Here is a 1,153,433-nt window from a genome sequence, read left to right as displayed (position 1 = left end):
CCTGGTACTGCTGTTGGACATCTGGACGGCCGACATGTTTTCGTTTTCGCCTAGGTAGGTGCACCCACACATGTGAGGTACTGTTATCATTGGTACACCTGTGGGAAGGTAGGCCATGTGTTTCCAGTGTTTTGGTGGTTTCCTGGTGGCAAAAGTCTGAGAAAAAGAAATGTTTTCCCCTAAATTCTGGAATTTGCTGGGCCTTGTGGGTAATAAACTCTAGGGCGATTCGCTCAAGTCAGACCTCCGTGGATTACCATGGTGGATTACCCTGGGTGTCTTCTCAGAAATTAATGAGGTTCCGCGTTTTCCTTGGTGGCTGAGACACACAAGGGCCAAATATGTAGGATGTTCACAAGTCCAAAATCCTAAAAATTACCTTTCCCGAAAACCCTTTGTGATACCAGTGGTTTACCCTTTTCCCTTTGTACCCAGGTAGGTGCACCTATGCATGTGAGGTATCGTTTTCGTCGGGACACCTGTGGTAAGATAGGACATTTTTTTCTTCTCTTGGTTTTCATACATTTGCTACTGCACTTTGTTACACACCCCTTTCATTTACCAAATGTAACCTACATTTATAGTTGCTTCTTTAGGCATTGTATGCTTTTGTACCTGCACAAATTACTTATCCTTCAAAAGGTCTACCTGTGCTCTTTCACAAAATGTTTGCTTGCCATTCCTCACCACATTTGTTTTCCTTATTTTCACATGCTACCTACATCTGTTTAGGCAGTCAGCATAAAAAAAAGTCGGGGGAATGTGGCAGTGCATTGCTTTTCTCAATATTCACAGATGCCATTACCTTGCAGGTCCAAACATGTCCAGCACATACCTTTTTTTCAGTCATTTTTCAAATTTTTCCCCAAACTATGGAATTTTACCTACATGTCGCCTGACCTACGAAAATGACCCCTTCCTAAACTTTGAATTTTGTCTACTTTTCAAAGATGTATGCCTTTCTATCTTCCCATTTAGCTTTCCTTCCCTCCTCTTCCATTCCGTCCACGCATTTCCAATTGGAAAAAAAGGGAAACATCGCCTAGCTCTCACAAAACTGATGTCAACCTTACAAAAATATATTTTTTTTGTTTCCACTCAACCTGTTCTTGAAAACCTGGAAGTCGGCAAATTCAGAACAGCAAACCATTTGTTCCTAGCTCTTACAAGGAAAAAACACAGGCTTCTTTGTACATTGTTTTATTGGCAGCCTACGTGTGGGAAGAAAAGGGGCCAAATTTGGCTGAGCTATCACATGTAACAATAAAGTTAAAGCATTGAATGACGACATACTGAAATCACCAAAAATGGGCTCAGCACTGGGGGAAACCCTCAGCAGCTAAGGGGTCACAATGCCCATTCTAGGCTGAAGATGTCTTTCTATCTCAGCCAAGTGATCTTCTGCAGTTCCAGATCTCTCAATCCTTCATGATATTTTTCCTCAGGCCCAGATGTATCTTCGCTTCCCCTCCTGCTTCTCCCCCCTCCCCAACCCCGGCCCCTGACATGTGAATGGGGGCCCTCCTTCTTGCTGGTAAAAGCAAGAGGTCATCTTGTCAGTGCTCCCCTTCCTGATCAGAAATATTTTGGAGAGGGGAGGGTTGACACCTATTAGCCTGCCTATAGGAAGTAGTAGGTAGGTGGAATGAGGTTATTTCATTACTGAGTAAAAGCGTACCTTTCTCACTTTCAATGGGTAACTTAAAAATCATGTCTGGAACAACTAAGCATTAACAATTCTTCTTGATGGTGACTTCAATTACTTTCTCAATGTATTATACACAGTGAGATGGCTCATGCTCATCTGTGCTTGTACAATTCACAGAATAGGAGTCAAGGGTTCTTCCCATATACACACCATAGGATCTTTTTAATCAAACATATAATTCCAGAAGCACATATGCTCATGAAATATTTACTTATGTCCCAGGCTGTACGGTCAATGTATATATCTCTGCCCCTCAGTACTTACAAATAACAGGGCCAGGATTTTATCTTAGTCCATTAAAAATATCACTCCACTCATGATTGTTTTCTACTTGATTCATACTTGCATATTATCACAGGTGGGCACCCTTTTAGGGACTGGTTCAATTCCTCCCCTCCAGGAAGAGATTGGCATCAGTCAACAAGGTGTGAGCAGTTCTCCTTCACAGTCTGTCTGCTATTTATTCCACTAAAGAAAACCTGTGGTGTTAAATCCTGGTAGGCCTCACTTACTGTCTGTGCTAATAATCCATCAATGGGTCTAAAAGGAGAGCAATCTGTGCCATCTTCTTGTTATCAATTCTTCCTCCTCTTTTCTATCAGTCAGTGAGTGAGCAGGTCTGTCAGTGTGTTCCCATAGTGAGTGTCTGTTCAATCTTTTATAGACCACAAACCCCACCTTTCTGAGGTGTGTATACAGTTCCCAATCTGATTGGACAAAATATTTGATTGGAAAATGTTCCGAAGTGACATGCCCCTGCACTGTCATTGGGCATAACAATGAATAGGGCAGTCTGATGGGAGTAGATTCTACACCGCTGTTTCCCTCCCATTTAATGTGATGTCATTTCAGAGAGTTCATAAATTAAAAATGTTAACAGTCTGAAATAGTACATTCTACACATATGGCAACTTTACTAATTACCTCACCTTATTTCTCTCCCTTGCACTAATCAAACAATTCAATTTTCATCATGACATCACAAATGGTTAATCAGATGCAGGTGTTTCCATTTAACTCACTCCGACATTTATATACAAATTATTTTCCCATCTCAAAGTAATGGGCTTGTCACTGCGGATGCTAGGACATATGGCAATTTCTGCACATTGAAATACAAATTTGGCTAATTTGCATAATTGGAAATCACAAGAATTAATTTTTTTAGTACATCCAATACTGAAACAGAATGTTTTACAAAATGAATGAGCTTGCTGCGACGTTTCGTTTGGGAGATATCAACTGATATAATATGATAGGTTATTTAGATTGCGCTTAATACGCAGAGGTTTCTAAGCGTGGACCCGGTGATCGAACCTTTGTTGCCCCTTGCCGTCTTGCTTCCAAGGCGAGCATGTTGCCACTGAACTCTCCTCCCGAGACTACAGGGAGTCAACAGAAATATACAAATCCAGTGCGGTTTCCCCAATGCATTCTTCCTTTTCTTTTTTTACCAAATCTGCATTTTCATCTGCATTTGGGTCGGTCAATAACAGAGCATGGGTTTTCAGGGTCTTGCGATCTAAGACAGCCTTCCCTTTGTATTCAAAAGGTCTGTTCCTTCCTCCAGGAAAGGCCTGGGAGATTAAAATAGCAGATTAGGCAAAACAGATCTGCTGGTCAAGCTGAACTCCCATTTCTTTTTCCATTATATATATTTTTTTCATTATTTTAAGCCCAAAATACAGAGATGGAGGCCATAAAAACACTGGCTTAGGATTGATAGCAATTTTAACCTCCCCGTGACAAAGTCCCAAAGACCGTCATTATCATTATGGGCCAAACTACAGGAATTCCAACTGCTTGAGAAAACATGGGATCTGTCTTAACATCTCATTGCTGGTGGAGGTGAATTGAACAGAATACCAGATGTTAGAGTTCAAACCAACAGCCAACGCTGGATTCAGGTTGGTTTTTCTTTTGGTCGTCACTTTAAAATAAAATATTTCTATGCCCCTATATTTTTTATTTTCACCAAATACACAGCAGTCTATCCAATGCTCTAGCCTATCAAGCGCCCAACAAAGGTCCACATTTCATCATCTGTAGATTTCATAACCACAAACCCTGATTTCTGCAAGGGAAAATAAACAGTGGTAGAAAATGCAAGGCCAAATGTATTTTTGCTGTCACTTTAAATCTCTATTTATTTCTTATATTAAGCAGTTCTCCATTTTAATAAGAATTGCAGGATATTTTCTTGTACCTGAGATGTTCATTTCGGGCCTTGTTACTGTATTTTTGATGTGAGGGGACTTGAAAATAGTGCACACTTTGATTGCTCATGTTTTTCAAATGCTGTGTGCAGACCGCAGCTTACATTTAGTTTTTAAAATAACAATTTGCATCTTTTCTTTGAAGGACATTGCTTGTCTAGAATAGTGGGGGTGAATTTAGCGCATTCATCAGCGCTGCTTTAGTTCCCTTACAATCTTCATTAAACCAGCTGGCCACCCTCATTCCCTGATGCTCCTTTATGAGCGCCTGGAGACCAACTCCCTTGGCGATGGTGCGCTATATAAATACCTTTAACATCTCTCTGACAAAGCTGGAGGAGATACTCAGGATTAAATGCTGATGTTGCAAGACCCTTTCAGCAGTGCAGCCTTGAGCTAAAATATAAGCCAGCAAACTACTGTTTCACCTATAATTCAACAACAAAAAATTCCCCAATGCCAGCATCCCATCTAATTCTATTCCGTTTGAAGTTACAACATTATTGGTCTTAGGAAATATGGTTTCATCCGGACTTCCTATACCTTTGCCCAAAATCAGGGACAGTGCACAATGGTATGCTACTAGAGCCAAACCTACTTTGAATTTCTTAATGGACTTCCAAATACTTAGGGGGGTGCGCAGATAATCTAGTGTTGATTTACCTTGATTTCTAAACATGTATTTGTCAGGGATATCACTCTTGTGGTGAACATTAATTGATTGTAATCTCACATCATGTAGCCAGTGGTAGAGTTTAAGTTCATTCGCCCAGGTACGAGGATCTAACATGCACAGCAATGGGATATCAAACATTGAGTCCTCAATGTCATCCAGGAGTCTTTCAGGCAGCCTGTTACTTATTTTAAGATTGAAATCCCCCCCCCAGTATAAAAGTAGTGCGTTTTCCTGACGATTGAGTCAATCGATGGTCCATAGTTCATTTTAAATTGGCAAGTGTGGATTCTGCAGCATCATTGCAGACCCTGTTGTAAAAGTTGCCTATACATAGCCGGGGGCTCATTTTGGTTACTCTTACTGAGTTGAATTGGACATTTTGTGAGGTATATTTTAATGGGATTAATGCAGCTTCCCAAGAAACTTTCACTAATGTTGTTAGATCTCATCTTTTTTTACAGCACAATTTTGAATGTGGCATAGCCATCACGCCCTATAGGGTACAAGGCCCATGTTTCCCCCAGCAGAATCACATCATACAATTTTAGTTTATGGAGATCGTCCCGATTTATCAATCTTTCAAATTGGCCTGCAAGTTTCCATGTTGTCAAAATGGAAAACCTGTCCAATTCCCCTTGTAGCCTTTTTGTTACCTTCATGCCATTAAAAGAGATTGAGCTGCTTTTAAGATTATCCTGAGGTAGTCAATCAATTTCTTCTAAGGCTATTAGCACTTGGAATCAGTTGTCTGTGAAAATACCAACACTATAGGCTCTCCCCTCGTTGGGGTCTTTATGGGACTTAGGCAGTTACGTGCCTAATTTGCGGTGGGTGCTATTGTCTTACACTTACAATCACGGTAGTGGGGTTACCCTCCGATAGGGTGCTGTTGGGTTTCCTGTAAACTGGGGGATTTGCTATACAAGAAGGGTCTGTACTATAAAAAATGACAATGGGCAAATCCCAGCTTTCCTTTTATAAAACTGGACTGATACATTTGAGTGAGAACCATATTTAAAAAGCTGATGGTGACCCAGACCCCTGTTGAATGATTTGTTGCATTACCTACCCATGTAGTTCATCTGGCCATTAGAATGGATCTATCTTGGGCAAAATAATTTGAGTCAATTGGTAGCCTTATTGATTAAAGAAACCGTCGATTCCCTCTCATTAGGTTTAAGCAGATCTATCCCCACCAAATGACCCCGGATTAGAGGGTCAGCTGCAATATCAGATGCTCCAATAGTTGTATGGACAAGGGTACTAAGTGAAAAAATCGATTTGGTAAAATTGATTTCTTCAAAGATCGACTTAGAAAGACCGCTCAGAGACTGCTCTGAGCGGTCTTTCTAAATCAAACTGTCAGCCCCTGCGAAGCACACGAGTGTGCGGTGTGTGGTGTGTGCGAGTAATGTTTGGGGAGGGAGCAGGTAACTAAGGGAGTGCATGTTTGAATGCCTGTTAGCATGCTGTGGTCAGGAAGGGTTTTTGCGGGGAATGGGCCGGAGGAGAGGCAGGGAAGGAGGGCTATCAGCGTGAAATCCCACCGATTGACAAAAAAAACACTTGCTAGTGTGTCAGGGTTGGAGGAGGGAAGTGGGGTGTGGAAAGGAAAGGGTGGTGGTTTGGGGATCATTTCATGTGATATTTCAGCATATTGAGTGCCGCTCAAAATAGACCAAAAAATAAAAAGAATCGTAATTTTTGTTGTGTTCGGTTTGCAATATGCAGAAATATCACAGAAGCATGGAGACGGCATGTCTGACCTTGCTTCTTTCCAGATTTCAGCCTTACCAGGTGGGGTATGGTCAAAGCCACGACCCGAGTTAGAACCCTTTTTTGGTTGTTTTCAATGGCCACAGATCTCGTATGAGAGTAGGTTGGGTAAGGGTCGAAATTCGATTGAGGGATTGCAGGCAACTTGTTGTTGTCTCCCCATGGGCTATTCCAGTCATCAGGGATCTTTTTAATAATGGTACTAATTAAATCTTCCATTATGGTTAAAGAACCCAAGACTGATTGCCTAAACATTTTGAAAGAGTCAATGATATTAACCTTTGTCTAGAGAAGTCCAATAATGTGCCTTCTAGTTATCCCAGCAAGTAAGGAGGCAATATGGTATGTAGATTTACCGGCTCTTCTACAGAGGTATTCACATGCCCCAGACTGGGGCAGGTTTTTACAAAGCCTGTTGGTACACTCTCCCCTGTGTGTAGGGATGGAGGGGTTTGTAGGTGTGTAATGCCCTGTTGGGGCCCTCCACATGCGTCCGGATAGTCTTGGGAGTTTCTCGTGGTTGGTCTTGAGGATTGTCTCCCCCGGTCATTGCGATAACCCCAAATCTGCATTCCCCGTCTGTGGATTGTTGGAATTACCTTTAGGGTTGGCATTGTTGAGTGCCTTTTCGGCTGACTACATGATGTCGTATATTTTGCCTGTTATACCTTTTACATAATCATGTACCCTCTATATTGGTTTTGTGGAGTCCCATTTAATTTCTTTAGTTTTTTTCTTTCTGTTGGCCATACTTGGCGAGTTGCTTTTCTTTTCCACTATCTCCTCTTATCTCCCCCCCCCACCCTAATCCACAACAATGATCCTGTATTTTCTACAACAAAGGAAATATTGGGCGGGGATGGGAGTCTAAAGAATATCAAAAGGTCCAGTGCATACAATAGATAAAGAAAGAAAACCTACTTTAATAACGAGTATTATAAAAATGAAATAATCAATTATCAGCAGTTAAAAAGTGGCCACTACATCTCAGTGTTAAATCATGTGGTGTCTGTTAAAAAGAGAAAGAAGAAAATATGTCTATTCAAACATTGGAAACTCTGATTCTGAATAAATTTGTGTAATATCCCAGATCAGAACAGCATATCAGTGAGGAAATTGCACGAGAAGCATGAGCAAAGCAATGACATTTTAGGACAAAAACGTTGAAACTTAGGCAACCTGCTTTTAAAGCATGATTTGATTAGCCGTAGGGAAAAGCTGCAATGCAGGACAGCCAGAGGTCCAGGATGGTGAAGGGTGAAGTCCCTGGCCTTTGGCGGCTGTTCCCTGGCCTTGGGTGGCTGTCTCCCATGTGGGTTCACCGTCCCCAAGACCAGCAGTGGTTTCAGGGAGCCCCGGCAGGGTTGCCGTCCTTTCCCAGATGGAAAAGCTGTAACGCAGGACAGCCAGAATTCCAGGATGGAAGGAGGCGATGTCTCCAGCTATGGGCACTTGTCTGCCTTGTGGGTTGAAGGTCCCCAACTCCAGTGGCAGTTCCGGGGAGCCTCAGAAGGGTCCCCATTCTTCACCAGAGGGGAAAAGCTGTAACGCAGCCCAGCCAGAGCTCCAGGCTGTACTTGGGGATGGTCGACCCGCATGGGAGACGCGTGCTCAAGGTCTGGAACATCACCCCCAATAATCCTGGAGCTCTGGATGGGCTGTGTTACAGAATTTACCTCCGGAAAAAGACGGGGACCATGCCGAGCCTCCTTGCGACAGCCACTACACTTGGGGATGGTCACCCCATAGGGGAGACAACCACCCAATGTCAGGGACATTACCCCCCGACTATCCTGGAGCTCTGCCTGGCCTGCGTTATGGATTCTCCCTCTGGGGAAGTATTGGCACACTGCTGGGGCAGTCTGCTGGGGGAAAAGCTGTAACATAGTCCAGCCAGAGTTCCAGGATGGTGGGGGGTGATATACCTGGACTTGGGTGGCTGTCTCCCATGTGGTGTGACCATTCCCAAGCAAAACAGTGGTTCCAGGGAGCCCCCGCAGGGTCCCCGTCCTTTCCCGGAGGCAAATGCTGTAACACAGCCCAGCCAGAGCTCCAGGCTAGGCTTGGGGATGGTCGACCCACATGGGAGACGGGTGCCCAAGGCCTGGGACATCACCCCCGACCATCGTTGAGCTCTGGCTGGGCTTGCATTCGGACATACCAAATTCGCCAAAAAAGTGCTCAGTTAAGGGGTTAATGACAGGAAAAAAGCAATGTTTGGTGGTATACATTGTTTGTTGCTGTCCTTTAGGTTTTATGAAAGGGGTGAGGATTTACAAAAAAAGGAAGGTTTTAGGGGTATGGATTTGCACTTAAGGGAATTGCTTGTTTGATTGAGGTGTGCGTTTTATTTACCATAAAAATAAATGTATGTGCCAAGGTTTATACCTGCCGCAATGATTAAAGACAATGACAAAGGCAACAGTTTTGAGGTGTGTCTAGAGTAAAGGCTTTCTTTCCCGCTGCTGTAGCTATTGAAATCACATGCCCATGTGCTTTCAGGATTTGCTTTGTGCCATATTGCATGTCCAAGTTAGCATCATTTCATAGGTTTTAACAGGATATTTGAACAGACAATCTTTCACTGGTATTATCTTCATAAAGTAAGGGACTCGCATCATTGCCAGGTATTCACACAATTGCCAGCGTTTGGCATCGCACAACAGCAACTGGCACAATTTACTAGACATTTCAATATGATGGCATTGTACTTGCATCACAATTATAATTGAGTGATTTTTATAGTGCTTCATGTAGATGGATCAGTTCGAAGCTCTGTATTTCTTGGTCTTATTACCCACTGATTGTACTCCACCCATTAGGGCCTACTCTGTGCCTCCAGGGTTTCAAACTTGTTGCATGGCATTGTGTCATTCCCCAAACCAGCACGTTGCACATGAGCTTTACATCCGACATGCTACTATTTGCCAGAAGTTAACATTACTTGCCAAGGAACTCTCACCAGGCAGCAGTTGTCAGCACATGCATAAGTACTCATGCTATCCTATACTCTGGTACTCTCACCATGTACCAGGTTTTCCCATTTAATCCTCATACACTCAACATTCGGAAAGCATGGTTATGTTGTGTCTGGGTACAAAGATCATATGGCAACATGACCGCTTCCCATCATAGCGTTTCTCTTACTCTGTACCACATTGAAGTAGATTCAAGCCATTCTTTGTAACCTAACCTTACTTAATATAACCGGGGACCGCTTTTTACCACTGCCTAACTTTTCCTTTGAAAGCTTGGCTCTAAAAATTAGAGGGAAAATGAATTCCTGTGTAAAATATTGTTGTATACGTTGTCTAATTGATTTTGGAGAGGCGGTGCACTGTGGGGTAGAAGTAGAGGAGCAATCCGGGGGTGAGGGGTAGTAGCATATTCTGGTCATGGACATCATTTGGGGGTCTCCAGGGGCAGAATACTGCCGCCCCTGATGACTCTCTGGTGACCTCTGGCACTGCGCCTCTGCAACCCCTGGTCAAGGAACGCAGAGGCAGTGTGTAAAACGAATGTAAAGTGAGTATCAGAATCCTCTTTAATTGAAAAAACAGCCTGTCAAGTTTTGTCTTTCCAATGTACTTCCTTCGCAAAGGTGCAGATGGAGAAGTGTTTTTTTTTTATAGGTCAAGCAGACTGGATGACTACCTTCTTGTTTCAGCTTTCTAAGGAATGTCATTTGTGCAAAGTAAATCACATTTTGATTTTGCTGTGGCCTAGACCTCTCTTTATGCAGGTAAAATAATTGGCATATCATAATTATGCAAAGTGCTTCATGTCCCACTCCAGCTTCTAAGTGCTAGAAAAATAGGTTTCTTTACTACGAAATGCAATGGTACTTAATTTCTCAACCTGTGAAGGTTAAAGGGCTGATTCATCATGGAAAGTGCAGACAGGCACTTGTCAGTTGAGCTTTTCATTTGTTGAGCTACACAATGGCACAGTATGGTTTTTAATAACTTTTGAAGTTAATTAGGATATCTACCCACACAGCTAAAACCAAAATATTTCGGCAGGATTGGAATAGTACAAGAGAGAAATGTTTGACATACTGTGACGTCCCAAAAAATCCTCTTACAGAAATAAATAGCTGCATTGAGCTGTATTGATCTAAATCACCTTCACTTAGATATAGAATGCAATTTTTGCGTTTTAATTTGTGGGAAACCAGAGAGTTAGGAGCTAAACACAAAATTATATCACCACAAAGCAATGTCGATTTTGTGAGATTCCGGATCAATCAGAAACGGTGTGACTAACTGAGTGCTGTATGCTTAAACAGAAACGTGAACAATATCTGAAACCGTTCCTGTCAAAATGTAGACTTCTTACAGCCAATGCTGTGTGGAGGATGATTTGTTGTGGGCAAATACCTCCCCTAAGAATTGCCACAATTGCTTTCCTGAATGATTTAAAATTTCAAGGAGATCTTGCATAGACTGAAATGTAAATAAAATTAGATAAAGTGCTGAACCATGAGAACTTTGGATGAGTTGCTAACCTGAGGTATTTCTGTTAGAAGTAATTATGTAAAGAAAACACGGCAATGGTGCACGCAACATTTGGCTATGTATCTTGTAGTTCCAGATCATAAATGAATTGGGTAATGCTGTAATATAATTTTAGATTTGATGTTGTATTTGTTTTATTTGCTAAAGTGGACTTTATGATTAGAGAAGATAATTAGATAATTTTGGTTTTAAAAGGTGTAGTTAGGATTTGTGGTGAATTGTGATGAATTGGTTATTTAAATGTATATATGATGAATGTTAGATAATTCTCTTCTTTTCTTATTAAGTTATTTCATATTTTATGATAGCATATTATATGAAATGCTTTGTATGTTGTTGATGTAAAAATATTGTAAAAAATGATTCAGTTCAGTTATATCAATTAAAAATATATATCTACCCACCACGCTCTCCTGTCCACTCCAGTCCTTTTCAAAACAAAAAGTAACTATGGTTGACTAGTGGACTGTGGCAAATTCCTGATGCTTCTTAGCACTATAATCGACAGTGTGATGTTAATAAGAAATATAACTGCCAGAGCCAGTGCATTACAAAATACTGTGCTTTGCATATTTAAGAAGAACAAACTGATAATATAGCTCATGAGGTTAAGTGTTTAGTGTTGTGATCTGTGTGATGTGCACGTCACAGGTTTCAATGCGAGAAAGGCCAATTCCACCTTTCAACCCTCAGAGGTCAGCAAATTCGTACTTATTTAGTTGCCGCGCTAACAGTGATTCATGTAAAGTGCTTTGGTGAAAGCGCAATATAAGCAATAGAGCATTTGAAATGCTTATCGTTGGCATCAATAAATGCAAGCATAGGCTCAAAATAATGTCAGCCTTAAAATAGTGTCTCTTTGCCCTTGAGATATGAAATCTCATTTTATAGTGGCATGTCTAAAGGTGAATGAGACTAGGTTGGAAGAAATTTGTATATAGCAAACTTTGTTATTGTTATCAGCAACTTTAAGTGCCCCCCCTCCCCTGGACCCACCGCTTCTGCCCCACTGCCCATCTTGTATTTTCACACGTTGTCTACATCAAACACATACAGAGGGTCCTAGAGCGCCTTACAAAGTTTAAAAGTTCAAGTGGTGGGAGGCGAGACAGAAGCTACTAAAAGTTTTCAGGACAGTTAGCAAGATTAAGATAGACAGGCAAAGCGGTGAGGCTGGATTGGGTGGGGGGGAATAGGTATGTTTTTAGGCATTTGTGGCATATGGTGGCAGCAAATGGACATATGAGGCTGCCCATCTCCTATTGCCGTGGCCTGCTATCTTTGCCTCTCCCAATGTTTCTGACTACATCAGCTATCAGGCTTTTATTTCATAGTCAATTGATCATGGGAGCTATAGGCTACAACATCCGATTAACAACAGGCTGCAGAGCCATGATTGCAAAGATGCATTGAATATGTGAAATTAAGTTGCATTTTATTGCCATTTGAGGATGCATTTGACAAATGACAGCAACTGGGCATGAGGCTGCACATTACTTGTAGTGACGTACCATTTGCATGAGACATTCAATGTCATTTTCTCTGATATTTGAGGGTGCACTTCACCCTTGTTAAAGATACCATGCCTGTAAGGAACTATGTGGCATTTATTGATCATTTGGGGCTGAGCTGGGCACATGATTGAATCATTTACACCTGAGGCTTCACATGTGGAACCTGGTACAATCCATTAAAGGCATTGAATGGCATTACTGGGCATTTGAGGCTGTACTTCACAAATGATGGCAGCAGTTCAGGGGTGCACCTAGGTAAAAATATGTTAGGGTGGGGGCTACACATGCAAATGTTGGGAGAAGCACTAACTTCAGAAACTGTGGGGCCGGGACAAACGACAAACTTATTTGTGAGTGGGCATCTAACTTTGTTAGACATTCTAATGCCAGCGCTCCAGATAAGATTTTGAGGTGGAAGTATTTTACTCCCTCATTTTAAACTTTGAGTGTAAACGTGATTTTAAGTGGATAAAAATGACGTTTCTCCTTTGCAAGAGAGTAAAATGCATGTGCCAACGTGTGCAAAACCTGTATGCAAATCATTATTATGCGGCAGCTTTCTGCATTATGACAAAATGCACCTTTCATTATTTCTCTACGGTCTGGCCATTGATCTCGCCAGTATATATTGTTGAAAACACAAAAACCTAGCCAAGTACATAGAAAAGCAAGCATGAATTGTATTGTGTGTTTTGAGGTTCGATAGCAGAATTGTCTTTAGATGTTTAATGAAAGCCCTCATTTCCGGTAGCTAATAATACCTAATGGTATGCCATTGTTATGATACAACAGTGCAGAGAGGCAAGGGCTCCATGCTAAATTCAATATCTAGTCTCAAGGTGGTTATTTATATAGCACTTTTGGCAAAGCGCTGTACATAGTACATATTTATCACAATTATCACCAAACCGAAGTCGGTACTCCTTTATCGACCATGAGAAAGGCTGAGTTGGCCTTGCTGGGATTCGAACCTGCAACCTACACATCACGCATAAATCGCAGCTGTAATCAACCGGCTGAGCTATCTTATTGGCTAACATCCTTCAGAGGTTGGTTAACTGAATATCGACTGAGGTATAATAATCACAGTACCTAGAAGTTGGACGAACCATGTATGAAGTGCTACATAAAATTAAATACCTATCTGGATTATCACGCACAGGTTTTGCTGAGTTTCTATTTCAAGTACAAATGTAACTTTCATTTGTTTGTTTTTGAACAGCACTTGCACTTCCTGAGAGTCATGTTTTGGGTGTTTTAATTGTAGTCTTGAAGATTTGAGAGGCTAGAACACCTGTGAATGGTGTAAAGACAATCACTCACCCTTGAACAAAGACACTGCTGCCGCTGACCATTTATAGTAATGTACCCTATTGACTGGCAGGTTGAATGGATGTAAACCAGACTTCATAGTCATTATTTTATACACTGTTTCTATAATTACAATGTAAATTAAATTATAATTGTACAAATTATCTGCTTCTGCATGATTATGCACACAGCACAAAAACTATGAAAAATATAATTATGCAATACTGGTTTGCTTTCATAGGAAAAAAAGCATAATTTGTTACGAAATAGGAATTCTCAATTGCAACTTAGTTTTTCATCTTATTAATTTTACAATCCTAAAATGCTAGGAAAATAAATATGCAAGGTGCTTCTGTTTGCTCCATGAGCAGCAACACAGCAGAAGCTGAATGGAAATAAACCATTCCTTTTATCAAAGCAGTGTGCAGTTTCTTTTTTTTAAAAGGCTCCAGAGAAATGCATTCTGTTTCAGAGGCTTTTATTCATGGCTTTCAATTACATCTATATAGATAAAAATTAAATGAAGCGTTCTGGCAAGTTACCTCACCTTTGCACTGCCCTCTGCTCTAAACTTGTGTGTAAATGTACACAGGAAAATAATAAAGCTGTCGTATTTACAAGATTTCCATGCTTAAAAAGGCCTAGTACGCACCTTATCTGGTGACCTGAATGAAACTATTCTAGTACAGCATCAATATTACAACAGTTCACTCTCCCCTTCTCATTTGAAACCATCCACTTAAGAACTGCTATGAGAAAGAGCAGTTTCCTGTCCCCCACCCTTCCAATCACTCCCCTGACATTGCAAGTATTAACTCCTACCCCCATCATGATTTCAACTGCCTACAAATGTATGCTGCAGTCACTGTTTATAGTCTGTGTCCTGCCACTGCTCTATAGGTCAGCCATGTCAGGTTAACAGTCAAAAATTCCAGGGTGGTAGGGGGCTAGAGCCCAAGCTGTCCAATGGTTGTTGCACCACTTCAGCAGTTAGACAGGGGAGGCTCCCGCTTACATATGGTGCCCATGCCAGACAATGAGATATTGGACATTCTTTGAGAATCCACTTGGCATGTGAAAGAAGCAACTGGATTTATACAACTGTAACTTACATATTTTGAATGTACCTAGGCAGACATACAATGGCAATATCCACAGAGGCTAGACATTTAGCAACACTTGGGAACGTGGCACTTTATTTGGCATACGACTACTAGACCCGACATGTGCAGCTAGATCAGTATTAGCATTAAGTGTGACGTGGCTCATCTCCACTACCTTCAGAGCCTTCTTCCCTCCACCCCCAGGGGAGTGTCCAAGAACACCCCCCCCCCCCCCCAAGCAGGAGCTGTAGTAGGAGTAAAGGTAGGGAAAAGCACATACCTGTCCCTGTGCATCAGTAAAGAGAGAAGACAACTTCCACCTGCAGTGGGTAGCTAATCTCTCATCAGCACAGGAGAAGCTTACTAATGTCACATTATATATTGCTAGACCACTGCTTATACCTTCCCATAACCCTTAGTGTGTATTAAAGACATGGTCCATATTTATCATATCAATACAAAGTACATTTAAATAGATGCCCTAAACATCATGCTCATATTCAAAAGGCTTCTGCCAAATTTAGCAGTAATGAAAACTCAATAAACGCTCTTGGACTCTACTGTATAGTACACACCTATTAATTATGAGAAATATACAAACATTGCTAATATTGTCACTAAACATGACAATTAATATGCAAAATGTTATTGAGTAGGCAGCTATAGTCATCACTGCCACCCAAGACTAATCAACCTTCTCATATCATAGCCATCTTAAAGCTAACTGCCTGCCTCACCAGGCCTCGCTAGGCCACCTCATGAAATCTTGCTAGGCCATTTTCATAGAAGCACCTGCCCTTTCAATACCTGAATACCTTTTTCAATGTGAAATTAAGGATAATGATGGGTAAAACCTCTCATACTCAATAGCTGTAGAAGGTATGGAGATGAGGGCTGGAGAAGACTGGATACCTGGAGCAGTCTGCACAATCCAATTAAAATGCCAAAAATATCCCAGCCAACTGGAAAGACCCTTACATACTACCCCCCACATCAGAATCACCAGGGTCTCTTTTGGGGGGAAACAAGCAAAAAGGGGCAATTGGAAAGGCCCATGGTGTCAGCTAATAGTCAATTATGAATTGGTGGTGAGCTTATTGCTATGGGTAGGGTTTAATCCCCATGCGGATCAATTGAAAATATTAGTTCTTCTCAAAAGCAAATAGCCATAGTCCTTTGGGGACTTCGACCTCCCCCTTATCCGGAAGATAAAAGCCCCAGTGCTTCTTATGTAATGTCCTCCCAGCCTTCCCTCTGCCTTCTGTCTGTCTGCCAGCCCTGTCAGAACAACTAATCTCCTGCTCAGTCTTCCAAAGTCAGCCCGTTGATACTAGTGGAGCATAAGCGGTCAACTCCCCCTATTAGCATACTACCAACAAAAGCAAAAAGCTGGTTACATCGGCCCATTATCAGTGCTCAGCATCTTTCAGAGAAGCTGAAAGCTTGTGTATGATAAAAGCAAGGCCAATGCAGATTTTGTAAAACCTTTCACCCAATTTTATGAGCCTCAGTCTTATCATACTGTGGCTACAAGCCTTGCAGAAGTGCTATAGAAATAACTGCTATTTTAGTTCAATTTAATATAACAAAGGCACTTGGAACGCTTCCCACAAAGTCTGAAATGCATCCTAGAAACAGTGTCTACGGGGTTCACTAGCAGTGTTTCCCTAACAGGATGAGGTCTTTTGTGAAGTCCGGAAGTCCAAACCCAAGGTTATTTTCTACATTTGATGTGATATGATATGGCATTTGTAACGTGCCTATACATAAGTGTTTCAAGGCATGACGAGGCAGGGAGGGGAACAAATGGAAGACGGACAACAATCCTACTAGGCCAGGTGGCATTCAGATGGCGCAAGTGCGTGGGAAGGGGGTAAGGACAGTGCAGTACATGGGAATAGATAATAACAATAAGTAAAGTAACGGCCAGCATGTGGCAAGTGCAAGGGTAAGTGCAGACATCAGGTGTCAAAGGCTTATAGGGGCACTGTAGGGATACAGAAACAGTACCAAGTGCGGGGGATGCTGTGAATCCTACTTATTGCCTGAATATATCAAATGCATTTCACTAGGTGCCCATGTTGAAGACTACATGGCTGGGAATTACACTAAGACAGTATACCCCAAGCAAGATTAAAACTAAAAACGCATAAGTGGCCATAGGAGGCTATAGTGGCATATGAATGGCCGTACCCCTGTCCAATGTTGTTTTTCTACTGGTCGAGCCCCATCATAAATTGACATCCAAGGCATATCAAGACGGCATACAACTTAAAGTGTGGTTGGCATCTAAAAAGGTCTCATGTCTTATTTAGTATCGGATTGGTATTTTATGAAATGTAAACGTAGTAGGATTTTAACACCCATCACTTTAGGTGATGTTGCTAGGATTAAATGTCATACGATATTTACGTGATGTCATTGGAGTCAAATGTCATATGAAATCACTTCCTGTGATGTCACTTCCCCTACCCCAAGCATTTTGGTGATTTGCCCTCCATGTTTTTGGTGTTTCGCCCGTGGCGCAATATTTTTGTAAACTTCCATAGTAGGACTACATTCACCAGAATGCAAAGGGACTTAAACACCAGAATTAGCTGAACATAATTACACACAGGGGGCAGCTTTAGACATCAGTAACTATTAGTTTAAAGACACGCTCCAAGTTAACACATTCAATCGCTTCGGTTTGTGATCATCCTACGATTCATGGAGTGGTTATGCATGATTAATTTAAATCTACATCTCAACAGAATACTGTTTCACGTGTTAAACAAGCCATCAACTGTGCCTTCTATGGGGATGACTGAAATGCAAGTTTGTACTTCACAGATGTGATTCTAAAACCATTGCACGAACACCATTAATTGCTGCACGGCGAGCAAGGAGTACATTTACTGTGACGTTGCTGTGGCTGTGAGGTTCCATAAACGTGCGCATAGATGGCGCAATTTCCCTGCCGTACACGGGTGACCCAAGGGTGATTAAATCCTTTGAAAATATTCAGATGCCATCTCCTCAAGCACACTAAGTCCTGTGTAGTGCACCAACTCTCCATTACAACCCTCCACAGCAGCACATGCGCAAAACAGTGGATTAACATGTTTAGAAGCTAACTGATGTAAATTGTGTCCAATAGTTCAGCCCCCCTGCCTATTCAACAAAGATGTGACCCAAATGAAGTGTATTTAAAAGCATACTGTGTTCTGTGAGTTTTCGTGCCCTGATGCCTATGGGCATGGCGCGCGCTATAAATAAATAAAATACAAATACAAATAAAATACAAATAAAAGTCAATTTTCCAGTCCCTTTAATAAAGGCCACAAAACTAAATCGAAGGTTTAGCTTTGTGATGTCGGTTTGCCTGACCAGTCCTCCTCGTTCTGCAAAGGAGGAGCTGGATGTTGGTCAAGAAGGGGTAGTGACGTAAGGAAAGAAGAAAGTTTAGTTTAATAAAGGAAGTGTGTCACCTGTGGATTTCTTTGGAGTAAGACCGTCCAACCATCGGGCAGAGCAAGCTTGACCATGAAGTTGGCTGCCAGCCTGCCACACCCTCCACAGTGAGAACATAACCTACAAGTTTTCCATGCTCTTGAATAGGTTGAAGACCGCTGAACCAGTTCACAAAAGCAAACTAATGCAAAAGGTGTATATAATGTTTTCCATGAAAACAAATAATTCGGGAAACCATGGTCATAATCTACCCTGATATCAAACGCCCTTGCATACAAAACGTTCATTACAACATGAAAAGAACACAAACATATCGATGGTCTAGCCCAGTGGTCTTCAAACTTTTTGGGCCTCGGTGCCCCCCCTGAGCAAAATGTGGGCAGGCCGGGCCCCCCTAAATGCCAAATGGAGAGCAAGTCCAAATGGCTATGAACTACTGTGCGCCGGTCCCGCACCTTGCTCCCAGTATAGTCCCTGGGCTCCCCCACCTGCTCCCACCACAGTCTTTGGACTCCCTCATCCCACTCCTAGCCCAGTACCTGGATTCGCCCTACCCACTCTGCTTCCACTACTATAATTATAATGCGCTTAATACCAGAGATTGGATTCTAAGCGAGGGACCTGGATTCAAACCTGTGCTGCGCTGTCTTACTTCCAAGCAGAGGCGTTGCTGGCAGGGGGGCTATAGCCCCGGGTCTTTTAGTTGTAGCCCCGGATAGAAGCTTAGGGACTACAACCAAAAGGCTATAGCTAGCCCCGCCGTTCCCAACATTAGCTTAGCCCCTAATCTTTCCAGACCTAGCAACACCCCTGCTTCAAAGACAAAAGCCTTGCCCCTGAGCTATCCCCCCTCACCAGCTCCGACCGCAGTTACAGTTCTCCCCTACCCTGCTCCCAGGACAGCCCCAAGGCCAGTGGTGGCTGGGGAATTTTTTAAGTGGAAGGGCATAAACATTTCTCCAGATATGGCATAGCAACCAAGTGTAGCGAGGGAGCCTGAACCAATTATGGGGTGTTTTGAAGGGTTTTCCCCATCGACATTTTTAAAATAATGGGTTAAAATGCTGCATTTTAGAGCACACTTAAAAGAAAATTAGGTAAAAAGCCAAACTGTTTGCAATTGGCGCTGGGCGGCCCAGGGAGGAGGTATGGCATTACTGCAGGAGTCTGTCCGAGTCTCAGCTGCATCTTATTGAGAGTCTATCTATTTTGTTTGTTATGAAAAAGGAGGAGTGTGGTGTTATCCCTTTAAGGATGCGTGCATTGATTCTGTCATGACTTGACTCCCAATAACCGGAGGGTGTTGGCACGTGCGTTTAGAACAGCAGCAGACTCCATGAATGGCACTTCTGTCTCGTATCTCTTTTGTTGCGCCTGCAGAATGATGTGTGATGACAGCCCAGCTACCCTAGCCTGCAGGTTGACACCGTGTGGCCACGGTACTGCAGCGCTCCTTATCTGGGTGCCTCCAGATCAGCATGTCTAACCTGGGTGCCCCAGGTCACTGTGAAGCTGTGTGATCACAGCTAAATTGCGAGCCCAGGAGCCCCTGTCAACTAATGTCAGTCGTGTCATCACGGCAACCGGAGAAACTGCTGGGTACCCCTAGCACTGATTGGTTGTGACCAGAGGTCCAGCCCAAAACAGATGTGTAAAAAGCACACCAATGTCATTTCTAAAAATACTGACAAGTGGGAATATGTCTTCAGTTGAGTTTTTTACCTTATTGAATCAATGTTTTTGCTACATCTTCATGAAAATTAAAATAAAAAACAAATGCTTTCTAATTTGCTAATGCATACAGATATAGTAGTTGGTGATCTGGAAGAAACCATTTGTATGGACTGTTGGCCATTAGCAATTTAGGCTTGCAAATTAGCTTTTTCAAACTCAATCCTATCCCTGGCATTGCATACTGTGAGTGGAAGGTTATCTGTGTTTTGTGGGCTCTGTTTTCAAGAACAATTCCACATATTAACTGAAGAGCAGGCTCTTTCAAATTCTGTCGCTAGCCTTCCAAACATTTACTCGAGGACAATTTACCCTAGCCAATCCGTACATCAGGCTGAAAACGAGCATGACAGTCGCCCCTTGCTGTAATTATCCATTGCTTCGTTTCCAAGCTGCTATAACGTCCACCCCTCTTCTGAAAGCGCCTCAAAGTAGGCACTTAACTGCAAGCACACTATGTAAAAACAATAAAACAAATGTATTCCTATAAGCCCTAAATATGTGTGTTATATCCGCCCTACGTCCCGCAACGCGGTGACGTAGGGCAGCCTAATAAAAGCCCCGCCCCCTGGAGAGGGAGGCAGTTCAGGGCGAATCCATGCCAGCGTGTGTGTGTGATTATTTCCGCGCTCCTGCCTTGGCCGCGTTCCAGGCCACGCGGCCTCCAGGACCGGAGCCAGCTCCTCGTGCTGGGCCTCCGGAAAGCCACCATCTAACAATGGCGACGAGGAAGTGTGCGAGCATCCACGCGCTCCACCACCATCTTCGCACGCGGATGCCACACGGACACTCCGTGTTAATTTTTGGACACCCGGTGGGGGCCCCCACGATCACGTGACCCCCAAAAAAAATAAATAAATACATTTTTTTCTTTTTTCTCACTTCCCCTCCCACACATCATCTTCAAGGGGGTGAAAAAAAAAATGTTTTTCTCTCGTCTCGTGTCATCACGGTCATCACCTGCACAACGCCCCTCGCATGGCACACGGGTCACGAAGCGCCAATCCATCGGAGCACAAGTGCCGGTAGGACACTGCCTCACCACAAGGCGCGCACGAACCCAGAGGGCGGAGTATCATTGACCAAGCGCACGCTACACCATGGCGACTGGGTCATCTACCCCTGGACCCTCAACACCGTCCAGGATGGCGGCAAACCTGTCTATGGCGTCACCGCCGCCTCGCACGCAGGGGAGTTCGTCGACGTTGATCCAACCATTCGACCCATTCACAGACCCATCGTCCAGTGGGCCCAGATGGCAGCTATGGCTACAGAAGTTTGAGATGGCCATGGAATGTAAGGACGTCACGTCTTCCAGAAAGATGAAAGCTCATCTACTCCTCAGTGTGGGCGACGAGGTGCTGCGCATCTTCAACTCCCTGGATGTCGATGACGGCCAAGACGCATACCGGAGTGCGAAGGACGCGCTAACAGCACATTTTCTCCCGCAACTAAATCCAGACTATGAAACCTTTATCTTTTGCACGACCATCCAGGCCACCGATGAGACTCTCGACGCCTACCACACGAGGCTGAGGAAGCTGGCCATGTCGTGTGAGTTTACGAACACTGAAAGGGAGATAAGGAGGCAAATCATAAATGGAATTCACTCGGAGAAGCTGAGGCGTCTCGTGCTCAGTGAAAAGGGCATCCCCCTACAACGCATCCTGGAACTGGGTCGACAGAGGGAGCTCGCCCACTCCAGGGCCGCCAACATGGAAGTGACCCTACAAAAACTTCAGCCGTCACTTTCTGCAGCGATGGTTGCTCAAATCTCAGACAGACAATCCACGAGAAGTGAAAGTGGCAGCGGTTATACCCAGAACAGGTGGCAGCCTCGAGCACCAGGGCCAGCTGAATGTGGATGGTGTGGTGGTCAAAGGCACGGAAGGCGAAACTGCCCGGCGCAAGGCACCACGTGCGGAGCATGTGGCAGGAAGGATCACTACGCGAAAGTGTGCAGATCAGTGAACACGCCACTACAGCCTCCACAAGGATCCCAGGAAAAAGGGTCATCGAAAAAAAAGAAACAAGCCAGCGCGAGGAGGGTTGCTGTAGTCAACTCCTCGACGGAAGAAGAGGGAGATGACCTCTCAGCCCTACGACAAACAGCAGGCACGGAAAACGAAGGAAAGGGCCGAAAGGTGTACTTAGTATCTACACTAAACCAAGGGCCAGCACCGTCGAAAAGAACCGCCAGGCGACGAAAATGCATGGTCAACATACAAGGCCAGGACATACAGATGACCATTGACACGGGGGCCTCGGTAAACGTCATGCCAACCACCGTTTTCCAAACCCTGCACCACGACCTGAGCTAAAATCCACAGACACTCGGCTATTTGCCTACGGCAGTCGGAAACCTCTACCAGTCATCGGGAGGTTCCGCACCACTCTTGAGCATGGCGAACAGAAGTTGTGGTCGAAGATCTATGTTGTCAAGGCGGGAATTGAAAGCCTGCTGAGCGGAGATGCGGTTGAAGACCTGGGCGTGGTCAAATTCATATGCCACGTTGACGACACATCCGAGGTCGAGAACTTCCTCAGGCAACACCCCAAGCTACAGAGGGGCATAGGCTGTCTCAAAGGAAAGACCATCAAACTGCATATTGATCAATCAGTGCAACCACGCGCGGTAAGACACCGAAGGACACCCTTCCACATGAGGGAACAAGTTGAGAAGGAGTTAAGGTCACTCGAAGCCGCTGGTATTATTGAAGAAGTCACGGGACCAACACTGTGGGTTTCCCTGATGGTAGTCACCCGGAAGCCCAAACAACCAGGCAAAGTTCGGATCTGCATTGACATGCGCCTGCCCAATGCAGCCATAAAAAGAGAGCGACACATAACACCCACAATTGATGAAATCATCACTGACCTCACTGGATCGTGTGTGTTCTCAAAGGTAGACCTAAAGGCGGGGTACCACCAGCTGAAGCTACACAGAGTCGCGCTATATCACCACGTTTTCAACCCACCTAGGTCTGAGGAGGTACAAGCGCCTGAGTTTCAGCATATCATCGGCCGCGGAGGTTTTTCAACAGACCATCCAGGAGGTCATCAGAGGCATACCAGGGGTATTGAACGTGAGCGATGACATCCTAATACATGCACCGGACACCAAGGAACACATCGTGAGACTCAAGGCACTACTGGGCAGGCTGGAAAGCGCCGGACTCACAATCCATCGAGAGAAGTGCGAATTCCTAAAACCAGAAATAACTTTTTTTGGATACAGGTTCGACCGCACCGGCATATCACCTGATCCCCAGAATGTGGCGGACATACAAGCTGCCAGCCCCCCCAAGACTCCCACCGAGGTGCGCAGTTTCCTGGGAATGGCCACCTACTGTGGCAGATTCATTCGGAACTTAGCAACCCTATCCGAACTGCTGCGGGAGCTAACAAAGGCCAGCACCAAGTGGGACTGGGGGCCCGAATGCCAGGAAGCATTTGAGAGCATAAAAGACTCCCTGTCAACTGATACCAAGATGGCCTACTATGACACGGACCTCCCGACAGAACTATTTGTGGATGCCAGCCCAGTCGGACTTGGAGCAATCCTGATGCAGGTCACGAAAGAGGGCACAAAAAGGTCGATTGCATATGCATCCAGGGCGCTCACAGCAACGGAACAAAGGTACTCCCATATAGAAAAGGAGGCAATCGCCGTTTTATGGGGGTGTCGACACTTCCACATGTACCTATATGGGCGCAAGTTCACGGCGATCACCGACCACAAGCCCCTACTACCAATCTTCATTGGGTCATCAGCACACCCACCAGCCAGAATCACCAAGTGGCTGCTACACCTCCAGCAATATGATTTCGAACTTGTCTACCAACCGGGCAGCGGCAACCCCGCGGACTTCCTGTCGAGACACCCACGACCAGCCACCCAGCAGGAAGTGTTAGTCGCCGAAGAAACGGAGGAGCACATTTGTCAAGTGGTCCACACCATGAGGCCCAAAGCGATAAACATTGAGGACATTGCAACAGAAACCCAGAATGACCCCTGTTGCGATCTGGTAAAAGACGCCATTATGTCAGGCAACTGGAAAGACTTCATGTCGCACACACGCAACAGAACCGAGGGGGCCAAGGAGTTCCTAGCGGGCATGTTCACGGTTCGACGAGACCTCTCAATCACTGAGGGAGGGCTCCTGCTAAGGGGTGAGCGCATCATCATACCCCCAAGGCTGCAAGACAGGATAGTTGCCTTAGCACATGAAGGACACCAAGGGCTGGCAAGAACGAAGGCACGGGTCAGACACCGGGTATGGTTCCCTCACATCGACGATCGTGTTGAGGACCTAGTGAACACATGTCTACCCTGCCAAATAACGAGTGGACCACCAGACCCAGAACCGATCCTATCGGCCGAGCGTGGCCGGGCACGATGGGAAGCAATCAGCATTGACTTTTGCAAAATCAGAGAGGGTCTACATCTACTGGTGGCAATCGATGATCACTCACGCTATCCAGAGGTAGAGATACTGGAGTCCACCGCCGCGGAAGTGGTCATCCCGGTGATAGAAAAGATGTTTGCCACCCATGGTCTGCCCACGACCATTAAGAGCGACAATGGACCCCCATTCACAGGGGAGGAATTTAGGTCATACATACAAGAACTGGGCATCAAATACCACCACATCATGCCAAGGTGGCCACAGGCTAATGGGGACGTCGAGCGATTCATGAGGACCATCAACAAGGTACTCCGAGTATCAAAAGCAAACGCCAGCCCGTGGAGGATCGACCTATTCCGGTTCCTAAGGAACTATCGGGTCACCCCCCACAGCACCACGGGCATACCACCGGCGGACCTTATGTTCGGTACTATCATCAACTCGTCGATTCCCCATCATCCAAGCAGAACCCCTGACGACGTCGACCATGCACGCGTGGAAGCGAGGAGAACACGGGCCAATGCTCACATGAGCGCCAAGAGAAGAGCAAGGCCCTCAAACCACAGAGTGGGCGACCAAGTCATCATGTTGCGAAATCCCACGAAATCCAAGTTAGACACCAGGTATGAGGAACTGCCATGGACCATCAGCAACCGGCGTGGGACCATGATAACCGCTACACGGGGAGGTCGGGAAGTAACAAGGAACGCCTCCTGGTTCAAGCCCGTGCCCCAGCACCTCTGGACGGATTGCGAGGGGCCTCATGACGACAACGAGCAACAAAGCAGCGACGTGCCGGCGCAAGACCCCGAGGAGGAACCTGCGGGGGATCGCAGCTGGCAATCACCGAGACTGCCCAGCGGTGAGGACACATGCAGCGAAGGTGAGCAGACTTACGAACCGAGCGGGGACAGCCCCCAAGCGAAGCGGTACAGTCTGAGAGAGACCACGAGACCGCCTGCGAGGCTGAATGACTATGTATGCTAAGCCAACAGCAGTGGCAGGAGTTTATAGTTGAGCATGTTGTTTATGTTTGTTTTGTTAGGCTATTTTGAAATAAAGGAGGGATGTTATATCCGCCCTACGTCCCGCACCGCGGTGACGTAGGGCAGCCTAATAAAAGCCCCGCCCCCTGGAGAGGGAGGCAGTTCCGGGCGAATCCATGCCAGCGTGTGTGTGTGTGTGATTATTTCTGCGCTCCTGCCTTGGCCGCGTTCCAGGCCACGCGGCCTCTGCTTCAAAGACAAAAGCCTTGCCCCTGAGCTATCCCCCCTCACCAGCTCCGACCGCAGTTATAGTTCTCCCCTACCCTGCTCCCAGGACAGCCCCAAGGCCAGTGGTGGCTGGGGAATTTTTTAAGTGGAAGGGCATAAACATTTCTCCAGATATGGCATAGCAACCAAGTGTAGCGAGGGAGCCTGAACCAATTATGGGGTGTTTTGAAGGGTTTTCCCCATCGACATTTTTAAAATAATGGGTTAAAATGCTGCATTTTAGAGCACACTTAAAAGAAAATTAGGTAAAAAGCCAAACTGTTTGCAATTGGCGCTGGGCGGCCCAGGGAGGAGGTATGGCATTACTGCAGGAGTCTGTCCGAGTCTCAGCTGCATCTTATTGAGAGTCTATTTTGTTTGTTATGAAAAAGGAGGAGTGTGGTGTTATCCCCTTTAAGGATGCGTGCATTGATTCTGTCATGACTTGACTCCCAATAACCGGAGGGTGTTGGCACGTGCGTTTAGAACAGCAGCAGACTCCATGAATGGCACTTCTGTCTCGTATCTCTTTTGTTGCGCCTGCAGAATGATGTGTGATGACAGCCCAGCTACCCTAGCCTGCAGGTTGACACCGTGTGGCCACGGTACTGCAGCGCTCCTTATCTGGGTGCCTCCAGATCAGCATGTCTAACCTGGGTGCCCCAGGTCACTGTGAAGCTGTGTGATCACAGCTAAATTGCGAGCCCAGGAGCCCCTGTCAACTAATGCCAGTCGTGTCATCACGGCAACCGGAGAAACTGCTGGGTACCCCTAGCACTGATTGGTTGTGACCAGAGGTCCAGCCCAAAACAGATGTGTAAAAAAGCACACCAATGTCATTTCTAAAAATACTGACAAGTGGGAATATGTCTTCAGTTGAGTTTTTTACCTTATTGAATCAATGTTTTGCTACATGTTTAACATCTTCATGAAAATTAAAATAAAAAACAAATGCTTTCTAATTTGCTAATGCATACAGATATAGTAGTTGGTGATCTGGAAGAAACCATTTGTATGGACTGTTGGCCATTAGCAATTTAGGCTTGCAAATTAGCTTTTTCAAACTCAATCCTATCCCTGGCATTGCATACTGTGAGTGGAAGTTTATCTGTGTTTTGTGGGCTGTTTTCAAGAACAATTCCACATATTAACTGAAGAGCAGGCTCTTTCAAATTCTGTCGCTAGCCTTCCAAACATTTACTCGAGGACAATTTACCCTAGCCAATCCGTACATCAGGCTGAAAACGAGCATGACAGTCGCCCCTTGCTGTAATTATCCATTGCTTCGTTTCCAAGCTGCTATAACGTCCACCCCTCTTCTGAAAGCGCCTCAAAGTAGGCACTTAACTGCAAGCACACTATGTAAAAACAATAAAACAAATGTATTCCTATAAGCCCTAAATATGTGTTCACATAAAAATATGCTTCATAAATGAATATCACAAAAAAAGGGTGCAACACAGGGAGCTGCACCTGTGATGTGGCTCATGTAATCTTCCCAGACAAATTGGGAAAACATGCATAGAATGGACTGGAAGTAACTTTGATTTACTACTGGAAAGAAAAGAGTAAGGCAGCAGCAATGCAGGTTTATAATCTGTAACAACGTTGTGATTAGACTGGTCCCTCTGCAGGAGCAAGTGAGACACCTTTCTGAATGCACCCCACCCCCTCTGCCATGCTGCCACTCACAAAGAACAATGCACAAGCAGACCGAACATGTGGCCAGAGCAACGTTCTGCACGTTTTTGAGGATGTGCTGTTTTTAGCATAACTACACCCGCATTTTTCGTCACTGTTTTTCTAATTTCAGATTGCTAGATTATGTTTGCACAGAGAGTGTAGCTGGTGCTTGAGGTGGTTGGTTGCACAGAATAAAGTCTTTGTAGTAGGAGCAGCCCTAATGAGATTGCATCATCAGGCAGAGGAGCTACCCCATCTGTGAACCAGGACAAGCATCAAATCAATTGTGAAATCACATAAATTCAGCCCATTGAAATAAATAAGCAACAGCTAAACATAGAAAACGGAATGCAGCGTCCCTCGTAAAATCCCCTTTTATCCCGTTGGTAATCAGGATGGTTATGCTCCGAGCACGGCGTGCGCCTGCCCTGGCACGAAGATGCCAATAAAAAGCGTTTCTGTTGACAGTTGTGAGCGAGTCACGGACCTGCACATGATCAAAACTTAATCACGTTGTAAGCGAGGAAGAGGGGACACAGTGGATAAAGTAAGTGGGCTGCAGGCGTTTGCCATATCATTTCTCACGAAAAGTAGGAGAGGTGACACTAAGGCGGCTAGACAAAAAAAATACAAGCGTGTTTTCTTTTTTTTTGGTCAGACTGTGGGTGCGCGCCCTCCTGGACACGAGGCCATGGCCCCCAGAGAGTCGCGCCCCACAGTTTGAATACCGCTGACTCAAGCGTAGAGCGGTCCAACTACAAACTTGAACTTTAACTAAATGAAAACATAACACAGGCTGCTTCAATTTTTCTTCACATTTTTTTAACAAAAAACAAACTATCCCGCCCTCCTGCATTGCAAACCAAAGCAACCCCACCCCCACCGAAAAAACAAACCCGGCATCCGTTGACCTCTTTTAAAAGCGTGTCAGCCAATCAAATGAAGTTTGATTTTTAAAGACACATTTCACCTTTTTTTACTCCCTGGGGCACTATTATAAAAATGAGTGGGCATTTTGTTCCTGCCTTAGTTTGTTCATCTGTTGTGCTGCTGTTTCAAACCATACAGTTGTTATGTCATATTTTTTTTCCCATAACGATCTGATATCCCCTGGTCTCCGGCTGTGTTTGGCTCATTGCTGATTGGCTGCATGAAGCTTTAGCACCGCCTCCGTGAGCCCGAGCACGGGCCCATCTTCCGAACTGTCATGGAGAGCAGCAGAGCATCGATTTGACTCTGTTGTTGTAAAAGATAAGCCGTTGATGTAAAGCTTTCTCTCAGAATAATCTATGCGCAGCATTTCATAAACTTTAACTTGTCACTAAAATACGAGGCTTCGACTGATGAAGCCATTAATGACTCGTTACAGTTCATGAAATGTCGAGCTGCGCTGCATTGTGCTAATAACAAGACAGTTACAACGTATTAAATGTTTCTTAAGCCTCACTATATTGTCAAGTCAGGGGAGTATCCAGCATTGCAAGAGTGGGGGAATGAGTTGGGGGCAGCCAGGATGAAAGTCCTGCTACTTTCCCCTCAAATGCACATAGCTCCCAACCTTTTTTGTCACCTAGGCGGGTGAAAACCCCCGATTTTCTTTTTGGTAGGTGAGAGGCCCATTGAAGTGAATGGGCGTATGAGGGACTTGGCGGGTGTTTCGTCTGCTTTGAAGGCGGGTGACACCCGCCAAAAGCGGGTGAGTTGAGAGCTATGAATGCAGTGCGCGCAATTCCATTTGGTCATTCGTGCCCACAAACTGCCCAACCCTGCCCCAATCTACTTTTTTGGTAACATTACTAGTGGCATATGGCATTTTTTTTAACAGAACTGTTACCGGTCACCAATGGGTTAACTTGTTTAGCCCCCGCCGTTGGAGAGGCGGAGTTATAACGGGTAGTTGGGGAACTAAGGGAGTTCTGGGTAAGGCGCGAGAAGCGCCAGTTACTAGTTGTGAAGGTGAAATAAAGACGTGTTGAGATATCCCTCCGTGTGCGAGTCCTCCTTTCAGGCCTCGTAAGAGGCAACACTGGCGACGAAGGTTGTCCGTGCGCACAACGGAGTCCTCCTTTGGCAATCCGCCTTACCCTCTCTCGGATGTCCGCCGAGTCTCCTCCTACTCCTCCTCCAGTACGAGCAACGGCGATCCGCCGCGTGCACGTGGGCGTTTGCTTACACGCCGAACTCCTTTCCTCCTCCATCGTCACGCCTGGGACGGCGTGCCAGACAGCTGCGTGAGCACTGGGAAGTGCGCCTTTCGGTCCTGGCAGTGCGCCAGGTCCGCTCCTGCGACGCGTGCCGGTGATCCCACCCACGCCCTCCTCCAACCCCCTCTCGCCTAAGGGCCCATCCTTGTCACCGGACCCTCAAGTGAGTGCAAGTCCAAGCTCACCTACGTGTTAGGCCTACACCAGCGTACGCCATAGTTTGTGGCGCGGTCGCCACTCTGGCCCAGAGAATTTGAGGCAGCATCTGGACTGACTGCACGCCCGCGGGCCCACACCGCCCAGCGACATGAGCAACCCTGTGTCCAATCCTGGATCCCCCCAACTGGCACGCGAGACAAAACCAATACAGCTGCGGTTGCCCCCGCCATTCACCATTGCGCCCCAAGCCACCAAGGGGCCGAGATGGACTGACTGGATGGAAGATTTTCAGCACTACATGCGGGGGTCGGGTGATGGCGACTCCCCCAATATCAGGGACATCTTCCTCAATCTGGTAGGGAGGGAGATAAAGACAGTTGTGAAAACGATCCCCGCAGCTGAACAAACCACATTCACAAACCTGATTGGGGCCCTAGACAAACTCCTCATCATCGAAGTCAACCGCGACTACGAGCAATATCTATTTAACAAATGCACTCAATTGCCACAAGAGACAGTCGATGAATTCATAACCTGCTTGAGAGTGAAGGGTGCAAACTGCCAGTTCGACGCATTTTCCCTAGAAGAAGCGATAAGGCTGACAGTCATAGAAGGGTGCCTGTCTCCCGCACTCAAGAAACAGCTACTAAAAAAAACCCTCACCATCCCAGAAGTCAGCGAGCTTGCTCGCATACATGAGAGGGTTGATGCCCAAGCCTCATCCATGAGCAACACAGGCAACCCCAAACAAGACACCAATGAAGTCGTCGCAGCCATACAGCCCCCTCGCCAAGGCGACAGAGGGTCGCAACCATACAGAGCACAAGCTACGCAGGTTCCACGCCAACAGAGACAATGCTACCGCTGTGGGATGTCCTTCCCACACTCCGGGTCATGCCCAGCTCTATCCCAACGATGCACAAACTGCGGAACAGAGGGGCATCTTCACTCTGTATGTAGAGAAGGCATATCATTTCCTCCAATGCGCCCCCAAGCGCCCGCCAGGACGCCTCTCCGCTCGCCGTCTCCACAATACAACCAACCCAGATACTACCAACAAGGGCAAGGACAGAGGCGATACGTCAGAGCCATTGACGAGTACCAAGCACAGGGGTACCCACCACAGTTGGACCAGGCCGACCAAACCAGATACTTCACGGATGAGTATAACTACCCACCAGCAGAATATAGGCCTGAAACATTCTACCACGACGAACCGGAAGCAACATACAATGCGCCATAAGATCAATTCGACCAGGATGAATACGTCAATCTTATACTTGACAATGAAGAGGCCAGGGAAGCCCCCAAAATCCCAATCAAAATGGGGAACTGCCAATTTCAATTCATGGTCGACGCGGGCGCTACTGTTAATATCATGGGTGAACAGGACTACGCTAAAATACCAAACCCACCGACGCTCGAACCATCACACTCGAGAATTTTTCAATGGGGAGCTGCCACCCCCCTGCAGACAGTGGGGTGTTTCACACAACAGCTCCTTTTGAATGGTCGGCAAGTGGACACAACCATTCACATCATCCGCTCACTTGCCAGAAGCAGATGCCTACGCAGCTATCACACGGCATCCTGCCTGGGTCTGATTGAGATACACGTGAAGGCGGGAGACACCATTACCGCAACCTCGAACAGACTGAATCCGAGAGACTCTGTTGGCACTATAGCATGCTACCAGTCCGAGAACCTCATCACACAAGGCGACATCACGAGAACATTCCCCAACCTATGCACAGGGCTGGGTAAACTCAAGGCCCCTCCCATCAGACTCCACATCGACCCCTCGGTGAAACCGGTGCCACAACACCCCAGAAGAGTGGGGTTCCACATGCAAGCGGCAGTGTCAGAAGCCCTCCAACAACTGCTCTCCAAGGGTATCATCGAACCGACAACGGGGCCAACGCCATGGGTATCCCCTCTCGTGGTCGTGCCCAAGGAAGGAGGCAAGATCCTGTTGTGTGTGGACATGAGGGTAGCAAACACCGCCATTCAACGGGAGAGGCATCCGGGCCCGTGCATTGAGGACATGATTGTACAACTAAACAATGCCCGGATGTTCTCTAAGCTCGACCTCATCCAAGGCTACCACCAGCTGGAGCTGCATCCTGACTCCAGGCCCATCACAACGTTTGTGACGCACGACGGACTTTTCAGATACTGGAGACTGAATTTTGGCATCTCGTCCGCCGCAGAGATCTTCCAGGAAGCCATACGCCAAGTCATCAGGCCCATAAGAGGCACGCTGAATTACAGTGACGACATTCTCGTTTTTGGTTCGTCAAAAGAGACCCACGACTAAGCTCTACACGCCACTTGTGCGGCGCTCCAGGAGGCGGGCCTCACTCAACATCACCAAATGTCGATTCAGCAAGACGAAACTAAAATTTTTTGGACGCATCTTTTCCAGTGAAGGGATGATGCCGGATCCCGACAAGGTCGACACAATCACCAACCTCGGCGAACCGCAGCAAGTTGCGGATGTTCGCTCCTTCCTCGGCATGGCGGGGTACTGTGCGAGCTACATACCTCATTACGCCTCTCTCACTGACCCGTTGAGGAAGCTACTGCAGAAAGACTCAACCTTTGAGTGGACCCCCGCATGCCACCAGGCCTTTACCAGCATCAAGCACGCCCTAACAGAAGCCACCGCCTTGCCTACTTCAATCCCTCACGGCACACGGAAGTGGTGGTTGACGCGAGCCCAGTTGGCCTTGGTGCCATTTTAGCCCAAACCAGCGGTGAGGACATCAACCCCAGACATGTGGTTGCTTATGCGAGCAGGGCATTGTCAACCCCAGAACTGGCCTATTCCCAGGCAGAGAAGGAGAGTTTGGCAGCGGTCTGGGCATGTGAACATTTTCACAACTTCCTCATTGGGAAACGGTTCACGTTGATCACTGACCACCAGGCGTTGCTGTCGTTGTTCGGGAACCCGCACACCAAGATGCCCCCGAGGATCGAGCGATGGGGCATCCGTCTACAGGAATACAACTATGACATTATACATCGTCCCGGGGTTGACCTCAACCCCGCTGACTATCTGTCGCGACATCCTGTCGGATCTCCATTGACCCGGAAAGGCGATGTCGCCTATGTGCAGTGCGTTGCATCCAACTCGCTACCTCCGGCTCTATCCCTTGAAATGGTCGCCACCGCATCAGCTGCTGAGCCTACGACAGCCCTCGCTATCAGCCTCACGCTGACCAACAAGTGGAAAGACCATCACAGAGCAATGCTGGCACACCCGGGAGTGAGCAGGCAGGAGATCGAAAGACTGGCTAGGGTGCACAAGGAACTGGCTGTCAAAGACAACAACATTCTTCTCAGAGGGCGCAGGCTCGTCATCCCTGCCACACTAAGGAGCGAGGTTGTCCGAACGGCCCACGAGGGGCACAGAGGGGCCGAAAACACCAAAAAACAGCTGAGGTGCCACGTCTGGTTCCCTTTCTTAGACGCAGCAGTAGAGATGGGTGAAGAACTGCCATGCCTGCCAGTGCACAGCCCCGGCTGAAAGCCCACCACCACTACAGCACACGCAGATACCTGATCGCCCGTGAGAACGAGTAGCCATGGACTTTTATGGGCCCACGGAAGCGGGTGATTATCTCCTGCTGCTAATAGACGAACATTCCAGATTCCCGATTGTCAAACTGGTTACCACCACAGCGTTTCCCCAAGTAGCAGCGGCACTCGAGGAAGTATTCAGCGAGTGGGGAATCCCCAAAACAGTCAAGTCTGACAATGGACCACCGTTCTGCGGCCACGACTTCGGGGCATTGGCGAAGCATCTGGGTTTCACACACATGAAGATAACCCCCCGCCACCCGCAAGCGAACGGAATGGCAGAACGCTTCATGGCGTCAATTAAAAAGACGATACAGAGGGCCAGAGTCGAAGCAGTCAACCCCCACCAGGCACTGTGTCGACTCCTACGAGACTATAGAAACACACTCCATGAAGCCACGAACAAGACACCTGCCGAGCTAATGCTCCGCTATGAAGTGCGAACCTGCATACTGCGCAACCCGTCAAACGATGAACCGCGGGACATGGACATACTCAAAAGGGATGCAGAAGCCAAAGATAGAGCAAGACACCGACACTCGCCGCCACGCAGCGACAAAAGACTTCCACATAGGAGATGAAGTTCTCGTCCAACAGCCAACGCCCAGAAAGACAGATCCGCGGTTTTCCCCAAGTCCCATGAGGGTAACCGCAGTGAAAGGTACAATGGTGACAGCCGAAGATCAAAACAGAGCTGTCACCAGGAACTGTCAGCAATTCAGACACTATGTCAGACGAGAGGGAACGGAGCTAGCTCTGAGACCGCGTTCCCCAGAGCCGCGAGAGCCGCTAGACGACCTGTGGACCCCTCCGGTAGGAGATCCTGGAGGGACAAGCCACGAAGCAGGAATTCAGGAAACGTCAGGGCCAGTTACCCAAGACGAGAGACCACGGCGAACCATCAAGAGACCTATGAGACTTGTTGAAGAATGTTGAGTTGATGTTTGGACATATTGTTCGGGGGTGGTGTTACCGGTCACCAATGGGTTAACTTGTTTAGTCCCCGCCGTTGGAGAGGCGGAGTTATAACGGGGAGTTGGGGAAGGAAGGGAGTTCTGCGTAAGGCGCGGGAAGCGCCAGTTACTAGTTGTGAAGGTGAAATAAAGACGTGTTGAGATATCCCTCCGTGTGCACGTCCTCCTTTCAGGCCTCGTAAGAGGCAACAAGAACAAAAAAATAAAAATCACAAACTCCTCTATTAGAGCTCTGTCCAGGCGCTCTGGGGCAAAATACATACAAACCCAATGTGCATATGGATTGCACCAACAGAAATTACTTCACAGAAAAGCACATTGCAAGGAGCACACTGCAAGGAGCATCATCAGTCTTTGATACTTGGAACCACCATGGAAGTGACTTTAGAACAAGTTGTCGTACGTAAGCCAAGTGGCAAATAATATTGTGGTGCAAAATACCTAAATTGCACTGTTATATATGTTGCAACTCTATAGTCAGGCCTTCTTTTAAAAAAATAACAGCATGATATACTAACACATATGCTTTGAAGTGAATCACTTACAGAGTTACAGATAAGACACAGTCTGATTACATGATCTGCCCTGGATCACACACTTTGGTTAAATCATGAAACCAGGATGTGGACAATTTAAGCAACTGAGCACCTCTTCACAGATTTAGTTTATATAGATATGCATTAAGGTTTCCCTTTGTATTTCAAGTGCTTAAATAATACTTTATTTATAGCAATGCCTTGGAAGCAAAGCACATTACATAAGAAACTACCCTTTCATTATTAGCTTTACACCATACATCATTATAAAAATATGTTGAGAAATAAGAGGATGGCTTTAGTTTTATTCTCCCCATCTTGCATTCAAAGTCACAAGAGAAGTACCTCGGAAGTGCCTCTTTGCCGTACCCGCTGTCTGTGGATCGATTTGGCACCCTGTTGAAATTACGTCCACAAAGATTGTGCTACGGTATATTAACTATTTCTTCAGGTTAAGAGACCAAGGAACTATTAATGGACTCATGATTAGTATTTACTAATCCATTCTGTGCTCTGTGCTACTTACTGCAAGTTGAGCCCCACCCACAAGGGCGTGACGACATAAAACTGAGACGGCGCGCGCACACCTGCGAGAAGTACCTCGGAAGTGCCTCTTTGCCTCTTCGCCAAGTCGTTGCGGCGGTGAGGCGCTCGGAGCATCCGGACACTTCTGGACACTTCTCCAGCGAAATCAGCTGTGTGAGACTTCCTTTTGTTGACGGGCATAATGATTTTCCAGACTTTGAAGACAGGGATGCCGAACAAAAGCATGTTACAAAGGGTAAGAGAACCCGCAGCTGCTCGGCAGCTACTCACTACTCATTCATGCTCCACGCCCAGATGTTGCATCAACACCAACGGCCTGTTAGCGAATGCCGACATCCAGAAGTTTTGTAACGGCACGCTCTCTGCATATAGAGCACAAAAGGTAAGTGAAGCAGAAGAAAGGCCATCCGTTACAAATGTTGAGATTGAGAACCTTGCCCCTGTAAATATGAGTAAGAATGTCCATCACATTGCACCTGCAGCCACTCAAGTGGCAGGAGTTTGTATCACACTGCCTCTAAAAGATGTGTCTATATCAGACACAGCGATGTTGAAGAACCTACCCTCTACGGGCCTAACATCAAATGCAATGATGCCTATGTGTAACAGCCCCTTAGATGAGGCAGTTATTGATTTTGAAGACAATGACTCAGTCTTTTCAAACAACCTACTTCCAGAAAATCTTTCAGGTTCGCCTGTGATATTTTCAGAAGTCAGCCACAGCACTGTAGAATCATAGTACGAACACATCTATGATTATTTATCACTCTGACAAATTACTAGGAGTGACATTGCAGTCAATGAGTCTTGCAATTCAGTCATTGAGCAATGTCTCCCAAGCATGCGAACACAAATTGCACTCTCAAAGGGAAAGTCTGCAGGAAATCCTCCGTTGGCAAACTGCCAATTCCCCTTATGTGGAATTAAATTCTACGATAAAAAATGTAAATCCAATCTTTAAGGGGCCTACATCATCTGTTGCATGTCAAACAGATATCAAGACCCCTAGTGCGCAGGTCTCTAAAGGTGCCTCACAAGTTGAGGCTCTTAAAGAGACCTCATATGCATTACCATGCATTGAAAACATTATTTATGATGCTGCACCAAACATTGAGATTATACCAAACATACAAACTATAACGCCTGACCTAGTAGGAGTTGAAAATAGTGCCAGTGAGAACCATAAACATTTTTTCACGATATTCACGTTACGGGTGCGGGAGAAAAAGGTTAAGAAAGTGAACCGTACAAAACTATCTAAAAACCAACAAGCCCCTAAAAGCACAGGGAAGGTATCTTCTAAACAATTCTTTAAAGCCATTTTGTTACCAAAGAGAAATGTTACGATGGCCTCTCAAGCAATTAAGCAAAAATATCTGCTTCAATCACAGGCCAGAACAAATGGAAGTGTTAACTTCATTCCAGCCCAGGCTATGAGTTATCCACCCTTGGATGACTTAATGGATGAAATAAGTAACCAAAACTCCAGAGATTCCAATCCCCTAAGCAAGGAGCTTACGGTACCTGGAAAGGTATCCACTCAATCTAAACAGGCAATTGTGCAAAATGATTCCACACTGATTGCACATAGAGCTGAAAATCGCAAAGCAGTAGACACTAATATGGCAAGATTTATGCCGCCATTTCTCACTCTTCCTGTAAATAACACTCCAAAGTCAGACTTAATTAAGCCTCAGCTTCAATCTGACCCAACACATAAATAGGACAATCAGGAGATAGCAACTGGTCAAAGTAACTTGCGAACACAAATGGCTGTGCATGACCCATCACACTGTTTAGAAAACATACTCATGAGACCCCCAGTGATCTCGCCACCTGTGTCTACTGGTACTCAGCAATCGCAGAAAAATCAGGTGTATACTGATCCCGGTGGTCCGACTGACAGCCATTATGTGTCTAATTGAGACTGCGTTGGGCAATTCACAAGGCCAAAAATTCACAAAAACCTCAAGTGGAACTGAGCACCAAAATACAAGATCCTAGATTAAAAGAAGTAATTATACCCCATAAGAAACACCCAGCTGCTCACATTTTGGCGTGTAGCATGCTCCCGCTAACTCAATATGACCTAAACCGAAGAGCGGTTATGGCCATCTTCTCTGAGGCTCATCAGTTGGAGGATATTGTTTCCTCTGATTTAACATTAGTTGAATTCACCACTAAGGGGCATTGGAACTCTGTAAGACTCTGGATGAACTCACGGGTAATCCAGAATTTAAATTGGCAGGCAAAAGAAGATCTTGATAAGTCGGGATTTGTACTCACTGTTGAACCAAGAACGGTGCATCTCATACCCCTGAACAGTGATAAAGGAGGCCGTCAAAACCAGAATCACAGGGGAACCAAGATAGCAACAAAAGCCCAACTGAGTAAGATGGCGTGCAATTGCCAGTGTAACCCCAACCAGAATTAACTAGATGTGGAGGTGAGTCTGGGCCATTTATCTCTCCTAAGTTGGAACACAAGAGGATTCAAACACCTCCTCAATAATGATCAAAGTAAGATAAGTGAATGGGATATAATCCTCTTGCATGAGACTTGGCTCACCATTTCCCCCTATATGGGAAAACCACGAAATCCACCTAAATCCTGCCTTTAGACCTGTATTAGGTAGACCGACTTCAGGACTGTTGACAGCAGTGAAATTGGGGAAGGGTTTGTCATCCAAATTTTGGGAGGCGTCAAAGTGCTGTCCTTGAAAGAAGAGTACGCAATCCTAAATGTATACTGGAACCCGATTGCAACATCTGATAATGTGTTTTTTGGAGATTTGAATGCCATTTTGGGTTTGGTAGCTGAAGATCAAAATGTCAGATCCCTTGTGTTAGAGGGAGACTTAAACCTAAAATGTATGGCGAAAATAGATCATCGCCACAAAGAGAGACATTTGAGATGGGATTCTTTGGTACATGCAAGAGGTCTGCATGTGCTAAATGGTAACTTTGCCGCAGACATTCCACCAGTAGAGACTTGGCAAAAGGGGGAGAGCACATCGATAATTGATTACATTTATGTGAATTCTGAATTATGGTCCTCTATGAAGAGCTTTTGTGTGATCAAATCTGAATTGAGTGATCATAACATGCTCACTGCCGAATGGGGGGTTTGGGTGATTAATGAGGTTGACCATTTCAAACTTGAACAAGGCTGTTTTGTGGTGAATGCTGGTGGTAATCGTCTCTGATGGACGGAGAACGATCTGGTGCATTTCCATCGATTGCTAAGCCATGGTGAATCAAGCAAGTACACTCAGCTTGGAAATGTGGGAATGGCATATTGTGATCTAATACAGGCATTTCAGCAGCGGGAGGCAAAAATAAAGCCACCATTGCGCCATTTACACACACATGACATGGCAGTCAGAAAAAGGAAAGCTCAGTACCATTTGGAATTGAGGCATCTGATACATGGTCCTGCTTCCATTAGAAATGAGTCAGCAAAAGCAATTAGAACTCGCTACAGAAATTGGATTAAGGGGCATCGAGCTTTGTTGTATCAACAAGATGGTGCTAATATGCTCAAAATGTTTGCGAGCAAAAACATCTCGAAAATGTGGGCTGTAATAAACCACTCAGTAGTAGCGCCCCAAATTGTTATGCAGTCGACTGCAGTGAACATGCATGCATGGGTAACTCACTTTACGCAGCAATATGTACCGGTTAAGGACAGTAAGACTCTTGAGCAACTAAAGATACTGATTGCCTTCCTTTTAGCGTTTGAACAATCTGATATTTTACATCTTATTAGAACATCCAGCAACTCCAAATCTGTTGGGCCGGATGGCCTATCTAATCACGTCCTGAAAATGCATCATGAAGTCTGGTGTGCCATATTGTATGAGATCTTTTCAGTGGTAAATTTGACGCAGACTTTACACAGGACATGGACGCAGGCCATCACAGTATTACAAAAAAGGTGGTAGACAATCTTCGGGGAGCTATAGGCACATATCACTTCTAGATGTACCTGGCATGATTTTCTGCCGGTTAATTCTTAGAGAGTTGCAAACATGGGTCAGAAGTAAAAAAACGAATTTATCCTTTACAATCAGGTTTTGTAAAAGGCTTGGGCACTATTCCGAACATCCTTTCCCTGATGATGATCCAATCACAGTATGCTGATAGAAGACAGCCATTATATCTGGGCTTTATAGACTTCAGAGCCGCATTCGATGCAGTTGATAGGGTCTTGCTATATAGTAAGTTAAAACAACATGATTGCCCTTGTTCGCTAACGTCATTGACGTTAAATGATCTCCCATAATTCTTACACAAAGAGGCTTGAAACAAGATTGTGCATTAGCCTAATTTTTGTTTATTTTTTTTATATTAGATATTGGTGCTGAATTTACAAGCTGCAATGGTGATCCCCCCCCCAGATTAGGAGACCAGAAAATTCCTTATCTTTTATATGCGGTTGATCTGGTCTAACTTTCACAAACCCTGCACGGGCTTCAACGAATGCTGCTACGACTGGGCTCTTATGTGCATGTGAATATCTTAGATATTAAGGAAAACTCAAATTGTAATCTGTAGGAATGCACGCATTTTAAGAATTGCAACTATACATGGCATCTGCAAGACTGCAAACTACTCACTGTTCTCCAATATAAATATCTAGGGGTATCAATTCACAATGAAATAACTATGCAGCAAGACGCTGTGGTATTTAAAAACAAACTACAGAATTTAGCGTCACAAACAAAAGTATTAATTAACAAATTTGGGAAATTTTCATTGAAAGGAATCGTTCTGTTCTACAAAATGATGGTCTTGCCCATCATGTTGTAGGGTGTAGAATGTAATTTACCAAAATAATGAGCATTTTGGGACTTGTTGGAGTCAAAATATTCGAAACAAGTATTAAACCTACCCAGCTGTGTCCCGATAGCCGTGATATGCCACAAATTTGGTCTTCTCGCTATGTACTCCGTGGTGACATGGAAACAGTGTGCATTGCTTCGCAAATGTTTGTTGGGATTGGAAAGTGATAGCATTTTAAAGGTAATAGCTTACCATCTACTCAGGTCTAGAAACAGATTTCCTCTCACCTGGCGTAACCATGTGTTGAACAGCTCAGCCGATGCGGATGTCACAATTGAGTTGTTGATGACTAATCCTGATCGGGCAAAAACTAAGATCTACCAAATAGATTGGGCTAACAATGCAACCAAGTGTACGCAATATAAACATTTTAATATTTCTTTGTTTGGCACCAAGAGATTTGGAGTCATGGCTGACTATTTGGCAAAATGTCCATCTCCCAGTATCCGTGTAAAATATTGAAGGTTTAGATTAAACCTATGGAATACGCGAGATGTTCTGTGCAAAAGAAAAATTCTTTTAGCTGTGCTAAATTATTGTCGATACTGCCTTAATGTAAAAGAAAGTGAAACTTTACAGCACCTAATAGTGGAGTGCAAGGCTTTAACAATGCCTCGAGTGAAATGTTTTGACAGGGTAATTACCATACACGATTATATGGGGAGTGACCAGATATGGCAATTGTTATTCGCAAATCCACGCTCAGCGGTTCAAATAGCCATAGTGCAATATTTACAAATGATTCTACCTCAGTGTGATGATTTTTAAAACTGTGATTACGTTTATGGTGGCTAGTGGTTTGTGTAATATTTCTTTCATATTTTACCTTTTATGGAATTTAGTTTTCATGTGTTTTGGGGGTAGGTACCCATAATGTGATTTTGTACTAATGTGATTTGTAATATGTGATTGAGAATATCAAGATAAATATTTGAAAAGTTGTTAATTCAACTAAACAAATAAAACAAATTTTAAAACGTCACAATAGCATCATCCAGATTAATGTGAGCCTAACACATTCCCCTTATGTAAAGCCATATTCATTCTTTCAGAAAGCCTGCAGCATTAAGCAACCTTCTTACTGCTGATCACTCCCTCCCATGCACATTTCTAAAGGGACAAAAGTCCCTGCTAATAGTCCCCCCTCCCTCCCATCAGTGCCTAATGGCTCACATTGAAATGCTCTGTTGACACAGAGCAACGTGAGAGCCCCTTTGCTGCTGCCCAGAGCTCCTTGGGACATTGTCCTGGCAGAGGTTTCAGAAAGGGTAAGGTGTCCTGCTTTTAGGACAATGATCGCGCTGAGCAGGAATTGTTCAGCACACATTGTCCTGCCAACGGGACACCTTTTCCGTTGGGCGCCCTCATGAGGTGCCAAATGGGAGAGGTGGCCCACTGACGAAAGTCGCGGTCAGGCTCTCAAAAGAGCCTGTAGGGTGGGTGGGCAGCGTGTCCTCCCGGCCCCCTTCTCGGTTTGCCACTCCAGCAGGTCAAGATATGAAGCTTTACAGTCCCTGGTGCCACATCTATGAGTTTTTGAACTACCCTTGTGCATTTCACCCATCCTCCTGATTGAGGGGCTTTAACACACCTCATAAGACTTCCTCCATTAGGTTGTACACTTTTTTGTCAAAATGAAAGAGCGTGAACAGTAATTTCAATAAAGTGATACATCCTCGTCATATACCGCCACTGATTCCTTACATAAACCAAGAAATGCAATTTTTCAAATACAATTTTCCATAAAAGAGGCACAAATAGAAACAACCACAAAGAGGAATACATAAGGAAAGTCGGCGGGTACAAGGTGGGTCTGTGACAGACAGCAACAGGAACATCAACAAGACGGAGCACACTGATACAACAAGCATTAGCAATGCAAACAGTTTGGGCTTTTGTTTAGGCATGGCAAAGGCACTTGCCAGGCACAGTCGTATTGGTATTAACTGCCCATTGATAGTTGCAGGTGCAAATAGGTGCGAGTAACTGGGCATCTAAGCAGTGCCCGGCAAGTTCCTAATATTATACACAAGCCAAAACGGTTGGCTTTGCCAATGCTTCTGCTTAACATGACGTCAATGAAATAAACACTGAGTGCTTATAAATCAAGTGGCTGAATACAGACCTGGCTTTGGCATTTTTATTGCACCAGTAGGGTGTTTACAGCACCAATTAAGTCTGCAAGCTGTGTGCCAAACAACATCTACTAGCTGTGTGGCCCTCTTCATATGCCGACACCTAAAAGGTTTCTGTCAAAAAGGCTGATATCTTAAAAGTAGGTACTGGGACAAGGAAGAGGAACATGGAGGTAAAGTGCCTGAGAGATATGTGTAGAAATTAGAATTTCTACACATAAAGTTGACTTCCTTAAATAAAGCACATTGGGCCTCATTACACGGATGGCGGTAGGGATTTAACGTTACTGGTAATGTATTACAGGTAACGTTAAATACCAATGTGGATCACGACCCGGCACACCGCTATTAGCGGCACCACTAATTACGGTGCCACTAATAGCGGGCAGGCCGCGTGCGCGCGACCCTCCATCCCGTTAATTACGCCATGCCGCTATTAGGACAGCATCACAAGGCCAGTGCACATGCTAATAGCGGCATGGTAAATCCCCCCAAACCCCTTACCGCCATGGTGCAAATACCGGCATCGCGGACCACCCGTTAAGGGAAATGAGCAGTGTTCCCACCTGCCACAGGTGCACCAAATCAGCACAGGTGAAGGCAATGGAGACTGTGGCAGCTCAAAAGGAGCACACCACACCCCTTCCCACACCCCTCCCCACACCAAGATGGTTCCAATACTGGCAGCATTACATGGCCTGGAGGACCTCATTGCAGCGCAGCTGCTACAACAACAGGCAGCACAAAGGAGACGCAGGAGGAGGAGGAGGAGGAGGGCAAGACAGGCACAGCAGGCACCACAACGCCACCTAATCATACCACAGAGGCACCCACCAATACCCAGGATCAGAGCCAGTCCATTCAACCTGACCCCTGAGCAGATACACACCCTGTACCGTCTGGACAGGGCTACCATCACCAGCATCGTGGACATGATCCACGACGACATTGTGAGCCTCATAGACATCAGAACTGCCATCCCCCCGCTACTGAAGGTGGTGAGTGTGCTCCACTTCCTGGCCACAGGCACCTATCAGCATACAGTGGGACAGATGCATGGCATCTCACAACCAGTATTCTCACGCACGCTGAACCAGGTACTCGATGCACTCCTGAAGCATGCACCTGAACACATATCCATGCCACAGACTGCCCAGGAGATTGCAAACACAAAAGTTGGCTTCTATTCACTGGCAGGCATTCCAAGTTGCATCGGGGCCATCGACTGTACCCATGTGGAATTGGTGGTCCCACATCACAATGAAGTAGTGTACCGAAACAGGAAGCAATTCCACTCTATCAAAGTCCAAATGGTATGTGACGCCAACAAGATAATCACACATTGCTGTGCCAGATTCCCAGGATCAACACATGATTCCATGGTTCTGCGGAACTCAACTATCCCACGCTACATGGAGCGACACACCGGACAACGTTCGTGGCTACTTGGTGAGTAGCAGGGCAAGCACATGGCTGCGTGATTTGGGGGGGGAGAGATACATACTCCAACTGGGTGTGAATGGGGGGGGAGAGATACATACTCCAACTGGGTGTGAATGGGGGAGGGAGAGATACATACTCCAACTGGGTGTGAATGGGGGGGGAGAGATACATACTCCAACTGGGTGTGAATGGGGGGGGAGAGATACATACTCCAACTGGGTGTGAATGGGGGGGGAGAGATACATACTCCAACTGGGTGTGAATGGGGGGGGGAGAGATACATACTCCAACTGGGTGTGAATGGGGGGGGAGATACATACTCCAACTGGGTGTGAATGGGGGGGAGAGATACATACTCCAACTGGGTGTGAATGGGGGGGGGAGAGATACATACTTCAACTGGGTGTTGACTGGCGTCCGTAGGGAAAATGGACATACAGATGTACGCCAATGTCCTTCAGGGAAGGCCACGATGTACTTGAGAAGAACCGACATGCAATTCGAAGGTGCAGAACATTGAGAACAATGCAGGTTGCAAAATATCACACATCCATCCACATTGCACATCATGCCACGCCACATATTACACAAACATGCAACATGGCGTCAAGACCGTAATACAGAATCAGTGCAGCACAACATCAATCCAGCAACGCGCCCTTGAATGCATGCAAAGGGATCACCGCTAGACATAGCACTGAACCACACACCTATGGCACCACTGAAGTGATGCTTCACAGCATGGCACATCGGTGTCAGGATGTCAGTACACTAGCAGTGTGTTACCTAATTTGGATGGGCCAGGGACACCTAAGACCTGGGCTCACCCAGGACATGTCAATTACTGTTGGAGGCATGAATGTGGCATTTCTACTTGCAGGGTTGACCTCCCCCTTGCACGTTGCTGTCACACAGACCATCTGCATGTATGCTGTCAATTTAGCACTTGAATCACAGTGCAATGTCAATTTGTGTGATGTGAACATGCCGATCTTGAGGTGAACAGTAACAGGACCCAGTTCATTCCCCCATACAGGTGATGCGGGCTATCCCCTGAAGCCCTGGCTCCTCACACCTGTACGGAACCCACAGAACAGGCACGAGGAGGAATGCAATCGTGCACATACCTGTACCCGCATCGTGATCGAGCAGACTTTTGGACTATTGAAGTCACGTTTCAGGTGCATTAGCAGGTCTGGTGGTGCTCTCCTGTATGGACATGAGAAGGTGGCCAAGATCACCATGGCATGTGTCATGCTGCACAATATGTGTATCAGACGGAATGTGCCACTGCCCCCTGACGTTGAAATAGAAGCACCTGATGAGGATGATGATGGTGATGAGGACGGAGGTGAAGGGGATTCAGGTGTTGCAAGAGGGGATGGCCAGGAGGGACGTGCTGTGAGACAGCATCTGATCAACCAAATATTCTGAGGAACATGTTTCCATACTGTCACATGGATATGGGGGGTAATGCACTGGTGTATGTTTTGAAGCACGCAATGGACCCTGTCGCCAATAAAGTACACACACACAATGAAGATGTCCAAGCCTGTGTTTTGTTCAGAAACCAGTGTATTGAGTGACATGAAGGTGTAGCCCAAAAACATCCCACCACCCTTCCCCCCCCAACAGACCCATAACACCCTTCCCACCCCCCCCCACAACATCCCACCACCCTTCCCCCCCCAACAGACCCATAACACCCTTCCTCCTCCCCCAACAGACCCATAACACCCTTCCCACCACCCCCCACAACAGTCCCTCATGTCTCTGCCATTTCTGCCATGGCCAATGCACACCGGGGTATCCCCATTAACCCCCTAATTGCAATTGTCCTTGGAAGGGTCTTGAGGGTTGCCAGACGTGCGCCTGGTGGTTCTCATCGAGCGCCTGAGGCGGCTTGTTTGAGTCGACCCGGAAGTCGATGGGGCAGACTGGCCTTGTGGGTGAAAGTGGCGGTCCATTGTGTCTGCCATGCGGACAAGCACCTCCCTAAGACTTGCAATTTCATTGCATATCCTGTCCGTGTTGGCGTCCATGCGCTCAGTGGAGTGCCTCGCCGTCTGGACTATCTTCTCGGTGAGATTTGCTGCCTCAGCGACATGCTGCCCAACCAGCACGGTCAGCTCCTGTTGGCGCTGCAGGATGGCGGTGAATTGCTGATCAGTGCCGGGTGACCGTGCATTGGATGCCGTGCCCACAGATGGCTCGAATGCAACAGGTGATGGTAGCATGAGTGACATTATTGCAGGGTTGGTGTCCTTGTAAGTCCCATCAGAACCAGGGGTCTGGGATGCCATGGGCTCTGGGCTTCCTGGGGGGCTTGGGGTGTGCATCTCCATGTGCTGGAGTAGGGTGTCCTCTGGATCGGACTGGGGGCCAGTGGCGGCTGCCTCACCAGCAGAGCTTGCCGCAGCTGATGGTGGGCCCTGGGTGTCTGGCATCGTTGACAGTGGGTTTGCCTCCGGTGGTGGGGCCACAGTTGGTGGTGCAGCTACTGCTGCCCTGGCAGTGGCACTGTGACGTAGGCTGCCACTCTTCAGGTGTGGCCTTCCACCCTTGCCCCTGGATGTTGCAGGGGTTTCCTCCGGCTCCTGTGCCCTTGGCCTCTTTGATGTAGGTGGTGCCTTTGATGCATCAGCAGCATCCTCCCCATCTGTATGTGAGCCTGTCAGGGACGAGAAGGGGGATGGCATTGGTTGTGTTTCAATATACTCAATGTAAATTACAGGGATTATGCAGTTGTGGACATTGGTACTTAGCAGTTGTGGATGCAGGTGATGTTCCAGTTCAGTGCCTCATCCATGCATGGTTGACTTTGGGACTTGTCTCTGGTGATGTGTGCATGTGTGTGTGTTTGGGTCTGACACTGACATGGTGATGGATGGGTGCATGTGTGGATGTGTGTCCATGCATGAGTGGGGTCTGGGCTCACATATGGGGGTGACTGTGAAAAGTGAAAGTGAAAACGTGCCCGTGAGCGAGGAGGAAAGCTACACCCAAGACCGGGAGACAGAAGATTGCGAAATTACTTGGAGCTGTGTATGGAGGTCTCAAGTTGAAATAAGCACCACAGAAGACGTGATGGTCCCCAGACGGCGCCTGCACCCCCGCTGGCGAACAGGCGGCGGGCATGCCTGGTCTGAACACAGCGCTGCAGGGGAACACCAAAGGTGGGCCAGCGATTTTCACCAGCTCGCGCCGACCTCCGCTACGACCTGTCTTTGTTCCTTTCTCCACTCCAGGTACTGAAGCGCGACCGACGTCTCGCTGCGGGACGGACACCTGCTGGTGCTACGCGTGGGCCCCACTCCACATTAGAGTGCATGACCTGAGATCAGAACCCATTGCGCTGGTCCAACCTGCTGCGAGCCGCCCTACCGGTCTACTGCCCGCTGTGACCGCCGTGATCTAATACGCTGCCCGGCACAAAGTGCGAATGTGGTGTTACCCCGTATGCACTCTGGAGCCCACCTATAACGCATGAGAGTTGCTGTGCGGTGATCCCTCTTCCTTAGAACAACTCTAACATCATCACCACGTCCTGCACTGGTTGCCCTCCATAGACTGCGGGCCCAATTTCATAGCGTCGTTAGGAGTCGCGCTGAAGGAAAGCAGCGATTGGACTGTGAGATTCACATGGTCTCAAAAACTGGAGCAAAACCTATTAATGACCCACGAGTCAGCGTGCTGACCTAGAACCTCCACGGATTATACACGCTACTGTTGGGGAGCAGCGCAATAAAACACTTTAAGCCTCCTGCACCAGGAACTGGACCCCATGCATGGTCTGCACAGCTCCTTTCCCGATACCCCATGCATACCGGCCACAAACAAAAGGATCCTTCTAGGAGCCTCACTAAACCCCGCTGAATGTAAGTGAGGCGCAGGCTGGACTCATAGGGAAACACACCTCCGGAAAGAGCCTGGGAGCTTCAAAGAATCTGCTTCCCAAGGACACTAATAAGAACCCTGTGGTTCATTGATAGGTGCTGGGAAGGTCCAAGTACAAAGACACCAGACACGGATGACCAGTTCAACTCGGAGTACACTCCTGGAATCAATCTGAGACCCCCGGACCCAGAAACTCACTGGAAAACACTACTGGTAGCCACCAACAGTAGACAACTGAAGGCCCACCGAAGAACCTGAACGCCCGAATGAATTCCTGACACCTACGGTTATTCGTTGCATGCCAAAAAGTATTCCTGCAATCACTCTGAAGCCCTCTGAATCCCAGTTCACGCCGACCTTAAGACTACGCCAAAGTACTTAACACATTGCAAAGGGATTACAGTACCGCGGTCTCTCCTACAGTGCATACCCAAGATACAGTTGGCAGAAAATACACGGCGAAGACCATTCCAACACCCTGAAGGGTGGCGATCGAACCCAGTCCCAAGTGGAGCTCAAACGCACATGGGTTAAGGGGCTGGCATCACATGACAACGGAAGAACTGGTCCAGAAAGAATAGAACTCAGAGGAGCTGCTTGTGAGCCCCACAGAATCAACAAATAAGGCAATCTCGGCAGGTCCAATACAAGGTCAGTGGGCAGAACCCAGAGATCTGTGCAGAGGGTTGGGCCCCCGTAACTGGGGCGTGTGCCCTCCTCTGTTACAATAGTCATCCTTTGATACCAGTGACCGGCTCATACTGAACTACAGGGGCTCTCAACAAGGTCCACATTCAAAAAGTAACCACCCACCCGCTTAGTTGACCTTATTTACGACCCACAGAGACTCAGCATACCAGGCGCTTACACCAGCCACAAAACCCCCTCTCAACTAGAGTGCAACTGAACGGTTTGAATCAGCATTACGTTCACTGTTTGAAGGGTTGGGCCCTCACAGCCGAGGTGTGTGCCCTCCTCCAAACTACACTTCTGAGGAAGGAAGAGAACGGGGCTCATCGTTTGACGAACACCTCAACTGAGCTTGGAGATGACGACGGCCTACACGAGCGGAGAGTGACCCAGAAGAAACAGGCTGATGCGTACATGTCCTAAGGGAATTGAGGACCGCACCACCCATCAAGCTGTACACGAGCAACACATGAACACTCACCAAAAGCTGGCAAAATACCGTTATACACCGCATCATCCCGAAATAGTTCCCTGCCCTACATCAACAATTGTGCGTCACAGGCAGAAGCAGCTGCAACTAAAGCTGACGTGACAGCATTACTCAGTGAAAGGAAAAGCATGAGAGCGGATATCTGCGGAAAAGTTGACAAGATAACACATAGAATCGACAAACTTGAAGAGAGGCTAGACGGAGTGGAACGCAATCAAACCTCCCTCGATACCATGGAATCCCAAATGGACCAAAGGCTCGCGGAAATAGAGAGCAGGAGTTCCGCCTGAAGATACAGGATTTAGAGAATCGTGAATGGCGGAATAACCTGAGAGTCTTTGGCATACCGAGTCGTGAAGGAGAAACCGAACAGGATTTGAAAAAGACTCTACACACGATTCTGAAAACCCTATTCGATGATGACGCAGTAGATGAACCAAAGATTGACCAGATACACAGGGCCAGGGGAGCAGCGAGCGGACCAAAAACAGTCCTTGCACAGTTCCATAACTATGCCGACAGAGCTAGAATTCTTGAAAAGGCCAGGCGGGCCACACCAATCCTACTGGATGTGACAAGAGTGACGATTTTCCAAGATCTAGCCTCACTCACCGTCGCCATGCGGAGACTGTACATTCCCCTATCCATATGGCTGAAAGAAAAGGGAATCCGATACCGTTGGGGTTACCCTTTCTCTCGCACGTTCGAATGGGAAGGGAACACGATACGACTGAAAACAGAAAAGGACATAAAGACTTGCACATCAGACCTGTTAGGCAACCAGACCGACAAACAGAACCAAGGAGAAGGACGTATGGATGACAGACAATGGTGTATCCAAGGACCGAGACGACAGAAAATCCCAGGATCAAGGAAATATAGATGGATGGATGCCTGTCATGATGCCTACCCCCGGGCATCAGGACCAAGGCCCTCAGCTCCGGGAGCAGGCATCCAGACATTTGTTTAAACCTCAGCAGCCCCGGCCAGGGGCTGTCTGGTTTCAGTCCTGGTGCCTTAGGCGCCAGGCTCATCATAGAAATCAGTCCTGGCGCCATAGGCACCAGGCTCATAGACTTTACTTACCTGATGCAGACCATGCTGCAAAAGAGTCCAAGCCTACATGAGGCCTGGATGGGACTATTTTGTTACAGGGACTATTTTTTTCTCGGGTGTGGCTCTAGGGAACTTCTTACCTGGAACTACTTTGGAGGCTATTTAAACCACACCCGAACAGCAGCACATGCTTCGCGTTATTCTGCATCCAGCAGCGTGACGCTCACCGTGCCTGCAGCCAGCATCCAGTCTTCTGCCACGCCCGCGTGCCTGCAGCCAGCATCCAGTCTTCTGCCACGCCCGCCTCAAATTCCGGAGCTCCTAGAATAAAGAAGAAGAAAAGGACAAGGTTAGAAAACGAACTTATTTCAAATTCCTCACCTAATTCCGGAACCATTTCATCTCCGGGCCTGGAAAGTACATCAGTCCTGCACGCGTCGCTTCGCCAGCTCCAGCACGGCGCCATACTCACCAGTTCTCACAGCATCTTTCGATCCGGCACTGTCTCCATCATTTCTTCGCCGTAATCCGGCACCTAGGGGACACAAGAAAAAACAAGGTGAGCCAAGGGAATCAACAAATACAACCTCTTACCACCATAGACTTACTTGATTTACCACCGGCGGTATTATTCCATAACTCTCCACATTTTCATATGCCGCATCTGTAAAGAGGGAGAAAAACAACACGTTTACGCATGCAATAGTTACCGGACAGCGTTGGGTAACACAGACTGTTACCTGAACGCCAGCAGCAGCTACGAGACCTTCTTCTCACAAACTCAGTTGCAACTTAAGGAAGGAAGGTAACAAGAGTGAACATCGGGCACATTGAACTCTTTGAACTTGATACTTACCAATCCCGCCAGGGACTTCAGAGTCAATACTTACCGGAACTCTCCCAACGCCTTCAGACCAGTGAAGTAACTGGTATCTACGTGCCCTGCAAGACACGCAGGATGTAGAGCTCATCTTTTACGAACATAAGGTGAGGTTACTAAGGGGATATTGGAGGTGATTAGTGGGGGAGAGCGAGAACAGTTGGGAGGCCATCACTAAAACCCACAGGGGGTTAATCCCTGTCTCCACTTGCAGGAAAATACTTCTTCGGGTCCAGCAGACAAGACTAGGCGGGCCAGTCCAGACAGTCATCTCTGCACTACGTATTACATTGAAGGAGACCGCAGCTGTCCGGGTCCGATCGACACCCCCGTGGGGTCCAGGTGAGCGTAACAATGCCTCACCAGGCGTGGAACTCTGAAAAACATAGAGATTGGACAGCACCGAACAATGGATGTATAGGTTCCAAAGGTGACTGGTGGCATAAGAATCGTCGCCCGAGCAGATGCGATAGACCTAAATTGTGCCGACATTTCACCAGGCACCAGCGACTGATCCTCGCACACCGATGCAGTGCCCTGGGGGGCACACTAAAGGTAAAACAGAAGAGCTGATAACATATCTGACCCAGACACACATAGCTGTAAGTCTGAGTTCGAGACTGGATCACCTGTGGAAAAATGTACAGGTTTAACTAGCCTTGAATTTGAGGGGGAGGTGGGGATAGTGGGGCTCAATGTTCAATGTGGTGTTCTGAGATGAGACCGTGGAAAGCACGGTCCTCACTGGTGGTCCGGGACTGGCTAGGTGAAAATAACCCAGCTAGAGCGGACGCCGCAAAGGATGGGTGTGAGGGGGAGGGGATTATGGAGGAGGATTGGACAGAGACAGGTTTCCACGTAAATGTGTTTAATGAAGGGGTGAATGTACTAGACCGAGGTTGTGTATGGCCATCATATAAGTGCAAAAGTCAGAGAAGAGGTTATGGCTGTAGAGTCTCAATCAACTAGACCTGGGTTTCTCAGAGATGGCACGCTCAATGTAAAAGGACTGAATTCACCTACTAAGCGTTCGCTAGTGTGTAAAGAATTTAAAAGGGTGAACTAAGATGTCCTTTTTATTCAAGAGACCAAGTATATACGGGGGGAAGAACGTAGGGTCTTGTACTCCAGAATAGGAACTGAATACTGGAGCTCTGGGCACCTACAGAAGGCAGGAGTGGGCATATTAGTAAGGAAGGGACCCAATCTTAAGGTGACTAAGGTTTGGGCAGACGTGGAAGGAAGGGCCATTGTAGTAGTAGGCAAAATACATAGTACCACTCTCGCTCTAGCTACACTTTACTCCCCCAACGTAGGACAATCCCATTTCTTACAATGCACGGTCCTGAAGATAATGCTGGAGGCTGCAGGGCATATCATCCTGGGCAGAGATTTTAACTTGTGGGCAGATCCTATGATGGATAAACAGGCGGGCAACCCAGCGGCTAGGGAACCAGCAGACGGTGGCTGCTCAGATGTGATGGAAATGATGGAGCTGTACGGACTGCAGTACACGTGGCGAAACTCTAAACCCAACGAGACAGGATTCACATTTTATTCGGCACCCCACTCCACATGTACTAGAATAGACTACTTGTATCTTTCAAAGGACCTGAGTGACGTTGTTAATGCCTCGAAGATTGTTCCAATTTAGTGGTCAGATCATAATATGGTCACCGTCGACATGACCCTGATCGCCTTACCACACAAGAATGCGAAGTGGCGTTGTAATGAGTCATTGGGGAATGACCCAATTTTCCGCACTGAGCTGACGCATGAGATCAAAGAGTACTTTAAAACGAACGACACCGGAGAGGTATCCAAGAGGATGGTGTGGGAGGCTGAGAGGGGGACATGGCGAGGTATCTTGATCAAAGAAGGGGCAGAGAAAAAGAGGGAGAGGGCTCTAATAGAGAATAGACTAAGGAGGGAAATTACCCAACTAGATATTGTGGCACAGAACTCCAATGAGGGGAGCGCAGAAAAAATTGCTGACGCAATACAGAAAAGGGAGGAACTCCGACGCTTAGAGGAAGGACTAGTTATACGCAAACTCCAGTTTCTCAGACAAAAGCATTACGAAAAAGACGATAAAGTGGATGCATTGTTGGCGGCCAGGTTACGAGCAGAGAGGTGGGTTACTGCCATTGAGGGAAGAGGTAATGTCCACACAACAGACCCGAAAGAGATGCCCAAGGCCTTTGCAAAATGTTGTGAACATCTATACAGATCCAAAATGGTACAGGAAGAAAGAGACATAGAGCAATATATGAATGAAGTAAACATGCTGAGACTCCCGCAAGATAAAATGGAGGCGATGGAGTCCCCGATCACAGCAGAAGAGATAGAAAGAGTGATTAAGATACTCCCGTTAGGAAAAGCACCAGGCAGTGATGGGTACACTGCAGGATTTTATAAGACCTTAATCTCGTCCCTCCTTCCCTTTATGGTCGATCTATTTAATGACATCTTGCAAACAGGGGTGGCTCCTGAATCCTTCTCCCAGGTGTTAATATCATTGATTCCCAAGGAAGATAAAGACCCCAAGCGATGCGGATCCTACCGTCCCATCTCACTACTCAATATTGATGCAAAAATGTATACCTATGTTTTAGCAGCTAGACTTGAGATTCACATACCCCTACTGATTCACCCCGACCAGGTCGGATTCATTTTGAAAAGACAGGGCGCAGACATGATGCACAAGACATTACACTTAATTTAGGAGTCAAAAAGGATGTCAGACAAACCCACGCTCCTGTCCATTGACGCCGAAAAAGCATTTGACAGAGTGGAGTGGGGTTTTCTAGAAGCGGTACTAGCCAAGGTCGGACTGGGCCCTGTCTTCAGTAAAGGGGTTAGGGTGGTCTATACATCTCCCAAGGCGTCCGTCATGGTCAGTTCAGAGTATTCCAGATGGTTCGATCTAGGAAGGGGCACGAGACAGGGTTGTGTCATGATGCCTACCCCCAGGCATCCAGACCAAGCCCATCAGCCCCGGGAGCAGGCATCTAGACATTTAGTGAAACCTCAGCAGCCCCGGCTAGGGGCTATCTGGGTTCAGTCCTGGCGCCTTAGGCACCAGGCTCATAGTAGGAATCAGTCCTGGCGCCTAAGGCGCCAGGCTCATAGTCATTACTTACCTCAGGCAGACCATGCTGCAAATGACTCCAATCCAACATGAAGCCTGAAAGGAACTATTTTTATACAGGGACTATTTTCTACTCGGGTGTGGTTCTAGGGACTTCTTACCTGGGACTACTTTTGAGGCTATTTAAACCACACCCGACCAGCAACACACGCTTCGCGTTATTCTGCATCCAGCAGCGTAACACTCACCGTGCCTGCAGCCTGCATCCAGTCTTCTGCCACGCCCGCCTCGATTCCGGAGCTCCTAAAACAAAGAGGAAAGAAAGGGACAAGGTTAGAAAACAAACTTATTTCTATTCCACACCTGATTCTGGATCCATCTTGTCTCCAGACCTGTAAAGAACATCATTTCTGCATGCGCCGCACCTCCAGCTGCAGCGCCGCGCCATACTCACCAGTCTTCACAGCATCCTTCGGGTCGGCGCTGCCTACATCATTTCTTCGCCGAACTTCGGCACCTAGGAGACAAAAGAAAACCACAAGGTGAGCCGAGAGAACCAACACATATAATTCTTACCACCATAGACTTACCACCTGATTTACCACCGGAGGCATCCTTTTGTGACTCTCCATATTTTCACGTGCCGCATCTGTAAAGAGAGACAAAACAACACGTTTTCCTCGTGCAACATTTACCGGACAGCGCCGGGTAATACAGATTCTTACCTGAGCGCCACTAGCTGCCACAAGAGCATCTTTTTGCGAGCCAGCTGCAAGACAAGAAAGGAAGGGGGGAACAAGAGTGCACATGGGACATATTGAACTCTATGAACTTAATACTTACTGGTCCCCACCAGGAACCTCAGAGTCAATACTCTCCGGAACTCTCCCGAGCCTTGAAACCAGTGAAGTAACTGGAATCGACGCGCCCCTGCAAATCCATGCAGGATGGAGAGCTCATCTTTCAAGAATATAAGGTGAGATTGCTGTGAGGGCATTTCGGAGGTGATTAGTTGGGTAGGACTGTGGGGGTGCCATCACTTGAATCCACAAGTGGCTAAATCCATCTCTCCACTTGCAGGAGAATATTTCTACGGGTTAAGCAGACAAGATTAGGAGGGCAGATCCAGTCAGTCATCGCTGTACTACGCATCACGTGGGTGGAGACCGCAGCTGTCCGGGTCCGACCGACGCCCCTGTGGGAGCCAGGTGAGCGTAACAGGTTGTCCCCTCTCTGCGATTCTGTTTGCTCTCTCCCTGGAACCTCTAGCCCAAACACTCAGAGCAGATCTCCAAGTGGAAGGCCTTCAAGTAGATGGAAGGGAGCATAAGGTGGCCCTCTATGTAGACAACATTTTACTCCGTGTTAAAAACCCCATGACATCAATACCAAGAGCTATACATTTAATAGAAAGATATGCAATGCTCTCAGGCTTCAAAATTAATAAGTATATCTATACTGTTCCCATTACATGATCTCACCCCCAAATATTCTGCTAGACTCTCCACCCTCGGCCTTGTCATGGAAGACAAAACCCTACGCTACTTGGGGATCAATTTGACACGAGAATTAGAAAATATGTGCGAAGCAAACTCCCCCCACCTCCTAACTTGCTTTCATACAGATCTGGCAAAACGGCAGTAGCTCACGATTTCCTGGATGGGGAGACTCAATGCAGTCAAAATGGTCTGTCTACCGAGATTCCTATATCCATTTCAAATGCTCCCACTAACACTCCCGGAGACTTTCTTTAAAGAAGTAAAAATAGCCATTCTGAAATTCTTATGGCAAGGGAAAAAGGCGAGGATCCCATATGAGGTTCTCATTTTACCTAAAGAAAAAGGAGACGTAGGTCTCCCTGATCTTAAATTATATTATCGTGCAGTACAATTAAGGGTATTGATTCCCCACTTGAGACGAAGGAAAGACCTACAGTGGATACACCTTGATAATTATAATCTAGCCCCTGCCACTGTATCGGAATGGCTATGGGTCCCTAGAAATAAAGTACTCAGGGGACTGCGAAATCACCCCATACTAGATACAATATAGGAAACCTGGAGGGAGAGGGCAGATATGAAAGGTGTGACCACATGGCCCTCCCCACTAAGCCACATATGGTCCCCAGGGGTACGTGAGGAGATCCCTGACCATGCGCGATTCCAATCATGGTACGATGCGGGCCACAAGAGGGTGGGACAATTATGGAAAAGAGGGGTCTTCTTCACGATTGCGGATTTAGAGGAAGCACTGGGAATACACCCACTACCGGTCTTTTTTTACAACTCAAGGGAACCCTTATGAGAAAGGAATGGCGAGAGAAAATACAGAGAGAACTCACCCCATTTGAGAAGTTGCTTGAAACAGTGTCAGAGACCAAGGGTTCCATTTCGAGCATGTACCGGGCGCTCGTAGATGCTGGGAAAGGAACAACTACTAACCTAAAACACCGGTGGGAGCGGGATTTCGGTAGAGATTTTGATGCAGAACTATGGGCAAGATATGCAAAGGAGCCTCACAAGTGTCTATTGCGGCACAATACAAATTACATGCCATCAAACTGCTTCATAGATGGCAATGCAACCCTCACAAATTGTCAATAATGTTTCAAGTCGCGAGCCCTCTGTACTGGCGCCAATGTGGAGAGAGGGCCGACTATTGGCACATGTGGTGGAGTTGCCACTGCGTTCAGGTGTATTGGGATGAGGTCCTTGGTTGGATCAAACAGATAGACGGGATCTCTCGGGAGGCTACACCCCTCTTAATAATCTTTGACCTAGAAGAATGTGAGGGTGAAGTGAGTAGAGTGAATGGGATTGTGGCCCCCCTGCTCCTTGCTGCCCGAGCCTGCTTGGTAATTAAATGGAAAGCAAATCTGGTCCTGAGTAAGAGAGAATGGATTGGTGTTGCGACGAACATTTATACAATGGAGAGAATAACTGCAGCCCTCCATGGGAGAGCAGCCCAAAATGAGTTCATGTGGAACGATTTTGTAAATGAGTACATGCCCAACCTCGTACGGGGCCCTGCACAGAGAGGATGATGGTTAACTTAAAGAAAATGTAGAACTAAATGCTTCACTAAATGTGAGTGCTGGAGAACCCATGGAATATGTCGTTCTCTATGTCCTGACCCCTTAATCTGGACAATGGAATAAGACAATATAGAAGGTGGACCTTACACAAAGTGTATATGCACCCAAAAACATATGTGGACTAGAGAGAAGAAACTCTGTTCTGGGGTTTGGGGGGCGGGGTAAAAAAGAAATGTAAGTTAATGTTTACAGTTAGGGTTCATTTGGGGGAAGGAGGGACAGGCACGATACACTGTGTTGTAATGTGTTCCAATTGACAACTGTATGTTATTAATTGTTTGATTAAAACTTAATAAAACCACATTTGAAAAAAAAAGAAAGAGACTTGGCCATCGAGGCTCCTGATAAGCTAAAACAGAACTGTCGTCTCATGCTGGGAGAGCTTGAGACTATGCTGTGCTCCAAGATCCCACCTTACCCTGTGCTCAAAATGTGGGAAGGAACACCCAGGCTACCATATCCTGACATATTACTTGTGAACACTTCTTTCTTTTCTTGAACACTATCCCACACCCTTTTTGTATTAGTTGTAAGGTTTGGCAATAGATATCTTAGTATAGGGCCTTTTTCATTTGACACAACGTCACTAGGAATGCCTTATTTTCATTTGATAGTCAACGCTTGCTCCTATCTTAGATTTAGGTTTAGATTAGGCCTTTTTCCAACCTGCATACAGTTTAATAAACACCCTTGAACTGTGATCACTTGTGTCTGTCTTTACTGTTGCCACCATGAGTTCCGTACACCACCTTCTTCCTTTTCCTATCTGTCCCCTCATCCACAGAACTTCCTGACAAGAGTTAATATCTGCCAACTAGATATGTCCCACCACACGTAGGTAATAGCGCTATGGGTCTATAGCAGGCACAATTAGTGGGGTCTTTCCTGGGCTTCAGGATTAGCGTAATCATGGATTCACCAGAGAAGGAGGGAGGGAGCCTTGCTGTAAAACGTCTTGCCAGTCTTTCAGCAAGTGCAGTGACACTTTAGGACCAAATTCGTTAAAAAATACAGCCGTTAGACCATCCGATACCAGGGCTTATGAGGTGGGAAGAGCTGCAGTGGCATTCATTATATATTTTGCCGTGAATGGGGCATTTAGGAGTATAGGGTGCTCTGATTTAACTTGCACATTGGTATATTGCATAAGTTTGCTTTGAGTTCCATAGGGAATTGTGTATTCCTCCTAGAATACAGTGTCTTGCAATAAGTATGAAACATATTCACTATGTCACTTAGATCTGACATCAGTGCCCCTTCATTTTTCAATATGGTCGCTATGTTTGTAGGCCCCCATTTAGAATGCAAAACAAAAGAGGTGATGGATGGAAGGTTTAGAATTAATCTTAACCTCTGGCATTGCTATGGGCAACCCTCTAGGCCATTGTTGTTCGCCTGCCAAGTCATTACAAAAGGGAAAAGACCATATGCAAATCAGGCTTGGTTCCATGCTAAAAGTGGCAATCCAGCCCGAACTATTAGGTCACACCCCTTCTGCACAAGAACACAAGCATCCCCAAACATGTGTTGGCCTTGTTGGGCCTCATCAGTGAGGAGTAGCTTGGGTCACTTGGCCCAGCAGTCACGGGACCCACGTCTGGGCATACCCGTCCTACTCGGGGTGACTACTTCAAAACAAAAGAGGTGAAGTACACCAAGTACTGTTTACTGTTTACTGTCTGGGAAGCTGGGAAGCTGCTTTATGAGCCACGCGCCTGTCAACTGCCTCAGCGCTGCCCACCGATCGTGGAATCTTTCATTGCCGTGCTGCTGATCGTCCACAAGGAGGACGTCTTTAACAGCAACACCGTTTTGCCTGGAGGACTGAAACAGAAAAAGGCGCCAATTACGCCGACTCCTCCTCCTGGTGTGCCTGCCTCGATTTGGTGATTATAAAAACATAGGCTCCAGCGCACCCGCGCTGCGCACCAAGTACACCAAGTACTGTTTACTGTCTGGGAAGCTGGGAAGCTGCTTTATGAGCCACGCGCCTGTCAACTGCCTCAGCGCTGCCCACCGATCGTGGAATCTTTCATTGCCGTGCTGCTGATCGTCCACAAGGAGGACGTCTTTAACAGCAACACCGTTTTGCCTGGAGGACTGAAACAGAAAAAGGTGACTGAATTGAGCTCATAGAACGAGCTGAGCACACTGTGCACTCCTCAGAACTTATACAGTCACTTTAGACTAGATCCTTATTTAAACACAATCCAATTTTGATTCTATTTGTCTTCTTTCTTTTTTGCTTTCTCCTTCGTTGATTTTTCTTCACCGATTGCGCATGCTAAAGGCGCCAATTACGCCGACTCCTCCTCCTGGTGTGCCTGCCTCGATTTGGTGATTATAAAAACATAGGCTCCAGCGCACCCGCGCTGCGCACCAAGTACACCAAGTACTGTTTACTGTTCACGGTGCGCGGCGTGGGGCGTGGAGAGCACCAAGGAACTATCTCAATCAGAAGCAGTACGATAAACGGTATTCTGGTGTATTGATCTTATTTTTTCACTGCTGTGCACACACTCGTGAGCACTGCTCTATTATAGCTACATTATAAATTACTTGAAAGGTGGATGGGTGAAAGTTGTCCGCAGTAAATTGCGAATCTTAGATTCTGCCTGGGAAAGTGTCGGCGGTTCTATATTAGTGTACATTTTCATTGCTGTCTTAGAGTTACAACATGGGCAAAAAGTTGAGAAATGGGAAAAGGTGCCTAAATGGGTCTCCCTCTACATTAATCGCGGGGAATGTTTCAGAGGAAGAAGAGGCACATGAAATGTTAAATCAGACAAAAAAAAAGGGTAAATGTGCCCATAAAAGTGCTAGCGAACTTGCCGATCCCACAGCAGCCCCAATGAACATAGAATCTGTAACCATCATGAGCAATACGAACACTGTATCAGAAAACAACAAATTAGATACCCTAGCCCAAATCCACAGGGAGGCAAATGTGGATGTTATGTATCCTTTGAACCATATAATCAATGTACCAATTACCGATAGCTCACTGTTGGGGGCTGTGGTTGAGGGTTGTAGTACTTCTATAATAGACACTTCATTGGTTGCACCTGTAGTTCTCGCAGAACTACATAGTAGAACTCGATTATCAAATGGGCCATCGACACCAGCAGCGTACTCTCGTGGGTTTAGAGAACAAGTCCATTTTCATACCGCAATCGCAGACAATTTGAATCAGCTAGCAGAAACAAGGCTGAATGGTAATGGTTGGGTAGCAAAAGGGAAAATACAAAATGCGAGCTCACCTACGAACGAGATGAATGGAAACCTAACTGATATAACTTACTCACATTCGCCGGTCATCGGCCCTGACATCTCTATCCCTAAAGCGACCTCTGAAGTATCTCGTCAACCAAATTCCTCACTTCCTCTATTTCCTTTGGAAGATACATTAGTTGATCTCAATCAACAAGAACTACAGAATTTCCCAGTTTTGGCAAGAATTCTGAACTTGTTGGACAAAGGGCATGAATTTACACATGGAGCAATCAGTGCCCTGAGTCTAGCCACCTCAGAAATCAATGCCAAACTGAGTAGACTAGAGGGTTTTATGATGGCACAAGATAAATGCCACTCCTTCTGGGCTAATCAAGTACTTAAGGAAAAAACAAAACAAGAGAATATGCTGGTGGAACTAAAGCCCGAGGTAAAAGCGGGAAGGGAAACTTTGCTAAAGTCCCAAGCCACGCAAACTATCTCTTGGGACGAAATCGACACTACTGACTCCGACATAAGGGCTAATGCTATGGAACGGTGCACGAGACAGCTGCCCCCATATGCTGAAATAGCCAAATTACAACATGAAAGGATATTAGTGGTAGAAAAGATATTGCTGGCTGCAAATTTGGTTCCAACCGAACTTATGGGGGAGAAAATCGCTTCTCAAGATGAAATCAATCCTCCTACATCAAAAATCACGCCAGATAGTCCTACACCTCTTACAGACCTGATCGACCTCAATGAATGTTGTAATATAGAGCAAAATGCTTCCCCTGAAGCCCTGGCAGACAATGGTAATGAAAAAACCACTACCTTTTTCATGTCCCGCAAGGCCAAAAAGCTTCATGCGAGAGCCATGAAAAGGAAGATTCATGCTGGCATACAAAATGCTAATACATTGACAGGTCCCATTATAACAAATACCAAAAACAAAAAAAATAAAAAAAAAAATAATAATACTTTGCCCTTGACTGGCAACATATACAAAAAAAATCCCGATATAACAACAAATACTGAAACTGTTATTGACTTAACTCAATTAAACACAGAAAGTCAGGTGCTATTGGGCATAAAAAAAAATAAAGAAAAGGAGGATATCACCTCAGCGCTACAGAAATCCCCAGTCAAGAATTTTGCTCAGGGTAGTGGCGTATTAGATGCACAACTTAAAGAGGTTGAGACATCATCAACTCCGCTCCTTATTCAAACGCAGCTACAACGGTTCTTTGAAAAAATCGATAAGAAGATAACATCATTATCCCATTTTTCTCAAGGCGCGGGACACAACATTGATGGTAGCGATTCTATCACTAATACCTTGTGTGTCAGTGAACAATGCGAAGCAGGTCATATCGATAAAGATAACGTCCCCCTTCAGGTTCATGTGGTCACTAACTTACAGGCTACGCCCAGGGTGTCGGAGGCAGATGTAAAAGAACATCAGCTTAGTGATAGTAAAATCACTGAAAAACGTGAAGTGGGGAGAATTACAAATAATAAAGAAATATCTCAAGAAATGAAACTGGTAATGGGGTGGACGGTAGATCCGACAAAGGTCGATAAACCCAATTTGAACCGCGCGTCCCTGATGAAAGTTTTTCATCAAATTCCTGCCCTACGAAATCTAGTATCGAATGACATTGACTGGATTAGACTCCCGTATGTACCCAATTGCAGGATGCTTTGTAAATTTCATTCTGCAATTATTGCCTCCTTGATATGGAAACATGAAAAAGACTTCTTAACACTGGGTTATGGTTTGTCTTTGTATTTCTCGATGGAAGATGCTACTTGCTTTGTTGAATACCAACCATCGCTACCTCAAAGCGAATTTAGTCCCGAGGTATGTGATCTATATGAAAAGATCAGAGTCCAATCTGAATCAGTGGCACAAATTGTGTCCAGCCTTGCACGGCTAGAGCCGTTAATGAAAACCCTAACAGAGGGGTCGCAAGAAAAAACGAACCTATAAGATAATGCACTAGTAATAAACTCCTGGAATTGCTGTGGATTTGGAAACTTAGTCGCATGGGTCCAAAATTGTCATCAGAGAGATTTACCTGCGATAATGATAGTACAAGAAACCATGGCTCTACATGATATCTATTTAGAAGGCTATATGGCTTATAGCTCACATGCAGTGAGAGGCGAATTTGGTCGTCCATCTGGCGGTTTGGCGATATTCATAAAACACGCATACTGCGTCGAATCCTGTCAAGTTTTTACATCCACAGATATTCTAGCTGTTAAATTGGCATCAAGCACACAAGCATGCTTTGATATTCTTCTTATCGCACTTTATTGGAATCCCTCTGTAATGTCTATTGATACCATGATGGAAAAATTGAATCATGTGATGTCTGATGCTATAGCAGTCACTACGAACATGCAAATCATTATAGGTGGTGACTTCAATTCTAATCTTTATGCAACGAGTATGCCCTCTGGGAGCACAATTAATCAGTATGCGATATCCTCATACGCAAGGGGGCAATTGTGGATAACTTACTTCGAATTATGGGACATGCAAGTCATGCCATTTATGGAGAAGGATCCACTATATACCTGGGCCCGTGGCTCAAAGACTTCGACTATCGATTATATTGTCATTTCAGGGGCCTTAGCAAACACATCATCACTATGTAACATCATATCTACCCGTCTTAGTGATCACTGCATTCTGAAGTGTAGGCTGGATTGCAACCTTACAGTATACAATTCTGTACCTGCATTGGCACTATTGGAATTAGATCGTAAAGCCATCTCTATTAGATGGAATTCAGGCTTATATAGGCGATTAAACTATCTGGTAAATAGGGACATAGTTAAAACAAACACTCGAATGATGTCCATAAAAGAAGCGAACTTATGTGAAAAGAGGAATGTACTTATGATACACAGTCACATAGAATCATTAGCAGCCCAAAGAAAAATTGAAATACATATAAATTCTGCGAGCATTTATAATGCAGCAATTGCTGCAAGGAAAAAACAGAAAAACTTTGATTTACGTCAACTATCCAAAAACTATAAATCCACAAAGGCCTATGCCAATGAAAAAAATGCAATTTTGATCAGTTATAAAAACGATCTCAAACAACTGAAGTTCAATAAATATATCAAATCAAATCAGAAATTGATCCAAGAATTGATTAAGAAAAACCCAAGGGAAGTATGGAGGGCATTAAAAGATCCAGTGTTGAAGGGTACATCGTCATTATGCTCAGCGGTGAGTGGAAAGGTCTGGAGTGAATTATATCGGAAGAAATTCGCCATGCCCCTAAAATTTCGTAATATTCAATGTCCTGACTTCACGATGGATCTTCCAGCCTGCTGCCCGTGGAGCATAGGCGATATCGAACAGGTAATAGGGAAGTTGAAATCCTCCAAAGCTGCCGGTCCGGATGGGATCCCTCCCTGCGTTATAAAAGATGATCCGAAGCTTTGGTCAGAAATCATATTAAGGCGATTGGAATGGGTATTCCAAACTAAAACAGTTCCGGAATCATGGTTATCAGCAATTGTGATACCGTTACATAAAAAAGGTGCGCTGAACGATCCAAATAATTTTAGGCCGATAGCACTCATAGATGTTACAGCGAAGATCTTTGCTGCCCTAATTTTGAAGGACTTAAATGCATTTATTGAAAAACATATGATCCTATCCCGATGCCAAATAGGATTCCGGAAGGGAATGGGCACTCACCTCAACGCCACCATGATGATGCACCTATTGAAGCTCTCTAGGCAGAAAAATCAAGGCCCGATCTATATGGCCTTGCTGGATATATCTGGAGCATTTGACTCTGTAATAAGAGAAATATTGTGGCAAAAAATGGGAGAGATACACATACCAGCAGAAATTATAGCGATGATAGCACTCCTATATACTAATACCTCCTATAGGATTAAAATCGACAATACCGGTCTACTAACGCCTCCAATTGCTACACACATAGGAGTGAAACAGGGATGCAACCTTGCTGCCACGCTCTTTAATTTATATCTCATGGAGATTGATAACATATGGGCCACTTGTAATTCATTTGCGGTTAAATTGGGCGATTTTCGTCTCGATTGGCTGGCCTTTGCGGATGATCTGATTTTGTTCGATATAACCCCGTTTGGTCTCCAAAACAAATTGGAATCTCTAGCCAAATTTTGTGATACCCATAATTTGAATTTAAATTCAAAGAAATCTAACATTCTGATCTTTACGAACAAGAGAAAGATCATTAGGTATCAATGGAGTATCAAAGGGTTACTCATACCCCGTGCCCTGGGTATGTTATATTTAGGCTATAATTTAAACAATTCAGATTCAATTGCAAAATGGCAGGTCGAAATTGCCGTCAAATCAGCCCCATTAATCGCACAGATGAAATTAATACATTTAAAGATCTGTCAATTTTCTTTACTTCCACTGATCGAGTTCTATATACTCAAAGTAGAAGCAATAATCATCTATGGTTTAGACCTATGTTCATTGGAAATCGGGAACATCCTGAACAAAACTCAGGGTAAAATTTGGAAAGAAGTTTTGCATCTACCCCAATCTCTTCCAAATGTAATAATTATACATGAACTTGGTCTTAAGTCTCTAGCATATAGGTATTTATGGCGAAAACTTGACAGTTATGCTAAAATGTTAAATCCTGTGTCAAACTCCCTATATGAAGATCTAGGAAAAATGCTTAAGCATGGTACGCCCAAATCTGTATATGCTGCTGGTCAATACTGTCAGGAAAATCTGATAGCGATAGCAATGGACACAGAAGACTTAATTAAACGGCCTCAAACTGTGAAGAGCAAATTATTTCAGCATGATTGGGTAATGACCGCCGATAAAATCGGCAATTATCCTGCATACAAGGAATATGCGAAATTTCGCCACAAGCAGAAACCGTTAATTCCATATATCAGGCAGACTCCATGCCAAAAGATTCGAACAACATATATGCGCTTCAGATTCAATCTGTTTCTAACAAAAGATCGAACAAAATGCTGGCAGAACATCGAAATATCTCATGTTGATGCTTGTAGATTCTGTAAGGTCCAGTCGACTGAAACTTTGAAGCATCTAGTGATTTATTGCTCCTACTTTGCAAAGGAGCGTCTAAGATACTTAGGGAACTATATGGATGCATCATTAAATCATAAATCCGAACTATTGTGGTTACAATGCATGTGGGGGCACAGGCAGTCATTGATTATCGACCTATATTTCTTCTTATCTGTGATTGAGCAGAAGTTGGCAAATATTAAAGCTACGCTAGTATGAAGTTCTAACTTCCGTTAACAAATTGCTGACATAAATTGTTAATTGTAATGCCACGCAGGAAGGTTCTGGGCTGATCTCATGTTTCGCTTGTGTGATTTAACTGCTAAAGGGTAATTATTTCAACTAAGTGCCTAGTATATTGCTATTTTTATTGTCATGTATCTTGCATTACATTCTTTTATTTTTTGCTTGTTATGTTTGAACTTGACTTTTAGACGATAGAATAAGATTTTAAATCGATGTTGTAAAGATTTTGATATCGAAAAACAACAATAAAATAAAAAAAAAAAAAAAAGAGGTGATGGCTCTTTCAGAACACAAGAGTAAGGCCAGGAAGCAGCAGGTCTTCCGTCCTCTCCATATTTCAGGTCTGTATCTGGTCAGAAACTAATTTCACCTCCTGATCTGCCAGTGATCGGAATTGGTCCAGTTGAACTTTTATGGATGGAAGCAGGATGTTATTGCTGGACCTGATTCATTTCAATCCCAAGTTGTCTAATCTCTACCTCGAGTTCTGGCAAACTCCTCCTTATGGCCTTATGGACTACATTCTCTATGCCTATGCAGCACGAAGATAAACCTTGAATGCTTCCCAGATAATAGACATTCAGGGAGACCAAGCCGATATTAGTTTAAAAAAAGGTGTTAATGACCATGTTGATGTCACTTTTAAATGCTACATCCGACAGTGCATGCAATTTAAAACGCCAGAGAAGTTGCTCAATTACATTCTCCTCAAGAAGAAATGTCAAAAATAAGGGGGGGGGGTGTTCTGATAGATTACTAAAGAGCAGAGTACACTCCCGAGACCTATGAAACCGTCCCTTCCTGATTAAGATACATTCAAGTCGTGACTGCATATCATGGACTGAAGAGTAATATAAACATTCCCCATGACTTGGATGGAGTGTCGTCCACTGGTCTAAAAGCTCAAAATTATCCATGCCCTTGCAAATTTCCTGTGCAGACAATGAAAGAGCTCTAAGGATCCTGCTGGATCTACCCAGGGAGGTGCTTAAAATGGTGTTGAAATCTCCAGCCTATATAAACTGGGTATGAAGATGTTTTTGCTGCCTGTGCTCATGTGAGGTGGAGGAGGAGGAGCATTTAACACTAACACAAGCGCGGAGCATGGCGCAGAGGTGAAGTGGAGGCACAAGTGATTATTGGTGGGGGACTGGCAGCCTTTTCAGTCTGTTTTTGCTACCTATGCTCATGTGAGGTGGAGGAGGAGGAGGAGATTTAACACTAACACAAGTGCGGATCGCGGCGCAGAGGTAAAGTGGAGGCACAAGTGGTTATTGGTGGGTCGTGGTGGAGTGGCATGGAGGGGGTTACTCCAGTCACCAAGGTCTGCAAGTAAGTTATCGGCCGACCTTCGTTGGTAACCCGGGTTTCCTCACCCCTCTGCACTTTAGTACTTCCACATGATAGTGGACTCAGAGTGTTGAAAACCTGTAACCCGAAAGCGGGAAAGTGAAAGCTGGACTGTTGTAAAACTGTACGTGAATATATTTGCACTCCCCTGCACTTTTGCCTGCTACTCTACATCCAGCCAACTGAGTGGCTATTTACTTATTCCAGCAATTGGATAAGGAAGAGTGTGCCAAGCTAGAATCACTCCCGAGAGCCGTGCTACTGGTTGACTATTGATTTGACACTGAAATCTATCGCTCTCCAATGCCTCTGAACGTTTCAAGTTTTGTGTTTATGAGAGGGGGTTCAGGGGGAGAGAGACAGACTAAGGCTGCTCCGTGAGCCATCAAGCGTTCCCTGTCCCCCCTCTCTTGGGTCTCTGTAGGTTTTTCCTGAGGACTGGCCGCCGGAAGCCATCTGTGACCGTGGGTGTTGTGGCTGCCTCTGGACCCGAACAGTCCTTACTAAACCATCAATCCAGGGCAGCAGGGTGGCTGTATTTGTCCTGCGGATCGTTGTGGTCCTCTGTGGCCAGCGGCCCATTACCGTTTGTTTCTTATGCAATGACGCATGCCAGAACGTCCTGCTGTATAGTCACCATTTAGACATTGACATTTAAGCGGTCTGTCGTTTACTCTTTTTAACCAATTTTATAACTGCTCAATTTTACTGTTCTTAGGTGCATTTCCACCATGGTGAAAAGAAAAGCAAAGGATGATGGGAGACAGGGGGCGCTGGCAAAAAGTGCAAAAAACTAAACAAATGAAAAGGGCCCAAGAGCTTGCCAAAGTTAAGCCCCATATTTTGCAATGTTCCCTTGATTCGTATTTGGAAGACATGGCCAGCAAAATAGTGAATCGCATTACTTTTACTGGAAAAGCCACATGGGATGCTATTTCAGGTTCAGGAGGGAATCCCAAAGTTAGCACCACTGAAAAAAATTGTCGTATTGAGGGGAGGGGGGCATTAGGGGGCATGGTGGTTCAGGCAAGGCCTCTACAGGAGCAGGTGATTGAGGTGTCTATGCCTCATGATCCTCTGCACCCTGGCACGGAGGCAGATAAGGAAGTAGAAGTGGAAGGGGAGGGCGTGGGACTAGGGATGGGAGAGCGGATGGTGAGGGGGGCTAGTAACGGATCAATTGGTGAGTAGCCATATGGGTGGGAGCCCGGAGGGGGAACCGAGTCAGGATCTAAATTCCTCCTCTGGGGGGAAGGAGGATAAGATCTGGCTGGAATCACTTCTAGATGTAAAGCTCAAGCCCCTTCAGACCATCCTGGAGTCATTGCAGACATTTAAGTCTGGGCTAATCAACACACCGGCTATCCTGGATGACTCAATCAGAGTTCTAACAAAAAGAATGGCAGAAATAGGCACAGTTGGGATTGGGGCAAAGCCAAATGGTAAGATAGTATCGGGGGGGGGGGCTGAGTGTTGAGCGTCCTGGCCCAGTCGCTGAGGGGACTGGGAGGTACGACTTAAGCTTTAGGACTTTGATAGGGGACACTGGGGCTGACTTGCATAAAGGAGTGCCGGAGAAGAGCATTTTGAATTTACCGCCTGTAGCAGCCCCTCTTGTGGGGATTATCATGGGTGTACCGGGCTCCCTAATTGTGGATTTGAATCAACTATTTCACTAATGAATAAAGCAACCCATTGGATCAACACCAACCTGATTGGACCGAGCATTGATCCAAGCCGTATATTAATGGCAAGAAGAGTAGGATGGGTAGGCCAAAACCCAAATGTATGGAGGGGGACTGCATAGTGGTTTCCTTCTCGAATGCAACGATGGTTAATTATTTGGTCAACTCTAATTTATCCAGAGGCCTAAAACCAAACAGCTTCAGTCTCCATAGTAGGCTGGTCTCTGGAATTTATCTATGGTTGTACAGGGAGGGTGGCTGATTTGGGGAACAGCTTGAGTGAATTTGTTAGGAGGAGGGAAGCACGGAGTGACCCCACGCACATGGGCCTTTGTATCCACCTCTTGGCCACAGATTCCCCTTGGGTTGGAGGCCCAAACCTAATTTAAAAAGATTGACCCCACAGAAGGGAGGGGTGCATACTATTGGGGTTGAGTTAGCTAATCAGTATGAGGCCCTAACCTCCTATGAAGATCTGGACTGATGTACGGCCGACAGGCCCAGCCCAGTCGACCGGGAGGTTGGTGAGGGGATGGGGGGGCCGGGTCCTGAGATTGGGAGGAACAAATGCCTCTTTGGTGGCTAGCTTGTTATCCTGGAATATAGCCGGGGCCAGGGGGAAATTCGAAGGGGAAGCCACTGTGGAGTTTAAAAAACCCACTATGTCATTCTCCTGCATGAGACCTGGGCCTTGAAGACCCCACTGTCAGATGGCTACACATTGTAGTGGATCTCAGCGAAAAAAAATGCTAGAGGAAGGAGTTATGGGGGTCTGGCCATTTTGATTAAGGCCTCCCTAACCTGTAGGGTTAGGGTAGTGGAGACTAACATGGACTACCAACAGGTGCTCTGTATTTTACCCTCTAGGGGGACCTGTTAATAATTTCTAACCTCTATAACAGCCCCCATAAGGCTGAGGCAGACAGGTTAGCCAAGGTCAGGGTGTTTATTGATGAATTAGTTCTAAACAGGAGGAATCGTAATGAGCAATGCATATGTGGAGGAGATTTTAACCTCAAAATGGGTGTAGGTCTGCCAAAGGATCTATTACATCTTCTGGAGGACTGGTCACTGAACATTTCCTTGTCCATGATGAAAGATGGGTGTGCACAAAGGGTCTCCAAATGTGTTTATGGCTCATAGAATGGGGGCTGCGGATGGTAAATGGACGCATAGCACCCGATATACCGGGTACCCTTAATTTCAATAATCGCCAAGGTTCGTCGACGATTGACTATTTTTGTTTCTCCCTAGAATTGTTTGATAGAATTGTGGGTTTTGAAGTGCTTATGGATGTCAGTAGTGATCATCACCCAATCTGTCTGAAACTGAATGGCGTGGTAGGCCTCCAAGACACTGTTTTGTGCTTGGTAAAAACCAAAACTCGCCTCGATTAGGAGGATTAAATGGGAAAAAATATGGGACTACAAACTACACTTACACACTTTGTCAGAGAATCTATTCCTTATCTATGACATTTTGCAGAGCAGTGCAACCCCTAGGCAGGTAGTTGAACAGTTCACAAAGCTACAGGGGGCTTTGGTCAAGGGCTTTACGATAGATTGTAAAAAGAAAGTGAAGCCACATAAAAGAGAGTGGTTTGATGAGGCCTGTAACAATGCCAAGAAAGCACTCCTAAGGGCCTTGAAAGCACCGATCGGGACGTGGGGGAGATTGCTCAGGCCAGAGTGCACTATCGTGGGGAGTTAAAGAGAAGATAACTGAAAATGAAGAGGAAGCTTGAGAGGGCTTCTTGGATGCCTCAAAGCGCTTTGACCAGAAAGCTGTTCAGGAATTCGTGAAAGGGGTTCCATCCACTGTTAAAATGGAGAGGTCTAGCGGTACGCATGTGGAAGAAGCAGCATGGGTGGGGCATTTTGGCAATCTGTTTGGTGGTGGGGTTCAAGGAGAAAGCCTTGGGAGAAGGTACCCTCCACTACAGTTTAGGCGAGTGGATGTGTCTCAGGCCATCACTCAACAGGCTCGTAATAGAGCACCGGGCCCTGATACGATCCCCTCAGACCTCTTCCAGGATCATTTGGATCTTTGGGCCCCTTTGTTGACCAAGGTCTTCAATGCTTGCATGGATACGGGCTCATATCCACCCTTGTGGAAATCAGCCATTATTTTTCCTATCTTTAAGAAAGGGGACCCAGCGAGTCCTATGTCCTACAGACCCATCTCGTTACACCTATTTTAAAATCTTCAGAAGGGTTCTGCTGGGACATATTGAGTCCATGGGTTGTCAGGAGGCCATTTTTATGGTGTTACAAGAACTGCATAGGGAGAACAAGGCTTGTGTGCGCAGTGGTTTGGGGGTACACTGCACTGTGTGCTTTAGGGTCGGGTGTGGAGTCCAGCAGGGGTGTGTCTTGGCCCTGATCCATTTCACCCTTTATACTTATGGGCTCCTAAAGGCTCTGGTGAACATAAGGTGGATTATCTGGATCTGGGGGGCAGGGCTTTTCCAGTCCTGGCATACGCAGATGGCACTCTGCTAATTGCCAGGACGCGAAGGGCCCTCCAGGTGCTTATCTCCACCCCCACAGCCTTCATGAAAAATCTGGGGCTCAAAATTAACACCAAGAAATCTGCAGTAATAGGATGCATGGGACGAAAAAGGTCAGTGAAGATGCATCCAATGCTCTGCAATGGGGAGATAATCCCTGTTGTGACCCGGGGGGCACTGTGATGGAGTGTGGGCCCTCCCCAGATCTGGGCCCCTGCGGGCAGGTGTGCCGCGCAAGAACGAACACTGGAGACGTCCGCCTGTTCCGGCGCTCCGGCACGAACTGCCCCGGGCGCCGCCTTTATTAACTGGCGCGCATGAGCCGGCCCGCGGGCCGCGCATGCGCGCTTCGTGTACCACGTACACAACATCCCTCCTTTTCCCCCTCAAACAACAAATACATTAAACATGGGGAGCCAACATGGCTCGAAACATTTTATACTTAACAGACTTGGTTACTCAGGCTGCCGAGTCCATAATGAAGTCTTGGAACCTTTGTGGGGGGCGGCGCCCCTCCCTGCGGGGGTATCTGGGCGGGCTCCTCTCGAGGTTCTCTGGCCTCCCAGGATCTTCGGGCGGTTCAACGTTTTCCGGCGGCGCCTCTGTCGCCAGCCCTTGGCCGGGATCGGGTTCTTCTTCTGTGGCCATTGGTCCTATGCGTTTGAAGAAGGACACATTTCTGGTCACCGTCCCACGCACGTTCGCAGCCGTGACCATGGAGCCTTTGACATGAGTTACACCCATTGGTTGGGTTTCATAAGTCATTGAGAGTTTCCCTTCCGGTTTCCTGTTCCGGACAAGGACGGTGTCTCCTACTGCTATCTCTTTCTCTGGCAGCTTCCGCCTTGTTGTCTTACTCTCGTTTCTCGCGGCTCTGTCTGCTGCCACCTGTGCGTTATCGATCATTCCTGGGCGTCATTCTCCCGCTTCCGGTATCAACCCTCTGGGTATTCGCCTGAACAGCGCTTCGGCGGGCGCGATTCCGGTGGACCGATGTGGGGTGGACCGGTACTCACAGAGAAAGTCGATTAAGTTGTGGCGTAGGTCTTCCCCACCATTGACAGAGATGCAAAAAATTTTGTTAAGCGTCCGCATGAAACGCTCAACCTCTCCATTGGCCCTCGGCCACAGCGGGGTCACCTTTCGGTGCTTGATGCCTCGTTCCGCGCAGTATCTGGCAAAGCGCTGCCCTTGGAACGACGCTCCATTGTCCGAGCAGATCTCAAGTGGGAAACCATGGGTGGCGAAGATCTTGTCCATGGCCAGGATGGTGTGATCGCTGGCAGTGGATTCTACGAGTTCTACCTCCGGGTACCTCGACCACTGGTCTGTGACTACCAAGAAGTATAGACCTCTACCGGTCGAGCCGAAGTCTGCGTGTACTGTACCCCACGGCACGTCGCTCCGTTCCATGGCTTGAATGGGCGGGCCCTTTTCCGCCGGACCCGTGGCCTGGCAGGGAATGCAGGTCCTCACGAATTTGGCCACCCTGTGTTCCAGGTCGGGGAACCAGACCTTCAGCCTAAGGCGCGCCTTCATCTTCGCCATGCCTTGATGCCCTGTGTGGGCTAACTGGAGGACTCTCATGACCAGGGACCTGGGGATCACGATCTGGTCTCCACGCAGCAGCAGGCCGTCCGTGGTCACCGAGAGTTCGTGTCGAGCCTTCCACAGCAGCTGTAGGTCTCTCTGCACCTCTGGGTTTCTTCTGGCATTGTTTAGGAGGACGTCCCGCCACTCCCCCGTGGCTACCGCTCTTTTCACTCGTAGGAATGCCTCGTCAGAGTTCGAGTCATCCGCAATGTCCTCTCTTGACAGGGCCAATGGCAGGGCTGATTCAACGACGAGATGCACCGCGTCTCCAGCGTCTGACACCTCTACTGGATTCTGGGTGTTCCTCGTGCCTGGGTGGCGGGACAGGTAGTCCGCGGGGTTATGAGTGCCCGGGCGGTACACCAACTTGACGCCGTATTCGATGAGGGACAGCATCCATCTCTCGATACGGGGAGGCGGCTTGGAAGATGTGCCAGACAGGATGGGAATCAGGGGTTTATGATCTGTGACCACGACAACAGGTTTGCCGAGGATGTAGATTCTGAAGTGTTTGCACCCCCACAGGATGGCAAGGGCCTCTCTTTCAATTTGCGAATATCGCCTTTCTGTGTCGGTGAGGGCCTTGCTGGCGTACGCTATGGGTCTCATGGCCCCTAGTTCGTCGGCCTGCATGAGGACTGCCCCTAGTCCTACAGGGCTGGCGTCGACCACAATCTCTGATTCCCGGCTGTGGTGGAAGTAGGCCATTGTCTCCTGCTCTGACAGGGCTTCATTGATGGCATTGAAGTATCTTTGTTCAGTCACTGTCCATTGCCAAGCCACGTCGTTCCTGATAAGTGCCCTCAGTGGTTCTGATAGGGAGGCCAGGTCTTTGATGAATCGGCCGCAGTAGTTGACCATCCCTAAGAAGCTCCGAACCTCTGCTGGTGATGTGGGTGGAGGCGCATCTCTTATGTCTTTTACTTTTCCAGGGTCTGGGGATATGCCACCCGCATGAAAAGTGAACCCGAAGAATTCCAGCCGGTCCTTGAGGAATTCGCACTTTTCTTGGTGCAGGGTCAGGCCTACCGCCTGGAGCCTCTCAAACGTGCGCTCTAGCCGTTGAAGGTGTTCGCTTTCCGACTTGGCGAAGACTAAGATGTCGTTGGACATGTTAATGACACCCTTCAGACCGGACAAGGCTCCTCTTATGGCGTTCTGGAAGACCTCAGCCGCGGACGAGATCCCAAAGTTAAGTCTTTTGTACTGGTACAACCCCTCGTGTGTCGTGAACGTCGTAATGTACCTCGACTCGGGGTGCAGTTCCAACTGATGGTTGCCGGATCTGAGGTCCAGTTTGGAGAATACTTTGGCGCCTTGAAGTTCACCGACGATGTCATCTAGGGTGGGTGTGAGGTGGCGTTCCCTTTTGATGGCGGCATTTGGGAGCCTCATGTCCACTACAGCCCCTGGCTGTTTCGGCTTTGGGGCTACTACGATGGGCGAAACCCAAGGGGTGGGGCCTTCCACCCGTTCGATGATGTCTCGGTCGACCAACTGTTGCAGCTCCTCTTCCACTTGGGCCCTCAGGTGAAAGGGAATTCGACGGTGTTTGAGGGCTGTCGGCCTTACAGACTTGTCGATGTGCAGGCGGATGGGGTCTGCGTTCAGTTTGCCGATGCCCTTGAAGAGACTCTCGAACTTGTGTAGCATGCTTTTCAGATCGGCGTGGTATACCCCAAATGTGAAATGGACAATGTCGAGTGCTTCTGACGCTGCACAGCTCAACAAGGAATGTGGGCTGACGTCGGTGACGAAGAATCTTGCTTTGATGGAGTTTTGTCCATGAGAGACTGGGGCGACAAACGCACCCTGGATGGGTAAGGGAGTTTCTCCACCGAATGCATATATTCTTGCTGTGGATGTTGACAGTTCCGGTGGGCCTGGTAGGGCTACATAATGTTTGGTGGCTAGCACGCAGACTGAAGCTCCAGTGTCGATAAGAATGGGGGTGGGAACGTCATTGATGTTGATGGTGCATGTGGGTTGGCGCCTCGTGCCGGGACCTTTCGCGATGCTGGAGATGAAGAAAACTTCTTCCTCCTCCTCTTCTTCTTCTGCGAGATCCAGGTCCTGCAGGCCCTGATCAATCGAGGAGATGCCTCTCACTCTGCGAGCGCCTCCTCGTCCCACTCTCTCCGGTCCTCTCACTGCTGCAACGGGGGAAGCTGCACGGCACATCCTGGCAAAGTGTCCCGGTGTGCCACACCGGGTGCATGTTCTCGACTTCGCCGGGCAGTCACCGCTGTGGCGTAGGTCTTCCCCACCATTGACAGAGATGCGCAAAATTGATGCTCAGAGACAATCACGGGTAATGCGCATATCAAGAAACAATCAGCTCAGTTAAGTCAACAAGTGGGAGGGATCTCTTGTTTTTTGTCCCGCCGCCAGGGACAACAGCTGGATGTTGTCTTAAAAATCTACTCTGCCCAGACGAAAGCAGTGACCTTATATGGAGCACCACTATGGGGTTTTCAGAAAGCCCCTGATAGTTAAGTGAAAGAGAATACATTTTTCCGAAGGCTATTGGGTCTCCCGGGATCCACCCCCTCTATCTCTATTTATAGAGAACTGGGAATGGAATTCTGTGCTTATCAATGGACCCTGGCACCAATAACCTTCTGGATTTGGCTTTGGGCGAATGAATACGCTACCCTATGCCACTTCATCGTTAGATCTTTAATGGTAAGGGATAATTGGAGGAAAATCCTGTGGCTCTACTATATTGATGAAGCTTTGTTCCGCGGAAACATCCAGGTACTTTCACCCCAGATAACTTGTTGACCAAAGGCCAAATGAGAGCCTATAAAAGCAGCCTGGGAGAAGCATTCAAGATGAAAAGTGATTTCGTGGAGTCTCAACCAATTCAGACAAAGCACATGCAGCGATCAGCCGGGTGAAGAAGATCCAGCCCTATTTAATTTGGGGTTCTAGAGATCGCTGGCTGATCACCTGCGCTAGATTTGATTGCCTGCAGCTGAGGGAAACCACAGCTAAATGGAGTGGGTACCCTGATGTGGCGGGCAGCCCAGCATGTGGTGCTGCTAGAGGGGACATAGTTGATCTTTTATTGTTCTGCCAAGTCAATAAAAGTATCAGACGGGCAACCCTACTGCCGGTTCTAAGGTCAGTTACCATCCGCACCTATAGGCCGGCAGTTCTGTTTCTTTTGACAGCAGATTCTGTCCTGATAGCTTGGGCACTACTATCATTTTTGAAAAGAGCCATGTTTCAAAGAAAGGGGGCTGTTAACCCAAATGTTCTGAAAAGAATAGCCACCTACTGGAAAACTTGAAGGAGCATTGGCCCTAACGAATTGGGGGTATTTTGTGGTTCTCTTTCCGTCCTGAGCAATTCTCATGAATGTTTATAACCTATGAATTTTAAAGTATGCACCATATTGGATTGGATTGGATTCTATGAATTGTTTGCACTCTGTGTTATCATTATTCACTTTTACAGAGAGTTGTGATTTGATTGGTATTTCTAATCTGGAATATTGTATTTTATAAGCAAGCGTGGTTGGTAATTTTATTTTATTATGTATTGTGTTTTTGTACTTTGTATGTGTTTGATTGATTATTTGATCTGAATAAACACACTGACTGACTGACTGACATTTACCAAGCAGGAGATTATGAAATGTAGGGTAATCAGCATTCGTGGCGTATTTAGTTAGTGGGGGCCGGTTTGCCTGTAACTATCACTTAATGGCCCTCCAGATCTTGCTCATGACTATGTACTTTGAATCTAAGGGACTTATGAATTAAGGTCAGGACTCCACGTTAATTAGAAGAAAAGGATGTAATAATCTAGAGGAGCCCTAGAGCTTTGCAGAGGACTCAGTGTCTTGGCCTGAGAGCGGCGTTTATTGCAGGATTGTTTTTGCCCTGTGCCGTTCACAGTAGGATTGTACCCTGTGGGCCTTTATAGGCTTATTGAGACTTTTAACATTCCAGCTTAATAACATACATACATCCAGGAGGGGGGAATTGAGGTATCTCGTTAGAGGTGGTTTAGCGACGGTCATGATGTGAAGTCAGTTGCACTAAAGAGGCTGCATGTTGTGTATAACCCTGTGCTGTGATAGGAAGTAATTTTAAGTTTTGCCTTGCTCTCCGGGAGCCGAGCCAATCCCTCCCCCAACCCCATTTCCAGACCACAACATGCAGTGATAATACCAACCCATGCCATCAAACAAACCCAAACATCAAACAATGAGCAACTGCCCAAGGGCAACGTCGAGTCGCTTATCCATTCCCCCCTACTTTGAGGGGGGCGTGCTCCAGACTCGTACATTTTTGACAAAAATTGACTTGGGTGTTATATCCTTAAGCATATGCAGGGGGAAAATACCCCATTAGGCATCCTTGTGATAGAGTCAAAGGTGAAATCAAAGAGAAGAGTTCAACCGTTATATTGTGTGGACATCGGGGACACTGTTTATTCAACTTACATCATTCAATGATACCCTTCTGTCGAGGTGGCGAGGGCGCATTCCCATATTCTACTCTGTGAAAAACCTAAGGGTGTTTCACTGCCCAGTCCCCGGGGGTCCCTTACTCAGCTGGCCAGGGAAGGGCCATCGCTATTGGATCCCAACAATGGGTGCGGACAAGTCAGGGAGGATCATCTGGGTAGGGAGCCCTTGGGAAGTGGGGAAGAGACACCCGAAAGTTAGACATGGTATACCCCATTGCCTGACAGATATCTACCCGATATTCCCTCTGCATTTATGGGGTATTACAACTCCTACAAATCTTATTCTCTCTCTGACAACCCGACTACAGCAACGCGGAAGAAGAAGACTGGGATTAGGAAGATCACCTCTAGTAAGATGCAATGGCCCTGTCCCACTAATGAAGCCAGGCAGGGTCAGGCACTCAGTCAGAGTCAGGCACTCAGTCACAATTACACACACCTGAAACAAATTGATGGCCAAACAGAGTATAAGAGGTGGAGCAAAGAAGCACACAGAGAACGAGGATGGGTATGAGAAGGAACAGCTGAGCAAGGGCTGTTGGGAACCAGGCTGAGGAGAACGGAAGGCGGAGGGGCTAGCAGACTGCAGGGATGAACAAACGGAAGCCAGGCAAGGGAGCTGTGTCTCCAAGAAGCCGAAAGGGTTCTGAGAGGAAAGCCAAAAAGCTGGAGGAATCCTTTCTTTGATGTGCCTAAAGGTGACTAGTTTCCCCCGAAGCAATGAGAGTGTCTGGGATGGTCTGAGTAGCAGGACGGAGAGACCCTGACCTTGGACGTGAGTGGAGTGAAGGATGCATTGAAAGCAATTACAGCTGGTGAGTTCTTGGATGAAGGGAGAGCCCAGTTTGTGAAGACGTGAATGATAACAAAGTTGCAAGCAAAGTTATGCATATGACGGCAGACGCATGGAGAGAAAGACTCGATTGTTAAGAAGTACAATGTAAAAGAGTGGTCCTGCAGAACAAAATGCATTTTCAAAAAGCTCTGTGAACTGTGAAAGAATCGCAAACTACGATAATCAAGCTGCATTGTGTCGAAGTGGTCATGCATGGGTAAATCTATGCAGTTTCGAAAGTTTTCGACATGAAAGTGAACCGACAACCAAGAACGTTGGGGAAGGGAATCCTTTGGAGTTAAATATGAATTGAAAGAAGGTAAAGCCCAGCGAGGTCCGAACTCGGTTGAGGGAAGCCTGAGGGGCCTGTTGTAAAACTGTTGCGAATCGTTGTCTAAAGTAAAGAAAGGTCCAGACTCGGGTAGGGAAAACCTGGGGGGCTTATGGTGAAAGAGTCACCCTGAAATATCGTTATACCAGAACCGTGTTACATTGAGCTGATGGTGAATCAGACGAGGGAAGCCTGAGAGAACTGTGTTTTATTTTTTTTTAAAACCTTTATTTAATTCTGACATGGCATTTAGGCAATAAACAGACATAATATAGCCGAACATTTGGGTGAACAATGTTAACTTGAACGGCTTAGTTAATTGGAAATTGCACAGTTTATCACTAATTAAGTCTTTCTAGTTGTCCTCTTCATCTGAGCTTGATGACTGGGTTTGTAGATATGTTCTCAATGGGGCCCATATGCCTTTGGGTCTGGAGTGGGGTTGTATCCCTTGCACATACATCTCCTCGCTTTCCTGCGTGAGAGACAGCTGTCTGAGCCATGTTTGGACCGTGGGTGATGAGTTAGACTTCCATTTCAGGAGTATTTGCCTCTTGGCTACCGCTCCCGCCACTGCAAACAGTCTGCGTGTCTTAGTTGAAGCCTTTCCAATGTCTCCGAATAGGTATTTCTGCGGGGGTGCAGGTATATGGATATTCAGAATGTCACTTATTTTTTCTGCTACATCTATCCAGAACTGGTGAATCGGCGGGCAGTTCCAATACACCTGTATTGCGTCTGCTTCAATTGCCCCGCATTTAGGGCACCCTGGTTTTTTGGTGGGGTAGAATTTAGCAACTTATTTTGGGGTGATGTGCAGCTGGTTTAGGATTTTGTATTGAATTAGGCGGAAATTGGTGTTGATAGAGATGGTTTTAGTATATCTGCAGTAATGAGTCCATTGTTGTTTGCTGATTTGAATGTTAAGGTCTTCTTCTCACTTGGCTCGCATTACGTTGGCTGAGGGGGTGTGTGTTTGTACTTTCTTGTATATTTCGGAGACGCCGCTTTTGCACCCCTCTGGTGTGAGAATATCTGCGAGGAACTTGTGTACCGGGATTCTGTAGGGAATGATGGCCAGATGGCTTTGCATGCCGCCTTTAGACGATGATACTGTAATGTCGGGATCAGGCCTTTGCCTGTTCCCTCCTGTAGTTCTACCATAGTGATGAAGCGTCCTTCGGGGAAAAGGTCCCCCAGTCTGGCTCCACGTTCTGGATCCCATTGGGTCTGCAAGGTGCGGTTTAAGGTCAGTTCGAGCTCTGGGTATGCCCATAGCGGGGTGTGCGCCAGTAGGGTGTGTCGCATTGGACTCTTTTTAGAATCTGCATCCATGCTCGCACTGTGGTTGACACTGGGTCCGCTCCTGCCCTCTCTTCCTTGACTCTGGTGAATAGCATACCTCGTAGATCATAAGGGGCCGCCGCGAACTCCTCAGCATGTATATAAGCATATTGTTCAGTGTCTTGGAACCAGTATCTGGCAAACTGGGCTTGTGCCGCATAATAGTAAAGCAGGTAATCCGGCGCTGCCAGGCCCCCTGTGTCGTAGTGTTCGCACATCTTCGTCCAACTGGCCCTGGGTGTGTTTCCTCCCCATATAAAGTGTGTGCTACTCCTCTGTAAATTATCGAAGAATTTTCGGCCCGGCCATATGGGTATTCCACTGAAGAGATATCACAATTTGGGGACGATCATCATCTTTAGTAGTGATATCCGGCTGTACATGGATATCGGAAGTTTCGCCCAGAGGTTGAGCTTGATTTCTTTTTGTGCCAGTAGCGGTCCTTAGTTGTTGGAGTATAGTGTGTTTTTATCCGTTGCCATAATAATTCCCAGGTATCTGGCTGTAGTAGGTGACCAGTGGAACTGGGCAGTAGCTTCTGTTTGTGAGGCGGCTTTGGTTAAAGCTAATATTTCAGACTTGAGTTGGTTAATCTTATATCCGGAGTACTTCGTAAATTCCGCAATCTCTTGCATGATCCGGGGAAGATGTGTTTCTGGGTCTCTGATGTATAGCATGGTGTCATCTGCGTATAGTGAGATGAATTGAGGTCTTCCCATGATGCGTATCCCTCTCCAGGCGTGCTTGGTCCGTAAGAATGCTGCCATTCCCTCTATTGTGAGCGCAAATATTAACAGGGACAGGGGGCATTCTTGTCTCGTTCCTCTCTGCAATATGAAGCTGTCGGAGATAGTCGCGTTAGTTCTGACTCTGGTAGTGGGATTACAATATAGCGTCTGTATGCATCTGATGAATCCCGGGCCGAATCCCATTTTTTGGAGGATGGCATACATGAATCTCCAGGAGATGGAATCAAATGCTTTTTCGGCATCTAAGGTTCTGCAATAGTTTTCTTTTTCGGATCCATTTGTGATGAAATTGCAAAGAATCTGCAGAGGTTCAGGGCAGTGGAGCGGGATGGAATAAAGCCGGACTGGTCGGGGTGGATCAATTTGTTCATGTACGGATTTAGTTTATTGGCAATGGCTTTGGCTATGATATTTGCATCCACGTTGATGAGAGATAGGGGCCTGTAGGAGGAGGGATCGTGGGGTGGTTTGTGTGGTTTCAGCAGAACAGAGATAATGGCCTCGCGTAGCATCAGTGGCAGTGTTCCCTTCTCCAGCGACTCTTCCCATACTTTCAGGAGTCGCAGTGCTAGTTCTGTGACAAATGCTTTGTATAGGTCTGTCGTGATGTCGTCTGTTCCTGACTATTTCAACTGTGTGAACTGGCCTCCAGAAATTAAAGAACCCCAGTGTCTCTAAGAAGTCGAACTACCAACTGCACCTCCATTCCTCTCCTTCCCCCAAAGCTCACTGTCTCTAGGGCTCTGGTTCGCTCTAGGCTGGACTACTGCAACAGCCTCTTTCTAAATCTGCCTGCTTCTACCCTCCGCCCTCTGCAACTCATCCAAAACAGGATTGTGAGACTTGTCCTTGGCCTCAAGCCCACGGATCGTATCTCTCCACCACTAAAGTCTCTGCATGGGCTCCCACTGGCTGCAAGTATTAAGTTTGAGACACTCACCATTGTTCACAAGGCCTTCTTGGGGCTGGGTCCTCCACCCTACTGATGAGGTTCAACCAGGCCGAAACACGTGTCAGGGGTTGCTGTTGGTACTCTTGTTCAGAGGAGAATTGCCTAGCATTTCGGTGCTGGACTGCCCCAGGGGAGGACAAAGACTGATATGTTTTGGATATTTCTCCTCTGTGAAAGATAGTGAGCTAAAGACTCTGGGTAAGGCCATTGTAACCAGGACTAATGTCTGGCAGAGGGACTCCCAGGACCCCCTTGTTATTTGCATATTTTAAGTAACTTTGGGTCTCACCCTAAGTTACTAGGGGAATCCAGACGTGGACCCCTTGCTCACTATTCTTAGAGAGGCACAGCTCCAACCTACTGATGAGGTTCAACCAGACCGAAACACATGTCTGGGGTTGCTGTTGGTACTCTTGTTCAGAGGAGAATTGCCTAGCATTTCTGTGCTGGACTGCCCCTGGGCTGGACAAAGACTGATATGTTTTGGATATTTCTCCTCTGTGAAACATAGTGAGCTAAAGACTCTGGCTAAGGCCCTCGTAACCAGGACTAATGTCTGGCAGAGGGACTGCCCGGACCCCCCTTGTTATCCTCAATACCTCCAACTCTCTCTTTGTAAATACCTTCCTACTTGAGCTCCTCACTCCTCCACCTCCAACTCCCTCAGGGTCAGACGCTCGTCCAAGCCACGAGTTGGTGGTAGATTTCTTTCTTCGGCTAGGGCCTCCCTTTGGAACAGCCTCCCTGCCTCTCTGAAACTCAAGGAGAACCATCTCTGGTTCCAGAAGCACCTCAAGACCTTCCTCTTTGCTTCTGCCTTCTCTCTTCCTCTCCCCTGCTGATTCCCTGTCTGATACTGCACTGGTCATCTGACTACCCTCTGATTTCGGGCCCAGGTTCCTACCCGCCCAGATGCACACCCGCACTGTCTCCCGGCATCCATTGCACTTGGATCTGTATCTGTAACCCTAAAGTCCCCCTACCTGCACTTTTGGACACCTGCTGTCTGCACTTACCCTTGCACCTGCCACCTGCTGGCCGCACCTCTTGTTATTGTTTTGATCCCATGTACAGCACTGCCCCCTCCCCTTTCCCCTGGCACTTTTCCTCTTCCCCGTTCCCCTGCACTTGCGCGAGCTCAGTGTCACTTGGCCTAGTAAGATCGTTGTCTCTGTCGTCCCTCTGTTCCCCCTTCCTTGCCTCGTCGAACCTTGAAACACTTGTGTTTAGGAGCATTACAAATGCCATATAATATATCAGTGGCTTGAACCTGGGGAAGGGAGTTGTGAACCAACTCCATTGCCATTGTGACTTTCTTTTGATACACTTTTGTTTTGGTACATTTCCCTGCACTTAGTTATTGTAAAAGCGTGAGGGCAAGCATAGGTTTCTGACATAGACTTTTCTTATTTTGACTGACTGACATTGACTATGTTATTTTTCCTTTGATGGTCGAGACTACTCCCATTATAGATGTAGGGCCAGTTAGGAAGTCTCCAACCCCATTCAGAACTTATAAAGGTGTTAAAACCTGTATCTTTGGGTCTGTGTCTAACTCTTGGTACCATGCCTGCCTCACAACTCCCAGATCCTGCTCAACTCAGGGGCTCTGGTATTTTAAAAGGCTGGGACGGAGTCCAGATAAGAGTGTGCTTCCTTTTGGGCCAGTAAACAAATGTGTGTTATTGTTATTGTTTTGAATGATAAGAAGATTGGACGAGTACAATATTGCATATTTCAAGCGTTTGTCCCACAATTTGAGCCTTACAGAGGTGAATGATAGTCAGGCCTTTTGGATAGATTATGTAAATGTATTTGACCAGGTGGAGGATTTGACTCAATGTGCCCTCACCACCAAAAACTGCGTAAATAGTCGGGGGTCACAGAGCGCTTCCCTAATGAACATCGCCATAAAGATTTCCATGTTGCTGGCGGGAATAGATTTGGGTATGCTGACTACCCGTACATTATTAATTCTTGGCTTGGATCCCGTTCACCTCCTGTTGCAGTGCTCTTATGACGTGACTCACCTCTGAACTGCTGTCTTTCAGGATTCCTACTCGATGCTCTACCTCAGATATACATCTGCTTTACTTCTCAATCCTTTGTTGAATTTGCTGTTAACTGGGACAAGCCCAATTTCATTTGGGTAAGGATAATGGACAATTCAGACTGCCTCAGGCATCGAGGATTCCAAGGCCACCACTGACCCATTATATTCTCCTGCTGAAGTCATCTTGGAGGTGTGAGCCTTCTGTCTGGGTGCAGCATGGAGGTCTTTATTTGAAAAGGACAATTTAGATTGTCTCTTGTTGCCCTTGGCCATGTGAAAGACTAGGCCCGGTGGCTCCAATGATCTACATAGTGTTAAGCTCTGTTAAGCTCTTCTGGTGTGTTACCCTTAGGGCAGGAGCATTTTAAATGGGACCACTCATGCACAACAATCCCAGCCACTTTGCATATAGGGGTGAGATGTTGGGGCTAACTTGTTGAGAGCAGGGGCTGTTAGCAGTTCTGGCAGTGGTGTGGCACCCCAACTGAAGGTTGATTGCTCAGAAGGGATTGTGACGAATCACAAGATTTAGTCACTTTCCCAAGGGGGGAGCCTTTCCACGGGCGGATAGGGAGGTGAGCCCGCAACGCGATACCCTGCCTAGGGATACAGGCCAGCAGGACTTCACTGGGAGAAACTACCCCCTTGGGGACAAGGACTCCCGTTTCGCCAACAATCTCCCTGAGTTACTCAATCTGGGACCATCAACAGCCTCAAGGCCCAAGAAGGGCCAAGAAGATCAAACAAAATTTTGGTTTTGTGACCTAAGGTTTATGAATCAAGCTTAAGAAATAAGTGGTATTGGTACTGTGAAGACAAAGAATGAGCGAGTGATGCCGATCACTCAGTGGAAAGAGAAAGAGGACTATAATCCTCCGCTGGCGAGGGCCCAACCAAGTGACATAAAAAGAAATGAAGGACTCCTATGGGAGAGTCATCGCTGGGAAGGAGAAACACGGGAGCTTCAACCCTGCCTTGCAGTCACAGCTGATCGAATCCAGGGGGGGTCCTGTTTCCCGTGAAGGCAACCAGCTGGCGTGCGAGGGATGCGCTGGGAGAGCTGGGAGCAGGAGAAGCAAGGGGAAGGAAACTCCAACCAAGAGAGTCAATCGTGAGAGGTGGTCTGATCCTAGACGGGTGGATTGTACAATCTGCTAACTGCGCCGAGGCCGCTGGTACTTGGGCACTGCGGAGCGGATGCCAAGAAACCGAGAGAGTCAAAGAGAACAGGGAAGCCGTCCTGACCAGAAAAAGAGGGGTTTCCTCCCTGCGAGCAGGTCTGATGACGTCAAACCCCTGGAGAGCAAGTAACAGGGACAGAGGGAGACCCAGAAGGGATTTCGAAGATGACGAGCATCAGAATCATACTCGTCCCAATAATATTGATGTAAGAAGACCAAGTGTGGATCATTACTGGCGCAACCATACTTGTCCCAGTAATATTGAGGTGAGAAAGCCAAGTGTGCAATATTACTGGTACACTCCCACCCGCCCGAGTAATGAAGAGAACTGGAATTTAAGGGTGAATAATAACTGGTCCAAGCATACTTGTCTCAGTTAACTTAAAGGAGAAGAATTGAGTAAGAATCATCATTGGCATAATCATACTCATCCCAGTAACAGCGGGAAGTATAAACCAAGTGATTACATGTGTTGGAAGAAACAGACTTTGTGATAAGAGTGTGTGGTAAAATACAGAGAAGGTGGACAAGAGTGTTATTGGCTGGCTCAGTCAGGAAAGGAATTTGGCATTATATCCCAGGGCTTGAAGAATATATTGAATGAAGAGGAAGAGGAAAGGCATTTCAGGAAAGAAAAGCCCAGTGCAAAGGTCAGTGTTAAAGTCAAACTTTATGAACTGATCAAAGTAGTCACTAGAAACTACTTAAAGATGAACTATTGAAGTGACTTTTGCTAAGAGCATAGTACAGGAGAAGGGAGTCATTCTCCTGTACCCTCGTCGGTTTGGAATAGTGATAGGGACAGAGCAGATTAGAATTCAACTGAGGACAGTGATTATTTTTGGAGACTCCACAACAACAGACGAACACCTGAGTTAGTTTGTTAGGTAGGCATAACACCCAGTTTAGGGCTAGCGAGTATAAAAATAAGTCATTAAAATGCCTGAATTAAGTCTCACTCCTTCTTGTGACTCACCACAGGATCCTCAAAGTAAACCAAACATAAATTCACCTGCGAGTTTTAAACCATATGGAGAGTAACTGTTAGATACCGTCCAACTTCCTGCTCTCCTGAATCTCACCTGCACGACCGTGTTTCCCCAGAGCAACCTCTTGACGGATCTCGACTCCACTCGAAATGAGCAGAGTTGGGTATTACTAGTGAGGTTAACCACTATTTCGATCGTAGTCACCCTCAGCTCACCTGCCGCTTGTAGGGGTGAGGCGGGCCACCGGCATGGCCCTGTGGTTCCCACGCCAATGCGCGATTGCTCCAGTACAAACCCAAATCCCTAATCAGGTAATAGAGTCCCAGTCTACCTGTGAGGCTCCAACTCAGCAGGGCATCCATGGAGCTGGTCGAGGGAATAAAAAGTGATTTGGAGCAGTTCATTTGCAGGCTGAAATAGTCCCCAAATCTTGCCATCACCTGTGTAATTGGGGCTAGATTAGGAGAGGAGTTCTTCACTTACGGTAAGATATCATCTGTATAAAATAAAATAATTTCTTTGTGGCCTACTAGCGTCAATCCCCTGTGTAAGGTAAAGAGGAGGACACAGAGGTGGGATCCCTGCTTGGTACTGATCGCAATGGGAAACGTGCTCAAGAATGCCCAGCACCAAATACCCTTTGTGTAGGACAGGAGTAGAAAAAGAACATGAAGTCTGAGAAGTAACCCTCAGCCCCACATTTTACCCATGACAGTGAGCATGTAGCCTCAGGCCACAGAATCAAATGCTTTCTCTGAGCCAATACATGCAGAAACCACTGCATGATGGGTTTGAGTGAGGATGTAGAACAGACAGGGTAAATTCATGGTGCTGGACCTGCCTGGTATAAACCCTTACTTGGTCTCAGTGTGAAAGAATGGCAGCATATTTCAGCAGCCTGCCCACAAGAATATTGGGAGAAACGTTAGCATCTACATTGATCATCGATCTGGGTCTCTGAGGACCACATGCCTTGGGGGGTGGGTCACAGTTCGACTTTACTAGCAGTGCGATTATCATCTCACTCAAATCATCAAGAAGTACACAAAACTGAGCCACCTCACCCACAGGAGGTACGGAGATAGCAGGGGGTGCACCTCTTAGAGTCCTCCATCGCACCTGTTAATTTTGGTTCTTGGAAGGATGTCAATGCACAGTGATAGGAGTATTCAGCTCTTTTTGACATGGCAAACTGAGATACTTCCAGGAGATAATAATATCACCAGATACCAAATCACTGTTAGCATATAGCTTTCTATGAAAGGACTTGAACACTCTGTTGATCTCTTCATCAGCTATATACGCAGCAAACTCTGCATACTCTGCATGTTGTGGATATCCATGATAGGAGAACCCTATCATGAAGAAGCCCTGCCAGAGTCCTAACCTGATTTGACCCTCACAAAATCTCCTTGCCAAACCAGGTTAACAAAGGAATTTGACCCTTTCGATCTGCCACAGAACAGATATAGTCCCGGTTTGGTCGCAGAGAATGTACGAGAGCAGCGTCTCTGTTCTGGCATGCTCATTATCAAGGGTCCATAAGGAGGACGATTCATGCTTGACCATTTTGATAATCCTTCCTTCAACACCAAGGTATAGTACCTATTGTGCATTCCTTAAATGTTTCCTAGAGTGTAACTAGTGTGACAAGGCCAATAATTGGGCCTTATCAAAAGGTGGCCAGGAACCACTCTACCAGCCGTTTCCTTTCCTCTCTTGTTCCTTCAGTTGATCCCCTTCTCATTCTGTTTCATACAGCTATTTTCAACTCTTCACTCTCAAATGCTGTATTTCCTTCTTCCTTTAATCATCTATCTTAGCTATCCTCAAACATCCTTCCTTGCACCCTTCCTCTCCAGCTAACTTCTGTCCTATCCCTTGTCTGCCTTTTCTCTCTAAACACCCGGAGCACATAGTTTACTCCCAGATCTCTCTCCATATCATTTCTGATGCACTTCTCTCCCCTCATCAATCAGGTTTACGACCTCTGCATTCCATGGAAACAGCTCTTCTTGCTGTCTCCAACTCTCTGCTTACTGTGTGTTACTCTAATCTGTCTTTTTGTCTTATCCTCATTGATTTCTCTGCTGCTTTCAACACTGTGGAACACTCCTATTCTTCTTTACACTCACCACAATCTTGATTTCCGTGGTTCTGTTTTACAATGGTTTGCTTATTATCTTTCAGCAGGTACCTTCTTGGTTTCCTGCCTCACCAATTCTCCCCTTCCTTTCCACTTATTTATGGTGTTCCGTTCGTAGGCCCTTTTCTTTTCTCATTATATGGGAGTCCTCTAGATTTCATTATTTCCTCCTTTGGAGTCTACCACCATCTGTATGCAGATGACTCTCAAATCTTCATTTCCATTTCTTCAGACGTACAGTTCAATCCCTCTGCCTGTCTTCTTGCCATCCAATCATGGATGGCACCCCATCATCTTCATCTGAATCCTTCTAAACTCGAGGTTATTGTCTTCCCTGTTTCAACCACCCCCTCGGCTCTTTCCCTCTTCCCCCCCTTCTATGACTCTCATCTATCTTTTTCCCCCACACATTTCTCCCATATCTCGCTCCTGCCATTATCAACTGTACAACATCCGCGGGTCTCGCCCTTTTCTCACAACTCATGCTACTACGTGTGATGCTGGAAATGCATTGGAGGGACAGGGCCTCCCTGTCCTTGTTCTGTAGTCCTTTTTCATGTGTGTTCTGTATTGTTTTCTGCCCAGGAGTCCATGTGGGACTCCTGTCAGTGCAGCTCTTCCTCTTTTTGGTTTGGTCTACACAACCTTGGGATACCCTTATGGCACCCATGGGTCGGGGTACAACCCTGTACCCCTAGTGTATGTTTTTGGGCACCTGTGTGTGGCCCACAGAGCAGGGTATGGGCTGGTGGCAGCTCAATGCTGAATTTGACAAGTGCTCTGAGTATCCTCCATTTTGGGATACCTGGTCCCTGCCATTGGAATCAGTTGATTACTGATAGAAGACAAGATGGCCCCTGTGGCCTCTTGTTTTCTATTGCCTGTTACCTTGTTTTTCCCAAAGTCCTGGGAAGCCCTGACTCTGTTCCTTCCCCCTGACTGGCTGTTGGATGGAAGTTCCATATATGGTATTGCGGGGAAGTCCAGGCCAGACTGGCTGGAGCCTTCCCATTGACTGTATGTTGTGGGTACACCCTTGGGGTTGGACCTGGGAGAATAGAGTGTATGACCAATATGCACTTCTGATTATGGGTGTCTAGTTTCTGGTATGTGACATAAAGACCGAGACAGCCCTGGCCAAAACTAGTATGAATACAATGTGGAGTGCTGAATGGCTGGGTACTTGTCCCAATACACATTCCTTGTAACTTGTGAGTGTCTGAGAGGGAGGAGAACGGCCTGAATGCCATGTGAGCCTGATTGGCTGCCTGCCTGCTGAATGCCCTTCTGAGTGATTGGTTACCTGAGTGTGACCCAGCAGAATGAATGAGAGTGAGTTCAAACAGTATATTTGGGGGCCTCTCACTGCTAGAAATCATTCAGAAGCTGAAGTTGAAACTGATGCTTGATCTCAATCGCCGAGCCCGAAGAAGAAGTTTGACTGCTGTTACCTTCACTGCAATCTGAAAGCCGCTGTGACATCGAGACTGATCCGAGCGAGTACCTGGCTAGGAGACCTCTCCCCAAGCTACGAAGGACCATCGTGCACCACTAACCTTCGCCGAAGCGCCCTGGAAGCCAGCCTTCGAGAGACTGTCGACCGGAGACGGGGACCGCAGAGGAGAACGAAGATGAGCTCCGGACATTCCGTCCACTGTCGTCAACCAGGGTTTACAGGTTTGCTATAACTGCTGGAGGCCCATTGAAGCTGTGTTGCCCATAAGCAGAAACCGCTTGACGCCGAGCCGCCGACGACCGGAGCCGCAACGCTCCATCAATTAAGACACTTTGAATTCAAGGACACTCTCACCAGCACCGCCGACAGCTTTGTCCCGCCAGAGAAAGTCGAGGCCGCCGACATGCTGAGGAGCATCCGCCGGTGGGTTTCCCGCCACCCAAAGACTGCAGAGACGCCGGATGACCCGATGCCCTTGCTGGGCCATAGTTCTTCAGTGACTCTTTGCGGCAATGAACTACCGTTGTTGAGGTGCACCGCACGCCTCCTCTTCGCAGGACGTCCACAACCGATAGTCAACGAGCACCGCCAGGACCAAAGCTGCTGCCATGACGCTGTTGTTCACCATTTCTTCGAGGGATCTCGACGATCTGTGGCTCCTGTCTTCAAGGGAGCCACTCAAGAAAGATCCGTCGACGACCAACGTCGAACTCTGCTTTTCCAGGTACATTGGGGTGGTAGAACTATTTTAGAAGGAAATAAGACTCATATAAACAATATATGGACTGTGCTTGTGTTATATCTTTATTTTACAGGTTGTCCAGTTGGGGGGGGGTCCTCATACAGAACTGTGCCTGGTGGTAGGGGCCCAGTATTCTGGCTATTGTTTTAACCAACCTGCTTTCCTCCTATGTCTATTGTTGGTTCACTTTATTAACTGATTTGTATGACATTTGAACTGAGTACAGTTAATGCATTTTAATGGAATCAAAGAGTCATTGTGGTACCACATAGAAACTGTATATATATATATATACCATTTTAGATTATCCTGAGCACAAAGTGTGTTATTGTGATTGTGTACATTACTTGAGCCTATTTATATAAAGAACTGTGTTTTCGAGACCCCTCCTCACCTTTGTCTTCCGAAGTGCTGTCTCGAGAGTTCTCTGAGATTCTTGATCTGGGCTTTCGGTCTTCCTTGGGTTTTCCTTTTGTTGTCCTTTTCGTCTTGTCGTGTAAATAAGGACAAGCTCCCCCAGAGGCCACCCTGGCTAGATCTGTGAAACCAGGCGAAAGGGAACTCTAGGGAGTCTGCCCAAAAACCAGGGAAAAAGCTTCCAAGCACCAAAAACCCTGGTAGGTTGTATGATTGATTCTATTGGATATATCAAGTTCATAAGCAGTAAGCATCAAAGAACAGTCCACTTCCAACTGGATCAGGTACAGATTGATAAATCCGTACAGGTAAGAATGCAGCTGGATGTAGGAGGAGTAGTTCAATAAAGGCTGGTAAGGTATACAAAGTCCAGAAGAGAAACACTTAAAGAAGATGCGGTATGAGGAAGAGAAAGGAAAATTATAGAGAGATGTACAAGATTCCAAAAAAGACAGGGAGGAGAGAGAGAGAAAAGAGAGTAGTAAGTGAATGTACTTATAGGGAGGAAGAATCGCAGGGTAAACACTGAGAAGGTGGTAACGGAGACATGATAGTCAGAATATAGACGAGAAAAGAGTATCTCGCTGTAGAGTCAAGAATAGTGGCGCGGAGCACATGTGAACAAACAGCCCGCTGGAAAACAGAACGGCAAGAGTGGACCACACGTTAAGCCCTAAGGCTGAAATACATGGCAGTGACCAGAAAAGCAGACGACAACAAGAGAGAGGGTATACTGTTACTGCCGACAAAGTGGCAGGATGCCGGAACAATAGGGATAAGGACCCCACAAGGAAAACTCTGGTGGGCGAACAGTCGAAGGCGGACATTCGGGGGAAAAAACTATGAAAACACAGAAACGTAAGAGAGCGACAAAGCAATGCCGCAGGCAGAGCTCAGAGGGAAAACAAGCGAAAGAAAATACACTTGTAGGAGTACAAGTGGACTAGGGAGACAGGAACTGGAGAGGAGTAAAACAAACACAGCTTGCATGAGCGAACAAACACAGCGAGTTTCCAAAGACGGTTACAACGTGCTGTGTAGACGTCACACACTATAGTTATAGACAGCGTGGCCATCTTGGGTGAGGACTAGACTGGAACTGTTCTCAAAGCAGATCAATGCGGGAATCTCCATCTTCTTCCAGGATCGCGTCATGACAGTATGCCCCCTTCTCATGCCCGTTCCCCCTGGTTTGCGCGGGTTAAGGTGGTGAAAACGTCGAAGCAATCGGGGAGCTTGAACTTGACCTCTGGGTTCCCAGGTACATTCAGAATCTGGATAGCCTTTCCAATTGATTAGGTATTGAAAGACTGTCACGGGATGGCACCCTGAAAAGAGAGGCACAGGACACCCAGGAAGTGTTTCGGGTGGTTGTGCCGAAGTAAGGTGGACAGAATAGTACACACACAGCTGAAAGTAATGAGAACGAAGAGTAGTCAAGTGTAGCAAGGAATAAGGTACAACAGAATTGATTCCCTCTAGGGGTGTATGCAGATATAGGGAAAAGTGTATTCCATGGACCTTAGGAAAAACTCTAGCCTTCTGCACAGTTTGCTATAACAGAGGCCCACGCTGTTTGCTCATGACTTGGAACAACAGCTATGGGTGTCTGTAACGTAGAAACGAGACAAGGGAAGGGGCAGCGGTTGCCTGAAGGAAACCTACAGACAAGCTCTGTACAAAAGGGTCTACGAACAGTACAAGAGAAGATACTTACAGACAAATCCAGGAAAAGGAAGTTGATAGCAAACTAGCAGAAGGAAATGAAGGGAAAGTCGTGTAACAGGATTGGATAGCAGAGAACAGTAAGGAATAAGGTTGAGAGCTCAGAGGAGCAGGAAAGCAATGAGCAAGCCCACAGGAGCAGGGCTGTAAGGTAGAGAGCCCAGAGGGAAAGGGCTTAGGGCAGCGGAGTGAAGCAGGCTGCTCGGCAAGGAGCCCAGAAGGGCCGGGCAGCAAGGAGTGAGCCCTGGGGGGCAGGGCTGCTGACCGTGGAAGGCTGCAGAGGACTGTAGAGGACTGCTAGGCTGAGAACCCAGCGGACAAAGGCTGTAGGTAGCAAGCAGCGGAGCGTGATCGGCCCCGAGGGACAAGGGCTGTTGGCAGCGGAGAGAAGCAGGCTGCGCGGCAAGGAGCCAGAATGACCGGCAGCTAGGAGTAAGCCCAGAGGAGCAGGGCCGCTGACTGTAGAAGGCTGCAGAGGACTGTAGAGGGCTGCTAGGCTGGAAGCCCAGCAGACAAAGGCTGTAGGTAGAAAGCAGCGGAGCGTGATCGGCTGCAAGGCAGGAAGCCCCGAGGACAAGGGCTGTTGACAGCGGAGTGAGGCAGGCTGCACTGCAAGGAGCCAGAGGGGCCAGGCAGCAAGGAGTAAGCCCACAGGAGCAGGGCCGTTGACTGTAGAAGGCTGCAGAGGACTGTAGAGGGCTGCGAGGCTGCAAGCCCAGCGGACAAGGGCTGAAGGCAGCCGGAGTGAAGCAGGCTGCAGAGCAGGGAGCCCAGAGGACAAGGGCTGAGGCTGGAAAGCAGCAGAGCGTGATCAGCTGCAATGTAGAGAGCCCGGCAAGGCAAGGGCGGAGGCTGGAAGGCAGCAGAGCGTGATCAACTGCAATGTAGAGAGCCCGACAGGGCAAGGGCTGAGGCTGGAAGGCAGCAGAGCGTGATCAGCTGCAATGTAGAGAGCCCGGCAAGGCAAGGGCGGAGGCTGGAAGGCAGCAGAACGTGATCGGCTGCAATGTAGAGAGCCCGGCAGGGCAAGGGCGGAGGCTGAAAAGCAGCAGAGCGAGATCCGCTGCAAAGCAAAAGAGCCCGGCAGGGCAAGGGCGGAGGCTGGAAAGCAGCAGAGCGTGATCAGCTGCAATGTAGAGAGCCCAGCAGGGCACTGGATCCAAAGCCGGAGTAAGGAGGAACCACATACAAGATCCGTAGCTCAAAGCAACAAGGTGCCGGAAAGACTCCTAATGCAAGAGACTGAGCTCCTGCATGCAGCAGCTTTTATACTGACCAGCCCAGCACAGAGGCAGGCTAATTGGTCGCACCTGGCTAAGCACACCTGCAGACAATCGGCCACCTCCCTGTCTGTTCCTCAGCTGGTGGAAGCAGAGGAGATCCCTAGGGCTTCTGGGGATTGTAGTTCCGAAGATGGCGTATAGGAATGGCCAGGAAAAGATGGTTATAGCCAAGTGCATTCCGGTAAGTGCAGTTTGTTGGGAAAAATAGAAAAGCACCAAAGTCTCGCAAATGGGAAATAAGGTCCATATTGATCGTAAATGTATGCGCCCATGGCGCAGGCATGACAGTATGCCCCTCTCCAGGCTTCCTGAAAGTTGACCACCAAGAAGAATGTCTGTCACACCGTGAAAGAGTCTTATTCCAAAAAGGCACATCATGAGGCACCAAATACTGTTTAAGGTTGTTAGGTGGGAGTCTTGAAGGACGGAGACAGTATTAATGTTCTGAACCTTTGAGGTAGAATTAAAAAAAGACAAAGTCTTTGGAGCACAAATCCCAACAGTGTGTTCAGAGGAACTGTGAAAGACTGCTGCAGACTCCATGGCAAATCTTGCTTTGAAAGGCAACAATAAGGTGTTGGAAGGTGGAGCCAGAGGTACAGCAGAGTTGGTTGTTCTAGGAAGGTTTTCCAAGGCATCAGAAGCAGCAATGGCTAAGTCGAGATTAGCCGCAGAAATTTCAGGAGTCACAGTGGAGGGTTCTTCATGATTTGTTGGAAGTTCAGAAACCACAGCAGCAAGGAGAACATGAATGGCTGTAGATAGTTACGATGCTGTAGCAACTGAGAGTGTATGTGCCGTAGAAGAACCAGTGGGCAGTGACGCACCTGAGACTGATAGAGTTGAGTCTGGTAGTTTTAGTGCTGCAAAGGCACCAGCAGGAACAACCGGAGCTGTAGTCCTAAAAGAAAAGTTGTTATCGGACTCAGCAACAGGTTCTGTCCTTGCAGGCAGAGAGGAAGAGGGTGCTTCTGCTGCAGAAAGAATGATGTGAGATGCTGCAACAGTAGCAGAATTTGAAGTGTTAACAGGAGGAGCATCAGAGATTGGGTTATCAGATACAGTAACATGCAGTATGACAGATGTGGGATAAGGATAGGGTAGGCGTTCTGAAGGCTGAACTTCAAAGTCTGGTGTGCTCAGATTGCTAAGTGAGTCAGGGGTATAAGAACCCTTAGAAGCAGTGTACATTTCTGATTTGATCACTTCAGAAGAGGCTGCAAGTGTGAGTAAAGGACAGTAGTCAGAGGTAAGAGTGGAACAATCCTTTGACTCACGAGGATTACACTTGTCTTGTGGTGTAATGGCAGTGTGAGTGATTTGGCCCACCGAAGGAGTTAATTTTTTACTGTCAGTACAACAAGCTGAGTTACTGTGGTTGGAAGGTGAAAGAGCTGTGACAGACTTTAGAAGGGATGCATATGCTAAATTTAGGTCTTCCATCTGCTTGGTATAAGTCTGTATTCTTTTCTGTGTGGCAATTTCAGGCCTTATCATGTCGATCTCTAAAGACAGAATATCAGGTGTAGGACATAGTGTCAGAAGGTCTGGAATCTTGTGTCCCTTCATTAAATTTTTACTATGTATATAAACAAAGTCATCATAGAGATCTTCGGTCTGTCTTCTAAGGCGTAGGAGTTGTTCTTGAAGCAGGTATGTACCGTTAGCCTGATCTAAAGCTTCAGAATCTATTGTAGCAGAAAATTTGGTTGTAGCAATAGGAAGACTGACCTTAAGGTTATTATGGTTAGTAGATACTGGGGAAGTATTAAGACAACTGATGGTCAGTATTGGTCTTTTGTACCCAGTACCAGGTGCACTAACCTCAGGATACTTAATGCCGTGTCCTGTTAAATGAGTGTTTCCAGCAGTCTGGGGAGGTTGTGTAGCTTGCCAAGCTGATCTTGAGCATATCACCTTGGCAACAGCATACTCTGGTTGAGAGTCTCCCACAATGAGTGCAATATCCTTGGCTGTAGCAGTGTTACGACATTGGTCCTGAGACAGGGTAGCCTGGGATAAAGGAATACCGGGTCCGTGTACCGGCTGAATGTCGAATGCAGTGTCTGAAGAAATGTCAGAAAACGTATGAGTGTTTTCCACTGGTTGGACTAACAAAATCTGCAGGAATTCATTTTCTTGCTGTAGTTCTTCTACAGATAGAGACTGTGGATCATAATTGCAAATGTCATAGTAGTTACACATAGAAGGGTCAGCGAGCCAGTGAGTGTAGTGCTGCGCTTGTAAACCTTTGTTTACTAGGGCGAGACTGTCTTTTAGAGTATTGTTTTCGTTTGATGTCTTAAGGGAAACAATAGATTTTTGTAAAGGTTTCTTAACCCGATAAGAAAGCATCCTTGGACTGTGTGTGCCTTTCCTGCCTAATGAATAAGAAATGTTTCGCTCTTGCATTCTGTCACGGGATGGCACCCTGAAAAGAGAGGCACAGGACACCCAGGAAGGGTTTCGGTTGGTTGTGCCGAAGTAAGGTGGACAGAATAGTACACACACAGCTGAAAGTAATGAGAACGAAGAGTAGTCAAGTGTAGCAAGGAATAAGGTACAACAGAATGGATTCCCTCTAGGGGTGTATGCAGATATAGGGAAAGAGTATTCCACGGACCTTAGGAAAAACTCTAGCCTTCTGCACAGTTTGCTATAACAGAGGCCCACGCTGTTTGCTCATGACTTGGAACAACAGCTATGGGTGTCTGTAACATAGAAACGAGACAAGGGAAGGGGCAGAGGTTGCCTGAAGGAAACCTACAGACAAGCTCTGTACAAAAGGGTCTACGAACAGTACAAGAGAAGATACTTACAGACAAATCCAGGAAAAGGAAGTTGATAGCAAACTAGCAGAAGGAGATGAAGGGAAAGTCGTGTAACAGGATTGGATAGCAGAGAACAGTACGGAATAAGGTTGAGAGCTCAGAGGAGCAGGAAAGCAATGAGCAAGCCCACAGGAGCAGGGCTGTAAGGTAGAGAGCCCAGAGGGAAAGGGCTTAGGGCAGCGGAGTAAAGCAGGCTGCTCGGCAAGGAGCCCAGAAGGGCCGGGCAGCAAGGAGTGAGCCCTGGGGGGCAGGGCTGCTGACCGTGGAAGGCGGCAGAGGACTGTAGAGGACTGCTAGGCTGAGAACCCAGCAGACAAAGGCTGTAGGTAGCAAGCAGCGGAGCGTGATCGGCTGCAAGGTAGGAAGCCCCGAGGACAAGGGCTGTTGGCAGCGGAGAGAAGCGGGCTGCGCGGCAAGGAGCCAGAAGGACCGGCAGCTAGGAGTAAGCCCAGAGGAGCAGGGCCGCTGACTGTAGAAGGCTGCAGAGGACTGTAGAGGGCTGCTAGGCTGGAAGCCCAGCGGACAAAGGATGTAGGTAGAAAGCAGCGGAGCGTGATCAGCTGCAAGGCAGGAAGCCCCGAGGACAAGGGCTGTTGACAGCGGAGTGAAGCAGGCTGCGCGGCAAGGAGCCAGAGGGGCCGGGCAGCAAGGAGTAAGCCCAGAGGAGCAGTGCCGCTGACTGTAGAAGGCTGCAGAGGACTGTAGAGGGCTGCTAGGCTGGAAGCCCAGCGGACAAAGGCTGAAGGCAGCCAGAGTGAGGCAGGCTGCAGAGCAGGGAGCCCAGAGGACAAGGGCCGAGGCTGGAAAGCAGCAGAGCGTGATCAGCTGCAATGTAGAGAGCCCGTAAAGGCAAGGGCGGAGGCTGGAAGGCAGCAGAGCGTGATCAGCTGCAATGTAGAAAGCCCGGCAGGGCAAGGGCTGAGGCTGGAAGGCAGCAGAGCGTGATCAGCTGCAATGTAAAGAGCCCGGCAGGGCAAGGGCTGAAGCTGGAAGGCAGCAGAGCGTGATCAGCTGCAATGTAGAGAGACCGGCAAGGCAAGGGCTGAGGCTGGAAGGCAGCAGAACGTGATCGGCTGCAATGTAGAGAGCCCGGCAGGGCAAGGGCGGAAGCTGGAAAGCAGCAGAGCGAGATCCGCTGCAAAGCAAAAGAGCCCGGCAGGGCAAGGGCGGAGGCTGGAAAGTAGCAGAGTGTGATCAGCTGCAATGTAGAGAGCCCGGCAAGGCATGGGCGGAGTCTGGAAGGGCACTGGATCCAAAGCAGGAGTAAGGAGGAACGGCATACAAGATCCGGAGCTCAAAGCAACAAGGTGCTGGAAAGACTCCTAATGCAAGAGACTGAGCTCCTGCAGGCAGGAGCTTTTATACCGACCAGCCCAGCACAGAGGCAGGCTAATTGGTTGCACACTGGCTAAGCACACCTGCAGACAATCGGCCACCTCCCTCTCTGTTCCTGAGCTGGTGGAAGCAGAGGAGATCCCTAGGGCTTCTGGGGATTGTAGTTCCGAAGATGGCGAATAGGAATGGCCAGGAAAAGATGGTTATAGCCAAGTGCATTGTGGTAAGTGCAGTTTGTTGGGAAAAATAAAAAGCACCAAAGTCTCGCAAATGGGAAATAAGGTCCATATTGATCGTAAATGTATGCGCCCATGGCGCAGGCATGACAAAGATACCCCGCCTACACCTGGAATCCACAATGCAGGATACTTCGTATTCTTCAGGCTCTACTGTCTTCGAAGCCAAAGGTCTACGCCTGAGCTGATTAAAAGGGTCTGAGCAATACTCCTTGAGGAGGGAGGTATGGAATACCGGGTGTACTCGATGAAGCTGTTTGGGAAGGCGTAGTTGGAATGCAACAGGGTTGATTCTTTCTATGATGTGATAAGGACCAATGTATCAGGGTGAACATTTCCCAGTATGAACCCATCAGGGTTAAGTAGCGGAATGACAACCAGACTTTGCTTCCCACCTGCCAATCTGGGTTGGTCTTTCTCTTGACATCTGCCCATTTCTTGTATCCTCTTTGGCTGTCTTCCAGGGGGTTGTTTGGCCTCTAGATGGACTTCTTTGAGGGTAGAGAGAAAACTATCTACTGATGGTGACTTGGTAGAAGAGAACTTGGTCCATGGCAGGTGATTAGGATGGTAGCCATAAGTGCAAAAGAACGGGCTCATGCCAACAGCGGAATTGAATGTATTATTATAAGCAAATTCTGCTAACGGGAGTAGGGACTCCCAGTCATCTTGTTCACGGTTGCAAAAACACCTGAAATATTGCTCCATATTGGAATTGAGACGTTCTGCCTGCCCATTACTCTGTGGATGGTATCCTGATGATAATGCCCTTTGTTTACCTAGTTGAGCACACAAGGTACTCCAAAATTTTAAAGTAAACTGTGTGCCCCGGTCAGAAACAATGGGGACAGGCAGACCGTGTAACCGGACAATCTCTCTGAGAAATATAGCAGCTGTTTCAGATGCTGTGGGTAATCCTGTAAGAGCAGTAAAGTGGGCTATCTTACTGAAAGTGTCTATGATTACCATAACGGCCCGTTTTTGCCATTGGAAACAGGTAAGTCCACCATGAAATCTGTTGAGATATGTTCCCAAGGTCTGGATGGCAACGCAGCCTGTTGGAGGAGTCCTAGTGGATGTCCAGTGGCATCCTTATGAGCCACTCACACAGAACAAGTCGCAACATCCTTGTGTAAAGAGGGCCACCAAAATATTTGTAGGAGTAACTCTTGGGTCCCCTTCTGTCCTTTGTGTCCTGCTAGGGGTGACTCGTGACACCAGGCAAGTGTTTGTAATTGTTGTTCCCTGGTTGGAAGGTAAAGTGCCGAACCACGATACCAAAGTCTGTCCTGTAATACGAGGGGAAGGCTAGACAGATTGTGGCCCTGTAGACCTTCCTGTACCATCTGAAGGAAGACTGGGAGAAGGTCTATGAACCTTTTATTGGGCAAAGGGTGTTCCCCTCTTACAGGACCCACCTTATCTTGGCTCGAGACTCTCGATAAGGCATCCGCCATTCTGTTTTCAGTTCCTGGGATGTAGGTAATCTCAAAGTCCTACTGTGAAAAGTAATAGCCCCATTCTGGCATGACTTGATTTGGTGCATTCCATCTGTTGGAGTACTTTTAAATTGTGGTGGTCTATGCGGACCAAAAAAGGGTGAACAGCACCTTGTAAGAGGTGTCTCCACTCTTCACATGCTAGTTTAATAGCTAGCAATTCCCTTTCTAACACTGAGTAATTTTGTTCGCTACTCGTAAGTGTTCTTGAGAAATATGCCAGAGGATGTTCCTGGCTGTCCTGGGATTTCTGTAACAGGGCTGCACCTACAGCAGCTTCAGAGGCTTCAGTCACCAGAATGAAAGGACTAGACTGATCTGGTTGTACAAGGATTGGTGCCGAAGTGAAGAGTTGCTTGAGATGTAGGAAGGCTTGTTTGGCAGTCTGGTTGAATTCAAACTTTACTCCTTTCTTAAGTAGACCTGTAAAAGGGAGAACCATCTCTGAGAAATTGGGAATGAAGCAGCGATAAAAGTTTGCCAGGCCCAAAAATCGTTGTATGTCCTTAACAGACTGGGGTTCTGGCCAATTCAGAATGGTTTCTACCTTTGTTGGGTCCATTTGTAAACCTTCACCCGAAAGGATGTAACCCAAGTATGACATAGAAGCTGCATCAAATTGACACTTCTCTGGCTTGACATACAGATGGTTTTCTTGAAGATGTCGTAATACCTCTTTAACATGTGTACGGTGCTGGGATAATGTAGGGGGAAACACCAGGATGTCATCCAGTACACAACAACGGTGATGTACAGTAGGTCCGAGAAGATCTTATCAATGAATCGTTGAAATATGGCAGGTGCATTCAGCAAGCCGAAAGGCATCACCCTATACTCGTAAAGACCCAGGGGAGTATGAAAGGCAGTCTTCCATTTATCACCTTGCCTTATTCGAAGGAGGTGGTAAGCTCCCCTTAAGTGGAGTTTAGTGAACACTCTCAATCCCTGTACAGCCTGCAGTATGTCCCGGATTAATGGCATGGGATACCGGTCCCGTATGGTGATGCGGTTGAGACTGTGATAGTCAATGCAGGGACTTAGCTCTGTACTATCCCTTTTGGGAATGAAAAAGAGTGATGCGGCACACGAAGATCGGGATTCCTGGATAAGTCTTTTCAACACCTGTCTCTCAGTAAGGGAGAGTGGATACATACGGCCAAATGGTGCTGAAGAGTCCAGTCAATCCTGGGGTTGTGTCATCGCAACCATGGAATACCTAATATAATAGGGAAATGGGCTGCTCTGATGAGATCAAAAATAACCAGCTCAGAATGCTCTCCCATTAGAACAGAGAGACATTGGGTTTCCAGTACATTGGGACCTGAAGAGAGGGGTGTACCATCCACACCTTCCACAGGTATGGCTTTATGCTTGGCTGACAGTGGTAATTGATTCTCCTGGGCCCATGTGACGTCGATGAAGTTTCCAGCTGCACCACAGTCCAACATGTCCAGTGCCTCTATGTAGCGGTCAGATGGCATCTGCAAGCATACCTGGAAGACCATCAACCGGACATCGTCATCTTTCTTTATTGCTTGGGTATGGTTGCAGGGATTGCCTCGGACACACCCGATATCTCCCCTGCATAAGCGTGGGGGGTGAAGTTTCCCTTCCGTCGCGTTGGAACCTCAGGACAATTTCTGAGAATATGTTTGGATGGGTTCCATGTCTTAAAATCGCTGCAAAAATGGCAGTGAATACAAAATATCGTGGCAAAAATGCGGTGGTTTTGCCTCCAAAATCCTGTAACGGATGCGGGGGACACCCCCGCAAACCCTGGATCTCAAGAGTTCTCTGAGATTCTTGATCTGGGCTTTCCGTCTTCCTTGGGTTTTCCTTTTGTTGTCCTTTTCTTCTTGCTGTGTAAATAAGGACAAGCTCCCCCAGATCTGTGAAACCAGGCCAAAGGGAACTCGAGGGAGTCCGCCACAAAACCAGGGAAAAAGCTTCCAAGCACCAAAAAACCCAGGTAGGTTGTATGATTGATTCTCGTGGATATATCAAGTTCATAAGCAGTTAGTATCAAAGAACAGTCCACTTCCAACTGGATCAGGTACAGATTGATAAATCCGTACAGGTAAGAATGCAGCTGGATGTAGGAGGAATAGTCCAATAAAGGCTAGTAAGGTATACAAAGTCCAGGAGAGAAACACTTAAAGAAGATGCAGTATGAGGAAGAGAAGGGTAAATTATAGAGAGATGTACAAGATTCCAAAAAAGACAGGGAGGAGAGAGAGAGAGAAAAGAGAGTAGTAAGTGAATGTACTTATAGCGAGGAAGAATCGCAGGGTGAATACTTAGAAGGCGGTGAGGGAGACAGGATAGTCAGAATGCAGACGAGAAAAGAGTATCTCGCTGTAGAGTCAAGAATAGTGGAGCGGAGCTTACATGAACAAACAGCCCGCTGGAAAACAGAACGGAAAGAGCGGACCGCACATTATGCCCAGAGGCTGAAATACACGGCAGTGACCAGAAAAGCAGACGGCAACAAGAGAGAGGGTATACCGTTACTGCAGACAAAGTGGCAGGATGCCGGAACAATAGGGATAAGGAACCCACCAGAAAAACTCTGGTGGGTGAACAGCCGAAGGCAGAGCTTATGGGGAAAAACAGCAAAAACACAGAAACATAAGAGAGCGAGAAAGCAATGCCTGCAGGCGGAGCTCAGAAGGAAAACAAGCGAAAGAAAATTCACTCGTAGGCGTACGAGTGGACTAGGGAGACAGGAACTGGAGAGGAGTAAAACGAACACAGCTTGCAAGAGCGAACGAACACAGCGAGTTTCCAAGGATGGTTACAACACGCTGCGTAGACATCACAGACTATATTTATAGACAGCGTGGCCATCTTGGGTAAGGACTAGACCGGAACTGTTCTCAAAGCATATCAACGCGGTAATCACCATCTATGCCAATTCTTCCAGGACTGCGTCATGACAAGAATCTTGGCTGGGATACTCTGTGCTTCCATTCTGCCATATAGAGAGCAGGAGTACAGACACCCCCCTCCAGTCTTTACACTAAGCTCATGCATTCTTCTCTGATATTCTCTCGACTTTTGTTTTGCTTATATATTCTCTTCGGTCTTCCTGCATCAAACTTGCCCCTCTTTGCTCAGTCTTTAATTCTTCTATACATCTTCTCTTCTCTCTTTCTACCCGGGACTACATCCATCCCACTTTTCTGTCCCTACACTGGGTCAACTTCAACTCTAGTCTACTATATTATTTCCTCTGTATACTTTTTAAATGGCTCAATGATCTTGCGCCTCCATATCTTTGTTAATCTGACTCTATGGTCCCACTTGCACACTTATATCTTCATCTCAATTTCTCCTGTTGAATCTTTGCCCCCATGTGCGCCCTCCAGATTCCGTTCCTTTTCCTTACTTGCTCCAATGTTTTGGAATGCTCTCTGTCTCTCTCTCTCTCTGTTCTCCTCAGATTAAAGTTCGACTCAAGCAGTATCTTCTTTGATCCTGATTACCTTTCCCAAACTGCATGCATTATCATGTATTGTCCTGTTCTGGCTGCTTGTGCAGCGCTTTGGTGTAAGGCACTTTATAAATCTAATAAAATACAAATACCAGGGTTGTCGCCAGAGCCAGTCCTAACCCAGAGGTGGATTGAGGCAGAAGAGAGGGACCCAATTCCTTCCCCTCCTTCTTGTGCCCACTAGTTTCTCTGCAGAGCCATGTTTCAAGCTGTGCCTCTGCATGCATATACTCGCCATTCTTCTCCTTCCATTTGAGATGCAGAGGCCACAATAAGAGAAGAACAGCTAGTGAACACAGAGGCATGTGGAGAAAAGGCAGGAAGATCAGAAGTGACTACCTACAATTCAAATGCTCCAGCGCCACTGAGACCTGATCACTGCAGTTGAGCGGCAAGAAACAAACTCTGGGTTCCCACCCTGCAGGGACGCAGAACAGAAGCACAGCTCAGCCTTGCAGTGGCTTGAGCTTGCTGGTAGTCCCAATACACTAGTCCACCATGGACTTGTAAGAGCAAATGTCCCCAGACTTAATGGTTGGGTCCCTGAAAATGAACTTTGCACTCCATCTTCCAGCACTGCTAGATCTCCCGGTGGCAAGTCCATGAAGAGAATGTCAGTGGCCTAAGACCCGTTTTAAAGCCTTTTCTCTCAGACACGCCCGGGAGGGGAAGGAAGCAATAGGATTTGGATAGGGACAGATGACCAGCATTAGCAAGGTAGGGGACAGGAAATGGGAAGTGTTGTTGAATCGGGTGAGGTCAGAGGAGGAGGTGGATGGCGACCAAAAGGCCAGCAGAAGAAAGGAGGGAGTGGCGGATTGTAAAGGAGGGTTTTGGAGTAGGTGAGGCATTAACTTTAGAGTGTTAGTGGCTCTCTATTGTTAGTATACATTTGTGTGAGATACGTGGGTAGAAAAGACAGTATAAGGTGTGACTATGAGAAGACTGATGTAGCCCGGGCCTCAAGAGACCTGCATACTAGGAGCTACATGCTTTTCCCCAAGGGGCCCTAGAAATTAAGACAAAGACACTAGGGTTAATAAATGTACTTTATTAAGTGTTGTGTGTGTGAGTTTCCTTTTTTCTGTGCCTGTATGTGTTTTGAGTTAAACCAGAACTCCCCTGCCCAAAAATGGACTCGGCAAGGGAGATAAGAATCCAGTGAAGAAAATAAAAAAGATAATTGAAAAAGAAGGAAGGAGCACAAAAAGAAAATACCCCCCTAAGGGGGTGCTGCCTCCAGCAGTCCCCCAAGGCACAGAGACGTGAAGCACCAGATGTCACATGAGGGAGCTGCCAAGGAGTGAGCTAGCTGCTTGGCAGGGGTAGCTCAGCAGCCCCTGAACATGGTGGGTGTCGTCCCACCCGGGGGCCAGACCGGATGGGCCTAGAAATGACAATGGGCCCAGCAGCGTGTGCGGGGCTGCTCGGGCCGAAGAGGAGCAGGCCAGTCTGGGCTGAGTGAGCGGCAGCCCAAACCAGGCTGCCCAGCCATGCCCCAGTCAGCTCACCTAGTAGCCGGCGAGTTGTGCCCCTACTAAAAGTCCTCCTGGGCTGCATATGCAGGACCCGGGAAGGGAAGAGTGGTGAGTCCGCTCCACCCAGAGAGCGGAGCAGTGAAGAAAGTTCCAAGCTGGCTCAATGGCCAGCCCAGATGAAGAGCGAGGCAGAAAAGTCCCAGAATGCTCTGTCGTGTAGCCTGTGGGAAGAAAAGTCCTGGTCTGCCACGACGCAGCAGCCCAGGTGAAGACCAGTGATGAGAGACTCTAGGAGGAATATTAGAGAGGAGAGTAGGAGGTAGGGAAATGAGACAGAGAGAAGCTTAGTGGTTCCTACGTCTGTTGGGTTTGATGGTGAAAAACGCACCTAGCTACATCTCCGACTCCCTAATCAAGGTGCTTTCCATTCCGACTTGACTCCAGCAGGATCGTCTGTGGTGGGCTGATCACAGGAGCCTCTGAATAGGCACTGCATTCCAGGAACTTCCTCACTAGTTTACCATCACAACAGACTCTTCCCTATCATGGTGGAGAGCAACCTTGGGAGATCTCCAAGTACACAACAAGTCGAACGAGAATGACTCTCAGGAACAAATACATTTCCTGAAATTGAAGGTGCCCTTCCTATCCTTGCAGGAATTCTTTCCAGTGATTGAGATCTTCAATATCCTTATACTGATGTACAACGTAACAACAATGTTCTGCATCAACAAACAGGGAGGCTCCAAGTCGGGGAAACAATGTGCTCTGGCTGTGCACTTATGGGAGTGGGCACGGATTAACAACATACTGCCACAAGCAGCTCATCTAGCAGGAACAGACAATGTTCCAGCAGACGATCTAAGCAAGCAGAAGATCCTTCACCAATTTCAAATGGGAGTTGAGCAAGCAGGTCCTCTGGGAGATCTTTACCTCCAGAGGTCTTCCCCCGGTGGATCTATTCACAATGGAACTTTGTTAAACTGTAATGTAATCGCCCGGCCCGAATGCCAAGTTATGTATGTTGGCGGTAAGCAAATTGCATCATGCAACAAACACTGCAAACCATGAAGCCTAAATGTGGCCAGTGGGAATCCATTTTGTAATTGTCCGCCATTTTCTTTTCCCATGTAACGCTTTGCAAACGATATTCTGTGCTTCAGACTCACACACAGTGCAAGACCATAGCTTGAACTCTGAATCCTGTTTAGACAGGAATGTGAAACCCTGCAGAAATACATGGTTTTATTATTCGGTAAAGCCTTGAGCTGTACAAGAGCTGCAGCTAATCAGAGGCCCAGGTGCCAGCCTGTCTTGCAAGTGCTGTCGTAGAAGGCACTAAACTGAGAATTATATGGAACTAATGGTGCTGCTTCACAAAGGATGGTATTTCTTTGCTTCAGAACTGTCTGACCCTTAGCTCATGAGCGCAGCAACCAGATAACATTGTTGGAATGTCTCCCTGCTAGAACATGATCTCCTTCCTTGTGCCAGTGCCCCGTGTTCCCTAAAACAGTAAGCTGTCTCTGTAACCTCAGCTAGAAATACTGAATGTTTAGACTGAATGAAGTAATGTGCCTAACTGGCAATTGCTGAACCCTAGCTTGCACGTCATGTATAATGCTGTTCAATGATCGATGAGCAGCGCCCAGAGATCATCAAGGCGAGGGTCCTGGAATCGAGGCAGATTGAGCCAGACATGCTAGTCGAGACGATTCTTGGTTGCACCTGTATGCGGACGAATTGCATCTTGAGAAACAAATTGATTGATCAGGTGAGTCGTACCCCGATCCGATTCTTAAACGTCCTGATATTGGTTGAGTGTTGCACTTGCAAGTACAAACACCCAGGTTAGAGAGGTAATAGTTAAACATGCCTGGGACATTGTCGTTCTGTCTAGTGAGATTTTTCCACTGTGGTAGACAGTCTTTGGAAACTGCCACGCCACCCGAAGGGTCGCCGGCATATGAAATGTACATTAAGTATGGTATTGGGGCCATTGTATTTAATGCGGTTTGGCATAGGCAGACCAGACGTGTATCAGACCTTCAGTGGCCGAATAATGGGAACTTCGAGTTAGCACGAATAGAGCATTTAAAATCAGTACTGCTGCGAAAGAAGGCTGAACCCTCAGCGTTTGACGCTGTTAGGGACTGGAAGAAGGACACGAATCAACGCTTGAAAAGTAGAGAGAAACACACACGTAGGCACATGTCAAATGTAGAGAAAGCGCTAGTGCATGATCAACAGAAGCAAAAAGGTTTGATTATTGATGCACACCTCAAAATCAATGGCAATTATAAACTCATTCAAAAAATTTTGAAGTTGATTTTAGGTGCGGGGGAGGAACTTGGGCCATGGCACAAGACCCCAACAAATAAGAGACAAATAAGATGAGGATTCAACAAGGGAACCCTCCCGTCCCCTGCACACTTTCAGGTGTTTGGACAAAGTCCACTACTTTATTTTGATGTTAATACAAATAAAATGTAAACCAGGAAACCCAGTTGTCTGCTTTTAAAGTAAAATGTATATCTTGAATATCAAATGCATATTATTTCAAAAGGAGAAAACATTACAAATTCAAGAAGCAAACAGAAGCAGACAGAAGCCTTTCGAAGCATGGATAGGGCCTTCCAATTAGATATACAGAAAATATACCCTTCACAGGATTTGCATACATCAGACGAATTGATAAATAAGATATTGAATGAGCGAAGAAATGAACATCCGAGTACTGACCCAGTTGCACCACCTCCCTATGTATCCCCTCTTGCCGCCATTCCCACGCTTGCATCTGTACCCGCAGTAACCGTCCCATCTGCACCAATGACATAATTTCCTCTGCCTCCTTCAGAGCATGAGTTATACGCTTTAGCTAGCAGTTCTGCATCAATAGGGCCTGAAAGAGGAAGTATTCGACTGACTTGTAGTATGATTAGTAAAGAACGAAAAGAAGAACTGAGACAGTGGGCTGAGACAGTGGGCTGATGATGGCAATGAAGTGGCTGTACAAAGCTCCATATGTGATCATAGAGGTAATGGTGAACAGTAGGTACTGTTAGAATATATGGGTGAATATCTCGTTAAAGTATGGAGTGATTTAACTGATCGAGTTGTACCGCAAGAGCTGCGTGATTTGATTGTCCTTGCCCATTCACGAGATAGTGCAGCGAAAATACGTGAGCATGTAGAACGTATATCTGTGTTTAAACAAGAACTTGATTGATTGCATAAAGATATAATGAATAAGCATGAAACGCATATGTCATATGTTCAGAAACAATTTCTCCTGCCATTGAAACCTGTTAGTGAGGAGATGCGTATTTGTACATGAGATGCGCTTAGATGGATCACGGATGCTACCATTTCTCCGATTGAGGTGCACGATACATTTAGTCAATATTCGCCGGAAATGCAGAGGAAAGTGTTACAGATTTTGGTGGAATATTTACAGGAGGAGTTCATGAAAACATTTTTTTGTTGCCCTGATGATTTGATGGCCATTTATAAAAGAGCGTTTGTGCCTGACACAGGAACTGCTGCTTTGTCCCTTGATTTTGCTTTGTTGCTTAATAGATGCTCAGATTCAGAGCCCCCTACTTTTCAGTTACCTATGAGAGAGGTGCCTCCCACGTTTGTTCCGAAGGTTTAGATTCCTGCCGTAAGACAGACTCCAGCGCATACGATAGAAGCCCATTATATTGCACAGTTTGTACATGTCCCCTTTTCCAGACAAGAAGTGAATACTATAAAACAGACAGTCCCTGAAATGAGGAAAAATCCTGCTTTTTTGCATAAGGAAATTGAATCTGTTTTGAATTCATCTGTTTTTACATTGAGTGATATTGATTTATTGTTTCTTGGGATTCTTCCTGCTGATATATGGAAACAAATTAGAAGTATAAATGATGCACCGATGTTAGGTGATACAGGGGAGAACTTGATTAGAATTGACAGTGAAAGAAAGGCTGGAGAGAAGCCTCTGCAAGTCATTTTAACTCTGCCCTCGCGGATAGTATCAAAATTGAAAAACTTTAGTGCCTGAAAAGAGAATTGTTTCGGATAAATTAACTGCTTTTTTACAAGGTAAATCGGTTGGTGCAACGGAATTCTTTAACCGTTTTGAGGAAGTATTTGCAGACTTTAGTGGTCAGGATCTAAGTACTGAACACGGGAAGAGATTGTTTGTTGATAAATTTGTGCAAGGATTGCTACCGGAAATTCAGACATTAGTAATGACATCTGAAAGTGTATGGCAAGCTAAGTCACAATCTCAAGTATTACACATGGCTCAATATTACGAAAATCGAGTGAATTCAGAAAAAGATAAGGAAGTAAGGAAGAAGAAGGGAGACTTAAAAACTAGAGTGTTGCTACAACAGGTAGCCAGTGGAAATAGAGGGGGTGGATATGCTCCATCAAGAGTCCCAATTTACATTAGCATCCAATTTACATGAGGGTCCGATAGGTGTAAATCAATGTGCCTATTGCAGACAAGAAGTCCATTGGCGCGCACAATGCCCACATTTACGGCAATCGAATGGAACCATTTCAAGAAGACTGTTTAGAGGTCGCCCAGGAATAGGGGGTCCTAACCGAAGCCAATTTAACACACAATTTCAAGATAATCAGGTTAATCAGAACCAGCAACAGAATTCGGTAAATAGTGCGAATGTTTTTGATAATCCCTCCAATGCATACTGGAGACTTTACATCTGACGATGTACTTTTCCCCTTGGACAGCCCGAAGCAGGGTTTGGAACCAGTGCCTATTCCCGTTAATCAGAAAGGGCCCTACGTAGAAATGAAAGTTGGGAATAGGGAGCATACTTTTCTAGTGGACACAGGTGCCCAGAAATGTTCAATTGATCACCACCGGGTTCCAGAAATACCACTGTCAGGGCATAGCAATGTTTCAGTAGGGTTCTCAGATACACCAGTAATTAATCCAGTTTCACAGCCAATGCCCATCACATTAGGTCCATTCACTGAATCTTGTCCATTTCTTTTGATGACGAATTGCGGCGAGAATTTGTTAGGATTGAATCTGTTGAAGAAACTGAATGCAGTAATGTATTGCTCCCCTGATGGAGTGTTCTTGACGATTTCGCCACAACAAACTCCTGTATTGCAATTCATGTCTTTACCATTGCCAACTGAATTTGGTAAAGTACAGACTAGCATATGGGCAGTAAATGATAATGATGTAGGCATTCTGAAAATTGAGCCAGTGAAAGTTGTTTTGAAAGAAGGAATTACATTACCACGCATTCCGCAATACAACATCTCGACCGAAGGTGAGCAAGCCCTGAAGAGCATTGTATCAGATTTGATTAATAGAAGAGTAATTGAAGAAATATCAGGATGTGTTTGCAAAAGCCCGATTCTTCCTGTTTACAAGAAAGGAGGTAATGAAATCCTGTACCGTTTTATAATTGATTTACGCACGATAAACAAAATTGTTGCTCCACAATCCCCGCTAGTTCCCGATGTCACCACAATTTTGACTATGATTCCAGCTTCGGCATCACATTTTAGTGTGATTGATTTGAAAAAAGCATTTTTTTAGTATTCCCGTACATGTAGACAGTAGATACTTATTTGCCTTCACGTTAGGAGGACGCCCATTCACGTTCACACAAATTCCACAGGGTTACACTGAGAGCCCAAGCATTTACAGTAGAGCATTAGAAGAATAGCTAAATATGCTTGCTTTACCATCAGGTTGCGTTTTATTGCAGTACATTGATGATCTGCTCATAGTAGCAAACTCAGAATATATTTGCAAGGAGGCAACTGTCTTGCTATTGACACATTTAGCAGCGCATGGTCATAAAGCGTCGCTGAAGAAATTTCAGTATTGTCAAGAGGAGGTGGTCTATTTGGGCTACCTCCTATTGAAGGAGGGAAGGAGATTGACACCAGAACGAATAGAAAGCATCTCTGGTATGCCTAGTCCAAATACGCAAAAGGAAGTCCGAGCTTTAATTGGCATGGCTTCATATTGTAGACAGTGGATTCCGAATTTCACAATGATTGTAAAACTCATAGTGGCATTGACAAGTAAGGATGTTACTTTACCTTTGCCATGGAACATGGAATGTCAAGAAACTTTTGACCTGCTCAGAGCTGCACTATGCACTATGCTCAGCTCCAGTTTTGGGCACGTCAATTATGAAAAGTGTTTTATGTTGTTCGTACATGAAAGGAGAGGATGTGCCTTGGCTGTTTTGACTCAGGAACACGGGGGAAGAATCAACTGTGCGGTTATTTTTCTTCCACGTTGGATCCTGTTGCATGTGCTTTGTCACGCTGCTTGCGAGCCGTTGCCGCTGCTGCTGCATTAGTAAAACAAACCGAGGGGATGGCTTTAGGTCACTCTTTAACATTCAGTAGACGTTCTAATAAACAGGACACAGACGCAACATCTCACTTCTGCCCGATTAACAAGATATGAACTGATTCTATTTGCACCGCATAACCAAATTAAGAGATGTTGCTCTTTGAATCCAGCTGAATTATTGCCTCTCCCAAGTGAAGGGACAAGCGAGAAGAGATTGCTACATGATTGCTTAATTGTAACTGAGCAAGAAACAAAAGGAAGAATTGATCTAACAGATACACCTCTGAAAGAGCCAGATGGAGAATTGTTTTGTGATGGCTCCTGTTTTAAATGACGAAATGGCACATCAACTGCTGCCTACGTCATTACCACATTGAGAACCATTGTAGAAAGTAAACGAATCCCACATAACTCAGCACAAGCTGCAGAAATAATAGCCTTAACGAGAGCATGCAAAATATCTGAACACCTAAGCGTAAACATATAAACTGATAGTCAGTACGCCTTTGGGGTGGTCCACAACTTTGGCCGATTATGGGCTGAAAGAGGGTTTCTGACATCTCATGGAACCAAAATTCAACATGGCATTTTAATAGTAAGACTGGTGTCAGCACTTGCGCTTCCTAAGCAATTAGCTATAATAAAATGTAATGCCCAAAAGAAAATAATATGTGACGCAGGAAAAGGAAACGCATTTGCGGATAGAATTGGGAAACAAACTGCCACTGATTTACACACACAAATGTATGTCGAATCAACAAAGTGAGTGTCCTGTATGATAGAGGATGGAATTGGAACTGTAAAAGAAATACAAGCAGAGGCTACTCCTGAGGAAATAAAACAATGGTCTGAGGGTCCAGCAGAATTAGATCCCCAGAGTTGTTGGGTGGACAAAGAAAACTGTAGATGGATGTTGCCGAATGCATCTGTTATGGCAATGGTTACTATGGTAACAAAGAGAGATGGGGGGTAGAGGGGCACAATGTGATAAGTAGGTTTGTTACGTTTTGTACCAAAAGTACAGGTGCTGTCCTTAAATGTTCTTGTGTCACAATGGGTAGATATAATTAGACGATGATTTCAGGTGAAAATGGGTCAACCAGTCTCAAGGCCACCCAAGACATGCCCAATCTCTACTACAACTATCATATATTGTAAAAATTATGATATGTTTTTCTATGCAATTGTGAACTATGGTGATGCTGCAGTGTCTCCTCAACAAGGAGGGTCAAGAAGGTGGCCCTAGGATGTTTGGAAATTTAACTAGCCTTAAATTGCACAGGGAAGAGGCATATGACCGACCTGGTGCTATATGCGTCTTTCTCCCTGAGACTATCGCTATTACATATGAATCCTCATTCACAAACTGTACAGGGAAGGGACACTGTTCGGATACAAGCCCTTCTTCCTGGCACCATAAACAACACACCTGCTTCTGAGTAATTGACATAGGGGCATTCTGAGATTTAGAATCTTGTTTTACATTCCTGTATGAAAGAACTGGAACTAACATAGCCCACACATGGGACGTTGCTATAACAACATTCCCACACCAATATGGATGCTGTGGACCCATACGTGCATGTGTGGGTTGTCCATGGCAACCATCTTATACACATTCACCGGCAAGTGAATGCTGGTCCGGCGACTGCAAACGGGGGGTGAAAACTTTCACAAGGTAAGCCCGAACTTGGTATTTTAATCATGTTACCTAGGAAATCATGTTCTTGAATACAACCGCTTGCACAGCAAAGTGGACTCATATCAGTACGATGAATAAATAGGGGTAGGTTGACACTCATAGAATACCAGCTGTAATGCCATATTTGGCTCACACGGCTAAAGTAACAAAATCCATTTGTTTTAGGTTTACATCGGACCGATTACAATCGCTCTACCACTCACTCAGCAGCAATGTGCTGCTTGCTGCAACTTCATTAAGATCCTGAAGCCAGCCTACGTGACTGGCAGTATGATGATTGGCCACGTATGCATGCACTGGCCACCGAGACTTTGAGGTCAGTAACATTTAAAATGCAAATATTCTCAGTTTAACACAACGAGGAATATGTTTGACACTAAGATGCTCTATATTATCGTTATGTCCCGTAGATTGAACACACTAAGGACACAGGAACAGAACTTAATTCTGCAAGGTACAATAGGCACTAAGCCCTGAAGACGGATTTAAAATCCAAAACGCATCGGCAACTACATTACACCACGAGGAGCCTATTAGATTTATATTTTAAATTAAGATTTTGGTGATGATGCAATTGTGTGCAATAGAAACCCAATTATGCACCTCATTATCTTGTTTTGAGTTTGTTTTGTATAAATACCAATAGAAAAATTGTTTGTCAATGGCTATTTGAAATTGACGTTCCTCTTTTATGTTTATATTTAATAAAGAATTATGCACAAGTACACTATTGTGGCGTCAATTTTATTGTGAGACACTCGGACACCCATGTAGTTACGCAGAAAATCAACTGTAAATAATTTATTGATGTTTCCCTGCTAAATTTGAAGTCATGATGAATGTTAACAACAATATTATCTAACTCCAACACTTGTTTTGGGCCATCCACCCCAATATTGGGTATGCCCCAGAACACCTGTGTGACAACCAACCTGGGATTGGTTACATCCCCATAGGAGTGCATATGTGGATCTCCTGTTAGTGACTAACAGGTACTGTTCACAATGGTTACTATGGCCCACGGTCCAACACACATTTGTGCAAAGAAGATTTGTCAGCAACTTGGGTTTATATGGTACAATGATAATATTACAAAAACTGCCGAGAGATTGGTTCAAAATTGCATGACTTGTTTACAACATAACATTGGGAAGGGAACCGCAACACCAATAGGAAGTTTTGGTCCTCCGTCAATGCTGTTCGAAGTAATTCACTTCGACTTCATTGAAATGGAACGATGCCAGAAGTATAACTATGTACTTGTAGTGGTCTGTGCATTCGGTAAATGGATAGAGGCCTATCCCCTCAAAGACTGTTCAGCCATGTGTTACACCATTCCGGCGCTGGTCTCTTTGGCAGCGCCGACGGTTATGCGGCACGATACGAGCTACTACATCCAATATGGCCGCTGATGTAATTGACGGTGCTGCAGACAGCGGTACAGACTCTGCACGTCCTCAAGAGACGTGACTTGCCGGCCACGTGATTCCATATACTGACGGAAGAACTGCTACTGTTGAAGCCGGACTCCACATTCTCAGCGGCTCTCTTCCTTTCTCGAGATCTCAAATCAGCTCCCGTATTGGACCCCATTCTTTCCTGGCAATCGTATACTTCCATTTTTCTCTCAGCAGATCACATCGTTCCTGCTTTCCACTGCAAAAGCGGTTATTCTTCTAACATTCCGGGACCTAGGTGTTGTATCTCCAGTATTCTGGGTCCGCATCTATATTGTCTACTCCAGACCAGTCCCGACAATTTATTGTTGATACAGACGCCTCTCACAATGCTTTAGGGGCAGTTCTCCTACAAAGATCTGATCAAGGGGAAGAAAGACCGGTGGCGTATCTGTCAAAGACCTTTAATCCATTTGAAGAAAACTATTCTGTCCTCGAGAAGGAACTTCTAGCCATAAAGAGGGCATTTGGGGAATGGAGACACCTTTTGTTAGGATCTTCTTTTCCGGTGGAGGTACGTACAGACCATCATAACCTCACAGTACTCCAGCAAGCTCATACAACCAATAGCAGGCAGGCACGATGGGCCCATTTCTTCTTACCCTTTTGGATTGAATTCACTTTTCTACCGGGGGAATCAAAATCTACAGGCAGACGCCCTTTCTCGTAAGGATTCACCAACTCACAAATTCTACCCAGAAAGACTGTTCCCGAAAGCTACATTTATTGCGGTGATCACCAAATTTCTTCTAAGGCTACAACAAGACACTTCTCAACATTGGCAGTTATGCGAAAATCTGGGGTCTACTCACCAACTCACTAAAGACCGAGGATATTACTTTTTTGGTGAACAAGTCCTTGTCCTTACACCATCTCTTCAAAAGGAAGTACTGCAAATGTGCCATGACTCTCAAGCCTCTGGTCATCGTGGCTATCAGACAAACCTCGATCTGATCAAGCGCCATTTCTGGTGGCCTACTCTACATTCTGATGTACGAGACTATATAGCAGCGTGCATGGTTTGTATACAATCCAAGACATCACGATCTCCACCGTTTGGGCTGTTGGCTCGTATGCTTATTCCGGATAGGCCTTGGCAAGTAATATCCACCGACTTTATAGTGGATCCTCCTCCTTCTTCTCGCTATACCACCATCATGGTCACAATTGACTATTTCACTAAACTGGCACATTTTACCCCATTACTCAAAATCCCAGGGGCCGCTCAGATGTTCAAGATATTTATTTCTGAGGTATTTTCCCGACACAGCCTTCCAGAGACTATAGTGTCAGACAGAGGCCCCCAATACACCTCCCTCTATTTGAAAAACATTTGTCACATACTGGGAATCAAGAGAGCACTTAGTTCGGGCTATCACCCCCAGACCAACGGGCAGACAGAACGCCTTAATCAGACCTTAGAGTGCTATTTGCATTGTTTTGTCTCAGCAGTTCAGGATAATTGGGTGGACCTACTTCCTTTAGCGGAATTCGCATACAACAACGCTACTCATTCAGCTTTGAAGACTAGTCCCCTCTACTGTTCATATGGGTATCATCCTTCATTTGTACCTACAGTTCCATCACCCTCCACCTGTTGTCCTTGGGTGGACGATCTCATAACAAATATACAGAATGGGCATCGGATTGCTCGTTTGTCTCTCCAAGCTGCACAAGATCGAGCTAAACAATATGCAGATCGCCATCGCCGTGAGATGCCAGTACTGAATGTGGGAGACTCAGTCTGGTTGGCCTCGCGGTTCCTCCCTAGACATTTAGCCCCTTCTAAACTATCTCCTAAATTCTTTGGTCCTTTCAAAGTGGAAGCGTTGGTGGGAACTGCCGCTGTTCGGTTGGCATTACCCACTTCATGGTCTCGCATACATCCAGTCTTTCATCTTTCATTTTAAATTGACAGTGAAAGACCTTTTTCTACGGGCAAACAAGACGAATCCTCCCCCGGTGGTGACCGAAACCGGTTCTGAATACGAGGTGGCCTGCATCCGTGACTCCCGTTATTATGGGGGCCGCCTTCAATTTCTCATAGACTGGAAGGGGTATTGCCCAGCTGAAAGAACCTGGGAACCGGCTTCTGGGGTTCACGCTCCGAGACTGATACGTCAATTTTTTCGGTTACATCCAGGGAAGCCGGGTTCACCTCCCTTGAGCAGGGGGCATACTGTTACACCAGTCCGGCGCTGGTCTTTTTGGCAGCGCCGACGGTTATGCAGCACGATAAGGGCTAGTACATCCAATATGGCCGCTGATGTAATTGACGGTGCTGCAGACAGCGGTACAGACTCTGCACGTCCTTAAGAGACGTTACTTGCCGGCCACGTGATTCCATATACTGATGGAAGAACTGCAGTCCGATGCGTCGCTACTGTTGAATCCGGCGCTCCACATTCTCAGCGGCTCTCTTCCTTTCTCGAGATCTCAAATCAGCTCCCATTCTTTCCTGGCAATTCGTATACTTCTATTATTCTCTCAGCAGATCACATTGTTCCTGCTTTCCACTGCAAAAGCAGTTATTCTTCTAACATTTCGGGACCTAGGTGTTGTATCTCCAGTATTCTGGGTCCGCATAAGCCCTTTAGTTACTTCCAGTAGGATCTGCAAAGAATCCAACACAGCCACAAGCCTTCCACACTCCAGAAGATCGTTACCTACCTCAAGACCTCTTCCAGACGTCCTGTAAGCTGCATCTACACAGGGTTTTCTTCCCCCCGAGGGTTTCCCTGGGGGTCATGCTCCTTCCCTCATTGGTTTTGTTGTTATTTCCGGTGAGGGAGGGGCAGGGCTGTCCGGGAGATCTTCATTTCAGCATTTGTCTCCTCTACGGGAAGTAGCTGTCTGATCAGGTTAGTGAATACTGTTGAACAAATACTTATTGTTACCAATTATCAGAGATAACAGATAACACCATGTCCACAGCAAAATCCATGTTAAAGGAATACTTTCCAAGGTTCGGTTTGCCACGTGTTATATGGTCCGATAATGAACCGCATTTTATAGCTGCTGTAATACTACAAATTTGCGCAATTCCATTCAGCCAGGCATCGTATGAGTGCCGGTCTTGTAGAACGCCAAAACAGAATTTTGAAAAGTAAGCTGGCAAAAATATGTGCCCAGAGTAACTTGAAATGGCCCGACGCTTTACCTATAGCCCTATTGTCAATGCGCACAATTGTGCAATCAAGGACAGGTCTCTCCCCGTACGAAATCGTAATGGGGAGACCCGCCAATGTATGGAATGTGCCCTGTCCAAAAAATCTTAGAAGTATTGAATACCCATTACTGATTGATCATTGTAAACAGCTGACTCAAAACTTGCGTTTGATTCATCAGCAAGTGCAAGAGGCTCTTCCCACCAGATACACGGGTCCAGGTCACCAGCTGCATCCGGGTGACTGGTGTGTAGTCAAGAATTTTGAGAGAAAATCTTCGCTTGCACCACGTTGGAAGGGGCCTTACCAGATTCTTCTGGCCACGCAGACTGGCATCCGAGGGAGCGATCGTAAACATTGGATACATGCAACGCACACAAAACGAATCCCGCATCCTCTGCCACATGAAAAAGAAACTGATGATTCCGACTTCCAGAGTGAGCCAGCTTAAAGTGATCGCAAAGACATTGTCGAAACTCAGCTGAAACTACTTCCTGAGCCCAACGAGGGCCTGGGGATACTGCAAGAAAATCTGAGACATCAGTGTCACATCAACCCTGTTTGTCTGCTGCTTCATCACCATTTTCTGCTTCTCCAGTTGGCACTGTTTCTGCATCTGCTGTAAACAATGACAGTGCACTCTTCATCGATCACGCTGTACCTGGTGCTACGAGGTACAATATACGTCCACGAGTTCGAAAGTGATTGTAACAGCCTTTGTTTCTGACCCACAGATTGGGGCCAGAAACGGAGGCCTAGGGAAAAGGAGCGTATGAGCTGTACAACGGTACTGGATGAAGCTCTGACACGGGGTTTCCTGGTGCTATATTTGAAAAGTGAAGGGCTTTGCAACCTAGCGTGAACAAGTGGGGGCAAAGGTACAGACACTATGCAAATCTGATGTTGATACTTGCTCCTGCATTTTGGAGCCTCTGAGGTAAACACCAACTTTCTACAATCTTAAGGAGGCATAATTGAACCTGTTTGCATCTGTTTGCATCCTGAACTTCTACTGACTAATACGTGTGTTGCCACTTCGCTGAGATACTGAACAACCAGCTTAACAGCAAGGCTTTTCACTACAGATGCTGACATTTTTTTAAAAAAATCACTTTCCCTAAGTAATGTCTGCCCTTACTCCTATTGCCTCTTGTACTGATAAGGCGGATGAAACCATGCCTGAATGTATTGACATCGAGGCGGCTCCGAGAAAGACTTGGTCTGTGAAAATCCTACTATTCATCGTACTGATCTGTATCTTACACACTCTGATTCAAATGACCTGGTACCTAGAACAAATGTATCCAATGAATACTCTTTTGCCTACTGTTAATGTTCCCACTACGACCCCTGCAAATGTGCTTTCTTACACTCTTCCTGCACGACAGGTTTAGCATTGAAAAGGTTATGATAACGATACTCTTTTATTGATTATGAATATGACCCATTCAATACTGAATAAATCTAACTGCTGGGTATGCTCGCATTTACCCCAGCATGGAGAAAGAGGGATGGGTTGGTATGTACATCCCTTAACCCTGAGTACTGCTTGCTATGCTGCACTAAGAGCACTCTTCTTTGGAAGATGGAATGACAGTGCCACCGGAAACTTTGATGGAACCAATATAAATGAATTTGACAGATTAGTACTGACACCATTAGGATGTTCTGTGTTTACAAATAAGAATAAAATGAACATTGTCTCGTCTACCCCTAATGATAGACTCTCTAGACCATACCCATCGCTGATCACTTTTAAAATGGCTCCTGTAGGTAATAAGGATGCCATGCCTCCTTCATACACTATTAATCATAGTCCACAATCTGTCCCATTCTGTCTGAGGAAGAAAGGTTCTCATCCAATGGGTACATTTATCAAATGCATGAATACTGCTGTACTTGAACATGAAGATAAACCACTATATGTAGGTGGTCCTGTTTATTTTGTATGTGGGGATCAAGCCTATCCATGATTACCTAGAGACTGGGAAGGTACCTGTTTCCTAGGGATACTTTTACCTTGTGTATTCCTTGCCACTACTTTTGAAATATCTAAAATATCCAGATCTCGACCTCGGCAAGATGATGCTTCCTTACAGATGTTTGGCGACATAGCCAAATCCTTTATACCTTTCTGGGGGCAGGCCATAAATTCATGAAACATTAGAAGGTTGTCCAAAGTGTTAGAGAAAACGATTAATGAAACCACTGATATACTTTATAATATGACACTAGAACAGAAAGCAATCAGACTAGTTGCACTTCAGAATAGAATGGTCCTTGACGTTATTTTGGCTGATTGTGGAGCTGTATGCAAATTGGTGGAATCAGCATACTGTGTTTTCGTAAATGACTCCTCCCCCACGATATTTGAAGCAATTAAAAGGTTACATGTTCTTAGTTCTGAAATCCATGTTCCCACGGGAGGTTGGCATTTGAATTTGAGTACATGGTTCTGGGAACTGTTACAATCCTGGGGATGGAAGGTGGTCTCTATCCTAATTGTGATACTTAGTATCCTCATACTTTGTTGTTGTTGTATACAATGTCTGCCAGCCATCTGCTCCATAATCACACATGAATGCATACAGATATTGAGTGCCAAGGTACGAAAACCTAAACAGCCTATGAGAAATATTGATCATAAGCAAGAGAATGAAGTAATCAAAGAATTCATAGCAATTCATGTTTATGATACTGATTATGTTAGTGACCTGGGTAGTTCGGAAAGTGACACTTGGTCCGACGAAGATGCGATGTACGGATGATGCAATTGGCTTTCGACCAAAAACAGGGTTTGTTAAACGGTAATGTAATCGCACAGCCTGAAAGCCACGTTATATATGTTGGCCGTAAGCAAATTGCATCATGCAACGAACACCGCGAACCACGCAGACTAAATGTGGCCAGTGGGAATCCATTTTGTAATTGTCCGCCATTTTCTTTTCTCATGTAACGCTTTGCAAACTATATTCTGTGCTTTAGACTCACACACAGTGCGAGGCCATAGCTTCAACTCTGAATCCTGTTTAGACAGGAATTTGAAACACTGCAGAAATACATTGCTTTATTATTTGGTAAAGCCTTGAAGCTGTACAAGAGCTGCAGCTAATCAGAGGCCCAGGTGCCAGCCTGTCTGGCAAGTTCTGTCGTAGAAGGCAGTTAACTGAGAATTATATGCAACTAACGGTGCCCCTTCACGAAGGATGGTATTTCTTTGCTTCAGAACTGTCTGACCCTTAGCCCATGAGCGCAGCACCCAGATAACATTGTTGGAATGTCTTAATGCTAGAACATGATATCCTTCCTTGTGCCAGTGCCCCATGTTCCCCAAAACAGTAAGCTGTCTCTGTAAACCTCGGCTAGAAATACCGAATGTTTAGACTGAATGAAGTTACGTGCCTACCTGTCAATTACTGGACCCTAGCTTGCACGCCATGTATATAGGTGGTCCGAATAATGCAGTTCAATGATGATGTACTATGTATATATATTATTGCTTTATCGACGGCTAGCTCTCTCTCCTCTCACAGTGTTTGTGAGCACACGTCGTGAGGTGTTGAGACCCGATCAGCCGATCGAGATACTCTGAATGAAAGCAGACTTGGTTGGGAAACAAACCTCACGACTGGCGTGTCATTTAGTATATGGTTATGGTGCCTTTATTCCATATGTAGTCTTACAACTGAAGAAGTGTCTTCATTATGCCTCATGTCAGGAGAAAGGGAAACATTCCCTGGGAAATGCATTGCCAGTCTTATGGAACAACCAGTTTGCAAATGCATTTCCCCCTCTCCCTCCGATTCCAAAGGTTGTGGAGAAGTCTTAACATATAATGGTATCCATGTAGTCTCATAAAGTCACCATTTGTTGGATAAGCAAGTGAGGTTTTTATTAGTTACGTGATTGAACACATTATTTGAGCTTTCGCCTCTGTAACAGTTTGCCCATTTGCCAACAAGTGTTTTGACCTTTGTGGCCTTTGTCAAAGCAAAATTGAAAAATTATAACAAACTGTGGCTCAATGTTGACTGTCAATCATTTAGTGCATGAGAACCAATAATGAGTACATCGTGTTAACATCACACAAAATCATTCATTAACAGTATATCACAATTAGAGAGAAGGTGGAAAACATAGGGGGGAAACAAAAAATGGAGGGAAGAGAAACCATAATACGTTAGTTCACCACTTGTAGTAAGATTCATGGATTCCTGATTTAATAAAAATCGATTCTAAATCGTTGAGGACTGTTAGGCTTCAGTATATAGATGATATATTATGCTACAGCGTTAACTGGTCAATAAAATATTGGATTATTTTATCATAATTCATCAATACATTTCATGAGTCATTTATCAAAACATTGTTTGAGTGATAACCCCTATATTGCACAAAGATCTTAGCCTGTTCTCTCGTCCTAAACAATGATGCCTAGTATACTACATCCCTTGCATATACTAGGATCCGAATTTGCAATCTGAATCAATCACCTAAACATTGTTCAGTCAATAGACCCTATATTAGACAAGGATGTTAGCCTGTTCTCTCATCCTGGATATTTATATTCAGTTGATAGGCCCTATATTGACCAAGGATATTAGCCTGCTCTCTCATCCTGGATAGTTATGCCTAGTATTCTGCATCCTTTATATATACAGGATCCAAATTTGCAATGTGAAGGCCTCATGATCTGAGTGCAGGACACTGGGGTGCAGCTGCATGCATATTGACTGTGTAGACACTTATAACATTTAACTATACCCAACTACAAGAATATGTGGTGCAACTATTAATAATTGGTTATATTAAAATTTAGAATTAAATTCTATTTGATGGCTGTTCCAATTAAGCTATTTGTAAATCACCAATAAGGTATTTTATTTCAATGTTGCTACTTACCCAAATAAGGTATCAAGTTCACACTATGTAATTGGATGGTTAGGTGCCACTGTGAAATTAGCTGTCTGTTTGGTCTCCAAAAAGGAGGATGTTCTGCAAATATGACGTGACCAAAAATGTAAATAAGGCTGTCTCACCATTTAGTACCATTTTATTTATTGTTCATCAAAATAAGTTCCAATGGTACCAATTTCCTTATTTTATCAAAAGTTTTACTAGCAACAAATCACTGACTTTTGATTGAAGTTTTCTACTTTTCACTTCAAGCAAAACAATCTCAATGGTAATCGTCATGTTTTTATTTTTAAGTCTCATGACATCCATGTTGATTATGTTAGTCTTCCCATCCCCTTCATGTGTCCCTCCTCATGTGTCCTGGTCAAGTGCGCTCATGATGTTTATCAGATTTTTCAAAGTAACTTTCAACTTTTGGTTGATGTAACTTCCACAATATTCCAGGGATTACTCATCACTATCACATTTCTAAGTTTTTTATTTCATGTTTTATTACACAGTCGTAACTACGTAAATTCAATGTAACAACGTGGAATGTGAAACGGTTACATAACCCTATTAAAAGGCAGAAAATGCTCTCCCACCTTAATAGAACTAAATCATCCACCACCTGCATTCAGGTGAAGTAGGAGAATGGGATAACACCCTTCACCCAATCTCATCCAGACCATGGCCTAGGGGATCACGACCCAGACACCCCCCACGAGAGGAGTTCATTTATCTACCAGATGACAAAATACCCTGGTTCAGAAACCTAATCATAAGAGGAGTGTGCCCACCAGCGCGACAGGCTCAAGCCAACGCCTGTAACATGGACCAGCTCGACTAGAGCAACAGCCATAAGTATTCACATCATTAGAGATGCCATGACGACATAGCCAACAGACAAGAACACACGTGCCACCATGCACACTGGTCACTCACACACCAACCTACACGAAGAACATACTCAGTGCTATGACGTAGGGGACTGACACACCCACTGACGTGCATCGTTGTTATTTTTACATAGGCCTTCTACAGCTCCGCAGAAACGGAAGACGCATGAAGAGCTCGTGTACATGCTTGCTGACGCTTTTCCCTGCCACCCACCCCCAGGATGACACCACCATGTATATCTGGTGCAGCCTGTGACACTCTGTCGCCCCGCGACCTCCATACTATGGATTATGTGCCGCCACCCTTGAACTAGGCCCGAGTGGGCCGCAAGCAAGAGTCCCAGACAGGAGCCTTCGCCATGAAAATCCTCTCAGCGACAAGAGTACAAGTGCTGACCATGCAGAACGAGCCTCCAAAAAGAGCTCACAGCCAAGGCCACAATGTTGCAACTCGCATGCCGTGAGCCCAAGGCCAAGGTTACACCTGTAAGTGCCAAGCCTCAGAGGCGAACTACAAAAACTAATGCTCATAATTCTGCTCCAGCTGCGGTCTCCCCACACGTGATCAGGCCGAACTGTCAAGGTGCCAAGCTCACAAGACAGACAGTCGCCAGGGTCCCACGTTTTGGGACGCAGGTTGCAACAACGAAGCGGCAAGATGGACACATACAGCAATGGGCAGACCTGTCCGTTGTCCGCACAAACACATAGTTGCACATTGTTGCTAATGACAGGTACACCGCGAGCTGGGAACGACGATGGTCCCAGGCTTGGGGGCTTGCGGGAGAACCAATCAGAATACAGGGGGGCTTACCACTGATGCCAGTACTCTTAGCCAATCACCAAGGGTCCCCCTGTAACAATTCTAAAGTAACAACTGTTAGGGACAGCCCAAGTGTACCACATGATCCGTCCTTACCCACTAACATTTCTTCCCATAGGGGACATATACTAACCCTACCACTCGGGGACCCAATCCAGAGCGGCGATAGGTTTTGTGATGATTTTTCCCAGGTGACGCGAGTAGCGCGTCATACTGCTGTAAAAAGGGCCTGCGAGCCCCACTAACTACGAGAGTCTCATCGGATGCATACGAGCCAAGACCCATCCCTGCCGTTATTACAATAAACTGCAGTACTCGCCTTGCTTCTTGTGTGTGTCTCATACTCCTTTTGCGGACACAGGAGGAGTTGGGGCCTCCCCAGCCCGGAGGTCCGCGGACGGCTCTGCCGGCCCCGGGAGAATCACCCCGACAAGTTGGCGGCACTGTTGAGATCGTTTAATGTCCGTTGGCCTGGTAGCACAAGTCCAAGGCCCCATGCAGCAAGGCGACCCGGCAGCGCGGCCCCCTCTGCCGTTGCCCCCTTTTTGAGGACTACATGACCATCGCGGAACTGCAAGAAGACCAGACAGCGCAATCTGGATATTGGCCCTCGGGAGCCGATTGAGAAATATCCCGCCCACGGTTGGCGAGTGTCCAGACGTGGTCCAGACGAGGGGAGGTGGTGAGCCGCTTGGAGGGGTGCACGCAGTCGAGCGGCCCCGCCTCAAGAGGACTTGGTGAGTATGGCACACCCAACAAGCAATGTAATATTGTGCGGTTGGGGGGAAGAATTGTAGTAAGGGTGGCGGGAGGTGTTTTACAGTGTGTTGTAAAAGATTTGATTAATAAGTGTTGACAGACGAGTGAGCGGTAGCGAGACAGGCATGAGTGCCGTCTTCTACCATGTCACAGAGCAAGGTGGATGGAGCCAAAAGGTACCACGTGTGGTTGTTCGAAGGCACTGATTTGTCCAGTTCGCGGGCACCTGTAAAGGGGGTGTGTGGCTTTCCTATGAATTGACGTTTTTGATCAATGAATAGACGAGGATCCCTACCGATTGAGTGTTGAAGCTCGTTAGGTAGATGACGTTTTCCCGCAGGAGGTAGCTAGTTTTGGTCCCAAGTGCAGAAGACAATTGGCTGGTTAAGTTCCTCTGGAGAAGGGGCATATCACATGCGAGGCGACGCAGCGTGCACAGTCCGATTGTAATGAGTTAATTGATTGTTGCATTCTCCACTATTGGTATTGTGGGAAGGCAGCTGTGGGGTTAAAGAAGATGAGAAGGGGTTAAGCATATTGCCCGCGTTCTGATCTCATGAAAATTCTGTTACCGGTATTAGTCTGCAGAAGTTGGTGATGTGACCCGGAGGGCTTGTATAGGACACCGCGACCATCTCGGGTTGATCTAGGAGTGACCGGGGAATAGGACAAGGGAAGGGCGGGATAGAAGAGGTGAGAGGGCCGCGCACGGAGAACGCTGGTCCCGCTCAGCAAGGGGGTTGGAAAAGGGGAGGGAGAGGTTTGAAGAAGAAGGAAGGGTGGGGCGGCTGTAAAAGCACGCCACACAGGGCACGCAGCCGCAGGGGGCTCCGTGCGCCACGGCCGTAGGGAGCCATACTGGTAACATCAAGGGGAGCAAACAATAAAGGAAGAAAACTGTATATTTTGCGATTTTATTACCTTTCAGCGGACGGTCGGAAGCCCCCAGTTTTACGGGGCCAGGTAAAGAAGGTTGATATTGTGGAAACAAATCTGTAACATGGCCACATATTACGGGTCGGGGTCTGGGGTGAGGGGAAACGCTGTAACTACACCCCTCCACCACATTTGTACATCACTATCACCATAAAAGGAGAAAATTATAAAGTACAGTATCGACTGGACACAAGGAACAGACAACAAAATACTGACACCATGGCTGCCTAATGGAAGTTTTGACTCATACACACAAAACTCGCTATTTACATATATACACAATACAGACAAGGGAAAGAAATTAGCTCACCATATAGAAGTGTTCAACTTATGGAAGATGTTCCAAGGAGCTAGGCCAGGGGCCATGGGAATGTTTACTATGGAAGGGGCAACAGAGGAGAAAAGGAGCGACGAAATGAAGGGAGTGAAGGAAGAGAAAGACAGCGGAGAGAGCATGGGCACGGCGAGCAGCAACGCACTATGCACAGACGAGAGGAAGAAGGAGAAGGAAGGATCGGGTAAGGTATCGGAAGAGAAGGTGAACAACGAAGGGACAGACGATATACCTCTGGCAAAGGTAGTGAAGAAGGAAGAAGGGGGGTTGTATCCAGTAACGGAGTTAAGAGAAGCCGATAGACCACAACTAACGGCCGCCGAGGGGTACTCCAACCCCGCATACAGCCCTCCACCATATGCCCCTACGGATAGCTACCAGAGGGGGGAGGAGGTGACCAGCACAACAAACTTAAATTACAAACAGGCAGGAATGAAGAGGGGGAAAGAAAGTGGGGAACACATTGCAAACATAGGACCAGACGAATGGGTAGCAGCACAGGTGCTCCTGAAACTCTGAGGGACACTTACATGGGAAGAAGAGGACATAGTGAGAAGAACGGCAAAGGATGAAATGGGTGACACACAGACAGGGACAGAGGTGAGTAAGACAAGAGAAGGTCAACTGTCACAGGCAGAGGAAAAAATGTTGGAGGAGAGGTTGACTGAATTAAGAGACGCACAAAGTGCACTGATTAGACAGTTCGAGCAAGAAACGCGAGGAAGGAAGAAGGAGAGAAAGGAGAACAGGGACGAGCAGGAGAGGATGAAGGAATGAATGGAAGAAAGGAAGAAGGAAGCAGAGCAGATGAAGGCAATAGCAGAAAAGGTGTCACGAGCAGAGCAACGTGACATGACAAGGAGGGAAGAAGAGAAAGAAAGGGAAATGGAACTGTGGAAAAAGAAAATACTATCTGAAAGCGCCAGGAAATATGAAGAAGGTAAAGTAATAGACAGCATATTAAAAGGGGAACGAGCAAAATGGGAAAGGAGATAAGAGGAAGAGAGGATATTAGCGAAGGTAAGTGCGGAGGTGTTGGAAGAACTAAAAAGGAAAAGAGAGGAAAAGGGTGGTGAAATAATAGGGAAAAAGGATGAGGAGAATGGAGATAGAAGGGCGGAGCACGGTGTAAGAACATACACATGCCAGGATTTGGAGGTGGCCACAACGTCAACACAAGGGGCAGCTGTTAAAAGAGAAGAGCACAAGGAAACAGACTTAATAGATCTAAAAACGGTGACAGTGGGTGGAAAACGCACAAACTGGGGATTATCTTTTCCTGATGGATTTTGTAGCGAGGAGGAAGAATGTTTAGGGAAAAGAGGAGGAGATGGCAATGGGGAAAGTTTAGAGAAACTGTACATCACGCGCACCAACCACAAGTCACCATGGTCATGCGAAAGAAGGGAGGAAGATACGAAAGGTAAGGAGAAGGTAAAAGAGGTAGCAAGTAGAGCGTCACAACTAGTACCACCGACACCAGTACAAACGCCACGCACACTAACAACACAACCTCTAGCACCACGCCCACTGACACCCACCCCTGCGCACACCCTATATGTCGACAGACTTAGACACCTCCCAGGACGCAGGCAGAAGGAACGGGCGAGCACGCCCATGATAAGAGAAGAGGTTAACAGGAGAGGGTGGAAGGATGGAGGAGATGGAAAAACAGGCCACTGTACTATTGATATGATTGAAGAATTACCTGACACAGAGGAGGAGGATGAGTACACCAACATTACCCCACGTGCACAGAGGGGAAATGAGGGGATACAATCTAATGCCACTCCTAGAAAGGGGAGGGGACAGACCACAATATGTCCCCTGGAAGCATGCCAATAAAGAGAACATTAAATGCAGACTCCCATTGCTAAGTGGAGGAGCAGGGAAGTGGATATATGAGATGGAAAAACACACGGCGGGACAAAAACTAGCGGTGGGGGACATGAAGGGGCTCTTAATATCAATACTGGGGGATGCTGCAGATGACATCTGGAAAAGGGCGGGCTTCCCAGGGGTCACAGTAACAGACACGTCACATGATGGAGTGCCATTTGCAAATTGCAGACATGCGCTGTGGCAGGCTTTAAGGGTTCAGTATGCAGACACGTCAGACATAGGAGCAATCACGTCACACAAGATGCGTGAGAATGAGGATCCTGTTGATTACATCCAGGAGATTCAGAAGAAGTGGCGCTTGGTAACACGGGAACCGTGGGATAAAACACTAGCAATTTTCTACCATATACTAATACAAGGGCTCCCGGAGCAAGTACAAAGACAGCTGAAGAAAATAGTGGGTATGGAAGTTAAAGCCTGGCCAGAAATACAACTGACTATAGTACACCACTGCATGCTGTGGCAGGAAAAGATGAAACAAAATGAGGAAGATAGGAAGGCCAAAGAGGCAAAACGGGTACAAAAGAAGTTATCCAAATATGCCATGGAAGGAGCACTAATAACAACACCCGCCCCCACACAGGTCACGGATGCACAAGACACAACACAACAACAGGTAGCACAACTACAACAGCCAGCACAAGTAATAACACAGCAGATGCCCCCGCCCCACCATACACGGCATACACAGGAGGAGGATACATGCAAATGGGAAATGGATACTCTTACAACTACAGGGGGAGGGGTGGTATGATGAGAGGGAGGGGCTATGGCCAACAGGCACAGCAACATGGAGGGTTCAGGGGCTACTACCAAAATGGACAGCAAGGATACCAAGACAACGCGGGGGGGTTTCCCATGGCAGGCAAGAGAACCACCAATATGTTGGATCTGTGGGATGGTAGGACACATGTCACGCACGTGCAGGATGAGGCCTACCCAACCAGTCTGGGGGGAACAAGACCACACTGGAGAACAACAGGTTCGACAACAGCACGGTACACAACAGTACCTACCACAACAACAAGCGCCACTACAACACCCACCACCACAGCCACAGGTACAAACATACACACCACCACAGCAACAAGTACAAACAAACACACCACAACAGCAACAGTTGATAGCAACGCTACACCATCAAGTGCAACCAGTACAACAGCTCACACAAGTACAAGACAACGCAGTATCAATGACTAATGAACAACTACAACATACACGGTTGGGGAAGGTGACGATATTGGGCCACAACCCTTACACAGGGAGCAGTCAGTCCTTATACCCACAATAGGACAGCCCACAGATGTCTTAGATGTGTGCCATCCTATCGGTAACACCTAACACTGCGGAGGAACCACGCATACAGGTGGCGATAGGTGACAAACATTTTTCCTTTTTAGTTGACACCGGGGCCACTAGGATCTGCATAAGGGAAGGGAAGTTTAAATTGTCAGGCAAAGCCATGCACACTCAAGGATTCTCTGGGACTCGAGGGTTGGTTCCCTTTACTGATAACATCTCCTTATCTATAGGAGATCATGACATGTCTCTTCCACTTCTGTACTCGAAGCAGTCACCAGTAAACATACTTGGGAGAGACATAATGAGCAGATTAAATATGACAATGTCCTTCACGGAGAACGGCATAATTTGTTCCACACCACGAATAAACATGCTCACAACACAACAAATACTGCAAGCTTACTGTGGCCAAACTGTAGCTCGGGCTGAGTCTGTAGATGGAGAGATGTTCCAATATGGAACAGACATGGCATTTGCATGGATGCCTGGAATTGAGGGCAAGATTTGGAGAAGGCCAGCAGCATACTTGTCTAGACCAGAGACCCCAGCAAGTGAACCAGAGGGGAAGATAATTTCAGTGAGCATCGAGAGCATCATGGCAACTGCAGATTACTGCATAAAGAGCATTGGAGGAGTAAAAATAAAACTGAAAAAGGGAGCAATGTTACCCAGGGTGAAACAGTACCCACTATCAATAGAGGCAGATGAGGGCATGTATGAAACAATAACAGCCCTGATAAACAATGGCATATTAGTGCCATCAGAATCACCATGCAACATGGCTGTGTACCCAGTGCGCAAAGCGAAAGGAGGGTTTTGGCGTTTCATCCAGGACCTTAGGCCCTTGAACTACATTGTAGAGGCAGAGTACCTCATAGTAGCAAACCCAGCCACCATACTATGTGGAATACCAGCAGAGGCATCACGGTTTACCGTGATTGACCTCAAAAACGCATTTTTCTTGATACCTCTGCACCCAGATTCACAAGACTTGACAAGCTTCACATAAAGGAACACAAAATGGAAACATACAAGGTTGCCTCAAGGGTACTGTGAGTCACCATCCATTTTCAACAGAATAATACAGATGGATTTGGGAAACATTGAGACGGAGAGCACGGTGCTGCAATACGTTGATGACATCATCATTTGCAGCACCACTGAAGAAAGATGTAGAAAGGACTCAGTAAAGATGCCCACAGTGTTAGCTGAGAAGGGGTACAAGGTGGACAAAGAAAAGTTACAGTACTGTCAGGAGCAGGTACTCTACATTGGCCAACTTATCTCTCAGCATGGAAGGAACATTGCACCACAAAGAGCACAAGCCATAACCAACACCCCGCAACCACAGACAGTGAGAGAACTACAACAATTTCTGGGCCTATGCAACTACTGCAGGGCATGGGTTTTTGACTACAGTTTATACATAGGACCCCTGCTCGAAGCCCTCAAACAAGCACAAAAAGAGAACAAAAAGCTGGGGTGGACAAGAGAAATGAAAGAGGCGTTTGATGAATTGAAACACGCCATATCTACAGCACCTGTGCTAACCACTCCAAACTATGAACACCAATTTTTCATTTTTTCACATTGCGACGCAGCAGTAATGAAGGCAGTGCTGATGCAGAAAACAAGCATGGGACACAAGCCCGTGGCTTTCTATAGTGGACACTTGGACCCTGTAATGTTAGGTCACTTCCCTTGGGAAACAAAGCCTGGCCGCCGCAGCTTTTGCGGTGGAAAAATCATCATCGATAACAATGGGATGCCCTACCACACTATTCGTGGAACATGCCATCTTGAACAAGCCTAAATCAACACTGACCACCCAGAGAGCATCAGGTTATGAAATTATTCTCTCTAGGCCAGAGTTGACAATTGTAAGGTGCAGCAATGTAAACCCAGCAAGATTTATAGCTGAGGCAATTGAGGATGGCGATTATGCTCATGACTGCACACAAGCCATTGAACTTTACTGCAGCACAAGAAAAGTTGAGGAAAATGCGCTAGCAGGGGGAAAAATAATGTACATTGATGGGTCATCAACGATCGACCAAAGCGATGGTGTTAGAAGGACAGGAGCAGCAGTGGTTAAGTTGACAGAAGACTGGATGTATGTGCCAGTATAGTGTGTTCAGCTACCACAACATTACTCGGCCCAAGCCGAGGAGCTAGTGGCCCCAATTTTGGCATTAAAAGAGAGCTTTGATAAAAGAGTGACGATTTATTCCGACAGTGCGTACGTCATGTCAACAGTCCACTCAGGATTAATAAAATGGCAAAGGAGAGGGTTCAGAAGAGCAGATGGTACGCCATCTCAAAAGGTAACGAAACAGCAGATGCACATGCTAAGCATGCTGCGTATTTTGGAGGAATTTGGACCCCCCCAGAAAAAGGAAAAGATTGGGGGAGGGTGGGAGCGAGACAAATGTTGATGAAGGATGGGTACACACACATCCCTGAAACACAGATACTGGAATTACAGGAAGCAGCACCTATGGCAGAAAAGGAGCTAAGGGTAAAAAGGGGATGCACAATGTCTCCCACTGATGCATTGTGGCGTCAGAGTAATACAGGAAAGGTAGTGATGGCCCTGGCACTATTGAAAACAGCCCTAGCTCAGCAACACCATCCAGCACACACAGGGAAGGAAGTGAATGCAGCACAAATAAAGGAGGCCTGGTTCTGTCCCGAGCTAAATTCACATGTTGCAACATTTATCAGCAATTGCCTAACGTGCCAACAGTTTACAGCCGGTCACACGCTGCAAGTAATAAAAGGTACTATACCCCGGCCAGAAGGACCCTTCCTGCACTTACACATTGACTACGTTGACATGATCAACGTATGTCAAGGACAAAGATACATGATCGTAGTGGTGTGCCCATTTTCAAGGTGCATTGAGGCTGGGTCCTGCTCTCATGCGGACCCATTCAAAGCAGCTAGATTTTTGGTGAGAGAGGTATTCCCACGGTGGGGAGTTTGCGAAGTGTTGCGGTCAGACAATGGCCCACAGTTTGCTAATGAAATGTTCGAGCACATAACTGCAATGCTTGGCATTAAACATAAGTTTGCATGCGCATACCACCCGCAGGCCAACGGTATCTGTGAACACCTGAACGGCCTGCTAAAAGAAGAGATTGCCAAAATACAGCAGACAACTAAGAAAAGCTGGTTGTACTGCCTCCCCTTGGCTCTGTTTACGCTAAGAAATAGGCCAGGATCAGATCACCACCTCACTCCCCAGGAGGTGGTGACTGGACGTCAGATGCGCCTTCCATTAACGCCAGCATCAAGGGCCTTCACCGATCATGAAAGTTCTGCAAATATTTTTGGTAATGAAATGTACGACTACGTATCTTCCTTGATTACTAGTGTTGCCTTTATCTCTCAACAGCTCGAGCGCACGCGGGGCGGGTCGAAGATCACCCAACCAGAAGAAAAAACTGAGGAACAAGAGCAGGAAAAACAGTGGACTATTTCGGAAGGAGACAACGTTCTCCTCCGCAATTTCAACAGGAAGTGGAACAGCCCCAGGTTCACGGGGCCCCACTTGGTGGAAGCGGTGGCTCCCAGAGCCATCAAACTAGCCGACAAGAGAGCCTGGAACCACCTCCATGACGTCAAGCCCTACAAAGGCCAGACCCGCCCTCGCGTTGATGACAGGGCCACCACAACAACAACTGCATCAGCAATACCAACGGCAGACAAAGACACAGCAACAGCTACAAAGGGCAATTGTGACACTGCCCCTGACCCCTCCCCAGCCACAGACACAGCCATAGACTTTGGACAATCACCCATTGTCCACCCCATTGTCACGAGATCTCAAAGCAAACAAACCTCTGCCCCGCCCAGCCCCATCCATGCCATTACCAAATAAAGGACATTGTCTAACTTGAATGATGCACACACATATAAACACATGTATGCTCTCTTTTTGTCTCGCACATGCAGGTACCGCATATTACTGTGTTGTATGAAAGTGAAGTAACTAAAGTCGTGTTGTGCCCAGGAGTAAATGCTACCCACAGATGATAACACCCCTGAGGCCCTGTCACACCAATTTGTATACCATATAAAGAGACAAGTATCTAAAAAAGAGAAGGGTACGTGCGTACTACAACACGTTCATTTTGGCCATAGAACAATCATTCCCACATCTCCACGAGCACTTACCAGCTCTGAGAGATAGGTCACTTAGATTAGCGTGGGAGCAGCTTTTCACCTGGCACTGAATGACTATCTGATAGGCAGAGCTTGCCTAACAGACAACTAACCAAATAACGCATATTTTTAGAATTTTCAGGCAGGCATCTTTAACGTCACAAGAATAAGGATAGCAGCAAAGTTAAGAATGCAGAAGCGGCTAAACTGAAGTGTCATTGGGTTCAAGTCTTTTCAAGTGCGGCTAATGGAGATAAAAATGGCATTATAACCCTAATTAATAAGAGATTTAATTGTAAGATACTAGGGAATGAATCTGACGATACTGGCAGATGGGTTATGATAAAACTCTTAGTTGATTCCGCCGAATTCACAATCCTCAACATTTATGGTCCCACTTCTCCAGACGCCTCCTTTTGGGACCAACTTAAAAATTATGTCTTCCTTTCTAATCCTAACAGTTTGATTGTATGTGGGGACTGTAATGAGATTATGGACCCATATATGTACAGGAAATCCAAGGTACGCTTTAAGTATGCTAATTCTCATAAGCAATTTACTAAATTCATTTCAGAACTAGGCCTTATTGATACTTGGCGGATTACTCATCCTTCCAATTCTGAATTCTCGTTTTTCTCCAACCCTCACCAAACCCTTTCGAGATTGGACTATATTTTTATCTCTAAATTCCTAGCTAGTTGCCTCTTAGATGCAAAAAATTAATTGTATTGCGCTTTCTGATTATGCAACTGTCCACATACAACTTTCCCCCACCACAGAAGCCTAGAAACTCGAATAAATGGAAATTTAATCCAACCCTCCTCAAAGATGAAGCATTTGCCCCCTTCATAATACAACAACATAATCACTATTTCTTAGAAAATGTAAGCCAACAAACCACAATCCCCAACATTTGGGACTGGTACAAAGCAGACCTCCGAGGACACATTATCTCTTTTGTAGCCAGAAAAAGGAAAGCGCTTAAACTAGTCTGAAAATATCTTAAAAGAACTTAAAGCCCTTGAATCTCAATATTCTTGGTCCAATTCTGAAGTAATCTTACAATCTATTATCAAACTTAGAATTCAATACAATAAAAAAGTAACGCAATACTCCTTTAAAATATAAAGCTAAAATATGTCAACTTTCTAATAGAATGAGTAAATCTCTGCCATCGTACCTAGAAATTAAGAAAGGGAAATCCACTATAACAGTTATAAGATTGCTTAGGTAATTAATTTGTTTAGGAGTCTTTTCTGATTTCTATAAGAATTTATATTCTTCTGAAGCACCTCCTAATGAAGTTCCTTCAAGATACACCGCACACCACATATCTGTTAACAAACCGTCAACTACTTAGTGCCCCCATATCCATAGATGAAATTTATAAAGCTATCAAAGACCTCAAGAAAGGTAAAGCCCCTGGTTCTGATGGATTTCCAAGTGATTTCTTTACACACTTCAAAGATATTTTGGTACCCAAACCTAATGATCTTTTTTCTCAATTCATAAAAGATGGTGAGGCCAAGGGCTCATTTTTAGAAGCTATGCTCATAGTATTTCCCAAATCTGACAAAGACCCCGAATACCCCCAAAGTTATATGCCCATCTCCCTTATTAACACTGATTGTAAAATCTTTACAAAAATTCTGGCCAATAGACTCCTCTCGGTAATGCCCAAACTTGTTAAACATGATTAAGTAGGTTATATTAAATGTAGGTTATCCTCTTCAAACATAAGGTTAGTTATAAACTGTTTAGATGCTATCCATGGCTCCAAAGACCCATATGCAGGGGTTGTCACACTCTGCCCTTTTTCTCACCTGTTTGTCTTTGGTCAGTGTCTTCTTTGGAGCTCCTTCCTTCTTCCTGACTGTTCGGGATTTATACAGGTATGGGTGTGTATCCTCTGGGTCCAGTGTGAGGATCGCTGTCTGCCTCAGGAAGCAGGGTAGAGTTCAGTATCCAAGAAGGAGGACTGTGGCAGCGGAATCCAGGAAGGAATAGGAGCAGGAAGTCCAATGCTCACAGCGTGTAAGGGAAACCCAGCGAACACTGAAGCACAGAACAGGAGTCCGGGATGGAAGGAAGAACAGACCTAGCGGGTACAAATGGCAGTTCAAAGAGTTACCAGGAAGGACAGGACGGTAAGAAACAGGAATGGGGCACTGACGGAAGGGAGAAGAAACGATAGCACTTGCCGACAACTCAGAACAGTAGCATTGAGACGCGCAGAGCCGCGGGGGCGTGCCTATTTTCTAGGGGGCAGCACGTCATACGTAAACGCTAGAGAGCAGTGCTTCTGTGCAGTCGGCCATGTCGCGAGGACCACCTACCCGATGTTGCTGTGCATTATGGACTATGAAGTCCAAAAGGACCGGAATCAGCGATTCATGACAGGGGTAGCCCTAGACACTGAGAAAGCTTTTGATCAGGTCAAATGGAACTATGTGTTTGAGGCCCTCAAGTGGCATGGTCTCGATTCCCCATTCTTAAATATGGTTAAAGTTCTTTATTCCAACCCCAAAACCTCTATTCTTACTAATGGACATATATCCCCTTCTTTTTCTTTATTTAGAGATACTCGCCAAGGTTGCCCTTTGTCTTCCCTCTTATTTATTCTAGCCCTCGAACACTCCGTGGAAAAAATAGGACAAAATGTAAATATTAAAGGTATAAACTCTGGCGACTTACAAAACAATTTGGCTGCATGTGCTGATGATGTTCTATTGCTGCTCAAGGATACTAATACTGCCTTACCGCATGTTTTAGATATCATATCACAGTTCTCAGCGGTTTCTGGATATAAACTAAACTCAGATAAGTCCGAAAATCTACCTCTAAATGTACATTGTACCAAACACAAAATACAAATTTCAGGTATGAAATGGTGTCCAAATGGCTTCAAATACTTTGGTATACATATCTCCTCCTCCGTTAAAGATATTAAACTTAACACTGCCTCCCTTTTCTCTAGGATTGATGAACTCACAAAGTTCCTGGTCTCCTTTTTAGAATCTGTTAAGATGATGATTTCGCCAATCATTTATACCTTCTATTTATGTTGCCCATCTCTCTACCCTCTTCTTTCTTTATATCCATTGATAAATGTTTGGCTACATTTCTGTGGGAGAAAAAGAAGAGTAGACTATCCCTAAGTAAACTCCAATTGCCACAGACTCAACTATTAACGCGCCTGCATGCTTGGGGATGCATCCTTCCTCAAAACAAGATTTTGGAGATTGTGAGCTTTCTACTCATGAGCTCATCACAAGTTCAGTTTCTGGTGTGCAGGGCATGCTGCATATTATTTTGTCCATTTTATTAATTGCTTTTTAACCTTTTGTTTATATCTATGGATACACCATCCTGGCACTTTCCTAACACTTTGCCCATATATGTCCCACATCCAGGGAGACCTATTAATACTTGGTCCTAGAAGAAGGCTCTTATCTGGTTTAGCCGAAACGTCAGTGGTCGCCGCACCTCCTCCAGGGGTTGCCCTGACTGACGACCACATGAACTTCTAACTGGAAACCTAGACGTCGACCAGTCCTTTGGTCACCCCTTGCCAGGCATTGGCAGACCTTGCCCCCAGGTCTCCATCTTATCCCCAGTGGGATTTCACACTAGACTCTTGGGACTCTGCACTAATTTTCCAGTCAATAGGCACGTCTCAAGGCGTTATGGACATTTGTGAAGTCTAGTGATGAGCACACTGTGCTATCTATGTGCACAATAAGATTTTATGGATGACACTCCTCCCTAACTCATGTCTCTAGTAAATCATTTTAGAACAGTGTACACAATATAACTGCCTGTGTTGTGATATTACAATTGATTCATGAGTTTATGGCTGCCTATGCACTGCAGTGGATACATCGAAGCATGACTTCTTCATGATCTTGTAACTCACTTGGTGTATTGTCTGTATGTTTTCTGCTGAATGGGCCAGCAGCTGTAAAATAACCATACATGGTTAAGGGCATTTATTAAATTGTATAAGCTCAATCAGATGTAGGTGTCAACTATGCTTGACGCTAGGGGCGTATCAACAGGGTTATCCGTTATATCGTCCACCCCACTCGAACCCTGAGAGTCTTCAAGCTCCCCTTCCTCCTCACCTGATGATGATGAGAAGTCCAACTTCTTCCCGCGGGATCGATGAATAGGGATCCTCCTCTTCTTGTGTAGATAAGGTCGGCCTCGGGAGGAAGCCACCGTGACCCTTTGGGAACGACTCAACGGTGACTCCCCCCCGTGACAGACAAGCGGGCAAGGGAAAAAGCCTTGCAGCACAAAAACCCCTTCGGAGCGTAGGAAGCCGATGAAACAGAAACCAGATGAGGATCCGAATCAGCTGAATATGGAGACTGGCGAACCCGGCAGGTATGGGCTCCACAAGGTATGTTGAGAGAACGGAACAGATGGAAAGCAATGGGGGGAGGAGGAGAGCCAGGGGGAATGAGAGATACTCAAGAGAGGCAAAGGTAAGAGAGAAGAGAAAAGAGGAACGAGCCAACCCAGCGCCCCAAGGAAGAAAAGGGGCGCAAAGAGAGGAGAGAGAACGAACGGGACGAGAGTGGAAACAGGGGAAAAAAGGACAGAGGCGGAGCACCGCCAAGTGAGTAAACTACGGAGCGCTAGCAACAATGAGGAATCAGAAGTTGCAACGCGCCGAACCGCCGAACGTAAACAGGTAAATACACTCGGCGGCGGCCATGATGGAAAAGACTAGACCGCTAACGACGTTTGGGGGCACAACGTGGCGGCACAGTCTGACGACCGCCATGTTTCCACCTCTTCCACAACCGCCAGGAACTCGCGGTCGTGACAGTATGCCCCCCTCGAAGGCGGGTTCCCCCCGGCTTGCTGGGATGCAATCTGTGAAACTGTCGTAGTAAACGGGAAGCATGCACATGGGTCTGAGGTTCCCAGGTATCCTCAGATGAAGGATATCCTTTCCAATGAATAAGGTATTGAAGGCGGCCTCTGTGGTATCGAGAATCCCGGATGTGGGAGACCTCGTATTCCTCAGAGGTAGGAGCCGGCAAAGTGTGTAGTTTGGGGGCATTCTGTTTTCTGTTTCCCGATACAAAGGGACGCAATTGAGAGGTATGAAAGGTCGGATGAATGCGGCTAAGATTCTTTGGCAGCCTGAGGCGATATGCCACTGGATTGATCTTGGATAGGATTTCGAAGGGACCAATGAATCGGGGAGACAGTATGAAAGGACGTACCCAGCGGGGCAAAAACTTGGTGGACAACATGACCTTGGAACCTCTGTCCCAGTTGGGTACAGGTCTCCGGTGTTTATCAGCTTGTAGTTTGTTTCGGGTGTTAGCCCTTAGAAGACTTTGGTTTGCGGTGTTATGGGCTTCCTTTAATTTCGCCAGAGAGGTTTCTAAGGAAGGTATGAGAGTTTCAGTCCAGAAGGTGGGTACTATAGATTGAGGATGGTACCCATAGGTACAAAAGAAAGGGCTGATACCAAGTGCGCTGTGTACAGAATTGTTATAGGTGAACTCAGCTGTGGGTAAAAGGGAAACCCAGTTATCCTGTTGTTGGTTGATGAAGCACCTCAAATACTGCTCGAGGGTCCCGTTTAATCTTTCTGTCTGACTGTTAGTCTGTGGGTGAAACCCGGAAGAGAGTGCCCTTTCGATACCCAGCAGTTTGCACAAGGCAGTCCAGAATTTTGAGGTGTATTGGCTCCCACGGTCAGACACAATCTTTTTGGGAAGACCATGCAACCTGAAGATATCTTTCATGAAGACTTCCGCCATAAGGGAGGCCAAAGGTAACCTGGGTAAGGGGGAAAAATTAGCCAATTTCGAGAAAGAGTCCACTGTTACCATGATACAGGTACAGCCCTGGGAAAGCGGTCGATCTACGGTGAAATCAGTAGATATATGCTTCCAAGGGCCTGAAGGAATAGAGTCTTGTTGGAGCAGGCCAAGAAGACTTTGAGTGGAATGTTTATTTTGCATACAGGACAGGCAGGTCTGGATATAAGCCTCGGTATCGGTTCGCATACTGGGCCAATAAAAATACCTCTGCAGCAATTCCAAAGTTCCTCGTAAGCCTCTATGCCCAGCCACCTTAGAGTCGTGACACCACTGGAGAGCTTGTAATCTGAGATCTTGTGAAGGAAGGATAAGCCTTCCTCGAGTGAAGTACAGACCGTCCCTCTGATCCACCGGAGTTCTCCCCACATGCAAGAGTGATTCTTCTGGGGAAAGGGATCTTTCCCTCACTTCTTCCAAGAAAGATGATACAGCGGATATGATCTTGATATGAGGAAACATGAGCTCTTTCTTATTTCCCGGAGAGGTCTCATCTCTGCGAGACAAAGCGTCAGCAACCTGTTTTTGGGTACCAGGTATGTATGTAATAAGAAAATGGAACTGTGCAAAGAAATGTGTCCATCAGGCTTGCCTGGTGTTATAACACTCTTGTTGACGTAGGATCTGTAGGTTTTTGTGATCAGTCCGTATCAGGAATGGGTGTAAGCTTCCTTGAAGCAGATGCCTCCATTCTAGACAAGCCAATTTCATAGCTAAGAGGTCTTCTTCTATGACAGAGTAGTTAAGCTGACTAGGGTTCAGAGTCTTGGAAAAATAGGCAATGGGATGTTCTTGGCCCTGAATGGATTGTAGGAGAACGGCGCCTACCGCACCAGAGGAGGCGTCGGTCTCCAGTACAAAGGGTAGCAGTTGGTCAGGCTGTCTTAGAATGGGAGCAGAACAGAACCTTCTTTTCAGACAGACGAAACTCTCCTCGGCTTCCTTGGACCAGCGAAAAGGCATGGAGGATTTCTTTAGTAAGGAGGTGATCGGCAGAGTGAGTCTGGAAAATTCGGGAATAAACTTCCGGTAGAAGTTTGCCAGGCCCAAAAATCTTTGAATCTCCTTGACAGATGAAGGGGAGGGCCAGGCTAGAATGGCTTCGACCTTCTTAGGATCCATGGTGATCCCCTCACTCGACAAAATAAACCCCAGATAGGAGACGGAGGATTTGGCGAAAGCACATTTTTCCGGCTTGACCAACAAATGATGTTGCTGTAGCCTGTGTAATACTTCTTTCACATGTCGGGTATGCTCTTCGGTCTGACGGGAGTATACCAGAATATTGTCTAAGTAGACCACAGTGTTTTGGCCCAACAGATCAGAAAATATGCGGTCCATAAACCTTTGAAAGATCGAGGGAGCAATGACCAGTCCGAACGGCATAACCTGATATTCAAATAGCCCATAGGGAGTGCGGAAAGCCGTCTTCCATTCGTCTCCGGTCCTAATGCGGAGCAAATGATAAGCATTACGTAGGTCGAGTTTGGAAAAAACAACCGAGCCTTGGACAGCCTCCAGAATCTCTGAGATGATAGGCATAGGATACCGGTCCTTGATGGTGAGCTGGTTAAGGCCTCTGTAATCGATGCAGGGTCTTAGGTCCTTGGAGTCCCTCTTGGGAATGAAGAAGAGAGATGCTCCTGCTGGTGATCTGGATGTTCGGATAAGTCCGTTGGCTAAGTTGTTGTCAGACTCCGGTTCCACCTCCCCTATCTCCTCACCTGATTCTTCAGAGGATAAATCCTTGAGAGGATTCTTCTTCTTTGGAAGCTTCTTCTTCTTGTTACTAGATGACTTGTCCTTATAAATCCGGATCTTCTTTTCGCGGAGATAAGGTCTATCCCCTCCAGAGGCCACCGTGACAGTAGTGGGAACCTGTCTTGGGTGCCTCCAGTGGGGCCAGCCTCACTTTCAGTGAAAAAGCCAAAGCAGAAAAAACCCTGTAGATCTTGATGGTAGGAGATGAGGTGGACAGTCCTTGATAACCCAGGTCGTTGGAAGAAATAATCTCTCCTAGCAGAATCCGCTGTGGGCCGACGCTGAAGATGGATAGCGAAGGCTGACTGGAAGTAAACAGATGTCCGCGACCAGTTTCCCAGACAGAGCTTGGAATAAGACTTGCAGGTAGAACCTTTCAATAGCAACAAAAAATCGTACGTAAGTAGCAGGATAATAGACGAAAAAGAGGAAAGGAAAGGAGAATAAATGGCTAAGAAGGAAACCCGAAATGCATACCCAGTGAAAGGAATAGATGGCAAGATACCGCTGAGTAGAAAATAAACCAGATACAGGAAGAGAGTGCCGCCTTCCGAGCGGAGCCGAACAAAAGTTGGAAGTACCGGAAGGCAAATGTAAGTAGCAAACAGTGCAAACAGTGCCGGGCACAGAGAAGGCTGCAGGCAGCAGGGAAGGAACGGCGAGAAGCCGAGCAGGAAAGTAGGAGGAGCCACTTACCCAGGTAAGCAAGACAGCAAGGCACCGAAGTGGTAAAACCGCGGAGTACACGCCGTGAACCCAAAGACTAGATGGTAGGGTTGTAGCGCGGCAGAATACGAAAGAAGGAAATGCAGCGAGAAACGAAGGTAGTACAAGATTAGGATATAGTTGGAAACTAAGGCGGCTAAGAAAGCCCAATGGAAGGTAAAAACTAGAGAGTAACGGAGCGTTAGCGTGCGAGAAGCAAACACAGATACAACGCACCGCACAAAGGGGCGGAGTCAGTACTTATAGAGTCCTCCGCCATATTGGATGAGGACTAGAGCGAGGTAATTGCTAGCTAGTGCCGCCAGCGGTTCCATAACTTCCACCCCTGATTCCTGACAGTATACCCCCTCTTTCTCAGGGATCCCCCTGGTTTGCTCGGGTGTAACTGATGGAATCTTCTTACCAGACTGGGAGCATGGAGGTGGCTCTTAGGTTCCCAAGACCTCTCAGCTACCGGATAGCCTTTCCAATGTACCAGGTATTGTAACCTGCCCTGGTGATACCTGGAATCGATTAGCCGAGCCACCTCGTATTCCTCTGGAATCTCCTCCACCTGAGCAAGTCTCCGACGAGCTGGTCTTTGAAAGTGGTCTTCCTTATGCTCTTTGAGTAAGGAGACATGGAAAACAGGATGCACCCTCTTGAGAAATGAAGGGAGCTTTATCTTGTAAGCCACCGGGTTAATCTGTTGAATGATGGCGAAGGGCCCAATAAAACGTGGGGAAAATTTTCCGGTATGGACCCATTTTGGGAGAAATCTGGTGGACAACCAGACTAATTGTCCCGTCTTCCAGCCTGGGTTAGACCATCTGCTTCTATCTGCCCACCTCTTTTGTGCAAGACGGCTCGCCAGGAGAGCCTTCTTGGCTAGATCATGTACCTCATGCAGGTCTTTAAATGTAGCATCCAAAGCAGGGATCTTGGTAGTTGGTGGAATTACAGGGGGTAGATGGTGTGGGTGGAATCCATAAGTACAAAGAAAAGGACTCATCTGAATCGAAGTGTGCAAAGTGTTGTTATAAGCAAACTCTGCTTGCGAGAGGAATTGAAACCATTCCTTCTGTTGATGACTACAGAAACATCTTAAATATTGCTCTCGGCTGGCATTGATTCTTTCCGTCTGGCCATTGCTTTCTGGATGGTAACCAGAGGAAAGAGCTCTTTGTATGCTCAAAGTACGGCAGAGGGTAGCCCAGAGTCGGGAGGTGAATTGAGATCCTCGATCCGACACTATAGTCCTGGGCAATCCATGTAAACGGACAATGTCTCTAAGGAAGGCAACTGCCGTATCAGGGGCTGATGGAACTTGTTTGAACACAGTGAAGTTTGCCAATTTACTGTAGGAATCCACTGTCACCATGATTACAGTCATATCATAGGACTGGGGGAGATCCACAATAAAGTCCAGGGATATGTGTTCCCAAGGGCGTTCCGGAAGAGAAGGTTGTTGCAACAATCCGAATGGTTTGCCCGTCTGGTATTTACTGGAGGCACAAACCGCACAAGTCGACACATATTGGTATACATCTTCTCTAAGCCTTGGCCACCAAAAGTTCCTCTTCAGTAGTTCACAAGTCTTTCTAATTCCTGGATGGCCAGTCAAAAGGGTGTCATGGCACCAGGAAAGAACCTTGCTTTGAAGCTTCTTGGTAGGGATGACTAATGCCTTCTCATGATAGAACAACCCATCATCTCCTTGAACCACAGTTGAAGGAAGCTCAGTGCAGGTTTGATAATTAGGTCTCAATTCTTCTAGAAAGGAGGTGGTGGAAGCCAGAATCTTAATTCCAGGTAACATCAAGTCTTGTCCTTGACAGTACTCTGATCCTTCTCCGAGACTTCGTGATAATGCATCTGCTCTCTTGTTTTCTGTCCCAGGAATGTAAGTAATTACAAAATCATATTGCAAAAAGAAGAAGGCCCATCGGGCATGTCTTGCATTGGAGCATTCCATCTGCTGTAGGACCCTAAGATTACGATGATCCGTGCGGATAATAAAGCAGTGAGTGGCACCTTGTAAGAGATGACGCCATTCTTGGCAAGCCAATTTGATGGCCAATAACTCTCTTTCTAAGACAGAGCAGTTCCTTTCACTATTGGTCAGAGTCTTGGAAAAATAGGCTACGGGATGTTCATAGCCTTCGTCCGAACATTGTAGTAAAATTGCTCCTACCGCTCCTACAGAAGCGTCAGTTTCTAGGATGAACTGTCTTGACTGATCTGGTTGAGCTAAAATGGGTGCGGTGGAGAACTTCTTTTTGAGAAAAAGGAAAGCCTCACGGGGTTCCTTGTCGAAGGCGAACTTAACTCCCTTCTTAAGCAATGAAGTTAGTGGGAGTACCATCCTAGAAAAGTTGGGAATAAACCTCCTGTAGAAGTTGGCTAATCCGAGGAAGCTCTGTAGTTCTTTAATGTTAGTTGGTTCTCTCCATTCCATGATTGCCTTGACCTTATTGGGATCCATCTTGATGCCTTCTTGTGATAGGATGAATCCTAGATAGGACACTGAGGTTACTTCGAATTGGCATTTTTCAGGTTTGACCAACAGTTGATGGGACTGTAGTCGGTGCAAAACCTCCTTGACTTGCTGCCGGTGATCGGCTAATTCTTCAGAATAAATCAGGATGTCGTCTAGATAGACTACGACTGACAAGAATAACTTGTCTGCAAACACCTTGTCCATATATCTTTGAAAAACTGCTGGAGCGTTCACAAGGCCAAACGGCATTACCTTATATTCATACAACCCAAAAGGGGTCCGGAATGCCGTCTTCCATTCATCTCCGTGTCTTATTCTCAGGAGGTGATAGGCACCCCTTAAATCGAGTTTGGTGAAATACCTTGCACCCTGCACCGCCTCCAGGATATCCCTTATAAGGGGCATAGGGTATCTGTCTCGGATGGTTATCTTGTTGAGACCTCTGTAGTCTATGCATGGACGTAGCTCAGTGGTGTCCTTCTTTGGTATAAAGAATAAAGAGGCCCCACAAGATGATCCTGATTCTTGGATTAAACCGTTTTGGAGATGGGCATCCTCGTTCGGGAAGAGACAAGGGGTACATTCGACCAAAGGGCACCGTAGAGTCGGGTAACAGGTCAATACAACAGTCTTCGGCCCTATGTGGAGGTAGGCTCTTAGGAATGGTATCCAGGAACACCTCAGAATATTCCTGATATTGAGTTGGGACCGTTGACACGATTAAAGGCTCGATGACCCTAGTCTCTTCTTTGGCTACTTCCTTGATGGCAAAAGGGTCCATACAATTTGTCTTACAGAACTGGGAGTCAAAGCTGACCCTATTTGCGGTCCAATCTATATGAGGATTATGCTTCCTTAACCAGGGAATGCCTAATACCAACGGAAAATGAGCCGCTCGGATCTGGTCAAAAACCAGAACCTCTTGGTGGTGGTCCAGTGCCATTCGCAGGGGAATTGTCTCACTTACAATAGGTCCTGAGGACAAAGGTGTCCCATCTACACCTTCTACGGGAATGGCCCTTGACTTCGGTTTCGTGGGAACAAGGTTTTCCTTAGCCCAGTGTAGGTCCATAAAGTTTCCTGCGGCACCGCAGTCCAACATCGCCAACACTTCGACTTGTTTAGAATCCGATATCCATAGTGAGACCTTGAACACCATCAGACTATTTGCTTCTGTGTCCCCTATTGTTCCTGCATGGTAGCAAGGGTATTTGGCAAATCCCCCGACACTTCCCTTGCCAGAGTTCGGGGGTTGTAGTTTTCCTTCCGCCTGGGAGGAACTTCTGGACAATTCCGTAAAAAATGTTTTGAAGATCCGCAATACATACATAAACCTGCCTCCTTACGGCGTCTTCTCTCTTCCGGAGTAAGAGGACCACGAGTAGCCCCAATCTGCATGGGTTCCTCTGTTAAGGGAGGCGTTCTCTGAACCGGAGTTTGGGTGGGTAAACCAGTCACCTGCTGGTTTCCGCGAAACCGTCTTCTTTCCTGACGACGTTCATGTAATCGGAATTGTTACACCTTTGCACCAATGGTCGCTCTGGCGACAACATCGTGTGTATAATACGATGCCGCCTTACTCACCCAAGATGGCCGACGCCTCTGAATCCGTTTGTGCGGGCCACGGTGCAGAGGTTGCACGTTCTGTACTTTCACGCCGCGACGATCATGTGACTCCATATATTCCAACCAGGAAGTTCAGCAGATGCTTCGCTACTCTCCAGATCGGCGCTTCGTAAATTCGTTCCTAGGGAAAGTGGTTTATATCCCGTCCTCCTATCTTCAGCTTTCTGAAACTAAAATATCCTGTTCTATCTGCCCTTTTTATCCCTTAGACTCTTTCCTCTCGTCAGTCCACTTGTCACCTCTCCGATAGGTTTCGAAGTCAGCCTGAACAGTGAGTCCCCGGGGGTCTATAATTCCCTTTTTTGTCACCCCTACTCTTAGCAATTACACTAACCTCTGCTTCTGGTTTCCGGAAACACACTTACTATCTTTATAGGACTCATCCCCTTCTTGAAGACTTCACACAGCATTCCCGAGCCCCTCGACTCCGTACCCGGAGTAAGTTAGTCATAACTTTTCTACCAGGACTCCAGACTACTGAAGGTGGACAAGACTCACTTCTCCTTTCTCTCGCCCAGGATCAGCCTCAACCACACCTGACTCCTTGAAGGAAGCCTGCCAGATTCGTCCCGAGAGTCCACAGTTTACCGTCACAGCAACACAGGGTTTTTCTTCCCCGGAGGGTTTTCCCTGGGGACCGTGGTTCCTCTGCAGCTGAAATAACTAACGGCTGGGAGGAAGCAGGGCTTCCCGGGAAGCTTTCACTTTCTGCATTGTTGCTGATGCGAAGTCTGCCCGCTACCCAGGTTAGTGAAACTGCTCAACGGGTTTTGTCTCAGATTGGGCACAGTGTAAGAGTTAGCGACGCCCAAATAAGGGGAATATTCTATTCAAGGCTCCTGGGCAGACGGTAGACTTTTGATGGAGCAACAGATGCAGCAATTAATGGCAGCCATGCAGTCTATGTCTTTGGAGATGCAATCTCTGAAACAAGACAATGCTCAGTTAAGACAACAAGTCGCTCGAGCTTTTTCGGAGACTCCCCCTTATGCCTTGCATACCGATAAATATGACAGGGATCCTCACAAACTCAAGGAGTTCCTTCATAGTTGTATGATTCAGTTTACCTTTAAAGCCCGTTTTTTCCCGTCCGATAAGGACAAAGTAGGATATCTGATATCCCACTTGACAGGCCCTGCATTGGCCTGGGCGACTCCCCTAGTCACCTCGGGAAATGCCATTCTAGACTCATACACAGCCTTTACTAATAGTCTACGATCTATGTTTAGTAGGCAGGAAATTTCAGTTTCTACTCAGGAAAAATTACTAGATTTGAAGCAGGGCAATAAGGATCTCATGAGTTACGTGACTCAATTCAAACAGCTATCGGCCGAAACAGAGTGGCCGGATGATGGTCTCCTCACGCTGTTTCGCAGAGGTCTTTCCGAGGAGCTGAAGGACGAGGTCTCAAAGGTTCCTCGTCCCGCCAATCTAGCCGAGATGATTGCGCTCACGATGCAGATAGACTACCGTCTCCATGAGCGCTTCCAGGAGAAGAAGAAAGGGAAACCCTCTAGACCCTTCTCCGGTTCTCCTTCCCCTTTGTCTCGATCACAGATTCCCGACGAACCTATGCAAATAGGATTGGCCAGAGGCCCCTTGTCAGATGGAGAAAAAGAAAGACGAAAGAGTCAGGGCCTCTGCATGTACTGTGGGGCTTCATCTCACGTGTTAAGGGATTGTCCCATCGTTCCTCCTCGTCGGACCAGGAATCCGATGCAGGGAAACGCCAAGACCCTGTCGTAAGGGGAACCACGGCAGGAGGTCCTGAACGGAGTTCCCCAAAAAGACTTGGTACTTCTCTTAAAGAGGAGATGACGGAACACACTATGTTAGTACTTCCCCTGCTCTTGAGATTACCAGACTTGGAGCTGCAAGGAGTCCCAGCATTAATCGATAGTGGAGCAGCTGGCAACTTTATAGACGACCAGTGGGCTGCAAAGTACGGAATCATTAGATCCGCCAAGACCTGTATAACCCCCATTCAGGGGGTGGATGGGTGCCCCCTCAGTTCCGGACCAATTAGAGAACAGACAACCCCTCTTACATGCCAGATTGCCGCCCACAAGGAGACGTTAGTCTTCGACTTGATCAAGACTGCTCATTTTCCCATTATATTGGGATTACCATGGTTGCGAACCCATAATCCCTTCATAAATTGGGCAGCGGGAACTTTGTTTTTGGGTTCCGAATATTGTGTCTCCCATTGTCTTGCTCATTCCTCTGTTGGGATTCAAGCTCCTTCCATGATGGTTGAACCGAGTGAAGGCCCATCGATTGGGATGGTCAGTGAGATCCCGAGGTGTCATCAACTGTTCCAGTCCGTATTTTCTCAGCCAGAATTCCCTACATTACCTCCTCATCGTCGGGATGACTGTCATTTGGATTTGTTCCCGGATCGACCGATACCTTTCGGCCGAATGTACATTTTATCACAGCCGGAGAAAAAGGCTCTCAAAGACTATCTCCAGACTAATCTTCAAAACGGTCTTATAACTGAGTCCAAATCACCAGCCGGAGCCTCTTTGTTCTTTATACCCAAGAGAGATACAGAAGAACTACGGCCATGCATAGACTATCGAGGGCTTAACAAGGTTACCATCCCGGATAAGTATCCCATGCCGCTTATCCCTGACATTCTTGAAGCCGTCCAAGGGGCTTCTCTCTATACCAAGTTAGATTTACGAGGGGCATATCATTTGATTCGCATCGCTCCTGGCGACGAGTGGAAGACTGCCTTTCGGACCCCATTCGGTCATTATGAGTATAGGGTGATGCCGTTTGGATTAGCTAATGCTCCCGCTGTTTTTCAGCGTTTTATGGACCATCTATTCGCCGATGTACTCCTTCACTATGTAATCGTCTACTTAGATGATATTCTGGTTTTTTCACAGAGTATAGAGGAACACATCGATCATGTCAATTTAGTGTTAGACCGACTTAAGGCCAACCAGCTATATTGCAAACTAGCAAAATGTGAATTCCACAAGAACCAGGTGACATATCTAGGGTTCGTGTTGTCTGCCCAGGGGATTTCCATGGACCCTCGGAAGATCTTGGCTGTTTTAGATTGGCCGTCACCATCAAACGTCAAAGAGATCCAACGATTTTTGGGATTCGCAAACTTTTACAGAAAGTTCATCCCAGGATTCTCCAAAACCGTGCTTCCCATCACCAGTCTTCTGAAGAAGGGGAAGACTTTCGTTTGGGATGACTCTGCGCAGAAAGCTTTTTCGGACCTGAAGAGCCTTTTCACGTCCGCTTCCATCTTGCTCACCCCGGACCAGTCTCGACCATTCATTGTTGAGACTGATGCGTCTCACCATGCTCTAGAGGCAGTTCTTTTGCAAGAAGACGAGTCAGGAGAAGAAAGACCAGTTGCATATCTCTCCAAAACCTTCTCCTCCTCGGAAATAAATTATTCGGTCCTCGAGAAAGAATTGCTGGCAGTTAAGCGAGCATTTGAAGAGTGGAGACATCTTTTGCTGGGCTCGGCCCACCAGGTCGAAGTTCGAACCGACCATCACAACCTCAAAGTGTTGCAACAAGCCCACACCACGAACAGTAGACAGGCTCGCTGGGCTCACTTTTTTCTACCATTTCGGATAGAATTTACTTTCCTTCCGGGAGATCAAAATCTTCGAGCCGACGCACTTTCACGAAAGGACCCTCCAATTAAAAAGTTCCACCCAGAGCCTTTCTTTCCTAAAGCTAAATTTCTGGCAACAGTGACTGACTTTCTACATACAGTCAAACTGGAAACTGCACGTCTGGATCCGATCTGCAGGAACTTACAAAAGACTCATTCGCTTACCCAGGAGAAAGGATACTACTTTTTCAAGAATCAAGTGTTCATTCCGACCCCAACCCTTCGGAGAGAAGTCCTGTTTATGTGCCATGACTCCAAAGCAGCAGGGCATCGTGGATATCAAAACACCCTTGAGCTAATTACTCGTCATTTCTGGTGGCCTGGTCTAACTAAGGATATTCAAGATTATATATCAGCTTGTACTATTTGTCTGCAGTCTAAGACTCCAAGGTGTCCACCTTTTGGTTTACTCACCTGCATGCCTATTCCGGACAAACCCTGGCAAGTCATTTCTACTGACTTCATTGTCGATCTTCCTTTGTCCTCTGGCTACACCACCATTATGGTGACTATCGACTATTTCACAAAGATGGCCCACTTCACCCCTCTGCAGAAACTCCCAGGGGCTCCTCTAATGTCAAAGATCTTTATATCAGAAATCTTCTCCAGACATGGTCTTCCTAACACAATTGTGTCTGACCGGGGTCCCCAATATATCTCGCAATTTTGGAAGGGTATATGTCAAGCATTAGGGATCGATAGAGCCCTCAGCTCAGGATATCATCCTCAAACCAACCGGCAGACTGAGCGCCTTAACCAAACATTAGAAACTTATTTACGTTGTTTTGTTTCTGCAGCACAAGATAATTGGGGAGAACTCCTACCCTTGGCAGAATATGCTTACAATAATGCCAGCCATTCGGCGCTAAAAACCAGTCCTTTTTACTGTTCATATGGTTACCATCCCTCCTTTGAACCTTCTATCTCAAAGTCCTCCTCCAGATGTCCTGGAATTGACAGTCTAATCGATGGCATTCAGAAGGGACAACAGCTCGCTCGGATAGCGCTGCTAGCTGCCCAAGATCGAGCCAAGAGGGTAGCAGACCGCCATCGACAAGATCTGCCCTCCATTCAAGTCGGGGACGCTGTCTGGTTATCGGCCCGGTTTCTCCCGAGACATTTGGTGCCGTCCAAACTGTCGCCCAAATATTTTGGACCATTTTAAGTTATAGCATTGGTCGGTCCGGTAGCAGTCCGATTGGAGTTGCCTCCTTCTTGGGCCCGTCTTCATCCGGTCTTTCATGTCTCCCAGATCAAATTATCCATTAAGGATCGATTTCAACGCACCTCTGCAGTTCGTCCCCCTCCAATAATGACCGATACTGGTCCGGAATATGAAGTGGCAGGGATTTGCGACTCCAGATATCACCAGGGTCGCTTGCAATTCCTAGTGGACTGGAAGGGTTATTCTCCTGCCGAACGGACATGGGAATTGGCATCAGGAGTTCATGCTCCCTCATTGGTTCGACGCTTTTTCAGGCGGCACCCGGGAAAACCGGATTCTCCCCCCCGTAGGAGGGGGCATACTGTTACACCTTTGCACCGATGGTCGCTCTGGCGACAACATCGTGTGTATAATACGATGCCGCCTTACTCACCCAAGATGGCCGACGCCTCTGAATCCGTTTGTGCGGGCCACGGTGCAGAGGTTGCACGTTCTGTACTTTCACGCCGCGACGATCATGTGACTCCATATATTCCAATCAGGAAGTTCAGCAGATGCGTCGCTACTCTCCAGATCGGCGCTTCGTAAGTTCGTTCCTAGGGAAAGTGGTTTATATCCCGTCCTCCTATCTTCAGCTTTCTGAAACTAAAATATCCTGTTCTATCTGCCCTTTTTATCCCTTAGACTCTTTCCTCTCGTCAGTCCACTTGTCACCTCTCCGATAGGTTTCGAAGTCAGCCTGAACAGTGAGTCCCCGGGGGTCTATAATTCCCTTTTTTGTCACCCCTACTCTTAGCAATTACACTAACCTCTGCTTCTGGTTTCCGGAAACACACTTACTATCTTTATAGGACTCATCCCCTTCTTGAAGACTTCACACAGCATTCCCGAGCCCCTCGACTCCGTACCCGGAGTAAGTTAGTCATAACTTTTCTACCAGGACTCCAGACTACTGAAGGTGGACAAGACTCACTTCTCCTTTCTCTCGCCCAGGATCAGCCTCGACCACACCTGACTCCTTGAAGGAAGCCTGGCAGATTCGTCCCGAGAGTCCACAGTTTACCGTCACAGCAACACAGGGTTTTTCTTCCCCGGAGGGTTTTCCCTGGGGACCGTGGTTCCTCTGCAGCTGAAATAACTAACGGCTGGGAGGAAGCAGGGCTTCCCGGGAAGCTTTCACTTTCTGCATTGTTGCTGATGCGAAGTCTGCCCGCTACCCAGGTTAGTGAAACTGCACAACGGGTTTTGTCTCAGATTGGGCACAGTGTAACAGGAATTCTATCTGGAGGACTAAGGTCATCAAGTCTCGAAAAGAAGAAGGACGAGCTACTCGAGCTAGCTCGTCTTTAATTTCGTCTTGAAGACCTCGTCGAAAGATCGTTTGCTGTGCTGAGTCCGGCCAATCCGCCTTGGCCGCAAGCCTCAGGAATCTGGAAATGTATGTTTGGACGTCTGTGTTTCCCTGGCGGACGTCCAGGATAGCTTCCAAGGAAGAGTACAAAGCTTCAGGTCTGTCAAACCTGTCCTTAAATGCAGCTACAAATTGGTCAAAGTTATTCAATACAGGATCTTCGTTTGAGACTAACGGTGTAGCCCAAGACAAGGCGTTTCCGTGAAGATTGGCTATGATGAATCCGACTCTGGATCGATCAGTTCCGTAGGCATGAGGTCTGAAGGTGAAGTATACCTTACAGGCGTCCAAAAATTCCTTAAATCCTCCCGGATGGCCATCATATTTGCCAAAAGAGAGTGGCATAGTAGGTAAATCCCCATGATCATCTCGGTGTAGTACGACCTGCTGTCGAAGGGCGATATTCTCTGTTCTCAAAGACTGGACTTCCGCAGTGAGATTCTGCATGGCTGCGAACAGCTCTTGGTACTGCTCCAAGGACGCCATGGGTAATGTTTGGCGTTGTATTCTGTCAGACTCCGGTTCCACCTCCCCTATCTCCTCACCTGATTCTTCAGAGGATAAATCCTTAAGATGATTCTTCTTCTTTGGAAGCTTCTTCTTCTTGTTACTAGATGACTTGTCCTTATAAATCCGGACCTTCTTTTCGCGGAGATAAGGTCTATCCCCTCCAGAGGCCACCGTGACAGTAGTGGGAACCTGTCTTGGGTGCCTCCAGTGGGGCCAGCCTCACTTTTAGGGAAAAAGCCAAAGCAGAAAAAACCCCGTAGATCTTGATGGTAGGAGATGAGGTGGACAGTCCTTGATAACCCAGGTCGTTGGAAGAAATAATCTCTCCTAGCAGAATCCGCTGTGGGCCGACGCTGAAGATGGATAGCGAAGGCTGACTGGAAGTAAACAGATGTCCGCGACCAGTTTCCCAGACAGAGCTTGGAATAAGACTTGCAGGTAGAACCTTTCAATAGCAACAAGGAAATTGTACGTAAGTAGCAGGATAATATACGAAAAAGAGGAAAGGAAAGGAGAATAAATGGCCTTAGAAGGAAACCCGAAATGCATACCCAGTGAAAGGAATAGATGGCAAGATACCGCCGAGTAGAAAATAAACCAGATACAGGAAGAGAGTGCCGCCTTCCGAGCGGAGCCGAACAAAAGTTGGAAGTACCGGAAGGCAAATGTAAGTAGCAAACAGTGCCGCGCACAGAGAAGGCTGCAGGCAGCAGGGAAGGAACGGCGAGAAGCCGAGCAGGAAAGTAGGAGGAGCCACGTACCCAGGTAAGCAAGACAGCAAGGCACCGAAGCGGTAAAACCGCGGAGTACACGCCGTGAACCCAAAGACTAGATGGTAGGGTTGTAGCGTGGCAGAATACGAAAGAAGGAAATGCAGCGAGAAACGAAGGTAGTACAAGATTAGGATATAGTTGGAAACTAAGGCGGCTAAGAAAGCCCAATGGAAGGTAAAAACTAGAGAGTAACGGAGCGTTAGCGTGCGAGAAGCAAACACAGATACAACGCACCGCACAAGGGGGCGGAGTCAGTACTTATAGAGTCCTCCGCCATATTGGATGAGGACTAGAGCGAGGTAATTGCTAGCTAGTGCCGCCAGCGGTTCCATAACTTCCACCCCTGATTCCTGACAGTTGTCATCTAAGTAGCGTCTAAGGACTTCCTTTTCAGACAGGGAAAGAGGATACATCCTGCAGAACGGAACCAGAGCCGGAGGGACTAGGTCTATCCTACAGTCCTCAGGCCGATGAGGAAGAAGTTCCATGGGTTGTTGGTTTTGAAACACGCTTGCGTATTCCTGAAGACAGGCTGGGATACAATGGATCGTGCTCCTCTCCGGGGCACACACCGTCTTGACACTTTCGAATGAGTGTCCTGGATGGCACTTCTCCTGGCAGTAAGCAGAACGAAAGGTTAGAAGATTCGCAGACCAATCTATGGTAGGGTTATGTCGTCGGAGCCAACCAATCCCCAATATGACTGGGAAATGAGCTGCGCGGATGATATCGAAGTTCAGTACTTCAGTATGTTGTTGAATGGATACCCGTACCTCCTCTGTGGTGTGGGTGATAAGGCCGGAACATAGAGGGGTACCATCTACACCCTCTACCTTCTGATCTTCCTTCTTGGCTATCCTGCGAAGGCCTACCTTGTCGGCCCACAAGGTGTCCAGGAAGTTCCCTGCTGCTCCACAATCAAGCAGGGCCAGGGTCTCGATTTCCTTTCCTCTGAATTGAAGCTGGATAGATACCACCATTAAACGTTGGTCTTCCAAGGGTTGGGCTGAAGTAACAGAAAGAGGAACTGGGGAAAGCCCCTCGGTAGTCCGTCCTGCCAACTACCGAGGGCGTTCGTTTCCCTGACGTCTGAGGGGTACATCTGGGCAGTCTCTCAAGAGGTGAGTGGGGGAGCCACAGTAAAGGCAAAGGTTGCCCTCCCTTCTCCTCTTCTTTTCTTCCGCTGTCAAGGGAGCTCTGGTAGTTCCTATTTGCATAGGTTCTTCCCGGGAGGATGGACGAGTGGCAGGTGAGGAGGTCGAAGGGTGAGTCTCTAGATAAGAACTAGAGTTACGGGTCTTTCTCTTTTCATTCTTCCGTTCAGTCAACCTGAAATCTATCTGTACAACCGCCTTGATGAGATCTGAGAAAGAATCGGGGCGAGGGATCCTCGCAAGCTCGTCCTTCAGCTCTTCGCGCAAGCCCCTCCTGAAGATGGTGTATTGAGCCTGTTCTTGCCAGCCTGCTTCTGCAGCTAGTCTCTTGAAGGAGGATATGTAAGTGAGTAGGTCAGAACTACCCTGACGAACATCCAACAGGTCTTCACTAGCCAGATGAGCGCTTTCAGTGCGAAGAAACGTCTGCTTGAGAAGATCCTTGAATGCTACAAAGTTCTGTAGCACTGGGTCGGACTGAGACAGCAATGGGGTAGCCCACGCTAGGGCATTACCAGTCATGTGTGTGATCATAAACCCTACTTTAGCGTGATCGGAGGAAAAGGTGTTCTGTCTGAAAGCGAAATGGATATTACAGGCTTCCAGGAATTCTTTGACTTTCTTATCCGATCCATCGAATTTGCCTGACACTAAAGGCAAAGGGGGTAGATCTGTGACTTGCTGTTCTCTGGCGGTATCTCTCTGTTGGAGAGCGGTATTTGCAGTCTGAAGAGCTTGAACTTCCAGGTTTAAGTTTTGTACTGCCGCAACCAATTCTTGAAGTTGCTGGGGAGTTGCCATGTCGGTATCTTGGCGTTGCAAGCTGTCAACTATGCTTGACGCTAGGGGCGTATCAACAGGGTTATCCGTTATATCGTCCACCCCACTCGAACCCTGAGAGTCTTCAAGCTCCCCTTCCTCCTCACCTGATGATGATGAGAAGTCCAACTTCTTCCCGCGGGATCGATGAATAGGGATCCTCCTCTTCTTGTGTAGATAAGGTCGGCCTTGGGAGGAAACCACCGTGACCCTTTGGGAACGACTCAACGGTGACTCCCCCCGCGACAGACAAGCGGGCAAGGGGAAAAGCCTTGCAGCACAAAAACCCCTTCGGAGCGTAGGAAGCCGATGAAACAGAAACCAGATGAGGATCCGAATCAGCTGAATATGGAGACTGGCGAACCCGGCAGGTATGGGCTCCACAAGGTATGTTGAGAGAACGGAACAGATGGAAAGCAATGGGGGGAGGAGGAGAGCCAGGGGGAATGAGAGATACTCATGAGAGGCAAAGGTAAGAGAGAAGAGAAAAGAGGAACGAGCCAACCCAGCGCCCCAAGGAAGAAAAGGGGCACAAAGAGAGGAGAGAGAACGAACGGGACGAGAGTGGAAACAGGGGAAAAAAGGACAGAGGCGGATCACCGCCAAGCGAGTAAACTACGGAGCGCTAGCAACAATGAGGAATCAGAAGTTGCAACACGCCGAACCGCCGAACGTAAACAGGTAAATACACTCGGCGGCGGCCATGATGGAAAAGACTAGACCGCTAATGACGTTTGGGAGCACAACGTGGCGGCACAGTCTGACGACCGCCATGTTTCCACCTCTTCCACAACCGCCAGGAACTCGCGGTCGTGACAGTAGGTTCTGTACTGTCTACATTGTTTATATTGTTTTCATGTACTTTATTTACCTTAAACTTAAACTTACATCCACAGCTAAATAAAATAGGCGGATGTGTTGAGACTTGAGTGTCGTGTAGGCAGAAGAGGCCTCCGTCCCCAAATGCCGCACAGAGAGAACTTAAAGCCACTCTCTGTGCAGCCGTTGAGGCCACAGGCGAAGATATTCAAGTCCGGGACCGCGAACCTCTGGGACCCCACACTGCTGCAAGAAAATGCGGATTAAGTACCAAGCAAGAAACAGTAACCACAGTGTTTAGGAAAAACGGAAAGGTCTTACCAATCAGGGTCAAGGAAGAGGTAGTGAACCTAGTGGAGAGGTCCAGGACCCACGTGGACGGAAGTACCCCAAGAGGAGTAGTCCTCAGTTGTTCGCCTGTTAGCAGGAGCTGTGGAGCTACGAGGCAAGAAGCCCAAAGAACCAAGGTGCAAGAGGGTGATCCAGGAGGCAGTCCAATAACAGTCCGTGGTCGAGAGCCGTGTATCACTGTGCAAACGAATCCAAAGGGGCAAATCCAAGAAGAGTCCAGTAGAGCAAGCCAGGTCGATTCCGTGAGTGATCCAAAGGTGATCCAAGGTTCGTAACGCCAAACAGAATGCACAGCACAGCTGTGAAGCAACGAGTACCCGGGTTTCCGAGTTTCCGAGTGAGAAACCCGGGTTTCTCACGCTTCTGGTCACGTGATGCGCGGCTGGGTCACGTGATCGGGCAAGAGCATCACGTGACCTTACAGTCCCGCGACGCGGAAGCTCAGGGCTAGCCCTTCGCGATCCTAGGCGCCAAGGTAATTGCCAATGAAGGAACGGCCGTAACCTGACAGCCGTCCTGTTACGGACCAGGCGCGGGTGCGCTCGCAAGGCGTGTGAGAGTCCACGTGAGTCCCGGAGAAGGGGGGATGAGAGGGAAGGGCGAGACAGGGGATGGGGGAGTGCCTTGGGGACCACATGATGAGGGATTGTGACAGAACCCCCCCCAAGGGCCCACGACCCCGTGGGCAGGAAGGGTGATCCCGGTGGAAGCGAGCCACCAACCGGGGAGCGTGGACATCAACAGCAGGAACCCAAGAGCGCTCCTCCGGGCCATAACCGACCCAATCAACCAGGTATTGCAAGCGCCCCCTGCAGACCTGGGAGCCCAGGATGGAGGACACCTCATACTCGTCTGGGGATGCCAAGGACACCGGGGCAGCAGAGGCGCGTAAGCGAGAAGGGGTCGGACACGGCTTGAGAAGGGAGACATGAAACACAGGGTGGACCCTCCAAGATCCCGGGAGAACCAGGCGGTACGTGACAGGGTTGATAACCCGGGAGACCACATAGGGACCCACAAAACGGGGCAAAAGTTTCCTGCAACCCACTACCCTCAAGTGACGGGTAGAAAGCCACACCCGGGAACCCACCGAGAAAGCCGGGGCCAACAGCCGCTTCTTATCGGCCTGGGCCTTCATGGAAGACTGGGCCTCACGGAGATGTAATGCAGTCTGGGCGTGGATAGAGGACAGATCCCTAAGACAGGCACTAGCGGCCGGATTGGTGGAGGCCGCGAGGTCAGGGATCGGTAGCGTGCGGGGATGTTGGCCATAGAGAACATAGAAGGGGGAGAACCCAGTGGATGCATGAACCACATTGTTGTAGGCGAATTCAGCGTGTCGGAGGGCACGCAACCAAGAGCACTGCTGTTGCAGGATCAAACAGCGGAGATATTGCTCCATCGTCTGATTCGTCCTTTCGGTCTGACCATCCGTCTCTGGGTGGTAGGCTGAAGAGAACCGGACATCAATACCCATCAATCTGGTTAGAGCGCGCCAGAAGCGAGAAGTGAATTGAGAACCCCGATCAGAGATAAGGACAGAGGGCAACCCAAAGAGACAAAAGACAGTATCAAAGAACAGGGTGGCCAGGACGGAAGCAGAGGGGATACCTTTACAGGGGATGAAGCGTGCCATCTTTGAGAAGGAATCTACCACCCCCCAAATAGTGTCGTAACCCTGTACCCGAGGAAGTTCTGTAACAAAATCCATGGTTACTGTATGCCATGGTTTCGGGGGTACTGGTAAAGGGAGAAGCAGGCCTAATGGGCGTCCCCTACGGGTTTTGCATTGTGTACATATGGTGCATGTATTGACGTAGCAATCCACGTCCCTCTTCATGCCCGGCCACCAACACCAGCGCTTCAGGAGGGATAACGTACGGCGTTGGCCAGGATGACCATTCACAGGGGCATCGTGCGACCATTCCATGGCCATATTGCGTGTATCGGCAGTGGGCAAGAAGAGGCGATTCAGCACAAACGGGAGACCATCCTGGAATACCGGATCCCACTCTGATAGCTAGTCGGGATGCAAGGACACCCACTTGCGTACCGCGTCCACTAAGGGCACTGAGGGGGTACATAGACAAATAACCTTAGTGTCGTCTAACATTGTGTCAGGGAATACCAGCAGAGAAACCCCCCCCGGGAGAGCGGGACAACGCATCGGCTTTGCCGTGAGCAGAACCAGCCCGATGTCGGACTTGGAAGTCGAATGCCGCGAAGAAAAGATGCCACCTCACCTGTCGGCTGTTAAGACATTTCAGGGACGCCAAATCCTGCAGATTCTGGTGATCAGTGAACACCGTGACTCGATGCTTGGCGCCCAAGAGGTGGTGTCGCCACACGCGGAATGCGTCCATAACCGCTAATAACTCCTTCTCGGTCACGGTGTAGTGTGACTCGGGGGTGGTGAACTTGCGGGAATGAAATGCAACCGGGTGCAGACGACCCGTGGCCTGACAAGCTTGGGACAAGACGGCACCAAGAGCGAAGGAGGAGGCGTCGGCTTCCACGATAAAAGGGAGTTCTGAGTCGGGATGCTGAAGGACAGGGGCTGTGGTGAAAGCAGTCTTCAGCGAATCAAAGGCCTTCTGTTGTGTATCAGACCAAAGAAAGGGAACTTTAGGACTGGTTAATGCGGTGAGGGGAGACACAATAGAAGAGAAACCAGAGATGAATCTCCTGTAGAAATTCGCAAAACCCAAAAAGGACTGAAGAGCTTTCAGGTTCGCAGGAATAGGCCAATCCAAAACCGCTTTCACTTTGGAGTGGTTCATGGACAACCCCCCGGGAGTGATACAGAACCCGAGGAAATCAACGTTATCAACGTGGAACAGGCACTTTTCCGGTTTGGCATATAGCGAGTGTTTTTGTAAGCGTGATAATACCTCACGAACGTGTCGCACATGCTCTTCCAGAGACTGAGAAAAGATTAGGATGTCGTCGAGGTAAACCACGACGTAGACATCTAAGATATCACTCAGGATGTCATTCATAAACCTCTGGAAGGTCGCCGGGGCATTACACAACCCAAAAGGCATGACTATATATTCATATAAGCCGTACCGGGTACAGAAAGCGGTTTTCCATTCGTCCCCAGAACGGACGCGGACCAGGTTGTAGGCTCCGCGGAGGTCCAGTTTGGTGAAAATGGTAGCGTGTGTGAGTCGGTCCAGCAAGGGCGTGATGAGGGGAATAGGGTACCGATCCTTCCTCGTGATGGCATTCAGGCGTCTATAATCAACACATGGGCGTAGATCGCCTTCCTTTTTCGGCACAAAAAAGATAGGACTTGCTGCATGCGAAGTGGATGGTCGTATGTGCCCTAGGCTCAAGGCCTTCCTAATGTACTCCTTGAGAGTCGTTTCCTCGGATGGTGAGAGGGAATAGATCCGCCCTGTGGGAATCACTGTGTCAGGGAGTAGATCGATGGGGCAATCGTACGGGCGATGTGGAGGCAGTGTTTCAGAGGAACCACGATCAAACACAGTTGCAAAATCTTGGTATACCTGGGGAACGTCTGTCACCACTAACCCAACTACGTGTTCTGATGGTATTTCTTGCGGGTCCTGCACTGTAAGATGAGCTATAGCCTGGGCAGGATTGTCGCTGAGTGCGTCTGTGGGAAGACAGAAATGTTGACAGACGTCCGACTCAAAGTGAACCAAACCCAATTTCCAATCAATGAGGGGGTTATGTTCCTGAAGCCAAGGGATTCCCAGAATGAGCCCAAACTGTGGCACGGTGATAAGATCAAAATTTATGGTCTCCCTGTGTCTGGATTGTATGGTCAATAGCAAAGGGGCTGTTTGTTGTTTTACTGGGCCCGAAATCAAAGAAGAGCCATCTACAGCCTGTACCGGTTCAGGCCTGGTCTTGGTCAAGAGGGGCAGATTTAACAAACAGGCCAAGGAAATGTCGATAAAGTTACCCGTTGCCCCTGAGTCGATTATCAGAGTAACAGGATGCGAAACGGACGCTGTGGGATGTAGAGTGGCTTGTACATGAATGGGCCGGATACGCCTGAAAGAGGGTGTTGGGTTCGGGGTGTATGTGGTATAGCTCGATCCCGTCCCCGGTACTATGATCGAGCTATCTGAAAACCCTGTGGCTTGTGTTTGGGACGGCGTGGGCATTCCTTAACAAAGTGACCTAAGGTGCCACAGTAGTAGCAAGCGTTATCTACCCTCCTACGTTCCCTTTCTAGGGGAGATATCGGGCTCCTGACGCCCCCGATCTGCATGGGTTCTTGGGAGGAGTCAGAGGAAGGAACTGCCGTGTGAGGTGTGGAGGACTGAGCGAAACCTGCTTCCGCTCTTCTTTCGGACCTACGTGCGTCCACCTGGAGTGACAAGTCAACCAGATCCTGGAATGCAGTGGGTAATGAGGGTACTACTGATAAGGCGTCCTTCATGGGATTACTGAGACCCCTATAGAAGACTACTGCCTTCTTGACCTCGGGCCAGGAAGTTTCAGCGGAGAGCTGGTTAAAACGGGTTATGTATTCAATGAGGGAACCCCTACCCTGGCACAAATCCAGGAGTTCCAGATCTCGAGACTGGACCTTGTGTCTAGTATCAAAAACCCTGGACATCTCGGTGACGAGGAGATCGAAGTCATATAAGGCTGGGTTGTCGTTCTCCAACAAGGGGTTGGCCCATGCAGCGGCTATCCCAGCCAAATGGGAAAGGGTGAATGCTGCTTTCGTGGTGGAATCTGGGAAAGCCTGAGGTCGGCACAGGAAATGCAACTTGCATTGGTTTAGGAAGGACCTGAATTTCTTGGGATCCCCATGGTATCTCTCAGGGGCCGCCAATGGGAACGGAGTAGGTAGTACCACGGGAACGGGGTTCTGAGGTGGGAGAATCGGAGGTGGAACGGGTTGGGAAACAGAGGGTGTGTCTCCGAATTCTGCATCTGGGGGTAAAGGGGGTCTGACACTTTGTATGTTGTCGAGACGTTGATGGATAGCCGTGTTGGCTGCTGCCATATCGGCTCGTAGCACTGTAATGGCTTGGACTATAGCAGTCATGGGGTCTTCAGCGTTCCCCTCCATTGCCTACACGACAATAGGCTTCACAGTCTGTTGAGACTTGAGTGTCGTGTAGGCAGAAGAGGCCTCCGTCCCCAAATGCCGCACAGAGAGAACTTAAAGCCACTCTCTGTGCAGCCGTTGAGGCCACAGGCGAAGATGTTCAAGTCCGGGACCGCGAACCTCTGGGACCCCACACTGCTGCAAGAAAATGCGGATTAAGTACCAAGCAAGAAACAGTAACCACAGTGTTTAGGAAAAACGGAAAGGTCTTACCAATCAGGGTCAAGGAAGAGGTAGTGAACCTAGTGGAGAGGTCCGGGACCCACGTGGACGGAAGTACCCCAAGAGGAGTAGTCCTCAGTTGTTCGCCTGTTAGCAGGAGCTGTGGAGCTATGAGGCAAGAAGTCCAAAGAACCAAGGTGCAAGAGGGTGATCCAGGAGGCAGTCCAATAACAGTCCGTGGTCGAGAGCCGTGTATCACTGTGCAAACAAATCTAAAGGGGCAAATCCAAGAAGAGTCCAGTAGAGCAAGCCAGGTCGATTCCGTGAGTGATCCAAAGGTGATCCAAGGTTCGTAACGCCAAACAGAATGCAGAGCACAGCTGTGAAGCAACGAGTACCCGGGTTTCCGAGTTTAAGTACTCGCGCTGGGTCACGTGATCGGGCAAGAGCATCATGTGACCTTACAGTCCCGCGACGCGGAAGCTCAGGGCTAGCCCTTCGCGATCCTAGGCGCCAAGGTAATTGCCAATGAAGGGACGGCCGTAACCTGACAGCCGTCCTGTTACGGACCAAGCGCGGGTGCGCTCGCAAGGCGTGTGAGAGTCCACGTGAGTCCCGGAGAAGGGGGGAAGAGAGGGAAGGGCGAGACAGGGGATGGGGGAGTGCCTTGGGGACCACATGATGAGGGATCGTGACAGGATGTAAATAAAAATGTGTATTCACAGATCTTTCTCAGCGATACAAACAGGTTTTTGATCAACTGTAAACTTCATAAAGGTTTGACTAGTCTTGCATGAAATTATTGCATACACACGTTGGAGGGTAGGACGACACCCCTGTTTGTATAGTGCTTCACTCACCAGCTTCTGAAGCATTTTTTCTGTGGGTCTCTCTGCTTTCCAGACTTGTACTACAACTTCTACTACTTCTGGCTCGCTGGGGACCCACACCCTTCTCCTAACAGGTGTCTCCAGTCGGCCACAGATCTTGGGATTTTCCTCCACTCCTCAGACCCTCAACTTGACAATTACTTCTTGCCTCTGTGTTCGACATGCCAGCAGCTCAGCAACCATGGCAATCAGGCTCACATTGGAAAAACTGTTTCTCCAGCATGTCTTCTGCTGCACAGCCTATGCACTTCAGATCTTGGGAGAACAGGACTCTCTCAGAAGACACAGGTAAAATCTGCTGTCTCTTCGTTCCGGCGTCCCTCTTGTTTTCCGACTTCTGCTTGGTTTTCCAGCCTTGTGTCTTCATTCTGCTTCCACTACCACAGCCTAAACTCCAGCCAGCGTTCCAGCTCCTTCCTTCTTTCTCTCCCTGAGGGGGCCTTTTATGCCTCCCAGGCCTAGTGATCATTTTCAGGTGTGGGTTATTAGCCACAATTGCCTGACTACTACAATGGGTACTAGGTTTAATTGCCTGACTTTGACAACTGCATGCCTCCTCAGCCCTCTTCCTCGTCTCAGTCCCTCCAGGAGTCAGGGACTTGTAGTTTCTTTCAACAAATGTAGGTTTTGGCATATTTATATTATTTTTAAGGGTGGCTTGATTCCCTTAAAGTTATTAAGAGAGGTGCTATGAAGACCAGCCTTTATAGAGGAAGACAGTTAATTGAAGACAACATTTCCTCACTCCTTTATACTGTACCCTTGGGTTTGAGGAGGGTGTTTAGTTTTGGATACCGAAAAGGATCTTTCTTTTGCTTTTGCCATTATAAGGATACGAGGAGAACTGAACTCCAGGGATGTGGCACAGGAATCGTACCCATTACTGATTAAATCTGAAGACATTCTCTATTTACCAATTGGTGTTTGTCCGGCTTTGAAGAAGGCTATTAGCTGAAACACATGTCGCGTAATGGGCACCACTAGTGAATAAAAAACTTTCAACTGGCACAATTTGTGTGGGAATTGAATACTGTTGTACAATAAGAGGGCAGTGGGAGCATTCTTTGCCCGCACTCAATGCAGCAGATGTCAACATTAGTATTAGCAGCGTAGAACCAATACACTGATCCTCATCGCGCTGGGAGTCCCTCACTCTAACCCACAACTACGGTCAGTTCTTTCTTTTGGTTAAGTTTGCTCAGATCTTATAACGTTAAGGCCCACAACTTGAGATCTAACATGAGAGTTAGGGACATTAAAAAAAACAATATGCCATTACCTCTTTAGGTACTTTGGTAAGATTCTTCCTTCCAGAGGAAACATACTGTGTCTCATCCTATGAAATCTCCTCACCACCCTGGGCCCTGTCTCCTCCCAGGTGATCCTCCTGCACTACACAACTCGAAGGGTTAGAATCATGGAGCGTCTGCCTTCCCCTGGCCACCTGGGAGAAGACTTTAGGCACGGTTTCAGTGATGGATCTGTAGGATTCTTCACAGCTGTCTCAGCCAGCCTCTTACTGCCATTACCCTCTCTCATATGACCCAAGTGGTCCCCATGCAGCATCACCTTGCTACCACATGCTGGCACTGGAACATTAATGAAAGAGACTACTTTGATCCACACATGCCCTCAGCATTCTCGCACAAGATGGCCCTAGATCAGGAGCCTCAACCTGCTTCCATGCATCATCACTGTTGACCACTACAGCACGCCTTCTACACTGCTACATCAGCTCCATGCCACAATGCTCCTCATAATGCTTTACATGGATCTCCATCATGTTACAATGCGTCCCACAAGGTTTGCGCAGTTGCCGGGGGATGCCTTAAGCTTCGCAAAGCCAGCAATATTTGACATTGGCATCTCCTCATGCTGAGAGAGCAAAGACTAGTCAACAGCAAGAGGTACAGCCGAGTATCAACAACAGAACATGTCACTGCGTGTACATGAACATTAATAAAACTCATCATAAAATTATACTGCTTTCAAGTGCTCAGATAGTCAAGCCACTCCCCTCTCTGTGCTTGTCTTGAAGAACATACTCTGTGCTTTGCCATCACACCCAATGCATGACCTTTCCACACAGTGATTCATAGCCCACTATGGAAGAGCAACTGTACAAAGATCACAATACAATGCATTCTCAAGGTTTTCCTCATACACTTCATGCCAGATCTACCCTCCACACAAAAGATGGTCTAAGTGACCGCATGGGGATGTGGCAGATTTTCGTCAGAGAATACTGTTGTACCCAAAGCAATGCTCTGGAGAAAGATGGGTCTCAGCGCCTTAGTGCAAAAAAAAAAAAAATACTACTGCATGGCACCTCACAGGCTTACTATTAGACAGCAAGATTGTCATGTGTCCCTTTGGTCTATGATAAATCTTAGATTTTATCAGTAGCTTCCCTACACAGTTTTATCACTAAACCAACAAGTGTTCGTTCTTGCAATATGGTGTCTTTTATTTCATAAAAGAAGGTCTTTAATAATGCTCCCAATCTCTTGTTTAGAATGTCTGTATATTAATTCTCTTATAGAGATAATATATGAGCGTTAAAAATAGAATTGTCAAGCAATATACAAAACCTAATATTAGCAATAACGTAGTGGAGTAGAGACCCAGCATCCTTCTCTTCTAAAACATTTAGAAAAACCTACTACAAACTACTGAGGTGTATGTAGCCATTGTGGCGCAGTAACACTTTAAATTATACTCACAATTGAGATGCTGTTGATAGGCAAGCCAGGAAACAGTTAAGGTTATACAGACCAACCTGCGGATAGCCCATTAAGTGGAAAGGGTTAAAAATACCGTCAAAAAGTCCATGGCTTGTAGGGGTAGTTAACTAAGAACAGCCTACAAGCAATCTCGAGCCATGGATCAGAAAATTACGGGTAAAACATTTAAAATCCCCCTGCAAAGGATTCCTCTTGCCCTTCCTCTGTGCTTTGAGGGATCCACTTATCCTGGCCAAATAAGTATGAAAGGCAACACCAGTTATATGTGGACACTGTTTAGAAACTCAGTACCATTGTTGAGAAAACAGAGGGTATTTTCACTCCTACTCCCCTTGGATCTTCTGCGCAGCAAGGTGGCCAGGGAAAGGCCATCACTTTTGGATCCTAACCGTGGGGGCGGAGAAGCGAGGGAGGATCACCTGGGTGAAGGGCCCTTGAGGATTGGGAGCGAGGTGCCCTCGGCCGAGACATGGTATCCTCCTTTTCTCATTGACAACCAACATATCCCTCCCCCGACCTTTATGGGATATTTTAAGTCAGCTACCCTCATTTCCCCACATGTGATATTTACTGACAGTACTGAAATGAGGAAGAGACGACTGAGAGTAATGTACACTAGACCATGTCACCATATTAGTACTTGGACGAGGAAGAGGCCTGCAAAGAGTAGTGAAGGTCAGGCATGTTCTCTTCATCATGGTCAGGCAAATCCAATTGGAAGTACACACCTACAACCTGTCAGAGGGTTTCAGGTGTATACAGAGAGACACAAGGTGCAGCAAGGGATAGAGGGAGGCCTGTGGGAAGGAGACCAGCAGGGGATCTGTTTTTCGAGGAGGCAGCCTATGCTGGGACCTGTGGAGAAGACAGGACACCAGCACGAGGCACAGAAAGCCTGCCCAGTCCAAAGCAAGTCAGGCAGTTAGGCTTGTGCAGGGGCCGGAGCCTCTGTGGTTAAGAAATCAGCAGCAGAGGTTGCAGGACTGCAGAAGGGAGAAGCAGCGGAAGGCACCACGGGACCACGCCGAAGACTGGTGAGTGTCGGGAGAGGCACTCGGCTGCTTGGGGCATTCCTAGTGGGTGGCAGAGAAGTAATGCTTTATTGTAGTGAAGGAAAACTTGAAAATAAACATGCTACTTACATATTGAATACCAAACCAAATAGAACTTGAAATTGAGCACATTGAGCATTTGTTATTCAAAGTGCTCAGTTTCAAGTTTCATTCAGTTTCATTCGGTTTGGTTCATATCTGGGAAATACCAAAGTACAATTAAACCTGTTGAATATAAAATCAAATGAAGCTTTATGGACAAAGCCAATAATTAAAGACAATCAAAGAGAAAGTGCCCATATGGAAATTGATTGTAAAACAAAGCACAAGTGTGAAAGAATGTCATAGAAAGGTGGGACAGGAGTAAAACCAGAACAAAGTGAACTTTGCAAACAAATGCAGTGCAGCAAGGCCAAAGACTGGCAGGAGGTGTCAGACATACTGTGGTAGAGCCGGGAGGCTACAGAGGAGAAGCCAGAGCACTGTGAATATTGTCCACAAATCCAGGAGACCAACAAAGAGGGGGATCCGGGTTGCGCGACCTGCGATGGGTGGACCGAGTGGTCCGGCAACTGCCCCTAGACCAGTGAGCCCTGAACTGTGAGAACCAAAAAAGATTGTGGAATGACCTTGAATTGTGTTAAATCTTTTGTTTGAAAGACTGAAATAAGTGAAATTCAAAAAGCTGAAGTCTTGGGGAAAGGAACCCTGAGACATGAGAAGTTATACTTAGTGTCTCGAGAAGAAGCCTCAAGACCATTTGCCTTTGAACTGTGTTGTTTAGGACTTGGGCAAGGGAACGCCAGCGATTGTGTGGAACTGTATTACATTGAGTGGGAAAGAGGTAATTTTGAGACTTTTGTGGAACTTTCTTGAACTTGGGGAAGGGGAGCTGCAGAAGAAGCTAAGAGCTGAAAGAAGCTCGGAACTTTATGCTGATCACTATTTCTTTGAGTATTGACATCCCTACACATTGTTTATCTTTAGTTGTGAGGGCAAGGATAGGTTTTGAACACAGAAAGACTTTTTAGTTGAACTCTTTGACTCAGACTTTCCTTAGTTCTGTTCAGGTGGGGAAATCCCACCTTAGCACAGGGCAAGGTAGGCCTCCTACCATACTGACATTTACTTTAATAAATCAGTTTATTGTGAACTTGAGTCTGTTATTTGTGTCTTGCTTCATGATTCCTTCACACATCATAAACTCAGTGTGTCATCAGTACAGGGAAGATTACAATTCTCGCCTAACAAAGATAAATCATGGTGTCTCTTAATAGTTCTCCTATGGAAATAAATGTTTGTTGAAAAAATGGAATTAAAAAAACATACTTCAGACTTTCCCAGGATTGTCCAAAGTCACTACCTCCAAGTGTTCATAAAGAAAAGCAAAGTCTTGAATCAGTTCTTCAAAGTTCCAAAAGAAACAAAAGTTCATCCAAACAAAACTCCACTGGTAACAGTTCTTTACCTTCCATTTTGAAAAGTTCCCTTGCAATTCCAGCAAAGAAAACAGCTCCAATGGTAATACTGGATATCCTCCTTCCAGGATGGTATTGTTAGAGTTCAAAGACAAAAGTACCACTTCTGCTTCAACAACTGTCCATCTGATTATCACCTCTGCAGCGTCTTTAGCATGATTTGTCAGGATGCTTCTTCTCAGGGTGTTGCTACTTCTTGACAACCCCCTTCTACTGCTGTTACTGTGGAGGCAGGCTCCCTTGCTTCACAGTAGCCCCCTGCTTCAACCACCTTTAATGCAACCTTCACTAACAGTCTCATAGACAACCACCGTTCTGATGGATATGCTTCAACTTAGGTTATAAGAAAAGGGCAGCCTCTTTGCCTCTTCTGCCTGTCTTACTGCCACCAGTATAATCTGTATTTGCTTCCAGACTGCTTCTCTCTCAGCAGCAAGTCTCAGCATTACAGCACCCAGCTCCCTACCCAGTTTTATTCACCCCTTCTAGGTTCCAGTAGCTAACCCAAAGCTGTATTGCCACTCTTCCTGCTTTGGATAACCTTGTCACACGTGTATCAGAGGACACTGGACCATTAACAACTTCAACAACTTCAAAGGACAGGTGGTTAGATTTAATTAGGGATTGTGCTATTATGGGACTTGTAGTTCATGTTAGTGAACTTAGATTGCTCCACTTCTAGGTGTTATGGGGAAAGTTAAAAAGAGGTTCTTCCAAGTCCTCCCGGTCTGATTCCCCCCACGTGAACTTTTCCTGCAGTACACAACCCCCATGTTCTGGATCACAGAGCACCTGCCTTTCTCTGCCCAGATGAGGAGGGTCCCGGAACAGGTTCCTGGCGGGGTACGGCAGGAAGGGGGGGGGTCCTTTTAGATTCTCCACAGCCAGCAGTGTCCTCCAGGCCCTGCTCCTTTGTGCCACACCCGAAATGTCTGCAGAAGCCAGACATACTTCCTATACCCTGGAAAAGGTGGAATGCAGAAATGCTGATGTACCTAGAAGCCGCAGACAGCACCAATGGCTCACCCAACAAGAAAACTATTATGCCTGTACATTGTCTGGATTCAGCAGCCCAAGGGTGATGCATGCATCTTTCCCCAAGGGCCACTCCAGCAAGGAGAGCAACAAGACTCCCTGCAGAGTACTTTGGCGTGCCTGTACAAGGACTACCTTGCCAAGGTGATTGTGCTCATGAAAAGGCACTTCTAAGCTTGATGTCAAAAGCACACAGTGACAATAGAAGAATATGTAGCTGCTCACCAAGCCATCACAGCCACATGCAACTTTGTCACATTAATCTGAAAAATCATGGGGGACCGACACGAACAATAAGCAGACAAAGGGCAGGCATATTACACTAGGCAAGATCATAACACTAGCAATGACAGTGGTGCAGACAATGATCTTGAGCTCTGCACACTGCTCAGGGGCTACTCCAGAAATGTGATGCTCATCTATGGACGGTTCCAAGCAGTCATGCCTTACAGGGGAAGTGGTTCCAAGCAGTCATGCTCTACAGGGGAAGTGGTTCCAAGCAGTCATGCACTACAGAGGAAGTGGTTCCAGGCATTCATGCACTACAGAGGAAGTGGTTCCAGGCAGTCATGCACTACAGGGTAAGTGGTCCCAGGCAGTCATGCACTACAGGGGAAATGGTTCCAAGCAGTCATGCACTACAGGGGAAGTGATTCCAGGCAGGCATGCACTACAGGGTAAGTGGTTCCAAGCAGTCATGCACTACAGGGGAAGTGGTTCAAAGCATTCATGCACTACAGGGGAAGTGGTTCCAAGCAGTCATGCACTACAGGGGAAGTGGTTCCAGGCAGGCATGCACTACAGGGGAAGTGGTTCCAAGCAGTCATGCACTACAGGGGAAGTGGTTCCAAGCAGTCATGCACTACAGGGGAAGTGGTTCCAAGCATTCATGCACTACAGGGGAAGTGGTTCCAAGCAGTCATGCACTACAGGGGAAGTGATTCCAAGCATTCATGCACTACAGGGGAAGTGGTTCCAAGCAGTCATGCACTACAGGGGAAGTGATTCCAAGCAGTCATACGCAGCCATGCACCATAGGTGATGTGGTTCCAAGCAGTCATGCACTACAGGGGAAGTGGTTCCAAGCAGTCATGCACTACAGGGGAAGTGGTTCCAAGCATTCATGCACTACAGGGGAAGTGGTTCCAAGCAGTCATGCACTACAGGGGAAGTGATTCCAAGCAGTCATACGCAGCCATGCACCATAGGTGACGTGGTTCCAAGCAGTCATGCACTACAGGGGGAGTGGTTCCAAGCAGTCATGCACTACAGAGGAAGTAGTTCCAGGCAGTCATGCACTACAGGGGAAGTGGTTCCAAGCAGTCATGCACTACAGGGGAAGTGGTTCCAGGCAGGCATGCACTACAGGGTAAGTGGTTCCAAGCAGTCAAGCACTACATGGGAAGTGGTTCCAAGCATTCATGCACTACAGGGGACGTGGTTCCAAGCAGTCATGCACTACAAGGGAACTGGTTCCAGGCAGGCATGCACTACAGGGGGAAGTGGTTCCAAGCAGTCATAAGCAGCCATGCACCATAGGTGATGTGGTTCAAAGCAGTCATGCACTACAGGAGAAGTGGTTCCAAGCAGTCATGCACTACAGGGGAAGTGGTTCCAGGCAGTCATGCACTACAGGGGAAGTGGTTCCAAGCAGTCATGCACTACAGGGGAAGTGGTTCCAAGCAGTCATGCACTACAGGGGAAGTGGATCCAGGCAGTCATGCACTACAGGGAAAGTGGTTCCAATCAGTCATGCACTACAAGGGAAGTGGTTCCAAGCAGTAATGCACTACAGGGGGAGTGGTTCCAGGCAGTCATGCACTACAGGGGAAGTGGTTCCAGTCATGCACTACAGGGGAAGTGGTTCCAGGCAGGCATGCACTACAGGGGAAGTGGTTCCAAGCATTCATGCACTACAGGGGACGTGGTTCCAAGCAGTCATGCACTACAGGGGAACTGGTTCCAGGCAGGCATGCACTACAGGGGGAAGGGGTTCCAGTTATGAACTACAGGGGAAGTGGTTCCAAGCAGTCATGCACTACAGGGGAACTGGTTCCAGGCAGGCATGCACTACAGGGGGAAGTGGTTCCAAGCAGTCATAAGCAGCCATGCACCATAGGTGATGTGGTTCCAAGCAGTCATGCACTACAGGAGAAGTGGTTCCAAGCAGTCATGCACTACAGGGGAAGTGGTTCCAGGCAGTCATGCACTACAGGGGAAGTGGTTCCAAGCAGTCATGCACTACAGGGGAAGTGGTTCCAAGCAGTCATGCACTACAGGGGAAGTGGATCCAGGCAGTCATGCACTACAGGGGAAGTGGTTCCAATCAGTCATGCACTACAAGGGAAGTGGTTCCAAGCAGTCATGCACTACAGGGGGAGTGGTTCCAAGCAGTCATGCACTACAGGGGAAGTGGTTCCAAGCAGTCATGCACTACAGGGGACGTGGTTCCAAGTAGTCATGCACTACAGGGGAAGTGGTTCCAAGAAGTCATGCACTACAGGGGAAGTGGTTCCAGGCAGGCATGCACTAAAGGGGAAGTGGTTCCAAGCAGTCATAAGCAGCCATGCATTATAGGGAATGTGGTTCCAAGCAGTCATGCACTACAGGGGAAGTGGTTCCAAGCAGGCATGCACTACAGGCAAAGTGGTTCCAAGCAGTCATGCTCCAAGCAGTCATGCACTACAGGGGAAGTGGTTCCAGGCAGGCATGCACTACAGGGGAAGTGGTTCCAGGCAGTCATGCACTACAGGGGAAGTGGTTTCAAGCAGGCATGCACTACAGGGGAAGTGGTTCCAAGCAGGCATGCTCTAAGCAGTCATGCACTATAGGGAAAGTGGCTCCAATCAGTCATGCACTACAAGGGAAGTGGTTCCAAGCAGTAATGCACTACAGGGGGAGTGGTTCCAGGCAGTCATGCACTACAGGGGAAGTGGTTCCAGTCATGCACTACAGGGGAAGTGGTTCCAGGCAGGCATGCACTACAGGGGAAGTGGTTCCAAGCATTCATGCACTACAGGGGACGTGGTTCCAAGCAGTCATGCACTACAGGGGAACTGGTTCCAGGCAGGCATGCACTACAGGGGGAAGGGGTTCCAGTCATGAACTACAGGGGAAGTGGTTCCAAGCAGTCATGCACTACAGGGGAACTGGTTCCAGGCAGGCATGCACTACAGGGGGAAGTGGTTCCAAGCAGTCATAAGCAGCCATGCACCATAGGTGATGTGGTTCCAAGCAGTCATGCACTACAGGAGAAGTGGTTCCAAGCAGTCATGCACTACAGGGGAAGTGGTTCCAGGCAGTCATGCACTACAGGGGAAGTGGTTCCAAGCAGTCATGCACTACAGGGGAAGTGGTTCCAAGCAGTCATGCACTACAGGGGAAGTGGATCCAGGCAGTCATGCACTACAGGGGAAGTGGTTCCAATCAGTCATGCACTACAAGGGAAGTGGTTCCAAGCAGTCATGCACTACAGGGGGAGTGGTTCCAAGCAGTCATGCACTACAGGGGAAGTGGTTCCAAGCAGTCATGCACTACAGGGGACGTGGTTCCAAGTAGTCATGCACTACAGGGGAAGTGGTTCCAAGAAGTCATGCACTACAGGGGAAGTGGTTCCAGGCAGGCATGCACTAAAGGGGAAGTGGTTCCAAGCAGTCATAAGCAGCCATGCATTATAGGGAATGTGGTTCCAAGCAGTCATGCACTACAGGGGAAGTGGTTCCAAGCAGGCATGCACTACAGGCAAAGTGGTTCCAAGCAGTCATGCTCCAAGCAGTCATGCACTACAGGGGAAGTGGTTCCAGGCAGGCATGCACTACAGGGGAAGTGGTTCCAGGCAGTCATGCACTACAGGGGAAGTGGTTTCAAGCAGGCATGCACTACAGGGGAAGTGGTTCCAAGCAGGCATGCTCTAAGCAGTCATGCACTATAGGGCAGGTGGTTCCAGGCAGGCATGCACTACAGGGGAAGTGGTTCCAAGTAGTCATGCACTACAGGGGAAGTGGTTCCAAGCAGCCATGCACTACAGGGGAAGTGGTTTCAGGTAGTCATGCACTACAGGGAAGTGGTGCCAAGCAGTCATAAACAGCCATACACTATAGGGGATGTGGTTCCAACCAGTCGTGCTCTACAGGGGACGTGGTTCCAAGCAGTCATGCACTACAGGGGAAGTGGATCCAGGCAGTCATGCACTACAGGGGAAGTGGTTCCAATCAGTCATGCACTACAAGGGAAGTGGTTCCAAGCAGTCATGCACTACAGGGGGAGTGGTTCCAGGCAGTCATGCACTACAGGGGAAGTGGTTCCAAGCAGTCATGCACTACAGGGGACGTGGTTCCAAGTAGTCATGCACTACAGGGGAAGTGGTTCCAAGCAGTCATGCACTACAGGGGAAGTGATTCCAGGCAGGCATGCACTAAAGGGGAAGTGGTTCCAAGCAGTCATAAGCAGCCATGCATTATAGGGAATGTGGTTCCAAGCAGTCATGCACTACAGGGGAAGTGGTTCCAAGCAGGCATGCACTACAGGCGAAGTGGTTCCAAGCAGTCATGCTCCAAGCAGTCATGCACTACAGGGGAAGTGGTTCCAGGCAGGCATGCCCTACAGGGGAAGTGGTTCCAGGCAGTCATGCACTACAGGGGAAGTGGTTTCAAGCAGGCATGCACTACAGGGGAAGTGGTTCCAAGCAGGCATGCTCTAAGCAGTCATGCACTATAGGGCAAGTGGTTCCAGGCAGGCATGCACTACAGGGGAAGTGGTTCCAAGTAGTCATGCACTACAGGGGAAGTGGTTCCAAGCAGCCATGCACTACAGGGGAAGTGGTTCCAAGCAGCCATGCACTACAGGGGAAGTGGTTTCAGGTAGTCATGCACTACAGGGGAAGTGGTGCCAAGCAGTCATAAGCAGCCATGCACTATAGGGGATGTGGTTCCAACCAGTCGTGCTCTACAGGGGACGTGGTTCCAAGCAGTCATGCACTACAAGGGAATTGGTTCCAGGCAGTCATGCACTACAGGGGAAGTGGTTCCAAGCAGTCATACACTACAGGGGAAATGGTTCCAAGCAGTCATGCACTACAGGGGACGTGGTTCCAAGCAGTCATGCACAACGCGGGAAGTGGTTCCAGGCAGTCATGCACTACAGGAGAAGTGGTTCCAAGCAGTCATGCACTACAAGGGAAGTGGTTCCAGGCAGTTATGCACTACAGGGGAAGTTGTTCCAGGCAGTCATGCACTACAGGGGAAGTGGTTCCAAGCAGTCATGCACTACAGGGGAAGCGATAACAAGGGTAGTTTCTATGCGGCCTCCAAAGGAGTTCTAATGCTTTGGTGGAAGCACCTGCCAGATTTCGAAATGTCCTTTAGGTATGGCCAGGCAGAATAATTCCTAATTGCACACAAGCAGACTCCCAAAGATGCCAAAAGAGGAATCATCCAACAGCATCAAATGGTCTTCAGTAAGAAATTAGGAAAACAAACAGTTTTTAACTGCAGAATAGTCCTCAAGCCTGACGCAGTGTGAATTAAACATAGTAATTTGACAAATAAACCTACAGTTTACAAAAAAAAGTGTATAGACGAGGCGTATTACACTTGTTGCAATGCAGCAGGACCTTTTAAAAGTGTTTTGCACGTGTAGTGGGAGTCGGGAAGAGAAATCTGTTTTTCTCCTTGCGCTTCCCACTCTACCTGTACAACTTCTTTGTTGTACGCCTGCCTGCGATTTTCATGCAGACGCCCAACAAATGGATTTCTATGGGTCTAAATGCATTTAGCAGCTGCTAGAAGCAGGTGGATTCCATAGGATCCATTGCAAATGCCATCTGCAAATCATTAATTGCAAACACCATTTATATCTTTTGCAACATGGATAAAAGTGATTTTCCATAGTTGTATTCTTTATTCTTTACTTTTGCACTCTGTAGTAAAGTGCTTCCAGGGGAACCAATAAGGGCGGGTGAATAAGGGCGGGTGAAACAGCTGAAATTCTGTGCATCATACATTGCTAATGGTAGCACATATGCTATCAAATAACAGGTATGCATAACAGGTATCTATGTATTGAAAGAATGTGTATCATGGTATGTTTAACATTGGCAGACTTAGCAAGACATGCAATACAGACATAGGGCCTCATTACAAGTATGGAGGTAATGAAAAAAGGAAGGCGGAATGGCATTATCGGCATCGTTAACGGGTCCGGGCCATTAGGAGCCGACAACCCGCCAATACCGCCACCGCCCATACCATGCCCCTTCTTACCAGCATGCACGCGTACACCCGCCCCTTCGCAGCACCAATACCGGGATGCTGCTAACAGGAGGACATCACAAGTTACGCAGGTATGCACTCACCGGCATCCCGAAGGCGGTAATTAGGGCCTGCACGACGGCGGCAATACAGGCATCGCGGACCACCCGCAAATAGCAACCTGCAGTGCAGGCAACTGCCACAGGTTCACACAATCACCAAAGGTGGAGTCAATGGAGCCTGTCACAGTACAAAAGGAGTACACCCACACACCACACCCCTTCCCACACCAAAATGATCCCACTAGCTGTTGCAATCATGGGGCTGAAGGACATGCCTGTACTGCTTCAACAACAGCAACAACAGCAACAACAAAAACTACAGCTACAGCAGCAGGCAGCACAGAGGAGACGCAGGAGGAGAAGGAGGGTGAGACAGGCCCAGCAAGTTCCACTAGTGCAGCAAGTGGTACCACGTAGGCAGCCACCAATCACTCGCATCAGACCCAGTCCATTCAATCTAACCCCTGAGCAGATCCACACCCTGTACCAGGACACCATCACCACCATAGTGGACATGATACACGACAACATCGTCAGCCTCATAGAAATACGCACTGCCATCCCCCCGCTACTAAAGGTGGTGTCTGTGCTCCACTTCCTGGCCACAGGCACCTACCAGCACACAGTGGGGCAGCTGCATGGCATATCACAACCACTATTGTCCTGCATGCTGACCCAAGTGCTTGATGCCCTCCTGAAACATGCAAGCGTCCACATTTCACTACCACGGACTGGCCAGGAGCTTGCTGACACCAAAGTAGACTTCCATGCACTGGCAGGCATGCCCAATTACGTTGGTGCCCTCGACTGCACCCATATAGAATTGGTGGCCCCTCATGCCAATGAGGCGGTGTACCGCAATCGCAAGCAATACCACTCCATCAATGTGCAGATGGTATGTGACTCCAGCAAAATCATCACTCATTGCTGCGCCCAATATACCGGATCTACACATGATGCCATGGTGCTGCGTAACTCCATGCTACCCCGCTACATGGAGCGACATGCTGGATGACGTGCCTGGCTGCTCGGTAAATTGCTTGACTGGGCCATGGCAGTGCATTGGGGTTGTGAGGTGGGGGGATGCATACTCCACCTGGGTGGGATTGGTGAGGGGGATGCATACTGCACCTTGGTGGGATTGGGCGGTGAGTGGACAATGCACTCAGAGCTAAACACTGTTGTCCTGAATATCCCAACCTGAACATGACACATCAATGCCATACATAAGACCAATGCTGCACATGAATGACAACATGCCAGACGCACAAGCAGGCAACCATGGGTATGTCAAGAGATGCATGACTAATCATAACTACAACTGTGGCAATGCCGCTAGTGTTGTTAAGTACAGAGTAGCATACACTGCAATAATGGGTGGCAAGACATTGATCCGCATCCACAGTACATCCGCATCAGCATGCAAGTGAACACTCTGTATCATCTGTACAATGCAATCCACACTAGTAGACCATTGTGCAGTACACAATGCATCAAATGAACCTGTGTGCATACACACGGGGACATGTGCATGTCAACACCAAATAGCTGCAGCCATGGCCGTTAATCCTGAAGGTGTCAGCTCAGTTTGACTCACACATACCTCTTTGTGCTCCCATGCAGGTGATGGAGGCTATCCCTTGAAGCCGCGGCTACTTACCCCTGTGCGGAACCCACGTAACAGGCACGAAGAGGAGTACAATCGGTGTGATTGAGCAGACCTTTGGCCTGTTGAAGGCATGGTTCCGCTGCCTAAGCAGGTCTGGTGGAGCACTCCGTTATGGCCCTGAGAAGGTGGCAAAGATCGCCATGGTCTGTGTCATGCTGCACAACATGTGCATCCGGAGAAATGTACCACTGCCACCTGACATTGACATGCATGCACCGGGTGAGGATGATGAGGATGATGATGATGGAGGATAAGCAGCACCCCTGGCAGCACGTGATGCACAAGATGGCTGTGCTGTGCGCCAATCACTGATTGACAATTAATTCTGAACCACAGGGACGTTGATGGTTATGTGTCAGTACTACACTGAGCACTGGGACCGTGTGGACATGGACACAGGGCTTGTGGGGAGTTGGGCACTGTGCGCTGTCATGAATAGAATGAACACACACGAAAAGAACAATGTCCAGGCATTAAATGATTTTGAACACAACGGGTGTATTAAGAAAAATTACAACATAGTGATTCCTCCCTCCACCACTCACACGCCCTCTTACCTCCCCCCAAAACACCCAAACACCCCATACCCCCCAAACACCCCATACTCCCCAAACAACCCATACCCCCCAATAAACACCCCCTTAATCCCCTCAACACCACCAACACCACCTCCACCCTCACCGATTGTCATCTCACACAGAATGTGTTTTGACCAGCTATTTCCAGACTTTTTTTGTGGCGGGGGCAGCATTTCTGTCTGCCTTGCACTGCACCTCGTCATCTGCACAGGGCTCGAGGAAGTGGAGCTTGCAGGTGTGGACGATGGGGTGGATACGGATGGGTTTTGCAATACCGGTGCCGGTTGTTGGTGCTGCATGTGTTCGAGCATTGTCATGATTTCTGCCCCTCATTTCCCCAGCCCTCCAAGATATCAGGCTGGAGCCAGGCAACGATCACCTACATGGCCCTCAAGGGCCTCTCCATCCCTCCAAAGACCCACTTGGAGTCAGACTTGGCGCTTGTGGCACCAGACTCACTCACTCCCATGGGATAACATTGGGGATTGGACTTGTAGTGCATTGATGGGGACAAGATGGATACCCCACATATTTCGGTTCCCAGAACTGCATGTGCGGTCTAGTCTTTTGGGTGTGGTTCAGCCCAGAGACACCTGGGATACCCAGAGACTATTTAAGCCACACCCAGGCTGAGAAACATGCTTTGCGTTTTCTGCACCTGCAGCGTGACACTCACCGTGTTTGGATCGGTCTCCACTAGGCTTGCATCTTTCTTCTGTGCTCAGCTCCTGCAAGAATAATAACACTGTTAGGAACAGCCTTACCTTCCGGCACTTCTGCCCATCATTCATTGTTCCTTCTGTTCTGCGGGCATCTTCGGTGGTGTCATTCCCATCCCGGCACGCCGCTTCCTAAGGAAAAGGGAAAAGAACCTAAAAAGGCATTAGTAAGCATTCTTCAAATCTTCGCTTATTTTTAAATGCTGTACGAGCTTCAAACGCTTACCTGAATCCCAGCCGCTCTGGGGGAACTCTCTCTCCGGAACTTACCGCGCTTACCCACCGCATTTGTTCTTCATAACCGGCATCCACGCTAAAAACATTGCAGCACCTGAAAGACACAGAAAAATAACTCAGTTCAATGCAAATACGAAAGGGGTGCATCGCGCATAGCGCTCTCACTCACCTTCAGTGCTACTCATCTCAGCAGCACGCCACCATCCCCGGACGCCGGCCATCATCTAAGGAAGGAAAGGAACGAAGTTAGAGAACTGTTCAAAAGACTCATTATACTTACCTGTCGGACTCTTGCCAGTGAAGTAACCAGGCAGCAACGAGCCCGCATCAATCAACGTGCCCCTGCGCTGAAAGCAGGACGGAGAGCACACTATCCAAGAAAACAAGGTGAGCTGTGGATCAAAGGGAAGGGTTGGACCCTGGGGAAGAAGGGGTTCAAGCACACAGAGACAATAGGGAGTTAAACTCTACCAATCCTGTGTTTCAGGCCCAGTCTCCAGTCGAATAGCCTCCAGGGAAGGGTTCGAGGTCGTAAGCGGTCAGAACAGGCTGAGTGACGTCCCCGTGGATACCAGGTGAGCGTTACAGAACGCAAAGCCTCACATCAAAATCCACCTGGGTGTCATGGAAACGTCAGAAACCGACTAGTTAGCCCACATGTTGGGGCAGCTACGTTCCGAAGTACATGCAGCCAGGCAGGAGACCAATACCCTGAGGAGAGAGCTGATAGTAGCCAAAGAACGCACTGAGGATTTAAGCCGGCAACTTCTCCAGTCGCAAGCAGGGCATGCACCATTGCCGGGAAGCGTGTCCTCGATGCCAGTGCCACCAGCCAATCCCGTTCAGATAACCCTTCCTGGGGCTGTTCCCTTGGCCCCCGCCCGAACGATTTACGGGGGATCCCAAGAGGTTTGCAACGTTCATGAACCAGTGCCGCCTGCACTTCCTTTGTAGGCCAGGGGCCTTTCCGAATGACCAATCACGGGTCGCTTTTGTGCTATCCTACCTGAGTGGTAGCGCCGCGGACTGGTCAGTACCCTTTGTGGCCCAAGACGATCCTTTGCTGCATGACTTCAGGGGCTTTCAGCAGGAGATGGAAAAGCTGTTCGCCCGTCATACTCATGGGCAGGCATTAGACAACGAACTTCTGTCCCTACGCCAAGACAATCATGAACTATTAACATGCATAGCCACGTTCAATAGACTTGTAGTTGAAGCAGAATTGGCAGTGGAGAAGAGAACCATGTTATTTCATCAGGGGTTGTGGGAGGAGCTCAGGATGTTCTTGCACAAGTAGTGAACCCCCCGAAAGACTGCTCAGAATTCATTGACCTTGTTGTTCAACTGGATCATAGGTTGCAGGACCGAAGAGCAGATCGAACCAGACCGGACCCTCGCCCTATGTATGTGCGTTCAAAGGACAATACTGCCTGAACAACGGAAGGTTCAGGAGAACCAATGCAAATCAGGGGGTCAGATCCCCCTTGACTAAAGTGGAAAGGGATAAAAGGAGACAGCAGCAGTTATGTCTGTACTGTGGAAGGTCAGGTCATTTCCTTAAAGAGTGCCCTGTGAAGCCACCGAGGAGGACGGTAGGGGCCACGGACAAGGAAGAGACCATCAAGGAATCCGAAAACTCCCCAGCCCGGCAAGTATAGGGGTCCACTTGTCGAGCGAAGAAAGTGAACTACAGACCTCCCATTTTGCACTACCTGTGGTCTTGATCAATCACCAACAACCATCTTGGATGCACGCAGTAAGAGCATACATAGACAGTGGAGCCGTTGGGAATTACATCGACCAGGATCTTGCGGCAAAGATGGGGCTTCCGTTACGTCCTAAATCAACCACTGTCACTGTTACCACTGTCGACGGCACAGAAATAGCTTCTGGTCCAGTATCCCAATGCACTGCAGCTTTAACCATTCTGTGCCAGGATGGACACCAAGAATCTATCGTTTTCGACCTCATTAAGACACCAAAGTTCTGGTTGATTTTGGGAATGCCATGGTTGGTAGCTCACAATCCTCGAATCAATTGGCGAGCAAAAGAATTGGCCTTTCCCGAGACTTGTGCCCACACATGTTATCGCCAAGAGAAACAACCAATAGACACCAGAACCTCCACGCTTGCGACTGTGGCAATCAGCACCCTACCAAGTGAATACTAGAACTTTCAAGATGTCTTTCAGAAAGAACAGGCTAATACCCTGCCACCGCATAGACCATACGATTGCTAAATTGACCTGATACCTGGTGCACAAATCCCAGACCATACGATTGCTAAATTGACCTGATACCTGGTGCACAAATCCCTTGTGGGTGAATTTACACACTCACGGAACTAGAAAACCAGCACCTGAAGGCCTATCTTGACTAATACCTGGCCAACGGGTTCATCCGTCCTCGAAGTCTCCAGCAGCCAGTCCTCTATTTTTCGTACCGTAAAAGGATGGGGACTTGAGAACGTGCATCGACTATCGCGCACTGAACCAGATTACTGTAAAAAATCGCTACCCCCCTGCCACTGATCCCTGAATTGCTTGATCAAGTCAAAGATGCCCAAATCTACACAAAACTAGACCTGAGGGGGGCATATCACCTTGTTCGCGTAAAACAGGGGGGCGAATGGAAAACCGCTTTTCGCACCAAATACGGCTTGTACAAATAGCAAGTAATGCCCTTTCGCCTTTGCAACGCGCCTGCTGCATTTCAATACTTCATGAACGATGTCCTACAGGAATTGATTGATGTCTGTGCTCTAGTGTACATCGACGATATCCCAGTATATTCCGCATCAAAGCAGGACCACATTAAACACGTCCGATCCGTATTGGAGAAACTCTGTCAATACCAGCTCTTCGCCAAGCTCGAAAAGTGCTCATTCCACGTCTCCGAGGTGGAATTCCTGGGCTTTATTCTCAGCCCGAATGGAATCCGAATGGATGTACACAAGCTAGATGCTATCCTGAACTGGCCATCCCCAAATTCATTCAAGGGGGTTCAAAGTATGCTGGGTTTTGCAAACTTCTACCGCCAGGTCATCCCAGGATTTTCGCAAATCGTGCATCCCATCACGTCATTACTAAGGAAAAGCAACAAAAAGTTCCAGTGGACAACAGAAGCCGAGGAGGCTTTCCAGGAACTCAAAGCAAGATTCACATCTGCCCCAATCTTACGCCACCATCGCCCTGATCTCCCATACCTGGTGGAAACTGACGCCTCAAGCATGGCTATGGGAGCCGTCCTCTCACAAAAGGACCCCGAAACGGGCCAGTTACACCCTGTTGCCTTCTGGTCACGTATATTCACCCCCCTGAACTCAATTACGCTATCACAGACAAAGAACTCCTGGCCATTAATTCAGCCTTTAAGGCATGGCGGCACTACCTCTTGGACGCCAGACACACAATCACCGTAATAACTGACCACCGGAATCTCCAGTACCTAAAAACAGCAAAGGCCCAATCCTCACGACAACTACATTGGGCTCTTTTTTTTTGCTGAAAATGACTACGTGATTACATTTCGACCAGGGGTGAAAAACGGGAAGGCCAATGCCCTTTCCCGTATGGGGGTGGAAGAGCAAGGGTATCAGACCCCTGACCCAATAGCAATCATCCCGAGTGACAAGCTCCTAGGAATCACAGCAAACATAACTCAGAAAGAATTACATGAAGAAATCCAAAAACTGATGAGTCCGGAGCAATTACAAGCGTGGAGTGCACAAGGAGAACATTACATGATAAAAGATCAGTTGCCCTACATCAGGAATCGTTTATTCTTACCAAACCAAGAACTACGAGAACAAGTCATGTCCGGTTATCATGATTCCTTGATCGAGGGCCACCCCGGAATCGCTAAAACCCTAGCCAAGGTAAAACAAAATTATTGGTGGCCCACGTGGCATAAAAACATTATCCAATTCATCCTATTGTCATGACCCATAGAACTTGTCCTTTCTGGACTTCCTGGTCTTTATCGCGACGGGGCTTATATTCCTTGTTACTTCCAACATGGCCGTGCCAAGTGACTTGCCTCGCACCAGCCTTTACGTTGGACACGGCACATTCTATAAATTGGCCACGCCCCCACGGCCCCACGCGTCTCAAAGCTATCATTAGGTAGTGACTAGACGTGTGTGTGCTGTTCGGCGAATCCACTATTCCTAGTTTCCTGGTCCCTTCTTCCTTCCTTCCACCTTTTCCCTCTAAATCTGCTCCCGGAATCCTCAACCCTAGCAACCGCTACTTTCTTCCTGGACATCCTGGAACTGCGACCTTCCTGGAACTCTGAACGCGCTCTGGAGCCGGACGAGACTCGAGCGAGCCTACACAAAACCCGATCCGTCCACAAGAGGAATCCTCCCGCAGAACAGAGCAAGAAGCGATCCCAGGTGAGACGGGGGGAGATTTATAACAGTTTGAGACGCCTAACAACCGACACTGATACTGCTATGGAGAGAGCAGTCCAGGACCTCATGCGTAGCATGCAAGAACTAACAACTGAAGTGCAGAACTTAAAAGCGGAGAATGCTGCGTTAAAGCAACTTGTTTTGTCTCGCGACTCCGCTAACAAGGAGAATGTGTTACTGGGTGGAGCGGTAGACAAAAATGATGGCTCGGCAAAGTCCTTCCGTGGATTCCTGGATTCCTGCTTGGTGCATTTTACTTTTAAGCCCTACTATTTTTCAACTTCCAGGGCGAAGGTGGGCTTCATAATCTCGCACCTCACAGGGAACGCGTTGACCTGGGCCACTCCCCTAGTCAACTCTGGAGATGCCCTCCTGGATGATTATGATGGATTTATTCAGGCACTCAAAACTATGTTCGACTGCCCAGAACAGGTTTATAGTGCTCAGGAACAGTTACTTGATTTCCGACAGGGATCCCAGGATATGCTGACGTATGTTACTAGATTCAAACAACTGGCCAAGGAAGCAGATTGGTCCTCAGAAGCAAGTTTCACTCTATTTCACAGGGGTCTAACTGAGGATATAAAGGATGAATTAGCCAGAGTGGCTCGTCCTAGCTCATTCCAGGCTCTTATGGATCTAGCCATGCAAATACACTTCCGAATCCAGGAAAGAAAGGCTGAAAGAAGAAAGACCAAGATACCCTTTCAAAAGAACTCCCTTGAGACTTCTGTAAAAACCGATCCTGCCCCAACCCCTGACATAGATCCGGAACCCATGCAAATAGGAGCCTTCCGTGGACCTATTTCCCCACAAGAAAGGATGAGAAGGATCCACACAGGCCTGTGCATGTATTGTGCCTTGGATAAAACACCTTGTTAGAGAATGTCCTCTAGCCCCTCCACGGCGTTCGGGAAATGCCAGCTCCCGATCCTAGATGGAGCGAGGTGTCGGGAGAGAGATGTTTGCTCCACATCAATTCCATCCTTGAACTCTCCTGGACAAAACAATTTGGTGATACTACAGGCCTTCCTGTCGCCCTCCAAGAATAAGACCTATCCCATTCTGGCCTTGGTGGACTGCGGAGCTATGGGAATTTTCATTGATCAAGATTGGGTTGTTAGTCATCATATTCCGTACGAGACGCGAAGCACCATGCAGCCGGTGGAAGCAATCGACGGAAGACCCCTCTCTTCAGGACCCATAAGCCTGCAGACAAAAGAGATCCAACTTTCCATAAACCATCACCAAGAGCAGATTACATTCGACATCATTAAGTCAGCCCATTATCCCATGGTATTGGGTATGCCCTGGTTACAAAAGCACAATCCGTATATCAATTGGACAGCAGGATCACTATTCCTGGGCTCAGAGTTTTGTATGTCCCACTGTCTATCCCTGGATCCCTCCTCGACACCTCCTAAAGAACCACTAAGAGACCAGAAAACACCACTCATGGTTTCCAATATCATACAAGTCCCAGAGGCCTATCAGGGATATGCTCATGTATTTTCAATTGCCATAGTCCAGGCCTCACCCCCTCACAGACCTGAAGACTGTGCCATAGATACAGATCCCTCAGCAGTGATTCCCTTCGGCAGAATGTTCATTCTTTCTGAACGTGAGAAAAAGGCCCTCCGAAAATACCTGGACACCAATCTTGAAAACGGCACCATAAGACCCTCAAAATCTCCAGCGGGTGCTTCGTTGTTCTTCGTTCCCAAGAAGGACACCAAGGAACTCAGACCTTGCCTCGACTATCGTGGCTTAAATCAATGCACCCTCAAAGATCGGTACCCACTGCCCCTGATCTCGGATACCCTGGAAGTGGTGAGAGGCGCCGTAATATTCACAAAGTTGGATCTCCGGGTTGCCTACCATTTAATCCGTGTCCGGGAAGGAGACGAATGGAAAACAGCCTTTAGAACACCCTTTGGTCACTATGAATATCTAGTCATGCCCTTTGGACTAGCTAATGCTCCCGCAGTCTTTCAACGTTTTATGGACAGGGTGTTTTCTGACATGTTATTCCTCTTCGTCATTGTCTATCTGGATGACATATTGATCTTTTCCAAGGATCCTTTAAAGCATGAAGAACATGTAAAGGCAGTATTACAACGACTCCGTGAACACAAACTTTTAGCCAAACCCGAAAAATGCTTGTTTCACGTTACTTCTGTTCACTACCTAGGATTCATCCTTAGCCCAGAAGGAATTGGTATGGACCCTTCAAAGGTAAAAGCCATACTGGCTTGGCCCGCTCCCACATCTGTGAAACAAGTTCAATCCTTCCTGGGGCTTGCCAACTTCTACCGGAAGTTCATTTCTACCTTTTCCGAGATCGTTCAGCCGATCGTTGCTCTCTTGAAGAAAGACACCCCCTTTATCTGGTCTACACCACAAGATAAAGCATTCCAACGATTGAAGACAGAGTTCACACAAGCCCCCATCCTGGCCCAACCCGACATAAATCGCCCATTCCTAGTGGAAACGGATGCCTCTAACTACGCCATAGGAGCGGTCTTGAAACAGGTACTTGAGGATAAACTGGAACACCCCATTGCTTACCTCTCACGAACCCTGACTCCCAGTGAGACACACTATTCCGTCCTGGAAAAGGAACTGTTAGCCATCCGCCAAGCCTTCACTGAATGGCGACATCTACTTCTGGGTGCTAGATATCCAGTTCAGGTCCCCACGGACCATCGGAATCTTCAAATTCTACAGTCGTTGGAGTGCAGGAACAGTCGTCAGGCGCGTTGGGCCTACGTCTTTGCCCCGTGCCAAAATTCCAAATCACTCATGTTCCCGGATCACAAAACATGATTGCTGATGCCTTATCTCGACGTCCTGACTATGTAACCGCTGAAGACAAGGCCTATCCTTAAATGTTTCCCCACACAATCTTTGTAGCTCAAGCAGTCAACCTCCTGGAAGAAATCCGAGTGCAAACCCAGTCCTCTGACCTCTGGAAGGATATTTCAAGGAAGAATCCATGGAACCTAAGAGTTAAGGAAGGATATTTATTCAAGGACAATGCACTGGTCATTCCTACACAGAAATTACAACAAAGAATGATAAACCTCTGCCATGATACCCTTCACTCCGGAAATTGTGGCATAACTAACACCCTCTGTCTTATACAAAGACAGTTTTGGTGGCCTGGAATGAAGACCGACGTACAACAGTACATCAAAGCTTGTGCTGTCTGCAGTCAAAACAAACATGATAACAAGAGACCGGCGGGTCTTCTACTGCAACCATCGCTGCCAACAAGACCATGGGAATTCATTGCTACAGACTTCATTGTGGAATTACCACCTTCCCGAGGATACACGAACATCATGGTTACCATAGACTTGTTCACTCATATGGCTCATTTTACGCCTCTGTATAAACTACCATCCTCCTCAGAACTTGCTGGAATCTTCCTGGAACACATTTTCCGTCTTCATGGACTTCCTTCCAAGATCATATTGGACCGAGGACCTCAATACGTCTCACAATTCTGGAAACATCTGTGTCGTATTCTAGGGATCCAACGGGCTTTCTCATCAGGTTATCACCCACAAACCAACGGAGCCACAGAATGAGTAAATCAGACTCTAGAGCAATATCTTCGTTGTTTTGCCACCAAGGTTCAGGGTGACTGGTCTCTCCTTATTGCCCTTGGCCGAGTTTGCCTACAACAATTCCGATCACTCAGCAGTCAAGGTCAGCCCTTTCGATTGCAGTCAAGGTTTTCACCCGTCTGTTTTACCTTCTGTTCTTCCACATCCCACACCAGTACCTACTCTCGACTCATGGATTGAGACTTCCCATACGGCCCCTAAAAAGAGGACAATACAGCTCTGGTTAGCTGACTCTCATCAACATACACAAGGAAGCCAAGGAAAAATTGGAAGAGGCCCAGACACGCACTAAGCGTTATGCAGACTCCAAAAGAAGACCAGCTCCTTCTTATTCTGTTGGTGATCAAGTATGGTTGTCCTCAAAACTATTACCACGACATCTACGGCCAAACAAACTAGCCACCCGGTACTATGGACCATTTTCCATAAAGGAAATCATCAATATTGTCTCATTCCGGCTCAAGCTAAAAGACTCCTGGAGGAGAATACACCCAGTCTTTCACACTTCTCTATTGAAACCCTACATCCGATCCACCCGGAAAACCTGCAGACCCAGTCCTGTGATTGTGGACAATCAACTGGAATATGAAGTGTCCAGAATATGCGATTCCAGGTATGAACGGGGTCGACTTCAATACTTGGTTGAATGGAAAGGATATCCTCCTAGCGAGAGAACCTGGGAACCAGTTTCTAACCTAAATACCCCTCGATTGCTTAGAAGATTCCATCTCATACACCCGGGCAAACCTGGTGGAACAGGTTTTCGGAGGAGGCATGCTGTCATGACCCATAGAACTTGCCCTTTCTGGACTTGCTGGTCCTTATCGCGACGGGGCTTATATTTCTTGTTACTCCCAACATGGCCGTGCCAAGTGACTTGCCTCGCTCCAACCTTTATGTTGGACACGGCACGTTCTATAAATTGCCCACGCCCCCGCGGCCCTGTGCGTCTCAACGCTATCATTAGGTAGTGACTAGAGGTGTGTGTGCTGTTCGCCGAATCCACTATTCCTAGTTTCCTGGTCTCTTCTTCCTTCCTTCCACTTTTTCCCTCTAAATCTGCTCCCGGAATCCTCAACCCTAGCAACCGCTACTTTCTTCCTCGACATCCTGGAACTGCGACCTTCCTGGAACTCTCAACGCGCTCTGGAGCCGGACGAGACTCGAGCGATCCTATACAAGACCCGATCCGTCCACAAGAGGAATCCTCCCGCGGAACAGAGCAAGAAGCAATCCCAGGTGTGACGGGGGAGATTTACGACACCTATCTTGTGGAGTGTGTGTTCAAAACAAGTCATCCAAGCAGAAACCGGCTGGGCTATTACAACCATTGGAAATCCCACCAGCACCCTGGCACACGTTGTCCCTCGATTTTATTACTGACTTACCACCCAGTCAAGGGTTTAACACTATTTTTGTGGTCGTGGACCTATTTTCAAAAATGGCACATTTCATTCCGCTTAAGGGGCTCCCAAATGCTTCCACTCTGGCAAAGGTATTTCTTGAAGGCATCATACGGCTCCATGGGTTTCCCTCAGTTTTGGTCTCAGACTGAGGTACTCAATTTATATCGAACCTCTGGAGAAAATGCTGCTCTATGGCCCAAATTGACATCCACTATCCACCAGTCACCATCCCCAAATGGATGGTCAAACTGAGAGGACAAATCAGACGCTCGAGCAGTATCTGCGTTACATGTTACACCAAGCTGAAGGAAGCTGGTTCAACCTATTATGGATAGCTGAATATGCTTATAATAATTCCCTACACACCAGCACTGGGCAGACACCCTTTTATACCATGTATGGCAGGCACGTACGTACCTCTGAGTTGGACGTTCCTACAACCCTGGAAATGCCAGCAGTCAAAACCTTGCACACAACCATTTCTCAAACCATTAAAAGGGCAGCTGAACACCTACTTCAAGCTAAGAATCGCCCAAAGAAGTTTGCTTATCAGCACCGAGCAAAGGCCCCCAACTACCAAGTGGGAGACAAAGTCTGGCTGGCGTCTAAACACGTGTCCATTAAAGGAGCCCGAACTTTCCGTCCAAGATACCTGGGTCTATTCACCGTCACCTCCGTGATAAATCCTGTGGCGGTCAGACTAGCTTTGCCGTCAAACATGCAGATTCATCCTGTGTTCTCCTTAAACCTGTTCAACCTGGGACCTGGGTAGCAACGCTACTGCAGCCAGTAGTAGTCGCTGGGGAGCCAGAATTTGAAGTCAAGGACATCCTAGATTCAAAGTACGTCAGATCCAAATTATACTACTTAGTAGATTGGAAGGGGTATGGTCCACAAGACAGGACACAGGAGCCTTGTGAGTACATCCATGCACCTCACTTGCTTAGACGATTTCATCAAAACCATCCAACCAAACCAGGACCAGACAGAAGAGCCACCTTGAGAGGTGCATTGGGGGGAGTGCTGCCATGATTCCTGCCCCTCATGTCCCCAGCCCTCCAAGATTTCAGGCTGGAGCCAGGCCACGATCACCTACATGGCCCTCAAGGGCCTCTCCATCCCTCCAAAGACCCACTTGGAGTCAGACTTGGAGCTTGTGGCACCAGACTCACTCACTCCCTTAGGATAACATTGGGGATTGGGGATTGGACTTGTAGTGCATTGATGGGGACAAGATGGATGCCCCCACATATTTTGGTTCCCAGAACTGCATGTGCGGTCTAGTCTTTTGGGTGTGGTTCAGCCGAGAGACAGCTGGGATACCCAGAGACTATTTAAGCCACACCCGGGCTGAGAAACATGTTTTGCGTTTTCTGCACCTGCAACGTGTTCGGATCGGTCTCCAGTAGGCCTGCATCTTTCTTCTGCGCTCAGCTTCTGCAAGAACAAGAACACCGTTAGGAACAGCCTTACCTTGCGGCGCTTCTGCCCATCATTCATTGCTCCTTCTGTTTTGCGGGCATCTTCGGCGGTGTCATTCCCATCCCGGCACGCCGCTTCCTGAGGAAAAGGGAAAAGAACAGAAAAAAGGCATTAGTAAGCATTCTGCAAATCTTCGCTTATTTTTAAATACTGTACGAGCTTCAAACGCTTACCTGAATCCCAGCTGCTCTGGTGGAACTCTGTCTCCGGAACTTCTCATCCATCTGCAAGAGGGAAAAGACCCTCCAGGTTAGCGTGGAAACATCTAGAGGCGCCGCAGAGTGCGCTTACCCACCTCATTTGTTCTTCATAACCGGCATCCACGCTGAAAACATTGCGGCACCTAAAAGACACAGAAAAAGAACTCAGTTCAATGCAAATACGAAAGGGGTGCATTGCGCATCGCGCTCTCACTCACCTTCAGCGCTACTCATCTCAGCAGCACGCCGCCATCCCCGGATGCCGGCCATCATCTAAGGAAGGAAAGGAACGAAGTTAGAGAACTGTTCAAAAGACTCATTATACTTACCTGTCGGACTCTTACCAGTGAAGTAACTAGGCAGCAATGAGCCTGCATCAATCAACGCGCCGCTGCACTGAAAGCAGGACGGAGAGCATACTATCCAAGAAAACAAGGTGACCTGTGGATCAAAGGGAAGGGTTGGACCCCGGGGAAGAAGGGGTTCAAGCACACAGAGACAATAGGGAGTTTCAGGCCCAGTCTCCAGTCGAATAGCCTCCAGGGAAGGGTTTGAGGTCGTAAGAGGTCAACAGGCTTAGTGATGTCCCCGTGGATACCAGGTGAGCGTTACAAGCATCCTGTTAAGGACCTGTGTGACGGCACCAAAACTGTCACGTATCATAATGGCACTTCAATTGATGGCCGCAATGGTTCCAGCATTCGCCTCCCGGATTTGATGGCGTGTTTCCTCACCCTCGGCCACATACTGGTGCACCAGCTCGATCACCGAGTCCTGGCGGGCCTCTACCCTTGACAGACATGCCTCCATGTCAGTGGGGGCCGTGGAGGTAGAGGGTGCTGCGGCTGGGTGGGCCATTGCAGGGCTGGACTCTGGGGTGCTTGTAAGTTGCGGACTGTGCAGTTGGACCGCTGGTTCCTGCATGGGGCTTTACAGTGTGCCCTGAGTGGTGTATTGGGGTGTGGACGGGGGGCTTGGGGTGTGGGGACATTCGACATGGATTGTGCCATCTATGTCCTCGTACTACTCTGCTTGAACATCCACATCACTGAGTGGGGTTGTGGCTGCTGCCTCACCCACTGATCTGGTGGCAGTGGACTGCGTGGCATCAGCCTTGTCTTCAGCTGTTGTTGCCAGATCAGTATTCGCAGTCTCGTCTGCTGCTGTTGTCTCCTCATCAGCCTGCCTGGCCTGTACAGGTGCCCTGGGTTGCACTCTTGGCCGTGGTGCTGCCCCGGAGGTGGAATGCCCAGTGCTCTGTGGTCTGGCCCTGGATGTTGATACCCTTGGGGCAGGGTCCAGCCCTTCACCTTCTACATCAGTGACTGTGGGGGAACAAGCGATGCAGGGCATCAGTGATGGTGTTATATGCAAGATGCATGAGTTGGTGCTGTACAGTATTTCATTTCTCATGCATTGCATTCTCATAGGTGTGTCACACAGGGTACTTTCAAGGGGGGGGCATATTGGCATAAGCAGTGGCGTCTCCATTCGGCACTGATGCGTACCAGGTGGCATGCCATTGTATTGAGGTTTGTGTGATGTATGACATGCAAATGGTCCCTGTGTGTTGGGTGTCAGTTGGCAATGTGATTGGCACGCAGCATGCATTTCATTGTGCCAGGGTTTGGGCCTCCATCTGGACATGGATCTGTATATGTGTGTATGATGGGTCGTGCATTGGCTTGGCTCACTTTCACATCAGTTGTACTATGTCATGGTTTGGCCTACTGGGGTTTGCAGGGTCACTCACCTCCATCTCCCGATGTCGCGGCACCCGTCTCCATTTTGCCAAAGCCCTCTATGGAACCCATTTGGATGGTCGTGCTGCAGGTCTCCTCCCAGCGCATCAGTTTAACTGGTGAGTGGGCACCCCCGCCTGTGGCCATGGCCTCCCTGCGATTAGAGGCCAGGATGTTCCGGACCCGGAGATGTAGGTCGTCCCATCGTTTTTTAGATTCTTTGACTGTGCGGGGGGCGGTGCGAACCGCTGACACCTTGCGCGCAACCTCCTCCCAGATTTCTTTCTTTCTTAGCTGAACTTCCCTTTTGAGGTTGTTTGCAAAAACCTCATCTGCATGGGCTGCAAGGGTATCAGCCAGCATGTTTAGCTCCTCCTCAGAGAAGCGCTTCTTGCGCAGGCGGGGGGTTGTTTGTGGGTAGCCTTGGACATGCTCGGTGGTATGGCCCTGCTCTCTCCTCTGTATCACTGCTGGATTGAGAGGATTGCGATGGATTGTGTTTTTAAAGATGGCCGCCGTCTTATTTCCCGTTCCGACGTGATGACGTTACTTCCGGATCCGTTATTACGAGCCCGGTATTAGCATGATGTTATTACCGGTTCGTTATTAAGGGGTTGCTCCTTGGCAGAGGTGGTATCGGTGGGTCCCATGATGGCGCTATCGGGGGGTTGGAAGGCCTTTTGTGGCATGGCGGTGCAGCCATTACCGACATGGGGGTTCACACGTGCTTGCGCACTCGTTATCAGCTGCTATTAGTGGCATCAAGGGAGCACGGATGCGCTACTACCTCCATGCCGGTAATGACTCCGTTTTTAGCGGGATTCTCGTAATGAGGCCCATAGTTTACTTTGTGACACTGATGTTTTCATCTTCTTTCCCCCTCCCTTTTTCATTCCCTCCCAGACTCTCCCATGTAGTGCTCCCACCCTCCACACCTCTCTCTTGCCAGTGATTGGCCCGGCAGTGTTGCTGGCCCAGCTACCTGGTGTGCAGGGCCCAGGACTGTCTTTCCACCTGTAGCAGGCCTGTGAGAGCGGGTCCTGCTACTACCGTCCCTGGGCCTGCTTTCAGGCGAGTGCTCTATGACCGTCCATGGTAGTCCCTCTCTCTCTCTCTCTCTTTCACTTTTTCTCTTTTTTCTTCGGCCTTTTTCATGTTCTTTTCCTCTTTTTCCACTTGCTTTTCACCTTTTTATCTTCTTTTCACCCCTTTTCCACCTGCTTCCCCAACCCGCTGCTGCTCCCTCCCAGCCCCACCCCTGCAACGCTCCCACCTTCCACCCACCTCCCCTGCCCGTGATTGGCCTGGCAGTGGTGCTAGCCCAGCTACCTGCTCTGCATGGCCCAGGACGGTCTTTCCACCTGTAACAGGCTTTCCACCTGTAACAGGCCAGTAAAGGTGGGTCCTGCTACTACCAGCCATGGGCCTGCTTTCAGGTGAATGCTCTCGTCCACCATCCATGGTAGTCGCTTTCTCTTCTGCCTTTTCACTTTTTCTTCCACCTTTTTCATCTTCTTATCCCCCATTTTGCACTTGCTTTTCACCTTTTTCAGCTTCTTCTCCCCCCTTTTTCCACTCACTTCCCCGACCCGCTGCTGCTCCCTCCCAGACCCTTCCCTGTTGTGCTCCTATACTCCAACCGCCTCTCATGCCTGTGATTGGCCGGCAATGTTGTTGGGCCATCTACCTGATCTGCAGGGCCCAGGAAGGTCTTTCCACCTGTAGCAGGCCATGAGAGCGGGTCTTGCTACTACCGCCCCAGGGCCAGATTTCAGATGAGTGCTCTCCCCGACCCTCCTTTGTAGTCTCTCTCTCTTCTGCCTTTCCTCTTTTTCTTCCACCTTTTTCATCTTCTTTTCCCCCCTTTTCCACTTGTTTTTCACCTTTTTGCTTCCATCGACCCACTGCTGCTCCCTCCAAGATCTTCCCCTGTAGTGCCGGCCTCCCCAACCCGCCTCCCCAACCCTTAATTGGCCCGGAAGTGTTGTAGGCTGATCCTTTTAAAGTTGGACCCAGGGCAGCGTTGCCTGGGCAGCCATTGGCTTAGGGCCAGAGGCAAAGGGCAGCTCCACACCTGATGCAGACTGCCTACAGCGACTGATAAGTTAAGTGCGGTGTGGAGGGAGTACAGACATTACTGTCCTCCAGTAAAACCCACCCACCATTCTTACTAATACCATATACCTATATGCATTTAGCCTAATTGTGTAATTAGCCATACCTTGCTTTTATCCCAACTGTGTTATTGAGCCATATTTTGCATTTAGCCCAATTGTGTAAGATCGCCATATTTTACATTTAGCCTAATTGTGTAAGGTAGCCATAACTTGCTTTTATCCCAACTGTGTTATTGAGCCATATTTTGCATTTAGCCCAATTGTGTAAGGTAGCCATATTTTGCATTTAGCCCAATTGTGTAAGGTAGACATATTCTTCCGCAGCTAACCCATTTTCTCCCCTTGCACACCACAACTTCATAACTTAGCAGAAGGCACAGGCTCATTCTGCACACCCTGCACTCACTTATAACAAAAACACTATTGCACAACACCTCTGCCATTAGAATTAAGCTACCTTTAACGACAAAAATTTAAACTGTAGCTTCTCACATAATTCTCTATCTCCTTAAACACAACTCACCCCTGTTTACTTCATAGTTTACCTCTGCTGCGCCCATCTACACGCCATTCAGACATAGGTGAATAGCAGGCTCTTGGCCACATTCACGTGATGGCTGAAATGCACACCCGCATAATAGCACCTCTCAACTTCTCCTAAATGTTGTACTCTGGTCCTTCTGAGGGCATTCAACAACAGCACATTGGGAGCATGATTAGGGTAAAAGGCGCTGTACAAATGACAAAATAAATGAATGAATATCATTTATACTAGCAGTTTGCACATGTGTCACCGGCAATCAGATGGCTTGGAAAGTTGTCATTAAACTCTAGGTAAAATGTAAATTGTAATGTAATCAGAGATGGCATGTATATGTATATGGGCAGTGCACGGTGGGGCACTAAGGTTACATCTCTACCTTACCTGACGAATATTGTTACTTTGTATATTTTTTATCAAAACCACAACTTTACCTCAACTGACTGGGTTTTTAAGAAATTCAGAGATGCATGTACATAACTCTGACTTTAACCATGTAACTCAAACCTTAACTTCAGCTTAACTAAAGGTTTTAGTTTCCATTGTATATTGAAAAAAATCATGTTTAAATAAAGGTTACCATTACTCTAACAAGAAGTAAAGTTTACAAACTGTAGAAATAACATATAGGGACCCTGACTCTATAACACTACAAATTCAAACAAGTAACTCAAAGTATTACAATTTCACTTGATACCACTACAAAACCAACCTCAATACTAACTTTAAATAGCAGGTTACATCAATACTACATTTAAAGTGAGTGTTAAGGTTGGATTTGTTAGGGATTGAGTTTTTATACTTGCAGTTTTATGATTGAATTTAAACTATGGTATTGATATAAACTGTCCTATATTTAGTTTTAAGGGTGGATTTGCATTGGTATGGAGTGTTTTATACTTTGAGTTGGATTGTTAGATTTTTAGAGGTACAGATTGAGTGTTTGTACCTTAACATTGTTACATCTACTGTTTGCAATCTTTACTTTTTGCTAGAGTAACCTTAACACTTTCTTTAAAAATTGTTCACATTTTTTTATCTTAGTATTTTATGTGTGGAGTATGGCGTATGAAGGTCCTGCATTGGAGGCTATGATATATGAGGGTGTGACCTACTTGTATGTCTTATAAATGTATCAAGTATGGTTGCATCACATATTACTGTATAGTGTATCACTAAAATGCATAAGGCATACAAGTATGGCATATGTGTTTATGCTGTGTGTGTGTGAGTATGTATGAGTGTATGGTTTATAAGTGTATGGCCTATGAGTATGGTTTCTGAGTGGTGCATACATTTGGTATGTAACCATATGAGTGTGTGGCATATAAGTGTCAGTTTTATGGTGTAGGAGTGCATGGCATAGCAGTGTGTGGCATATAACCATGGTGTATGAGTTTATGACATATCAGTGGCATAGGAGTATTTGGTATGTGAGTGTGTGGCATATGAGTGTCTGGCAGATGAGGTATGTCAATATGACATATCAGTGTAGGTTATGTGAGTGCATGTGCGATATAAGAGTATGTGACACACGAGCAAGTGGGTGCAAGTGTGTGGCATAAGCATGTGGAGTGAGAGCCTGTATTATAACCATGTGTGGCATAAGAGTGCATTGCAAGAGTGTGTGTCAAAAAAACATGTGTCACATAAGAGAATATGATTTAAGAGCCTGCGTTGTAAGGGCGTGCAGCAAAAAAGCATGAGATGAAAGAGCATGTGTGGTGGAGGTGCATGTGTGGCATGAGGGCATTGGTGGCATATATGTTTTGGCGAAAAAGCATGTGTACTGACTTTGATGTGAGTTTTCATACATTTCTTAGTGTAGATGTGCATCTAAACGTACGTGTACCGTTCTTATTGAAGACTAGCTGCACCCGGCCAGGCGTTGCTGCGGCTCAGTCCGGTTAAATGGAAAAGAAAGAAAAGAGAAAGAGCACATTTACAATATGTTTAATTTCACAATGCTTGTGGCTACACAATATTTTTTGTTGTTCCATTGTCTGTGCAGATATAGAGATTGTCTGGTTTGCCGACTCTAGAACACGCAACATATAATTGCCCATGTGAGAAGCAATCTGTGTCTAGATCTAAACCGCACAATTCTAAAGATTGGACTTGAGCTTTGTTGATGGCGATTGCAAATGCAAGTTGGCATGAATTGAACCGTTACGATTTCTGCACCGAACAATGTCATTTGGAAGCATGAGTTGTATTTCCCGATGTTAGATAGGAAATGCTTTGATTTGGCGGTATATCTGGCAAGCAAAGTTTTTACTGGCTCTGGCGGTTCTCCAAGTTGAGGCAGTTTAATTTTCCCATCGGCGCAACACATTCCTTTTGTTTCTCGTTTCTTCAGTCATAGTGCCGATAAGAACATGCCGGCTCAAACTAATCATCAGCTGGGTTGTACCAGCATGCAAGACAATTGTCGTTTTTTGCGCTGATCTGCTGTTTCCCGTTGACGTCTTTCAGCAACTCTCAGCCTGTTGCGTTCATTCTGTTGAGAATTAAGCAGATCTGAAGCTGCAGAACGCGATCGCCGTGCTCGCAACCGTGCATCCTGAAGTCTGGCTGCACGTCGCTCTGCTGCTTCCTCGGCACGTATTTGAGCCATTCTAAATCGGAAACATTGAAATGGAATCGTAAAATATTTAGTATAGCGTGTGTTGCTTTTACGTCCACCAGATGGCGGTGTTTTTCTGAAAAAGCATGAACATATTTAGTATAGCGTGTGTTGCTTTTATGTCCAACAGATGGCACTGTTTTTCAGATAAAGCATGTTTTTACCTGTCACAAGTGTGACATCTGTGTATGGTAGGTATATAAAAACACGCGCGTATTCGAATGCAATGTTGTATCAAAATTTCAAAGCATTCGATGAAGAACGTTCGGAAATTTAATATTTGAACAAACAAACATTTACATTTTTATTTATATAGATGTATATTTATTTGGTGCATGTCTTATATGCCTCCTACATGTATGAAAGCTCATATCAAAGTAAGTTCTAACTTTGATGAGATTTTTGATATGTGTAATAATAATATCTAGTTTTATATAGCGCTACAAGCCCGCAGGCATCTGAGCGCTGAGATAACAGTTGATATTATTATCCCACAGCGTAGGATTGCATGGTACTCACATGTAGGAGGCATATATGAGTTTTACATTTTGCACAAGTATGCAATCCACATCTCCTAGAAGTCTCATATACGTATAAAAACTCACATCAAAGTCAGCCCTGACTTTTATACATATAGTAGTGGACATGCATGAGATGTACATCATCTGTACATGTGTTTACAGTTTGTATAAAAGTCATTCATTCAATGCATACATGACATATAAATATATCTTAAAACTTGAATTTCTCAACATTGGCCATCTAATTTGAAAATATTTATGTTGAAAATGTTCTTCAGTTCCCTAAAGGTAACTCCAAAGTTAAAAACTGTTGAAAACGCTATTGAAACAACATGTATTTTAAATATGAAGCCATCCACTTTTTCATGGAAGGGTTCAAAAGTTATTAAGAAATGTTATATTCTGAAACTCAATAGACAATTCGCTTTACCTTTAACTATGCTAGCACACTGGCATATGTGACAGGGCCTGCGTACAGGCCTTGTCAGGGGAGGGAGCACACCCCAAGCAACCCATGTGTGCATTCCAGCCAAAGAGGAACGCAGAGAGACACTGCAGCAAGCAGCAAGCCACAAGTGATGCTGCGTGAGGCCACGAATGTGACAAAACCGGTCACGTTCGACGGAGGGGCTGTAATGCAGAAAGCGTCTGCTGGAACCAGCAAAAGGACGAAACCACCAAGGAACCTACCTTTTAAATAAAGGCACTATTAATGAAGACCCCACTAGCCCACCAGGGAAATTAACATCAGATGGCCTTATCAAACAGGGTTCCTCAAAAAGTCTTTTACTTTATACGCAAGAGATGCTGCAGAATTGCCTGGGAAAGGGGCCAGGGGTTACACGCCTTTTTTTAAACCTACCTAAGCACTTCCCCTGCCACAACCCTGGAGCCAGGTAAGTGATTGGACAGGGTGAGTATACAATCCTGGGAGGGGGTGGGGTATTTAAGGAGGTGTGTGAGACTAGTTGAGGGTGGGTTTGTTGGGTGAGGACAGGTGATGGAGGACATCAGAGAGACCAGAGGTGGTGAGAGCAAAAGGAATGCAGAGGCTATTGGGAGATGAGGTTTGTGGAGTGTTTGTGTGGCGAGTAAGGAATAGCGATACATTTAAGCAATAAGCCCAAAACTGGGGGGGCCAATACTGCATTTGGTAATACCCTGCAGCCATAGTTACAGGCCCAAAAGAAGCAAGGACCTTAAAGGCATGGTCTAGTAAAAAATTTTATTTAAAAAATAGATAGGCAACATAAAAAAAAATACTAGCATTCTCTTTTTTAAAACTTCCTATGTAAAATTTTGAGCTATTCAAGCTCAAAATTTGCAAAAGCAAGCACATGGGCGCATCCATTTTGTGAAATGGATGCCCTCCTGTGCTGGCTTTTGCTTTTGCGGCACTAATGAAGGAAAAGCCAGCCAGCTGTAATAAACAAAAGCTACCGCTGGGTGGCTTTCCCTTCATTAGTGCTGTACGCGGAGGACGGGGACCGGAGACCAGAGCAGGAAAGCTGCAGCTGAATCTCGGTAAGTGCTTTTTATTTTTTTTTTAAAATAAGCACTAGCTGCGTTTTTTTTTCTACGTTTTCCGGGCTGGAGGAGCCCAGAAAACTTAGAAATAAAACTGCAGCTTTAAAAACGTATTTATGTTTGCGGTTGCTTTTGAAGCGACCGCAAACATAAATACAACGCGGTTGTGTTGGAAAAACGCTGCGGTTTTTCTTTCCAAGTTTCTCAGGCTCCTCCGGCTCGGAGGAGCCTGAGAAACTCGGAAAGAAAAACCGCAGCGTTTTCCAACACAATCGCGTTGTGTTTCTGCCTGAATCTGCTTTCCCATTTGGGGCTCTCGGGCTCCCCGTGGGAAACAACGCGGCATTGCGGAAAACAACTGCGTTGTTTCTGCCTGAATCTGCTTTCCCATTTGGGGCTCTCGAGAGCCCCAAATGGGAAAGCAGATTGAGGCAGAAACAACGCAGCATTTAGCATTTCCCATTTGGGGCTCTCGGTCTCCCCACGGGGAGCCCGAGAGCCCCAAATGGGAAATCAGCTGTAGGCAGAAACACTACGCGGCATGTAAACACAACCGCGTTGTGTTTCTGCCTGCGGTGGCTTTCACTTTGGGTCTCCGGTGCTCCCCTGGGAGCACCGGAGACCCAAAGTGATAGCCACCGCAGGCAGAAACACAACGCGGTTGTGTTGGAAAACGCTGCGGTTTTTCTTTCCGAGTTTCTCAGGCTCCGGCCGGGGGAGCCTGAGAAACTTGGAAAGAAAAACCGCAGCGTTTTCCAACACAATAACGTTGTATTTATGTTTGCGGTCGCTTCAAAAGCGACCGCAAACATAAATACAACGTTTTTAAAGCTGCAGTTTTATTTCTAAGTTTTCCGGGCTCTGCCAGCCCGGAAAACTTAGAAAAAAAACCGCAGCTAGTGCTTATTTTTTTAAAAAATAAATAGCACTTACCGAGATTCAGCTGCAGCTTTCCTGCTCTGGTCTCCGGTCCCCATCCTCTGCGTACAGCACTAATGAAGGGAAAGCCACCCAGCGGTAGCTTTTCTTTACTACAGCTGGCTGGCTTTTCCTTCATTAGTGCCGCAAAAGCCAGCACAGGCGGGCATCCATTTCACAAAATGGATGTGCCCATGTGCTTGCTTTTGCGAATTTTGAGCTTGAATAGCTCAAAATTTTACATAGGAAGTTTTAAAAAAGAGAATGCTAGTATTTTTTTTTTATGTTGCCTATCTATTTTTTAAATAAAATATTTGACTAGACCATGCCTTTAATGAAGCTTTTACTATTGCTATTAGTGCCTTCTCCCTTTCCATGAGGGCCTTGCAGACGACAGAGCTGTGCAGGGAACACTACGGTTCCCTGCCCAGCACACGCACAAGGAAGGAGAGGGTAAATGGGAGGGGGTGAAGGTGCCTTTTTGTGTGGAAAAGGGTGTGGGGGCGGGGGATGGGACGCAGGGGCGTAGGAAAGAAAGCGATCACACTTACCTGCAAAACCGGGTGAGGGAAGATAGTGGCCTCCTGCTCTAAGGAGGCTCGGAGCGGGTCTGTACCGTGTGGTAAAGCCCCCGCTCTGAGCATCCTCATTTGCTGGGAGGCCATCAAACCCACCTTTCGAGGTACTAATAGGAGGTAACGGTAGTAAGTTTTAGTAATAGTTGGGAATGGAGAAGTGGTAGTGGAAGTAGCGGGGTGGCTGCTAGAGCGAGAGAGATAGGTAGTAAGTACGTGTAGCAGCCGTGAAGAATAAGACTAAAGGGAGGCAAGGTAGTAGAGTGACTGAGTTAACAATTGAGTAGGAATATTAATAGAGGGAGTCTAGTAAGAGCGACAGGGAGTGGGAGAATAGGAGTAATGTTAGGAGCAGAGAGAGAGATTATAACAAGAAGAATAGCAAGAGGCAAGGAAGTAGAGTGGGAGGAAAGAGGGAAGAGTAGATAACAGCGAAGGTAGACACCAAAGGATAGTTGGAGGTCAGATCAATAGTAAGAACAGGGGTAAGAAGAGAAGAAAGATCAAAGGATGGAGGTGGAAAGGCAGACTGAGAGAGATTGGAGGGACCTATCATGGTGAGAGGAGAACATCTTAGAGACTAGTGTGGTAAAGTGTAAGGTGAGAACGTGTGCGGAAGAAGAGAGACTGACACTGGGTGGCAGAAGGCACCATCATAGCTCCACAAAACACTAATCGGTTTAGGCCAGGGAATGATTAGAAGACCCCTAGGGAGTTAGACAGCCACTGAATTAGAAAAACCACTGTCAGCTTTAGTAAGAACATCTGACAGACAAGTGTGATCTTTGGCAAGCTACAAACATCCTGTGAAGGGCGCCTGGGGTAGGGAGGGGGTAAACTGCTGAGAACTAGATAGAGAGTGATGGCCCTAGTGCCAATTTTTCTTAAGGCCCCGGCAGGGCCGAAGACCCTTAAGACCTGAAGCCATTCTATCTGTCTGTATTTCAATAAACACCCTTGGACTGTCAGACAGCTGCGGAGTGGCTATTTGTAGCGGACACTCCATTACACTTTCTGCAGCGGACACTCCATTACACTCTCTGCAGCGGACACTCCATTACACTCTCTGCAGCAATGCTCAGGATTTGTTTATGAAGTGCCAGGAATTCTGTCTGCGCTACTCTACTGCATTCCTGCACAGCTGTTGCTTTTCTCAGTAGCAACTGGCATAACTCCATGCAGAGACAGTGCTTCTTACTACAGCATCTGCGGGCACTTTTTCTTTTCAGTGACCCTCCAGCTCCCGCACCTTCCAGTGGTACTGCTTCTCCTTCAGGTAACTCATGCCTTGCTCCCATATCAGTTCTATGTCATGATCTCTGCTTCCAAAAGGTCAGGGTTTTCCCAACTCCCTTGGAAGCAGATCCATAACCCAGGTTCCGAGTGCCAACCAGTCCCAATTGGGACCTTTTGGACCCAGTCCTGGCGCCAGTGGCACCAGGCTCATAAATATGCCCAGTCCCAGCGCTGGAAGCGCCGGGCTCATAATGCTTGGGTGGACTTACCTGCAGCAGACCATGCTGCTTACTTGCCTGCCAGTTGAGTCTCTGATCCTCTTCTGTTTGGAACTACTTTTCCTGTTGGGTGGGGCAGGAGCCACTCCCTAGATTCAGAACACTGGAACTCTTCTGGAAAGCAGGAACTCTTTTCTTAGGCGTGGCTGTGGAAGGAGACACCTAAGCACTACAGGAGGCTATTTAAACCACACCCGATGGATGAATCTTGCTTTGCATTATTCTGCATCCTCAGCAGCAGAACGCTCATCGTGTCTTCTGCATCTGATCCTGGGCCTAAGGAAAAAGGCTTACCATTCTGAATCCAGTCTTCAGCAACGCCTATAAAGACAAGAAAGAACAGGTTAGCATTACGGTCTTCAGTGACAGCTCTTCACTTACCTGGTCCATCGGCTGTCACCAACTCCTTGCGCTGCATTCCGGCATCTGAAAGACAAAGGCTTACCTACTCTTCGTGCGCTCCGGAGGTCTTCACACTGCATTCCGGCATCTGAAAGACAAAAGCTTACCAACTCTTCGCACGCTCCAGAGGCCTTCGGCGCTGCATCCCGCATCTGAAAGACAAAACAAGGTGCGTTTAAAGACATTGGGGAACTTTAATACTCATGTGCCATTACTCCTTTCCACATCTAACCCAGTGGGTATTCCGGCACCCTGCAGCCGCCCCGAACTTGTACCTGCAAAATAAAAAGACAGTTAGAGCGCATCGTGAAGCAGGCAACAAGCGCTTACTTACGTGCTTCCAGGCACTTCTATTCATCACACGGGCTCCATCTTCAACTCACTTCAGCCCACCATCCGCCATCGCCGGAACCCTGCAAAACAAGAGACATCATTACTAAAGACTTTAAAGACATTAGAATTACTCAAAACTTACCGTTCGTGCAGTAAACGACGGACAGCAGTCCTCTGAAGTCAAGAGGCCTGCTCCCCTTATCCAGTGAAGAAACTGGTTACAGCACCCTGCCTCGAGGCAGATGGAGAGCACGGCGTTCACTTACCTAAGACATTTTACCCTTCGAACCAGACATACAGTGCACAGAGGTCCAGCCCAAAGAGCCAGCCGTGTGTTACACATCACCTTTGAAGATACGGTATACGCCCAGTCAAGACCGGCGCCTCTACGGGAATCAGGTCAGCGTTACATTCTAGCTGATAAATTCCCATTGCTCTCAACTCACACGCTTTTGGCGGGTGTCACCCGCCTTGTAAACAGCTGACTCACCTGCCAAGCCTCCTGCACGCCCATTCGTTTCAATGGGCCTCTCACCCGCCAAAAATAAAATCGGGTGTTTTCACCCGCCTTTGCGACATAAATAGTTGAGAGCTATGCATTCCTGCAGCTGGCCTGGCAGCACCAGTGGCGCTCTCTCCACAGGAACTAGCTTGCTGTACTCTAAATGATGTTCCCGCCTCTCGGAAAGACCAGTGCTTCTTTCTACAATGAAACCCCTGTTTTCCTGTGGTAAGGATTCTCTCTGCCGGGCCTCTTTATTCCTGTAGTGCTTAAGGCTGTAAAGGCAATCCTGCATCCCCACCTTGCCTCTGCTTCTTTGCAGTGACCCTTCAGCTTCTTTTCTCTATGCATTTCTCTGCAGTGGCTCATGCCCTCTCTTAGTACTTCTCTCTAAAGTGACTCTCCTGCCTATCTGTTATAGAACTGTATGCAGTGAAATACCAGCTTCTCCGGACTCTCTTCAGTTCTCTTTGCATTGCCAATATTTATTAATGCGGTGATGTTCCTGTCTTCCCACAGTACCCTTGTTGCTCTCTGCAGCGACTCTGCCGTCTATGTATAGATCCGATGTTTTTCTGTGTTAATGTTAATGTTAAAGGATATTTGTACCGCGCACTATCACCACCGGAGTGGTCCCCTGGCGCTCTGGCGGCTCTGAAAGAAAGGAAAAGGGAGGGTGAGTTAGTGGGAGGAAACTGGAAAATTGCAAGAGAGCAATGATGTGCTGTTAGCAGTCTCAGCCCGGTGGGTCCGTTAGCTGGGCCTGGGGTGTTTGCGGCCGCTAGTCGTTGTGTACTGTTGTGTGAGTCTATGTGTGTTTTGTTTTGTTGTTGCAGTGTAGTGATATTTGTGCGGTTTGTTGTGCTGTAGGCTTGTGGTTGTGTTTGGTTTAGAGTTTGAGAGGTGTACGCAGAGGGGGGAAATTGTTAGTGAATTGGTTAGTTGGTGTTTCTGTCTCGATATGAGGCGCTGGCTTCTGTAATCTCCCCAGATGGGGTGTGGGAGCATTTCTGCGCCTCTGTCCTGATCTGGGTTTGTCCGGTGCTCACAGCCCCTTTCAAACCTGGCCTCCACTTCCATCAATTTACTTCATAACCTTACCTGTCTTCCTTCGCTACTCATGTGGCCAGTGTATATACTAATGTCCACAACTTAGTTCGAGTGTGGTGAGTGCTAACATTCAAACAACTCTATCTGCCTGATTCATGGAATTATTTGCGCTGAAAACAGAGATTTGTGCGCCATTCTGCCTGCAAATCCCCATTTGTCAAACAGGGATTTGCAGGCAGAATGGCGCACAAATCCCTGTTTTCGGCACAAATAATTCCATGAATCATGCTGAAGATCAGTGTGGTACCTATCTTTTTGTTAGGGTGTCATGGCTAACTGTGTCGAAGGCTGCGCAGAGGTAGTGCAGAATAAGGGCTGAGGTTGTGTTTGAGTCTGCGTTAGTTTTTAGGTCGTCCCAGATGGATAGTGGTGCTGATTCTGTTCCTCTTGCGGGTCTGAAACCAACTTGAGCTTGGTCTAGCAGGTAGTGTTTTTCTACGTGTACTTGGGTTAGTTTGTATACGTAGGTTTCCAGGAGTTTTGCTGGGTAGGGAATGTTTGAGATAGGCCTGTAGTTGGAGAGATCATCTACATCGCCACTTGTGTTTCTTAAAAGTGGTTTGATATGTGCTGATTTGAAGGTCCTTGGTACAGTTCCTGTTGCTAGTGATAGATTTAGACGGTTTCTGTAATATTCTGCTGGCGTTCCTTGTGCCAGGATTGATTTGTAGATGTCCGGGGGACAGGGATCCATGGGTGATCCTGCTTTCTTGCTGTGTTTGACCATCATGGTGAATGCCTCTGCTGTTATTTCAGGAAGGTTTTGGAGTTTGTGCCATGGTTCTGTGTTAGGTTTGTTAGGTTGTATGTTGTGGTTGGTTGGTCTGTTTTGTATGATTTGTTGGATGTCATTGATTTTGTTCTCTAAATGGTCTGCCAGGTCGTTGGATAGTTTCTCTGAGGGGGTTGGGGTGTTGTCGCAGCCTGGTGGGTTTCTCATCTCTTTGATGATGTTGAACATTTCTTTTTGTGTGTTGGTGGCATTGGTGATTCTGTCATCATAATGCCTTCTCTTTGCCTTTTGAATTTCCTTCTTGCATGCGCGGATTTGTTTCTGGAACAGTGTTTTTTTTGTCTGCGTTGTATTCTTTCCTCCATTCCAGTTCCATCGTTTTGTTTTCCTTTTTTATGGAGCTTAGTAGTGGGGTGAACCATTTTGCCATTGATCTTTTTTTGATGGGGTGAATGGTTTTTCCGGGGCAATCTTGTCAATTGTATCAGCAATCCATTTGTGTAATAGCTCCGCTTTCCCGTCTAGGTCAGTCAGCTCTAGTTCTGTAGTTGAGGGTTTGGTCATCTCCAGTTGTTCGAATAGGTTGCTTTCTTTGACGTGTTTCTAGTTTCTTTTTGTGGTTGTTGTGAGTTTAGGGGGTTGGATGTAGACTTGAGTTGGCAGAGTGATCACGAATGGTATGATGAGATGGTCGCTCCACAGTATTTGTATCAGCTGTGCCCTGGTGATGAGTTTTTCCTTGGCGAAGATTGCGTCAAGGGTGCGTCCTGCCGAGTGTGTTGCCCCTTTGACTAGCTGTCGTAGTTTCATGGTAGTGAGTTGTCCAATCAGTGAGTTTTGGGAGTTGGCGTGACTTTCTTCAAACCAGATGTTGAAGTCCCCCAGGATGATTAGATGTTCATGCTTGATGGCTATGTTAGTGATGGCTTCTATGAAGTTATTGACGAAGGTTGCATCGTATGTCAGTGGTCTGTACACCAGGATGAATGTGATGTTGGTTTTTGGGCTTGCTGTTAGGTGTATTACCATGGTTTCGCAGTTGGTGAGGTTGAGAGGTTTGTCTGTTTTTATTTTCAGGTGTCCTTTGAATGCTATTTCGATGCCTCCACCTGTTTTGTTTTTGCTGTTTATTTGAAGGCATTTGAAGTTGGTTGGAAGGCAGCTTTGGAGTGTGATTTTGTAGTTGTCGTCTAACCAGGTTTCTGTGATGAATAGGATGTCAATGACGTTGTCATTGAGTAGGTTGAAGATCTCTGTTGAGTGTTTTGACATGGATCTTGCGTTTATTAGATTGCAGTGAAGTTTGGAGGTGTAGTTTGGTTTGGATTTTCTTGTTGGGGTCGTCTTCTGATCGGTGTTGAGGTTTCCTTTCTGGTCGTTCTACTGTTGAGGTGTTGGTGCTGGGGCGTCAGGGTTGTCGAAGAGTTCTTCTACGTTCTGTCTTGTATTTTTGTTTTTGTCGGGTTTGTCTTTCAGGAGTTGTGGGTGTTGAGTGGCAGTTCCTCTTGTTTTGGTGATGTAAGGTGTTATTGCATCAATCGTGTTTTTGTTGTTTCTAGTGTTTTTTCATCCTTCTTCTGCGTGGTTGTGTTTGGTTGTTTGATGTTGCTGCTTCTAGCGTTGGTTTGGTTTGTTCTGGTGACCAGTTGTTAGCCAGGTATGGAGTTAAGTAGAGGGATTTATCCTTTCTCTCAGCGTGGGTTTGATTTTTGCTCCGGTCTGTGGGGGTGCATTCTGCAGTTGTGGGTCTTTGTTGCTGTTCCGGAGTGTTTGTTCTTTCTTCTCTTTTTCTTTCCCCCGGTATAGGTTGTTTGCGCAGCATTTTTCTAAGATTGAGAGTTGTTTTAGTCTTTATTTGTTTGCTGATGTCGAGTTGGTTTTGCTTTGGTCTGATTGTATTGTGGTGTAGCACTGGGTGTGCAGGGTTGTCCGCTACCAGTTTGGGCTCTGTCTGTAGGTGATCTTGTCGGCTGGTGTTGTTGGCTTGTTCAGCCGCTGTCTTGAGAGGGACTGGGGAGGTGGTTAGGGGTTATATAGTTGGGCGTTATCGGTGGTTGTCCTTCATGTCTGTTTCCCTGGACGAGGTTCACTACAGTGAGCTAGCTATGTGGGTTTAAGAGGATAGCTACTAACTAAAGGAGTGGCGTTTTTGGGGCGCAGCTTGGACTCACTGTGTCATTTTATGAGGCGTGAGTCCCTGATCACAGTGTCACTCCACAGTAGTCCGCGGGTGGATTCTGTCTCACTTTAGAGGAAGTTGGTCAGCGAGGTTTGAGAGTCCTGTATAGTGGGAGAGAGGCCTACGCTTAACAGGTACCTACAAACACATCTAGCTTTGAGACACAGGTGACCAAAAAGCTTATAATGAATGGGCACAGCAAGATTTGAGAGTCCTGTATAGTGGGAGAGAGGCCTATCAATGCAGTTTAGATACCATTCAATGCAATTTGGAAACAGAACCCCTGCTAAATTTGAGAGACCTGTATAGTGGGAGAGAGGCCTATCAATGCAGTTTAGATACCATACAATGCAATTTGGAAACAGAACCCCTGCCGAATTTGAGAGACCTGTATAGTGGGAGAGAGGCCTATCTATGCAGTTTATATACCATTCAATGCAATTTGGAAACAGAACCCCTGCCAAATTTGAGAGACCTGTATAGTGGGAGAGAGGCCTATCAATGCAGTTTAGATACCATACAATGCAATTTGGAACAGAACCCCTGCCAAATTTGAGAGACCTGTATAGTGGGAGAGAGGCCTATCAATGCAGTTTAGATACCACTCAATGCAATTTGGAAACAGAACCCCTGGTAAATTTGAGAGACCTGTATAGTGGGAGAGAGGCCTGTCAGTGCAGTTTAGAAACCACACAATGCAATTTGGAAACAGACCCCTGCCAAATTTGAGAGACCTGTATGGTGGGAGAGAGGCCTGTCAGTGCAGTTTAGATGCCATACAATGCAATTTGGAAACAGAACCCCTGCTAAATTTGAGAGACTTGTATAGTGGGAGAGAGGCCTGTCAATGTGATTTAGATACCATACAATGCAATTTGGAAACAGGACCTCTGCTAAGTTTGAGAGACCTTTATAGTGGGAGAGAGGCTTATCAATGCAGTGTAGATACCATACAATGCAATTTGGAAACATAACCCCTGCTAAATTTGAGAGACCTGCATAGTGGGAGAGAGGCCTATCAATGCAGTTAAGATACCATACAATGCAATTTGGAAACAGAACCCCTGCTAAATTTGAGAGACCTGCATAGTGGGAGAGAGGCCTGTCAATGCAATTTAGATACCTTACAATGCAATTTGGAAACAGGACCTCTGCTAAGTTTGAGAGACCTGTACAGTGGGAGAGAGGTCTATGGCCAGCAATTCAGATAAGAACCGTATTAAATACAGCTTGATTTTGTCTTATTTGAGGGTGTGGGAGAGAGAGAGGTGATGGGGATTGATCATGCTGTTTGATGCCGGTTTGCTAGGTGGCTACGATTCAAGGGTAGAGTTGTTGCTCTACTCCTAGTCCAGGCCGCTCCTACCTTACTGGTCCTTGTAGTTGATGGTTGACGGCTGGCCACTGTCTTCCCCTGCGGACACCTGCAGACACCCTCTGGAGCCGCCTCTTTTGGAGCCGCCCTTGCCCTTGGGCCCTTAGCCGCAGGGGCTGCGCAGGCAGAGGGCTGCCCTGGGAGGGTCAGTTATGGATTGGACCATCAGGGCAAGCTGGGCGGGTCGGGAGGCGGGAGGGACGCTAATCAGGAAGAGGGTATGGGGTGGGAGAGATGGACTGCCTTGGGGGATACACAGGCCTGGAGGCCAACTAGATTACCAAAAATATATACTAAAGTGGGCGCAGAGGGGCTCACTCACTGTGCTTCCACTGGACCAAAGTTGGGCCGGTGCAACACACGGGTCTATAGACCCAGCAGCAACGGAATTATAGGCCAATCAGGGCAGGCTGGGTGGGTCGGGAGGCAGGAAGGAAGCTAATCAGGAAGAGGGTGCGGGGTGGAAGAGAGGGACTGCCTCAGGGGATACACAGGCCTGGGGGCTGACTAGATGACCAAAAAAAGATATATATTAAAGTGGGCGCAGAGGGGCTCACTCACCGTGCTTCCACTGGACCAAAGTGGGGCTGGTGCAACACACAGGTCGATAGACCCAGCAGCAACGGAATTACAGGGCAATCAGGGCAGGCTGGGTGGGTCTGTAAAACCATGTATGGAATAAAGGCACAATAACTATATACTAATGACACACCAGTCGTGAGATTAGTTTTTCCCAAACAAGTCTGGTTTATTTCAAAGTATCTCGATCGGCCGACCGGGTCTCAGCACCTCACGACGTTTATTCACAGACACTGCGAGAGGAGAGACAGCGAGCATCAGAAAGGTAGCAATATATATACATAACACATCATCATTGTACAGCATTACCCAGCCCTCCCCTATACATGACATACAAGCTAAGGTTCAGTAATTGACAGGTCATGTACGTACTGCATTCAGTCTAAACATTCGGTATTTCTAGGCAAGACTGCAGAGACAGCTTACTGTTTTGGGGAACATGGGGCACTGGCACGGGGAAGGATATCATGTTCCAGCGGGGAGACATTCCTTGCTTTCCAACTAACGTTATCTATTCGCTACATTCATGGGCTAAGGGTCAGACAGTTCTAAAGCAGAGAAAATACTGTCTTTTTTTTTTTTAAGTTTTTATTATTTTGAAAACAAATAAACAATACAAACCAAACTTGCAGTATTATTTACAACAGACTCATGAACATCAATTAATGCACATTACTGCTCCCCAAATCCTTCCCCCCTCAAGAGTTTGTTTGCGTTTCTCATTCTGTATCTGCTGCGTGTGGCCGGGTATCGCTTCCTTCCGAAGCTGCAGAATCCATTATTGTGCCAAACAGTCCTGTTATTAACACTCTCCATGCCATCAGGTTACCCACTTCTTCTTCCCCGCACTTGCTACATGCCTCCTGCCATACTACCGTTTCAGCCTCCGCCCATTTTTGCAAATCCCGCCACCATACCTCAACCCGTGGCTTGTGGCACTGCTTCCAGCCCATGGCAATCCTTCTTTTTGCAAGCACATATGCCAGGTCCCTCAATTTCCCAACATGTTTAGTATTCTGCGGTCTGGGAAACCCTCCCAACAGGCAGGCCCAGGCCGTATCTATGTTGAGCGTGACCCCTTTATCTGCTAGTTTTTGTGCCACCTCCCCCCAAAAACCTTCAATCACTGGGCAAGACCAGAACATGTGTGTCATATCAGCGTCTTATTCATCGCATTTTGGGCATGCTTGTCTTCCTGCGTTTACAAACTTAGATATTCTCTTTGGGGTCATATATGCTCTAAGCGTTATGTATAACTGTATCTGCTGCAATCTGGCGTTTCTGGACACCTTCTTGTGGTATCCCATAGCACGCTCCCACATCCCATCGGTCATCTGTGCCCCCACCTCTGCTTCCCAGTCCAACCTCAAATGAGTCAAATCCTTCCCCACCCGGGTCATCACCATCTCATACAATCTAGAGATCTCGTGCCCTCCTTCTGATATGCCATATATTGTTCCCATTATGACGTCTGGCTCCTCCGCCAGTACAGTCTCTGACCAGGTTTTACGAATAATCTGCACTAGCCTAAGATACGTGACATATTGGCCTCTGTGCAAGCCTGCCTCTTCTCCCAGTTCTTTGAAATCCTTAATGATCCCCTCTTGCCATACATCTCCCAATGTGAGCAGCCCGACCGATTCCCAATAGGTCCTGATTATCATTCTGAGTTGGTTGTGGTTGTCTCCCCCAGCCAAGGCGACTAGCGGCACCTGTGGGGAACACAGGTACGGGTTCTCTATCAGTCGGCATACTCTGCGCCACATCTTCCACTCAAGCAACATCATACCTGGGCGTTCTTTCATTTCAAGTCTAGGCACCCAGATAATCTCCTTTAGGTAAAACGGAGTGCAGTCCTGTCCAAACAGCCTAAATTCAGGAGTTACCTCATCAGAAAACCATTTGGTTACATATTGCAACTGACCAGCTACATAATAGGCCTCAAAATTTGTCAGCTTAATGCCCCCTCTATCATGGAAGTTCTGCAGCTTCCATAGCGCCACTCTATTGCGATTGCCATGCCATAGGAAGTCTCTGCACATGCTATTCAGTTTGACAAAAAACTTTTTGGGTATCAAGTATGGTATATTACTGAAAAAATGTAACAGCCTGGGCAGGACCACCATTTTGAGCATCGCCCCCCGTCCCATCATCGCCAGCGGCAACTTCTCCCAAAACTTCATACTTGCTCGGATTTTTCCCACAGCTACCTCGGTATTATGCAAGTGTTCCTCCTCCACCGTATGGTACACATCTATTCCGAGGTAGCGGAAGGAATCAACCGCCCATGGTACGGACAACACTGGCAACCGCTCCAGAGGGGCTCCTCTGTAGCTCCCCAATGGGAACATGCTCGATTTTTGGGGGTTCACCGCTATGCCGGACAGTTCTGCATACCTTTCCATAACCTCTAGAATATATTGAAGATTTTCCTCCGGATATTTCAAGTATAGTAGTAAATCGTCAGCATACAAGGATATTAGATGTTTCTTTCCCCTTACCTCAATACCAACCATGTCATATTGTTGTCTGAGGTACACTGCCAGGGGCTCCAGGGCTAGAATGTATAACATCGGGGACCAGGGGCACCCTTCTCTGGTGCCCCTACTGAGTTGCCATCTCTCAGATATCACCGATCCTGTGCGCACTCTGGCCAGTGGTTCACTGTATAGTAATTTTGCCCACCTAACATAACCCGGCCCCATCCCGTATTCTTTCAGGGCCTCCAGCAACCATGGCCACCTCACTGAGTCAAAAGCTTTGACTGCATCTAGGGACACAACCGCCATTTCCCCCTCGCTCCTGTTTCCCTCTTCAATCACCCGGTGGAGTTGCCTATGGTTGTGGGTTGTATTTCTGCTGGGGACATAACCTGTCTGGTCCCGGTGTATCAGTTTGCTAATAACTCTACGCAGCCTATTGGCCAGGACCGCCGTCAGTATCTTGCTATCCTGGTTCAACATTGACAAAGGCCTATAGGAGCCGCAGCTATGCCCTGGCTTGTTGGGCTTAGGAAGCGGCACAATTAACGTTTCTCTAAGCGATTCCGGCAGCCGGCCCATCTCAAAGGACTCATTGAGCATCTCTAGCATAGGGGGGAGTACTTCCTCTCTATATGTTTTATAAAACTCGCCAGGGAATCCGTCCGCGCCCGGGGTCTTACAGGTGGGTAGCTGCTTCACCACCTCCTCTAATTCCTCTAAGGTAATCGGTGCGTCCAGCTCCTCCCTTTCTTCAGCACTAATCTTAGGTAATTCCATGTCTTTTAGAGTTTCTATAATCTCCTCTCGATTGTCCCCTCTTCTGTCCTCATATAATGTCCTATAATAGTCTAAGAATGCCTCGTTGACTCCCTCTTGGGTGTCAACCACCTCCCCGTCTTCTCTAGTTATTGTCCTAATCGTGGGCCTGGGGGTTTCGCTCTTATATAACCACGCCAACAAGCGGCCAGTTTTATCCCCCCCTGCATGTTGCCTCTCAACATACTTCTTATAGTTAAGGTTGCAGAGCCTTTCCCAAAGCTCTGCACACCTCTGCTGTAGTTCGAGTACAAGTTCTGCATCCCCTCCCGCCCTGTTGCTTTCCCATTCCAGTTTCTCTTCCTCTTCCTCTAGCTCCGTTAGGACCCCACCCTGTAGGCCTTTTGATTTAGCAATAGCAGCACCCCGCAATACCACCTTAAAGGCTTCCCAGAGCGTGCACGCTGACTACACGCTGCCTGTGTTTACCTCAAAGTACTGTCTGATCGCATCCCTGATATCTTCCCTGAAGACCGGGTCCCGGAGCGCCTCCGCCCGGAGTCGCCATGTCGGTATCCGCGCCCTGGGGCGGCAGTGCTGCCAACTCAGAACCAGAGGCGAGTGGTCCGACAGGACCCTCGCTCTATAGTCTATTTGGGTGGTCTCTATCACCACATCTGGCGTGGCAAAAAAGTAATCAAGTCTCGTATGCAGTTGCTGCGGAGCTGAGCAATGCGAGTACTGTGTTTCATTAGGGTGTTTCAGCCTCCAAACATCTGCCAACCCGAAGTCGTCTAGTAATGTCTGCAATACCCTGGCTGCTGGGGTGGGCCTATCAATCTTATCATCAGATCTGTCTGCCTTTGGGTTGAGCACGCAGTTGAAATCCCCTCCCCAGACAACCGCTCCTCCCATACACGCGCCCAGATGAGTACACAGGGTTCTAAAATATGCTGCAGTACTTTGGTTGGGGGCATACGTATTTATAATGCACACCTCTCTATTCTCCACCAAAGCCTTTAATATGACCAACCTCCCCTCCGTGTCCACCACATCTTGTGTAAGTTGGAGCGGAACGTGCGGTGCCACCCAGACCAGCACTCCCCTAGCGTAGGCAGAATACGCAGAGCCTACTACAGTACCTCTCCACTTTTTCCCCACCAGTTCCAGTTTTTGCCAGGTCAAATGTGTTTCCTGCAACAACGCAATATCAATCTTCTGTCTTTTCAAGTACATCATGACTTTGTTTCTCTTTAAGTAACTGTTGAGTCCCCTGACATTCCATGTTACGATCTTAAGGTCCCCCATGGCTCAAGAGTGTCTTCTTGCCTTCCGTGTAGCAAATCCCCCTTGCCCACGTGATACAGATACAGCTCTCCATCTTTACTTGTAGCTCCTTGTAACAGCGCAAACTATACATAACTATGTACACAACAAATTCCCAACTTCCCTCCCCTGCCTCCACCCGTCCCTTCCCCAACACCACACACCCCAACTGCTGCCCAGCTCCGTTCTCGGAACTCAGCCACCCCCACATCTAGCCCTGCAAGCACCAAACAATGCACAGAGCTCAGTAGGGTGAAGTCGCCCTAATGGCCACTTAACTAAGATTATTGTGGGGTAAAGAGATCCGCTCTGTGAGGCTCCCATTACTTCAATAATAATTACAGTGCTCATAACATCTAGTGCAATAGTCTGACCTTCTCTACTGAAGGCTGTGCAAATGACTATATTCAAGTCCCACGGGTCCGTGCTGCGCCATCTTGTGGCACCTTCCTCGTGCATTACTTATCTCTTCCGTGCTCTCTCTCCGTCCGAACTTCTGACTCCTGGGGACATCCCTGCGCATCGAGCCATCCCATGGCATCCTCCGGGGTCTCAAAAAACAAAGTTTTGTGTTTATGTATAACTTTCAATTTTGCCGGATACAGTAACATGTATTTGTGGCCCGCCTCTCTCAGTCTCCGCTTTACCATCCCAAAGTTCATGCGGCTACGCTGCACAGACAGGGTATAGTCCGGGTAGGCCGTGATGTTTGCCGCTCCTCGTATAATCGTTCCTCCCTTGCGGAAGTGTTCCAATATCCTCTCCCGGTCCCGGTAATTAAGAATTTTGGCTATCACCGGCCTAGGCGGGTTTCCTGGCGGCGGCCTCCTTGTTAGAGCTCTATGTGCCCTTTCCACCGCAAATCCTTGAGATAGGGCTCCTCCGGGTATCTGTTGCAGTAGCATGGACTCAACAAACTCTGTGGGATCGTGGCCCTCCAATCCCTCCGACAGGCCCACGATGCGGATGTTGTTTCGTCGGGCGCGTCCTTCCGCCTCCCCCGCTCTGCTCTCCAAGTTGCCCCCCCTCTGTATCAGGGCATGCAATTCGGCCTTATGGGAGGCACAATCCGCGGTATTCCGGCTAACTTCCTTCTCAAGGGACTCTGTGCGCTCCCCCAAGGCCCTGACATCCTGTCGGAGTAGATTAACATCCTCCTGCACCTCTCCGACCTTACGGTCCAGTGCCGTTTTCAGTTCAGTGACGGCTAATTCGAGTTTAGATTCCCAGGCCGCCTTTAGGTCTGCAATTGCAGCTAGGACTTCTTGGTTAGCGCCCGTTGTCGTCATGCTGCCTGCAGGCGGCTTATCCTTGCTCTTGGTATTGTCTTGACCAGGGGACGTTTTAGCAAAGTCGTCCAGGGTGGGCTGTTTCACCTTCGGCCTCACCGTTCTATTCGACATGACCCAGAGGACCTGTGTTCTGCACAAATGACAACTGCGCACCCAGTACGCCTCTTTAGCTCGATCACCGTGCGGTCTGCTCCTTCCTTTGTTCCGGACATTGGTCGGCCATTTTGTGTCGTCTTTTGTCTCCCGCGCTCCTTATCCTTTCCGCACAGATCTCTGCCGCCGTTCTTCCTACACCTTCCAAAAGTTCACCAAGCGTGGCCCAATCATTCATACACCGACATGTGTATTTTCAGCAGTCGTCGGCCCATCGTTGCGCACTTTTACGCCCGGATCATTTCAGGATCTCGGGAGCTCCTCCAGATCACGTCCTCCTACATGGCCCTCGTAGCCACGCCCCCAGAGAAAATACCATCTTTCATGGAGGAGCACATTAAGCGGCATATAATTCTTATTTAACTGCCTTCTGCAACAGCATTTGCAAGACAGGCTGGCAGCTGGTTTGCTGATTAGTTGATGTTTCTGTACAGCTTCAAGGCTTTACAGAATAAGGATAATAATTTCTGCAGGGTTTCACATTCTTGCCTATGTAAACATTCAAAGTTCAAGCTGCGGCCTCGCGCCAAGTGTATACATGAAGCACAGAATATATTTGTAAAGAGTTCAGAAAAGAAAATGGCAGATAATTACAAAATGGATTCCCAATGGTTACATTCAGGTTTCATGGTTCGCAATGCAATATTTATCACATGATGCGATTGTGCTTTTGGCCAACATACTATTCAGACAGCACGATTGCATTACAGTTTTTACAAACCCTCCTTTTGGCCTTAAGCCAATAACATCATGCGAATATTGCATCATCATCGGACCAAGTGTCACTGTCCGAACTACCCAAGTGACTATCATAATCATTATTATCATAAATAGCAATAGCCATAAACTCTTTGATTGTTTCATTCTCATCTTCGAGGCCACTATCTATCATATACTGTTTGGGCTTTAGTATATTTGTACTGATTATTTGTATACATTTATTCATAATTATGGAGCAGATGGCTGGCAGACATTGTAAACAACAACTACAGAGTATGAGAATACTGAATATCATAATTCAGATTGAGATCAATTTCCATCCCCAGGATCGTAACAGTTCCCAGAACCATGCATTCAAATTTAAATTCCAACCACCGGTGGCAACATGGATTTTAGAACTTAGAACATGTAACTTTTTAATTGCTTCAAATATTGTAGGGGTGGAGTCGGCTACGAAAAAACAGCATGCTGATCCCACTAATTTGCATACTCCTCCACAGTCAGCCAAAATAATGTCAAGAACCATTCTATTCAGAAGTGCAACTAGTCTGATTCCTTTTTGTTCTAGTGTCATGTTGTATAGTATATCAGTGGTTTCATTTTTTTCTAACACCCTGGACAACCTTCTAATATGCCAGGAATGTATTGCCTGTTCCCAGAAGGTTATAAAAGATTTGGCTATGTCATCAAAGATTTGCCAAGTTGCATCATCTCGCCGAGGGCGAGATTTGGATATTTTGGATATTTCAGAGGTAGTGGCAAGAAACATACCAGGTAAAAGTATCCCCAGATAACAGGTCCCTTACCATTTCTTAGGCAGCCATGGATATGCTTGATCCTCACATACGAAATAGACAGGACCCCCTATATATTGTGGTCTTTCTTCATGCTCAAGTATGGCAATATTCATACATCTAGTAAATGTACCCATGGGATGAGAACCCTTTTTCCGCAAACAAAGTGGGACAGAATGTGGCCTATGGTTAATAGTGTAAGAAGGAGGCATGACATCCTTATTACCTGCAGGAGCCATTTGAGGAGTGATCAGTAATTGGTAAGGTCTAGAAAGTATATCAATGGGACTGGTTGGGGCAGTGTTCATTTTGCTTCTATTTGAAAACACGAACAACTCAAGGGTGTCAATACCAATCTCTCAAATTCATTTATGTTAGTTCCATCAAAGTTCCCAGTGGCACTGTCATTCCATCTCCCAAAAGATAGTGCTCTTAGTGATGCATAACAGGCGGTACTTAGGGGCAAAGGATGTATATACCAACCCATTCCTCTTTCTCCATGCTGAGGTAAATGTGAGCACACCCAGCAATTGGTTTGGTTCAAGACTGCATGTGTCATATTCATAATCAATAAGAGAGTATTGTTATCCTAACCTTTTCTGTGTTTAGCATCTCATGGATGAAGAGTGTAAGAAAGCACATGAGACGGGGTCACAGTGAGAACATTGACAGTGGCCAATAGTGTATTCATTGGATGCATAACTTCTAGATACCAGGACACTGGAATCAGTGTAAATAAAATGTAGATGAGTATGATGATCAGTATTAGTTTAGTCTTAATAGACCAAGTCTTTCTCGGAGTAGGCTCAATGTTAATAGTCTCCTTAATGTTTTCATCAGCGCAAGAGGCAGCAGGAGCAAATACAGGCATGGTCTTATAAAAAGTTTCTCAGCGCCTGTTGAGAGAAGCCTCGCTGTTAAGCTTTTATCCAGTAGTTTAGTCAGTAAAAGTTCAAGAATGTAAGCAAGTTCAATTCAGTTCAGTTACAGACAGCAGCAAGCTAGTATTTATCTCAGCGGCTCCACAATGCAGGAGTAAGTATCAGCATCAGTTTTTCTTTGTGTTGGTCCCCCTGCTCCTAGTTTATTCACACTAGGTTGCAAGACCCTTTACTTTCCAAAATAGCACCGGGAAACCGCGTGTCAGAGCTTTGTCCGATTCAGCTCATACACTCCTTTTCCCTAGGCCCCCATCTCCAGCGCCATCCATTGGGCCAGAAATAAAGGCTGTTGCAATTTTACTTTCGAATTTGTGGACATAGATTGTACCTCAAAGCTCCAGGTACGGCGTGGTTGATAAACAATGCACTGCTGTTGTTTGCAGAGGATGCAGAAACAGTGCCAATTGGTGATGCAGAAAATGGTGATGATGAAGCAGTAGGGTAACAAAGTTGAAGTAACAATGATGTTTCAGACTTTCTTGAAGTCTCCCCAGGCCCCTTCTTGGGCTCAGGAAGTAGTTTCGGCTGAATTTCGGCACTGTCTTTGCGGTCAATTAAAGTTGGTTCATTCTGGGAATCGGAATCATCCGTCTCTTTTTCATGTAGCAAAGGGAATGGAATTCTCTTCGTGTGCGTTGCATGTATCCAGTGTTTTCTGTCACTCACTCGGAAAGCAGTCTGCGTGGCCAGGAGCACCCGGTAAGGTCCCTTCCAACGGGGTGCAAGCAATGACTTTCTTTCATAGTTCTTTACTAGAACCCAGTCCCCAGGCTGCAGACGATGGCCTGGGCCCGTGTATCTGACAGGAAGAGCCTCTTGCACCTGCTGATGAATCAAACGCAAGTTTTGAGTCAACTGTTTACAATATTCAGTAAGTAAAGGGTATTCTATGTCTTTCAACTTTCTCGGCCTAGGAACATTCCATACATTGACTGGTCTCCCCATAATTATCTCATAAGGGGAGAGACCAGTTTTAGACTGTACAGACGTACGCATTGACCACAAGGCTAGCAGTAAAGCATCGGGCCATTTCAAATTAGTCTGGATGCATATTTTCGCCAATTTATTTTTCAAAATTCCGTTTTGCCGTTCCACAAGACCGGCAAACATTGGATGTCTGGCTGAATGGAATCAATGGTTTATCAATATGGAGGCCTGAACACATTTGTAGTATCACAGCAGCTATAAAATGTGGGCCGTTATCTGACCATATAACACATGGCAGCCCAAACCTCGGGAAGTACACATTTAACATGGATTTTGCTGTTGATATTGCTGAACAGTCTTTAAGGGGCTAAGCCTCAACCCATTTACTGAATGCACAGACCACTATAAGAACGTATTTAACATTTTGACATCTCTCTATTTCTATGAAGTCAAAATGGATCACTTCAAAGGGCATTGAGGGAGGACCAAAACTTCCTATTGGTGTTGCTGTTCCTTTCCCAATGTTATGTTGCAAACAAGTAATGCAATTTTGAACCAAACCTTCGGCAGTTTTTGTAATGTTGTCATCGTACCATACAGAATCAAGGTGCTGACAAATTTTCTTTGCACAAATATGTGTTGGACCATAGTAACCATTGCCCTCACATAAGCATTTGGCAACATCCATCTACGGTTTTCTTTGTCTGGCCAACAACCCTCAGGATCTAGTTCTGCTGGACCCTCGGACCACTGTTTTATTTCTTCAGGAGTAGCTTCTGTTTGTATCTCTTTTACATTGCCAATTCCATCCTCTATCATGCAAGACACCCATTCTACTGATTCGACATACATTTTGGTGTGTAAATCAGTGGCAGTTTGTTTCGCGATTCTTTCTGAAAATGCGTTTCCTTTTCCTACATTACACGTTATTTTCTTATGGGCCTTACATTTTATTATCGCCAATCGCTTAGGAAGCACAAGTGCTGACAACAGTTTCACTATCACTAAGTGCCATGTTGGATCTTGGTTCCATGGGACATCAGAAAACCCCTTTCATCCCATAATTGGCCAAAGTTGTGAACCACCCCGAAGGCATACTGACTGTCAGTATATATGTTTACACTAAGGTTTTCAGAATTTTCACATGCTCTGGTTAAGGCTATTATTTCCGCCCCTTGTGCTGAGTTATGTGGGATTCGTTTGCTTTATACAATCGTTTTCAATGTGGTAATGGTGTAGGCAGCAGTGAATGTGCCATTCGGTAATTTAAAACAAGAGCCCTCACAGAACAATTCTCCGTCTGGCTCTTTCAGGGGTGTATCAGTTAAGTCAGTTCTTTCTTTCGTCTCTTGCTCGGTTATAATTAAGCAATCATGTGATAATTTCTCCTCACTATTCTTTGCTCCACTTGGGGGAGGCAATAATCCAGCCGGATTCAAAGAGCAACATCTCTTAATTTGGATATGCCTTGCAAATAGGATCAATTTGTATCTTGTTAGTCGGGCGGTGGTGAGATGTTGTGTCTGTGTTCTATTTAAAAGAACGTCTACTGAATGGGGTCCCATCACGGTTAAAGAGTGACCTAAAACTATCCCCTCGGTTTGTTTCACTGATGCGCCAGCATGAGCAACAGCTTGCAAGCAGCGTGGCAAAGCACATGCAACAGGATCCAACATGGAAGAAAAATATCCGCATGGTCTATGTTTGCCTCTGTGTTCCTGAGTCAAAACAGCCAAAGCATATCCATCGCTCTCATGTACAAACAACATAAAACACTTCTCATAATTTGGCGTGCCCAAAACCGGAGCTGAACATAGCGCAGCTCTGAGTAGGTCAAAAGCAGAGTGACATTCCATGTTCCATGGCAAAGGCCAGGTAACATCCATCTTTGTCAGTGCCACTATAGGTTTTACAATAACAGAAAAATTCGGAATCCACTTTCTACAATATGAAGCCATGCCAATTAAAGCACTGGCTTCCTTTTGCGTATTTGGAATAGGCATATCAGAGATGCTTTGTATACATTCTGGTGTCAGTCGTCTTCCCTCTTCGATAGGAGGTAGCCCAAATAGGCCACCTCCTGTCGACAATATTGGAATTTCTGTAAAGATGCTTTATGTCCATGTACAGCTAAATGTGTTAACAATAAGACAGTACCCTCCTTGCAAATTTCTGTCACGCCTCCGCCAGTCTGCAGGTCTCACTGGCGTCTTTGGAATGCTTGGCGCTGGCGCCGCCATTAGAATGTTCCGTTCTAGCCCTCTTACTTCCTGGTTAATGGCCTAGTCTTTCTTGTCTGTCTTGTTTTCCTATTTAGCCCCACCTCCGTTTCCGGTTCGGCGCGTTGCAACTTTACCTTTTCGGTTTGTTGCCGTGCTCCACTCTGTTTCCTTCTACATTGTTTCCTCTTGCTTTACTCCCGTTACTGAGCCCTTCTCGCTCTTTCCCGCTTCTCTGTGGACTTGGCGGCGGTTTCCCCTTTCCGCTCGCTCCTCCTTGATCCCTCTGTCCCTTTCGCTCCTTCTTGGCTTTCCCTGTTTCTGCCTTTCGGTTTCCCTCTTCTCTCCGTTGTCTGGTTCTCCAGTTTTACTGTAGCGTTCCCGCTCCTCAGGCCGCGCTGCAGGGTATAGTCCGGGTACCTTCCATAACAGGTTGTTTACTCCACGCTGCCATTCCGGATTTCGCCCGCCTGCTACACTCTCCAGACTTCCACATCTTCAGTGTATTCTCATCTGCATCCACGCCTCCTTGGACACGTTGCCACTCCATCCATCCCATCGATCATCAGAACTGGAAAGAATCCTGCCTACCTGTATCGCACTGATACAGATCCGCTAGAAGAGGTTTTTTTTAAGCTATTGCTTTTTTTCCACTTCTTGTGGTCTCTGCGGAGGAGGGGTCCCCGGCTTCCCTGTTTACCAGGGAATCAGGGTGGCTTCCTACCGCGGAAGACCATTTCTCTTCACAAAAAAAAGAAGACCAAAAGAAAGCCCCGTCAAAGCGGAAGCTCCTCTGAAGAAACAGGTGAGGAGGAAGGGAAGGTGGACTTGGACATAACTGATATACAGCCAGTTACAGCGGAGTTTGACAGTTTGCAACGCCAAAAAGACCAGATCATGGCATCTCCAGAACAAGTCCAGGAACTCCTTTCCACAACTTGACTCAAGAATTACAGGCTGTCAAGGCCGAGAACACTGCCCTTAGACAGAGAGTCGATCGCTATGAACAGTCTCGCAGCGATTTACCCCCCATGCCGCTGTCTTGTGGCAAATACGATGGGTCTCCCCATAAATTCAAGGAATTCATGGAAGCATGCATAATCCACTTTACATTTAGACCCCAGACATATGACACGGATCAGGCAAGCATTGGGTTTCTGGTCTCTAACATAACTGGGAATGTTTATCCTGGCAGCCCCTCTTGTGACTAGTGCTAGTCCTTTGTTGCAGGACTATTCCGGATTCACAGCCCAGTTTAAAACGGCCTTCGAAAGACAGGAGACGGCCGTGGTCGCCAGTGAGCAACTCTTGGATATACGTCAAGGTAATTCTGATTTGCTGTCCTATATTTCACGCTTCAAAAGGGTGGCTGCTGACGCAGGTTGGCAAGAAAACGCACAATTCACCATTTTTCGAACAACCGGGGATTTCCTAATCCACTGGAACCTAACGCTTCCACCTGTCAAAGTAAAGAAAGTAAAGAAGAACCTATGCAAAATGGGACAACCAGAGGACCACTTTCTCCGGAAGAACGCAAACGGCGCAGGGACAACAATCTGTGCATGTATTGTGGATCGAATCAACATATCCTGAGGGATTGCCCTGATGTATCTCCCCGACAGTCGGGAAACGCCACCCCTCAGAACTAGTAGGGACAAGTTACCGAGGGGGTTTCCCAAGTCCCTATGTGTCGCTGTCTATCTCTCCAGCCAGCACCACCGAGGATAACCGGCTCATGGTAATAGCAGTCCAGTTGTGTCTCCCAAGTCAGACCTGTGAGGTGTTGGCCCTGCTGGACTGTGGGGCAGCAGGTTGCTTTATGGACATTGTGTGGGCAGACAAGACCGGCATCGGTAGGCTGGAAAAAGAAGAAGACCAAAAGGTGGAGGAAGTCGACGGAAAGCCGCTGAGTTCTGGTCTCATCACCCATACCACCTCCTCACTGGTAATGAAGATTCTCCACCACACCGAGTCAATTCAATTTGACCTTATCAGGGTGTCTCACTTCCCCGTTATCCTGGGAGTGTCATGGGTAAGAAAGCACAATCCACTCATTGACTGGAAGGGGGACCAGCTTTCGTTCTCTTCCGAGTTTTGTCGGCAATCCTGTTCCTCTATTAATCAGCAGGCCACGGTCCACACCCTTCCAGATTCTTCCATAACTAGGGAGGTTTTGAAGATCAACAATATACCCAAGGAGTTTGGTCAATACCAGAAGGTTTTTCAGGATGGGGCCCCTCAAGGGTTACCTCCCCATAGGCCGCAGGATTGTGCCATTAATCTGGCACCTAATGCCATTGTTCCTTTTGGGTGCATGTTCTCCCTGTCCTTACGGGAGAAAGAGGTGCTTAAAGAATATCTGGATTCTAATCTCCAACACGGCCTCATCGTCATTCCCACTCTCCTGCCGGGGCATCCCTGTTTTTCGTTCCCAAAAAGGGATTGAGCGAACTGAGGCCTTGTATAGACTATAGGGGACTTAATCAGGTTACCATCAGGGATCGGTATCCCATGCCCCTAATCAAAGACATTCTGGAGGCTGTACAAGGAGCCAAGATATTCTCCAAGATTGACCTCAGAAGAGCTTACCATCTGCTGCGTATACACACCGGAGATGAGTGGAAGACGGCGTTCCGTACACCATTCGGTCACTTCGAGTATTGTGCGATGCCGTTTGGTTTAGTGAATGCTCCTTCAGTGTTTCAGCGTTTTATGGACCGCACATTTTCGGATCTCCTGTTCCATTGTACCATCATCTACCTAGATGACATCTTGGTTTTTTCCAAGGATACTCAATTACATACTACTCATCTTCACCAAGTACTACAAAGGCTACAGGATAATCATTTAAAGGCCAACCCCGACAAATGTGTCTTCCGAGCTTCTGAAGTCCCCTACCTTGGATTCATTTTATCTCCGGAAGGCATGAGGATGGATCCCTCCAAAGTCGATGCCATTCTACAGTGGCCCAAGCCTGGTTCCGTCAAAGAAGTGCAGAGGTTTCTGGGGCTTGCGAATTTTTATCGCAAATTCATCTCGGGGTTCTCTGACAGAGTACTACCCATCACGCGGTTGTTGAAGAAATCCTCATCCCCTTTTTCCTGGACCACAGAGGCCGATCAGGCCTTCCAGCTGTTGAAGACAGATTTCTGCACTGCTCCCATACTCCGTCAACCTGATCAAAATGCGAGGTTTATTGTTGAGACTGATGCCTCCGCCACTGCCCTTGGGGCAGTTCTTCTCCAGGAACTGGACGGTACAGAGCATCTCATCGCGTATTTGTCTAAGACCCTGAACGACAGCCAGACCCATTACTCTGTAATCGAAAAGGAACTGTTGGCCATGAAATCGGCCTGCGAAGAATGGCATCACCTGTTGCAGCGGAGTCTCTATCCCATTGAAATTAGAACAGACCACAAGAACCTCAAGGTCATACAGAGTATGGAATGCGTCAACTCCTGACAAGCCCGGTGGGCCCATTTCTTCACTCAATTGGCTCTGGCGCCGCCATTAGAATGTTCCATTCTAGCCCTCTTACTTCCTGTTTAACGGTCCAGTCTTTCTTGTCTGTCTTGTTTTCCTATTTAGCCCCGCCTCCGTTTCCGGTTCGGCGCATTGCAACTTTGCCTTTTCGGTTTGTTGCCGTGCTCCACTCTGTTTCCTTCTACATTGTTTCCTCTTGCTTTACTCACGTTACTGAGCCCTTCTCACTCTTTCCCGCTTCTCTGTGGACTTGGCGGCGGTTTCCCCTTTCCGCTCGCTCCTCCTTGATCCCTCTCTCCCTTTCTCTCCTTCTTGGCTTTCCCTGTGTCTGCCTTTCCGTTTCCCTCTTCTCTCCGTTGTCTGGTTCTCCAGTTTTACTGTAGCGTTCCCGCTCCTCGGGCCGCACTGCAGGGTATAGTCCGGGTGCCTTCCATAACGGGTTGTTTACTCCACGCTGCCATTCTGGATTCATCCGCCTGCTACACTCTCCAGACTTCCACATCTTCAGTGTATTCTCATCTGCATCCACGCCTCCTGGGACACCTTTTCACTCCATCCATCCCATCGATCATCAGAACTGGAAAGAATCCTGCCTACCTGTATCGCACTGATACAGATCCGCTAGAAGAGGTTTTTTTTAAGCTATTGCATTTTTTCCTCTTCTTGTGGTCTCTGCGGAGGAGGGGTCCCCGGCTTCTCTGTTTACCAGGGAATCAGGGTGGCTTCCTACCGCGGAAGACCATTTCTCTTCACAACAAAAAAGAAGACCAAAAGAAAGCCCCTTCAACGCAGAAGCTCCTCTGAAGAAACAGGTGAGGAGGAAGGGGAGGTGGACTTGGACATAACTGATATACAGCCGGTTACAGCGGAGTTTGACAATTTCCTTGGAGTCTGCAGCTATAAGTAGATCGTTTATGTATTGCAGTAAAATGCAACCTGTTGGCGACTCAAGCATGTCAAGTTGCTCTTTCAATGTTCTACTGTAAATACTTGGGCTTTCGGTGTAACCCTGTGGAATCCGTGTGAATGTGAATGAGCATCCCCCTAACGTGAACGCGAACAGATATCTACTATGTGGATGAACTGGAATACTGAAGAATGCGTTTTTCAAATCGACTACAGTAAAATGTGTTGCAGAGGATGGAATCATAGTCAAGATTGTGGTAACATCGGGGACTAGCGGGAATTGTGGAGCGACAATTTTGTTGATTGCACATAAATCAATTATAAAATGGTAGGGAATTTCATTTCCACCTTTCTTGTAAACCGGAAGAATCAGACTATTACAAACACATGAATTTCCTCAATTACATTTCTGGATATTAAATCTGATACAATGCATTTCAGGGCTTGTTCACCTTCAGTTGAAATTTTGTATTGAGGAATGCGGGGTAGTGTAACTCCTTCTTTCAAAACAATTTTAAATGGTTCCACTTTTAAAATACCTACATCATTATCATTCACTGCCCATATACCAGCCGGTACTTGGGTAATGGTAAAGACAAATATTGCTTTACGGGAGTTTGTTGTGGCGTAATCGTCAAATACACTCCATCAGGTGAACAATAAATTATTGCATTCAATTTCTTCAACAGATTCAATCCCAACAAATTCTCCCCACAATTTGTCATCAAAAGAAATGGACAAGATTCAGTGAAGGGACCTAATGTGATTGCCACTGGCCGCGAGAAATTGATTAATTAATGGTGTACCTGACAACCCTACTGAGACATTGCTATGCCCTAACAGTGGTATATCTGGAACCCGCTGATGGTCGATCGAACATTTATGTGCACCTGTGCCCACTAGAAAAGTATGCTCCCTATTCCCTACCTTCATTTCTACATAGGGCCCTTTCTGACAGGAATAGGTAGCGATTCCAAACCCTGCTTTGGGCTGTCCTAGGAGAACAGTACATCATCTGATGTAAAGTCCCCAGAATAATATGCATTGGAGGGATTATCGAAAAACATTTGCACTATTCATGGTCCTCTGTTGCTGTTTCTGATTAACTTGATTATCCTGAAATTATGATTGAAACTGACTTCTGTTCTGGCTCCCTATTCCTGTCTGACCTCTAAACGGTCTTCTCGAAATAGTACCATTCAATCTCTGTAAATGTGGGCACTGTGCTCGCCAATGGCCTTCTTCTCTGCAATAGAAACACTGATTTATACCTATTGGACCCCCATGCATGTTGGACGATAGTGCAAATTGGACTCTAGACGGTGTGTTCCCACCCCCTCTACTTCCTTTGGCTACCTGCTGTAGTAAGACTCTAGTTTTAAGGTCTCCCTTCTTCCTTTCTACCTTATCCTTTTCTGAATTCACTCGATTTTCATAATATTGTGCCATGTGTAATACTTCAGATTGTGACTTTGCTTGCCATGCACTTTCAGATGTCATTATCAATGCCTGAATCTCAGGTAACAATCCTCGCACAAATTTATCAACAAACAATCTCTTCCCAGGTTCTGTACTTATATCTTGACCAGTAAAATCTTCTTCAAATCGATTAAAAATTTCTGTTGCCCCTTCCAATTTACCTTGTAAACAAGCAGTCAATTTGTCCAAAACTATTCTTTTGTCGGGCAAAAAAGTTTTCAATTTCAATACTATCCGTGAGGGCAAAGTTAGAATGACTTGCAGAGGTTTTTCTCCAGCCTTTCTTTCACTAACAACTCTAATCAGAGTTTCCCATGTGTGGCCTAACATCGGCGCATCATCCATGGTTCTAATTTGTTTCCAAATATCAGCAGGGAGAATCACAAGGAATAATAAATCAATATCACTCAATGTAAAAACACATGAATTCAAGACGGATTCAATTTCTTTGTAAAAACCAGCAGGATTTTTCCTAATGTCAGGGACCGACTGTTTTATAGTGTTCACTTCTTGCCTAGAAAAGGGGACATGTACAAACTGTGCAATATAATGGGCTTCTATCGTACGTGTTGGGGTTTGCCCTACGGCAGGAATTTCTACTTTTGGGACAAACGTTGGAGGCACCTCTCTCATGGGTAATTGCAAAGTAAGGGACTCTGGATCTGGGCGTCTATTAAGCAAGAAAGCCAAATCAAGGGAAAAAGCAGCAGTTCCGGTGTCGGCCAAAAATGCTCTTTTATATATCGTCATCAAATCGGCAGAACAACAAACCTTTTTTCTCATGCACTCATCCTGTAAATATTCCACCATAACCTGTAACACCTTTCTCTGCATTTTCGGTGTATATTGACTAAACTTATCATTCACCTCAATCGGGGAAATAGTAACATCCGTAATCCATCTAAGCGCATCTCTCGTACAAATACGCATCTCTTCACTAAAAGGCTTTGTTGGCGGGAGAAATTGTTTCTGAACATACGACATATGTGGTTCACGCTTGCTCATTATATCTTCATGCAATCAATCAAGTTCTCGCTTAAACACAAATATTCGCCCTATATGTTCTTGTATTTTTGCCGCACTATCTCGTGAATGGGAAAGGACAATCAAATCGTGCAATTCTTGCGGTATCACTGTATCAGTTAGATCACTCCATACATTAACAAGACAGCCTCCCATAAATTCTAGCAATACCTGTTGTTTGACAAACTCTCTATGATCAGATATAGCACTTTGCACAGCCACTTCATTGCCATCATCAATATACGTCTCAACCCACCGTTTCAGTTCTTCTTTCCGTTCTTTACCAATCGTACTACGAGTCTGTCTAATGCTTCCTCTATCAGGCCCCACTGATGCAGAGCTGCACACTAAAGCTCCTGAGGAAGTGGAGGAAATGATATCATCGGCACAGATGGGACGGTTACTGCAGGTGTCGATGCAAGTGTAGGAGTAGCAGAAGGAGGAGATAAATAGGGAGGCAGTGCAACTGGGTCAGTACTCGAATGATCAGTTCTTCGCTCGTTCAGTATCTTATTTAATCAATTCGTCTCATTTAAGCAAATCTTGTGAAGGGTATATTTTCTGTGTGTCTAATTGGAAGGCCCTATCCATGCTTCTAATGGCTTCTGTCTGCTTCTGTTGATCATGCACTAATGCTTTCTCTGAGTTTGACATGTGTCTACGTGCGTGTTTCTCTCTACTATTTAGACGTTGATTCGCTTCCTTCCTCCAGTCCATAATAGCGTTGAACGCTGCAGGCCTGGCCTTCTTTCGTAGCAGTACTGATTCTAAATGCTCTATGCGTGCTAGCTCGAATCTCCCATTATTCGGCCATTGAAGTTCTGATACACGTCTGGTCTCCCTATGCCAAATCGCATTAAACACAATTGCCCCAATATCATACTTAATGTACATTTCATATGCCGGTGACCCCTCGGGTGGCACGCCCTGGCCAGTCTCCAAAGACTGTCTACCGCAGTGGAAAAATCTCACTAGGCAGGAAGACAATTTCCCAGGCATGGCTAACTCTTAACTCTTTTACCTGGGCGTTTGTACTTGCAAGTGCAACACTCAACCAATATCAGGACGTTTAAGAATCGGGGCACGACTCACCTGATCAACCAATTTGTCACTCAGGACGCAATTTTCCCATATACAGTTGCAACCAAGAATCGTCACGACCAATGCGTCTGGAACAATCTGCCACGATTCCAGGACTCTCACCTTGATGTTTTCTAGGCGCTGCTCCTCGATCAGGGATCGGCTGTGTACAGATCTGCAGAGGAGTCTCTAATCACTTCTGGAGGGGTGCCCCGAACACCTTCCGATCCCAGTCCGAGAGCTTCGTCCTCGACTCGTCCTTCCTTCGACGTTGCGATGGGGCATCACTTGGAGGGTCCCTATTCAGGCGCCATTTTGTAAGACCATATATGGATAAAGGCACAATAACTATATACTAATGACACGCCAGTCGTAAGATTCATTTTTCCCAAACAATTCTGGTTTATTTCAAAGTATCTCGATCGGCCGACCAGGTCTCAACACCTCACGACGTGTGTTCACAGACACTGTGAGAGGAGAGAGAGCGAGCATCAGAAAGGGAGGAATATATATACATAACAGATCATCATTATACAGCATTACCCGGCTCTCCCCTATACATGACATACAAGCTAGGATTCAGTAATTGACCGGTCATGTACATACTTCATTCAGTCTAAACATTCAGTATTTCTAGCCAAGACTGCAGAGACATCTTACTGTTTTGGGGAACATGGGGCACTGGGAAGGATATCATGTTCCAGCGGGGAGACATTCCTTGTTTTCCAACTAACGTTATCTATTCGCTACATTCATGGGCTAAGGGTCAGACAGTTCTAAAGAAGAGAAAATACTGTCTTCATGGAGGAGCACATTTAGCCGCATATAATTCTTATTTAACTGCCTTCTATAACAGCGTTTGCAAGACAGGCTGGCACCTGGTCTGCTGATTAGTCGATGCTTATGTACAGTTTCAAGGCTTTACAGAATAAGGAAAACAATGTATTTCTGCAGGGTTTCACATTCCTGCCTACGTTAACATTCAAAGTTCAAGCTGCGGCCTCGCATCGCGTGTAGACATGAAGCACATAATATATTTGTAAAGAGTTCAGAAAAGAAAATGGCGGGTAATTACAAAATGGATTCCCAATGGTTACATTCAGGTTTCATAGTTCGCAAGGCAATATTTATCACATGATGCCATTGTGCTTTTGGCCAACATACTATTCAGACAGCACGATTGCATTACAGTTTTTACAGGTCAGGAGGGAAGCTAATCAGAAGAGGGTGCGGGTGGGAGAGAGGGACTGCCTCGGGGGATACACGGGCCTGTGGGCCGACTAGATGACCAAAATATATATTAAAGTGGGCACAGAGGAGCTCACTCACCGTGCTTCCACTGGACCAAAGTGGGGCCGGTGCAACACATGGGTCGACAGACCCAGCAGCAACGGAATTACAGGCCAATCAGGACAGGCTGGGTGGGTCGGGAGGCGGGAAGGAAGCTAATCAGGAAGAACATGCAGGGTGGGAGAGAGCGACTGCCTCGGGGGATATACATGGGCCTGGGGGCCGACTAGATGACCGAAAATATATACTAAAGTGGGCGCAGAGGGGCTCACTCACCGTGCTTCCACTGGACCAAAGTGGGGCCGGTGCAACACACAGGTCGATAGACCCAGCAGCAACGGAATTACAGGCCAATCGGGGCAGGCCGGGCGGGTCGGGGGGCGGGAGGGAAGCTAATCAGGAAGAGGGTGCAAGGTGGGAAAGAGGGACTGCCTCGGGGATACACAGGCCTGGGGGCCGACTAGATGATGAAAAATATATATTAAAGTGGGTGCAGAGGGGCTCACTCACAGTGCTTCCACTGGACCAGTGTCAGACAAGCATCAGAACTGTAGTTCTCACAAGGTTAGCTAGGAAGTCAAGGGGAGCCCCCTAGGGCAACACAGCAACAATGGGCACTTATTGCCAGAAATGTGTCAAAGAGGATAAGGAACAAGTTACTTACCTGTAACTGTTCTCCAGCATGGGTCTGGCATGGATTCACATGCTCATGAATAAAGAAAACATAGCAGTACATACACAACCACGAGAAGTGGCAAGGCTCAACAGAAGCAATTACTCTTACCTCCTCTCCAGGCTCACCTTCAAGCGAACAGGTTGCGCAGCACTGCCTGGCCGTCCCTGGACTCCTCTCTGGAATCCTTGTCGACGCAGTAGAATTTCATGAAGGTGTGTTTAGAACTCAAGGTAGCAGCCCTGTAGATGTCCAGCATGGGCACACCAAACAGGAACACTGTTGTCACAGCGATCACTCTGGTAGAAAAGGCACGTCGGCCCCCTTATCCTGAGGCTTTGCCTGCTCCAGTCTCTCCCGCAGCTTCCCCGGGGTAGCAGACTTACTCTTTGACAAAGAACTGGAGCGGTGGCTGACAAGGAGGCCGATGGAGAAGATGAGCGCTGCGACCGACGGAAATGGCCTGACAGTGCTTGGCCTTGTCTTGGGCCCCCACAGATGGATCGCCCTCAAATGACTTAGAAGCCTGCTCTAACTGGCTGAATCTGGGTGAGGCATGACCCTGTGAACCACATGGGGTAGAGGCCTTGGCTTTGAGCCACGCCGCTAGTCTGATGTGCCAATCCTTGATGGTTCACTTGGTAAAGCCACAACAGATCTCGCAATACTCCTCCTTGTGCATCGGGTAAAGACAATAGAGGCATTGGGAATGCTTGTCCTCCATGAACACATTCCTCAGACCGCAGCTGGTGCAGAGCTTGAAGAGGGAGCCCCCATCCTTCTCCTCCGAGATGGCCCAGCGTGCAGTGTAGGCCCAATGGCCTTCTGGAATGAAAAAACACCAGACGATTCTGCCCTTGAGAGGCGATGAAAGATGCCGACAAATGGGTCCCCGTAACTATAGGGCACACAGGCTCGATCGAGCTAAAACAAAAACGTACTAGCAAAAAAGCGCAAAAAACGCAGAAAGCTCTAAGAGCAAAATACAAGGACTCCCAACACTTCGACGTGTGGTAAAAATCTGCAGATGGCTGCCAGAGGAGGGTCTTAGGGAAAGGGCAGTCATTGGCTGGGGGCAATATGACCCAGAGCTCAGTGATTGGTTTATAGGGGGAAAGTGTGAAAGTGAAACTTTTTTAACCAAGGATTCCCGGCCTGACGGGGAACATTCATGATTATGTGATTCCATGCCAGACCCCATGCTGAAGAACTTAAGACACTATGAAGGTCTTAAAAATGACACCCATAAAAAAAATAAAAGACTGTAAAAAGACTCCCACTCACTGGAGGTATAGGGAAAAATAATCTACCAGTCCAGCACAAATGTCTTGAGGTGACACAGGTAAGATTTATCATTGCTATGAAAATCTTACCCAACACATACCAATCCTCAAACACTGTACAAAATCACAAGCATACCTGCGCCCCAGAGAAAATTAAAACCATCGCAAAATACAGACACCCCTCCAACACAAACAGGAAACTAAATCAATTGCAATCACCCCATGCACACTCGTGCATCAAACCCCACTTAACGTCTACCAACTAAAAATGATCCAGCACACAGTGACCGTTTTTTGCGAACTGAAGCTACCAACAGCCCATGAAAGCTTTTGCAGTTTTCCCCTCTCAATCCCACTAAACCCTCCCAACCCCCTTTCCTTTTCAGTTCCGCCAGAGTGCCCAAGACCATGAAAAAGTTAGCGGTGCACGGTTATAAATCACAATAGCATAACATGCCAATGATGCCAAGACTGGCCACACGGCTCAACAAATGAACATTATTAATCATTCTTAGACGGTGCAGGAATACCTTTGATCTATGTCACGGGGCGGTTTAGAGAATTTCTTTTTGCCTGCTCAAAACTAAGCTGTTCTCACTGACGACAAAGTTCGGCACGCTCACGTGCTCTCCGCTCTGCTCCTTTTTGGCGCTCCTGTTCAATTCTCTATTTTCTCTATTTCTATTCGCTATTTCTCCTGCCAACACCCCTAAAAGGATAGTGGCGAAGTCCCGAGAAAGTCCAGAGAAAGTCCCGCTTTGCCCGTTGTTCTTTGCTCCCGCTCCTGCTCTCCAGCTACTGATCGCGACGCTACTGGATTTACTTGGACTTTTATTTGCACGGACTTACTTTACCACAAGGCTGTGCTTTCTAAACTTTGTGGGCGTTACTATTAAAGTGGACTTGCGCGCGCACCGCGCGTGCGCACCGGCGAAGTCCCGAGAAAGTCCCGCTTTGCCCGTTGTTCTTTGCTCCTGCTCTCCAGCTACTGATCGTGACGCGACTGGATTTACTTGGACTTTTATTTGCACGGACTTACTTTACCACAAGGTGAATAGCATTATATAACCCAACATACTAGTTATAATACGTATTACATACGTATAATAATCCTGTATTTACCTTTACAGGCTGTTCTTCCTAACCTTTGTGGACGTTACTATTAAAGTGGACTTGCGTGTGCACTGTGCGCGTGCACCGGCGAAGTCCAGAGAAAGTCCCGCTTTGCCGCTTCGCCGCGACGCTGCGGCGGCCGACTAAGTAATACAATTTACTGACCTTTGGCAGTATTGGCAGTATTGTTTTAGCGATTATATCAAATTATTTTATTTATGTGGTGATTGTGTAATACACACTACGTTTTGCTACTGCATTTTAATATTGTTTTTTACTTATTGACTGCATTTTTTTTATTTCCACTGTTATCCATAATATCATTAAATACTGACGAATTATTGACTTTATACTTAAATTGTGAATAGCTCCAGTTGTGAAACTAAAATGGGCTCAACTCCTCATACGCTCAAAACCAATATGCAGTCGCCGGCGGTGTTTAAAAATACTCCACCGGATGTCGTATCAACTAGATCGAAAAGCAATCTAAAAAAAGTCACATCGTCAACATCGATCACACTGACATGGCGTGCTAAAACGCGATTAAAAACACAGCTGGCAAGCAAAGACATCAGGCAATTTTGCCCCGTTTTGAAAAATATTCCGCAATCTTCAGTAATTTCTGCATCACAACAAGGGGATCTCAATGAAGTATGTGCCCCCAATTCTGGTCACCCTGAACAAATTGAGATTCCTTTGAGGCACAATGAAAATCAAATTTGTGTGAATCAATCAATGACAACTTCAATTTCTGCTGTAAATCAAAACGATCTTTCAATACATGATGCCATGTCGATAAATACAGAGATTGAAGACCTAATTAATCTGCCAGTATCTGATAACACTATGATTCAATCTATAAAACAAATTGTCCAAAAAAAGACTCAAAAACCACAATTGGATCAAATATCAGAAATCCAAGAGGATGAAAACATTGATAATAGCGAGGATGTTTTCCCAGAAGAATCAAAACAAATGACGACTAGAAATGAGAGTACCTCTCCTATTAGGTCAACTACTGATTATCACCAGCGATGCTCAATGGATTCTACGATCTCAGAAGCTGCTTCATACATACTGCCAACGCCAAGACATTGTGAATCCTCTCGAGAAAAAGAAAGCGCACCCGCGAATGCAGGGCTTTTGGAAGTCACTCTTATGGCAGTAAACACAACGATTCAAATTCGCCAACATGAAAACTCTATTAATGACTTATCCAAGAGTGTTGAAATTATAACCATACCTGCCACACATCCCGCAAGTCTTCCAACGTTTGAGCATATTATCTGCCCAATCGAAGCGGATGTTCCAGAAAAAACGGATCTAAATTCCTCATGGATAACCGTTGACAATACTCCCAAAATACCAAAGCAATTAAGTAACAGAGCTCAATATGAACTATTCAATAAACACTCGCGAAACAGAGGTCGATCAAGACATCTCATAACCAAACCGTTTCAATCTACAAAACGAAATAATACATTATTTAATTGTCCCCCGCGATTACAAACAGTGGATCTGACTGCTCCGTTAAAGCCTCAGGTTGATCAAATGATAAGAGATGATACATTGGGCGAAAGGAACCCAGCTGCGATTTTAACATCAAAACAACATGCAGCACCGATGATGCAGTCTCCGTTAAGTCAATTGGTCTCGACTCTGGAAAAAGTGATCCCAAATGAGCATGTACAAACAAAACCATTGTCGGCTCATGAAGCTAACTTAAAACCTAAGCCAACCCAGACAACTGAAAAATTAAGTCAAGCAACTTTGCAAATAGTTGAGAGATCACAAATTGAACAACTTAAATTTGCGGTCGACTCATATATCTTGCGTCGAACAAGTGAAATAAAGGATTTGGCAGCCAAAAGAAAAAATATACAGAATGCTATCGCAAATTGTTCTGTGAATGAAGATCATCTCAGCGAAACTGCTGCTGAAAATCAACATATGAAACACAGAGAAAACGGAGTACAAACGATCTCTAAAACCTCGTGTGCTCTGGAGTTAACAAAAGATTCACAAGCTGATGACACATGCAATGAGCAAAATGAGATGATTAAATCAGTAATTGAATCTTATTTGGCAACTCACTTGGGGTCATTAATGATTCCGACACGTCCAACAGAAAATCATACAAGAGTCACATTCTCTGATGAACATAGTCGAGTCAATGAAAACAACTCATGCCAAAAGGCAAAGAGAATGATTAGTGAATCGGGTTGCAAAAACTCACCAAAAAACCAAGAAGCCGCAACAAAACAACATAAGATGGACCTAAAAAGGAAAAAAGAATTTGCGAACCATCATGAATTAATTCTAAAATGTTGTGCGGCTCCACATCCACAATATGATCTATCACGCGCGAGTGTTCTTAATATCTTCAGTGATGTGCCAGAATTAGGAGATATAACGTCGTCTGATATCGACCAAGCAGAATTCTTATGTGATGTCAACTTAGTAATAGTGCGTTTGTGGATGAAATCTGGGCTGGTTATGAATTCCTTGTGGCAGGTTCGAATGAAACTCTTCACAATGGGTTTCTTGTTAGCTCAAGACCCGGAAAGGAAAAATTGGGAGAATAGCATGAACAAACAAGCAGCAACCAACTCTTTAACCACCGTATGCCAGTGCATAAAATGTAACTCAGTTGACTCCGAATTTGAGCATCCGTATACTTCCCAGTCATAACCATCATTGCTCCAAGATGTGATCGAGAAAAAATCTGACTCCGTAACGTTAGTAAGTTGGAACACAAGGGGCTATACTCATCTATTAACTGACTGCAATTTTCTTTTGGACGAGGCAGACATTATAGTCCTACAAGAAACATGGATAAGAACCGCACCAATATGGGATAACCATGACATTACCATCATCCCAGCAATTACAGCTCAAAAGGGTCGTCCGATGGCAGGTCTTATGGTTGACATAAAATTGGGATCAAAAATCAAATTACAAACTTGGGAATCCCAAATAAGTTTATACAAATGGTAAAAATATCACTTGACTCCCAAAAGTTGGCACTAATTAACGTATACAGAAACCCGGCAGCAATTACGGACGAATGTTTCTATAAAGATCTGTCTAAAATGTTTGAAATAATTGCCAAAACCAAAGATATAACAGATGTGTTACTGGCTGGGGATCTCAATTTGGATGCCTTCAATTGTACTGTGGGGAAAAGAACACAGGAATTTAATAAATGGAGTCAATTCATGAAACAATTCGGCATAAGAATAGCCAATGGATCACTCCCGGGAGATATTCCTCCACAAGTGACGTGGGAAAGAGGATCGTCAACAAGCATCATTGACTATTTATATCTGTCAGACAGGCTATTCATGGCATCAAAGGATTTTAAGATAATGAAACAATCTAGGAGTGACCATCATATGCTTACATTAACTTGGCCAAGAGACTCCCCGAAAGAATACAGAAAACCACAATGGATGCCGCAAAAGCTGTCAATTAATAATGCTAAATCTCGCTTCAAGTGGTCCCCAACTAAATTGATTGCTCTAAATGAAAATCTAATGCTGCAGAATGATCCACAGAACATAGAATTCTATGTGGAAGTGGTGTCTGCTTACAGAACTTTCTTCATTCCATCTGGACAATCTCATTCGCATGTATTTGATCAATTAATGTTTAAAAAAAAAAAAGAACATCATAACGAGTTAAGAATGGCCAGACGTCTCCCATGGCCGGAAAAGAACGAAATTTGCAAAGCGTTAAAAATTTGCTATAGAATCTGGGTGCGATCTCATAAAGGAAAGCTATTTCAACAGGACGGGAAGACCTTTTAAGCAGCCACGTCAAGTAAGAACTCAGCTCAAATCTGGCAACTACTCAATCTAAAATTGAACTTAAATAATCAACAATCTCAATTAAATGGAGCTTCTGAAAGCCAATGGGTATCACACTTCTCAACCCTCTATACAGATAAAGCCTTCCAATCGTACACACATGGGATTCAACTTGCAATGTCCTGGAACTAGAATGTTCAGAAGAAATTATTGAGGCCCTTATAGCTAAATCATCATCATCGAGAGCGGCAGGCCCAGATGGAATTACCAACTATATGCTAAAGCAACATCCGCAGCATTGGGCCAAAATCCTGAACAACATTTTCCAGCATATATTGAAAACCCAGAGAATCCCAGACTCATGGCGTACATCTGTTATTGTTCCGATGTTTAAAAAAGGAGACCGTAAAACACCAGCTAACTATCATCCGATAGCGCTATTGGACTCCCCAGGAAAAATGTTCAATCGCCTAGTCTTAATGGCCTTTAACAGCTGGACATATGAAAACAAAAGTCGAGACCAGAATCAAACAGGATTTGTGCGTGGGCTGGGGACGTCAATTAATCTAATGATCCTCAATTCTTTAAAAGCCCAAGCTCAGCATACAACAACATCTCTGCGTTTTGCATTTATTGATCTAAATGCTTCGTTTGATTCAGTCTCCCGTGTGAAACTTTTCCAAAAGCTAATCAAAGCACAGTGCGCACAAGATATATTTAATATCATGGTTGCCCTTCACTCAGGCACATCTATTCGGGTCCGACTGCCTACTGTCGGCCTGTTATCTGCAGTAATCGAAACATCGAGAGGTCTGAAACAAGGTTGCATTTTGGCCTCGGCATTATTTAATTTTTTCACCCATGATGTCCAAGAAGTCTTTCTTACAGTATTATCAGATTCACCTAAAATGAACGGTACTGCAATACAAGCTCTATGATACGCTGACGATTTGGTACTAATATCCAAGACACCGATAGGTCTTCAGAAGCTAATAACTGCACTTACAATCTATTTTGATGACGAGTTATCAATGAACATAAGAAAATCTCAGATAGTAGTTGATACCCAGAGGCGTTCACAAAGAACTAAGTTTGTATGGATGGTTAAGAACATCAATCTCGATGTGGTATCATGCTATAAATATTTGGGCACTCAATTTGAAGCCAACTCAGTGTCAACCAAACATCAGCAATCGATACAGAGTAAAGTGAATACTGCAATATCTCAAACTAAACTCATTCTCTACAAATATGGTAAATTTTCCGTTCAGCCTGCAGTACATTATTGGCAACAGAAAGTAACACCTACATTATTATATGGGTTAGAGGCTCGAGAAATCACTGATGTGAAAGATCTAGACAGAATAGAAGCTAAATATTGGAGAAATGTACTACATGTTCCACAATCAACTCCTGTTTCGTGCATTAGATATGAATTAGGACTTACCTCACTTAGTGCAAGATATCACTGGCAGCTTTGTGCATTGTTAAGAAAATGTTTGGTAAACATGGAAGTTGAATCGATTCTAGCTGTCTTATCCACATACTTGTTCACTTCTAATCATCGATTTATTGTAAAATGGACAATTTATGTCTATCAAATTATGGCTACAGCTGATGTAGATGTAGAAACTCTGATACATAATCCCAATCGAGCAAAAAAAAAAGATCTATTTACATGATTGGGTGTTGAATCGTGGTCTTTGTTTGCGTTATAAAAACTTTAATAGTCACATATTTCCGGACAAAAAAATGGGCACTGTTGAAAGCTATCTGTTAAAATCACCTTCCCCACAAATCCGTATGGCAATCTTGAGAATGAGATTTAACTTATGGCCAACACGAGACATCTTGGCTCAGCGAAGACAGATAGCCATTTCAGAGGTTCTGCAGCGATGTGTCACAGAGAGAAACTTTGGAACACATCATTGTGGAATGTCCTGCTCTATGTTCACTAAGAAATAATGTGTACAGGAAGCATATACCTACTGTTGCTAATGTTCAGCCAAGTCTGAGCTGGTCTTACTTGTTAAATTCTACCAACATGAGCTTATTCATTGCGTCAGTAAATTTTCTAAACGCTCTAGGCTTATGTTCCCATGTATATGATTGACACGTTTTTTGGAAAGAAATGTTCACCCACACTTTCTATCAATAAGTCATGTGACCGACTTGGAATGTTTAAGGGTTAGATGCAAAACAATGTAAATATTGTTGATATAATCTCTGCACTGTATTTAACAATATGTAACTCTGGAAATGAATATGTATATGTAATCACACTTGGAAAATGTTCTTGTAAAAATCATTTATGATTATAAACAAGAAATACATTCTTTTTTAAAAAGGGATAGTGGTTTGCTGCAGCAACTTCTGTCTTCCATCGTTGTCTCCTGAAATGCCAATCTTGCTGATGCGCACTTAGTAAGGCTAACCCCTACTCAGCCGCCCTTCCCACAGACATAAAAACCATATTCATCTTCCCTCTGTCTCAATGAATGCACAGACTCTCATTGTGTATTGGAAAACATACAGATCATTTTATTGGAGTCATCTCATGGGAGGTCCTAGCCTTTTCTCCGGTCCTGAGTGGACATGGCATAAAACACCTCTCCTTTTGGCCCTTCGCCATTCCTGGGCTTCAAACAAACCGGTGAACCATCACTTCAGTTTTAATATCCTTCCGGGTGACTCTGTCACTTCCGGTTTTAGTTTTTAGCGAGTAGCCAAGCCTACCTCTGGTTTTATTTTTCTGCCAGGACAGTCACTTCCATACACCTTTATGAAGGGTAACCCCCGGTCCACTGCTTTGGGTGCACGCCCCTTCCGCCTCCCTCAGGAGAGTGGAGGTGGTGCAGACCACGGTGGGCCAGCAGGGCAGCCTGCAATGTCAGCTGTCCCTCTAGCGCCCCCTGCCTGGGCCGTGCCATCTGCTATCTCCCACAGAATTCTTGCCTCAGTGCAGTACTTCTCTTCGAAATCAGTGCTTTCCACGAGGTACTCTTCCACTTTCCTGCAGTTTTTCACTCTTCATCAGTCTGTAGATTGTGCTGCACTGCAAGTATTTTCCCCCATGAGGCTCCTCTGTATTCATTTAATGCTTCTTTCTGCAGATGCTGTCCTGTCCCTGAGTGCCAAGTATTTCCTCTTTAGTGGCCTTTAAACTACCCAGCAAACGTCAAGCTGCAAAGTTAGTGTTCCTTAATGTATCAATTCTCCCGTCTAGCTGCAGGTATATGCCACTTCTATCCCCCAGCATTGCCCCAGCTCCCCTCACCATTGTGCAATAGCACCTGGAGTGTTCCAAGTGCTAAATGGGATTACCACAGTAAATGATCTCAGGCCAATAACAGGACAGACGCAAGGAATATGGCAAAATACTACCTTATTATCAAATCAATAAAGTAGAGAAACCTGGTGAACAGACGGGTTGCAGCTCACACACTCTCAATGCATTTCAGTTACACAAAAGGTTTTATACCATGACATACGTCAGCTATGATGTCATCCTACATGGCCAACAGTAAAAATCTACTTGGTGGAGGGATTGGTTTAGGAAAAGGTATATATATATATAGTGTGTATAAGTGCTAGTACCATCATTGGATGGCTCTTATCTTGTAGGCACGCCTTGAACCGCCTCTAACTACGTGAAATACAGATAATAATGTAATACCAGCAGCAGATGGGCCGGTGCAAAAATGCATGGTTCACCATTACATAGACCCTCATGATTGGTTGGCACTCTCTTACCAACCTTGGGTATTCGGCTCGTTAGCAGCATGTAAGCAATGAAACCCAGGTGCAAGGGAACAATGTCAGACAACTGCCTTTCTTAGCTAATTAGCTTACCATCTATCTCTCATCAGTTAGGCGCTAAGCCAAGACTTCTTCTTTATAGTTGACCTTGCTGACTGTTCTCTTCCCCAGAACTTTAAAGGGAGTAAAGGTACATTGGTACCTTCGTCTGGAGCTTTGTGAATATGCCTTTTTTTCCAGTCCTGAATCACATGTGAGGAGACCATGATTTTGTCCATTCTGTTAGTCTATTTAATGCTATTTGATTCAATTATATTGTGTGCTACTACTCTCCTCGGCCTCTGGAGACTTGGTTGCTCCATTCTGCATGTGCTTTCTGCATCTTTAATTGAACAATACTTGGCACAATTGTTCACTCCTTTACTTAATCTAAGAGAAATATGTCCCGCATGCATAGATTATCCTCTACTCCTTTCGAACCATGTAGTTGCTCTTGCTTCAGCATCCTTGATTCTAAGCCAAACAAATAACCTTTGTTCTTGCACAAATGTGTATTGCAGTGCCTGTCAGCATTGCAGCCTTGGTTTCCCTTTGAAAGGCTTCTTGCTTACTATTATACAATGCCGATGTCCTTTTTCTCAACATGTCTGCTTTACTTATGTTGTTTTTCCTACTTTAGCAAGCATATATGTTGTCTTATCTATCTTGCGTTTTCGCGTATATAGATATGCTACTTCTCTTGTCACTTATCGTTTTAGGGTATATGGTTTTCTTCATATTTGCATATATGTTTACTTAGATATCCATACATTGAGTTCAGTGCGTCCACGTATCTTCTCTCTTTAGTGGCATCACTTTACATCTGTCAGACCTTACTTATAGTTTTTCGATGTCCAATGGTGTCTGCAGGCTCATATCTACCGCATCAGTTCAAGGGTACATTTGAACGGTTGGCTGAGCGCATAGGATCTCTCATCCCTCCGATGAGGTATTGGGATGATACCTGGTGTCAAACACAGTGCTTTCTTGCTGTTCTTCCAGTATAATGGCGTTGAGAGGGTGGACTCTATAAATGACGTGGAGATCTGCCTCTCTAGATTCCCCCCTCTGGTTGAGTCCTCGGCCACCTCCTCACTTTTCTTCACCCTGTGGTTTCTTCAGAATTCATATCTTTGTCATAGGGCTCAATAGGAATGGGGAAGGCGCTAAGTACGGTGCCGCAAATTGCAGCACCGTACTTAGCACCAAGGTCCCTTTGCGGGTCACTACTTTAACGGCTGGTAAAACCAGCCGTTAAGGTCGGGTCCCGCAAAGGCACCTCGTAATTAGGCGCTAATAAGTTAACGGCGCCGCAGCCTTTTACGGCGCCGTTAACCCATTAGCGCCTGGGTCGTAATGAGGCCCATTATGTCTAAATGTGAATGACTCAGTTGGTTGCTTTTTTCTTGAAAGTGTCTGAGGCAAAAATTGTTTATGGGCTGAGGCTACATATTATATACATATAATGTGGAAGTGAATATGATCACTACTTGCAGTCCATACATTTTGTAAACATTTTACACAAATATGTTTTACACTTACTACTATACATACCAGATATTACTATTCACAACATTTCAAACATGTATATATAAACAGTGTTTGCATTCTAAATGAACATTTGGAATGATATTAAAGGAAATGGTGCATCTCCTGATCTATATCCAAACTGGAGTGGCAGGCAGGGGTTCCATGTGTTAAAATCGCAGCAAAAATTGCTGTGGTTACAAAATATCGTGGCAAAAATGCTGTGGTTTTGCCGCCGCAATCCATGTAAAGTATGCGAGGGACACCCCCGCAACCCCTGGACCCATTACACCATTTAAGGGGAACGGGGGATACCCCTGCAACCCCCGCTCCCCTTAAATGGTGTAACAGGTTCACCTTTACCAGGTCAAACCACAGCATTTTTGCCGCAATTTTTTGTATAGGTGACATTTTTGCCACGATTTTATCACTGCATAGCCATACAGCATATCCAATATGCCTCCCGTCTTCTAAGTAGTATTTCCATGTTGCCTTCTCTTGGTGGGGGAAATATTTTCTCAATTCCATAGCGTTTCAATTTTGTAATTTCTTGCTGTGAGTGCATTTCCTGGAAGTGTGCTGCTAAAGGTGATGTTGGATCTTGGTGGGTAATTGCCCTTATGTGTTCTCCTATTCGTATTTTCAATTTCCTGATGGTGCTGCCTATTTATAGTTTATGGCAGACACACTCAATTCCATATACGATGTATTTACTATTATATTATAATAAAGTCTTTGATAGGTACCTTGATGCATTGGGTTAGGCAATATATTGTTTTGCATTAATCAAATATTTGCATATGTGGCATCGGCCACATTTGTTATTCCCTTTAGTTGGTGGTTGTAGCCATGTTGGTTGTTGATCCTGCTGTATGGATTTGTTTTAGATTCTTGCATTTGCGGAAGGTGATACTTGGTTATCCAAGATCTTGTGCATATCTGTGTCAGCTCGCGATATGTTCCAGTTTTTTTGTAGAATTCTTTTGATGATACAATTATTGGTGCTATAGGTTGGTATGAATCGTACTTTGGTTGATTGTTGTTGTGATTTTGTCTTATTTTGAAGTAGGTCAACTTTCAATCGTCTGGTCGTTTTCTGATATGTTTTTTGAAGGTGTTTGGATTTGTAACCCCTTCGTTTACATTTTTCTATTGCTCTGGTCGCATGTTTCATGGATTCATCTTCTGTTGTGCAATTTCGTTTTGCTCGTAACAATTTTCCATATGTTATATTTCGTATTATGTGGTGCAGATGACTGCTTGACGCATGTAAAATGCTATTTACAGCTGTCGGTTTGGTATACAATGTGGTATGTATAGTATGGTCTTTGATGTACAAATGAAGATCCAGAAAGTCTATTTCAATTTGCCTGTATTCTATGGTTAATTGCAAATTATATGTGTTGTTCAGATATTTGTGGTAGTCCATAAGATCCTCTTCTGTGCCATTCCAAATCATGATGCTGTCATCTATATACCTGCCCAAAAGGAAAGGTTGTTATGGATTGAAAAAGCTGGATGTTGCCATGCATGTTGAGTCTCAAAATGGCCCATATAAAGATTAGCATACAATGGTGCAAATTTGGCACCCAGAGTTGTTCCTTGGGTTTGTTTGAAAAGTTGGTCACCAAAACAAAAGATATTATTAGTTAGGGTGAAGTTAAGCATCTCAGGAATCATCTGGCTCTGTTCCTGAAAAGATATTGATCTCATTTGAGAATATGGTTTGTAGTAAGAATGCCTTTCTCATGTATTATGCTTGTGTATAAGGCTGCAACGTCTAAAGTAATAAACCAATAGTTAGATTCCCAGTGGATTGTTTCTAATTGCTGTATGGTATGAGTGGTATCTTTAATGAATGAAGATAGTCCTGCGGCTAACGGTTGTAAATGGTGATCTATGTATTCCAAAATTCTTTCTGTCAATGAACCTATACTATTGTTGATTGGTTGACATTGTGGCAGATCTACGAAAGGTTTGTGGATTTTTGGTATGAAGTATATAGTTGGTAATATTGGGGCTGACATACACATATATAGATGTTCTTCTTTGGTAAGGAGTCCTTTATCTTGCCAATGTGAACTCATGAGGTGCCAATCCTTCTGTAGTTCAGGTATAGGATTTAGGGTGAGTTCTTATAGCACGTGTTGTTGTTTAGATATCCCATTGCTATTTTTACCTAGTGATCAGTTTTAGCAGGACAATGTTTCCTCCTTTTGTCTACAACTTTGACCATTATATATATGTTGTGATGGACTAAGATTGTGTTTGATTGTGGGTGTGGTTCCCTTAAGTTATAGTTGTCTTAAATCCTGTTGGCTTGACTTGAAGAACACATCTATTGTGTTTTCAGCTCCAAAAGTCAGAACAAATATGGATCTTGGTTTGAGAGCAGTTTCTTCTGAGAGTCCCAATTCCATACCTTGCTCTTGTGCAAAAGATTCCGTGGTATGTATATCATGTGATTCTGGTAAATTCAAGAGGTTAATCGTATTCTCTTCATGTGTGACAGATAATTCTGAGCTTAGCGATTTACTATTTGGTTTCAATGGATATTTTGTATTTAGAAAGTACTTTCTAAGTTTAAGTTTCCTGCAGAAGCGATATAAATCAATCGTTGTTTCAAAATAGTATTAGTTGTGCAAAATGTTAGCCCTTTGTTGAGTACTGAAAACAGATGTGAAGGGAGATCCTTCTTTGTTAGGTTGACCACTAGGTTTTCTTCACTGGTAATTGGTTTTTCGATCTCGTTTGATATTGGTATTTGTTTGATCTTCGTTGTTTTTTGCCTCGTCCCCTTCTGCCCCTCCTGGCCCTCCTTTGTTTTGAGTATGTGTCGAAGTATAGCCCCATTTTTGATTTTGTCCAAAATGTTGGCGCATTTTCTTGAATTGTTTGCACTCTCTAAATAAGTTGAAGAGGTAGATGGGGTAAAAGGTGGTTCCTTGTCCAACTGTTGTGCTTCTGCCAGAATCTGTTCTGTTGTATCCTGATCTTAGTCACTCGCTGAGTCTGTTTCAGAAGATAATGGAGGTGTTTGTTGAGGTTGTGTGCCTGTTGGTGGTCTTGATAACAGGGTTATAGTGTCACTGCCGCCGGCGACTGGCGTTTGTGGCGAAGGTGGAAACAAGGACGCCATTAAAAAGTTCCATTGCGTTCCTCCTCACCTACCAGACTCGGTCTAGTTGTTTTCAAGATGGCCGCCGCCGTTTGTATATCTCACTCGGCTGCCGGCGGCTCGGCGCGTTGCAACTGAGTTCATTCCTCACCCTGTTGCGTGCGCTAGTTTTCCATCTGACAGTCTGCCTTGCTATCACGTCTTCCTTACTCTTCCTGTTTTTTCTCCTCCTCCCGTTCTCTATGGGCCCCCCCTTCTTTGGATCCTGTGTGCCTTCTCCTGTGATTATTCCCGTGCTGAATTTCTGCTGAGATTTCTTCGCTCTAGGATTCTCTATCTCCCGGATATTCCGTTCACTCTTGGCTTCCAACCCGAGGGGTACCTACCTGTAAACCGCCCTATTCATTTCCATTGATATACGGAATCACGCCGACCTTACTATTTCCTGGATTTTCGGCAAAGAACCATTCAACCTACTGCAGTGCCGAAGACTTCCACAAACCTTCACGACTATATATGATCTAGGGGTTTTTGCCGTTCCAGTGGCTTTTTTCCCCTCTGGCTGTCGCGGAGGGGAGTCACCGTGGGTTTTCTCTGTCTGGGAGTCACGGTGGCTTCTTTCCGAGGTAGACCATATCTTCTAAAAAAGAAGAAGCTGTACATTGGACTTACCCGCCGGAAGAGACTGGACTATTCAGGTGAGGAGGAAGAGATTGGGGAGGGTTATCAATCGAGTGAAGACGAAGATATAGCTGATCACCTAGCAAGTCCCGTAGCCCATAGTGTCAGTCCTGATAGTTTGCAATGCCTAAAAGAAGACATGGCTACGCCACAACAACTGCAAGAGCTGGTGACAGCTGTCCAAACCCTCAATGTAGAAGTCCAAACACTAAAATCTGACAACGTGGCACTCCAACAAAGAGTAGCTGCAAGAGAACAACAGACAACTGATTTACCCCCACTACCCCTGGTGTCAGGTAAATTCGACGGCTCGGAAAGAAAAGTTAAGGAATTCCTGGAAGCCTGTAATATTCATTTCACCTTCCGCAGAAATGCCTTTTCCACAGATCATTCCAAGGTGGGTTTCATGATCACGCACATGACGGGAAACGCCTTGGCATGGGCTACTCCATTGGTATCCCTATCAGACCCAGTGTTGCAGGACTATGCGGCCTTTAAGGAACTACTGCGACACACCTTTTTGCGAACCGAAAGCTCACACGTGGCTAGCGAAGACTTGCTGGATGTGCGTCAAGGGAGTACCGACTTACTATCCTATATCTCCACTTTCAAGAAACTCGCTGCAGAGGCAGGTTGGCAAGAGCAGGCCCAGTATGCCATATTCCGCCGGGGCTTGCGAGAAGAGCTCAAAGATGAGCTTGCCCGGATCCCGCGCCCAGAAACCTTTTTAGATCTTCAAACTGCAGTTCTAAGAATAGATTTCCGCCTGACGGAACGAAGAAACGAAAGGAAGAAGGTTCGAGGTCCACATTCTTTCTTGGATATACCCCCCGCCTCCTCCTCACCTGGATCGCGTCCCGCCAGAGATGAACCCATGCAGGTCGGAAGCACCAGATCTCCGTTGACTGCCGAAGAAAAGAAGAGGAGACGTGAAGGGAACCTTTGTTTATATTGTGGAGCCGCCAACCATCTGTTGAGAGACTGTCCCAATGTGCCCCCAAGGAGATCGGGAAACGACCGCCCTCGATAATCAGTGGAACAGACTATCGAGGGGCTACACCTTGTTCCTACACTACACTTTCTGTGGCCTCATCTCAGATGAGTGAAGATGTGCGTCTCATGGTGATTGCCATAAAACTCCGCTTCCGGAAGAGAGAGATAGAGACGCAGGCTCTACTGGATTGTGGGGCGGCTGGAAACTTCCTTGACACCTTTGGGCTGATAAGGTGGGTCTACTAAGGATTGAAAGAAAGGAGGACCAAAAGGTTGAAGGAGTGGACGGTACACCCCTATGTTCAGGACTCATTACTCACACCACCGAGGAGATTCAGGTGTCCATTCACCAGCATTCTGAAATCATAAAGTTCGACATTATAGGGGCGGCCCACTTCCCTGTCATCTTAGGAATTGGGTGGCTCAGGAAGCACAACCCAACGGTGGATTGGTCTAAGAATCTACTAAGTTTTCATTCCGCTTTTTGCCTACGAGAATGTCTTCCAGAACCAACATTTGCAACTGTTAAGACCATGTCTGCTGTTGAAAGCAGTTCCATCCATTGCATACCAGAATGTCTTTCAGAATACAATGAAGTCTTTCAGGAGCAGACCCCCATTAAACTTCCTCCACATCGCCCAGAGGATTGTGGTATCGACCTAGTGCCACAAGCATTGGTCCCCTTTGGGAAGATGTATTCCCTCTCTGTATCGGAGAAGGCTGTACTCCGATGTTACCTGGATGATAATTTAGCAAATGGACTCATAAAACCTTCCAAATCCCCCGCTGGGGCTTCTCTGTTTTTCATACCCAAACGGGACACCAAGGAGCTGCGGCCCTGTATCGACTATCGGGGGTTAAACAGAGTGACCATAAAAGATCGATACCCTATGCCTATCATATCAGAGATTCTAGAGGCTGTCCAAGGTTCTGTTGTGTTTACTAAACTAGATCTACGGAATGCGTATCATCTACTCCGCATAAGAACAGGAGATGAGTGTAAGACGGCGTTTCGCACTCCCTATGGGTTGTTTGAATACCAAGTCATGCCGTTTGGCCTAGTCAATGCACCATCCATTTTCCAGAGATTCATGGACCGATTGTTTTCCGACCTTCTGAACCTTAACACAGTGGTTTACCTGGATGACATTTTAGTCTTTTCACGGAGCCAGGAGGAACATACTCGACATGTAAAGGAAGTTCTGCACAGACTACAACATCACAGTCTTCTGGTAAAACCTGAGAAATGTGCATTTGCTCAATCCTCATTGTCTTACTTGGGATTCATCCTATCCGACAAAGGGGTTACTATGGACCCAAGGAAGGTAGATGCCATCTTGTCATGGCCGTCGCCTTCTTCAGTTAAGGATATTCAACGTTTTCTGGGGCTGGCAAATTTCTATAGGAACTTCATTCCGAGTTTTTCCTTACTCACTCTTCCTATTACATCCCTTCTCAAGAAATCCACAGGTCCGTTCATCTGGTCAAATGAGGCTGAAGAAAGCTTCCTCAGCTTAAAACACAAGTTTTGTTCAGCTCCTATCTTGAAACAACCAGATCAATTACTACCCTTTATTCTGGAAACTGACGCTTCTGCAGCAGCCGTAGGTGCTGTTCTTCTTCAGAGAGTCAAGGACCTAGAACATCCGGTGGCTTACTTCTCAAAGACTTTAAATCCTAGCCAACGAAACTACTCAGTCATAGAGAAGGAATTACTTGCTATGAAGTTGGCTTGTGTGGAATGGAGGCATTTGCTCCAAGGGAGCCTACAACCGTTCCAGATACGAACAGACCATAAAAATCTGCAAATACTCAAGCAGCAAGAGTGTTATAACACCCGTCAGGCCAGATGGGCTCATTTTTTCGCCCAGTTTGATTTTGTCATCACATTCATCCCTGGCTCTCAAAATCTAGTTGCCGATGCTCTCTCCCGCAGAGACGATGTTATCTTCCCGTACAGAAAGGAGTTTATGTTTCCTCGTACCCGGATCATATCTACAGTGTCTAACTTCTTGGAAGAAGTACGAGGAGCCTGCCTCCAAGAACCTACTCTCAATATGGGAAATCAACCAGTCACCACTAAGGACGGGTTGCACTTTATCCGTGGAAGACTGTTTATTCCTTCCAATAATCTCAGAAGACGAGTCACTCAGTGGTGCCACGATTCCAAGACTGCAGGTCATCGAGGAGTACGAGGAACTCTGGAACTTCTCCAAAGAGCTTTCATCTGGCCCAACATGAAGGCCGACACTCAAGCCTATGTCAAATCCTGTATGGTGTGTTTACAAAGCAAATATACCACCTCGAAACCTATGGGGCTGCTACAACAGGAACCGGTTCCACCTGGTCCCTGGAAATGCATTTCTACGGATTTTATTGTGGAGTTACCGGTTTCCCGAGGCTGTACCTGCATTATGGTAACCGTAGACGCCTTCTCGAAACTTGCACATTTCTCTCCATTGACAAAGATCCCGTCCGCCTCGATCATGGCTGACGTATTCCTCAAGGACATATTTAGGTTACATGGGCTTCCTCAAAAGATAATTTCAGACAGGGGGAGCCAGTATACCTCCAGATTCTGGTCAGCATTGTGTAATTCATTGGGCGTTGAGAGAGCTCTTTCGTCGGGGTTTCACCCCCAAACAAATGGACAAACCGAGAGGTTAAACGGTACCTTAGAGCAATATTTAAGGTGTTTCATCAATAAACAGCAGGACAATTGGGTGGACCTGCTTCCCACAGCAGAGTTTGCATATAATAATGCTGTCCACACGGCTACAGGAATTAGCCCATTCTTTTGTACCTACGGATACAACCCGCAGTCCATAGTTCCGAGTTTCTGGGAGGAAACTAACATTCCTTCTTTGGAGAACACCCTTGTGCAGATCAAGGAGGCCCACGACACAGCCCGTCAGAGCCTCTCTAAGGCTAGCCGTCGTTACAAAGAGCAAACCAACAAACACCGGAGTCAAGTTCCTGCCTGGGACAAGGGTTCCAAGGTCATGCTGTCCACCAAGTTCCTTCCTCGATGGGTTCGGCCTTCTAAGCTGTCACCCCGCTACATCGGACCCTTCGAGATAACTTCTAAGATAAATCCTGTGGCCTTCCGCCTAAAGTTGCCAGAGGGACTCAGACGGATTCATCCCGTGTTTCACTCATCTCTCTTACGCCCCTTGTGCCAGATACTCAGAAACAAGCATCCCCCAAGCTGTGGACTTTGCCAGTTCCAGCTTCCGATGAATATGAAGTATCTCAGATACGGGACTCCCGTTATCATCGGGGACGTCTTGAGTATCTCGTTCATTGGAAAGGGTATCCCTCCTCAGAAGACACCTGGGAACCACAGTTCCATATTCACTCTCCTCAACTGTTGCACAAGTTCCACCGACTACATCCAGAAAGGCCGGGAGGGAGAAGCCTTCGGAGGGGGCATACTGTCACTGCCGCCGGCGACTGGCGTTTGTGGCGAAGGTGGAAACAAGGACGCCATTAAAAAGTTCCATTGCGTTCCTCCTCACCTACCAGACTCGGTCTAGTTGTTTTCAAGATGGCCGCCGCCGTTTGTATATCTCACTCGGCTGCCGGCGGCTCGGCACGTTGCAACTGAGTTCATTCCTCACCCTGTTGCGTGCGCTAGTTTTCCATCTGACAGTCTGCCTTGCTATCACGTCTTCCTTACTCTCCCTGTTTTTTCTCCTCCTCCCGTTCTCTATGGGCCCCCCCTTCTTTGGATCCTGTGTGCCTTCTCCTGTGATTATTCCCGTGCTGAATTTCTGCTGAGATTTCTTCGCTCTAGGATTCTCTATCTCCCGGATATTCCGTTCACTCTTGGCTTCCAACCCGAGGGGTACCTACCTGTAAACCGCCCTATTCATTTCCATTGATATACGGAATCACGCCGACCTTACTATTTCCTGGATTTTCGGCGAAGAACCATTCAACCTACTGCAGTGCCGAAGACTTCCACAAACCTTCACGACTATATATGATCTAGGGGTTTTTGCCGTTCCAGTGGCTTTTTTCCCCTCTGGCTGTCGCGGAGGGGAGTCACCGTGGGTTTTCTCTGTCTGGGAGTCACGGTGGCTTCTTTCCGAGGTAGACCATATCTTCTAAAAAAGAAGAAGCCGTACATTGGACTTACCCGCCGGAAGAGACTGGACTATTCAGGTGAGGAGGAAGAGATTGGGGAGGGTTATCAATCGAGTGAAGACGAAGATATAGCTGATCACCTAGCTAGTCCCGTAGCCCATAGTGTCAGTCCTGATATATAGATTCTGTCAAGGTTCAGTTTTCCCCATCATGGGCAAGTATTTATGTAAAGCAAGAAGGTCCAATCTTGGCACACATGCCTCCTTCCATTGCTGTAATTAAGTCCAAGACATACCTGTTTTGAAGGGTCATAAGTATAATTGCCTTCATTTCTTCTTTAATCGCATTAAATCCTATTATTGTGGTGTTAATCGTTTGTAGCGGTTTCCACCTTGTGATTTGTAACCACTTGGCATTTACTGCAGCTTGAATTCCTGGCATGAATATGGCTATAAATATCACTGCCGTCCTACTGAACAATTATGCCCATCTGGAATGTCATGATAAGCTTCTATTGATTTTGCCGAAAAGTAATTTTCTCTCTTCTGTCGGATGAGGTTACTGTTACGCTCACCTGGTCTCTGCGGAGGCGTTGGGGCACGGTTGCAGCCCTTCCTAAACTTGAATCACCCCCTTCAGGCCTCTCCCTCAGTAGAAAAGCTTTGAGCGGTGATACGTGGTGATACTGCTCCTGCGAGGAGATAATAGTGTGTGAGTGCGCCAATCTGGGATTGTTGTACCTCTCAAACCCTTGACCCCAAAGTACGGTTTCTGTGAGCATACGCAGGCCCATAAAGCTCACCTGTGAGTTATGGAAGATAAGCTCTCCGTCCTGCTACTTCTGGCAGGGGTGCGTCGAATGGGATCTAGTGTCATGACCGCAGCCTCCAAGGAGTCAGGTTTAGCCCAACTGCCTCGGAAGCTGGGTCACAACTTCATTTTCAGGCACCCATCGGCTCCCATAGGGGCCTTATGGACCTTGTCCTGGCGCCAGTGGCGCCAGGCTCATAAGGGGACCCAGTCCCGGCACAGGACGTGCCGGGCTCATGATGTAAGGAATGGTGCTTGGGTGGACCTACCGGCTGCAGACCATGCTGCTCACTCCCCTGCAGGATGAAATCCTCATCCATCCATGGCTGGAACTACTTTACCTTCGGGGTGTGGCCAGCACCACTCCCTGGGACTGGATACTGGAACTATTCTGGAAGCTGGGACTTCTTACCTGGGTGAGGCTGCTGTGGAAGGAGACACCTAAGCACTCCAGTAGGACTATTTAAACCACGCCGGATCAGAGCAACGTGCTTCGCGTTATTCTGCAATAGCAGCAAGACGCTCACCGTGTCAGCTCCAGAGAATCTTCAACTTCTGCATCTAGGGAAGAGAAATCCGTAATCTTACCTTCTGAAATACCATCTTCGTCTTCTGCAGCATCTGAGAAGGGAAAAGAACACCAGGTTTGCACGAGATAACAACCAGCGCAGCACTTACCCAATCCATCGGTGCATCTCAAGCCACGGGCTGCAGCTTTCCATTTTTCGGCACCCTGTGGAAGCAAGGACATTGGTTAGTAACCATCGTGAAACTTTCCCTACCTGCGCTGCATTCTTCTCGCCTCCGCCGACGCTTCTACTCGCATCTGCAAAACAAAAGGACATCATTAAGAAATACAAAACTCCATCCATACGCACGTGTTTTGGGCAGCTCTCATCTTTCTCACTCCTCGGCACATTCCTCGACATCTATTTTCTACCCAGCTGCTTCTGCAACCTGAAAAAGGAAAAGAGACATTAAGAAGTGCTTTAAACTTCGAATTGACATTTTCTACTTACTTGCCTGCAATACCTTCGCCTTTCCATCGCTCTCCATTCAAGCAACCGCCGTTCGTGCTGCTAACGACGGCCTAGCTCCAAATCTTCATCCTCTGCAACCAAGAGGCTGGACAATTAACCAGTGAAGTAACTGGCTTCGGCGCCCCTGCACAGACGCAGGATGGAGAGCTCCGCTTTCACCTATATAAGGTGAGCACATTTAGCCTACGAACTACGTGGGGAGTACCAGGAAGGGGAGTCAGCTTGCCCAGTCAGGCTTATATATCCTATTAACCCCTTTCTCTCCCAATTGCAGACACCTCACCCTTCAGATCAAGATCTCAGTGAGGAGAGGGCCTTTCCATGGTGGCATTAGAGGCCTGCGCGTGACCCTAGAAGACTCTGAGAACCCCCAGCCCAGACCTGCGCCTCCGAGGGATTCAGGTGAGCGTTACATCTAGTTCCTTCACTGATCCCTGATAAGGATTAGTCCAGGCGAGCTGTGATTATGCTTCTCCTTATGATTGGTAAGTCTTTCTTGAGCTCTTGTGATGCTGTTTGTTCTGTTTAATGTATTTATATGTTGCTCCTATTTATGCCCGCAATAATGTCTCTCTTCTGTTTTCTTCCCTTAGATGGAAATGCGGCCTCAATGCAGCTGTGAGACGCGGCCGGATGGAAGATGGATGCTACCGCAATGTTCGACAGCGGGTAAGTGATGGTTTAAGGAAAGCGCGAAGTATGGCGAAGCACAAACTTAAACGGACTGTTTTTTCGATGTCTAACCTTGTCTTCTGTTTTTCCTTGCAGGCGCTGCTGTCGACGATGGAGCGTGTCATGCTGCGGTGTCAAGATGATGATTTCAGCATTCCGGAAAGTGTAAAGATGAATAATTGGTTCGCCGAAGAGATGTACAGGTAAGAACAGCTTCCCCTAGTTGATAAGTATGCTGGCAGGAAGCAGGATGTCCAGGAAGCAGGATCTTCAAAAGTAAGTCTGACCTCAGGCAACAGTGAGCGTTACACTGCTTGCAAGTGCAGAATAACGCGAAGCGTCTGTCTTGAGGATCAGGGCAGCTTATATAGCTGAGATTGTGGGCACGCCCATTAGGGCCGTTTTACCAACCACACCCTGCCACTCCTAGAGAGTGAGCACGTGCAAAGGCAATCCATTAGCAGCCACACCCAAGAATACACTTGGGGCTTCTTAATGGATGGAATGTTCAATGTTAATGCATCCTGCTTAATGGATGGAATGTTCAAGGTTAATGCATCTGAAGTGCTATGTCCATAATAAAACCTTTTTGGTGTTAAATGGATGTTCTTGTTTACTTTTGTTCATGAGCCTGGTGCCAAAGGTGCCAAGACAGTGTCCACCCAGGTCGCCTGTGCATGCAACCACTGAATGCCTGTGCCCCTTACTTCATGACCATGACCTCTTCTTCCTTTGATATGCATCAATTTTCAGCAAACTGTCTATGTGGATATCCCGTTGAGGAACCACCAGCGCAGGAACATGTATTATCATCATAGAACATATTTTTCCCCAATTTAGAGGCAACTTCATGTAAACTCTGGATCTACAGTCCCAATTGTGGTGCATTGGCACAGCAGTTCCTCCATTCATTCCTGGCCCATCGATTATGTGCCTACATCCTTTATTTTCTGCAACGTTTGACCACTGTTTCTGAAGCACAATGTTGCATCCTTCATTGGTAATATGGATACAGGTCCTGCTTCATCTTCGACCCTTGTTAATAACTTTGAATACTTGGCCCATTCCTGAAGACATTCGTCATTCACTACTTGCCCTATCTTCACTGGTGCTGTTATCAATAAGTGTGTACTGCATCCCATTATTCCTTCTTCCCACCCTGTACTGGTAGCTACTTGTCCATATACCAATAACTGAGGTCTCTCCCAGCATCCTAGCAAACCTGGTGTTTCTCATGTATCTGCACAAATCAGTCTCTTTTGTTCAACAATCTTCACCTCTCCTCTATTTGGACCATGAAATGTGTATTGCATCATTTTGCTCTTCGAATTCAGGTCTTTTATCATCTTGTGTATTTCTATGTAAGCATTTTCATATGGGAACGTTCTTATTGACATCCATACTAGGGTTGCCCACTTCCCTTCAAATTGTCCTCTTGTCATGCATGCTGCTAAATGGCTAGGTATTTCATGGGTAGGTATTTGTCTTGCTATAAATGTTCTGGCTGTAATCATTACATAGTGGATGAGAGGACATACATAGTAGCTCTCATCTGCCGTTCCTCTTCCAACCTCACTCATGTGCTGGTACCGTAGGTTATTTTTTAAATGGGCTGACTTCTCAAGATATGCATTTATATCCTGATAATACTCTCCAGCATCCTTCTTAAACCGATTCATTTGTTTGGAAATATCAGGGAAAGTTTCACCCGTGCTTTTGTTAGGGATAGAAACAGATGTCTCATTTTTGGGTGCTTCATTTATATTATAAAACATAATTTGATTAAATGCTATAAGAATAAGGAAGTAGAAATGACACATTGTGCAAATCATAGCTGTAAGAAATATTGCAAAAAAATTCATGGGCCTTACTGCATTTCGCGCATTAAGCGGCCTTCTTGCTAAGAATGTGTATCTCACAAACTGGAAGATTCCAATTCTCTTTTATCAATGTTAAGTTCCTGTTAACTTTTATAATAAGCACACCTTTTTATAACAGATATTGTAATAATATTGCAATGATGATCTTGAGAATAATGGGGGCTGTCTTGGGATTTCCAAAAAAGGGGACAATATTAATGTTTCCTCCCAATAAAGAAGGATACAATCGAAGTATATATGCGAAAACAGCATACAAGCATGTCTGCAACATTATAGGCATCATAAAGTGTTTTGTGCTTCTTCAAAACATTGGGCCTCATTCCAAGTCCGGCGGTAACCGAGCCGGAAAAACCGGCAGGTTGCTGCCAGATTTGGAATGAATTACTGCCTCCGTGATTGCCAGAATCACCGGGGCATTACAACCCTGGTGACCCGGTAATGTCATGATGCCTACCCCCGGGGACCCAGACCAAGTCCAGCAACCCCGGAAGCAGGCATCAAGTTACCCCAAGCAAGCCCAACAACCCCTGCTAGGGGCTATTTGGGTGCAGTCCTGGCGCCATAGGCACCAGGCTCATAGATTAAAACTTACCTGATGTAGACCATGCTGCAAACTTACCTGATGCAGATCATGCTGCAAGAGCTCCAAGCCAAACGAGGCTTGGAAGGGACTATTTTAGGGACAATTTTTTTACTCGGGTGGGGCTGGGGAGGAATACTGACCTGGGACTACTTTGGAGGCTATTTAAACCACACCCGAAGAGCAGCACACGCTTCGCGTTATCCTGCATCCAAAAGCGTAACGCTCATCGTGCCTGCAAGTCTGCATCCAGTCTTCTGCCACGCCCGCCTCGAGTTTGGAGCTCCTAGAAAAAGGGAGAAAGAAGGAGAAAAGGTTAGAACAAGAGCAATACCTTTGATCCTTACCTGAATTCCCGATCCATCGTGCCTTCGAGCTGGAAGAAAGAAGTTATTTTATGCGCGTCGCCTCGCCTGTTGCAGCGCCGCGCTGAACTCACCGGCCTTCGCAGCATCTTCACATTTCACCGCATCCTCCTGCATGTTACCGCCGCACTCCGGCACCTAAGGAGAAGACAAGAACAGCAAGGTGAGCCAAGGGAATACACAGATGAATACCCCCCATAGACTTACCTGATTTTACCACCGGGGGTACTATTCTTCTTCACGGGTCGGCGCAGCTTCCACTGCATCCTACCCGAACCCCGGCCCCTAAGGGGAAACAAAAGGACAGCAAGGTGAAACAAGGGACTAACAAAGGGAACCCTCCTCACCACAAAAGACTTAACTGATTTTACTGCCGGAGGCATTATTCCCCGAGACTTCATACTTTCTCTCAGCACCTGAATAAGGGAGAAAGCAAAAGGTTACTTATGGACATTATTTTATCGAACTGTGTTGGATAATACAAATCCTTACCAGAACATTACCGGTTGCCACTAGGAACTCTTCAGTAGGGTCAAGCTGCAACCTGCAAGGAATAGGACAAGAGTGAAAGTCAGGCATTTGAACTCTTACGAACTACGTACTTACGGTGTCTTGCCGGTATTGTCCTGGAACTCACCAATTCCTTCGAGCCAGTGAAGCAACTGGTTATCTACGCGCCCCTGCGCTCAATGCAGGATGGAGAGCTCATCTTTTCAAATCATCAGGTGAGACTATAAGAGGGAACATCCAAGGTGATCAGTGGGGAGAACAGCGGGGTGGGGGGATTTACGGTTAACTCCACGGGTGGTTAATTCCCTTTCTCCACTTGCAGAAGAATATTCCTACGGGCCAAGCAAACGAAGCTAGGTGGGCCAGTCCAGTCCGTCATCTCGGGCCTACGCATCACATTGGTGGAGACCGCAGCAGTCCAGTCCAGATCGACGCCTCTGTGGGAGCCAGGTGAGCGTAACAGAACGCGAAGCCTACCCACAAATTCCCACCCGGGTGTTATAGATACCTCAGAGACTGACCAATTGGCCCAATTACTAGGGGAACTGAGGTCTGAAGTGCATTCCGCCCGTCAAGAAACCAATGCCCTTAGGAGAGAACTGATTTTGTCAAAGGAGCGAACTGATGATCTTGCTAGGCAACTATTGCAAAGCCAGGCTGGACAAGCACCCCTACCTGGTTCCAGGGGAAATCCAGCTCCTGTGTTATCGAGTAACCCTGTGCAAATAAACCTACCAGGACATATTCCATTAGCCCCACCCGAACGCTTTGCCGGAGATCCCAAAAGGTTCGCTGTGTTTATGAACCAATGCCGCTTGCACTTTTTATGCAGACCTGGAGCCTTCCCAAACGATCAAGCCAAGGTAGCCTTTGTATTTTCATATCTCAGCGGCAGTACAGCTGATTGGTCAATTCCACTAGTTACTCAGGATGACCCAATTCTTCGGGATTTTCAGGGCTTTCAAACTAGCATGGAAAGACTATTTGCCCGGCACTCCCAAGGACAGGCCCTGGATAACAAACTTTTGCCCCTACGACAGGGTAACAGGACCTTCTATCCTACATCGCAACCTTTAATAGGTTAATAGTGGAAACTGGATGGCCTGAGGTAAAACGAATCATGCTATTTCATCGAGGGCTTCGAGGAGAACTCAAGGATGTCTTGGCTCAAGGCGTGAACCCACCTCAAGACTGCGCTGAATATATAGACTTAGTAGTCCAGTTAGATCACAGACTTCAGAACAGAAAGGCTGATCGAGCCAAGTTTGAAAATCGGGTGTTGGTCAAAACCCACGCTAACCCCAAAGGAGCAGGCTGTCATGATCACTACTTCCAAGGAGTCAGGAACAGCCCAACGTCCTTGGAAGCAGGCCCCTAACCGTTATCTTAGGCACCAGCCGGTCCCCACTGCAACCTTTTGGACCTTGTCCTGGCGCCGGTGGCACCAGGCTCATCAAAGCCATCGGTCCCGGCACTGGAAGCGCCGGGCTCATAATATGTATGAAGATGCTTGGGTGGACTTACCTGCAGCAGACCATGCTGCTTACTTACCAGCCACATAGGAATCCTCTGTGAACAGGAACTACTTTCTTACCTGGGTGGGGCAAGCTCCACTCCCTGGATACAACACGGGAACTCTTCTGGAACTGGAACTCTTTTCTTACCTAGGCGGGGCCGTGGAGGAAGACGCCTCATCACTCCAAGGCTATTTAAACCACACCCGATTGAACAAACGTGCTTCGCGTTATTCTGCATCTGCAGCAGAACGCTCACCGAGTCTGTTCCAGCCTTTCTTCCTTCCGATCCTGAACCTGCAAGAACAATACTTACCACTCCTGTATCCAGTATTCAGCAGCACCTGCAAAGACAAGAAACAACAGGTTAGCACGGCAACCTTTACATGCAGCGCTTTCCTCACCTGATCCATCGGCAGCGAACATTTCTTCACGCTGCACCTCCGCCTGTGAAAACAAAAGCATTGTTATTACTTACCGGCACTCCGCGAATTCCGGATTTCTTCAACGCTGCAACCCAGCATCTGAAAGACAAAAGAAGAGACATTAGACAGGTATTTACTCACGTCCATCGCGCTCGCCACAATAGAACGCCTGCAAATACTCCGGCGTTTTCCAGCATCTCTTCAGCACGAACTTACAGCTGCAAGGGAAAAGAGACAGTTAGAGCGCTTGCATTTACTTACGCATTTCCAAGCGCTTCATTCCAAGGCTCGGGCTCCAACTTCGGCTCTCTTCACACCATCTCCTATCTCAAGAGCCCTGCAAGATAAATAGGAAAAAGCATTATACAGAGTCCTGTTCTATATTAACGTGCCCACGCACCTAAAGACTATAAGGACTAAAAAGGTGTCCGGAAACTCACCGCTCGTGCAGTTAACGACGGCAGCGATCCTCTGATGTCAAGAGGCGTATGTTTCACCAGTGAAGGAACTGGCAATGGCACCCTGCACCAGACACAGATGGAGAGTCCAGCATTCACCTATCTAAGGTGAGCACGTTGACCTGGGGGCTCTACGGAGAAGCTAGGAAGAGAGAGAGAGAGAGGGACATTCAACAACCCAGATCATTAACCCCGATATTCTTTCACCTGCAGAAATCTCACTCTTCGAGTTCGACACACAGTGCGAAGAGGTTCGGTCCCAGAAGCAAATCGAGTCCTGCACATCACTTTTCGAGTCACAGACACCTTCCTGCCAAGACCAGCGTCTCCGTGGGAATCAGGTGAGCGTTACAGAACGCGAAGCCCACCGCAAAACTCCTACCCAGGCGCAATGGAAACCTCAGACACTGATCAATTAGCCCAGTTGCTTGGGGAACTAAGAGCAGAAGTACATGCAGCTCGTCAGGAAACAAACTCTCTAAGAAGAGAGCTGATAATTTCCAAGGAGCGAACAGAGGACCTCGCTAGGCAATTGCTACAAACGCAGGCAGGACAGACACCTTTGCCCGCTCCAGGAGGAAGTTATCCTTCTGCATCATCCTTAAATCCAGTGCAAATCAATCTACCCGGCAATGTGCTCTTGGCTCCGCCCGAACGCTTTTCTGGTGACCCAAAGAAATTTGCAGTGTTCATTAACCAGTGCCGCCTACACTTCTTATGTCGACCAGCTGCCTTCCAACAGATCAGACCAAGGTGGCTTTCGTGCTTTCTTATCTCAGTGGCAGCGCCGCAGATTGGTCGATCCCTTTAGTCACTCAGGATGATCCTGTTCTGCATGATTTCCAGGCCTTCCAGTCCAGCATGGAGAAACTGTTCGCAAGACATGCACAAGGGCAGGCCTTGGACAATGAACTTCTTTCGTTACGACAGGGTAATCAAGACCTCTTGACTTATATAGCCTCATTCAACAGACTTATAGTGGAAACTCAATGGCCTGAGGATAAGAGAATAACGCTCTTCTACAGAGGCCTGCGTGGAGAGCTCAAGGATGTGTTAGCTCAAGTTGTGAATCCTTGTCACTCGCAGTCGCGGTCATCACCACGACTGGCGATTTCTTCCGCGTTGGAGTTTGAGAGGACGTAGAGGAGGATTACTTTAGTCCTTTTTCTGTATTTCGCTCCGCAGCTCCGAACGCGGGACCCGACGCTGCCGGGAGTATTTAAATCCCCGCCTCCCGGCAGGTCGTTGCGTTGCAACCCTTCTCTGTTGTTTACTTTTCGACTCTGGGTCCTTCGCTCTTCCTCTGCACCTCGCTTTGGAATTTCTCAGGGGATTTTCCCCTTGGATACTTTACTCCGGGGTTCCGGCTTTTCAGAACACTGTACTTGTTTCCTTTTCTTCTTCGCCGCCGTCCTTGGGCGGCACTAGCTGTGCTTTTTCTCCGACGGTCTCTCTCTCTCTCTCTCTCTCTCTCTCCTGTTCCCTCACCTTGTCAGCGTGAGGGTTCCTTCCGTGCTCCTCCGCAGTGCCTTTCTGGAACATTATCGACCTCCACTGCAGCCTCCTCAGCCGCTGCCTTCTCCGCCTGCGCTTCAGGCCTACAGCTATTGTTGGACTTGGACATTTATTGCCCCCGTCAGTTGTTGGAGATCCTTCGCTTCCTTCTTTTCATCTGGGAACAACTGGCCTTCACCGACAAGTCTTGGCACCTCTTATCAGGGTTTTTTCCCCTTTGCGGGTTTTTCCCTGCATTTTCTGGCTTGGTCCCGGAAAGGAGGTCACACCTGCCGCTGTTCTTACCCAGCGGCCACAGTGGCTTCTCCCCGTGACAAGCACACGCACCAGAAAAAGGAGAGAGACTACCTGGCACATCGAGGACTGCAAGGAACCATTGACTCGGAAAGCTCAGGTGAGGAGAACGTGGGTACAGGGGAAACTCAGCCAAGGGTACTTGTCAAGTCACAGATTGCAACGCCAAAGAGTATCACAATGTCAGCTGAGGAACAGGTCCAAGAGCTGTGGAAGGCTTTTCAAGCTATGTCCCAGGAGCTACAAGGGGTCAAGACTGAAAACGCTTTGCTTAAACAAATGGTTACGGCTAGGGAACCGACTCCCTCGGAATTGCCACCCATGGCGCTGTCCTCTGGGAAGTTTGATGGCTCCCCCAAGAAGGTGAAGGAGTTTCTTGAAGCAAGCCTGGTTCATTTCACGTTCAGACCTCGTACCTTTGCTACGGATCAGGCCCGGGTAGGTTTCCTGATATCCAACATGACTGGAAACGCTCTGTCCTGGGCCACCCCATTGGTGACTAGTGGAAACGCCATTTTGCAAGACTATTCGGGGTTTCAGAATCTTCTCAAACAGGCCTTTGAACGACCCGAGCTCTCCTTCACAGCCTGCGAAGATCTGTTGGATGTCCGGCAAGGCTCGCTAGACGTTTTATCATATATTTCCTCTTTCAAGACATTAGCAGCCGGAGCAGGATGGCCCGAGACAGCACAATATGCCATTTTTAGAAGAGGACTGAAGGAGGAAATTAAAGACGAACTGGCCAGATCTCCTCGTTCCCCTTCTTTCTCAGATCTACTTTCTGCTGCACTTCATATAGAGTATCGCCTTCAAGAGAGAAGAGTTGAACGTCGGAAGCAAAGGATTCCTGGCCATATCACAGACCCCTCTGTACCCGTTCTCCCTAGTCACTCTACTAACATCGTTACTGAAGAACCCATGCAGATCGGTGCCACCAGGGTGCCCTTGTCCGCAGCTGAAAGACGTCGCAGAAGAGAGAAAGGACTGTGTGCCTACTGCGGATCAGATCAACATTTTCTCAGAGACTGTTCAGAGCTGTCCAATAAGAGGTCGGGAAACGACTACCCTCGGCGTCAGTAGGGACAAGCGACCGAGGGTCTTTGAGCAATCTTCATCGTCCCTATGTCTCTCTGTCAGTGACCTCCTCTGAAACCAAGGAGGACTCCAGGCTGATGGTCATTCCAGTACAGCTCAACCTCGGAAAACATCAGGTGGAGACACTGGCCCTATTAGACTGTGGCGCGGCAGGAAACTTCGTTGACACCCTGTGGGCAGACAAGGTGGGTCTCCGTAGGATTCCCCGGGCAGAAGGTCAGAAGGTGGAAGGTGTGGACGGTTCACCTTTGTCCTCAGGTCCCATCACCCATACCACCGAAGATCTCTCCTTGACGATTAACCAAAATAAGGAAGTCACGAGTTTTGATATTATCAGGGCCGCCCATTTCCCCATCATATTGGGCATTACTTGGCTCCGTCGACACAATCCTCTGATCAACTGGACGGAAAATCGAATAAGTTTCAGTTCCCCGTATTGCGCAACCAACTGTTTTTTACTGGAAGGTCGAGCTGATCTGCAGCCAGTCAAGGTGTTTTCCAACAACCATGTTGGTATCCATGCTTTACCCAATTTCTGCTCTGGCTTCTCTGAGGTATTTCAGGAGTGCCTCCATGCCAGACTTCCACCCCATCGGCCAGAGGACTGCACTATTGATCTGGAGCCCAATGCCTTGGTTCCGTTTGGACGGATGTTCGCTCTCACCCAAACCGAGAGACAAGTCCTACGGAGATACTTGGATACCAACATGGAAAATGGTCTCATTCAACCTTCAAAGTCTCCAGCAGGAGCCCCTTTGTTTTTCATTAAAAAGAGAGATTCCACCGATCTTAGACCCTGCATTGACTACAGGGGCCTGAATACAGTGACGGTCCGTGACCGGTATCCGATGCCCCTTATTACGGACATTATTGAGGCGGTGCAAGGTGCTCGAGTATATACCAAACTGGATCTTCGCAACGCATACCATCTGTTGCGGATTGCCAAGGGTGACGAATGGAAAACCGCGTTTCGTACTCCCCTGGGCCTATTTGAGTATAAGGTTATGCCGTTCGGTTTGGTGAACGCCCCAGCAGTGTTTCAGAGGTTTATGGATCGGATGTTCTCTGACATGCTTTCTATCTCGGTTATCATCTATTTAGATGATATCTTGGTTTTTTCCCCTAACATGAGAGAACACATCACACAAGTACGACGAGTTTTGGAGCGTCTTAAGGTGAACAATCTACTGGTCAAAGAGGAGAAATGCAGATTCGCTGTACCATTGGTACATTATCTGGGATATGTTCTATCAGAAGGAGGGATAGCCATGGATCCTGACAAGGTACACGTTATTCTTGACTGGCCGGCCCCGACCTCCGTCCGGGAGATCCAGAGGTTCCTGGGTCTTTCGAATTACTACAGGAGATTCATTCCTAACTTTTCGGAGGTGGTATACCCCATCACCCGCCTACTCAAGAAGACGGCCTATCCTTTTTCCTGGTCTACTGAGGCGGAAAAGAGTTTCTGTTATCTAAAAACCCTCTTCTGCTCTGCCCCGATTCTGCAACATCCCAACCAAACTCTTCCATTTATTCTGGAGACAGACGCCTCTGCCATAGCTGTCGGAGCAGTGTTGCTTCAGTCCTTTAACAATGTGGAGCATCCGGTCGCCTATCTCTCCAAGACTCTTTCCCCCAGCCAACTCAACTACTCGGTTCTGGAGAAAGAATTGTTAGCAATGAAATTGGCTTGTGAGGAATGGAGGCACCTTCTCATGGGGGCCCGCCATCGGTTCCTCATTCGCACCGATCACAAGAACCTAAAGGCTTTACAGGACATGGAATGTTCAAACTCCAGACAAGCCAGATGGGCCTACCTGTTTTCGCAGTACGACTTCCAGATCACGTACATCCCTGGGTCTCTCAACCGTCTGGCTGACGCTTTGTCTCGCAAGGATTCCCACTTGGAAACGGTAGCTGTCAAGTCTGAGCCAATGTTCCACAGAAATCGGATCCTAGCCATGGTGAGTTCTTTTCTTCAGGAGGTCAAGGCAGCTGTTGCGCAAGAGGCTCCTCATATCTCTTTTTCTGCTGATTCCCCTTTCCAAATCAAGGACGGTTGGGTCTTCTACAAGAAGAGGTGGTATATCCCTGAAGGGTCATTGCGCCAGAAGATCCTTAAATGGTGTCACGACTCTCGTCTAGGCGGACACAGAAGCGGAAATGGTACGATGGAACTTATCTCGAGGTCATTCCTTTGGCCCAACATCAGGAGAGACGTGTTCAACTACGTAAAGACCTGCCCCACTTGTGCCAGAATCAAATATGCCTCGGGGAAGCCCCTAGGACTTCTCACCCAAGTGGAGATACCAACTCGCCCATGGGGACTCATCTCCACGGACTTCATAGTGGAGCTTCCTGAGTCTGAGTCATGCAAATGTATCATGGTTACGGTGGACTCTCTAAGCAAGTTAGCCAATTTTTCTCCTCTTCCTGGACTTCCCTCTGCCACCAAGATGGCAGAGACGTTTGCCCGAGATATCTTCAAGCTTCATGGCCTCCCCGACAAAATAATATCCGATCGAGGAAGCCAGTACATTTCCAAATTCTGGACAGCTTTGTGTTCTCGTTTGGGAGTGGAAAGGGCCCTTTCCTCTGGGTTTCACCCACAGACGAACGGCCAAACGGAGCGACTCAACGCAACCTTAGAGTAGTACTTGCGATGCTTTATATCCCAGCGTCAAGATAATTGGGTTTCTCTACTCCCTACTGCAGAATTCGTCTACAACAACTCCAGGCACACTGCCACAGGCCTATCCCCTTTTTTTTGTACCTACAGTGTTCACCCGCGTTATCTAATGCCCGAGGTGCCCAGGTTCTCTAACTCTCCGACTGCAGAAGAGGTGCTAAGAGATGTCAAGGAGGCCAGGGACAGTGCATTGCTAAGCTTGAAGGTTTGTAGACAGCGGAATAAGACTGAAGCCGACAAACACCGCAGGGAAGCACCTTCATAGAAACCCGGGGACAAGGTGTGGTTGTGTACCAGATTCCTTCCCAGATGGACAAGACCTTCTAAATTGTCTCCGCGGTTCTTGGGACCTTTCCCCATCCTCTCCAAGGTCAATCCTGTTGCCTACCGTCTAATACTCTCTCCATCTCTCAGACGCATACACCCTGTCTTTCACACCTCTCTTCTTAAGCCCTACTACTCTGATCCACATCACCGGCCTCTCAACCGGAATCTTCCTGTCACTGCTGCCAACCAGGAGGAATACGAAGTTTCTGCCATCCGCGATTCTAGATTTCTTCGTGGCCGGTTGGAATACCTCCTGTCATGGAAGGGCTACCCGGTATCGGAGGATTCCTGGGAGCCTGCTTCTCAAGTCCATGCCCCTCAGCTGTTGGCTAGGTTCCATCGCCTGCACCCGGGTAGGCCCGGGTGGTTGCACTCTAAGGGGGGGCATACTGTCACTCGCAGTCGCGGTCATCACCACGACTGGCGATTTCTTCCGCGTTGGAGTTTGAGAGGATGTAGAGGAGGATTACTTTAGTCCTTTTTCTGTGTTTCGCTCCGCAGCTCCGAACGCGGGACGCGACGCTGCCGGGAGTATTTAAATCCCCGCCTCCCGGCAGGTCGTTGCGTTGCAACCCTCCTCTGTTGTTTACTTTTCGACTCTGGGTCCTTCGCTCTTCCTCTGCACCTCGCTTTGGAATTTCTCAGGGGATTTTCCCCTTGGATACTTTACTCCGGGGTTCCGGCTTTTCAGAACACCGTACTTGTTTCCTTTTCTTCTTCGCCGCCGTCCCTGGGCGGGACTAGCTGTGCTTTTTCTCCGACGGGCTCTCGTGCTCGCTCTCTCTCTCTCTCTCTCTCTCTCTCTCTCTCTCTCTCTCTCTCTCTCTCTCTCACTATTTCTCCTGTTCCCTCACCTTGTCAGTGTGACGGTTCCTTCCATGCTCCTCCGCAGTGCCTTTCTGGAACATTATCGACCTCCACTGCAGCCTCCTCAGCCGCTGCCTTCTCCGCCTGCGCTTCAGGCCTACAGCTATTGTTGGACTTGGACATTTATTGCCCCCGTCAGTTGTTGGAGATCCTTCGCTTCCTTCTTTTCATCTGGGAACAACTGGCCTTCACCGGCAAGTCTTGGCACCTCTTATCAGGGTTTTTTCCCCTTTGCGGGTTTTTCCCTGCATTTTCTGGCTTGGTCCCGGAAAGGAGGTCACTGTGCCGCTGTTCTCACCCAGCGGCCACAGTGGCTTCTCCCCGTGACAAGCACACGCACCAGAAAAAGGAGAGAGACTACCTGGCACATCGAGGACTGCAAGGAACCATTGACTCGGAAAGCTCAGGTGAGGAGAACGTGGGTACAGGGGAAACTCAGCCAAGGGTACTTGTCAAGTCACAATCCTCCACAAGAATGCTCAGACTATATTGACTTAGTTGTCCAATTGGACCACAGATTACAGAACAGGAAGGCTGATCGTTCCAAATTTGATACCCGAATGTTTTCTAAACCACAGACCTCTACTAGGGGAGCTGACACTGTGGAACCCATGCAAATAGGGGGCATGAAAGGACCTTTAACCCAAAAGGAGCGGGAAAGAAGAAGACAGCTGCAATTATGCCTCTATTGCGGAAACTCGGGGCACTTTCTTCGAGACTGTCCAGTGAAACCAGCTAAGAAGGCTGTAGGAGCCGCAGATACCTGTACCACAAATTCTGAGCAGGGAAACGACATAGCCCGACAAGTGTAGAGGTCCTCTTGCCGAGCGTTAAAATCTGTCCCGTGACCTCGCATTTCGTGGTGCCTATGGTCCTCATTAGTCCTGAACGTCCGGATCGTTTGCATGCAATTGAAGCTTACATCGACAGCGGAGCAATCGGTAATTATGTGGACCGTGAAATGGTATCAAGGATGAATCTACCTCTTGTCCCTAAGGCAGTAAAAGACGTCATTACTACAGTGGATGGCACGGAGATAGCCTCCGGACCAGTAACGCACGCCACCCAAGAAGTGACGTTAGTGAGCCAAGATGGACACCGGGAGAAAATTGTGTTCGATGTGATCAAGGCCCCTCAGTTCCAGATCATTCTGGGAATCCCTTGGTTAGAGAAGCACAATCCTCAGATCGATTGGCGAGCAAAGACGGTTCAGTTTCCAGAATGTTTTACCACTTGTTATCCTCGGCCTGATGTTTCACTGGCGGCAATCTCTTCTGAGGTTCCCAAATTACCTCCCGAATACCAGGAATTCCAAGACGTCTTTCGGAAGGACCAAGCTAACACCCTGCCTCCTCATAGGTCTTACGACTGTCAAATAGATCTGATACCCGGAACAACTCCTCCTTGCAGTAGGATTTATGCCCTCACCGAGCCAGAGAATCTTCACCTCAGACAATATCTGGACCAATACCTAGCTAACGGGTTTATCCGTCCTTCAAAATCTCCAGCTTCCTCGGCTTTGTTCTTCGTTCCGAAAAAGGAAGGAGACCTTAGGACTTGTATAGATTACCGCGCCCTGAATCAAATCACCGTTAAAAACAGATACCCGTTACCTTTGATCCCTGAACTCCTGGACCAAGTCAAAGACGCATGTATATATACAAAGTTGGATCTCAGAGGAGCCTACCATTTGGTACGAATAAAAGAGGGCGATGAATGGAAGACGGCCTTTCGCACCATGTATGGGCTGTTTGAATATCAAGTTATGCCCTTTGGACTTTGCAACGCTCCTGCCGCCTTCCAGTATTTTATGAATGATCTCCTTAGAGAACTCATTGATGTGTGTGTTGTTGTCTACATTGATGACATCCTCGTCTATTCATCATCTGAAGAAGAACATCGGAAACACGTTAGAGAGGTCCTCGAGAGATTACGTCAACATAACCTTTTTGCTAAGCTCGAAAAATGCATTTTCAACGTAACTGAAGTTGAGTTCCTGGGATTCATATTGTCACCTAACGGAGTCCATATGGATTCAAAGAAAGTCGATGCAATCATCAAGTGGCCTTCACCAACCTCTGTAAAAGGAGTTCAAAGCATGTTAGGCTTCGCTAACTTTTACCGCAGATTCATCCCTGAATTCTCTCGAATAGTCCAGCCCATCACCGCTCTGTTAAAGAAAAACAAACGTTTTGAGTGGTCTACCGAGGCAGAACAAGCTTTTCAGGACTTAAAGACTAAATTCATTTCTGCACCTGTTCTAAAACATCCTCGCCCAGAACTCCCCTACATCGTAGAAACAGATGCTTCTAGTCTTGCTATGGGGGCAGTTTTATCACAAAGGGATCCGGTCACACACCAATTACATCCTGTAGCCTTTTGGTCCCGCAAATTCTCGGCTCCCGAGATCAACTATTCAATTACAGACAAGGAACTTTTAGCTATCAGATCGGCCTTTAAAGCCTGGCGGCATTATCTTTTGGGAGCCAGACACACAGTCACCGTAATGACTGATCACCGCAACTTACAGTATCTGAAGACAGCCAAAGCTCAGTCTTCCAGGCAGCTTCGCTGGGCTCTGTTTTTGGCTGAGTTTGACTTTATAATTACTTATCGACCAGGCAGTAAAAATGGAAAAGCAGATGCCCTCTCCCGGATGGGAATAGATGAACATTTGACCAATCCAGAACCAATACCCATAATCCCAGAACAAAGGATTTTGGGCTTGGTCAGCGCTCAATCCTTTGAAGACATTAAGACTACAGTCAAATCACTTTTAACTCCGGCCGACTTACAGGACTGGCAATTAAAGGGAAAAGAATTCTCAGTGGATCGAGACCTACCATATTTCCGAGGACGATTGTACTTGCCCAGTGAGAAAATACAAAAACAGGTAATCTCCTGTTATCACGATTCACTAATGGAGGGTCACCCTGGCATAACCAAAACCATGGAAAAGGTCAAAAGACATTTCTGGTGGCCATCATGGAAGAAGGATATTAGAGACTTTGTAATCTCCTGCGGTGTGTGTGCCCAGAATAAGAGTCAGAAGGAGAAACCAGCCGGTCTGTTACACCCACTAGACATCCCTCCCTGTCCATGGCATACCCTGTCCATGGATTTCATCACGGACTTACCTCCATGCTCAGGGTATAATACCATTTTAGTAGTCGTGGATCTATTCTCCAAGATGGCTCACTTCATTCCCCTGAAGGGCCTACCTTCAGCTTCAGTATTGGCCCGAGAATTCTTAGAAAACATCGTTCGGTTACACGGTTTCCCCTCGGTTTTGGTCTCCGATAGGGGAAGTCAATTCATCTCCCACTTTTGGCGAAGTTGCTGTCGTTTAGCCCAAATTGATGTGAGACTTTCTACCAGTCACCATCCCCAAACTGACGGACAAACCGAGAGGACAAATCAAACTCTAGAGCAATATCTACGTTGCATGCTCCAACAAACTGAAAACCCTTGGAAGGACATTCTTTGGATCGCTGAATACGCCTATAACAATTCGACTCATTCTGGAACCGGGAAGACTCCCTTCTTCCTATTATACGGACACCATCCTAGAACCTCTAACCTGGATCCTCCCCAAGAATTCGAAACACCTGCTGTGGATCACTTGCACTCGGAGATCACTCATGCTTTTAAGGAAGCCACTGCCCATCTGCAAAGAGCTAAAGCTCAATTTAAGAAAGGAGCAGATCAGCACCGTAAAGAGGCTCCTCACTACGCAGTGGGAGATCAGGTCTGGTTATCCACTAAGCACCTACCTCTAAAAGGACCCCGCACTTTCATCCCGAGATACCTTGGACCCTATCCTATCTCTGCCATAATTAATCCGGTGGCTGTTAAATTGGAATTGCCTTTGCATATGAAAATACATCCAGTATTCCATATCTCCTTACTAAAACCAGTGCAACCAGGAACCCGATTGACCGAACTCCCGGAACCTGTTTTAGTAGATGGAGAACTTGAGTTCGAAGTAAAGAACATCCTAGACTCCAAAATCTCCAAATCTAAATTATATTACCTGGTTGATTGGAAAGGATACGGCCCCCAGGAAAGGTCTTGGGAACCCTCAGAGCATGTCCACGCACCTCGTCTGGTCAAGAAATTCCATTTGAATCACCCCGACAAACCAAAACCCCCGGAGAAGACACGCTTGGGAGGGGCCTTGAGGGAGGGTGCTGTCACGATCACTGCTTCCAAGGAGTCAGGAACAGCCCAAAGTCCTTGGAAGCAGGCCCCTAACCGTTATCTTAGGCACCAGCCGGTCCCCACTGGGACCTTTTGGACCTTGTCCTAGGCGCCGGTGGCACCAGGCTCATCAAAGCCATCGGTCCCGGCACTGGAAGCGCCGGGCTCATAATATGTATGAAGATGCTTGGGTGGACTTACCTGCAGCAGACCATGCTGCTTACTTACCAGCCACATAGGAATCCTCTGTGAACAGGAACTACTTTCTTACCTGGGTGGGGCAAGCTCCACTCCCTGGATACAACATGGGAACTCTTCTGGAACTGGAACTCTTTTCTTACCTAGGCGGGGCCGTGGAGGAAGATGCCTCATCACTCCAAGGCTATTTAAACCACACCCGATTGAACAAACGTCCTTCGCGTTATTCTGCATCTGCAGCAGAACGCTCACCGAGTCTGTTCCAGCCTTTCTTCCTTCCGATCCTGAACCTGCAAGAACAATACTTACCACTCCTGTATCCAGTATTCAGCAGCACCTGCAAAGACAAGAAACAACAGGTTAGCACGGCAACCTTTACACGCAGCGCTTTCCTCACCTGATCCATCGGCAGCGAACATTTCTTCACGCTGCACCTCCGCCTGTGAAGACAAAAGCATTGTTATTACTTACCGGCACTCCGCGAATTCCGAATTTCTTCAACGCTGCAACCCAGCATCTGAAAGACAAAAGAAGAGACATTAGACAGGTATTTACTCACGTCCATCGCGCTCGCCACAATAGAACGCCTGCAAATACTCCGGCGTTTTCCAGCATCTCTTCAGCACGAACTTACAGCTGCAAGGGAAAAGAGACAGTTAGAGTGCTTGCATTTACTTACGCATTTCCAAGCGCTTCATTCCAAAGCTCTGGCTCCAACTTCGGCTCTCTTCACACCATCTCCTATCTCAAGAGCCCTGCAAGATAAATAGGAAAAAGCATTATACAGAGTCCTGTTCTATATTAACGTGCCCACGCACCTAAAGACTATAAGGACTAAAAAGGTGTCCGGAAACTCACCGCTCATGCAGTTAACGACGGCAGCGATCCTCTGATGTCAAGAGGCCTATGTTTCACCAGTGAAGGAACTGGCAACGGCACCCTGCACCAGACGCAGATGGAGAGTCCAGCATTCACCTATCTAAGGTGTGCACGTTGACCTGGGGGCTCTACGGAGAAGCTAGGAAGAGAGAGAGAGAGAGGGACATTCAACAACCCAGATCATTAACCCCGATATTCTTTCACCTGCAGAAATCTCACTCTTCGAGTTCGACACACAGTGCGAAGAGGTTCGGCCCCAGAAACAAATCGAGTCCTGCACATCACTTTTCAGGTCACAGACACCTTCTTGCCAAGACCAGCGCCTCTGTGGGAATCAGGTGAGCGTTACACAGATGCTTCAGAACCCATGCAAATCGGAGGGGTTAAAGGACCCTTAACCCAGAAGGAAAGAGAAAGGAGACGGCAAATGCAATTGTGTCTATATTGTGGAACTTCTGGACATTTTCTACGGGATTGCCCTGTAAAACCACCCAAGAAAGTGGTAGGAGCTGCTGATAAAAGCCATATGGAGTCAGACTCAGGGAAACGACCACGCCCGACAAGCGTAGAGGTCCGCTTGCCGAGCTTGAAGAAGGACACTCAGACCTCGCATTTCATCATACCAATTGTCCTCATAGATCCAAGGCAGCCATCGCGTATGCACGCAGTAAGGGCATACATTGATAGCGGGGCCATAGGAAACTATGTTGACTATGAATTGGCTTCCGCGATGAATCTACCTCTCTGCTGAAAAACCACCTCAGATGTCATCACCACAGTCGATGGAACTGAAATTGCCTCTGGGCCTGTAACTCATTCCACCGCAGAGATGACACTATTGGGTCAGGATGGGCATCGAGAGACTATTGTGTTTGATCTAATCAAAGCCCCACAGTTCCTAATAATACTGGGGATACCTTGGTTGGAAACACATAATCCTTGTATTGATTGGCGAGAGAAGAGAATAACCTTCCCGGATTGTGCACAAATCTGTTACCCAAAGAAAAATCAGAACGCAGGCCTGGCCACAGTAACCACAGCAGTCATGCAGCTATCTCCAGAATACCAAGAATTACGAGATGTCTTCCAAAAGGAACAGGCAAACACCTTACCTCCTCACAGATCGTACGATTGTCAAATCGATCTCATACCCGGAGCACAACCCCCTTGTAGCAGAATCTATGCCCTTACGGAACCTGAGAACCTTCACCTACGACAATACTTAGACCAGTACCTTGCCAATGGCTTTATTCGCCCATCCAAGTCCCCTGCATCTTCAGCTTTGTTCTTCGTACCCAAAAAGGAAGGTGACCTCAGAACGTGCATAGACTACCGCGCATTGAACCAGATAACTGTTAAGAACCGATACCCTTTGCCTCTGATCCCTGAACTACTAGACCAAGTGAAGGACGCTTGTATATACACTAAATTAGATCTCCGGGGGGCATACCATCTGGTACGTGTAAAAGAGGGCGACGAATGGAAGACTGCTTTCCGCACTAAGTATGGGTTATTCGAATACCAGGTGATGCCTTTCGGGTTGTGCAGTGCACCAGCAGCCTTCCCATACTTCATGAACAATGTCCTTCGTGAACTCATTGACGTTTGTGTTGTCGTGTATATCGATGATATTCTAGTATACTCCTCTTCAGTATCTGACCATGTGAAGCACGTCCGAGCAGTCCTTGAGAAATTGCGCCAGCACAAACTATATGCAAAACTAGAAAAATGTGTTTTTTATGCCACAGAAGTTGAATTCCTTGGGTTTATCCTGACCCCGAAGGGTGTCCGAATGGACTCACGAAAGGTGGACGCAATCCATAAGTGGCCATCACTAAGTTCAGTTAAAGGAGTACAAAGCATGCTCGGCTTTGCCAATTTCTACCGCAGATTCATCCCAGATTTTTCACATGGCGTACATCCCATCACAGCACTCTTGCGAAAAAATAAACGCTTTATGTGGACTGAAGAAGCTGAAAATGTCTTCCAAGAGCTGAAAGCGAAATTCATGACTGCACCTGTGTTAAAGCACCTGCGCCCTGAACTTCCATACATAGTGGAAACTGATGCATCCAGTCTAGCCATGGGAGCTGTCCTGTCTCAAAAGGACCCTGAAACTGGCCAGCTTCACCCAGTAGCATTTTGGTCCAGAAAGTTCTCGGCACCCGAGTTAAACTATGCGGTTACCGACAAGGAGTTATTAGCCATTAAATCCGCCTTCAAGGCTTGGCGGCACTATCTTCTCGGTGCCAGGCATACCATTACTGTGATCACCGATCACCGGAACTTACAGTATTTAAAAACAGCCAAGGCCCAATCGTCACGTCAACTCCGATGGGCATTGTTCTTTGCCGAGTTCGATTTCGTGATAACCTATCGACCAGGTTGTAAGAATGGTAAAGCAGACGCCTTATCCCGAATAGGGATGGGAGAGGCAGAAGTGAACCCAGAACCAGTACCTATAATTTCCGAACAAAGGATTCTTGGCATGACTACTCTACAGACACTAGAGGACATTCAGGTAAAGATCCAGCAACTCTTTGATCTTACAGCCCTGCAGGACTGGGTAAAGAAAGGCCCGGACTACTCTGTCACCAATGATCTGCCTTATTACCAAGGGCGGCTATTTCTGCCACACAAGGAACTACAAGAGCTAGTCATTTCCCGTTATCATGATAACCTAATGGAGGGGCACCCAGGTATAGCAAAAACTGAAGCTAAAATTAAAAGACAATTCTAGTAGCCCACCTGGCGAAAGAATATTAAATCATGTGTGATGTCTTGTGGCATTTGCGCCCAAAACAAAAGTCAATTGAAAAAACCAGCTGGACTCTTACAACCTTTAGACATTCCGCCTACACCATGGCACACCTTATCGTTAGACTTTATTACCGATCTACCTCCTTGTAATGGGTTTAACACCATTCTAGTTATTGTGGATCTTTTTTCCAAGATGGCCCACTTTATTCCTTTAAAAGGATTACCTTCAGCCTCAATCCTGGCCAAAGAATTCCTCGAAAACATTGTTCGCATACATGGATTTCCACCGGTGTTGGTCTCTGACCGGGGCAGTCAATTCATTTCACATTTTTGGAAAAAATGCTGTCAATTGGCGCAAATCGATGTGAGGTTATCGACCAGTCACCACCCCCAGACCGATGGTCAAACGGAGAGGACCAACCAGACTCTCGAACAATACCTGCGTTGTATGTTACATCAGACGGAGAGTAATTGGAAAGACATTCTTTGGATCGCCGAATATGCATACAATAATTCAGTACACTCTGGAACTGGACAAAGCCCGTTTTATTCCTTATATGGGCACCATCCCCGAACCTCAGACCTTGACTCACCCCAAGACTTAGAAATGCCCGCAGTGGACCATCTGCACGCTACGATTACACAAGCCTTTAAGGAAGCAACTACACATTTAAAACAGGCGAAAGAAAAATACAAGAAAGATGCTGATCGGCATAGAAGTGATTCTCCACAATACCAAATAGGGGACCAAGTATGGTTAGCCACAAAACATATACCTCTAAAGGGAACACGGACCTTTAACCCCAGATATTTGGGACCTTACTCTATTAAGCTTTCATCAACCCGGTGGCTGTCAAGTTGAACTTACCTGCTAATATGCGAATTCATGCCATCTTTCATCTGTCACTTTTGAAGCCAGTACAACCAGGGACAAGTCTAACCAAGCCACCAGACCCCATCCTTGTAGACGGAGAACCCGAATTTGAAGTTAAGAACATCCTGGACTCCAAGCTGATAAAGTCAAAACTTATTTATTTAATCGACTGGAAAGGTTACGGACCACAGGAAAGGTCATGGGAACCTAGTGACCATGTTCATGCACCCCGACTGGTGAAAGAATTCCACCGAAATTTCCCACACAAACCGAAACCACAGGGAAGAATGACTTTAGGAGGGGCCTTGGGGGGGGAGTGCTGTCATGATGCCTACCCCTGGGGACCCAGACCAAGTTCAGCAACCCCGGAAGCAGGCATCAAGTTACCCCAAGCAAGCCCAACAACCCCCACTAGGGGCTATTTGGGTGCAGTCCTGGCGCCTATTGCGCCAGGCTCATATGGAGAGTCAGTCCTGGCGCCATAGGCGCCAGGCTCATAGATTAAAACTTACCTGATGCAGACCATGCTGCAAACTTCCCTGATGCAGACCATGCTGCAAGAGCTCCAAGCCAAACGAGGCTTGAAAGGGACTATTTTACCTAGGGACTATTTTTTTACTCGGGTGGGGCTGGGGAGGAATACTGACCTGGGACTACTTTGGAGGCTATTTAAACCACGCCCGAAGAGCAGCACACGCTTCGCGTTATTCTGCATCCAGCAGCGTAACGTTCACCGTGCCTGCAAGTCTGCATCCAGTCTTCTGCCACGCCCGCCTCGAGTTTGGATCTCCTAGAAAAAGGGACAAAGAAGGAGAAAAGGTTAGAATAAGAGCAATACCTTTGATCCTTACCTGAATTCCCGATCCATCGCGCCTTCGCGCTGGAAGAAAGAAGTTATTTTATGCGCGTCGCCTCGCCTGCTGCAGCGCCGCGCTGAACTCACCGGCCTTCGCAGCATCTTCACATTTCACCGCATCCTCCTGCATGTTACCGCCGCACTCCGGCACCTAAGGAGAAGACAAGAACAGCAAGGTGAGCCAAGGGAATACACAGAGGAATACCCCCCATAGACTTACCTGATTTTACCACCAGGGGTACTATTCTTCTTCACAGGTCAGCGCAGCTTCCACTGCATCCTAGCAGAACCCCGGTCCCTAAGCGGAAACAAAAGTACAGCAAGGTGAAACAAGGGACTAACAAGGGGAACCCTCCACACCACAAAAGACTTACCTGATTTTACCGCCAGAGGCATTATTCCCCGAGACTTCATACTTTCTCTCAGCGTCTGAATAAGGGAGAAAGCAACAGGTTACTTATGGACATTACTTTATCGAACTGTGTTGGATAATACAAATCCTTACCAGAACATTACCGGTTGCCACTATGAACTCTTCAGTAGGGTCAAGCTGCAACCTGCAAGGAATCGGACACGAGTGAAATTCAGGCATTTGAACTCTTACGAACTACGTTGTGTTGCCGGGAATATCGGAGTCAATATTGTCCTGGAACTCACCAATTCCTTCGAGCCAGTGAAGCAACTGGTTATCTACGTGCCCCTACGCTCAATGCAGGATGGAGAGCTCATCTTTTCAAATCATCAGGTGAGACTATAAGAGGGAACATCCAAGGTGATCAGTGGGGAGAACAGCGGGGTGGGGGGATTTACGCTCAACTCCACGGGTGGTTAATTCCCTTTCTCCACTTGCAGAAGAATATTCCTACGGGCCAAGCAAACGAAGCTAGGTGGGCCAGTCCAATCCGTCATCTCGGCCCTATGCATCACATTGGTGGAGACCGCAGTAGTCCAGTCCAGATCGACGCCTCCGTGGGAGCCAGGTGAGCGTAACAGGTAATTCCGGAGGCGGAATTCCGTAAATCCCCATTCCCATGAATTTCCATAGTCCCACAGGACTCCATGGGGATGGGGACAATGGAAACATCGGTTCTGTCTATGACAAAGCCGGTGTTTCCATTTCTGTCTGCAGGCTGGTGGCATTACTCCCGCCAGGTCAAACCTGGCGGAAGTGACACCACCCGCCTGCAGAACTCGTAACCTGCCAGGCCGGAAACAACGGTGGTGGCGGGTTTCCCGCCACCGTTGTTTCTGGACCACCAGGGTCATAATGAGACCCATTGTCTCTTTTACCTAAAAGGAATAGTTATTTGAACACTGAAAAGTTATTTGTTTATCTTTAAACTTGGGAATGATCGAAAGTCTGACTTGTTTTCATTTTGATTACTCCTGTTGGCTCTTGGTAGCTGATCTGGTCTGCATACGCGGAACTTCTTCTCTTGCCTCACTGTCAGCGGTTGCCGGAGAGGTAGGGTGTCTCTCCTTTGTAGAGTTTTATGCCGTTCAGGTGTAGCCAAACTTGTCTTCCTTGTACTTTAACAGCTATAGGGGTGACCTCCTCTACCAGGAATGGTCCTGCAAAACAGGGTTTGTGCCAAGCGCGCACAAAACTTTTCATGAGCACTTGGTCCCCAGTATAAAAACTTAGTGGTGTCAAAGGTTTGATTTGATTGTTCATTTGGCTGCATTCTTCAATCTTCTACAATCCTTCCCTCCGATTTTTGATCTTTTGGGAATATAAAAGAAACAATATCGGTCATATTTGTCAAATAATCATGCATCTCATCCCCTAATGTTTTTGCTAAACTATGGGAATCAGTTTTTATTTGACTGGGAGGAGCAAGGGGTACTCTCATGTGGGGTCCAGTCACCAACTCATGCAGAGTCAGGTGGTGATCTGAGCCAGGCTGGTTTCCTTATGCAAACAGGGCAAGGGGTAGGCAATATAGCTGTCCCTTTTTCAAAGTCATCTTTATCTTTGCTATCCTGAATTTGAACAGGCAATTTAAATGCTCACAAATACCATTCACCTGTGGGTGATAAGCAGATGAAAACGTATGCTTTATGCCTAATAGAAAGGTTATTTGCTCAAACATCTCATTTACAAAATGCGGCCCCATTATCAGAACGTAGGACTTTGCATACACCACACAAATACTGCACGTACAAGAAACTTTCCAGCACATGTGGCATCAGGGTGCATGCATGGACCTGCCTCAATAACTTTATTAAAGGCCGATAACCTTTAACACACAATAAACCCTCTCTAGCTCGGTCAGAGGGAAACCTAACATATATGTATATAAAAGCAGAAAGGGGTTCCTACCTGGTTCTATGTATACTACATTTGCTGATGTATACTACACTGGGTTAGCGAGGGAAAGGACTCTTTAAACTGATAGTTTTTGAAAAAATAGACTCAGTGTGGGTCCAATGTTACCAAAAAGATTTTTATAAAACAGTATTTAATAGAAAGTTACTCATTAAGAAATTATTTTCATAAAATGTTTTAGACCCAAACATTACATACATGATGAACAACAAACAACTAATACAAAAAAAGTGACTACACTCAAAAATTGAACAACAGAAAAAACAACCAAATGACACAGTACAATAAATAAGCTCATTGAGTATATCACTCAAATGACATAAAACAATCCCGACATGTTTCAGTTCTTCCAGGCTGTAATTGCATGAACTTTCTTCAGGGGTGAAGACTATTTTCTTGTTAAACACCATGCATTCCAGGGCCACATGTTGGTATATATTCCATAACATGAAGCAAAAAATTGCTCCTAAAAATAAAACACATAAGAGACCTTTAGAGCACACCTATACCCGGTTTTTCATGTATACTCAGACCAATGCCCAAAATGTAACATTACTAACAATGTATCCATGGCCTCCCCAACACATCAGGGCTACTGGACCAAGTCCAAAGGTAGAATCACTACCTTGACCATCACATATATAAAGCAATGAACCTTGAAGGGTATTTTGCGTAGTTGCTGCCTTCAGTGCATACAATACTAGCTCAAAAATTCCTCCGTCAATTTTGCACTAATTCGGAAAAGGCTCAAAAGTAGCCGGTATGGTTCCATTCAATTTCTTCATTTAACCCAAGTACATGACTCTGACATTTGAAAATCATTCTTTGTTCAAATAACACCAATTTTTGATCAGTGTCTAATTTGCCATTACCTCGTACTTTTTTCAAAATTACCCATCTCAAATCTTCATGAGAATGTTTCATTTGGACAAAATGTCTAACTAGAGGTTGTCATTATCTGGTTCTTGATACAACTGCGATGTTCAATCATCCTAGTGTGACATTTCCTGTTAGTTTTACCGATGTATTGTTAAAAATGTTAAAATTTAGGATTGGCATCTGGCCCCATATAGTCCTTAATTGTTTGTGTACTATCTAAGGCACTAGCTGGTATGAGATGATTATGTTTAAGGCTTATGCATATAACACTGAATAGTGTGTGCCCCCTCTCATTTTGCCACACTTTGTTTGTTTTCCACTTCCCCACAATTGATTTAGTGGGCTTTGTTTTACTTGTAGGTCTATTTGAGATTTCTGGCTACTTTTGAGCCTTTTCCGAATTAGTGCAAAATTGACGGAGGAATTTTGGAGCTAGCATTGTATGCACTGAAGGCAGCAGCTATGCAAAATACCATTCAATGTACATTGCTTTATATATGTGATGGTCAAGGTAGTGATTCTACCTTTGTACTTGGTCCAGTGGCCCTGATGTGTTGGGGAGGCCACGGATACATTGTTAGTAATGTTACGTTTTGGGCATTGGTCTGAGTATACATGAAAAACCGGGTATAGGTGTGCTCTAAAGGTCTCTTATGTGTTTTATTTTTAGGAGCAATTTTTTGCTTCATGTTACGGAATATATACCAACATGTGGCCCTGGAATGCATGGTGTTTAACAAGAAAATAGTCTTTTCCCCTGAAGAAAGTTCATGCAATTACAGCCTGGAAGAACTGAAACATGTCGGGATTGTTTTATGTCATTTGAGTGATATACTCAATGAGCTTATTTATTGTACTGTGTCATTTGGTTGTTTTTTCTGTTGTTCAATTTTTGAGTGTAGTCACTTTTTTTGTATTAGTTGTTTTTTTGGTTTTTGTTGTTCATCGTGTATGTAATGTTTGGGTCTAAAACATTTTATGAAAATAATTTCTTAATGAGTAACTTTCTATTAAATACTGTTTTATAAAAATCTTTTTGGTAACATTGGACCCACACTGAGTCTATTTTTTCAAAGACTATCAGTTTAAAGAGTCCTTTCTCTTGTTAACCCAGTGTAGTATACATCAGCAAATTTAGTATACATAGAACCAGGTAGGAACTCCCTTTATGCTCTTATATACATATATGGACCTGCCTCAATCCATCGGGAAAAGGGAAATACTACTACTAACATATATCTTTAGCCATTACATGTTTGCAACATATGCACATAATCTATATGCAGATGCTGGAAGTGACCATTGGGACAGGGTATAGGGTATTACTCATCTCACTGTTCGCAAGGTATGCCCTGCTCTGAATTTCTCATCAACAAATTGTGCAACATGTTCCAATAAATTTGGCTAAAAAACAGTCTTCTGCAATCATGGCTGCAAGACTCTCTCTGGTTATATGTGCAGGATAATGACGTTGATCCAGCGCAATTTTCAATAATGCTAGAGGCATAACTGGCATTCCAGTACCATCCTGTCTCCATATATCCTCAGTGGAGGATATAGAACACCCCTGTCTTTTCCATAAATCTTGTTCTTCTTGTGGAGCTCGACCCTGCAGCTCAGTTAGGTGTACAATGGATAACATATGAACGCGTTCTTTCATCATCATGCATCGTTCTGATATTTGCTTAACGCCTTCTACTTCAAAATTAGAAATGTTGGGAAAATATGTTGCTCTTTTTGCTTCAATGTCTGCAGCGTCGTTACAGCGAGAAATCATGTCTTCACCCTTAGTATGGGCTGCACATTTCACCACAGCGACAGCCAATGGGAGTTTTAGTACTGTAATAAGTTTATCCAATAGCAATGCATGTTGCACTGGTGTGCTGCCGTCTGCGCAGAGGAAGCCCCTGCTTTATCAGCATTACAACCCTGTGTGTATGGTTGACATCACATAGGCGGAGTCAGAGTACACTGTCACTTCCTCATCCTCAAATCTCTGGAGTGCAGTGATAAGCACCACTCATTCTGCAGCCTGTGCTGAACAATGTGAAGGCAATCTTGCACTTGTCACTACTTCAAATTCACCATCCTGTTTTAACTTCACTACTGCCCATCCTGTATGTCTTACTCCTCTCATTTGATCAATTTTCAAAGAACCATCAATGAATACAATTTCCCCCTCTCCTAGAGTGTTTTCTTTAATGTGGGGAATATTGTCATAAAACTCAGTATACGTTGTGCAATCATGGACACAATCCTCCTTTTCTACTGGTTCAGCTATAAATGTTGTTGGATTCACTACACTACATCTGGCGATTTTAATCACTGAATTTTAAATAATTACCTCATTTCCTGACGTTCTTTGTGTGGTCAATGTGCTTTTAGGTTTCACTAAAATGGTGAATAAGGAATGCTTGACGAAGAACGTCATGGATGTAACGCTCACCTGGCTCCCACGGAGGCACTGACCTGGTCTGGATTGCTGTGACCTCTTCAAGCGTGATGCGCAGGATTCGAAACACCGACTGAACTGGACCCCCAAATCTTGCTTGTCTGGCCCGTAGAAAAATCTTTCTGTAGGTGGAGAAAGGGGATTAACTGACTGCAGAGTATTGTGATTGCTTCCCACCTCCCCTTTGCTCTTCTCTGACCACCTCCGAAATCCCCAATCAAGGCTCACCTTAATGTTTGAATGATTGAGCTCTCCGTCCTGCTTCTGTTGCAGGGGCGCGTATTTGACCAGTTACTTCACTGGTTTCGGAAGGCGAAATGCCGTAAGTATGCAGTTTAAAAAGTTCCAGAGTAGAGTCTTCTCTTTGTTTGCTTTTCTTAACCTGTGATCTGTCCTTATTTTCAGGTGCAGAGTGGAAGTGATGCTTCGAGGGATATTGCCAGAGATAAACTCAGGTGAGTTCGTGATAAAATGATCCCTTTAAATGTCTTTGAATCCCTCTAGTAATGTCTTTCTTTTTTCCCCTTAGGGGCCGGGGTGCGGTACCAGGCCAAGAAGTGGCTCCAACCCCAAATGAGGAGTGGTTCCGTCAAATGTGGCCAGGTAATTCTTGCGACGGAAAATCAGGCTTTCCTCATTTGTTCCTCCTGCTCACCTTTTGTCTCTTCTTCTCCCCTGCAGGTGCAGAGATGTGGCGGAATGCCCAGAAGGTCGCGGTGGATAGTGAAGAGCCCACAAGGCAGGTGAGTGATCCGCGGCGCTGCTCCAAGTAGCGCGATGCTTTTAAAGAATGTCTATCTTCAGGATCGCTGGCATGATGATTCCGGAGACAGGTAAGAAATTAGATTAAATTCTTGGTTTTAACCTTTTCTCTTCCCTTCCTTCCTTTCAGGTATCCCAAGATCGAGGCGGGCGTGGCTGGAGGCAAGATGCAGGAGCAGGCACGGTGAGCATTCAGCTGCTAGATGTAGAGCAACGCAAAGCACGTGTGGCAGTCCGGGCGTGGTTTAAATAGCCTTGGAAGAAGTTCCAGGTAAGTATTCTTCCACGGTCCCCACCCAAGTAAAATAGTTCCTTTGATAAAATAGTCCCTCCTAAGCCTCATTTTGCTTGAGGCTTCATGCAGCATGGTCTGCGTCAGGTAAGTGCACCAAACACCCTCTTTTATGAGCCTGGCGCCTATGGCGCCAGGACTGATGTCCAACATGAGCCTGGCGCCAAAGGCGCCAGGACAAAGTCCAAAGAGCCCCTATTAGGGGCCGCTGGGCTTTTACCCGAGGGCATGATGCCTGCTCCCGGGGGTGCTGGGCCTGTCCTGGTGCTCCGGGGGTAGGCATCATGACAATGGAGCACCCCATTGTAATACTTGCAGCCTTTTCCATTGCAAAAGCAGCAGCAATTAATGCTTGTTCACAATGGTAATGCACTCTCATTACTGGGTCTAAAATCCCACTGTAATAAGCTAATGGTTTATGTCCCATGTCCTAAGGTTGTCTTCTGCGTAAGGACTCCCGTTATCACCACTCCATTTGAATGTGAGAATAAAACTCTGCATTAACTCCTCATTATAGCCTGGAATCCCTAGCTGTACAACTCACCCTTTTTAACTCTTCAAATCCTTCTGTCATCTTGTCTGTCCATATTATCTCACTTTTACTTGTAGGTGCTTCTTTGAGTCCTGTAATCAAAAACCCAGTGTCACGCTCACCTGGTCTCCACGGGGGCATAGCATGTGGCTGCACAAATGATGTCTGCACTGGCGCGGCACTGCGCGGATGATGATGCTTGCCATGACTTCTCCCCTGTTATCACCCCCACGAGGCGTTCATCTGCAAGATCGGAATAAGATATTAGCTAATAAGTGGGGCTGGATTGAACCCACCTCCTCAACCACCTGATGCCCATCTCCTCTTTGATCTCACCTTAGAGTTTTGTAAGGTAGGCTCTCCGTCCGGCAATCTCTAGCAGGGGTGCAATAAACACAGTCTTTCCCCGGATCTAGTTACTTCACTGATCTGGTGAGTGGTTGCATGGTCTTGGAGAGCTGTGTCAAACAGGTAAGTCTCTATGCCAATGGTTGCTTGGTATAGGTGCTTGAAGTCTTTATTCCCCAAGTTTTTGATCTGTGTTTTTGTCTTTTGTTTCAGGCACGGACTCGAGCATATTTTTGAATGGAGGATTGACTCTTCCTGAGATGCTGAGCAGATTTCCTTCAGGCGCGTAGTAGCGCGAGAGTGCAGCGCTGAATGTCTGAATAAGTGTTTTCCCTTCCATGGGCGACTAACCTGCTGTTTCTTTTCCTTCTTTGCAGATGCGGCGCAGCTCCGGAATGAAGAATGGAAGAACCACTCTGAGGTGTTCCGGAAGAATGCTGACCCCGGGTGAGTATTAGATGCCTGAGCGAATATCTTCCCTTCAGCAGGTGTGGCGGTCCGGGGAACGGCTGATGGAGCAACCGATGGATGGATGCTGCAGGTGAGGCCTTTGCCGCTGTACTGACTTCGGTTCTCTTGTCTTTCTTTTCCCAAGTACCAATGGATGGATTTCTGGACGGGCGTGGCTGTAGCTGTTCGAGGACAGGACAGACACGAAGCGTGTTCTGCCTGCAGGGTGTGGCTTAAATAGCCTTACAAGTAGTTCCAGGTAAAGTAGTCCCTTTACCACACCCTGCCTTTCAGATAAAGTAGTCCTTCAGCCACACCCTGGGTAAGCAGAAAGGCTCAGCCTCACTAGGCTGAGTAAGTAGTCCCATGCAGTTTAACCCATCTTATGAGCCTGGCGCCAACGGCGCCAGGACTGAGTCCATGAGGTGCTGGGACACTCCTTTGGGGCTTGATAAACCCTTATGGGAGTCAGTGACTGGGGTGGGTCCATCAGATCCAGGGGGTTTTGAGCACGAACCATGACACCCAGGCCCTTCAATAATTACATAGGCCTAGAAAATGATGCATTTCCCTCACTGTCTCAGGTATCAGAGTTTCTGAGGGATGTGGCTAGAGCTCATGCAGTGAAGAGTGCTCTGCTTAAGCTCCCGCTCCGATCCTGCGACTGCTCCTGATTGTTGTTAATTGTTGTCAAAACACGATTTTACTGGTGGTTCTTATAAGCGGATGACTACAACTGCCTGAGTGGCTTTTTCCCCCGATGAGAATCGGACCCTCCTGAGCTGGGAAAACCCGCTGGACGTGTTGTTGTTTTGCTGCGGCTCAAAATAATGCACGCTTCTGCTTCATCAGACGGATGAAGCCCGTCCTTTGGTGGAGGCCACTACTAATACTGCAAGGCGACGCTGATAGTGCCCGATCCGACAAGGTGTGCTCCGGCCCTTGAGGGGAAGCGAGAGACGGAACCCAGCCTTACAACTTGGGTGGTTCCGTAGCCTCAGAGTCCGAGACCTGTGCCTGGGGGAGTCGGTACAGTGGTGCTTCATGGACACCCGGCAGAGGAGGTAGGGGTAGTCGGGGGACTAGGAGTTACTGGGCATGCCCCTGTGTGCGCCTCCCTGCACCAGTCGGGAGTTTTTAAAGGGGCGGACAGCTGGGCCTCCTGCAAGTACAAAGCGCAGTCCCCTGGCCCGCATATAAGAAGAGCCTGTGGCCTCCGCCTACGTGTTGGCCCCCCCTGGAAGGCCCTCAAACATTGCGGGCCCTGAGGAATCATCCTTGATTTCTCTTCTTTGAAAATACTACATGTGCATGACACATAACGGGGTGGTTGAATGTCCCCCCCCCCCCCCCACATCCCCCTGGGGCGCGCCGCATTCAAAGGAATTCTGTTTGGTGGTGCTGCTTTGCCCTTCTTCCTACAGTGGTAGGAGAGACTGTCCATAATTAGGAATTCACTTGGGCTCACACTGCACGTTGCAGCACATGTCCTGGCACTGCACACTGCTTCCCCAGCACGCTACACCCTGACCAAGCTGAACCTTGTGCACAAGGATGATGAACACATTACACTACAGCCTGCCTGCTTGGTCAGCCCTCTGCTTGTTAGCTGGACATATTTTGTTTGTGTTGGTGTTGTCACGCAAGGCCATATGTGCATGCTTCATTGACACTGGACTGTGTGTGCAGCTGGAACTCTTGCCATTGTTCCGGATTACCCCTCCCCCCACCCCCCCCAGTAGAAAGAACTGCCTCCCTACTGCAACGTTACATCTGAGACTGGCCTGTCTCTTGCAGTATCTTGCAGCATCTTCGTCCACGGGACATACAGCATACAGAGTCCTCATCATGCCGTCCTCCAAACAGAAAGGCAAAGGCACTCATGGAGTCTTTCGCGAACCAAGGGAAGTAACGAGATCATCCATCCCTTAACACACTGGAGCAATCAGAAGCCTTAGCGCTAAAGGAAGATCCTCGTGAGGGCAAGGTACTACTGGCTGCCATCACTGAATTACGAACCTCCCTGGAGAACAAAATTGGAGAGGTTAAAGTTGATGTGCAACTTTGCGGCAAGACGTATGTTCATTGGTGGAGAGGGTCACTGTTGCTGAATCACTTATAAAAGATACTGCTACCACCTCACCTGATCTAAAATGTAGGTGCTGGAGGCGAAAAGCACTGCACTGGAATTAGAGTTTTTTGACTAAATGTTTTTTTCTGAAAAAACTAATTTAAAAATATTGGGGGTTATGGGTAAGGATATATAAGGGGTCAGGGGGTTGGGAATAGTGTAAAATGAATAGGGGAGTGAGGTTTGGGCAGTCAACTAAAGAACTGTTGCTTCTGGAAAGTCAAGGGGAAGCTTTCTGTAGCACTGTAGTGTCACCCACTTGCCTGGACTTTGAGACGATCCATAGAATAAATCAGTACCTGGGGAGGAAATTCCCATTGGGCTCACATAATCTATATATATAAAAGTCAAAATGTGTTGTGGCGGAATTTGTGGTAAAGCGTTGGTCCTTATACAATTCCACACTGTTTCACCAACCTGCACCACATTTTGCATAGTTACCTGTAAGGACCGTTCAGACAGTACTGGCTACATGACATTTGGACACCCCTTTCCTCGGATTTCAGCAAAAGTCAACATTTGTGGGTTTGTGGCCAACCGTTGTTCCTTATACAGTTCCCCCTGTTTCACCAATCTGCACCAAGAGCCTGCAGACTTTACTGACTACATGACATTTGGACAACCCGCCCTATTCCCCTGATTGTAGCACAAGTCCAAATTTGTTTGTGGGTTTGTGGCTTGGTGAAGCGTTGTTCCTTATACAATTCCATACCGTCTCACCAATCTGCAACAAGTTTTTAATAGTTACCCGTTAGGACCCTCCAGACATTACTGGCTGCATGACATTTGGACACCCCACCCCATTCCCCCAGATTTCAGCACCTTCATACATGAGACGGTTGCCTGAAATTGGCAAAACATCAATGTGGTCGTAGAAGGGCCGGTCCCGACATGAGGAACCAAACTTGAGGTACAGACGCTAGGATGCACGGTTTCCAAGATATTTGCAACAAACTGCACCAGGCCAGGGTGAGGCGACAAGTGGGGAGAGAGCACAGAAGGTCTCAGTATACAGCAGCACACCAACTCTTGCCTGCCCCCAGTGTCTGCTTTGGGGTATTTCAGCCAGCCACACACGCCCCTTCTCAGTGCAGTTTACTTCAGAGTGCTAAGCACATCAAGCGATAAGCGAATCGGAACAGCGACCTACAGGATCAGTGTTATCATGTCTGTCTGCAGAATCCGTTCGGAGAACGGGTACTGTGATATTTAAGTGCGTGTATAAGTGCCCAGGAGAGAAGAAAGGGGATGTGTTAGCGGATGTGTCAATGTTGTTCCAAGAATAGCATAGCTGTTGACGTGATCACATTAGAGGTGTTGGCATGCTCAAGAGAATCATGGAAGGACTACATATTGAGGGGGTTTTGGACTGAAAAGAGTGTTGTGATGTAGGTACAACTGGTCGCACAATTCAGTTAGATGGGAACACCCTTTTTCTGTCAAAATGAATTTTGCAGTGCAATATGCAGGACGCCTAGCGCAGCGTGTATGCAGATCAGTGTGTTCAGAGGGCAAGTGGTCAAAAGCAGAAGCGGAGAATCAACAGTCTTGGGACTCCAGCAACCTCCATAAAATGGACCAGACTGAGGGGGCTGACGATTAGGTGCTGAGCCATGTGCTGTGAGCCCTGAGCATACTCTTATGACTGATAACCCGAATGCAGTTTATGGTTCACCAGCCCTTGTTATCGCCGAACAGGAATAATGCGTAGGGTAATTAATGTACGTAATTTCTGACCCTTTGGGGGTTTACATGGCAACAATGGTGCTGAGAAGGTGGGCATCTGAGATTCACACTTCCTTCACCTCTCATTGTACCCAAACAAAAGCTTCTTTTGCTGAATTGCGCTACCATACAGTACCATACAGTACGGGGGAAAGTTTTTTTTTTTTTTAAAGAAATTAGAGGTTTTGAAAATGTTCATCATCACCATATGTGTGGAGGTAAACACGGATGATAATATATTACGCATTGGACCTCCTAATGTGGTTGTGATTAATTTATACTAGGCCCAAAATTCAGCAGTTGGAAAAATGGGGTACGTGTAAATACTGTGTTTTTAACTAATACTGTCATGCTCATGAGGGACATTGTTTTACACAATTGTGGAGCGGGTTATGGGCAAAGAGTTGCTTGTACACCGACACATAGCATAAAGGGCTTGATTTGCAGACGATGTATGAGAGTTAGGGACAGGTTTTTTTAAAAATACATTGGGAGACGGGCTTCCTGGGGAGCATTGAGCCTCTTATGGTGAACTCTGGATCAGAGGACCCGAAGTGACTCGATATTGACCGTGTACCGACATACAGAGACCTAAAAGAAGCATAGCACGGACTAATAGTGTGTTTCCAGAAGGCGCTGTGAACAAAGATTGACAGTGTTTGAAATTAGCTTAACCCTGAGATGTTCCAGGTCAGCTATGGAAGTAGGAGGGGCACTAAACGTGTTAGTGATTTCAAAGCTTTAAATACAACTGGGTAGCCAAGTCGTGATTTCTTAAACAAACATCTTTAGATCGATGCTACTTGATGGTGGCCTCATCACCATACAGCCTCTGTGAGAGAACAATGGGAAAGGTGCAGCACAGTAGTGAAGGCCCAGTGAGACCGTGGGAGTGGCCGGTTGCCCCGGAAATGACATGCGGGCAGAGGAGTTGGTAAACTCCAGCACTGACAGAGCAAGCTTTTAGTTCCCAGAGAGAGCTGGTGACTGAATCAAGAGTCCAGTTGTGCTGCAGTTGGTCCTCCTGTTGACAGCCTCGCGATTCAGGTAGGGAGTGACCCCCCTTCCTCCCTCTTCCCACCCTCCCCCAGAGAACTGGAGACAGGACCTTCCTGAAATGTGCACAAGTCTCCAAGTAAGAGGTCAGAGTGCCCTACAGATGAATCAAAGACAATGAGGGGCTTGGGCTCCACAGGTCAGAATGGCGGACTAGGTCAGTGGTAGGAATGATTAAATGAATCTCTAACTTGTGAACTTCGCATCCACAACCCTAAAGAGAAGATGTAAGTACCCTCGCTGGTTCCTATAATTAGGGATCTACTGACTGGGGTCAAGACTCTCCCAAACTAGGGCAAAAAGATATGAGTCGGCTATGCATTGTTAATAAAATGATTGTTCTCAATCTTCTTTACATGCCACCAAGCATAAGGAGGACCAACAACGTGTTCCATGTGATTTAGCAGACAGTATTTACTTTGAAAAAGCACTTCGATTTTTTTTATTTTGGGGTTCCGCCACACCCCCTACCCCAAGCACCTCCCCACCTCTTTTAGCCCCTTAGCCCACAACCCCCTGTATAATTCAAAGTGTTTTCAAAGCAATTACTACGAATCAAATTTATTCGAAGTAATTACTGTCGGAAAAACCACATGATACCCAAGAACGGATCTAATCTATGCTACCTTGCTTCTTTTACAGATGTGTAACCCTTTTGCAAAAGCAGTCTGGTGCAAACTCTTTTGCTCTAGGTGTTCTCCAAAGCATTGGAATCAGTGCTCAGAGTTTGCCTTTAAAGTTACTAAAATGTGAATGTTATGACTGTATAACCTGGCAAAGCGGTGGTGCGATGAAAGGGATCATTAAAGTCACTCATGAGACCGCGCCATATTCATGGGCCTGTCACACAATAGCACCATAACATGAACTAAAAGGGTTGCAAAGGGAGTGGGAGCAGGAAGGCAGGCCGCTGAGCTATGTGGTCACCAGTGTCTTGAGAAGCAGCGATAGCATGTCACCACGCATAGCTCTTGGGACGTCTTCACGGTGTACTGCTTTAGGGGCTTGCAATAGTACGAGTTCTTTCCACAGAGGCTCCTCCCCTTCCTGCTCTGCATCTCCCTGCAGTGCTTGTGATGTTGCTAGGTCTGGAAAAGTTCCGGGGCTACGCTAATTTTGGGACTGCTGGGACTGGGGGCTAGCTATCCATTTTGGTTGGAACCCCTGAGCTTCTTTCTGGGGCTACAACCAAAAGACCCGGGTCTATAGCCCCCTCAGCCCTCCCTAGCAACGCCTCTGCTGCAGTGGTTGAGTTTCTCTTGTTGGTAGCGGTTCCCTCGAATGAGCTGTGCTCTGATTACTTAGCAGTGATCTTCATCACATGTCGTCCTGTTCTTCAACTTTACAGTCTTTACTTATAAAAGCAGTGCGCCTTTCCCCAGTCTCCCTTCTAAGAAATATCCTTTCTTTTGTTCCAACCCCCTCGACTTTGTGAGACATCGACATAACCACACTCATCATGTTCATATACCAAAGGAGTAGGGGTGATCAATCTGCCTGAGGAGGGTGTCAAGACTGTGATGAGCAGGAGCAGGACGAGATGTAATGAGAACCACTGAAATAACCAGAGCATTACTACCACATCCTCTCTTACTTGTTCCAGTCCGCGCTCCTTAAGCATGCCAAATATAAATCCATCACCTTACCGAAGACCTAAAAAAAGATAGACCCATATGCACAGCAACAGCCATTGTGACTTTAAGACAAAGCAAAGGGCCCGTAATGGCATAGCGGCCCAGAGGGCTCTGGTGACGAGGTTTTGCTCAGGGAGATAATTACTGAGATGCCCTTACAATGTGCAGCAGAGAAGGTATCATCAGAGGAAGCAGTCTCAACTGAGATCCACGAAAGCACACCTGGACAGCACTAGACCCTCATCCTAGATGGAGGCGATGCCAAACGGTATGTGGACTTTCCATCGAAAATGAATTCATCAAATTCATTTCCATCGAATTTTATTCATGGAAAATACTTTCCATCAAAATGCATTTTCATTGAATACAATTAGATGGATTTAGATGGATTTTAGGCTTAGGGTTAAGGTTAGGGCAAGGGTCAGAAATAGGGTTAAGGTAAGGGCAAGGGTTGGAATTAGGGTTAGCGTTGGGTTAGGGTGGTGCCGTTGGGGGTTGGGACCCCCCCAATAAATCATAAACACTAAAACGTTACATGAAGCTGGCCAGTGCCAAAATACGTTGAAGTTTTCAGCACTGGACAGCTCCATGTAACGTTTTAACCTGTAAAATAAATGCATGGAAATGCTATCTTTTCATTTAAAAGTACATATCCATAAGTTTCGATGGATATGCACTTCTACAAGTAAAAGATAGAAATTCGATGCATTTACATTCAATGGATTTCCTTTTCGATGAAATGTTTTCATTGAAAAGACCATAAACCATCACAAACCCTAAGTAGACAACTGCAGGAGCAGAGCAGGAAAACCGAAGGAAAGGGAGGCCCTTTCATCTACACTATGATACCAATGAAATTCCAGATGAAGGTAAGAGAAACAGCGTCATAAGCCGTCTAGAACCTTGTACTGCTATAGAGAGGGTGCCGGAGGGAGCTCATCTCCAAAGAATCCCCATCCACATTACCCAAGCCAGCTGATGCGCAACCTGTAGAACCCTGTTGGCAGTTATGGGAGCAGGACTTGGAAAAAAGCTGAGGAGAGACTTATGTCAACTGAAATTGGAAGAGGAACCGCATTCTTTGGCCAAAGAAAGGAGAAATGAAGAGGACCCTGAAGATCAGGAGAAGCAGAGCCAAGACATGGGGAATCCCTCCATGGTCACCGGGTTGAAGAGAATCTGCGCCCCAAACCGTTCCTTCATGTCACCTATAGCCGAAAGGGTAAGCTTGGTGTTGAACAAAGAGACAAACGGGACTACTTACTGGAAACGTGCGCTGAATGAGATTGCTTGGAAGGCAGCACGGCTGAGGGGCGTTTCCTGAAACGTTACAAAATACCATGTGTAGAGAAAGCACTAGAGCTTTGCAAATCACCAAGATGTGGGAAACCTCCCCTGACAGCAAGAACTTCTCTGCCGAAGAACACAATCTTAGCTAGAGATGGATCACTACCTTTCTAGCGATTCAAGCAAGTTACTTATGTGGTTTCATGTATCCAGAACATGACCTGAAGGGAATATATTGTGGAAAGTCTCCAAATATCTCCCATGGGTAATCCAACTGGACTCCTACAAAGTTTTTGTCTTCCAAGAATGCACATCATTCTTGGAAGCTTCTGCCTGGGGTGAGGGGGATCCCTTACGGAGAATCAAGGAGTTCAGCCACCACATAGTTAAGACAGGATCTGAGTCACAAGTGCAACCAACCTTTTAAAGTTCATTGATCATGGGAACGACTAATGATATAGGTGTGACAGGGAAAAGCTGAGAAGCATTGACGACAATAATAGCAGTCGTTAGATCTTGTGCTCTGCACCCTTAGCGGGCAGTGGTCACCTTCGGGAGACAACGGTGGGAGACTTCCTGAATAAGACATCCACAGCTTGCTCTCCGAAGGACTTGTTTGCATTGGCCCATAATCTGGCACCAATGAACTGAAGGTCTTGAGTAGAGGTGAGCTTGTATCATTTGATATTCAAGAGAAATCAGTGAGCTAAGATATTGTTACTCACCCTCAGTATTCCATGCGTGTAGCTTTGATTTGTTCAACTTGGACAAGCTGGTGTCATGTGCGGAAAGAGTACCAACATGCACCCCATCATGCTTAATACTCAGGCCAATAGAGGTAGTGATACCAGCACTCCCACTCTCGGGGACTCCCCGCCACGTAGCACCGCTAGGCTTTCCAAGGTACACCCAGTTCATGGTCTTAGGTTACCTGTGGTGCGAGGGAGGCGTGAACGGTCCTTGTTTCGAGGCAGGGGTGGCGGTCACCCTCATTGGGTTCCTCGTTTGCATTGGCAACTTCCCTGGAGGTTGCGAACGGGCAGGAGCAGCCGATTGCATTCCCTTCCTGGTTATGGGACGCTTTCCCGATTACGTGCTTTGTCCTCCGCTCACGTGATCGGGAGCCGTGCATAAAAGCCGGTCAATTCACGCAACACTGTTCAGCGCCTCGATTCAAGATTCAAGATTCACGGTTACTTGACCTCGGCTCACGGACTACGGATTGCTATCTCTCATTACTTGGTACTGTCATTTTGGTCTGCACGGATACTCAGATTTCTGAACTTTGGATAACGAATTCTGGACTGCCTCTGAACTGCTCCCTGGTTTGTCAACTTTATCACGGTTACCCAAAATCGACCCTTGGACTGCTTTTGGACCTGCCTTCGTTTTTGCCCTGAACTGTTACAGTCGCTTTCAAGTGCTCCACGTCTTACCAAGTGCCATGAATCTTCCACAAATCATCCAGGTGTTTGCAGCCGGTTCTACCATCTGGTGCCAGGCTTCAGGGACTGTTTGCGCGCCCCTTGCACCACAACTCCCGATCCCAGGCCCCTCCTTATTGGGTTTAGGTAAGCACTTTTTGGTATTTGATTTTGTTTGCGAGTTCAGTTACTGTGCCTGTTTGTGCTAATACTTGGCTTCCTTCCAACAGCCTTGGGGTCTTTGGCGGCGCCTGGTTCCTGTCAAACAACACCAGCACCTGTGGCTTCAAGGCTCGCACAGAGAGTGTTCTTGTATCTCTCTGTGGGGAACTTGGGGACAGAGGCCCTAATACTCTTCACGACACAGCAAGTCTGACAGACTGTGAAGCCAGTGTGTTTGTGTTGAGTATATTGGCCGCAGCCGATGACCCCGTGGCTGCATTGGTGCAGGCAATCACAGTATTGAGGGCAGACATGGCGGCCGCCAATACGGCTATAGATCAGTGCCTAGACTCTTACCAAAGTGCACAGCATCCTTTGCCCACTGATGCAGAGTTTGGGGACGCCGTGGCTCAACCCCCGGCGGGGCAACCTGTTGCTCCCGCTGCCGCACCACAGGTTCCTGTAATCATGCCCACTCCCTTTCCACTAAAAGCCCCGGAAAGATTTCATGGAGACCCCAGGAGGTTTTGTACATTCCTCAACCGATGTAAGTTACACTTTCTATGTAGACCGTAGGCCTTCCCTGATTCCACCACAAAGGCGGCATTCACCCTATCCCATCTAGCTGGTACTGCTGCAGCTTGGGCCAACCCATTACTCGAAAATGACAGCCCGGCTCTTTATGATTTTGAGTTGTTAGTGACGGAGATGTCCCATGTGTTTGACACACGACATAAAGCCCAGTCCCGAGATCTCGAGTTGTTGGACCTAACCCAGGGAAGAGGCACACTCATAGAATATGTCACCAAATTCAATCAGTTGGCTGTCGAGACCTCGTGGCCTGATACAAAGAAGGCTGTGGTGTTCTATAGGGGATTAAGTAATTCCATGAAAGACGCTATGGCAGTTGTTCCGTCTCTGCCCACACAGCATACTGAATTAGTAGATCTCGCCTTACAGATTGACGCACAGCGTTCTGAACGCAAATCTGAGGCAGGGTTTTCTAATACAGTCCAGGCTTCCCCTTCCACAGATACAGGTGGTGAACCTATGCAAATAGGTGGAATCCGCAGCCCGATTTCACCAATAGAAAGGGAGCGTCGAAGAACCGAAAATGCCTGCTACTATTGTGGCTTAAATGGACATTTTGTAAAGACCTGTCCTCGACGTCCCAAGCTAAAGAATCCGGTTTTTCGGAATGCTCGACCCTAGATCCGAGGGCTGGATCGAGCATCTCTTCCGTTCCCTCGGAACCAGTACCTGCCTTTGGACGTGTCAGGCCAGTGGTTGTGCAGGCAACTTTAAAACCCACACCAGATGTCATTCATTCAGTATCCATCGTTATTGACTCGGGTGCCACTGGCAATTACGTTGACATCAAGTTGGCAGGGTCTTTGAATCTCCCCTTGGTTAACAAACATCTGTCACAGGTTTCCCCCTTTCTCACCTGTTTTCGCTGCTTGATGGATTCCATTGTAGAAATGTTCTTCCTTATGGTTTGGGTCTTGTACAAGCCCGCTCGGCCGTCTTCGGCTTCCAGTGTTCGTTCAACTTCTTGTCCGGGATCGATAGTAAACTCCAGGTAATCCAGGAAAAAATAAGGGGAAGAAGCACTCGGAGGCGGGTGCACGGATTCCGGGAGAAGGTTGGGTAAGAAGGAGAAGGGATAGAATGAAGCAAGGGTCCGGGAACCAGGAAAGCAACAAAGTTCAGTGAAAGCGAACTACGGGGCACACGTCTAGCCACAGCTAACACTAGTGTTGAGACGTGCGGAAGCGCGGGGGTGTGGCTATTTTATCAAGCGTGCTGCAATGAACGTGAAGGCTGGTATGCAGCGTTGAGTGTTTGGGGCCATGTTGGTAGTACAACAGAGTGCAAGCCCCGGCGTGAAAGGGACCAGGAGGCCCAGAAGGGGTGTGTCCGATGGGTCATGACAACATCACCCTGAACCTGTACAGGCAGTGGATGGCACAGCCTTGATTTCTGGCCCGATTAGGCAGCAGACAGCCCCGCTCACATTGAACATTCACAACATCCACCAGGAAATGATTTCATTTGACTTAATTTAAATGCCACAGTTCGGTCTGATATTGGGCATTCCTTGGTTGAAAGAGCACAACCCTTTGATTGACTGGAAGACTGGGCAAGTTCATTTTGAGTCTGAGCTGTGTCAGAATGATTGCCTCACAGCACCTGAGGGTATTGAGTCTCCACCGCTGGCATTGGGGGCCATTGCTCAGCTTACATTGAGTGATGACATTGCTTCCCCCGCAGAATCACACCTAGTGGGGCCAGTTGCAACCGGTATCCTGCAGAGTATCAGGACTTCCAGTTGGTTTTTGATCAAGGTTCCTCTGAAGTCCTTCCCCCCCCATCGTCCTTATGACTGCCCTATTGAGTTAATCCCCGATTCCGCTATTCCCTCGGGTCGGATCTATTCATTATCCCCCTCAGAAGAGAAAGCCCTAAAGGAATACATCCAAAAGGCCCTGAAGATTGGTCACATACGTCCTTCCACATCCCCGGCGGCCAGCCCTCTTTTTTTTGTTCCCAAAAAGGAGGGCGACTTGCGTCCTTGTGTGGACTACTGCCGCTTGAACTCCATTACCATAAAGAATCGGTACCCGATACCCTTGATCACTCCGTTATTGGACCGGCTAAGCCACGCCACCGTGTTTACCAAGCTCGATCTCCGTGGTGCGAATAATCTAATCAGGATTCGGCCCGGAGACGAATGGAAGACGGCATTCTGCACTCGATACGGCTTGTTTGAATACGTGGTCATGCCGTTTGGGCTATGTAATGCTCCAGCCACGTTTCAAAGCTTTATGAACGAGGTATTCAATGACCTGCTGGACGTGTGTGTCGCAGTCTACCTCGATGATATCCTCATATTTTCACAAACTCTAAAAGAGCATGTGACACACGTCCGCGAGGTATTGTCTCGCCTTCGCCAATATTCACTTTTTGCTAAACCCGAGAAGTATCAGTTCCACACTGACAATGTGGAATTCCTAGGGTTCCATATCACTCCAGGGGGCTTAGCCATGAACCAATCCAAGGTCCGAGCAGTACTAGAGTGGCCGAAACCCAGTAACCTTAAGGCTCTTCAGTCATTTCAGGGATTCTCGAATTTCTATCGACGGTTCATTCAGGGTTTCTCTTCTCTTGTAGCACCACTTATGGCATTGACTAGCCCTAGTGTGCCTTTCTTGTGGTTAGACGACCACCAGGCGGCTTTTGATGCATTGAAGTCAGCATTCACTACTGCCCCCGTCCTAAAGCATCCTGATCCAGAACTCCCCTTCATCGTGGAAGCAGATGCGTCTTCTTTCGCTCTTGGCGCCGTGTTGTCCCAACATTGCCCTTCCTCTGGTCAGCTCCATCCAGTGGCGTTTCATTCTCTGAAGTTCTCCTCTGCTGAAAGCCATTACACCGTGACAGAGAAAGAACTATTGGCTATCAAGGATGCCTTTCAAGTCTGGCGGCATCACCTATTAGGGGCAAAACACCAAGTCACGGTATTCACAGACCATCAGAATCTCCAGGACTTGTCTTCACTTAAGTGTCTCAATAGTCGTCAGGTGCGGTGGCATTTGGTCTTTGCAGCTTACAATTTCCAAATCAGACATCGATCAGGTTTATCCCATGGAAAAGCGGATGCACTATCTCGTTCCCCTGGGGGGGTTTCCTTGCCCATTTTCCCCGAAACCTTACTGGATCAACATGTCATCTGTCTCTGTACCCCACCACTGCCGCTTCTCTCGTCAATCCGTACATGGGTATCACAACACCCTGAACAAATCTCTGAGTGGGATCTGGTGATTCATGATGGGTTGCCATTTGTCCAAAATAGACTGCTGTTACCCACAACGGACATCTGCAACCTCGCTTTGGAGTGGTCCCACGTCAGTGCCATTAATGGACATCCCGGTCAAAAACGCACACTGGCACTCCTCAAGCGATAGTGTTGGTGGCCGTCCATGAAATGGGATGTTGAATGCTATGTGAACACATGGGCGATCTGTGCTCAGGGCAAACATCGCCACGGGCGCCCCGTAGGACACCTACATCCATAGCCTGTATCCCCTGGTCCCTGGCACATGATAACGATGGATTTCGTGACAGACCTCCCACGGATCAAGGGCTTCGACACGATATGGGTGGTGGTGGATTCTGTTTCCAAATTGGCTCGCTTTGTTCCCTGTTCGGGCATTCCCTCGGCCCCTGTATTAGCTAACCTTTTCTTCAAGTCCGTTTTCTGTCTTTTTGGGTTACCCACTGTGATCATCTCGGACAGGGGGCATCAGTTCACATCTCGGTTCTGGCGGGCACTTACTGGACTCCTAGGGATTGATTCCCGGTTCTCATCAGCTTATCATCCGGAAACGGATGGCCAGACCGAGAGGGTGAACAAGGGCATGGAACAATACTTACGTTGTCTCATTCTACAGCATCAACAGTCATGGTTCATGTATCTTACATCTTGCTGAGTTTGCATACAATAACGCACAGCACTCATCAACCGGCTCCTCTCTGTTCTATGTCCTGTACGCTCAGCACCCTCGTACCTTACCTATTCCGTGTTACACCTTTTCTGACAATCCCACCACTGTGGCTTGTGCCCGTGACCTGTCGGCCATCCATGCTCAAACGCTTGCTCATCTTCGTGAGGTCTTCGAAGTCTGCGGCTGATAAACAGAGGGTTGAGGCTCCTTCCTATGCTGTGGGTGATATGGTCTGGCTTTTGTCTCGACATCTCCGATTGCCTGGTTGTCAGAAGCTGCTGCCCCGTTTCGTGGGCCCCTATAGGATTACCAAGGTGATCAACCCGGTGGCTTTTCGCCTGGCGGTTCCATCTCTTGGCACATTCACCCCGTGTTTCATACTTCCCTTTTGAAACCCTGTCCCGCTCCTACCGTCTTCTGGATTCCCCTGGTCCCGTTTCTGTGGGTGATTCTGAAGAGTTTGAGGTCGCTGACATTTTGGGATCCCGTGTGGTATGGGGTGGTCTCCAGTATTTGGTGGATTGGGTTGGTTTTGGCCCAGAGGAACGGTGTTGGGTTCCTGAGGTTGACGTCCAAGCCCCGCGCCTTGTCTCTCGTTTTCACTTGTCTCATCCCACCTGCCCACGTGGTCGTGGGCCGTTAGGGGGGGCTCTGTCATGCGCGGAAAGGTTACCAACATGCACCCCGTCATGCTTAATACTCAGGCCAATAGAGGTAGTGATACCAGCACTCCCACTCCCGGGGACTCCCCAACACGTAGCACCGCTAGGCTTTCCAAGATACACCCAGTTCATGGTCTTAGGTTACCTGTGGTATGAGGGAGGCGTGAACAGTCCTTGTTTCGAGGCAGGGGCGGCAGTCGCCCTCATTGGGTTCCTTGTTTGCATTGGCAACTTCCCTGGAGGTTGCGAACGGGCAGGAGCAGCCGATTGCATTCACTTCCTGGTTACGGGATGCTTTCCCAATTACATGCTTTGTCCTCCGCTCACGTGATCGGGAGCCATGCATAAAGCCGGTCAATTTGAATCACTTGTTGCTTCACAGCTGTTTCTCACGCAACACTGTTCAGCGCCTCGATTCAAGATTCACGGTTACTTGACCTCGGCTCACGGACTACGGATTGCTATCTCTCATTCCTTGGTACTGTCATTTTGGTCTGCACGGATACTCGGATTTCTGACCTTTGGATAACGAATTCTGGACTGCCTCGGAACTACTCCCTGGTTTGTCAACTTTATCACGGTTACCCGAAATCGACCCTTGGACTGCTTTTGGATCGGCCTTCGTTTTTGCGCTGAACTGTTGCAGTCGCTTTCAAGTGCTCCACGTCTTACCAAGTGCCACGAACCTTCCACGAATCATCCAGGTGTTTTTGCAGCCGGTACTACCATCTGGTGCCAGGCTTCAGGGACTGTTTGCGTGCCCCTTGCACCACAACTCCTGATCCCAGGCCCCTCCTTATTGGGTTTAGGTAAGCACCTTTTGGTATTTGATTTCGCTTGCGAGTTCAGTTACTGTGCCTGTTTGTGCTAATACTTGGCTTCCTTCCAACAGCCTTCGGGTCTTCGGCGGCGCCTGGTTCCTGTGAAACAACACCAACACCTGTGGCTTCAAGGCTCGCACAGAGAGTGTTCTTGTATCTCTCTCTGGGCCTAATACTCTTCACGACACAGCAAGTCTGACAGCTGGCCCATCCAAGTAAGGATACAGGATCATGCCACGCAATGACGGTAGCCCAGCAAAGGTGGTGTAAACCACTTAGCCATGTCGGGACAGATTTTAGGCTTAAGGTGGGCCAGTACAACTGGAAATGCGTATGTTATAACCGTCAGCAAGGGTCCTAGAAATCCCTTGGCCATCCTGAGACAAATGTAGGATGAAGGAGGGCAGCACAAATGGAAATGCTTATATTCACTATGCAACACTGATCTGTGGATGGATGCCTAACCCTTGAGTGGATAGGCCCAAACAGGGATGCAACACTGAGACCCATACATGTGAGCCCGCCTCCAGTTGGGAGGAAAGACATTATCTGTGTAGTGTATACATCTGGAATCTTAGGTTGGAAACATGTAAACTTAGACACATCACATTCACAGTGGACCAGATACACCCCTGAGCAATTGCCTCTGTCTCTGGGATTTGCGATACTGAGCATATAGACTTCTTTTGCAGGTCCAGAATTTCCTCCTGGAGGGAGGCTCCTAAATGTCGAACACTGGAAAAGGCTGACGAGTTAGAGTCCGGAAATCACGTGTCAAATTTCCTCCGGTATTCCAGTTCCAAATGTTCCTTACTAGCCATGCACAAGAGACAGGTTTGTTCCAAGGATTCACAAACTGAAGGAGTCTTCTACTTAATGGGGGAAATGAAGTGCTTCCCGCCATTCAGGTGAGATGGTTCAGGAGATGAGGTCTGCCTGATTAGTTAACATGGAGCCCATATCTTTCGGCTGAAAAGCAGATTACTCCATGCACCAGAGGGCAGCCTTAAGATAAGAGGATTCAGTATGTTCTGTGCTTGGTTGGACAGGTTCTTTGCATCAACACAGGGCGACTAAACGCCTACCTTCCTGTAAAATGTGAAGTCTCCCTTTATGTTTCCACCAAAAATGGGTTCCCAAGGAAACAATGGATGGCAACAAACTTGAATCCGTCCACCAGTCTCCAATCTGTAACTGCCCCTTAGAAGAGACTGCAGTGCCGAAGGTGCATGTCACTGAGTGCACTCCATCAGCAGCTATGTTCGACAGGAATCCTTTTGAAGTTTAGCCCCAGAAACTGAGTAGGTAGCCCCCTTCCCCATAATCCTGGAGTAAAACTCTACAAGCCCTCTAGTAATGCCTGAGCCATGCAAGAGCCACTGCACCAGCAAGGACAGAAAGGTGGTCATAAGAAACTCAAGACCATAAACAAGAAGTGGTACAATACTGATCTGCAAATACAGAGGAGGGGTACGACTGTACAGGGTGGCAGGGAGGAAAGGGGATGGTAGTGTCTAGCGAGTCAGGTGGTGCGGGGGGGTAACATGATGGCCTAGATGTTGAGAAGAGACTCCTTGACGAGGTGGGTCTTGAGTTATTTTCTGAATTGTAGGAGCATAGGTGCGGTTCTGATGCTGACAGGGAGGAGGTTCCATAGTCTTGGGGCGTAGGCAGAGAAGGCAGGTTTTCGGGTCCTTTCCTGTGGACCGGGCTTCTGGTGGTGCGCTGTCCAACATAGATGCTGAGTTTCTCAGCGAGATAGCTGGGTGACTTGAGGGCAACTGCCTTGAAGGTGGTTTGTGCATGCAGTGGGAGCCAGTAAAGGTCGATGAGGGCCAGGATAATGTGGGTGTATCTGCGTAAACACTTTATGAGGCTCGAGCCCATGTGTAGGACACTTTTCAGGGGCACAAGGGAGGACAACAGGAGGCCTTCGAGGAGGGCATTACCACCATCGATGGTGGCATAGGACCAGTGCTTGAACAGTGGATCTAAGGCTGTCCGGAGGGAGGAAGGGCTTGACTTTCCGCAGAAGGGCTGAGTCGATACTAATCTGAGCTTTCTTAGCTATGTGTCGCTTGAAGGAGAGGTGTTTGTCGATGTGGAACCAGAGGGGTTTATGGTTGATAGCTAGGTCTGTATGTCTGGGTATTCAGTGTTGTTGGTGAAGAGTAGGAATTCGGTCTTGGAGGGTTTGAGGTTCAAGAATGCACTGGACATCCAAGACTAGCTCAGCGAGAGGCAGGTTTTGAGCCTGTGGATGTCCTTGATGGAGTCATCCGGAGGTATAATTGTGTGTCATCAGCCTATTGGTGGATGTGGATGTTTTGTGTGGCTAGGAGTGCTCCCAGCAGCTCCATGTATAGTTTGAAGATCACTGGGGAGAGGAATCGAACTCTATGGGATTCCACAGGTGACAGGTAGCTTTGGCGATCTAGAGTTGTCCATCTGAACAAACTGCTCTCAGTTGGCAAGGTAGAACTTGAACCAGCATAGGACAAGGTTGCTGATCCCCATGCACCGATGTAGGGTGTACGTGAGCACCTGGTGGTCTACTGTGTTTCGAAAGCTGCCGAGATGCCGAGTAGAACCAGTAGGCAGGGATGGCCGTTGTCAACAATGTTTAGGGCGTTGTCGACCCCTGGAAGGTTGCCGTCTCTGTGCTGCATCTGGGTCTGAGCCTGGATTGGTAGGTTTGGGGGAAATTGTGGTATTGCTGCAGTTGCGTGGCTATCACTTTCTCGATGATCTTACCTAGGAAGGGGATATGGGTGATGGGGCGATAGTTACCTATGTTACTGGGATACAGAGTAAGCTTCTTTAGTATAGGGAGGATTGTCCTGTCTTTAGGGTCGATGGGAAGGTGCCTAGAGTTAGGCAGCTGAAGATGATCTCCAGGTAGGGAAGGAGAGCTTCTGCAGGGAGGTACTTTAGACTGGATGTTGTGAGGATGTTGTCTGTATACAATTTGGCTTTGAGGCTGTCATGGGTTTATACCAGCTCCTCTGTAGAGAGTGTCTTGTATGCTGTCCAGGGTGTGGAGATTTTGAGAGGAGGGACATGGGGTGAGTCTGTGGACGCAGAGGTGGTGTCTATGCGCTGGTGAATATGGCTGATTTTGTTGATGATGGTGGTGGATTTTTAGATGGAGTGTTGTATGGCAGTGTCTGGTAGCGGGTTAACGCAGTACTTGACTGCTTTGAAGAGGGATCTGCTTTTGTTGTCGGCTTCTGCTATGGTGTTCCGATATTAGGAGGCCATGGCTGTGTTGATTAGTTGTCAGTGACTTGCTTAAAGTTCCTTGAGGAGGACCAGGTTGCATGAGGTCCTGGAGCGGGCTTAGGTATTCTCTTGTTTCATGATGACTCTTTTGCTGAGGTTGAGTTCTTGCATGTACCAGGGTAGAGGGCCACAAGGATGACTACGAGGCCTCCAATTGTCTTGTTCGGCCGGTCTCTGTGTGGATGCTCTGTGTTGGATGCTGAAGTCGGGGACAAAGAAGTCTAGGAGGTGGGTGGAAGTGGGTGTCAGCCAGGTCTCAGTGATGAAGATGGGGTCAAGGTAGTTTGTAGTGATGAGGTCAGCGATGTCTGCTGCATGGGTGAGAGCTGAGCAGATGTTGGCGAGCATCAACTTCTGTGTTGTGGATGGTTAGGGGGTGCTGATGGGCTTGAGGCTGATTTTGGTGAGGTTGTACATTGCAGAGTCTATGCCTTAGACGAAGGGTGAAGTTGTCGGTGTTGCCTGGTGATGATGGGGATTACCTATGGGGACGGAGGGAGAAAATACATGTCGGTGCGTTCTTACCTGTTGTCTGAGCAGGGGTTCAGGCCCTGGGTCCTCCCGGTCCAAACAGGAAATCCCCTTTTCTTCCTCTGCCCTTCACTTCAGATGCTCAGTCGAGAAACGCCCTTGATCTAAGAGTTAAGAGCAGAAAGGAAGAGGGAGCCTAAGAAGGGGCTTATGCCACGTGACCTAGATCCACCTGCACCTGCTCACTAACTGCAAAGGAAAAGGGGCTGGAGGGCTAATGAAGTAGGGAAAAAGGGCAGCAAAACTGGAAGGCACCAACAGTTTAGCAGTGATTGGCATGTGGGTGGGGCTTAGGCCACATGACCTAGATCCACTTGCACCTGCTCACCAACTTCTACAAGATGTAAACCAAACACCTCCTCCAACTGTACATGCAATGGACCGACCGGTTGCTGGAATTTAATTTCACTCCAGTTTGCCACGATGATATTAAATCTGTCATCCTCCATCTCAACCCCACCACGTGCCCCGAAGACCCATGCCCATCTGTGGCCCTCAAAAATTGTGCAGATCGTATCTTTCCAATAATCGCCAAATTTGTCGATGCATCCTTTCGTGATGGGTCAGTCCTGGAAAATCTCAAAGCAACTTTGATCTTGCCACTTTTAAAGCAAAGTTAGATCCGTACATTTGCGCTATATACCGCTTCCATTTCCAATGCCCCCTTTTGTTTTGAAAATCATCAATAAGGTGCAAACACACTTACTGTAACAATACTAGATAGTTTGAAGTACTCACGGACGATTTTGAAGAAAATAGTATGCCTCCCTCGAGTCTCTAATGAGGCCAATGATTGGACTCACAGAGACCGGAGGGCGGCATCCACGGGAAACCCTCTGGGAAAAAAACCCATCTGTGTGATGCCGTCACAGTGTCCAAGGATTTTCGGTGGAGATGCAGGTAAGACTTCTGATGGTGTTGTTTCCACAGTAGCAGCAATGGCAGCAATGGAGTGTAGCCTAATTCCTTCCCGTAATCCGCAGCAGCGAACAGCAACAAGGATGGGGGAAGGTAGCTTCAATATTGAACCGCAAGAAGGCAAGCGGAAAGCAGCAAAGCGAGACAGGAGCAAAACGGTACCGGAGCACCGAAGGGGAAGAGCAGGAAGCGCTGCGGGAAGCGCAATGCAAAGGATTATATAACGGAGGAGAAAAGGTAAGAAAAGAAATAACAAGCGGAGCGTAGCGTAGAAGCAAGCAAGTAGCAAGTAGCGACGCACCTACCCGAAGCTGCAGAAGGAACTAAATAGCTCCAGGTAGATGGCGGTCGCCATCTTGAAAAGAACTAGACCGCTGCGCTGGAGTTGGAAGAACGGAACAAAAGAGGCGCCATCTTGGTTTCTTCTGAGAATATGTGGAATGATGCCTCTTCCACTGCAACCATAAGGATCTCCTAGTGGTTCTGACAGTATGCCCTCCCCACGGGGTAGTAGGTCCCGGCTTCCATGGGTGCATATGGTGGAACTTGCTTAAGAGTTTTGGAGCGTGTACCGATGAAGCCGGTTCCCAGGAACGATCAGATGGAGCATAACCTTTCTTATCAATAAGGTATTGTAGAGAACCTCTGTAGTACCTAGAATCACATATCGCAGCAACTTCGTATTCCGGTCCGTCAGAGGTTAATTGCGGCAGAGGATGAGTGTTCTGCCGCCTTTGAAAAGTGTCTACAACGTCTTTCTTCAGTTGAGACACATGGAATACGTTATGTATCCGATGCCAAGTTTTGTGTAGTCGAATCTTATAGGCCACAGGTCCTACTGCCTTGAGAACTAAAAAAGGCCCAAAATACTGTGGTGAGAGTTTAGTGGGGGCCAGATGTTTTGGCAAGTATTTAGAAGAAAGCCACACTTGATCACCAGGTTTAAAGTTGGATTCCTGGGAACGTTTTCTGTCCGCTTGTAGCTTGACTTTGGCCCTGGTATCTTTGAGGGTGGAAATGGCCTTCATGTGATTCTCTTGAATCTCTTTTACCAAAGAATCCACTGAAGGGATTTTTGTAGAGGAAGGAATGTTAGTAGGGAAGACAGAAGGATGGAATCTGTAGGAACAGTAGAATGGTGACATTTGAATGGCTGAATGAGATGCGTTATTGTTTGCGAATTCTGCATAGGGTGGCAGGGTACTCCAATTGTCTTGGGATGCGGACACAAAACAGCGGAGGTATTGCTCCAAGGATTGGTTGAGTCTCTGTTTGCCCATTAGATTGGGGATGGTAGCCAGATGTTAGATTCCGCTGTATACCCAAGGAGCGACATAAACATTTCCAGAAGGCTGAGATGTATTGTGGTCCTCGATCTGACAAAATACTCTTGGGTAAACCGTGCAAACGAAAAATAGTTTGAAGAAAACAGGAAGCCATTTGTGCTGAAGAAGGTAGTTTTGTTAAGGGAATGAAGCGTGCCATCTTCGTCATGGAATCTATTTTCACCATTATGGTAGTGTATTGAGAAGAAGGAGGTAGGTCCGTAATGAAATCCGTGGATATTTTTTCCCAAGGCTGGGATGGCAATGTCGGTTGCATTAGCTTCCCCATGGGTCGAGTATGAGGGCTTTTTGATTGGATACAAATGGCACAGGATGCTATGTAATCTTTTATATCTTTGTGCATAAGAGGCCACCAGAAATATCGATGGATTAACTCGTAAGTGGTTGTCTGTCTGCAATGCCCTGCTGTTTTGTGGTCGTGATAAAGTTGAAGAATATGTGACCCTAGGCCTTTGGATGGTATGTACAATTTTCCAGAATGATAACAAAGCTCCTTTTCTTGTACCAGTTGATATTGCTGTATCTCTTTGGGTGTGACATTTTTGCTGTTCTTTTTAACCTCTTGGAAGAAGGAGGAGATGTAGTAAATGAAAGGTGTCTGAGGTAACATCTTTTCACTCGCAGAATGAGATCTGTCTTCAGATAGACTACGTGACAACGCATCTGCGATCTGATTGCTAGTTCCTGGGATAAAAGTAATGACCATGTCATAGGAAGAAAGAAAATGAGCCCACCTAGCCAGGGGTGAGTTCTGGCATTCAAAGTTCTGTAGAGATTTTAGGTTTCGGTGGTCTGTTCCGACTAGAATGGGGTGCCGAGCTCCTAGTAGCAAATGTCTCCATTCTGAACATGCTTTCTTCATGGCCAATAGCTCCTTCTCCAGTACGGTATAATTACATTCAGCTGGAGTGAGGCTTTTTGACATATAGGCAACTGGGTGTTCTGTACCATTGGATGATGTCTGTTTAAGTACACCTCCTATAGCTGAAAACGAGGCGTCTGTCTCCAGTATGAAGGGTCTACTTTGGTCTGGGAACCTTAGGATAGGGGCTGTTGAAAAGGCGGTTATGAGGGTCTCAAAAGCATGTTGTACTTCAGGGCTCCAACAATATTTCTTCCCCTTTTGCAATAATGTCGTGAAGGGTTTGATTACTGCAGAGAATCTTGGAATGAATTACTGGTAAAAATTTGAAAACCCCAGAAATCTTTGTATTTCCTTGGTATTATGAGGTGGTTTCCAGTCAATAATAGCCTTAACCTTTCTGGGATCCATTGCAGCTCCCTCTGAGGAAAGGATGAAACCTAAGTAAGGGATACTGGATTGATGGAAAGAACACTTTTCGATCTTGGCAAAAAGATTCTTTTGTAATCTTCGCAAAACTTCTGTCACATGTTTAACATGTTCGTGAGGGTCTTTTGAAAAGATGAGTATATCGTCAAGACTATGAGAGAATGTATTAAAAGATCTGAGAATATGTGGTTGACAAAGCGTTGAAATATGGAAGGAGCATTAGCTAGCCCGAAGGGCATTACTCGATACTCGTAATGTCCAAATGGCATACGAAAGGCGGTTTCCATTCGTCACCAGGTTTAATTCTGAATAGATGAAATGCCCCTCTAAGGTCCAATTTGGTGTACATAGTGGCCCCTCTGACAGCTTCCAAAATGTCTTGGATCAATGGAAGAGGGTAGCGGTCTTTGCAAGTGATCTTATTCAGCCCTCTATAGTGAATACATGGTCTTAATTCCTTGTTGTCCTTCTTTGGAATAAAGAACAATGAGGCTCCCGCAGGACCCTTGGATTCAGTAATAAGTCCATGCTTGAGATTGGCTTGAAGGTAGTCTTTCAAAGCTTCGTTTTCTGGTTCCGAGAGGGTATACATCCGCCCGAATGGTACTTGTGCCTCCGGAAAAATGTCAATAGAACAATCATCTTGACGGTGAGGAGGAAGTTCTTTGAATTCTTTGTCAGAAAATACGTCTTGGAAGTCATGATAACATTCTGGTAATAGATTGAGATTTGATATCACCGATGTGTCAGAAGAAGTACTTTCTTTAGATGGGGAAGTGAATAACCGTATAGTTCCTTGGTGAAGGCAGTTAGTCAAACAATGTTCAGACCCCAGAAAGAGAGTTCCTGCAGTCCAATGTATGAAGGGATTATGTTTAACTAGCCAGGGAAGTCCAAGGATGAGAGGATAATGAGCGGCCTTAATCAGGTCAAAGACAATCTTTTCTTGATGGGAATTGATCTTCAGAATGACTTCCTCTGAGTTCTCCTTTATAGGACCAGACAGTAGGGGCGTTCCATCCACTCCTTCAACACGAACTGCCACCTCCTTGGTTCTCCTGGGAATGGAATGTTGGGTAGCCCATTCTGCATCCATAAATACTCCTGCAGCCCTGCAATCATTAAGTGCCGGAATCCAGGGAAAGCTCTTGTCATGAAGTACTAGAGTTACCGGGAGTACGATCATGTTTTGAGAAGTGGGAAGACATCCAAGGGAACTACTGGCGCGATACCCGCTCATGGTCCCTTTCATGGGCGAGTATTGGCGTTTCCCGAGCGTTTTGGAGGAATCAAGGAGCACTCGCTGATCATGTGTTTGTCCGAACCGCAGTACATGCAAAGACCTAAGGTCTTGCGTCAAAGCCTTTCTTCCGAGGACAGTGGACCTCTAGTTGCTCCCAATTGCATAAGTTCTCCTTCTTCCGATCCTCGAGAAGGTCTTTCAGGACGAACTGGCTGAGAAGCTTGACGACTTCGAGATTTGCGTTTCTCGTTATTTCTATCCTGTACACGGTAATCCATCTGGAGTACAAGTGAAATCATTTCTGCGAGGTTTGGGGGTTGTGGTACCCGGGAAATTTCATCCTTAAGTTCATCACACAGGTTTCTCCGAAATATGGTAATTAAGGCATCATCAGACCATGCAGTTTCTGCTGCTAATTGTTTGAATTGCATAATGAAGGAGAGAATCTCGGTGTTGCCTTGGCATAGGTCGAGTAACTGCTCTTGAGCCGTGACCACCAATTCTCGTCTTCCAAACATTGCTTGCACACGATTTGTGAATCCAGCAAGAGAATCCATCAACTGTGGTGACCAGGGGCGTAGCCCATGCCAGAGCATTACCAGGCATGTTTGATATCATATCACTAACCTTCGCTCTGTCTGTAGGAAAGAATTTAGGTTTGAGAGAAAACTGCACGGTGCAGGAGTCCAGGTATTCCTTAAGTTTCTTGGGATTACCATCGTATTTGCCCATAGGTAATGCCCCGGAGGGTATTTCAGAGCGTGAGGTAACCAATTGTCGCAACAGTTGGTTTTCATTCTTTAGAGTCTGCATCTCTGTATTTAAGGTTTGGACTGCCGATATCAGCTGTTGCACTTGTTGATCCATCTTCCTAAGGCGTCGCTATCTGTAACAATACTAGATAGTTTGAAGTACTCACGGAACTTCTGACGATATAAGTTTGCTTCTTTTGAAGAAAAAGGTATGCCTCCCTCGAGTCTCTAATGAGGCCAATGATTGGACCGGAGGGCAGCATCCACGGGAAACCCTCCGAGGGAAAAAACCTGTCTGTGAGATGCCGTTCAGTGGAGATGCAGGTAAGACTTCTGATGGTGTTGTTTCCACAGTAGCAGCAATGGCAGCAATGGAGTGTAGCCAAATTCCTTCCCGTAATCCGCAGCAGTGAACAGCAACAAGGATGGAGGAAGGTAGCTTCAATATTGAACCGCAAGAAGGCAAGCGGAAAGCAGCAAGGCGAGACAGGAGCAAAACGGTACCGGAGCACCGAAGGGGAAGAGCAGGAAGTGCTGCGGGAAGCACAAGGCAAAGGATGATATAACGGAGGAGAAAAGGTAAGAAAAGAAATAATAAGCGGAGCGTAGAAGCAAGCAAGTAGCAAGTAGCGACGCACCTACCCGAAGCTGCAGAAGGAACTAAATAGCTCTGGGTAGATGGCGGTCGCCATCTTGAAAAGAACTAGACCGCTGCGCTGGAGTTGGAAGAACGGAACAAAAGAGGCGCCATCTTGGTTTCTTCCAAGAATACGTGGGATGATGCCTCTTCCACTGCAACCATAAGGATCACCTAGTGGTTCTGACACTTACAGTCTGAATCTCTATTGGGAGACCGACAATCCAGCATTTGCCTCTTTAGGAGCAAAAAACAAATTCTGTTTCACATCAAGGACACACTACTCCTCATCTGGATGTCTCAAGCGGCCTTGGACACCGTAGAACATGTTATCCTTCTACAATGCTTTCGGAAAGATAGTAAGCATCAGATAAAACCGCAGCATGGGTAGACTCCTTTCGTAGAAAGAGAATCTCTCAGGGTAAATTGGGATCCTTGGTATCTGAACCAGTCACGGTTGAGTTCAGTGTGCCCCAGGGTGCCTGCATGTCTCTTTTGCTATTCAATCTTTATCTTAAACCACTTCATGATCCCTTAATGGACCTCAGTTTTGAATTCCAAACTTACACAGTTGACACACATATCACTTTCAAACTTCAAGGTGACACCTTTACTACCCCAAAAAATTAAAACACTAGATAAAAGAAATTGAGTTATGGATGTTCACTGAGGGACTAAACAAGGGGAAACAACATTTTTACTTGTCAGTTCCCCTTGTCATCAGACCAAAATACAGAAGGTATATTCTGATTTTCTCCTTATCAGGAGATACCAGTATTCCATTTAGGGCTGCAAGAACTCTTGGATTCTGGTTCAACTCTGCCATCTCCATGTCCCCTCAACTAAATTACATGTTGCGTGCTATGAATTTCCAGCTGACATATCCAACCCCTACTAGCAGAATCACAGTCTGTCACTATATTGCCAGTGCAATTGTGGGAGCCAGGGTAGACTACTGCAACTCCATCTACGCAGGCCCCACTGGATCCATTATTTACTCAATTCAATTACTACAAAATACTGCAGCCTGCATTGTCAAGAACCTCCCTAGACATGCTCACATATCCCCAGCTTTGAAGCCGCTTTACTGGCTTCCTATCAAACCCAGAATCTCTTTCAAACTCCTTACCATGTTACACAACGCCTTGCATGGACATGCTGCCTTGTATTTAAAACATCACTTGAAATGGCACCTCCCTCATCGTCCATAAAGGACACCATATAAACACACCATATCCATTGCCCGCTTCCAAAGATGCCGAAGTTATGGCAGATCGTGCACACTTATCCCAGCCAAACTTTGGAGCAACATCCCTCTTGACATACACAAAAGTGAGCGAATTAAAACCTATCCTAAACCAGACCACCGCGGCATATGGCCTCATAAGTAGCGTACTAAGAGGCCCTTGGGTTGTTTGCGCCACATCCCTTGGTCCTCCCTCCTTAGGTGACCGGCACGTTAGGATCAGTGAAGTTCTTCTGCAGTGCCCAATCAGTGTTCCTATCCACCTACTATGGACCATTGGTCCCTTTACAGACAAAGAGGGACACTCCAGGACTTTCCATAATGTTGTGGTCTAGGATGCAGTTTTCAGAGAAATACACAAGAAAGACATGCTCCAAATGATTCCACGGTGCCCATAATCGGGTATTAACAGTAGGTTCCCCCTTGTGTCGTCATCTTCAGGCAAGCACGAAAAGAAGGAAGTCGGGGCAGATGAAAATAGGGGAGCTATTGGCGAGACCCTTTCTGCCCCATTACTGTCCCTGCCTTCTGTAGTACTGAGGAACTGTCATAGTCCTTCATACAGGTGTATAAGCTGGAGAGAAGAACTGGATAAACCAGCATAGTGTTTACTCTCTCACCTGCAGGCGGATGGCACATGAGTAGCCATGTGCTTACCCTAGGCTGAACGCTGCAACCTTATGCAAGCCCTGATTCATGTGGAGAGCGAGAACATGTCAACCATGTAGGTGCCAGCAGCCCAGCCACCTCGCAATGGGCGGCACTTGATGCCAAACAGGGGACATCAACCAGGAAACTGCTCTTCCCAGAGAGTTTGAGTGAGGCCGTATCCACACATTGCACCAGCACCCAAGCATAAGTGAGCAAGTCATCCCATGATGTGGCGGATGATAACCCAGTTCCCACACTGGTAGCTGGCAGTAAGAGAGCATTGGAGAGGCATTTGCCAACTACACTACTGCAACTGCTAACTCTGAATAACCCAAGCAGGGGCCATACAGGTGCTAACCTGTAAGATGTGATTTGGATCATTCTTATACTTCATATATCATAATGCTAACACACCTTAGTTTTTTCTAGAATGCATAATGGAGGCTAGATCATGGCATGGGTGGAGTGCGCTTACAGTGCCTTTGGGTCCATGCCGAGAATGCTAGTCTCCAGAGAAGTAGATCGAACGTGGCCACATACTGTTCTGAAAGAAAGGAGCTGGCTCGTCTCTGTCATAAGAACTACATATGTATAAAGTCTGTGCTTATCGCTGACTCATCCTAGCGACCTCGCTCCCAACGGAACGCTTGTCTTCGAATTGGGAACGACCCACAGAGATGATTTGTATTACAGTATGTCCGCAGAGAATGGGTGCAGCTGCCCAAGCTGCAGGGACAAGCTCCTTCCACATATATGCACTCTTCCTCTATCGCGGTGTCCTAGGATCATGCCACTCACCTAGCACTGTGGTGCAGGGTCCCGGTGCCCTCCTGGAGGCTCTACCCGCGCTGGAGGTGGCCTCGGGTACGAGCAGCGCGTCAACCGACACTGATGGGCGCTGCCATTACGGCGGCTCTGTGCATGCGCAGGAGGCCATGTTCGGCTCTTAGTGCATGCGCAATCCGCCACACCCTTTGGGTTGCCGGGGCAACAATTGCCGGCGTTTCCCAGCCTTCTGCTCACTTGACTTACTATAAAAGCAGTGTGGAACCGCTCCTCCGCGCATCTCAATGCAGACTTCCTTGCCTGTGTCTCCGCTCCTGGTCCCGGTTGCTTGCTAGCACTCTTGCCAGTCCGAGATGCCCCCTTGGTTCCTGATTTTTCTCCTTGATTCCTGCCCTTCTTCCGTTCTGATGTTTCTCCTTATGTATCTCCTTCTGTCTTGGGCCATTCATTCTTCCTCTTGTCATGCCTCCTGTCTTGCTCCTATTGCCTTGACTCTGCAGTCCCCAGCAGCCATGCCAATCTGTTCCATCACAGCTGCCAGTTGGTGTTCCTTCGACTTACTGATTGCTGGAGAGTATCCTGGACATAGGACTTTGCGTGGCATTCCCTGTCAGTGCTTGCACTGTCCTTGCGCCACATAAATCAGGGAAGGTCTGCCCCATGGTGTGGGGAGCTGATTCAGCGTTGCCCTGTTTATTGGGGTGTTGTTGGGTTGGTTTCCCACCTCACCTTGTCATCTGGTGTCTACCTCGTGGCATACTGGCTTCACCGTCCCTACAGCAACAAAAGAAAGCAGGTACGCAGCGCCAGCGAGACGCTTGCATGACACCTGGTAGTTCTTGGTGTGTGAGAGGGCTGGCCTCCAGAAAGGGACTATCTGAACCCAAACACTACCCAAAACAAGATCCTGTGCCATAGTATCATATAAAGAATAGGCTGCTTACTTTTAGGGCCCGGGCTGGGCATCCTGACCGCAAACCCCAAGCATGCAATAAGGGCCACATTACTTACCGGTAATCTTCATTACCAAGAGTCCTGCTCTTCCTCATACCAGTCCAAACGAAGGAGGTAACCCACCCCATAGACAGGTTCACAACAAAAAAGTGGTAGGGGCACTGCCCCCCTTACCTGAGCGAAGCTCTGCCCCCTCCTTCCAGCAGGACAAGAGGAGGCCGAACTCCAGCACATCCAGTTACGATACCAAGTCCTCAAACATGCCCACATCCGGGAACTAGGACTGGTACGAGGAAGAACAGGACTCAGGGTAATGAAGATTACGCGTAAGTAACAGGGCCATTACTCCCTCGTCCCTTTTCCTCATCTGAGTACAAACAAAGGAGGAGATAGCAAGCCAGGACTGGTCGAGCCAGACCAAACAAATACCACTGACAACACAGAATTGCGCACTACTGAAGTTTATTACCAAACAAAACAAACACAGCATATGGAACAACACCCAAAACCGCATAGCCAAACACATATCCCTCCCCACGGACAGCAAGGCAGTAGTTATGTTTTGTTGATTTATACTGTGCACCGCTACCACCTGTCATGCATGCGCCATGGGCACATCCATTTTTGCTCCATTTGGACTTTGCTAATTAATGATTATTGTCATCTAACTACGCATACCATAATGCACCTGGCCGCAAGCATTGTTTCCTGGCCGTTCCTATTGGATTTCTATGGAACTACACCCCCCAGAAGCCTTAGAGTCTGGTCCTGCTTCCACCAGCCCAGGAACAGAAAGGGAGGTGGCCGTTTGACTGCAGGTGTGATTCGCCAGGTGAAACCAATTGGCCTGCCTCTGTGCGGGGCTAGGCAGTATATAAGGCTGCTGTCTGCAGTGGCTCAGCCTCTTGCATTGAGAGTCCTTCCTCCACCTTTCGCGAGTGTCTTCGGATCCTTGTATGCTGTTTATCCTCACTCCTGCTTGGACCCTGCCTTACAGCTTGTTACACCCTGCTGCCTACAGCCCTAGCCTTTTGGGCTCCCTGCCTTGTTGCTTGCTCCACGCTCTGCTGCCTTCCAGTCTCCGCCCTTGCCCTGCCGGGCTCTCCACACTGCAGCGGACCACGCTCTGCTGCCTTCCAGTCTCCGCCCTTGCCCTGCCGGGCTCTCCACACTGCAGCGGATCACGCTCTGCTGCCTTCCAGTCTCCGCCCTTGCCCTGCCGGGCTCTCCACCCTGCAGCGGATCACGCTCTGCTGCCTTCCAGTCTCCGCCCTTGCCCTGCCGGGCTCTCCACCCTGCAGCTGATCACGCTCTGCTGCCTTCCAGTCTCCGCCTTTGCCCTGCCGGGCTCTCCACATTGCAGCGTATCACGCTCTGCTGCTTTCCAGCCTTAGCCCTTGTCCTCAGGGCTCCCTGCTCTGCAGCCTGCCTCTCTCCGGCTGCCGTAGCCCTTTTCCTCTGATATTTCTACCTTACCGTCCCACTCTTGTGGGCTTACTCCTTGCCTTCCTGCTCCTCTGAGCGCTCCACCTACCTTTCTGTCCTCTGTTATCATATCCTGTTACTCGACTTTCCCTTCCTATCCTTCTGCTAGTTTGCTATCATCTCCTTTCCTGGATTTGTCTGTTGTATCTTCTCTTGTACTGTTTGTAGACCCTTTGTACAGAGCTTGTCTGCTGGTTCCCATCAGTCAACCTCTGCCCCTTCCCTTGTCTCGTTTCTATATCACAGACACCCATAGCTGCTGTTCCAAGTTATGAGCAAACAGCGTGGGACTCTGTTATAGCAAACTGTGCAGACGGCTAGAGTATTTCCAAGGTTCGTGGAATACTCTTTTCCTATTCTGCATACACCCCAAGAGGGTATTCACTCTATACCTTTTCCCTTGCTACTCTTCCCTACTCTTCACTCCCTTTCCTTTCCGCGGTGTGTGTTCCTATCTGTCCACTTTATTTCAACACCCAAACTCGTCTGGGTGTCTTGTGCCACTCGTATTAGAGTGCCATCCCTGACACCACTCAAGGAAATTCCCCAGGCGCTCACGTGACTCTGCAAGAAAGAGGATGGGTTGGTTAATGAGGGAAGAGTGATAGGATAGATCCGGAACCCGAAGAAACTGGCATCTGTGTGTGTTGGCTTGCGGATGGTTGGTTGCGTACATTGGCTTATTGTATTTGTACGGGTAAGGTTCAATGCCTGAGTTGTTTCTATGTGACTGTTATGTAGGAGTGTGTCTGTGTGTTTTATGTGTAGATTGGATGGTATTTTAGGTTATGTGCCTGTGATAGAGCAGATAGAGATAGACTAGACAATGTATGGTTTATTAGAACTGTTTTATTTAATTAACTCCTTTTAGTTTCATAACAGGAACGTTTAACAGTTTTGGCAACTCTGGCCTTCAGTTAGTTTGGTCAGCTTCCTTAGTCTGGATATTTCAACCACCAATTTTGGTATCAGAAACAAGAGTCTCTATATTTCGGTTGGACAATCCTTGGGCTTTTACAAGTTTTGCCTAGAACATGTGACTTGTCTTCTGGTAACCTCCCCTGGTGTCTTTAACTAGGCTTGACAGTCAATGTTTTGTTCAAGGGCTTCAAGTCCTAAAGTGTACGACTGTTCCTTTAAGGGCCTCTCTTTCACCCAATATTTTATGCGGTATTCACTCTAAATGTTCTTTCCTTTTGTCATGCTTCATCAATCACACTCTCCATTTTCCATGTGGAAGCTTTGTCTATATAATCCCAGGCTCTCAGGCTTTCGGTACGTAAACCTCTCACCTCCTTAGAATTACTTCTGCCTCCTTGTCAGCTCCTCCGTATACAGCATTCCTTTGTGTACTTCTCCGTCTTCACCGGCTCTGTTCCTCTTTCGTACGAGGATCGCCGCGGCTCCACGGAAGCTCCTGGGGGCTCGACTCCTCGTTCACAGGCCAGCTCCGCCCTCACAAAGGTGGGGGCTCTGATCAGCACTGCACACCGCAGCCACTCCTTCCAGTTGATCTGAGCACACGATGCAGGCTCGTCTTCAACAGGAGCTAATACGAAGCGGGCAATGTATTCTCCCCTTCACAGCTGATCTGTTAACTGCTACAGCTGCGCATTACCAGTCTCTACGTCGGAGATTCGGCCAGAGCTGCTTCGGGCCTCCAGACATGATGCAGCCCTTATCTCCGGTCGGGTTGACAGCTGATCGCTCTTAACTGTCATGAGACACTTGACAGTTAACAGCTTCCTGGTTTTCTCGACACAGTCTTTCCCCGTTTCTCTTCAACTATATACAATATTCTTCACGATACGTTCAACTGGAACGTACCTCGTCTTAACACGAAACTGGATTATTTAATATGCCCACTCATAAACTTGCTCTTCTTCCGTCAGGGCCTTTTCTTCCTCGCCCTTCTCCATCGCCTAGCAAATCAAAACAAAACCTCAATAAGTCCAGTATTCAAGCAAAGCACCTTTACTCCCAGCTCACTCTTTCTCTCATTGGGGCACTTTCTTGTCAGTCAAAGAGGAAAGCCCTCCCTCCAAGATCCCTTTATGACATCATTCCTGCAGCTCACTCTTCCTGGAACCATAGGGATTTGACAGTGTTTCACTATTAAATTGACTCTGAGGTGCCACCACTTCCTCCGGCTCATCACATATCCTCCCCCTTAAGCCCTTACGTTCAGGAAGGGCAGGTATTCTAGATAGAAAGTCCACTTGTGCCATTTTCCTGCCTGGTTAGTGAGTAGTCTGGAATGAGTATGGTTGCAGCGACAGGAACCATCTAAACACTCGGGAATTTGTTTCTTTATTTCGTGACAACCACACCAACGGAGCATGATCCGTAACCAACGTAAATTTCCTACCTAAGAGGTAGTACCTTAGGGAGTCGATTGCCCATTTCACGGCCAAACACTCCTTTTCTATCGTTGCATAACCCATTTCATGAGGCAACAGCTTCTTGCTAATAAATAGAATTGGTCTCTCCTCCTCTCCCGTGTTTTGAAAGAGAATAGCTCCTAGCCCGGACCCTGAAGCATCCGTGTGTAGATAGAAGGGCATTGAAAAATCAGGGCAATGAAGGATAGCCCAGTCCGACAGTGCGGCCTTGAGGGCAATAAACGCCCCTTTCGTTTGAGCATTTCTCCACTCGGACTTTGGTGGAGCACTTGACTTCAACAGGTTGGTTAGTGGAGTTGCAATAGTCGAAAAGTATGGTATAAATCGACGATAATAGCCCACAAAACCAAGAAAAGCCCTAATTTGTCTGGTAGTGGCTGGGAACTGTAACTGAGGTATGGCTTCTAGCTTTTCCTGTTGGTGTATGGTAGTCCCTTGGCCAACATAATACCCCAGATATCTTGTATATGGGTTTGCCAAGTTAGTCTTTTTGGGCTTTATGTGTAACCCGGCCTTTTCCAAGGTTTGAAAAATTGCCCCTAAATGCTTCACGTGGTCCGACCAGCTTTGGCTAAACACCACAATATCGTAAAAGTATGCCCCAACATAGTTCTCATGGCCTTTTATTAGATAATTCATCAGTCTCTGGAAAGTGGCCGGAGCCCCATGAAGACCAAATGGCAGGACCGTAAATTGATACAATTCACCTGTAGATGCTAAAGCAGTTTTTATCTGGAGGAAACAAGGGAACTTGCCAATATCCTTTTGTTAGGTCAATTGTTGTTAGGAATTCAGCCTTGCCCAGTTTTTCCAAAAGGTCATCGATCCGAGGCATAGGATACGCATCAAATTTCGACGCCTCATTTAGCTTTCTGAAATCCATGCAAAAGCGAATGCTTCCGTCTGGTTTTGGTACCATCACCAGAGGCGAACACCAGTCACTATGCGACGGCTCAATTACTCCCAAACAAAGCATTTCTTGTATCTCCTTCTCCACGGCTTGTAGCCTAGACTCTGGAATCCTGAATGGTCGCACCTTCACTTTCACTCCTGGGTCGGTTTGTATGTGATGCCATGTCAACAAAGTTTTCCCTGGTATTGAAGAAAATATGCTTGCATACTGCTCCAGTTTAGAGAGCTCCAGCTTCTGGGACGGAGTTAGGCCTGGATTAATGTTTAGGGCTTCTTTCCCTATTGGTGTCTCCGCTGTCGGTAGGTATTCAGCTGATCTTTCTTCCAAAATAATCATGGCCATTGATACTTCAGGTTCTATCCACTTCTTCAACAAATTTACATGATGTGTCTGAAGAGGGATCTTACTCTCAGGTTGGCGAACTCTATATGTTACTGGTCCCAATACTTCCTCAATTGTATAAGGCCCTTTCCATGATGCCAACATTTTATTCTCTGTTGTGGGAAGAAGTACAAGGACCCGCTCTCCTACTTGAAAAGTTCGCATTCGTGAATTTTGGTTGTAGTATTGTTCTTGTTTACCGAGAGCTTGTTGGAGGTGTAACTGCGCGATTGATTGCAGTTTCTCCACTCTTGACTTTAGCTGAGAAGCGTACTCAGTCAATGTAATTTCAGGATTCGGCTGTTCCTCCCAGCTTTCCTTTAGAATGTTCAAGAGGGTTCTTACTGGTCTTCCAAATAACAGTTCGAACGGGGCAAACCCCGTAGAGGACTGAGGAGTATTTCTCAATGTCATTAGGATCCATGGCAATACCCTGTCCCAATTTCGCCCCCCCTGCTGAATGTTTTTCCTAATCATTTGCTTAATAGTCTGGTTGTATCTCTCTACCAGCCCATCCATTTGAGGATGATAAACTGCAGTCCTGAGTTGGGCGATATATAGGGTTTCGCATATCTGTTTTAGCACAGCAGACATGAAGTTGGTCCCTCTGTCTGTGACTATCTTTTTAGGTATACCCACTCTTGAGATAAAAGTAACTAATGCATCACATATTTGCTGGGCATTCGTTGATCGCAAGGGAAAAGCTTCGGGATACCTGGTTGCGTAGTCTACAATCACTAGCAGGTACTTATGTCCTCTACTTGAGGGATCCAATGGTCCTACTATATCCATTCCGATTTGTTGGAAAGGTTCTAATATCAAGGGCATTGATTGGAGAGGAGCCCTGGTGATCATGGCTCTATTCTTTTTTTGGCATTCCGCACAGCGTTGACAAAAACAGGCCACTTGTCCGTACACACCTGGCCAATAGAACCTAGCGAGGATCTTTTGTGTGTTCTTTTCAACGCCAAGGTGTCCCTCCCCTACTTGCAAATGGGCCACCTCAAGGACTGGACGGCAATACTTGCTAGGTACCTTTAGTTGTCGGACTGTTTCTCTGTCCGAACTAACAGTCATTTGATAATATAACCCGTTGTCTTTGATAAAGTAGGGAGTCTTCGCCTTGGGGTCATCGGTCACCGATTCTCTTGCATATTTCAACAGGGGGTCAAGTTCCTGGGCCATGCGGAAACTATCTCCTCCTTCATCTATTCTCCAGTCGACAGTCATGGGACACATATTCTGCACGAGCCATGCGTGTTTCTCCAACCTCCTTGCATTCTTGCTCTTTCCCTCCTTATTGGTCTGTGAACGGAGCTCTTGATCCCAGAAGGGAGCTTCTTTTAGCCATTGGTCTTCCACCTTCTGAATAAGCCGAGAAAGATCTGGAACATCAGAGCCAATCAAAAGTGGTTCAGGCAAGGTTGGCATTACAGCCGCTCTTACTTTCATTTGCTCTCCCGCTACCTTTATCTTGATATTTTGGAGGGGGTACACTTTAACGTCACCATACACACATTGTATGGGGATTATTTCACTCCATTCCTTCATACCACCTACCAGCTTTGGATTCACGGCCGTTTGCAGACTCCCTGTATCCAGCATCGCTCTGGTCGGGTGACCCTCCACCACAGCTTCACAGATGTACGGGTATGTGACTTTGGAGGCTAGGGAGACACCAGTCTGGTTGACTTCTCTTGCTGCTTCAAAAGCTCCTACATCCATTGGCTCTGACTTGACTTTTCTCGGACATAATCTTGTCAGGTGGCCCCAGTCCCCACATTCAAAACACTGTGGGCCTCGGGCACTGAGGATAGGGGGACGGGTCCGCTGTGAGGTCCCTGCTCCTTCACTGTTAGGGCGAAACCTTGCTCCTTCCCATTCTGGTCTCCTTATCATCGAGTTGGGCCACGTGGAGGAGGACCTGCTCGGCTCCCTACGGCCGCCGGGCTTCCCCCTGTTTTGGGAATGATGGGGTATGACATCAACTTCGCCTGGCCGGCCTTTTGATACGCTGAGGCGGTATTAACAGCCTCGACCAAGGTGGGTCTATGGTGTTGTCTGACCCACCTTTGCATGGGCAAGGGTAAAGCGTCCACAAACTGTTCCAAGATTACTTTCTCAGCCATCTCGTGAGTCGTTGCGGAGCTGGTTTGTAGCCACTTCTCCCCTAACTTTATTCGGTAGAAGAGTTGCCTGGGAGTTTCCTCTGACAGAAGTTTAGTGTCTCTAAATTTGATCCTCTAGGCTTCTTCGTCGTGGCCCAACCGTTCCAGCACTACCTGCTTCATATCCTGATAGGTGGTGTCTGCCGTCAGGTTAGCTGCCTGATAGGCACTTTGCATCTCACCGGTCATGAGTGGTGCGATGTAGTGGCACCACCTCTCGGCTGGCCATTGTGCATTCCTGGCGACCCTTTCAAGTTGACGAAGAAGTTGGCAGGATCCTCTCCGGTGGTAAATTTCTGAAGGACTGAGGTTGGTACTGGGGTGTGGCTCCGGATGTTTGTGACTTCTAATAGTTGGGCCTGCTGGTGCTGCAGAGCCTGTTGGAAGGCTTGCCTGTCAGCTTGGGCCTGCTGACTTTGAAGCTGTAAGGCTTGTTGGAGTAGCTGTTGGCCCTCACTTAGGGTTTTTATCAATTCTTCCATCGTGTTCCGCTCTATCCCACCGCTGCCACCAAATGCGATAGAGCAGATAGAGATAGACTAGACACTGTATGGTTTATTAGAACTGTTTTATTTAATTAACTCCTTTTAGTTTCATAACAGGAACGTTTAACAGTTTTGGCAACCTCTGGCCTTCAGTTCGTTTGGTCAGCTTCCTTAGTCTGGATATTTCAACCACCAATTTTAGTATCAGAAGCAAGAGTCTCTATATTTCGGTTGGACAATCCTTGAGCCTTTACAAATTTTGCCTAGAACATGTGTCTTGTCTTCTTGTAACCTCCCCTAGTGGCTTTAACTAGGCTTGACAGACAATGTTTTGTTCAAGGGCTTCATGTCCTAAAAAGTACGACTGTTCCTTTAAGGGCCTCTCTTTCACCCAATATTTTATGCGGTATTCACTCTAAATGTACTTTCCTTTTGTTATGCTTCATCAATCACACTCCTCCATTTTCCATGTGGAAGCTTTGTCTATATAATCCCAGGCTTTCAGGCATCCGGTACGTAAACCTCTCACCTCCTTAGAATTACTTCTGCCTCCTTGTCAGCTCCTCTGTATACAGCATTCCTTCGTGTACTTCTCCGTCTTCACCGGCTCTGTTCCTCTTTCGTACGAGGATCGTTGCGGCTCCGCGGAAGCTCCTGGGGGCTCGACTCCTCGTTCACAGGCCAGCTCCGCCCTCACAAAGGTGGGGGCTCCGATCAGCGCTGCACTCCGCAGCCGCTCCTTCCAGCTGATCTGAGCACACGATGCAGGCTCGTCTTCAACAGGAGCTAATACGAAGCGGGCAATGTATTCTCCCCTTCACAGCTGATCTGTTAACTGCTACAGCTGCGCACTACCAGTCTCTACGTCGGAGATTCGGCAAGAGCTGCTTCAGGCCTCCAGACGTGACGCAGCCCTTATCTCCCGTCGGGTTGACAGCTGATCGCTCTTAACTGTCATGACACTTGACAGTTAACAGCTTCCTGGTTTTCTCGACACGGTCTTTCCCCGCATCACTTCTCCGTTTCTCTTGAACTATATACAATATTCTTCACGAGACGTTCACCCGGAACGTACCTCATCTTAACACGGAACTGGATTATTTAATAGGCCCACTCATAAACTGGCTCTTCTTCCGACAGGGCCTTTTCTTCCTCGCCCTTCTGCATCGCCTAGCAAATCAAAACAAAACCTCAATAAGTCTAGTATTCAAGCAAAGCACCTTTACTTCCAGCTCACTCTTTCTCTCATTGGGGCACTTTCTTGTCAGTCAAAGAGGAAGGCCCTCCCTCCAAGATCCCTTTATGACATCATTCCTGCAGCTCACTCTTCCTGAAACCATAGGGATTTGACAGTGTTTCACTATTCAATTGACCCTGAGGGGCCACCACTTCCTCCGGCTCATCACAATGCCGTTGCTTGTTGTATTCGTATGGGTAAGGTCCAATGTCCAGGTTTGTTGTTGTAAGTTTGTGTTGCTTGTGTGTAGGTTGGCTAGCCCAATGGGCGTGTATAGTGTTGTGTGGTGTGTTGGGGGAAGCAGAAGCGGGGTGTTTAGTACATTGGCTACTCTCTAAGTTCTTCTATGTGGCTGATCTACACACTATATATAGTGATGCGCATGGTTAAGTTCAGTCCCTCCAGGTGCGACACGTGGCTAATCTTCACAGATGTATCTAAATGTGCTGCATGGCTAATCCTCACAGATCTATCTAAATGTGCTGGTTGGCTAATCTTCACAATCGATCCAAGTGAGATGCGTGGCTAATCTTCACAAAGCTATCTAAATGTGTGCTGCATGGCTAAACTTCACAATCAATCTAAGTGTGATGCGTGGCTAATCTTGTATTGTAGTTGATAAGTTGATATCCATAGAGCGCCCCCTCCATGGCAGGAACAGGAACAGCCCATGCGTAGGAGACTCAAAGAGCCGATGTATAAGATGTGTGTGTATGTGCATTCTGCCTGGTCAGGACCCAGGTGGGCTGGTTAAGCCCAAGCAAACAGCCCGGAGGACCAGGCATGTGTAGTGGCGAATGAAAGTGGACGCAGAAGTCCACATTGCAGCCTGGCAGATGTCCGAGAGACAAGCCCTGTACAGCAGTCCAGAAAGAGGCAACACTCCTTGTGGACCTACTCTACCCTGTGGGCCTACACTGTAACATACCCGGCGGAAAAAGAGTCCAGTGGTCATAACACATGGAGATGGAGAGCATGACCCGCCGGCTAATAGTAGCAATCGAAGGCCTAGAGCCTGCCTGCCCAGGCCCAAAGGTCACCAAGAGGGAATCACTGGATCGGACTGAAGAGTAAAATTCAAATAAATCTGGACTGCCCGACCCACATCAAGGGGACTGAGGGGGGGATCCAAGGGACTGTAAGCCTCTATCATCAGGGAAGGAAGGACCATGTCTTCATTGAGGTGGAAGGAAGAGATGACCTTGGCCAAAAATCCAGTGAGCTGGAGAACCAACCCTTCAGGTAAAAAGCTGAGGGAAGGGGGACTACAACTACACATTTGGGCCCCCAACTTGCATTGCCTATGGACTGAGGTAACAGCAAGAAGAAAGGCCGTCTTCAACATGAGGCACTTCATGAGGGAATCATGCAGGAGCTCAAAGGGAGGCAGGGATAGACAGGAAAGCACTAAAGGAAGATCCTAGGAAAGACAAGGAGTCTCGATGAGGGGCTGGATAAGGGGGACATTCCGAAGGAGGTGAGAGACAAAGAGGTCAGTGTCAATAATATTCCCCCAAGAGTCCCAAAAAGCCCAAATGGGCATCAGCTGCGCCCTGAGAGAGGACACTGCAAGCCCCAGATGGAAACCCTCCTGCAAACTGCCTCCAAGAAGGAGAATACCCAATCAATCACGGTAACTGGATTGGCTCTGCCCGCACCGTGGGCGATCCCTGGTCCGATCTCATGGTGCCTGGATCTAGACCGTGACCTGCAAGTAGGGCTCAGCATCATGGCCACAGCACACACACACATACAAGCCCGTCACCCGCTGAGGAAGAAAGCTGCGCAAAGCCGGAAAGGACTACCTGGGAGAGTGAAGAAGGAAGGTGCGGGCGGACTATGCTTTGTCAACAGGGGCGTATTACGCTGCGTCCATTCGATGTTGCGAGGGACTGCCCTGCGGGTCAAAACCACAGGCTCCGGGGAAATCCACTCCATCATGAACCTGACAGAGACAGGAAAAGAGCATGATGATGGGGGTTCAGCCTCCTCTTGTCCCCGCCCCCTTTTTTGTCATGAACCTATCTGAAGGGTGGGTCACCTCCGTCATTTGGACTGGGACAGGGACAAGGGGGTAACGCACCTTGAGCACTGACAGAAACCCCAATTAATGGTATCATACCCTGGTATGAAGTTGGATCTCACCAAACGCAGATAACAGCCATTTCTGAATCTCCAGGCCTTACCCAAAGTACGAAGACCAGCCTACTAACCATAGAAACTCCTGCCATTACTGCTCTACTGTCTACCGTAACCCAAAGGGCACAGCAGCAGTCAACTCCAATGGGGATCAATTCGAGAAGGCAGAAGACTAGCCAAGCAGGCTGCCCCTAGAGGAGTTTACTGGAGGACAGCAGAAAGAACAAGAGGATTGTGGATAGGATAATATAGCTTGGGGGTGCAAGAGAGCAGGAACAAGATGAAAACAAAATAAAAGGATGTTACTAGGCCAAGGTATATTGGGTATTTACTGGGAGTAGGCAGAGTGGCCATGATGGGAATATTTCTGTATGCTAGAACTCTCCAGCCTTTTATTTCATGGTATGTGTTACACGTTTCATCAACCTCAAAGAATTAAAAATCGTCTGCCTTGCTTGGATTTGAACCTATAACGTACAGATGACACCAACTTAAAGAGCAAGCTCTTAACTCACTGGGCAACCTCCTCGCTGCAGTGTAGGTTTTTCTCTATGAAGTGGCTGTCCTGCTACCCTGCAGCACCAAAGTTCTTTTCCTGTGACTACCTTACCTCCTTGGGTACACCTCTATGAAGCAATCCTTCTGATTTCCTGCAGTACCATCTGCAGTGACCTGCCCTTTACAACCGTGGTTTCTTTCTGTACTGATTTTGCACCTCTGCATGGTTTTCCCTGCAGAGTTAAGCACATTGCGCTGCTCCAAAGGGGCTTGAAGCACCAAGACATAACAGGGCAGAGGGGCCAAGCTCCTACTCCCTGCCTGCTGCATCCGTAGGGAGGTGCAGGTAAGAAAAGGAAGTGGGGCCATATACTATGGCCCCTATATAGGGTACCTGCGCAGAGGGAGCGGCCACTTTGCACATCCGCTCCCCATGCAGCAGGATCAGTGTTGTCCGCAGTGTGGCAGCACAGCAAGAGCATCCAAAAATATTGAGTAGGGACTCTGCGCCCTCGCAGCTGCGACCCACATGCAGCGCCCCAAACCACAGAAACTCACCTTGAATAAGCTGATCAGGCGCATAATGAGGCAGGCGAGGACGATCGCCTAATGGTCCAGCAGTGAATACAGCTGGTCGGGAGGTCCAGCTGGGAGTAGCAATCATGGAGCTCACTTAATACGGGGGGCAGGAGAGCTGGCGTAAGGTCTGCGTGGGCGCCGGAGAAGGCGAAGGCTCTCATCTGGGTGTGCCAGAGTGTCGGTTCTCCATTCGAGGAGGCAAAAGGCGGGAAAAGGCGGCCGCAAATGGAGCAGCATACCGGCAGGGGACAGTGCAGCAGGTGAGTGGCAGCAGCCACCCTGCGGTTAGTGCAGCAGGTTACTGGCAGCGGCCAACCCAGTGCACGCACGCTGCAACGGGAAGCATGAGGCGCCCGAGAGACGGCTGCAGGATTAGAGGAAAGGCCATAGGAACGTGCAACAGCAAAGGAAGAGAAACAACAAGAGGCCTGGCTAGTGCTGGAAGATACCGAGTGCGAGAACTACGTGCCATACACACCCCCAAAGAGTGGGCGACCAGAGCTCAAGGAGGAGAGCAAGACATTGGGGGATATACCGTAGCACCAGAGAGAACGGACACAGCTCTAAAAAGGAAAGGCGTGGAAGAGGAGAACGACCCACCAGCAGCCAAGAGACCACAAAGAGCCGGGGAGGCATTGTGGAAGGCGGTAGAAGCTAATGGGGAGACAGACTCGCTGAAGCAGAAGGCGAATGCTAGGACTAAGAATCCGCTAGGGGCCTTAACGGCGGTGACAGACCAGGATGCTTTGGGTGAGAGGATCGCAAAAATGGTAGAGATGCATGTAGAGAGCGCGCTGAAGAATTTGCATGACAGCAGGCGGGTCGAGAATGCGAATGCTTGCAGGGATAACTATGGGTTGCAGCCCAGGGCAAATGTGGAAGGCAGCACTGGCGCAGCGCTGGGGGAGGGAAGCAGTCACTCAGCAGGGGAAAACGATGGAGCCATTGTGGGCAGGGTGCGGGGGGCGCAGCAGCACCCAGTCAATCACCACAGGGGAGGGGAGTGGCCATACGTGCACACCCATGACAACTAGGGCTGCGGGCTTAGTGTGGCACATGCCCTTGGAAATGAAGGAAAAAATGTGGAGCAAGGTCTTCATCGATTAAAAATTTACTTTGCTCGAGCTAGAGCAGGTGGGGCTAGACATATTAAAGGAGGCCAAGAAGGAGGATGACAGGAGGGATGGCAGGAAAAGAGTGAGGAAGGAAAGGAACATCATAAACTGCCTATATGCCCTAAGGAGGTTTTGAAGAGGAAGGACCACTAGTTCACAACAACCGGCAGCCGGTTAACGAGAGCGGTCACGAGTCAGCACCCGAATGCGGTCGCGGCCGCGAGTTGCTTGAACGAGACCGCCACGAGTCAGTACCCGAATGCGGTCGCGGCCGCGAGTTGCTTGAACGCGACCGCCACGAGTCAGTACCCGAATGCGGTCGTGAATTGCTTGAACGCGACCGCCAGACAAGCAAACCTGGCCGCGACTCGGGAAGGAACGGCGTCCGCGGTTCAGAAATTGACCGCATGTCAGAACTTGGCAAGGAAGCAAACGCCGCCCGCGGTGTGGAATTCGACCGCGGGTCAGACTTATACAACGTGTCGGATGAAACCGATAAGAAACACAACACACCCAATACGGCCACACAGACTTGGGGTTGGTCGGATAGCACGGACCCCGACCATGAGGCAGCAATAATACCCGCTCCCCGGGCCTGTTACTTACTCCACTCACCTGAAGTTCTCCCCGGCAACAGTCAGAACCAGACAGGAGGGACATGGTAGAGTGTAGCGGAGCAACCCTCGACCAGAGAGAAACGGGGCAGGGCTTCGGGGAATATTTATAGACGTGGCAACAAAGATGCCTCTGATTGGTTGATTAGTGTTGTGGCCCTATATAAGAGTGAAACTGACAAAGGACTGTGTGTGTTTCTTCCAAGCTCTTTCAGAACATTCGACCTGAGGGAGAGAGAGTCACACCATAGAGGCTCTGGGCCTATGAAGATTGAAAGGAGGAATTTGAAGACTCATCCATACCGAAGAAGACTGAATTAGTTTTTTTGATATTTATTTTTTTTCTCTTCCACCTGAATAAAGGATCTTAATTTTCTTCATCCCTGCCTTCCTGCCTCATCTTTACTAATTTGGTGGCAGCGGTGGGATAAGGCAACGCAATGGAGGCTATTATAAAAGCACTGGCAGAAGGACAGCAACTGCAGCAGGCAATACAAGTGCAATCTCACCAAGCCCAAACTGATCGCCAGGCGTTGCAGCAGGCTTTGCAATTACAAGTCGCCAATCAAGATGCCTTAAAAAAAGTGACGGAAGCGGTGGTTGCTAGAGGAAACCCCACGGCACCAACAGCAGTCTTACAAAAATTCCAACCTGGCGAGGACCCCTGCTATTTTTTTATTAACTTTGAGAGGGTTGCCAGGAATGCTCAGTGGCCAGTGGAGAAGTGGGGACACTTCATAGCGCCGTTGCTAACTGGAAGCATGCAAGGGGCCTATCAGGCAGCCAATCCAGCCGGAGATACATCTTACACAGAGATAAAAAGGACAATCCTAGAAAGGATGGGAATGGATGATGAAGCTTATGGGATTAAACTACGGGAGACCAAGCTTAAGCCGGGGGAAACCCCCAGACAACTCTACTACCGCATCCATGACATCACCGACAAATGGTTGAAACCCACCAGTAGTAGTGTGCAAGAGGTAGTAGACAAATAAAACTGGAACAGTTTACTGAGGCACTTCCACCTCCCATGCAACGATGGGTAAAGCAACACCATCAACCTACCCTACCAGAAGCTATAGATATCGCCTCCACCTTCCAGAAGGCCGGTACTCCCAGGGGTGGTCCGCCAGATATACCTAGAGCTACACCTATGAAGGGGACAGGAGTCGGAGAACTAAAAAAGCTTAGGGGAGATCTAAAAACTGTGTCCTAGCCTAACATAAACCGACAACCACAGTGCTTCGATTGTGGCGACTGGGGACATATTGCAAGGTTTTGCCCCAGGAAGGTCAAGCCGGCTGAACCTATGGAGATTGGGTTCCTACAAGGGAAAGAGTATTGCAGAAGTCGAGATCCCTACTTCCTAGATGTGAGAGTAAACGGAACAAATAGACAAGCCCTGCTTGACAGCGGAAGTGAACAGACAGCAGTCCGACCGGAAGTAAGTGGGTCAGGGGGAGGGGCTGTGTCACAAATCCCAATCAAATGTGTACATGGGGATACTAAGACCTACCCCTCGAAAGAGGTAGTCATAGAGGTAAAGGGGGTTGAAAACAAGATGAAGGTTGCCATCATGCCCACTTACCCACCCCGGTTTTATTAGGAACAGACCTCCCTTCTTTCCAAGAGTGTTTTCAAGAAGTTGAATGGTTACAAAATGCTCCCTTCTCCCATGTACTGACCACAAAAGTGATGGGTGGAAGGTTTCGAATGAATCTAAACCACTGGCGATTGCTCTGGGACAACCTTCCACACCACTGTTTTTTAGCCCGTCTGCGCCATTGCAAAAGGGGACCAGCCATGTGCAAATCAGTCAGCAGCTGCCGCCACCGAAGGTAGCAGCCCAGCCCGAACTGCTAGGCCAGGTCCCCTCTGCACAGAAAACCAAGCAACCCCAGTGAGGTGCAGCCTGGTTCCCTGTGGCGCAGCGAGCAAGGGACCCACGTCTGGGCATACCCTCTCTCACAAGGAGAAACAAACTGACCACAAAAGTGATGGGTGGAAGGTTTCGAATGAATCTAAACCACTGGCAATTGCTCTGGGCCAACCTTCCACACCACCGTTTTTTAGCCCGTCTGCGCCATTGCAAAAGGGGACCTAGCAGTTCGGGCTGGGCTGCTACCTTCGGTGGCGGCAGCTGCTGACTGATTTGCACATGGCTGGTCCCCTTTTGCAATGGCGCAGACGGGCTAAAAAACGGTGATGTGGAAGGTTGGCCCAGAGCAATTGCCAGTGGTTTAGATTCATTCGAAACCTTCCACCCATCACTTTTGTGGTCAGTTCCCTTCTTCCATGTAGACATCGGGGGTAATCTAACCTACAGACCCAAGAAAAGCAGGAGTGAAGTCAGACGAGGGAAAAGGGAGTGGGGTGAAGGAACCAAAAATACGGGGTTCATAGATTGGATGCCAGAGGCCAAGTGTCCCACATACAGCAGTGAATTAAGAACCAACCCTACCTTGAAGGTGGCATGGGAGCAATCTATTCCCTATCCCGAGAAGGGACTAACCTATCCCTGGTTCAAATCCGCAAAGGGTTTATTATATCGAGTGACTAAGGATCAACCAGATAGCGAACTTGAACAATTATTAGTGCCCCTGAGTTACCGAAAGACCGTAATAAAACTGGCCCATGACGACACTACGGGAGGCCATCTGGCCAGAGAAAAAACCTTGGAGAAAGTGTTAAAAAGGTTTTACTGGCCAGGACTCTATAGGGACATTGGGCGGTATTGTGAAGAATGTGCAGTATGTCAGAAGACCAATTCCAGGCTACCTCCTTAGGCCCCGTTACAACCTATGCCGTTGATAAAGGCACCCTTCTATAGGATTGGGATTGATATCGTGGGACCTCTGGAACCTAACAGTCACGGCCACAAGTACATCCTAGTCCTTGTAGACTATGCCACGAGGTACCCTGAAGCCTTCCCAATGAGAGGCATCAGTGCAACTAATGTGTGCAACGTCTTGGTACCTTTCTTTGCCCGGGTTGGGTTACCGGCGGAAATCATCACTGACCAAAGAAGGAATTTCGTCTCTGGGGTCATGCAGGCCGTATGTAAACAACTGAAAATACAGCAACTCAGAACGTCGGTATACCATCCTCAAACAGATGGTCTCGTAGAGAGATATAACAAAACTATTAAACATATGTTAAAGAAGATCACTGAACCAACAGGAGCAAACTGGGATAGAGTTCTACCATGGGTACTCATGGTGTTCAGAGACACTCCTCAATCCTCCACAGGGTTTTCATCGTTCGAACTGTTATTTGGACACAAACCCAGAACAGTGTTAGACATAGCAAGGAGTGAGTGGGAAGACCAGGAAGAGGAAACACCAATTACCGATTATGTCTTAGAATTACGAGAAAACCTGTCCAAATTAAGGGACCTGGAACAAGATAATCTGGGTAAAGCCCAGCTAACCCAGGAGAAATACTACAACCGCAACTCCAGAGTACGATCTTTTAGAAAAGGGGACAAGGTGTTGGTGTTGTTACCTACATCCTACAACAAAATGTTGGCCCAATGGAGAGGACCTTATAAAGTATTAGACATCTTGGGCCCAGTGAACTACCTGATCGAACAGCCTGACAGAAAGGAGAAATCAAAAAACGACCACATAAATCTGTTAAAAGAATGGAAAGAAGGCTCGGACAACCCTATTGACGTCAAAACCATGAACGTGACGCAGGCCAGTAATATGCACAATCAAACAGCCCTTCAGTCAGTACAATGGGGGTCTGAATTGACAGAAAAGGAAAGGAAAGAACTGCTGGAGATACTTACCCCGGTAGAAAATGTATTTTCCTATGTACCTGGAAAAACCCACCTAATAGAACATAAAATAGAGACCCTCCCAAACCAGTTCGTGAGGGTACGGCCATATAGATTACCCGAAAGCAAAAGAGAGGCGGTCCAGAAAGAGGTGGACGAAATGTTGAAAATGGGAATCATTGAACGATCCACAAGTCACTGGTCATCCCCAATCGTTCTAGTTCCAAAACCAGACGGATCCACTCGGTTTTGTATGGAGTACAGAAAATTGAACGGCATATCAACATACCAAGCCTACCCTATGCCCTGCGTAGACGAGTTGTTAGAAAAGCTGGGCGCTGCACATTATCTGACTACAATAGACCTTACCAAAGGTTACTGGCAGATCCCTTTAAGACCGGAGGACAAAATCAAAACTGCCTTTTCAACACCATCAGGATTGTACCAGTTCACGGTCTTGCCGTTTGGGCTGCATGGAGCGGCGGCTACGTTCCAATCCCTTATGAATCAAATATTAGCACCACATGGTGAATATTGTTCAGCCTACTTGGATGATATAATTGTATATAGTACTTGTTGGAACGACCATCTCATACACCTTCAGAAAGTAATAACAGACCTCGATGTGGCAGGGTTGAAAATCATTCCCAAGAAAACAACTATAGGGGCACAACATACTAGGTATCTAGGGTACCTGGTAGGGGGAGGAAAAATTAGGCCATAATTGGACAAAGTAGATGCCATCCTAAAACTTCCTGTACCGAACAATCGCAAACAGATATGTGCCTTTCTAGGGTTCGTAGGCTATTACCGGAGGTTTATTCCCATGTTTTCATCAATAGCAACACCCTTGACAGAAGCCTTGAAATCATCCTACAAACGGGATATTCACTACGATCTTAAAGCGCTCCAAGCTTTTGAACAGTTGAAACAAGCCATTTCGGTGTTACCGGTTCTCAGGTGCCCCAACTTTAAAGAGGAGTTCTTTTTACAAACAGATGCCTCGGGTTCCGGCCTAGGAGGAGTACTTTCCCAGGGCACTGAGGAGGACTTATATCCCATTGCTTTCATAAGCCGAAAACTCCTGAGACATGAAGAGACTTACTCTACAATCGAGAAAGAGTGTCTAGCCATCAAATGGGCAGCGGAGACTTTGAGATATTATCTACTGGGGCGAACATTCACAGTTTTTACGGACCACGCGCCCTTACAATGGCTAGCAGTTCAAAAAGATTCAAATCAGCGTGTTCTGCGGTGGTTCTTGACTCTACAAGTGTTTTGTTTCAAAACCATTCATAAGCCCGCTGCCTTCCAAGTGGTCCCAGACTATCTATCCAGAAGTGTTGATCGTCCCGAATGGCTCCATTCTTCGGGGAGGGTTTGTGAAGAGGAAGGACCTCTAGCTCACAACAACCGGCAGCAGGTTAACGAGAGAGGTCACGAGTCAGTACCCGAATGCGGTGGCGGCCGCGAGTTGCTTGAACGAGACCGCCACGAGTCAGTACCCGAATGCGGTCGCGGCCGCGAGTTGCTTGAACGCGACCGCCACGAGTCAGTACCGAATATGGTTGCGGTCGCAAATTGCTTGAACGCGACCGCCAGACAAGCAAACCTGGCCGTGACTCGGGAAGGAACGGCGTCCGAGGTTCAGAAATTGACCGCATGTCAGAACTTGGCAAGGAAGCAAACGGCGCCCGCGGTGCGGAATTCGACCGCGGGTCACACTTATACAACGTGTCGGATGAAACCGATAAGAAACACAACACACCCAATACGGCCACACAGACTTGGGGTTGGCCGGATAGCACGGACCCCGACCATGAGGCAGCAATAATACCCGCTCCCCAGGCCTGTTACTTACTACACTCACCTGAAGTTCTCGCCGGCAACAGTCAGAACCAGACAGGGGGGACATGCGAGAGTGTAGCGTAGCAACCCTCGACCAGAGAGAAAGGGGCCGGGGCTTCGGGGAATATTTATAGACGTGGCAACAAAGATGCCTCTGATTGGTTGATTAGTGTTTTGTCCCTATATAAGAGTGAAACTGACAAAGGACTGTGTGTGTTTCTTCCACGCTCTTTCAGAACATTCGACCTGAGGGAGAGAGAGTCACACCAGAGAGGCTCTGGGCCTATGAAGATTGAAAGGAGGAATTTGAAGACTCAGCCATACCGAAGAAGACTGAATTAGTTTTTTTGATATTTATTTTTTTTCTCTTCCACCTGAATAAAGGATTTTAATTTTCTTCATCCCTGCCTTCCTGCCTCATCTTTACAGAGGTACACCTCCATCATGGTGGAGAAGTTACCAGGGGACGCTGCTGCGCTCATCACATACGAGCAGCGCATCTGAGGCCCATGAGGAGTATGGGAGTGATGCCTGGCTCGAGTACGATGAGTTCAGGTTGAAGATGCAGATGTTTCCAAGCATGAACTGGGATGACGGGGATGTGTCAGGGTACATCCATAAGATGATAGCTAGCGATGGGCGCAAGTTCTTGCCAGTGGGGGAGCAGCAGCCAGGCAGAAGTCAATACCCGGATTGGGGGGATGAGAGTTATCAGAATGGCGTGAGGGGAAGGTGCCCCCTTCAGGGTGGGGGTGGTGCCCGGCCTAGGGACAGAGGATCAGGGAGGGACATCTCCTGCTGGAAATTTGAAAAAGGGAACTGTACGTGGGGAGCCAAGTGCAAGTTCAGGCACGCGTGCAGCATATGCAGCACAGACCACACAGTTGCCCGGTGTAGAAGTAAGGAGCAACACGTCCCCAAGCAGAGAGAGCAAGCGAAGAAGGTAGGTGGAACTTAGGGCGAGGGAAACAGCCCCAACCCTCTTCATGCTCGGGACACAGTGCCCTTTGACAGGCTCGTTTTATGACGGACGATCATCTGGGATACTCTTGAGGGGAGGCTTTAGGGAGGATGACATAGAGCAGCAGGGGAAGGAGGAGACCAGCCGGCTAGGGGGCAAAGACAGATCAGGGAAAAAAGGGGCAACGGGTCAAGGGGAGTGAAGGAAGAGAGCCTTGGGTTAGGTCGACTCCCATTTTGTTTGGTAAGGAAGGAATGAGACGAAGTGGGCATTGAGCAAGGCCTTGGAGGCTTGCGAGTTGTGGTCAGAAATTACTCCTAGGGTCATGGCTAAGGAGGCTAATTCTGGCTGAGGTACCTAGGAGTGCCTGGGTACTACGAGAAGGAGGGGTTCACCTGTCGGCATGGTTTGGTACCTCTTTTTCGGTGCTAGATGGACACCATGAGAAGGCGAGGATGAGAATAGTAGGGCAGTTTTCGACATGAGTGGTGGCGGCAAAGGGGCAGAAACCCCTTTTTGCTGCGGCGGTAACTCAGCCGATCGAGCAGTGCCTAATCTAATCTCCCGAGGGAGGTTTAAGAGGATCAAGGGTCACTGGCCTCCCAGTAGCCCCACACAGAGGGGTGGGGGGTGCATGGTATAAAGAGGAGAGGCACCCCCTGTGGTAGTCAGCTTCCAGCTTGGGCTGGTGGAAAAGAAAAGCATAACGGCACTCCCTGCAGCCCATCGGCAGCGCCGGCCAATGTGTTTTGTCCAGCCCCATGAGGCTTGGGTATGGTGATCTAAGTATGCAAAATAGGAATGGATAAGTAAGAGAGCTGACTTTAAATAAATGAAGGAACAGAGAAAGGTGAAAACGGGGGTGCCAAGGAATGGGTAAACAGAAAGGTGCTGCTGATCGTGTCGGATACCTTTGGGTCGCAGTATAAGTGAATAAAACAAACAAAAAAAAAAACAATGGACCAGCTCTCGCTGGGTCCGTGATCCGGCACCAGATGTGGAGCCGGATCTTGGGATTCGGCCAGTCAGCTCCAAAGAACTCATGCCATGAGAGCGCTCTGAGCCGGCTAGATTGTAAAAAAAAGAAAATGCTTGCCCGCTACGTTATGGAGTAGGGGGGGCAGAGCAGCACATTGGCGCCATGAGCGCATTTCAGGCTCCACCCCCCGTATGTATGTCACACAGCAGGACACCAGGCCAAAGGTCTTTTTAAGGAAGGCCCGGGACCGATTGCAGTCCCAGCAAATGCAATTTTGAGGAGCTGCCATCGGCATCAACATCCTTCTTCTGGAGCCGCCGTTTAGCAGCCAGGCTCGCCACCCCATGTAAGCAATTTGCCATGCCAGCAGGTTGCATCCACGGAGCAGATTACAATGTACCTTTGCAAGCTTGGTAATGTAATTATTACATTACCAAGCCTGCAAAGGTAGGGGCCAGCTTGGTGATCTAATCTGCCTTCCCCTGTGCGTGCGCACTGTTCACACAGAGCAGATTGCTCTTTGCGCACAGTACACGTACAGGGCAGATTAGTTCTCTGAGCCTCCACCTTGATCTAATCTAATCTGCATTTTCATTTACAGTGTTGCAAAACTAATGAAGCATACATAAAAAAACGTTAGTGTGAAAAAGGAGTCATGTTGTTACAACACATAGAAGGGAGAGGAATCCAGTTTGAAGCGCTTTAAAAGCGTTTTATTGTAATGATAACATATTTTGGGTGTACTACTGCCATGGAAGTTGTTACATAATGCGGGGTTTGGAAAAGAAGCAGCGTGAAAGAAATTGAACTGTTTTTAAACTATTATTTTGAAAATTTACTTTGATCGGCGGTCAACTGCCAGCTCTGCCCCCTCTGAACCCAGCCCCCTCGGACTTCGCCGCTACTCCAAACTCCACCCCCACTGCCTGGCCCTTGTGGGACCCCCCCTCCGCCACCCTCCACCCCAACGCCACCCCCCAAATGTTTTTCCATTTCCACCACTGGCTTGTAGTAATGTATTGAAGAGGTCATTGTTCGATGTGAAATGTTTCAAATAAACTGCGGTCTTGTTATGCCACAAATGAGGAAAAGCTTGTCTGGCCTCAGGTATTTAGCCAAGGTGGGCTACAACAGGGCTTTATGTATCTTGCCAGTTGGGGAGCGAGCAGTACCCGACTGCCCATGTAATTTCTCTCAGCGTTGCATCTAGTTTTTTTCAGAAGCAGTTCTACCTTCAGTGATTTTCCTGCCTCCTTGAAGAGTTTCTCCCTTTAGTGTCTGTTATGTTCCGCCCTGCATCCCGCTGCGCGGTGACGCAGGGCGTGCTGAATAAAAGCCCCGCCCCCGCGCTTGGGAGGCAGTTCCGGGGCAGACCATCTACCCGTGTGTGCGTGCGAGTTACTGGAGCTCCCGCTGGCGCTGCGCCACAGGCCGTGCGGCCTAGCTTACTCCTCCAGCCCTCGTGCGCGCACGCCGAGGGCTGGGACTTAACAATGGCGACGAGGTGAAACGAGGACAATCACGCGCTCGACGTTCACGGCACCTAGATGGCCTGCAGCCATCGCAGCCAAATTTTTGGACACCCGGTGGGGGGGGGAATCGCACACGTGACCCACCCCACCCCAAAAAAAAAAAAATGTTTTTTGTTCTCTCGCCTTCAATCTTCTCATCATCACTCGCCCTACAAGTGATGACTGGGTGGTGTGGAGCCATCTCACATCTGGTATCGCACACCAGGGGCACCATCACGACGTGACATCGAAACCACATGGAAAAACCAGCACCCAAACTCTTCGACACAGCGTTTGGACACCAAGGCACCTCCAGGGAAGGCCCAACTTCACCGCGCTAGTGGTTGCCTGAAGAGATCACGACAGCACTGAACAGGTACACGTCGACATGGCGGCCGGCACGTCCACCCCTGGGCCCACCACACCGTCCAGAATTGCGGCAAACCTATCGCTGACGTCCCCACAGCCTCGCACACAAGGAGGCTCATCGACACTGGTCCAACCATTTGACCCCTTTACCGACCCATCTTCGAGTGGACCCAGATGGCAGCTGTGGATCCAGAAATTCGAGATGGCGATGGAGTGCAAAGATGTGACGTCGGCCAGGAAAATGAAGGCGCACCTACTCCTCAGTGTGGGTGACGAGGTACTGCGCATTTTCAACTCCTTGGATGTGGCCGATGGCCAAGATGCGTACCAAAACGCAAGATGCCCTAACTGCTCATTTTCTCCCCCAACTGAACCCAGACTATGAGACATTCATCTTCTGCACCACCATACAGGCAGCAGAAGAGACCCTGGATGCCTACCACACTCGGTTAAGAAAATTGGCCATGTCCTGCGAGCTCACTAATGTTGAGAGGGAGATCAGGAGGCAAATCATTAACTGCGCACACTCAGAAAAACTAAGGCGCCTAATTCTCAGCGAGAGAGGCACCCCCCTGCAACGAATCCTTGAATTAGGACAACAAAGGGAACTAGCCCACACCAGAGCGGCCAACATGGAGGCCACTCTGCACAGACTGCAACCGGTCCTCAACACAGCCATGGTGGCCCAGATCACCAACAAACAATCCTCGAGGGATGAATACAGTGGGGGCCATGGCCAGAATAGGTGGCAACCGCGCATTCCTGGGCCCCCAGAGTGTGGCTGGTGTGGTGGCCCACGACATGGCCGCCGCAACTGTCCTGCGCAAGGCACCACTTGCGGCGCCTGCGGCAGGAAGGATCATTATGCAAAGGTGTGCAGATCATCGGGCGCCTCCACGCAGCCCCCACAGAACACCTCAGACAAAAACGCGACCAAGAAAAAGAAGCAGGCCAGTGGAAGGAGGGTTGCAGTGGCCAACTCTTCCACGGAGGAAGAAGGGGATGACGTCTCGACAGGGCAGCTAGATCCCGGCAAGGACAACGAGAAGAAAGGAAGAAAGATATACCTCGTGTCCGCATTAAGCCAAGGCTCAGAAACACAAAGAAAATCGGTCCGAAGGCGCAAGTGCATGGTCACTGTCCAAGACCAGCGCATTCTCATGACCATTGACACCGGCGCTTCGGTGAATGTGATGCCCACAAGCATATTTCAGACTCTGAAGCGTCAACCGGTCCTGAAAAGCACGGATACGCTGTTGTATGCCAACGGCAGCCGAAAGCCCCTACCAGTCATGGGCAGGTTCCGCACCACGCTGGAGCACGGCGAAAACAGACTGTGGTCTAAAGTATATGTCGTAAAGGCAGGAATCGAAAGCCTCCTGAGTGGAGACGCCGCAGAAGATCTGGGAGTGGTCAAATTCATCTGCCACATTGATGAGGCCGAAGAGGTGGAGAAAATGCTAAGTCAATACCCCAAGCTGCAGGATGGAATAGGCTGTTTGAAGGGCAAAACCATTCGGCTGCACATCGACGAAACAGTACAGCCGAAGGCCGTACGACATCGGAGGACACCCTTCCACATGAGAGAACAAGTGGAGCAGGAGCTCAAGGCTCTGGAGGAAGCCGGCATCATAGAGGCGGTTACTGGGCCCACACCATGGGTCTCCCCGATGGTTGTCACACGAAAGCCTAAACAGCCTGGAAAGGTCCAGATTTGCATTGATATGCGTCTACCTAACACTGCCATCAAACGAGAACGCCACATCACCCCAACGATCGTCAAAATCGTGGCTGACCTCACAGGGTCTTGTGTTTTCTCGAAAGTTGACTTGAAAGCGGGGTATCATCAACTCAAACTCCACAGAGACTTGCGCTACATTACAACATTCTCAACGCATCTGGGGCTAAGGAGATACAAACGCCTGAGCTTCGGAATCTCGTCTGCGGCTGAAGTATTCCAGCAGACTATCCAGGAGGTCATCAGGGGCATCCCGGGGGTCCTCAACGTGAGCGACGACATTCTGATTCACGCCCCCGACAAGAAGGAGCACCTCAAAAGGCTTCATACCTTACTGGGCAGACTACAAGAGGCTGGACTGACCATACACAGGGAGAAGTGCGAGTTCCTCAGATCGGAAATCACCTTCTTTGGTTACAAGTTTGGCAGCACGGGTATCTCCCCTGATCCCCAGAAGGTCGCAGACATCCAGGCGGCAAGCCCACCGATGACCCCCACAGAAGTACGCAGTTTCCTAGGGATGGCAACCTACTGCGGGAGGTTCATTCGAAACCTGGCAACCCTATCTGAGCCACTACGGGAGCTGACGAAAGCAAACACCAAGTGGGACTGGGGGCAGAAGTGCCAAGACTCGTTTGAAAGTATCAAAGAGTCCCTGTCCGTCGACACCAAGATGGCGTATTACAACACCGAGCTGCCCACAGAACTATTCGTGGATGCAAGCCCCGTTGGGCTCGGTGCCATCCTGATGCAGGTGACGAGAGAAGGGGAGAAAAGACTGATAGCATACGCCTCGAGAGCCCTCACGGAAACCGAACAGAGATACTCCCACATCGAGAAAGAGGCCATCGCAGTGCTGTGGGGGTGCAGGCACTTTCATCTGTACCTATATGGGCGACGGTTCACAGCAGTCACCGACCACAAGCCCCTCTTACCCATCTTCATGGGAACGTCGTCACACCCTCCGGCACGGATCACCAAATGGCTACTACATCTCCAGCAATACGACTTTGATCTCATCTACCAACCAGGCAGTGGAAACCCTGCGGATTTCCTTTCGAGGCACCCGCGAGCGGCAACCCAACACGAGATCCAAGTGGCCGAAGAGACAGAGGAACACATATGCCAAGTGGTTCGGGCAATGAGGCCAAAAGCGGTGAGCATCGAAGATATCGAGGCAGAAACCAACAAGGATCCCTGCTGCAATCTAGTGAAAGATGCCATAATCTCAGGGGACTGGAAAACCTTCATGAGACACACACACAACAGAACAGCGGAAGCAAAAGGGTTTCTGTCCGGCATGTTCACCGTCCGGCAAGACTTGTCAATCACAGAAGGCGGAGTGATACTAAGAGGCAACCGCATAACGATCCCTCTCAGAATGCAAGACAGGATAGTGCCCCTAGCGCATGAAGGACACCAAGGGCTGGCAAGGACGAAGGCCCGCATATGGCACAGGGTATGGTTTCCCCAGATCGAGGAAAGGGTCAAGACGCTCATCAGCACATGCCTACCATGTCAGATAACAGGAGCCCCGCCAGAACCAGAACCAATTCTATCGGCGGCACGCGGCCGCTCTCGGTGGGAGGCCATCAGCATTGACTTCTACAAGCTACGGGAAGGCCTCCACCTCTTGGTAGCTGTTGACGACCACTCCCGATATCCGGAGGTTGAAATAGTCGAATCCACAGCAGCGGAAGTGGTCATTCCAGCCATAGAAAAAATGTTCGAAACTCACGGACTACCAACCTCCATCAAAAGTGACAATGGGCCACCGTTTACCGGGGAGGAATTCAAGAACTATCTGCAGGACCTCAACATAAAGTATCACCATATCATGCCGAGGCGGCCCCAGGCCAACGGGATCCCGAACGCTTCATGAGAACCATTAACAAGGTGCTACGGGTATCGAAGGCGAACGCCAGCCCATGGAAGATCGACCTCTACCGATTCCTCAGAAACTATCGGGTCACCCCCCACAGCACAACCGGCATACCGCCGGCGGATCTCATGTTCGGCACCGTCATCCGATCCTCGATTCCGCACCACCCAAGCAGGACCCCGGATGAGGTCAATGAAGAGCGCACGGAATTGAGGAGAAGGAGTGCCAATGCCCACATGAGCGGCAAGAGAAGAGCGAGGCAGTCTGATCACCAAGTGGGGGACCAAGTCGTCATGCTACGAAACCTCACCAAATCGAAACTCAACACCAGATACGAGGAACTGCCATGGACCGTCAGCGATCGGTACGGAACCATGGTGACTGTGACCCGAGGACACCGTCGAGTGACAAGGAACTCTTCATGGTTCAAGGCGGTGCCTCGCAACCTGTGGACTGACAGTGAGTGCCGTCTGGAACAGGAGGACGCTCAGCCCAGCGAAGACGAGCCTAGGTCCATCCCGGATGAAACCAGAGCGGCGGATGGAACCTGGGAGCCGCTGGAGGCCCCCGGCCTCGAGGACATGACCAGTGAAGGTGAGCCAGATCAGGAGCCGGGCGGGTGCAGGCCCCGAGAAGGGCGGTACGGTCTGAGAGCGGCTACGAGACCGCCGGCCAAGCTAAATGACTATGTGTGGTAGTGTGAGGTGCCTGGACTTTGGTCCCTAGGGCCGGACAATAAGTGGTCAAGAGCGTGAGCAAACGTTTGCACTCACAGGTTATGCAAGTTAGTGTTATGTGTGTTTGTTTTATAATAAAGGAGGAATGTTAAGTTCCGCCCTGCGTCCCGCTGCGCGATGATGCAGGGCGTGCTGAATAAAAGCCCCGCCCCCGCGCTCGGGAGGCAGTTCCGGGGCAGACCATCTACCCGTGTGTGCGTGCAAGTTACTGGAGCTCCCGCTGGCGCTGCGCCACAGGCCGTGCGGCCTAGCTTACTCCTCCAGCCCTCGTGCGCGCACGCGGAGGGCTGGGACTTAACAGTGTCCGTCGTATTTTCCTTAAAGGATAGTTCCGGGACTTTTTTTTTATTGTCCCTACGGTTCGGCCATGTGTTTTTAAGCATAAATCGGTAGATCGTAGAAAACTTTTCTATGGACCATACCCGACTTTTCGTCCATTAACGCACTCGAAATCAGCCGCCATTTTCTGATAATCCTATCACTTGCCGCATCGCCCTGGCTCACGTGCTTTTGCGGCACTAAATCAAATCCCCCGCCCCAAAGCCTGACATCAGCAGACGCGTACCGCCCATTTCCCAACGCCAAAGCACGTTTCGTGTCAACAATCGCTGCGCCTCAGCTAATGAAGTGTCGCCATGGAAATGGCAGGACGCCTCTTTCCTCAATAAGTATAAACACACCGTTTCACAACACACAGCAGCAGATTTTCGATTCCATTACTCTCGCTGTGTTACTTTGAGTATTCTGTGACTCGTTTCTGTGCTCTGGTCAGCTACCTTCGCCGCTTCTAGGCCTTGTGAACACCTGTACCATCTCTGTAAATTATTTTACTTTCTTTACCACACAATGGCTACAATAATGCCGTATATGTACGAGCCCGAGTACACCGAGGAAGAACTACTGGAAAGGCAAGCACGCGAAAACGATGGGGATTCGGACGGCAGTTGGGAGGACCAGTCAACGGATGAAGAGCCTGGACCATGTCGCATGGACGGCGTCTCCACCTGGTGCACATGCAATCGGTGCGAGCTAATGCCAACTGAGGAGGAGAACTGCTGCTGCCGTGAAAATTCCGGGTGCTTGGCCTACATTTCGGAAGGCGAGCCAAGTCCGCAATGCATCACCGAGCTGCCAGAGTTCAGGGAAGCCTGCCTCTCACGGACCGTGTTGAGGATGATGATGGTGCTTATGCACGAACTTCGCGGCACTGTTCGTCCGCGTAATCCGAGTAACGAGTAAGTATACTCTAGTTGTGATGTCAGTGATGCCACTACTATTTCATGGTCGTCTCCCACATATAAAATTACATCTACATATCATTCGAACGCATGTAAATTGGTTCCATATTGTGCATTTTCTAGATAGAATTTTTTTCAAAGCAGAATGACATTTTTTACCTGAATCGACAGTGATAAGAAAGTTTTGTCATTTTAATACAGTTTGCATCTTTCATTTTCACAGGTGGTACAGGCTGGTGGCCTATCGTTGCTTCACTTGGTGGCTTCACGGGAGGCTCGGACACCGCGTTCGGAGAGTAATACCTGCCTGTGCGGTACTTGCCATTAGACAACATTTCCCCAGCGACAGTGGACAATACCGCGGATTTTCCCTGGATGTGCTGCAACCGGAACTTTACAATGTGTAATGTTTATTATTTATGTTCTATTGAAATTAAGATCTAAAATAAAACCCAACATATATTTTAACAATGGTTGTTTTGATTTTTTAAATGAATCTAGTGTGTCTCCATTGAATAGTCTTCCTGTGCCTTGTCTTGTCACACCACATGTCTCCGGCCAGCATCCTCCCTCACGCTGGCCGCCCACCTTCAATCCACATAACCGTTGAACCCATATGCAGCAGACATACATATGTTATTTTGCGGGTTGGCATCAAGCCTCCCGGCCTTGCCTCCTCCCCCAAAAATACTTACCACACCACTTTGTTCAAGCGTTGGCAATAAAAGGCTGTTGGATTTTATTGATACAAAACATGGTTATAGGTAAATAATCAATATGGTTGATCATAATAAATCATCCTTTTGGGCACCGGGTACAGAGATGACCCCCTCTGGCCCGTGCTGCCTTGCCACCACAGGCCAGCCTGCTGCTGACTAACTGCCTAGGCATCCAGGGTCTCCAGGGTGAACTGCACCCATATATTCTCCTGGGAGGGTGAGGTATTTATAAACTCACCCCCCTGCCTTCCATGTACTAGATCCTGCAGCCTGCCTCTTACATGCAGTTAGATGGCCTCTCCTTGGTGAGGCCGTGCGGCAAACGAGTCTTATCTGCACGACCACCGCCCCAATCCACCCCCCCCCGCCCTATCAAAGGCAGTTCGCACCGGGGTACTTGTGCTGGCAAGTGGAGCTGTCAGGGAGCGATAAAGGCCAAGAGGTGCCAAAGACCATGTACACTTCAAAGTGGTCTATAGAGCATGGGTTGTTGTTCCCATGTCTACCTCCAGACCCCGTGTCTCCTGCCAAGCATCCCCCCTCACGCTGGACGCCCCCCTGCAATCCACATAAGTGTGTCTCCATTCACGAGTCTTCCTGTGTCTTGTCTGCACGACCACCGCCCCAATCCACCCCCCGCCCTATCAAAGGCAGTTCGCACCGGGGTACTTGTGCTGGCAAGTGGAGCTGTCAGGGAGCGATAAAGGCCAAGAGGTGCCAAAGACCATGTACACTTCAAAGTGGTCTATAGAGCATGGGTTGTTGTTCCCATGTCTACCTCCAGACCCCGTGTCTCCTGCCAAGCATCCCCCCTCACGCTGGACGCCCCCCTGCAAACCGCATAATGCCACGACATATACACGTCATTCATTCACAAACACACCCCTGTTTCGAATTCTTTATAACCCACTTCATATTTCTAATGAGAACTTCTTTGCGCTTTGCTAGTCAACCCGTGAAGGTGCTGGTTATCTGCTCTTCGTCTCTGTGAACTTCCGTGACCACTTCGAGGAAACTCGTCAGTTTGCAACCTGTGAACTGCTCCCTTTTCTACGACAAGAAACTACTCTGATCCCTGCATCTAACTGTTTGTTCGTCAAGGTAAGGCCATGTACCATAATCATTTTGCGTCCAATTTCTTTTCGTTCAAGACAGTACATGCAATGAACTAGTCACATGTTCTGAGTTTACATTGGTATTCATAGAGAATTGTTGATCTTTACTTTTCAGAACTTTCCACAATGCCTGCCTGTTCCATTGGCGGTTGCCCTTCGAAGACCCATAATAAATCTGAAGGTACTATAATGCATGTTTTCCCTAAGACAATAGATCAGATAAGAGAATGGGTCCGATATTGCGGATATCCACCGTCTGAGCTTGAAAGTAGAGTCCTAGAAGTCTTTGCGGACAAGAGGGGTGATCGATACCGCATCTGCAGCAGGCACTTTAGCTCAGACATGTACTCCACATCATTGCTAATAAAGAAGAACACACCGCGAGCGAGGCGAAAATTGCTCTCAACCGCTATTCCCACTCTATTCGTCCACATCCCTCCACTGGTGAGTCAAGTTTATGTATTTATCTCTCGGCCTTGCGGTAGTGTGTAGCATTAGCTAACAATAATTTCCCCATTTATGTATCCACTCAATATGAAGGCGGAAGATTCTCCATCCGTGTCGTTATTGCAGTCATCAGCCACTTCAAGCGCCTATCGGGTAATCTTACTTGGCTATTCTGCCACTGACTTGTTTTAGGCATGTAAATCAATAGTTTTAATTTATCGTGTAATTATTTTACCTAATGGTACACCCTTGTACTCGTCCTCTAGTCTTTGTTTTCAGTTATAATTATTGTTATCCAAAATAATGCAAGTACTGTCTTTCAGGGAGATGCTGAGGAGTCCAACGTATTGACGACAACCGTTGATGTCACTCAGAAGCTCGAGGTACGTTTCCGACAGTTCCATCGATGGAGATCATCAGATCTTGCATTCTTGTAGCGTGATTGTTACACACAATGTTTCTTTCGTTTTTAGCCATTGATATGTCCTTCTGTCGTCGCCCTCCTATGTGTCTTCTTTTTTCAATATTGTGTTCATTACTAATGAAAGTCCTATGTTTCAGGTAGTCGATGGAGCATTAGTCCAAGAAGAAGGGGGAGCATGCAGTTACGGGTCGGCGCAACAGCTTGCAGAAGTGTGCACCGCAGTTACATCGTCCCTTGATGTTCTTATGCATTTCGAGGTATGGATACTGACAGTTCGATCAAGCGAAATCATATGACGTGATTACATCCGCTATACTTCCTTCTTTATTAACGCAAGTACTATGTTTCAGGGAGATGACGGAGCTTCTTCTACAAGAACATCACCCCTAGTAGTTGATGCAGATCTCTGGGTGGTGACACTTCCAACGATCGAGCAAATCTAATCATATTTAGATATCCATTATTTATTTTAGACAACTGATCATTTGTGCAGGTCTATTTAGATGAGCTGTTGACGCCTGCACAAAGTTTATGTTCTTTTTAACAAAATAGAAAGCCATACTAATGCAATTAATCTGTTTCAGGGAGTTACTGAAGCATCATCTTCAATAATATCATCAATGGAAGTCTATGAGGAGCCCGAGGTATGGATCTTGACAGTTCCATCTAACTAGATCAACTATGCGTGAATAATTGTCGTTTGAATGTTCTACACAAAGCGTTCATTCGTGTTTTGCTATTGAGATGTACGTGTATTGGTCCCCAAGTACATTTTGTGTTTTCAATATTATTATACATACTAATGAAAGTTCTATGTTTCAGGGAGTCGATGGAGCGTCAGTGCGTGATGGATGTGCTTATCATGAAAATATAGTCGTTGCAGCGCAAGAGGAAGTGGAGACATGCACACACGAGTCGGAGCAACAGCGTCCGGGTGTTGAAGTTCGAGGCAAGAAAGTTTCAAAGAAAAGAAAGCAAAAGAAGGTTAGTGTCCTGGTCACTATAATATGTTGTTTTTCACTGTTATTAGTTCAATACTGTAAGTTGTGTTTAAACTGAACATCCCTTTTCCAATCTGTCCTCTAGTGGCTAGTGGGTGTACGAACTAGATCTACACAGACAGTGAAGCGAACGAGAGATGTTGCTTGTCAAACCTTTTGGCAGGGACTTGAGACTGGAGATGCATCGTGCCAATGGGAAGAATATGAAGTGATTGACAACGGAGCTATACCACCACCAGCCATTGATAGTGAATGTCCTCCTGGTAGTTCGGATGCAGTCGGAGATCAATTCACAGAATCCACACCCGCAAAAACTAAGACCGCGAGAAAGTTGAAGAAATTGTTTTATCCACCCATCGCCGGAGAAGGAACAGATGTTGCAATGGAAGAGAATGAAGTGGACGACAATGAAACACCATCAATATCACTGAACATAGCGGAAGACGATATCAGAGATTCTACCTTTCATGTGAGTGACATGTCCTCAAAGTTACAGGCCGAACCAGCTGGGATGCAGAGTGACAGTATAAGGAAAGAGGCCAAATTCATTGTATTCGATAGTTGTTTGATTGATATTATTATTCGGATGAAATGTGGGCATTCGGTTGGTGGGGAAGTATGTGGGGAGCCATTGATTAATGTGACTCGTGCAATTCGAGGCACTAACCTTAAAATACATGCCACCTGTACAAAATATCATCCTTTCTCATGGTCTGCACAACCCATGCTGGGGCAACTGCCAGCAGGCAATCTACTTTGTGCAGCGGCTGCACTTTTTAGTGGTTCAAGTTTTAAAAAGTTAGAGTCTTTCTTTCAGTTTGTGGGAATCCATTTCATTGCGAAAACTCAGTTCTACAAATACCAAACCGATTATCTATTTCCAGCCATTAGCGAAGCTTGGAGAATGGAAAAAATGTCTATTGATAGTACATTCGCGGGCAAACGGTTCAGGCTAGCCGGTGATGGACAGTGCGACAGCCCAGGATTTTCAGCCAAGTACTGCACCTACCACTTTCAGGACATGGAAAGTAAGAAAATTGTGAGTTCGGTGGTCGTGCAGGTGTCACAAAGTACATCCTCAGTGGCCATGGAGAAAGTTGGCTTTGTAGCATCATTGCAAGAACTACAATCGCGGGGAATGGTGATCGACCTGATAGCCACGGACAGACACGTTTCAATTGGCAAGACAATGAGAGAAGAGTACAAAAATATAAATCACCAATTTGACGTTTGGCATCTTGCAAAAACAATCAATAAAAAAATGTCTGCTGCAGGTAAAAAAAAAGAAACGCAAGGTATTTCACAGTGGTCCAAGTCAATCAGCAACCATCTTTGGTGGAGCTCAAAAACATATGGAGGGTCGTTGGAAATTCTACTGGAAAAATGGCGGTCAGTAATGCTACACTGCACAAACGTTCACCGTTGGAACACAAACCAACATTTCCACAATTGTGAACATGGCCATTTGTCCACAGAGGAGGCACGGAAGAAGAAGTGGTTGATTCCTTCATCACCCACTCACAAAGCCATTGAAAAGATTGTATTTGATAAAACTATAACAAGAGATTTGAGGGGACTCACGGAATTCTGCCACACAGGAGATTTGGAGGTGTTCCACAATATGTGCCTAAAGTACAGGCCAAAACGATTGCATTTTGGCATGGAGGGCATGATAAATCGGACTCTTCTAGCGGTCTTGGCACATAACCATAATGTTGGACGTCAACAAAGTAGGACGACCGGAACTTTAGGGACGCTTCGCTACAATAAGGCCTTCACTAAAAGAAGTAAACAATGGGTGATCAAACCAGTGTTTGAGGATATGCAATATGAGTTTATTGAGAGACTTATTGTTGACGTCCTAGATAGGCACATAAATGGAGTTGTGAACGAACCTGTGCAGGGGACAACTGCATTGCCACCCAACATTGCCTCTGTTCCATGTCCACCTAAAGAAGAGCTCATTGAGAAATACACATCACGGTTTAAATGATTGTAATTTGATTGTCTGTTCTCTCGAGTCTCCTCATGTCGCAGGCCCATTGAATATGTGTATCTATGTAATGTGTATATTAAAGTGATTGCTCAGTGTACATGCAATGTGTCTATCCAACCTTGTTCATCTGCGCATAAAATTAAACCAAACAGTATTATAAATCATTTTTCAAAAAATATAGAATGTCTCCATATTTATGGTTCTCTGGGGCTGCAAAGCATGCAGACAAAATGCAAAAATGGAGTGTAAATTTCAAGTCCTGTGAGATGGCCTTACACTGAATGTTGCTAAATAGGAATGTGCGCTCGTTCAAAGTGAAGGTCAGCTGCTTTGATTTTTTGCTCGGGTGCCGGAATGGCCCACGACTCAGTATAAGGTTGTATTGTTATTTGACCTTGACAGGCCGGGACCATCCCGAAAGACTTCTTTTTGGGGGTGTGGGGCAATAACGTAAGAAACGATAATGAAGCCATTTCATGTTCGTTCATTAGAAGAAATAACATCGGCATAGAAGGAGTGGTATTTCGGGGCTGCCCTACGCACAGACACAATGGAACATGCAAATATAATGTAAGTAACTCTTTAGATGAGTTTATACCGCAATTTAATTACTATACAGTAGCTTTAAAGACGGGTTAAGTTGTACTTGTTCGTTCTATGTGGCATATTTTTTTGTACCGCCACTATTTTTTTTTTTATTTTTTTTTATTGAAATATAGCTGAATTTAATCAACTTTTTTCAAAAGGAATTTACAAATTTATAATAAAAGATACAGCATAAACATTAACCTGATTAATAAAATTACATCACTGTGTAACCCGCCTAATCTGTAACATAGGAAAAGTATGAGCCACATTTATCATGTATTTGTGCATTTCATTTCATCAATATATACTTAGGATTCAAATACATTATTCACCTCATATCATACATCTTTCAGTCTAAAATATCACCTGCCTTCAAGTGTAATGCATTTAAAAAATTAACCATGGCGATTTTTAGACTCATTTTTGCATGATTGATTAGAAAACGCCATCTTAATTCCGGGGGTACACTTGCCACCACTAACATTTGACTTCCAAAACATTTTAATCTTAATGAGGTTAGCGCTAAACATTCAATGATCAGATGTTCTAGGGTTTCCTTGATTGTTCGGTCATTACAAAATCTGCAAAAATTTTCATTTTTAGTTATTTGTTTGCGCAAACAAAGTAAATCTCTAGTGTGCCATAGATTTAGGCGTATTCTTATGATAGAGTGATGCAATTGTGGGGAAGAAGCTTTAAGTAAATATTGTTCTGCCACTCCCATTTTCTTTTCCGTCAGGTAAGCCGTGTTAATGAATTTATAACGAACACATTTAGCACGCGTTTCGATCCAATCATGTAACAATATTTTTTGTTTTGCTCTTGCTGGATTCATAATCAAAGTTTCTAAGTTAACATCCGCTAAAGACATAATATTGTATATGTATTTAGTCCATTTAATGATGAACAAATGGGTGGAAGTAGAAATGTACGATGACAAAACAGCAAGCAGACAATTTTCGTTGGAGTTAGTCAAACATTTGCGTAGCAAGGCACACATCTGCCAATGATATTTGGCACTTAGGGATGTTAGACCTAGCTCATATCTTAATATGGGGCCTGGAATGGCTTGAGGAACTTGGAGGATCTGTCTCCAGAAGGTGGCTTCGATTTTATCCAGGCTATTAATTGAGATACTGACTTTTGTTTCTAGTCCATAAAGCAATACCGGTGTAATTTTTTGTAACCAGAAATGGAGCGCCGGCAGAATGGAAAACTTGCCAAATTTATAAAGGATTAGTTTTGATTGTGAGATCGCAGATGTTAGTTTGCTTCGCAGCGTGTCTGCTTGTAATACTCCCACATATTTCTCCTCAAACGGCAGTCCTAAATATTTATAACTTGACACAATTTCAAGGGGTATGTTTTTGACTCTCCATACGAATTTATTTCTAATGGTAGATTTGAATGTTTGAGCAACTATTTGCGATTTGTTGACATTCATTGTCAGTTCATTTTTATCAAAATAAATGACCAGAGTGGATAGTAGCTTCTGTAACCCAGTTGGTGTTTTGGATATTAAAACCAAGTCATCAGCATACCATAACGCTTGAATTATGGACATATTCATTTTTGGTGAATCAGATGGAATGTCACGAAAAATTTCTCTTACATCATGAATAAAGAAGTTGAACAGGGCAGAGGCAAGAATACAGCCCTGTTTCAACCCCCGAGATGTTTTAATGATCGTAGAGAGCAGCCCCATGTTCGTTAAGCGCACTCGTATAGATGTTAATGAGTGAAGTTTATATATGATGTCAATCAAGCTTTCAGGACATCCGGCTTGCTGCAGTTTTTCAATCAACTTCACTCGTGATACCGAGTCAAAAGCAACATTTAAATCAATGAACGCAAAATACAGGGATGATTTTGTGTGATATGCTTGTTCTTTAAGGGCATTAAGTATTAACAGATTGACCGTTGTGCCCATGCCTGCCACAAATCCCGTCTGATTTTGGTCCCGATTGTTGGAAGTTTGGGTCCATTGATTAAAGTCGCGCAACACTAAGCGTGCGAAAATTTTGCCTGGTGAATCTAATAGCGCAATTGGCCTGTAATTAGAGGGTATGCCGCGATCGCCCTTCTTGAATATGGGGACTATAAGCGAAGTTCGCCAAGATTTTGGTATTTTTTGCGAGTTAAGGATGTCTTGAAAGATGGTATTAAGGATGAGTGCCCACTGTTTTGGATGTTGTTTGAGCATAAAATTCGTGATGCCGTCTGGACCTGCTGCTCTTGAGGATGATGATGTTAAGATGAACTCTTCTATTATTTGTGTCGAACAGGTTAAGGTCCATGGTTGGTTTGCTGGTGTGACATAATGGAAGTCATCAAATGCTTTATCTTGATAAAGGATGGAGAAGTGGGTTATCCATTGATGCTCTGGTACTCCATTCAGTTGGATAGTAAACTGATCGCTTGCTATATTGGTATTCAAAAGTTGCCAAATCTGGGGAGCATTTTTATTCATGGCAGCCATCAGAAAATTTTCTCCATCTTGCTGAAATAGTTTGGCCTTATATGATCGAGCCCAATTTCTAAAGCGAGTTTTAATCTGTTTTCGTGCTATTATCTTCTCGCAAGACGAGAGTTGATTAATGACTCCAAGTTCTTTACGGTGACGTTTTTTTGCTTGTTGTATAGTAATATCAAAGGAATGTCTATGTTTCTTCTGAGATGGAATATAGAAGTTTCGATAAGATATTAGGGCGTCAATGTAAGAGCCAGACTGGTACGTACTTGTTTGTCTGATCAGTGTGTTATTGAGGGCTGCCAGTTTATTCAGTGTCCACTTAAAACGGGATTTGGCATTATTGAGACTTAATCCTTCAGGCATCCAATGTCTTTCTTGGTTGTTATTAAGAGACAGTCTTGGCCATACAAGCTTAAGCATCTGATGGTCACTAGTTTGTTGAATGATGACATTGAAGCTTGTTGCAGCCATAAAAAGGGAGGAGGAGGCAAAGACGTAATCAATGGTGCTATAAGATACACCTCTTTGCCACGTTGGTTGTCCCGGAATGTCACCTGGCAAAGACCCATTTGCCATTCTCATATTGTTGTTTTTCATAAAGGTGTTCAACTTATGGATTTGTTGTCGAGACTTTTTTCCATTTAAATTACTCACACAGTCGAGGTTAAAGTCACCTGCCACTATGATGTCTGTTATTTCATTACTCTCCGATATAATTTCGAATAACTTAGCAAGATCTTTATAGAAGATGTTATCTGTGATTGCCACTGGGTTTCTATAGATGTTAATGATTGCAATATGTTGTTCACTAACTGAAATTTTAACAAGTTGGATGTAATTGTTTGGCGATGCCCATTGTACCAGCTTCAAGTCTTTACTTGTTTGAATTGCAACTAGGAGGCCCGACATAGGACGGCCTTTCTGATTGGCAATAGCTGGTACAAAAGCAATTTCATGGTTATCCCATATTGGAGGGGCAGTCATCCATGTTTCCTGCAGGAGCACTATGTCTGCTTCAATAAGATGCATATTGAGCTCTTGTTGGAGATGGGAATGGCCTCTAGAATTCCAGCTGATAAGAACTAACGATTCATTTGATTTAGTCTGTTTGTTTAAATTTCGCAGTAGTGGTTACGCTTGGTTAGTCATTTGATTTCTTGCAAGTTTGGATTGTTCAACGGCACAGAATGTGCATTGACATTCAGAAACATCACTAGATTTGATTGAACAAACTTCTCCATCACTCTCGTGTTGTTTCCGTTCAGGGTCTTGAGTTAATAAAAAGCCCATTCGGAAGAGATTCATCTTTGCCTTCCATAAAGTGTTCATCACTAGACCTGATTTCATCCAAAGGCGTACTATTGATAGATTTGCATCGCAGATGAACTCCACTTGAGCGAGATCGGTCGATGTTATGTCTTCCAGTTCTGGAATGTCGTTTAGGATGTTTAAAACACTTGTCCTTGATAGATCATATTTTACATGCGGCGCCTCACGACATTTCAGGATCAACGTATGGAAGAATTCGAGCTTATTTCTCTTTTGTTCAGTTGGCTTTTGTTTTGTAAGAATCTGTTCTTTTCTAGTTAGAGAATTTAATGCATATGTTGAATTCCTCTTTTGAGGGTCATTGGCCATTGACATTGCATTTTTTTGACAAGTGACTGGAAAGTGGGGTTTGGCCTCACAATGGGTCTGAAAGGGTGTCTCTCTGCTCACTTCTTTTCGTGGCATATTAGCATGTTGGCAATGTTGTATAAGGTAGGAGTCGATTAATTCCTTAATTGAGTCATTCGATTCATGTCTATCACAGCACGCTCTTTTATTTATGGATGTAGTACACACAATGGGTGTAGCTCCTCTTTGAATCTCTTTCCGACTTAGATCTTGCTGGTTCTGATGTATGGAAGAGGAACTTAACTTTGTTCCCTGACTCGTTTTGGGAACAGTTTGATGGATCTCTGTTGGGCTATTCTCATGATAGGGGTGTTTTACGCTTAAATTTATTCCATGCATATTCTCTACTGAACCCTCGATGTCGCTCTGTTTTGATGTGGCCGCCACTTTCCACTCCGCAGCCCTTTTTGAAAAGAATGCATTAACTGCCTTTTGAATCGAATCCTCCTGTACCCCAACAATTTGTGACACTGGCATTGATTGGATATGAGCCATAGCGGAAGACGTGTCAGAGATCTCCATATTGCTTTGTGGTTTATTTGTCCCCTGATGTACTTCAGCATTTGCCTCTAGAACTGAAATTAATTCATTTAGAGGGGAGTGGTTATTTAACGGGACTTCCTGACTTGCAGGGACAAAAGTGTCCTTTGTAAGATCAACCACTCTCTTTTGGATTTTATGCTGAACAGCAGCTTTTGGCTGAGTTCCCAATGGCGGGGTGCTTGCTCCAGAGATTGTAGACTTATGTTTAGAGATAGCCAAATATTTGCGCGTTATTGCTGCGCTCTTATTTTGCGCGCTATTGCCGGCTACCGTTAGCATTCTAATTAACTGTCTTGATTCCTTAGCACAATTCTCCTTTGTGCTGTTTGCATGGAAAATGTTAAACATTGAGTAATCCTGCAATTGTGGTAACATCACTGGAGCTTGATTGATGTCATTTTCCGGTGCCACTGCTCTTGGTTGCTCAATTATTTCCAAGTCAATACATGTTGAAGCAACACAGCCTTGTTTTTTTTTTTTTGGCTTTTCAGTTATGAGATTTGTTTGAGTTTCTTTATTCTTTTTAGTACTGTTATTTGTTTTTTCAGTTGCATTGGCAGGTTCAAACGAAGAATTGTTTTTTTGACAACATGTGCATATGGTTTTTACCACAGACGAGGTTATTTCAGCTGTTATTAAATCTTTATCTGAAGAAAGGCGGGTATTGGAATTTTCTAATAGTTTGCGTAACAGAAAGTTCTGATCCATTAAACGAGAATCCAAGGTTTCATATAATTTGGCCAAGGAAAATACTGATGTATTTAATGCTTGTAAAATCAATGCCGTAGAAACCGTTTTAGAAGGCGCTGGTTCATTCATTGGTATTGTGTGGTTGTCAGCTCGATGTCGCGGAGTTGATTGTGTAAAAGATATTGACAATATTGATGAGTTCTGTGAAGGTTCGGGAAATAGTACTGGAGATTGAGACAGTTGTTCCTCATTTGGCTGCTTGGTTATGTCTTGGTTTAATTTGGGCATTGCTGGCGCATCAATTGGGAGTATACTCACTTCGTCAATAGCAGCATTGTTTGCACCCTCTGCATTTGGTGTTGTTAAAGACAGACTTAGATTTTTATGAATTAACGCATTTACCACCACTTTTGAATGGACAGGAGTAGTGTGGTCATTTAGTAGAACTGGTTCCATGAATGCTGCTAATAACGAGTCAGAAGGGGGAGCAATTAGTATTGGATCAGAAAGAGTGGAAAGGACAACTGGCTCGGTTAATTCAGCTGCTCTTGGTGCTACAGCCAAGGTCTCAAATGGTGCTGTACTGATTAATTTTGGAGAACAGAGGTCGACTGGCTCATTTATTTCACCCTCCTTTGATGCCAGAACCGAAACCTCAGAAAGCACAAGGCTGTCTTGATTTAGGACGCTATCAGCTTCCTTTCGTGCTAGGACCGGTGTCTCAGAAGACGCAGGGCTAGGTGATTTCCGAGTGTCATCACTGGAGGGCAGGTTCACCAAAGGGGCTAGTGGAGCCATCAGCGGGCTTTGAGCACAACATTTTCGAATATCACAAGTGTGCGATATTGACCTACACCGCACTGGGGCTCGCATTGGTGCATTAGTTTCGGGCCGTTTGGGAGTGGTATGGAAATCATATGTTGTATTAGCTAACGAATTCACTGGTGGCATACCTGTGCGTAAACCAAATGGTTTTATCATGTTATGAAACACTCCTTAAAAAAAAAAAAAGATAAATAGAGTTGAAGGGAACCTGTGATCCCTGTTGTGATAAGTATATGTACAACTCACCACATAAGTTAATACAGTATTGATTAAAATGATGATATTAATTAAGTACTATTCATGCAAGCCCACTCTCCGCACTCACCAGCACAGTCAACAATGGCAGCCCTTACGAAAAGTCCTTGCGCGGAATGCGCATACAGCGGGCTGTGGTAGGGTTTGTTGGGATAAGGGAGGCGGAGTCTAATCGCAAGGTGTTGGTAGTCCAAACCGAACTCCTTTTGCGCAGCAGCGCCCAACAGCCGCTTAACAGCCTTAGGTCTTTACCCTCTCGGGCTTAACACCGCAAGGGTGGTAGCCTGTGTCTTTTGAGTCGGGCCGAAGTCACGTGGTCAGGACACGTGTCGTGCGTGGCCCCGCCTCCTCCAGGAAGCGTTAGGCAGCAGTGAAATCGGCAAGAGTCGAGGAGCGGCTCGCAGTGCCGTGTAAATAGGTCCAAGATGCAGCAAAAGTAAAATCGCCACTTTTTCCAGTAGTGACACACAGGGCGGGAGGCAGCCTGTGTCTTTTGAGTCGGGCCGAAGTCACGTGGTCAGGACACGTGTCGTGCGTGGCCCCGCCTCCTCCAGGAAGCGTTAGGCAGCAGTGAAATCGGCAAGAGTCGAGGAGCGGCTCGCAGTGCCGTGTAAATAGGTCCAAGATGCAGCAAAAGTAAAATCGCCGCTTTTTCCAGTAGTGACACACAGGGCGGGAGGCAGCCTGTGTCTTTTGAGTCGGGCCGAAGTCACGTGGTCAGGACACGTGTCGTGCGTGGCCCTGCCTCCTCCAGGAAGCGTTAGGCAGCAGTGAAATCGGCAAGAGTCGAGGAGCGGCTCGCAGTGCCGTGTAAATAGGTCCAAGATGCAGCAAAAGTAAAATCGCCGCTTTTTCCAGTAGTGACACACAGGGCGGGAGGCAGCCTGTGTCTTTTGAGTCGGGCCGAAGTCATGTGGTCAGGACACGTGTCGTGCGTGGCCCCGCCTCCTCCAGGAAGCGTTAGGCAGCAGTGAAATCGGCAAGAGTCGAGGAGCGGCTCGCAGTGCCGTGTAAATAGGTCCAAGATGCAGCAAAAGTAAAATCGCCGCTTTTTCCAGTAGTGACACACAGGGCGGGAGGCAGCCTGTGTCTTTTGAGTCGGGCCGAAGTCACGTGGTCAGGACACGTGTCGTGCGTGGCCCCGCCTCCTCCAGGAAGCGTTAGGCAGCAGTGAAATCGGCAAGAGTCGAGGAGCGGCTCGCAGTGCCGTGTAAATAGGTCCAAGATGCAGCAAAAGTAAAATCGCCGCTTTTTCCAGTAGTGACACACAGGGCGGGAGGCAGCCTGTGTCTTTTGAGTCGGCCCGAAGTCACGTGGTCAGGACACGTGTCGTGCGTGGCCCCGCCTCCTCCAGGAAGCGTTAGGCAGCAGTGAAATCGGCAAGAGTCGAGGAGCGGCTCGCAGTGCCGTATAAATAGGTCCAAGATGCAGCAAAAGTAAAATCGCCGCTTTTTCCAGTAGTGACAGGCCGGGACCATCCCGAAAGACTTCTTTTTGGGGGTGTGGGGCAATAACGTAAGAAACGATAATGAAGCCATTTCATGTTCGTTCATTAGAAGAAATAACATCGGCATAGAAGGAGTGGTATTTCGGGGCTGCCCTACGCACAGACACAATGGAACATGCAAATATAATGTAAGTAACTCTTTAGATGAGTTTATACCGCAATTTAATTACTATACAGTAGCTTTAAAGACGGGTTAAGTTGTACTTGTTCGTTCTATGTGGCATATTGTTTTGTACCGCCACTATCTTGAGGAGAACCATCTCCTTTTACGGAAGCACCTCAAAACCTTCCTCTTTGCTTCTGCTTTCTCTCTCCCTCTCCCCTGCTACAACTGGTCCACTGTCTGCAACCTCGGTCCTGGGCCCTTCCACTCTCCACTGCCTCCCTGTCAACCCCTGCACTGGGGGACTGTCTCAGTATCCTACAGCCACCCCTTGATGTATAATACCCAGTTGCACTGTCCTAGCTATGAAATAATTTCCCGACCTAATAAATAAAATGAATAATTTTAATAAAGATCTGATGGTGAGACTAATTTCATTTTTTATGTTTTTCAAACAGGTACATCATGCATTACTGCATGTGTCCCGAGTACCAGACACCGGCGGATGGCTTTTTCAACCGCCAGTTGCTTCTCCGCGTGAACAACGTTAGCACCCTGACCATTTTATGGGACGATCGCCAAGTACAAGTATGCCCTTACGCGGTACTAACGGCTAGATGCAACATACAGACCGTTGTGGTGGCCGAGTGCCTCGTTGTTGGAACAGCCATGCGATTATCAGTGCGACCGAAGAGCTTATTTTATCGTAAACCAACACCCTGTGTACTGCACACGAACATCGCTTGCCTCAAGACGAACTATTTTGGATCGAGAGCAAAGAAAAATGCAAATCGCAGAATATTCTCTAAACATTTGATGTCGAATAAATGTACTTTGCCAAATGTACAATCTTGCCGTTTGCTTTTAAACCACAGTTTCATATTCCGAATTGTGGCGCTGTATTGTGAGATGATCTAAGACCCTGTGTACAGCAAAGGAACATCGCGTGCCTCAAAACGAACTTTTTGGAACGTGAGCAAATAAAAATGAAAATCGCTGAATATTCTCAAAACATTTGATGTCAAATAAATGTACTTTACCAAATTTACAATCTTGAAGTTTAATTTAAAAGTACAGTTTCATATTCCCGATTGTGGCGCGCTGTGTTGTGTGAGCTCATCTGTGTTGATTTCCGGTTTCTGTGTGGAGTCGCGTAGAAGACGCCTGGGCGCGTTTGCCTACGCAGCTCAGTCACGTCACGGATAGAGGCGGGGAATATGAATGTTTTGATAAAGTCTGTTTCAGGGGCGGGGGATTTGATTTAGTGCCGCAAAAGCAGGTGAGCCAGGGCGATGCGGCAAGTGATAGGATTATCAGAAAATGGCGGCTGATTTCGAGTGCGTTAATGGACGAAAAGTCGGGTATGGTCCATAGGAAAGTTTTCTACGATCTACCGATTTATGCTTAAAAACACATGGCCGAACCATAGGGACAATAAAAAAAAAGTCCCGGAACTATCCTTTAAGTGCTTTTCTTTGAATGCCTCTTACAGTTCTTCATGCCTGCGCCGCTTGGCGCTTAACCATAGCTCTCAACCATTTGTGTCACAAAGGCAGGTGAAAACACCCGATTTTATTTTTGGCGGGTGAGAGGCCCATTGAAATGAATGGGCGTGCAGGAGGCTTGGCGGGTGAGTCAGCTGTGTCAGCTGTTTAGAAGGCGGGTGACACCCGCCAAAAGCGTGTGAGTTGAGAGCTATGGGCTTAACATGTACCACCTGCCTTCTACGAATGCTGTTCTCTGTGGTGTGTAATCCTGCCACACTGGAGAGTGCCGAACTTACTGTATCAAAGATACTCTTTATTTAGCTCCCTGCGTGATCCACGCTGAAATGAGCACCCCGCCCCATATCCATTCAGTGCTTCTCTGCAATCACTACGCCTGACTCCCTGCGGTGTGTCACTTCTTACATTGTATTCACCTGCCTCCCCGGAGCCACATCCCCTTCCGAAGAGGCTCGCCTTCGTTACTGGATTACTTATTTTTTAAGTGAAAGTTGTCTAAGTGAGTACTCCCCAGTGCACGCTCCTATGCCGTTTCTCTTTTCCGCACCTGTAGTGCTACAGTGACTGCCCTGTGACGCCCCTACCCCATATGAAGGGATTATTTGTCTATCAGCCCGTTTTATCTCCTCGAAGTAGCTATCTCTGCAATAACTCTAACGATGGTTTCCTTGTGTCGGCTAGCCTACCGCACTTCAATGCTCTACGCACCAGTACCTTTCGCAAAGAAGTGAAAGTCCTACCGCAAGTGTTTGTTTTTACTACAGCTCGCAGCAGCGCGTCTCTACGCAGAGATTCTTGACACCGTCCCTCTTACAGTGACCTTCATGTCTCCCACCAGCGCTGCTACTCCCCCGAAAACCTCCCCAAAGGGCCCTTCTTTGTTTAAGAAACCTCTCGCGATGTGACAGCTACGCAGCAAGACTGAAGCCCTCCTGAGAACATCGCATTTTTTTTTTAAACGTATGTCATCGCATCGCACACATCCACTTTTCTACCATTCGATTTAACGACCTGCTAGTAGCTAAGCACGAATTAGAATGACGCGGTTTCACTTCCTGGTCTGACAAAACGTAATTTCCGGCTAAAGTAAGAAGCTAGGGCGGGGCACGGTATTGACAGCTGTCCGGGAAGTGCTCACATGCTTAACAAGAGAAGTGTATGTACCCAGTGGTGGAAATGGAAAAAATGTGGTGGGGATCACGCAACACATGGACGGGGTGGGGGAGGAGTTGGGGTGGATGCACGAGGGGGTGTGGTCTAGAGGAGGAGGCGTGGCTTGTAGTGGACATCCATTACCTCCACGTCCACTCTTCCTCGTCCCAGTACTTACTTCATGAGGCCCCTGCCTCCGACACAGGACCTTCTTCTATTTCTTTAAATTCCTATAACTCCTCCCCCACATCCACGTCACTCAGTTAAATTTTTCCTGCCTCCGGCAGGTTGGACTTTTTCTTCCCGGTGCGGGGCACTGGGGAGCACCGATTGCTGGCCCCCTGGCGGGGGGCTGTGTGGCGGGGCCCTCGGCTCCCTCAGGTGCGGCGCTGCTCCTGGGCCACCTGCGGGGCTTGGGGTCACAGTTGAGCGGGATTGCCTCGCTCGGTTCTTTGCTGGGCTCCGGACCGCAGCGTGAGCATTGTGTCCCGGGTCCTGCATGGCCCGGGGGAAGGTAAGGAGAGGGGAGGACTGGGCTTGATGTTTTTCCCCTCTCCTGCTGGTATGGCCATCTTGACTCCTACAACATGCCGTTTCCTCGTGCTTTATGTACAAATCTTTGTTGGAAATGATGGCAAGTACTTGGCAGTATGGGCTAGCCTTCCCTTTTGTTGTGTGGCCTCTCTGCTTCTTGTGGGGTGACAGTGGCAGAGAGTCTTTGAAAGTGCGGGGGCTCTGTTCTGTCGCAGGCATGTCACATACCACCCGCTCCTCAGACACACACAGCACAGGATGCACCGGATGTTAGCTGCATTCTCTGGGGGAAGGTAAGGAGAGGGGAGGACTGTGCTTGATATTTTTCCCCTCTCCTGCTGGTATGGCCATCTTGACTCCTTCAACATGCCGTTTCCTTGTGCTCTGTATACACATCTTTATTGGAAATGATGGCAAGCACCTGGCAGTATGGCCTAGCCTTCCCTTTTTGTTGTGAGGCCTCTCTGCTTCTTGTCGTGGGGTGACAGTGGCAGAGAGTCTTTGAAAGTGCTGGGGCTCTGTTCTGTCACAGGCATCTCACATACTACCCGCTCCTCAGACACACGCAGCCCAGGATGCACCGGATGTTGGCTGCATTCTTTGCGTGCAACCTGTGAAAACGGCGCAGATTTGGACGCGTCTGCAAGCGGCCTGAAGGGTACCGGCCTGGCATAGTCTACACTTCGGGTTCGAGTCTCTGCGGTGCTGACTCGGCATTTCATCCTTCCTAGACCGACGCATTGGAACGATTTAGAGCTTGGGGCTACCAGCTACTGGATACAGGGCTCAAGCCACCTCTCAGTAATGTGGCGAGTTAGTGGTGTGTTTGGGTCTGTGCTAGCTATGGACGCAGACTCCTTGTCCTGTCCTCTTCCTCTGAACTGCACGAGGGAAGGTCAAAGGAGATGATTTTCTTTTCCCTTGTCCGGCATGGAATTATAGAAAATGCATCATGGAAGTAATGGCCATTCAGAGGGTTCCCAGTGTCCCTTCTTTTAGGGCCTAGGTCCTCCGGTGCTGACATGTTGCTTTCACGCCTCCTCTCAGACTTGTGGGAAGTGATATGGCACATGGTGGCACATGTCTGTGCTTAGAGGGGTTCTCAGAGCCCCTGGTGCCGGTGGAGGGGGATGTCACTTCAGTGGGTTTTTCCAGTGTAGGAATACCCCTGGTGGGGGGTTGCCTTTGATGTCTGCTATCCGGGATGGATTGCTTTGCCCTGCTTTGTGACAGTACTCTGCCCTTTTTGACGCCAGCCTGGTGGCTCCTCTGTCGGCTGGGGGGGGCCTGGTCTGCTGGACTTCTGGGCTGTCCTGTATCTTCCTTTTGATAAGTGGGATCTTTTTGTGGGCTGACAAGCATGCTGTTATATTGTGGCGCAGGCATGCTTCAACGTCCTGTGATTTTCCTCTGGTGCAAGTACAGTGACTGGCGGTTTTCCCTGGCTCCTCGTCTCTATCTTCTCTGAGGTGTATGGGACCGGTGGGGTTCGGCTTCCTGGGTAATGGGCTCCTTCCGGAGGGGGGTATCGGTTGCAGTTCCTGTCTCCTCCTGTCCAGGTTTGCATGGTTAGGACTTTGGTACCCAGCTCACGGTCCAAGTAGTTGGCCATGGGATCCGTTCTCTAGGAAGGATTGTTGTGGGTTACCGTCTTGCCCGTTCCTCTCCCTGTTCAGGGTCAAGTTTTCTACTTGCGGGTGTTCCTGGTCCCTATGCCTTCTAGGATGTGTCAACTGCTTATGGGTCTCAAGACCCTGCACTGCTTGTCTGGGGAGAGTGTACTCTGGATGTTGTGCAGGGGGGGCGCTTGCTGGCTGGTCTGGGCTGGGTTCTCAGAAGGCAGTGTGTCTCGGCTCGCCTGTTGCTGAAGTTACGGGGCACGTGGCGTCTTGTGTTTTTTCGGTTCCTTGAGCCCGTCTTCGGTTATGTCCCCGGTGTCTTATACTCTCTCCCACTGGTTTCCGACGTCTCGGCTTTCGTAGTTGTGTTTTCAGTGTCCCCAGCGCTGCGAGTCTCCCTGCTGTGGTGGCGGGGGGTTTCAGGTCTACAGGCTGAGGTGTGCATGGTCCATCCTCCTGTGGCCTCTCTTACTACCGACGCCAGCAGAAAGGGTCTACATTAGGGGTCCTCTCAGCTCAAGGGTTGTGAGATCTAGGGATAGCCGGCGATCATCCAATTGGCAAGAGTTGTGCCATTGTCCAAGCTATGGTGTACTACAAGGAGTTGCTGGACGGTCGGCGGTTTTGATCCGATCGGACAATACGACGGCCTTGGCATATGTCAACTGCAAAAGGGGTTCCGGCTGTTCCTTGAATGCTCTGGCAGCGCTGATAGGCACCTGGGAGAAATCTCATCTGGTGTCTCTGGTGGCCTCACGTATCAGAAGGGTGGACAATGTTCAAGCGGATCTTCTCAGATGCCGGTTTTCACCCCTTGGCGGAACTGGTCCTGTTGGCCCAGGTCTTTGCAGTGACCTGTGTCAGATTAGGGTCCCCGGTTCTAGACCTGTTTGCATCCCCGGCCTCAGCAGAAGTTCGCCTCTTCTGCTCTCGGTTTCAGGCCGGGGGGATTGGGGAATGGACGCCCTCTCTGTACAGTGGCCTTGGGGTTTTCCTTTATGCCTTTCCGCCTATTCCCCTTCTGCCCCGTGTGGTTTGGCGCATCAGAGTGTCCAGGGTGACTGTGTTGTTGTTAGCTCAGTTCTGGTCCCGCCGGAGTTGGCTCCCCTCTCTGTTGGAGCTTCGGTCCTAGGAACCTTGGCTGATTCCGAGGTGGCCGTTTCCCCTTCAAGGGGATCTGCGGTTGGAATTCCACTGGATGCAATGGGCAGTGTGGCTATTGCTCAGTCTAGGTTGATATCTCAGGGGTTCTCAGATCCTGCAGTTGAGTACATAATGGATGCTCTTAGACCCTCCACTCTGAAGGTGTTCTGATAAAGGGCTTCCCCCTTGGGATCTCCCTCTTGTATTACGGTTCCTTCAAGGGCCTCCTTTTGAGCCCTTTTTCCGAGATTGATATCAAACATCTTACACTGAAATCTGCTTTTCTTATTGCCTTCGCTTCTGCCCGTAGGCTTGGGGATATTGGGGCTCTCTTAGGTCACCCTCCTTTCCTGAGGGGGCTGCCAGACTCGGTGCTGCTGAGGTGTGGTCCGAAGTTCCTCCCTTAAGTTGTATCTCGGTTTTCATACCTCTCAGGATCTGGTTCTCCCTGACTTCTTTCATGATCCGAGAATGCATGAGGAGGTGGCTTGGCTTAACATTATGTCCGGCGGGACGTGTTGGAGTATTTGGCTAGGTTTGCTTTTTCCCACCAATCTGATAGTCTTCTGATTGCTTGTGGTCCGGCTGGGGCTGGGCAAAACGCATCTGTGGTTTCCATTTTCCGATGGTTCCGGGTTGTGATCCCAGTGCCTATATGGCTTTTGGCCTGCCTGTGCCTGCGCACGATCAGGGGCGGTCCGCCAGGGGTTTGGCGGCTTCCTGGGCCGATGCAAGGAGGGTTTTTCTCTGCAAGAGATTTGTATGGCTGCCGCCTTGGCTGGTCTAGGGATTTCCATCAACCGCTATGGGTTGAGTTTCTCCCACTCGGGGGGTTGGTTCCTTCGTGGTTGGAGTTTTATCTGTGGGGATGTGAATTAAGAGTTATTGTGGGTGTGTTTGCTGCACTGTTTTTAGCTCTGTTTCTCATTGGGACCTTTTTCCCCGTTGCTGCTTTGGTATACCTCATGAAGTAAGTACTGGGACGAGGAAGAGTGGACGTGGAGGTAATGCTCTGATTACTTACCGGTAATCTTCATTACTCCTAGTCCTACTCTTCCTCGTCACAGTACTGACGACCCTCCTCACCCTCCCTGCGGGGAAGGTCCCATGCTCTGGCTTGGTAATATGAAACTGAGTGACGTGGATGTGGGGGAGGAGTTATAGGAATTTAAAGAAATAGAAGAAGGTCCTGTGTCGGAGGCAGGGGCCTCATGAAGTAAGTACTGTGACGAGGAAGAGTAGGACTAGGAGTAAGGAAGATTACCGGTAAGTAATCAGAGCAGCAATGCACAATGCTCACAACGTGTACAACTGAAAGGAATCTGTTCTACTGACTCTGGCTGGATCCTGAGATCTGGCTACACATATGCCTTACTTTCAGGGGCACAACGAAACCAACATGACAACATGTAAATCCTTATAGCGGCATGTTGGGACGAAATAATATCAGTGTACCTTTATTTTCCACATCCTGAATGGAAAACTATAAGATGCAAAAGGCAAAATATCTATTTACCCACTTTATTTTCAGCACTTTAAGAGACAACATAAAATAATTATGTGTCATAAACTCACTTAGGTTTGGAGATTCGTCACAAACTTCCAGCCTGTTGTTATGTATGGTTTTAAGACCATTCAACTAAGGACATCAAAACAAACTTGACTTTTTAGCATATCAAGCTATTTAAGCAATATGCCCCTCGCCGCAGGGACATTACCGAGTCAGGTAAAGCCCCCGTGGCAAGGGGCATATTGCTATTAGTACCCCAGCCTGCACGCCCGGGGTACTAAAATCATCTTTTTCTGTCCCGCAACGCCACAGCGTTTCGGAACAGAAAAAAAAAGACTAAGAAAATGGACACTGGGGAAGGGAAAACAGAGTCTGTTTTTCCTTTCTATGGCTAGCCATCAGGAGCGGACGCGCTGGGAACAGAAGTGTTCCCAGTGTGTTCGCTCCCGAAAAACAATAGATAAGAAGGTAAGTGGGTTTGGGAGGGCAGGGAAGGCGGGGGGGGTAGGGAAAAGAAAAAAAAACGTACCTGACTCCCCGGCGGGGGACGATGGCAGCCTCCAGCCGTGTGGAGGCTCGAGGCTCGGAGCGGGGATGACCCCGCTTCGAGCCTCCTCCTTGGTTGAGGGGCTGCCACCCCCCCTGCCGTGGACAAAGCAGTGGAATCCCGACCAAGGGATTCTTGGCCGGGTAACGACACGGCGAGAGCCAATCAGAATGTGTTTTACATTCTGGTTGACTCTCGCCGGGTACTAATAGACGTTATAGGTATGAACACATTTTCAAAGGGTGCTTTATTGTGTTGCTCGCTTTAACTGTCACAGATTTGCAAGGTGACAGGTGGTCTTTCAGTTGGAAATTCACCATCATGCATAAGAAAGGCTATGCTGCTGATGACAAAAGAAACGTGTTGCTGAGTTCATTACGGTACTGACTGCAGAGCCAGCCAGGGGTGCAGCCTGTGTGTCTCAGGGGGGCTGTGACTCGGGGGGGAAAACAGGCAGTGCTTGATCATCTGACCCGAGCAGATAGTAGATTTGCTTCGTAAGAAGCAACATGCACCCTGCAACATGTTTCTGATCCTTTGAACTGTTAAAGGGCACGGAAACCCCACAGCTAAGATTTTGGGGGGGCTTCAGCCCGGTCAGCTCAATGATGTTGCGTGCCTGGTTACTTTTGTGGGAGAAAAGCCGAAATACACCCGTGAATGACTTTTAGAAACGTAGCCGTAATCCACCCAGAATGGCTACCATGCTGACTTGAGTTGAATACTTAACGGTAATCTTCATTGCTCCTAGTCCTGTTCTTCCGCATCACAGTACTTACCTCTGAGGCCTTGCCTTTGAGTAACCAGATCTTCAAGACAAAAATGGGACGGCCAACAACATAAATTCAGGACTCTCCCCTCTTCCCTACACCCTTTAACTGACCTTTGCGCACCCCCATCCCAAAGTATAAATTGTGTGATTTTGACTGCTGATAAAAATATATTTGAAATACTACTGATTGAATGATGTATTTTATATGTACGCAATGAACTTGATTGCTGTTGGTATTTAATGTGAGAAGTTGATTATCTCAACTGTAACACACAAAAAAGGCATGTAAATAACAAAGGAGCTGTTGCTCTGTTTGACATTACATGCCTTGCTATTTAGTTTCTTCTCAGCCTGTCTCTGTAGCACAAGCAGTTAATACATAGAGTTGGTACCTGGAAGGTTGGGGGTTCAAGACTTACCTCAGATGAAAACATTCTGAAAATCTATTAATCTTTGGTTAAAAAAACTCAACTGTCACCCTCCCTTTCCCCAAAACCGTGCCATGGATTTTTAAATTAAAAAAAACTCTCGGGTCAGGAAGTCAGAGGGCCCAATTCAGGGACAGTCCAAGCAAAACCCAAGACGGGTGGTCACTCTTCCCCGCCTCCACTCCAATAATCCCTTTTCACTTTCTTTTCTTTTGAGGTATAATAACTCATATGTACCCATCATGCCCACTTCCCAATTTCAAAGCCGGAGATTGTGACCTTCCCCCACCTCAGGGAGCGAGAGTAGGGCTGTCAGTAGTGTGACGAGGAAGAGTAGGACTAAGAGTAGTGAAGATTACCAGTAAGTAATCAGAGCATTGCCTCCATGTCCCTCTGCCTCATCCCAGTACTTACCTCTGAGATATACCAAAGCATAGAAAATGGGGAGGTCCCAATGAGACAGAGAGAGACTGAATTGCTGCAACACCCCAATGCCACTTTATTTCCCCAGAACAATTCAATCCATGCCTACAGCCAAGCCCCCCAACCCAAAGGAACCATCCCTTGAGTTATGCACATTAAGTCTGTAGTGTCTGATAAATATGCTCTGATCAGCCCAGGTAGCCGCACTGCAGATTCCCTGCAGAGAAACCCCTTGGGAGTCCACCCAGGAAGCAGCCATCCCCCTAGTTGAATGACCCTGGACATGTTCCGGGATGGGTGATCCTGCAGACACATACCCATGACAGTGACAGTCTGGATCCAATGGCTGATGGAAACAACAGAGGCCTTCCTACCAGCCCCATCAGGCTCAAAAGTCACAAGAAGACTGTCAGTCTGTCTGATGTGCTCTGTCCTATAGAGCTACTGCAGGACTGCCCTCCGGACATCAATAGAAAGTCACAAGAAGACTGTCAGTCTGTCTGAAGTGCTCTGTCCTATAGAGCTACTGCAGGACTGCCCTCCGGACATCAATAGAATGTCAAGCCACCTTTCCAGGGCTCTTAGGATTCTGAAAAAGTCAGGAAGAAGCAGTTGCTGAGACATGTAAAACTTCAATACCACTTTTGAAAGACATTTTGGATCAACACGAAGACAGTACCATCCGGGTGGACCTGCAGAAAAGGAGTGGACACAATAAACCCATACCACCACCAGCGTGAGGTGCCGGATGTCAATCTCCCAAATAGGTCTAATGGGAGGACCCTGTAGGAATTTCAGTACACGGAGGAAGAACACGGGGGAGAAGAAGCAAGACTCTTAAGGAACTTCCCTGGTAAGGAATCCCCCTCCATTTTGCCCGCAGGATTCCCTTTGAGGGTCTTAATGGAGGTCCACTGGGACCGAAGAGTGGGCATAGCAAGCCCCATGTCAAACCTCTCCTGGAAAAACTGGAAAAACTGAAGCACAGAAGGAAGCCCACACTGAAGGGGAGAGACACCAGAACCGTTACACCAAGCCAAGAAATCCCCCCAGTGCCTCTCTTAGTTTTTTAAGGTAGATGGCCACCTGGCATGAAGGATAGTGTCAACCACCTGGCCCGAAAACCCGTGCATAGTCCACCTAGACCGTGCAATTCCAGACTGCCTATTGAATGCTCCTGGCATCGCACCCAAGAAAGAAGACCATTGCCCTGCAACCCCTGATCCGACGAATCACCGGGTGGAGGAGAGGAAAAGGAGGGAAAGTTTACAAAAGACCCCTTGGCTATTCCAGATTCAGAACATCCTTCCCCCAGATCCCCACTGCCTGGAACCTGGAGCAGAATCGCGGGACCTTTGCCAAAGATGGGGTGACAATGAGATCCAGACTCGGGGACCCAAACCTGTGACAGATCTTTGAAAAGACCCTGTCCTACATCACCAGTTCCTGAGTGGAGGGAAACCACCTGCGGAGATGTACACAGAAGTCGTCCTCCCGCCTGATTTACTTTGCTTCCAGAGAGAGCAGATGACCTTCCACCCATGAAGCAATTTTCGAGGCATTGAGAGACCGAGACCCCGAGCCCCCTTGATGGTTCACATAAGCCAGGGACATAGTGTCCGTTCTCACCAACACAGCCCTGCCCTCTACTGACCCTCCGAAGGTCAACCTAGCTCGATAAATGTCACACAACCCTCCAGTTGGTAGACCGGAGACGCTCCTCTGGGGCCCACATCTCTTTTTTTATCCAGGAGCCCAGAGTGGCCCCACACTGCTGGCATCTGTAGTAAATGTGGTCTTCATGGGGTGAACCAGGTCCACCACCTGCCGGAGATCCACAATACCCAACCACCATACCAACTCTTGTTTTAAGACCTGGATCACCAGGATCCAGGCCTTATAAGCCTGAGAATCAGGGATCGAGTGATCCAGAAAGATATGTGACCAGGGGTGCAGATGGAGAAGAGCCCATGGGACCAGGGAAAAAAAAGAGGCCATGTGCCCTGGCAGAGTCAGCAACGGCCTCGCCGGGAAACACTGCCCCCTGAGAACCAAGTGCAGTGGCTAAATTCTCTCTAGAGGCAAGATGACCCTGCACGGTCTTGTACTTTATTGGGCCCCTATGAACATCAGGTCTTGGGTTGGACTTCTTCCAATGTATCCATTAGGAAATCCCAAACCCACAGGTACTAACAGAACAGATGAAGATGCTCCAGGACCTTCCCCCTGAGATCCGCCGCGACGAGCCAATCGTCCAAATAAGGAAAATGTTGTATCCCCTGTAAGTGAAGATGAGCCACCAGGGGATGAGCCACCAGGGGAGCCACTAACTTGGTGAACACCCTCAGAGCCAATCTCAACCCAAAATGGTTTACACCGGCACTTAAAATCCTCAAGAAAGAAAAAAGGAATCTGGGGGACATTTGGATAAAATACGCCACAGTGGGAAATACAAACAACTAGAAGGCAGCAGAAAAATCCTATAAAATAACTATTCTAAATGCAAAGAAAGACTTTTATAATGACCACATCAATAGGGCACACAACTCCACAGGGAAACCTTTTAAGATTCTTAGATCCCTTGAGAAGCCTAAGGCTTTGGCTGTTGCCATCCAGCCGACGGCAACGGATTGCGTGAAAGTACAGGATGCTTTTGAGGCTAAAATCCTCAAAGCCAGGGAAACAATTCAGCCCGCACTGTCTCAACTTGACACGTCCTCAACACCTCTAACCAATCACGTTCAGATACCTGAATCAGATAAATTTGTCTTTACTCCTATCACAGTCTCGGATATGAGAACTATGCTGAGCACCATGCCACCAACCTCATGTGCCAAAAATATTCTCCCTCCTAGGATTATTCTTGAGCATCAAGAGCTGTTCATCCTGTTTTTCACATGTATGTTTAATGCTTCTTTTACAGATAACCAAATCCCAGAAGCTATTAAAGTTGTGACAGTCACTCCCTTGCTAAAAAGACCCAGCTTAAACCCCAAACATTGAGGTAATCTTAGACCAATCACTAACAGTCATTTCCTGTTGAAACGCCTTCATAAATACGCAACCGTGCAACTCCAATGCTTTGTGGAGGACAATAACATGTTATATAAGCAACAATCAGGTTTTAGGCAAGCGTACAGCACAGAGACAGCACTCATCGACTTGCAGACCCACATGCTGAAGATAATAGATGAAGGGAAAGCTGGCATGCTGGTTTTGCTTGACCTATTGGCGGCTTTCCATTTACTCGGCCACAATAAGCTACTGCAATCACTTGAACAGGCAGATAACTGTTCGAAGAGGGCAGTTGATTGGATCCATTTATTCCTTTCAAACTGCTTGTCCAAAATCCACTGGGGCAAAGCATTTTCACCTCAGTACCAGAGGGGGCCAGTTTATCACTGGTGCTCTTTAATCTGTATCTTCGTCCTTTATGTTCTCTGCTAGAAGACTCTGGCGCAAGATTTACTAACTACGCCAATGATACTCAGCTGGTCCTAGAGCTGAGCGGTAACTTCACTAAGGACTCTAACAACATCTCAGGCATCTATGATACTATCGAGGCATGGATGACCATGAACTGGATGCGCCTAAATGACAGCAAAACGGAACTACTATTCTTCGGTTCATGGCAAGCTCGCGCCAAGCTGAGTGCGGATTTCACAGCCTTTAAAATCAAGAGCAGCATAATCCCGGTGCTCGGCAATGTAAAACGTGGGCATCATTTTGGAATCCTCACTGAGCGCAGAATCTCATGTTAATCAGATTAGCAAAAATGTCCAGTACCATCTACATCTGCTTAGACATATCAGGACCCTGGCCACTGAGAAGAATTGTGCCACTATCGCTCAAGCTACTATACTCTTGAGGCCTGACTATGGTAATGCGCTTCTGATAGGAGCTAATACTGCCTGCCTGACAAACTGTCAGACAATTCAGAACGCTGCTGTGCGCATCATCAAAAATATACCAAGAGGTGAGCACATCAAAGCCGGAAGAAGAGACCTTCACTGGCTGGCGGTGAAAGATCGTATTGCTTTTAAAGTAGCCACACTAGTACACCGCTGCCTGTTTGGAGCTGCTCTCCTCTATCTAAAGTCACTGGTATACCCATATGCCCACAGAAGGCCCTTGCGTTCAGGAAACCAGGGTCTGTCACAACTGCATAGCCCTCAAACGGTCAAATTAATTGGGCAGGTCTTTTACCGCTAGAGCCACTAATCTCTGGACCACTCTCCCGACTGCTCTGAGACTCGAAAGAAATAACTTAAAGTTCTGCCGAGCTTTGAAGACCTTCCTATTGAAGTGAGAATTTTGGGAGAGCCTTTCTTCCCACTTGTTCATTCCATGTGTGTCCCGTTTACTCTTTTGCCGTGCTTTGTCTTTATGTTAGCACCCTGATGCCTGTGTAGTGTGGCACCTTATAAATAAATAAAGGGAAGCACCCGGAACTGAAAATCTCTCTCCGCTAACAGCGAATCTGTGGAATTTTATCTGAGACAAGAGAATTGCCACATGGTAATAGGGGTCCTGGGGATCCGGGGACACTAAGCAGCCTCCACCTCTGAATCAGAGGAATGATTTTCTGCAGAGTCTCCATCTTGAACATTCATTTTTCACAAAACGGTTCCAACACCTTGAAATCCAAGATGAGCCGGTGTTTCCCAGAGGGCTTGGGGACCAGAAAGACCCTGGAGTAAAATTCCAGACACTGTTGAGCACGAGGGACCGGCATTATAGCGTTCTTCTGCAACAACTCCTCCAAGGCATTGAACATGGCCCTCCTCTTGGCCAAAGTTTGCAGAGTAAGAGTCATTGTCAAAGTGGGTTGAAAAGGAAGGGATAGAAATTCCACCCAATATCCGACCCAAACCGTGTGGAGAGCCCAGGCACCGGAGGACAACTGGACCCACACAGGAAATAAAAAGCCGGAGTTGTCTGCCCACCGGCCCACTGTAACCATCAGGGCTTCTGCACTGGCCCTGAAGGCTAAGCAGCCCTAGGACATGCAAATTCCTCACTGCGGCATCTGGAAGGACCACAACCGAGTCCCTGAAAAAAAAGGCTGAGATTTGGGAGAGGAGGACTTCTTAGGCAGAGAAGAGGATTTTCACAGCAGCCTATCCACATGCTTGTCCTGATGCACCACCTTGTGAACCTTCTCCAAGGTATTGCCTAACAGTTTAGTCCCTTCGAACAGAAGATTTAGAACCGCCACCTTCTGGGAACCCTTAGTCTTAAAGTCCCAAAGATGGATGTGCCGCCTAGCCGAAATACTTGTACCCATAGCCATTAGTGTGACAAGTGAGCACTTTGCATTTATCAAATGCAGTTGAAGCGTGCACAAATAGTGCTTTTGAGTTACCCTTTTTAGCCTGTCCAATAGAAATTGCAGATGGAAAGTGTTCCATGTGTTTACAACGACATCCCAAATAACGACATACATTTTAAACGACACAATTTTTAAGATTTGTAATTTGTGCCACCCCCTGTATCTACAGGCTTTTTACCCTCCCCACACTACCCCCACCCCTTTTAATCTCTTACCCCACCTCCATATATACTTTTACTGAAAAAGTCGACTTTTTGTCGTTATTCAGGTGTCGTTTAAAATGTTTGTCATTTTGTTTTCGTTATTAACACTGCATATCGATGGAAAGATGTAGCACGGTGTGGATGATGGCCTGAGTGGAAAAAAGCAATCGGCACCAGAAAGTGGTATGTATTGCATTGCAGTGCCTTTTGATCTTGAGCAGCACTGTGAACTCTGAGAGTTTGTGTTTAATACCAATGACTTTCTGAACACACTGAACCATCATTAATTAATTGCTAGTAATCTAGCAAACATAATTGTCAGGACTGACGAATAACACATTTGCAAACAAAGTTCTGGCCTGACCTCCCAGGCTTATTTTTATTATTTGGAAACTGGGCTTTAACTTTAATTGAGCCGCTGCAAGACACACGCTGCCAGAGGTGTTGATTTGAAGCGTGAAAGGACGCAGAAGGTTGTTGCTTGAGATAAGCAGGGCTCCTTAACAAGGGGAAGAAAGGCTCACTTTGGATGAAAAGATGTGATATTTAAGTAACGCAATGATATTATAGCACAGCCTGCCCTGCTTGCTGTTTCCAAACAACTTTGTGGCCTTGCGTGTTTGGGACTTTATTGTGGGTCAATTTCGTGGGTCCACTGGCAGCTATGCAATTACGTGAGGGATCGAAATGAAGATTTCATGAGCAGGAGCTAAAACTAGCTTCTGGATATCAGCCATCAGCTAGTCGACAGGAGCTACCCCAAGAGAACCTAACTGTTATGTGGGATTCAAACTTTAACCTTTTGTCCATTATATACAATTCGTTATGCTTAAATGTCTTCAAGATTTCTCCAATTGTTCTTCGTACACTTTTCCAGATACAGAAAGTTAATGCCACCTAGGTATGTTTTCAGGGGGGAAAAATCAAGTGGCAAGCTACTGGTAAGCCATAAAAAGTAACTTGCCACCTCAATTCTATACATACACACAGCACAGCATATGTTACTCATCAAATATCATTAACAATGCAGGGATCAAAATTGCTGGGAGCTATTTAGCTCCTACTACCCTATGAGAGCCTAGTTAGCTTAAAATGAACAGTTGCCAGGAGATACTTTTTGGCTCCGTGTCCAACTGGTGCCTGGCAAACATGCATATGTGACATTAACCTTGAGTGTTTTAGAATGTAAATAAAGAAGAATTAGGACATATCTAGGACACATTTAACCCCTTAACTGTGGAGGACGAGGTATCTCGTACACCGCACAATGTTTCCAGTGCCGGGGATGAAATAGCTTGTCCTCCACACTGCTTATCTTTGGTGGGGCGGATCGCCCCCTCCTGCTGCTCCCTCGATCCCTTCGATCTGCAGTCAGTGAAGGTGAGGACTTCCCCCTCCGTGCCTGAGGGTCAGTGGGTTGCTGTGATGACGTCTGTGCACGCTACGTGCGCCAAAGTCATCAGAAAATGAAATTTACATGCTGAAGCCAAAAGTCTTCAGCATGTACATTTCGCAGGGACGCATTTGCATCCTGCAAGGGCATGTTTTGCCCGATTTGGCCAAGTGAGGGCTTGTTGGAAAGGGGAGACTCTCCCCTTCCCAAAGACTCTCCCCTTTACAAAGAGCCCCCACACAAGCAGATTGCTGGTTGAGGATCGTTCAATCCTCAACCAGCAATCCCCACTGGATCACCAGGGAATTGATTTTGGGGGTGGGCCCCCTGTGCTGCCCCCCCAGCCAAACATGCCCCACCCCCACCAAACAAAAACAATGGGGCACAATGTTTTGCCTTCTTTGGGGGCACATGGGTGCTGTTTTGCCCAAGCAATTCATCACAGCCGGTGAGTCGAGGGGAGAACCAATAAAGAAACCGAACTGTGTTGAACAAAAGTAACAAACGGCTGATTGCAGAAAGTACAAAGACCTGTTAATTTGAAAGGGGAAAGCCAGCTGCAGATGAGCCAGGCACCACATGGGTGCTCACTCGAGAAACTGTGCCATTACCCGATTGTTGAAACCACTAGTACCAGAAGACCTTGGGAAAGGCGAGACAGAGGGTCAAAGTGGTCATACGGGGGTCTAGTAAAATCCTCTGTACAGTCGAAAGTATTTCACTGGCAGATGATCGTGAGGTTAAGGGAAGTGAATCCCACATCGTAAGAAAGTAGAAGGTATTGTGTGATTGGCAAAAGTGAACCCGACAGAGGGATGCCGATGGAAAGGGGCAAAGCCTTAAGTCCCAAAGAACTGTGTGTTGACCAGAGTGAACCCGGTAGAGGGTTGCCCACATTGAACTGTATAAAAAGACATTAAGATTTGTGAATGCCACAGAAGGGATTGTTTTGAAAGCCGCAGTGAACCCGATCGAGGGAGGCTAACATTCGAGAAGGGTCTGACCCCAGAAGAGGGGTATCCAGGGGTAAAAAGGCATCACCCAACGTACAAGCAGAAAGGAACTTGTGTTGTTATTTTAGTGGGGCAAAGTCTGATTTGCATATGGTCTTTCCCCTTCTGTAATGGCTTGGCAGGCGAAGAACGATGGTCTGGAGGGTTGCCCAGAGCAACGCCAGTGGTTATGATTAATTCTAAACCTTCCAGCCATCACCTCTTGTTTTTGCTATGTCACACCGAGTGGGACGGGTATGCCCAGACATGGGTCCCGTGCCTGCTGGCCTAGAGACCCAACTGATGAGGCCCAAAAAGGCTGAAACATGTTTGGGGATGCTTGTGGTCTCATGCAGAAGGGATGTGTTATCCGAATAGCGATTAGCTCAGTTAGAGATATAAAGAATAATGCACTAACCTGTACATCCAGCTGTAACCGGGAAGGGCAAAGGTACTGACGACTGCGAAGGCTTCCCTATAAGCCCAATCACTCCCTACCCGGATTGAACAACCAGGACAAGAGAGGACTGCGCCCCCAGGGAAACCCTCTATGGGAAAAAAAACCTGGGCGGCACTGAAGACACTGGTTCTGGGCTGGATTCGATGTCCTGGAATCTTGCGGGAACTGTGATGCTAAAGTGCGAGTCGGTCGGGAAGAGTTCTGTAAAATGAGAAAGGGCTGATGAGAGAGGTGAAGGTCGGAAGAGGAGAGTCCCACAGAAACCCTGCACCTACCTATATCTGCCTCGGATGTTCTAATGCAGACAAATTACGCTCCGTGTATCAAGGAACTCGGAAGGCTGAAGGGATGGAAGGAACTCTCCTGGAAGGTACGGAAGAGGAGGATGGTTAGTAGAATAGTAGCAAGTTGCAGAATGGCGGGTCTAAGAAGAGAGAAGAGGAAATGACCGGAAAGTAAGTACCATAGAATGAAAGCAACAGTACTAGATTCGAACAGAGGTCCGGAGATACGCTGCAGGGTGTCTCGGCGGGTGGAGTCAAAGAATCCCTGAAATCTGGAAGATTCAATGCTAAAGCACACAAGAGGGAAAAGGGTTAGCAATCGAACACAAGTCAGAGAGTAAAGATCCCTAGAAGGCGATCACTTATGAAGCGTCTGGGCTAGGGGAGTAGCGACGCGCGGAGGCAAAGCAATCGGTTCCTTATATCCGGTCACATGACCCGCTGGCAGCATCTGAGAAGTACGTGAAACAACTATGCCGGCACTCAAAGAATAGCAAGAAAGATACGCCACCATGCTGGGGGGATTCACAAATGCGGAACGGCACGTCCTGCCACGATGCCACAAGGACCAACGTTTATAGCAGGATGTAACAGGATGTGACCTAGCAGTTCGGGCTGGATTGCCCCTTTTGGGGTGGGGCCAAGTCTGATTTGCCTATGGTGTTTCCCCTTCTGTAATGGCTTGGCAAGCGAAGAACGATGGTCTGGAGGGTTGCCCAGAGCAACTCCAGTGGTTAAGATCAATTCTAAACCTTCCAGCCATCACCTCTTGTTTTTGCTATGTCACCCCGAGTGGGACGGGTATGCCCAGACGTGGGTCCCGTGCCTGCTGGGCCTAGAGACGCAAGCTACTCCTCACTGATGAGGCCCAAAAAGGCTGAAACATGTTTGGGGATGCTTGTGGTCTCGTGCAGAAGGGATGTGACCTAGCAGTTCGGGCTGGACTGCCCCTTTTGGGGTGGGGCCAAGTCTGATTTGCATATGGTCTTTCCCCTTCTGTAATGGCTTGGCAGGCGAAGAACGATGGTCTGGAGGGTTGCCCAGAGCAATGCCAGTGGTTAAGATTAATTGTAAATCTTCCAGCCATCACCTCTTGTTTTTATTATTTTGAATACATCAGGTCCTCAAAGGCAAGAGACTTTTTACAGAGCAATAGAGTTGGCCATCGATGGTCTTGATAGCTAAGAACGGAACTGTCGTCTCGTGCTGGGAAAACTCGAGCGTGTGCTGTGCTCCAGAGTCCTGCCTTGTCCCATGCTCAAAACGTGAGGAACAGAGACCACGATTACTGCATCCTGACTTATTATTTGTGAACACTTCTTTATTTCTTGTGAGCCCTATCCCACACTCTTTTGTATTTAGCGTAAGGATTGCCAATAGGTTGTTCTAAGTATAGGCCACTTTATTTGACAAGACACCACTAGGACTGCCTTATTTTGATTTGATGGTTGTAGCTTGCTCCCATCTTAGAATTAGGTTTAGATTAGGTGTTTTTTCCTCCCTACCTATAGAGTTTAATAAACACCCTTGATCTGTGATCACTCGTGTCTGTCTATTCTTGATACCATGCCTTCCTTACAGGAGGCATTGGAAGAGTCTCTTCAGAACCACAAATCCATGTTGAATGGCTTTCCAGGTGCGGGTGTGGGCAACATTACAACATTGTTGCCTGGGGTTTTAACAAGATTCTGCAGAAGTGTCATTTGGCACAGGTGCATGAGGTATCGTCCATTACCTGTGGGGCAGAGATTACAGTACAGGCAGTCAACATAATGATGGTGGACCTATCACAAATTCACAGTTAGCTTTGAGGTGTCTGTATTGGATCTTTTCTTGGTTAACACAACTCTTACTGTGCTTGGAATGTGTTTTCTTTTTGTCAGGCAGCATTTGTTACGGTCATTGATGTCAGTATGTTAGCATGCAGAGGACCGCCAACGCTAGCACTTAAGTGGCTATCCAGTGATAATATTGCAGGAAATAATAAAGAATTAATTTACAAAATAAAATAATATTGCAAGAAATAACAAAGTGGGTAAAAAATACCTAAAAACAGAAAAAAATATTGAAATAAAGAAAATAAAATGTAATGGTAGGGGTGGGTTTTAGGTGTAAAAAAAACAAAAACAGATTTAGGTTAAAATTGGGATAAAGTGGAAGGAGACAGGGAGAGTTTAGGAGTAGGAGAGGTAAGTGGGGGTTGGCCCCCCTCCCCGAAAATAGGTATTTTTACAATGTACACTGTAAAAGGCATTTCAATATTTTTTCATGAAATATTTATTACACTTTGTAATTGTACGTCGCTGTTATTTTCGCTATAAAATCACATTGAACCCATAAGTGTTGTTTGGTCCCGTGTATGCTATTTGGAACATTTAGAAGAGTGTAAAAATGAACAGTAAAACGAGAAAGAAATCACAATTCTTCTTTTGTACTCTCAGTTTGTACATGCCACTTGCAAATTCCCTTTTGCAGTCAGCATTTACTTATGGATTCCTATGCAATCTGCTTGCTCTTTAGCAGCAGGTGCTCAATCGAGGCAGGTTCCCTAGGAATCAATTCATTTTATGTATGTCAGGAAATCTCGTGCAAGCTTGAAAATAAGTGTTTGCACAAGATGGACGCGAAAAGCATAGCAGATAGGTAAACTTTTCTCTGTGTCCCTTCTCCACATTGTGTGCATACAAACATGGCTAGGAGCACGAAATGGAGCCTTACTTAAAAGCATTATGACTTGTTTTGGCACCTCAATTTCCGCCTCCACCTGTTAGTAAATGACCCCCACAGTGTCATGCCAATTACACCATAATGGTGTAGAATGTAGGAAACGTGCACCTTTAAGGTTGTTAGCAGGCAATTTGTTCATAGGATATAGGGTGTTACATTGCAAGGTAGACAGGTTGAATCATGTATACGTGAGCAGGGCCGTATTCCCATGTGGTGTGTTTCCCTGGAGTACATTCCTATGATCTAAATGTTCTCTGATTACTCTCACAGGGGATTATGTATCTGTTGTGCGCAGTGGGATGGAGGAATTGTTTTTGATCATCCAGAGTGTAGCAGTATTTTGGCACGCATTGGCTACAGGAGGGTGTTCGTGTACACGGTCATTCCTCTAATCCCCCATGATGAATGCCAGGTTGCTTTGAGCCAGCGCCCTCATCCTACCCTCAGCCAGGATCATGGAGGCATGGGTCAATCCAGGAAATCTGGCGCACACACTTCGTAAAGAACAGGACTGCATCACAGACCATCTGCACCTTGATGGAATTAAATACCCAGCTAGTACCCAAGGACCGAGGTTCATACAATAATATACCAAAACCATGTCCCTACTGGGTGAAACATTTTACATTTGATTTTATATCGAAAACAATTTAATAAGAATTAGCATACCATGTATAGAAACAAACTATGGTGTCCAGTCATAATGTCGAACCAATAATGTCGAATTACAAAAATGTCGAATCCAAAAAGTCGAAAACAAAAATGTCGAATTTTTAATTTTTCATTTATATATTTTTTTTGGGCTCCGGGGGTAAAAAAAAAAATAATTAAAAAAAAGGGGGTTCGGGGGGGGACCCCCTATTTCGAAAAAAAAGCAACCAAAAAAAAAAAATTCGACATTTTTGTTTTTGACTTTTTGTTTTCGACTTTTTGACTTTCGACATTATTGGATTCGACTTTTTGACTATAAACCACAAACTATTGCATATAAAAAATAATGTGAAATATTTTGTCTTTTTAAATTCCATAAACAACATATTAAATCAGATAATCATTGTTTCCTCTTATAATCACATGTTTATAAAGTATCCAATTCATCTAAATCACAAGAATTCATAACTATATCTCGAGACCCTGAAACAGTATATGCACAGATACTTCAAACACAGAAACCAAACCTTTGTACATACATGTGTCCTAATTCCTAACAGTACTGCCAGAATTATTTCCATAGACAAGACCAACATGAAGAAAAGTTTATAGATGTGCTATGTCAAAGACTGGAAGTAATAAGCAATGAATCAATTCCTTATCATTTATATCATATATTTTGGATAGCCATGTTTGAATTCTTCTTGCTGGTTTCTTTCACTCCATCACTTCTTCCTCAGCACCGACCGACACTGATTAACACTTATTACGCCAGCTTTGTCCTTTTCATCATTAATACTTGGGGAGTCCATTAATAAAAATACCAGTGGAAGTTGTGGTGGTGGTGGTCTTTTTACCTGTGCGGGCACAATACCCTATCTTTATTATACATTGTAAGGCTATGTTGTGCATTTACACCTTACTATTACACTGCCTAGAGTCTCTCAGCTTATACATAGCAGGTTTTTTAATTTTTTTATTTTTTATTTTTGTGATACAGAATGACATAGGAAATGCTGATCTGCCTTTTGATTTGATCTTCTCACTCAGTAATAAAAGTATAATGAAGTGGCTGCTTACAATTCTACCAATGCATCTTTGTTTTTTGTTCTTTCTGCAATAAGGTGTTCATACTTGGTTCTGAATTGTTTTCTCTTTTTTTCATCCCTGTGGTTGGTGGTGGGCAAATATCATTAAATGTCCCACTTTTTCTTTGTGGTGTTGACTCGCCTTCGCTAGTCTTGATTCTTTTCTTTTGTTTTCATGGGGTCTGTCACTGATCGTATCGACAGTATCGATTGGCAAGTTGTATTGTTCATTGCTGTCTATAGCTTTGAGGCTTTGGTTTTGTGTACAGCTAGAGGTCATTATTATATGTTTGGATTCTAGTGATCTGAACTTCTAGGAGCTAACAGCTCATTCTTTCTATTGTATCTCAACACTCATCGTGTTGGATATGCTCTGTTTCATTCACGGACTGTTCTTGTGTGACTATAGCTCATTGCTTTTATGTTGGACCTAGCATATTTTTACTGGCCCTAGTTCAGTGACTGACGTCGTGCATTGTCTCAATGTTGCTTTATTATTGCAGTAGTCCTGGCCATTCCGCACACCAGTTAAGCCCTTGCATTGTGTGTGACTTAGTATCCATCGTTATTCTAACCTAAAAAGTGATACATCCATATTATTCCCTTTCTTGCTTGGGCTAGCTGTTTCAATAATATGCCATCAATATCATCTTTCTCCTTAAAATGGGACACTATGGGGCTTGGCTGTTGCCAGACATGATTTGTAACAAATGTCCATAATTCTGATTTGGTTCACACATTTCCTCTTTCCATTGTATATTTTATTGTATCAATACAATAACTAGCCCACGTAGTTTGAAAATGTGTTGGCTCTCTCTGTTTCCAATCACAGGCTCATGGGCAAATCATTCTGTGCTTTTCATATTTGTTTGCATCTGCGACAATTGCCACTTGGGAAGTTATCCACGATTTGGCCAAACCCCAATCATCAGTTCAGTTTTTCCTGTTGATTCCACCAGCATGTCCTTCAACCTGTCTTAAAAGCAAAGAGTTGGTTTTGTTCAAACAGTTCTGTTTTACACATCTAATTCCAGTTTTAAAAAATTGGTCCTCTCATCCGATTACTAAATTTATTTATTTATTTATTTATTTTTTTTTTTTGATGTTTTAGTTTTGTCTCAAACTTTTTCATCTTGTGGTTCGTGCGGAGTACGTGGATAGAAGAAGAGTCAGAATTGCAGTCTACATTTCTAGGATATCATTTTTCCTCCATTAATCTCGAGAATGCTGTGAAGGTAAAGGACAGCTGTGAAAATGTATTTGTTATTTTGTCCACTGAGAATCGCAGCCCATCTCTCATCTGTTGTCATTTGCTGCGAGGCCATGTCAAAGTAGGCCCCAAACTGCTTGCGGTGGTTGGCAAGAAAGGGACATTCCATGATCAAATGAAATATGGTTTCTGGTATCGTGGTGATTTCACAAAATCGACAGTGGTTCTGGTTTTTTGGAATTTGTCTAATGGATGCCAAGTACTCATTAGTTGGTAAAGTGTTCAGGCGGATTTTTAAAAAGGTCGATCTGATATTTGGATCAGGGAATGACAAGATGTATGGCTGTGGTTCATGTAATTTTCTGTTGTCCTTGTTGCATCGCAAAGTCCGTTTGTATGTATTTTTCTTTTCGATGGTTTGGATCCAATCATTTTGTAGAATTTTGGTTTTAGCGTGTTGAGGACGTTTCGTTAGGAGTTCTTCAGATATGTTTTCTTGTTCCATTTCATTGGTTATTGTTTTTTTCCAGGTTTGTAGTATTGTGTTATTTAGAGCAGTTGAATTAGTTTTCAGAATTTGGGTTGCCGGGGTCTTGTCATCCGACAGTATTTTTCGGTATATGTCTAGTCTTTTCCATCGTACCATGGAGCCGATGGATTGAGTAGCTACTTCGTATCGAATTCTCGCCATGGGATACGATTGAGGAAGAGTTAAGATCCTGCGCCAGAATATTGCTTCAAATTTCACCCAGTCTACCTGGTCTGCGTTCATCATTGTTTCCGTTCCATAGGTTATGATGGGAATGTATTTTTGTCTGTAGAACATGATGATGGGCTTAAATGAAAATTTTCCATATTTTCTGTGTAGGATGGAGCCCTGTCGTGCGAGTGCTTGAGCCTTTTGTTCTAGGTTGTCTAGCCAATCTCTTTCTGTCTTTGATTGATTGATCATGATGCCAAGATATTTAAATGTTGTGACATTTTCCAAACGTATTCCATTGATGCTGAAATCCGGTGTTTTTTTTGCTTTTGGTTTAGGTTTTGTTAGAGCCATGGTTTTTGTTTTTGTGCTGTTAATTGTTAGCTCATTTTGATTCATGTAGGCACTTAGTGCTGCAAGAGAAATTTGGAGACCAAATGGTGTTTTGTCGAGCAAGACGATGTCGTCTGCATAGGACATAATGGGGACCGGTATTGAGTTTATTTTCGGAGGGTTTGTTTGAGTGTTGGAAAGGTATTGATCAATGTCTGATGTAAACAGGTTGTATAAGGTCGCTGCAAGGGGACATCCTTGTTTTAGACCATTCACTGTGTTGATAGGCTTCGTTGTCAGACCTTGTTTTGTGAGTCTGATTTTTATTGAAGTGTTTGAATAAAGTTGTATAATGGGTTCTAGGATATTCGGAGGGCAGTTCCATTTGCTCAATTTAGCCCAAAGCTTTTGGCGAGGTATTGCATCAAAGGCCATCTTTAAGTCAATGAAGGCCGTGTAGATCATGGACTTGTTGTTTATTGCTTCATGCTTAATTACGTGCAATAAAAGAAGATTGATGTTAGTTCCAACGTTACGTGTGAAGCCTGTTTGTCGCGGTGATAGGCGTCCAGTGGAAGTGGCCCATTCAGTGAGTTGCCTCAAGAGTGCTGTTGCAAAGATTTTTCCGAGTGGATCAAGCAAGGCAATCGGACGAAAGTTCTGAGGAAGGTCGCGTGGTCCTTGTTTATGGATCGGCACTATGGTGGCTGTTCTCCATGTATTTGGGATTCTGTTGTGTGTGTTTATAATTTCCAAGATCTGTATCATGAATTCAGCCCATGCCTCAGGATCTTGTTTGAGGGCAGCATTGGAAAGACCATCAGGGCCCGGGGCTCTTGAGGGATTAAGGTTTTGGATCATGAGTAGTAGCTCTTCGTACATGATGACTACAGTCCAGTTTGTTTTGGGTTTGAGGTTGGAGTTTTCTTTTTTTTATTTTTTTTAAACTTTTATTTTTGCTGGCAGTGGTAGTTGACATATACACACAACAGATCGAGAGTATGGTCTTCAAACATGTCAAGGTACATTGCACTGGGATGCTCACAGACAGTAGCATACATTTTCAGGTAAAGATCGGCTGAGTGACATATTGGGGAGCACAATATACAGATATGGGGTCTAGGGCGAGCCATCCGCCAAAGAGGTAGTGTCGAGGGCATTAAGATAGCTGTTGAAGGCAGTCCAGATGTTTTTGGGCCGGGACCGGCCCGGGAGGGTAATGATGTAGTCCTCCTCGCAATTACGGGACCAGGTCACCAAATTCAGCCATTTCTGGAAGGTGGGGGGGGTTGAACAGTTCCAGTTTTGAAGGATACATTTTTTAGCAATTGCACAGCATACATTTAGCAGCCTGGCCTCCCCTCTGGCGTTCTCAACAGCCCATTGACCAAACAACACCCCCATCGGGTCAGGCTCGAGCACCGCATCGCAGAAACCGGACATGGTTTTAAGAACCTCATCCCAGAATGGGGCCAGGTTAGGGCAGTCCCAAAACATGTGGAGATGACCGGCATCCACCGCCCCACAACGGGGGCAGAGTCGCGTGTCGGAATGGGCGAATTTGGAAAGTCTGCGTGGGGTATAGTATAGCCTATTCAGCAATTTGTACTGTATAGTGCGATGTCGAAAGTTAAGGGAAACCCTACTGGTGTGGGAGCACATTTTACCCCACAATTGTTCTGAAACGACAACCCCCAGTTCAGAGGCCCAGTCCTCTCTCGCCTTGGAGGGCGGTGTTGCTGAGGCCGTGAGCAGGAGTTTGTACAGTGATGAGACCACTCCCCTCGCTCCCCCAGAGTTGGCAATGTAGGAGATGGCAGGGTGGTCTGGGGGTTCGCTGGGGAAAATGGGCCAAGCCACCCGGAACGCTGCGCGGAGTCGGTAATACTGTAATAGCTCGAGTGGCGAGCCCGTGTGGGCTGGCTTCCACGTCTGCGGCGTTATGAATACCCCATCCGGGTAGAAGTCAGTAAGGGCCAGATATCCCACGTCCCGCCAATGCCGTGCCAGGGCTGAGTCATTTGTGGGATCCAAGCCGGGGACCTGCCATGCGGGGAGCCATTTGTAGTAAGGGAGAGCTTCGGAGCCAGCAGAGAATATCCGCCTCCAGGCAAACAAGGTGGTCTGGACGGGGTCTATGGGGGAGTCAGGCTCATATTTCCGATGCAGAAGTAGGGACATAATGTTAGCACCGGAGGCAGCAAGGATCTCAAGCCTGAAATGCGGGCGGGGAGGAGGACCTGGATACCAGTATGTGGCAAATTGTGCCTGCGCCGCGGTCCAATAACTCATCAAGTCAGGGGCCGTGAACCCGCCCCTGTCATAGGGAAGGGTCATATCACCCCACTTTTTCCGCACCGCGCCAGAATGCCACAAGAATTGGGCACACAGCTTGTGTAGATCAGTGAAGTACCTACTTCCAGGCCAGACGGGAACATTAGTGAACGTGTACAGGAACCTGGGGAGCAGTATCATCTTGACCAGTGACAGCCGCCCGGCTAGTGATAAGGGAAGAGAGCGCCAGCGCTCTAGTTTGGCTTCGGCCAGTGCAGCCAATGTCACATAGTTGTCAGCCAGAAGAGCCTCCCTAGCCAAGGACACATGAACCCCCAGATATTTGATCCCATTGGGAGACCACCTGAGTGGATATTCAGTGGCCGGCTGAAGTGTGGAGTGCGTGAGGGGGAAAAGTTCGGACTTGGTGTAGTTTATTGTGAAGCCCGAAAATGTCCCGATGCGGGTGATGTCCCGGAGGAGAGGGTCAAGATGGAGATCCGGGTTCCTGACGAAGAGGAGGACATCGTCCGCGTATAGGGAGACCACCTCGGGGGTGCCCCGGAGACGTATTCCTCTGTGCATGTGCCGTTCCCTGATGAAGTCCACCATAGGCTCAATGGCAAGAGCGAACAGAATTGGGGAGAATGGGCAACCCTGGCGGGTACCCCGGAAGAGAGGAAACAGTGTAGAAGTTTGAGAGTTAACGCGGACTCTGGCAACCGGGGAGGTGTACAATAGTCTGATGTAGGAGATCATCCCAGGACCGACGCCCATGGTCTCCAGGACCAGCCACATGTATCTCCAAGAAACCATGTCAAAAGCCTTCTGGGCATCCAAGGTCACCGCCACCGCACTCACGCTCTGGTCAATGCGGGCCATCACGTTGAGGAGCCGTCGAATATTGTGTGATGTGGACCTGCCAGGGACAAAACCGGATTGGTCCTCATGAACCATATAAGGCATGACCGGGAGAAAGCGATTGGCAATCACCTTGGCGAAGATCTTCGTATCCAGGTTCATGAGTGAGAGGGGGCGATATGAACCACATTCATCAGGCGATTTGCCAGGCTTAAGGAGAACCGTGATGACCGCCTCGCGTAGGGATGGGGGAAGAGAGCCCAGACGCAGGGATTCGTTCCAGACCTCGAGCAGTTCAGGGCCCAGTATGGCTACGTGCTCCTGAAAGAATTCAGCCGTAAGCCCGTCGGGGCCCGGTTCTTTCCCCTTCGGAAGGCTGGAAATGGCCTCTACTATTTCATTCAGGGTAAAGGGGGAGTCCAGCTGTTCCCTTGTAGCATGGGAGACGACAGTGGTGGGGATCTGGGCGAGAAGCTCGCGCATACGAGTTTCGCTATGTTCGGGAGGCTGCGAGTACAGTTCGGAGTAAAAGTCTGTGAAGACCTCTAAAATGTTTTGGTCCGACCACTGGGTCAATCCATTGCTACTCTTGACGCAGGTAATTTGGGCTGGGCCCCACTCCCCCCCGGCCAAAGCGGCCAGAGTTTTGCCAGGTCTGTCCCCCTCGCCGTATTTCCGCGCCGCCTGAGGTCGGCTAAAGTACTGCACCTCCCTGATGGCCTGCTCGTTGAACAACTTGAGTTCCTCACTTATCTGGGAAAGAATGACAGGGTCAACAGAGGCGGGGTGGGCCCGCTCGAGATCTCGCAGTTTGGTTTCAGAGCGTGACAGGGAGGCCCTTATGGACTTGAGAACCCCGGACTCCCTAGAGATGGCTGCCCCCCGAATGAAGACCTTGAAGGCGTCCCATCGGACCCCCCGGGTGGTGTCCTGAGGTGAGTTGAATTCAAAGTAGGACCGGATATCTGACAGAATGTCTGCCTTGAAGACGATGTCCTGCAAGGCGGCCGATTTAAAACGCCAAGTATTCATGGTGGGGGCCAGAGTGCCCATATTGATGGTCAGTATGACCGGTGAATGATCAGACAGAGTGCGTGCAAGTATACGAACATCCGAAACCACACCAATCAGTTGGGCCGACAGTAGGATCAGATCGATTCTAGAGGAGCTATCGTGTACCGATGAATAATATGTGTATTCCCGCGTTAACGGGTGGAGAGCTCTCCAACTGTCTAGGATGTCAAGTGTCTTGCAGTGTGCTAGGAGCCTGCGCGCTGCGCTCGCTAAGGGTCTGGGGGCAGAGCCAGTCCTGTCCACGGCAGGGTCTAAAATAAAGTTCATATCACCACCCCAAATGACCTGTACACCCACGTATCCCAGGAGTATTGACACTACCTGGTCAATAAATTCAGGGGAGTCTACATTGGGGCCGTAAGTGTTCACGAGTAGATAATCTCTATTGGCGATGGCGCAGTGCAGGATGATGTACCTCCCCCCCGGGTCGATATAGCTCCTGTGAAGAACGAATTTAAGAGACTTATGAATTAGTGTCAGCACTCCACGGGCCCTTGTAGAATATGTCGTGAAGTACCTGAGGGGTCCCCAGGTGGGCGCAATGCTTCTGGCCAACGGGCCAGTGGAATGTGTTTCCTGCAGGAGTAACACCTTGCAGTGGTGCCTATTAGCATAAGCCATGATCCTGCGACCCTTGGTGTAATTACTGAGGCCGCGGACATTCCATGTCATTATCGTCACAGCCATGTTAGTACCCAAATCAATAGAATCCCTAGACGGAGAAACCAGGGATGGTGAACCAACGCCAGAGGACGCCGGGTCCCCCGTCCCACAGTGTCGGACCCCATCGCTATAGTCACCGGATCTCCCAATGACAGAGTGATCATGACTGAAGCGGACAAATACATTTCGACAGGCTTAGTGAACATCCCACCACAGATGCTGAAATACAGAAATAGAATGATGTACAATTAGAGCATCGCGACCCGGTGCGTGACCGGCTGCCAGCCCACCACTGCCATTTTTGAGAACATGTCCCCAATCCCCCCCCCAGCCACGTCCCACCCTCACTGCCCACCCCCAACTTGCAGTGTGAAACCCCCACCCCCCCCCGCAGGTGTCTCCAGCTAGCCCGACACTCCCAATAACCTGGAGGTCGGGGGGCGAAATCCAACGGGGATGACGCCCTTCCCGTGCCCAACAGGGGCACCAAAGCAGCGATAACCAACCAACCAAGAACATTGCAAATGCAACGAGGTGTGCTGTAGCCGTGTGGGCGGCTTTGTGGACAGATATTTAAGACAGCAACGCCGTCAGTAGCAGGTTCTGCGGTAACCGGATCAGAAGACAGGCCACCATAGCCAGCCGAGCGACTCGCCCGGTTGGGCACTTAGGGGGCCTGGAATCATAGGGCTGTTGTGAATTGTTACAATGATCACGTTCCGATTGAAGGATACCCTGGACAAGAAAGAGAAGGCCGATCAGTGTGTGGCATTGGCTCAGACATCCTCAGCCGGAGCTCCCGCCGGGTTGGGAAGCGGTAGGTGCGCCTCGATGAATTTCACCGCCTCCTCTGGTACAGTGAAGAAGTACAATTTCCCGTTATGTGTGATTTTGAGACGGGCTGGAAATAGGATAGCGTAGGGGACATTCCGTTCTCTGAGTAGTTTCTTGACCCCAATGAAGTGGCGTCTCTCTTGCTGGACCGCTACCGAGAAGTCCGGAAAGATTCTCACTGTGTGTGACTCGAAGCGCAGGTCTCCCTTCTCCCGGGCCAGGCGGAGGATAAGATCTCTGTCTCTATAATTGAGAATCCTGGCTATGATGGGTCTGGGAATGTCACCCGGCCTGGGTCTGGGAGACAGAGCCCGATGGGCGCGCTCAACGGCGAAGTATGGGGACATGGCAGGGTCACCCAGTAGGGTCCTCAACAACGACTCGACCGCGTCTTCCATGCGACCCTTTAAGGCATTTTCTGGAACTCCAATAATACGCAGATTGTTCCTGCGGGAGCGCGACTCGAGGTCGTCACACTTTGCTTTCACATTCCGCATATCTCGGGACAGTGATGCCACGGTATCCTGCAGCGTATGTATAGTATCCTCGTTAGTTGATATACGGTTTTCAGCGTCCGTAATCCTGGTCCCCGCCTGATCCACCCGTGTCTTTAAAGAGGCAACATTCGCATTGATATCATCAAGTTTCTCGTGAAAAGAAGCAAAGTTTTTTGCCATAGCTTCCATGATCGTGGTCAGGTCCGGGGCCGCAGGAGAGGGGCAGATATTGATCTCCGGTTCCTCAGTAATGGGTAGGTCCTGGTCAGCCTCCTCCCTCGGGACTGCCCTGGCGAATCTATCCATGGCGCCCCCCCTGGAGGACCCCTTGATCTTACTAGGCATCGTGGGTCAGTGCGCGGGTGTGGAACAGGTAGTGATCTCAATAATAGAGAGAAGTGCGGAGCCTATGCCAGGGGGGAGAACCGCATTTGCAGAGGCCTCTCGGGTGAGGGAGAACAGGGCTCGGCGGTGGCTGATTAGGGTGTGCTGGTGTTGGGCAGCTCCCAGGGCCCACGGCGTGGAGAAGCCCGGGCCGCAGAGGCAGGCGACCCGGGGAGTGGATCCAAGGGGGGGGGAGGGGGCCACACAGCAAGTCTCAAGCGGGAACGTGGTGAGCGACGTCCAATGCCAATCCGCGGGCCGCGGTGCGCCGGCGGGTCTCCCCAACGGGCCGCAGTCCGCCCAGGACGGGGAGGGGCGGGCCGGGGATGCAGGGCCCACGGGCAGCCGCCTCTTACCTTCCGGGGGCGCCCCCCCCGATCCCCCAGTAAGGGACCACAGCGGAAAACCGCCCTCAGCCGGCGGAGGGCCGGGACGCGCCCCGCGTCAGCACCGGCCGCGAGCCCCCAGTCAGGCCGCTCTCGGGGGGGGCCAGGCTCAGGACGTCTGGAGGCCACCGCGACTCCGATCGGGCCGCAGTCCGCCCGATCGAGCGCCCAGGAGAGGTGCCGGGCCCCAGGAGGGGGGAGGGCCTCGGGCCGCAGTCCGCCCGATCGAGCGCCCAGGAGAGGTTCCGGGCCCTGGGAGGGGGGAGGGCCGCGCACACCGCGGGGAGGAGAGCTGGAGTCAGGCCGCCTAATCCAGGACCCCGCTCTGGGTCACCTGGGGTCGTAGAGGAGCCGGAATTTCGCTAGGCAGAGGCGCTGAAGTGCGGGACAAAAGTAGCGAGGAGATGGGCATACAACGCACAGTGTAGCCGCAGATGCAGACGGATATCGCCCGGTCCCACACGGAGCTCAGGAGCTAGGCAGCCATCTTGGGCTGCTCCACAGCGCCACCAGGTTGGAGTTTTCTTGAGATTGTTGTTCGTGTGCTGCATACATGGACGAGAAGTGGGTAATCCATGTTTGTTCTGTTACGTTAGCTACGAGCTTGTGTTGTTTTTGCTGGTTATCGTTCAGTAGGTTCCACAATTCTCTTGTATTATTTGTCTTGTAGGTTTTCATTATTGTTTCGGCATCTGTCTGGAGGAGGATTGCTTGTTGTGATTTCCTCCAGTTGTTGTATCGAAGTTTCAGTTTTCTACTCTTTGTCATGTTTTCTGATGTTTTGTTTTTCTTGAGTTGGCGTATCTGTTTAGCTAACTCTTTTTTTCTTTGTGCTATTTCTCCGTTGTAGGAATGTAGATGAGTTCTTTGTGGACGTTTTTTTAATGTTTGATGAAATGGGAGCAGAATCCATTCATAATTCAACTTTTCAAGATCTGGTTTTGTTGAAGCGTGTAGTTTCATCGGCAGGAGTGTTAGCGCTGATTGTGGTATTCGTAGCCTTGATGATGTGCCAGTAAGTTCGAGCGGAGCAACTTTTGCGTTTTGTTGGCTGATGGTGTGTGAGGTGACAGTTATCTTGTTGTGGTCGCTGTGGTCAGAGGTTAATGTTAGAGCTGTCTTGACCGATTCATGAAGGTTTTGGGAGAGAAATATATAGTCAATTATTGCTGCTGAGTGGCCTCTGTTCCATGTTGGGACAAAGGGAGTAGAGTTATCTTTTGCATGATTTAGGAGAGTAAGGTTTCGCGTTCTGATTTCGTTCATCCATGTCGCTGCTTTGCCTGTTCGAGTGGGCGCGGGGTTCCATTTGGTGTAATTAGGTTGATATTGAGATCTCCGCACAGTATAAGTTCAAGGCATTGATGGGTCATTACTAGGTTGTCTATTGTTGTGAATACGCCATCAATGAATGCGACAGGTGAAATGGCTGCAGGATTCCAGTACAAGTTCAAGATGGCGATTGTTGTTTCGCCATCTCCTTTTTTTCGTTGTTGGTGCGCTTGTGTTGTTATTATCAGCAATTGAATCCAGGGATTTATATTTTCATTGCGTACTACTTTCCAATGCGGGGTAATTTTGATTAGGGTGAGTAGGCCTGATGCTGGTCTTCCTTGTTGTTTTTTTATGGCAGGATTTAGGAAAGTGAGGTAGCCGTCGCATGCTGGTGTTTCAGTGATCCAAGTCTCTTGGAGACAGATGATGAGATAGTTCTCGAGGTCAGGCGAAGGTTGAGTGAACAGATGTTGGTTTCCTCTTGTGTTCCATGAACAGAGTGACCATGTTATATTCTTGTTGTTTAGTTGCTATGCTTGAGAGTAGATTGAACTTCTTGAGGAAATGGTTTCTGTAAATGACGTTTCTGGATCATAAATTCTCTTGAATGGTCTTTCATGTATATTCAATTCTTCTAGAATTGGGAAGTACGGGGAGATTGGGTGTTTCGTTGAGTGTTTTTTATTACGATTTTGCGTGTACTTTTTTGTAGGATTTTTCCTTGATGTTGAGGCCCAGCAGTTGAATCCAAGTTTGAGGAGTTGGTCACGTTTTGTTATAATTAGTTCTTGATCGTCTGGATCAGATAATTCTACGATGATTCTATCTAAGTGCTCTTCATCTTTGAAAATTATTGAATCGATCTTGCTAGATGTTATGTGTTTTAGCTGTGATATCGCTCCAAATAGTCTAGGGGTATTAGTTCTATTGAGTATTAGAGGTTTTGTTCTGGTAGTTTGATTTTCAATGTGAATTTGATAAATTAGGTTTTGTTCTAGCGGATTGATGAAGGAAGGAAATGTGCAGTCAGTGGAATCCATTTTATGAGAGGCAAAGGAGGCATCTGAGACTTGATCATAGTCATCAGCAAGTGATGATGTGCAAGCAGAAGTATTCAAGGAAATCTTGGAAGTTTCCTGTAAGGAATGTTCTGAGATATTTTCATATTGGTATGAGAATTGTGATTCACGAGTGTTGGAGTATTCGTCAAGAATGATATATCCTGGTGATGTTATAGAGTGAATGGGTGGCGGTGTGTCATCTAGTTCGGAGTCTTCGTGTGTTGAACAGTTTAGAAGTTCTTCGTCGTTGGCAGGTGAATGTGGGAGGAGTTTTGGCAGCTGCATATTTGAAGTATCTTTAGAGGCTTGTAGTCTGTTTGAAGGTTTTGCCAGCTGTGATGTTGCTTGATCCAATGATGCTTGATGGGCCTGTATAAGTGTTTTGTTTTTTGACGCATGTATAGGTTGATCCGTAGATTTTATTGTTCTGAGGAAGGCTCTAGATCCTGTTTGTTTTTTCTTAGTTGTCTTGGGCTGTGTTGATTTGGTGGTAAGAATCGGTTTTGCTTTCAGGAAGATCTTGAACTGTTCCGGTTTGGTTGCTTGTGGTTGAGAAGAGACGAGGGGCTCTATTGGAATGGCAGGAGCCACTGGTACAGGTTGTAGTGCAAGGGTTGTGTCCGAGCTTTCGGTTTGTGTAGCAGTCTGTTGGATATTTGAACACTGAGGTATTTGAGGTTGAATGCTCTTTGAAATTAATTTTTGGTTAGATTGGCATTGTTGTTGTAGTTTCAGTAGAGCTAGAAGTTCGTTGTTTAGGTGGGTTTTTTTCCTGTCGGTCGGTTCTGGCCATTTCGCTTAGACGTTGTTGCCATCGATTCGAATGCTCTGCTTCTGAATTGAGACGGGCCTCTGTTTTGTTTAGAAAGTTTTCGATATAAATCTGTTTGGCGTGGATCATTGCTAAGAGGGTTCCTTGGTCTTTGATATTATCGTTCATTGCTTCGTGTAATTTGATGAAAGGTATCATAGTTTGAGAAAGTACTGCCATCAACATGTTTTGCAAATCGATCATTGTAGTTGGAATTCTTGGGTTGGTATTTTCGTCATTTTCCGGTTTGTTGGATGTTGTGGTAGGAGAATTGCGTTCTGTTGGTTCTGGTAGCAGCATTGAGTTGTCGTTTTTGTTTATGTTGTCCGGTGTGTAGAAGGATTCTATCGTATCGTAGTTAAATCGGTCAGGGATATTCTGATTTCCTAGTTGGTTCGTGTCGCTTTCTGTCTTGATGAGTCTTTTTCCGGTTACTTGTGTTAGACACGGGGTTGATGTCATCTGTAGTTGTTGGTTTCCTGTAGTTGTACTAAATATTTCTTTGCGTTTGTCGAGGCTTGACATGATTGATTCTATTTCTGTTATGTCCATTGATAGTCTTTTTGCTTTGAGTAGAGTTTTGGTGTTGGTAGGTTCTTGGGAGTGGGGGCTTTTGGTTGAGTTGTGAGTCTGTAGCCATGCAAGTTTGGCTAATCTTGCTTTTTCCTTCTGTGTTTGCTGCAATGTGTTATTTAAAGAGGTGCATAGTTTGGTTGAATTTCGTAAATCTTCTGGATGCGGTTTGATTGGTTCATGGTTAGAAAAGTCTACATTTTTATTGTAGGGATAGTCTTTATTATGATTGTGATTTTTGACTAACGAGATAGTATTGTCCAATGGGCTTTGTTTTCCGTTGTTCTTTTGTTCGGTATTATCGGTTCGTTGTTGATTTTTTGCTGTGGCTAATTGCAGCTCGGAGTTGTATCTGTCTTCTGTCGAGCCGAGAGCTTGTACTATGTCGTGTGGTTTGATTAATGGAGAGGGCTCTCTGTTTGCACTTGGTTCTGCATGAGGCTGTGTAACGGTGTTGGGCAAGATCAACTCTTCGCATCTATCTTCAGGGCGATTTTTCAGTAAGTTGTTCGTATCTTCCGCTGGTTGTAGGGCGAGATCTCTTTGTAATGGTAGTGTTGTTATTTCATGAAGATGTTTTGTGTTGTCGGGAATCTTAAAGTCCATTGGTCCGTGCGGGGGGTTTGCTTCTTCATTAGTTGAAAGTGCAATTTTGCCGTCTTGGGCGTATAATTTGTTAGAGCCCAGTGTTAACCGGGGTTTTTTGTCATGATTAATTCGGTTATCATGTAGTGGTGCAGTAGAGACGTCTTCTGCTTCTGCAATTAGCTGATCATCTTCGCTGATATTGACGCAGGGGTTGTTAGTGATATGTTCAGAAGTCTCAGATGTGTTATGTATTTGGTTTTGTGTGCTGGGTTGGGGTTGCATATCACGATGGTCCTTTGGTAAACTTGTTGTCGAACTTGTTGTGTTTGTAAAATGGTCTATATTGAGCAGTTGTTCAGTCTGGTTATGAGGTTTATGGGAATGGTGATGTTGTCCTCGTAAAAAGGATTGTTCCATCGTGAGTTGTGACGAATCTAAGTCAGATTGGGGAGCTGTGTTCAGTTTTGTTCTCAGTCTCGTCTTCGGGCGGGCAGCTGGTGGTTGCTTGGGACGAGTTTCCAGCATTTCTGCTTTGTTTACTGACGGATCTGGTGTTTCCTGACGCGTTCGAGGTTTGAAGGTGGTGATTTGATTCCTCTTAGAGATTCAGTTGAGGTGGTGGAAGAGTTAACCTCAGGCTCCAAGGGACTATCCCTTTCGGTCTCCTTTCGGTCTCCTTTGGAGGTGGTAGCTTTATTCCTCCTTAGAGGTTGGTTGAATTGGTTGGCTAGCTAACCGCAGGATCCAAGGGACTAGCCCTTTCGGTCTCCTGCAGTGTAGCAGAGTTAGAAGTACTGATGTGGTGGGAGTTTTCAGAGATAGATTTAGTCTGTTGAGGGTCTGGCACGCCCAAGATACAAGAGACGCCCTTTCGTACTCCTCGGTGAAAGGTGGTGTGGGCAGGCCTGTCTGTTACCCAGGTGTATTCTTATAGGTTGCTCTTTCGCTCTCTCAGAGCGAGGTGTCCTCAGATGAAAATATGATCTGTTAAAAGTCTGTCAGCCAGAATATCCAAGGGGCGAGCCCTTGCGAGACGTAGATGGTGTGTGGCGGTTTGTCTATTTCCAAGGTGTATCCAGGAAGGATAATCTTTCGATAACTCAAGTCCGGGTGGTTTCAAGGGAAGATGTTACTAAATTTATCAAATTGTTGCGATGCAGAGATCAAATTTTTGTCCTATCAAACTAATCGTTGGTCCTACAAAAGTGCTTCTCTTGTAATATCATGCTCAATTAGTTGCTCTTTTGACCAAACTGGGTTGGTTCTTGCTATAATTTTAATTCGCCTTGCAGTATCACTAGCTCCTTAAAATGACCTTGGTTCTCTAAACAATTTCTGCACAAGCGAAAGAATTGGCCAAAAACTAAGTCATCTTTTGAGGCTTTTCAATATTGAATCGAACGTGGTATTCTTTCTTCGACTTTTCACTATAGGATGATATACAGTGAACCCTCAGCATGAAAAATCAATAAAGGGTGTTGTATTGTCACTTGATTTTATGGTGAACCTGAGGTGGCTTTCCCACTGGTGCAACCTTTGGAAGGAGATATCCAAATCCTATGCAGTCCCAACAAGGTCATAAAAGTATCTGCTCTAGATGCAGAGTTTATTTGCAAAAGGATTCAGCTCAGTGTGTGTGTGTATGCAGCATCTTAAATGATCTGATATTCTTTGTGTACACTTTGACAACATTGTTTCGGTGATCTTGAATGGCATTTTAATAGATTATGAATTTAGTATGTACACCATCTGTATATCACATATTCCTGTACTTTGGCAGCACAAGACTCATCTATGAGGATTGAGTTTGGTGAGGTAGTGATTAACATGGGTCATTTGATAAAGAAAACAAGACTGTAGGTGGGTGAAGTGTGAAAATAGGCAGCACAAGGAGCATGACTGGGTAAGGTCAAGGTAAGGGCATGCATACTTCATTAAAGATTTCAGGTATACATAAGAAACAGCCAGGTTACAGGGAATGAGGGCTTGCAGGCACAGTAGAGGCACAGACAAATTAATACTGTTTCTGGGTCAGACGGCCCGTTACCATTCAAATAGGCAGTTTGGCACACTCAGGAGTGAGAATTCGGAAGTGGACATCAGGGGGCAGCAGCAGCCAGCTGGTGCAAAAATCAAGCATTAGTAACTGCAAAACATTGCCCCTACTTCACTTTAAGATTGGCTAAGAGGGTAGAAGCAAAGGATAAAAAATGCTTGACACAGGGTGGAGATTGGTTTACAAGTTATGAGTCCCTCATTCATGTTCGCCTCCAGCCGCGACATATGTGACTGGCAAAAAACATATGTAACCTTTTTTCCTAACATTTGCTTGACGATTCGGTTGCCCAATCGCTTCGAGACTTCTACATGAAAGCCATTAGGCCCCAGGGACTTCCCAGATTGAAGGTGATGAATTGAATCTATGATTTCACTTTCAGTAATGTCCAGATCCAAGGCCTCTATTTGTATGTGGGAAGAAGTTGGATGTGCTCCTGGACCACAGCAAGTATCCGGTGTAGATCCGTACAATTGTGCCTATAAATCTGTAATGCTGTTTGCAATCAGCGCATCGCCAATTATTATATCGCTGGCAGGTGTATTAATTTCCCGATTTGTCCCTCCTCTCAAGCCCGGTAAGCAGTTTGGTTACTTTATCTCCAGGGATCTCTGTCTTACTGGCATTAAGGCAGAGATCGTTAGCAGAGCACCATGCCTGAATGGCAGGCAGGCAGTCAGGAATGAGAGAGGAAGAGGAGGAGGTGGAGGAGAGGAGCTTGAAGGAGAGCTGCGTGTCATCTGCATAAGATTGGAAGTTATGAGAGAAGGTGTAGATCAATTGGGCTAGAGGGCCCAGGTAGATGTTGAACAGCCAAGGCGAGACGATAGAGCCTTGAGGGACTCCGAAGGTGGAGAGTTAGATGGAGGAGAGTAAAGGGCCCAGTTGGAGCTCGGAAGGACGATCTGAGAGGAAGGACGTCAACCAGTTCAGAGCCAAGTCAGTGATGCCAAGGGTGTCATGCAGCCAATTTATCAGGGTGGCGTGATTGACCATATCAAAGGCGGAGGAAAGGTCAGGAAGGATGAGAACGGAAGGAGAGCTGGAATCAAGATTAGAGAGCAGGTCTGCGCGGGTGTTCAGGAGAGCAGTTTCCATGTCTCTGGCAGCTCTGAAGCCAGACTGGTGGTCATGTAGACAATAAACAGGTTCAATGTGGTGGATAAGCTGGGAGATGGCCAGCTTCTCTAAGAGTTTGCCAAAGAAGGGGGTAATGGAGAGCGGTAGTTTGCTGGACAGGAAGAGTTGGCAGAAAGCTTTTTGAGAAGAGGGTGCACGAGGGAATGCTTTAGGAGGGAGGGGAAGGATCCAGTGGCAAAGGAGTGATGGCAGAACTTGGCCAAGGCTGGAGCAAGGGAGACAATGTTGTCCTTAATAGTTCTGGAGGAGCAGGGAAGCACCTATTTGAATGGGACCTTCATAGAGCGGACCTGTCTAGAAACCTCATCAGGTGTTATGGGAGAAAAAGAGGAGAGTAGGAGCTGAGAGGGGGGGCTAAGGGAGGCCTGAGTGTGGGTGAGTAGAGGAGAGTGAGGACAAGGTGTCCTGAGTTTTAGAAGTGATGGGAGAGGCCAAGTGAGAGGCCAGAGAAGTGCAGAGTGCCAGGGAAGGCAGAGAATAAGTGGAGACTGCAGTAGGGTTGTCGAGTTCCTTGCAGATTTTGAAAAGTTCAGCCGTGTTGTTAGTGGTCGCAGAGATGCAGGCTTGGATATTGGCCCTCTTCTTCACGCAGATGGAGAGTCTGTATTGCCTTTGGAGCAGGCGGCAGGCCAGTTTGTCAGAGGATGTGCTCGAAGCCAGCCACATCCACTCAACCGCTCTGCACTTGTGTTTCGGGGTGGTCAAGTTACAGTCATAGCAGATATTGCACTTGGAGGCAGGTTTCATGCGGATCCTCATGATAGGGGCAAGGATGTCCAGAGTGTTGGAGATGGAGAGTTGAAGGTTAGTAAGGGGTGTGTCAGAGTGAGAGTCAGTGGTAGGAGTAGAAAGGGGAGTGAAGGTGGCAGCAAACGCGTCAACTGGCATTTGCTTCACAGGTCAAATGGCAGAGAAGGAGGCTGACAGTGCAGGCGGTGGCTTAGCAGGGGATCCAGGTGGTCCAGGGGAGAGGAAATGAGAGGGTTGGGGATGTCTGAGGAGATGAGAGCATCCAAGGTCCAGCTGAGTGTGTCAGACCGGAGGGAAGAATGAAGAGGGAAAGAGATACACAGAGGTTGCGAAAGAGCCCAGAGGCCACATCACGGGAGTCAAGGAGAATATTGAATTCTCTGAGGAGGAGAAGCTTGGAGGAGGAGGCAAGGAGAGAGGAGGTGAGGTCAGCCCATTCAGAGAGGAAGTGGGAGACCTGGCCAGGGGGCATGTAGATGAAGGCCAGGGTCAGAGAAAGGCCAGTAGAGACACCAAGCCCTCAGGGAGCAGAGTGTCGAAACCTGTGACAGAGCTGGCAGTGAGCCACGTCTCAGTAAGAGCGAGGATGTCAAGGGGAGATTGAGTGCACCATTGAGGGAGAGTGCAGAGAGAGAGAGGTCAAACGGGGGAAGAGAGGAAGAGAGGGAGGAACTTCAGAGCAGGACGCCAACTACAAATAGCAATGACGCAACTAGAGTTCAGTGTCCACGAAGGGAAAAAAGGCCTAGGTCATATCATATAGCAAAGCACGACACCTAGGAGTGAGTTATCAGGACAGAGGGAAAAACTCTAGATAGAGGGGAGATGGAAAAAGCTGAGTATTTAAACACAGCAGCAATGCAGGAATACACAGATTCGAATTTCCTAGAAACGAGGGAAAAGCCTAATTTTAAGCACAGCAGCAATGCAAGAACACACAGATTCGGCTTTCCTAGAAAAGAGGTAAACGCCTAATTTTAAACACAGCAACAATGCAAGAACACACACATTCGACTTTTCAAGAAAAGAGGGAAACGCCTAATTTTAAACACAGCGGCAATGCAAAAACACACAGATTCGACTTTTCAAGAAAAGAGGGAAAAGTCTAATTTTTAAGCACAGCAGCAATTCAAGAACACAGATTGGACTTTTCAAGAAGAGTAGGAAAGCCACTGAGGCTAATTAAGATAGTTCACCAATGCCAAATAAGGATATCATGCAATTGCCAAGTGCAACAGACTGCGGTATTAGATAATAGAACTAATAAGAGAGGAGGGACAGTTAAATGGGGAGAAGTAATGGCTGTTCGCCCTGCCCGCACCTTTCTTACCTTGTCAGTCGCTGCTGGTTGACGACTGTGCTGCTTATTCTCACGATAAAAACCAGCTAACACCCTACTGTGGGAGCTGCCCTTTGCCAAGAGGGCTGCAACGGGCAGGGGGCCGCCCTGGATGGAGGACCAAAAGGGGCCTCACGCCAGTCAGAGCAAGGATGGGAGGGCTCAGGGGCGGCCACAAGGAACCAGCAAGTTCGGAAGGCCCTAGAGCAGCCTCAAGGTGAAAGCGCTGAGGTGTGCACAGTTACACAAAACACAAACGCGAAAAAAGCACTTCCCAAATGTTAATAAGGCTCAAGGAGCTCTTGCCCCCACGAATCCGGCGATAAAGAGTTACTTTTATGACCTGTGTGGACCAAAATAAAGTTATACTAAACAAATAAACGGATTCATGACATCATTGAAATCGCCCCCAATAAACCATAAGTCAGCAGTATATTTAGTAAGGGTAACAGGAATTTCATGAAGCAAAGTTAAGCCAAGAGTGCCGACTCGTACACTTTTATGAATCCCATAAGCCGCCCCATAATGTCCCAGTAACCACAACAAATCTACCACTTGGATCCAGCACAACATCTTTAATCTGTATGGAGGCAGATTTTCTGACTAAAATCAACACCCCTCTCGAGCCTCTTGTGAAACCCACGTGAAAACGCTGTTGGTTAATTAGATCTCTTAAAGACATTACATACATGAACCAATAAGTGCATCTCCTGCAGGAACATGACATCAGGCTTATGTCTATTAAGATACTGAACTCCACATGTCCAGGTGCTGCTGTCATATGCTGAAGGCAGCCTCAAATACCCAACAATGCCTTTGTTTGCTTGGTCATCCAGCATTTGTAAGAGACAGTGTTGTAGGTGTTTGGTTTTCAGATGCCAAATGCAGCATCATTTTCCCCAATAATGCCATCAAAAGCCTGGTTATAGTCTCCATAGGTTGGTATTGCCCCACATGTTCATTTGGGATCTATGTGATAACTGCGCCACCCGTAATTCTGCCGACGAAAATGATGACGACCATTACAGCGCGGCGCAGTGATCAGATAGACCACTGTAGCCTGCATACCCCAACCCCAATTCCCCCCACTCCACTGCCCCCTTTTCCACGTACCTTAACGGCGGCACACACAGAAGTGTGCCGCTGACCTCCCTCGATCCCTGCAGTGTCAGTTCCCACCCACTTGCGTGGGTCAGCGCTGGCGCCACAGGGTCCTTTTTAAAAAACAAAATGTGTTTACACTTTCGTGTGCCCCGCTTTCCATTCATTGAAAGCAGAGGATACCCACACAAGTCAGCCCCCATTGCCACGACTGAGAGGAGCACGGGACAACCCCACTTCCCTTAGTTGCAGTAATGGGGGGGTCGGCATTTTTGTAATGCGCAAAGCGCAGTTTTAGTACCAGGCGACCTTATGAGGTTGCAGTACTGGTGTGATTCCGTTCAGTTGCTGTCAGCATGTGCAAAGTACACCCTCGAATGACCCAGTAATTTAACAAGTGTTCCCTCTCCTTCATGGTCATACCCAGAGTCCTAAGCTCTCTGCAGGAAGGTATGTGAGGTAAAAGGAAGTGATGCAAAAGGTTTTTTTCCAAGATGGCAGATTGTTTCTACTTTGAGGACCTTGTCTTCTCCCAACTCTGCGCCACACCCCAAAATGCTATATTTCAAAGAGTCTATATCCCAACCCTTGCCTAGTTGCTTCCTTTGAAATGGAATGGTCCCAACTCTGCCAAGGCGATGCCAAATCCCCTCATGTGGGAGGGGTGTCAAGACTCCCACTAGCAGCACAAAGCATGTCATGTGGGCTGCACCAGTTCTTTACAGTTAAGACCTGAGGGAAGAAGCTTTCATGAGATGTTCCTTTCATCTGTTCAGCCAATGAGTTGAAAGCTAAAATAGGCAAACAATATGCATTAGCAGCAATCTTGAGATTGTCAATAACTTCAACGCATTTTATAACATTATATACATCTATTGGGAGGATATAGCTTTGCTTTGCTTTAATTTAACTCATCGTCGAATGTATAAGAAGATGCAGTTCTACCACCAAGTTCAGAGTTCAGTGAAGCTAATGTAAAAACATCTTTCCATTTTCATCTCCATATTACCTAAAAAAGATACATGGGAAAATTGGTCATAACTTTATTTCTGTTTAATGTTAAAATGACAGATCCTTTGGAGGCACGTTTCCTTGGGTTGTCAGGCAATAGTGTTCATTCTAAGTTTATGCTAATGTAACATGACAAAACTGGCTGGTGCTGTATCTAAAATTGTAGTTCCCTTTCTGCTAAAATGCATGTTCACAGAACTCCCAGAAAATGAATATGCCAGTGTAAACCCCATTTCCCGTGGGGTTTCAGCATGCAAAGGGCTAAATGTCCCGTTCTAGGGACAGGCAGTATGATTTCATAGTCCTTCCTTTATGTCCGCACCCCTCTCCACGGTGTGTGGTTTCGGCGCGCAAATTCTGGGACCCTGATATAGTAGGCTCCACCAGCAGGGGGAGCAGGGCCACCAATGAGGTGATTCCACCTCAGTTGCTGAGGGAGCTCCCCTGCTGGTAAGCAGAAATGGTTGCACTGATTGAGGATTTTAGCCCAGAGGAGTATCGCCGAGAGAGAGTCGGGAGAGAGGAGAGACCAGGCGAAAGCCCAGACTTCTCCGGAGGGTACCGAGGCCCTCTGTCGAGTCGGGGACTCCCTCCCGTATGACCATAGGCCGACCGCCTACCCGGGGCTGAGAAAGCGAGCCAGAGTAGGGACATGCATTTCTTGGCTGAAGTGGCAGCCAGGGCCGTTCAGGTAGGAGAGAAGTGAAGTGCAGCGAGGATACCAGGCCCCGCATGTGACAGCGTTGTTTTACCAGCGGGCCGGGTTTTGTTTGTTTGAAGAAAAGTACTTGGGAAACCTAACTACTGTTCCGTGTTAGGTACTCTTAGTTGTGTCCCCGCAGCTGGCACAGAAGTAGGGGGCACAGAGCAGGAAGCCCCATTGGCCCCCTGTAAGCGTGCCCACTGGTGAAGGGCCCGTAGTTTTTTTCTCTTTTCCCTTTTCCCGAATCTCGCCTCGACCCACTCGGTCGTGGCGTATTCTGTGTTTTTTAGCTGCCACCGCTCTCAGGGGATACCTGTGATCAGAAAGGTTATGTAATTGTCAAAGGTGAAAGCGTTCTGTCACAAGAGAGATTAGTGACTGAACAAGTTATTTATTTAGCACGTGTTGACACGTTCTCTCTCAGGGAATACCCGTGACCAGAAGTGTTAATTATTTATCAAAGGTGAAAGCGTTCTGTCACAAGAGAGATTAGTGACTGAACAAGTTATTTATTTAGCACGTGTTGACACGTTCTCTCTCAGGGAATACCCGTGACCAGAAGTGTTAATTATTTATCAAAGGTGAAAGCGTTCTGTCACAAGAGAGATTAGTGACTGAACAAGTTATTTATTTAGCACGTGTTGACACGTTCTCTCTCAGGGAATACCCGTGACCAGAAGTGTTAATTATTTATCAAAGGTGAAAGCGTTCTGTCACAAGAGAGATTAGTGACAGGAAAGGTTATTTATTTAGCATGCGATGATACATTCTCTCTCAAGGGATACCCGTGACCAGAAGTGTTAATTATTCATCAAAGGTGAAAGTGTTCTGTCACTAGAGAGATTAGTGACAGAACAAGTTATTTATTTAGACCATGATGGAACGTTTGTGTTCAGGGGAAACCTGTGACCAGTAATGTTATGTATTTATCAAAGGTGAAAGTGTTATATCACAAGAGAGATTAGTGACAGAACAAGCTATTTATTTAGCACGTGATGAAACGTTCGCTCTCAGCGGAAACCTGTGACCAGTAATGTTATGTATTTATCAAAGGTGAAAGTGTTCCTTCACAGGAGAGAAGGTTGGCAGTAAAAGTTATTTATTTAGCACATGAGAAAACTTTCGCTCTCAGGGGACACCTGTGAGCAAAAGTATTATGTATTTATCAATGGTGAAAGTGTTCATTCACAAGAGAGATTGTTGACAGGAAAAGTTATTTGTTTAGCACATGAGAAAACGTTCGCTCTCAGGGGAAACCTGTCACCAGTAATGTTATATATTTATCAATGGTGAAAGTGTTCATTCACAGGAGAGATGGTTGGCAGTAAAAGTTATTTATTTAGCACATGAGAAAACTTTCGCTCTCAGGGGACACCTGTGAGCCAAAGTATTATGTATTTATCAATGGTGAAAGTGTTCATTCACAAGAGAGATTGTTGACAGGAAAAGTTATTTGTTTAGCACATGAGAAAACGTTCGCTCTCAGGGGAAACCTGTCACCAGTAATGTTATATATTTATCAATGGTGAAAGTGTTCATTCACAGGAGAGATGGTTGGCAGTAAAAGTTATTTATTTAGCACATGAGAAAACTTTCGCTCTCAGGGGATACCTGTGAAGTGTTATGTATTTATCAAAGGTGAAAGTGTTCATTCTCAAAGGACACCTGAACCAAAAAAGCCATTTAATTGTCAAATGTAGTTTAGTTTCGTTTATTTATTTGTATTGCGCACCTGGCCCAAAGGCATCTGGGCGCATTTCTTCAGTGTACATGGTTACAGAAAACAAACTGCAATGTGGCTAAAGCCGCCAAATGTATTGGATGATATTTACAGGTATACAGGAATAGAGGAAAAAATTGCATACAATACAACCTTGATAATGACAAGGCTACACGACAATACAAGAATAAATACAAAAAGTAGGTGTGCAGACAATGCACAAATTTACAATAGGATACAGATGTTATACGGTAAATTTACAAGGTGATACATGTTAGGCGTATGTAGGAGCATGGTCTTGTGCAAAGAGCCAGTTTATGGCTTTACTCTTGAATGAGTGGTAAGACGGTTCAGCTCTGAGTGGGTTAGGAAGTGTGTTCCATAATTTAGCAGCAAGGACTGGGAAGCTAGATCCGCCTGCTTTTTGCAGCTTAAATCTGGGCATGAATAAGGTGTGTGCTTGGGCTGATCTCAGAGGGCGGGATGAGGAATGGGGGATGAAGCGGTTAGCTAGGTACGCAGGGGCCAGATTGGACTGGCAGTTATGGGTGAGCGCAAGGTTTTTGAGGGATATTCTGTGAGCAACAGGAAGCCAGTGTAAACTGCACCTAGTGTCAGAGAGGTGAAGTTTCCTGGGGATGTTAAGAGCAGCCCTAATGGCATTGTTCTGCATTACCTGTGGCTTGTTAATGTTCCTTTGGCTAGTCCCAATATAGAGGGCATTACAGTAGTCAATTCTAGCCATAATGAGAGTTCTGGCCAAGATGATGCAGAGGAAGGGTCTGCATGCAGTGATAAGTTTACATGAATAGGCTGACGCCGAGACTACAGCGTTAGTTTATCTCATGAGGGATAAGGTAGAATCAAGATAGATACCTAAAGTTTTTGTATCATTGGATACCTTTATTGTATTGCCGTCAATGACAAATGATTTGAAGGGAGGGTCTATGGTGGGAGCCTAGGATAAGTAACTCAGTTTCCCCATCATTTAAACAGAGCCCATGATGCTCCATCCATGCCTGGATAACTAGGTAAACATCATTGAGGTCTTTCAAGTTGGTCGCATAGTCACCAGTGATAGGGATGAATATCTGGGTGTCATCGGCGTAATTGGTATAATTGAGACCCAGACAGTCACGAATATCAAAGAGTGGCTTCACGAAGACATTATACAGTGTGGACAAGACACAGGAGCCTTGCGGGACCCCACACAGGACTGGAGAGGGTTCGGGAGATGCAGATGGGGAAAATACCTGCATAGTTATGTTTGCCAGAAAGGATCTGATCCAGGAGGTGGCTTCATCAGAAAAGTGGGCAGAAGTTTTAAGGTGGTGGCAGAGAATTTGGTGGTTGACCAAATCAAATGCTGCCGATAAGTCTAGCAAAAGTAGAAGGGCCATCTTTCCGTTGTCATTTAGGTCTTCGATTTGTGTTTTTAAGTCAATGAGGGCAGTTTCTGTTCCGTGCCTCGGTCGGAATCCAGATTGTCGGAGGCCAAGGAGTTTATTGGATTCGAAATAATTCTGAATTTGTAAATATGCAGCACGGTTCGGGATTTTCAGTAAGAAAGGTACCATGGTGATAGGTCTGTAGTTGGATGGGTTGCTTGGATCTAAGGTAGGTTTCTTTATTAATGGGATGACCCACACGTCCTTGAGGTTATCAGGGACTATGCCAGATGTGAATGAGGCATTAATAAAGGTGGTGATGAAGAGGGCAAGGTCATGGGCAGGTTCCTTGATGACAGGGCCAGGGCAGGAACCACCTTGACAATTCAACCTTTTAAGTTTTTTTCGGATGTTTTCCACCTCGACAATAGAAAGAGGTGAGAAGCAGAAGGGTTTGAAGGAATGTGTAGTTAGTGGAATTTTGTAAAGGGAGGAGTTAGGTAGCGAATCTGAGAGAAGGCTGCATTTTTTGGCATTGATTTTACTTTGGAGTGTGGAAACTTTATCAAGGAGTGCTTTTTGGATATTAGTACACCACACAGTGTCAGGGTTGCAATTGTCGAGAGGGGCTATGGGAGATTCAAGTTCTTTTAGAATCTTGAAGAGCTCTTTAGTGTTGGATTCAGCCTGAAAGATACGTTTATTGTTAAGTACCTTTTTTTGCAAGGAATATCGCTTCTTTATAATTAGAGGAGGCTAGGATCAGGGAACTTTTGTTGGTGTCCGTAGGGAGACTTTTCCAACGTGCTTCAGCATTTCATTTTGCTTTGTGTAGAACTCTCAAGTGTGGTGTGAACCACGAATTAAGATGAGGGCGGGGTTTAGGTTTCCGCAATTTCAATGGAGCTATGATCTTTAGCGCTTTTTTGGATAGTTTGGTTATAGGTATCTACTAATGCTTTGGGGTCTAAGCAGGATAATGATACTTTATTGAGGTGGGGCGGATAAGACGGAGCAGTTTCTCTTTTGTAATGTCCTTCTTATATCTGGTACTGATGGATGGGGTGATATTTTGTAAATGGCGATAAATGTATAACTGTAGAGAGAAAAGACCTTGGCCGTGTGGCCAGCGGTGCGGGCTGCACACCCTTATTCCACTAAGTGGTATAGTTCAAAATTAGTAGTAATGAGAGTATTCTTGAATTGATTCCTTTTTCAAAGAGTTTTAATTAATCACGCTTCATTAGCATGGTACGCCAATTTTCAAATCAAATTTTCGTGGCAGAATAATCACAGGGCCTGTGATTACACCTTTTCATACAATATTTGGTCTCAACTATCATTGCATAGTCAACATTATACCACCAAATCGAACAACAACATCATCAGTAACAAATCATTAATAAGACGTTTACATATCAGCATATTAATTGCATATGTTGTCAAAATCATATGAGTCAAATAGAGCACAGTAGCAATCATACATTACCCAATTTTCATTTAGGTGGTGGGAATTTCATGAATCAGGTCGAGGTTGGAAAATGTCAAAATCAGAAAAAATAATAAAGAAAACAAAAACAATAAAAACACATAAAAGAATAATCAGTGTGATGATCGTGATATTAACCATTTTGACTGTAACATCATCTTACTTTTAATAAGTATACAAAGCCGGTGCCACTAACCTTCAAAAAAAGTGTATGCTCGAAAATCTTGCTCTTCCACCCGCGGTTAAGCCAGTGGGAAGAATACCTGACCAGCAGTGGTCTCTGTAACAAGATCAACCGCGTGTGTGTAAGTAAATTCAAACTATATAAACATTCAAGTCCACTCCATATCATAATGTGTAAATACAGACGTACAAATGTAGTAGCTCCGCTACGTTCTGCTAGACCCGAACGGTCTGACTGTATGCCTTTCACTTTCGCCTGCGGTCTTGCCCGCGGGAGAATAACACATGCGGCTGCGGTCTCTGTAGAGAGATCGAACGTGTGTAAACAAACATAAATCACTCGTAAGGTGAAACCCTCCGCGTTTGCATATGATGTCCACTTACATGCAGGGGAAGAAGAATTAACAGTTCTCCGCCGAAGACGAACGCTGTCGCGCGTGTGCACAGCAGTGTCTGTGGGAAAGTGTTGTGGCAGCAACCAGTTGCCTGGGCAACCGTTGCTTTGTATGCGGCGGCCATATTCGAATGGATCGACTGAATGGCTTTACTCAAGCTCATTAGGTAGTCATTTTGGAATGGCGCAATAGTGCATGAAACCTTATATGCTTATGAAGAAGCTCATTACAATCTGCATAAAGGCACTATGTAACGCTAATGTTTATGTGTATAATTACCACTTACTGCTGATTATACAGAAATTAAATAAAATGAGTTTAAACAAAAAATAAAAATAACAAGATAAAAATAAAAAATTAAATCACGATAATTATAAAATAACATATGTAATCCGAAAACATTGCTAGAATGATTCATAGAAAACAGCTAAGATCTAGCTCCTCGTTCATTCCTTCTGGAGCAATAGACCCCATCCTTTCTATCCATTGTGCCTCTTTCTGGGCTCTCAATTTCTTCATGTTGCTGCTTTGGCCCTTGGTTGGTATAACTTCCAAAACTGCAAATTTAAGCTGGGCGACAGTGTGTCCACTATCATGAAAATGTCTTGCTATTGATGATGTTCTGTTATTGAGTCTAATACATGATTTATGCTCATTGATTCGAACCTGTACTTTGCGTGCGGTTTCTCCTACATAATACTGGGCACAAGGACACTTGATGGCATATATAACATTCTCTGACAAACATGTTGCATGACATTTCAACTTGATCTGCTCTCCTGTTCGAGGATGGGATATAAATGGTCCTTTTATTATATTGTTGCAGTTCCCACAGCTCATGCACGGGTATGTGCCCGGATGCTTATCAGGTGTTCTCTGTTTGTCTCTTAGCTTGCCATGCGTGTCAACTAGCAAATTCCTTAAGTTATTGCTTTTTTGATAAGCAAAAACAGGAGGGTTAGCAAATAGTTCTTTGGTTCTATTATCATTCTGTAACACACTCCATCTTTTCAGAATGCTATCCTTAATTTGTCGGCTCTGTGTAGAGAACTTTGTGACAAATACCAGGTCAGGACTCTCCTGCTTTTGTTTGGTGGTTAACAATTGCGCACGGTCACGCATGTCTGTCTTTTCTCTTGCTCTTTGAAGATCTTCATCCGGATAGCCTCTTTCCTTAAGCTTCTCATGCAACTTGTTTAGTTCTATGTCACACTCCACTGGATCACTTACGATTCTTTTAACACGCAACATTTGCCCTGGAGGTAAATTCCGTAGGATGCTCGGTGGGTGAAAACTCATCTTGTGAAGCAAGTTGTTTCTGTCTGTAGGTTTAGTGTATACTGTAGTGGAGATCTTCAAGTCTGTGATGATGATCTGTATGTCCAGATAATGCACATTAGGATTTCCTACTTCCATTGTGAACTGTAAACGACTGTCAATGTTGTTCAAAAAGACTAGGAAGTTATCAAGCTCATCCCGGCTTCCTGGCCATACTCCAAAAACGTCATCTATGTAACATTTCCACTTCTTAAGTTGATTGCTCCATTGTGGATTGCTGATAATGTTGGTGGTTTCAAAATCAAACATAAAACTATTGGCATACACTGGTGCCATGGTGGCTCCCATGGCCGTGCCAAAGAATTGGTTATAATATGTACCATTGTATTCGAAACACGAATGCGTTGAGATGAAGTCCAACAGTAACATTAGGAATTCTTTGTTTGCTCCTATTGATTCTGTTTGCAACAAAAGCTTTTCTACCGACCTTTGCTCCAAGTCATGCGGAATACTAGTATAAAGACTAGTCACATCTATAGTAAAGAGAATATCGATGTTAACGTGATTTGATCCAAGATTTGTAGAAAATGCAAAGTATCTTTTACATAGGTAGATGTTTGTTGTATCAGTGGCTATAGAAAGTAGTCTATATATGTCCCTAAAGGTTGTAGCATGCCACCTGTGGCCGCCACAATAGGTCTTCCTGGGGGATTGTCAAGTCGCTTATGTATTTTAGGCAGAGTATACAGGTGTGGCATTTTAGGATAAGGTGTCCATAAGTAGTGTCTGGTCTTATGACTAATCCATTAATTTTCGACTGCTGTGTCCAGTAGTCTTTCAATATCATCCTTAATGCTCTTTGTAGGATCTTGTGTCAATACTCGATAAGTGGTCTGATCCGACAGTTGTCTAAGGCATTCTTGCTGATATTGCTCAGTATCTTGTATCACGAGTGCTCCCCCTTTATCAGCGGGTCTGATAGTTATCTTTTCACCTGAAAAAAGAGTTTTGATGAGAGACAGTTCTCCTCTACTTAAATTATGCCTTCTTGGTTGGTGAAACTGTACTTTTTTTATATCTTTGAGCACCATATTGTGGAAGATGTCGATTGATGGTACATTAATTGGTGGACAAAATGTACTCTTTAGTTTGAATTCCACATACTCTGTTTTCGATGGTGTTTCCAATTCACCCTTACTTGTTTCAGCAAAAAAGGTCTTCAGTTTCAATTTCTGCACCAATTTGTACAGTCCTACTTTGGTGTTAAAGATGTTACTGCTATGGGTCGGAACAAATTTGAGGCCTTTTTCTAGTGTTCTCACCTCTTTTGTTGATAAAGGTCTTGAAGATAAGTTGACTACTAACTTCAATTCGTTTGTAGTCTCGTTTTCATTCCTGGCTCTTTTCTTCTTTCCTCTCCTAGTCCTCTTCCTCTTGACCCTAAAAAATCTCTCCTTTGTACATTCCCTGGTTGTTTGGGCCTTGCACTACTCCCCGATTTACCTGCTGCAGCGTCTTCCGTTGTGCGCTCTTCTGCAGTTTCGGCTATGTCAGACTGCTCTTGTCACTTGTCTGTTTACTGGGTCGTGGTTGATTCAAGTATTTATCCGCCCAGGTATACACTTCGTTATTTAGATAATCATAAGTGTCCCTTTTAAATTTTCGCATCTTTCTTGCTTCCAAATGTATAACTGCTCAACATCAAGGGATGCCTAAAGTAATGAGGGTTCGAGTATTCACCACATGTAACTCTCTAGTCTCGTAGTGGGGACCTGAGGGATTCCTGTTTGTATTTATGTGACAAGGTCATCCAATGGTATGTGATGGGAGCAACTCTGTCAGGGACCTAATGGTGTTATAGAGACTCATTGTATGTATTGTTTGATTTGACCCTCTGTCTTTATATAAAACAAGAGCGGGCCCCCGCTCAAACAAAACAAAGAAGTCTGTGCTTGTTTATTGGTCTTTGACACCCTAGCTGCTTTAGTTGACAGGGCAAACCCCCTCCCTGTGAGAACCCTCTCTGGGTATCTCCCTTCTGGTGGCCATCTCACCCACTTGGGCTATCCAATACTCTGGCGCATGTGTGCCGTAAGGTGTTACACTCCTATACTCAGGTCTCCTACAGGTAGCTGTTCACTCACTCTTACAGGAAAGAAGAAAGAGAAGTAAAACTACAGGGAAACACACCATACACCAGTTTTCCATTGCCCTCAGAAAATGAGCATGTTTGATTCCCTTTGCCAATTGCTCCATTCAAATTTCACATTGCATCCAGAAAATTGCCATGCCAATTTCAGCACGTTCTGCTCGACTCACGGGTTTGCAGAAATCATGTATAGAACTACAGGGGGTAAGAGCAGGACCTACATGATCATGCGCCTAGGATCGGTTAGGCTAAGGGAGTCCACCAGAAGGTGAGAGCGAGGGTTTGGTAAACAGAGGGATGGCCACAGCAGGGGAGGGGAATAGCCAACCCCAAGTCTCACATTAGAACTTTAAGCCATTCCTTGGGTGGAAGCCACCAGCCAATCCCCATGCCAGCTACATAGGGAGACGCACCTGAGTTACCTTAAGCCGTGGAGAGGCTGTACGGTGGGGTCATGGTCCTTTAAAGGGAAGAGATTGTGGCAGAAGGCTATGAGAGTTGGAGGAGGGAGCTCATTTGGAGGAATCTGCCAAAGAGTTCAAGGGTGCTGGACCAAGGGACTGGAGACTCGAGAGGAGACCAAAGAGGCTAGTCATGACAGAACCAGGAGGCTAGTGTAAGGCAGTGATAGGAGGGTGGAGGAGAGTCCCAGGGGACTAGGGAACAATGGACCTAAGAGGCCGGAGAAACGCAGATCCAGGAGGCTCAGGAAAATTAAACCTAGGAGGCTGGTAGAAAATAGACACAGGAGGCAAGTTGGAAGTAGACTCGTGAGGTTGAGAAAAGAAAGACCTAGGCAGATGATTAAATACATTCCCAGGAGACCGGAGAGAGGAATAGGAATTGATCAGAGGAGCTGAGTAAAAGGAGGTGCTGGAGAAGAGGCAGTGTCAAGAGATGTAGAGAAAGTGGCACTGGAGATAGAGTTGCCCAAGGAGGAGAAGGTAATGGGGGCTAAGCAGGAGGTGTTGAGAAGAGTCAGAAAAGAACTGGCAGGTAAGAGCAAAGGAGAAATTGCTCAGAGAGGAATGGTGGAGAGGAAAATTACCAAACGTGGGGCGAAAAGGAGGCAGTTGAGAAAAGACGAGAGGTGAAGAACACTACCAAGAAGGAGAAAATGGAGGCGGTGCAGAAAAGACACAGCAGAAGATGGAAAGATGAGGCGATTGGGAGAAGAGGGGAGATGGAGAGTATCAGTAGTGGAGGGGAGGAAGGTATGTCAGATTATGAGAAAGTCAAGTTGGGGAGACGCAAGTCTTGAACCTAAAAAGGGGGAGAAAGTAAAGGGTGGAACAAGCTCATAGTGAGCCATCAAGGAGGGATAGATGATTAGGTTGGCAGAGTGTAGAACTATGGCACAGAGAGAGAGAGCTGAAGAGTAGTAAGAGGCTCATATAGAGCCTAAGGAGGCCCCCTGTTGTCCTATGCTTCAGGGACTTGGAAAGTTAGCTCCAAGGCAACAGTGAGCAGCCAACAAGTCTCCACTTCAAACTTGAGACCCGCTAAGCTTCTCCCCCCATACTTTAGCTACACAAGAGTACTAGCACAAGCTTGTAGATCACGGAGAATGAGGCTTCGTTGAAAGACCAATATTGATGCAGAGGTAACTGAGAAGCTGTTAGCGGAATAATGAGACTCATTTCATTTGAAATCCATCATGATTTATTGGGTCTAGAGGCATTTCATTTGGACTCTCGTCGCATCTCTTTTGTTGTTTTAATCCGCTGGGTGCGGTCAGGGCCAGGCATTACCAGAACAGAAGAACTTTGCCTTTGACCACTTTTGTACTTCCCTGAAAGCCACTACGTTTTGAGTTCTTCAGAGAACTGTGCTGAACACAACCTGGTAAATGACAACCTTGACCGCGATTACATTAGTTTTGAGCACATTCCAAGCCTTAACGGAATTGCTATGTTTTCCCATGTAAGGTACTACAATAAAGAAGTGTTAGCATAGATGATTTATATCTGGCTTATGTTTGCCCCCTTTGGCCTTCCGATATGGCACACACCCCATGTGAACAGTAACTCATTAGACTTACTTCATCACTCTCTTTCCCTGCTTGCGCCCTCAGAATGATGTGCCTAGGGCCTAGATCTGCCTTGGAAGGAGTCATTGAGTACTGAGTGGCTCCCTTCATCTTGTCGTGTCTCTGCTTGTGCACATTTCTTACTTTCCATCCAGTCTATGGCAGCCATAGGAGACAAAGTGTTAGGCAAGCAAAGGAGCTGCTGTCATCACCTGGCAGTATTCACCTCCATAAAACACTGTGTCCCATGCTGCAGATGAGTGATGGGGCTGCACTCATGTGTTAGGACGCTGTGACTGTTTCCATTTGTAGTGAATCTACCTACATTGCTTCGACTGTACATTTAGGGTATGTGTAATGTAAAGTAGTCTTGTTTATCACATGTTGGTAGCATTGTTTGTGCCTGGTTCTTCAAGGAAGAAGGAGGGGTAATGGTGTTAGGGGGGTAGACGTGAAGCAGATGCTGAAGTTTTGATGAGTACAGAGCAGAGGTAACCATTCCTCAGTTCCAATAAGGTTCCATCTGGTTTGTGACGGTGACTCTTGGGTACAGACCTCCAGATAAGCAGCATAAATGTCTGTTTTACTATGTAAAATTAGACAAATATTCCCACCACAAAACATGGAGTGATAGATAAGCAGGTGTTTGGCCCTTCCTCCACCATGCAATGCTTTTCTGTGTTCACACCAGAGGCATAAGCAGTGCATGCAACATAGAGGAGCCCTTTAATAATATAACATAAAATCTTCATTTATAGTAATTACTGTGCATAAAGAGTATATATCACAACAACAAACTGTTTGATGTATGTATACATGGGATTTACAAAGCATGAAACCAGATTAGAAGCAACAGAGCACTGTACACTGACGCACTTTAAAATGTATTTTCAAATTTTTAAAAATAGCACAGCCGACAATTATTTACTCCCTGAAAAATTCTGTCACTCTGAACTTCCAAATGTAGGAAGTAAAATACTGCCACCTCAAAATCCTACTTAGATCTCTGCCCAGGTATGTCTTTTATACTGAGGAGAGGAACCAAAATCTTTAAGATGATGATAATAATGGTATACCGGGTTAGCTGCTGGTCTGTGGCTGGTTATAGAGCTAAAGCGGTAACCTTTGGCCTCGCTTCATTGAATGAATGTGCTATAAATAGGTATATGACTGCAGTGTTCATGGTGGTGGTGGATGTATTTATGGTGTACAGGCCCTACGAGATGTTAGTTGTTATATCACTGAGTTTTACAAAGGAAATAATGAAAAAGGTTTTAATAGTATGAAATGAAATAGTATCATTTATTTATATATGTAAGTGAGGATATGCCTATGTGTAACGATTTTATGGAATCGAGTAATTGTTGTATTGTATTTAATCTGAACTTGTGTTGAAAGTTAGTATTATAACTGTAAAACACTATAAATGAATTAAAAAAATATATATATACATATATATTTTCACAACACCAAGAATGTTGTGGTGGGTTTAAAAAGGTTTGAAAAAAAACCTTTCACCTGAAATGTGAAAGTAGGAAAGTCCATTTGAGCCCATTCACACATTCCACAACGCCACCTAGTAGCCATCGCTGGAAGTTCACCTCCAGTTCTGAGCCACATCTATCTTTGGAAGATCTATCAGCGCTAAAGCTTCTTCTATCTCTGACTAATGGGTTTCAGACGTCTCTTCGTATAACTTCTAATACAAATCATGAAAACATTAGTTTATATCCTGTTCTGTCTCACAGGTCGCTCCATTACTCGCTGTAATTGCCCGCATCATGCTCCGCTCCATTTCACTTTTGTACAAGCAGGCTAGCAAGCGTCTTGGTTTGTCACCTTCTGCGTGCTGTTATTCAACATACTTCCTGTAGCTTAATTTACCTAATCTATCCCAGTGTGTCAAGCACTTGTGCTGCGGGGCAATAGCCTCTTGAGCACTCTCGCTGGATAGATCACCCTGTCCATTTATGACTTCTAATTTTGTTTCCGCCTTATGTAAGTCTCCCTCTATTGCGGCCTGAACCCCGTTCGCCTTGGCAGTTGCAGTCCCTCTGATCACCACCTTGAAGGCCTCCCATAACATGCCTGCTGACGCCACACTTCCTGTATATACTTGAAGTAATCCTGCACTCCTTCTCTTAACTGTTCTCGGAATGCTTCGTCCCTCAGAGACTCACTCCTAAGTCTCCATGTCGGGATGCGTGCCCTCGGGGGTGAGACTCGCCATGTGACCACCAGCGGGGCATGATCTGACAGTACCTGTGCTTTATATTCCACCCTTTCGAATTTGCCCAGGGTGTCCTCTCCTGTAAAAATATCCAATCTCATGTACAGGGCTTAGGGAGCGGTGTAATGTGAATAACCACGGGCGTGTGGGTGTAGAGTCCGCCATATAGCTGAGAGTTTAAATGCTTGCAACAATGTGCCAAGGGCTTTGGCGGGGGCCGGGTCCCCACATTTGTCATCCGATCTGTCTCGTGCAGGGTTCAGCGTGCAGTTAAAAGTCCCCTCCCCATATCAATGTACCATCTCTGTGTGGACTTATTAGTGGGTATAACGTGCGTTTTTTGTTTGGTGCTTATGTATTGATAACATAAAATTCCCTGTGCTCTATCCAACCTTGCAATACGAACGTCCTTCCCTCTTTATCCTGAAAAGTCTCAAGCATTCTCAAAGGCACCGACGGTGCCACCCATATTATTACACCCCTAGCATAAGCAGAGTATGACAAGCCCAGCGTCGTGCCCCTCCATTTTTTAGCGAAAGCCATTTGTTTCTCTTTTGCGAGGTACGTTTTTTGCAAGAGCACAATTTCAATTTTCTGGCACCGTAGGTAAGTCATAACTCTGTTACTTTTAATGTATTTAATGTAACTGCTGAGGCCCCTGACATTCCAGGATATTATTCTAAGCTCCCCATCACACTTAAAAATTCTAACATGTACCATTAGTCCAATGTTCAAGTTCAGCATAATACAGTGTGGGCACATAGGCTAACACCCCTCTAAATATCCCAACTCCCCAACCCCCCCAACAATTGCCCAGCTCAATCCCTTGTGCTCAGGCCTCCCCACTTCTCACCTCAGCCCCAGGATCATGTCCTGGTGCGTAGGGCGCAGTAGGCGGATACGTACCCGCTAGTAACCGTTAGTATCTGCACAGAGCCTTGCACTGAAAACTATTTTTCAGAGCCCTTTTGTCATATATATTTATTTGTGGACATTCATGCAGCTAGTCATTACATTTTATAGACACTCATCTCACGAATGGCTTCAGCAGTACACACATGCTGTATTGTTGCTGATTGTATGTCTTGGGTGAAAATAACTTCTGGTCACATTAAAAATATCAGTAAAACATTGCTAATCAAATAAAGTTTAATTAGCATACTCTGCTAATCAATTCTTGAAAACAAATGTGTGCTTTCCGTCCACATAACATAACTGTAACAAAGTTGCTACTCAGTCAGTAGTGGAGGGACATTGAAGGAAGAAGATGGATATGGAGTTGGTTAGAGAGTGGAGCAACTTGGAGAACAGAAGCAGATGACGGTGGAAAGTGCACAGAGGGTGTTGGAGAAAGAGAGCAGGGGGAGAAGAGTTTGGTAAGCGTTAAGAAAGAGGTTGTGGTTATAGCAGGAGGCAGCGGTGACAGAGTTACTGAGGAGGTTGTTGTTCTCTTCCTCTCCCTGGAAACCCACAACACCGGGAGCTTGCAAAGAATGTCCAAGGCGAGATACGGACCTGGACATTTCGGGAAGTTTAAGTTGAGCACACCCTGTTATCCCAAGGACACGTGATTTTGATTCTCTGAGAGACCTCTTCATATAGTTTAGTTCCGAAGGTGCTCTATAACCTTTGGAGACGATCACCATCCTGGTCACTTTTTTTCTAGAAGACCTGTTTGTTATTTTGGTCACTTCTTATACACTGACCATAATAAGACACTTGACTGGACTGGAGCTGGGTTTGTTGACCCCGCCACGTGATAGCCCTGAAGAGGTACATGGGGCATCCCTCGGACCATCCCACCTTGCCCCAAGTCTGATGCAAAGGACTCTCAGAGGTATTACACTTCCCATCCGCCTGCCCCCAAGAAATCTGAATAATACCTCAGCAATATGTTGCTGCCTCATAGAGCCTGTGAATTATGATTCCACTGCTTGGTTGCCAAAATGAACAGTCATAGGATATTTTGCTGATGCAGTTGCGCCTCGCAGTGGCTTGTGGGAGGGATCCAAGAAGTTGCCAGCCCAACCGCTGTCAGTCAGTGAGGAGCTGCGCACAGGTGGTCTGCTTGTCAATGCACCGAATATGCAAATCATGAGAACTAAAAATGACAGACAAGCCTAAAAAAGGATTGATTCTCATTGTCAGGAAGGCAGCAGTAAGAGATTGTAAGCAGGTGAATCAGGACACTGGTACACCAGTCCATACAGCACCCTTATCGCCCACAAGTGCATACACTCCTGCATAGTATGGCCCCAGGTGCAGTTTCAAGGACCGATAAAAGGCACAGCCCTTTTCAAAGAGCTTTGATGGGGGGTGAGGAGTTAGCAAGCATGTTCTCTATGTGGTAGGAGGTATCTATGCGTAGGAAGAAATTTGGAGGATGAGGAAGCGAAGAGAGGTGTTGGAAAGAGTCATTTGAAAGGAGGTTGGGGGCGAGTAGGAGAAGTGGAAAGGACATTAAAGTGGAAGCGGGTGAAAAAGCAGAGTTAGCAAAAGAAACATCAGTAAGGACAAACTGGGGGTGGGAGGGTAAAGGATATTTGGCAAAAGAGACACTAGTAAGGATAAAATGAAGATGGGAGGAGGAGAGCTGGTAAGAGGAAAATAAGTGAGGTGGAGGATGTTGGTAGGAGAGCTATAGAGTAAGTTGAAAAAGACATTCTGGAGGATGGAATAAGAGACACCAAAAGGGAGGTTGGAAGGACACCTAAGGAGGAAACGAGAAAGAAACCTAGAGGGTAAGAAAGGAGATATAATGAGGTGACTGGAAAGAAAGAGGGGCGGGGAGAAAGAGAGAGCAAAATAGAAGCTGGTAAGATATATCACACAGTTGGTTAGGGAGAGATCAAGGAGGAAGTGTGTGAGGGGGAGAGAGAGAGAGAGAGAGAGAGAGAGGAGATTGGAGGACATGTCATGGAGGTTGGAAAAGCTTATAAACAGGTGAGTGGTCAAAATATCAAAGAGGAGGTTGGAGCGAGGTATGAAGAGGAGCGTGGTGGAAATATCAAAGAGGTGGTTGTAGAAGGAGATGAAGAGAAGAACAGACAAGATTTCAAGCAAGAGTTTGGAGAGGAGGGTGTGAGGTTTGGAGGAGGTATTGAGGGAAATGCGGGAAAGAGCCCAAAGCAGCAGAGAAGGAGCTCTCAAGAAAAGGTAGTCATGCCTAAAAGCACAGTTTAATTTGGAGTCAGAAGGAGACACATCCGACAACAGACATGGTGGAGGGCAAGAGGAGAGAAGGTACGAGCTTGTGGCGGACCGTCAAGGGTGTGCAAAAAAGCGAAAAGTCATATTCAGCGGTACCCTTCATCTTCCTGCTCTTCTAGCATGCAAGTGCAGTGGACCGTGAGACCCAGGAGTCCGTGAAGCCAGAATCCAGGACGAGGGGAACAGGACCAGAGGCAATCAAGTAGACATGATTCTCGGAACCCCAGGACTGTAGGTGACTGTAAACAAAGCACCTGCTCTGTAAGGAACCCTGGATTGGCATTTAAAGAATGAAACTGTTCAAACCAAGGAAAAGCCATCTTCTTGTTTTAATATTTTGGTCCAACCATTTGAGTATCCTTAATCTATGTTCAAATATACCCTTTTGCCTTGGTCTTGTGTATCAACACAAGGCACCCTACCTGAGACGCTTCCCTGACCCCTCCAGCCACCCTTTCACAGCTGTAGGGCCCCCTCCTTGTTCCGCCCCCTTCAACATGTCCGCCTGACTTACTTAAGAAGTCTTGTCAGGGGTCCGGTCAAAGAGGCTCTACATTTGTACTTGGATACATGTCTAGAACAAACCTCTGGAAATGTCTTGAGGCCCACACAGGTTTCCCCAAATTGGCAATACCACTGCCCATGTTAGGGGCACCCAATCATCTCTGCCTTCTGATCCCAGTTGCTTAGTCCTGTAAAATAAATTGCCAATTTCTTTATTGAAACCAACCTCCTGATTGGCTTTCATTGGCCCTAGTATTTCCTATAGCCAACTGGTAGTGCCATGATCCTCAATATCCTCAATAGCCCTTATTAACCTATGGAGAAAGAATTGTCGATGCTCACATCTTTTAATGTCCTACCTAAAAAGTGCTGCGTTGGAACATCCGAGCTGACGCGAGGGACGCAGACGCAGCACTTTTCAGGTGGGAAAGTAACCCAGGGAAACACGGAAAAGGGAACACCATTTCGCGCGTCCACAGAAAGGGAACAAGACCATGGATGTGTTTAAAACTAATGCCCTGTTTTGAGGAAGGCTCAGCCAGAGCCGAAACACGTGTCAATAAAAGGGCACTCCTACGGGAGATGCGCAATTTCACAATTTCCATTTGAGTCACCATATTATTCCAACCATGAATCTATGTGCCGCAGTCAATCCAAAAACCTCGCAGGGGAGGTAGTGGCTCCTCCGGTTTCACTTTCACAGTGACGCAACACCAGCCATTTGCTTTTTTCGAAATAAAGGGCGCAAGACTGAAGAGGTTGACTCCCAAAAACGACCTCAAAAATCATTCAAAAACTCATATATTTTAAACCTTTGTCTCGAGGCTTTCATGTTGTTCATCATTTTCTTTGCGGGTCAAGAGGTTTTGGCGCCCGGTAAATACTGTTTTTATTAATTGACTGGACCTACTGAGACAGTTTAGCAAATTAAAAGCTTGTTTCAGAGATCTGTGTGCAAGTTGGAGTTGCAAGTTTGAGTTTGACCTGCCCACTGAACCCTTCATCTTTGTGAGGTTGATGAATTGAATGGCACTCGAAGTTACATGTCTTGACACCGTTTAGCACAAGAATTATCCAGCATGATGCACTGTATTAAGTATTTGTTTATTATTTGAACTGTTGATGTGCTCTGTAGCCCGGGGTCTTTTCCAGACCTAGCAACTCCCCTGGCTAGCGGGTAGGCCTCCTAGGCTTCACTACCCTAAGTGAATAGACGTGGACAAATACGTGCTTTTTTACAATGATGTACCCAAAGCCGGATGTGGCACAATGATGGCCACCAAATAGAAGCAGGCAGCAGTGCTTCCTTTACTCACTGTGCCTACACCCGGCTGTTGCTCTATATCTGCAATTCAGGTGAAGTAGCAATTCCTCTCCCTAAACTTGGGCAGGGCAGCGCACAGGGGCAGGCCTGGCATGCAGAAACAGTACTGCCTCCCTTGCCCTGTATGTCTGCACAGTGATCGAAATGTTTAAAGAAAAGTATTGGAACTATGTTTCCCCCTGCCAGTGCCCCCCACCACGCTCAACACCTACCCCATTCTCAACCCCCCAATTCAAACCCCATGATGTGATATGGCATTTGGAACGCGCCTATACACAAGTGTTTCAAGGCGTGACGAGGCAAGGAGGGGAACAAAGGGAGGACGGACAACGATCCTACTAGGCCAGGTGATACTGATCAAGTGCAGGGGAGGGGGAAAGGGGAAAAGTATGAGGGGAAAGGGGGAGGGGCAGTGCAATACATAGGATAAACCGTAAATAAATAATAAATAAGAAGTGCGGCCAGCTGGTGGCAAGTGCAAGGGTAAGTGCAGACATCAGGTGTCAGGTGCTGATAGGGGGCTGTAGGGACACAGAAACTGCCCCCGGGTGCAAGGGTTGCCAGGGGGGGGGGGCAGTGCAGGTGTGCAACTGGCAGGGAGGGGACCTGGGCCCAAGAACAGAGGGTAGCCAGGTGACCAGCCAGATTCAGTTTCAGCCAGGAGTTCATGCCTTCCTTTTCTCCACTCCGCCCAACACTGCTGTATTTAAATGACCCCTATTAGTTCGTTATTGTCCCCCAGAGCATGCAGCTTTAAGCAGCCTCCCCCTTCCAATCACCCACCAGTCCTACCTCTTAAGGGACACCCCAGGGTTGTAGCCAGACACCGGTGCCCATTATCTGTACAGACACTGTCTGCAGCAATCCATGATAAATTGCAGAAGACACAGATCACTGCCAAGCGGGGCTTTGTGACTGCTGCTTGGCAATGAGCATTATGTCCCAGGCAGTCTAGCACCTACCAGATAGCCATGGTGTGACACAGGTGTCTTACCAGCAAGTCCAGGTTCAAATCCCCAGTAGGGGACAAGTTAAATAAATGAAGGTGTCCTTCGCCAGTTCCAACGAAGTAAGGGAACGATCACGATGACTGATTTCCCGAAAAAGTAAGGGAACGTCGTACCCTTTAGTTTCCAACTTCCCGCCCACTTTGACCTCTGTGTCTACATGCCTTGGAACATTGCACACAAGTCACCATGTCGACTGGAACTAGTACCAATTCCTTTGTTTGACATGTTCACAGCAGAGCACACTCTCAGGGCATCCAGGTGGAGGCAATGGCACATAGTCAGATACAAACCTATGTCCTAAGAACACCCTTGTGACATTGCAGTCATGTTTACATAGTCTGACCTTCACTGGGAAAAGGGAAGTATCTATAGCAGTTTTCTTCTTGAACTAACAGTCTTTATATCGAAAATTATATACCGAATCACTTATATATCTAAACATATACCTTGACAATGCTTTTATCGAATATATTTATGGTGGTGTAAAGGGGTAATTTTTTGGGGGAAACGGTTAGGATGGATTTTTAGGGGTCGGAAACGGGGGTTTGGCGGGGAAAATTCAATTTTCAAGGTATATGTTTCCATATATAAGTGATTCGGTATAAAGCCATGTAACCCACCGTTCTCCTACCATTTACTTTTGTTCCCAGCTGGTGATTTCTTTTCACAGAGACGCTAAGAGGCTTGAAATGCTTTCTTTTGCTGGCAGGGATGAATCAGGATGACTTGGAAGACTCAAGATCCCAGCTACAGGGACAGTCAGTCGGGGGATGGGGCCTGCTGAAGATGGCAGGATGCTGCGGTTTGGCATCCTATGCCGTGTGGGCAGTCATCCTGATGCCGGGTTTCCGGAGGGTGCCTTTGAAATTGCAGGTAACTTGTCTTTCTTGGCTGTGATTACACACACCTGTTTTTTCCTTCCCTGTGTGTGCAGTGATTCTTTATTAACAGATTGAGAGCATGCGCGAAAAGAGAAATTCTCAAAACATAGGGTGACGTTTGAAATATGCAAAAACAGCAGAGGGACTCTGGGTACGTTCCCATTTTAGGTGAAGAGAATCCTAAGTGAGATGCATCAATGACACCAATGGCACCATATTTGGTCCCCTCACATGCCTGCTTTCTGGCAAAGTCTTTAAGCATTGGGTTATGTTATGTAACAAGGCATTTACACTGTGCCAAATCACCACTGTAGTGGTGTCAGAGTGCCTGGCGTGTCTGTAGGTTGGCGTATTTTGCCTCGACCCAAGGAATGCAGACCTTAGACTGTGGAGCTAGTATAGGAATAGGGAAAAGAGGATATCCTTTTTGGCTGCGTGATCGGCATGAGATGCGCTCCAGCTCCCTAGCTGAATCATGGTGGCTTTTTGACTTGGTAGTACCTTTTACATTGTTCCACGGGGCTAACTCAGGAATGGCAATTCCGGTCTGCCAAGCGAGGAGGCCAAATGTGGCCCCTGTGTAGAAAGGGGTTCTATGAGACTCATTACAAGTTGGGAGGTGCGTATATTACTGTATACCGCCACATTACCACACCACCCAACTATAACTTTGGCGGAAAGTAGGAGGATTCACGTCCAGCTATGAACTGGAGGTAAATTCGCCAGCTTTCCTCCAAATTTCATCAGAATTCCTACAGCGGTAATTCTGCCAAAAACCCCCCATTGAGTCCAATGGACTCCAGTTAATGGGGACTAACGCCACCTACCACCACTTGTACTCCAACGGTAATACTGCTGCCCAAGTGGCAGTAACGGTAATACAGTTTGGTGGTATCTCTGGGGATTTACCGCCGAGTTACCACCAAACTTGTAATGAGCCCCATAGATATATTTACATAGTTGTAAAAATGCTTTTGCAACTAAATAACAAGGATTACATTTTGCTCATGCAAACAACAATGGCTCTTTTTGAAGCTTTTTCACTGACCGTAATCATGCCCTACATCCACTGCCATCATATATATATCTCAATTTTCTTGTTTTCTTTGGTCTCTTCAATTGAGAGTTACATATTGCTTCTCATTGGTTTTGGAGTGCCATCTATGTTGTGGGGCCCAGCGAGGTCACGCGAGCCGGCCTCATCAGGGCTGGGGGTGCCAGCACCTCGTTGGGTTGGTGTTAGGACTGATTTTCTATACTCTGGCCGGGTGGACAGATGTATAGAAGGCCAGCCTATATGGTGACAGGGACAACTTTGGGAAGCTGTAGCCAAACCAGTTTAGGTAGCAGTGACAGGCGGTCTAGGCTAAGTTCTTCAGAGGCGGTGAGCTTGTAAAGGGTCCACAATGAGGTCACACAATGGGAGTCACAAATTGCACGTAGACAGGATGTATAAAAATACAGTTATTTAATTATGGCCAAAACACATTATAGAAAAATGAATACAAGCAGGTAGACTTATCACACAATACTATCAAACTAAACACATATATACATTCACTTGGTTCAAATGCACACTACAAATCAAATACTCCTGCAAAGGAATGGATAGACAAGTAATATACACAAAAAGGTCCAAAGAGATGATCCCTGGCTAAAATTGTCCAGCCCTAAGTTGCCAGGGGCCTTGTGCCCTATTGTTCAGGATACAGTTAAACAGAATTTAGGACGCAGGAAAAAAAACGCAGGTAGGGTGTCTGGGGTCCAGTGAAGGGTTCTTAGAGTTAACAATCAATGTACACTAATGCCCAAAATTATCCCCAAGAGTCAGAGTCTTGCAAAGGCAACCGTTGGCAAAGCCAATAGTGTAAGAAATGGGATTCATATAAGCCCATTGACTTATAATCGGAGTATAGGGTAGGAGAACAGGCGAAACATCACTGCTGCCACCAGCCCATCTTTTAAGCACATCTAGAGTAACCAAAAATCCTCTGAGTTTTATTCTAGGGCAAAACAAAAATGCACCCCATTGCACTGCAGTGTAAGCTGCTTTGTACAATGATAAAAAGTTACCACAAGTGATACAAAAGTAACCACAAGTAGCAACATAGAATGACGACTAAGGGAAACACTGTCAGAATACTGATAGCCTGAATGACATATCAGTTTCCCCATAACATGTGAGCAAAGGCCAGTGGAGTGAAGTTCGAGGTGCCACTGTACTGCAAAAAGTACAGGTCAGATTAAAAAATAAAAGCAAAAAGTTTGGGGGTTCCATAAAGATGGAAGGAAAGGTGCAGTAAAGAGAATCTTTCCTAATAGTTGCCAGGATCACCCAGTCATACTGTGGTTCAGGGCAGACCCTGGTAGGCTCTGCTTACACAGGCCTGGGGTGTCGGGGCACCCATGGATGCCTGAAGCATCCGGTTGCTAGATCGGCTGGTGCGGTCCCTGGCCACCATGGTGGAATGAGGGTCCAACAGCAACAAGGCGTGCAGGGCCGTGACCGCACGGTGCGGGCCTGCAGGCACAGAATGGGAGACGGATGCAGTAAATCCATTCTTGAAGTCATGACACATCTCAAAGGAGCCGGACACCACAATCTAGTGAATCCTTGTAGAGTATTTAGACATTAAAAATCACATAATCTGCTTGCTGAATAGTTTGTTTCCCAGACAGAACACAAAGTATACATATTCTTACCGTATTACAAATACCTTGTTACAGACGGGACACCCCCAGTAGCCCTTTTTCAGCTCTGAACACCCCCCCTTCCCCCAACAGCCAGCGTCTTCCTTGTATAATACATTTATTTCCCTAGCCTTCAACACAACGTTTTTTCTAGACGAAATCCAATAAAATCGTTATGCTCTGTTGTCTGTTTTTCAATTCAGTGTTTTAACCTGCTTTTGATCTGTGAACATGTTCTAAGATATCTTACAATCCAGGCACTCAGAAAGGGGGTGGGGGGGGCTAGTGTGATAGTTTGATAATACATTGATTGAGAGTTAAGTCTCTGCACAGCTCAGGGTTTGTGCGCCGGGGGCAAGGGGTGTACGTGTTACTTGACTGTTATCACACACGTTTATGGCTGTATAGTGCTTCGTGGCACAGTACGGCAACCTCACATTAATGAAGAGCATGGGCGTCTCTTTCCGTCAACAACAGAAGATCAGTGCTCCAAAAGATCAGCATTGAAAGGCCCCTAATCCCTAATGGCCAGTTCTTTAGTAAGGGATGCGTGGGTGGATAGCCCTGAAGACACTTCAAGGTTAAGGTGGTTTTCAATATGCAAGCTCCGTGCTGCGGATGCAGCCCTGAGACCAGTCATGGCCCCTGTCTGCAAACCGTTGACGGTTCCATGATATGTTGTGGAGACTGAACACCTCTTAGGCAGTCCCTGGTTGCCTCTGTGAATAATCTGCATATAAACCACCCCTTCCAACCACTTCCCTGAGGTGCAGTTGCCTAGTTAGGGTAAGTGGTGACAGTAGGATGAACTGGGAAACAGCTCAGTTTACTGCACAACTTGTTCATTGTACATCAGTGAAGTCTTCAGGCACCTGGAGACCCTTTTAATAACAACAGTTGACATTGGGTGCATGTCAGAAGTGTATGTCAGAAGTGAAAGTCTATCTCAATAAATATTTTCTTTTTGATACCTGGGCTGGTCCACCCCCATCAACCCTCTTTCCTTCACCCTCAATCCTATGCCTCCTCTTCCTTTAACCTTATTTATTTACTTTTATTTATTCATTCAATTCTTCTAATGCGCCAAATGGCCATAGGCCTCAAGGCGGACACAAATAACACACAGATAGCGAGATACAAAAGTACAGGAGCAGGAGAGTGATAACGAGGAGGACTAGCCAAAAAAAGTGTGCTTTTACTGCTTTTTTAAAACAAAGCAGGGAAGAGATAGAACGTATTTTGTTTGAGAGGGCATTCCATTCCCTGGATGCCTGCACTGAAAAGTTGCATCCACCAAAATTAGACAGTTTGAAACGTGACTGTTTGAGTTTGTGCGAATCCCCTGATCGCAGTGCACGTTCAGGTTTATTGGAGTCAATTGTTTCATAAGATAAGGAGGGGCAGTGGATGACCAGCATTTGTGAGCCAGTGTTAGAATCTTATGAGGAATCCTGCGCACTATAGGCAACCAGTGTAACTTATTTCTGGCTTCAGAAACGTGATTATGTTTTCGCAAACCGTAAATGGCGCGAACAGCACTATTCTGCACCATCTGCAGTGACTGAATATTTGACTTCGAGGTCCCTGCCAAAAGACTATTACAATAATCCATTCTCGAGTTAATAAGGGCAGGTGCTAAGGTGAATCTATTCTCAACAGAGATGTAGCGTCTGATTTGGTTAAGGAGTTTAATCGCGTAACCACAGGAGGTCCTAATATGGGATACATGATCTTTCATATTAAGTTCTGCATCAACATGGACGCCTAGTGTTTTTACGCTAGTGGATACAGGAATCTTTTTATTTTTTTTTATTTGCTTATTTATAAAATTTACACATATATAATCAATCAAACAATCAGAACAATAAATACTCAGCAAAAATATACAGGATAACAGAATATTATATATACTTAACTTGCAGTAAATCAGTAAATACCCAGAAAGTCATCCCACACCTTTCCATACAACCTCAACTTCCCTTGCCTCTTGTAAACCACCCTTTCCATGGATGCAAGGGCAGACATGCCCTCCACCCAATCATCAAGAGAAGGCGCGTTCCGCGATTTCCAGCCCCTGAGGACCAACTTTTTACCCAGACAAGCTCCACGGAGTAAAAACGTTTTCCGTGACACAGAGATCATCCAGCAAATCTCCACCTCCCAAAATCATTGTCATAAAATCCAATTCAACATCCAAATTCAAAACACGCAGACAGGCACCACAAACATCATGCCAAAATCCCCGTACACGCACACATTCCCACAACAGATGTTCCAAACTTCCCTGTTTATTCCCACAACACCAGCATTCATCCGAGTCCATCAGCCCCCTCTTAAACATTCGCTGCGGGCTCCAAAACACTCTATTGAGGATCTTTATCTGTCTTGACCGTTCCACCATATCAATTGCGCAGAGTTTAACATTCGCACACATATCCAACCACATCTCAGGCGAAATCACACACCCTAACCTCCTTCCCCATTCATCTCTCAAGTTTGAATTTTCCTTATAAGCAGACACAATACAATTATATATCCTGCTAGCAATGGAACAACCACCTGGCTCCCTCTCCACAAGATAGAGATTCACAATTGAACTTCCTAGCTCTGCCACATCACCGATACATCTTTTCAATTTCCTGAAGTCTTCAGTTCTGAAATTATCAATGTGAAACTTTGCTCGTAACTCACGTTCCCCAATCCACCCTCCATCCACCAGAACATCATCAATCCAAAGCACCCCGCCTAGAAACCAATCCGGCCAGAATAAAGACCTTCCCCCGATTGCAATCAATGGGTTCAACCAAATGGATGAGTGAATGGTCTTTGAAGCAACCGAGCCCAACAATTCATGAACCTGTCTCCACGTCTCTCTCAGAAAAACCGTCAAAGGCAATTTTTTACATGACTTATTTGTCGCCGTGAGAATAGCCCTTGGAGGGAGCGGACCCAACTTACTTGCCTCTGCAATTACCCATTTATCAGGCAAATCCATCAAAAAAGGCACAATAAAATGACTTGAAAAGGCCAAATGATATGCCCTGAAGTTCGGTACACCCAGACCACCTTTTTCTACTGGCAACTGAAGTTTCCACAATTTAAGCCTAGGCGGCATATTATCCCACAGGAATGACTGCAACAAACCATCAATTTTTTTTCCAGTAATGTTGACCAATTTTCATCGGAAGCATACCTAGAACAAAATTAATCTTAGGAGCTGCATTCATTTTGATAGCGTTCACCTTGCCCCATAGGGACAAATGAAGCAAAGACCACCTCAGGATGCTCATTTTCAAATCAGTACATACCTCATTCATGTTTACCACAACCATCTCATCCACCAGTGGGGTTAGCCATATACCCAAGTATTTCAGTTTCCTTTCACACAATTGAAACCCGATCCCAGTAATCAAATTCCTGTCACAATATCCTGAAATTGGTAACGCCTCCGATTTAGACCAGTTAACCTTAAATCCAGCCACCGCATGAAATCTTTCCAAAGCATTCAGCAAGGCCGGAAGGGACACTGCTAAATTCCGTAACAACAAAAGTAGGTCATCCGCATAAAACCACAACCTTTGGTCAGCACCATGAAAACCCAGACCCTGTATCCCCACATCACTCCTTAAGGCAATCGCCAATGGTTCCATGGCCAAAACAAATATCAGGGGGGATAAAGGACATCCCTGTCTCGTACCCCTTCGTAGCACAAAGGAGTCTGACAATTGCCCATTAGTTCTGACAGCGGCAGTCGGACAAGCATATAGCAAGACGATCCATGAAATAAATTCCTCTCCCAAATTCATAGCGCGCAATACTGAAAAAAGATAGTTCCAATCAACACGATCAAACGCTTTCTCTGCGTCCAAGGAAAGCACCGCAACATCATCATCTATATCCTGTGCATGTGTCATCAACAACAATAAATTCCTAATATTGCTAGATGTCCTCCGGCCATGAACAAAGCCCGATTGATTAGTGTGCACTAACTTCACAAGAAGATTCTGCAAACGAAGGGCCAATAGTTTCGCAAGGATCTTATTATCAGTATTAATCAAACTGATCGGACGGTAATTCGAAGTCAAACAACCATCCTTACCCTTTTTCAGAAAAACCGATATAATGGCATGACTAGTAGAAGCAGGAAGCAAACCTCCCACTCTGGATTCTATGAACATATCCCGCATAAGTTCTACCACTGAATCAGGTAAGATTTTATAAAATTCAGCAGGCAGACCATCCGGACCCGGAGACTTGCCCGAGTTCAACTTCCCAATCGCAGTTTTCAATTCATCCACAGTCAAAGCCTCATTCAACATTGCATTCTCCAAATCATTCACTCTAGGTATCTCCAATCCTTCAAAAAAGGAACCATTCAATCCATTGACACCCAACTCACTTTGATAGAGTTTCATGTAATACTCCCTAAAAGTCTCATTAATCAATTTCGGGTCACAAGTCACCTGACCATTCTCTCTATTAATAGAAGTGATAGATCTTTCTGATTGCTGTTGTCTTTATCTATAGGCAAGCCAGCGATCGCACTTTTCACCATATTCAAAATACGAACATTTCAATTTAAACAAATCCTTCTCAGACCTCATTTTCAAAGTTTCATTCAATTCTCTCTGTAGTTCCCTCAATCTTCTCTTTTTTTCCATGTTCCCAGAGTCATTAATCATCTCCAGTGAAAGTTGCTTAATACTTTGTTCCAAATTCATACTTATGTCCACCATACATTTCTTCCTGCTACTGGACAAACCTAGAATTAAGCCCCACATTGTACATTTAAATGCCTCCCATACTGTCCCAACAGTCATACCATCTGTCCTGTTTTCCAGAACAAAATGATCAGCCTCAGATCTGATTTTCTCCACAATCTTTTCATCTCGAAGAATTGAGGTGTTCATTCTCCAACAAAACGATCTAGGAGTATCGAACTGCAAATCTACGTTCATAAACACAGGTGCATGGTCAGTGACAGCAATACAACCAATCTCACAGCTTTTCAAATTCAGGGTTGCTGAACCAGCCGAGAAAAACATATCTATACGAGAATGTGAGCCATGAGAACTAGAATAAAATGTATATTCTCTCAAATCCCCATGAAGCAATCTCCAACAGTCTACTAATGCAAATTCAGAAATAAGTGAGCTAAAGGAACAAAAAGTCTGGTCTCTTCTGATAGCAATATGCGGCCCACTGCGATCCTTGACATTATCAATAACCAAATTAAAGTCGCCTCCCATAATAACATTCTGACAAGCAAAATCCTGTAGCATTTGAGCCACTGTCCCAAAAAATGTGCCATCATCCACTGAAGGGGCATAAACATTGCAAAGAATATATTGTACTCCCTGAACTTCCACCAAGAGCATGATGACCCTACCCTCTTTATCAGTGCGAGATTTCAAAACCTTAATCGGGGAGTTCTTCCGAATCAAAATAGCAACCCCCCTACTCCTGGATGAATAGCAAGAGACAAAAAATTCCCCAATCCAACCTTTGTGCAGCATATTAGCATCCTCTAACAGTAAATGGGTCTCTTGGAGAAAATGTACATCACTGTGCATATCTTTCAAACAATTAAAAATCGTTTGCCTTTTGAGCGGATTATTTAGTCCATTAATATTCCACGAGGAAACAGACAACTGGTCACCCCTCTCAGACGGCATTGCAATGAAAAGGCGAAGACAACAAAAGACCAAATAAAAAAACTGTACTTATAAAGATCAAAAACCCTCCCCCACCCCCACCTACAGAAGTATGGATCCAACGTCAACAAGAACTAACAAACCCCAAGCCACCCCCGATACCCCTCCCAATCATATATAGATATCCCCAACCAGAAAACACCGAAGTTAAAAAGAGCCATATAGACTCTAAGGAACCTAACAGCAACACATAACCGGAATCACATTTAAAAGCATCCCGAACATCAAAGTAACAGGTGAACAAGGATTACCAACCCCCACTTTAATAAAAGAAAACAAGAAAAGGAAGAAAAAATCTACGAAAATAGTAACCGAATAAAATAGTAAAGCAAATTATAATGCAGCTACACATGTAACTTAAAATCATGATACTACTCCAGCTTCCTATCAAAGACCAGCAATATAGCATATTAGAAATCCATCCCACCGCTACAGTTTGAACTGCGAGCCATCAGTCACAATATCTGAACAATGTCCTGGATGTAACTAATTAGACAGAATAACCAACGCCCGTTCTGATTGACTCCTTCAATACCAATCATTGTGTTGCCATCCCATATCTGATGGTAAAGAATCAGCCATAAATACCCTTTACCAATCACTGCAGAGCGGCCCTGCAGAAGGATTCCTAACTCAAGGGTCATTGTACAAGTGTCAAGAAAGAGAAGCTGACATACAAACATAGACGGTAATGTGTGCCCAATGTCTGTTGGCCACTGTACCACAGCAGAACAGCTAGTGTCACCGGCCTTGGGAGTGTATGGATGTAGCTGCCCCCACCTCCCCCCCCCATGGGCCGAACAGTGGTTACAAGGACTCCCATATGACGCTGTCACAATTTCTTTAATGCGTCCAATACCATGTTTGGAATGCATAAGAAAGCATATGACAGTGCGTAAGAAATGCTGGTATCAATTTTAGTCCATAGCAGAAGCATGCCAGATCCTATGGCATTTTAAAGATCCACAAATTCGTCTTTCCGTGCATGCATTTACCCACACTGGCCAGACCATATGAACGTGAAAGGGGGGGGGGCATGGGGTGTAAACAGGTGAAAGGGCAGCGGTACACGTTCATAAAAACTCCACTGCACAGAATAAAAATCGGCTGCTGTAGCCCCGTATCTGCTGCACAACCCCGATCAGCAGCAAGGCACAGGACCACAGTACAGACCACCAGTATATATCCCAAAGTCACATTGAGGGCTTTTTGCCACAAAATCAGGAACACACCTGCAATAGTGTACATATGTGCATTCCACAAAAAGGGACAATCCTCCCCCAAGTCACTGTGTTTGCCATAGAGAGCATTGAATCCCACCCGCATATCCCACTGCACCTACAATTCGTTCATCAATCCGTGTTACAAAGCGGTGCGACTGATGTGCCCTATGACCTTGGGAAACACACTCTCCTGAGCGCCTATGTGTCTGCGTGATCCGTAAGCTCCAATGCCATGGTGGGGGAGCGGCACCAGAGACCCAGCAGCCCCACAATCCTCACTGCAGAGGTGGGAGGCACGGGAGGTACGGGGGGCCGGCCGCAAGGCCCGGCAAGTCAGAAAAGCCGTCCTCATGCAGCACACATCATGAAGTCAAGGCAGACCATCGACGCCACCACCGGAGACACATACCTTCGAAATTCGTCTGCATTCGGCAGATAAATCATCCTGCCGAGGTCAGTCAACCCCGACTCAAGCGAACCGCAGCACAGCCATCCGCAGGTGGGAAGAGGAGAGCCGAAACACGAAACGCGACTTCTCTGACACCCTTCCCTGATACGTGACACGATGCGTAATGGATAGGAGTGATACGCGTCACACGGCGTCAACGTGTCATAATGCGGGTCCTTTTCTTTACCTTCTTTTCTCTTTGAACGATACGAATCTTCATGAATGAACGAACAGGCACCATCGAACGTAGTAGCGAATTCAAAGCCAGCAACTGAAATCAACATCCGGCGCCATTTTCTTGCATGCAATCCAATGTAAAAAAAAAATAAAAACATTAAATTTAAAAACATACATGTCACGAAAAAAGGGGGGGGGGACTAATATGCATCAATGTCAAATCAATCAGCAATCGTGGCAGAGTTATCCCTAAGAGCCTCCAGCCAAGACAAAGCTTCTTTTGGGTCAGAGGTTATTTTCTCACCCTCCGGCAACATCAAAGTCAATGCATTATATTTGTTCAAAAAGGACTTCACCTTCAGGGATTTTGCCAAATCTTTCACCCCCTTAAAGCTCTTTCTAACCACCATGACTTCTTTAGGGTAATCTGGAAACACAAATACAGGTTTTTCTCTGTAATAGGCGGATCCTTTTGATCTAGCAGCAAGCAGCAGACCTTCCTTCCTGGCCAAAACAAAAACCACCATTATGTGTCTAGGCCTAGACCCCGGCTGTTTACCAATCCTATAAATATGATCAATATCCTCTTCCTTAATCGACAGCAGGCCAAAGCAATCCTTGAAGATCCTAGTAACTACTGAAATCAGGGACTCAGCTCCAGGGTCTTCCTCCACTCCAACCAGTCTGACATTTCTCTCTCGCAGTTTAAAGTCCATTTCCAGTCTTCGGTCTTTTTCAACAAGAAGGTCCTTCTTCAAATTGTTATAGGCCCTGTAGCTCCCTGCCATCTCCGAGGTCATTGAGAGTGATTTTCTTTCCAACTCCTCCACTCTGCTGTCCAAATGACACACCTTAGAGTTCAATTCAGCCAAGGTAGTTTTAACCTCAACCATATCCAGGGACACCTGCTTCAGGAGTTTATAGATGTCCTGGCTGCTAGGATTATCCTCTCCCATCTCCATCAATTGTTTCTGTTTCTTGGAAGTAGGGTTTTCTGGTTCATGAATTTTCTTTTTAGAATTCATTATCAATCATGAAATAGCTTCAGGGAGGGGATCAGGAGCTGCAGGTTCAAGCTGCTGTCACCTTGGCCAACATTCCGGAATCTGGATACAGGAATCTGACTGCTAGCAATGAAGAAGTTCTTATACAAAGCATCACATTTATTTAACTTGTGATTGGTTGCTACAATAAGAAGTTCAGTCTTGCTATCATTAAGGGCAGGTGAATTTATGATCATCTAGGATTGGATAGCCGAATAAACTGGACTCTCAGAGTCCAATTTGTGATCCCCCAAAAGTTTAAAGACCACCTGGGTGTCATCAGCATAGTCCGTATATTGGACACCTAGGTGATCAAGCAAGTCCAGTAGTGGTCTTATATAGATATTAAACAGTGCCGGTGAAATACAAGAACCCTGAGGTACTCCGGCATTAAGAATATCGGGAGGGGATTGAGCCCCCTCCACTGCTACTCTTGATACTCGTGGACCGAGAAAAGACTTCCCCCTTTTTAGTTTTGGCTAATAGGTGGCGATAACGCACCACCTACAAGCCAGAACTATTGCATTGGAGTAAAGCTAGGATGGAGATTGGATGTGAGGAGGAAGACACAACTTGTGCGTGTGGCTTAGTTATTTACCCACCCGTTGACTGCCCATGGCTATGTTACTTTCTATGGTGGTTTTTATCCACTACCTGCCCCTCCTTGACCAGAACACATCCTTCTGGGATTCCTTTGAGATAGCTTTATCAAGCAATAAGACAAACCTTGGCCTGTAAGTGCCTGACAGTTTTATTTGAAGGAGTCGTCAGAAAATTAACGGCTTAATTGCAGCTGTGAACACGCTACTGGTGTAAGAAAAAGTTCCTTCAGCCACTTGATTTATAAGCAGTATGTTGTCCTTGCACTGAAGTCCTGTTGAAAGCAAGCATTGGCAAATCCAACAGTTTTGGCTTGTGGTTAGATGTTAGCTAGCCATTTTTCAAGCACTGCTTTCATATGCCCCAGTACTCATACCGTGGAACAGCTATTACTCTTGCGCTTGTACCATTTTGCAGCAGTTATGATTTTATGGCTGGATAGTACCACTGTGACAATGCCTGGAACATGTCCTACCCCCACACAAGCCAAAACCGTTGGCTCTCCCAATGCTTGTTTTCTTTTCTTGTTACTTTTTTCCCGCACCTTTCCTGTCCTTTCCATACCACCATACATATCTATGGTTAGTATAGAAAGCCATCAAAATGGGGAAAAAAGGAGGGTTCTCGCTCTTGTTAAAATATAATACCGCAGACAGGCACGATTGCATTGAATCCTGTCAGACCACAAATGACCATAAATGAAGGTCCTTCATTGCTGCCTCCCAGACCTCGGCTCGTGGACACAGCAGGATAAATGGGTGTTTGGGCAGTAACTGTGCAAGCATTTCACACACCCTATCAAATTATCAAATTCCAAGAGGGATTACATTAAAACAGGTGTAAATGCACATTCATTTTGACCAAACTTACCCCCATAATGGCGATTTCTTCGGGCAGCAAAGCGAAGTGTATTTTAGTTGATTCTTTCAAAATAGTTCAAAATCAGTTTTTAAGGATTTCTGAGCAGGGTCGGACTGGGCCATACAATTGTCTAGGGCACCAATGAAAAAGTGGCCCACAGTTGAAACTGGCTATTCATTCCTTTTGTGACACTATTTAACTAGTACACAAGGAGGAGTTTTTCTTATAAAATGTGATGCAAATTGTGCCTTTTAAAGAACATTTATTCAGCAACACTGGTCAAAGCTATTAGTCTCATAGTGACGTAACTCATCAAACTGGCCCACATCTTTACACCAATTCCGACACTCGGAATGCCTCAAAAAACAACCAAAGTAAAGCATGACCTGAACATGTCTCCCTCCCACCGAGACTAGCATATCCCCCCAAAAGCTTGACACAACCTTCCCAATAACTCTGCTGTTACTGCCCTTCTCCTGTCTTTGACCTTCCTTTCTCCTTTCCCAACCCTTCAGCATCCTATTTGCCCTCTACCACTAGGCTGAAATCCCCAGAACCACTTGCCATAGAACGCAATCCCTGCCAGTTTCCCTGCTATTGTCAGCCTAGACCACCCTTTATCCATGCAATCCAATATGAGGTTCACCACACCTTACCTCCTTCTCTCCTCCACATCACCTCTCCTTCTCCAACTCCATGCTCCACCCCTTTTCAAAACTCTAACAAAGGAGTATGCCACCTGTGAACTTGCAGCCAATGAACCCTCCTCAAACTGCAATGCTCTCCCTCTCCTAGCTGCCATAGCTCCTCTGGGATCCGGTGCCCTTCCAGCTATGCTTCCAGTGCCAATCCATGGAATCTCTGCCACTGAAAACGAGAAAATTCATCAGCAATGCTGTTATCTTTTCCCGGCAGATGCTTCGCCTTAAACACAATATTCCACATCATGCACTGCAGCACACACTCCCTCAAAGGTTTGAGGGGTCGGTAATACGAGGCGGACAACTGCTTGTAGTTTTCTCAGGATTAGACATTTTATTGAGAACAAAACAATGCAAAAAAAAATAAATAATAACTGAGCCTATTCTAGCAGGTAATTCCCTACCTATTTTAGGTTGTAAGGGATAATCTCCTAGCATACACAAAACTGTTTTCTGAGGATTTCACACTGTGACTGCACCACACATATTAGGAGGTGTTGATAATTGATCTGCTGAAGCAATAAATGCAAACCAATTTTGTTTCACAAATCTCCTGTGGGAGAGCCCTTTTTATTGACACGTGTTTCAGCTCACGCTGAGCCTTTCTTAAAACAGGGCATATCTCGCAGTCATTATATCAGTGTTAATCGCACAATGTATATACAATGCATGTATTCACATAAATTAGGGAGGGGCGAGGGGTAGGATTAAGTGGAAATGAAAAATAGTACAAGGGAAAATAAAGCATAAACCTTAGATTAGTTGCATGTTAAATCTCACATGCTAATGTTAAAAACAACATTTCATGTACAGTATTTCATAGGTTGCATGTTTTTGTGGCTATTCAATAACCAACTGGTCAGATCTCTTGAGTTGAACTACCATCTCCAAATGTGTGAAAAAAACATATTTGTCCTCTTTTACCAAGTGCATTTCACCTTAGAAAAAGTTGATTAAGTTCTTACCATCACTGTAGTGTTCCAGATACATGGATATGAGAAATAGTAGTCCCTTGTTCAAGTCCCTGGGTTCGAATGCCACCTGTAAAGTATGTTTTTTATGTAAGCAATTTGCAAGAAAGACCCAGAGTTTAATCCATATTGCGATTCCTAGATTTATGCCCCCAGATTCACCCAGTTGGGTTTTAAATTTCACATGCACTAATTATTGTTTGCCAACGTCCTATGCCAATGGGATTTATCTTTATACACAAAACTGGCCCTCACACTAAACAACAAAACATTTAAAATAAACCATAAACAACATTAACAAATGATCACCACACACGCAGTGACTTGGATAATCTTCGCCTGTCCTGGGCAGATCCCATCCCCAGTATTGTCCAAAGTCCATCTCCCCGAGTGTTTACAAAGCAAAAAGTCTTGAATCAGTTCTTTAAAGTTCCAAAAGAAACAAAAGTTCACCCAAACAAAAATCCTCTGGTAACAGTTCTTTATCCGTATGTTGAAAAGTTCCCCTTCCAAAATCAGTAAAGAAAACAGCTCCAATGATAATCCTGGATATCCTTCTTCCAGGAAAGTATTGTTATAGTTCAAAGACAAAAGTACCACTTTTGCTTCAACAACTGTCGGTTTGATTATCACCTCTGCAGCGTCTTTAGTGTCATTTGTCAGGATGCTTCTTCTCAGGATGTTGCTACTTCTTGACAACTCGCTTCTACTGTGGAGGCAGGCTCCTTTGTCCCACAGTAGTCTTCTTCTTCAACCTCTGTAATGTAACATTTACTGAAGGTCTCATAGACAACCAAGATTCTGATAAGTCTGCTTCAATATGGCTTCTTAGGAAATGTATAAGACAAGACTGTTCAACCTTGACAGGTAGGCAAGCTTCTCTTCTTCCCTAGATTATAAGGAAAGGGCAGCCTCTTTGCCTCTTCTGCCTGTCTCACTGCCACTAGGATAAGCTCTCTTGGCTCTCTTTCTCTCTCTCTCTCTCTCTCTCTCTCTCTCTCTCTCTCTCTCTCTCTCTCTCTCTCTCTCTCTCTCTCTCTCTCTCTCTCTCTCTCTCTCTCTCTCTCTCTCTCTCTCTCTCTCTCTCTCTCTCTCTCTCTCTCTCTCTGCTGAAACAGCCGTAGCCTTACAGATTGTTGTGTTAAAGTCATACAAGCCTTCCCCACCTTTAATCACACCTTCTTGGTTCCAGTAGCTAATCCAGAGCTGCATTGCCACTCTTCCAGCTTTGGATAACCTTGTCACACTTGTATCAGAGAACACTGGACCTTTAGCAACTTCAGCAACTGCAAAGTAAAGATGGTCAGGTTTTAATATGGCTGGTCTCACTATACAAAGGGTTGGCCCACTGGCCTTGGTAGTGCTTGTTGTTCTCTCTCTGCTTCAACAACTTCTACAACTTCTAATGTACTTGTTCGGTTTGTTACAAGGATTAGGCTTCTCAAAAGAAAGAGTTCCCGTGTCATTAATACAGAGTGATACTTTGATTCTGTGTGGGAATCATAATAGTCCACACGCGACCTGTCTTTGTTATTGTATCCCTTGTAACAATCTGCAAAAGTTATTTTAACGAGTGATTAACACATTGTTCCTCCCTTCTCAATTGGAGACACGCAACCACTTCAGTAAACAATGGAAACGAAAAGCTTTTTCATTCATGCGAGCACTTGATCTTGCTTTAATTGCACGTGTGTTACATTTCCTTTGTTCAGGAGACTTTCTACAACAACGAACAACTTTATATTACTACTACTCGCTTCTGCTATTACGCGAGCAATAATGGAGCTGATAACAGTTACAGGCACGAGCTTATCAGTGATTCTGAGTACCCAGCTTGACTTCACACTGCGGTTACGGGCTGCTTCCACTTCTCGACTTTTCTTCCGTCTACTACTTCTACAGGCACTCTTAGGACCCACACCCCTCTGCAGCATGGTTGTCTCTGGTCCAGGCCACAGGGAGTCTCCTTCACTCCCCAATCCCTCAGCTTGCTTCTGCACACAGGCATCGGGCTGTAGCACGATTTCTGCTCTGCAATCACAGCTACTAGGCGCACCTGGGAATACCTTCAATGCCACGTCTCTCTCAGTGCAACCACGGCCAGGCAGAGTTTGTGAATACAGGACCAACTCAGAACCTGCAGGTGAAATTTGCTCTTCTCTTGTTCCTGCATCCTTAAGTAGTCACACTTCCTTGTGAATTGCCAGCTGCGTGCTCTTCTACTTCTGCTACTACTGCTAGCCTTTCAGGTCCCGATCCAGCTCCTTCCTTCTGCTCCTTCCTGCTGCTGCCTTTTATGCCTCTCAGGTGAGGAAATTCAGGTGCCGGCCCTTAGTGTTAATTGCTTGACCTAGGCAAAGGCTACTAGGCCTAATTGCCTGTTCTTTTCTTCTACGTTCCTCCTGGGCCCTCTTCTTCGTCCCAGGCTTTGGGGCATTCTAGGAGATGTAATTCATTTTAATGAACTTTGGTTTTTCTGTTTCTTCTACGCTTTTAAGGGTAGTTTGAATCCCTTGAATATTTTTAGAAGAGAAATTGTAAAGTTTATTCCTATTAGACAGATGGTATGGAAAAGGCCACATTTCCATCACTCCTTTTGGTATGTCTTTGCCATTGAGGGAGATGCTTATTTTTAGAGATACAAAAGATTGGTTCTTTTGAGATAGAATGTTGCAGGATTACTACCTTGGAGTTTACCATTTTCTTGTTATTAGGAAGCTGAGATATATTAAAGTGGCAATAAGCCAGAACCTCTTCTGACATGGTTTTAAGAGTATCCCCGTTAGAGGAGAAATACTGTATGTCATCCCACTGAATCTTCTCACTATCCTGAGCATGGTCTCCACCCAGGTAATCCTCCCGCAGTACACTACACCCAGGATTAGGATCAGGAAGTGTCTACCCTCTCCTGGCCACCTGGTAGGAGACTTTAGGAAGGGTTTTAAGTCTGGACACCCGATGATCCTTGGCAGGCTGCCTGTTCACCACATTTACAACTGCCATATTGTCAACATTGAATTTCAACTTGTTGTTCTCCAGATCCTTGCACAACAATGCCAAAGTCACCAGTGTTAGGCAGAAACCTGTGCAGTTCCCTTTGGGGACACTGCAAAAGATTTAGGACTACAGGTGTTAGCAGTAAACCCACTTGGTAGAAGTCTGTACCACCCAGATTTACCTGGTAGCTGTGGCTGAGCAGTCAGACTTCTCTCAAGAAGAGTTAGGCAGTATGCAAAGTATACACAATAGGCACTCAGATACAACAATACAAACAAACACTGACCAGAGCTTTGGTATCAAAGTATATAATTATTTATTTAAAAACACACTGTTTGAAACACTCCAGCACTCTTATCGTAAAACACTCTAAACACAGTTACTATTATAATATATACAACCCGTATTCCTTATCAGATAAGTCTTAGTTAACACCACTTATTTTCATACAGAGGTGAGTGCTTAACTATAGATGGCACTCCAACAAGTTCATGAAGAAGGGAGTGAAAAAGACAGAATATGGGAAGGTACAGCACTCTAAGCTTTAGGAACACTATTAGCAAGGCAGAAGAGCAAAAGTCACTTGTGAGCCAAAGTCCATAGGCTGGGCCCACTCTTAGAGAGAGCAGAGCACAAATGCGCCCAAGATCACACAGTTACACTAGGCTTAGAAAGTCTTGCAGAGAGTTCGAAAAGAGTTTAGAGAGGCTCAGAAAAGTTTACCCAGGGTATCCCAGGCTAACCCAGGTTCGAAAGCCGGGGGCTAAATCTACCCCGTACAGTCGGTGGCAATGTCGTAAATCTCCCCCTGTCTCACCTGTGATCGGGATCTCCCTTGTTCGGCCGCAGGACTCTTCCTGTGGATGGTTCGGGTCTTGAATAGGCTGGCCCGAGCCTCGTCAGGTTGCAGGACGCGTTCAGAGTTCCGGGAAGTTCGTGGTTCCAGGGTATCCAGGATAGCGATGAACGAGTGAGTAGGGGAGGAAATCCAGGAACAGGATAAAAGGCAAGGAAGGAAGTAAGAGGATCAAAGGAAACCAATGTAGAGAGTAAACACACGTCGGGTCACTACCGAAGATAGCGTTGAGACGCGCGGACCCGCAGTGGCGTGACCAATTTATAGTACGTGTCACGACGTGAAAGCTAGTGCGTAGCACGGAGCTTGGTACGGCCATGTTGGGAGGAACAAGGAGTACAAGCCCTTCGTGACAATGACCATGAGGTCCAGAAGGGGCAATTTCGCCGGGTCATGACAGCATGCCCCCTCCGAAGACTGGTTCCTCCAGGCTTGCCTGGGTGAATAAGATGGAATCTTCTGAGCAAACGAGGGGTCTTTAAATTAGAAACTGGTTCCCATGTTCTCTCACTAGGGGGGTAGCCTTTCCACTTGACCAGATATTGTAGTCGACCCCTCCTATACCTGGAATCACATATCCTGGACACCTCATATTCCAACTGGTCGTCCACAACAACAGGTGTGGGTTTGAAGGGTTTTCGAGTAGAACTAACGTAGGGTTTCAAGAGGGAAGTATGGAAGACTGGATGTATCTTCTTCCAGGAATCCGGGAGCTTAAGTCGGAAGGAGACAGGATTGATGATCTCCTTTATAGAAAATGGACCATAATAGCGAGGAGCTAATTTGTTTGGTCGTAGATGTCGAGGTAACAGTTTCGAGGCTAGCCAGACTTGATCGCCAACTGAATAGGAAGGTGATGGTCTTCTCTTAGAGTCCGCATATCTTTTGGTTCGAGTCTGGGCCTGTTCTAACTGATCCTTGGCCTCTCTTTGTAAGTCGATCAACGTCTGAATCCAAGAGTCAAGGGTAGGCACCGGAGTAGATTCTGGAAGAACTGATGGTAAAACAGACGGGTGATAACCTTGACTGCAATAGAAAGGGCTGATCTTGAGAGCTGAATGATCTGAGTTATTGTAGGAGAATTCGGCTAAAGGTGTAAGGAGAGACCAATCGTCTTGAACCTTGGTGGCAAAACAACGAAGATATTGTTCCAGGGTTTGATTTACTCATTCCGTTGCCCGATTGGTTTGTGAATGATAGCCTGAAGAAAGGGCACGTTGGATTCCTAGAACACGACAGAGATGTTTCCAAAATTGTGAAATATACTGAGGTCCCCGATCCGAAATAATCTTGGAAGGAAAGCCATGAAGACGAAAAATATGTTCCAGGAAAATTCCAGCAAGTTCTGAGGAAGATGGTAGTTTATACAATGGTGTAAAATGAGCTAGATGAGTGAACAAGTCAATGGTTACCATGATGGTTGTATATCCTCGGGAAGGTGGTAATTCAACAATGAAGTCAGTGGCAATAACTTCCTAGGGTCTGGTTGGCAACGTAGGTTGTAGAAGCAGACCCGCCGGCCTCTGATTATGGTATTTGTTCTGACTACAAATAGCACAGGTCTTGAACTACACTGGACTTCATCCCTGGCCACCAGAACTGTCTTTGTATAAGACGGAAGGTGTTGGTTACTCCTCGATGGCCGGAGTGAAGAGTATCATGGCATAGATTCATTACCTTCTGTTGAAGTTCTTTTGTCGGAATGACCACTGAATTGTTCTTGAATAAATAATCTTCCTTGATTGTTAGACGCCAGGGATTTTTCTTCGATATGTCCTTCCAGAGTTCAGATAATTGAGTCTGTACTCTGATTTCATCCAGGAGATTGATCGCTTGAGCTACAAAGATTGTGGGTGGAAACATTTTAGGATAGATCTTATCCTCCAAGGGAACGTAGTCGGGATGCCGAGAAAGGGCATCGGCAATCAAGTTTTGCGATCCAGGAACATGTGAAATTTGAAATTGATATTGAGCAAAGAAGTAGGCCCATCGAGCTTGTCTACTGTTCCTGTACTCCATGGATTGTAGGACCTGAAGATTTTGATGATCAGTACGGACTTGAACTGGATATTTAGCACCCAGGAGTAGATGTCTCCATTCAGTGCAGGCATGACGAATAGCCAATAACTCCTTCTCCAGAAATGAGTAGTGAGTCTCGCTGGTTGTCAGGGTCCGTGAGAGATAAGCAATGGGATGTTCCAACTTATCATCGGATTCTTGTTTTAAAACTGCTCCTATGGCATAATTGGAGGCATCAGTTTCCACTAGAAAAGGACGATTTATGTCAGGTTGGGCCAGGATGGGGGCCTGAATGAATTCTTCTTTCAAGCGTTGGAATGCCTTGTCTTGTGGTATAGACCAGTTAAATGGAACGTCTTTCTTCAGGAGATTAACAATGGGTTGAACAATCTCGGAAAAGGTGGGAATGAATTTCCGGTAGAAGTTGGCAAGCCACAGGAAGGATTGTATTTGCTTAACAGATGTTGGGGCGGGCCAAGCCAGTATGGCCTTCACCTTTGAAGGGTCCATACTAATTCCTTCTGAACTAGGGACAAATCCCAGATAGTGAACTGATGTAACATGAAACAAACATTTTTCTGGTTTGGCTAAGAGTTGATCTTCACAGAGACGTTGAAGTACTACTTTTACATGTTCTTCATGTTTCAAGGAGTCCTTGGAAAAGATCAATATGTCATCCAAGTAGACGATAACATTGAGAAATAACATGTCAGAGAACACCCTATCCATAAAACGCTGGAAGACTGCGGGAGCATTAGTCAGACCAAAGGGCATGACTAGGTATTCAAAGTGACCAAAGGGTGTTCTACAGGCTGTTTTCCATTCGTCTCCTTCCCAGATACGGATCAAATGGTAAGCACCTCGGAGATCCAGTTTCGTGAATATCACTGCACCTCTCACAGCTTCAAGGATATCCGAGATCAGGGGTAGTGGGTATCTGTCTTTCAGGGTGTATTGATTTAGGCCCCGATAGTCCAGGCAAGGTCTAAGCTCTTTGGTATCCTTTTTTTGGAACGAAGAACAATGAAGCACCAGCTGGTGATTTTGAAGGTCTTATGGTGCCGTTCTCAAGATTAGTGTCTAGGTATTCCCGGAGGGCTCTCTTTTCGGGTTCTGAAAGGATAAACATCCTGCCAAAGGGAATCACTGCTGAGGGTTCAGTATCTATGGCACAGTCTTCGGGTCCATGTGGAGGTAAGGCTTGAACAATGGCAGTAGAGAATACATCAGCATACCCTTGATAGATCTCTGGAACTTGTACAATATTGGAAACCATGAGTGGTGTCTCTGGACACATTGGTAGACTTATAGGGGCTGTGACTGAGGTATCCAGGTTTAAACAATGGTTCATACAGAACTCCGAGCCCAGGAATAAGGATCCGGCCGTCCAGTTAATATATGGATTGTGCCTTTTTAACCAGGGCATGCCCAGAACCAAGGGATAATAGGCTGATTTTATAATGTCAAACACAATTCTTTCTTGATGATGATTTATGGAAAGATGGATCTCCCTTGTTTGCAGACTTATGGGTCCTGAGGAAAGAGGTCTTCCGTCAATCGCTTCCACTGGCTGTGAAAAACTTCTTGCTTCATATGGAATGTTATGACTTCTGACCCAATCTTGATCAATGAAGACTCCCATTGCTCCTCAATCCACCAAGGCCAGTATGGGGTAGACCTTGTCCTTGGATGGCGATAAAAAGGCCTGTAATATCACCAATTTGTTTTGTCCAGGAGAGTTCAAGGATGGAATTGATGTGGAGCAAACATCGCTCTCCCGAAACCTTGCTCCATTTAGGATCGGGAGCTGGCGTTTCCCGAGAGTCGGCGAGGAGACAGAGGACACTCTTTAACTAGATGTTTATCTGAGGCACAATACATGCATAAGCCTGTGTGTATCCTTCTTAACCTTTCCTGCGGGGAAATTGGTCCACGAAAGGCTCCAAGTTGCATGGGTTCAGAATCAGTGCTCGGATTCTTGGCAGATTCTGTCCTTGTAGTATTCTCTGGGGAGTTTCTTTGAATTGAGACTTTATTCTTTTTCTTTTCGGCCTTTCTTTCTTGGATTCTGAAGTCTATTTGCATAGACAAGTCCAGGAGGGCCTGGAATGAACTAGGACGTGCCACCCTGGCTAACTCGTCCTTGTTCTCTTCATTTAGACCTCTGCGAAACAAGGTAAAACTGGCTTCCAGGGGCCAGTCCGCCTCTTTGGCTAGCTGTTTGAATCTGGTAACATAGGTCAACATGTCTTGGGATCCTTGTTGGAAGTCAAGTAACTTCTCTTGAGCACCATGAACCAGCTCTGGTCGTTCGAACATGGTCTTGAGTTCCGCGATGAACCTTTCATAATCATCCAGGAGAGCATCCCCTGAATTGAGTAAAGGAGTGGCCCATGTAAGGGCATTACCGGAAAGATGCGATATTATGAAGCCCACCTTAGCCCTAGGAGTTGAGAAATAGTAGGGCTTGAAGGTAAAATGTACCAAACAAGAATCCATGAATCCACGTTAAGTCTTTGTTGAACCATCGTATTTATCAACCACTCCTCCCAATAATACGCTGTCCTTGTTCGCGGAGTCACGTGACAAGACAAGCTGTCTTAGCGCCGCATTCTCTGCTTTTAAATTCTTCATCTCTGTGGAAAGTTCTTGCATTCTGCGCATCAGGTCCTGAATAGCATTCTCCATGGTAGAATCCGTAATGATCGTTTGGCGTCTCAAACTGTCGTAAATCTCCCCCCGTCTCACCTGTGATCGGGATCTCCCTTGTTCGGCCGCAGGACTCTTCCTGTGGATGGTTCAGGTCTTGAATAGGCTCGCCCGAGCCTCGTCAGGTTGCAGGACGCGTTCAGAGTTCCGGGAAGTTCGTGGTTCCAGGGTATCCAGGATAGCGATGAACGAGTGAGTAGGGGGGGAAATCCAGGAACAGGATAAAAGGCAAGGAAGGAAGTAAGAGGATCAAAGGAAACCAATGTAGAGAGTAAACACACGTCGGGTCACTACCGAAGATAGCGTTGAGACGCGCGGACCCGCAGGGGCGTGACCAATTTATAGTACGTGCCACGACGTGAAAGCTAGTGCGTAGCACGGAGCTTGGTACGGCCATGTTGGGAGGAACATGGAGTACAAGCCCTTCGTGACAATGACCATGAGGTCCAGAAGGGGCAATTTCGCCGGGTCATGACAGGCAAGGGAAGCCGGGCGGGACACGGTACCTTAAGTGGGAAGGATCCTCCAGCGGTGGCAGTTGTTCCTGGCAGCGGGTGCAAGTCTCGTCGTCTTCCAGGGGAAGAGAAGATCTCGACTTGGAGGACAGATGAAGGTCGTTGCACTGCCAGGGATGAAACCAGCCGCAGAGTTTTCCGGTTAAAGGTATTACCCTTTAATTCGTGGTCGTGGGTAAACGTGGTATCCCGGTTTCCTGGGTGCTTGGCATAGGCAAGGCGGCCACGAGATACGTCGGGAAGGCGAAAAGACGGTGAAACTGGTTATCCCCACCAGTCAAAGGAAGAAGACTCTCCGGCGGGAGATCTCCTCTGTCGTTGGGAAAAAGTGGTGAGACGGTCCAGCAGGGCTCCACCGGTGGTGTCGTCGTGGCAGGTCAGCTCAGCTTCTCCCTCGTCGGATTCTTAGGTCCTGTGGCGACTTCTGAAGTTCCAGTCCCCAAAGCCCTGCTTTTATGCAGAAAACCCCCATTCACTCAGCCTAGCTGTCACTCAAACATGCTAAGTGGTGAGCCGGACGGCTCACCACTTGGGCCAATCTGGACGGAGTGCGACTTGAGTTGCCTACGCAACTCAGTCCAGGGTGCCTAAATCCCCCTCCAACCCTCCTAAGTACCCCAGACAGAGTGGCACCACTTTGGAGGGCTTCTGTGGAGAAGCCCGCCAAAAAGTGTAACAAAGGGCTTGACTTGGGTTGGAGTCACAGAAGAGAACACAAACGCCATTTTAGAACCGAGTTTTGGCAAAAAATACCAACCGGAGAATTAATATTAATTAAATAAACCGGCGGTATGTTCGAGGCTATCGTAATTAAATAAATAAAGATAGTAGCCTCGAACAATGGGAAAATCCCATAGAGAAATATTCGCGGTTGAATATAAAAAGTAGTATCCACTGCCACCAGCCAAAACTCGATCAGGGGGGACGGAGACGTGCCCCCTCGACTAACAGACCCCAGGGCAATCGAATTGCCCCAGCCAGTACGTCCACAATATGATGGTTTGTACTGGTTCTGTTCAGAATGTAAGACTAGTAAAGTCAATGGTGACTTTACAGACCCTGGGAGACAGTAGTCAGTCCCAGGGTATGGAGTCTATACTGGGGAGTCACTATGACACCCATGTGTTACTGCGCTGAGGGTGCTGTGTAACACACATCACAAAAACACATGAAGCCCTATGGAGTAAAAGACCCCATAGCCCATTAAACACATCTAGAGTCAAATAAACACACTCAAATCATGTCCAAGAGTGAGGGTAAAAAAGTCTCACTCTTAGCAGGAGAAAAAAATAAACCCCAAAAAACCAGCAAAGCTGCTGGGGGACTCACTAGGTTAGGAAATTCAGCCCAAACAGAGAATTCTCCCAACAACCAGCAACGAAAAGAACTCCAAGAACACAATGCTCCTCAGTCCATTTCCCTCAAAACTCTTGCTCCTGACGTATCAGTGAAAAGCTGTACCTCCCAAGGCACTGGGTCCCCTAGCAGCCAAATGTAATCCTCCAAGAAACGCAACCATACCCTGCAGTCCTCCCTGAGAGTCCCTGACTCCCTTATTCTGTGATGAGTTTGTTTCATCCCAGCCAAAGAGCTTGCCATGTTTCTGCAAAAGGTGCATTCCGGAGCCACTACATGGCATGCAAAGTTCAGGTGTGCTAACAACTTCTGCATGTCTACCAGCGTCATCTTGCACGCCCCACTACCTTCTCCAGTAAAAAACAATTTGCTCACCCTGTCATCCGGCAAGCATGAGGTCATGGCCACTGAATCCACTTCAGTCCTCAAAAAGGTCAGGACCACTGCTGACCCTTCTGTCTTGTTTTGCATCAAGGGAACTCCCAAATTATCCATCAACTCCTGGAAAACCTCTAGTATCTCCTGACACCCCTCCTTTCTCCCCGCCCCGCTAATGAACAAGAAATCATCCAAGTAATGCAGCACTTTGTCAAAACCTGATCGGTACGTGAAACCCCACTGCAGGAAAGAGCTAAAATGCTCAAACAATACACCGGACACTTCACACCCCATATCCACACAAATCTGGTCCTCAAACTGCATCCCCAACAACCAAAGATCTTCCAAATGCACCCTCAGCAACCTGAACGCAGACTTTAAATTGCTCCCTTTCCCTTCTCTCTTACTAGTTCCACTGCCTGATCCACGCTCGCATAGGACACCACACAATCCTCTTGGGCAATGAAATTGTTCACTGACATGCCCTCTGGCCACAACAAATGGTGGATCAATCCAAACTCCCCTCTATCCTTTTTAGGCACCACCCTCAAAGGGGACACCCCCAAATCACCCGGCGCATCCACAAAAGGTCCAACCACCCTCCCCTCTGCCACTTCTTTCTCCAGCTTCCGTTTTACAATGCCCAGTCTCTCCTGTGCCGACTTCAAGTTCTCTGCCCACCTCCCTCTATCCACTGCTGCAAAACATTGCGTGACAGCGTGCCGTTCTGCGCACCTGGTGCACTTGTGCCTAAACTAACAGACAGCCCTGGAGCACCCTTCCTTGTTAAATGCCCACCATGCCACCAACGGCTGTCCTCTGCCTCCTCCCCCACCCCGTCCAAGGTGGGGTGACCATGAAAGGGCTGGTAAGGCACCGACAAGCCGCTTGCTGTGTGCAAAATGGGTGCCAGACGCGTGTGTGCCATCCACAGTAAGCACAAATCCATGTCGGTCTCACACCACACCACCACCTGATCCTCTCCCATTCTTGCCCTAAATTCTTCATCATACCTCACCCATGCGAAACCTCCAAAGCAGACATATGCCTTCCTAATGATGTCCATATATTTGAACAGCGCCATACTCCTCTCGGGTATTTCTGTCAGTACGCACTAGCATAAATCAAAAAGGCGACATCCAATTATCAGTCATTACAGGCACCTTGGGCCTTGATGCCACTCCTTCTCCTCTTCCTTTGATCCCTATTTCACCATCACTTCCCTGTGTAGGAGCTTAAATACACCCACAAATTCACGCCCACATTTTCTCTTTGGTGGCTGCCATTAATTGCGCCCCTATCAGCTTTATAATACCCATATATGGTAACTTCTTCAACTTTTCTTTACTCCCATTAGCCTCAGCAGCGCTTACCTCTGCCACCGCCGGTACCTCCTCATCCGGTACCTTATCTGTCTGTACCTCTACCGTGCTCACATTACTCAACTCTGTTCTCACCAGTGCCCCTATAGCCCCCTCGCCATCCTTCCTCTCCATTATCTGCTCACCGCCCCACTCATTTGCGAGACTCACCTCTTGGCAGTCTGTCCACGTCGCCCAATTGTGCCATCCTGGCTGCATCAGTGCCACTTCTCTTTTCCTGCCAGATGGGGCTCCTATTGCAGGGACAAAACACATCATCAGGTCTTCTCTGTATGTTAGCCTGCCCCCTAGGACCACCCCTAGACCATCTTTCCCTCACAACTGCCATATCTCTGTTGTCACCCCCACATCCTCCCTACCAAAACGTTCCCTACTCTCCTCTTCTCCCCAATCCTCAACACCTTCTTTCTCCCACACCATTAATCTTCCCCCAATCCTTCTCAAACACCAAATATAATTCTTGATCCGTGAGCCCACTTGGGCCAGAAAGATCCTCCGCTCCCCAGCAAGGGGCGTCCACCCCAATGCTTCTGTGACATCTTCTTGGAGGAGCTGCCCCAACCCCCTATTGCGCTGATTTTCTCGTCAGAGGCATCCTGTCCTCTGCCCTATTGTCTGCTGTCGAAGGGGCCTTGCTGCGCCCTCTTCGCTGTTCATCACCGCTGGCATCACCCCTGATCCCCTCTCTATCATCACCTTCTGCTGTGTTAAGAGTCGTGCTGTGCCCTGTACGCTGCTCCTCTCAGCTCTCCGGGTTGACTGACCTGGATCTTCCTTTCTTTCACCAACTACCGGGGAAGGCATCCACTTCCTAATCCCTGCACTCTTCTGCAGACACTTTTTCTCCTGGCCCCTCCTTGCCACTGCCACGTTCTCCTCCCCTACATTATCCCCTTCTACAACAACCCACCTTCCCTACCTGCAACACTTTGCGCCTCCTGACCCTCACCACCCTTCTTCCTGGGAGACCTCATAACCACCCGACGTGGCATGTCCACCCTACTTCTGATGCCTTTCCCCTTGTCTTTAGCGTACTTCCCCCAGTCCCTGCGGAGGGGCTGCAAGCCACCACTGCCGCAAGCGCCCCGTTGGAGGTCGCCCTGTGCTGATGTCTACCTCCATTACGCCCCCCACCTCTGTGACGTCTTGCACTACCTCCTCCAGCTGGGTCTTTGATACCCTGCTTATGAGGCTCCATACCTCACGCTGTCCCTGTGCGTCCACTAACCCCCCAGACATGGCGCCCCACTCTCTCCCCCCTTCTAATGAACACATTTCTCCCTTTTTCCCTGTATCCCAGATAAAGGGGACCTGAAACCTACACCTCTTTTCTTAAGTTATCCCTGTGTGCTACCTTAAAATTCGTTACATCTTTCCTTTTATCAAATTGTTCTTTCTACTTTTTCTTTTTTTTTAATTATACCAACAAAACATCCAACAAAATTCCCCACCAGCTGCCCTCAGGGCACCCCAATGGACAAGCTGTAACTCTCTTTGGCCCGGGTTTTGGCTGTGCAGATAACAGACGGAGCAGGATGTTTGGCCGCGATCAATTCGTCGCAGGGTGTTTGGCGCGGCCGGCATGGCACAGGGACATTTTGGCACTGGATGTTTCGGCACAGCCGGCAGGGCGCAGGGACATTTCGGTATGGGATGTTTGGCATAGAAAGAGCACGAACTGCACAGCAACAGCAAGTGGCTTTTAGGAGTGCAGGACAATGGAGTATTGCACGCCCGTAGTGCTCAGATCCTCCAGATGGAGAAGTGTGCACTAGCTAAGGCTAACACTGAATGTTCGTTCCACTAATATAAAATGTAATACGGACTAGTATAATGCCCAGATCCTCCAGATGGAGAAGTGTGGACTTGCTAAGGCTAACACTGAATGTTTGTCCCACTAATAATAATGGTAATATGGGCTAGTATAGCGCCCATGTCCTCCAGATGGAGAAGATCTGTTTTTTAATTCAATGTACACAGTCTGCACATGCAAACTCATTACTAGTCAATTGGGGTCATTACAAGGTTGACGGTAAGGGGTTAACGGCGCCGGTAAAGGGGCCGGAGCCGTCAACCCCTTACTGCCCCATTATGAGTCTGCTTGCGGGACCCGCTAAGGGAGCCTGGTAAAACCGTTAGGTGGGCAGTGTGAACAAACATATGGTATCCATAAGGATAGGTAAAATAGGCAATATTCTTGTCAAGGGGTAGAAGGAAGGGGTTGGAGCATCACACCCCACCCCTTCCTCTATAAAGGACTTTATGAATGTCAGGTCACTCTCTCAATTGGACTTTTGAACGGGACGAGAGACAGCCTTCTCCATATGCTGTGGCGTTAAGGCTGCATTAGTAATAACTTTAAATATTTGATAATGATCTTCTCATTTACCTCAATGGTAGTGAATGCTGCAGTATAAATATCAGTAAACGTAACATAACATTCATACTGCCTTCAGTGCTGTGGTCACATGCTAAAAATGTGGGGCACTTTAGCAAAACCATCGCGTTTTCATCAGCCGTTATGAAAAATCTAATTAATTTGGGTTTTTTTGCATTTTGTTTGGTACAAGGGTGTTTAGACATGGCTGTAATGTCAGCCACGTCCAAACTGTGGTGTATTCATAATGGGCCCAGTCACGTGGACGAGGAGGGGCCCAAGTCACGTGATGTGGGCGGAGAATAAAGAAAGCCGGAACTACGTCAGTCCGAGGCTAGAAGCCTCACGAGCTGGTCTCTGTCTTTTATTGTGCATGCTGTGTGTGAAAAGCCTGCGCGAGCCTACAAATGTAACGTGTGTTGTGTCCCTGCTCCGGGCCCACTCACAACAACAGAACACTGGCGACGAAGACAATCACTCCGCGTGTGTTTCCAAGGGCAATAGTGATTGTACAGCAGATTATAAAACACCACTGCGGAATGGGCGACACTGTGCACGTGAGTCCCAAACAGAAAGAAGACCGGGATTGACACAGTTGCAACACGTGTCAGCACAAGGGCTACAGAACGTTCCATCTGACCTATCATTACGCGCCGGTAAGTGCTGTCTTCCCCGAAACACTCCACACCTGGGTTGCTCACTGCCCATTTTTCCAACGGCAACGCTACAAGAACTTAAACCCTTAACTATATGATCAGCTGCTCGACCGCTCAAGGCACGCTGGTGAGTGTTGTTTTCTCTGCACCGTTCCGCAATGTGATAATTTGCTGCCCAATTCCGCAAGCAACGTTACGAACATTTGCACTATCACCTGCATGCTCATCCCACAGAGCTCTCAGCACTCGACACCCCCGACTACGTGGAATCAGTTGATTAACCACAGTACTGGACATACCCACCCAATACTGTGGAGAAGGGACAGTATCAAGCATACCCACTGCCCATCACAGCATAATTAAAGAACCGCCTGAAGGACACGTGGGCGCACGTGCCGCAACACACGGCAAGAACAATTCTCAGGCTAATGTATGCCACCTGCTAGCTCAGAACTGACAGCTGACATGTCAAGCCCTAACGCCAGCACGTCCGAGCAGGAGGGAGTACCGCAAATAGGAGGAGCACCATATTCAATCTAGACAACCAGGAGATATCTCAGAATACCCTTATGCGGCCGTTTAACCCATACGCCACAGGCGCAGCACTCCCATTGGGTGTATGGCTGCGGCAATTTGAACTGCATCTTGAAGCAAGGGACGTCAATGAATACAGGCGAAGACGCACACTCCTCCTACTAAATATTGGCGCCGCAATGCTGCATTTGTTCAATACTCTTCCCAACAACGGTGCAGCAGATGCCTACAACACTGCCAAAGTGTCACTGACTAACAAGTTTAAGCCAGAACTCAACCCCGACTACGGGAAGTTCCACTTCTGTATGACCCGCCAGAGGGAAAAAGAGACAATCAATGACTTCCACGCCAGGCTGTGGGAGCTAGCTGTGGGGTGTGCATTTCCGGATGAGGTGTTTGCAATCTGCCTGCAAATGTCTCTTGTCCGAAAAGCTGCGGAGAGCCATTCTATCGGAGAAAAATTTCCCACTGACCCGCATTCTAGAGCTGGGAAGGCTCCGGGAACAAACAGATGACCAAGTTGCAGTAATGGAAGCCGCAATTCAACGCTTGCTGCTAGACAGCCCTAGGAAAGGTGAAGAAGTCTCAGCCATAATGAGGGGTCTGAACAACCGGCCGCAGGACGAGAGGCACCCCAGCTACACAAAACCGTGACGCCGCAAGGACGTAGCGGTACCTGCAAGTGGTGTGGCGGCCCATGGCATAGAGGCGAACCCTGCCTCGCATGGGGTGTAACGTGCAGGAAATGCAAACGGTTAAACCATTTTGCAGCAGTATGTTTAAACCCATCAAGCAGAGAGAGACAAACCAACCACAAAAACGCTGAAGGGACCCTACCCAACATGAATCATCTCCCCAATCGAGAGGAAGAGGGAGAGCCAGAGTGGTCGACAGCACACAGAGGTCGCCTAGTAGCGGTGAAACCCAAGAATAATGCGATGAGAGTAGGTTCCCTGATGCACAAAAGAAAGAAAGGCGAAGCAAGCCAAGCAGGAAAGGCCATCATGTGCATATGATCTCGGCCATAAAGCCGTCCAGAACGAGACATGGAAAGAAGAGAAGGCAGAGCAACTCTCCGGCCTGCACAATCCTGGCAGATGGGTAACCCACCAAGGTGGTCACTGACATGGGAGCGACGGTCAACAACATGCCAACCCAGACATAAAACAAACTTGACCCAAAACCAGGGCTTCAAGACAGGTGTGTGGAACTGTTCGCACATCGCAGCCGAAAGCCTTTACCCGTACAACGGTCATTCCTGTCGAGTCTGACCTAACGGAAACTCATGCCGGGCAAGAATATATGTGGTAGATGCTGGCCTGGAAACACTCCTGAGTTGCCGAACCGTGGAAAAACTGCACCTGATACAGTTTGCGTTCAGCATCAACCCGATAGAAATAGACAGCCTACTCAGAAAACACCACCAACTATTTCAAGGCATTGGGTGCCTCCGCAGCAGGACAATGAAACCTAAAGCAGTGCAGCACCGCCGCATCCCATTTCACATGAGGGAGGCCGTTGAGAGAGAACTTGAAAAACTGGAGAAACTAGGGATCATTGAAAAGACCTCCGGACCCACCAGTGGGTGTCTCCGATAGTTGATGCTCAAAAACCGAAACAACCAAATGCTGTAAGAATATGCATAGATATGAGACTACCTAATACGGCCATTGGATGAGAACGCCATGTCACGCCAACCATTGACAAACTAATCATAGACCTGACTGGAGCAAAGGTTTTTAGCAAGCTGGACCTCAGGTCCGGGTATCACCAACTATGGCTTGCCAAAGAATCAAGATAGATAACGATGTTCTCGTCCCACCTCGGCCCACCTCGTCCTGCGGGGATATAAATGTCTAAACTTCGGCATGTCCTCCGCAGCTGATATATTTCAAAACAAAATGAGGAGAGTCTTGCACGACCTCAGAGGGACCACCAACATAAGTAACGACATACTCGTATATGGCACTTCCACGAGCGAACACCACGAGCGACTTGCAACAGTCTTACAACACCTGGGGGAGCCCTGAATGCAGAAAAATGTGAGTTCAACAAGGGGGAACTCAGCTTCTTCGGATATGTATTTAACTTAACTCCAATGGAGTGTCACCGGACCCATCCAAAGTGAGTGACATTAAGAGTACCAAAGCCCCAACATCGGCCACAGAAGTGAGGAGATTTATGGGCATGGCAACCTACTGTGCCAGATTCATACCTGACTTCGCTACCATTGCAGCACCCCTAAGAGAGTTAACAAAGAAGAACATACAGTGGGAATGGACAACACAGCAACAGCAGGCATTCCAAAGAATAAAGGACTCACTGTCCAGCACCACGAGAAAGGCGTTCTTTAACGTGGAGCGGAAAACCGAGCTCCTAGTGGACGCCAGCCCGGTAGGGTTAGGTGCAGTCCTGACACAGGTGGACAAGAACGGTAGCATACATCCAATCGCATTCCCCAGCTGAGCGCTAACGAAAACATAGCAGAACTATGCGCACATCGAGAAGGAGGCACTGGCGAACCTCTAGGGCTGCCGCCACTTCAGAGTATACCTGCTGGGCCAACCGGCCAATGTATTTACCGATCATAAGCCTCTGATACCCATATTCAAGGGGTCTGCGCCACATCCCCCAGCAAGGCTAGAGAAGTGGATGCTGCAACTGCAACCATTTGACATCGATGTAGAATACAGGACAGGAGCCGACAATCCAGCTGACTATCTCTCTCGACACCCGCGCCCTGCCACAAAGAGCAAAGGACAACATGCAGCAGAAACGGAAGAGTACGTATGCCATGTTGTCGCACGTGCACGGCCACGAGCACTCACGCTACAAGAGATTGTGGACGAAACAAAGGTGGATGCATGCCTGCTGAGAACCATCCAAGCGGTCCAAACAGGAGACTGGAAGAACTACCTAATCGCAGTAGCCCAGCGCACACCAACCGCACACCAACCGCACAGGAATAACTACAAGCCCTGTTTGGAATTCACCACAAACTCACACTGTCGGGGGAAGGTGTGCTGCTGAAGGGACACAGGATTGTCCTACCGAGCACGCTAGAAGAAAGAGCTCTGAAGCTAGTGCATGGAGGCCACCAAGGCATGGTGAATGTTAGACGGATTTCTGAACTCTGTCCTGGTGGCGCAGAAGTTCAGAAGGCCAACCTAATTACTTGGAACAGGGTAACCTCTGGACGAGCCAGACCAATCAAGGTAGCGATCGCGGCGGTCAAGACTAGGTCTCAAGAGGCGTGAGGGTGACTGAAAGCCCGCAATGAGCACACAAAGCAAGATCACTTACAAAGTACTCCAAAAAGTTGTTATATAAAAAATATATACACATTTATTTCAAGGCCTTTAAAACAATGACCGTAGCGAGAAAATCACAATATCAGAATATTAAACCAACACATACCATATCAACACAATATATATACAAATACGACAGTCGCAAGCGTTATATGCACGAAATGTGTAGTCCACCTAAAAGGGAGGGAAAACAGGCAGTGCGAAATAATGCTTAGACCCAGTTCACCTTCAGAGGCACCTAACTAGATGGAAGTCCGAGCCCTGCGAAGAGTGGAGCCTTGTGCTCAAAAGTACCTGCACGTGCTGGTGCCAACGGGCAAAAGGAGAAGCTCTTCGAGGGAAATCAGGCAGTTCAGTTTAGTGCACAAAAGAAGAACAAGTTCCGCGACTCAAGCGCAGCCTCCATAGTGGGCAGAAGCAGAGCGCGAGTACGGAACAGGGTGCTGTTTTACACAGCGGGGAAAAGCAATGGGCTCCTGCAGGAGGGCGACCAGATCCTAGCTATGCTACTCACCGGTCCACGATGCAAGCAGACCCAGGCTTCTCCGCGTCAGTTTCAGCAGCTGGCAGGTTCAGAAGAGCAGGGAACGCCTCGTCATCATGTTGAGTAAAAAGACGTCCCAATCGAAGAAACCTGCACAGTTTGTTACCACAGCAGGGCAACGGAGCGGCCGTGTGTATCTGAGCCAAATGTACACTACTCACTTCAGACTTGGGAACGCCAAGTGTACGAAGCGTGTGAGAGTGACAAGGACTCGAAATACTACACAACCTGGCGGTGGTTACAGAGCAAGACTCCCGTGTAAGCTGGTCAGTCAGCTGGATGGCCCAGAGACGCTTCCGAAGGCTTTCTGGCAGGAGATGGTGAAGATGCCGAGAATAGCTGTTCCCGCTATTCCAAAGGGTCGAAGTACCAGTACAGGCCTTCTGGTTCGATCAAAGGTGAAAAGGGTTTCACAAGGCGACAGCAGTGCAGAGGAGAAGTCCTTCAGCGGGTCACCAGCGATTCCTCGGTCCAGCCTCTTGGTTGCAGGATACTTGGCTCCTGTATTCCTTCGTTCGTGAGAACTCAGGAGATTGACCTGGTAGTGGTGTTTCCAGCCCCCTCTTATCCACGGTTCCCTTCGCGCCAAAACGGAGGGGACCCAATGGGAGATCCGCTCATCAACACTCACACCATTCGTGGACCAATCACGGACCACGGTGGTCCCAGGCATTCACACCACCCTAGACTCTCTGGCACCCAGGATGTGTATTGGGACCAGACATCCCAGCCCACATCCTGGAGGCACACAAAAGACATGTAGAAGCCCGTGAAAGCATCCGTGTTTCGCGGGAAAGTAAATGCCCAAATAAGGAAGGCCCCGGGTCGGCTCGACCTGGGGAAGGTGAAGGGAGCAAGACGGTCAGCGGACAGGACAAAGGAGCCTCGTGGTCTGGCCATTTTGGGAGCCAGGCCACCATTTTGGGTTAAGCGCGAGAAACGCGCTTAGAATGCCAAAAGGAGCTCAAAACACAAGAAACGATCGCTGCCACCATTCCCGTCCCTGAATCACTTGCACTGATCAGATACAATCCTAAACGAGTATCTACGGCCTGTAGAAGGCTAGAGACCCAAGAGAGCTGTAACTTAGCTTACAGTGCCCTCTTGTGTCATGTTGCACAAAGCCGCAACATGATAAAAGAAACTATGGGAAACAGCGTTCCCCGGTACTGACTGTCTTAAGGGCATGTCAGTTTCCCCATAAGAAAGGAGCGAAAGCCCAGAGGAGTGCGGCAGAAGGCGGCACTTCTCTGGCAAAGTCAAGAACAAGGTGAAAAACAACAGCAAAAAGTTTAGGGGTTGCCACATGGAAGGAAAATTACCTACAATTACGAAATCTTTCCTAACAGTGAAGACTCAGTCTTACCTAAAATCCAGAATGTGGATGCCTTGAATGAACCAACGTGTGGTAGAGTTAATCGAATTATGCGCGGCATGCTAGTCGACAAGAAGGCTGGCCCCATCTGAACCCATTATCAGCGCCCCACAAAGCCACATCAAGTGGGAGGCAGTAAGCATGGACTTCTGCACCATTGCTGGGGAGGGGTATCTCCTAGTCCTAGTCAATGACTTCAGCCGCTACCCAGAGGTAGAACATGTAATGTCTACAAGTGCAGAGTCAGTGATCACAGCATTTCAATTTTTTTTTGCAGTGCATGGAATACCCACCAAACTGAAGAGCGACAATGGCCCACCGTTCACGAGTCAAGACCTAAGACAATTCCTCCAAGACCTGAACATCAAACATCACAAAATCACCCCATACTGGCCGCAGGCCAATGGCGACACAGAACGGTTCATGTGGTCCCTGAACAAGGTCATACGGATTGCCAAAGCCAACCATCAACCGTGGCTCACAGCGGTGTACCGTTTCCTATGAACCCATCGGCAAACACCCCATGTGTCGACAGGAGTAAGCTCAGCAGCACTCATGTTCGGAGTGCTGATACAAGCAGAGCTCCTTGTGCACCCGAGCTGGGTGAGCCCCGATCCCGACATACCTCTAATCGAAGAAAGAAGAGCAAGGAGAAATGATCAAGAGAGCCAAGCACGTCATGCCCGACACAGGGAACTTCAACCGGGAGACACAGTGCTGGTAAAGAACAGACCACCCCACAAGAAAATGACAATGAACTATGAGTCACACCCCTGGAGAGTATGAGACAGATACCACAGCATGGTAACTGCGACACGAGGAACTGAAGTAGTGACACAGAACGTGTCTCATATCCGTAATGCCCCCGACACAATGTGGACGGAACAACCAGAACACCAACCAAGAACTACAAGCTCTCCACCACGGCAAGAGACACCAGAACAGACAGAGGACGATCCTGCACCTCACACGGCAGATGAACATTCCCTCCAGCAAGATGTAGCACCTCCAGGCCCCCACAGGTGTACCGAGCCCGAAAGGGCTCACCCGCGATACCAGCTGACGGAGAGACCAAAACCATCATCCCGTCTCCACGGATACATGCTACAGGGAGTGTTGCACCGGAGAAGCAGAGCAGAAGAACAGCCATAAGAGACTATCTACTACCTGAGAATTATACATAAGAGACTATCTGTTACCTGAAAGTTATATTGTTTAGCATTCTAAGTTTGGGAGGAGTGTGGTGTATTCATAATGGGCCCAGTCACGTGGACTAGGGGAGACCCAAGTCACGTGACATGGGCGGAGAATAAAGAAAACCGGAACTTCGTAGGTCCAAGGCTAGAAGCCCCACAAGCTGGTTGCTGTCTTTTATTGTGCATGCTGTGTGTGAAAGGCCTGCGCGGGTATATGAATGTAACGTGTGTTGTGTCCCTGCTCCTGGTCCACTCACAACAACAGAACACAAATGTCCCTTGTGCCAAAAATCGACGGCGCCAGAAAGGCTTCTGCACCAAAATGGGCACGCTGAAATGGCCGCCGTGCAGAAGCAGTCTCACTAAACCGGGCTGTGGCGAAGCAGCGGTGCCAAAATGGTGAGTAACGTATAACAGCAGCCTACCATCTCAGGAAGGTGCGCAGCAATGCCACTTGGTGGCCAGCTCACTGCACCGCTCTCACCCTGACCCTGTCCTAACACTCCAGAGCTCCCGCTCCTGCCACCAAAACAGTGAGCTGGCAGAACCTGCCCCGACTAACACCGCCACACCTAAAACGTCCCTCCCCACCTAGGCTTGGGCCACAGCCCACACTGCTCCCCAGAACACCCGCTACCCCCTAGGGACTGGAGAAAACGCCAGAGGCACGGGACCCACTCTCGAAGTGCAGCACAGAGCCCTGCTGCAGAACAACTGAGGCACAGAACAAAACTTCCACATGGTAGACCCCTGCAACAGGTAGGCCTGTGCTGCCCGGCCATACAGAATTTTTGGATAAAATATATGCAAATCTTTTTTTTTAAACACCTGAAAACCCCCACCTAATCACCCTTCCAGATCCCCACATACCAAGTGACCCGCCTATGACCTAACACCTCTCACACAGTCCAACAAGGCAGAGAAGGAACAGGAACAGCGAAAAACGAGACACCAGTCCCAACCGTTGCCTGTTCCCAAACCTCCCCCACCCCTTTTTATAATGGGATGGGGTGCTCTGTCCCTGGCCCCGCTCGCTGGCCAGTGTGCAGCTCCCAAATCACCCAGGGGGGAATGCATACACGTACCCTGCGGGGCCCTCCTTGTAGCAGTTCCCTCTGAGGCTTTTCCGTTCCCTGTATTACTGCTCTGTACTCAGGCCTCTTGATTTGCAACCACCATTCAGCTGATGAGTGTTGCACCTCTGCGGTAAAACACCTCTGAATCCACCCAACATGATTTTCTTGCAGCCTCTTACAATATAAAGAGTAGAATACTTTCTCAGGTTTTTGTTCCCCAGCATAACTTCCCATTGCCATTTGTTGCATCACAAGACTTCTTTCTAATCCAAACAAACTGCAAAAAAACACTTGGGATATACGTTTCTCTGGGGTGTACTACCCAGCCAATCTACACTATTGTTATTTACAAATGAACTTGCTTACTCAAGGAACTGTAGCCCTAAGTACCATTGGGAGGCAGGAAGTTCAAACATGCACTGTGGCTAAGAGTTTGGAGTTCACTGTCCTATTTTATTTCAATCTCTGTAGTAAATACTCTAAAGAAAATTGCCCAAAAACATTAAACACACACTACGGATGCCACCAGGGATCACGGACAAGATGGGCGCATATAATGCTCTGTTCAGCCTTCCCCTGTCATCAATGCTAGTGGAGGTTGGGATGCCTGATTTGCTGGACCAGGGTGGACAGATGTCCTCTGAAGGTGCCCGCCGTAAGTAAGCGAAGTTTCCCGCTCCGTGCGGATTGGAGAAGCAGAGAGCCTGGGCGGTGGATGCAGCCTTCAGCATGGGAGGTGGCTGGGTTCTCCGTTTTCACAGAAGATGCCGTGGAGGCCCCCGGGTGCTGCCAATGCCCGTTTTCAGAGGCAGTGGATGGCAGGAGGCTATACTGGGGTGAGGCTTCATAGAAAAAGGTGTGGGGACTTTGTCAGGTGCCCCGTTGCTCGTGGAGCTATCTGTTGGATGCTATGCTGGGGGAGAGAAGTACATCATCAGTGGAGGTCGTGAAGGATGGATCTAGTGGAGTACTCTTCCCAGGCATTAAGTTTGGTCTGGTGCACTGCTGCTGGGATGCCAGATGGGCTGTGAGGCAGCCATAAGGCACTGAAGGTTGATCCTTCCCCCGTGATTATTTGAGACACTATTTGTGGCTGCAAAGAAGAGGGAGACCCAGATGAGTTGGAAGGTATTCCTTCAACAATTTCACAAGCAGCCAACGTTGAGGGGCCAGGGTGTCTATATGGAGATCTCCTGCCTGCTGTCTGAGGATAGACCAGACCCTGCAGCGACAAAGAGTGATATCACGGGGATACTGGAAGAACTGAGAGGTATTTGCTCTGACCTGGGAGGCAGATTAGATTGTGTGGATAGGAAACTGCAACTCATGGACGAGAGGGTAATAGGGCTAGAGACCTTTCGGGTGTCGGTGGATGTCCTGGAATCCCAGTTGAACGTCCGGATCTTGGCCTTTGAGAGAGAGAGAAGAGCTGAGGCATGAAAATTGATGATTTTGAAAATAAGGAAATACAAAACAACATGTGCATATATGGCCTCCCGGAGTGAGACAGTAAGTCACCCCTTTCCTTGGAGGCGAGCGTGAGAGAGGTGATTGGTGTACTGTTCGACGATGACCATGGACAGAGCTCATAGAACCGGCGATCGGAGAAAGCGACACAGATCGGTTCTGGTCAGCTCACATAATTATGTAGAAAAGTTAAAGATCCTTACCAAGGCTGAATTCTTTGGCCAAATTGTGATGGGACATCCAAAATCTCCATCGATCAGGACCTTTCAGTTCCCATCCTGGCTAGGTGCAAGCAGTGCTCTAACCTCACACAATGGCTGTGCAAATACGATGTGCGTTTCTGATGGGGGTTCTTGTTCTCTATTGTATTCGAATGGGAAGGTGCACAATGCGCTTTGACTTTGGAAGATGATATACTGGGAGTTAAAGAGGAACTGCTTGGAGCAGAGTGCACTAATGACAGGGAAGCAGGACACTTGGATGGATATAGGGGCCCTGACTGGAGAAGTGGGTAAAAGACATATTGAGGGCATAGGAAAATGTAAGAAATATGTCATTGAAGAAATGACTGTTTGGTAGCTTCGGAAGACTGACTGCTCCCACTTTGTTATACCTTTCGCTTGGGGGCTTCGAGATGGTTGCTGACATTGGGAATAGTTGCACTGGAGGGGGAGTCAATTTGTAGTTTTGATCTAACCCAGTGGGGCAGGAAAGTTTGCTGTTCTGGCTTTACACAGGGACGTAAGGCTGGTAAGGAAAGCTGGGGAGAGGAGGTGAAGGGGGTGGAGCGCTGATGGTTCGACTCTGTTGCAGAGAAGGGGAGAGGGGGGAGTCAAACGCCTTTGTGTGTGTTTGAGGGTGGAGAGCAGGGAGTGGGGCGGGGGTTTTCTGGAGGGACTTTTGGGTATGCTGGGAACTCTGTGGGTTGTTTTGATGTATGTAGTGTGTGTTTATTTGCATTTTTCTTTCCAAGATAACTTTGGGTGCGGTCTAATGGTGGGTCTGAAGTTGGGTGGTTTTCCGGAGCAGGTTATGGAAGCCGTTTTGAGAGATTGTAGGGGAGTGACGTGAAGACTGATTTAAATCGGGGGTGGGCCACGTAGGCTCTTTGAATATTCAAGGGCTCAATTCACAGACTAAAAGATAATTGGTTATTAGAGAGTTTAGGAGATAAAAATTGGTCATGCTATGTTTACAAGAGACTCACCTGCTTCGGAGTAAGGAACCTTCTATAAAGGGTGGTGGCTTGGGTAGGGTTTACTTTGCATCAGGGATACAAAAGGAGAAGGGGTGTCCACCTGATTGGTGGAAACTGTAATTTTAAGGTGGAAAAGACGCTTGTGGATCGGGAAGGACTCTACATCGTTCTGAAGGGCTCTATTGAAGGGGTGATCGTCACGGTACAATCGGTTTATTGCCCTAATCGGGGTCAGCTGCTTTTGTGGGAGAGGGTATGCCATAAACATTTTCTGTTTGTGGAGGGGTCCTTGTTGGTAGATGGGGATTTTAACATGGCAATGGACCCTAGGAGAGATCAGTTGTCCTCTAGGTCATTGCAGATCCCTAAGGAACAGGAGAGGGTCTCAAGGAGGATTTGGGAGTTTTACGCCACTGTTGGGGTTTGGGATGTGTTTGACGTCCTACACATGTGTAGCCCGCCTTATACTCGCAGATAGACATGATTTTGGTGGATGATACGGTAGCTCATCAGGTGCTGGAAGTTGACCTTTGTGTGGTTCCGTGGTCAGACCATGACCCGCTGCACGCTCATGTAGGCGTTGGGGTGGAAAGAAGTGTGAAGGGCCGTTGGACATGTAGTGACTTTCTCTTGAAAGATAGGGAGGTGGGGCCGGAGCTACTACTTAAGATCAAGGTATACTTTGAATTTAATGATAATGGTGCTGTTAGTTTGCCTACTCTATGGGACGGATTTAAGGCTACCGTGTGGGGTGACTTGATGCATATAGCTTCATTCCGTAAGAAATAAAGGAAGAGCAAGGAATTACCCCTTAGTGACAAGGAAGGTAAATTACAGCCTTGAGATCAAGGAAGGAACTATGTTAACCCAATACGGTCTTGCGAACTTCGCCTGCTTAAAGTGGAATTGAGGGCCCTTTTGGTACACGAGACGGAGTGGAAGCTTAGGTTTCTTAAGCAAAAATATTACGAAAAAGGGGAAACCGCTGATAAGATACTGGCTTGGTGGTTAAAATAACAAGCCTCTAGAAGGGTTGCTGTGGTTCACACGCCAGAGGGGGATACAAAGTATAAACATATGGAAATTGAGGAGATATGTAAGCATTTTTTTTATTCCTTGTACCAGTCTGAATATGGCTGTAGACCGGAGTAAAGGGAGGCTTACTTTGATGCTCATGAGATTCCGTGGCTGTCTGCCGATATGGTGGAAAGTCTTGAAGTCCCGATTACCGTTGAAGAGATAATTAACATGATCAAGTCTATGATGAGTGGTAAAGCTCTGGGTGAGGGCTTCACAGTTCGATTTTACAAGATGATCTTGTCCACTTTGGCGCTGTCATGGTTAGACTTTTTAATGGCATCTTGCAAGGGGGGTCATTGCCAGCAGACACAATGTTGGGGGCCATCATCACTGTTGTCCCCAAGGAGGGGAAGGACGGTATGCATTGTGGGTCATATCGGCCTACATCTCTTCTTAATGTGGGTGTGAAAATGTTTGCAAAATATTTCGGGGATAGGTTAGACAGGGTCATCCCTTCTCTGATCCATGGGTATCACATGAGTTTTATTTGGGACTGCCAGGGTTCTAATAATCTTAGGAAGACTCTGGATTTGATGCATATAGCCCAGCGACCAGAGACGACAGCGTGCCTACTTTCTTTAGACTCAGAAAAGCCCATCGGAAGGGTCAAGTGCGGGTATACGTGGACCCTATTGGAAAGGTATGGCTTTGGGATTTGTTTTTGGAGTTGGTTGGCTTCGCTCTATAGCAACCCTACGGCCCGTATTACCATTCATGGAGCCTTGTCTGATGTGTTTTCACTCTCAGGGGTACGTGACAGGGGTGTCCGCTGTCACCGCTGATATATGCGCTTGTAATAGGGCCCCTGCCGATAGCCATTAGAGCAAACCCGAATATTAGGGTTATTGTTTGTAGGGAAGCAGAATTTAAGCTTTCCCGTTTGCTGATGACATTTTGGTCTATCCGGCTGACGCGGAGCACTCTCTTGGTGTGTTTATGGAAACAATTGAGAGGTATGGCAGTCCTTGAGGCCAAATCCATTTTGATGTTTTTTTTAGCTGATGTGGTGGGTGAGGAGAACTCTGGGAATGTAAATGGCATATCAGTGGCAATGTCAGCATTTCATTATTTGGGGATTGAAATTCTTAACAACCTTTGTCAATTGTTTGGTTTGAATTATGTCCCTGAGGCATACTGTTAGGGCAGATCTTCGTTGGTTGTCCAAATTGTCTCTATCATTGCTTGGTGGGATGACATTGGTCAAAATGGAGGTCTAGTCTGATTTTCTTTTTCTTTTTTCAATGATATCCACGCCTCTCTGTGAGACTTTTCTTTAAGGACCTACATTTTATGGTGTATAATTTCATGTGGCAGGGTAAGAGGCCCTGTATTAGCTGACGCTCCCTAAGGATTATGGTGGTTGTGGATTTCCAGATTTGTATAACTATTATAAGGCAGCTCAGTTAAGGGTACTAGTAGAACATGGGAGAATTAACTTGGGGACCTACTGGACATTTCTTGAGGATTGGGTGGTCCCCCAGAGGTTGGTCCTGGAGATTGCGTGTTCTAAACCTGTCCTGGGGGTGTTGTGGGGACTGTGGAGGGAGAGGGCATCCATCAGGATGCCTCCCACATGGCCCTCTCCACTTAGTTCATTTTCTGGGTAAGTTGAGTTTACGCTTTGTGCAGGATTGGTCGGATGGAGGTCTGGAGAGAGCATGCCACTGGTTCGAGGTGGGAAGGTTTAAAGGTTTAAAGACTTTCATGTGGTTTCATCCATGTTGGGGCTTCGATTTTCTCTATTTTTGATTATTTGAGGGTGAAGGGCCATCTTACGAACCCAAACTGGAAGGTGTACTTGTGTAGGGATCTCACCCCCTTTGAATTGGTCCTGGACACCTGTGTCGGTAGGAAAGGCATTGTTTCCAAATTGTATAAATCTCTTGTTACTAGTGACACATTAACGCAACAGCGATTCAAGTGGTTTTTGAAATCGGCAGTGGAGGGGGTGGGAGGGGTTCACCCCAACACATTGTGGGATAAAATATTCTAAGTGGTATTTCATGGGAATTTCATGACACACGATGGAACACAACCTTAAAGTCCTCCAGGGGTGACATAAAGACCCTTATACACTTTCTGAGATGTTCGCTGGTTGCTCTCCCAAGTGCTACAGGGGATGTGGTCACAGGGGGGAATTTTTCCATATGTGGTGAGCTGCAGCGTTCTGGAGGACTTGCAGTCGCTGGATCTGGTACTTAGGTTGTCCCAGACAAATGCCATTACAATAGTCCAATAAACCAATTATGGTGGATGTCACCAATGTTGTCTGGCTTTCAGGGGGAAGCAAAGGGAGAATTTTCCTTAAAGCCTTTAGTTTTCCGAACCCAGCGCTGCAAATGGGAGAAATCTGAGTCTTGCGTGACTCATTAGGTAGTAGTTTAACTCTGAGGCTTTTCACTGAGGCACACAGGGTTGGACAAGGGCCAAGTGACTCCGGCCAGTATTGTGAGTTCCAGAGGTGGTCCTTCTCCTGAGGGCCAACCACCAGGACCTCTGTTTTACTGCTGTTTAATTGCAGCCAATTGGCTGTCATCCAGCTTCCCACTTTCTCCAGACAATCTCGCAGCTTCTCAGGAGGCATAGCTTGGGAGGAGTCGCGCCAAAATATTAGGTGCGTATCATCTGCGTAGGAATAAAAAAGAACTCCACACTCTGTAATGAGGTCCGACAGTAGCCGAACATATAAGTTGAAAAGAAGAGGGGAAAGGGCTGACCCTTGTGGGACTCCACAAAGTAACTCTACCCGATCAGAATGGCAGGTCTGAAAGGACACCAATTGAGAACGACCTGTCAAAAAGGAACCAAACCGTGCCAGAATGTAGCTAGTTATGCATGCTTGCTCAAGCCTGGTAAATAAAATCGCATAGTCCACAATATCAAAAGCCGCTGAGAGATCTAGGAGGATAAGAACTCCAGTCTCTCCGCGGTCCTGGAGCGAAATCATCACGGACTCAGTCCCCATCTTAGGACAAAAAACCTGACCGAAATGGATGCAGGCAGTCATTCTCCTCCAAAAACGAGGAGACTTGAGGGGTAATCACTGCCTCCAGTAGATTCATCATTGCAGGAAGCAGGGAAATTGGTCTATAATTTGCCGGCAATCTAGGGTCCAAATTAGTTTTCTTTAAGAGGGGCAGGACCACCGCATGTTTCAGGGCAGGCGGCACCATACCCATTGAAAAAGAATACTCTGTCAGCATGCCAATAGCTCTATGAGGTAAGGCTTTCAGAATATGCAAAGGGACGGCATCTAACGGGGAAGCCGATTTAAGGCCCAAAAGGGCCTTCATAATACCTTCATCCGTTATGGGCTCAACTTGAAATTTGCTTCTCAGAGATGTAGAAGGAGAGCTATTTCTAACCTGGGTCTGTGCAGCCGTCTCTACTGTTTGGCGATCTTTAATGGCTTTACAGATATCAACAATTTTTTCCAGGAAGGAAGTACTAATTTAATTGCATCTCAACTGAGCATCAGGTTGTTTAACAGAGTTCCCATAGCTCCTTAGCTACCAGGAACAATTCTCTGGAGGCACAAGGTGCCTCAGTAATCCTAGTCGCATAATATTTTGCTTTTGCAGCGTGGATCATCTGGTGATAGCGGAGCACAGGTTGCTTATAGAGGTTGCGTGTGTCTGCATTATATAGCAGGCGCCATTTTCCCTCCAGGTGTCGGCACACTTGTCTCTGGGCTCTCAGTTCTGGAGTATACCACATCTCAAAAGGTTTTGTTCTACTGAAATGGGGAAGACTCAGAGCTACTTTATCAGCAACCCTCTATAGGGCATTTAATTGGCCTTGACCAAAAAAGGGACCAGGAAATGATCAAACCAAGTTACCAGCACTGCAGTGCGGCTAGAGACCTTACCGGCCTCAGCAAAAATAAGGTCCAATATATTACCACTCTCCTGAGTGGGAAGATGGTTGCATAGACCCAAAGAGAAGTCTGACAAACGGGTCACTAAATTGTTTGCATTTTAAAATCCCCCAGTACCACCAGGTTTGGGTGTATCAGGTTCAGGTTGCCCAGCAATTGAGCAAAGTTAATAGCGAAGTCAGTGCATTTTGCAGAAGGTGGACGATATACCAGTAAGAAATGAAAAGCCATATTTACATTGACCTGCACTCTCATAAGTAACAATTTGCAAGCTAGCGAATGTGTCACTGGAATAAGCAAACATTGGAAAATATCCCGGTGGATTATTGCCAAGCCCTGCCTCTATTAGGGGGGGACCTGTCAATATGAACTGCAGTATAGGATGCTGGCATTAATTGACACAAATCTGGGCCAGAGCTTTCAGAGAACCACGTCTCTGTAATACACATAAGATCCGGCATAGTGTCCCTCAGAACTGTGTACAAGTCATAACTGTGTGCAACTGCTGATCTAGCATTGATCAGCATGCAGGTCAGTATGTTCGAGGTATCACATAACTTCCTTCCACCTCAAGCCTCTTTCTTGATAGGGACAGACCCAGGACCATCCCCTTTAGCGACTCCAGGAGCAGAGATCCCATAAAGCAAGGTATCTGTAGGGGCTAGGTTTATTAAATCCACCCATGTCCAATCCACTAATAAAGGGCTTTTCCTTACCTACATCCAGGCAGCCAGCCTCAAAGTGGCTTAGAAATGGGGCCCTCGGCCCGGATGACTTACAGGCGCGCCTTTGGTGCACTGAAGGCGCGCTCACCGGCCGCGTCCGCTCCAGGGCAGAAGCTAAATAATGCCTGGGGCCAGAGCGCAAAGCCGGCGAGAGCAAAGTAAGCAGACTACCCTGGTCTCAAAAATGAAGATCAGGTAGTCAGTGTTTATCAGGGTTGAAAAGCACAGTCACACACCCAAAATGCTATTTTAGTGAAGGCGCAGGCTAAAATGGAATTACCCAAACTAAAATTAGGATTAAACAAGATAATTTTTAATCTAATTTCGTAGCAATATAAAATCAATAATTAGCACATATGAGAAGATCATCAGATTTTGCATACATGTACATACAGGTACAATGCTCAGTTGTGAGTCTGTTTTCTCCCAGAGTGGGCTGTCCATGTGAAAGTGTTTGTGAAGGGAAAGGGGGGTGGAGGGGTTGTAAAGATCCCAAGTACCCTACCAGGTAGGATGGGGTAAAGGTGTTACAGGGAAGGGGATAGCACGTCTCGCCATCAGCTGTCACATTCCCAGTCCCCAAGGACCCCTCATCCAGGTGATCCTCCCACACTGGTCCAACCCCAGGGTCTGGATCCAAACCGGATGGCTGTGCCCTGGCCACCTGAGGGAGCGACCCCCGGGAACTAGCATGTGAGACACCTTATGGTTTCTCACATTAAAGGATGTTAGGGGGGAAATTGGGGTGTATTTTGTTTATTTCCATCTCGGATAGAATTGTAATGTCTATATGTTTTTGGTTTTGGTGTATGTTTTTTTCTCTTGTTCTTTGCTAAAACCATAAACAGAAACAAAAACAAAACGCACACAAAAAACGATAACAAAGAAGCATATCAAATATATATTAATGCAATGGGATGCACATATTCTCTGCTTTTGGATTGCCTGTAAAATGTACTCCTACAGTGAAGATAAACTCGGAAAGGGTACAAAAATGACACTTTTACAAACTACACGCACTCATTTTTTTCTGGACCCTCTCTCTTTGTTGCGGAGCATGGCAGACTCCACATTACTACAGTCAGGGGTGATACTGAGTTTCAGCAGCTAGTTTCTTCTTCAAATGTGTAAGAACAATACATTACTTTTATAAATTCTTGTGATGCTTAAAGTGGCCAGAATAGTTGCTTTCATTAGAAAACATGAGAACCCCGCCGCCACCCCATTACTACCCAATAGTATTACCTTGAGTGACGAACCAAACAAGAGGCCAATAATCGCTGAATCTTTTTCTTTTTCAAAAGCACATTTTCAATAAGGTCCCAGCCCAGGGCAATCCACTAATACATGTTCCAAATTGACATTCATCATGGTCCATCTTCGGCATGGAGTCTGTTTATTAAACATTAATTTCTCCAACATGGTGTCTTGCATGGATTCGCATGCTCATGAATATTTCCTGTCAGGCTGGGAATCCTCGGTAAAAGACAAAACTGTTTAACTTTCACTTTAAAACTGTATTTCTCCTCTAAACCAATCACTGTCTCCATCCAATGACAGTCCTCTCCCTAAGCCCTGCCTCTGACAGCCATCGTCAGATTTTTACTGCACGCTTCAGTGTTGGGAGTCCTTGCGTTTGCTATCCAAGCTATTTGTGCGATTTTTCACGTTTTTCATGAGAAAAGTAAACATTTTGTTTCAAAGAGTCTAGGTGCTCTTTTCCTCATTGTCGGTGAAGTTCTGCACCCCTCAAGGGTGAAGATTTATCAAATATTCTAGAAGGCTATCTTGGGCCTACATCGGGCCCTCCAACCATGTCGGAGGAGAAGAAGGAGCGGTCTTCTTAGTCCTTTCAGGGCGCCCCATCCGTAGGGGTCCAAGATAAGGCCAAGATCCGCAAGTCCGAGTCCACCGGGTTCGCTGCAGAAGCAGGTCCCAAAGTGGATAGGGCGTGATCAACGTCGCCCTCTGCCTCCATAGCCAGTGTACCATCAAGCTCCTCTCCGAAGAGGAAATAATCCACCCCAGCAAAGCTAATGGAGAGATCCAATAAGTCAAGGGCAGAGAAGGTCGCCGTGCAGCCCAAGCAGGCTCAACCGGCACAGTTGAAGTCTTCGTCGATGACTCCGTTGACGGTTACCACTAGCACGGCAGCTGAGGGTGGCTCCCGCGGCGCAGAAAGTGTCCCTGCCCCCATGGCGAGACACCGCTGCAGAAGCCTTGGCGAAGGCTGCAAGCACCCCAGAAGGTGTTAAGACACCGACCCAGGTCCCGGCGCAGGCCCCCCAGGAGGGAATAAAAGGAGGGGGTGGGCGAGTAGGCCCGAAACAGTCCTCCCAGGTCGCCGCTCAAACAATGGAGGGTTCGTTCACGGACAACGAGGTTCAAGAGTCCATGCATACGGTCCACGAGGACGATGACGGCACAGGCCCTAGTTTTCCTCCTCTACCGTCTCAGCTGAGGGCCATTTCCTTGGACATTTTATCATCTCTCCACATCTTGGTGTCAGAGGTACAGATGAGGATGCCCCTGGCACCGGTACATGCAGCATCCCAGGTCCCAGACCAACCGCCAAAGAAAAAGAGAAAGTGTCATTTGATACTCCCATATCAACCTCCTCCGCCACGTCGGGCCCAAACACCCCCAGCTGACCCTGATACGGTTACGAGGACGGATACAGCCACAACTACAGATGAGCATGAAGACTTCGTCCCGGCAGACAATGAATTGCCTCATTTGGATGCTCCTCATATGGTTTCCCCACCAGACGAGGTGGGATCGTTCCACTCCATGATAGACAGGGCATCCACGCTCTTCCTTTTGGTACCAGAGGAAACCAAGAAGGAGGGCTTTTTGTAGCAAAGGTTAGAGGCCAAAAGGAAGACTATCATGGCAGTGCCCTTTCTGGACAATATTTGGGAAGAGGGCCTGGCCCTTATGAAGAACACTTGCACAGCTTCAGCCAAGAGGGACAGGCTGGAGAAGAAGTATAGGTTGCCCGACTCCACACCCAAGTGCCTGAGATTCCAGCCATTGCCGGACTTGGTGGTGTCAGCTGCTGCGAGAAAACGGTCGGCTAACCAGTCTTCATCATGTCAGTCCCTCCAGACAGCAAAGGGAAAAGGATGGATACCATGGGTAAGAAAGGGATTTACAAGGTGGCATCCACAATAAAGATGGCCAACGCCCTGGTGATCCAAGCTAGGTACGACAGGGAATTGTGGTACAAGTTAGGACCGGTTCTGGAGTTCCTCCCTGACGATAAGAAGATGGAAGCCCTCGCACTCTTCCAGGAAGGAGAACTGGCATCCAATCATGTGATCACGGTGGCAGTGGACGTCGCTGACACAGGGTTCTGTTACATGGGCAAAAGTGTCTGCCTTCATCGTCAGGGATGGACGAAGGCCAATAACTTCCATCACGAGGTCCAGCCGAAGGTACTGGGCATGCCCTTCGACAGGGAAAATCTGTTTGGGAAGGCCGTCGACAAGTCCCTCCAAGCTATCAAGATGGATACGGAGATGGCCCATTTCCTCAACACGCTCCAGGAGCACCTCTCGTCTTCTTTTCGCTGCCCCAGGGGAAAATCGAGCAGGTCATAAAAAGGTTTCTCAACGTCTTACGGACAGCCTTCCTGGTCCTCAATGCAAGAAGACTACAGAGGCCGCTCCCAGGCCTATGGTAGCGCTGGACAGCGTCACCGTCGCCCGCACGGCAGGACGCCGGCACCCAAGCAAGCCGGAACCGGCCAAGACATTGGGTCCCCACTCGTGCACCCCAGTGGGAGGCCGGCTGACGAGGTTCGTCAGTGAGTGGAGAAAGATCACCACCGACAGCCAAGTTGGAAATGGCTCAGGAAGCACGTGTGCACGGGGGTTAGGCCCTCCTGCACAACAAGTGCAATTTCGCCCATCGGGACAGAGGGGAGGTCTTGTGAGACGGGATTGGAGGGGAGGCTGGGGAGGGAGCAACGCAGACCTCGAGGGTCGAATGGAATGGGAAATGAAGCACTACATAATTTTAAAAGTGCCAAGGGCACTACAGAAATGTAACGCTTACCTGAAGCCAAGTTGGAAAATGGCTCAGGAAGCGTGTGCATAGGGATTAGGCCCTCCTGCACAACAAGGTGCAATTTCACCAATCGGGGCCGAGGGGAGGGTTTGGGAGGTGGGCTTGGAGGGGGGGCTGGGGAGGGAGCAGTGCAGACCTCGAGGGTCGAATGGAATGGGAAATGAAGTGCTACATAATTTTAAAAGTGCCAAGGGCACTACAGAAACGTAACGCTTACCTGAAGCCAAGTTGGAAAATGGCTCAGGAAGCACGTGTGCAAGGGGGTTAGGCCCTCCTGCATTACAAGTGCAATTTCACCAATCGGGGACAGGGGGAGGGCTTGAGAGGCGGGATTGCTGGGGTGGGAACAGCGCTGACCTTGAGGGTCGGATGGAATGGGAAATGAAGCGCTACATAATTTTAAAAGTGCCAAGGGCACTACAGAAACGTAACGCTTACCTGAAGCCAAGTTGGAAAATGGCTCAGGAAGCACGTGTGCATCGGGTTTGGGCGCTTCTGCACAACAAGTGCAATTTCACCAATCGGGGCCGGGGAGGGGAGCAGTGTCCATTTGAATGAAATCGATTTGTTTTGTCAACATTTAGTGATTCCACGTTGTGAATACGTTATGTTGAAAGGGGAGTCTGTGACTAGAACACATGAAAATGACACAGAAAGCAATGCTTTTGCAGGACATGCAGTGCAATTGAGTGAGAGGAATGCAGGTGTGCAGCATTTGAATGTGCAATTTTTGGGCTATGTGAAGTGGGCTGTCCTGTTTTGGTTTGAGAAAGACAGGGATGGAGTAATGCATCATGACGCATGGTTAGATAGGCATGGTTAGACGGATACACTAGAACTGATATTGTAGACACCGAGAAACTAGCATTGATGTCTTTTGAGAGACATGGGGAGTTTAGAACTAGCTATGTGCACTGAAATACAGAGAGAGAAAATGCTGTTTTGTTTTTGGCTTTGAATGCATCTGAAACTGATGAGAAAACTGATGCTTGCACTTTTGTTTTCTTTGCATGAAATCTGGAGAGACACCTTGACCAGAACGAGAATTGCTGACAGAGAGACCTTGCAGATCACCAGATTGCATCGCATGAATTGACCAGACCAGATTGACCACACCTTGTGATGAGACATTGGTACTGACATCTACGTTTTGCAGAAGTACTTCTGGGGAATGCCGACCGACCAAGTTGAGGCCTTAGGGTGTGGCTTTGTCTATGGCTTTGCTCTGAGAAGGTACCCAGAAAACCTGCTTGCTATCCAATTTCCTGGCATGACAACTAAAGCCATGGAAAGTGAAGATCGCGACTGACTGTAGAGATAATACACCTTGCAGCATTCTGTGCCAAGAGAGAGAAAGAGCAGTAAAAGATGTTCAGCAAAAGGAGAGAAATCAATCGTTTGTGGGCTGTTTTGTAATATGCAGCGAGAAGAGAATCCATTTGGAATGCCTTACCTTGTGAACCAGAACCAGACACACAAGTTTGGGACTGAGGAGAAAGAGAGAAATACAGGAATGAGCAGGAAGACACGCTCTGAAAGCATTTGAATTCCTGGTGCTAACCACGTTTGAAAAGCAGTGAATTTCTTATTCTCTTGAGTGAAAGAGAGAGAGCATTGATCTGACACCTTTGTGCTTTGAAATCTGCACTTGCATCCAACGTTGGCTGGTCCCTCACGAGAAGAGCAGGGACTCGCATGGCATGAACTGGAATACTGGCATGGCATGGCAACAACTGGCAACAGCAGTACCTGGGAAGGAAGGAGAGAATTTGAATCTGGAGTTTGGCCTATGTGAAGGGCCTATCTGAAATTGCATGGAATTGCTAGAGGAGAGTGGCATCTGCATTGTTTTGCAAACACTCTGAATGAGTGCCACGTGAATGATACATCGGTATCAAAAGAGGATAGACTCGGGAAAGCTTGAGAATCTGAACTTATTGGCATCAACGAAGGAAACTTGCAGCAGTGAGCAGGGATTGCTCTGAAGAAAAGATCTGTCACCTGTTGTGAGAAGAGCTTGCAGCAGTGAGGCTCTGGAATTTGTCACTGAAATTGTCCGTTTGCAGGACACACACACTTGAGTTCCGTTTGCAGCTGGAACTACTTTTTGCTTTGGGCTCTGCTTTGATGCCCATACACATGTTTGCTGAACACATACATATGCTCGTTGTGACACATTTGTGACACATTTGTGACACATTTGTGAACACTCGCTTTGTTGACACACTGTGTTGACATTCCTTGGCTGAGATATTTGCATTAGAAGTGGATTTGTACTGACCTGTAATGTTGCACCGATGTGAGGACACACATACATTCTGTTGGGCAACAACTGATTTGATCCTAGACTGACATGAGTGAACCTGGAAATAGCTTGGACTGGAAATGTAACTCAATTGGCCTGCATGACCAATACACTGATATGTATGCACTGACACATGAAATTAATGCTTTTGACTATTTGATCTGTGAAAGTGATATTGTCAGTTTTGTGTTTGACACATTGAAAATGGAAAACAACTGAATCCACAGTACATATCCATTGATTCTATGCATTGCATTTTCGTTTTGAATAACCTGCTTGTAGACACACTTTCAAGCTTTTGGCTTTTGAATTTTGACTTGACTTTTTGCTATGCCAGCAGGTTCCACTTTAGAAGTCTCTTAACTTCCTCCCAAAGATTTGCGAACAACAGGGTCAAGACTTTATCAACTCTTCTTCTTATTGCTGGCGCTTTGTCAGGACTTTTTATATCTTGACTATTTGGCGAGATTACTCCCCAACAGTTCTTGGTCCTTTGGTATCTTTCACATATGTTGGGTTTCCCACTGTGATAAGGAAGTTCACTCCAGAGGCACTCTTGAGATTTATAGTTTCTCATGTTACCAGTGTGGCAAGGGAGATCACTCCTGAGGGATACTTGACTCTTGGTTCTCTGGGTATCACTACTGTGATGAGTGAGATCACTCCAGAGTAATATTTTATACATGGTTCTCTGGGTATGACTACTGTGATGAGGGAGGTCACTCCTGAGGAATATTTGACTCTTGGTTCTCTGGTATCACTACTGCCATGAAGGAGATCCCTGTGAGAGATATTTGACTCTGCAGGCTCCCCGGACCCCACTTGACTTTCCCGCAACTCCTGTTACCTCTATCTTCACTGGGGAGTGCTACCGGGTGTTCCTGGGGTCTCATGTTGTTGTTGGTTGTGCACGTGTTCAGCACACATTCCTGCTTTCCTTCTCTCTGGTTTGTGTGGCTCCACAGAGCCGGTGCTGCAGCAGTCTCTGTGTGTTTTATGGACCACATGGTGCACCTCATAGAGGTCACTCCACCCCTGGATTGTTCCTGCTTCTGCAGCGAGTTGGGTTTACTCTTACTCGAGTAGTTCCTTTCAGCTTCTCCTTCTGAGACCGACTTTTCTCTCGATGTTTCTGGCAGCGCACGTTTGAATTTCCTGCGCCCTGCATGACGGGCACCACTTGTTACGCTCACCTGGTATCCACAGGGACGCCACCCAGCCGGGTTACTCGCTGGTATGCTTCTCAGCTTTGCCCTGGTGTGGTCTGCGGAGAAGGTTCTGCCTGAAAATACAGGAGGACTGTGTTCAAGACTGACCGACTGGGGTAAGTATCCTCCCTCCACCCCGTATGATTTCAGTCCCTCTGGCGCCCTCTCCTCACCTTGTGGTAGAATTAGGCGTGCTCTCCATCCTACCTTCTTTGCAGGGGTGCGCTGTCTTGCATGGGCGAGTGCGGTCCAGTTACTTCACTGACGCGGGCCCATTTGATATTGTTCAGGTAGGTCTTATTGCTGTTCTTTAGTTTTGTTGCTATCCTGCATGCCTTTCTTTGTCTAAAATGTCTCTTTTTTCTCCCTTAGGTATGCGGAGCCGCAGCGCGGCGAACTGGCTTGGTTGAGCCCCGCTGGTAAATGATGGCGCATTAAGAGCGCTATGATGCGGTAAGTAAGCGCTATGTGCAGCGCTGCAAAGTCTTGCCTTTGCTAACCTGTGTTTTCCTTCCTTGTAGGTCGCAGTGTTCTTCAGCGTGAGTGGAATGTCCGGAGTGGTGCCAGCCGAGAGGTGACCAGCCAGTTAAGCCTTTTGAGCAGTTTGTAACTTGCAAATGTCTCTACTGCTTTCTTTAATGTTGCCTCTATCTTACTCTTTCAGGTCGTTCTGTCCGGGAGGCGTGCAGATTCAAAGAAGTTGTTCTCAGTAGCTGCGAGTGTTTAAAGATGAAGACTGCAGGTAAGATGCTGCTGCTGATGTTGTCCTTTTGTCTCCTTGCAGGTTCTGCTTCTCCGAGGTTCGAGGCAATAGCTGGACACGGTGAGCGTCACGTTGCAAGCTGCAAAGTAACGCAAAGCGTGTTGTCTTGCTCGGGTGAGGTTTAAATAGCCCCAACACAATAGTCAAGGTAAAGTAGTCCTTAGGCTACCACAGGCCAAAACACTAGACCGCATAGCTTGGTTCTCAGGAAGCAATCAATAAAGTAGTTCCCAAGCACATTGTTTTTTCATGGTGTATGAGCCTGGCGCCAAGGTGCCAGGACTGGCCCCATGAGGGCTTTTGAAGAGGATCCCAGGCTCTAGAGGCCCGAGTCCTGACTCCACCTGGCCAATGCGTTTGCCAGAGGGTGTTTTGGGCAGGGGTCGTGACAGCACTCCCCCCTAAGGCCCTTCCCATGGTGTTCCTTCTGTCTGGCCCAGGTTTGGTTGGGAAGTTCCGATGGAATTTCCTGATTAGACGTGGTGCGTAGATATTCTCACTGGGCTCCCAGGATCTATCTTGTGGTCCAAATCCTTTCCAATCGACAAGATAATATAGCTTGGTCCTAGAGTATTTAGAGTCCAAGATATCTTTGACTTTGAATTCTGGTTCTCTGTCAACAAGTATGGGCTTAGGTGGTGTCCCAATCCGTGTGCCGGGTTGCATTAGTTTCTGGACGGACACATGGAATACCGGGTGGATGTGTAGATCAGGTGGTAAATCCAGTTTCACGGCTGCTGGGTTAATAATTGCCTTAATGGTATAGGGTCCTAAGAATCTGGGATGAAAGGTCCGGGTTCCCTTGATGGGTACGAATTTAGCGGCTAACCAAACTTTGTCTCCTACTTGATAATCAGGGGCCTTTTTCCGGTGTTGGTCGGCAAATCTCTTTTGTTTTTCTTTGGCATGAATAAGGTGTTCCTTTGCACTTTTGAAAGCCTGAGTAATGGTTGTGTGTAGAGTCTTTACCGCTGGCATTTCCAAGCTGGATGGAAGGTCTAGTTCAGAGGTACGTGGATGTCTGCCATAAAGGGTATAGAAGGGCGTTTGTCCCATGCTTGAATGCAAAGAATTGTTATATGCATATTCGGCTATCCATAGTAGGTCTTTCCAATTCCTTTGTTCGTGGTGCAGCATGCACCGTAAATATTGCTTGAGTGTCTGATTGGTTCTCTCGGTTTGGCCGTCCGTTTGGGGATGGTGACTGGTAGATAGCCAAATGTCGATCTGCGCCATTGCACAACATTTTTTCCAGAAGTTTGAAACAAACTGGCTGCCTTGATCAGAGACCAGAACCGAAGGGAAGCCATGTAGCTTAACAACGCCCTCCAGAAAAACTTTTGCTAAAGTCGCTGCGTCTGGGAGGCCTTTGAGAGGAATAAAATGGGCCATCTTCGAGAATAAGTCCACAACTACAAGAATGGCGTTGAACCCTTGGCTTGGAGGTAGATCAGTGATGAAGTCAAGGGAAAGAGTATGCCATGGAACTGGATGAATGTCCAATGGTTGTAGGAGATGTTTTTTGTTTCTGTGATTTATTTTGTGCGCAGACACCGCAGGACTGAATATACTGAATGATTTCCTTACGCCAGGTAGGCCACCAAAAGTTCTCTTTCACCTTAGCTAGGGTTTTGGCGATCCCAGGATGCCCTTCGATCAGTGAATCATGATAGTTTTAAATAATATGCTGTTGTAATTCCTTCTTGTGTACATATAGGCGATCCCTAAAAAAGGGTAGATGGTCCTTGATTGTATATTGTTCTCCTTGAGTTTTCCATGCGAGGTAGGCATCAGAATTCATTGTCCGTTGGATTTCTTTTCGTAGTTCTGCTTGTGTTAAGGCTGTCGTGATACCCAAGAGTTTGTCTTCAGGTATAAAAGGTACTGGGTCTGGAGTTGTATAAACTATTTCATCTATGCCCATGCGAGATAAGGCATTCGCCTTTCCGTTTCTGAGTCCTGGTCGAAATGTGATTACATAATCATATTCGGCGAAGAAAAGGGCCCACCCTAATTGGCGCGAGGACTGGGCCTTGGCTGTTTTGAGATAATGCAGGTTTCGGTGGTCTGTGATGACTGTAATGGTGTGTCTGGCCCCCAGAAGGTAGTACCTCCAGGGTTTAAAGGCAGAATTTGATAGCCAGGAGTTCCTTGTCCCTGATGGCATAATAAATCTCTTCGACCAGAAGGCCACACGATGTAGCTGGCCGGTTTCCGGGTCTTTCTGTGAAAGGACAGCCCCCATTGCGAGACTGGACGTATCAGTTTCAACGCCATAAGGGAGGTCTGGACGAGGATGTCGCAGGATTGGGGCAGAGGTAAACCTTTGTTTAAGTTCCTGAAAGGCTTCTTCTGCTTCTTCGGTCCAAGCAAACTTTTTATTGTTTTTTCATAATAGTACTGTGATTGGGTGCACAACCTGAGAGAAGTCTGGGATGGACCGGCGATAGAAATTCGCAAAGCCCAGCATGCTTTGTACCCCTTTCAGAGACGTTGGTGAAGGCCATTTCAGAATGGCATCTACCTTGTGCATGTCTATTCTGATGCCTCCTGAAGTAAGGATAAAACTAAGAAATTCTATTTCGGTGACGTGAAAAAAGCATTTTTCAAGCTTTGCGAACAAGCGATGTTGACGGAGCTTGGGGAGGACTGAACGAACGTGCCTGACATGATCTTGTTCCGAGGCTGAGTATACTAAGATGTCGTCTATGTGCACTAAGGCGCACACATCAATTAACTCCCTTAAGACGTCATTCATGAAATACTGGAATGCCGCAGGAGCATTGCATAACCTGAAGGGCATGACTTGATATTCAAGCAAGCCGTACTTAGTACGGAAGGCGGTTTTCCATTCATCTCCTTTTCTGACTCGGACCAGGAGGTATGCTCCTCGAAGGTCCAATTTGGTATAATCTGGGCATCTTTAACTTGGTCTAGCATCTCAGGTTAAGTGGCAAGGGGTAGCAGTTCTTCACGGTGATCTGGTTCAATGCGCGGTAGTCAATACAGGTTCTCAAGTCTCCTTCCTTTTTCGGTACGAAGAACAAAGGACTGGCTGCGGGGGACTTTGAAGGACGGATAAATCCGTTTGCAAGGTACTGGTCTAAATAGGATTTCAAATGAAGGTTTTCTGGTTCTGTGAGAGCGTAGATCCTGCCGCAAGGGATTTGTGCTCCAGGAACAAGCTCTATCTGACAGTCATAGGGCCTGTGCGAAGGCAATGTATTGGCTTGTTCCTTTCGGAAAACATCCTGGAAATCATGGTATTCACTTGGCAAGGTATTAGTTGCTCCCAGGGTTGATACTGTCGCTCCAGGAGTCATGGGGATACAGACGTCGGGTTTCTACTCTTGGTAATAGCAGGCAGGGGAGCAGTCACCAGGGAAGGTTAATTTTCGTGCCCGCCAATCTATCAAAGGGTTGTGAGCAACCAACCATGGCATCCCTAGTATTAGCCTGAACTGAGGTGCCTTGATGAGATTGAATGAAATAGACTCCCGATGTCCGTCCTGGCACAGCAAGGTTACCCTGGCTGTGCACTGGGTTACTGGTCCGGAAGCGATTTCTGTCCCATCCACGGTGGTTACCTTGTCCATAGTTGGCTTAGAGCACAAAGGAAGCCCCATCTCTGCTGCCAGTTCTTGATCAATATAATTTCTAACTGCTCCGCTATAGATGTATGCTTCAATGGCATGCATTCTTGACGACTGTTGGTGGTTAATTAAGATCACTGGTATTGCAAAGTGCGAGGTCAGCAACTCTTTCTTCTCACTCGACAAACTGACCTCTACGTTTGTCGAGCTTGGTAGTTTTCCGATTCCATAGTTTCATCCTTCTCTGTGGCCCTGACTGTTCTTCTTGGGGGTTTTACTGGACAGTCCTTCAGGAAATGTCCTGGTTTCCCACAATACAAACAAAGGTGTTGTTGTCTTCTTTTGTCCCGCTCTTGTTTTGTTAATGGAGGCCGTATCCCTCCAATCTGCATGGGTTCTACAGCATTTTCAGGTACACTGGGTGTGTTTTCCCTTGGTCGAACATACACGGTCCGAGGGTCCGTCTTAGACCGGTCTGCCTTTCGGTCCTGCAACCGGTGGCCTAGCTGCACGACCAGATTTATGAATTCTGCACAGTCTCTGGGTGGATCAACCACCTGGGCTAACGTGGTTCTTTTGTTTTCTGGCCACCTAGCTTTGGCAGCCAGTATTAGGTCTCTCTTTGGGGTGCATTAGTCTCCTCTCTGGCAGAATGAACTTCAGCACAAAGCTCTCCTAGTAATTGGGCCAATTGGTCCATTTCTGATATCTCCATGGCGCCCAGGTGGATTTGTTATGTTAGGCTTTGCGTTCTGTTACGCTCAGCTGGTATCCACAGGGACGCCACCCAGCCGGGTTACTCGCTGGTATGCTTCTCAGCTTTGCCCTGATGTGGTCTGCGGGGAAGATTCTGCCTGAAAATACAGGAGGACTGTGTTCAAGACTGACCGACTGGGGTAAGTATCCTCCCTCCATCCATGTATGATTTCAGTCACTCTGGCGCCCTCTCCTCACCTTGTGGTAGAATTAGGCGTGCTCTCCGTCCTGCCTTTGCAGGGGCGCGTTGTCTTTCATGGGCGAATTACTTCACTGACGCCGGCCCGTTTGATATTGTTCAGGTAGGTCTTATTGCTGTTCTTTAGTTTTGTTGCTATCCTGCATGCCTTTCTTTGTTTAAAATGTCGCTTTTTTCTCCCTTAGGTATGCGGAGCTTCAGCGCGGCGAACTGGCTTGGTTGATCCCCACTGGTAAATGATGGCGCATTATGAGTGCTATGATAGGTCGCAGTGTTCTTCAGTGTGAGTGGAATGTCCGGAGTGGTGCCAACCGAGAGGTGACCAGCCAGGTAAGCCTTTTGAGCAGTTCGTAACTTGCAAATGTCTCTACTGCTTTCTTTAATGTTGCCTCTATCTTACTCTTTCAGGTCGTTCTGTCTGGGAGGCGTGCAGATTCGAGGAAGCTGTTCTCAGTAGCTGCGAGTGTTTAAAGATGAAGACTAGGGTTGGTTGATTATTGATCTGAAGTATTTGTGATGCTTTTAATATTCTGTGAATTTCGTTTTTTCTGTTTAATGTGAAGACTGCAGGTAAGATGCTGCTGCTAATGATGTTCCTTTTGTCTCCTTGCAGGTTCTGCTTCTCCGAGGTTTGAGGGAATAGCTGGACACGGTGAGCATCACGTTGCAAGCTGCAAAGTAACGCGAAGCGTGTTGTCTTGCTCAGGTGTGGTTTAAATAGCCCCAACAAAATAGTCCAGGTAAAGTAGTCCCTAGGCTACCACACCCAAAACACTAGACCGCATAGCTTGGTTCTCAGGAACCAAGCTATGTGGATGCCTCCATGTTGGCGGACAATCAATAAAGTAGTTTCCAAGCACATTGTTTTTTCATGGTGTATGAGCCTGGAGCCATAAGCGCCAGGACTGGCCCAATGAGGGCTTTTGAAGAGGATGCCAGGCTCTAGAGGGCTGAGTCCTGACTCCACCTGGCCAATGGGTTTGTCAGAGGGGGGTTTGGGCGAGGGTCGTGGCACCACTTTCCTCACTGCTCTTCCTGCCCCTGAATACACTTAGTCCTTCCTTTGTCTTTACTTTATATTACTTGGCCCGCACCAGCGTAGCCTCAATGTTTGCCAACAATGCCTTCCAAGTTATCTTCATACCTCCTAGTGGCCACCTCCTCACAATTCTTTGGTAATCCTTTCTACTGTTGTTTGTATTTATTTGTATTTATTAGGTTTATATAGCGCTTTACACCAAAGCGCTTTACAAGAAACAACAAGAATACATTAGAATAAAATGGAAGCATTATTGTACAAGATGAGACAAACCATCAAAAGCAATATATAGAACAGTTTTCAGAAGGATGTAAAGCGAAACTGAACTGGGGAAGAGTAAGAGGGAATCAAGGTTAAGAGGAAGGGGAATGCAGAAGATGAGCTTTCAAGGAAGAACGGAAGGAGGTGTAAGAGGAAATGGAGCGGATAGAGAGAGGTAGAGTGTTCCAGTGTAGAGGGCAAGGAGCTGAAAGGAACGGAAATGAGAATGGGCACAGGGGGAAGGAGGAACAGTAAGTAGGAAGAGATCAGCAGATCTGAGGGGGCGAGTGGGAGCATAGAACGAGAGGAGAGAGGAAAGGTGGGGGGAAAGATCATGAAGAGATTTAAAGACGAGACGTAGGAAGTTAAATTTAAGTTGAGAGTGAAAGGGAAGTCAGCCAATATAAGAAAGCAAAGAGGAAATGGAATCATGAGGAGAGAAAAGGCAAAGGGTACAGATAGCGGAGTGATAGAGGGATTTGAGGAGAGTCAGGGGAGAGGCAGGGAGGCCAAAGAGGAGAGTGGAGCAATAGAAAAGATGAAACAATTAGGGAAGAGATTAAGAGTTTAGTGGCATGGAAGGTAAGGGAGGAGCAGATTTTACGAACATTGAAGAGGTGGAAGCGACAAGCACGAGAGGTAAGGGAAATGTGGTGGGTAAAGGAGAGGGAGGAGTCGAAGTGAAGGCCAAGATTGCAAGTGGAGGAAGAGATGGGAAGATAAGAAGGGGGGAAAGAGAATAAATGGAGTGCGAGAGGGAGGGGGAAGAGTGTTGGAAGGAAAGAATAAGACTTCAGTCTTATCAGTATTGAGGGAGAGAAAGTGTGATGACATCTAATAGCTGAAAGACAGGAAGAGAGATTAAGGTGGATGTCACTGTGTTTCTTTGGTTCTTCTTCATCTCAGTCCTATCTGGTCTTCCAGATGTGATAGTAGAGACTTCACAACAACACACAGTAGTAGTTTAAGGTTGGGAGGGAGAAGGAGTCAATAGGGCCATGGCTTCTAGGAACAAGGCTTTAGGGAGGTCTTTCGCAGGATAGGAGTCCTTATCTTCATGAGGGAGTCTCTCCTTATGAGGTCCTCCTACCTTTACCGCCCCGAGGGGTACTTTTTGGTAGCAGCCTCACCTCTCCAGCCTCTTAGGGAAGGACTCCCCTGTGGGGAGAAGTGACGAGATTCTGTGAATCGTCACAGCACATATAGTTTGGCAGTCATGTGCGACGTTGTTTGAGAACTCCTTGTTGAGTACATTGGGCTTTTCCCAGTAGATTATCCCTGAAGAGGTTCTCCGTAAAAGGTGTGGTGAAGGAACAAAACATGTTGGGAGGATATTTCGAGAGCGTTGATATGGAAATTAACACATTTAATAAGCTGTTGAGACAAAGGAAAGTGCAGTAACCATACTGTTTAGGTACCTACACTATAGTAAAATTGTTTAACAGTGTGATCAAATTGTGTATGTGGTAGGATAAGGATTCATGGGACTGTAGATGTCTGTAAACTGTATTAGATTACTGTTCTTAAGGGAAATATATAAGATTTTAAAAAGTAATGTAGATGTACTTTTTCCTGTACATTGCTTTTCTGTCAAAATGCATTATGAATGACACTGTTGCACTAGCAGTTTAATGTTAAAATAAATTATATGTGATAACTTTGCTCTAGAATTTTAAAGAATACAATCTGTCTGTAAACACATTTTCGTGTTAGTTCACAGGATCGTGTTTATATAAATGAATGTCCTATAAAGGATAGCATAGCTGTTCTACTAGTGTGTCGAGGTATGAATTGGTCTTCTACAAGTTTGTAAGATATGTTAGTGCCTGTTGAGGGGCATGTGAGGTTCTGTTTGTTGGTTTAGATTGCTAACATTTCTGATTTTCTCACTTCAAGGTTCCTTATATGCCAGCAAGTTCCGGGCAGGTGAAGAATGTAATGGCCCTGCTTCATGGCCGCTCCGGCAAGATGGTGGATTTAGGCTCTGGTGACGGCAGAATTGTAAGAGACGGCCCCCTATCCAGGCGGTTAACAACCCACCAATAACATCTGGAATGACATGTGTGTATCATATATGGTTAACATCGGTGTAATCTAGAAAAAAAATACTGACTGGTGCTTGGCGAATGACGGGGGTGGTGGAGGGGAGGCCGTACAGATGCGGATTTGGTTACTAAGATAACAGAGTCTGCGTGGTTTGTTTGTAGATCAACAAACTGTACTCATATCAGACAATCTCATGTACATTAAAAATCTGACTTAAAATTAGGCATCTTATATATCTAGATACCTACAGTAACAAAGCTATAGATGAGTAAGCCTGATGAGGCATGTGCATATGTTGTGGATGGTCAAAAATGGCTGTTGTACTGTCTGATCTGTTTTCTAGCTCTCCGGCTCTCCAGACTTCTGAAACAATCACATGCCTAGAGCAGGGATGGATATAAAATGTGCTTACAATGCAACCTTGTGGCTGTAAACAGGATATAGTGCGGCCAGCTTTATAACAAAAGCCAAAGGAGACAAGTCACTGCAGAGCATCTCCTCTAAAAGTCCAATTAAAGCATGTGAAAGTTCATCCAGTCACAGAAGACAATGACAAAGTTAAAAGACAATGGATGTTTACTGCAGTGTAAGGTGGAAGTACGTCATTGAGGGCGGGGTGTAGGGGTATCTATGAGGCAGGCATACAGAGAAGCAAGTGAGATATTAGTTAAGGTTCTGTAGAAGCCAGGTGAGAAAATAAAACATTGGGGAAAGGCACTTGGAGAAGAAAATGGTCAAAGCCAATTGCATTAATGGTCAGGGAAATATTTGAGAATTGGTGGGCAGAGGGGGCATAGCCCATTAGGAATTTGGGAGATGTCCTGAAAGGCTAGTGCCACTGAAGATATCGGAGCCATTATGAAGGAGACAAGAGTCTGCCAGGATCAAGAGGGGTTAGTCTGGTAATCTGCCTAAGATTAGTTCCCTTTGTTACAGTTTGAGGAAAGGCTGAGAAGTTCAGAACTACAATAGACACTTCGGTGCTGTAAATGTTTCTGCACAAAAGAACAACACTTTCATGTAGGGCCGCTCAGAGCAGTAGCACCAAGGAAATTAATACATGACCTTAACATGAACTACCCTGTTGGTTATCTCCTTATTGATGAGCATTCTAATTGGTCAGTATTATTCAATGGGATACAATTATCCTGCATCCATAGAGCACAGTATGTATGTGCTGTGGTGGAGAGAAGAGTCATGCTGTGTGGGCCTCCCCACAGCCAATCCTGTTCTCTGTAGACACACTGTTTCCATACACACAACCTGTCCAGAACCCAACTGAATTTGCAGCCCGACAATGGACCCATGCCTGTGCCAAACCTCAGCCCACAGCCTAGCCCCATGTGGAGCACAATGCCCAGCCAACTCCTAAACTGGAGCGCACTGCACATTGAGCCAGGCCAAATCTCATTCCTGACACTAGCTATGCCTGGAGCAAGCCCAGACATGTCTTGTCGCCTGCCAATGGGACCCAATCACAGGCCAATAGAGCCTAGACCCAATCCCATTCTAGGGCTGCACAGAGCTCTGCTTAAAGCATAGCAAACCAGCTTCTGAGGCTAGGGCCCAGCCCGTGCTGGTGCTCAGCAGAGAACCCAGCTACCATCCTATCCACCAAACCCAGAGCCCTGTCTGAAGCCTTTGTAGGACCATGAGTAAGGAAGACTACCAGTAAGTAGTTTTGGAACTACCCGTAAAGCGTTCCTTTCTTAAAGCAGTTGAAGAGGAATGAAAGACAAACTCTGTCACAGCCAGCACCCCACAGCACCCGCTAGGTCAAGAGAGCCCTTACAGCAGCCACGTTCACTTAAGCTATCCATGGATTCCCTCCCTCAGAATTCCTCAGCATGTTGATATCCTAGTTCCCAGCTGACCATAAGGCCTCACTTTGTTTAATCAAGCCTCTCTTATGAGCACACTTTGGTTGCTGTCCCACTAAGACCCTAAACCCATGGTCCCTTGCCAATAATTCCATGGTATGTGGACAGCTCCAAACCTCGTTAGACTGACACTTATAATTCTCATTTACTTGCTTTTTCTATGCTTTGTGGTCTAATGTGAATGGACCTTACCTATATCATGCTTCAGTGTTTGCACTCCCCTTCACTTTGTTACATATTACTCATTGGTGCTTTGAAACAATTATATTTTTAAATCTCATGCTGTTCAATATCAGTAAAATAAATCAAAATATAGTAGACCTTTTATTAGAGGCAGCTTACAGGAGTCGTGTGTTTGTATCAAGCTAATGTACTGACTTCTTTAGAATGTTCATGCATTTCGAATGTGCCTTTACTCCTAGGTACTGGAGGCCTGTAGACACGGTTTCCAGCCAGCAGTTGGCTACGAACTCAATCCCTGGCTGATCCGGCTATCCCGCTTCTATGCCTGGAGGGCGGGCTACAGCAGCGAGGTGTCCTATCTGCGCAGTGACTTGTGGAAGGTAAGTGACCACTGCGAACAAAGTGCACCACCTGAGCCATAACTATGGACCGTAATTAGCTCCTACACACAAAATGCTCTACCTCTGCCATGACCAGAGAGATTTTATGAAACCTTGTGGCCACCATCCATTGCATCAAGCTGAACCTGTATGTGTGTATTGAGGATTCCCCAGGACTCTTTTCTAACCCGAGCCTTGTAAATCAACTGTTTTATTGCATACCTTGAACCCCATCATGGTGGACGTGTAAACAAGTTGTCCAGATCCACAAATCTCTCAGGCACAAGTAGTATAACTGCAAAGCTGGGAAAGTAGGATCACAGGACGTAAGACAGTAGGGTCTGGCCAACCTCCACACACTCGAGTAGGGCACTAATTGCATTGGATAAAAATCCCCTCATTATATTTCTTGCCCGAAGTAGAGGGACAGGGTGACAATAAAGAGTGCATTCCTGTGACAAATTAAGGGTGCCTATCTTCTCATCAATCACAAGTCTATCTGGTCTCCTCCCTGGAGTTGGGGGAGGAAGAGTTTGCCTTGGCTTTAGAAGATTTAGAAGATGATGGATAGTGGGAGACCAAGAAGAAACCTAGAGACTCTTCTTCGCTGCAAAGCCCAACATCTCCTACAAGTCTAGCACCCGGCCTTGAGATGTCTCTAGAGAGGCTCCTGAAAGAGCTGACCAATTGCCAGCTGAAGCCAATCGGCAATCTGAGGCAATGGTATCCCAACCCATCTTGTCCACAACCTCACCATGCGGTCCAGCAGAAACATTGTTAAGGAGAAGATCTATGGGTACTCTTTACCAAATATGAACAGCTGGCGGAAACTGCAAAGCTGGAAAAAGAGCACTGGGAAATTGTGATGCTCCTCTCTTAGCCGGTGATCTATAAGCAGCCTATCAAGTCTTAAATCCTGCCAGCAAAGCTGATAAATTAAACTTAGATAGTTCAGGCTTTCCCTTCCATGTACCTGCAATTGCAGGACTTTGTGTAGAGCCTGCTAACTATAACAAAACACCCCTGAGAGGACAAAGCAGGACTGCGGGCAACGCTTGTGGGAGCTGCTGTAAACCTTGCTTCTGATCGAGGAAAGACCCAGTCTGGCAGGAGAAACAGACTCACACACCTTAGGACACCATACTACAGCAAGGCATTAGGAAGCAATCTTCGGGGCACAGGATGGACCCGCACACAAGTTGTCTCACCTGGCAATGTTGATGTCTGTCAGGAGGTGTACCAGTCAATAAGCCTGCTTATACTCCACACACCTGCCGCTCATCTCCCCCTTACCAAGTCATTTTCAAACCCTGTTACAGTATGTAGTGAGAAGAAGTCAAATAGGTTGTGTAGGAGTTGGGAGAAGGTTGTAGAGCGGAGTGAAGGAGAAGGGTCAAGCAAAGGATTAAAGGTAAAGAGGAGGAGGAAGGAATAGAGTAGTGGAAGAGAAGGATAGAGTAGCTAGAGAGAGATTAGAGCAGAAGAGAAATGAGTAGAGCGAGAACGTAGTGAAGGAGGAAGGTTGATTACCAAACAACCTATCTGCCCTTTGCCACCCCCAACCCCCAAAATATTCGATGAACGTTCACGTTATTTCGTACACGTTTAAATTGTAGGCTTTGAAATGCCTGGCGATGAAAGGACGTCATACTGATTATAGAGGAGCAGAGAAGGAGGAAGGAGTGGAGTGATTTACATGAGTGGAGGAGGAGGTGGAGCACAGAGACAGAGAGAGAGAAGGATGTGAAAGATCATAAGGGTAGAAAGGAGTGGAACCATTAAAGGGGTCAGAAAGGAATGAGGGAGCGAAAGAGGGTGATGTTGAACGGTGTCGAATGTGTGATTCTCATATAATCTGCATTGATTGCTGGCTTTTGCTAAGAGTTAAAGAAAAATGCTCCACACTTCAGGAACTGCGCCACAGTATTTTTATGGAAGCTGAAATTTATTGATTATAGTGTCCTTTTGGATAACACGTGTTTCGACACATCACTGTCTTTTTCAAATCAGGGCTAGTAACAAAACTATATTCCAAATCAAGATTTTCCAATTCGGTAGAATAGTGAACATTAAGAGGTCATTCAATAAACCAAGAAACGGAAATACAATCTGCCATCAGAGTGCCAGACCTGCCCAGTAAGTCCTGGATGGTCATTTGAACCCTATAACTGCTCGCTGCTCATGAGGTGCATGCAGTGTAAGTGATCAGCAATGGCCAGTGAGGTGCCCTGCATGCCCACGAACAGTTGGAAGGTAATACTTGCACTAGGGCCTTGGAAAGACAATTGAAATGTGATGGATCATTGTGATTGGCATCGACAAGTTAGAAATGTTTACACCGTCTTCTAAATAAGTACGAGGATGGGGTCCTTCCGGCCCCCGTACCAGTATCTGGCAAGATGGCTGCGATTCGGGGGGATCATTTTTCTCACAGAGGGGTTGGTGGTTGCAGGAGCAGAAGTAGCAGAATGTTAAGGAAGTGGAGGTAAAAGCACACTCCCTGCACTTCATGCAAAGCTCCCAAAACAGATTGGCTCCAACTTCTAAAGCAAGCTTCCCATCCTGCACTGGTAGAGAACACCTTGTGAATAAGAGGCTCAAGGTGTGCGCTATGAGTCGGGCTTCCATTTACTTCCACAGTAACCCACCTTTCATCATCCGCCTGGCTTATTATTATATGTGAATTGGGGGCCAGGGCTGTTCAAGATAATCACACTGAATCAAAGTCACAAAGCAGCTCTGAAGTAAATCATCAATTGTGTAGTATTTGGTCTACACTCCTCACCTCAACCCCATCCATCCGATAGGGTCACAGCCATCTCACCTGCTGCGTCACCAAATTCAAACGTCCAGTAAGGAGCATGGCCTATTCCCGATATGTCCATATTATACATCTCTGTTGATGGTTTTCTGTGACTTAAACTCATTGTTGCTTTGCCCTTGATGTCCATCCAGCATTTCTTTTTCCTCTAAGTAATATGTTTTATTTGAATGGCACATTACGCGTATTGGGAATGGGGAAAGAAGTGTTGGTAACGGAATTACTACCACTTTTCCTGCACTGCCATCCTACGATTTTGGTCCTGGAATGGGTGATTTACCTACAGTATTATGCTGGATTATGCTGGAAGTATTATGCTGGAAGTAAATCCACTTTCTGCGAAAAATCGGCACAATCGGTGTAATTACTGTGACTGTAATTCCGCCGGTGTTAATTCTGCCGAAATCCCCAATGGAGTCCTATAAATTAATGGTAAGCCAGCACCACAACTTGTAATCCGGTGTTAAATCCGTCGGACCATGTAGCAGTAACGGTAATTCCATTGGGTGGCATTCTGGCGGATTTACCACCGAAATGCCGCCCAATTAGTAATGAGAGTTATGTCAAAAACAGTAGAACATTTTCAGCATTTTTAACTTGTTAGTGACAATATCTTTTCTCCTCACAGGTCAGACTACATGACTGCAGCAACATCTCTGTGTTCCTTGCTCCAAGTGTGGTAAGTATGACTTTTTACTGCTCCTAGTAATATTACATGCTCTACTGGGGTCTACTACTCTGTGTTAAAGCATATAGTGCCAATGCAGAACCAAAGGCCTGGATTTACAACATAGAGACGTCAAACTGATTAGCTGGTTTTGGCAAATGGCACAAAACATGTTGCAACTAAAATAGCCCCATGGGGCTTTCGGTCCATTGTTACTGTAATCCCTGCTTCACAATTTGCCTGTACCACAGCTACCTGTAACATTATAGATCAAAAACTGCTTGCTTTGAAAAAGATAAAACGTTGCTCTAGCTATATACTAGCACACCAGTCCCCATCCATTACAGCCTGTGTTCCTCAAAAAGCATGTTCCTAAAGGTTTTGCCTTCTGGCCACTAGCATTATCTAATTGCATGTACCAGAGATTGTGTTTGAGGGTGGTGTTATGGTGAGAAGAAGGAACAAGAGTGCCTAAATTATCACAAAGGAGGAGCAGAATATTAATAAGTAACATACTTGCATGTAACATCTGCAGAACCTTCTAGCCCGTGGAGGCATCGGTTCTGGAACAGGCAATCCAAGAAAGAGACACAAACACACCTGCATACTTCAGCAGTAGACACATGCCCTCAGCAAGCTAAAGATGCTGCCTCATGCATAGAGGAAGTAGCTTGACTTCTCTCTCTCGAGAAGATATTCCTTTAAATTCAGTATGACCCGTAGAATAAAAAACGATCCACCTGGCAAAAGTAGCCATCAAGGCCATCGTACCAAGGTTGCTACATACGCGTGCAAGAAACAATGACGGGATCTTCTAAATTGCATTGTTCTCTCTAACTAAATCATCATGGCTGTAGCTGCAGCCACATTTTGCAAAGCTCACTCAGTGCTATTAGGGCTGTCTGAAGGACAAATATAGTGATTCCGATGAAAAGCAAACTAAACCTTCAAGAAAAATGAAAGCCAACTTTGGAAGGAGTACCTTATGTCTGTAGAACAAAGTAAAACCTTCAATCAAAATAGGTATACATCAAAGTAATAGTTAATGCATGATAAATTAAAGCAACACATTAAGATGCAACTGAGAAGAATGTTCTCAAACAATAGGTGGGGGAATGCCAATTAACCATCAACATCACATTCGCCTGCTTTCTTGTGCAAAGAAAAGGTGCCATGATGCCCGGTTAGAGAAGCCACACTAGCCAACCCATTATGTTTACAAGTGCCTGTCTTGATGCCAGGAGTTACTAGATGATACCTTAAGTCCGCGTAGAGTTGTGTCAAAATAAAAGGGCCTATACTAATAAACCTATTTCCAATCCTTACTTCTAAATACGAATAGTGTGGGAAGCAATGTTATGCGAAAGAAGTGTTCAAGAAATTATATGTCAGGATATTCGAGCCGTTGGCTTCCTTTCCCCACATTTTCAGCACGGGACAAGGTGGCAAACTCGAGCTTAGCACACACTCTGGCTTCTCTAGCATGACGATGCAGTTCAAAACGTCAACATCAGAGCCTTCTGTGCCAAAGTCTCTTTGCCAGTCAAAGTCTCTTATTTTAGAGGGCCTGATGTGACACAACACAAATAAAAGTTCCTTTCTTCTCAGGTTTTCACATGTACAACTTCTTGGGTGATTTACTGTTCATCCCGGGTCGCCATCCACCGGGCTCAGACCCACTTTAACACAAAACCTTCTACAGGTCTCCCTCCGCCAGGCTCAGACCTAATTTATCTACTTTTGCAAACTTTCTTTACTTTATCAAAATCGAAGACTTTTGACTGTGCACAGGATTTTGCCCGACCCGTCGCAGGATCACTTCAATTCACAATTCTTTGTTCTCTTCTTAATAGAACCCTTTTTAACTTTCACTTCTGCCGCTTCTCAGCTGGATACCTTACAGAGACCTTCAATTGAGCACCCATGTGGTTCCGGACCACTCTGTCAGAGGTATTGTATCTTGCTTTTAAAGTTCAATCACTCATCAGCAATTCAACTTTACTTGACATTGATATTTTATTTGTATCGTGCTCGTACACAAGTGTTTCAGAGCACGACGAGGCAAGGGAGGGGAACAAGGGAGAACAAAACAATGATCCTACTAGGCCCAGTGACATTGAGGACACGCAAATGCATGGGAGAGGGAAGGGGGAAAGTGCATGGGAGGGAGGGAGAAGTGGAAAGTGCTGGGCAATGAAATAAATAAAATAATTACAGTGGTAATGCAGCCAACAAGTGGCAAGTGCTAGGTTTAAGGCAGCAGATAGGGTGTGTCTGATAAGTGCAGAAAAATGGGGGGGGCACTGTAGGGTTACAGATACAGACCCAAATGCAAGGGATTTCCAGGAGGCAATGTGAGTGGGTGGCAGGGTGCAGAGATACCTGGGCCTGAAAAGTCAGAGGGGTAACCAAGTGCACTTGCGTCTTTTATCACACATGTTTTAACAATGTTCATTCCAGTGCTCGCCATACAATATTGCTGCTTGCAATCCTGGTTTCAACACACACCGGTCTTGTATCAGTCTCCCCAACTCACCGGCTGATGCTGCTTTGTTCTTGGAGCCAAGGACGGTACCATGGCAACTGCTGCTTCTTCCCGCCTTGATTATTGATGCGGGAGGGTCCCAGGTAACGCCGACACACAATGCAGGATTCTTCAGCCTGTTTCCTGGTCTGACGCTTTCTAATCTCGAGGGCTTTTGAAAGCAACGGTTCCTTATCGGAAAGGGCAAGGGAATTTCCCTCCTTACGATCCCCTCCTGTTTTGCTGTTGTTCCTCTTTTGTTCAGCTGACAGCTCAAAACTGTTATTTCCTCGTGTGCTTTGCTTCGCTCAGAGTTTGCTCTTGTGCTCTGCCTTTTATCTGTGTTGGGAAGCTTAATGCATGTCAGGAGTGTGTGATGGTCAGTAATGACCTGACCTCGCCTGACTATTGTGTTGGGACACGTCTAGATGCACTAAATTTATTTATTTATTTATTTTCAAGATTTTGAAATAATAAAAATATACATCACCAAAAGTTCAACAGAGTATAAAACACAACACTCTGCATTACTTAGGTAAGTAAATAAAAGCAATCCGAAGTATGTATAAATAATGAAACATCACAGACAATAGAAAACACATTTTTAACCTTTTTCAAAATATAATATCTAATCACAGCCTCACATATCGAAAATTCCATCATAGAACAATACAAAAAACATAAAGACATCTCACAGACTACACAAAACAGAACAAAAACAAGACTGGGGGAATCCTCAATTAATGCACACATACATTATCAGGTAGTCGGATCCAGTAGGAGCAACTAATCCTCAGATACACAGTCACCATATAAATCCATAAACGGCTTCCAAAGAGCTTGATACTTATCTTCCTTTCCTTGCCTCACAAACATCGTCAGCTCAAAGTTCGATAATACTAACAGATCATTAATCCAATTCTCTACTCTAGGCTTCTTCCTCGTCTTCCACACCATCAAGTACTTGCTTCACTGCAACTACAAGTGCTTTATCAACCCATTGTCCATATCGATGAGTAACCGCACAACGCCCCTTACCCGATAGAAGTAACACCTGCATAGGCGTCCTGGGAAAAACTATAGACAAGATCGCCTCCAGACTATCTAACATTCCCACCCAAAATTCTAACACCCGAGAACAATACCATAACATATGAATCAACGTTCCCTTCTCCTTCTCACATCCACAACACAAGTCATCACCAGCCAGTCCTAAATTATACATATGCAATGGAGTCCAATACAGATGACCTAACACTTTCAAATGAATCAATCTCAACCTGAGATCCAACCGACTTCTATACCCTACACCCCACATAGATTCCCACTCATTTTCCGTAACATCACAACCCAACTCCTGCTTCCAACTCTCCAATATTTTCCTTCCAGCATCAACATCCTTAGAACATACCGGCATCAAGCTAGTATAAGTGCATACCATCCGTGGCGACGACATAAGAATCCGACCACCCGCAGCTACCTCCTCCAATGGCCCTGTTAACATTGCCAATCTCTCACTCAATAGTGCTTTCAACTTCACAATGTCAGGCTGAGAGGTCCTGTGTCCGCGGAAGCTGCTGAACCCCCGACAATCCCCCTGAGATGTAATTCCCAGAACTAGATTTCAATTCAGCTCTGTAAACTACACCCCAAAGGGAAAGGGGGAAGTGGATAACAAAACAACACCAGGCAGACTGCGTCAAGGCTAACCAGAGCTGAACCTGCAGAGGATATAAGAATAGCAGATACAATTCCTTAATTTACTTACTTAACCTTATGAATGGGAAGACATTAATCCTTAACTAATAATGAACAAATCATACCTGGCTCTTCTCTTGAAATTTCTTAGAGAAGCTGATAAGAAGCTGAAAATCTCTCTTACTTGAGACACCTGAAATTCACAGCTACTTCTTACTTTAGGCAAATCTGGAAATCTTAGTTCATTGTCTTTTTTCCAAAATGCCCTGGAGGTCCAGTTAGATTGTTCTTAAAAATATTCTTTCTTTTTCTTTCAAACTTTTCAAACTATTTATAGTTATATTGAGTTTTAGAATCCTTGAAGAAAAAACACGTGTTAAACGCACACGCAGGTTATCTCCATTCAGATGAACGATGAACTTCACTTAGAAATCTTCCTGGTTGAAGAACACACGCAAAGAGTTCACTTACGAACAAATACACGCGATCAAAAGAATCCACACGCGCAAAAATCCACACGCGCAACAATGTTCTCGCGCGGAACACGTGAAATAAAAACACCCGCGCTTTTGAGTTCAAACGTGTCGAATTGATTCTCACGCGAAGGAACACTCGCGCTGGAAAACACACGCGTTCTTTATTCCACACGCGACGTATTGATTCTCACGCGAAAAACACCCGCGCTAGAAATCACACGCGCTCTTTAGTTCACACGCGACGTATAGCTTCTCGCGCCAAGAACACCCACGCTAGAAATCACACGCGCTCTTTAGTTCACACGCGACGTATAGCTTCTCGCGCTAAGAACACCCGCGCTAGAAATCACACGCGCTCTTTAGTTCACACGCGACGTATAGCTTCTCGCGCTAAGAACACCCGCGCTAGAAATCACACGCGCTCTTTAGTTCACACGCGACGTATAGCTTCTCGCGCTAAGGTGCACCCGCGCTCTGAAACCCACGCGCATTTAAAATCGCACGCGACAAACTGCTTCTCGCGCTCGGAACACCCGCGCTAGAAAACACACGCTCAATCCGGGAGTTCAAAAGTTCTAGTACAAACACAACTTTTCACGAATTTTCAAGGAGAATGTCATTATGATGAACAGAGTAACAGTACAAATAAAGTCACTTATCTCCTGAGCGAATTCAAAAGGATCTTCTGCTTTTCCTGTCTTCAAAAACGAATTCCTGCCAACTGATAGCTTCTCCTGTAACCCCCAAGAAAGTAGCCGCTCAACTGCTGACGCCTGAAGGATAAAATCCACCAGGCCTAAGACTAAAGCAGGAGCAGCCACTAAACACGTTCTCTCAGATGGGGTTTTGATGATGAAAGGCACAGAGTGACAGTTTAGAATGTTCATTGTTGTTCTGCATTGTCTTCTAACCAATCAGAGCTGTCACTGGGAGGCTCCATTTTGCCTTGGGTCAGAACCAGGATTCTGAATCAGCAAGTTAAGGCCTAACCAACTATAATAGAAAACTTCCCACCCACACAAAGCTAATCTGAAAAGGATAAACAAAGAGAAATAATGAGAAGGAAACTTGAATAAGGGAAGGAAACCTGACAGTACCCCCCTCCTAATGCCCAGTCTCTGGGCTTATCTTATGTGGATTTTTAGCGTGAAACTTAGCAACTAAACGGGGGGCATGTACATCAACTGAATCTTCCCATGATCGTTCCTCTGGTCCATATCCCTCCCAATCAATCAAATACTGTAACCTTCCCCTCACTTTCCTGGAATCCAAAATTTGTTTAACCACAAATTCCTCAGATGAATCCTCCAAAATCACAGGGAAAGGTGGTGTTCTAAATCTAGTTCCTGAACAAACTGGTTTTAAAAGACTAACATGGAAAGTAGGATGTACCTTCAACTGCTTGTTTAATTTCAATCTTACTGCCACAGGGTTGATGATTCTCTCTACCTCAAAAGGGCCTACAAATCGTGGACTAAACTTATTCTTCCCCTTAATTTTCAGGTACCGGGTAGAAAGCCAAACTAAGTCTCCCACCTTATATTCAGGACCAGCCTTTCTTCTCAAATCTGCACACCTTTTATATTTCAACTTATTTTCTCCCAGAACCTTTTTTGCTCTATCCAAGTTATTTTTCATTATCAACAAATGATCTTCCACTCTAGGATTCCCTGAATCCTCCAACACCTCAAAACTCAGAAAGCGAGGATGAAACCCACGACCCAAAAAGAAAGGGGACATAGAAGTAGCATCTTTTCCACAATTGTTGTAAGAGAATTCTGCCAACCACACCAAATCCACCCATTCCTCTCTAGCTTGTAAATAACACCTTAAAAACTTCTCCAATTCTTGATTTACTCTCTCCACTTGTCCATTACTCTCCGGATGATACCCAGAAGTCAAACTAACTTCCACCCCAAGTTTCTTACAGAAGGCCCTCCAGAATTTTGAAATACATTGAGATCCCCTGTCAGAGATAACTTGACTTGGGAGTCCATGTAGTCGAACTACACCTTGCAAAAAACTATGAGCCAGTTTTTCCGCGGTAACCTCTCCCTCCATTGGTAAAAAATGTGCTTCTTTAGTAAGAAGATCGACCACAACAAGAATGGTAGTACAACCCTTATCTTGAGGGAGATCAACTATGAAATCCATAGAAATTGTGTGCCAAGGACGAGGAGGAACAGGTAACGGCTCCAATAAACCATGCGGCTTCCCAACTTGACTTTTCGCTTGTGCACAGACTACACAAGTTTTAACAAAGTTCAATGTGTCTTGGCGAATTTTTTCCCACCAAAAATTCCTTCGAACCAATTCCAGAGTTTTTCTGAAACCAGGATGTCCTGATAAAATGGATTCATGACAATTTCTCAAAACCTTTTCTCTTAACTCATCAGTAGGTACATAAAGCTTGTTATCAAAAAAAGGAAGATCGTCTTTCAAACTTCTGGCTGGATCCAGTCTCACCCACTCCTCCATCTGCAAGGACATATTTTGACGAACTTCATTCAAAAAAATCCATTTCTTTAATGGCTCCAGCTATCAAAAAACGGTCTGGAGCAATTATAGGTTCTGGTTCTAGAATCTCTTTCTCCTCACTTCCAGGAAATTGGCGAGATAACGCATCAGCTTTTTTGTTCTGACTTCCGGGTTTAAAAGTCACAATGAAATCATAATCTGCAAAGAATAAAGACCAACGAAGTTGTCGTGGAGACAAAGTTCTTGCAGATTTTAAAAACAATAAATTTCGGTGATCAGTAAGGACCGTTACTGTATGTCTTGCTCCTTTTAAAAAATGTCTCCATTCTTCAAAAGCGGACTTTATTGCTAATAGTTCACGATCAGCAATTATGTAGTTCACTTCAGCAGCAGAAAACCTCCTAGAAAAGAATGCAACTGGATGTATTTGACCAGTAGTTTCATTCCTTTGAGAAAGCACCGCCCCCAACGCTAAATTTGAAGCGTCCGCCTCCACAAAAAAAGGTTTAGAAAGATCTGGATGAATTAGAATTGGACTAGAAGTAAATCTTTGTTTTAACTCTTGAAAAGCTTTTTCTGCTTCAAGGTCCCAGTCAAATTTCACTCCTTTTTTCAAAAGTCTCGTTATAGGAGCAACCAGCCGAGAAAAACCTTCTATAAATCTCCTATAAAAATTGGCAAACCCTAAGAAACTTTGTATTTCCTTAACCTTAGTAGGAGAGGGCCATTCAAGAACTGCTTGCACTTTTTTAGGATTCATTTCTAAACCCTTAGGTGAAATTATAAAACCTAAAAACTCCACAGAATCTGTATGGAATTGACTTTTTTCCAATTTGGCAAACAAATGATTTTCTCGCAACTTTTGTAAAACTAAGCGCACATGTTTCTGATGTTGATCCAGGTCAGAAGAGAAAATCAAAATATCATCGATATAAACGACAACAAAAATATCCAAGTATTCTCTAAAAACCTCATCAATGAAAAATTGGAAAGCCGCTGGAGCATTACATAGACCGAATGGCATAACTTGATATTCAAACAGCCCAAACCTGGTCTTAAACGCTGTCTTCCATTCGTCCCCTTCCTGCACACGTACAAGATGGTAAGCTCCTCTCAAATCTAATTTAGAGAAAATATTTGCTCCTTGTATTTGATTAAGCATTTCCGAGATGAGAGGAAGAGGATACCGGTTCTTAACCGTGACTTTGTTAACTGCTCGATAATCTATGCAAGTTCTAAGCGTGCCATCCGGTTTTGGTACAAAAAATAAAGGAGAGGCCGCCGGTGACTTAGAATGACGAATAAACCCTTTGGCCAAATTTTCCGACAAATATTCTTTCAAATAATCATTCTCTTTCTCAGTAAGAGCATATACCCTACTACTAGGCAAAATTGTTCCTGGCTCCAGTTCAATTTTACAATCAAAGGGCCTATGGGGTGGTAATTCTCCTGCCACTTTCTCATCAAATACGTCCCAAAAATCTTTGTAACACTGGGGAAGTTGACCCACTACAGCTCCCACATCATGACATCCAATTCCAGTCTCAGCCAGAAAACTAGACACGGAATTACTTTGTTTTACATCTTCCTCTAAGAGACTTCCTGAAAAGCAATTCTCTTTACAAAAATCGGACTGCATGTCAATTGTCCTAGCACTCCAATCAATCAGGGGATTATGGAGAGTAAGCCAAGGCATGCCCAAGATAATCTTCAACAAAGGGGCTTCAAGTAACTCAAACGAAATTATCTCTCTGTGACCTCCTGATAACTCCAAAGTTAAAGAACCAGTTCTATGCGTAATAGGACCAGAAGATAAACACGTACCATCAACAGCCCTAGCCTGCTCTACAACCTCCTTCTGAATAATTGGAATTCCCAAAGATTTTGCCAGACCCCAATCCATGAAATTCCCAGTCGCACCAGAGTCAAGCATTACAGGACCATTTCCCTTACACTCCAACTCAAAAAATAAGGATACATTTATGGTTATATGAGGAACCGCTGTCTGCACCGTATTGGCAATATGTTGTACCTTGACTGCTGAGGAAGAAGTCTTCTTGGGAGTGTAAGGACAGTTTCCTAAAAAGTGCCCACCTCTTCCACAGTATAAACACAGATTATTATCTCTCCTCCTAGTCTTTTCTTCCACTGTTAAAGGGCCTCTGATTCTAGGAGATGGATTATTCCCTTTGGGTCTACTCTCTACTTTAGGTCTATCTACTCTAACTAGAGACTTTACATCACTCTGACAATGACGCCTCTCTGCCTTCCTTTCACTCAAACGAAAGTCCAATTGAATAACCAAATCAATCAGACCTTCACAAGTAGAAGGGCGTTCAACTACTCCAGACAATGCATCCTTTAACTCATCTCTAAGTCCCCGATAAAACAACGAGTCCTGTTTAACCTCGGGCCACTTGCTTTCTAACACTAGGGACTTAAATTGTGTTATATAAGCAATCAACTCTCTATTACCTTGTTTTAATTCTAAAAGTTCACCATCCACTTCCAGAGATAACTGTCTTCTATCAAACATCTTTCGGAATATCTCTAAAAAACTGGTATAATTTCCTAAAACCGCACTCTTTTGACTCACCAACAACCCAGCCCAAGCAGATGCCTCCCCAGAAAGATATGACAACATAAAAGTTATCTTAGAAGCATCCGATGGAAATAATTCTGGTCTACTCATAAAATGTAATTCACATTGCGTCAAAAACACCCTAAACCTCTTGGAATCCCCATGATAACGTTCTGGAGGCGCCAAAGGAACGGGCATAATTATACTCCTTACCCCTTCTGCCACTGGAGGCGCCCGTTGTATTTGTGGTAACTGATCTTTTCTTTCTAACTCAGGTGGAGAACCTGTGCCCCCTGAAACCTCATCCTCTCTCCTTTTCACCCCTCTTTTGAATTTGTGTAACTTTAACACTCAAGTCATCCACCTTTTGACTAAGTAAGGCATTTTCCTCCCGTAACTCTCTGATCAAAGATCCTAACATCTCCATGGATTCGTCGGGGTTCATGACAGCTCGGGCGGACTAAATTATTGGCCTTTCATTCTGTCAGGCTGAGAGGTCCTGTGTCCGCGGAAGCTGCTGAACCCCCGACAATCCCCCTGAGATGTAATTCCCAGAACTAGATTTCAATTCAGCTCTGTAAACTACACCCCAAAGGGAAAGGGGGAAGTGGATAACAAAACAACACCAGGCAGACTGCGTCAAGGCTAACCAGAGCTGAACCTGCAGAGGATATAAGAATAGCAGATACAATTCCTTAATTTACTTACTTAACCTTATGAATGGGAAGACATTAATCCTTAACTAATAATGAAAAAATCATACCTGGCTCTTCTCTTGAAATTTCTTAGAGAAGCTGATAAGAAGCTGAAAATCTCTCTTACTTGAGACACCTGAAATTCACAGCTACTTCTTACTTTAGGCAAATCTGGAAATCTTAGTTCATTGTCTTTTTTCCAAAATGCCCTGGAGGTCCAGTTAGATTGTTCTTAAAAATATTCTTTCTTTTTCTTTCAAACTTTTCAAACTATTTATAATTATATTGAGTTTTAGAATCCTTGAAGAAAAAACACGTGTTAAACGCACACGCAGGTTATCTCCATTCAGATGAACGATGAACTTCACTTAGAAATCTTCCTGGTTGAAGAACACGCGCAAAGAGTTCACTTACGAACGAATACACGCGATCAAAAGAATCCACACGCGCAAAAATCCACACGCGCAACAATGTTCTCGCGCGGAACACGTGAAATAAAAACACCCGCGCTCTTGAGTTCAAACGTGTCGAATTGATTCTCACGCGAAGGAACACTCGCGCTGGAAAACACACGCGTTCTTTATTCCACACGCGACGTATTGATTCTCACGCGAAAAACACCCGCGCTAGAAATCACACGCGCTCTTTAGTTCACACGCGACGTATAGCTTCTCGCGCCAAGAACACCCACGCTAGAAATCACACGCGCTCTTTAGTTCACACGCGACGTATAGCTTCTCGCGCTAAGAACACCCGCGCTAGAAATCACACGCGCTCTTTAGTTCACACGCGACGTATAGCTTCTCGCGCTAAGAACACCCGCGCTAGAAATCACACGCGCTCTTTAGTTCACACGCGACGTATAGCTTCTCGCGGTAAGGTGCACCCGCGCTCTGAAACCCACGCGCATTTAAAATCGCACGCGACAAACTGCTCCTCGCGCTCGGAACACCCGCGCTAGAAAACACACGCTCAATCCGGGAGTTCAAAAGTTCTAGTACAAACACAACTTTTCACGAATTTTCAAGGAGAATGTCATTATGATGAACAGAGTAACAGTACAAATAAAGTCACTTATCTCCTGAGCGAATTCAAAAGGATCTTCTGCTTTTCCTGTCTTCAAAAACGAATTCCTGCCAACTGATAGCTTCTCCTGTAACCCCCAAGAAAGTAGCTGCTCAACTGCTGACGCCTGAAGGATAAAATCCACCAGGCCTAAGACTAAAGCAGGAGCAGCCACTAAACACGTCCTCTCAGATGGGGTTTTGATGATGAAAGGCACAGAGTGACAGTTTAGAATGTTCATTGTTGTTCTGCATTGTCTTCTAACCAATCAGAGCTGTCACTGGGAGGCTCCATTTTGCCTTGGGTCAGAACCAGGATTCTGAATCAGCAAGTTAAGGCCTAACCAACTATAATAGAAAACTTCCCACCCACACAAAGCTAATCTGAAAAGGATAAACAAAGAGAAATAATGAGAAGGAAACTTGAATAAGGGAAGGAAACCTGACACACAAACCTATTCAGTTCCCTCTCTGCTAAATGAAACATCCTCTGCAACTCCTCGAATGACAATATATGGCCATCACGCATCACATCCTTGATACATAAAATCCCTTTCGAGACCCAACTTCTCCAACATAAGGGCTTATTGGCAATTTGCAAGCTCAGATTAAGCCAAATAGAGGCTCCATAGTGTAAGTACAAGTTCCCCTGTAAAGGACTCAACCACCAAACCAAAACTTCTTTAGTCACAGTAATAGGCGGTAGTTTACTACCCCTCCCAGGCAGATGTCCCATTGAGGTAATAGCATGTAACAGAAAACCATTCAATTTATATCTTTCAATTAGTACCCAAAAGGGCTCTGGCCCACTCCCCCCTGAAAAATAGTATGCTGCCTTTTTCAAAATAAACCCTTTATAGTAACGTTCCAAATCTGGGTATCCAAAGCCTCCGCATTTTGTACTACGCATCAAAATAAACTTTGGAATCTTAGGTCTCTTCTTATCCCCCCACAGAAAGTTTTGAAAAACTCGATCAATTCTAGTCAGCATCTTTTTCGAAAATTTCAAAGGCAAAGATTGTACAACATAAAGTACCTTTGGCAACAGAGTCATCTTAATAGCGTTGACTTTAGCCCAAATCCCCATCTGTAATCGTTGCCACCTTCTAATATCCTTACTCAAGGTAGCCACCAATATTTCAACATTGAAATCCACCATTCTTTTGACATCCCTAGTCAGATAAACACCAAAATATTTCACATGAGATGTAGTCCATTTACAATGCCAATCCAGAAAATAATCACGCACACAAATTCTAGCGATTGGAAACACCTCTGTTTTGTCCCAATTAATTTTATGTCCCGATAACTTACCCACCCTATCAAAGATACTTTTCAGAACTACACTACCTCTCTCAGGATCTGTAAGAACCACCACCATGTCATCTGCATATGAAAGACCTTTAACTTCCATCTGACCAAATTTTAGACCCCTAATACCTCGTTCCCCACGTATATATGCCAACAATGGCTCCAAAACAAGATTGAACAAGTAGGGTGACAACGGGCATCCCTGCCTAGTCCCTCTAGTTAACCCAAAGGCCTCAGACAAAACACTGTTTACCCAAATCCTTGCCTTGGCACCACACTGAAGACAACTGATTATCCCTAGAAATCCACTCCCAAATCCCATCTGCCTCATCATAAACTGTAAAAATCTCTAACTCACTCTATCAAACGCTTTCTCCGCATCCATAAAAATCAAAGCAGCGTCCGACAGATCCTCCTGTTTTAAACTCATTATATCAATGAAAGTCCTGATATTATCATACCCATGTGTGTTCCGCCAAAACACCACTTGGGATGTATGAATCAATTTCCCTATACAGATTTTCAACCTATTAGCCATAACCTTGGCAAATATCTTCACATCCACATTCAGTAATGAAATGGGTCGATAATTGCTACAATTGTTCCGATCTTTCCCCTCTTTCGGTATCAAGGTACTCATTGCCTCACACATCGACTGACACAGATCAACTTCATGTACAAACATATTAAATAACCTACATAAAGTAGGAGCTAAATAAGTTCCACATTTCCTGTAAAACTCTACAGGAATACCATCCATTCCCGGAGATTTACCTACTCCAAGTTACTCGATAGCCCGTAAAATCTCATCCATCTCAATATCCATTTCTACCTCCCTGCTTTCCTCCAACGTTAACTTTGGAAGATCCAAATTCATAAAGAAATCTTCCAATTCCACTTGAGACGGTAATACATCCTCTGAATACAAATTCTCATAAAATCCCTTAAAATACTTACAAATATCGACATTCTTCACCACCACATCGCCATGCTCATTCACAAGACTTTGAACAAATGGTTTCTCCATTATACCCTTCAATCTACTAGCAAGTAGTCTCCCACTCTTATCCCCACATTCCCAAAATGTCTGCTTTGTATAAAAAATGCCCATCTCAGTCAATAGGTCAGTCTTACTATCCAACAACTTCCGAGCTTGTAACATCTCCATTTTATCCTTAACCATACCTGACTGCGCATACATTTGTTGCAAATCTGACAGCCTATCTTCCATACATTTCAATTCACTCAAATGTTTATTTTTCAAGTTTGCAGTTTTATTTATAAATTCCCCTCTTAATACAGCCTTAAAACCATCCCACACCACGCTGAAGTCCGCCGACCCTTCATTCTCTTCAAAATACCTCTCCATTAACATCTGGATACTGTCACAAATCTCCCTATCATCCAAAACCCCTACCCTAAGATGCCACCTAATAAATGCGTGAATTTCTCGATCCATAATGACCTACACGTCCACAAGATCATGGTCCGAGATCTGCCTTTCCCTTATATGCACAGCAATTGGTTTATCCAATAATGTATCAGTCACCAAAATATAATCTATCCTAGAAAACGTATCGTCCACTGGAGAATAAAATGTATATTCCCTCGAAGAAGGATGAACCTCCCTCCAGGTATCCACTAAACTGAACTTCTGCAAGAAGAAATTAAACTCTTTATAAACACCAAAATTAGTGTACTTATTTTATAATCTCTAACGCAATTAAAGTCCCCCCCTAAAATAATCATCTCTCCATGCATTTCACGGAGTAAACGTGAAATGTCCTCAAAGAAGAACTTGCTCGGCGAACACGGTCCATATATACACCCCAACGTGATTTTCTTACCACAACACTGGATATCAATAAAAATCATCCGTCCCTCTCCATCCATTACCACTTTATCAACACTGAATTGCAAACCTTTCCTAAATAAGATGCTCAACCCTCTTGATTTAGACAAATAACAATTAGAAAACTGTCTACGAAATCTCAAATTAAGTAAAAGATGATTGCTTCATTCACCAGATGTGTCTCCTGCAAGAACACAACATCCGCTCTTGCTCTCCACAGTTTCGCCATAACTTTCCTACGCTTACGTGGGCAATTCAAACCCTTGACATTCCAAGTCAGTGCCGACAGCGTGCCCATCTCCCTAAAGTAATCTACTCAAAAGATTAAACAATCTTAAACAGTATTGCATAGTGCTCTGTCATAGATTGAACAAGAAAGCACTGAATCTAACAAGGATATATATATACCTAAGAATCCAACATCCCAATCCACCATCATACTCAATTGAGGATCCCCAAAAACAAACAACCCACAAAGACAAAACAAAACACACAAATATAAACCATCAAAGAACAAACCCACTTTAGTATCCAGATGCAACCTCCAGATTTCACATGAGTGCACATCCCTCCCGCAAATAGCACATTCCAACCCATCTCCTCCAGGATCCTAGCCCACAAAACTAGTATCACCATTAAATTCCTTCTCTTCAAACAAAACCTCTACTTAAACTAACAAATTGAACCCTCCAAGTAATCCCTCAACACCCTCCTAACATAGTGCATCCACAGAAGCATAAGTACTACATACAATATGCAGCATCAAAAGGACAAAATAACAGTATTACCCTTTACTAAAATAATAAAAATTCCCCACCACACTAAGTTAGATAATGTCTAAGCCAACAACAGAACAAATGCATATTCTCAAATATATGCCAGACAACTCAATCCAAATCCAAAATGCCTAAACATCCCTCACACCCATCCCAATCCCAGAAGCCCATAGCCAGATCATGAGAAAACAGATCGTGTCCAAGCAACAACTAAATAGCAAACATCCAAACACATCAAGTACTTGCACACAGAACCACCAAAACACGTCATCCACCCGACATACATCTGGAGCCCACAGCCCAAAATTGTATCAATGAATCATTACCACCACACTTTCGCCTGGGCCGGGTCCCCCGTATTTAAATAATAACCTCCCACTCAAATCCACACCCCCGTACATACATCGTCAGACAGTCCACTGCAGATAATCATATTACAATCAAAGCAAAACAGACAACTTCACATTGTACCATAGAAATAAGTTACTAAAGACAAGACCACATCTATTGAGACCCAATAATAATTAATACATTTCTATTGAACAACCACTGCCTCTGCAACATCCTGTTGCACCACATATATGTAATGAAAATGCAGATCACGAGACATCCAGTACTATATATCACATCAATTTCAAAGTCTCCAAATATCAATTTGCATACACAGTTTGGTCATAAATAGTTTAAAACAATCTGGAGTGCAAGTTTAAAAAGAAAAAAAGTCACTGCATTATGTAGTCACAATAGCCTGTTTCCATGTCCAATGCCAGTGTCCAATAATTGTTGAGCCTGCAGGCATGCCATCATGCCAGGCTAAGTGGCATGGAGGCAGGTTATACCCCCAAGCAATCGTAAAGAGGCCCAATAAGGCCTGCAACAAAATGCACTAGACATAAAATGCCTGAAGATATGGCTATTACTCCAAATCTACCCAACGCTCCCACCGCATCAAAGAGATAGCATCTGTACACCAAAGAGGGGCACATTGTAACGCTCACTTGATTCTCGCAGAGGCGCCGGTCTTGACTGGGCAACTACCGTATCTTCAAAAGTGATGTGCACCACCCGGTTGGCTCTTTGGGCTGGACCTCTGTGCACTGTATGCCTGACTCGAAGAGTAAGATGTCTTAGGTAAGTGAACGCCGAGCTCTCCATCTGCCTCGGGGCAGGGTGCTGTAACCAGTTTCTTCACTGGATAGGTAGCGCGGGCCTCTTGACTTCAGAGGACTGCTGTCCGTCGTTTACTTCACGAACGGTGAGTTCCGAATATTTCAAATGTCTTTAAAAGTCTTTTGTAATGCTGTCTCTTATTTTGCAGGGTTCCGGCGATGGCGGTTGACTGGCTGAAGTGAGTTGAGGATGGACCCGTATGCGGAATAGAAGCGCCTGGAAGCGCGTAAGTAAGCGCTTGTTGCTTGCTTCACGATGCGCACTAACTGTCCTTTTATTTTGCAGGTACCAGTTCGGAGCTGCTGAAGGATGCCGGAATGCCCACTGAGTTCGGCGTGGATGGAGTAATGGCACGTGAGTATTGAACGTTACCCAATGTCTTTAAACGCACCTTCTTTTGTCTTACAGATGCGGGATGCAGCGCCGAAGGCCTCCGGAGCGTGCGAAGAGTTGGTAAGCTTTTGTCTTTCAGATGCCGGAATGCAGTGCGATGACCTCCGGAGCGCGTGAAGAGTAGGTAAGCCTTTGTCTTTCAGATGCAGGAATGCTGCGCGAGGCGTTGATGACAGCCGATGGCCCAGGTAAGAGATGCGCTGTCACTGAAGACCATAGTGCTAACCTGTTCTTTCTTGTCTTTATAGATGTTGCTGAAGACTGGATTCAGGATGGTAAGCCTTTTTCCTTTAGGCCCAGGATCAGATGCAGAAGACACGATGAGCGTTCTGCTGCAGAGGATGCAGAATAACGCAAAGCAAGATTCATCCATCGGGTGTGGTTTAAATAGCCTCCTGTAGTGCTTAGGTGTCTCCTTCCACAGCCACGCCTAGGTAAGAAAAGAGTTCCTGCTTTCCAGAAGAGTTCCAGTGTTCTGAACCTAGGGAGTGGCTCCTGCCCCACCCAACAGGAAAAGTAGTCCCAAACAGAAGAGGATCAGGGGTTCAACTGGCAGGTAAGTAAGCAGCATGGTCTGCTGCAGGTAAGTCCACCCAAGCATTATGAGCCCGGCGCTTGCAGCGCTGGGACTGGGCATATTTATGAGCCTGGCGCCACTGGCGCCAGGACAGGGTCCAAAAGGTCCCAATTGGGACTGGCTGGCACTCGGAACCTGGGTTATGGGTCTGCTTCCAAGGGAGTTGGGTAAGTCCTGGCCTTTTGGAAGCAGAGATCATGACAGTACCCCCCCTCAAGGCCCCTCCCCAACCGGGCTTCCCCGGGGGTTTTGGCTTGTCAGGAAATGTTTGATGAAATCTTTTGATTAGACGAGGAGCGTGGACATATTCTGCAGGTTCCCAGGATCTTTCTTGAGGGCCGTAGCCTTTCCAGTCAATTAGGTAAAATAGCTTAGATTTGGAGATCTTGGAGTCCAGGATGCTTTTGACTTCAAACTCGAGTTCTCCATCAACTAGGATAGGTTTTGGGGATTTAGTTAGTCGAGTTTGAGGTTGCATGGGTTTTAAAAGAGAGACGTGGAAGACCGGATGTATCTTCATGTGAGGGGGCAAGTCCAACTTGACCGCTACTGGGTTTACTATGGTAGTGATGGAATAGGGACCAAGGTATCTTGGGTTGAATGTGCGTGGTCCTTTTAGAGGTAGATATTTGGTGGATAACCAGACTTGATCTCCTACTTGATATTGGGGGGCTTCCTTCCGATGTTGATCTGCTCCTTTCTTGTATTGTTCCTTAGCCCTTTGAAGGTGAGAAACGGCTTCCTTAAAAGCTTGGGTGATTGTAGAGTGCAGGTAGTCTACTGCTGGTGTTCCAAGATCTTGGGGTGGGTCCAACTCTGAGGTTCGAGGGTGACAGCCGTATAAAAGAAAAAGCGGGGTTTTCCCAGTTCCTGAGTGGACAGAGTTGTTGTAGGCATATTCGGCTATCCAAAGGATATCTTTCCAAGTTTTTTCAGTTTGTTGCAGCATGCAGCGTAAATACTGTTCCAGAGTTTGATTGGTCCTCTAGGTTTGTCCGTCGGTTTGAGGGTGGTGACTGGTCGATAATCTCACATCAATTTGAGCCGACCGACAACAACTTCGCCAAAAATGAGAAATAAATTGACTACCTCGATCCGAAATTAGCACTGAAGGAAAACCGTGCAGTCGGACAATGTTTTCGAGAAATTCTCGGGCCAGAGTTGATGCTGTTGGCAAGCCTTTGAGTGGAATGAAATGCGCCATCTTGGAGAATAAGTCCACGATTACCAGGATCGTATTGTATCCGGAGCATGGAGGTAGGTCGGTGATGAAGTCCATAGAAAGCGTATGCCAAGGGCGAGGTGGGATGTCAATAGGGCGTAAGAGGCCGGCTGGTCTTTCCTTTTGACTCTTGTTTTGGGCGCATACTCCACAGGACATTATAAAGTCTCTGATATCTTTTTTCCAAGACGGCCACCAGAAGTAGCGCTTGATCTTTTCTGAGGTTTTGGCCATACCGGGATGTCCTTCCATTAGAGAGTCGTGATAACAAGAGATCACCTTTTTCTGTAAATCTGTGCTGGGCAGGTATAATCGTTCTTGGAAATACAATAAGTTGCCCTTTACTGCAAAGTCCTTTCCCTGCAGATGCCAATTCTGTATTTCTGCTGGAGTTATAAGTTGCCTGGTTTTATCCTTAATTTCCTCTATGGATTGTGTGGTTATTACACCCAGAATTCTTTGTTCGGGAATGATAGGTACAGGTTTAGGGTTGGTCAAGTGTTCCTCCACTCCCATCCGAGAAAGGGCATCAGCTTTACCGTTTTTTGTACCAGGTCGATAGGTAATTATGAAGTCAAACTCGGCAAAGAATAGTGCCCAACGGAGTTGTCTAGAGGATTGGGCTTTTGCGGTTTTCAAATATTGCAGGTTTCAGTGATCCGTAATCACAGTAACGGTGTGTCGGGCCCCCAGAAGATAATGCCGCCAAGCCCTAAAGGCAGACTTGATAGCCAGAAGTTCCTTATCAGTAATAGTGTAATTGATCTCAGGAGGCGAGAATTTGCGAGACCAGAATGCCACGGGATGTAACTGATTGGTTACTGGGTCCTTCTGTGATAGAACTGCCCCCATGGCAAGGCTCGAAGCATCAGTTTCAATGATGTAGGGGAGTTCGGGGCGAGGATGTTTTAGAATTGGTGCAGAGATAAATTTTGTCTTCAAATTCTGGAAAGCTTGTTCCGCCTCGGTAGACCATTCAAAACGTTTGTTTTTCTTTAACAAGGCGGTGATGGGCTGGACTATTCGAGAGAATTCGGGGATAAACCTGCGGTAAAAGTTGGCGAAGCCTAACATGCTTTGAACCCCTTTTACGGAGGATGGTGATGGCCATTTGAGAATTGCATCGACCTTCCTTGAATCCATACGCACTCCGCTAGGTGATAATATGAATCCCAAGAATTCAACTTCAGTCACGTTGAAAACACATTTTTCCAACTTAGCGAAAAGTCTGTGTTGACGCAACCTCTCGAGGACCATTTTCACGTGTTTCCGATGTTCAGATTCCGATGAAGAATAAACGAGGATGTCGTCAATGTAAACGACAACACATACATCTATGAGTTCTCTGAGGACATCGTTCATAAAATATTGAAAGGCGGCCGGGGCATTGCAAAGCCCGAAGGGCATGACCTGATATTCAAATAGCCCATACTTGGTGCGGAAGGCCGTCTTCCATTCATCACCCTCTTTTACTCGTACCAAGTGGTAGGCTCCTCTAAGATCCAGCTTTGTATATATGCATGCTCTTCTGACTTGGTCCAGGAGTTCAGGGATTAAAGGTAACGGATATCTATTCTTAACGGTGATCTGGTTCAGGGCGAGGTAATCTATACAAGTTCTAAGGTACCCTTCTTTTTTTGGAACGAAGAACAAAGCTGAAGAAGCAGGGGACTTAGAAGGACGAATAAACCCATTCGCTAGGTATTGATCCAGGTATTGTTGGAGGTGAAGGTTCTCAGGCTCGGTGAGGGCATAAATTCTGCTACACGGAGGAGTAGATCCAGGTATCAGGTCTATCTGGCAGTCATATGACCTATGAGGAGGTAGAGAGTTAGCCTGATCCTTCCGGAAAACATCTTGGAATTCTAGGTATTCGGGAGGTAACTGGGGAGCCTCCGAAGAAATTGCTGCTAGAGCAACACCAGGTGGGGGGTGACAAGTAGAGACACATTCTGGGAACTGAACCGTTCTTGCTCGCCAATCGATCCGAGGATTGTGTTTCTCTAACCAAGGTATCCCTAGAATAATCTGGAACTGAGGGGCCTTGATCACATCGAACACAATCTTCTCATGGTGTCCATCTTGACTTACTAGCGTCACTTCTTGAGTGGTATGCGTTACTGGTCCGGAGGCTATCTCCGTACCATCCACCGTAGTAATGACGTCCTTTACAGCCTTGGGACAAAGAGTTAGATTCATCCTCAAAACCATTTCCTGATCCACATAATTGCCGATGGCACCGCTGTCGACGTAAGCTTCAATCGCATGTAAACGATCTGGATGATCAGGGCTAATGAGGACAATAGGTATCACGAAATGCGAGGTCACGGAACTGGTTTTAACGCTCGGCAAGAGGACCTCTATTCTTGTCGGGCGAGGTCGTTTCCCTGCTCAGAGTTTGTGACCTTGGTAACTGCAGCTCCTACCGCCTTCTTGGCTGGTTTCACCGGACAGTCTCGAACAAAGTGCCCTGAGTTTCCGCAATAGAGGCATAATTGCAACTGTTTTCTCCTTTCCCGCTCCTTTTGTGTTTGTGGTCCTTTCAGGCCCCCTATTTGCATGGGTTCCCCGGAGTCTACTCCTTTGGAAGGAGTTGGTGGTTTGGAAAATACTCGAGCATCAAACTTGGAACGATCGGCCTTCCTGTTCTGCAGTCTGTGATCTATTTGAACGACTAAGTCTATATAATCCGAACAGTCTTGTGGGGGATTCACTACTTGGGCTAAAACGTCTTTGAGCTCTCCACGTAGACCTCTATAAAACCGCGTAATCCTTTTGTCCTCAGGCCATTGAGTTTCCACTATTAGTCTGTTGAAAGATGCAATATAAGCCAAAAGGTCTTGATTACCCTGTCGCAACGAAAGAAGCTCATTGTCCAAGGCCTGCCCCTGTGAATGTCTTGCGAACAGTTTTTCCATACTAAGCTGAAAGGCTTGAAAATCATGGAGAACCGGATCATCTTGATTAACTAGAGGGATCGACCAGTCTGCCGCATTGCCACTAAGGTACGAAAGCACAAAAGCTACTTTAGCTTGATCAGTTGGAAAGGCTGCTGGCCGGCATAAAAAATGCAACCGGCACTGATTGATAAATACTGCAAACCTCTTTGGGTCACCAGAAAATCGTTCGGGCGGAGCCAGAGGTACATTCCCAGGTAGGTTGATCTGCACTGGATTCATAGGGGATGTTGAAGGAAGATTTGCCCCTGATGCGGGTAACGGGGTCTGTCCGGCTTGTGACTGTAGCAATTGTCTAGCAACATCATCTGTTCGCTCCTTGGAAATAATTAGTTCCCTTCTTAGAGCATTCGTTTCCTGACGAGCTGCATGCACTTCTGCCCTTAGTTCCCCAAGTAACCGGGCTAGGTGGTCGGTATCCGAGGTTTCCATAGCGCCTGGGCGAGAATTTTGCGGTTGGCTTTGCGTTCTGTAACGCTCACCTGATTCTCGCAGAGGCGCCGGTCTTGACTGGGCAACTACCGTATCTTCAAAAGTGATGTGCACCACCCGGTTGGCTCTTTGGGCTGGACCTCTGTGCACTGTATGCCTGACTCGAAGAGTAAGATGTCTTATGTAAGTGAACGCCGAGCTCTCCATCTGCCTCGGGGCAGAGTGCTGTAACCAGTTTCTTCACTGGATAGGTAGCCCGGGCCTCTTGACTTCAGAGGACTGCTGTCCGTCGTTTACTTCACGAACGGTGAGTTCCGAATATTTCAAATGTCTTTAAAAGTCTTTTGTAATGCTGTCTCTTATTTTGCAGGGTTCCGGCGATGGCGGTTGACTGGCTGAAGTGAGTTGAGGATGGACCCGTATGCGGAATAGAAGCGCCTGGAAGCGTGTAAGTAAGCGCTTGTTGCTTGCTTCACGATGCGCACTAACTGTCCTTTTATTTTGCAGGTACCAGTTCGGAGCTGCTGAAGGATGCCGGAATGCCCACTGAGTTCGGCGTGGATGGAGTAATGGCACGTGTGTATTGAACGTTACCCAATGTCTTTAAACGCACCTTCTTTTGTCTTACAGATGCGGGATGCAGCGCCGAAGGCCTCCGGAGCGTGCGAAGAGTTGGTAAGCTTTTGTCTTTCAGATGCCGGAATGCAGTGCGATGACCTCCGGAGCGCGTGAAGAGTAGGTAAGCCTTTGTCTTTCAGATGCGGGAATGCTGCGTGAGGCGTTGATGACAGCCGATGGACCAGGTAAGAGATGCGCTGTCACTGAAGACCATAGTGCTAACCTGTTCTTTCTTGTCTTTATAGATGTTGCTGAAGACTGGATTCAGGATGGTAAGCCTTTTTCCTTTAGGCCCAGGATCAGATGCAGAAGACACGATGAGCGTTCTGCTGCAGAGGATGCAGAATAACGCAAAGCAAGATTCATCCATCGGGTGTGGTTTAAATAGCCTCCTGTAGTGCTTAGGTGTCTCCTTCCACAGCCACGCCTAGGTAAGAAAAGAGTTCCTGCTTTCCAGAAGAGTTCCAGTGTTCTGAACCTAGGGAGTGGCTCCTGCCCCACCCAACAGGAAAAGTAGTCCCAAACAGAAGAGAATCAGGGGTTCAACTGGCAGGTAAGTAAGCAGCATGGTCTGCTGCAGGTAAGTCCACCCAAGCATTATGAGCCCGGCGCTTGCAGCGCTGGGACTGGGCATATTTATGAGCCTGGCGCCACTGGCGCCAGGACAGGGTCCAAAAGGTCCCAATTGGGACTGGCTGGCACTCGGAACCTGGGTTATGGGTCTGCTTCCAAGGGAGTTGGGTAAGTCCTGGCCTTTTGGAAGCAGAGATCATGACACACATATACAAGTTACTGTACTTGCAAATAACAAAATAAGGCTCAATTTACAGTAATAACATCCCAAACCAAGCCACAGCATGGAAGACGAATGACAGGCAAAGCAGAGGGGTAACCAAGCAGAAACCGACAGCATGCAATTGGCAGAAGCCGCACAGCAATCATGAAGAATAATTTGCAGGATCTATCATTTTTATTGTACAGTTATAGTGAAAGTGACTAGGTGAGGAAGGATGTAATCAATAACCGCCTCCACAAGTCATGGTCTACTGCATTGGCCTGTGCCGAACGTTCCGTAGTGTAGGCCCAGGCCCCAAGGGTGGTCTACAGCACTCTATTGCCAGCTGATTCAGGGCGCTTGCATCAAGGAATCAGAAAATCAGCACCATTAACGGGGCGCCGTGCAGCAACACTCGCTTTAAAAATAGACCAGTTCACATGTAATGGTGACCAGTCCTTGGGACGTTGGATAAGGGTTTACGCCTGTGCACATAACCAGTACATAACTGGTACAGTTGACCAACGCAGGCTTAGAATGAGTGCTGCAGCACTACATGGACCCCAGCCTCACATCCACTCATCACCTCATTAACACCATATCCAGAGGAAGACACATCGGCAGCGAGGACAGAGACAGGGAGCATGCGCGCTTGCCTGGAACATGAATATAGAGCAGCGCAGTTCACTCCAGTCATGGATCGATCATCCCAGTTGCTGCGCTGCGCCCATGCCATAGCAAGTGATCGTATGAAGAATAATACGTTCAGATCCCGGCAAGCCTCCACGCCTTACGCATCATGTACATCGTGTACATGACGTTGTTCCACGTTGCCTCACGCTGACTAGGTCCTTTTCTTTAATATTTCAGTTGAAAAGTCACGTGCATCAAGTTACGAATCCAAACAAAAACAAGTTCCACCGGCATTTGACTAAGGTACAATAAAGCAAATGAAAACTATGAAATATAGTTAATAAAGTAAATAAACAAAGCAAATGCCAACAGTAGCAAAACACACTCCGAAGGTCTCATCTTTTCTCCTTTCCATGTAATCCATTCCTCTGTGTGCTTGAATCTTCCATGGGTTAAACTTCCAGGTCAGAGAGAAAGGCTTCTGCACTACGAAAGTCAGTGATTGAATGAGTTTGTCCATTCGAAACCACTCTCAACACTGCTGGATACAGCTTATAGTATTTCAGATGCCTACTTCTAGATTTATCCTTGGCTACATTAAAAGCTCTCCTCTTCTCCACAACATCCTTACTAAGATCTCCAAAGATCATCATTTTGTTACCTCCCCTTTCAATTCACAAGCTCTCCCCAGAATGAACTCTCGCACTGGAAATCTCAGAAATGTAACACAATAAAGTGTCTTGGTCTTTGTCCAATGGCAGGTTTGGGTCCCAGGGATCTGTGGGCCCTCTCAATTTCCAGTGGGGTTTTTGGATCCAATGTAAGCATCTTGAATAGAGCATTTTCCAAAAACTCAGCAGGGTATCCTTGTTCAATATTTTCTGGAAATCCTGCTATGCGCACATTATTTCTACGTGAGAAATTTTCTTGTTCAGAACATTTCAAATTCAGTTTTTCTGTTAGTACTTGCAACTCTCTTATCTGTTCAGCCATCCTTCTTGAATCCTCATCCATCACAGTTAAATGAGTCTCTACCGGGGTAACCTTTGAAGTTAGTTCACCATATCTCTCTTCTGAAGCAAACAGCTTAGCTTTGATTTCAGCAATGTCAGCAGTCATTATGGTCAGCATTCCCAAGACTTTGTCTTCCCTGCTGTCACCATCCACTCTGTCACCTTCCCCCTTCTGCCTCTTGGAAGGCTGTAGTTTCTCTGGTATTTTCTCAGCCATATTATGTTTATAAAACAGAGAGATACATACAGGGCTCAGGAGCTCAGCCCTCAAGCTGCCATTCCCTGGAGCTGTAGGTTCTAGAATCCTAGATGCACTTTTTTATAGAGAGAAAACTCTCTCTTCATAGTTGACAAATGCCTCTCGGTGCTGTTTTACGTGCATTGTATCAATTAGCTGAAATAGAAAATAAAATAAGGCAACAGTCAGGCAAGAAATGATAATTAGGTTAAAAGAAAACTGCCATATGCTGCTCAAGAATTCCACAGTACATTGACAGAGTTCATTATTGTTATGCCAAGTACAGGGTTAGGATTCCTTTTTCATTTCCCCCAAATCATGTTCCTGATTTATCTGGCGAGAAGGATGAATTGCTCGTAAATTTAATGGAGATACCGTAATGGAGAACTTTCATTGTAAATAAGGATCATCATTAACATTAATAAACAGTGAATCGAATAATAAGCCCATCCACGCAGAAGGAGCTGTTGAAAACCAAAGAAAAAATCATTTTTCATTTATAGCTTCATATTTAAAAATTGTTTTACTTTGAACAGCTTATAACATGAGATTTTTCTATGTGTTTTTTTTTATAGCCTAAATATCTCGAAATTGGCCACTTAGATGTTTGTAAATTACGCATGCATGTAGATCCCATCTGGAATTTGTTCACTGAAAACGAATTTTGAAAATTAACTTGGCCAATTTGGCAATATTAACGATTTAGGATTCATCGACATATGATGCATGTACAATGACAAACATGTTTTCCATACAAACAAAGTATGTCAATACAATGATACTGTAGTTCAAAAACATAAAATGTGTACGTAGAAACATACACTGCTCATTGCGTATTTGATGCTAACTGTGGAATCTGATGTTGTCTCAATCCTGCACCTCACTGCAGGTACTCGCTCCTGTTAGGCAGCAGGAATACCTAATGGTGTCCACGTCCAAGCAAAGTTGCACTGGGAACATCTTCTATATGTGAAAAACCAGAGGGTGTTTCACAACCTAGTCCCGGGGGATCCCAGACTCAGGTGGCCAGGGAAAGGCCATCGCTTTTGGATCCCGACCCTGGATGTTGACAATCGAGGGAGGATTACCGGGGTAGGGGTATTTGGGGAGTGGGGGTGAGGCACCCAATGGTGAGACATGGTATCCTCTTTTTCCACAACCCATTTAACCGCTATCCCTGTTTATTTTATGGGAAGCTACAACTCCCATAATTCCTAACCACTTTGTCTTGACAAATGTACTCCACCAAGGAAGATGAGGAATGAGATCAGGATTACCTCCCGTGACTTGCATTGGCCCTGCCCATGTAATGAGGCCAGAAAGAGACAGTTTTGTAGCTTTATTAATGTACCCCTGCCACTTATTAAGACCTGTGAAAATAAAAGGTGGCGCAGACAGGCACACTTTGAGCAAGGCTGGGTAGAAGAAGGAACAGCTCTTCTGAGGCTGATGGGATCCATGCTGTGAGAGTTGGAAGGCCAAGGGGTTGATCAACAATTGAAAGGATCGAGAGAAAGCAAGGCAAAATTTCCAAGTTATCGGGAAGCCGTAAGTGTTTGAAAAGCAGAGCCGGGCGAGCGGAGGAAAGAAACCTTCCAGGTGCCAGGAAATGGCCCGCGACCCTCCCGGGTGAACAGCGGAGTTGGGGAGGAGCAGAGGAGGTGCTGGTAACGACCCTTAGCTGCGGGAAAAAGATGAAAGAAATTAATTTAACACGACCAGTGATTTATCGAAGGCAACAAAAGTCTGGTTGATGTTAAAGGGAAAGTGACTGTGATTTGAAGGTTGCACATGTGCCGATAAAACACGAATGTAGAGAACTATTGTTAAAAGAAGATACAAAGTAGCAGAGTGGTCCTGTGAGAGGAAGTCACACATTCGAAAGTCTCTGTGAAATGTTATGAACTTTTGAAAGATGTTACAAGCGGAGATCAAAGGAAAGGAAGTTAAATCAGAGGAAAATGAAATATGTGAATTGTGAAATACGCAAGAGTGCAAAAGTCAAATATAAGAACTTTGTAAAGGCCAAGAAGGCAAGTGAAAGAGAATAAGAACTACAAGTACCAGGAGGCATTGGTGCTGCAAGAAAAGATTGTGAATTGAAGGAATATTGAAAGAGAAGTTGAAGTGGCCATGCAGAGGTCTATGTAAATTCCTTGCAGTTTTGAAAGTCTTCGACAGTGACAGATATTATAGATAAAGTGTGGGAAGGCAACCCCCACGAAAAACAAGACAGGCCTGAGCCCAGCATAGGGAAGCCTGTGTAGAATTGTAAGAAATTGTGTGATAAAGTGAAACAAGACTGGCTTGAGCCCGGCAGAGCAGATCCTGGGCAGAACTGTGAGAAACGGAGAGCATATGGACTGAGTATTGATGGCAAGGTGAGAGAAGCCTAAGGAAGTGATTAAACTATTAGAAGTTGAAAGCCTAAGATTTAACTGTTGAACTGTACCAGTAGGCCAACATGTACAAAACTGATAGAACGGTGCCATCCACCTATCCTTTGTTTACGTAGAGACTCTCTAGACCCTATGGGGTTGAACCTGGGAAAGGGAGTTGGTGCTGAAGCCATACCAACATTTCTTTTTGAGACACTATATTTCTTTTTATATTCCCTTAACACATTTGTTATCTTGAGAAGGAGGGAAAGGTTAGGTTTTCTTAGAATAGGCCTTTTTATTTTGACCAGACTGACTTGGATGTATTTGTTATTGTTTAATGGTCAAGAATACTCCCATTTTAGAGTTGGGGCCATTTAGGAATTCTACCATCCCAATCAAAATAAAGGTTTTCAAAAAATGGTATCCATTGTGTCTGTGTCTACTGCTCAATACCATGCCTTCCTCACATATACAAAATGTACATCAATGCTCATAAGACACACACTCTTATGACAGATGCTCCTATGAGGCATGCTCCTATAACACACACTCCATCTACACACACTGTTAGTAGGCATGCTCCTACGACAAGCACTACTAAGACACGATAAACACTCCGGCGTCAAACTGTCACAACACATGCTCCTTTAACACGTGGACCCAGGACGCATGCTTCCACGACACATGGTCCTATGACACACGCTCCTACAACACACGCTCCTACGATGCACGCTTTTATGTCACACCATTTTATGCACCTACACCACATGACACACAATCTTACCTCATATGCTCTTCTGACACACACTTACAACACATACACTTATGCCACGTGCTGTTACGCAACATGCTCTTATGCCATACGTATGCTCTATATTCTTACAACACACACTATTAAGAGAAACGCTAAGAATCAATGTACCTCTTCTATACAAAATGTACAGGTACGTGTAGAAGATGTACATTTTGTACATGTACTCTACTATACATATAAAAACTATTGCATACATGCAGTAAATGTAAAGTTTAAAGTGTATGGCTCATATGCCCATATGGTAATAGTCATAAGACAAACACTTATACTACATTCACTTATACGACACACAATCACATGCTATAAACTGCACTCATCCAGAAAAACATTTACATTATAGATTTAAAAATTCTTTAAAATCAAGAGTTAATCTAACAAAAAGTAAAGTGTACAAGTGGGATTAACAATATTAAGGTACTCTCAAATTCAGCTGGGTGGCTAATGTCCTCCCTTCTCCAGATATCTTTTCCTGAAGGAGACTCCTTGGATGTTTTCCTTCATGTCATTGACTTCTTGATGCAGGAGCTCTCTATTGATGAGAAACAGACGTTTCCTTCTTGAAGCCACAGCGCCTGCCTGATGAAACAGGCATGACAAATAGACCTCTGCAAGGTAAGTACTATTTTGGGGAAAAAAGCATAGCTCAAAAGAACCCCACTGGTGAAATACTGACAGGACGATCATACGGAGGAGAAACAGAAGGATGGGCTGCGTAGGAGTCTGATGGAAGTCCGTAGATAAGGCAGGTAACAGACAAAGAGCAACAGCCTCCAGAAACGGGACAGCAGGAAAGATCCAAGAAGATAGAAGCGAGAGTAAGTAGAGTGCTTTGGCTGCAAGAAAGCACAGGAAAAGGCACAGGAAAGCAGGATGAAGCAAAGGAAGAAAAATGTGCATCTTACTCCAAAGGATGCAAAAAGGTTTGCAATGCACAGAAAGCTACGGTGGAATGGAATACATAGACGGAATGGCTGCCATCTTGGAAAAGACTACACCGCTGCATAACTGTAGTGGTGTAAGCCTGGCGGCACGATGGAACTTGCTAGCTTCCACTGTTTCCACAAAGAAAACTGCTGAGTTGTGACAGGTACAAACACTAACGGTATATCGTTAAAAAGGGAACCATGAAACTCAAAGTATGAACACTCACTCCATAACACTACAAATCAAACCTTAACACTAAGTTCAAGTGTAAGGCAGGATACATTACTACCGTAGTGGAAATGAGTGTTAAGATTTGATTTGTAGTGGTATGAACTGAGTTTTTCATTGTTCAAGTTGTAGGTGGTATACAGTGAGTGTTTGCATCTTAACATGGTAAAGTGTTCGCACCTTAACGTGGTTACACCCACTGTTTGTACCTTTGAATTTTTGGTAGACTAACCTTAACTCTTGATTTAAAAAGTTTTTTTCTCATTATATATACTATCCCGCTTGCGCATGGCATAATTAAGGTTAAGACAAATTGTCTATGGAATTTCAGAAAATAACTTTTTGGAATAACCTTTGAAGCGATGAAAACATTTCCTAGTACTATTTCGAGGTAGCCACCCCTGCATGCAATATTTTTCAAGGAAGGCTTCATAGTTTGAAGAAATGTTGTTTCCATCTCATTTTGAGCAGCTTTTAACGTGGTGTTTTCCCATAGAAAAAATAAAAAGGTGTTGACCCATAATTCTCAAAAATGGACACTTGGATTTTAATGATTTTTGACATATTTATTTATCGTTCGCTTCTTAGGCGCTTATACAGGAAGTACATTCTGTTTCAAATCGCTCACAGGGCAAGAGGGAGGGGATAAATAAAATACATAAAGAAACATTAAATAGAGTGGGTGGGCAGGACGAACCTACTATTCCTTGTGAGTGTTCAGAACGTGCAAGTGCATAAGGTAGGGGGAATGGGATAGGTGCTGGGGTGCTCATTGTTGAGCAACAGGTCAAGTGCAATGTAAGGTAAGTGCGAGCCTCCAGGGTGGAGGATGAGCCGAGGCAAGTGCTGATGACAGACAGAAGCTGGGGGCGATTTGTTGTGGGAGGGCAGGGCCCCGAAGATGTATAAGGGTTCTGAACACCAAACAAGCAATTGTGAGATTAGCAGAGGATATACATTTAGCTATTACAATGAGTTGATCCACAAAACAAAAAACAGGTTTACTTGACCAATTTCAAGATATTAGCCTTATAAAATGTAGAAAGCATGCTCAGTAACAAACATGTTTCCCAAAAAAGAGTTATAACTTTAAAAGTGTATGTTGTAAACAACAAGCATGTAGGCTTGAACACAAACTGCATATTTTAGAGATGTTACTGATACGCCGCTACATGCTAAAAATAGGCCTTATATTGAAATGCTTAATTAACTAAACATGGTTACAGCCAACGCATTAAAATTATTGATATGCTGAAACACCAACACATACTGATTCTGAAGTTGAAAATTAAATGAACACATCAAGTTGTATAATTTAACTAGTGATACACCTCCATACCAACCTGAACACATCAAGTTGTATAATTTAACTAGTGATACACCTCCATACCAACCGTGCACTGCCTTCAACACGGACCAACTGCGTGCACATTTTTAAATGGCAAATAAAAGAAAAATCACATGCACAGTAACAAAACATTTTTGACAAAAAAACATTAGTAGCATACTTTTTAAATTAGGAACATGTACACTTGAACAATGACTGCATATTAAACATTGATATTTTACATACACCATTACATGCTAAACATAAAATAGAAGGTGTAAACCTTATATTGAAATACGTAACCAATTAAACACAGTTACAGTGAACACATTAAACTGATGGAAACACTGATATACCAACCTCATACTGATTTTAAAATAGCAAACAAAATGAACACGATAACTTGAATTATTTAACTTGTGCATACACCACCATACCTCATCCATCAAAAATGGAACAACTGTATTCTGATTTTGTACTACAAAATTTTAAAAAAAGGTACATTCACTGATTCCACTGGTGTGTACACCGCGATACCAACTTTGTACTGCATGGAACGCATGCGCAACCTCAGCATGTAAAACTGGTGCATATGCCAATATACCAACCAACCCATACTCATTTTTAAATGCACAATCATATAAACATGGTAAGATGATTCATTTAACTGGTAGATACACCACCATGCCAACCATGTACTTCTGCGTACTATGAGGCATATCCATGCGCCATATATTCAGTTACATGAAGAAAACCTGTTACGCACACAGTTTAAACCAGCTGTGACAATGCTAGTAAACAAGCCTTGTCACAAGGTGATGGGATCCCTTCTCAGCCAGGGGTGTGCGACCTACCGGGGAGCCATCCAGAGCCAATCCTACCCTTGAGGTGAACGGAGGCAGAACAGAGCCTCCTAATTCTGCAGCATGGCGTCTGGCATGGATTCACATGCACATGAATATTCCCCGTCGTCAGGCTGGGTATCCTCGGTAAAAGAAAAAGAGTTTCACTTTCACTTACAAACTGTATTCCTCACATAAACCAATCACTGTCCTCTGGGTCATACTGCCCCCAGCCAATGACAATCTTCTCCCTATGTCCCTCATCTGGCAGCCATCTTCCAATTTTTACCACACGCTTCAATGTTGGGAGTCCTCGAGTTTGCTCTGCAAACTACTTCTACGTTTTTCAGCTTTTTTTCTTGGGAAGAGGTTCTATTTTTGTTCCAAAAGAGCCTGTGTGCTCTTCTCTCCATCTGCCGACGGCGGGGATCCGAAAGTTCAGCGCCCTGAAGATCGTCAAATTTTCCAGAAGGCCATATGGCCTACTTTGCGCCCTCCTACCATGACAGAGGATTAGAAAGAAGGAAGATCCCTCTTCAAGACCTGCACCAAGTGCGGGCTCCGAAATGTGTTTGTGGAGGACAAGCACCTGCAATGTCTCTACTGCCTGCACCCGAACCACAAGGAAGGAGACTGCGACATATGCTGCAGAGTCTCCAAGAAGACGACGAAGGACAGGCACAGTAGACTGGCGGCGTGGCTGAACGCCAAGGTGTCTGCCCCGAGCAAGGGCATGCCTCACCCAAGGCTGGTCGGTCCGAGGAGTGGACTTCTAAGTCCTGTGAGGGTGTCTCATCCGTGGGGGCCCAAGATAAGGCCAAGCACTGAAAGTCCGGGTCCATCGGGATCACTGTTGAAGCGGGTCCCACGGCAGACGGAGCGCGATCGACATCACCCCCGTCTCCATTGCCAACCAGCAATCAAGCCCCTTCCTCGAAGAGAAAGTCGTCCAATCCAGCTAAGCTGCCGGAGAAGCCCAAGAAGCCACGGACGTAGAAGAAGAAGGCTGAAATTCTGCTGGCCTTGGGGAGACATGGCTCCATAGACTCACTATTATTGGCTCTCTGTAGCCCCTGGATAGCATCCTGGCCTTCCGTTCTCCACCGCCTGGTTTCTTTCGACCTCTCTCCTGCTGCTGCTGCTGTTTCACATGGCCGGTCTTGCTCTTCAGCTCTCCTGCACCACACTGTACCCCGGTTCGTTCTCTCTGTGGTTTCTGGCCACTCCTTTTATACCTAGGGAGATTGGTAATGGGCTGCACGTGTGTGTGTGATTGTGGCTGAGTGCCTGACCCTGCCTAACCTCATTAGTGGGACAGGGCCATTGTACTGAATTCTAGCCTCAGTCCTCCTCTTCTTTGTCTCAGTCCTCTGGCAGTCTAGTAGGGAAATTGAATTGTGGGAGTTGTAGTGCCCCATAGAAAGAGAAGGAAAGTTGGATAGATTGTTGTCAGAAAAAGGGGGGAGATGTCATGTTGTGGGAAAAAGGATCCTCTCATGTTTATATCATATCCTCGTGTTTTTAAGGAAGCAGAGATAACGATTGCATCGATATTTAGGGGTGGTTTTAATTTCCCCGTCTGTTTTTTCCTTCTTTTCCTTACGGGAAAGTGCTGGGGTAGGAGTGGACTTTGGTGGCAATATCCCATAAAAGCTGAGGGGATGTCGGGTATGGGTGTGTTGGAAAGGGGGGATACCATGTCTCACTCGAGGAAGTTCCTCCCACAGTTCCCAAGGATCCCCTGCTCAGATGATCATCCCTCGCTTGTCCACCCCCAGGGTCAGTATCCAAGAGTGATGGCTGTTCCCTGGCCACCCGAACAAAAGATCCCCGGGGTCTACCAATGAGAATACCTTCAAGTTTCTCGCACCCTTCTCTAACGGGCTTGCCGGTGCAGTTCTCGCAGTCTCGACTTTCCTTCTCAGACGGTAGCTCTCTTTCTGTGTCCCAGCTGACAGGGATTTGAACTCACACACTTCTCTTTTGGGTTTCTCTGGTCCAATCAAATATTGCAGAAGACTAGACCGTTCACTCCGGTTCTCTGAAGCGACCTCCATCCTCCTGGACATCTTCTTTGTGCTTGGTTATTCTTTATATGGAAAAGCAATAGTGTCCCCTGGTATTCTAGTCAGGTCTGAGGTATTAAACTGACTGATTGACTGTACAACAAAAGAAATAAGGAAAAGCACCATAAACATTCAAGTAACAAAGAAAAAAAGACAAAATGGAAAACAAAAACAATGACATTGTTCTTAATGAAGAAACGGAAAAAAGCAAAATTAATGATGTTACCAAAAAACAGCAACCTTGTGGAAAACATTGTTATAACCAAACCAAGCATAGAGCCTACCAGGATAAAGGAACGTAGACACGATGACAGATATTCATTACCTGCTGCAGCAGTAACACTTTCTAGTGGACAACATCTATAGAATATCAGTGAACAGCATCATTTTAAAAATCCAGATAGCGACGTAAACATCGACTCAAGACTTTCCACACAAACATCTGAAACATCAGTGCCGCCGTCCTCCCTTTTAACATCTTTGCCTTCAACATTGCTTAAAGTTTTGCAACGTGAAAAGTGTATTTTTACATTTCCAATAACAAAATAAAAAGTGTTAGTATGTTATGCTATTGGGCATTTGTGTAGTGCCTTTTTTATGATCTCAAAGTGCTGTGGGTTGAATGCCCTCTGGGAATTGAATCAGACCAATTTTGGAATGCACTTTATAGGGTGGAATCAACTGTCATTACTGCAGCTGCATATTTTATTTGGAAGTCTGTACAAACAATTTATCTATTAAGTTGATGCTGATATAATTAGATTTAGAATGGAACCATATCAAATAGGCTTTTAATATTGGCTTATCGTAACTCTTAGCCAAGTGTTTTTAATTTTTTTTAAATGTGCAAATATTGTTTAATATGATGGTTGAATTAATTGTATATATATATGGTTTTGGAAAAATTTCTTTTTATGTAGTGCTTATAGGGTTCCATGCGATAATGTCCCCTCAAAAATGTCGCCATACAACAATGGCGCCTTTTTTTGCCACAGCATTACCATATGGAACCACTGCATTTTTTTAAATTTAGCGGGGGACACCCCCTGCAACCCCTGCTCACATTTACCCCATATATAATCCCCCTAAATAATGTCGCCTATGCCGTTTCCAGGCGACTATATGTATGGCGACATTATTTAGGGGGATAATATCCCCTGATACCGCTTATGGTTTGTATAATAGCCAAACGCACAATAAAGATGAAAAATGTGTATATATCACACGGCCCACGGTAACGGCCGTGTAGTTATGGTTAGGTTGCTAAACTCATAGGAAGAGCACTTTTTCGGCGGCTTATAACTTTGCTCCGCCTGGACAAATCCTCACCAAACTTTGCAAAATAAGTATATGGTCCACTCTGAATTTTGGGAATGATTTTGTGCGCGGGGGGGCAAAGTTATAGGCGGGGTCCCATTTATTTTTTTTTCCATAGACTGAATGGGGAAAAACTTTGTGCACGGCTACAGGTCGAACGGCTGGACGGATTTTCACCAAATTTGCGGCAGGAGCGGGGGCCTGGGACAGAAAGCATGCTTTTGTGTGTTTGGTGGAAATCCAACCAGTACTTTTGTTGCAAAGAACAGAAAAGCACGGCCCAAAAAATTTGTGATATCTGGGTCCGCTCTGCCTGTTTGCTCCACGGACAGAAGTGTCATTGGCTTGCGTTACGGCCGGTGGTTGGCTGGAGAGAAGCGTGCTGTGCGTCAACATTTTTTGAGAAAGCCGCCATGGTGGAACGGAGGACAGTGCGGCGACGGAAGGGTCTGGAAAATGTACGGTATGCAATGTGTTGGCGGCAATAAGGGAGGGAATGCGTGGGGGAGTGAGAAGTGGTTAATGTGACGTATGTAGGCGAGTACTTTGTGTGGGGATTGGAGGTAGCTGTCGTAACGGCCCTATAACTTCTGCTGCAACCTGTTTGCGGCTACCTCTTTTCGTGGTGAGTGGTGTCAGGTCAATTGCAGAAGGGGACTGAATTCCACATAACATAGGTTGGGTGGGAGCACAGGTGGCTGTGCGCTGCGGATGGAATGCAGTAGTTGAGCACATGGTGGCATGCATGGGTGAATGAAGGTGCGGTGTGTCTGTGGAAGGATTAGACTATTGGGTGCATGGCGGAAAGTCGTAGGCCGTATGCCCTCAACAGCGTAGGGCTGCAACATACCCATCGCAGGAAGGCATGTTTGACTCTGCATCGAGTAGAGGACGGTGCAGATTGGTTGCAGTATGGCCAGTATTGCAAACAGAATGTGAGTAGGTTGGCAGTGACACGGTAATTTGTGAATGTTATGTTATGTTATGTTATGTTATAGGAATTTAGTAAAGCACACGTACACCCGAAGATATCTTGGCGCTAGTTACTGAGGATAGTAGAGGACCAGAAAGGCCACAACAATACCATAAGAAGGAAGGGTGGCCTAAAACAGAGTAGTTTTCAGCAATCGACGGAATGTAAGGTGGTCTTCAGTTGCCCGAAGAGCAATAGGCAACTTATTCCAGGATTTAGCAGCCGCCACCGAGGAGGCGCGGCCTCCCATACGTGACAAACGGTAGTGGGGGATAGTAAGAAAACACGCAGATTGAGAACGCAGTAGACGGGAAGGAGAGTAGTGGACAAACTTAGTTTGAAGATACTCAGTGCCCAAGCCATAGAAGGCGCGATGCACCAGACATAGTGATTTAAACAAGATCCGACTGGCCACAGGAAGCCAGTGGAGTTTCTTAAGCAGAGGAGAAATGTGGGATCCAAAGGGAGGGCGAAGTGTAGAAAGTGTAGAATGAACGGCAGCATTTTGCAGTAGTTGAAGCCTTTGGATCAGATAGCGAGGCTGATAGCGAGGCTGGGCCAGATAAAGAGAGTTACAATAATCAAGCGTCCTGAGCACCAAGGCTGCCACTACCGGTGCCTGGGATTCAACCGGAATAAAAGGTAGTACTTTCCGCAAAATTCAGAGTTTAACCTACCCGGTACTACAGACACTAGCCACCTGATTATCAAGAGCCAAAGATGCAGAGATTTTAACACCAAGGTTATGGACTGATTGAACCGGCAGGGGGAGAGGACCAAGGCTCGATGGCCAGAATTGCGAAGGCCAATACAGAAGGGGAGACGAGGTACCCACAACCAGGACCTCGGTCTTACTGCCATTCAGTTTTAGCCAATTAGTCATCATCCAGTGCCCCAAATCCTCCAGACAATTCCTAAGACGAGCAGCAATCTCAGCTTGAGTGAGGTCCAGGCAGACAAGAATCTGAGTGTCGTCCGCATAAGAATAATAGCGGAAACCGTGTGAATGAATAAGGAGCAGAAGGGATCTAATATAAATATTGAAAAGAATAGGAGAGAGTGCAGAACCCTTAGGGACACCACAAAGAAGTGTAGCCAACTTAGAACGAAAAGGAGGAAGAGAAATAGACTGAGAGCGATCAGACAGAAAAGAAGTGAACCAGTCCAGGACCCGGAATGGAAGTGGGTACGCCCATAGTATGTGAATGAAAGTGCACAGGGTAAGTAACAAAAGGCAAAACGCTGCAGAAAACAAGGTACTATAAACCTTAGACATGTGCTAAATGAGTAAAGTACCTCTTCGTCAGGGTTATACTAAATCTAATCCTGGACTTGTCATTCAATGCATGATTAATATGAAAAAACAACACATATGCCATAACATTTTTGATATACATTTATTGTATTTCTTGTACATATCAATTTTCCTAAAAGGCACATTTTTTTTATAAATAAGCAAAAAATATATAGACAGTGAATAGCTAAATAACCTTTCAGTGGTGCAGGAGAGTGTTTTGTTTGTACATTATGGTAACTGTTGCAATTTGTTGCTGCATAGCTCCATGGCGGTGTGCTGTGGTTGGAGATGCTGCAGTGAAAAGTCACGCAGGGTGGGCACTGGGTGCAGTTTTCGCATACTGTCAGTATGGTAGAGGGTATGGTTGAAGGGCAGCTTATCTGTGCTGGGATAGTGTGGTTTGTGCACAATGCTTGCAGTATGGGCAATGTTGTAAACCTTTTGTGCTTAAGTTGGCAGTGACATAATACTTTCTGAGTGGGAGAGGGTAAGACAATAGTATATAAATGAAAGGGCGCAGGGGTGCCGGAGACCGTGTAATGTTTATACATTATGGTAACTGTTGCATGTAACGCTATGCATGTCCATTGCGGTGTGGACGTTGGTTAGGAGTGCTGGTGCCAGTGGTGCGTATGTGCATAGTGGTAGTTGGCGACATGCTGACATGCATGGTTGCATTACGGTGCGGGGAATGTGTGCAAGGAGCACACCCACTGGAGCAATGTAGGTTTGACAGTGCATGAGGCACAGGGTGGTGATCTTTGGAGAATGGGTGTGGAGCACATTGTCGACGTGCTACAGCACCAAATGTGAGTTGCAAAGCGTGTATTGTGCGGTCCATGGTTGTGGTGATAGTTGCAACATGCTACAGTATTTGGTGTGCGACAGGAGATGGTGCAGTGAGAAGTTGTGTAGTGTGGCCAGACGGTGCAGTGTGTACGTAATGTGAGTATGGAAGTGGGTATGGTTGAAGTGCAGCTTATATGTGGTTGGTTACTCTGCTGTGTGCAGATTTCTTTGAAGTAGGCCCAATGCTGTGAAGCTGTTGTGCATAGGTTGCCACTGACACAATACTTTGTAAATGGAAGTGCATAAGGGTAGTGCAGGCTGTGGTATGTTTGTGGATTCTGCTAAGTGTGACACGTTTTCGTGAATGGGTGTTTTATGGTGTGGGGCAATTGGGTAGAAGCGCTGCTACGAATGTTACATTTGTGCATAATGTCAGGTGCCCACATGGTCGCTTGTTTGGATGTATAGTGTTGTGGTGGGTGTGGAAAGGGCTGCACTGTTGTGTGCATGGACAAAGGTGTGCTGGGTGCGTTTTAGGATCTTTGTGGATGCTGCAATCGTGCATTCTTTAACAGAAGTTTCTGGTGGAGGGGCTTTGCAATCAAACAGAACGTGTACTGAGAGTGTTTAACGGTAAATATGGAGTGGTTTATAGAAATGACAGTGTGCAATGCAGAGGTTTTGTATGTGTTTGCTGCATGCGTGTTGAAAATGTGACAGCACCAAATGGGGGAGTGCTGCAAAAAAGGGAAGAAGTATTGTGTGTGCTTTACTGGGCCGTGGCCCTCAGTGTAGATGGGAAAGCACATGTGCCACATCCTGCCATTATGAGCAGGGTGGAAGAGGAAATAGAATTGTGGGAAATAGATAATTAGGAGTTTAGGGTGTGGTTCACAGGAAGGGGCTGTACCATTTCGTCCCAATATTGTGTCGATTGGGTGGTGGAGATGGAGAGACGCACAGTGCTTATCGTCAGTGATACCTTTGTGTATAAAGAGGCGTTGCTGGTCATTTCGGGTTGGAAGGAGTGGACGCTTTCTGGGCCTGTCAGGGTGACTGCAGTTTCGGCAGGATGGTTCCCCTTTGCAGATATGTGGCGTCCGTCACGAACGTTGGCTTTGTCGTTGTGCACTATGGAGGTCTACATTTGGGTTACATGTCGTGTGGACGATTAATCCTTCACCTGAAGAGGTTGCTGACTGCAGTGATGTGTATTTTTCCTAATGCCAAGGTCATTTTCTCATGCATAACACCAAGAGGAGTATGGGTCCATGACGGTGTAATTTGTCCCCAGCCAGAGGTCAGAAGGTGTGCTATAAACAGAATTATTTGTGAATTTATGCAGACTGCTGGCATGTTCTCCACCCACTATGAGATCATGAGGTCTCAAAATATGCAGTGGTTCCATTTATTTGAGCACCATTGGCAATGCCATTTTCTTTTACACTGTGCAAGAAGCATTGACCAGAATGTGGTAAAAATGTGAGGAGAGGCAAACAGAAACGCATATAAAGAGAAAATGCTAAAAAAGTTGCTTGCACGCAAGTCAACAAAATAAAAGAAGAAAAACAAAACCTTTATATATCTACGATGGAACACCGAATCCCCTACCCAGTTTGATATTGTTTACCCCGCCAACCCCCTCTCTCCCCCCCCACCTCACTATCACAAAAAGGTAGTGGATTACGCTGTACTTTGAGGATTACCCATATCCTGGGTGGCTATGTGGATGTATGCGGATGGAGAAATCGTGCATACTTTCATTGAACTTTGTAGTGAACGCGCTTTGGAATGGCACGACATTTGTACTGTAAATGTGTATTCAAGTGTTGTACAGGAGTGACAGTGTTGGATGATGGCGGCTTTGATGCAATTACTGGATGCGTGTGTGCCTATTTACACATAACCCAATGAAGTAGAGCTGCAGAGAAGATAGTGCAAAGGGAAGAAGGACTGCTCCAGCTTTACAGGGGTGCGGCCCTCGCACCACTTTGGGAGGCGCACGTGCCAAAATCTGCCGTTTACACCACCTTGCCCAATTGACATGGCAGTATGGGGATGAGCCAATCAGGTAGTGTGGGTGTGGTTAACAGGAAGGGGAGGTGAAACTGTTGTACATTATACCCTGCATACTGAGGATAACTGACATGGGGAAACGCATTGTGTTGACTGTAGGTGATCCCCTTGTCATAGATCTGTACAACTATGCCCTGCAAAGACACTTTGACAGCAATTTTGGTTTGGAAGCAGTGGACGCATTGTGGAACGCTGTGTATGAGTGCAATTTTGCCGATATGCATGCACTTTGCAAAGACCTTGCCACTTTTGCAGTAGTAGATGTTATCGTTATCCATTACGGCGGCATGCATATGGGTTACATGGCTTGCTTAGATTTTTTCCGTAGACTGAGGAGATTGCTGGATGTCGTGAGGATGCTTTTTCCCACTGCCAAGGTGCTTTTCTCATCCATAATACCACAAAGTGTATGGGCCACTGCTCATTGATGTTGTTCCAAGCCAGACGCCGGAAGGTGTCTCATCAACAGAAGCATGTCTAGTTTTTTGTCTGCTCGTGGAATGTTCTTCTGCAACAATTACCTCATTAGTTGTGGAAATGCAGAGTTTTTCCAAGAAAATTGCATTTTGTTGCCACCCATTGGCAATGCAGTTTTGTTTGCTCGCCTACAGGATGTGGTGAAGAGTTTACTGTACTAATGTGAGCACAAGAAAACACAAAAGCTAATAAAAACCGAAAAAAGGTGTTTCTGTAGAAGCGTCTAAAAAAAAAACAGGCTCTTTTAAGAGCCGCCCCTTACCATGAACTCCCCCTACCCTGGTTGCAACTTATTCCCCCAAGCCCGCACGCAGCACGAAAGCCACATCCGGGGATATTGCGGGGGGCAGCCACGGAAATGGAACTGTGGGGATTGTCCAATCAGATGCTTAGGGTGTGCAGCAATAGGAAGAGGGACTCCTGCTTCACTTGGGCCCGGCCCTTAACCTACTTAGGGACAGGCACGTGCCACATTCAGTGCTTCTCACCATGCTGGCCTATGGAAATGGGACTGTAGCGATTTGTCCTATCAGGTGGTGCTCAGGGTGTGCGTCACAGGAAAGCGCGCCAATAGGAAGAAGGACTCCTCCTGCTTTACTGGGGCGCGGCCCTCGCAGTACTTGGAGAAAGGCACGTGCCACATTCTGCGCTTCTCAGCATGCTGACTAATGGAAATGGGATTATGGCCTTTGGCCAATCAGGTGCGCAGGGTATACGTCACAGGAAAATGCACCAACAGGGAGAAGGAGCCCTCCTGCTTCACTGGGGCACGGCCCTCGCGATCATTGGGGAAAGGCACGTGGCACATTTTGCGCTTTTCACCATGGTGGCAAATGGGAATGGGACTATGGCCTTTGGCCAAGCAGGTGCTCAGGGTGTACGTCACAGGAAAGAGCACCAATACGGAGAAGGATTCCTCCTGCTTCACCTGGGTATGACCCTCGCAGTCATTGGGGAAAGGCACGTGGCACATTTTGTGCTTCTCACCATGGTGGCCAATGGGAAAGGGACTATGGCCTTTGGCCAATCAGGTGCTCTGGGTGTGTGTCACAGGAAATGGCAGCATTTAATTTTTTTCATTACTTTGTGTACTGCGGGGGCGAGTTCTTTGTTGGGTTTTGTTGCAGTTATGGGGGGGGGACACGGGGAGTTAATGTTATAGTTGGGTACCACGAACTAAAATTACCAAGACCACGGGAGCTCTTTATACGCAATGCTAGAACAGCTGGACCTCGAGTTCAGATTGCCTCAAACGTCTGCCCACACAGCACCAATGGATGACACAGTCAAGATCGTCACTTGGAATGTTAGAGGCCTGAATAGTTTCATTAAACAAAGACGTGTTCAATCCTACCTTAGGAGATGCAAGATCGGAATCGCCCTGCTTCAGGAGACCCATTTGACTGCCAAGAAGCTTGAAGCCCTGTCCAAGTCCTGGCGGGGCACCCTAGTGGGCTCCGCTTACTCCTCCTATGCCAGGGGGGTCTTAATATGGATCGCCCCTTCGGTCCTTTTAAGCTTACTAGCTCCTAATTAGACAATGAGGGGAGGATGGTTGTGATTTGTGGCTCTATTGAAGGCAGAGAGCTTTGTCTAATTAGCACCTACGCACCCAACCACGTCGCAACTGTTTTTTTCCACTCTCTCTATTCACGGCTCACCCTTTACATGAACAGAATCATAATATGGGGAGGAGATCATAATTGCACCCTCGACCCTATATGGGACAGATCCGACACTAAACACGATCGCCCCTCCCGCCCGGCCAAAATCCTGTCCAAATTGGTCCAACAGCTACAACTCTGTGATATCTGGAGAGATCAGCACCCTGAGAAACGCAAGTTTTCCTTTTACTCCCCGCCGCACGCCGTGCACACCAGGCTGGATTACATATTTCTTAGCCAAACACATCAATCTGCATTTGTTGATGCACATTATTTGCCTCCTGTGCTGTCAGATCATTCCCCCCTGCTGATTGCTTGCGAGGTGTTCCCGCCTAGGCCCCCTATATACACATGGAGATTGAGAGCTGAAGCCCTTCTTGGCACTGCCTTCAGGGAACACATAAGGGATAGCTCAGAAGAATTTTGGCAACTTAACCTCAATAGCGTCAAATACATGAGCACCACCTGGGAGGCATATAAAGTGGTTATGAGGGGGGAGATGATTGCAGTGGTTGGGGGTGCCCAGAGATCCATCACAACCCTGCTGGAGCAAGCTGAGAGCGACATGAGGGTCCTGGAATCGAAGGCTGACTCATCCCCTGATTATTTACGTAGAATCACCGAACTTAAACAAACTTGCCTAACCCATTGGGAATCCTTGGGCAAATTAAGTCACGCCAAACACACAGAAAGAATCCACGCCCTGGGGGACAAACCGGGAAGGCTCTTAGCATGGCTTTATAAAAGGGAAAGCCCCAGACCACCCATTTGCCACATAATCACACCTGACGGCACTACCGTGCATACCCAACAGGAAATAAACTCGGTTTTCTCGGACTTCTATCGCAACCTGTACTCCGAGACCCCGCTCCCTTCTGACACACAGATTGAGGACGCTCTCGATGTCATCAACCAGTCCAAACTGGACTCGCATATGGCTGAGACCCTTGATGAGCCTATTACCCCTGACGAGGTCAAGATGGTAATCAGATTGCTGCCTGCCGGGAAGACCCCAGGCTCTGATGGCCTCCCTGGGGAGTTTTATAAGACTTATGAGGACACACTCGCCCCCATATTGACAAGGGTCTATAACGAGGCCTTTGAGCGTGGCTCCCTCCCGGACTCCCTGAGTGAGGCTGTGATAATACCTCTGCTCAAACCAGGGAAAGACGGAGACGAGTGCGGCTTGTGTAGGCCCCTCTCTATGTTGAATGTAGACTGCAAGATCCTTACGGCACTGCTTGCTAACAGACTACGTAGAGTGATCCCTCTGTTGATCCACCAAGATCAGACTGGTTACGTCCCCGGTCGTTCCATTACTGAAAATCTGCGTAGGTTACATCATGTTATTTATAATACAGAGGGGAGACCACAGAAACTCGCAGTGGCGTCACTGGACGCCACCAAAGCTTTCTATTCCGTAAGGTGGGACTGGTTGTATGCTACTATGGCCAAGATGGGGATAGGTCCTGTATTCCTGAAATGGACGCAGTTGGTCTATGCTAACCCCACTGCAAGGGTACGCACCAATAGAACTTACTCTGAAAGTGGCCCCTGTGCAGGGGCACCCGACAAGGTTGCCCCCTGTCCCCCATGCTCTACATCATCGCTGCAGAGCCCGTAGCGGCCTACCTGAGACAGGAATACGGGGATGGAGGCATTCATATTAACGGAACGACTCAGCTCATCTCCATGTACGCCGATGACACCCTCTTGTACCTTCAGGACCCCGAACACCTCCTACCTTATATTCTGGAAACTCTGGACTGCTTTCACAAGCACACCGGGATCCGGATCAACAAGAGTAAATCCTGTCTCTTCCCCGTAGCTGCACTTCACAGTGAATGTTACGGGTCTCTCCCCCCCCTTGATCTGGAATGGCAAGCAACCTCCTTCAAATATTTAGGGATAAGTATACACAGAAACCCCGCTACAGAACATATTCTTAACACTGTTAGGGCCAAGGACTCGCTTTCGAAATCCATGGACTTTTGGGGCCGGATCCCGCTTTCAATGGCAGGAAGGGCGGGCCTCCTCAAAATTGTAGCCCTCCCTCGCTTACTACATACCTTCACCAACGTTCCCTACTATATCCCTCCTTCTTTCTTCAGGGACCTCAATAAACTTTGCAGGGGCTTCCTTTGGGGGGGTGGGGGGGGTGGCAGACACAGGGTAGCACTAGAGACCCTCCAGAGGCCATACGAGAAGGGCAGACTGAAGATCCCAAACTTCGAACTATATTTTCTCGCTGGTCAATTGAGACATGTTGTGCAGTGGATGGCTGACGAGGACACAATAGACACGCGCCTTCTTCAGCCAGCCCTCCCCCAGCTACTACTCAGGGACTTGCTCTGGACTAGGAGGGGCGCCCCTGAACACTGCCCTTACCTCCCCAAGCTTGGGATACACCTCTGGGAAAGGACCTGTAAGCTGGTAGGGCCTAAAGACCCGGACTCCCCGCAGATCCCCATCGCAGCACTCATGTTTAGCCAATCATGGGGGCACCTTGAGACTCGTATGCTATGGAAGCCCTGTGGTGTGGCCACGCTGGGAGACCTGATTCAAGAACAGGAACTCATTGCCTTCCCCGACCTCTGCGATGCCACTGGTCTCCCCACTGGACAATTTCTACTGCATAGAGCGGTCACACGGGCCTTGTGTGGTAGGTGGCCTGAGGCTGCTGACCAAATAGAGGAAAATGTATGCATCAAAATTATCCTGAACTCTGCTGAAGGTGGCCACGAGGCCTCTCATATCTACAAAGCCCTACTGCAGGGCTCCACCAAAAATGACCTAAAAAGCCGGAACAAATGGGAGGCTGAGTTAGGCTTTGTTTTTGAAGACTCCGATTGGGGGGACATTATCCATTACCACAAAAAAATCTCCCGTAATGTCCGCCTACAGCTCATCCAACTGTATATCATTAACAGAGCGTACCTCACCCCAGAAGCTATATCTAGATTCACCGGAGCTGGCACCCAACTTTACCCCAAATGCAGCGAACCCAAGGTCGGTGTAACACACATGTTTTGGGGCTGCCCAGTGCTCAGGGAGTTCTGGTTGCGAGTGAAGGAAAGAGTGGCCGGGGCAGACATTGACATTGAGGTGGATGACCCCTCGGCATGTATCCTGGGCAGGTTTAAGCGCAGCAGGAAGAACAAACCACTAAACAAACTCAGAGACCTCATATACATCACGACCAAAAGGCGCATAGCCATGAGCTGGAAAAGCCCCAGAGGCCCGCCTATACCCTTATGGTGGGGAGACCTTTTAAAATGGACCATGGCTGAAACGGCGGCAAGGGAGACGGCGATTCAGGTGCAAAGATTGGACTCTAGCGACGAGCTACAACATTGGGTGGCCCTAACAGTTCCTTTGCTTCATCCTGAACCACCTGAGAAGGAGCCAGATGGAGATGCAGACCTGAGCGTTTGTTAGAACTCTTGAGGAACTTTGTCCTTACCGTGGTCTTGGTGGGGGGAGGGAGAGGGAGGGGAATGGGGAGTTGGGTGTTTCTTTCTTCCTGTCATTTATGATATGCTTTTCAGTCACGACAGATGATGTTTCTGTTTTTTGTGATATGGAAAATAATAAATATATTAAAAAAAAATACTTTGTGTACTGTGGCTGGCAAACATGGCAAGGCCCACAGTTTTCACCGTGGGTGATGGCTTTGTGGAAGATCTGTGCCTGTATGCCCTCCAAGAAGACTTGTCTGGAAATTTCAGTTTGAAGGGAGTGGACAGTTTGTGGTGTAGTGTCGAAGCATGCTGTTTCGGCGGACTGCTTGTAGAATGCCGACGCGTGGCCTCTTCGGCAACTGTACATGTTGTGATCGTGCACTTTGGAGCCTTCTTTGGAGTTACATGCCTTGTTCCCGTGTGTTCCGTCAACGGAAGATTATGATGAAAGCAATGCAGCACTTTTTTCCTACTGCCAAGGTGCTTTTCTCATGTATACCCCCGAGAATAGTGTGGAAGTATTCCGATGATTCCTGTCGCCAGCCAGAGGTCAGAAGGGGTCTCATCAACAGAAGCATGTGTGACTTCTTGAGTGTTGCTGGGATGTTCTCCTGTGAGAATGAGAATATTGGTTCGCGATACATACACCTTTTCAAGGCAAATGGCATGTCTTTGTCGACGAGTGGCAGTGCAATGTTGTTTCACAATCTACAAACTGCACTGAAAACCCTATTGTAAGAATGCGAGCTGACGTTGAAAACACACATTTATGTATGAAAACCGCAATAAAAGTGTTTCATGGGAAGCACCTTTTAAAACCATAAAGATTCTTTTAATAGCAACAACAACTTAAGACGTCCGCTCCCCTGGTTGAAAGTTATTCCCCCAAGTTATTCCCCCACTCCCGCACGCGCCCAGCACGAAAAGTCTGTGTATATTGTGATAGTTGCAGGGTGGCACGTGTTACATATACCCCTTTTGCAGATGACGGCCATAGAAATGGGCCTGCAGAGGCTACGGGATTGGGCAATAAAGTTTGTGAGTGTGGTGTGTACGGACAGACTGTGCTACATAGTGTATTTGCCAACAGAAATGCAGAGGGTGCAGTTATGGCTGTGTGTTTTACGAGGCACAGCGTGTGGGTTTTAGGGGATTCCGACTTACATTGACTGAAAGTGAATGGAAAACACTGTGCAGTGGCTACTCATTTTGTAATCTATCATCTGCATGTGTCGTGCTATGGAGTAGCTACAATAAGGTGCCTGATTTTGGTTTGTGAAACTTTGGTGACACGCAATCATGCCGATATTGTTGCTGTTCATTGTGCATGGAAAATTGCACAGCATGTTACACAAGTTTCAGTGCCGTTTGCGATGAAGGAGGCTTTTACCCAGTTAATGCGTTTGTTTCCGATCTCTTGCATAAGTTTCTATTGCATTATGCAACCACCGATGTGGCAGCGTCATTTTCTATTTGGTCCGTGAATGCAGACAGCGCGGTACAATGCAAAGAAGTGTATTTGTGCCTTTGTTCGACATGTGCCAATGGCATACTTCACCCATGGGAGTATGACGTTTCACAGCACAAATACTTTTCCCCAGCTATAACGTTCATCTTACTATGCCAGCCATCCCGATTTCTGTACACCCCATCTAAATTGGCTTGGTGCCCTTCTTAAAAGTAGTGATATTTGTTTTTAGTAAGTGTTGTGTACTGACTCTCTTGAAAACGCTCGGCAACACGTAAACTCTTTGTACAGCGACCCCCTTTCTAACCGATTGAACTACAAGTTTACCACACTGCCACGCCTCCCGCCCTGCATGCGTGCATTGGCAATTCCATTGTTGATCTGTGAAAGGTGCTTTCTTTATTTACCTTTTTTTTACCTTTTTTCCTTTCCCAGTTAATTTTCATTTATTATGGTGTTCTCACACACGCCACAGAAGGAACGGCAGGAAAGGTCCAGTACAGAAGGGGCAGCACCTGCCTGGACACTATAGGGGACGTGCAGTGAGACGGAATTATTGGGTGTCCCTCGCCTATATAGGTGCCAGTCTTTGTAATGCTCCCGTAAGGACCGTTCCCACGCACTTCCAAGTACCTTCCCTCTGTACAGTAGCGCATTGCAGTACATGCACAATACAATGCCCTTTGCCGGCTAAGGGTCTGTAGCGTGGCATATGGTTTGCAAAAGTTGTTTTACAGCTCCGCTGCCCTACTGGAGTGACCCTCTTGTTGCCTGCAGCAGATGTGGCAAATGCTGTACATTAAGTACCCTACGTAATTGTTGCCCACTGGTCCCTTGTGCTTTCATTTCAGTTGTCGTCACATGCAGTACAAACACTTTATGCTACGCCATTAGTGTTAGCGGTAGCATTCACAGATATGCATACATTGTGGAATACAAGAATGTTTACAACACAGCGAAACACACCTTCATTACGTGCAGCTACAGCGCTTTTCTAACCACCACTAAGATTGTTTGCGCTCTGCATATTCTGCTGTTTCCTTACTTGCCTTTACATGCACTAGTATGTGCGTGAGGGTGCACCAGCTTTGCCATTTTGCAGACTTACTACAAACTGTCCCACCTGCAGTTACATGTTTTCTTCAACTGTACGACCGGTAGGCGACCTCTTGATACTTTCCGTCACACTGCTGAGTGCAGACACAATGTATCTGTTCCACGGGTCATGGAAAGGTAAGCAGCAGATAAATCAAAGTAATGTGACATTTAACATGCCAACGTGACACTGCAGATTGCTGTTCCTTGTTTACCAGTGGCCGTTATACATTTAGGAGTACTTTAGCCACACATTGCAGAGCCACCCACGAAGTTGGCAGCAGTACTTTAAATGCGCTAGCCTACTGCATGAATCCATAGGGCTGGCGACAGGGGCGGTGTTACCAGCATACAGTGGATGACCTATGCATGGGACTAGGTGTGAAACGGAAACATGTGCGCTTCCACAACTACTTAAAAGTGCATTCGAAGATGCGGACATGCGATCAATAACGGAGTCCTACGGATACTTGCAGTGTGATTGCACCTATGCCAACCAGGTGCAGTCTCCCTAGGAAACCTCCATATTGCTCATCTGTAGTCATCTCGGCCAGTAGTGTGCGGCACAGATTTATCATGCACTGTTAACATAAAAAGAGAGCCTACTCACACACTAAACATTTACTATGTACATCTGTAATTGGTACGATACACCAACACTATTCGGAAAAGTAAGGGGTAGTGCAAATGTATACATACACTAGACAACTTGCCCTTTCTACACGTTCATCATGAGGGCAGCCAAAGAATCAGTAACAAACTGTTGTTAACGGGATGTTATGGTTATGTTGCCGTACCAAAATATCTATCCTCTTTACAGAAAACGCTATACTAAATCAACGTTCTGCTTACAGTGCCCTACTAAAAACCTATGAAATTCACTAACAAAAACTTTGTTAAAGGGACGTTATGGTTAAGTTGCACTAGCAAAAACCCATGAAATTCAATGGAAAAACATTGTTACAGGGACGCTATGGTTACAGGTAAAACCAACCCCCCCCCCGAAATTCTACAGTTATCGTAAGCTAAGCAATCATAACTCGTGCCACCAGTGTGCACTGCAAGGACTAACACCCATGACATCAAAGATGCCATCACAAATCTCATTCATGCACAAAGTTCAAATCAGTTGGTGCTACCCAGCTGATGAGGTCCTGGACGTGCTGCGGCCAACACGAAGGAGAACCCGAAAAGGATTTCAAAGCACCTCTTTGGGGAAGACATGCCACGCTGCAGACTGAAGTGGAGGTCGGATGTGCAGGGAAGCAGAGCAATCTGAAGCAGGTTACCGACATGCTGCATTGGAAAGTCGTGGTGTGACCGCTAGTGAGACGCGGTGGACCCGTTGGTCCCTCAACAACGCAGAGAGCACCGAAGGGAAGCAGACCAAAGGAGTAGCCAAGCAACAAGCTGGTCAGTTACCCGAGCGAGAAGCCATTCTGACATGAGAATAAGGAATCCTGTGTCATCGCGAGACGCTTATGACATTACCCCAAGAAACCAGAGGTGAGGGGGCAAACTGGAGACCCAGTTGGAGAACTAAAAAGAATAATAAACATTACTGGGACACGCATACTCTTCTCAGTACACCAGAAGGGGCAAAGAGAACTAAAGAGAATAAAAAACATTATTGGGACACACATACTTGTTTGAGGCCATCTGAAGTGAACGATACAGAGAGAGAATACTGAATATTACAGAGACACGCCTACTCGTCTCAGTACATCAGAAGTGTTAAAGATACAGAGAGAGAATAATAAACACTACTGGGACTCGCACATCGTCGTAGTCCATGGGACGCTTTGAAAATACTAAGACCAAGTTATGATCAGTAGCACAAATTTCCTACTCGTCACAGTGAAGACGAAATAAAGGAAGTGTGAGAAAAGTGACTGGAACATCTGTCCCAGTCTGGCAGGAGGAAGAAGAGAGTGAGAAAGAGTGTTGTAACAAAACTTAAAGTTAAGATAACTATTAAAAACATGCAATACATTAGTAAATTATTCAAAACTTTTAAACATATACATAATAAAACAATGCAATTTTTTAGGAAGATTTTAGTTTTCAAACTTCATCAATTTGACCATGAATTCATAAAATGTGATTTCTTTTTTCTATAGGTTTATTGTGCTAATGTACGTTATGTTATGTTATGTTATTTTGCATTTATATACCGCCTTATGTATGGTATGGTCTCAAGGCACTGGTAGGTTGTACGCCCTTGGGAACCGAAGTTCAAGTCAGTAGAGAGAGTAGGGAGAGTCAAAGGTGCGTGTGAGCACCGGATATGTGTGCAGCTGGTGTGGCATTCGGGTAATAGCTGCTTCATAGCGGTAGGAGTGGTGGTTTAGAGATCAAGAGTATGTGTTCGTTCTGGCAGGTTTTATCCAGACCGGTTCTGGCTGCGTTAGGCCTGAGGAGAACGCCTGGCTGGAGGGTGTGTAACCAGCAGTGTTTAGTTCGAGTGATGTGGAGTATGCGGCAGATGTTGGTATGAGAACAGCTATACCGAATGGTGTCAAGTATCTCTGTGTTCTAGTTGAATGGTGTTGTAAAGAAGAGAGTAAGCGTGGTGTTTGATATGATGGTTTACATGCTCTTTCAAACGATCTGTGCACTCCAAACCATTCCATATATGTCGCGCACTTCTATGCGCTCCGGTCTGTTCCATGCACTCCAATCAGTTTCATATTATCATGGTCTCATTTCCATATCACCATTGTGCATCAATTGATTAATTCAGAAATCCCACTTTATAGAAGAAACATTGCTGGTTTGGAAATTCTTAAATCAATGTTATCATTTCACAAGTCAATTTAATCTATTCATGAGTCCCAATTTACTAAATTCTTTATTCTCATTCTTATAGGATTACATATCACCATGGACCATCTGGTAATCAATTCAAAAAATTGATTTAGTCAAATAACCATTCCTCTCGTTCATGGTCTTGCTCAATTCTTGTTTGTCTTTCCGGTAGTATCACATATCATCATTGATCATCTGGTAAACATTTAAGAAAATTCATTTCGCCAATGAACCATTTCTGGCTATCAATTCAGAAAAGAACCTTGCCATTATGTGTTTATTCTGGACAGAGGGATTTCTGAATTAATCAATTGACCTTTTAAGAAATGTGAGAAAATGGGCTCTATACAGTTAAAATGTTGTACTTAAAATGCATATGTTAAACCACCATTTAATAATAAAAAATACTGTCAAAAGAACTCCACAATCTATTCTTAACAAAAGCAAATAGTTTCACATTAAGTTCTCAATTCCAACCTTAAAAAAAACCAATTTAGGTATGCTTGTTAATAAAAATAGAGTTAATATTATGTTATGGTATTACGCACATACATTACAAAAACAACATGCTATTACGCACATACATTACAAAAACAACATTAAAATTAAAATTAAAATAGAAGCCAAATCAAACAAACAAAACAAAAATGTATGCATCATTTAATTTAATAATAATTTAATATGCAAACCACCATACATGAAAAATTTGTAAATATAACAGGAAATCTCAAATATTATGCAAGAATGCAAAAATGGTGTAAATGCGAGCATGTACATTACAATGTATATGTAATTTAAAATAAAAACCTCTATGGATGTAAAATGTGTTTATTCTTTACAGGAAATAACAGATTACACAGAATACTAAATAGCTTGCATATTGCATCCACTCAAAAAAATACATGTGTCAACAAGTGCACTTTAAAAGTTAAAAAGAAATTCTAAATGAAAATATGTTAATTGTAAAACATACAATGGACATACGTGTAATTAAAACTTTGCTTACACAAAATAGAGGAACAGGCACCCAATATTTTAAAACATGTACAGTTACTTGAAAAACAGAGTACTTTAACCAAAAAGGAGGAAATATAACACAATATTTTAACATAATACTACATTTTTATAATGAAACTTTCAAAAATGTACAAAAAGTAAAATTAATGTTACCTCCTTTGCAAAACAGTGCTGAGAATTACCAAATACTGCATTTTAAATACATTTGAATTTTTGAAGCAAGTAAAATGTAACATATACAATGTGCCACTTTCAAAAGACACTCCTTCAATGAAAATTAATTGGTGCTGTAAAATGGTTTCACCTTAATCACATGGTCATCAAATTACTTTCAGTTGCATTTACCATAAAAGAAATTTAACATGTAAGCCAATAAAAATGTTTTCAACGAAATACAGGTTTTGTAAAAAAATATACATTTTTGCTTACATTTTCAATATACCTTTTAAAAAACTACATAGCGTGGCGGCATGGCCAAGATGGCAAAGTGAGCAGGTGGAATTCCCTGTGCTGTTTGCTGACACCGCACCCAAGACACCCTTGCAAAGCACAATGGACCATGAAAGGGTACAGAATGCCATGTCGGCTTAGGTTAATACCACAGACCCGTGCTGAAATAGGTGTGGAGATAGAAGAAGAGCCCTGATGGCACCAATGGATATCAGGAGCGCCGATGTGAGGAAAATGGCAGCAGACGCACTGTGCCGGTGAGCACACACAGGCACTGCCCTGATGCACCGATCCACAATTAGGGATGCTGCCAAGAGAACAGGCCTGTAAGGAGCTAAGAAGAGCAGGTGAGTCAAAGGGGGAACAGGAACACCACAGATCGATGTGTGGAATGGAGACTGCTGGCGGCCCGCTACTCAAGAGCCACCCTGAAATGAGTCATACGTCCCCCACTATGCCCTGGGACTCGGGGAGTCAGGGGTAGAAGATCCTGCACCACAGCAATGCTCGCAGGTGGATAACTCGACTGCCCCACCGGACGCAAGACCAGGAAAGAGGGAGAGCTGGCACAGCACCCCTCGTTACCGTGCGCAGAGCAAATGGCGCTCAGAAGAGAGAAGCGATTCATAATCCCCCAGCGCTGAGATTTGCGACCCCCCAAAGAGGCTCCATAAGTAATTGGGATAAGTGAACAGCCTGACGCAAATGGCAACTGGCATAAGAGTCAGAACATGTAAAGAACGACAGGCAAAACACTGAGAGAAGAGGGGAGAAGGTTACAGAGAAGCAAGCCCCATAACATCCTGAAACTACTGCTCCTTCCCAGCCTCTCGTGGTCCCTGAGGAACTGCCTCTCAAAAGGGGCAACACAAAATGAAATGGAATTTTTGCTCCCAGGCTACGATATTGGGCCCAAGCAACCCCAAATAAGGTGAGAATATCCAATACTCCACTTAAGACAAAGGATACTAGCATTCAGGCTTGTATAAACTGTGAGGAACCTGAGGGCATCCTCCCATCTACTCCCCTTGGATCTTTTACTCTGGTGGCCATGGAAAAGACCATCACTCTTGGATCCTGATCCTGTCGGTGGATATGCGAGGTAGGATCACCTGGTGTTAGGGACCTTGGAGAGTGGGGAGAGAATGACTTCAGGTGAGACATGATATCCCCATTTTCTTCAGGAGAATTAACCATATCTTCCCCCTGCCTTCATAGGGTGTTATCAGTCATTTTCCCTTCCCTACACACCAACTGCCCCCGAATGATATGCCTTTAAGACTGGGACAAGGAAGATGCAACTACGAGTAATGCATAATTCTAGTCAATTTCACCACTTTGGTACCGAGACGGCAAAGAGGACTATGGAGGAAAACCACTGCAAGGGTCAGGCATGTCACCTTAATAGGTGTAAATGTAGTCAGGCAAAGGACTTGGACCTGCAGCCAATTGAGAGGCCACATGTGCATAAATGGAAAGACCCGCAGAGAGGATGAAAGAACCTGCCTGGCAAGAAGGAAGCAGCTGAGCGTCGCGTAGCTGGCTGGAGAAGGGGCCAGTGGAGTTCACACCATGTATTGCAGAGGGTTGAGAGAGGCACCCCGACCCATCCAGGCCATGAGAAGGTCGGAGGCCCTGCAATCCCCTATGCTGCGTGTTCCCAGCTGTAGAAGCGAGGTTCACAAGGAAGATGCCTGGAGGAGCTGCCGAGCACCAGTGAGTCTGAGAAGAGGAGCACTTCTACCGGGCCACTCCAGGGGCTGGAATTGGACATTTGATATTACTAATCGAACTGAAAGTTCTAAAAATGAAGTTTGGAGACCGAAGGAACGAATATTGAATAACAAACAAACTGCTAAATATTTTGTGCAAAGCAACAACATTTATTGAATACCGAAATAAAGAGAAGATATGGAAATTATATGAAAGTACAGCACAAGTGGAAAGCGAATGATGTGCAATTATGAACAGTGAAGACCATTAAGAAGCATTTATGAACAAAGCGAAAGCCTGTGATGAGCACTTATGAATTAAGTGAAAAACAAGTGCGAAAGGCAAGTTAATTAACTTTGATGGACAATGTGAAAGCAGAGTGGTGGAAAAGGATGAACATCACAGAGTGTATGAAACATAAGTTGTGGCAAAGCCAAAAGATTGCCAAGGAGAAAACAACAGCAAATGTTGATCACTGGCACAGGTACAGGGAGAAATCCTGTGTTGGCCAATGGAAATGAAGAGCATCACAAAGTGCCAAGGGTTATCGGTTGCGTGACCTGCAATGGGTGGACCGTGTGGTCCAACAACTCCGCCTAGAGCGAGTAGCGCCTATGTGGGAAGGAACCAAGGAAAGCCAAGATACAAAGCTATGTGGTATAACACGTGCTGAAGTGAAAGAAACCATATGTTTGAACCATTGAAGGGCTTAAAGGATTACCATCAACGCCAGCAGCGCCCTCAAAGCCAGCTGTGCCATCTATGCTAACTGCGTCATCGATGCCATTTAAACCTTTGGTGCCATCGAAGTCGAAAACAACTTATTTGAAAATATCATTGACTCTTGGAGCGTCGGGTTAAACATTTTTGAAACCTTTGACGGCTTTACCAGATAAGACTTATATTCCTTTACCTAGAAAGGATTATTTTAAGTCACTAACCTCTATTTATGAGGACAATGAGCCATTGGATAACGATGCGCCATTTGGGCTACAGTATGATACACCAAATGTACCTGATAGCTTGATATCAGAGAAGTCCAGGCTAAAAGACCTTTATGAAAACTTACATACAGCGAGTGGAGTAGACTCTTCACTAGACTAAGAATTTGGTAAACCTGAATCTGATGACCATGCAGATGCATCATATAGACAGCTGACGTCTAAGGTTGTAGATTACTTGGAATTGGGATACTTGATAAGGGTCCGCAAAAAGATCCCATTTTACCATTCCACATTGCTCTTCAAAAAAGGGTGACTACCAACTGGGAGACGCCAGAGTCAAGCCCGGCAGCAAACAAGAATTTAACACGAAAATACCTGTCCTGTTCTATGGTCTCCTCTGACCCTCTTTCCTCCCCACTGTCCTGACTAGAAGGGTTCCAATTCTTCCGATCGTAGGTGGCGATGGGCCAGATAATCCTTCTCCCTTTTGGATGAGGTGTGCCTGCCACGAGAGGAAGCCGCAGTGAATGCTTATGAGGCTCTGTTCCCTTGATAAGGCCGTTATAAGGGAAAAAGCCAAAAAGGCATAAAAAACCTTTATGCCGTGATGTAGAGTCCGAGTACCAATAACAGCTGATGGAGCCGGCCGGGAAAGTTCTTTGTACATCCAATGAGCAGGAAGTAAGGTGGGCCGGAAGGTGCAGAATGAGTATCTGGAGGACCCACGTACTCGGAACTCCGCAAAAGAAAGGCGGAGTTCGAAGGAAGCAAAAACAAACCGCAAGGAGTGGAATTTAGGTAAGTCCAGAGAAAGGAAAACAGCGGAAGGGTACCAGGAGAAAGCACTCGCAGCAGGGGAAGCGCCGGGCGAGGAAAGAAAGAGAAAGTAGCCAGAGGTGCGGAAACCTGCGGTCAGATATGAGAGAGAGAGAGAGAGAGAGAGGAAAGAAGCGGAACGCAAGAGGCGCGAACCGAAGAGACAGAGAGCAGCTTCAGCGCAAGCTGAGAATACAGATCACTAGCGTATAGACCCAAAGAAAAGCACTAGCCACAATACAGGGGATTGCAACGCAATGGCCGCTGGGAGAAGGATGGATTAGTACCACTCAGCAGCGGCCATCTTGAAAACAACTAGACCCGCACAATATGTATGAAAGGAACGTATTGGAACTAGCAGGTCTGTCTTCCGCGACAGAGCCACCAACGCCGAAGTAACCGCCAGTCACCTCGGCGGATGACAATACCATCCACCCCAACTACTTATCAAAACATCTCACCCCAGAAAGTCTGGTGGTGCAGGCAGCTACTGCAACCTCAAAACAGCAGCCTATCCAACCATCCCACTGGATAGGGATGACAAAAGGGTAGATGTATGGGCTAGGAAAGTATTTTCTGCTGGGAGCATGGCTCTTAAGTCAGCCAACTCCACATGTGCACTAGCAACATTTTTATACACTCTATGGGACTGCATTTGTATGGCGGCTGAGCACATTTCCAAAGGGGAGGTAAAAGACAGTTTCTTGGCTATTGTTAAAGAAGCCATGTGCAAGTCACTTCAGTCGGTCTGGATTCTGCTGACAGCATCAGCAGAGCCATGGCGGCAAGCACCTTTAGTCGCATATTTGCATGGTTAAGGAAGTCTGGATTTTCACCGGACGTGCAATCCAGACTCCTTAACATGCCTTTTGATGGGTCTCACCTTTTTGGCAGCAAGGCTGACGAAAGCCTTGAGAAGCTGAAGACCTCGAAGGCGTCAGCCATATCTTTGGGTGCCGCTATTAGGCCCTTTTGCCCCAGTGGACCTTCTTGTAAGGGTAGATCCTTTTGCTACTACTCCTCAGTTAGAAGAGCGAGAGGAATGGCTGGTCAAAGAGGCCAAAGAAGATTCCCTGGTAGTGGATGAGTGAGAGGTGTAAACAGTGCGCTAGATAAGATTTTGAGGTGGGAGTATTTTACTCCCTATTTTTAGACTTTGAGAGTAAATCTGATTTTAAGAGAGTAAAAATTACTTTTCTCCTTTGCAAGAGAGTAAAATGAATGTGACATCCAGCGGACATGTGTAAAAACTGTATGGCAATCATTACTATGCGGCAGCTTTCTGCATTGTGACAGAATACACCTTACATTATGTCTCTAAGGACTGGCCATTTGATCTCTCCTGTATATATTTAAATGTTGAAAACACAAAAACCTAGCCAATGACATAGTAATCATGAATTGTTTTGTGTGTTTTGAGGTTCGGTAGAAGAATTGGCTTTTGATGTTTAATGAAAGTCCTCATTTCCTGGAGCTATTTCTACCTAATGGTATGCCAATGTTATGATACAACAGTGCAGAGAGGCAAGGACTACATGCTAAATTCTATATCTAATCTCACGGTCAAATGGTTATTTATATAGCGCTTTTTGCAAAGTGCTGTACATAGAACATATTTATCACAATTATGGCCAAACTGAAGTCGGAACTCCTTTATCGACCTAAAAAGGATGAAAGGCTGAGTTGGCCTTGCCGGGATTTGAACCTGCAAACTACAGGTCACGCACAGATCACAGCAATGAGTGCTCAACCATCTGAGCTATATTATTGGCTAACATCCTTCAGAGGTCGTCAACTGAGTATCGACTGAGGTATAATAACAGTGCCTAGATGATGGACGAACCATGTATGAAGTGCTACATACAGTTAAATACCTATCTAGATTATCACAGGGACAGGTTTTGCAGAGTTTCTATTTCAATTACAAATGTAACTTTCATTTGTTTGTTTTTGAACAGCGCTTGCACTTCAAGGAGAGTCAGGTATTGGATGTTTTAATTGTAGTGTTGAAAGATTTGAGAGGCTACAACACCTGTGATTGGTGTAATGACAATCACTCACCTTGAGCAAAGATTCTGCTGTCACTGACCATTTATAGTAATGTACTCTATTGACTGCAAGGTTGAATGGATGTAAACTAGACTGTGCATAGTCATCATTTTACACATTGTTTTTATAATTAGAGTGTAAATTAAATTATAAGTGTAAACATGATCTGCCTCTGCATGATTATGCACACAACACAGGAACTCTGAAAAATACAATTGTGCATACTGGTTTGCTTTCACTGGGGGAAAAAACATCATTTGTTACAAAATATGAATCCTCAATTGCTACTTAGTTTTTCCATTTTATTAATTATACAATCCTAAAATATTCCTTTTATCACAGTAAAGCGCATTGAGGCCATACAAATGGGGAAAGTGCGCTATATAAATAACTCATTACAATACAATACAGTGTCCAGTTTCTTATTTTAAAAGGCTTCAGAGAAATACATTCTGTTTCAGAGGCTTTTATCCATGGCCTGCAATTACATCCATGTAGGTTTGGTGTGTGTCATGTAACCTGACCTTTGCACCGCCTTCTGTTCTAAACTTGTGTGTAAATGTACACAGGAAAATAATAAAGCTGTCGTATTTACAAGATTATCATACGTAAAAAGGCCTTGTACGCACCTTATCTGGAGAACTGGGTGTAAAGCCCACTCAAGCAGGGGCATCTTAACCAACAGCCACTGCTTCAGCTGCCTCAAAACCTCTCTGGGGTCTTGAGTCACGAAACCACAGTGGGAAGCAGACTGTCACAGCATCTGAAAGAATGATGAAACATTACTTCATATGCTTGGGCATTAGAAACCATAGCCAAAGGGTACTGCCTTCCCTTCATTCAGAGACCTCAGAACCATCCACCGGGGAAACATTCTTTAAAGATTCCAGATCCAGCACCTTTCTCTAGCAGGGTCAAAAGATCCTGCATCTTTTGACCCTGCTAGAGAAAGGTGCTATAGAGAGGAACAAAGGATGGTATTCTCCATATTTCCTAATATCCAAAAAGCACAGAGGACCGAGACCCATCTTGGACTTGAGATACTTGAACAAGTTCCTCAGGAAAGACAAGTTCAAGATGGTAACTCTTTCTCAGATCCTTTAGGCCCTCCAACTCCAGGATTGGATGGTGTCATTGGACCTTCAGGATGCTTATTTTCATGTGCCAATCCATCTCAAGCACAGAAAGGACCTGAGGTTCGCTGTTGGTGGTTCTCATTATCAATTTCGGATTCACCCATTCTGGCTGACCTCTGCCCCGAGGGTTTTCACCAAACTAATGGCGGTGCTGGCGGCAAGCCTCAGGAGAGGGGGTGGGGGGGTTCACGTCTATCTTTACCTGGACGATTGGCTGATCAGGGCACGTTCTCCCGAACAAGTAATGAATCATCTCAACGTCACCTGCCACTCTCTTCACAGACTGGGCTTCTCCCTCACTTACAAGAAGTCCCATATGACACCATCTCAAAAGCTCCAATTTATTGGGGCCATACTGGATACATCCTTGGGAAAAAGCTTGCCACCCGAGGTGAGGGCTCAAGACATTCTGCAGATAATTAAGAGTTACCATCTACACAGGCTGCGCTTGGTAACCGTTTAGAGACCACGAGGTGTGGTAAGTTGAACACAGTAGATGGGGAAGTAGTCACAAAAGATATGTTCAACAAATTTTTTAATTCAAATGAAACGACAGCGGCTCTGACCAAACCTTAACTTTTGCCTCTAAAAACCAAAAACTTCAAGGGGTGCGCATTCCTGATTAGGGCCCTACTCCCACAACTTCAGTTTTCACATTCTGCAGATAGTCTACAAGTTTCAGAGTGCCCAGCATCTCCCGGCCTTTGACTTTTTTGAGGTTGCTCAGCCTCATGGCATCCTGAATTTTTCTGGTGCTAGAGGCTCGCCTTCAATGGGCTCTCATGACACAATGGTCTCAATTCTCGGGCAACATGTCAGACCTACTACAGGTTCCAAGCAGGGTCGCACAGGATCCCCTGTGGTGGGCCTACGAGGACAATATTCTGAAGGGAGAACCTTTTTGGCAACCATGGCCATAGATAACAATAGTGACGGACGCCTCACTCATGGGGTGGAGAGCCCACACCAACGATCTGATAATCAGCGGTCATTGGTACAAACTACACATCAATATTTTGGAGCTGAGAGCAATCAGACTTGCGCTGAAGGCTTTTCTGCCCTCTGTATGGGGAAAGAATGTCCTGATAATGATGGACAAGACAGTGGCCATGTACTACCCCAAAAACAGAGGAGGTGTAGGGTCACTACCACTCTGCAGAGAGGCAACGCAGCTTTGGTAGTGGGTAATTCACAAAGGAATCTCCCTGTCAGCAGTTCACCTAGCTGGAGAGGAGAACATTGCGGCGCACGCTCTGAACAGGCAGAGTACAGTCTCCCACAAGTAGGACCTAGTTCAGGAAGTCCTTGAAGAGGTCTTTACCCTTTGTGGAACCCCTCAAGTGGATCTGTTCGCGACCAGTGTCAACCGGAAGTGGAGCTCTGGGAGACGATGTTCGTGGTGGACTGGGAGTTTCTACCCCTGTAAGCATTTCCTCCAGTCCCCGTCATTCCTCACATGATCAGGAGGTTGCAAATGTTCGGAAAACACATGATCCTAATTGCCCCAGATTGGGTCAGAAGGACGTGGTACCCGGACCTTCTAGACATGTCCATCTGCCCTCCAATATATCTTCCACAAAGAGAGGACCTTCGCTGACGAGAGGATGGTCGGGTTCTCCATCCAGAGGTCAAGACTCTCAACCTTCATGCATGGTTTCTGAGAGGCTGATATACAAGGATTGGAACCTCCCTGATGCCGTAATGGAGATTTTGCTTTCGACCAGAAGGCCAGCAACAAAGTCTTTGTACCGCTGCGTTGGAACAAATTCTGCAGCTGGTGCAAGGACAAGAATGTAGACCCTTTACTATGCAAAACACCAGAGGTGTTATCTTTTCTACTGTATCTAGCCAATCTGGGGCTCCAGGTTGGAACAATTAAAGGCTATTAGGCGGTGCTATCCATCTTTAATCGCTCGTCTGAGGAAACCTCTTATTTTAAGATTCCACTGGTGATACAATTTCTGAAGGGACTCACTAATGTGTTCCCCGATCCCCTTTTCAGATTACCGTTTGGGACCTTTACTTGGTGTCAAAATTCCTAATGTGTGCACCCTTTGAACCACTACATTCATGTCCATTAATGTCACTAACGTTCAAGACCATTTTGTTAGTAGCACTAACTTTAGCCCGTAGAGTGAGTGAGTTGCAGACACTAGCATCAAACCACCCTTTACGGTATTCCACAAGGACAAGGTCATACTGAGGGTTAAACCTTCAATGTTACCCAAAATCATTTCTGATAATCATGTAGAGCAAAAGATTGTGCTACCCACTTTCTATCCTCCACCTTATCCTAGCAAAGAGGAAGGGAGATTGCACAGATTAGATCCACGTAGAGCTCTAAGGGTCTACATTTCTAGATTGTCCAAACTTTGTCTGGATGATCAACTTTTTGTAGGTTATATGGGTCACACAATGGGTCAGGCTGTAACAAAGCAGACCTTATCAAGATGAATCATTCTAGCAATTTCAGAATGCTACAGGCTGGCGGATAGAGATGCTTCAGAAGGCGTAAGCGCTCATTCCGCCAGGGGCATGGCTACCTCTCCGGCCCTGCAAAGAGGTGTTCTTATTAAAAACATTTGTCAGGCAGCTACGTGGTCTTCAATACACACGTTCACGAAGCATTAGTGGCTTTTAGTCTTCCCTCAGTCAGGATAGAAGCGTTGGAAAAGCTGTACTCCATTCGGTTCAGGGGAACCGTTGATAAAATGTTTACTCCCTCCACTAAACCAAACACTGCTTTGGGAGTCTATCAAAGATGAGGAATATGTGGGAGGACAAAATCCATTCGAAGAACAAGTTACTTACCCTTTGTTACATTCTTTCGACTGGATGTTCCTCCCACTTATTCCTCATCGCCCTCCCAGCCTACCCTACAGTCAAATTCCCTATGCTACTGCATCTTTCGCTCCTTCAAAGCTTAGTACGGTCAAACCCGTACTTATACGGGTAGTTCTACTGAATGAAAAAACAACTGAAGCCAACAGGCGCTGCACGTGCTATATATACATTCAATGACATCATCCTTGAGACACAGAGGCCCTCGAGGGACATCGAGTCAACTGCATCGACACACAGCACCCTCTTCTGAAAGTTTTTTTTCCTGAAGCAGCTGAAGCTGGATATCGAATATCAAAGATGAGGAATACGTGGGAGGAACATCCAGTCAAAAGAACGTTACCAGGGGTAAGTAGCTTGTTCTTCTGTTATAACATGTACATTAAAAGAACCTTTCATTGGCATTTTTTTAAAACTTAATGTACATTAAAGGCATACAATTGAACTCTGCAATTCAAAATGTGGCTCTCTTATTCAGACTTGTTTTAAAAGGTTTTTATTAACAGTGAAGGTAAAGAATGGCTGAAATTAAATAGAAACGTGTGATACTTCAACATTTAAAAAAGTTATAAACATAACACAATGACATTGTACAGTAATATGAAAATATAAATGAGTATACATAATATTATAATGAACACAATACTGCTTGCATTCATGAAACAAAAAATATTGGGAAAATATTTCGAAATATTGCATAACCCTTAAGAAAAATATAAAATTGTTTGAAAAAAATGTTTACGTAAGGCTAAAGGTTAAAGCAACAAAAATGTAAAGTCTGCAAACATTAGTAATAAAAACGTTAAGGTAACAACATAATTTACTTCATCAATACATTTACAAATATATTCTGTTAAATATCGTGGTACCCTTACCTCACCCCAAAACATAAAAACTTAGAATATAACTACAAAACAATAACAGTTACACACACATACAGCCAAATAATTGTATGAACTTTGGGATCAATTACAAACTATATTTAATGTACACACACACAATTACTTATCAAATATTTGTAAAACTGAATTCAAATATCATACCAAATGTATTTTAAAACCTGCCTAAATATGTATTTACAACAAAGTCCAGTAAAAAAGAAAAAAGTAAAATATTAATAATGAGTAAGTCAAGCTTAAGCATAGATCTACAATAACGATTTGTATATAAACATTTTAATTACCACCATTTCTATATTAAAATTATAATAATAAACATAGCCAATGCATAATTGCAAATAAGTACTTTAAACAAACATTGCATTATAAAAATCAAACATACACTCAAATACCAAAGAATTTAAATATCATACTTACTAAAATGTTGCTCGCTAACATGTACTTAGCATCAATAAATAACATCAATATATACATAACAATTATAATGAACACATGTTAATTCAAAATACAATAATAATTATACTATACATAAAATAATAACTTCAAACATGTAACATGTGAAATACACATAACATTTTTTGAATAATCCACACTTTAAATAGCAACAGAAACATTGATAATCTAATTAAATAAAAATGTCATTAAACACAAAAATTCACACAGTGCATTACATCATTGTCACTATAAAACATTGCATATCAAAAACAAAATATTACAACACAAAAGCAGGGTGAGGTAAGGCTAACCTGATATTTGATTTAATATGATATATTTGTATATTTATTAATAATATTGTGCTGTTACCTTAATGTTTTTATTTCTAATATTTTCAGACATTACGTTTTTGATGGTTTAACCTTAACTCTTTTCAAATAATATTTTAGCACAAAGAGCTTGTATCTTGGTCAGCCTCTTGGCCATTGTAATGGCTGGCTACTAAAAATGCTACCTACAAACCAGTTGTTGACAAAAAAGAAGATAAGATGGTTGTGATTTCTGTTGCTATCCGGTTTGAGTTTGACCATATTGTTAGAGGAAATTACTCGTAGAATGAATGCTATCAATTCCAATAAGTTTATGTGATAAGTGTAAAGTAGTACATCCTTGTTGCCCACGTTGTGAGTTCCCTGTAGATTGTACTTATTTTTGTGATTGACTGACCATGTTTCTCCAGTAGGTTCCCTGGAGAGATATGACTCTATACTGTTGGTACCTAAATGGGGCCTATAAAGAGATGCCTGTGAGGAAGTCCTCTGTCTGTGCCTGTGGAACATGGATCTTGTTGTCAGGGAGGTCAGGTGAAGCCACCCCCTGTGATGCTGGGACTGGAGGAGGTACACAAGTGATAACCTGGACCACTCCACCTTATATAAAACTTAAGATGGAGGTCTATCACAGGCTTTACACTTTCCATTTGCTGGTCGTTTAAACCACTGTATGTCATTTCAGTGAAGGTGGGTGAGAAAGAAAAGGACGATTGGCAACAGGAGCATCAGCAAGGAGATTGAGTTGATGGAGATAGCAAGTAGGAGAATGGAGAGAGAGATAAAATGGAGGTTGCCAAAGATATAAAGGGGGAAGAGAAATTGTACAGGAAAAAACAAGGAAGATCTTGGAGAAAAGGTGAAGATGGAGTTGGTATTGAGGAGAAAGAGGAGAGAACCCAGAGGAGGAGAGAAGGAGGTCTAAGGAACTGTTTGGAAGTTCCAAGGAGCACAACGTTTTTGGGAATCAGGGGGAGGCAAACTCAACCACAGACAAGAGTGAGCCCGGGGGTGCCATGTCATTTCATTGCGGGATGTTTTTTCGCTGGGTTTTTTCCGTGATTTTTTTTTTTTGGAAAAACCCATCCAATTTTTTTTTTTGGGGGGGGGTGTTCCCCACCCCAACCCCCACATTTTCAAAAAAAAAATCGATGGGTTTTTTTACAGACAAAAAAAATCGTGGTAAAAAACCCCATGAAAAAACATCCTGCGACGAAAGGAGGGGGTACGAGCTTGTTGCAGAGTTTTAAAAAGGTGTAGGAAGAAACAGCAATGGAGAGAGGGCAGGAGATGCAAGAAAGGTTCTCTTAAGCATGAGACCATTGTGATTCATCAGGAAGGCCTGGACAATGGGGCCTGTTGTGGGGACCAAGACTAGGATCTTAAATGGGAGGTGGCAGAGAAGTAAAGGCTGAGCCAGTAAGTCAACCCACATTACCAGCTGCCAAGTGGACACTCTTGGGCGTCACCAGATCCTATTTAGCCCCAGCCTTCTTCTTCCAGCTGGTCTAGCATACAGACACACATGGACCCCAAGAATCTGGATCCAGTGGGTCTTCTCCGGACACACGTATGAGAAGAAGAGGATCAGAGGCCATCAGGCAAGGAGACAAGACAGGAGTGTGGGGACTCTCAGAACAGCAAGACCTTGAATATCTGTAAACTGAGGATCTTCCTATGGCCCTGGATTGGGTTTCACAACCTAAAGATTAAAATGTACAACCCAAGGATAAGCCATCCTGTTATTGAGATTTTGTGTCTCATTCGTATATTGTGGCCTAACCATGTTAAGATCCCAAAACAATCTCTGTTTAACTATTGATGCCTTGGCCTCATGTTAATCCTTCTCAGCTTCCTGATATGCTCATTAGTCTTCTCGGGAAGGTAACCTTGCCAAGGCAGTGTGCCTAGGTTCTGGTTCATGGTAGGGTTACCTTATGTTGTTCTGCTAAAATGCCGGTTAACATTTGTTTGAAATCAGTATCCTGACATCAATACTCTTTCTCACATTGTGTGCATGTGGCATCTGGAAATGATCATATAGAGTAATTCCTGAATTAAGTGTTGGTCAAGAGCTCAGAAAAGGACTTGAGCTGGTTTTTCTGTGCATGTGCCTGTGGGTGAAATGGCTGGGATTCTACTGGAATCCACAACCCCTGTGTTAGTCCCTTCAAAAGACTGAGAAAGTTTGGATATAGAGACAAACAGTGTTTGGCTGGCTGCCAATATTTTTGAGTGGTGCATGAGTGTCTAATTGGACAGTCGTTCCCACCCCATGCCGCTGGCTTTTTGATAAAGGTGACTTTCTACACCAGTATTTTTCAAAAAGCTGGGCTTCGAAGCAGAAGCACAAGGAGAAATGACTCACCTGGGGATGGTGAATGCACCAGCATATGGAAAACTTAGGTCAGAACATTAGAAAAAAGGATTGCAGTGACAGGGGATTTATGTAGACGTACCCTCTAGTCACAAAAAGAGAATAAAAAACCATGGAAGTCACCAGAAATGTCTACTGGACAAAGAACCCCAAAAAATGAATTATGCCCTAACAATCCGAATGTGGCTGCTAACGCGATGGTGCTCATTTCTGTTCCTGCCCAGACACTCTGTCCAGGTTATGATGATTGGAAATGTTACCTTATGCAATGGCTGCCCCAAAGGTGACAAATTTACCCCACAGGGATCCCTTTTTGCTCCATGACAAAACCCTAAAATGGCAGTTCTAGTTTGTGTGAAATACAACAAACTGTCAACAGTAGTTGGTTGCTCTTTCTTATGTATGTGGCGACTGGAACTGACCATAAAGTATAATTCCTGATGTGTGTTTTGGCTGGGAGCTCACAACTGGCCATGACTGGGTGTGCCTGAGTGTGCATGGGTTGGGATGACTGAGATTTTCCTGGAATCTACACCCCTTGAGTTTGCCTGTGCAGAGGCCCTCAACAATGTGTATTTGGCGACCAGCTCAGATTGGCTGGCTGACAAAAGTTTGAATTATGTATACGTTTCGGATTTGAGGTTGGGGTTAACAATGCTGGGATTGTAACCCAAAGCACCAGTAGAAAAGAGAAACCTACTGGAAGATGGGCAGTCTAGGTTTGTACCAGCATGTCCTGAAACCTTGACGGCAAAGCCCTTCCTCTCATATGGCCAGAAGAAAACCTGTGTGACCTTTCTTTCCCTTGAACCAGCAGGATCAGTCATATAACATTGTTGTGCTATTGTGAACCTCTGGGCCCGCTTGTGTTGCTTGTCAGAGAAGCAGGAGCACTGCATCCTTACAGGGGCTCAAGGTGGCTGTCACTACTGGTGGACCTTTTGTTTGATGCCAGCTGGGACATCAAGCTGGACCCTGGTGCTGTTCCTCCAGTGCAGGGCCCTCCAGTGACTTGACCTACAACTCTTTGTCCAGACTGGCTATCTGTTACTATCATATGGTGATCATTATGTTTTTATTGCCCCGAAGAGGATCTATGTGATCACTGTGCCCCCGTAACTGAGAAGGCCAAAAATGCCGACACCAGTTATGGCGTGGCGCAGTGATCATATGGATCACTGTGGCCCGGTTCCCCTGGCCTTCATTGCCCCTCCCAACCCCCCCTCCACTTACCTTTAGGGCGGCACACACAGAAGTGTGCCGTCCACACTCTGCGATCCCTGCGGTGTCAGCTACTCCCACTAACGTGGGTTGGAGCTGACGCTGGAGGGTGTTTTTTTTTCTTTTTTTTTCTTTTTTTCTTACGTGTCCCCCGCTTTCCGAAATGGTAAGCGGTGGACACCCCTGCAACCCCTGACCCCCGTTACTGCACCCAGGTAGAGCGGGGGACACCCCACAACCCCCACTCTGCTGGGTTGCAGTAAATGTCACCCTCATTTTGTGCACCTCCAAAGTCGCAGTGACTGCGGGGGCGCACAAATGAGGGCAACAATTTTGTACGATACCCCCCAAAGATGCTACAACATCTTTTCCTCACTGATCCTACATGTGTGGAGTCCTTTCACTTTATCCAAGTTTTGTGTGTCCTTCCTCTGGGTTGGGATCTTCTTTTGCTGATCATGTTCATCCAGTGGTCAACAGCGACCTCTCCAGGGGTAAAGTTGGGCAACTACTCTGCAGGCGTCGTTACAAAAAGAGTTCGAGTCACCGTCTGCAGCTTTTCTTGTTATTTTGGGGGTCACTGGTTTCATACCGGCACGTGGTTTCTTTCTTCGAACCAAGGAGATCTCTTCTTCTGAAGTTGCATATCTGGTGGCCAACAGCAATATCTCTGGCTGCTGCAGGAAGCCACCTATGCAATTTCAGAGTCGGTGTTGCTTCAAAACTCATTCTGCAACTGGATCTCTTCTTTGAGGCCCACAGACTCACCATAGGGTTGTAATTCAATTTTTACAGCATTGCAGGGCTTTAAGTTCCACACCCATTCGATAGAGGACCGCAAGTCCTGTGGCTTCTGACTTCTGTGATCCACTGCAATATACAGATTGATGAGTTGGCGAGTTATCTTGGGTGGCTGGATCTCTTCAATGCCATCCCCATCTTCACCAGTTTTCTTTGATCTTCTCCAGTCTGTGGGGTCTAGACCTGGAATCCTCCCACATAAATCACAACTGTCTCATCCAACCAGAAGTTAGTTCCATTCTATGGGATAACGTGTGTACAGTGTTGTAGGGATTTCATTCCTAAAGCGACCTGTGTACCACTGAAGATCCTGCTGGAGTTTGTTGAACTCTTGGACATCTTATGACACTGTGACACTGTGAGGTCACTTTCTGAATGTTTTACATTTCTAAAAAAAGTTACTTGCTTCCCTGTAAATTGTAGCCATTTCATTTGAATAACTTTTTGTGAAGAATATATTTTCACAAATATTGTGTGTGCTTCCTTTATTGTTTATTCGGAGTGTGTGTCATACCTTTTAATCATCTTTCCCCTTCAAAGGGTTGGCATTGACTACTCGTCCATTCGACCCCTTGAAGAGTCAGGATCAGTGGAGTAACTTTGCTGAAAATGTTGGGGGGACATGACATCTGAAGAAAAGGTGCCCCAGCCAAATGAATGGGGACAGAATGGTGTACCATGAAAGTTGCGGGGGACAAACACCCCTGTCCCCCCCTAAAATTACGCCCATGGTCAGGATGAATCAGAGGATAATCTAAGTAGTTTGATAAATGTGGGCCCTGGAAATATATGCTAAGAAAAATTCCCCTAAGATTTCTGCAGCTTTTTTTTTTTTACAAGGTCAACTAGAACATTATGAGATCCATGTGTGCTCCCCATCCGGAAATGCATCCGTCATCTGCATCTTAAGTGGAGTATTTTTCTAAAACAGTAAAACAGAAGTCCCTGGTACAGGTTTCTCGCCTGGTGGCACTGTGTAGTGATAGCGCTGGCGTCCGCCAAGATTCTGCAATCCCTGATCCTGATAATATTCCTAGGAATACATCCCATTTAGGTGTGGACAAGGTAGTATGAAGGCGTATGATGCCATTCCAGATATGAGAGAGATAAATTGACCGACGGTAGAGGGGTCATTTGTTGAAGTTGGTTTTCCTGATTGATCGAACACATTCTATTTCCCAAAGGACACACATTTGCACCCTTGGACTATAAGACAGATCATAAAGAATGACATCTTTACATTGGCAAAGGAGTAGGCTTTGTTAAATCAGCCCAGAGTCCTGATTTGTACATTCTGATGAGCCTTCGGAAAGGAATTTGTTTTGATTACCCTGCCGTTGAAGTACTAATATATTTTTTGTTTCTCATGAGAAGCGCTGTTATACATGTTATGCACTTGAAAACCACTTAAGGTGTATACTGTAGGCTGATGAAGGACCTTGTACTGCTGGTATCCGCAGAAAATGTGAAAGAAAAAAACCAAGGCAGAAAGTGCTAAAGGGGGTATATTAGGGTAGGGGGAATTTTGGGGAGGGCCGCGGAGGATGTCCTCCCACATTTCATGTCGAAAATTCAAATGAAAGAAATTCAGCATTCTCTGCCTCTGTATTTTCTATTTGATCTTTTCATGGACAACCGTACTGCTAATTGGAACTAAGTGGATTCTGCTGTATGTTGATTACTATGGTTTGTACCCCTAGTAATTTCCTATGCTTTTGGGCAATCGGAATGTAGAAGTAAGCATCTAGGAGGTCTATGATGTATGCAAATACAGTTGTTTTGTTAAACATGTGTGAACAGCATGTGGAATGATGACAGCATTCTGATATGTTCCTCTTTCTGAATGTGTCCCTCTCAGGTCCAAGGTAGTCCTGAGTTTATCTGTGATTTTCTTTTCTCCTAGGAAGCAGCAGCAATATATATCCCTTTTACCTGTCGATGCCCGGGCACCTTCCCTATGTTATGTCTTTAGGGTTTGTACGGTGCACTATGCCATTTGCATAGTCTCCAGGCGCTCTGGTGGGTTTGGAAGAGAGTGGGTCAGTTTGGTTGGGTAGGAGGAGAGGTAAAAAGTGATATTGTGGGGCTTTCTGTTGATGGTACAGATCAGAAGTACCCTAAACTCTGCATAAGTGAAATATTTCGCAGTCTGATGTATTAGGAGCATCAAGAGCATAGTGTCCAGACGGGAAACCACATGCTTGCAATGTGGGCCTGCATTGGCCAGAGGCTGGGTCTGTCAGTTGGTCTTAGAGGTGTAGAGCTGTGTTGTTTGGAGTGGGGAGAGAGGGTATTTTAAAAGCTGTGTGCGGGTGGCTAGTCTGCGTTTGCGTGTGGTGAGTAAGGTGGAGAAATCAAGGGTTAGTCAACAGGGTCCATGGTTAGTTCTGCAGGCTTTCCTCATCTGGTGCAAGGGCATTGTTCTTTGCGTCATGGTGAGAGGTGTTGAGCTTCTTTGTGGTTCTTGTGGATTGGGTTGATGTCCTGTATTGCATTTTTGATATTAAAGAAGAAGGGTGAGGCATTTGCTAAGACTCTTTCTCCAAGTGCCATGATTTGGTCTGAAACCAGGAGGCTGGAAACCGGTATGTCATTCCCCTAGGATGTGTCTTTGTGTGGGACTTAGTTGATTAAGCAGTGCTGTTGCTGCTTTTTATTCACCATTGGCTAATTTATATTGAATATGCATTGAAAAGCCATGTTTTAATTGTTTTCCTGAATGCGAAGTGGTCCTCCGAAGTTTGGATTTCCCTTGGTAGCGTGTTTTGAAGTTTGGCTACCATAGAGGAGAAGGTGGAGCTTCTGTGTCTTTCTCTGCAGAATCTCCTGGTGTTTATTAGCAGATTATTTCTTGATCTTAGATCTCTAGTTGGTTGATAATGTGAGATTTTGCGTTGGATGAATTATTTTTCCTGACCTTCGAGGGTTCTGTGGGACATGCAGAGGGCCTTGGAATGGATTCCCATTTTGACTGGTAGCCAGTGGAACGATGCAAAGGCTGGTGTTATATGTTCCCTCCTGTTATCTCTGAGTAATAGTCTAGCCCAGTGTTTTGGAACTCTTGTAGTTTTATTTAGGTAGTCTGGCATACCTAGATGAATGCTGCTTGCATTATTGATTCTTAAGAGGATCAGAGAATCGGCGGCCAAAATTCTGTATGGTAAAGGGAGATAGGACATAATCCATCTGATTGAGCGTAGATGATAGAAGTACTTTTTGATTATTGTTTGGTCTGAGCGTGAGGCCTTGGGATGGCGAGATCCTTGATCAATTTAAAAGTTCTAGGTCAGTTACCTATTTCCAGAGGCCATGGTTAAGGGGTGGACTTGAGGGGAGACTATCAGTATTTCAGTTTCGGGTTTAATTTTAGGTTGTTAGCTGTCATCCAATCTCTTGTGTGAAGCTGTTGCCGAGGGTGTTGCAGGAGATGTTCTCACCATTCATGTACTATATAACTTGAGTGTCCCCTGGATAGTTGTAACAAGCGAGCCCATGTGCTTTTATGATCTTCATCAGTGGGTCCATATAAATGGTGAAGAGGAACGGTGAAAGGCTCTATGCTAGAGGAACTCCACAAGTTATAGTCAGAGCCTCTGGCTATCACAGTGTATGATCATTCTGGAATTGCTTTGACAGTTGGCTGCATTGGGACGTGAAACGCAGGCACAGTGAAAGACGATCTTGGCCATTAATGGCATGTGATACATTAATATTAATTATGGTGGTTTGGCTTCAACTAGTTTGGTAAACAAATTAGCAAGTAAAGCTACCATCAGTGGTGTTGCATGGAACTGATGCAAAGGTTGTTTGTTTTGATATTGTGAAAGGCAAACTGTGGAGGTCCAAATTGGGTGTTGGTGGGGGTTGGATCAACGCAAATTAAAATAGTTGCTGCCTCTAGATCAGAACATGATGTGATGCTTGTGCTGTACAAGTGCTTCTTTTATTTTGATTTTGGATTACTTTGAGCATCCGAAGTGCTCCGGAAGTGTGGCTGTTGGGCTGGGAGTTCTACTTCTCCTGCTTTTGCGGTCACCTCTTGGACTGCTGTCGGCAAGAGGAAGTTCGTTCTGCTGCTTAACGCGCAAAATGCGCTGATACAAGACTGCCATTGACTGTCTCTTGGATTCATTACTTGGCTCTGCCCATTTGTCCCGCCTTCTGCCCGCCCTCCATCCACAGCCACTTCCTCAAAAGCACTGGTGCACGCGCATCTCACGTGCGCATCCAAAGTGCTCCGGAAGTGTGGCTGTTGGGCTGGGAGTTCTGCTTCTCCTGCTTTTGCGGTCACCTCTTGGACTGCCGTCGGCAAGAGGAAGTTCGTTCTGCTGCTTAACGCGCGAAACGCGCTGAAACAAGCCTTCCATTGACTGTCTCTTGGTTTCATTATTTGGGTGATTATTGGCTTCACTTACTGCTGCACACCACGGGTTGCACTCATTTCCTTTTCCTTTCTGAAGCAGGCAATGTGATATTATATTCGCGATTGACCCAGAATGGTGAACGGGTTACGAAGTGGATGGAAACTTACTGACTCACACACCACAATGCATACTAATGCTGATTACGAGGTTCTACCCGTGTTATCAGCTCTATCATCAGTTGAGATTCTATCTATGCCACCAGCGGCTACAATATTAGATGCCGATGAGGTAATGGGTGTAATTATAACTAGTCCATCCCTAGATGTTAGACCTAGGATCCTTAAAGAAATGGGTATTTCATCTAAATTTAATGTGCCTGTTATGATTCATTGCACCAATTGTGACATTGATGCTGCCATAACAAACACGAAGTTCAAACTAAAAGACTTGAACAATAGTAACCAAATGGGCTCCTTACAAACTAATTCATTGCAAACTTGCGACAATGGTATGTATAGTCTCACCAATATATCATACAAAGATGATACAATTGATTGCTCATTGATGGGCCCTACAATTGAAACCGAATTGGGCAAACGTGTTCGTCTCTCCCTTGGCCTTTCAACGCCAGTCAACCAGCGATTGGCTGGGCGAGAGGATGTATTTATGATGAGCAACCATGCCCAAAAAAAAACAATACTATACCCAAATCTAATTCTGGTGTTTTGGGTGGTGAAAAGTCTAAACTGGTATGGCAAACTGACCTTGTTACTAATTACTCCCCCAGTAAACCTATGGTGAGCTCCCCAAATGCAAAAAGTGCTCAAACTGCACTTAATGACAGAATGATTATAGACATACAGGAGTTTCAGTCTAGTCTGAATGATAGAGACAAGGAAGTTTCCAACAGTGAAGTACGCTCAGAGAGCATTACTCTTGATGCTCCATCACTAAGTCCTGATTTTCCTGTATTGGCAAGAATTCTGGATTTGCTTGATAAAGGCCATGAGCGTTCCCATTATGAGATTGGAATTATGAGAGCAGCAATTGGGGAACTCACAAATAAAACTAATAGAATTGAAGGCCTTTTGTTTGCATGTGACGCTGTGACCGCCCTTTCCGAAAGACAAACTAATAGGAAGGTTATGGTCGATAGTGCCAATCCATTTGATGGATTCTTGGTGTCTCAACATTAAAAACGCGATCATTTGCGAGTATATTGACCCCAATTGCCCAAAATACGATTCACACACAGACTGACGAAAATATCGATGAAATATTCGAAGTGTTAACTTCTGTCCAAAAAATTGAACGCCATTTGGAGCTATTGAAGGCTGATTCCTGTTCAGCACAACCGTTGAGTCAGATCCCTATTCCCGTAGAGGAGGTGATTGACAACTCTGAAGGACTGAATAGTCCCTCCCCATTGACCAACCTGATTGATCTCTCTGAAGAGTGTCTGGACAGGAGTCAATTTACTCAATTTGACCAAAAAGAATATGAGCCATTACCGCAGCATAAGGTTGTTTTAACCCGTAAAGAAAAAAGGCTTGCTGGGAGGGCAATGAGAAGGAGGGCTAAAACACTTGCCTTAGCAAAGAAACAGTCAACGGTAGTGCCAATAGCCCAATCAAAAATAACGACTGCAACTTTTGAGAATGAGGCGGTCATTGATCTCTCCCAGCTGGATGATGAATCCAGGGTCTTATTGGATTTAAATCCTCCTCACAAAATTACTGGGGATTCTGAAGGAAGACTTAATATTGGGTTTACCTAGTTACAAATTGAAATTGCAATTATATTATTGGAGCTGTCAGGCGGACAGAATTGGATTGTATAGTTCTTATCATGAGTATGCCCAGTGTAGAAGAAAGTGGGGGGTCAGATCTAAATATATCATACAATTTCCATCTGATGCTGCCCGAACATTATATCTTTGATATAAAGTCAATCTTTTTCATACCAATGAAAAGTTGCTCCAATGGGGTAAATGTGATGTAAAGTTTGCTTCGGGATCATGTCGCTTTTGTAACTATCCCGTGGTTTTAGAGACTCTCAAACATGTGGTAATATATTGTGTATTTTTTGAAGATTTGCGTCAATCCAGGTTTGGTCACTTTATGTATTCAGATTCAATTTTGTCTCATGAGGCTCTATGGTAAAGATGTATGTGTGGAGATAGTGTCAAGATTATTATTAGATTAACTCAGATTTTGGCAAATATTGATTCTAAGCTGAATGAACTGAACTTTGAAGAATCTGATATTTATTAAGAAATTTGTGACTAATATTATCTTATACCTATTTTATTATGCCAACTGTCTTGTAATTGATGTTTAGGAAAATTATATTTGTGTATGTAACAAATTCTAATATGTATTATTTCTGTGATAATGTTTGCATCTAATTTGTAAAGGTTTTTTACCATATACAATAAAAAAATAAAAAAAATTACTTTGAGCCAATCAGAACAAGCTCTGGAAAGAGATGCAAAAGATACTGTTGCTTAATCTTAATCTTTGAACACATTATGTATTAATGCTATTGAGATTTTAAAGCAGAATGAGAAAGGTTTGTAATATGAAATGCTCTAAATTCTGTTCTATGTTAATATGGCTTGTTGAAACCAAAACTATATTTTTGGAATAGAACAGTCAGGGGAAAGTCATGTCATGTCATTGAATGCTAATTATATTTTGTTATATATCAGGAATTTAAGGGAAAAACAACCCACTGTATGCGTGGAGTGATTACAAGTTTGCCTGCCTCCTTCGAGTTTGGTGGTAATTTGCTGGTAAATCCGCAGAATTACTGCCACGGTCGGTTATCGTTACTGCCTCTCAGTCCCGTGGATTTACCACGGTACCCCGAGTGGTGGTATAGTGGTGTTAGTCCCCATTTTTGGAGCACATAAGACTCCATTGTGATTTTTGCAGATTTAATTCAAGCTGTAATTTTGCCATGGCAAATCCACCAGTTTTGGGGGTTAAAGTGGTAGTTGTACCACCAGCCTGATGCTGGACGTAAATCCTCCACTTCAAGGCCAAACTCCTAGTTTGGCATTGCAGTGAAAATGGCAGTAATTCTGTTAATGCCCAAAAAGGTGGCCAAACTTGTAATGAGGCCCATCTGCACTTGGTATACACGGGCAGACATTGATTACTTATCCCTGTCTTTGTTGTGATCAGGTTACATTGAAGGATCTACTCCTAGAGAAAAGAAAAATTGGTTTCTCTATCTGGGGATACACATTCACAGCGATTTAGCAGCAGTTTGTAAAAATAATTGGGCCTCATTACCAGTATGGAGCTAGCCATGGTGCTATTAGCGCCATGGCTACCTCCATACTGGGCTCCAATACCGGGTTCCTTCAATGGGGAATTACCGGGTCATTCCAACATTGGCGAGCCCGGTAATTCCTCCTTGAAGGAACCATTCCACATTCCCATTTGAGCCCCCATAGGGCTCAATGGGAATAGGGAGGGAGGTAATAACGGGCACATTACAAATGGCCCGTTATTAGCTCCCTCTTCCCCTCGCGGGACCCGGAAAGGACATCTGGTTTTACCAGACGTTTGTTCCGGGTCCCGCAAAGGGAACCTCGTAATAGGCGCTCCCGTAATGAAGGGTGCCGTTCCCGTACCGGCACCCTTCATTACGGGAGCGCCAGGGTGTTAATGAGGCCCAATGTGTCAGCACTAGAGAGTAAGCTTACTATATCCAGCAACTTCTGGGCAGATTTTCCAACTTTGCTTAGTTGTCATATCAAAGATCATAATGCCCCGTAGATGTATTCACTTGTCTCGGGTTGTCCGTATAGTGGTGCTGGATAGGGTTTTCAAACGATTGGTATAGAGGTGGTCAAAGAAACTTTGAAACATTCTACCCAAATTAAAATCAAGGTATGAGGGCGACGGGATGACCGCAACACAGCCAGTGCAGTAAGAGATCCACTGTTAGTGTCTATTGAATTGGTGTGAAAGTAGGGAGACCTGCAGGAATGAGGAAAGCCATGATCTTTTCATCAGCACTGGATGACACACAGGCAGCAATTAGATTGAAACGTCACACTTTTCTTAAGATCTAGTAACGGGGCACAAAAGACTAGTTAAAGGTACATGTCACACTAATAATTGGAGAGAATGAGGTGCCAAGTGTTTCCTGAATGCAAACGATTTCATAAAGATTCCTGACTCACGCATGTGGATGATGTATTTGTTTATTTATTTATATCAGTCAAGGGGCCAACTACAGATTGTACTAAAAATGTGTCGAATTTCTCTGAGCAGCTGGAGGTGAAACAGATTATTATAAAATGTGTGTGTCTACACAGAGGGTGTTGTACAACGGTTGCCTTGAATTGTTTGAAATGAAATATGTGCTTGGTATGTGTATGCACCTCTGAGCATGAAGTTTAAAAAGAGCTTGGAAACCAGAACTAGATGAGCTGGATGACATGAAGCCGCACATCATTTATTGACATTGTTTGGAGATGCCCAAAGATAAGGTGTTGGGCGATGCAGGGCAGGCCATACAGAGTGTTTTAGGAGAACTATTTAACTCGAGTCTAAAGTTTGATTATTGGGCCTAATTCCAAGCAAAACAGGCAGACAAAACGGCTCCCACGTGAGGCTTCATTCTAGCCAAAATGTACATTTGAATGAACTGGAAATGTCTCACGGATAAGAGAAATGATCAATGTCTTGTTGCTGGAGAGAGAATCACCAAATGTTATTATGTAGGAGTTGGTTTCTGGAGGAACTGAAGTACAGTTGATTTGGGAATACCTCGCATGATACATGCCAGCCTGCAATAACAGTGTAAACGCCTGCAAGCAATGTTCCTACTATCGGCTAGTTGTGACATCACTACTGACCTGTGATAAGAACAATGGCATCACTACTACTGTGAAATCAGTTGCTACACTTCAGCTGTAACCTCACAGTGCCTGCGGCTTCAGCCAGCAAAGGGCAGACTTCCAGCTGCGGCGACAGAACCGAATCAAAGACGTGACAGGCTTTCCGAATGCCTTTCTTATGTCATAGCTTTCTTGGACGCTGTGCAGCCATTAACTGGTGAGAAACTGTCTACAGTGGTATGTTTCCTGTATGCACCGCTGGAGTTTAACACACGAGAGCAAGCCTCAGAATGTGATTGCCTTTTTCAAAGCACAACATGAAAACGTGTTCTGGATGCATCTTGTTAAACTGCTGAAAATAGTTTTCTGCAGGGCATTAGAATCTGCATATTAAGTTGTTTTGTATCCAAACAAGATGGGTATTACCCAAATTGTTAGAACACAATTGTTCGAATGCCCGAATTGACCAAATTCCATGGGTCCGAATTGACCTTTGCACAATTGACCGTATATTATATATATTGGTTTTATATATATATATATACATATATATATAAAATGGGTTTGGGTGGGGGGTTTTGCATCTTTGGGTGGGGGATTGCAGGGGCATGTCCCCTCCCGCATATATGTAACAATTGACCTTCAAAATTTGGTCAATTGTAGTGATTTGTAACAGCAACTGTAAGATCTCCTACATTATAATCAGAAGCCAGGTATTCAGGGGATGAGAGTGTATGGCCATGCATTATAAGGAATGAAATATCAAGCACCCTATGTAAAAAGGATATCGCAAGTCACTGAGAGGTTCTGTGACCTCATAGAGGAGCTTGGCCGGCGGGGGGGTTCTTCATCGATATCATAATAATGGTTTTCAAGACCTTTAACAGCACTGCAGGGGGTCATGCATTTGGGATCTCATAAGTTGACACTGTCCCAGTGTTGGTTTTGTTTTCCTGTTAGCCAACATGTGTATCCAGTGGAATATGTAGCAATAGAAGCTGGAATCTTTTGTTTTTGATGGATTGTTGAAAAAAATAAAAGATAATGATACAAAATGTCTTGTATTCATTTTTTCCTCCTTAACATTAGGAAGGGGCGCTTTGAGTTGTTGTCATTAGATAGCAAGTAAGGTGATTTTGCTCAGGTCAATGTTTGGGCAGCACACAGTCCCATTATTTATGGAAAGTATTCGGTTCAGTGATGGCCCTGTCAGCCCTCAGCACAGGTAGGCCTTTACCTTACCCACTAGCCTGTGTGTGGGTTGAGGTGAAAAGGATGATCTGAATGGCACTTGGAAGTGCATAGGCCGCTTGGCAGCCGATGGGGCTGAGGAGGCCACAGGAGACCTGAATGTACAGAGAACATGAAGTAAAGCTTGACCAGAGGTGAAGGTCCACATAGCTGTGCCCTAACATGACAATGTGTGTGGCTGTCCTATGATTGCTTCCTACTCTGCACACTACCAGGCATGATGCTTGACTGCTGCTGGTAGGGGATAGGAGCTTCAGAAAGACAGAGAGGCTGGATGTGATATGTGAGTGTCAGCAGTGCCTAGATACAGTGCCCCCTAACAATTCTTGACTTTCTACCCCGCAGCTCGAGTTACTGGAGGCCAAGCTACTGGCAGAACTGCCTGATGGAGCGCGCGTGGTCACGGGGCGCTTCCCGCTCCCAACCTGGGCCCCGAGCTGCATTTTGGGGGACGGTGCGGACAGAGCCTGGGCGTATGATGTCCAGAGTGTCCGGCAAGCTGGGCTGAGCCACCCAGAGGGGAAAGCAGCGTGAAACCTTCCTGCCAAGGAAAAGGAAATTCAGTAGCAAGGCTTTAATATAACGCAAAGCTTCCTGGTTCATATCAAGATATGTGTTTTTAGAGTGCATATGTATTCGTTTTAATGTTTGACTAAGAACAACAACCAGTTTCTGACTCTGTGCTGCGAGTTCCCTTTGGACTGGTTGCTGGGACAGGACCGTATGTGCTTTATGGTGCATGACTGTCACAGAGACTCAGGCCAGCGACAGCCTGGTGTATTTATTGCAGTACTCTAAGGGCCTAAGTCACAGAAGCGTTTTATAATGGCAAAACCCCAATGGAAAACGCTCTGTGAATAAGGGCCGAAGTGTGTTTGTGTACACTCCAACAGGGATGGAAGCACATCAATGTGTGACCACGACTTTACCTTTGCACCACTGCTTAGGAAAGTCACCTGTTATTCTATGGTCGTATGTATTATGTGATTGCCGCAGCAATATCATAGTTGTTACATGACACTTTATGTACATGGAAAAACATTTTCCGCTCTAACTTTGCACACATTCAAGAAAATTGAGCAAATTTAACAAAACAAAGTGTGGTCGTATAAGAGCAGACGTTGCAAATGGGATAAGATGTCACGCACATGTTCCTGTTGAACAAGAAGGTCTTCGTGTTTTTCGCATGAACCTTTCTAATGTACCCTCCTATCTCTGGTGTTACTCGACAATGTACTAGACATTGCCATCAATGGAAATACTCTGCTTTACAAGCAGGGTTTATTACCTCTCTTCTGATCAGCACCCCATAAGATACACCAGAAATGACTACACATGCACCCCCACTCCTACAAACACATTCCCTCACCCCCAACCAAATTGTCTCTCTCATTTTTCCTTCCGGTGGTTTCCTACCATGTCCTTTCTGTTCCTCTCACCTCTGCTCCTCCTGCCTCTACAAACCACAGTTCCTCTCACCTCTGCTCCTCCTGCCTCTACAGACCACAGATCCTCTAACCTCTGCTCCTCCTGCCACTACAGACCACAGTTTCTCTCACCACTGCTCATCCTGCCTCTACAGACCACAGTTCCTCTCACCACTGTTCCTCCTGCCACTACAGACCACAGTTCCTCTCACCTCTGCTCATCCTGCCTCTACATACCACCGTTCCTCTCACCTCTGCTCCTCCTGCCTCTACAGACCACAGTTTCTCTCACCACTGCTCATCCTGCCTCTACAGACCACAGTTCCTCTCACATCTGCTCATCCCGCCTCTACATACCACAGGTCCTCTCACCTCTGCTCCTCCTGCCTCTACAGACCACAGTTCTTCTCACTTCTGCTCATCCTGCCTCTACAGACCACAGTTCCTCTCACCTCTGCTCCCCCTGCCTCTATAGTCCACAGTTCCTCTCACCACTGCTCCTCCTGCCTCTACAGTCCACAGTTCCTCTCACCACTGCTCCTCCTGCCTCTACAGACCACAGTTCCTCTCACCACTGCTCCTCCTGCCTCTACAGTCCACAGTTGCTCTCACCTCTGCTCCTCCTGCCTCTACAATCCACAGTTCCTCTAACCTCTGCTCCTCCTGCCTCTACAGACCACAGTTCCTCTCACCTCTGCTCCTCCTGCCTCTACAGACCACAGTACCTCTCACCTCTGCTCATCCCGCCTCTACAGACCACAGTTCCTCTCACCTCTGCTCCTCCCGCCTCTACAGTCCACAGTTCCTCTCACCACTGCTCCTCCCGCCTCTACAGACCACAGTTCCTCTCACCTCTGCTCCTCCTGCCTCTACAGACCACAGTACCTCTCACCTCTGCTCCTCCCGCCTCTACAGACCAACGTTCCTCTCACCACTGCTCCTCCTGCCTCTACAGACCACAGTACCTCTCACCTCTTCTCCTCCTGCCTCTACAGACCACAGTTCCTCTCACCTCTGCTCCTCCTGCCTCTACAGACCACAGTACCTCTCACCTCTGCTCCTCCTGCCTCTACAGACCAACGTTCCTCTCACCTCTGCTCATCCTGCCTCTACAGACCACAGTTCCTCTCACCTCTTCTCCTCTTGCCTCTACAGTCCACAGTTCCTCTCACCTCTGCTCCTCCTGCCTCTACAATCCACAGTTCCTCTAACCTCTGCTCCTCCTGCCTCTACAGACCACAGTTCCTATATCCTCTGCTCCCCCTGCCTCTACAGACCACAGTACCTCTCACCTCTTCTCCTCCTGCCTCTACAGACCACAGTTCCTCTCACCTCTGCTCCTCCTGCCTCTACAGACCACAGTACCTTTCACCTCTGCTCCTCCTGCCTCTACAGACCAAAGTTCCTCTCACCTCTGCTCATCCTGCCTCAACAGACCACAGTTCCTCTCAACTCTGCTCCTCCTGCATCTACAGACCACAGTTCCTCTCACTTCTGCCCATCCTGCCTCTACAGAACACAGTTCCTCTCACCTCTGCTCATCCTGCCTCTACAATCCACAGTTCCTCTAACCTCTGCTCCTCCTGCCTCTACAGACCACAGTTCCTCTAACCTCTGCTCCTCCTGCCTCTACAGACCACAGTTCCTCTCAACTCTGCTCCTCCTGCCTCTACAGTCCACAGTTCCTCTAACCTCTGCTCCTCCTGCCTCTACAATCCACAGTTCCTCTAACCTCTGCTCCTCCTGCCTCTACAGACCACAGTTCATCTAACCTCTGCTCCTCCTGCCTCTACAGACCACAGTTCCTCTCAACTCTGCTTCTCTTGCCTCTACAGACCACAGTTCCTCTCACTTCTGCAAATCCTGCATCTACAGACCACAGTTCCTCTCACTTCTGCCCATCCTGCCTCTACAGACCACAGTTCCTCTCACCTCTGCTCATCCTGCCTCTACAATCCACAGTTCCTCTAACCTCTGCTCCTCCTGCCTCTACAGACCACAATTCCTCTAACCTCTGCTCTTCCTGCCTCTGCAGACCACAGTTCCTCTAACCTCTGCTCCTCCTGCCTCTACAGACCACAGTTCCTCTAACCTCTGCTCCTCCTGCCTCCTCTTGTATTTCGGGGATTCGCACATTGACATTTTGTTTTTAAATTATAGCATTTCTGTTTTTCAAGGTGGAATTTCTGATTTGTTTTCAAATGGTAGAATAGAATTTCCTTTTATTCATGGAAGAATGTTCCACTTGGAATGGAAAAACTTACTTTTTTCATTCTACTTTTTGAAAGGTAACATTTAGTTTTTATGGAAGAATTTCTGTTTTCATTTTAAAATGGTAGAATGTATGTACAAAGACAGCATATTTAAATTGAAAAATTCACCTTTTTCATGGAACAATTTCTATTTTTGTTTTAAAATGACAGAATTTCTGTTATTCAGAATGGAAGAATCTCCATCTTTCATTGAATAGTTTCCATGTATAAATGGATGACATTTTTTAAAATGGGGAAAATGTTTCAAAAGGAAGTCATTTAATCCCCCATATAGATTATGTTAAACAAGATACTTTTTAAAAGGAAGTTGAGCTACAACTAATCAACATTTAAATGCAATGTTAAGGTAAACTCCGTCTGAAGAAGAAATGTCACAAAAATAAACAAGTACATCCAACTACAAATCAAACCGAGACACATACTACAGCAGGCCTTCACTGTGCAATAAACCTGCATCTGCTTGCCCAGGCAGGCAAGAGAAGGCTGTAGGGAGTTATCCATAACTGGGACTACACGCGATAATGCAGCATCCTTGAATTCCTGAGTTTCCGCTCGTCACAGGGATTCTAAAAACTCAGCATCCGTAGTCTGAGCAAGCGCCTTACACTCCCTCTGGAATAAGCATGCCCTTTGCTTGTCCAGGCAGCGATGGGAAGGCTATATGGAGTTATCCAGAACAGGGACTACACGCAAAAAAAATGCAGCATCCTTGAATTCCTGAGCTTCCAAGATAGTCTTGGGTCCTCATCATAGGGATTCTAAAAACTCGGCATCCGTAGTCTGAGGAATCTACTTACACTCCCTCTGGAATAAACATACCCTTTGTTTGGCCAAGCAGCGAAGGGAAGGCTGTATGGAGTTATCCAAAACAGGGACTACACGCGAAAATGCAGCATCGTTGGATCCCTGAGCTTCCGAGATAGTCTTGGATTCTTGTGTCCCGGTCATAGGGATTCTAAAAACTCAGTATCCGTAGTCTGAGGAAGCGTCTTTCACTCCCTCTGTAATAAACATACCCTTTGCTTGCCCAGGCAGGGAAGGGAACGATGCATTGAGTTATCCATAAGAGGGACTACAGCTGAAGCTGTACCATCCTTGGATTCCTGAGCTTCTGAGACAGTCTTGGATTCTTGAATCCTCGTCATGGGAATTCTAAAAATTCAGCATCCACAGGCTGAGGTAGTATCTTATTTGCAACCACATTGGCAGACTGTTGTGGTTTTGATCAAAGGGTCAGAAGGTTACTTCTCATCCACTGTGTGTCCTCACAATGCAAGGACTCTAGACCATGTTACTGCTGTACTGCTGGAGTACAAAGTGCCAAAAGGAAAGGGGAGATTTAGTGGACACCATTGACATAGAGGAACTCCATGGCGAGAAGTCTCTGTCATTAGTTGGCGTCAAGCTTTTGATGCCTACTTTCTTTACTCATTTAGCAAAGAAGTTCTTGACATCGATAACTTAGGCAGCGAGTTGCTCATTTTGTTGGACTTCAGCTCTCTCACACCTGATGTGTGTATACATCTCAGTCTTTAGTTTCTGCACAAAAAAATAAGTGAAAAGATTCTGATTTCCTCTGTGGTGCAAATGAATAGTGTGTCTTGGAAGATAGCTTTCTACCTTCCACCGAGAAGTGGCCGCCCTCTGTAAGGAACTCATGGTGGCAACAGGAAAGACAGACACAAGTGATCACAGGTCAAGAGTGTTTATTGAACTTTATAATGGGTGAGATAAACATCTAATCTAAACCTAAATCTAAGATGACAGCAAGCTATGACCATCAAATAATAATAAGGTAGACCTAGTGACGTCTTGTCAAATAAAAAGGGCCTATACTAAAATAAACTATTGCCATTCTTACCGCTAAGCTACAGAAAGAGTGTGGGATGATGTACACCAGAAAAGACAGAAGTGTTCACAAAATGATAAGTCAGGATGGTCTCCCTTCCCCCATGTTTTAAGCATAGGACAAAGCAGGACTTCTGAGCACAGCACACCTCCTGGGCCTCTCCAGCAAGAGCTTCACTTTTCCATCAAATGATATCAGGACCTTCTGGGGCCAAGTCTCTTGTGCCAACGTCTTTTGCCATAGAAGACCTGCTGGGCCAAAATAACAAACAAACAAAAGTTCCTTTGGTGATCTTGAACCGCGGGCGATTGCACTTCGCCCCTTGGATCTCTCTTTGACGGTCTCGACCCTTCTTGCAACTTGGGCCTCACTCTGTCGGGTTCACTACAGCCTTTCACTCTTAACACAATCTTCTCGGGTGTATCCGATCTTAGCAGACATCCCTCAACTGGGTTCACATTTGCCGATTTCACAGTTCACTTTATTTTATCACATTCAGGATTTACTTTCTTAGCTTTTCCCCTTGGCTTCCCTCCGTCGGGTTCACTTAGTCATTGGTAACACAGTTCATACATGTCTAAACACAGTTCATGTTTTGCTTCATATTTTCCGAAAGCGTGGTTCCTTTTCTCTAACTTTCTTTCAGCAATCGGTCAGAGACTTTCCGTTGTACAGAGGATTTTATGTGACATCTGTAGGACCACTCTGACCCTCATGCCACCCTCTCCTAGGGTCTTCTGGGACTTGCAGTTTCACCACAAAACAAAGGGGCCAGCCACAGTCCTTTAAATGAGCATTCCTGCAGTGCCTGATCACTCTGAAGCTGGCCCTTCTTTCGAATGTCCTACGGGGGTAGGATGGGGAAAAGGTGTTACAGGGAATGGGGTACCGCGTCTCGGCTGTCGGTGTCCCACTTTCACTCCGCGAAGACCCCCCATCAAGGTGATCCTCACCCACTGATCCACACCCAGGAACTGTATTCAATAGCGATGGCTGTGTCCTGGCCACCTAGACGACAGATCTCTGGGAACTAGCGGGTGAGACACCTTCAGGTTTCTCACACCGAAAATCGTCCTGCTCTCTTAGCCGGGCTTCAGAATAATTTGCCTGCCTTCATTCGAGCACAAGGCGCCACCACCTTTGCATGTGTTGCCGTATACATGCTTACCACACTCAATCTCAGAGGAACCTCTTCCGTTTGTACCTCAGAAAGAGATGGGAGACCTCAAGACTAGGCTTTCCTTACCTCTGTCAGCCAGCATATCAAACTCTCTTCTGTGGTCTTGTTAATAAAGCTTGACCGCACCGTGTAGGATTCTATATCACAATTGGACACAGTACCTGTGCAAGTAACGTGCGCTTTATGAGAGATTCCTGAATACTGTGGTGATAATGCATGCTCTCACAATTGGGAAATATGTCAATACGCAAATTGCTAAAACAGCAAGCATTGACAAAGCCAGTAGTTTTGGCTTTGTATAGGCATGTGCCAACTGTTGCCATCATATCCCTTGGAACTCACACCATTTTGAAGGGGTTGTGAAATTGGACAAAGAAGTGAAAAAATCCCTTTGCTCACTTGCTTTAGAGTCATGGCACCCCCTGCTCTCCCTCTACCTCTAGGGAGATGCACTTCACAGCACTAGGTGCAATGCACACTCTTGCTATACACCTTCCTTGGTGTGCAAATCCTTTTGGCACGCACTACTTTGCACGAAGAGGGATACATAATATGGAACCTATTCACCTCTCTACCATGTACAGAAGTGCCAGTCTGGTGGAGGAAAGCTAGGCACTGTGGCATGGGCAGGCAACGGCATCTGGGTCCCCTTGCCCAGTTGGATGTTTCACCACTTTTTCTTGCCATTTATTCATGGGGGCCAGTCCCCCGTCCGTTCACATCCCCACTACCCTAAAAGTCACCAACATAGGTCCCCCTAACCTGCCTACTGAATAAATGCTACAAAAAATGTGGCAAAATGGCCAATCGGTAAATGCAGTGAAACAGCTGCAATGAGGAGGGCGTGTTTGCAGGCGGTTCTAGGCGGTTTTGCTGAAGTAAAGTACCTCGTAATTTACTTTGCCAAAATTACTTCAATTACTTCACCCCCCTGGCCCTCATATCTTCCTTGCCACTACCATCCACACTCCCCAACGCCCTATGCCCCATAACCCTAAAAAAACATATACAAAATGACTTCCCCATGAAGTAATGTTGTCGAAGAAAATTACAATGCAGTACAGCAAAGCCAGCAAAGCAACAATGTACGTTGCAGGCAACCTGTGTCTGTCCAGATGTTTTGGCCTACAATTCCCAGCCCCAGGAACAAGTTGTAGCAAGAATGGCATTGAGGCCGGATTGGAAGTCTCCACCCACCATCATGTCCCTTTGGCCCACACGCCCCTGGGAACCCTTGGCTGTGAACAGAAACTGAAACATTGATGTCTTGTCAAATGCTAATCTCTTGCCTTCTACTGATGTCTGGGTGATTTCCCTCATGACCTCCATATATTCGAACCGTTTTCTGTGTATGTTAGTTAAATCCCTCGGTGATAAGTTGTATGTTTTATGAGATGGCATTCTTGTATTTATCGCACACATATTTATCACAGAAAATAGTTTGATATTATATTTTATAGTATATCCATTGTCTATGTATGCAGTGTTCTGTTTGTGTTTCCACATTTGTGAAAGTAATTCTTTTTTTGGCAGATGCCAATATGGTGAGAGCACTTTCCTGGAATCCCTCAGCTTGCGTAGTGAAGGCTACGGGGGTTTGGGGATAAGTGGGAAGAGGGGGGCGATTCTCAAGAATTCGACCACTCCTCCCCTAGTAATATGTTTTGCACTAAGCAGCCTGCTTTCGCTGGACTTCCTGTAGTGAGGTTTCAGTCGCCAGGGTCCGTTCAACCCTTGGCCTCTGAAGGGTGTTCACTGGAAATGCTAGAGGATCAGCCTCGTTATCCTCTGAGCTATCGTCTCGGGAGGATAGCTCAGCGGCAACGTGCTCGCCTTGTAAGCAAGACACCACAGTTTTGATTCCTGGGTCCGCGCTTGCATCCAGCGCATTCTGTTTATATCTGCAAACGAGAGTGCACTTTACCCGCTGGAGACAAACACAACCATGTACCCCATATAGGTTGCTCCTGACAAATATAGATGATCCAAAGTAGACGTGAAACCCTCTCCCCTACTGAGACTGTGCTTAACTGCCTCCATGTATAAACTATTGGTCAATGGGTCACAGGGGTTCTAATCCCTCTTATTTTAAGATAAGACATATATTTAAATGCACACAGTTATTAGTGAACAATAACTGACTGTTGGGTTTTGTATTGTGGTCAATAAAGTATGGTTTTAAAACCCTGGAGTCAATTACTTTTTTGTGTGGCTGGTACAAACAGAACCAGTTCCAGAATTGAGTGTTTAAAATTCCTGCTGCAGATCAGGGTGGCCTGGGACGCTTCCCTGTGAAAGGAAATACAGATGTGTGAGGTTGGCCTGTGGTGCTGAGTTTACAGGGAGGGCCTTCTCGTTGGTAAATGAATGATTGATCGTAACAAGGACAGAGTAACACCGTGGTCTCATGGAAGATGAAGTGAGTCCTGCCTCCTTGCAAAGTATCAATTAGGGAACACACGCAGGCGGAAGCAGGTACCGATGAGCTTGAAGAAGGACAGGTTTGATACTTGCTCCAGAAATGGGAGCACTTTAGAAACAGCCGAAGTAGGCCTGGAGCCTCCCTCCTTCGGGTACATGTCTTTATAACAAAATATTTTATAACAAACGTTTTTATGGAGAATACACTTTTTGGGGGGGGGGGGGGGCTGAGGAGGGGATAGACGCCCAAACCCCTGTTTCCAACCAAGAAAAACCCACCCCAACCGTTCCCCAAACATATGTAACCCTTTACCCCACCCCTTAGAGCATACTCCGTAACATTTTTCGTTATAAAAAATTCTAGATATGTTATATTCTTTATGGAATATTCGATATTAAGACTGCATAGCCCCTCCTTCTTCCTCAGCATCTTCAGGCTTGCTTTTGCCCAAGCACTGGGATCATTTTCACTACTTCTTCACCAATGGAACAGGACCTGGCCAAAGGACTATGTCTCCCCTACCAGTGCAGTTGTCAAAGAGGTGTTCAACACTATACCTTTCCACAGAGAGAATGGTGTAATGAATTTGGCTGCTGGAGTCTATTATGAATTGTCTACGTCTCTGTCATTTTTCCACTAAATGGGTTTTAAAAAGCATATGCCTTGTTTCTTTCCCAGTTACGGAATGCCCCATTATATGCTCCAAAGATTAATAAACCATGTTGAATCATTGTACACTCATGGCCCTCCGCCAAGTCACTTTTGGAATTCTCCTCCAACTCAATTCCTTTAACTTGAGAACGGGCTAGGTATGGCAAAAGAACCGCATGCCCAATCGGGTGGGGCAGATCAGACCAGGCCCCTGTTCTGATAGGTCAGCGACGCACTCCAACTCGATATCGTCACATTGGGAGCCTTGGTTGTGCACAATGTATGTAAGTAGTGGTTTTGCGATTACGGACCGCATTTTCTGCCATCACAACAGCAGATTAGGGATCTCGGCTCAGCCCGACTATGAGGCCATTACCAGTTTGGCTATCAACATGGCCTTTCCAAAAAATTATAATATTGAAACTGTGTGCATGGAGACACTTTTGAATTTGAAGACAAACCAGTGCGCCCCCGGGTTCTCACAGAATCGAAGTCCTTAGTATGAAGCAAGGGTGTTCCTAGGCCTGGAAAAGATCCAGGGCTATGCTAATTTTGGGACTGTCGGGACTGGTGGCTAGCAAGCCTTTTTGGTTGTAACCCCTCAGCTTCTATCCGGGGCTACAACCAAAAGACCTGGGGCTATAGCCCCCTCAGGCCCCCCAGCAACGCCTCTGGTATCAAGCTAATTTTCTTCTTGCTATCGTCCCAGAACTTTTTGATTGTCGTGCATGGCCACCCTATATCATATGAAGTGCCTGTCCTATGCTCTCGCTACCACTGAGAAGGTTTCCTTTTGTCAAAAACTCTTGTGTTTTGATGGAGTCAGGTGACCTCTTGCTGCTGAATGCATATTGAAGATGTGTTGGTGTTCCTCCAGGCAATGCCCCATCCTTTTTCCAGGATGGATCTGCCTACGTCCTTTTGCCATCCTCCAAATACTTCTAGTTAGTACTTTTTTCAGCCTGAGTGATTAATGCATACAAAATAGAGACTTCACTACACCCTTTATCGCCAGGAGACCTGACGGATTGTCAACTTTCTAATTGCTGCTGTCTTGTTAATGTGATAGGAAGCCGAATGTCTGAGGTATAGATGATGTAATCTCTTGGTTTCTTGGAAGCTTTGCAGCTGTCAAAAGATCTGATGGATCAATGTTTAACTAAATTGACAGGATGAGAGCGATCATCATCTATTTCTGGAATGTTCCTGCCCCCCTGTAGTCCAGTATTTCCAAGTATAGGTTGAAGGAAAGGTTGTCAGGCTTATTTTAGCAGGTACACTCAGGTTTCTTGAACTATTTGAGGGACAGAATTCCAATAGAGTGACTTGGACTTTTGAGCTCTTCTTAGTTATACCCTCCCCACCCCCCAGGTATCCGGGTGCCATGCGATGGTCAGGTTCCGACCACTGTTTGTCCAATGTCTTACTGCAACGTTTACACATCATTCTAGGTTGAGACACTTGACAGTGTAAAGTAACATTAGGACAGGCTAACCAACCTTGGGCTCTGGACATTTGGGGGAGTTTCCAAGCGAATCCTGCTGGTTTATTATTTCAAAAAAAGCTCCTGGACCTCTGCTGGAATTTTAAACAAGTCGCTGTTAGTGAGCTTCAGTGGAAGGGCTTGAACTAAATAGAGTAGTCTTGGGACTGCTTTTATTTTATTTGCTGCTATCTTCTCAATCCACAGTATGCCGTGTTGCCAATTGATCAGATCTTTCATAATAGCACCTTCCTTTATCCCTTTGGGCGTCTGGACACCCACATAACTAATCGTTTTGAAGGTTACTTGTAGGGCGTACATATCTTCAGATTGTCTCTGAATGAGATGGGGACTGTCAAATGAAGCATCTTGAATTCCTGAACATTTACCTTAAAGCCAGGGACCAAAGGAAGGTCCCTCAATTTCTTTGTTATGCAGGTGCATGATATCGGGGCATCCAATAGATGAACTAACGCTAATTCTCCCAGCATAGGGTACTGCGGAGAGGAATGCGAAAGAAAGGGTTAAAAGTGGGCATCCCTGCCGGGTGACTTGCGATGGTTTGAAAGGATAGGAAAGATCCACCTCCATGCAAATCCTAGACATTGTAGCTGCAAAGCTGGCAAAGATCCAGTTCTGGAAGCCCTCACCGAAACCCATCTACTCCAGGGTGCCAGCACAGAACCTCTTTCCCACCCAGCCAAAAGATATCTCTGCATGTAAAGACAATGGGACTCATTTGGAGTTGGCCGAACTGGTAAAAACGTGCCGGTATTCATGGATGCCAGCACTTTACCGGACTGGACGACTACGGGTTTTCCGGTGGGGCACCTGGATTACCTCCAGCTAAGAGTTGAAGGTAAGCCAGGTGCCCTACCGACAAAAAAAGCTCTCATTACCAGCCCCATGCTTCTGCCTTCTCTCTTCCTCTCCCCTGCTGACCGCCCGGATACCGACAGGCTCAGAATGAGGCCCAATGTAATTGCAACTGCTGCTCTGAAATGTGGTGTCTTGCCCAGTGCATGGATGGATTTCCAGATGTCGCTGAAGGTTTGTCTCTATAGGAAACATCATGCAAGGTCAAGCGGGACCTCATGATGCAATAACACCTCTGAGCTAGCACCGTAGAGAAAAGTGTGTGTCTAAAGGTGGCCAAATGCCATTACCTTGTCCAAAAATAGCCGATCTTGTGGCCTCTCCCACCGAGGCCAGAGTCTGAACTGTGGAAAGTAAGAAATGAAAGAGTCTATTCAGTAGCTTTAGTGGTAGTAGTAGGCCAATCGTCTGTATTCAGATGGGGTGAATCTATCCGAGCTAGGCATTTTGTTATTTTTAGAGATTTCATTGCGAATTCGATTTTTTCTTTCGAAAAAGGGCTGCTAGCTACTTGCCAAGATCCAGGGGTATAGCTGTGCAGAGGGGTGCATTGATCTTTCTAAATAGGCCCTGTTTGGGTTCATCATCGAATCACCTTGCGCCATTTGCATCCCTAATACAGTTGATATAGTCCTTGTTGTGGTCAGCCGTGAAGCAATGAGCGAGGATATGGGCTGCATTTCTGCCCTTTTCTTAGTGAAGCCATTTAGCGCCCAGTAAAGCGAGTTTCACTTTATTTCTAATGACAACATAAAGATGCCCTTTAGCTGTGATTGGTTTTCTATACAGATTTTGGGAGTGGAGTTTTTATGATCTTTTTCCCGGTCTTGCATTTGTTCTAATTTTTCTTTCTTGGGGATTTATCATTTCTTTAGGCTGGGCCATTTATTGTGCCCTTGCGGTGTCGATGAATGCATCCCACCAGCACCCTCCATTTTCAGTTGAAAGCATTCGCCTCTCCACTGCATCCCTAAAGTGAGTTTACCACATTGCTTGTGAAAGCCTGCAGTTCCCCATTTTAGCCTGGATAGAGTCAAGCGACTTGGTTTGGGCTGCGATTTCAAATTGTCAACTGTCCTATCTCTATTTCTGAAAGATATTCCAATGTTTGTTTACAAATGAAGAAGTAATTGATGCCCATGCACGCCATGTGGGCATTGTGAGTAAAATGTATAATCGGGAGAGGTGGCATGAGGGTCCCTCTAAGAGACCCTTTTCCTCCATGGCCTTACGTAGCTGACATGATGCCAGTGGAGGTGAGTAGTAGGCTGATGTATATTTGTCCAAGCCCAGGTCCCATTTGTTATTAAAGTCCCCCTCAAGGATCAGAACCCCCTTTGCAGTCTCACATATGTTGGGCATCAGTCTTTTCAAGAATGTATCCTGCATGCTGTTGTAAGCATTGATCATTCCATACATGTATTTTGTTTCTGCTCTAATCCCTCTTATTTGTCCACATTTCCTAGTGTATTTTTTGTTGTTGCTATTGAATTAGCTGTTTACACAACTGTACAATATTAATTCATACAAAAATAAATATCACAAGCTAAAAACAAAATGTACACTTCTGACTTAGGTAGCCATACCAAAAGAGAAGCAGAGGACTGGTCAAAATACAAAATATATAACAAAAGGAAAAGAACAGATAAAATTCATATTAAACAGTTGCTTTTCATGAATTTCCTAGTTTTTCACTCGATAAGGTGCAAATACAGCTTCGAGGAAATGTACCACTGCAATACAAATTGAGATACGATTTGAAGAGAAAAAGAGCTGCCTTATGTCATTTTCATCTAAAGTGTGATAGATCATATAGTATTTAAACAGATGCCATTCTCTAACTCCCCTCCGTGCTGGACATTTCAACATGATATGTCGTATGGACTCCTCCTGATTATCATTTTCACAAACCTATACAAATTCAATGTGCTGCTGATTAATTGCCGTTTTATCAAGACCGCTCTCGTTGGCCAACAATTACATCTGAACCGTATAAAAGCTGACCTGAACGAAACAGATGGATGTAAGGTCAGGTACGGGTCACACATTCCAAGCTTTTTCCCTAGGAATGGATTGGCTCTAAAATCTTTGTATTTACAACATTGATCCCATGTGTTAATCCAATCATGTGAGTATACCTTTTCTTTTGCTCACTGTGGATTTTCTAGAAGGACCTTCAGAGTAAAGTCAGCAGCTGCCATTATGCCATATATTGTATTTCTCCATTCGATAACGGCGCCATGACTTGATGTAAGGATATATTCAGAAAGAGACTGGAGCAATGTTCTAGAACAGTCAGCAAGAATGCACTTTCTGAACAGAGCGCACCGACGCCATTGGAAGATAGAATTTAATGAAGTCAGGCCCAACTCGTATCGTATAAGAGCCATCGGTACACTTTGTGGAAGATTCAATAGCTTCCTCCAAAATCTACCTTCTAGTGTTTGCAAGTTTAAATGGGGTGTACTAAACCACGTTTCCAACCCATACAGCAAAATAGGGACTGTGTTTTGGCTATAGTAAGTAATGGCCGATTTGAACGAAATTTTGCCATGTTTGCGAATTAGGATCTTAGTTTGCGAGATGGCTGTTGTTAGTCTTACCTCCAAGGTTTGTAAGTGCACTCTGTTGAGAATCTGATTGTCAATTTGCATACCTAGATAGACATACAATTCCACAACTTCCAGCTCAGCATTCTGCAATTGCCAACTCATTTTACTCCTTCTTCGAGATGTGGCATTGCAAATCATAACTTTAGATTTTTTTAATGTTAACTGTTAGCTGGTTTTTCACAATATACCTCGACAGGTTATGTAGCCAGTTTTGTAGACCCATTGGCGTTTTTGACATGACCACAAAATCATCAGCGTAAAGAAGGGCTATTATTTTTTTCTGTCCCAATTTTGGAGCATCTGAGATGACATTGTCAAATGTATCTGGCATGTCAGATAAATAAAAGTTGAAGAGGGCTGAGGCCAGTATACACCCCTGCTTCTGCCCTCTGGTGGTGTCAACTGGGGCAAAAAGCATTCCCTTCATATTTAGCCTGACTTGTAGTGATGTGTCTCTATGCAATTCACTTACAATATCAACAATTGTTTCCGGGCAAGCTTCTTTCTGAAGTTTGTTAACCAATATCTGCCTTGAGATCGAATCAAAAGCTTAATGGAAGTCAATATATGCTAAGTATAGAGGTTGTTTTGTTAAATGGCACTGATGTTTGATGGCGCATAACGTTGTCAAGTTAACCACTGTTCCCATGCCAGCTATAAACCCGGCTTGGTAGGAGTCACACTTCCGAAAACTCATGGTCCATGCATTAAAGTCTCGGAGGACAAAGCGTGCAAAGATTTTACCTGCTACATCCAGTAGCAAAATAGGTCTATAATTTTCAGCACTTGCCCTGTGGCCCTTTTTGTAGGTAGGGATGACCACAGCTTTATACCATGAGGACGGAATAGATCTCTTTTTTATGACATTGGAAAATATGTTGAACAAAATTTTGGCCCATAACAGTGGATGGGCCTTCAGCATATGGATACTTAGGCCGTCGGGCCCTGGTGCCGGCGATTTGCTTGATTTTCTGATAAAGGCCTCGATGTCCTCGAGTGATATGTTCAGGCTCCATGGTGAGTGCGCTGTCGGTGATGTCTGTATCGATGGCCATCGGGAGTTGTCATGCAGAGCTCGAAAATAGGCTGTCCATTGAAGTTCTGTCACGTCATTTATTTGCACATTCATCTGCGATGTTCCAACAGCCTGATTGTTGATTGACCATACACTTGCCGTATTTTTGGAAGCAATGGCTCGTAAGAGACTTTCACTGTCTTGCTGGTGCTTGATGGCCTGGCGACCGCATGTCCAGTTTCTATATTTACATTTAGCTGTCTTCAGGGCTATTAATCGTTCTGAAGGAGTTAGATTCTTGATAGCCTTTTTGTACCGCTGTAATTCAGCTTTCCTTTCGTTCTGGGCTAGGTCAAAGCAATGAGCTTTGATTGATACCTTATGCACATTGTGCTTGTTTTCGGACCCAAAGAATATGAGAGCGGTAGTATAGAGAGTATCTCCATATGTCATTTCATTATTTAACAGTATTTCATTTAGCTGGGCGAGTTTATACTCATTCCATTTGAAACGGTGTCAGGTAATATTATCCCCACCAAAAATATCGCCGTACATATGGTCGTCGGGAATGGCCATAGGCGATATTTTTGGTGGGGATAATTTATGGGGTAAATGGATGGGAGGCTTGCGGTGGTGTCCCCGCTCCCTTTTAAAATATATGGGGGCTGCGGGGGTGTCCCCCGCAGGTTCCATGGGGTAATATCGCCGCAAAAATATGGCAAAATTTTTGTATGCCGATATTTTTTCGGCGATATTATCACATGGAACCTTTGAAACGAATGCCAGCGTTATTTATGCTGATCTCTGAGGAATAGTGATCTCTTTTTTCATCGGTCTTTATTGTCTCCCAATGCCACTGCAGTGTCAACATGTTGTGCTCACTATTTACCTGATCAAGAATTTCGAACTTCTACGCTAGATTATATAGTTCTTTGTCTACATAATCAAAGTCGATGTTGCTCTTCAGAGGGCCTCTAGACCATGTAGGTCGAGGCGGAAGGTCAACAGGTAGCGAGCCATTGGCCATCACAAAACCTCTCTCCTTCATCAGCGAGGACCATCTAGTTTGGCTTTCCGTTGTTTTTGATGCGCTGTTTAAACATCTTAAATTTAAGACACCAATGATTATTGTGTTGTTAATCAAGGGATCACCAGCGATTATATCTAAAAGAGATCGCAAGTCCTGAAAGAAACTCTTGTCAGGGATGCCTGCCGCGTTTCTGTATAAATTAACCAAGGCAATTGTGTGATGCTGATGTTGGATTTTAACCAACTGCATAAAATTGTTGGGCACTTTCTATGCTTGTATGGTGTACCCTGAGCTTATTTTTACCACAACCATAAGCCCAGAGGTCGGCCGTCCTTTTGTAGCAGCAATCGCCTTCAGGAACACGATATCATGATCATCCCAGCTTGGTTTATGTAGCATCCACGTTTCCTGAAAGGCAATTATGTCGAACTCATTGATTCGGTTCTGGTTTGGGCTAGTAAGGTGTACATTTCCGCAGGTGTTCCAACTTGTCAATTTGGTTATTTCAGGCTGATGCTGCACGGTGTGAACAAGACATAGTTATGCTCGACATGTATTTGTCGGTTGCTTAGGGACTTGCTTTTGGCAGGCACATCCACATTTTCCAATACATTCAGTAGAGGGGTCAGGATTTTGTGAATTTGCGACCTCCTGTGAAATTAAGAAGCCTAGCTTGAAGAGCTCTGCTTTAGCAAGCCATATGGTGCTTAATGCAACCCCTGACGGGATCCAAAGTCTCACCATCGCTGCATCATATAAGTCTGGACATTCTACTTGAGCTATGTCGATCGACGTGATGTCCTCCAGCCTTGATATATCTGCGAATATGCTTAAGATGTTTGACCGGCTCAATGTATATTGGCTGAACGGAGCCGCCCGACACCTCATAATCAGAGTGTGGTGCATTGGGTTAGACCCCCCGCTCTTGTTGGTGTTATTCTTCTTTAACCGTTTCACTGCTGGTATTACAGAGTCTTGTATCCTTACATGGCGCAAGTTCTTCTGTTCTGCTAGAACAGCCACTCGTTCATTTGTCACTACACACTGATTTCCAACGTTACTATGGTGGCACAAACATTCTTTAGTTGCCAATACTGGGCCTATATCTACAGGCAAATCTTCGATGGTATTGGGTGTCGGGTTTGGAACCTGAGAGAGTTGCGAGGCCATGTAAGAATCTACGGCATCTCTAATCTCTTTTCGACGCATTTCAAGATCTTGCATCTCAACTGTCTTGTCACTAAACGTTTTCGTATTCTTTTCCTGAGCACCTTTATGCATGGTGGTTGAGTCCGCAGATGCATGATCTTTGTCTCTTTGAGTTGTGATTTCGATCAACAAATATCCAACGGCTGGTACAGGACTGGGATTGTTTTCCCTGCCATTTCTTCAAGCTTTTTTTCCTTTTGTAAGTTTTCTTCACCACTGCCATGCTGGCATTTTGTGTTTCCTTTGCAAAGCAACGATTTTTTTTAATAATGTGTTTTGAGGAAGACTTACCAGATAAGCCTACTGTTTTTATGTTTTTACGCTTCTTGGTCTGTGTTTTTCCCAAAATCTTCCCTCGAGTGTTATTGTTTAGCTGGAGTGCAGTATGATCTATATGGAACATATCATACGTCTGTTGAGTTTATTTACCATCGTTGTAAAATCCTCCCTAACAGTACAGCTACCCCAGCTTTCCTGGTACCTGAGGAATCATGGAGCTGCTGAGGTACATTTTTGTTGGACATTACTTTCTAGTCTTACGCTAACAAACGAGTCTCTTGAAGATAAGAAACATCTAAAGTGAAGTTCTCCAGAGTTATTACAGTGTAAGGCGTGCACATTCTGGTTGCCATGTATAACAAATGGTGAATCAAGTTAGTGAGTTGCATCCCCCTCAGTAAGGGTCTTCGATGACTATTGGGATCAAATATGGAATTACTGTCTTTTTCAATGTGTGTGACTTTATGCTCCTTCACTTCCCCCATTGAGTTCCCCCAAAAATCCCCACCTGCGTTAAAGATGCAAGAGCATCAGGATCTGGCTTGAAGGGTAGCCATCGGCCCCAGTCTGGACAAAGAAACCCGTCAGACCATATTGTGACACCTCCCCCACTTCAATCAGGCAACAGTCAGGCAACAGTCAGGCATGAGGCGCCATAAGCACATGCTCCACTCAAGCTTGCTGTGGATCAGTAACACTTCACAAGGGATGGCTGCATTGAGTTTAACTGTTGGGAGGTTAATTTGTACCCCACATAGATAAAGGATGAATATATTTCACTCAAGTGCATATGCCAAGTGAGAACATAAACAACGAAAATGTCAAGCTGCCGCTTTCTGCAGGCCTATCTAACTCAAAATCATTCAACCCAACCAAAAACAGTGAACAAAAGAATGGCACGTCCCTGACCCCATGACCAAAACAGGATGCATTCAGGGTCTCTGGACTCAGACCGTAAAGAGGTGAAGACGGTCATTGGCCTTTCGAGGCCTGTTGCTTACCAACGGGCCTCGCCTTTTGCCCTCTGTGCAAACTCTGTTTCCATGCTATCAGTTGGTAGTTCTGTCCTTTCAATGCTTCTCTTCCTGTTGTGTTGTACTTCCGTTGCTGGATCCAGGCATGATTAGGCTTCCAGCGGTGTAAGATGTCTCTCTTTTTTCTAGTGCAAGGAGATGGGGGAACATTCACATTATATGGTTTTCCCCTACCTTGGAACATCTGCTAGACCTTTCATACTTCAGCATCCCTGCAGAGTCAGCATGCACAGGTCCTAGGACAATTGGATAAGTGAACTTTAAAGGTGTAGCTATTCAATTGATTTGCTTCTGCCAGAACCAGCTCTTTTATTTTGTAGTCAGGAATCTTCAACAAGATACCTCTGATCCACTCTGTATATGCTGTCCCGTCTCAGTTGAATTGTGGAATTATCTTGCGGAGTGGCACCAAACAGGCCCATCGCATAGTTTTCCGAGTTCACATCATGCATTCCATCCCAGCTGCTTTGGCAGCGGACTGATTGGGTAGTTGGTAGATTCATGCAGTTTATTTAGTCACTTTAGCCATCAATGCTTGATCTTCAGCAATGGTTGATGTGGCAGTTTATGTTCAAATCCTATCAGTTGGCAAAGGCTTCTATGTCTTTTTATATAGCTGCCACCTCAGGTTTCAGCTGTGGCGCAAGGCTCTGAAGACCTCTTTGAAAGTCCTCATTAATATCCGACCACAGCAGGTTGAGGCCAGACACAAGAACACGCTTGGTCAAGGAAGCTGAATGCGTCCAAGTGGTGACTCCAGGAAGGCTTTAGCAGAACGTGTTTTCGCGGCCAACCTAGGGGTTGGCCAGGGTTGGGTAAATCAACTGATGCAGACTCATAGCCAGTGTGCCAACTTATATTCATATTTCGTACCCTGAGTCAGGGCCTTTCTGCTTGGAGTGATCAGAGAAATGGAAAAGGGTGTTTCTGCTGCTGTGATGGGTGGCTCCTCCACAGCCAAGGCCAAGCTAAGTACACCATTCCTCCCAGTGACCCTGTCCTGATCAGTGTCTGTGGAAAATCCATTGCCTTGGGTGTAACCTGTGTAACAGGCTCCTATTCTGAGCGCACATCTGGCTAGTGTAGATCAAGGGAGAGTGGGGCCACCTAGATAGCAGTACTGAGCCGCTCACAAGATGATTGTCCCATGCCTTGTTCAGGAAAGCCTTATTCACACACTGTAGTCATCTGCTAACCACACACCAAAGGTACAGCACAACCTCAATAGCCACCTGCCAACACTAAGTGATAGACGGTGCTGTTCAGGGGCAAGTCCCTCCACTCCTCATGATCCTCCTGGAATTTAGGACTGCACCGTTTCTGGACTGGTTGGGGACATCCTGGATACACGGTCAATGCTAAGCCATTAGCGTGGTACATCCCATGGTGGGATTTCTCAATGTGTTGCTGTGTTTGCAGTGCCCATGACATTCCCTGGGACTTGTCTGCAGAGATCTGTGTAACCTTCACTCCAGCTTTCAGCGAGTACTAGTAGCAACACAGCCTCCTCCTGCCTTCACTGGGTGGTGACCGGCCCACTCCAGTCCTGCCCGTTCGCCTCCATGTTTTAAAGTATGCTATTTGCCACATTAAACTGCAAGTCCATGGAGAGCCAACCCAGAACTACAAGTCCATCTTGTGTAGGTTCTCAAGCACTCAGTGTCATTTTATTTATAGGAACTTAACTTTTGTTCCATCTGTTGTGCTCTGAAGCAGGTTTTGAGAGGTGGACATTCATCTATATTTCTGAAATACAATCATTGAAGCAGGGCCTCCCACGCAGACTTACGCTTACGCTCGCCCAGTAGTGAGCTGGGCGCGAATAACGCTGCACCATCTTTTATTGACCTGTTCATATAGTTAGATACAACTCTCCGAAGTTACACAGAAGATCGTTGAATCGCTTTCTGCCAATATTACAGCCACATCCCTGGCCACCAGGAACCATTTGAATGTCCAGCGTTTTTCTGGTGGAATACATTCAAGGCTGTGAACTGTGCAACAGCAGCTTATTGAACTAATTTGGCACTGCGAGCCGTCCGAGGCTCTTGCCATTTCGAATTGTCTACGCGCTTCCTGGAGGAGGCGTGTCCTTAACTGCACGTGACTTCATCACGTGTCGACTTGCATCTTTAAAGCCCGGAGGCTGCCGGCTGCTCAGTGCAAGCGTTTTTCTGGTGGAATACATTCAAGGCTGTGAACTGTGCAACAGCAGCCTATTGAACTAATTTGGCACTGCGAGCCGTCCGAGGCTCTTGCCATTTCAAATTGTCTACGCGCTTCCTGGAGGAGGCGTGTCCTTAACTGCACGTTGTTAGGAAAGATTTCATAATTGTAGGTAATTTTCCTTCCATGTGGCAACCCCTAAACTTTTTGCTGTTGTTTTTCACCTTGTTCTTGACTTTACCAGAGAAGTGCAGCCTTCTGCCGCACTCCTCTGGGCTTTCGCTCCTTTCTTACGGGGAAACTGACATGCCCTTAAGACAGTCAGTACCGGGGAACGCTGTTTCCCGTAGTTTCTTTTATCATGTTGCGGCTTTAGTGCAACATGACACAAGAGGGCACTGTAAGCTAAGTTACAGCTCTCTTGGGTCTCTAGCCTTCTACGGGCCCTAGATACTCTTTTAGGATGGTATTTGATCGGTGCAAGTCATTCAGGGACTGGAATGGTGGCAGCGATCGTTTTGTTTATTTTGAGCTCCTTTTGGCGTTCTGAGCACGTTTTTCGCACTGAACCCAAAATGGTGGCCTGGCTCCCAAAATGGCCAGACCACGAGGCTCCTTTGTCCTGTCCACTGACCGTCTTGCTCCCTTCACCTTCCCCAGGTCGGGCGACCCGGGGCCTTCCTTATTTGGGCATGTACTTTCCCGCGAAACCTGGTTGCTTTCGCGGGCTTCTACATGTCGTTTGTGTGCCTCCAGGGTGTGGGCTGGGATGTCTGGTCCCAATACACATCCTGGGTGCCAGAGAGTCTAGGGTGGTGTGAATGCCTGGGACCACCGTGGTCCGTGATTGGTCCACGTATGGTATGTGTGTTGATGAGCGGATCTCCCATTGGCTCCCCTCCGTTTTGGCGCGAAGGGAACCATGGATAAGAGGAGGCTGGAAACACCACTACCATGTCGATCTCCTGAGTTCTCACGAACGAAGGAATACAGGAGCCAAGTATCCTGCAACCAAGAGGCTGGACCGAGGAATCGCTGGTGACCCGCTGAAGGACTCCTCCTTTGCACTGCTGTCGTCCTGTGAAACCCTTTCCTCCTTTGATCGAACCAGAAGGCCTGTACTGGTGCTTCGACCTTTGGAATAGCAGGAACAGCTATTCCCGGCGACTTCATCATCTCCTGCCAAGTAAGCCTTCGGAAGTGTCTCTGGGCCATCCAGTTGACTGACCAGCTTACAAGGGAGTCCTGCTCTGTAACCGCCGCCAGGTTGTGTTGTATCTCGAGTCCTTGTCACTCTCCCACGCTTCGTGCACTTGGCGTTCCCAGGTCTGAAGGGAGGAGTGTACATTTGGCTCAGATACACACGGCCGCTCCGTTGTCCTGCTGCGGCAACAAACTGTGCAGGTTTCTTCGATTGGGACGTCTTTTTGCTCTACACGACGACGAGGCATTCCCGACTCTTCTGAACCTGCCAGCTGCTGAAACTAACGTGGAGAAGCCTGGGTCTGCTTGCTTCGGGGACCGGTGAGTAGTATAGCTAGGATCTGGTCGCCCTCCTGCAGTAGCCCATTGCTTTTCCCCGCTGTGTAAAAACCGCACCCTTTTGTCCGTATTCGCGCTCTGCTTCTACTCGCTGTGGAGGCTGTGCTTGAGTCGCAGAACCTGTTCTTCTTCTGTGTGCACTATACTGAACTGCCTGACTTCCTCCGAAGAGCTTCTCCTTTTGCCCGTTGGCACCGGCGTGTGCAGGTACTTTGAGCACAAGGCTCCACTCTTCGCAGGGCTCGGACTTCCATCTAGCTAGGTGCCTCTGAAGGCGAACTGAGTCTAAAGCATTATCGCACTGCCTGTTTTCCTTCCCTTTCAGGTGGATTACACATTTCGTGCTTATAACGCTTGCGACTGTCGTATTTGTATATATATTGCGTTGATATGGTATGTGTTGGTTTAATATTGTGATATTGTGATTTTCTCGCTACGGTCATTATTTTAAAGGCCTTAAAATAAATGTGTATCTATTTTTGATATAACAACTGTTTGGAGTAGTTTGTAAGCGCTCTTGCTTTGTGTGCTCACTGCGGGCTTTCAGTCACCCTCACCCCTCTTGAGACCTAGTCTTGACCGCCGCGATCGCTACCTTGATTGGTCTGGCTTGTCCAGAGGTTACCCTGTTCCAAGTAATTGGGTTGGCCTTCTGAACTTCTGCGCCACCAGGACAGAGTTCAGAAATCCGTCTTAACACACGTGACTTCATCACGTGTCGACTTGCATCTTTAAAGCCCGGAGGCTGCCGGCTGCTCAGTGCAAGCGTTTTTCTGGTGGAATACATTCAAGGCTGTGAACTGTGCAACAGCAGCCTATTGAACTAATTTGGCATTGCGAGCCGTCCGAGGCTCTTGCCATTTCGAATTGTCTACGCGCTTCCTGGAGGAGGCGTGTCCTTAACTGCACGTGACTTCATCACGTGTCGACTTGCATCTTTAAAGCCCGGAGGCTGCTGGCTGCTCAGTGCAAGCGTTTTTCTGGTGGAATACATTCAAGGCTGTGAACTGTGCAACAGCAGCCTATTGAACTAATTTGGCATTGCGAGCCGTCCGAGGCTCTTGCCATTTCGAATTGTCTACGCGCTTCCTGGAGGAGGCGTGTCCTTAACTGCACGTGACTTCATCACGTGTCGACTTGCATCTTTAAAGCCCGGAGGCTGCCGGCTGCTCAGTGCAAGCGTTTTTCTGGTGGAATACATTCAAGGCTGTGAACTGTGCAACAGCAGCCTATTGAACTAATTTGGCATTGCGAGCCGTCCGAGGCTCTTGCCATTTCGAATTGTCTACGCGCTTCCTGGAGGAGGCGTGTCCTTAACTGCACGTGACTTCATCACGTGTCGACTTGCATCTTTAAAGCCCGGAGGCTGCCGGCTGCTCAGTGCAAGCGTTTTTCTGGTGGAATACATTCAAGGCTGTGAACTGTGCAACAGCAGCCTATTGAACTAATTTGGCATTGCGAGCCGTCCGAGGCTCTTGCCATTTCAAATTGTCTACGCGCTTCCTGGAGGAGGCGTGTCCTTAACTGCACGTTGTTAGGAAAGATTTCATAATTGTAGGTAATTTTCCTTCCATGTGGCAACCCCTAAACTTTTTGCTGTTGTTTTTCACCTTGTTCTTGACTTTACCAGAGAAGTGCAGCCTTCTGCCGCACTCCTCTGGGCTTTCGCTCCTTTCTTACGGGGAAACTGACATGCCCTTAAGACAGTCAGTACCGGGGAACGCTGTTTCCCGTAGTTTCTTTTATCATGTTGCGGCTTTAGTGCAACATGACACAAGAGGGCACTGTAAGCTAAGTTACAGCTCTCTTGGGTCTCTAGCCTTCTACGGGCCCTAGATACTCTTTTAGGATGGTATTTGATCGGTGCAAGTCATTCAGGGACTGGAATGGTGGCAGCGATCGTTTTGTTTATTTTGAGCTCCTTTTGGCGTTCTGAGCACGTTTTTCGCACTGAACCCAAAATGGTGGCCTGGCTCCCAAAATGGCCAGACCACGAGGCTCCTTTGTCCTGTCCACTGACCGTCTTGCTCCCTTCACCTTCCCCAGGTCGGGCGACCCGGGGCCTTCCTTATTTGGGCATGTACTTTCCCGCGAAACCTGGTTGCTTTCGCGGGCTTCTACATGTCGTTTGTGTGCCTCCAGGGTGTGGGCTGGGATGTCTGGTCCCAATACACATCCTGGGTGCCAGAGAGTCTAGGGTGGTGTGAATGCCTGGGACCACCGTGGTCCGTGATTGGTCCACGTATGGTATGTGTGTTGATGAGCGGATCTCCCATTGGCTCCCCTCCGTTTTGGCGCGAAGGGAACCATGGATAAGAGGAGGCTGGAAACACCACTACCATGTCGATCTCCTGAGTTCTCACGAACGAAGGAATACAGGAGCCAAGTATCCTGCAACCAAGAGGCTGGACCGAGGAATCGCTGGTGACCCGCTGAAGGACTCCTCCTTTGCACTGCTGTCGTCCTGTGAAACCCTTTCCTCCTTTGATCGAACCAGAAGGCCTGTACTGGTGCTTCGACCTTTGGAATAGCAGGAACAGCTATTCCCGGCGACTTCATCATCTCCTGCCAAGTAAGCCTTCGGAAGTGTCTCTGGGCCATCCAGTTGACTGACCAGCTTACAAGGGAGTCCTGCTCTGTAACCGCCGCCAGGTTGTGTTGTATCTCGAGTCCTTGTCACTCTCCCACGCTTCGTGCACTTGGCGTTCCCAGGTCTGAAGGGAGGAGTGTACATTTGGCTCAGATACACACGGCCGCTCCGTTGTCCTGCTGCGGCAACAAACTGTGCAGGTTTCTTCGATTGGGACGTCTTTTTGCTCTACACGACGACGAGGCATTCCCGACGCTTCTGAACCTGCCAGCTGCTGAAACTAACGTGGAGAAGCCTGGGTCTGCTTGCTTCGGGGACCGGTGAGTAGTATAGCTAGGATCTGGTCGCCCTCCTGCAGTAGCCCATTGCTTTTACCCGCTGTGTAAAAACCGCACCCTTTTGTCCGTATTCGCGCTCTGCTTCTACTCGCTGTGGAGGCTGTGCTTGAGTCGCAGAACCTGTTCTTCTTCTGTGTGCACTATACTGAACTGCCTGACTTCCTCCGAAGAGCTTCTCCTTTTGCCCGTTGGCACCGGCGTGTGCAGGTACTTTGAGCACAAGGCTCCACTCTTCGCAGGGCTCGGACTTCCATCTAGCTAGGTGCCTCTGAAGGCGAACTGAGTCTAAAGCATTATCGCACTGCCTGTTTTCCTTCCCTTTCAGGTGGATTACACATTTCGTGCTTATAACGCTTGCGACTGTCGTATTTGTATATATATTGCGTTGATATGGTATGTGTTGGTTTAATATTGTGATATTGTGATTTTCTCGCTACGGTCATTATTTTAAAGGCCTTAAAATAAATGTGTATCTATTTTTGATATAACAACTGTTTGGAGTAGTTTGTAAGCGCTCTTGCTTTGTGTGCTCACTGCAGGCTTTCAGTCACCCTCACCCCTCTTGAGACCTAGTCTTGACCGCCGCGATCGCTACCTTGATTGGTCTGGCTTGTCCAGAGGTTACCCTGTTCCAAGTAATTGGGTTGGCCTTCTGAACTTCTGCGCCACCAGGACAGAGTTCAGAAATCCGTCTTAACACACGTGACTTCATCACGTGTCGACTTGCATCTTTAAAGCCCGGAGGCTGCCGGCTGCTCAGTGCAAGCGTTTTTCTGGTGGAATACATTCAAGGCTGTGAACTGTGCAACAGCAGCCTATTGAACTAATTTGGCATTGCGAGCCGTCCGAGGCTCTTGCCATTTCGAATTGTCTACGCGCTTCCTGGAGGAGGCGTGTCCTTAACTGCACGTGACTTCATCACGTGTCGACTTGCATCTTTAAAGCCCGGAGGCTGCCGGCTGCTCAGTGCAAGCGTTTTTCTGGTGGAATACATTCAAGGCTGTGAACTGTGCAACAGCAGCCTATTGAACTAATTTGGCATTGCGAGCCGTCCGAGGCTCTTGCCATTTCGAATTGTCTACGCGCTTCCTGGAGGAGGCGTGTCCTTAACTGCACGTGACTTCATCACGTGTCGACTTGCATCTTTAAAGCCCGGAGGCTGCTGGCTGCTCAGTGCAAGCGTTTTTCTGGTGGAATACATTCAAGGCTGTGAACTGTGCAACAGCAGCCTATTGAACTAATTTGGCATTGCGAGCCGTCCGAGGCTCTTGCCATTTCTAATTGTCTACGCGCTTCCTGGAGGAGGCGTGTCCTTAACTGCACGTGACTTCATCACGTGTCGACTTGCATCTTTAAAGCCCGGAGGCTGCCGGCTGCTCAGTGCAAGCGTTTTTCTGGTGGAATACATTCAAGGCTGTGAACTGTGCAACAGCAGCCTATTGAACTAATTTGGCATTGCGAGCCGTCCGAGGCTCTTGCCATTTCGAATTGTCTACGCGCTTCCTGGAGGAGGCGTGTCCTTAACTGCACGTGACTTCATCACGTGTCGACTTGCATCTTTAAAGCCCGGAGGCTGCCGGCTGCTCAGTGCAAGCGTTTTTCTGGTGGAATACATTCAAGGCTGTGAACTGTGCAACAGCAGCCTATTGAACTAATTTGGCATTGCGAGCCGTCCGAGGCTCTTGCCATTTCGAATTGTCTACGCGCTTCCTGGAGGAGGCGTGTCCTTAACTGCACGTGACTTCATCACGTGTCGACTTGCATCTTTAAAGCCCGGAAGCTACCGCCCTTGTGGCTGTAAGCCCGGTGGACATAAGCCTATTGGCTGTTATACGGCTGTTGTACGCTGGTGGCACGGTTAGCAGAAGGAAGACTGTGGAGGTGTTCCCTCCTTGATCCCGAACCGTGAGTTAAAGCCTACACTTACTTCTTACTTCTAACCAATATTCGGAGTCCCTCTGAGTATGAGGGGTGATTTATATATTCATCTAAGTGCAAAGTAATAGCTGCAAAGTGACTCCCTTGACACATCTATTCCAGCATAAGGATCGAAATTTCTCCATCGCTCGTCATACTTGAGGAACTTGAATATCGAGTTGTGTTGCCCTGTGAGTTGAATAGTAACTAAAAGCACTCTATAATTTATACTGCACGTTATGGCATCTACACCCAAGTCAGTAATACTTCCTGTGCTGGATGCAGCAAACAGCCCAATGGTCGCTATTGCTACGCGATCCAAACACAACAATCTGCTGAAAATTCAGTCAACAACTTCTATTACTTTGACACCACGCGCAAAAACACGACAAAAAACACAAATGGCAAATAGAGATATAAGACAGTTTTGTCCAACGATTAAAAATCTCTCTTCGTCTCATATTTTACCTGTTACGTCACAAGAATCTAATGACGAACTTAATGATCAAATTTTGTCTAATGCAGCTTCATTATCACAAACGGAGACCGTTATAAACTTGTCTCCCTGCTGCCATGAAAAATCCAATGAAACGAGCTCAAACATATTGACTCTTGTACCAGACTCAAATCAATCAGACCCGGTGATAAATGAAGTCTTGCCCAGTGATGGGGATGATCCAAATAATCTGCCAATCTCCGATAACACCATGATACAGTCAACTACCCAGTTGGAACACAAAAAAAGATCCAAAAGTACATCTGGACCAAATCCCTGAAATCCCAGAGGAGGAAAGCATCGCAACCAACGAAGATGTTTTTCTAAAAGAACAAAAGCAAAACATGCAGAGATCTGAAAATATATCTCCAGACAAATCTAATGTTGATTACTATAAACGTGGCTCCATGGATTCAACCATTTCAGAATCTGCATCTTATATACTCCCTACACCAAGACATTGTGAATCTTCTCGTGAAAAAGGACATGTCCCTCAAAACACGGGTCTATTAGAAGTCACTCTTATGGCAGTAAATACGACAATTCAGAGTTTGTTTAAATTATTTGAAACTCTCGAAAACAAAATAACCTTACAATCTGCAAAAATCGACCAAATTTCGGCTTGGATTCAAGCTCAAGCGAAAGAAAAGGAGCCCTTGTGTCAGTTTACTGAACCTATTAATGATCTGTCCCAAGACATCGAGATCATGACCATCCCTGTAACCCAGTCTACCACTCTGCCTATGTTCAATGAAATTATATACCCAATTGAAGAGGTGGTCAATGAAAACTCACACAAAAATACCTCTTGGATAAGTGTTGAAAGTTCTCCTAAAAAATCAAGATGTCAAAATGATAAAGCTCAATATGAACTTTTTAATAAACATCAACGAAATAAGGGTCGATCTAGGCACCTGGTAACTAAACCTTTCCAATCCACAAAACGATCTACTAAAACAAATAATCGCATCATGCGACCACATACAGTGGATATGACCAAATCTGCAACTATGCACATAGATCAAGTAGGCGAAAATGACTTATTGAGACACAAGTCTCCTGTCACAAATCCAATAAATCCAACCTTGAATACACAAAATACACTTTCTATACAGTCACCTCTAAGCCAACTCGTTGCAGTATTGGAAAAACGGAAATTAAATGACCCTTTATCAATCAACAAAAACACGACCCCTGACACTAACTTAAAAGCTCAATCAATAGATGCCAGTGAAAGTGTGGAACAAGCATCGTTGCTGCCTGTGGGATCTCAAATCGATCAAATCAAAGCAGCAGTAGACTTATATATCCTGCGGCGAACGTCTGAATTAAGTGATCCGACAGCTAAAATAAATCTGCAGAATTATGAGGGGCAAAACTATGCGAATAATGCCCGTCACATTGAACAGGCTGCTGATCACGACAAGCTACCCTGCGAAAAATTTAGAGAACATGTATCTCAACGTGCATCAGAAATCCACGATGCAGAAGTTCAAAAAAGCTCACAGAATAGTGGGGTAAAATGCTCCGCGGATAATGCCCATTTCACTGAACACGATGTCAAACAAGAAGTTAAGATCTTCTCAGAACCAAGAAGCCAAACTCCATCAAGGCGTAGTGATGGTCCTCCGACAGTACTTGCATCACAAAGGGAGGACCTTTGGAATACTCCAAATGAGAAAATCAAATTAATGGTCGACTCTTATTTGGCAACTCATTTGGACTTAGTACCCGTTTTACAAGGCTCAGTGGAAAAGTTGTCAAGAGTTAGATTCTCTGATGATGTCAAGGAGGTTAATGACATTAACCTATGCCGAAAAGAGAAAGAAACAAGCAGTAACTTGAATTGCAATCAAATTCTTCAAAATCAAGGTTCAATGAGTAAACAAAAAATACGCGATCTCATAAGAAAAAAAGAATTAGCGAGCTACCATACACTAATCCTGAAATGTCGCGCGGCTCCTTATCCTCAATATGATTTGTCCCGTGCAAGTGTTTTAAACATCTTTAGTGATGTGCCCGAACTAGGTGATCTCACATCTTTTGATATTAATCAAGTAGAATTTATCTGTGACACCAACCTGGGTATAGTCCGATTATGGATGAAATTAGGGTTAGTAATGAACTATTTATGGCAGGCTCGAATGAAGCTCTTTGCAATGGGATTTTTACTTGCCCAAGATCCCGAAAGAAGAAATTATGAATCCATCGTTGCAAAAGACACAAATACAAAGCTATCATCAAATATATGCCACTGTGCAAAATGTAATGGCATTGACTTGACACCCGAGATCCTGACCATCTCACAGTCATAACCATCACTGACGCCAGATTTTTCCGACAAAAAAAATGGCTTGGTAACCTTGGCTAGCTGGAACACCAGAGGTTTTTCCCATTTACTCACCAATGTCCATCCCGCTCTGGTTGATGCAGATATTATAGTCCTCCAAGAAACTTGGTTAAGTAAGCCTCCCTTATGGGATCATCATGACATCTTAATCAACCCAGCGATTACAGCCCAGAAAGGGCGACCCATGGCAGAATTATTAGTCGCTGCTAAACTGGGATCTAAATTAAAATTACAGGCATGGGATAATCCAAACAAATTTATACAGTTGGTTAAACTTTCGAATGAAGTCCAAAAATTGGCACTAATCAATGTTTACAGAAATCCAGCCGCCATTACAGATGACCGATTCTATAAAGATCTGTCCAAAATGTTTGTCCTAATTGCACAAACTTCAGGAATAACAGATATCATTCTGGCTGGCGATCTCAACATTGATTTGGTCAAAAGCGCATCGAAGAGTAAAACAGCTGAATATGTCAAGTGGAACCATATTATGAAACAATTTAACATGAGAATGGCCAATGGATCACTCCCGGGTGATATACCTCATCAAGCTACATGGTATAGAGGAAAGACGACAAGTACCATTGATTACATATATTTATCTGCAGGGTTATTCATGGCGTCTAAAGAATTTAAGGTAATAACCCAATCTAAAAGTGATCATCACATGTTAAGATTGACATGGTCGGGAGCTAACCAACAAGGCCATGCCAAATCGGAATGGATGCCACAAAATCTATCAATTAATAATGCTAAATCTCGCTTTAGGTGGACTCCGACTAAACTTGCTGCATTGAATAAAAGTATTATACAACAAAAAGATTTTCAGACATCACAGTCCTATGTAGACACCTTGTCTATATACAGAACTTTTTACCTCCCTTCAAACCGATCTCATCAGCATATATTTGATCAACAATTATTACAGAAAAAAAAAGAGTATCATAGAGGTTTGAGACAAGCCAAACAGCTTTCATGGCCCGAACGGCTTCAAGCTTGCAAAAGGTTAAAAGTGCAGTATAGATCTTGGATACGTATGTATAGAGGAAAATTATTCCAACAGGATGGAGAGATCTTTCTTTCAGCTATAGCAAGCAAGAATTCTGCTCAAATTTGGCAGATACTCAATCTGAACTCAAATTTTAATAATTTAAAGTCACAACTTAATGGAGTTCCAGAAAATCTATGGGTTTCACACTTTGCTCTACTGTACTCGGATAAAGCTTTTCATACACATAACCATGGATCTCACTCCTCAGGCTCATGGAATTTAGAATGCTCTGAAAACCTAATTGAGGCGCTCATTCTTAAATCGTCTTCCTCCCGCGCGGCAGGCCCAGATGGTATTACCAACTTTATGCTTAAGCAACATCCTCAGATATGGGCGAAAATCCTAAATAACATCTTTCAACGTATATTAAAAACTCGCAACATTCCCGATTCATGGTGCTCATCGGTCATTGTGCCAATTTTTAAGAAAGGGGATCGCTGCGCACCAACAAACTATCGCCCGATTGCACTGTTGGATGCTCCAGGTAAAATCTTTAATCGCCTAGTGCTATCGGCCTTTAACATCTGGACATGTAAACACAAGTATCGTGATAACAATCAAACTGGATTTGTACGTGGGTTAGGGACGTCTGTAAACCTCATGATTCTCAACACATTGAAAGCTCAAGCTCATCAAACTAAAACATCATTGTTTTTTGCATTTATAGATTTAAATGCTGCATTTGACTCGGTTTCCTGTATAAAACTCTTTCAAAAATTAAGGAAAGCTCAGTGCCCGCAAGACATCATAGATATCATTATTTCTCTTCACACATGCACATCTATACGAGTACGTCTATCTACTGCTGGCCTGTTATCTACAGTCATCAAAACATCAAGAGGATTAAAACAAGGGTGTATTCTGGCATCGGCGCTATTTAATTTTTTTATTCACGATGTACAAGAAATTTTTTTCAACCTATCCTCTGATTCACCAAAAATGAATGGCTCCGCAATCCAAGCGCTTTGGTATGCTGATGACCTAGTCCTAATATCTAAGACACTGACAGGTCTTCAAAAACTAATTGATGTACTCTCAATGTATTTCGATGACAACGAATTATCTATGAATATCAAAAAATCGCAAATTGTAGCCTCCGTTGTGAAACGATCTCAGAGAACAAGGTTTGTGTGGAGGGTAAAAAATATCATCCTTGACACTGTGTCGAGCTATAAATACCTAGGAACTCATTTTGAAGCCAGTTCGGTGGCAAGAGAGCATTTTCAATCATTTCAAAGCAAAGTGACAACTGCAATATCACAATCCAAATTGATACTACATAAATATGGTAAATTTTCAGTGGAGTCTATCTTACATTATTGGCAGCAGAAAGTGATACCAATAATACTTTATGGCCTGGAATCTCGAGACATCTCAGATGTGAAGGAGCTCGACAAAATCGAAGCCAAATATTGGAGAACTCTCTTGAATCTGCCACAATCTGTACCCATTGCGTGTATCAGATACGAACTTGGTCTCATCTCTCTTAGGGCCAGATATCATTGGCAGCTCTGCGCTTTGCTCAGGAAATGCTTAACGAACATTGAATCCGACACCATAATTGCTGTTTTGGCAAAACACCTGTTTCATTCACCTCAGAAATTTACAGTGAAATGGACTACATATGTATATGGAACGATGGCAGCAGCAGATGTTGATGTTGAAACCTTGATCCTGAACCCCGTCCGTGCATAAAATAAAGTGTATATTCACGATTGGCGGACGAATCGTGAATTATGTTTGAAATATAAACATTTTGATACGCATCTCTATCCGGATAAAAACATGAGATGTCCAGAAAAATATTTGCTAAAGTCACCATCTCCATACATACGCAGTGCATTTATGCGAATACGACTCAATTTATGGTTGACTAGAGACATCCTAGCTCAGCGTAAGCAAATACCCATGTCGGAGAATTTTTGCCGGTTCTGTCTTGTTGTGTCTCAAAAAGAAACTTTAAAACATCTATTAATAGATTGCACGGCACTTCGCTCAATCAGACACAATATATTCGGGAAAAAAATATGTGTGTGGTTGCTTCGGTTCAGTCATCCTTGAGATGGGCTTTCCTTTTAAACTCAGCTAATATGAGTTTATCTATTGCAACAGTAAACTTTTTTAATAAATTGTGCTTAGATACCCCTGAACTCATCTAAAATCGTTATAAACACGTGGAAATAAACACACAAACGAAAAAAAAAACAAAAAAAAATAAATAAATAAAAATTGTTGAATATGTATACATTGTGCACACAGATAACACAAATTTGTATGTTTTAAAGAATATTAACATCAATTTTATCTAGACTATTACATTGAAAACGTTTGAAATTTTCTTATAAAAATGTTCTTGTAAAAATCTTATGGTTAAAACAAGAATAAAAAATAAATAAAAAATAAAAAATATATATCGAAGGAATAAAACCAAAAAAAATGATACCGAAAAATAACGTAAAATAAATATATGGGGCAGGGGGGGGTTTAGGGGTCATAAAGTGTGTGGTGTGGTTCGGGTGTGGTTGAAAGCATGGGGAAACGGAGTTTGGGAGGGGCGGTCACCCCAATATAAAAAAATATATATATATTATTTTTCGGTATTATTTCATTCACTATTTTTTGATTCGTTGTAATCACATGTAACCGTCTATTTCTAGGTATTCTGCATCAAAAGCATAGAGGCATTTGTGTGCATTGAAGAGCCTGGTGTTCGTCGTGTGTGGATGCATTGGCCTGGGCCTGTGGCATGTAAGTTTGTTGTGGATGTGTAGAGTTCTGTTATTTGATATCTGTTGGCAGACAGATTAATTTGCAGTGTGCGACTGGCTTAGTTTGTGTATCGTGCGTTTGAGCAAAGAAGCTTCAAATAATAGTGCAAAAAGGTTTGTGGAGGGTTCATTGGATTAAGCATCCATCCCATGTTTCGGGTGACAAATCACCACAGGGCGTGAATCACTTTGGGGCACCAGAGAGCAAAATTATAGCGAGGCACCAGGAAGTAAAATCACAATGGGCACAAGTTGCAATGGGACAGCAGGGAATTAAATCACAGCAGGACGCAAATTACAGTGGGACACTAGGGAGCAAAATTATAGTGCGGCACCAGGGGGCAAAACTCGCAGCAAAGTACATTTTGGTGCTAAGCCATGGAGTGTCAGAATGGGGCTGCGCTCGGTAGGGTGACTCCTCTTCCCCTCAAAACCTCTGTGAATTTGGCCTTTCCCTGGAACATGTTGTTTGTCTTTCACTCCTGGTCCCTCGGCCTATGGATCGGACCTTTCTTTACCTCTCCCTTGTCAAACCCTCGCTCGCCTGCACAGGGTTCTAGCTCTGCATTGCTATGGACTGACAAGTGGCCTGCCGCTTCTCAAGCAGGTCTTTGCTCACTTACTCAGTCATATCTGAAAGGAAACACCAGCAGGTCCAAGGTGCAGCAGCAAGGTAGGTTTATTAAGATAATACAAGGTATGTAGCTTAAGATTACTTGAAGGTGCTTTTACTCTTCTGCCCACTCTACCCCCAGTGCAGACAAGCTACACCAGCCACTCCTCTAACCTCTCCATGTCTACCTAGCCCCTTATTTGTGACCTAAACCTGTTTGTCTCTACCTCCCATCCAACGGGAGGACCGCGGTCTCTAAGGTCCAGGGAGTATCTGACTTGAATGATCAACAGTCCACTTACCATAACACCACCTGCTGTCGAGGGAGAAATGGAAAGACTTTCCAAACAATGCTCAGTGCACTCACTATTGCCTTCAGACGCTGCCTGAAAATTCTAGAAGCTAAACATTTTCTTCCTGGATCTGTTGAAATCACCGGCCTGTGTGAAATAGGAAATGAGAGGGTTCATAAAGTCATAACCCTCGAGCAGCTGGTACTGTGAGAATGCCGGTCAGATAGCACAGCAAGCTAAGCGCTTGCCCCTGATATCTGTGCGCAGCCTGCTGTGACAACTTCCAATCCCATCAAAGTCAACTCTGCCTTTCATCCTTCCGAGGTCGATGAATTGTGTGCCTCTCTGTGGGATAATAATGTCTTCTGTTGTTACAGCGCTTTGAGACCTATGGGTGTGTAGCACTATATACAAAATACATTATTATTATTATGAGGTCGTCATCACTTCCTTCTGTCCGACATCCTCTGCTCAGGTGGCAAGGGAAAGGCCATCGCTTTTGGATCCCGACCCTGGGGGTGGACATGTGAGGGAGGATCACCTGGGTGGAGGAGATTTGAGGAATACAGAGGATGTCCTTGGGCGAGACACAGTATTCCCCATTCCATTTCACAATAAACCTTCAGTCCGATAAGCCTTTATAGGGTTCTGTCAATCCCCCCCCCTTTTTCTTCCTTCCAAAATGACCCTCAGAAATACCAACACTATAAATGGACAAGGAAGAGATCAACTAGGAGGACACATCCTTATATGGGTAGGTTAAACCCACATCAACCTCCCCTTGTTAATACAGAGAAAGGTCAGAGCCATAACAAAACATGGATGAAACAACTGGGAAATGAACCCCATTCCATTCAGTCTTTTCCTCTTTCACACACATAAACTGTCCCACATTCATACTCCTTTAAGACTGGGACGAGGAAGAGGGAACTGGGCGTTATGCAAAACTTCCAGTCATTCACACCACTTTGGTACTGAGATGAGGAAGAGGACTATGGAGTACCATTACAATGGCCAGACATGAGGACTTGCACCTGCAACCAATTGAGAGGCTAAAGGTACATAAAAGGAAATACAGGCAGAAGCGAAGGAGAAACCTGTCTGGGAAGAAGGATGCTGGAGAGAGGCCAGTAAAGAGGACACTGAACATTGCAGAGGGTTGGGAGAGATGCCGGGGCCAGAGCGGTTCATGAGAGGGTTGCGACCCCTGAAGTCCCTTGTGCTGTGAGTCCACAGCCGGAGCTGTGGGACACAAAAGGCTGCAGTGAGCCGCAACCTGCTGCTGCAAGGTTCAAAGGATGAGAGCGCTGCTCGCCAGAGCTCCCGACAAGCATAAGGGGAGCAAGAGAGAGCCGGAGAAGAGAACAAATACACCCTGGAGGAGCGGCCGGACACCGTGAGATAATGGATGGGTTTAAAGACCAAATGGAAGAATATTGAATACTGAATAAGCTGCAAAGTACTTTTGAAATGCAACAAGTATTATTGAATACCGAACTAGAGAAAAGATATGCAAAGTATATGGAAATACTGTATGAGTGAAAAGAAAGTAATGTGCATTTATGAACGCAGTGAAAACAAGTAATAAGCATTGATGGACAATGTGAAAGTATGAACAAAGTGAAAGCCAGTAATGAGCACTTACGAACTAAGTGAAAAGCAACTGATAAGTACTAATGGACAATATGAAAGCAAGGGGGTGAAAAGGAATACATACCACAGAATGAATTATGTGAAAGTCATGTTGTAGCATAAGAAAGAGACTGCCAAAGAGAAACAGAATTGAGTGTGAATTGAGAACACTGGTTTAAAGAAAGAAAACCTACGTTGGCAAGAAGGCCTGAAGGATTGAATGAGATAAAAGTTTTGCCAAAAAGAATCTGAAATAAGTGTGAGCCCAGAGATACCTAAGGTATGGAAAGCACATTATGGCAAAGCCAAGAGACTGTGAGAGAAACGCATAAATGAATGCCGACTAATGATACAGGTTCATAATAGAGAAAACTTAAGTGGTTAACCAAATGCCCAGGGTTATCGGTTGCGTGACCTGTAGTGGGTGGACTGTGTGGTCCGACAACTGCTCCTAGACCTAGTGAGCCCCCCTTTTGAAAAGAACCAAGGAAAGCCAAGAACATAAAATGCCAAAGGTTATTGGTTGCATGACCGGTAATGGGTGGACCGTGTGGTCTGACAACTGCGCGTAGACCGAGTTCCTTGAAATGAACCAAGGAAAGTCAAGAGACTGAAGCTCTTTTGGTTAATAAGTTTTGAAGTGATTGAAGAAAGGAGAAATCTATGTGAACTATTGGAAAACCTGAAAGGTTACAAAGTTGAGCTGGATTCATTTTTGAAAGCTGAGAGATTTGAATGGACTATGGTTTTTAAAGCTGAAAGAGCTGCCTTCTTGGGAAAGGGAGCCCAGAGGCCTTTTGGAATTGTTTTGAACTTGGGGAAGAGACCCCTGAGACCTTTTGGAGTTGTTTTGAATATGGGGAAGGGAACCCTGAGGCCTTTTGGAGTTGTTATGAATGTGCGGAAGGGAACCCTAAGGCTTTTTTTGGAACTGTTTGGACTTGGTTAAGGGGAAGCTAAAAAGTAAGCCAGGTGCTGGAAGAAGCTCTGAACTTTATGTTGACCTCTGTTTCTTTTGTTGCTGACATACACATTGTATGTCTTTAGTTGTGAGGGCAAGTGTAGGTTTCGGACACAGGCAGACTTCTGAGTAGAACTTAATCCTACAATAGCATAGGGCAAGTTAGGCCTTACTCCACCCTGACATTGAAGAAAAATAAACAATTTTTGTAGAAAAGTGAATCTGTTGTCTGTGTCTTACTTCATGATGCCGTCACAGTAGACTCTTTTTGCTGGAATTATTGCCCATTTCAAAATGATGCTGTGGGAGGAAGGCTGGGGTCTGAGATGTGCGCAAGCAGACCGTGAAGGTTCAGTTCCTCTGTATGTCTAAAATGTTTCTAAGGGCTGAACTTCATACTTCTGGGACTGTAGACTTAGGACCATGGAATGTCTAGTAGAACCCTTGTGTATAAACACTAGAATGCCGTGAATGGGATTAGAAAGGCCATTGGTTTTATAAGTTTCTGCTGAGGCACCCATTAACCATTGATCAAAATAAGATCCTGAAAACCTCCATATATGCTGGGTTCTTGTTATTTGAGCCGATTGAGGGTTGTGCTGCAGTGATTTTGCAGTGTGGCGATACATTGATGTTTATGCCGTCTGGGGGGTGGGAGCTGATACAGTTACAACACAAACAAGTATGGTGGCATAAAAATAAAAGCATGTCTTTATCAAGTTTCTCTAAAAATAGGGACTTTAAACAAAACAAGCAATGCAATAAACTAATTAAACACTAAAACCCACACCTGTAAGAGAAACACAAAGAATGCAGACTGTTATGGAAGGGTACTATGGGTTGATGAGCAGGGGTGTTCAGACGAGATTTCAGCAGTGCTGTAGATTTTTTAAAAAGGACAGCTAAGTGGGGGGTCTTAAGTCTCCATGGCCTTTTAATGTCATCAACAGGCAGGGCGTCTCCTAATGCCTCTTTCGGCTCTTGTCTTTGGTGCTCAACAGCGTTGAGCTGGGCTTTGTAGGGGAGGGCAGGTCGATAGGACCCCCCCACCTACATCTCCTACCTATGTGAAGACTCATGACTCGTCGGCAGCCCCAGGGCGCAGGAGGCGGGGTGGCTGCGGATCGACACGTGAGGCTGCACAACCACATATATGGCATAGCATAGACACCATTTTGTATTAGATAACTCCATTTTGTTAAAGGCGCTAAAACCTAACACATGCAGAACAACTCATATACACAGAAAGCTGCAGCCTGACCCCTGCTTGACCGCAGTCGCAGAGGCCTGCACTTCCCCCGGCCTCCACCTCATGGTAGATTCGCTGAGAGCTCGTTCTCACCAGCAACCAGACACGAACAAACAACAAAATAAACACTGTATCGTTTAACCTTCCGCAGTACATCATTGCCCCAGCCATGACCGGGCACATTAGGAAGTAATTGAAACCAGCCCAACCCTGCATACCCTGACCATGTACCAAGCCCCAAAGCTGGACTGTGTGGCGCCCCTCATCCCCGCCCACCCCGAGGCACCTTGCATTGTATGATAATCATTTTGTGATATATGTCGCATTGACTAACGTTTGCTGCTCTTGTGAAGAAGAGTGGTTATATAAAATATGACAGCTTCTGACAGCTCCTGTACATAATGTAATAACAAACATTTGAAACGCATGTAGACCCACCAAGGCACTGGAGCCAGATTGTATCGTGGTATAATATGTATTGCCCTCTTTGCACACACACCAATCTAATGCTACCTCATGTTCGTATGTCAACTGCTGTTATGAAATGTTGTGCTAAATGATAGAGTCCCCCAACTTATATCCTCATTAATGTAAATATATATGCGTAATCCCAGGAGCCCTAAGTGTTGTCGCCCACCCTTTGCCAAAGGTACGATGCGCTGCCCTGTGCAGGGAGACAGGCCCAGAGCTGCAAGGTCGTCTCCCCCTCCTCCCGCCCAGGCCCGCCAGGGATAGCTGGTGTTCGAACAGCACAGCCTTCCTCCCCTCCCAATCTCGCTGGACCCGCTTCAAGCATTCACCTCCCCCATGTCAGAGGCCGCCACAGCCTGACTCTATGAATTATGAGCTACCTGGTCCTAAATCCCACCGCCTCCAGGGCACCAGTTACATACCCCCCACGGCCCATTGGTATTCCTGTTGACCCCCAGTTAATGGCCCTCGAAGGGGGGAGCCCACCACTTGTACCAATAGATTGTAATACCATTCTGCACTTCACCCATCAGAACAGGCTGATCGAATAACCCCTCCTGTGCCCCTGGTACTTCCTATTGCATATCAATGTCCCTGTCTCCTTCTTGATCTAATGTCAATGTATTACAAGAGTTACAAGACAACTGAAACTGCATAGTATAATGAATGGATGTGAGCGTGTGGCCACAAGGGCAAAGTAGCAACCCAGCCACCAATCATCACTACAAGTTGTGTCCGGCCCAGCACTCCACCCCGATGAGCCCAGCTGACCGTTCACCCCGCACTGGCACCACGTGGATCTCCACCAATCCTGGAGCAGAACAGTAAACATTGTATATAGTTCTAGATGATGCCACCCAATCCCAACGACTACGTGCCACCTATAGCTACTTTAGGCGTGACATATTTTTCTGTAATAAGTATGACTGTCTTGGGGCGTGGCTTGGCGGCCATGCGAGAGTGAGCAGACTCCGAGAGGCTCCCACCAGATCCGACCAAAGATCCTGAGAAAGGCGTATATTAGGACAAAAAAAAACCCGAACAAACGCCAGGAAAAGGCGTCGGAAGACCCAAGGCACACACGGGAGAAGACCCGAGGAAAAACGGAGGCCAGAAGAGCGAAAACGAGAAGAGGGAGAGACGCGCGGCACCACCAACAAAATGGCGGGCGCGCAACGCTGAAAAAGAGACCCGCGTCTCAACACACGAAGAAGGCCGAAGGGAAGGAGTAGAACCGGGCGAGATAGCCGATCAACATCCAGCGCAGGCAGGACCGAAGTACCACCAGAGTGGCAGAAATCCGAGACGCCAACTGCGGAGATAGCCGCGCGACGCCGACCCAGAGAAGGTGAAGACGGCGCGGCTCAAGAACAGGAGGCGGCCCACGGACCGGGGCTGGAGAACAGCTTTCCCCAACCGATGCGGAGACGAGCAGCAGCAGCGGAGGCCTAGCGGAACAACGAAAGAACCTGAGCGGTGAGGCAGCGGAAGCGAGGGGCGACCCATAGACCGAGCCTCAGAAGAGCGGAGGTGAGCGTCAACGGCGGAGAGCCAACGGAGCGACGTGGGACCCCGAGAGACGAGGCGGCGGAGACTGGGAGACGACCCGTGGACCGGACCAAGAGAGCCCTCCCCTGACGCGGAGGAGTGTAGAAGCAGTGGAGGCCCAGCAGAATAACCGGAGAACCCGGAAGGCGAGGCAGAACGGATCGAAAGCGGCCCACAGACCGAACCGAGGCAGATTCCCTCACGCCGAAGCGGAGGTGAGCAGCAGCAGAGCAACGAGGGATCCCACAACGAGAGGCAACGGAGAACGAAGAGCGATCCATAGGCCGGACCACAGAAGAGCCTCTCCTGGCCGACACGGAAGTGAGCAGCAACGACGGAGACCCAGCAGTGCAACGAGGGACCTCGAGAGGAGAGACAGCGGAGAACGAGAGGCGGCCCACGGACTAGACCCAGAAGAACCCTCCCCTGCCAACGCGGAGGTGCGTAGCAGCAGCGGAACCCGATAGGAGAAGCAGTGAAGAATACGAGGCGGCCCACAGACCGGATCGCTGAAGAAGAGCCCTTACCTGCCAGTCCGGAGCGGAACCGAGGGAGACAGCAGATCAACGCCCAGCCCAAGCAGGACCGGAGCATCACCCGACCGGCAGCGAGACAAGGCACCGACGGCAGCAACAGGAAGAGAAGCCCGAGACAGCACTACAGAAACAGCGCGACACCAAACTGGGAAGGAAGAAGGCGTCGAGACCCACGGATAGGAAGCGGCCCACAGATCGGACCGAAGAAGAGCCCTTCCCTGCCGACGCAGAGGTGACTAGCAGCAGCGAAGAGCCGGCAAAGCAGCGGGAGATCCCGAGAAGGGAGGTAACGCCGAGACACAGGAACCAGGTCCAGGGAACAAGAGACAGACCGCGGGGCAGGTCAGGAGAGCCGAGACCTAACAGAGACGACATAAGAGAAGAAGGTAGCCGCCGTCGTAACGAGGAGAGCAAAAGAATTACACATAGACCCGGACACCACCCCAACCAGCTGCCTCACAGATAACCAGCAAGCGGGGGAGAGAACGTAACAGTCACTACGAACCACAAATCCATCCAGCACAAACAGACCCCCCCCACACAGGCAGAAACTGGGGGATGAGCCGCCTCACGCAAGGCACAGACTCCAACCACCCAAAAGCGAGAGGGAAGAGAACACCGGAGAGAGACACGGCAAACGGACAACGAGGGTAAAGACACAGAGAGAAATCGCTTATTAAAAAGGCAACACACGCAGGAAAGAGTGGAAGCGAGTGTGAGAATTGAGCAAGGACCCACTGAAGCACAAACGAAACCTGACTGAACAGGGCCCAACTACAGGCCAAGAGCAGTGGGTACTAACATGCCAGACAAGCCTAAAAGCGGCAGAGGGAGACAAACAGTCATGGAGACATTCACCCGGAAGAACGACGACCAGCAGCCAGAGGCTGGGGAGAAAGACACGCCGGAGTCATACGCCACGCAAGGAGAGATCAGGCAAGTGGAAAGCAGCATACTGGAAGCCATAGGGGCGTTAAAGACGTCGATAGAAGGCAAGTTGGACGCAGTGATGGTAGATGTGGGACTCCTTAGACAAGATACGAGAAACCTGGCGGAAAGGATGACAACAGTGGAACAACAAGCACAGAGCAACTCAGTGGAAGTGTCCGCCTCGCGAACACAAATGTCGGAAGCACTGGAAAGAATTAATATACTAGAACGCAGAGCTGAAGACGCAGAAGGCAGGGCCCGGCGCAACAACGTACGAATAGTGGGGCTGCCAGAGGGGGAGGAAGGAAGGGACCCCACGAACTACATAGAGAACCTCCTGATCCAAGAAGTGGGAGCAGAGACCCTATCCCAAGGCTTCGTGGTAGAAAGGGCACACCGGGCGCTGACTAGAAGACCGCGCCCAGGAGCACCACCAAGACCAATGATCGCAAAAATTATGAACTTTAAGGACAGGGAAAAAATCCTGACTTTCTCGAGAGAAGGAGGGAACATCACAAGGAACGGGGCCAGGATAACGATATATCCAGACTATACGGTACTTGTGCAAAAGCAGAGAGCCCAGTTCTGGCAGACCAAAGAGCGCCTTCGAGCGGCAGGGGTGAAATTCATGCTGCTGTATCCAGCCAAACTAAAAATACTGCATGACGGAAAAACACAGATCTTCGAGACAACGACCGACGCCCAGGAGTGGATGGACCAGCGTGGGATTCCACAGTCGGCAGAGAGGAACGAGCGAAACAGAAACCACCCCCGGCAAAATAGAGACTAGAACCGGGCACAACAAGTACACCCAACGCTACAGGAGCAAGAACAAGACGGTAGAGATGCCCTACCGGGAAGTAACGAAAAGGAGCAACCGACAGCCTCCAAGTTGAAAAGCCTACAGTAAAGAGACTTACAAAGGGAGCACAAGACTCGGGGAAGGGGAACCGCCAAGACCCACAGAGAAGCCCCAGTAAAAACAATGTTTATAGTGTCAGTTTCAAGACACTACGCCGCGACAGGCAAGGCCGAGGAGGAAAAAGCGGCACCTGGAAAGCGGTGGAGCCCGAGCAGAGGAGGGGAGGCTGGGCGTTTGTTGACGTTATTTGGGTTAACAGTTATAACAGTTGGGAAGTTAAGGCAAAGCCCGCAAAGAAAGGAGGAGAGCGGAAGAGGAACTAACAGTTGTCACACACAAAGAATCGGCAAGGAAAACAAATTCAGGGGACAGTACCCACAAACAAAAAGCTGGCGGAAAGCACGAGGCAAGACCGCCCACAACAAAGAGCGGCCAACAGAGAGAGAAACGACCCGAGAGAGAAAACGAACGGACGATTCAAAACTCAACAGCCAGAAGAAGGGACACAGATCCCCGGCAGGAATACACCGAGAGAATAAGACACTGAGCGAGCCCATGGGAAAGAACAGGCCGCAAGCGCTAGTCCCCACAAGGACCGAGATGTCTTAAGAATTGTCACGTGGAATGTCAGGGGGATGAACGCATATGTCAAGAGGCTAAGGATTTATACCTGGTTGAACAAAACAAGGACCCACATTGCACTGTTGCAAGAGACGCACCTGACGGCGGAAAAACAGGCCAAAATAAAGAAAAAATGGGGAGGCCAGATGTATAGTGCAACATACTCCAACTACGCTAGAGGAGTCATAACCTGGGTCGCCCCGGGCGTCCCATTCCAGCTCATCAACCAAGAGAAAGACGCGGAAGGGAGAATCCTGGTAGTCCATGGGATGCTAGAAAATCGGGAGATATGCCTCGTGAACACCTATGCCCCTAACCACGACGCTACAGCCTTCTTCAGGACGCTCCCGCCCCGGCTGGCCCCGTACAGGAATGCAACGATGATTTGGGCAGGCGACCATAATTGCACACTGGACCCCCGGCTGGACAGGTCGGACAATAAGCACAAGAGAGCGGCGCCGCCAGCGAGAGCACTACAACAGATACTAGACCAGCTCGGGCTCGGGGACGTCTGGAGGAAGGTACATGGGGAAGAGAGGGGATACACGCATTATAGTGCCCCACACAAGACATTCACACGGATAGACTACCTGTTTACGGGCAAGGAGACACTGGGGGAATTCACTGAGGCACACATACACGCGCGAACCCTATCTGACCACACCCCCCAGACGATCACATGGGCGCACACACACAGGAGAGCCCCTATACCAACATGGAGATTGAGGGCAGAGGCATTATTGGACGCGGGCTTCCAGGAACACATCCAAAGCGTAATAGAAGATTATTTTGAACATAACGAGGGTAGTGTGGAAAGCACAGGAACGGTCTGGGAGGCCTTCAAGGTGGTAGTCAGAGGGGAGGCGATGGGGAAAATGGGAGGTCTCAGACGAGAAACCCTAGCACAACTAGATGAGTTAGAAAGGAGAATCGAGAAGGCTGAGAGACAAGCGGGGGAGAAGGGGGCGGAACAAGAGAACCTCACCACCCTGCGACAACAGTGCGTGGAGACCTGGGAAAGATTGGGACGGCTAGACTATGGGAAATATATACAGAAACTACATGCTGAGGGGGACAAGCCTAGCAGACTCCTGGCCTGGCTAACCAAGCAGGAGACTAAGCGGGAGCCAATTAATGAAATTCAGAACAGAAAGGGAGAGGTGATAAGATCCCAAGAGGGAATAAACGAGGTGTTCTCGCAGTTTTACGAGGACTTATACTCCAGGGTCCAGGAGGCAGAGGAGGGGGATCTGAAGGAAGCCCTCGCGGAAATTAGACTCCCACAATTGACGGAGGAGCAGGCCCAAATATTAGACGCCCCTCTCACTGTAGAGGAACTAACGGAGGTAATCGCCCAGCTCCCGACAGGGAAATCTCCGGGGCCAGATGGGCTCCCGGGGGAATTTTACAAACAATATAAAAATGACATAGTCCCGAGACTGCTAGAAACACTAGAAGAAGCATACGAGAAAGGAAGACTCCCGAGTAGTATGTCAGAATCTATAATAATCCCGATCCTTAAACCAGACAAGCCCCCCCTTGAATGCGGTTCCTACAGACCGATTTCCCTAATAAACCAGGACTCCAAGATCCTGACGGCGGCACTAGCCAACCGCCTGAAAAGAGTGCTACCCACCCTGATCCACACGGACCAGACAGGGTACGTGCCAGAACGGAACACGTCCTGGAACCTGCGCAGACTCCACTATGTTATAGAAAGGACAAACCAGGAGGGAGGGGAGTGTGCTGTAGCCTCACTGGATGCAATCAAAGCATTCGATTCGGTGGGATGGGACTGGCTCCTGGGAACGCTCACCCACTATGGGATTGGACAAGGGTTTACAAGATGGATAGAACTACTATACAAAGACCCGAGAGCGAGAGTCAAGACGGGTAGACAAGTTTCTAGGGAATGGGGCATAGAGCGAGGCACAAAACAGGGATGCCCCCTGTCCCCAATGTTATATATCCTGGCCCTGGAGCCGTTCGCAGTATTCCTAAGAACGGATTACAAAGACACGGGCATAGAGATAGACGGGGAAACACACCAGATATCCATATACGCAGACGATATACTCCTTTACATACAGAACCCACGCACCCACCTGCAGGACTTACTAGAGGCGCTGCGCGCGTTTGGTAGGTTATCTGGAATAGTGGTCAACAGAGAAAAATCCTTGCTGTTTCCCCTGGCAGGCCTACGCGCAGTGCCGTCAGATCAATTACCGCCTCTGGGCATCACATGGGCCCCGAACACCTTCAAATACCTGGGAGTGGACATCTATCACGACACCATGGAAACACACGCAGGTAACACACAAGTAGCTTTAGACAAAATTGAAAAGGCTATGAAATTCTGGCAGACGCTACCGTTGGGCATGATAGGCCGGGCGGCACTACTAAAAATGACAGTCCTACCCCGACTCTTATATTACTTCACGAACATCCCATACAACATACCAAGGCCCTTCTTCAAGCGCCTACACACTATGGCGAGAACCTTCCTATGGGGAGGGGGGCGAAACAGGGTGGCACTAAGCACACTACAGAGAAGCTATGAGTGGGGGGGCATCAAACTCCCAGATTTTGAATATTACTATTTGGCAGCACAACTCCAATTTGTGGTGCGATGGCTGGGCGAGGAGACCTCAATAGATGCAATAATTATTGGGCCAACACTCCGGAGGTATTACCTGAGAGAATTATTATGGGTCAATGCCGCCCAAGCCAAAGACCTACCCAAAATAGCCCAACTAGGCCGAACACTATGGAAAAGAGCCTGGAAGACACAGGGCATACGAGACCCCTGCTCAAGACATATCCCACTGGCGGGGCTGGTGGACACCCGAGTGGCCAGCCTGACCACGTACAGGGCACAATGGGAAGACAAAGGTGTGGCCCAAATTGGGGACCTGTGGCGTGACGGACAGTGGGCTGAATTCCAGACCCTGATGGACGAACAAGATGTACACAGGGGCCAATTCATCCTGCACAATAGCCTAGTTCGGACAATAAAGAAGAGGTGGAGCACTATGCCAGAGCCTGAGGACACCGAAGGGGAACTAGAGGCATGGTACGATATATCCGAAGGAGGTCATACGGTGTCCAGACTCTATGAGCAAATACTGGGACACACCAACAAAAAGACACTAACAGCACGGATGAAGTGGGAAGAGGAACTGCAACAACCCTTCGAAGACGAGGAATGGAACAAAGTCCTCATGTACACAAAAAAGGTGTCCAGAAACGCCAGGTTTAGACAACTGCAGATATACATAGTACATAGAGCATATCTAACTCCCAAGAGAATGTCGAAGATGGGAGAAGGACAAACCCGGAGCTGCCCGCGGTGCGGAGACGAACAGGCCGACATGGTGCACATGTTCTGGTCGTGCCCGCAAATAGCAGACTTCTGGAACACGGTGAGAGAAAAGGCGTTGACAGCAGACATACGGATGCCAGCAAGAACGCCAGCAACATACCTATTGGGCCTGTTCCCAAGGGGGCACCGGCAGATGACACACGTGGCAAAAATGAAGGATTTAATGACAATACTAGCGAAACGCCGCATAGCGATGGCATGGAACAAGAGCGAAGGCCCCTCGAAGGAAGGATGGTGGGCCGACCTACAAAAATGGGCAATAGTAGAGACGGCAGTCTGGGCGAGAGCTACACAAAAGGGAGAGAGCGACAGCGGAGCCAGACTACAAGCATGGAACTCCCTGGTGCAAGACCTGTTTGGCAGCGGAGGCGAGGATGATACGACTGACAATAGCGATCCAGGCGACTCAGGAAACGAAGAAATTGAACCGCCCACGTCGGGAGGCACTACATAATTCAGAGGAAGAGAACTAACGGGAAGAAAGAGACGAGGTCGTGACCAGCGCGGACTCTGAACAGTGCAAATCCAACTGGGAAAGACCAGCAAACACATGCAAAGACAATACCAAGGGAAACTCCCAGGGAAAGGAGGGAGGCCACCGGGAGACCGGCCCCTCCGCTACGAACTTGACAACGGCCGGCGCCGGCCCCGAGGCGGCAACGGACCACGAACATACTGCGGCAGCCTTTGGGGAGAGGGAGGGGGGGAGGAAGGGGGAAAGGAAAATGGGAGGGTGACTTTTGTTTCTGTTTTGTCTGTTCTCTCCCATTCCTTTTATGTTGTAAAACCAATAAAAAGAAGTTAAAAAAAAAAAAAAAAAAAAAAAGTATGACTGTCTTTGCTATTGTCAGACAGAGCGCTCTCGGAGTTTGCAGAGTACTTTGCATGCCCTATATTGGTTTAGATAAAAGCCCTTTTGATCTCACCCGCACTTGGTCCTGGTCTCATTCCCTCCTGGAGTGTGTCCTTTATTGCCTCTCGCTAAGGGGGGTGCGTTTTTGGGGACGCTTACATTCAGCTTCTAGGCACTTCGCTGCAATTCAGGCAGTTTTGAGACTATCGTCATGCAGTCCCAATGGTGAGTCAAATTGGTTTGATGTGTGGGCACCAATTGTGTAGAGTCATTGGCTTCCAGCAGGTCAAGTCGACGTTCAAGTCAGTTACATCCACAGTCTAGCTGGTGATGGATTGACCAATACGATCTGATGCAATGTTTTAAGTCCGCGTCTGGATGACTTGAAGAAGGTAGCGCCAGAAGTAGCACTGCAGGTTCAGTGCGGACAAGCTGGGTTAATGGTGTCTTCAGGTGTCGAAACAGGGTTCCAGCTTTTTCTGTGTTGCTAGGAGGCCCAATTTAGGGACGTGGTGGGTCCTTTGTTCCACACACGCCTCGCAATACCTTCAAAAGAACCATTGACCATGACCAGACTTTGGAAACAAAAAAACATGAACTCCCTACTAGAAAGACTAGACACAACCAAATCTACCATCCCTGCAGATGGACCAACAACTACATTGATTACAAAACTTCACAAGTGGATTATTTCTGCGTTGCACTGCATTGCCTATAAAAACTTTGCAAACATTTTCACAAAAAGAAAGAAGCCCCATGGTTCATAACCACACGAAATCACTTAAAAAGCGAAAATCTGAAACTGGAGGAAAACCAATCTACGCACTAGCAAATTCACCTACCGTTAACAGTTACGGCTTTGAAGGGCTGAAGTACTCAAAGCAAAGATAGCACACTACTTCAAACGCATTGATTCAGCACACCACAGTGAAAGGGAAGAAAAGTATAAGATCACCAGAGAATTCAAAAATGCGACAGTCTGTTATGCATCTCCTACCCCTACACAAGACCAGATTGCTACACACTTCAACCCAAAGATCCTAATCTAGAATCCCCCTTGACAATAAAGGTTGCTCCCACCCACACAGTGTTAGGGAGAATTCTCTGTTAAGGCTAATTTCCCAAACCTAGTGAGTCCCCCAGCAGCTTTGCTGGATTTTTTGGGGTTTATTTTTTTCTCCTGCTAAGAGTGAGACTCTCTTTCTCCCACTCTTAGACATGATTTGAGATATCCTTTTGACTTTGTATGTGTTTTATGGGCTATGGGGTCTTTTACTCCATAGGGCTTCATGTGTTTTTGGTATGTGTGTTACACAGGGGTGTCATAGTGACCCCCAAACATAGACTCCATACCTTGGGACTGACTACTTTCTCTCAGGGCATGTAAAGTCACCATTGACTTTACTAGTCTAAAATTGTGAACAGAACCAGTACAAACCATCATATTGTGGAAGTACTGGTAGGGGTAATTCGATTGCCCCTGGGTCTGTTTTCCAAGGGGGCACTGTGCAGTCCCCCCTTGTCGAGTTTCTGGCTGGTGGCAGTGGATACCACGCAAAATATTCCACCGGAATATTTGCTATGGGATTTTCCCATTCATTTTAAACGCACCACTTTTTGGTGCAATGTTAAAGATACCGCTGGGTTAGTTATTTAATGTTTATTCCCCGGTTGGGTCTTTTTTCCAGGACTCGGTTTTAAAATGGCGTTTGTGTTCGCCTCTGAAACTCTAACCCAAGTCGAGCCCTTTGTTCCACTTTTTGGCGGGCTTCTCCACAGAAGCCCTCCAAATGGTGCCACTCTGTCTGGGGTCACCAGGATGTGTGGGAGGGGGATTAGGCACCCTGGACTGAGTTGCCTTGGCAACTCAAGTTGCACTTTTGTATGATTGGCCCAGTGGTGAGCTGCCCGGCTCACCACTTAGCATGTTTGAGTGACAGCTACGACTGATGAATGGGGGTTTTCTGCATAAAAGCAGGGCTTTGGGGACTGGAACTTCAGAAGTCGCCACAGGACCTAAAAGAATCCGAAGAGGGGAGAAGCTGAGCCATCTACAACAACGACACCACCACCGGTGGAGCCCTGCTGTACAACTCACCACTTCCCCGACGACAGAGAAGATCTTCTTCCAGGGGAGTCTTCTTTCCTTTTTCGCCTTCCTGGATCGTCTCGTGGTCGAATCGCCCGTGCCAAGCAACCCGGCGGCCAGATAGCCACGCTTCACCACTACCGCAAATAAAAAGGGTTGTACCTTGTAACCGGGAAACTCTGCGGCTGGTTTCTTCCCTGGCAGTGCAACGACCTCCAGCCTTCCTCCACGTCGAGATCACCTCTTCCTCTGATCGAAGCCACGACTTGCACCCGCTGCCAGGAACAACTGCCACCGCTAGAGCTTTCTCACCATTTAAGGTACTGTGTCCGCCTGGCCTCCCTTTCAACGGTTAGCACAAGTTGTCCCGTAAATCCTTGCCTTTCCAACTGGGTTGGCCTCCAGACCTGTTAACTAACTTTTCTGAATTGATCCCACCTCTTTTTGAACTTTCTACAAAGACTTTTAAGTCCATTTCCACTGTGTGATCTTGGGCACATTCCGCCTTGCTCTCTCCAAGAGTGGGCCTGGTGGCCTATGAACTTTTGGCTCTACAGTAGACCCTGCCTTTTCTGACTTGTTGTGGTTTTCTAAAAGTGTTGGTACTGTGTGTTTTCCCTATTTTGCCTTTTCTCTCCCTTTTTAAATAAATTATTGGAGTGCCATCTTAGTTAACCGCTCACCTCTGTTTTGATAATAAGTGGTGTGTTTTCTCTAAGACTTGTCAAATAATTAATCAAGGAGTTGTATATACTTATAGTGACTGTGTTTGAACTTGCTTGACATTAGTGCCAGTGTATTCTTATAAGTGTGTTCTTAAATAAATAATTATATACTTTTATACCAAAGCTCTGGTCAGTGTTTGCTTGTGCTACTGTATTTTCTGCCCTATTTTGTATATTCTATATACTGTCTAACTCTTCTTGAGAGAAGTCTGACTGCTCAGCCACAGCTACCAGGTAAATCTGGGTGGTACAGTCTGCTACCAATTGGATTTACTGCTAACACCTGTAGTCTTAAACTTTTTGCAGTGGTCCCTAAGGGAACTGCACAGGTGTCTGCCTAACACTGGTGTACAGTGGTGGGATTTGTATTGAGTATACATTTTGGTGTGCTTGTAAGTACCTTAGTGCAACGAACCACAAATCTTAGCACTAAAAAGTTTATTTTCTAACCGGTCAACTATGGAAAGGTATAGTCAACAGTCCCTTGCTACAAAAACTGCTGATTGTTTAAGAGTTCTCTGTAAGCATAAGAATCTCATGACTAAAGGCAAGAACATTGAGCTAATAGAAAGATTGTTAGCAAACCAAAATCTGGGTGAGGGTTCAGAGGAATCTACTTTTCCAGAAAATGTGGATAACCGTGATGATATTGATATTGATCAAAGTATTGAAAATCTTGAGGAAGAGTCAGAAGAGGAAGGTGAGGCTGTTGTAACTGCCCCCCCCTAGCCCTCTGTCTGCTCTACCAGCTGTACCTACTGGACCTGTGCCAGGTCCCACATTTAATCCTCAATATCTTGAACTAGAAAACATGAAGCTTCAAGTGAAGTGAAGAATTCAAAAGAATGAGTGCTCAAACAGTACAACGGCACCAAGAACTAAGGCTCAGAGAAATGGAGCTCAAGCATGAGCTAGAGATGAAGAAATTGTCTGTTGAAAATGCTTCTCTCTCCGGATCCTCTTGGAGTTCCAGTCCCAAAAGACCCTGGATGCCTAAAGAGATTGTGGGTATGTATGAGCCTAAGTTGGATGTGTTGGATTGGTTGGCTATGTTTGAGTATGAGTATAATCATGGGCTCCAGGACATCTCAGGGAATGAGTTACTTCCCTGGTTGTTCTCTAGGCTCCCTCCTGTTGCATCTGATCTGGTAATGGAGTTGGGGGAGGTGGATAGAAGGGATTATGAATGTGTGAAGCTAGCTTTAATAGCTAGATTTGGGAAGACCCCTTCCCAGTACCTTAAGAGGTTTAGGACCCTCAAAAAGAATGATGGTACCCCTTGGGCTACCTGGGTGAATGAAAGTTTGAAGAACTTAGAGGGATGGATTAAGGGTTACGAGGTGAACACTTATGAGGGAATGAGAAATCTTGTAATGTTGGAGTCAATTTATGATGCCTGCTCTCCTGAGCTCAGACAGCACTTGGCTGATTCAAAGGAATTAGAGTCCAGGAAGCTATCTAAGGCTGCTGACTTGTGGGTTGCCAATAGGGCCACTCACCAGGATTCAGGGGTCGCTCAGAAAAAGGATGAAGTAAAGCAGCCACCAAAAGGGAATCCAGAGAATTCTAATAGCTCCCATACCAAAGAAGGCCCCAAACAACAAAATAACCAGGGTAAGCCACCAGGGAAACCCCATCAGGCTAGTGTACCTTCTGGTCACAAACCAGAAGGAGGTCAGAACAAGCCACCATTCCAGAGAGCATTTGGAACATGCTATCTCTGTGGGGCAACTGACCATATCAAAGGAGATCCAAAATGTAAGGGTAAACCTACAGGGATCAGCACAGTCTCCTTAGCCTTCACTCCTGAGGAGGAAGTCCAAATGGCTAGTGCTCACTTTGAAGTCTTTGCTGAAGAACCTTTGGGTCTTCAAGCAAGTGTAACAGTAGAGTCAATGGGTCTGGTTAGCAATCAGAATAGGAGTGTGTATGTCTCCATACCAGAAACCTCTAAAGATTATTATGTGGACAGTGTTCTTGTCAATGGCCAGGATACTCCTGCTAGGCGAGTCGCTGAGGCCAGCAAGACAGTAGTGGATGAAAGCTTTTTCAGGCCTGAGGATGTTGCTAAGGCACCCAAAAGGTCCCACTAAGATGTCTGGAGGCCCTGTCCAAATGGTTCCAATTCTACCAGCCTTCATACAGTGTAACAACATGACAGTGTTGATTCATGTCAGTGTTCAGACTGAGGTGCCTGGGAGAGTCCTGTTGGGGAATGATCTAAGAACTCTAGGAGTAGTATCCAGTACCCCCAAGCCTCCCAGTATGGAGACCCAGAACCAAACCAAATTGGCTAGAGGCCACCTTAAGGAACCACTCTAAGCCTGTGAGAACCCCACTACAAGCCCTGGTGTTGGTAAATTGACCTCTGACCCAGACAAATTTCAGGCTGAAATGTTAGGGAAATGGGAGCCCCAACCAAGCTCCATCATTGTACCCCCAGTCTTAGAGTCTTTGACTCCCCCTGCTTCTGACGAAGAGGTGGATAGACCTACTGGATCCCTAACTAGGCCTAAGAGTACTGGTAATTCTCAGTGCTGGTGGAAAACCAGAAAAGACAAGTCTAAGGCCAAAAACCTTCAGACTGTTGGACCTTCCACAGAAGACTCCAACTCAATTCCTAGTCTTAGGGGGGAAACTCCTAAAATAGGTAAGGGTAGATCTAAGAGGAAGGAGAAGTATGTACCTTGCTTAACTCCATCACCTCCAACCAAGAGGCCTAAAACCCAACCTTCTCCCAACAGAGAGGTGGTGAAGACCTCTGGAGGCCCCTCTAGATCTAAGGGAATCCTTTATAAGGACCCCTTGAAAAAGCCTAACACAGGTTCAGAAGTTGTACCAACTTCTGAGGTACTGGTCAACCAGATCCCCTATAATTTTAAAAAGACTGATGTTCCTCAAATGGTTTGTAGGTCATATAGCTTACAAAGGAAAACCTTTGATTTGACCATAGAACACAAGTGAGGGTGTCGCATCCAAAATGCTGATGGTCTCTCTAGGGTGTTTGTAACCAACTAGAGGTATGAGATTCATCCAGGAGTGTATTAAATCCAAGTACCAAGTACAGGACAAGTACAGGACAAGTACAGGACAAGTACTGTTTGCTGTTGCTGCCTCGTCTTTCTTGGATTCCTTTGACTGTGCACGGAATTGCCAAACGACTTTGTTACGTCCTGGAGGACGTCCTTCAAGGGTGCACCAGTGTGCCTGACCCAAAGGTCTTTCCTGTTGTGGAGGCCACGCCCCCTTTATCGTGTCACGACCCGCAACCTGCGTCCTCAAGTACTGGTCGCCTCGCGCACCAAGTACAGGACAAGTACTGTTTGCTGTTGCTGCCTCGTCTTTCTTGGATTCCTTTGACTGTGCACGGAATTGCCAAACGACTTTGTTACGTCCTGGAGGACGTCCTTCAAAGGTGCACCAGTGTGCCTGACCCAAAGGTGACTGTTTGCCTAAATCAGTGTTATACACAGAGGGCTCTCTGTGTTGCTCTTCAACCCTAGCATTGCACAACTGTGCCTTTCACAACTGTGTCACGTACAAATTGTGTCCCGTACAAATTGTGTGCTGTAGGCAGTGTTGCTTTACGGCTTGTGCTTCTTTGCTAATAATCGCTTTTTCTGTTCTCCTCTGCAAAGGTCTTTCCTGTTGTGGAGGCCACGCCCCCTTTATCGTGTCACGCCCCGCAACCTGCGTCCTCAAGTACTGGTCGCCTCGCGCACCTGCGCCGCGCACCAAGTACAGGACAAGTACTGTTTGCTGTTCGTGGTGCGTGGCGCAGGTCGCGGGGCCTCCCGATGTTGGTTTCTTTGTTGACAAAGGAGTATTAGCTACTGTGTGGTGTAGGCCTCAATAATGGTGGTAAGTCTGCGAAGCAGTAAGAGTCTTGCAGAAGGCAATTATCATGCGGGGATGAATGCCTCTAATCCAGTGCTATTACATGACTCTGACATGGAGTCAAATTCAATTGCAGTGGTTGGTGAAGATGGTTTAAATGATATAAAAAACATCCCGTATAGCATGCAACCATTAGCAGTAGAACCAAATGATGATGAGTGCAATCAATTACAAACTGGCATTTCTAAAGCTCCTCCTGCAGATGGCGAATTAATTAAATGGCCCACCATTAGTAATACTGTTGTTATAGCAAATTCAGAGGAGTTAGCAGGGAATTCGGCAGCTATTAAGCAAGATGTCAAAACCTATGTGGCATCTAATATTATTTCTGATGTTTCTTTTCTGGGCCCTGCACTGATTGGCGAATGGGAGAAACGCTGCCGGATTTCAATGACTCCGAATTCACCTGTTGTATTTTTGCCTTCGGAGGTTGAACTCATCTGTTTGCATAATCTTCACGATGGGCCCTCTATCCATTCATCTGCATGTATTGATTCTTACCAACATGAACGTGCAAAGAGACCATCTTGCAGTTCGCCTATATTTTGTAAAAATTCTACTGCTCCAGGCCCCTCTTCAGCCCCTACACAAATGGTGAATGAGACCTTTGATGAAGATTTGTGCTACGAGGTAGGGGCACGATCGCTACCAGTCAAAATCCAACAATCTCATTCCATGGACCCTAATAAAGATGATGACCTTAGTAATTTTCCGGTGATTTCATCTCTCTTAAATCTCTTGGATAAGGGTCATGACTTAACCCACATGCAAATCAACTCCCTAAAAGAAATAGTATTAAATCTTACCATCAAGGTTTCCAAAATTGAGGGTATGCTGACTTCGCAATCTGCTGTCCATTCAGAGAAACATGCCCTTATAGATGCATGCTTACTGAAAGCTCTGTCAATTAACGATCGAACGCGCATGAATTAATACACACAAACAGATGACTCTTCTGTAATTGTGGCTTTTGATTCACGCACGTATGCAAGAGCCGTAGTGGAAGGACCAAAGGAGGTTTGTTCGTCTGTGACTTTTGCTGGCTCTACTGCTTTAGTGGATGAAGTGAAACAGAACTCTCGGACACTAGATGAGTTAGTTCGTTTATTATCAAGGCAACATTTAGACTTAAAATTTGGTGGGGGACGCCTTGAAGAGTATGCTGATGATAATGGTTCTATGTCAATTTCAAAAGAGAACACACCTAATAGCCCCTCTCCCCTGGTAAATGTCATAAAAGAAGCCGAAGAAGATCAACGGAGAAATGAATCTGTTCTCGATGAAAATCTGGTGAATTTCAGTGAGAAGGGAGATATAGTGAGTACTGAGTGTGAGGCCACTGATCCTGAAGGGTCACAGTTGCCTTTTATGTCACGCAAAATGAAGCGAGCTCATATTAGGGCAATTAAAAGAGAAAATAAATTGAAAAAAAACTATTGATACTGGATGCAAAAAAAACGAGCCAGGATGATAGCAAAAAAAAATAAAAAAAATAAAAAGAGAGAGGCCACTGTCGTTGACTTGGCTGAGTTGCAGTCTTTAAATCCAAACGTAGGCTCTGCAAACGATTCAAAGATTGACTTGACTCAAATAAATGATGAATCAAAGTTAGTCTTAAACGTAGATCCTGCTACTGCTTCCCATTCTCAAACAAAAAAAAGGGCACTGCTGTGAAGTCATCTATGGTTGAGTTGGGTTTGGTCAATTCAGGACAGATGGCACAAGGCAGGCTTTCGACTTTTTATCCAATCATTGAAAAAAAAACTACGATTAAGGGACAAATGAAGGATTTTGCTCCAGATAAGTTTATCGGGGCAGTCACCAAACAAAAAAAGGCCTGTGCTATGTTGACGGAAAAAAGTTCTGTAAGGAACACAGTTAATCCTCGATCAGACGAGGAATCTGAAAATAATGACAATTGTCCAGAAAGCCTAATCGATTTAAACGAATTTGAGGGGGCTTCTATAAATGCAGAAATCGAAGCTATCGACACTAGAGATTCAGTTGAGAATAAGCCTCCGCCACCAGGCAGTAATGAAAAAGAAGAAATCAATTATGTTTTTGAAAGAAATGTAAGATATTTTTTAGGCTGGTCTAGTGATCAGGCAATTAATGGTAAGCAAAGGTTGAACAGATCGTTTTTGTTCAATATCTTTAGAGAGAGCCCTAATTTAAGAACCCTCCGTATGGATGATATCGAGTGGTTAAGGCTGGCAAACCATAATAATCTCAGAATGATTTGTGCCCCACTTTCAGCGATGATACTCCGGTTATTGTGGGACCACAGAGAAGATTTCAATTCCAGTGGGCTAACCCTACATCTATTTAGAACGATTGAAGAAGCTGAGATATTTCTGAATGAAATGTTAGAACCTGAGGTTGTGAGTGGATCCACTAGAGCAAACTCATTAGCTGGTTCTGAACATACTGTTGAATTAATTACAAAAATTTCTGAGCTGGTGACTGCCACTTCGAACATTTCTTGGCTAGCTCCCTTTATGTCTTCTATTATTGACTTTTCTAACAAGCAAAATAAACCATAGACTAATAATGTCACAGCTCAGAAGGTTCAAAATCTTAAAATAATATCTTGGAATTGTTGTGGGAAAAGAAACCTAGAGAAATGGTCATCTTATTTTGCTTCAATGGGTCCTCACACTATTATATTCTTACAAGAAACTATGTGTGTCAATGAATTGAATATTGAGGGTTATTCCAATTTTTGTGTACCTGCTGTGAGAGGTGTAATTGGTCGACCGCTTGGAGGTATTGGTATACTCATTAATAACAACTTGAATCACATTTCAAAGGTTATGTACGCAAAACACGGAGTGTTGGCAGTTGAGTCTATCCTTACAGGTGCAATGTCAAATTTACTGTTGTTGGTATGTGTATACCACAATCCTGCTAACTTATCGTTTGAGGCTGCATTGGATAACATGGATGAGCTACTCGAGGAAGCTATGGTTAGAAACCCAAAATACACAATTGTCATCGGGGGTGACTTTAATGCTGTCTGTCTATCGACTTCATCTAAGCTACTTCACAAGTGCAAGTCTTCTTCGAGTGCCTCGGAATCTATGGGGAAGTGTTGGGTATCATATTTTAAAGATTGGAATATCCAATTGTTGGAATTTCTTATCGGTGACCATAAAGGAACATGGAAGAGGGGGACACACTCCACATATATAGACTACTTTTTTGTCTCATCTGTATGTATGCCTTTGGCAAATAATGTCTTAATTCATAATCAAACTATGAGTGATCACTTTCCAATAAGTACAAGTATTAGATGTGATCTGGCATCTCTAAACAAAGAAGTAGCGTTGGGATTGGTGACCCTCCATCGACCACAGCATTCTGTCGGCTGGTCTCCTAAAATGTGTAGAGAGCTTTCCTTTTTGGTACATAGAGATGTGATTCGGGTTTATAACACGAATGAACTGTTTTTTGATGCACATAGAAGAGAGGATTGGAACTCCTTCATAATTAAAACACACATTGACTATCTAGTCCAAAAAGTTCAATCACTTAACCCAACAGGTGAGAGTGGGAACAATTTGGATATAGCAGCAATTAAGAGGGAAAAAAATCGATCGATACGTGCATTAAAGAAAAAAAATCTACAGTTTTCTCTGTATCACTCCACAAAAATGGGAATCTTGAAAGAATATCGGCATAAAATTGCATTTATAAAATTTAACGCAAAACTATCGGCCAATCAGCAAATGATGAAGTATCTCATCACTCATGATACCAGGAATATTTGGGCAATACTCAACAACAAAAAGGGGGCGCTGTTGCATGATTTCGCCTCCCCAATTGCTTCTAGTACATGGATCGACTATTTTAAATGTAAATATAGTCTGCCTGTCCAATTTAAGACACATAACTCTGGTATACTTGAGCATCATTGCAAGGATCTTATATCCTTCTCTATGAAGGAAATTGTTGAGGCCATTAATCTGCTCAATTATTCCAAAGCGGCTGGGCCCGATGGTCTGCCTGCCTGTATTCTAAAAGATGACCCATATTTTTGGGGTGCGATTCTCTATTCCAAATTTGCTTTTATTCTATCTACCAATCTCATCCCAAAATCCTGGCTTAATGCCATAATAATTCCCCTATATAAGAAAGGGAATCCTAACTTACCCTCGAATTTCAGGCCAATTGCATTAATGGATGCCTCTGAAAAGGTTTTTTCTATAATTTTACTTCAACGACTCCAAAGTTTTATTAAGAATAAGAATATATTTTCAAAGTTTCAAACGGGGTTTCGTAAGTATATGGGGACTTCGTTAAACGCTCTTATTATCTCCCACATATTTGCTCAATCTCAAATATTAGATTCTGGTACAGTCTATATGGCTGCACTTGATATGAGCAGTGCTTTTGACTCAGTCATAAGAGAGGTTTTATGGTTAAAACTCTTAAAACTTGGTTTTCCAAAAAGAATGATTCAACTAATTGCAATGCTACACAACCACACGACATATCAAATTAGGGTAACCAGAGATGGCGCATTAACTGCTCCTATTTTGACTATGACAGGAGTTAAACAAGGCTGTAATATGGCTGCCACTCTATTTGATTTATACCTTTGTGATATGGATATGTTGTGGAAAGAATCTGGTATGTTTCCTGTGAAACTAGGGGAACTGAAAATTTCATGGTTATGTTTTGCAGATGATATCCTACTTTTTGATCGCACTCCTAGTGGACAACAGTTAAAACTGAATCGATTTGCTAAATATGCAGCTTCTCATAATCTATTACCCAATTCTTCAAAATCACAAATTGTGGTATTCCGAAATTTTAGAAAAATTAAATCGTACAAGTGGCAATTAAATGGCATTGATATCGAATGCGAAAAATCAATTCGATATCTGGGGTATCCCCTAAATGTCCAGTACTCTCTCAAATTTTGGCAGAAATATCTAAAGATGAAGGTCCGTCTACTAGTATCAATGATGAAGATCATGCTGAGTACAATCTGTGAATTTTCGTTGCAACCACTGATTGATTTCTATTTATTGAAAGTGGAACCGATCCTTTTGTATGGGTTAGATATATGTCTTCATGACGTAGGGGCCATATTGAATCAAATTCAGGGCAGTGTGTGGAAAAGTGTTTTGGGGCTATCTATATCAGTTCCCAATTCTATAATTAGGCATGAACTTGGTCTAGTATCTCTAGCAGCCAGATGGGTTTGGAGAAAATTATCACGCCATGCTGATATTATGGCACCTCAAAAGTATTCGCTTTATGAGGACTTATATGGGTTGGTTGTGCTGTCTAAATTAAAATCCATGTGTGCGTTTGTTAACCAAATGAATCTAATCCTCGTAGACTCTGAATGCACTATTTCTGACCTAGTAATGAAACTCCCTAAAGTCAAAAGAAATCTTTTTGATCGGGACTGGTCAAACACCTTAGATTGTAACAATTCATATCATCTGTATGTGGAATATGCTAAAAGGCCACGTAGTAGAGATATGAGATCGTCGTATTTGGTGTTATGTCCATCAAGTAAGATACAGAGAGCATATTTAAGGTTCAAATTAAATCAATATCATACACTTGAAAGAATCTACTTGTGGCGTATCTATAAGGGTGTCTTTTCAAATCAATACTGTCGCTTTTGCGATTATGACATCAATGAAACCATGAAACATCTTGTTATTGAATGCATTTTTTTTTAACAGGATAGAAAAAATCTATTGGGGAAATTTGCTCCGAAAGATACTGATATCTCCAAAACATCCTTATGGGACAGTTGTATGTATGGAGGGAGCATGGCACTTGTCATTTCGTTAACTCGCTTGCTGAGTAAAATTGAAAATGCGTTAGAAAAGGAGAATGTCTACTCTAACCCTAAAAGTTAAACCTGTGGCGCAAAGTAATAAATCATAAAGATATAATGTAAATTTCTGAATTAACAATGCTAAATTTTAAGTTGTAAAGAAATGGTTGATGATCTAATTGTCTGTCATTCAATAATTTTAATGACTAATATATGAAAATTTCATAGTTTTGTAAAAGTTTGCTTTTTTGTAAAACTACAAGCAAAACGCATTTGTCTGTTAATTTAAAAAAAAAAATCCTCCTGTCCCTTAGTCTGGGGGGGGAGGCCAGGGTTAGGGAGAATTCTCTGTTAAGGCTAATTTCCCAAACCTAGCGAGTCCCCCAGCAGCTTTGCTGGATTTTTTGGGGTTTATTTTTTTCTCCTGCTAAGAATGAGACTCTCTTTCTCCCACTCCTAGACATGTTTTGAGATATCCTTTTGACTTTGTATGTGTTTTATGGGCTAAGGGGTCTTTTACTCCATAGGGCTTCATGTGTCTTTGGTATGTGTGTTACACAGCACCCTCAGTGCAGTAACACAGGGGTGTCATAGTGACCCGCAAACATAGACTTCATACCCTGGGACTGACTACTGTCTCCCAGGGCATGTAAAGTCACCATTGACTTTACTAGCCTCAAATTGTGAACAGAACCAGTACAAACCATCATATTGTGGAAGTACTGGTAGGGGTAATTCGATTGCACCTGGGTCTGTTTTCCAAGGGGGCACTGTGCAGTCCCCCCTTGTCGAGTTTCTGGCTGGTGGCAGTGGATACCACGCAAAATATTCCACCGGAATATTTCCTATGGGATTTTCCCATTCATTTTAAACGCACCACTTTTTGGTGCAATGTTAAAGATACCGCCGGGTTATTTATTTAATATTTATTCCCCGGTTGGGTCTTTTTGCCAGGACTCAGTTTTAAAATGGCGTTTGTGTTCGCCTCTGAAACTCTAACCCAAGTAAAGCCCTTTGTTCCACTTTTTGGCGGGCTTCTCCACAAAAGCCCTCCAAATGGTGCCACTCTGTCTGGGGTCAACAGGATGTGTGGGAGGGGGATTAGGCACCCTGGACTGAGTTGCCTTGGCAACTCAAGTTGCACTCTTGTGTGATTGGCATAGTGGTGAGCCGCCCGGCTCACCACTTAGCATGTATGAGTGACAGCTAGGACTGATGAATGGGGGTTTTCTGCATAAAAGCAGGGCTTTGGGGACTGGAACTTCAGAAGTCGCCACAGGACCTAAAAGAATCCGAAGAGGGGAGAAGCTGAGCCATCTACAACGACGACACCACCGGTGGAGCCCTGCTGTACGAACTCACCACTTCCCCGAGGACAGAGGAGATCTTCTTCCAGGAGAGTCTTCTTCCCATTGATCTGGTGAGACCAACCAGTTTGCCTTTTTCGCCTTCCTGGATCGTCTCGTGGTCGAATCGCCCGTGCCAAGCACCCCGGCAGCCGGATAGCCACGCTTCACCACTACCGCGAATAAAAGGGTCGTACCTTTTAACCGGGAAACTCCACGGCTGGTTTCTTCCCTGGCAGTGCAACGACCTCCAGCCTTCCTCCACGTCGAGATCACCTGTTCCTCTGGTCGAAGCCACGACTTGCACCCGCTGCCAGGAACAACTGCCACCGCTTGAGCTTTCCCACCATTTAAGGTACTGTGTCCGCCTGGCCTCCCTTTCAACGGTAAGCACAAGGTGTCCTGTAAATCCTTGCCTTTCCAACTGGGTTGGCCTCCAGATCTGCTAACTAACTTTTCTGAATTGATCCCACCTCCTTTTGAACTTTCTACAAAGACTTTTAAGTGCATTTCCACTGTGTTATCTTGGGCACATTCCCCCTTGCTCTCTCCAAGAGTGGGCCTAGCCTATGAACTTTTGGCTCTACAGTAGACCCTGCCTTTTTTGACTTGTTGTGGTTTTCTAAAAGTGTTGGTACTGTGTGTTTTCCCTATTCTGCCTTTTCTCTCCCTTTTTAAACAAATTATTGGAGTGCCATCTTAGTTAAGCGCTCACCTCTGTTTTGATAATGAGTGGTGTGTTTTCTCTAAGACTTGTCGAATAATTAATCAGGGAGGTGTATATACTTATAGTGACTGTTTGAACTTGCTTGACATATTAGTGCCAGTGAATTCTTACAAGTGTGTTTTTAAATAAATAATTATATACTTTTATACCAAAGCTCTGGTCAGTGTTTGCTTGTGCTACTGTATTTTCTGCCCTATTTTGTATATTCTATATACTGTCTAACTCTTCTTGAGAGAAGTCTGACTGCTCAGCCACAGCTACCAGGTAAATCTGGGTGGTACAGATTGCTACCAATTGGGTTTACTGCGAACACCTGTAGTCTTAAACTTTTGCAGTGGTCCCTAAGGGAACTGCACAGGTTTCTGCCTAACACGCCACCAACAACACCCTCCCCACCCCAACACCTCTCCCTACCTCCTCTCCACTGTCTTTCCGCCTTCGGTCTGCAGAGGATCTACAAGCTAACATTGACTCATGCAATCCATCAGGATCTACTGAGGGTCCATGTCCCCCCAATCTTTACAAATCAATCATGAAATCTCCAGACTTAGCAGCCATCTTCCTAACCCTCTTCAACGTCTCAATTACCACGCTCAGTTGAAATCTGCATATAACAGACCTTTGCTCAAAAAAGCACACAGCTGACCTATATGACCCAGCCAGCTATAGCCCTCAAACATGTCTTTCATCAGGAAACATCTGGAAAAAAGGTAAACATTGTCTATTCCAGGATTGTATTAAAACAAACCGAATCCTGAATGAGGCACAGCACGGGTTTGGATTTATTAGGAGTACAGAATCGGCTCTGTGCGCCATCTGGGATATACTTAAAAACAATGCGGATGAAAACTTGCAGAGTAATAATTCCCAGCCTCGCCCACTTCCCTGCGGTGCACCCCAAAGATCCACACTTTCACCTCTATTCTTCTAAATCTACATGACACCCCTACTAGAATTCTCAATACATCTGGTATCTCCTGCTGCAACTACGCAGATGACTCACAAATGTACAAATTTGTGAACCAACCATCACCAAACTGCCCAGACATTAAAAACTACTTTGCACAGGTGGATGCATTGATGACAGCAAACAGACTACAACTCAACCCTAGCAAAGCAGGAGGTGATGCTCTGTAATCCTCTAGGTTCTAACGCCACCAAAACCTCTTGGCCTGATGAGATGGCCCCTGCCCAAACCCGTCAACCATACTAAGAAGCGAAAATGTAAAACACCCTCACTCCTGATCCACAGGCCAAGCTATCATCAGAAGCTGTTTCTCCCAGCTACACATGCTACGCCTCTTCCTACAATACTTAACATTCACCCATAGGGCCATGGCCATAATTTCTCTAATACTAGTCAAACTAGACTATGCAAACAGCCTCTATCTTGTACATATCACTCCCGCATTACATACTCTACACAGGCTGCCCATAAAAAAGGGTTAATTTCAAAACATTTTGGATTGCGCATCATTCATACCACGGTGGGGGCCCCACCTCCTTCAGAAGTACATTTCAACACTACGCTCCTCCCAGAACACTTAGTTCAAGCAATGCTGCACCAGTATTAGTCCCCAACTTCAACAAAACACGGCAAGGAGGATCCTCTTTTTTGGTTCTGGCCACAAAACTGTGGAACACCCAACCGAACCATATCCACCTGGAGAAGAACCATCTGATTGCAGGAAACAGCTTTCGGCTACTTTGAAAGAAATTAAAAAGAATAGCAACTGACTAAAAATTGTCGTAAATTAGCCCATATTTCTGGTGCCCAATCATTTTCCTAAACTCTTGACAGTACCATCTCCTGCGTGACCTCTGTGCAGCAATGGCCCACCGCAGTAATCAGAAGACCTGGTTGTTTTCAGTTGCTTGGGGGTCTTTCTCGCTCCCTCTGAGGTTTCCGGAGTTCTGTGGGATTTCATGATTGTTGCTTTGCAATGGCGTGAAAGTCTTTATGTGGTTACATGTTATTATAACAAATTGAGAAATAACTAATGCAATTTTACCGGCAAAAAAGAAATAATGAATTTATTATTTTTTAATTGCGAGGCTCAATGGCTGTCGAAACAATCACTATAAACCTAATTTACTTCTTGTTCTCACTGCATTTTATGTCGCGATTTGCATTGCCTGGCAGAGAACTACATCGTACTCAATTTTGTTCTTTATTCTGTGTTACTGTACATTTGAAAATCATAAAGTTTAGAAAAATATATATATGTATACTTTATACACCATCTATAATAATAACTAAATAGAAAAACAATACACAAAAAACCCCACCCCTTTGGAAAGAATACAGAATTTGCAAAGATGCAGCTGGGTGAAATGCAATGCAATCAAAAACGACAATGTTAATAAAAGGATATGTTCTTTTGCGAAAAAGGGATTAAATGAGACTTTATCCGTCTCTGTGGCACAAAGATGGACTGGGGGGCCGGTAGCAATCAATATGCCTTTACGCTGTTCCTGGCGGTTTCACAGCATCCCAGACAAGAAGTAGCTGTCGAGCTGGGGGTCGGGCTGAAGTTGGCTGTGGTTCAAATAGGGGATAGAAGAAGTGCGACTTGTGAGGGCCAGCAGGGTCAGATCGAGTCAGTTTGACAGCGAAGATGCTGGCGACTAGATGCGCAGTTCGAGTTGGGTAGCTCAATGCAGCGTTCAAGGGTTGTACTTCGATAAGGCCCCCAGAGATGCTTCGACTGTCGATTTGGATGGGCGATGAAGAGGCTGGCAGTTGGAAAAGTGGTTCTAACATGGCAGGTACAGCCATGAGTTTCTATTCGAGCCGGGGCAATGACGTGCACGGCTGGTCTGGTGCGGTGGCGAACTGGTTCGAATGTGCGGTACAGCAGCTTGAAAATCAAGCGAGTGCTCAAGGCAGCCCTGGAACGACCTGTTTGTTAAACTGTGTTGTACATGTTTGAAAGACGCCTCAAAGTGGTTTGATGGTGGAACACAGGGATTCTGGCCATTCTGGCTCTCAGGTTACTGTGACTCCCAATACACGCCTCTGGGACAAGATAGATCCTTGTTCTTGATCTCTTAAACATGGAGAGGCTGGAAAACCCTGGCAGGAGTCATTCAACTCCATTGAGGTCCTGGGTACCTTTGTAGCTGGCAGAAAGGAAGATCTTGCTCCTGCAAGTTACCCCCAATGTGCCCTGGGGATGTTTAGGGAGCAGACCATGCCTCTGCCTTGGGCACTCAATCTTCCCCTCACTGGCAGAGGGCTTTGGAAAATCAACTCTTGCAAAAGAGGTCCATGTGAATTCTTCCTTCTGTCATGACCCACAGGACGCGCCCCTTTTGGTCTTCCTGGTCCTTATCACAATGGGCCTTGCATTCCCCGACACTCCCAACATGGCCGTCCAGCATGACACGCCTTCCGCGGTCTATACGTTGGACCTAACGTATTCTACTAATAGACTGTACCCCCGCGCGTCTCAATGCTATTGCCAAGTAGCGATCAGACGTGTGCTCCGTAGTTAGCTGTATTGCTTTCCTGGTTCCTAGCTTTTCAACTTCCATTCCTTGACCCTTTCCCTTTTCTCTTGCTTCCTGGACTCGTGCGCCATCAGCACGTCTTCTTCGTTTCCCGGATTGCTGCATCCCGGAATCTTAAACGCACGCTGGAGTTGGAAGAGACTCGCTCAGCCTCATTCAAGTCCAGGTCTGTCCGCAAGAAGACACCGCCCACCGAGTCCAGCAAGGATCGGTCTCAGGTGAGAAGAGAGGAACTCCGTGACAGTTTGAGACGCCTACCGACCGCACTCGAAGTCGACATGCAAACGGCCGTCCAGGACCTGATGCGAGGTATGCAAGAATTAACCACCGAGGTGCAGAATTTAAAGGCGGAAAACGCTGCTCTCAAGCAATTAGTTCTATCCCGTGATTCAGCCGCAAAAGAAAGTGTGTTACTGGACGGCATTGTTGACAAATACGATGGGTCGGCAAAAACCCTTCGTGGATTCCTGGACTCATGTTTGGTTCACTTTACATTTAAGCCCTATTACTTCTCCACTCCCAGGTCTAAGGTGGGTTTCATAATCTCTCACCTTTCCGGAAATGCTTTAACCTGGGCTACACCCCTAGTTAACTCTGGCGACGCTCTCCTAGATCACTACGATGGTTTCATACGGGCCCTAAAGACCATGTTTGATCTCCCACAGCAGGTCTTCAGTGCCCAGGAGCGCCTCTTAGACTTTCAGGAGGGATCCCAGGATGTGCTCACGTATGTAACCTGCTTCAAGCAATTGGTCAAGGAAGCCGATTGGTCTCCGGAGGCAAGTTTTACCCTTTTTAAGAGAGGACTAAATGAGGAGATTAAAGATGAGTTAGCCAGAGTGGCACGACCAAACTCATTCCAGGCTCTTATGGACCTTGCATGCAAACAGACTTTTGCATCCAGGAAAGGAAGGCAGAGAAGAAAAAATCTAGAGGAAACCCTCCGAAGGTGTCCTTTGAGAGTACCTCCAAATCTGACACAAACCCAGGATCAGTCACCGAACCAGAACCCATGCAGATAGGAGCCTTCCGTGGACCCATATCCCCGCAAGAAAGGATGAGAAGGATTAATATGGGGTTGTGCATGTATTGTGCCTCAGACAAACACTTGGTTAGAGAATGCCCTCTGGCCCCTCCTCCTCGTTCGGGAAACGCCAACTCCCAATCCTAGATGGAGCAGGGCTTCGGGAGAGAGATGTTTGCTCCACATCAATTCCATCCTTGAACTCTCCTGGACAAAACAATCTAGTGATACTACAGGCCTTCCTATCAACCTCCGGGAATAAGACCTATCCTGTTTTGGCCTTGGTAGACTGCGGGGCTATGGGAATATTCATTGATCAAGATTGGGTTTTTATTCACCACATCCCATACGAAACACGAAGCATCATGCAGCCGGTGGAAGCGATCGAAGGAAGACCCCTCACTTCGGGGCCCATAAGCCTGCAGACCAAAGAGATCCAGCTTTCAATTAACCACCAACAAGAGCGGATTCGATTCGACATTATTAAGTCAGCTCATTACCCCATGGTACTGGGCATGCCCTGGTTACAGAAACACAATCTGTATATCAATTGGACAGCAGGATCACTATACCTCGGCTCAGAGTTTTGTATGTCTCACTGTCTAATCATGGATCCCTCCTTATCCTGGATCCCTCCTTGACTCCTTCCAAAGAACCACCAATAGACCATCAAGCACCTCTCATGGTTTCCAATATCGTGCAGGTTCCTAAGGCCTTTCAGGGATTTGTTGATGTGTTCTCAACTGCCATAGTCCAGGCCTTACCCCCTCAAAGGCCTGAAGATTGCGCCATAGACACGGATCCCTCAGCAGTGATTCCTTTTGGCAGGATGTTCATCCTTTCCGAACCTGAGAAAAAGGCCCTCCGAGAATACTTGGATACCAACCTTGAGAATGGCACCATAAAACCTTCAAACTCTCCAGCCGGAGCTTCATTGTTCTTTGTTCCTAAGAAGGACACTAAGGAACTCAGACCCTGCCTCTATTATCGTGGATTAAATCAATGCACCCTCAAGGACCGGTACCCTTTACCCTTAATCTCAGATATCCTGGAAGCGGTCAGAGGCGCTGTGATTTTCACAAAACTGGACCTCCGGGGTGCCTATCATTTGATTCGTATCCGGGAAGGAGACGAATGTAAAACAGCATTCAGAACACCCTTTGGTCACTTTGAATATCTGCTCATGCCCTTTGGATTAGCTAATGCCCCAGCAGTCTTTCAACATTTTATGGACAGGGTGTTCTCTGACATGCTATTACTCTTCGTCATCGTCTACCTGGACGACATTTTGATCTACTCCAAGGACCTTCTAAAGCATGAAGAGCATGTAGAGGCAGTACTACAACGACTCTGTGAACATAAACTCTTGGCCAAACCCGAAAAATGTCTGTTTCACGTTGCTTCTGTTCATTACCTAGGATTTATCCTTACTCCAGAGGGAATTGGCATGGACCCTTCAAAGGTAAAGGCTAGATTATCCTGGCCTGCTCCCACGTCCGTGAAACAAGTTCAATCCTTCCTGGGGCTTGCCAATTTCTACCGGAAGTTTATACCCACCTTCTCTGAAATTGTTCAACCGATTGTTGCTCTCCTGAAGAAAGACACCCCCTTTGTCTGGTCTATTCCGCAAGATAAGGCATTCCAACTCTTGAAGACAAGATTTACTCAAGCCTCCATTCTGGCCCAACCCGACATTGATCGACCATTCCTTGTGGAAACGGATACCTCTAACTACGCCATTGGAGCGGTGTTGAAGCAAGACTTTGAGGATAAACTAGGACACCCCATTGCTTACCTTTCACAAACCCTGACTCCCAGTGAGACACACTGCTCCGTCCTGGAAAAATAACTTTTAGCCATCTGCCAAGCCTTCACTGAGTGGCAACATCTACTTCTGGGAGCTAGATATCCAGTCCAGGTCCACACGGACCACCGAAATCTTCAAATTCTACAGTCATTAGAGTGTCGGAACAGTCGTCAGGCTCGTTGGGCCTTCTTCTTTGCCCAGTACCAGTTCCACATCACTCATGTTCCTGGATCACAAAACTTGATTGCTGACGCCTTATCTCGACGGCCTGACTATGAAACTACCGAAGATAAGGCCTATCCTAAGATGTTTCCCCACACGATTTTTGTAGCTCAAGCAGTCAATATCCTGGAAGAAATCCGAGTTCAAACCCAATCCTCTGAACTCTGGAAGAATATTTCAAGAAAGAATCAATGGAACCTGAGAGTCAAGGAAGGATATTTGTTCAAGGACAACTCTCTGCTCATTCCGACACAAAAATTACAACAAAGAATAATAAACCTCTGTCATGATACCCTTCACTCCGGACATCGTGGCATCACCAACACCCTACACCTCATACAAAGACAATTTTGGTGGCCTAAAATGAAGACTGACGTACAACTATACGTCCAAGCCTGTGCAATCTGTAGTCAGAATAAACATGGCAACAAGAGGCCGGCGGGTCTTCTGCTACAACCCGCACTGCCAACAAAGCCATGGGAATTTATCGTTACAGACTTCATTGTGGAATTACCACCTTCCAGAGGGTACACCACCATCGTGGTCACCATTGACTTGTTCACTCATATGGCTCATTTCACACCCTCAATAAGTTACCATCCTCATCTGAACTGGCTGGAATCTTCCTGGAGCACATATTCCGCCTTCATGGACTTCCTTCCAAGAGAATTTCCGATCGAGGACCTCAATACGTCTCACAATTCTGGAAACACCTCTGTCAAATATTAGGAATCCAACGCGCTCTTTCATCAGGTTATCACCCTCAAACCAACGGGGCCACAGAACGTGCTAATCAGACTCTGGAACAATATCTTCGATGTTTTGCCACTATGGTTCAGGATGAATGGTCGCTCCTGATACCCGTGGCTGAATTTGCCTATAACAATTCCGATCATTCAGCAAGACCAGTCCCTTTTATTGCAGCCAAGGATTCCATCCATCAGTTCTGCCCTTGTCATGATGCCTACCTCCAAGGAGCCAGACAGGGCCCGGCACACTCAGAGGCAGGCAACATGTATACTAGGGAAGTCCCAGCCACCCCAGATAGGGGCTCTTTGGACTCAGTCCTGGTGCCGTTGGCGGCAGGCTCATAAGGGATAACAGTCCTGGCACCATCGGCGCCAGGCTCATACAAGATATGGAAGGAATAGTGTTAGGTGCAAACTTACCTGGCAGACCATGCTGCAATTTCCGTACCTGGAAGATCATTCTACAACTTCCAGAAGAAAAAGGAACTACTTAACCACACGGGTGTGGCTGGTGGCAGGATACATACCTTCAGTGGAAGGATACATACCTGGGACTACTTGAAAGGCTATTTAAGCCACGCCCAAACAGCAAACCACGCTTCGCGCTGTTCTGCTCATAGCAGCTGGACGCTCACCGTGCCTGCTCCTGCTCCAGTCCTCGACCACGCCTGCCAGCATCCTGGAAACACCTAAGGATAGAAAAGGGAAGAAGAAACAGGTGAAAACAAACCTTACCTGTTAAAGCTGCATTCCGGATTTAGCGCGCCAACGTTCCTGCAAAAAGACATCATTTTAAATACTCACCGCGTCGCATACATCTCGGCGCACTTCTCTTACCTGCACGTGGCGCCTTCGGCTCTGCGACGCCCATCCGGATCTCCTGCAGCATTCCAGCACCTACGGGGAGACGAAGAGAAGAAAGCAAGGTGAGAAGGGGAAGATAACCAAGAAGCACTTACCCGCCAAGCTAATTCTTCTTACCTTCGGGTCGATGCCATTCCTTGGGCATTTCAGCACCCCGGCCCCTATGGGGAAAAAGCAAACAACACATTAGTGAATGCAAGAACCGTAGCAAACAAACTATTTTAAACTTACCTGCTTACAGGTCGGACTCAGGTTCTGCTTCGTACCGGCTCCATTTCTTCGGCATTCTCGAACTCCGGCCCCTAAGGAAAAAGAGACAGGAAAAGACAGTAGTGGGCCTACACCAAAACTCACCTGAAATCAGGTTTTCGACAGAAACCGCCCTCAGCCCGGAGTCTTCCATTACCTGCAAAAGAGAAGAGGAACAGTTTAGACTCAAGCTTGCCATAAACATTTACGGTACTTACCGGAACAGACAAGCGAACTCAAACTTACTATCCAGTGACGTAACTGGATCCCAACGCGCCCCTGCATCAGAAGCAGGATGGAGAGCTCGCCTTTTCAATCCCTAAGGTGAGTCTCCACAGGGAAAACAGAAGGGTTGCAAGGAGGGTGAGAAGGGGAACGGGAGATCAACACAAAACCCGCAGAGTATTAACCCTTCCTTTTCGCTCACAGAAGGGTATTCATCCGAGCCAGACAAGCCGGATTTGGGAACCCAGCCCACTCCATCTTCAGGGTGCTGAACATCTCCTTCGAAGAGGCCACTGCCGTCCAGACCACGCCCGCGCCTCCGTGGGAACCAGGTGAGCGTTACATAACGCGAAGCCTACCCACAATTACCCACCCAGGCGCCATGGAGACTTCCGAAACAGACCAACTGGCCCAACTATTGGGGGAATTACGGGCGGAAGTTCACGCCGCCTGCCACTAAACCAACGTTCTTCGAAGAGAACTGATCTTGTCCAAAGAACGAACCGATGACCTGGCTAAACAGCTTTTGCAGAATCAGGCTGGACAAACGCCATTACCTGCTTCCGGGAGAGAGTCCACTCCTATGGCTTCCACTAACCCGGTGCAAATTAACCTGCCGGGAAACATGCCTTTGGCCCCACCTGAACGTTTTGCGGGGGACCCCAAGAAATACCCTGTTTTCATGAACCAATGTCGTTTACACTTTTTATGTAGACCTGGGGCCTTCCCTAATGACCAAACTAGGGTGGCTTTTGTTTTATCGTATCTCAGCGGCTGTGCAGCCGATTGGTCTATTCCATTGGTAAATCAAGACAATCCTATCCTTCGTGACTTTCAACGCTTCCAGGCTAGTATGGAGGGATTATTTGCCCGGCACGCCCAGGTTGAGGCCTTGGATAACGAACTTCTGTCTTTGCGTCAAGGGAACCAAGACCTCCTATCTTATATCGCCACATTTAACAGACTGATCGTGGAAACTGGGTGGCCTGAGAATAAAAGAATCATCTTGTTTCATCGAGGACTTCGTGGAGAGCTAAAAGACGTTCTGGCTCAAATTGTGAATCCACCCCAACTCTGTGAGGAATACATTGATTTAGTGATCCAACTTGATCATAGACTCCAGAATAGAAAGACTGATCGGACTAGATTTGAAACTCGGGCTTTGGTAAAAACCCACGCAAACCCCAAGGGTACCGACACTTCTGAGCCAATGCAAATTGGGGGAGTAAAAGGACCCCTAACGCAGAAAGAACGAGAAAGAAGACGGCAAAACCAGTTATGTCTCTATTGCGGAGAGTCTGGACACTTTCTACAAAATTGCCCGGTAAAACCACCCAAGAAGGTGGTTGGAGCCACAGACCAAAACCTTCCAAAATCTGATTCGGGAAACGATCAAGCCCGACAAGCGTAGAGGTCCGCTTGCCGAGCGTGAAGACAAACTCTTCGACCTCGCATTTCATCATGCCAATGACCCTCGTGGATCCAAAGCAGCCTTAACGATTACATGGCATAAAGGCCAAAAATCTCGACAGTGGGGCTATTGGGAACTATGTTGATCTTGAATTGGCTTCCAGGATTGGTCTCCCTCTCCGACCAAAAATCACCAAAGATGTCATTACCACGGTTGATGGGACCGAAATTGCCTCTGGGCCGGTAACACATTCTACCACAGAAATGACACTGGTTGGCCAAGATGGTCATAGGGAAACCATGGTGTTCGACGTAATCAAGGCTCCACAATTTCAGGTAATCTTGGGGATCCCTTGGTTAGAAGCACATAATCCTCGAATTGACTGGCGAGCAAAGAGTATCACCTTTCCTAACTGCAGACAAACTTGTTATTCCGGAAATCCACAAGTGGGTCTAGCCTCAGTAACCTCTGTGTCAGCACAACTACCACTTGAGTATCAGGACTTTCAGGACGTTTTTCAAAAAGAACAGGCCAACACCTTACCACCTCACCGGCCATACGATTGTCAAATTGATCTGGTACCCAATGCTCAACCACCTTGTAGTAGGATTTATGCCCTTACCGAACCAGAGAATCTTCATTTACGCCAGTATTTGGATCAGTATCTTGCCAATGGGCTTATTCGCCGTTCAAAGTCACCGGCTTCTTCAACTTTGTTCTTCGTGCCGAAAAAGGAAGGCGACCTTAGAACATGTATTGACTATTGCGCCTTAAATCAGATAACGGTTAAGAATCGTTACCCCCTGCCTCTGATCCCTGAACTCCTCGACCAGGTGAAAGATGCCTGCATCTTTACCAAGCTGGATTTAAGAGGGGCTTACCATCTGGTGCGCGTCAGAGAAGGCGATGAATGGAAAACGGCCTTCCGCACCAAATACGGACTCTTTGAATACCAAGTGATGCCCTTCAGGTTGTGCAACGCACCTGCTGCCTTCCAGTATTTTATGAATGACATCTTTCGAGAACTCATAGATGTTTGTGTCATCATATATATTGACGACATCCTAGTGTACTCTTCCTCGGAATCTGATCACCGAAAACATGTTAAGGCCGTCCTGGAGAAACTACGCCAGCACAAACTATTTGCAAAGCTCGAAAAGTGCATTTTTCACGTCACGGAGGTTGAGTTTCTTGGTTTCGTCCTAACGCCAAAGGGAATTCGAATGGACTCACGGAAAGTGGACGCGATCCTCAAATGGCCATCCCCTAGTTCTGTGAAAGGGGTTCAGAGCATGCTTGGTTTTGCCAATTTCTATCGAAGGTTTATCCCGGAGTTTTCTCGAGTGGTTCAACCCATCACAGCCCTCTTACGGAAAAACAAACGCTTCGAATGGACTACGGAAGCAGAACAAGCATTTCAGGAACTAAAAACTAAATTCACCTCCGCACCTGTGTTAAAACATCCCTGTCCAGATCTCCTTTACGTTGTGGAAACTGACGCATCTAGTTTAGCCATGGGAGCGGTTCTATCACAGAGGGACCCATTCTCGAACCAACTGCATCCTGTGGCCTTTTGGTCCAGAAAATTCTCAGCTCCAGAAGTTAACTACGCAATCACAGATAAAGAACTATTAGCTATCAAGTCAGCTTTCAAGGCTTGGCATCATTACCTTCTCGGCGCAAGACATACTGTTACCGTAATTACAGACCACAGGAATTTGCAATACTTAAAAACGGCCAAAGCTCAATCCTCACGCCAACTCCGTTAGGCCCTGTTCTTTGCAGAATTTGACTTTGTGATCACCTATCGCGTCGGCTGCAAGAATGGCAAGGCGGACGCACTATCTCGAATAGGAATGGGCGATTCTACCCCAACTCTAGATCCAGTTCCGATTATTCCCGAACAGAGAATTTTGGGGGTGATCTCCTCACAAACCCTAGAGGATATTCAAACTAGAGTTAAATTGCTTTTCGACGCTGCAGCCTTGCAAGAATGGAGCCTGGAAGATCCCATATTTTCAATTAATAACGATTTACCTTATTTCCAGGGGCGACTGTTCTTGCCTCAAAAGGATTTGCAAGATCTCGTTATTGCCCATCATCAGGAGACACTAATGGAAGGACACCCGGGCATCGCTAAGACTGAAGAAAAAATTAAAAGGCATTTCTGGTGGCCCTCCTGGCGAAAGGATATAAAATCTTTTGTGATGACATGCGCAGTGTGCGCCCAAAATAAAAGTCAAAAGCAAAAACCAGCCGGTCTGTTACGACCTCTGGACATCCCACCGGCACCTTGGCACACTTTATCGCTGGATTTTATAACTGACCTACCTCCTTGTCATGGATTTAATACTATACTGGTAATTGTAGACCTCTTCTCCAAGATGGCCCATTTTATTCCCTTGAAAGGGCTGGCTTCAGCCTCCACCTTAGCCAAGGAATTTCTTGAGAACGTTGTTCGTCTACATGGTTTTCCATCCATATTAATCTCCGATCAGGGAAGCCAGTTTATTTCTCGGTTCTGGAAGAGATGTTGCCAAATGGCACAAGTTGATGTGCGTTTATCTACCAGCCACCATCCTCAGACCGACGGCCAAACCGAGAGAACAAACCAGACATTGGAACAGTACTTACGGTGCATGTTGCATCAATCAGAATATAATTGGAAGACATTTTATGGATTGCTGAATACGCGTACAACAATTCTGTGCATGCAGGAATTGGCCAGACTCCTTTTTATACCTTATTTGGCCACCATCCCAGAACTTTGGATCTTGAACCACCTCAAGACCTTGAAATGCCCGCCATGGATAACTTACATGCCACCATAACCCGAGCCTTCAAAGAAGCCAAGACTCATTTACAGCAGGCCAAGGACAAATATAAGGAAAATGCTGACTTACATCGGAGCAAAGTACCTCCTTACCAAGTTGGAGATCAAGTGTGGCTGGCGACTAGACATCTACCACTTAAAGGCCTGCAAACTTTTAACCCAAGATATATAGGGCCTTATCCAATCAAGGCTGTAATCAACCCGGTAGCCTTCAAACTCGATCTGCCCTCCAACATGCGAATCCATCCGGTTTTCCACGTATCACTGTTGAAACCTGTACAACCCGGAACCAGGCTACTCAAGCCACCAGAACCAATCCCAGTAGATGGGGAACTGGAATTCGAAGTTAAAGACATATTAGATTCTAAGATGTCCAAGTCAAAGGTTTTTTACCTAATTGATTGGAAAGGATATGGACCTCAGGAGAGATCTTGGGAACCAAGCGATCATATACATGCACCTCGTCTAATACAAAAATTTCATCGTAAGTTTCCACACAAACCAAAGCCTCCGGACAGTACATCCTTGGGAGGGGCCTTGGGGGAGGTAGTGTCATGATGCCTACCTCCAAGGAGCCAGACAGGGCCCGGCACCCTCAGAGGCAGGCAACATGTATACTAGGGAAGTCCCAGCCACCCCAGATAGGGGCTCTTTGGACTCAGTCCTGGCGCCGTTTGCGTCAGGCTCATAGGGGATAACAGTCCTGGCACCATCGGCACCAGGCTCATACAAGATATGGAAGGAATAGTGTTAGGTGCAAACTTACCTGGCAGACCATGCTGCAATTTCCTTACCTGGCAGATCATTCTACAACTTCCAGATGAAAAAGGAACTACTTAACCACACGGGTGTGGCTGGTGGCAGGATACATACCTGGGACTACTTGAAAGGCTATTTAAGCCACGCCCAGACAGCAAACCACGCTTCGCGTTGTTCTGCTCATAGCAGCTGGACGCTCACCGTGCCTGCTCCTGCTCCAGTCCTCGACCACACCTGCCAGCATCCTGGAAACACCTAAGGATAGAAAAGGGAAGAAGAAACAGGTGAAAACAAACCTTACCTGTTAAAGCTGCATTCCGGATTCAGCGCGCCAACGTTCCTGCAAAAAGACATCATTTTAAATACTCACCGCGTCGCATACATCTCGGTGCATTTCTCTTACCTGCACGTGGCGCCTTCGGCTCTGCGACGCCCATCTGGATCTCCTGCAGCATTCCAGCACCTACTGGGAGACGAAGAGAAGAAAGCAAGGTGAGAAGGAGAAGATAACCAAGAAGCACTTACCCGCCAAGCTAATTCTTCTTACCTTCGGGTCAATGCCATTCCTTGGGCATTTCAGCACCCCGGCCCCTATGGGGAAAAAGCAAACAACACATTAGTGAATGCAAGAACCGTAGCAAACAAACTATTTTAAACTTACCTGCTTACAGGTCGGACTCAGCTTCTGCTTTGTACCGGCTCCATTTCTTCGGCATTCTCGAACTCCGGCCCCTAAGGAAAAAGAGACAGGAAAAGACAGTAGTAGGCCTACACCAAAACTCACCTGAAATCAGGTTTTCGTCGGAAACCGCCCTAAGCCCGGAGTCTTCCATTACCTGAAAAAGAGAAGAGGAACAGTTTAGATTCAAGCTTGCCATAAACATTTACGGTACTTACCGGAACAGACAAGGGAACTCGAACTTACTATCCAGTGATGTAACTGGATCCCAACGCGCCCCTGCATCAGAAGCAGGATGGAGAGCTCGCCTTTTCAATCCCTAAGGTGAGTCTCCACAGGGAATTACAGAAGGGTTGCAAGGAGGGTGAAAAGGGGAACGGGAGATCAACACAAAACCCGCAGAGTATTAACCCTTCCTTTTCGCTCACAGAAGGGTATTCATCCGAGCCAGACAAGCCGGATTTAGGAACCCAGCCCACTCCATCTTCAGGGTGCTGAACATCTCCTTCGAAGAGGCCACTGCCGTCCAGACCACGCCCGCGCCTCCGTGGGAACCAGGTGAGCGTTACAGCCCTCTGTTCTTCCACAACCCACACCGGTACCTACTGTCGACTCCTGGATTGAAACACTCATCAACATACATAAGGAGACCAAAGAGCACTTAGAGAAGGCCAGAACACAGACCAAGAGATATGCGGATTCCAAAAGAAGACCCAGGCCTTCTTATTCAGCTGGAGATCAAGTCTGGTTGTCCTCGAAATTACTACCCAGACATTTACGGCCAAACAAATTGGCCCCTCGGTATTATGGTCCGTTTTCCATCAAGGAAATTATAAACCCAGTCTCATACCGGCTCAAGCTACCAGAATCCTGGAAAAAGATTCACCCAGTTTTTCACACCTCCTTATTAAACCTTACATTCAATGCTCCCGGAAATCTTGCAGACCCACTCCTGTGGTGGTGGACAATCAACTGGAATATGAAGTGTCCCGGATATGCGACTCCGGGTATAAACGGGGTCAGCTTCAATACATGGTTGAATGGAAAGGATATCCCCCCAGTGAAAGAACTTGGGAACCACTTCCTAATCTGAATACCCCTCGACTGCTCAGAAGATACCACCTCATACCCCCAGGCAAACCTGGAGGAACAGGTTTTCGGAGGAGGCATGCTGTCATGACCCACAGGACGCGCCCCTTTTGGTCTTCCTGGTCCTTACCGCAACGGGCCTTGCATTCCCTGACACTCCCAACATGGCCGTCCAGCTTGACACACCTTCCGCGGTCTATACGTTGGACGTAACGTATTCTACTAATAGACCGCTCCCCTGTGGTTCTGCGGGTCTCAATGCTATTGCCAAGTAGCGATCATACGTGTGCTCTGTAGTTCGCTGTATTGCTTTCCTGGTTCCTAGCTTTTCTACTTCCATTCCTTGTCCCTTTCCCTTTCCTCTTGCTTCCTGGACTCGTGCGCCATCAGCACGTCTTCTTCGTTTCCCGGATCCCCAGATTGCTGCATCCCGGAATCTTAAACGCACGCTGGAGTCAGAAGAGACTCGCTCAGCCTTATTCAAGTCCAGGTCTGTCCGCAAGAAGACACTGCCCACGGAGTCCAGCAAGGATCGGTCTCAGGTGAGAAGGGGGGGGGAGACTTTGTGACACCTTCTGCCTGGAAGGTTCAAATGTGAATCAAAGAAAAAGTGGGAGGCCCCTTCTTTTGTAGGAATAAGTCGACGCAGATAATTTGACAAAAGCAAGCCTGCTTTAAGGGACTCCAATTCCTGTCCTTGAGACAAGTGCTCTTTGCGTCTTGCATCATACCCAAAGTGCTGTGTACTAAAGGAAGTGAACAGCGTAGGAAGGAGGGGTACAGAGAGAAACTGGATGGCGGAACCCTTACCCACTTATCCTGAGATCCTCTTTACACTAACCCTGACCCCTTCTCAGACGCATAGCATCAAAGGCACTTTGGTATGCAACATCCTGGTCTGAAGCTAGTGCTTTAGAGTCTGGTGTGCACTTTGATTCTTCTTTCCCAGGACAGCTCCTGCTGGGAAACTGTCCTTCTGGAGCGCGGTATTAATAGACCACATAAACGATCAAAGGAGAGGTATAGTCTTTCAGTCACTTGCCCTGCAGGCAGGTTTCAGGCTGTCTGACCAGTATACACACAATCCTCCCACAGCTGGCTTGGTCTCACAGTGCTGATACATGTATAATATAAATCAGATGTAGCTTCTTATAGTTATGTGAATTACTATCCATCATACCCTAAACTCAGGTATGGCTTTATGTTTAAAGATTAACCAGCCACCAGAGATTAACCAGCCACCAGAATAGTCATTCCTCATGACTATGTGGTTTTGGTAACAGAGCTGCAGATTTTAAAAGTTGCCTCTTCGTTGAAGCAACTTGGCTGTCTCAGCAGCTGACAAAAGGGTACCTGTGACACCCGAGCCTGCTCTGTGCCACTGGAGAGCAGGTGCAGCAGATAAGGAGGCTTAGGCCTCTATTCTTTTGGCATGCAGCTTATGAAAGGAGGATCTGGCTAGTGGATCACCCTCTCTCAGATGGAATTAACTGCGTTATTTTAGTAATTAATACAAATAAAAAACAACAGGGCTTTGAGACACTTGCCAGATGGCGATTCCTTAAAGTCTCTGCATCATCTACAAAGCCATCCACTCCAAGACCCTTCCAGACTCCAAAATAAACTTAAGCTCATCACATTCACAAACATTGGACAAACCAATCATAATGTCCTACATTTGCCACACTGCAAGTAAGCTGGTTGCACATAAACAGGCCTTCACTCACTGGCGCCCCCAAGCCCACCCCTTCCTTCACCGCCTTTCAAAGAATCCTCAAAACCTCCAAATTCAGCCAAACCTCTTCATCCATTATAGTTTGGTCTAACATGATCTTCATATCCTACTCTGAAAAATGTTAACTTCCTTTCACCTCCTCCCTTCAAACAGTTGTAAAGCACTCCGAGATCCTCTCTGTAGGGCAAGCACTGCATAAAGGTCTAAATAAATACATGCTATTTATTAATTTATTGTGATCTGGTTTATCAACTAAACTTTACACAATGTTAAACCAAAATGTAAAAAATCCATTAGTACAACATATGAATTTCCAAACAAATCAATTACATTGAAAATTCTCAATTAATCAAATAAGGGTTTCCACCTAGCAATTCATGACGCTTAATAACAAATTGAATTAAGGCTGGGAGGATAGCTCAGGGGCAACGCGTCTTGCTTGGAACAAGATAACACATAGCAACACAGGTTTGAATCCCAGGCACGGGCTTAGAAACTGGTCTCTGGGATTAAGTGTGTTACAAAGTAATAATATTATAATCAATGTTATACCCCTGACATATGTCTGTCCCAAAAGGGATCTGTAGAAATAAAGTGGTATTATTAACAAACTTCTTACAACTTTCCTATCTTAATAAAATATATCTTTTCAGAATAAAGCGTTGCGTGCTGGGTATTTGACCCATGTTCATTTTCAGTAGAGTAGCTCCCACTCTCTTTTTTAATTTGTAAAACTTGGGGCATCACGCTAAGTATCACAGGGTAATCCAGATGTTGACCCCTTGCTCACTGTACTTTGGAGAGGCTAAGCTTTACCTCAATGAGGAGGCCCAACAAAGCCGAAATTCGTGTCTGGGGTTGCTGATGGTACTTTTGGTCAGAGGGGAATTACCTAGCATTTTACTGCTGGACTGCCCTTGTGTGTGGGACCAGACCGCTATGCAAAAGGATATTTCTCCTCTGTGAAGGGTGCAGTGAGCTAAAACGTGGTTGTAAGCTCTCCTGAGTGGATGAAATTCCATAGAATGGTATTTGGCCCATGTTCATTCTCGGTGGAGGGGCTCCCACACTCGTTTAATTTGTACAAAAACAGTAGTACAACTCTCAATTTCTTTTGGTATACAGTATATTCCTCGAAGGCGGCACACTTTGCAATAGAGTTTAAAGTTTGTACCAATCTTGTTCCCATGTTTTCTTCAGCAACGTAGTGTGCATTAGAATGGTTTTATCAACACCCAAATCCAAAATAACAGCCTCATGCTGTTGCGAGAATGAAACCACACAAGATACGCTTTTAACCAAGGAAATATGCAGCAAATCCATATACAAAGTATTTGGTGGTGCATTTGTAAAAATAAATACTTTGAAATGAATGCCCTGTCCTTATTACACAATCTTTGTTTGATTTCAAAAAATAATCCATTGGTACATATCCATTGACATGTTCTAGTTACACTATTTATTAAGCCATGTATTAATAATAGAAGTCCTTAGTAAGGCAAATGGGTGGAAACTGCTTAATCCCACACCTAAATAAAGTGCTTTTCAATAAAATCTGGCAGACCTTGGAAGCGATTGACTTATAAGAGACTTCACCATCTGAACACCGTTAGCCGGAGCATATATGCCTCACTTGTGCCCCATTTTGCAATCGTATAAGAGTGAACATTCATCCTAAATTTGTTTAAAGCTATTTAGAATACCAGCATTGTTTGCTCAGCGCCCTCCTTAATGTTCTCGAGTCCGCCATTCATATTGATATCTGAATTGAAAATGATCCTTTATGTTTCAATGGTTTAAAATAACTATTGGAATTTGTTTCTCTACAATGTTGTAACTTTCCAATTATAAAACTAATAAATGCATTTATTATAAAAAAAGATGAAACGTACAATGTCTTCTGCAGGTGATTTTTAAATTGGATTCTTTAGGTATGGCTGCAAGTAGGAGTACCTGCAAGGGGGGGATCTGCAGCTGCACAAAGATCTTGCAAACTAACATCATAGCAGCCAAAGCATCTTCCTAGCTGGCACAGTGAAAGGGATTTGGTATCCACTAAAGTTGGCAGGATGGACCACCCTTTAATGTGTGTTCGCTTGTGTGCTGATTTACAGGTTCACTGGTATCTCCTGTGCTGGCACACACTGGCTGACAAATTGATCGCTTGGAGGTGCCATGTCATAAAACAACCAAAGGGGTATTAAGCATTGTCCTTCCATTATGGGTCCATCGTGTCAGGTTCTGCAAGGCACTATGTATGCACCTTTCTGGCAAAGAGTCACTAGAGTTCATAGCTGGTGACCCTTTTGGCTTCATGAGGTAGGTGAGCCTGCATGGTGTCGGCACTGAAGGCTCTGGGTGCCTCGCTCCCCAAGAGCTTCCGCAGCCGAAGAATCTCCTGTTTATACCTGAAATGAGGGAGACAAATGGGGTTAGTACTGGACGTTTGATACTTTGTTTGCAAGAGCACAGATTTCAATTTCCTTGAGACCACCACAGTCTAGCTAACCTGGCCAGGTGCTTGTCCACGTACTCCTGCAGCTCAGCGAGCTGCTCCTCGGCCACAATGGCTCGTGTCATCAGCTGCCCTCGCTCCTTCTCAAGATCCTCCTTAGTTGGGATAAATAAAGAGGATAGGTGAGTAACACAGTGTGAAAACAGCCGTAACAGAATGAGCCCCTCGAGAACAAACCCCTGATGGCAGAAAACTGCAGTTACACCCAGGTGACAACTGATACTTGGAATAAGGGAACTGACAGAGATGTACAACATAGACTGGCTGCTACCATAAGAGATGGCTACATTGGTTTTCAAGCGTAAACACTACTATTAGCATTTCCAGGTGTTGCAGATGGCGGTGCGTGTAGGTCCTAAGCAATATATGGATGCTGATATTCCATCTGCCTATTTAATGATTGTATGAAGCATGACCAGACCTTGGGTCACCTAGAAATTGATGACCCAATATTTGGTCTCGCTTGGTCAGTCATATGCAACACAAAAAACTGCTAATAGCAACAGTATGCTTCTTCTTGAATGGTGTCTTGTTGAATGAAATGTTGGCTGCATCTTTATGATGCATAACAGATGTCTAAGGCAGCAATAAAATATTCTGTTTCTCCCCGTTTCCTCAGGGCGATGGATGTCAACTATGTGCCTGAAGAGCAGTCAATATTTTTCCTCACATATCACATATTTATAACAGCAGGCATGTAAGCACATATGTAAAAGTAGGATATATAAACATTATCAATGGAACGGAGGAGTGGAAGAGTCCATGCACTGGAGATGAGTTGCGTGTTGGGTGAGTGTTGGAAAGAGTCGTCTGTTTAAAGTATGAGAGGAGTCAACTCACAACTGGGCAACAGGGTTACCCTCTAGCTCATCCTGAGGGTAACCCTGTTGGTTGATGTTGTCACTCAGCCTAGCAGCACTCCTAGGAGGGGATCAGGGTGGTAAATGCTACGCTAAGCATTTGCTTAGCGTAGCATTTACCACCCCGCTCCCTTATATGGTCCAGCACTTAGATGCTGGTCTCTGGCACAAAGTGCAATATAAAAAACAATTTAATGATAAAAAAAAAGTTATATAAGTATATGTCCACACAATATTTAAGTTAAATGTCTTTATTTGTTTGCAGTGCATGGAAAAGAAAATGCAGAATTAGTGGCTTCTTGTAAAATAGATAAAGTCTTCCAAACATGACCTTGCAATGTTAGGGTCACCAGGAGAGTTCAGGTTGAATTGGGGCCTCAGGAAACCAAGGTTGCTGATGTTAGGAGTGGGATGTCCCAAACTCATGGTTTATTCTTTTTTTTTAACTCTTTATTTCTCATTTCCAACATTAATCAACCAACAACAGTAGCATCATCGAAAGTCACAGAATTGCAAAACATACAATAGTGGGAAATAATACTACAGAGTTTCATCACATACCCCTATATCCCACCATGAAAAATCAGCAAATTGAATCAGTAAAACAAACCAAATACACCTAAACAAGCAACAACAGACAAACAGGACTACATAAAACCACATAAACAACACAAATCCCCCCACCCTCCTACGTATAGTATTTGAAATCAAACCATTATATTCCACCCCATAGCTTAGCTTAGTCCAAACCATAAAGGTCATTAAATCCCTCCCACATTTCATCATAAAGGTCAGCCTTGTCCAGTTTACGAAACATTGTCTTTTCAAGCCGTGATAAAGCTCTAACATCCAAAATCCACTCTTCCATCGTTGGCTTTTTCCGTGTCTTCCAGACCTTCAACACCTGTTTAGCTGCCACTAACAAAACTTTACGCACTCCACACAATGTCACCCAACTCACACTACGCCCACCACCATATGACAGAAATATAACCGCTATGGGGTTGCGTGGGTAGACAATGTTCCAGATCTGGTCAACTCTTCCAAAAGTTCACCACCCTTTCACAATACCATAACATGTGTAGAAGTATACCCTGCTCCTTCCCACAACCCCAACACAACGCATCATTGGCTAAACCCAACTTGCACATACGCGCTGGAGTCCAATAAATTCTGCCCATTATTCTTTGATGTATGTAGCATAGTTGCAAATCCACTTTGGCTGTCGTCGGCACACTCCAAATCTTATCCCATTCTTTCAATGCAAGTTCCCTGCCCAACTCCTCTGTCCACGACCTCAATTTTTCCCACAAATCCAGCCATTGCCTATCCGGTAACATAAACTGCATAAATGTAGACACTCTTAAAAAACCCATCTCCAAAATATCAAAATTCTCCGGTTTCTTCAAAAAAGGATCTTCCAACATCTCCCTCTGCTCTAAAAGTAAAGCTGCCAAAACCTGATACCTCCCCAATTCCCTATTCCTCAAACCAAATTTCTCGGTTAAACTCTCAAAAGGCACTACCCCAGCTTCATTCCACACATCACCAATAGTTAGAACTCCTCTCTGAATCCAACTCTTCCAAGACAGTACCTTATTATCAAGCATCAAACCAGGATTATGCCAAAGTGAAGCTTCTTCATAAAGATATAGTCCCTGACCAGTACCAACAATCCACGATGACAACGCCTCTTTAGTGGCCAACACCGATCTCAAACACTGTACCCTCTTAGGTAACTTTCCAAAAGAAAATAAACATCTAATATCATAAGGCAAAAACCGCTGTTTCTCAATTAGCACCCACCACGGCACCCGGTTCATATCCACCCCATTGTAACTAGACACTTTTTTCAACAAGAAGCCATTACAATAATTTCTCAAGATAGGATACCCAAATCCCCCATCTTTAACACTTCTGACCATAATGTACCTGGGAATTCTGGCTCTTTCCAAACCCCCACAAAAAATCCTGGAATAACCTATCAATACGTGCCAATATTCCCTTTGTAAAACGTAAAGGCAGAGATTGACCAACATAGAGTACCTTTGGCAATAAAATCATTTTAATAGCATTAACTTTGCCCCAAAGAGTCACAGTAACACGACCCCACCTCATAATATCCCGCCTAATAACTTCAATGATTTTATTAACATTAAAACTCACCAACTTTCCCAAATCCCGAGTAATATAAACACCTAGATACTTCACACTAGAGTATTCCCATCTACAGTCCCATCCCAACAGCTGTTCACAATAAGACGAAACCCTCCCCGGAAATATCACTGACTTATCCCAATTGATCCGATATCCGGATAACCTACTTATCTCCTCAAAGATCCCCCATAACACCTGGCCCCCAACAACAGGGTCATTCAAAATGATCACCACATCATCCGCATAAGCCAGAGCCTTTACTTCCCCTCTCCGACTCCAAACCCCTTGATACATATCATTTGACGTATATACGCTAACAAGGGCTCTAATACCAAATTAAATAACAGCGGCGACAAGGGGCAACCTTGGCGAGTGCCTCTACACACCGAAAACGACGCAGAAAATCCCCCATTCACCCACACCTTTGCCGATATGTCATTCTGAAGAGCTTGAACAGCTCTAATAAAAAAAGGACCAAAACCCAACTTTGACAGTGTATAATTCAGAAAACCCCAATTCACCCTATCAAAGGCCTTTTCGGCGTCTAAAAAAAATCAACAAAATTTCCTTAATCTCCGAGTCCGGTAAACATAAAATATCTAACAGCGTTCGAATATTATCATAACCACACCTTCTCTCCATGAAACCTGCCTGAGAACGCTTCACTAAATCACCCATATATTTTTTAAGTCTCACCGTCAGTATTTTCGTAAAAATCTTTAGATCCACATTAAGTAAGGAGATTGGTCGATAGTTATTACACTTAGTTACATCCTTTCCCGGTTTCGGGACCACCGTGATGATTGCTTCCTTCCTTGAATCACACAACCTCCCCTCCTTCAAGAAACAGTTATACAATGCACACAAACGCGGTGCTAACACCTCACCAAACGATTGATAAAATTCTACCGTCAATCCATCCATCCCCAGAGACTTACCTTTATTCATTTCCCCAATTACCGACAAAACCTCTGAGACAGTAATCGGTGCCTCCAGAAAACATCTACCTTCCTCGGAAAGCACTGGGAGTTCAATCTTCCCAAAAAATATGCCAAAATCACTTATTTGTGGTGTAATATCCTCCTCATACAATTTAGCATAAAAGGATCGAAAACATTCCCCAATTTTTCCCTTCCTGATTTCAAAATTTCCAGACTCATCAACAATTTTTTGAATATACACCTTCTCCGAATAACTCCTCAATCTATTTGCCAACAACTTCCCTAAAGGGACTGAACCTCACCTATAAACATCAATCCAGAAGTGTAAAGAGAATAGGCATAAAGTGTTCCAAGAAAGGAACAGGGAGCTGTCAAAAAGTTGGCAACAATTTAAAACAAATCAAAGGTCACTGCCGTCTATTATATACAATGTTAATTCTGGTGAAGAAAAAGAAGGGAGTCTTTAAAGTTATTAGAGACGTCATTGTGTCAGAGACAAATGTGATTTGCTGTTGGGGAGTGGTGCATCTGGCAGGTAGTCAACGACGTAGGCCCAGTAGCCAAGCAGTGCTGTTGGTAGCCCAGAAATGGAGATAAGAGGGGCCTTTGGTTCCCTAAAGTCCCAGGGTTCTTTAATGATGGTTTCTTAGTTGTAGTTTGTCATTGATAACAGTAGGCCACTAGCTCTACCTTTTATTCACCCACACTCAACCAGCACTCTTACTTCTTCAGTTCTATCCTCACAGGGCAAGCAGCAAAGATTCTAGGAGCAGAGGGGTATTGGATGCTTTCAATCCAGCAAGTCTTTCCGGGTTAAAGAGTGAGGGCACGCATGGTTCTCTCTGGTCAGGTTGGGAATGTTGAAATATGAAGAGCCGAGCAGCATTTTGCCTTCATGTGATCTTGGGCAGGTTGTCTCCGCAGAGCTTCCACGGCCCGTCCTCGGGTTCAGGTTGCTTCTCAGTACTTAGGGACTCGAACCAGTAACCAACAAAACATAAGGGGCAGATTACCCTATTCTATAGTAATATTGGAAGTTGAAGGCAAATATCAGCCTTCAATCATAAAGACGCATTCTTTCTAACATTTGGCAGCCGTCCAATCATGGGAGGTCATCACATTCAAACTTGTATGGGTTTGCACCAGGGAAAACACACAGAATGTGGATTTATATCTGAATGAAACATCCCATTCAGATACTTGCCATATCTGGTCTTGGATGCCGTGGACTCAGGCATCCAATACCATATTCCTTATTCCATATTCCACTCGCTCACAAACTCATATCAAATGCTACACAAAGAAGGGGATGAGGCGAAGTGGTATGGAATGGAAATAGGTTGACATACCATCGAACACGGTAAGAGGAAAGAACAAGAGCTCTAATCTGATGCTGACCCTTAGAAACAGGAGGGGAAGATTGATGAGCTTAACTAGGAGGGAGGTAAGGTGTCGGAAACGCTGGATATTGTTTTTGCTTGTAAGTTCAAATGTTGCTCGTTCTGTTAACACAAGGGTTTCAAAGAGAGCCTTACAACAGATGATGGGTACTGGCAGCTGGGGGGAAAGGGATAATGGCAGAATTTGGGCAGGTCAGGCAATAGACGGAAGCGCACGCCACAAAAATGAGATATAAGGATGCTGCCACTTAATGTCAATGGTTTAGAACACTATATTAAAAGGAAGAAAACCTTGCAATACTTATCCACCAAGCAAGCGGATACAGGAGACACATCTCACCAAGAATGATGTGGAGAAACTTCACAGGGATAGGGTGGAGAAAGTGTACCATAGTATTTTTGAGGTAGGGAGCAAATGCGGGGTGGCAGTTCTCATGCGTAAAACACTTCCAATCAGGATGGTTGTTTTAAAAAAAAAAAACGTATTCGTATTTGCATTTCTCAGAAGAACAAGACAGTACAGAAAAATATTAAGTCTGATGCTACACCACATTACAATCAACCATCTTGTTCCCTCACCCCTTCCTAACCACTCCCCTCCCCCCTCCCCACCTATCGAACCTCACAATTCTTCCCCAACAAAGAAAAAGCCCCATACTCCCTCCCCCTTCCCCCTTCACACTAACTTGCCCAGTAGTGCTGTTTACCCCTGAACCTCAGTCTCGGAGGATCTATTCTCTTTGTGTCTATGTTAATCTTTTGTCGGCTCCCTCCAGGGCCTCTCCTCCCCACTCCCCATCCGTGATCATTCATGTACTCGTTCGAGCCCCCAGGTTCCCCTCTTCCAAACCCCACTTAAGCAGCAGGGCACTCCACTCCACCTGAAATTCACTAATCCCATCATTCACTACTGCTGTCAGCCCCTCCATTACCATCATGCTGTGTACTTTTCCTCCCAGATTTCTTTTGATCGGAGCGTCTCACACGTTCAACACTGGGCTATAGTCAGTATTCCCGCTCGCAGCATTGCTTCCCACATCCTAGGGAGCCTGCATTCTCCTCTGTCTTTCTGTGGGGACCCCCTGCAAGAGCATCTGTAGCGGGTCTAGGTCCAACCTTACTCCCGTAACTTGTTCCATCCAGCTCACCACCTCCTTCCAGAACACCTGCACCTTGGGGCACCGCCACCATGTGTGGGTCAGTGACCCTGCTGTCCGCAACCCCAGGGACACATGGGAGAAGCTCCTGCAAACATCCTGGACAGACTCAGGGGGTCCCTATGCCAGCCCATCAAAATGTTAAAGTTATGTTCTATCGTGGAGGTGAACATACCGCCCTGAAAGGCCACTTTGTAGATTTGCATCCATTCCTCCACTGTGATCTCCTCCCCCACCAAATCTACCCAGTACCTCTGGAATGTTTGTCTGGCCTCATTCATAGCTCTATACAATCTGGACAAGATCCCCCTTCTCATGGTGGACGCATCGATCACTTTTTCTTCTGCTGTTAATCCTCTTGTGATGAGGCCTTCCCATTTTGTATCTGTTAAAATGCCCTTGACGCAGAGGTATTCAAACACTGAGATCGAGTCACTATCCAGTAGCTCCCGGACAGCCTCCAGGTCCAGAAAATCACCATAACTGAATGATTGTCCCACCCTTTCAAGACCCATATCTGACCATGTCTGGGGGAGGCGAAGCCCCTGGTGCCTGAGGAGAAATGGGGGGCCTCATACCGATGCCAGTGGGGAAGACCATTTCAAATATCTGTGGTTAGCCTCTGAGTCACGCCAGATTGCCAAAAAACCCCAAGGGGACCAGAGGTAGTCCCTCACCTTCAGCGGATGAGCCACCTGATCCTCTAAATAGGTCCAGTAGGTCCTCAATTTGTCCTTCATATGCTCTAGCATCACCCTGATTTGTGCCGCCTTGTAATACAGGTGAAGATCTGGGAACCCAAATCCCCCCATATCCCTTGGGAGGGTCAGGTTCACTATCTTCACCCTTGACGTCTTAATTTTCCATATACATTTACTACGTTCCCCCGTTACTTCTAAAAAGAACTTCTCCGGGAGCTGTCTCGGGATTGCCGTAAACAGATATAGCAGCCGGGGGAGCACATTCATCTTTATGGAGGTCATCCTACCATACCACATTAGAATAAGGGGGTCCCACCTATTCAAATCTGCCATCAATAGTCGTCGGAGGGGGTCATAATTGGCTGAAACCATCTCCTCCAAGTCCCTACTCACCCGCATACCCAAGTACTGTATACCAGTCTCATCAATCCTCATGCCTTGGTAACGCTGTTTCCTCTCAAGGAGGGGGCTATCCTCTAATATCGGCATTATGCACGATTTCTCCACATTCATCTTCAGCCCTGCTATCTGTGCCATAAGTGCAGGGAGGGAGTGCTGTATATTGGTGAGGTAAGCCAGTATGTAATACGCAAAGAGCGAGAGTTTGCACTCTATCTCCCTACCCATGAAAGATGCCCCTGATTTGCCCGTTGACCGGATCGCGATTGCCAGTGGCTCTATCACCAGGGCATAGTGTAGTGGGGATAGAGGGCATCCCTGCCTTGTACCTCTTGTTAGCATAAAAATCTCTGAGACCCACGTTCACACTGATTCTGGCCCTGGGTGAATTGTAGAGTTCCACTACCCATCTCAGGAAGTTTGTCCTCAGTCCCATCTTCCCCAAGACCTTCATCATAAAGGGCCAGTCGACCCTGTCGAAAGCCTTCTCCGAATCCAGCAACACCAGGGATAGGTATGCATCACCACCCTGCCTGAGCACAGTGGATCAAGTTTATAGTCTTTCGAATAATATCTGGCCCTTGCATCCCTCTTATAAAGCACACTAGATCTCCATGTACCAATTTTGGTAGTCCCGTCTCTAGTTGAGTTCCCAACACTTTCGCTAGGATCTTGACATCTCCGTTCAAGAGAGAGATGGGTCTATAAGAGGAGCACCGCGTGGGGTCCTTCCCCTCTTTTGGGATCGCACGATCATTGCCAATAACATTGGGGACAGAGCCTCCCCCCGCATTTAACACCTTTAGTAAGCATGGGGCTATGAGTGACCTGAATAGTTTGTAAAACTTCAATGTGAAACCGTCCTCCCCCGGTGCAGACCTGACTTCATGCCCTTGATGGCCTGCAGGACCTCTGCTGCCGTTATGGGAAGCTCAAGGTTATCGACCATATCCTGAGGGAGCCCCGGCACGGGCAATCCCCTCAAAAATGTGTATTTCTACGCCTCCTCGGCTCTCCATTCTGAGGCATAGAGATTACTATAGTACTGCGCAAATTCATTTCTGATGCCTCTGGGGTCATAAACCACCCCCCCATCCTTATAGCTCTGATTGTTCTCCGCCTCCTCTCCTCACTCAATCTCCATGCAAGAATTGTGTCCGCCCTGTCCTCTTTCTCATAATACTTTTGTTTTAGGAACCAACGTTTTTTCTCTGTGTCCTGAGTCAGTTTGGCATTCAATTGTGTTTTATACCACCTGTGCTCCTTCGCTTCCGGCAGGGATATGCACTCTTTCCCTGGGTGCCTCGCGGTTGTATCTGCGCTATTTTCACACAGAGCATGCTTTCCTTTTCCCCCTCTCTCTTCTTCTTGGAGCCCATTCTAATCAACATCCCCCAAATAGTCGCCTTGAAGCCCTCCCGTACGGTTTGAATCCCCACCTCTCCTGTATCATTGAAGAGGAAGTACTCCTTGATTCCCAGGAGCAGTTCCTGCTGCACTTCCTTATCCTTTAACAGGAAGTCGTTACACCTCCGGCCCCCCTGGGGCCCACTGTCTGTCCCATACTCACTGTGACTCTCACCATATCATGATCATACCATGGGATCGGGCATACCTGAGATTCCAAAACCCGCTCCTTCAAGTCTGAGTCTACCAGAACTAGATCTATGCGCAAATATGAATTGTGTGCTGTCGAATAAAAAGTATACGGCCTGTCACCGTCCTACGGGGGCGAAAGGGAATCACGTAATCCCAAAATCTTGTTCACCTGTTGGAAGTGTTCCCAATCTCCTGCCTTGGCCCTCGCAGGGGGGCCCCTACCTTATTCTCCTATGCCCCCTCAGTGGATCTAGCACCATGTTGAAGTCTCCCCCAACAACTAGCTGACCTTCTGTTAACTTAATCAGTTAGTCCTGGACCCCTTCCCAAAATTCACATTGACCTACATTTGAAGCATACATACAGCCCAGCGTTAGCATGGTGCTGTTAAATTGTCCCTTAACAAACAAGTACCTCACATTAGGATCAGCCAGAGCCAATCCCACCGGAAAGCCTAATCGGGTGGAGATCAGGATCGCGACCCCCTACCTCTTTTTCACATCTGAGGCCACAATCACCTCCCCCACTTCTCAGGATCATAGTCTGGGTTGCCCGCCCCTCTGCCAGTGTGTTTCCTGGAGACACATCCAATCCAGTCGTGCCCTCTTAAATTCCCAGAGTACCATTTATCGCTTAATCGGTGAGTTGAGACCCGTACATTGAGGGAGCCAATAATCAGTTCCCCCTGACCAGACATCACCCCGGGATCTTCACATTACCCCCCTCCCCCGAGACAGTAATGACGGCAGGACAGTAATGACGGCAGGTCCCTGTTTCCACGACCCTTAAGTAACAAACCAGCTTTGAAACAATGCACACTGAACATTACTTAACTCGACCAACCCTACGCCCCCTCCCGCCCTCCCCACAGCCTCCACTGCCCAGTTTCATCACTGTAGACTGGATTAAATCACCAAAGGTCCCCTTGCCCCTCAGACCCGCTCAATCATTCTCTTTTCCTTGAGACCCCTTCCCTCTTCATGTGTCTCATAAAAAATCTCTTTGCCCCCCTATCCCCTTTCCCCCTTCCCCTCATCCCCCTGTCTCACCAACTGACAGCTAGCCCAAATCTCAAGAGAGACCCGCCGGAGGAATGTTCAGTTTCATACATTTCCTTGAGCCTTGGACCTTGCGCCTGCTCGGGCCCTTTATACGCCACCGTCTATCACCGGGGCTTTTCTCCCCTCCCTCCACCATCAGTTCTCCCCCTCCCATCAGTTCACCCATGACCATCTGTAGGTCGTCCTCCATTACCAGTTTGTAGTTAAAACCATCAACTTCAAAGGATATAGAAAAGGGGAATCCCCATCTGTATCTCACTCCCTTCTCATTAAGCCATTTCGTGAGGGGAGCACATAGACATCTCTTTGTCAGCGTGAGTGAAGATAGATCCTGGTAAATCACAATTTTCACGTTGCGCAGAGTGATCGAGCCCTGCCCCTTTGCTTTTTCCAGGGGTTTTTGCCTGTCACTGATCTCAGCCCTCTCCCTGCCGCCCCTGCTCTGTGTACTCTTCAATTTTAGGTTTATCAGTATTCTCATCTCCAAATAGGACCTTTGTCACCTCGTGGATGGTTCTCCGCAGGTCCCTTTCTGTTTCTCCCTCTTTCTCCGGGATCCAAAAAAATCTCAAGTTGTTTCTCCTCTCCCAGTTCTCAAAGTTATCCATTTTCAGGGCAACTTCCCCCTCCCTCCTCTCCAGTTCTGCAAGATGCATGTCTATCTGGGTCTCCAGTGTCTCTAGGGAGGTTTGGTTGTTCTAGACTGTCCGTCGATTCTAACATTTATTTTATCCACTTTTCCTCTGATGTCAGTTCTCATTCCCCTGATCTCTTCCAGGAGTGAGGCAATGTCTCTCTTTGTGGACACGGTGTCATCCCCCACTTCTGACATGGTAGGTTCAGCGGTGTTACTCTCCGGCCCCAATCTCTGATATTCAAATTGTTCCAACTTCGCCCTCCAGTTCATGGGCGGCTGGGGCCCACTGTCCTGGCCTCGCCCCTGCCGGTTTCACTGGTGGCCTTTGAAGCGGTAGTGGGGCCTGCCTCAGTGCTCAAGTCCCGCTCTCCCACTGCCCCCCTGGGAGCCGCTCTCTGCTCACCTCTGTGGCTCCTCCAGGCCCACTCTTCCTGCACCCTTGGGGGCCGTGGCGCCAGGTTCCTGCCTCGCCGCCCACTCACTCGTTTGCTGTGGTCCCTGTAGTAATCCCGGCCTGCACCTGGCTATTCCACCCTTCACCTGGGTCCTTCTCAGTACTCTTCTTCCTCCTCAGAGCATTCTCCTAGGTGTACACATGAACCAACCCGGGGGCCCACGCCCAGTTGTTGCCCACCTTGTGTGTTTCAAGCCCAGCGGGTCTGGGAATTGGGTGACCGGGGTGCAGTGGGGTGGGCACGCTGCCCTTTTCTCCTTCTGTCTTCTGGGGCCCCTCCTCCACCAAGTACCACCTCACGCATGTTGGACCCCCCGCCAAGGCCTTCCATGGCCAAAGTCTCCTCCAGGATCACTTTAGCTTCCCACATCACTTCCTGCACTGTCTAGGGGTGCACCGTATGCTGTCCCCCGCTCCTCTTCCCTTGGGCAGGACCTCCTGGGGGGAGGCCCTCTCCTAGGCGGGCACATGCCCCAGGATCAATCCTGGGGGCTCACACCTAGCCAGCTACTCAGTATTGCAAATTGTTAGGGGCCCAGCTTGACAGTACACGCCCCTTTTCTTCTCCTGGGGGCCCCCACCTCCACCACCAGGGTCGCAGCGCCGAGGAGACCCTCTCTCAGGGCCCTGTGTGGCCGCGGTCTTCACCGGCTTTATTACGTGCTCCCCGGCAGCTCCTCACTCCTCTTTGAATGTTGTAAACGCTGTGTGGGCTGTGGGGGGGGTCCAGGCTGAGCTCTCCTGGGGTCCTGGCCCGTCCCTCCAAGGCCTCCTCACCTTCAGTGCCTCTGCGGTGCTCCCGTGGCAGTCCGGGGCTCCTCCATGGTTCACTTAGCCAGCAGGATCACTTTCACTTTCCCGCTGGCTGCAGCTGCTCTGCTAACTTTGCTTTCCCTGGCTCAATCCGCCCTGTGTTTGGACCGGGGAGCAGCCTTGTGTCTCAGAGACCCCCTGGTCTCCAATGCCTCAGTCTGGGGGGGTACAAGTAGGTGCTCAGGTCACTTTTCGGTCAGCCGGGACGAGAGTGATGCACTCAAGCAGCTTTCATGCGCGTGCCCCCTTGTGGCCTCCGATGGTTGTTGTTTAATACCTTTATTCGGCATTAACCATATCGGTAAATACCCAAGTTATTTACAGTGACCAATAAACAAACACTGAATAAAAGAAAAACCTTGTTAAAACAGATACAGTTAGTTTAAAATCCACAAAAAGCAAGATAAAAAGTCATCTTAAAAAACAATTCACATACTATAAAAATGCTGATTACAACTCATCAATTACAAGCCCCATATACTAAGGGAGTAACGTTTGCAGCATAACACTAATCGCACTAGGGCCTTGATTCTCCTTAACCAGGTTCTATGGATATATTTTGCAACAAAATGAGCCACCAATAGATCCATGGAGTTCTTACATAGATAGATAACTCCACTGGCCATTCATACAGCGTGTAATCTGAATAGGGGTATCAGGAAGGTAGTTCTAAGGTCTTTCAATTTCACACAGAACAATAAAAAATGCCCCACTGTTTCCTCCTCAATTTCACACAGCGGACATGCAGTGTTAGGGGAACCAGCCGAATTTTTAATAGTGTCTCTCAAGGGCAGGGATCCTAGGTGCGGCCTCATATACAATGCCCTTGCAAATGCTGGTTTAATACTACTCAAGTAATTTTCAAAACCATGAGACTCTTTGATGGCTAACAAAGCCAGACCTGTGGTCAAGGCAAGTGTCTGCACCCTGGCTCTTAGCTCTTTGTACCTACCAAAGGCTTTCTTCACTGTGATTTGTGCATTACCGTCCATCTGTCGGGGGTTTAGCCAATAGGCAGAACCCCCAACTAGGCCACCCAAGTTTTAACACGAGCTATTCAGGGAATCTTCTGCTATCCCCTCAAAGATAGGACGTTCTCAAGTGTCAGGCGATACGGTTCTAAATCCTGACTTCCCCAGATCCTTATCCAATAAAAAACTGGTCTAATGTATATTTCCTCATCAATTGGGGGAAGATTGCACTCCATGCGGGAGGAACTATATGGGGTGCTCTGAGGCAACAACACGATGGCCGTACGAAATTTATATTCTGTTGTTCTCATACAAGATACATCCGTGTGCCCCCATACCTCAGCCCCATATATGGCTGACGCCTTCCCTTGCGCCTGATAAAGGTCCAGGGCCGGTCCTAAAGCCCCCCTATCGTCTCTGGCGTAATAGGCTTTAACCGCCCCACTATTTTTCTATAACACAATGTTGCCCTTAATTACTTGGTTTTCCCATCAGGCCCCCCCCCCTAGAGAACAGGATCCCCAAGTAATCATACCAATCCGCCAGTTCCAGAGTGGTGCCATTTGCCTACAAATTCACATTTGTTGGCCTGGTCATCTTCGATGAAAAGATAATCGCCTTGGTCTTTGAGGCATTCATTTCCAAACCCAATTTTGCGCACTCAGATTCAAAAGTGGCCAGAGCACGCTGCAGGCCCATCGGGGATGTGGACAGGAGGACTGCATCATCCGCAAAAAAGAACGCACTCACTCTCCATCTTCGGGGGATGCGTATTTTCCCGCTGGAGCCTCTCTATTATTGAATTAATAAATAGACAAAATAAGATGGGCGCAAGGTTACACCCTTGACGCACCCATCTGGCCACCTGGAAATGTTTTGTCACTTCATCACCCACTGCCCTTTTGTTTCACATACAGGAGTCGGATCGGGCAAAGTAGCTCTTCATGGATGTTTTTGCTCCTCAGGAACGCCCATAGAGTCTCTCTGGGCACACTGTCGAAGACCGCCTTCAGATCTACAAAGACCCCATATAGGTTGGTTTTGGTAATCTTAAGATGTTTTTGAATAGTTGGATAACATTTTAAAGGAGAGTTCCGGGACTTTTTTTTTATTGTCCCTACGGGTCGGCCATGTGTTTGTAAGCATAAATCGGTAGATCGTAGGAAACTTTCCTATGGACCTTACCCGACTTTTCGCCCCTTATCGCACTCGAAATCAGCCTCCATTTTGTGATAATCCTATCATTCCGCCGCATCGACCTGGCTCACCTGCCTTTGCGGCACTAAATCAAATCCCCCGCCCCTGAAACAGACTTTATCAAAACATTCATATTCCCCGCCTCTATCCGTGACGTGACTGAGCTGCGTAGGCAAACGCGCCCAGGCGTCTTCTACGCGACTCCACACAGACCCCGGAAATCAACACAGATCAGCTCACAATACAGCGCGCCACAATTCGGAATATGAAACTGTACTTTGAAATCAAACCGCAAGATTGTACATTTGGCAAAGTACGTTTATTGGACATCAAATGTTTAGAGAATATTCAGCGATTTGCATTTTTATTTGCTCACGTTCCAAAAAGTTCGTATTGAGGAACGCGATGGTCCTTTGCTGTACACAGGGTCTTAGAGCATCTCACAATACAGCGCCACAATTCGGAATGTGAAACCGTGGTTTAAAAGCAAACGGCAAGATTGTACATTTGGCAAAGTACGTTTATTGGACATCAAATGTTTAGAGAATATTCAGCGATTTGCATTTTTCTTTGCTCTCGATCCAAATTAGTTCGTCTTGAGGGAAGCGATGTTCGTGTGCAGTACACAGGGTGTTGGTTTACGATAAAAATAAGCTCTTCGGTCGCACTGATAATCGCATGGCTGTTCCAACAACGAGGCACTAGGCCACCACAACGGTAGGTATGTTGCATCTAACCGTTAGTACCGCATAAGGGCATACTTGTACTTGGCGATCGTCCCATAAAATGGTCAGGGTGGTAACGTTGTTCACGCGGAGAAGCAACTGGCGGCTGTAGAAGCCGTCCGCCGGTGTCTGGTACTCGTGACACAGACAGTAGTGAATGATGTACCTAAAAACATAAAAAATGAAATTAGTATCACCATCAGATCCTTATTAAAATTATTCATTTCATAGCGAGGACAGCGCTACTGGGTGTACACAAGTGTTTAAAGGCGTGGCGAGGCATGGAGGGGGGGGGGAGTGGAGTACAAGGTAAGTAGCATAAAATAATAAATAAATAGGGCCAGCTGGTGGCAAGTGCAAGGTAAGTGCAGAACAAGTGCTGGGAAGGGGGGGCTGTAGGATACTGAGACAGTCCCCCAGTGCAGGGGTTGACAGGGAGGCAGTGCAGGTGGAGAGTGGAAGGGCCCAGGACTGAGGTCGCAGACAGTGGACCAGTTGTAGCAGGGGAGAGGGAGAGAGAAAGCAGAAGCAAAGAGGAAGGTTTTGAGGTGCTTCAGTAAAAGCAGAAGTTTCTCCTCAAGATAGTGCGCGGTAGAAAACAATATGCCACATAGAACGAACAAGTACAACTGAACCCGTCTTTAAAGCCACTGTATAGTAATGAAATTGCGGTATAAACTCATCAAAAGTTACTTACATTATATTTGCATTTTCCATTGTGTCTCTGTGTAGGGCAGACCCGAAACACCACTCCTTCTTTGCCGACGTTACTTCTTCTAATGAACGTGGCTCATCGTTTCGTTTCTGAAATTTTATTCATTATCTTTTCTTAGTCTTTCAGGATGGTCCCGGCCTGTCAAGGTCAAATCACAATAGAACCTTATATTGGGTCGTGGGCCGTTCCGCCACCCGAGCAAAACATCAAAGCAGCTGACCTTCACTTTGAGCGAGCACACATTTCTAGTTAGCTGCAGTTAGTTTTAGGGACATCTTGTCTGCGTGCCTTTTTTTTTATTGTCCCTATGGGTCGGCCATGTTTTTGCAATACGGAAACATTCTATAATTTTTGTAAAAATGATTTATATTACTGTTTGGTTTAATTGCAATGGGCCTGCAACATGAGGAGACTCGAGAGAACAGACAATCAAATTACAATCATTTAAACCGTGATGTGTATTTCTCAATGAGCTCTGCTTTAGGTGGACATGGAACAGAGGCAATGTTGGGTGGCAATGCAGTTGTCCCCTGCATAGGTTCGTTCACCACTCCATGTATGTGCCTATCGAGGACATCTACGATAAGTCTCTCAATAAACTCATATTGCATATCCTCAAACACTGGTTTGATCACCCATTGTTTACTTCTTTTAGTGAAGGCCTTATTGTAGCGAAGCGTCCCTAAAGTTCCGGTCGTCCTACTTTGTTGACGGCCAACATTATGGTTATGTGCCAAGACCGCTAGAAGAGTCCGATTTTTCATGCCTTCCATGCCAAAATGCAATCTTTTGGGCCTGTACTTTAGGCACATATTGTGGAACACCTCCAAATCTCCTGTGTGGCAGAATTCCGTGAGTCCCCTCAAATCTCTTGTTATAGTTTTATCAAATACAATCTTTTCAATGGCCTTGTGAGTGGGTGATGAAGGAATCAACCACTTCTTCTTCCGTGCCTCCTCTGTGGACAAATGGCCATGTTCACATTTGTGGAAATGCTCATTTGTCGACCATCGATGTACGTTGCTACAGTGCAACATTACTGACCGCCATTTTTCCAGTAGAATTTCCAACGACCCTTCACATGTTTTTGAGCTCCACCAAAGATGGTTGCTGATTGACTTGGACCACTGTGAAATACCTTGCATATCTTTTTTTTTTCCTGCAGCCGACAATTTTTTATTGATTGTTTTTGCAAGATGCCATACGTCAAATTGGTGATTTATATTTTTGTACTCTTCTCTCATTGTCTTGGCAATTGAAACGTGTCTGTCCGTGGCTATCAGGTCGATCACCATTCCCCGCGATTGTAGTTCTTGCAATGATGCTACAAAGCCAACTTTCTCCATGGCCACTGAGGATGTACTTTGTGACACCTGCACGACCACCGAACTCACAATTTTCTTACTTTCCATGTCCTGAAAGTGGTAGGTGCAGTACTTGGCTGAAAATCCTGGGCTGTCGCACTGTCCATCACCGGCTAGCCTGAAGCGTTTGCCCGCGAATGTACTTTCCATTGACATTTTTTCCATTCTCCAAGCTTCGCTGATGGCTGGAAATAGATAATCGGTTTGGTATTTGTAGAACTGACTTTTCGCAATGAAATGGATTCCCACAAACTGAAAGAAATACTGTAACTTTTTAAAACTTGAACCACTAAAAAGTGCGGCCGCTGCACAAAGTAGATTGCCTGCTGGCAGTTGCCCCAGCATGGGTTGTGCAGACCATGCGAACGGATGATATTGTGTACAGGTGGCATGTATTTTAAGGTTAGTGCCTCGAATTGCACGAGTCACATTAATCAATGGCTCCCCACATACTTCCCCACCAACCGAATGCCCACATTTCATCATCATAATAATATCCATCAAACAGCTATCGAATACAATGAATTTGGCCTCTTTCCTTATACTGTCACTCTGCATCCCAGCTGGTTCGGCCTGTAACGTTGAGGACATGTCACTCGCATGAAAGGTACAATCTCTGATATCGTCTTCCGCTATGCTGAGTGATATTGATGGTGTTTCATTGTCGTCCACGTCATTCTCTTCCATTGCAACATCTGTTCCTTGTCCGGAGATGGGAGAAAAAAACAATGTCTTCAACTTTCGCGCGCTCTTATTTTTTGCGGGTGTGGATTCTGTGAATTGATCTCCGACTGCATCCAAACTACCAGGAGGACATTCACTATCAATGGCTGGTGGTGGTATAGCTCCGTTGTCAATCACTTCATATTCTTCCCATTGGCACGATGCATCTCCAGTCTCAAGTCCCTGCCAAAAGGTTTGACAAGCAACATCTCTCGTTCGCTTCACTGTCTGTGTAGATCTAGTTCTTACACCCACTCGCAACTAGAGGACAGATTAGAAAAGGGATGTTCAGTTTAAACACAACTTACAGTATTGAACTATTGACAGTGAAAGACAACATAATATAGTGAACAGGACACTAACCTTCTTTTGCTTTCTTTTCTTTGAAACTTTCTTGCCTCGAACTTCAACATCTGGACGCTGTTGCTCCGACTCGTGTGTGCATGTCTCCACTTCCTCTCGCGCTGCAACGACTATATTTTCATGATAAGCACATCCATCACTCACTGAGGCTCCATCGACTCCCTGAAACATAGAACTTTCATTAGTATGTATAATAATATTGAAAACACAAAATGTAATTGGGGACCAATACCCATACGTACATCTCAATAGCAAAACACGAATGAACGCATTGTGTAGAACATTCAAACGACAATAGTTCACGCATTGTTGATCTAGTTAGATTGAACTGTCAAGATCCATACCTCGGGCTCCGCATAGACTTCCATTGATGATATTATTGAAGATGACGCTTCAGCAACTCCCTGAAACACAGTAATTGCATTAGTATGCTTTTCTATTTTGTTAAAAAGAACATAAACTTTGAGCAGGCGTCAACGGCTCATCTAAATAGACCTGCACAAATGATCAGTTGTCTAAAATAAATAATGGATATGTAAATATGATTCGATTTGCTCGATCGTTGGAAGTGTCACCACCCAGAGATCTGCATCAACTACTAGGGGTGATGTTCTTGTAGAAGAAGCTCCGTCATCTCCCTGAAACATAGTACTTGCGTTAATAAAGAAGGAAGTATAGCGGATGTAATCACGTCATATGATTTCGCTTGATCGAACTGTCAGTATCCATACCTCGAAATGCATAAGAACATCAAGGGACGATGTAACTGCGGTGCACACTTCTGCAAGCTGTTGCGCCGACCCGTAACTGCATGCTCCCCCTTCTACTTGGACTAATGCTGCATCGACTCCCTGAAACATAGGACTTTCATTAGTAATGAACACAATATTGAAAAAAGAAGACAAATAGGAGGGCGACGACAGAAGGACATATCAATGGCTAAAAACGAAAGAAACATTGTGTGTAACAATCACGCTACAAGAATGCAAGATCTGATGATCTCCATCGATGGAACTGTCCGGAAACGTACCTCGAGCATCTGAGTGACATCTACGGTTGTCGTCAATGCGTTGGACTCCTCAGCATCTCCCTGAAAGACAGTACTTGCATTATTTTGGATAACAATAATTATAACTGAAAACAAAGACTAGAGGACGAGTACAAGGGTGTACCATTAGGTAAAATAATTACACGATCAATTAAAACTATTGATTTACATGCCTAAAACAAGTCAGTGTCAGAATAGCTAAGTAAGATTACCCGATAGGCGCTTGAAGTGGCTGATGACTGCAATAACGACACGGATGGAGAATCTTCCGCCTTCATATTGAGTGGATACATAAATGGGGAAATTATTGTTAGCTAATGCTACACACTACCGCAAGGCCGAGAGATAAATACGTAAACTTGACTCACCAGTGGAGGGATGTGGACGAATAGAGTGGGAATAGCGGTTGAGAGCAATTTTCGCCTCGCTCGCGGTGTTTTCTTCTTTATTAGCAATGATGTGGAGTACATGTCTGGGCTAAAGTGCCTGCTGCAGATGCGGTATCGATCACCCCTCTTGTCCGCAAAGACTTCTAGGACTCTACTTTCTAGCTCAGAGGCTGGATATCCGCAATATCGGACCCATTCTCTTATCTGATCTATTGTCTTAGGGAAAACATGCATTATAGTACCTTCAGATTTGTTATGGGTCTTCGAAGGGCAACCGCCAATGGAACAGGCAGGCATTATGGAAAGTTCTGAAAAGTAAAGATCAACAATTCTCTATGAATACCAATGTGTTAAAACAGTAAATGACACATAAAAGGTTCAATGCAAGGTCCGTTTTGGTTCTTGGAACTATACACGTTATTCACATGCGGATAAGTATTTCAATAACTTTCAAAAAATAGAAAAAGTAATTTGACTAAACTCAGAACATGTGACTAGTTCCTTGCATGTACTGTCGTGAACGAAAAGAAAACATGGATGCAATTTGATGACTACTAGCAAATAGATATAAATTAAAAAATTGGACGCAAAATGATTATGGTACATGGACTTACCTTGACGAACAAACAGTTAGATGCAGGGATCAGAGTAGTTTCTTGTCGTAGAACAGGGAGCAGTTCACAGGTTGCAAACTGACGAGTTTGCTCAAAGTGGTCACGGAAGTTCACAGAGACGAAGAGCAGATAACCAGCACCTTCACGGGTTGACTAGCAAAGCGCAAAGAAGTTCTCATTAGAAATATGAAGTGGGTTATAAAGAATTCGAACCAGGGGTGTGTTTGTGAATGAATGACGTGTATATGTCGTGGCATTATGTGGATTGCAGGGGGCCGTCCAGCGTGAGGGGGATGCTTGGCAGGAGACACGGGGTCTGGAGGTAGACATGGGAACAACAAACCCATGCTCTATAGTGCTCTATAGACCACTTTGAAGTGTACATGGTCTTTGGCACCTCTTGGCCTTTATCGCTCCCTGACAGCTCCACTTGCCAGCAGCTCAAGTACCCCGGTGCGAACTGCCTTTGATAGGGCGGGGGGTGGATCGGGGCGGTGGTCGTGCAGACAAGACACAGGAAGACTCGTGAATGGAGACACACTTATGTGGATTGCAGGGGGCCGTCCAGCGTGAGGGGGATGCTTGGCAGGAGACACGGGGTCTGGAGGTAGACATGGGAACAACAAACCCATGCTCTATAGACCACTTTGAAGTGTACATGGTCTTTGGCACCTCTTGGCCTTTATCGCTCCCTGACAGCTCCACTTGCCAGCAGCTCAAGTACCCCGGTGCGAACTGCCTTTGATAGGGCGGGGGGTGGATCGGGGCGGTGGTCGTGCAGACAAGACACAGGAAGACTCGTGAATGGAGACACACTTATGTGGATTGCAGGGGGCCGTCCAGCGTGAGGGGGATGCTTGGCAGGAGACACGGGGTCTGGAGGTAGACATGGGAACAACAAACCCATGCTCTATAGACCACTTTGAAGTGTACATGGTCTTTGGCACCTCTTGGCCTTTATCGCTCCCTGACAGCTCCACTTGCCAGCAGCTCAAGTACCCCGGTGCGAACTGCCTTTGATAGGGCGGGGGGTGGATCGGGGCGGTGGTCGTGCAGACAAGACACAGGAAGACTCGTGAATGGAGACACACTTATGTGGATTGCAGGGGGCCGTCCAGCGTGAGGGGGATGCTTGGCAGGAGACACGGGGTCTGGAGGTAGACATGGGAACAACAAACCCATGCTCTATAGACCACTTTGAAGTGTACATGGTCTTTGGCACCTCTTGGCCTTTATCGCTCCCTGACAGCTCCACTTGCCAGCAGCTCAAGTACCCCGGTGCGAACTGCCTTTGATAGGGCGGGGGGTGGATCGGGGCGGTGGTCGTGCAGACAAGACACAGGAAGACTCGTGAATGGAGACACACTTATGTGGATTGCAGGGGGCCGTCCAGCGTGAGGGGGATGCTTGGCAGGAGACACGGGGTCTGGAGGTAGACATGGGAACAACAAACCCATGCTCTATAGACCACTTTGAAGTGTACATGGTCTTTGGCACCTCTTGGCCTTTATCGCTCCCTGACAGCTCCACTTGCCAGCAGCTCAAGTACCCCGGTGCGAACTGCCTTTGATAAGGCGGGGGGTGGATCGGGGCGGTGGTCGTGCAGACAAGACCCGTTTGCCGCAGGGCCTCACCAAGGAGAGGCCATCTAACTGAATGTAAGAGGATGGCTGCAGGATCTACTACATGGAAGGCAGGGGGGTGAGTTTATAAATACCTCACCCTCCCAGGAGAATATACACTAGATTCATTTAAAAAATCAAAACAACCATTGTTAAAATATATGTTGGGCTTTATTTTAGATTTTAATTAAACATAAATAATAAACATTACACATTGTAAAGTTGAGGTTGCAGCACATCGAGGGAAAATCCGCGGTATTGTCCACTGTCACTGGGGAAATGTTGTCTAATGGCAAGTACCGCACAGGCAGGTATTACTCTCCGAACGCGGTGTCCGAGCCTCCCGTGAAGCCACCAAGTGAAGCAACGATAGGCCACCAGCCTGTACCACCTGTGAAAAAAAAAGATGCAAACTGTATTAAACTGACCAAACTTTCTTATCAATGTCGATTCAGGTAACACATGTCATTTTCCTTAGAAAAAAATTATATCTAGAAAATGCACTATATGGAACCAATTTACATGCGTTCCAATGATATGTAAATGTAATTTTATATGTGGGAGACGACCATGAAATAGTGGTGGCATCACTGACATCACAAACAGAGTATACTTACTCGTTACTCGGATTACGCGGACGAACAGTGCCACGAAGTTCGTGCATAAGCACCATCATCATCCTCAACACTGTCCGTGAGAGGCAGGCTTCCCTGAACTCTGGCAGCTCGGTGATGCATTGCGGACTTTGCTCGCCTTCCTGCTGACTTTGCTCGCTTTCCGAAATGTAGGCCAAGCACCCGGAATTTTCACGGCAGCAGCAGTTCTCCTCCTCAGTTGGCATTAGCTCGCACCGATTGCACGTGCACCAGGTGGAGACGCCGTCCATGCGACATGGTCCAGGCTCTTCATCCGTTGACTGGTCCTCCCAACTGCCGTCCGAATCCCCATCGTTTTCGCGTGCTTGCCTTTCCAGTAGTTCTTCCTCGGTGTACTCGGGCTCGTACATATACGGCATTATTGTGGCCATTGTGCGGTAAAGATAGTAAAATAATTTATAGCGGTGGTACTGGTATCTGTTCACACGGGCTACAAGCGGCGAAGGTAGCTGACCAGAGCACTGAAACGAGTCACAGAATACTCAAAGTAACACAGAGAGAGGAATGGAATCGAAAATCTGCTGCTGTGTGTTGTGAAACGGTCTGTTTATACTTATTGGGGAAAGAGGCGTCCTGCCATTTCCATGGCAACACGTCAATAGCTGAGGCGCAGCGATTGTTGACACGAGACGTGCTTGAAATGGGCAGTACGCGTCTGCTGATGTCAGGCTCAGGGGCGGGGGATTTGATTTAGTGCCGCAAAGGCAGGTGAGCCAGGTCGATGCGGCGGAATGATAGGATTATCACAAAATGGAGGCTGATTTCGAGTGCGATAAGGGGCGAAAAGTCGGGTAAGGTCCATAGGAAAGTTTCCTACGATCTACCGATTTATGCTTACAAACACATGGCCGACCCGTAGGGACAATAAAAAAAAAGTCCCGGAACTCTCCTTTAAGCATTGGTCGACAGTGCCTTTTCCTGCTTGGAAGCCCGCCTGAAGGTATTTGTTTGTTTGTATATTCATTTATATTGCGCACCAGACCCGATGGTATGAGGGCGCTGAAGCAACAAGGTTATTCTCAGCTTGGTTACAGTGCTGTACAGTAATTACAGAGGGTACTTAGATAATACAGTTGTAAAGGATACAATAGAGCTAGATTGAAAGTATACATATTTACAAGATTTACACAGTAGTTTAGACAGTTGTGGGTACGTGTAGTTGGACAGTTATTGGTCGTTGTTCTTTAACCACTGAATGTAGTTGCGTCTAAAGTGGGGGCATGTTTGAGGTGTCCTTAGGGAGGGTGGTAGAGAGTTTCAGTGTTGGGCTACTTTCACCTGGAAGCTGTTGCCACCCATTTTGGTTCGTTTGAACCTGGGAACTGTGAGCAGGTTAGCATTGGCAGTTCTGGTGGGTCTGTTGGGGGTGTATCTTATTATTCTGTCAGCTAAGTACCGGGGGACTGCATTGTTGAGACATTGGTGTGTTAGGGAGGCAACTTTGAGCAGGATTTTGTCGGTGGGGGTAAGCCAATTGTGTGTTCTTCTGATGTTAGAGATGTTTTCTCTCTTGGAGATGCAAAGTGCTGCTCTAAGAGCGTTATTTTGCAGGGTCTGGATTTTATTGGTAACCTGTTTGTTAGCTCCTACATAAAGGGCGTTAAAATAGTCCAGTTTAGAGAGCACAAGGGCTCTGGCAAGGTTAATGCAGTTCTGAGTTGATAGGAAGGGTTTGGCTGCTCTTATAAACTTACAAGTGTATGCTGTAGATGAGGCCATAGAGCTAACCTGTTTGTGGAAGGAGAGTGCGGAGTCTAGGTAGATTCCTAAGGTTTTCACTTCCTTAGCTACCTTGATGGGATTGCCGTCTATAGTGAAGCTAGCATATCTGTGGTCCAATTTGCTTAGATAAGGGGTGGAAACGAGGATAATGAGTTCAGTCTTGTCATCATTCAGGCATAGACTGTGGGAGGCCATCCATGCCTCGATGATGAGGTACACCCTGTTCACCAAGGCCAAATCCTTAATCTCCCGTCAACGGGATGAGGATCTGGGTATCATCAGCGTAATTTGTGTAGGTGATACCCAGACCGTCAAGATCATCAAACAGGGGCTTTGTGAACACGTTGTACAGAGTAGGGGAGAAGCATTAGCCCTGAGGGACCCCGCATGTGATGGGGATGGGGTCAGCGGATGCTGAGGTGGAGAAGACAAGCATGGACCTGTTACTCAGGAACGACTCAATCCAACCGATAACTTCATGTGAGAAATGAGCTGCCGAGTCCAAGTGGCTGCATAGGATTTTGTGATCTACTAGATCGATTGCTGCAGAGAGGTCTAGAAGAAGCAGTAAAGCAGTTTTTCCATTGTCTCTCAGAGTATCGATTTGAGCCTTAAGATCAATAAGAGCATGTTCGGGTCTAAAGCCTGATTGCCGGATTCCCAGGAGATGGTTTTGTTCAAGGAATTTCTGTATTTGTTGATAGGCTGTCTTATCTAATATTTTGAGCAAGAAGGGGACGGTGGTGATGGGTCTTTAGTTGGTGGGGATCGAGGGGTCTAAGGAAGGTTTTTTGAGAAGAGGTAGGACCCAAGATTCTTTGAGATTGTTGGGTATGGGGCCTGATGAGAAGGAGGCATTAATGAGTTTGGTAATAAATGGTGAGAGGTCTCTTGCCGCATCTTTGATGATTTGTGAGGGGCATGGGTCGCCCTGGCAGTTTGACGGTTTAAGGCCGAGTATGATTTCTTCCACTTCTAATGTAGAGACTTTGGAGAAGTTGAAACGGGTTGTGGGGTTGGGTATAGGGTTCTGGGGTATGGGGCGTGAAGGTGGAGTTGGTGGAATTAATTAGAGATTCTTTCTTGTTGTTGATTTTGATTTGAAGACTTGCGACTTTGTTGGATAGGGCGTTCTGGACACCCGTGCACCATTGTTTATCTTTCACACATGTGTCTGGGATTGGAACAGGCGTTTCCAACTCTTTGATGATAGTAAACCATTCTTTAGTACTTGACTTGGCTTGTACTATTCTCTGGTTATAGGATTCTTGTTTGGCGATAATTTCTTTTTTGTATGTGGCAGCTATTTTGTTGAGGATCAATTTGTTGGAGTCCGTCAGAGATTGTCTCGAGGCAAGTTCCTTTTTATGTTTCTCTGATCTGAGCGTTTTTAGGTGGGTGGTGAACCAGGTGCTCAGATGTTTTTTTGGTTTGCATTTTCTCAATTTTAGCGGTGCAATGGAATCTAAGGCTGAACGCATGATTTCGTTGTAGCTTTCCACCAAGTGGTGAGGGTTGGAAGTAGCTGAGAGTTAGTTCAGAGTCGGTAGAATGATGGGGGATAAGTTTTTCCACTGTAATGTTTTTCTTACTTCTCGTAGGGATAGCTGTAGCTAGTAGCCTGTTAGTGATGGGGCTTGAGGCTTCAAGGGTGAAGGTAAGGAGGTGATGGTCAGACCATGGTTGAGGGGTGTTAGCGATGATGGAGGCCACGCAGTTGTGGTCTTCTACCCAGTCAAGGGACACTCTTTGGGTGAAGCCTAGTTCTGTCAATGTATTGTTAATGAGGGTAGCATGGGGGTCTTTAGGGTCATTGAGGCCGAGATTGAATTCTCCTAAAAGAAGGCTCTGGGAGGTATTTATTTAGGTTATTGGTGAGAATGGTGGTGAGGTCTTCCTCAAAGGAGCCTAAGGTTCCAGGGGGTCTGTAGAAGAGGTGGATAGTGATGGTTTGGGAGTTAGCAGTGGGAAGCTTAGCTGTGAGTGATTCACATGATGGAAGGTGGTTTGTGGTGTCAAGTCTAATGTTGAGGTGTGTTTTGGCAATTATGGCGAGGCCTCCGCCTCTAGATTCTGTTCCGTCCGCTCGGAGGATGGTGTAATCGTCGGGAATGGTGAGCAAGAGAGCTGGGCCAGCTGCTGCATGGAGCCAGGACTCAGTGATGGCTAAAAAATCTAGTTCTTCTGCTAGAATGAGGTCTGCTATGTCTGTGGCATGTGCTACTACAGATCTTGCATTGATTAAGGCGGCTCTTACGGGTGGGGCGAGAGTCTTGGTACAGGTGGGTATGGTAGTTGAGTTGTGAACCTTAGGCTTTATTGTCTTGTTTCCTCAACCCATGCTACCAGATGCTGCAGCATCACCTTCGCAAATGTTTTACCTGTCGTGTTCAGCAGCGAAATGGGTCGGTGATTGCTGGGATCTGCCTTGTCCCCCTTCTTAAATATTGGGCCTATCACCACCGCTGTCCAAGTCTCGGGTACCCAGTGTTGGGAAATAATTGCATTGAATAGCCTTGTGAGCACCGGGGCCCATACAGTTATTTCACTCTTATAAAGGTCCACTGGGACACTTTCTGACCAAGGAGCCTTTCCCCCCTTCTATACCCCAATGGCCCGAGACACTTCAACGGCAAAGGTTAACTTCTTAGGGGTGTCTGTTTGTGGGGATGTAGCCATAACAGGAGCCCTCATAGGGGATGTCTGAACAGCTCTGGAACTGTCATTATACAACTTCACAAAGTGGGTGTGCCACCTGGTCGAATTTATACTTTCTAGTACAGTGATATCACCCTTTAAGTCAGTGTCGGTAATCAGCCTCCAGAGGCCTACGCCACCCTTCGCCCCCGCAGACTCCTGGATTGCTAGCCACTGGTCCTGCATGTACCGGGCCTTTTTAGCACCTAAAAGTGTCTTGTAGGCATTTCTCATCAGTTGGAGAATGGCCCTGTCCAGTACTCCCCCTCCATGCTCATATACGCGATTAGGGCCCTCTTGGCTGATGAGCAGTCGCAGTCAAACCAGGCAGTCCGTTTGTGGGCCACTTGCCTAATACGGTTCACTGGGGCAGATAACAGGTGCCCCACTGATTCTTCAATAGCTACAAAACTCAAGCCTATGTCTAATATTACCAGAATCAAAAAATAGGGCTCCTGGTGTGGAACCTATTCTACCCAGGAGGGTTAACTAGGAAAACAAAAGATACAAATGAATAGGTCCAAGGATGCTAGGCTCAGAACAACACCTCCACATGTATTATCAAACTCTGCATTGCTAAGGAAGGAATCACTCTTCAATAGTATGTTATAGAGATGAATCTCATTTTTTTATATTAAAGTTGTGTGCAAAAAGACATAAGTCCAACATTTAGAGAAATTAGGACATCAAAATGGTTTGCTAAAACAGAACAATCAGACAAAAAAATATATTTACAACACACAGTGCCAAAAAAACATTTTTTGGGACAATCTCCAAATTGTGTGTGTGTAACAAACCCGACTCCTATTAGGATTTGCCAAGAAATTCACATATTGCAGTGTACATATTCAAGTCAACATTTGTGGAAAACACATAGAACAATGGTAGGTACACAAAATTGCTCCAGCTCGTACTTTTTTGGCAGACAGGCTGCCCATGCTGCAACCCTCACAGCTGTGCAAGCCGTGTCTGTTTCCCACTGATACCACCCTGGATCAGCATTTTTCGACCTCCAGCGAGAGGACCATACAGAGACCAGCCCATGCGGCTAGCAGATCTCAAATTTAGCGCCTGTGAAATCTATTAACCCATAGCACAGACGTCAATCTACACAGAACTCCGTCCTGATGAAGGCCGTGTTAAAGATGAGGCACACCTAGCCCACCTAGAAACGGCTGAAACACCTGGTGTAGACGCACTACTCCCCCCAAAACTACAGCACATTAATGCTGTTTACGCAAGAAAAATAATTTTGTGTACCTACCATTGTTCTATGTGTTTTCCACAAATGTTGACTTGAATATGTACACTGCAATATGTGAATTTCTTGGCAAATCCTAATAGGAGTCGGGTTTGTTACACACACACAATTTGGAGATTGTCCCAAAAAATGTTTTTTTGGCACTGTGTGTTGTAAATATATTTTTTTGTCTGATTGTTCTGTTTTAGCAAACCATTTTGATGTCCTAATTTCTCTAAATGTTGGACTTATGTCTTTTTGCACACAACTTTAATGTAAAAAAATGAGATTTATCTCTACAACATACTATTGAAGAGTGATTCCTTCCTTAGCAATGCAGAGTTTGATAATACATATGAAGGTGTTGTTCTGAGCCTAGCATCCTTGGACCTATTCATTTGTATCTTTTGTTTTCCTAAAAATATTACCATACAATTTTGGACTCACAAGTTCCAGATTTAAGTTCGACCATTTTAACAAGCGTCGTGCATGGCCATGAACTGTGACAGCCATACCTCGATCCACCCGCCGCGGGCAAACTTCGGCAGGATTTTTCAGGGAAAGCATAATTGGTTTGTGATCGCTTTCCAATCGATCCAGCACCTCAAAGCCCACTACCCTATGCCAATCTTTACCCAAGGCCAATGCATAATTAATTCGAGAAGAGCCTTTCGGGCCGAATGGGGTGAGTTTTGCTGGTTGGTCGGTTGAAAACCATCCATTACAGCACCTCAGGTCCAGGTTGTGAAGGCTTTAAACCACTTCCAGGGTTTCCGGGTGCGATCTCCCAGTGAGAGTTGCCCTTACCTCCGGAGTGGCCCAGGCCTCACCTTCCTCGTCCCAGAAACCTTCCAGTCATCTTGGCAGTTCCAATGAGGTACTGAAATCTCAGAGGACCAAGATCAAAATTGGACCTTTGCTGGAAGCCCTCAAACGATCCACTATGTCGCACAAAGTCCTCACTGCATTAGTGGATGTCTTAACCTTCAGCCTATTGTATACATTAAAGAGGAATACTGTTTCGTGATTAGGTCAGGCCAATTCCACCAGTAATAGATCTTTGGAGCCTGTGGGAATCTGCCTTGCTTCCCAGTCGAGATCAGCCCTAAGCCTGTGTACCATCCCCCCAAAGGGTCTCCCTCTTTGGCCTGGTTTAGGCTTCACCTCGAAAATCTGGTATCCCTGCATCGATACAGGCTCCACTGCCCAGGTCTCCTGGAAGGCTATAATGTCATAATGGTGTAATGAGTCAAGCCACTCAGTGTCATCAAGATGTTTCGTGAGCCCTGCAATGTTCCAGGAGAGTAGATCTATTGGTTGCACACTTTGGCCCCTAGGCACAGTGCCCGTTTGGGCCAGTCAGTCAACACTCTCCAGGTGTGCACCCTATTGCAAGTGGCAGCCCCCATGGACATTACCCGTGGTCTGTGCAACAACCTTTGTCTGTGGTCACCCCATGGGGAGGCTTTACTAGCATCGCCCCTCAGGGGTGATCTAGCCCACGGAGTACTACATGCCGAGGTTCGGAGATAGAGGCTTTAATGGCAATGTAACAACCCTAGGGGTGGAGGGGGTAGGTGCAGGTCTCAATACCCAACAATCCCTGCACCAGCCACTCCTCCTTCATCCAGACCTGGATACAATCAAGATTGATCGTGGATGACTAAATCTTCTACAATGAAGAATATCATTCCGTATCATGGAAGTACAACTCCTCTTGTAACAGATCCAATGAATTTCCTTGTTAGTGAGTGCTTCCTGACTTTCCCTGGGACGATCAAGATGGTGAAGGTCTGGGTAGACTGAGGATAGATTTGGCGCAATAAAGGCCCATATAAGGGGTGAAAAAGATAGTTCTTGCATTCGCTTATGCACTGACAGCTGACAAACGAGCATTGGCAGAGATGGGCACCATCCACATATTGCTAGGGGAAGATTGGAACCTACCGATAGATCCATATGTTGACAAGTCAAATAGACCTGAATATGGCAATTAAAGAGATAGTGAAATTCTAAAGAAGTTGATGGAAGATTATGGCCTCTGTGATCCCCGGCGGTTCCTGAGCCTTTTGACTAAAGATTTTACTTTCACCTCATGTGTGCATGGAACACAATCTCATATTGACTACTTCTTATTATAAAATTGAGCGATCACGAAGATACAGAGTTGCAAAATGTTACCGGGAGGCATCACAGACCATAATGCAGTGCTCATACTTTTGGACGCATCCCTGAAGAGACCGCATGCACAAAGATGGAAAATGAATACTTGTACAGTTAAACACCCAAAAAACAAGCTAGACTTCAAGCGGGGTGTAGGAGGGAGAATTTCAGTTGAATGAAGGTTCAGTTAGTACAGTGAGCAGCCTTTGGGCCACGGGAAAGGCATATATTAGGGGAATTTTGATGAAACAAAGCTCGAGGAGAAAGAGCAGATAGAGAAAAGCAGGAGACACTAGAGAAAGAGATCATCCGACTATCACGGTAAGGAACAAGTTACTTACCTGTAACTGTTGTTCTCCAGCATGGGTCTGGCATGGATTCACATGCTCATGAATATTCCCCGTCGTCAGGCTGGGAATCCTCAGTAAAGAAAAAATCAGTATCAGTTTCGTTTCTGATCTGTCTTTCGTAGTAGTAACCAATCACTGATCTCTGCGTCATACTGACCACAGCCAATGACTGCCCTCTACCCAAGCCCCGCCTCTGTCAGCCATCCTCAGATTTGGTAGCACGTGAAGTGGCAGTATGAACAAGTGAAGAGCTGCAGAGGGGTAGGCGGGAGGGTTCGCATGTGAATCCATGCCAGACCCATGCTGGAGAACAACAGTTACAGGCAAGTAACTTGTTCCTTCTCCAGCATGGGGTCTGGCATGGATTCACATGCTCATGAATAAAGAATACATAGCAGTACACACATGCACAACCACGGGAGGTGGCAAAGGCTCAACATTAAGCATTACATCAAACTCAACATTAAGCAATTCTTACCTCCTCACCAGGCTCACCTTAGGCGAACAGATTGCGCAGCACTGCTTGGCCGACCCTGGACTCCTCCTTGGAATCCCGATCGACGCAGTAGAATTTCGTGAAGGTGTGCGTCGACCTTCACGTAGCAGCCCTACAGATGTCCAGCAAGGGCACACCAGATAGGAACGCTGTGGTAGCTGCGATCGCTTTGGTGGAATGGGCTTTCGGACGGCCAGGCAGCGGTCGGTTTGCCAACCGATGACAGTACATGATACAGCCGGAGAGCCATCTGGAAATGGAAGCCTTCGAGAGAGCCTTCCCCTGATTGACAGGTCCAAAGTTCACAAAGAGTTGTGACGTGTTCCGAAAACACTTTGTGCGGTCCACATAGAACTTCAGCGCTCTAGCCACATCCAGCGAGTGCAAAGTCCTTTCAGCCGGCGACGAAGGCGACGGGAAGAAAACAGGCAACACCAAGGGTTCGTTGAGGTGGAAGTCCGACGGCACCTTGGGCATGAAGGAGGGGTGCGTCCTGAGCACTACCCTCGTGTCGTGAAAAGTCAAGTACGGGGCCTTGCAGGAAAGGGCCTGGATCTCTCCCACCCGTCGCGCGGAGGTGATGGCCACAAGAAGCGCTGTTTTCCACGACAAGAACTTCAACGGAGCCGAGTGCAGAGGCTCGATGGAGGTCCCATGAGCTTGGTCAGCACCACGTTGAGCTCCCACGCCGGGGCCCGAGCCTTCACCGGCGGGAACGATCTGAACAGTCCCTTCATGAACTCTTTCACCAGACGATGAGACCACAAAGATGTCCGCCCCGTGGTTCTGGTGTATCGGGAGATCGCAGCAAGATGAATCTTGATGGACGCGTGCGCCAGTCCAGCTTTGGCAGCGTCAGTAGGTACGGCAGTACTTGGGGAGCCGTAATCCGTAGAGGGTTAATCTTCTGTGCGTGGCACCAGACAGAGAACCTCTTCCATTTGTGTCTGTAGCATTTAAGAGTTGAGGACGCCCTGGCCTTTGCAAGTACCTCTCTGCAGTCGGCTGGTATGTCGTATCCTCCAAACTCTAACGCTGCAGGAGCCAGGCCTGCAAGCTCAGCGACTTTGGGTCGTGATGGAGGATGGCGCCTCCTTCTCTGGAGAGAAGATCCGCGTCCACTGGCAGCTTGATTGACGGGGACGCTGACATCTGCCTCGGCCACACAGGTGCGACGAGGATCATCCTGCACCGGGACCTCTTGAGCTGGTTGATGAGCCGGATCAGCAATGGCAATGGAGGGAACGCGTATAGAAACAGGCCCTCCCAGGGGAACGAGAAAGCATCGCCCATGCTCCTCAGCTGGGGAAAACCTGCTTGCGAACCTCCGGCACTTGGAGTTCGTCGCCGTCACGAACAGATCGATCTGGGGGTGTGCCCCACCGTTGGAAGAGGCGGTCCACTAGATCCTGTCGTAGTTCCCACTCGTGGCACGAGCGCAGCTCCCTGCTGAGTGAGTCGGCGATGGTGTTTTTTATCCCTGCCAGATGAAACGGCACCAGAAACATCCCTTGGGCGACGGCCCAATGCCACAGTTCCTGCGCCTCCATGGACAGGGCTGGGGACCTGGTTCCGCCCTGTTTCCTGATGTAGAACATGGTGGTGGTGTTGTCGGTGAAGATCCTCACCACCTTGCCCTTGAGGGACGGAAGAAAGGACCTGAGGGCCCAAAACACTGCACGGAGCTCCAGGACGTTGATATGGAGGGACTTCTCTGTCGGGAGCCAAAGGCCTCTCGCGTGCAGATTCTCGGTGTGCGCTCCCCACCCTTCCAGGGAGGCATCCGTGGTCACTGTCTCCTGGTGGCCGGGGGTCTGGAAGTCCATGCCCGCCGTCAGATGCGCACGGGTGCCCCACCACCGGATCGCTCGTCGGAAACTCTCGTCGAGTGTGATCCTCTCCTCGAAGCTGCCCGTCGTCTGGATCCAGCGCGCGTCCAGGAACTCCTGCAGCGGGCGCATCCGGAGCCTGCACAGGCGGATGAGGTAAATGTAAGAAGACATCATTCCGAGGAGGGACTTGATGGACCTCACTCTGGCCGCGTCCGCAACCAGCATCCGCTGCACCTTGCCCAAGATGGCCCTCGTCCTTTCCTCCGACGGAGAGGCCAGAAGCGACACTGTGTCGAGCTTTGCTCCCAGAAACAGTGCGTCTTGCGCGGGCACCAGGTGGGACTTGGCGTAGTTTATGGAGAATCCCAGGTCCGTGAGAAGTTGGACGGTCCTTGCCGTGTGTTCCACGGCGAGCTCCATCGTCTTCGCTCGGATGAGCCAGTCGTCCAGGTAGGGGTAGACGTGGATCCCCTCTCGGCGCAGCTGCGCCGCCACAGGTGCAAGGCACTTGGTGAACACCCTGGGTGCCGACCTCAGTCCGAAGGGAAGGGATCTGAACTGGTAGTGACGCCCTTGGACCACGAACCTGAGAAACTTTCGGTGTCCCTTTAGTATGGGAATATGGAAGTAGGCATCCTCCAAATCCAACGACAGGAAATCGCCCTCCTCCAGCTGACCCAGGACGTGTTGGAGGGTGACCATCCGGAACTTCTGTGCCTTGATGAATTTGTTCAGTCGTCGTAGGTCCAGGATGGGACGCCATCCTCCCGTCTTCTTCTTCACGAGGAAGTATCTTGAGTAAACTCCGGAGCCCCGAAGCCTCTTTGGGACGAGCTCGATGGCGCCCTTCTTGAGCATCGCCTTTACCACCAAGAGAAGTTGAGGGACGTGATGTTCTTTCCTGGCCACAGGGGGGACGCGCGGGCGCCTCTTTAGAAACTCGAGCGCGTGACCCTGAGCTAGGGCGTCCAGCACCCAACCATCGGTGGAGATGGACTCCCACACGCTGACGAAGCTCTCCAGCCGGCCTCCCACCGGGGTGCTTCGGTGGGAGCCCGACCCCACGGCCGGTTCAGTCCTGCTTCAACGAGGCTTTGCCGCCTTGACCTCCTTGGCGACGACGGCGGGGTCCGCCCGACTTGACTCGTCCCCTGTAAGCTTCCTGCGACGATGAACGGGCCGCTTGACGGTAGGTGGAGAATCCGCCGCCGGAACCTTTGGAGGCACCCTGTTTGCCTCCGCCGCTCCGAAAGGGCGGCCGCCGTTGCTGGAGAACCCCAAGAGCCCGGGCCGTCTCCGTGTCTGCCTTGATGGCTTGAAGGGAATCGTCCACTGTTTTCCCAAACAGGTTGTTTCCGTCGAACGGCATGTCCAAGACTCTGGTCTGCACGTCCTGACGGAATTCAGTAGCCTTGAGCCATCCACGCCGCCTAAGGCACACGCCGTTGCCCAACTGGCGAAATCCAGTGTCAGCGATGTCTGTCGCAATCGTAATGGCGTGGTCCGACGCCACCTCTCCTTCCTGCAAGATCTCTAGGGCTTCCGCCCTCTTGTCGTCCGGTAGGAAGTCCAGCAGGGGGGCCAGTTTGTACCACAACTCCCTGTCGTAGCGGGCTACGATAGCCAAGGCGTTGGCCGCCTTAATCGTCGTCGCTGCAGACGAGATGACTCTGCGTCCCATCGTATCTAATTTCTTTCCCTCGCCGTCCGGCGGGGAGGTCGACGTAGAGGCCGCGCCCCCCCCGCTTTCTTCCTGGCCACCGCGGAGACGACCGAGTCCGGGGTCGGCTGTGCCCGAAGGCACAAGGGGGCCGCGTCCGGGACCCGGTACTTCTTCTCGTACCGATCCCTTCTAGCCGGCGTCGTGGATGGGTTCTTGAGGAGGGCGAGGCCCTCATCCCAAATATCGTCCAGTAGAGGTACAGAGAGGACCGTCTTCCTCTTGGCCTCGCGCCGTTGATAAAGGAAGCCTTCCTTCTTCTTCTCTTCCGGGCAGAGCTGGAAAAGCTCGGATGCCCTGGCGATCATGGAGTGAAATGATCCAATCTCGTCGGGCGGGGAAGCCCGGGTGGGAGGTGACGACGGCAGATCCTCGTCGTAAACCTCGTCGTCCGTACCCGTCGCGGCCGTGTCAGTCCCCGTATCATCCCCACGAGTCGTGGACGGGGAGGAGGGCTGAACAGGGCGCGATGGCTGAAAAGGAGGTGGAGGATGAATCCTTCTTCTCTTAGGGGGAGGGCTCCCAGAAGGGCCTGGCTCCGGGTCCCCCGTCGGGAGCGGTTCCTACACTGGTGGTAACGGCAGTCTCGTCCTTATCTCCAAGCATAAGGACTGTATAGCCAACAAAATGGCCGCCGAGTTGTCTTGCGGCACTGGTTGAGGGGAGTCTGACGGGCAGTCAGGGGCCCCGTCGGCACCCTCGACGTTATCGTCATCTCCTACGTCGGGGTCCCTCCCGACAGGCTGGTCTTCTTCCACGCCAACGCCGTGGCTTAAGACTTCGATCAGCTCTTCCTCAGAGGTTGAGGCCGAATCCACGACGACCTCCTGCCCCCCCTTTTTCTTCTCCGTCAGAGGTTTTACGGGGGTCCTGTCGATGGGCATAAAAGAGGACTCGCTCCGCGGTGGCAGGGAGACTCTGAGCCCCGAGGTCGCCACCACTGGTGTAGCCTACACAGGCTGAGCCAGGGCCGCCGCGACTGTCTCGATAGAGGCCTTGGCCGGATGGATTAAGGCTTTCACCACCTTAGGTGCGCTCACAGCCTTCTCCTTGGGGGAAGGGTCACTACCTCGCTCTCCCTCCGATGGGGCCTTTGAGCTCGACCGGGGTCTCTCCAGGAGCTTCGCCGGGTGCTCGGCCTTCCTCTTACCCGAACCAGAGCGTTGGCTCGTGGTTGATGGCGCCGGGGAGGATGCGCCCTGCCGGGCGCCCGTAGAGCCCGACCGTTCGGCGCTCCCGGTGCCAGCGGACTCGCAGTGCTTGGCCTTGTGTTCGACCCCCGTCGCCGGGGCGTCGTCAAAGGTCTTAGAAGACCGCTCGGACTTCTTCTTCTTCTTCTTCTCGCCTGACGGGCTCTTCCCTTCCAGCCAGTTGGCGAGACGTTGATGGCGGTCCTTCATGGTCCGCTCCGACATATTGCCGCAAAACGCACAGTCCTTCTCCACGTGCGTCTTGTCCTCATGTAGGCAGTAAAGACAAAGGGAGTGTTCGTCCTCCTTAAAGACATTCTGAAGCTGGCATCCAGGGCAGACCCTGAACAGCTTTCCGGGCATCGAGCTTCCCTTCTCCTGGGCCATGTCCGAGATGGGCCTGAGAAACTTCTGGAGTCCTCCAAAAGCGTGGCTCGACGAAATCTTCACCCTTGAGGGGCGTAGACGAATCCGACACGGGTCCCCGTTGATCGGATGAAGAAACGGTGGAGCTTGAGGCTCTTTTGACCGAAAAATAGAAGTTTTTTGAGAAAAAACGTGAAAAATATAGCACTAACGCTCGAGAGCAATAGCACGAGGATCCCAACACTTGAACGTGCGGTAAAAATCTGAGGATGGCTGCCAGAGGCGGGGCTTGGGTAGAGGGCAGTCATTGGCTGTGGTCAGTATGACGCAGAGATCAGTGATTGGTTACTACTACAAAAGACAGACCAGAAACGAAACTGATACTGATTTTTTCTTTACCGAGGATTCCCAGCCTGACGACGGGGAATATTCATGAGCATGTGAAACCATGCCAGACCCCATGCTGGAGAATATGAAAGTAGCCCATCAAAAGATACCCTGGCGGCAGTTAGGAAAGCAAAATTTGAATGGAACATGCTTTTTATGAAAAAAGCATAATATGCTCTATTTAGGATGTGGTAAACGCACTGGGAACAGGGGGAGAAAACAGGATGTCTTTTAGCATCCCAATTGAAGCAGAGAGATGAACAGATGGCAATAGTGTTAATTAAGAGTGCGGACACAGGAGTCAACATTACTGATCCTAATGAAATAGGGCAAGAATTCCACAAATGTTACTAGCAGTTGTACACAACAGCGTCTCCCCCCAATCAGACGGCAGAAGACAGTTTTATGAATGCCCTGCCCCTTCCCACACTAGGCGACTAAGACAGACATATGTTAGGAGGCCCATTCTCCATTGGAGAAGTCAAAGAAACTATCAAAGCTATGCAGACAAACAAAGCGCCGGGAGAGGACAGGCTTCCAATAGAATTCTACAAACTGGGGGTGACTAAGGGGCAGAAACATTAATATTGCTTGTTAATGAAGTAGAACGAGATGGGGTGGCTGCGACCGGAGTTCAATAGGGCACAAATTACAGGTGTTAACTAAACCAGGGCGGGATCCCACAAAATGCATTAGCTAGCGTACGAAATCCCTGATAAACACGGACGTCAACATTCTGGCAATGGTGTTAGCAGCAAGACTTTGGAAAGTAATCACAAAGCTAGTACATGAATCCCAAGTAGGATATATGCCCGGTCGCTATGCTCGAGATAACATTATTACTGCACACTCTTTGGCAAGAAAGAGATGGTAGCCCTGGGCTAGCGCTTTCTCTCAATGCAGAAAGCGTTTGAAAGGGTGGAATGGGGCTATCTTTTGAGAACATGGGAGAGATTTGGCCTGGTGGAAGATTATATAAGGAAAATTAAACTGCTATACTCTCACCCTAGTGCTAGGGTGAATACGGGGGGCTACATCTCTGAGCAATTTCAGATCACAAGATAAACTGAATAAATCTTCAGAAATTGCAGACCATAAGAGTTTGATTTCGTGGTCCGCAGCCATGTGATGCATCCGATCTAGACAATGGTTATTCACCCGTGGTGGGAAGACAAACAGTTATCAGGAACACAGACATGAAGGGACACATGAACTTGTTAATAACGTTGCAACGTTAAGGGCACTGTGAGAAACCTCAAGGTGTCTCCCTGACTAGTCACAGGGGATCTGTCATCCAGGTGGCCAGGACAGGGCTATCGCTATTGGATCCAGTTCCTGGCGGTGGACCAGTGAGGGAGCATCACCTGGATTGGGGATCCTCGTGGAATGGAAGTAGGACACCGACGGGTGAGACGTGGTACACTTTTCCCCATCCTACCATGTAGGATACGCAAAGCCCCCACCCCCTTTTTTGACATGAACACTTTCGCACACCACGAAAGACAACAGACAAACGCCAGAGCCGTTTACCTGACATGTCCCAACACAAGGGCCAGGAAGAGTCAGGCAATTGACCAGAATCACATACACCTGACGGCCCTTTCCCTTCCCCACAGGGATAAAAGGTGCACAAGACGAGCAAGGCAGACCGCACGACGAGAGAGCTAACTCAGCACGGCAGTTCAAGAGGAGGAGAAAGACGGCGCGAACCCGAGAGGGTGACAAGGAGAGAAGTGACCTTGCCCTTTCTGAGCCAGGCCCGTGAGACCTCCTCAGAAGGAATCGTAAGACTGGGAACAATAGCCAGCATGTGTTGCAGCAGATGTCAACGGTACACAGGTCCCTCCTCCGCTGATAACCAAGCCAGGGAGAGACGCTTGCCACCGTGGTACCGGCCATGACTCCAGAGACAAGCAAAGTCAAGCGGTTCATCACAGCCGGTGAGTCGAGGGGAGAGCCGATAGGAAATTGAACTGTGTTGAACAAAAGTAGCAAGCGGCTAATTGAAGAAAGTACAAAGCACTGTTGATATGAAAGGGGAAAACCAGCTAGAGAGGAGTCAGGCACCACGTGGATTACCCTATTGTTGAAACTACCGTTACCAGAAGGCATTGGGAAAGGTAAGAAAGGGGTCAAAGTGGTCATACATGGGTCTAGTAAAATCCCCTGTACAGTCAAAAGTCTTTGACCGGTAGATGATTGTGAAGTTAAGGGAAGTCAATCCTGCATCGTAAGAACTGTTCTAAGAAATGTGTGATTGGCAAAGTTGGCAAGAGCGAACCCAACGGAGGGATGCGGATGAAAAGGGGGCAAAGCCTAAAGTCCCAATAAATAGTGTGTTGAGACAAAAGTGAACCCGGCAGAGGCATGTCCACAGTGAACTGTTTAAAAAGACATTAAGATTCGTGAATGTCACAGATTACATTTTTTGAGAAGCTGTAGTGAACCTGACGGAGGGAGGCTGATTTTTTAGAAGGGTCTGAGCACAGAAGAGGGGGATCCAGGGGTGAGAAGCCATCACCCCACCGACACGTGAACTACAACAGAGAAATCTTTTGGATATAAGCCGGAGTGAGCCCCACGGAGGGAGGCTGAGATTCGAGAGTGGTCTGAGCCCGGAAGAGGGCGCCCCAGGGGTAAAGAATTATCACCCCAAGTGCTATCAGGAAAGAACTTTTGTTTATTATTTTGAGCTCATCAGGGCATCGGAAGCAAGAAACGTAACTACCGAAGGTCCTGATATTGCCAAGAACGTTTTGTGGATCTGAGCTCGGAAGAGGGGGATCCAGGGGTGAAAAGGCATCACCCAACATGCAAGCAAAAAGGAACTTTTGTCTATTATTTTGGGAACACATCAGGTCCTCAAAGGCAAGACACTTTTTGTAGAAAAGAGACTTAACCACTGAAGGTCCTCATACTTGAGAGCAGAACTGCAGTCTCGTGCTGGGCACGCTCAAACGTGTGCTGGGCTCAGGAGTCCCGCCTTGTCTTATGCTCAAAACATGGGGAAGGGAGACCCTGACTGGCACATCCTGACTTATTATTTGTGAACACTTCTTTCTTTCCTGTGAATCCTATCCTACACTCTGTTTGTATTTAGGATTGGCAATAGGGTTTTCTTAGTATAGGCCCTTTTATTTGACAAGACGCCACTAGGACTGCCTTATTATTTGATGGCCGTAGCTTGATCCCATATTAGATTTAGGTTTCGATCAGGCATTTTTCCAACCTGCATATACAGTTTAATAAACATCCTTGAACTGTGATCACTTGTGTCTGTCTATTCTTGATACCATGCCTTCCTTACAGTACTCTCACAGGCAAAAGTGGTACTGCAAACATATACATTGGGAACACATAGTCATTCTCATCACCCTGAAGAGGTGCACAGAGCACTAAGAACAGAGCTGGGTCCCAGGTCTGGAAAGACCAGTTCCAGACCATCAGGGGACAGAAATCCAGAGGTGGATGGCAGGGGGCAATGGCCAATGGTAATCCTGCGACACTGCATCAATGTAATAGATAGTTTCTTGGGGAAGGGGCAGGCCAGCCACCTGACATGAGAGGGCCAATTAACCAAGATCCATAGGGACATATATATATACGGTATACCACTCTGATCACCCAATCAGGAAGCAGGATACATTTTTAGGGGGAAGGGTCCATGTTGTGACGTTACTTTGCAACAAAAAGGCCGGACACAGGTTTGGGAGCGGTGACTCTGGAGATTTTTGAATATCCTGTATGATCCCTGCCGGTTTTTGTAATAAACGACAGTTCTAACTTGCCCTTGGCTGAGTCCTCCGTTTGTTACTGGGGGAGGGTTGTTGGGCCCTGGGAGCTGAACGGGTAATCTTATAGTAACCCCCAGACCTCTGGCATACCATACCTCACTAACACATGGATTAACAGATATGGATAAGGATAATATGGGAGAAGTATGGAACAAAATCACTGTGGAGATGGTCAGGCAGGCAGCGTTAAAGCTATCCATATGGGGAAGAGAACACATAGTAAAAATGATGGTACTCGCCAAGTTGAATTACATATTTGGCATGTTACCCCTTCAGGTTCCATCCCTTCTAATGCAGAAAATATTACACAGGATTAAGGATTTCATTTGGGGCTGTTTACGGCCGCGCCTCAAACTGGAGAAGTTATATGCCCCTATCAAGCTGAGAGGCCTTAACCTGCCTAATGTAGAACTGTATTATTTGGCACAACAATTGACTCAGGCAGCAGTGTTTCTCAGAAACTGAGGAAATGCACCAACATGGCCCAATGTTAGCAGCAAATTCAATGGAAAGCGGGTGCGGCAGTGATATATGATAAGGCTGCAAACAAATTGCAGCATCCAATCCACCATAAAAGCCTGTGATATAGCTCATGCTCTAATTAAAGTGAATAGTTATTGGCAACTGGAGGCCCATCTTTGGAACAACAAGGCTATACAGATAGGAGGAGGTAGTATAGCGTGGGCAGAATGGGTTCCATGCAATTATGTCACCTGGAAAAAGTCGCCAGGTAGGTAAAATGTTTTCCTGACGGCTACAATACGTTCCCCAAATATTCCAGGAAGGGTATAATTTTACATTATAAACTCCCATCCTAGAATATTTGGGGAAAGTGTTTGATTTTACTGAGGGTGCATTTTTTGGGAAATGTCACCCCCTGGGGGCCATTTCCAGGCGACTTTATCACTGGACAGCGCATAATGGGAAAACCGTGGGATTAGATACATTCGAGATGCCTTGAGGGGGACAAATCATTCAGCTATAATGCTCTCACAGCAGAGATACTATCTCGAATCCTCTGATGTATGTAAATACATGCAACTCACACACTGTGTAGTAGCGACACATACAAGTCATGAACAAGTTCTAAGAGAAATCCCTCGTCAGCAAACTTTACACTACACTGAAAGACTCTCTGGATGAAGAAGATGTCAGGAGGGGGGGTAACGCAGAGGTGGCAGAAGTTGTTAGATACGCAGTTATCCGAGGAGCCAATCAATTGCATCATGGAGAATTATGAAAAAGAGGACAGAGAGGTAAGGCTCAAGCAAACACAATTCAAGATATTTCAGGGGTGGCAGTGGACACCCTGAAGATAGCAGGCTGCAGGACTGCAGAGGCAGGCTACATGCTGGAGATGCAAGGAGCAAAACTCAGACCTGGGGCACGTACTATGGTCCTGTGCAAACCTTAGAAAATACTGTGCAGACACACTGGGAAAATTGGTGGTGGCAGGTGTGTCCCCATACAAGCTGAGGAAAATGGGTATTTGGAATGTGGGTTGTGTGTGCAACACGCATTAGAGGAGGTAGCGGAGCAGGGGCACAAGAATCGTGTCTTGGCTGTAGTGTCAAAGCCGGACCCAGGAAACCAGGCTTTGGCCAAACTGACATGTGGGAAAACATCATAGATCCACATGTAAACACAGATTTAATCAAAGAGCTGTCTCACACTTAGGGAGACAAAGCTGGAGATATCACTTTGAAGTTACAACTACAGTAAATGACAAACAGGGTTAGATCAAAGTGAAGTGATATGCACATCCAGAAATTGAGCCATCCTTGAAAGTGAGCCGTACTCAACGATATCACAACATCCATGCAGTGATTGGCCACAGAAGCCATGTGCTAAGCCACTGGCTACTCCTATAATCATAGTATTGCATGGCTGAGATACGCATACATAGTTTTGCTACTGCTGTCCTTGCTGCAGTGAGTGGTTGCAATATGCAAACAAGAAGTCTGGTTGATTCCTTAGATTGAAAGCTCTCGCATTTACCTGTGTATTGTGCGTAAACTCTCGCAGCTGTTTTCGGATCTCTGCCCAGCCCTCCTCTCCAGGCTTACTATTCACCCCCGACCTGAAAGACCATTTAGTACATGAAGAACAGTGTACACAACTTTCATGATCACAGTAATGGCAATGCTGGGAAAACAATGAGTTAAAGTTGAGCTATCTGCACTTCTGGGTGACAGTGGGTGTGATAGCTGTGGTATTACCAGTATTTGAGATTGCTTTGTGTTCCTCTGTACTGGAGGACTGAGCCACTATGGCTGTGGGGCCACCCTTGTTTGAGAACTGTTATATATCACTGGTTCTGGAGACTCAGGGTGTGACAGCTGTGGCAGTCCAAGTGCTTATGAACTCTGGCGGAATAGCTCTGGGTCGACTGGTTCTGGGCAGGGCTTTGTAGCTATGAGATCATCCGTGCAAAGACCTGAGGCGTGATAGGTCTTTCATCCCTGTACTTGAGGGCATGTTGTGACACCAGGGGGTCTTCAGGAGGAGGATGGCAAAGGTGTGACTGGCCTGGATTCCTCGGTGCTGAAGGGCTAACGTGTGGATATTTTTGACGACTAATGCTGAAGGACATCGGGTGTACATTGCTGGTATTCTCAGTGCTGGATTGATAGTGTGGGTTAGCTTTGGAATCCCAAATGAAGAGGAAGGTGGTTGCAATAGTTGCAGGATTTCCAATGGTTCTATGAATGTTTGCCGTATATATTTTGCAGAATGGCAACTTTGCCACATTTATTTGGCTGATTTAGCCAGTTTGTTTTGCTGTTTTTGCCACTTTTCTTTTTACCACAAACATCAGGGGGAGGCACCCCAACCCCTTCAACCCCTACTATATACCTTACCCAAACTTACCATCTACCGGTTTGTGGTTAAAAGAAAAAGCTGAAAAACAATGCAGGAGAAACATATTCCGCAAAGTTGCCATTCAGCAAAAGTGGTGTATATCGCTCCAGTACCACAGACAGCTAGGTTTGATAGAATTGAAAACCCTTCTTTTGACTGAAGGCAAGGACAGCACTCCACCCAGCAGTCTGCTTATTCTCACACTTCCCTCAACACACTAAGAACATGGTCATAGAACCCCAGCGTTTAAGGGCAGGGTTTGGCATATGGTGGCTCCTTGCTGTGGGAGGGGAATTACCGGAACATGGATTTCCTATTGGCAGAGAACTGCACATACAATAGTGGACTTCTATGTTCATCATTCATACATCAGTGGGGAGGGGAAATGCACACCCCACTGATCACACAACCTAATCAGATAAAGCTGCCTGCCTTTATAACGCAACAAGAAGGTCATAAATACTACCTTAAGCCTAATTACTTCTCCAGGGTCACACGGTAAAAAGTGGCTCGAAATCTCGCAGCACAAAATCAATGCTTCTTTTGTTTAGTAGGGAGGGTGCAAGACAGTACCTATTTCCTTTACCTGGAACCCCACACCACCCCACACATGGAAACAATCTTCAAGATACTCACTGCTGTGCATTGAAACCCCAGCCCGAGGGCGCGCCGAGTCTGACCTGTGCAGGACAGAGAAAGAAGACAAACTGAGCCACATTCGCAACCTGAAGTAATCCTCCTGGCATCCAGGGATTATATCGGCGGTACCAAAAAAAATGTAGTTGAGGAAACAATCGTTTTTTCTCCCACTGTCCAGCACTTTCCCCAGGTATTCTAGTATTGGAGCGTCTTTATATAACTAAACGGGTCCTGGAATATGTTGGGAGGTCAATGCAGGCATGTGTGTCTTTAAAGAAGTCTACACTAAACTATTGTATGTTGAACATAAATAAGAGCTATGCCAGTATAGTTTTTATCTCTGTGCTCTAATTTAAACTCAGTTTTCTTAAATACCAAATGAGGACTCCATAATTGACCAGATACTATGATCTCATTGTAGGTTTTGTAACTTCCATTAAAATGCTGTGCCTTTTAGTGGTTGGTTGTTTAAACAACTGGTTCTAATTGTTTTCATAGCGTTCTATTTAAAAGTCTGCATTTTGTTCGTGCACTTTTGGTCGACATGAATTCGACCAAAAGTGTACAAGCAAAATGCAGACTTTTAAATAGGAGTCTATGAAAACACATATGACAATGTGTGAAATATACTCTGCTGAATTCACAGTCACCTCATCACACGTGGGATTTATGCAAATACATAAATAAAATAGCGCGTATGTATATTTATACATACAAATATAATATACAAGTGTGTGTGGCACTGATTTTTTAAAACACTTTTCTTATTTGAATTGTAATTCTTTGGTTTGATACCTCGGAATGTTCCTTACTACGAATAAAGTACTAGAAGTGTGTTCCTACTACCACTGTGAAATAAAAATCGCATTTTTGTCATTAGGCTTGCGACTTTATTGATTGCATGAAATATATTTGTCCACTTGTATTTGACCTTGTCCCTTGGCGAGTGCTGCAGAGTGTCATGTAAGACTTTTCCAGAGCACTGAATTTCACAAACTCGTATGTCTATGAGATTGCTTCCCACTCATGGCACCTCTGCCTGTTAATGGGGATGCAAAATTGTATCTGCAACTTTATAATAATAATGGTTTGTGTTCTTATGTAGCGCTTCATGCCAGGTTCCTGATGCTTCTATGTGCTGTAATTACATGTCAGAGTCTAGTGCTTAACTCGTAAGCTATCCACCTGTGTACGATAATTTTGAGTACAATTCCTCTCTTGACAAGTACAACATTTCTCACCTGGAGCATGAAAAAAACACAGATAGCTGAAATTGCAGAAGGTGTCTCTCCATTCTCATTCTGGATAAGTGAGATCAAGCAAGCATGAAAGTTGCCTTTTGAAACAAGCATTGGTAATGCAACAGTTTTGGCTTTTGTGTAGGCATGGAAAAGGCATTTGCCAGGCACTGCCATAGTGGTATTAACTGGCCATCGATGGTAGCAGCTGAAAAATGGTGCAAGTACATGGGCATATAATAGTAAATGCCGAACACTTATACGCAAGCCAAAACTGTTGGCTTTGCCAATGCTTGTTTTTAACAGGCCATCAGTGAAGGACACTCATACTGCTTATAAATCGAGTGGCTGAAAGGACACCTGGTTGACATTTGTATTGCACCAGTAGCACCTTTACAGCTCCAATTAAGTCATGAAGACTTCTTTAAAAAAAACATTGGTAGGCACTGCAACGTTTGATGGTAAGGCTTGTATCAAGTCATCTCAAAAAGATTCCACAGGATGTGAAATGCTGAACTCTGGAAATCACCAGCGCCATGGGGGATACAACCATATTTAATTTAGTCTATGTTTTAGAAACATTTGGTAGCCATAATGAGAACTCGATTGAACTGTTTGGGACTGATTGCCCCAGTTGCCACCCACAAAGCAAAAACCCTAAAGGACTCTTTTTGTCCAATCTGTAAGGATCAAAATGAGACATTGATGGATTTTTTCTTGTTTTGTCCCTTGTTTAAGTAAGGTTTGCCTAGCACTGAAAAAGACTTGGATGATTTAGTTTTCTTGTTTTTTCCTTTGGGAAGATTAAAGACCAGCATTAGCCCGTCCCCCTCAATGAGAGAGCTGTGGTTGTCTGGCAGTATTCACATTGTCATGTATAATGATCCATGTCTAGGCAGAATGAGTGTGAAGGGTGGCGATCCATGTTGGTCTGAGTACATTTGCAAACATAAGAATTCTTGAAGATCCACATGTTGCAGGTCATCGGAATTGCAACTAATGGGTGTAAGTCATGAGACGTATGAGAAGGGGAAGAGACAGCAGAGAGGGAGAAGCAGCAGAGACCTGGAAGTGACAACACAAAGAAGGTAGCTGCCAAAAGCCTACAGGAGAGAAGACCTAAGGACATGCCGTGTGCAGTGTGAGCCCTGACTGTAGTTGGGCTGAACAGAGGTGGCATTCTGAACCAGAGGACCTAAGGGTTTGGAAGGGCTGTGTGGTCTGGAGGTCACGGAAAAAGATGGCAGGGAATCCAAGCTAGGAGTTGCCTGAAAGTAAGGGACAATGGAGACGCAGCCAGGACAGCATTGAGAGCTCTTGCAAGAACGGACGGATAAGACAGACAGCTGGAGAACAGAGGGCATGCAGTGAGAATTTAAAGAAGCCAGCGGCATTGAAGATCCAATGTAAAACTGTAAAACCAGAGACGGAACGAGAAGAAGAACAAGGACAAGTCCAAGTGGAAAAAAGCACCTGGCGGTACACGAGTACAGGAGTTTCACCTGATGCTTCACACTGGGATGTAGTCGAAGAAGTAGAGTGTCCAATAAACACTTCTAGAAAAGGGGAGTTATGTCGCTGAATTACATGCTTTCTAAATCGAGTCCAACGTGTCCAATGAAGACTCTGCGAAGGGAACCTCATACCCTGACTTAAGGATATTGTAGTTGTGTAAGAGCAAAATTGTCCTATGATGTCTAAAAGAGAAGGAAAGCTCACACTGTGGATTATGGAAATTGCAGTTCATGTACCAATGTGTCAAATAAATGATAGGAGAGCTCAGATAAGGAATCCTGGGATTTGTAGTCCACTGAGAATGGGAGTGTGTGGCTGGCTGACATACCCAGGAGAAGACGTTGGGGGGAGGTGAGAGTTGGTGTGCTGCTGCATACTGGGACCTACTGTGCTCCCTCCTAACCTGTTGTCTGACCCTGACGTGATGCAGTTCGTTATGGTGCATTGCGGTGCAAATGTCCCAGAAACGGTCCATACTAGTGTTGAGGACCGGTCCTTCAACGACCACATTGATGTTTCGCCGATCTCAGGCAACTTTCTCATGTGTAAAGGTGCTGAAATCCGGGGAAAGGGGTGGGGGTGTCCAAATGTTATGGAGCTAGTAATGACCAGAGGGTCCTAACATGTAACAATACAAAATGTGGTGCAGATTGGTGAAACAGTGTGGAATTGTTTTAGGAACAATGTTGTCTCCAAGCCACAAACCCACAAACAAATTTAGAGTTTTGCTGACATTTGGGGAAAGGGGTGGGGTGTCCAAATGACTTGTAGCCAGTAAAGTCCCTAGGGTTCTAAGAGGTAACAATGCAACATTTGGTGCAGATTGGTGAAACGATGTGGAATTGTATAAGGAATAATGCTCTGCCAAGTCAAAAACCTACACATTTTTACTTTTGCTGAAAACCAGGGGAACCTAGTGAGGTGTCCAAATGTCATGTAGCCAGTGTTGCCCGGAGGGTCCTAACAGGCAACTATGCAAAATGTGGTGCAGTTTGGTGAAATGGTGTGGAATTGTATAAGGAAAAACACTTCGCCATGCCACAAACAAACCCACACATTGTCACTTTTATAAATATAGATATTCCCCTTTGACTAACAGGTTTGACTTCATGTGTTCTTTCTGTAGACTGGTGCTCCTGCCCAGCCTGTTGAATTGTGGCATAGTAGAATGTTATGGATATATATAAGGAGCCTCATTGATGAAGCTCAGGCAGTTGCAGCCTTGCAGTGGAGACAAGCATTTGTATGAACCTAATCAATAAACCGTATTGATCAACAGATATTGGTGTGCTCACCTTATTTCCTACTTCACAGTTGGTGACGAGCTGGAGCTTGCCCCTCTCCCTGCGTGTTCCTGGAAGAGCCTGGTGTGTCTCCTTCATTTGTGCAGAACAAGTTATGCACTCACAGAGCTATGCAGAGTGCCAGTTGAAGTTCCCAGGGGGTCTCTACCAGCAGGCAGGTGTGTCCAGGAGGTCTTTTTTTTCGGCAGAGGTGCCCAGCAGGCCGACTCATGTGCAGGTCTCTCGAGCCCAGGAGGGCCCAGGACTGCTCTGCACCTCGCCTGGACCTGCTGTGAGGAGTCAGCATGGGCAAGCCGTTCAGGCATCCCCAAATTCTTTCCATGAGTTGCTGTGGGAGCTGTTGCGCCTGCTACAGAGTACTCTGCTGAATCACTTTAGAGGAAAGGACCCATTTGTCCTCTGGCGCAACGACGTGTACCAGGAAGTGCAGGCACGTCTCCCACTACGTCCGAGGTATATGATATGATATGGCATTTATAACGCGCCTATAGACAAGTGTTTCGAGGCGCATATACATGGGAGTGGCATTTTTGCCTGGTCTGGTGTCGGGCACTGGATCAGAGCGCTGATTGGAACGGGGAGGTGGATTGACTAAGTATCTTTGTTTGGAGCGTTGGATGAGAACGCTGAGTGAAGGTGATTGTAGCAGTGATTTTTTTTTTTTTTTTTAATAAGGAGCCTATTAAAGGGTTGTGCTTTCACAGAGGGCAGACTACAGCATTGGCAAAGTCCATTCCTCCTGCAAGTAGTGGAAGTTCAGTTTGAACATTTAGATACTGAACGCTGTCTGCAAATTCTATATTGCTGTCACTATATAACATTTCCAACAGTGCTCAAGTCATAGGTGCCAGGTACCTTTGTGGTTGACTCTTCTCTGCACACATGTACATAGGTCAAAGGGGCTGCCTTTTGCTATAATCCTATTTGAGATGTGTTGGGGGCTTTTCTCACGAAGCTTGGTGGGAGGCATGAATGCATTACCTATATAGTTTCTTCCCAGACCTGGGGAGCCCACGGTCAAATGGGAGGTATGGAAAGAAGATTTCTTGGACTATGTTATGGTTGTCCATGGCCCCAATTTCATCATAGAGAGGCACAGGGCCCTGCTCATGCATATCTTGGGTTTTCAAGGGCAGGCACATTCTTAAAAGCTTGCTTAATTTGAGTGTGTCAGGTGCTGGAGATGGGGAGTCTGCCGAAGTCCCAAATGTTTTTGATACTATTATAAAAAATTGGACAAACACTACGAGAAAAGAGTCAGCATCATATTACAATCATACTATTTCAGCACCAGGCACCAGGTGCAGGGTGAATCTGTGAAGTGTTCATCTCAGCCCACCATGAACTTGCTAATAGATGTAATTTTGGCATCACCTATGATGAAAGGTTAAGAGACCAGTTCATGCTCAACGTGAAGGAAAATAAGATCTGAGAGGAAATCTGAAATAAGGGAGATCCTCTCTAGAACAAATCCTTGACATAGCTAAAAGAATAGAACACACAATGGCTTGTGTTAAAGAACTGGATTTGAACAATTGCAATTCTCAAACTCCGTGCACTGTGAATGTGGTGAATTCTGTCCGGAATGCTGGATCTACAAAAAAACCTTTGCTGCCAAGAATAAAGGAAACAAATCTACAGAGCATGCCAAACCAAAGGAGGGCAGCTCAGGGATGTCCACGACATCCAAAGCGAGGAAGTGTATTAGATGTGGTAGCTTTTCGCATTATGTCAATGCTGTTGATTGTCTAGCTTTAGCGGTTGTGTGTCTGAGATGCAATAAGAGGTCAATTTGCTAGTTGTTGTAAGAATTTTACAAAAGGTGCAGTCAATGATCTACTGATCAGGATGGTGAGAGTGGAGAAGAGGACGATGAAGCCCGGGATGAAGGGGTTGCCTAGTCTGTCAGTGAAGTAGGTGTAAAAAATAAGAAAAGGAGAAATCCTCATGCTGACATTCTCATTAATGAGAAAACTGTGAATATGCTCTTAGATTCTGGCTCGGATTATAATATATTAGAATATAATGTCTGGAAGAAGAGCTTCAGAACCCAGGGTAAAGGCGTTTGCGTATGGTGGTAATTGTATCTATAGGTTATTTCGAAGCCAATATTTGCTGTCCTGGAAAGAGTAAGGTAGCAAATGTGTATGTTTCTAAGAGAGGTGGCAGTTTTCTTGGCTGGTTTGAACAGTCAGATCTCGGATTATAATCAATCCCAAGGTCCATGGTCTCATAGCTACTGTTTCCGAGATTTCAGCCAAGCCGGAAGATAGGTTTAAGTGTGTTTTTGGGGCTGATATTGGTTGTCTGAAAGGGTTTTCTCACAGGATTACGCTCAAGCAGTGAGCTGTCCCTGTGGCATCCAAAGCTCGCTGTGTTCCCATTGCGTTAAGGGAGGAAGTTCCAAGGAAATTCGGAAACGACTAGCTCAAGACATCATAGAGGAGGTTGAAGCCTCAGAGTGGGTTTCCCCAGTTGTCGTGGTGCGTAAGGGAAATGGCAGTGTTAGGCTTTGTGTTGACTTGAGAGCTTTGAATAAATGTGTGGTGGTGGACACATTTCTGTTACCTAATATTGGAGAAATGGTAGGCATGATGGCTGGTAAATGTTTTAGTACTTTAGATATTGCCTCGGCCTACCATCAGATTTGCTTATCTTCCAGGGATTTTACCACGTTCCTTATGCAAGAAGGCACATTTAGGTACAAGCGGATGCCTTTCGGCTTAGTATAAGCTGCAGCGTTCTTTCCACGCATGATGCAAACATTGTTTAGTGGCATTAACGGCGTGTGGTTTTTCCAGGATGATATCTTGGTCACAGGTAATTCGGCAAAAGAACATGATGAGAGACTAACAAGTGTTTTGGAAAAATTGAGTGGCGTTGGTTTAACTTAAGAGCAAGTCCAAATTCAGAGCGGACGAAATTGACTATCTAGGGCACAAGCTGAATGCACAGGGTGTTGCACCAAAAGATAGTTTAGTGTCTCCCATTGTAGGAATTTAAGCAACTAGGGACAGGCAGGGTTTATTGTCCTTTTTAGGCTTAGTTGAGTATTCTGCCAAATATGTGGAAGGATTTGCAGACAGGTATGAACAGATTAGAGGTCTGTGTAAAAAGGGTGTCCCTTTTGTATGGCCTTTGGAATGTCAATGGGAATTTTCAGACATCAAGGAGTGTATTGTAAATGCACCAAAACTGAGCAATTTTGACTTGTCTAGTGAGCCCTTTGTGAGGACGGATGCCACCAATACTGGCCTTGGTGCTGTGTTGCTCCAGAAGCAGAATGGGATTGAGAAAGTAATAGCATTTACCTCCTGGTGTCTGTAGGTGTGTAGCAAAGATACTCTGTCTCATAGAGAAAGAATATTTGTGTGTTGCTTGATCCACAAAGAAATTCAAGGCGTTTTGGTGGGGAAGGAAGTTCACAATTTTTACTGATCACAAACCACTGGTGAGGATATTCAACTCAAAGGGTTTGGATGGAGTGTCACAAAGGATCTTCTAATGAGTCACAGCATTACAGGGACATCAATTTATTGTAGAACATATATCTGGCAAGGACAATGTAATTGCAGATTATGTGTCCAGAAATAAGAGTTACGTTGATGGTGAAACTGGGGTTGAAGAAGACTTTGATGGAGATCTTTTGGACATGTGGACCATCAATTTCGGAAAATGAGTGGAAGGATGCTTGGATTGGGATGATCAATTGAGCAAGGGGAAGGATGTTGTTCTTAATGGCTGTTCTGGTTGGACAAGTAAGGATGGTTTTAGTGCCTTTCACAGAGTTAGGGATGGTTGCATTGTACCTCCTCTAGGTGCCAGGGACTAGCTTATGGAAACTGACCATGAAGGCCATCTGGGAATGTCAAAAACCAAAGGGAGTCTAAGGGCTGAATATTGGTGGCTAAATCTTGACAGCCAGGTGGAAAGATTAGTGAAGGACTGTTGCTTGTGTGATGACTCTGACAAAGGCCTTTGAAATTTTCTAAAATGCCCTGGGAATTTGTGGCTATTGACATCTTTGGACCGATAATAGATGCTCAGGAATCGAGGAAATGTATCATTGTTCTTATGGACAGGTACTTCAAGTGGGTTGAGACATATGTTGTTCAGGAGGCTGATACCGCTCAATTGTGTTAAATCTGTATCAAGTATACTTTCTGATAATGGTGTACTATTTACATCTTGAGTAATGAAGCAATTTTTGACAAGGTATAGGCGTTATACATCACAAGTCATTTCCTCCATCTCATGACCATTGTGATGGTCAAAAGATTCAAAAGATTCAACAGCACCATCATGCAAGGCGTATGCATGGCGGTGAAGGAAGGCAAGGTCTGGGAAGAGGAGGTTGAGAAAAGGGTATTTGCTTACAAATTGGCTTTGCATACTACAACAGGGTAGTGCCGTTTGAGGTGCTGAGGAGAAGAAAATCCTCTATTGCGATATATCCAGCATCACTGGGGAGGTCTAACTGTGTTGAGTGGGACCAGTGTGCTTTGACAGAAAGGGTGACGAGCAAGAAGGAGTTGATCAATAAGAGATATATCATGATCGAAAAAGGACCAGGCTCATTACAGTGTCTGAAGGTGGTAAAGTTTGGATCCGGAAACCAGGATTTGTACCCAACAGGGACAGTAGATTTGACGTCCCCATAACTGTAAAAAAGGAGTTGAGTGGGGGTGTGGTTTTTGGAGGATTAAAAATGTTTAATAAAGCCATGTGTCATATAATAGGTGAGTTCATCCCCTGTGGGTGAGTGTAGGGTCTACAAAATGCTTGTTAATATAGTTTGTTTCCAATATATTGTTTACTTCCTATTAGTACCCTGCGGCCACATTCCACAGGATACGTGGACTGGCTCGTTTCCGAGCCATACCACAGTGTAATCCCGTGGACGCACTTACGTGCATCACGCGCCGGGTACACTTTTTTTCTTTATCCGGCGACCATGGAAAGGGAGAAGGGAACACACATAGTCCCTTCTCCCTTGCCCAAGGTGACCAGTTTCCTCCCATTCATTAGTACGGAGCAAGTTGGCCCAAAATGGCACCATGTTGCTCCGTACTAATAAAGCAGTACGCGCATTCTAGTCTAACGTGTACTGCAGCGAAACCTTTTCAAAGGGCAGAAGAAATGCTGCTTGAAAAGGTTTTGTCAGCGCATTAGTATTCTGGGGCTGCACACTTGGGAAAACTAGTATCCTGAGACTGCAGACTCCTGTAACTTCAGGCCCCGGGGGCATTACCTTAGGCAGTAATGGCCCGCCGGCTCGGCGGTTATTGCCATATTATTTATTTCTATTCCCCTTTGACAAACAGGTTTGACTTCATGTGTTCTTTTAAAGCGGTTTATTTTTCTTCAGACTGGGGCTCCTGCCCAGCCTGTTGCATTGTGACACAGTAGAATGTTATGGATGTATATAAGGAGCCTCCATGATGAAGCTTGGGCAGTTGCACCGGAGAGGGGCACCTAATCAAACCATATCCATCAACAGATATTGGTGTGCTCACCTCATTCCCTACGTCACACTCAGGTACTGATTTCGGGGAATTGTAGTCCAATAATCAACACATTTAAAAAAGGCTGTGAGAGAAGAGGAGTCATGAAGCTACATTAAGGGAAACATAGCTCTAATAGCAAAATATTGCAAAACGTCTGTGAGAAGAAAAACTTCATTCTGGGTGATAAAACACTGAAGTGTACAAGAGACCTTGTGCATGAGTGAAGCACCCGTGCAATAAGTAAAAACATTTAATATGAAAAACAAAATAAACAGATATTACAGCAGCTTATGTGAACGTCTTTCACTTGTGGGCTACAAGGTAGGTGATGGCAGCTGATGCTTGGTAGACCTAGACAGCTGCAAGTAGGAGGCGTGTTTTAGGGAGAATTCTCTGTTTAGGCTGAATTTCCTAACCTAGTGAGTCCCCCCAGCAGCTTTGCTGAATTTCTGGAGTTTGTTTTTTTTCTCCTGCCAAGAGTGAGTCTCTTTTCCTCACACTCTTGGACATGATTGGGGGGTTCCTTTGACTGTTAATGTGTTTTATGGGTTATGGGGTCTTTTACTCCATAGTATCTCATGTGTTTTTACTATGTGTGTTACACAGCACCCTCCGTGCAGTGACACAAGGGTGTCAAAGTGACACCCCACCATAGACTCCATACCCTGGGACTGACTACTGTCTCCCAGGGCATGTAAAGTCACCATTGGCTTTACTATTCCCAAATTATGAACAGAAACCAGTACAAACCATCATATTGTGGACGTACTGGTCGGGGTCTGTTAGTCGAGGGGGCACGTCTCCGTCCCCCCTGATCAAGTTTTGGCTGGTGGTAGTGGATACTACTTTTTATATTCAACCGCGAATATATCTCTATGGGATTTTCCCATTGTTCGAGGCTACCAACTTTAATTATTTAATTCTCATAGCCTCGAACATACCGCCGGTTTATTTATTTAATATTAATTTGCCGGTTGGTATTTTTTTGCCAGAACTCGATTCTAAAATGGCGTTTGTGTTCTCTTCTGTGACTCCAACCCAAGTCGAGCCCTTTGTTCCACTTTTTGGCGGGCTTCTCCACAGAAGCCTCCAAAAGTGGTGCCACTATGTCTGGGTACCACGGGTGGTGTGGGAGGGGGTTTAGGCACCCTGGACTGAGTTACCTTGGTAACTCAAGTCGCACTCTTGTGTGATTGGCCCAAGTGGTGAGCCGGCCGGCTCACCACTTAGCATGTTTGATTGACAACTAGTCTTAGTGAATGGGGGTGTGCTGCATAAAAGCAGGGCTTTTGGGACTGGAACTTCAGAAGTCGCCACAGGACCTGAGAATCCGACGAGGGAGAAGCTGAGCCGACCTGCTACGACGACACCACCGGTGGACCCCTGCGGAACCGACTCACCACTTCCCGACGACAGAGAAGATCTCCCGGCTGGAGAGTCTTCTTCCCCTGACTGGTGGGCACAACCAGTTTACCTTCTTTTTCTCGCATCCCAGGACGTCTTGTGGTCGAATTGCCCGTGCCAAGCACTCCGGCAACCGGATAGCCACTTACCACTGGACTGCAAACTAAAGGACCGCTCCTTGTAACTGAGAACTCCGCGGCTGGTTTCTTCCCTGGCAGTGCAACAAACTCCTTCTTTCATCCCCGACGAGATCCTCTCTTCCCCCGGACGAAGCACCGACTTGCACCCGCTGCAAGGAACAACTGCCCCCGCTGGAGTATTCTCACCACTTTAAGGTACCGTGTCCGCCAGGCCTCCCTTTCTAAAAGATTGCGACAAGGTAATAATAATCCCTTAACCTTCTGGACTGGGCTGGCCGCCTTGACCCTCTAACTGGTCCCTTTCTTTTGGTCCAACTTATTTCTGAACCTTTTCGAGACTTTTGTGCACTTTTCAACCGTGTGACCTTGGACACATTTCGTTCTGATCCTCTTAAAGTGGATCCGGCTTCCTGAACTCTAACTTCACGGGTTGATTCTGCCTTCCTCTCTTGCTGTGTTCTTTTGAAAGTGATCTGTTTCAATTTATGCTCTGCCTTTCTCTCCCTTTTAAACCAAATTATTAGAGTGCCATCTGCGTTAAGCGCTCACCGCTGTCTGAAAATAAGTGCGGCTTTACTTAAGACTAGTCTAATATTCTTTTAAGGGAGTGTATATCTTTTAGTGACCTTGTTTTTGAACTGCTTGATATTAGTGCCAGTGTGTTTTATTAGATGTGGTTTTAAATAAATAATTATATCTCTTTTACTCCAAGCTCTGGTCAGTGTTTGCTTGTTCTACTGCGTTCTTTGACCTATTGTGAATACTCTGTATACTGCCTAACTCTTCTTGAGAGAAGTCTGACTGCTCAGCCACAGCTACCAAGTGAATCTGTGTGGTACAGACTGCTACCAAGTGGGTTTACTGGCAAACACCTGTAGTCTTAAATCTTTTGCAGTGGTCCCAGAGGGAACTGCACAGGTTTCTGCCTAACAGCGCAGATGACTGATGTCACATGGTACTGGCAAAGGAATAGAGCACTTTATCAGGAGGAAACAATTATAAAGGTAATCATGTGTATGCAACTGTGAATGTAGGAAGGCTGTCTCTTCCCACAGGGTCTTTGTTGATACCAACTTACCTTCTCTTTCAGTTCCTGAATCTGTGTCTCCAGTCTGGCCTTATCCTCTCGCAGTCGATTTAGCTCCTGTGTGGTGCTTGATAGCAGCTCAGTATCACTGATGGTAAAGTGATGCTCGGGGGGTCCTGGGTCCATCTCATTGCTTTCCTGGGCCAAAATCTGTTCTCGCTGCATTCTATGACAAAGCAAACCATTTGTGTTACAACTCTCCTCCTGAATGAACAAGCAGACAAACCAAAGGCTACCTTCCTCTCTCCGACACACCAAAGACAGCAACATGCACCAGAGGCGAAGCTGCTCTCCTCAGGCTTAGAAACCCACTCACACACCTCTTCTGCAGCTGAAGAACTAGCGGCTGCCCTCTTCAAGCACATGAACCAGAGTCGGTCCCCTTATCTAGCGCACAAACCATATGTAGATTCAGATCTCCTCTCGCTCACTATTTGACATCAGGGCTCCGGATTACATTTTGAAGTTGGTGTATTTCACTCCCTATTTTTTAAAATTGGTAGTAAAATGATTATTTAGGGAGTATAAAGGTTATTCCCACTGCCAAGGAAGTAATTTTTAGGCAACTAAAAAAAAATATTTATAACTCTTCTTTGCATGTAGTAATTTATACTTTAAAGGTTTATTTTTACCTTACAATTCTCTTCAGATCAGGCAGTAATGTTATTAGAGACCATAATCCAGACCATATTATCCAGACCATAAACCAGAGGCTTCTGCTAGACATCTCAGAAGACCAGAGGATGTATGATCTAGCCAAGGGACCAGAAGATGCACTTTTGTGGCACTAGTCTAAAGAAATCACTGTTCCAAACGTAGGCATAGAGCTGTGTGAGTGAAAGCAAGCTCTTATATGTCTCTTTTTCCTCTTTTTTTCAAGATTTTTGTTTGGAATTCTTTTTATTTGTTGGGATTATTTTGCTCTCATGCTCTCTCCTCTCCAGGCATGGCTCCACGTGTCAGTGACATTTGACACCACACACAAGCTCCCCTGTCACCTTTTAAAGGCCACTACATTAAACGCTCCACGGGTGCTCATAGCCTTAGCAGGCTTGGCCGGTCGGGGGTGCAGGGTAAGATTTGTGGTCATTAGATAATCAATGCCCTCCTAAATGGCCGTAGGACTCCACGAGGGGATTTGCGTCATTATGGCGCCTGTAATGAGGGCTTTTTTTCTGCTAGGGCACCTGGCTTACCTCCAATGTTTAGATGGACGTAACCCTGGTGCCCCAGCGGCAAAACCATAGTCGGCAGGTGTGGTAAACTGCCAGTATTCATGGATACTGGTACTTTTTTTACCGGACCGGCCGGTTTAGAATGAGGCCCACAATTCTCCACTTTAAGGCCAAAAATTGGCAGATTTAGAGTGCTGTGTTCACGTTAAATTAGTCCAAAAAATCCTGATGGAGACCTGTGGACTCAAAAAATGGGGAGTTACACTGCCCTAGTTTCACTTATAATCCATGGTTATGCCTCGGGACCGAATGGCGTTAATGCTAAACGCGTTTGACAATACATCAGCAGATTTACTGTACATTTAACACCTAACTCGTCATGAGGCCCAAAATGTTTTGTTAATGACAGGGGCAGAACATTTTCTTTACCACCACCTTTTGGTTGCATGTAAAATTATGGAGAAATGCATGAGATTTGTAGAAATCCTTTCAATCCATAATTTTGATACTATTGTCATGAGTATGGGCAGTAACAACAAGTGGTATGCTCAAGAGGGCCTACTTTGCCAGCATACTCACAAAGAGCCATCAAGTTAATACACTGCCCTCAACTGGCCTGTTTGCCAGCTTGGGGGTCCCTTCAGGCACTGCTCCATTGCCCAATGGAGTGCTATGTGCGGGTCCGTGCCAACCACTCACCGGTATGCGATGAGCAGACTTTCGTGCCTCTTCAGCACATTCTGCGTGCGCTTCTTGTATCCCCGCGTGGCTGCAGCTAGCTGCTCCTCGCGAGACTTGTGAGAGGTACGGATGTCCTTCAGCATGCTGTCTACAAAGCGCTTCATGTGGGCTTGGTCAGGGGCTCCTTTGCCAGTGCCATGTGCCATGCCAGATGTCCCATCCACATATTCCTGCAGAGATAGAGAGGGGAAGGCAAAAGGTGTGAGAGAAGTGATACCTTCTCCATAGGGAGAAATAGGCCTGCAATCTTCTAAACGGGACAGAATTACAAAGTCACTGTATTTGCCAAAGCATGGCACATGCCCTTATGAGTACTGAGAGTAGCTGCAATTACATGCATACAGTACACATGGGCCAATATACTGCTGTGACAACATCAGTGCAGTTTACGTTAAAAGTGATGACCCGCCCGCCTTTAAAATTTTAATATGAAGGTCAACAGCAAGCCCCATTAGTGAATTAAGGAAATCGCCCAATTGACTGCACATTGCCCCTGCAGGGTACCCTGGAAGGGCCTAACGCTCATGAGTTGAAGCAGTGAAGCTGTGAGAGATAGCTGTTAACAGAGCATGGATAGATACATGCTTTGTATGGTTAAGATAGAGAAATGGTCCTCATTAGGCCAGAGCTCTCTAGGTCAATCAATCCACAGGATAGCCGTCTTAATAGAGAGGCACAGCCCTACAATTATGGACCCAAAGAATTTGAAATAGGTGCTCCAAGGATGAGAACAATGAACCTAGGGGCATGTAAAGAAGACACCTGATGGACAGAACTAGGAGCCTCTTGTATAGAACGGCATACATGCGGCACAGAGTATGAAACCCACTTGTGCACTGGACACTAGTGGAGCAGACTTTAGATGCGTACGCTGTGTGTTGCCAAAGTCACACTTATGGCCAGTTGATGTACCACATTTTTGATTCTTGTCAGAAATGGCAAGGAATATTATGACAGGTTTTAGTGCAAAGCCTTCTCATAATCAAAGTCAACATCTTAGTGGTATCAGGAAGTAACAGGCTGATCCCTCGTAATGTCTTGAGGGAAACACAAGAACTATTGACTGTTTTCTCTCTGCACTTCCCTGGTGGTGTCATGTTTTGTTGGGGTCTAAGATACTGTTAAGTACCACAACATCTTGCAGCTGTCTAGTAACCATTATTTTAATGGTGATCTGCGTTTAACTTGGTCTATTGAGCGTTACCACTTGGTATGGCTCATAAAATGTGGTGTTATTGCTTAAGTTACCATATCACTGTATAGCTTGGACAGTAAGCTGCTAGATGTCGGAAAGTGAGTAGCTCTTGAAGTTGATGAAAAGGACGAAAGAGATGAAGGATGAGTCACTATGGTGAGCAACTCCTACTTCTGTTTATGTTCGAATCTGTTCACTCATACAAATGTGAAGATTCCCAGGCCTGACTTCTGAAAGAGAAGCTAAATTGTGCAGTAAAATGCGGGGGTAATACCGTATACTACCTCATTACTGCACCACCCAACCGCGAGTTTGGGGGTAAGAGCGAGAAAAAACCTCCAGCAAGAAGCTGGAGATATTTCCTCCACCTTACTGCCCAAAATCGGCCAATTCGGCAGTATTTCCGCCGATATTCCCTATGGACTCCAATTAATGGGGACTAACACTGCCTACCGCCACTTGTAATGCGGCAGTAATACCGCCAGACCAAGTAGCTGTAACAGTAATACAGTTTGGTGGTATCTCAGTAGATTTACCGTCGAGATACCACCAAACTCGTAAAGAGGCTAAATGTCATATTGTACAGCATGGCCTCACTAAACTGCATGCAAGCCCTTGTTCTGAAGTCCAGTTCATGGTGTTTTGGAAGGTTTGTTTAGTTGTCCAGGTGGCAGCTTGGCCAATAACATCAGTAAGAACATTCAGTTGATAAGCAAAGGAGGTTGCTTTATCTCTCAAACTTGAGAAGAATACATTCCTGCAGGAGGAGAGATGCCCTGAAGTAAATAAATCTCAGGAGCACTGTCATAGACTTTCCAATGTACAAGTAGTTGAAGGTCAGTAGCGTGAGGTATTGTTGGCTGAATAGCTGCTGATGGCTTTGGCACCAGAGGTGTGAGAGGTAAAAGTTTGAAGTGGTTGAGGGATCCCCAGTTAAGGACAGAAGATCAGGCGAGATCTCATTGGAGAGACCTTTGTCTTTGCGCTTAGGGCCTTTTGGTCAAAAGTGAGATGAAACTAACGTACATAGAGTTCCACTGCTTATACCTTTTATGTTTAATACTGCCACTACATTTTGCTATCATTTTCACAGTTCTGGAATTGTTTTCTTGCAGTTTAAACATACCTCTTCATTTTCTTGATAAGCCTTTTGAAGTTAACCATTTCAGGTGGGTTGCTGAGCTGACAAGGATAAAACAATATGTAAGACCTTGTTAAGGGCTGCTGACTTTCTCGTGAGTGGCTGTGGAGGGGACTGCTTAAAGAGACACATTTTTAAAGTACTCTGTACAATTGGTGAACTCCGCCCTCTGCAACTCATCCAGAACAAGACTGCGAGACTTGTCCTTGGCTCAAGCCCAGCCATCGTATCTCTCCTAGACTGAAATCTCTGCACTGGCTCCCAGTGGCTGCGAGGATTAAGTTCAAAACTCCTCTGCATTGTCCACAAGGCCTTCTGGGGCCTGGGGCCTCAATACCTTCAACTCTCTCTTCCTAAATATCTTCCTTCTCGAACTCTTCGCTCATTCGCCTCCAACTCCCTCAGGGTCAGTCGCTTCTCCAAGCAACGAGTTGATGGTAGATCTCTTTCTTCGGCTGGTGCCTGCCCCTGGAACAGCCTCCCTGCCTCCCTGAAACTTGAGAACCATCTACGGTTCCGGAAGCCCCTCAAAACCTTTCTCTTTGCTTCTGCTTTTTCTCCTCCTCTCCCCTGCTGACCTCCTGGCAGAAACTGAAACTGCACTGGTTACCTGGTCACCCTCTGATCTTGGGCCCAGGTCCCTCCCTCGCCAGTCTCACACACCTGCACTGCCTGCCTGGCAACCCCGGCACTTGGCGGACTGTTTCTGTATCCCTACAGTCCCACTAGCAGCACTTGACACCTGATTTCTGCACTTACCTTTGCACTTGCCACCTGCTGGCCGTTACTTTTACTTATTGTTATTATTCTATTCCCATGTACTGCACTCTCCCTTCCCCCCGCACTTTCCCCTTCCCCCATCCTATGCACGTGCGCGATCTGAATGACACTTGGCCTAGTAGGATTGTCGTCTGTCCTCCCTTTTTTCCCCCTCCCCTGCCTCATCGCGCCTTGAAACACTTGTGTATAGGCGCGTTACAAATGCTATATCATATCACAACTATGGATTCATCATATTACACAATGTTGTTCTTTTTTAAAGATATGGAAGAATCTTGATGGGCAATAAACATTGCCTATTTCTTTGATCTCCGTATTATTTTGGAATAACGGTTTGCCCTGCTTCCATTTTGGGGTCATTATAAACCACAGTAAATCATCAGATTTACTGCAGCTGAATTACCGCTTGTGGTAATTCTGAAAAATTCCCTATGGAGTTCTGTGTATTTTAAAAAGGGGTACTAACACCAATGCCACAGCTTGTGAGCCGTGGAAAATCCATGGAGCCGAGTGGTGGCAATGGTGACAATTAACACATTGGTTTTAAAATATCTGTTTGTGCCACCCATCAATAGATATTAACAAGTGGTTTTAATGGTTATTGAGTTTGTCAGTAATTCTGCAGCTTTACTGCTGATCACCGCCAAACTTGTTAGAAGGCTGGCTGAAGGCACCCTTGGTTAAGACATTTTTATAATGCCGGGAGCACATTTACAGCTCCAATTAAGCCTTTAACTCTCAGACGATTGCTTAGAAATAGCACTGGCTGGTCCTTCCAGTACAAAGTATGAGGTTATTGTTTGCTAAAGATAGTTCAAATAGATCCCAGGAGGATGTGTTTTGGGTGGTGAGGGGTAGGAAGTGGATGGCAGTGGCCAACGGATTACCATGACCAAGGGCAGTCAGTGGCTGGGTAAATAACCAAACACCTACAAGCTTTCTGTCACTTCTCATAGGTCATCTCCCCCCTAGTGGTACTACGAAGCAATAGTTTTGGCTTTCATAACCAAAACCATGATTGTAAACTCAGTACTTGCTCAGTATGGTGGAACAATCCTAATAAGGACTTGGAAGATCAGCAGTTGGGAGTATAAATAGTGGGAAAAGGTGGCTAAAAAGGGCTTGCTATAGATCTGCTCGCCAGCATAGAGTGTGTGCCTGAAATCAGCCTGCAGGACCTGAAACACAACAGCAAGACCAGGAAGCATATTAAGGATTGTGGAAATCTGGTGTAGCTACCAGCCAAGACATGTATAGCCTGAAGGACCCCATTGATAGCGTTCTTGCTGATACTTTGAAATGGGCATCAGCTGAACTCAAAACAATAAAGAAAAGTAGAGTTAAGAGTGAGGCTGCATTGGAATGTAGCATGTTACAGGCCAAGCCTTGGATCAGTAATAACAGAGGTTTTATGTTGAAATGGCAAAAAAGAAAACAAGGACCAAAACAGTTTTTTAAAAACTTTTTTCCTTTTTTAATGCGGGGGAAGACTCTCCACCACTCCCTACAAAATCCCCCCACCTTTTTTATACCCTAACTCAAACCCCCATCTATTTATTGTTTAAAAAGGTGTAAACAAATTCTATTTTCGTACTTGTTGTTTTTGTATTCGTTTTTTGGGGGGAATACCATAAAAGCATTATAGAATGATAAAACGCCTGTGGTTGAAATATGAGTGATACAGACCCAAGAGCTGTCACCAGAATCAACAGTGAGCTGATATCACTATAAATGGTTCAAATTATGCTAAGAAGATAGTGCAATAAGACCCTAAGCAAATCAGGCCTGGTCCCACGGCAAAAGGGGCAGTCCAGACCGAATAGGTTTGTCACATCCCTTACACGCAACACCGCAAGCAACACCAGACATGTTTTGGCCTTCTATATTTCAAAAATACTGCATGCAAAATTTCTGAACTATGCCGTCATATTTCCTTAAAAAACAAACATATATTTGCATCCAGCTATTGAAGACTTCCTTTCTGGACTGATCCCACTGCAGTTGCCTATTTTGATCTCCCTCCAGGAGAGGTCCAGTGATGGATGAAAATGATGGCATTAAACATCATTAGTGTTAGGGAGATTTATCCGTTTTATGCTTAATCCCCTCTCCTAGTGAGATCCCCAGCACTTTTTCCTGACTTCTGGAACTTTTTCTTTCTATCCTAAATGAGGGGAGACTTTTGCCCCTCATTCATTCTGATTTGTTGTGGCTTATGGGAACTCTGTTCTTTTGTGACACCTTATTCTATGGAGTCTGCTTTCATCCATAACCCTTAAAGGCATATGTGTTACACTTTTGCAGCACCAAGCATACTTTGTGCAGTGTTGCTGGGAACCCTTTGGGTTCTCCTTTTTATGCCTTTCTTATTTCCTTAGTACTGTTCTTAAGGAAAGTAGGATACTCTGTATCCTTCCCAAAACATATACTTATGAGAGGTTGGCACACACCACCTTATGTGGTATGCTAAGGGGATACCTACTATGCCCCTCCTCTCTGTTCCTGTGACTTTCTAATCACAGTGACTACAGTTGTGACTGGTGGCAGTGGACTTGTTATACCAACTATTGTGCTATTTTCTACTGGAGTCTATGTTTGCAATCTCGGTTATGCACAATAGGGTCACCTATGTTCTAACATGGTGGCTCCTTTCTTTTTGTCATTTCTCATGTGGCTGTCCTTTGTAAGCCCTTCTTCTACCTTCTTTGAGTGGGAGGTCTGTGTGTGTGTTTTGCGTATGACCCTTGGGTGTCCCTGCCTAGGCTCCAGTGTGTCTGTGAAGGCAGGAAGCAGGGGAGGAGTTATTAACTCCCCTTCCCTTTGTCTGCCAGAGTACCTGAATTGAACCAATTCCCACTTGGGGGGGCTGGCTGTCCTGACAGGACAGCCACTCGCCCCTTTCTGTGAAATGCTGAGGGAGTTTGCTGAGTAGTGAGTGGGAAAACCGAATATAAGAGGAGGTTCCTGAGGTAGACAGCAAGTCAACCACTGGAAGAGAAGATCCAAAGCTGAAGACGACCAGAGACACCTGCAGTCCCTTCTAGTAACCGTGAATCTACCACTGCTGTCCTCACCCCGTTTTCTAATTGACAGAGGAGCTCCGATGAGGACGACTCCTTCCCATTGGCGGTGCAACGAACCAGCCCCAAGACGATCTACAAATCGAGCCATCTCCCGAGGTGCTGTGAACTCCAGGGCTGCAAACTGCAAATACCAGGAGACCTCAGACTAATTTTCAGTGCAACGTCTTGGCAAATGTGAATCCATACAGACCTTTGGTGAGCTCCAGTTGGACCTCCAGAGGCATGATAACACTATCTAAGTCCCCTTACCAGAGTGCAGGACTACAGAATCAAAGAAGATTGACCGGGCGATAACTGTCCTTTGTTGGAGCTGATACCAAAGGTGCAAAAACCACAGACCGACCAATGAGATAAAAGAAATCGATGCCACGGGCCCTCTCTGACAACTGATAATGTCACATCCCATTAAGAGACCTTCCCTTCGTCACCAGAACGAAGAATCCAGAGACCGGGTCTGTTACTGCTGCACAGGAGAGAATCCAGCTACGTTTGCTTCTTCTAATCTAAAGTACTGTGGGGCTAAAGGCAGAACTTACCTTAAGCTGAAGAGTCGCTCCAGTGTGACTGGAGTGAGTTACAAGGTGTTTGGGTGTCCACCCATACCTCTGGCCTAGGCTTTACAGCTTGTGTCGTTTAGGGTGTCCCTTGCAGGGTCCCTATATCCTGCAGTATCTTGCTAAGCTTTTTGATTCTAGTGACTAAAGTACTTTGCCTTTCCAGCTGCTACATAAGACTTTTTATCCAATCCTACACTGACTTTTTGCTAGTTAGGGATTGAATTTACAAAGCATTAGAAGCCTTAAAAAGTCTTACTAGAATGTCTAAAACTGCTCAAGTGTGTATAACCATCCTTTTCCTTCACACAGAATTTGGGGTTCATCACAGGGTGGGGCGGAGCAGCAGAAATGTCTCAGTAATGCTATTACCGCTGCATTACCGCTCTGCCCAATCCCGAGTTTTAGCGGAAAGTGGGAGATTTACATCCAGCTTTAAGCTGGAGGTAAATCTCAGCACTTTCTGCCCATTTTCAGCGCTATTACCGTGGCGCTAACAGTGCCGCAGTAATAGTGCTCAGAATGTCCCATTGGGTCCAATAGGCCCAATGGGAATGGGGATTTACGCCCCAACCCCTGCAACTCGGGACACTAATAACGCTGGACCGAGTTGTGGTAACGCAATTTGCGTTGCCGGTATCCTTGCAGATTTACCACCGGGATACCGCAAGATTGTCATAAGAGTCTTTTGTCTTCTGTGACTTTATGATATGTCTACCATTACCTTTTATCTATAAACTATGCGAGTGCATGCCTTTCCTAGTAATACAGTAAAACTGTCATTAGTATCATTCTATGTAACAATTGTAACCACAAGCAACTACAATTGAAGCAGTCACCATTGAAAAGCATTGTTGATATTTCCTATGTGTTTTGGTTATCTAAAAAGAGTATTTACCTACCAACCTTGTGTATATAAAAATAAATATATTTTGATGTAACTTTAAGTGTATAAGTGTTTCTTTAGATAATTGTATTGACTGGGTTCAGTCTACTTACCTACAGCTCACATCCTCCTCCTAAAATAAGCCTGGCTGCTCTGCCATTCTAACAGATCCTTTGGGTAGTACACACTTATACTAAGAGTTGGAGACCTGGATACCAAGGGATAGTTTTATAGAGGCTTACATCAAATGGACTTTAGGAAAACTCCTCTAACGGTTAGTATCTCACGAGTTCTAGAAATGCTGTCAGTTTCCTCTATGTTTTGGGTAAAGGAATTATTTGGACAGCTTTCACCGTTCCTGATTGCTGCCATACTAGTCCATTTGCAACTTGGAAGCTCAGATATTTTACCATAGACTATGCTAGATGATATTTTGCTAGATGTTCTGTTAGCCCAGCCTTGCTGAGAGTTTGTGCCACTAAATATAGTTGTCTAATGTGAGTCTCCCAGATTTTGCTGTGTCTAACAATGTCATCAATGTACAACCACGAAGTAGGAACCATTTGCTGCTGAAAGTAGCTGGGGTCTCATTTAAACTGAAAGGAAGCAGCATAAAACTGCGCAGCCCTTCAGGGGATGAAAACTCAGTTACTCTTTGACCTCTGGTCTTAAGAGGACTTGCCAGTATCCCTTTGTGACATCCAGCGTAGCGATATAGGTGGAGATCACAATCTTTTCATGTATCCATGGCAAAGGCTAGGCGGAAATGGAGAAATTGCATTAGCCCTTCTAAGGTCAATACAGAAATGCCTGCTCCCATCCAGATTCCCCACCACAATAATTGGACAAGACCACTGATTTTGGGAGTGCTCAGTGAAGGGAAGGTTGAGCATCTTCTGGATTTTCTCATGGATCCCTTGCTGTCTGGCTTCGGGTATACCATAGGGCCGCAACTGAACTGAATTCCCAGAGCTGATATGCATATGATGAAATGATGAAAATACAATATCTTCACCAGGTTTCTCTGAGAATACATCTGTACTGTGGGTGGCAAACTCTTGTTATGTTAATAGAATTCGTAGCGCATACGTTCACTGTGAGGCATCTTGGCGTGAGGATTAGTCAGATACAGGATCACCATTCTAGGGGAAAAGTAGAGTTTTCAGGAGACACCTAAATTGTAGATTGTTTTCTGTAGCCCTAAACTCAGGGGGAAGGTCATTCCAGAGCTTGGCGGCTGCAATGAGAAGGCTCGTCCGCCAAACCTGCATAAGTCGAATCTTAGGAACCACTACCAAATTAGTGAAGCTAGAGCAGAGCCGACGTCCCAGGACATAGTGGCTATAATAGGGCCGGTTTAACAGACAGAGATTTAAATTTTATTCTTTGGCTCACAGGGAGCAAGTGAAGGGTACGGAGTACAGGACTAATGTGCACTCCGTAGGGGGCATTGGTAGCCACTCGGGCTGCCAGGTTTTGTAGTAGCTGTAGATGGTGGATAATTCCATTTGGCTGGGCAAGATAGAGAGCGTTATAATAATCCGACTTTTGACAAGAAAACATACCACCAGAGGACTTAAATCCACAGGAAGGAACGGACGGACCTTTCTTAGTAATCTTAAAAGAAAGTATCCTGTTTTGAAGACTGCGCTCACCTGAGGTGCTCGGGAAGATGATGAAGATAGAAGAACTCCCAGATTTTTTACCATGGTGACTGGAGTGGGAAAGTCACCTAGTGTGGGAAGCCAGAAAGAAGGGGTCCAAAGAGCAGAGCCAAGAGTAGACCGTACCAACAGGATCTCAGCTTTGTCATTGTTTAACTTAAGCCAGTTGGCACTCATCCATTCCCCGACCGCGGCCAGGCACTTGCACAGATCCGACGACACCTCAGACCTTTTCTGATCCAACCAGACCAGTATCTGGGTGTCATCCGCATAGGAGCAAAATTCATGCGAGCGGATCTGGCGAACCAGAAACTGAACATAGATATTAAAACACATAGGTGGCAAGGCCGAGCCCTGAGGAACACCACAGAATAGTGATCGAGAAGCAGAAAGATACAGAGATAGTTAAAGAGATTGGCTCCTATCAGTCAAGAAAGAAGTCAACCAGGCAAGGACAGAACCCGAGAGGCTGGCGGCGGCGTGGAGGGATAGCAAGATGGAATAGTCAACTGTATGAAATGCAGCCAAACGATCTAATACGATTAGGGGCGACTCCACCCTGATCAACAACAAGAGTCAGGTCATTCACCACAGAAGCAGGACACTCTCGATGCCCCTGCCAGGTCGAAATCCTGACTGAGCGGATTCAAAGAAGGATGATGTTTCCAAGAAAAAAATAGAAAGGGGGCCACTAAAGATTCAAGTGATTTCGTGAAGAAAGGAAGGAGTGAAATAGGATGCTAGTTAGCCAGCACAAAGGCATCCAAAGATGGCTTCTTTAGACGAGGAATTACAGTAGAATGTTTCAGTTCTGCCCAAATGAAGCCGGACTGACACGAAAGGTTGATGGCACACGTGACCCATGGTATTATAGTGGGTAGAATTGTCTTCAGGATGGTAAGCAGGATTGAATCCGAGGGAGCAGCTGATTTAAGATGCAGAACTGCCAATGTAACTTCATCCTCTGAGAATTCCTGAAAGGTGGACCATACCGAGGCGGTAGAGTCAGCGGTGGACGCACCAACAAAGGGGAGGGTGGGAGAAGCCACCGTGACTATCGCCTCCTGTATGTTGGTAACTTTGGTGACAAGACAATCAGAGAGGGAGTCACATAGCGTTGGAGTAGAGGGAGCCCTGGGGGATAAATGACTAACAGAAGAGTGGGGATTTGACTACTGAAAAGAGTTCCTTGGAATGGTTAAGGGTCTGCTCGATTTTTTGAATGAAAAAGGTTTGTTTAGCAGTGACAATCTTACAATTGTAGTCCTAGTAAGCATTCGGAAATTCCCCTTTTCTGTGGAGCTACAGGCGTAACGCCATTTGCGCTCGGCCTGCTTGACTTGCATACGAAAGGCTTTCAGATGCTCGGTAAACCATGGTTCAGAGGTGCGCTTGTGCAAGCGTGCAGCTTTAAGACTTCGTTCATAATATGGGACACAGAGACTAGATCAGCTTTGAGGAGATTGCAACACCTGTCCCTAATCAAGATGGACAGATGTTGGTGGTCAATATTCCGCCAGTTACGTCTCAAAGCGGGCCCACCAGACAGCTTGATGCCAACCATTGGTCCTAGGAGCTGGAACGATATGAAATGGTGATCTGACCGAATCAAAGGTTGATTAAATGTAATCGAAATGCTGAGAGGGGTGGAGACTATAAGATCAAGGATGCCCCCCTTAGCATGGGTCGGCTCCAATAGGAGCTGGAGGAAACCTCTTGCCGGTCATTGTCCCAAAAGGGATTGAAGAACATCAGGAATCAGGCTAATGTACTCCTTCAAAGATTCAAGGTACGTCAGCTTCTGATTTAATCACTACCACTGTGTGCTCGTCATCTAGCCCTCGGCTAAGGGTAATGTGGCACGATGACCTTCTCCCCTTACTCCTGCTTTCCTTCCTCCTTTCTACTCCTGTCCTAGTTTCACTGTCCTTTGTTATGATCTTTCCATTCTAATTTGCCTTCCCTTTCCTGTTCCCTCCTCCTTCCGCCAACCTACTGCTCTCGACTCTCCTACCTTTTGCTCTCATTCACTTTCCGTTCTTCCTCCTTCCCTTGTGATGTAACACTAAGTGCGTGTTGGGTGTATGCAGTGTGTGAAGAAAGGAGATGTGTTGTGATGTGCTTCGTTACGATGTGATGAGATCTGGAAGGAAGGGCGATGTGTTATATACTGCTTGGGATGGTTGTGGAAGCCTGGTGATGTAAGATAGAATTTTATGGTGTGAGTGAGGGAATGCTTATAGTAAAGGTCCTAATCTCAGGCAGTTGGAGAACACCTGCCTGGGTGATGGGAGCCAGTGGTGTTCCTACTGAGCTATATATATGTAACTTAAGTATCCTTAATAAAGTGACTGCTGAAACCTACTATGTGAGCCTAAGGATCTTACATTATTACACAAATATACACTTATAAATATTGCAAACACCAGGCCCATACCTTATTTCTTCACAGTATGAAATAAACTCTTGCAAAGTTGTTTTTTGCACACAAAAAAAAGTAAACCGTAGGAGGAAAGAAGAGGCTGTTCGAGAAGATGAGATCTTGTTTGAGTTGTGCAGATTCAGGAGCACAAATGCTGTAGAACATCTGAACATGTTTGCACATTTTCCAACTTTAAAATAAGAGGAAGAACTTATTTACGTGGACATAAATGGGGCAAGTGCTTGAGGCTATAGTTCATGACAGGTGAATTGGTTCAGCTAGCAACTATATTAAAAATGTGTAAACATTGATTTATTTTTCATGTATTAAAAGTGTGAAAAGTATCAATAAGAATAGGCAATTATAAAGTAAAATACCGTCCTGGGATATAATGGATAAATGGAATAATATATAGAGAACAATGACAAAATTAATTTAAAAAAAAAACAGGGCCAGAGCAAGTCTTAAGTTTTTCCAAAACTGAATACATTTGGAAATAGAGTGACTGGATGGAGACAGTTGCTTCTAATAACGAACTGTGGAGCTATGAAAAGAATAAGAAGAGGCTTTCACTGTCCTGAATCGAGGAACTTAAAGCAGGAGCTGGTCATGTCTTCTACGCCCTCAAGACAATCGAGATGTTTTTAATCCTTCGACCAAATAATGCCAATTATGCACGGTTTTGTGTATGCGACGCACGCGTGCTGAATTACAGCCAAACTCGTAATGAGGCAATTCATTACAAGTTTGGCAGTATTTCAGCGGTAACTGCGCCACATTACTGCCAAACTAGATTACTGTCACATCCGCGGATTTACCTCAGGATTACAAGTGGTAGTAGGGCAGTGTACGTGCTTATTTCATAGGACTCCATGGGAATTTTGGTGGAATTATCGCTGGTGGTAATTCTGCAGATTTTTGACAGTAAAGTTATGGATTCATCTTCAGCTTTTTGCTAGAGGTAAATTCTCCACTTCACTGCCACACTAGTCAGACAGTACAGTAAGTGATAGTAATGCAGCGTTGATGGAATTACTATCATGTTACTGCCGTTTTTACCCGCAGCAGCGTACCATTCAGCATATCCACTGCCAATAATTTGCCCACTCATGCTGGCTGCATTAAGGAACATTTTTTGTATCAATTGCTTGTAGATTTTCAAGACTATATTTATTCTATCTGAATCCAAATAGTAATTCTGAGGCAAAGTAAGATGCTCTATCAGAGTGGTTTTGTCCTTCAACATCATAGACAGCAACTGCTCCTGACATGGGGATTGCAGAATAAAGGAACAACAAAGTCAGTACATTTTGTCAGGGTTTAAAAACAGCAGAAATACCACAAACCAGCTACCCGTCCTCACACACAGAGGTGTCAAAATGCCACAATCAAAACACTTATACATAGCTGACATAGCTAATATAGACAAGGGTACCATAAAATATAACAAAATGACATATTTGAATGTTATCTAATACACATTCGTACAAAACATAAAACAATTTGTAAAAACCTTTAGACAATGGGAACACATGAGAAAGTCCTGCCTATCACAAATCATTTTTGGCAGGTAAGAGTGAGTTTGTACTTCAACGTGAGTGGATATAGATGTCTAACAGTCATTTGCTTGTTTCAACATTATTTTTTCTCATCATTGGCATGTTTCAAATACTTTTGGAACAGCAACATCGTGTCGACCATTTGATGTGTTTCTAGGTCCAGCTATTTTCACCAACACGTGCGCCTTGTCGGTAGAAGCCGCGTTTGAGTACGCCGACTGTACCGGAGAAAATCCTTTGGACTCTACTGCAGAGACCACGTGTAATCGCCCATAGAGAAGGTTAGAAACACGAGCCACAGAGATATTATATTAAGTGGCAGAAACTGCAACGTTTATCGAGCACCCATACGACATCAGTCTATGGATAAGAACGTCAGGTGAATCCGCAGCAAATGAAAAAGGGACCCATCAGCGTTCCACCTTGAGCAAATACTACCGTGGATTGGGATTTGACATCAGCAAGTTGGAAGAGAAACTCAAGACCAACAGTGAACATTTAAAATGTCGGCAGTCCTCACGCGCTGTAAAGAAACTTAAGATGGCCACGAAATCTTGAAAGTTGAGTCATTGAACACGACAAACCATAGTGGGCTAGTCAAAAATTAAAAAGTGTCCTGAAGACAAGTCCAAAAGACACGTGATTTAGATCCATCCATGCACGTGTTGGTGAAAATAGCTGGATCTAGAAACATTATTTGAAACATGCCAATGATGAGAAAAAAGAATCTTGCAACAAGCCAATGACTGTTAGACATCTATATCCACTCACGTTGAAGTACTAACCACACTCTTACCTGCCAAAATTGATTTGTGGTAGGCAGGACTTTCTCATGTGTTCCCATTGTCTGACTTATGCTGATTTTTTTTCCTGGATTTTACAAATTGTTTTATGTTTTGTACTAATGTGTATTAGATAAAATTAAAATATGTCTTTTTTTATATTTTATGGTACCCTTGTCTATATTAGCTATGTCAGCTATATAAGTGTTTGATTGTGGCTTTTTGACGCCTCTGCGTCTGAAGACGGGTGGCTGGTTTATGGTATTTCTGCTGTTAAGTATATTTTGTCCTTTGCCACACAGCCCCCTAAAAAAAGTAGGACACCAGAGCTCTTGTTTTAGCTTGCAGGGTTTAAAAACAGGCAGGAGAACACATTAGAACCACAAAAAACAGGTTTTATCTGCTCAGGAGGGAGCCATATAGAGGGTTGAGGCAGAGGCAGAGGTAAGTGAACAGGAGAGGCACACTTACCGCCAAGTCTCGGATATATCGGGAGAGCCGGGATCGGTACTCCTCGTTCAGTTCCTTCAGCTGCAGCTGTAGACGGGAATTCTCAGACTCCAGCTCCTTCAACTGGCTCTGGGATGTCAGAAGGCTCTGTGGATAAAGAAACCAAGTCCTGAGCCTCGGTCACAAAGGAGGGGTTGATGGAGCAAGGGCCAGATAGTAGACAGGTGCGATGAATTGGGAGTAATTAGAATCATCCAAGATGCCAAAGAAATTCTGCGATGGTTATAAGAAAGGCCCATACACTATGGATACTTGGTTCACTTACCTTTTATATGGTATATTGTCAACATGCAACTTATTTGCTGGGTCCACTGCTGTGCTGCCTCAGTGCACTCTGTGTCTCCCACGGTCACGTGCATGGGTATTCACACCGAGTTTGCATGCAGGGAACAGGTATGTGGCAACGGTATGGAAGCCAAGAGGTTTCACCACATATGGTCCTTGACAATGCAGTTACATCGGCATGGGCCATTCGGCAGCTGTAGCATCTTCCCTCATTCATTCTTGGTATGGGGTCTCTATGATCTGTGTAGGTGGGTGGCAGCATCCTGGATCAAGTTAAATGCTAGTAGGACTGCAGACATCATATTAAACCCTGATGAATGTGAAATCTCTTTGGTTTCTGCCAATGTATGCCCCTTTCCAAGAGATGATATTCAAGTGAAATAGATGCTGCTGTTGTGATAGCTGAAGCCTCTGGGAGGTGTTACTGAGCCTAGCGCCTTCATCCTAAGTCTGGTAGTAATGGAACAAACAAGTGGTACTTAATATACCCCCAGTTTGTACAACCAAAGAGATTATGGGTGTTGCAGAATTTACCTCACGCAATAATTATTGCCTAGTTCTGAGGTTGATTACCTTTAAAAAAAAAAAACTCCATGTATTCCACCCACCTAAGAGTTATTTGCCTCACGTGAAAAAAAAATAAAACATGTCTGCATGCCGCCTCCCAAAGGGGGAGAAAAAGTGGGCATCTTAGATGATCACCTTTTCATCCCCTTTCCAATGTAATGCCGAAAAGGGTCACAAGTCACCTTTTTCTGCATAATTAACAATTCTACGGCAGTGGTTTCGTCTGTACACAGACCATGTCATCCTTTAAACGAGGATTGAAGTAGATACAAATATATTTCATAGGCGGAAGATGGTTTTCGTAAGGTGGCTGCCACAAAAGAACAGTGAATGTGAATATTAAAAATAACATTGGTACAACCCGCCGGCGCCGTTGCTAGGTTTGGCATGGATCTGACTGTGAAAGAATGTGCATGCATAACTGAAGTTGACAATGTTAAAGCAGTTGCTGTGTGACTTTCTGGTTCAGAGCTATGGGGTCATTCTAAGGGCACTATACCAAATACATCTGAGAATAATATTTGGAAAGCTCTGCTCCGATTGGCCGGAGGAACTGCTACAGTCCTATTGTATGCAGCTTTAGGAATACACAGAAATGACTTATGATAAAACCTTTTTGGGTAAGACTGCTTTAACAGTAATGCTGTACAATACAAGGATACACTTTTAGAGCCATGTGATTCAGATTTGGCATATAGAGGAAAATGGCTAATGTTTATCAGAAGCGTGTTCTATAAGCTTGAGCTTATTGAATGTTGGGAGTCTCCAACATTATTGACTAGATAGACCTCTAAGCTCATTAGGGAAATATTTGATGAATGGATGCTGATCACTAATCACAGTATTGCATCTTGGAGACCTAAGATTTTGTATTTTGAAAATCAAAAAGAAAGGGCTAAATAGAGTTTTTTTGTATGTGAGCCCTATAGTATAGCAGTAAACCTATATTGGAAAGTTTTTTCGAGTGTGCTTTCAACGCATCGTTCGTATGTCTACATGGTTACTTGATCGTTCTGATGCGTGTCATTGTATTGAGCAGGAAGTTTAGACAGTACTTGTTTTCCCTCTTTTGTCCATTTTTAAAAAAAGACAAGAAGCGGGTGGTGATAGGATCTTTTTCAGCCCTTTCAAATTCAAGCAGTAAAAGATGCAATGTCACTATGTCACTATACACAGGGTCAGAAATAAATGCATGCATACTATGCAATGAACAAATATTTACATGTTTCTCGAAGGACTAGGTTACAAATTACTGCTCAAAACATAGTTTTATGTTGCCTTTCATTTGATGAATAATACCATTCTTTTTTATATTGTGATGTTCATTGTGGCACATGTAACTATGAATTTGAATATGAATGTTTGAGCTGTTTTTTAGTTTATTTTGACAGATATGCTAACATATAGTACAATTTGTCTTTCATGAAATTGTGTTGTTGCTTTATGGATTCAATTTTTTTCATCCAAAATAAACCTTATTATTTTTAGTATAAAAAATTAAAATAATGCACCAGAGACACAAAAGTAACTGTCAAAACAGCAGCTTATGAAAGAAAAGCCTCTTTCAAAAGAAATGTATTAATAAATCCATGCCCAAATGACCTGCCCAGGATTGTAAATCACACTTTTGTAGGGCACTGAAATTACTTTTGATGGCAAAAATGTTGAAAATAAAGAAAGTCGAATCCAGAGTTTTTAGACAGGAGGGAAGGTCTCAGAACTGTGTCAGTTACTGTCCTCATCACACTGATTCAATCAACAATTAGATTCCTGCTTCAGAAATGTCTAAAGAAATATTGAAATTGCAAACTCCTCAATGTATTTTTATTATTTGTATTGCTACAAAACCTCTACAAATATATACCAATAGCCCAATTATTATAAACCACTAAAACATTTAAATTTCATTTGACAATGGCCAATGTAGGCAAACAACAAATAACACCACAAAAATATTTACAAATACATAAACATAAATAAATGATTATTTCCATAATCTCGTAAATATCTATTCTCACTACAGTTCAAGAAACACACACAAACCTTATTTCCTTTACTTTTCTGCAATCTTGTGAGACCAATTGTGTCAAAAAAGATCTTCAAAAACATCTATTTAGTCTGTTTGTCAAGTTTAATATGGATACGAGCCCCTCCAAAGTATTCAAATATTCGTCCTAAACAGCATGAACAATAATATCATCCTCACAGCAGGCTTGCATTTTGATGTACGCAAAATAAATCTTCAAATATGTCTTAGCTAACATTTTCTTATAACATTTTGCGCCCAGTACCACAATTTAGTTTTCCCTTTTAGCTGTCTTATTAGTTCAATCAGACATTGGGACCAGTCCACCTTAAAGTGCATTGTATTTTTAATAAAACACCACTTCATTAACATATGCCATAATAGTTTTACACAATTCTACTTGAATAGTATCCCCTGTTAAATCAAGTAATTAAATTGTTTGCAACTTTCATAATTTTCAACTCTATCACTCCAATCTTAATAAAGGCGTTTGTTGATAATCAAGCAAGACCCAACACAGTTCTAATTACTAGCTGTATTGGGGTGCACTTAGGAAAGAATAAGGCCGGGAGCCACAATTTACCTTCATAACGATTGTGCCAGTTTATACGGAAAGACAACCATGTTTCAATCCATACAGAATCACAGGTGACATTTTTGGTTTGAAGACTGTAATGGGAGGTTTAAGGGAGAAGCTTTCACATTTCTAAATAAAACCTCAATTTAAAGCCATGTTGGCTTGGGTTTTAGTAGTCACCCTTCCCATTTCTTAAATAAAAGAGCAAATAAAAAAATCCTTATCAACTTTAATCTTTTCACTGTTTGTCAGATTAACATTTTTAGGATTGCATTTTGTTGTAAAATGCATAATTAGAATTTTGGTACAGTTGCATGCTTTGTCTAGATTGATTATCAACGGTTTTAATGCTCTATCTAAACCAATTTGCATATGGTCCAACAGAATTACATCATCTGCATACGCTAACCTTCTGATTTCCATGGGGCAAGGTTTGGGAGAATTAGTATTGATGTCATTTAAAAACTGCAACACATCACACTGAAAAATCCCCATAGGACACCATGGAGGTGATTTCCGCAATTAACGGCAGCAGTAAGCCTGGTATTTGTGGCATTTTTTTCTGGTGGGGACCTGATATAACAGCAAGTCAGGCCTGGAGGTAGATCTGTGCCCACCACCGGCAAACTTGTGCTTCCCCAGTACAGTGAAAATGCCGGAACTACCGGCAATTACTGGCATTTCTACTGTACTGGGGAAACTAATGAGGCCCTCTGAGTTGTTATAACAATATTATATTAGCACCCCTTGTTGCTGCATTGCCCTGCTGGTACCACTTATCCGAACATATGCATGGAGCTATGGGTAAAAGCAGGGGGCAGGCTCCTATGTGTTGGTTGTTTTCAATTTAGTGCTGGGAATATCTGTACTCCCTATTTTTTGTTGATGGTACTTTATTGTTTTAGGGACTGGAAGCAGCTGGTGCGCAGGCTTATCTGTGGGATTGGTAATATCTCTAAAAATATAAATAATATATTCCAATAGCTTACTTTGAATAATTCCTTGATCCTGTTGGAAATCCAAAGCACTTATCTCAAGTTAGTTTCTGTGTTCCAGAAACATATTTCACAATGCAAGCCTACTGCAGATTCAGCTAGACATAATTATTTAAGTTTTAAACATTGTGAGCATTGTTAAAGTCCTGTGTGTTGTTGCTCCCAATACAATCTATAGGTTTTGAGACTCTAGAGAGCACATAATTGCCAAGTTGAAGTCACTGGTCTTTTCATTACATTGTGTGTGGATAATCTAACAATATTATATTCTAAATGTTATTAAGCATATTTTATGTCTAACAAGGCGATTGTTATTGAGGCCCAATGGAGCCAAGAGGACAGAGATCAAACCCTTATTTATTTATTGTATTTATTGAGCATTTGTTAGGTGCCTATACAACGGAATTGTGTTTCAAGGCGCCATAAGGCTAAGTGGGGAGAGAACAGGGGAGAAAATAACAGTAGCAAAAACAGTAAATTAACAATCAAGGTCCTACTAGGCCTTGTGGCATTCAGACATGCAAGTGCAGTGAAGAGAAGTGTGGGAGACAGGGAGGGTGGTTTGTGGCCGGGGGAAGCAGGGTAAGAGGAAGTGCTGGTGGGAGCCCGGGAGGGAAGTGCCAAGGGCAACACCAGGGAGGAGGTCACTGGCTAAAGGAATCCCATGTGTGGATGCACAGCTGCCAGGCATGGGGCCCGTAAGGGCAGTGCTGAGGGGGCGGGGTTGCTGGTGTTGACCGGGAAGAGGGCCTGCTAACTTGTGCGATTCGTGAGGAGCAGGCCAGCAATCTCAGCGGCAGTGGGATAATTAGCAGGGAATGAAAATAGGTAGAGAAAAGCAGAGTTTTGAGAAGTTTCTGGAAATTAAGAAGGTCCGGCTCAAGTCTGAGAGGGGCAAGGAGGCTGTTTTAAAGAGAGGCACCGGTCGAGGAGAGAGACTTGCTCTCTGCTTGGAGAAGCGTTTGACAAGCAAAGAGTTGGAGTTAGAGGAGCGGAGGGCTCGAGCAGGGAGGTATTTACAGAGGGACAGTTGGAGATAGAGTGGTTCCAAGCCCCAGAAAGTCTTGTGGATGATGCAGAGGGTTTTCAATTTGATCCTTGCAGCTGTCGGGAGACAGTGGAGAGATTTTAGGGCTGGAGAGATACAGTCCCTGGGCTTGAGGATAAGTCTTTCAGCCCTATTCTGGATAAGGTGAAGGGAGCGTATAGAGGAAAGGGGAAGACTGAGGAAGAGGCTGTTGCAGTAGTCCAGCCTAGAGAGGACCAGAGCTCTGGAGAAGTTGAGCTTCTGGGGAAAGGTGAGGAGAGGTAGAATGCCTCAAAGTCGGTGAAGCTGGAAGTTGGCCTTCTTGCAAGGTCCAAGATGTGAGGGGTGAAGGAGGGAACAGAGTCAAACGCCAAAGGTTTTTGGCCTCACTGTATGGGGATTACTGGCATAAAAAGGACATTATTAGCAGCACACTTACCGCTGACTGCTCAGCCATCTTGTGCTGGGTATTGCGAATTGCCTTCTTTGCCTCCTGCAGCTCTTTGCCCATGGCCACCCTGCAGGAAAAACACTTTCTCAATGTGGTTACACGAAGGCAAACACATGCCACTAACCAGAGCAAAAAAACAGAGGCATTCTTGTTTCAGCTTCAATAAGCATAAGGGAAACAGAGACACATCTTGATCGCTCTCCTTAAGCAATGAAAGACACAGGCACATCTCCCGCTGACCCTACTTGGTGCAGAGAGAAGAGAGGCATCTCCCTCAACTCCTATTGCGATGTGCAGTAGAATGATGCGTTCTTCATTCTCCGCTAGCATTATGCAAGAAAGCAAGACACTTACGCTAAGGTGGTGAACACACAGGCACCCTTTCCGAAATACTGCTGAGTGGGAGACACATGCAGACACTACACATTCTCTGCAGGGGTGGGTTTATATAGTTACACCTAATTGCATAGGGGCTAGACATGAATACCATATGCAGTCAGTTGTCAGAATATCACACACATGAACCCATCAAATACCTACCTGGGTGAGGGGTACTCACATAAATCTAACCCATACTCTGTACCAGTGGTAAGATTATTACACTGAGATCTGTCATAGCCCTTTACCGGGTGGTGCAAGTATGAACACAGAGTAAGTAAGTATCCCTCCATGAATAGTGTCAACCTTTGGAATGCAACTGCAAATGGGCCAGAGTAAAAGAGGTCAGAAAGGCATGTAGGAAAGGAAGGTTAGACGGGTGGGACCAATGTGAATGGAATGATTTTAGAAGAAAGACTACAGAAGTTACAATGGGTATCCATTGCTGCTTTTACATCCAGCCCTTTTCTATTTCAAAATGTGCGAAGAGGATGAAGATTGAAAGTAATGGGAGTGTCTGGATATTGAATTCATCCTGAAGACAATATTCTTACCATTGTTCAAAACCAAACACAACAAAAATGTGAAACATACATCTTAATTTGCCATATGTTAGGTAACTGGGCTTTATCTTGCACTCTGCTGGAATATGCATGATCTATTGGGGCTCTGGCCAATCTGAAAGAGAGGTGAGTGGGTTGCGTTAGTGAGAAGAGATGCAAATTGCGTGGGAGCTTTGCTGCTGGGTTTATGCACGCATTTTGTAAGTACCTGTGTACTATATGTGAGTCTGTTTCTAGATCTTTTGTGTTGATCGCACTGAGGCATGTGTGCCCAGAGTGAAGACTTGTGTGCTTATTGTGCTAGGATGCATTGGTTGGGACTGTAATAGGTAAGATGGTTGGAGAGGAGTAGCATTCTGATGTTCCCTGTCTGTTGGAAGAAGTATTTAATTGCTGCGTGTGAGTGGCTTTTGTATGTGCATTTAGTGTGTTTGCATATACACTAGCAGTTGAGAATGGAAGAGCAGGCGACGATTTAGTGAAGGTCACTATGGACTACTTGCAGAATCATCCGGTGGACATTGGTGACATGTCGGAGGGGGTGCAATGTTTCACCAGTGGTGATCTTAGGGTAAGACATCCTGATGCACCCTAGTGTGGGTTGGTATCTCTGGAAATGGACTGTGTGCGCTGACTGGTCTTGCATCAGGGTGGGGAAAAGGGAAGACATACACAGCAGGCAGCCATGGATACCTGAGATTTGTCTCAGGAGGATAGCTCAGGGGCAACGCACTTGCCTTGGAAGCAAGACGACGCTGAGCAACACAGGTTCGATACCCGGGTCCGCGCTTAGAAACTTCTGGGTATTAGGCGCGTTATAAATAACCAAATATAATAATAATTTGTAGTCGAACAGAGGGTAAAAGAAGTTCCGTAGTGATACCACCTAGGCAAGTCACCACAGCCGGCTGAGACCTGCTGGGGTCTTTAGGAGCTACATCACGCCAGGTCATGGTGTGATGCATACAAACAAATGACATGAATTGCAGTGGAAGATCTGGGTTTCAAATTGCAATAGGGAAGGAATTACACTAGGAGACCCATGAACAAAACCAGAGTAAGGTATGAATTGCACTGACTATGAGAAAATATAAGGCAGATTTCATTGGGGCTGAGACAGTAGAGGTGAAGTTGCTCTAGAGCTTAATCACACTGACAATGCCATGATCATATTGTGGTGAGCAGAGCCACTTTGGGACACAAGGCAACATGGAAATGAGGCTCTGTGTAAGGTCTTTGACGATTTAGTGATAGGTCCTGCTGTGTCAAATATTGTACCATAATCGCAGGAGGCGGACACACACACCCTTTCCATCTTCGTGCCACGGATGATCATCTCGCATTCCGCCGCACACTTAAAACCTATCTGTACTGATTCCATTTCATAAATCTGTTGCCACTTGCTGCCAGCGCCAAGATAATTCCGGGCATACGTGCGCTTAATAAATACTGTTAACATAACATACCGGTGCGACCTGGTTGCATGGTGGTATTGTGCTGCAGTGATGGCAGTGTCTTGGTTTGTAGTCTTGTGCATTTGGTGCCTTGGGATGCACTCTAGAAAGCGCAGTGTGCCTCAGAGAGGGAACTGTGATTCAGTGTTAGGTCACTGGATGGTTTGGTGCTATGTTCTTAAAGTGAGTTCCTGGGAAAGGTATCGGTGTCCCTTACAGATTTAACGCAGGGATTTCGGGTATACATCATTGCTGGGTGTCATAGTTCTTCTCAAAAGGTATGGGATGGTCTTTGCTTGGATGAGTTTGACTCCATGGCCCTGAAGAGCAATGTGGGCAATGCAGAATGCTTTGAAATGTCTTATTTTCTCAGCTGGTAACCAGTAGAGCGATCGAAGCTGGTTCAAGTCCGAGCAATAGTCTGGCGGCTGCGTCCTGAATATGCTGCCATTTCGTTAGAAGGGGATCCGGCATGCAGAGACATATGCTGTCGCTCTAGTTGATTTTAGATGGAACCAAGGGTATAAGGGCAAGGGTTCTATATAGCAAGGTGGGGGAGGGCATTATCCACCTGAATGTGTATAGGTGGCAGATTAACTTATTAACCACGTAATTAACCTATGATTCCAGGGATATTTCTCCTGTAATCAAGATCCCTACATTCTTGATCAATTTCATGGTTTGTAGGGGGTACCCATCTCTGTAGGCCATGAGACTGTTCCCTGTTGGGTGGCATTGGCCAGCAAGGTCATGATCCCATTCTTGTTGGGATTGGTGTTAGGTTGTTCCTTGTCATCCATGTGTTTACTTGAACAAGGCAATTGGTGAGGGGCGTCTGAGTCATTGCTGGCATTTTTAAATTGATTTTGATTGTTGGCAGTACGGCTGTGTTACGATGAGCCTCATGAGTGTGGTGATGTGTACATTGAAGAGCAAAGGAAAGGTTTGATCCATAGAAAACATATGGGGCTGCCCATTTAGCTGTGCTGTGGTTTAAAGAAATCGGTAGATGCTTTTAAAAACACACCTAGGTTCTCCTCAGCTCTGGAAGAGTAGGCTTTGGCAATCTTCAGGGAGAAGACCACGATGCTTCTGAACGAAATATGGAGACAATTCACTATGTAGTGGATGCATTGAAAGGATGCCTGCTAAAGAATTCCCTTCATGGACAGAACCTGCATGATTCTCTCTGCAAATCTGTATAAGCACTGAGGATCTCCAACTACAAAGAGCTGGTGAAGCAGGTCATATGATGCATTGCGCATGTGATGGACAACATCTGATTCGTCTTCCACCTTGCAGCAGAGCCTTTGCTTGCATAGCTGTGTACACATTTCTTTTAAAATGCAGCTCATTTCAGGCCAGATAGTTGAACCTCACCAGTGTGATCTTTCAGAAGGACAATCCCTGCTATGGTATACCTGAGTTATCATCACTTCAGGGGTTTTCTATCACTGCATTGCTTTAGAAAAGCATATCCTGTTATATCCAGCCCACTCTCTAGCAGAGCAAGCGTTAGTGGGGGTGGGCTGTAACAGACTATGTATCTATCCAATGCTCTATGTTTCACCTTCCGCTTCTGGCCCTACTGTTTAGGCATTGGTGACATCCCAGAACTGGTTTTGCAATACCTGTTTTTGAAGAGACCTTCTGGTATCTTCATATTAAAGGTGGTCATATCTTAGTTCATGAAAGCGCTGTAAATCTGAAAGGAGATGAATGTGAAAGGTGTTCCTCTCAAAAGTTGAATTCCGGGGGGCGCTGTTGCGCACGACGGAGATGGCCGCCTGAGGGGAGAGCTCCGGCTCGTAACACATCTTATTATAAAATTAATCCTGTTCGGGGCCACCTACACGCCAATAAACATCTGCAATCGGCGGTGGAGAGCCTGCAGCATCACTCCACCGATTTCCATGTAGAAACGCCGGTTCAATCCTGAGAAATCGGACTGCAAACTTACACCGTGAATGCGCGGCGGCGTATCCGGCCCACGGCTCCAGGAGAAATCACGCGACGGCCAGAGGTGTTGGCTCGTGCGCAGGCCAGAAGGGGGAGGGGCTGCGCTCCGCGCCTTTCTGAGTTGCCGGTGAATATATCCTGTTGGCCCTCAATCCTCCTCCTGGGTATACACTGCACGCCTGGCCCGTACGGAACATTGCTCTTTTCAACGGGAGTACCGACCCGCTCCCTGTGCCGTTGCTGCCCCGCAGATTGATCCTTGAATTACCACCGGGTTGGGCCTTATCGACGGCGCAGGGCCGGTGGCGTTCACTCGCTGGGGCCTGCCGATAACATCATAAGGTGGGCGCCCTGTCGTGGCCCCTCCCGGGTCGCCCTGGTGCTTTTCTCTTATATACCCATAAGCGGTGTACGCCACACTCCTAAGTGCCAACGATCGCTAACCACTACCTATCACTGGGTGCCGGAACGTGGGTAGACGCAACGCAACCCAACAGAGTTAACACATGGGCCGCAGCGAGAAAAAAGTATGGGCTCCAAGAAAACTGGTCCGATGGACTCCTTTGCCAGCTCCCAGCCGCATGGGCATGCCGAGACACCCGCTGAGCCCTCGGGCAGCCAGCCGGAGTCTCCAATGGATGTGAGAGTGGACAAACTACTAACGATGGTCCAAAGTGGATTCCTGGCGGTGAACAGCAAACTGGACGACATAGGGGCCACGATCAGCTCTCTGAAGGCAAGGGTTGATAAGGAAAGTGCAAGCACTACGGAGGCGGAGAACAGGATTGGAGTTAATGAGGACTCGATGGCACAACACAGCCGTGATATCGCCCAGTTGAAGGGAGACCTGCAGAAAACCCTGAACAAGTGCGAGGACTTGGAATCACGCTCCAGGAGAAACAATATCCGCCTGGTCGGAGTAGCCGAATCCTTTGGTAAGGGCTCCATGGAGCGCCAGGTGGAAAACCTCCTGAAATCCCTCCTGGGCCCCAATGCTTTCTCCGAACATTTCCTCGTGGAGTGGGCCCATCACACCCTGGCCCCCCCCTCCTAAGCCTGGAGCGCCGCCCCGCATGATCACTGCCCGACCTCTGAATTCTAGAGATAGAGACGCTATCCTGAGGCTTTCCAGAAAAAAAGGATCCCTGCATTATGAAGAAAACAGGATACACATATATCTGCACTTTTCGACCAATGTGCAAACACTGAGAAGATCCTATGAACCGTTCAAGAGACAGCTGAGACTACGCCAGATCCAATATGCGCTTGTCTTCCCGGCTAAAATGCCCATCCAACACGGAGGCCGCGCACACTTTTTCGACAATCCTACGGAGGCCATGATGTATGTCGAGGCCTCAATCCCCCTTCCCCCGGGGAACCGGGAAGCTAACCGTAACCTGCCGCCCCAGCGGGCGCCGGAACCGGAGGACCATGCTGGCTGAAGGGACTTGCTCTACACTGCCTTACCATAAATTCTATAACCCGTCGACGGCGAGGTGGCCCTGTCCACCATATATTGTTGTAGGGCCATGAGCCCCCCCACATGGTGTTCGTTCACGTGAGTACAGCTCACACCCCCAGGACCTTCCCAAGTTATGGTTGATGGGATACATCATCAGGTTGGGGTTGATGATGCGGGTGGGGGTTGGAAGGGGAAGCGGGTAAGAGTTTGTCCTGGTGTTCTGCCAGGCATGGTTGGGGATGTTATAAAGTTAAAATCAGGGGACTGTTCTTCAGCGAGACTCTTCCAATACTTGAGACAATGGCGCCATACTTGGCAAATGTCCCCTTTGATAGGCAACTATGGCGCAGGCTAAGGGTGGGTTGAACATTCGACTACTTTCTTGGAACATTCGGGGTCTCAACAACCCAGTCAAGGCAAGGAAAATTGCTGCATACATTACATGCCATGATCCCCATATCCTTCTGATACAGGAGACGCTTGCGATGGAGAGTATCAACAACAAATTCCTTCCACGATGGGGCCCTCATAGGTACTTCACAGAGTATTCAACACAATCCACGGGAGTCCTGACGCTTATACACCCCAAGCTGTGCTTCAGGTATCTTTCTAGTAAGATAGACCCTCTGGGTAGATACGTGTTAGTATGGGGGGAGGTGGCGGGACGGCAAATCCTATTGATTAATACATATGGTCCTAATATTGATGACCCGCTATTTTATCGCGCAATCCTTGATAAGATGTCCACATCGGTAGAGGCGCAAATAATATGGGGCGGGGATTTCAATATGATTCTCGATCAATCCCTGGACCGCTCATCTACCTCCCCCAGGGCCCCGTCCAAAGCGGCTCTTGCCGCTAAACAGATGATGGAACAGACCAACATAATTGACGCATGGCGCACGTTGTATCCACTTGAGAAGAAATTCACTTTCTACTCATCTGTTCACGACTCCCACTCCCGTATAGATTATTGGCTTATTAGCTCGTCCCTCTCCGCCACGATCGATGACTGTGCAATACACCCCCGCACGCTCTCAGACCACTCGCCGATAACACTGGACATCAGCCTGGGTGACTCCCCACCTCCGGCTAAAAGGTGGAGAATGCCCTCTGCAATCCTTAGAGACCCCAGTATTTGTGAGGCATTACATACTGAAATCGAGGAGTTTCTGGAGTTGAACAAGGGTTCTTTGAGCACCTATGCTACCCTGTGGGAGGCATTCAAGGTTTGGGTCTGGGGTATTATACTGGGTAAATCCACAGGTATGCTGAAACCGGTGAGGAGGGAACTGGGTGTGGCTGAAGCCACAATAGATACATTACAGATGGAATATAGTGCCACATTGAACAAGGAAACCCTGTCTAAGATACACGCTTACCTCAGGGAATTTAATGAAATAGCCAATAGGGAAGTCTTGTACATGGCTGCCCCGTCTAAAGCCTGCAGATAAGGGGAGAGCAATAGGGCAGGGAGATTTCTGGCCAACATACTTAAAACAAACAGGCACCTTAATCCAATCGCTAGCATCCAGAACCCGGCTGAGGTCACGGTCAATAAAGAATGCAATATCATCACTACTTTTGCTGATTTTTACTCCGCTTTCTACTCTGATCACGATGTTAAAACCAGGGAAGACACGTTCAGATACCTAGACTCCCTTGATCTCCCAACACTCACTCAAACGACGCAAAACATTTTAGATCAACCCGTGACTATTGAAGAACTAAACAAGGCTATTAAATCTTTATCTGGTGGCCGCGCCCCGGCTCAGATGGCCTGACTGCCGAACTGTACAAAGAATTTCAAGGTGTATTGGCCCCACTATTACTGAAAGCATGGGAGGAGGCCATGAATTGTGGTGTCCTTCCAGACTTGATGCGTGAAGCAGTTATTACGGTCCTTCTGAATCCACGCACAGGATATGGCCTCCTACAGCCCCCTCTCCCTAATCAATACTGATGTGAAAATCTTCGCTAAAGTACTGGCCACCAGACTCCTTCCGTACATGGCAATCCTGGTCCACCCTGATCAAGCTGGCTTCATACCAACTAGATCCACGGCTTTAAACCTGCGACGACTGTTCAATGTGCTGGCTCAAATAGACCCGGAGGCAAAGGCGGCCGTAGTGGCCCTCGATGCCGAAAAGGCCTTTGATTCCGTCTCCTGGACATACCTCTTCCTGGTACTCGAGAGGTTTGGACTTGGACCATATGTTATTAAATGCGTTTGGCTGCTATATACCCAACCATCCGCCAAGGTCCTAACCAATAACACCATGTCCCCTTCTTTCCATCTGCACAGGGGGACCAGACAGGGCTGCCCATTCTCGCCCATTCTGTTTGCCCTCACTATTGAACCGATGGCGGAATGTATTCGTCAACACCACTCGCACAGAGGACTCAGGATGACTGGCCCTCCCCAAATTATATCTCTGTATGCGGACGATACGCTGTTGTATGTCCGGGAACCACATGAGAATGTGCATCACATTATGGCTGACATACACAAGTTCTCGGAATACTCGGGATATAAAATCAATGTCCCCAAATCTGAAATCTTTCCTTTGACCCCTAATACAGGTGACCTATCTTGCATCACAGGGTTTAAGCCTGCCCCCACGCTGGTGAGATACCTGGGAATAATGGTGGCTAGAGATAGACAGCTGCTGTACTCACATAATCACGGCAAATTACTTCTCACTCTTTCGACCAAGCTCCACCTATGGGCTGATCTCCCTCTGTCCCTATACGGCCGAGTGACCCTACTTAAAATGGTAGTACTACCCAAACTCCTGTATCTCTTCAATAACATCCCGATCTGGCCCGGTAAACCCTTTTTTGTGAAACTTAGGTCATTGGCATCTTCCTTTATTTGGAACGGAAAAACTGCTAGGCTGGGGTGGGATAAAATGGTGGAGCCATACGCACAGGGCGGTATTGCGGCCCCTGATTTTGAATTGTATTGCATAGCAGCACGGGCACAATTTGTAAAGCATTTGGTTGACCCTGAAGACACAACCCCACACATTCTTCTCGAAAAGCACACAGTCCGCCCTAACGACATACAATCGGTCCTTTTGAACCCCACCTATAGTAACGACTGCTCGTTCGAACCGGTATACGTCACCACACGAGCATGGTCCGGGGTCTATAAAAGGATTGGCCTGGAAGTCGCCTATGACCCAGATATACCCCTGTGGAACTTCTCCAGTGTTTCCCCGACTTTCGACAGGGCCCTTCAGCGAACCTGGGACCCAAATAAACCCTTCAGGTTACGAGATATGTTCCGTGATGGCACGTTTTGTGAACTTGCAGATTTCACGAGGGCGGTGGGGGGGAGGGATCAGCTTAAGCGTCTTCAATACTATCGTATGAGAACCGCTTTTGCTGCCAAATGGCCTTCCTTCCCGGTAGAACCCCAGGCACATGAGTGCATCAGAGCCATGGTGACGACGGACGGTCATGGTAAGGGAATCTCATCGCTATACACCCTGGTGCAATCACACTCCCCCTCACGAAACACTATCAGAGAAACCTGGGAGCGGGATGTGGGTACCCAGATCGATGGCGTGAGATGGACCCGATATTGTCAACTCACCAAACGGTCTCCATGAACTCTGGGCTCCGGCTGATCCAATTTAAGATCCTGAACCAGCTACATTACTCCCCGGCCAGACTAGCTAAGTTTGTGGAGGGTTGCACAGGGACATGTTTGAAATGAGGCGCTCCTGATGCTGGGGCGTATCATATGTACTGGTCATGCCCTGTTATCGCAAACATTTGGCGAGAACTGGCTGAGCTCCATGAGGAGATAACGGCGATCACAGCCACTCTCTCCCCCCTAAAATACCTGCTTGGTGACATTGGGAAGGTGAAGGAGACCACGAGAAGATTATTTAACATCTCATGTATTATTGCCAAACGCTGCATCCTCAAATGTTGGAAATCCACTGCAGGGCCTACCCGATCCAATTTCCTGAGAGACTTGTGTATGGTGAACGATGACGAGGAACTCTTTGTTTTATCAGTCCCGACGCCCTGTCGTCCTAAAGATATATGGTCGCTACTATGTTTGTATTTATGTGATTTGATGTCCGATGCCGATGTAACACCTACCCCGACGCCTTAGGTGCCGATACCTGTCTTATTGCCACGGATGTATGCCATTGTCGATATTATACATATGCTATACTCCACTGTTTACGAGAACTGTCTTGCTGTGAATGTTCCCTCAATAAACAAAGTTTAAAAAAAAAAAAAGTTGAATTCCACTTTCTCTGAACCTGCATTAGCTACAGGGCGATGCAAAGGAGGAAGAACCAGGTGTTCTTCAGCTGTTATCGGGGAAAGTATTTGCAAGGGTTGCAGCTGGAGCAGACTGGCTAGCGAGTATCATTTTGCTGGGAGAAGGGATGTGCCTCTCCGGCTTATAATAGAGCCGATCCAAAGTCTTGTTAAAAAAGACATGCTTGGATTCCTGGATTCCAAGTGCAAGGGTCAAAATGGCCTGGCCTTTCACCTAAATAAATCAAGAATGAGAATAGTACTGCATTTCCAGCACAGAGGTCCGACAGGTTTATTTCTAAAAGTTTAACCCATTTCTTTTTTTTAAATAACATCTTCATTCTTAATAAAAACCAAATGATCTTTCTGATGAAATACTAGAAGGGAGACGACTGGGAAGGAAAATAAGAGACAGATAAAAGGGACCAGAGGGGAGGCAGTTGAAGGACAAATACAGTGCCATCTTGATCAATAGAACAAATGCCATGTTTCATGAAAAATAGAGGGGACAAGAGGACAATGGAACATAGGAGCATGCAAACGAGCTTGCGCTGTAGCCACATACAAAAGCCCCACGTATTTCACATATCAGGAGTGGAGTGTGTGGGGCCTTGCTAATAATGGATTAATGTATTCATTTTGAAAGTAAAAGCAAAGTCAGCACTGCTATCTAGTGGAGTTTGTTTTCGACATTTTCGTACTTGGAGATGATCCAAACCGAAATAGGCCATATGTTCCTCTTTAGAATGATTTATCTTATGGAGCCTATATTTTAAAAGTAGCAATTTGGAGTTCATTATCGGATTCCCGAAGTTAGAGGGCTGAAACACTTCAGTTAGCCACTTGTCAGAGAATATTTAAATAGACTATTTCATCAAATGGCTCCTTGTATTCAAATAATCCTCCATCAAACAGTAGCCGTTCAAGTTCTATTGGGGAAATGGACCACGGCAAGGTTACGTCTATTCCAATAATGCAAATATTTCTACATTTGATTGTGCAGTTCAGTTAAAGAATAGAGTAATAATATATGTGATTTGGAATTCACTAACTCACATCAAATTAAATATCCAGCTCTTTATTATGGTTGCAGAATCTATGTAACCTTCCACTTAGTAACTATGCAAATATGCAGACTTTATATGTTTTCCAAGGTTTGCATTGTAATCTGTGTGATGAGAAGCTTAGTTCCCGAAAAATGTTTTTTTTTTTTAAAAAAAGGTTGCTCAGTTCCTTGTCCTTTATGCAGCTTTGGAAATGAGCTTCCAGGTAACCTGCCTCTCTGCCCCTACATCTCTTATAGGCGAGGATTTATTTTGGTTCAATGCAAAATTCATCTGAGCTCTTATCTCGCCGCATGTCATGCAACTGGAGCCCCTCGAGTGAGTCCTCGTTTGTGTATGCTCCGTGTTCCTTTTCCATCATAAATGAACGACTAGAAGGGCTGCATCAGCATCTTCTGTGATTTCTTTTGCTTCAAAGGAATTATGCAGCAGTGAAGGGCACATTTTGGTCCACTCTGGAAAAACCCAGTTTCCTGTGATATTTCCAACGGAAACAATGGATAAGCACTGATGAACCTAGATTTTGAAAAATGTTGAAAACCTTGGAAAAACACAAACTCTGAAAGAGCTAACCTTAAGTATACACCCATAAATCCCGTTTCCTGGAGGGGGTTTGGCCTCTCCTACTCCCTGCTTGAATGGGTGTATGCGCTCCAAATATGCTACTAATAATTTCGGGGGTGGTAGACTTAACATGCAGCTCACGCGGTCTGTACTCCAAGCGGTTATATAACCATTAGTTTCTAAAGTTCGATTTCAATGGTGATGACTGTGACATCATCAACAGGGAAAAATGGGCTTGGGTGATTACAGTGCAGCGTCGCGAAGCACTGCAAGGTAAGTTTCATTTTTTTTAATTAAACGCATAGGAAACTACACGGGTGCTAAGAGGTGAGGTGGCAGGGAAGTGCTGCTAGCTAGCAGCACTCAGGCTCTCCGAATACAGGCTTGTACTAGAGAATACAGCCCACGTTCCGAGCTTCCTATTTGGCCAGCACACCCTTCTAGGTTGCTAATGGGTGCTACATACATAAAACCTCTTGCTCTGTCCTTTTGGGGGGATGGGGCGAGTGCACCCATTTCTTTCACGCTGAGTAGTGGATAGGAACAGGTGCCTTCCTCAGTCTATGCAAATGGTGCAGCAGGCGCCTGAAAGGCCTAGTCCCAGCAAAGGCTTTGTGCAGGTGGGTAGCAGAATGGTAGCATGGGCACAAAGTATACTGTCACGCTGGCCTGAGTTAATGGCTACACACACCCCCCTCCCCATGAGTGTGTGGAATACTGAATGCAGACAAGTCACACCTACAGTTTGTGCTGGGTAGTGGTTGCACACAGACCCTTCCTTCAGTCGTTAATCAGTGCTGGATACACATGTGCCACACCCTCAGTTACTACTGAATGATGGATAAACATAAGCTCACGACCTGGATGCATATTATTATTATGATTTCATTCTTGTAACGCGCCACATGTCCATAGGCCTCAAGGCGCATATATGCTGTGTGTGGTATACACATAGAACCCTCCCTCATTCAGTAATAAGTGATGGGTGCACAGGTTCCACTCCCTTAATCTGTTCTGAGTGGTCTAGACACACGCCAGTCACTCCCGTGAACTCTGCAGTCTACGCGCAGGCTGAGTGGTGCACAGGCGTGTGTCCCACATTCAATCTGCATTGAGTGGTGGGTGCGCAAAAGGTTCTCTCAGCTCCCTGAGCCTGACTCACCGGTGACACACGCACACATAGCTGAGGTCTTCAGATACTTACACCCGCTCTTCCACCTTTTGCTGCTGGGTCTCATGGGTCTTCTTCATGCGTTCAATCTCTTCCATGACCTCACTCTGGTTCCCGAGCAGCTGTGAAACACGACAGGCACATGGGTCATCCACTGCAGTAGGTTTGGTGTCAGGGAAACATTTCCTGGGCCACATCGGACAGAAATCACACACTAATAGCAGTTTTCTGAAGTGCGTCATGTTTTGAGTAAATACAATGCAAGGCAAAGGGATTTGAAAGTGGCCACATTTTTCTTTTGCTCGTTTGCTTTTTTCAGATAACCCAAAAGCCAACCTGATGCCCATCTGCAATCCGTTCTGTAAAATGAATGATGTGTTACTAAATCGACAGAGAAGTGCTTTAAAAAGGGTTTGAGCGGTTTCCCACAAACCCTAACTTGTATTCTAACATGGATTGGGGATGTTCTCTTCCAAATACTTTTTTAAAAAAGGAAGAGTAATATGCTCTATCTTAAAGCGCGTTGGATATAGTTTCATAAAAGGTTGACCCGGTTTAAAACTGCCAGAGCTGGCAGCTATTTTGCTCCTGTGTGTAGACTTGCAGAGGGTTAGCTTGACACCAGCAGCTACCAGGAGCTACTTTCGGTTCCCATCACCAACTGGCGCCATAGAAACCATACTCCTTTTTTAATGGGTTTGGAAATGTGCCTGAAGGAATGCCAGGATGCAATCGGAAGACTCTTAATCCAAAATGTGCCATATTTAATAAATGTTCATAGTTTGTCTCTTGTGTGGAAGTTTGATTTACAACTCAGTATGGATACACAGGAGCTGCATTTAGCTCATGATCAAGTGTCTAGGGAGGATAGCTCAGGGGCAACACGCTTGCCTTGGAAACAAGAAAACTTGAAGCCTTGGAAACAAGACAACTTGGAGCAACACAGGTTCGATCCCCGGGTCCGCGCTTAGAAACAACCAATTATTATTTTATAATGTATATCTTGTTTCGATGCCCGCATGATATAATTTAGAGAAACCATTGCAATCGGTAATGCCCCAAACGCACACGGGACACAGCTGTTAAACAGTTAAAGCTATAGTCATCCTCACCAGACACCTATAAGCAATAACCACGCCATTTGCCACTTTTGGATACAAATCACGATATGAAGCACCATAGTAGCCCAAATCAGGCCCTGTTCAGGGCTGGACCATAGGGAACTCTGGAGATTTCCCGGTAGGCCTCGGCACTCTGGGCCTCTTTGGTGTTGCATTTCGAATTTTTCCCATAGGAAAATGGTTGGGCTTGGTGAAAAGTACCCTTGGAGAATAAACTACTCATCCAATCTGCTCCAGTTAACTAGTTGCAGGCACGTTCCCACTCATGCTACTGTACTTCCTTAAGTGATGGTCGCCAAGGACAATCTGTGCACACCAAAGCAATGCCAGGAGTTATGATTCTTTTGAAACCTTCCAGCCCTCACCTACATTCTTTTGCTAATGGCACCCTGAGTGGGACAGGTATGCCTAGACATTGGTCCTCTGCCCGCCCGCCTAGAGGGCCAAGGTACATCGTACTGACGATGCCCAATGAGGCAAAAACATGCCTCGGGATGCTTGGTCTTTCCTGCAGAGGAGATGTGACTTAGCAGTTTGGGCTGGAATGGCCCTTTTGGGGTGGGACCAAACCTGCTTTTCATATGGTCTTCAAACTTCTGTAATAGCATTGCATGCGGAAAAACAAGGGTCTGAAGGGTTGCCCACAGCAATGCCAGAGGTTATAATTCATTGAAAACCTTCAAGATATCAACCTCCCATTTTGTATATGTATAATCTTCATGACATCCCAGCCAAAGGCAGGACATTTTTACACATGAATACTGAATTATTCTGATGGCATTTCCTTAAAACATATATCTTAAAGGAACTGGGATATTGAATATTTTTTACTTTCAATTTTGTGTTCCTTCCACTGCTTATTTCTTAGCCACTGTTAATATGTTAAAACAAGTGCATTAACAAATACGAATAAAAAGATGTACTGGGAAAGAGAGACAATCTTACATTTTTTTCAAGTCTCCTGCGTTCGTGTTCTGAAGCCACAACTTCCTCTGGCTGAAAAAAAAAAAAACAAGCAGTAAATGTGTGAATTCAGAAAATATTTCCAAAGGATTGCTAGTTAGATTTTTCTTAATAAAATATTCCTTCCAGTGAGAGTCCCTCCCATATAATGCACGTTACAACACACTCCCAACTATGTATCAAGTGTAACCTGTTAAAACATGCTCTTTCCCATCATAATACCCACCAGTGCTTGGCTGTGAAGTAGTCCCCTGTATAATCTGTCCCACACTGAGCCTGTTACCAAAGCTGGGTATCCCTGAAAACTGGCACCCAAGGTGTCTCTGAGGTGTGCCCTATGCCTTGATCTGCTAAATCCACCTCAAAGGTTTAATCCGGAACATGGCCCCCTATGCCAGATACAAAATGAAGTCCCTTTTTATTATATCCCAAACCGAGCTGCAATGTCTACAATAAAAGTTCAATATCATTTGTAGAAGCCAATTTGTACAATCTTTAACACATTAAAGGGTAGAAAAAGTCCTACCCATAACCATTTAATTTTTCTTTTGGGATAGGACAAGGAGAGAACCCTCATTATAAAGGTCACACGATTCTAATGAGGACATACCTGCTTAAGAGATATTCCTACACTAAATACATTCTCCCTCTCAAGCATGCCAGCTGACATGGATGTACATGCTTACAACGGGTTACTGACACACGGAAATATCACCAGACACAATGATACGCCTAATTGCTAGGATGTTTATTAAGGCTCTTTTACAAGTGTTTGCGATTTTGGAAGGATAGAACATGCACTAAAAAGAAGTTCCCATCTGGGAGCAGCTCCTTCCTTCCATCCTTGTCATTCCAAGTGCTTTAATAATGAAGACTTTTTATTTTATATTATTTGGTTTAGTTGCAACGCAACTTTTCAAATATTTATACTCGCACAAAAACAGACAATTTCACATATAAATCATAAAATATACATAAAATAAGGCAAATTCGCACTCATACTGATCATAACACAAGGGTTAAGAATAACTTCATCAATTTAGATACCTAAAATAACCCAATGCCAACAATACATATTTACAATAGAATACCATCCCACACACAAATATACATACCCATCTAACTTAAAACGAAAGAAAAATTAAGAACAATAAGACCACATAAGAAGATACCATCACAAGGCATGTATAACCCTTGACTTAATCCACATTATAGATGGATAAAATACCCACCATTCTATGGTATTAGTCTTAACTCCCAGTATCTTTTTGTATTTCTTCTTCTCGTGGTAATATCATTTTTAAAAATTGGACTATCGCTATCTGTACCCTCTCCCTTGGATTTGAGAACAACATTTGCCATATTTGATCGTTTGCAACCTCAGTATGGTTCGCAAACACATTATCAAAGTATCTTGCACAAACCTTCTTTAGAGCACAACATTCCACCAACAAGTGTTGTAGGGTTTTCCTTTGATCTGCTGCTAAACAGTATCTGCAATAATTTTGTTGCATAGAAATCAGTTTCCGCCTACACAGGACGTCATGGGTGCCCCATAGGTTGAATCTGAACAGCAAGTATTCAGCCCGAATCATCGGGGACGGACATATCACTAGGTATGGTGCCATCATTCCATGACACTTTACTACAAAATACCAGATATTAAAATCTTTATATTGAGTGCACTTAGATAGATTCCTAGCCCAGTCCGCTTGAAAGATTCTCTTTCGCACGCTCAGGGTTCGAAATCAATAATTCCAGGGTCACATCAGCCTCAACCAAAAAATCCAACACACAGTTCCGCCATATCTTTGGGAATGCATTTCTAGATTTTAGAAAGGCATAACCAATCACCTCTAAGATGGTTCCACTTTTTACGCCCAGCCGACATTTGCGTAAGAAGGCACAGAGCCTGGGAATAGAGGGATAACAGCCCAAATTCATACTGTATAAACGCGATCGGAACAGTATTGGGTAGAACTAAAATCTGCTTCCAATACCATGATTCCAGCGCCTCCCAGGACTGCCGTTTATCGAGCAACCTACCCTCGACACCATATAGCATGATCGGCATCACTTTCATTTTGTTGAACGACACAATGTGCTTCAGGGAGAATTTCCCAATTTTTTTAATTAAAATTTGAGTCTGGGAAATTAAGTGCTGTAATTTATTCCGTCCTGATGCCGCCTCATCGCACCTGATTTGCCTATTGGTAATATCAACCCCTAAGTATTTGTAGTTGGACACCCTTGCTAATTTAATATCTTGGAGCGTCCATAATAAAGAGGGGAAGAGGCTCCTAGGCCCCAAGGTGGCACTACAACTTATTATTTTGGATTTGGTGACATTAATTATAAGTTTATTTGCTTGGACATAATCCCCAAACCTTGCCTGCATACGTTGTAGACCTTGTGGGGTTTGATATAATAACACAAGGTCGTCCGCGTATAGCAGATATGGAATTTGCTGGTCACCAATCCTCAGGGCATCCCCCTTACAGTTCACAAATTCACGCCCCAAATCTATGATAAAGAAATTGAATAGAAAAGCTGCCATTGCACATCCCTGTTTTAGACCACGCTGGGTCTCAATTTCTGGTGATAGCTTCCCATCTAGGCTGATACACACTCTCATTGATGTTTTTCAGTGGAACATGATTATTAATGACAGGAGGGAGGCAGAGCACTCATACGATTCCAATTTTTGGAACAACAAGTCTATCAACTGAGTCGAAGGCGGCTCTAAAATCGATGAACCCCATATACAGGGGCTGCCTTTGTTCAGCCTGCTGAGCTTGAATCAAGTTCAATGTTATTATATTTGGAATAGTTCCAAGGCCCTTTACAAAACCTGTTTGCAGAGGATCTGTTAGTTTTTTAGTCTTTACCCATGTCTGTTAATTTCTTAAGATTAACCGACAGTACAATTTCCCAGGTACATCGAGCAGAGAGATAGGCCGATAACTGCTCGGATCTTGTCTATCCCCCTTTTTACATATTGGGATAGTAATCGCCTGAGTCCATGAACTGGGCAACATCTGAGTTGCACTTACCAACGAAAAGATTTTATACTATATAGATGCCCATAATTCAGGATATATTTTTAGCTCAAAGTTAGAGAGGCCATCAGGACCCCTCGCCCTTGAGTTACTGGCCGTGTTAATCAGAAATAAGATATCAGGTAGGTCAAAGTCCAAATGGAAAGCCAACGAAGGGCTGACATATTCAGCTAGCTCACTGGGAGCCGAACGGGCATACAGACGAGTAAGGTGGGCTACCCACATCTGTGTTTGCACTGCACTCGCCTGCGGAACAAGTTGTGGGGCAACAACAGAATAATTTATGGCAGACCACATTTTCGCAATATTCTTGCCCGCTAATATTTTTAACATGTTGGCTCCATCCTCTTGGAACAGAGCAGCACGGTGGCCTCTTACCCAATTTCTATAAGAGGTTCTCAGGCTAGTGGTTAGAGATTTTCTGACATAAGCAGGTTCTTTTTGCTCTTCTCTAAGTTCAGCGCAAAATCTCGCTTTCCTTTCTTTCACCTCCTTGTCATAGACATCCAGATGTGATGTTATTTGCTTTCTTTTACAAGTTTGTTGCTGAAAAACCTGAATTAAGTCAGATCGAACGTTACTAACATTCCCATCCAATAGGCCATAATCAGGGAGACCTAGTCTCAACAGTCGCTCCAAATTGATTACATCGTTCTCCGACCATCAGAGTCTATTCCCTCCAGCATTCACTACACACACACCTTTCAAGTACATTGGGTCATTTCTGTCCCCTGTCCGGGCAACCCCCCATTTTGCTTTCAATATATTGTGGTCAGTTGCATCAGATTTGTACACACAAAAGTTTGTAACTGCCGGCCACAAGGCCTCATTCACATATATGTAGTCAATGATTGAACTACTTTCGCCCTTTTGCCACGTCGGAGCTGGGGGGTTATCTGTTTCGAACGCCCCATTAATAGCCATCAGCCCTCTAGCTTTCACTAAAGAGGCCCACCGTCTAGATCTTAATTTATTTTTATTACTGAGTTCACTCAGGCAATTTAAATTCAAATCACCCGCTACTACTAATGCTCTTACATTTTGCTCCAGTACTACCAGATCTAAGATTGAATTTAGATCCTGAAAAAAACTATCGTCAGACATGGCAATCGGGTTCCAGTAAATATTCAAAATTGCATATCGTTGAGCGCCAGCCATTACTTTCACCAACAACATATATTTATTTGGCATAGCCCACAATTCCGAGGTCAGCCCTCTACCCATTTTTATCGCTGTTAAGATCCCTGACATTGGACGACCTACCACGGGTTTAATTGCGGGGTTCAGGTGGAGTTCATGATTATCCCAAATGGGGACATCGGTAAGCCAAGTCTCTTGAAAAAGGACAATATCACAATTACCCAGTTCACTATGGTCATTGTTTATGAGATGCCTGAATCCCCTGGTGTTCCAACTTACCAGGGATATCTGCTTCACTCCCACACCTCCCTCACATTACTTCTGTGTTCTCATACTGCTACTCGTACCAGAAGTTAAACGGGGCTGTGGTACCAGTTCTTTCATAGTTCCCCTTGCACCGCCCCTCTGAATACTCCCAAAATGACTAGGAGTGGTCGGCCTTGATATTCAGTCTAGCACAGTTGATAGAACAAAACCCAGGGCATATAGATCTTCTTTGGCCTGCCAGATTACATTTTGCACACCCTAGATTTAAACCACAAGTTTACCGAGTTTAGGTGGCCTTTCACAGAGAATTCAACTAATGCCATATCAGATGACACAACATCATCTAATTGTGGGATCTCAGAGAAGATTGCCATCACTGCCCGCCTATTTAGGTCAGATTGTGCACATGGCGGCCTCCTACAAGCCAAAACTAGTGCATACGATGCGGGCATGCTCCTAGCAGGGGGCTTATAGGCTCTTCCTTCATTATGAGGGAACGTATCAGTCGGGGCAGGACGCTCTGTTTGTTGATTGTGTCCTTGCATTTTATTCAGGGCACTCTCAATAAGGGACATTATCGCCCCTGACATATGTGAGAGGTCTCCATTATTTCTTTTTGTAACGGATGATCTTGGGATTGGAGGGGAACACCACACCCCAAAGGAGCTGCCAGCCCCAGAATCTTCTTGGGCTCCATGGACCCTTCTCTTACTTGAGATATTTTATCAGGTGTAGTTCTACCCGGGCCCACTGTCACTGGCCCCACTGGTCTCTCTGACAGCAGTCCACTAAAAGGCGTATGATGGCTATTTACGCCTCCAATTGTACTGATTTGGGGCGGAGGAATTAGTAAGGCTGGAGTTACTTCTGCCATATAAGCATCAACAGCTTTCCGAATTTCGGCCCGCTGTAGATCACGGGGTGAATCTTTTACCCCTGGATCACAATTCGATCTAGGCGGGGCTTTTACACTTTGTGTCGCCTCTGTATTTGTACTTTTGCCCACATCGCTATCTTTTTTTGATAACTCCTCCATAAGATTGTCCAAAGGAGGATACTCCAATGCATGGACTGGGCGAAAATTCAAGGACTCGTTTCTTCTCTCCAAAGCCAATACCTGATATTTTTGCTTAATGGCCTGCAAGGCTGCTATAGTGGTACTTTTTGGGACTGAAATCACCTTAAAGAACTGTTTTACCGAAGATTTCCCCTTTTTTTCGGAATTTGTTGGTTCTTTGGGAATTTCTTTGAAGTTTCTTTCCCTGCCACCTTACCTTTTTTATTTACTTGACTAACAGGTGGCTCGGCCATGTCTGCCTTCTTACCCTTTAGTTGCTCACGTTGCGCTACCACACTGGCAGACGGCAATTTTTGCAAATTATTTTCACCCACAGCTGCCAGACCTAGCCCTCCCATTCAGCTTTCATAAATGATGTCATCAAAACATGGGATTACTGATTTAACCACATTCGTGTTTTTGTAGGCATTGGGGTCATTTCCAGCGATTTGACTGTTATCTACATCACTTTGCGTTTCATAAACCACTGAGTTCATAGGGGCCTTCAATTCACTTGTTGACACTCTCTTATCAAATACTTTGACAGTTTGACATACATTCTTCACTTGCCACTCCATAATTTTTCCCACGCATTCACTCTGTACAATTACTTTCTGTTCACATGCATTCAGGGCACTGGACATTGAAGCTAACGCAAGATTCATAGAATGAAGCGCAATTCCCCATACATTATCAGGCTGCTGTATAATCACAGAGGTATTCATACTTTGATTATTGGTTGATGATTTTATTGATATCAGGGCATCCTTCACTGAGAGCGAGTCAATTATACTGTTCTCAGAGAACACTACTGGTGAGGCTGATACATTTTCAGGAAGGAGGTTATCAGAAAACACAGAATCATTAGCATCCAAAACTATTACCAAGACATCCCCTCCGTCCTCTGCCCGTTCCGGAGGCACTGCCAAGCCCTGTAGCATGATCCCTGTTGCAGGGACTGACTCTAATAATGCTGTGTCTAATATTGAGCACTCCCCCATCGGGCATCCGGCCCCCCCCACCTTGTTTTGCTCCAATGTTCGTGGTTTATTAGGGGCGGCATCAGGTTTCATTGACACAGGCAGTTTTTCCATCCCTGGCGCTCCCGTCTCACAGCTACTTTGGGAGGCATTCCCAGCTTGAGCACGGAACGCAGACAGCAAACCATTACAAAATGTGCAAATGTCCGCGTTTCCCGCTGCATTGTCCTTTGAACCACCCCTTCTTGGAGTGGAACATACGCGCGGGCATACCTGTTTTCAAAGATAAACGAATCATGTTCTCCCCCCGCTTACTTTCACCAACCTCTTTTGTTGCTGAGACACCTGGAGAGCCCTGCAGCCGCGACGAAGCGGCAAAGCGGGACTCTCCGGGGCTCACTCGGGTGCGCGCGCACGGTGCGTGCGCATGCACTATTTTATACTCCCACAACGTGAGGTACACAGCCTAAACAGAGAAAAAAGGGGTATAAGTATTCATGAAATATAATAAATGCCCTGCTATTATGTCCTTTTGTATCCTTGTGTGTATCTTCACCTTATGGGGAACGTAGTCTTTAAGCCGTGGTCCGTAATTAGAAAGCAGTCCAGGAACCGTGCAGAAGGGTCTGCGGCAAAGCGGGACTCTCTCGGGTGCGCAAAGAAGACTTCTTCCGCGTGACAGGCCTCCGTGCTGACCGTATGCAAATCAGACTTAGTCAAGATGTCGAGGTCAATGACAACTTTCTTCTGATTATTCGCTGAGCATATGGGTAATAGCTGTATCAAACGCCCATCAGTTTTTTTCCAGGATATCTCAAATCTCTTTTCGGGCAGTAGGCCCAATTCAAAATCGGTTCCTTTTTGCTGTAAAGTCTCTGTCCAGAATCACTCACAGTCTTCTGAACACTTTGGCCCAGAGATGTCCGTCTTGGTGGGAGAGTGACCAGTTGCATAGCTTCACCAAAGTGTTGTAGGCACTCTTGCTGAAGCTGTAGGTTTGGTAGGTGCAGGTTCCAGAGCTTTTCACAGGGGTGCTATGGGCCCAGAGGGCGTTTAGGTGCCTGCTGGGATTGTGGCTCACCTCCCTATTTTAGGATCCTGAACCAAATGTGTTCTTGCCCCATCTTTCTCACATCCTCACCGAGCCGCTGCTCTTTCATGCTTATGGGCCTTGCACTAACTCTCATTGCTGGCGCTAAAGCGGTCTACTGTCCTTCCTACTCGACACTCCACTGCATGCTTATTCGCTCTTTTCACTTCTCCCAGACAAGACTGTTTCTTCCTATACCTCCATGGTACTTCCCACCGTCCTCCCTCATCATCACCTGCTTCTTCTCTCCTCCAATTGTGTCTTCTGCCTCCTTCTGACCTCTACAGCTGCTTCTCCTGGGTGTTTTCTTCTGTCCCTTGTCTTTACTCCCTCTGACATCTTCTCTCTCTATCCCTTCTCCTGTACCTCTTACACCGCCTACTGCTACCCCAAAACCTTCTGTCCCTCCAACTCCGCCTGCACATCCAACTTCCACTCCTGCACTTCCAACTCCTACCCCTTCAACTCCTCCCACTTCCCCAACTACCTCTGCACCACAGTCCTCACGCCTCACCTCCTGTTTCTTCTCCTCTCCTCTGATTGTGTCTCCTGGCTCTTCCACCCTCTCCAGCTGCTACTCATTTAGAGGTTTTCTTCTCTCCCTTGCCTTTACTCCCTCTAACATCTTCTGTCTCTTTCCCTTCTCCTATACCTCCAACACCACTTGTTCTTACACCAGCTCTTGCTATACCAACACTCCTGTTCCTCCAACTCATCCTGCACTTCCAACTCCTCTTGAACGTCTAAATCCTCCAATACCTCCAACTCCTCCAGCACCAGCAACTCTTCCAACTCCTCCAACCCCTCCTGTTCCAGCAGCTTCTCCTGCTTCAGCAACTCCTCCTGCTCCTCAACAGCCTTCACTCCTCTGCTTGCTGCTCTGCTTTTCCAAACCCCCATACCCCTCTGTTCCCTAGGTGGGTTTTTATAGTGATGCCTTCTTCTTCTTCTTCCCCCTGGGGAATTGCCTGCAGCGCAATGTGCTTAACTATCCCCTTAGAATTGGTAGATTTGTATGTGTTTCCTGCACCCAGCTTTATCTACTCTCACATTGCCACTCGGACAGAGTATCTGAAATAACGGTCTTCCATCTTGGATATGACAGGATTGCACATACGCAGGTGCACGCATTGGTCGAGCTCTGCAGGTGAAGCAAGCAGGAGCCAAACCTGCTCCACATTATGCAGCTCTGTTACCACGAGTGTTGCATACATGCTGTCATTGAGCTGTGTAAATATCACAGCACTACCACAAGAGGGAAAATACTGCAGACCCTGGCTGACTGTGGATGTCAAAATATTATGCAGAGTCTGAAGGTCAGTAGCAGCTGTGCGAGTGATGTGGTGGTCTCCTGCCTGAAGCCCCCAGTGCTGTGATTGGGTCCGGGGATCTTCCCATGACCTCCCCGGGCTCCATATCACATAACGAATGTCAAAGCATGGGAGAACCATCTAAAGACCGTGGTTAACATTTCCTTCCAGGGTCTTCGGGCATGGATAATTTCAACTCTTACTATTGCTTTCTTCTTCCAAACTGTTGCAGCTTTGTTCCAGGCAGTTCTCCTTCTCGAAATCCTTGCTTCAGTATCCTCTCTTTGAGCAAGGTAGCACAATCGGGCCCTTATGACTCCTTTGGGATACATACCTTCAAAGATGTCGCCCAGCTCCTTTTATACTCCTTTAACAGGTGCTCGTCTTTGGGCCTCGAATAGAATAAATTGGGCCTCATTATGAGTTTGGTGGTACCTCAGCAGTAAATTCACTGAGATACCATCAAATAGATTTTCTGTTACCGCCACTTAGTCTGGCAAAATTACCACCGGATTACAAGTGGCGGTATGGCGGTATTAGTCCCCATTTATGGAGTCCATAGAACTTCATGGGGATTTCTGTGAAATTACCACCGGCAGTAATTCCATGGAGGTGATTCCACCAAAATGGCATTTTTGGTGGTAAGGTGGCAGAATTACCTTCAGCATTTTCCCGGAGGTTTTTTCTCCACCTTACTCCAAACCCATAGTTCGGTGCTGCAATAATGCGCCAGTAATTACCACTGGCCGTCAGGCCGAGTACGATAGTTAATTTCACATCCTTACTGTTCATGGGCTGTAAGAATGTCACCGTATTTTTCCTTGTTCCCTCCCTTGCCTTGAAGCGCTTTGAAACACATAGTGCATAGGCGCTATATAAATAAACTGTCATATCATATCACTGCATTACCACCGTTTTTGGCCAACAGCCTAACTCATAATAAGGCCCATTTGGACCTTATGTTAGTTTGAACTCTTGCTCCTGATTTGTTATTCCCCAAGCACTTATTATTCCCTCTCTTTAGGGTATTTAAATTGTATCCTTCAGATGTGAAACTTTCCTAAGAGTTTCAATTAGTAGTAATGAGAGCTGGGTGTATTTTAAGCTATGCGTATCATTCAGCACGGTTACATGTCTTTATGTCGATGTAATTTATAGAGAATACCCATATATCGAATCTTTTATCTTGAAAAGGTTTATAGTGACTGCATTTATTTGCATTTTTAGTGAAACTCCCGTTTCCCACCCCTAAAAACCCATCCCAAACGTTTCCAGAAAATATTTAACGCTTTACCCCACCCTAAATACATTCACTATAAAGGTTCAATGTATAGGATTCGATATAAACACTGTATACCTTCAGCACCACCTTGAAACACCCCCTATGCAGCATGTGGTGCTGCATGTTTGCTTCACTGTTGCACTGAGAACAGTGAGCCTGGCATGCACAAGGCTCCTCTCTTTCGGTTCCTGTCAAGTAACATTGAGATTTGGCTTCTCCCAAACTCTGTGCGAGCCGGGCATTGCAGACTTGGTGATTTTCAAAAGGCTCTAACTGGAAGTGTATCTCCTGCTTTGCCAGCAGGTGTTGTTAGGTATCTTGGTAAAGTATATCACATGGAGATATCCACTGTTTAAGAGACTAAAATATGTCTAATCAAATCACATTCTCATATAGATATTTTAGGTGCCTGTAAAATATACTAAAAATTTAATTTTTATAAGCCTTGATAACTTTTAGGACATGAAAAAAACTAAGAAGGTAAAAAGTTCATTTTAAAAAAACGAAATGAATCTCCTTTCTATAAAGAATAAAGTAGAAACTTACAAATCCTCAATTGGTGTTTGCAAAAGGATTTTTTGGGAGCCAGCAAAATATATTAAAGTTACAAATCCTGTACACTTAATTCACTAGAAAGATATGAAGCATATCAAAGAACAAGTTACAGGTCTATTTTTATACTTTCTGTAAAGGAATGAATTTATTTATGGTCAGGACAGAACATTGCATAGTTTAGAGATGTTTTGTATCTTCCACCGTGTATTCAATAATGGAGAAGACACAAATAGGAAAGAAAGACAGGAAATTACCAAACAAATCCCATGGTTTCCTATGTAGAAGAAGACAAGGTAAATTGACTTCCCTCTGGAGTATTGTATTTCTCCATAGTTGTTTCTTAATTAATGTAGCAGTTAGATAAGATATGTTCTTGATAACCACAGATTACAGGACAGGAGAAGGGAGATGACGATTGGCAAAAACAGGGATCACGTTACAATTCACCACCACACACAAACATTAAGTACTAAAAAGATAATTTAGGTGTGCTGGAAGAGTTAACCCCTGAAGAATGTCCAGACCACAAGTTACAGCAGTCTAGGAAATAAACATGTTCGGTCAATAAATTCATATTAATCTATGGATTTTCAGCATTTACACTTAACATTGGTCTAATTTATTTTACAAAAATTGTCGGCTCCAGACATTGCGAAATGTGGTACATTCATTTTTTCAGCATAGCCCAGAATATAAGGGACTTTAATTTTTTTTGTATGCTATAGTTTACACAAAACCTTTCACACAATCACATTACTTACACATAAATAAAACTATACAGATTTTCTAACTATAAAACTAATAGCATATTAACACAATTACAAACAGTTACAGCAAGATATCATAACTATTAATTTTGAGTTAATTATTTTTTGTCAAGTTGGGTCACATTTAATGTATGTATTTTTCTTGTCTTCAAAGTTTTTTATGCTGCAGCGTGTTTTTATGTAGGTTGGATTTTGATATAAACGTCAGGAATGTGTATGTTTTCATGAATAATATGTTATTGTAACAAACATTTTCAAGTTGTATTTCTTTTGCAAATGCCTATACATTTTTCTAATTTGATTAAAACTAATGTAGTCTCTTAAACAGTGCATATGCAAATGTGATATCCATTATCTTACTTTAATGGTGTTATTGACCAGGCTGTTCCGAGCTTGTAAAAAGGTTTAGTAGAAATCTTGCTCATCAACTTTAGCTAGTGTACTTAGGTATCTTGGGCCATGTAGTCTAGATAGCAAGAGAACAATCCTCTCCCAAAGTGACCTCAAATGAGGTAATAACACATCTCTAAGGCAGCAGTGGGCCAACACGATCCCGTCTCATACGACATTGGGGAAGCACATAGTATAGCAGCCGGGCTAACCACACTACTACCAGCCTGCTACACCGTCATGTCAGAAGGGGTAATTTGGGGAAATCCCCACAGTGAGAAAGTGCATGTTCATTTACTGCAAAGGTTACATTCTAGTGAAACAGGAGAAAAAATCCTTTTTATTAAACTACAATCACATAGCCAAAAATACACCTACAGAAGTCTTCTCTATCTGTATCAGACCATGCTAACGCATCAGAAATCTCTGCCTATAAAACCTCCTCCCAAAAAATGGGTAGAAAAGGTGTCACTTTTCTAAGGGCAAGCGCAAGGCCATCCAGATTAATACCATCAACCAGATCCCCCGACACCCTGTGCAGGAAACTAAACATCACAGTTACCCTCACCTCTTTCAGACAATGACATTCTAATGTTCTAATGGAATGTCATTGCGTGCAAGTTGACAGTCAAAAGAGTTGGAGTTCCCTCTGGCGTATGCAGCTGGGGTTATTATATTCGGAATAAACCTACAATATAACTAATAAGGACCTTTGGATTATTACATGTGAGGATGAGATGGAGAAATAACGCCAAGCACAATTTGGCGATCGACTTCCGGTCAATCAGCACCTGTGCGAGTCGGTGTGGGTGCTTGGAAGACTCGCTTCTGATCTCTTCAGTGGAGGTGCGATTGGTTGCGTGGTAAACAGCAGTCACACGTGGAGACGGACTGTAACTGGTAATAGAAGGCTGGTGAGGCTGGAGCGTGTGGGCCGTATAAGCACTGGGATAATGGAGAGCAAAAGCAGGAGATGTCAGAGACAGTCTGGATAGAATGACGGTGGAAGAAACTATGGCAGCAGTAAAGTGCTGGTGACTGTTCAGAGGTGCCGTTTGGGAAAATTGGAGTTCCCGGGGGAGTACTGCCTGGGACTACCCAAGCACTTGAAGAGTGAAGCTTGCTCACACATCACGTGGGGGATGCAGTGGCATCTTAAAATGAGGCAAATCAAACAAGTGTCAGTGCCTAAGATGTGGGTGCCATAGCAGGTTCAAGCAGTAAACTGAAATTGATTTATAAAGATGTGGGGAGCATAGGAGACCTGAGGAGTACACTCCGCCTTATAAGTACTTGCATGCACAGAGGAAGACAGAAGGAGGCTATCAGCAGGAAAGAAAAAGGAATTACCAAGGAGCTGAGCATAGAAAAAAGAGGAGGGAACTGGCAAGACAAAGCAAAACCTGGAACCACCACCCAAATTCTTAGCAATGCCTGGGGGACTGCCTGTGCCTTGGGAAGATTGAAAGGATTTTTCCATATTTTATTTGGTGGCATCAGAGAGAGAAATGTTTTCGGATGAAAAGAAGTTCTCTACATTAATGGGTTGCTTAGGGACTGAAGCAGTAAGGATTGTGAAGAAGCTTTGATGCAAGCAGGTGAAAGGGGGGAAGGAAGAGGAGAAGGGTGGTTGTATAATAAGGCCATAAAAAATGGAAGCACATTTTCTCCACAATACAATGCATCAACATTGCTATTGAGAAGTGAAGATGTTTCAATTATGCTATGCTTATCTACCTAATAATAGGGTATCTGTTGATCTTAGTACGATTTGTAATATACGGGTGTTTTGGGAAGAGGGTTATGCACAGCATTTATGGGTAATTAATTGTGTGACGAAGGAGATCTGTCAACATTGTTTATGAAGTTGTATGCCGATCATCACTGTGAATGAATTTTATGATGCCGACACAAGACACAGCAACAATGAAATAATTTCTCAAGATTTACAAGAATTGTTGCCAGTCATAATTATGGCTGCATTTTATGCCATATGCACTGTGACATCAGTTTATCTATGACTAGCTACGGGCCATCATGTAGATGTGATGTATAATTGCAACTTGTGTTAAGTACGTGAGTTAAGAATTACAAGCTATGCCACAGAGATGGTAGTCGATGTTAAGTGCAATAAAGATGTGTGTAGGAGACTTCATTGATCTGTTAAGCTAAGTTTCTGAGTTACATGGAAGAACAAGTTACTCTCTTACCTGGTAACGTTCTTTCGATGGGATGGTCCGACGACGTATTCCATATCTATGACAGTAAACACCGCAGCTCAGCTTTGGTGATTACTGTCATAGATATGGAATACGTCGGAGGACCCAATCCCCTTGAACACTGGTGATTATGTTTTACATTTGTAAATAATAAGGTTTCAGAACTTATGGGCTCTCACTATTATTTTTCCTAAGCTCTTGGTCCTAAGTATACCCAGGAAAAAGTTCTGATGCTAACCTAAGGAATGAAACATGTAGGGTTTGTTTTTTAAAGAGGATCTGATCATGTTAGATTTCGACCACTTTTTGACTTTGTATTTGTGTTTGTTGTTCTGTATATGTTGAAGGATCAAGTTCACACTTGGTATCAACTGTGTCAGTCTTTTTTTCATATAACATTTTATTGTTTTTGATGCAAACATTACCAACACAAACATATTGCTTGACATTAAGCGTGCAAATTGACCCAAAAAAAGAAATTGACAGCCCTATGAGCAAGAGTCCAGGGGACCGTCGGCAAATACCTTCCGACCTCCGCTTCCGACCCAAGGAGTCACGCCCTACCCTCTGTCCCTACCCTTCTATTTGCCACAGACTTTCGTAAATTTCCCGGACAACCAAGAGCGTTAAACACCCACCTTTCCAGGGCCATGCACATGTCCACCTGCTCTGCCCACCGACCAGTCCGGGGACGTTCCCAGAGCCCCACAGAGTGACGCAATCACCTTTTTGCTCTGTCCCAGGGCGAATGATGAGAACCATTTTTCATATTTAGCAAATCCCTTCTCCCGATACCCCCAAAACACACACATTTTGGGTCTCTAGGGACCTCAGACCTCATTATTGCTGACAGTCTATCAATGCATTTCCCCCAAAAGAGTTGCACATTGTACACTCCCACATTATGTGAAAATACGTGCCTCTAGGCCTCCCACACTGCACATAATCATCATTCTGAACCCTTCCCCATTTATTTAACATTGTGTGGAAGTAGTAGACTCGAAGCAGGATCTTGTATTGTACAAGACATTACTTGGCAGACATTCCAATTTCCTTAGGGAACTTTAACGCCTTCACCCACTCCACTGGGTCCAATGCCCCCACATCACCTTCCCACCCGTCCTTGACAAGGGATAATTCCTGGGCCCAAAAGACAAAATCATTTGATAGAGAGTCGAGGTGACCTTGATCTCTATGCCTGTCGGGACTAAGTTAGCCTCTAGAGGGGAACCCTGTGGTATCTCTTGCAGATCCATGAATTGCGACCTTAGTGCATGTACCAACTGCATGTACCTGAAGCCATCACTTCCCTGGAGACCAAACCCCTCCTGTAATGCAGGAGGGTCCAGATCCAGAGGTTCTCCCAATTCTTGAAACGACCCATCCTGAGGCGCTCCGGAAGATTCGGGTTGTTCCAAAGAGGCTGTCTAAAAGTGGACCTCTTCCCCCATCCCACATGCTTATGCGCCTCAGCCCACATTTTCTGCACATTTTGCATTATAGGCGGCAGCGGGCCCTCCCCTACTCCTCCCATATAGCAGTTGCGTCAGGGACCTGCCCGCCATCCAGCCCAGTTACCCTGCATAACTATGTCAGTCTTGATGGCACGTTGTACATGTATGATTGCTGTTTTTAATGATTCATTACATTCTTGATTATAAATATAATTATATATTTTTGCTACTAAAGATCTTGCAATATGTGAGTGCAATGACTAAAGAATGTTGACAATCTACAGTTTGAGCAGTAACTGAGACTTTTTGGCTTAGCATTGCACAATTTGGGAAACAGACTAATGTTGTATTAGAAAGGTATACATCCTTCACAAGGAGGCAGAATATTGGGGAAACAGTGGATGTGTTTATGGCAGATTTGAGAGGGCTGTTGGCATCATGTGTTAGGCAGAATCATGTGCAGTTCTCTTAGGGAACACTGCAAAAAGATTAAGACTACAGGAGTAAGCAGTAAACCCAATTGGTAGCAGTCTGCACCACCCAGATTTACCTGGTAGCTGTGGCTGAGCAGTCAGACTTCTCTCAAGAAGAGTAGGGCAGTATATAGAGTATACACAATAGGGCTAAAAACACAGTAGAGCAAACAAACACTGACCAAAGCTTTGTATAAAAAGTATATAATTATTTATTTAAAACACACTTTAGGCAATATACTAGCACTCTAAATCAAAAGCAAGTTAAAACACAGTCAGGTTAAGTATACACACCTCCCTTGAAACTATCAGACAAGTCAGAGTTAAAACCCGACAATTTGTTAACACAGATGTGAGTGCATAACCTGATGGCACTCCAATAGTTCAGTTAAAAGGAGAGAAAAAGACAGAGCATAGAAATAAAACAGGTCCCAACACTTTTCGGAGTTCTCAGCGAGAGAATAAAGGCAGTATAGACTGTAGAGCCAAAGTTCATAGGCCAGGCCCATGTTAAAGGGAGCAAAGCGAAATGTGCCCAGGATCACACGGTTTAAAATGCACTAAAAGTCTTTGCAGAATGTTCAAAAGAGGTTGGGGTGATTCAAGAAGGTACAGTTAGAAGGTCTGGGGCCAACCCAGTTGGCAAGCCAAGGATTTAAGGGTCACCTTGGGCAAACCAAAGAAAGGGAGGCCAGGCAGGACACAGCACCTTAAAGGATAGTTCCGGGACTTTTTTTTTATTGTTCCTATGGTTCGGCCATGTGTTTTTAAGCATAAATCGGTAGATCGTAGAAAACTTTCCTATGGACCTTACCCGACTTTTCGTCCATTAACGCACTCGAAAACATCCGCCATTTTATGATAATCCTATCATTTCCCACCATCAGCCTGCTTACCTGCTTTTGCGGCACTAAATCAAATCCCCCGCCCCTGAGCCTGACATCAGCAGACGCGTACCGCCCATTTCCCGTTTCGTGTCAACAATCGCTGCGCCTCAGCTAATGAAGTGTCGCCATGGAAATGGCAGGACGCCTCTTTCCTCAATAAGTATAAACACACCGTTTCACAACACACAGCAGCAGATTTTCGAATCCATTCCTCTCTCTGTGTTACTTTGAGTATTCTGTGACTCGTTTCTGTGCTCTGGTCAGCTACCTTCGTTGATTGTAGCCCGTGTGAACAGATACCAGTACCACCGCTATAAATTATTTTACTTTCTTTACCACACAATGGCTACAATAATGCCGTATATGTACGAGCCCGAGTACACCAAGGAAGAACTACTGGAACGGCAAGCACGCGAAAACGATGGGGATTCGGACGGCAGTTGGGAGGACCAGTCAACGGATGAAGAGCCTGGACCATGTCGCATGGACGGCGTCTCCACCTGGTGCACATGCAATCGGTGCGAGCTAATGCCAACTGAGGAGGAGAACTGCTGCTGCCGAGAAAACTCGGGATCCCTGGCCTACATTTCAGAAGGCGAGCCAAGTCCGCAATGCATCACTGAGCTGCCAGAGTTCAGGGAAGCCTGCCTCTCACGGACCGTGTTGAGGATGATGATGGTGCTTATGCACAAACTTCGCGGCACTGTTCGTCCGCGTAATCCGAGTAACGAGTAAGTATACTCTGGTTGTGATGTCAGTGATGCCACTACTATGTCATGGTCGTCTCCCACATATAAAATTACATCTACATATCATTCGAATGCATGTAAATTGGTTCCATATTGTGCATTTTCTAGATAGAATTTTTTTCAAAGCAGAATGACATTTTTTACCTGAATCGACAGTGATAAGAAAGTTTTGTCATTTTAATACAGTTTGCATCTTTCATTTTCACAGGTGGTACAGGCTGGTGGCCTATCGTTGCTTCACTTGGTGGCTTCACGGGAGGCTCGGACACCGCGTTCGGAGAGTAATACCTGCCTGTGCGGTACTTGCCATTAGACAACATTTCCCCAGCGACAGTGGACAATACCGCGGATTTTCCCTAGATGTGCTGCAACCGCAAATTTACAATGTGTAATGTTTATTATTTATGTTCAATTGAAATTAAGATCCAAAATAAAACCCAATATATATTTTAACAATGGTTGTTTTGATTTGTTCAAGCGTTGGCAATAAAAGGAAGGCCGTTGTATTTTATTGATACAAAACATGGTTATAGGTAAATATGGTTGATCATAATAAATCATCCTTTTGGGCACCGGGTACAGAGATGACCACCTCTGGCCCGTGCCGCCTTGCCACCACAGGCCAGCCTGCTGCTGACTAACTGCCTAGGCATCCAGGGTCTCCAGGGTGAACTGCACCCATATATTCTCCTGGGAGGGTGAGGTATTTATAAACTCACCCCCCTGCCTTCCATGTACTAGATCCTGCAGCCAGCCTCTTACATGCAGTTAGATGGCCTCTCCTTGGTGAGGCCCTGCGGCAAACGAGTCTTGTCTGCACGACCACCGCCCCAATCCACCCCCCGCCCTATCAAAGGCAGTTCGCACCGGGGTACTTGTGCTGGCAACTGGAGCAGTCAGGGAGCGATAAAGGCCAAGAGGTGCCAAAGACCATGTACACTTCAAAGTGGTCTATAGAGCATGGGTTGTTGTTCCCATGTCGACCTCCAGACCCCGTGTCTCCTGCCAAGCATCCCCCCTCACGCTGGACGGCCCCCTGCAATCCACATAAGTGTGTCTCCATTCACGAGTCTTCCTGTGTCTTGTCTGCACGACCACCGCCCCAATCCACCCCCCGCCCTATCAAAGGCAGTTCGCACCGGGGTACTTGTGCTGGCAACTGGAGCAGTCAGGGAGCGATAAAGGCCAAGAGGTGCCAAAGACCATGTACAGTTCAAAGTGGTCTATAGAGCATGGGTTGTTGTTCCCATGTCTACCTCCAGACCCCGTGTCTCCTGCCAAGCATCCCCCCTCACGCTGGACGGCCCCCTGCAATCCACATAAGTGTGTCTCCATTCACGAGTCTTCCTGTGTCTTGTCTGCACAACCACCGCCCCAATCCACCCCCCGCCCTATCAAAGGCAGTTCGCACCGGGGTACTTGTGCTGGCAACTGGAGCAGTCAGGGAGCGATAAAGGCCAAGAGGTGCCAAAGACCATGTACACTTCAAAGTGGTCTATAGAGCATGGGTTGTTGTTCCCATGTCTACCTCCAGACCCCCCATGTCTCCTGCCAAGCATCCCCCCTCACGCTGGACGGCCCCCTGCAATCCACATAATGCCACGGCATATACACGTCATTCATTCACAAACACACCCCTGTTTCGAATTCTTTATAACCCACTTCATATTTCTAATGAGCACTTCTTTGCGCTTTGCTAGTCAACCCGTGAAGGTGCTGGTTATCTGCTCTTCGTCTCTGTGAACTTCCGTGACCACTTCGAGGAAACTCGTCAGTTTGCAACCTGTGAACTGCTCCCTGTTCTACGACAAGAAACTACTCTGATCCCTGCATCTAACTGTTTGTTCGTCAAGGTAAGGCCATGTACCATAATCATTTTGCGTCCAATTTCTTTTCGTTCAAGACAGTACATGCAAGGAACTAGTCACATGTTCTGAGTTTACATTGGTATTCATAGAGAATTGTTGATCTTTACTTTTCAGAACTTTCCACAATGCCTGCCTGTTCCATTGGCGGTTGCCCTTCGAAGACCCATAATAAATCTGAAGGTACTATAATGCATGTTTTCCCTAAGACAATAGATCAGATAAGAGAATGGGTCCGATATTGCGGATATCCACCGTCTGAGCTTGAAAGTAGAGTCCTAGAGGTCTTTGCGGACAAGAGGGGTGATCGATACCGCATCTGCAGCAGCCACTTTACCTCTGACATGTACTCCACATCATTGCTAATAAAGAAGAACACACCGCGAGCGAGGCGAAAATTGCTCTCAACCGCTATTCCCACTCTATTCGTCCACATCCCTCCACTGGTGAGTCAAGTTTACGTATTTATCTCTTGGCCTTGCGGTAGTGTGTAGCATTAGCTAACAATAATTTCCCCATTTATGTATCCACTCAATATGAAGGCGGAAGATTCTCCATCCGTGTCGTTATTGCAGTCATCAGCCACTTCAAGCGCCTATCGGGTAATCTTACTTGGCTATTCTGCCACTGACTTGTTTTAGGCATGTAAATCAATAGTTTTAATTTATCGTGTAATTATGTTACCTAATGGTACACCCTTGTACTCGTCCTCTAGTCTTTGTTTTCAGTTATAATTATTGTTATCCAAAATAATGCAAGTACTGTCTTTCAGGGAGATGCTGAGGAGTCCAACGTATTGACGACTACCGTTGATGTCACTCAGATGCTCGAGGTACGTTTCAGGACAGTTCCGTCGCCCTCCTATGTGTCTTCTTTTTTCAATTTTGTGTTCATTACTAATGAAAGTCCTATGTTTCAGGGAGTCGATTGAGCATTAGTCCAAGAAGAAGGGGGAGCATGCAGTTACGGGTCGGCGCAACAGCTTGCAGAAGTGTGCACCGCAGTTACATCGTCCCTTGATGTTCTTATGCATTTCGAGGTATGGATACTGACAGTTCGATCAAGCGAAATCATATGACGTGATTACATCCGCTATACTTCCTTCTTTATTAACGCAAGTACTATGTTTCAGGGAGATGACGGAGCTTCTTCTACAAGAACATCACCCCTAGTAGTTGATGCAGATCTCTGGGTGGTGACACTTCCAACGATCAAGCAAATCGAATCATATTTACATATCCATTATTTATTTTAGACAACTGATCATTTGTGCAGGTCTATTTAGATGAGCCGTTCACGCCTGCACAAAGTTTCTGTTCTTTTTATCAAAATAGAAAACCATACTAATGCAATTACTGTGTTTCAGGGAGTCACTGAAGCATCATCTTCAATAATATCATCAATGGAAGTCTATGAGGAGCCCGAGGTATGGATCTTGACAGTTCCATCTAACTAGATCAACAATGCGTGAATAATTGTCGTTTGAATGTTCTACACAAAGCGTTCATTCATGTTTTGCTATTGAGATGTACTTGGGTATTGGTCCCCAAGTACATTTTGTGTTTTCGATATTATTATGCATACTAATGAAAGTTCTATGTTTCAGGGAGTCGATGGAGCGTCAGTGCGTGATGGATGTGCTTATCATGAAAATGTAGTCGTTGCAGCGCAAGAGGAAGTGGAGACATGCACACACGAGTCGGAGCAACAGCGTCCTGATGTTGAAGTTCGAGGCAAGAAAGTTTCAAAGAAAAGAAAGCAAAAGAAGGTTAGTGTCCTGGTCACTATATTATGTTGTTTTTCACTGTTAATAGTTCAATACTGTAAGTTGTGTTTAAACTGAACATCCCTTTTCCAATCTGTCCTCTAGTTGCGAGTGGGTGTACGAACTAGATCTACACAGACAGTGAAGCGAACGAGAGATGTTGCTTGTCAAACCTTTTGGCAGGGACTTGAGACTGGAGATGCATCGTGCCAATGGGAAGAATATGAAGTGATTGACAACGGAGCTATACCACATGCAGCCATTGATAGTGAATGTCCTCCTGGTAGTTCGGATGCAGTTGGAGATAAATTCACAGAATCCACACCCGCAAAAACTATGACCGCGAGAAAGTTGAAGAAATTGTCCTATTCACCCATTGCCGGAGAAGGAACAGATGTTGCAATGGAAGAGAATGAAGTGGACTACAATGAAACACCTTCAATATCACTGAACATAGCGGAAGACGATATCAGAGATTCTACCTTTCATGTGAGTGACATGTCCTCAACGTTACAGGCCGAACCAGCTGGGATGCAGAGTGACAGTATAAGGAAAGAGGCCAAATTCATTGTATTCGATAGTTGCTTGATTGATATTATTATTCGGTTGAAATGTGGGCATTCGGTAGGTGGGGAAGTATGTGGGGAGCCATTGATTAATGTGACTCGTGCAATTCGAGGCACTAACCTTAAAATACATGCCACCTGTACAAAATATCATCCTTTCTCATGGTCTGCACAACCCATGCTGGGACAACTGCCAGCAGGCAATCTACTTTGTGCAGCGGCTGCACTTTTTAGTGGTTCAAGTTTTAAAAAATTAGAGTCTTTCTTTCAGTTTGTGGGAATCCATTTCATTGCGAAAACTCAGTTCTACAAATACCAAACCGATTATCTATTTCCAGCCATTAGCGAAGCTTGGAGAATGGAAAAAATGTCTATTGATAGTACATTCGCGGGCAAACGGTTCAGGCTAGCCGGTGATGGACAGTGCGACAGCCCAGGATTTTCAGCCAAGTACTGCACCTACCACTTTCAGGACATGGAAAGTAAGAAAATTGTGAGTTCGGTGGTCGTGCAGGTGTCACAAAGTACATCCTCAGTGGCCATGGAGAAAGTTGGCTTTGTAGCATCATTGCAAGAACTACAATCGTGGGGAATGGTGATCGACCTGATAGCCACGGACAGACACGTTTCAATTGCCAAGACAATGAGAGAAGAGTACAAAAATATAAATCACCAATTTGACGTTTGGCATCTTGCAAAAACAATCAATAAAAAATTGTCGGCTGCAGGTAAAAAAAAAGATATGCAAGGTATTTCACAGTGGTCCAAGTCAATCAGCAACCATCTTTGGTGGAGCTCAAAAACATGTGGAGGGTCGTTGGAAATTCTACTGGAAAAATGGCGGTCAGTAATGCTACACTGTACAAACGTGCACAGCTGGAACACGAACCAACATTTCCACAATTGTGAACATGGCCATTTGTCCACAGAGGAGGCACGGAAGAAGAAGTGGTTGATTCCTTCATCACCCACTCACAAAGCCATTGAAAAGATTGTATTTGATAAAACTATAACAAAAGCTTTGAGGGGACTCACAGAATTCTGCCACACAGGAGATTTGGAGGTGTTCCACAATATGTGCCTAAAGTACAGGCCAAAACGATTGCATTTTGGCATGGAGAGCATGATAAATCGGACTCTTTTAGCGGTCTTGGCACATAACCATAATGTCGGCCGTCAACAAAGTAGGACGACCGGAACTTTAGGGACGCTTCGCTACAATAAGGCCTTCACTAAAAGAAGTAAACAATGGGTGATCAAACCAGTGTTTGAGGATATGCAATATGAGTTTATTGAGAGACTTATTGTTGACGTCCTAGATAGGCACATGAATGGAGTTGTGAACGAACCTGTGCAGGTGACAACTGCATTGCCACCCAACATTGCCTCTGTTCCATGTCCACCTAAAGAAGAGCTCATTGAGAAATACACATCACGGTTTAAATGATTGTAATTTGATTGTCTGTTCTCTCGAGTCTCCTCATGTCGCAGGCCCATTGAATATGTTTATCTATCCAACCTTGTTCATTTGCGCATTAAATTAAACCAAACAGTAATATAAATGATTTTTCAAAAAATATAGAATGTCTCCGTATTTATGGTTCTGTGGGGCTGCAAAGCACGCAGACAAAATGCAAAGATGGAGTGTAAATTTCAAGTCCTGTAAGACGGCCTTACACTGAATGTAGCTAACTAGGAATGTGTGTTCGTTCAAAGTGAAGGTCAGCTGCTTTGATTTTTTCTCGGGTGCCAGAATGGCCCACGACTCAGTATAAGGTTCTATTGTTATTTGACCTTGACAGGCCGGGACCACGTAAGAAACGATAATGAATATAATTTCAGAAACGAAAGCCATTTCATGTTCGTTCATTAGAAGAAATAAAACGTCGGCATAGAAGGAGTGGTATTTCGGGGCTGCCCTACGCACAGACACAATGGAAAATGCAAATATAATGTAAGTAACTCTTTAGATGAGTTTATACCGCAATTTAATTACTATACAGTAGCTTTAAAGACGGGTTAAGTTGTACTTGTTCATTCTATGTGGCATATTGTTTTGTACCGCGCACTATCTTGGGGAGAACCGTCTCCTTTTACGGAAGCACCTCAAAACCTTCCTCTTTGCTTCTGCTTTCTCTCTCCCTCTCCCCTGCTACAACTGGTCCACTGTCTGCGACCTCGGTCCTGGGCCCTTCCACTCTCCACCTGCACTCCCTGTCAACCCCTGCACTGGGGGACTGTCTCAGTATCCTACAGCCCCCCCTTGACGTATAAAACCCAGTTGCACTGTCCTAGCTATGAAATAATTTCCAGACCTAATATATAAAATGAATAATTTTAATAAAGATCTGATGGTGAGACTAATTTCCTTTTTTTATGTTTTTCAAATAGATACATCGTCCATTATTGTCTGTGTCACGAGTACCAGACACCGGCGGATGGCTTCTATAATCGCCAATTGCTTCTCCGCGTGAACTACGTTAGCACCCTGACCATTTTGTGGGACGATCGCCAAGTACAAGTATGCCCTTACGCGGTACTAACGGCTAGATGCAACATACAGACCGTTGTGGTGGCCTAGTGCCTCGTTGTTGGAACAGCCATGCGATTATCAGTGCGACCGAAGAGCTTATTTTATCGTAAACCAACACCCTGTCTACTGCACACGAACATCGCTTGCCTCAAGACGAAATATTTTGGATCGAGAGCAAATAAAAATTCATTGATCTAAGACCCTGTGTACAGCAAAGGAACATCGTGTGCCTCGAAACGAACTTTTCGGAACGTGAGCAAATAAAAATGCAAATCGCTGAATATTCTCAAAACATTTGATGTCAAATAAATGTACTTTGCCAAATGTACAATCTTGCCGTTTGCTTTTAAACCACAGTTTCATATTCCGAATTGTGGCGCTGTATTGTGAGATGATCTAAGACCCTGTGTACAGCAAAGGAACATCGTGTGCCTCGAAACAAACTTTTTGGAACGTGAGCAAATAAAAATGCAAATCGCTGAATATTCTCAAAACATTTGATGTCAAATAAATGTACTTTACCAAATTTACAATCTTGCGGTTTAATTTAAAAGTACAGTTTCATATTCCCAATTGTGGCGCGCTGTGTTGTGTGAGCTCATCTGTGTTGATTTCCTGGTTCTGTGTGGAGTCGCGTAGAAGACGCCTGGGCGCGTTTGCCTACGCAGCTCAGTCACGTCACGGATAGAGGCGGGGAATATGAATGTTTTGATCAAGTCTGTTTCAGGGGCGGGGGATTTGATTTAGTGCCACAAAAGCAGGTGAGCCAGGGCGATGGGGGGAAATGATAGGATTATCATAAAATGGCGGATGTTTTCGAGTGCGTTAATGGACGAAAAGTCGGGTAAGGTCAATAGGAAAGTTTTCTACGATCTACCGATTTATGCTTAAAAACACATGGCCGAACCATAGGAACAATAAAAAAAAAGTCCCGGAACTATCCTTTAAACAGAGAGGAAGCTCCAGCGGTGGCAGTTGTTCCCGGCAGTGGTTGAGGTTCATTGTTTCGACCAGGGAAAGAGAGGATCTCGTTGAGCAGGAAACGTGGAGTCGTTGCACTGCACAGGGATGAAACCAGCCGCGGAGTTCGTCGATAAAAGGTGCGTGCCTTTTATTCGCGGTCAAAGTGGTGAAGCTTGGCTATCCGGCCGCCGGGGTGCTTGGCACGGGCAATTCGACCAAGAGACGTCTTTGGAAGGTGAAAAGGGCGAACTGGTTGGTCCCACCAGCTCAGAGGAAGAAGACTCGTCCAGCAGAAGATCTTCTCTTGTCGTTGGGAAAGTGGTGAGTTTGTTGCAGCATGGCTCCACCGGTGGTGTCGTCGTTGCAGATGGCTCAGCTTCTTCCCTCTTCGGATTCTTAGGTCCTGTGGCGACATCTGAAGTTCCAGTCCCAAAGGCCCTGCTTTTATGCAGAAAAACCCCCATTCAACAGCCTAGCTGTCACTCAAACATGCTAAGTGGTAAGCCGGGCGGCTCACCACCGGGCCAATCAGAGCAGAGTGCGACTTGAGTTGCTAAGGCAACGCAGACCAGGGGCCAATTCCCCTCACCACCCATTCTGTGGAACCCAGACAGAGTGGCACCATTTGGAGGGCTTCTGTGGAGAAGCCCGCCAAAAAGTGGAACAAAGGGCTCGACCTTGGTCAGAGTTACAGAGACGGACACGAACGCCATTTTAGAAAAGAGTTCTGGTAAAAAGACCCAACAGTTGATTTAATATTAAATAAATAAACCAGCGGTATCTTTAACATTGCACCAAAAAGTGGTGCGTTTAAAATCAATGGGAAAAACCCATAGAGAATATTCCGGTGGAATATTTCGCGTGGTTACCACTGCCACCAGCCAGAAACTCGACAAGGGGGGACTGGACAGTGCCCCCTCGAAAACAGACCTAGGGGCAATATAATTAACCCCTTCCAGTACTTCCATATTATGCTGGTTTGTACTGGTTCTGTTCACAATTTAGGACTAGTAAAGTCAATGGTGACTTTACATGCCCTGGGAGACAGTAGTCAGAGTAGTCAGTCCCAGGGTATGGAGTCTATGTTTGGGGGTCACTATGACACCCCTGTGTTATTGCACTGAGGGTGCTGTGTAACACATACACAAAAACAGATGATACCCTATGTAGTAAAAGACACCATAGCCCATAAGCACACAAAAAGCCAAAGACATACCTCAAATCATGCCTAAGAGTGGGAGGAAAAGAGTCTCACTCTTAGCAGGAGAAAAAGAAATCCAGCAAAGCTGCTGGGGGACTCACTAGGTTTGGAAAATTAGCCTTCTGAGAGAATTCTCCCTAACAGACTTTTTGGCTTAGCATTGCACAATTTGGGAAACAGACTAATGTTGTATTAGAAAGGTATACATCGTTCACAAGGAGGCAGAATATTGGGGAAACAGTGAATGTGTTTATGGCAGATTTGAGAGGGTTGTTGGCATCATGTGAATTAACTGTGGTAGAAGATAAATATTTAAGAGACCATTTAATGATGCATGCATCCAATCCTAACATACAGGAACGTTTATGGCAAGCAAATGAAATCTGTTGTTGCAGGAAGCATTAACTAAAGCAAAAGGTATGGAGGTTACAAATAAATGTCTCAAGGAAGTCAATACCAAAATTGTTAGGGAATACATACAAGTTTACAACACTTGTGTATAGGCGTGTTATAAATACCATATCACATCATATGTCTGGGACAAAGCGAGTGTGAGGCGGGGGGCAAAGAAGAAAAAATATATGTTTTTTAAAAAGAAGGGGGAACAGGGAAGGTCCAACCAATACAAGTTGTCAGAAAAAGGACAATGCACTAGGTGTTGGGCACAATGAGCGCAAAGGAACGCCCTGCAATGAGAGTAGCATGCTGTATATTTGGGAAGATGAGTAATTTTGTGAGATTGGGCAAAACAAATAGGGTGGCAAGGAATGAAAAAGTGTAAACTGTTTTGGAAAAAAGATGAGTGATGTAATAAGGTTGCAAATATTGCGGGATGGTGGAGGATGACAATGAAGGTGATTATATACTGCCGAAAGTGGAGATTAAACTGGTGTGAGAGGTTGTAAGGATGTTGGCAGGATCGGGATCGCCATACACACTAATATCAGAAAAGAAATATAAGGAGATTTTGGTAGGAAAGGAACATGTCTTGCATGGAAGCCAGTGGAACCAGTTTACTATCAGTTTCCGACGATTCACTGGCTGTGTTGAGCTCGTGGGCGTTTCTTTTGCTGGAGTCAATGACTGTACCACAGCGGCAAGCTCTTTTCCCCGGCCTGGCTATCAGTGTGGGAGGGCCCCGTGTACCGTTGACATCTGCCACATCGATCGTCAGCTACAATTCCAGGTCTTACTGTTCTTTTTATCGAAGGATTTGTGGGTCTGGGTTGAAAGGGCAAGGGCAATTCCCTCCTTGTCGTCCTTTGGATTTCCTCATCCTCTCTCCTTCGTTTGAACTGCCGTTCTGGAATAATTGCTTCCTCGTGCTTTCGGGCTTGCTCAAAGTGTGCTCTCGTGCTCTGCCTTTTATCCCTGTGGGGAAGGGAAATGGCTGTCAGGTGTGCGTAGTTATCGACAATTGCCTGACTCTGCCTGACTTGTGTGTTGGGACATGTCAGGTAAACGGTTCTGGTGTTAGTCCATTGTCTTTCATGATGTGAGAAAGTGTTTGTGTAGGAAAAGGGCGGGGGATTAGGGCTTTTACATATCCTACGGGGTACGATGGGCAAACGGTGTTATAAGGAAGGGGGTTCCGCATCTCACTCATCTGTGTCCCACTTCTACTCCCCGAAGACCCACCATCAAGGTGATCCTGCCGCACTGGTCCACTCGCAGGAACTGGATCCAATAGCGATGGGCGTGTCCTGGCCACGTGGATGACAGATCCCCGAGGACTAGCGGGTGGGACACCTTCAGGTTTCTCTCAATGGTGAGAAAATGGTGAAGGGGAAAATATATATGGCAATGAAGGGAGATTGTTGGGATAGCAACATGGGATTACATCTGGGCAAGATGCAGCAGGTGAGGAGGACAATACAGGAGGACAAATCTGCTTTGTTTGCAAAGGGAGTGGCAGAAACGTGCAAGTAAGTATTTAACCAAACGATAGGGAATCTGAAAGGATTTTGCCATCAAATAAAGCTTAAAGAAGGGGCCACACCGTGTGTGCACAAAGTGAGAACAATTTATTGGGTGCATGTGAAAAAGTGAAGGTGGAGTTGGAAGAGTTGTGTCAAGCTCGAATAATTGAACCAACTGAAAGCAGTTAATGACTGTCCCCAATTGTGGTTACTGTGAAGGCATCATGCAGCAAGACACAGACAACAGATTCACATTTCAAACAACATACTTGTATTAACTTAAATGTCAAGATGGTTGAAGGCCTAACTTGCCCTATGCTGAGGTGGCATTTCCATACCTAAAGAAACGAAGGATAGCCCGAGTCAGTAAGTTCAACTGTGTCCAAAACCTGTACTTGCGCTCACAGCTAAAGCTAAACAACGTGTAGGGATGTAAATAACAACTCAAATAGTGTTCCAAAATAAGGTTCTGAGCTTCTTCCAGCTCTTGGCTTGTTTCCTAACTCCCCTTTCCCAAGCTCAAGACAGTTCCACAAAGTCTTGGGGTTCCCTTCCCCAAGAAGACAGCACAGTTACAAAGTCTCAGGGTTCCCTTCACCAAGAAGACAACACAGCTCAAAAGGGATCTGGAGGTTTCCTTCCCCAAGAAGACAACACAGTTCCAATATGGGCTCAGGTTTCCCTTCCCCAAGGCGACGACACAGGTCTATAAATCTCAAGGTTCTCTTCCCCAAGTTATAGGTAATCTCAAAACGGTCTTGGGGTTGTCTTCCCCAAGTAGAAAACAGAACTCAAAAAGGGGCCTCAGGGAACCTTTCCCCAAAGCAATAACACTTCTGTAAGGGTCTCAGGGATCTTGTTTCCTAAGAAGACACTTAAAACTTACAAGGTCTTGGGGTTTTCCTTCTCCAAAACATCAGCTTGTACAGCTTGCCAACTAACACTTAGTTTCAGTCTCTTAATATTCAAAACCAGTTCCAGGTCAACTTTACACTTCTTCTGATTCCTTGACAGTTTAAACAGATTGCTTTCTTATGCTTAACTTCAGCAATCTCTTTCGCAGATGCAGATGTGTTATCTGTATGTTTCAGTGACTTTCACAAATAGGGTATCCCCAGTCTAGGCGCAGTTGCCGGACCACACAGTCCGCCCATTACAGGTCACACACCGGTAACCCTAGGCTTTCTTGCCCACACAGGTTCTGTCGTTGCACCTGGGTTCTGGTTCATATCCACTTTGCTTTCATCTTTTCCGTCTTTTGGCTTTGCTGCAATGTACTTTCCTCTTTGCCATTCTCTTGACTTTGCCACAATGTGTTCTTTCATACAGCTCACTCCGTGGTGCTCTCTTTCCTTCACCACATTACTTTCATACTCTTCAGTAATTTTCATTACTTGCTTTTCATTGTATTTCATAAGATTCATTCTTTACTTTTCAATATATATTACGTGTACTTCACACAATCTTGTCTTCCATTCGTAGGCTTATCAAAGCTTTCCTTTTGTTCAGTATTCAATAGTTCTTAGTTCATATTTCTTTTCACTTACAGTTCAACTTTGGGTTCACTTTATCTTGCACATCTCATTTAGTTAAATCAGCAATTTCTCTTGCCCTGTGATATTCCCCAGGAGCTCCCTGGTATGGGTGTTCCCTTTGGTTCACTCACCGGTCCATGGCGGCTCCTGCGGGCGGCTGCTTTCTTCTTCTTCTGCTGCTTTTGCACTCGGGTATTCTCTCTGTGGGTTGCCGCCAGCTCTACTCTCCTCTCACGGATGCTGCCTGTAGCTTACAGCAATGGGATCGCTTCCGAGCCCCACAGTTCCTGCTGTGGGCACCCGACCAGGGAGGCTCTAACCACTGTGACTCTCTCACAGCCTGCTCGGGCCTCAGTGTCACAGTCTTACCGGCGTCCTGGCCTCCAGGCAGGACCCTCCTCAGCAGCCTCCTTCTCAACAGGATTTCTCTCCTCGCAGGCCCGAAATGCTCGGCCCGACTTCTCTCCTGCTGGTCTCTCCCCCCTGATTGTCGGGGCCACTTTTTATGCACCTGAATCCATTTAACACAGTGCAGATGTGAGTCCTCAATTCCAATTGCCTGACTATAGTTATTGGTGTTCTCTGGGCATGCCTAACCCTCACAACAGTCCCCAGGCCTCTTCCTCGTCTCAGTACCAGAGTGGTGAAATGACATGTTAGTGTGTACCACTCCTAGTCGCTTGTTTCTCGCCCCAGTGCTATAGTGGTAAGAATGAGGGAAAATGAGGGGAAGTGATTGGCAACAGCCTATGAAGGCAGGGGGAGGGTACGGTTGGTTATCACAAGGAAAAGGGGGATACCATGTCCCGGCTATGGACATCCTCTTCTTCACCTTCTCCCTAGCATCCCTATATTGGTGGCATTTCTAGGGTTATCCTGGAAAGAAGAAAAGGGAAAAGGCTAACAATATCCCAAAAAGGCAGCTGGGACTGAGGGTTCACCATGGAATGGAAATGGGGGATACCGCGTCTCACCCAAAGACATCCCCCTACCATTCCCGAAGTCTCCCCTACCCAGATGATCCTCCTTCACATATCCACCCCCAGGGTCAGGGTCCAAGAGCGATAGCCCTTCCCTGGCCACATGAGCAGAGGATGTTGGGGAGAAGGAAGTGAGGACGCCCTCAGGTTCCTCACATTACCCAGAGGCCGGATGGACCATAAGATTGTGTGTAGACTTAAGGGACTTGAACAAGAGCACATGGGTGGATAGATATCCATTACCTAGAGTGAATCTGATGCTGATGACCATGGCTAGGGAGGATGGTACAGCACATTAGATCTGTCATTGGCATACCACCAGGTGGAAATACACTCTGCATCACGTATCTTGATGGCATTTATCACCCCATTGGGTACGTAAGAGTATAAAAGAATGCCATGCCATTTGGTTTAGCGTCTGCGTCAGTGGTATTCCAGAGAGGGATGGAGGACTTGTTTAGGGATGTACAAGGGGAGAGGTGTTTTCAGGATAATATCTTAGCGAGCCAAGGATGAACATGATACAAATGGAACAAAGATCGTGTGGCAGCAATGAGAAACAAGGAGGCGGTGAGACTGGCCTCTGAAGGTACAGGAAATGGTGAGGATGTCTACATGGTGAAGAAATTAGAAGGGAGAGTCTTGGTGCAAACTCAGTGGGATGATTGAAATGAATATGAAGGGATGTCTACATGGTGAAGAAATGGGCAGGGATAGTCTTGGTGCAAACTCAATGGGATGATTGAAATTAACATGAAGGGATGAGTTCCAAGAGTGGACAGGGAGAAGGCAGTATTGCATTACAGGAACCGTATGAGGAAGGAGCGACTAGTGGAGGTTGTTCGGAAAGAGGGGTTAAAGTGTGAAGGGGTTGTGGTGGTCATATAAGGAAAAGACCTATAAAGTTCAATAAGTGCATTTTGTATTAATGTTGGATCTGTTATACTATATGCGGCATGTGGTATTGGGATGCGTCAATTTGTTTTCATATTACCCAATATTATTTATTTTTATATATAAGGAGAAGCATATAATGTAGTAGCTAGTAGTCCACGCAATGACATTCTAATGTTCTAATGGAATGTCATCACAGTTAAGTGTGTTGGAGTCCCTCTAGCGTATGCAGTACGATTATTACATTTGAAATACACCTAAAATATAACTCTAATTATGCCTCCTGGATTATTACACTTACCTTGTCTAGAGATTACTATCATGTAAAATATCTCCTGTCTCTCAACTACTATGGCCTCTCTCTCAACTACTCTCTCCTTATTTAAGCAACAAGCCTCGAGTGGCCCCGGCACATTACCTGAAGTGGTAAGAAGCACGTACCTCATTCCTCAGTGAGGGGAAATGGCAGCCGCCAGCACTAAGTAGGCTCAGGGCGGCGGGATTACCATCTGGTAACACCCAAGTTCTTGAGCCTCTCCATTGGCAGGGAGGCTGCCACACACCCCTCGCCGAGTACTAATAAAATATCTTTAGAAAATAGGCCTTTCCATCAACACATACATACAAATAGAATAGATCGTTAAGAACCTACAGCATTCCTGAATATCACTGCCCTAATAAAACACTCCCTTTGCAGGAAAAATCCTCGAGACAATCGTGAAACAACAATTAATGGGCCACAGTGAATTGCAAAATCTTCTTTATGATCACCAATCCCCATTCAGACCCTTTAGCATTATGGAATTTGCCATGCTGTTTATGAGAGACAAACTCCTGAAATTCTTAATGACAACCCCTGTAAGCTTTGTTTGATATGGTGAACCACACACCTCTTATTAGACATTTGGAAGACTCTTTTGGTATCCAGGGTCATGCCCTCAAATGGATCGCACCCTGAGTTGAGAAAGCAAATCTCAAGTGAGGTGTGGACCTTTTTGCTCTCAAAGGCCTACGTCAGCAACCGTAGAGTTATCCAAGGTATTCCCATAGCTGTTCGACTCGTATTTGAAGCTTCTTGCCAAACTCATAGCTCCATTTTCTCTAACATTCTAAATCTATTCAAATGGCACCCAAATCGACTTTGGATTAGGGGCCTCCCTTTTCTCACCTGTTTTCTCTGTTTTGCAGAGTCCTTTGTTGGGGTTTTCTTCTGAGCAGTTCGGGTTTTGTACAAGCCCGCTCGGCCGTCTTCGGATTCCAGGATTCGTTCAGCTTCTTCGTCTGGGATCTAGGAAACTCCAGGAAGCTAGGAATGGAGGCAGCACGCGGAGGCGGGCTGTGCAGAACGTGGAAGAACAGGATCAAGGAAGGTAGAAGGAAAGGAGAAGGAGGAAGGTCCTGGAACCGGGAAACAGCACAGTTCAGGAGAACTAACTACGGAGCACGTCAGGCCACAGCTATCGGTAGCGTTGAGACGCGCGGAACCGTAGGGGAGTGGCTAATTTATAGTCGTGCTGCATAGGACGTAAAGGTCGATAGACCGCATTCCGTGGATACGGCCATTTTGGGTGTACTGCAGCGAGTAACCCCCGATGCGCCAAGGACCAGGAAGACCAGAAAGGGCGTGATCGACGGATCATGACACAATGCAAACAAAAACCGAGATCATCCATAAGGATTCCTCCTCCCCCCACTTCCTTTACTACGACTTCTTACCTTAGGTACCCGCACTACTCCAGTCTGACTTTATAAAACCTAATAACTGCAGAAACTCACTAATAAATCTCACCTTCGCCGCCACATGCCTAAGGGCATGGTCTCCTTCTTAGCATGGCAGACAAGGTATAAGTGACTAGAACCCACTTCTCTCCTGTTTAGTTTACTACAACACCCTCTACATTGGGTTCCTTAAAAATCTCATACTCCAATCCAGTTCTTATGCAAAAGGTCTCCTAGACTCATATTGGGCCTGGGGCCGTTGCAACATCTAACCTTGGCAATGAGAGCCTGTCACTGACTTCCAGCTGAAGATAAAAGACTTCAAATCTCTGTGCTACAGAAGCGCCCCTCTCCTCCCACCCCTCCAGGGAATCTGAGTTCGGCAAATGCATTGAGACTAACATGGCCTCAGTAAAAAAAAAAAAAAAATGTTGTAATAGCTATAAAATCTGCAGGAATCATTCTTTCGAATAGCCTAAGCTAGGAAAACCACTTCTGGTTTATAAACATCTCAAACCCCCTTATTAAAAATCATTTGGCACTTAAATGGGCCTTCACAAAGCACATGTTTTTGTTGTTGGCGCCTTATAAACAGAATACATAGATGGGCCTTAATACCGGGGTTACATTCTTATGGGGATGCGAGATGTGTGCATAAGCAGGAGATTCCATCTTTTCTACAGGGCCTAGTTGAAAGGCAATATTCGGGGGGAGCCCGTATCTGAGTACCAAGCTTTATATTCTGCTGTTTTGAAAAGAACATTTTGAATAAAGGCTGATTTGAGTCAACCACCAAAGCTGAACGAGACTGCTCACAGTCTCCTGTTTTAGCTCCCACTTGTAAGTGCTTTGTATTGTTTGAAGGTATACTTGCTGGCTGGGAGATATTCTACAGCCAGACTTATTCGGCCTGCTTTTGACCCATAGCACAAATAATGTGCTTCTTTGCAATGAGTGCCAATTTTGATTCCCTACATTTCTCTATAAAAGACACTGTGGATATTTAGTTCACCTTGACCAAAACTGCTGTCCTGAAGTTCTGATATGAAAGACAATAGAGTAAGTCTGATTGCCCTGCTTGTTAGTTGGCTGATGTGAAGTGCCAGCCGCCTTGGAGACAAGAGTCATTGGATGTATGATGAGCTCTAATGTTAATAATAATGGGCTGGCTGCAGCCTATTTTAACACCAGGCAAAGTAGTACTGGCTTTCTATGCCTAAAAGTCTCTTATTCCTGAATCTAAATTTATGCATGTGTGTGTGCTATTGTGTGTGTCTGGGCAGTGATAGTGGAGAATCAGAGTGGCTGTGGGGCCTCCACAACTCACCCTGCAATGGTTGAGACATGGAGCAAAGGCAAAGCGGAAACAAAGCAGGGCAGAATGGGTAGCATGGGCTGTGAAACAGTAACTCTTCTCAACGTGCAGTGTATAGTACATTTTGCCCCTGAGTGGGTTTCACTATGACGTGGCTGCTTATATGTTATAGCACCTAACATTGCTACACAGTGCAGATCTAATGAAACTGTTGCTCTGTGTTGGTTTATGGTGACGCCGTGTAAATACTTCCCCTAGGCCTATCTGTTCAATGGAAGTCCACATTAATACCTTGATTTTGCGGGCGGATAGTCGGTTAACCATGGCACGGACGCGCTCAAGTTCGGCGGACGCCTCATTGACAAGTGCTCGCGATTGCATGTAGGTGTCCTGTGGAGGTTGAGGTGGCGGGCCCCGTACACTCGCCAGGTTCAGCAGCTCCATACTCAGTTCATCATTCTTTGACACCTGAGGGGAATAAGTCATTCAAAAACATGAAACATCATCAGAAACAGTTCCACGCGATGCTGTCACATCTGATGGATAGCTTAGAATCCAGCAACTAGTTCAGTGGATGCCTGACTGATACTTCGATTTTCACAATAAGACCACATTATCCTGAGATAAAAAGTAGGTGCCTTTTTCTTTGTTCGACCACCGAAAACATCATATTCAGAAAGCTGTATGAATTGTCCCTTTGAACATTTCTCTCCCTCACTTCATTACTTTCTTATGTTGGGAGGTGTCCGCAGAAAGAAATAAGAATATTCACAGTGGAGGGAGGACCCTACCACCCTGCTTAAATGAAAAGAATGGCTGCAATACTCAACCTTGCGGTTACTCACCTAGACTGGAGGTTACAAAAAGGCTTCAGATTGTGTGCAGGCACATCAGTGTAAAATTAGAAATGGAATGACGTGTGATCATACGCATATGCCAGGTTCCACAAAACCCTTGAATTTGGGGCGGCATGTTAGTGATAGGAGAAGCTTGCATACAGTTTCAGTGCAGATCATTCTAGGGAGAGCAGAGCATTATCATGTTTTGACTCTGCGCTAGGGACTACGGCTCAGCTGAGGTTGTGTACTGATGCAAAATTCAATACACATACAATAGTTCATGAATTCCTCAACCCAATCATATTTCTTGTTCTTGAAAATCCTCTATGTGTAGGGCTACACCCCAATTATGATTTAGGGTGAAGTTAAAGTCACAAAAGCTGCTTGTGGGTGGGTCAGAAGCCGGAATAACTGAATGGGAGTAGTGGTGAACATCCAAACATAATTAATTTCTGTGTGAAACCTAAGACCTAGCAAGCTAATGTGAGTCTCAATATGGCTGTGGTAATGGGCTATAGTACCAATAACTGACTGTGGGAGGGGATACCATTTCAATAATTTACTGAGATTGGGGTATTTCCCCAATAACTGACTGTGGACAGAACTACAGCCCACTAACTGGGACTGGAAAGGGTCAATGGAAAAGCATGTGACTGCAGGCAGGGTCACACACTCACTCAGTCACTTACGCACTCACTTGCTCTTATATCTTCAATTAGTCCAACATGAAGTGATCCCAGAAGTTATGACTTAATTAAACTAAAGCCTCAGAGCGTATGCAGATGACATGCAGTCATATAGTGACCTATAGCCCCAACTAACAGAGATTTTATGATGTAGAAAAATTAGTTTACCATAATGTGCATGGGGTTCATCGGAAGCCATTACAATACAGATTTGAAGTGTAGGAAAATGAATATACTATCCAATATTTAGATGCACTAGGGGCTTGAGATGTACTTAAATCATCCTGAAATATTTAGTGGCTTATTTGCCCTGGCCAACCTTTAACTTATGCAGCAGGTCAAACTCTAGAATATGAATTCATACATTTTTTTTTTTAAAAAAGGATTGTTATATGCTTAGCCAATATAGGCTTTGCATAAGTTTACATTTACAACATCCAATAAACAGTAAAACAATACAAAATTCATCCACATACACTTAATACATAAAACACTATGAAAAGGATTAATACATACTAAAAGCTCCACCTCGTAACAAATCAGAGAAGAATATTGGCCAAATACAGGATGGCTCCCTTATTTAAAGGTTCCACTCTCACTTTGATCGCTGTCCATAATCTCATAAGATGGTATACCAATGGCACCTGATCACCTTTAATAAAATCAGACCAAATAGATTGATAGTCGATATTCCCAACGGATGCATTCCAACAGCCGAAAGCAACTGTTTACTGTGATTCCCAAAATTATGACAATACAATAAAAGGTGTTTGCCAGTTACAACTTCCTTACTTTCGCAGAATCTGCACATCCGTCGATTACGAGTTATGCCCACATGTGCCCCCCATATTAAATAGGTAAGAATAACATTGAATTTGACCCCCATGTATTCATATAGCAAAACTCTATTGGTAAAAGACACGAGGTTGGCAGACAATTGAAAGGATGTTCATCAGACAGATAATTATAACAATTGCTTTTCGTGCCCAAGTTAGTTAGGTTCTGCATCCTATCTAATACATTCAGCTATCATGTATTACCATAAGGAGATTCTTCAATTAAGCCTCAGTAATATTCACCATCCCAGTGTTTCATCTATTTTTCCCAACTAGCATACTCCTCCATTATCTCGGTCAGTAAAGTAGACTTGTGCAGAGATTTAATCTTAATGGCTTCTGTTAAAAGCCGATTAATATGTATGTTTTCAACAGCATTGGACAGTTTCCAAGCATATCTTAACTTTTATACTTAATGACCGCCTCCATGAAATTAGTAAAGCACTCATGTTGTAGTATTCAATTGGGAGATGTTTAGGCATATTTAACAAGAACCTAAAGCAGCAGCCCTCTATTTTCTCCAATGGATGTTTTCTGTTTTTCCAAATTTCAGCCCATAGGTAAATTTAGCAACAACCTTGGCTTTATATGCCTCAACACCAGCCTTTACAAAGAAACCGTCATGTTTCTTGGGAAACATCTTAATAAATCCAACCTGCTCACGGACAACAACCCCCAAAGCCTCAAGATGGGCATTCCAATTAAGATATTGGTCTATTAGAACGCCCAAGTACTTATATTCACAGACTTGTTCCATAACATGCATTTTCAAGTACCATTTAAACTGCTTGGTAGCTTTTCGAGAAGGTTTTCGAAAAACCATAACCTTGGACTTCTTGATATTAATCTGAAGGCTATGCTTGCTGGCAAACAGATTTAACCCATCGATAATCAACTGAAGGCCCTTGGGCGTTTTGTCCAAAAGCACAATATCATTGGTGTAACCCAACCAGGCCATAGGGACTCCTTCAGGTTTAGGTGGCTAAACATTTGGATTGGCCGAATACTTGTGTAAATCTGCTAAATATAGATTGAAAAGCAGGGGCACTAAAATGCACCCCGCTTCAATCCAACATACATTTTAATCTCATCAGACGTAATTCCTAATTGACCCAATCTTACTCTCACTTTGGTGTTGGTATATAATAATACAATCATATTTAATCATATCTATGCTGTTCAGTCCCAGAATACTTAATCTGGGACTGAACAGCCAGAGGGCAGAGCATGGGCTATTAAAGTATAGAATTTGTAGAAATGTGAATATTTATAGATGTCAGAGGGAGGGAAGGAAGTGGAGGTACCCCGACTTAAACATTTCTGCATATCTTGAAAGCTTGGAACCTTTAAAGGTAAGAAGTTCTCGAGGTTAAGTGGTATTGGAACTTTCACAATTCTAAATAGATCAGACGATTTGGCATATTTTAGCCACCAGGCGAATTCACCTCTGCTACCATAGGCCGAGTGCTTCAGTATGTCGCATATGAGAGATGCTATGAACACATATATACGAGGGCAAAGACGGGCAATGCAGCCCAAAGTACAAATAAGTCACGAAACACATACAAAGTGTAAAAGACGTTATGCAGCAAAATGTTGGCACCCATAGGCATTACGTAAACATAGGAGCTGGTGTGAGACTCACTGAACCCCAAAACATGGCCCATACCAATTAAATCAATGGCTCTTCCTTAAAATAAAAGGCATTAGTACCTATAAGACTGCAATAATAAATGCAAATCAAGTAAATGGATGCAATGTATGCCATGTATTACATTCATGTATGTCCATGGCATGTGAGGTGAACAGGGTTTGAGTTTATAAACTCAGCATCAAATCCCCTTTAATATAGTTTGTCTGACCTGTTTGGAGGAAGTGGATTTATTATTTAATAACTCCTTGTAAATTATGTGGATTTCACACATTAACAAATCTCACTTTTCTTTTATCATAACTATACTTTGCTGATAGTGATTTCGTTTGGCACTCTGAAAGTTCAATTTACAGTTCAAAGTTGTGTTACATTTCTCAGCACTAATGCAGATTTAGGACTTCACAGAATCCGACTTTGAGGGTGCCCCTTATCAGGGTACTTCCTTAATAGTGAGGAGCTACTTTCAGACGTACAGAGTGTTATGTACTCTTTATGTTCTATGGCATTACCCAGCTTTCAGTGCGAATATATAAAAGCTCTCGGAATCACATTTTTAAGGCGTCATTCTGCAAGTGTATACTTTGCTGATAGTGAAGGACTACTTTTCGGAACTGTCAAATGTCATCTTAAAAGTTGTATACACTGTTTTGTTACTCAGCTCTTATGTGGGATTTCAAATTCCCTGAATCATAGGTATCATCCCTCTTCACTATATTTGGCTCACAGTAAGGGGCTAATTTTTGGATCTCGTGTATGTTTGCGCATATGGGCGTATGTATGTTGTCTAGAACTCACACCACTGACAAAGAATCCCCCCTCTCATTTGAATTGCCACAGCAGCATTGCTGTAAAAGGAGAAGCAAGAAACATATTAGGACATTTGATGTGTGCAGTAGCTGCTATGATTTTGTTTTGCCCAAACCAAGGAATACAAGTGAATGCAAAGTGCCCCCCTGACCGTCTCCCACTGCCACATTGAACTTCCACACAAACAAGAGCCCCATATAACGAACCAATTCTTCCTACACACAAGCAACACCATGCGCCCAATTACTCACAAGACTAGCAAATGAATAACTGAAAGCCCCACATAGCCATGAAATCCAAGACATTAAACCATGCACACAGGTAGCCAGGGTACTCTTTATAACAGATAAAATAAATATACATCACTTTAATATGGCCGGAAAAAGACTCTAGGAGCCAGTGGATTCTGTCCAAACTGATGTGATCCATTGAAGTTGTAAACAGCGGATCACTGAAAGCTTTGCTCACCTCCCTAGCATTCTCTGCAAGGGGGTTATAATGTGAGCCATAGGATTAGGCAAGGACCTGAATAAGGGCTTTAAATACACAGTCAGCCATTGGGGAGCCATGCCACTAGGAGAAAACCGAATGCCGACAGGGAACATAAAAATCAGTTAATGGTCCACAAGCTTGTGCCAGCTCTCTCATCAATGCAGGGTGCACCAGCAACTCTCAAACTTGCCTGCAGCAAAACATTTGAATGCACCATAGTTCCTGGGCATATGAAGAGTCGGGGAGACTGCTCGACAGACATGTGGGGCCCTTTCCAGAGCCAGCAAATATCAAGGAGTCATGTGGGTGACTTGTGGTGTCACACAGATGCCTTGACAGGCATGGCTGGCTTGAAAATGGATGACACTGCTTTTAGACCATCAACCCACGATCAAGAAAATATTGTTAAATTTAGTAACAGGAAGGAGTTACAACACAAGAGCTCAATAAGGAAAAGAGACAGCACACATGGCTGAGAAATGAAATTAGGGAGCTGCGAGCAATCATACAGCCATGAGAGAATAGAGACAAACTAATCAGAGGTATTGTTGGGGAAATGAAATACTGAGAGAGTGATAGAAAAAGCGGCAGACTGTGTCAGTTTGTGAAGGAGTTCGGAAGGAGATTTGGAGAACTGGAGTTGGAAAAAAATATTTTTTTACTGTACATGCCAGATTAGAGCCAGAAGAAGAAAGGATAGATGAGCTAATTATGAGCATACTGAGAGCCATAGAGCAGAGCCTGGCTAAGTACAAGAGAACCAAATGAGGGAGGAGCACATTAATCCTGGCAGGGGCCAAATTGCAGAACGTGGCTGAAGCCAGAGGACTAGGAGGAGACAGACAGGAGGCTTTGACATGCTAAATCCCACGAGGGTTATCTGTGGTGGGCAATAATAATTTTAGTCTGAAAAGCGCCCATGGCTGGTGGAAAAAATGACTCCTGATAATCATTCTGGTTAGGCACGGAGCAATCACAAGTTCTTGCCTGGTAGGTGTTTTTTGCCTCTACATCCCAGGTACCACCTGAGAGGAACCCAGGAGACAACTTTTGGACCAAGGAACAAATAGTGGAGTTTCCTAGAAAGCGAGTGGGGGAGCTATAAGGTCCCTGTGACTGTGTGTGACTTGGTGCAAACCAGCAGGAAGCTACAAACCTGGAATTATATTGTGTAGGAACTAGACTTGGACTATGATATTAGGTCCTCTCTTTGGAATCCTCCAGTTCCACATTGCCACCTGCTATCTGAGATTCCTCCTGGTTTCCCCCGATTAGGCTGCTCCACTGGACGCCCAGACGTGGTAGTAAAAAATCCCTAAAGTGCCTCTGGGTTCCAACCCTAGCTCTCATTGCCTGAGCAATCGCTAGGACCACCATGGCCTTCTTGCCAATGCTCCCCACCAACCAGGACAAAAACCATTACCTGTTTGCCATCTCGCAAACAGCCAACAAAGCTACAAGCTGTTGCAAACCCAATACTTTTTAATGGTCAATTGACAAGCACCTATTGTGCATCCAGTTCTAACCCATGGCTTCCAAAGCTCATCCCCTTAAAGCTCAAATATTCACGGCTGTGGCAGCAATACACCCCCGTTCTTGCACAGCTGCACCTCCTCAGACCATAATTCGTGGTCCCATTTGTGCCTCCCAATTCAGTGTCTATGTGACAGAACATGAGACAGAGGTTTACATCTGTAACAAAATGGCTGAGACCTGAACATGATTCTGGTTCAGATAGTGAGTACATCAGCTCTGGGGCACTGGGATTAAGCAATTGCTCAATTATACAGATACATCATATGTCCAGTCACCCAAAGACATTTCTTCTACAGAAACTTGTTAAAGAATCACTAATAAAAGGGGAAAACATGGACATTACAATAAATGTGGATGGCCCTACTTACTGTGCCGGCCCATTCGTCAGTGAAGGCCTGTCAAAACCACACTAATCAATGAGTTTCAACTACAACGTTGCTCCCACCAGGTCCTTTTTGCTATTCCAACACTCTCAACATTTCAATTCCACCCACTCTCCATATCATTTTTTTCTCATTAGAGCTTTAAAAATACTACTGGCCCAGATTCTACAGAAGGGATGAAACACTTTGAGATCAACTGTCTCTGTGTTTAAGGATCTGCGTGCCATTTTGATCGGTGTTCACTGCATAGATGTAGAGCAGTAAATCTGTTTTTTGCATTTCCCCCTTTTGTGATGGGAATGTGCATGCTTTTCCACCCAGATCACATTTACGAATCACTATAGATTCCTCCCACCCTTTTGCATGTGCAAAGGGTATATGGAGTCCATGGAGATCTATAATAATGGCGGCTGACATGTTTTCACATGGCAGCAACACATTCTTAGCTCTGCTGTGCACAAAGGGGTGCATAGCGGTGGACTCTGGGTGTTCAATGAATGATGCAGCATTACAACAAATCATGTGGTGAACAATGAGAATCCCTCAGAAGGAGCATTGATCGCGGAAGCAGTTGCAGACCTGCTCTTTCGGACAGAAGTACTGTCAGAGCAATATGAGTCTGAGTCCAACAAGGGATGAATAGCAACATATTAATGCTGTAGAAACAGAAGACAAAAATACAGATTACAGATGGGTTACACACACACGCACGCACACCACACAACACACACGTGTTTACTTCTTGTTTCATGATTCACTACTTTTGCTCCTATGTGCACCGCTAGGTGTCATGCTGCAAGGCCATTGGATGCTGCACTTTGCTTACAGTCCTTATAACATACAGGTCTACGGATATCTAATCTCTGCAATTGCATTTAAGAGTTCTCTTGTGGTCTTGATTCAATTTTAGATTGTTGCAGACAAAATGCATTTTTATTACTAATACTATATTTACCCGAATCCTTTGCACATCATTTTACCTCCACTTATCCAGCTCATTGTGGGTGGAGAAAGAAAAACAGTCACATATGGCAGGTGCTAACCTTTATTAGACAGGAGGGAGGTGAACAAGCCCAGTTTCCTTCAGTCCAGCATTAATGTTCCTGTTGGAAATGGTCCTCTTTTTCCTGGTTACTGGTTCTGATCATTTCTGGTTCTGATCATTTCTCAATTTGTACATTTCAAACAGTTTTTCCCTGCCACTGGGACTGCCACTGTGCAGCCACCTCTTGTTTCCTGGGCCTGCATTGCTCCCACTGAATCCTTCTTCTTGAACCAGCGCAGAGTGACTTTTGTACCGCAGTTCTCGGACCTTCACTTCCACCGATTTTCAGTTAACTTCTGTTTCATGATCCTGCACTGCATTGTGATTATTTATGAGTGCAGTTCTAGTTCTTGTCTCCTTCCTTTCCTTCTCAGGGTGAGGAAGGGGGAGAGTGGGGCATCTTGTATTTTTCTAGCTTGTACTTTCTTGGTGCTCTGTTATTTGACAGGTGAGATATGTTATTGTGTTCATGTACCTGCAGCTCTTTCCCTTCTGTCCCGTTATACAATATTCTTCCTTAGGTCCTTTCCTAGTCTATTTATGTTCTCCAAACTTTGCCTCTTCAGTTGTTCGTGTCTCTGTGCTAATACCAGGATTTGAGGGAACAACTACAAGCCTAGGTGCTGATTCTTTTTATTTCACGAGAATTGCTTTTAAGTTACTGATAATAACATTACCTTTCATTAGCTTAAAAGATCCGGGCTTTATTTGCCCTATATGTGGACTGAGAGTTTAGAGTATGTGTAATAGCATTTGTGGGTGATGTCACGTTAAGGGATCAACAAATAACTCAAAGCTAAGTTTGGAGGTCCACTGGTCCTTTTTTTTAAATAACAAACAGAACACTATGAGATTAGGTTTAACTGGAGGAACTGGGCACACAACTGTCTCTTTCTCCATAAACAAATACCTTTTGAGTTTTTATATTGTTTATTACACTATATCCAGCGGTGGAATCTTCACTGAAGAGATGACCAGGTGGTTCAATCTTTCTGATTCCATTCTCCAGCTCTCATTTTGCCAGCCCCAACATTTGCTTTTGCTGTACCCCGGACCGCCTTCGTTCTGCTCTTACGTTCTTTGCGCTGTTTCTTTGAGGTCTTTTTCTTCTCATAGAGTCCATGCCGGGCAAGTCTGTGCTTGGCTCATTCTTCTTTGCATAGTATAAGGAGTCCTAAATCATGCCAAAGCCTGTCGTCTTGCCGCCACCAAATTAAGTTCTAAAGTCAAATATAAAGATGACATCCTCGGTGGGTTGCTTTGTACATTTATCCAAGTTTATCGCGGATTTGAGTTTTGGACTTGATCCTTGTCCCTTTGATAAAATGCCTCCATGATGTCTCACAATCTGACAAGATGTGGTCAACCAGGGGCCATGACGTTTCTTGGGTGGGCCTAGTACCTAGGGCTGGCAGAAGACTGGGGTGCTTGGGGGATCCTCCGTGTACCTCCTCTCAAGCCTGCATCGTGAAGCTGGGAATAATTCCGGCCACAGGCTGCCCCAGTCCCAGCCCCCATCCTCTAATGGGACTTTGTCACAGTAAGAAGCTTAGTCAGCTGCACTGAGACCTTAAAATAGCTTCTAAGAATCTATTCTGCATCCCTTCTATTGTTCATTTAATAAACCTATAACTGTGCCCTGTGTGTTGGTCTGTATTCTGTATTCATTTCTGAACACATGCATTTGATGAGTGCTGACCTCCTGTGGGATCCTCCTGTGAGATACTGGGGCACATTTCCCTTGCCAGTATTCTTTGCCTTATATCTCCCTTTGGCGGAGTGCCCACATCACTATACCTAAACTACGCAGAAGTATTATTTTCCCTTTCACATAACTAGCCTTTCAACTTGTATAATTTATGTTGCATGTTGAAACATGACAGGTTTAAGAAAGAAAGTGACTGAGTATGAATTCGGAAGCCTCCCCAAGTTCAGTCCATGAAAGGCAACATCTATATTTGCACACTCTATGCCAAATCCATCCTTTCTAGTTCCTGTGATGAATTCGGTGCTGTCTCTCCCCATGTGGCCAGGGAAAGGCTGAAGCTACCTGATTCTGACCCTGGGGATGGCTATCTGAGGGAGGAGTGAGGAGTCCCCAGATGAGACATAGTGTTACCCATCCACCCCACCCAAACCTCCCTGTTATACCCAAGCCTATATGACGGAGACAGCAAACACGACTAACTATTCCTTGCATGTTCACGAACCAAGCTACACTACTGGGACGAGGGAGAGGGACAGATGGATGAAGATCCACAAGCCCGAAAACCAACAACATGCTCTAGTTGTTGGAAGGAATGGTGCTATGACGGGATCTTTAAATCCCCAACAGCTGCTATGGAAGCAGTGAAGAGAGAGGTAGCTGATAGGAGCAGACGGCTCGCTCTGGAAGGAGTGCGGGGAGAGTTAGGTGGCAGAAGAAGTCTGGTGCAGGGGAACCGCTGCCTGACACCGAATGGTTGCCTGTGTCTCGGAGAAAAAAGGGACAGAAGAGCCGGTGCTCTGCCATAGCATCGCTGACAGCCAGAGGCTGTCCGGGAGTCTCGGATACCAAACAGAGAGCGGAGATGGGGCGGGATGTACTACCGAACCACCGGAGAGGTGCAGCATCCATGGCACGACGTGAGGCACACCAAAGCAGCCATTCCTCCCTGGAGTGGCCATAAGGAGGAAGCCTTCCCTTTGGCAGTTTTGAACTTGGTTTTCTTGGAGTTATAGTGATATTGTGAAGGCTAAGAGCAGGGAGCCATCATTTTAGTAAACTGTGGAGGAACCAGGGGAAGGGAGCCATTCCCCTGGAGCTGGAACTTAACCTTATTTATTAACACCATCTTTTTGCTTTCCTGATTTTGACACTGATTAAATTACAAGAATGTAACTTGTTGTAAAGTCCTGGCAGGAGAGTATAACAGCAAGTGTAAAAAGTGAATCTGACGAGTCACCCTCAAAAGGAAAAGGAAATATTGTGAAGTCCTGGCAGGAGAGTAAACAGGGCCAAAGACTGAATATGCAAATACTGTGATGTCCTGGCAGAAGAATAAGCCAGGACAAAGTGAATGTGAAGGGAAACATACCCCCGGAGTGGAATAGTTATAATAGAACTATGAACTTTAAAGAACAGTGAATTGTGGAGTAAGTCAAGAGGTGCGGAAGAACATTAAAGGTGATCAGGGGTGATGCTAGGGGAAGGGGATCAGACCCCCTTCATTGGAGAGTTGTCTTTTACCAAGGAAATGAAATGTGGTAGAGAGAGCTGAAGAGAAGCTGAACACTTGATGCAAGGGAAGACCTTCCCCCATCGTTCAGATAATTGTGAGACCTTGGAGAACTTGGATTATTTGTTCATTTGTGCACTTTTTGGAACTTTACGTTGGAACATTGAAGAAGACTACAGATGGCCAATGGAAAGACTTGATCCCTTTGCACTTTTTTCTTAGGTTTAGCTTGTAAGGGTCAGGATAGGATTTTGGACACCGGACGGAGAACTCTTTATATTTTTGGACATTCTAACACTGACATCCTATAGTTTTGTTGAGACTGGGTAACCCTCATAGTGTTAGGGCAAGAAAGGTCTTTATACAACCCTCTTTTTACTTTACTGATACCAGACCCGTCTGTGTTAGAACCAAGGTTGCAAGCAGCAACATTGTATGAAGAAATCTGACGAGAAGAGTGTGAAGCGTATGTGACGAGTGACGCAAATATAATTGAAAAACAGGAGTGACTGAACGTTTGAAGCCAAGAAAGATACTGTTAGCAGAGTGGTCCAGTGCCATGTGGATGCTCATTACTAGGTCTCTGTTAGGTATCCAACTGGTCACCAGTTGTGAAAAGGACTTGTGCGATAGAAGTGGTCCTGCAACGGATCAAGCCAAACCCTGTGCACATTCGAAAGTCTATGCTAGTGAATGCAAACTGACATTGGTCCGAACCCAGCTGAGGCAGACTAATTGTGTAAAAGGAAGGATCTGAGCCCGGCTGAGGGGGGATCTGGGGTGAACCGTAAATCAGTCGAGAAACAATATTCTCTGAACATTGTAAAGAGGGATCTGAGCCCGGAAGAGGGGGATCCAAAGTAACGATCATTGTAAGAAAAGGGATCTGAGCCCGGCAGAGGGGAATCCAAAGGTGAAAAACATTGTAAGAAAAGGGATCTGAGCCCGGCTGACGGGGATCCAGGGTGAATAGTGGATCACCTGAACTGAGTACTTGTGAGAGGAAAATAACTTTTTTTTGTTTCTTACATCAGGCCCTCTGAATCAAGAGACTTTGATAAGTAAAGTGACTTGGGCAGAGAAGGCCCTGATGCTGTAATTAAACTATGCCCTCATGCCGAATAAGCCAGAGAGTGTGCTATGCTCGAGTGAACTTCCTTGTCCCGTGCTGAAAACGTGTGGAAGGATGGCAAATGGCCTGAACATCCTGACATATCATTTTTGAACACTTCTTTCTTTTCATAACATTATTCCCTACACTATTTGTATTTAGAGGTAAGGATTGGCAATCGTTTTTTTTGGTATAGGCCCTTTTATTTTGACAAGACACCACTAGGACTGTGTTATTATGTGATGGTCGTAGCTTGCTCCCATCTGTAGGATTAGAAAGGCGTTTATCACACCCCTTTCGAAGTTTAATAAACACCCTTGAACTGTGGTCACTTGTGTCTGTCTTACTGTTGATACCATGCCTTTCTTACACTGCACAGAAGTTTTGGCATACTTGCCACCCATTCCTTTCAGAACTTCTGAACAGCCTGCTTATTTTGCACTATCTTGATGTTAGAGTCTGTCTTGTTTTCTGGGTATATGTTCTTGATTTGTGCTGACTGAGTGATGAGGTACATTTCCATTGGCAATATTTGTTGTATATATCCTCGTCATCAGTATTGAGTTGATAACCATGAGGCAGCAGGTACATCACAACTCTTTCATTGTTAAGCTTCAAACTTCAATCAGGTAATACAGTTAAAACAGCCCCAACCTGCTCCTCGTTCAACAACTGTTTTATTTTCATAACTAAACCTTACAATCTAACACTGCAAGTATATTGGTTCTATAATGGAATGGATTGTGCTGTCCAATCCATATACATAACAGCATGCACAATGAACATGAATGTATCCCTATATACATATGGTAATATACAACACAATTCTCTTTGGTTTACTCTCAACAGAGATCATGCCTGGCTTCCCTTAAAAGCTCGCCCTAGGATCACGTCTTCCTCCATGATCCGCCTAAACTATCCCTGAAACGTCCAGAATCCCTGCACTGATATCAAAATGACAGCACATACCCCATCTGTTCTATAAACTTCATTTAATACTGATAACAATACAAAAGCCCAACTGTAGAAAAGTGTATGGTTTCAGGCAACAGTAATATTGTAGAATGGTACACTCTAGCAAGCGACTATGTTCCCAATTCGGCCAAAGACTGCATTCCGTGCACCAAACCTCAAAGCATCATGGCACCACATCAGCGCTCACTTATGGCACCCTGCTGGAGCCGAATGTGTATAATGTGATGACAGGCTGCCACATCAATGCCCTGTGGTAGTATTCCACTCATGTTACTCATGACTTTCCCTGTTCACTCTTTTCTTTTAGGATACAGCAGCTGTATCTTTACTTGAAGGGTTGCCTGCTCACCGTAGTATATCAGTCCTGTCATAGACCACTCCACTTTCGGTCCCACTACAACCTCACCCCATATCAACCGGCAGCCTTCTCCATCCCTTCTACACACAGCTTCTCTGCAGGTTCCTGTTTCCACATGCTGGCAATCATACCCTGTTTCTGGCAGTAAAACACACAATCTGCAAGGCAGCATATAGTGGCCAGTTTGTCATCATTTCTCAGTGTTTTCTCGCAGGACTACCAGTGAAGTGGGCCTAACTGGTACAAAAAACCTGGGCCGACAGTAAAAGTGGCCAATATTCGTAAATAACATTTGCAACTGTTCATGAAAAACTGGTTGAGTTATACGAATGGACACATTTACTGGAGCATTTGTGCAAAATGGTGCAATTTTAAAGCACGTTGGGAAAAATTACACCGGTTAGAATTGATAGCTGGGCAGTGCATAAGAACTAACCACAATTGTCCACAAAACCAGCTCACACAGGTCTATTGCATAGGCCGTTTGGGCACTGCCCTAATTCCCTATATATCATTAGGAGTCTGCCAGTGATCTGTGCTGGTGTTCCACTTGGCACGAGTCATTTTGAAAGGTCCAGAATATCTGAGAACTGTGAAGGCAATCCTGGGAGGAACAGGAAATGGGTAACATTTGTATTTCATTGTACTTGCATCGATTCATTAAAAATGAACTGTCCAAGGGGCCTATTACCACATGCTCTCTCTACAATCCTTTATATTTTCATGATGCAGTAGTTAACAATTTAATTGACCATCGTTTTATTGATTTTAAAAAATCAAGCTGAAGCCATCTTCTTTACTCCCATCTGCACCGGTCCACCCACGCCCAAGGCCATGCATTGGACTGGTTACTCACTAAACACCTAACTAGTACAAATATGTCAATTTGGAAGCCTGACTGGACTGAGCATAGGAAAATCAATGTTTAGCACATTTTTCCCCACATCAACATTTTCGAATACAAAGACACAAAGTTATAAGTGTCCGACCAGCCAAATTATTTAAAGCTGAATCCTTTCCCCTTTAGTTAGATCAGCTTTTCAAAATGTTTCCACACCATCGAATGAAGCTGAGCAAGCTGCAATTTATAGCGACCTGCTAAATGACACTTCTAGAAAAGTTGCCCCAGTAAAAACTATCAACATTTGTGGAAGACTTTTGAAGCAAGGGTGACGTACCCGAAACTCCACTGAATATAAACTTCCCTCATGAAGGTTCAAAGGATATGGACCAAGGTCAAATAAGAGGAAAATTATTTACATTTGCAAGATTACGTATTAGCTATGAAACCTAGATTTTATCTGACAAAAACACTTCTTTTCCAATGAGATTGAAGCATCAGCACGTTCTGATAAAAAGATTTTACGGTCCAAAGGGCTATTGGAAAATAAGTCTCAGCCAACACCCGCATATAGATCCTTCCAACAAATTCAGGAACGAGTCAGATCGAACCACAGTTGCAGCCCAGGAAAGGGGGCACATACTGCGGTTCTTATGGGGTTATATTAATAACTACAACTCTGCCTAGAAAAATCATCTGACAGTAGTCTTGTTCATTTGGTGTCTTTGACTGATCCACAGACACCAATTGAACGGCTTCTTTTTGAAAATAAATAAATACCCTGTTTTTATAAAAATCCAAGAGATTTTCATCACTTTTTATTCTTTTTCTGCCGAACAAAGAAAACAAATAAAATATATTAACTTCTTCATTTGCAAGGCAGACACCACATGCCTTGATGGGTTTGGCATGTGCCTATTAAATCTATCTTAACAATCTCTGAGTGTGGTAGAACATTAGTGATGGGGCATGTTTCTTCTCTACTATCCGCTAACCCTAGATAAGCAGAGCAACCAGCGCACACTAGCGCCAGCAAGACACAAGGGTTTAGTTTAGAATGGTTGAAGGGCAAGTTAGACAAGGGCCACATTTTTGTGCCAATGAAATTACTAAAAATCAGATAAAGCTTTTACATAGTTGACATAATTCATTATCAACCGAATCAACTTTGTCAGCTATGATGAAGTCCCATGCTTGATGTTGTTAGTGGATAGTGGGGCCATCACGGGCCCGGGGCAAGGCTGGGGACGATCTCTGGCTATCCTCGCCATACCACATATGGAGACAAGTGGCACATCACATTACCACCACAGACACTCCTGCCCCCTTAGGGAAGTCAAGGAATGGCGGACTCGCAGAACTGGGAGCACCTACACCAGGGGTCTGCAATCTTTGGCTCTCCAGATGTTTTGGACTACAACTCCCATTAACCCTATCCACAATAGTCAATGGTGCGGGAACCTGGGAGTTGTGGTCCAAAACATCTGGAAAGCCGGAGGTTATAGACCTATGACCTACACAATCAGCTCCCCTCGTGCTGGTGCAGGAATCCTATTTAAATCTACCAATGGGAAATGCTAGGGGCCTGTGTTTAGAATGGTCACTTGTCATGTAGTCAGCCAGCCATCTTACACAGCCACCATTCTCATACAGTTGGGAACATATATGTTAAGAGAGTCCACCCAGGGGTCAGGGAATGACAACCAGAGAAAGGTCTTCCTAGGACAAGGACTAGACAGCCTGATGTCCCAAATACACGTGGAAGCCATCCTCAGGCTACGAGAGCCATGTAAGGAGACACATTCCAGGGGAGCTCCCGAGATACTGCAAATGATCGTTGTAAATAGTGCACACACGGATCCCCATAAGCTTTGAAAAATTACATGCCCGCCTATGAATGCGGTGAACACGCCTGGTGAACTCCTGGAGCCCGTAAGACGTATGGGGACAGAGTTATGAATACTGTGGAGGTCGCGAATACCTAAGAAAGGCGACACAAAATGGCAGACGGGATGCACAAACAAAGGAACTAGCTGACTGGGCGAGGACAGTGAGATAACAACGAAGGGCAAGCACGGCTGTGAGGTGCAGCGCACAGGTACCCCTATGCCGCAGTCACGGGCGCCGATGAGCCAGAGCTTACGGACGTGAAGGAGCGGAGCCGATCCCGACACACAGTGGGGGGGATCCCCTAAACGAACCGCTCCTGAGGCTCGCCTGCAGCGGGAGACAGCTGCCCACCACTGTCTCAGAGGCTGCGTGAGAGTACACACGCAGCGAGGAGGGACCCGACCGAACAGTACGTAAAACAATGCGGCCGGCAAGTGAGCAGCCCAACAGAAAGGCAGACATGTGAGGAGGACAACAGGAGCCCCGCGAAGAGAGCACTGGGACGCCCGTGGTGCGTTGAGACGGATGCACGAATTACTCCTGCCGGGGAACCACGACAGACTGCATGGAAAGCACGTCCTACAGAGCTTGCAAGCATACGCAAATGCGGCCCTGCCTTGAGGAGAACTGCCGTGGATACATTGTTGTTTCCGCATAGGGGAAAACAAACAGTGAGCACACACGTGAGAGGCTGCCACAGGGGAGGCTCAGTGGGCTCTGGCAACGCTGTACTGCAAGACAATTATAGGAGCCCTGAAGGCCACATAAAAGAATGTATAATACCATATGCCGTACAATGGACAGCCACACAGGCAGCAGTGACCGCTCCCCTCGAGGTTGATGGCCCCAGCAGAGACCTCGCGGTCTAAAACACAAGGAAGCCGGTGGCTGCCTGCAAAACTGCCTGGGGCATACGAGAGGTGCTGGAGCCCGATCCTAACAACAAGCAGACAAATGGTGAGAACAAAGGAGCCGGACGAAGATGGCATCCTTGAGCCTATGATGTGACAAAAGGAGGAGATGCAAGACACACCCAGTGAAAAGCACCATTGAGGACTATATATATATATATATATATATGTATATATATATATATACACATATATATATATATATATATATATATATATATATATAAACAGCAGCCAAATGACACTCACTGCTGGGGGTAGCTAGGTCTATAGCAGCATCCAGTCAGGTCCACGAGCCCTTGGGTGCGCAGATAGGGATATGAACTACCAAGAGTCGGGGCATAATGTCAATAAGTAATGGTAGCGGCCAAGTATTTGGGAGGACATAATCCATTCTTGACACAAAACTAACAGAACACGAGGACCCCCACTATAGCCCCCCTCAAGTACCTTTGCTGAGTACGGAATAACCCTGAGGAGCTAAAGACCATAATCCGGAGTGCCCGCAGAGAAACGCACGGCAACATCGAGATGGCAAACAACCAGGCTAAGCCAAAGGGAAAACAACCCATGCTGGATGAATACGCCAGAACACCACTAATGGCAGAAGGGGCCAGGAGCAAGGAGAGGACCCCGCCGCAGGCACCGACACTGCGAGCAAAGATCAGCAAATCCTGGAAGCAATTGTGGAGCTGAAACTAGCGTGGGAAACTAAATTGGAGTCGGCTGCGGTCGAATTGAAGGCGGCACTGGAACTCAAAGTAGGTGCAGGAAGAGGTGAATCTCCTCAGGCAAGATGTCAGAACGCTAGCAGAACGCTCTGGCGAATTGGAAAAGGAAGTGGCCCCGAATACAGCTGCATGTGTGTCTCACAAATCAGAGAGCCACATCCTAGAACGCGTGAGCAATTTGGAAAACAGGGCAGAAGAAGCGGAGGGACGCGCCCGGAGAAATAACGTACGCATTGTGGGATTTCCGGAAGGAGCAGAGGGACCAAACCCCACAGATTATATTGAAACAATGCTGCTGCAAGAAATAACCGGAGGGGTGCTGACTCAAGGATTTTCGGTGGAACGGGCGCACAGGGCCTTGGCGAGGAGGCCACTGCCAGGAACCCCCTCCACCCCTGCCGAGGCCAATATTTGCCAAGATCCTGAACTATCAAGACAGGGAAAAAATCCTAGAGTATTTCCGGAAGGGATGAACGATAAAAAGGGCATCAGCGAACATAACGGCATACCCGAATTACACACTGTTGGTACAAAGACGACTTATGAACTACGGTGCAGTGAAAAGAAGATTGTGGGAAGTAGGCTACAAGTACATGTTAATGTATCCGGCGAAACTGAAGGTGTACCACGAAAACAGAGCATTGTTCTTCTACCTGGGTGGCACCTCATGTGCCATTCCAGATGCTTCAGGCCACGGCGGAACCAGATGGGAGGATGATATTGATGCGAGGGCTGCTGGAGAACAGAGAACTGAGTATTATAAATGCATACGCCCCAAACCAAGACACGGCGGCCTACTTCAGGACTTTATATGGTAAGATCAGCCCCCTCTTGGGAGGCGCGATTATATGGGGAGGGGATTTTAACTGTACGCTATACCCTGAAATGGACAGACTAGATAAACCCACCCCTGCCGCGAAAACATTACAGGCCCTGCTGAGAGATTTTGGACTAGAGGATATCTGGAGACAGCAACACCGAATGATAGGCACTATTCACACTACGCTGCCCCACATTACCTGTATACTAGACTGGATTATATGTTTTCTGCCTCTGAACTTGTAGGGGAAATGATAGGCTCAGAATATAAGGCGAGAATATTATCGGACCCTTCCCCCCTGGTCTTGGAGTGGAGACACCAGCCCCCCAGAGAAAGAATCCTGACATGGAGGCTCAGAGCTGAGGCCCTGCAGTGCAGGACTCAGTATTCCGAGAGGATTTAAGGGAGGAGATTATCGAGTACTTTGACACTAACACAGGGAGCATGCAGTCAGAAGAAACCTTATAGGAGGCGTTTAAAGTGGTAGCAAGGGGTGCGGCCACATCTAAAACCAGAGGGCTCCAAGGGGGCATAGAGCAAGAGCTATAAGAGACAGAGAAGAAACTAGAAGAAATGATGACGAGGGGGGGCACCTCACAGGAAGACGCCGAACGGGTGAATCTACTACAACAAACCAGCAGGGAGCACTGGTATAGGCTATGTAAATTGAACTAAAATAATATACCGAAAGGCAACACGCAAGGGGAGACAAACCAGGGAGGCTGCTAGCATGGTTATATAAAAATGAGACACCGAGACCAGTAGTCAGAGAAATAAAGGGAGAAGAAGGTCAGACCTGGAACAACCAAGAGGGAGTAAACGAGGGGATCCTTAGATTCTACAAATGCCTCTATGAAGATACTGGGGAAGAGACAGGTCGGGAGATTCAGGAAACACTGGAAGACATAGGATTAACCAAAGTAAACGATGAAGAACGGGAGAACCTGGAGGCCCCAATTACAATAGAGGAACTAGAGACAGTGGTTCTGCACCTACCCACATGCAAAGCCCCGGGTTCGGATGGACTCCCTAGTGAATTTTACAAAACGAATAAGCAGGAAGAAGCAGGAAGTACTCCCCCCGTGGCTGGCCATGCTAAATGAAGCTTTTGAGAGGGGAAGGTTGCCGGAATCTCTGAGGGAGGCGGTGATCATTCCACTTCTAAAACCTGGTAAGCCAAGCACAGATTGTGGGTCATACAGACCCCTATCTATGTTAAACCAAGATAGCAAAATTCTCACGGCAGTGTTGGCAAACAGACTCAAAAGGGTAATTGGCAAACTCATACACCCTTATCAAACCTGCTATGTCCCGGGCAGAAATATAACCCACCACCACAGCAGACTCCACCACATCATAGAACAGACAGAGAATGACCCCGGTGAAATGACAATAGTCTCGCTGGATGCAATAAAAGCCTTCCAACTCTGTGAGGAGGCCGTGGATGCTGGCAGCCTTGAAAGAATACGGGATGGGACCAGAGTATCTGAGGTGGGTTAAAATTATATATATCTCCCCAATGGCCAGGGTCAAAACGGGCGCGATAATCTCAGATAAATGGCAATTGAGCAGGGGCACAAGACAGGGTTGCCCCTGGTCCCCCATGCTATACATTCTTGCATTAGAACCACTAGCGATCTGTCTCAGACAACAGTACAGAGAGATAGGGATCCACACAAAGGGGGGACCGCACCTGATATCATTGTACGCCGATGATCTGTTGTTATACCTGCGCTTCCCAGAAGAAAACTTACAGTATGACCTGGAAGTGATGGAACGTTATGCGACCCTTTCTGGCATAGCAGTAAACCCCAATTAGTCAAGCATGTTCCCCCTAGGGAGATACAGGTGGACCCCGCGTGGGAATCTGCCTATCTTGCTGATACCCCGGCAGACCAGAACATTCCGATACTTGGGGATTAATATATACCATACGGCTGTGGACGAATTTAAATACAACACAGAGAGGGCAGTGGAAGGCATCAAGAACAGTATGGGGTTTTGGGCGAAGCTCCCCCTGGCCATGATTGGAAGGGCGGCTTTGCTCAAGGTGGTGGTCCTGCCTAGGCTGTTACACTTTTTCACGAACATCCCATACATGCTCCCCAAACGCTTTTTCATGAAACTCCACAGCTTATGCAGGGGCTTCATATGGCACAATTCCAGGAACAGGGTGGCCCTTTGGAAGTTGCAGAACCTGTGTGATAAAGGGGGCATAAACCTACCGAATTTCGAGATATACTACCTGGCGGGACAACTCCAGTATGTGGCCAGATGGTTTCCCGAAGAAGAGACAGCCGAAGCCAGATTATTGAGCAGGGATGCCGCCCCATTCTTTCTAAGAGAACTGGTATGGCTATCTAAACCAGGGATGCAAGGAAGTGCGAGATGGCTGGAACTGGGTTGGAAAATATGGCGCAAAGCATGCCAAATAGTGGGAAACCCGCCCCCATGCTCCCCGCAGGTGCCACCTGTGGCGCTATGCTGTGAGGACAAGCAAATGATAAAAGGGATCCGCAAATACTGGGAACCGATGGGCCTCGAGACCCTTGGAGACATATGGCAAGAGGGGGAGGTACCAGACTTCCAGAAGATAACGGAGGACACAGAGGTACATAAAAGGACAATACATTACATATACTAGAATTATCAAATGAGTGGGAGAAAAGTGGCCTGAGGTAGTACTAGCGGAACAACCCGAAACAGTCATTGAGACGATGTACGATATTGCGGAGGGCGGGCACGAAATATCCCAAATTTACGAATTACTGATGTCCAGGGTGGGCAAGGAGTTGCTCCAACTGAGGCGGGACTGGGAGGAGGAGGTGGGAGAACCTATGCAAGATGGACAATGGAAAAGGGCCCAGAGGTGGTATAAGAAGGTGTCCCGGATGCAAGGCTACAGCAGATCCGGTTATACGTCACCCACAGGGCATATATGACCCCTAGCAAAATCGCCAGGTTTGGAAGTTCACTGATACAGAAATGCCCCAGGTGTGGGGAGGTGGATGCCAGGATGATTCACATGTTCTGGCCATGCCCGGAGGTGGGCAGATTCTGGACGGAGGTTAAACAACGCCTATCCCAAAAGGGGATTAAGTTGGGGGTTGATTCAGTATGGGCATGCATGCTGGGGGGTTTTGCCAGACCACGCAACCTAAAGCACATTAGTAAATTTAAAGACCTAGCCTACATCTTGGTCAAACGGAGAATCGCTATGGGCTGGAAAGCAGCCCAAAGACCTAGAATAGAGGTGTGGTGGACCGACCTCCTGAAGTGGGCAGAGGCTGAGACGGTAGCATGGTACGAAGCAGTCAGTAGGGGAGGGGAGGAGGAAGCGGGACCCCTGATAGCGTGGATAAAAATGGTGGCCACGATGTCGGGACTCTCCCACGATGAACACAGCGAAGATGACACGCTTCGGAACAATGAGGGAGATAAACCCTAAGTAACGAATTCTGAGGTATTGAAGAAGGTGCTTGAGTTAAGGGGGCAGGAGGGGGGAGGACTGGGGTGTATAACATGCAAAAGTAATGTCGTGAAGCAAATATACGTGAATGTCTCATATGTTGGTAAAGTTTGGTGTGTTGTTAAAAATAATAAAAATTGTTTACAAAAAAAAAAGGATAAGATAATACCAAGTCCTCAACAGGGCTATAAGCAATTTACAGGGGCAGATCGCAGAAGTCAACTCCCATCCCAGCTAACACACCTACGTCCCCTTTACCAGAGACAGTCTGGAAGGTAGAGACCACGCCCTTTAAAATCCCACAAGCGTCGTGTGGCAGTGTGGGAGTTTGGAGAAGAGGCTGGAGAAATAAATCTGGAACAGACTGGAGAGGGGGGGTGAGTACATGGTGGAGGTTGGGTGGAGAAAAGAGATTTGAGCAGAGAAGGAGGTGAGAGACCAGTGGAGCAAGGAAAGAAAGTGGTGGTTGGAGAGCATAAGGATTAATTTAAGAACTATCCAGTGGTGGTTGAAGAGCATAAAGAAGAAGATTAGTAAATATCAGGAGGTGGTTAAGGAATGTAAGGAGGAGGTTGGTGAGGATAATGGGGAGGTTAGTGAAAGTGAGGAGGAGGTCAGAGAGGATCATAAGGAAGAGGTTGTTAAGAGTGTAAGGAGGTGGATGGTGATAGTTCATAGGTGGTTGGTGGAAGTGTGAAGGAGGTTGGTGGAGAATATTAGAAAGTGGTTGAAGATTGCAACTAGGAGGTTGTTAAAGAATATTAGAGAAAAGGTGGTAGAAAGAAATTGGAAGGAGTTATGCTCCTGGTGACAATTACGACAAAGTCCCCTGCCTGACTCTGGGGACAACTGGTGAGATGACCATGAGGGCCAGATGTCTCTCTGAGGTAGTGGATTGTGGACCTTAGGTTGTTATGGGGAGGCACCCCATGTCACCCTCACTTAGTCCATATCACTGTGCCTGGGACAATCATATGCAACATCCTTTGTTCTTTTCAAGCAGAGTGTCCTCAGGGAGAGCCGGATCTTACACCCTTCAAGGCACTACTATTCCTGTATACCCGTATACCAATGGGTCAAAGCATTTTACAAAGACTTGGAAGAGTAATTCCCAATAAATGGCCCAGTCCCTTTAAGGGAGATAGCGCTCAACTGTAAGAGTCTGAAAGATTATGTAACCACTGATAGAAGCCTCTCCCCATTCTGCATTCCTGCCGTAGGGGAATTCATAGACACCGCCCCTTTAAGAGAATGTAACACTGTCAGCAGAGGAAGACACTTAGCAACGGAATGAAACCTATTTGTCATGAGTAGCAAACGTCCACTCAAACATCAGTGAAATATAACTTTTTCTGTTGCGCCCGCTCAATGAGCATGTACAGACATAAGAGGAAAATTATATTCTCTTGGGGCACGCTATTGGTGAGCTCACGAAGACCTCAAGGGCCCACCACTCTCCCCTGGAATACTCGCACTCCATGTCCACTGGGCACACCAATGACACGTTCTCTCAGGATTTGAAATTGAGGGGAGCTGAGAGCTATTTAGCCCTTGATTGTAGCCTAGAAGAGCCTGGTTAGCTTGACACCAACAGCTAGCACAAGCTACCTTTGGCTTACCTAGGCCACTTGATGCTGAACAAACACACTAATGTGAATTTAAGTCTGGGCGTTTCAGCCAATCTAAAACTAAACATTAAGACACAACTATATGACATTTAAAGCATATGTGGTCATACATAATGGACAAAATGATATGTTTGCATCTTATGTGGAAGTTACATTTGTGGAACACTATGCACTAGCTCCTTGTTCCCCCATGGTAGCCTCTGGTCATTGGTTAATGCTGGATACCCAGGAGCCGCTTTTAGCTCCTTCTTATCCAATCTTAATTTCGAGTCCTGGAGTCTAGTCAGCTCCAGCAAGGAAACCGTAGCACATCTGAAAGGGCTTGCATCCACTACATTGAGGGTTGGGCTGCTGGCTCCTTAACAGTTAATTCTCCAGGCTGAAGTGAACAGGTCATACCTGAATATGGCCTCTACTTCACACCCTATGAGAGAGCTATGGCGAGTACCTGGCTACATTAGGTGGGAGGCCAGTGAGACTTTAGGAGGGGCTGGTTGCCTTTAGAAATGACATATAGCCAGATGTGGTGATAAAGAACAGCCTTGATAGGTTGTAGTGTGCATTTGTGTTTGAAATGTTCCAGTTATGGAGGTGGCTATATGGTTCGGCAGGTAGCAGCAACAGGGGGCTCATTCAGGGATCACCCTTGTGCCCCAACCTTTAGCATGGGGTGGGGGCACCAAACATTGGGCTCCCCTGATTTCCTGTGCAAGCCTCCCAAGACAGAGACTGAGTCTCCACTAGCGAGATCAGAGCCTCTGGCAGAACTTGGGCTTCACAGGTGTAGGGCAGACCACCGGCAACCAGACAAGTAAAAGACAATCCTTTAAGGAAAAAGGCTTGGTGCACCTCTTGCAATGATAACAAGGTTTTATTTCTCATATAAAGAAAATAACATGTCAGTAGGGGCATTCTTGTGAAGAAAGAAATAAGCAGAACATTGGGGACTTCAAGTCCCACAATACCCTAAGTACTGGGACAAGGAAGAGGGACTCGGAAGCACTGAACTGCAAGATGCAGTCTGGTGGTTCTATAATGGCCCACACCTGAGTGGTACTTTAGAATATATAAGGCCCCCTCAGGTGTCGGCCATTAGAACAAGAGGGTGGAGTTGCAGAGACCATCCATTGCAGTTGCAGAAAAAGCAGAAGTGGAAGAAGGAAAACGCTGGAGCTTCTGCTATTTGTGAAGCGGATGTCAGTCCTGTGAGGGTCTCCAAGGTTAATAGCCTGAATTGCAGAAGTCGCGCAGTGGGAAGCAGCGTTGTGGCAGGCTTTCCCCGTGGAGAGAGAGGCTTGCCGGGTTTGCGTGTGGTTTCCCGGTGGCTAGCGAATACTGGCATACACTGGGAGTGAGAAAAGCTCCTTTCTTGTTCGGCGTAGGCCGCAGGAATCCATAAGCAGACTGCCGCTCAGACGGAAGAAGAAGAAGCGGAACGAACAGTGGCAGCGGATCATACGGACGCACGTGCGGAAGCCTGTCAGTTTACCAGTGACGGGTAATCCCGGTACGCTCTGTAGGCGACAGCTGACCATTAAGTTATTTTGAATACCAAACTATTTTATTTATTTATTACGTGCCGTAGCCCGCATATATATAAAGAAAGCATATTGGCAGAATAGGTACTTTGTAAAGAGGCAAGAAGAGAACGATTACAATCATTGTTATCAAAGACAACACCTTTAACAAAGTAAAGAAGGGGCAACACTGAAGCAACCTAATTACAAACAGCATTGCCAAAGTAAAGAAGGGGCAATACTGAAGCAAGCTAATCATAACCATCATTGCCAAAGTAAAGAGGGGGCAGGCAATACGTTACAGAGCATATAATCCATGTTGGCTAAATGACAAGAGAACATTGTTGCAGGAAGATTGCAACTGTTATTGCCAGAATAAGGAAGAGGCATAAGTTAAGCAAGACAACAAGTATTGCCTAAGCCAAAGAGAAGCAAGTGTAAGAAAGAAACATTGTCAGCAGTTTATTTATGTGAAAGTGGGAAAACAGAAGTGGCAGGAGAGAGGCCCTCCTGATATATCGTATTCAGGAGGAGAGGCATATAACCTGCATTGCCTGCGGCCAAATCAAGAGTGAGCCCAACAGCACCAATCTGTAACATGTTTTTAGTTGTGAATATCGATGTTTTTGAAGGTTAAAGACTTTTCTAAAGATTTGAAGTAGACCTCACCACAGAGTACTTGTAATAGGAGTTTTTGTTCTGGCAGCCAAATATACCAGGATAGGGACCTGTCAGTGGTAGTCCTGGCATGTTAGTGGACAAGGAGGAAATCATTGAAGTACTGCATTGTGGTTGAAGTATATGTGAAGAAGAAATGGTAAAAGCCACTAATGTGTTTCATGAATTATTGTGGATTCATCCCGACAAAGCTTTGCTGTTGAGACAGAAGAATTGTGTTTTGTTTCTCAAGAAGAAGAAGTTGTGTTGAACATTTGCTATAAGTGCAGAGATAAAGACTTGTTGTTTAGTTAAACTATTGGTTTAAAGTCTAAGTGAAAGACCTTTGGAGCAAGAAAACCTTGATGATCAAAACCTGGCTACAAAAACAAACTTGTTTATTTTAACTTTTGTGTGAAAATCCTTCTTAGAATCTGGGGAAGGGGAGCTGACCCAGGTTACAAGGCTATACAGTTAATAGGTGTATTATTTCTTTTACATTTGAACTGCCATATATTCCCTATATGAGTTTGACGTATGTATAAGTGTGAGGGACAGATTCCTTTTGTTAGAGTGTTTTCCTTTAGTTTATTTTGATAGGCAGGGAAAATCATCATCTGGTTAGGGATAGTGAGGCGTTTATCAAACCCTTATGGGTTAAATAAAATGGCATCTTGTGAAAAACGTTGACCAAGTTGTCCACCTCACATTTCTAACCTCTCACAGTGGTCTTTGGCTTTGCACTTTAGGTTCTGGAGAAATGGTTGATTCCCTAATTGAGAAGCTTCTCCCCCCACGAACAACTCATGTGATGTGCACCTGGTAGTTAGACATGACCTCAGTGGATACTGTGGCCAAATTGTCTCTCTGAAATGCAAGGTACTTCTTTGCATCCCAGACGCGTGCCTCCAGGCACTGACCTAGATGTGTTAGCCTCACCCATGCACCTTGTGGTACAAATCACAAGACGTTCCACTCTGTGCCCCCTTAGCAGCTGCCCCCTCCCTGGACCTTCACCTGGGCTCTGCCAGGACCACAATAAGCAGTCAACTAGTGAAGGATTTAGGAGTTCTAATGGTGGGCATGTGTTAGTTCAAACAGAGTGGCCAGTATCATGGGTGCACCAGGGCAGTATACCCGGGCTGGGCTGTTTTGGCAGCTCAGGACTTCTACCCTGGCTCCCAGGAGATCATCCGTCAGAGACAGGTGTAGTGCTGGCCACCCTTGACTATTTGCATTCCTTTATGGTTGCATAGGTCGGCAATGTGAAACAATGGGATAGTTGTATCAATCCGGTGTGAAGGCCTTTTAGTCTGTCGCCTGAGCTGGGAAAGTGTATTGGTACTAAATGACAGGGTCTTCTACGGCTGATGCTGGGGCCCGGCCTTTCTAGGCCGTAATCCTAAATTGGCGGCGGTTCAGTGCTTCCTGCCGCTGGACGGGGCTAGCTCTCACATACTCCCTTCATATTACAAACTGCTATATTTCCTTCACCCTTAAAGTGCACGCCCCTCTCCAAGGTCCCCTGAAGACGCCTGACCCACTACTCTCTATCCCCCATCCCACCTATATGTCGCCTATTTGCACCCCCTTTCCAAACAGTCACGCTTCTTCAGTTCTTTATGCCCCTAATATATTTTCTTCAACCTAAATCGTTTGGGGGCAGGACACTTGAATATGCATCCCAACACAGGTCAGAGGGGCTAACAAAGACTGCAGGCTGGAGGACTACATGACTTGATAGGCACAAAAGCAAGATATTCTTTAATAAAGGTAGAACCCACAGCCCTACACTGGCAATAATGTCTGCCCTATCAGCAGTCTCTGTGTGTAAAGCAGATGTTTGAGCCGTAACAAGGTCCTGGCAATGACCCTCCCAAATGAGGTTTCCTAATGGGCTTGATGTTTGTTTATACCAAGATATCCTATAAAAGGCCTACGTTTGCTAATTTCCTTTCTCCGTAGAAGGGGAATTAGAATCTACCTATGGAACTCTACAGTGTCTTCTCTGAACTGAGGATCAGCCCTGAGAGTGTTGCTTATAAAAGTAAACCAAAACAAAGGTATAGTTTTCTGTCCCAAGGAGACATAGGATCAGCCTGAAATGATAGTAAAAATACTCTGGATAAGGACAGCATAAATCTGCTACAGTACATTTCACTAAATAAAGACACAATACTCACACATAATGGGTTGCTATGTTGTGTGTGGGTCATTTATTACAATTGCACCATGTATGTTGCTTGAAATGTAGGTTTAGATACAAATATGAGCCAATGTTTCCCCTTTGAATCAAGATGTGAACATCTCACAATTCCCCATTCTCCAATGCTGTGCCATCCAGCCCCCTTTAAATTCAAATAATGCCACACCATGTGTCCCGCCAAAAGCAATCAATAAACCATCCTGGCCTGCTGTTTGCACAGTGGACTTCCCTCAAACACACCTCACTACACCTTTTGCCCCTACACCTATTGCCCCTCTCTGCACCCCAACACTACCACTACACCATAGCGCTCCAGAAACCACTGCCACTACATCATGTAGGCCCCAAACCCAATTGGTTTTCTCTTCTTTCTCAAACACTATAACTGCACCATTCAGCTCCCCTAACACTACGATGTAATAACCCCAAAACAAGAACCCCACTATCCAACCCCATAAACACTGCCTGCACACATTCCCATTGAAGAAAATAATGTATACTGGAATACGGAGGCTTGCAACACATGGTTGTGGCATAGTGCATGCTAAAGGACCTTCAGGCTCACCTCACGCTCGTGTTCCTTGCTCAGGGCCAGGTAATTGCTCTTCAGCACAATGTACTCATCTGCTAGCTCCTTGCGATTGGTCTCCACAGCCCGCAGACGCTCCAAGGCACTGTCATGCTCACCAGAAAGCTTCTCTCTCTGCAGCTCCAGCTCCATCACATGGTTTTCCAGACTCAGAATCTAAAGCACAGGAAGATGCAATCAGGGACTCGCACGCTTCTAGCACAAACCCCCCTGTGGGACACCTCTAGCTGATAGTTCATCCCACAGCCCTTTATACCAGCTAAGACTCCTTTTAGGTCTTAGACAAAGCACTACTAATGCAACTCTTCGATCCAGCACAGATTTCCTGTATGGTTCTGCGAATTCACCCTTCCAAGCCATCTCCCATGGTGTGCTGTGTGAATGACTGATATGTTCATCATAAAGTGGTGAATGTGTGAGGAGGTGCTGGGGGATTATGAGAACATGAGTGGCAGAGGATGGGGCTGGCATAGGGGTGAGTTAATATTGACATCCTGTTTAAGTCAAGGAGGGGTTTCCTATAATGTTTGGCTTATTGTAGCACAGAACAGACGACTTGTTCTTAGTCATTACTGAGTTAACATACTCATCACTTTTGATGTATTTCAATATTTTTCAAAACTACATGATGCAACAAAAAAGTAAACATAAAATGAAGGCTGCATATGGAGTGTTAGGTGCAAAGCCGAACAAAGATTGGTGATAAGCCTTACCATATTTTTTAGTTCAAAAGTCTCTGCTTCATAATGCTCTCTCATCTGGTTTGTTTCAATCTGAAGGTCAATAAGGTCCTTGGAGATCTGAAAAAGATAATCAATTCACTTAAATTGTATTCTTAAATTGAGTGTAAAAAAAATGTATCATTTTGAATTCATCTAATAACCACAGTGACCCAGAACACGTTTTTAACTAGTGCTGTTGGCACCAATGTCAAGTTCAAAAGGATGTAAAAACTATTTTGATACATGTTCATTAATTAACATAAATCATTTTTCATTCAATTAGTAAGCACACTGATGCTAACACGAACAGTGACTAATGCTACGCAAGCCGGTGACATGATGGAGACCTGCAAAGGGTGTCCAGTTACATTTTCGAAACAATAGTTTCTACATACAAAAGTTTCGAATACAAAGTTTCAACAAAAAAACATTTCGAATGCATTTTTTTTATGTTACAGGTTTTATTTTTGTTTCGTATAGAAAAAAAAGTTTGTTTTAAAAAAAAAAAACAGGGGTTTGGGAGGGAACCCCCCATTCATTATTTTTTTTTTAAATGCATTTAAAACTTTTTTTTCCGATGCTTTTGTGTCGAAAATTTTGTATGTAGAAACTTTAACTGTCGAAAATATCACTATAAACTCCTGCAAAGATATGATTTACCTTTTGTGTCCAATGCCATCCTCTCAATTACAGGGAGCCTGGTTCAATTGTATGTTCTTAAACTTTCCCAGTCCACCGACCAGTGATAGATCCTGGGTTTACGAAAGCATACACAGTCTATTCATCTAAATCTGAAGTGATTGCGTAAGAGGAATGTGTGGGGTTGGACAGGTTTAGGGGAAAAGAAAAAGTGACTGATTCACCAAGAGTGACATACCTCCATGGACACAATGCTATGCTGGCTGATCTGTGCGCACATGGATGCATATAAGAACGTTCTGTGTCATAGATAGCATCCTGGCTTTGGCATGAAGTAGAGCAGTGACTACTTACACTCGGAAGGCATCTGGCTGTCTGCTTTATCCTACCCTAGAATGGGTGGGCCCTTAGCTCCACGCTCTGCCTTTCGTTACCAACCTGCTACTGTGTGCTTCTTACTCAAGCTCCACAAGACGAGGGGGGGTTATTCGAAGAAGTGCGGCAGCATCTGTTACCGTATACCACTCTGCATGGCTACAACCGCCCTCCATGGGGCTCAGTGAAGAATGCAGTAGCACCTGTTAAAATACACCTTTTGGTAGAACAGAAAGAAAGCCAAGAGGGAGAAAATGTTGCCAACAGAAGAGAAAGGATGAGGTTGAGGTTTCCATGGCTGGTGGAAAAATAGCTTTCTCCATTTACATTAACAGCTTAGCTAGCAGGGGCACATGTCTAGGGGAGGGTATTCCGGGCTGCAAGCTGACAGTGATGGAAATAGGAAGTAGAACATTGGAAGTAGGCACTAGTTAGAGCCAGCGAGAATAATGACAATAACAGCCAAGCTAATGAGGAAGATGCCCTAGGAGGGAGCAGAAATGGTTCAGGGTGTGTTACACAACATAGTTTTTTAATAACAAGGAAAGATTCTCCAAGGGCACAGGCAGGGGCGATAATGAATCTCTAAGACAGCTCCAAGAGGAAAGATGGGAGTGTGTGTCAGAGGCCCTCTGGTGATATCAAAAAGGCATTCAGGATTTCAGAAAAGGGAGGAAGGGGAAGGGCCAACCATTTGTGGGGTGCAGTCAAATACCCTAAAAAGAGGTCCCTTTTACATGCACAGTAGGATTTTAAACACTGAAACAAAAACAGCTAGGGCTTTGATTTTTTTCAAGAACAATTGAAGAGCCATGTGGAAAAGGGGCCTACCTGTCATTACGAATCTATGTCATCACTGCACCGCCCATAATGTTGATGATTGAATTGCAGAGTCCCTTTATGATGCAGTGCAGTGATCACATAGATCACTGTGACATGAACCCCCATAGCCACCTCCCCCCCATCCACTTACCTTTTCGGCAGCACACAGTGAGGTATGCCACCTCTCTTTCGACCCTGCGGCATCAGTTCCTCCAACTGACGTGGGTCGATACCGACGCCGCAAGGTCCTTTTTTTCTTTTTAACTTCTTATACCCTGCTTTATCTTTACGGTAAGCGGGGGACACCCCACAACCCCCGCTCTGCTTGGGCTCAGTCATTGGAGTCTGCATTTTGTGGACACCTAAAGGTGCAGTAACTGCGGGGGCGCAGTTCTGGAATCGATATTTTGGTACGATTCCGTCATTACCGAAGGAAAAGCAGCATTTTAATTTACAAAAGAAGGAGGAATCAAAGATCCCTGTGACATGGAATGCAGGATTTTTAAACAATAACACCAAAAACAGCTTGCACAGGTGTGTGCAAATAAAAGCAGTTTAAATGTGAAAAAGTATCACTGCTAACAGAAAAATGTTAGGGAAAAGACATGATGTGCGGGTTGACAAAAAGCAATGGATATTAATTACGTTTTCACATACCAAATACCAGTGACATTTGAAAAGCCAATTAGTTTCCATGGAAACATGTCAGCCCAAGGCAAACCCTTTTGCTTGCTGTGGGCAATCTTCACAAGGAGATCTCCCACTCCGGATGTCCCATCTCCCATCTAATTACCAACTGCAATAAAGTGTCCTGCTAAAGGTGTGAAATTCAGTGTTCTCCCGACGACATTGACTGTAGGAGATGTTCCCCAGTGCTGGAGCATGACCAATATGTGTTAGAATGGGGGCAGCAACTTCAAATAGCAAGCTTCCAACACACAGAGACTGATAAAAAAACTCTGCGTACAGGCAGACCCAGTGAAAACAAATGGCAGGAAGGCAGAAGGATGGCCATTTGTCCCACATGAAGATACACAATTAATTTAAAAGGACTGTTATCATTTGGCCTTTTTCTCAGCAACCACGAGCCGTACTGATTTCATCTATGTGCTATTTTCGATGTCATTTCCAGCCGAATTTGGTGATCTAAAATTCCTCCAACTGCGACTCAGGGAACTGTAAAGGCCAGCTAAACCAGGTTTCTGGCTGATCTGAACATGTTCCAAATGTGAGAGTTGGTGAGCGGGTGGAGAATAAAATTAGAGATATGGGTAATAACTTACATATTCATAACTGTTATGCTTTTTATGGAAACGGCAGAAACGTGGAATATGGCCGTGCTACATGGTACAGACTTCTTGGTAGGCTTATCTAATTCTCCATGATTAGCTGAATCAGAAAATATGATTATTATGGCAGTTGCTAGTAAAAAGTTGTGATACATAACTAGTTTTTGCCAAAAAGTTGAAAGGAGAACAAATGGCGACTACAAATGGGAATTGGCATATTTTGCTCCAGACCCCTAAACCAATCCTGACTTGGAGGCTGGGTTTTGGAGTTGAGAGAAGAGTAACTCTCCAATCCTAGTTGTAGGAATTATTGCATGGTACTTCCACAGGATTGTAAAATTGGTGGTGTCATCGCTGCTATATAAGGGGGACTGCACTAGGAGGAAGGGGCACACATGTAGACACACAGACAAGAGAGTGGAGTGACCAGACCCCTGTCCTATCTTTCCAGAGTGTCCTGAACTTTAAACACAGGCTTTCTATGTAAGTAGGACTGAGCCCTGGGAAACCAAAAGGTGGGGGAGTCTTCTTGCCATGAAACATTTCCCTTAATAGTGGAGGCGGGGGCAAAACTATGTAGATCCTTAGCCTATTTAACTAAAATATTAATTTAATGAATTCCCCATTTGGCAGAATACTACAGGATGAATTTTGTTAATATTCGAAATTAACAAAGCTCACATCCCAGTTTGCGCTGAAATCTATAGCCTATAATTTAAATTGGGTAATCCTTTTTGTCCTGTTGATCCCAACTTCTTTAAGGAAGAGAGGTATCTTTGTTTTTAAATTAGACCAATCTTTTGTCCAACTTTCCCCCAACGCAGGCCTTTCAGTGGAGGAGGGTCTGAAATCCCAAATTCCTCAAATCATTCCAATGTTTCTGTCCGACTTCCCCAACACAAACCGCTAAGTCACCCTGTGTTTATTTTAAACCAAAAGTGTGGGCAAAATCATAAGTGCCATATGTAGTCGTACCAATCTTGAAATCCTACTGCTAGCCTTTAAGACTGCAGCAAAATCAAAATCGCACAACACTACATGTTAATTGCTTCCACTATTAATCAGTGTAAATATTTCTTGAAGGGAAATTTGCAGAAAGGGAAGAATTGGGATTGTGTTCTTTCCAACTCACTTTTGTGATTTATTTATGCTGAGAGAAGTTGATTGTGTTTTGCCACGAATAAGTGTTTGACATTTTCATGCTAATTTCTATTACTTTTAATTAAAAAAAATACCAATATATTTCCTGTACACCAGCCTGGTTCTTGGCTCATTGTTAGCTCAGGGGAGAGGGATCCAAAGGGCATGATATGTGTCTGAGATAAGGCTAAAGAAAAGAATCTGTTAAACAGTTTGTTGCATCACACCTTAAGTGGGGAAGGAAGGAAATCCCTGTGTTGGGGGTGGTTTCTCAATAAACCGTTAAACATTAGTGAGACATCAGGACAGGGTGGTCCTTTTGCATAAACCTGCGGAAGAAAGTGAAGTACTGAATGGTTTCCTTTAGGAATGGATCAACAACAGAGGGTGCAGGTATTGCTATGGTAAGTGTATGTGTGGGGCAGAATAGGAAAAGGTGGGAAGGTGAAGGCAGGAAAGTGAGCAAGGTTTTGTTTTACCTGAAACATTTGACATTTTTTTCTCTGTCAGCTCTACATATATTTTGAAAGAGGAAAGTGGTTGAAGGCCTGTATATGCAGAAATTCAATAATAAAAATGGACTGGAGACAGAGAAAAAAAACCTGCAATACGGCCAAGATGCAAGTGGCGGTCTGGTGGTCCAATGCTTGGAATTTAAGATGGAAATCAGTTGCATGGAATTTAAGATGGAAATCATTTTTGTCAACATTCATTGATATGAAAAGGGACCGGGACTTGCCAGATGTGCTGAAAATTCAACTGGGAGAAAACGCCCTGGAACAGGACACTGGTGTAATTAGGAGCTGCTGCAATTAAGAGAGCTATTACTGAAAGCAAAGGTAGTTTGGGCAGCTCTGGAGATGAGAAGCTGAAGAACAGGAGCCAAGTGGCACTGGAGGACCATAATCTGGCTAGGAAGAGATGGTATGTTGACAAAGACAGAACACATGGAGGTTTGGTGCAAAAGGTGTTTCAGGAAGGAGACTGGTCAGCTGATTATGTATCCTTTGATTACAATGTTAGGTTTGATTACCAATTGAGCCAGATAAACGCAATAGATCTATGTGACAATTCCGGCTACAGAATGCCAGTGGTGAAAACACTGGCAACAGCATTCCTCTTATATGTAAGATCTTTTTCAGGGGGCATCCCACCGTGCCCACTTTATCCATCCCTCCTCTCCACCATTTATGCCCCTGTCTGTTACCCCCAGATATGGCAGGGGAAAACTAGAAATACTGCCACCAGTGTTTTTAACTATGGCATTGTAATGCCAGCCTTGTTGCATGCAACTTAATGCAATATGTTATAAGCACTGAGCTGTCCTATTAAAGCAATCACTTAACAAAGAGCAGCTCTTACACTGCTCTGCCCAACAGGATCGGGGACATAAGGACACATGTACTACCCCTCCTCCATCTAGAAAACTGTGTGCAGGATGCTGTCCAGCACTGTGATCTGTTGCCAGGGTTTGGTCAGCAGAACCCAAAGGGGAAGGGCTGATCAGTGGAATTGGTTATATGAACCAGTATGTTTCTAACAATCCGTATAGCCCGGAGATTAGCCAATGGGGGAAGGCCTCGTTATTTTCCTGGGCTCACTGCACGGACAGCACGACTCTCAGTACGGTGCTCCCTCAACACTGGAACACATTGCTGACAGTGAAACTAGCAGCACTGCATGGCTCTCAGCGTGGCACTCCTACGATGAGAGGAAGCACCGCGCTAACATACATGCTGCCAGCACTTCATGGCTCTCAGCATGGCACTCAACCTCATCACGGGAGTGCTTTGCTCAAAGCCATGTGGCTATGGTTTTCAGCACAGTGCCCCATCGTCACTAGAGCGCCACGATGACAGCCATGCTGTCAGCTCGGCTCTCCACCTGACAGATGCTGCCTGGGCACGAAAAATTACCCTCCCCGTCGGCCCACTCCTTACCTTCTATGGGAGGGAGGCAGAGGATGCCTCCCTCGTCCGGCCTGTGCCGCACCTCACACATGCGGCCTGGGCATGTAAAATCAACCACCCTCTACCACCACTATTTAGCTAGTTATGGTGGGAGAGGGTGTGGATGACCGTCCCTCTTTTGCGTGCCGCTTGCACCAGGCAGCACCTGGCAATGCGATCCGGCTGTTAATTAAGCCATAACCCTTCCTCGTCATGTTTGAACGTGGGCAACCACTCCAGGTGGATTCTTTTTTTTTTTTTTTTTAGGGTCGTAACAGGTTTATAGACCTCAGTCTGTACCAGGAATTATGGGTGCTGAATACCTCTTTACTGATGTTGGTGTAAAGATTTGGGCCATTTTGTACTAATGTAGGAGCCCCAGGGATTTGTTATCGTTGTAGCTTATACAACTGTAATTGACAGTATGTTGTATTTGTGTGTTTCATGTTTTTTTTCTTTTTTAGTGTGCAGTCAATGTGAGCACACATCAAGTGTACTATATACTTTAGCAGAGCATGGGATATTGTTAGGTACCTTGTTGCAGCTGCTGTGACTGGGCTTTTACTGTGTTCCAAGGCCATGTGCCCGACTATCATGTCAATGCTTCCAGCTCTTGTGTCCACGATTTCCTGTGGGAGCACCTTAGGCAGGATGCCTTTAAGCTACACAGTGCATTACATACGGATTTATCCCTTTAGAAGGGGTGAGTGCCATCCACAGATGATCAATATTCTAATCTCGAGGAAAGGGTCATATAAAGGGGGCAGGGAGATGCGAGATGGCGCACGCGTGCATGGAAAACTTCCAAGTATCCACTTTAGCCTTGTTATGGGTGGGTGAATGTAAACCGTTAGTAGTCTGGATTTGTTTGTGGCTGTCAGTAGTCAGTTAGCGACTGCTTAAGGCACCATTAGTTTGTTTACCTTGTCATTCCATAGGATTATGATGGACAGAGACATCTATCCACCATAGGCCAGTAGAAGGTTATTGTTCTCATCAGGATCCCTGATTCAAAGTAGTTGCTAGGATGCCGAAGCTACACATCGCCCCCAACATGGAGTGGTCTGGCAAAAATGGCAGAACCTCTGTTGGGTTCAGTTGTGATGCCATAGGGGTCCTGCCATTACGTGCCATGGCGCTACTCTAAGCAGCTGCACTGAATGCACCAAGTCTTGGCTTATGGCCATCTTGACGAGTCATGGTCTCTCTTTTAATGTTTGAGTTGAAGTATCTTTCCACTTCACCAAGGATTGCAAAATCTACCAGCCCACATAGGCGAGTAGATTTGATGAAGGGTGAGTACCATTTGCATGGTACTCGGCCTTGCTAGCGAGCATGGGGATGTTTGAAACTTATACTTAACATTTTCTGCAAACCAACTCTGTTTGCAGTAGCTTGCAAGTATAATGTTCACTGTGCATGGCTGGCCTTTTGGGTGGCAGCATTGCACCTAATATGAAGTGTGCCTATGGTGACATGCTCAATTTTACAGAAAACACTGGTAAATATGTTGTCATCCCTCAACATGGGGCAAGCGCATTTCTCTTAGTTTGAATATATAAACTAAGGAACACGCCCTGCAGGTTTATTGGGATTTTTACAAATTTGCAAGTCCTGCTCATCATATTCTGTGAGAGGGACCGGAAATGAATGTTCAAATTGGCCAGGCATGTTTTATTTTTTTTCTTTAGGTGATCAAAGCTGAAGTCAGCTATTTGAGTAAATAAGAAGCAAGATCTGTACGCTGGTCGTACAATGATGCTTAGTTAACTTGTACGCTACAAAAGGGATGACATACTGTAGTCATCTTAATAGTCATACTAAGGATTTGAAAAATGCTGTATAATATGTAATTGAAAAATCTTCTTCTTTATTTTTAACACAAAATATGTTGAAAATAAGTTGTAAAAGTTTGTTGATCAAACTCATAGAACAACTAATACAAAAAAATAGGGACTTTATCCATGGTCTGAATCATAAAATTCGGACATTTTGGAAATGTGGTGGCTGCAAAGTTGTGGCAGAATGTCTAACTCATGTTCCATACCCTTATTGAAGGACCATTTTTTCTGGCAGGATGGCTGACAGCGCTGAGCTGGTAGGTGCTTCATGCGGCTGGCTTGTCTGGCACAAAGCAGAGAGACCCTGAAATGGCAGATTCAGTAGCCTGTTCAGGAGGGCCTAAGATGCCACCAGAGCTGAGAGAAATGCAGACTACAGGTCCAAACTATACTGATTTTGCCATACAAATTAGCAACAGCACTATGGCAATGCCTCGATTACCATGCATTGGTCCAGAACCTCTGTTGAAGGCTACACGTGGATTCGAGCCCTCTCATCACCAATGTGGTGGCACGAATGCTTCTGAGATGAGTGGACTGCCAGACTGACATGAAATGGCTGATCCTTCTTTAAACGTTTACACTTATGCACACTGCATCACAATTACCACTCCAAATTTGAAGTTATATTGTGGGTCCAGCTATCGCATTTATTTCATTCTAGGCCTTTCTTGCTCCGCCCAATAGTACGTTGTAATACAGCTCCTAACTATGCAAGTATACATTGCCCTCCATTCCTCCTGACCTCTCCTAAAAGGAAGTGATAGAGGGCCTAGCTGAAAGAGAAAGCAATTTCCTTAAGACTCTTAGCCTCTGCCAATCTTTTGATGTAAGGCATAGCTCTGCAATTACCTAGCACCCCATGCACTCCTGTCCTCTGACGTTATGAAGTTCTAATGTACTCCCTTGCTGTTGAAGAGACCATGATAATTTGTGATCCTTGTCCTTCACAATAGCGATTGCGATGTAGGGCTGGGCACTGGAGTAGTTGGCCACTCTCCATTCTCTGAGTTTAAGAGTTCTAGAGGGATTTCTTGCTATGCTGGAGCCAATCAACTTCCGTAATCCTAACCTTTCCCAGTGAGACATTCTGGTGCAATCCCCACCTGTGGGAACCAAATGATCACCGCAGTGCTGACCTCTTCCAATAGGAACTTCTGACATAGGCCTGCATGTGGAAAAGCAAATCACTGTTTGCACGGCTCAACTCTCCCAATAGGAAGTTGCAGCATAAGGTGCATATATAAAGGAGCCAACTACCCTCCAAATGTTAACTCTTCTCAACAGTAATGAGAAGTGCAGGGCCTAGCTTTGGAGGAGGCCTCAGTTTCCTCACTCTTAGGCTGCTGCATTGTCTACAATGCAGTAGCAATCAAGGCCTTACCCTATCTGGCCTAAACTCTCACCTTCTGAGAAGACAAACATAAAACAAATAGTCACAATATAGCCAAGATAGTAAATCTTATGTTCTGTTATCTTGCATTTGTATAGCGCCTCCTGCCCTAGTTGATGATGTTGAAGCTCTTTGCCTGTCAGAGAGGCAAAGGAGGAGTATGATGGAACATTCAGGAGTGGTAGGGAGAAGCAAAGTCGGGTAGAGCATTGGAATGAGGGCAACGGATAGATAAGATGCACAGGAATGTCTGAGAAGGAAAAGGTGGAGGGGCTACGTGTACAATTAGACAGAATGCATCGTCAGACTCAACTGTATTCTATGGGATGCAGCGCAGAAAGTAGAGATAGATGGAGAAGAGGTGTTTGCTGCCCATGGGGGGTACGTCTGGAATGTACTCGCTGCATGGCTATCCTGGGCATGTTGAACCAATGACAAAGAAAAGACATGCAGCAAAGCCCTTCCACTTACTTCACTAGGCCCCCAACAACATGAGTCCTGCTAAGGCCTTTAAGGTAAGTAAGTAAGGTAAATAAGAAAGGCAAGATGGAGAAAACAAGAACACAAGCCTTCCCATGTTTCCCACAAGCACTTTGGAAAAGCATGCCCATCAGGATGTTCCTGCCCTCTTGCACTTGGGGAAGGAAGTGAATGGTCTTATCTTGAAATAGCATCTTGCTTGTTAGCTGTTCAATGCATGGTCTAGGTTGCCCGATAGATATCCTCCTTCCCCAAATCCCCATACCAGGCGCCAGTAAAGTATACTCTACCCCCTTACATTGTACAGCGCCCCTTGTTTCACAGCTAGGTTTTGCGCTCAATTCTCTTGCTTACTTACTGGGTTAGAGCCTAGATTTTGAGGAGCAATTGTCCTTCGCACTACTAACCTCTCCTAATTGAATGCTCTGGTGCAAAGCCGTACTGACAGAACACCCAGCACTTTTCACACTCCTAGCTCCACCCACTAGGAGCCAACCGAATTCTAAGCTTAGGGGATGGTATTGTGCACAAGCCTCACCTTGAGCTTCTCCTCTTCACTAAAGATGAGCTTCGATGAAAGATCAGTCTTGGAACCGGCAAGCTTCCCCATCTTTTCCTGCAGCTCTCCAAGTTTGACGTAAAGTCTCTCATTCCGATCCAGGAGCTGCACCTGTGAGGGAGATACAATCATCAGAACCTATCAAGGCAAAGGACATGAAATAGACAGTATCTCAAGGGTGTGAACTACCTTTAGGTAAACTGTGCCTTCATATTGTGCCAATAAAAGCAATGATGAGCCGTAGTGGGAGGCTGAAATTTAGCAGCAACCTTGGGCTCTTGTCACCTGACCTATTATGTAATCAACTGGTTACCTCATGTTTTCCCGATACATTAATCTATACATGTCTAAATCTTGGCATCGACATCTGTCAGCTTGCTTGGCAAAACCAGTTCCCTCCCCGGATACAGGGAGATTTTATTATAAAGTAAGCTGGTGAAAGCCTCCACATTACAAGGGCCCACTTGAGGACCTCCCAAGTCCATCACACAACCACACACCATGTATCCAGAACCAGGCATCATATCATCTAACTACTGAAATCACTGTAAAGCCACTAATGTAAACCAATCCTTGGTTACATGTGATTTTATCGAATCCAAAATAACTAATCCCATTACAATTAAGACCATAATAACGAATTCCAAAATAACAAATTCCTTTTTAGTTATTTTTGGGGGTTCCCCCCCACACACCTCTTTTTGTTCCTAATACTTTTCCCCCAGCCCCCAAAACCACTATTCCCACTCCCAACCCCCTTTTTTAGTTTTTTTCAAAATTCGTTATTTTGGAATTCGTTATTTTCGATTTGTAATAATGGGATTCGTTATTTTGTAATTCGTTATAATCACTGCATACCCCAATCCTTACATCACTGAAATATTCTCCCACGCTTGCTGATAAAAAAAAAAATCACACGTAAGAAACGCACATCCCTACCAACAATACCATATTACCTCCCACTCCACCCCAGGTGTTTTTACTCTACTAAATGTGTTCACCTATGGGCTCATCCCCCTTTCCTATCTCCCCCCCAAACACTCTTCCACAGACTAAGATCTGGGACGCCATGGTGGGGTCTTAACATGCCTTTTGTCAGACAAGGTTCAGGCACTGCAAGACCACTACAGAGGTGATAAACGCGATTTCTCTGGAGATTCCCAAGGTAATGTCGCAAATGCATCACACAAATCAAAAAATGAAAGGGGGTAATGGCAGAACGTCAGGGAGATAAAATATAAGAGAGGGAATTGGCAGGTGGGCCTAGAAAAAGGGAGAGGGACACATGGTGAGTCCCAGGTAGGACGGGGAAAACCTTTCATTTTTAAGTGCTTTCCAGTTACCGTGGGATTCAGCAAATGTTACGTTACTGTGGTAATAGCCATGCTCTGTATTACCACAGGTATGATTACAGAGAATGACGTCCATGGGAATAGAGGACAACGGCAGTTTATGTCTAACACAGGAAGTTATAGCATCAACAGGAAGAGGGGAACAAAAGGGGTACAATCAATAGCCTAATCAATAAACCTGAGCTATGGCTAGTAGGGGGGATATCGATCTTCGGCCATGGCCATTGGCCTTCCATCTTTATAAATCATTAGTATGCATGTACAGTGGCCATGGCTGGTGGGCCCGAAGAAACTATAGTACAAGAAAACCTTTCAAATTCAGTGAAAAAAACTTTAGTCAAGAGAGAGTTAAAGTGATCCTATTATTGCAACAGCACCCTGGAAATTCAGCAGATGTGTGAAGTGATGACCACCTTAACTCAACATCCCTGCTGCAAAGCCCATGAGCACATATATGATATCGCAGAAGGGATCATGGGGGATATCAACGAGGGAGAACCCCGAGCTTGGATGCTGATCACTTCCCACATCAGCTGAATTTCTAGGGTTTTGGTTGTGATTAATCAGATCACCTTAACTTTCTCTTAACATACGTTTTTTCACTGTAGAATAATCCATTTGAGCCAAGTCACCTCCAGTTCAGAGTCACATCAGCAAGTCATTGTGGGTGTGCAAATAAGCCCCATATGAAAGCCTTTCGCTCCAGACCAGACTATACTACACTGATGATCCCTAATACGGGTGAAACCAGGAATGTAGTTGGCTGCAGTCTTGAGAAATGTCTGCTTTGGGTTGATTAAGCTATGTATAAAGTAGCACTGCCCTGTAAAACAACAGCAATTTTCTGGAGCAAAAGGCTTGCATTTAAGCTAATTTGCATACCGACAATAACTTGCTGATGTGGCTCTGAACTGGAGGTAAACTTCCAGCCATGGCTTCTAGGTGGGCTTGTAGAATGTGTGACTTGGCTCAAATGGCGTATTTTACTTTTAAATAATGGGCTGAATGGATCATTTTACGGCACACTTTTGGTCAAAAATTCATAAAATTTAAAGTAGCTTGTGTAGGGTAACACATGAAAAAATCCAATAGGGGCCAAGTCAACAACAATGCACAAGAGCATTTTCCAAAACAGTTTCCATGATGCCTTGGCCCCTAATGTATGCCAGTATGCTGCCAGCGTAAGAAGACATTTTCATGCAGCCTGTGCCCAATAATTACTCACAGTATGAGCTCATAGCAGACAGTAGTCTTTTTCAACGCCATTTATTACAACTTCAGGCAGGACAGGCTTCCCACCCAGATGAAGATGCAATTGCTGAAAGCAGTACATACTCCTCATCAAAGCTGGAACATTTTCATGTGCGCCTTTGAGGGACTTAAGCAGCAAGGTGCAGCTTGATTTAGTGGGTGTTGCAAGAATGCCACACACGTCTGTGTGTACACTCATCCTTATGGAGATAAACCAAAAACCAAAAAGGGATGGAGGGAAACTATGAAGATGTACCTTTTCACCACTTGGTCAGTGCCTGGAAAATGAGGATTCTACGCCTGTACAAAAGCCAAAACTGTTAGATTTACCAATGCTTGTTTTTTATATCCGCATTTTCCCGAATGAGGGCGCACGTCGCCATTTCTGTACTTGTTCTTATATTACACTAGTGGCATCTATCTTTAAACACTGTTGTACTAATAATTACATTTCTCTCTGCAGAAGAAGTAAATGGGTTTCTGGTGCCAATCCTCACAATTACAAATACTGTACTTTACCAATCATCGCTTTACCGAGCCATCATCTTACAGACAGAAACACACCTGCTCATCTCAATATACACTCTTCTAATCATGAACCAATCATATTAATGTGGCCTTATCAATTAGCAGTTTGTTTTTTTAGATTACGGTACTTGTAGCCCTATATTTATTATGTGAAACAATTACAAGTAGCAAAAAACCTACAGTCTCAGAAAGAAGCGGAAAGAAGAGAACTGAATGAACTACAGTGCAGTGGCCTCAGCCCGGGGAGGCGCTCTCGGCGCACGCTGACTTACGTTCTCGTTGGTGAGCCGTCCGACCTGCTCCTTCAGGGTGCTCACGCCCTCGCCGTCTCCCCGGTTCTCCATGCGCTCGTGAGGCGGACGCTGCTGCAGGGCCAGGATCCGAGCACGGCACTGGATCAGCAGGGACTGCGGGAGAAGCAGAGGCGGCAGTTCGGTAAATAGGGAGGGAGCTGGGCCTCCTAACAGGTCTCTGTTTGCAGCACGGACAGGTTGCTAGGAAGCTAGCTTCCGGGTCTGCACGTGTGTGTATCTCTTGAGCGTATCTTGTTTTGAAGGGAGTGGTTCGAAAGAGTTCACTGGCCAGGGCTGTCCTCAATAGTTGACTGGCCCGTTTGGAATTGGGTACAGTTTCAGGCATGCCTGTGGAGCCGGGTCAGTAAATGCAACCCCTCAGGCTTTTTAGAGACGCCTGTATGGCAACCCACTAATTAAAAAAAAAAACAGTCCATGGCATATCATCTGATACAAGCACTTCAGGGAAGCAAACAGAGGCACGAACTGCTACGGTATTCTAACGTTTCAAGCAGAAAAAAAACTTTGGCGATTCAATATAGCACTTGTTGCCACCCATGAGCATATTAACCAGTGTTGTTTACTCCTCGTGTTCTTCAGACTAAAAATAAGCAGCATTCACCATTACAAATGTTACTCTTAATACATTTAAGATCATACAATAATATGCATAACATTTCTATTATCATTGGAAAAAAAGGCTTTCATTAAAGTGCAATGCAGGTTTTTCATGAACAATATACTAAAAGGCATCAGATTTCACTTAAAGTACGTTCCTGGCAAAGTAAATGTTGCCGTGGCGGTGAGGTGTAGGCAAGGGCATGGAAACAGTGGAACGCAGGAACATAACCTTGCGTAAGGACCAGTGGTACAGTGTGAGATGGTCTATTTGGTATCTGCAATAGGAGTAAGGGGTTGATGTAGGATCTTGAGTAAGATGCTTAATGTCCTTACTCCCAAGAGTCACTGGGGAAGGCCAGTGGCAGGACCAGACCTAAACTGGTATCATTGTCTGGCTTTCAGCACATTGATGTCACAACCACACCATCTCTTGACCATGATAGCAGGAAAAGTGGGCACTTAGGCACAGTGCACTGACGGGCAGAGTCTTTCTGCACCGCGTTGGACTAGAGCAGTCAACGCACTGCCCGATTCTCCACCCACCTACCGTAGATCGAGCAAGCCTTATACAATATCAGTAGTATTGTTGCAACCAGGTAGAAAAGGATGGGGTGTGTCACCATGCTTCACCAATTAGGCCAGGACCCACACTCTCCAACCTTTGGTTCGCTAGATGTTTTACTTTACAACTCCCATCATTCATAGCCAGTATTGCTAATAGTGGGGGATCATGGAAGTTGTATTCCAAAATATCGCTTGAGCCGCAGGTTGCAGATCACTGTAACTAGGCCATCCTGAGCAGGCCCTGTATCCTTTCCAAAGGGTACAGTGCAGAATACACAGGATTGTTGCGATTGCACATTTTGGGCAAGCAAGGAGATTCTGTAAACTCAGGCACCTGGATTTCTGCCAGGTCAGGGGGGAGAAATGCTAATGGGACACCACCCCATGTCTAAAGAGGAGGTTGGTCATTGACTGGGTGATAGGTACAAATGGGGGGGGGATCTAGAACAGGGTTTTTACCAACTCTTATTTATTTCATGTATTTATTGGGCACAATATGTTCCACCATCACAGTTGTGGAAGTTAACTAAAAGACTATTTTCGGCTCACTCCTACTCCAGCACCAAACAAACACATCAGTGGTACTTTCTCCAATGGTCATGTTTAATATGGTTGTATTCCTAAATGTAGTTTATCACTACATAACTAGTAATCAACATAGCAACTTCACCAATCCCCCCTTCTTCACATTGATGTACTTATTGAAATATCCAAGGATCCCATTTGCCAAAAAGGCAGCTCTCCCAACTTAACATCCATCAGTCTTTGATGTGGTGGTGGTACTGGTTTATCTGCCATCTTGTAGATAAAGAAATGCCACTGGCGAAGAGAACACTTTTTACCAGCTCTGCCAGTCTCCTTTATTGATAAAGTTATGGAACCATTATTGTCTAAGAATACAAGTTATGGTGGGTCTTCTAGCTGTTGCGTGTTCTTATTATGCTGAGAGGGGACATCCCTGTACTAGCCGGCTTCCTGCCCGCCCAACACAATCTTAATCAAGATTGCCAAGGGACACAGGTGAGATGCAGCACTTTTCCTTAATAAGTCGGGAGGATTTCATGATAATCGGAAAATGTCATCTTCCAGACAACACAGTGGACCCATTAGTTGACTATCACTCCCATCTCATAGTAACCCCTCCTCGCACTGTGAAGAGACTGACACATAGAGACAAATGTCCAAAAATACCATTGGTTTATATTGCACGCGATTTAAAATGATCAGCAAGTGGGTAAGATGCATACTAGTGTAATTTTGACTGCGTTTTCAGCACTCGAAAAAAAGAACACATTTTAGCATTTCGCTCAGCTGGAGAGCACGACCTGTACAGAGGGTCCACACAGCGGATCTCCTGCAGAGTTGTGGAGTTGGCCCATGTCAGTGTAATTAGCTTATCCATTCTTGTGCTGGAAGATTTGCTTTCCCTACTGGGACTGATGGACTGCAAGTACAACAATGCATTGCCAAAAAGAACTGCAAGAATTACTTTCACTGCCTAGGCTTTGGGAAAATGCGAATTCCTGCTTTCTCTGCACCTGAAATGATGCGACACTTGATCTCTACCTTATGGAGATCCCCCAGAGGCCCCTGTAGAGGTAAGACAGGGCTGGAATCTGCAGTCCTTTGCTCAAGGCTGGATGGATGGTAAGACAATCTCCAAATTCGTTGCAGTGTTTACGGGAAGATACCAAAACAGGACAGAATAGGATTTGAATGACACCTGGCCTAGTAGGATTGTTGTCCGTCTTCCCTTTGTTCCCCCTCCCTTGCCTCGTCGCGCCTTGAAACACTTGTGTATAGGCGCGTTATAAATGCCATATCATATCATATCATCATATCAATACTAAGAACATCTACAGTCAAGAGCAGAACATTGTGTAGAAAGTGATATTCTGTAACATCTCGTACTGTAAGTGAAAAAAACATAATTTGCTGCATGTATTGTACGTATGCAGTACTAGTAGCAGGACAAATGCTCTCTGCTAAACCTTAAAAAAATGTTTCCTTATTCATAAATGTATTAATGAAACAATTGTTTCGTGCTGCACAGACTTACTTTGCTCAATGTATGCTCTTGTTATTTTGCAGGTACTTATACACTGGGCCTAATTCACATATATTTGCAGTGGAGCAAATCAGGAGATGCCTGTGAGCATGGAGAAAGTCAGGATATTGAAAAGAGAAAAAGATTCAACCTGGGAATCCTCCCGTCCCCTACACTATCAGGTGTTGGCATAAAGCCAAGTACTGTGAAATTTAAACAGACTTCAAATGCAGTAAATGATGTACAAGAAAATAATTTCATCACACAAGGAAAGTTTTAAACAAAAAATGTATATATAATTGTTTCAGAGCAAATAGATAAATGATTCTTTCATGGAATGCTAAAGTTACTTAGAGCGGGTCATAGAGCGGAGAGCAGAGAGCAGAAGGGCTGAAGGGCTCGGCTCCGGCTTCGGAAGGCGTGGAAGTCTCCCGTGCCGCATTGTCTTTGAGCTCGGGAGTGAAACGGGTTAACGGTTTAATGCCCGCGTGGCGACGGGCTGAGGTGAATCCCCCCAGGAAACCACGGCAGAACTCGCAGGCAAGTCATCATTCCGTGTAACATTAACTCCACTTAAAGAACAGTAAGCAGTAAGCAGCAAGCACTGTGTATTTGCGGTTGTAACCATTCAGCCTTGACTTCATTTTTAGTTTCACCACAATCCCCCAGTCCCCCTCGAACTGTAAACACATGGAAGCAGATAGTCGCCGTCTTCGCAGCGCGAAGAAAGGAGGCGGGGCAATCGTGCTTGAAGTGACAAGAAATTCGAAGGGTTTGCTGCTACCCATTCAAAGTCACTCCATGATTAACGTACAAACAGACAACAGTCACAATAGTCACAACCTTGTTAAAGAAAACGAAAATGCAAATGCATGCAGAATTTCGAATACAACAACCTTACCTGACGTTTTAGAAGAGGATGTGCCGAAAGTGCCAGAACCTGTAAAAAAAACACACAATAGGGAAGACCACACGCAAAGCGCCGCATCACCGGGCACAGGTATGCTGTTCTCGCTACAGCCCCCCGGAGGGGAGGCGGGGCGAGACAGCGCTGCGGCTCACGGAAACAGCGCAATGGCGAGTGTTGAAGATGCCAAGAACGATTGCAGCACAACGCAAACGGAGATAATGGCCCCGGTTCAAGTAAGAGAGTCGGGAAATCGAGAGGAGGAGTCCCGAGGAGGCGAACAGGAATCAGACGCTCAGAAGACAAATCAGGTCAACCAACAGCCGAGGTACGCTACACCCACAGCTGCAACCGTGAGCATCACTGCTCAGGTACATGCAGCTCACACAGAAGAGGAGGTGCGAAACCCAGCAGGAGCAATACAAACCAATACCAGCGTAATGGGAGATGAGCCCAGGGAGCCCCTCCTATCAACAGAAGAAAATCACAAGAAGAGGCCAAGAGAACCAAAGGAGAACATAACATGGAAGACAATCACACAAAATAATATAAAACATCAGAAAAACAAAAAGGGGCAATTGCGAATAAAAAACACTGTTAATTGCAAAAGCTTGCAAAGCAGCAAAGATGGGCTATGCAAAAACAAAGGCATTACTACAACAAGAAAACCAAGTTCAATGAAATTGCTAACTGATTTCTTCGAGAATCAGCTGTTAGCCAAATCCAAGAGATGCAGTGATCTATCCGATGCAGAAATACTCGCAGCAGTAAACGACACCATGCCACTAGCAAAACAGCGTAAAATGAAACACACAACAAGAAGTGGGCAAGACCACGAAGCAGTGACAGACGAACAAATGCTAGACATAGGGGATGAAATAGTAGTAATCAGCGACAAGGTAAACGAGGAAAAAGCGATAAAGAACAAAGAAATAGTCACATGTCCCATGAGAATAGTAACAGCACAACCTGCCGTGCTCATGGAAGCAACAGATGCTCACAAACTAAACAGAGAAGTGACAATGCCAGAGCCTGTACCAACATCAAAAGAGAGACAGGGAGGATCACAAAAAGTAAATAACGAACCAGAGACAGAGAAGATGATAGAAGCAGACCACAAGGAAGCACGTGCGAGGAGCACACCAAAAGGAAAATCTGTAACACCACAGCCCACAATAACAGGGGGAAGTGAGAAAGAAATAACAAATAGCCCAGTACAAAAGAAAGCTATAACGAGCCCGTACTCCAGACCAACATTAGGAACCAGTACACAGCAGGACATCGAGGAACAAGAATACCAAGACAAGCAAACGAAAATCAGAACACAGTGTACAGAGCATGTGAACAATGTATCCCCATTGAGAACACAGAACCCCAGCGGCTGGCCACAAACGCCAAGAAGAAGACTTAGTGACTTCCCGCATGTGCACAGCAGGAACACTGCATTGAAATCCCCGAACATATCGCATGAGCCAACGACAAAGAAAACGGATCTACTAAGCATCATGTCATCGATAACAATTGCACTAAATCCCTTTTGCAAACTGTATGAGACATTAAATGACACAGTAAAGGATCAACAGGTCACTCTTGCCATGGTTCTAACGAAAGTCCTCTTGCTGGAAGGATACATAACAGCAAATAAAAACAGTCAAGAACATACTGATCAAAAAATCAATTCTGATGGGCCAAATCACAGTGACAGGAATGGAGCGCTGCATGAAGCTAAAGGCAAAGAAAACAAGCTGAAAGAAGCTGAAACTCAAACTGAAACGATCATCGATCTAACGACAGAACAGAAAACAACCAAAAGTGTAGAAATTAAGACCCAAATGAAAGACAATATGGAAACAAGGAGCATTAGCGATATGCAGCCAACAAGTACCATAAAGCACACACCAAAAGTGGTCCTAATTTTAAACAAAACCCCCTCACTTAATGAACAACATGAGGAAGGTGTAGTAACAACATACAAGATGTTTGACAAAATTACCACGAATAATGAAGTCAATAAGGGAAACACAAGATCTTGCATAGACAACAACAGAGATCCAATGATAGACAGGAACGTCAAGGAGCATGTAGATACAGCGGTGAGAGTGGAAAATTGGAAGACACTAATGACATCGTCAAAGGACATGAAATTGCAGAGAAATCAACAAAACCAGATGCCAGGTAAAGGAAACAAGAACTGCGGCAACCAAGTAGCAAAAGAGTCGGTGGTACTAATAAACCAAGGAGGAATTCCAGAGCCTGAGGACACTTTAATGAATGTCAGTGTTACTCACCGGACGGGAAGTAAACCAATCGGTGGCCGGAAGACACAGGACTGCACTATTGATTGAAGAGCTAGGTCGGGGCCTCCAACCTAGCCTCCTCTCTGTGAGGGCACAAGACCTTTTTAACGATATGACCCTCTGCTGGGTAGGACCAGGCAGATGGACTGATCGCTCAAAAGGGCGGGGAGGACACGCCGCCAAGAACCCAGCTGTAAAGGAAAAAACAAGAGGTGAGCAATTGGAACTTTAAGAAGAATCCTTTCCCTTGATACTTCTTTCTAGTGGTACCTGAGCTATGCCCTCCCCTTGTTTAAGGCAACCGGAACCACCTATAAGTAAGAAAGGAGAATGTAACCTACACTAATGATAGTTGTCGCTAGGCTACGAGGTATAGAATCATAAATTGGAGAACCCTTACCACGGATGTTGTTGTTGAGTCTGAGTTATCCCAAAGGAGTCCAAAAACGGAAGTGCAAAATAATAAACGGGGAAGGTTAGTTGGGGAACTAAACCCGGGCGGAACGAGGGCCGCGCTAGAGTCGAGTGGGTGCACTCTCTGCAAGGCGTCCCTGTGCACTATTGGAGGATGTCCAATGGAAGTCTGATTGTGGAGATGATGGGAACAACAACCTTAAGAATTGTAGGTGATGGTTGCGGTGACAGGCAAAGGCAGTCCGTGAGGGAGAAAAGAGGTCTGGTACACAGGTGAGTAGTTTACCAAATCGGCAGGCAGAGGCAGTCCGTGAAGGAGGAATTAGGTCTGGTACACGGGTTAGTAGTTTTCCAAAATCGGCAGGCAGAGGCAGACCGTGAAGGAGGAAATAGGTCTGGTACACGGGTCAGTAGTTTTCCAAAATCGGCAGGCAGAGGCAGTCCGTGAAGGAGGAATTAGGTCTGGTACACAGGTGATTATAGTAAGATCGAAGACGGAACTTCTAAACACCGGGATGCAACTTTAATCAGAAGCAGCGACTTTCCCGGTTGTGCGGTTTAAATCGGGAAGGGGAAAGGCGGAACCGGACGAAACCGAGGTTCACGCATCATCGCCCATCTGCTGAGAGCGGGAGGCGGAATGCTGGGAATCGTAGTTCAACTCGCCGCAGGGCGCCTCGGAGTGAGCCGAGGCCACTATTTTCCAGGGCAGTTGCCAGTGGGCGTAGAAAGGATTTGCAATGTGACGCATGCCCTTCCGAAGGGCTATAATCCTCCTCCGTGCCTGCCGAGGCGTAACAGTCAGCTTGTATATAGATGACGCTGAAAATCCCCCCATAATGCCGGGATACACAGAGCAACTGACAAAAATGAGCCATCGTTCAGAAATTGAGTTGTCGCCAAAATCAAAAAAAGTTTGTAACAAGGTAGACAAGGAGCGAGACTTTGAAACTCTTGAAGAGAAACGAAATCGTTTGATCTACCATGCACGCAATAGTGAGAAAAAAAATCGGGACATGATAAAACAAAACTCTGCAAGCAACGAAAAAACAAAATCAGAATTGCATAATCAACACAAAAGTAGTGACGTAGAAGTAAATAAAAATCTTGATCAAACGTGCAATAAAAGCAGGAGCCAAGAAGGGAAATTGGAATACACACATACACAGTATAAACCACAGTACCAGCGACAAAAATCAAAAAGAGAACAACAAAGAGCCACCTACAATAGAGAAACAATAACGAAAGCAAACAGCAATCATGATAAAAGGCGAGACCAATCAGAGAAAAGATACACGGCAGCCCAAGGTGCGACCACTCGCAATATAAGGCAGGGGAGAAGAAGAGACGAGGACACCGAAAATGTCAAAACAAACAATAAAAGAGAATGCAAATGGATGATCAAAATAACACAAAGAAGTTGTAACAAAGAAGAGGTCATTCTAAACAGAAGAACAATTTTGGACATATTACACTACATGCGCGACCTACGATACATAATATCAGAAGACATACAAATCGTGGAACCTTGGCATACCAGAAAGGGGGCCCAGAACAATATGCCGAATGATTGAGAAACATCATGACGACTTCTATAATCATGGATATCACATAGAAGAAATCACGATAAAGAAACATCAAGCAAATATAGAAGCACCGAGGAACAAATCGGAAATCAAAAGAGAAAACAAGCAAATCGAAGCGGGTAACAATATGTGCGCTGACCAACTAAGGGGGGAGAACTTGCAAAAAGAACACAAAGGAACACAGGCCAAGAAAGTGACACAAAGTCGATGCATAAGGGATAACAAAACACAGACCAGGGAAAGTGAAATAAACAAACATGCCCTAACGCAAAGAAGAACATGTGAGCAATACCATACGACAAAGGTACAAAGAAGTCAATCTGACGAGAAGGTAATAACAAGATCGCTGACACAAAGAGTAGACAAAAGTCCGTCCACACAGAAAAAAGAAGCTCCACAGAATAGCAAAACAGGACTATGGGGTTGGCTACCGAAAGCATTGTCCCGCCGATATAACAAATAGCCATCCTGGCAAGACAAGACGGCAACAAACGACCAGAACAATGAGCGGGGCGAAACTGTAAAGTTATGCTCATGGAACACGAGAGGACACTCCCACTTAACCACACCAGGAGACCCCAATCTAGGAGAATTTGATATCATATGTCTCCAAGAGACATGGCTGCAACAAACTCCCACGATGGAAGGCTACCAGATCATTCTGGCACCTGCCGCAAGAGGAATTAAAGGACGTCCAACTTCAGGACTGATGATAGCATGTCGAAATGGATGCGGAGCTTCAATGGAAACAACAATAACCGCCAACCAGTCAATTTTAGCAGTAATACTCACCTGGGATGAGGCAGGCAAACAAAAAGTGAAAAACAAAAAAGTTATGATTATCAACACTTACTGGAATCCAGTAACAACAAGTGCAAGAAAACTCAATGCAATGTGCAACGAGGCAATAGAGGTAGCAATGCGTGAGTATCAAGTATCAACAATACTCGTGTGCGGAGACCTGACTGCCAATTGTAAAACAACACAAAAGGCAAATAAAACCATAGCACTGCAAGCCGCAGAACAACGCGGCAAAGAATGGCTCAAATTCTCCGGCATGCATGGACTTCACAACGTAGATGAGGCTCTCCCAGTAACAAACAAAATACCAACATGGGAGCGTGCGCCGTTGGCAACCACGATTGATTACATATTTGTATCAGAATCACTACTGCATGACATCAAAGAGTTTAATGTGCGACGCACGTCCATGAGCGATCACAACATGTTGGTAATATCTTGGCTGGCAGAGAACAACAAAAGCGGCCGAAATTTGCAACTCGAACCGAACGCACAAGGAACACGAATAAGAATAAGTGCGAATGAGATCATCAAAGCGACAGCAAAATACGAAGCAGATGCACTGACATCAACAGTGCCCGACATTGATTATCAACCACTACTAATGCCGCACATATGTCCGAGAAAAGGAAGAGGACACATGATCAAAACTGACACAAAACATGCATATAATAAAGAACTTATTGCAAAAAGACGTGAATACAGAAAAGCGCTACGTAACGCACGCAAAAAATCCATCAATGAAACACCCGCAAATATCAGGAACATAAAATCAAGATACAAAGCATGGGTAAGAGCCCATAGATACAAATTGTATCAAGCTGACGCGGAACAAATTATCAAGGCTCTCATTACAAACAACAGCAGACATTTCTGGACTCTATTAAGAGATACAGAGCAAACCCTTGAGAGACAAATTTTGAACAACATTAGTCAACATGCATGGGAACAACACTTTGAAACAGTTTTCAAAGCAGAAGAACCATATACCGGCATTGAGACACAATCGAAAGCAATAAACTGGGTCAATGTAGAAAATAAAGAAGACATCTTGAATATAATCAAAAACTTAAAGAACTCCAGAGCACCTGGTCCAGACGGCATTACCAACGCTGAATTAAAAAAATATGCAAACGAATGGACAAGCTTCATAAGTGCTATTTTTCGACGCTGCACAGAACTAAAGTCGATACCTGAATCATGGACAAAAGCTATAATAGTTCCGATCTACAAAAAAGGGAACCTTACAGATCCAGCAAACTTTCGCCCAATTGCGTTATTGGACGTGATAGGCAAAGTATACGCAACGTTACTAATGAAAAGATTTCAAACATGGGCTGCATCAGCAAAATGCAATGATGATTATCAAACTGGCTTTAAGAAAAACGCAGGAACCTCGTGTAACATTCTGGCGTGTAACATCCTAAAAAGCAAAGCACTGCAATACAAACAGTGTCTTTTTGTAGTCTTCATTGACTTCACTCAAGCTTTTGATCGTATTGAAAGGCCGATCCTATGGAGAAAACTAAAAGAATGGCATTGCCCGGAAGACATACTAGCCCCGATACAGGCTCTGCATCATGAAACCAAAATGCGAGTTCGTCTCAGCCGAGAAGGGGACTTGTCTAATGAAGTCAAGAGCACCCGAGGAGTCAAGCAGGGATGCCCGCTGGCTTCAGTGCTGTTCACCACCTACATTGGGGACATTCAAGACATTGGGCAAACAATAAGGGTATTCCCGCCAAAAATCGGAGTCACAGAAATCGGCCATCTCCTATATGCGGACGATCTAACCTTTTTTGATCAAACACAAATAGGTCTGCAAAGAAAGTTAAGTGCCCTACAGCAATATGCAACAAGCAACCACCTGGAAATTAATATAAGCAAAACAAAAGTTATGATCTTCCAAAATCGTGAGAAAAAAAACAGCAATTTCAGATGGCGGCTGGGCCACACTGAAATCGAGTCCGTCACCTCATTCAAATATCTTGGAGTATTCCTAGACAGTTCACGCCAAGATAACGCAATGCAAGCGGAACTGTTTGGAAAAACAGACAAACTAGCAGCACAAGCTAAAGCTATTGATGGCAAATTTGGGAAATACTCACTTGTCCCAGTTTTAAACTTCTATAAAATGAAGGTCGTACCTACCTTGACATATGGGATGGAAGCGATGCCCATGATACCAAAGCAAATATGGGCTAAACTAGAGGCCCGATTTTGGCGAAAAGTCTTGAAACTACCCCAATCGACATCAGGGGTGGCCATACGCCGAGAACTCAGCCTGCAATCTTTAAAATGCACAGTGGTGTGCAACACCATAATGCTCTTTAGGAAAAGCAGAATGGACACCAGCAATAAAATCTTCAATATGATTAAATGCGAAATGGATGCCAGAAACTGTCAGATGCTAATAACATGGCAAGAGGAAAATCTAGGTGTGTTATGTGATATAGCATCGGACGAACAAGAACTGATTGAAAATCCATGTAAAGTTCTACAAAAAATTAAAGATGCAGATTGGGCAATGACGATCGACGTTACAACAAGATCGAAACTTATGGCTCATTTACCACATAATATATTGAAACGAAACGAGCTGCAAGGCTTCATAAACCAATTTCCAAATAAAAAGGCGCAAAATGTAATTTTACGAGCACGACTCAACATAATGAAAACAAATGAGATACTTCATATCAGAGGACAAACAGCAACTAACGATTGTCGTTTTTGCAACAATGCCAGCCACCCTGTTAAAGAAACAATAAGACATTTGCTCATGGCATGCCCAGCAACGAACTTCATTAGACAACAGTATTTGTCACACATGCCCGGTTTTAACATATTACACGAGGAAAATACCTGGTGGTGCAGGCTCATTGGGGGTGATAAAATCACATGGCAAGTTGCAGCAGCAAAAATGTTAGAATACATCGACCAACAACTACTCAACAACAATGGGTGTCACCAAGAACAAATACAACAGTGACCACAACATCCATCAAATGAACCGGCAAATCACAAATTGCCCACAGAAAGCGACAAACTGATCGGATAAATAATCGTATGAAATGATGAGAAGACCTGTATTGTAAAAATCCAATGTGATTAAACAATAAAAATTAAAAATAAATAAATAAATAAATAAATGATATTTGTACAAAACATAGGTAAATGTACAGAGAAGAAAACCAAAGTAAATCCGTTTTCTAGGGCGACGTGTTCCGAGGATTGGTTCCCCTTCTTCAAATGGCCTAAACGGACTGTTAAAGAAAACAAAATTTGTAATGTTACAACCAACTTGATCAAAAAGTATATAACGTCTTTACAATATAATCTAAAGTAACAGACAACATATTAAAAAAAAATTACTCACAACTTGTGTATTCACATTAGCTTGCTCTCAATATTGTTGAGAAGTGTATAGAAGGAAGGTTTCTATGCAACACGCAGATTAAGAATACAATAAGGTTGTAGCGTTGATGCATCTAATACAAAACCTTAATAGAGGCCCGAGGACCCTCGACAGTGATTCTATGCTCATAAACAAACATGAAAAAACATAAAAATTCGAACTATGGAGTACAGGGTGTTTGATAAAAAATTTTTTTCGCTTTTTAGGGCTCTCATGTCACTCAAAACAAGATTTCCATATGGATAAATGGAGTAGTGATGAAATATCATGCTCTTAACTGGCCCCAGTGCAGCGTAGAGTGGAAGTGACTTCACACATGTAAAAGTATAGATAAAGGACAAAAGGTAAGTATCTAGTGAAAGACATGTATTCCAGAGGAAATGGAGTGGTATACATACCTGTCAAATGTGCATTAGGTTAATATGATCCTGACTGGGTCGCATCATAAAGAGTCTAGGGGCTAGAAGCCGCTCGATTCCAAAGATGGTGTAATGGTGCATTCCTCTGAGTGCTGATGATGTAATCAAATCTGGGAATGAAGTCGGAGAGTGTAAACAAAATTAGGAAAAAAGGTCAATAGATCCTATGGAGTCACCTACGTGCCGTTACCTCACTTTAGGACCTCTAAAGGCCAAGAGAAGATGAGGAGCAGAGAAATATATATATATATATAAAGCAGATAATAGGAAGTAAAAAGGATGTAGCTCATACGTTAACGAAGAGCAAGAAAAGTAAGGGGGAAGGAGGATCACCGGAAAAATCCAGGACCTACCCCACTGGAGATGATAGAGGAATCCATGTAGAGTCATTCAATAACTTCCTAGTCGCAAAGGAATGAATAAGTGACCGCGTGAACTGCAATTCAATATAAACTGGTGAAGTAAACCTACAGGAAATGAGAACAAATGTACAAAAAAGATCACTATATACTGTGGAGTAGCATGAAACAATTAGCTGCAGCTATGAAATAGATATCAGGTCTGGAGGGGGTGGTCACATACCTCCGAGATAATCAGTTAATGCTTTTCCATAGTGTGGAGAGTAAATGCAGAGATGCTGCCGCTGTTCTGTCTTCGTAGATCGCAGACCAAAGTAGGAGAGTTCCGGAGATTCTAGAATGGCTAGCAATGGAGTAGCAGATTAGCTCAACTGCTCTGGACCTCTCCCTGAAGACATTTACAAGATATTACTATGAATTCCAAGAAAAAGATTGGCGAGGCTGAAAACCCTGCTTCAAAGAAACCCAAGCAGATTCCAGAGATGGAGGATACCCCTGGCATTCAGGATGTCTACAAAATCATTCTTCAGGTGGCCCAAGATGTTTGTGATATCAAACTGACTATGGCTGAGCTCAACTTGAAAACTGGTCAGCTTGATGGCAGGGTTACAGACTTGGAAAAATCTTCTTTAACTATGAGCTCTGAAATAGCTGGCAGCTTCCAGGCTTACAATAATCTGAAATCTGACTTGCAGAAAGAAAAAGAACAGCGCTTGGAGTCGGAGTTGAGGATTAGGGCTAAGAACATCAGATTGCTTGGAGTGGAGGACTCTGCTGGAAATGAAGATTTACCTTCCTTGGTTATTCAAGTTTTTAAGGAGAGTTTTCGTTGTACTTCAATCAAGATGGGAGACATTGATAATGCTTTCAGGATTAGTAAACGCAGAGGGTTAAGGCGAGACATATTTTGGTTTCCTTTTTGAATAAAAGATCAAAGGAATGCTTGATGAGTGCTGCCAGACTAGTGGGGAATGCCTCTTTCAAAGGTAAATCTGTTTTTATTTACCCTGATTTCCCTAAAGAGATCCTGCTCCTGGGGAGGCCATTTAGAAGTGCTAAAGACTTGGCAGGCAACTTAACCTAAAGGCCTTTCTCAGAGAGAATAATGTCTTTACAATTATATTCCCTGATGGTGAAAAGAGCACTTCAGACCCGGTACAGGCTTTAAGTTGGCTGGAGATATACAAGAGGGACCTTCCTGAGCCAATTCTCATCAATGAATGATCTTGGTTTTGCTTGTGCCTCCCCCCCTCATTCTTTTGATTATTTTATTATCACTTTTCCTTATTTTTGACATGTTTTTTGGCATACTTAAAATGGCGCCGTATGTAATGACAGTTAACGTTGCTGAGTTTGAAAATCTACAATGGAACTTCTTTGCTTTGTGACTTTCTATATATTACGTATGGCTCCTGTGACTCACTCAGGATTCTAATCTGCGGCCCTCGATCCTCCATGTTGGTTCCTGCTTTGTGCTTCCGTGTGCAAGTTTGAAAAAGGAACCCTGATGCTGTGATGCACAACGCAGGACGCGCCGATCAGCTGATCTGTTGCCGGCTGTGTTTATCGGTCGGCTAATCCTCATTGGATGCGCAGTGTCTGCGCTTTCGTTTTGAGGAGCGTAGACATGGCCGCTCCTATAGCTAATCCAGTCACGATTTTCAGAGACATCGAGGCCCGGACTGTGAGGTGTGTTGAGGTCTGTGATGTCTCTGTTATTGTATCGCTGTTCCCCTGCCTCGTATGGGATCAGATGGAATGCTCCGTCACGGACATGTGATTCCTGCTGGGGTCGCGTCCTGACTGTGCAAGACCGTGACATTTGCGGGGAAGGGGGCGGGGCTGTATTCAAGAAGTGTCTACTAGGTTTGTTATTCATCTGGATGCCCGGTAGGGTTGCGGAACTGAACCCAGCTAAGCTTACACATCTGGAAGGTGCTTGGAGTGTTAACCTAGGTAGAAATGATGCAGGGAATATGTCATCACTTGCAGTTTATCCCTCATAATAAACAGATTTTTACTCAACTGTTTTGAATGCCTAGGCTCTGTATTATAATGCAGGTTTTATGCTTTTTCAGGACATCCAAAGGGTGCCTAGACTATACCATTTATGGGGTGATTCGGCTTTCGTATCTATCCCTGTGGGTGTTTTTCAGTTTTCGGCTGCAGTCCTGGGTCTCTTCACATATGTATTTTGTTACTGTAGTGGTTTTTATATATTGCTGTTATGGAGTGACATACTGCAGCGCTGTTGTTTTAGATAGGTGTCTATTTGTTTTAGGTTGTTTCATGTGGTATATTGGGGGAGGGAGCTTTTGGGGTCCTTGTGGGTTTCCTTTATTTGCTCTCGGTTGCAGTTATGCAATTTCATTGAAATGGTAAATTTGATACATTAATGTTTGAATTACTATTGAGGCTTGGGAGAGGTCCTGGATATGGTTCCAATGTTTTTCAATCATTTTTTAGGCTGAATAGACTTCACAGTCTAGACTGTTCTCTTTGTTTTGTACACTTCGTTTTTTGGTCTTTCTTGTGTGTATTTTATTTTTCAGTTTTTTGTTTTTCTGTCTTTACTTTTCCTGTTTTTTGCTTTTCTGTTCATGGTGTAATGATGACTTCACGACCAGGTGGGACGGACAATGATCTCTGTGTTGTCTCTTGGAATGTGAATGGGGTCAATAACCTACTAAAAAAAAGAAAGTGTTTAACATGTTACATGACATGCATGCTGATATCCGCTTTTTACAAGAAACTCATATTTTGCCTGATGAAATTTCTAGGTTAGAAAAGGAATGGGTTGGTTCCGGCTCTTCCTTTTCATCAAGATCAAGGGGTGTTGCCATTTTGTTTTGGAAGAAACTGCCCATTAAAGTATTGAGAGAGTGCACTAATAAGGATGGTAGAATGATTGCCTTGTTGGTTGAGATTCAGGGGGAATTGTTAACACTTTGTAATGTGTATGCTCCAACAGTGGACGATGGCTCCTTTTTTAGAATGGTTGCACAAACTCTTTTAGAATTGAACACATCTAATATTCTTCTTGGGGGGGACTTTAATACTGTTGTTGATCCTGTGCTTGACAGAAGTCAGGTCAGGCGGGTGTCACAGAGTGTTCATCATCTTTGGGCGCATCGGTCACTCTTGGAAGAACACAATTTGAAAGACAATTGGCGTTTTAAGAACCTTGACAATCGTCAATACAGTTTCTTTTCTAGTGCCCATGGAGTGTTTTCTAGACTTGACATGATTTTTACGAGAGGGATGGTGACGGAAGGTATAGTCTCATGTAATATTGGTAATATTGTATTGAGTGACCATGCCCCAGTTATGATGCGACCTGGGAAGCATTTAAATGGTTTATGCGTGGAGTCTGTCTAGGGCTGTCTAGTGGTAGACAGAAGAGAGAGGGAAAAAAAGACAGGATCTTGACCTACGAATTGGTGTGATTTCTCTGGATTTGATGCTTGATCCGGCTGACTCTGTCAAGTTGGCGATTTTGAAAAAACTTAAAAAAGAAATGGAGGATTTTTTTTCACTCAGGGCGGAACGTGGTTAATTCTACTGTAAGTATATATATTTTGAAAAAGGAGAAGGTTGTGATAGATGGCTCGCATACAGGTTAAAAAAAAAGGTATCAGAATCAGCAATTGCTTCTGTGATTGAACAGGAGGGTAGAGTTACGTTTGATCCCAGGAAAATTAACTCGATTTTTCGTGACTTTTACGAGAATTTATATGACAATGAGGCTGGTATCTCTGGTAGAGGTGAGGACTTCTTTGGAAATTTAAATCTTCCTAGAATTCAGGATGCAGAGCGTGATCTCCTTGGTGCAATAATAACGGTTGATGAGATCAAATGTGCTATTTCAGAGCTGAATGTTGGTAAATCCCCGGGCCCGGATGGACTCCCTTGTGAATTTTATAGAATTCTCCCGAACTCGGCCTTAGAGCTCTTGAGAGATATGTTAATTTCTAGTAGATTGGATGGGGCATTACCTAAAAGTACGAGCCATGCTTCTATCTCAGTTTTTTTGAAAAAAAGGAAAGGACAGCAATCTTCCTGCAAATTACCGTCCAATCAGTCTTATCAATACCGATAATAAGATTCTTGCCAAGGTCCTTGCCTTACGTTTGGTTAAGTTTTTGCCTGCCTTAATTGATGAAGAACAATCTGGATTCATGAAAAATAGGCGTACGTCTAGCAATATTAGGAGATTGTTACTTGCCATGGAAATCGCTAATAAGGTGGGCAGTGATGCCGCTGTCCTTTCCCTTGATGCAGAGAAAGCTTTCGACAGGTTTAGTTGGAATTATCTGTATTCAGTTTTGAGGAAGATGAATCTAGGTGAAGAGTTTATTTCTTGGGTTGCTCTTTTATATGCCAGTCCAGCGGCAGACGTTAAGACTAATGGGGTGGTCTCGGAGCCTTTTTGTTTGAAACGGGGCACTCGTCAGGGGTGTCCTTTTTTACCTCTTTTATTCATTTTAGCAATCGAACCTTTAGCAGTTTGCATCAAAAATTAACCAGGTTTACAAGGTGTAAGTTGTTGGGGTGTTATGCAAAAGGCGTGGCTGTATGCAGATGATCTCTTGTTAGTGTTGCAGAATTTGGATGTGTCCCTGCCCTGTCTGATGCAGATTTTGTCTGGTTATCACGATTGTTCAGGTTACAAGATTAACTGCTTGAAGTCGGAAGTGTTGCCCCTGTCCCACAAGTGTGATAAGACTCTGGTCACGGGGCTGGGATTTACTTGGTGTGACGTGCGCTTGAGCTATTTGGGAGTATGGCTGACGTCTCCTGTGTCCCTTATGGTTGATGAAAATATGGACAAGGTTATTCAGGATTGTAAAATGGACCTGGACAGGTGGTCACTACTTAATATGTCGCTGTGTGGTAAAGTTAATGCACTAAAAATGAATTTGACTCCCAGGATTAATTTGTGACTAGCATGCTTCCACTGAAAATTAAAAATTGTTATTGGAAAGAGCTGGACCGTCTTGCTCGGGAATTCTTATGGGACAGAAAACCACCAAGACTTGGTCTCTGGAAATTGCAGCTTCCAGTCAACCTGGGTGGTTTGGGGGTTCCGAATTTTAAAACCTATCACTTGGCCTTTTCAGCTCATTCTTTTGTTCCCTTCTTAAATGGCGATTTGGGCAATTGGGGGGTGCGGAATCGAATGCCTATGGTCCGCTTGGCCCAGAAGCCTTGTTGACCACTAATACGAAGATCACTGGGGGCGGTATGTTGGTGACGTCCTTTTTGCGCACCTCTTGGATTGAAGTGTTATCATTACTGGGCTTTGACGCTTTTAAATACCAGAGAGCCTCTATCTGGCTGAATCCTAAGATTCGGGATAATTCCAGAACAGTTCTTTGGCTTGATTGGTTCCTGATGGGTATTAGACAGGTCTTTGATTTAGGGAAGGATGATAGGTGGTTGACTGCTGCTGAGCTGAGAGAAAGATGGAATTTTGGTGATTTATCAGATTGTGCTTATAGACGCCTGAGGCGGTCTGTGGGTGAGTTTGACTGGTCCTGCTCCTTGGATTTGAACATCTTTCTGGCGGATTCTAATGGGAAGGAGGGTGGTCTGGCCAGTAGACTATATAAGTTAATCGTGTCACATTATCGAAATAATGACAAGTTGAGGGAAGTTTTGAGTGAGAGGATTGGGTCTGAGATTGATATTGGTACCTGGCAGAATATGTGTGGTAATGTCTCCTTGTGTTCGCTGAACTTGAGTGAACGGTCTCGACAAATTAAGATTCTAAATCGTGTATACTGGTGTCCGGAAACGCTACATAAAAAGGGCATGACCGACAGTGACGAGTGTTGGGGTTTTGTTCAGGATGTCTGTGATGTGTGTGACAGGATTACGGGTGGGGGGGGTCTGTCCTGGATTTTAGGACGGTGATCCTAGGTGATGATTCCGGGTTGGCTGATGTCAGCTCCGCCCTTAAAAAATGTTTTTTTAGAGCTTACATTGTGGCCAAGCGGTTGATTCTTCGAGGATGGAAAGGTCGGATCCCTCCTTCTTTTGAGGAATGGGTCCAGGAAATGCACTGCCTGTCAAGAACAGAAAAATTGATTTACAAATTGAAATGTAAATTGTCTTTGTATGAGAAGATCTGGAGTGTGTTTAATGATTTCTTTTAGTTTTTTTCCCCCATATATTTTCTTCTGTAATTGCCTGATTGTTGCTATGTTATGGCTTCTGTACATAATTGTAAATAAATAAAAAAATAAAAATAAAAAAAAAAGTAGGAGAGTTCCGAGCCTCGATATGGGGTACCAAATGTTGCACAACACAGCATAATGCCCGAGTTCCATATTGTTCAGTCAGGGGAGTATTCCGCATTGCAAGAGGGGCTGGGGGGATAACCACAGTGAAACTCCTGCTACTTTCCCCTCAAATGCAGTGCACGCAATTCCAGGTAGTCTCATTCGAACCCACAAACCGCCCACCCCTGCCCCAATCTATTTTTTTGGTAAATAGTGGCATCTCGCATGTTAACACAACAATAAAAAAACGTCAAAATCATTACAAATGCAGGAACTCATCTATTAGAGCTCTGTCCAGGCGCTCTGGGGCAAAATACATGCACATCAACTAATTTGCATATGGATTGCACCAACAGATATTACTTCACAGAAAGCACATCGCAAGGAGCATCATCAGTCTTTGATACTTGGAGGCACCATGCAAGCGACTTTAGAATAAGTTGTCAAAAGTAAGCCAAGTGGCAAATAATTTTGTGGTGCAAAATACCTAAATTGCACTGTTATATATGGAGCAAGTCAGGCTTTTTTTTTTTAAATAACAGCATCATATATTAACACATAAGCTTTGAAGTGAATCACTTACAGAGCTGCAGATAAGACACAGTCTGATTTCATGATCTGCCCAGGATCACACACTTTGGTTAATAGTGAAACCGGGATGTGGACAATGTAAGCAACTGAGCACATCTTCACAGTCTTAGTTTTAGTTTATTTAGATATTTATTAATGTTTCCCTTTGCTTACACATTACATAACAAACTTCCCTTTCATTATTAACTTTACACTATACATCATTATAGAAATATGTTGAGCAATAAGAGGATGGATTTGGTTTTATTCTCCCCATCCTGCATGCAAAGTCAAAATGCATCATGCAGATGAATGTGATGCTAAAAAAATCCTCCTTGGGTAAAGCCATAGTCATTATTTCATAAAGCCTGTAGCATTATGCAACCTTCTCACACCTGATCACTCCCTGCCATGCACATTTCTAAAGGGACAAAAGTCCCTGCTAATAGTCCACCCTCCCTCTCAGTAGTGCCTAATGGCTCACATTGAAATGCTCTGTTGACACAGAGCAACTTGAGAGCCCCCCTGCTGCTGCCCTGAGCTCCTTGGGACATTGTCCTCCCAGAGGTTTTCGGAAAGGGTAAGGTGTCCTGCTGCCAGGACAATTGCTGTGCTAAGCAGGAATTACTGAGCACACATTGTCCTGCCAGCGGGACACCTTTCTCTTTGGGCTCCCTCAAAAACAAGGGGATACCAAATATTACAACCCTATGTTAACCATTATATTTGGTATCCCCTTTAAAAAAATGATAGGATGACTTCCAGAAGTAGCTGTCACAGTGAAGGATTATGATGTACTCCCCTTCCCAATGCAATGGATAGTTCAAGCAGAGCGTTGTTAAATGTACCCCTCAAAATCAAGGGGTTGCCAAATATTACAACACTATATTAGCTGTAATATTTGGTATCCCCTTCAAAAAAAAGGATGGGATGGCTTCCAGAAGCTGTCACAGTGTTGGCTTATGATGTACTCCCCTCCTCAATGCAAGGGATAGTTCAAGCAGTGCTTTGTTAAATCTTACCCCTCAACATCAAGGGGATACCAAATATTACAACCCTATATTAACGATTATATTTGGTATCCCTTCAAAAAAAGGATGAGCTGGCTTCCAGAAGCTGTCACAGTGTAGGCTTATGATGTACTCTCCTCCCCAATGCAAGGGATAGTTCAAGCAGTGCTTTGTTAAATGTTACCCCTCAACATCAAGGGGATACCAAATATTACAACCCTATATTAGCCATTATATTTGGTATCCCCTTCAAAAAAAAGGATGAGATGCCTTCCAGAAGCTGTCACAGCGTAGGCTTATGATGTACTCCCCTCCCCAATGCAAGGGATAGTTCAAGCAGTGCGTTGTTAAATGTTACTCCTCAACATCAAGGGGATACCAAATATTACAACCCTATATTAACGATTATATTTGGTATCCCTTCAACAAAGGATGAGATGGCTTCCAGAAGCTGTAACAGTGTAGGCTTATGATGTACTCCCCTGCCCAATGCAAGGGATAGTTCAAGCAGTGCTTTGTTAAATGTTGCCCCTCAACATCAAGGGGATACCAAATATTACAACACTACATTTGCTGTAATATTTGGTATCCCCTTCAAAAAAAGGAGATGGCTCCCAGAAGCTGTCACAGTGTAGGCTTATGATGTACTCCCCTACCCAATGCAAGGGATAGTTCAAGCAGTGCTTTGTTAAATGTTGCCGCTCAACATCAAGGGGATACCAAATATTACAGCCCTATATTAGCCATTATATTTGGTATCCCCTTCAGAAAAAGGATGGGAAGGCTTCCAGAAGCTGTCACAGTGAAGGCTTATGATGTACTCCCCTCCCCAATGCAAGGGATAGTTCAAGCAGTGCTTTGTTAAAATGTTACTCCTCAACATCAAGGGGATACCAAATATTACAATCCTATATTAACGATTATATTTGGTATCCCTTCAACAAAGGATGAGATGGCTTCCAGAAGCTGTAACAGTGTAGGCTTATGATGTACTCCCCTCCCCAATGCAAGGGATAGTTCAAGCAGTGCGTTGTTAAATGTTACCCCTCAAAATCAAGGGGATACCAAATATTACAACACTATATTAGCTGTAATATTTGGTATCCCCTTCAAAAAAAGGAGATGGCTCCCAGAAGCTGTCATAGTGTAGGCTTATGATGTACTCCCCTACCCAATGCAAGAGATAGTTCAAGCAGTGCTTTGTTAAATGTTGCCGCTCAACATCAAGGGGATACCAAATATTACAACCCTATATTAGCCATAATTAGCCAATGCCCTCGCGATCGTGGCGCGCTACGACAGGGAGCTGTGGTTCAAGATCGCTCCCCTCCTGGACTTCCTCCCAGATGACAAGAGGGAGGAAGCCCTTGAAATCCTGCAGGAAGGCGAGGTGTCTTCGGACCACGCCATCACGATGGCCACAGACATCGCCGACACCAGCTTTTGCCAGATGGGCAACAGCGTTTGCCTTTGTCAGCGCGGTTGGCTTAAGGCCACCAATTTCCGTCAGGATGTGCAGACCAGGGTACTGGACATGCCGTTCGACGGGAACAACCTGTTCGGCAAGGCAGTGGATGAGTCACTGCAGGCCATCAGGGCAGACACCGAGACGGGCCGGGCCTTGGGTTCTCTCCAACGATGACGAGGTGTCTCCAAAGGATTTGGTGGCGGTTCCTCGTTGTACCACCAAGCAGCCCGTTCATCGTGACATGAGGCCTACAGAGGCCGCGGCAAGGCCAGAGGACATCGTCGTCGCCAGGGAGGCCAAGGCAACAAGGCCTCGGCGAAGCAGGATTGAACCGGCCGCGGCATCGGGCCCCCACCGAAGCACCCCAGTGGGAGGCCGGCTGGCGAAATTCATCAGCGTGTGGGAGTCCATCTCCACCGACCGTTGGGTGCTGGATGCGGTGGGCTGCGGGCACACTCTGGAATTCCAAAGAAAATGTCCCCGTCTACCACTTGTGGCCAGTAAGGAAAACCACGTCCCACAACTACTTCTGGAGGTACGAGCAATGCTGAAAAACGGCGCAATAGAACTCGTCCCGAAAAGGCTCCGGGGCTCCGGAGTGTACTCGCGGTACTTCCTTGTCCGAAAGAAGACCAGTGGTTGGCAACCCATCCTGGACCTTCGTCGTCTAAACAAATACATCAAGTCCCAGAAATTCTGGATGGTCACCCTCCAGCACGTGCTGGGACAGCTGGAGGAAGGCGACTTCCTATCGTCGCTGGACTTAGAGGATGCCTACTTCCACATCCCCATTCTCAAAGGACATTGAAAGTTCCTACGATTCGTGGTCCAGGGACGACACTATCAGTTCAAGGCCCTTCCCTTTGGATTGAAGTCGGCGCCCAGGTTCTGGCACCGGTGGCGGCGTGGCTGCGCCTGCAGGAGGTCCACATTTACCCCTACCTGGACGATTGGCTCATCCGAGCAAAGTCAAGGAAACTCGCCATCGATCACACAGCGAAGACCGTCCAACTGCTCACAGATCTGGGATTCTTGATCAACTTAGTGAAATCCCACTTGGTACCGTCGCAAGACGCCCTGTTCCTGGGAGCCAGACTCAACACAGTGGCGCGATTGGCTTCGCCTTCGGAGGAAAGGACGAAGGCCATCTTGGGCAAGGTACAATGGCTGTGACCATGGACGTGGCCAGGGTGAGGTCCATCAAGTCCCTACTCGGCATGATGTCATCGTGCAACCTATGCAGGTTGCAGATGCGACCACTGCAGGAGTTCCTCGATGCCCGTTGGATGCAAGTGGCGGGCAGCTTCAAAGACATGATCTCACTCAGCGAGACTTTCTGCCAAGCGATCCGTAGGTGGGGCACCCGCGTGCATCTAGGGGCGGGCATGGACTTCCAGACCCCGGCACATCAGGAAACGGTGACGACGGACGCCTCCATGGAAGGATGGGGAGCGTACACCGGAGATCTCCACGCAAGAGGCCTTTGGCTCCCGGAGGAGAGGTCACTACAAATCAACGTCCTGGAGCTCCGAGCCGTGTTCTGGGCCCTCAGGTCGTTCCTTCCGTCCCTCAAGGGCAAGGTGGTAAGGGTCTCCACCGACAACACCACCACGATGTCAGGAAGCACTGGGGCAGCAGATCCCCAGCCCTATCCAAGGAAGTGCAGGATCTGTGGCACTGGGCCATTGCCCAAGGGATGTTCCTGGTACCCTTCCATCTGGCAGGAATAAAAAAAACCATTGCCGACTCACTCAGCAGGGAGCTGCGCTCGTGCCACGGCAGGATCAAGTGGATCTCCTATTCCGATGATGGGGCAATCCCCAGATCGACCTATTCGCGACGGCGACGAATGCTAAGTGCCGGAGGTTCGCCAGCAGGTTTCCCCCGCCGGGGAGCATGGGCGATGCCTTCTCATTCCCCTGGGATGGAATGTTTCTGTATGCGTTCCCTCCGTTGCTGTTGCTGCTGCAACTCATCAGTCAACTCAGGCGGTCCCGGTGCAGGATGATCCTCGTCGCACCGGCTTGGCCGAGGCAGATTTGGTTCCCGGACCTTCTGGACATATCAGCGTCCCCCCGGTCAAACTACCGACGGACGCGCATCTTCTCGCCAGGGAAGGAGGCACCATCCTCCATCACGACCCAGGATCGCTGAATCTGCAGGCCTGGCTCCTGCAGCACTAGAGGGTACGATATCCCGGCGTACTGCAAGAATGTGCTTGCAAAGGCCAGGGCGTCATCGACTCTCAAGTGCTATGGACACAAATGGAAGAGGTTCTCTGTCTGGTGCTGTGCACAGAAGATTAACCCTCTGTGGATTACGGCCCCTCAAGTGCTGCCGTACTTGCTATCGCTGGCCAAGGCAGGGCTGGCACATGCCTCCATCAAGATCAATCTGGCGGCTATCTCCCGCTACACCAGAACTCCGGGGCGGTCATCTCTGTGGTCTCATCGCCTGGTGAGGAGTTCATGAAAGGACTGTTCCGGTCGTTCCTGCCGGTGAAGGCCCCGGCAAGGGAGCTCAACGTGGTGCTGACCAGGCTCATGGGGCTGCCATTCGGCACCGTTGAAGTTCCTGTCGTGGAAGACAGCGTTTCTTGTGGCCATCACCTCTGCACGACGAGTGGGAGAGATCCAGGCCCTCTCCTGTAAACCTCCATCTGACATTCCATGAGACGAGGGTAGTGCTGAGGATGCACCCCTCCTTCATGCCCAAGGTGCCGTCGGACTTCCATCTCAACGACCTCTGGTGTTACCTGTTTTCTTCCCGTCGCCTTCGTCGCCGGCTGAGAGGACTTTGCACTCGCTGGATGTGGTTAGAGCGCTGAAGTTCTACGTGGACCGCACGAAGAGTCTTCAGAAGATATCATAGCTGTTTGTCAACTTTTGACCTGTGAACCAAGGGAAGGCCCTCTCGAAGGCTTCCATTTCCAGATGGCTCTCCGGCTGCATCATGCACTGCATCATGCACTGTCACCGGTTGGCAAACCGTCCATTGCCCGGCCGTCCGAGAGCCCATTCAACCAGAGCGATTGCTGCTACCACGGCGTACCTGTCTGGCGTGCCCCTGCTGGACATCTGCAGGGCTGCTATGTGGAGGTCGACACACACCTTCACGAGATTGTACTGCGTAATGTTGAGCCTTGCCACCTTCCGGGGTTGTGCTTGTGTGTACTGCTATGTATTCGTGTATTCATGAGCATGTGAATCCATGCCAGACCCCATGCTGGAGAAGGAACAAGTTACTTACCTGTAACTGTTGTTCTTCAGCATGCTTCTGGCATGGATTCACATGCAAACCCTCCCTCCAACCCCTCTGCGGCTCTTCTCTTGGTCCTACTGCCACTTTATGTGCTACCAAATCTGAAGATGGCTGCCAGAGGAGGGGCTTAGGTAGAGAGCAGTCATTGGTTGGGGGCAGTATGACCCAGAGACCAGTGATTGGTTACTAGTAGAAAGACAGTTCAGAAACGAAACTAAAACTGATTTTTCTTGACCGAGGATTCCCAGCCCGACGACGGGGAATATTCATGAGCATTTGAATCCATGCCAGACCCCTGCTGGAGAACAACAGTTACAGGTAAGTAACTTGTTCCTTACTTCCCTTGCTTTCTTATAGTTCTTAGGTCAAAGGCTTTCGACTGTACAGGGATTTTGCTTGACCTCCTATATGACCACTTTGAGCTGTCTCGACGGCTCTCCTACGGCCTTCTGGTATCTGTAGTTTCACTCAGGGATCAATCAAGAGTTGACCAGAGTTTCTAGAAGCAGCACCCACGTGGTGCTGGTTCCTTTCTGCAGCTGGTCTCCCCTTTACAATTTTTCTTTGAACTTCTTTTACTTTGCCACTTTGCAACTTTCATTCCCCACAGCCCGGTTCTTATCAGTTTTCCCTTCGACTCATTGGCTGTGATGAACCGCTTGGTTTTCTTCACAATTGGAGTCAAGACCGGAACCATGGTAGCAGGAGTCTCCCTCGATCCAGCTTATCAGCGTCAATACGCTCGGTGTACCCTTGACATCTGCTGCAGGACACTTGGGCTATTGTCCTCGGTCTTACGATTCCTTTTGCAGAGGTTTCGCTGGGTTTTGTCATGAAGTGCAAGGTCGTGTCTCTCCTCGTCTGACTCTCAATATTTGTCGCCTTTCTCCTCCTCTTGAACTGCCTGGTCTTGATAGCTGTCTCATTGTGCGGTCTGCCTCGCCCGTACTGTGCTCTCTTGCTCCTCTTTTTATCCCTCTGGGAAAGGGAAAGGGCCGTCAGGGGTGTGTGATTCTAATAAATTGCCTGACCTTTGCCTGACCCTGACCATGGTACTGGGACAAGTCAGGTAAACGGCTCTGGTGTTAGTCCATTGTCTTTCATGTTGTGCGAAAGTATGTGTGTCGGAAAAGGGGGGGCAGTGTTTTTGAATGTCCTACGGAAGAGGATGGGGAAAAGGTGTTGAAGGAAGGGAGATACCACGTCTCACCCGTCAGTGTCCCACTCCCACTCCCCGAGGACATCCCATCCAGGTGATCCTCCCTCACTAGTCCACCGACAGGAACAGGATCCAACAGCGATGGCCATGTCCTGGTCACCTGGACGACAGATCTCCGGGATTTAGCCAGGGTGACACCTTAAGGTTTCTCACAGCGGTTAAACAGGCATAGGGTGCAAGCTTTAATCGGCCACTGAGTGACTTCTGTATATTTTTTATGTTGAAGGGAAAGTGTGAAAGGGAATTGTATCTGGGCAATCACAAACAATGGAGGCTCTGCCAAAACTAGGGTGAGGTGGCAGTTAGTTGACAAGTTGTCCCACTGAGTTTGATCATAACCCTGGGAAATGGCTTCCTGTGAGGGTTTGACAGCTGAGAACTAGGTCTGCCTCCCATCACAGTCTTCAGCTACAACCTAAACAGACTCGTTTTTGGGACACTGAGAATGCTAGGATCCCTCACTGATTGTTTCAATGTTTCCCTCCTCAGCACACAAGGGAAGCGGCTACATCCCCCATGCACAGCCCCCACCCACTCACAAATGCTAGAGCAGCGTCTTCTGATTCCAGAATAGGTCTCTGAAGTACAGGCAAGTAACAGTTGGTCCAGAACCTTGCTACGTCCCACCTCAGCAAGCTCTACCCCATGCTGCAGATGGGCGACTGTAAGCCCAGTCTGCCGCAGGGCGTCCCTCTGTATATGGTGGGTGATAGGGCACCGCTGCCACACCAGCTCAGGGAAGCCTACCAGAAGCTACTCTGTACTGGTGTAGCAGCAACGTCCTATTTAAATGAAAAGTTCCAAGCTGCTGTGTAGGAGCGGAGAGCTTATCGCTTAAATAGTGCGCCGCTGCCACAGCAGCATGGCCAGTCTTTCAAAGGCTGTCCCATTCTGGTGTAGCAGCAGTGCCCTATTTAAATGAAAAAAGTCCTGCTCCTGTGTTGGAGCACCCAGAAGAAGGGACATTTGTTTTTATGAGGAGCAAATCGTAATATATTTTTCAGTTTTTCAGGGGTGGGCTGCAGGGACCACATCTCTTCCATTGCTTAGAATGGTAGGTATGTGCAGTGCATGCAACAGACAAATCAGAGCAGGCATATTAACCATTTGTGCAATCTAACTGGGAATGGGAAATTCAGACCTGTAGGATACAAGTATATCTCTGCAACAGAGACATTAACACCCCTGGCTATATTACAGGGACTCAAACTTACTTTTATCTCTTATTTGATTAATGTTTTATTTGATTTTTTATTTTAGTAGAATTATTTGAATACTGATTACATTTGAATTTTTAAGTTTTGGCTCCATGGCATGGTGGTGTAGTTCCCCTCTGCATGTGAGCCAAAATGAATGCCCTAAATGATGACTGGGAGATAAGGTGTCAGGTTCACTCCTTACCTCTTTGCTTCTGGACTCCTTTGCTGGGAAGAGGTAAGGCCTGTCCTTTCAGGTAGCCACCATACAACCCGATTACAGGATAACAGGTAAGCACTACGGCTACCCCGGGAGCCAGGTCCCAGGGGGAAAAAAACCTTGAGGGGGGATAAAAACAAGGTGCTGAGAAGACGTTCCAGGTAAATTTGTTATTCTGGGAATTTGTCTTTACAGGAACCAGGAACAAGTAGAAAACACGAGGTCGCAAGGCAAACTAGGTGGCCGGGAAGTCAGACGCCAGTAATTCTGTTTGTCCCCATTCTCATTGAGTCCAATAGGACTCAATGGGAATGGGGACCAAGGAAGCAACGTCACCGTTAATAACGGTTTTGATGCTTCCGTGAAACTCTGCGGGCGGGACGGCACCTGCCCGCAGAGTCGCACTGTGCCGGTCCGGTAACAACAGTGCCGGTCCGGTAACAACAGTGCTGGTAGGCTTACCGGCACTGTTACCGGGCCGGCACAGTCGTAAGTCAACTTTATGTGTAGAAATGCTCATTTCTAACACATATCTCTCAGGCATATTACCTCCATGTACCTCTTCCTTGTCCCATTACCTACTTTTAAGGTATCAGCCGCTTTGACAGAAACCCTTCAGGTGTCGGCATATGAGGAGGGCCACACAGCTTGTAGACTTTATTGCTGCTGTAAACACGCTACTGGTGTAATAAAAATGCTGAAGCCAGGTCTGCATTCCGCCACTTGATTTATAAGCACTCAGTGTTTATTTCATTGAAGTCCTGTTAAGCACAAGCATTGGCAAAGCCAACAGTTTTGGCTTGTCTATAATATTAGGAACTTGCCGGGCACTGCTTAGATGCCCAGGTACTGCCACCATTTTGCACCTGCAACTACCAATGGGCAGTTAATACCAATATGACTGTGCCTGACAAGTGCCTTTGCCATGCCTACAAAAAAGCCCAAACTGTTTGCATTGCTAATGCTTGTTGTATCAGTGTGCTCCGTCTTGTCGATGTTCCTGTCTATCACAAACACACCTTGTTCCCACCGACTTTTCTTATGTATTGCTGTTTGTGGTTGTTTTTATTAGTGCCTCTTTGATGGAAAATTGTATTTGAAAGGTTGCATTTCTTGAGTTATTTAAGGAATCTGCGGCGGTATATGATGAGGATGTATCACTTTGTTGAAATTACTGTTCACGCTCTTTCTTGAATATAACATTTTGACAAAAAAAGTGTAGCACCTAATGGAGGAAGTCTTATGTGGTGTGTTAAAGCCCTTCAACCAGGAGGATGGGTGAAATGCACAAGGGTAGTTCATGAACTCATAGATGTGGCACCAGGAACTGTAAAGCTTCATATCTTGATCGGCTGGAGAACACCTGGACACAGTGGCGTACCGAGCGGGTGCTGGTGGGGGGGCACGCTGCCACACCACAGGCTCTTTTGAGAGCCTGTCCAGGACTTTCATCAGTGGGCCACCTCTCCTGTTCGGCACCTCAATGAGGGTGCCCAACGGGAAAGGTGTCCCCCTGGCAGGACAATGTGTGCTGAGTAATTCCTCCTCAGCACAGTAATTGTCCTGGCAGCAGGACACCTTACCCTTTCCAGTAATTGTCCAGGCAGCAGCAGAGGGGCTCGCAAGTTGCTCTGTGTCAACAGAGTATTTCAATGTGAACCATTAGGCACTGATGGGATGGAGGGTGGACTATTAGCAGAGAATTTTGTCCCTTTAGAAATGTGCATGGGAGGGAGTGATCAGGTGTGAGACGGTTGCATAATTCTGCAGGCTTTATGAAATAATGAGTATGGCTTTACCCAAGGGGGATTTGTTAGGCTCACATTAATCTGCATGATGCTATTGTGACTTTGCATGCAGGATGGGGACAATACAACTAAATCCATCCTCTTATTGCTCAACATATTTCTATAATGATGTATAGTTAAAGTTAATAATGAAAGGGTAGTTTCTTATGTAATGTGCTTTGCTTCCAAGGCATTGCTATAAATAAAGTATTATTTAAGCACATGAAATGCGAAGGGAAACATTAATAAATATCTATATAAACTAAAACTGGGAAGATGTGCTCAGTTGCTTAAATTGTCCACATCCCGGTTTCACCATTTAACCAAAGTGTGTGATCCTGGGCAGATCATGTAATCAGACTGTGCCTTATCTGCAGCTCTGTAAGTGATTCACTTCAAAGCTTTAATATATCATGCTGTTATTTAAAAAAAAAAAAAGCCTGACTTGCTCCATATATAACAGTGCAATTTAGGTATTTTGCACCACAAAATTATTTGCCACTTGGCTTACTTCTGACAACTTATTCTAAAGTCTGTTGCATGGCGCCTCCAAGTATCAAAGATGTGCTTTCTGTGAAGTAATTTCTGTTGGTGCAATCCATATGCAAATTAGTTTATGTGCATGTATTTTGCCCCAGAGCACCGGGACAGAGCTCTGATAGATGAGTTCCCTGCATCTGTAATGATTCTACCGTATTTTTTGTGTTGTGTTAAAATGCAAGATGCCACTAGTAATGTTACCAAAAAAATAGATTGGGGCAGGGGTGGGCGGTTTGTGGGCGCGAATGAGACAACCTGGAATTTGAGGGGAAAGTAGCAGAAGTTTCACCGTGGCTGTCCCCCTCACCACATCTTGTAATGCTGAATACTCCACTGACAGGATAATATAGGGAGGCTTTTCATAAAATGTAACTGTCTTGTTATTACCACAAAGCGCAGCTTGACATTTCATGAACTGTAACGAGTCATTAATGGCTTCAGTCGAAGCCTCGTATTTTAATGACAAGTTAAAGTTTATGTAATGAAGAGCTTCGTTCCGTTGTGGGTATAGATGAATCACTGTTTATTATTCTGAGAGAAAGCTTTATATCAGCGGCTTCCTCAAAGACAGCCTCGCGTTTTAATGCAAAGCTTTCTCTCAGAATGAACTTATCTATTACAACAATGGAGGCGGCTCACGCGGCGCTCTGCTGCTTACGTCTGACAGCTCGGAAGAGGGGCCACTGCTCAGGCTTAATGCAGCCAATCAGCAATGAGCCGAAGACCAGGGGATACCGGATCGGTATGGGATACCAAATATTACAGACTTGGACTAGGCAGGTGACAAGAATCACTGTAAAAATGCAGTACTGGATCACAGTCCGCTGCAAAATAACGAGCGAAACCAGGGTCAGAGAATATAGTTTGTAGACGGTCCCTAGAATAGAAGAGGACCCCTGCTTAGGCGTTTACCTTAGCTCTTTCTGTACACTAAGACGACTGAGGAGATTCTCCAGATGGCGTCTGGAACCATTGCTATGGTTACCACTAGCGCCATCTAGCCGGGTGTTATATAGGTCTGGAGGTCATGAATAGAGATGAAGGACTTTAACATCTGGATATATGAGATCGGCCATCTTGGAAGAGGCATAAACTGGCGAGTAAAAGTGATCTGTCTAAATCAGATAGATTCTATGTCAAGACCGGAGGCTCAGATTATGCTTTCTCTTCAACTTTACTGTTCAGCAGCAAAGAAAACAAATACCAATGAACATGAATACAAAACTAATAAAAACTACAATAACCATGTTTTTCTGAGTTTTTGTAGTCCATTTCAATTGGTCCTCGAACTGACCATGTGATAAGTCTTTAACCAATAAACAAGTCCTCAATGTATAAAACCTCCTGACCTCTTTCCATTCCTCCTCTTTCTTTGCTGCTCGGCTGCAAGTTAAGTACTTTTTTCATTCTATTTTATGTGTGAGTGAGAGTATTTATACGAGCTTAAGATATTATTCTGGGCACACGACACGTGTGCGCTTGATCAGGCGGAGCATATCCGCGTCGCATTAGTCGGCTCTCGGGAGTTGCGGCCATGACGGGGCTGGTGCACCGGCGGCCGCAGCCCCTCAGACCCGACGCAGAGGGCACTGCGACACAGAAGAGAGAGCACGACGGGACCACGTAGTTCCGGCGCTCTCTCTCCCATTTCGGCATTCAGATTTCTTGAGAACGGAGCGAGTGATACGAGCGTTGGTGTAAACTGATTCTTGCGATCGAGAGATCCATTATTACCAGAACTTTCATTCCGCCTCAGCTCGCATCGTTCTTTTAGAGCGTAGCGTCCTGTCAGGAACTCGACAGCGCCCCTGCAGGCCATCTCAGGTACCGCACGATAATACGGGCACAGTCCCAGGTAAAACCTGTCAATTGGAATTATATATATATATATATATATATATATATATATATATATATATATATATAATTACGAACCAGGTGATCTATACTACATAGATACAGATTCATATATATGTATTGAATCTCTTTACAGAGAGGTTATAAAGTGCAAAAAATCCTGGTATATATATATATATTATATACAGACACTTGTATTCTCCAGAGGCCGCGAACCATGAGCTCCTCCAGTGATGAGGGGAAGGCTAGTATTAGCCAAAAGAGGAGCCACTCGGAAATGACTGATGTCCTCCATAAACCCCTGGGGGCTTCACTGGGACATGGACCTCAGCAAATAGCGCTGATGGAGGACTGGCTTAGATTCTCGCAGGGTCTGGAGGAAATCAAGGGCCTTAAGGCACAGAAAAATTCAAAAGGAGGCAGTAAAGCAGCCCGCAGGGCGGAAGAATGCCCACCACCCCCCCGGGCACACCACCGAAGAAGAAAGGTGGTAAAAGGAAGAGAAAAGGAAAAGCGGGGCCTAGCAGGGGACGAGAAGGGTCCTCAAACACCTCAGATGAGGGGGAGGACGACTGGGAGGAGGAATACTCTGAAGAGGAGGAAGTTCTATCTATATCCTCTTCAGAGGGTGAAGGCCACAAAGCACCGAAGAAAAGGAAGAATGTGGAAACAGAAGAGGATGGTGCAGAGGACGATGATGTCGATCCAGAAGCACTGATTCATCCCAGATCATCTGAATGGGAACCGCCCAAAAGAATAGCGGCATATTTAAAGAAACGCCTGAGAACACCACTAGCCAAAGAAGCTAGGAGCAAGATGAGGGCGTAATGCCCCAGACCTCACCTCCCAGAGGGTGCTGCGGATACACCCACCATAGATGAGAAGATGATAACCTTCATGGGCAAATACACAAAAGATCTGAGGAAGGGTCTGGATAGATCCTGGCGATCATGCCAGGATAAGATGCTAGATATGACGGGACCCCTCACAAAGATTCTCCAGATGGGAGAGGAAGCCAAAGTCAGAGGAGAGCCGATAGACCCATCAGTTCTAATCGAGTGGGCCCAGAGGGCGATATGCATGTTGGGGAACGCCAATCATGCTATTACCACGGAAAGGAGGAGATCTTTGTTGGTGAAGATCGACCCCAAATTAAGTGAGCTGGCCTCCTCGGAATCTGCCTCATCGGCAAAAGTAAAATTGTTTGGGGACTCCTTTGTCAAGGAGCTAACCAAATTTGTCAACTCCTATGCAGCCTTGGATAAGGCTAAAGCCTCCCTTAAGAGAGTGTTCGGGAGGCAAATTTTTGGATGGGCCAGCAGAGGCAGGGGTCGTTCGGCTGGCCGGTACCAATACAATCGATCCTATCAGGACAGAGCTCAATGGAGAGAATAGGAGGAGCGCAGACAAATACCTTTCTTTACATCGAGAGGTAGAGGAAGAGGGAGAAACTGGCGAGGGGAACGTCAGCAGAATAACCCAGGTGAGAATAACATTCCCAAGTCTAATTACCCCAGTAGTAGGTGGGAGGACTGCTCAATTTTTGAAAAATTGGTTGAACATATCAGGGGATTCCTGGATGATACAGACCGCTCAAGGTTTTTATATAGATTTTCTAGATACACCACAACAGGAGAAACCACCAAAAGGGATAGTAATGAACAGGGAAGACAAGGTCTTGCTGGAAAGAGAATTGAGAGGGCTGGAAAGCAAAAGAGCTATACGACCCGCATCAGGTCAGACAGGAGGTTACATAAGCAATATGTTCCTAGTAAAAGGGAAGCACAAGACAAGACCAATCATAAACCTGAGAGGCCTAAACGGATACGTGGTGTACAGACACTTCAAAATGGAAGGGATACACCTGTTAAGAGATACCCTAATTCAGGGAGACTGGCTAGCCAGGATAGATCTGAAAGATGCATACCTGACTATTCCCATAGCAGAGGAACACTGCAGATTTCTGAGATTCATCTGGGGGGAAGCGACATGGGAGTTTCGATGCCTACCTTTTGGCCTGGCATCGGCAACATGGTGTTTCACCAAGATGATGAAACCAGTTGTATCACACCTCAGAGCTCAAGGGATAAGACTTATAATATATCTAGACGATATATGTCTGATGTGCCAAGAGAAGGAAACGCTGATAGAACAAGTACAGTTAACAATAGATTTGTTAGAAAGTCTGGGTTTTATAATAAATTGGGAGAAATCCAGTTTAGTACCAATGCAGACAATGGAATTCCTGGGCTTCATAGTGGACTCAATTCAGGGAACGCTCAGTCTAACCATTCACAAGGTGAACGATATCAAGAAACAACTGAGACACACACTAGCGAAGGGAGAACTTTCGTTGAGGGACATTGCGAGATTAGTGGGTCGCCTAGCGGCATCAATCCAAGCAATTTTCCCAGGACCTCCACATTACAGGGCACTCCAGAGGTTGAAGATCTATCACCTCAGGAAGGGCGCTTCATACGAGTCAAAGGTGACTATTTCACAAGAAGTGAGGGAAGAGTTAGAATGGTGGCTCATTCATATGGATGCATGGAACGGGAGAGCGATATTTGGTTCATCCCCGGACCTGATCATCGAATCCGACGCCAGCGGATGGGGTTAGGGAGCCCGATGCGGAAACCTGTCGACAGGGGGCAGGTGGTCGGATCAAGGGACGAGTCTCCACATCAATTGCCTGGAGTTGCTGGCAGGGTCCTTTGCAGTGAAATGCTGGACCCAGGAGAGGGTTCAATGTTGCGTTCTGCTAAAAATTGACAATGTCTCGGCAGTCAGGTACATCAACAGACTGGGAGGGACAAGATCCAGGTTACTAGCAGAACTGGCAAAGGATTTCTGGGAACTCTGTCTGGAGAGAAGAGTCTCGGTGACGGCGGAATATCTGCCGGGCCAGCAGAACGAAGTGGCCGATTGGAACTCCAGATACCTCAGAGACGCCAGCGATTGGAAGCTGGATGAGGTGGTGTTTCAGGAACTGATGTCTCGATGGGGTCCATGCCAGATCGACCTATTTGCATCGAGACTAAACAGGCAATTACCCCGGTTTTTCAGCTGGAGACCGGACCCAGAAGCAGAGGCGACGGATGCATTCCTGCAATCCTGGGGTCAACAGAAGAACTATGCGTTTCCTCCGTTCCCCATGATAACGAGGACGCTAGCTCAGGCGAGACGACAGGGAGCATCTCTAATCCTAGTTACGCCGGACTGGAAAGGGCAGGTGTGGTTTCCCAGCCTGCTGGAATTGACTCATCAGAACCCAGTGGCTTTACCCAACACAGAATTCATCATTCGAGATTCCAGAGGCCTCAGTCATCCACTGGTGAGGTCAGGAGGACTCAATCTCTTAGCGTGGGCGATTTCAGGAGATCTTGGGTTAGGCCAGGACTATCGGATGAAGCTGAAAACATCATTAGCGAATCCTGGGCCCTAGGGACACACAAAGCTTATAGATCAGCATGGGACAGATGGAGTAGCTGGTGTTTGGAAAGGAATATCCATCCCGATGGAACAGATGTAGTTCATGTAGCTAATTTTTTAGCTCAGATGGCAGCTCAAGGAAAGACGTACAGAAATATCAACACAGCCAGGTCTGCGATAACTGCAGGGCACCCTAGAGTTGAAGGCTTAGCGATTGGGGAACATCCATTAATCTGTAGACTTCTGAGAGAAGTAAAGATGCTCAGACCCCCTAGCGAGAAATATAATCAGTTATGGGATGTAGACAAGGTTTTGAGATTATTTTTATCATGGCCAGATAATCAGGATTTGACACGTAAAGCAATGTCAGGCAAGTTAGCCATGCTCTTATGTCTTTTAGCATATAAGATATCTTCTGATGTTAGAACACTGGAGATTAACAGGAAAAGTATATCTCCGAACGGAGTGACTTTTCTCATAACAAGGAGGACCAAAACAGGGTTGAGATCTATTTCCTATGAGGCTTTTCCAAATCAACCAAAATTATGTCCAGTCAGATGCTTAACAGCATATGAAAATATGACGAGGGAAGTAAGGCCCCGGGGGTCTCACAATTATTAATAGCAATTTGTAAACCATTTAAAGCGGTTAGGCCGGCCATCATAGCCAGATGGCTTAGATGGGTGATGGTACAAGCGGGTATCGATTTTGAGAGATATGGCGCCCACTCAACTAGAGGCGCGATGGCTACTAAAGCGTATAACATAGGAGCCAGAATAGAGGACATTATGAGATCTGCAGATTGGTCGAATGAATCGACTTTTAAAACTTTCTGTTTTACACCTATGGAAAGGGCGACATCGTTAGTGGTGAGTAAGCTTTGAACAAGCATAATTCGAGCCTCCGGTCTTGACATAGAATTCAGATTTTCAACACATTTGTTACAGAAAGTCATAATTCTATTAAAGACACGGAGGCGAAGGATTATCCCACCCGATCAATCGTAAAATGTGATGTATTTTAATTAATGTAAGGTTGACATGTATTATGTTTAATGAGGCATACAGGATGTATATTATATGCAATTTTGTTGTTAATGCTCAATTGAAAAAATGATAGACTGTATAGCTGATTTACGATTGTCCCACCCTTGTTTTCGGTCTATAGTGTCCTCTCTAATTATGTTTTCTATAGGGATGGTGACAGACAACAAGCAATCTGGAATTTGATCTTTCAAAGTCGTACTGGACACAACCTCGCAAGGGCAAAGAAAGAGGAGGAATGGAAAGAGGACAGGAGGTTTTATACATTGAGGACTTGTTGATTGGTTAAAGACTTATCACATGGTCAGTTCGAGGACCAATTGAAATGGACTACAAAAACTCAGAAAAACATGGTTATTGTAGTTTCTATTAGTTTTGTATTCATGTTCATTGGTATTTGTTTTCTTTGCTGCTGAACAGTAAAGTTGAAGAGAAAGCATAATCATTCGCCTCCGTGTCTTTAATAGAATTATGACTTTCTGTAACAAATGTGTTGAAAATCTGAATTCTACACATGAACACGAGCAAAGAAGAGAATGCACTTCCTGTGCGGATGTGTTGTGCAGCCTGAACATTAAACCGTAATATCATTGGTTGCAAGATACGAAAATATTTTTAAAAAATGGAAACCCAAGGAGGGCAATATATGCAAATGAATAAAGACCGTGAATCCACACACAGCAAGTGCCATGTATGGAGCAAGCACCTAAATGTGCATAGCGGACATCTGATAAAAAATCAGATGTAAAAAGATTAGCTGCCATCATGGAGTGATGTATATAGGGAACAAAATCCAAATAAACCAACGGTGAAAAGGAATCCAAAGAAAGGTAGTTGTAAATGTGATGAGTGTGTATAGTGACTTCCACTACACGCGTTCAATGGGGGGCAGTAGGAGCATGCATTGGTAGAGAAAATTATTTTCTTAAAAGAAAATAGGATAAAATCACACCAATTCAATAGCACAGGTGCATACTTGCAAGAATGACAGAGCATGCAATGGCACTGTTGCAATAGGTAGAGATGCAAATTAGTACTTAGATCACAATTTCATATCAGTAAACCACAGTTTTTCACAATTAGCAGTAAAGTCCCTGAAAGTTCCAATGGAGTATAGTACATACTATAAGAAGCAGTTCAACGAAAACTCATCATTTAAACCCCGGGGTTGCACACAGTCCAACATGTCAATCCAATAGGCTTCTTTGCAGGAGAAGAGCTTGGTAGTTCCCTCCCCTTGAGGGGTGTTTAACTACTTCCAAGATTTGAAACTTCAGTTGAGCAAGTCTGTGGTTATGTGAATTGAAATGTCTTGCCAAAGGAGAGTATTGGTTTTTACAACGTATGTTGGATTTATGTTCAGAAAGTCTGGTCTTGAACAGTCTCTTGGTCTGTCCAACATACACTTTCCCACAGGGACATTTACTCATATATATCACTCCAGATGATAGGCAAGTGGAGTAGTGTCACAATTTGATTTTTTTCCCGGTTCTTGGATGAGTCACAGTATTGCCCTTGGTGACATTATTGCAATGTGTGCAACTTAAGCATGGGAAGCCCAGTTTCTTAGTCGTTAAGAACAACCGAGTTGTCTCTTGCTGGCTTTTCTGCCCTCACCAGTTTGTCCCTTATATATTTGCCTCTCTTAAAACGCATCATAGGGGGAGTGGGAAACAACCTTAAGAGTGTGGGGTCGTTGTGCAAAACGCTCCAATGTCTTTTGATACATTTTTAAATTTGAAAACTTTGTCTCGAAAATCTCGAGATAAAAAGTGACAGTGTTTCTTTAATATATGTTTTGGTTGTTAGGAGATCTGTCCTAGTAATGTTCATGGATCTTGGCTTCATCCAAAATGTTGGGTGGATAGCCTCACTCCTGAAATTTGTCCATCAGTGCGGTACATTCTGTTTCAAGAACCTCTGGGTTCAAGGTAATTCTTTTAAGCCGTAGGATCTGGCTATACGGTACACTTTGTAACAGTGCTCTTGGATGGAAACTAGAATAGTGTAGCAGGTTATTGACATTCGTGGGTTTGTGATAAACTGAGGTAATGATGTTATTGTTGGCAAGTGTGAGATTCACATCGAGGAAGTGTAGTGAATGATAACATATTTCCATAGTAAATTTAATTCTTGGATGAACTGAATTGATATAGTCAAAAAATAGTGCTAATTCTTCCTTTGTGCCACACCAGATGCCAAAGATGTTGTCAATTAATCTTTTCCAGGGCAGTATGTATGGTGACCAGGTTGGATGTTCATGTATATGCTGACTCAAAAAATGGAACATAAAGATGTTAGCATAAACTGGTGCCATCGAGGAGCCCATTGACGTGCCTGAAGTTTGTAAATAGTACTTTCCTTGAAAACTGAAGTAACTATTATATGGGATTAAGTTGAGTAATTCTAGTACAAATTGTGCATTACCCTTTAAGTCTGGTGAATTCAAGAGTAACCACTCAATTGAGTCTATACCTTCATTGTGTGGAATCGAAGTGTATAGACTACATACATCAAGGATAAATAGTATGCACTCTGAGCTTACTGCTATGAAGTCTTTCTAGGAGTTTAAAAAGTCGGTGGTATCTTTCAAGTATGTTGAGGTAGCCTGTATTAGTGGTTGATGAGTCTATTAATATAGACTGCTTGAGGGTCAAAGATGCTCTCAGTGCCTGCGACAATGGGTCTCAATGGGGGATTTTGTTTGCCTTTGTGAATTTTCGGTAGACCATAACATACTGGAGTAATAGGATGGTGATTGATAAGAAATTCGTGGGACTTATCGCTGATCCAGTCGTAATCTTCAGCTTTATCAAGTGTGTTATTGATAAGATTCCTCATCTCCGGTAGGGGATCCCTATCAAGTATGATGTAGGTGTTAGCATCATCTAATAGTTCCCTGCATTTCTTGAGGTGAAAATCTGAGTCCATCACTACAGTAGCTCCCCCCTTATCTGCCGATTTGATAGTTATATCTTCGTCCTTGGCTAAATTTTCAACCAGATCTAATTGCCAATTCTTAACATTGATAGGGGTGTTCCTTTTGTAATTAATCATATTTAAGTCTGAAAACATGTTCTTTTCAAACAAACTAAGCACTGAGTTCTGGATGTGAGGATCAAATGTACTTTTTGGTCTCATTTCCAATAGGTCATCCATCATGGGTTGAGATGCTATTGGAATTTCAGAATCAAAGAATATTTTCAATCTGACTTTTCTCAGTAATCTATGGAAACAGATCTTTTCCTCAAACAAAGTGGTGTTACACGTTGGAACAAATGATAAGTATGTTATGTTGAGCGGTTGAAAGAGTCTTATGCTGCACTGGGGCCAGTTAAGAGCATGATATTTCATCACTACTCCATTTATCCATATGGAAATCTTGTTTTGAGTGACATGAGAGCCCTAATAAGCGAAAAATGATTTTATCAAACACCCTGTACTCCATGGTTCGAATTTTTATGTTTTTTCATGTTTGTTTATAAGCATAGAATCACTGTCGAGGGTCCTCGGGCATCTATTAAGGTTTTGTATTAGATACATCAACGATATAATCTTAATGTATTCTTAATCTGCATGTTGCATAGAAACCTTCCACCTATACACTTCTCAACAATATTGAGAGCAAGCTAATGTGAATTCAAAAGTTGTGAATAATTTTTAAAAAATATGTTGTCTGTCACTTTAGATTATATCGTACAGACGGAATACACTTTTTTGATCAAGTTGGTTGTAACATTACAAATTTTGTTTTCTTTAACAGTCCGTTTAGGCCATTTGAAGAAGGGGAACCAATCCTCGAAACGCATCACCCTAGAAAACGGATTTACTTTGTTTTCTTCTCTATACATTTACCTATGTTTTGTACAAATATCATTTATCCATTTGCTTTGAAAAAATTATATATACATGTTTTATTTAAAACTTTCCTTGTGTGATGAAATTATTTTCTTGTACATCATTACTGCATTTGAAGTCTGTTTACATTTCACAGTACTTGGCTTTATGCCAACACCTGATAGTGTGCAGGGGACGGGAGGATTCCCAAGTTGAATCTTCTTCTCTTTTCATTTTTGTGTAGGGATTTTTGTGTCAGGATTCCAGTTCCTCCCCCGCACCTTAAAACTTTAGTAAGTTTATTCTACTTGAATGAATTGTTTAAATAGCTCACTCAATTAAATAGGTGTGCACCACTGTTTCTAACTGCAAGTCAGGATATTGCCTTCGGCATGGAGCAAGACAGGAGATTGCATGTGCATGGAGCAAGATAGAAGATGCCAGTGAGTATGAACCAAGCCAGGAGATGCCTGTCAGCAAGAAGCAAGTCAGGAGATTCTTGTGAGCATGGGGCAAGTCAGGAGATTCATTTGAGCATGTAAGTCAGGGGATTGCCATGAGCATGGAGAAAATCAGGAGATGCCTGAAAACATGGAGCAAGTCAAGAGATGCCAGTAATTATGGAGCAAGTCAGGAGCAAGTCAGGAGATTCCCATGAGCATGGACTGTTAGCATGTGCCACACTGGTATGGAATTCTGAACTTTAGCTCGCGTCGAACCTAGATAGAAATGTGACTGTTAGCATGTGCCACACTGGTATGGAATTCTGAACTTTAGCTTGCGCGGCATCCAGATAGAATGTGACTGTTAGCATGTGCCGCACCTTGATAGAATCTCACAATTGCAAGGACAGCAATGCCAACTAACCAACCAACTAACAATTCCATCCCTCTGCATACACCTCTCAAACTATAACCATACACAACCACAAGACTAAAACGCAGCAATCCGCACAAACTTCACAACAATGCAACAACAAAACAAACCACACATAGACTTGCACAACAGCACACGATGACTACGGACCATAAAACACCCCACGCCCAGCCAACGGACCCACCGGGCTGAGGCTGTCAACAGCACATCACTGCTCTCTTGCACTTTTCCAGCTTATTCCCACTAACCCACCCCTTCTGCTCCCCTTTTCAGAGCGCCAGGGGACCACTTCGGTGGTGATGGTGCGCAGTACAAATGTCCTTTAACATTAACATGGAGCAAATCACGAGATTCCTGTGACCATGCAGTAATACAAGTGATTTACATGAGCATGGAGCAAATCAGGAGATGCGTGAAAGCATAGAGCAAGTCAGGAGATTCCTGTGAGCATTGAGCAAGTCAGGAGATGCCTGCAAGCATGGAGCAAGTAAGGAGATTACAGTGAGCATGGAACAAGTCGCAGATTCCCATGAGCATGGAGCAAGATGAGATTCCTGTGAGCAAGAAGCAAGTCAGGAGATTCCCGTGAGCATGGGGAAAGTCAGCAGATTGCCATGAGCATGGAGCAAGTCAGGAGATGCCAGTGATTATGGAGCAAGTCAGGAGATGCTCGTGAGTATGGAGCAAGTCAGGAGATTCCCATGAGCAAGAAGCAAGTCAGGAGATTCCCGTAAGCATGGAGTAAGTCAGGAGCTGTTAACTCTATAAAACTACGGTGTGATTAAAGCAGTTGTTACCAAAGGTTTCAACTCGCTCAACTTGACAAGTCGAAGAATCCAATATGGAAGAGGCAAATGTGGCTGTGAAGGTTGCCCCGGGGCAATCCTGGCCTCCCCGACCTAGAAATGGAATAACCAGGGGTGAGGACAGGACCGCCAGGGAAACCCTCTGATGGGAAGAAAACCCTGGTCGAATCTGGAGTCTCGAGGATCAGGCGGGTGTGGAAGCGAAGATGTTCCTGAGGCGTGGTAGAAAACTGATGTCACCCGAGAGGCTTCTTCTGGATGCACGAAAGAAAAACAAGAAGAGGGTCAGAATGGAAATGAGAGTTGGATGTTTAGAAGGGCTTAGACGTGACGAGACGGGTACTCGGAAGGTTTGCAGGTAAGCAACAGGAGCTCTAGGTAAGTGCTTTTATCGGGACAAAGAAAGGGGAGCTCAAAGGAAACGGGCTTACCCTAGCGGGTTTCTGGGAGGAAACGAAAGCCAGAGAGACTTCTCTCGAAACGGCTGAGAAGTGTTGGATTAGCTGGGCTGGTCTGCACTCAAAGGGAACAGGGGCTGAGTAGAGCAACTGTAGGAAATGACTGAGAGATACAGAATTAGAAGAGTAAGAGAAGGTTAGCATGAAATATTCAGCAAAGTAGGCAAGGGATACAATAACGAACTCACGGAGCGTCAATAGCAGAAGCGACGGAAAGATCCGTAGGCTTCGAGTCCGGAAATAGGGTCACGTGAGCGGTCTGCGGCTTCTCGCAGAGACGTGGAAAGACTGGACCGCTGCTGTCCACTCGAAGATCTCTATGGGTGTCCATCTTGGAACTGCTTCTCCAAAGGATCCCGCCCAAGCGGGTACGTTTACCGCACAAGGGGGTACGGGACCATAGCGACCATCTGTAGCCATGTGTAACAGGAGCCTCCCGTGAGCATGCAGGAAAGCAGTAGTTGCCTGAAAGCATGGAGCAAGCCAGGAGATGCTTGCAAGTATGCAGCCAGCCAGGAGATTCCCATGAGCAAGAAGCAAGCCAGGAGATTCATGTGAGGATGGACCATGTGAAGAGATTCCCGTGAGCAAGAAGCAAGTCGGGAGATTCCCGTGAGCATGGAGCAAGTCAGGAGATTGCCGTGAGCATGGAGCAAGTCAGAAGATGCCAGTGGGTATGGAGAAAATCAGGAGTTGCCTGAAAGCATGGAGCAAGCCAGGAGATGCTTGCAAGTATGCAGCCAGCCAGGAGATTCCCATGAGCAAGAAGCAAGCCAGGAGATTCATGTGAGGATGGACCATGTGAAGAGATTCCCGTGAGCAAGAAGCAAGTCGGGAGATTCCCGTGAGCATGGAGCAAGTCAGGAGATTGCCGTGAGCATGGAGCAAGTCAGAAGATGCCAGTGAGTATGGAGAAAATCAGGAGTTGCCTGAAAGCATGGAGCAAGTCAGGAGATAACTGCAAGCATGGAGCAAGTCAGCAGGTTCCCAGGAGCAAGAAGCAAATCAGGAGTTGCCTGGAAGCATAGAGCAAGTCACGAGATAACTGCAAGCATTGAGCAAGTCTGGAGCGTCCCATGAGCAAGAAGCAAGCCAGGAGATTCCTGTGAGCATAGAGCAAGTCAGGAGATTCCTGTGGGAAAGAAGAAGCAAGTCAGGAGATTCCCATGAACATGGAGCAAGTCAGGAGATTCCTGTGAGCATGGAGCAAATCAGGAGTTGCATGAAAGCATGGAGCAATTCAGGAGATGCCTGTGACAATGGAGCAAGTTAGGAGATTACTGTGAGCAATAAGCAAGTCAGAAGATTCTTGTGAGCATGGAGCAAGTCAGGAGATTCCTGTGGGCAAGAAGACGCAAGTCAGGAGATTCCCATGAGCAAGAGGTGAGGAGATCCACAGGAGCATGGAGCAAGTCGGCAGATTCCCATGCGCAGGGAGTAAATCAGGAGATTCCCATGAGCATGTAGCAAATCAGGAGATGCCTGAAAGCATGGAGAAAGTCAGGAGATTCCCATGAGCATAGAGCAAATAAGGAGATTCCATGAACATGGAGCAAGTGAGGAGATTGCTGTGAGCATGGAGCAAGTCGGGAGATGCCAGTGAGTATGGAGCAAGTCAAGAGATTCCCATGAGCAAGAAGCAAATCAGGAGATTCCAATGAGCATGGAGCAAATCGGGATATTCCCGTGAGCATGGAGCAAATAAGGAGATTCACGTGAGCATGGAGCAAGTCAGGAGATTCCTGTGAGCAAGCAGCAAGTCCAGAGATTCCTGTGAGCATGGAGCAAGTCAGGAGATTCCCATGTGCATGGAGCAAGTCTGGAGATTCCTGTGAGCATGGGGCAAGAGATGCCAGTGCATATGGAGCAAGTCAGGCGATTCCCATCAGCAAGACACAAATTGGGAGATTCCTGTGAGCAAGAAGCAAGTTCAGGGATTGCTGTGAGCATGGAGCAAGTCAGGAGAATGCTTTGAGTATGGAGCAAGTCAGGAGATGCCAGTACATATGGGGCACGTCGGAAGATTCCTATGAGCATGGAGCATGTCAGGAGATTCCTCTGAGCATGGAGTAAGTCAGGTGATTCACATGAGCATGGAAAAAATCAGGCGGTGCCTGAAAGCATGGAGCAAGTCAGGAGATTGACGTGAGCAAGGAGCAAGTCAGGAGATGCCAGTGAGTATGGAGCAAATCAGTAGATTCCTGTGAGCAAGAAGCAGATTCCTGTGGGCATGGAGTAAGTCGGGAGATTGTTGTGAGCATGGATCAAGTCAGGAGATTGCTGTGAGTATGGAGCAAGTCAGGAGATGCCAGTAATTATGCAGATTCCCATGAGCAAGAAGTGAGGAGATCCCCATGAGCATGGAGCAAGTCGAGAGATTCCCATGAGTAGGGAGTAAATCAGGAGATTCGCATGAGCATGGAGAAAATTAGGAGATGCCTGAAAGCATAGACAAAGGCAGGAGATTCCCATGAGCACAGAGTAAATAAGGAGATTCCCATGAACATGGAGCAAGTCAGGAGATTGCTTGAGCATGGAGCAAGTCGGGAGATGCCAGTGAGTATGGAGCAAGTCAAGAGATTCCTGTGAGCAAGAAGCAAATCAGGAGATTCCTATGAGCATGGAGCAAGTCTGGAGTTTCCCGTGAGCATGGAGCAAATGAGATTCACGTGAGCATGGAGCAAGCCAGGAGATTCCTGTGAGGAAGCAGCAGGTCTGGAGATTCCAGAGAGCATGGAGCAAGTCAGGAGGTTCCTGTGAGCATGGAGCAAGTTGGCAGATTACCATGCACAGGGAGTAAATCAGGAGATTCCCATGAGCATGGAGCAAATCAGGAGATGCCTGAAAGCATGGAGAAAGTCAGGAGATTCCCATGAGCATAGAGCAAATAAGGAGATTCCATGAACATGGAGCAAGTGAGGAGATTGCTGTGAGCATGGAGCAAGTCAGGAGATGCCAGTGAGTATGGAGCAAGTGAAGAGATTCCCATGAGCAAGAAGCAAATCAGGAGATTCCAATAAGCATGGAGCAAGTCGGGAGATTCCCGTGAGCATGGAGCAAGTCAGGAGATTCCTGTGAGCAAGCAGCAAGTTCGGAGATTCCTGTGAGCATGGAGCAAGTCAGGAGATTCCGATGTGCATAGAGCAAGTCAGGAGATTCCTGTGAGCATGGAGCAAGTCAGCAGGTGCCAGTGAGCATGGAGCAAGAGATGCCAGTGCGTATGGAGCAGGTCAGGAGATTCCCATGAGCAAGACACAAGTTGGGAGATTCCTGTGAGCAAGAAGCAAGTCAGGAAAATGCTGTAAGTATGGAGCAAGTCAGGAGATGCCAGTACATATGGGGCACGTCAGAAGATTCCTATGAGCATGGAGCATGTCAGGAGATTCCTCTGAGCATGGAGTAAGTCAGGTGATTCACATGGAAAAAATCAGGAGGTGCCTGAAAGCATGGAGCAAGTCAGGAGATTGACGTGAGCAAGGAGCAAGTCAGGAGATGCCAGTGAGTATGGAGCAAATCAGTAGATTCCTGTGAGCAAGAAGCAGATTCCCGTGGGCATGGAGCAAGTCGGGAGATTGTTGTGAGCATGGATCAAGTCAGGAGATTGCGTTGAGTATGGAGCAAGTCAGGAGATGCCAGTAATTATGGAGATTCCCATGAGCAAGAAGTGAGGAGATCCCCATGAGCATGGAGCAAGTCGGGAGATTCCCATGAGTAGGCAGTAAATCAGGAGATTCCCATGAGCATGGAGCAAATTAGGAGATGCCTGAAAGCATGGACAAAGTCAGGAGATTCCCATGAGCACAGAGCAAATAAGGAGATTCCCATGAACATGGAGCAAGTCAGGAGATTGCTTGAGCATGGAGCAAGTCGGGAGATGCCAGTGAGTATGGAGCAAGTCAAGAGATTCCTGTGAGCAAGAAGCAAATCAGGAGATTCCTATGAGCATGGAGCAAGTCGGGAGTTTCCCGTGAGCATGGAGCAAATGTGATTCACATGAGCATGGAGCAAGCCAGGAGGTTCCTGTGAGGAAGCAGCAGGTCCGGAGATTCCAGTGAGCATGGAGCAAGTCAGGAGGTTCCTGTGAGCATGGAGCAAGTTGGGAGATTCCTGTGAGCATGGAGCAAGTCAGCAGTTGACGGTGAGCATGGAGCAAGTCAGGAGATGCCAGTATGTATGGAGCAAGTCAGGAGATTCCGATGAGCAAGACGCAAGTCGGGAGATTCCTGTGTGCATGGAGCAATTCAGAAAATGCCTGAAAGCAAGGAGCAAGTCAGGTCAGTAGACTCCTGCAAGCATGGAGCAAGTCAGGGGATTCCCCTGAGCATGGAGCAAATAAGGAGATTCACTTGAGCATGGAGCAAGTCAGGAGATTCCTGGCAGCAAGCAGCAAATCAGGAGATTCCCGTGAGCATGGAGCAAGTCAGGAGATGCTCTTGAGAATGGACGAAGTTGGGAGATGTCCGTGAGATTGGAGCAAGTTCGTAGATGCCCATAAGCATGGAACAAGTTGGGCAATTCCCATGTGCATCTCAGATTTGCAAAAGCTACCATGTACCCGATTCACAAATACTAAAATCTGAAGATGCCTGGAGAATCTCTGGGATGCCCTTGAGAAAATACTTCTGAATCATATTCAGACATGGGCATTTCAAAGATGCCTGTGGCAGCTCCAGATGTGAACAGGTTTTACCAAGTGCAAATCTGAGATGCTCATGTGTTTCTTGTCATATGCTCCTCCACTGCATATCTTTGAGAATTAGGCCCAAGCATTCAGTACATCATTATTTCATGGCTAACATATTCATTAAATACATTTCACAATAATTCATAATAATGTCTTACGTGTTTCGGGTCTTTAAAGATCAGAAATACAAAAGTGGGTGGTTGGTTTTTTATTAAACTAAAAATGTTCTTTTCTGCTAAGACAATTGTTATAATCTAAACCTGTAATCAAGGTGAACCAGCAACTTGTCATATTTGTGCTCATTTCAGTATAGCTCTTGAACCCCATCCCCCTCTCCCGAAAGAGACTACACCAGATTCATGCTGGGGTTCAAAACTGCAATCATTATCTGCAATTGATGTAAACCTGGGATTTGGCGGATGGGTGGAGGGTGCAGCATCTAGAGGATGATACTTATGTTATTATTCTTTTTGTTCACAGGTACACACACATTATTTCAGGATTGATTTAGGTTTCATTAACAAATCAATGATGTTTCTACAAGTGCATGTCAGAAGGTTCTTAATTCAGATCTTGCCTGTTTGCAAATTATGAATAAAGATTCATAGTTGTTGCCCAAGCCACTGTGATGGAGCATGGAGCATTGACCACAAGTCCCTTCAATATTCTGCATTTTGCAAATATTCACAAGGTCCTAATATCTTTTTTTCAATTGCATATAATCCACTAATGCTTTTGGATGTATTAAAGGCATACTTCCGTGGGCTTGTAAACTTTTATTGTTTGTTGTCCACATGCTGAGACATATAGGCAGCAAGTTAATCTATTTAAGATTCTCCAAAAGTCAGAACATGAGCACAATCAATTTATTTGGACAAAACAATCTGCACAAAAGGAATAAATAGGCCTTGCTAATGGTCAAAGTTGAAATAAATGTACACAGAAGTGGCCATTTCATTTGCACTGTTTGGACAAATTGCTGCTCACTGCACTAAAATAAGCCTAAACGGCAGAATATAGAAACACTTCAAGTTATAGCATTTTACAATGCTGCAATTTATTTAATCAAACAATGTCACAATATAGTAACACCTTAAGTGCTAAGGGCGAGTATGCTTGTCCTATTTGCATAGACTTACATAGAGCTCAGCATTTATTAATCACATAATAATGTGAATTTTGACAATCTTCAAATAAAAGTTCTTTGCATTTTTTTTAACAGTAACAAAACAAGAGAGCACTAATAATTTCATTACTTTGGCGATGACCAGAATGGTTAGTACTTCTCTCCGATGCTTTTCCAAACTCAGTATTTGTCAGTAACTTGCAATGTGCAAAGTAAGTAATGTATTCTGAGTCCAAAGTTATACCATTGATATATTTCTCACAATATCAAGTGCCAAATATTCAGGAACTACTCAAACTCTTTAACAACACCAAGTATCTCAGTAGATATCCAATACAAAAATTCTAAGCACACGTGTTATTCCACTAGGAATCAATAAAAAATATATAAAGCAAAAATTCAATAAAGGTACAACAAAATTTAAAAATAAAAAAATAGAAAAATGTTTATTGGTTTCAGTAATTTACCCAAAGGTAAGCACAAAAATGCCTGGCAGGAGAAATGTTTGGTAGATCTTATATTACTTACTAGTGAAGAATTAACTAAAACTAAAGACTTGTGGGAGAAATTGCTGAGATAAGAGACAAGCTAAATATTTTACTGCCTAAAGAGGATTTAGATCAAACTCTGAGGGAAATAATAGTAAATTATCAGAATATAGAACTAAACTTGTACAAAAAAAGGTTGCCTGCATTCAAAAGAGATTCCTTAGACTGCTAGTTAGATATTGTCGATATTTGGCAATAATATTATCATGTTAAATGTTTTTAGTTCAAAGGACCACAACAGGACGACAAGTCTCGAGTTCAGACATCTTATTGGAAATGAGACATACAACACAAGTCACCGAGTCCTTGCAGAGAAATGCTGAACATTCAGATAGCAAAATACCAGAAAGCTCAACTTCGGGAAATCTAATTGCAGGAAAACACAAAGTTGAACCAGAAGATCGAGGAAGAAAAATACCTCCAAGAGGTCTGAGGATTCTATCAAGGAAACCCTAATTGTTAATATATCTGGAAAACTATTAACCACATTATAACGTGACACTCTACAATTGGGGTTATCATTTGTACCTACATTCTGGACTACATTGTTTAATGAGAAAATGCATCTTTTTTAAATAAATATGGAAGCCCAAAGTAAAACATGTTTTTAGATGAATCCTTCAGAAGAGCCTGAATAGAGAAAATGTTGACCCAAAAGCATGTTTTGCGAACAAATTAATAACCCTTTGGTGGATACATTTGAGAAACTTGTGTCAAAAGACATCCAAAAACTGTCCTTTGTTAAGGGTAGGAGTAATTTGTCAAGAAATCAAATTAAAATCATGAAAGCTTGGTTTACGAACTCTACGATAGTGATTAAACCAGCAGATAAATCTGGAGCCCTTGTGATTATGAACATGGACGACTATATGTGTCAAAATTGTAACCTTAGTTACCCTCCTTTCCAACTCCTCCTCACCTTTTCTGGACTCTTTACTCTTCTTTTGATGTAAGTACGGGCATGACTCCCCGGAGGCCACCGTGACCGGATGGGAACCAAATCCCAGAAGCCTCCCAGGAGTCAGCCCCCAATTCCAGGGAAAAAGCTGTAAGGCAGAAAAAACCCTGGGTAGATGGTATTCTTCTTAGTAGAATTGAAGAGAAGAGATGAATCCGACCTACTATTCAGTGTAGTATGCACTCTGGTTTCGAATGTCCATACAGTAAGTCTTTCCACTGATTCTGCGGCAAGAAGGTACGGACCGCAAGGGCTGGTAGAGAGAACAGAGAGAACTTGTCCAAAGGATTGTTTCAAACAGCAGGGGGCACCGGAGGAAGAGAAGGCGCACAAACAGCAGTCATGAAGGATGAAGCATATAAGACACCCAAGGAGCACTGGGAAGTAAGACCGGATGGTCAAGGAACGAACCGACAACCAGTCGATAAGACGGCTCGTCTGGATAGAAAGCTAATAGTAAAAAAAAGTGGAGGAAATCGGAGCAGGTGCGAAAATGAAAGTAGAAGGAAATTAAACGAAAGCAAGGTAAAAGTAAACAAACAGACGTAACGGAAAAGGATAGAAACAGAGACTGAGGAGTGAAGGGCTTACCTCAAGGTGCGATATACAGGGATACAACCACAATAAAGAATGTTAACCAAAAAGTCAGCAACCGCGGTGATAAGAAAGTCAAAGATGAGAGATGGAATAATAAACTGGAGAAGAAATAGAACATAGCAAGAGCTCAGAGACAGCACTGGGGAGAATACGAAAGTACTCCGATACAACGCATCGGGGCATCGGTGCGTCGTACGTAAATACGTGCTGGTGGCCATCTTGGATGAGGCATAGACTGCCAAAAGAGGTTCCCAGCCACCATGTTAGGTGTGCTTCCATTGGTACCAGACCTTCCAGGGCTGGTGCATTACAATATGAATGAATGTAACAGACAATTACAAGATGGATTAAGTTACATAGAACTTCATACAGATCCCACCAATTAATTCAGAATTGCAATTGACAAACTGCTGAAAGGAGCATGTGAGAAAGAGTGGATTTTTGAACAAAGAAATTTCTTTTTAGTAATCACCCAGTGATTCCTCTTTTCTACATTCTTCCTAAAATCCATAAATGTCTGGAAACATCTCCAGGATGCCTTATAGTGACAAGTACAAATGGGTTACTTGAACCCCTAGGACTATCTATCAACTATTTAGTCCAACCAATAGTACAGAAGTCTGAATCGTACATCAAAGACATACATTTTTTAAAAATATTTTCGAAGATTTGTCACCTGCCTTGTCAACCACAGATTTCTTTTTTACACTGGAGGTACAAAGTCTGTACACCTCGATCCCACATTTTGAAGGGATTGAAACAGTAGAGTCTGATCATGAATGAAGATAATCTAAAGGTGCATAAAGTGTTTCTCTTACAGATATTGCATGTAGTACTGTACAATAATTACTTTCAGTTTGATAAGACATTCTTCCTTTAGATGTCAGGGACATCAACGGGGCGTCTATGGCCCCAGCTATACTAATGCATTTATGATCTCTTTTGAGATGACACATATGTTGAGACATGTATTATGGTTAAATAAAATTAAAATGTAGCACTGCTACATAGATGACATTTTTGGCATTTGGACAGGTTCAATGGATGAATTCCATGACTTTGTACATTTCTTCAACACTAGGCATTCACATATTAAATTTACATCAGATGTTTACAATGACGGCTTACATTATTTAGATGTCTTTATCCAATGGCGGAATGACAAGATTCATACAATTACGGAAAAGCTACATATAGGAACAACCTGTTATATGCAGCTAGTTTTCACCCTCCAAGTGTCCTAAAAGTCTTCCCGACTCACAGTTTCTGTGGGGAGGATTGTATCTGATCACTCCTTGTTGGATGAGGAAGCTATGAAGATGCAAAATACATTCTTGATGAGAAGATACCCCAATGAATGAATAGTTGATGGTAAAGAGAAAGCATTATCAGTCCCTAGAGAAAAATTGTTGACTGAAGTGACTACACGATATCCAGGAGTAATTCATGCAATGAACTTTTCAAACAAAAGCAACTCAATAAGAAATATCATTAAGAAACATTGGACGCTGTTGAAAATGACAAGATGCTTCATAAATTGTTTCCAAAAGAGGCAATATTTGCCTTCAGTAATAAGCAGAATTTACGGAACATGTTAGAGCGGATATGACTCCACTGAGGTCTAGTTTAAGGTCTAAGAAAGGCGCATTTCCATGCCTATCATGTGGAAATTGCAATAACATTTTTAAAGGTGACCATATCTTTCACCCACAGACAGAAAAAGGGTTTTATGACGTTGTGACACAAGTAATGCCATTTATGGTATCAGCTGTCACTGTGGGATTATGTATGTCGGGATGTCAGCCCGTAAAGTAAAAGTCTGGTGGAATGAACAGAAAAGTAATGTCAGAACTGCTAATATGAATTTGCCTGTTGCAAGACTCTTCACACTATAACCTCTTGGTGGCACAGATGCAATTTGTTGTGCTTGAGGAGGTTCAAACATATTACAGTGCTGGTAATATGGAACAGAAGATGCTTCAGCGAGAAGTGTTTTGGATCTATAAATTGGACATCTTGATTACACAGTTTTGTTTGGACAGAGTTTAGATTGGGCGCATATGAAGTGAACTTTACTTTTATCACTGTGATTGTGTCAAGGTGGTTTTTAACCATCTTGGCATTTTAGTAGAGTAGAACACTTATGGGTACCTCTGGTCATGGTTTTTTGAATTACAGCAATTAGAGTGTGGTGCTATCACAGTTACTCGGAAAGATATGATGGAATACCTTAGGAATCTCTTTTTGTTTTGATTGGTATTTGTGTGTTATAATTGATAGATTGATGGTTTTATTAACCATTGATCTTTTTTTTACTTGGAGTTCGTCAATCTGGTATAATTATTGTATGAATATTGTACAGTATGCTTATAAATGTTCTGAACATAGTATATATACGGATTCTTAATGTACATGACAGTCTATGAAGAGTTGGTCTTAACTTGAAATACGTCAGACTGTACTACCAACCAGTCTGGTCATTGTCAAAATAATGAAATTATTAGTGCGATCTTGTTTTGTTACTTGTTAAAAAATGCAAAGAACTTATATTTGAAGATTGTCAAAATGCACATTATTATGCAATACTGTATTATGAAATTGTTTTATTAAATATATTGCAACATTGCTAAAAATCTGCAACTTGAAGTTTTTCCATATTCTGTCGTTTAGGCTTACTTTGGGGCAGTGTGCAGCAATTTGTCCAAAACGTGCAAACGGAGTGGCCACTTCTGTGTAAATTCATTCTTTGATCCTTAGCTCTGTTGGATCACATGATTGCAGACACCCCCTCGTTAGATTACTAATTAAGTTTACATTACATTGTTATAAGATCGGAGAGCGGGGATACCTTTCTTTTGTGTTACAGAGTTGAAAAAATGCATTATTTACTGAATATCTTAGCTCTATTTAAAGCTCACCAACATAGTAGGTACGAATTATGTCACTAATGACTAGGTGCAAAAAAGTGGCGGAAATAAAAGACTGTACCAAGTTCAGTATGAAAGACCTTAACTCAACTATGGATGTCTCTCTAACTTAATATAATCTTCACTGTAATAAAGATAATGAGGGAGGCTGACACGAGCCAGTATCCAAGCAAGGTCTAAATTGCTCGATATATCACTAACCATAAAGCTTGCACTGACATATTCAAAGGACATTTATAAATCATTCGAAGGTTTGCCTAACAACAAAACGACTTGCCCCATGGACATAACTATAGAAGTACATAAGACATTTTTGAATCTATTCAGGAGTTTGGTAGAAGGCCTGATTCTTTGGAATATCCCTGTTATAAGTGTTCTTCCAAAAATAAAGAACCATAATACCCTATGCTCATTATAATACCCTACTATGCTCATCATTGCAAACAGTAAAATATAGTCTTAAGTTTTGGCCTCTAGGTTTCCTTACAACATAGTGCAATTTACATTGCTCAGTTCATGGGATCCCAGACAACCCTAATCTTCCCAGATGACGTAAAAACATTTGACTGATTCAGCTAGTGTTACCTGTGAGCAATTATATGTTACAATTTACCTGAATGTTTTGTAGCAACAGTTTAAGTACTACATAGTGCACCTAACGCCAAGTTGGTGATGGTGATAGCCAGTCAATTGATGATTGTGTACTGCAAGGCAGGGGTGGCTCCAATTGCTGCTTTTGAATGCTCTTTATATTGAAGTGTTTGCCTGTAGGAGATTGTTATAGGCAGGGGGTTCAAAAGGGAGGACCAGGAGGTAGGTGTATTTTTGGGTATATACACAATACTTTGTGAATATGCTTTTTAGGTGGGTGGGATAATAGACAAGATGGTACATACTCTGTATATATGGTTTGGTAGTGGATGGAGTGTAGACGGGGCAGTAGGACCTCTAATGCCACCGGACTGATGTCATGGAGAAGGTAACGCACAGACAGCCCACTGGACACATGTTAGGGTCCGTAGGGATTGTAGTATAGTAAAGCTCTTAATGATTTGAGGTCCTTGTCTGAACTTTTGGGAAGTACTTTACTGTGTCTGGCTACATTTGTGGCGTTGCATAAATGAAGAGACGTGGCTAGAAGTTGTGAGATGCTTTCTTTGGCTGCAAGCACGTGAGGGTGGAAAGATGCTGCCTTTGTTGGGCCAAGGCTTGGCTTCATAGCAGGTGGCACAGCATGGAAGTGCAAACAGCACACAGCAATGCATGAACGAAAATAACCCATAGTTGTGCCTAAGTGTTACAATGAATAAGGAGAGGTTCCTTGGGCACCGCAGTCACATGAGATGCAAGAGTGGTTAAAACAATATTGAGACCATCATTTTACATGCTGTCTGATGAGGTCACCAGTTTGATATTTGTAGAGGAGGGCTGGAGAACTCCCATGGCTAGTGGGTGCCCCCTGCTGCATGATGTGAGCCCTGGAGCTGGTATAGTCAGGATCCCCAGAGCCTACCAGTATATCCTTGGGTGTTCATGGAGCACATTCAATGTCAAAATGAGTAAAATGGAACCACATCAGTCAGGAAGAATGATGCCTAATGGCTATGTGATGAGGAGTAAAGGGCCACCCTTGAATTATGAAGTCAGCCTTGTACTCTCATTAGGGAGAAAAAATCAACCCCTGAATTACTGTTTGACATACACAGAGCTAAAGTGTGCTGTGACATTTTACTCAACACCCGGGTGTGGGTCCATGTGTGGAGTGGAACTGAATAGGTAGTTCACACAAGCTGCAAACGGAAGCCAAACTAAAAAGGTGCAGTGCTCAAATTGAAAACATGTAATGAATGTACAGGCTCAGTGCAGGGGTGCTGGAAACACGGAAAGAAACCCAGAAGCACAGGGAAGCGAGAGTGTCGGGCTTGCCGAGTGCCGTTATGGCGCTACGTCATCTCAACATAGCAAAGTTCTTATTATCTCGCGCCACAGGGACTGGGGTACAGTCCAGTCTCAATCAGTGAAACACAAACAACAGCTGCAGGCATATGAAATCACCTGCCATACAATTGGTAGGAGGTGGAAGCATTAGGCAAGGGTCAATCATGAAACACTAAACTAATGGGAAAGTAGATCCACAAAACAGGCCATTTGTTGCAACCATCACACTCAGCACCTATATAAGAAGAGGCACAAGCCTCCTGCATCTGCGGGTGTAAGAATGGCATCCCAGAGACAGTATTGTGGTAATGATTACAAAAAGAAGAAGGAAAATCAGTAGAGCAGAGCCGTGCTGGCCAATTCTAGAAGACCAAGTAGTAACAGGGAGACCGAGAAGGGGGTTACTGTACCAATTCAGCCACAGCATGCATAAGACAGCCCAGTTACAGTGACAGCTTGAACTAGGTGGCTTCGAACCTGGACCCAGAGACTGTCAGGGGCCAGATCGTTAAAAAGCACTGTGAGGTGCAGCATTGGATGTCTCCACCCTTGACCCTGTTGGGCCGAGCTGCACTGTTTAAAATGCTGACACTCCCTCGCTACTTATACATACTTCAGAATGCCCCACTGCATATACCTGGGAAGACGTTCCAAAAAATAGACTGCACACTCAGAAAACTTCTATGGGGAGGCGGACACCCGAGAATAGCCCTCCAAACACTGCAAAGGTCGATATGGGAAGGCGGCATTGGCCTGCCAAGGCTACAGACATACAACTGGGCCAGCCAGATGTCGGTAATAAATGATGCACTGCATGCAGAAGCCACATTACCGCATGTACGAGCATCACCTCCCCTGGAGCTATATGCTGCAACATCTAGAATAAACCCCTGAAGAATGGCATCACAGACGTCTCGTATCTGGACAAAATCACATGCTTTTATAGGTCGGGGGGACAAGGTCACGCCAATACAACCGCTATGGAACAATAGAAATCTCCTTGAGGTAGCTAATTTGCCGAAATGGCCAGTGTGGGCGAGATGTGGTATAGGAAAAGTGGGAGACATTATAGTAGATGGTACTATTAGACCCTGTGATGAACTGATTCTGTCTTTTAACCTCCCAGAAGCGGAAAGATACCATTATACACAGCTCCGGCATGCACTACAACAGCATCTACCTATCCTCTCTGACATGTCAGATAGTACTCCACTGGAAAGAAACATAATTACAGACCACATCCAGGCAAAAGTCACCACAGTGATGTACAGTGTTATCACCTCCTTTGCCACACCAGAACTGGTACGGCTCAAAACAAAATGGGAAACTGAAGTTGGGGAGATAATGCCGGAAGACTGGGTTCAGATCCTAATGTATCCCCGTGAAGTTGCTATATCAACCAGGTTACGACTAGTCTAACTGAATATATTACACAGGATTTATTATCCGAGAATAGCCCTGTATCGCTGTGGTAAAATAACCGAACCTAATTGCTTACGCTGCCGTAGAGAGGAAGGAACCTTCTTTCACATATTATGGGAATGCCCAAATATTAGTCATTACTGGCAACAATGCTGCGACATCCTTAGAAGGGTCCTAAAACAGACGATCCCCAGAGACCCCAAGCTACTGCTACTAGGAGCAGACAGCGAGATAGACCTGTCAAGATATGAAAAGCTATACTTCATGACTGCAACAGCAATAATTAAAAGGAATATAGCGCAGCTCTGGGGAGCGGCGGAATTGCCACAAGTAGGCCAATGGATCACTGATGTACAAATTTGCATTACCATTGAAAGGAGTATTTAAAGCCAGGCGATGTCCCGAAAAAGCGGACAAGATTTGGCAACGATGGGAAGATACGATATGAACTTTTAAATCTTAATGATATAACACCGTAGAATGTAGGGTATGAACACTGCAGTGGAGAACTCACTATAAAATATGTATTGTATGTGATCTGTATGAGCACGTATTCCATTGAACGTTACTGTTGTTGTTAATGTGATCTGGCCCGGTAAGGACCAGCGGTTGTATGTTATAAAATTAATAAAATAAGATATTTTAAAAAAAAGCACTCTGAGGGAAGACCACCAGCCCAAATGAAGAAGTCTTGCTAAATCTAGAGAATCCAGATGCGGTGGAAGAAAATACCACCCAGAAGTACAAAGGCAGGGGGAGAATTGCCACGTGCATCAGTAAGAAATCCCAAAGGCACAATAGGGTCCAATACAGGGATTGGCCAGTTATCAGTTGGGAAGATGTCACCTTCTTCCAAAGACTGAGGCAAAGGTAAAGACAAAGCCCAAATCAAAGGTGGGACAAAGTTAAAGAGGTGTGCTGAGAGACTTAAATATCCCTGCGATTGTGAGTGACTTAGGGAACCCTGCCCTGGACAGACTGCCAGGAGATTGAGAATTTGACTAGTGACTGGAATTTGGATGAGGCCCTTACACTGAACTTGTTTTGTCCCTCTTTACTCCCACTGTTTTGCTTAGATTCTCCCTTTTCAGTTGAACCCCTATTCTGTAGGCATTATTCCTACGCCTACTAAGGCATGAAACTCATGGCTGGGGGAACTACTGGCCAGGAGGGGCATCCTACTGGGAATGGGGATGGTCCAAACCCTTCCTTAGCCACAAGACTCCCTGGATCAAGAATAGCGACTGAGAGATACCAATGTTTGGTTAATAGGAGGATCCCTGTCTATTTGGTGGATACTATGCGGCACAAATAGGTCCATCTTATTTGTGATCATCCCCTTTTTGGTTTTGGCCCTGCCTTCGGGTCCTCAGAATAAAACTGGTTGGAGCACAGTGGCAGCTGTATGAGCATGAGTATTTGAACTAACTACTGCTCCAAGCATGAGGGAGATTTGGAACAGCCCTGTTGTATGCAATGAGATCTACATAAAAGACAAAGCTGCAAAGATTCAGTTTGCTGCATGTAAATTCGTGCTACAGTCTTACATTTTTCTGATTGGTGAAAGGCTGGAAGTGTGCAGCAATGTAGCTGAATAACTTGCCTACCTTTTCTAGATCTGCTGGTTGCCATTCAACCCAGATAATACTTCTGACACCAATACAGTCCCTCCCTTGCTCAGTTTGATGATTTGTGTTGTTAGGATTATTATGTTTACTGAACTGAGAGTACATTACCAATTGTGTGCATGACTCTCTATGCTAGGTGCCGTGTCACTTGGATTGACCCATGCCCACCTACGAGGGCAGCATCCTCAGTCAGTTTCTTTATCTGGTTGGAGATAATTCAGGGCTTGCCAAAGATTCTATGAACCCCCGTTTATGGTGGAGCCGTGACATCTGAATGCACCCAGTGACGGGAGATGTAGGAATGTTGGTGGGTTGTGAGGTGTTATTCATGATAATGTGAGGTGGAGGAAAGAAACTGGGCTCTGTTTTCTATCAATTGGAAAAACAGCTGGTCAGCTTATTTTTCCAATGGTCTTTCCCTGCAGTGATAATGGCAGTGATAATGGCGCAAGGAAATTAAATAGAACCACACCACAGACCAATGTGTCTCTTGTGCATCTCTGTGCTTCACTCAATGATAATCAGGACAAGAGCCTCAGTCCCACTGCAACCAACATTCACAGCTCTATTTGTTTTTCACAATCATTCCCATCCTCTAGAGAATGCAGTGGGCATGCTCTGAGACATACCTCCATGTAGTAGTCATTGAGAATTGGGAAATTCTTGACTTGTGAGAGCGCTGTGCAGGTTTTCAGTATCGCAGCCAATCGCCTGGGTTCAGGGTTTGGTGGTAGGCAGCAGATGACCCTGGTCTTGCAGTTCCCGCCGAGGGCATCTTCCAACAGCTGGGTCAGTGTAGAGTCACTGAGAAAGGGGACACAGCAGATGAAGTTCATGAGAGAGGTTACTGACCATAACTGTTTTATTGACCATGCATGGCTTCACCTGATAAACCAAATGATTATTCAGACGACGATCCAAATTACCTTAGAACATGATATGACAAACCTCTGACGGATGCCTAACATTTGGATACATTCCTTCTGAATCCCTTTGTAGACACCAGAACGTAAAAAGTAAAGAGTTTCTAATGTGCTGGCATCTTGCCAACAAACATCCCATTTGCCTTTCCCAACTTCCGTCTTGAGCATGAGCAAACCTCAGCAAGAAGTGGAATGTCAGTGGACACATGACACTTTTATCGGTATCCATTCAATGGAAATGTCTGCAGCTGCCATGGGAAAGCATGACCCTTGGCTGATCCATTGCGACCAGCTCCAACATGGCCTGGCTCTGAGTAAACACCATCCACATCACCCTCGCCAGGCCCCCGACCTTGGACCCCAATGTCTCACGCTTAGTGCATCGTATCCATTTTAATCAGTTGTCCATATAAAATATGGTTTAACCTTTTGGATCAAGGCACACTTATCGCAGGTGGATGCCCATTGAAAGTTCTGTTTGTTCTGGCCCTGCTCCCGGAGCTATAGGGCGTTGTCTACTGGAAGTGGGGATGGGTCAGAAGGCCCCTGTGCACTGGCCCGAGCACATCATCAGCTCCTCAATTGGAGAAAGGAAGGTAAGCAGAGGGAGCAATTTATGGTGGGATGGGGAAAGGTGGGGCTTCTATTCTCTACTCACCGGTTAGCTTGCATCTAAAGATGGAAAACAATTATAAGTGGAAACCCCATACTAGCTATACCTCAAGGTCAAATAGCATGCAAGGAAATAATTTTGTAAGGTCAGTGTCAATACCCTATGCCAATCAATCGTAACAAGTCAACAACAGATTGCTTGCAAAGAACTGACTCTAGTGCTCACCTTGAGACGATTAATGTATGTTCAAATATTTACTTTAGAAAATCGATGTTAATCACACAATTTCATAGTGATTTTCAGAATGACTGTGAAACCCTGATGTTTAGTTCCACAGATTTGCTAATTATGAGAGGCTGATTTATGCTTCTGGAGGATCCCATAGATAAAGAACCAACCCATTGATATATATTTTATTGGGACTTTCTTAAATAACTAATGTCCTGAATAATGGCAAACATCATGTGCTCGAATAATAGTTGAATTTAATGTTTTGATCAACAATATGTACATGTTATCCTACTTCTAAAGACAATTCTGGGATTCTTTGCTCTATTGGAAGATTATGAAGTCCAAAGAAAGCAAAACCCCAGAGTCATCTGGGTTCTCAATGGGTCCTGTGCGGAATCGTGCAGATCCTGCACTAAAAACGCACCTAGAGTCTGCTCCCAAGTGGCCAAGAGAGGGCAGACGCTTCCTGATCCCAATCCTGGGGGTGGTGTACTCTGGCAGGATCACCTGGGTGGAGTCCAAGCCCAGGGAGGTGGGGAGATTGTGCAGGGTGAGACACAGTATTTTTTCTTAAAGAGGAATACTGTTGACCTAAATTTAGAGGAGGAAATGGCTTATTTTAATTTTGGTACATCTCAATCCCCTATTAAGGGTGAAAAGGTAAAATCTGAAAGACTACCTCCACCTCGTGTTAAACCCAAGAAACCAATCTTGTATACACTTAGGTTTCCCTGTCCTCCAGAATATCAAAAGTATTCCCACAGGAATTCTGAACATGTGACCTTTTCTGTTCCTTCTGTCTCTAAAAGGGCTAAACCTTATAATTCCTCTCTTAATAAAACCTGGGGAAGAATATCCATCTGAAAACCTTTTGAAAAATTAGAGAAATCTAATTTTCTCAAATTAAACTACAAGTCCCAGAATCTTTCAGGGACTGTGAAGAAGAAGAGGGCCGGAGAGGCTTGTAGAAGTCCTGGTCAGGCAGAGAAAAATCCTAATGACTCTAGACAAGGTCAGGCAAATAATCCTAAGGCCCTGTACCTGAACCTATTTACCCCACCTGAAGGACATAAAATGTTGCAGCAGGGAGGAGCAGTAGAAATAAGCTGGGTCAGAAGCTGGAAGGTCGGCAGAAGCAGAAGTAGTAGAAGACGTAGCCAGGAGTTCACAAGGAAGTGTGACCACAACAGGGAAGTCGGAGTAGAACAGAGGCAGATTTCACATGCAGACTCTGAGTTGGTCCTACGCTCTCAAACCCTGTATAGCTGTGGCAGCACTAGAAGGGGCTGGAAGCAACAAGCAATCTTTCCATGTGCGCTTCATTGCTGTGAATGCAGAGGTGAAGTTGCAGTTGTTCCCAAGGCACGTGTGCAGAAGCAAGCCAGGGGAAATTGGAGAGTAGGAGACTCTCCCATGATGGGCCGGATCGGAGACCCCCCTACAGCGGGGTGTGCCCACAGTAGTAGCAGAAGACGAAACAAAGTCGGGATGCAGTACGCAGTCATTGTAATTTGGAGTTGGAAAAGGAAGCTGCTTACTCCTGAACAGCAGAATTACCTTGCCAGTAACTGTAGCCAGCTTTTTATGGTATCACTACATATTATCCCCTCCAAAAATATCGCCATATACATGGTCGTCTGGAACGGCCATAGGTGATATTTTTTGGGGATCATTTTTGGGCTTTTTGGGAGCGGGGGTGTCCCCCGCTCCTTTAAAAAAAATGCAGGGGTTCTAGGGGTGTCCCCCGCAGGTTCCATGCCTTAATATTGCCGTAAAAATATGGCGATATTTTTGTATGCCGATATTTTTCTGGGGATATTAACACATGCAACCCTTTTTATTGCACTCATGCTTACATCTAAGCAAGTAAAAGTTAACTGCAGAAGTGGGAAGTTTTTTTATTAATTTAGAAGCAACACACGCTTAGGTGAAATGCTTGCGTGTGATGAAAAGCCTTTCTTCCCCTAACATCAGCATTACTTTGTTGCTGAGCGGTCGCGTGGCTCCTGTTTACAAGGAGAACGCTGCCGGTAGACTAATTAAAGTTAAACTGACTGTCTCGAAGAATTGCAAGTATTACTTAAAGGCACTGCACGTTAGACAATGTTTCCTGATACCTTGGAGGCTGAGGGCTGACCGAAAGGTGGGAACGGGTCTCTCTTTTAAGTGGCAGTTCAAGAGTGAAACAAAACCGCGTGTGCCTAAGATTTTTTTCAGTTGAAGGTCCTCATCTTGCAACACATTGAAGGCTGAAGCAGATGTCGTAGAAGTAGTTGAAGCTGAAGGCAGAACAAGCATTAACCAAGCCTATAGTGTAAACTCTATAAATTTACATCCTGTGCACACAGGAACTGTACACCAGTATTCTGAAGTTGTTGAATTAATTGTTCCCCAAGAATCTTCATCCAACGCTTGAAGAGTGGCACAACAGCTTTGGGGTAACCAATGAGGGAAAGGTGGATACGAAGCTGGGGAAGGAAGCTGGGTACTAGTTAACAAAAGTTATTATCATATCTGCATGGTGGAGACTATTTAGAAGAAGAAGTGGTCTAGAAGCATATTTTCTGATAGATGCAAGATAGGCAAAGAGGCAGCTCTTTCTTATGGAATAGAAAGAAGAGTGCCTTGCCAACCTGTGGAGGTCGAAGATGTCTTGCTGGGATTGCATATCCATAAAGTTGCAGTTGCAGCAGCAAATCACATAATTGCAGAAGTTGAAGTAGCAGTAGCAGGACTGTGGCTGTTAATATTTTATTTTGTCAAAGCTATAGAAGCTGAACTTAATTGTGGGGCAAGGGTGCCTGCTCTCACAGTTCTATCGCAGAAGGAAGTTGCTGGGAGATGAGCAAATCTTAAGAAAAAGCATCCTGACAAACTATATATATATATAAGACACTGCAGAAGTTGAAAGCAGAAATGTTGTTGTCAAAGTGGAAGAGATACTTTCGTCTTCCACTTCATCTTTTCTTTCCCGAGATAGGAAGTCATCCAGGAAACTCCATTGGTGCTGTTATTTTCTTTTTGGAACTGTAAAGGAAGAATCGTTTCACCAAGCAAAGAAGAGACTTTTGCCAGTGGATTTTATTTGGGTAATCTTTTGTTTCTTTGCAACTGTTCAAGAGTTTAGTTAAGACTTTTTTTACACTGATTTATTTATTTATTTATTTACTTATTGGGTATTTATAATGTGCCTATACAACCAAATGGTGTTTCAAGGCGCATCAAGATAAGGGAGGGAGGAGAGTAATGAAGGCATGGTATCAAAGTAAGACATTCAAGTGATCACAGTTCAAGGGTGTTTATGAAACTGTAAAAGGGGTGAGATAAACGCCTAAGCTAAACCTAATTCTAAAATGGGAGCAAGCTACGACCATCAAATAATAATAAAACAGTCCTAGTGGCGTCTAGTCAAATAAAATGGCCTATAAAAAAAAACGATTGCCAATCCTTACCGCTACGGTAAGAGTGTGGGATAATGTTCACAAGAAAAGAAAGAAGTGTTCACAAAAATGTTAAGTCAGGATGTTATAGCCGTGGTCTCCCTTCCCCACATTTTCTAGCATGGCACAAGGCAGGACTCTCGAGCACAGCACACTCGTGAGGTTCTGCAGCACGAGGTTACAGTTCCTCGTCCAGTATCATGGTCTTCTGTGCTTAAGTCTCTTCTGATGCAAAGTCTCTTGCTTCAGAGAGCCTGATACGCCAAAACAACAAAACAAAAGTTCCTTAGGGTAATCTTTACATGGGGTGAATAACTGTCACCATTGGATCCCCCTCAGCCGAGTTCCGATCCTTCTCTCAATCATTAGTCTCCCTCAGTTGGGCACAGACCAACCAGAGCGCTTGCCGATTCAAACAGACTTCCGATGGGTGATTTCGTTTCGCTGTGTCACTCTGTTAGACTACGGCAAGTGCAGGCTTTTTACCATCACAATTCGCACGGCATTCCCCTCAGACGGACGCAAAAGCCAAATTGTAACAACAAAAACTTCTGCAATGTGTCAAGGACTTTCGATTGTACAAAGGATTTGACTTGACCTTTGTATGACCACCTTAACACCTTATATCACGGCCTTCCCACTGGCCTCTTAGTATTTGTAGTTTCCTTTATCTTTTATATTGAACACATTGGGCCTCATTACAAGAATGCCGGTCTGGAATGAGCGTTGCCGGTAGCACCGTATCGGCACTGTTTTCCAGACCAGCACATTCAGAGTCGCAAGTGCGGAAACACTGTCACTGCAAAGTGAAACCCACGGTGCTACCGCACCAGGTAGCAACATGACCGTAAACAGGGGAAACAGTCACCAAACGTCCCTGAATTACCAGCACGGCGGTAGTACGGGCACATTCAGAGTTTCACCTACACGGAAACACCACTATAAAAATGCCAGTGGCACCGTGACCACCACGCCTGTAATACCGGCACCGCAGACCAGCTGTTAAACAGTGCCAGGTGAGCAGCAACAGGCCCCAGGTGTCAAAACCAGCACAGCTGCATGCCATTGGCCACTGTGAATACACAAAAGGACCACACCCACACCAAACACCCCTTCCAATCCCACCATGCAGGCAAACAAGGCCACGGATGTACAAAATTAGCCCAGCTGCACATCATTGACCACTGGGAATGTACAAAAGGACCACACCCAACACACCTCCCAACACAACCATGATGGCAGTCGCTGTAGCAGCAATTGGGCTGGGGAACCTACAAGGAGGGATTGAGGATGAAGCAGCTGAGAGGCAGAGGAGGTGGCGTAGGCGCAAGAGGCAAAGCAGGAACCAGGTGGCCATGCCTAAAATCAATGTCCAGCAGGTAGCACCCTGCAGGCAACCACCAATACCTTGCATCAGGGCGTCGCCCTGGTACCTGATCCCAAGCCAAATACACACCGTGTACCGGCTTGACAGGGAGACCATAACATCAATAGTCCTCCTCATTCATGACGACATCAGCAACCTGATAAATATACGGACTGCAATCCCCTTCTTGCTAAAGGGGGTGTCGGTACTGCACTTTCTTGCAACCGACACATACCAACACACCGTGGGTGAGCTGCATGGGCTGCCACAACCTTGTTTTTCCATGGTCTGGTTCCAGGTACTGGATGCACTGCTAAGGCATGTAGCAGACCACATCACCCTACCCCGAACCCCTGCCCAGGTTAATGCCGCCAAAGTGGCCTTCCATGCCCTGGCAGGCATGCCCAATTGCATTGGTGTGTTAGATTGCACACAATTCCACACCCTCAATGTGCAGATGGTCTGTGATGCTGAACACCTCATCACCCATTGGTGTGCATGGTTTCTGGGATCCACACACGACTCAATGGTCCTGCGGAACTCCACGTTGCCAGGGTACCTGGCACGGCACGTGTTATGTTATGTTACTTTGCATTTATATAGCGCCTTATGTACCAATGGTATGGTCTCGAGGCGCTGGTAGGTCGAACGCCCTCGGGAACCGAAGTTCAAGTCAGTAGGGAGAATAGATAGAGTCATAAGGTGCGTGTGAGCACCGGATATGTGTGCAGCTGGTGTGGCATTCGTGTGGTAGCTGCTTCTTAGCGGTAGGTGTGGTGGTTGAGAGATCAAGAGTTGTGTTTGTTCTGGCAGGTTGTTATCCAGACCGATTCTGGCTGCGTTAGGCCTGAGGAGAACGCCTAGGCTGGAGGGTGGGTAACCAGCAGTGTTTAGTTAGGGTGATGGGGAGTATGATGCATATGTTGGTATGAGAACAGCTACACCGAATGGTGTCATAGTATTGGTGTGTTCTAGTTGAGTGGTGGTGTTAAAAGGAGAGTAAGCGTGGAGATGTGATATGGTGGCTTACCTTAGGAGCTTGAGATCAACCCCACTCTAATGGTTCCATGTACTCCATCCGTTTCATGTACTTCGAACTGTTCCATGTATTACGACTGATTCAAGCACTCGGAACCGTTCCTTTCAAGGCTCTTTCAAACGATGTATGCACTCCAAACCGTCCCATGTAAGTCACGCCATTCTAATGCACTCCACTCCGTTCCATGCACTCCAATCCGTTCCACGCACTCAAATCTGTTTCATGCACTCCAGTCTGTTCCATTCTCTCCAATCCGTTCCATTCACTCCAATCCGTTCCATTCACTCCAATCTGTTCCATGCACTCCAATCTGTTCCATGCACTCCAATCCATTCCATACACTCTAGTCCGTTTCATGCACTCCAATCCGTTCCATGTACTTCAAGCCATCTTATGCGCTCCAACCATTTTATGCACTGCTCCTTTCATTCGTTCTACCCACGTTACCTTTCTCCATGCATCATCGTTCAACATATACGTCGTCTTCACACGTTCTATCCATTTCACTGGTTCAAGCCATTTCACATGTTTCATCCACTTCACCCGTTCAACTACTGGAGAGTTGGGGGGGAATAGGCACTCACCAGAGTGAACCTGGCTGTTGGGCGAGTGGAATGACCAATGCATGACCTCTATGTATTTGGGCGGGATAAATAGACACTCACCAACCTGGCTGTTGGGTGTGCAGAATGACCAAAGCATGATGTCTGTGTAGTTGGGGTAAATAGGCACTCACCAGAGTGCACCTGGCTGTTGGGTGAGTATAATGACCAATGCATGACCTTTGGGGGGGGTCGTAGGAGCACAGTCAGCAGAGCATGTGGCAAAAGCAACCTAACACAAATACATTGCATCCCTTATTGCAAAGGCATGGAACGCATGTACCAAACGGGCATATGGATCACACCCAATACCTATCATTATAAGTCAAATGAGGCAACAGAAAACTACCACATGTACCAGAATGCATCAGACAGCCTACAAATGTGTCTGCTAAAAGACTGTGCACACCCTTACTGCCTGCTTCACATACAAGTCAAATTAATGAAAACCTACACACCATCAGCATTGAACCCAACATTAGGTATCCAGTACACATGCCTACACAACCGGTCAGCAAGCACCAAGTGATCATTACAGGTCATACACCTATCTCAAATTGACATATGAACACTGAGAAGATGTTGAGTAGCATGGTGAAGCAGACAAAACACACAACATGAAAGAACAATGCAGTGGGATTGGGCATCAATATGTGAGAGACATCAATGCCAACACGCACATGGACCACATCCGTAGGCCTGCAGGAAGCTCGAGTTTGCCCCTGCTGGGGTTGTGCTGGACACCACACACCTTACATGCACCTGGCGTACCGGTGCCACAGGGCCATTACAGGTTTCTGTGGCACAGGAAGCCAGGTGCCGGTAAATTGCAAGTCCCCCTAACCATGGAGTCCCATAGTACGCAATAGGGATATGTACATGGTAGGGTTGTCACCGTTAAGAAATCAGCTGGTGCTCCCCTGAGCACACTGCCCACCGGGCCAGCTGCGCACAGCAGTGTCTGGCTTCTTGGGCGCTGTGGGTGCGGTAGGCAGATTGTTAGCACCGCACAAGATAGGAGGCTCCTAGTAGGCAGCCGCGCACCCTCATTTCCATACAAGCAAAAAAATATATAGAAGCATCGAAGGCCATATCATAGTATGATTGCAGACAGTGAGCCCGCCAAACTGTTTCAGATCGAATGTTTGACCAAACATTTGAATATGGTCATGGCATTACGTGTGAGACGGCAAAAATTACTAGAGTTATCTGTGGCATGTGGTACATCTTGTGCTAATTAAATGTGGGAAATGTGTACCTGCACACATCACTGACATGAGATTGACACCATAATCATTCAATACCCATTCTGTCACTCCCATGCAGGTGATGCCGGATACCCCCTGACGCCATGGCTGATGACACCCGTTAGACGGCCACGGAACATGCATGAAGAGGCCTACAATAGTGCACATATCCTTACCCGGGGCACTATAGAACGGACATTTGGACTACTCAAGGCAAGGTTCCCGAACCTCGGCAGATCCGGCGGTGCACTTATGTATAGCCCTATCAAGGTTGGCACGATTGTCCTGGCCTGGGGAATGTTACACAATATGTGTATTCTACGGAACATTGCACTGCCCCCGTACATGGACCCTGCTGAGAAGGAGGATGGGAATGCCGAAGATGACGGGATGCCAGTGCGACCCCGGCAGGAGGCCATGGATGGGCAACATGCACGGCATGCACTGATACACAACTTTTTTTGAACACTACTCACAAGCACATGGTGCACAACTCGTGGCACGTAGTTTCAAAAACTTCTATTAAAGACTTAATACTCATGCAGAAACAGAATGTCCAGTTGTGATTGATATGCAGAACCCAGTGTAATGTTAATTAGATATTTGAAAAACAGGTGCTACATCAATACCCGCCCCAACATACCCTCCCTCCAACTCTCCCCTCCCACTCCCCAACTATCTCTCCCAACTATGAACCCCCCCCTCCCCAACTTATCCTCTCCACTCCCCAACTAGTCACACGTGGAGCAAGTATCCATGGTTCCGCCGTCCACCCTACTTGTGGCCATGCTTGGCGGCATGTTTATGCTTATTTTTATTTTATTTATTTGCATTTTTAAAGCGCTCACACAGCCCACAGGCATCGAGGCGCTGTTACAGGATTTTTCATTTTTGAAACATTTTTTAGTTGTGTAATTGTTTTTTTTGTCTTAGTTGCGTGTTTATAACACGCTTAAATACCCAGAGGTTTCTAAGCACGGACCCGGGGATCAAACCTGTGTTGCTTCATGTCATCTTGCTTCCAAGGCGAGCACGTTGCCGCTGAGCTATCCTCCCGGGACTTGTGAGGGGAGCCAGACAGGCGCATGGATCTCCTCCTAGGGCTCACTGCCTGGGAGCTTGCAGGCATGGAGCTGGTGGAGGGCAATGGCATGTTTTCGCAAGAAATTTGGGACATGCATGTCTGGAGGGCCAGTGCCATTGTCTTGACAATATTGGACTGTATGTTATTGACTTCACTGATCTTACTAGCCAAAAGTATGGTGGCACAACATGACCGCCCAATCGCACGGGCAACCAGCCTGGGTACTCTCCCTCATGAGAAAGGACTCTTTCATGTGCTGCTACACCAGGGCAGTGAGGGTGTCCTGACGCTCCTCCTTGCGCGCATTCATCTCATGTACAGAGGGTAGGGTGAGCGCTGTGGACTTGTCAGGCTCATGGGGCTGAATGTGCCAACCATACCAGCGGTGTGATCAGTATCGTCGCCGGTGTTAAGGCCAGCCTCTACAGCTGCATCCCCATCAGCTGCTGTGGCATGTGAGTCGGGCTGCTCGGGTAGGGGTGGTGCACATTACCATGGCATTCCACTTGTGTGTACCTGTGGCACTGTGGATACTGCCAGGTGGTCCATCGCAGCTGTGGTAGCCGGCACAGGGACTGCCTGGGTCAAATGGGCAGCTGGTGTATCTGCCGGGGCTGCCTGGGTCACAGGGGCAGCTGGTGTATCTGCCGGGGCAGCCTGGGTCACAGGGGCAGCTGGGGGGCCGGCACAGGGTCTGTCTTGGTCACAGTGGCAGCCGGTACAGGGGCTGCCTGGGTCACAGGGGCAGCTGGGGTATCCCCCGGTGGCGCCTGTTGCACGGTGGCAGTTGTCACTTGCACACTGCCAGATGTGCTGGCATGCGACGTTGACAGGCGTTGTGACGTGCCCCTTACACGTCCGCTGGCCCTCGATGGCTGAGGTTGGCTGCCGTCCGTGTCAGATGATGTTCCTGTGGGTGAATGAAAGAGACCTGCCTGGCTAAGAATTGTACATTTACAGGCAACATGGTGATTGTGCACTATTACATTGTGGGGGCATGCAGTGTTGCATGGTATGTCTAACTCATGCATGTGTTGTGTTGTGTGGCCACAGCTGCAGGCACTGTGCAGGCGGCACATGAAACATAGCTGTGCTGGGAGTACTGACATGTACACCCACGTTTGGCTGTAGGTAGTGGCATGCTGGTCTGCCTGTGTGCAGGTATTTGGGATGCGTTGCGGGGGTTGTTTGGGGGGGTGCCTGGAGTCGATGTGTGACCTGGTTGCATGCCCAGGGTGTGTGTGGGGCTTTCGTGGTAGGGCTGTCAGGGTCATGTAAGGGACATGCACTCCCTATGGGGTGGGTGGGTGCCCATGTGTACATGCAGGTGAGGGCCTACCAGTGTTGTGCTGTGGTGGCAGTGGCAGCACGGCAGACACACATGCAGTACTTGTGGCCAGGATGCACAGTGTATGTGTCATGAATTCAGTCTTTTTCATTTGTCAGTAGAGGCTGACTATGAGTTGTTCATCAGTGTTCTCAGGTGCTGGTTATGGGCGTGGGGGGCCTGGGTGCATGGTCTGCACCGTAACCATGTTGTACATGCAGGTGTCTATGGGTGTCCCTGCAGGGGGTGAGGGGGGGGTGCAGGGGCCTCATTATGGATCTGGTGTTAACCCTGTCAGTGCTACCGGCGGGTTGCTGCCGGAACCATTAACAATTACCATTTCCTGATTTCCCGGTGTCAGCAGCGTATTACAAGTCCAGAGGCTGGAAAATCAGGCGGCAGAAATGTTCTTGATACACATTCCTATGGAGTCCCATAGGGATCTATGGGAGTGGGTAGACGGAAACAGCGGCAACGTCAGTGCTTCCATGGCAACTAAGCATGCCAGGGCCACAGCACCCACCAGGGACAGGCCTGCTGGGCGCTGCAGCCCTGGCAGCCACTGTAATGGGGCATCATCATGTGTGTGCCAGTCCTGTGACATGTGTGCCGGTCAACTTACAGGCACCCTTGTTTCGGTACACACACAGTCATGTGTGGTGCCTTGTCATGTGGTTGGGGATGTGGCATGCATGGGGGCAGGGCATGTGACTTGCTTTGCGCAACATTCACTAGGTGGGGGGTCATGGGAGTGCTGGGTCTGGTCGGGGTGATGTGGCCAGTGCTGTGGCCATTTATGTGAAGTGATGGTACGGGGAGCAGGGTGGATAGTGTGAGCTTGATAATTGTGCAGTTTCTGTACTCACCAGCATCAACAAGTGTCCCAGCTCCTGCCACTGCTGCACTAACTCCCTCAATACCCTCCAAATGCAGCACACTGCTGCACTTCTCCTCCCAGGGCAGCAGTTTGATGGGTGAAGGTGGTCAACTGCCGTAGCTGTGTAGTGCCTGCGGTGTGCAGCAAGAAGGTTGCACACTCTCAGGCGCAGGTCATCCCACCGCTTATGGCAGTCTTTAACACTGCGTGGTGTAATGCCCACAGCAGTCACCTTCCGGGCAGTTTCCACCCAGATTGCCTTCCTCCGGAGCTGCGTGCTGTGGCGCTAGTGCGCTGAGAATAGCTCCCCGGCATTGTCAAGAATGTGGTCGACCAGCATGTTCAGCTCATCCTCACCGAAGCATGGCTTTCGCTGGTGGTTTTGGGGAATCCTGGATGACATGTCCCTAGAAAGGTTCAGGTACTCAGAAGGGTTGGATGTCTTCATGCACAAGGAGATTGCAGTGGATTGTGATTTTTTGTAATGGCCGCCGGGCTCTCTCCGGGTCCAGCGATCACATTATTTCCGGTTCCGGTGTTTCTAGCTCCGCAGATAGGGGATGCTCAAGTCCGACAAGGTGGAATCCTACCTTGTTTCTGGAACCCCGTGGTGGCGGAACCGCTGCCACCGCCATCACGGTAACACCAGATTCTTTCTGCCACTCTCGGAATGAGACCCAGTCTCTTTGTTCAGGAGAGGAGTACCAGCAAGAGACCTTCGACTAAGCGCCTGTGTGACGCTAGACCACTCTGATACTGGTAGCCGATTTGTTTGTTCACAAACTTTGTCTACTTTATCTTTTTAATGTTGCCACTGCAGCTTTGAGCCTAACACAGTCCGGTTGACTATCAGGTTCCTTCGACTCAACGGCTGTGCAGAACTCGTTGGCAGTTGCTTTGCAGCTGGAGTCAAGGGCGCTACCACAATCCCAGCCCTGGCTATCCGTGCGGGAAGATGCCATGCACTACTGACTTCTGTTACACCATTCGCCAGCTGCGATTCCTGGTCTTATGTTTCTTTCATCAAAGGCTTCACAGGTCTGGGTTGAAAAGGGCAAGGGCAACTCTCCCCTTGATGTCCTTTCAGGTCTCGCTCCTTTTCTCCTCCGTTTGAACTGCTGTTCTGGAATGGCTGCTTCCTTGAGTGTTCGGCCTTGCTCGGAGTGTGCTTGTGTGCTCTGCCTTTTATCCCAGTGAGGAAGGGAAAGGGTAGTCAGGTGTGTGTAGTTGTTAGTAATTGCCTCACTCTGCCTCACCCTTGTGTTGGTACATGTCAGCTAAACGGCTCGGGTATTGGTCCATTGTCATTCATGCTGTGAGAAAGTGTTTGTGTCGGAAAAGGGGTAGAGGTTCTGAGTACCCTACCGGGCAGGATGGGGAAAAGATGTCATAAGGAAGGGGATACCGCGTCTCATCCTACAGTGTCCCACTTCCACTCCCAAAGAACCCCTCAGCCAGGTGATTGTCCCCCAGTGGTCCACCCCCAGGAACTGGATCCAATAGCGCTGCCCACCTGGATGACAGATCCTCGGGAACCAGCGGGTGAGGCACCTTCAGTTTTCTGACAGGAGGTACAGGGAGAAACAAACAAAAATGTTCCTACGAGGTCTTGAGGACAACCATTGCAAAAAACTGGAAAACATTGACCAGCGAGTCAAGGGTGGAACACCTTTTCTCCAATCCTCCCATCTTTGCATTCCAACGGAGTAGATATTTGAGAGATAAACTCATCAAAATGGGACCAACAGACCAACAAATCACAGCAAGAATAAAGGGAACGTTCCCATGCTTCAATTGCAGCAACTGTGGATTTGTGACAAAGGGCAACACAATCAATCACCCAAGGCCGGGGGAGAAAATCAAGCTTCGGGATTACGCCACATGTGACACATCTTACATCATATATACCATCAAATGCCCATGTGGTATTTATTACGTGGGACAATATAAGCGCCAGGCTAAAACTAGATGGAATGAGCACAGGTCGTGCATAAGGAATAAGAACACCAACTCTGAAGTCGCAAGACATTGGATTAAAAAGACTCATAATATAAGTCAAATTAGATTCACAGTGCACATTAAAACCTGGTACTCAGACTGGACCAGCGAGAGACATACTGGATTGACCGCTTAGAAGCCTTGACACCAGGAGGAATTAATGAAGAAATTAATTTCATGCGTTACATCTGATCAATTAATGTAATTAATGGACTGAGCTAATTTATTGTTTCCCAACAGATGTTAAATGTTTCTTTTGTGACAACTTTGACATACACCCCCTTTTGATTTTATTTCCAGCCCCTGCACCATTATGCACCTGCTGTCAGGAATAGGGTCTGGGGCAAGCCCAGGAGACAATATATTAGAAAATGAGGAGAAAACTACGGTTTCCAGCATGTTTAGGGGCGAGTTGTACTCTATGGAATTCGCGCCGTGAGACAGCTGAAGCCATTAGGAGAGTATCAGGTGCTGATAATTGAGGTTGTGCAGCACGGGCAATCTTGGCGGTGTGTGAGGAACGTTGGACGATCTGATGGCGAGCTAGTGAGAAACATTCACGGAGGCGATCGGGGGCTGCAGGCAACACGACAGTGAGAGCGAGGGTTGCCGGCCCGCAATTGCGGATCCTTGCTGGCGGACTCTGGAGGCCACGCGAGTCACGCGGCAGCCCCCCATCTGGACCGCGGCAGTGAGCTCCTTCATACCGCTGCCTTCAGACTATGTGCGGCAGTAGCTCCCAGAAGCTACGGTGTTTCACAGCGGCATGTCCTGATGTCCGGGTGTACTCTCGAGGCACCTAAGAAAAGTAAATCCAAGTATTCATGTGGATTTTGCGAACTTTATGTTATGTGCTACGTTTTGAGAGACTTCATGAGTTATTGATGTTAGGTAAACTGGTGTGAGTAGCACGGGTTATACCCGGAGTATGAGGTAATACTCGCAATAAAGAGTGGAAATCTTTACTAATGGGAAAGTGCAAGGTTGTTCAGTCCTACCACAACAGGAAAGTCACGATTTATGTTTTTGCTTCTGTTTGCTCATGTTAAATGTCAGCCCACGGGGCCATGTGTCATGTTGAAAGTCATGTAGGGAAGATTCCCTTGTATGTGCCATACAGTTTGTGTTGCTTCATGTCTGCTATGTAATAACCACATGGTCAGGGTCAGGGGTATGGTGTAGGGTAATTAAGAACCCTAATCCCTACTTAGGTGTACTCAGGAGTTGGACAGGCTAGGCAGGAGTTTCAGTATTAGGTGTCTGTGTTATATATATATATATATATATATATATATATATGCATGTTCTCTCTTCCCTACCTTCCCTTTGTCATTCCACCCCCTTTCCCTAACTCCGTCTTCCCCCCATTGGCTGCCACGTGGTTATCTGTATATTTACATCCAGACGCCCGTGCCAACCACGGTGGGAGGGTCGATCTATTCGGCTTCTGTGGTTCGGGAGAGGGGGTTGAAACCCTTTCATCCCTCATTAGACTTGCCAGAATTATCAGCCCCCGATTTAGGGGTATTTGAACCACCCAAGCCAAATGGAGTCGAATCCTCCTTCTTTAGCAGAAGTGCTAACGACATTGCAAGAGATTCAAGCAGAATTAGCGCATGCCAGACAGGAGTCTAATACGATTAAGGCTCAGGTACAAGGGTTAGTGGGTCAGGGTACTACCTTGGAGGGGGCGGGACCATCCACGGGGGCTACCTCAGGAAGAACATCTACCGTTATTGTACAAGCACCCAGCAGAGTGCCATTAGCGGCACCGGAGAAATTTGCTGGAGATCCTAGAAAGTATATGACATTTTTGACGCAATGTAGGTTGCATTTTTTGTGTAAACCTGCTGCATTTGAAACCATCCAAGCTAGGACATCATTTGTGATTTCTTTTTTGACGGGGGATGCAGCGGCATGGGCCATGCCCTTAGTACAAAAGGACGATCCATTGTTATACAATTGGGATATGTTTTTGACAGAATTTGGACGGCTATTTGATCGAAGAGAAGTTTCATAAGCCCAGGACAAGGAATTGTTAGCTTTAAAGCAAGGGACGCGTGATTTAGTATCATATGTTACGCAATTTAATCGGTTGGTAATTGAGACAGATTGGCCAGAGAATAAACAGACAGTATTGTTTTCTCAGGGAGGAATTGAAGGATGCAATGGACCAGGTGGAACCACAACCCAGTTCCTGTACTGCTATGATTGATCTAGCCTTGAGGTTAGATCATCGTATGAATGAAAGAAAAGGGGACAGGAAGAGACCGGAGGTGGCACCTTTTGTAAGATTGGACAAGGGGCGGGGAGGAAAAAGTGATGGTGAGCTCATGCACATAGGGGGCGTCAGGGATCCTTTGTCGGCAATGGAGAAGGAGCAGCGCAAGGTTAATAACTTGTGTTTGTACGGTGGTCAACCAGGCCATTACATACGAACATGCCCTAATACGCCAAAAAAGGTTGGGAGCAAGGTTGAGGTGGGAAAAGGATTGGGCCGGCCTTAGGGGGAACTCAGGTGTCAGGCCCCAGTATGAATAGGTTCCCAAACTGGGCAGCTAATACGATGGATCACAAGAATTCTCATTTGTATCTGTTGGTAACGTTATTTTTTGCATGCACAAAACAAATGGTGTCAGCTATGGTGGATTCAGGTGCTACTGGAAATTTTATTGATATTGGTTTGGCACGGAAGTTGGGATTACCATTAAGTGACAAGGCACAGGTGGAAGGAGTGCAGTCAGTGGATGGTTCTCCCTTAATTTCTGGTCCCATTCACCAGCAAACCCAACCAATTCAGATGAAATGTGAATCAGGACATGTGGAGGAGATTGTGTTGGATCTGATAGCAGCTCCTCAATTTGGTCTTATTTTGGGAATGCCTTGGTTGACTTTACACAACGCTAGTATTGATTGGGTCACAAGACAGGTATCATTTAAAGGGACAGGGTGTGAAGAACATTTGGAAGAAGTGGTTGGACCGGCCCTATTTTTGGCGGATCAGGCAGGTGATTCACAAGTGGTGGGGGCTGTGGGGACTGGCATTCCTAGGCAGTATGTTGATTTCGCAGATGTTTTGACAAGAGGGGAGCAGAGAGGTTACCTTCACATCGATCTTATGACTGTGTGATTGAACTAGAACCTGGAGCCAATTTGCCATTCAGTCGTATTTATGCACTAACAGAAAAAGAATATCAACACTTAAAGGAGTATTTGGAAGATATGTTGCAAAAAGGGTTCATTAGACATTCCACTTCACCAGTGTCATCCCCTTTGTTTTTGTGCTGAAAAAAGAAGGAACACTTAGAACCTGCATTGACTATAGGGCATTGAACAAGGTGACCATAAAAAACAGGTATCCCCTGCCTTTAATCTCAGTTCTATTGGATCAGGTGAAATCAGCAGTGGTCTATACTAACCTGGACTTGAGAGGGGCATACCACTTGATTCGTGTAAAAATGGGGTTGAGTGGAAGACAGCCTTCAGAACTAAATTTGGATTATTTGAGTACTTAGTTATGCCATTTGGGCTGTGTAATGCACCTGCCGCATTTCAGTACTGTATGCAGTAAGTGTTGAGGGCGTTTTTGGACATATTCATCATTGTATATATTGATGATATCTTGATTTATTCTGATTCAGAAAAACAACACGTAGATCATGTGTGAGCGCGCAGTATTACAAAAACTACAAGAGCATGAATTATGTGCTAAGTTGGAAAAATGTGAATTCACACTACTAAGGTGGAATTTCTTGGATTCATACTCACTCCTACAGGTATAGTCATGGACAGGAAGAAGGTACAGGCAGTCATTGACTGGCCAGTGCCTCAATGTATCAAAGACATTCAATCCTTTTTGGGATTTGCCAACTTCTACAGAAGATTCATTTCAAATTTTTCACAAATTGTTGCACCCATAGCTAAGTTGTTATGGAAATCTTCTGGGTTTAGTTGGAATCAAGAAGCAGAACAAGCATTTAGTGCACTAAAAGAGGCATTTACCTCCGCTCTTGTTTTGAGACATCCAGATCCAGAAAGACCTTTTCAAGTAGAAACTGATGCTTCCAATATAGCGGTGGGAGCTGTGCTGTCTCAAAAAGATGGGGAAGATAGGTGGCATCCAGTGGCTTTCTATTCCCGGAAACTCACTAGTTGTGAGCAGAATTACTCTATTACGGACAAGGAATTATTGGCCATACGGGCAGCATTTCTGGAGTGGCGGCAGTATCTTTTGGGAGCGAGACATCAAGTACTGGTAGTAACTGACCATAAGAATCTACAGTACTTTAAAACTACACATAGTTGCAGTTGTGCAACTGCACAACAGCCCCAGACAGTTGCGGTGGTCCCAATATTTCAACAAATTTGACTTCCTGGTAACTTTCCGGCCGGGGAAGAAAAACGGAAAGGCTGACGCATTATCCAGACAGCAAAATTTAGAAAATGTGGTGACAGAGGTGAAAAAAGAAATGAAGAAACAAAAGAATGTGGCATGGGGAACCAAGGAACCTTTCGAGACGATCAAGGATGGTCTTCCGTACTATGCAGGGAAGTTATATTTACCCACTCAAGACTTACAAACAAAGGCACTGCATTGGTGCCATAACTCCCCGTTGGCAGGACATGCAGGGAGAAAAAAGACACAGGAAATGTTGATGATGTATTTCTGGTGGCCAACCTTGAGGCAGGATACCATTGATTATATTAAAAAATGTGACACATGCATACGGTGTAAGGCTGATCATGTACGGAAGGCAGGACTATTGCAACCATTGCCTACTCCGGAAAATGTTTGGACTTCATAACTGACTTTGCTCCTGATAATCATTATGACACAATTTGGGTGGTAGTGTATTATTTGTCTTAAGAAGCTCATTTTGTGCCTTGTCAAGGTATTCCAGGGGCAGGGAAATTGGCAGAATTATTCTTACAGAACATTGTATGGTTGCATGGGTTGCCACAGAGCATTGTGACGGACAGGGGTCCACAGTTTACATCTACATTTTGGCATGCCTTTTGTCAAATGCTGGGTATTGAGTGTGCTTTATCTACAAGTTATCATCCACAGACTGATGGACAAACTGAGCGTGGAGTATGTAAAGGGCACCTGGCGAAGTCCTGATATGCCCAGGAGGGTACTTGTAGGTAAATAGATAGAAATCAGGGTGAGAGATCCAAGAGCAGCTGTCAAGTTTTTGAAGCTATTTTATTTTGCCTTCAAAAAGATTTTGCACAGATGAGTATTTTTAAACATTTACAAAACTTTCGATAAGCACGAAAGGTTTAGGATGGACAGATATTTATTTTTTTTGCGAAAAACAAGTGAGTATCGTCCTCTTTTCTTGCGGAGGAACAATTTTCACAGTGATGCACGAGTATACAGTACAAGTGGTTGATGACAGAGGGTGTCAACAGTGTGCGGCCCAGGACTGTGATAGGTCCGGGGGTACTAGAACAACAATGGTGAACACAACACTATTCTACAAACACATATAAACAAGGGTTGTGCCACAGAAAATCGACACGACAGTGTTTCGGCCAAGCTGGGATTAAGCCCGAGGTTGTGATGGCCTTCATCAGGATGGTCTCTTAATACAGGTTCTGTCCGTAAAGGAAATCGTCTGCAGTGGTGCAGCGGGGACGCTGTGCTGGAGTCCTGTTATGGTAGTCGGACTCTTGGGGACATGAGAAGACTCGTGAGAATCAGGTCACTCAGGCTATTTATTAATGCCTATGGTCTCTGGGAGCGAAGCCTGTTGTGGCAGTGTCTGCGATCCTTGCGGTAATGGATGCTGTGCAAAATCTTTTTGAAGGCAAAATAAAATAGCTTCAAAAACTTGACAGCTGCTCTCGGATCTCTCACCCTGATTTCTATCTATTTACCTACAAACTGAGCGTGTCAATCAGACTGTGGAGCAATATTTACGATGTTATTTGCATGACGGTATGGATTCTTGGGTACAGGCTTTGTGGTTAGCAGAGTTTACGTACAATAATACTGAGCATGCTTCCCTAGGAATGGCACCTAATGAATGTTTGTATGGACAAGGAAAGAACATGTTGCCAGAACAGTTACCACCAGTTAAAACATTTCCAGCGTTGCAGGAGAGGGAAGAATTACTTCTGGCTATGAGACAAAAAGCTAGAGTAAATTTAGAGCAAGCCAGGAAGGATTATAAGAAACAGGCAGATAAAGGGAGACGGGCAGCTCCTCATTATCAAGTGGGAGGCAAAGTATGGTTATCTACACGTAACTTACCATTGGCAGGATATCGTAAATTTGCCCTCAGATTCATTGGGCCATATGAAGTTGTAACATGTATATCGCCAATGGCTGTGAAACTAAAGTTGCCCGATACGTTAAAGATACATCCGGTGTTTCACGTGTCTCTCCTTGTTAGGCAGAATTCTCTGTAAAGGCTAATTTCCCAAACCTAGTGAGTCCCCCAGCAGCTTTGCTGGATTTTTTTTAGGGTTTATTTTTTTCTCCTGCTAAGAGTGAGACTGTTTTTCCTCCCACTCTTAGACATGATTTGAGGTGTTCCTTTGACTTTGTATGTGTTCTATGGGCTATGGGGTCCTTTACCCCATAGGGCTTCATGTGTTTTTGATATGTGGGTTACACAGCACCCTCCGTGCAGTAACCCAGGGGTGTCGTAGCGACCCCCCAACATAGACTCCATACCCTGGGACTGACTACTGTCTCCCAAGGCATGTAAAGTTACCATTGGCTTTACTAGTCTTAAATTGTGAACAGAACCAGTACAAACCATCATATTGTAGACGTACTGGTCGGGGCAATTCAATTGCCCTGGGGTCTGTTGTTCGAGGGGGCACTGTCCAGTCCCCCAGACTGAGTTTTGGCTGGTGGCAGTGGATACTACTTTTTATATTCGACCGCGAATATATTCCTATGGGATTTTCCCATTGTTCGAGGCAACCACTTTTTAATATAGCCTCGGACATACCGCCAGTTTATTAAATTAATATAAATTCACCGGTTGGTATTTTGTGCCGAAACTTGGTTCCAAAATGGTGTTTGTGTTCGCTTCTGTGACTCCAACCCAAGTCGAGCCCTTTGTTCCACTTTTTGGCAGGCTTCTCCACAGAAGCCTCCAAAAGTGGTGCCACTCTGTCTGGGTACCACAGGGGGTGTGGGAAGGGGTTTAGGCACCCTGGACTGAGTTGCCTCGGCAACTCAAGTCGCACTCTTGTGTGATTGGCCCAAGTGGTGAGCCGCCCGGCTCACCACTTGCATGTTTGAGTGACAGCTAGGCTGAATGAATGGGGGTTTTCTGCATAAAAGCAGGGCTTTGGGGACTGGGACTTCAGACGTCGCCACAGGACCTAAAGAATCTGAGGAGGGAGAAGCCGAGCCGACCTGCAACGACGACACCACCGGTGGAGCCCTGCTGAACCGTCTCACCACTTTTCCCGACGACAGAGGAGATCTCCAGCCCGGAGAGTCTTCTTCCTTTGACTGGTGGGGATAACCAGTTTGCCCGTCTTTTCGCCTTTCTGGACCATCTCGTGGCCGCCTTGCCCGGCAACCAGAATACCACGGTTTACCACTAATGCAAAGAAAGGGGTGGTACCTTGTAACCGGGAAACTCCGTGGCTGGTTTCTTCCCTGGCAGTGCAACGACCTTCAGCTTCCCTCCATGTCTGGATCTCCTCTTCCTCTGGACGGAACACCGACTTGCACCCGCTGCCAGGAACAACTGCCCCCGCTGGAGCTTTCTTCCCATTTTCAGGTACTGTGTCCCGCCTGGCTTCCCTTGTGACAGATCGTTCGAGGTGACAGTAAATCCTCGACTTTCTAACCTGGGCTAGCCTGGGACCTGTTAACTAACTTTGCCTGACTTGATCTCAATCTTTTGTGAACTATCTACAAAGACTCTTTGGGCATAACCCCACTGTGTGATCCTGGACACATTTTGCTTGCTCACTCTAAGAGTGGGCCTGGCATTTGAACTTCCTTGCTCTCCAGTAGACTTTGCCTAACCTGCCTCACTGTGGTTCTTTGAAAAGTATTGAAATTGTGTGCTTTCATAACTTTGCCTTTTCCCTCCCTTTTTCTATAACTTATTAGGGTGCCATCTTGTGTTAAGCGCTCACCTCTGTCTGAAAATAAGTGGTGTTTCTCACTAAGACTTGTCTAATAAGTAATTAGGGTGGTATTTATATAATAGTGACTGTGCTGAATTTACTTACCTCTTTGTGTGCTAGTGTAATTTACAAGTGTGTCTTTAAATAAATAATGATATACTTTTACACCAAAACTCTTGTCAGTGTTTGCTTGTGCTACTGTATCCCTGTACCTATTGTGTATACTCTATATACTGCCTAACTCATCTTGAGAGAAGTCGGACTGCTCAGCCACAGCTACCAGGTAAATCTGGGTGGTACAGACTGCTACCAATTGGGTTTACTGCCAACCACCTGTAGCCCTAAATCTTTTGCAGTGGTCCCTAAGGGAACTGCACAGGTTTCTGCCTCACATTCTTTAAACCCGCAGTTCCGGGTACATGTGTACAGAGACCACCAGCCATCACCAAAGAAGGTCAAACGGAGTATGAAGTCAGGAAGATATTGGATTCAAGACTCAGACAGCGGAACGTGTGGTATTTACAGAATACAGTGGGCTGGAGGATTGTTCCTGGGAACCGGCTAGTTCAGTGCATGCACCACGATTGGTAAGACAATTCCACTTACGTCATCCGGAAAAGGCAGGGCCAGGGAGGAGCCCTGGGAGAAGAGGTACTGTCAGGAATAGGGTTTGGGGCAAGCCCAAGAGACAGTATATTAGAAAATGAGGAGAAACCTACGGTTCCCAGCATGTTTAGGGGCGAGTTGTAGTCTATGGAATTCGTGCCGTGAGACAGCTGAAGCCATTAGGAGAGTATTTAGCCGTGGACCGCCTGTGCACAGGTGCTGATAATTGAGGTTGTGCAGCACGGGCGATCTTGACGGCGTCTGATGGCGAGCTGGTGAGAAACATTCACGGAGGCGATCGGGGGCTGCAGGCAACACGACAGTGAGAGCGAGGGTTGCCGGCCCGCACAAGCGGATCCTTGCTGGCGGACTCTGGAGGCCACGCGAGTCACGCGGCAGCCCCCCCATCTGGACCGCGGCGATGAACTCCTTCATACCGCTGCCTTCAGACTATCTGCGGCAGTAGCTCCCAGAGGCTACGGCGTTTCACGGCGGCATGTCCTGATGTCCGGGTGTACTCTCGAGGCACCCGGACCCTAAGATAAGTAAATCCAAGTATTCATGTGGATTTTGCGAGCTTTATGTTATGTGCTACGTTTTATGAGACTTCATGCGTTATTGATGTTAGGTAAACCGGTGTGAGTAGCACGGGTTATACCCGGTGTATGAGGCAAGACTCGCAGTAAAGAGTGGAAATCTTTACTAATGGGAAGGGGCAAGGTTGTTCAGTCCTACCACAACAGTAGGACTACAGGAAAGTCACGATTTATGTTTTTGCTTCTGTTTGCTCATGTTAAATGTCAGCCCACGGGGCCATGTGTCATGTTGAAAGTCATGTAGGGAAGATTCCCTTGTATGTGCCATACAGTTTGTGTTGCTTCATGTCCGCTATGTGATAACCACATGGTCAGGGTCAGAGGTATGGTGTAGGTTAATTAAGAACCCTAATCCCTACTTAGGTGTACTCTGAGTTGGACAGGCTAGGCAGGAGTTTCGGTATTAGGTGTCTGTGTTATATAAGGGATACATTATTCACTGTAATCGTATTTCTGATGCTTGTATCTGCTTAGATTCACATGCTGTGCATAGGCCGACATCTAGTGGAAGCTGCGGAGTATTACAGTTTGTTTTTCGAAACTCGAAAATGGGCGTCGACACAGGGCGTGCCAGTAATACTATCCGTAGTGTGACGTCCACTGTACCCAAGATCCCTCACGCGTCTAGGATCCTCAGATTGTATTTTTTCTGACATGAGGTAGCATGAGGAGCAGCGTGAGTACAGATAATCCAAGCAGATAGATAGAAAGGTAAGACTACAAGCAACCATGCGCCTTCTCTCAGAGGGGAGGAAGGGTGGGTCGCATGTGAATCTAAGCAGATACAAGCATCAGAAATACGATTACGGTGAGTAATGTATCCCTTCTGAGGTTTGTGGAATCTGCTTAGATCACATGCTGTGCATAGATTAGCGAGCAGTACCTGAAGAAGGAGGTGGGATGTGAGAAGGGTCATGTGCAAATAAGTGTCTTAGAACCGCTTGTCCCACTTGTTTATCTGCCTTGGAATGGGTGTCAATGCAGTAATGCTGAGTAAAAGTGTGAATAGAGCTCCAAGTAGCTGCTTTGCAAATGGTGTCAAGGGGTACATTTGCAATGAAAGCCAGAGTGGCCCCAATGCCTCTAGTAGAGTGGGCTCTTGGCGTGAAAGGCAGAGTTCTTTCAGAGAGCGAGTAACACAGCTGGATACAGTTAATAATCCACTTCGAGATGGCACCTTTAGAGACGCGATCCCCCTCTCTGCCTGTAGCTACGGAGACAAACAGTTGATCTGTTTTCCTTAGCGGTCTGGTTTTATTTACATAGTAGAGGACCGCCCTATGCACATCTAGGGTGTGTAGTTTCACCTCAGCCAAGCTTTGAGGGTCCTGGAAGAAAGCCGGAAGCTCGATGGACTGGTTTACATGGAATTTAGATATAAACTTAGGTGAGAACCTACGGTGTGTGCGTAAAACCAGTTTGTCTTTATGGACAGTAAAGAAAGGATCCTGCACTGACAGAGCCTGAATTTCACTGACCCTTCTTATAGAAGTAATAGCTACTAAGAAGGCCGTCTTATAAGTCAGATGTTTGAGACTGCTTTTATGCATGGGCTCGAAAGGGGGTCCCATGAGCTTAGATAGCACCACATTAAGGTCCCACCCTGGTGGTGGGTTTGAAATAGGAGGGTGAAGTCTCTTTACTCCTTCCATGAAGGCTTTAACTACTGGTACTTTCCACCACGAGACCTTGTTATGGGAAGTGGTGTATGCCGACAGGGCTTCCAGGTGTACTTTCAGTGAGTTAAAAAACAATCCTGCGTCTAGCAGGTGGAGCATGTATGTAACAATAGTGGAAGGAGTGCAATCAACTGGGTTGATTTGTCTACTGTGGCACCAGATAACGAATCTCTTCCACTTGTCAAAGTAACAGTGCCTTGTGTTTGGTTTCCTAGATTCCTTTAGGATGTCCATATACCTCTGTGGTAAATTGAGATGTCCAAACTCTATGACCTCAGGAGCCATGCTGCCAGGTTCATTGAGTTGGGTTGCTGATGCACTGTTTGACCTTGGTGCTGGGACAGTAGGTTGTACCAGGCTGGAAGTTTGATGGGCTTGCACACCGCCATCCTGCGTAGGTGTGGGAACCACGGTTGTCTTGCCCACATGGGAGCAACTAGGACGAGCGTCATCGACTCTCTGTTCATCTTGTTCACCACCTTCCTGATGAGAGGAGTTGGTGGAAAAGCGTACCAAACATCCCTGACCAGTTCATCCACAGGGCGTTCCCCTGGGAGTCTGGTTGGGGAACCTGGATGCAAATCCTGGGCATTGTCTGTTTTCGCTTGTGGCAAATAAGTCTATAGTGGGGAAACCCCACTGAGAGAAGATATTTCTGTGTAGAACCCATTCATGTTCCTCTGGGAGGGAGTCTCTGCTCAGAGCATCCGCTAGGGAATTGAGCTCCCCTGGAACATGTTGTGATGACAGGAAGATGTTCCGTCTGAGTGCCCATATCCAGATTTTCTGGGCAAGCTTGGACAGATTTGGGAAAGAGTCCCTCCTTGCTTGTTCAGGTAGGACATGGCTGTTGTGCTATCTGTCCGGATTTGCACTGACAGGTTTAGTAGGTGGGGCTCGAACGCTTGAAGCGCTCTGAATACTGCCAGAAGCTCTAGCAGGTTGATGTGGTTCTTGGCCACTGAGGGAGACGAGAGACCCTGAGCTGTGTGGTGGAGATGGTGAGCTCCCCACCCCGTCAGACATGCATCAGTAGTGACTACTGCCTGTACTTCGGGATCGTAAAAGGGTTTTCCCTGTGCAAGATTCTCTCTTGTCCACCAGTGAAGGCTTTATACTAGTGTTGGCGAAACGACCACTAGATCGTCCCACTGACCACTTGCCTGAGATCACTGTTTCGCCAACCATTCCTGCATGGGACGCATGCGCAGGCGCGCGTGGGGGACCAGGTAAATACATGACACCATCATGCCCAGTAAATGCATTGCTTTGCGTACCGTTATTTGGTGACCGGACTGATATTGCGGAATTTGCAGTAGTATATTCCGAATTCTTTCCTCTGAAGGAAAGGTCAACCCCTCTTGAGTATCTAGGATTGCTCCTAGGAACTGTTTGGAGGTGCTTGGCACCAGGCTTGACTTTTTCTCGTTGATTGAGAAGCCTAATTCGTGGAGGAGGTTGATAGTCCTTTGAATGTTTGTCCTGCAAATTACTGGGGTTTCCCCTGTTATGAGCCAGTCGTCTAGATAAGGGTACACCGGGATTGCCTCCCTGCGTAGGTGTGCAGCCGCCACCGCCAGTACCTTGGTGAATACCCTTGGTGCCGAAGCTATCCCGAAGGGCAGTACCTTGAATTGGTAGTGCCGACTATCCACCTTAAATCGCAAGTACCTTCTGTGCGCTGGGAACATGGAAATATGAAAATAGGCATCTTTCATATCCAAGGTTGCCATGTAATCCCCCTTTTTTAGGAGGGGGATTACCTCTTGTAGCGTAGTCATACGAAACTTTTGGGGCTTGACATACTTGTTGAATGGCGATCTCCTCGAGGAGAATTTTCTGATGTACTAAAGAGCGTACTCTTTGTCGATGAGGATGGTTCCGGGGACGCTGCAGTAGTTCTATACAGTACCCTGTGGATACTGTTGACAGCACCCATCTGTCTGATGTGATCCCTTCCCAAGCCTGAGTGAAGTTGGAAATGCGTCCCCCTACTAGGGTTGCGTGAGAAGGGACCCTGAACTGAGCGTCACTGCTTTGGTGGAGGCGTGCCGCCTCCCTTGCTGGGGCTGCCTCTGCCTTTACCACATCCTCTCCTATTACCCCTGCCGTAACCCTGGGTAGACTGTTGTTCCACTGTGTACCCTGCCCCTGGGAATAGTTAGATCCTCTATGGGAATTTTGGCCGTGTACGCGACGAAAATTCCTATTCCCTCTCTGGTTAGGGGGTTTATTGGTTAACTGGCCAAGGGACTTGAGTGTCTCGTATTCGTCCTTGGCATTCTTCAGTGCGTCCTCGACCGCCTTACCAAACAACAGATCGGCTTCCACCGGTTTGTCCAACAATGATGCCTGGGTTTCTGCCTTAAAACCAGACTGCTGTAACCAAGCATGTCTCTTGATAACAGTGCCTTCTGCTATCAATCTGCCTGCGTTGTCCGCGGCGTCAAAGGTTGCTTTTAAAATGCAACCAGATTCGGCTCTACCCTCTGCGGAAATCCGAGCTAACTGGCCCTTTAAGGGTTCCGGAGCAGAGGCTATGAGTGCCGCGACTTCTTCCCACTGATGGCAGTTGTAGCTGGCCAACAGGGTGGTAGAGTTTGCAATCCTTGCCTGATAGGCGGACGTTGAGGCTACTTTCCTGCCGAAACCATTTAGTTTTTTTCTCTCCTTGTCTGGAGGAGCTTCGGACGATGACAAGGGTGTTCCAGCCCTCTTACGAGTGTTAGTGACAACTACGGAGTCTGGCTTCAGATGTCCTCTTATATAGAGAGGGTCAGACTGGGCTTCCCTGAAATGTTTTTCAACTCTGGGATTGACTGCTCTGGTGAGGTTCGGGTTCACCAGGGACGGGTCTATTCTACGCTGAATAGACTTGAGGATAGGGATGGTCTGGGCAACAGGCCTCCTTTCTCCTACTAACTCCTCGGCGAAGTCCCTCTCCTCCTGGACACCGTGGGTGTCAATATGGAAATGCTCTGCTGCATGTGCAAGAACCTCGTTCAGGAGGGGTTGGTTATCGACAGGGGAGTCGGTAACCGGGGCTTCCTTTTCTACCAGGGAATTTACTCTGTAGGTTTCGGGGTCTTCCTCCTCCTCTTCTTGGTCCTCACCGTCCCCCTAGTAGCCCGTCCCGGTTTGCTCTTCTCCCATGCCAAAATCTTGGTCCTCACCAAAGGAAGTCTCTCCTTGATATAGTGAGTATGGTCGTGAGTATGGTTGTACCTCGAAGGGGTCTGTAGACCTCATTGGTGTCTCAAACCGGGGCTTCTTACTCGGGGGGATAGGGTCATTAGAGCCTGAGGGTGTAGCCCCTTGTGGATCATATGAAAGGAAATGGTCTGTATTCTTATTGTAAAAGTCTGCCAAGGAAGACATCCTTGACATGACCCTATCTATGTCGTCACTGGACCATTTTTTGGAACTGGGAATGACTCTCTCAGAAAGTTTAGGAGATTTATCTTGAGTAGATTTGCTCTTTGAAATATCAGCAGACCTGGCCTTGTCTGCCTGTTTAGGAGGAGTGGAGTGTTTTACAGGTGTGGAAGAGTGCAGAGGCTGCTTCTTCTGCTGTTTTCCCCCCTCCCCGTGAGTGGAAAAGTGTTTTCCCTGTCCCTTTGTGGCTCCGGAGGTTTTCGACGCCTGGCGTCGAGGATCGGGGGTAGAGTCCCTGACCTTCAAACGTGGGGCTGTGCTGATCTTGTCTGTGGGCTCCGACTCCTGGAGTGCGGCCTGGGGGTGAAAGTCGTCTTCGTCTTCCGACGATTGTACTTCCGTTAGCCTAGGGAGCGAGGCACTCTTGGCAAGAGTGGATGATTGCCTGGAGTCATGCAGCGATCTCGAACGCCCAGAGGACACCAATTCGGACCGTTCTGTTTGTGCCTCTTTCCGAGCACTCGACGTCGTCGAGTCCCGGTTGGACTTCGTGTGTTTAGTGTGGGTGGTGTGTGAAGCGTCTGTGTCGCCGGGGGTCTTCCCCATAGCCGCCCTGTCGGACGACCTTCCGAGGCCGGGGACCTGCGCTCGGCTGTCTTTTGACGCCGTGATGCCCTCGCTGTCCGAAAGCATGGCGTCGCTGCCATCGCTGAAGGCACCCTCCGCTGCCATAGCCGCCTGCCTGGCGTGGTGGGCCCAGCGCTTCGTCGAACGGTCCTTAAGTGTCTTAGGTTTAAACCTACTACACGCTCTGCAGTTCGCTTCGGGGTGGTCCCTCGGCAAGCAGAGATTGCACGGGGCGTGCCTGTCGACCCAAGGGTATTTGCGATTGCACTTGGGGCAGAATTGAAAAGGGGTACCCTCCATACGCACCTTGAGGGTGGGCTGTTAAGTATAGGAAATGTATAAGGTGTACCTATATACCAAGAGTGTAGAGTATGTCCAACCCCCCACTCTCCCTACTTGCAGGGCCGAGGCCAGAGGCCTTCCAAGGCCCGGGCCGAGGCCAGAGCCTTCCGAGGCCCAAATCCATCGTGCAGCAGCCAACGGTCGATTTCTTCTCCAGCCGGCGTCAAGTGTCGAAGTTCGACGTTGGGATGGGGAAGGATGTCAATAAATCAATATTTTAGCAAAAGTATGGCTAAGGCCAGGGGACTCCGCAAAATGCTTCCGACCAGTATGGCGGAAAAAACCAATCTGAGGATCCTAGACGCGTGAGGGATCTTGGGTACAGTGGACGTCACACTAGGGATAGTATTACTGGCACACCCTGTATCGACGCCCATTTACGAGTTTCGAAAAACAAACTGTAATACTCCGCAGCTTCCACTAGATGTCAGCCTATGCACAGCATGTGATCTAAGCAGATTCCACAAGCCTCAGAAATATATATATGCATGTTCTCTCTTCCCTAACTTCCCTTTGTCATTCCACGCCCTTTCCCTAACTCAGTCTTCCCCCCATTGGCTGCCACGTGGTTATCTGTGTATTTACATCCAGACGCCCGTGCCAACCACGGTGGGAGGGTCGATCTATTTGGCTTCTGTGGTTCTGAAGAGGGGGTTGAAACCCTTTCATCCCTCATTAGACTTGACACCTGCTCTCCGCCTCTGTTCCACTTTCCTGCATTAACCCACCCTAATTTAGGATTTGCATTCTCCACGTGATATACACATGTTAACAAATGTGGCCTGCATAGAGATAGAGCACCACCGCCCCTATTTTACACCACTTCTAGCGTTATGAACAGTGTGCACGCATAGGCACCATTTCCAAGCTATTTATCCCAATACCAAGCAATGGCGCTCAGCATTACACACAAGGAATGCCCTCCAACCACAATATGGCTGCCATTCCGTCTGTCCTTATCCATGGACACACAGGACGCGAGGCTTGGTCACTGCGTACCCCAACGTGGGATGGTGTGTCGCCTAGCAATGGCAGCCATGATGTATACTTAGATTCACAGCCTTAGCAACCTGCGAGGTCTACAGAAACCTACACGCCGTAGCATGGCACGCATCTTGGCGACAGGTAGGGAACATGCTTTTTACCATCAACTATCAGCACAATGATGGCACAGCGCTTCAACGTATTATAACACCTAGTTCCTTACTGCAAAGGTACAGGAATCCCTCCAGATGAACATTCCATACGAGTGAGGTTCCAGGTAACATTTTTTCACATGTTGTGATTCACTGATTGACAATAGATTTCAGAATGTCCCCCGGTGTTATCCTAACACATATTCATTATTCCCCACTCAGATTCAATGTCCTAAAAAGCAACCAGATAACTACATTTCTTTTATCTTTGACACACTTTGCCAATATGCAGCAGCCACGCACAACTATATACATTTTGATCTGCCTTGATTTTCCGTTTGAATTTTTCTTTCCCTTTCCGTTTGCAGACCGAAGAAACAACCGTATTGGTATGTGCTGTCTCACATTTGTTATCAATGTTCCTTTAAATATGACTGTGCACAATCACTGTTTGCATTTGATATACTTCACTGTTGTGTTGCATGTTTTTGGTGAACTATGTTATTGTTTAATTGAAGAAATATCTTGCTTAGCCTTGAAGACAGAAATATTTCCGAAATGCATTGGGTCACACTGCCAAGACAATTATCTGGATATGCATATTGCTTTTGAAAAGATTCAAATATCTGGAACATATTTTTACCAAAGCGATGCAAAATCTTTATTCGAATTTTCTTGCAAAGAATACAAACAGTCAATAAGAAATACATGCAATTTTTTTTAAGAGCACTTCGTGAACAAACCACGAATTAGGAAGTTGTCCTAGTTCTCTTTTTCCTACTAGGTCTTGAAACATTCGTAACGTGCAAGTGCCACAAGTGTTCAAAACCTTGGTTAAGACTTTGTTTTGTTTCTTGGAGGAAATTGACTTTGAGACATTACAGGGGGAGCCGGATCTGCCCTGGACCACGAGGAGTCATCCAAGACACTTGGTGTTTAGTAACCTTTTATTTATGCTGTATTTGTTTTGCTTTGATTGTTTATGTTGCTTAGTGTAAGGGTTAGTTTTGTGAATGGTAGGGGGTTTTCCCATAGATCTTAGATTAAGTAGGCTATCCCCTGGTAGAGTAGGTTTAGTTAGGATTTTTGTTATACTTTTGTGTCTAATAAAATGGCAAATCCTACAAAACCTCACATTACTGACTCCTCACATATGTTGTCAGCAGTGGAATGTGACTCAGTTGATACAAACTGGGGATCCAAAATGTATTTATTTGACTCAGATCAGACAGAGGCCAATTCAGAGAGAAGTTGGTTTGGGCCTCATTCTCCTATTTGTGCCATTTGTACTTCCCCTTCGCATCCTGGTTCTGACTCCTCCCTTACTAGGCAGGCCAGGTACTTTGAGCCTTTTTCCATTAAAGGTGCCGGGAGGGTTAGAGGAGTTTCTTACGATCAGTGGCCTCTTAAGATGAAATGACATTTTGGAAAACCTCTGGCCAAGCCATATTACCAATAAGACAATATGTTGAGGGAAATGTATATTATCTGTATTTCCCTCAGAATCATATTATACCCAGGAAAGACAAGTTGATAGTGTCTTTGTTTCTAGAGGTAGAATTCCCTATTTACATCTCTGCCTATATCATACCCGAGCAAGCACCCAGATTTAAAATCTACCCCCTCATTTCTGGTGGCAGGGAACTGAAACGTATGGTTCTCAATCTTTCAACTACTACTCATGAAATCCATTGGGGTGATTGCATGGGCCGATTAATGTATTGTGTGGCCTCGGAGTCTGGCATTAAGAGGGGAATGAACCTGCTTATGTCAACAGGGACCACAGACATTTTTTTCCTACCTGTGAACTTGTTGACACTAGGTCTGGTGAGATTGAAAATGGACATTGTCAGAAGGCCCTATTAAACGATAGGAAAAATAGTTCCTCATACTGTAAACACTCACAGAACTCAAAAGTAGAAAGTTATCTAAACACTATGTTATATTGTTCAGGAAAAGAAAACAGTTGCCCAGAACTTAAGCCTCTGTTCCCAGAACCTGAGAATGACACCTGGAGGGTTGATGAAGAACTGAATCCTCATCCTTTTGAAGAAATACTTAGGTTCAGTGCTAAACAATCATATGGGGACCATTCTGTATCCTTGACTACAAATGTTTCTGCTGTCAAAGAAGGGGAATGTAACTTCCTGTTAAATCTTGAACTCTCACATCAATCTAAGAGTTCACAGGAAAACATTTCTTCTTTCAGAGATCTCGGGTTCCATGAGAAAGATACATTCCCCAACTATGATTGTTTAAGATGTGGAGGTTTTGATGATTATGAGTATGGTTGTAGGCCTCAAAATCAGTATAGAGTCTTGCATGATGGCTGGGAAAAAGAAAAGCAAGTAATCTATGATGATAATACTCTTTCAGAAAGAACATCTAATTCTAAGCAATAGGTCCAAAATCATAAAATGTTATGTCCAGGTGACTGAACCACATATAGAATACCTGTGATTCTTCGCAACAAAATTCTTTGGGCCCAGTTAGACACTGGGAGTAAAACCTCAGCTATACAAGCCAGTTTGTTACCAGACGGTTGGAACATCTCGGGGTATAGGGAGCTAAACTGTGTGCATGGACAATTGGAAAAGCACCCCGTACGGGTCACAGTAATGTCTGATCTTCCTGTTTCCTTAGTTTTGGGTACTGAAGTCCCATTTTTAACAAATTGATCTTTAATATTGCCCATCCGAATTTAAAGAGCCAAGAAACTAAGATTCAACATGGAGAGAAAATGACACCCTTATCAGGTGGAAGTTGGACCAGGAGGTTAGGTCTTTAGTGGAAGGGTATGTGGAGAATCCATCTCTTCCCAGGTGATCAGTCGAGGGCAGACACTTCCTCATCCCAATCCTGGGGATGGTGTACTACGGGAGGATCAACTGGGGGGAAACCAGGTCCAGGGAGGTGGGGAGATTGCGCAAGGGTGAGAGGAATAATGTTAAACCGAGCTTAGAGGAGGAAAAGGCTTATTTCCATTTTGGTACATCTCAATCCCCTATGAAGGGTGAAAAGGTAAAATCTGAAATGTATTTTTATTAGTATTTTCATTTTACAGCAACCTTAAAATTAAACAACAGAAAAATACACTCGCCATCGTCCTTAACCCCAAGCCCCCCTAGAGCCCCAAACTCCCTTCCACCCTCCCACTCCCGGACAGCTACTTTCGATGTGCACACTGTTGGATAATTCAGATGATATGCTCTTTAATTAAATAAGTCCAGAATCCGTAACCTTTGCGGGCACCAGTTCTCACGAAAGTCTTTATGCAGAAAATCCAAGACAAACTCCCAATCTTTCTTGAAGTTGTTTTTTTCCCCTTGTACGACATGTTTGACCCATTGTAGGAAGACATAATGCCAAATCTTTGTTAACCACTCTTGTTCTGGTGGGGACTCAAATTGCTTCAATTTTTGTGCTATAAGAGACACTGTGGCCACCGACAATATCATGTAGGCTTTCCTTTGTTTCTTTTCAATTAAATTCTCCAAGACATCACCCAAACCCAACATCAATTTACACATACCTCTTCGTATCTGGAGGCCAAATAACTCGTACATAGCTTTGTTCACTTTTCCCCCAAAAAGTAAAATTTTCAGACATTCCCACCAAATATGTACCCAACTACCCTTTTCTTTGCATCATTTCCAACATTCATCTGAAACATTTGTATAGAACTTATATGTTTGATTGATTGATGTTTGATTGATATGAGGAGCGGGAGATAGTTTGCTCTATACATTGAATCCAAAGAGTGAGACAATTGTATATCTAGGTATCGCATACCATGTTTCGTTGCTATAAATTGATTCTCATGAGTTTCCCTCTGGTCTGTGATTTTACCCTTCTGAAAACTTTATGATTATTGATTTTTGGATATTCATTCTTAGGCCCGCTATTTCACCAAATTGTGTCAACTCTGCTGTTAAAGCTTATGGAGAAGAAGATATGTCCTCAATGTCAGCAATAAGTCATCTGCGAAGGCCATAACGTTATTGTCTTCTCACCCAAATTTAATTCCTTTGATGTTCTCTTCTTCCCTTATTTTAGTTAATAATGGCTCCAGATGTAATGCATAAAGTACGGGGATAACGGGCACCCCTGTTTGGTCCCTCTTGTAACACTAATCTCATTGAAGAGATTCCCATTGATAGCTAGTCGCAATTTCGGTGTTTGATCATTTGCTTTTACCATTTGTAGAAGCCCTGGCCCGAATCCCATATATTCCATTGGTAGAAATAAGAAGGACCATTCGGCACGTTCTAATGCCTTCTCGACATCAAGTGTTAATACCCCTGCTGATAGTTCCGCCTTATTTATTTTTTCTATCAAATGGGCCACCTGTCAAGTATTGTCAAACTTTTGTCTATTCATCACAAACCCAGATTGATTGGGACATATCAGCGAAGGTACTAGCCTTCCCAATCTAGTTGCAAGTATTTTAGTATATAGCTTAGCATCAATATTGGCAATGGGTCGCTAGGAACCACATTGGGTCCTTATCTTCCCCGGTTTTGGGAAGAGCACCACCTTTGCTTCTTCCATTGAGGGCGTAATGATACCCTCTCCCCTGAAATAATTAAATAGTGAAGTCAACACCGGGATTAAGTCTTCAATGTAAGTATTGTAAAATATTGCTGTGAGCCCGTCTGGTCCCGGTGCCTTGTGGAGGGGCAATGACTTTATTGCTTCTCGAATGTCCTCTGGTGTTATTTGACCCTCCAACTCTTCGGTGTCAGCTAATTCTAGTTTTTTTAACCAGCATCGTTCCAGGTACGCCTTTTGCACTTAGGGATTAGGACAGTACGAAGTATATAATGCAGAGTAGTACTCAGTAAAAACATCTATAATGTGCTAGAGAAAGAGACGACTTTCATTTGCTCAGATTCAATAGTATGAATAATTCTAGCTTCATCCTTCATTCGTACCTGACGTGTCAGCAAGGAATTGGCCTTGCTAGCTTTAATATAGTAACGCTACCTTAAGTATAATAGGGCCTTCTCTGCTTGCCTTGTTTGTAATAAATCTAATTGGCCTCGAAGGTACCTGTGCTTTTTCCAAATTAGTACCCCATGATTTGTTACCATTTCCTTCATGACTGATTTTATTTGGGTCTCCAGCTCCCGTTGGGCTGCTAATAATACGTTCTCCCTTTGAGCTTTTTTTGCAATAAGTTCAACCCTTATGGTCGCTTTAAACGCATCCCATACCCACTTGTCAGGGATATCCCAAGCCCCAATAATGTGTGAGTAACCATATAATTTAGGCTTATTTGCATCTCCCCTTGACACATGTGTCTCTTGAAATGCCAGTATATCAGGTTTCACCCGATTCAAGAACTACCCAGGGAGTTCAATCCTCTAATATTCAAGGACAGGACTTGTAGAGTTCTCATTCCTCCCATCTGAACAAAATTACACGATTCATATTTTTTGTAGCTGCCCACCCCCTTCAACTCCTCCCCCAACCCTAAATCCCCTAACATTCTGAAACATTTCCCCCAACACCATAATCCCAAACCCTCTCTAACTTAACCCCACCCCTATTTCTTCCCTTTTACCTGGTCGAGCCCAACCATTTTCCCGTCCTTACACGTATCATATCGTGTATGATACGTGTAAGGTATCATACACGGTATCCCCAATACACACCCAGAGATTAGTTGTGCAGGTCTACCTCACCCTGGGCCCCCTGATTTCAAGCACTGAGAGTACCTTCCTCTCCTGCCATCTCCAACTGAAATATCTTTCCCCCTTCCACATTGCCATCCTCCCCTGACCATTACAATATTCAATCTTTATAGTTGTTACCCATAAAACCACTATTAGCAAAATTACACATCACCCCTCACTGTCGCCGTAGAGATTGTATTCAATCGTCATGTCCTTCAAATCCTTCTCACATTGTTTTATCTCAAGATGGTTTAGTCCATTTCCATCTTCTGAATCTCCCCTTTTCTTAGACTTTGCAAGTAGCTTTCTGCTGACTCCCTTCGTTGTCATCTGCCACCTACAAGATACGCAAACCTTCTTCACACGACGTGACCCTGTGCTGCTGTCCATCCCATGTAAAAGGGAAATGTCCATCTATAACTAACCTGATTTTTTATTAGAGCTTGTACCACTGGACCCATCAGTCTTCGCTTCAATAAGGTTGCTTGCGCTAAGTCTTGGAATAGTTGAACTGCTGAACCATTAACCTTAATGGGAATTGCTTTCCTTGCTGCCAGTAAAATAGCCTCCTACTAATCATATTTTTGAATTGCGCCAACCACATCTCTAGGTCTTGATCCTGGGGCTTTACGTTTTGGACCTACCTGATGTATACGATCGATCAAAACATCCTCTCCCTTTTCCAAGTCTAGTAGGTCAGCAAACACCTGTTGCATCGTTGATCGTTGATCTTAATTCCCTATCCTCGACCATTTCTGGAAGTAGTTCAACCCTGATGTTAGATCTTCTCGATCTATTTTCTAGGTCCTCCAGTTGTAATTCAAAATTTTGAGTCACCGTTGCCAACTGTTCAGTCAGTAGATCTATTTTGCAAGTGTCTTCCGCTATTTCTTGGATCGCTGACTCATTTGTATCTATTAGTTCCGTGAGGTTACTGATATCACTTTTCACCTCCTGTAGGGATTGTGCACGTTCGGTTCTTATGAGGGGGGAGTTGAGATTGAAGCGTTTCCTTCATTTGCTCTTTAAAGTCATTGAAGCATTGCTTGATTGTTTCTGTTGTTGCATCTCGTTCCGACAGTGTCTTTGATTCTGAAGCCAGAGCAGTTTCTTGAGCAGTTGTCTTACATCCCTCAGTAGACCCCTCTTCCCCCTTGTTGCACCATCATTTTGAGATAGCCCCCTCCTGTTGTTTTTTCTTCTTCATCTTAGGGGTGGGAGCCACCTCCACTGGTTGTTTAGTTTTATTCCGGGAGATTTGTATGGGGGAGCTACAGTCGCAAGTTTCTTGCTATACCCTCAGGGCTTATGTAATTGAATTGAGTTTCGGGCCAAAATGTTACAAATGTTGAGGAAAACGATACTGGGTTCACTCACAATTTGTGCACTTGTACCTTACTCACTGTTCTCGAGTAAAACATATACACGCACCCACTCGAAAGTTGGCTTGTTATCTTTTAGTAACCTCTGCTGTGATATGCCATGTTGTCCTCCTACCATAAAACCATTATGATCATTTACTTATTTCTAGCAGCATATAGGGGATTTTCTATGGTTGATCCGTTGTTGGATCCCTCCACTCACTTTATATGAATTCACCCCCGATATCTTTGAGTTTTCCAATAGTACCCAGGATCCAGCTTGTGCCTTGACCCTCTCTTGTCTGTGCTTGCGTTTTGTCCCAGTTGTAGACAGGGCACTTGCCTAGCGTTGTTTGTCTTCTGCCCCGTGCTTGTCCTGGGTCCACTATTCCTTAATTGTTAGATTAGTTCTATCAGCCATCATGTAGTAACTTCTCTGGGAAGTGTTTGCAATGTCAGAATTACAATATATTCTTTCCTCGTTGATGGGCGCACTTAAATAAAGCTTTGGATGTATTCTATTGTTGCTCGCGCCTCCTAAACCATGATTGCCAGTAATACTCTTACAATATGTGCCCAGTTCCTGGGGTTTGGCTATGTCTGTTGGTAACAGCCCCTCTCTCTTTTGCTAGTATACTCTTATGTCCTTTTTGCTACTTATGACTCGCCCTAAGGTTTCTCCAGAACTAAACTGCTGTGCAGTATGTCGATAAAACTCAGCTCTATTACATGCACAGTCCTCAATGGGGTGGTAGTACCCTTGCCCACACCCCTTTCATCAATGAGGGCAAGCACCTTCCGGTAACCGGAGATCGAAGTTTGCGGATCCCGCCAAGAACCAATAACTGACCCCAGCGTCACTGCGTATAACGGTCCGTCTCTGTCAGGAACTCCCCAAGACGATTCTGGGTCTGACCTTGGATTCGCCTTCTTTCCCGTCGGCTTTGCTCCACGCTCTGCTTGCGATGCCTGGCTGCCAACAACGTTTCCTTTGTCAAAATATCTCACCAAAGTTAGTCCCCGGTCTCGATGGTCATGAAGAGCGTTGTAGCAATCTTTAATTACCAAACGGGGGGCTCTTATAACTCTTCTTCCCGGGGGCAGCAGGTGGAGCACACACTTCATCCTTTTCTATTCCGGGCGGCCATCTTGGAATAGAAACCAATCTTTTATACACATAGGTTTCCCTGTCCTCCAGAATATCAAACGTTTTCCCACAGGAACAGTGAATGTGTAACCTTTTCTGTCCCTTCTGGCTCTAATAGGGCTAAACCTTATAATTCCTCTCTTAAAAAAACCTGGAGAAGAAAATCCATCTTAAAACCTTTTGAAGGATTAGAGAAATCAAATGTTCTCAAATTAAACTACAAATCCTAGAATCCCTCAGGGACTGTGAATAGACGAGGGCCGAAGAGGCATGTAGAAGTTCAGGTCAGGCAGACAAGCCTAATGGCTCTAGACAAGGTCAGGCAATTAATCATAAGGGCCTGTACCTGAACCTAATAAACCCACCTGAGGGGCATAAGAGGCTGCAGCAGGGAACAACAGCTTTGGGATAACCATTGAAGGAAAGGTGTATACAAAGCTGGGGAAGGTAGCTCGGTATTTATTAACAAACGTTTTATTTGCATATCTGCATGGTGGAGACTATTTAGAAGACGAAGAGGTGGTCTAGTGGCTAGAAGCAGATTTTCTGTTAGCTGCAATACAGACAAAGAGGCTGCCCTTTCTTATGGAATAGAAAGAAGAGTCCCTTGCCTACCAGTGGAGGTAGAAGATGTCTTGCAGAGATTACCTATCCTTGAAGTTGCAGTTGTAGCCGCAAATCACATCATTTCAGACGTTGTAGTAACAGGACTGTGGCTGTTACTATTTTGTCAGAGCTGTAAAGGCTGGAGGATGTAGAAGCTGTATTTAACTGTGGGGCAAGGGTGCCTGAACACCAGTGCTTAATTTGTGTCAGTTTTTGCTGGGACTGAGCACCGGCACAGTTTTTTCGGCACTGGCACTTGTGAGAGACGGAGACATCTTTAAATATAATTGTGCTTTGTGCATGAGTGCAGCATGGCTACTGCCTTCAGAAACTGACGGCAGGTGGTGGAGCAGCGTGCATTTCAATTGGAAAAAAACTCATGGTTTGCAACATCTCCAATGTTCCGTCTAAGGTTGGTGGGGCGCCCACAAACTTTTATTTGTGAAGCCGCTGCTATACATGAAGCTTTAATCTCCCTGCCTTTTCCAGCCCTGAGCGGCTACGTGTTTCATCCTCAATTTTGTGTTTACTGTGTAGCCAATCAGGAGCCGAGGAGCAGAAATTATGCTTTGATACTGATTGGCAGTAGCAGGCATGTCTGCACGTGCTGCTACAGCCAATGAAACAAATGCATCTCGCTCCAGTCTGTCTTGGTGGAGCAGGCCCCGATTGACCTCTTACTTGGATGTGGAGGGCTATCAGCTCTGTGAACATTACAGCAGCTATTTTCCCTCTGCCGGTGTCAGCTGTCATTTTCAGGCTCAGAACTGTAGATTGCCAGCAGTGTAGTAGGAGACCATATTTCACAGAAACAGGGATTGGACCTACCGCCGGCCAAGCAGAACTGTCTCTTCACACCAGGCATGTTTATCTTTCTCTATTCAGAAAGTAAGTAGACATTGGCAGTATGAACTAATTGCAATGGATCATTGATGCACACACTTTTCCAGACAAGTCAAAATGATGCCATGCAGGCTGCTTTGAAATGACATATGTAAGTAGTGAATTCATTTTCAAAGAGAAGTTTGTCAGTCTTCATTTCAGTATTCAAGCCCTCCACAGTCTGGGCGAAATTGCTTACAACCTTGGCTGTGCTTTCAGTTAACGAAACCAGCACTCAGGTTTGGGCTTCCCTTTGGAAGGAATGGGGATGGAGAGAACAAGAGAGAAGGGGAGAAATGAGAGATGGGGCAGAAGGAGAGATGAGGTGGAGATTAAGAGATGAAGCTGAGTGTGATGAATCCTGCCTATCCCTCACTGAAACCCTGCCTAAAGTCTCCTCCCAGGTGGCCAGGGAAAGGCAGATGCTTCCTGATCCTAACCTTGGGGGTGTTGCTCTGCTGGAGGATCACCTGGGAGGAGACAAGGCTCAGGGTGGTGAGGAGATCTTGTGGGATGAGACACAGCACTTGTTTCCAAAAGGGATGAACCCTTTATAAGTGGCTCATTGTCGGTATGATTTGTCTGATCCACAAATTGAAAATCGTAATGTGGATAAAGCTAATGTAAAATCCCTAAACAACTTCAGAAATGAAATCCCGTCTGAACCGTACAAAGTTAAAAATCATCTTAACTCCCATAGGTACAGTGAAAGGACATCTGTAATTTATGACTTAAATGAATTGCCTTCCCATTTTCAAGTAAATTCTTGTTGATGTTTTCTTAAATGTACCTAGAATACATGAACCTGAGTTTAAAAGTAGGAAGCTGGAGAGACCGCTAGGGGGTGCGTACATGAATGGACATGAGGATCGTGCGCCGCTCCTGACCGTTGGGCCTTGGAGCATCACCCCTCCGCCCCGGCCGAGACCGGGTGGTCCGGGCAGACAGTTGACCCTCAGGGACACCCTTGGAGTTGAAAGCTGTGCCCCTCAAGCCTGAGCTGGTGCCTTGAGTAACGGGGCAGGCCAAGGAGCCCCACATGGTGTTGACTGCGTGATCCCTGCGCTCAGTGCTGGGAGGCATGGGACCCAAATGTGGAGCCGGACCAAGGGATACAGGGACCACATTGCAGAGCACTACGCGGACCCCTAGAGCCATCTTGTGCCGGGTTGCTGCCCCCTGAACGGCAGTGCGGAGAGGGCAAGAGGCCTGGTGATGCCAGTGCCCAGGGCCCCCGGGAGGGCCACAGACGAGACGAAGAGGCCCAGGGCGGAACAGCACGCCGGAGGAGCACGGGAGAAGGAGCTCCCTGTGAAGACTCGCCCAAGAAGAGAGAGATCAGGCTGACTCCCTCAACCAGCGAAGAAATCCACGGCACCAAAAATCAGGTGGCTGCTGCGGGAGAGCAGCCGCCCACTTGTCCCCCGCTTCATCATCAGGCGCCCAGGCAGTGAATACCTGGAGACAAGGTGAGGACCCCCAGGGAGAAGAGGAACCAGCCACGAGGTGAAGGGCCTGGGCCCGGGGCAAGGAAAGGCGTGAGTGGAGCGACCCGCCCCCCCTCAAGGGCAAAGCTAGGGGAAGGAAGAACCACAGGGATCCCTCTCACTGCGGGTGGGGCCCGCTGAGAAGCCAAGGAAAGAAGAGGGCCTCCCCGGGGACAGGAGCTCAAGCAGCACCAACCGGACCCCGCAAACGTGGTGCGGCTGCCAGAGGGAGAGTACCAACTCAGAGGCCCACGTGGACAGTCTGGGGCCTGGTCTCCCTCTCGTCCCGCACATGACATGCAGTGTCCCCCAGAGAGGGAAACACAAGACGGACCCCAGGAGCGACCCAGGAGTCTCCACCGGAGCCAAGGAGGGGAGAGCCCACACCGGAACTCAAGTGAGCGACACCCCACAGAGGAGAGGAGACAGGACCCAGAGAGGCTGGGAGAGCCAGGAAGGAGCTCCGGTCACCCCACAAACGCACTCAAGGTACCTCCAGTCGGGGAGGCTGCCAATAGAGAATCTGCACTTTTGATACTGAAAAGGCCCTAGTAAAATGAACACACCGTCCCGGAGGCACAAGGACGGCTGGAGGGCACAAAGCACTGGGACCCCACACCTCCCCCACACTGCGGAGTAAGAAATCTGGGGCAGACACTGGACCACCCTGACTTCACAGGGGGCCACTTTGAGCGTGCACACAGGGGATTAGCGCCTTTATTGACATAAGAGAACCCCATGCCGGCACCTTCCGAAACAGCAGGGGAGAAGGAGAGAAGAGAAAGGTGATCTGGAAACAGGACGATGGGCCCCTGAGGGGGGAGTCCCCCTCCCCAAGGTCCTTGTGCTAACATCCCACGCACTACAGGAAGGGGGCCACCAGCAATCGCCTGAACAAAGGAGAAAGCTCCAGTAAGAATCCTCACTCAGAGCCTTGGAGGTCGTGGGAGACAGGCACTAGGGGCAGGAGGAGATCGCCTTTCCACGCACCCGCTCACCTAGGGGCCTATAAACAAGAGACTTCACCACAGAAGGGAGCCGGATTACGACCCTCGAGGAGCCGCAAATCGGGCCCACTGCCAGCGGGAAAGCCCCCAAGGGACTCCTATTACTACAACGCTTTTCGAGACCCCTGGGAGGCATTGGGGGTACGCTGCCTACCAGCGCGCTCGGGATGGTGTTGGGCCCCCCCCGCCCTGGCACTTACCAGGGACGACCTCAAGGACAGGCCTCAATTTGTGACCTCAAAGGCAGGGTGGACAAAATAGAGGACAAAACAGAGGGAATAGAAAACAACCAGGTTCAGGTGGACGTCCTCGATATGAAATACGAAGCACGCCTGACCGACCTCGAAATGCGGGAAGAGGACATGTTGCTGAAATAGGACGACCTGAAAAACAGGGAGAGGCGCAACAACCTAAGAATCCTGGGAGTGAGTGAACAGAGAGGGGAAACAGCAGACGAGGTGGGACAGAAAGTGCAGTGGTTGGTAAACCAATTGTTCACCCTCGAAGGGGGCAAAGAGGTGCAGCTGGAAAGGGCCCACAGAGGCAGAGGCGGGAGAGGTCAGGTCCATCGTGGTCCGTTCCCTCAGATACAGAGAAAAGATGGAGGTCCTCGAAAAAGGCAAGGCGTTTGGGGAGTTTCCTTTTTGAGGGGGACACGATCAAGATATTTCAAGACCTCTCAGCCCTGACAATGGCCTGTCATAGAGAATGTCGTCCACTCACACAGTGGCTCTCCGAACAAGACATTAGATACAGGTGGTCCTACCCCTTTGATTTGACTTTTGAACATGGGGAGGTGGACTACCGAGTGACCGGTGGCAAAGAAGCGCTCTAGGTCCTTCAAGTTATCAAGAACAAAGAAGTGGCAGAGGAGAGAGAGAGGGGAGAGAGAAGGGGCCTCTGAGTCCGTCACAGTGCCCCAGCGGCCCTCGGGCCACGAAAAAGAGGATGCAAGGTGGCAGAAAATTCAAAAAGTTGAATAACCACCCTCCCCCCAGGTCCCCCGGGTGAGGAGAGGGGGCATAAGGAATGAAGGCTATTTTCTCAAAGCTTACCGGACAGGGGCACTTCAGAGTGTCGCACCCCCACCAGGGGGAGGTGAGGTGATAATGAGACCAGCGGAGGGGTAGCGTTTCCTATTCCCTAGTGGCTCATCTTCGGGTGAGCGTCTCAGTTAACACAATGGGTTAGGTGAGGGAAGGGGGTTGGGGGTAGGAGTTCAGGGGGGTTCAACACACCACAGGGCAGACCAGGGTCACACGGGGGGACACAGCATTCCTTAACACTGAGTGGTCAAGGGTGGTAGACATGGCCCCAGATGACACACCCTGACACCAAAGGCCGGGTCTAGACACTCAAGTTAGTTTCCTTAAACGTGAAAGGCCTTAACTCGCCTACAAAACGCTCTCTACTGGGAAAAGAAATGAAAAATTCCGACCGAGATGTGATACTGATACAGGAAACCTGAACCATGTCCGGGGAAGAGAGACGGATCCCGGGGGCACATCTTGGGCTAGTCTTCTGGGAATCTGGGTCCGTGAAAAAGGACGGAGTGGGGATTATGCTTAATAAACAGCTCAGACTCTCAGAACCAGTAGTCTTGAACCGAGGGGTTGGAAGAGTGTTGGTGGTCTCAGGGTCTCTAGTAAAATGTCAATGTCAAATGTCAATCAGATGCAGTTTTTTAAGGAGGCCATGGGCAGGTAGTCCCATCTCGGAGCAGGGGAGGAGTCTCAAATGGCGGGTTCACTGACTACATGTGGGATCAAGGGCGGGTTGACATCTGGAGGGACTCCCATGCAACGAGAGGCTACACATTCCACTCAGCGGTCCATGACTCCAGAACTAGGATAGATTACCTCTTCATGGAACAACAACATGTCAACAGGGTTAGCAATTGCGAGCATCTCGCAATTAGTTGGTTAGACCACGACCTGGTGGGGATGGAAATAGCTCTATCGTGGTTGAAATCTAGGGAATTATTATGGCGCTGTAACAACCTCCTCTTTAGGGACAAGGTCTTTGCAGAAGAAATGAGAGAGGCAATTAGGGAATTTATTTAGATCAACGACACAGGCGAAATAGAAAGGGGGGTGGTATGGGACATGGCGAAAGCCACCTGGAGGGGCCTCCTCATTAGGGAAGGGATTGCTAAGAGGCTCAGGGCCTTACAATCCCGGAACCTCAGGGGGGGGAGATTTGCCTCTTGGAGAGGGTCGTGGGAAAGGGGGAGGGGGAAAGGGAGGTGGACCTTAGGGCGGCAAGAGCCAATTGCCGGGAACTGAAAGATATTGAGATGGGAAGAGTTCTGTCCAGCCTCCAATACTTCAAACAGAAATACTATGAAAAGGGGGATAAGGCGGATGCCCTATTGGCAGCAAAGCTTAGAGGCCAGAGAGCAGAGAGGTGGAAGACCAGGATCAGGGGAGAAGGGGACCGACGGTGCTCAGGAGCAGAGGCAGTGGAATTTTCCACATTTTATGAGAATCTATATGGAAGGAAGGGGACTCAGACGGAGACGCGTTAGATACATACCTCGAGGGGGTGGCCCTCCCAAGACTTCGTATTGGGGAGTCCGCTGAACTGGACATGCCCATCACACAGGAAGAGGTCCTGAAAGCGATATCTGGGCTGAAACTGGGGAAAGCACCGAGGGAGGACGGATACACAGAAGGCTTTTATAAGCCTTTTGTGGGACCCTTCTCCAAGTTTTTAGCGGGTTTATTCTCCAACATCATGGCCACCGGACGCGCCCCCAGTCCTTCGGGAGGGCTTTGATTACAGTCATCCCAAAGGCGGGTAATGACCCGGAGGACTGTAGATCCTACCGCCCCATCTCATTGCTCAACATGGATGCTAAAATCTTCACTAGAATTCTGGCCACAAGAATGGAGGGGCTTATGCTGAAACTCATCCACTCAGACCAGATGGGCTTCATCCAGTTTAGACAGGGGGCGGATAGCCTGCGCAAGATGCTGCACCTTATGAGAGAGGCCATGGGACACGTGGGAAACCCGGTCTTAGTGTCCATAGACGCAGAGAAGGCCTTTGATCAGGTGGACTGGGGATTCCTGAAAGGGGTACTATAGAAATTTGGCATTGGCAGGGGAATCCAGTTGGCCATACAGGCCCTGTACGAGTGCCCCTCAGCCAGGGTCACGGTCAACGGGCGACTGTCCTGGACATTCCGGCTGCAGCAGGGAACGAGACAGAAGTGTCCTTTGTCACCCCTGCTGTTCGCCCTAACAATGGAAGTATTGGCAGAGTACTTGAGGGGGTCGACCCAGGTGGAGGGCATCAAAGTTTGAGATAGGGAATTTAAACTTGGGCTTTATGCAGACAACGTCATACTACACCCGAGACATCACGCTCGGTCTGTCCCAGCAGCCATGAAGGTGATAGAGGAATTCAGGAGGTACTCAGGGTTTAAGGTTAATATTGGTAAGTCCGTGGTTTTCCCCTTCGCCCTCAACGGTGCCAGGAGAGTGGGGGAATTGAAGGCCCTGGGTCTGCAAATCCAGGATGAAGGGGTGAAATACCTCGCGGTTAATATTGTTTGACCCGGAAGAGACCTGGGTCAAGCCAACTAACCCCCCTTGTTTGATAAGTTATTCTCGGAAATGGTGACATGGGGGAATGGGCCAGTTGTCATGGATGGGGCAGATCAATGCAATAAAAATGAACCTCCTCCCGAGGGTCCTATACCTCTTTCAGATTCTCCCGGTTGGAGCTCCGGTAGAACTTTTGAAGGAAGCCAAGCGGCGCATCACGAGATTCATATGGCAGGGTCAGAAACCTAGGGTGGGGTATGGGACCCTGATTCTCCCAAAGGAGGGGCGGGGGGAGGAGTGGGACTCCCGGACCTGATGCTGTTTTATAGAGCGGCCCAACTAAGGGCATTGGTCCCCCATCTGCGGGAAGACCCTGACAAGCAATAGGTATACCTTGAAAACCAACACCTGCTCCCAGCTACAGTCGGGAATGGCTCTGGGTCAGGGACGAGATACCAGTAGTCGAACACTACCAATCCTGGTTTGAGGCGGGGCTCAGCAGGGTGGGCCAGTTGGTACAAAAGGGGGAATTTATAAGCATCCAGAAACTAGAGGAGGCATTGGGTATTGGGAAACTGTCAGCTCTGTTATATCTGAGGTTGAAAGGGATATTTATGTCAGAGAAATGGAAACCCTCCATTCAGAGGGATCTCAGCCTAGTCGAGAAGGTCCTAGATGGGTACGCAGATATGAGAGGCCTCATTTCACGTCTCTACAGGGCATTATTGGAACCAAGGGAGGGGACTACCAGGGGACTCAGAACACAATGGGATAGGGACTTGGGCACGGGATTGGGTGAGGATCTGTGGAGGCGAATGTGTAGCCGGGCTTTCAAGACCTCCATTTCCTGCCAGTATAAGTTACATGTGATAAAGCTGCTCAATCGCTGGCAATACGACCCCATGAAACGCTCCAGAATGTTTCCCGCAATGGACCCCCACTGTTGGCACGGGTGCAGGGCCAGAGCTAATTATTGGCACATGTGGTGGACGTGCTCTAGGGTACACGTGTTGTGGACCGAGGTCCTGGGTGGGATCAGGGACGCAGGGGGGGGAAGCACAGAGTCTGGACCCTCTCTTTAATCTGTTTGGCCTGGAGAAGCGTGATGAACTATGGGTCACGCCATCACCCCTGGTACATTTCCTATTGTTGGCGGCATGGGCATGTCGAGCCAGGCACTGGAAAAGGGGGCTCCTTCCCTCAGTGCAGGAATGGGCTAACACGGCCAAAGATATATATCTCATGGAAAAGATCTCAGCGGCAATCCACGGAACCAGTGCCCAGGTGGAGACCGAATGGTTACAATTTCATAACAACTTTTGAGGGAAATGAAGGGGGAAAATGTTGCCAACTGGGGGCACCGACCCGGCCCGTCCCCGGAAAGGGCAAACACACAAGGAGGTTGAAAAACCAACAACAGAATGGTGTCAGATCCATCGGGGGGTATAAGAATGGTGTTATCGAAATCCACTCAGACAGGAATTTGCATAGGTGTGCACAAATCGGACCCTGGAACACCCGACATGAGAACTTAAATGCAAGTAAGGCGGGGTGGGAGGGGGAGTTAACTTGCTAGTGGGACATGTTGTCGTCTATGTAACTAGCGGACTTCTGCCTACTTGTTGTTTCATTCCATTATAGTATGACCTTGTTAAATGCCAATAAAAACAAATTTACACAAAAAAAGTAGGAAGCTGACTATAGAACGTGATTTTGTTGTTTGAGACTCCAAGTCCCATAATTCCCAAAGTATTGGGACGAGGAAGAGGGCTCAAGAGTTATACAACAGGAGTGGCCAGCTTGTTAAGGAAAATGATCCACACCTGAGAGAAGCAGAGAAGCTTAAAAGGCCCCCTCAGGTGCAGGCCATTAGATGGAGGTGCAGCAGAGGGAGAGAGCAGCAGCAGGCGCATTGCAGGCAGTCCAAGCAGACGTTGGAGGAAAGAGAGAGCGCCGGGACCACTGCAGGGAAGATTCCAGTTGCCGGTCCTGAGATGGTCCTTCTCCCTATAAATCTGACGTGCAGAGGTTGCGCAGCAGGAAGTGTGAAGGAAGAAGGCTTTAACCTTGAATTTTGAAACTTGAGGAGAACCCTCTCTGGTTCCGGAAGCAACTCAAGACCTTCCTCTTCGCTTCTGCATTTGCCCCTCTTCTCCCCTGCTGATCTGTTTTCTCTCTTGGCACTGTGCACCTGGCCACCCACTGTCCTTCTGGCCCAGGTACCTGCTCACCCTGCCACCCCCCTGCACTGCCTCTGGGCCACCCTTTGCACTGGGATCTGTATCTGTAACCATACAGTCTCCCACCTTTCTTCTACACTTATCAGATATACCTTATCTGACTAATCATGCACTTGCCACTTGCTGGCTGCACTATCACTTTTCATTGCCTGTATTTATTTATTTCACTTATTATTTATTCTGTTCTCTCCTCTGTTCCGCACTTTCCACTTTTCCCCTTCCTCACACTTTCCCCCTCTTTCCTTTTCCATGCACTTGCGCGTTCTTAATGTCAATGGGCCTAGTAAGATTGTTGTTTTTGTTCTCCCTTGTTCCCCCCTTTGCTTAGTCGCGCTCTGAAAAACTTGTGTATGAGCGCAATATAAATAAAATATTGTATCATATCATACCCCATGTGAACCGAATTGCAGAGATTACACATCAGGAAACATGCTGGAGACCATGGCTGGTAGCTGGTATGCACCAGAGGGTCGCAGGAGCATGCAGAGCTCTGTACTTAATTGGCGGGAACAAAGACAACTTCAACGAGGGAGTGTGTCCATTCGAAAGAAGCCAAAGCAGTGGAAGTCCTGCAGCACGCAAAGGGGTGAAAGACAGAAGCCAGTGAGTGTTACCAAGCATTCTAATCCCTTGCGCGTAACAAAGGCAGGCAACAGTAGCAGAGAGGAATCACTCGCGTGCAAGTGGAATTGCTGTATATATATTTTCTTGTGTATTGTATCTACAGGTTTGAGGGCGAGATATCCTTTGTTAGAGTGTTTCCTTTTGTTTGTTTTAGGTAGGGAAATCCTCGTCAGGGTAGGCATAGTGAGGTGTTTATTGAAACTTATGATTTAATAAAATAGCATTTATTTAGAAATCATCTAAAAGTTGTCCGCCTCACATTTCTGACCCCCTGAAATGATGCAGAAGGAGAGATGAGGCAGAAGGAGAGATGGAGGAGCGGCAGAGATGGGGCTGAAGGAGAGATGGGACAGAAAGAGAGATGAGGTGAAAAAGGAGAGATGGGCCAGAGGGAGAGAGCTAGGGGAGGGCGAAATTGAGCATAGAATGGCTGTGAGCGATGGAGAGGCAGAAAGCTCTCTATATTTATATAGATATATATATATGGGGAGACAATGTTTGATGGGCATGAGCAGAGAAGTGAGTCATGTTCCTTCCCTCTTTTAATTGGAGCAACATGAAACTCCATAATGCAGCACATAAAAGGGAAACAGTTAATGTCCCCCTTTCTCTTAAATTAGAATTCTATTCAAATGGTATTGGCTGGTTACATACAATCCCAGAGAAGATGGCTGTTTAGCACACAAACATCTTGGCAGGGCATACTAGGACACTGAAATTTGGACTTGGAGCTGTAAACATGGAGAGAAAATACAATGTTCTTTGGTATTCTCTGACACACGCCTCATTACGAGTGTGCCGGTGCGGTAATAACGTGCCTGTATTACTGCATACCGGCACGTTACCAACCCAGCACACTCCAAGTTTGTCGGTAGGGCGACAGATTTATCTCCAGTTCTTACTGGAGGTATAGGCACCCCTTTGAGGAGTCCAGAGAAGGGCCAGAGGCCATGCTCCTATCATTGTGAGCACTGAGCATGGTAGCTCTCAGATGTTCAAAGGCCTTCACCCTTGGCAAAGTTCTCAATCAGCAGTGTAGGTATTTTGGTGTATATTTTTTTTAAATAGCAATAAAATGAACTTTAGTTAAACTAACGATATGGCCAAGGTTTTCTTACAAAAACCATTAAAATTCAATTAAAAAAATGTGGTTGAAGGAACGTTATGATCGCAACACAACATCCACAAATTGGTTAGTTTTGGTTCCGAAAGTTACAATAACCCAGCCACCTCCAATAACTCTGCTTGATCGTGTGGTTGCAGTTGAAGATAAAACCGAGAGATCTAGTACTTGGGGCTGGCCTTGGCATCAACCCTTGCCAAGAATAATTTCGGCTATCAGGCTGGAATGTGCGTTTGTTTAGCATTTTGCTGTAAGAGCACAAACTCAGTTTTGGTGGGATTACGCTTTAAGTATATGCTTGTCCGTCAAGATTCAAGGCGTTCAAGGCAGTATTTTAGCTATGAGATGCCTCCAATGTGGGTGACCTTTAGTTATAGCTTTGTGTTGTCAGTGTTTGCTGCACCTAAATGTTGGGGCCCTTGAGAAGCGCTCCAGGAGTCCCCATGTATTGTTTAATGATAATTGCTAACAGGACGGACCCCACAGGGACTCCACATGCGTCTGCAGGGTTCAATAATATAATGAAAACCCATTTGCATGCATATTCTGAGTCGTTGGCCCACTGGAGAGCTAGTACCTGCATACCCCTGATCACACAAGGCCTGATTGCTTTGTGTTGTTTGTATGCTAAATTTTCCCCAAAATACCACTGACTTCACAGATGCTTGATACTACATGATCTTGGCAGGCTACATTATTTAGACTGCAGTAATTTATGCACGCGCACCCCACCTTTACTTAACTGGCTCCCCTATGCCCACTTTCCTCACTGACTTATCTTGATCGGCGGTGCATCCTGTCAAATGGCAAACTCTTTTTCACTTCCGGCTGCTGCTCTTTGGCCTTCTCACCCTGCCTCCCTTGCGTATCCAGGCACACTGAGCCAAATGCACACCCTTCGAATTGCGCCTAGGTAAATGAACAGTGGTACAATTACACCACGCTAAAGGCATGCCACCCTTCCAGTGAGCAGCATTTTCATCAGAGCAGGGTTCTGTGTGCAGCTCTTTTTGTGGCCTTGGATCAGGGCCGGCCCTAGGATTTGTGGGGCCAAGTGCGACAAATGAAGTGCTTAATTTGCATTTCATGACATCCCAGGAAGTGACATCACACGATAATGACCACTACGTATGTAGGCAGCAGCGAAAACATGGTAAAAAAAATAAAATATATATATATATATAATCCAAGAGGAGAATTTCCAATAACTACACTAGAAAAGTATAAAAGTTGCCCATCTTTTAAGTCCAACAATTTATAATGAAATATTCCAAAGAAAACAAAATCCAAACAAGAGACATGTGCTTTAATGGCACTTTTATGTGTTCTTGTGGGTAAGCGTCTGCATTGGAAACATGACAACCTGTTGTGAAATCCTAGTAGCTGAACACTTGAGCAAGCAAACTTCTTTTTAATGATGGCCTCACAAACACACAACGGGGGATGCGTTCACCCGTTGAAAAAAGTGGGCAGACGCTCTCCACCCCCATGCATTGACGTGTGCCCTGAAAATGAGTACAGGGCCAGTGCCAGAGAAAATATCCCCTCCAGCACGACAACCTCTCTTGTCACATCCTTGGTAAATATTCATGGCTCACGGGCTTGCTTCATATACAATGTGAGGAAAATGTTACATTGTACTGAAACGCTTTTTGGCTTGGTAGATATAAACATTTGGAAATAAGGCAAATAGCTAAAACGGTTTTGTGTGATATGTTTAATTGTATTTATTTATTTATTTTTATTTTTTACATTAGTAGAGTGCACTACAGCCCGCAGGCATCGAGGCGCTGTTATATGAAAGTGTACGTAGGCATGATTCACGGTTACATAGGTGGTGGCAACACGTAGGGTTTCTTGGTTACAAATACAAGTACTTGGTTACAGATACAGTTGGAAGCAGTGATAAAGTTACAACAGTGGCGAAAAAAAACATTGAAAACTTACTTAGTAGCAGATGATACTCTTTGGGAGGGTATCAGGGTCTACATTTAGGGGTGCTGAAGGAAGGCACCGATTTTAGGCCGCTAACTGCTTCTTTGCATGTGCTTTCAAAATAAAAATGCCTCTTTGCAGTTCTTAACATTTTAAGAATGCTTTGTCCACAACAATGGTCTCCTACAGAGGCCATCACAAGTAAATCGGACCCACTTTAAACGCTCTGCTTTAAAAGAAAGAAAGTGATCAGCAGTGCTTAAGAGTCCCGCAGCGTCTATTGGGCTGCTGGGATGGTGTATTTGTCTCTGCAGCTTTGCAGCAGGTTGACAGGCAACACGTTGCCTCACCAGAAGAAACAAAAGTGAGCCAAACCTCGAGGGAGAACAGGCGCTTTTGAAAAAGATAAGCCCGTGCGCTCAGAGTGGACTGCAGCAAGTTTTGGTACTCTGAGCACATGGCCCATGCTGCAGCCTGCAAGAAGAGAGTCAATGGCAGCGCAGGACCCTACGAGCGCAGGGCCAAGTGCAGCTGCACACGCCTAACGCCGCTCCTGCCTCTGATGCATGCTCTCTAGTAGAAGATTAAAAAGAAGTAAGCAGGTCACTATATCCGTAGGAGAATGATTGCCAAGAGTGACTGCGCACTATATCTCGAGACTAAGTGAAAGCAAGAACTGTGCTCCGTGATCTAACTCTAAAACTGTATCTTGGATTAGGAAAGTCTGGGAAGACAAGTATTCCCCTAGTTAGTCCCTTGGGACACACTGAGTTAATCCATCCTGTCAATGCTTTTTTAGATTGTTCCCAAAGAAGAATATCCTATTGTTCTTGTAGAATGATCCCTTAGCCGTATAAGAGTTTACCCCAGACCCATCCAAACAAAGTGAATAAGCCTTATTTTGAATATAGTCACAGGAGTATTTCCCACACCGATTCTAACCAAGGAAATAAACTTTGTTTTGAACCACAAATACCTCTTGTGTGTGTTCTGTGGCTCACTCGTCAAACAATAAATGTACCTGCTCCCACATTGTTCCCACGTTTGATTTTCAGCCTTAAACAAGTTTTCTCTCGAGCAAGCAATCAACACAACTTCCCTTACAGTCTTTACATTTTGAAACCTCTACAGTAAGTGTGGAGTGGTTGAAATGAGCCAATGGACTGCCCAAAATGCCTATAGTTTACCTGTCCCCAAAGCCTTGCGCAGGGAGCCAGCATGACCCACTGTTTATAATTGTTACATTTGTATTGTATTTCCCTACACCACAACTTGAATTATGCTTCCAAAAAGCGTGCTAATTTTTTTACCTTTTGCTGGGCAACAAAGACCTTTGGCGTCGAACCAGCAGATCCAGCATACCTTTAAAATTATATATGGCTCATGCATCATAACAGGCCACTCACCAAGACTTTCAGCTTCTCAGTACCATACTGCCATCTAGCCAGACTCCTAAACTAACCCACTAAAACATAGTGTGAAATACCAGAGGGTGTTTCACAACCTAGTCCCCGGGGATCCCGTACTCAGGTGGCCAGGGAAAAGCCATTGCTTTTGGATCCCGACCCTGGAGGTGGACAAATGTGGGAGGATCACCTGGGTAGGGGTCCTCGGGGAATGGGGGAGAAACACCTGATGGCAAGCCATGGTCCCATATTTCCACAACCCATCTAACCTCTATCCCTGCTTGTTTTATGGGAAACTACAGCTCCCATAATTACTCCCCATGTTACATTGGCAACAGTACTGAGCTGAGGAAGATCAGGAATAAGGTCAGGCAGATAACCTCCAGTGACTTGCACTGGCTCTGTCACTGTAATGAGGCCAGTCAGAGTCAGGCACGTAATCCTAACTATATACACCTTCCACTTGTTAACACTCCTTTTCAGACAAATAAAAGGTGGTGCGCACATGCACACTGTGAGCGAGGCTAGGTACGAGAAGGAACCGCTGATGCGAACCAGGCGATGGAAGTCGAAAGGCCAAGGGGCTGATCTGCAATTGCGAATATTGAGAGAGAGCCAGGTGAGAACCCCCCACTTTCGGGAAGCCGTAAGCGTTGCAAGACTGAAACCGATTGAGCAGAAGAAAAAACGTTCAAGGTACTTCAAAGCAGCCTGCGACCCTCTCGGGTGAATGACAGAGTTGGAGAGGAGCAGGGTAGGCGCTGCTTCTGCACGAACAGCGTTGATGAAAGAAGGCTGAGTAACACAATCAGTGAGTTAACGAGGGAAACAAAAGTCTGGTTTGTTTTCAAGGCAAAAGTAACTGTAACTCAAAAGATGAAGGTTGCGCATATACTGATAAAACGTGTAATTGAAAGGTCAATTGCTGAATTGTATAGGGAATGGATACAAAGTAACAGAGTGGTTCTGCAAGGTGAAATTTCACATTCAAAAGTCTCTGTTAAATGTTCTGAGTTGATTGGGGATCAAAGGCAAGAAAGCAATCATGATCCCGAAAGAAAGTTGAATGAATGAAAAACAAAGTATGTGAACCCTGGATATGCCAAGAGGGCAAAATATATGGTACTATGAAAAGAGACAAAGAAGGCAAACTAAAGATAATAAGAAACTACAAATACCAAGAAGTATTGGTGTTATATATGAATTCTGCAAGGGGCCCAGAAGGCAAACTAAAGACAATAAGAAACTACAAACACCAAGAATTATTGGTGTTACATATGAATTTTGGAAAAGGCCAGGTAGGTAAACCGAAAAGAATAGGAAACTACAAGTACCAAGAGACGTTGGTGTTGGAGGAGGAGGAAGATTGCGGATTGTAGAATTATTGAGAGAGAGGTCGAAGTGGTCATGCAGAAGTCTATGAAAAATCCTTGCAGTTTGGAAAGTCTTCGACAATGAAAAGACACCTGAGACAAAACATGGGCAAGGGAACCCGCACAAAGAGAAAGACAGGCTTAAACCCAGCAGAGGGATACCTTTGTAGGACTATGTGATAAAGTCAAAGGTGAAAGACAGGCTTGAGACCGGCAGAGTTAAGCATGTGCAGAATTGTGTGATAAAGTGAAAAGGTGAAAGATAAGCTGGAGCCTGACAGAGTGAAGCCTGAACAGTAAAGGTCAAAAGTGGAACTGTATGATTATGACAAAGCAGATGAAGCCTAAGGAAGTGGTTGAACTACCAGAAGCTTGAGACCCAAGCCTGTACTGTTAAATTGTACCAGTAAGCCAAAGTGTGCAAGACTGAAAGAACTGTGCCATATACCTATACTTTTTAGGAAACTCTCTAGACCCCGTGGTGCTGAACGTGGGGAAGGGAGTTGTTATTTAAAGCTATTCTGACATTTCTTTTGAGACACTATTTTCCTTTTGAATTCCCTTAACACATTCGTCATTTTGAGAAGAAGGGAAAGGTTAGGTTTTCTTAGTATAGGCCTTTTTATGTTGACTAGAGTGACTGGGACTGTTTTGTTATTTATTTAATGGCTGAGATTACTCCCATTCTTGAGTTAGGGCCAGTTAGGAATTCTACCAACCCAACCAAATTACCAAATAAAGATTTTTGAAACGTGTATCCATTGTGTCTGTGTCTAATATTGATAACCTGCCTTTCTTACAATAGGATGAAGTAGCTCTGGAAACCGGTATGTTTTTCCACTGCTTCACTGCTCTGGCTTTCTCTCTGCCTGCTCTCTGCTTCTCTCACCTCTGTCTGTCTACAGTGCCTTATTACTATGACCTCTATGTGTGCTCCTGTCACATGTGCCTGTCCTTCCATTCCACCCACCATCCCACTCTCACATCTGCATCCTCCAATCCATGCAACCAGCAACCGTTATTCTATTTTTCCTCCTGCCTTATATCGCTGTCCTTCTCCACTCTCCGGTCCCTCCATCCCTCCACCAGAAACCACATCCTCATCACCACCCCATCTTTATTCTGATGCCCTTTCCCCTCTTGGAGGCCATCTTTTGATAACTGGTCATTGTGCCAACCCGATCACACCCATGGGTGCTCACCTCAGCTTCCTGTCCTGTATCCACTGACCGGCAAACACTATCACCAAACATAAGAAAGTGCCTCCAATGGCATCCAGAACATGGAAGAACCTGGACTTGAATAACCCCTAAGGCACGCTAGTGAAAACCGTACCAACTCTGGATTGCTAACATCAGATAGGCGGAGAAAGAGGAGTGCACATATTGCGCTACTGTACACCCAAAGCCCTAAACAAGCTAATCCCACAGAAAAAAACATTGGGCCATTGATGAAATAAAACACAGCAAGATGGTTCATATCTGAGCTTAGAACCCTAGAAAAGAATAATAGTTTACTATAGTTGTGTGGGAGGGAAAACGACAACAGATATGACAAGCAGCATATGAATAGTACCTGTGCCACTGCAGGTACAGGAACCAAGAGCAAAGGAAGAACACTACACAAAAAACACAGAACAAGCTACATCACAACAATAAGAGATGCTCAAATTACTAAATTAGTTCTAGAACTAATAACTAGTCTACAATAACTAGCCACCTCCATCTCAGAAACCGTGAAAAGGTATCACTTCACATTTCAACTCCAAGGTCTCTCTGATCCACCACATCCGGTACAAGAAAGAAGGAGGCACCAGCTCTTTGCGCACTACACTGGCTCCCAATCAGATGCAAGGCACAAATCAAATAATTATATAGTTACGTGGCCTTCGGGGCAAGGGGCTGAATTTACTCCAAAGGAAAATGCAGCATTAAGAACCATGAAGGACCCTCAGATCTACCACGGCACCCTTATTCCTTACAACACCATATAACAGGAAAAGACAATTACTTTGGCTATTACAGTGACTAAACCATGTTACTCCCTATCCATATGAATCTGGTCTCTGCAACATTACTTTGCCTTGAGAGAGTAGTCCTTACTAGAACTTTCCTTAATAATAATCTACATGTGAACTAGCAAGCAGAGCTTGGCTTTAAACACAAATTGGAGCAGTTATAAAAGGATGCTTTTTTAGACTCTGCCAACTCTGCCACACTGTCCTTTTACTTCCCAAAGAGAAACACGTAGCGTTGACAGGAAGGAACTTTGATCAAAATTAAAACTAGACACTGTAAGTGTTGTGATCAAACTGCTTTGCTCGCTCATACACTTTAGATACATAAGGCACAAACACCAGGTGCTCTAGTACCAACTCTTCACCTTAATCGTTCTCCATACATCTCTGACGTACCCCACCATGCAACAACACTTCCCTTTACCTGGTTCCATGTAATAATGTCCCCTCAAAAATATCACCATGCAAATAAATCGCTGAAAAATTGCTGTTTTTTGTGGGGACATTATTACATGGAACATGCGGGGGACACCCCTGCAACCCCCAAACCCTTTTTTACTTTTTCATGGGGGACGGGGGACACCCCCGCTGCCCCTGTCCCTATATAGATGGTCACCTTTATAATGTCACCACAACCTTTTCCCGGCGACATTATATACGGCGATCATATATATATAGGGATATTATTACCTGATACCCTTTACCTTCACTGAAGTCCCTCCTACAAAATAATGAGGAAGTCTGGTTTATTAAATAAAGCCAACATTACAATTCCCCCCTTTTTAAAAAAAACAGTCCAATTACCCCATTTCCTCAATTAGCCTTGGAGGTCTGATCCGGGGGCGAGTAGCTCATGCCTCATGCGACTGTTGCATGTTCATCATGTCCTTGTTATCCTGTTCTGTTCTCCCTTCGACAGCTCACATTTGCCTAGGTAGGATGCCTCAGAGTCCAATTCACCCATGACCTTGTCGTCGCTTATGTTAGGCATCTTCATTTCTCCTTTTCATAGCTTTAAATAGGACACATGCCTGGTAAGTTCCCTCTCACTGTCAAGCATAGTGATCATTGTGACATTTCTGTTTGTTACTATGAGTGGTTCAGGATGAAAAGAGAGAATTTACACCACACTATATATTAATTGGATGTTGTACTCCCTTGCCTTCCTTCTTCTGTCAGCATGTCCTTTCATCTTACTCTTGGCAATTTCAACCTTATCTTGCACTTGCAGATCTGCTACGTATCAGTCATCCTCTGGTTCATTGATTGATTTTTATTTGTTATTATGCGCCAAGTTGCCTACAAGCCTCAGAGCGCTACAATAAATAAAACATACACTTATAACATAACAAAACGTAAATATAGGCAGACAACACCATAACAAAACGTAAATACAGGCAGACAACACAAGATAAAGAACTACACAGCCAATCAGTCCATTACAATTCTTAAACTTGTGGTGGTTGACTGCTTTCCCAATTTGTTGCAACAGCTCAGGAAGAATGGGAGAATACTACAGCCACAGCCAATGACAAACCGAGCCATCCATCAGGGACCACTCCTCAATTTGGACCCACTGCAAAAGTCTAAGCTCTTGGTTTCTAACACAGCTCCTCCAACTTTTGAACGTAACCAGACCAACACTTTCGAAGAATCGTGAATATTTGGGGAATCATGAATATTCATTCATTGCAACTAATACATAGAGCCATCCCTTTCCCGACCAAAGAAATCAATAGCTACTTCATCACAAACATAACCTGGAAGAGGTGACATCTGTTCTGGATTCAGAAATGTGGTTGGTGTTACAATGCAGCATGTGGGACATTTCTTCAGAGTTTCTTCAACCCACATATCCAATTTTGGGAACTACACTTTCTGTCTGAGCATCCTTTTTGTCGATACAATTCCTCTATGGACTTTATGCGCAAGATACATTACCTGCTGAGGTGGGATCACTATTTTGCTTCCTTTCACAAGTATGTAATCATCTGTGATGGATAGTTCATCTCGTACCAATAGTAAACTCGCTATTTCATCTCTCACCCAGTCACTCTCCCGACTCACCATCTGTTTGTCATGCCTCCATTTTCCTCTTGTCAGACAGTGGCCAATGATGGTGAATGTGAGATCCCATTCAGATTCCTGTTGTAGTGTGAGCAGCTCCAAGCACATTGGCTTTGATTGGTGAATGATGGAATTAATTAACCTTTCTACGATGGATGGCTGCACTCTTGACAATCCCGTGGGGTGGCACGAGAGAAAACTGGCTGGGTTATCTTCTTTACCTTGTCTGTGAATTATGTTAAAATCATATTCTTGGAGCTTCAGACCCGAACAGGAAATTCTCTGTGGCATTTGCACCTTCGGACTCCCATAGATTGTCATGAGAGCTTGATGGAATAGTGAATGCCTTTCCATATAGGAACAGATGAAAGTGCTCACAGGCCCATACCACTGTCATGCACCCCTTTTCAGCCTGTGAGTTCGCCTGTTCAGTGGCGGACAAACTCTGGCTTGCATATGACACAATGGGCATCATTATAAGCTTGCCAGTCCGGTAACAACGGTACCGGTAAGCTTGCCGCTACTGTTGTTACCGGACCGGCAATCTACGAGTTCTGCTTACGGGTGCCTTCCCGCCCACCAGGTCTGACCTTGCGGGCGTACCGGCACCCGCGAGCAGAGCATGTCGGGTGCACTGGCACCATTCTGAATGGTGCCGGTGCATCCGTCCTCCCCATTCCCATTGAGCCCCATGGGGCTCAATGGGAATGGGGAGCATTTTTTTCCGGTGCCCGCAAATGGGCAATTACCAGGTCTGGCAGGCCGTAATGACCCGGTAATTGCACATCCACGGGTGCCGGAAAAAATCGCAAGTTTGGCGGCAGCCTCCCGGTTTAGTCAGCAAGGCTACTGTCACACTTGTAATGAGGCCCAATGTGTTTATGTTGCAGCGATTCAGGATAATATTGTGCCAGTATTGCTCCCAAACCCACCGGACTGGCATCCACCATTAAATCAATGGATCGGGTAGAGTCAAAATATGCATTAATTATCATCTGCTGATGTTTACCTGCGTCAAATGGATTGACCCTGTGGGGCCCACAGGAACTTTGATCAGTTTGCACAGTGGAGTACTGAATATCGCAAAGTACTGTATGTATCTCGTACAGTAACTCGTCAGCCCCAAGAAAGAATGAAGGTCTGACACATTTGCAGGCCTCAGTGTGTCATTTAGTGCAGCCACCTTCTCTGTGTCCAGTCGCATGGCCTGGTCTGAGAATATGTGAACGAAGAATAGGGTTGTAACGGTATACCGGTATACCGGTACAAAAACCGTTGTCAATTTCATTTTGTGTAAATAACCGTTACCTTGTTTGTACCGGTAAACCGATTGAACTGTTGTTTTTGTTTTGCAAGTCTGCACTTCAATGAATGCATTGCAAATTGCATATAGGGCTGGGCTGGCTGTGTTGTTCACAGTGAACCTGGAGGAGGTGGAGTTTGCCCAGGTCCAGGCTGGGCTGGGCTGATGCATTGCAAATTGCATATAGGGCTGGGCTGGCTGTGTTGTTCACAGTGAACCTGGAGGAGGTGGAGTTTGCCCAGGCCCAGGCTCGGCTGGGCTGGCTTCATCAAGCCTGGGAGTGGAGGAGGTGGAGTTTGCCCAGGCTGGGCTGGCAACAGTCAGTGAGCCTGGAGGAGGTGGAGTTTGCCCGGGCCCAGGCTGGGCTGGGCTGGCTTCAGCAAGCCTGGGAGTGGAGGAGGTGGAGTTTGCCCAGGCTGGGCTGGCAACAGTCAGTGAGCCTGGAGGAGGTGGAGTTTGCCCGGGCCCGGGCCAAGGCTGGGCTGGCTCCAGTGAGCCTGGAGGAGGTGGAGTTTTCCTGGGCTGGAACATTCCGGAATCAATGCACGTGTCACTGTCAGAGACAGTTGAGGCTCCGTTTGTGCTCCATATAAACCCTGCTGTCACACTTCCGAAAGCTACGTGCTGTGCCGGATTTCAAAGGTTCCAAGAAGGTAAGCAGTCCCCACACCAGGTCCTCTATCCTCTTTTTCTTCCCTCCCGTCTCATGGCCTTCTTTCCTGCTTCTCCCCCTTTGTTGAAATCTAGGCCCAAGTGATGAATGTGCCCTTAACACGTGTTAGTGCGAATTAAATGTGTTTTTATTCTCTGTGTTATTGTGAGCCTGAATGAATGTGCATGGTGTGCGATAATCTACCTGTTGGCAGATGAGGGTGAAATGCTACTGAGCGCATGATATGGTATGGCATTTATAACGCGCCTATAAACAAAAGTTTTTGTAACCCATTACGGAATCACTTGTTTACAAATACCCACTTAGCATTCACATTCACAATATATCCTTTATTGAAATCGAAACTGCATCCCACTCACTCCCTGTGCTTTTAAAAGCTCTGCAGTCGTTTACAAATACCCACTTAGCATTCACATTCACAATATATCCTTTATTGAAATCAAAACTGAATCCCACTCGCTGTGCTTTTAAAAGCTCTCCAGATCCCGATAGCACGCGCCTCGCTCACTTCTGCCACTTCCACTCTCACAGCCAGGCGTTCGGAGGCTGAGAGTCTCCAAACTCTCCAACTCAGATCTCGCACCCTCTGCAACCCACCCCCCATGGGGAAGAACTCAACGCATACATGCCATTCATGGACACGTGCGCAGGGCATTTGTGTAGGTAAAAACGCACACGTTTGAATGTGTAGGTGTGGGTAAATATGGAACATGCATCGTGCTAAGGTTGTTCTGAAATGCATTTGTATACGTGCGTCACGCCCAATGCATTACAATACCTAAGTACACAGTAGGTGGGCACTGCCTGCCATACGTATTATTCATAATTATGTAGTGCCTTTACAGGTTGCACACTATAAAACCTCAAACCAATCAATCATGTGCATGCAGTTAACTTTCCACAAAGATCCTACATGTGAAACTGGAACCACGGGCCAAACCGTCTTACTTGCCCTGGCTGCCCTCCCCAGCTCTTTCCAGCGTTCTCTCTCTGTATTTTCTTTTGTTACACAATGCTCCATTGAGTGCTGGTTTGGATCGTACTATATACGTTCCATACAGAGTAGACACACATAGCTAGAAGTTTTTTCTTCTGGTGCACATGAGCATTCTGCATCCAGAATCACTGCTGAGTGTGGGAATCGGAAAGCCAGCATTGCAGACAACCGACTGCAGTGCCCACTTACTTCACCCAACTACTGCACCACACTCTTGTTTCATACAAATGTGCTGAAATAGAGCTCTGAAAACGTATTGTAAAAGAGTTGGCATTGTTAGCAAATCATGTTCCATTCTTGTACAGTTTATAAATAAAGGCCAATATGTCGAGAATGTAGTATGATATGAGCCTAAAAGCTAAGAGTGCTTGATTATTTCACTCCTAATAAGGGACAACTTAATTTCCTGCCCAATGAAGTGTACTACTTACAAGATGGAGAGGAGACATGAAGAGACTGTGTGAGAGTCAAATGCTTGTAGCTATTTTTTGACATGGGCATTGCGTTTTTTTTATGCATAAAATTTGAAGCTCTATATTTTTAAACAATTGAACCCGTTTGTGTGCATCAAGCAGGGAAATGTGCGCTGTCATGATAAGTTGTCAGGACCAGCTCTGAACAAAGCGGAGCCATTGCAAGAGCAACAAGTTGGCCCCTGGCGCCCGCACCTTGCCCTTCATGCCACATTATGCCCACACCACTACCAGGAGTTCTAGGGGCCTACTATCTGATAGTGGAGACTTCTCTCTGCTTCAAATTATGTGTTCGGGTCACTAAATGCAGTTTAAACGCATTATACGGGAAAGGAGCGTCATCAGGTCATGTGTTTACTGTTGCTCCATGCAATACGGTGTAAACACGAGTGCTTCAATTGTGGCCCCTGCACACATACAAAGGTTGTACACTTTAACATTGCAAGTTACATTTGCTCCTAGGGTGAGAATTCACTGCAAATATATTGCTCTTTTCTGACTGTGATCCTAGCAGTTGGATGAAGTACCAAAAGAACAATGACCAGCTGATTTGAACTAACGCATTTGAAATGTATTTCATGGTACCTCAAGCAGATCAAAATGGGGGTTAATTAATGCACCTTCCGCCTGCTGGCGCAAGCAGCCTTCCAATTAAGTGTTTTCCGAAAAGATGAAACTATGAATGGATCAATCCGGAGTCAGATTAATATCTAATTTATAATCCCTCTAATCACAAAACACCCATAATTAGCTTTCTGCTAATCGCACTGCCAGGCGGAAACATGTAGGTCTCTCTTATCTAATTAAACAATTATCTTTTCTTATCAGTTGCCATCGCTTCTGGACGAAATATAGTATATATCACAGTATATATATATGCCAGTCGACGTTGAATGTTGAAATGATCGCACACAGCAGACTTTTCTTTATTTTCTTAGTCATGGATGGGGGACACTATGTGAAAGATTGTTCGAGTAGGTTTGTGGTAGTGAGCCTGCTTCTACTGCACATCCTTGATTTAGCCCCTCGGAGCGTCCATTCGTTAATTAAAGGAGGCAACCCTCACACTACCACACACACACATTATTATGGACTGAATACAAAGGAACTGTTTTCCTTAGAAAATGTACATATTCTGCATTTTAAAAATGTAAATTGCACAAAAACGGAGAAGCTGCCAGTTGTAAATGGGAGCGCGCTTCCGCGCTATTCAACAGGTGGCCTTGCGCTTTCCGATGAAATGCCCTCGCCCGCATATAATCCAGCGATACACGAATGAGTGCACGACAGTTCTGTGCAGGGGGGGTTGGTGCACAGCAAAACATGAACCAAACCTGCATGTTTGCACCAGGCGAGTCTTCTGGATACAAGGACAGAATATATACTTACCTCCTCGTATGTAACCCCCTGATCTTACTAATTGATATTTGCATACACCCTACAATTCATCTAGGAGATATTCTTGATTGCTATATCATGCACCCTGGTGTGAATAGTTGCAACTATATCATTTGAACGGACATACATACACTTGCATATGAACCGCGTTATGCATACACCCATGCATCATTAATTGGTTGGTATATATTATGCACGTGTATATTACTAAATGGTGCAAGTATGCACTTTACCTCTGTTAGATGATTAAAATATAAACTCCAATATCATGAACTGATTTACAGCTACAGTAATGTATGCATACACCAGTACTATTCAATAAAAGAATGAAATCTGATATGCGTGTGTGACTGTATAGTGATGGGCCCAGCCAGTATTTTAAAAAAGGGTCCTCCACATGTCAAGATTGCAGTGAGGGAAGGGAACATGTTTGGGAGGGGAAGGTTTTAAGGACCAGGACACACTCATTGGGCAAGGTCTAAAATGTATTCTGCCTATTTGTTCTTTTCTAGCCTTGGTGAAAGAATTCAATTTTCCTCTTGTAGTACATCAGAGGGGAGAGTGCATTGGCTGAGAGCCTGTAGGAAAGCAGAGCGCCTTCCGCATCTCATGTTACAATTGAGGTAAGATGTGTGGGGCAGAGAGGAAGAGATGAGCTGACTACTGCTAGCGGGAGAAGGGCCTTGTGTGGGCCTATTGATTGTGTTGCCACTATATGCCGGACAAGTAGGCTACATTTTGTTTTTTGTTGTCGTTGCAAACGCGCTTCTAGCACTTGCAGACTCACTCCTATTCCAACCTCCAACTCATTCCCAGTACCTTCAATCAGGGGTGTACTGGCCTATAGAGAACTCTGGAGATTTTCCAGTAGGCCTTTGCACTCTGGGCCTCTTTTGTGTGATAACCTATTTTATTTCCACATTTTCTCATGGGAAAAGGGTTGGGCTTGTTGAAAATGTGTAATATGGGGCCACTTTGAAAATTATTTCCAGGGCCCCTTTTGGTCCAGTCCACCCCTGCCTTCAATTTGCCCCCCTCGTTCCCCAACCACACTCTGTGATTGGGCCTGTTGCCCTGTGTTAACATCTGCGAGGGTCCAAGACCCTTGCAGGCTTACCAACCGGTATGATTTAACATCGTGGCTAGAAGGTAAGTTTGGTGCAGCACTACTATGCCACCACTACCCATCCAAATGAGTCTGTCCTACAAAAGATCTTTGTGAGCGAGTTACCTCACGGGTCATATGTTAATAATTAAAAACCTAACCTCGTATGATCGTATACATGCACCAAATAGTGGAGGTTTGTTGCAAAGAATCTGCATATCTGTTTGTTATTACACAACTTATTTTATTACATGTCTTCAAATCACTGAAAGTATAGTGGGCTTAAATAGATTTTTCAGGTCGACATTATTTTGCATTCTGGGAGTCGACTTATAGCTGTGTTTGCAGACTTTGCTTGATCCCTGCGGCTGTCAGTTTCCTCCTGTATTATCACCTCAGTCATTGGCTTAACAATCATCTGTTCCACCCACTTCTTAGCTATGGCATTTCGCAGGCCGTGGGTAATTGGGCATGTAGTGTTTCACATCCATGCTGGGTGGCCATCTCTTTTGACTCTTGATTCAAGACACAAGATGGATATCCAGCAGGGATCTGAAACACTAAATGCACATTTGCCTATCCCAATTCCCAATCCTTCTTTGTCACTAGACTCACTACGGCATTCAGAGGCACGCACCTGTTGGAGTAGAGTAGACATTATAATGGAACAAAAAAAGGATCTCCACTTTTCTTTTTTACATTATAATGGAGACAAAAGAAATACAGCTGGTGGGTGGGGCTCGTTATATTATAGCCAGTAGCCACAGATTATTTAAGAGCCTTCAATCGGCGGCCCGGGCCCACCTACCTGTATGTATTTCTTTGTCTCACCCTTATGTATTCCATTTCCTGTCTGTGACGTGTAAAGTAAAATGTCACATCATCAGACATCACATGAGGTGTGTGTCAGTCTAAAAGCACTTGTACGGTTCTACTTAAAAGGAGAGGGGATTGACCTCACAGACTAATAACTTGAATCTATCAAAGTTAGTGACTTGTTGATGTTGAATAGTACTGTAACTGTACGATCACTGCCACAGACTGAATCAAAAGTCAATAAGGCTATTTTATTTCCAATTTCAGGGTCAAATAGTGAGGCAAATTTATACAAGTGCAGCTAGAGCAACTGTTAGGCGAAGTAGTGAAAACAACCAAATCCAACAATGATGGAAGAGGTAGATGAACACCATGACACTACCAACACCGCCGGCCCATCATGTGAGGAAATGCTGCTGTACCCTCCCGTGAAACGTAGAACTTCAGCAGTGTGGAACTACTTTGGCTACGCTAAAATCAGAGGAGAAATAAAAGAAGATGGCTTTCCCATTTGCCGTGCCTGTGCCAAAAAAATTTCAGCTAAGGGTGGAAACACATCTAATATGTTTACGCATCTTCGAGAGCATCATCCAGCCCTTTTTCTAGAAACCCAGCCGTCCATCAAAAGGAAACGACTTGCTCATCCTGCCACTTTCACTACTACAGCAGACTCCACAGAAGCATCATCCAGTACAAAGGTATTTTAAGTTTTAAACTTAACGTTCATCACCAAATAAAATCGTCATGATTAGGAGGGTAACATGTGCATTGCGCACTAGTGCAGTGCACTGCATCACACAGGCCCAGCTTGAACTGATGAGGTGCTGCTGCCTTGGCGCTGGTGTGTGGGGCTGTCCACATGTAGATGATTTTAACTTACCTACCTTAGTTTACTTTTGAGTTAATTTTTTTGCATTTGCATTTGCAGTGGTGCCGCCAATCCCCAGAAAACCTCACTCAATATACAATGGAAAAAATGTTTGAGAAGCAAAAGAAATATGACCGTACCTCTAAATCTGCACAACAAATGAATGCTGCTGTTGCTTTCTTCATTGCAAAAGATATGGTTCCCTATTACATAGTAGAAAGACCAGGTTTCAAGCATTTAGTAAACCAGCTGAATCCTAAATACGAACTTCCATCGCGAACATTTTTTTCTGGAAAAGAAATCCCAAAATTGTATTCAGCTTTGAGAAATGAAGTGCAGGAAGCTGTTGGCAGAGCCAGGTGGTTTGCAGCAACTACAGATCTTTGGACAAGCAATGGTGGCAAAGGGGAGCCATACATTAGCCTGACACTCCACCACATCTCATCAGAGTGGGTCATGCAGTCTCACTGCTTGGAGACACTGTATGTGCCCGAAGACCATACTGCAGAACACATAGCTGAAATATTTGAAGGCATGTTACAACAATGGCAGGTAGACATTAATAGACTTACATGTATTGGCACAGATAACGCCTCAAACATGAAGAAAGCATTTCAACAGGTACTTAAAGTACCACACTTAAGCTGCTTTGGCCACAACTTAAATTTAGGCATTCAAAAGTGTTTAAAAATTCAGCGCGTTGACACAGCAGTGAAAAGTTGCAGACGGCTGGTTGAGTCATTCAGCCGCAGCTGGAAGAAAAGACGAGAGCTAACCTTAAAACAAACTGATCTCAACGTTCCTAAACATTCCCTGATTCACGATGTAGTCACAAGGTGGGGCTCAACATACGACATGATAGAGCGCTTCACTGAGCAGCAGCAAGCGGTGTGTGCAGTTCTTGCGGCAGATAGAAATCTCTGGCATTTGATGCCAAAACAAAATGACATGACGAACCTTGAGGACATTTCATTAGTACTTGGATCAGTCCACATGTTCACAGATTCCCTTGCTAGTGGCACACGTGTCACCGCATCAGCAATCAGACCAATATTAAATCATTTATTGAATAATGTTCTGGTTTGTGCTCCCACTGATCGTCCACTAGCGAGAGAAATGAAAGAAACTATTGCAGCAGACCTGAGCAGTAGATACGAGGCACCTCAAACACGATTGTTGCTTGACATCTGTTCATTCCTGGATCCAAGGTTCAAAGAACACTTCCTCAGTAATGTGTCTGATACAACAGAAGCAATAAAAGAAAATGCTTTACAAGAAAAACACAGCCTGGAAGAAGGTGAGGATCAGGAATCAGATTTTACCACTGCCACCATGACAAGAAATGGGACCCCCCAAGGTAGTGAAGAACAACGGAGTGAGCAGCAGCTGCAAAGCCTTGGAGTTCCATCACCAACTCCAGTAGTAGCAAGCAAAAAAACAGTTGATGTTAATCCCAGAAAAGGACTACATGATTTACTGTGGGAAATCACAGAAAGTGTGAAACAGTCCACTTCTATCGCAGCAGACTCTGAACCAGAAGCAGCAATCATTGCTCAAGTCGAACACTACAAAGCTCTGCCAATTCTTCCGGGAAATGAGGATCCGCTCATTTGGTGGAAACAACATCAAAAGGAATTACCCATTCTGTCACACCTAGCCCAAAAATACCTGTGCATCCCAGCAACTAGTGTTCCTTCTGAACGTGTATTCAGTAGCAGTGGCTACATATTATCTCCTTTTAGGAGCAGACTATCTACAGAGCATGTAAACATGCTGGTATTTCTGCATCATAATTTGTGATTTTTTTTTATTTTTCTAAAACAAAAGTGGTTTGTTTGCTGGTCACTCAGACTTGCGTTCTAATACCTAGAATTTTTTCAGACTTTGAGTAAGCAGATATATGATCTTTTTGACCGTTTTACCTTGGTAGTGTAGCTAAAACATAATTCAGCAAACCAAAAGTTTTGGCATAACCCCTGGGCACCCCTTCTCTGACCATCATTGTTCAGAAGGAACAAAACATATTGAATTTGCAAATTGGGCGTTCTTCCTTTTGTGATGGCAGGTAGACCTTGAAAAACAATAGTCTGGTCTGGGTGATTGCCCAGAGCTATGCCTGCAGTTGATTGATTTTTAAAACCTTCCAGCTATCCTACTTTGAGACCCTAGTGTCATCCATGTCTTGGCATCCTTCTTCTTTAATTAAACTTCTAAAAAGGTTGTATTGGTTTACAAAGTTAAATTGGACCTCCTGCTCCGTTGAGTTAAAACTAAAATAAATGTTTGTAAGAAGAACTAAGACAACTTCTTGGTGATGTTTTCTTGTTTGTGTATGGTGTCTTGTTGAAAATGTGACTTTTCCTGTCAAAATAATATTTAAGACAATGCTTATACACACGTGCGCGCTATACTGCGATAACCGCGGTATACCGTCATTTCAAATGAAGGTTATCATACCGTCAAAAAATCAATATCGTGACATCCCTAACGAAGAATGTTATCGTTCCATCCTAAATTAACATCTTTCTCTGTTCAACATGAGATGCAGCTGCCAACACCATAAAAACACAGTCTAGTGGTTCGTGGTGCCATTCAAATGATGTGCCAAACACTAAAATGTGATAGCTGAAAGTGATGCAATTAGGTATGTGGAGGATGACCTTATGAAACACCTCTTGAAAGATCTCTGCCGAAGAGGGAACACCGAAGCTGAGAGCTTGCATCTGTAGAGAACTAGGTGGCTTATGAATGTCGTAATGTGACGTGATTTCAGAGCCAGCTCCAATTGATGGTAACCCTTGTTGAGGGCTAGTTTAGAGAACACTGTTGCTCCGTTCAAAAGGTGAATCATGTCCGTGATTCGTGGTGCTTGATGTCGTTTCCATTGAATCGCTTGATTTGGGCACTGCGTGTCAACACAAAGCCGAATAGATTTATCAATGCTCTTCTTCGAACAGGGACAATGGGGATAGCCCCAGTGTGGGTCCGGTGACTGGTTCTATTATATTTTGATCAAAAAGCTTGCATAGCTCCTCCTCCACTTGATGTTGTATGTTGAAAGGTATACTCCTATAATATTGTGCTAGTGGCTTGACTGTGTCATCAATATGCAATCGTATCTGGCAGTTATTAGTTTCCCCAAACCTTGAAACAGTGAAGGAAATACTTGGTCAATGTTTTCAGTCATGGTTGTGTACTTGTGGGCCATCAATCTGTAAAGAATGTATACTAATCCCAAGTCCAATCCAGTTTTGAAACTCAGGCTGCATCCACTGTGAGCCGCAGCCCTTAGAACATGTAATTGAATGTATGCAGAGTGCCACTTGTAGGGACACATGGCTGAAAATGTCCCCCTGCATGGTAATGGAGTCTGTGACCCACATGGGTATATGCACACCTCAGATGGTCAAAATGGAGGTGCTCTTGGTAATTTGTCATAAACATCCTCACTAACTATGCTGACTGTCGCTCCTGTGCCCACCAAGAATTCTATGGGGATGTCATGAACTTGAAGGAGTATGGTGGGACTATGGTCAAGTGCTGATTGATTTGCAAGTGTGAAAACGTACGTCATCTTATGACGATCTTCTTGAGATGAACTGGAATCACTTCCCGAGGCTGATCTGGCATCTAGGTATCAGATGTTGTGTTTTGGACGTCTGTGACCTTTGCTCTCACGCAACCGATATTCACGTCGAGTGTGGTATCTTCTTTGTAACACAATGTTTGTGTTTTCTCTCCTCCGTCAAACATATATGGCGTTGTCACTCCTGTACTGTGTTTGAGGAGGTGGGGGCAGAGGCACAGCCATGTGCATTGAATGTTTTGCGTTGCAAGAGACCACCTTGAAGTGATCATCCCCTTCGCACGATGTGCAAGATTGACCTATCACCGGCCAGGCCCCCTCATGCGGGAATTTGTATCCACATCGGAAACAGAATTTATCCATACATGCTTTCCATCTGTGGTACCTCAGATGTCATTTACACATTTTGTTTATGACAGACTGCTCCTTCTGATTTAGTTGCAGTTTCACTGTATTCATATTCTCCACTTTTAATTCAGCTGCTAACTCGGTTTGAGCCCTTTGTTAGAGTATCTTCTAGTGTGCAGGGTGTTTGAAGTAATTTTTTCTGAAATGGGGATGACTCAGAGCCTGTTATTTTGTGCGACCTCAAGGCCTCATCATTTTAATATCGATGACATTCACAGTGTTTTAGTCAGATTCTAAGCCTCAGCACAAAATGATCCATCGTTTCGCCCTTATCCTGTACAGTGGTATGAAAGGTGTGCCTCTGATAGTGAACATTTGTGTGAGGAGGAAAGTATTCAGATAGTGCCACCTTTAAATCATCAAAAGTAGAATTGGTGTCATCAGGGAGTACATACAGTATGTCTCAAACCAAGGACTCTACCAATAGGGTAAACATTTTATTTTTCCTATGGTCATCCTATGAGCCCAGGGAGTCAATGTATACATTAAAATCTCTTATCCATCACACCCACTTGAGGCCCAGGTTGCTGGTGTCAAATAAATCCAAAACAGTTGGTAGTTGCAGTGTTAGTGAGTCAAATCTTGACTGTGGAAACATTCTGGAAGATGTCAGAAACATGAGGGTGTCCTCACTTCCTTCTCCCCAACATCCTCTGCTCAGATGGCTAGGGAAAAGGTATCGCTTTTGGATCCTGAGCCTGGGGGTGGATATGCGAGGGAGGATCACCTGGGCGAAGGAAATTTGGGGAATGGATGGAGGGTGTCCTTAGGTGAGACACAGTATTCCCCATTACCTTTTCATGATGAACTTTCAGTCCCAGAAGCTTTTATAGGGATCTGTCGACCGACCGACTTGCATTCCTTTCAGAATGACCCTGGGATACAACCTTATTAACAACAACAGCTAAGCGGTCTTTTTTAGACCAAATAAAACTACACAAGAAGACAAGCCGCCTGAAATCACAACCCAACAGCAACAAAAAATCGGTATCCTTCGCAACTCCATTGACAAATACAGGAACCCCTCAAGAAGAAGAAGGGGGGGAAGAACAGACAAAGGACGCAAGAGACCTGGAAGAGGAAATCGAACAAAGACAAACAAGGTCACAATCACAGAAAACTGTGGGACAGAAACACAACAAAATCTGATCATGAACCTGTCACACAGAGAACTTACGAATTTGGAAATAAGGGTACTCAACAAGGGATTGTCCTTCTCACCATCAAGCAAGAACAACTTTGTAGACATACAAATAGATCTATTCAAATTTACTAGACGCCTCAAACTCACAAAATTCTTCGCAACCAAAACAACGGTTTACAAACCACCAGAAACGGTACCAAAACCCAGCCTGCTCACCATCAGAGACCTTGAAGACATCCACCTCCTAAGCACGCTTGCAGAGAACAACAAAAGCAAGCAAGAATGCATGCAAGAATTAGGGATTCAGAGTGTATCCATGAAAATCCCAGAGCTTAAAAGCAAATCCAAATTCAATCCACAACTCTTTGCGGAGAACTACATAGACACCTTTCATCAAGCTGTGACCAATGACCTTCACAAATTGGAAGATCGATGTACCAGAGGTACTAATGATAAAGACAACCTAACAAAAGAGGAACAAACCGTACTCAAGAGTCTACAAGAAGAAACCAGTATCGTGATCAAGGAAGCCGACAAAGGTGGCAACATAGTTATTATGGAAAGAACAGACTACATCAAAATGGCCCTGAACCACCTCCAAATACCGGGTAACTACGAAAAACTGGACAACAATCCCCAAGCAAGGATTCTCAGGGAACACCGAGAACTCCTAAACAAATACCAAGCGATAGGACTCATTACAGAGGATGAATATGACTATCTCAGAACGGATCATCCAATTATGCCAACGCTATACTTCCTGCCGAAAATCCACAAAACTTTTGACACCATTCCAGAAGGAAGACCGATTATGAGTGGCATTGGCGGTATTACTGAAACACTAGCGAGATACATTAACAATGTAATACAGCCACTCATCATCAAGATCCCTACCTATCTCAGGGATACCATGCATACTTTGGAAATACTTTCCAGAATCAAATGGGAACCGAATTGCCTAATGGCCACCCTTGATGTCAAGGCCCTGTACACATCAATTGACCATGAACTTGCAATATCGAGTATGGGGTACCTCCTCAAATACGAGTCAGCGTCACACCTCGAGCAAGTTGAAATGACCAAATCCTTCCTGAAATTTTCACTTAACAACAACATATTTATTTTCAACGGTGAATACTACAAGCAAACTAAGGGGATCGCTATGGGAGCCAGCTATGCTCCAGCACTAGCCAACTGCTTCATGCATACTTACGAACAAGAGCATGCAATGAAGGAAACCAAATACACCAGCCTAATTGTCAACTGGGCTCGTTTCATAGATGATATCATCCTGATATGGAAAGGGACTGAAGATGAACTAAACCAATACATGGATTACCTCAATAATAACAACTACGGCATTGAACTAACTAGCCATATCAGCTCTGAACAAATAGACTTTTTGGATCTCAAGATTATGATTGAAGACAACAAAATTACAACCAGAACATTTCGTAAACCAACGGAAGTGAACTCAACCCTGCATGCACTAAGTTGCCACAGGAACAGTGTCATACGTAATATCCCAAAAGGTGAATACATTCGGGCGAGAAGGAACTGCAACACAGACAAATCCTTCACAGAAGAATGTGACCTACTGGACCGCAGATTTAAATGTCAAGGCTATTCCGCCCAAAGCCTGGCACCGGCAAGAGAACAAGCTATACACATTCCAAGATCTACACTGCTATCACCCAAACCCAGAAGACAGGAATGCAACCCCAAGATTAGATTTGTTACAAGATACAACCAAGACAGTCATGCCCTCCAAAAAATCTTGACCAAACACTGGGAGCTACTCCGTATGGATGAACATATCAAACCTCAACTTGAGACATACCCAATCATGTCGTACAAAAGAGCACCAACTCTCAGGAACCTACTTAGTCCTTCCTTTCTCGCGGAGAAACATATCATGGCACAAGACTGGCTCAGCAAGCAAACACCAATAGGCTTCACCAAATGCGGAACTTGCTCAATGTGCAAATATGCGACACAAACTAAATGTGCCAAATTCGCAGGTTGCCCAATATTTAAAATCACGGAGCACATTAACTGTAGAAGTAAGTATGTGATCTATGCTTTGATTTGCGTATGTGTCACGCCGCCCGTCCTGGGGTCTCCTTACCCGCTACGGCGCTCCCCGTCCTGGAGGCTGTATCCTCGTTTTCGGCTTCGGGGTCCGGGGGCGTCCTGGGTCCCGGGCGCTTCCGGGTCTCCTACGCGCACTACATTGCGCATGCGCGGGCGCCCGCTCTCTGCTCTTCGCGCATGCGCAGTGCGCAGGATGCTCGATTCCGGAGGGTATGCAGCTCAAGCCTCGTTGTGGGGTGCCCGATGCCTGGGAGACGGCACGGCTTGCGTTGCAAGCCTCCCAGGTGCTGGCGGGCTTATTTAAGGAGCCCTGATCCTTTTCCAAACCGCGTCTCAACGCGGTTTGTTCGGATCGTGTCTTTGCTGCCTTGCATTGCATTCCCGTTGCCTGTTGCCTTCCACCTTCCTTGTTCTGCCTGGGGGACCCCTGCCTACCACCTTCCTTGTTCTGCCTGGGGGACCCCTTCTTCCTCCTTCCCCGTCTTCCTCAGTCCTTCCTACTCCAGTGGTTCCGCTCTCCCTCCTTGGTTCTGGTCCCCGCTCTGTCCTTCCTGGTCTCCTTACGCTCTGAGTCCTTCCCACTTGTTCCGTGCTACTCTCCTTACCAGCCTGCTCTTGTTGCTTCCTTGTCATCGTCCCTGGAGGGACCGTGCTGCTTCCAGTCCCCGGACCTGCCTTCCATCGGAATCCCACTAAGGATCCGGACTATCTGCTCAGAGGCTCCCCCTGCCAGTGCTTGCACTGTCCTGACGCCACTCAATCAGGGGTGAGCCAACCCGTGGCGTTGGGAGCCGGCTCACCTCCAATCCGGTTCTATTTGGGCTGGTGTTGGGCTGGTTCTCCGCGCCATCTATCACGTCTATCCGGATCATCTGACAGCCTGGCCTCATCATCAAGGAACCCAACCGGACGAACAGGTACGCAGCGTTCTCGTGACGCTATTTACAACAGATTGAGACGCCTGTCTTCTGACACCTCGGACTCTACGATGGAAGAGGATCCGGGTCTTCGTAACGAACTTCAAGCGCTTCGTGCCGAGATGGCGGCACTCCGTCAGGAAAACGTAGCCTTGCGCCAAATGGTGACACAGAACGTTGGTGCCATTCCACAACCTGAAGGTCCCATGGCTCACACAGCTCCCATCAAGTTCGATGGAGATCCCCGCCGTGTGGGTGAATTCTGTAATCATTGCCGCATACACTTTCTCTTCCGTTCATCCCACTTTACCAATGACAAGGCCAAGATCGGATACATATTGGGTAACTTATCTGGTAACGCGCTTGCCTGGGCAACTCCTTTGGTCGTTACTAATAACCCAATCCTGGATGATTTTTTAGCCTTCGAGAAAGCATTCTTGGATGTGTTTCAATCCCCCAATCTGGCCTCAACAGCGCAGAACCAACTGATGGATCTACAACAAGCCAATACCGACATCATCTCTTACATCAGCCGTTTCCGTCAATTGGCAACTGACTCCTTATGGCCAGAGGTAACACAAAAGACCTTGTTTCGCCGGGGATTAAGAGAGGAATACAAAGATGAATTGTTGCACATACCAGAACCAGATGATCTACAGAAACTTATCGAACAAGTTCTGAGGATAGACCAGAGGTTGACCGAGAGAAAAGGAGAGAGACGACGGTTTGAGAAGGGAAACCCCAGACCACTGACTCTTCCTACTGGGATATCAGCACCTTCGGATGCTACCCAAGAACCAATGCAACTGGGAGCTGTAAGGAGCCCATTGTCGGAAGAGGAGAAGAAGCGCAGAAGAAGACTACGACTGTGTTTATATTGCGGAGGCGCTGGACATTTTCTGGGAACCTGCCCTCTACGTCCTATCAAGAAAGGGGGAAACTAGAAGACCTGTCGTCTAAGGGAAAGGCTACGACAGGTCCTTTCTTGCTTTCAGACCTTTCCAGCCCTGGGTTACAACTGCCCCCTATGCAGCCTGCCGTCTTGATGACTCTAGGGATCACTTTGAAGTGGCTTGATAAGACGATTGATGTCCATGGTCTATTGGATTGCGGGGACTCCGGAAACTATATTGATGAGGCATTCGCCATCAACCTTGGTATGCCCTTATTTACCAGAAGAACGGTTATACCAGTAGAAGTCATCGATGGTACACCCTTAGCTTCCGGTCCCATTCGGTTGCATACCATAGGCATGCTGTTACAGGTCAAGGGGCATGAAGAAAGGATTGCCCTCGACGTCATCAAGTCACCATCGTATCCTGTGGTTTTGGGCCTGCCTTGGCTTTTGCGACACAATCCTACGATCGATTGGGAGTCCCGTTCTTTGAGATTTGTTTCTGCCTTTTGCCTCCGTGAAGGTTGCTGCCACAACACCTCCTTGAAGTCTACAACCTTGATCCCTCTAATCCCGGGAGAGGACTCATCTGCCGTATGTTCTCTGTCCCAGATTCCGAATGATTACGCCGACCTTTGTACGGTGTTTTCGGAACCCAGTGAAATACCTCTTCCTCCTCATCGGACATTTGACTGTTCCATAGACCTGATCCCTGGTGCTGTGATTCCTCATGGGAAGTTATACTCTCTGACTCAGTCTGAAAAACTAGTACTCCGGGAGTATCTGGATGATTGTTCTAAGAAGGGTTACATCGTACCCTCCAAATCCTCCGCCGGATTCCCGTTGTTCTTTGTCAAAAAGAAAGAGGGGACCCTGCGGCCCTGTATCGATTACCGTCAATTGAATGACATAACACTCAAGGACAGGTACCCATTGCCTTTAATTCGGAACATCATGGAGTCACTACGTTCTGCCAATATCTTCACTAAGTTGGATCTCCGGGGAGCCTACCACCTGGTTAGAATCAAAGAAGGCGACGAGTGGAAGACGGCATTTAAAACACCCTTTGGGCACTACGAATACAGGGTAATGCCCTTCGGGTTGTGTAATGCCCCAGCCGTCTTCCAACGGTTTATGGACAGCGTGTTTGGCGATTTGGTTGGCATCTCGGTCTGGGTTTACCTAGACGACATCCTGATCTTCTCAGACGATCTGAAGGAACATGTCTCGCATGTCCGTGAAGTACTTTTACGTTTGTCACGTAATCACCTGTACGCCAAAGCCGAAAAATGCTTGTTTCACCGGAATAGCATGGAGTTCCTGGGATACGTAATTAGTAATGCAGGTATACACATGGATTCGGGCAAAGTGAAGGCTATTCAGAACTGGAAACAACCCCATGATTTGAAATCCCTTCAGCGGTTTTTGGGGTTCGCCAATTTTTATCGGCGTTTTATTCCGCTGTTTTCACAGATCACGGCCCCGTTGACACGTCTGACCAGTGTTAAGTTACCTTTCCTTTGGGATCAAGAAGCATCGACAGCTTTTGAGCGCTTAAGGACAGCGTTTAGTACAGCTCCTGTTTTGCGTCATCCTAACGACGAGATGCCATATGTCATCGAAGCAGATGCCTCCAACTTCGCTGTTGGAGCGGTCCTACTGCAAAAACATCCTACATCTGGCGATGAACACCCTGTGGCCTATTACTCTCGGAAACTCACCTCTAGCGAGCTGAACTATGCAGTCATTGAAAAAGAACTTTTGGCCATCAAGACGGCGTTTGAAGAATGGAGGCATCATTTACTTGGTGGTCGTTTCCCTGTAGAAGTACGTACCGACCATCGCAACTTGCAGTTCCTACGAACATTGCAGTGTCGCACTGCTCGCCAAGCCCGATGGGCCTTCTTCTTCTCTCACTTTGATTTCAAAATCACATACATCCCTAGCTCCCAGAACCAGAAGGCTGATGCCTTATCTCGATCCTTGGACAAGGAAGAAGTGGGAGCCGGTTTGGACACGCCTATGATATCGCCCAAACACTTTCTACTAACCTTAGCTCCGCATCTCCAGAAGATCATACAAGAGACGTTGAGGGATCCGGAACGTGTCGATCTGCTGAGGAAACCCCAGATCTGCGAACGCGACGGTTTTCTGTTCTTCCTGAACCGATTATACATACCTTCGACTGCCCTTCGCTTGGACATCCTCCATGGTTTCCACGATTCTCAAGTAGCTGGTCATCGTGGTATCAAGGCTACCCAGGAGCTGATCTCCAGACAATTCTGGTGGCCTGGATGGGCCAATGATGTAAAGTCATATGTGGAAAGTTGTCCTATCTGTGCTCAGACGAAGACACCCAGAAGAAAGCCTTTGGGACTGCTTAAGCCTACTGAAACTCCTCCCTACCCTTGGCATACTATCGCCACCGACTTCATTGTTGAGCTTCCGCCCTCTGCAGATCACACTTGTGTCATGGTGGTTGTGGATTGTTTCACCAAATATGCTCATTTCATTCCCTTCGTAAAGATCCCGACTTCGTCCCAGATGGCTTTGGCATTTCTACACAACATTTATCGGTTACATGGACTCCCTGAGAAGATCATCTCTGATCGTGGTTCACAGTTCCTTTCTTCTTTCTGGCGTCAGTTGTGTAATCATCTAGGTATCCACAGAGCCTTGAGCTCAGGCTATCACCCGCACACCAACGGTCAAACCGAAAGGACGAACCAAACCCTGGAGCAATACTTACGTTGCTATGCCAATGCCACTCAGTCAAACTGGCTTCAGTACCTGGACTTGGCGGAAGTTTCATACAACAATGCAGCCCATGCTGCCACCGGCATCAGTCCTTTTCTATGCTCAGCTGGATAACATCCCAAGCTGGTTCCTTTCTCACCTGTGGTGTCCAGCTCTGTTCCGTCTGCAGATCACTTGGTCTTCAAGATTCAGAAACAACATGTCCTGGCCCGGAGAACCCTTACGGAGACACGTGAGCGCATGAAGGAGCAGGCTGATAGGGGCCGAACCACGGAACCCGATCTCCAGGTGGGAGATCTGGTTTGGTTGTCTTCCAAGAATCTACCGCTTCGTAATCTACCCACTAAATTGGCACCCAGGTTCTATGGGCCTTTCAAGATTGCCAAGCGTTTGTCCTCAGTGGCTTTTCGATTGGTGCTGCCCCACACTTGGAGGATACACCCTGTCTTCCATGTCTCCCTTCTGAAGCCCTATGTGAAAGATGTCTTTCGACGCTCCGGTCCTCGGCCCTCCTCTGTTCTGGTACGGGGGGTTCCTGAGTTTGAGGTTCGGGAGATCTGTGATTCACGGATTCGTCGGGGTGTGCTCCAATTCTTGATCGATTGGAAGGATTATCCCGCTTGTGATCGCACTTGGGAGCCGCACTACAATGTGCACGCTCCCCGGCTTATTCGTGAATACTTTCTTCGTTTTCCTTGGAAACCTGGGGCCCCGGGCCTTTCTGGGAGGGGGCATAGTGTCACGCCGCCCGTCCTGGGGTCTCCTTACCCGCTACGGCGCTCCCCGTCCTGGAGGCTGTATCCTCGTTTTCGGCTTCGGGGTCCGGGGGCGTCCTGGGTCCCGGGCGCTTCCGGGTCTCCTACGCGCACTACATTGCGCATGCGCGGGCGCCCGCTCTCTGCTCTTCGAGCATGCGCAGTGCGCAGGATGCTCGATTCCGGAGGGTATGCGGCTCAAGCCTCGTTGTGGGGTGCCTGATGCCTGGGAGACGGCACGGCTTGCGTTGCAAGCCTCCCAGGTGCTGGCGGGCTTATTTAAGGAGCCCTGATCCTTTTCTAAACCGCGTCTCAACGCGGTTTGTTCGGATCGTGTCTTTGCTGCCTTGCATTGCATTCCCGTTGCCTGTTGCCTTCCACCTTCCTTGTTCTGCCTGGGGGACCCCTGCCTACCACCTTCCTTGTTCTGCCTGGGGGACCCCTTCTTCCTCCTTCCCCGTCTTCCTCAGTCCTTCCTACTCCAGTGGTTCCGCTCTCCCTCCTTGGTTCTGGTCCCCGCTCTGTCCTTCCTGGTCTCCTTACGCTCTGAGTCCTTCCCACTTGTTCCGTGCTCCTCTCCTTACCAGCCTGCTCTTGTTGCTTCCTTGTCATCGTCCCTGGAGGGACCGTGCTGCTTCCAGTCCCCGGACCTGCCTTCCATCGGAATCCCACTAAGGATCCGGACTATCTGCTCAGAGGCTCCCCCTGCCAGTGCTTGCACTGTCCTGACGCCACTCAATCAGGGGTGAGCCAACCCGTGGCGTTGGGAGCCGGCTCACCTCCAATCCGGTTCTATTTGGGCTGGTGTTGGGCTGGTTCCCCGCGCCATCTATCACGTCTATCCGGATCATCTGACAGCCTGGCCTCATCATCAAGGAACCCAACCGGACGAACAGGTACGCAGCGTTCTCGTGACGCTATTTACAACAGTATGTGACAAGATATATATTGGCAGCACCATCAGAGAAGCTCGCATCAGGATAAGGGAACATATGAACAGCATACATTCGCAAGATCCTAAACTACCGCTGGCCAATCACTGGCAGAAGTACCACCAAATGAACGACAAAAGTGAAATAAGGTTCATCGGACTGAAAATCGTCAGGCTGGGCCCGAGAGGAGGAGACAGAATCCTGAAACTCAGACAAGAAGAAGCGCGACTTATCTGTCACTTTAGATGTGTTAAAAATGGTCTTAACAGAGATCACGACCTCAATGTCTTTCTGTAACCCTTTCAACCTCCAAATCTGCCTCCACTATGATATACTCCAATGGGCATCACACCCTGGCCCGACCGACGAACACTAACAAGTTTCGGACATCGACATAATCTTGGCAAGCCATGACTGACCATCCATAATGACTATTCCAATTACACGTGAAATGAGTTATCCACTCACAACAGAATTTAGCAAATTAACCACTTACACCCTTCCATTCTGATCCCCCTTGAATTGCCATCCTGGGCTCCAACCACACCACCCCAATCCACCGGGCCATGGCCCATCAGATAAACATCAAACTGTGCACACGCCAGTATCGCGAACTCGCATTCGTGCATGCGCAATTGCCTCCTAAGTATACTATATCTTCGCGCACGCGCCTTAGCACCCGCTGGGACACTACACGCTCACGCATGCGCCGCCAGTCCAACCACGGCTGGTAGGCGCATGCGCAAGTATAATAATCATGGCGGCAATCATTCGCCACTGAAGCCACAGGGAGCAACTCATTACAGACACTACTCTGACGAAGGTAAGCAATGCCACCTCGATCTAACCCTCGCTGCAACTCGCCATACCTAAGGAAGGGCTCAGCCCACCTCCTTCGAACTATACAATTCTAAACCATCTACCAATTGTAACAACTGACTATTTCATGAATTATTTTCAGAGCCCAATAGGAGCTAGACTGCCATAAGGACAGCCACCCACAACACAATAAGAACCCCACCTAGGGATCATAGCAAGACATACCTGGTAAGAAGACCACCTATCTCTCCAATCCTCCTTCCGCCCATCCTCCTCCCCACCGCTCTTGCTTAACCTCTCTCTTTTCTCTCTCCCCATTTTTCTTCTATCTACTGTGTTAATAATCCAACTTGTAAATGCAATGTACAATTATGCAATGTTTTTAAATTTCCTACCACCACCACACATCACCCACCACGTTTAATGGTTGTTAATTAAACATGCTGATCACAAAATGTCTTTTACCACATATCACCTTGCACCTTTGAATATTGTTCAGCCTTGAGAAAGACCCTTATGGGTTGAAACACGTGTCGGCTGACCGCACCAAGGCACAAAATGCCATAACAGTGTTCTACACACTAATTATTGTATCAAGAGGAATCTTTCAAAAACCACCAATAAAAGCGAACCTGTATCGCACTAACTACCGTGTTAGAAGGATTATTGATATTGAAAATCAGACAAGATAACCAGGAGTAAACCCACCTCTCATACGCACCAAATTGGGGTCCTGGCTAAACCCCTAACCACTCCTGTGATCTTGCGACACCAGAACAAACCTTCCAACCTATAAATGGTGCTTAGCATGGGCAGGTTCCAATCCTAGAGCCAACCAGACCCTTTATTATAAAAGGTCTAGAAAGAGAACACCTTGAAAGACCTCTCTCTGTAGGGACAAGGAAAACACACCTCAAAACCCTCATGTTGGTTTCAAGACACCTCAAATCTATGCCAAACCAGTGAGGAAACAACTAGAACTCCTGTCATTCAGTCTTTTCCCCTTCCCTACACACCTACTGTCCCAAATTCACACACCTTTACAAGTGGAAAGAGGAAGAGGCTACTAGGAGTAATGCACACTCCTCGTTAGTTTCACCACTACGGTACTGGGATGAGGAAGGTACCTGCAAAGGCTCAGGCATGTCATGTTAATTACTACCATGAGGGTCAGGCAAACTACTCACATCTGTAGGCCTGTTGAGAGGCTACAGGTGCTTAAAATCAGACCCACACTGCAAAGCAGGGAGAACCTACCTGGAGAGAAAGTGGCAGACGTGCAGTGAGGTGCCGATGGCGCAGAACTGGCAGGGAGGACGCCGTGTGTTCTCAGGGGAGGAAGGTGGTGAAGCAACCCGTGCAGGCAGTGAGAGGGCCAAAACCCCAAACTAAAGACAAGCACCAAGTGCCTAGGGGTTATCAGTTGCTTGACCTATAATGGGTGGACCGTGTGGTCCGACAACTGCGCCTAGACCGAGTAGCCCCAAACTGGGAAAGTGCCAAGAAAAGCCTAAAGACAAAGGCTGTGTAATGAAAATGCTGCAGTGAAAGAAAGCATTTGGTTTTGGCGCAAGGCAAAAGGAGTACCAGTGGAAGTAGATGACATTGGTGTAAACTAAGAGACTTGAACTATTTGGAACTGTGTTACTCTTGGGGAAGAGAACACAGAGATACCTTGGAATTGTGGCAAACTTGGGAAAGAGACCACAGAGAGTTTCTGGAGTTGTGTTACACTTGGGGAAGGGAACCTAGAGTCCTGTTTCTTTGTGGAACTATTTGAACTTGGGGAAGGGGAAGCTGACCCAAGCTTGAGCTGCAAGAAGATCAAAACTTTAATTTGAACACTGTTTCTTTTGGTACTGCCATCCCTACACATGGTATGTCTTTAGTTGTGTGGGCAAGCATAGGTTTTGGACACAGGCAGACTTTTAAGTTAAACTTACTGACACAGACGATCCTTAGTTTCTTTAGGAAGGGCAATCCCACCTTAGCATAGGGAAAGCTAGGCCTTAATCCATCTGGACATATAAAATAAAAACCTTTTTGTTTAACCACACTACACATAAACAAACCTAGAATCAATTATGTGTTCACACCTACCAACTCTGAGATGCTGGAAGCACACCTAGAGTGAATCACCAACATAATCCATAAAAACGTCAACACGCAAGTACACACTAAGACACTGCATAGTCCTACAGCTACGGCAACCCGTGACTCTGGATGCCTTATGGACACTACCTAACCAGTGCACACAACCACACTATAGGTAGTCCCTTCTCCCCAATCCATGGTGGCCATTTTTATTGAATTTTTTCTCGAGTTGCGAAGCGGTTTCCACCCCGCTTCACAACTCGAGAGAAAATGCTATTCGTACCCTGGTATGACGTGCCGGGGTACTAATAGCAATAGAACCCTCAGAGGGGGGCATTACCAGTCTTGTAATGCCCCACACCAAGGGTTCTAGTGCTACACTAGGCTGCCACAGCATGCAGTAGGCTCCCTGTACCACTAAGATCTGCATCCCAAATTATGCCTATATCGCACCACATGTCGAACCTAGAAACACTTGTTTACAGGTGCTTTATAAATGCAACATCATATCATATCATGCCTAAGTTCTTGACTTTGCTCGCTTGTATGAGGCCGAAGGAGCAATGAAGGAGATGGTCCAGCAGGTAGATGCTCAACAATGCTTTTGTTTGGCTGCATTCAGCTTGAGCCCATTGGCTCCATCCACCTCATTTGCCACCTTGTCTAGGACCTCTGGCATTGTAACAGTGATCTCTTGGTGGTCACTGACAGGCATATAGATCAGTGGTCGAAGTGTACAAAAAGAAGTAGTGGAAATATGTTCCCTACTGGCCTGCACCGCTTCCCACAAACCCCATTGATGCACCCCCTCCCATGCACAATACAAACCCCAAAACTCATGCGCCTGATGTTTAAGTGAACGTCCAGTGCAGTGCACTGAAAGTGCAAGTTTCAATGTGCTCCTACACCTATATTTTAAAACGAAACCGTTCCGGAACGGTTTCTTTTTAAAATAAAAGTATGGGAGCTGTAAAACCTATTTAAAAGAAGTATAGGAGCACCTCTCCCGACCGCTCCCGCCCACTTCGACCACTGATATAGATATGTTTGTCATTTGTCAAAAGACTCTCTGTGAGGATGTGGTATTAAGTAGGTGGTTGGGGTAGCAGAAAGTCTTGAGGAACACCACATTTGACCATAAAGTGGTAGGATTTGAAAAAAGCACTACAACCACTCCAAAGCTCTTACCTGCCCTCCCCTTGAAATAGGCAAATGAGCTTAGACAAACCACTAGACGGGCAAGGGCCACAGTGTCAGGCACTACAGGCTCATTTGTTAAACACTATGGCTGCCATTCGCCTCACGTCACCTCTCGGTGAAAACCTCAAAGAGGTTTTCAGTCATTTTCTTACACATCTGTCAATGTTCCTGGGTACTGGTGTTTTACCTCGCTATGACCCTCGATAGCTTATACTGTGACGGAATCAATGGCTTTTGGCATCGAAAAGATGCTCATATCGAATATGTTAATACCCTCTGTAAGGGTGTCAAAGAAGGAGGCTGAAACAAAAGTGGCCTGATTTTGGTTGTAGACTTTTATTAATGTATATAAAATGTCCTCACTATCCCTATTTTCTAAGAAGGGGTTCCCTGCCTCAAATCTAATACTAAAGGGGCTGTCAGAATGACCATCACATTAATCTCCACCATCCTGTGTCACAACCTACTTCTATCCCTCACACCACAACTAAAAGATAAACAAACAGAACGTTCCTTCTCCTGCTTCTTGGACAGTGTCCAAAAGAAGGCTCTCTTACAACAGAAATGCCAGGTGTCAATGATTGCCTTCCTCTGGCTAGCAGGTTTCACCCAGACTTTATGCCATTTCACATCCCAGAGAATGGCTCCCTTCTCCTGGTGTAGATCTACACAGTTTCCAATAAAACCAAGGGGAATGACTTCCTCCCCCTGGTGTATCCAGCACCACTCTCAGCCTGGGACCAAGAGAATGCCTCAGCTCTCCTGATATTACATGGTACAGTTCACAACAAGGCCTGGAGAAATGGCTCCCTTACCGTGGCATCTTCATCACAACTCCTAGTTTGGTACCTGGAGAAAGACTCCCTTCTCCTGGTATTGCTTGTCACGGTTCTTTCTCACTGCTTTCAGCGTGCAGTAGGCTTTGCCACTCTGGTTTGGACTTAGTAAAGCCCCAAATCTTGTGGGGCCCAAGCCCTTTTTCTGGTTGCCAGTGGTTCTTTCTTTCCCACTGTGACAAGGAAGATTTCCTCTTATGTTCTCCGTATCTGCTTTCAGGTCCCAGACCCTTCTCTGGTGGTCAGTGGTTTTCTCTTTCCCACTGTAATGAGGAAGAACATCTTCAGAATAGAAGTACATTGTCATCCAGGGCTTGTGTCTAATAACTATATATTCATGGATCTTTCAATACAATCCATCATGTGCTGCCCGAACATTTCCAGGGAAAGAAATTACGTTTTTTAGACTTCCTTTACATAGTGGGATTTAGGCATACATTAGGATTGTGACCTCATACTGGAGGCCTGTACCGCCAGACTCTCTGAGTTTTATGAAAGGCCATAAACAGAGGATGCATCGACCAAACTGGTTATTGCTTTTGATAACCTTCTTGCTCACTGATGGCTTTGAAGAAGCATTATCAAATAGGGCCAGAATAGACTATTGAGAGCGTCACTGAATATCAATATCTCTGTCTAAGTGTCCGAGTCGAATATGTCAGTGTGTATTTGCACATTTCTTTCCAACGAGGGCATGTTAATGCACATAATCTCTATGCCCCTGCCCATTATAGCTGCAAAAGAGCTGCATTATTTCTTTGGGATTATATAGGGTGGGGCATGTAAAGTTCACTTCAGGTGAGGTGGCCTTTTCTAGTTTGACGGGCAAAACTTTAATGGAGGGAAACGCTCGAACCATTCCTTCTAATACTCCTTGTACCTCTCATTGTCCTCTCTACCAGAATCTTACAAACCAAGTTATTGGAAGGCTCCTGCTGAATCACTGTCAAATGGTGGATGGATTAACTAGTGTCTGGTGTGAGAAACCAAAGGGTGTCTCACTTGCTAGTTCCCGGGGATCTCTCTCTCTCAGGTGGCCAGGGCACGGCCATCGCCTTTGGATCCAGACCGCGGGGGTGGACCAGTGCGGGAGGATCAGAAGGGTGAGGGATCTTCGGGGAGTGGGGGTGATGCAACCGATGATGAGATGCGGTATTCCCCCCCTTTCCCATGCCCATACCCCGTCCTATTTCATAGGATTCTCCAACGTTCCAACTCTCCCCCTTTCTACACAAACACTGGGCCGAGGAAGAGGAGAACTGTGAGTAACGAGACTAGCCCTTGCGTAGCTCATTGGACATGTCCCGTTAATAAGGTCAGGCAAAGTCAGGCACTTGACAGCTCCCCCCACATGGATACAAGACGGAATATTGAGACACACTCTGAGCTCTGTGAGACACGAGAAGGAGCAGATCTTCTGGGGTCAAGGCGAACCCACTGGAGTAGGATGACCGATCGAGGGACCAGAGCGAGGGGTAGGGAAACCCTAAAGATCCATGCAGGAGGTTGTTGCCTCTGGGAAACCATGAAGGATACACAGAGGCAGTGAAATTGCAGACAAGAAGAAGCCTGCGTTGTGTTTCAAGGATGCCACCAAGCCTCCCGGGTGAACGGCATAGTTGGGGAGGTGAGGCCAAGCCTGTGGTGTCCACCTTGACTCGTGAATCAAAGCTGCATGGAAAAGAAAGGTATGCACAAAACCGGTGAGTTAGCGAAAGACATGAAAGGCCGGTTTGGGTCAAGTAAAGATTGAAGCCACTACAGTGTATCTCACAATTGAAGGTTGCGCGTGTGCTGATGACACACAAAAGAAGGCAAGCCAGTAGTTAACTTTAAACTTACTGATAACTGTGAAGCCAGTGATACAGAGTAGCGGAGTGGTCCGACGAAAGGAAATAACCCACTCGAAAGTCTCCACTAAATGTTTGATGTCTTGTTATAAAGCGACAAAGTGAACAAACTCTGAATTGCACAATGGTCAAGAATAATCCTGACGAAAGGGAAAGTTAAAAGGTGAATGCTTTAAGAGAAGGATTTCTTTGAACTTTTCTGATTGTGTTATGGAACTACTGAGACCAAGAGACACTTGGGCAAATAAGTAAAAGTCGAAGTGGTCCTGCGGAGGTCTAAGAAAAAAACCTTGCACACTCGAAAGTCTTCGACATCAGTGAAAGGGCCAAGCCCGACCGAGGGAGACCTGGAATGTGAAATAACTTAGGGGAAGGGATCACCTAACAAATGTGAATGACGCTTGGGAAAGGGAACCTCTGCAAATGCTGTCATTGTGAGGTGCCAGCCCGGCTGAAGCAGATCTATGTTGAATCAGGTACTTTTTGTTGAGAGGTCCGAGCCCGGCTGAGGGAGAGCTACGTGAACTGTTGATGCATTGAGACGTCCGAGAGGAAATAAGTGACTTTAACGCAGAAGGCCAAGCGGGCCTCGACCCACATTTTGAAGTGGCTTTTTAAAAATAATCTGAGCCATCCTGTCTACGGGGGCCGCCTTACTCCGTGCTGTCCACCGTGGGGAGGAAAGCTGACTCTGCCACCTTGATCCTTTATGTCATATCACTGACTTTCCTTTTCATACACATTCCCCTTTACACAATTTTTGTATAAGAGATTGGGCAGGCATTTGTTTTGTTTAGTATAGGTCATTTTGACTCGACATAGACAGACTAGGACTGAGTTTTCTTTCATATTTGATGGTAGAGACTACTCCCATCGTAGCTATAGGGCAAAGTAGGAGTTTTCCAAACCCCAAGAATTTAATATAGGTTTTGAAACTTGTAGCTCTTGTGTCAGTGTCATACTTGTGATACCATGCCTCCCTTACACTGGCTAACCTTCTTCTTCGAGGTAAAATAACAAATGGAGAAATTCACAATCCTTTCCTGAGTCCACACTTACACCCTTAATGAACCAGGGTCTAAAGGTAGCTTCAAGGATGAGCACCCAAACTAAGCAAAAGAATGAGGCACAGAAAAAATCTCTGGAATTAGTAATTAGATTAACAAAGAAGAGTCATTAACAACTGAGAAGGACATAGAAATAAAACTGGACAAGAGAGCAAAGAAGAATCAAGGCTTTCTTCAGGAAAGTTTAAAACAAGGCAAAGACAAGGTCTAGAAAGAAGTTTGCGGGCACTGATTATCCGAATTCTCGCTAGTTGTTGAACCACCACTCACCTTGTCATCAGGATGTCTATGAAACATCGCTGAGATCGTTGTCTGCAGAGCCCACACGAACACCCACCATAGAGGAACAAATAAGCCACAGACTTCATATGCTTGTGACAGAACAATACGACTAAACTATATTTGCAAAATTGGCTAAACGTTACTTTCTACAGACTCTCTTATTGGCTCACCTTTTCAAGCCTTTAGCTGACTGTGGCACACATAAGCTATGACACGATATAGGGAAGGTTGTCCAGGCCATGTCAGTGGATAGCACAGTGCCTCATATAATTGCCCAAGTCCAACCCAAATAGGACTGCCGCTGGAAGTGAGCAGGAAAGAAGACATTTAGGGGGATTTCTTAAAGAAAAAATGGAGGCAGTGGTTGCTTCTCAGGGCTTGCTGTGAACAGGGCCTTGTACTGTTATATACAGCTCACGTTCATGGCAACCAAATTGGTTGCAGCACCCACTGAAGGTGCTAATTTAAACTCTATCAGTCATGCTTTTTAGGGGGCCCTAGCACCTAGCATCCCTGCTTACAGCACTGATTATAAATCACAAAGATGCCAGTACATCACCTTCACACACAAGGAAAGTTAGGTGATGAGGAGTACCTGTATATACAAAATCCCTAGCCAGGACTACTTTTCTTAAAGCACCCACTCACTTACATTATGTCATCTTCAGACACCACTACCATAGTTCAGTGCTTCAGCAATCACTGAACATGGTCATCAGGGTCACAATGTCATGTAAATGGCAAAGGTACAAACTATATATTGTATGTAACATAACATGATGCAAATTAACTCCACATGGGAGATCTAGATACTGATCAAGAAAACATGGAGGATTTTAAAGGAGATCCAGGAAATTCTTTTGAAAACCTAATGCAACAAGCTGCAGAATGGCTAAATAAGCAGATGAATCTGTAGCGTATCGCCTGCAGTGGAGTCATATTTCTTCCAGTAATTAATACTGTCCTTTGCTATAATGTCAAGCTATGAGGGGGCTTCAGGTCTTAACCAGGAGCTGGATTAGTACCAAACACTAGATAATATCTCACATTCTTCTTTTCACTCATGCATAGTTAAAAAAACATATTCACTCCTATCCAACTAAAACACATCCTTGTAGAATCACATGCAATTACAGAAATTCCCCCAATGCCAGTGATACACTGTAAAACCCTCACTGCTGCATGCTTCAGTGTTTCAGCAACCCTCATGCAGTGAGTGACCCTGAAGTGGGTGGGCTTGTACTCCTGTGATCTGTACCTGTAGTTTATCACTCGGTCCGCATATGGCGATCCAGCTAGCTCATTCACGACACGGTAGAAAGCCAGTAGAGACTTGTTCATCATGGGCAATTCTCGAGACCGCAGCCCCACAGCATCGTCCGTGAGGTTCTCAGCACCGGGCAGGTCCACTATCTTCAGCCATGAGTGGGTAGGATATGGCTCAGTTCGGAGGCGCTATAAGGTAGAGATAGTCAGAGCAGCAAAGCAGTGTTTAGAGCGGGGAGGTGAAGCTCGAAGGTGTGGGAGGTGGTCGGTGTTCAGAGCAGCATAGAGTATGAGTGAGTCGCTTCTTTCAGCATCAAAAGTATAGCATTTGCATTGATTAGGGGACTCTATTGGGTCTCAGGCTACACGTATCGTAAGCCCACTTAGTGGGCTTAGTTTGCAGAAGCGAAGACACACAGCCAGCACAGGGGCAACACAGCAAAAGATGGGGGGACACTTAGCTTATGCACTAAGATAATGACCATGTGGTAGGACCAGTGATACAGGCTAGAGAAGGGACAACACATTGTCCATGCAGTATGCAGCGGAACCCGACAAGGAAAGGAATGCCATGTACCCATGCTGTGAAACACGTCAAAAGATCATTGGTGACACACTGTCCATGCACTGAAAGCAGACCAAGAGCAGGCAAGACATATCAATGGAAAGTAATTGGATTCATCGCCACATATGTCGATTAGAATAGGGACGAAATCGAATGGGAGATCTTACAGCCAAGAATGGGAAGTAGGAACAACATCATATGAAAGGGTAAGATAAATATAAAACAGTGTCAGGGGTTCTTAGAAAAAAGGATCAAAGGGGCAGTATCTGCACTACAAATGAGGAAGTGCTGTATCCAGTTTCTACTGAGAGAAAATTAAGGAGTCAACAGGAAAAGAACTTATAAGTGTCGAAACAACTTGGCTTCCAGATAAAGACAGCAATGCTTTCAATTGGATACCATGTTTTAATGTGATCTGTGTTTTTAAGATTTACATTAATTGTAGACATGCATTTTGCATATGTTACGAGTGTGCAATTTGTAGCGGTGTAAGTGAAACAATTAATCTTTAATTAAATGAAAGTCAAAATATAAGTGTTTTGAATAAGCAATTGATTGAAGGCACTTACCACTTGCAGATAGAAATTGATGACCGTGCTGGATTGGCCAGCCGTTGGCGCATAGTTTGTCATGCCTGTACGGCGTGCCCAACCGTTACGAAACACTGCCATGGCATCAGATGCTGAGGATATAGTAACCTGAGACAGACCCTAATAATAATAATACAGATGATAGATCTTACACTCCATATTCCTCAGTTACTCTGTTGTTTAGAAATGAGCCTACATGGGGCATATATATTTTTTTTATATACTTTATTTTTGCATTTTAACATCCATAAGAACAGATAAAGAGTCTGATTCTCTCCCGGCACCCACCCACAGCAACAGAGAATTCCAACAAAATGCAGAGAACACAGCTACATTATATGCATTAACACTGTCATTACATTGTTCATCATTATCAGTCCGCACTTGTAATCAGGTATTGGATATATGTACCCCAGACCTCTGGGGGGCGAGCATGTAGGGGCAAGGTCCGGATAAAGGCTCTCTCAGTGTCATAACAATAAGCAACATCCTGGAGCCACCCATGAGTGCTGGGTGGGCGTCACCTCCCCCAGGTCATGGCCACCCTCCTGCGCGCCATCACAAGCAATAATCTGGCCAAACGTCTCACTGCGGGCTGCAAGTCACTTGTGCATCCCAGCAAGGCCACCATAGGATCTGGGTCTATCGGCTCCCCCACAATCAGCAATATTTTTGCTAACACCTCCGCCCAGAACCCAGCGACCCGCAGGCACTCCCATGCCAAATGGAGAAAGCCTGCCAGAGCAAAGGCGCACCTGACACAATCTGGCGGGTGGCTGGAAAATGTCTGTGGAATCTAGCCAGGGAGTGGCAAGTCTGGTGCAGAAAATTAAAGTGTATTAACTTATATTTGGAGTTGAGGGATACTTTCTGTGTTTTTTTCAGTCTATACTGCCAGTCTTTGTCTCCAATAGGGCCCTCCAGGGGCTGGTGATCTCCTGGCTGAATCTGAATATGGTTACCTGGCTATCCTCTGATCTCGGGCCCAGGTCCCCTCACTGCCAGTTTCACACCTGCACTGCCCCCTGGCAACCCTTGCACTCGGGGACTGTTTCTTTATCCCTACAGCCCCCACTAGCACTTGACACCTGATGTCTGCACTTACCCGTGCGCTTGCCACCAGCTGGCCGCACTCTTATTTATTATTTATTGTCCCTATTTATTTTACTGTTATCCTATGTACTCCACTGCCCCCTCCCTGTTTCCCCCGCACTTTTCCCCTTCCCACTTCCCCTGCACTTGCGAAATCTTAATGACACCTGGCCTAGTAGAATTGCTGTCTCTGTCTTCCCTATGTATCCCCTCCCTTGCCTCGTCGTGCCTTGAAACACTTGTGTATAGGCTCGTTATAAATGCCATATCATATCATATCCTCCCACCTGCTCCGCAAGGATTCTCTCTCCCACGGCGCGTCCGAGACCAACCCGCTCTAGATCCATGAGACCAAGCAGCCCTCTCCCTGTGATTGAATCACCCCTGCAATGTCGGTCACAAATGAGGCTGTGCCGGAAACATGGGAAAAAGATCTTTAAGCCTATGTTGCAACCGAAAATAAAGAAAGACATCTAGTGCCGAGCTACACCCTCGCTCCCTCGCCTGCTGAACCTTAAGGAACGACCCTTCCATGAAGAAATCGCCAAGGGTCTCAATTTCTAGTTTGCTTGCCCATTGCAAATAAGCCCTTTCACTAGTTATAGCCAGGAGGGGAATGTGTCGTGCTGGTAGGAGGGGCAAGTATAGAGTGGGAACGCCCACCTTCTCCGCCATCTTTTTCCAGACCGCACAAGTAATGTAAATGACTTTTAGCGTATTGGGCGACGCCTTGGGTTCCTCGATGACGACCGCATGCAGCAGGGCAGGAGCCGCCAGTGCCCTCTCCACTTGTACCTGCGGTCTCACAAAGTGTGTGGCGTACGAATATCCTAAGAACTGTGCCTGCGCAGCCCTGTCGTATGGTTCCCGGTTGGGTAGAGCCAAGCCCCCTCTTGTCAGTGGCTGTATTAATGCTGTGTACGCTACCCTTGCTGGCTTCCCGGCCCACAACAAATCAAGAATAAGCCCTTGCAGTCTCCGAAAAAAGGCGCTTGATAGCAGTAGGGGAACATTAATGAACAGATAGAGGAATTTGGGGAGAACGATCATTTTGACAAGAGAGATACGCCCTATTAGCGCGGAAGGAGTTTCCATCTTGCCACCACTTCCTGAAGAGTCCCAATGGCCCTTCCAAAGTTTTCGTGAAATAGTTCCTCTCGATTGCAAGATACCAATACCCCAAGATATTGTACGCGAGTGGTCTCCCACCCGAGGCCGAACTCATCTTTAAGTACCCTTGTTTCCTCCATGAGGGGGTGCACCACGGACTTGCTGTGGTTGATTCTCAGGCCTGAGAAAGCCCCAAACCTCAGCACTTCCCTCATCACTGGGGAAAAGTTATCCTCTGGATTATCAATGTAGAGGGCCACATCGTCCGCGTACAGTGCGGGCCGAGTCGCAGTCCTCTCTGGATGTGCCAGTCCCTCAGGATCACTGCCAGTGGTTCCATTATAAGGGCGAATAGAAGCAGAGAGAGAGGGCAACCCTGCTGGGTCCCCCGCCCCACCACAAAACCGGACGATCTCTCCCGCCCCACCACAATTCTCGCCGAGGGGTTGGTGTAAAGGAGAGAAGCCAGTATGATAAATTGGGGGGCGAGTCCCAGCTTCTGGAGTACCACGAATAGGAAGGGCCATTCGATGGAGTCAAAAAGACTGCGATCACCTGGGATGAGGGATCAAGCGCCTCAATCACCCCAAAGAGATGGCGAAGACCGAAAGTGGTGTTCCTCCCGGGGATAAACCCTGCCTGATCGGCTAACACCAGGCCAGGCATCAGAGGAAACAGCCTCTTTGCAAGGATCTTGGCAAAAATCTTATTGTCGACGTTTATTAAAGAAATTGTTTGGTACGAAGCACAGTCTTCAGGTGTACACAAACCTATAGTTGTATGTGCCTCCAATGCCGTTATTTTCAGGTTATTGTTGGAGCCCCACACAGAGCTCACAGAAAGAGCGCCATCTCGGTCAGGCTTTCTAGCGTCACCTCCCTGTTATCTTCACTTTGTTTCCTGACCCCTGCTAGAATCGTAAAATAACCCATGAGTACAGTTGTGACATGGTCTTCTCCTTTCTAGCTGACTTTTCTAAGGTCTTTGGTATCACCTCTAGCAAGCTAGGGCTCTTTCTCTTTTGTGGAGTGAATGTGCTACCCAGTAGCTGAGTAGGTGTCCTCAGCAGGCTCTGTGGTGTCCTTTCTTCTGATTCCCTGGCTGTTCCTCCTTCTCCTAGGAGCACTGCTCCTAGTGTGACAACCCCTGTTCTCTCTGGAGTATTTTCATAGAACTCTTCATCATCTAATTTACCTAATGAGATATGGGATTAGTTGAGATATCCCCAGTTGGCTGCGGCTCGCTGAATTGGTTAAAACTCAATTATTTTGCATATTTCTCTGATATGGTTTGTATCTATCTATTAGGGCTTACAGGAGTGGATTGCATTCCTTCCCCACACTTTCCCTAGTGGGCTTATTGCTTGGCCTGACAGGGACCAATAATTTAAACTCCAAATATCGGGATCAGACAGAAGTGTGCACCACGATGTGCAGCTCTGCATCCTGTTACTGACCACTTTGATGGTCTATGGGCTCCCAGGATAGCAACCCTGTTTAGCTAAATCACTGTAATAATGCAGGTAGGCCTTAGGACGACTTTGATGGAGCATGTGGGAGCCTCCCCCACGCTGCAATTCTCCCAGCAGCTGTTGGCAATGCAGCCCCTCTGCGTTAGCTCTTCTTCAGGCAAGAAATAGTGACCAGAATTTCCCTCAATGCTGGGTAGGGTGAATGGGAACCAAATGCTAGGTAATTCATAATGGGAATTACTCGCTCTCTACCGGTTTTCCCCATATGGTGATAATCCATGTAAGAACCCCTCTGCCTGTAATTCCATTCTGGTAGAGAATGTGGAGAGGAGAGAGACTCTGAGAGATCCTTGTTTTGCTACCTCTGGGTAGCTCTTCACAGTGGACTGCTTCCTAGCTGCCTCCAAAATGTCAAGGTACTCAGATTTCCAAAAGACAAAACCCCTGAGTACAAGCTGCCAAGAAAATAGACTAATGAGATGGGTTAAGAATAAGGCACCCCTGTTGAGGTGAGAAATCCTCTTTCAGTGGCACCATTTTCAGAGACTGACACAAAAACGTGAATACCCCCGACAACTATGCTATGTTGGGTCATCAAGGAGCCACCAGAACAAGGTGGCAGCACTCAAGTGCCTCATCTTGTGCAAGACGCTGCCCAAAAGTAGGATTGGGGGGGGGGTGCAAAAAAGCACCTGGCCATCTCATAGAGGAACTGTTGACCACAAGATCCAGGAATCGGAAGCATAATGACCAGTAGGGACAGGCTGGATGATTGCTGCTGTGAACAGCATTGGACAAGCTAACCACCACATACCAGACCTCTGCCTTCAAATTGACTGGGAAGCCCGAAAAGGGTGCCATACTTTTCTGGACTGATTCGGGTAACTAATCTGAAGCCCTGTTCAGCATTCATAGCTTTTCCAAGGTCAGAGTCATTGCCAAATCTGCATTTGGCCTGCACCTGAATGGAAATGGACTGTATGGTTGCATGGGCACCTTCCCGCTCCATCGCTGGAAATTTTGCTGCAATCCTGAGAGCTCTTCTTGGACTTTGCCAACCTGCCTCTGCCATTTCTCACCACAAGGAAGGGCCTGTTGAAACCCATAGTCTGACCACACTTCTCCAGAGGGCCTACTGACCATATCCAGGATCACATTAATGTGTGCTCCCATATGCTTCTCCTAGTATGCCTGTGATACTGCAACCAAAATGAAGCTGACCTCACTTTGTCAGCTCGATTTGGGTTCCAGCAGCACCCTGTCCAGTGGTGTCTACAGGGGTCTGGCCTAACAGGCGATGAGAGCCCAAAACCACAGCCTATGAGCCTTCAGTAACTTCATTTATGGTGAGCTCTGTTGTCCCCACCAATTCCCTCTTCTGTGTTCCGCTGGATTTTCAAGTCAGAGTCTGAGGGTTTTGTTAAGCTCCCCTGGCCCCATTGACTTGCTTTGGGCATTAAGCCATTATCTTAAAAGTAGCTACCTTACTGGGCTATCAGCGGTGCAACCTGGTTCAAAAGTTTACTCTGCAATCATATAGGGACTGGGGACAGGTAATCTATCCCCTCCATAGCAAGAGGGCTAACTGGAACCTTCTGACAGTGACTTTTTCAAAGACCTGCTTGATAAGATCCCGCCTAATCTGATCCGACCCTACCGCTATCAAAACACCTAAGGCATAGGAGAATAACTCCCTTCTCCTGTGGGACGCTTCTGGTGCAATTTCAGTTATCACTTTTTTCAAGTCGTAAAGTTCACACAGAGGACTTTTCACCTCTTTCCTATCTCTCCTGCAGGGATCTCCTACAAATTCATGAACTTGTTTTTGTCTTCTCACTTGGGGTTCCTTTATTCTTTCCTTGTTATACACTCTTATGAAACCCTCTTTTCAATGTCCAATCTTTATCCTGCTTCTTAGTATAAAGAACAGGGTTCCAACTGCAAGTCTCATTCTTCTTAGACTTAGTCAACCCTTGTTTGTCATTATTGGCTTCTATTAATTTTGTGCCTCACTGAGATGAGTATGAGTTAGCCGGTGATGATTCTTACTCTTCTCAACAACTTGTGCCTCACTGGGAAAAGTATGAGTTACCCAGTGATAACTCTCACTCTTCCTAACAACTTGTGCCTCACTAGGACAAGTATGAGTTACCTAGTGATGATTCTCACTCTTCTCAACAACCTCTGCCACACTGGGACGAGTATGAGTTGCCCAGTGATGATTCTCACTCTTCTCAACAACTTCTGCCACATTGAGACGGGTATCAGTATTCAAATCATTATATTCGTTACTCTCCCCGGGTCTTCCGCTCTCTCTGTTACCTTCTTTGTTAAGGGATCGCGTCACTGGGTCTGCTGCCTTGCTGTAACTTGCTTTACTTTGTGTCAGGAAGGCGTCTTCGCTCGTAACTTGTTCCGCTTTCAGCACGCTCCGCAGGGCCTTTCTGTAAGTGACCTTGGCGTTGATGTAACGCTCACCTGATTCCCACGGAGGCGCAGGTCTGGCTTCAAGTGCTGATGCTTCTTCAATGGTGAAGCGCAGGACTCTGAAGATGGACAGGAAGGGCCCTCTACTCTGGCATCTCCGGCTCGCAGGAATATTCCCCTGTGCGTGAAAAGGGAGTATTACCTACTGACTGAGTTATGCTCAAGCCTCCCACTCTCTTCCAACCCTCCACGATACCCTTGCACGATTCCCCGTGAAGTCTCACCTTAGGGTCAGGAAGGATGAGCTCTCCATCCTGCTTCTGATGCAGGGGCGCTTTGAAACCCAGTTACTTCACTGGATTGAGGATTGTTGGGAGTTCAGGTAAGCTTGACTATTCAGGTAAGGCTCTGTAAAAGTTCTGTTGCAAGTTCAAAAGTCCAAGCTTAATAATAATGTTCATTGTCTTTTTGCAGCAAGCGCTAATGCTTATGTCTTTTTTCCCCTTAGGGGCCGGGGTTCGGAATGCCGGAGATATGGCGCCGACCCGAAGTGAAACGTGCAGTTCCAGTTCCAGTAAATGGCAGGTTAGTTCTGGATGAGCGCTCGGGAACTGTCTTTGCATACGCTCATTCAATGTCTTTGTCTTTTTTCCCCATAGGGGCCGGGGTCCGGAAAATGCCTGGAAGCGGCAAGACCCGAAATGAAATGGGAATGACCCAACAGGTAAGTCTTATTGCCTTCCTTCTCTCACCTCTTATTCTTGTCTTTTTCTCTAGGCTCTGGGAAGTGGCTGTGTATCCGGATGATCGCTGCTGAAGATGGAGGAACCCAGGAAAGGTGAGTGAAATGCAGCGCTGCAGCGATCGTAAGGAAATGCTTTTAAAAATGATGTCTTCCCTTTCAGGATCGTCGGTGATGTCTCCGTGGTGCAGATTAGCTGGTAGGTCTCTTGTCTCCCTTTGCAGGTGACCCAGGATGCTGACAGGCGTGGCTGAAGTCCAGATGCAGGAGCTGACACGGTGAGCGTCCAGCTGCAAGGAGCAGAACAACGCGAAGCGTGAGTTGCTGATCGGGTGTGGTTTAAATAGCTTTGGAAGAAGTCCCAAGTGTGTATCCTTCCTCCGATCAGGTATGTATCCTTCCCCGACCACACCCGGGTGGAAAGTAGTCCCACAGGTAAAGTAGTTCCATTCAGGCCTCAAGAGGGCCTGGATGTGGCAGCATGGTCTGCATCAGGTAAGTGCACATTAAAACACTTGAACACATGTCTAGCTTTATGAGCCTGGCGCCTAAGGCGCCAGGACAGAGGTCCAACATGAGCCTGGCGCCTAAGGCGCCAGGACTGCGTCCAAAGGGCCCCAGCTTGGGCCCGCTGGCACTCCCCTGGGGGAAATGATGCCTGCCTCTGGGGTTGCTGGGTCGGACCTGGCTCCTTGGAGGTAGGCATCATGACAGTACCCCCCCCCTCAAGGCCCCTCCCAAGGTTCTTCCCTCCGGGGGTTTGGGCTTGTTCGGAAATCTCCGGTGAAACCTTTGTACTAATCGAGGTGCGTGGACATGGTTACTAGGCTCCCACGATCTCTCCTGAGGTCCATATCCCTTCCAGTCAACAAGATAGAAGAGTTTCGACTTTACCACCTTGGAGTCTAAAATGTCTTTAACTTCGAATTCTAATTCCCCTTCAATTTGAACTGGATCTGGAGGCTTGGACAATCGGGTTCCTGGTTGTACTGGCTTCAAAAGTGATGCATGAAAAACTGGATGAATACGCATGTTGGACGGTAGATCCAGTTTAAAGGCCACTGGGTTGATTATAGCTTTGATGGGATAAGGTCCTATGAATCTGGGATTGAAGGTTCGCGGGCCCTTGAGGGGTAAATGTTTAGTTGCTAGCCAAACCTGGTCTCCTACGTGGTAAGGAGGAGTTTTACTTCGGTGCAAATCAGCGTTTTCTTTATACTTTTTCTTGGCTTGCTGTAAATGAGTTGCAGCTTCTTTGAAGGCTCGAGTTATTGTGGAATGCAGATGATTTACTGCGGGCATTTCCAGAGTCAGAGGTGGATCTAGGTCAGAGGTCCGAGGATGGTGACCATACAAAGTATAAAAGGGGGTTTGTCCGGTTCCAGAATGCACTGAATTGTTGTATGCATATTCTGCGATCCAAAGGATGTCTTTCCAATTTAACTTGGATTGGTGTTACATGCACCGAAGATATTGCTCGAGAGTCTGATTGGTTCTCTCGGTTTGTCCGTCGGTCTGGGGGTGGTGGCTGGTGGATAACCGCACATCTATTTGAGCTAGTTGGCAACACTTCTTCCAAAAATGTGAGATAAATTGACTTCCACGATCCGAGACTAATATGGAAGGGAAACCATGTATGCAAACTATATTCTCCAGGAATTCCTTGGCCAAGGTGGAAGCTGAAGGCAAACCCTTTAAAGGGATAAAGTGGGCCATTTTGGAGAATAGGTCCACAATTACAAGGATTGTGTTGTAACCAGCACAAGGAGGCAGATCTGTTATAAAGTCCATTGACAGGGTGTGCCATGGTGCCGGTGGAATATCCAAGGGTTGAAGTAGGCCGGCTGGCCTTTTCTTTTGAGCGCAAATTCCACAAGACAGTACAAAAGACTTTATGTCTTTTCTCCAAGAAGGCCACCAGAAGTGGCGTTTGATTTTTTCCTCCGTTTTAGCGATACCAGGGTGTCCTTCCATTAAAGATTCATGATGATGGGCAATAACAAGTTCTTGCAATTCTTTACTTGGCAGAAACAACCGCTCCTGGAAGTAGGGTAAGTCATCCTTAACGGTGTAATGAGGACCCTTTTGACTCCATTCCAGTAAGGTTGAAGAGTCTAGAAGTTGTTTTACTTGCGTTTGGATATCCTCAATAGTTTGCAATGAAGTTAAGCCTAAGATTCTTTGCTCAGGTATGATGGGCACAGGTTCTAAGCTCGAATTAGGTTCTTCCATGCCAATCCGGGATAAGGCGTCCGCTTTTCCATTCTTGCAGCCAGGGCGATAGGTAATTACAAAATCAAATTCCGCAAAGAATAGAGCCCATCGGAGTTGTCGTGAAGATTGAGCTTTGGCCGTCTTTAAATACTGTAAGTTTCTGTGGTCCGTAATTACGGTGATGGTGTGTCTTGCCCCGAGAAGGTAGTGACGCCAAGCCTTGAAAGCAGATTTGATGGCCAGTAACTCTTTATCGATAATTGCGTAGTTGATTTCAGGAGGAGAACATTTTCTGGACCAAAAGGCCACTGGGTGTAGTTGGTTAGTTTTTTGGGTCTCTTTGCGACAGGACAGCTCCCATGGCCGAACTGGATGCATCAGTTGCAACTATGTACGGGAGATCTGGGTGCGGGTGCTTCAAAACAGGTGCAGAGGTGAATTTGGTTTTCAGGTCCTGGAAGGCTTGTCCGGCCTCAAGAGACCATTCGAAGCGTTTGTTTTTCTTTAGGAGAGAGGTGATGGGTTGGACTGTTCGGGAAAATTGGCAAAGCCGAGCATGCTCTGAACTCCCTTCACCGAGCTTGGAGATGGCCATTTGAGGATGGCGTCCACCTTTCGCGAGTCCATTCGGACTCCTTGAGGTGTCAGGATGAATCCGAGAAACTCAACTTCTGTGGTATGAAAAACGCATTTTTCGAGTTTTGCAAATAGTCTGTGCTGGCGCAGTTTCTCAAGAACTGCCCTAACATGTTTTCTGTGATCAGATTCTGAAGAAGAGTGCACCAGGATGTCGTCAATGTAAACAATGACACAGACATCGATAAGTTCTCGAAGAACATCATTCATAAAGTACTGAAAGGCGGCTGGTGCATTGCACAAACCGAAGGGCATCACCTGATATTCGAAGAGCCCAAATTTGGTGCGGAATGCAGTCTTCCATTCGTCGCCTTCTTTTATGCGCACCAGGTGATAAGCTCCTCGGAGATCTAACTTGGTGTACACACAAGCGTTTTTCACCTGGTCGATAAGCTCAGGGACCAAGGGCAGAGGATAACGATTCTTAATCGTTATTTGATTTAGGGCGCGATAGTCTATACACGTTCTAAGGTCGCCTTCTTTTTTCGCCCGAAGAACACAGCTGAAGAGACAGGAGACTTGGATGGGCGAATAAAACCATTGGCTAAGTACTGATCTAAATACTGACGCAAATGCAGGTTCTCAGGTTCCGTAAGAGCATAAATCCTACTACAAGGTAGTTGAGCATTGGGTACCAGATCGATTTGGCAATCATAAGACCGATGGGGAGGTAACGTGTTAGCCTGTTCTTTCTGAAAAACGTCTAGGAATTCTTGGTATTCTGACGGTAGCTGTACAGGGGTGGAAGTTGCTGAGGCTAGACCCATAGCTGGATTTCTTGGATAACAAGTTGGTTCACAATCAGGAAAACTTATCTTCTTTGCTCGCCAGTCAATTCTGGGATTATGTGTTTCTAACCAAGGAATTCCAAGAATTACTTGAAATTGTGGGGCCTTGATCACATCAAACACGATTGCTTCCCGATGTCCATCCTGACCCACCAGTGTCACTTCAACAGTGGAATGCGTTACAGGCCCTGAGACTATTTCGGTTCCATCTACTGTAGTAATGACATCTTGGGTTACTTTCGGGCGGAGAGGAAGCTTAATCCTGGAAGCCAATTCACGGTCTATGTAATTTCCAATAGCTCCACTGTCGATGTATGCTTTTATAGCATGCAACTGCTGAGGCTGTTTTGGGTCCACGAGCACCATTGGCATGACAAAATGCGAGGTCAAAGAGTTAGTTTTCAAGCTCGGCAAGCGGACCCCTACGCTTGCCGGGCTAGATCGTTTCCCGAATCAGGTGTCACTAATTCGTTATCAGTAGCTCCAACCACCTTCTTAAGTGGTTTACCTGGACAATTTCGAAGAAAGTGACCGGAAGTCCCACAATACAGACAAAGTTGCATTTGCCGCCTTCTCTCTCGTTCTTTCTGCGTTAATGGTCTTTTAACACCACCGATTTGCACAGGTTCAGATACATCGGTACTCTTGGAGTTAGCTTGGGTTTTGATCGGTGCTCGGTTTTCATACTTGAACCGATCTGCTTTTCTGTTTTGAAGTCTGTGATCAAGTTGAACCACCAAGTCAATGTAGTCTGCGCAGACCTGGGGTGGGTTTACTATCTGAGCTAGAACATCCTTAAGCTCTCCGCACAGGCCTCGATGAAACAATGTGATCCTTTTGCTTTCTGGCCATCCAGTTTCCACAACCAGTCTGTTAAAGGTGGCTATGTAGGACAGAAGATCCTGATTACCTTGTCGTAAGGATAGCAGTTCGTTATCAAGGGCCTGTCCTTGAGAGTGTCAAGCGAACAATCTTTCCATGCTGGCCTGGAAGCCCTGAAAATTCTGGAGAATGGGATCATCCTGATTTACCAATGGAATAGACCAATCGGCAGCACTGCCACTGAGGTAAGATAGTATAAAGGCTACCTTGGTCTGGTCGTTAGGGAAGGCTCCGGATCTGCATAGAAAGTGTAAACGACATTGGTTCATAAAGACGGCATATTTCTTGGGATCCCCCGCAAAACGTTCAGGCGGGGCCAAAGACATGTGTCCAGGTAGATTAATTTGTACCGGGTTACTCAAACCCATTGATGTGGAAATGTCTCCGGAATTAGGTAAAGGAGTGTGCCCTGCCTGGGCCTGTAATAACCTTTTGGCTAGGTCACCTGTTCTTTCCTTGGATAAGATCAGTTCTCTTTTGAGAGCGTTAGTCTCCTGGCGGGCTGAGTGCACCTCTGCCCATAATTCCCCCAAAAGCTGGGCCAGCTGATCAGTCTCGGAAGTCTCCATAGCGCCCGGGTGGGAAATTGTGGGTAGGCTTCGCGTTCTGTAACGCTCACCTGATTCCCACGGAGGCGCAGGTCTGGCTTCGAGTGCTGATGCTTCTTCAATGGTGAAGCGCAGGACTCTGAAGATGGACAGGAAGGGCCCTCTACTCTGGCTTCTCCGGCTCGCAGGAATATTCCCCTGTGCGTGAAAAGGGAGTATTACCTACTGACTGAGTTATGCTCAAGCCTCCCACTCTCTTCCAACCCTCCACGATACCCTTCCACGATTCCCTGTGAAGTCTCACCTTAGGGTCAGGAAGGATGAGCTCTCCATCCTGCTTCTGATGCAGGGGCGCGTTGAAACCCAGTTACTTCACTGGATTGAGGATTGTTGGGAATTCAGGTAAGCTTGACTATTCAGGTAAGGCTCTGTAAAAGTTCTTTTGCAAGTTCAAAAGTCCAAGCTTAATAATAATGTTCATTGTCTTTTTGCAGCAAGCGCTAATGCTTATGTCTTTTTTCCCCATAGGGGCCGGGGTCCGGAAAATGCCTGGAAGCGGCAAGACCCGAAATTAAATGGGAATGACCCAACAGGTAAGTCTTATTCTCTTCCTTCTCTCACCTCTTATTCTTGTCTTTTTCTCTAGGCTCTGGGAAGTGGCTGTGTATCCGGATGATCGCTGCTGAAGATGGAGGAACCCAGGAAAGGTGAGTGAAATGCAGCGCTGCAGCGATCGTAACGAAATGCTTTTAAAAATGATGTCTTCCCTTTCAGGATCGTCGGTGATGTCTCCGTGGTGCAGATTAGCTGGTAGGTCTCTTGTCTCCCTTTGCAGGTGACCCAGGATGCTGACAGGCGTGGCTGAAGTCCAGATGCAGGAGCTGACACGGTGAGCGTCCAGCTGCGAGGAGCAGAACAACGCGAAGCGCGAGTTGCTGATCGGGTGTGGTTTAAATAGCTTTGGAAGAAGTTCCAAGTGTGTATCCTTCCTCCGATCAGGTATGTATCCTTCCCCGACCACACCCGGGTGGAAAGTAGTCCCACAGGTAAAGTAGTTCCATTCAGGCCTCAAGAGGGCCTGGATGTGGCAGCATGGTCTGCATCAGGTAAGTGCACATTAAAACACTTGAACACATGTCTAGCTTTATGAGCCTGGCGCCTAAGGCGCCAGGACAGAGGTCCAACATGAGCCTGGCGCCTAAGGCGCCAGGACTGCGTCCAAAGGGCCCCAGCTTGGGCCCGCTGGCACTCCCCTGGGGGAAATGATGCCTGCCTCTGGGGTTGCTGGGTCGGGCCTGGCTCCTTGGAGGTAGGCATCATGACAGTTGATGAGACACTCCTTTGTATCTACACTCAGGCTACCACCACTGTCTTGGTCCCTCCTGGGACTCGGGTCCAACTCTTTGGCTTCCGACAGTCTCGCTCTTCTAAAGTATAATACAGGAACTTGCACACATCAGCTTCCTTTCAGCATTGAAAGCCGTGCTTCCCTGTTTCCTTCAGCTCCACTCCAACAGCTGTTTTGGAACTCCCAGGCTTCTCTCTCTCGTCCTATCTCCCCTCCCACATTTATGACGCTGCGCTGGGATTTCCCCAGCGTAGCTTGAAAGTCCTTTTTTTGTGTTTTGCTGGTATTCAGTATTACTCCAGTGGTTTTGTTTGTCCCAGTACCACATGAATAGCACTCTTCAGGTTTACTGTAAGGTTCAACATGACAGTAACAAATATCCACTAGTCCTTCATGTTTTCTTTCAGTATAGTTTAACGCTCCACGTTTACAGGTGAATTGGGTAGGGAGTTCCTCACAGGAACGGGAGTTCTTGTCGCCAAGGGGGGATTCTCTCCCGGTGAGGTCCCACTTGCCTAAACCCCGAAGGGAGGGTATCGCATATCGAGCTCACCTCCCTAGCATCACAGGGAAAGGCTCCCCCGGGGGAGAAGTGACAGAATCCCACAATTCATCACAACTTCTGAAGCATTGTTACTGTGCATTAAGGTATACTAGCCATTTTCAGGCTTGTGAAACTACTCATTTTTCTCCACTTTTAGCTATTACAGTATACATGCATATCACCAACTGTGTCTAAAGTGGTAGATAACCCATTTTTATGTTACCAAACTTGGGCTGCTGTCAGAAACCTGAAGGTGTCTCCCTGACTAGTCCCTGGGGTCTGTCATCCAAGTGGGCAGGACACGGCCATCGCTATTGGATCCAGTTTCTGGGGTGGACTAGTGAGGGAGGATCACCTGGATGGGGGTCCTCGGGGAGTGGATGTGGGACACGGAGGGGTGAGACGCGGTATCCCCCCTCAAAGGACAACTTTTCCCCAACCTTCCACATAGGATACACAAATACTTTACCCCCACCCCCTTTTCTGACATGAACACTTTTGCATACCCCCAAGGACGACGGACTAACACTCAAGCTATTTACCTGACATGTCCCAACACCAGGGTCAGGCAGAGTCAGGCAATTGACCAGAACCACACACACCTGAAGGCCCCTTCCCTTCCCCTGTGGGATAAAAGGTGGAGCACGAGAGTGCAATACAAGCAAGGCAGACCGCACGTCGAGAGAGCTAACTCAGTACGGCAGTTCAAGAGAAGGAGAAAGACAGCGCATACCGAGAGGGTGACAAAGGGAGAAGCGACCTTGCCCTTTCCGACCAAGGCCCATGCTGACTCCACAGAAGGAATCGTAAGACCGAGAACAATAGCCAGCGTGTGTTGCAGCAGATGTCAAAGGTACAGAAGACCCTCCTCCGCTGATAGCCAAGCCGGGGAGAGACGCTTGTCTCTGTGGTAACAACCTTCACTCCAAAGATAAAAGAAAGCCAAGCGGTTCATCACAGCCAGTTGAGTTGAGGGGAGAGTCGATAAGAAACCAAACTGTGTTGAACGAAAAGTAGCAAACGATAAATTGAACTGTAAAAGGTTAAAAGAACTATTGATGCTAAGAGGGGGAAAACCAGCAACAGAAGAGTCCCGCACCACGTGGTTGCTCACTTAGGAAACTTTGGGCGATTACCCGATTGTTGAAACTACCGTAAACAGAAGGCAATGGGAAAGGCAAGAAGGGGGTCAAAGTGGTCATAGAGGGGTCTTGTAAAATCCTTTGTATAGTTGAAAGTCTTTGACCGACAGATGAGTGTGAAGCTAAGAGAAATGAATTGTGCATCGTAAGAATTGAACGACCAAGATACGATTGACAAGATTGGCAAGAGTGAACCCGAACGAGGGATGCCGATATAGAGGGGCAAAGTCTAAAATCCCGAAATAGAGTGTGTTGACAAGACTGAACCCAGCTGAGGGATGACCACAGTGAACTGTGCAAAAAGACATTAAGATGGCAATCAGTTGAGTAAGACCGGAGCCCGAAAAAGGGGGATCCAAGGGTGATCCAAGGGTGAAAAGCCAACACCTACTGACCAATGAGTGCAACAAGGCAAAATACAAGAGGGAAAGCCTTTTTGAATGTATGCTATGCCAGAGTGATACCAGACAAAGAAAAGCTAATATTCGAGAGAGTCTGAGCCCAGAAGAGGGGGAACCCAGAAGTGTAGAACTATCACCCAAATACAGAGAAGAACTTTTTGTGGAGCTTGTGTTTTGATACTTTGATCCTGACAGACCCTCGAGAGCAAAATAACCTAACTATCAGAGGTCACTGTATCATTAAGGAACTTTCTAGGGCTCTGCGCCCAGAAGAGGGGGATCCAGAGGTGAAAGACATCAACCAGAGTATAGGTAAAAAGGAACGCTTTGTTTATTATTTGAATACATCAGGTCCACGACGGCAAGAGACTTTTTGATACAAACACATCTTAACCACTGAATGCCTGAAATCAGAACTGTTAGCTCGTGCTGGGAAACCTCGAGCGCGTGTTGTGCTCTCAAGTCCCACCTTATCCCGTGCTGAAAACGTGGCGAAGGGAGAGCCCAAGTACCGAATCCGGACTTATTAATTGTGAACACTTCCTTCTTTCTTAAGAACATTATCCCACACTTATTTTTGTATTTAGCATACGGATTGGCAACAGGTTTTTCTTACTATAGATCCTTTTATTTGGCAAGACGCCACTAGGACTCCCGTATTATTATTTGATGGTCGAAGCTTGCTCCCATCTTAGATTTAGGTTTGGATTAGGTGTTTTTCCAACCTTTGCAGTTTAATAAACACCCTTGAACTATGATCACTAGTGTCTGTCTTTACACTTGTGTCTGTCTTTATTGTTGCCACCATGAGTTCCTTACATATGGTGTCAGCAGTGGTATATGATTCAACTGATAAAAATTGAAACCCATGCTGATAGTTGTGGTACCTCCCAAAGGGGAAAACCGAATTGTTGAACTCCTCGAGTCTGACCGCATATCTGCACTCAAAGAGGCTTTGTTCTCCCAGTTACATATTCCGACTGATCAACAAGATCTATTCACACTATAACATACAGCAGTGGGATCGAATAATATTGAAGGTTCAACCGCTTTTTTCTTTTGTTAGACCTAGCGCCCTGAACCCTCCTCCCTTTGAACCTTTTTTGTTTGGCACCCAATTACCCTCAGTCGCGGGACCATCATCGCTAGATGGTAACCTACCGAAGTCCAATCCTTCGGCAGACTCAGAAGGATCTGAAAATGTTGAGACTTTATCCGAAGGGATTGAGACTTGTTTCTTTTCTGATTCTGAACCATCTACAGAACGGACCCTTACATCCCCAGAAGAGATGGCCGATCCAACCAATGTCATTGCCCAGTTAGCGTCCCGTCAGATATAAGCTGAGTGCAGACTCAAAGAGAATTTACCAAAACTAATTGCGTTGCAAGCGAGACCGCTACTACCACAAGGGGTACTTCAGCCATATCTAGAGGGCGAAGATTTAGAAAATGTTTTCCTAAACTTTGACTGTGCAGCTGGGCTGGGAAGAGAATCTTAAAAAAATGTATTTGTGACCTCTGTTGAAAGGCGAGTTACAAACCTCATATCAACTATTAAATCTGGTACAAGGAGCCACCTTTCTATCCATTAAGGAGGGGCTGCTAAAAAGAGTGGGGCAATCCAGCAATTTTTATCGACAGAAGTTGAGAAACTATTAAATTAAATCCAGTAGAAATCCCTTTAAAAATGGGGAACAAATTAAAAACACTATGGCTCTATGGATTAATGGTAAAACCTTAGACGAGCTAACAGAAATGATCACCCTGGAACAGTTTACTAATTCCTTAACCCCTTTCCTACAAAAAGCTGTTCTTCAGTTAAATCGGCCTACCCTGGCTATGGCCCTTGAGACTGCTTAAAATGAATCTGAGTGATATTCCTGCGGCTGAAATTACTGCGGGCAAATCGTTCGTATGAGAAAGGTGCGAACTACCAAAAGTTTGCACCTTTCTCATGCGAACACACATACAAACTCACCCCCACACAGACCCACAACACACCCCCATCCACACCCCCAACATAAATATACCCCACTTACCTTATCTTCACGCTGGGTTCCTTTTCTTCTCTCTTATTTTTTTTTAAACAGAAGGCTCCGGGGGTGTCCCCCGCAGCCCCCGCTCACTATACCATGAAGTATAGTGAGCGGGGTGATGCAGGGGCCAACCCCGCAGCCCTTGTTTTTTTTTATAATGCTACCACCAACAAAGGTTCAAACTTTTGGTGTTCGAACCTTTGGTGGTAGCATTTTTAGAACAAAAGGTTCATGCAAACCTTTTGATGCGGGACAATCGTCCTAAACCGCGTAAAACCACTCAGACGCAGCTAAATATTTCCATTCAGCCCATCGTTGAGAGGAACGGAGGGATCATAAAACCATCCACTGACCTCAACTATACAGAACCGAGAAACCAGGGGGATTATATAAAGGCAAGGAAGGACTGCTACGACAGAGGATAGACATCCAAAGAGATGACCCCAAAGCCAAAGATGAAAGCAAAAAGGAAGAAATAAAAGGAAGTAGACCATCTCCTCCTGTCTGTTTCTCCTGTAGCGAAACCGGACATTTGGCTCGGTACTGTCCAAAGAATCTAAAGGATGAAGCTATGGAAATAGGTTGCCTAAAGGGTGAAGAATGGGATGAACCTGCGGAAGAGCTAGAAACCTTTAGTATTTGTTTATGCCAATCATCTATAGATTTTAAATACGAGAAGGCTTTGGTAAACGGAAGACAAGTAAGGGGCTTAATCAACTTGTGTAGTAAGCAAACTGCTATCCGAGACGATCTAGTCTCAACTTAGGGCCTAGAAAACACAGCCCTAGTTAGAGTCACCTGTGTGCATGGCAATAACGGAGTGCACCCCAAGATACCCGTAAACATTAACATCAGGGGAGAATCTTGTGAAATATTGTCAGCCATAATACCTAGGCTCCCCTACCTCTATTTCTCCCAAAGCTCTCCAACATGGAACTGGGATAGCAGATCTCGTGAAAGCAGAGACAACCCTCAAACCCCAGTTTATAGGCTACTGTAGAGAAACCAATAAAACCTTCAAACCTCTACGAAAACTAACCAGAGCCAAGCAAAAGGATATGCGAGAGTTTGTGGATATCTCTCGTCCCTGTTCTCTTCCAGACCCTGGACAAAGAACAGATATATCCACTGCGCATAGGGAAAGGGTATGTGAGAAACCTGAAGGTGGCTTCCTGACTAGTCCCCAAGGGTCGGTCATCTGCGTGGCCAGGACACAGCCATCGCAGTTGGATCCAGTTCCTGGGGGTGGACTAGTGAGAGAGGATCACCTAGATGCGGGGGTCCTCGGGGAGTGGAAGTGGGACACCGATGGGTGAGACGCGGTATCCCCCTTCTTATAACAACTTTTCCCCAACCTTCCATGTAGGATACACAAACACTTTACCCCTCACCCCCTTTTCCCACGTGAAAACTTTCACATACCACCAAGGGCGACGGACTAATACTCAAGCTATTTACCTGACATGTCCCAACACCAGGGTCCGGCAGAGTCAAGTATTTGACCAGAACCACACACACCTGATGGCCCTTTTCCTTCCCCACTGAGATAAAAGGTGGAGTACAAGAGCGCAATACATGCAAGGCAGACCGCACGTCGAGAGAGCTATCTCAGTACGGCAGTTCAAGAGGAGGAGAAAGACGGCGCATACGAGAGGGTGACAAGAGGAGAAGCAACCTTGCCCTTTCCGGCTAATGCCTGTGAAGCCTCTGCAGAAGGAATCGTAAGACCACGCACAATAGCCAGCGTGTGTTGCAGCAGATGTCAATGGTACACAAGACCCTCCTCCACTGATAACCAAGCCGGGGAGAGACGCTCGTCTCAGTGGTACCAACCTTGACTCCAAAGAGAAAGAAAGCAAATCGGTTCATCACAGCTGGTGAGTCGAGGGGAGAGTCGATAAGAAACCGAACTGTGTTGAACGAAAAGTAGCAAACGGCTAATTGAACTGTAAAAGGTTAACAGAACTATTGATGCTAAGGGGGAAAACCAGCAACAGAGGAGACTGGCACCACGTGGGTGCTCACTTAGGTAACTCTGGAACCCATGAAACTACCATAACCTGAAGGCCTTGGGAAAGGCAAGAAGGGGGTCAAAGTGGTCTTACACGAGTCTTATAAAATCCTCTGTACAGTCGAAAGTCTTGGATCGACAGATGATTGTGACGCTAAGAGAAATGAATCCCGCATTCGAAGAATTGAACGACCAAGATACGATTGACAAGATTGGCACAAGTGAACTCGAACGAGGCATGCCGATGCACAGAGGGCGAAGTCTAAAGTCTCGAAATACAGTGTGTTGACAAGAGTGAACCCGACTGAGGGATGTGCACAGTGAACAAAAAGACATTAAGATTTGTGAAAGTCACCTAAAAAGTTGCATTGTAAGCCATTGTGAACCGATCGAGGGAGGCGAACAGTCAAGTCAGATCTGACCCTGGAAGAGGGGGATCCAAGGGTCAAAAGCCAACACACACCGACCTGTAAGTGCAACAAAGCAAAATACAAGAGGGAAAGCCTTTTTGAAATGTATGCTATGCCAGAGTGACGCCAGACAAAGAAAAGTTAATATTCAATAGGGTCTGAGCCCCGGAGAGGGGGAACCCAGAGGTGTAGAACTATCATCCAAATACAGAGAAGAACTTTTTGTGGAGCTTGTGTTTTGATACTTTGACCCTGACAAGCCTTCGAGAGCAGAATAACCTAACTATCAGAAGTCCTGGTATCATTAAGGAACTTTCTTGGGATCTGTGCCCGGAGAGGGGGATCAAGAGGTGAAAGACATCACCCAGCATATAGATGAAAAGGAACTCTTTGTTTATTATTTGAATACATCAGGCCCACTGCGGCAAGAGGCTTTTTGATAGAAAAGAAACTTAACCACTGAATGCTGTGATTGCTGAAAGCGGAACTGTTAGCTCGTGCTGGGACCGCGTACTGTGCTCCAAAGTCCCACCTTATCCCCTGCTGAAAAGGTGGGGAAGGGAGACCCCAAGTACCGCATCCTGACCTATTATTTGTGAACACTTCTTTCTTTCTTAAGAACATTAGAAATTAGATTAGGTGTTTTTCCAACCTTTGCAGTTTAATAAACACCCTTGAACTATGATCACTTGTGTCTGTCTTTACTGTTGCCACCATGAGTTCCTTACACTGCATAAATGTTTAATAGTAAATTTACTTATCAGAAATAAGGTCAAATGGATGCCTTCTTGTGTTTAATAAATAGTATTTTTGTATTTTAATTTTATTGATTTGGTTACAAAATGAAACATTTCAATACATATTTATACAATCACACATAGATATAACATAAATTGCTTACTAAATAAAATCTTAATATCAACCAAAATCAACATAAACCTTACATTTTAAAACTATCTGATAAGGTTCACTTTAAAAACCACATCATTTTTAAGACATATTTTTTTTAAAAAACAAAGAAACTGTCAATGACCACAATACTCAAACGTGAAAAATGTTGCAATGTACATTTCATTTCATAGTTCCTCAGCATTACAATCTAAATCATCAGAACCATTTCATTAATTTATCAGACCTAGTATAGGGTCTTGTAAAAATCTTTTTATGGCAATAGTCAGAGCAACATGTTCACCATTAAAAAATGTTGGCCACATAATCTCAGGTGCTACGATTCTATAGTCTTCAAATGACTTGTACATCTATAATTTTCTTTGTTCCATGAGAGCTGGACATTGGGTCAGTATATGTTTCAACGTTTCTGGTTCTGCTATGTTTTTCCAATGTCTACAAGCACGTTCCTTCCCTGGCACATTAGATCTGGCCCCTATTACGTCTTTCATAGACCATAGATTTAATCTCAATCTTAAGAACAGATATCTAATATTCGGATCTGGACATTTTAGCATATATAGTTCAATGGTTTGCTCAAAGGATCCCCAATTCGAAAGCTTTTATATTGTAGACACTCAGATCTCGTAAATTGCCAATCATGCCACCACAATTCTTATTTTAATTTCACTTTTTCTGGGTTGTTAGTTAATAATTCGATTGATATATCAGCAACTTCCATGTATTTAGTAGCAACGTTTAACCATGGTTTCAGAGAGTTGTCAAACATAGAAGATTGCAATGAGGCAATGATACTTAATAAAGAGTTAGGATCAGATTCAATTAGACATTTTTTATATATTGTTAGAATTTTCCACATCATGATTATGTTCAGTGACCAAAGTCTTAATTTGTGTCTGACTATTACCATTGGTGTTATGGTTGATAAGATTATAACACAGTATGGTTTATCTTGATTCCCAACAAGAGAACATTTTGGAATAGACACTAACCTGATCGAGCCTTAGCTTGACTGAAGCATCAACTGCAGAAAGAAAGAATCACCCGGAAGTCCCTGCCTCGCCTAACACTGGGAAGTAGACACCAGCGAAGGGAAACACGAACCCCAGGGAAACCCTCTGGGGAAAAAAACCCTGGGCGTCTGGGATCGGTCTTCTCGGATTGGCGACTCGGGAGGTCTTGAACTGGACTTCTCGGAAGAGTGACTCTTCTTAAAGCGGAGAATGAGGGAGGAGTCCTACAGGATGAAAGAATGACAGGTAAATGGGAGAAGGAGAGAGAGAGTGAGAATGACAATCTGGGAGAGAGAGAGCGCTTACTAATAACTGAGGTGACTGGAAGTAAACCCTTCGCCTTGAGCAATCCGGGTGGCAGAGAGCGTTGTAATCCGAAGGGGGAGGAAAACACTGCCAAGGAAAGAATAATTAGTGATAGCCCAAAGCAAGAAAGGAATGGAAGAATCAATGAAGGATCGGGACTTACTTCCGCAAAGCGGACTCTTTCTCTGACTCGGATTGGGAGTTTGAACCGAAACCCCGGTTCGAACGAACGGGAGAAGTCAAGGGAATCACAGAGGGAACAGAAGTGGGAAGCTCGAAATGGGACACAATTCTATAGGAGAAAGAGTGAGAGTCAAGAGGGTAAGTTAGGTAGTTTGCGAAGGTTTAGAACATAAGGATAGAATCTTCTGCGAACTTACGGAGCATCACATTCAACAGAAGCGACGCCTCGAAGCGGTGATCCGTATTCCTTAAGAAACGTCAGGTGATCAGTCACGTGCTTCTGTCGGCAACGTGGAACAACTAGTCTGTTGAAACAGTTCACTTTTGCCCTATCAGAATTACCTAGTAACACATCTCCACACAGAGACCAATGACGCCGGATTTGCCATCGCAGGAAAGGTGTAACAGTATGCCCCCTCTGTGGGTGAGGCGAACCTGGCTTGCCCGGGTGAAGGCGAAAGAAACTTTGAATCAACTGAGGGGTATGTACCCCTGATGCCGGTTCCCATGTTCTGTCAGCAGGTGAGTAACCCTTCCAATCATTGAGGAATTGTAGACGGCCCCGATGATATCTAGAATCACATATTCCTGCCACTTCAAATTCGGCCCCCGAAGTAGTCATGACTGGAGGTGGCAATGGTCTGGCAGATCGAGGGAATCGATCTTGTACACTAGGTCTGATCTGGGACAAATGGAACACCGGGCGGATGCGAGACCAGGAGTGAGGCAGCAAAGACAACCGAACTGCCGCCGAACCCACTCGTTCTAATATCGTAAAGGGTCCGAAATATTTTGGGGAAAGCTTGGAACGAACCAGATGTTTGGGAAGGAAACGAGAGGTCAACCATACCTTGTCTCCCTGGTTCAAAACCGGAGCATCTTGGCGGTGTTGATCAGCGTATCTTTTGGCCCGATCTTGGGCTATTTGTAGTGCCACACGTGCAGATCAGTGTCCCTCTAGGATGTCTGCAATCAGACAGTCCACTCCAGGTATTCGTGATGAGGCAGAGGAGACGGACTGTATAAACGAAGGATGATATCCATACGAGCAATGAAAGGGACTTGTCTTCAACGCTGCATGCTTGGCATTGTTGTAAGCAAATTCGGCAAATGGCATAAGATCCACCCAGTTATCTTGAGCGGCCGAAACAAAGCAGCGTAGGTAGCCTTCCAAGGTCTGGTTTAGACGTTCTGTCTGCCCGTTGGTCTGAGGGTGATACCCTGAGCTCAGAGCTCTCTTGATGTTTTTTACGACTTGGCACACTTTATTCCAGTAACAAGATGTATATTGAGGACCTCGGTCGGAAATTATAGTATCTATAAGACCATGTCTTGAAAACATTTCTGTAATGAATATCTTAGCCATTTGAGCGGTACCTGGAATCTTGGGTAATGGAGTGAAATGGGCCAATTTGGTGAAATAGTCGATGGTTATCATAGTAGTGGTGTTATGAGAAGAAAGAGGGAGATCCACAATAAAATCTGTAGATATGATCTGCCACAGTCGTTCTGGTATAGGCATTCAGGTTAGTAGACCAAAGGGGGGAGTAAGTAAAGGTTTTGATTGAATACATATACTGCAAGCTTTCACATAATCTGTAACATCCGACTGCAAAGTAGGCCACCAGAAGAGACGCTTGATCAAATCGAGAGTAGTTTGAATGCCACGATGCCCAGCTGCCCGGGTGTCATGGCACATCCGAAGAACCTCCAATTGTAAGAGATGTGTAGGTACCAATACCTGGCCTTCATGAAAATACAACCCATGATCTCTAGTAAGGTGGTATGATGTGGCTAATTCTTCACACAATTGTTGTTGATTTGAGGTCTCTGATTTAAGGGCTTGGAGAAAATCAGAGATGACTGTGACAAACCGTGCTCGGGGAAACATCTTCTCTGGACAGAAACGGGTGGATTGAGGGTTTTTGGAGAGAGAGCATCCGCCCGTAGGTTTTGATTCCCAGGTAAAAAAGTAAACTCAATCCGATACGGAAGTAAGAAATGCACCCATCGTGCTTGTCTGCTGTTGGTTGTTTGAGCTTGTTGGAGAACCTTTAGATTTTGGTGATCCGTGCGTACTTCTATCGGGAAGGGGGAACCCAGTAAGAGATGTCTCCATTCCTCAAAGGCTTTCTTTATAGCCAGTAGTTCCTTTTCAAGTACCGAATAATGTTCTTCGGAAGGAGTGAACGTCTTCGAGAGATAGGCTACAGGTCTTTCGTCCCCTAGTCTTGATCGTTGTAATAGGACTGCTCCTACAGCATGGTGCGAGGCGTCAGTTTCTACAATGAATGGACGATTCTGATCTGGAGTGACCAGTATGGAGGCAGAGGTGAACAGGTCCTTCAGAGTGTTGAAGGCGTGTTGAGCCTGTTCGTTCCATGAGAAATTGACTCCCTTCTTCAGTAGTCTTGTGATGCGTAAGACAATCTCCGAATAGCAAGGGATGAACTTCCGATAAAAGTTCGCAAATCCCAAAAATCGTTGGATCTCCTTTACTGAAGTGGGAGATGGCCAATCAAGAATGGCTGAAATCTTCCTCTGATCCATGGATATGCCCTGAGCCGATAAAACAAACCCAAGGTAGGTGATCTGTGTTTGATGAAACTCACACTTTTCTACCTTACAATATAGTTGATTAGCCTAGAGACGATCCAATACTATGTTAACATGACGGATATGATCGTTTTGATTAGCAGAGTAAACCAGTATATCATCCAAGTAGATGATTACAAAATGAAGGAGGATGTCAGCAAATAGATGGTCCATGAACCTTTGGAATACCGCCGGTGCGTTTACCAGTCCGAACGGCATCACCTGGTACTGGAAATGGCTAACGGGGGTACGGAAAGCTGTTTTCCACTCATCACCTGGTGCAATTCAGATCAAATGGTATGCCCCTCGAAGATTGAATTTGGTGTAAAGTGCTACTCCCTGAACCACTTCCAGAATATATTTGATCAAGGGCATCGGGTATTTGTCCAGGACAGTGATCTTATTGAGTCCCCGATAGTCTATACAAGGACGCAATTCTTCTGTGTCTTTTTTAGGAATGAAAAAGAGAGAGAGAGGCTCCGGCTGGAGATTTGGATTCCGTGATCAACCCGTTCTGCAGGTTACAATGGAGATACTCTTTGAGAGCCGCGTTCTCTTTGAGTGACAGCACATACATGCGTCCAAACGGAAGAGGTTGGTCGGGAAGCAGTGTGAGGTGACAATCATCCTGGCGATGAGGTGGTAAAGTAGGAAAAAGGGGTTTAGAGAAGACCTTATAGTACTGCCTGTGACATGGTGGCACAGTCTTTAACTGGTTGATAGATGAGTTTTCGGGAAGGTTAATATCCTCAGACGGAACCTGAATACCAACAGCTTCTTGTGCTACACAATGAGCTAAACAATACTCTGAACCCAAAAAAAAGAGTTCCTGCCGTCCAATTTATAAACGGGTTAAGGGTGCGGAGCCAAGGGAATCCCAAAATTACAGGGAAGTGAGCAGCTTTTATCAGGTCAAAAACCAGGCTCGCCTTATGCGAAGCGATCAAGCAAGTCACCGGTCTGGTTTGTTCTCGAATAGGCCCGGAAATTAACGGACTGCCGTCTACTGCTTGAATAGGTGCGGAGCAGGATTTGAGAGTCCTAGCAATCCCGTGTGTGGCTGCCCACTGATCATCTAAAAAGTTCCCCGCTGCTCTGCAGTCAAGCAATGCAGGGATACCTTGGATTAATCGATCTGGTAGGCTTAAAGTCACAGCCAGTACTATCATGGACTGATTGAGGAGGGGTTGGTCAAATGATAATTATAAATGATGTGGGGAACCCAGACTAGGTTTCCCTACCGTGATTCCCTCTACTGCAGGGATTTGGCGTTTCCCAGCATCGGGACACTTGTTCTGCGCGAGGGTACTAATGTACAATCCCGTAGTATGTGAGAGGAGGATCCACAATACATGCAAAGCCCCAAGGTCTTCCTCCGTTCTCTTTCAGCGGGAGTTAACGTACCCTTGACAGATCCTATCTGCATGGGTTCATCAACATCAGGGGACTTGGGTACACTGGGGAGCGGATCAGAATGAGAACGATTTGCCCTTGGTTTCTTTTTCTCATGGGCCCTTTCTTGAAGCCGGTAGTCAATTTGCATAGTGAGGGTTATCATTTCTGCCAGATTGGCCGGTCGAGGAACCTTGGAAACCTCATCCTTTAGTTCCTCCGACAGACCCCGGCGGAACAAAGTTAGTAATCCGTCATCTGGCCATCTTATCTCCGAGGATAATTGTTTAAATTGGGTAATGTAAGAAATAAGATCCTTACTTCCCTGGTCTAGATCAAGTAGCTTCTCTTGGGTAGAGACAGAAATTTTCTGGTGACTAAACATAGACCTCAAACTGTTGACAAATGCTGGGTAGGAATCTAATAAAACGTTTCCTGATGTAACTAAGGGGGTTGCCCATGCCAAAGCGGGACCTGACAAGTGTGATACTAAGAATCCCACCTTATCTTTATCTGTTGGGAAAAAGTGTGATTTAAACGTGAATTGCACGGTGCAACTATCCAAAAACTTCTTGAGTTTGTGTGGGTCCCCATCAAACCTGCCCATGCTTAAGGTAATAGGGGGAGTCTCAGAAAATGCTCGGGCAACCTGTTGCTTTAATTGAGAGTTATCCTGTTTGATCGCCTGCATCTCTAGGGACATGGACTGCATGGTGGCCATTAATTGTTGCATTTGCTGCTCCATCTTGCCACTGCCCGATCCTGTCAGTATCTCTTTTTTGGCGTCGCTTACTGTTATGGTTGATAAGATTATAACACAGTATGGTTTATCTTGATTCCAAACAAGAGAACAATTTGGAATAGACACTAACCTGATCGAGCCTTAGTTTGACTGAAGCATCAACTGCAGAAAGAAAGAATCACCCGGAAGTCCCTGCCTCCCCTAAGACTGGGAAGTAGACACCAGCGAAGGGAAACACGAACCCCAGGGGAAAAAACCCTGGGCGTCTGGGGTCGGTCTTCTCGGATTGGCGACCTGGGAGGTCTTGAACTGGACTTCTCGGAAGAGTGAGTCTTCTTAAAGCGGAGAATGAGGGAGGAATCCTACGGGATGAAAGAATGACAGGTAAGTGGGAGAAGGAGAGAGAGTGGGAATGACAATCTGGGAGAGAGAGAGCGCTTACTAATAACTGGGGTGACTGGAAGTAAACCCTTTGCCTTGAGCAATCCGGGTGGCTGAGAGCGTTGTAATCCGAAGGGGGAAGAAAACACTGCCAAGGAAAGAAACATTTGTGATAGGCCAAAGCAAGAAAGGAACAGAAGAATCAATGAAGGATCTGGACTTACTTCCGCAAAGCGGACTCTTTCTCTGACTCGGATTGGGAGTTTTAACCGAAACTCCGGCTTGAACAAACGGGAGAAGTCTAGGGAATCACAGAGGGAACAGAAGCGGGAAGCTCGAAATGGGACACAATTGTATAGGAGAAAGAATGAGACTCAGGAGGGTAAGTTAGGTAGTTTGCAAAGGTTTAGAACATAAGGATAGAATCTTCTGCAAACTTACGGAGCATCACATTCAACAGAAGCGACGCCTCGAATCAGTGTTCCGTATTCCTTAAGAGACGTCAGGTGATCAGTCACGTGCTTCTGCCGGCAACATGGAACTAGTCTGTTGAAACAGTTCACTTTTGCCCTATCGGAATTACCTAGTAACACATCTCCACACAGAGACCAATGACGCCGGATTTGCCATCGCAGGAAAGGTGTAACAATTGGTTTGGAAGCATGAGTACCATTTTCCAATATGCACTTTCCAGTTTGTTCCAATACAAAGCTCCTTGGTAGACTCTGGTTTCAGTACCGTACGTAAGAATAGGAACCATGTTTTGCCTATAATAAATCATTATTGGTTTATACGAAAATGTTCCATATTTTCGATGAATGAGTCTTGCCTGAGATTCGGCAGCCCGAATTATTTTATGTAAGTCAGTATGGTATGGTAGCTCTAGTCTATTATTATTTATCATAAGACCAAGATAGCGTTACTCATTTACCTGACACAGAGGAGTGGTATATATTTTCCAGTTAAAAGCAGCTCTTCTTTGCTTTGATTTACGATTAAAAGTCAACACTTTAGTCTTTTCCAATTTTTTTAAATAAGGACTTTTCCTTCACATAGGTCTCAAGCACACTCAACATGTTTTGCAACCCTGTTGATGTTTTAGAAATTAAAACCAAATCGTCAGCATATAAAAGCCATGGTACCTTAACATCCCACATTTTTGGGGCGTAAGATAATACATCATCATTTGATAATTCAATCAGGCAACCCTTGCAGTTAGACAAGCTTCAAAGTGGTTCTAATTACGCACACGGGCACCCAGTACAAAGTTCTCACTGCAATTTCTTGTTCTGACAGAGATGTTTGAGGGCACATAGGGAACCTTTTACTTAAGAGTATCCGAAAAACACCCTCTGCAGATATGGATTTCCAATCAGTCATCCGTGAAGTTAAAATAAGCTTCAATAGTGCTAATCTCACACATGGGGTCTAAGTACAAAGCACACGATGCAGCTTCTTATTCTGTCGACGCCGCTTGCGTACGTAGAGATCTTAATACTTAATCAAATCCAAATCACCCTCTGCTGTTCATGTTCGGTATTTCAAGCAAGCAGTCCGTGAAGTTAAACAAGCTTCAGAAGTTCAAAACATCACACACAAAGTCAGATAAGAATCACACAACCAACCCCATATGTTGAGCGGATCACTGGTATCATATTAGTCGTATCTCGCAGTAGAACAAATTCTCGCTCACTGCAGATTAGATTAGTGGGTGGTTTGACACTTCACCCAGTGAGGATCAGATACTTAGAATGATGAATGCCCTGACCCTCGCAACCCTCAAACAGCTAACAGCCCTCACGGTGCACTACGGTCATGCGCGCATGCGGATACGCGCAGGCTGTATTTTTGTACTGCTTCCGGTGTAAAAGTGGGTGGGGCTTCCAGTAATACCATAGTCACTACAGAATAAACAAAATAAAATGTTATCAAACCCAAGTTTTACTGTCTTTTAAAGTTTGCAGAGCTCTTTGGTTGTTTTTGATGCTTGGCCACGATAGAGAGATACGCCACCTAGTGTTTTTCTCAGACGATTCTTACGTAGGAATATCAGCTAACAGCAGGAAGGCAGGGCAGCGTTCTACAGCAAACAGCACTCACGGTGCACTCCTGTGATGTGCGCGAGATGCGCGCAGCCTGTATTTTTGTACTGCTTCTGGTGTAAAAGTGGGCGGGGCTTCCAGTAATACCAAAGTCACTGGTGTTTTTTTCAGATGATTCTCACATAGGAATATCAGCTAACAGCAGGAAGGCAGGACAGCGTTCTACAACAAACACAGCAAACAGCACTTATGGTGCACTCCTATATAGTATGTTTGCACTTAATGTGTTGACTTCTGTTCATTAACAGTTGTTGCTCTTATAAACTCTACTTCATACCAAGATTAGCTCCTCCTGAGTCCATACCTGACTTCGCAGAAACTCTATCATTGAGAGTTTGGTCAAAGGCTTAAGTTTACACTACTTGCACCACTAAGTCGGCTTCTCAGAACGACTCTAGAGTTGATTCTGAAAAACCACATTACTAAGCGTAAAGAGGCTACTTCATGTTCTAAAGAGGCGCTAAAAGGTTGGCCAGCGCAGAACCCAAACTATGGGAAAGGAGCCAGGACTAAGGACGAAAGCTTCCACTCATGAGGAACCTGCCTCAGTCTATGAAGGATATCTTACTGAGCATTCAACTTCCCTGCCAGATGAGTCGCCACCATTGAAACCGGATTATGAATGCACCATTTCTACAATTCTACTACAAGCCTGGAAGGAGCACGAGATCTGGTGCCCCCTACTTGTTTAAATGAAATAAGGTGTGTTCCAGGACACGATGAACTGATCATGCAAGGATCACAGATCATGGTCCTTCAGGTTCCCCAGCATTCTCATTGAGAAGGAGCATGATTCATCCATTGAGACACCAAGTGTTGGCTCTAGCATGACGAAAAGGAGTGCCAGTGTCAGGTCGACCTCTCCTATTCACCAGAGGAGGCCCACCTTGACAGCATCCAGTATTAAGTCCAGGGTAGACTGACGCTGATACTCCTGAATAGCTGAATGGATAGGAGGTATTGGCGGTCTCTCTGGTAAAACCTTGCATGTGAGAGTATCAACATGCATGAGGACGTAAAAGGGCTGGAGTCTTGGAGGCTATGCATATCCAAGAACATAGTGACCATATGTCCAGAATCCTTTTGTCAAAGGAAGTCTTTGTCCAGCGGAGAATCCCAAAATAAACCAATGTAGTGAATTCTCTGAGATCGACTGAAAGACTAAGTTCATGAACCAACTCCAGTGTGCCAAGAAGGATCACAAAGTCCTCTCCTGATTGGGAGCCCAAGGAAGGCAGTCTTTCAGCTAGGGGTAAAAGTGAATCTCTACGGCCTCGGAAATGGCATCACCTTGACAAAGACCCTTTCTATTGCATTGAGACAGAAACAGAAGAACCTGAACTGATATAGTTGGCCCTGTATTAGGAACTGCGCTGTGGCACACAAAAGATGTGCATGTAAGCGTTCTGGAAGTCAATTGTAGACATTCAGTTCCTGTCTCAAAGCACTGCAAAGATCTGATCTGAAATTACTATCTTAAACCTCTCCACAGAAAGCAAGGGGGTAAAATAAGATGACCAGAATGGTCTGGATTCCCTGTGTGTCCTTATTTCGGCACCAGCAGCTTGGATGTCTCTCAATGAAAGTTTGATGAAAGTTGTTGAGTACAGGGTGGGCAGGCAGGACAAGTGGAGGAGATGGGGAAGGGGAGCCTGTTACCAGAATGAACTAGTAACAGGCTCCAGGGATCCAATTTTATCTTAGGCAAGGTTGGAAGGGAAGAGGAGATTTGGACTCCTACTCGGGTGGCAGGGCATAGGATCTGAAGGCCATCAGTTTTTTGACTTGTCAGCTGAGGAAAACACCCAGCCAAAAAAGAGTTTGAGGACCTTTGTTATTTCTTTGAAGAGAGCTTGAGAAGGAATCTGGTCTGGATCGTGTGAGATACCTTTGGAATCCACTGAATCCCTGGATCCCTGGAAAGTTCTGGAGTGATCCCCATTCTGGCCCAGAGAGGCTGATGGTTTTGATTGGGCTTTGCTGTCATGAACCGTTGTCTACGTCCTTTCTGGACCTCCTGGTCCCTGACTCGCAGGGGATTGCATGCAGTTATCCTTCCAACATGGCCGCCCGGAACAGAATACTCCGGATCGGTCTATGCGTTCCACGCTGCTCATCCTACAAAAGGGACACGCCCCCGCGGCTCTGCGCGTCTCAACGCTACCGCTACCTTTAGTCGGACGTGCTTAGCCGGAGTTCGATCGGGGCTCTCGCTTGATTCCTTGTTCCCAGTCCCTTGAATTCCCTCCTGTTCGCTTTCCTCCCAATCTCCTAGAAAACCTTCCACGCTCGATTCACGGTCTTCCGTGCCTCCGAGCGTACCTTAATTACTTCCTGGAATTACCCTGGACTTGTAGAACGCTCCTGGAAACTGAACCGCTACTCTCACGCTGGATGCCGAAGACCAGCGTTCGGGACTATACAAATCCTGGACCGTAAAGAAGAAGAAATCCCAGAAGGTCGCAAGTACACAACAGAAACAGGTGAGAAGGGGAGAGACTTGTGACAGATTGAGACGCCTTAAAAACGATACAGATTCAGAGATGGAAGCCGCTGTTCAAGACCTCATGCGAGGCATGCAGGAATTAACAACGGAGGTACAGAACCTCAAGGCCAGAGAACGCAGCATTAAAGCAGCTAGTTCTATCACGTGATTCCGAAACCAAAGAAAATGTAATATTGGGTGGAATTGTGGACAAGTATGATGGTTCTTCCAAGACTCTCCACGCCTTCCTTGATTCGTGTTTAGTTCACTTCACGTTCAAGCCCTACTACTTCTCCACTCCTAGAGCAAAGGTGGGTTTTATGATTTCTCACCTCACTGGAAATGCATTGACTTAGGCAACCGCCCTAGTCAATACAAGCAACGCTCTCCTGGATGACTATGATGGCTTTGTGAGAGCCCTTAAGGAAATGTTTGATAGCCCAGAGCAGGTGTATAGTGCTCAAGAGAGACTACTCAAGTTGCAACAAGGGTCCCAGGATATGCTCACCTATGTTACTCGTTTCAAACAACTTGTGAAAGAAGCAGACTGGTCTCCAGAAGCTAGTTTTACACTCTTCCAAAGGGGGCTGAACGACGAAATAAAAGATGAGCTCGCTAGGGTGGCCCGCCCAAGCTCCTTCCAGTGTCATGAACCATCGAATTCGCCCCTTCTGGGCTTCCTGGTCCCTGTCACGTCAGGCCTTACACTCCATAATACTACCAACATGGCGGCAAGCTCAGCACGCTGCTCGCCAGTCTTCACGTTCTACGCAGCGTCCTCTATAAAGAAGCCACACCCCCGCGGCCCTGCGCGTCTCAACGCTGCTGCTAGCTGTGATCGGACGTGTGTTCCAAACTCCTCTAGCGCTACTTGCTATTTCCTGGCTCCTGGATTCCCTTCTTTCGACTTCTTCCTTCTTTTCTACTTCCCGGAATCTCTGTGCCGCTTCCGCGCGCCCCCAACACCTTCTTCTCCTGGAGTTTCCCGTGATCCTGGACATCGAAGCTGAACGTAATCTGGAAGCCGAGGACGGCCGAGCAGGCTTATTTAAGTCCCGAACCATACGAAAGAAGACTCCGCCCAAGGAGGACATCAGCCAACATAGACAGGTGAGAAGGGGGGAAACCTGTGACAGATTGAGACGCCACCTGACCGAAGTCGATACAGACATGGAGGCAGCCATCCAGGATCTTATGCGTGGCATGCAAGAACTATCGACCGAAGTACAGAACTTGAAAGCGGAGAACGCCGTGCTGAAACAATTGGTACACTCGCGCGACTCTGCCTCAAGGGACAGCGTGTTATTGGGCGGCATTGTTGACAAATATGACGGTTGTGCAAAAACTCTCTGAGGATTCCTGGATTCTTGTTTGGTCCACTTCACCTTTAAACCTTATTATTTTTCCACCCCCAGGACTAAAGTGGGCTTTATTATTTCTCACCTCTCCGGGAATGCCTTAGCCTGGGCCACACCATTAGTTAACACCGGAGATTCTCTTTTGGATGATTATGATGGATTCATTCAAGCACTAAAAACTATGTTTGACCGCCCTGAACAGGTCTTTAGTGCTCAAGAACGTTTACTTGATTTCCAGCAAGGCTCTCAGGACATGCTCACCTACGTAACTCGATTCAAGCAATTGGCTAAAGAAGCGGGTTGGCCTTCTGAAGCTTGCTTCACCCTCTTTCGAAGAGGGCTAAATGAAGATGTTAAAGACGAATTAGCCAGGGTAGCACGTCCTAGATCTTACCAGGCACTTATGGATCTTGTTCTACAAATTGATTTCTGAATCCAGGAAAGAAAGGCAGAGAAAAGGAAGACCAAGTCAACCATCCAAAAAAATCCTCTTGCAAGCCCTTCAAAATCCGAAGATTCTCCTGCTCCTACAAGTGAACCCGGACCCATGCAGCTAGGGGCCTTCCGTGGACCCATATCCCCTCAAGAAAGGCTGAGAAGGATCCATACTGGCTTATGCATGTACTGTGCCTCGGACAAGCATTTAGTCAGAGAATGTCCCTTGGCCCCTCCACGGCATTCGGAAAACTCCAGCTCCCGATCCTAGATGGAGCTCAGTTTCGGGAGAGAGATGCAGGCTCTACATCTATACCATCCTTGAACTCTCCTGGACAAAACTCCCTGGTAGTCTTACAGACTTTTCTATCGCCATCTGAGAAGGAATCCTACCCCATTCTGGCACTAGTGGACTGTGGGGCCATGGGAATATTCATATATCAGGAATGGGTCCTTAAACACCATATTCCTTACGAATCCCGGAACGTCCAGCAACCAGTGGAAGCAATTGATGGAAGACCTCTTTCTTCTGGACCCATAACCCTTTAGACTAAGGAAATTGAGCTTGCTATAAACCATCATCGAGAAAGGATAAAGTTTGACATCATAAAATCTGCCCATTACCCAATGGTTTTGGGAATGCCCTGGCTGCAGAAACACAACCCATACATCAATTGGACAGCTGGTTCCCTGTTCTTAGGTTCCGAGTTTTGTATGTCCCATTGTCTGCTCCAGGATCCTTCACCGACTACATCAGAAGAACATTCAACAACTCAGCAAGATCCTCTTATGGTCTCCAACATCATCCAGGTTCTTAAAACCTACCAGGAATACGCCTATGTGTTCCCTTCTGCTATTGTCCAAGCCCTGCCACCCCACAGGCCTGAGGACTGTGCTATTGAGACTGAACCTTCAGCCGTGATTCCCTTTGGCAGGATGTTCATCCTGTCTGAACCAGAGAAAAATGCCCTTCGTGAATACCTAGATACTAACCTAAAAAATGTCACCATACGCCCATCCAAGTCTCCGGCTGGAGCTTCATTATTCTTTGTTCCTAAAAAAGACACCAAGGAACTCAGACCTTGTCTTGATTATCGAGGTCTTAATCAGTGCACCCTTAAGGATCGTTATCCATTACCCTTGATCTCGGATATCCTGGAAGCCGTAAGAGGAGCTGTAATATTCACTAAATTGGATCTTAGGGGTGCTTATCACTTGATTCGTATTAGAGAAGGTGACGAATGGAAGACAGCCTTCAGAACACCCTTCAGTCATTACGGATACTTGGTCATGCCCTTTGGACTCTCTAATGCTCCGGCAATCTTCCAACGCTTCATGGACCGGGTGTTTTCGGATATGCTGTTTCTTTTTGTCATCGTCTACTTGGATGATATTTTGATATTCTCTAAGGATCCTCTCAAGCATGAAGAACATGTTAAATCAGTGTTACAACGGCTACGTGAACACAAGCTTCTAGCAAAACCCGAGAAATGCCTTTTTCATTTTTCCACTGTTCACTATCTAGGATTTGTCCTTAGTCCAGATGGCATAGGCATGGATCAATCCAAGGTTAAAGCCATACTATCCTGGCCAACTCCGACCTCTGTAAAACAGATCCAATCTTTCCTGGGCTTGGCCAATTTCTATCGGAAGTTTATACCATCCTTCTCCGAAATTGTTCAACCGATCATCTCCTTGTTGAAAAAAGATACTCCCTTTCGATGGACCCCAGCCCAGGAGAAGGCCTTCCAACGCCTAAAAACAGAATTTACACAAGCCACAAGGATGGGTCCTGGTTCAACCTGATATAAATCGACCATTCTTAGTGGAAACAGATGCCTCTAACTATGCCATCGGAGCAGTTCTGAAACAGGAACTAGATGACGGGCTGGAACATCCTATTGCCCATCTTTCATGAACATTAACCTCCAGTGAAACTCATTACTCAGTCTTAGAAAAGGAACTTCTAGCCATCCGCCAAGCCTTCACCGAGTGGCGTCATTTACTTCTAGGAGCTAAACATCCTGTCCAGGTTCAGACGGACCATCGAAATCTCGAAGTGTTACAGGCCCTGGAATGCAGGAACAGCCGTCAGGCCCGTTGGGCGTTCTTCTTTGCTCAATACCAGTTCCAAATTCACCATGTTCCGGGAACACAAAACGTAATTGCTGATGCCTTGTATCGGCGCCCTGACTATGAACCTCCTGATGACCGAGCATTTCCCAAGATGTTTCCCCACACAATAATTGTAGCCTAGGCGACCAGCCTCCTAGATGAAGTCCGCAGTCAGACTCAATCCTCGGAACTCTGGAAAGGTATCTCGGACAGGAATCAGTGGAAACTGAAGACCAAAGATGGATACTTGTTCAAAGACAATGCCTTGGTCATCCCAACACAAAAACTACAGCAAAGGATAATAAATCTCTGTCACGATACTCTTTACTCCGGGCACCGTGGTATTACCAATATCCTCTGATTAATACAAAGGCAATTTTGGTGGCCTGGAGTGAAAACTGATGTACAAAAGTACATCCAGGCATACTCTGTCTGTAATCAAAACAAACATGACAATAAAAGACCAGCGGGTTTATTGCAGCAACCTCCACTTCCAACAAGGCCTTGGGAATTCATAGCAACAGATTTCATTGTGGAATTACCACCTTCCAGGGGATACACAACCATCATGGTCACCATTGATTTGTTCACCCATGTGGCCCATTTTACACCTCTGTTTAAACTACCATCCTCGTCAGAACTTGCTGGAATTTTCCTGGAACACATTTACCGACTGCATGGACTCCCTTCCAAGATCATATCAGACAGAGGGCCCCAATACATTTCCCAGTTCTGGAAACATCTTTGCCAAATACTAGGAATCCAACGCGCTCTTTCCTCGGGATATCATCCCCAAACCAACGGAGCCACAGACCGTGTAAACCAAACCTTGGAACAATACCTCTGTTGCTTCGCTACCAAGGTCCAGGACGATTGGTCCCTCTTAATACCAGTGGCAGAATTCGCCTATAACAATTCGGACCACTCTGCTGTTAAGACCAGTCCTTTTTTCTGTAGCCAAGGATTCCACCCTTCGGTTCTACCCTCCATCCTTCCTCATCCTACACCAGTTCCGACAGTCGATTCATGGATTGAAATGCTCATTAATGTCCAAAGAGAAGCCAAAGAACAATTAGAAAAGGCCATGACCCAGGCCAAACTGTATGCGGATTCCAAACGAAGACCTAGCCCCTCCTACACAATAGGGGATATGGTTTGGCTGTCCTCGAAACTACTACCACGGCATTTGCGACCAAATAAATTGGCTCCTCTATATTATGGGCCATTCCTTATAAAGGAAATCATCAACCCAGTGGCCTACCGACTCAAGCTTCCAGACTCCTGGAAGAAAATCCACCCAGTCTTTCACACGTCCTTAATAAAGCCATATGTTCAGACCTCTCGAACTAACCTTCGGCCCAAACCAGTAATCATCAATGACCAACTGGAGTATGAGGTCTCAAGGATTTGCGATTCTAGATATAGACGTGGCAAACTCCAGTACCTAGTGGAGTGGAAAGGATATCCCCCTAGTGAACGCACTTGGGAACCTATCTCAAATCTAAATACCCCCAGAATACTCAGAAGGTTCCATCTCATACACCCGGGCAAACCCGGTGGAACGAGTTTCCGGAGGAGGCATGCTGTTATGAACCATCGAATTCGCCCCTTCTGGGCATCCTGGTCCCTGTCACGTCGGGCCTTACACTCCATAATACTACCAACATGGCAGCAAGCTCAGCACGCTGCTCGCCAGTCTTCACGTTCTACGCAGCGTCCTCTATAAAGAAGCCACACCCCCACGGCCCCGCGCATCTCAACGCTGCTGCTAGCTGTGATCGGACGTGTGTTCCAAACTCCTCTAGCGCTACTTGCCATTTCCTGGCTCCTGGATTCCCTTCTTTCGACTTCTTCCTTCTTTTCTACTTCCCGGAATCTCTGTGCCACTTCTGCGCGCCCCCAACACCTTCTTCTCCTGGAGTTTCCCGTGATCCTGGACATCGAAGCTGAACGTAATCTGGAAGCCGAGGACGGCCGAGCGGGCTTATTTAAGTCCCGAACCATACGAAAGAAGACTCCACCCAAGGAGGACATCAGGCAACATAGACAGGTGAGAAGGGGGGAAACCTCTGACATCCAGGCTCTTATGGATCTATCCTTACAGATAGATTTCCAAATCCAAGAAAGAAGAGCAGAGAAGAGGAAGTCTAAGGCAAGTCTCCAAAAGACCATCACGGAACATGCCCCTGGAGTAGAGTCAACTGTTCCTTCTACCCCGGACCCAGAACCTATGCAACTAGAAGCCTTTCGTGGACCCATTACCCCTCAGGAAAGGATGCGAGGAATCCATACTGGTCTATGCATGTATTGCGCCTCCGATAAACATCTTGTGAGAGAATGTCCCATTGCTCCTCCACGGCGTTCGGGAAACGCCAGCTCCCGATCCTAGATGGAGCACAGTGTCGGGAGTGAGATGTTTGCTCCACATCAATTCCATCCTTAAACTCTCCTGGACAAAATAACCTTGTGGTTCTGCAGGCCCTACTATCGCCTTCCAAGACAGAATCCTACCCCATCCTGGCATTAGTTGACTGCGGAGCTATGGGCGTATTTCTAGATCAAGATTGGGTCACTGCTCATAACATTCCACATGAAAGCCGAGTTACAATGCAACCAGCAGAGGCAATTGATGGAAGGCCTCTCTCCTCAGGACACATTACCCTTCAGACTAAAGAGATTCTACTTTCTATTAATCACCATCAAGAGAGAATCAAATTTGACCTCATTAAATCAGCCCATTATCCGATGGTTCTTGGGATGCCCTGGCTGCAGAGGCACAATCCTTACATCAACTGGGCAGCCGGCTCACTGTTTCTTGGATCTGAATTTTGTATGGCTCACTGCCTATCCCTGGATACCTTATCAAAGCCTTCTAGAGACTTTCAAGATAACCAACAAAGTCCAGTCACTGTTTCTAACATCATCCAGATTCCCAGGGCCTATCAAGCCTTTTCTGATGTTTTTTTGACCGCGATAGTCCAAGCTCTCCCTCCTCACAGGCCAGAGGATTGTGCCATCGATACCGAACCCACAGCTGTGATTCCTTTTGGCAGAATGTTTATATTATCTGAACCTGAAAAGAAGGCTTTCCGAGAATACCTGGATACTAACCTAGAACATGGCACCATACGCCCGTCCAAATCTCCAGCGGGTGCTTCATTGTTCTTCGTTCCAAAGAAAGATACCAAAGAATATCAGACCATGTCTGGACTACCGTGGTCTAAATCAGTGCACTCTCAAGGACCGTTATCCTCTACCCCTCATCTCGGATATCCTGGAAGCAGTCAGAGGTGCAGTAATCTTCACAAAATTAGATCTAGGGGGTGCTTACCATCTCATTCGTATAAAGGAAGGTGACAAATGGAAAACAGCCTTTAGAACTCCCTTCAGCCATTTTGAATATCTGGTCATGCCCTTTGGGCTTGCTAATGCCCCAGCAGTTTTTCAACGTTTCATGGATAGGGTGTTCTCGGACATGCTGTTCCTCTTCATTATCGTCTACATAGATGACATCTTGATCTACTCCAAGGAACTTCTAAGGCATGAAGAGCATGTTAAGGCAGTCTTACAACGGTTACGTGAACACAAACTCCTAGCTAAACCCGAGAAATGCCCGTTTCACGTCACTTCTGTTCATTACCTAGGATTTGTCCTTAGTCCAGAAGGAATTGGAATGGATCCTTCAAAGGTAAAAGCCATACTATCTTGGCCAGCTCCCACATCCGTGAAACAGATTCAATCTTTCCTGGGACTTGCCAATTTTTACCGAAAGTTCATACCGTCCTTCTCTGAAATTGTTCAACCGATCATTGCTCTCTTGAAGAAAGATGCTCCATTTCTCTGGTCTACAGATCAAGACAAGGTATTCCAACGATTAAAGACAGAGTTTACTCAAGCCCCCATTCTGGCTCAACCCGATATTAACCGACCATTCCTAGTGGAGACGGATGCATCCAATTACGCCATAGGAGCAGTACTAAAACAGGAATTTGAGGACAAATTGGAGCACCCCATTGCTTACCTTTCACGAACCCTAACGCCCAGTGAGACTCATTATTCCGTCTTGGAAAAGGAACTGCTAGCCATCCACCAAGTCTTCACAGAATGGCGACACCTACTCTTGGGAGCTAGGCATCCAGTCCAGGTCCGTACGGACCATCGAAATCTTCAAGTTCTACAATCTTTGGAGTGTAGGAACAGTCGTCAGGCCCGTTGGGCCTTCTTCTTTGCCCAGTATCAGTTCCACATCCATCATGTTCCTGGATCACAAAACATAATTGCTGATGCCCTTTCCAGACGTCCTGACTATGAAAACTCTGAGGATCGCACCTTTCTAAAGATGTTTCCACGCACAATCTTTGTTGCCCAAGCACTCACCCTCCTGGAGAATATCCAAGGCCAAACTCATCTTTCGGACCTCTGGAAGGAGCACAAGAGAAATAACAGATGGAATCTCACAGCTAAGGACGGGTATCTTTTCAAAGATAATCGCCTAGTCATCCCCACTCCTGGACTGAGACGAAGGAGTCTATGTCATGATTTCTTACATTCGGGGCATCGTGGGATAACCAACACTCTCCATCTAGTACAAAGACAGTTTTGGTGGCCCAAGATGAAGGATGATATTAGGATCCATGTCCAAACATGCGCAGTTTGCAATCAGAACAAACACGATAATAAGAAGCGAGCCGGACTCCTACTCCAACCAGCAATACCAACAAGACCCTGGGAAATCATTGCCACTGATTTTATCGTGGAATTACCACCCTCTAGAGGCTACATAACAATCATGGTCACTATTGATTTGTTTACTCATATGGCTCATTTTACACTCTTATCCAAACTACCTTCCTCATCAGACCTTGCCGGAATTTTCCTGGAACACATATTTCGACTTCATGGGTTGCCTTCCAAGATCATTTCAGACCGAGGACCTCAATACATATCTCAGTTTTGGAAGCACGTATGTCATATTCTGGGAATTTAATGTGCCCTATCCTCTGGCTACCATCCACAAACCAATGGAGCCACGGAGCATGTGAACCAGACTCTCGAACAATATCTACAATGTTTCGCCACCAAAGTTCAGGACGATTGGTCACTCCTAATACCTATGGCTGAATTCGCCTATAACAATTCAGATCATTCAGCTATCAAGACCAGTCCCTTCTTCTGTAGCCAAGGATTCCATCCATCAGTCCTAGCCTCCGTACTCCCACATCCTACTCCAGTACCTGCAGTAGACTCCTGGATCGAAAACCTCATCACAGTACATAAGGAGGTTAAGGAATACCTAGAACGGGCCCGAGAAGATGTCAAAAGTTATGCTGACTCTAAAAGAAGACCTGGGCCTTCCTATTCTGTAGCGGATACGGTTTGGTTATCCTCGAAGCTCCTTCCTCGACACCTGCGCCCCAATAAACTGGCTCCCAGATACTACGGTCCCTTTTCCATACAAGAAATCATCAACGCAGTGGCCTTTCGACTCCGGTTACCTGAATCTTGGAAAAGAATCCATCCAGTCTTTCACACTTCTCTGTTAAAACCATACATTCAGTCATCCCGAACAGCTCCTAGATCTACCCCTGTTATTGTAAATGATCAACTGAAATACGAGGTTTCCAGGATTTGTGACTCAAGATATCGACGGGGTCAACTACAATATCTGGTTGAGTGGAAAGGGTACCCCTCCAGTGAGCGTACCTGGGAACCCATGTCAAACGTGAATGCTCCCAGATTGGTTTGACGATTTCATCTGATCCATCCGGGCAAACCCGGTGGAGCTGGTTTCCAGAGGAGGCATACTGTCATGAACTGTAGTCTACGTCCTTTCTAGACCTCCTGGTCCCTGACTCGCAGGGGATTGCATGCAGTTATCCTTCCAACATGGCCGCCCGGAACAGAATACTCCAGATCGGTCTATGCGTTCCACGCTGCTCATCCTACAAAAGGGACACGCCCCCGCGGCTCTGCGTGTCTCAACGCTACCACTACCTGTAGTCGGACGTGCTTAGCCAGAGTTGGATCGGGGCTCTCGCTTGATTCCTTGTTCCCAGTCCCTTGAATTCCCTCCTGTTCCCTTTCCTCCCAATCTCCTTGAAAACCTTCTGCACTCGATTCACGGTCTTCCGTGCCTCCGAGCGTACCTTAATTACTTCCTGGAATTACCCTGGACTTGTAAAACGCTCCTGGAAACTGAACCGCTACTCTCACGCTGGACGCCGAAGACCGGCGTTCGGGACTATACAAATCCTGGACCGTAAAGAAGAAGAAATCCCATAAGGTCGCAAGTACACAACAGAAACAGGTGAGAAGGGGAGAGACTTGTGACATTTGTGATGTCAGACAGCAACTTTGCTGTTCTTATGTTGACTTTCTCTCTGGAGAGCTTGCGCTACCATTGTGGGGTGCAAAAAAGAGAGACCGCTGAAGGGAAGACCCTTCACTTTGTCCTGTGTCTCTGTGATGCACTTTATAGTCTTGAGCCAGTCCACTCTTCGGACATTCAGTTCTTAGCACATGACACGAGCTACCATGTCCACATAATTGCCCAGTCATCCATGTCATAGGTGACGTGATACTTTTCTAACAGCCTGCTAGAAACTGAGCTTTTCTGTCTGGTGGAAGGTCTTGTGTGAAATCCTGTTTTACCCTTTGAGTAAAAAGGCTTTTCTTGCTTGCCTAAGGGGATCAAGATGGAGGCCCACTCAAACTGAGTAAAACATCTTGTCAACCGGACTGCTGCAAGCACCTTTCCTGGGGCAGGAGGTCTGCAATCTGGAGGTCAAGGTAAACCATGACCACCCTGGGCCTTTCATGGAAAGCTGATAGTGAGGACGTAGAGTCCACTTAACTGTCCCACTCTTGTTGGTCTGATAAGGGGGGGGGGTTTGTCTGACTTCTGCCTATGGACTGCTGAACTCTCAGGCAGACGGGGGTGCAGGAGGACCCTAAGGCCATGGGCTGCATCATAGTAATAGAGGTGGGAAATGTTGTAGACACCACAGAAGCAGGGACAGAAGAAGCCATGACATTGATAACCATGGACAGACAGCCTTCAAGGATGTGCCAAAGTGAAGGGTACTGGACCTGATGGAACGACTGTGGCAGGAGGCTGAAAGGGGAGAACCTACTTCACAAATAAGTATTTCATAGCCTGGGAGGTTAATAAGGAGTAGAAAATGCTCATCAAGGAATCCTTGCGGCAAATATACATGCCTCCTGCATCGATGAAGGGAATGAGAAGAGATAAAACAGTGTGTGTGGAAACAGAGAGTGCAGGCTTCAGGAAAGAATGTGCCTCCTTAAGATGGAAGAGTAAGGACTACGGATAAGTGGGATCCATGGATGTCCTCAAAGAGGATACTGACCAGTCCATACTGGGATCTAAAGATGCCCTGTCAGGGACCGAGAACCCTGAGTTTATTCAACCTGCACATTAGCAAGAGTTATTCCCTTCAAGGAACTGACCTCTATAGGGAGGAAAGTGCCAATCCTGGACAAGAGAAAACATGCTCTGTCAATCCTGCATGGCTCAACTAGTAAGTACTAGGTGTTCGAACTAAGGCCGCTGAAAGTTCTGAATCAATCTTCCTTTTCTTGGAATCCAAGGAACAAGCGTTTTTACAGCCCCTACTGCAACTCATGTGTTGTGTGCTCTGTATGTTGTATGAAACCACAGCCTGCAGTTAGTGCTGCATCAGTAGTACTGGGCAAAAGAATCCAGCCTGTGATTCCCAGAAGAGACTTGTGAAGGCCGTGCAGGACCGATAGCTCAAGTACAGGGATCATCAGTAAGTCTCTTGATCTCTCAAGTACTCCAGGTGGGGTCCCTGGTGCCAAAGAAGGAGAATGTTTCCTCTGCCTTGTAGCCGATAGACAACCACTGAAGCGGTGCCCTGGGATGGATAAAATAGAGTGCTCAACCACACTGGCGGGCCTAGACTCATGGGTCCAAATGACCCCTCCTGGCAAGGCGCCATTTGTGGAACAAGACGCCAGTCAACGGTGCCGGGGAGGGGTCGTCTCTGTGAACTCCTTCAGGGAAGCTGTTGCAACCTAGTGAAAAACATTGTACCTCTGCTTAACAAGAGAATACATGACAGTAAGAGCAGAAGGCCCAGTGACGATCTGACTCAGGGCACTCTGAACACAGGGCAGGGTCGCCCCTATGACTTGAAGGGCCCCTTGGTGAAAAGTAAGTGTGGGGCCCCCTCCAATTTTTACATGCAGTCACGTCATACGAAAGGACACAAAATGCATACATGTTGTAAACATGCAAAGCTTTTAATTTAACACAATGCCATGCCCAAAACAGAATTTGCACATCAAAATAAAACCTTTCAGGACTTTTTTTACCTTAAGGTATCAATCATGTCACTGTAATCCAAGGACGCAGCAACATCTCCGACTATCTAGAGAAGGGCGAGTCCTGACAGTCTTTGCTGAGTCATTCAGGAAAAAAAGAATCAGGGAAGCCTTGGGAACTTTAAGATAAAAATGCATTTTTTAACTTACTTGAATTACTATGTGTCGAGAAGTAGGATGTACAAAAGCATATTGGAATTTCTTCTGTATGGCTTCGAAAAATACTTTAGGTCCCAAACTGACCCACTGCTCCTCATCTGGCCCACTGCTCACACTTGTGGGCATCACCGCTCCCTGCCCACCAATTCCCCCGTGGGCGCACCATTCCCTCTCCCTTGCTCATTTCCCCCATAATATTGTGATGTTATTTTTTTTTAAAGAAAAAGCGATTTTTGCACATAAAAACGTTTTTGTAGATGTATTTTGTAAGTGCAGATTTGGGGTATTTTTTAGCTATAAGGAGGGGGGGCTGAATATAGTACATTTAATATCAAAGGGCTGCATATGCTAGAGGGGGAAGGACACTTACCTTGGCCACTGAAGTCAGACTGTGTGGTCATTGTGACACTAGCATAGGGCAGAGCATGACACAGAAGGCAGGCACAGGAGGAAGACTGGATAAGCAAACAAAGTGGTGAAATCAGCAGGTCAGCTCAGCTCACCAAATAACTTAGGCTGGCAGCAATGTGCAGCAGGTCAGAGTTAGGATTGGCCCAAATTCAGCGACCTCCAATACAACAGAGCTCAGGAGATACTAACCAAGTGAGTAACTGTGATGCTTTCGGAGATTCAACAACAGGGAGCCTGTGATGCATTAAACCGTGAAACTGCACTCTTTTGTTGTCGGCCAGAGCCTGCCGAAAGGTGCTTTTGAATGTGATTGCAGGCTACGCATTCATTCGGATCTAAGTGCATGAGTCAGATGCCTGCGGAGTCCCCCCTGCTACGGGGCCCTCTAGCTGGCTCTGATACAGGGAATGCAGTTCAGAGGAGGTGACCTCCTCTGATCACACCTGGGTTTAGTAGGGCGGCAAAAAGAATAAAATAAATATAGGGGTGCGGAAGCCCAACCACCAGGGCCACTTGTGCTGAAGAAACCCGTTAGTTAGAGAGTGGTGAGAATGAGCAAGGGTGGTCCCTACTGAGCAGGCCGCAGTCGTGCATTTACCCCATGATGTTTTCTTTTTAAATGGTGCTGCTGCACAGCATGCTCCGGTCCTTTGCAATGGATTCAGTGTCCTCATCTTGAAGCACTAGGACAATAGACATGATATATAAAACATTTGTGCTTTCCCACCATGATAAGCATATAAGTTGTAAGCATATAAGTTGTGGATGTAATTATGATGTCAATAACTTGAAGTGTCACACCGGAAACAAATAGATTCAGATAAACACCTTCTTTGATTAAGTCCTATAGCAATCACTATGCCACCTGTGTGTCAGTCTCCTCCTTCTGCACATTTAAAAATGGTGTCAGGTGAGGATCTGTCCTAGTTGACACAAACCGGGGAACACTAAAATTCAGAAATTGAGTGAGCCAACCTTTAACCCATCTGTTGCCACTAAACAGTCTATATGGTTAACCTCTCTAGAAGTCGTGATATAACCATAGAACCCGGAGAGAGACAACTCATACCCATTGATCTAGTGTTGGCAGCTCCCAAGGGTGCCTACATCCGATTGGTCTCCACGTCAGAGCTAGCTTGGGAGCATGGGTTGGATGTAATAGCTGGCATGGTGGACTCAGATTAAAGAGCATTAAAAATCGTAGTCCAAAATAATTGGTAAACATGCTTATCATGTAAAAACCAAGGAAAAGATTGCTCAGGGAGTTCTAGAGAATGCACTAGTCCCCAACTTCCTAGAAGTACCAGAGTTAGACTCCACAGAGAGAGCGGCTAAAGGCTTTGGAGAAGCTGACCAAGATCCAAACCCAAATCTAGGGTTAACCAATCATAGTCATCCCCTTCTCCCAAATAGGGATGAATAATGTGGGACCATTAACACCATCAAAACTTGGGAACAAGTATATCCTAGTTGTACTAGATTATGATACACATTACCCTGAAGGCTTTCCAATGCGATTCAACACCTTGCAACAAATTCTAAAACATTGTATTCCCTTTTTGTCATGGGTAGGTTTCCCAAAGGAGATACAGACGGATCTGAGAACAACTGTTAAGAGTAAAATCATGGCGGAGGTCAAACACATTCTTTAAATTAAAACTTTGAGGGCCACTGTATACCATGCTCAGACAGACGGCCTGGTTGAGCGCTTTAATAAAACACTCAATAGCGTTTTTAGGAAGATAGTAGAAGCTGATGGAAAGAATTGGGGTATGATGGTCCCTTGGGCCTTATCTGCCATCAGGATTTGGCCTTGGTGAACAGGGTATATCTCATCATCCAGGCATGGATGGCCACCCACGGACTATGCCTGAATGATGACAAGACTGAGATCATTATCTTGGGCACCGCCTCAACCCTCAAAAACTGGGACCAAAATACTCTACATTCAATATTGATAGCAACCCCATTACGGTCGCTAGTGAGGTCAAAACCCTGGTTTTCTACCTGGACTCGACCCTGTCCTTCAAGAAACAGGTTAATGCAATGGCATCTGCCACAGCATACACTTTTAAATTAATCAGAGCAGGTAAGCCCTTCCTGTCCAACAATAGCTGCATTACCCTGGCAAGAGCTCTTGTTCTGTCAAAGCTGGATTACTGTAACTCTCTCTACTTCGGGTCCAACAAGGAAACTATCAAGAAAATCCAGCTCCTCCAGAACAATGCTCTCAGAGCTGCACTCGGTATCTCCAGGAGAGGTCATATCTCTGAAACAAGAAGATTAAACAACTGGCTATCCAGGCAGGATAAAATCCAGTTGAAAGTGGCTTCTCTCACATAAAAATGTCTAAACAATGTGGCGCCCTGTTACCTTACTGAGAGAATCACTAGAAAAACCTCTATAAAACCTTCCAGATTATCGAACACCAATTGCCTCTTGGTCCCAGGATTTAAACTCTCCAGAGTTGGGGGACGCAGTTTCCCGGTTAAGGCAGCCCAACTGTGGAACTCCTGAGCCCCTCCCCTGCGAGAAGATCAATCTTACCCACAATTTCGGCAGAACCTCATAATCTGGCTCAAAGACTCGGACCAGCAATCTGGCATATGACTCCATTCTACCTCCTGCTGTACCCTTGTACATAATAATGTGTTACCATAATTGTATATAGTATTTTATCTGTATCCTGACTAAGAAACATTATCTTATCCTGGATTGTATACCTGTATTATGTAAATGTACCTATGCAAATGCACTTTCTGTAACCAAGCAAGTTGTCTTATGCAATGCGCCCTGATACCCTCGGGTCTGGTGGGCAATACAAGTAATAAAACAAACAAACAAAACAAACAAAGGCTCCTCAAGCTTCCCTCGGTTTCTCAACCTCTGAACTCCTTTATGGGCGTGATCCTAGAGATGCCCTAGACATGTTAAGGGAGACCTGGAAAGAGAGGGAGGAGGCTATCTTACCGTTGTCCCAAACTGTACAGTGGATTAAAGAGCATATGACTGTCGTCAGGGAGAAAGTTCACGCTCACTTAACCAAAGCACAAGAACACCAGAAGGCCGAATATGACAAAGGAACCGTCACTCGATCTTTCTCTGTTGGACAGAAGGTCCTAGTACTCCTACCTACCTTGGAACATAAAATGTTGTCTCGCTGGCACAGACCTTATGAGGTGTTGGAACAGACTGGCACTTCTAACTAACATATCTCCTAACCCGACAGAAGACTTAAGACTCAGATATAACATTTTAACCTCATAAAGGAGTGGAAAGGGAACCCAGTGTAATCCTCCTCCTTAGTAATGGCCGTTCTCTTGTCAGAAGAGACACAAGGATCCAATTTAGTACCAGCAGAACTTCCACCATCCTAACAAGACATCCAAGATCATTTGGATCAATTCACCAATGTCTTTAGCTGTGAGTCTGGGAGAGTGAAGGGGATTTTCAATCATGTACGCACTACTCCCGGAAAAGTCACTAATCTCAAGCCCTACTGGATCCCCAAAGTCCAAAAAGAAATAGTCCTCCAAGAGGTGGAGAAAATGCTAAAGGTGGACATCATCAAGCCATCACAAAGTCTGTGGTCCTCGCCACTAGTCTGAGTGGAAAACAGGATGGATCGTGGAAGTTTCGCATAGACATTAGAAAACTCAATGCTTTGTCCCAGTTTGAAAATTATCTGATGCCTAAGATTAACGATCTTATTGATCGACTGGGCACAGCCTTCTACCTCTCCACGATTGGTCTGACCAAGAGCTATTGGCAGGTACCATTAAACCCGGAAGACGAGGAAAAAACAGCACTCTCCACCCCTAGCGAGATATTTCACTTTAAAGTACTTACATTTGGGCTCCATGGCCCTCCCGCCACTTTCCAGAGGTTAATGGACCAGATTTTGCAGCCCTATTCTAGTTTTTGCAGCATTTAGCTGGACGACATTGTCATTCATAGCAAAACCTGTGAAGAACATATGTACCATCTGTATGAAATTACTAGAACCCTAAAACGAGCTGGCCTAATTGCTAAATGGGATCTGAGGGCCTTTTTAGGACTTACCGGTTCCTACAGGAGGTTCATCTCTAATTACTCGGCCATCACCTCCTGTTTAACTGATTCATTAAACAATGACGAAACTCAGAAATGACGATGGAAAAAAGAAGATCAGGGCCTGTTTTGATACCCTGAAGTCCATTCTATGTAGCAAGCCCGTCTTCAAGGTTCCTAATTTTAACAATGAGTTGTTGCTTCAAACCGATTTGTCTAAGGTAGGGATAGGGCGGTTTTATCGCAAGAATATGATGGGGTGGAACATCCAGTGTTTTATTTCAGCCAAAAACTATTCCCAAGAGAGGAATTACACCACCATTGAATTAGAGGCTTTGGCAATTAAGTTGGCCGTAGGATACCTTAAATATTACCTCACAGGTAGAAAATGTTAAATGATCACAGACCATTCACCCCTTACATGGCTCAGTCTTAGAAAGGACACCAAGCCAAGGGTAATGCACTGGTTCATTGATCTTCAATCCTTCTGTTTTAAATTCGAATACAGAAAGAGAAAGGAGCAAGGAAATGTGGATTTCCTGTCCCATTTTCCTTTCGAAGATGAGGAGGCCAACAGCATTAGGGTAAGGTTATGTGACGAACTCTGAAATGTCGTCACTTCCCCCCATAGGGCGAGCCCCTTCCAATAAGGCCAGGGAGGTGAGGCTGCTACCTGATAGTGCCCCTTCTGGTGGTACTCAGCAGGAATCTCATGGGGAGAGAAACCCCCTGTGGGCATCAGGGAGGACATCTCGGGAGAAAGCGGTACAACACCCCTCACCCTCCACCCACTTCCTTTACCTCCCGTCAGTCCATGAGGCCCACCTTCTCATCCCTCATTTCCATACCACACATGTCCATGTAAATATGTGAGACTGAATACCCTACAGTTACTGAGACGAGGAAGAGTAGGGATGACTTAATGAAGATCTACTTGACAGATACTGAGAGGACGAGGTATGGAACAATGAAGTGTCCTCCTAAGAACTTGAATGAGCATTCTATCTGTCATCGCTCAATCAGCATAAAGAGAGAGAAAATACTTACCTTTTTGTCACACAATCCCAGGAGGATCCGCAAGTCTGGAGAATGTCCAGTGTGGAGGAGGGAGGCTGCCACTGACCGGGACACGTGCCAAGGAGCTGAGGCATCCCTGTACGGTCCGCCATGCCTGGGCAGAGCGGGGAATTGGTCTGGGTCGAAGCAGTAACCAGACCGTGCAGTGGTGGCAAGGCACGCAACCCCTCCAGAGAAAAGCACTGCATAGCCACTGCAGACGCCACAAAGCAGCACGAGAATGCGAGATGCCAAACAAGATGTCGGAAAAGCACACGACCGATGGAGAAGAACCGGCAGAGTCCCAGAAGGTACATGGGCTGTTGGGGTCAAGAAAAGGGGCAAGATAAACCTCCAACCTGGGTTCTGGGATACAGATATACCCAGAGAGAATATCTTAAGCAAGTGGCCATATATATAGTATCTGGAAGGAGAGTGAACAAGGTATATGTGGAACAAAATACGAAGGAGAAAACAGGGTCTGCGACCTGCACCAACAAGTTTATATATGAGGAAGGCCAGCAGAAGGGAAACATTCTCCCTGGCATTGCGAACTGTGTTAAAAAGCCTGTGAAAGGCCCGGGCAAGGGAGACATTCCCCCTGGCATTGTGAACTGTGATAAAAAGCATGAGGAAGGCAAGGGGAAGGGAGAAATTCCCCCTGGCATTGTGAACTGTGATAAAAAGCCTGAGAAAGGTCAGGAGAAGGGAGAAAAAGAGAGCCACATATGAACCTGCAACAGAGACTGGACCAGAGGGAATCCTTCTGGATTGACAAGCTTGGAACTCTGACACCAAGAGGATTGAATGAGGAGATAACATTTTCTTGTTTTCTCTAATAATGTACATATATTGAATGCAGAGATAGATTTCACAGGTTTCATTTGATAATGGTGGATATTGCCGTGAAGGGGTGAGTTATTTTGCCAACACAATAGCTTTAATAACATGCAGCAATTAGACCAGACAGATACATACAAATACACTTGAGCTTATTTTTCAGAATACATTAGACAGTCGGGATATGGATGATTGGATTTATCAACCATGATTTGCGTTGAGAGGTAACTCTCATAACTCACAGAAAGATAGAACACAGGGTACAGTATTGGTTCGGGTACCCGTCATCTTACTGCCGCAGGATCAGTAAGAGGTTGCATGGCGACTTCTGTTTCTGGGCACTATGCCTTTAAATATTTATGACTGTCTGCACCACTGCTATACAGTACCTTGCGTCCGGTTAAGCGGATCATTATATGAATGTTCCTCGTTATAGAGATAACCTACACAATACTGTATTGATCCTATCTGTAGGTGTGCTTTGAATGCTGTCTGAAAATACCTCACGGCGTTGGAGACTCACATCACACACACGAGCGGTTGCCATGGCGATCTACAGTCCCGTCCTGCCACTCACGTGGGAGGGTGGGACTGGAGGCGCGTCTGCCATGTCCAATCCTGGATGGCGGACGTTGCCGTGATCGCCATGGCAACAACAAAACTTAGCCCATTACGGGTACGCACATCCACGACGCGACTCGATTCACGAGAAGTTTTGACATGAGCACTGCGGAGGTAAGGACCTCCGTTTGGGAATGGTGGATAGTAATTTTTGAGAAGGATTAAGGGGAACCTCATTACCGCTCTTTTCAAACAGGGAGACTCCATTGATGTACGCGCTTGTATGCGAGGCGACACCAACCTTTAAAGCAAGCTAAGGTAAACACACACGTGGGGAATTTTTGTGGAGACACGGATATGTATATAACAATGCTCTAAACAATTTTGAGGAGACTAATGAAAGTACAGTTACTTTTTCTTTTCTTGATTTAACAACATGATGGGATTTGTCCTGCGACAACACTTGCTTACGTGATGGTATGTACATTTGAAATTTACATAATTTTGTTCATAATGCCATTGTATTGATTGTGTTAAAATGTAGCCCTGAAGATGGTGCTATGCCCGAAATGCATTGGCAAGAGCTGATACTTTAAATTGAGGAATTGCGCATTCGCCTAAAGCATTGTGTGAATAAAACACAAACCTATTAGTAAACATTTGAAGAAAGTGTTTTGAGATCTCTTTTATAAACCCGTTACCTTGAATGACAGTAACTTCACAGTATTGCGCTAAACGCACAAGCATTATACTAAACTTACAAGACACAGAGGAATGAATTTAGCTTCCTAAGTGGAGCAAGGAGGAGCACTGGGCTTTACTGGGTGGTTTCCACTCTGTTTTTCTTGCTGCTGTACGTGTTATAGAGCCCGAGTGTCATTGTTTTTTTTTCTTAACCCGGTTGCTCCTCATACAATCAAGAACGTACTGAAGAACAAAAAGTATACCATTCCATTTTGAGACTAACAGAACCAGCAGTGGTGCCCACTGTTTCTCCATTTTTTTCTATAGTTTTTTTTCTATAGCTTTTCTTGACACAAAGGAGGTGGGGCCACACATACGAAGATTTTTAAGTGTACTGACAATAAACCTACGTAAACACTTGCAATAAGGATACGGTATAGAGATGTCATTTGCAGACATTGAAGCACTTACAAGTAACAAAGCAGAAGTCCTGGGATTTTCTGCCGAAGAGACGAACAGGATTTTAGGATATTACCGATTCATCTTTTAGTACAAGCAGCTCAACTGCTGGACAAGATCCAGCCAGAAAAATCTAGCAATTAGAATACTTCATTAGGAAGGAAATTAATCGCAAATTGCACGCTATAACCCTGGGCAGATACCACAAAAATCAAAGGATACCACAAGGGCTCCGAATACAATTACGCCTGACGCTCTGCAGGGAGAGCAAGGAATTTGTAAGAAAATGGGAGGCCATCTTGAACAAATGCTCCCTTGATTTGATATTACTTACGATACAAGAACTGGCCAACAATCTGACCACACTACATACTGAAATAGAAGAAATAGAGAAAGAACTTGTGAAAACATTGAATCAGTGCCTCAGAGTTCCCACCTGAGACCGATCCTTGCTGGACTCCGTGGGCGGTGTCTTCTTGCGGACAGACCTGGACTTGAATAAGGCTGAGCAAGTCTCCTCCGACTCCAGCGTGCGTTTAAGATTCCGGGATGCAGCAATCCGGGGATCCAGGAAACGAAGAAGACATGCTGATGGCGCACGAGTCCAGGAAGCAAGAGGAAAGGGAAAGGGGCAAGGAATGGAACTAGAAAAGCTAGGAACCAGGAAAGCAATACAGCGAACTACGGAGCACACGTCTGATCGCTACTTGGCAATAGCATTGAGACGCGCAGAGCCGCGGGGGTGCGGTCTATTAGTAGAATACGTTACGTCCAACGTATAGACCGCGGAAGGCGTGTCACGTTGGACGGCCATGTTGGGACTGTCAGGGAATGCAAGGCCCGTTGCGATAAGGACCAGGAAGACCAAAAGGGGCGCGTCCTGTGGGTCATGACAATCAGGAGGAAGTGCAAACAATTCTTGGTGATATAAACAAACAATTGTAAGATTATGAACCCAAATTAGAAGCAAAGAAAGTAAGGACATTTCACAGGGACACATTTGACTACTTGAATGGAGAAGTATACACCTGGATGGAAAAGTATGGGCCACCAATAGGCAGACCTAAACCTAGATCTGGCAACACCAGTGAAACATCAAGTTCTGGATCAGAGAGCAACCCTGCACAGGCTGAAGGGGAGGAGGAGCACGCAACTGGAAACGTAAGCCCCACACAGAGACCAAACACTTCCACGAGTGAAGCTTCCTCTTTTTTATAAAGAGGTCGGAAAGAACAAAAAGTACAAGGAGGGGGAAGTGGAAAGCCAAGAGAAGGACCAGAAACAAGACAGAAACAGAGAAAAGTTTAGTATTGAATTTATCCTCAAGGACACTAACAGAACAAGAAATGACATTACATAAGGGACTCAGTTTGGTACCCACATATAACAGTTCTTTGTTCGATACACGAGTAGAACTCTTCAAACTCGTGGGAAAATGAAGCTCAAGGTGTTCTTCAATGAATTGGAGGTGCCAGAGGGGAGAGAAATGGAGGAAGATGAATTGAAAGAATTCAGAGGAAAGAGTGGCTTTATGCCACCAATCAGTGTACCGTCCATCGATATTTTTCAAAAGCAGACAATCAAAGACCTGGAGAAAATGCATTTCAAATCCAGAGGAGGTGTGAATATGAAACCACACGAATGGGAACTCATCAGGAAAATGTACAGTGATGAAGAATTGACCATAAGAAGTGCAGACAAAGGGGGAGCACTAGTCCTTTTAAATACAGCAGACTTTGATGCCGAATGCATGAGGCAGTTGAATGACCCCAACACATATACAAGATTGGACAGAGACCCTACGGTCGAGATAAAGCAAAACCTGGAGGAGTTACTTACCAAAGCAGAAGAACTCAGCTGGATTAATCATCATTCTAAACAATTTCTAACAAAGAGCTTTCCAAAAATCCCCCACTTTTAAACACTACGAAAAGTTCATAAAACCCACATGAACCCGCCTGGCAGACCCATCGTCGCAGGCACGAACAGCATCTTACAACCATTAGGAATCTACATTGATTATTTTTTACAACCTTTAATACAAAAAACTAGCACGTATGTAAAGGACACCACACACTTTTTGAAATACTTGGGGGAATGTGAATACGCTGAAACTGACATTTTGTTTACAATAGATGTAAAAAGCCTCTATACTTCGATCCCTCACGACCAAGGAAGAGCTGCAGTAGAGTGGCTGCTACTCCAAGAAGGCGATATTCCGGCTCAAAAAGAATTTGTCATGACCTTATTAGAATTCATTAGCGAAAACTCGTACTGTCAGTACAAGGAGACTTTTTTCCTGTGATAGCAGGGACGTCTATGGGTGCCACAATGGCACCGTCCTACGCCAATGCACTTATGCATAAATTAAAAGTAGATCATGTTTTGAAACATGCAGGATGGAACAACATGATTGGACTATGGATTCGTTATATAGACAACATCTTTGGGATTTGGCAGGACACCAAGGATGAATTAGAAAAGGATTTGGAATATCTAAATAGTATAGACCAACGAATACCGTTTACATCAGAATTCTCCACAGAAACCATACACTTTCTGGATGTCAAGGTCAGTAAGGAAAATACAGGCTATAGGACCAACATATATCAAAAGCCTACGGACAGGAATAACATCTTACATAAATTGAGTTTTCACCAACCCAGCCTGATAAAAAACCTACCTTACAGCCAAATGCTCAGAGTCAAAAGAATTGTTAGTGACCCAGAAGTCTATGAAGAAGCCATAAACAAAATGGGAACTAAATTCTTGAATCGCGGCTACAATAGATCGGAAATCAAAGCAGCGGAAGGGAGACTGGAGAACAAAGAAAGGGAAGAACTCCTGAAACCAAAACAAAAGTCAGATGAATCACCCTCTATTGTGTTTGTTTCAAAATATTCTAAACAGAGTAAACGGATAAAAGATATAATCATAAAAAACTGGAACATATTAGCTCTGGACGAGAGAGTGGAGCCTCTATTTAAGGAACTTCCCACATTTGCTTACAAGAGGAGTCAAAATTTAAAAGTCAAATTGGTGAAAACAAGGAGCTTCAAGATAAAGAAGGACACCACTAAAACTGGAACATGTCCATGCCTCAACTGCTCCAATTGTGGATACATACTCAAGGGGAACATAGTGAACCACCCACACACCGGTGAAAAAATAAAACTTAGACAGTTTGGGACATGCAATTAAAAAAACATTATCTACTCTATAAAATGTCCATGTGGATTATACTACGTGGGACAATCGACACGTGCTGCAAAAGTAAGATGGAATGAGCATCGCTCATGTATACGGAATCATAACAAGAGCTCAACGGTGACACAACACTGGGACTCTAAGAAACACAACCTGTCCCAGATAAGATTCCAGATATTGGAGGTGGTGAGAAAAAGAGAGCCACATATGAACCTGCAACAGAGACTGGACCAGAAGGAATCTTTCTGGATTGACAAGCTTGGAACTCTGACACCAAGAGGATTAAATGAAGAGATAAACTTTTCTTGTTTTCTTTAATAATGCATATATATTGAATGCAGAGATTGTTCTTACAGGTTTCATTTGATAATGGTGGATATTGCGGTGAAGGGGTGAGTTATTTTGCCAACACAATAGCTTTAATAACATGCAGCAATTACACCAGACAGATACATACAAATACACTTGAGCTTATTTTTCAGAATTCATTAGACAGTCGGGATATGGATGATTGGATTTATCAACCATGATTGGAGTTGAGAGGTAACTCTCATAACTCACAGAAAGATAGAACACAGGGTACAGTATTGGTTCGGGTACCCGTCATCTTACTGCTGCAGGATCAGTAAGAGGTTGCATGGCGACTTCTGTTTCCGGGCACTATGCCTTTACATATTTATGACTGTCTGCACCACTGCTATACAGTACCTTGCGTCCGGTTAAGTGGATCACTATATGAATGTTCCTCGTTATAGAGATAACCTACACGATACTGTATTGATCTAATCTGTGGGCGTGCTTTGAATGCTGTCTGAAAATGCCTCACGCTGTTGGAGACTCACATCACACACACGAGCGGTTGGCGTGGCGATCTACAGTCCCGCCCTGCCACTCACGTGGGAGGGTGTGGACTGGAGGCGCGTCCGCCATGTCCAATCCTGGACGGCAGACGTTGCCGTGATCGCCATAGGAACGACAAAACTTAGCCCGTTATGGGTACAGGCATCCGCGACTCGATTTACGAGAAGTTTTGACATAAGCACTGTGGAGGTAAGGACCTCCATTTGGGAACGGTGGATAGTCATTTTTGAGAAGGATAAAGGGGAAGCTCATTACCGCTCTTTTCAAACAGGGAGACTCCATTGATGTACGCGCTTGTATGCGAGGCGACACCAACCTTTAAAGCAAGCTAAGGTAAACACACACGTGGGGAATTTTTGTGGAGACACGGATATGTATATAACAATGCTCTAAACAATTTTGAGGAGACTAATGAAAGTACTGTTACTTTTTCTTTTCTTGATTTAACAACATGATGGGATTTGTCCTGCGACAACACTTGTTTACGTGATGGTATGTACATTTGAAATTTACATAATTTTGTTCATAATGCAATTGTATTGATTGTGTTAAAATGTAGCCCTGAAGATGGTGCTATGCCCGAAATGCATTGGCAAGAGCTGATACTTTAAATTGAGGAATTGCGCATTCGCCTAAAGCATTGTGTGAATAAAACACAAACCTATTAGTAGACATTTGAAGAAAGTGTTTTGAGATCTCTTTTATAAACCCGTTACCTTGAATGACAGTAACTTCACAGTATTGCGCTAAACGCACAAGCAATATACTAAACTTACAAGACACAGAGGAATGAATTTAGCTTCCTAAGGGGAGCAAGGAGGAGCACTGGGCTTTACAGGGTGGTTTCCACTCTGTTTTTCTTGCTGCTGTACATAGAAAAGTATACACATTCTTATCCCAGCATCAACTGCTGAACTTGTTCCAACGGCAGTGGTACAAATATTTTGTTGCTGGCCTTCTGGCCGAAAGCAAGATTTCCATTATGTCATCCGGGAGGTCCCAATCCTTGTATTTCAACCACTCAGAAACCATGCATGAAGGTTGAGAGTCTTGACCTCTGGATCGAGAACCCGACCCTCCTCTCGCGACAGAAGGTCCTGTCTTTGTGGAAGACGCATTGGAGGGCAGACGGACATGTCCAGAAGGTCTGGGTACCACGTCCTCCTGGTCCAATCCGGAGCAATTAGGATCATGGATTTCCTGAACTTTCTCAACCTTCTGATCACATGAGGACTGAAGGAAACACGTTCAGGAGTGAAACTCCCAGTCCACTATGACCGCGTCTCCTAGAGCTCCTCTTTGAGGGCATTCACTGGAGCAAAACAGTTTTGCATTCCCGGTTGACACTGGTCGCAAACAGATCCACTTGCGGGGTTCCCCAAAGGGTGAAGATCTCTAGAAGTACTTCCTGAGCTAGTTCCCACTCGTGGGAGACTGTGCTCTGCCTGCTCATAGTTTCCGCTGCCATGTTCTCCTCTCCGGCTAGGTGAACTGCAGATAGAGAGATTCCTTCTTGAATTGCCCAGAACCAGAGCTACATTGCCTCTTTGCACAGTGCTAGTGTCCCTATGCCTCCTTTCTTGTTGACGTAGTACATGGCCACTGTGTTGTCTGTAATTATCGGGACTTTCTTTCCCCATACAGAAAGGCCTTCAGCGCTAGTCTGATTACCCCCAGCTCCAAATGGTTGATGTGCAGTTTGGACTCAGATGGAGACCAACGACCGCTGATTGTCAGCTCGTTGGCGTGGGCTCTCCACCCCATGAGTGAGGCATCCATCACTAGTGTTATCTCTGCCTATGGCTGCCAAAAAGATTCTCCCTTGAGAATGTTGTCCTTACAAGCCCACCACAGAAGGTTCTGAGAGAGTCTGCTCAGAACTTTTACGTGGTTTGACATTCTGCATAAGAATTGGGACTATTGAGTCCTGAGGGCCCATTAGAGGGATCTCATTCTGAGGGAAGCCTCTGGCACCAGAAAAATGCAGGATTGCCTGAGACCGAGCAACCTCAAAAAATCTGGAATTTGGTGACCATCTGCAGAATATTTTGAGCTCTCACCTTCGGTGGCGAGGCTTTCCTTGAGGATGACCAGGACTGCTCCAATAAATTGGAGTCTGATATGGTATCATATGGGACTTCTTGTAATGGAGGGAGAAGCCGAGTTTGTGGAGAGAATGGCAGGTTACGCTGGGATGTTCCCAGGCTTGTTCAGGTGAACGTGCCCTGATCAGCCAATCGTCCAGGTAGGGATAGCCGTGAATCCCCCTCCTCCTGAGACTCCTTGCTACCACCACCATTAACTTGGTGAAAACCCTTGGTGAGAAGCGACAACCCCGAACCTCAGGTACTTTCCGTGCTTGTGATGGATGGGTACATTAAAGAAAGCATCCTGAAGGTCCAATGACCCCATCCAGTCTTGGAGTTGGAGGGCCTGAAGGATTTGGGAAAGGGTAACCATCTTGAACTTGTCCTTCCCGAGGAACTTGTTCAAGTTTCTTAAGTCCAAGATGGTTCTCAATCCTCCGTCCTTTTTGGGAATTAGAAAGTATGGGGAGTACCAATCCTTGTTCCTTTTGCTTCCACAGGTACTGGTTCTATAGCACCTTTCTCTAGCAGGGTCAAAATGTCCTGCACAAGGAGCGGATGCAGAACTTTGAAAGAGTTGTTCACCGGTGAATTATCCAGAGGCCTTTTCTGAAAAGGAAGGCAGTAAACTTGTGCTACAGTTTCCAGTGCCCAAGCATCTGAAGTAATGCCCCGCCATTCTTTCAGATGCTGAGAAAGTCTGCCTCCCACCGGGGTCTTGTGAGTCAAGGCCTCAGAGTGGTTTTGAGGCAGCTGAAGCGGCAGCTGAGGGTAAAACTGCTGCTGCTTGGACTGGCTTAGCACCCCTCCCTTGTCCACCACGAGGGAATCTTCTCTGACCTCTTTGACTGGCTTGTCCTCTTCCTCTTCCAATTGAGTGGAATCGAAAGGACTTACCCCTCCAAGAACATGAACCAGAGTAGGGGTGTTGAGGCTGTCTCATGGCGACGCTAAGGGATTTAGCTGCCGATTTTGAGGTCTGCAGCTTTTCCAAACTCTCATCAGCCTTGCTGCCAAACAGCCTTGAGCCGTCAAAGGGCATATTGAGGAGTCTACACTGCACAACTGGTGCAAATCCGCACTTCCTCAACCATGCAAATCTGTGCCACACTGTGCTAGTTGCCATGGATCTGCTGATGCTGTCTACAGTATCCAGATCTGACTGGAGGCATTCACCCATTGCCTCCTTATCATCCTTGATGATAGCCAGGAAGCCGTCTCTTTCTTCACGTTCCGGGATGTGGTCACCCGCCAGAGCTACGCAGGCACAAAGGGTAAACGTAAATCTTGACACGGTTCAAGTTGTGTTAGTTGACTTTAACGCCATGCTACCAGCAGTAAATAATTTTCTCGGCCAGGCATCCAATCTCTTATCATCCCTATCAGGAGGGATAGAGGGGTATGCTGATTGCTTAGTAGATGTAGAAGCTTGAACCACCAATCCTTCTGGTGTTGGATGTTTTGTTAAGTACTCTGGGTCACTGCTGGATGGCCTATATTTCTTAGCAAAATGTGTATTCACAGCAGCCGCAGTCTATGGTGTCTCCCAATTTGCTGAGACCCTTTTTTCAAGTGCAATGTGAAAAGGCAGAACTGGATCTTTTTGGGGACCCTGATCCAAAATATCTATCAGTTCATCCTGCTCGAAAGAAGAGTAGGCCTGCTCCAACCTAAAAACTCTATCTCCTTGGTCATCAGCTTCCTATATGAGGAGTCAGCATGGTCAGTAAGATCTGGTTTACCAAACTCCAGTTCGGGAGAGGAATCTAGACCACTGGCTGATTGCAGGTTATTATACAAGTCTTTTAACCTAGACTCTTATGAGATGAATTCCTCTGGCACATTAGGGGTGCCATATTGTAACCCAAATGTTGGTGTGTTATCATCTGAAGGTTAATTGTCTTCATACATAGAGGTTAAAGACTTAAAAAAGTATTTCTTTGGCAAGAGTTTGAAAACCTTTTCCTGTGTTACTGTTGGCTTCGACAACTTTGAAGTAATCGTCGACAACGACTTCGAAGTCAGAATCGATTTTTGCGGCGTCGACCTCAATGGGGCCGACAACGACGGTTTTAGCGAAGATGTCAGCGTTGTCACTTTTTATGCTTTTTCGAAGGAACCCTCGTTGGACTGGATTCCTGACTTGTCGAAGCCCTCAGCGATTTCTCGTCGGATCGAGATTTTTTTCAATGCTGTACCGGCTTATGACTCGGTTTCTAAGATTTCGTCTTTGCCTTCCCTTTGTCGTCTTGATGCAGATCGACAGGGGCATGGGCGTTCTGCTTGTCATTCGATGGGGTCGGGCTGAATTATCGAAGATTTTAAGCATTTCATAAAGAAACGCATCTAATTTTGTTGGGGAGTCCGACTTAGCTGGGCATTTGATTACCTCGACCGAGGAATCACTAGAGATCATAGGTGACATGTGAGACCGTTTCTTGGCCTTCTTCGAAGAAGGAGACGAAGAATGACACGAATGACTTCTCGATCGAGATCTTTTAGATCTTTTCCGTCAATGAGAATCTCTCGACTCATCGGTCTTTCATCTTGAGCTCTTCGAAGGAGACTTCAAAGGCAACCTCCCCACTGCCAATTTACCTTTACGCTCCCTGAGAGCCTTTTCAGTCATCGCCTGACAGGAATTACAGTCAGAGGTGTGGTGACCGGTACCAAGACATCACAGACATATGCGGTGGCGGCTGGTGATCGACTTCTTCGATCCAAAGTCTTGCCACTTCTTGAAGCCCAACTTAGGCGTTGATAGAGCCGATGGGGAAGACATTTTTCGTAGATTGAAAATAGCTGACGAAGTTCACTGAAGAACCGAAGCACGCCGTAATTCTTCAAAGCGTTAGCTTGGAAAAACTGAACTGAAGCCAACGGGCCCTGCATGCACTATTTATACTGATGATGACGTCGACAGTCGAACAGAGGCCCTCGAGGGACATCGACTCGACGAAACGACACACAGTGCCACCTGTCGAAAATAAATTCCGCAGCAGCCAAAGCTGGAAGGATAATTATAATAAGATGAGGAATACGTGGGAGGACACAATCCACTTGAATTAAAATTACTGAACATCCTCCACAGTTTGCAGGTGTCTTTGTTACTTACCATTGTGCATTACGCCCAGAATCTGGCCAGAATTTAGCCAGGCTTTGACCCAATTCCGATATCTATTTTTAGCCAAATTCCTTGTGACCAGCCTCTCACTGGAGTCAACAGCACTTTTATTAATAAGACAGAGTTCTGCCCTTAAAGAGCGTTTTGCATCATGGATAATTTTCTCAAAAGGGTGAGGCCTAGTTACATTGTCCCATATGGCATATTGGGCCTTTTGAACAGCCATCGAGCACATGCACCCTGTGATCCATCCTTCGATGCACTCCCGATAAGTGGGCGTTGGATAGTAATTCCTCCAAATAAGTGCTGAAAAAGTTATGCGCCCACTCAATACTCTTCTTGGTCCATTTAAGTCTGTTACCTACAGTTTTCTTCCTTAAATCCCCAAGCCTACACTCCATCCGCCTTATCTGGCAATATTCAATCTCCAGAGTGCGTATGGCATGATCACTAAAGGACGTCTCATTAACTGTCAGCCTCCTGACACTCACAGTGGCAGCTAAGTCACAGAAAAAGTAGTCCAGTGTAGAAGCATTTGGGCCACATTTCTGTGTGTGTTTGCCTGGCCTATCATCCTTGGCATGGCCATTCAACAGGTAGCATTCCCAGTGCCTCAATGACTCAAACCAGGCGATGCCGTTTTGGCATTACACAACACATCGCCTACTGCGTCCATAATTTCATCTGATTTTATTATCCCCTGTAGGTCATAGATATTAATGGCAATAAAGCTGGTCTCTGTGTTGGTACCTCCAATTCCAACTGCCAAGATAGAATCACATTCATTATGGGGCATAAATCTTTCTGCTTTCATATGGTTTCTTACGCCTACTATCAAGCTACCTGAAGGCCGGCCTTTGGGCCCCTTAGTTGCAAAAGTTTGGAAAATATGGAACCCATCAGCAGTCAACCCATCTATCAACCAACTGTCATGACCGCTGCCTCCAAAGAGTCAGATCCAGCCCAACATCCTTGGAAGCAGGGTCACAACTTCCATTCCAGGCACCAGCCGGTCCCCACAGGGGCCTTTTGGACCTTGTCCTGGCGCCAGTGGCGGCAGGCTAATAAGGGAACCCAGTCCCGGCACAGGAAGCGCCGGGCTCATATTGAGAGGAATGGTGCTTGGGTGGACCTACCTGCTGTAGACCATGCTGCTCACTTACCTGTAGGATGATATCCTCATCCATTCCTGGCTGGAACTACTTTACCTTCTGGGTGTGGCCAGCACCACTCCCTGGGACTGGATACTGGAACTGTTCTGGAAGCTGGAACTTCTTTCTTGCCTGGGCGAGGCTGTGGAAGGAGACACCTAAGCACTCCAGTGGCCTATTTAAACCACACCCGATCAGTGCAACGTGCTTCGCGTTATTCTGCACTAGCAGCAGGACGCTCACCGTGTCAGCTCCAGAGAATCTTCAGCTTCTGCATCTGTGAACAAGAAATCTTCAGTCTTACCTCCCGGAAAACCAGTCTTCAGTCTTCAGCAGCGTCTGAAAGAGAACAAGGACACCAGGTTAGGACAAGGCAAAACCAGCGCTGCACTTGCCTCGTCCATCGGTGCATTCCGAGGCCGCGTACCGCACTCTTCATACTCCGGCAACCCTGCGGAAACAAAGAACATTGGTTAGTGAACCTCCGTGATAATTTTGCTTACCTGTGCCACGTACGCCTCGATCTCCGCCAAGCGCTGTTTAACCGCACCTGCAAAAACAAGAAGGACATCATTAGGGGCAATGTACGCCATCACTACTCACGTGCCTTCTAGCTGTAATCTGCTTGCCCATACTCCGGCACGTACCTCGGCGTCCATCTCCAACGCCGGCTGCTGCGGCTACCTGAAAAAGGGAAAAGAGACATTAAGAAGTGCATTTAACTTCGAATAACATTCTTTTGCTTACGTGCCTTCACGAGCTCCGGCATTCTTCTCGCTTACCTTATCTGCATACCGGACCTGCAAAGGCAAGAGACATTTAAGTGGACATATAAATAAAACTCCATATTCAAGCAATTACCGTTCGTGCGGCCAACGACGGCCTTGCTCCCCGACTTCATCCTCTGCAATGAAGAGGCTGGGCTATTAACCAGTGAAGCAACTGGCATTAGCGCCCATGCACAGACGCAGGATGGAGAGCTCCGCTTTCACCTATCTAAGGTGAGCACATTCAGCCCACGAATAACGTGGGGAGTCCAGAAAGGGGAAAGTCAGATTGGCCAATCAGACATACATTAACCCCTTGTTCTCCTACTTGCAGACACCTCACCCTCCAGGTCAAAATTACGGTGAGGAGAGGGCCCATCCAGGGTGTTACCAGAGGCCTGCGCGTGACCCTAGAAGACACTGAAATCTCTCAGCCCGGACCTGCGCCTCCGAGGGATTCAGGTGAGCGTTACACCAACATTCCTGTAAAAGAAACACATGGTGACCACGCAACATCCCAAGTGACCCATGGACATTCAGCAGATGCATAAACCTCCAGGTATTCCAGGAAGCAATCCTTAATCATCAGTTTGCCATACGAGAGCCCCTATCATTGTTCTGAATAACCCAGCTTAGTATGCACAATATATTTTCCTGCAAGTTATTAGGCAAGTTGAGGTTAATTGGGCCCTTATTGCTTAAATTAAGGAGTTCATTCAACTGCTGCATGACAGGAAGCGGGTCCGGGTTACGGCAGATTGTTTCCTCCACCACATCCAGCTCATAACTCAGTTCCAGATACCTCGCCCGATGTTGTCTGATCATAGCCGCTGTATCACGTATACAGCAGTGAACCCTGCGATGGATAGATGTAGAACTCTTAAAAGGCTCAAAAAAATCAAAGTTTGTGCTGTCCAGTAGCCTCAATAGCAGAATGTTCTGGGTGATCTGGAGGAATTAAGACCATTTGATGTGTCGTTGCCGATTCAGATTTTCCCTGGGAAAGTTTCTTAATAGTAAACATCAAGGGGTTTTCAATACAGACCTCCTCCAAAGTTTTATCAGATACAGGGCCTCATTACACGGTAGGCGGTGAACCATGGCGCCATGGTTCATGCCGGTAAAATACCGGCACCGCCTTGGTGGCAAGGGGAATTACCGCCCCATTCCAAGGTTGGAGGGGCGGTAATTCCCCCTTCCACCATTGCCCTTCCCCATTCCCATTTCAGCCCCATAGGGCATAATGGGAATGGGGAAGGTGCTAATTACGGCACCGCAAATTGCGGTACCGTAATTAGCTCCCTGGGTCTCTTTGCGGAGTGGTTTTTAACGCCTGCAAAAAGCAGGCGTTAAAATCCCCAACCCGCAAAGGGACCTCGTAGTAAGGCGGTAAGGATTTACCGGTACCGGTAAAATACCGGTACCGGTAAACCCTTACCGCCTACCGTGTAATGAGGCCCACAATATGTTGAGCATTCCCTGGTAGTGTAGGCACTTCAGTACCTACAGTAGGCAATGGCAGTATATCTGAGTTCAAAGTAACTGGCAAAGCAGCACAGTGGTTAGGTTCAGGTATAGTCAAGGCACTAGTTGTAGACTGATCACAGATGTCCATAGGCCCATCATCATTCAAGAGCCAGCTGGTAAGTGTGCCATTGCTTTATTAGCTTTCCTGCATAATTTTTTGTTTTTGGCTAATTTCATCTTTGGTCCTTTCCCGACCGGTTGTTCCAATACAGACTCAATGTGTCCATCATTAGCATGGGGCTTTGCCAGTCTTAGGCGATTAAGCAGTTTTTTTGTTCTGCGCTGCATCACTGATCTAGTGCTAAATGATACAGAGCAAGGAATACTATATGTTCCCTGATGAAGACGCAGTCTAATTGTGCCTATTCGCCTATTGCGTTGAAACCGGCCTGTCTTGGTTGAGCGCCTGGATATGTGATAATCTTTTTCACAATAAATGAAATAATATGCATTCTAGGAGAGAGTCAAACATACAACTTGTACATTTTATCTATTATATTGTGATGTTTTATAATTGTAGTTGTTATTATGTAATTGTGATTGTTGTTATGTATGAGTGTGAATAATGGATTTGGGTATGAGTGTTGGGACTTCGGCTTATTGCCCAGCTCAAATGTAAGAATGAGTTGCAATTTTATAATTTACCTGCATTGAATTAATTGTATAATGATTTGTTCATTATTAAGTCAATAAAATGTTTTGTATCATCTTTAAATAAATAATGTTGATACTTTTTGTAAATGATGTCCTCTGAACTCTGATAAAAAGCCTGAGAAAGGCCTGGGGAAGGGAGTCATTCTCCCTGGTGTTGTGAACTGTGAAAGTAAAAGCCAAGAGAATCATCCACCTCTCAGTTCCAGGTCCTCTGTGACTCTCTCTCTCTCTCTCTCTCTCACTAGTCTTCCCTCCGGCCCGACTCACTCTGCCGGCCACACTCTTGATGCCTTCACCTCTGGTGACATCCCTATCTCTAATCCGGTCACCACCCCCCTCACCTGTTCTGACCACTCTCTCCTGTCCTCCCATCTGAGGCCCCTTGGCCCTCTATCCGAGCAACCCCCTGCACTGCCAGCCTCTTTTTCCGTCATTTGACCGATGAAGCGGTCGAATGACGGCAAAAGAGTTGCTGCTTTTGCCTCCACCTTCATCCCCCCTCCCGCCCCCGCTCCAGACTCTCCATCTGACTCTGTCCTTGCTGACCTGCACCTTGCCATCTCTAGAACCCTTGACATCCTTGCCCCTACCATGAGAAGCTGCCTAAAACCTACCACCAGGAACAACAGCTGGTATGACTCTGCCCTAGCATCTCTGAAATACAAGTGGAGAGCTGCTGAATGGAAGTGGCAGACCTTAGGCTTATCCTCTGACAAACTTGCCTGCCGCCTGCTCCACAGGCAATATTGCTTCTCTATCCACTCCAAGAAGTGGGCCCACATCCAAGCCTTCATCTCTGGAGCCACCAACAACACGGACACATTTTTCCAAATCTGCAAGGAACTTGCCAATCCACTTGCAGTTTCCACCTCTCTCCTTCCTTCCCAGTCTCTCTGCACTGCCTTAGCCTCCACCTTAACATTCAAAACTCAGGACATCCTGTCTGCACTCTCTTCATGCCTGCTCCCCTTCCTCCTTTAGCCCCCCCTCCTCCCAACCCCCTGGCTGTCCTCCCTATGCCCATAGCAACGGATGAGGTCTCTCAAGTGGTCCGCTCTATGAAGGCCTCCTCCTAACAGGTGCCCCCCTTGCTCCTCCAGAACCATTAAGGACAACATCTCCTCTCTCACCCTGGCTCTTGCAGACTTCTGCAACCACCCCTTTGCCACTGGCTCAATCCCTCAAGCACACCCTTATACACCCTCTCTTTAAAAAGCCACCTGCTGACTCCTCCTGCCCAGTTAATTATCGTCTTATCTCTACTACCCCCATCCTCGGTAAACTCTTGGAGAAAATGGTCCTCCCACAACTGACCCTCCACACTGATCTTGTTGGTTGCCTTCATGACCCCCAATCTGGATTCCCAGGCATCCAGGGGCATGGAAGCTGCTCTCCTGAACACCTGTGGAAACATGCTCGCAAATCTCGACTCCAACTCTCCTGCTGTCTCATTCTCCTCAATCTCTCCTCTGCCTTTGACATGGTCAACCACTCTATCCACATAAAATTACTCTGCGACACCCTCTGCATCACTGACTGGGTACTGGATTGGCTGGCCTCTTTCCTCACTAACCGCCCTTCCCTGCTCCAACTGGGTCCTTTCTCCTACACCACCACCCTCTCTACCTGTGGTGTCTATCCTATCGTCACTGGCTCGTCAATATCTATCTTGCCCCTCTTGCTCACCTGATCTCCTCCTTCTCTCCTCATTTCCAGTGTTACACTGATGACACACAGCTTTCCTTCAAACTTCCCTCTACTTCCCCCTCGCTCATCCCTGACTGTCTGTCCGCCATTCAGGCATGGTGTGCAGCAAAGTATCTCTGTCTCAATGCCAGTAAGACAGAGATCATCCTCACCAGGACACCTGTGCCCTCTTTTCCTCCAACCCTCTGGCCACCCTCTCTGGGCCTTCTACCCCCACCATCTTCTGAGGCCAAAAACCTCGGGGTCATCTTCAACTCTGCTCTCTCCTTCACCCCTCACATCACAGACCTTACCAAGAAGTCCCACTTCCAGCTCCACCTCCTCAGGGGTATTCTTCCTTTTCTCACCCTCCTCCAGAAGCTCAATGTCTCCAGAGCTCTGGTCCTCTCCAGGCTGGACTATTGCAACAACCTCTTTCTCAATCTCCCTCTTTACTCTCTTCGCCCCCCTCCAGCTAATCCAGAATAGGGCTGCAAGACTCATCCTTGGCCTCAAGCCCAAGGACCATATCTCTCCAGCTCTAAAATCTCTCCACTGGCTCCCAGTGGTTGCAAGGATCAAATTCAAGACCCTCTGCATCACCCACAAGGCCTTCTGGGCCCTGGGACCATGCTATTTCCAACTTTCCCTCCCTAAATAATCCACTGCTAGAGCCCTACGCTCCTCTAACTAAAACTCTCTGACTGTCAAAGGCTTCTCCAAGCTGACAGTGGGGAGGCAGGTCTCTCTCCTCGGCTGGTGCCTCCCTTTGGAACAGCCATGTTGCCCCTCTCCTTAAGTTCTGGAAACTGCTCAAAACTCTGCTCTTCTCTACCTCTTTCCCTTCCCTGCTAATCACTCCTCTGCCGCTGGGACCTTTGGCCTGATCCTCATGAATTTCACAGGATCCCAGGCCCTTCCTCCCAGTCAATACCAGCACCTCTCCCCCACCCTACACTGAACTGCGAGCCCCTGCTTGGTTGCTCCACATCCAAATATCCTCTGCAACTTTAGTTATAAGTGTAAGGGACAGAGGTAGGGACATTTGACACAGTACGGTTGACTCTTTTTAGTTGCAATGACATCCTGACAGATCCATCACAGAGGAGCTCTGCCAGTGTGCTATCTGAACTGGAGAGGGCCTGGAAGAAAACCATTAATATTGATTTTCATTTACGGCATTTGGTGGGCACAAATGGTATGCATTGCAACAACAATACCTATGTCTTTATAATTAAAACCATGTTTTAGCCCACCTAAAAATCCCAGTTGACAAAGAAACATTATTTTTACTCCCAAAATAAATGTTACTCCCACCTTCCAAAGATAGGGTGTAAAATACTCTGAACTCAAAACCTTTTCTGGGACTCTGCATCCATGGAAATAGTTTAAAGACAAAGGCTGCCAGATATTGTCCCCCCTGACGTGCCACCTGCTTTGCTTTGGACAGGTACGCACCGATAGGACGGGCCACAAAGAAAATACAGAGAAATTAGGCTAGGCGCTTACCCTCAAATGTACCCCCTCCTGGGCAGAGTAAGCAAGCTCCACGCTGGTGGCAGCTGAACCAGGCACCTGCAGGAGATCCTTGAGTACTTCATTGTAAATTTCATACATCGTCATGGAGAGGGTCCAAGACACGTCGCCTGGTTGAAGCTTCTGGGCAAGTGAATCTGCCAAAACTACAAGCAATTCATCGGATTATTAAAGAAAAATCACATTACAGGTCTGGTGCAAAGAATAAACAAGTTATGGGTAAGCCATAAAGACTTTCCCCACCAAATTATGAACAAATACAGGAAGCGGCATGTGCACTCCACCCACTAACCACATGGACTAATACTCAATGTTTCATGCACTCTGCCCATTCACAGGCTAATTTTGAGGGTACCATGCGCTCTCCCCTCTCTTGGATTAACACTGAGGTCCATGCACTCCCCACCCCTACATTTACAGAACCGTAATTGGGAAAGAGGGTGATGAGGACGTTTTTCTGCCTCGTTTCGCTAAGAGAGCTCTAATAGATTCCAGGATTATAAAGAACGTAGACTGCAAGCATAACAAAATGAGATGAATAGTGACAGTGGAAAGTCAGAGACAGGCCTGCTCATCTTTTTCCCCCAGGCATGGTGCCTTCAGCAATCTATATCAAGAACCTTGTCTTTGCAGTTTACCACCCTAACTGGGTATCAGGACAGGAACTCAATGAGAAGCTTGTCTGCTTGATCAAATTAAGAAGATCTAGAGAGAAGATGGGTTTACAGTAATCATTCTATGCAGATCATGGAAGATGACCAAAGAGAGCATAATATGCAATCCTGGAAGAAGCCCAGTATGCAGCGGCCAAGCAAGGCTGATCCTTAGAAAAACAGGGGGCCCAGTGACCAAGGAATGCACATTCTTGTATGGGCTGCATGCCTGATACTCAAGCAACAGAAATCATAGTGGAAACTGGGTGTCTACTGACTAAACGTTATCAATTCTGGCACATGTTAAGTGCCCAGTGACAAAGCTACATATACCCCAGTAGTAGCGGAGTGCCCGGGGAATGAGCTGCTTAGATCCTTGGAGAAGCAGGGAGCATGCGAGAAAACAAGGGGGCCCCTTGATCAAACAATCCAGTTTGTTGAAGAAGTTGAGTGTCCTTTAACAGAGATTTACAAAGCCTGAACAACCACACCATTGGACAGAAACATGTGCCCAGACCCTTTTATTGCAAGACATGGGCATTTTTTTTTCGAGAGAAAGGATCATTTGCTGCCGGGTAAATGGTTGGCTCATCCTGAGCACAACCATATAAATGCCACCTGGAGCTATGGTTTCATAGAGCAGAAACGTTATTTAACTAGGAAAAGTAAAGAATCTACTTCCCCTATGAAGAATGGATCATTGATGCTCTTAAGCCATTCTCTCGCGTCACCCATTCCACTGAAAGATTAACAGAACTGCCACTTTGCTCCCCATGGAGTTCTGAACGAATATCTTATCTCAGGGAATTGAGGGCGGGGACTGTCGTCAGTTTATTGTGACACGCTCACATGGGTGGGCTATCACTGAAGCTTGGAGGCAGGGTAGGGAGCCAGTGAGTGCTCATCTAGAAAATTCCTTGAGAGAAAATGAAAAATCCACATGTTAAATGGAGCACCTGTAAAAACAATTGGTCTAAAATAAATGGAGTTTCAAAAAGCATTTGCTTTAAAAATGGCAGCACCGGTGGAATGCCAAGTTAAATCAAGAGGCCAAGGAGTCTCCAGGTGCTACAATAGCTGTAGAAGTGGGCAGACTCCAAGTTTCTGGTGCTTCTTCAGTTATCACTTTATACGTAAGCACAATACTGTCTTCTGTTGCAATACTTCCTTAGATGCAATTAGAGGTTGGCATAGTTGAATTCAGAGACATGGGGATCAAGCATGATGAATTTTTATCAGAAAAGGAATAATACTGCCTCTACAGATTGTGCCTGCCTAACCCATTCTCCGGAAGGATAGCGGAGGGGAAACATGCTCCCCTTGGAAGCAAGATGGCACAGAGCAACACAGGTTCGATCCCTGGGTCCGCGCTTAGAAACCTCTGGGTATTAAGCGCGTTATAAATAACCTATCATATCATATCATATCAATCCTTGTCCTCGAGAGTTTCCACACTAGTCTTATTGATGGCTTACTACCTAGTAAATTCTGGAACAACCATTGCCCATTTGAATTCTCTTTTTTCCCCTTCCCAATTTCCCAAGTTTCATTTACCTGTTGCCAATCTCTGTGAGGTTAGCAGGTTTTGGTAAAGGTGCTGCACCGTCAGAAGCACCAAGCCAGCACGGTCAGTCTTGTCACCAGTGAGAAGTTGTGATTTACGGGAGTCAGTCTCACCCAAAGTCATCAGGGTCACATTCATTCCCTCCACAAAGGCGCCCAGCAGAGGTTCCAACGTTCGGGAGAAAATGAACACCAATGGGGTATGTCCATCTAAAATTTCCTGGAAACTGATGGGAAAGAGTGAGAGAGAGAACAAGGATTTTGAGGAAAAACAGCTTTGCTATACTTAAATGCAAAAAGGACTAAAATTAAAACCAGGAGAATCCCAAACAAGATGGTGCCTCTGGGAGGCTGCTCACACCGATATGCGTTCTGGGGCACCAGACTCTCTGGAGAACCCTAATTGTACCCATAAACCAGTCAGCCACTGACTATATCCCTTCTCCGTCACTCCGGTACACTCCATCACAAACAGGCCAAATACAAACCTCCCATGCCTCCTTTCTATATTAATGGTAAAGTCATAGAAAAGGAGCAATATTACCCAAAATCTAACCGTAGAAATCCAAGGGTATCAAGGAAGTAGCCTTATGTGTGGAAAATAATGGCGTAAAAAAGTTTCAACGTGGGTTTAGGGGTAGTGTCTGCAATATATTTAATACATTAAGTCAGGGCATGATCAGATTTCACATTGCACGTACCAGACCACCAATGCCTTTCAAACTTCAGTACCGCAATGTTTAAAAACAACAGGCCTATTACCATAATCTAAATATTGCCCAACCCCCTAGAGAAAGGTGTAGCCATTGGTCCACTGCAAGTTATGAAACAATTTCATCATATTCAATCATTGCAGTCCGTGTTCCGACCCAGACTTGGCACAGAGACTGCACTTTTATTGGTTTGAGACAACACACTCCACATCGTGTTATTGGATATCTCTGATGCTTTTGACATTTTCCATCACAACATCCTACTGGGTGGTTTGTCTATGGTAGCAAGGTTTTGATTTGGTAGCATGAAGGTGGTAATTGTATTCAATATGCTATCTCAATCGGAGTGAGCTCCCAGTCAGTCTGTTCTTTAGCCTTCTGCGGTATCCTATGAGGGTCTTCACGGTCCAGTGTAACAGGCCTGCTGGTCAAGCTCGTCTCATAGACCTGGATGGCATGTCAGTCGTGTGTGGACCACATGCAGCTCAACATCTCAGTTGAGGACAACCTTGATCTTAGGCTATTTGACCTTTCCAACTGTATTCAGCAGCACTTTAAATCTAAAGCTAAAAAGATGGGCTAGCTGGACAGTTCTTTGTCCATAAACTCCCAAATCAATGTGATAGTGAAGAGTGTATTTCCATCTTACCAGACTGAAAATACTTGTCTCAGGTTGGTCTGTGGACTCAAGAACTTGCTGCCAATCAGTTTTAGCTTAGCTGCTTCACTTATAAAGCACTATATGGCATGGCCCCAATGTTACTTAGGGCAAGATACACCCCTTATGTCACAGACGAAATGTAGGGAACTCAGTCAGGGGCTGATATGAACTCCTAATGTAATCTGGACACCCTGGGGAAAAGGAGCTTCTGTGTATTTGTGGCCCCATTAAGGACGATGGCACTTGCTTAATAACCATAGGAATTATCATAGAAGGTTTTTTTTCAGGCCAATGCCCATGAAACCAATGCAATGACATGTTGCCAGTGGTCAAGGTGTACACAAAATGTGGTGGAATTATCCCACTGTGCCCCACATTCACCTTGCCAAAACAAACCCACCTATCTAGCTTCCTGCCTCTCCTTCACTCCACAACCAATAATGTATTGTACAACTCAACTATCAAGACTGATAGAAATACAGTGAAATAAAATGTATCTTACGATAACCAATACTCTCAGTCAATGTTCCCCACAGCACTCGGCTTTATGAACCCCTCCCCTTACTAATCACCCACCATTTGCAGCTCTTAAACAGACATGTCAAAGACCATAGCCACCCTCATTACCCACATAGAGCTGTGCCTGCAAAATTCGTTAATCATGCTTAGATGCAAAAGATAAACAGGAACAGAGCTCTTCTGAGGTGGGAATTTAGATTTGCAGCACTGCTACCAGCTGTTCACTGTTGTGAAGGCTCAGGGAAGTGCTTTATGACACAAGCAGGCAATTGAAATAAACAAAAACAATGATGTCCTGGAATGATAGTTCATCGAGCTATGACACTAGTGCATTATCTGCACAGCACAGGTTCAAATCCCTGCGGCGGGCCGGCAAAAAAGCTAATGAAGCCCTTCTTTCACCCTTCAGGAGCATTATTACAGATGAAAAAATTAAGGGAACAGTGGTTGATTTTTCAGAAAAATAGTGGAACGTTGTATTAGTTCCCGACCACTGCACACTACAGAATAACAGTGAAATCCACTTCTCATAAATACAAATCGATACAATGAGCAAATCTTTTACAGAGCAATAATCCTCCTACCTAAAAAAAGGCAATTACTAAAACATATAACATTTATAAAACATTGATCCTCAGTGGTGTAAAGTGTTGTGTGCCCAAGTCAAGGCATTAGTTATAGTGCAAATTCCAGTGGTTGAAATGAAATGAAATGATATTTTATTTATATCGCGCTCGTACACAAGTGTTTCAGAGCGCGACCAGGCAAAAAGGGAGGGGAACAAGGGAGAGAAAAAACAGAAAAAACAGCGATCTTACTAGGCCCAGTGACATTTAAGAAAGCACAAGTGCATGGGAAAGGAATATGGGGTAAAAGTGCGAAGCAGAGGAGAGAAAAACAAATAAATATTAAATAGAATAAATAATAAATAAGGGCTTTAAACCATTGTAGTGCAGCCAGCAAGTGGCAGGTGAATGTTAGTCAGAAAGGTATATCTGATAAGTGCAGATGAAACGTGGGAGGGGGACTGTATGGGTACAGATACAGAACCCTAGTGCAGATGATGGCCTGGAGGCAGTGCAGGAGGGTGGCAGGGTGAGCAGATACCTGGGCCCGAAAGAACAGAGGGTGGCCAGGTGCACAATGCCATGAGAAGAAACAGATCAATAGGGGAGAAGGGGGGCAAAGGCAGAGGCAAAGAGGAAGGTCTTGAGAAGTTTCCGGAACCGAAGATGTTTTTCCTCAAGTTTCAAGGTGGCCCGGGAGGCTGTTCCAAAGGGAGGCACCAGCCGAAGACAGGGATCTACCCCCAGCTCGTTTTCTTGCAAAACAACTAACCCTGAGGGAGTTAGAAGTAGAGGAGCAAAGGGCTCGAGGAGGGAGGTATTTACGGAGGGATAGTTGAAGGTATATTGGACCCAGGCCCCCAGAAAGCCTTGTGGACAATGCAGAGGGTTTTAAATTTAATCCTTGCATCCACTGGAAGCCTATGAAGGGATTTCAAGGCTGGAGAGATACGATCCCAGGGCTTGGGGCCAAGGACAAGTCTTGCAGTCCTGTTCTGGATTAGCTGTAGAGGGCGGAGAGTGGAGGCAGGTAGATTTAGGAAGAGGCTGTTACAGTAATCCAGTTTGGAAAGAACCAGAGCTTGGGAGACCGTGAGCTTTTGAGGGAAGGAGAGGAAAGGTAGAGTACCTCTAAGGAGGTGAAGTAAAAAGTTAGATTTTTTGGAGACATCAGAGATGTGTGCGGAGAAGGAAAGTGTAGAGTCAAAGATAACCCCAAGGTGCTTAGCTGTGCAAGTGGGGGTGGGAGAAGGGCCAAGGGAGGCCGGCCAGAGAGTGAGAGGAAAGGATGGAGATGGTGTACAAATAAGGAGGATCTCAGTCTTGTTGGCATTTAGACATAGATCATTGGCGGCACACCAATTTTGAATGGCGATTAGACAATCTGAGATGAGGGAAGGAGAGGAGGAGGCTGAGGGAAGCCTGAAAATGAGTTGGGTGTCGTCAGCATAGCACTGGAAAGTTGAGCAGAACATTGAGATGCAGTAAGCGAGAGTTGCCAGGTATTGGTTGAAAAGCCAAGGCGAGAGGATAGACCCCGGGGGAACACCACATGTGGAAAGGGAGTAGAAGATAGGAAGGACCCAAGTTGTACCTGGGAGGGTCGATCAGAGAGAAAAGAGGTCAGCCAGGCCAGAGCCTGATCAGTGATACCGAGGTTGTCACGAAGACGATTGAGCAGGGTGGTATGGTTGACCATGTCAAACGCAGAGGAGAGGTCAAGTAGGATGAGGACAGAGGGAATGTTAGAATTGAGGTTGGAGAGCAGGTTTTCACAGATGTTCAGCAGAGCAGTTTCCGTACTTCTGGCAGATCTGAAGCCAGATTGGTGGTCATGGAGGGAGCCAACAGAGTCAGAATGGAGATTAAGCTGAGAGATGGCCAGCTTTTCCAGGAGCTTGCCCAAAAAGGGAGTAATGGAAATTGGGCGGTAGTTTGCTGGACATGACAGATCAGCAGTGGATTTCTTGAGGAGAGGATGCACAAGGGAGTGTTTATGAGGGGTGGGGAAAGAGCCAGATGCAAAGGAGAGGTTGCAGAAATCAGCAAGGGCTGGCGCAAGGGTGTCAATGTGGTCCTTAATGGTTTTAGAGGAACAGGGAAGGACCTGTTTTAATGAGGTTTTCATAGATCAGACTTGTCTAGATATCTCATCAGGGGAGAAAAGAGGAAAGGAGGAGAAAGGGGAATGAGGGGTAGCTGAAGGAGGGTCAGCAGGCTGAGAAGGAGAGGGAGGAGGAGGGGGAGTGGAGGAGAGGGTGGACAGGATGTCCTGGGTTTTAGAGATAAAGTGAGAGGCAAGGGCATTGCAAAGATCCTGGGAGGAGGGCTGGAGACTGCAGCAGGGTTGGCCAGCTCCTTGCAGATTTTGAAAAGTTCGGCCGAGTTGTTAGATGCCGCAGACTTGTATGTGGACTCTCTTCTTAGTGTGGACAGCAAGTCGGTATTGCCTTTGGAGCAGGCAGCAGGCCAGTTTGTCAGAGGATGAGCAAGAAGCCCTCCATTTCCTCTCAGCCACTCTACACTTCCGTTTAAGTGTAGCAAGGTCAGAGTGATACCAATAATTGCACTTGGCTTTGGACTTCAATATCAATGTGGACTTTCACATATGAGGTTTTGAGCACATCCAAATACCCTTCTGTTCCGGAACAGGATTTTTTCAAAATGTAAGCAATGGGTAGGTCAATCTCCTGAATACCGTCCAGTGAACCCTGGATAACCCATTCAGCACACGCACGCATTCCGGACCACTTGTGAGGACTGCTTCTCTATCTACCCTGTTTGGTCGCACATCCACCTCCGCCTTTTACATAGTCTAATAAACACATCCAGAATAGGGAGCTCAGACTATCTTTTCCCACTATAGAAGTAGTAATATACGTTGCTAGCCTAATTCCAATTAAGGCACCGCCCTGTCTCACCTAGAACTGAAATAAAGTATAGGATGACATGAATTGGAGCAAACTCCTATTATTAACGTTTTTCACATCAAGGTGCCATGAATTTTATTAATTAGACAACCTCATTCCCTGACCTTCCGTAAGCCAACACCAACAACATTCACCTTTACACACAGTCTATCCTTCACTATGCCATTCTTGGATCAGGCTTGGCAGTTGGTAGTCAAAAAAATAAAATTTTGGAGTTTTACCTAGGGTACAAAGTTTAGAGGCAGCCAGGCAAATAAGACACCAAACTTCCAGGATTGCTGCAGCACACTCTTGAGCCCCTCATGCCTCCATCATTACATTGCGTACTAACAAACCATTCTCCAAATCTGGCCTGGAAACACAACCCAATAACCACAACACTTTACGACATATTCTCCTCTTCCTTTTTGCAGAACCATGGACAACTAAACAAGATAGACTTGCACCCATGCTTTCACAAAACATTCTACCCCACCCCCGCTGCATCCCTCCCTAACAGTGTTGTAGAATGAATTCCCTGTCATGTTCTCATTCTCTTATCTTCCCCTCTCTCATTTTCTTACTTCCAGCAGACTAAGGTCTGGATACCCCATGGTGGGGCACGGTGCGCCACTCCATGGTCAAGTCTAGGTGGCCTGATACTACTAGGGTGGTGATTTGGTGCAGGATAAAATCCTATTAACATAGCATAACATATGGGGTAGAGGATCCCATGGAAATGGTGAAATCAAATTCAAATACAATTGAGCCAGGGCCAGGATAATCCTGCTCGGGATCGGAAGCATTGCAGCCTGGCATGCCTGTAGCTTATTAATTGCTCAAAGCTAAACTGCCTTATCCAGTATAAGATGGGTTTGAACAAGACCTAATATCTGAGTGCCTGAAGACACAATTCTGTAAATAGGTAGCATTAAGGGCGCTTTTGGGCGAGTGCCAAAGGATTTTTACAAAACAAATATTTATTGTGAGTCTATCACTATTCATGGAACCCCATATTTGTGCACCAAAAAAGGAGTGCTGACAGACCCAGTGCCCTGTATATCTCTATTATTGGAGAAATTGGGCATCCTCGTATTTCTTAGAAAAGATAACAGAAACTCCTGATCCCATGGCCAAAACATGTTTACTTTTACCCATCTGTGGGTTCCAACAGTCATTGCTGATGAGACTTCCCCATGGTAGTCTCACTTGACATTATCAATCTTTTTACAATCACATTTTATTTTAAATGTAATGGTTTTTGTGTGCTGCACACCATACTTTGTTTTTGGAGTTTTTGTGTAAATAGTTAGGCCCAAACTGTCAACACATCTGAGCAGCCCGAGAAGGGGTTTTGATATTAATACTTAGTGATATGGAAAAAAATATCCAAATTATCATCGCTGAGTCAAGTTGCATTGACTTCTATGGCCAGTTCTACTTCTATGGCCTTTTGGACAGACAATGGCATAGACGTTTCGCCTCCCATCCCACCTGAAAGCCACAAAGTTATTAGTACATACATTTCTGAGTGTAGCAAGCAATGGTGGCGGTATATTCGAAGAACTCAAACCATTCTACAATGACAGAAGGTGGACACAATCAAATGCCGCCCTAAATTGTTCTTTGGACCACACATTTTCTTATTAAAAGATACAGGCAAAATACCTGATCAATTTTCACAATATCTTCCTGAAAGCCAGCCTGGAGTTGAGAAAGCACACTTGTTTGCATCATCCAAGAATCACACATTGGAGAAGGGCCTTCCCTTTTCCAAGCTACCTATGAGGGATAGAAGACAATAGTTTGGTGGATCAATTTTGTCTCCCTTCTTAGAAATCAGGAATAATTCTGCACCACAACATGAAGATGGAAATTGATTCTGAATATTCATAGCATTAACTAACATTACCAAGAAAGACACCCAGACCCGTCAATCATATATAAAAAAGACCAATAGGTAGCCTATCATGTCTTGATGACTTCTCTGCCCTCTGTCAGTGAAAGGCAAACACTTGCTGTCATCCTGAGGCATCAACGCTAATTTGCTTACATTATTCCCAGGTGTTGAAATATTAACCTAGTAGAGACAACTGAACTGATCAAACCATGTGGCTTACGGTAGGCTCATCTCTAACTCAGGTGAGTTTTTAGAAGACTCCTTGATGACTATGCTTAGAAAATATGCTGATTTTTGGTATGAATGGCTATGCTTTTCTTGGAAATCCTTAAGACAATTTGCGTTCCAATGCATTCAGCTAGTTTATGCCACTCCTTCCACCTTGGTGGCAGTACAGCGTCTGAGATGATTAGGGATGTGAGATTGAGCTTTACAAACCATACTCACTCGCTCATTATGACTACCAGGGTACATTTCCCAGACCTCTAGACTTGAATGGGCTTTGGAACATTTGTACTTGCTGTTGCAGTGAAACCATCAATAAACACACAGGGGGAATGGAGATGGGTATCATACCTTGCACACAATCCCAAACACGTGTTCACACAATCACAGTACAGGTAAAGTCGACTAGTTATTATTTAGCATGTTTTAGCATACAAATTAGATGACCCTCCAACCACACTATCTGTACCCTCAAAGTGGTGAATATCCCTAGTTGACAGTGGTGAGCTGCCTATCGAGGCTAAGGGGGAAGAGAGAGGCTAAGCCTATTGCTCAAAAGTGGTTTAAAAAGAACAAAGAGACACTTTGCGCTGTGTCTAATGTACTGAGTTCTAGCAGGAGCCTTGGTTACTTTCAATGTCCTGCTTTCTTAAACTACAAAACCTTTAAAATCATAGACTTATAAAAATGTTAACTACATTTGTGCACATATTATTATAGGGTGTCCCATAGTTACTGGGAGATCCACAAAGGTGTTGGCAGACCGGTTTCAGTGGTACATGTAAGTGTGACCACTTTCTTCAGGACCTCAGAAGCTGCAATGAGCACCAGTACATCTGCTTATAGCTGGGTGGTCTCTGCGCCTGTGGGGAAACAGGAGGGGAGGGAGGAAACCAAATGTCTTATTTACTACTTGCATCCAGGTCATATGTTTTATGTGAATATTAGACATCAGCCCCAATAATATAAATATCCTTACCCAAATAAGGGCCACAGGCTTTGCACAAACCAAGTGCAGGGTGGCCTTTGTCTTCTTATTATTATCAAGACTCCCGAGACACAATCAGATAAATGACACTGTGTCAGGGTTTGTGTGGGTAGAGGGTTAAACATAATTGCTTTCAGTATATATGTAATTTGACAGTGTCTCGTACTTATTGCAGGGCAAGAAACCACAGCTCGTCAATTTGATCTGGTGCCCGCTGTGGATCGAGCCCTGCATATCTTTTCTTATCTATTTCTTGGTTGTCTGAGCAAAGAATCATCGGGTAAAGAAACACTGCGCAGCTGAGCGATATGTGCACAAATTTAGTTCACATTTTCATAAGTCTATGATTTTAAAGATTCAAGAAAACAGGACAATTAAAGTAACCAACTCTCCTTCAAGAAAACTCAGGACATTGGATGTGGTGCTGCCCGATGACTGGGCGTGCACGCCGCCGCGTGCAACATAAATAAACAGGGCGTTCCCGGCCGCGACAGAGCGGCCGGGAAGCCCGAACCGAGAGGACGTCTCCGGCTGAGTCCTTCGGGGTTGGGGACTTACGGAAGGCACTGGGGGGGTCCCGACCAACCCCCAACAGTGGTGAAGAGTGGGGGAAACAATGCCTGGGCCTGGCGGTGACTTGACTGGCAATTTTTGTGTATTTGCAGCGAGGTCGCCTTGAGACTTCGCTCCGGCCCGCAGGCCGTGCATTACCCACGCTGCTGGCGGCCATTTTGTGAATCAGGCCGTGAAACTTCTCTGAGCTCTGGTTTGAGCTGAGAAGTGCATCCAGGCCTAATTTTTGGAAATCCTGCTAGCAGGCAGTGATACCTGCATGTGACTTTGCCCAGTTGGTGTTTTTGCATTTTCCTGGGTCTCCTACGTCGAGTGCAAGCAAGAATGAGGGCTACAATGGCTGGGCCTGCATAGCCATATTTCTTTCTTGTCCTAATTTTTGGAACAGCTGGAAGCTGAGGCTTCTATTCATCTTCTTCATCATCATCAGACTGGTGGCCCCACTGATCTTCATCCTCTTCATCATCACAGAGGTGTGGTGCAGCAGCTGTTTTTCTTCGATGGTGCTGGCTGGAGGCATTTGGACTTGGTGTTTGAGTTGCGGCCCCTGTCCTTCACGCTGGGGGTGCCTGTGCGCCCGAACGAATGAGTGATACTGAAGACCAGGACGGAGCGGCGGTGCAGCGGCCTCCATGTGCGCCAGCAGCACCTCAAGGTTTTCTGCCTCCAGTGCAGCCGGCACAGCAGCCTCCAGGTGGTCAGGCAGCCCCTCAAGGTCCTCTACTTCCAGCGCAGCCTGTGGCAGCCCCCGTTGTTCAACAGATCCTCCCCGTTATGGCTCAGGTACATGCACAGGCGGCTCTGCAGCCCATCCCGGAGTTTGATGTATCGGGCCCACCGTCCAGCTTGGGGCCCAGATGGAGGAGGTGGGGGGACCGCCTGGACATGTACTTTCGGGCTGCCCAGGTGGTAGATGATGATACCCGGCTGGCAACCATGCTGTACTCAGCAGGTCCATCTGTCCAAGTTACTTTTGAATCGCTCCCGCAAGGGGATGGATCCTATGATCAGGCGAAGGCCGCTCTGCAGGCCTACTTCCTGCCTCTCGCCAATGCGGATTATGAACGTTTTGTCATGCTCTCTGCCAAACAGAAAGACAATGAGACTCTGGACACTTTCTAGGGGCGCCTAAGGCGTCTCTCGCTGGCCTGCGCTTGTGGTGATGCGGAGGACATGATCAGGACGATGCTGATCCAGGCTTGCTTGTCAGGCAAATTAAGGCGCCAGGTGCTAGGGGAGCCTGGAATTACACTTCAGCGCATCCTTGAACTTGGGAGGTGCCATGAGGTGTCGGAGGCGAGGGCTGCGAGAATGGAGGCCGGGTCGCGCCCCATCGAGACCGAAGAGGTATGTGCGATGTGGCGAGGTGGCAGGACCACCCGAAGACCTGGCGGCAGTCCCTGGGATCGAGCCGGTAGGGCAGGAGAAATCTGCCAAAAATGTGGGTATAATCTGCCCCACCCTGCGGAGTGCCCTGCGGCTGGAAAGACCTGTGGACGGTGTGGGATGCCGGATCATTTCTCGAGGGTATGCAAAGCCGCAATGCCAGTATTGGTACCGAGGTGTCCGGGACGGTCCAGTCTCAATCTCCAGGGTCGACCATCCAACGTCGCTCAGGTGGATCAGACTGAGGAGGATGCCCAGGTGGAGGAGGCTGAAGAAGAGGAGGAAGAGAATATCTTCTTTGTCTCGAGTGTGGGGATCCTGAGAAGTAAGAACAGGAGACAGCCAAGGTGCGTGGTTGAGGTGAACCGATCTCCAGTCCCCGTCCTTGTGGACACTGGGGCGTCGGTGAATGTAATGGCCCGTGGACACTATGATGCCATGAACCAGCCCCCCAAACTGGCTGCTCCCAAAGCCCGCATTTTTGCCTTCGGTGGTGTTGACCCCATCCCTCTGGACGGTGTGTTCGCGGCAAAAGTAAAACATGAGGGCTCCAAAATCACAGCACGATTCTACATGACACCGGTGAGCACCAACACGCTGCTCAGTTGTGCTGCAGCAGAGTCCCTCGGCATCGTCAGCTTCGCATACTCTGTCTATTTGGAGGACATTAATGACTTGCTCGAAAAGTATGCTGCGCTGTTCAAGGGGATCGGGCAGATGGCCGGTGACCCAGTGAGGTTACACATTGATGAGTCGGTGCAGCCCATTGCCCTGAAACATCGAAGGGTGTCGTTCCACCTCTGTGAACTTGTCGACAAGGAACTGGCAATTTGGTCAATCTTGACATTATAAAAAAGGTGGAAGGCCCGACACCGTGGGTGTCCCCGATAGTGGTGGCATGGAAGCCTAAACAACCCGATGCTGTGAGAATCTGCGTCGACATGAGGCTCCCGAACAAGGCCATTAAGAGAGAGAGGCACCTCACCCCGACAATTGACGACATCATTGCGGAGGTACAGGGCGCTCGTTTCTTTTCGAAACTGGACCTTCGAGCGGGCTATCACCAGGTTGTCCTCCACCCCGAGTTGAGGTACATTACCACCTTCACGACACACCGAGGGCTATACCGCTACAAGAGACTAAGCTTTGGTGTGTCCTCGGCGGCGGAGGTGTTCCAGAACATTATTCGGGGCGCCCTGGCTGATCTACAGGGCGTTTTGAACATAAGCGACGACATCCTGGTGTTTGCCAGAACGGAGGTAGACCATCTGAGGCGGTTGGCGAAGACGTTCGGAAGACTGCAGTCCTTGGGACTCACCCTTCACAAAGAGAAGTGTGAATTTCTCCGACCATCGATAGAATTCTTTGGTTTTGTATTCAAAGAAGGGGGGGTGTCTCCTGATCCCCGGAAGGTGCAGGACATAAAGAAGGCGCAGCCTCCGGAGTCCGTATCCGAGGTGTGAAGCTTCCTAGGCATGGTCACATACTGTGGACGATTCATTAGAAATCTGGCCTCCAGATCGGAACCGCTCAGGGCACTGACCAGGAAGGATGTCATCTGGAACTGGGGCCCGCTAGAACAGGCGGCTTTTGATGACATAAAGGGTGCCCTGGCAGCTGAAGACACCATGTCCTTCTTCGATCCTGCGCTGCCTTCGGAGATCATCGTCGACGCCAGCTCATTCGGCCTGGGCGCTGTGCTAACACAAATTGACAGTGGTGGGGGCGTCCGCCCGGTGGCATATGCCAGCAAGGCCCTGTCTGATGCGGAGCAGCGATACTCACAGATCAAGCGTGAGGCGCTGGCAGTACTGTGGGGATGCTGGCACTTCCGGCTCTACGTCCTTGGACGCCCGGTGACGGTGGTGACAGATCACAAGCCGCTGTTTCCCATCCTAGCAGGGTCGTCATCCAAGCCACCGGCACGCATTGAGCGGTGGATGCTCGCCCTTTTGGAGTATGGAGTCACCTTGGTATACCGGCCAGGGGCGAACAACGCTGCAGACTATCTCTCCAGACACCCTGGGGCGTACGCAGGCGAAGTCCAGGACGCCTGTGTAGAAGAAGCAGAAGAGCACGTCCAGGTGGTGGTGGAGGCAGCCACGCCAAACGCTATGCCTCTCCAGGAGCTGGAGGCAGCTGCAGCGCAAGATGAGTGCTTCCAGATCCTAAGACACTCGATGCAACAGGGCTCCTGGAAGTCAGTGCTGGAGGCTCAGGCGGGGCGCACCCAGGATGCCAGGACCGGACTTGAGCAACTATGGAAAGTCCGTGAGGAGTTATCGTTCGACATCTGGCCTTCTGCTCCGCGGAGATCGGATTGTGGTGCCCCAATCGAAGGTGGACGAGGTGATTGCTTTGGCTCATCGGGGTCATCAGGGTGCCGCCAAGACCAAGGCACGCCTACGGCTGAAGGTGTGGTTCCCCGAGTTAGAACGCAAGGTGGATGACTTCGTGGCGGCCTGTAATGGTGCCAGGCGGCATCTCCCCTGCAGCGGGAACCTGCAATAGAGACAATGCCGAGGGGGACGCGCCCTTGGGAATTCGTTCATGCGGACTTTGGATCCACCACCATGGGCACCCATTTCCTAGTTCTGGTTGACGAGTACTCTAGATACCCCGAGGTGGAGTTTGTGGACTCTGTGGCGTTTGTGCACGTCGTGGTGGCCGTGGAAAAGGTGTTCGCGGCACATGGTTTCCCACGCACGCTGTGCTCGGACAACGGGGTGCCATTCCAGAGCAAACGCTTATCGGAGCTGATGGAGAGCTGTGGGGTGGTGCACAGGAAAATCACGCCCCTCTGGACCCGGGCCAATGGCGAAGCGGAACGTCTCATGAGGACTCTAAATAAGACCTTTAGAATTGCTCAGGGGCAAGGGCAGTCACTCCAGAGAGCATTGTACCAGTTTCTGAGGGCATTTTACAAGCGGTGTCCTCTGGGTTTGCTACCGGAGGTAGGAGAGAAAGAACCTGGGGTGATCAATGACCAACAGGTCAAGATGGACCGGCGGCTGAGGATCGAGCAAGAGAACGCTCGGAGAGGGCTTCGCCCGCAGCGGCTGGAGCCTGGCGATGAGGTCCTCATTCGGAATAGTCATCCCCATGGGAAGCTCTCCCTACCGTATGAACCGGAACCGCTGGATGTCGTCGCGGTCCGGGGATCCATGGTGACTGCATCGGACGGACGGTCGGCGGTAACTCGCAATGTGAGTTTCTTCAAGAAACTGCGGGATCCAAGAACTGATCCACCTCCTGATCCAGACCCAGGAGAGATCCCTGAGGACGAAAGGGAAACAGCCTGTTTGCCTGAGTCCCCGGCCCGGGGCATGCTCCTGGACAGATCACCCGTGCCGGAGGTGAGCAGGAGGTACCCCCAGAGGGCTGGGCGAGGGAAACCTGCTCACCTCAGCGATTACGTGTTGGGTCACCTGGCTGTTTGTCCTCAGGATGAGGACTGTTAAGTAAGGGGACCCGGGTGGATGTCAATAAAGGGGTGTTTTGAACATGGGGTTTTTCGTAGTGTTAAGGACTCATTTTGGTTTGGTTTGCAGTGTCTAGTGTTAGAATTGTTATTGTTCTCCTGGAAAAAGGAGGAGTGTGGCGCTGCCAGATGACTGGGCGCGCACGCGGTGGCGTGACGTTGCACGCCGCCGCGTGCAACATAAATAGACAGGGCGTTCCCGGCCGTGACAGAGCGACCGGGAAGCCCGAACCGAGAGGACATCTCTGGCTGAGTCCTTTGGGTTTGGGGGCTTACGGAAGGCACTGGAGGGGTCCCGACCAACCCCCAACATTGGACACAGTGCAAAGTGTCTCTTTATTCTTTTTAAACCACTTTTGAGCAAACGGGTCAGCCTCTCTCTGTCCCCCCACCCTCGTTATTTCTTTCATTATTTTTAATTTGTAAAATTTGCATTAGTTATTTATTGATTCGATTTTTTGACATGAGATGGAACTAGCTGAACTTGATAAATAAAGGCAGGAGAGTGTGGACGAGGATGAACTGTGCCATCACATGTGGCAGCTTCAGGAAAGGGAGAAAGCAGGCTGGCAGGAAGGACGGAGGGGGCCTGTGCAGAGAAAATAAGAACTATGGCTGAAGAGGCCCTGAAGGTGATGAGGTAAGGGCATGCAGAGGTCTTGATGGTGAGGAGGTAAAGGCATTCAGTTGGAATCAGGGTGGGGAACAAGTTATGGGTCTGAAAAATAGTGTGGACATGTTAAGGAGGGTGGTCGGAAGGGAGGAAGATTTGGGGAGTCAAGAGAGTCATGCAAGAAAGCCCCCCCTAGCAAAGCAACAGAGGAATTGAGAGTGTAAGACAGGCGGCAAGTGGCAGTAATCAGCAAAACACATGTCCTGGTAAGAGAGATGTGTGGGAGCGATAGCAATATTTATGGAAGTGTACTTCCAGGGAAATCGGAAAGGTATAGTCTGAAGAAAGCAGGTCGAGAAACGGGAGGCCTGGTGTACCAGATGTCATCCATGGAATTCTATGGCAGAATACCCAATACCATGCCAAGCACTATATTGTGCTGTGATATGGGGCTATACTCCGGCAAACGGTCTATCTGTCATTGAGAATATATCCCTAAACAAAATATTGCTGTTACCAAACAATGCCCCGACCTCTCTGCTGCATTTGGACCTACAAGCATGGCCTATAGCTGCCCAGAGTGCCCTAAAACAAGCCCAGTATTGGTTACGACTGTGGTTTCCACCTGGTTTGTCCCCTTACAGGGACGCACTTAGAGTTGTCCTTAAATTGGAGGGTGCTACCAATTGTGGGTGGGTTCGGCATGTGAAAACGACGTTAACAAGGCTGGATGTAGGGTCCCTTTGGCTTACCCCCTCTGAATGTTGCCCCCCCCCCTTAAACCTCATATGAAGGCAAAGGCTAAAGTCCCTGCCAGGGCCAAACTTGAATCCTAAGCCTGTGCCCTGAAGAATGGCAGAGAATTTTTGTCTATTAATATGCTGGGGAAATGTAAGCACATCCTATATGAGATCCACCCCCCTGTGAGCGCTCTGTATGTACGCTTTAGATTAGGTTTTTTATCTGCAGCACTTTGCGCCTGTTCATGGTCCCCTTCTAATATTGGTGTATGCCCCCTCTGTAACACAGCTGATGAATCCTAACTGCACTTTACGTTAATATGCCCTGCCTTACTTCCCCTGAGGCATAGGTACCTGAGACCCATTTTATTGCAGCTGTGCATAACAAATACACGTGATGCCATGTTCCTTTTCTCTTGTTCCTCGGATTGAAAGGTCATTTTTTTCTATAGCTAGATATGTCCATGGTGCCTGGCTCTTAAGAAGTAGATTGCTGGGGAGTGTGTGAGTTACTGGTGGGGTCTCCTGAGAGGCTGCAAGCTTTACTCTCCTCTCAGATCTCCCCCCAGGTGGAGGCATCCATTTTAGGAGATTTTTGTATTTTAACTTTTTAGGCCAAATCCATCTTAAGTCTATTCTTATTATTAAGTATTTTTATGTATCAATCCTTTTTGTATTAATGTGGCTTTGTTTTGTATGTGCTAATGGTTAAACCGAATAAAGATTTTAAAATTGAATTGCCAAGCATTTTGCAGGGAGGTGCCTACAATAAATAATTATAACTTCCACCAATATAATATGACTGATGGCAGCATTAGATGTAACTAGGGAAAAAGGCAATAGGTTTGAGTTTCACATAGGACAAATAATATGACTGCTGCATGCCCCTGAGGTTTCCTTGAAAACACATTTTGTTTGCTTTTTCGAAATGAATGAGCAAAAGCAGTGACAGAGGTGTGCTGTCCAATTCCATTTGTTTTCTGCTCTGCAGGATGAAGCGGACATGAAAAAGCCGCCCAACTAACATTCTTAAGGAGGACCATGTGCGCCTCATTTCGCACAGCCCCTTTTCATTGCCACTGATTAGTACATCAGGAGCAGAGCAAGGGACTGGCCTGTGTGTCACATAGTGCTCTGTTATTGGCAAGCTATTTAGTAGATCTGGCCACAAAAGTTAGTGATTATGAACTCATCATGTGCTCATGTTATGTGGGTGAATGTTTATTTATTTATTATTTATTTTTATTTGCATTTAATCAATAAAAGATTTTTACAAAAAGTCTTTTAGCATTCTCACTAAAAAGTTCTGATGAGGGTACTTAGGACACCGCTTTCAGTTTCTTTCTTTCAAAAGTCAATTTCCCGCTGTTATCGTCAGACTGATCAATGACCATTTGACGTTTAAAGTTTAAAGTTTACCGGGTTGGCTCTTTTCAAGGCAATATCTAAAAGTTTGGCTGCGCCCCTCGACCATCTAGCTGAATCGCCAGAAATGAGCCGACACCAACCCGTCTCTTCACTAAGTACCGATGGATGGGATAATAGCGGTGCCAAGTACGCCTCTCTTTCTGTAGACATCGCTGGACAGGACGTCAGGAGGTGTCTCACCGTTTGAAGCTGATCTGGGTTCTCACATAGACGACATGAGGCTATTGCAGATTGAATGTTTAAAGATTAGTGTCCCTGGCGGGAGGGATTTCGGCATGTTAGGTTCTGGGAAAGCCCAACCTAAAGGCCCAGAGTGGAGCAAGCCACGCAACTTTATCAATATGTGTAATGCAAAAGCATTCAAAGCTGAAGCAGACACAATGAAAGATTGACAGAAGTATCAACAGGGCCCAAGTAAAGACTGTGATGAGATGTCCTTCTTGGCACTGGAATACACTGTCGTCCAGGAGTTTAGCAGGAAATGTTCACATGACACCAACTGTATGGCCCAGAAAACCTCTGGCTCACCCTCATGATAAACAGCTAGATACCTCCTGTGAAGCATCTAGATACCTCTTTACTATATGTTTTGTTCAATATGTAGCCCTTTTGTAGCCCCAGTAAGTATGTGTCTTGCTGACATGTGTAAGGATTTTCCTCCTCTAAATTGGGCTATTAATCCCTTTCATATTCCAGCTAAGAAGTCTCAAATGGCTATCCATTTTGCACAGGTATCAGCATTATCTGCAAAGTGAATCATGCTATGTGGTAGGTGGGGAGGGGATGGTGGGGGAGTGGTTATGCAACAGAATAAGCCAATCCAGCATCATCAAACAGCAAATTGAAGAAAACGTTTGATTCAGGGAGTCAACGGGAGAGACAGGACCAGGGAAGAAGGGAAGGTAATGTCAGGGCCACAACAGAAGCCAGTGTGGGTTTGGGGGGACTAGTGGATTTGGTGCATGAGAGGCAGCAGCCTGGACCCAAGAAAGGTTTGTTGTGGCGCAAACTGCCGTACTTTAGGACTTTGTTGTGCCCTTATTGCAGGAGGCGGGCTGGGGGCAGCAGAAAGCACTATACGGCATCCGGACCGGTAAAAACTTCAATTCCCAGCAAGCTTGAGTGCTCACGAGCCAAGGAACTACATTTGGGACAACGCCCGACGGTCTGCGCCTGCGTGCGGTGCGCGCAAGGATCCCTGCTTGCACTAAGGGACACGGAGCGGAGGGCTCCTGCAGGCAGCGACCCGTGGGGCCACACCCCGCCTGTGAAAACTGCAGGCCCTGCGCACCCTGGCAGATAAGTGCATTTCTCTTTCTCTGTGCATTGTTATGAACAAGCGATCGGCAAAGGAAGGCTTGCTGTATAAATACTGATAGACTCAGTGTGTGTAGCCCCACCGTGGGGAAAAGCGCCAATTAGGATCCGGCGCTTGATATATGCGTCGGACTGGGGGGAAGCCTCGCCACCACTTCGTAGCACAGGAAAGACCAAGTTGCCGATCATTAAACTGGTGTACCTTACTCCGTGTGTAGTAACACGGCTCCTTGCAAACTCTGAGCCGATTGAATGTTTGTTTGTACCGTGTGAGGGAACGCGGTCTTTGAACTAAACTCATATTTGTTTTTGGTTCTCTTGTAGCGGCGCTCCGCTGTACTTTCAGCAAGAACTCGTTTCGTCACCGTAGTGCTACGGCATGAACTGGGGCAGCAGCCTTGCACTCAACTCGGAAGATTCATACAAAGCTAAGTGCTGTTTGGTTATTCCAATTATTGTGCTTGGAAATAATTGCAGGGGGCTATTGTATGAGTTGGTTGTGATTGAGAAACAACCAAGGAAATGTTTAAAACCAAAGCGTGACAGGAACCCTTCTGCATAAGATGTTATGTGTTAATGCTGATTATTGTGTTATTGAATTGAGGCCATAGTCTGCATGCTTGTGAGAGTGTGTGCAAGGGCGGAGTACCTTCGATCTCAGGAGCCCCAAAAGGGCACAGTAAGGCGGACCTTTCCCAAAACCCCCTTCCCTATCCATAACCACTTCCTTACCCTTTTCCCGGTTACCCTAATTCCCCCTACCTATCCAATCCATCAGACCCTAACCCTCTTTCCCCGGCGGGTCGCGGTGGGTTGTGTTTACTACCAAGCCAGGAACCAAGACCCAATGGGGAGGTAGGTGTACGTGCTACCTCCACGAAAGATTGAGAACCTGACAGGTAAACACAAAAGAAAGATACACAGAATGTCATACGAGTACAGGAGGCTGTGTTTGAGCCCTCTACTATGAAAACATCCAATACATTCAAGGTTATATACATCTTAAATTCCAATCCATATCAGTTGCTATAAAGCTACTATGAGCAAGAAAGCTTACGCTGTCTCCCTTTTCTAAAGGGACACACTGACTCTAAGGAATCTCAGATCCCACCTCACAGAAAATGCCCCATATTCAAATAGTCTGCTGACGTAAGTCTACCCACTGCTCTCCAGCAATATAAACCTGACGGTTTATCCACCAAAAATATGGGTACTCACAAATCTATATGCCTTATGTGGATTTCCCTTCTCTCACCCGGGCGACCGATACCCAAATCACAGGGGAAACCTCCTACACCACAATGGCAAACACACTTTACTGTTTTCATCTCTCCCATGACCTATTGCGTCAGGTCTTCAGCCATGCGTATGCAGAGCCCACGCTTGGAGTTGCCCTCCGCACCATCACGGCCGATGTTAGCAGTGGCCCCACAGGTCTTCTTCCATACATGAGGGCACCCACTGCACCGCCTCGACCCAGTGATCACCAACAGCAGGATATTGAGGATGCGGCATTCTTAAATACTGTCATGTACACACAGAGGCCGCAGCTCCCCCAAGGAGGCAAGTGTAACTTCCGAGAGTCTGCTGAAGGGTGCCCTGGGCACCATTTCATCTAATGTCAATCTATGAAGGTATTAGTTATCAAGTATCCTGAGTGACAGATCAATATTTCTGCAAAGTTGAGTAGCGTGTCTTGTAGTGATAAAAGAGTATTTTCTAGGTAAAGGAAGTATCAATGTCTATTTGGTAAGTGGTGTCCAAATTACAGTTATCCATCTACCAGCTACTACACAGGCACTAATATTTCAATGATCTATCAGCAGGTTCCTTGCACCTGTTTGCTGTGGTGGGCATGTTCTTCAGAAGCTGCAGCGTCTTGCGTGGTCTAAAAAGGAGTACATAATATCCTCCACCACAACGTTCATAATTGCTGGATACACCATGTAACAGGATAACTTATCGGCCCTAGATTACAGCTTGGATTCAGTAAATAATTTACCACCTCGCTTTCATAGTCGTTGAAGAACATGATTTTACGGGCATAGCCCTGCTTGAATTCCCCCGGCTAATAGGCTTCCTCTTTGAGCATTTTCTTAACAAAGTATCTCAAAAGCCTGCCAATCAAAGCCCTTGGGGGATGGCCTAGGCTAGGTGTGGGCGCTAGTGTACAGTGTGCAATCTCTATCTCCAGTAACATTTCAAATAGGGGTTCAAGGCCCACAGAGGGAGGGGAGTTTCTGTACAAATTCAATGACTCAGCCTTTCTCGACATCTTCAGGGAAGCCGCTGATCCTAAGTTTGGATCTCCTTTAGTAGTTTCCTTGCTCAGCTATTTTCTTATTGGTAGCTCTCAGCTGGATGGTTAGGTATGCCTCCTTATCTGAGACCCTACTCTCTGGTTCCTCAATACGTTGCTTGACTATACGACGGTCCCGCTTTATGTCTTGAAGTATTTGTTTAAAGTTGCCAAAAGATAGGACAACACTGTCCATGATTTCCATCAAATATACTTCCTTAGACTGACCCTTTGCCTGGGTACTGAGAATAGCGACCAGTCCCCTCTCCTCTCTGTACCTTTTAGATGGCTGAATCTCACCCGACAAGTCTGCAGGAGTCAGTTTCAGATAAACGAACAAACGCAATACAAGGCATAAAATTACAAGTGAAACCATAATGCACTTGAACAAAATATTGAGCCATAATACAATAAGAAATCATCAAAACCTTGTAATCAGTAGCCCAGAGCAGCCACACCCCATGAAACACATACAATTTAATTTCAAAGCCATTTGCAATATCCTTAATCTTTACCAGGCTTCCTTCAAATAACTAGCAAGAACATACGCAACCGTAACATCAGGAACAGACAATATCAATGAGAAAGCCGATCTCCATTGTCGCAAAGAGCTTTCCCTAAAATATCTCAACAGATTGATTCATGGCAGAATAACACAAAATGAGATAAAGTTTCTTTCTCCCTGTAGAAGCAAATTGCTTCTGCTGTCATATTACATATAATTGTTTAAAGGGGAAGAAAATTAAAACAAGATTTAGTTAACAAAATCCGATGAGGGGTGCTGGCGAGCAGCCAAGAAGATGGCCGATTGAGAAAGAGCTCGGCTCAGGACAAATCCTGAAAAAAAAAAATCCTCCTGCACACCACCAAATTGCTTGCTGAAGGTCTTGTACGGCTTATGCAACGGTGGGCCCGCGACCCGAGAATCACTTGGATTTGTTCAGTGTGGATCAAGCGGTAGACCGTAGAAGAGTAAGGTTGCTTGGGGAGGAGCTGGGGCCCCCCCGACACAACCTAGCATTCCGGAGGGCCGTGCTGCATGGACCCCCGGTCAGTGCGACCCGAGCGGCCGCATTCCGCAGCACAGAGGGTAAGCTGGACATTAGACCCACACGGCCTCATTCAATGACGGCTCACTAATATTAATATTCACTCCGATTCACTCACTGAGCCCTCGCATACACATAATAGCAGCCCAATCTAAGCATATTGAGGGCTGTGCTCAGCTGCATCCGCGCAGGGCTGGGTCCCCAGGGAGCCTACGGAACCCGCTTGGGGCTACAGCTTTGTCCCTGGAACTCACTTGCCGCGACCGCTATCAGCGCCCACACCACGCAGATAAGCACTTTTCGCGGCCAGCGGACTCGCATGTGAAGTGATCCGATGTCAAAGCACAGTGTTCAAATGCAGAATTTGCCCTGCCGCAGCCTACTAATGTGTGCTAACACAACAGTATTTCCCCTGAGCTGGGGGACCCCCAGATCATTATTTCGACCTCTGCTGGAGCCACACTCCGATACCTCGCTACTTTACCAACTTCTGAGGCGGGCAACCCAACTACACCTCAACGCAAATGGATAATTAGGTGCCTGTCTTTAGTACATTGGCGTCTGGGTGCTGTGTGGATGCGATCTAGTTGGTCTTCCTGTTATTTTGGACTGCAGTAAATACACAACCACACCAACACCGTAATATAGCCTTGAACATTTCCTTGAAGACAGGTGCAAAATTAGATTATCCTTCACCCATCACTGCTCAGCTACACTAAATACTGAGACAGCGTTGAGCGGCTGGACGCTGAACTCCCACGGACACCATGCATTGCAACACTCACCTCCTTGAAGCCACTGTGAGAACTAGACTGTAGCTTTAACTCATCCCTGGGTGGTCACAGATCTGGAAAGGAACTAATTGCGGGTGGATCAGGCGACTACCTCAAACATCTGCCAACAACATATACCCATCCCAAAGGCTTGGATATTCACATCACCTGCCATGTGGGACCCGGGAGCACTACTGCCGCCTACAACAGAGGCGGAAATCATGATGAATGGGGCTGGTGGGAAAAAGAAAGGCCCCATGGACTATACCAATACCCCAGCCATAGCCCCCCACCCCCACCAACCCAATAACCAATGATGATCATGCCTCTACTTCTGGAGATACCCGAGAAGATCACCTATTGGCGGCAATGCAGAGTGGCTTTCTGGCAGTAAACAAGAAATTAGATGACATTGGGCTTCATTACAAGTACGGCGGTAGCCGTGCCGGTAAAACCATCAGGCTGCCGCCGGACTTGTGATTTTTTCCGGCGCCTGGCTGCACGGAAACACCAGTGCATTACAGCCACGGCGGTCCGTGAAGTCAAGCACCGGAAAATGTTACTCCCTATTCCCTTTGAGTGCCATAGGACTCAATGGGAATGGGGAGGACGGAAGCACCGGCACAGTGTGCAATGGTGCCGGTGCTTCCGTCAAAGTCTGCGGGCGGGTGCCGTCACGCCTGCCAGGTCAGACCTGGAGGATAGGACGGCAGCCACCCACAGACTCTGAGTGTGCAGGTCCGGTAACAACGGTGCAGGTAGGCTTACCGGCACCGTTGTTACCTGACCGGCACACTCGTAATGGGGCCCATTGTCTCCACCATTGGCTCACTGAAGTCCAAGCTGGAAAAAAATAGCAGCTGTATCAACGAACCAGAGACCAGAATCGGAGAAATGGAAGACAAGACCGTGAACTAACGAGCTTAAAACTGGAAGTGAATAACATTCGAAATAAGTGTGATGACCTTGAGTCGTGTTCAAGGCGAAATAACATTTGCATAATCAGAGTACCAGAGGCAGCATGTAAAGGTCCTATGGAAAGGTTTGTTGAAGATTTGCTAAAAACGCTGTTCGACGACACAAGGTTCTCCTCACACTTCCTGGTGGAACGGGCCGTTCGCTGATTGGCACCCGTCCCCCATACCGGGAGCACCCCCACGCACCATCATAGCAAGAATGCTTAATTACCGGTAGAGGAACTCATATTGCAAATGTCCAGGGAACAGGGCACACTCCGCTACGAGGCTCATGACATCCACATCTATCCTGATTTATCAGCCAATGTACAAGCTATATGGAAATTCTTCTACCCAGTCAAGAAACAATTCTGTGTCAGACATGTCCCATATGCCCTTATGTTCCCGGCCAAGCTGAGAATCCAACATGGGTGACGTGCACACTTCTTTGAGTACCCAGCTGAAGCCACTGCGTATGTGGAGTCATCAATCCCTCTCCCTTATCAAAGCCTTGTCCGCAACTGCTGCCCTCAACCACACAACAACGAGGAGGATGCTGAGGCTGGAGTGTGACCCACACTGATATTGAACTGAGCGTATGCACCCTATGCATTCATCTTGGTGTGCAACAGTACTAGACCCGGAGACCGGACAACTGTTCGCATAGCTCCACAGGAGGTCTCCACAGTTACTCTCTGGTCACATCGTCAATTTAGGGATGACGATGAGGGTGGGGTGGGAATTATCCGTCAACCTGGGGTCAATGACAGCTATGGTTATCGAAAGGTTGATGAGCTGGGAGAGAACAATGTTGGGTTGTTATAATTTGAAAAGGTGCAGACGCATTGCCGGACGGTTATGAGGTTGAAGTCCTATGCAGCATGCAGCCGTGCAATATGTTTATCAATTAAGATGAACAGGAGGCTATGGGTGACAAGGTCTCCTTCCTGACAAGGAATGTTTGTGGGTTGAATAACCCTATAAAGGCGAGAAAGGTACTTGCATACTTAAATCGCCATAGTCCTAAGATAGTGATGCCACTGGAAACCCATGCTCAAGGGACGACTATTTAGAGGTTTGCAGCTAATTGGGGAAACCAACGGGGTTACACTAATTACTCAACACAGGCTAGGGGGTGATGACCCTAATACACCGCTCATTGTGCTTCCAGGAAGCTAAATGAAATATAGACCCCCAGGGAAGATATGTGATACTATGGGGGAGATTCTTGCGGGTGGAGGTGCTGTTAGTCAACACATATGGCCTCAACCTCGATGACCCCGAATTCTATGGGCAAATATCAGAGATCCTACTAGGGGGACCGCCTCCCCGATTATCTGGGGAGGCGACTTCAATACGATCCTCGATTGTGTTCTGGACCGCTCTAGAGATACCCAACGCGATCTGACTGGTTCAGGCCTCATGTTGAGACAAATTATGTTACACTTGGAGTTGGCAGACGTCTGGAGAGCATGCAAACCCGGAAATACGTGAATATACCTACTATTCAGCGGTCCATGATGCAGAGTCGAGGATTGACTGCTGGTTGGTTTCTGTGGGGTGGTGCCACGGAAGTGTGTGATATAACCTAGAACCATCTCGGATCATTCACCTGTCTAGCTATCAATACAGTGGGAGGGCCCTGGTATACCCCGCCCTCTCTGGAGAATATAATCTTCATGTCTACTAGATGCATACCTTTTGGGAGTACTGGGTGGTACAATCGAGGAATTCTTTCTAAGAAATTAAGAATCTGTACTTCATTATTCCATTATCTGGGAAACCTTCAAGGTATGGCTGAGGGGCGAAATGATTTCTATGACATCTGGGGGGTTGAAAGAAATTTGAAGAGAGCTGGGGAAGGTGGAACTAGACCTGAAGCAATTAGAGGATGCATACGGCATGACACATAACAAAGCACTGCTGTGGCTCATCAAAAGGAACCTGTCAAAATGTGGGGACTTAGCCGATAGTGCGGTCCACCTGATGAATCAACCCATCCAGGCATGGCGCTATGGGCGGGCAGACAGACCGGCTGTTTCCTGGCAGGGGTGATCTGTGGTGAAAAAGGACCCCAACACATTACCGGGATCAAAGGGCAGACGAGCACTATGTTAACCATATAGGAAGAAATCAAGGTTGAATTCTGACAGGATTTCAAGGCCCTATATACTAACGCTGATGAGTGTACTGACGCCAACCTGTCCCACTATTTAGACAGAATTCCTCTACCGTACCTTTCTGCTGAAGTACAAATGTTACTAAACCATCCAATCGTGCTGGAAGAAATTACGGAGGCAATTATGGCCCAGATGGGATAGGAATCAAATTATATAAAGAATTTCGGCAAATATTGGCACCCAAACTGTTAAAGGTCTGGGCGGAGTCCCTACAGGTCGGCCAACTACCTCCTACACTCTCAGAGGCTAAGATTGCGGTACTATTAAAGCCAAATACACCAGCGGCCGAAAAGGAATCATAGAGACCGCTGTCACTAATCAACACTGACACAAAAATATACGCAAGCATTTTGTCCCCCCGTCTCCTGCCACATATGGCGACACTAGTGCATCCGGTCCGGATCAATCTGTATTTATCCCGGAACGGTCCACAACGCTTAACTTGCATAGACTTTTCTGCATTATATCTCAAATAAACTCCAAGGCTAGGGCAGTCGCAGTCTCACTCGACGCAGAGAAGGCCTTCGATTCTACCTCCTAGAATTTCTCTTTACAGTCATACACCGGATGGGACTTGGAGATCAATATATAGAGTATGTACATTTAATATATGGCAAACCATCGGCTAAGGTCCGCACCAATGGCATGCTATCATCCACCTTCTATATGGAACGAGGGACAAGACAGGGCTGCCTGCTTTCTCCACTGCTCTTTGCATTAACAATAGAACCTCTAGCACGAATGATGCGGGACAGGCATGGACACAGAGGGATTCACAGAGTAGGACCACTGAAGGTTATCTGATGACACACTTCTATATATTCGCAATCCGGAACAAAATATTCCCCCAGCGATGGAGGAAGTCCACAGATTCCCAACCCACTCTGGATACCGAATGAATGAGGCGAAATCGGAATTGTTTCCATTGACCGAGTCTACCCCAGCTCCGGGGATTCAGATGGGTCCCGAATAAATTTAAGTATCTGGGCATATTGATCTCTCGTTCCCATCGTTCCCTATTTGCTGACAATCACGAAATATACCTGGATGCAATGGTGATTATACTACAAATATGGGCGAAAATCCCAATGTCATTGTATAGTAGGTTTTCACTGCTTTAAATGATAGTAGTTCCCAAATTAATATATATTTTTTTGCAATATCCCAGTGTGGCCTGTGCGAACATTCTTTAACAAACTTTGTACGATGACAACTAAATAAACATGGGGGCAGGGGTGCCATGATTGAAATGGGAAGGTATTTCTATATCATTTGAACAAGGGGGCCTTGCAGCACCCGATTTTGAGCTATACTATATTGTATTGCAAGCGCAATATGCAGGCCATTGTTATTCCGTTGCCAATAGCCCAACACACCAGGCCCTCGAATCATACAGTCTGACACCAATAAACTTAAAGTCGATTATTCTGGCTGATAGACATAAAGATTCATGCTCCTTTGACCCGGTCCACACGACAGTAAACGCTTGCTCTAGACTGCTCAAGAGATTGGGTGTGAAGGCCCCATACTGTGGCTCAGTCCCATTGTGGAATTGCCCAGGACTACCCCCAACATATGATAGAGACATCAAGAATATGTGGGGCGCAGAGGGCACGATAACCTTACAAGACTTGTTCCCCAATGGGACGTTTGTTACTCACTAGGAATTCATGGCCAATTTGTGGGATAGCCCGATTAGGTCACTTCAATGTTTCAGAATGAAGACTGTGGCCCGCCGCCGCTGGCCTCATTCCCCTAGGAACCCAATACTTTCGAACTACTGGAAATGATAGTACACTGTGGCAATCATAGGAGACTGGTGTCTCGATTATAGAAAGCATGTCAAACTAATCAAACATTAGAAAACGTGGCCTAGGGAGAGAGGGATTCAGGGATTGTGATACAAGATGGGCAATGGCTACGTTACTGTTGGCTGACAAAAGAGGTTTCCCTTAATGTGAAGTTCAGACTCATACAACTCAAAATAATCATCAAATACACTACACTCCAGCACGTATCTCAAGATTTGCACCAAATGTCAGCAGTGAGTGTATGAAATGTGGCGTGGCTGTTGCAGACTCTCTCCATATGTATTGGAGTTGCCTGCTGATTATTGGATTCTGGCCAAGGTTGGTGGGTGTCTTGTCTGATATCAATGGGATATCCCCTACACTACCCCCCTTACATACTTACTGGGCGATATTGGGAAGATTGGCATAAAGATCCGTAGACTTTTTAACCTGGGCTGCATAATAGCTAAAATACGCATTCTGAAGTATTGGAAATCCAAAACAGCCCCCAATGCAACTTAATGGCTTAGGGAACTAACGTATGCTAACGAGAGTGAAGAAGGCTATACAGCGCTGGTTGTGCCCAAAATAAATCACCATAGTACAATTTGGGAGTGTATGCTATGTTATAATTTAACTGATGTTGCCACATTGGATTTTGTGTACTAATTTGGCTCATACACTTATGTTGTCTGTAGCCAATACGTGTTTCGACCACTGGGTATTTTTTAAGGCAAATTCTATTCCACCTTCATAAACCACAATACTGGGATTATTTAATTGGTACATGTTTCAATAAACCAATATTAAACACAGTATACAAATTACATCAGCAAAAAATACAAATATAAAACAAGAAACAAGGAAAAGAATGGAAAGAGAATAGGAATTGTATGTTTGTGCTGCTATCTCATTCTATAACAAAATTATATACAAAGCTATTGTCGATTTTATACCATCTTTAAGTGTTTTCATGAACCCTAATTTAAAATGGCTACTCTGCCATTTTCGTATTTATTCTTGAATTGTGATGTGAAAAGGTTATTGAAAACGCTGGTTATGGTTAAGTAGTCTCCACTATATTCTAATTATTAACATGAAATATAAAAAGCATTACTCTACATGGTATTGCAAACCCATAGTTTTGATGTTGTCTGACTCACCAAATTATCTTTTGAATAACATGACAAAAAATAAATATCTTTGTGAATTAAATATGTGCTTAGTGAATAAAAGAGTAAATAAAAGCCATGCTTTTGGCATTTATTCCCAGTGTATGTTATAGTGCATATAGCAATCCATATTAGACATTCCTGTCCTCTTAATGATCCTATATCAGAGTTCCCAATCTTTTTTTTTTTTAAACTTTGTTTATTTAAAATCAAGGCAGGATGGTAAATACACTAATTACAACATATTACAAGCAATGCTTTTTCAGGCTTGTTGATCCCCAGTCCTCATTCCCCCCACCGGGCTTGCTCCCTCCCACCTCCCTCTGGCTTCGCCACCTCTCAAGTTTGGAGGCGGAATTTTTCCTCCTGGGTTACCCAGTTTGCGCCTTAGCGTCTATGTGTCTTCCTCAGGGTTCTCTTGGTGTTTCAGGATCCATCGGGCCCTGATCGGTTTATAGGTCCGGGCGGGGAAGTGCTGGTCATATTCAAGCACTGGGCCCCAAATATTCTGGAAGCGGTGGAGCGTTCCCGTCTGTGCTGCCGTCACCTTCTCCGCTATCAGGATGTCCCAGAGTTTAGACCACCATTGGGCTATGTGAGGGCCTTCTGGGGATTTCCAGGCCCTGGCCAACATCGTTTTCCCCGCCAGTAGGCAGTGTGTCAATAGTTTTGATCTGGTCCCGGAGCGCGGGTAGATCGCGGGGATCGGGGCCCCCAGCAAAACTGGTTCAGGTTCCAGAGGAATCGCCGTTCCCGTGATTTGCGTGATGGTCTCCAGGCATGTCCTCCAGAACTGTCGAATCTTCGGGCAAGCCCACCACATATGGAAGAAGGAGCCTGGGTGGCCACATCCTCTCCAGCAGGCATTATCCACATGTGGGTTCATGTGGTGAAGTTGGAGGTGCGGGTAATACCACTGCAGCAGCACCTTGTACGCACATTCCCTATTGGTAATGCAGGTGGAAGAGGTGTGTGTTCTGGTCCATATGTCCACCCAGGTTTGGTCCTCCACCGGATGACCTAGGTCCGCCTCCCTCTGGGCCATACAGCGGGTTTTTGTGGACAGGAAGTCATTTAAGAAGCGCCTATATAGGGTGGATGCCCTGCCCCGGGTCGGATGGTCCCCCAGTGTAAGTTCCAGGGCGGTGGGCGGGCGTGTTGCTGCCTGCAGAGTTTGGGGGTGTGAGCACCAGTGGCGTAGCTGGATATAAGTGAATCTGTCCTTTTCCTGGAAATGGAACTTCTCCTTACATTGGACGAAATTGAGGGGTGTCCCTCCCATATATAGCTGGTCTATGGTCTCCAGCCCGCCCTTTATCCAATTCTGAAAATTGCAGGGGTCCGCTCCGGGTGAGAAGGATGGGTTATGGAAGACCGGGGAGCGTGGGCTCAGTCCTCTTGGCACTCCCTTTTGCTTTAGTGCCCAGTCCCAGGAGCTAAGGGTGTGTTTAGTTGATAGAAGGAGGTCTCCCCAGTGTGTTCTAAGGGGGGGTGGGATGTGTGGCAGAAATCGCAAGGGTAGGGGCACTTGTGATTGTTCCAGCTCTACCCATCTGGGGCGGTTTGTTATAGTTTGCCATGCCTGAATCTGTGCTAGTTGTGCTGCCACACTATAGGCCCGCATGTCTGGAACCCCCAGACCTTCTAGCTTGGAGCCCCCCAGCATCGTTTTGAGAGGGATTCTCGCTCTCTTACCTTTCCAGATGAATTTCAGCATTTTCCTTTGGATGTCCCTGAGGGTTGGTGTGGGAATCGCTACTGGAAGGGAGGCGCAGGCGTATAGGAACCTCGGAAGTAGGTTCATCTTACATGCTGTGATGCGCCCCAGCAGTGAGATCTCTTGGGTCTCCCATCGTTTTAAGTCGCCTTCCAGTTCTTTCAGTAGCCGGGGGAAGTTGGCTTTGTATGTGTCTCTTGGGTTAGCCGGGATGTGGACCCCTAGGTAGGGGATGGCCTTCTTCACCCATGTCATCGGGCACATCGCAGTCAATGGCTCCCGTTCTGCTGGGGTGAGCCCGATGCCCAAGGCCGAGGATTTGTCGGAGTTTATAGTGAAGCCTGAGACCTCACCATAGGTGGTAAATTCTCGTATCGCCTGTTTCAATGATGAGTGGGCTTCTGAGATTGTGAGTAGGACATCGTCCGCATATAGGGCGATTTTGTGTTGCGTGGGGCCGTTCTGCAGCCCTTTGATTTGGTCGTTTCCCCTAATCCTTTGGGCCAAAGGCTCCATGGTGAGTGCGAAGAGTTCCGCATGACAGGGGGATCGGAGCTGAGCTGTGTCCGTTAATTCTTAGGCTCGTACTTGGGCTATTATAGTTGGCTAGAACCATCGTCTGAAAAGTTGACCCGAAGCCGAAGGCCTCTAGGGTGAGTTTCATAAAGGACCAATCTACTCGATCAAATGCCCTGGCTGCGTGCAGAGCCACCAAGATCAGTTTTTGGGAGTTCCGGGAGGCAAGGTCCACCAGGTTCAAGGTTCTCCGTATGTTGTCACCAGCTGACCGGTGAAGGATGAAGCCTGCTTGATCGGGGTGGATGATCTTCGGGAGGACGCGGTTCAGGCGGTTTGCCAGAATTTTTCAGTATATATTTGCATCGATGTTTAAGAGTGCAATCTGTCTGTAGGAGGTTAGACTCCTAGGGTCCTTTCCTGGTTTGGGCAGGAGGATGGTGGTTGATTCCTGCATCGATGGGGTGACTGATCCTGTTTCTCTGAAGGAGTTGAACAGGGTCACCAGATGGGGGGTCGGTTGTGGCCTGAATAGTTTATAGAACCTGGTCGAAAAGCCGTCTGGACCTGGGGCTCGTGTTTTGAGTGACTTAATGGCCTCCTCGACCTCCTCCCCTGTAATGGGCTCCTCCAATTAGTCTCTCGTTGTATTGGCGAGACGGGGTACCGCTGCCCTCTGCAGATATTCCACTGTTGCGGTAGGTTCCGAGGGGTTGCCTTCATGATTTGGGTCAGGTAGTCTGTCGCGAGCTGTCGTTTTTCGGGCTCTGAGTACCGTGTGACCCCCTTGTAATCACGCAGACCTGCGATCGTGTTGATGCGTCTCCGTTTGGCTAGTTTGGCCACCAGGAACCTGTTCGCCTTGTTGCCCTTCGCGTAATATGATTGTTTGGCTTTTGCCATCAGTAGAGCGGTTTGTTCCGCGTAGTGGGCTTCTAGCTTTTTCCTCGCTGTTCGCATAATCCGTTGCGTCTTAGGGGACCAGCCTTTTTCCTTGTGGATTGCCTCAGCCTCTCTTAGCTCGTCCTCTAGAGCTATCCGGGTCTGGCGTCTGTTCCGATGGTAGGCCGCTCCTTGAGCAATTAGGGAACCCCTGATTACGGCCTTCATGGCATCCCAATTATTCGCTAGTGAAGTGTCCGAGGCTGGGTTTTCGTCAAAGAAGTTTCTTATTCCCGTCGCGATCTTGTCTCTCATGGCCATGTCATTGAGAATCGGATCGTATAGGGACCATTTACGTGGGTTATTGAGGTTGGGGGCCTGAACCCGGAGTTCCAGGGTCACTGGAGCGTGGTCGGACATGGCTCTTGAGCCGATGGAGACCTCTTTGACTGAGGGGAAGGTGTGCGGGGAGATCAGGAACAGGTCAATCCTTGAGAAGGTGCGGTGTACGAACGAGTAGAAGGAGTAGTCTCTTTCGTCGGGGTGAAACACCCGCCATGAGTCTATTATCTCCAAAGACCTGAACAGCCGGAGGAGGCTAAGTGCTTGGGCGAAATCGCTTGGAGTCGGGGGGTGTGACCAGTCTTTAGTGGGGTCGGGAACCCCATTGAAGTCCCCTCCGACAATTGTTTGGCCCTCCACAAAACTAGCGAGAGTCGTGCCCAAGAAGTCGTAGAAGTGTGATTGTCCAGTGTTAGGGGCATACACCGAGATGAGGGTGTATAGGTCTCCCAACAGGAGGCATTTGACTGCTGTGTATCGGCCTTCCGGGCATATTTCCGTTTCCAGGATTTGCGGGTTCAGGTCTTTCCTAAAGAGGATCGCTGTGCCTCCCTTTTTGCTTGTGCTGGAGGCAAAAAATTGAAGCGGGAATAGTCGAGAGCGAAGCCGGATCACGTCCGCCAGCAGCAAGTGGGTCTCTTGGAGCATCTATCGCTGCGTCTTCGTCCTGGAGCTTTAATAGAATTGCCTTTCGTTTGTTAGGGGAGTTCAGTCCATTAACATTTAGGGAGAGGATTCGCAGAACCTGGTGGTCCAGTGGTTTCCCATTCTCTGTCTCTTGGGTTGGGGAGGGGGGTTTGAGTCGGTGGTTCAGCTGCCATGTTTGTCGTGAGATCTCGTGATACCATCCTGCACTTGAGGTTTTAACGCGGAGCCCCAACGGGGGGCCGCAACTTTAACTGGTGGGTAGACCGACATTGTAAGTACGGGCGTACCCTTGGCCAATGGGGCCGATTGTCCCATCGCGTATCGAGTACTGTGGGTTTCCAAGGAACGAAAGTTGGAAAGTATCCTTGGAGTGGGTATGAACCGTGGGTATGGTCCGCTGTCTCCGCCTTCAAGGCACATCAGTCTAAGCGTTATGTGGCGGATCCGAGTTTAGATCAGGTCAGAAGAGACCAGGGAAAGATGCTGTTGGAACCTGGGGGCGCGGGAGCGCCATTGTTCATCTCTTTCTGTTGCTCCGCTGGGTTGATGACCATGGCAAACGTTTAGGTTTTGTGGAGGGAAGCGGCCCAGAGTCCTCAGATACTTCCGGGTTTGGTGTAGAGAGTTCCTGGGGCGAGATTGGATGCATGATCCTCTCCGCATCCTCCAAGTGACTGATCCGGCGTAGGGTGCCTTTATATGTGAATTGTAGAGCCGTTGGAAACAGCCATCTATAGCGGACTTGCTGCTCCTGGAGGAACAATGCCAGGGGTCGGAGCGCTCTTCTTTTCTGAAGGGTGAGTGGTGAGAGGTCCTGGTAAATTTGAAGTGGCGTGCTCTGAAAAGTAATTTCCTCCCCTTGGCGGCTAATCGCTGAAATCGCTTCCTTGGTTGTAAAAAAGTGGACCCTAGTAATGACATCTGGGGGGGGGGTCCGAGTCTGCCCCTCGGTGCGGGCGGAGTCTGTGGGTCCGGTCTAGCAAGAGCTGAGGTTTATCCAGGTCCGGGAGGAGGGCCTCGAAGAAGCGTCCCACGTAGTCCGCTAGCTTGTTGTCGGGGACGGAGGTTGGGACCCCCCGGATGCGAAGATTGTTGCGGCGCGGCCTATTTTCAAGGTCCTCATGTTTAAACTCCAGGATCTCGCATTTGTGATGCAGGGTGTCAATGGCTCTTTGCATTTCCCCTAGAGTGGTAGTGTGATCCCGAGAGTGGTCTTCAATTTCTCTGAGCCTCTGTTCGACCTCCGTAACCATTTGGTCTGTCTGTCCGATTTTGGTGGTGAATTCTGAGAGGCATGAGCGAAACTCCGACTTGATGTCCGCCATGAAGGCTATCAGGTCCCCTTTGGTAGCAAGGGCTCCCCCGTCCTCCTGCTGTTTCTGTGGGGTAAGTTTGGGGGGCTCTTGCTTCTTGCTTTTATCTAATGCAGTAAGCATGGTGGAGATATCTGCGCCCTTGCTAACCTTTGTTTGCCTGGACATGATGATCGTGTTTGGCGGACTTGGCTGGAAGAGTTGCGGCGGGACCAAAGCTGTGGGGGACGGCACTCAGCCCCCTCTAGGTCCGCAGAGTTTAATGCGTTGTAGGGGTGGGAGGTCGAGTGTTTTCGGTGCCAGCCGCCCAGGAAAGATCAAGCTTAGGAGTGCGAGTGAGAAGCCGGTGGAGTCGCTAGCTGGATGAGTGGGCCGGGGCGCCCCAGAAAGTACTAGTGCATGCAGGATCTCAGAGGGACCGGGCGAGCCATCGGTGCGTGGGGGTGGGGGGGTGTGGGTAGCTCTCAGGGATTATCTTGTGGCCTCCGTATTTTCCCCCCCGACCTCACCATATGTCGATCGTTGGGGGGGGTCCGTGATCCCTCTGTGGCCGGGATCAATCTTCAGAGCGGGGGAGGTCTAGGCCCCGGGCCCCATCAGGCAGCGAGGAAGGAGAAGGCTCCACGCAGCAGCCCCCGAGGAAGCTCTCACGTGTCCTCCGGGCAACCCTGATGTGATCCGGCTGGTTCCGTGTTGGCGGGTCCGTCCGCTACTCTTCTTCGGTGCCCCAGAACCCCGTCACCATCAGGTTCATAGTATGTTACTGAGTTCCGGCGCGGCCGCCATCTTGGTTTCTTCGGATGGTGACGGGGGAGAGATTTGGCCGCTAAGTTCTAGGAGAACGCTCCTGCGTTCGGAGGTCATCGTGGGCCAGGTTGTGCCTCATCGGTTCCGATCACTGTAGATGGCATTGGCGACTCAGATGCTTGATCAGAACCGCTCGAATTTGACGGCGGCGGCGGACATCCCACGGGCGGCCTCAAGGGAGCGACGACATCGATGGCGCTCCAAGCCACGCCCCCCCAGAGTTCCCAATCTTAAATACTTTCCCTATGTTGGTAGGATGCTCTTTATCTTGGCTGTGTTCAGATTTTGATCAACGTATCGTATGTCTCTCAGTTTCCATTTTGTATCTTTATATTAAGTGTGTGAGGAAAAGAGGAATGGGGGCACGGAGGATCTATGTTCGCTGCACGGGGACCGGGGGACTACAATTCCCATGAGGCAATGGGAATTATGGGCGCGCGCGCATGTGCGCAAGCAATACTGCCTATAAGGCCCCTCCCCGGCCCGTGCTGCTTGTTGGTGATTTTGGTGTCTGGCACGGGCCGAAGAGTGCAGGCAGGACTACGGATGTCAGCAGGGGGACGATGAGCGCACACGAATGGGGACCGGAGGAGGAGGCACCAGGAGAATTCCCTCGGTGTGCGCGAGGTCATTGCTCAGACCGCGGGTTCGTCCTGCTCAAGGCTTGATCTACAAAGCTTGGGGAGGTGGCAGTCACGCTTCCCCCTCCCCAGGCCACAGATAAGTGCTCCACGTTGAGTGTCATGGTGTGTGGGCGGGAAGGACAAGTGGGGGAAAACTACGGCTGGAATAAAGACTCTGGCAAACTCTTGAGTTTAAACAGGAACGTTTCATCTGGTATACGAAACGTTCCTTTTCTTGTTTGCTCAGCAAGTCAAATGGAACTCTCTAAGTAGCGGATGTGTTTAGGACAGGGGCTAAGGACACTGCAATGTTCACTGTGTGCTGTAACCGTACTTCCTTGCTTACTGCTATGCTCTGCCATGTTTTTCTGTGTTTTGAAAGCACTTTACTGCTAAGAGGCTCTTGTCTCTCATACGTGTGCTCATGTACTGCTTATGTAGAAGCTTGTCCAGGTCTTCCTGGTGCTATGTTGTTTGTTTAGTTGCTTGCTAGTTATGTCATGATTCACTGTATGTTTACTTCTTCTTGTGAGCATAGTCCTAATCAAGAAGGAGGGTGCGCAAGCTGATGAAGGGAGTGAACACTGGGTCATGAGGTCAGGTGCAACAGGAGAATTCAAGTGTTTTTCAATATGTGTTGTATGTACCTTTCCTTACTTCCCCAATACCCATCCACTATGCAAGATCCTTACCCTCATTCTGGTTACCCAAAACACCCCCTTCCCTAACAACAACTTCTCCCTAACCCTCTTACCCCCATTGGCTGCCTCAAGTTAACCTGTTACACTAAATAAGGAGCCTTTGCCAACCAAGGTGGGAGGGGGTCAACTGCATTTAGCTTCTGTGGTCAGGAAGGAGTTGTGAGATACTCCAGGGGTGTGACTTAGTGCGATGACATAATTGCATAATTAATTGTGAACACTTAGAAAACGTGAATTTGAAGTATCGTCCCTAAATGGTTTCTAGTTTGATTATAAAGCAAACATATATAAATCATCCTACGGTACCAAGGCCCATAATGTCTCTTATTTGAGATATGCTGTAGCTATTTGGTCGCATCTGAGAATATCAATATGTGTTTCTTACATGTGATATATAATTCAGCCATTCATATAGATGGCTTATATAACATTCAACATCAAGAAATGCAGTGATGAACAACATCTTGTTTATGTAAAAAGGGTACATCTTTGTCAGGTTCTTTTCATGCTTTATCCATTAAGATGTTTGAGCATTTGAGAACATTGTGTTCCTGGACAGCTATGGCTTTTAAGATTGGGTTAATGGCCTGTTCTAGTTCCCGGGCTGCCATAATGGAGCTTGTGGGAAGGTTCAGAATGGGTTTTCAGAAAATTCTTTCAAGCATGTCGAGCTTCTCTGTATTTTGGCTAGTCGGAGGGTATTTACTCTACTCTCTCTTGTGCAGTTCCAAGCACAGACCTTTTTCTCCAAGCAGGTGGGAGGCTCATTGCAAGGCATGGTGAGGTTAAGAGATATATCATATTTCTTCCTTGGCATGGCAACCATCCTATGTTATGGTGCCCATTGTTTTTGCAGGCATGGGATCCCAAAGCATAGCTTTCACTTCGAAGAAGGCCTGACTCGGACCACCCCACAATCAATCAAGACACTCCCTCCAACCAAGAGGAGAATACTAGGCTTGCCAATCCCCTTCAAACTCTATTGGGTTCCAAGTGGAATGCTACATGTCACCCATGCTATCTACTTTACCCTGATAGCTATAAAACTGGGGTCGACCAGAGCTAACACCTCAAATGACTTCAATAGCGGTTTACATTGTTATGTGCCTTCCTTGATCTCTATTATTTTAGTATAGTAAAATACAACAGGTGGCAAACTGCACCCAGAGGCAGGTAAGCATTTAAATGTAAACAGTCGCAGCAACTGAAACATATTTCCAATTTTAGAAACAAGTTTTCTAAAAAAAGATTTAAAGAAACATCAATAACAAACAAAAATTAACAAAAGTATTGAATTTTCCCTTAAAGACCATCAAACAAGATGCAGGTGCAATTCGAATAGTTGAATGACAGATGTACTATCCCTAAGGTAGGTGTCTGTTTGTTGGCTGATAGGTTGCAGGAACAGTCAACATATTTGCAAATCGGTACTAAAACTGCTTCACAACCTGCTAGAATAGGTCTTAGACCTATGCAAAATAGGAGACATCAAACGAGATTCAACTTGTCCAGGGCTGCCTTGAACACACTTGCAAATAATAATCAATTAATTACTGCATGGTCATGGACCTCCTTAACAAACCAGGTAGGCATATCAAACTTTGTTAGGACCCTATGGCTGACCTGAAAAAAAGAAATTTTGGAAATTACTACATTTGCGTTACAGAGAGAGTGGACTACGGATAAGGAATTTAAGTTCCTTAATTCTTCTGAGGGTTCCACTCTATCTTTTTATGCTATACCTAAGATCCAAAAAGATGTTAATAAACCACCTGGGAGACCTATTGTAGCAAGATGTGGATCAGTTTTAGAAATGATTTGCAAATATGTTGACAAGTTCCTGCAACCTATCAGCCAACAAACAGACACCTACCTTAGGGATAGTACATCTGTCATTCAACTATTTGAAGGCAAAACTGTTGATCCTGCTAATAATATCTTGGTCAGTATGGATATTTGTGCTCTTTATACTAGCATTCCACAAGATGAGGCAGTCAAATGTATTCATGATTTTCTAACACAAGATACCAGACCTTTAAGAGCGCCATCAGAATTCATTTTGGAACTACTGACGTTGGCCCTACAGAAAAACCTTTTCAAATACAAGGATCAATTTTTTCAAGAAACCTAGGGCACGGCAATAGTTGCGGCATTCGCACCGAGTTTGGCTACCTGGGTCATGGCGTCATTTGAAGAGTGCTTTGTTTACTCTGACATCAATCACTGCCGGCAGCACATTTCCTTATGGCGCCTGTATATTGATAATATTATCTTCATTTGTCAAGGACCAGTGACCCCACTTTTAGATTTTGTTAATTGGATTAACCAATCTCACACTAGTATTGACTTCACAATGGACATGAGCAATCGGGAAATACATTTCCTGGATTTGACCATTAAGCGCATCAAAGTAAACTTATCTGTTCACTTTACAAAAAGCCAACAGATAGGAATACCTTATTACACTTCTTTAGCTTTCACCCAAGAAGCCAAAAGAAAAATCTTCCTTTTGGTCAGTTCTTGTGGTTACGTTAGAACTGCACATTTATACCTGAATATGAACAACATACCAACCTTCTGGCAGCAAGACTCAAAGCTAGAGGGTACCCAAAATAACTAGTGTCCCAGTCACTGAAAAGGCCTAAATATACACCACGGGAGACCTTGTTCCAACCAAAATCCGATATCCAACAAGACAAATGATTCTGTGCATTAACATATAGCACTGATACCTTTGCAGATAAAAAACGAATTAAAAAATGTGTGCCTTTGGTATAACAAAATTTGCCATGTGGCACATGCTATATCTGTCAATTTAGAGAAAAATTAAGTCGTTTGATATTGGAGGCAAGCAATGGCATCTTAAAGAGCACACAAATTGTAAGACACTGTATGTAGTGCATTGTATACAATGCCCATGCGGTCTGCGGTACGTTGGGCAAACTACGAGACCTGTCCACATACGAATTACAGAACACAGGCCTTGTATCGGATGCCGGAATAGCACTGCCTCCATGGTAGCCCATTACATTCAGAATGAGAACTCTGCAGACGACATATCATGGCGGATCCTTCACAAATGCTCCTAACGCTCTGAAACTTTTATCCATCAAAGAAGCCAGGTGTATTTTTAAGTTGAACACCTTAGAACATGGGCTAAATGACATCTTACCCACCTTCTGAGATGGCTTTGAATCTTTATTTCTTTCAGATATGGCACTACTCTAGGCAGCGTATCTTTTTACTATTGCAGTTACACGCTTGCCACCGTAGTGCGCAATGAAGACCTCCATGGTGCCTATGTTGCTTTTCAAACCAAGATTTACGGTCGGTTCATCTAGCAATTCACCCTTTTTCACAGCATTAGTATTTTGAGTAGTCACTGGGCTCCTTCTAAGATGAGCAACATGTGTATGTTGCCGTTGTGCACCCTTCCAACATGGTGCCATGGTCTATATGATGCTTCCAGGTAGCATGTCCCTTCACTATTTTGTTGACATGCTTGGTACCGGTGTGAGTATTTAAGACTGCCACTGTGCGGACGCTGCCTTCCAAATCAAAGTTCACTGTCGGTTCATTGAATAATTCCTTGAAGGACATGCTTCTCTCCAGATGGTGAGTCGTTTGGTTCTCTTTTGGAGCCAGTATAACTATTTTCTGCGGAATGGGTTCCGACATAAAATTCACTGTTTCACTGGGCCTTACTTTGATTCAAAGAATACCCTCGGCGGCACATGCACATGTACTGTGGACCCGACCTTTTTAGCATGAGTCGAGCCTCTTTAGATCTCTGGATTTTGCAGCAATCTGAGCTGATAAATGTTCATATTCTTTTGGTAGAATATATCACAGTTAGTATATGATCGTTGCTTCTCTTCTTATCTACGGTTATAGGTCAAAGGATCAAATCCAAAGGACCGAAATGCAATAGGGTCAAATCAAAAGGACCGAAAACCAAAGGGTCGAATTTTTTTTTGGGTGGATCCCTTTGGTGTAAAAACCACTTTTTTAACTATACGAAAACCCCAAAAATATATTTAAAAAAAAAAAAAAATTCGACCCTTTGGTTTTCGGTCCTATTGCCTCGACCCTATTGCATTCGATCCTTTTGGTGTCGAACCTTTGAACGGACACCCTTATCTACATATTAGCATCAAACCACTGGCTATTCTGCCTGCGGTGCTAGCTTAGATGTTATTTGGCCATACTGTAGCCTTCCAGCTTTCCAACGACTGAATTACTTTATTGACAATTTTGGTAAGTGTGGTCGTTAACATGCCCGATTTTCCTTTATGCTCTGGTGCATGCAGTCTGTGTTTTTCAGCCACTCTAGTCCCATATTTTTGTCTCAATTTGTTTCATCACATGCTGCTGGAGCCAGAGAATAATTTAATCACTGGTACTTGAGACCATTCCTTCAGTCCCCATAGGCGCCGTTCCAAAATAACTAACACTGGTAACTGATACTTCCGCTATATCAGTCCATTGAGCCGTGTCCTCTTTCGTGGGCTTTTTACTAGTAACTCTACATTCCTTTACACAGACTGTGACTGGACATCTCCTTGTTGCAGGATATGGTCCCCAGCAACAGTGATTGATTTCACGAACATTCTGACCTGGGAACAGAAGTGCAACTTGGTTGATGCTGCTTGTTTCCTTTTACACAGCCCTAGGCAAGTTTAGGGGGGTTATCTTCCACGATCTCCTTGTCAGTTTTCCATGTTCAATATATCTAAATTTGATACTGACCTATCTTTTAGAGGCTTTGGGGTGATGTTCTTATCTTCATAAAGGCCAGCACTTTTCATTTTTGTGATTCATATATGGTGCATACAGTCTTAGGAGATGATGGAAAACTCTTTACTTTGGTCATTGGCTTATACATTTTCTTGGTAACAGGAGCATTTTTGTATTGTTAATTGTTACAGTGCTCTCAAGGCAATAGTCCCTATGTTTGTTTTTTATGTATACACAAGGTTAATCCTTTTTTTTGCATCCGTAGGGTCCAATATGTGTTGGTCCTGATGAAGGCGGCTCCGTTATACACACCACCGAAATGTCTATGTGAATTTACCCTTGGCATTGACCCTGGATGTACCTCTATGTATTCTCAAAATTATCACAGGTATGCTTCAATTTATAAAGGCCTGTAGACTAGATTTAGACTAGTTGATTTTTCCCCTATATTTTTGTTACACACTTGTTACCTACATTTATGAACCACGGTGTACAGTGAAGGAAAAGTGCTATACCTTGCTAGTACCTGTTATACAGCTTAATTCAATTGTGCTACTTGTGTATTTCTATTGTGATGTATGCTTTTCATCTTTCACAGCAAACTGTAGCTGGTGCTTTTAATTTTCCCTTTTTCATAAAAAAATAAAAACTGCTATGTTTTAATGTTGTCCAATCATTTGAATGATCTGTGAAAACATGTGTTGCTTTTTGATTGTAATACAGTAGCAAATTACTTAGGGTTTGATTTACTCTTATATGAAATTATTTGATGTAATACATTTAAATAATTACTGTTGGGAACCTACTTTTGTGTTATGCACTCTCTTCAGTTCCCATCGCAGATGGATACATTCCCTCAGTGTTGGGCCTCATTCCGACTCTGTTGGTCTGGGAAAAAGGTCACAGTATTTCCATATACCGGGACTTTTCTGGACCGGCAGAGTACAAGTTTGCCGGTGAGGGTTTACTGATCTACCTCCAGCCAAGAGCTGGAGGTAAATCTGGCCCTCACCGGCAAACAACAGCCGGTATTACTGGCACCGGTATCACAGGTGCAGGTAATACCGGCAATCCCCTCCATGGAGTCCTATTGGACTCCATGGAATGCGGAAGGACCTCTGTGTCCGGCACCTGGAATATCACGGTAATATCCGGATATCAGGTGCCGTAACGGTAGGTCCCTTTGCCAGCATCCTGGCTGATTTACCACCAGGATACCGGCAAACTCGGTATGACCCCTAATGTATTTACTGCATGTGGTATTCCTGAACATACAGCATGAAATACATACCACTTAATTATGAGGTCAAATACCTCAGCTAAATACTCACATTTTTACTTTTACCGCAGAGGCGGAAGCTACTTTGTTATTAAACTACAACTTTAACACTTATTACTATAGTGAAGCACTGGGCCAGCACATCTCTTCACTGTAGGAAACCAAAGTATACATGGGAACCCTGTTAAAGGAGTGAACATGTAGGCATGCGGACGCCCACCTTCTCACACCTTTATAGTGCAATGAAGGATAGTGCCAACAATGACCCTTCTCTAGAGCACTGCATGTGGTAAACCAGGCCAATGATCTGCTCAACTGATGAGGAGGGTCCGCGTGCCAGAGAATGAAAAGCCTGATTCTGTATGCTGACTGTTTTTGTCAGCAGTATTTCCAGCCACAAAGTTTGGCAGCTCTGTAAAGTAAACTGATTGCCCGCTGTTCTCATTTTGTGCATTAAATAGAAACAAAGGCGCCACTTTGAACATGACCCAGACTACTGCCAGGACTCTGCCCACCCTACCACCCAGCATTTATTTTATTGGGCATTTGTAAAGCGCTTATACATCAAGAAGATGGTGTTTCAAAGCACCCCATTGCTGCATATGTATATTCAGAGTCTCTGTTTATTGCATAACTACCATGGTAGACCCTGGAAACTGCTTCTGCATTTGGTCACCTGCTTTACCGCTAATTTTGGACCAAACTCATTTCTTGTTTCTTTTTTTGCCATTCACTTTTTATGAGTGTCATTAAACATACAGCTGTGTCTGCTTCACACAAATTGAATCGAAGTATCTAAACGATATAACCGCCTGCATAGCAAAAAAAAACGAATGAGAATGTAAATCGCAAAATAACCGCAAATGAAATTCCAAGGCACTCAGACATTAAGGGCTTCATTTACATACATCAAGAATGCAGTTTTACGTAGTTTGTTCTTAAGCTTTCTATTCTATTCTCTAGATTATAATAACGTCAAGGCCCGTAAATCATGAGGTTTATGATTCTATGACAAGACACGGAGGCGAGCATTATGCTTTAACTTCTTTAATACTGCCAATCACAGCATTTCAAAACTTCAAAATCAAACCATATCTTTTACTTTTTTTTTTTTTTTAAACTTTACAAAAAAATTGAACTTAAACCAGTAGTGTTGCACAAGAAAAGTTCTGTAGACAACCTACAACTCCCAAGAGGCACTGGGGTTTCAGTAGTCCTAGCCTCATTTTCATCCTCCAATGAGTAGTTCCCTGAATGTATAAAATAGTCTAAACTCCCGGTCCCTTCCTCTTCTTTTTGTGAACCTGTAAACTTCTTCTGCCTTTAAGTCTCTCTTGGATGGGTCGAACCTAAGGATGGGATGAAATGCAGATCATATACGCCGATTGCGGTTCTTAACTATGATGCCTGGATGTATTCTAAAGTTTTGGTCAATCAATTGGAAAAGGTCCTTCCAGGCATTGTACATATGCATCAGTACGGATTTATCCCTGGCAGGCAAGCTCAAGATAATACACGCAGGGCAATTGATATCATAGAATGGGTATGGAAGAACAACCAATCTCTTGCGTTAGCGGTCGACGCAGAGAAAGCTTTTGACAGTCTTTCTCAGGCAAGTGCTACACGGATTTAGGCCTAACTTTATAAAAGTAGTATTAGCTAACTTTGTCCATCCTTCCACAAGGATACAACTTAATGGGACGCTTTCTAGCACGCTTTTCTTAGGGGGATTCGCCAGGAATTCCAGTTATCTCCATTGCTATTTGTTTTGTCAATGGAGCCGTTAGCACAGAGAGTTCAATCACACAAGCTTATTCATGCAATCTCCATCATAAAATAGCATTGTATGCTAATGTTTTTTACATTTTTTTGGTAAAATTCTGATACCACGCTTCCATATATGGTATCCCTTTTGGAATCGTTGCGCATGGTATATGGGATTAAAATAAATTTTACAAACTCAAATATACTTAATGTGTCAGAAATACCCACAGTAGTCCATGTTTAATAGACAAACTTTAGTTTTCGGAGGGTTCCTGACCCTTTGAAGTACTTGGGGGTTCACCTTGATCCAAAACAGGATTTGTTGTATTAGCATGTTGGGGAAAAGCTGACATTTTATGGTTGGGGAGGGTAGCGCAGTGACAATGACCCTTTTGCCGAGATGATTGTATGCTCTGCAGACTCTGCCGGTCTTCATTCCAAAAAAGATTATAAAGGATCTGCAAGCACATGTTTTTAAGCTTATCTGCGCCAAGTGGTTTCCTAGGATTTCTCACCACACGCTGGTAGCCGCTAGAGTGAATGGAGGCCTGGGAGTACCTGACTTGGAGAGCTATTTACATGCAGCACAACAGGCCCCACTTCTTGAGGGTAACATATCTGGTCAGGGAGGCAAGCAATGGGCAGTGATAGAGCAGTCTAGATTAGGGGTTTCCCTATATGAGTGGTGTTGTGCTCTCCAGGAGTCCGACGAGGCCGTATTGGAATGCTCCTGATGACTAGGATAACTATGAAATTTTGGGATAGCGCAACTAATAAATATGCTGGTACGACGTTCCTGCCCCTCTTACTCCTTTTTGGAAGAATCCAACATTTCTTCCATGGTTGTTTCCCAGATGATATACCCGTTGGTTTGATGGGGTTCTGACACACTTGGGCCGGCTATTTGTGGGGGGAAGACCGTTACCTTTTAATGACTGCAAACAGTCATTTTTATTATATGAAGCTGATAAATTTTGATTTATCAGCTTAGGCACTGGATTAAGAATGCCACGGTGACTCGAAATGGTAACAGAGAAACGACAAAGCTAGAATACCTGTTTTTAGGAGACCCCCCTCCCAGGAGAGTTTCATCATTATATAAGGTCCACAATGTGAATCCTTTTCGAACTCCATATACATATATGACTAAATGGGAAGAGGAGTTGGAATTTCTTATTAATGAGTTGTCCTGGTATAACATCTGGACTAGGGCAGCAAAGACATCAATTTGCATCCAACTGAAAGAAAATAGCTATAAAATATTGCTTTGCTGGTTTCTCACCGCGTAGAGGCTCTATAAGATCAACTCGACAGTTCCTGCGGTTTGCTGGAGGGATAGTCAGGCTCGAGGCACACTCTTCCAAATATGGTGGTCATGCAATGTTATTGAAACATATTGGAAGGAGGTGCTCGCCCATATTAAAAAAATATCTGGAATTAGTCTTCCGATGGACCCGCTTGTGGTTCTACTTGGTAATGAGTGCACAGGGTGCAAATATAGGCTGAATACGAAATCTTCCAAATTGCTTACACATTTCTTAGTGTCGGCTGAGATCCCGGTGGCTCGGAATTGGAAAACAAACACTGCTCCAGGTATTCGAGAATGGTGGACTTGGATTTGGTTTGGGGACGCAATGAGTCAAATTGGGGCCTTAGGAGTGAGATGCCAAAATATGTAGAGGTTTTGAACACCTTTAATCAGTTTGTTTAATTGCATGATTATTCTGGGATTAATGAAGATTGCCAAAGCGCATAGCGCACAAAGTCTTGATTCTATTAAAGACACGGAGGCGAGCATTATGCTTTAACTTCTTTAATACTGCCAATCATAGCATTTCAAAACTTCAAAATCAAACCATATCTTTTACTTTTTTTTTTTTTAAACTTTACAAAAAATGTGAACTTAAACCAGTAGTGTTGCACATGAAACGTTCTGTAGACAACCTACAACTCCCAAGAGGCTCTGGGGTTTCAGTAGTCCTAGCCTCATTTTCATCCTCCAATGAGTAGTTCCCTGAATGTATAAAATAGTCTAAACTCCGGGTCCCTTACTCTTCTTTTTTGCTGCCTTACACAGCTAACTACCTCTCTTTCATAGTGCTTCTATATAATTATTAATGTCATGTTTGTACTATATTTTTAATCAGTATAAAGATTTAGATATACAATATCTAAGTAGCTTGCGCGGTGTATAAATTAAGCACGTAGGTGAAAAGCGAGTGCGTACTCGTAATATATTTTCTTTTCGATCATAAAGCATTCCCAAGGTAGTAATGAGGATCCACGAGGGTTATCGCTCGCATTTGGGTTCGGTAGAGATAGAGCATGCGCGATGCGAAATCGGAGTTTCCTAATGGTCGCGAGTGACTGATTTCTCACGGAGCTCTACAGAGGCTCTACAAACTCCAGAGACCTCATTTTGAAGCGATTTTCACACACAAAGACGGACGCAAGTCTTATAAAGGGCAGAGAACCGATAAAAAAAAAATATATATATATATATTAATTTTTCGTGCGTACCTTCCCATTGAATACAGGGGAAAGAAGGATACTTGTCCTTTGCACGAACAGAATTGGCTTTTAAGCGCAAACGTTTCTGTTTAGAATATATCTTTCTCCTTTTCTCCAGACAAAGAGAGAAATGGCCTCAGACAGAGGTGAGGAATACTGGGAAGAGTATGAGGAACAAGATGTTGAGTTCCAAGAAGAAGAGAGGGATCTCTCTCTTAGTTTTAAGAAGGTCTTAGGTGACTCCCTGGTGAAAGCTGTGGCACAGGGAGTTCAACCGATTGAAGAGAGACTGCAAGTTCTCGAGAACCTTCTGGGCACTAAAGCTGGCTTACTAGATGACCCAGGTGAGGGGACCTCCACCAACACTATTGAACAATCGAATAGGGGGTGTAAAGCTGCCCGGAAGAGGAAGCTTTTCTATCCAAATCAGCAGTGCCCAGCCTCCCACACCCGACCCCAGGGGCGAATAATATGGGGGAGACAGTCTCATCATCAGAGGAGTTTGATCAGGAGGAGGAAGATGATGAGAGTTTAAGTATTGAGAATGTTCCTAATAAGAGAATATGTACAGAAAAAGCCAGTATAGTGGAGAGTACCCCTGAGGATGAAGATATGTCAGATATGTTTGAGCCGGAGGCTATCAGACATCCACGGTCCACGGAGTGGACACCATCGCCAAGAGTTGCGGCATACATGGCTCAAAGAATCAGGAAGCCACTAGAGAAAGAGGTCAGATTTCGGCTCAAATCAGAGTGTCCAAGGCCAGAGCTCAGTGGAAAAGTATCCGAGACTCCTGACCTGGACCCTAAGATGTTATCATTAATTTCTAAAGCAAGCAAAGACTTACGGAAAGGAATGGACCGATCTTGGCGATCTTGCCAAGATAAGGTACTTGACTTGACGGGTCCCATATCGAAAATAATGGACCTTTCCGAAAGAGCCAAAGATACAGGGGAGCCCATAGATCCATCCATTTTAGCAGCTTCGGCATAACGCGCCGTATGCTTACTAGGCAATGCTAATTCAGCCATTTCAGCAGAGCGGAGGAGGTCAATGCTCCTTAAGATAGACGCCAAGCTAGGAGACCTAGCCTCCTATGAGGCAGGAGAGGGTGCCCAAGGTCTAGTTTTTAGGGACACCTTTGTAAAGGAAATGAGCAGATTTGTAGGAACGTATACTGCTTTGGAGAAGGCCCAAGCATCAATTAAGAAAGTGTTTCCCGGACGAGTTTTTACCGGGGCCGGTCGATGCAGGGGCCGTTCAACCGGCTGTTTCAATACAAATAGAAGGCCACAAGGACCTAGAGCGCAATATTGGGAGTCTCGCCAACAATGCTCATTCTTCCAGAACAGAGGCAGGAACTTCAGAGGGAGAAGAGGAAGAGGCTACTTCAGGCATCAGAATACCAATGCAGGTGAGAGAACGCAGTGCGTTATATCCACCAGTGGGGGGCAGAACTTTAGAATGCATAGAGAATTGGCGCAAGCTTTCGTCGGATGCTTGAGTACTTCAGACAGTGCAGGGCTGTCAGCTAGACTTTCTAGAGACCCCTTCACAGATAAGGCTGCCCCCAAACATGCGTTGTTCAGAGGAAGAGAGGAATCTCCTAGACAAAGAAATTCAAGCGTTAGCAGACAAGCAAGAGATAGAGAGAGCGCATTCAATAGGTTTCTTGAGCAACATGATTTTAGTACACAGGAGAGGGAAAGTACAACCAGTGATAAACTTGAGAGAGTTGAACAGCTGGATTATATACAGACACTTCAAGATGGAAGGAATCCATCTGCTAGCAGATCTTCTCAGGAAAGAAGACTGGTTAGCTCGATTAGATCTGAAGGATGCCTATCTAACAATACCCATTGCCTAACAATATCGTCATTTCCTACAATTCAATTGGAAAGGTCAAAGATGGCAGTTCAAGACCCTACCTTTCGGTCTAGCATCAGCTCCGTGGGTATTTACCAAGCTAATGAGACCGCTGGCCGCAGCCTTAAGAGACGAAGGTTGCAGGATGATCATATATTTAGACGATATCCTGTTCATGGCAGAAGACAGGGACAGGCTACAGCAACAAGTACAGCGAGCAGTGTCGCTGATAGTAGGACTAGGATTTCTAATCAACACAGAGAAGTCAGCGCTAATACCATGCAAAAGAATAGAGTTCCTAGGTTTTATAATAGACACAAAGAAAGCCTCGTTAGACCTTCCCATGTGCAAGATCAGAGCGATAAAAAGAGACCTAAAAGCAGCCCTGAAGAGACCAGTTATATCGCTTCGGAATCTAGCCAGGATAGTTGGCCTGCTAGCAGCATCGATTCAGGCGATATTACCAGGCCCTCTCCACTATCGAGCACTACAGAGGCTCAAGATAAAGTATTTACAAAAGGGGTGGAGATATCACCGCTTAGTTCCACTAGATCAGGAAAGCAGATCGGAAATCGAATGGTGGCTCAACAATATGGAAGCCTGGAACGGAGACTCACCAGAGATCTTCATAGAGTCAGACGCCAGCAGATCAGGCTGGGGACCGAGATGTGGGCTCATAGAGACAGGGGAAAATGGTTGCAAAAGGAGCTGGAATTACACATCAACTGTCTAGAGTTATTAGCGGGATCGTTTGCAGTTCAGGCGTTTACCAAAGATCGCGCGAAATGTTGCATCCTGTTAAGGATGGACAACATTTTAGCAGTGAAATATATCAACAAGCTAGGAGGCACTCGATCCAGAATGTTAGCGGAGTTAGCCAAAGATTTCTGGCACGATTGTTTATCAAAAGAGATAGCAGTAACAGCGGAATATCTTCCGGGAGCAAGCAACTCAGTAGTGGATGGAATTCCAGGTATCTGACAGACTCGAGTGACTGGATGCTGCATGTATACGTTTTCGAGAAGTTACGGCAGAGATGGGGCCCGTTCGACACAGACCTTTTTGCGTCAAGACTAAACACCCAACTGCCAAAATACTTCAGTTGGAGACTAGATCCAGGAGCAGCAGGGACAGATGCTTTTCTCCACAGTTGGGAAGCTCACACTTATTACGCCTTTCCCCCATTCGTGATGCTGGCGAGGGCACTAGCAAAGGTCCGCAGAGAGAAAGCAGACATAGTCCTAGTGACACCAGAGTGGAGATCTCAAGCCTGGTTTCCAGTTCTGATGGAACTTTCTACGGATTTTCCTCAGAGGATTGCGAACAGACCAGACCTGCTAGTAGATCCGAGAGGCAATCCTCATCCTCTGATTCAGAGCAACACTCTGAACCTGATAGCTTGCAGAATTTCAGGCGCCGATGGTATCTGCCAGGCCTTTCAGAGGAAGCTACAGAGCTCATTAAAGTATCATGGGCACCATCTACAGTCAGGAGCTATAATTCCGCTTGGCAAGCCTGGTTTCTTCCATTTCAGCCCCTATAGAGCACATACTGAATTTCTTGGCGTCCCTAACTACGAGCGGAAAAGCATTCAGAACAGTGGGAGTGTATAGGTCGGCCATTTCAGCCGGGGATGAACTTGTAGAGGGAGTGCCAGTAGGAGATCATCCAGCGGTTTCCCACTGCCTAGATATTCAGCCCTCTGGGATGTAAATAAAATACTACAGCTTTTCGAGCAATGGCCTAGGAATGATCTATTGTCGGGTAGACAATTATCGGGGAAATTGGCAACTTTACTATGTCTGGTTTCATGTAGAAGAGTGTCAGATGTGAAAGCGCTAGAAATTGACAGAAAGATTTTCTACCCAGAAGGCGTAGCATTCAACATTGCGCAGCGTACTAAAACAAATTCAAAAGTGATTTCTTATCCCTACTTCCAAGATAATGACAAACTATGTGTGGCAAAATGTATTAAATGTTATGAAGCAGCGACGAAAAGTGTTCGACCTCATGATGTAACTCAATTGCTTATAGCACGCAGGAGACCTTTTAGAGCAGTCACAGCAGCCACCATTGCAAGATGGGTGAAAGAAATTATGGAACAAACTGGCATAGATATTTCTGTTTTCAGAGCTCACTCAGCCATAGGATCCATGGCTTTGGGAGCTTTTGCAGCCGGTTTTCCGCTGCAGGAGATCTTGAAAGCAGCGGACTGGTCCAGCGACTCAATTTTCAGAACATTCTACTTTAAGCCAGTAGCAAATATGGCAGGGACAATTGTACAAAGCTTTGAACAAGCATAATGCTCGCCTCCAGTCTTGTCATAGAATGAAGATTGCCAAAGCGCATAGCGCAGGAAGTCTTGATTCTATTAAAGACACGGAGGCAAGCATTATCCCACCCTCAAGAATATCGCTATGAAAAAAGAATTGTCTGATTTTGGTGATTTGTACATGCACTTAATGCTGTAGAGGTCAGCGGATTCCCACCCTAATGATATAATTTTCTTTGATTAAGGGGAAGATCAGAAGAACTCCAGGGAATGAGAGAAAGACAGACAGGAACAACAGGTTCGACCCATCCAAGAGAGACTTAAAGGCAGAAGAAGTTTACAGTTTCACAAAAAGAAGAGGAAGGGACCGGGAGTTTAGACTATTTTATACATTCAGGGAACTACTCATTGGAGGATGAAAATGAGGCTAGGACTACTGAAACCCCAGAGCCTTTTGGGACTTGTAGGTTGTCTATAGAACGTTTCATGTGCAACACTACTGGTTTAAGTTCAATTTTTTTGTAATGTTTAAAAAAAAAAAAAAAAAAGTAAAAGATATGGTTTGATTTTGAAGTTTTGAAATGCTGTGATTGGCAGCATTAAAGAAGTTAAAGCATAATGCTCGCCTCCGTGTCTTTAATAGAATCAAGACTTCCTGCGCTATGCGCTTTGGCAATCTTCATTAATCCCAGAATAATCATGCAATTGAACAAACTGATTAAAGGTGTTCAAAACCTCTACATATTTTGGCATCTCACTCCTAAGGCCCCAATTTGACTCACTGTGTCCCCAAACCAAATCCAAGTCCACCATTCTCGAATACCTGGAGCAGTGTTTGTTTTCCAATTCCGAGCCACCGTGATCTCAGCCGACACTAAGAAATGTGTAAGCAATTTGGAAGATTGCGTATTCAGCCTATATTGGCACCCTGTGCACTCATTACCAAGTAGAACCACAAGAGGGTCCATCGGAAGACTAATTCCAGATATTTTTTTAATATGGGCGAGCACCTCCTTCCAATATGTTTCAATAACATTGCATGACCACCATATATGGAAGAGTGTGCCTCGAGCCTGACTATCCCTCCAGCAAACCGCAGGAACTGTCGAGTTGATCTTATAGAGCCTCTCCGCGGTGAGATACCAGCAAAGCAATATTTTATATCTATTTTCTTTCAGTTGGATGCAAATTGATGTCTTTGCTGCCCTAGTCCAGATGGTATACCAGGACAACTCATTAATAGGAAATTCCAACAACTCTTCCCATTTAGTCATATATGTATATGGAGTTCGAAAAGGATTCAAATTGTGGACCTTATATAATGATGAAACTCTCCTGGGAGGGGGGTCTCCTAAAAACAGGTATTCTAGCTTTGTCGTTTCTCTGTTACCATTTCGAGTCACTGTGGCATTCTTAATCCAGTGCCTAAGCTGATAAATCCAAATTTATCAGCTTCATATAATAGAAATGACTGTTTGCAGTCATTAAAAGCTAACGTTCTTCCCCCCACAAATAGCTGGCCCAAGTGTGTCAGAACCCCATCAAACCAACGGGTATATAATCTGGGAAATAACCATGGAAGAAATGTTGGATTCTTCCAAAAAGGAGCAAGAGGGGCAGGAACGTCGTACCAGCATATTTATTAGTTGCGCTATCCCAAAATTTCATAGTTATCCAAGTCATCAGGAGCATTCCAATACGGCCTCATCGGACTCCTGGAGAGCACAACCCCACTCATATAGGGAAACCCCTAATCTAGACTGCTCTATCACTGCTCATTGCTTGCCTCCCTGACCAGATATGTTACCCTCAAGAAGTGGGGCCTGTTGTGCTGCATGTAAATAGCTCTCCAAGTCAGGTACTCCCAGGCCTCCATTCACTCTAGCGGCTACCAGCGTGTGGTGAGAAATCCTAGGAAACCACTTGGCCCAGATAAGCTTAAAAACATGTGCTTGCAGATCCTTTATAATCTTTTTTGGAATGAAGACCGGCAGAGTCTGCAGAGCATACAATCATCTCGGCAAAAGGGTCATTGTCACTGCGCTACCCTCCCAACCATAAAATGTCAGCTTTTCCCCAACATGCTAATACAACAAATCCTGTTTTGGATCAAGGTGAACCCCAAGTACTTCAAAGGGTCAGAAACCCTCCGAAAACTAAAGTTTGTCTATTAAACATGGACTACTGTGGGTATTTCTGACACATTAAGTATATATGAGTTTGTAAAATGTATTTTAATCCCATATACCATGCGCAACAATTCCAAAAGGGATACCATATATGGAAGCGTGGTATCAGAATTTTACCAAAAAAATATAAAAAACATTAGCATACAATGCTATTTTATGATGGAGATTGCATGAATAGGCTTGTGTGATTGAACTCTCTGTGCTAACGGCTCCATTGACAAAACAAATAGCAATGGAGATACCGGGAATCCCTGGCGAATCCCCCTAAGAAAAGCGTGCTAGAATGCGTCCCATTAAGTTGTATCCTTGTGGAAGGATGGACAAAGTTAGCTAATACTACTTTTATAAAGTTAGGCCTAAATCCGTGTAGCACTTGCCTGAGAAAGACTGTCAAAAGCTTTCTCTGCGTCGACCGCTAACGCAAGAGATTGGTTGTTCTTCAATACCCATTCTATGATATCAATTGCCCTGCGTGTATTATCTTGAGCTTGCCTGCCAGGGATAAATCCGTACTGATGCATACGTACAATGCCTGGAAGGACCTTTGCCAATTGATTGACCAAAACTTTAGAATACATCCAGGCATCATAGTTAAGAACCGTAATCGGCGTATATGATCTGCATTTCATCCCATCCTTACTTTGTTTTCCCAGGAGTGATAACATGGTTTCACCCATTGTGGGAGTGACAGCTCCCGAAGTCACAAAGCTATTAAATAGGGTGACCCATTGCCGGACGGCATCTTAGCAAACCGCTTATAGAGGAGGGCAGAGAAACCATCTGGACTTGGCATCTTATTATTAGGAAGTAATCTTATAAATTGGGAAATCTCTTCTGCCAATTTTGGGGCTTCTAATAGTTCCATGTCCAAATCGTCATGTGTCTGACCCTCTTCGTCTTAGAGCTCCTATCACGTTTCCCGCTTGCTGTGTTTTAAGTGAATACGTCAATAGGCTGGAGGCCTTATTAGAAGTGCTCAAATAAATATTTTTTGTTTTCAATATCTTATGGGAAATGTCCAAGGCCCATGTCGCATTCAACTCAGCCCTGGCTGTTTGTAATTGGCTAAATAATCTCTGTGATCCCATTGCCTTATATTGAGATTCCAATTCATGTACCTGCCTCTCAATTTCCAATCTCTGTCCCTTCAATATCTCTTTCCGTGCTGAGGCTAGGCTAATAAGTTCCCCACGTAATGTTGGCTTAAATGCCTCCCAAATCGTTTCAATCCAGCCTAGAGAAGCTATGATGTACATGAGAAAAGTGTGTATAGTCCCGCATTTGAGGGTGAAAATGTCACCAGGTATCAACTACATCAAGATCTTCCATAGCCTGTTGGAGGGATATCAGACCCCTTAGATCAGAAGCATTCCTATCACCAGACCTATCCAGGTAGATATTTAACACCACATTGATATCCCCTGTATGACCAGCTCACCTTTCTGGAATTGGGCTATACGTGGGAGGAGCCTAGCATATAAATCGTTGTGGTGGGGATTAGAACCATAAATGGAAAACAGTGAGAGATCTGACTCACCCAGATGTAAATGGAGCCCCATAAACCTCCCCTGGTTATCCTTAACCTCAACTACCCTTTTAAAATGCACTGTTTTATTAATCAGGATCTCCACTCCTGCCTTCTTAACCTGAGATGCTGCAAATTGATGTGGGAACCATCAACATCCCAGTTGTGGCCAATCTGTCTTAAGAAGGTGAGTCTCCTAGAGTAACAGAATCTCAGACCCTAATTCAGTTAATTTAGCAAGCACACTTTTCCATTTCATGGGGATATTTTGGCCTTGCACATTCAGGGAAACTATTTTAAGATTAGCCATTTAATGTGCATTCAGACTTCCAGGCACACATCAGACAACAGTTCCCAGCTTTTCACCACACGAAACCTGCATAACCTTTTACCAAAATATATAGGCATTCAAACCCAGCCAACATCTAGTATATCCTCCTCCCAACCAATGGCCACTCTTTCTTATAAACTCTTTGGAGTGTCGTCCCTACTGAATACATTCCTTTCCGAATCAGGTATTTTTTCCCAAAACATAACACAGTCGCAACAATCCGTCTTGAGATCCACTAATTTGCCTATCAACGTAGTACAGTAAAGCCACCTGTGCCCTTAAATCATACATTTCCTTAATCAATGTGTCATGCCTTGGAACATTTAAACATGAAAAAACCCTGTTATGGGGAAACATTAGCTGTACAACCTAAGTTAGGGTGCATGCTCCTGGTGCAACATATGCAACAGTAGTAACATCTTAGCTTTACAAATCTAGGTCAGTTATCTGAATTCTCAACCTATGGACCAAAACCGTTCTGGGTATGCCGTTACCCCATACACAAACGAAAAAGAAGAAAGGAAGAAATCCTGACCCAACTCCAAATCACAGCTCAGGTTGCCACCCTGGAGTCTAAGCTTCTCTCACACGCAACCATGGATGGTCTGCAGTGATCTCTGCACCTTTCTTTCCCTGAGCCCGATGTAGCCCATTTAGCCAGTGAATTAGAGGGATTTCCCACATCTGGCATCTGTATCTCTATATGTGGGATCTTAAGCATGTCCACCACCACCCGAAGAGTACCTTCGTTACTACTTAGATTTGAAAAGGTGTACCCTCATTATACATCGGTATACGGTTTTGGCGTTGTTGAAAGTTCGAGAACACCCTATGTGTGCCGTTCAGGATGAGGTCTACTCCAGTAGAATCCCCAGAACTTCAAGGAACAAGTCTCACACATAATCCTCCAAGTCGCAATTAGTAATCTCCCTAGGAACATGATATTGTTCCCGGGCAATCTGTTTTCAATGTCCTCCAACTCCTCTTCCACGGATATATACGCTGCAGTTTTAGGTTGTAATGGTGATTCTCCTGCTCACAAAAGGCATTTTCAAGATCTCCCAGCCGCTGTTCAGCATTTTGTACATTTGGGCTAGCTCCGGAAATTAGCCTTTTAGCTTTCACAACGTGGTCGCCATATCCTTCTGAATAGACTGCAGTAGTCGGGCAATATCACCTTTAGCCGCAGGTTGTGAGTCGGCCTCCTTCTCAGACATAGGTGAAGGTGGCGACCCTGATGCCCCAGCTAGAGAACCTTTGGCTGTTTAAAGCATATATTTAATTGAGAAGGTGGATTTCTCTTTCGATTTATGAGACTTCATGATGGGTGCTCTGAGCCATGAACTCTCACAGAAACCTCTTACTAACAACGCCTCAGGTGCAACTGCCTGCTCAGACGGCGTGAAAAGAGGAGCAGTATCACAAGAGCCCGGCAGATCTTCAGAAACAAGTCTACCTCACAAGGGCGGGCCTCCCCTGTTAGGGCCCTGGATGGAGGATGAATGAAGGCTACTCTTCTCTCCGTATGCAGCAGTCTGGGTTAGCCGTCCAGGAAACACAGGATCATCACAGGTCATCTCCCATGTAACTGTACCTTGTTCTCGGAGGGGCTGATGGGTCATCACATACATCCAGATCCCACCTCAGAGCCCCAAGCTTGCTTCACGGGGTAGCTGTGTGGTCCCTCAAGCAGACTTGGTAGATTGCTCAGCCTGATTGCAGTCACCGCTCTGGAAGAGCATGAAGCTGAGCCGCAGCACTAATTTTAGTGTCAGCCCAAAATCAGCACTGAGTCAGAGCAGATTATTGCCCACGCCTCCATACGCGATCTCAAGTCTGCCGCCAATGTTCCATCCCTCAGCTTGATCCGTGCGGGAATGGAGGCAGGTGGCAGGGGAGTCCGCCACGCGTTACTAAGTCGCTCGGGTAAATCATATCCCTCTCGTTAACTTCTCTGAGCCTCACTCACTCTGTGGGTGGGCCACCAGTCAGGTCTCTGCACTCCCCTATAAGGCTCATGCTCCACTCTCCTAGCTCGAGCATGAAGGAGAACCCACGGCCGCCATTTTAAGAGAGTTGGGCTCGGATCCCAGATTGGCTGCCACCACGATCGCATAGAGCGGATCACTTCAAGAAGTTGAGAACAAGATGCCTCACCCCGTCATGGCAATAAAACAGTGGTTTGGGATCGAAGAAGTTGCTGCTACATGCCGGGATGTTATATGCTTCTCAGCAGGGCCGTGGAGCTCAGGAGAATCACTTCTCCATTAGGCTCATGCCAGACCACACCCCTCATTTCATGTTTCATTCTGAATTTTGGTTTAATTCGGTAAGAGCCTTCTGGTAAGTGTATGCTTTATAAGAGGCAAAGGGCTGCAGAAGGGACATTCATTGTTTTCATTTGCAGCAGGCTGCTAAGAGAAGGAAAGACCTTGATTGCACTAAGCTGCTGCAGACTACTGAAGGCTGCAATCTGCTCCGCCCTGTGTATGTGAGCAGAAAGTGCTTCCATAATCTGATTTTCAGCAGGGGTATTTGTTCTATCAACTGCCTTCACTTGGGGTTCCTGCTTTGTACTTCTGTGGCCAGTTCTGAAACCTGTTTTTGACATATTGCGTTTGCTACTAAATCCTGTCTGCTGTAGCTGTCTTATGCCGCGTCTTGTCTATTCTTCTTTTACAGCCTACCATTGTTTAACCTTTTTGTAATTCCCTGCTATTGATAATGAATCATGTGTGCTGTAGCTGCTTTATGCAGCGTCTTTTTCAGTCTGCTGCTACACCCTGTCAGCTCTTGAAGCTTTCCTTCTGATCCTTCTTTTGCCCACTGAATCTTGCCCGCTGTAGCTGCTTTGTTGGAGCTCCTGACCTGTTTGCTATCAAGGACAACCACTGTTCTGCCGGTATTTGTGCTGCCTTTCTAACTTTCCTATAATACTGTGTTTTACTGTGAGATTTTAATGCTTACATACACCCTTTGTTTATACAAAGGCTGTTTCCGCGCTTTCTTCCTTCGGTGCCACTTTCTCACTTTATTATAATTTTATACTGATCTCCAATTCCATATATTTGCTCACTTATGAGCAACCCGGTGTATTACACTTTCCTGATTCTTTCATGCTTGTTTACTAGCTTTCAGTCCATAGATTAAGATGCTGCTCTTTAGTGCACTGTTTCCTAAATCCACGTATTTCCTGAGTTTGCAGCGACCAACTGATTGTCTATAACTAGTGCACTGAGTTCCCTGAATCACATATTCGCTGAGTTTGCAGCAACCTTTCTTGTCTGCAACTAAGGCACTGATTTTCCTAAACCATGTATTCACTGAGTTGGCAATGACCTACTCCTATGACCTATTCCTAGCACAGTAGGTTTCCGAGTTTCGGTGTGGCAGCTTTCCTTACCTGTTTCCCTATTAGTCCTCAATACCTGTTCTGATTCTTGGACCATGTTTTACTCTATATCAACATTTCCGTGTGTCTTCTAAGTTAGTCCTTGTATAGCTTCCATTTACAGCCACTGTCTACGGTTTCTGCTCTTTGCTTCTTTTCTATACCTATCCTTTACCTGTTTATTTCTATCCACTCTGCTTTTCTGCCTCCATTGCAAAGTGTTCAACTGTTGTGCCTCAGCTCTGTATCCGTATATAATGTGTAACCTCTGGGGTGGTCTCCATTAAGATCAGACAAGGGAAAGACGTTTGTGACTCTGTCTATTCCGTTGGAGTCTTAACTGTGTTGGTATATGATTTCCAGTTTACCCCTTAGACTGAGTTTTACAGTCTCTCCAGCATGCAAAAGACTGTTACTGCTGTATGGCAGTTGTTAAGAGTAATCTGCTGGTACTGATCTCAAGGATTTTTCCCTATTCTCTCTGGAGATCCCTTATCATAATTCCTTTATCCAGTCAATACCTGTTACCCAGTATATTTGCTGGCCTTCTATTTCTCTCTGTCTCTTTTGCTTAAGGTCAGCTCCTGCCCCTGCAGTTTTAGCCAATACATGTCTGCACAGAGATCAACCTGATGTGTACCCTGTTTCTGTTGCATGGTAGGTATTTCCTCCTGAATCTCCCCTAATCTACAGTGTGCACCTGAACACATATCTTTTACCCTTTGCTCTCCTCATAGTCCTGCGCCATCTACTCTGAACATAAGTCATACCGTTAGTAGGAAGTAGTGGAGCTTGCAAAGAATCGGGATGATATGCTTTAATTTCTTCACTTGCACAATTGGCCTAGCAGCTGAAAGAAACAGAGTGCCACAGGAAGAAGGGTAGTCTCAGTGGGGGATGCCACCATCAGTGTCTTAGTCACCATCACTGTTATGCTTAGGTCTAGATATTGAATATTGAACTAATTGTGTCTCAGCAGTTGGTGTTTCACTTGCTTGGTGATATGTGACTTAATACTCAGATGAAAGTCCAGAACAATTTATAAAGATTTGGCAGAGGTCAAATGCTGGGGAAAGAATTCCTTCATTGCTGGGGTTGATTATTGTGAGTGCAAATGAAATTCACAAAGATTTACTCAAGGGCATCGCCACGTTTGCTACAGTTTTAAGCTTTGCAAATCAAGTATTAGTTAGCAGGAGAAAATCAGAGATGCTAAAGAGCATCTCAGATTTGCTGCAGTGCAAATCTTTGTGAATCAGGCGCACTGAGTCCTGTTTCACTTTTAAGTGGAATGACAGTGTACATTGATACAACTAAATATCATCCATTCATTTTGAATAGAATGTAAACTAGGATGGGTGCATGGGACACATGGCACAACAAGAAGTGAAGAAGGGTCATTTGCAAATAACATAGTGTGTCTGATCTGCAATTAAGGGCTTGAAGCAAACTAGAACCAGCACTCTATTCATTTGCATGTTTTTAGCCGGAATAGAAAGTAAGGTCAGGTAGTCCATCCAAACTAGGAGACCCATCCGCAGTCGCTGAGCATGCTAAATGGTATCCTCAACTATATGTTGTTTCACTGTTTAAATACTGCGCAGAAGACATAATCTGGATTGATAAAGCTGTAATCAGTTATTCTCTGATCTGAGTCCATTAACCTTAGGCTAAAACTTTGCCTTACCTGAAGGAGAGCCCCTCGCCTCCTGGGGCTGTAGAAATGGTGCGGCCAGATCCAGAGTAGTGCAGGCTTGACTCCTTCTCCACTTGTCGGCTTGGCCATACCCGCCCCACAATATCCACATTCATTTTGGCAATGTTAGGAGTGAACTGCTGATTCCAGAAGGTGTGCCTATAGTGAGGAGAAGAGTGATGATGTCAATGGATCATATAAGCATCAGGCAAGAAGTCACGGATTTTAGACACACAAAATATAAGAACTCAAGATGTGAATACAGGAGTGACAATAGACTACAGACAAGAATGATAAAGGCATCATGACAAAGGCGTGAAACGTGAAGGGACTGTGTCAAAATGGCATAGGAGCATAGATTTAAAAAAAGAGAAGTGTGACAAAGTTGCTAGTGAGGAGCCGGGAATGTGCGGCCTGGAAGCTTTGAGGTCCAGAACCATATATAGCTCTGGGCTGTAGAAGCCCAAATCAGCACTGACTGGCAAATGCAGAATCGTGTCCGGGAAGAGGGTGGATTTGATCTTTTGTTCGAAACGCCTCATTGACTGCATGGAGATGCCTGGGCTGGTGGCCAACCATTGGCTGGCTACCAAATGTTTGAATGTAGCTTGGTATGTGATAGGACACTGGGGCATGCCCAGTCTCCTTTGTGGGGATAACAGAAAACCCCTTACCCACTCAACATGTCTTTCTGTTGAACACACATCTCCACACCAAGAAAGCCTGCTGCTTGCAGACAGGGACCGAGGCCCTGCACCAGCATATCAAGTTCTCCAAGTAATCCGACAGTCCCAATCATGTCTTGGGAAACCCGACACCTACTTCCCGTGCTGCTGGCTCAGACCCATGGCTGAGTTGGTGGTGAATCTTGAATAATCCAACCTCCGAGCGGTCTGATGGTCCCCTCTGCACTGAGTGCCTCTGAAAATGCACACCGGACCTGCACTGGCTTCTGGACTCTTGGATTCATCTTCAGTCCTTTTGGTGCTGCTAGAGGGCTCGCTCTTCATCTTGATCCTGATCTGGGGTCCCTTCTTTGGATTCCAAGGGCCTGCCACTATTCTGATTTGATCAGAACATTGGGACTGCATCTATTTGTACTTTCCGCAAAGGTGAGAATGTTTTCTACAAAGAACACATCTTTTATGCAGGTTTTCCGTCCTGTTGACTTCTACTGTAATGCCTTGTCCCTCCCTTTATGAAAAGATAGAACCTTTACATACCTTTAAAATGTTCACACCATCCCCCTAAAAAAGAATTTAACTACTTTAAAAAGTTTGCACCATCCCCTGAAAAAGAATGTAACTACGTATAGGGATGTAATATGAAAACCACTTACAAAAGACTGACATTGGAGAAGGTCAGCTGCCCAAGGCAGCCCTTTCCACAGCTGCTCTGTACATCTCCACCCTTCTACTCTATGCTTTCCACAGAGCCCCCAAAACCTGAGTCCCACTACACACCCGCCCCCACCGCCAGCTCCACACACCCCAAGTGACACTTACCCATTTCCCCCACCCTCAATGTCCTTCTCAATGTCCTTTATCTGTTTCTCACCTGCACACAGCTGCGCTTCGCTACATTCTGCTCCATGGAAGCACGTCACATTATTGTGCTTTGCTCGTTTTCCAGAGCTCTTGTGAGTATCGCGCTTCTCCCTTGAGGTCTGCAGACTGCAATCGACTTAAATATCACCCCATTCCTGAAAGGCAGCCAATGAAGGAAGGCCAGCTTTGACCTACTATGCTCAAACTTGCATAGCTTCTGCAGTAGCCTGACAGCTTAATTCTGAACCATCTGCAATCACATTATCAGCTTAGTAGAGAGTCCAATGTAGATACTATTCCCGAAATAGAACCAGGAATATACAAAGGCATTGATGGACATGAAAGGTACGGGCCTAAATTCCTTAAACATAGAAAAAGTGGTACAGGCACCCCTCTGTGAGAACGAACACGGCTTAATGGCCTGTTCTTTTGGAAGGTGCCCACTCGAGAGTCCACAGCCACATTTTAGCTTATTGTACCTTTCATAACTTGGGGTTGGTCACCCTAAGTTACCTAGGTTAATCCGGATGTGGACCCCTAGCTCACTGTGCTCAGAGAGGCACAGCTCCAACTCACTGATGAGTCCGGACTAGGCTGAAACACGTGCCTGGGAGTTGCTGTTTGTACTCTTGTTCAGAGGAGGATTGCCTAGCATTTCGGTGCTGGACTGCTCAAGTGGGCGGGACAAAGCCTGATATGCAAATGGATATTCCTCCTTTGTGAAAAGGGTACAGTGAGCTATAACATGTGGCTGCGGACTGTGAGTGGGTACATTCCCACAGAACAGGTTATCATGCTGTGTTCTTTCTTGCCGAGGGGCGCCCTGACCTCTTTTTGATTGATGGACATGAATTAATGAGGAAAAGGCGGACGAGGGAGAGGGTGTTTTCTGGTCAAGGAAGCAGATTTTATCACACATGAGACCTAAAGGTAAGGTGAGCTCTGCATACATGATAATCCTCACATTATTTATAGTGGCTAAAGGCTACAGACAAGGACTGAAATCTGGTGACAGAATATTGAGTTAGATCTAATTTTGCATTTACCAGCAGCACTTTACTTTTACTGGGGTTCATTTTCAGGGAATTGTTGTCCATCAAAAAATATATAGATGATAAAAAAAGTCTCTTGAGTTGTTCGATATTAGCTCTCTGCTATGCGACAGCTTTACCAAAATGTGTTTGTGGTTGACAAAGTTCACAAAAGAGATTCCACTCTCATAGATTAACACAGCGAAATGGTGAACATACAAATTAAAAAGAAGTGTATAAAATGTTATGCTATGTTATGTTATTTTGCATTTATATAGCGCCTTATATACCATTGGTATGGTCTGAAGGTGCTGGTAGGTTGAACGCCCTTGGGAACCGAAGTTCAGGTCAGTAGAGAGAGTAGAGAGAGTCAAGGTGCATGTGAGCACTGGGTATGTGTGCAGCTGGTGCGGTATTCATGCAATAGCTGCTTTTTAGCGGTAGGTGTGGTGGTTGCGAGATCAGTAGTATGTGATCGTTCTGGCAGGGTTTATCCAGACCGAATGTGGCTGCGTTAGGCCTGAGGAGAACGCCTGGCTGGGGGTGTGTAACCAGCAGTGTTTACTTAGAATGATGTGGAGTGAGCGGCGGATATTGGTATGAGAACAGTTATACCGACTGGTGTCATAGTATCTCTGTGTACTAGTTGAGTGGTGGTGTAAAGAAGAGAGTAAGCGTGGTGGTGAGATACAAATCTGGTTGGACTCCACATATTAAAGTTCTCGTGCCAGAGAAAAGGGTCCAATTTCCACTAGTTGAGATCTATCAGAAAGAAAATATCCAATCCACTCCAGCATGGCACCAATGAAAGCTTAAAGGCTCGAATCGATCCAGAAGGCGGGGCTAGTGGACGGTGTCAAATACCACTGAGAGATCCAAAAGGATTAATGACTAGCCACCGCCACCAACTGCCACCTCTTTTAATTGATCAAGTATAGATGTCGTAACAAGGTCCCTGCTGTGGCAAAACCTAAAGCCTGATTGCAAAGGATTGAGAAGATCATGATGTTCTATGAATGCCTGCAGTTGATTATGCATTGTGGTTTCCAGTTGTTTTGCAAGGAACTGTAATTGGGAGATGGGTCTGAAGTTACCCAGATTTTCGGAGACTAGAGATGGCTTCTAAGAAGCATACAGACCACTGATATCTTCCATAGTTCAGGTATAATACCCTGGTTTAGTGACGCATTAAACATTTCCAAAACGATCTTAATAAATAAAAAGAGGATGTCTTACGTCCCTTTTTGATGACAGTAAGCCCTCGAGGGCTAAAGACCACCTTGCTGAGTTGATTAGGGCATCTGCAGCCTCCATAGATGTCTAGAAAAACATTTGCTTCTTAAATTGAATAATAGTGCATTTTCATGGGCCATACTACTGCCCACACTTTCTCTCAAGATTTCCATGTGTTCCTCATTAAGGGTTGATCTCCGGTGAGAACCATTTGTGGTCACTTATGTTTTCTTATTAGTTGTAATAAAGGCAATGGATTTCATAGATTTTAACACAAAACCTTTGAGTGATGAAAGAATAGTGTTAGGATCAAATGTTTTAGTGCTAATAGGTGGCATAGACAACACCCCAAAGCCTTATCATTACCAACTTCCATAACCAAGTATTTTTGAGTCAGGGCCATTCTTGTCCCAGACAGTATTTTTTCCAACTAGAACAGTTGAGGAAATCCAGAAATGGTGTCACAGGGGTATTTTGTAGATACTTGGTCACATTTATGTGAGCCACAAAAGTAAAAATATGTTCTAATGTAAGTCCAGCTTGATGATTGGAAAGCTAATCTGAAGGAATAAAGGTACAAGGACAGTGCTACAAAGGAATGAAGATATTTTAAGTATATGACAATTATTATGCCTGGTCTCAGAGCCAAGCTTCTTTCAGCCTTTACCCTTGAGTATAGGTCACTCCAGACACAAGGGATATTCTATGGTTTTATGGTAGAAACATCTCACTGTTCCCTTTACCATGAAGCTGAACTACCTATCCCCTCTTATTGTTTGCATGCAGGTGACATATGAGGGATATGGAGTATGTGAGGGGTGACACAATGGTGGTTTCCATAGACCACACCACATATACAGGGCATACATGAAAATGCATATTTGCTGACTGTGGAGATAATTTTAGTTTGAGACCTGATCTGCACACCTCCATGCAAATGTTCCTCTCTGTGTAATTTAAATCCTTCTTATCAGGTGCTAGTAAACACTAAAACACTGGCAAAATTGCCTGTACACCCTACTTTCCTGCATGATTGAAAAAGCGTAAATTCCTCCCCAAGTAACAACTGATGGAGGAATTAAGAATTGTTTCCTATTGAATCCTCTTGCTTTAAGCAGGTGCAAAAGTCAGGTGGATTCATAAGTATTCATTGGTTATCCAACAACATGGAAATGTCATACAGGTGGAAGACCTGTCAGATTTGGCAGGTGGATTGAAAAGGCATTCACAAAACAGTTCCAGTTGTTAAACATAATACAGACAATCAATGAATCTACTAAAGTACAAATTAATTTATAGAGACAATGTGTTGTGTTTAAAAAAGTTATTTTATAGCAAAGAGGTCAGATTCAAATACAAATAAAAAGTCACAAGTCATAAAAGAATAGCTGCTCAAGTTACAAAAAGTATTAGATCTGAGTGCTGCCGAGCACAGTCAATTATTACATAGGAACAGAGTCAATTATTGTTACAGATCATTAATACATGATGCATAGTTCCTGATTGTTTTCATTTAATTACATAGTGTACAGCAGTATCACATTTCTTCTGAACATGTATGCCAATATATATAACAGTACACTTATAGTTAAGTGTAATTTTAAACGAAACAGTTTAAGTAAGGAAAAATAAAGTTACATTAGGGAAAAAAACAGCACTAGACCAAAAGGTGATGAGAGGTTAAAATCTAGAGAGAACGCAGACTCAACCTACTTGAGTTTCAGCTACATAGGTCGTGGTTTGGAAAAACAGCCAAGCCTTCATCAGGACATGAAACAAAGTAAAGGCAGCACCTCATTTTTGCAAATAGTGGGTGATATTTGAGGAGTGACCTCTCTGTATATGGCTCACTTTGGAATCGGTTGGTTGTTAGGAGTGCGACGTCCAGATGGATTGCACGCTAATTCCCTTAAGTGGAATCAGTATTAAACAATAAGCATTCCAGATGTTTGGATCCCAGTTGTGAAAAGCCACAGGGTATTTCACAACCTAGTCCCCGGGGATCCTGTACTCAGGTGGCCAAGGAAAGGCCATCGCTTTTGGATCCCGACCCTGGGAGTGGGCAAGCAAGGGAGGATCACCTGGGTTGGGGGTCCTTGGGAAGTGGGGAGAAGCACCCAATGGTGAGACATGGTATCCCCCATTTTTCCACAACCCACCTAATCCCTATCCATTTATGGGAAACTGCAACTCCCATAATTCCTCCCTACTTTACTTTAACAAAGGTACCGCACCAAGGAAGATGAGAAATGAGGCTAGAAGTATTACCTCCCCTGACTTGCATTGCTCCTGTCCCTGTAATAAGGCCAGGCACAGTCAGGCACTTGGTAACTCTCACTGTGAAGATAAAAGGTGGCACGCAGAAAGTGCCGTGCGACCCTAACAGGTAAACGGCGGAGGAGCAGAAGAGGTGTTGGTAATTGCCTTGAGCTGCAGGAAAAAGACTAAAGAAATCCAATTAACACGCCCAGCGAGTTATCGAGGGAAACAAAGGTCTGGGTGATGTTAAAGGAAAAGTGACTGTAATTTGAAAGTTGAAGGTTGCAAGTGTGACGATTAAATGCGAATGCAAAAGGACAATTGTTGAAAGACAAGGATACAAAGTAGCAGAGTGGTCGTGCGAGATGACGTCGCACATTCGAAACTCTGTGAAACGTTATGAAGTTGTGAAAGATATTACAAGCGGAGATCAAAGGAAACCGCGATAAGGAACAAAACTTGAATTAGAAGAAAGTGGCATTTGTGAACTATGAAATAAGCCAGGAGGGCAAAAGTAAAATATAAGAACTTTGGAAAAAGTCAAGCAGGCAAGTGAAAGAAAATGAAAACTACAAATAAGAACTGCAAGTACCAAGAGCAAATTATTGTTGAATATGACCTGTGAAATTAAAAGAGTGTAAGAACTACAAAAACCAAGCGGTATTGCGCATGAACTATTGAAAAGGAAGAGCGGGCAGACTAAAAAAAGGAGAATCATAAGTGCCAAGAAGCATTGGTGTCACAAGATGTTGTTAATTGTGAATTGTAGGATTGGTGAAATAGAGGTCGGAGTGGTCATGCAGAGGTTTATGTAAATTCCTTGCAGCTTCCAAAGTCTTTGACAGTGGAAAGATATATAAAGGTAAAACATGGGGAAGCAAACCCCCACAAAAGAAAGACAGGCTTAAGCCTGGCAGAGGGAAGCCTGTGCAAAGCTGTAAGACATTGAGAGTATATAAACTGAGTATTGATGAACAGGCGGGCAAAGCCTAAAGAATTGATTGAACTATCAAAATTTAAAAGCATAAGATTCAACTGTTGAACTGTACCAGTAGGCCAAAGTGTGCAAGACTGACAGAACTGTGCCATCCACCCATCCTTTGTTTTTGGAGAGACTCTCTTGATTCCGTGGGGTTGAACTGAGGGGAAGGAAGTTGGTGCTGAAGCCATTCTGACATTTTCTTTTGAGACAATTTTTTTAATTTTGTATTCCCTTAACACATTTGTTGTTCTAAGAAGGAGCGCAAGGTTAGTTTATTTTATTATAGGCCTTTTTTAGTTGCCCAGACTGACTTAGACGTATTTGGTTTGTCAAGATTACTCCCATTTTGGAGTTAGGGCCAGTTAGAAGTTCTACCATCCCAATCAAAAATGTAAATAAAGGTTTTTGAAAATGGTATCCATTGTGTCAGTGTCTACTGCTCGATACCATGGGCTCCTCACAAAGTACAGATCCCAAATGTTGGGTGTCTACTGTGAGGGGTCAGAAATGAGAGATGGACACAAAGTTGTAATTTTCTCAACATTTGTCATATTTATTAAAATTAAAATGGGATGAGATAAAGGGCCTATCTGTCCCGATCCTAACAAGAATGTTCCTACCTATCAAACTAAAGCTAAAGCAAATGTACCTTGTGTCCAAATATATCTGACCGTCACACTAACATATACAACTAAAATGTGTAAGGTAAATGTATCTATTTCCAGACAGTTCAGCAAAAATGTGTAAAGGTTCAAAAATATTATTCCAGCAAAGTAATCCTTGTGTCCAGGTTATGACTCCCTTTCACTGGAATCAATTCAGGAAGACTTTTGAAAGTGTTTTGCACCAACAATGTTGTATTCAATTCAATGAAAACATTTTCTTTCATCCAAAATGTTCCTGAACTTGGCAAAGCAAATGACTCTTCCATAGAACACTTACTCAAAATGATATACCAATTGTTCATTTCTATTGTATCGTCTCCTCAAGTCTGGCAAAGCAAGTGTTTCTTTCATGAAATGCTGTCACAAGTTTCCCCTTTTCTCACCTGTTTTCTCTGTTTTGCGGAGTCCTTTGTCGGGGTTTTCTTTTGAGCAGTTCGGGTCTTTTACAAGCCCGCTCGGCCGTCTTCGAATTCCAGGATCCGTTCAGCTTCTTCGTCCGGGATCTAGGAAACTCCAGGAAGCTTGGAATGGAGGCAGCACACGGAGGCGGTCTGCGTGGAACGCGGAAGAGACAGGATCAAGGAAGGTAGTAAGAAAGGAGAAGGAGGAAGGTCCGGAAACCAGGAAGCAACACAGTTCAGGAGAACGAACTACAGAGCATGTCAGGCCACAGCTATCGGTAGCGTTGAGACGCGCGGAACCGCAGGGGAGTGGCTAATTTATAGAACGTGCTGCATAGGACGTAAAGGTCGATAGACCACGTTCCGTGTATACGGCCATGTTTGGTGTACTACAGCGAGTAACCCCCGACGTGCCAGGGACCAGGAAGACCAGAAGGGGCATGATCGATGGATCATGACAGCATGCCCACTTCTAAGACCCGTTCCACTATCATTCTCGCTTTTGTGTGTTTTGCTACAGCCCATAACGTCCTCGCACATTCAGTGCACTTAAAATTACGCGCATTGTTGCATGCAAGAGTTCAGTACACTTCTGCATCTACCACACAATCTAAATGTGTCTTTTTATGTAAATGTGTGGTACCATCAGGTGCAAACTAATAGCACAGTGTCACAGTTTGCTAAAAAAAACAAATACAATATACATTCTGCATATCGATTGCTACCAACATGAAACAGTATTTCTCCCCCAAAACAAATTGAGCATTTACAGAGTGCTTTGCCTATCAGCAAGCAACACAGACTAAGATGGAAACAAAACCGGTCAAAATATTAAACACAGATCCTCGCTGCATGCACAGAAAGACATGTCTACAATTATGGCCCCTGTCGGGGAGAAGAATACAGCGTTATATGAAAAGCACCCGACAAAGTAGGGGACACACACAATGTATTCATATGCTTCAAAAAGCCTGCAACAACTGCAGTGAAATTCTAGTAATGTGTAAATGCCCCTGCACAGGCATCAATCAGAATGGCAGTTGTTTGATTGCAACATGCTCGCGATCATCATTCAGAAATCAAGTGCACATTATTTTAGAAAACACACACTTAGCCCCAAGCAGATTTGTGAAAAAAACATCAACTAACAGAATGGCCGGCCCAAATATCATATTCAAGAACTCGTCCACTTTTTCTGTTTACCATCAATGGAGCCCACAGTGCACACATTATACCGGAACAGAATCCAAGCTGACACTGAGCTACCCCCAGGGTGGAAATAGGCTGCTGTATTAAGTGCTGTGTGATAGCCATTTGAATCTGGGCGCTAAGCGACCCCTCTCCTGGCGCCGAGGCAACACCTCAATGACACAGGCATGTTAGCACAAAAACAAACAAGTACGGGGCGGAGCAGCGAGAGCTACTGTTAATAGGGGCAGTTGGGTGGCAGAGTGGCATGTTATGTGGCAGGTTCATGGCGGTAAAGTTATAGGGACGACTGGGATCAGGTCTACTCAGCTTAATGGCTGCAGGCAGCATGCATTGGCTGTCAATCAATCATCTATTTACCTGTGAGCTTATGCACACTGTGTAAGGTTGTGTGCCTAGAAGCAGCCCAGAGCTGTGGGGCGCTCACTGGCACGCACAGTTTCCCAGCTCTGGCACATGGCTCTACGCCTGTCAGTCCTGACTGCATGGGGGAAGAGGGGTGCATAAATCCTCCCTCTCTGCTGCTGCAGTCCCTGTGCTTTTTTCGCACTGACCTCTGTTCCGGCCCCTCCCCCACTGCAGCATTGTTCAGTGCTGATCTGTAACTGGGGAAGCCAGGCTCCCAGGGCTGATCAGGCTTGACTTGCGGCAGCCTCCACAGCAATTATCCGCCCTCGGAACGACCACAAGCTGAGCGGCCTCTGCTGCCACCGCTGTTTACTCCAGGCGACAATGGTGTGTTTGAGACCACCAGTGAGGCTCGCGAGTAATAAACAAGGGGCGGCTGGCAGGCCCCAGAGATATGCTGATGTTCAAACACAATACCGCAGGCCTCAGAATTAACAGTTTAGGAAGATTTTAACACTTTGGAAAACGCACCTTTACCCGCTGCAGTGCTATCTACTACGGAGCACTATTGAACAGTGTGCTCACCGAGGAGTGACGCAAGCTCTTTGCAGACTTAGGAACAGGTGTGTTGCAGAACTTCAGCTTCAAGTAAGGTTTCAAGTAAGTATTGGGGCAAATGCCTAATAGCTGGTTTTCAGCCGAATTTCAGCCGAATACTTACTCGAAGTCGAAGTTCGGTACACCCCTAATCTTAATCAATTGTAAAGTTGTAGAAGTAGTTGTTAACCTAATCTTTAAACTGTGCCAATTAATCTTGGAAAGAAAACATCCAGTATTACCACTGGTGCTATTTTCACGGCTGAAATTGGAAGGGGATCTTTTCACCTGAAAGCTGAAGAAGTGTTATCAGTGGACTTTTGTTCGATGAACATTTGTGTTGACTTGGAACTGATAAGAACTGGTTCAAGACTTTCCTTTTCCTTTGAACATTTGGAGGGTTGACTTTGGAAAACACTGGGGAAGGGAGTTAGCCAGGACAGGTGAAGCTCATCCAAAAAACGGGTTAAATATTGTTCATTCTTTTATGTTGTTTATGGTTTCCTTTGAATGTTTTGTTTAGGTTAGGAGTTATTCCCTTAGGCTTAAGACCAGGTAGGGAATTTCTTGATAGAGCAGGAATTGCAAGGATTTATTTGCCATTTATTTCTTTAATAAAATATTTAATCTTGAGAAAAACACAAGCAGTTGTCTGACTCGCAGTACTGACACCTCACAATTCCTAAGGTGTAAAGCTTATTCTGTTTAGGTGGTTTTTCAAATAAGGTTCTTTGGGTTTTAACATGGGAGGCACTTGCGAAGTGACAGCTTGCCATCAGGAATTTGGGGATTTTAGGATCTTCATTTTCACAAAGAGAAGAATAACAAAGTCACTACTTATCCCCGACAGCCATCTCCTCCCATGTGATCCTCCCCCACAATGCCACCCCCAGGGTCAGGTAGCGGCTGCCTTCCCCCGGCCACATGGGAGGAGATCCTAGGCTTGGGATCAGTGATGACTCTGCCAGATTCATCACACTACATTGAAAGGTATGTCATCTGGATCTTAACGCACGGGCCCCCTCGCTGTGGCTAGTCACTTGGAGCCGTGTGCTAAATCATGTAGTTTGTAAGACTCTGGCTTTACCCATTGCCTGTGTGTTTGAAGTATAGGTCTGGTGGGCTTGGAATGTCCATTATCATAACCCTCAAGAGCCACTAATGTGGAGCGATTGACTCCCCTCTTTAGTAGAAAATGACGTGCTCTTTCTTTCCAAAATGTACATCCAGCTGAATGCATTGCAATGGAAAATTAAAGTTTTTTTTTTATTTTTTTATTTTTGATTTTTGTAAAAATATTTTATAAACAACACTCCAAACATTACAAACAAGGAGGACTTCCATGTTTAAGCTTCACAACATTACATTACAAAGTACGCTTTTCGGTCCTCCACCCTCCCACCCCTTTAACTCGAGCGCCTTTATCCATGTCATCGTCCTGCTTATCTACTGCCATTAACTCTTCCGTATCATTATCACTATGGTCGGCCTGGGAGGGTCCCACCATCGAGGCCACCAATTGTATCCATGCTATTAGGGGTCCCACCTCCTCCTCCCCCCGCCCCTGCTGACGGCTACATACCAGGCAGCCGTTTCTGCCTCTGCCCACTTCATGAGGTCTGCCCACGACATCTCAATTCTAGGCCGTTGGGCTGCTTTCCAGTACATTGCAATTTTCCGTTTGGCCAGGATGTACGCCAGGTCTTTCATCTTACTAATGTGCCCTAGGTTGCGTGGTCTGGTAAAACCCCCAAGCATGCATGCCCAAGCTGACTCCACATCCAGCGTAATCCCTTTTCCTGCTAAGCGTATCTTCAGCTCTGTCCAAAACCTTCCCACCTCCGGGCAAGCCCAGAACATGTGTAGCATCCCAGCTTCCTCCGCCCCGCACCTAGGGCATTTCTGTAACACTGAGCCACCAAACCTGGCAATTTTACTGGGGGTCATATATGCTCTATGAGTGACATATAATTGAATCCGCTGAAGCCTCGCGTTTTGGGACACCTTCTTATGATACCTTTGGGCTCTATCCCATTGCCCATCCGACATGGGTTCTCCCACCACCTCTTCCCAGTCTCACCTCAGTTGGAGCAGCTCCTTCCCCACCCTAGTCCCCAGTAGCTCATATATGAGAGATATTTCATGGCCACCCCCCGAGATATCATACATCGTCTCGATGGTTGCATCAGGTTGTTCAGCAAGCACTGCCTCGGGCCACCTTTCTCGCACCAGTTTAATAATTCTGGAATAAGTAATGTGTTGACCTTTATGCACCCCGGTGTCCTCCATTAGCTTCTGGAAGTCCAATGCCACCCCCAACTGCCATATATCTCCAAGGGTAGCCAAGCCCATCGGTTCCCAGTATCTACAGACCCCTTTTATCATTTGGGAGTCCTCTCCGCATAGTGCCACTAACGGCACCTGCAGGGAGAATGGGGCTGGGTTTCTCACAATTTGCCATGCTCTACGCCACATTTCCCAGCCAAGCACCAACAGTCTCGCCATTCCTAGTACCTTTGGTCTAGGCAACCACACTGTCTATCTAAGGAAGTAGAAAGCAGGATCCTTACACAACAGCCTGGCTTCAGCCGTTTCTTCTTCAGACAACCACCTGGCCACATATTGTAGCTGTTCCGCAAAGTAATATAACTCAAAATTCGGCAGGTTCATACCCCCCCCCTGTCACACGAGTTTTGTAGTTTCCAGAGGGCCACCCTGTTCCTGGAATTGTGCCATATGAAACCCCTACACAGGCTGTGGAGCTTGGCAAAAAAGCATTTAGGGATCACATACGGGATGTTTACAAAAAAGTGTAACAGTCTTGGCAGGACTACCATCTTAATCAGAGCCGCCCTACCCATCATGGCCAGGGGTAGTCTAGACCAGAACCCCATGCTATTCTTAATACCTTCAACTGCCTTTTCCGTGTTGTGTTTGTGTTCTTCTCCTGTCGTATGGTATATATCGATACCTAGGTATCAAAACGTCTCGGTTCGCCAGGGTATTGGCAAAACCGGTAGGCTCCCCGGTAGGGCGCGTCTATACCTCCCCAGGGGGAACATGCTGGATTTCTTGGGATTTACTGCTATGCCCGAGAGGGCAGCGTATCGTTCCATCACCTCCAGGACATATTGTAGGTTTTCCTCTGGGAAGCGCAAATATAAAAGTATATCATCGGCATACAATGATATGAGATGCGAACCTCCCGCAGTGTGGATCCCTATCTCCCCATATTGTTATCTGAGGCAGACTGCCAATGGTTCCAGCGCAAGGATGTATAGCATAGGCGACCAGGGGCAACCCTGTCTAGTGCCCCTGCTGAGTTGCCATTTATCTGAGATTGTAGCACCCGTTTTGACCCTTGCAAAATTCAGGAACTGTATAACATTTTGACCCACCTCAGATACCCCAGCCCATCCCGTATTCTCTCAGAGTTGCTAGCAACCAAGGCCATCTCACTGAGTCGAAGGCCTTAATTGCATCCAGCGATACAATTACCAGTTCGCCGGGGTCCTTCTCTGTTTGGCCGATAATGTGGTGAAGTCTCCTATGATTGTCAGTTATGTTCCTGCCAGGGACGTAGCCTGCTTGGTCAGGGTGTATTAATTTGCAGATGACTCGCTTAAGCCTGTTGGCCAGCACTGCTTTGAGGATTTTGGTGTCCTGATTAAGCATCGATAGGGGTCTGTATGACCCACAGTCTGTGCTTGGCTTACCTGGTTTTATGTGCGGGATGATCACCGCCTCCCGTAGTGACTCCGGCAACCTACCGTGCTCAAACGCCTCATTAAGCATGGCCAGCAGCGGGGGGAGCAACTCTTGTTTATATGTTTTATAGAATTCGCTGCGGAGCCCGTCCGACCCCGGGGCTTTGCATGTGGGCAGGTGCTTAATCACTGTCTCTAATTCTTCTGAGGTGATTGGGGTGTCCAGGTTTGCCCGTTCCTGATCGTCTAATGTGGGCAAGCCTATGTCTTCTAATGTTTCCTGGATCTCTTGATCCATTTCTTCCCCTACGTCCCCATAAAGACGTTTGTAGTATCTAAGGAACTCTTCGTTTACTCCGTCCTGGGTATCCCAGGTCTGGCCCTCGTCCCCTCTGATGCCCCTGATCACTCGTTGTGATGTTTCATTTTTATATAACCAGGCCAGCAATCTGCCCAGCTTGTCTCCTCCCGCGTGCTGCCTTTCGACATATTTCTTGTAGCTCAACTTACATAATCTATCCCAGTGCTTGCTGCTGACTTGTTGCAGCAGCTTCATCCTCACCTCATCCTCCTGAGAGGTGCCCCCCTTACGCATTATGTCTTCCAACTCTCTCTCAAGTTTCCTGCAACTCCCGTTCTATGCCCCCTTGGAGCCCTCTGGATTTTGATATGGCTACACCCCGCACTACTACGTTGAATGCCTCCCATACGGTTCCCACAGATTGAACGCTTACGGTGTTAATGTCGAAATACTCAGTGATCGCCTCCCTCAGATCCTCCCGGAATCCTGAGTCCTGCAGGGCCTCAGCTCCGAGCTTCCACGTCGGGATTCGCGCTGTAGGGGGTTGGTGTCGCCACTCCAGTACCAAGGGGGAGTGGTCCGAAAGCACTCTGGCCTTATACTCCGCGCCCGTCATTTCTCTGACTAACTCAGCAGCAGCAAATATATAATCCAGCCTCGTGTGCAAGTTATGTGGGGCTGCGTAATGTGAGTACTGCCTGTCTGCTGGGTGTAGCTGCCTCCAGACATCTTCGAGTGCAAAATCTCTCAGCAGGGCCTGTAACGCCTTTGCGGCCGGGGTGGGTTTGTCTAGTTTACCTTCTGATCTGTCCATTTTAGGATTTAATGTACAATTAAAGTCCCCTCCCCATAGGATCGCGCCGCCCAGAAGGGGGCTAATTTTGCTGTATAGAGTCCTAAAATAAACCGCTGTATCTTGGTTAGGGGCGTATAAGTTTATAATGCTCACTTCCCAGTTTTCCAGCATCCCTGCACTACTATCATTCTGCCCTCCGGGTCCATCGTAGACTGTATCAGCTGAAATGGTGCATGCGGTGCCACCCATGTGATAACTCCCCTCGCGTAAACTGAGTATGTGGCTCCCGTGATGCTCCCTTTCCACTTTCTCTTGACCACCTCCAGTTTCTCCCTAGTAAGGTGGGTTTCCTGTAATAATGCTATGTCAATCCTCATCCTTCTTAGGTACATCATTACTTTATTACGCTTCAAATAGCTATTGAGACCCCTCACGTTACAGGTCACCACTCTAAGGCTACCCGATGCCATCTATAGGATATCCCGCCTCCCCTCCCAATTTCCCCTCCCGCCTGATTGGACACAAAATTTGTCTCGAGCTTGACATGAAATTGGGCTCGTACCCCTCCCTCTTTCAACATAAACTCCCCAACTAACCCCCCCCCAACCATAATACACTGCACACAACCCCTTCCCTCCCCCCTCCCTACCCATCCCCAACTGGTGCCTAGCTCCATCCCTGGATCTCAGGCTCCCCCGCGTTTGGTCCTGTCTCGGATTGCCGAGATCAGGAGCCCAGCATGGCGTCACCGATCTACCGGTGACCTAACTAGTCTATTCTTGGGGGTGTGAGGACTGGTCTCCGTTAGGCTCCTACACCTTTCACTAAGTTCCTGTGCTCAGAGGATCACATGTTTACAGCCCTGGTCGCTCTACTCCGACAGGCTGTATCCTGTCCTATATTCTAGTCCCAGTGTCTGAGACTGCAACACCCTGGGTACAGCAGTCTCCATGTTACTTATCTGCACCATCTTCCTTCTGGATACCCGATTCCTGGGGACAGCTCTGCGCATCCAGCCATTCTGTCGCATCCTCCCGGATATTGAAAAACAGTGTTCTATTTTTGTGGAACACTTTCAGTTTCGCAGGGTAGATCAGCATATACCTGTAGCCTGCTTCTCACAGTCATCTCTTCACTGCACCAAAGTTCATGCGTCGGCGTTGTACCTGCAGGGTGTAATCCGGGTATGCCGTTATGTTTGCCGACGCCCTTTGTATCGTTCCTCCCTTCTAGAAATGCTCTAGGATTTTTTTCCGGTCTCAATAGTTCACGATCTTGGCAATTACCGGCCTAGGGGGAGTTCCCGGTGGTGGCTTCCTCGTCAGGGCCCTGTGTGCCCGTTCCACCGCGAACCCCTGAGTCAACACTCCTCCGGTTATCTCTTGCAGCAGCATTGATTCAATATACTCCGTGGAGTTGGGTCCCTCGGCTCCTTCAGGCAATCCTACGATCCGTATATTGTTCCTCCGGGCGCGTCCCTCCGCCTCCTCTGCCCTACTTTCCAGGTTGCCTACGCTTTGTGCTAGGACATGGAGCTCGGATTTGTGGGATGCCCATGCAGCTGTATTCGGGGCCACTTCCTTCTCTAAGTCGCCTGTATGTTCCGCTAGTGCTCTGACGTCTTGCCGGAGGAGATTCACCTCCTCCTGTACTGCCCCAACTTTGAGCTCCAGTGCCGCCTTCAGTTCGACCATGGCCGATTCCAATTTGGTTTCCCATGCCACTTTCAGGTCTGCAATTGCCGCAAGGATCTGCTGGTCTTTGCTCGTGGCATCTGTGCCCACAGTGGGGGTTCTCTCCTTGCCCCCTCTGCCACTGGCGGTGTTTTGGCATATTCATCAAGCGTGGGTTGTTTACCCTTTGTTTTAGGCAGTTTATTTGCCATCTTAATGTTGCTTGGCTTGTGTGTACGAGCACCACAGCGTTTGATCTTTGATTCCGTCGAATTGGTCCCTGGTTGGCAACAGGACCCGAGTGGGCTAAATTGGGGGTTTCCTTATGCTACTGAGTCTATGCCCGGAGTGGATTGTATCCTCCTACGTAATTGTACTGGCAATTCTTTTTCCCCCCTCCGTGTGCCCCAACTCCTGCTGGTCCAGGTCTGTGGCTGCGCCCCCAAGTGCCTGTGGGCCTTGCTGGGTGTCGTTGCGGGCTTGGCGTTCTTCAGCCGTGGGTACCGTCTGGTCAAAGGGTGCAGCCTGCTTATGTGTGTGTGGCTGCTGGCTCCCCGGGGTGTGCATGCCGCCCCGCCCAATTTGGGTGCCACTGGCGTGTGTCTCAGGTCTGTTTGCGGCACTTAGGTGGGGCCTTACCGGTCCGCTACGGTCTTGCCGTGCTGTTCGGCGCTCATGCCCCCTGCCAGGTCGTTTTGTCATGGGTGCGCCCGCCTGCTGTGCCCCCCATGGCTCCCTCCAGCACGAAAGCGTTCGGGCCTTCCTTATTCCCCGGCCCCTCGGGCGTCCCGGTGTTCTCCTGCCCAGGGCTCCCAGGCGCTCTGCTCGCGTCTGCCTCCTCTTCGGGCCGCTCTACTGCCTGCGAGAATGCTGCTTGAATGTTGACCAGCGCGAGCGCTGGGGCCGTGCAGACCCCGTTGGGTCTCCACTCACACTGTCTTGAGCCCCCGGAGAAGCCCCACGCCTCTTTGGTTGCACCTTGATAGCAGTCCTTGGGTATGGTTGTATGTTGTGTCTCTTGCCATTATATCCCTCCTCTGTTTGTGTTAAAACTCATGCCTTGTTTCCCTGGTTTGGTTAATGCTCATACGCCCAGTCTGCGTACTTGTCATTATGAGAGTCTCTTTGGCGTTCCATGCTTCTAATGTACTCTGTGACCCAGCTTGCTTATGTGCGGGCAATTTTCGGTTAGTTTAATGGCTCTGTACGTTCCCTTCAGTTGCGCGTGTATTGCCCCAATGCAACTCTATTCCGGCAGATTAAATGTTCTAATTGGACTTGCACTCGTGGTCACAATGCAGGGATCTGGTCAGCCCCTTGTGTTAGCACATACCAAGTGTTTACACAGCGCTTCCGCCGCCCTCCAATCCTGGCGGTGACTGTGTGTACCCCGGAGTCCTGGGCTAGAAGCCTCGTCGGCTGCGTGACTGTCTGTCACTGTGCTGGAGTCCCCGCCATGTTTAATACATACACTAGACGCCTCCGTGATGCGAGACGCCCGTCTCGCGGATGTAATCTGGTCGGCTTCCCCTGCGGTTTGTTGCTCACGTAGTCTCTGCACAGCCGCTGCGCCCACCGGGGGCTCTTCGTGTGTCATCCCTCCTCCGCGTCACCTGGCTCCTCCGCTCCAGATCTGCTTCTATTACTGCTGTTTAGGGTGCCGCAGCGTGGACTTCTCGGGCACGTTTGTTCTCTCGGTGCTCACTATAGATGTGGTCCAGATGTCGTAGGTACGCCTTTCGGATGATTCCTTTGTCTTGTGCCATCCGCCATTATGGGGGTCGCCGTGCTTGATCCGCCTCAAGACTTTCTCTGCTGATTTCTCAGTAACCGCGTCAGCGTTCTGAGCCAGATTGTTCCCTGCTGTGCCACAGCATATCACAGGCATATTTCCATCATTTTCTCCGACCAGGGATCTCTTTATGTTGGTCTTCTTCCAGGATTAATAAAGGATCATCAGGAGCACGTGTCCGGTTTGGCCGATTCCGCTGACTCCCGTTCCTCCCCACTCTCCTCACCTGAATCAAAGTCCTCCGGTTGCAGTTGCCTGTGAGAGAGATAGTCCTTCTCCTTTTTATGTTGAAAGTATCTGTCTCGAGAGGAAGCCACAGTGAGTGCTAAAGTATAGCAAACCTGGGGCCCCCTTCCCGAGGCGAGACAGTACGAAGGGAAAAAGCCTGTTCAGGCAGAAAAAACCCTCCGAGGAGTGCAGCGGTTCGAGAGGATCTGGAGCAAGCAGTTGTAGTAGAGTTCTTGAGGCAGTTAGCTGATGGGAGCAGGCAAAGCCGGACATCCGAAGCAAAGAAGGTTCCGGAGAGAAAGATAGCCGCCGGAAAGGGTACCAGCAGAGAAAACAACTCCGGAGCAACAGGAACCAGGGCGGCTGAATGACAGCGCAGCCGAAAGGTAAGGCAGAGGAGGCGGGCGTGGAGAACAGCGCACCGTAGAGCTGAGGGAAGGAAGAGAGAGAGAGATAGTCCGGAGAGGGCGGACCGAAAGTACAGAAAGTGACCGAGGAGGCCAAGGCTGGAAAACTAGCTGTAAACCCAAAGCAGCGAGCTAGCGCAGAGAAGGGGGTTGCAACGCCGCGATCGCTGGGAGAGGAGGAAAGAAATACTACCAGCGACGCCATGTTGGAAAACCACTAGACCGTAGGGTGAGTAACAGAGAAATCACGTAGTGGAACCTCCGCACGCCCTTCCAGTGCGTAACCGCCAACGCGGATACAAACGCCAAACAGGACGGCGAATGACAGTATGCCCCCTCCTAGAGCGTAGGACCCCCGGCTTAAAGGGGAAGCGGGCATGAAACTGAGCCAACAACCGAGGGGCATGAATGTTGGAAACCGGTTCCCACGAGTCCTCCGACCTAGGGTAACCCTTCCAAGACACCAAATACTCCAACCTACCACGGTAGTGGCGGGAGTCACGTAAAGCAGAGACCTCATATTCCCCAGAGGGATCCACCTGAGGAAAAGGCTGGTCGGGAACAGCTCTCTGGTGGACGTCCGGGATGAAAGGTTTGAGAAGAGAGGCATGGAAAACAGGATGAATGCGGCGGAGGTAAGGAGGTAGTTTCAGTCGAAAGGCAACAGGATTTATTTTGGAAAGAATGGGAAAAGGACCCAAAAAGCGAGGAGAGAGCTTAGAAGGGTGAACCCATCGCGGCAAGAACCTGGTGGACAACCAGACCTTGTCCCCTTCCTTCCATTCAGGGCAAGGCCTACGATGTTTGTCCGCTTGGGTTTTGTTGTATTGACGACTCTTCTCCAAACACCTTCTGGCAGTGACGTGTGCATCAGAAATAGACTGCAGTACTTCTTCAGCCGTTGGGGAATTGGTGGGTGACGGAATGTAGGGAAGAAGAGATCTTGGGTGTACCCCATAGGTGCAAAAGAAAGGAGAGAGTCCAATGGCTGTATGAAATGAGTTATTATAAGTAAACTCTGCCGTAGGAAGCAAAGAAACCCAATTGTCCTGAAGACGATTGCTGTAGCATCTAAGGTACTGTTCCAATGTGGCGTTAAGGCGCTCAGTTTGACCGTTGGTCTGAGGGTGGAAGCCAGACGACAGAGCACGTTCCATACCAAGGCGAGAACAAAGAGCCTTCCAAAACTTCGAAACGAATTGGCTGCCACGATCCGAGATGATCTTGTCAGGGAGACCATGAAGACGGAAGATATCCTGGGCAAAAACCTCAGCCATCTCGGTAGCAGTAGGAAGACCATGCAATGGGGAAAAATGAGCCAGTTTGGTCAAGGTGTCAACTGTAACCATAATACAGGAGCAGGAGTTAGAAACAGGAAGTTCTACAATGAAATCCGTAGAAAGCAAACCCCAAGGGCGAGAGGGTACCTCAGGTTGGGTGAGAAGACCCAAGGGCTTGCCGGTAATGGACTTAGTCATGGCACAAACCGGGCAACTGAGTATGTATTCCTCCACATCCTTTTTGAGTTCCGGCCAAAAAAAAGAACGAGTGATAGTTTCTGTGGTACTTAGCTTCCCACGATGACCTGCAGTGAGTGAATCATGACACCAATTTATGATCTTCAGACGTAGTGGACCGGAAGGTATGTATAGACGATGGTTGAGGAATAGCAAACCCTCTTTGTTGGTGTAGGAAGTCTCTCCTCCGAGTAGCGGAACGGTACCATCCGAAGCAACACCAGCTCGAACCTCTTCCAAAAAGGTATTAGCAACCGTTAAGATCCTATTCCTGTGGAACATCGGCTCTGGGGTATGTCTTTTCTCCTCACATATGGGACCCTTCCGAGAGAGAGCATCCGCAAGAGTATTGTTGGTACCAGGGAAGTAGGTAATTCGCAAATCATATTGGGCAAAGAAATATGCCCAGCGAGCCTGCCTGGAGTTGACACACTCCATATTCTGAAGGACCTTGAGATTCTTATGGTCCGTTCTGATGATAACGGTCTGCCTTGCTCCCATCAATAGATGTCGCCAGGTCTCACATGCGTGTTTTATAGCCAGCAATTCTTTTTCAAGTACGGAGTAGTTCAGTTGGCTGGGAGACAACGTCTTGGAAAGGTAACAAATGGGGTGTTCTCGTTCCTCGAACACTTGTAGCAGAACAGCTCCAATGGCCAAGGCCGAGGCGTCCGTTTCGACGATGAACTGTCTATTCTGGTCAGGATGGCGCAAAATGGGAGCAGTACAAAAAAGATTCTTGAGATTGTGAAAACTCTGTTCTGCTTCGGAAGTCCAGCTAAAGGGATTGTTGACCTTCTTGAGTAAAGAAGTAATAGGGAGAACTGCTTTAGAGAAGTTTGGGATGAATGAGCGATAGAAATTAGAGAGCCCAAGAAACCTTTGGACCTCTTTGATCGAAGCCGGAGAAGGCCAGTCCAGAATAGCAGAAACTTTGCTGGGATCCATGGCGATGCCTCTTTCAGAAAGATGATACCCTAGATAGGGCACTGAAGTAGCAGCAAAAACACACTTCTCTGGTTTGACAAGAAGTTGGTTGTTTTTAAGTCTTTCCAAAACCTTTTGGACATGGGTTTTGTGGTCCTCTAGGGTGCTGGAATATATAAGGATGTCGTCCAGATATATGATCATGGAGACAGACAATAAGTCTGAAAACATCCGATCCATAAACCGTTGAAATACCGCAGGAGCATTCACCAAACCAAAGGGCATTACTCTGTACTCAAATAGACCGAAAGGAGTGCGAAAAGCGGTCTTCCATTCATCTCCTTTGGCGATGCGTAACAAATGGTAGGCATTTCTGAGGTCTAATTTGGTGAACCAACGTGCACCTTGAACAGCTTCAATGATCTCATGTATTAAGGGCATAGGATACCGATCCCGGATAGTCACCTTGTTGAGGCCTCGGTAATCGATACACGGGCGCAATTCAGTTGAGTCTCTCTTCTTGATAAAGAACAAAGAAGCTCCGGCAGGAGACTTGGAATGTTGAATGAGCCCATTCTGAACATTGGCATCAAGATAATCTTTAAGAACCTTTCTTTCAGCTTGAGTTAAAGAGAACATCCTACAGAATGGAACCAAAGCATTGGGTTCTAGGTCGATGTTACAATCTTCTGGCCTATGGGGAGGTAAGGTCGCTGGCTTTCTTTCAACGAAAACCTCTGAGTAAGGGGAACAGTACAGAGGTAAAGCATGAACCCCAGCCAGTTGTGTGGTAGACCCTGTAACAATCTGAGGAATACCGTCGTCAGAAAAACAGTTGAGCTTGCAGTAGGAGGAAGTAAATTGTAGTTGATTGTCCGCCCAATTGACATGAGGGTTATGTTTTCTGAGCCATGTGATGCCAAGAATAACCGGAAAATGGGCAGCTCGAATAATGTCAAACCGGATTGTCTCAGAATGTTGAAATATGGTAACTGATAGATCCTCGGTGGTATGAGTAATAGGTCCTGAAGAGAGAGGAGAACCGTCGACCCCTTCTACCTTTTGATCTTCTTTGCGAGGCAAGGTACGGAGACCCATCCTTTTGGTCCAGATGACATCGACAAAGTTTCCGGCGGCTCCGCAGTCCAGGAGTGCGAGACACTCAACCGTTCTGCCGTTGACCTTTATTATAACAGGTAGAACCATAAGCCTGGAGTCCTCAGGAATGTATGGAGCCGAAATAGAGAGAGAGACATAGGGACTGGTGGATGAAACAGAAGCCCCTCGGAACCAGGTCCCTACTGGCGCCGAGGGAAACCGTTTCCCTGACGTTTCTGAGGAAGTTCAGTACATTCCTTGAGGAGATGTTGATCCGATCCACAATAGGCACATAGACCTTTCTCCTTCCTTCTTCTCCTTTCAGTCGCGGTAAGAGGTCCTCTAGTTGCTCCAATCTGCATGGGTTCGTCTGTAGTATGGGAAGGAGAGGAGGAGACGGTGGAATCGGAAAAATTTACGGTTGTTCGTTGTTTTCGGCGTTCTGACCTTCGTTCCTGCAGTCTGTATTCAATTTGTAAAGCTGCGGAAAGCAGATCCGAGAAAGATGATGGCCTGGAAGCCCTGGCGAGTTCATCCTTAATTTCCTCCTTAAGGCCTCGCCGAAATATGGCAAATTGTGCCTGTTCAGACCACCCAGCACCCGAAGCCAATCTCTTGAATTCAGATATGTACGATAGAACATCCGATGACCCTTGTCGGATATCCAACAGGTCCTCGCAGGCGGTGAAAGTCAGTTCGGGTCTCTCAAAGGTCTGTTTCAACAGGTTCTGAAAACCAGCAAAATCGTGTAAGATGGGATTAGCCCCGGTAACCAGCGGAGTGACCCATGCCAGTGCATTGCCGGTCATGTTCGAAACCATGAACCCGATCTTTGTCTGGTCGGTGGCAAACAGCCGGGGCCTGAAAGTAAAATATACTAAGCAGGCCTCCAAAAACTCTTTGACCTTTTTAGGAGTTCCATCGAACTTCCCTGCCGAAAGAGCCATGACAGGAAGTTCTGGGGATTGTGGTTCGCGGGCAGTAATCATCTGTTTCAAGACCACATTCTCTGCCTTAACAGTTTGTAACTCTTGGGAGATTCCCTGAATGGCCTTCCATAATTCTTGCATCTGCTCTTCTGCCGACATCTTCTGGCGTTGCAATCTGTCCGGTTTGGCCGATTCCGCTGACTCCCGTTCCTCCCCACTCTCCTCACCTGAATCAAAGTCCTCCGGTTGCAGTTGCCTGTGAGAGAGATAGTCCTTCTCCTTTTTATGTTGAAAGTATCTGTCTCGAGAGGAAGCCACAGTGAGTGCTAAAGTATAGCAAACCTGGGGCCCCCTTCCCGAGGCGAGACAGTACGAAGGGAAAAAGCCTGTTCAGGCAGAAAAAACCCTCCGAGGAGTGCAGCGGTTCGAGAGGATCTGGAGCAAGCAGTTGTAGTGGAGTTCTTGAGGCAGTTAGCTGATGGGAGCAGGCAAAGCCGGACATCCGAAGCAAAGAAGGTTCCGGAGAGAAAGATAGCCGCCGGAAAGGGTACCAGCAGAGAAAACAACTCCGGAGCAACAGGAACCAGGGCGGCTGAATGACAGCGCAGCCGAAAGGTAAGGCAGAGGAGGCGGGCGTGGAGAACAGCGCACCGTAGAGCTGAGGGAAGGAAGAGAGAGAGAGATAGTCCGGAGAGGGCGGACCGAAAGTACAGAAAGTGACCGAGGAGGCCAAGGCTGGAAAACTAGCGTGTAAACCCAAAGCAGCGAGCTAGCGCAGAGAAGGGGGTTGCAACGCCGCGATCGCTGGGAGAGGAGGAAAGAAATACTACCAGCGACGCCATGTTGGAAAACCACTAGACCGTAGGGTGAGTAACAGAGAAATCACGTAGTGGAACCTCCGCACGCCCTTCCAGCGCGTAACCGCCAACGCGGATACAAACGCCAAACAGGACGGCGAATGACAGCACGTCCGGATACACGTCCTGTTACATGGCTCCTTAGCCACGCCCCCGGGAAATGGAAAATTAAAGTTGGACCAGAATTTCCATGTCTAAAAATCCTCATTAAAAATACACAGGTTTAGTACTAGGCAATATCCACCCGCATCAGCCTCACATAGAGCAATGGCATTAGACTTAGCACACTACCATCCTGATCATTATGACAGTGCTTTTTTTGGACCTGGAGACCACAACGCCATTGTATATTGGTATAGTTGTACAGTCTTTACCTGAGTTTTAAGACAAGCGATCGCACTCTGCTTGGGCCACATGGAAGCAAACCGGACCTTGCTTCCCTAGCACTTTGAGATTACAATTAAGACAGATTGAAAAGGCAGGCAGATGTTTTACATCTCTAAATCCCCCTGCTAAATTAATGAAACCCAGCAGATTGGAAAATGTGGCAGCAAGACAATTGTCTTAATTTCTATAGAACATCATCGGAAATTGACTGACAACGCTTTGACACGTCTGACAGGTCTGTATGATACTAGGATATTCTCTGGCCTTACAAAGCAAAGTCCATTGTAAAAAGGCATTTCGGTGCAAAACACAGAAGCACTAGCTTCCCTGGAGAGGGTCTTTAGGAATGAGGCAGAACCTCATCTCAACGCATTTGCAGTTTGTGGGGAATGTTCCCTTTGGCTTTCTCTTTCTAGTGAGCCCCTTCAATCACATGCTGCCAGCCTGCATTGTGGAAATCTGAGCTCACTCTTAGGTAACCAGCAAAGAAGAGGCTCGAAGAGAGTGACTTTAACAAGCACAGACATTAAGAAGACACTTGCCTGATTAGGTGCTACCACCCATAGGCTCTGGGAGGACAGGATCTGCACTTAGGCCCTAAATTCTTTGATTGGGGTAATTTGTGGGAAGATGTAATGGATGAGAGAGAGGATGAGAGAGAGAGAGAGAGAAAGGGGGGGCAGAGAGAGACAGAGAGAGAGAGAGAAATAGAGAGAGACAGAGAGAACAAGTTACTTACCCCTGGTAACATTCTTTCAACTGGATGTTCCTCCCACGTATTCTTTATCTTTGATATTTCCAATATCTAACTTTGCTGCTTCGGAAAATAAATTTCAGCAGGGGACGCTGTGCGTCGATGCCTGTCGACTCGATGTCCCTCGGAGGCCTTCATCCAAGGTATATGTAGCACGCACAAGGACTGTTGGCTTCAGTTCCGTTTCTACGAGTGAAGGATTTATCTTGTGCCTGACGGTTGCTCCTCCAGAGAGAGCATAGACTGTAACCGCAAGGGAAATTCTACCGTGGGGTTGTTTGGGAGGGGCGATAAGGAATATGCGAGAGGAACATCCAGTCTAATGAACGTTACCAGGGGTAAGTAACTAGTTCTTGGAATGGATTGTGTCCTGCCACGTATTCCTTATCTTTGATACACGCCCAAAGCAGTGTAAATAATTTGGAGGAGGGAGTAGAATTTAGTATGACATGAAATGTCATGGGTGTGTATGCATGGAATGCAACGCTGCTTTGCCAAACGCAAATTCCTGACCTGAAGAAGAGTCTAAACTATAATGTGTAGTAAAGGTGTGTACAGACGACCATGTGGCAGCTGCACATATATCCCTTATCAGATCTCCCCTCTGTAAAGCAGAAGAAATTGCCATGCCTCTGGTTGAATGAGCTAGATAGAGTTTGTTTGGTAATAGCCATGCCCAATTTGTGACCTGAATAGCCCACAAATAACTGGTCATCCTTTCTTAACCTTGTCATTCTGGAGATGTAAAAGCTCAGTGCACGTCTAGGGTCAAGCCTGTGAAGCCTTTCCTTTTCCTTGCCAGGAGGTGGCGGAGGATAAAAAGATGATAACGTTATCTTCTGAGTGAGATGAAACTCAATTTTGGGGAGAAAAGTGGGCTTCACTTTCAGTACCACTTTATCTTTATATAGTGTAAGGAGGCTTGCAGGATAAAGCCTGTAGCTCACTCACCCTTCGGGTAGATGTAATTGCTACTAAGAAGATGGTTTTTAGAGTTAGTAGCCTCAAAGGACTGAAGTGTAATGGCTCGAAAGGAGCTCCCATCAAAATGTTTAACACTCTTGAGATCCCAAAGTGGGGCTTGAAAAGGGATTGGAGGGAAAACATTTGTCAGTCCCTTTAAAAATGGTACTACTAAAGGCATCTTAAAGTAAGACACTCCCTCTGAAGTGCGCTTAAAAATAGAAAGCACTGCCAAATATCCCTTGATGGTACCAATCTGGAGCACCAGATTTGCCAGAGGTTTAAGAAAAATGATAATGCCATCGGTTTATTACATGCAAATGGGCCAACAGTCTTATCTCTACACCAGCTACAGAGCTTATTCCAATGGCAGTGGTACAAAGATTTGGTTGCTGGCCTTCTGGCCAAAAGCTAAGTCTCCATTACCTTGTCCAGGAGGTCCCAATCCTTGTATCTCAGCCTCTCAGAAACCATGCATGAAAGCTGAGCGTCCTGATATCTAGATGGAGAACCCGACCCTCCTCTCGCGAGAGAAGGTCCTCTCTTTTTGGAAGACGTATCAGAGAGCAGATTGACATGTCCAGAAGGTCCGGGTACCACGTTCTCCTGGCCCAATCTGAGGCAACTAGAATCATGGATTTCCTGAACTTTCTCAACCTCCTGATTATGTGAGGAATGACGGGGACTGGAGGAAATGCGTATAGGAGTGGAAATTCCCAGTACACCACGAACGTGTCTCCTAGGGCTCTTCTTGGGAGGAATTCCCTTGAGCAGTAGAGCTCACACTTCCGGTTGGCACCAGTCGCAAACAGATCCACTTGAGGGGTTCACCAAAGGGTGAAGATCTCTTGAAAGACTTCCTGAGCTAGTTCCCTCTCGTGGGAGACTGTGCTCTGCCTGCTCCGAGCGTCCGCTGTTGTGTTCTTCTCTCCCGCTAGATAAACTGCCGACTGAGAGATTCATTCTTGTATTGCCCAGAACCAGAGCTGCATTGCCTCTCTGCACAGTGTTAGTGACCCTACACCTCCTCTCTTGTTGAGGTAGTACATGGCCACTGTGTTGTCCATCATTATCAGGACATTCTTTCGCTGTACAGATGGCAGAAAAGCCTTAGCACTAGTCTGATGGCTCTCAGCTAAAATAAAGGTTGATATGTAGTTTGGACTCTGATGGAGACCAACGACCACTGATTGTCAGATCGTTGGTATGGGCTCCCCACCCCATGAGTGAGGCATCCGGCACTACTGTTATCTCCAGCCATGGTTGCCAAAATGGTTCTCCTTTCAAGATGTTCTCTCAACAGGCCCACCTCTGAAGATCGAGTGAGACTCTGCTCGGGATTTGTAGGAGGTCTGACATCCTTCCTGAGAATTGTGACCACTCAGTCATGAGAGCCCATTGGAGATATCTCATTTACAGGCGAGCCTCTGGCACAAGGAAGATGCAGTATGCCATGAGGCCGAGCAACCTCAGAAAATCGAAAGCCGGTAGACGCTGGGCATTCTGGAATTTGGTCACCATCTGCAGAATGTCTTGAGCCCTCACCGCTGGCAGCAAGGCTTTTCTCAGAGAGGCATCCAGGACTGACCCAATGAATTGGAGTCTTTGTGATGGTATCATGTGGAACTTCTTGAAGCTGAGGTAGAAGCCCAGTCTGTGAAGGGAGTGGCAGGTATGGCTGAGATGTTCCAAGGCCTGTTCTGGGGAACTGGCCCCGATCAGCCAATCGTCTAGGTAGGGATAAACGTGAATTCCCCCTCTCCCAAGACTCGCTGCCATAACCACCATCAGTTTGGTCAATACCCTCGGGCGGAGGTCAGCCCAAATGGCAGAACTTGAAACTGATAATGAGAACCCCTTCAATGGCGAACCTCAGGTACTGTCTGTGCTTGTGATGGATCAGCACATGAAATTAAGCATCCTGAACTTCCAATGATACCATACAATCCTCAAGCTAGAGGGTCTGAAGGATCTGGGAAAGGATGACCATATTGAACTTGCCCTTCCTTAGGAACTTGCTCAAGTCTCTTAAGTCCAAGATGGGTCTCAATCCTCCATCCCTCTTGGGGATTAGAAAATACAGGGAGTACCAACCCTTGTTCCTCTCCGATAAAGGTACTGGTTCTATAGCACCTTTCTCTAGCAGGGTTAAAATCTCCTGCATAAGGAGCAGATCTGGAACTTTCAAAGAGTTGTTCCCCGGTGGATGACTGAGGTTTTTGCAGAAAAGGGAGGCAGTAGCCATGTGCAACTGTTTCCAATGCCCATGCATCTGAAGAAATAGCCTGCCATTCTGTCAGATGCTGTGACAATCTGCCTCCCACTGCACTCTTGTGAATCAAGTCCTCAGAGAGGTTTTGGAGCGGCTGAGGCATTGGCTGAAGGTAAGGCAGCCGCTGCTGTTGCGGTCTTAGTACTTCTTCCACATCCACCTCGGGGGAATCTTCTTTGTCCTCTTTGAGCTGGCTGTCCTCTGCCCCTTCCAAATGTGGAGTAGTGACAAAAGGACCTACCCCTCGAGGGTGTAGCCGTGGGGCTGTTTGGAGGTTGTCTGATTCCAGCACCAAGGGATTTGACTGCTGCCTTGGAAGTTCACAGCTTCTCCAAACTCTCATTAGCTTTGTTTCCGTATAAAGGAGTGCCATCAAAGGGCATGTTGAGAAGTCAGGATTGCAAATCCTGACTTTCTCAACCAGGCAAATCTGTGCATCACTGTACTTGCCGCTAAAGCTGAGACCAGTCTAGAGGGATTCGCACATCACATCTTTCCCATCCTTAACAATATTTAGAAATCTGTCTCGCATTTCCCCTTCGGGGATATAGTCAGCCACCATGGAAATGCACTCCCAAAGGGTATGTGTAAACTTTGCTAACGTACACGTAGCATTATCTGATTTCAAGGCCATACTCCGAGCCGAAAAAACGTTTTGGGCCATGGCGTCATAACGCTTGTCATCCCTATCCGGAGGGATTGTAGGATAGGCATTCTGCCTACTGGTGGAGGTGACCGCCTGAACCACCAGACTCTCTGGTGTTGGGTGATTGGACAAGTAAAAAGGGTCAGAGCTTGAAACTCTGTATTTTGAGGTCAACGTTTTGTTGACAGCCGGAATGACCTCTGGTGCCCCATAGTTGGTAGCCACATGCCTTTGTAAGTCTTGATTGAAAGGCACACTTGGGTCCTCTTGTGGTCCCCTGTCCAAGATATCAGTAAAATTGTCTTGCTCAAAGACTGGTGTTGGTCTTGACCACTCCATATATTCCATAACGCTTCATATCAGTTGCCTGTAAGTCACTTCTGCGTGGTCACCAGGGTCTGCCCTGCTGAATTCAACCTCTGGTGAGGTGTCTAACCCACTAGCCTCATGTAGGCATTCTTTTAGGTTTTTCATTCTTGAATCTTTTTTAAATGAATGCCTCAGGCACTGATGGTGTTCCATAGGGATGTAACGGTTTTACGGTATACTGTTAAAGATACCGTGAACCACTTAATTGAACAATAATAACCGTCACATTGTTTATACCGGTATACCGTTCATACCGTTAAGTGTGCTTTTAAATCTGATTTGGAAAGGCTGCAGTAATCAAGTGCTGCGCAGTCTTGGTCTTGCACTGTTGGATGTGCTGTCTGCCAAGTAGTTTCAGTTGGAGCAGTTTTTAATGCCATTCCATAAACCACACGTGCCTGACACAAAATCATTATGTTAGCAATAGGAAGAATAAATACAGTGCCAAGAAGGAAAGGGGTTTACTTTGGGTTGGCGGTTTGGGGTTTATATATTTATAATGGATAATGTTTTCTAAACATATGACAATGGGGGATTTCCCTGGTTCCATCATTGAATTTACATATAATAAGTCACAGTACAAAATGTACTCATCTCTGTGGGTATTCCCTGCTGCCATACCAAAGTGTAACATGTCCGTGATTATTGAACACCTTTTGGCCCGCAAGTAAACTAAAGGCTGTAACGTAAAGAGAGAGTGCGTGTGTGCATGTGTGTGTATGCGCACAAGCGTATACTACCATCAGACTCCAATGATTTGTGGCATGCAGGTTATCAAGATGGCAACATGTTCATCTTCACCAGTAGCCAGTGGGCGGGCTAGAAGCTGAAATGACCACTTAAGAAAAGCTATTCAGTTTGCTTTGCTAGTCGCAGCAGGGCTCCCCCCCGCCCCTCCTCCTCTCCACACGTGTGTTTGTGTTTGGTGGAAGCAAGGGGTGGCATTTCAGTGGAAAGTATGTTGAAAAGCCCAATTCTGGCCCTGGGTGCCTGGTTTTGTTTGTGATGATAAATCTGACAATTTATGACCTTTTAGAAAATATTTGTTAAGATTAGTTAACTCCACCTGCTATACCGCGATAACCACGATATACCGTCATTTGGCAAGAAGGTTATTGTACCGTCATAAAACTAATACCGTGACACCCCTAGTGTTCCATACTGCAAACCAAAATGTCTGGATTCATCAGAAGATTCATTTGCATCCTCTTAAATAGAGGAGAGGGACTTGAAATAATCAGACTGGTGCAAAGGAGTATCTGTCTTTTCTAATGTAGTTGTCAATATATTTGTGTACCAGGGAGCCGAAATCGTAGAGACTGTCGATGGCTTCGACACATGTGGCGTCGAGGAGGTTGACACTCAAAGCCTAGATGGCTTCTCCAAAGTTATCGGTGCCGATGACACACCTTTCGACCCTGATGGTGTTGAATCTTTTGGCGTCAATGATGTCGATGGCTCAGTACTTGAGGGGACTTTCTCTTGACTCAAGGGATTTTTGTTTCGATCGCTCACGAGGGGTCTTACCTGCCGGGTCCAAAACGCACAGCTTTTGTAATTATAAGGTCTTTTGACTGGAGCATGGCTTTTGGGTGTAATCGAGGGGGGCAAGGCTGCGTTCTCAAACACCTTTAACATTCGTAATCTAAACTCTTCTCACTGGGCCGGTGAACTAGGCTTAGTGGGGCAAATGACATGTTCCGGTGAGGAACTTGTAGACGATGGAGATGGCGATCTATGGCACTGTTTCTTTCCATGTCTAGAGGATGACGAGTGGTGTGAACCACTTTGTGACCGGGAATGTTTATTCTTTTTGCGATGAGGAGAAACTGTTCTCGACTCGTCCAAAGTCTTTTGCTATTTTGACAGAGTCGAAGGGGATTTGTGGGTCTTACCTCCTGCAAGCTTCCCTCTACGCTCTCGCAGGGCTTTGGCAGTCATGGATAGGCAATCCTCACACTCCGATGACGGATGAGTCGACCCCAGACACCACAGGCAGATCTTGTCGGGGTCCGTCACGGACATCTTCGCACCGCAGTCACAGCATTTCTTGAAGCCCGACATGGGAGTGTAAGTGGAAGAATGTATGTGCCAGGATAAACATACCCCAAACTCTTGGGTAGGAAAAATATGGCCACAAATATTTGGGGGATTCTAGTGCAATGCCTTACAGTGTAGCTAACTGTGTGAAAATGTGCGGTATGTAATACACATATCTTTTTGTTACTTTGTATCTTGAAATTGAATTTTCCATCTACTTTTACGATTTTGGAGTAGATTATCTTTTCGTGGGCACAGAGCAAGGCTAGCGCTTACTGATTTACATGTAATTCACTCTTTTCAATAGTATACACTTTAAACGGAATCTCTATAAGTGCTCCAATTATTGGTAGATAAGCAGGACATGCAAAGTGAGGTAAAGTGATTTGCCTAGGGTCACATCATTTGGTCAAATAAGGAAAACTGAATTCGAGCCAAGTTTCCTGCTTCTGCCACTATTTAGTCACTGGGCCACATCTCTCAGCCCCAGGTGCACTTCGGAAGTACTGACACTGACATCTGCAGACAGCCAGTGTAAGCGTGGCTTTGGCTACATGGCTGCCATATGACTCTGATCTCCGAAACAGGAGGAGCGCTGGAGAGCCCAGTCTCTCCTTTTGTTTCCGAGTGAAGAGTCATGCCCCATCAAGCCTTTTAAACGAGGCTTCATGATGTGTGACAACTCTTTACTCGGAAACAAATGCAGAGATTGGGCCCTCAGCCCTCCTCCTGTTTCAGAGCACAGAGTCATCACGCAGCAGGCACCCCTTTCATTCAAAGAGCCTGTGATTTTTAACCACACAGTGCCTTGAATGAAAGGGCTGCCTGTTGCGTGTGAGAGCTCGGGCACGCTGGTGTCACACCTTTGGTGATGCCCAGCCCCGAGGGGCGGGGGCGTGCCGAAGGTAATAATGACAGTGCGCCCCAGCACCCCTACTTTCACCAGGCCCCTTCCCCCATCGGCGAGGGCAACACATAGTTAGGCCAAGCCCCCAATGAGAGCCCCCCCTTGATTTAGCATCCGACTTAATCCACTGTGTGTGCCCCAGCACATCCCTTACGCTGCTGTTGGCATTTGCACTAATTTAATCAAATAAAGAGGCATCAGTTTAGACCTTTGTGGACTCTCTTCACTGAAGTAGGAGTGCGGAATCTAGGTACTCAATATAGTTACCATAGTGGCAAAGTTTGGGGGCACCACACGCTAAACACATTGCAGCGGCCCATTGCTACGCATCGTCAATGGCACATATTTCCAGACATGTCGATTCTGATCATGTAAGCAGTGACTGCCCCATCTTCATTTTTGGAATCTCCACGCATGCCGTCAAAACAATGGAAAGCTGAATTTGCCACGTATCTGGAGGTCGTCGATTGGCTAGCAAGAAGGTGGTGCTTCTTCTGAATTCTCTGCGCTCAGAAAGGCTACAACTGCTTGCCTTTTCAGCTGATGCAAGAATACCTGAAGGCTCTGCATGTGATCCTCCTTCTGCTGAACCTCTAGCAAGAATTGAATGTTTGTTTTGGCAAACAAATTAAGAAGGTTTAGTAAATCGAAAAAACTACAGCCGACTAAAGAATCTATTGATGGCTTTGTTGCGCTACATGAATTGGCCAGCACATGCGCTTGTGGTGCAATAAATGATCAGCTCCTCAGGGGTCAACCCATTCTACAGTGTTTTGACAAAAGGTACGAAAGACTTGTGGATGCAAATTATCTCGGGAGGATAGCTCAGGGTCAACGTGCTTGCCTTGGAAGCAACACAAGTTCGATCCCCGGGTCAGCGTTTAGAAACCTCTCGGTATTAAGCACATTATAAATAACCAATCATATAATGACCCTTCTTGAGAAAGAGCTACCAGCACCATTACAAAAGCTACAGAACATTTCCTGTGCTGCAAGATGGCATCCAACAAATTGGTCTCCAGGGAGGAGGTATACACCGTAATGCATGAATCCAGTCATAATCATATGCAAAAGGAGGATAGAAGATGTAAACTGGTCGAGGAAGACACTACCCCCTGGAAACACATTCCTGGTGAAAGCATGCATACATTGTACAAATGCACACTCCATCCCACACTACCACCTGCATGATCTGCCCTTGACAAACAACAAAGAATTCTCTAACTGCAAGGCATTAGTGAATTTCTTTTTGGTGTGCCAAATTGGTCAATGACCATTGCATTTGTGGATGACAGGCATGAGGAGGAGGACTTCTGCAACCAAATGGACCAAGTGTGCCTCTGTGTTACCTACATGCCATCAGCACAGCGAAGGAAGCAAGTGTCTTGCACGATATTAGTCAGCAATGTGCCCCTAAAGCCCCTTGTGGATTCCATATTCACTACTCACAAGCTTTTGGGAACCATATCAAGTAGCTTTTCTCACTAGATCACTCCTAGAGCATATGAGGGCCACAATATTCATCTCAGATGCAAGATGTCTTTCATTTTCAAAGGCCAAAAAGCAACAGGAAAGTTAAAGATCTTCAAGCATGGTCACTCTACCCTTGGGTGGGAAGAACAGGGATTCCACAGCATCAAGCTTGACAGCCCTGCATGTCTGAAAGGCATTCGTTTGAGATCCCTTCTTGTCAGAACAAAGGTTCTGTGGCATGCCTCAATATTCTGAAGCAAAATTGGCACTCACAAGAATGATTGCCATAAAATCAAATTGAAGCCTGGTGCCACATCTGATGCTGTAAAGCCACACAGCTACTGGTGTCTGCTTTAATCTTCTCACTGCTCTTCTACTGTTCTCCTGCACTTTTTGGACTTCCTCTAGCTCGTTTAGCTCCTTTGAAATCTATATTTAATGCTTCTATTCATGTTCTCTGCCTGGTTGCTCCTTGTGATTCTATCTCCTCTTCCCTGACTAATCTTGGATGGCTTGCTTTTCATCACTGTTTAAAATTACATTTTTTATGTTTGGTCTTTAAAGCTCTGTGTGGTCTTGCTCCCCCGTATCTTTCCTCTCTTGTTGCATTCTATTTTCCCTCTCGTTCACTTCGTTCTGCTTCTCATCATCACCTTCTAGTTCCCCGTACCCTCTGTGCTCAATCTCGTTTTCGGTCTTTCTCTCTTTTAGCACCCTTAAACTGCAACACTCTCCCACTCTCTCTCCGTTCTCTGTTTATTCATTCTTTCGGGTCTCTGTAGGATCGTACCTTCTTTCATCTGGTTAATGAGGGTTACTCCAACCACAGAAATATTCTGTGTTTTTAAATGTTAATTCATTATTTGTACTGTGCTTGTTCTTATGTTCAGCGCTTTGGTGTAAGACGCTATATAAAACCAAATAAAATACAAAAAAAATACATTGTTGAACCAGTTGAGAGCACAGACTCGTCAGTCCAATGGTCCCCAGATTACGTCTTATTCTGGACCTTAGACGCTTGAGTTCCAATATTATAGTGGGCGACTTTCTCTTCTGAACATCACAGAATTAGCACTCCTCTTGACCGATGCAACATTTTACACCAATTTAGACTTCAGGAGTGACTGTCATCAAGTTCTTCTGCATTTGTTCGCCAAATCACTACAGCATACTCGCTGGCATCTTGAATGTCTTGTTTTTCCAGCCTGATATTCTACTGTACTGTAGCTCTGAGGTCGACCACAAGTCCACCCTTGAGAATGCACTACCATGGATTGAATACTGTGACATGACACTATGGCAAGGGAAAAGCCACTTCATGAAGAGAAATTGGAATAGAAAAGACAGGTTTAATACTTGGGTTATGAAATCATAGCAGGCAGACGTCTTCCCAAGGTTAAACATGTTAACACCATTGAGAATGCTTTTGCACCATGCTTTATGGGCTAAACCAAACGTTGTGGCCAATTTCTACAGAACTTTCCCTCTAAGACAGAACAAATGTGGTCACTCCTGAAGAAGGATGCTGCTTTCTGCTGGACGGATGATTTCCAGAGGGCATCTGACAACATCACGTTTCAATTTTATCTGAAGCGCTCACTATTATTTCTGTGAAGCCAGTGCATGTTTAAATAACCTGGTCATGCTTCAGTCCCACAAGCCAGAGCATCTTGTAGTTGCCTCTGCCTCCCGCTCACTCATGGCCCCTGAAACTAACTATTTGGTCATGTGCAAAGTCTTCTAACTAACTCTGGGCACCTCTAGTGGGATGGCCAAGTGGGCAGGTTGTCTCCCCAAGCATGTGGATGATGGATCAGAAGGTGATAAGGAGTCACCCACACTTAGGCCCTACGCTACGGCAGAGGACTGTCAAATGTGTCCATTTAAGGATGCTTGCTCTTTAAAAGGGACCGGATCTACCTTTGGGAACTGAAAAAATGTGGAATCAGAAGTGCAATGGTCTCCCCTTCCCTGAAGAGAAGTACTATGTATTCTTGGACAGAGGAATGTGTAAACACGGTCTCTTTAAGAGGATTGAACTTGGCAATCGAAGGAAACCATGCATCAAACTGCATTCTGTTGGTGCTGGTAGCAAACACCCATTCAGACACCGGCAGCACATACAATTGTCCTCAGGGATCAGAGGCACACCACACTTTCCTACAACAGTTGCACAGCGTGTCTGCATCCGAAAATGACACTGCATTTGGTTTCCTGCAGCGCAAGCCCAGAGAGGTTAGGCAGGGTGACTTTGCCACATTCAAAAGTGATTTTCTTTTGCTCACCGGGCTGTTTGCAGGAAAAGGAATGGTTTGGACATCATCCCCACAATTGGTGAACATAAAAATAAAGGTGGTAGATCAGCCTTTTAAAGGCTTGGTCTCGCCCCAAAGTTCCAAAGCAAACACAGGTGAAAAAAATAATTGCAGCCAATCAAAGCAGAGAATCATTCACATTTCCAGGTGTTGACCATCACAGAAAACCCAACTTCACAGAGCTACATAAGCTTGAAGGTCTAGTCAGGTGGTGTGGGAATTTGGAGAAAGAGCTAGCAGCTGGAGTTTGAAATGAGTGCGAGAGCAAGGAAGAAGTGTGGAGACTGGAGAGAGAAGGAGATGAGAGAGGGAAATAAGACACCATGATAAGGTTGGTTTTGAGACACCAGGAGGAGGCTATTTGTAGACATTGGGAGGAAGTGCTGAATGGCTAACATGGTCATAGGTAGCAAGATCAGGAATGCACGAGAGGGCAGGTTTGGCAAAAGGTACTGGGTAAGGGCGAGACCCTGATCTGAAAGGGTGAAGCCCACTGCAGGTGGGGAACAAGCATGTGGCCTGGTCTTGAGGAGCAGGAACAGAACAGCATAGATAATAGATGGTGTAGAGGGAAGAAATGAGGGCAATAGGAGAGGGAGGTTACAGGTTCTTAGGTACGATTGTCATAGTAATAATAAATCTTCCTTACCTGTGTCAACCACAGAGCTTTTTGATTGTACTGGTGGATTATTTTTCCTAATACCTCTGTGAGTGGGAACCTTTTCCCACACTCACAGAATCTTTTACTATTTTTATGGTGTCATTTTTTAGAGTCTCCATAGTGTATTTTAAAAGTTATCCTCTTTGACAACTTTTTGGCAATAAGTGCCTATTGTTGCTGGGTTGCCCTAGGGGCTCCCCTTTTAACTTTCTCTGGCTAACCTTGAGAGAACTACAGTTCTCAAGGGTAGAAAGGATCGTTGGATACCTTTTACATGTTATTTGGTGAAACCAGCACCCCCACACCTTATGTGGAGTGCTTGGAAGATACAATGTATACCCTTCCACACCAAAACTGTAACAATTATGTTAAAGGGACAATCTTACCTTCAATAGCTGGTGGCAGTGATACCTTTTATTAATTCGGTGCACCTTAACCGCGGGCACCAATGTGTGCTCATTTTACCAAAATAACCCAAATCTTGTTTTTTCGCCATTTTTGTATTCTTTGTCCTTTCTTGTTCCTTCCCCTGACATCCAGGGTGGGAAATTCCTTTGTGTGATTTTTATCTTCAGTGGGAGTCCTATGGACTCCACGCCCGGGCTCCAGAGTGTCTGTGAAGGCAGGAAGCGAGGGAGGAGTCCAAAGCTCTGCAGCCCTTTGTCTTCCAGCCTGAGTGCGATATTCCAGTTCAAACTGGAAGGCTGGCTGCCCTGAAACGATTGCCAACTCCCCAAGTTTGAATGTTGCATGGCTGTTTGATTGGCTGGGTTTCTGCATAAGTGTCTGGACCTGGAAGCTCAAGAGGTAGTTGACCACTGGAACCAAAACCAAAGAGGAAGATGAAGAATTTGCGGCTGTGATGATTTCCAATGACCGGAAAGCCTGCTGTGTAACCAGAGCCTGCTTTAACCCTTCAATCCAATCGTCCTGGGGACTTCAAAAACGATGACCCCGACCCAGAGCCTGGTTAGACCCACTAGAATCAAGAGGACATGCATATTGAGCCATCCCATGCCGTGCTGCGACCTTGCAGGGCTGCAATACCCCAATACCCTGGGACCTCGAGCCATTGTGCGGTGCGGTAGGCAGTCATAATTTCGAAAAAAAAATGTCGACAGACAAAAATGTCGACAAAAAAATGTCGAAAAATAAAAATATCGACTTTCGTTTTTTTTTAATTATATATTTATTTTAGGGGTTCGGGAGTTAAAAAAAAGGGAAAAATTACAAAAAAAATTTAAAAAAGGGGGGTTGGGGGGGAACCCCCCCATTTCGAAAAAAAAATGCATTGAAAAAAAAAGTCGACATTTTTTTTTTCGACATTTTTTTTCGAAATTTTGACTTTTGACATTTTTGATAGTCGAAATTATCACTATGAACCGTGCGGTGCACAGTCTTCCAAATTCTGAATCTCGCTGAAACTTCATGGACATCCTGCTGGATCTCCAGAGGCATGAATCCAGTCTGAAAAGTCCACTCACCAGAGTGCTGGACCTTGCAAATGACGAGACTCCGACCAGCGTCTTCTTCTGTGCTCCTGAAAAAGGCGCCAAATCCACAGAACCGCATTCAGCCACGAGGAAATCCTTGCCTAGTGCCTTCCCCAGTGATCCCTGCTGCAATGCCTCTTTCAAGGTCCTGTTTTCAGTCACCACGACAAGGAATCCACAGACTGGGTTTTTGGCTGCAGATCCTGAAGTCCTCCTGCTGCAAAATCTTCTTCTATGCTGAGGTACTGTGCTGGCTTGGGTATTTTACCTACCTTAAGCATTTGTGATTCCTGTGTAGCTTTGGGGTGTTTTCTGTGATTGGGAGGCCACTCATTCAGTTCACCCCGGCCCCTGTGGAATCCTCCTAGGGTCTCTTCTCTGAAGCCCCTGGACCATCAACTAACTCTAAAGTAAAGTAGTTACTTGTTCTAACAGTCTTCCTTAGGAACTCTGACTTTTGCTACTTAAGAACCTATCCTGACCTGCCTGTTTGACACTAGACGCTAGTGATCCCCCTTCTGCCACTGAGAACACTCATGCTCCAAGAATAAGGGAAAGACTTCTAAGAATTGGGCCTTTTGCCTAGAAACGAGAATAAGTGTGCAAAAGTTGGGGGCGTGGCTAACTAGCCATGGTGTAGGAGGTGCCTTGCAGAGCAGCTCCTGTGGATCCGACGCTGATCCGAAATATCACGCGGAAAAAATGACTCACGTTCCTCAAGAGTGAAAGCAGAGGCGTCGGAAGAGGTGCCCCGCAACAACTGAAATAGCAAGTGAATCGGGTGGAATATTAAGCAGAAAAAGGACCTTTTAGAAATCTGCCGTATGGAAACAAAGCAACACAAGATGGCGGACAACAAAGGGATTGAAGCCACGACCGCAGATGTAATTACATAGATTTGTGCGGCGGAAACTACAGAAAGCGACCGGCATTCAGTGTTCGCGCAGTGCCTTGTCTTTACAGCTTCTCGCTCATAATATTATGACCAGCATTCGCTCTACTGAGGCCAATTGCGGGACTCGGAGCGGTGGAGCGATCTGCACGGCAGATACAGCGGCCTCATTCAGCGAACTTTGTTGACAACAGCAGCGGAGCTTCAGATATGAATGGAATGTCCTGGGCGGCAGTATAAGTAGCAACGTGTCAGAGCTGGCAGAAAAGAAACATTGTTACTGTAAATAAAGAACGGTAAAAGAGCCACGCTGTGCGAGTGGAGCCAGCGCGGCTTGCATGATGCATTCCTGCTTTAATTATATGCGGAAGCCGAGATGAAACTGAACATAATGGTTCCCTGCCATCACATTAGAAGAAATCAGTATCTCACATAAATGAAGTGCCATACGGGTGCCCGAGGGATACGGATGCTGGACGCCAGCAACTTGCTACAGTGAGGGAGGGAGTGCTTTCCTACTTTGCTGGGGAACATATGCCCAGGCAACTAATTTAGTTTTTGCCATCCGAGGAAGAAAATGGGACTCATGTAATAAAGTCGGATCCACGCTGGCACGCTGTTACGCAAGAATATACTGCGTTGAGAAACACTGGTATGATAGCACTTGGACTGAGCAAAAGTCTAGCCCATCCTGGGCAGTCGCTGGATGACTACACAAACAGAACAAAGGCTCCGGGCAAGCTGAATGCCGATACTGTATGAAGGCCCTCATTGAGGTGATTGCATGGCACCACGTACCATATGAGCCCAAGGCGTAGTGGAGGTGGAGAAAGAGGTGATAGGGAGAAATAACAATGGTTGAAGACGTGGGAGGACACAACCCACTCGGAACACAACACAGCGCATACTAACATTTACCACAGCCCTTTGGGGACAACGCTCCCAAGCCCCGGCGGTCTCTGTGGTGCTGCAGAAGAACGGTGAAGCAGTACTCGCGCGCTACGGGAGAGCTGGAACTGGATATATAAGCAGGGTTGCACAATGTCGATAAGAGGAGCTAAGGCCAAGAGCAAACAACCCACAATGGACGTCTTTGCCAAGACACAACAGACTCCTACCGCTCCTGCACAAAGCGTGGCAGCGGCATCCGTAGAAGGTACCCCGGCAAAAGAAAACCACCTGATCCTAGCAGTTATAACTGAGTTGAAAACCTCATGGGGGACAGCAATGGCGTACCTACGAACAGCCTTGGAGACCAAAATATACGCAGTAGGAATAGAGGTCACCCTGCTGCGACAGGATGTGAGAGCACTGGCAGAAAGAAGAAGTGGTTTAGAGAGTGCAGTGAAAACCAACACAGAAACCAGCACAAGCAACGCAAAGGAGGTCCATATACTGAAACAGCAAGTGGCTAACCTCGAGAACTGAGCTGAAGAAGCGGAAGGAAGGGCGAGACGAAACAACATCCGCGTGGTCGGAGAATATGATCCTGCAAGAGATAGGGGCCGACAAGCTCTCACAGGGATTTACTGTTGAACGAGCACACAGGGCCCTGATGAGGAAACCACGGTCCGGGGCCCCCCCTCGGGCAATAATTGCAAAGATCCTGAACTACAAAGATAGAGAGAAGATCTTGGAGTACTTTCGTAAAGGCGGAACAACAGAAAGGGCATCCGCAACCATCACAGCGTTTCCTGATTACACCATGCTGGTGCAGAGACAGCGTTACAGCTATGTGGTGGTCAAGAGGAGACTGCGCACAGCTGGAATCAAGTACATGCTGTTGTATTCTGCGAAGCTCAAAGTCCTGCATAAAAGTAGAGCTTTTTTTTTTTATACCCCGGAGGAGACGGCGGCATGGCTGGATTTGCAGGGTTGTCCGGAGTGAGATGAGGAGCAGGATCACGAGGAACACGATAAGTGATGGGGATATTTCATGCATAATGGAAGTATAAATAGGTGGGGAGTCCCGGAAGAGACTGCGGCACAGATAACAGGGGAGGGGCAAAGACAGATGACATTGAAATTGTATTATGATACCCTTGGATTCGCTGAACTTGTTGGACTGGAATATAGATTATAAAATACACAAGTAAACTGGGTAGCATTAAGCGTGGTGAACTTGAAGTAAACAGGAGCAGAATGATGAAGGCAACCTACCCCCAGGAAGTAGTAGTAAGGCAGCCACTAGGGCGACTTTACCCTGCTGAGCTGCGAGTACAGGCTATTGCCAGAAAGGGCTAGATGTGGGGGTGCCTGAGATCCAGGGATGGAGCTGAGCAACAGTTGGGGAGGGTATTGTTGGGACAGTGAAGGGATGTGGGAGGGAGGGAGGTTGAGGTGTTTGTAGTGTTTTTAGTTAGGGGAAGTTCAAGTTGGGAAACAAGCCTATATAGAAGGGAAATACACTTGGAATTGGACTGCACTGGAGGGGGTGGGGGGATGTGGGACTCTAATAAGCCATGGGGGAACTTAAAATAATTACTTGGAATGTCAGAGGGCTCAATCGCTATTTAAAGATAAAAAAGGTTGTGCTATACCTACACATGCAGATAATAGACATAGCCCTGCTACAGGAGACTCACCTGACGCAGGATAAGATGGTGTTGATCGGGAAGAAGTGGAAAGGGACTGTTGTGGGCTCATCATATTCGGTTTATGCTAGGGGAGTGATCATCTGGGTGGCACCGCATGTCCAGTTTCAGCTGCTACAGACGATAGTTGAAACGGACGGGAGGATGGTCATAATGAGGGGGCTGGTGGAAAATAGGGAGATAAGCATTATAAATACGTATGCCCCAAACCAGAATACGGCGGCATATTTCAGAACCCTGTGTGGCAACCTCAGCACGTGTTTGGGGAGGGCGGTGATTTGGGGAGGAGACTTCAATTGCGTACTAAACCCTTAGGTAGACAGATCAGACGGGAAAATGGATAGACCTGCCCCAGCCGCTAAAGCACTGCAGACACTGTTGGATGATTTTGGGTTTGAAGATGTATGGAGGTCACATCACCCCCAAGAGAGGCAATATTCGCATTATTCCGGCTCCACAGCAACTACATACTAGGTTGGATTATATTTTTGCTACACAAGAGATAATGACAGAGATCACGCAGACAGAATATAAAGCGAGGGTCCTCTCAGACCACTCGCCGCTAATCCTAGGATGGCAATATCGACCCCCGAGAGCGAGGATCCCGACATGGCCCCTCAGAGCAGAGGCGCTGAAAGACCCCTTCTTTAGGGAGGATAGGAGGGAGGAGATTATTAACTACTTTGAGATAAATACTTGTGAGGAAAAGGGCTGGAAGCGCACGGGAGGGACACGTTTCGTCTCCTAAACCTCCTAAGGCAAGTATGAAGGCAAGACTACAATTCCCAGCAAGCCACGGGAGGTTTGTAGTTCAGGCCACGGGCGTATGTCACGTGCGCATTGCCAGCTGCAGTGATTACGAGCAGCATAAAGGGCAACGGCGCGTGAATCAGGTGTGGCTTATTAATGATCTGGGTGCAGTTGGTGTGAGGAGCAGGTCGGCGGAGCACTGCAGAGTCATGGAAGGCGAAGCTCTGTCCCTTTGATTACAAAGCAGCAACAAAGCTCTGCCCGATGAACCATTGAAGCTGCCAGCATTCGCTCGCACAGTGCAGAGCAGGTGGACTGGCTGTGGCTCACGGCGTGCTACCAATACTCCGAGGAGTCCCGCGGGGCCCTCAGAGATCAGATAAGTGCTAAAGCCATTGCGGGGTGGGGGCTCAGTTATGTACATGCTTTCACTCGCATTGGACTTGTGCTTGGCAATCACGGAAGGTCTGAGTTGGTTGCTAACAGTTGGTTTGTTAATATGATGCGAGGACTTCACGGAATGCTTATGGGGGCATAATCTCCATCGAGTACCATTCACTCCGGGTCACACAAGTACCCGCTCTAGTAGGAGATGAAGTGCATTTGCTTGCCTGTTTAAACTTCAAGGACATGAATTTACGTGTTTATGTATTGCAGCAAGCTTGCCCTACGGGCCATGTGTTTCGTTCTTCATTTGTGGGGAAATTTCCCTTGTCCTGTGTTCATCCCGCTTGCTACTACATGTGAATGCTTGGTTCTCTGTGTTTGTTCTGAAGTCAAGTGCATACGTATTAAGGTGTGTCTTGGTCTATGCTACAGTGTGTTCAGGTATTAAGAAACAGGTACCAGATAGGAAGGGTTTTTCCCCAGTGCTTCCCCCCTACCTATCCAACTTAGGTTTGCCCTAACCCTTTTTCTGGTTTTCCGAACTTTACCACCCCATCCACAACCTCTCCCTAACTCCTCTTCCCCCCATTGGCTGCCACGTGTTACTTCAGGCACCTGTGCCAACCACGGTGGGAGGGTCGAATTCATTCGGCTTCTGTGGTTCGGGGGAGAGTGTCGATTCCTCTCCTCCATCATTGTAAGTGTGTTCTGACAATACTGGCAGTGTGGACTCAGCGGGCACGCTTTGGGAGGCCTTTCAATTTGTGATGAGAGGAGTAGCCATAGAAAAGTCAAAAAGGGCTACAAGGAGGGATCCTGGCTGTGCTACAGGAAACGGAGGAAGAATTAGAAAGGGCGTTGAGGGGTGAAGACGATACTAAGGAAGACACTGAATTAATACTCAGCCTGCAACAGAAATGTGCTGGGCATTGGGAGAGACTGTGTAACCTTAACTATAAAAATTATATAGCGAGACAGCATGCAGGAGGGGATAAACCAGGAAAGATCTTGGCATGGCTATACAAGAATGAGACCCTGAGGCCCACGATTAGGACAATAACGAGGGAAGATGGGAATATAGTAGATACCCAAGAAGGAGTTAACCAGGAGTTTGCAGAGTATTATAGGCTATTATATGGAGATGATGAGGAGAGTGATTGCACGAAGATAGCAGAAACATTGGAGGATATAGGGCTGCCACAGATCAGCACTGAGGAACGAGAGGAGTTGGACGCACCAATTACTTTAGAAGAGTTAGAAGAGGTGGTGAGGCAGTTGCCCACCAGCAAGACTCCGGGGGCTGATGGGCTCCCAAGCGAATTCTATAAGACATTCAAGGGAGAGGTGCTCCCCCCGCTTTTAGAGATGTTGAATGAGGCATATGAAATAGGTAGACTGCCAGAGTCCCTCAGAGAAGCGATTATAATACCGCTTCCCAAACCTAATAAGCCTGGACACAGCTGTGGTTCATATAGACCCCTATCAATGTTAAATCAGGACAGTAAAATATTGATGGCCGTCTTGGAAAACAGACTGAGGAGGGTTATTGGTAAACTGATACACCCCGACCAGACAGGTTATGTCCCAAACAGGAACATATCCAATAATCTCAGGCGACTCCATCGAGTTATTGAGCATGGAAACGAGGACGAAGGCGAATTGGCAATTGTATCGCTGGATGCAATAAAGGCCTTTGACTCAGTCAAATGGCCATGGCTGATGGCGGCCTTGGCCAGCTATGGAATGGGACCTGGATATCTACACTGGGCAAAAATGTTATATAGTGAACCTCTCGCTATAGTTAAAATGGGAGCAGTGATATCAGAAAGATGGCAACTCTGTAGGGGTACTAGACAGGGATGTCCATGGTCTCCTATGCTTTATATACTGGCCCTGGAACCCTTAGCGATGTACCTGAGGCAACAGTAAGATACGATAGGCATTGCCGTGGGAGGGGAACAGCATTTAATCTCCCTGTATGCGGATGACTTGTTGTATTTGCGACACCCGGAGGAAAACCTCCAATACATTCTGGAGGTGATGGAGAGATATGCAGGGCTGTCTGGCATAGCTGTGAACCCCCAGAAATCTAGCATATTCCCATTGGGTAGATATAAAGGGATACCATTATAACAGCTACCGGTGTTACAGATACCGTGGGAGGTTAGCACATTTCGATATCTTGGGATAGATATATACCATACGGTGGAAGAAGAGCATCAGTACAATACAGAGGTAGCGATTAAGAAAATTGAAAATTGCATGAAGTTCTGGGTGAAGCTGCCTTTAGCAATGATGGAGTGTGGGCCAATGTTGAGGATGGTGGTTCTACCCAGACTCTTGCACTACTTTGGGAACATACCATACTTGATAGCAAAGAAGGTCTTCATTAGATTAGACAGTATGTGCAGGGATTTCCTTTGGCATGGAACACGAAATAGAGTAGCCCTCTGGAAGCTACAGAATTCATATGAGAAAGGGGGTATAAAACTGCCTAACTATGAAGTTTACTATATAGCGAGCCAGCTGCAATATGTAGCTAAATGGCTCTCAGAGGAGGTCACCTCGGAGTCCAGGCTGTTCCGACAAGATGGTGCTCCATTCTACTTGAAAGAAATGATGTGGCTGCCCAAGGCAGATATGGAAGGGCATCCAAAGATGATGATACTTGGGTGGAAGATGTGGCAGAGGGCATGCCAGATGATGGAGAATCCATCCATGTGTTCCCCGCAGGTACCACTAGTGGCGCTGGCGAGCAAAAAAAAGCAACTAAGGATGATGATCAGGAACCACTGAGAACCGGTGGGGATAGCAACAATGGGTGATTTATGGCAAGAGGGGACTATAAAAGACTTTGTAGTGCTGGGGGAGGAAACCGGGTTACACACAGGCCAGTATATCACGTATCATAGAGTGGTGCGGAGAATCAAAAGGACATGGTCCGAAGTGGTACTAGGAGAGGAACTAGACGCTACCATAGATATAATATACAACATAGCAGAAGGGGGACATGAGATATCTAGAATATACGAGTTGATGATGTCCAAAGTGGGAAAGGAGGTAGTACAACTGAGACGGGACTGGGAGGCGGAGGTGGGAGCCCCGATGGGTGATGAGATGTGGGAACGAGTCCAAGGGTATCACAAAAAGGTGTCAAGGAATGCAAGATTGCAACAGATGCAACTATAAATTACACATAGGGCGTATATGACACCCCAGAGGATAGCTAGATTAAAAAATGTGGGACGACAAGCATGCCCCAAATGTGATGAGGAGAATGCCGGAATGGTGCATATGTTTTGGTCATGCCCAGTCATTGAGCGTTTTTGGGGTGAAGTGGCGCACAGACTAGCAGAAAGAGGTATTAAGATTGTGGTGGATACAGTGTGGGCCTGCTTGATAGGAGGGTTTCCTAGACCACGTAAACTTAAGCACGTGAGCAAATTAAAAGACCTGGCGTATGCACTTGCAAAGAGGAGAATTGCTATGGGGTGGAAGGCATGCCACAGACCGTGACTAGAAGTATGGTGGAAAGATTTACAGAAATGGCCTGAGGCAGAAACCATTGTATGGCAAGAAACGAGCAGTGCCGGGGGAAAGAGGAAACGGAGACCCTGATGGCCTGGAAGTTACAAAAAGAAGAGTTATTTGGCCCAATGCGAGAAACCAACGCAACCCACGGAAGAAGAATCCCTATCAGAAGATGCAGAAACAGAACATGAGAGGAAGTAGGCTCGTAAGGGGGGGTGGGATAAGGGAAGCGGTGAACATAATGAAGCGATGCATAATTGAAATGTTACCATATGCACTGCAAGTTTGGTTTGTATTGTTTGTTTGAATAAATTAATAAAACATGTTTGAAAAAAAAAGTGTGTAAAAGTTACTTACTTGTAAATAAATGTGGTTGGTAAGTGTAACTCTGTGAGCGCAGTTACAAAAGTTCTTACTTACCTTGAATATGTGTTGCACTAGTCTGAAAAGTATTTATAAGGTTAAGTTACTCACCTGTGAATTGGTTGTGCCTCTTCCCCAAAGGTAATGCTGTTGGTTACACTTTATTATTCCTGTTAGCTAATTGTATGAGTGTCCCGAACTGGGTCTTGCTTCCTCCGACTTGCTGTTAGCCTGTCCAGAATAAGTCTGCCTTAGGTTTTACCTACCTAGAATAACTTTGAGTCATTCATAAAGTTTAACAATGGGTTTTGCTTTCCCTGGTCTGTTGTAGACAGACTCAGAAACAGTCTTAGGTTTATACCAGCCTTTAAGTTGCTTTTAGCTCCTGAAAAAACTGTATAGGTTTTACTTACCGTCAGTAGAACTGTTATCCTAAAATAAGTTAGAGTTACCGCTTCCCTTAGTCTGTGAACTGAAAAGTAACTGTAATTGAACATTTCACCCCAAGGTTCAACTCCCTCAGAATAGCTGTGTTATAGGTTTATACTGTTCCTAGAATCTGTGTTTCACTAGATCATAAAAGTGTAGAATCTGATAAAATGGGGATGCCTGGATTTGTTATCATTAGAAAATCATTAGACAACCATTACCCAATCATTACTCTTTGCTATGGAATCATTCGATTATTGCATCCTGTTTAGCTATCCATTATACATTGCTGAAGTAGACACTATCCACATTATTAGACTGCCACTGTGTATGCATTTGCAATTTGCTTATAGAATGACACACTGTCATATTTGAAATGACATGTCATGCATTTGAAGAGAGAAATAGGCTCTGTTATATGAAGGGTTTGCTTAATTATGTTATTGCCATATATGTTGGAAGAGATGGTTTTAGAATTATGTATTATGCATCAGAATGTAACGCTTAGGCTGAGAGAGAAATGTGCTAGGCACTATGGAGAATGAATGAGGCCTGAAATTACATGTAGAGACATTTAGAATGACACATTGGTATGTTTTGTAGTTATATGTACACATGTATGCATGGAGAGTGTGCACTTAGAATGAGCTTGCATATAGATAGTGCTTGGATTTGTGGTAGAGGCTAGAAAGCATGAGGCCTATGGCTCCTAAAGCCATTTCTGGAAGGAGACACACAGAAGCGGCACTGGGCTCTGTGCGGAGTTGTTATGGTACACTGTGAGAAGGAATTCGTAAACAGTTTGGTTGATCTTAAGAGGTCGCCTTGTCCGAGTGAAGAGAGAAGGAAGCTAATCAGCATGGCATGGCCTGGTGTTTGCAGAGAGAGGTGGGAGGCAGCGCCACATGGGGAGATGGGAGAAGAGCCTTTTCAGGCAAGGAGAAGTCTTGCACACAGGCACGGAGAGAGGATTTTGTGAAGCCAACAGGGAGAGTGAATGGGTATGAATGGAGAAATAGGAGGCAGGCACCGCAGACAGAAGGCCATGAAGGAGATATGATGTCCAATGTCACATTAACACAGAACACGACAAGAACACAGACTTTCAGGCAGGTTCATATTTATAGAATGCTGACAGAGAAAGAGACATTCTTAGCTTAGAGAACGAATGTAACCATGGGGAATGAGTGCGTCATGGAATAGTATAACCAGGAGAGAGGGGAATTGTTAGTTGGAGTTGCTGTTTGAGATGGTGCTAGATGCGATGAGGGAGAGATGTCTTCGTGCAGCAGAATCTGATGAGGCCTTGATGAGATCGATCTGGCAGAGAGAGACCGGGGCCTGCCACTGACTGACTGATTGCAGAGTAGCGGGAGAGGAGAGACCTGGCCCTGGCAAAAAGAGCTGGAGACAGAGAGGCACATGCAAATAGGAAGTATGGTTTATGGCCTAGACTGACTGATTGATTAGAACAGACACTCACACAAAGAGCTTTCGGTTTGGGAGAAGGGGGATCAGACAGGGATTGTCTTAGAGAGTAAGTGTGAAGTATGGTGTGGATTGGAGAGGATTGATCCTGCATGACGGAGAGGATTGCTGGATGCTGACACTTGCATTAGGCTGTATTAGAATCACAGGCTTGCATTAGAAACCTGTAAGGCTTGTAGTAATTGCATGGTAGATTTGCACCAGAAGCATAAAGATGCAAATTGGGATTCGTATAGTTTAATGGAATGCTTGCATCATCATCATGCTTTGCTGTGCATTATGTATGAATAAATGTATTCTATTGTTATAATTGAATCGATTCATGTGTTTTCTTTGTGTCTTATGTTATTGGGCCTCATTACGACACAGGCGGAAGACCATGGTGCTGTTAGCACCATGGTCCATGCCGGTAAGTTACCGACTCCGCCATGGAGAAAGGGGGAATTACCACCCCATTATAAGGTTGGCGGGGCGGTAATTCCCCCTTCCTCCATGGCCCTTCCCCATTCCCATTTTTGCCCCATAGGGCTGAATGGGACTGGGGAAGGTGCTAAGTACGGCGCCGCAAATTGCGGCACCGTAATTAGCACCAAGGTCCCTTTGCGGGTCCCTACTTTAACGGCTGGTCTACACCAGCCGTTAAGGTCGGGTCCCGCAAAGGGACCTCGTAATTAGGCGCTAATAGGTTAACGGCGCCGCAGCCTTTTACGGCGCCGTTAACCCATTAGTGCCTGGGTCGTAATGAGGCCCATTGTGTCCATAGGAGTATGAAAGGAGTATGTTGTTAGAAGTAATCTAGGAGTAACACAATGCATATAGGCCCTGAGATACGAAAGCAGAGGGGGTATAGTGATCCACACCCCCCTAGGAGATTGTCTAAGATTGTCTA

General features: G+C 46.1%; 2 protein-coding genes across 7 annotated transcripts; one reads left to right on the top strand and one right to left on the bottom strand.

The window, feature by feature from the left end:
- The first annotated feature begins 287,969 nt into the window (after positions 1 to 287,969).
- ANTKMT (adenine nucleotide translocase lysine methyltransferase) lies at positions 287,970 to 891,354 on the top strand. Of its 6 annotated transcripts, none has more exons than XM_069647007.1 (6): positions 287,970 to 288,096; positions 419,669 to 419,832; positions 481,989 to 482,093; positions 484,441 to 484,581; positions 488,031 to 488,081; positions 567,406 to 575,980. In XM_069647007.1, exons 2-6 carry the CDS (start codon positions 419,671 to 419,673, stop codon positions 567,592 to 567,594), a joined length of 648 nt encoding a protein of 215 aa, XP_069503108.1. In that variant the 5' UTR covers positions 287,970 to 288,096; positions 419,669 to 419,670; the 3' UTR covers positions 567,595 to 575,980. The 6 variants fall into 6 exon arrangements, with proteins under 6 accessions (XP_069503108.1, XP_069503112.1, XP_069503111.1 ...); XM_069647011.1 differs by lacking the exon at positions 287,970 to 288,096 and adding an exon at positions 357,523 to 357,667; XM_069647010.1 differs by lacking the exons at positions 287,970 to 288,096; positions 567,406 to 575,980 and adding exons at positions 358,244 to 358,324; positions 890,887 to 891,354.
- On the bottom strand, positions 647,531 to 1,103,481 carry CCDC78 (coiled-coil domain containing 78). The gene is made up of 21 exons (XM_069647004.1): positions 1,103,318 to 1,103,481; positions 1,043,970 to 1,044,205; positions 1,041,736 to 1,041,908; positions 972,737 to 972,877; positions 971,595 to 971,791; positions 881,976 to 882,150; positions 822,204 to 822,338; positions 818,780 to 818,911; positions 808,305 to 808,391; positions 807,568 to 807,747; positions 778,684 to 778,860; positions 743,441 to 743,491; positions 741,408 to 741,496; positions 728,461 to 728,539; positions 722,506 to 722,631; positions 707,927 to 708,138; positions 706,044 to 706,218; positions 693,855 to 693,898; positions 692,355 to 692,436; positions 649,828 to 649,928; positions 647,531 to 649,726 (listed from the first exon to the last, which is right to left on the bottom strand). The coding sequence occupies exons 1-21, from the start codon at positions 1,103,440 to 1,103,442 to the stop codon at positions 649,600 to 649,602; spliced, it is 2,844 nt and encodes a 947-aa protein (XP_069503105.1). The 5' UTR covers positions 1,103,443 to 1,103,481; the 3' UTR covers positions 647,531 to 649,599.
- Positions 1,103,482 to 1,153,433: the final 49,952 nt, after the last annotated feature.

Source organism: Ambystoma mexicanum, chromosome 2q (assembly GCF_040938575.1).
Source record: "Ambystoma mexicanum isolate Mex_15411 chromosome 2q, UKY_AmexF1_1, whole genome shotgun sequence".
Classification (NCBI taxonomy): Eukaryota; Metazoa; Chordata; class Amphibia; order Caudata; family Ambystomatidae; genus Ambystoma; species Ambystoma mexicanum.
This window is presented reverse-complemented; position numbering and strand designations above follow the sequence as displayed.

What these genes read in the sequence shown, in the direction of transcription:
- ANTKMT (XM_069647007.1), top strand. Translation starts at nt 419,671, where the DNA reads ATGAATCAGGATGACTTGGAAGACTCAAGATCCCAGCTACAGGGACAG. An exon ending in GGGTGCCTTTGAAATTGCAG is followed by an intron (nt 419,833 to 481,988) that starts GTAACTTGTCTT and finishes TCTCACTTCAAG; the next exon opens with GTTCCTTATATGCCAGCAAG. An exon ending in GCTCTGGTGACGGCAGAATT is followed by an intron (nt 482,094 to 484,440) that starts GTAAGAGACGGC and finishes CTTTACTCCTAG; the next exon opens with GTACTGGAGGCCTGTAGACA.
- CCDC78 (XM_069647004.1), bottom strand. Translation starts at nt 1,103,442, where the DNA reads ATGAATGTGGATATTGTGGGGCGGGTATGGCCAAGCCGACAAGTGGAG. An exon ending in GGCGAGGGGCTCTCCTTCAG is followed by an intron (nt 1,044,206 to 1,103,317) that starts GTAAGGCAAAGT and finishes CTTTCCCATCAG; the next exon opens with TTTCCAGGAAATTTTAGATG. An exon ending in TCAATTTCTATCTGCAAGTG is followed by an intron (nt 971,792 to 972,736) that starts GTAAGTGCCTTC and finishes TCTACCTTATAG; the next exon opens with CGCCTCCGAACTGAGCCATA.